Below are 1,153,433 nucleotides of genomic sequence, written 5' to 3'. Positions count from 1 at the left end.
CAGGATCATGTTCCTGGCAGACTGAGTAGGCAGGTTTATATTCTTGAGTGATTGCTCATGTCCATTCCACTATACAGTACTGCTATTGTTCCTCCACCTTCTACCTGGAGCATGCTCGAAGGTCTTCTGATTGGGTAGAGCTCCATATTGTCTACTTGATGCATCACTTTATGCATAAAACTAAAGCTGGGTGTGCTAATCAAAATTATTGACAAAACAATGATGAAATGTACCCCTCTGAATTAGGAGAGTGAGTTGATACGTGGAGGTGTATATCCAAAAAAAGACAGCCAAAACGTTGTAGTGCAGATGGGGTCTGGCTGACTGGTTCTAGACACTTTAATGCCAAGCAAGTTATATTTCCTCTGACATTCCCCCAACCTGTAATATACCTTACGTCTTCAAAAAGATGAAAACCTCCCAAATGCATTACTTTCAATCTGAGCCTTATACGCAACTGCACTACTGCTTAGAATAAAATAGGCCAAATAGCAGCATCTTGAGAAAATGATAGTTTTGTCTACATAAGAAAATTAAATCATTAGGATGAGTGGCTGTTAACAGTGGTACCTGAACTGGTTCTGAATGCAGTTCAACTGAAAGTGTAGACAAGAGCTAACTAGCTGCAGCGCTGTTTAAAACCTGCTCTGATCAGGGTTTAGAAAGACTGGTGTCAGGAAAGTAACTTCCTAGCCATGCACCATGATGATCTCAAATGTATTCTGCTGGGCATTCAAAATCTTTGCAGTTCTTACCTAGTTTTTTAAGTTCCTGTTGTTTTTGTATGTTGCTCAGTGATTATCAAGAATTCACTTTATGCTCCTACTCATCAAAAACAGAAAATTTACCTTGAGTAGCAGGAGGAAAGGTTTGTCCTTTATTTCAAGTAAGTGCACAGAGATGAGCCCTGGCAGTTCATAATCAGCTGTAGCAATAGCTATGTGAAAGGTGCTTCCTTAGAGCTAGTCAGCTGTTGCCTGGCTACAGCACTTAACAATCTGTGCTGGAGAAGTTTTATATGGCTTCTTCCTAAAGATCTGATTGTGAGTCCCTTTCTCCCAATGCTGAGCAGTTACCTGAGTGGTCCCAGTGGCTTCAGTTGGAACACTTTGTGTACCAGACAAAATGACCAGGTCTGTGCTCCAAGGAAGTGAGGCTAGTGGTGTTTTTTAGGTTAGGTGCCATGTATAAATTCTGTCATCTGATTTTAATTCCTTGAAATTCTTCCTGATTCATGAAGCAAGTAACACTTCCCAACAAATCTCACATTGGACAGAACTAGGGTGGATTGTGATGTGTACTCTAAATCTCTTGAAATTTATTCTTATTTTGCAATAGTGTTGGAGAAAGCTCTTTTGGGCTTTCTTTAGTCACTCAGTATGAAGATCAGAGCCAGTTTTGGGTGAAGCACAGCCTGAGTGAAACCTCTTCGCATTGTGATCATATCACTATGCCCAGGATGGGTTTAGGGTTTTGAGATGAATCTTCAGGGCACTTAACTGATCAATTTTACACCAACGCATGTCAGGACCCATGGGGCATCACCAACCACCTTTAGGGGAAATGGAATCTGTAGCTGTTACTGCTGGGATCGCATAATGCTTTCAGCTCTTCAGGGAGCATTTGAAGGCGTGACTCTTGAAGCAAGCAATGAGGCTAGTCTTAAAGCCATTGGGGCATTGTATGTGCATGCAGGTGAATTTTAGCAGCTACACAGCAGTGCTTTACAAATATGAATTAATCCATCATAATTCCCCTGGGAAGGAGAAGGCAAGTGCAGTTGTCAGATGGGGAAACAGTAGCAGGCAGGAGAAGCAAATTGATTAAAGCACAGGGAATATCAAATTCAGGTTTAGAAAGCAGCAGTACGTTATTCTAAGGCCTCGTCTAGAGTGGGTTTTTAGACACTAGGGTAACTCCCAACCCCTAGGTTAGACATAATTTTTACCGGTGAGACTCTACAGTGTGCTTTACATGTGCACCAGTGTGAATTGTGGACGTGGAGGGTTGCACCACCCATGCAGCTATTCCATTTGCTATAAACTTACTGTAGGCTAGGCCATCTGTCATGCTTTTGTGCCAGGCCCTGTTAACTCACGGGCAGCCAGCTGTTGGGGAGCTTTCACCAGCCCTACTTCCATTAGAAGTAGTCTAGGCAGCACGGCCCCCTGCCACCATGAATTAATGCGCAGTTCCCTCTTTTTCCCTCCAGAAAGGTGCAGGATTCATGTGGCTAATGGATTCACATATTCCAAAAGCTAACAGCAGGTGGCTGTAGTGAAGGATGAGAGGAACATGAGCGCATGGTTTTTCTGGCTCTGATGTGGAACTGGGTGGTGCTTGGAAGTGATGGTCACTGGTAGAGACCAAAAGAAACAAGATCTGCTAGAATGCCTAGCTCACCACATCATCGATACTTGTGGTCTTATTCCCACAAAACCACTGTTTCCCAGCTATAGAGCATCAGGCTGAGAGCGTGATTGCACTGAATCAGCTCAGCTACTGGATAGTATTTAACGCCTACCTGCTGCTTTTCATCTTCAGAGCGTTCTACAAGCACATTAACAAATCCTCACGTTGCCCATTAAACCGGTAAAATGTTGGATGTTTCTGATATGCTGAAGTTATGCAAAACCGGTTCATATTTTCAGCACTTAAAAGGTTGTTGGTTTGGCTTTTTGCCCCAGGGAGAAGAGGAGGGAAATGATTATGAATTAATTCATGGTGTACTTTGCTTCATGCTGTTTTCAAAGACTGTGTTGAGACAACAGTGATTCTGTTTACATTCTGAAGGGAATTTTTACAAGCAGAAAGGATAAGAATGAGGCTGGAGAGCACAATAACATTCTGAGGAAATCCTCTGACTTACAGTTTTCCATCGTGTCTGACTGCACTGGGGCCGCGTCCCTACCAGCAAAACCAAAACCCAGCATTCTTCCTGAGAGCTACTTCGCTCTTGCAGATCATATACTGCAACTGATAGAATCTGCTAAGCCAGGGGGATGGTAGAATAGGTTGTATTTATTTCCCCTTATCCTTGCCCTGGGGGATGCTGGAGCAAAGGCCTAGTGCCAACAGCAAGAGCTCACAGCAAGACCATTGATGATCCTTATGCAAACCTAGTGGCCTGAGGTGGATGAGTTAGCTCAGGAAGTGGAATTGCAAGAATGTTGCATCCCTTACTTTAGGAGGCTGAAGTGGAGGTGATCTAGCTTGAGTAGAATAATTTAGGGTGGATAATTGTGGCTGGTAGACTCCAATAAAAATAATAGGTAATACTTTCCACTTCTTCTGTGCCTTTCATCTGAGAAGCACAAATTGTGTTGCAAGCGCTAATTAAAAGCTTCACCAGAAAAGTATTATGTGCATTTTACTGACTGGGAAATTGAGGTAGGGAGATTACATGTTATGCCCAAGGCCACATCCCGAGTCAGTGAGGGAGCTGGATTCCCTGCGCCATCTGGTAGAAAATGCCCAGGGCTTTCTTTAGGAAGGATGTGTGTCATTTCTGCTCATATTAACCTTACATTTGAAATGTTAATTTCCTGATCTCTTAATGGCAACTGTTTTCTTTTAAATGTTCCTCTCTCAATAAATTTATTTTACATTCCCCTCTCTTAGGAGGGAAAGGCCTGCTCTGTATTTTTAGCTATACAGTTGGGGTTGTGCAGAGTCTGTCACTCAATCACATTATACAAGGAGACTTGGTTAGATGGATTACAGAATACAGGCGCCTGATTCTCAATTACTTCATTCCTACACTTATGGGCAAGGAAGAGCAGGCCTGGGGGAAGGTGCCTTTTAAAATCCCCCTTATACTCTGTGTTCTGTGGCTGTCCTGCATCCCTCCCTGTGTAAATTCAAGCAACCTCAGAACTAGTCTAACCTACTGTGCTTCCCATACCTGCCTCTGTGTTCTGGGAAGCACAGCCTAGTTCTAGCATCATATAATCCAGCCATGCCCCTGACCACCCCTCATGCCAGAGGGACAGGCTAGGCGCAGGGCTGCTGTAAAAGACATTACGTGTGCTCCACACAAGCTGGGGAGGCCATCTTCACACAGGTGCTTAAGTCCTTAGCTGCTGTAAATTGACTTCAATGGAGTTACACCTATGTACATCAGCTGAGGTTCGGGCCCAGAGCATGCTCGGGGGGGGGGACTCACTTTAAAGCACCTTTGCAGGGGTAGAGCTGTGTAAACAGGCCTCAGCATAACTGACAACCGGCTCCACTGTGGCCAGATTCAACCACTCAGCTGCTAAAACCCTCAGCCACTCAGAGCCTGGCTGCCTTACACATGCAATGTAGAAATTTAAAAAACCCCAACACAGAAACTACCAGTGCTCTCAGGTTGGCAGAGGCCCAGGCCGGCTCTGGTCCCTAGGCCATCAAAGCCCTTTGGAAGCAGAGCTATAGTTCTTGCACACGTGCCTGGAGCCTTTCATCACTAGTCCGTGCCCCAACATCCGCAGCACTGGCAGTAGAAGTGGTGGCAATTTAGCCTTGGCTGGAGATGGAGTGGAGATGAGCAACTTAGCCCAAAGCTGACACTGGAAGGCGGGAGCAAGCTGCTCCCTGCCCCTTTTCCCACAGTGGTGAAGCAGCCACCCTGCTTGTCAAGCTGGAGAATGGTTGTCTCTCTCACTTAGCCATGGCCCTGCTCAACCAGTAGGTTGTGTTGCTTGAGAGCAAGAAGCCTGCAATCTCTATTTAACCGGGAGTTTAATTTCAAAGCCAACACTGATGGCAAAGCAGACACCTTAATTGTGATGAGCTTTCTCATAGTCTCTGGAAGTTGCACAATGTGCCGCCTTTTCCCCTGTCAGCATGCCTCCAGTTTGCTTTCATGAAGACAATTACATCATTTCAATGTCTAATTAAGGTGGGGGAGGAAGGCCCCACCTTTAAACTGTGTTCCTAGCCCAACAGAGAGAGTTATGTGCACAGTCCGAGTTGGAAGGGAGGAGGGGCCCTTGTGGGATGGGCTGAGGCTAGGCATTGCTCACCGTCAGGAAGAAGCATGTGATACAGGGGCTATGTCTACACTGATGGCGGCAAAGTCACTGCCGTCAGATCGACTTATCTGGAGCAACTGAGCAGTCAGTGCAGATCCGCTCAGTCGATCCAGAAATCGACGTTATTAATCCACCCCCGCAAGTGGCATAGCGCTGTGTCGATGGGAACGCGGTTCTTGTTGGCGCAGTGCAGTGATGACGGCGCGCAAAAGAGATGCATAGCAGTCGACGGGAGTTACCCAAGTTCTTTGCTACGTGGCATAACTCCTGTTGGCTGCTGCCGAATCGTGGAGGTAAGTGTAGAGCAAGCCATGATCTCCAGCCTCCCCCATCACAGAGACCCTGAGCACTCACCACTTATACTTGGCTGAGTTGGTATCAGCAGTATTGGCCAAGATTTTCAGAGGTGATTAGTGATTTTGGGTGTCCACCTTGAGTCATCTTAAAAGGGCCTAATTTCAGAGCATGAGTGCTCAGCACTTTCTGCAAGTCAGGCCTCTCTTTGATGTCTTAAATTGGACATGGATAATCGCTAGTCATGTTTGAAAAATCTTGGCCTCACTATCAACCAATGATGGTGCCAGTTAATCTTATACAAAACGGCACACCTCAGGAAGCTGTCACCATGCAGTGCTGTTCCACATAATCTACGATGTTCATTTTCGTAGGGCTGGTCTACACTATGTTGCTTGGGTGTGAAAACTTTACTCCCCTAAAAAACATAGTTAAGCCAACCTCTGCCCTGGTGTAGATGACTTTTTCCCTCAATCTCGCTACCGCCTCTTGGGGAGGTGGATTTATTACAGCAATAGAAGAACCCCTTCCATCACTGCACTAGAGTGCTACAGGGGTGCTAGTGCTGCACTCCACTGTAGACATATCCTGAGTGTGTGAGCAAGGTTTGACTCTTGGGAAGACGCTGTACTGTTGGCTTTGAGGTTTTGCAAGATTATATGCAGTGGCAGCTTGGGGAAACAGGGAGCTGTGTGAGCAGCAGGAGAGGTTGCTGTTTGCCTTGGGCTTAGATTAGTCAATTCTTGAGGCAGAGCTGCTCCCTGGGAACTGGGTGGGGGTGGCTGAGATTTGTGGAAGAAGGGATTGCCCTACATGCTGCTTGACCATCTCATTTTTTGGGACTGGTGTACCCCAACTACCTGCTAGCAGCAGCAGGTGACAGTACTGTCTGAATGCGCACTGATGCCAGAAGAAGAGGGAAGCAGTACACAGCAACCCCCTATAGTCGTTGTGGCCGCAGCCCTCCAAACACTTGATTTACATGTGGGAGTGTTCATGGGACCCCACACTGAAATAAAAAAAAACCCTGATGTTAACTGGGAGTAAAGTTACTGAAGTGCATCTAGGCTGGGGGTCTTATAGGGGCTACAGATGACGGATCCTATGACTGCCTGCTGAACTCTACACTGGGCATGAAGACTAAATAATAACAGAGCCCAGGACACTGGATTTATAAATAGTCAGGCCTCTGCATGCTAGTCCCATGGTGGTAGGGTTAGCCAGACGTGGTGATAGGGTTTTTTGGGGGCTGGTTGCTAGAAAGTAACCCACTCAGAGACATTTGAGCAGGTGTGATGTTTTCTCCAGTAAGTGATAGTGATACATAGACCTCTCTTTAGCTGAAGTGTTTCAGTTACAAAGTTTCCAGCAGGTTGAAATGATTATGAAAATGGGAGTGGGGGGAACTTGCTACAAACTTCTCCCCTATTTTCCCATCAGCCCAAATTTCAGTTTGTTTTTCAGACAGTTCATAGGAATAAAAGAGAAAGCAGCCTCATGCTAGCCAATCACCCCTAGCTTCCATTAAACCCAGGGGCATGCAAAAGCATTACAGTTGTTTAGTCACTGAACCTGTGCTGCGTTCTTGTTTTATCAATGCAACATAAGCCTGTGGGAAAGCTTTGTTCTCCTGTTGACAGTGATAATGTGGTCACTGAGGCAATTGCAAAATCACCATTAGAAATCAACCAGCGGAAAAGCTAGAGGTGACATTTGCAGAGATTCTTTTTTTCCCACACTACTGCAATGCCCTGCCCCACCTAGCTGCTTACAATTATCTACCTACACCGTCATCTGGCATTACTATGTCTTTAAAAATGGCATAAGGCGGCTCACCAAAGATCAGAGGCAGTTCGGCAAAAGTCAAGGTACAAGGCTTTGTACGCAACATCTGGCTACAGCAAGCATGCTGTTTGATAACAGTTGTTTATCCAATGTTGTATGCGACTACTTGTGGTTAAAGGAGTCCATCTAGACCAGTGTTTCTCAACCTTTTAAGTAGCAAGTACTCCCTAACTTCTGAAAATGTTAATTAGGACCCCAACATGCAATGTTCCACAGGATTTTATATTTACAGACTAATGTGAGCAATATGTTGGAAGAAGGGCTGAGTATATAAGGCTGTGATATGACAGTCGTCAGATCTAGTGTGGGTAGGGTTACCGCCTTTACACCAGGGGTGCACAACTCAAGTATGTACTTGGACTAGAGGTGATGTTGGCCAAAGCTAGGCGGCTGTGAGTGGCATGCCAATGCTGGGGAATATAAAGCGCTGCACCAAATTTTTTGCCATAAATTTGAGAGGAGGAAGGGATGAGAGAGAGAGAGACACACACACACAAAAGAGGGTAACTGGTAAAATCTGGGGCTGTCATAGTTGTCAAGTTCACTGTTCAGCTAGAGCAGTGAAATTGTCAAGTTTTCTGGGCACTGGACTATGAGCAGGGAGAGGGGCTGCCCCTTGGCTGCCAGCCTGGGAGGTGGGCGACTGCCACCCAATTGGAGCTGGTGCAGAGGAGGCTTCTGTGCCAGCTGGGACCCAGGGATGTGGGCAGGTGCTGCTGCCCATCTTCAAGCCGGGGCACTAGAGGCTGTCCCTCAGCTTGGAGCCGGGGCACAGGTGGCAGCCATCCAGCTGTGAGCCCAGCTCATGAGACACAGAAGGCTGTCACCAGGCTCCCACCTGGGAGCTGGCTAGAAGTGGGGGGAGGGGAGGGGCTACTGCCCGCCTCCCCCAAAAGCTAGTGGTTGCTGCCTGCCTCCCAGCTGGGAGTTGTGACCACATAAGAAGCGGAGGGGGGGGGGGGGGGGGGGGGGGGGGGGGGAGCATGGCTCCCCTTAACTCAGTTTTTCCCAAGGTACCCTGCCTGTGTCCACAGGTTGAGAAATTATGCTCTATAACACACAGCTCAAGTAGCTGAAAAATGTACTGCAAGTTACTCATAACTACACTTTCTAAGCATTGGAGTTTTGCCTAGCTAATGCACCTCCTTGCACTTAGGCTCTGTCCCCTAACGAGGGATGACGAGTGACAGCAAGATTTGACTCCGTAATTTTAATACAAAGCCTTTTTTGCATGTCTGGATTTTTTTTCTTTCACAGCATTTTCGCAGTTTACAGCTTTGAAAAGCCATTTTCTGGCCTGTCACTTCAAACCAGGAGAATTGGTAAGAACTCTTCCTTATGTGCCACGTGCCTGGTTGTTTCAGACCCTAGTACTGGTACACTTTGGCCTTAACAAGGTAACATACATGTTTGAGGGGGAAATGTACTCCCTCTTGTCAATTTGCTCCCTACTGGTACAGCTCTGAAGCATAGCAGCTTGTCTCCGTTGGACACAGAGTCTCCCTTGCAGTAGGGCTGTCCAGGCTGCACCATTAGCTCAAAGCCGCCCTGAAGGGGGGGGTCTCCTAATGTGTAGGGAGCCTCTGCTGACATAAAGTCCATGTAATGGCTCCTACAACACCCTCTTCACTGCCGGCATGGTGGGTGAGCGTCCCTGGACTTCCACACTCCCTGACTGGCAGCGTCAAACCAGTGCGCAGCTCTCCGTGTTTGAAGAAGACCGAAACAAGATGGGGAGTTCTCACGTGACTAATGCAGGAAGAAGGGGAGAGCTCCCCCGTCCAACTATGCAGCTGTGCCAGGGGCAGGAAAGCATAAAGGTGGCTTAAAAATGCCTTTTGCTTCCTCGCAATCCACCTCTTGGGTTGTGCTGTGTGCTCCTGGGCTGCAGCTGAGGTACCCTGCTGGCCTGAGTGTTCCCAAACCAAACAACGCTCTAGCACACAGCATAGCACAATTTGGGCCAGGACCCCAGCTGGGGTAAATCGGGGTTGATCCCTGGATGTTTATAGAGCTATGCTGAGTTACACCAGCTGACAATCTGGCTCCTGCTTCTTACCCTCAAAATATTCCTGAGGTCCTGTACGTGGTTTTCTTCTGGCAGACTAACTAAGTGACACTTTTGCTATTTTATCTAGTAAAGTACGGATAATCAACTGGTAGAAAAATGATCCCATCACTCAGTGATTGAAGCTACCTCCTAGTTGTATTTCATTACAATATGACATTCATCATCTCGGAACTGCAGTTAGTGACTGGGATTCCACCTCCCCCTTCTATTGCTATTAAAGGTATAATCACTTTACGACTTCCTACTGTTGGAAATAAAATGACTTTGTTGGAGTGCCTCGCCCTTACTGTGCCAATGGCAGTTCCTTCACAGAAGCGACAATACAGGGCTTGAATCTTCTCCCTTTGACGTTATTGGTGGTTTTGCCCTTGACTTCAGGGGGATCGGGGACAACGCCCACCCCCTTTGGACAGTCCAGGATTTATTAGCCCATGAAGCAAAGCACTGGCAGCAGTCCTGAATATAAAATATGCTGCAGAAATATGTCGTCTTGTTACATACCAAAATACCTCTTCCTATAGAGCCACATTCTGCTACCTTAGTACCACAGGTTCATTGGCTTAAAACCTACATGATCATGAAGCTATTCTGATAGCACAGCCCCCATCTGAGAAGTGTCTTCATCCAGTGAATGGGGCACTGGACTGAGAATCAGGTTCTATTCCCAGGTCTGCCATTCAGCTGTTCCGTGACCTTGGGCGAGTCACTCAGCCTCTTGCGTGCTTCTGTTGCCCCTTCTAGCCTTAGGCTGTAGTAAGTTCTGGGGGATCAAGACTGTCTTTCACCGTGTGTTGGCACGGTGCCTCAGCCAGTGGAGCTCTGATGCAAGTCAGCAACGGCAGGCACGACTGTAATATAAGTGATAAGGGAGGTTTGCGTGCAAGAAGACTGGGGGGGGGGGGTCGGGCTAGGAGATGACTTTGATTCCCACTCTTCAGCTAGCTGTATAGCACTGTGTCCCAGTAAATCATTCTTGACACAGGCTGCACATAAATCAACAAGCAAGTATATTCCATTGCCAGTATGAGCCCTAGATTAACATTAGAGCAGAGCCAGAAAAATCAGGTACCACGTCCTTTGCGTGAAATAACTGAGTCACATGCTATACAAACAGGTCGTCAGTAGTAGCAGAGGCTGCTCTGTGGGTGGGCTGAGTCATACAGAGCCTGCCGCTTGGACTTTGAGTTTTGGGCCAGATGGGGGAGGAGCAGGGTTTCTTTTAAAAGATCATCAAAAAATCAAATCCTGCTTTTCATATCCGATTGGAAGCAAATTCAGAGCTGAGCCAGTTCTAACAGCTGAACTCCTGGTGCCTCCCAACACTGAAGTTCACTTCTGGGGTCTTGTTCCTGTTTCAAGCTTTACAGCCAGTCCTTGGCTGAAATCCTGGTCCCATTAAAGTCAATGGCAAAACTCTCATTGACTTCACTGGGGCCAGGACTTCAACTCTATCTATTAATGGGCCAAAATAAAGCACCTGTTACAGTTGTACAAATAATGATGACTACAGATCTGAGCACCAGTAAACTTTGATGGAGTTCAGATCTGAATCCTAGCTTTATAGCTAAGGCCCATCTCAAATTTTAAAATGTCTGACACAAGATGGGTTCCTATCAGGCTTTTTAAAATGGGACTAACGGAAGTGGCACCAGAGACGAGAAAGGCCTGAATCTGGGATGAAAGTTTCAGTGAGTGGGATTATTTTATTGGAACTAATTTGCCCATATGTTGGACAAATTCCACTTGGTTGCCTGCCAGGCAGAGGATGAATGAGTGGGAAGACATTGATGGAACAATGACCTCACTTCAAGGAGACTTTATTTGCATGGCATGCCATTCACGTGTTTCCTTAAAAATGCACCCTGCGGGTGTCTGTGAGCAGTAGGTGCTATCTGCTCAGTATGAGTCTACCTGCTGCTTGGAGTTTGAGCCATTTATCAGCACCCTCCATTCCTGAATCAGCTGCAGATTGCTACATAGCAAGATGTCATATAGTTTTCTTTCCTTTCTTCCAGGGTTAGGCTAATTTATTTCTTCATTGCTCTGTGATGAGAAGTCTTTTATGATTCAACATAATCTGAGGAAATAGTCCTTTGCATATCAGTATAAAGTTCTTCTTAGTCACATTAGTTACTCCATTGCCTTTCTCTGGGTTTGGCCTGTGCTTTGTTCTGCCCAGCCTCCACTTCTTATTCATGGTCACTAATTCCATATTTGGTGAGCACATGCCTTAGTTTTGCACATTGTGTTGCGGTGAGGGGGCAATTCTGGGCAGGATCTGAAGCCATCTAGCTTGTTGTTACTTTGGCATATATGTTGATGTTTTAATTGCTGCTCTAGCATCTTGAGAACGCAGCATCACAGTTTATCTTTCAGACTCTACTGCGTTGGTGAACTGCTGAATTTTGAATATATGGACTATTATCATTTTATTTTACAGAGTCCAGAAGTGAACTGGGCACCTTCCAATACAAATAAATAGCATGGAGTCTCTGCCCTGAAAAAGTTACAATCCAAATGAAGCATGGACAACAAAACATCAGTGTGGGGAAGAAGAGACAGTGGACACAGTAACATGATTGTGTGGTCGCTCTGCAAAGGAATGTGCACAGTATTGATGGAGCTGGATGAAGGGTAAACTGGTGTAGCTGTGTGTGTGTGTGTGTGTGTCAAAAATATATAAAATAAATAAATGACTTAGAAAAGAGGAGAGCATTCCCTGTGACTACTCTCCAGCTGGTGAGATGCCTGGTGAGTTGGGAAGGAAAGGTGGTTTGGCTCCTACTAGGCCCCTAGAATTACTTGATAGTCTGTGCACTGGAAACCAACGGGACTGTTGCCATTTGGCAAAACTGCCCTCTGCCATTAATGGTAAAATTCTGACACCTTCTCCTGGAGTTCTGGTGGCTTCCCATGACTAACCCCTAGCCCCAGGGCAAGTACTGCAGTGAGCTGCTGTGCAAATGATGTGAATCATTAAGCATTCTTTGGTGTGGGTGTGTATTACTTCTCCTTGGCAACACAAGTATGTGCATTACTTTCTGACTTGTCCTGTTCTCCACCCAGGGCTCCAGACTTGACCTTTGATGGTTTTTCATTCTGCCTAGTTTTACAATGGGATATGTGTGAGGGTGAGAAGAGCGGAAAGTCAGCAGTGCAGTCCAAGATGTATGAGGAAAATTGTCTGTACAGAACTCACCTAACCATCACGTCAGGAACAGTTCATCAAATGAACAGAGCTCCTTTCAGCAATGGAGTGACACTGATTTGAAGATGTCTGGCCCATTGAGTCTAAAGAATGCTACCGATAAACTGTTTTCCTGTTAAGGAAAAATACCTCTTGCCGTTGAAGAGAAACCATTTTAGGTCATGGGTTCTCTTGTAAGGGATGTTTTGGCACTGTTGCACATCTAAGGTTCAAACAGCTGATGCATTAAAGTGAGCCTGGCAATTCCAAGGTGCAGTGGTGCTTGTAATAAACGAATGGGGTCAGATTGTCAGTGTGTAAATTCTGGATGAACATGCCGCCATTATGGCTGGTGTTCAGAGCTTCCAGGAAAGCAACAGTTTCATCAGTCATAGATTTCCAATGATCTTTCTTCCCAGACTGTACAGTAGCACCCAGCACAAGGCCTTGCTAGACATGGAAATACCTGAAAGTGCCCTGCTGCTGCCTTTTCCCATGTTGAGTATTGTTGGTATTATGGTAATGCCTAAAGACCCCAACCAAGATCAGACTCCCATTGTGCTAGGCACTGTACGAACACAAAGAGACAGCCCATGCCCCATAGAACTTGCAATGAATTCATTTTTTTATCTATAAAGCTATGATACCTGTCCTTAACGTACTTCATTGTGCCTTTGTGTCCCAGCTTACCTTCTTCAAAAGGCTACACTGGAGCTGCCAGACTGGTTTAATTGGGGTGTTGCAGGACAGGACTGAAGCACATTGGAAGAGCTGTGTGGGGAAAACTTGAATGCTGCCTGCCTACACCAAGTCTAGCTCCAGCCATTGCCGTGATTATCCATGAGCTTTACACTCCTAAATAACCTAGCCCATCTTAAATGTCATTAGACCAGATTGTTTCACATATCGGCTGTTCAACAGTCTAAGTCCATTTTGTACTGGACAGGTGTCTACATCTCTCACACACACATCCCATCACCAGAACCATGGCTGTCTCAGCAGAGATGGCAAAGGCTGTATTAGCCTGGAGACAGAATAATTACCATTTCCACAGCAGAGGCGGTCCCTCCAGCACAGGGTATGTGGGGCAATATGAGAAGCTTGCACCGCATCTTTCCAGGTAGACATCATTGTCTAAAAGGATGTCCAACTGGCATCTCCCGTCAGCACTAAAAATAACATTTAAATAATGCCAAAGATAGCGCAAAGGAACGGTTTAACACAAGGGCTCCCTTTGAGTAGAGTGCCAGCTGAGCAGCATCTTATTCCAGAAAAGGGAACACAGAAGAGTCAGAGATCTTGCTGAAAGCCAAGTCCAAGTGATTAGGAATAGCAGTGTTGACTAAATCACTTAGGACCAGATTCTGCCACCCCGTACTCACACTGAACGGCACCTTGCTCTGCAGCTAGTCCCATTGATTTCTATTCTGTCCTGTGCTATTCATGTTCTTGCACTGTGCCCATTATCATGGTATCTGGGTGCCTTCCATTAGCATGCTAAGCCACATCACTTTGTTCCCTGTGGTTCCTTTCTTTGTTGCTAATAGGACCACCTGTGGCATTAAGTGGTACTTACTATAAGGAGATCAGCAGCTGGGTGCTAGAAACTAGAGTAGATGCCATGTGGAAACAGGCTAGTAGGGCCCTATTTGTACTGCAGGGGTTCCTGGAGTCAGGAGTTTGGCATTTCTTCCTTCCTAGCCCCAATGACAGGAAATGCAATCTGGGTCCATTCTTTCAGTCACCTTCCCCTCTCTACTACCCCCCTGTTGAGAACAACCATAAGTGCCTGGGGAAACCTGCCCACTAATACCAGCACCTGGCTGTGTTTCCTAGTGCTAGGGGCAGAGGGGGAAATGGGCAAGCCCTGATGAAGTGCCCTGATATCTGGATGCCTGATGGTGGTGCAAGAGGCTGACCCTCAGGGAAGAGGCCAGCCCACTGGGGTTTCATCACTGGAATTGCTGCCTTAGGCCTGGTTTACATGGAAATATTTTTTTCTGTGTAACCTAAGATGTAAATTTAAACCAATATAGTTACAGTGGCATGGACACACTTATCCTGGTATAAGGGGGACTCTTGCCAGGTCAGCTGATATTGCTCGGGAAGGGGTTTGAGCCAAACCAAACAAAGCAGATCTAATACCTGAATCAGAGTGTCCACACAGGGTGTTATACCGATCTATTGAGACCTGTATATACCTTTATAACTATATCAATAACTATAACTGGTAAAAGGCCTTCCTTGCTCATGGGGACACATGAAGCGGTCCAGAATAAATAAGCAACTCACTGAACAAGTCTGATTTTTGTCCGCTGAAGAGAGACCTGCTTTAGCTCTGAGGGGGAGGGATCCGTGGAAGCCAGAGGAGTTTTGAGCCCTCTCGACTCAAACCTTTCTGCTCGCAATTAATAGTTAGAGCATTCAAGAAAATGTACGTGGATTCTGCAAAGGACAACCTGAGTTTAAAGCATAAGAGAATCAGAGGAATGAATGAGTCACCAGAGATAAGCTTGCATAGCATTAAGATATGTACGAAGGTGAAGGCCACAGTGCGGTGTGTCTTTAAAATTCCAGAGGCATGTGATCAGTGGGCAATTGAGCCAAACCTCATTGAAATCAATAAAAAGATTCCCATTAACTTCAATGGGTTTCGGATCAGGCTGTGGGAGAGCTGTATTCAGTCACCTCTAGGTGACCTCTTGAACAGCTATATGAAACGTCTAGCTCTTGCTAATCCAAAGACAATTTTTCGCCAGTATCTGACCAAGCCAACGCTCATTGAGAACTTCCAGTTATGCTGCAAGTCAGTTCAGAAGGATATTGTAGTTAAATAAACTGCAGGTGATAAAGTATCTGTGCGGCCACATGAGAAGCATTTGGGTGTTGCCACATGTTCTGCATTGCTGATATGGCTGTAAAGAAATCACCTCCAGGAAGTTATCTTGACTCTCCCAAGGACTTAACAGTGCAAATAAGTGGTATAATAATGTGTGTCTATACATGCAGCCCAGTGCATGTTCTCCTACTACTACGGCTACCTCTAATCCATTCAACAAAATGCAACTCTCCTGTGGTACATTTACGAACTGCTCACAGATCAAAAGGATTCAGCATTTTCCGAGCACTGGAGCACTTGAGTCACGTGCACCCAGCCTTCTCATCAGGCTCTGCATCTTCTTCCACCCCGCCTTCATACCCACCCCACCCACAAAACACAGCTTCCTTAATTTCTTCTTGTGGAACAGCAGGGTTCTGTACAGATCATTAGCTTCCCATAGGCATTTCCCAATGTGGCCAGTCCCTTCAGTTTTATGACTCTGATCATTTTTACAACAAGCATTACTGAATGAGAATACTACTTAGTCATTCTAGCCACATGCCACAGGTGCTGAACTCATTCTGCTCTTTTTGGAGGTTCTTTATTTCCCCCTCTAGTAATGATAACTAAGCAGCTAAGTAGGGGAACATTTATTCATGCTCTCTGATCCTCAGAGATCTACAAAGGGGTCAAGTATCCCAAATAAACAGTTTAAAGTTGGAGTTTAAAGTCCTTACTCTGGTAAGGACTTCAATACAGTATCACATTTCCCTTCAAATTAACCTCCCCGGTTACTGTCTTTCCAACATAAACCTGACTGCTTTCCTGGATAATCCTATCAGAGTCAATCACGTACATGCTGCTTAGAGTTTTATATTAGGTTTCCACCAGTGACAGAAATGATGATGATGATTCCTATTGGTATTAGGGTTATTATTGGGATCTAGGATCCTTAGTCCTGTTGTGCTAGGTGCTGTACAAACAGAACAAAAAGACAGCCCTGCCCCCAAAGAGTTTGTAGACTAAGTACATTATACCTCTTTTTTAAAAAGCCATTGCTTTTGGGTTATTAGCCTGCACTTTTGTGACATGAAGGGAAACTTGTTGGAGTATTCACAGACTAAAGAGCATTTTTGTACTGATACTTACAATAAGCTCAATTAGAAGAAAACATTCATTGTGCATACGTTTTACATGTTTATTGATTTGAGACCCAATCCTGCATTTCTGACTTCCAAATCTCACTGAAGTCAATGGAGTGCACAATAATAAATAAATAAATAAATAGCTAGCTCTTATATAGCACTTTTTAACCGTAGATGTCAAAGCAAAGGATCAGGCCCTTGGTTTGTATTACTTCAGTGCCACAAGATCAATTTTTCCCCTCTTTCTTAAGAACAAAAGAGTCACCGCTGAGAAATAATTTTCTCCTATGTCCATGGTCTAATCCAAGGAACTATATGGTTTTAGGTCATATACGCATTTCCTGATTAGCTACAGTGTGAGTCAAATTTAAATGAGTAACCTTCGAAGGGTGCAAGGTTAAAACTAAATACTGTTTTCTGTAGGAGAAAACCGTTACCACATCAGCCCCAGTGAGACAGGCAGAGATGGGAGGTTCTTACTATGGAGTAGGAGAATTGGTGAGAAAATCACCCACAAATAAAGCTGCAGCTCATGTTAAATTGACATACTAAGGTAGAAAAGGGTAATGTTGAGACTTGGTACTTTAGAGCAGTGGGTCCCAACCAGAGTAAACGTACCTTTGGGGGTATGCAGAGGGCTTCCAGGGGATACATCAACACATCTAGATTTTTGCCTACTTTTACAACAGGCTACATAAAAAGCACTACCGAAGTCCGTACCTACTAAAATTTCAGACAGACAATGACTTGTTTATACTGCTCTATATACTGTACACTGAAATGTAAGTACAATACTTATATTCCAATTGATTTATTTTATAATTAGACGGTAAACATTGAGAAAGTAAGCAATTTCCCAGTAATAGTGTGCCGTGACACTTTTGTATTTTTATGGCTGATTTTGTAAGCCAGTAGTTTTTAAATGAGGTGAAACTTGGGGGGTACTGCAAGACAAGTCAGACTTCTGAAAGGGGCACAGTAGCCTGGAAAGTTTGAGAGCCACTGCTTTAGTGCATGCAGCTGATGTTTTCACCACCCACTCACAGCCTTAAATGATGGCCATTGCGAAATACCTTTAGTTTAGATATCCTCCTGAATATACGGGACCAGATTCTGCTGTCAGTTACAGCAGTGTAAACCTGGAGTAATTGCACTGGCGTCAATGGGATTATTCTTGATTTATACGAGGGCATCTGAACAGAACCTGACCTAAGGTTATTTTTTCCTAACATGCCCTTTTTCTCTATGTTTATTGCCTTCCTGCTTTATCTCTGATTGTGGCCTTTAATCTTTTTCCATTCATAAAAATGCCTTTCAGTCTCTACACACTCTTTTATATACTCAGAGTAGATCTCCTAGACACCCTAACCCCAAGGTGATTTTTCCGTGGAACATTTCTCACTTTCTCAGCTGTCTGGCTGGTGGGTCTTGCCCACATGTTCAGGGTCTAACCAATCACCATGTTTGGGGTTGGAAAGGAATTTTCCCCCAGGTCAGATTGGCAGAGATCGGAGGGGGGGCGGTGTTACCTTCCTCTGCAGCATGGAGCACGGGTCACTTGCAGGTTTCAGCTAGTGTAAATGGTGGATTGTCTGTAACCTGAAGTCTTTAAATCATGATTTGTGGACTTCAATAACTCAACCAGAGGTTAGGGGCTTATTACAGGAGTGGGTGGGTGAGCTTCTGTAGCCTGCAATATGCAGGAAGTCAGACTAGATGATCATAATGGTCCCTTTCAACCTTAAAAGTTTATAAGTTTATGAGACTTCCCTAGAGTGAGAAATTGTTATTTTGTTGGGATGAGGTTGTGTTCCATGTTGTTTCCCAGGCAGCCTCAGCTCCCAAAGGGGCCGGGAAAGGATCTTGAGCCATATAGTTCAGATCCGGATCAGAACTTTTCAAAGCTTAGAAGTGTTTGGTGCTATGGTCCACAATAGGAATGAGGTCAGCCAGCCTGGCAGCCGCCAAATCTGAATCCAGACCTGAAGTTCCATAATATTTGTTTTGAGAATGTGGAATAGGGAGGTATCTGTTCTGGGGTTTGGAGACAGACCTGTCTTCTCTAAAGGCAGCAGGATAGTGCTGCTTGAGTGTTACACAGGCAGAAACTGATTTGTTTTTTAATAGAAATCTTTTCATTCAAGAGTCAGCCATGCCTTTTTGGATCTCAAACAATTCACATTAAATCACCAAGTTGTGGTCTGTGGTCTTTCTTGAAAAAGAGTGACCTCTGCCATTCATGATTTGTTTCCACTGTCCCTTCCTCACCTTAGGTGATTCCAGCCCATATATAGTAAAGTCCTCCTGAGTTACTCAGAGTTACATCAGAACAATTAGGATCATTTAGCAGAACGGAAGCCAATGATATGCTCTGAGATGCTTATTGCATTATCGACCGAGGTGGCGCCAGGCGTTGAAAAAGAATCCAAATAACTGACTGAGAAAATTGAAAGTGCAACTCAAATAAGTTAGCCCCATCAGTAAATATTAACACAGTATATGCAAGGCAGCCAAACCTGCATTACCCAGTACTGACTGAAACAAAAGACAAAGGATACGAGCAATCATAGGGCACCTGGACCTTGTAAACACCAGATGCCAGAGCTACTGCTCAAATGTATTAAATTCACCTAACTCTGATTTGTTGAGTGAAAAAAAAAATTCCACTCCTGAGTTTTACATGATCTTAGAATTTGGTTTGTCCACAGGCTGGACAGCTACGGAAGCCAATACAATGGATGCAACCGCTGTTATAGACCTATTTGCTGCTATGTAAATTACCCCAGCATGACTTGAGAAACAAACAGCTTCACTCCATCATTTTCTTTGTGTTGCCAGTTTGATTGGCATCTATAGCTGTCCCTCCTTCTAATAGAGACTTCAGTTGCTTTGTTTGTTAGCTAAATGACTGGTTTGGGGATAATAACTATTATAATTAAAATGTTACTTAAAGCTGCTTGGAAACTGTAGCCAGACAGCTAATGAGTATGAAGACTGTACATTAAAAAGAGGAAAGAATCAAACTTTGGAGAAGAGAGGGAGAGAGGAATTTGAAATCTGTTGTTCTTTACACATGGCACAACACCATATCCTGTGCATAAGAGACTATACATGCTACACTGGCAGCAGCATAATGAAAATTAAATATGGTGCCAGCCCCGTGGGCTGTCATCTTGCAACATTTGATCTATGCAGACAAAGGAAACAGAAAAAGACTGTACCTCTGCAACTTCCTGGTTCTGGCCACAACTGGAAGTGGATATTCTGAGAGGTTTTTCTTGTGCTATCTCCAGCTAGAAGCAGGAAATCCTGGAAATCTCAGAGGATCACCAGATAACATGAGATTTCCACCTCAGTGTTGCAGAATCCAAGAAGCTGGAAGTTTTCCCAGGGGTTGGATAAGTACTCACGCTTTGAAACATTTATTTGAGAGCTTACCTTGAAGTTGACTCAGAGCTAATAAAAACTGATAGCTAACTTTGTGACTTTAAATGAGTTCAATTCAAGACTGTGACAGAGAGCTTGAAGCTAGAACCTATTGAGTTCTGGGATGTGGGTGGGTGCAAGCCCACCCACAGCTGAAGGCCCCTCCCACAGCCTAAGGGGAGGAGCCACTGAACCCAGGGCTCAAATAAATAGGTTCAAAATCAGGGATCCCGAAGGGGACACCAAGCAGAGAACCCAGACAGCACCCATTGCTCCTTGGAGGTATCTAGGGAGCCAGTGGATGCGGCCCAGGGGCACTCTGCCCGGATACGTGAACCAAAGGAGGAACAGAAATAGGCCCCCCAGTCACAGAGCACCTTCTCATCCAACATCCTACTCCTGGTTGTATAGATGGCCACCGTGGCCAGCGCCAGGAGGAAGTTGACGAGGAGATCTTGCAACTTTGTGGGGTCACGGATAGGGTGTGCATATATCAGGAGCTGGGGGGGAAAAGTGCAGCCAGAACCAAAGAAGGTGGTTCTGGAGGAGCTGGAAAAGGGGCTGCAACCTGGCACACTCCAGGTAGACATGTGCCAGGGTCTCCCTCCCGCCACAGAAGGGGCAGGTATCAGGGAGGAGGGTGAACTGCACCAGGTACATGCCTGTGCTTATGGCTCCATAAAGGAGCCACCAGCTGATATCCCCGGGAGGCCGTGGGACTAAGGTGGAATACAGGCTGGCCCATCAGGGTTGTGCTGGGAGCTATCAGGTGAGCCAACATGTTGATCACTCTGGCACTAATTAATTTCCCCAGAGAGATCTGATTGGGGAATGGAATGCAATTAGCTAATCAGGCTGGGAGAGCTAAAGGATTAATTATACCATCAGCTGAGGACTGATGAAAGGACACAAGAAGGCAATACCATGGAAAGGAGTAGGACTGGTTAAATTCAGAGTTAGTGAGACCTCAAAGATGGGAGACTCCTTCTTCTCCTCTTTAGCCCTGGAGAAAGGGCTGGTGATTCAAGGAACGCTGTAAATGACATTGCTGCATGAAACTGTAAAGGTGTTGGTGAAGGGATAGGAAATAATGTGCACAGCATGGATACCTAACCAATGAAGTCTGAGGCAGTTTCTTTAGGTCTGAAAGGTAAGAAAAAAGCAGGCCCTGTTACAAAGACCTTTTAAAAAAATAGACAATACCGACTTTCTTTTCTCTGATCCTAGTATTTAGATCTAAGTATCTTTCTGCTGTGGGTCTGTTATAAATTATTATTAGTGTCCTGTCGAAAGCCACAGGAAGAGACAGTCCATGTCTCAAAGAGCATACAGTTTAAGAGGATGATTCAGCAATGGCATTCACTAACGCAAGTGCATGTGCCTATGAAGAACCCACTAAAATCAACGGGGCTTTGGCCCAGGTGTAAAGGTTTGTGCTGGCAGATCTCATTGCAGGAATAGGGTCTAAAGAGACAAACATTAACAGAAGGGTGAAGAAAAGGGCTACAATAAAATATATATCCACTTTCTGTGTACAGCTGAGACTTTAGATCATAATTCTGTGGCCATGGAATAGATGGAGCTTTGTGCATGGGTCATCAAACAGCCTGCCGTTGGTAAAGAGTACAGATTAGTAACCGATCTGTGCTGAATATGAACTGGCAAGCTGAACGTGACAGCCTTTGTATCTCATTGTTAGTCCCCTGAGTCCTAGAGCAACCTGAAATACTCACTTTATGAAACATTGGTGAATGCCAGCACTGCCATATAAACTTGCCTTACTACAGGGGCCAGAGTCAACTCTCACTCAAATCAGTAGTAGTCTTTCCACTGACTTTGATGGGAGTTGGACTGGGTTGTACGGGAGGACGATCACTAGAGTTCTCTTTCTCCAGGCATCTCACTTTCTTCTGCTCAGGAAGGAGGTGTGATGGATTGGGAGCGGTTTATAATAATTTATTAATACTGTATCTTGAGCTGGTTATGGTAGTGTTTGCTGTATGCATGTATTGAGTTAACTCAAGAGCAGGAGTGTCAGGAAACACACTCAGGAAGCAGAGGAGGGGTGGCTCTTGATTCTTGAAACAAGGCAAAAGCCCTTCACTTTGATGCTTGACCACCTGCTGAGCTCACCAAACTGATTTTGGGCAGCCGCTCTAAGATGGTGAGATGAGAGAACGAAGATCTTGGACTAGATTTAAGATGGGCTTTTGTGAGCAGAGAAGGCAGGAGCTCAGGTGCTCCCAGACTTCACTGGTTGAGGGGTCTGAGGACATTAAACTACTGGGGTCCCCATGAGAAGGATGGTAAGGCTCTAGGTAAGATAGACATGTGTAGGCCTGTTGTTGTGGTTTTAAATCTGTTCTCTTACTATGTTATGCTTTGTTCCTTCTGTAAATCTTAAATAATAATCTGGTTTTCGAAGACTGTTTGGGGTCACTGTATTCACTGCTGGTCACAAGCTGTGGAAGAAAAGAACTGCAGGTACCATATCTAATACCCAACTTGCTGGGCAAGCACACTTGATCCAGATGGTAACACAGCCTGAGACCTGGTCAAAGTGCAGGAGAATCATGTGATTCCACCCCACAAAAGGTAAGGGCACAAGACCGGATATTTGAGTGGGTGCCCTCTGAGAGACCAGGGAAGGGGCCAGAGATACAGCTAGCACTGGAGTCACGACAGGAGAGATTTCCGAGAAGAAACACCCTTCCACATGGAGAAGATGGGAAAAGATGATTAAACACTACTTTGTCCATAAATGGACATTTTGAAAGGGCAGACTGTTTAGAGTGGTTAACCTTGCATTCAGCACGTGCGGTCAACTTATTACTACATTGCCCAGCTTTTACAGTTATCTCCAGCAAATGTTATGGCTGTAACCCTGAGTAGCACAGCACTATCATGGAAGGTTAGCAGTCTGTAGAAAAGCAATTGGTGTGATTTTAATCAATGCAACCTACTTATGCCGTCACTGAAGCCACAGATGTTTATTACTGTTCCTGTAAAATAAGTGTACCCAAATATTTACACTAAATAAACATGGCCTGGGAGACTAAACATATTGGGATGGGGACACACTGTCCCTTTAAAATAGTGAGCTACAGTTAAACCATTTTCTGATCTCATTAAACATTACATTTTTCAATGTATTCTAAGTGGTTGCAAAAATGATACCTTGTTCATCTTAGGAAAGCATTAGTAAGGCTATGGGATTTGCATGACATGTTCCAAACAGAAGGAAAGTTGTTTTTTTTGAGGATAAATAGTGAGTCACGGGCCCATTCTATGGGGAAGCATTATAATCCAGCTTTGTCATCTCTGAAGGCTGTTGTCAGGTTGCAAAGTTTAATCAAAAAGCTATAGCCGGATATCAGACTTGTTAAGCAACATCATGACGAAGATCTAGACTTTAAGCATAGGAAAAGGATAGCTTACTGGAAATGGCTCATTTCTTCTCTTTCCTACATCACTGTTGAATTACAGTGTAGCAGTTTACCATATATACTACCATAAAACTGTTTAGGAACAAAGAATCTACAACAGCAGATAAATACTAATAAATTAAGCAATAAGATCTACTTTATATTGCTATTAACACAGTGATGTGCATGGAATGAGAACTTCTTGTAGATTGGGCAAATAAGTTGCTGTCATTTCCCTTGTTTACATGATGCCCCAAAAATCAAACTTTTGCTGTTTATAAATCCAAAAAAATTCAGTCTACAGGTATTTAAATTATTGTAGTCACTATATAAATATTAAGTAACTCCTACCTCATCTGTTAGCATGTTTTGTGACTCATTTGGATAAAAATAATTTGAATTAGTCCTTCAAATCAGTTGTGAAGGGGAAGATTATGAAAAAATATAACTATTCAGATGTTTTCTGGAATTAGTTTTTCCTTAATTAACTTGGAATAAAAAGATTTCTCTTTACTAGCAAACATTCAGAGATACAACTCTAACATAAATCACCTTGTCTGTATTACAGCTACTTATATTCTTTTTAACATAAAAGCCATAGGAGGTCAGCTATCATACTCTATGATATGCATTTCTATCTCTTTGTGTGTGTATATACAGAGAGGCAGCGTGGGTGAGATAATATATTTTATTGGACCAACTTCCATTGGTGAAATAGACAAGTTTTCTAGCTATACAGAGCTCTTCTTCAGTTCTGGGAAAGGTACTTGGTGTCACAGCTAAATACAAGGTGGAACAGATTGTTTAGCATAAATAGTTCAAACATATTGTGAGAGGCCGTGCAAGGTGAAGTGGCCAGTTAATAGCTCATATCCAGAGGTGCTGTAGCCATGTTGGTCTCAAGATTTTAGAGAGACAAGATGGGTGAGGTAAAATCTTTTATTGGACCAGCTTCTGTTTGTGAGAGAGAGAAGCTTTCGATCTTACACAGTTCTTCAGAAGAAATTGGTCCAATAAAAGATATTACCTCACTCATCTTGTCTTGATAGTTAACAGCTTGGAAGTCAGAGGACCAAAAAGGGGGATTAATGGGTTACAGATTGTTGTAATAAGCCATAAATCCAGTGTCTATATTAAGACCATGATTTTTAGTGTCTAGCAAAGTTATTAATTTAACCTCCCAGGCTGGTCTTTTGAAGATATTGAGCAGTTTTCCTTTGAGGACAAGGACTGAGAGGTCAAATGTGGAGTGATCATTTTGTGAAAAAAGTTCACCCACCAGTGATAGGGTGTCTTTGTCTTTCATTTTTCTGTGTGAGTTCACTCGAGCATACTGATTATCTGGCTTCACCTACGTGGTTGTTATTAGGGCATCTAGTGCACTCGATGAGGGGTGTACACACACGCTACACTGGCCATGTGAACCTTTGTTTCTGCAAAAATGGAATAAACTTCAAACCATGGAATAAGTTGCATTCACTTTGCACCTTCTCACTTGCACTGTGCCCACTCATCTAACTCAAATGAGACTTTTGTAATTCCTATCCCTTAAGCAATTACTGCCCACTCCCAAAACTGTCCTTTTTAAAATAAATAAATAAATAAAAAGAAATAATGCGCGTGAGGAAAAAGTTGGACCTATTACAAAACTAATGTGAGAGGAAATTCAGGTCCTCTGTCTTAAATAGCCAAGAGATGAGGTGAAAGCAAGGATTAAAAGTTACGTTGATAGAAATTCCAGAGCCCTGAGGAATATAAGTAACTTCTAGTGTAGTCCGTAAGGGTTATTTGTATCGCCTGGGATGGGGAGGAGAGTCAGGGTCATTGAGGTCCAGACCCCCCGAGTCATTTATGTGCCTACTCCCAGTATCTGAGTAGAGAGTTGGGAATCATAGCTGAATGGTTTGTAGCCTGTGGGAAGATCCCCAGCTGCTGTAAATTGTTATAGCTCCCTAGATAACTTATACCAGCTGAGGATCTGCCTCTTAGTTCTCAGCCCTATCAGGTTACAAAACAGCAATCTTGAATTCATATTACAGTCAACAGAAAATCCTTTTTTGTGTTATTTTTCTCCTTCACAACACCACCTATATAACTGGTTTGCTTTACTTACTATGACTCACAGTAACTAAGGCAACCATGTCATGCAGGCTGATGGATACAAAAAGGAGTATCAACAGAAGTGTTTAAAATGCTAGAACAGTTACAAAATACCTTTCCTTTAATATCCATTAAATAAATAAAATGTGATGCAGTGGAAAGTTAAAGCTTTAATGGGCAGTTGTATGGGATGACCTATGTAACACACTTGTGCATTCATCGCTCATGAATAGTGCATCCACATCAAATTCACCCCAATAAAAGCCTGATACCACACTGCGCTCCCATGCATTTCAATGGGATTTTCCCCATTGACTTCAATATGAGAGGGCTTGGCTCCCCAGTATCTAACCAGCTGGTTTTTTAGTCCTGCTGCTCTACAGAACAAAAACTGCTTTAGAAGATACTTTCAGGAAATTCTTGAAGTGTCTGAGGGTCAAAGACAATGGTGACATTTACTTTTTTTTTTTTTTTTAAATAACTTCTCTGTTTTCTCATAAATTAAATAGTATATGTTAAACTAGGGGAAAGCACACATGGAAACAACAATATCCCTTATTGAGTGGATGTCTGTATGTTTCGCAATGTCTCCTGCTGAAAAGTGCCACTTTCGCCAATAGTTACCATGCTCCTTACGTGTTACCACAGTTATTTCCTAATCTAAGCAAAGGGACAAACTGCTATAGTTCAGATCACATTTGCCAAGAGTTCCCACCCAGTGTATCTAAAATACAGCAGTTTTCCACTATACTTAGAATATAGAATAACGCTGAATGTGGCAAATGCTGTCTATCTAATGGCAACCACTTTCCTTACATTATAGGAATCTATAGAGTGTAGACACACAGGCTTGGTAGTATGGACGGTTGACGATAAACCCAGCTCAGTCTTGTAAAGAAACAAATTCCCATATCAAGCTTATAGGCCCTGAATGATGAGTAGAAAAGTGGGAAACAATGGGTTTCTTTCTCAGCCTTGCATTTCCCGTATCCAGTACAACAGTGATGATCTGAACTGCAATTATTCCAAACTTACTGTTATATGAAATAGGGTCATGTCCTCTGACATGAAAATTCCCTCAATTATCCAAATCTATTCAAATCCCCCATGACATTTGGAAAATCCAGATTGTACTGTACTTCTGTACTAGTTAATGATGATTAGCTGCATTGTATTTGCTACCCCAAGCACTGAAAATGAAATTAACATTATGTTGTTGTAAACAAAAGCCTTTTGATTTAAAAAGGCTAACACGGCCTGATATTTTAACCTCTTATTAAAATATGATAGTAATATGCATAATAGTTTCTCATTTTCCAAAAATCTAAATCTACACAAAACTGGCACTACACCTATTAATAATATTACATGAATGCAAAGTCATATAGCATGGTTAAGGCTGTTATTTATTTTGAAATGATTGTTTCCCATTTCCTTTCAAATTGTTGAGTTCTCTGCTGCTCTTGCTGAGACTTGTATCAGTGAGATTTACCCAGATTGGGTTAAACTATACAATCTATTGTGGTTCTAAAAGAGTCGTCCATGCCATCAGGATTGCCTTTTTTTAAACTAGTGTTAAAAATAGTAATCAAGTTTTTTTATACCCATTTTATGAAATGTTAACATATTTTTCAATGCCAAAGACACTGATATTTTAGTAACAGCAACTTCCAGTATGTCTTCTCATTTGTGCTTGCCTGTTAATTCTGCCTAAAAGCTTTGTGTTTGTTGACATGACAATATTACATACAGATAAGAGAGTTTTTGTAATTTACATTGATTGCAAACTAGGACCCCAGTCCGGCAAAGATTTGTGCTTAACTTTATGCACCATGAGTAACCCCACTGGAGTCTCATTTCAAGATCAGGTCCTAGCAAGTTTTCTATTGAGCAGATCTGTCAGTTCTGAGCCCAAACCTGCTATGGTTATTGCTGCAAAAGACCACAGTTTCTACTGAACAAGCACACATAGGCCTGGTCTACACTAAAAAATTAGGTTGGCATAACTACGTTGCTCAGGGGCGTGAAAAATCCACACCTCTGAGTGGTGAAGTTAAATGGATCTAAGTCTGTGTGTAGGCAGTGTGAGGTCGATGGAAGAATCCTTCTGTTGACCTAGCTACTGCCTCTCAGGGAGGTGGAGTATTGATGCCAATGGAAGAATCCCTCCCATCAGCATAGGTAGTGTCTACACTGAAGTGCTACAGAGGTATAGCAGAGTTTTAAGTATAGACAAGACAGAAACACTTGTAGGTATGTAGTAGCTCTTACACAGACACAAAACTCATATTAAAAATGCGTAATGTTCCTGTTACTAAATCACTTCTAGAACACTTCTAATCCAAGGATTTTAAAGCACTTCACACATAATTAATTATACATCACGATGCCCTGGTGAGTTAACAAAGTAGTATTTTACTATTGACTACTTCACACGCTGAGGCACAGAGAAATTACGTCATTTATCCAAATTCACAAAGAGATTAAATAGACTCTGACGACTTCCTATGCTTGGACTTCTGAATGTTAAGCAAGAATCAAATAACCTTGGACAAACTGAGTGTAGCTTCTTTTTAGCTAAGGCCTTGTCTACACTACAGAATGTTGTCGACGCAAATTACAGTGATGATCAAGAAGCGCTATAATTACAATGCTTGTGCCTGTTCTCACTCCACTCGTTCTGTCGCCCAAGTGCATCCACAGTGGGTGCTCTAGCATCAACAGGGAGAGCAGTGCACTTTGGGCAGCTATCCCCCCTGTGCAACTTGCCACCTTGTGCGGCTGGGAGTTGTGGGAAGGCGGAAAGGATTGCACTGCATCACGGGTGCAGGCTCAACGTCTCATGATGCAGTGTTTTCCATCCCGTCATTCCGTGGGCTTCCGATTGCGTTTTGTGGCATTTTTCAACAGACCCTGTTTACTGTGCACCCACTATCTCTGTCTGAAAGGATGGATCCTGTATCGCTCTCCAATGTTGTGGTCAGTGTTCTCAACACATCACGTCTGCTCATGCACTATATTATGAGCTCCCAATCTGAACAGGAATCCGAGGCGCCTGACCTGCTGTGTGCTATGGAAAGAAACAACACCGGATTACTTTTGGTATTCATGGAGCAGCTGCACATGGTGCAGCATCACTTTTGGGCACGTGAAACAAGCATTGAGTGGTCCGATCGCATCGTTATGCAGGTCTGGGATGATGAGCAGTGGCTGCAGAACTTTCGAATGCGCAAAGCCACCTTCATGGAATTGTGTGCAGAGCTCGCCCTTACCCTGTGCTGCAAGGATACCAGAATGAGCACTGCCCTCTGGGTGGAGACGCACGTGGCGATTGCAATGTAAAAGCTGGTAACTCCAGACCACTAGCAGTTGGTCATGAATTAGTTCAGAGTCAGGAAGTCCACTGTTGGGTCATAGAAGCTGATATCGCACTCCTGGGAGTAAGCAGGGATGCTAGGGTGCATCTCCTCCATGAGGGCAATTTCAACCAGGTCTAATATGCCGCTCTCCTGTGTGCCGCTTTGGTCCCTGCACAAGTGATGGCTGATTGACACGGGAACATTTCCTACAACGGGGGAAGGAAAAAGCAGCTCCGTCAAGAAACCTCTGGCAGAGGATTGGCGAATGCCTCCAGGAGAGTTTCTTAGAGATCTCACTGGAGGATTCCCATGAAATCTCGCTGTGCATTAACACACATTTCCACCACACTGCTTAGCTCTAAAGGGGAATGGGAAGCACAGGCAAACACAGCTACTTTTGTACATTTCTATCCCTTCAACTAGCTATAGAATGAAACAAAATAAAGAACAGCTGTACCTCATATAACTGAGAAACATCAACTCAAAAAGAGGAGTTACTAGAGCTCTCTTCTCCTCCATGCCAGAGCTGGATTGCTGGGACTGGTTTGAACCCTTCAGGGTTGAGAAGAATTCTGGCTTCCCACAGCATCGAATGACCCTGTACCCAGCTCTGCATTGTCCTCCAACTCTACCTCCTCATCCATGACCTCTCAGTCAGTGTTGAGTCCAGGGTCCACTGTCTCCAGCCCTGCAGAAGTATCCACAAGTCTCTTGGCAGTGGAGGTGTGGTCACCTCCAAGGATTGCTTCCAGCTCCTTATAAGAAGCATCAGGTCTGTGGTGTGGCTCTGCACCAGAATGACAGTTTGACTCCTTAGCCTTCTGGCATGCCTGCCACAGCTCCTTGATTTTTGCACGGCACTGCAGGGTGTCCCGTTCATAGCCCTCCACCATGCCATGAGAAATCTGACCATAAGTATCCAAGTTCCTATGGCTGGAGCAGAACTTGGACTGCACAGCCTTCTCTTCCCATATTCTCAGCAGATCTGACAGCTCCAGTGTGCCCTAGGTGAGATAGCATTTGCTGCATGGAACTACCATGGTCAGCTGGGAAGATATGATGTGAGCTCTCCACGCCGACTAAGCAGGAAGTGGAATTTCAAAAATTCCCAGGCCTTTAAAGGAGGAGGGCTTTAGGGATGGCTGCAGGACAGCAGAGTTCAAACTGCTGACCAGAGCGATCAGGATGAGCATTGCAAAACACAATGCAACCTAACCAAATGCCATGTCGACACTGACGCTTTGGCTCTAAAGGTTTGCTGCAAAAAACTCTGTCTCTTGTCGAGGTGGGTTTATTTTGTTGCCAAATCAGGAGAGTTTGGGGGGTGGGGAGGGAAGCTTGTAGTATGTGCACCACCAAGGTTTTATGCAAAAAGCTGACTTTGGTTGACAAAACTCTAGTGTAGATCAGGTCTAAGGTATCGGTCACATTAGTCCTATCAGCTCTTGTTTTTCACTTTTCATTTTAGCAGTGCCAACGAGGTGAAAACATGCTGCTTATATGCGTGTGTATCATTATATATATATATTTCCAGTTGGGCGAGGCCCTGCCTTTTTAAAATGACAGATAAGTCCATGGGAAACAACTCAATGAAGCAAATACAAATGCAACACTGAGTATGTTCTGCAGAAGTGAGTTTCATTGAAAACCAAGTAAATTTTTAAAAATAGAACATCTGAACTAGGGTGTGGCATACATGTTCATGCCTGCAGGCCTGACGTTCACTGAACCTTCCTCCCAGGTACTTTTCCCACTGCTGACTTGATATCTTTTTCAAGCTGCTCTTCTCTTCCTGGAGCGGTGTCCCATTTCCTGTGTGCAGTGCTAATTCTCCCTCCTACTTCACAGCCATTCTTAAAACTGACTTGCGCTTAACCATCCAGCTTTGATCTCCTCCCATTTGGAGTCAGCACCCCCCTCCTTCATCCTCCTTAACAGTCTGCACTGTACCTTTACAAAGTAGATTGTGAACTCCTACTGGGCAGGAGCCCAGCCATTTTATGGGCTTGGATAGAGCCTTGTACAACTCGTATTGCTACAGAAGTTAAGTTATGTTTACAGAGTACATAATTATACATCTTGGCCCAGAGGTTAGTTAGTATTACTGTGTTGTTCTCAGCACTGAAACAAAGGAACAATAACAAACTCGCATACTTTGTTTCTTTCTGAATAGACTAGAAGAGTATTCTGGGTATTTCATACATGAAAGAAGTTTGACCTATGAAGCCAGACGCACTGTAACATTTGATTTCAGGGACAGAATGTATTCCTGCGAAGACGTGTATTGACGTACAGCAGACATGTATTCCCTACTGTGGGCCTGACTGTGTTGCCCCTACTCATGTTTGAAATCAGTGGAATTATTTGCGTAGTAAGGGACTACTCACTATGAGTAAAGGTAGAAGAATCAGCACCTCCGGAGTGAAATTCACCTCTGTGCAGAGGGACAGCACAAGCACCACTTAATTCACACTATTCTATTGTGAGGCCTTAGAAGGAGATTTAAATTGTGCTGGTCCCCAGCCCAAAGCTGTCTTTTACTACAGCCATCAAAAAGAACTGATAGTTGCTTTGGAGAGTTCAGTTACATAGGATGTTTAAGGTGAAATCCTGGCCCCACGCAGTCAATGAGAGTTTTGCCATTGATTTCAGTGGAACCAGGATTCACACAGGACACATTCATTTCTTTAACTAAGCATGAGGACATTTACTTTAAAAATGTAAAGAAATATAGCTCATTCAAAAAGCTGCAGGGGGTGTGGGGGTGGAAAGAAAAGCTGTGCAGGCTGCATAATTGATTAAAACACTATTTTTTAAAACAGTCTATCTAAAGCAATTGTAAAATGACTGTTAGAACTTTTCACCTTGTTCCTGGCCCCACTCCAGTGAGGGCAGTCCTATTCTGTACACCCCATTGTCTTCGATGGAATTTAAGCATGTGTTACAGTTAAGCGTGTGCTTAAGTGCTTTCCTGAATTGGGGCCTCTTTGAAGTGCTGAGCAACCCAAACCGGAATTCCCTCACTTTCAAATGAAACACTAAGGAAAAGCCTAGGTTTGGCTGTGATTTAGAGTCCATGGCATTGTTTAAAATGTAAAGGTGATGCAAGCAACAAAACAAAGGCTTGTTTGAAAAGCCTTTTGGTAAGCAATCACATCTTGAAATGAAGCCAGTGCCAGATTTCTTGCAGCAGAACCCAATTATGTGTAGAATCCATTTGATTTCAGCAGGGTTTGAGGAATGCAGCAGGTCCACTGACATGGTCTGATATTGGCTCAGTATGACAGCTATAGCATTATTTAATACAGTACATGCTTTTATTTTAACAAGCAAAAAATCTTTTACATTTAATTTAAAAACACTGATCAAGTGACAGACTGATCCATACAGGTCATGGTACAAAGACCACGGAAGCTTAGTGTGTAATGGATGACTATTGACACTACATTTGATGTCCTATTAATGCTAAGAGAAGGGAGTTGTTAGCATTGTTTATCCAAAAAACAACAATGAAGGAATTAAAAAAAAAATATTACATCAAGGAAAAACACTAAAGTAATGCTAGGTGTCTAAACAATAAACCAACCAAGCTGAGGCAAGTCAGGGCTGCAATTGCTAACGCATCACTTGCCATCACTCACACATTGCCATTTGTGTCTTAGGTTTTTGTGTAAATGTTTGTTAAATAACTGGTTAGAATGGATGAGAGGAGGATAAGGATCATGGATCAGTTTAAACTTGTGCTTTCCACTAGTAGCACTTCCTCACTGCTGGGCCTGCCTGCTCTACTTGTGTGTGCTAGAAACAAAGTATCACAAACCCTGGGAGAAGAGGAGCTATGTATATTTTCATAAACTGCCATTCTAAAGTGATGAAGATGGCCAACATAATGGGAAAGAAAAATACAGGTCTGCTCATGAAGTCAGAGAAAAATTATGTTGATTCTCTATCCCAATGACTGAGCCAGCAGCTAGGTTTTTGTTTTTGAGCAGAAAAAGTCTGCTGTGTAAAACCCTCCAATCCTTCTCCCCATTGCTTTTTTTTATAAAAAAAGAAATCTTACAATCAAATAACAATTACAGATTTTACTGCCATGTCAAATTTTAGCCAGGGCTTGGAAACAGCTGAGACAGGCCCAGGCACCATGTTTCTTCACTGTATCTATTATATTTTTTCTCCAGATTCCTAGCTTTCATTTAAAAAACAAACAAACAAAAAAAGCCAAAACCCAACCCCTAAATCTCTAGATTTTAGGGTTGCAAAGAAACCTCAAGAAAACCGGTACAGTGTATTAGCAGAAAGCCTGGAACACTAGCTGAGAGGTGTGAACTGCCCCATTCATCAACCAGGAATTAATTCAGACAGGCCCAGGTCTCTGTTATACAGGAGGTCCGACCAGATCACCACAATGGTCCTTTCTAATTTTATAATCTAGCACTCTCATACCCAGTGATGATAATTCACTCTCCATGTTGTGAACAGTTTCATTCCTCATGTAAGGGTTTATTGGCAAAACAAAAAAGATACCCTGGTTTAATTATACTAAAGTGGTACAACTCACCCTCCTCCCAGCAGGGACAAAATTATATCACTAGAGAGGTGCTTTATACTACTAGTACTATCACTATAACTGTAGAGCCACAGGATGGAGAATAAGCTGTACTGTGTAAAACCCCTTTATCTCAATATAACTATATCCACACTAAGGGTGGTAATGGTATAACTCTATTGATTAAAAATCACACTCCTAACCAACATAGTTGTACTGGCTATACCTGCACCAGGCCTAAGAAAAAGAGGGAGGATCATTGACCTGCACAATTTACTGCTACTGACTTTGCATTTGGTGTCACAAGAGGGAGGTTTTGGGGATATGCCACCACTTACTTTATTTCCCCAACTGAGAAAGCTCCAAGCTCAAAGAGCCTAACATTGCTCCTGGTTACATTCCAGTCCCACTTAGGAAAAGACCAGCTCAAGGCACCCCGTGAAGTCAAGCAGCAGCACAATGAACATCTGCACAGTCTCTATGCTGTGAGCAGCATCTTATTCATGTGGGTTCATCTTACTTTGTGGATGGAGCATGGGAGAGTACTGCTCCCTTTCCCCCAGCCCCCATCTGACCCCCTGATTTTAGCCTTGACAATACCCCTTTTAATCAGGCCCCTACGAACACCCTAATAAAATAAGTAATGCTAATAATTAATACTTGGCTTTTATACAAAACTGTTCATGTTCAAGGTATTTCACCAACTTCTGCCTGTCTGTTAGAGAACGGAAAATGTCCAAAATGTGGAAATGTCAATAAGAAATGGACATTTATTTATTTAGGAAAAAAATATTTCCCTTTTTTTGGACACCCCTCCCCCCACATTTCTGATATAGCCATCACCATATTATCTAGGTATTACATCTTAACTAACCTTCTTCATTTAAACCATTTCTCTAGTTTTTATATTTTAAAACATGATTTGTTCTGAAAACTACTGAATCCGCACTCAGAAACGCCTGCCAACAGCAAATTTCACATAAAACAAAAATCTCTCCCCAAACTACAGTGAAAATGGAGCTATCCTGCAATTCATTGTACATGGGTGGACTGGAAGGGTTTCATGCAGAGTGCAGCAGTCTTTTCCAGTATGATGAATTGTAGGATCTGGGCCTTAGATGACCAAAGTGCTGTAGGAGGTAAGAGCTTCCAATGTGAAAGAGTATCAGCGTAATGCATTCTTGAATGTAGTTTAATAGAAAAAAGCCTACATATTAGTATGGTGACAGGCACTTCAGAAATGCAGAGAGATTAAATAAGCTTGGTAGGTGGGTGGAGGGCCAGGAAAGGCAAAACTAGCCTAGGGCCGTTCTCCTTCTGGCTTTCCTGGTGTACCAGTCGGGGAAGGGTCCCAGAGAGGTGGCTGCCAGAAGAACAAAAAATCAGGATCCTCAGCCCCAAGGTTTCCTACAGGACAGAGAGCCGGTCTGATGGCTACTACTGGCTTCTAGGGTAAAGGGGCCTCCCCACCCCCCAGCATCCGGCCTGAGCGTCAGCCCAGCCTGGAAGCAGCTTGCAGCCTTGAGAGAGTTCCAAAGGCCGCCGCAGGCTGAGTCACCGCTGGGCTAGGCAGGGCAGGGCAGGGGCTGCATTCCTGATCCAGTCAGGGCTTTAGATAAGGCAGGGCAGGCAAGGCAGGCAAGGCAAAGGGTGGGGCAGAGGGAATAATGGAAGAGAACGGAGACAGGTGGGGGAGGGGGGGCTAGTAGGCAGAAGTAGAGAAGGGAGGAGGCAAGAGGAGCAGGGGGACAGCTAGAGGAGGAGAGAAGAGGTGGGGGCGGGGTGGGGTTGCCAATTTTGGCTGGATGTGTTCCTGGCGGTTTCATCCCATGATAATCTTTCATTAAAGATTGATCTTTAATTCCTGGAGACTGGGAAAACCCTGGAGGTTTGGCAACTCTAGGAGGGGGAAGAGGGCGTGGGGGAGGCCTGGGGGCAAGGGAGTGGCGCTGAAGGGGCGCTGTAGAGAGGCCGGGTGGGGGCTGATAGAGGCCAGGCAGGGAACAGGGATGGAAAGGGAGGCAGAGGGACATGAGAGAGGCTAGCGAGGCCGGGGGAGCGTGAGAGGATCCGGCTTGGAGCTGGACTGGAGGGAGGGGCGCAGGCGGAGCTGGGCCCAGCGGGGGAGGAGGAGCAGGAGGTGCCGGATGCTCCAGGCCCAGCGTGGGGAGGAAGGAAAGGCAAGGAAGCGGGAGGAGGGTGAGGTGACAGGGCGGGCGGGGGAGTGGCGCGGGGGCGAGGCGCTGACTCACGGCAATAAATGGCTCCCAGCCAGGCTCCCTTCGCCCATTGCCGGTTTGCCGCTGGAGGAGGCGCAGCGTTCGCCGGCTCCCGCGCAGCGCCGTGTCCCCGAAGCAGCAGCAGCCGCGGCGCAGGCGAGGCGCCCGCGGGCCCGCGGGGATCCAGCCAGCCAGCCAGCCAGCGCTGCCTCGGCGTTCCGGGGCGCGCCCTCCGCAGCGGGCGGAGGATGAAGATGCCGGCCGAGGTGATCCGGGAAGGCGAGCTGGAGAAACGCAGCGACAGCCTCTTCCAGTTCTGGAGGAAGAAGCTGGTGGTGCTGACCAAGGACAGCCTGAGCCTCTTCCCGGACGGGCACAAGCGCGCCAAGGGCAAGGAGCTGGGCTTCCACTCCATCCTCAAGGTGGACTGCGTGGAGCGCACGGGCAAGTACATCTACTTCACCATCGTCACCCGGGACCGCAAGGAGATCGACTTTCGGTGCCCGGACCAGAGCTGCTGGAACGCCTCCATCACCATGGCGCTGATCGACTTCCAGAACAAGCGGGCCATCCAGGACTTCAAGAGCCGCCAGGAGCTGGAGCAGGCGGCGGCGGGCAGCCAGGAGCAGCGGCTGGCCAGGGCGCCCTGAGCTGCGCGGCGAAAGGTGAGCCGCAAGGGTCTGCATAGTGCGCCTCGCCCTGCCCGCTCCGCCCGCAGGGGAGCGGAGATCGCCCGCGTTACGGCGCCTTGATGGCTCGGCTGGGTTTTGCAAAAAGACCCCCTGCATCTCCAGAAACCCCTGCTCACACCAGCAGCCCCCCGCTTAGTCCGGGTTAGCAAGTAGCGCTCGGACTCCGCTCCCTGTTAGGGGGCTTCGGAGCCAGCCACCCTCTTCGCTACGGGAGGCCATAGATCGGATGATGCCGAACAGAGGCAGCCAGGCCAAGTAGTTAGCGTCTGTTTCCTTTCACGGGAGGCTTCCCTTCCCTCCGGTTCTAGCCTAAGGCTGCTCCGGCACTGCCACGCCCGCTGGTACAAGTTGGGCTCTGGGTTTGTGTCCTTTGCTGCCTTTTTCATGAAACCAGGGCTCGATCCGTCCCCCCTCCCTCCGCGCAGCTGAGGACTCTCCCGGCGCCCACACAGCTGCGTGGGATCTGCCGTAGACCCCGGGCGGAACAGGCAGCAGCCGGCCCGAGGCTTACCCACCTGGTTTAGATGGGCTAACAGTCCTAGCCCCTTGGCCCACGCAGGGAGGGCGAGCCCCCGCTTCGGAGGGCGAGCCGCAGAGCCGGTCGGTATTCTGCGGGGGCTGGATGGACTCTGCTCCCCAGCGCAGCCTGCTGGGCAGCGCCTTTCAATCGTTCTCAGAAAGCACCAGCGTGTCTCTGGCGTCTTAGGAAAATCAAGAGGCTTTAAAATGATCCCTAGTGAGCATCCGGCAGCCTGGGATAGAAAGTGGCTTTTTAGTTAATGTGGGGTATAAAAACGCGGAGCTGTGTGTTCCACCAGTCCATAGCTAGCGTGGCGATAGCTCCCTTCTCTTAAGAGAACTGCTGGTGGGTTGCTGCCAGCCTGCCTCTCTTCTCTTACTTGGGCTGGGGACATCCTTCCGAGGGTCTGACATGAGCTGGTTCTCCCTGGGAACACTCTTTCATCATGTGATGGCTTGCTTGAGGCACTAGGTGAGGGTTTTAAGTGCTTGGTGCTTGAAGGGGGGGGGGAGTTTGGAGGGGCCTTTATTCCTTTGGGGGTGGGGGCTACTTCACTTCTGCCTTAAGGAAAGCACGGGGTGGGCTGCATTTCCTTTTCTTTAGGTACCCCCTTACTCCTCTCTCTCACAATCCGAGCAGTGGGTGTGAATTTTTCATGCAGGCACCTGATGCTGCTCCTTAAGCCACTTTGGCCAGTAGAAGGCTAAGGGGTTGCAGACTTGTGCTCCATTTTGGAGGCTGAGTTTATTGCCTTTTTATGGGAGTTGCTTACCAGGGATTCTGAGTGATACTGTGCATGGTTACTAACTAGCAAGAGCAATTTATTAATTATGCAGTTTAGCTGAGAAAATGTGGATAGACATTTAATGGGGGCTTTTTAAAGGAACTCTCTACATAAGCTGATATCTTTTAATATGGGTGCCAAACTCCCTTATGCTCTTACCTCTCCAGAATACTGTGTTGTTGCTGCACCTCTGACTTATTTTCTATTGCTCTTTTTAGAACATACCGCTGGATGATAAACCAGATCAAGACTTGGACTGAAAAGGGACAGGGTACCAATGAAGGAAAGCACAGAAGGTGGCTGGGAACAGTTTGGTTTCTTCCAAGTTGAGGCTGCTAGGAGAGCCCAGAGCTTTGCTTGAGATGCATTTTAAAAAACCAAAGACTCTTTCAAAAAGACTTCTGGTGAAGCTTCCACATGTTTTTAAGTAGCATGGCTTTGCAAACTACTCTATCTATTTATGAGATGCAAAGAATATTCAGCACCCATTGGTGCAAAACAAACCCAATTTAAATTATTTGTGGTATCTATATTTGTATTTATTTTGATGAATGTCTTTAAGCAGTTATCTGTCTTAATATTGCTTTTGCATTAATGTGTCCATTCCAAATAAATTACTTGAAATGTTCACATTTTATTACGATACACTGTAGTGCAGTATGTTTGTTGGTGCCACTTGCAGAATAATAGTTTATATATATAAAAATAGGGATATACAAATATATCCAAACATTTTTGTTAACAATAAAAATGTGCTTTGATAACAGAAAGCTGATGTCTGTAGGAAAGGGTGTGCTTCAATTGCCCTCCAAGCAGAAAATCAGTTGTATCCAAACTAGGAATTGCTATAGTTTATCAGACAACAGGTCCCTCTAATCTAGAATTGAATAGCCAAGAATGGTTGCTTCTGAGGCAGATGCAATAGCTGAACTTAATCTCTGGTTTCAAAAGATTTACAGAAGTTCCTTGTGTCACATCTCCCTGCATCTTTGCAGTTTCTAGATCCAGCTAGAATCAGACATGCTGAATGGGAGAGGCTATTTTCAAGGGATTTCCAGCCTAGTCAGAGGCAGGAAATGCTGCAAGTCTTATGAGCTTGTTCTTATGACACCCCTGCAGAGCTAAGGGATTTGGAGAAATAGCTGAACTTCTTGGTACAGTACACATGGAAACTAGTGATAAGTACAAATCTGATAATACCCGATTAGTCTAAATTTCCTTGGGAGTAATTCTGCAACATACAGGTAGGATATCTATAGCTAGAAAAGGGGACGTAGAAGGAAAAATGCATTTGGCACTGAAACGGAGTTGAACGCAAGACTCTTCAGCAAGTAGTGTTTCCTACTGATGGTCTGAATCTGAAATCCTTAATCAGGTAAAGTTCCCACTGCTTGCCACATTCTTGCTTGAGGGAGACCAGAGGGTAATGGTGATAACTACAAGTAGATGATCTTGGAAACAGCATGTAGGAGGGTTAATTAGGGGCTGATTAAAGTGTAGTTCTAATAAGGAGCTGGTGAAGGGTGTGGCTTAGAATAGAAGTGTTTGCTCATCCAAAAGCATGGGAAATGCTATGGCATAGTAACTTATAGTTCTAGTAAAGTAGTAACTTTAACAGAGGCTTTGTAAGTTATGGACGAGTTGCTTTTTTTCTTCTCTCCACTGGATGGAGCAGGCTTCAACTTTTTGTTGCTTAGACCATCTTGAAGAAAGCCTTGGCTCTGACACCCTAGGTATGGCTGGTGGGAAGAAATGCTGTGCATTGAGGGGTTTTTGCCTTAAAGCAGAAGGATGCAGTACTTGGTTTCCATGGTTTCCTGAACCCACATGTTTTTCAGTTACCTGTACTGCAGCCTGGAACACTCTCCTAAAGAGGTTTTTTCATGGAAGTTAAAGTATGATTTAAATGAATTTAGGTAGCTAACTTTAGGACACCCTGTCAGAAAAATCTGGAGAATATGCCTTTACATACAACCTACAGTGCAAGAGAGAGACCCACACTTGTAAGCAGGGTTGGTTGAAATGCAGTCACTGGACTTCCTGTAACTATTTGCACTTGATATTGTAGCATTGCTCAGAGGTCTAAAGAGGGATCTGGGCCTCTTTGTGCTAGGCACTGTAAAAACAACCTGTGATAATCAGTGCCTCCATATTACTACTGCAGAGAGAGGGCTTCAGCCTCATTGGGTTCATTGACTTCAATGGAACTAGGCTGATTTACATCAGCTGGGGATCTGTTCCTATCTCTTAAGGTCAATTGGAAATGTGTAGCAGACTGCAAATTATCAACGGTGGGAAATATCGCTCTAGATGCAAGCTTTGTAAACAGGTCCAATATCAAAAGTTACTGAAATATATACAGTGCAAAATGTCAAGTGCTGGCTTAAGGTTACCTTTATTTTTAGTCAGGGGTGAGGGAGTCTAAGTCCTGTAATATATATATATATATATATATATATATAACATTGCGCACATCAGTTTTTATGGATAAAGCAGCTTTCCATGGAGCCTAGATTACTGAACTTTTTCCTCTGTGTGGGGTATTTTATTCTTTAAAATATACAAAAACAGAGCTATATTGACAACCAGTTGCAAGTAACCAAAGGATGGGACTCCAAACGTCTTGTACAAAACTCCACCTATTGTTGGGCCCACTGTCCGGGTGAGGGGAGGAACAGATGCACATATCCCAAGCATGGCACCTACAGAAGAGGGGAGGGGGAAAAAGCACATAAACTACAGATTAATTCTAATTACACACTTTAGTAACTGTTTGTTGACTAGCCAGCTCTTATAGATGCACTACTGGAGACACAGGGTCTAACTACCATTATGAGACATCTCAACTCTCCACTGCAGTGTTCAGAAAACAGACTATTGTAATAAAGGGCAATCAGATGCTACCCTCTTCTTCAAGGCAGAATTCAGTGCTCAGTCCTGGGAGCTTGACTCTGGAAGTAGTCCTCTTAGTTAAGCTTGCAACATTTATTTCATTAGAGGGTGAGGTAATTTACAGTTTAGGACTGTCTGTTGTAAACCTTGAAAGATGGGACTTTTCTAATATAATTAGATGAGGCAACTATCAGTGAGGCACCACCTTACTAAAACAGCCTATCACAATTTGTCATCTTGGTCAGGATCTAGGATATTAAGAACTTGCAGTAAGTCAGCTGGGCTCTGAAAGGCTATGCTCTACCTAGTCTGGTGAAAAGATGATGCCTTAGAAAAGCTGCCTCACAAAGGATGGCTTCCATATGAATGGAAACATACATTTTTATCCAGCTCCCTCAGGTTTGGGTATGGTGCAGACAAGACCTTCTTCATGCTCTATTCAGATAGGAACACTAGCATATCCCCAAAATGAAAAGCCTTAGAGCAGAACAGCAAGGAAGATAGCAGGAAGCATATAAGATAATCTTAGATTTCTGGTCACAGTGGGGGGTTTTTTGTGACCATTTTAAAGACTGGTATGATAGTTTTGCTGCTTACCCAAGGTGAGAGAATGCAGGGTGTAGACCTTTTGACTTTACATAAAGCTCCTGTGGTCAGATTTGGCATTGTGCATGGATATCCTGCTTAGCTAAATCACATGCAAGCACAAATACATTACTTGGTTCTGCTCATTAAAAGTGATGGAGGCCCACATACCTGGAACAGAAGTGAGTCCAAAACTCTTTATTTGTCTAGGAGAGTGTGAATTAGAGGAAATCTGGCCAGTCCTCAGTCGACTGCAGATCCAAGCCTGCTGTATTTCTATTCAGAATGCTAGAAATAGTTTGAGAAGTGAGCCAAGAGGAGGAAGAGGCATGTGTGTGTGTCTTGGAAAATCTGAGTACCGCTCCCAGTCAGCGAGATGGGTGGATCCCATGGCCACCAAGCTTTCTGGGCAGATGCTACCATTTTTCCCCCACTCCAGTTATTTGAACTAAACTAATTACTATGTACAGTTGCCAAACTGGCTCCCCACAGTTGAGTTGGCACTTTGTGGTGTGTGAGTGGGTTGTATGTGTGTTTAATCAGATATCCAGCCTTTAAACAAGTTGAGTCTTCTCCAGGTCTGCACCTCGGAAAGGCTTATTTTGCTGAAAGATAAATGTCTGTTTCCTAAAGATAGATCCCCTCTACTAACCACCTCTAATCTATGGGGTGTTTGAAATCTGAATTTTGCAGTATGGGACTATGTAATGACTCAGTGTCGTGGGGCTCCCTGCAAAGTATTTTACAGGTTCTGCTCTCTGAATGTTAACTGCTTAACAAGTGTCTGAGGATTAGTACATTAGCAAAAACATCTGCAACGCTCAATCCACTGTAGAAACAGCCTAAGCGCTCCACAAATTCAAACTCACAAACCTTTTCACATCCTTCTAGTCTGGCCTCTCCACCCAGTCCCTCCTTCCCCCAAAGCTCTTGCCTCTTCCTTACCTTTTCCTCCTTTCCCTTCACCACAAGTGGCCCACCTGCATTTTCCCTTCATTTATTCACCCTCCCTGCCACTCACCATTCCTTGTCCCTCTCAATTACCTGCCTTGCCTACCATGGTTGATTCAGCCAGCTGCCTTCCCAACCTCTTTCTGTAAATGTCAGGGTTTTGGCCTAGATGCCTCTGTAAGTAAAGGGTGTTGGGGCCAGTGGCCTCTCACTCCCTCTTTCACTTGAGCTAATGTGCCTCTGTGTTGCGTTGGACTGCTCCAACCTCCATGATTCATGTCATGCTACTACACTACAGTTGGGGGTTGTCCTAGATCTGGCCTCAGATCACAGTGCAGCCTAATTCAAAGCTCAGGAAACAGCCAGCAGCCATGGGGGTGGCATGTTTTGGACCAGCAATGTGATAACTGAGTCTGAGGAAAGGAGGGAGAAGGTGGGCCATTAAAGGAGAGGAGGCAGCCTCTGTAGCAGAAGGGGAACCAGACAGGGCGAGGAAAGATTAAGCAGGGCTGTCCCAGGCGTGTACAGGAGCACAGCAACAATGCAGCAGTAGAGAGAGGCTGCCCAAACGTTTGGGGATGCTTCAGAGCTGGTCCACTGTGAGCCCAGGATGTAAAGATCAATTGGTTTAGTCTCCACTATGAGTTTCACTACATGTGGGTCCATAAACCAGTAAGCCTCCTCAACTGGCCCTGTGCACAGAAACATCTCCATTCTAGGAGAAAGATTGAGTTCTGCCAGGCATTTTAATGCTGACACAAGTCACAGTTGGGGCTAGCCTGTACTCCCATCAGCTCTCACATGCAGAAGATGGCACTAAAGCATGCTGCAAAACCCCTTCCTGCCTTTGAAACAAACAAACAAGTGGGGGGGGGGAGAGGGGGGGGGGGAAAATGAATTAAATCTTTTCCAGTCTGATCCTTTCAAAAGAAAGCCCCAGTAACTGGTTTTAAAAAAAAGAGATCAGCTCCCTCTCCACTGCTCCCCCGTCGGAAATGGCTTTGGGAAAGTAAGAGTTGATGCACAGCCCTGAATGATCACTGCAAGTGGTAATCTGTACTCATATATACCATAACAGATTAAGATATACCTAACTGGGAAAGGCAGGGCTGCTTTAATGTTTTGTGACAAAGAATATCCTTATTAGACCTCTGGCTTCCATTAACCTCTATCCAGTCTTCCAGCTCTTTGATAAGAGGAGCACTCTAATCTGGGGCTATTCCCCTCTTTGTCATAAGGCATGACCCAGTGCTTATTAACATCAATGGAAAGATTAGTGGACATTGGTTAAGTACCCTATTGAAAAGACCTTCAGAAGATTCCTTCAGCAAGACTCAAAGCAGACACAATTTCAAAGGAAGTTCCTCAAGGTGAATTGGTGACTAGAACAATCTTGTGAATGTAAGCGTTCTTTAAATTAACTGCAAATCTTCATGGCTAACTCCTGGGCTTTTGATGCAAAAAGCTTGAATGTCACAATATCACATCAAGCTTAAGAGCTATTAAAAGGCAGAGATTTATTAAAAATGCAACTAGAAATGACTAATTTGCAGCATAAATTTTACATTTGTACAGTTGGGACATATGTTTAATCTGGACTGAGGATGAAATGGCTACTGTATGGTGCCACTCATGAGCAGAAATGGGTGGCAGGTGTTTTAGTAGCATCGTTTCTCTGACAGACACCCATAATACAGGTGCTCTGAAGTGCATCTTACACACTGAAATTGCTCTGCTAGGTCTGGCACACTTGACTTCCCTGTTGCCTCTGCCTTGATGTCAAATTTTAAAAACAAAATCCTGCTCTAGAAAGTAAATGACTCATAGCACTTGGCTTTAGTATCAGGATGTGCAAATTTTACCCTGACCCCCTCATGCTTTTGCGAAAGCACTACAGTCTTGACCTGCAGCAGCACCCCTTGCTAATCTAGTTTCAGACCAACCAGAACTTTGCCAATGCACCTCAATCCTGACCTACTACAATCCCCTGCCATTGTAGTCCTGGGCCCATGTGCACACAATCTTTTCTTGCAACACTCCCCAATGTTCTAGTTCTTCGCCCTGTGCAACGTTTGCAGTGCACCTTTTGTCCTAATCTGCAGTACCACCCCCTCCACTGCCCTTCAACAGAGACTGCCAATCTTGCTGAATTGGGGGGTGACCTACTAATGTACGCAAATGAGTACTAGGAAGAGGCCACTAAACTCATGCTTGCTTGTGACCGAAGTTAGTCTCTGGGCTTTGAAAGAAGATCTTGCTCCACTTTTCTCACAAAGGCCTTTTGAGAGCAGTCTGGATGATTTCCAGATTTGCTCTATGTTTAAATGCCATTTACTGCCCCTCCTCCACTGCCCTCCCCCAAATATTTATTGAAGACTTGAAACTCCAGATTTGCATTTTCACAGAACTGAGTCCTGGACAGTTCTGTCCTTAGCTCACTGTGAACTACATGGTTTTTACCAAACAAATTAAATTCTAACTGAGCTTCAATTGCACTTAGTGCTCACAATGAATGTGGTGTAGATGTCAGCCTTAAATAAATCAGGCTAACAATGTGACATTGTTTCATCCAAAGAAATCCCAAAGTGCTTAACGACCTGTGACAGACTGTACAAACTATGAGTAGAATTTCAACTGGACTCCCTATAGACACATGCCCATAAAGCCACAGCTGGAATGGGGAGTACAGGGTAGAATTTAACTGGTCTACTTGGAGATCCCCCAAAAGAGGGCAGCTCCACAGACACTTGTGGAGTGGAGCCATGGGGGCAGGGCTTAAGAGAGCAGAAGCATCACGTGCAGTTACGGACTAACTCATCTTAATATACCCCAAGCCACACTTCTAACAAGAACAATTTGAATGGAAATGGCGGGGGCCAGGGAAGGCTCAAAATAACATTAGCACTGATGTGTGCATACATTTTCTGGCCATACCTGAAGGGAATGAATATCCATTTATATGGCCACCATTGAACCGCAGTCCCTTCTATGGTGACATGCAATAACCATGTTTTAACCATGCAAGGAAACATCACAAAAGAGTTTAAGTGCATTATTATAACCAATTGAAACCAAAGTCGTAGCTGCTCATCTCAAGGATGTATGGATTATGGTGGCAGGCTCTGTCGGTGTGTCTTCACATAGAAGAGTAGGGCTGGCAGGCAGGAGTCTGTTTTGTCCACGGTAGATAGGATAATAAGGTCGCTTGGCAAAACCCAGGAGTCGGCTCAAAGGCCAAATCCATTAGTCTCAATCTTATGATCCTAAGCAAAGATGGGAAGGGAGTGCAATGCACCCTAGTGCAAAGGGCTGGCACAAGACCCTGTGATTCACCCAAGCCTTAGGCATAAGTAAACCTTTGCATAGATCCTCTGCAGCAATGTGGATTTCAGTCTAATTAAGGGCTGTGGGATTCTGCCTCTTGTTATGCTGCTGGCCCTGACAATTGATGGTCGCTGGCTCACTGCAGGCCTCCTTGTAACTCTAGTCCTGTTTGTTCTGCCCAGCGTTCACTGGCTGGCAGAGATGCAGGACTCATATAGGTTACGCTTTGTTCTTAGTCAAACTATGCCCAATGCGATGTGCTGGGAACTTGGCATTCTTCCCACAAAAAGCTCTAAGTCTTGGTTGGCAGCACAACACCAGCACAGCAGCATTCATGCACACGCCAGCTCACAGCTTGAAACCTCCGGCTTTAAAAATCACAAGCCTAGTGTCTGAGCTGGAAGATCATCTCATTTTAAAAAAAAGTTAAAAAAAATCTAGTCTTAACAAGTCTTACCAGTGTCAGAAGGAGGGACGGACTTGGTGAGAATGCTGTCAGTAATGATGCCCAAAGTGCAGAGTGCAAATACCATGGGGAGAGCAATGACGCAGTAATGGAACACGCTGGTCATCAGCGCCTAAGTGACAGAACAAAACAAACCACATCTCTTAGAATGCCAGCTCCTAGGTAGCATGAGGGATAACTGATGAGATACAATCCTACCTGGATTTTCATAAACACATCATGCGCCAGACCCCTGGTTGGTCTGGCTGAAGCTCTGATGCAGCAGAACAGATTTGCACCAATAGAGGATCCGGCCCATTCCAGTTGCTTGTGTTTAATTTGTGTTAAATGCATTATTATAAACATTCAGCATATGTAAGAAACTATATCCTATACAATCAGGTAGAACCTCATCTAGTCTTTGCTAATTCATAAAGCATGATAATTCCCACAGTCCTACCCCATTCCCCCAGGCCGTCTGCTTCACTGCTCAGGAAAAAATTTAACAGCAGAGGCCTGTAGTGCAGTCTCATTAAGTCTTCATTACTTATACAAAAGAGAGGCTACAGCACACGTTATAATGCATTATCATTAATAATTAAAACTAAACTTTGCTTGTCAAAATAAATGAACACAGTACATTATGCAATGCTGTACCCTTGGGATCGCTAATCCTGTTAGTCAGTATACTTGCTAATGAATTCACTGAATTTAGTAATCTGGAACAGGTCTCCCAGTCATAAGTACACGTTAATGAGCATAATTACCGAGTGTAACAATTTTCTTATTGCACAGATTCTGAGCAGAGAGATCATTTCAGCAGTTTGTGACTTAAACAAAAGTACTGAAGAAACTTATTATGCAGAAGGGCAAAACCAACTCTGAATTCATTCACAAGCCCTATTCGTCAAATAAATGAATTTATTTGGCGCACAGAAAGGAAATTAATCCCTCCACTTCCTTTCTCTGTACTGGAAGTCTCCTACCCTATATTTACTCTCAAGGTGTGTTTCTATTGTTGTCATCTGGAAATCATTTATAGCCTTTGTTAAGCTGGAAGTTTTACTCGTTGGAACACACTGCATGGGTTTTCCTTTCATAAAATCCAGTCAGCGTCTCTTGGTTACAGAGGAAAAACAAGCCCAGAGACATACCTAACTCATGACATGCAAATGCTGAGCTTTAAAACATTTTCCTGACTGGATTAAAAAGTATGTATATGTTAAACCCCTGTCTGGAGGCCATGGTGGATAGGTGCTTTGACTTCCATGGGACCTTTGCCTGAGTTTTGGGTAAGGACTACAGGAGCTAGCTTTGGTGCACAAAACATTAAGACCCAATGGATGGATGATAAGAGCTCCTTTGCGAGAGCAAATGCTTCCCGAAATCATGCAGGGAGCTCAGGAGAACGCGGCTTTAAGATTCCGCTGCCCTGTCTGCCTCCCTGGCCGTGTGGAGGCAGCAGGGAGTGGATGGAGCAGAACCATGGCTCCCTGAATTAGATGATAAATGCTGGATTCAATCACAAACAATACAAGTGGGAAGTGAAAGGTAAAAGAGGCAGACTGGGGAGAGTGCTTCCCCTGCTAGGCCCGGCTGAGGCCTATAGGAATCCGGGTTGGAAGGCCCCAGTGTGAACATGACTGCCAGACCTGGAATTTATTTTTCAGATAGGGAGGATTGTGTTGGGAGTCCCAGGAGGGAGAGCTCAAAGGCAAATGGAAGGGAAACAGGAGAGAAGGGGCAGGACAGGTAAAAAACATGCACCCTCTAGTCTAGAGGAAAACATCCCTAATGTGACTGCCTAAATCTTTCCGCATCCCCACCCAGGTCCCCTTTGTAGCACATAAGCCTTCCCACACCTGCAAATGAGAAGCATCAGCTCCTCTGAGCACTGATTGCCCATTCCAGCTGTTCAAACCCCCCAGCTGATTCACCCAGGTAATAGGCACCCACCAGCTAGACTCCTTTCCAGGTACAAAATTATCCTGTGATGCCATGACAAGTCCCACAGATCACCTCCTGTGCCAGATGCCAAAACCCTTCCAGGGAAGTGTTTAGGTTTCTTTTTCAAACAGCTTCTCTCTCTATTTGCTTCCACTCTGGAGGAAAAGGCTTTGTTTTGCAGATTTGGCATCCATTGGCAGTCCAACAATAGCAAATACAGAGTAGGAGGAAAAAATTAGGTTGATCTATCTCTACTGCTCATTCTTGGAGGGGAGAGAGGGAAAATTAAAGTCAAACATTTTATGACCCCAGATTTGTAATCTGAGTGTGGGGGTCAGCCAGGGCGCTCCTGGCACTGTGACAAGCTGCCTCAACAAGGCTCATCCCTGCAGGGATCTCCGTTTTGAAAAACCACCCCCCACACAGATGTTTTCTTGGCAACCCCTGGAACAGAGCACTTTTTAATTAGCTCTCCTGGGTGAAAAGGATTGCAGCTGTATTTTCCTATGGATAGTTGTCATAGGAAGTCATTCCTGACCCTTGTCTCTCAGGCCCATGCTGTCAGGATGTCCCAAGCCCTCTGGGCATATCCTAACTGTCAGCTCTGAAGTGATTTCACAGCAGATTTCCACCACGCAGTAAGAACCTCTTTGGGCTGAATTTCTTCCAACTGTGGCTCATTAATCCACTGTAAGTGGGGCAGTTATATGCGCTTCCCTGCAACAGCCCTGTGATCTGTGCAGAGGAAACGTTTAAATTATGCTCTTTAAATTACTCCCTTTTTATTCGTTTTCGCATTATTATTACTAAAAACATGCCCAGTATTCTATTCCTACTGCTTTGGATTGGTTTCAAGTCTCCTCAATGACACCTCGTCCAACAAATTCACTGAACAAAGAGCCTGAATGAGAGATGCCATCTTGCTTGGCTCATGATGGTCTCATTACTGCCTTCACTCATTTCTCAAACTTTTGGGTTAATTGAACTCTTGTGCGTTGACAGGAATGTTAAAACATCAACCTGCTACTTCACTCCTGAGACAGCAAGACTAAGGTAATTGGGCTCCGCTCAGATTCTGCAGCTCAGGCTGTGCCAGTGCCGTTCTTCCATTACACTTGTTTAAGGCCAGCTGTGGGTGTGAGTGATGATGACGAATGGTATGCTGGAGTCATGGCAGCACAGTATGCAACCCCATGTAAGTCACAAGTTGTGCTCCTGATTTTGATTCCTCTGTTCTCTAGCTGGTAAGGTTTAGGAAGGGTTGCAAAGACAGGCCATTCTAGCTGGGTTGAGCAGGGGAAAGGTGATTTGCACCCCTTTCAAATGACCCAGCCTGGTAATCCATGCAGCTTGTGTGTGGAAGTACCGGTCAGCACAAAACAATCAGCTGACTCGCCACAAGATCACACAGTGGTTTACTTTCCCAGATTAAAACTCCAGACCTTCCTGGCTCCTAGCTCTGCGTTCTAGTTTGTATAGGGGGACATAGTGCTGCTTGCTGGCTAGAGTAGGGACCTGGGAGTCAGGAGACCTGGATTCCATTCCTTACTCTGGCATTGATTTAATATGTCCTCTTGGAAAAGTCACTTAACCTCTGTGTGCCCACATACAAGGTTACAGTGTAAGAGGTATATGAATAAGACCTCTCATATTTGCCAATTTAACACAGCCATTTCATTGCAACATACACAATAGTCAAACGCTAGTTAGAGGGTTCAAGGCCAAACCATTCAGTTAATTTCTAAAGGGTAATAGCTGAATCTATTGTCATTTCTTCTGTCATCCTTATCCAAGCCTTCATGTACCCTGGAGTCTTGGCAGAGCTTTGGACACAATTTGCTTGGCATATTTGAGGCTTTAATATGTCTACACAGTGTTCCTTATACAGTCTGTGTGTGACAACGTGACTGTCAACTCTTGACCTGCCTACCATAGCTACAACCCACACTCAGACAGTTACCGCTTTTCACTCAAGACTGAAAATTATTCTCTGCTTCATTCCAAAAAGGGACTAAACTTGATTGTTAAAAACAACCAACCTAAACTACCAACCCCTGATACCACCAGCAAGGTTTGATCAAATGTGGGTTTTTTTCCCCTGTAACTTTCACTTACCTTCAGAAAAGTTCAAGAAACAGAGCCAAGCAAAAACTTGAGGGCAAGATTTTCAAAAGCATCAAGTTACTCAGGCCTGTTCTAAACAAGGTTTTATACCATTATGAGTATTTGGGTTAGGTGTGTGAGGAGCATATTGTGGAGTTTTTGTTGTTGTTTTTGTTTACCAAAAGAGTTATCCCAGTACAACCCCTAGTGTAGGCACAGTTTTGGCTTATCTACACTACAGTGTTTTAGCTGGTTTAGCTATGCTGGCATAGTCCCCGACTGTAGACACAGAATAAGCCAACAGGACTCATTCTGCTAGCACAGTAATGTCCCTGAATGACATTAGCTAAACTGACAGGCGCACTCTTCTGTCAGCACTGTTGTTTTTACATTGGGGGTTTTGCTGGCATAATTATATGGCATAGCAAGGGTGTGTGCATGCGTGTGTGTGAGGCCAGCAAACCTCTGTTGTGTAGATGAGGCCTTCCAGTAATATAAAGGTTTCTTATACTGATACAGCTTATTCCTTTCCCAAGCAGGAATCACCTTCATACCTCTATAACTGCATCCACACTAGGGAGTTGTACTGTTTTAATAGCACCAGTATAGGTTATGCTTTTTGTCAGTACAGTCTTGCCTGGATGGGGAGGGGGATACCTATGCTGATAAGTCACCTTTATACAGAGTTATTACCGGGATAGCTATAACAGTAAAGAGTAAAAATAAATCACACCCCTCACCAATATAGTTATACCAGCATAACTTTTAAATGCAGGCCAGGCCTAAGGTTCTTTTGAAAACCTCACTCAATGTCTTACCATAGCAAGGCCCACTCCACAGAAGACGAAGACACTCAACATGAGTAGGGTCCTCTCTGTAAAGCGACTAGTTAGTCTTCCGATTACCAGGCCCTGGACAATCTAGAAAGAGCACACACACATGTATGTTAAGTACTATATGAAATATCTTTTAGGGCAAACTATAGGGGTAGAGCTGTTGCTACTGTTTCAAGTATGGGAGTCAGGACTTCTGTATTGTATTCCCAGCTGTCACTGACATTCCGAGTGACCTCAGGTGAGCTACTGACCACATATGCCTCAATTTCCCCACTTGTAAAATGGGAATAAGTGTACTTCACTGTCTCAGTGGGTGGTTGCAAGACATAATTCATTTGTGTATGTAAAGGACTTTGACATGAAAGGAAGTTTAGGATTTAAAGTGCTGAATATGAAATTCATTCTAGATGAAATTCACCCTGTGCAGAGGGCCAGCACAAAACCTGTGTGTCACCTAAGACCACTGTGTAGGATTTAAATATTTTGTATTCCAATAATAAAGCTACAGAAAGCTACTGGAAAGATTTATGATATAATCCTCTAGGGTGTGGATTTTCCGTTAAACTGTATTATTACTAGAACTGGTCAAAACTTTCAAATACATCTTTTTAGCTGTAAAAAGCCTTTTAGGCCAACATGAAAATTTTAATGAACTATAATTCGTTTTGGTTGAAATTTTTCATTTGGATAAATTTTGCAATTTTGTTGTTGTTGCAGTTTTCACTTCAACGGGGGGCAGAGGAAAACACTTTCCTTCCCATGTTTTTTTGTAAGAATAAAATAGTATTGTTGTGGGTTTTTAAACTGGGGAAAAAAAAAAAAAAAGAGAGAGTAAGTTAACCTCCACCCCAAGTGGGAGGGAAAAATTGTTTCAATTGTTTTCATAAAAAATTAAAACCTTCATGAAAAATTTCAAACCTAATGAAATAGCATATACTTCATATGATACACTTATCTTTTTCCATCTAGCTCTAACAACTATGATTTTGTTTTGCATTCGCCTCTCTTACCTGAAAACAAATATTGTAAATATAAATTAGAAATACCAAATAGATCATCTTCCTGATGCAGTGATTCTGGGTGATCAGTACATTCCTCAGACAGTGTAATAAACATTTTTGTTTAGGGACAGGCACGATAGAAACATCTGGGGAACACTGGAAAAACTAATGAATTTTAGATAGTCTATTTTAACAAAAAACTGAAGGGACACTAGTAACAATTACTCCTTTTGTCTTGTCTATTTTGATTGTAAACTCATTGGGGCAGGGACTGTCTCATACAAACGCTCAAGCTTGTTCTACACTAGAAAATAAGGTTGGCATAACTACGTTGTTCAGGGGTGTGAAAAATCCACACCCCCTGAGCATTGTAGTTAAGCCAACCTAAGTCTCCGAGTAGACAGTGCTAGATCAACAGCAGAATTCTTCCATTGACCTAGCTGCTGTCTTTCCAGGGGGTGGATCACCTATGCTAATGGGAGAATCCCTCCCGTTGGTGCAGGTAATGTCTACACCGAAGCACTGCAGTGGCGCTGCTGTAGGCTTTTAGACGAGCCCATGGTAAAGTGCCTAGGACTATGCAGTCTGGCTCTTGGCTAGACCCCAAAGCACTACTGGAAAGTAAAGACTGCTACATTCAATAACTACATTCAAATTAGAATACACCAGAACTAAGATTGCCTGTGTAATCTTAATTCAGACCCCCATGGTGGGTGTTCATTATGATACAAGCTTTAATTACATGCTCACATACTATTTTTTTCCATAGGGCACCTGTCTCACTAAGTGCACACGATGGCCCTGTTCTGGGGATTAATCAGGGTTGGGTAGTGAAGGAGACTGTTGGACCCCTCATTCATTTGTTCAAAAGTGAAGAAGGCAGAGGATTGCAGGAAGGGAAAGGATGATCTCATAGAAGAGTTCCAGAGGGGTAGCCCTGTTAGTCTGTATACAGCAAAAACAACTCATTTCTACCAACTGCATCTGAGGAAGTGAGCTGAGGCTCACGAAAGCTTATGCCTACTGAAATTAAAATTGTTAGTCTTTAAAGTGCTACAGAACTCAAGTTGTTTTTGATGATCTCATAGATAGGGTAGTTAAATGCTTCCTTGGAGAATTTGGTGCTCTCTCTGCTTCTCTCTCTGTGATGCTGGGCAAGTCACTTAAACCAAACTTTTCACAAATAGTCACTAACTAATTGCATGTTCCTCAGTTTCTGGCTGCCTGACATGAGACACCTGGGGTAGGATTTGCAAAAATGCTGAGCACTCACAACTACAAGCGAAGCTGAGCACTGAACACGAACTGCTATAAAAATGCTAAGTACTCTGAAAATTCAGGCATTTGGGCCCAGACCCACAAAGGTATTTATGAACATTAGGAGCCTAAATACCTTTCTGGATTGGGGTCTTGGTACCTCACTTTGGGCACTCAAAACTAGTGGACATTTTTGACAAATATGGCCTTAATCTCTCTCTACTTCAGTTCCCTTCCTGTAAAGTGGTGATAACAGCATCTATTTTCACAAGGGTGTTGAGAAGATACATTCATCGATGTCTGTGAAGCATTCAGATTCTGTGGTCAGAGCACCACAGATATAACCATGAGGAAATTAATTATTGTGTATTCAGTGCTGGGTTTGATGGTGTGCAGTAAATGAAGCGTGGGGCTACCCACTGAAGGTGAACAATAGGAAAAAATATTGAATAACTGGCCTTCACTGAATGAGGCAGGGATCCTATGGACAAATAATTTGTGATCATGTAATTAATGACCTAGAACATTTTGGATGCGACTAGGCCACTAAAGAGTGTCATGTGCGCTCTCAAATAAAAGCCAGTGTCACATTGGTTATCAATATCATTGCACAATGCATGTTCCGATGTTGTGTAAGGAGTTATGTTATAAACACAGAAAATTATGTTCTTAAAGTCCGTGTCTAGGGACTGGTCACCAGCAAAGGTGAAAAACAGGTTTTCTGTCAGACAAGAAATGTGAATCTATCCATCCGTTTACATGTAAATTAAGTACTGTATGGTTCACGGTGGGTCTCCTCTCACAAGACTAAATTGGATGCTAATAAAGATTGTGAAATCTTCAAAGAGAGAATAGTAACAGGAAGATGCAACCAGTGGGGGTGGGAGGGAGGGAGGGAAGGGAGACCCCTATCTTGAGATGCACATCAAAGGTTTGCTCTAGTATATTTGGGGGACAAATAAAACACCCTGGCGTCCTTCACTGAAGTAGTAAACTGAGTCTACTTCATGGAAGAGGGGTCTCAGGCAGGCCTGGTTAACAACGCTGCAGAGAACTTTGGATGAGATAAGCTTCTTTGGACAGGAAGGTAACTTGTAAGTAAAGTTTAGTCTCTAGGAAGCATGGTATGATTTGGTTTTGTTGTAGCCATGTATTTCCAATAGTCTTACTCACTCTTCTATGAATCTCTGGTAATTCTCAGAGCGCTCAATGGGTAAGGAGCTGGACACGTCACAGAATAATCTGAGGACTCAGGGGTTGGTGTGTGCTTTTTGCTAACGTGTACAGAGCGAGGGAGGCCTGGAAGGCAGTGCTTGTGTTGCCTGAGGTTGGTGGTTTCAGGGGGGCTGATCCACAGCAGGCACAGACAAGACTTCCTCACGCTACAGGAAAGTGATGGTGAAGTGCCTTACAAGTTGGGGTACCCCTGAGGAGTGTTACAGCATTAACCGCTGCCTTCAAGCCCAGGTCAGACCACCAGAAAACTGAAAAGCAGAGAAAACAAAAGAGGAGGGAGCCGGCTGTCAGAACTACCAGGCAGCTGGGAATTCTCCCAAAAAGGCAGCAACATTGAGCAGACTGAAGTTGCAGCTTCCATTAGGAGCCTATATACCTACTTCGGAGACATCTGGTTAGGCCCTTGCTTGGCAGCCCTGGTTGATTGGCATGGGCCTATCATAGGACTTGCAGATAATGACCTCAGTGCTCACCAGCTCAGGCATAGGGATGACTCATTACAATGAGACTGAGCAATACCAACTGAAAAGCATGCTGTGAATGCTGTGCAATGGCAGGTGGTGGTTAGTAGGGTGATCATAGTGCTACAAGCAATTTGTGGCTCTATTCACTGGAGGAAGGAGAAGTGGCTGAGCAATCCTTGTCTAGTCATTCCTTTTTAAAAGTATGTAGTCATTAGCTTTGTGCAACTTTCCAGTCTAACTACTCAGACCTCAAGGAGATGCATGCCACCAAGGCCTGTTACTGCTGGAATGGACCTGCCCGCTGTGCTGAGTCATAGCTGCTCACCCAACAGGTATTGTAATGAGATCTGGAGTGGAGATGAGCCCCTCCCAACACTCAGTTTGATCTCTGTGTCACTGACACAGCCACAGCCACATTAGGGCTGATTTACACTAGAGAGTTTTGTGGACAAAACAGTGGAGGTGTACAGACTAAAGTGCTCCTCCCACTGATATAACTCCCCTGCTATGCCTTAGAGTGGTGAAATAGACAAGAAAGCCCCCCCCTGAGAGCTGAGCAGCTGGTCTCTGCTTCCAGCTCCCAGCTGGGTAAGAAGCCTGGGTGGCTGGTCTCCTCTCCCAGCAGGAAGCAGGGCAGGGGCGGCGGGTGAGAAGCCAGGGCAGCCGGACACCACTCCTCATGGGTGAGAAGCCCCAGGCGGCTTCCCCCTGGGAATGGGGGAAGCCCTGGGTGGCTTCCCCCGGCTCCCAGCAAGGAATGGGCAGGGAAGAAGTCCGGGGCTGGCTCCTGGTGGGGAATGGGGCATGGTGGGGACAGCCCACCAGGAGCCTGTGGGGCTCCCACCACTTCCTCTCTTAGGTCGGTGGAAGTGCAGACATCAGCCACCACTGTAATTACTAGGTTAGGTGGACTTATTTTTCTAGTGTAGACAAGGTGTTAAAAATTCAAGCTACTCATTTTTTCACATTTATCAATGCAAGTCTGAATTTTTTCAGACTTGAACTGAGCGTGCCTTTATTTAGCTGGGTTACACCAATTAAATTCAGTGGCTTCCCTGCCTCATTATGTCTCTTCCTTGTCTCTCTGATGATGTGGTGACAGGAGCTAAATGCTTAGCAAGGGCTAAAAGGCTGCCTTATCCCAAAGCCTACCACTAAGAAATGGTTTAAACAGACCCTCATCCCTCAGAATGACAATATGCTATTTACCTTCCTGCGTACAGTGGGTCTGTATTGCAGTCTTTGTGAAAGAAAATGTTTCAGTGACTGCAAGAGGGAGTTTAGGACTGAACCTAGATTCCCAGGGTTGCATAGATCCTGATAATACCATTTAGCACTGACAGAGCAGATTTTAAAATGCTACAGCTTAGAAGTGCTACACAAAGTTAACCAAAACAATCATACATTTGAGTGGTCAGCTGCTTGCTGCAGGAGTTAGCCCAAGGTTTCCCACTACCACACAGAGAATGACTTCACTGAAGGTACGATTTACACGGAGGATCTACAGACTCAGGCTCGCACTTGGTACTAGAAACTGCTGTATAGAGTGTGACCCGTCCGTGCCTAGGGTAGCCACCTGAAAATGCCAAGGGCAGAGCAGGCTGTAAAAGGAGAGCAGATTCTCCCAGCACTGGTGGGTCACACTGAAGTCAGACTTCCCAACCAGCCACAAATAGTGCTTCTGAATCCCCACACTGGTTATCAAGAAGCCAAAATAAAATATACACAGCATTTCAGTCTCTGGCTCCCAATCAGCCACTAGGTCCAGTAAAGAGATCAGTTATTTAAAACTCTATGCTCTTTACCAAAAAGGTTTTTCCTGACCCCAAAGGGTCAGCCACAGTACCAGATCACTATAAGTTTGGATCTTACCCAAAATACTACGCTGCCAGCCAATCCTTTAGTAATTAAAACTAAAGGTTTACTATAAAAGGAAAGAAACTATAAGAGAAATGTTAAATGATCAAAGCAATCACAAATATACAAATGATTGAAAAGTCCATTTAAATCAGGTTTTCAGTAGAATTGTGGAGTTTGAAGGTTTGTACAGTTCCTCTGGTGTACATCCAGTACCTGGATGGGTCTCAGTCCTTTGTTTCACAGCTTAAGTTTAGTTCAGTTGTAGATGAGTTGATCCAGAGGTAGGTGAAGACTGACTGAAGACAAAATGGATGTGGTGCAGCTGCCTTTTATGTCCTCTGGCCTTTGCCATGCTGCTTGTGGAAATTTACAGGAATAAAATGGAGTCCAGGGTCACATGAGTGACTGGTGACTCATCAGGTATATCTCTGGCTTCTCCCCCTGGGCCCATTGTACCTGTGAATTTCTTTAATGGGCCATTACACAGGCTAGTGCTGCAGCCGTCCTGTCTGGGGTGTTGCCCAGAAACACAGTACAATATGAAATACAGATAAAAACATATCCATAACTTCCATTACACACATAACACATGAACATAAACATTATCATCTTACTTAGCACATTATAGCCTTTTGAACGGTACCTGACATGGCATATCTCACATGAATTATTATGATTCTGATGTATTGATGTTAAAAAATATAATAAATGCCCCCCCATCCAGAGGTTTGGGCTGGAGCTCTGAAGCCCGGAGAGCAGGAGGGGACTATGGAGCCCAAGTGCTAGCCTGAGCCCAAACATCCATACACCTGTTCTTAGTACCATAGTGCAAGTCTGAGTCTGTAGACCCGTGCTCTGAGGTGCGCTGCTGGGGGTTTTTAAAAGGCAGCGTAGACTTACCTTAACTAGTCAGAGGATTATCAATAGAAATGCATTTGACAGTAAAATGCCAAACAATAGACTAGAGGGGCAGGGTGGCCTACTGGAATGAGCCCTGGCCTGGGGCCCAAGAAGCCTTGGTTCTATTCCCAGTTCTGCCACTGGAAGACGACAAATGTAAACTTGACACCATTCCACTTCAGTACAAAACAGTATAATCCTCAGATCACTCACACTTCACCCATTTAACATCCCTCTGATCTTGTTTACATGCCTCACCAGCCTCCATTGTGCTCCTTTCCAATCCATCTTTCAGGTCAGGCATGAACAGCATGGAGATGTGTCATATGGGGTTACACAGCTCAGAGGCGGGCAGAGGGGGAGGTGTTTCCAGTCATTGGGAGGGTAGCATGGGTAGGGAATTGTTTGCACTGAATTTTGACTTGGTCTGCCTTACAGCTGGAGGAAATCTGGCCTGATTTGCAGACTAATAACCAGACTCCCAATCTCTAAAATGAGGGTGTTAGACCCTCAGCTGGTGGAAATGGGAGTAGTTCCCTTTTCTTCAATGGTAGCTACACTAATTTATATCAGCTGAGGATTTGGCTTAGTGATAGCCACATGTCAGCCATCTGGGAACTGGCCTGTGCTCTAAGTTCAGCATTATCATTACATATTGCCAATTTCCAGGTAAATTCTTGGCTGCAGTTTGCATGTGCACATAGCAGTTACCCGATACATGTGTGCAGCAGTCATTTGTGAACATGCAGATTTTTTGGGGGGTGAGGGACGGCTTGTGCCTACCCAGCCCCGTAGTTTTGCAAACACAGTCACTCTGCAAAAATAGTGGGTGCAGCTTTAGAGGCAGAGTTGACGTGCCTTTGAAAACTTGGCCCTTACTGCACCCATAGGTCTCCATGAAAAGCCTTAATGGCACTGAAAAAGCAGCAGTGGGAACATGAGTATTATTTCTATCTTCATGTTCTGAGCTCCTTCCTTGCATGCAGCCTCTGTTTTAAAGAGCATGCCATGAGCTGTCTATCTTGGGCGTATTCTCACCCATGTGGGGCTGTCCTTTGTAAAGTGACCTCCTTTGAAGTACTGTGAAAAGAGCCTTTGTAGAAATCTGGTCTGTCATCAATAAACAAAAGAGGAAGGAATAGTTTGCAAGTGAAATAACAAAAGCTGCCCATGGCTGTGTACACATGCCACAGGTGAAACAGCTTGATCTTTTCTTCTTTAAAGACAGATAAGCCGACTGAACCTCTAGTAGAAATACTGAACTGGAGACTCCCAACAAACACATTTAAGCAGCGAAATCTCTAACCTCCACACTCCATTTGCAATTTAAGTATTTATCCACAGCAGAACAGTCACTGGGTGAGAGAAGGAATCACTCTCTAGTTCAGTGGTTAGGGCACCCACCTGGGAAGCAGGAGACCCAAGGTACGTCCACACAGCAAGTAGCTGCCCAAAGCAGTGAGTCTCAGCACAGGATTACAGATTCCTGCTAGAGGTCCATGCTAAAAACAGCTAAGTAGACATTTGGGCTGTAGCTCCAAAGTCCCCTCCCTTAACGTCAGAGCCTGAATATCTACCTAGTTTTTTTTTTTTTTTTTTTTTTTTGTGGCCACAGGACAAGTCCTGTGAGCCCCAGGCTGTAGCCCCGGGCTCTGGGACTCAGTGCCGCTCACTGTGGAGAGGCACCCCAGAGTCTAGTCCCTCTGCCATGATCTATCTGCAGTAGAACAACTTCAACAGGAGAGAGGCCGAGGGGACCCTACATCAGAATATCCCATAGCTCCGTGATTAGAACACTCTCCTGAGTGGGGGGAGACCCTTGGTCAGATCCTTGCTTTCCCCTCTGAAAGAGAGGCAACGAATTGAACCCGGCTCTCCCACATCCCAGGTAAGTGCTCTAAGTCCTGAGCAAAAAGTATAATGAGGGCACTACCACCACCACCTCCTCCTCCTGTGGCCGTTGGGCGTGGAGTGAGGCAGGCACCTAAATGCATTCTCACAAGAAATACCTTGGGTATGTAAGGTGCCTGATTCCAGGAGAGGGGCTCCCATTCAGGGATGGCTATGCAGAGACAGGCCCTTCCCTGCAGCCCAGACTTAGGCACCTATTTCCGGACAGGGCTTAAGACACAACCTTCTTGTTGGCATCTCCCATAGGCTAGCTTAGGCAGCTCCCCAACTAGTGTGCTGGCTTCTTGTGGATGATGTTCTTAGATGCCTGTCCTCTCCCCATTCATTGTACAGGGAGCCTAAGGACCTAACTCAGCTTTGGGGGTCGCAGGGTTGGTGCTATGATTTTCCAGGTATCTAATAGTTAGGTCCTGTGATCCTCAGCGTTGCAATGCTTAAGTCCCTTTGTGGACCTTTGTCCTCAAAAAGCATTTAGAGAAAAAGGATTTTAAAACAACACAATCTAAATGTATGTCTGTCTTTCCTAAAGGCTCACTATCCTGATGGCAACCTAGGTAGGCCTAGCTTCTTCAGACAGTTTGGTGGGTGCCTGCACCGTAGTCTGGTTCCTCTGAACAAATTCTCCTTATTAAACTAAATCAGTAAATTCACACAGTAGACACGCCAATAATCAGGTCAACATACAGAATACAGAAGTCATTACAGAACAGCTCCAGTTCTGTCAGAGGACTGAGGGGAGAACTGTACAATCACAGTTCTCATCCATCTGCACGCTGTAGAAGATCAGCAGGTACCATGTCACCTGTAAAGCACTGAACATCCACTGGATGTACATGCAACTCATTCGCAAGCCAGGTCAGCAGCCACACGACAACACAAAAAGAGGAAAGTGTGGCTATGGAAAGAGCCTTCTCCCTGAATTTCAGGGCCTGTACAAAACCCTTAGAGTGGGGGAGGGAGGGTAAAACCTACTTTTTAATTTTATTTTGTCATCTGGTCACAACTTTCTGTCACAAGCATGCCCGGATTTGAACCTGCTACCTAATATTTGTGTGACTGACAGAAGCATATACAAATGAGGGAGGGGAAAAAGGAAGGGGATGCATACTGAGCACCAAACTGCTAACCAGAGCATCTTGCCTGAAAGAATATAGAATATTTTATATTTTGCAAGCTCAAGGTTGTCATTCATTTTTCTCTTGGCTTAAATTCTTCAGACTGGGGAAACTGAAGAATTTTGTGTTTGTTGTTTTAAAGCCTCTTTCATCAGGTAGATTTTCCTCTGGCTTACCTGGCTGTAATTAAAAACCCAATCCTTTAATCATCTGTTTGTTGCCCAGAAGAGAAAGCTAGAGGGACAGATTGAAAGTATTCATAATGCAGATCTTTCCTCCCAGAGAGAGTCTCTTGAATAATCCAGTAACAACTTGTTGCTTCCCAAAACTGTGCAGCTGGAGGTACAGTTTGTTTAACAAGAAGAGAGAAATTTAGTCAGGGTACCGGACTGACTCATATCTTATTGAGCCTTGGGTTAAAAATATATTTACCTCTGTCCCACCCAAAGTTGTGGGCTTTTCCCCTTTGTTTTTTGTTTGTTTGTTTTTCCTTAAAAGAACTGTCTGGAATTTGTTTTTCTCCTTTAGTTTGAAAATCACATCTGGGACATATATTTCAGTTAGTTGCCAGCAACTCCAAGTGTTTCATTTGCCTAGTCCTCATGCAGCATTTTCAGAGCAGATACTATGCTACATGCTTTTCAGCATCATGCCCTAGACTTTCTTCAAAGACTGATGTTTACAACTCTATAGAAAACTGGAGCCTAATAGCTTTCTGATCAGGCTAACTTCAACCAATTGTGCAGTGTAAAATGGCCCTCTGGAGAGAGAGGGGATGAAATGTACACCTCCAAACAAAAATTCTCATAGAAGCCAGGTCCACACTACAAACTTGTGCTGGCATAGTTGTGGGGGTCAGGTGCACGACTCATGATAGACACAGCTGTGCCAGCATAATCCCCTGCTGTAGTTGTAGGTATATCAGCAAAACAGTGTGCTTTTACTAGTAAAGCCTAATTTGCTCGATAAGGGGGCAGGGGAGAAAGTAGGAAAAAGCAGTTTTGCTGGTACAAGCTGCATCCACACTAGAAGCACTTTGCTGGTATAGTATACCAGCAAAGCACTCCTAATACAGATGTGGGCTCAGTATATGTACTTTGAAAGAGGTTTTGTTTACATCTTTTCTGTGATGAGACCATTCTGAAATCAGAGCTATTACACATTCCTGGCTGAGAAGGGTTGGGTGTTCCTGAAGGGTCTCAGAGCCCTTGACTAAAATACCCTCTAGTGATCAACTTTCTATGCCTGCTGTAACATATTATAGGTTTTTGGGCGTCTCCCTGACACTAGTTGTGTAGCGTGGAGGTGGCGGCTTGCAAAGCTCTTGACCTCATTTCATTATCTTCAATCAAAAGTTTCCTTTTGGATTTATATTGACATAACCACAAGTAATTACACATCATCATGATATAACAACTTCCGTATTACTACAGGCCCCTGGCTTTCTTCCATTAAGCTACCTGCCCTACTTTCACTTAATTGCCAGACCTGAGCAATTCTAGCTTTGGTCATATCCACTTTCCGAGCGGCTGCTTCATCTCCCAGTCAACTAATTCCTTTGCTTTCGTTGCCTTTAAGGCACTGCATTCCAGAACCCTCTTTTCATTCTCTGATCTTATTTCACTCTTCCTTTTACCAGACCCTAACTTCTTCCCCTTCCTTAGCTTCTTTGTAAAGCTGCACAGCACTTTCCAATATCGTAACTGGGAACAGATGTATCTGAAAATAAGTTCTAAGCAGTAATTAAAGAAAGGTTAAAACAATCCAACTTCCCTTGCTGTTAGAAACCATGATCCAAAGCCAGCGGAAAGACTTCAAAGGGAGATTGAGCAGGCCCACGTAATGCTTTTTGTTTGTAGATGTCTAAGTGCTTCACAAAAGGAGGTAAATCTCATTACCTTCATTTCCCGGATGGGGTGACTGAAACACAGAACATTTAAGTGATTTGCCCTAGGTCAAAATGTGGGTCAGTGCCAGAACTTGGAACAGAACAGAGGTCTCCTCCTGTCCAGTACCCTACCCACTGCTCCATGTTACTGAAGTTTTCTGGAGAGGACATTTATGGGCCAGATCCTCAACTGGTGGAGTATCAAGTTACAACTGCTGAGGTTCTGGTTCCTGTAGCTGGACACCAAGCTAAAGTGGATTAGGTAATTTGATACTTGAACTTACTTGTTGAGCCAATTAATCATACACGAACTTCTCGTCCAAGAAGTCTCTCAGATGGGTGTTGCTCTTATCAGACATGGAACCTTTTGTTTTGATCAGATAGGAAGTACTGGATTGGGGCAGATTCCCTCATTGAGTTTTAGAGGACTCCTTTTTAAAATAAGTTCTATTTTGTTAACATTTTAAAAACTTGGCATGAAGATGCACCAGAGCCCATGGGTTATGGAATAAGAAAAGAGACCCAATAAATTAGAGACTGTTTAAAGTACCATTGTATAGCGAGATAGCTGAATTTGAAAATGTGGCCTGGAAGTGTGCCTTCTTCATAAGGAAAGTGAATCAGTGCTCCTCACAATAGCATATCACTAAAGACAATGCTGGAATGAGACTTGTAGACCCTAGCCACATGGCATGTGACCAGCTGTGCTTATGTAACACTCATATGACCCATTTACAGCAAACGGTTGAAGTTCACACGCTTGCCTTTCTACCTTGCAACCAGGGCTGAACTGTTCTTGCCTAACTAGTTTATATCAGTGCATTCTGGGAAAATCATGGCAGCAATCCCATAGTGCCTCCGCATGAGAGACAGTGCCCAGAGGACATGCACGTAGAGCAGCACCGGCCCAACAGGGGCCCATGCACGCCGGGATATTCTACAGCACAGGGAGAGAGGGCAGGAAGGAAATCTAGCCAAACTGGTTACACGGGCTCACGTGGTGTTGGGAGGGAATTCCCATCTATACTGCAAAAGAAAAAGCGTGCCAAAGCCATTACAAGATGACAGCCGTGTGCCAGACAGTGGTGACTATCCAAGTATTAACCATGTGGGACTGTGAGGACGCAGTCTATGGTCAGAGCCAATCATGCCACCCACTGGATACAAACTGCATTAAAACTCGAAGGCCTCAGCTGAAGATTTGTTCATTAGTAGAAAAAAATAGGAGCGACGGGGAGGGGCAAAGGAGTCAGACAACCAAAGATGAGGGAGGCTTCCTGGCCACAGTTATGCTAGAGCACAGTTATACCCCAGCACTAGAGGCTCCCTGTGCACCAAGGAGCATTGAGAGTATGGCCAGATTCTGAGCAAGGCTTTAAATCTGTTTACTTAGTGGCAGGGGTGGATCAATGCTAGGACAGTCCTCCCACTGGCCCAGGTGTGCCGTGGAGCTCGAGCAGACTCCAAGGAATGGCTATGCCTCTGTTTTACAACCTTCGAAGGAGGATTCTGCTCTCCCCTGGGCTGGGAACTGGGTCCCTGCATTTGGCCCGAAGGGTACGTCTACACAGCGGCTTAGTCTCAGAGCCTGGGTCTACACACTTGGGCTCAGGTTAAAAAGAGCTGTGTAGAGATATGGGCTCAGACTCTGAAGGCTGGGGTGCGGGGATGGTGTTCAGAGTCTGAGCTCCAGCCTGACCCATGATGCAGAGTGCTGTCTACCCGGTATTTTTAGAGCATTAGCCCAAGCCCTGCTAGCCCGCGCCTGTAGACCTGGGCTCTGAGATTTGCTGCGGCAGGTTTTAAAACCTTAGGTGGCCATGTTGCAATTCAGTGGCACTAAGTCCAGTGGGGGTCTTTGAAGCAGCATTGCAGGATTCAGGGAGGCTCTCATTCATACTGACTAGTCTGCTGTTCACTAACTGCTCGGTAACATTCACCTTCACTGCTTGAACCATCTACGTGCACAGAGGTGATACACGTATTACCTGCCAGTTGGTCAGCATTGTGCTTGTCTAGGCGAACTGGGAATCACACCTCCCCCAGCTCAAATGTAACATACCCTGAGAGACAGTATATCCCCCCCCAACCCCCCGAGATTGACACAAGACTATTTTAAATCTCCTTTCTTAATGCTTTAGGCCAGTGCTTGAACTGGATGAATGATGCCAAGGGTGGGTATTTATTTATGCCTCCACTTCTCACTTGCTGCAGGCTAAAAAAGGAGGAAATGGTTGGGGAGGGGGGGAAAACTAGCTTAAAGAGTTGGAGCATAATATCTTGGGGTAAGGGGAGGTGAAGGAAGAGGACACTATCAGTTTTTGAAGGGATTGGGGGCAATAACCATCACTCTGTGGAGGGTGAAAGGGGGCCTGGAACCATCACTTTTTATGTGGGAAAAAGACATCAGTATTGCCAACTGCAAGGATTCAAAAACCAGGGGTCAGACCTCCAACGTCATGAGATTTGCTTAAAAGCCATGCATGTGATATATATTTTGGATCCTTTTTGTTTACCTTCGAGTTTTTGAGCCATAAGGGATCATGCTTTTGAAGCTTTTCACTGCAGCCAGGAAAGCTAGAAACTACTTAAAAAACAAACAAACCATGAGAGTTTCATGTAATTACACGACTCCAGGAGCTGGGGCTATAAGAACGGCCTCAGATATCACGAGGCTCATGATGAAATTGCAAGAGCTGGTAATGCTGCATCTGATTGCATTTTTGGGGCTGGGTGGGTGGAAAAGGGACATACTGGCACTTGCTTCCCTCCCTGAAAATCTTCCCCCCTCTCCAGCCCCTGCGTGTGTGGAATGTGTGCTAAGAATACAGGCAAACAACAAATGCTGTTCTCTTCCCAGCAGACCAGCTGCTTTATTGTTTCTGAAACACAATGGGGGTGTGTGTGTTTGGCTTTCCTTATAACTAAGCCATTCTGCTTTAAATATACACAGAGAGATTTAAAGTAAACAGGATACTACTTGATTTCCCCCCCCATTCGTTTCTGTGATGTCAGCAGCTACCTTTCTACCCTATTCCTTAAAAGTGAATAAAGCACAGGTCAATAGATCCTACATCTGGATAAGAGGGAATCTTCCGCACCATCTTTAATCTGCAGAATTCCTCAAAGCACATTAGATAGGCATTTTATGGAGAGGGAAATAAGCAGCTCAGATTTGTAGTTGAGGATCAAACCAATGTGGTTCATTGAAAAGTAGATTAAACTCATTATGAATAAGACTTCAATTTACTCAATGAAGTGGGGAGTCCATTCAGCAGTTAATCAGCATTCATTCATTCATTCATTCAGAGAGGTGGAATTCACATGCACCTTAACCCCACGCACCTGCCTTCAGTATCAACCAATATTATACCACAGAAACAAAGATATCTCAACTGCCAATCTAAAGGAAGGTGTAGGTACACAAACAAAAGGGCTTTGCTGACCAGACTTAGCACACCTGCAATAAGCTCAGTAGAAAGTAATTTAAAAATTAGCTGATTATGGTCACTGTCTACATCAGATACCTTTGGTCTGTTTTATTTAAAGGCCTGATCTGAACACAAAACACAATTCTTGCTGAGTATCAGCATATTTTAGACCAGATACTCGGGTGATGGAGTTACACAGATTTACACCAGCTGAGGATTTGGTCCTGCTTGCCTAAAAGTAGTTGCTATGACAGAAGGAGATCCTAACTTGTAAAAGTGAGCTACAAAGTAAAAAATGAAACTTGAGTTGTTCCCAGATTTCTGAACAGGATTCTCTTACTAATCAGGCTGGTGAGGGAGGGTGGGGCGTGGGAAAGTACAGGAATACATTTTAATATTATTTTCCTCCTTCCCTAGGGAATTTTCCTGGTGCTTTTGCCTCACTGCCAATATCCCACAATGGGACATCACAAAAAACTGAAGTCTCACTGCAGCCCACAAAACGTATGTGGTGATGTGATGTGATGTCACAGAGTGATACATTCTAGGATACATTCAGTGAAACAGCACAGTTCTATTCCATGGATAGAAAAAGAATTACAAAAACCTAATTTTCCTGCTGCGTGCCCCCTTGTAAAGCCCCCACCAAGTAAACTTAAAAATTAATGTCTGCAAACACTTATTGGATATATAGTTTACTAATAGACGTGGGACTATTGTTGGGACTATGTCTGATTATTAAGCACTCTAGCCAGTGCTAATTATTTGCAGGACCAGGTCCTTGAAATAGGTCCATAGAAATCCAATTATTATTAGTATTAGAAATACAGTGGTACCTAAAGGCCACAACCAAGACTGAAGCCCCACTACCTTGAGCACCATATAGACACACAGTGATAGACTGTCCCCATGCCAAACGGCTGGCAATCTAAATAGACAAAAGAACTATCATTGCTATTTTACACTATCACCATTTTACAGATGGAGAAACTGAGGTACAGAACAATTAAGTGACTTGTCCAAAGTCACATATGAACCTCTGTGGCAGAGCCAGGAACTGAAGTCCCAGTTCAGTGCTTTATACACAAGATAATCCTTCGGGGGTAGAACTTAACTCTCATTTTTACCTATAAACCAACTATTGATATTTCTGTATTTGCTTAAGTCTCTTCCTCTTTACTGAGCCCTGTCTACACTTACCTGTGAGATTCGGCAGCAGTCAATGGGAGTTATGCAAAGTACGCAAAAAACTTGTGTAACTCCCCGTTGACTTCTGAGCTTCTCTTCTGCGCTCCGTCTGCATTGCACTTGTGTAGTTGGTCTTAGTACATCGATTTCTGGATCGACAGAGAGGGTCTGTACTGACCGCTCAGTCGATCCAGAGAGATCGATCTGCTGGCGGCGAATTTGCCACCGTCAGTGTAGCCGTAGCCTGAGAAAACTTTGGTACAGTACAGTACCTTTTGATTTTGTCCCCTTTATCAACTAGCATAGCTGAATCTTCCCTTTTCCTTACTCTCCTATCCTACTGGTTGTGTTCCATTGACAATTCCTCCCTCATTACAGTTTTTATAATACACTAGTCAGTCATGCTTATTTCCACATAGTGGATATATAATCCCTTTCTCCGTATTCAAGGCATCTGTAAAAATATTGGGCCAGATCATCCACTGGTGTAAGCTGGCAGAGCTCTGCTGAAGTAAATGGAGCTATGCCAATTTATACCAGCTAATTGATTTTAGTGCAAGAGCCATACTTTTGCTGTGGAAACTAGGATAACATGTTAGTCCAGCATTGTCCTGTGTTCATGGCCTAAAACTCAGTGGCAAAAGTAGTCAAGTGGAAGAACGTTTTCCAGAGATACTCCATTCTCAATTACTATCCTAAAGTATGGAAGAAATGCTTACTTATAATTATTTTCCAGGTGCCAGACAAATGATCTAGTCAGTGCACTCCACAGCCAAGAATTACATTTCATGGGTATTACCCAAAATGATTAGTCCTCTGTTTGAAGCAATCTGAGTTTACTTCAGCAGAAAAGGTGGTGAAGTGCATGATTAAGTACTAGGTAGGAAGCAGGTGGGCCTTCCTTCAGCTCATCTGATGCATCAGTTGCCTGGAGTTTTCGCAGGTCTTGGCACAAGTCTTGCCTGCTATGGGCTGCTTGTCTTAGGGCTAGTCCACACTAGAAGCACTACATCAGCGCATCTGGTGAAGACACTTTATGCCGACTGGAGAGAGCTCTCCCATCGACATTATTACTCCACCTCCGCAAGAGGCAGACGCTCTCCCACCGACATAGCACCGGTGTGAACAATGCTTAGGTTTCTGTAACTTGCATCGCTCCGGGGTGGCTTTTTCACACCCCTGAGCAATGTAAGTTATATCAACATAAGTAGTAGTGTAGACCTGCCCTTAGGCACTAATTAAATATAGCTACAAAGTGGAGGCTTTGCTGAGAGCACCTGGCCGCTACATGACAGATACAGCAGGTCTGATTATATTGTCACATCCACTTACCATTTGAAGGACACCAAAGTATGACATCAGATATCCTGACTGCACTGCCTCCAGCCCAAAGAAATTCATAGAGATGATGGAAAACATAATCAGGAACAAACCTACAGGGTGTATTCAAAAGAAAATATCTATAAGGGGTACTGGAATATATTTACAGTGCAAGTAAAGGGCCAGACCCTGCTTAGTCACCACTGATGTAAAGACAATGCAGTTGTTCTGCATTAACACTGAATGCAGACAAATATAGTTTGGGTTTTAAAAAAAATCTTTTACCATTTCAGCTATTACCTTTAAAAATGTAACATTGAGGAAGTTAGATACAACCATGCTGATTAGGGGAAGCTGTTTGTATGGTTTTATTAGGCCAGCCATGCTAACCTTTAGGATAGCACAGAAAAAAATATTTGTTAGGCAAGTTTGTAACCAGGGGATAATCCCTCATTCCTTTTGCCTAACTTCAGATTTTCACCATTGGGTTTGGTGTCTCAGAAACAGTCTAGGGACAGGAGATTAAATACAGTGGTTTCACTGTACACATAGTAAATGACTTCACTGGCACGTGAACTTTCTCTGTGTCTCTCATGCATCTCTAATGTTGTGAACACAAAAGAGGAAGTCAAAGAAGCATGGATGGCCACAGCACACAATGGGCCTGCTTTTCAATTACTGTATTTTACATACACAAACACACACACACACACTCTCTCTCTCTCTCTCTCTCTCTAAAAATGTTAAGGCAATATTTTTATCCAAAGAACTAGTATGGTATAAGATAATGAAGACTTCCAAGCCACCCCATAAATACATTGTAAACCTCAACTGTGCTAATGCAATGCATTATAAACAGGAAATACATAGGGCCAGGCCTGTTAATGGTAAGGTCTACAAACCAGTACATAATAAGTAGATATTTGCCAGAAAATAAAGTACAGCAAAGGATGTCTAAGGATGGGAAAACAGTTTGCTGGCAAACGACTCACTAACCCTGCTACAGCAGAAGGTTTTGCCCACATTTCCTGAGACGCTGAGAAGAAGGATTATAATTCTCTGTCTATAATGCTGTACACTCACTTAGAGGTTCACTCTGTCCACCTGCTACAAGCATACAACTAGATTATTTTCACTTGTAGCTTTAGAGGCATTTAGACAGGTAAATAATATATTTTTCAATAGAAGTCCACAAAAACGAAATGTTAACTAAAGGCTATTTTGCACAGCACGTACTGTAACACATAACAGATCAGTTCCTCGGTGGGTGTAAATCAGTGGAATGACACCAATTTGCACCAAATGAACATCTGGCCTATTGACCACATCAATTAATAACTTTGTCAGCACTCTGTCTTGGCTGACCGCCAGACCTAAGATGGCGGCTGACGTTCCACCCACTGTCCACCTTACATTGCTTGAGACGTGAAGCTAGACAATATCTCTCAGCTATCGACTAGCATAATGAATGGGGAGAGAGGCATGTTTATTATGTCCAGAATTTTCAGAGGAGCTGAGCACTCACAGTCTGAGCCAGACTTCTAGAAGAAATTTTTTAAAACTTAGAAATCGGACTTTTATTCAGGTGCCCGAATGGGAGCTGAACTCCTCTGAAAATCTTAACCAAATTGTAGATACTGAGCCCTTGAAAAGGGGCCTGCATTTATAAAAGCGCCGAGCACCCACTCTCTGAAAATCAGGGCTTTTTAAGGGGTCTCAAGTTGGGCACCCAAAAACTGAAGCACCGAAAAGCACTACTCACTTTTTTTAAAATCTTGGCCTAAGTGCATAAGTCCATTTTGAAAATGTTATTTAGACTCTTACATGATGATCTAGGGCAAAATTTTCAAAGGTATTTAGGTGCCTAAATAGGCAGATTGACAACCAGTGGGATTTTCAAAAGTGCTGTAGTTTCATTGATTTCAATGGGAGCTAGGTGCCCAGATGTTTTGCAAAATCCTATTGGGACCTATCTGCATCCCTTTGAAAATCTGGGCACTAAGATATTTTGAACATTTTGCCCATGATCTGTTTTGCTTTTTCTCTCTTTTATTCACTACATTTTAGTGGGACATTTTTTTCCTTGCTTAAATTGAGAATAAAGCACTTTCGTGTAGTAAAATACCTCATCTTGTTCTTAGATTGGCAGATACTCCCACTATTAGAGGTACTCAAACTACATCAGCCCATCTTTCCATCATCACCCTGCTTTAAATGTACCTCACTTAGGAAGGTGCTTATTATTCCAAACAAGTTAATTTTAGTGAGTAACCAGGTACCTGAGGGACTGCCAACTTGCCTCTATATATATCACAAACTCCTTTACACTGTAAATAGAAGCAGGTCTGTAATTCAGATGAATTAACTAATATAATAACATGGTTGCAGTAGTGAGATGAAGGTAAATGAAAGCATTCATTTGGAATTTAGCCTCAAGTAGTGCGGTGCAAATAAGTTGACAGTAGCCAAATCACCTCAGGCTATAATCACCTAGTCAGTAACCTGATGAGAGTCCTGAAAAGTGAAGGTGTTGCTAGAGATTTAATAGGTGGAGCTCTCTGTGTCAACCAGCCACTTTCCCAGTGTGGTACTGTGCTTCTGGAGGGACAGTCTTTCAGATGAAACATAAGATGAGACCCTGGCCACACAAGTTTGATGAAAAAAGAGTCATGGGAACTTTTAAGTGTTAGAATATGAGCCACTGTGTCCTGTCCCAATCCAATCTTAGTTAATTACATTTGCCTACCTAACATTTCCCTTGTAGTTTTTGACTGGAATTGTCATTCCTTATTTTCCCTTCTAAATATGGTGCACTGCTGCTTGTGCAGAATGGCTGTCAGGTTCCACCCCGGAGGATGAGGCATTTTGGTAGTGGGTGACTAATACCTAGATATAAAGTGCATCTTGGGATTCTTTTGGAAGAAAGTTGCTACACGTGGAATATATGAAGCATTATATTGCAGATTGCACAGAACTATGGCTTCAGGGTTATACAGTGACATTTTAAAAGTTAAAAATATTACCACGAGCCAACATCTTGAAATCAGGAATCCCCTTAAAACATCACTTTACAATCCTTCCTGTTTTATAAAACAGATTAATTCTATGAACTTCTCTTTTAGGTGAGCGTAGTTAAAGGCAGCTAACATTTTTGGAGTGGTTAGGGCGATTGCATTTTTCCTTTGGCCTTACTTGCATACTATTCTTTTCTCCAGTGGGTTTTCTTTGGACGGGGCTGTTAGGCTGCACAGAACTCAGCATCTCTAGTCAATGCCAAATGCACACAAAAAGAGAAATGCAGAAGTCCCTCACGTGGAAATCCTTCACAGATTCTTGTGGAAAATGGTCAGTCTTGTTTCTTATATTGTCAAGAAATTTTACAAGGACTAATAGAGGTGTTTTGTCAAGCCCAAACAGGCTGAAATGCCATCTCTCTCTTTCAGCCACTCCTAGTAAATCTACTTTCATATGCAAGTTACGTTTAATGTTACTTAGACACAGAATAATTTTTGAAAGGGCCTCCTCCGTTTTGAGAGAGTTTGCAAAAGTTGTGCACACATCCACCTACTCTAGTTTCTGTGTCCATAAACTGGCACTTTTACAACGTTTTTATGCACACAAAAGTGAGGCCTTGAAGTTGCGTGGTCCAGAGGGATGGTACTGACCATTTGAATACTGTTAGCAAAAAGAACCCTCAAGCTTCTCCAAGTGAAAAAGGCACACCAGATTACTGAATTCCTCCCTTCCTGAGTTCAGGGTCCTGTCCCCTACAAAAGATTGCAACCAATGCATCAGATTCAGCCCCTCTCCTTATGTCACAAGCAGTAGGATGAGCAGATTCTTTGTAGATGTACAGGAGGCCAGCAGCTTCCTGACACAACATATGGGAAGAGAAAGAGTTGTACCATTCAGTGAAGAGAGGGAATATTCATTAATAAACAGCACAGTCACATAGAAGAGGAACTGTATGTGTGTACAAATGAATGTAGCCAGTCAGACAGTAGCTGCTAGTCCAGCAAACTCTCTTCTTATTGTTGAAAATGTATTATTTTATTTGTATTAAAGCAATGTTTCAAGGCCTCAAGTAAATCGGAGTCCCATTGTCAGGGCTGGATTTAGGGGCAGGTGATCCAGGTGACTGCCTGGGGTGCCTGGCTTGGGGTTCTGTTTTTGTTGTTAGCCACAAAAGGGAAAATAGAATGTTTGAAGTAAAATGTTTCAGGTGTTCCGTATGTGGATTCGTTTTTCACTAACCTCCTAAAATGTTCTGGACTTTTGTAGAATCTTGAGGAACCTTCCAGACTTTCTGAGAACTACACTTTTCTTGAACCACTTAGAATGTTGTCAGACATGCCCTCCCGGGTAGATAAGGGGCGGGGTGTCGCCAGTCAGTCAGTGAGATGTAAGAACGAAGTGATGTGAAGTGATGGCCCAACTGTGATATTGTGAACCTTGTTTGATTGTGTCATTGTGAAAATGTATTTATAAGAAGGTGCTGGGGGTGGGGAACCGAAGCCGCTTGTTGCCTGGGGCGCCATTTGGTCTAGGGACTGCCATGCCCATTATGCTAGGCACTGCACAAACAGTCTAGTCAAGTGTCTGAGCTGAAGAGCTTACAGACTAAATAGACAGACAGGGTGGGAGAGATATAGTCACATTATCCCCATTTTACAGAAGGAGAACCGACAGAGAGAATATGTGATTTGCCCAAGGTCACACAGGAAGCCTGTGGCAGGAAATCTGTTATAAATTCAGCCTCAGTTTTTGACCCTATATAGCTGTGAGTGGCCTGTGTTGGAATATGTAACACTGAATATGGAATAGCTCCAGCACAAAAAATTGTCTTGCTTCCTTTTTCCTTCACCAATGACCAAATATAAAGGGTTTTCAGGTACACATGAAAAGCATATCTACCTGATTTATGATTATTATTTAAAATACTGCGATGATCACTGAGAATTACCTGTAGGGAGTCCAGAAAGGATCTTGATGAAGAACACTTCCTTTACTCCCGGAAGCTTCAGCAGGCGAAGGATTTCCACGAGACTAAACACACTACTGGACTGCGACATGCCTAGGAAAATGATGGACAGAATAATGTTCTATTTACAGGGACTAGATGCAAGAAACAAGGAACGATACATCATCATATTACATTCACAGCAACTCTCCACGGGAAAAATTTCTTCCCACTTCTTTGCAGCATAGCTCTCTGTGGCCTGTTTGTGTTTGATTCTATGTGCATGGAACCCCACTAGCATCAGGGGGACTTTGGTGTGCAGAGCAAAAGCAAAATATACAGTAGACACCTGAAGTGTGGGTTAGAGAAAGGCAGAGCTGATTGGAGAGGACAATATAGCTGGATAGGATTAAAAAACCTACAGCCCTTTCCCCTTTAGCATTCCCTCCAGCCCTGTATAAATCAGTCACATGGTGGGACAGTCTCATGACATTTCTACCTTCTCAGCATTCTCAAATCTTCCAATTTTATTTTAGCTTCACACAAGTTTTCCAAGTTGTATCACAAACACCAGTCTGAAAGATGATGCAGCACAAAATACCATGCAGAAATAAATTACAAGGTCTGACACCTTTAAAGAAAAGATATTCCAGGCCAGAGCTTCAGCTGGTTATAAATCAGTTTCTGTTGACTGTGCAAAGAACTCTCTTTCTAGTCCCAGGGAGATCTGAGTGTGGGATTTCCATGCACAGTAATCGCCTTGCTAGAGCCACCTACATGCAACAGAGAATTGGTGCTTAGGCTGAGCTGCAAATATCCTTGGTTTTGTAGCCCACTGTGTTTGCCTTCAAATCAGCTGAAGAGTTCACTGGACTGTAATTCATATGGTTGTAATTATTACTGTTTTTGTATTAGTGGGGTTTTAAAGAAATCCTCTGAATAGAGTTTCTGTGATTTGGCACTGCAGACTAGTGAATGCATAGGAGGCATATTATTTCCCATATGCCACTGTTTGGGCATTAAGTAGAGAAAAGTTTAAGTTTAAGGGGGACAGTGGAGGCTGGGTGAATGTCAGTGGAGAATTGAGCACTTCTGTAAACAAACTGGGTTGCAGCTGTTACAACTGTGGCAATTTCCTGCAATATCCTGGACAAACCTTACTGAATTAAATTAAACCTTACTGAATTACGTGTAAGTATCTTAGAAGTTCATTGCATTCACAAGTGCAAATGTTTATGTATTATTGTGGGATTGTATGTACTATCTCTAGGAGGGGAACATGACTAATGTAAACCCTAAGAAGTGTTATAAGCTTCAAAGGACTCTTCAAAACAATCTGCCAGATAAGAATGAACTTTCAGTTGAGTGGGTTTCCTAGGAAATACTTGGGAGGAGGGGAATGCAAATTCCCACCTCTGAACCTTACCTTTCTGAAGGTATGCCCTTGAGAGAAACCCATTGTCTGCTGATTACCTGTTCCCAGGGTCCCAACGACACAGACCCAAACCATATAAAGGAGTGATCCACAGATTCTTGAGGGTTCTTCTTCTGCACTTGTAACCACAGAAAACCCCTGTGTCGGGTTTGAAGGACTGACTTCTACCAGGGCCCATGTTGGGATTGGGGTGAACTCTGGTAAGCTTATTTACATGTGTGTAGAGTCTTTCATTGTTTTAAGAATAAATGTGCTTACTAAGAAAGGCTTGTGATACCTTAGCTGTGGGCAATTATGCACTTTATAGCTTCTGAGGAGAAAGTAAAGCAGGCTGCTTTGGGAGCCTGAATTGCTGAGGAATAGGCAGAGAACTGTGCAGCTTGGAAAAACCCTGGTCAGGAGGGAAAGAGATGCAGTCTCCACCCAAGAGGGGTGATGGCTGAGGAGCCAGGACTCTGAAAGTGGGTGCCCTGTCCTTGCTGGACTACGAGGGGGAAATCACAGATGCAGTTGCCCTGAACTGTTACAGCAGCCAAGTGGCACTGCAGATTACAATGGAACAAGCTTTGGCCTCTGGAAATCGGAGTTCAAATTATGAATGGGTCTCCGGTGAACATCAATTAGATGGTCTCATCTTCAACATCACCAAAAAAAACTCTCTCATTTGATACATGCTTGCACCATGGGCAATGTCTTATCAGATGAGGGTGAGGAATCAGCACAGAGCATTTAAAATCACCTAGCTAAAATTCCTATAGCTATGAAAAGTTGCCAGAAAGGGTAAATACTCACTCTGCTGTGTCGCTTGTTCTTCTGACTTTGGTTTGGTGTGAGCAGGGATACAAGTCATTACTATGATTGCGCTTATGAGACTTGCCACTAGCGCAACGTATGAAGGAAAGTAAATGCTGTGAACAGAAAGAGCAGTTAAGATAGCCATACAATGGACTGAATTACCCAGGACTAATGCTGGGATCCTACAAACACTTAAGCATGTGCCTAACTTTACTCCTATGAATAACAGTAATAGTCCCAATGAAGTTATGGTGAGAAAGACTATGCATGTGCTCAAGTGTTTTTGAGATTGAGGCCTTATATGAACGTTCATGAGCTGACAAAGCTATTTCGTTAAAAAATGGCTTTTACCGCAAACCACGTTGTTGTAGTGCGTTAATAACAGGCACTAATGCAGTGCTTTTTTAACCTGTAAATCTGCATTTCAATCAAGCCTTTGGCTTGGAAGGGAGACGGTCACAGCGTGTTATATTCTTGTGTACCCAGGGAAGTAAATATTGACACCCTTCTCAGATCCTCCAGCCACCTGGCACAGCTTTCATCCCAGTGATAGGTTCTATTCTCTCTTAGCAGTGCAAGGGTGATGATCGGTATTTCATTGTGCTTGAACTCTTTTTGATGATTGCTCTGTGGATTATGTAGGTCAAGGCTGGAGGCAGCAGAACAGATTATAGAAATACCAGGCTACTGGGACATACACAACAACTATTTACACGGCTAGGTGATAAGCTGTTTTCACACTCTGCTTATGTATATTGCATATGTGCACTTATTCCTGGAAGCAGACACACAACCCTGGGACTGAACTGACAAATACTCTTGAAAACATATTAGGACTGGAGTGCTGGGGTCACATTGTCTGCTGGCAGAAATGGGCAAAATTCCACTGAGCTGTACCCATTTACACCAGCAGAGAATTTGGCCCATGGAATTAAACAACACGTATTAGGTAAGTAACTAAGATGTACTATTATCTGTAGACTATGCTTTATAATTTTTCTGCTGTCTCTGACCAGACCCTTTGATCTCACCTTGTGGGGCTAAAAATGCTGTAGAAAAGAGCCCTATATTGGTAGAGGATGGACTAGATATTCTAGTAAGTCTTTTCCACTCGTTTCCTATGACTTTTGCTAGCTGCCTCTGGAGTCTTGATCCCTTCTGGCCATTTACAAATAACTCTGGGAAATTCTCAGCACCTGTCTCTGCACCCTTTTTCCTTTGTGGGTCACCTATAGGAAGCTTTGGGGACAGGCTGTTTTTAGCAAGCTCCTTGAGGAATTGTGACTGGGTCAGGGAAGCCTTTTCCCTCCACCATAGCTACATCATGTTGTGAATAACTCAGCTAGACATTATAAGCCCTATTGGCCTACCAGTCTGAAGTGTTCTGAACTTGCTGGAGACTGGAGTCAAGCCTGTGAGGAACAGAGGACACATTATTCTCTCCTTCATGACCTCCTCAGGAGAAGGTAGTAGGCCTGTGCCATCCGTGGAGTCTCCGTCCAGTGGCTAGGACTTATTGAACATTCATCCCTTATGTTACCACTGCCTACATTTGAGCCAGGAGGACTCTTGGGATTTGCGTGATGAGTTCTACTAGGTGACCTCAAAAGAAGCCTCACCCTGGTTGAGCCAATAGGAGCAGCACTGAGCTGTTCTCAACTGGAAGAATGCTTAGTGAGGGGACTTAAAGGCCAACAGACTACAGAACAATGGTTAAAGCACAGCAAAACTGGTCTTCTTCCTTGCCCAGGGCAGTTAGGCATTTTGATCTTGAATACACTATGTTACCTCCTCTGCTGTATCTGTGACAGTGAGAGAGGAGGAGAGCTGAAAGGATAACCTTCTGGAAGGAGGACCTGTCCCCACAATGTTTGAGTACATCCCTACCAGTTCCTCCTCCATCTGACTTGGCGCTCTGTGTTTAGAAACCAGATATCCGTCAAGTGCTATCCTGTCTTTGCAGTGTCCTACATGGACTTTGGGTGGGAATCCTACATCACAGCTTGTGTCTTTAAAAAAAAAACTCCAAAACCTGCAATGCCTGAGTCATAAGAATTTCAACATGGGGGTAAGAGATGAATGTGAGGTAAAAGACATGTGCTGAGCGACCATGTAGTAACTAACTGGAGTGGCAAGAGCCTTTCTTCTGTTTACATTTTGTGTAAACCACTGAAGCTAAGTCAGCCTGCTGTAAACATTTATATTACAGGACTAGCTTCGAAGACTGGGGCAGTTCATAATGTGTCACTGGTGGAAGGAAATGGTTTCCCATCTGGAAGGCCCGTCCTTATACAAACTCGAAAACAGAACTGATGACTGTATGTACAGTCAGGGAGTACTGTCATGGTAAAAAGATTAAACCCAAAGGAAAATATTATCAATCAATGCTGGATGAAAAGGGTTGAATTCCTTCCCATCTTTCAGCCTAAGCAGTATCTGTAAACATTTTAAGATAACAGTATATCCTAAAATATACCGTGTTTCTGGGATGATGCAATGAAGGGCATGTACTGTACACTATACCTCAAGGAATCAAGTGGATTGTAGACTTAGGTTTAGTCTTTCCTTTTTGATAGCCACAACATCAAAAATATGTTGATGAGGGAAGCATGAATGTTGCTCACTGAGGAACACAGGAAGCATAGAGTTTGTGATAGATGGTGGCTTAAGATCAGAAATTCCACACAAAAACTTGCAGTTCTCTTTAGGAAAAACAAGAACTGCATATTCTATTTCTATCAGAGACTGTTGTTGTTATTAGAAAATTAGGATGAGGATCCAGTTTCTGGATAAATCAATGACTTATAGGGTACTCGAACAACACACTGGGCCTGATTCTGTTATCACTTGCCCTTGCTTTACACTGGTGACTTCAGTGGAGTTGCTCCTGATTTATACTTGTGCAAGAGGAGAAGGATAATTAAGCTATGGTCTACAATGCACATATACTACTTCAGCATAAACTCCATACAGTACAGAGTTTTGCATGCAAAGGGTTTCAGAAACTGCTGAAGTTTGAGTGTTCAGTACTGGATCTTTCCAAAACACCACATAACAATCTCTTCTTGCTGATTAAACAGAACATCAAAATGCTAATCGAGGCTCTCTGAACAGTCTTCACAGTGAAATGCCTTGCAGAACAACAGGATTCCAGTCATATGAATCACAAAAGAATAATGCAATTTCAGATCATAAGAGAAATACAAAATGATGCAGCCATTAGGAAAATAATCAAAATCCTCCCAAAAGAAGGGGAAGTTTTGACAATAGCAACAAGTGTGACAGTGAAATTGAAGTTGTTCATGGCTAGGCATGCCTGGGTTTGTGTGAGGCATAGATCAAAGACAAGACACTGTCCTCCAGAATTTTGCTCTTCTTTATTTTTATGCAAATCTAGTGTTTATGACAGCTGCCATGTTGCACCAGAAAATTTTCAGATCAACAATTTATTTCTGTTGGAGAGATTAAATTAGATTCTTGGTTAGGTTAAGCATGGTAAGTACTATCAGCTGGTACAGGTACAGCTGCCACAGAACCACCTGCAGCAAGGTTGTATGTCTGTTTGTAAGTCAGTGAACATCCCACTCATTTATAGTTGTAAAGAACTGGCTCATTTTGTAGAAAACAATTTATCCCCAATGTACTAACATCTGATTCTAGTCTTACCTACACTGATGTACATCTGGAGTAGCTTCAGATCTACACAGTGCATCAGAGTAGAGAATTTGGCCCCTAAGTTGGCTTCCATTGTAGCACAGTTTAGCTAATGATAAGATTCTTCCATCCACCAACCCCCAAAAACGAAAAAGAAGCCAATGAAGCTGAACGGAAAAGGAGGAAGTGGCCTCTTGTGGAAGTGCAGACAAAGTTGTAAGACGCATAAAAAGGAGTGGTTTCATCTCCTGCCTTACTGCTGAACTGACATCATTCAGCCAAAATAAGTATATATATATAAAATACACACACACACAAACTCCAATGCAGCAGCATCAAAAGATGAGACCTACAAGGAGATGGGCAAAAAAAGAAAAATTAAAGCTATCAGCAATAAAAGAACTCAGTGTGAGAAGCCAAGTCTAGGACTCAGGAGAAGACTATGAGTTATGAACTTTTGAATTTTAATCCCCGTTGTGTGACCCAGGACAAGTGACTTAAACAGTCTGTGCCTCAGATTCTGAATTCCCTGTGAAATCATGATGATAATACTTATTCAGATAGTTGCAGATATAGTTTATTATGCATGTAGTTGAATGCATGTCCTCAACCCAGTAACAATATTGCCAACCCCAGGCATTCCAAAATGATGAGTTAGGCCTCCAAAAATTATGAGATTGCTTAAAAATCACATCTTGCAAAATAATAAAATTTGGAGGATTTTTTTTAACTTCTGGGTTTTGAACGTTTAGGAGGGGGGTCACATTCTTGATAAGAAATTCTCAATTTGCACAGTATGAACTAGGAACAAAGCAGAGATTCTTACATAACAACCTGACTGCAGGGGCCACGGCTTTAAGAAATACACCATATATTGTGTAATTCACATTAAAATAACAGGGGTTGGCAACTTTGCAACAATAACCCCACTGCACAGAATCATAGGAACGTAGGGCTAGAAGGGACCTTAAGAAATCATCAGTCCAGCCCCCCACACTGAGGCAGGGCCAAGTAAACCCAGACCATCCTTGTTCTTAAAAACTTATAATTATGGGGATTTCATAACCTCCCTTGGAAGCCTAGTCGAGAATTTAACTACCCTTATCATTAGAAAATTTTTCCTAATAGCTAACCTAATTCTCCCTTGCAGCAGATTAAGTCCATTACTCCAACCTTCAGTGGACATGGAGAAGAATCAATCACTGTCCTCTTTATAACAGCCCTTAACATATTTGAAGACTGTTCTTGGGTCCCCCTTAGTCTTCTCTAAAAATTAAACATGCCCAGTTTTTTTAATCTTCCCTTATAAATCAGCTTTTCTAAAACTTTTTCCCCCTCCCCCCATTTTTGTAGCTCTTCCCAGGACTCTCTCCAATTTGTCCACATCTTTCCCAAAGCGTGGCACCCAGAATTGGACAGGGCACTCCAGCTGAGGCCTCACCAGTGCCGAGCAGGGCAGGACAATTACCTCCTGTATCTTACAGATGACACTCCTGTCTATATACTCCAGAATATTAGCCTTTTTTTGATACAGCAGATGACTCATATTCAATTTGTGATCCACTATAACCCCAGATCCTTTTCAGCAGTACTACCACCTAGTCAGTTATTCCCTATTTTGTATTAATACATTTGATTTTTTTCCAGCTTAAGTGAAGTACTTTGCACTTATCTTTATTGAATTTCATCTTGTTGACTTCAGACACTCCTCCAATTCGTCAAGGTCATTTTGAATTCTATTCCTACCCAGCAAAGTGCAAATAAGCACATTTACTAACCATGTACAACATACAAGGCCTACCTACATACACACTGATGCTCTGTCAGGGTTCTGCTGAGTTCCGAAGCACAGAACATACTGAAGACCACTAGAGGACTTACAAACTATTTAAAGGGATACTGCTCTGGTCCAATTCTGCTCTAAATTACACCCAGGTGAAGTCAAAGAAGTGGCACAGATTAACTGATGGAAAAATTGGGCTGACTAAGTTTAGAGCAAATGCAGATATTGTAAGGATTATACAGTTCAGGCAAGTATATACAGGATTCAAGAAGCATTAGAATAATATAACTCAGGCTTTATCAAACTTCAATCATATGAATGCATGTGCAATATGCTGAATACAGCCAGTGAGCATACATGGTGTGAGAGCAGCTACTGATAGACCGGCAGCTTGCTGCAGGGTGTAATATTTACACAGATTTAAGTCAAAGATATTTTAACTATTTCAATGCTGCTTTACACACCAGAAGGAAGTGCTATCAGTCTGATGACACTTAAAAACACTGCCACATTCCATGGAAGTTTTGGGAAGATCTAGTAAGGCGGCTAATAATATGAGATTTTGTGGTCCCACCACAGTAACAAATGCTACAAAGGTAGAAGAGTAATCAGTAAAAGGGGTGGTTTATGAGACTAGCCTGTGTTCTAAGTCTGACTGAAACATTCCGTGATAATCTTTCAGCCTCAGGTTCCCCATCTGTAAAATGTGGGGAGGATTAATAACTGTTTGAAAAGTCCTGTAAAAAAACTAAGCATTGTTAATAAAACTGTGTTTATGGTTCATGTACACTAAAGGTAAATTCAGTCACTTTCTGCTTAGCATTCCAACAGCTGCTCCTTGCTCTGAATGCAAAGTGCTGCAGATAATTTGTGTATTACTGCAAAATTAAATTTTGCAGCCACAGTTCATTTCTTTTTAGAAGGTTGCAGTTCTCACTGATCATTTCAGGATTCAGTGATCAAGGCATCTCTCTCCAGAGAATGGAATTGTTTTTATTTTCTTTCCTTTTTTCTTAATAAAGTCAAAGCTGAGCATGGAAAAAGTACAAATTGTTTTTTAGTGACTCACTCCTACTTCAAAACAATGCTGTATAAAGCTCACATTCATGACAGATCCAAATTCCTTGAAGAGCTCTAAGAAGACTTAAATATTCCTTTGACTGTGTTCCAGCACTATTTGCTCAAACACTTAAGCCTTGAGCGAGGGGCAGCTGTAGGTGAAAGAGGTTCACTGAACACAAATCCAGTTTGCTAAAAGCCAAGCACTGATGAAATTGTGACATCGAGTCACATTCTCCAAATAATATGTTTGTGTTCTTTACAAAACGGGGATGGACCAGTTCTTCATTAATGGGAGGCCAACCACATGCCTAATTACTCCATGATCGGTGAAAACTAGAGTAACTAGCATGCATGGTGGATGAGAAACTAAGGTTTAGTTCAAGAGGATGTTATTTTAGCTACTTTGACAGTCTTTCTTTGACATAGCTCAACTTTGATCTGAAAGATAGGCCCAGCATTGCTAAGTTTTCTGTGACAGACCAATGAATTGACACAAAATGTTACCCAAAGCCTGAACCTAAAGCCTACTTTATTTTAAAGTAAAAACAAAAAGAGTCCAACTTCATTTTTTTTAAAAATGTCATGGCCTATCATGTACACATATAGTTACAATGGGGCTTCTGCACATAAGAGTGGTGGAGGCAGAGGGAGATCAATTTGGCTGCCAGAAAGCTTCATGCTAATGTGTCAGTAGAGGTCAGTCAGTAGCACTCACACCAGTTTTATCCATGCCTCTCTACAGCCAAATTTTTCCCTCCTGTGAGGAAAAGACCCCCTCCTCTTATGTGGGATTATGCAGTGGAAATTCTGAAACGCCAACTCAGCTGTCCCCATGGAGAGAATTTCACATAAAAGCAAGACTAAAAAAACAACATGCATTCTCCTCCTGGCCTCCCTGTCTGAGCAAATGTTTCTGTTAGAATGGCATGCATGCAGTGGGGCTTAATACTAGTGAAAGCAGTATTAAATCCCATGCACAGTCTTTGAGTGTGGGAGGAGCTTGCTACAGAAAGGGATCTCCCTTCCATTTCAGTTGTGGTGATGGACCTGTCACAAGGATAAGGGGTGTTAAACTGCCCCCTTCCAATGGCCTTCCCCCACTGCATCATTGCAGCCCACTTTCCAGATGCTGCCCAAGGGTAGGGTTCCTTTGATTTTTTCATCATTACTCCTCTATAGACATATCCCTGTTAAATCTCTCAGCCACATGAGTTATATTTGAACTCCAATCCAGTGCTACAATGCATAGCTCCGCCCAGTCATCAGAAACAGGCAGGAGTGATGGGATTTGTTAATTCCCCACCTGAGGTGACTGGAAAAAGTTACAGGATGTTGATCTGGCACATTTGTTCTCCTGCTGAAGAGGGCTGTTGGCTTGGGGCAGGAGTGGCTTTCACCTTGAGTAAAAGCCTGGAGGCTGGTGAAATCTAGCTACCACTCACTTAGCACAAGCTACCTCTAATTCTCAGGTGAGTATCTACACAATTGATTATTTGCAGTGGCGGCCATGTTCTGGCTCACTTGGTATTTTTTGATTGAAAGGTGGCCTGTGTCATTTCACAGTTGCCATTTGTTCATAACCCTAAGCACTATTATCATTCAATATTTATTTAACAGAAGCGTCCAAAGGTCCAGAGCAAGATCAAGGCTCCATTAAGCTAGGCACTGTACAAACATAGGGGTAGATATGAGCCTTGCCCAAGAGTCTTAAAATCTTAAGATGGGTGTCTCTGTTCATAAGAAGCCTAGACCCGGAAAGGAAGGGTGTCACAGATCAGCACTGTCGTGCATTGGTGGGGCACATATAGGGGAAAAGACAGGGTCGGAACAGCAGTGGATGCTGCAAGTTCGAACTGAAGTGGAGTGGCAGAACTAGGGTTGGGGCAGGAATGGAACAGCAGATCACAACTAAGGTGTATTAACAGGGCTGTATCCTTAGCTGGCTTTAAGTGCCCTTTGTGCCATCAGCACAGTGAAAAGAGTTCTTAGTAAGGGCCAAGATTGGGTCCATTGTGTCCGAGTGACTATACAGAACATTATACTTCAGTACAGGATATTAAATTAAATACAGGGGCACTGCCATGGGACCTTTTATCAGAGGCTCTCTCTACATAGAGGATAGTCTGTATGAATTGCTATGAATGGCTGGCTATTTTAGGGGTGGCCTAGTACAAGGCTGTATGCCTTCCACAAGCATTTGCCAGAGAGGAAATCAAAACAATAAAAAGAGGTTGAGATAAGTGGTTTCTTCTGTAACAAGAAGCCTGACTATAACGCAGCCCCTGCTTCTCTGCGAATGAATGAAATATTTATGGCATGCTTGGGAGAATGCTATTCCTCAAGGCAGCTGAGAGTAGCATGTCTTTGCCAACCCATTTACTGCTTGAATCCAAAGCAGGGCTCTTCTGAGGAACTCTGTTAAATTACAGGAAGAGGCATATCAGTTACACTTGAATAAGATGTGGGTGGATTGCACATTTTGTCCATAATCCAGTGTCATTAATCTTGAGTGTCAATTATTTTCATTCACACTGCACTGCTGAAAGACCATATTTCAGAATGATATTTTGCTAATTCAAAGCTGGCACTTGTCTGTGTTATTACTGCTTTTCCTGATAGTGTGTCTTAGGCAGTTCCGCTTGTTTCTTTATCTGTGCACAGACGAACACCTGAACATTTAAATTCATTTACAACAAACGGGAGAATAAGCTTCCCTCTCTAAGAGCTTTTACCTAGGTGGCTGACTGAAGGCCTCCCTCTGCTCTCAGTTATATCAGTAGAGCCCTGTGCAGATACAAAATTTGGGTCCGCATCCATCCGTGATCTGCAAACATTGTCCACGGATAAAAAGTGGATATCCACAGATTTGCAGGGCTTCATCAGCTTGCTTCATCCTCCACGTCCGGAAAAGGAAGAAACCAAGCAAGGACCAAGGCAGGCTGATTTTAAGATTAAGGTTAAGATATTTAAGGTTAAGATACTGAACTGGGACTCAACATCTGGGTTCAATTCCTAGGTCTGCCACAGGCTTCCTGTGTCGCTTTTGGAAAGTCACTCAGTCTCTCTGGGTACGTCTACATGGGAATAAAAGACCTGCTGCACAACTGCAACTGGTCCAGCTCAGCTGACTTGGACTCGCGGGGGCTCAGGCTGTAGAGCTAAAAGTTTTGGTGTAGACATTCCCAGGATCCCACCACTCAAGCTCCAGTCCAAACCCTTATATCTACACAGCGATTTTTCAGCCGCAGAGCCCGAGCTCCAGGAGTCTGAGTCAGCTGACTTGGGCCAGCTGTGGGTTTATCATCGCTGTGTAGATGTACCCGATGTCCCAGTTCCCCATCTGGGAAAGAGATAATAGTGTTTCCTTATTTCCACCCTTTGTTTGATTTGCTTATTCACATTGTAGGTTTTTGGGGCATAGAGCATCTCTTATTAGGTGTTTTACAGTGCCTAGAACAAGGAGTCCCTCCGCTTGGTTGTTCTATAGGTGCTACAATTAACAATTTTAATGTCTAAACACCACCTGATGCATTCCAAGGTAAAAGGCTCTGGGGGGTTTTCGCCTTCCTCTGTAGCATGGGGCACGGCTCACTTACTGGTGGATTTGCTGTACCTTAATGTCTTTAAGCCATGATTTGAAGACTTTAATAACTAAGTCATAGGTTAGGGGTCTATTACAGGAGTGGATGGATGAGGTTCTGTGTCCTGCATTGTGCAGGAGATCAGACTAGATGACCATATTGTCCCTTCTGACCTTAGAGTCTATATTGACCTGGAATTCTAACTGATTATTTTTCTTTTCCAAACTCTTACAATTATTATAATTCAAATTCCTGGTGCATCTTTCCCTGCAATTATTTTACTTTTTATTAATAAAGGATACCTGGGGGCAACCAAAAAAGCTAACAGTTGTTGTGTCACCTCAGACTATAGTTTTGGCTTAATTCACAGGAGATTGTAAGGCTTAACTCATCAGTATTTGTAACGTGCTTCGAGATCACTGGATGCTATAGAAATGCAAATCATTATTACTATTTAGCTATAAATACTTTATATGCAGGAACATTTCTGAACGGAATGGCTTGTCATGTTATCTGTGTGAGGTCAGTTCCATAGTGGTTGGAACAGCTTGCAACTATGGAAAGATTTTTTTTTTTTTTATTAAGCAACAATCTTCCAAACTATTCTCACAAATTAGCCATCTGGCACATTATTTAAATAGTCTGGGTGTGCCATTGTGTAATCACTCCCACGTACAGCCTCGTTAGAAGGTAAGTTACAACTTACCCAGTGACTCATAACTGAACACAACAATTAATTATGTTACAGCATGTCCGACTTCATAAAATGCTGTAAGTCATGAAAGATCAAATAAGGTCAAACTTTGGTTTACTTTTACAAGATCTGTGATAGTTATGTGCTTCAGAGAAAGGGTACTTACTGACTCCATTAGAATCAGTGGGGTAGGAAACTGACTGAGTGTTTGCTACAATAATTTGGATTATGTCCACTACAAAGCAAGATCCAGCTCACAACATGGGTATGGATGAAATGCAAATTTTATACCAGCTAAATCAATCTGAGACATTTCTTGATCTTTACTCGCAGCATCTGATACTGGTCCCTTTTGTTAACAAGATACCAGACTAGATGGACCATAAGTCTGATCCAGTAAGGCAATTCCTATGTAAAGTTAGATGCTCTGCCCCATCATAGGCTCCCAGGCTAATAATGGTACATAGTGAAGCCACAGAATGTTGCTGTTTGAAATATGAATTTGCTCTCTCAACAGGACTCCATTCAAGTGAGTCAAATGCTCAAACTTATGTCTTCTCTTAAAAAACCTCAACCAACCAACTGTACTTTACATTCAGATAGCTATCTTAGTGTAAAGTCTTAGTGGAGACAAAACATGGGTAGTTTTACCTTGATGTAGCTAGTTGTGGTCATCCTCAAGTAGGGGGGGGTGGGGGGGGAGGAGGGGAGGGGTATAAGAATGACCAAAACTACCTGTGCTTGGTCTCCACTAGGATTTTAAAGTGAGGTTGCTAACTTGCTATAAAAAACCCTTTTGTGCAGCAAAAGCATAGCCTTAGAAGTGTTTTCAGCAGATGACTCCATTTCAATTTTACCTCAGAAGCAGGCATTTGCATAAGAAGAGTGAGTCATTTAATTTAAATAAGCAGAAAAGTGCAACCATTAATTAAAGTATAAGGCTTGCCTGCTTGGACAGGTTCTTTATGTACTAGCCATGAGGGGTCCTTCTGTTACTATATTTACAGAGCTTTTCCAATTAGGTATTTTGTTTGTCTGATTCCATAGTGATGATGGCTACTGCATGTTAAATACATTCAAAAAGCAGATTGCTCTGGATTTGATATTTGTGAGTTTACCCAACTGGCAATTCAGCATTAATTTTCCCCCTGTTGGTAGCACGAACACTCTCTATTCAATGGAAGGCTAAAAACCTCAAACAGAATCTTTTCCTTTTGGCCATCTTATTACCATAATAAAATAATAAAATTGGGCCTAAGGCACACTAATTTTATCCATATAAACACACACACACACACACACACACACACACACACACACACACACACACTGAAGTTACCTGGTACATCTTGTAGGGGTGAGTTGAGAAGAGATTTAGCAAAGTTCACAGCAAGCAAAGGTGTAATTGCAAGGTTGCTGCATGTTGTTGCTGTTTTTTTAAGTGGATTTCAGTGCTGCCATGGAAACTAAAATCCTCTACTCACAGAACAGACACAGAGTGGGCAATGGCATTGCAATCTTTCCTTCAACCATACCGCCAATGAACCTTACCTCTCAGTTGGAGGTACAACGTCTAGGGGAAAAGAGGCTCACTCATTCTCTAGAGCCTATTCAGTCCTTGGCCCCTCTCCTGAGACCACCCTGTCAAGGATACCAATTAGTATGATTGGTGTTATGCTGTACTATTATATACACCAGAACTTGACAGTCTTTCATCTTAATAGAGAGACTGCCTCATGGACAACCTCCCCTCCTATTCCCATTCTGAGAGGCTACCTCCTATCCCATTCATGATCAAATGACATTCCTGCAGCAACTACAGTTGCTTACATGAAAAAATGTTAGGAAAGTATCATTTTTTTTGCTGTTTTTAACTGTAATTTAGCAGTTGGAAACAAGGAGGGTTGAGCATTATGTGACCAACCTGTTCTCCACCCAGCACAGTTTGGATGCCTCTGATGCACACATCTATAGGGTCCATGACCAAAGAAATTAGCCACATGTATAGTCAGTTTTCACCCTATTTATCAGACTTGCATTTCAATCAGTCTGTTATTTCAAGAGTCAGAGACCCCCAACATGTTCACTTTGGAATCATATTTCTTTGCCACACATCTATCACCTTAGGGTGGTTGTACTTTACAAGGATAGAAGCTAGAACTAACCATATATGGCAATGACTGGTCATTATTCTTGAACATAGGGCCACAATGATGATGACAGATGGCTGCTTGTGAATGGTGATATCTTGTGAACGCTCAGATTTCAGCCATTTTTGGGGATAATTTTTTTAAAAAAAGGCTGGTGCACCAGCTGTGCCTGACAAATGCAAATGAGCTGATCAGGTGATTACAAGCCTGTTTGCCCACACGTTCACTACAGTTATACACACAGATTTTTTGTTGGGCGCAGTGAGTGAAATTGCTCTTTTTGCCAGCATGCAGGTATTTGAAAGTTTGACCCTAGAGGACCCAAGAGCCTGGAGCAAGTACAGATGTACAGAATGGGAGAGAGAAGTGGTAGTGAAGTAATACAAGGATGTCAGGGCTTTCCAGACCTGCTTTCCCCCACCAATTTCATGTGATAAGATCCAGGAAGAGTATGTGATGGAGCCTACACTATCTGATCCCAGATTGATATTTTCAGGGAAACTGTTCCTCCCAGCAATAAACACAAAAGTCCTTTTCTTTCTTAGATATATTAGGTACTTATACAGCTCGCATTATTGTGGTAGAATAATCACATCATCAAAATGAAGGGAGCTTGAGAGGTCATCTAGTCCAGCCCCCTGTGCTGAGGCAGGACCAAGTAAACCTTAGACTATACTTAACGGGTTCATCCAACCTGTCTTAAAACCTCCAATGATCGATTCCACGATCTCCCTTAGAAGCCTATTCCAGACCTCAACTACCCTTCTAGTTAGAAATTTCTTCTAATATCCAACCTAAATCTCCTTTGCTGCAGACTATGTCTATAGCTTCTATAGCTTCTTTGGCAGGCAGAGAACAATTGATCACGTATTTGATCACATATTTGAAGTAACTGAGCATCACAATCTTTAATGTCTTTATCCTCACAACATTCCTGTGAGGTAGAGAAGTGCTATTATTCCCCGTTTTATAGATAGGGAACTGAGGCACAAAGAGTTAGTGATTTGCTCAGGGTCTAACAGTAAGTCTTTGATGGAGCAAGGAGTTGAACCTAGATTTACAAAGTCCTAGGCTAGTGCCCTTCCCTGCCTTCCTCTTCCCATCATTAAAATCCATTTTATATTCTGACCCAGCCACAAAGCTAGTGAGATGTATGGACAGTGCACACATTTAACGGTTAAATCTTTGTAACACAGTTGTAATGTAAAGTCTTCAGGAGGCAGTTAAGGGGAGTCATTCTTTTGGGGTGGGGTTGAAGAATGAGCATTTAGGTCTGCTCCCAAATCTAAAATGATCCCAAGGGAGCCACATACACCGATTAAATCGGTGGGAGGCTCTGCGCCCTTGAATCCCACAATTCTCTGCTTCTTGCCTGAGCCAGTCCTACAAATATTAAGAGGATGTGCCAAAAAATGCCTTAGGACATCAGCTATATATAACCCTCTCCAGTCCCGATGAACACTGCTCCTCCCATGCATTTCTGGGAGACAAGGAGTCATTAAGCTTAGAAGATGCTATGTGACAGAGGCTCAGCAGCTATGAGAACTGGGCTTGTTGGAGTCAGTTGGAGTTGAGGGTGCTCAAGCACTTTACAAGATCTGGCACCATTTCAGCAGACTAGACTTCCTGTTTGCAGCCACAACATGAGAGCTCCCCATGGCAGACACCCAAGTCACACACCGTGGGTGTGATATTAATCAGTGTCGTGAGGATACTAGAATTTATCACAGCAGTTCCTCTTTAATAAATCAGTTAGCAGCAGCAGATGAGGTGTCTAGGAGAAAGGTACAGTGGTGTAAGTTTAACATCAACAAGATTATCTCTAGATTTAATTATAGCTAGTATTTAAACTGGCTTCAGACAGACAAAGGCAGTTTCAGACAAACCAAAAATCAATTAAATGAAACAAACAGCATTTCCAGATATGGTGAACAAGCCCTATATTTTAGATTGCTTCTTAAAGCAAAATGCTATAGCATTTGGGAGCAAGAAGCTACACAATAGGCTATTTTCCCATTGCTTTAAATTAGCGTGATGTTTGCACTGATTTCATTTCATAGATCTATTATTTACTTGTTAAGTGGAAACACTATAAAAATGAACCTTACAGAAAGATCGCCCGCCACCTGGCAATAAAATTAATCCAGAAGGAAACTGAAAAACAGCTGCCTAGAGGTTCAGCCTGCAGTGGTCTGGATGACATCCACAGAAATAAAGCAAAGTTACAAAGGTATGCTGATGGGGGAGGCAAGCTCAGTATTGAACCCTGTTAGGTGCACAAGAGAACAATTTTGTAACGAGATCAAAAGAAATAGCACCTCCTGTAGGTCAGAGCTAATGTGACTAAGACTTGCACAATTCAAAGGAGTAATGTGGCTGTTGTGTAGTGGGGGGAATATGGAGAAAGCTAATCCTCACTCCGTGTCCTATTCTTCATTGTCCTGACCAGCTACATTGGCACAAAGGGGCTGTAAAGTGGATGAAAGGCCCCCCATCTCCAGGGCAGCTCTGGGCACAAGATGCCGCTTGGGTAGCCTGGAGGAAGAAGCAGCATGTCAGTGGCAGGAGGAGAAGTGGCCAGGGCAGACGTGTACCCTGCCAATTCTGTACCTCAGGAAGGGGCTACTAAAGCAGCGTCACCACTTAGCTACCACCCTAGCTGTGCCAGGAGCTTCACTGGCCTCCACAGTTGCTGAATAGGAGAGGTGAAAGCTGTGCTCCCCTCTGTTCCTGCACGGCACATAAATCTGTCGTTATGTCATTGAGAAGCTTCGCCTCCTAATTCAAAGGCTGCATCCACTAGAAATCCCACTCATTCCTGCTGGTTGAAAGAAAAAGAACAAACTGAGATTGATTGGGCAGGATAAGCCTTGACATGTCTAGCTCCCCTTCTCTGATGGGTCCAGACTCCGCAGCAACATTATCATGGTTTGAGGAATGAGGATATAATTGTAAAGTTCAAAGCAATGAGAAAACTCTTTTTAGTCTTTCACTGCAAAGCCACGGCCTTGAAACGGAACTGAAACCACTCCAAGAGATAAGGTGACAGAGGAAATTAAACCATCCACGCCAGCTATTCTTTAGTCATATATTGCCACAGAAATAAAAGCTCTGCTTCAGACATTTCATACCGCGTTCAAGATAAGTGTTATCCCTCTCAACGACTTTGAACTGGGAGGCATATTTAATTTATGGCTCCCCATCAAAGTTTATAGCTACTTTCTCCCACTATAGTACAGCAGACGTTACCACAGTAACATCGTCCCTGACGGCTACAGAACATTGGCCTTATTGTATGGCTAGGTGGTATTCTTGCAAGATCCAATTCAGTTTTGGTATATAATTGAACAATGAAGTTTAGGTATCAATAACCTTGGGCTGAGATACTGTGGAGATGAGCACCATGGAAATATCCATAAATAAAATGTGAATCATCAATAAAATATATACCAAAAAGTGGGTTAAGATTTTTTTTTTTTGGTCTTTTAGTCAGTTCACTCCTCGCCTATTTGACTTCTGTGGAAGGGGTAGGCCCAGCCCACAAACAACAGTACCTGAAGAGGAGGTCAGAGGGGGAGAAGGGACAAAGACACACATCAACTAATAGAGAAATAAAATGAAGGCTGGGTGTAATAAAAGCTAGCCAGTGGTGGGCACCAAGCAGAGAACCCTTTGAAAGGTACTAGGCACCTTTGTAAGGGTGGATGGAGCCGCACCAAAAGGGAGGGGGCAACAAAACAAAACAAAAAAATCCCCCACCAAGGACCAACTAAATGGCAGGTGACTAATAATGAATAAAACAAACGAACAGGAATAGGAGCGAGGTCACATGTTCCAAACAAAGCGATCCAAGGGAGACACTAAGCAGAGAGTATCTGGAAAGTTATTTGCCTATTTCAGGGGTCAGTATCCTTTGGGAAGGGGCGTGCCAAGTCTCCCCGCCCCTCTCCCATGTACCGTGGGCCCAGCGCCCTGGCCAGTGGCATACGGCTGTTTGGTGCCTGCCCCCAGTGCTGGCAGGGGCATGGGAGCAGAGGTAGGGGATCTGTAGGCCCGTTTCCTGCTCTCTCCCTTTCCCCGCTGTGGGGGTGGCGGGTGCAGTGGCAGTGGCATACTGAGGGGGCCATGTCCCTGGGTGCCAGCCTGGGGTGGGGTGCCGGCCAGGCCCTCCTCTGAGGAGCCGCCCCCCACTGGCCCCTCCGGTGGGGAGTGAGAGGGGCAGATGCCCCCAGGCCACCTGGTGGCAGGGAGGGGGAAGGCTGCCTGGCCCGTGTACCCGGGGTCCCCGGCTCCCTCGATGTGCCCAGCACAGGGGCAGAGGAGGAGCCGGGAGGATGAGAGGCTGGGTTGGCGCGACTGCTGGGGATGTCAGTGGGGGCTGGCTCCTCCTCCAAGGGCTTGGCCAGAGGCCCCCCGCCACAGGCCAGCACCTGAGGGCATGGCTCCCCTCCGTATGCCACTGGCCCAGGCCAGGAGCCGCTCCTGGCCCCGTGCCAGAGGGAGGAGCCAGAGAACCCGGGAGTTAACCGATTACAGGGAACAAAGAATGAAAGCCTGCAGGGACAGGGTGCAAGTCAGAGGATCAAAATGAGTGATCTAGAGGGAGACACCAAGCAGAAAAGCCATTGAAAAGTACTAGCTTCGCAGCCTTGCAGCACGAGGCCCTCTGTTTATCCGCACAAGTACAGAGAAGAGCTGGTGACAGTATACATCTCTCCACACCGTCTCGTGAATACCTGGCCTCTCTCTGCTGGGACTGCCAACAAGGATGCCAATTGGGCCAACTGTGGCCATGGCTTTATGCTATAGTCACTTGGCCAGTAGGACATGGACTGAAACCTTCATGGCACAGGTCACTGAACAACCCATGGACAGTGAAATCTTTTCACAACTATTCACCTGGCAGGCTCATTAATAAAGATGTTGAACAAACCGGCCCCAGGACCGACCCCTGGGGAACTCCGCTTGTGACCGGTTGCCAGCTAGACATGGATTTGAAGTGGGATCCTAGACATGAGGTCAGAACAACCCATGGACAGTGAACAAACAGTTTTGAAGTGGGATCTTTTCCTAGCCTTAATGAAATTATATCAAACAGGCTTATCTCAGTATTTTGGATTGGTCTTTGCTGATCTAATGGGTTGTTTTAATTATTGTCTCAGATTGCAGAACCGTACAAACTTAAACAATTAGCGAGGCAAGAAACCAATTCCCGCTCTAGTAACGTAAAACTGATAATGTTTCTAATTCTAGCATGGTTGCATGAGGTTTGAATTATCCAACTGGAAGACAGTAAATACTTAAACTGACTCGTGTTATTTTTTTCCCTTCACAGTCTCAGTGAATTTCTCTCACTCTCTCTCCATTATATGGCAGTTAGGAAGTGGACATATGGATGAAGGAGTCCCTGGTCATGAATAATCAGAGGGAGAATTTTCTAGAACAAGGCCGTAATGTGAAAGGTCTTTCTTCTGTGCCTTCTTATGGGGTGACATTTGCATCACTAAGTGATGACATAATAAGACTGCAAACAAAAAAAAGCTTTATATCCTTCTGCTGCTTTTGAAGCCTGTCAGAGCTGACTCAGTTCCTTGCTTGTAATTTGGTGAAAGGAGTTCAAATCCTATTTGCATAAGGCTGAGTGACTTCTTGTTGTTGTTTTCTTATCATCTAACGCAAATAGAAAGACACAGCCTACATTAATATTAATAATGCTATTTTACAGTGCCTTCTGTTTTGAAGTATCCCTAAGCGCTTTATAGACCAACAGAATCACTCCACCCGCCACTGAAATACAGCCACCACTACAGGCCCTGATTCAACTAAGTGTTTAAAACAGATCTAACTCTTTGGGCCTACTACAGTGCTTAAAGTTAGATTGATGCCTATATGCTCATGATGAATTGGGACCAGAGTGAAAAGTAGCAGTTCAAGAGCATCCACTAACAGACCACCACAGTATAGAACAGGGATCGAAGGACGTCGAACACATGGGGAACTATGTATTAGTACATAGGTCCCTAAAATTATATTATGCTGAGCTAAGGTTATATTAGGCTCTTAGGGCTTGATCCAGTGCCCACTGAAGTCAATGGAAAGACTCCCATGGGCTAAGTGGATTTTGGATCAGCTCCTTATTCTGCATGAGCTAAACCCAGTTGTATTTTATTCCACTGGCTGTTATTTCCTTTAATTTTTCTGTTTTCTAACTTTGCTTTATTTAGGCCACTGTGGGTTTTATCGGCTGTTCGCTCTGGCATGCAGAACCAGTTCCATCTTGCTAAAAAAGGAAAACCAAACTGAGGGTTCAAACAAGTCTGTGCAGGGACAGGGGGGGTACTCATTTGTCACAGAAGATGCTAAGACACTGCCTGTGCTTGACTGGGGCCTAAGGAAAGCTTAAAGATCCAGAGGTACTGCAGAGAGCACCCAAACACAAACTGCATGGCAAGAAAAGAAAATAACCTCCTCTCACATCCAGTGGCAGGAACAAACTGATGTGGGAAAACTAAGTCTTTCCCAGGAATTGTAAGCATTGCCCCATAATTCACTCAGTTCCTTCAGGCCTGGAAGCGAAGCAGATACCAAACTCAGATACAACCACATCCACACAAAGCAAGTTGTGCTACAGCTGGAGGGCCAGGCAACCCGATGCAACCAACACACTGGCTATTCCTTTGACACTTATTATAGCTATTAAAGTGGTTGGTGTAAAATTACAATGATTCACCATTACACTGAGACATTTCAACCGTGTAAGAATATAAGATACCAGTTTAGTTTTTAATATGCATATGTCTGCAAGGAGAGACCCGCTTACAAAATAAAGCCTCTTTTCAGCTGGATCTTCTCAAAATAGGATTTGAAACCCTGGACAGTGTACTTGTACCGCTGGCCATCATTTAAAACAACAACAAAACCAGAGGGTTGAGCACTGACTTCAAGTGTCACAGTCAGGTAGTTTGACCTCCGTGTTAAAAAAAAAAAAAAAAAAAAAGTGGTTAGGGAGTTATGCAGCTCTGAAGCAGACATCATAAACGCGATGGCCTCTGAATCAAAACCAGCCTCAGGGTATTTGCTCATTCCTGTGGGAAATGGGAAGCCATTTCTCACTGGTGTAGGAAGTTAAGAGCTTGACAACAGTTGAGACTGAGGTCTCCCGAAACCATGGTTACGTAAGCAACTGCTGGGTTTCAACATGTGTTGCTGATCCAGAAATAATTTCCGGTTTGATTTGATAGCATTAGCAGGAATAAAGAGCATACCAGGAACAACTGCACCACTTCATGCTGCATCCAGCTAGTCATCGGCTTTCAAAGGAAAAAAGTTAGTCATTTATTTTTGGCATGTAGGCACGATTGCCTGGTAGGAAAAGGGAACTGGAATGCTGCTGTAAATCCTCTTCTTCTCCCTCAGAGAAAAATCTTTGTAATAAGTCTGGCCTGGAGCACCTACCACCTGTAGTCTTTGTCCTTTGAGGCCTCTTTCATTGAATGGCTTTCACAGACCCACACGCTTGTACTATTGCCTATGGCAAATAAGCAAGACCAGATGGCTAAATAAGATGCTAAGCCAGCATAAAGTCTGAGATCAAATCAGTTCCTCACCTCTGGCAGCATTCAGGGGCTTTAAGGAGCTAGGGGGAGAATTCCCCTCATGCACAAGCAGTGGAGGGCCGCCATAAGTGCTTTTTTGCTGCCTCTCTCTCATCTCCCAGCATAAGGGGCATGCTGGGATAGGCAGGAGAGCCTTTTAGTGCTCGCTGCTACAGAGATTTGGGGTGGTCCGGGCTGTGAGGCAGCCCAAGTAAGGCTATTGTAAATTTGACCATCCCCTGGGGCTCTTGATTTATGCCATGGGGCACTTTCAGTCCACAGCTAGCCCAGAATGTAAGCAGTGCAAGCCTGGTTACAGACACTTTTGTTCCACCTCCCCTAGGGCTGTGCCTTTTGTGCTGCCCCTTCCAGGAGGCACAGGACAGATTCGGTCTCAGAGAGCTTTTACTGTATAGCCTTTATGACGGTCACTTGCAAACTGGAGACTCTCTGCAGTTCACTCTGGAAACCTCACCTGAAGTAGGATGGGGATTTAATTTCCACCCATCCTATGGCCTGGCACCTTAATGTCCTTCTGAGAAAGAAAGCGGGACAGGAATCTCCTTCATAAAACAAAAACAATGAGTGCTAAGCACTCCTCATCTGTGGCTCTCAGAAGAGTTTGCAGAGATGGGTCAACATTTTCCAGATAAAACTGAAGTGCAGAGACATGGCCTCCTGCTCACACAGTGAGACAATGGCAGAGAACCCAGGCCTCTGACTTTAAGGATCGTGCCCTATCCACTACACCATGATGCCTGAAGACATTCCAGTAACCTACAGATTGGCCCAGAAGAGGGTGCGCTTCCTTGAGGTGACTTGCTGCTTAGGTCTACCCCAGGAACAGAGAAGGTCACTTCTGTGATGCTCCCTGCATCAACTGGTTCAGAAGCAGAGACCCATCCTAACACCACGCAAGAAAAATGTTGCTACTCTTCCATCTGTCTGTCCCTCTTTTCTTTTTAAACCTACGACTACCCTCTAAAATTAAAGATGTACAGATCTTACATTCATACATTTTTAAGGCCAGAAGGGACCATTATGATCATCTTGTCTGACCGCCTGCATAGCTCAGGCCAAAGAATTTCACCCAATAATTTCTGTTCCAAGCCTATAACTTCTGTTTGGGCTACAGCATCTCTTTTAGCAAGACATCCAGTCTCGATTTAAAGAGAGCAAGTGATGGAGAATCCACCATGTCCTGTAGGGAACTCAGACAGAATGAAATGCTACCAATAGGGAAGTGAAGTAAGTCCCAAATGGCTACAATGCACATCAAAGGATGTTCGTTCTGAGTGAAGTTTCATTCCACTCCAAATGGGCTCCACAGTTAATGGATTTATAATGCAGCACACAGCACCTACTTGGCAGATGTGGAGTCATGCATCCCAACCAGGTTACTGCACCTTCCTTCCTACAAACAGGATAGAGGGTGAGAGGATCCCCTGCAGCTCTGGGACAGCAAAGAGGAGCCATATCATAGATGGAGGGGGAAAGAGAAGCTCCCATCTGAGTGCCACTTCTCTTCCATAGCTTCAGGGGGAGAAGAGAAGTCCCACCTGTGTCCCTACATGCTATCAAAGCTGCAGCATAACTACCACAACATGTATGTTTCATAAGCTAGGCAAAATGGACAGTGTAAAAATGCTGGTTTTAAGAAGAGATGTGCTATTCTTGTCATTTTAATAGTATATAGGGTTATAGCACCTCTTGACTCCCCGCAGCTGCAGAAAGCAGCAGGACTGGTTTTCATCCCTTCCAGCTTCATGGGGAGCTAAGGTGGGGGGTATTAAGAGGAGGTGATGGTTGCTGTTGCTCTGCTGACCCAATTCGGTAGCTGATGCTGCTACCACTGCCTAGGGGAGAGAAGACAGGCAGCGGGGAGACTACTCCAGATACCCCTGAAGCTGTAAGCAGAGTTGCACTGTATATATTCAAAAGCATAAATGGGAGTTAAGTGCCCAAATCCTATGGCGTTTCAGTGGGAATTTGACTCCTCACTACCATTTGTCCTTTTCAAATCAACCCCCATCTATTCTTGCAGGAAACCAGTTGTTTGAACACTGTTCAAATAAGGTGCCTAGTAAACCATGTTCTGAAACAGCACAGAGGGCTACTGTGGACAGGCCAAAAGCATAGGACCGTAGGGAAGAAAATAGCTTCTAAGAGTATTTATGACCAAGGATGGTCCAAGCCAATAGCCTGTATCTTTACAGCTACGAATGCTTTGGGGAGCAGGTCATAAATGGAACCCTGATCCAAATTTCACATCTGGCTCTTATCTCAAACAAGCTGAACCAGGAACATTGATTCAAACATGATGAACTTTTGGGGTGTTCAAAAGCTGGATCCCAGGTTTCAAATTTGTTGAGAGTTTCAACAGAATTTTTGCCCAACCACATTGATTCTTTAAACAGCGTGTTTAAACACAGTTCCCCCCACAAAGGCAGAGGGGGCCAAAATGAAATGGACCATTTCATTGTAAGCAGATTCCATTGCCTAACATACATTTTGTGCCAGGAGTTAGCGAAAAACTACAGGAAAATAAGTGATCTATACTGCAAAATTCTGCTGGATCAATGTGCTTAGGGATCCAGTCCCACCGTACCTCAAAGTATCAGATGTGTCAAATGGCATAGCTCCATTGACTTCAGTGATGAGCTACATCAGCTGAGGAGCTGGTGCTATGACTATTTCAGAGTATCTTCCTGTGAAATGAGATATTTACTATGCACCTACTTTTCTATCACGTAAGTTGGGTTTTTAATACATATTTTAAGTAACCTTTAATGAAAGAAACATGTCAGATAATATACTACCCATGAAGAGGCTACTGAACGTCTTATAGGAAGGGCAGTGCCCTTCAGTAACAAAAGAATGGGCTGGCACCTATAGCAAGTGCCATAACACTGAAGTGTCTGAGCTCCAGATACAGATGGTTCTAACATCCTATAAAAGTTGTCACATGACATTCAGTCTGACTGTGTCCTTGTCTGAAAGGCCCCTAAGATGCTCAAATACAGCTACCTCAAAGATGTGGATGAACTGAGGGATAAGGCCTGCTTTACACACTGGTTTTTAGGATTTAAATGGGACACTTAGGGATAAATAGCTCTGGGATATGCTAATGTGGCAAATTAGAACTTTAGCTTCAATTCTACATCAAAGAATATCCTGCCTCAAGCAAAGGGCAAAACTCTGCTCTCAAGTCATGTTGGATCTTGACTCCAATACTCAGCTCTGTATCAGAGCCACAAAGGCAGAATTTATGCCAAAATACATGCCCACCAGATGTGAAAAGCTCACTACGTTCGGTACAAACTAATGGCAGGGATAGGATATCAGTACATTGATCTCTTCTTTTGTACCATTTTGTATGTCTAATATGGACAACAATGTGATTGTTGCTGCTGCTGCTAAACTTCACCCACAGCTCATTCGTTTCCCTTTCTTCTGCATTTTAGATTTTTCTCAAAGTCACATTTAGCAAATATAGGTTAGGAGCAGTTTTATGGCAGTTAAGCTATCAGAGGTGAGTCTTGCATTCCACAGAGCTTGCAGTGCCCGACTAAATATTTACACTTGAACGGCTCCTTTTCCAAGTCCAAAAATAGATCATGACACACAGCTAAAAAATGTCCAGGTCTGTCATCTATTTGTTTCACCACCCATTTAGCATTACATTTGAAATCCTTAGCAATGTACTATTCACACAGCACTGCTCCTGGCTGGCAGGCAAAATGCTATTGTGTATCTATGTAAAGGCAGACTTGTAGGTATTTAGTGTAATGGCCTTCCATCTCCAGATGATGATCAGACTTTATTGCTCTTGGTGGATTTATTGGCAATCTGTTTTTATGCTATCTGTCCCTGGGTCCTATTACATGGACTAAGTTAGGGCTTTCTAGCGACTGGACTGCTGAATGCAGTTCTTTATTGTTCTTTTAGTGTCATGTTTCTCCATGCACTCAGCTAAGCATCAAGACTCCCCTCTGATCTAGAATTAGTACAAACTGGCACAAGTTAGCCAATGCAAACTCTGGATTGGGCATTTGCAAATGCATGTATTTGCCTGAGCCTGAACATCTACAACGCTATCTTTAGCTCCACAGTGCAAACCTAAGTCAGTTGACCCAGGCTCTGAGACGCCTTGCTGTGCGTCTTTTTTGCTGTGTAGACATACCCTCTGTGTCATCAGCCAACAAGGTCTGGACATATTACACAATACTACAAACTTCTTCAAATGTCTTGAAGGTTTTCCCCAAATGGTTTCAATTTTTCTTCTCAACCAACAACTGCTTTTAGAAGTAGGTATTCTTCTATCATGAAAAATGAGCCCTGGTAGATTGGGAGTGGGGGGGGGGAATATTTCCAGCATCTTATTAGGAAGGATTTGCCATAAAGGATCAACCCATCCATTATCTTGCATCATATGATGGTGGTCAGCACATGATAATTCAGAGGTATCACAAAAAGGGAAAAAAACAAAAACAACTCATGACATACTTAATCTGTCGCATAATTCTGCATGTTGGGAAGATTCCTTCCTGACCTTTGCAGAGAATAAGGTTCAGCCCTGAAGCATGAGACTTACTTTCTAAGCTTTTAAAGCCACAAATGTTTTTAGTGGCGCAATGCCTTTTAAAATCCAGACACAATATTTGACTCTCTGGCCTCCCCGAATATGGAATTCCACAATATTTTTGTTATTGTTTCTTTAAAAATATACCGCCAGTTTTTCTAAGGCTTATGGATTGTTTCATCCCCGACACCACACATTTTTTTACCTTAAATCTAAAGTCCAATGAAGTCAAAGGAAACACTCTCATTGACTTCAATGAGCTTTGGATCAGGCCCTTACGTAAAAAGAAAAACAAGTAAAATCTAGTAAAAATGAAACTGAGCATATTCAAAAGGCCTGAAAGCCACTTCTCTATTGACACAGTCTCAATCCAAATGTTTTAGTCTAGGACATCAGAAGACAGAGGAATACGTACTGGGAATGAGAAAGCTAATACCATGTACAGATCACAAAGGATTATATATGTGAAAAAACCACTTGAATCAGAAACTAACTACTACTATAGGTAAGAGAGACAAAAACTGTGCGTTGGGCAACATTTTCCAAAATTAGTTTTCAGATTTTGGATGCTTAATTTGAGACAATGTAAAGGGGTCGGATTGCCAGAAAGTGCTGAGCACCCACATTTTAAAAATCAGGTCCCTGTAAGGGGTCTGAATTGAGGCACCCAGAAATGGAGGGGCACCCATAAACACTAGTCACTTTTGAAAACTTGGGGCACTGAGGTAGGTGCATTTAAATTCCTAATTGTGTCCAAAAGCCTGGATACTGATTTAAAGGAGGGAGAGAGAGAGAACCACTTCACTGCTATTCAGGCAATGCCCTCAGATACATGGCTTCCTAGGTAGCCACCCCCTTAGACTCAGGGCCAAAGCATAATTTTTTCAGGCCCAGTACAAACTTGTAACAGGGGCCCCCCTCCCACACATACAATCTCCTGAGCCATGAAAATTTTTTTCCTCACGGTAATTGGGGTTGCAGCACAGGTCAGGCCCCAGTAAAGTGTACCCTCCCCCCCACCCCCCATGTGGGGGCCCTGCTTAGACTACGCTAAACTCAAATCTACACAAGCCAGGAAACAAAATTAAACCTGAAACTGCACCCCGCCCCATTGTGTCTTTTCCCACATCCATGAGCTATCAGGTCACTTGTGGTTTGAAGACCCGCTGCTCAGTGGGGTAACGCTCAGTGCTAAAACACCTGCGATTCCCAATACACCGGAGGATGGAGGTTAGGAGTGAAATCCTGTCCTTACTCTCAGCAGTGGAAGGAGTGGTGAGGCTTAATGTATAGTTCAAGAGCCTCCTTGCTAACGCAGGGCAGCTTGGCTTGGGGCAAGTCAGGGAGCGCTGGACACGGAACACTGTGTGCTCCTGTTGGGCAGTATTGCACAGTACAGCACGTCTGGTCACCAGCAGAGAGCATGATCACACACCCCAGCTAATAGATCCCACCTCCTTGGGCCAGGGTGTGCCTGAGACCACAGTAGCGGAGTTAAGTGGGAATCCTTTCTTGCTGCTATGTGAATGAACTGTGTGGGGGGGGGGGGGCCGGAAGAGAGGAGACCTCCTATACCTTCTTTCACCCCCCCCCCCCCCAACAGTGCACCAGCTCAGAATAGGGCAGGATTTGGCAGAAGGAGTGGGAGGTTTTGCAACACAAATGCTGCACTAAGTGAGTCTCTCCTTACAACTCAAAGCACGTTTTTTTCCCCCCTCCTGTTGGCATGACATGTCATTAGTCAGGTAAAAGACAAGTTTCAACAGGCACTACAAGCTCAGGTGATCATGGAGACAAACCATTCAGAAATCTCTTTGACCCCCCAATGGCAATGAAAGTATTCACAGTCAGGATGTTTCACATACCTTTGGTATGCACAGTTCTTAAAGGCTGTATTAGTGTATTGGCCAATAGCAATTTTTCATAAGGGAATTGTGATGAAACAAAAACCTGCACTGAACCTTTCAAGCCTGACGCAGTTCATACTAAGGGTCACGCAGTTTTAATTTTCCTATCCAAATTCTACTGTGGCTTTAACCTGGGAACAGAAGTGTATTAGAAGGGAAAGAAGAATTGGATGGCAGAAGGGAGGCGTTGAGAGCGGTTTGACACCCAAGGCTCCAATGTTAAATGTTTAACAAGGAGGACTCTCATTCAGCATGTCTCCTTTCCCCTCAGGTACTCATTATTTGTATTACAGTAGCATGTAGAAGCCGCAACTGAGATCTAGGCCCCATTTTTCTAGGCACTGCGTACATGCATAGTAAAAGGCTGTCCTTGCACCAAAAAGTTTATAATTAAATACACAAATGAAGTATCTCCATTTTACAGATGGGGAACTGCAGCAGAGATTAAGTGACTTGCCCAAGGTCACACAGGAAACCTTGGATCAGTGTCCAGCTCTGCCACAGATCTCCCAAGACCGAGTTCAGTGCCTTAGTCACAAGGCCATCCTTCCTCTGTTGTGTCTTAACAAAGGAAACAGTATTTTCCCCACAAATTGATCCCTAGTGACACTGCTGGAGTTGCAGTCCAGTTGTGAAATTTTCCATTAGTGGGAAGGCCAGATGTAGCTCTAGTGAGTAATGAGTAGACACTGGAATATTGCACAGCCTGCACACTGAGAGTTAAATACTACTCTGATATTTGCACGCCATTCCCATCAACATCAGACCAGAATCCAGCCATGAGTATTTTGGTCTTTCCATATAATCTTGCTATTTACCTTTTTATTATTTCCAGGTTCTAGCTTTTTCCATCGTAACAAGGCTTCACAACTGCTGCCCTATCAACATAGTTTTCGAGAAAACTATCTCCAGATAAATAACCAAGCGTGACCCATAAACTCCAAGAGATGCCATATTTTCAAAGCCTAGATGTAGGACTGCTTGAATATCATAATTACACAGCAAAGGCAACCTAAGAAACACGCTCTTTGTTGACTGGAGTCTAGGCACTGAAGTGACGTTGCTACACTCATCTTCCACCCCCTCACTTTTGCACACAAGCATGACACCTCCCATTCTCCAAAGCAGGACTTTCCTGTCCCATAGCATAAGCTGGAAAAAGTTAGGGGTTTTCCTTTCCCTGTAATCCCTGGCACATTTCTCTCCATTTCCGAGCCTTCCTTCCCCTGATATAATTACTGTCAACACCTTAACCCCAAACAGTTGGCCTGCTCTCTTCTCCTTGACCTCTGAGTTTGGCTCCCACCAGATAGACTCTTCTTAGCTAATATCAGAACACCATGCTGTGCACAAAAGAACCCATGCAATGTCTGAGTTAGCTTGGCAGACCTGGTTAAGGCAGGTTTGTACTTCCACTTCAACCTGTTACCCAGACCAAGAGGGGCAGTGTGAACATAAGACAGGGCACCAGGGACTCCTGAGCCCTAATCCCAGTGCTGACACTAGCTCTCTTTGTGGCCCTGGTAAAAATCTCAGTTGATGATCTCTTTCCTCCCACCCAAGATGGGCCTAAACCAAACTTCACAACTGAACATCCCCAAACTTTGAACAGAGTGTGGGGGTTTGAAATCCAGAACTACATTCAAGTGTTGCAACTCCATTTCTGCTTACTTCCTTTGCCTACAGCCTCATAATTTCTCCCTGCTCACCAGCTGTTATTGCAAACTGGATTACCGGATAGTATTTTGTGCATCTTTGGGGTGCAGTCTGAAAAACATGGTATGAAAAAAGATTGTATTGCACAGTATCAAAGATATAGATGGGACTGAAAAAACAGCTTGGTGGGATTGTTAAAGAAATAAGCATAGTGTTGTCATGATTGTGAGCTCTCTTGCAAGGAAAGATGTGGTATTACTGCAGCCACTGCCCTTGGGTTTTCCATTGCATGGATTGAAACAGCCACACAAGGGAGCTAAGTTTTTAATGAATGAATGAAGCAGTCTCTTATCTTGCATTTAGCCTCATTCATGCTAGGTAGCTCCCTGGAAAGAGGAAACGTTTATGTGAAACACTCATAGTTATCAAACAGGGAGGGGTGGGTGTCGGCAGGTGTTGTGGATTATAGAAGAGAAGGCAGGAAATCCCCTCAAAGTCAGCACAGCTAGGCTGACAGCTCTCATGTGTAGCCTGCTCTATACTAGGGAATTAAGGCAGTACAACTGTGTTGCCTCAGGGGTGTGAAAAATCCACACCCTAGAGCAACACACTTATACCAACCTAGCCTTCAGTTTAAGATAGTGCTCGGTCAACAGGAAAATTCTCCCAACGACCTAGCTACCGCCTCTCAGGGAGATGGATTTCCTACACCGATGGGAGAACCCCTCCTGTCGCCATAGATAGCATAGCGCCTTCACTGAAGGGCTACAGTGGCACTGGTGCAGCATTTTAAGTGTAGACAAGCCCTAAGTCAGTGTGAGGAACTGAAAAACATGGAGGATTTGAAAGTCAAACAGGCAGTTCCTGACAAGCCCCACAGTGGTTCCATCGGCCCAGCCACAGGCTTTCAGGGGCTCCGCAGCTCTCTGGCCCTCCTGCAGAGGATTTGCTTTCACCAGTCCCATGGGCTCTGTCATGGGGAGAGGGCTGGGAGGAGGAAAGCCCTTGAGAGGTCCCTCTCTGCCCATGACTACATTCTAAGCTGGTTTAACCAGGCGCAAGCCTTGCATCGCCTCATGGTTACAGATGTTGATATTTTAAACTATCCTGGTGTGCTATTATTCCCACTCATTGGCAAAGACTTCAAAAGCAAGGACACTGACTGACCCCTAAAGAAGCCAGCCCTCATGTCTCCCTCTCCCATCCCAAGAGACCAGGGCAGATGCTACTCATGGTTTTCTCTCCTCAAGAGGCTAGGACTGAGGCCGCGTCTCTGGTCATATGGAGATCACGGCCTCTCTGATTCAAATCATCACCATGCAAGAGGAACAGGAGATGAGACACATGCACTTTCCGTGCAATTTGCTTTAACCCTTAGGATCCTGGTTTGCCCTGACTGCCAGCCAAATGAATGCTATGGAGGAAAGACCGCATGTGCTTGCAGTCTCTGAAGAGTTAACTCAGCTCCTAAGGAGTCTCCATGTCAACTCCCATCTGATAGTCACACTTGACAAACAGCCCATTATTCACTCCCCCTTTCCTGTGCAGTGGCAGGGAGCAGGAACTACCATACAAGTCTGTGCTGATATTCCAGTACAATTTATTGGCAGACTGGACATCAGCCACAAGGAACTTACCCCCCCCAAAATCGCTCGACAAAGAACAAAGGATTGTTTGTGCCAGCTGTCACCAACGCAAGCTTCTTGGCTAATCAGCATCGTCATCCCAGGCTGAGAAATACCAGGATTCCTACTGGAAGCGACAAAGAGATTCCAGCTGCCAGAATGGTCACTATTGTCTAGAAATAGAGTGCAGACCCATGACCCTTTGCCATGTTCCAATCATTGCTACCAATCTTCACCCCTTTCAACACCCACAGATTTTTCCATGCCCCCACTGCAAATGAGAAATTCTACAAAATTCCCCACAGGAACATTGTTCAGCTGGATTACGGGGAAAAATATGATTCTCTACCGCAGGCAACCCACCTCCTTCTTTTCCCCTTAAGGAAGAAGAAGAATAGCGTGGCAAAAAAAAAAACAAAAAAAAACCCCACACACCCGAGGCCACAACCCACTGCAGTAACAACATTTAATAAAGAGACCAAAGGCATTTGGCCAGGAACATCCTGACTTCAACAGAATAATTGTTTCAAGACATTTAGGTCTAAAAACAAATCATTAAGATTAAGAAACCTCTTCCTCCCCATAAAAAGCAGATGAATCCAGGGTCATGAAGCAAAGGTTCCATTATGATCTTGTTAAAAAGAGGCTGGTTGCCATGAATTACAGTCTCAGAAGAAGGGATGAAGTCCGTGTAACTGCACTATCCAGGCTCATCATTTCTACTTTCAGAAACCATTCCAGCCTCATTCCTTCTGTGGCGAGGGGCGGCCTGTTCTGCCCTTTCATGGGTCCTGTGCCCTCTTCGGCTATGCCGGTGATATGCCTAGGTGGGAGCAGGGAGAGGGTCCGATCCCACCCTCTGCCCCAGGCCCCGACCCAGGGACCCTGTGTGTGGAGTAGTCTCAAAACTGCTCAGTCTATGACTTACTCCCTTCCCTGGGTCACCTGTCCGTGGCCCCACTGCTCACAGTCCTCTTCCTGGAACCAGGTGGGGAGGGGTTCTCCCTCAGGCCTATATGCCTTAGATCCCTAGGCATGCCCAGGCACCCCCCCTTGTCTCTAGTACTTTTTGGGCTGTGGTAGCAACAGTGTCTACTCCAAGCCCCATAGCAGCTCTGCTCCTCCTCTTAACTCCCTTCCAGCTACCCCCAGCTGCCTGACAGGGAGGTTTTTAACTGCTGGGGCAAGCTCTTTGATTGGCCTCAGCTGGCCTAATTGGCCTAATTGCCCTGGAGTAGCCCCAGCTGGATCACCCAGGGAACAGGGATTTGTTGATCCTGGGGCTAAAATAGATACCCTCCACTTCTCTCCTGTAGCCATCAGGTCTGGCCCTGTCACACTTCATACTAACTTAATAGCACTGAAACAGTTCTGTCTAGGCCTTTATATCCTAGCTTTATTCACTTTTAATCCAGTTGGTGCATGAACAGAAAAAGAGAGTAGTAAAAAAAAGCCAAACCAAAAAACACCACAAAAATAAAAACAAGTCTGAAGAAAGCTCAGCTGCTCATAGTAATTAAAGACCCAGGCTCAGACCCTCAGCTGGTGTAAATCATCCTCGCTCCAGTGAAGCTATGCTGATTTATACCAACTGAGGGCCTGGCCTTCCTACAGCACCGTTTTAAAAACCACTGTCTCTTAGCTAAAGTTTAGTTTGGGTAACTACCTTTGAAAAGCAACCCCAGTCCCATGTTTTCAATGGATAGAGCGCTCTTCATTTCCTATTGCAAACTGTCATACAGCGTTGCTGGCTGTTGGTCACGCTTCACCTTTTTGTATATTGTTTGTATATGGGTGGGTGGAAAGGGCTAGGCTGTGGGTGAGAATCTCCAGCAAAGTGACACAGTACACAACAGATACATTTCCCTAAAGTCACAACAGATACATCCAGATGACACTGGAAAGCCACCACCAGTTCTAACAATCACAGCTCCTTGGCTATGGCTTCCTGCAGTTTGGACGATGAGCAAACAAGTTGAGCATTTTGCAGAGAAGCAGAGAAAGGGTTTCTGACTCCAGATTAGAACTGGGGGTCAGGAAGCCGGGCCTTCCCTCAAGCTTCCTGTGTGACTTGGAACAAATCACTCAACTTCTCTGTGCTTCCATTTTTCCATTTGCAAAATGGGAATAATAAACATTTCCCTATCTCAGAGGGGTGTTGCGAGGATAAATTGATTAATGTTTGTAAAGTGCTTTGAGCAGCTCAGACAAAATTGCTATAGGAGTATAAAGCATAATGGATTAGATCCTCAGCATTGATTACACTGGAGCTACCCCAAATTATACCAGCTGAGGAACAGGGCCAATGATTTCCATCTCCCTCCCTAGCACACAAATATTTAACCATCAAAAATATGAATAATATTGTAAACAGCAAAAAGAGAACATTGGCCAAATGTGTGGGGAGGAGGGGGAGAATAGGCGGGGGGATGCAGAGTGGGTAGAAAACTCCAGCTACATTCTTCTTCTGTGACATCACAACAAAGCACTTTCCTTAATGGCAAGGGGACTGGGTTCATTTTTCTCTAAAAAAATGAAATCTTGTGAAAGGTTATGTGATGAAGCCAATAAAAATACAACTGGAGCCTTCTCTTACAAACGTGGAATGTGTTAGCAGGACACAGTGTACTGTAACTGCTTAGCATATGCCACAGCCTCACTGCCAGAGCAAGGGAGTGAAGAGGTTTGGCGATGGTTACTAACCCATTTGTGGGATGTAATTGTACTGATGTATTTCCATGGTAGTGGATGGCTGTGATGATTTTTAATGAGACATGGAGTCTTGCACCTCAAAGCTGATGGTTGAAATACAACAGAGGTCTGTAGTGACTTTTAGAAGGCTGTTTGGTGACTTATGGAGGTCTTAGTCCATTTGCTACTAGATAAATGTTCACACTGCAAAATTTACCACCACAGTTAGCAATTATTGTTTACCTCAGTCGAAGGGACAATGTTTGAATTAGCATTAACAAGACTACTCCCTCATCCTTAGAGCACAAATCTGGATCAGGATTGAGGCACATTGGCAGGGCAAGGGTGAGAAAGTTTATGCTTATAGCCTGTGATATAGCTAGCCTGTGAATACATAAGGGGACAGTATCTCAGCACATTTCTCCAGCACTAAACCTGTCATTTAAAAATCAGACTATCATTCCTAGTGTCATGGCCTTGGATAAGGTTCTTGCCAGTATGTTCCCACACAGATGCTGAGGAGCAGCCAGCTACCAAATAAGACTTACTAGCTAAAGCTGCCCTCCATAGGACAGAGGTGAAACAACAATTTTGAGAGATTGCCTTAAGAGCTGAAATTCGAAGTGGAGTGATTTTACCAAAACAAGCTCCAGTTCACCTTTACAAGTGTAAGGGCTTGTCCACACATGATTAATTACCTCCCTCTAAATTCATAGATTCTAAAGCCAGAAGGGACCACGGTGATCATCCAGTCTGACCTCCTCTAGAACACAGAATTTAGGTCTTCCCCAAAATAATTCCTGTTAGAACTACAGCATATCTTTTAGAAAAATCCAATCGTGACTTAAAAATTTCCAGGGATGGAGAATCCATCACAACCCTTATTAAATTGTTCTAATGGTTAATTACCCTCACTGATCAAAATGTATACCTTATTTCCAGACTGGATTTGTTTCGCTTCAACTTCCAGCCACTGGATCTTGTTAAACCTTGAACTCCTAGGCTGAAGGGGCCATTATTGAATATTTGTTCCCCACCTAGGTACTAAAGACTGTAACCAAGTCAATCTTTAACCTTCTCTTTGTTAAACTGTATAGAGATTGAGCACCTTGCATCTATCACCATTAAGCATGTTTTCTAATCCTTTAAATCATTCTTGTGGCTCTTCTCAGAACCTTCTCTAATTTTTGAACATCTTTCTTAAACTTTGGACACCAGAACTGGATACAGGATTCAGCAGCAGTCGCACCAATACCAAATATAGAGGTAAAATAACCCCTCCCCTCCTACTCAAGATTCCCCTGTTTATACATCCCCTGTTTATTCCTGAATAAGAGTGTCCACCCTTGGAGTTAATCAAGGGATGTTAATCAGATATAAATATGTGTAAACAAGTCCTAAGTTTTCAAAAAATAAGGGCCAAGGATTTTCCAAAGTGACTAGTGATTCTGGGTGACCAACATGAGACACATTAGAATCCTGTTATTCAGAAAGTGCTCAGCACCTGCCCTCTGAACATCAGGCCCCTTTGAAGTGTCTCAAGTTGGGCACCCAAAACCTAAAAAATGTTGGTTTTTAAAGTCTTGACCTTGAAGATTCAAATCTTCCAATTGTGAGCAAAATATGAAATGAGAAGACAGTCTAACTGAGGCAACACACTACGGCAAATAGTAGGCATAGGCGGGACAGGCATCACAGAATTTTCCTCTGAGAATCCAAAAGGGAAAAGCAGTCTGACGTCAGAGCAGAAAAGCCTGTAAGTCACCTCTTTTCTGGAACATCCCATATTGGCAAGATAGCAACACTGCAGAAATATTTTCAAAACATTGGCACCCTCTAGTGTGCATTACCAGCAAAACATCATATGACAAAAATGTATTACTGTCCCTTTTAAATACTACTCTTCTGTACTGTAGTATGTGGACTAGTAACTCGTATATTGTTAGGGGACATTTTCAAACCAGTGGCTGAAATTGCAAAATGAAAAGCATTGTTGATCTGAAAACTTCTTTGACAAACAGACAAAATGTGGCATCGAAGCACAAGATGGAAAGGTGCTTGTATAGTACAGCGGTGGGAGCCACTGAGGTATCTAGTTAAAGAAGTCCCGCAATGACCTTCACCCCCACCCTTGCAATGACATGAAAATGATGGGCTGAAAGATGCTCAAAGGACAATGAAAAACCCTACAATCCTGCCAATTTCCCCTAAAGGAAAATTCCATCCTAATTTCACAATCTGTTAATATACGCATATGACCTACAATCATGATTAAAGCAGAGAATCTATGACAATTTTTGCTTTTTGGCAATTAATGCTCATGAAGGGACAAAATGACCACATTGGGTGAGAAAATCCACTTATGAGCAAGCAAAAGTATCGCATATCCAGTGACAGCTATTTGCCTGTTCAGATCCAGACAACCCCTGAATTAGGGGTTTCCCCAATTTTCATTTAACTGTATAACTGCTGACCAATGGGATCAGACTAAACCATAGCTTCAAATAAGTAGCACTAAATATAGGAAAAGACCACAAAGAGTTCAAATAAATCCTTTCAGGTTTGAAGTTGTGAGGATTCAAAAGCTACAACTGAGGTTCTTTTCAAAGCCATTTAACGTAAGAAGGGCCATACTGGGTCAGACCCTCCCTTTAGTCCCATATCCTGTCTTCTCACAGTGGCCAATGTCAGATGCTTCGGAAGAAACAAACAGAACAGGGCTATTACTGAGTGAGCCATTCCGTGTTGTCCAGTCCAAGTATCTGGCAATCAGCACCTTAGGGACATTGAGAGCATGGGATTGTATCCCTGACCATCGTGGCTAATACCTACTGTTGGACCTATCCCCTCCATGAACTTGTCCAATTCTTTTTTCAACAAAGTTACAATTTTGGCCTTCACAATATCCCCTGGCAATGAGTTCCACAGGTTGACTGCTCATTGTGTCATTTAAATGAAATGAATGTTACCAATATATAGATACAGAACAGAGATTTTAGCAGCGGTTTCATTGCACTGTAGAATATCAAACATGATATTTTCTACTGCTTTATCATCCTGTACATATTATCAAGGCCCAAAGTAATTCATAGTACAGTGCCAATTGCAGACAAATGGAAGCATAGCACAAACCAAAGGAAAGTAGAGAAAAATAGGATTTTCAATACCAGAACTGATCATGACCCATGTAGAGTATCCAGTCTTTGACACTGGGAACCATACTATAGTGCACATTGTTTTGCAATGCTATACTACTGGGAAAAGTTTTTCCTGACTTGCTGACGTCATATGTTGATTATTGAGGGCCTGATCCGATGCCCATTAAAATCAGTGGCAATCTTTCCACTGGCTTCAGTGAGAGTTCAGTCAGACCCTCAGTGCCCTGAAAAACAGGGATTTGTAGCCCTTGTAGTGGATTTAGTGTAACAGTAGATACAGCTCTTAGTCACACCAGTGTCAAACCTTTTTTGCATCTTTCTAAGCTATTTGCCTCAGTAATGTCTTGAAGAATCACATAAAGTTCATGAGAATGGAATATTTAATTACACTGCTTAATGTTTAATTAAATTAAATAGTGCTCAAACTCATCAATATAAAAGCCAACAATCTAAATGGATATAATAACCATCAAGTATGGAACCCAACTACTAAATCATGAGAAGAATGACTGCAGGCATTCAACAGTGACATCAACTGGACAAAGACTTATTAGCAATTTTGATTTCTTCTAGTTGTGAGAGTTCTCAACTATTGTTATCTCTTTCACCACATAAAATATTTAAAAATATACGTGGCAGAATCAAGGGAACTTGTATCATTCTGCCTCCTGAGAGAAAGATGAGTTAGGGTTTGCTTCTCACCTCCCTAGTGTTATCAGACTAGAATAGTCAGTTTTGTGGAAACAATCAAGAAGTTGGCTCTTATCTGGGGAATGAACTCACACCACTGGAGCAGAGCAAATTTGCACCAATGAAAGAGTGGGAGAAGGCAGGCCTGCCTCTCAATCTCTTTTAACAAAGCGTGCTGAGAAGAGGAGGAGTCTGAAGCCTTGTAAAATGCAGGCCTTTTTTGGGGGTGTGACGATGGAAGAGAACAATGCTGAGGAAAAAGGTGCTGGCCGCTATACTGAGAGGAAAACGCAGGTATGGTCCAGAAGGGTTTTACCCTTGGATAACTATCTATCTATCTTAGGTACTTATCTGGCTCTCATTACCATAGTATTTGAGTACCCCTCACAGTCATAGCTGTATTTATCCTCACAACACCTCTGTGAAGTAGGGAGGGACTATGAACCCCATTTTACAAATGGGGGAACTGAGGCACAGACCGACTAAGGCCCAGATCTTCAAGCATATTTAGGTGCTTAATTCCCAAGGATATATGGGAAGTTTGTGGCAGATCCAGGAATTAAACCCAGGTCTCCCAAGTTCCAGGACAGGGCCCTAACCACAGGCCCATCCTTCCTTTCAATATGTAAAAGAACTTTGAGAACTGTACCCACCATGAGTACTCTTGGGAGACCTGATTTACATGGACTTTACTGTCTAATGGCATAAAAAAGTCTTCCTATATCGCACCACTTCTGTGGTGGACAGGACATCCTGCTTCAGCACTATGGTTGGTGGCACACCTCCCACAGCACAGAAAGGTTTATTCAACTAATATAATATATTTATTACATGCACGTATAATCGGGTGACCAGATGGCAAGAGTGAAAAATTGGGACGGGAGTGGTGGGTAATAGGTGCCTGTATAAGACAAAGCTCCAAATATTGGGACTGTCCCTATAAAATCGGGACGTCTGGTCGCCCTAACGGATAAGGTCATTGTCATCAGCACCTCGGTGCCAATCTTTGCAAAGAACCTGACTCTCCTAAATTTAACAGAAGTGATGCTTTTTTGAGCATCATTAGTTTGAAGACAAAAAATTTTGCATACTAAATTCTGATACAAGGAAAACAAGGACTGTTCTAACTCCTAATGGATCACCTCACTTAGCAAACTTTAATCCCCAAAAGATAGCAGGGACTCATGACAGGAAACTGACACACCTTGCCTCCAAGCATCACCAGTCGCCGAACTACATTTCCATCATTCTATGTTTCTGTTTTCCTTTAGCAAGATATTGGTCATTTTCCCTGCCTGTCTCTTTGAAATTGTATCTAAATCCAATGTATTTCAATTTAACTTTAAAATTGTCCCTATTTTTCCTTCCCAGATAGCCTCTTGGCACATATCTACATGACAGTGTGATATGATAAATGCTTTATCAGCATGAAGTTTAGAACCATCATATTACTTGCAAGTGGTGAAGACTTGAGTGCTGCAGGTCATTGTAAACTAATCTAAGATTTGGGGGCAGAATCCCAATGAAAGGATGAACAGGACAAAATGAATGCTGATTAAGATGAAGTACAGTACAATGGTACATAGCCCACCTTTGACTGCTATTAGCAAATATTCCCAACAGCCAGAGATGGGACTCTCTCAATGGGGAGAGCTCTAAGTTACTACAGAGAATTCTTTCCCAGATGTCTGGCTGGTGGGTCTCACTCACATGCTCAGGGTTTAACTGATCACCAGATTTGGGGGTCGGGAAAGAATTTTCCCTCAGATTGTCAGAGACCCTGGGGGTTTTTCACCTTCCTCTGCAACATGGGGCATGGTTCATTTGTTGATTTGAACTACAGCAAATGATGGATTCTCTGTAACTTAAAGTCTTTAAATCAAAATTTGAGGATTTCAGTAACTCAGCCAGAGGTTATGAGCCTGTTACAGGAGTGGGTGAGTGAGGTTCTGTGGCCTGCAAGGTTTAAGAGATCAGACCAGATGATCATGACGGTCCCTTCTTGCCTTAAATCTATGAGTTTATCCACTAATCCAGTTTTAATGATTACTGAATCGAGACGATCAAACTTGTTAAAAAAAAAAAAATCAAGGTTTTCTATTGCAGCAAAGTGCAGCCAAAAAGAAAAGATTAGAGATGCCTCGTAGGTTTCCCCAAAGCTCTAGAAGGAGACCTGGGAATGATCACATTTGACAAGTTTGGGTTTTACTTACTAATCCCTGTTTTGGAGCGGTGACACTGCCTCATTTGTCACATTCCCCCTTCTCTTCCCCCCCCGGGACCCCCTGAAGCTCTCCTCTTTTCCCTAAGATCCCACAAAACATTAAGCCTCCCTCTAAGAATGTTGTCATTTTTGAGCCTCACCCTGCTGGAGATTTCGAACTGTCTCAGCACGGTTTTTAAATAGCAGGCAATACACTGGGGAAGTTCCTCCACAGTGCACACAGCCCTCCATGCTTAGGGAGCTAAGGGGACAAGTCTAGAGCCTGGACTTGTAGCTTTTAACTAGCTTTTTAAAAGTTATTACTGCTTTTAAAGCAACTCTGACATGCATATTAGCCCAGCTTGCAGAAACGGGGATTTACAGCTAGGCTTATTCAAAACAAAAAATAGTGACACGTAGTGGCACAGAAGACAAAGCCCTCAATAAGCTACCTTTGTGCCATCAGGATTGCACAACGGGGCCGAGTGTTTCCCCAGCATGGGATTATCCTGGAGTGATGTAAAGCTGCCAACCTTTCCTGACCCTTGGCACAGGGACCATCAGGGGCCGCTGGGAGTGAAAGACATTCTAGGGTGAGGAGAGGGCAGATTTGGAGTGCACTCAGTCCTCTGCTGATCCCTGACCAGTAAAATGGTCCCATTCTAGCCAGTGCAAGTTACAGTAACCATGTGGCTGCTCTAACTTGTGCCAGGGGCTGGTTTGGCACCACGATCGGGAAGCAGCAGCTGAAAATTGCACCCAAAAGAATAAGAAAGGAGTCAGATGTTTTTACTTTATCAAATAAGGGGAGAACAAAATACCCCTTAGCAGCTCAATCAATTGTTATAATAACTGCAGGAGAGAAGTAAAAAGCCACTTGATCACTCACCCATATTTTGTGCTGAGGATCCCACCCAGGGAAGATCCAATGATTACTCCCATTCCAAAGCAAAGTCCAAGCTTCCCTAACGCATCCACACGCTCAGCAGGCGTAGTCAGGTCTGTAATGACCATCTGAGCACCTAGACGGGCATTCGAAGAAACAACCAGGTAAGAATCATTCAACTAACAGAAACACATTCTGGGGTCTGAATGATAAACATGCTCCTTGAGGTGGCCATGCACCCATGCAAATGACAGAGCTCTCCCAGAGGTCAGTCCTTGTAGCACTCATGCAATGACCCACAGAATGGGAACTCACCCCAGGACCTCTTCACCTCAAGCCTCTATGCTTATGTGAAAGGATTGAGGTGCAGATCAACAAAGAGACTAAGGATATGTCCACAGTGCAGTTAAAAACCCGCGGCTGGCCCATCCCGGCTGACTTGGCCTCATGGGGCTCTTTAACTGCAGTGTACACGTTCTGGCTCGGGCTGGATCCTGAGTTCTGGGACCCTCCCACGTTGCAGGGCCCTAGAGCCCAGACTCCAGGCCAAGCCCGGATGTCTACCCTACAATTAAATAGCCCCGCAGCCTGAGTCACCTGGTACAGGCCAGCAGTGGGTTTTTAATTGCAGTGTAGACATACCCTTACACGCTAAAGACCTTTTGTGGATCCAGTATTCAGGAGAAGGAGAAGACACAGAACCTCTTATGTGGACCAACTGCTAAAGGAGGTGAAAAGCTCTGCTGCTTTAAACCAGCTGAGTAACCCATATTAACATGGTGAGGGTCTTTGTTCCCACCCAGCGATACTCCACGAGCAATTCACATTTACACCAGCTGAGCATCTGGCCTGATGGTTTTTACTGGACACAGATGGCTGGAGCAAAATGGAATGGAATGGGGGGAATGAAAGTCATTGCACTGCAGCTTGCCATATCTGACGTATTCACTAATGCTGACATGCAATTTGCTAGGACATGTGTGACTGCAGGTTGTTCAAGATTACTCCAGGAAAGCTCTTGCGTGAGTGAATGCAGCTGAGAAATTTGAAATAGCTGCACTACAGTGAAGGACATGTGCAGTTTATTTTATTGATAGTCGATTCCATTAGAATGAATTCTGATCTGCTAAAGAGACACAGCTCTTAACGCTGTAATAAAAGAAGGGCGTGGAAAAACCCTCTCACCCACTGCAAATTGCAATGAGTGGGGCCAGGGAGCTTTTGACCTCCTCTCTGGGAGTAGAGGGGGAGGAAAGGAAGAGAGCTGCTCAACTGCTGCTGTTCCTTTAACAGGAAGGCTGGGAGGGAACAGAGACGCTCAGGCATCATTAGTTCTTTGTCTGAGAGGGTGTGGGCTGGAGCAATTATGCTTTTAACAGAAATAGGGGCAGGCAGGAACAAAATAACCTGTGAGATGTTGCTCCTCAAAAAGGATTGGGGTGGGATTTAAAAGAATAGGCCCCAATGGACAGAAAGCCGAGAGCCTCATGCACATCCAGGAAAGCAGTGGAAATGGGGGCTGCAGAAGGAGAGGTGCCCCTAAAGGCATTCATTGATTGGGACGAATTGGTTTATTGGGGGAGGAGGGAATGAAGCTACATGGCTTTGTGGGGGACAGTAACAAAGTCAGCTTACAGCTCAAGCAAGTGGGTGTCAGTGAAACTTTTCAAGTCTAAGTAAAAATGATAACTATGATTTGCACTTCTATAGCACCTTTCATAGGAGGACCTCCAAGCACTTCACCGACATGAACAAAATAAGCTTCGCAACACCATGGTGTCAGGAGGTCAGCATTATCATCTTCCATTTTACAAATGGGGAAACTGAGGCATGGAGCGGCTAAGTGACTTGCTCTACCTCACAAGCACATCAGTGGCGAAGCTGGGAATAGAATGTAGGAGTCCTGCTTCTTAGCCACCTCCTCTAACCGTTACACATGCGGCTTCCTGTTCTTAAAAACAAACTACTCAGAGATGGATTCTGCAACCCTTCGTCATATTAGTAGTCCTACTGACTTTAATGGGACTACTCATGTGAGTGAGAATTGCAGGGTCAGGCCCTACAAATGGCTTGGAAGATACTGAACCCGATATTTGGGTCATCTTATCACGACATTACCTGGTAGCCCATGCATGAACACGGATGGAATTCTGGACAAGAAGAGAAGTGGGACGCTGGTGGAAACTGACAGTAGCAGAAAGAAGGCAGATCCAGACAGAGATGAAAATGTTAATGCAGCTCGGGTGCCAAACTGGTCAGCGAACCTAGCATATAAATTATGTAGCGCTTTAGAAATGGAACGGTTTTAGCAATAGTAAATGCTGTACACACTCAGGCTGGCAATGCTGTCCTGGCATCCCATGCTCCCACACACCTTGATCAGATTTTTCACTTTTGAAAACCTGACTCCAATTGTGGGTGCCGAGAACTTCAAAATGTGGCCCAATGAGAAGTCTGAAGCTTTGTCTGGACTAGGTTTTAGAGGGATGATGTAACACGGTTTCAGCTAACATAGTGCCCAATGCGTTCTAAAATTCTGTGCTAGAGTTTTTGAATATGATGGTTAAAATGTTTTAATTCTAACAACACACCTTTAAATCCTGGTCTAGACAAAGCCTGAGAGTGCAGTAGAAACAGCTATTGGTGACTAGACATAAATTACCACAAACTAGGTCCTGCTATGCTGTCTGTTTAAAGGGTTCTATTAATCTTCATTTGGATTTTTGGATGTTTGGATTTTCTACTATGGTTATCAAATAATTGCAATCCGGCATAAAAATTAGTTCTGTTAAACTAAAGAGGCAGAGAGTACAGTCAGGCTTGGCCTAAAGAAAAGTCATGTCAATTTAACTAAGGGATTATTTTAAACTAATTTACATTAAACTGGTGCAACTTTGGTTTTGCTGCTGTTTGTAATCCCTGGAGACCAGTTCACAAGATGATCTGGAGTTCCTTTTTTATTTTTTAAAGAAAAATAATGAGCAGGTTCAATGCTTGCAACTTCACACTAATTTTAAGCAAAGTCATCCAGATACAAGGAAAACTGACAATCTCATACTCAACTCAAATGTTTCTGAGGTCTGAAAAAAATGCGGTTATGGGATTTGTTGGTTTGGGTGTATGTTCTTGTGCACCTCTCTATTGTTTCCTCATTTTTGCATTTTAACTAAGATATCGCATTCCCCTTTATATAGCTACTTCCACAGCGGAACAAACTGTTCTCACAGTACCACCCAGGGGGAAGTTTCAATCTCAGATTTGCACAGCAAATTTTGTATTCCATACAGCTACTTTGATTTACAGCAGTTAAGAATCTGACCCTAATTAGACTCCTGTTCCCCTCATCACTGCAGGCATCTCCCACTGCCATCAGTTGGGATTCCACTCAGAGAGAAAGAACAGAACTTCAGAAGTAAGACCCACTTCTCACGGATTTAGACTAGAATTATTTTCCTCCAGCTTTGAATATTTATAGAAAAAAATCACTTGAATTGTGCTACTAATACCACCTCAACCAGCACCTTGTAGATGAGAAGAAATTCATTACTGGACTGTATTGCTAGGGAATTTGATTATTATTATTATTAATTATTTGTATCCTGTTAGCACCACTGTGCTAAGCAACCTACCCAAGGTCACTGAGCAGGCCAGTGGCAGGGACAGGAACAGCACCCAAGTCTCCTGCATCTAAGTCCAGGGGGCAAGGCACTCTGCCTCTCCTTTTGTGCATCTCTGAATAGGAATAATCTACTATCTGCTGTATATTCTCCATCTCCCTATTAGGTCCTTCAAGGCCATCTCATCTTCCATTTGGAGCAGGAGTATATACCCCACATCAGTATTTTCCTGCAGTTGTTCAGAGGCAGAAACTCAGGAGGACCTTAAGTCTTCCCCTGCCTTCCTTTCTCTAAGGCTGTTTGAGCTCTAAATGTAGAATCCTGATTCTAATCTCACTGACACCAGGGTAGAACAGGAGCAACTGCACTAAAGTCATTTGCTGTGATGTAGTGCAATGCCAGTGTAAATAAGATCAGAATCAGGCACAGAAATTCTATAATTCCCACTAGCACTACTAATTAATAGCACTGATTAATAATATAAAAAATGCCAAGTTACACTCCTCTTCTGGGTTTCCCAGTCCTGCTCACGTGCATAAAGCTACTCATATGAGTAAGCGTTTGCGGGATTTAAAGCATTAGATCGCAAGCTCTGCAGGGTACAAACTGTATAAATGTTTTTGTTTTGGCTAAGCACATTGTCTGGGCCTGAATAATCAAATTTAGAGAGATAACTAATACAAAAGCCATTTATTTGTGACAATATTCTTAATTAATATTTATTTCTCTGTAGCCTGTTCAGTAAATCCAGATGGCTTCTTAAAATATTTCCCCAAGATTCAGAACTAGGAATAAAGTAGATTTATTAAAAAAATAAATAGCTCTGATCTTCCCCAGGAATGGAAGGTTCATAAGAATGTTTTTTATTTACCTTCCAAAAATAGGACCTCCCAGAAGTTGCAGAACACCAAAGGTTGTCTGGAGGTAGCCAAATCCAATTGAATCCAATCCCAGGCTCTTCGCCAAGTACTAAATAAAGCAGAGAAAAATTAAGCGAAGAAAAAGAAAAAGAAAGCGGAGAAAAAGGTTGTCTGGAGGTAGCCAAATCCAACTGAATCCAATCCCAGGCTCTTTGCCAAGTACTAAATAAAGTGGAGAAAGAGTATGTTACATTTCTGAATGTTAAAGACCTTAATGTTAGTAAGTACAGGACTACAATAATAAGTGTTCATGTGCTACAATGCCAAATAAAGCAACAGTGCTTGAAATGCAGCATACGGAGCATGAGGAATATAGAGGTTATTTGATAAAAACCAAAAGTCCCTGGCCCAGATCATCAGCCAGGGTACATCCAGAGGGCTCCACTGAAGTCACCAATTTACATCAGCTGTGGGCCTGACTCTATCTTTACACTCTTGTATGCAGTGCTGTAGCCGTGTCGGTCCCCAGGATATTAGAGAGACAAGGTGGGTGAGGTCATATCTTTATTGGGCCAACTTCAGAACTTCTGTTGGTGAGAGAGACAAGCTTTCAGGCTACACACAGAGCTAAAGAAGAGCTCTGTGTAGCTCAAAAACTTGATTGTTTTTCTCACCAACCGAAGTTGGGCCAATAAAAGATATTTCCCCACCCACCCTGTCTCTCTGTTTTTACGCTGGCATTTTGAGGCAGACAAGGCAGTTTTTAACCAATCAGCTAACGCTGAAGGGGATGATTTTACTTTTAGATAGCCCTCCTGTGCCTTGGGATATGACGTGCACGTCACTCTGAGCACCACACACAGAAGAATCTTGGGGTCAGATCATCACGCCACACTGTTTAAGCAAGCAAGCTGGATTAAAGGCAAACGCTACATAAATAAAATGGCATCTGTACTCCCAACCCATTACGGTACCAACACCCCTCCACATCCCCAACTTGATCTTTTCTACCAGCCCAAGAGATAGAGTAAAGCTGGAAGCACCCTACCTTGTGCCCAAGGGACAGATGCTTCGGACTCAGGCTTTTGCTTTTTAATGTTTAATGTGAACTTAACATAACATTTTGAAGCCTCCGAAGCACTTAATACTTCAATCTGACACTTTCACCAGCACTAAATGCACTAAACACATTTTGTAAATGAGAATCACCTTGCATGGCCAAATGGAGTATCTTGGAACACTTGTTACAGTGCACTGGATAAAATGAATCTGCCTAAAAATGTACATATGTAGAAAGTCACTCGAAAACTACAGCAAACAAATTCCTTCTTAGAGCCAGGCCAATATATTTAGCCAGCAGTTAATATTCCAATGTTAGTTCACCATCTTTGGATATTTAGAGGGACATTGTTAACTCAAAACATTTTACTGTCTGGACAAATTTACTCACTACAAGCAGTATTCTCTACAATTCTCAGATACAAGCAGTATCTGAGAATACTGCCACTGAAAGAGAGTAAAGCAAACAGTATATCTAGCTCAAGTATTTCTGTAGGTTCACTCTTTATATTGGAGAGAGCTTGGTGAATAGTCAGCATTCTTTCTCTGTGGATAGTTAGTTTTACTTCTTAGTTTCATGGCCCAGCATGATTACATCAGCTGCCCACAGACAAGCACTAAGAGACCATGCAACAGTGCAGTCACTGTTGGATTGGTTTATGAAAGGAAGGAACAGGTGGATTGTCTATGGAGACACAGAGAGGGCAGAGAACATTCTCAGCAGGTGAGAGAAGAAAAAGAAAGAAAAGAAAAAAGAAAAGAAAGAGGAATAGGAAGAAGAAGAGCACAGGTAGCTGTGAGTGGAGTGAGAGCTACATTTTTACTTGACAATATCCCTTTAAAGTGACCTGCAATTTGACTACTGCAGCATCCTCCAGTCTGGCTTTGGCAACTTTAACCTTGTGCCCCCTCTTGGCCATTGAAAACACTGCCACAGAGATTGTCTTCTTGACTCATTGTTCTGATCACACCAACACCACTTTTGAGACCCTCCCTTGCCTCCCCCTCTTCCACCGCATCAAACACAAATTTCTTGGCCTTCCATCCAGACATTCAGCCCTGCCATAATTAATCCGTCCGATTATCTTAATGCAACCTCAATCCCCACCTCCACTGGGACAACAGTGCCAGCTGCAACCTTCCATAAACTCTACCATATAGCCCCTGATATGTGTGAGAAGTACCCTGCCAAAATCTGTAAAGCCACTATTGTATCACCCTTCAAATCCCTCCTTAAAACTCACCTCTTACATGGCACCTACAGAAAGCTGCCGCTTGAGAGCCACTAGACAAGTGGCATGTTGTGATTACAGCTCCTGATTGGCTTATTACACCTATAAACTATACACAAAGCAGTCTATGCTAAGCTATCCTGTTATGGTTACCTTATGTTCCCTCCCCATGCCGGTTTGTTAGTTTACCTACCTATTGCAGCTTGTGTTGTATATTATCTCTTTGGGGCAGGGCCCGGCATAATGCACCACAGATACGGTGGAGGCCTCTAGGCACTACTGCGATATAAATAATCATCTGTGATATAAATAATCAGATGCCTTATGTGCATCTATCCACTTATGCCATGTGAAAGGCCACTGCATTCAGTGACATAAACTTTCTCCTGGTCGAAGTCTCCTCTAATACTGTTGAAAAATTGAATAGTCTGGGTTGAAGGAAAGAAGCGGTCTGCTCTTCTACAGCAGGCTCAAATGGTACTCACTGGAATGATCCCAATCTGCATGAACAAGCAGGTTACGTCCACGGCTGTGATCAGATAGGTGAGCTGGATCACCCGTTGCCTTTGGATCATATTTTCTGGCTTGTTCTGGTCCTGCAAAATCACTCTCTTGAATTTCAGTTCCTGTTTCTCTCCTCCAGAGCTGGCCCCTTCATTCATGCTGCCTAGGCTGGAATGTAACCTGAAAGGGAACTTTCACCTAGGAACATGAGCTCATTTACATAAGTCCAAAAGTCATATTTGCAGTTTGAGGCTTAAGAGGCTGAAAGCTGCTGAGTCATTGTATTTTGCTGAGGTTTTGTGGGTTTTTTAAAAATTACTTTTAGTAACGGAGACTTTCTATGTTAATCTTTGATTCAGGCATTAGAGTGGATCAAGGATGACCCCTTTGATTACAAGAAATCATGTTTCTTGTTCTAGATCTAAGATTTAACATTGGAATAAGAGAACTGTCATAGAGTTGGATGATAAGGCTATTTTGAAAATCCCAGCAGAGCTGCAATTGAACTCAGTACTAACCAGCTAAGATCACAGAGCACAACAATCTCTCACTTCTTAACTTTTACTGAGTCAGCACATCAAGAGTATGTTAAGTCACCACTTTCTATTCAGCTATTTTGGCTTCTCTAAGTGTTGGCTCTTAAAAAAATAAATAAATAAAATAAAAGGCAAGCCAAAATAAATATGATTAGTATTTATTTTTAAAAGTTGAAAATGAACATGATGTTGAATCACATTCAAGCACTGAGTCTTTGTGCTACTTTTAATGGATCTGTACAGACACTGGACCAACCCCTGCTATCATTCAGATATAACTGAGGTATTCTGCAGGACCAGACCCAATGGATCTAAAAGGGAATATAAGGGGCAGAAAGCCAACAACTCAGAGCTTTGACTCCAATGAATGAGTGCATTTACTTCATGCTTTGAAGGTTTCAAATGGCTGATCAGCTGCAGATGCTCTTGTGCTGACTTAGTCCCAGCTGTACCCATATACTGTAGTTAGTCACATATGCCATATGTGCTTGTTATTATTTAACATTTATATTATCATGGGGTCCAGAGGACCAGATTTGGGATCAGTGACCATTATAAATGTTAAGGCCAGAAGGGATCACTGTGATCTGCTTACTGTGGGGTGCAGCCCCCAGGAGGCATAACGGGCAGGCCAATTGGGCGAGGTGGATGTCATATAGATTAAGATGAAGACTTTAACAACACATGAGGAGATTGAAAGACAGGTGACTGTTTCATTTTCCTGATGGAAGTTCAAGTTTTCAGAAGGTCTAGTCTGACCTTCTACATAACACAGACCATAGAACTTCAGCCACTGATCCTGCAGGAAGCCCAGGTCCCCACTGTGGTAGGAGCGGGATAAACACAGAGTCTACAAACACTCTCATCTGACTTCACTGAAATCAATGAAACTATCAGGATTGCCAATCCCAAGTGTTTGAAATTCAGGAGTCAGGTCCCAAAAAGTCAACAAGATTGTCTTAAAAAAATCATGAGATTTTAAAAACAATAAGCTTTTGGCCTCTTTTTATTTGCCTTCTGGTTTCTGAACCTGTAGGGGTCACACTCTGAAGCTTTTTTCTGCAAGGAAGGCTGGAAATTGACCTCAAGTTACCTGACTCCAGGACTTCTGGAGGCTCTAAGAAAAATACCAAATATTGCAAGGCTCATGATAAACAGTGACACTGGCACATCAGTAAAGTGACACATGTGGCTGCAGGACTGGCTCCACAGCGGATGTCAGGGTCCTTCTATCACAGTGCTTAAGTTCTGTGGGGGAAGCAGATTGTAAACTCTTTGGAGCAGGGCCCATCTTTTTGTTCTGCGTTTGTACAGAGCTAGCACAATGGGGTCCTGGCCCATGACAGGGGTCCTAAGCATTACAGCAATACAAATAAATAAATAAAGGGGGGGAAACCTGTGGAGGTTTCATGTTACACAGGGAGGAGTTTCCATAGTCAGAGAGCTCACAGTAACACCATATTTTGCAAAATGAGCTGCAGCATGAATCAGCTGAAAGCAGCACAGAGAAGAGACATGTTTATTGACTCTGAGATTGTAAACTCTGTGCTCAAGTAGATCCAAACCCCTATAAAACCTGGATCACATTTGTCACTAAAGATTAAGAAGGATTTACTTACAGGCTGACTTGGTTTCGGGGAAGATTGGTGCTAAACATTCAACTCATCTAAGCATGAAACAATGGGTTCTTCAACAGCTGAATTTCCTGCAAGAAACTGAGCAGCAAATAGTGTAAAACAAAACTTCCTGGTTTATGTGAAGAGACAGGGGACTGTGAACAAATTATCAAGCACTCAATAGAAGAGTAAAGTTAACAACAAAACTCTATCTTAGAGGTTTCGAGACCATCAGAAATCCAGTCCAGACAAATAAAATGGAACTGCGTACAGGAAAAGTTGCTGATCTGCAATTAAAAATCTTCAGTGAGCTGATTGAGCAGCATGTTTTTAAATTGGCACTGAAAAAAGCCTCTGTAAAGGCTACCAAAGGAAGTGAGGAGTTGGCCACACACACTCCTACTTCTTCCGCCCCTGTGCTCCATACTGCAAAAGGAGAATGTATGCCTTCTCCCTAAGGGCCTGCATGCACTTTGGATTGACCTGCTCTTTACTGGCGCTAAGAAAGGAACTGAGTGAGATGCCAGTTGCCATGTTTAGCCCGTGGATCCGTATCTAAGGAACTGAACTCTAAAAAGGGAATGCCTGAAGTTAAGCTCTGAGGCCCAGATTTTTAATATTCAGAACTGATGATTTTGGCTGAGGCAATGAATTGAGGAGCAGAGCAGCCCATAGGGGTAGTTTGACTTCTATATTTGGGGGAGGCAAGGGGCTTAATATGATTAATAACACGTGTAAGTCTAACGTCTGGATTTACCAATTGTTAGTGGTACTTAAATTACAGTGTACTTGAAATCACAAATACAGTTTATGTTTAATTACCCTTGATTTTTTGTTTTAACATAATTATTTGCCATGTTTACCAGCCACCACGTAAAAGTCAACATTAGCATGTAAACAAATACTTGACTAAGTATTTCATGTAACTGTGAATCACGTCTCCCTGGTTTTAGAGATACATAACCATGCAATGCACACACCAAAAAAATCCATCGCAAAAGCCTGTCCCCTTTGCCCATCTGCCTCAGCACATTCCACTCACGTTTAATATTCCCTGTTCACTCTGTCACTCCCCTGGGCTTGACACCATCCATGCTGTACACTGCACAGACGCGTGGGAAGCAGCTCAGATCTTACGTTCCCTTGCTACAATGTTATGGGGGCTGATTAGAATGTGGCCCCTATGGCTAGATGCCTGTGTTTTTGGGGCGGCTAGTAAAATTGAAACGGCTCTAAATTGGAGCTCTCCTGTGAGGGTCAGGAGCTGCTCTCCTGAACTCCTCTTAAACAGCCCAGGTGGGGAAAATGGTCTGGACGCACAGAACGCCTGGCCTTGCTGCTCACACCCCCCACCCCCGCCCAATGTTCTTCCATGGGATTGGGGAGGAAGCAGGACCAAAAGGAAGAAGAAATCTGGGTGCCTCCCCCTCCCCTGTGTCACCTCTGCAACTTAACCAGTTTGAGGCAGCAATGCCCCCCTATGCCCTCCCCCATCTCTACCCATGGAGCAGCTGCTCTGTGTGGCACGTTCCTATTTGAAGTCAGAATAAGTTACAATGCACAATGCATCAGAAGCTACGGCTTATCAGTATGATTATCTATGAATCTGCTTTACTGACGCAAAGCCTCCAGCCCCACAGGGATGATGTGGTGGACCCATAGCTCTCAAAAGGATGTGTGATTTGATGGTCTATGTTCTTTTTCCACACAGCTTTACAAGGGAAAGGAAGGGAGCATCCTGCCCTGATCTTCAATATCTAACACCATTCCAGACAGCGTTACTAGACCACTTCGTCAGTAGATGGAGCACTTCACCCAGTAGTAAATTACAAGTAGGGGAGATGGCAGAGATAACAATCATACACCGCCTCAGTGGAGAAGGCTCTGCAAGTCAGTTAAACAAGCATACCTAGCTCCTACTGAAGTGCAACAGGCAGGGCCCACGCATAATATTTTCGGGCCCAGTACAAACTTGTAACATGGGCCCCCTCCCACACACATAATGGGGGTCACAGCCTGGGCTGGGCACCCCCAGGGCCTCCGGGCCCCGGACAGTGTACCCTTCCCCCCCCCATGTGGGGACCCTGGCCACAGGGGTGCACTCACACAACTGATGAGATGACACAGCTCCCAGTATTGTTACATTCAGGGTTCTACCTAGCCTTCCTCAGGTCTGCTCTCCCCTAGCCTCCCATTCACAGTCTAGATAGTTTTACTGAGGGTTCAGCAAAATCAGAGTTTGCTGAAAACAGAAAACAGCACTGTGAGGAGGAAGTGGGGTGGGGAAAGGAGGGAGCAGACATTGGGATAGGGATGTGGGGTTGAGAGAGAGGGGCTTAAAGAACTGGCAGAGAGTCTGGTGCATGACATTAAATCTTTGCTGAATCAATTTGAGGGCTGAAGCTCCTTGTTTTATTTATACCCACTCTACATTTTTCACAGTGGCTACACATATAGTGGCAGATTCATTTTCTGATTTCAAACCAACTCTGTTGCTCTTTAAAGGTCTGATCTAGAATCCAATGACATCAATGGAGAGAGTTCCATGGGCCTAAAGTCTCTTGCTATGTCTCAGACCTTATTCTTGGGCCTTGCCTTTGTGGGTACGTGTCTTCTGACACACACCCTGTAGTGGTGCCATGATGGTACAATTAATACATTAGCCCTTATGATGTGGGACTCAATCTACCTTGGCCTCTGTCTCAGCCAACTTAAAATATATAAAACTTATTCTTCAAATAATTTATTTTTATTAGAGCTGTTAAATAAAGGGGAAAAGCTAATTTTGGTAGAGATGTCAAAATTGTTTTCAATTTAAAGTGGTTCAAATTAAACCCCTTTTTATTTTTAATGGATTCTCTCCCTCCCCCAAGATTATTTTTAAATGAAAAACACAATAGATTTTTTTTTGCATACCAAAAACCTGATTTTTTGGGGGGAAACTAAAACTTTCAATAACCATTTCCTTAAAAATTTCAAAACAACATATTTGGGCCTGAATTTTTTCATTGCAATTTTTATTTTTTATAACTAGGTCATTTTTCAACAGCAAACAATAACAAAAACAAAACAAAACAAAAACCCATAAAAACCCCTCCCCCCACAACTCATTCAAAAATTTTCAAGCAGCTCTGGGTTTTATTATGAGCATGTGCGCGCACATACATGGTACTGCAAGCCATTGCCCTCCCATCCCTTTTCTTTTCAGTAGAACCTCATCCCACTTTTGTCTCATGTGGGTGACTTTTGTTATATTACCTGACAGTAATTCCATAATCTGGTTATCCTGAATTACCAGACAGTGCTCTTAGCACCAAAGTGGCAGAAAAGTGGCTTGGGGAAGGCTGCTTTATTATTACCATTGTTATATGAAGAGCATGCAGAACTAAAAAAGCCATAGTAGGTGCTGACTGTGGAGGGAAGTTTCTTCTTTCTGCAACATGGTCAGAGATGGCCCATTCTCAAAAATCTAAAGGCCAGAAGAGAGCATTATGATTATCTACGCCGATCTCCTGTTATAACACAGGCCATATTGGGGAGGGGGGGAGTGGGGAAGGCTGGAGAATCCACCTCTTCCCCTGGTAGTTTGGTCCAATGGTTAATCATTCTAGTTAACACAAATTGCACAAGGAGGATTCATGGATTACAGTTTACTAAGTACAAGGGAACTTGTTGTTCCACCTGAATTTTTGGTGGTGAAGCTTTTGGCCCCGATCTTGCAAACACACACATGCTTACCTGTGAATACTCCTACTGAAGTCAGTAAGTGTTTGCAAGGTTGCCTTACATTTCATTAAGCCATTTACTTTCACATTTCCAACTTCCTACATGTTCCGTTCCATACAGGAATTTTTAAAATGCTACACCCCTGAAATCAGATGCCCTGCTCATGGGCCACACTGCATAATTACTAACTCATTTCCAGGCCAAAATTCTTCTTACCAAGCTTGGAATGATGGGTATGCATCATCCAAAACCAGTGATCGTCTTTTGTGCATGCAAACTATATCCAGTAGCTCAAATCAACAGAATCTCTGTTATATTTAACCCAGACTTCCTTAAACATGAAAATATTCAATCACCAAAGAATTAGTTGTATTAATTTAAAAAAGATGAACTGAGAGATTAGATTAAATAGATTAAACAGAAAGAGAAAAAAAAAGCCTCAGCATCTCTGTTCCCATTCTCTATATTGCTGTAATCCTGATGCTGGAACTGCTCCTTTTTGGTGGAATTGATGAGCAAAACTCACCATTGGCATCAGACAGCTGGCACCTTCTTATGCCAGTGGTGAATTTAGTTCCTCATTGATGTAGCTGTGAGTCAACAGCAGCTTGAGAAAAATATGTATGGCTGAAGCTTGTAGAGTCAGTTGTACCACTGGGACAAATCCTGCTTTTGGTTACTTGGGTGTAAAACTCCACTGAAGCCAATGACACTTTAAAATGGAAATCTTGTTCATTAACTCCTTGATCCTCTTTGTAGTAGTAACATTAGTAAAGAATTTGCATTAGAATAGCATTGCAGTTTTATCTGAAAGCACCTTGCTAGCAAGCTTGTAAACTAGATAACTGTTGATAGCATGTGATAACTGATTGGTCACACTTTAAAAAAATAAAGACTCATTCATTTAAAACGCAAGCATAATGGATTGCTAGAGCAATTGGGAAAGGGTTATTTGCATGGAATAGATGCACTACAGAGGGATGGGATGGGTTGAGAAGGTGAAGGTGGAGGGAAGGAAAAGCCAGGAGACAAATCTGTTGTGAATATGATGCTGATTGTGCTGACTTCCATCCCTCATTGTATTAATTGATTAAAGCTATTTGAGATGTGTTTATAGTGTTGATGAATGACTTGTCTGTCTGCCTCCTCTCTGATGTCTGTACCTGGCAATCCCTGGAAGAATACAAAGACAGTGGGAAAGCAGAGCACAACTTCAAAACAAGGGTTTTCACAGCTAAATGCTTCTTTTTATTATTCAGACAGAATTCCTGCTGAAGTCACTGGCTGTGGGAATCAAGGCTCTCTAAAAGAGTGTATTGGGGGTATGGGAATCTGTCCACAGCCAAGCTACTACTTGGAAATAAAATGTTAGCTCAAAAAGGATGAGTTTTCTTTAGATTTTTAAATAAATTAATTGTGAGGAATCTGTAAAGAGTCTCCGCTGTTCAGCAATAGACAGCAATTTTTATTGAGAATTTTAAGTTTCCTTTCTCAATTAAACATTTATAGGAACTATTCAAGTTATTTCTAGCATTGCTGAGCAGGTTGGGTGAAATCCATCCCCTCTGCAGTGGGCCAAAACAAGGCTTATGGACCACTAAATACAGGGAATACATGGAATGTGATGCCTTAAAGCTGCTTTCCTTTCTATCTCTCCTGTCCCTGCACTATTTAGGACCTCAAACTAGGGTTTAAGAGTGTTTAAAGTGATGCATAGGCCATGTGCAGGCCCACTGCACAAGGGTGAATTTCACCCCTTATGAAAGTACCATAGAGTACATACAAAAAATAGAGCCTCAAATCTCTGTACCAACTGACATACATACTTACCATTGCTTGATTATTCTCTTCATCTACGCAGAAACAACAGCACTGTTCAGGTGTTAGCTGGTGGAGGTCAGGTGAGCCTGCCAACAAAGCATGCCCGTGCAAAGAAATAGGGCAAACGCACACCAGACTGGTGGTTATTCTTCCATAAGATATATCATGCCGGCAATAAAAATAAATTTCTGTCTCACCACACTGGTTAACAAGAAGTCAGAAAAGCAGTCTCCTTAGATAATCCAGCCCTGGTTTCACCACCCAGACAGACTTTATGATGAATGCTTATTTAAAACCAATTTAATCAAAAAAAAGAGTCCTTCCAATCCCAAGAGATCAGCCACAGAGCCAGGCCACTATATAACCCAGATCTTACCCAAAAATCACACTGCTGCCAATCCTTTGGTATCTACTATGTAAAAGTTTATTCATAGGGAAAAAGAAAGAAGAGAGAGTTACAATGGTCAAAGAATCGCCTACATACAATCATTTGCAAAGTTCTTGAATCAGGTTTGTGGCAGTGGTGAAATAAATTGCCAATTTGCAGTCTCTGGAAATTACCCTAACAGCTTTGGGGGGAGGGGGGAGCCAACAGTTCTTATGTAAAGCTTCCTTGTTAGAAATCCAAAGAAATGAAGCAGGACAGAAGATGATGAACACAAGATGGAGAATGGATCATGGTGCCTTATATACCTTCTCCCATGAGGGTGGAATCGGATGCTTTTAGTCTCCGTTTGTGGAAAATTACAAGCCCAGAATGTAGTCCAGGGTCACATGAGCAGGTCACATGACCTTGCATGCTTTTTTTTGAGCTATAGGAAGAGCCATTGTCCATGTTCTGGCTGAAACATTCACAGGGAGGCCCATCGAATGGGGGCACGCTTCTTCTGTGGTCTATTGTGCGAGCTAAGTGTCCTTAAATGGGTCATTAACTTGCATAGTCCATTCACCATGTAAATTTTATCTGGTGGGTATAACTCAGGAATGCAGCATATATGCAGGATGCTACTACATAGTCAATATCTATAACTTTAGATACAAAATCTATATTTCAGATGCAAAATGATATATGCATATAAACAGGATAATTGTACTTAGCAAATCATAACTTTTCCATTGACACCTTACATGACATACTTTGAATAAGTTTAGTTGCAATTGTATAACAGTGGTAGCAACAATGTTATACATGGTTATATTTCAATCGTACAACATCACAGGGTGTATCGAGGCAAGGCTGGGGATGAGAGGGTGAGGCCCTAGTATGCAACATGCTAGCCCTTCTGGCTTATGCTGTTAGCCTTAGGCAGACCTGGGGAGGCTGCCATACCTTACAACAGTAGCCAGGGCCGCCTAGGTTATGCTGGGTGTCAATTGGACCTCTGGATCAGCCCAGAATTGGGAGAATGCAAAAGTTCAGAAGCTTCAATGCCAATGAGCTTAGCTGTTCTAATAGAACATACGGCAGCCAGCCTTATATTATATGAGCTCTGATCCTTCCAAGGGATCCTCAAGCATGGACCCTTATTCCCAGCGACTTCAAAACAGTAAGGGTTTTGCCTGTGCCTGGGGGTCCCTTTACAGAGTTGGGGCACAAGGCCTTTACACACTACATTTCCAGCATGGTTTTCTTTGGCCTGTATGCAGTGAGAGGAAGGGATGGTCCAGTGGTAAGATGGTACCCTGGCTTATTCAGGTTCAATTTCATGCTCTGCCACAGGTTTCCTCAGTGACATTGGGTCAGTTGCTTAGTGTCTCTGCCTCGGTTCTTCATCTGTAGAATGGGGATAATAGCACTTTTCTATCTGTGAGGATGTTGTGAGGAAAATATACTAAATATTGTGAGGCACTCAGGTACTATTGTAATGACAGCCACATACGTACCTAAGTCAGGGAACTAGTATATTAGTATGTTGCTTAAACACTGTCAAATCTACAGTTTAGATGTAAAAAGATTCAATGAAGACAATTATATTCTTAGTTAGCCTCTAGGTTCTACCACCCTAAGTCCCTTATGATAGCACTCAGGAAGGGAGAAATATCCCAAAACAAACTCAAAGCATATTGGTAATGCTAAACTGTTTTACTGATGTTAACTGCTAAAAGGAAGTATTTGGCCCTGGGATCCTTCAAAGCCATGGGCTCTTGCCTGGTCTGATATGCATCCTAAGAATAGCCGCAGAAAAGAAATGGTCCTCTGCATTTCTCTCTGGGGACAGATTACAGACAGCTTCCTCATCAAGAAACATTCTCCTAATAAGCATTCAAGAATGCTATGAGAGTCAGCTCTTGTTACTCAACACTTTAAATTATCCCCCCATCTTTGACTGAAATGGTCTCGTTTGTAGTCTGGTGAAAGATTTATATAGTTAAGCAAACGAGAGGGTCTATGGGCTGATATTGCCAGAATTATGTCCTATATTTGTTGACTGATTTATTCCTTTGTCTAATTGTGTTCACAAAAAAAAAAAAAAAAAAAAAAAAAAAAAAAAGCTCACTAATGAATGGAAAAAGAGCCTATATGGCCAGCAGAAAAGCCATGTTTAGTTTACAAAATAGCACAGACTTCAGGGATTTTCATAAAAGCTACAGAGACTGTCAGCAATGAAATCAGATTCCCAGTGGCTGCAGATTTCTTTTGGCTCTTTCTATGTGGCTATTATATTGCAAAGAGCAATTATTTATAATTTGTTGCTATACAGTGCTGGTGTTTATTCTACCTTGCAAATCTTTTGTAAAATGGAAACTACTATTGTTCATTCTTTTGGTAAGTCCTTTGTTACTTCACATATTAAACTGCAAATCACATTTTGCCTCAGATATGATTGGTTATTATTAACTCTTTAAAGGGAGAGCCCAAAAGCCCAATCTGAGACTGGGTGCTGAACAAAACGCAGAGATAGTCCCTGGCCCAAAGAGTTTACAATCTAGACAAGACAAAACGTTGGAAGAAAGGAATTATTGTCATCCTTATTTTACAGATGGGGGACTGAGAATTTTATGACTTGCCCAAGATCATACAGGAAGTCTGTAGGTGACCTGGGAAGTGAACTCAGATCTTCTTCCAAGTTCCAGTCCAGAGCTTAATGAAAAGACCATCCCTCCTTTCTAGTAATCTTCTGAATAAATACAATTGAAATATACCATTTTTGCATGCTTAAAATTAACATTGTGATATGCTTAAGGATAAAGAAATCATGTCAATTGTCCCAGAGTGTGCATAAATTATTTGGAACAGTATAATGGTCTGAATTCATTTTTTAATTCAATGGCGTTATGCCAGCCATGAATTGGATCAAATAGACTAAATATTGCTTTGCTTTACAATAGTGTGACCTCATTGGCTTCAACAAGATTTCACTAGGGCCAGAATCTGACACCCTTACTCATAATTTACTCTGTGCATAGTTCAATTGTAATCAATGGGACAACTTGCTAGGTAAGGAACAACTCAGCAGGAGGAAATGTGACAGGTTCTCTAGCCCTAGGGTTGCATTGGCGTATATAAGATATATGAGAACAATGTAGGGCCTCATTTATCTTTGTAACAACAAAATCCCTTGGAACCCACTTTCAGTAATGACATTTGGTACAATTGCTCAACAAAATCAACTGCAGTGAGAAACAAAAATCACCCAAACAAGTATGGCTCTCTGTCATATTTGACGGTGATATTATAGCATCACGTGTGTTCTCATGTGGCCGTATAATCCAATCTGGAGGAGCAAGATTGCAAATAGATGTCACATAGAAATGTACAAGCTCCCAATGAAGACTTAACATGAGGGTTGGCCCTTTTTTTAATCAGTTCCTTGTGTCTGTCTTCCTCAAAGTGTTTACAGCCTTCATTAATAGTTGCTCTCCATTCAGGTCTGTCTTTGGCTGTGTCTTCAAATTTACAAATATTTATGCTGTAATAGATGAAATTTGGCTTGTGGTGTCTTTGAATTATTTTCGTTGACTACCCCCCTGTGCTTTCCAAGTTTCAACTCGCCATAGAAAACCTTTTTCGGGAATCTATCTTCACCCATTCTGACAACCTGTCCATCTAAGCTGAGCTTTGAAGATCATTGCCTCAATGCTGGTTGTTTTCACTTTTTCAGGGATGTGAGATTTTGTCTTGCCAGTGGACCTTCAGAACAGAACAGTGACAATGCATATGAAAATTTTCAAGTTGCTTAATACGTCTATGGTAAACTGACTATGTTTCACATTGTGTAAAAGGGATGCTTTCACAGCTGCATAGTATATAACCGGTTGTTATCTATTGTGACCCATCCATGCCTAAGGTAGCCCACCTGAAAATACCAAGGTCAGGGCAGGCTGCAAAAAGGAAAGCAGATTTTCCCAAACTGGTGGCTAATACTGCACTTAGATTCCATGACCAATTACAAACAGTTCTCCTGATTTCCCACACTGGTTATCAAGAAGCTAAACAAGAAATACACAGCCCCCCTTTATTGCATTTCAGTCTCTGGGTCCCAATTAGAAACAGGGTCCAGTAAAGAGGTAAGTTATTTAAACTCTATTCCCTTTACCAAAATGTTCTCCTGATCCTCAAAGGGTCAGTCATATTGCCAGATCAATATAAGTTTGGATCTTACTCAAAATACCACTCTGCCAGCCAATCTAACAGTTTATTAGAAAAGGAAAGAAATGAGAAGCGAAATGTCATATGGTCATAGGAATCAGATACATACAAATGACTTTAAAGTTCATATAGATCAGATTCTCAGCAGAACTGTGGAGTTTGCAGGTTTGAACAGTTCCTGTGGTGTACATCCAGTACCTGGCTGGGTCTCAGTCCTTTGTTTCACAGCTTCAGTGGCAAATGAGTTGATCCAGAGGTAGGAAGCAGGAATGAAGATGATGGGGATGGTGTAACTGCCTTTTATGTCTCTTTATCATGTGGCTGGTCCCAAACATGGAAAAGCCTCAGAATCCCCTGTTCCTAAGCATGTTCTTATGTATCCCGGTGACTCATACGGTGTGATCCCTGGGTTCTTTCACTGGATTCATTGTACCTTTGAGTTCCCTTGATGGGCCATTAAGCAGGCTTAGTGCTGCTCCCATCCTGTCTGGGGTTTCACCCAGAAACACAGCACAAGTTGAAATACAAATATACCATACGTATTTAGAATTTATAATACAAAATTGATACATACATATAAATGTGCTTATCAATCTTCGCACATTATAACCTTTCCAATGGTACCTAATATGGCACATCTCATATGAATTATTGTAATTTTTCAATATTGATATCAATAAAATTATAAACGGTGACCCCTAATCCAGAGAGCATCACATCTATTTGATGGCGTGCTGGTTGAGTATCCTATGGTGAAGACTTCCAAAGGCCTGGCTTGCCTTTCGTATTCAATTGGATATTTCTTGATCCAGGGTCAGGGAACTATCATTTTAGATGATACTGCCAAGATACGTAAAGTTCCAGAGGGGTAGCCAGGTTAGTTTTTATACAGCAAAAACAACGAGACTCCTGTAGCACTTTAAAGACTAACAAATAGATACGTAAAGTGATTGATGCTCTTTAGTTCTATACAATCAGTGGTGATGTTTGGCTCACCAGTAATGATTGATGGAGCTGGTTGGAAAAGGGCTTCAGTTTTTTTTTCCATGCTGATGGTGTGAGTGCAAACTATTTAGTTGCCTCTGAGAATCTGTCAAAGATAATCTATAGGTCATTTTCACTATGAACGCAGTCATCTGCAAAAAGGGTTTTGCATATGAGTTCCTCAAGAACTTTTGTCTTTGCAATAAACCTTTGGAGACTGAAGAGCTTTCTATCAGTTCTGTACTTTATGTAGGTGCCCTTTAGACGATTGTGCATTGCAAAATTCAGAATCGCTACAAAGAAGAGACCTAAAAGGGCCAGTGCCAGTCCACAACTTTGTTTCACCCCATTTGGTATGGGAAATGGTTTAGAAAGGACACCACCTGATAGTACTTGACCAGTCATGTCTTCGTGGAATTAAAATATGATGTTAACACATTTGGCGGGGCAGCCAAACTTTTCAAGAATTTTCCAGAGGCCATTTCTGCTCACAATGCAAAGCTTTTGGTTTTTTAAGATTAACAAACAAGACAGAATACAATTCCTTGTTTTGTTCACTACATTTTTCCTGGATCTGTCTCACATTGAAAATCAGATCTGTGTTGATCTGACTTGATTAAATCCACATTGGATTTCTGGTAGAAATTTCTCTGATACTGTTTTGGCAAGCCAACTGAGCAAAATATGGGCAAAGATTTTCCCATCTACGGATAGCAGGGAGATACCCTGGTAGGTACCATGATCAGATTTGTTGCCTTTATTTTTGTATAGTGTAACTATAATTTCATCTTTGAAGGCCTGTAGAATTTTCCTGGATTGCCAGATATCCTTAATGATTTCATGTAAATAGCTGACAGTTTTGGAACTTGCAAATTTAAAGATTTCAGCTGGTATGCTGTGTTTGCCAGGTAACAATTTGTTTGATAGCTTTTTGCACTTCCTCAATAGTAGGTGGCTAGGTGATTTCTTCATATATGGGGTGCTGGAACAATTCCTCTAGCACTCTGGGTTGATTGTAGAGGAATGGTTGACTAGCTCAGTAAAGTATTCTGCTCATCTTTTAGAGATGCATCTTTTGTTGTTAATTAAGATAGAGGCAACTGAGCGTTTCAGTGGAACTGGTCCGATTTTGATGAGTCATGAAAAGCCTACAGGGGATCATAAAACATCTTTGTGTTGTCAGTATCCATCTAATGCTGTATTTCTTCTGCTTTCATTTCCCACCAATTATCCCATCTCTGAGCCTTTGCTTACAGGTAGTTGAATTTATCTTTCTTTGAAGTTGATTCTTTGTCATTTTGCTAAGACATAAACGCTTCATTCTTTTCCTTGAGGGTCTTTTTAATTTTGTCATTTTCATCACATCACTCCTGGTGCTGTCTTTGATTTTTGCCTGGAGTTTCTTCTGAGGCTTGAAGGATGGCTGATTTGAATATATTCCACTTTTTGAGTATGTTATTGGGTGATGATGTAATGTTGTTCAATTTTCTCTCTAAGTTTTTCCTCCATTTTTATTGAAGAAATGGATGTCTCATCTCTACTATATTCAGTTTTGATTTAATCCATTCAGCATTGTTTCACTAAGGGACAACAGCATGTAAATTAAAAATGGCTCTGATCATCCTGTGATTAGTCCAACAGTTTGTCCCTTGCATTGCTTTTGTGATCTTAATGTTCCTGATATCGTTTTGCTGTATAGTGACATAATCAGTCAGGTGATAGTTCTTTGATGTTGGATACATCCAAGAGGGATTATATTTGTTGACTTGCCCAAAGATTGGGTTGGTCAAGTGAGGTCATGCTCAGCACACTTGCTGACTAAGAGAAAACCATTGCTGTCATTTTTCTGACTCCATTCATTGGGCTTTACTACACCACTCCAAGCTTCACAATCTTTTCCAATTCTGCCATTAACGTCTCCCAGAAGTATGAGCTTGCCTTCACTGGGTATAGATTTAATTATATCATCCAATCAGAACAGAACTGTTCCTTTGTTTGTTCTATACTCTTCATGGTTGGAGCATAAGCGCTGATATAGTCACAAATCGCAACTTTCCAATGAAAAGCCAAAGAGACATTGGGCATTCATTTTGCCCACAGATAAGTCTTTTGGTGATTTCAGGGGGCTGTTTCTAATGGCAAAAACCAATGCCATAAATTTTGTCTTTCTATGCTTGTTTCTCTTTCCAAAAGATGATATAGCCACCTTCTAGTTCCTTTATGGATCCTTCATGTGCAAGTCTGTTTTTTCTGGGGGCAGCTATATCGATGCTGTACCTGGCACGTTCCGTTGCCATTAATGCTGTACGTCTTTCAGGTCTTGATGTGTTTGCTGTGTCCCTATGTTCCATGTCACCACAGTGAGACTCTTCTTGTTCTTATAGAAAAACTTGTGTGAATGATCCAACAGTGAGATAAACTGGCCAGATTGTAGTTGGGCAGGCAATATTTAGGCCATCCTTTCTTTATTAGGTGAGTGGCGCTGTTCTGGAAAAGGGCTGATCAGTCACCGAGGGTGTTGCCAAATATTCTTGCTACCCAGGAGTCCAGGCTGAATGACCAGAGTCCCAGGTCAGCTACATGTAGGTCTGCGACTTTGTGTTCATCTACACCAGACGTCACCACATGCTCATTGCCTCAGGACTTTCTTTCTATGAGGCATGAATGCCTGTGCACAAAGGTTTTTAAGTGAGAAGACCATTTCATGGAGGCAATCTCACTCTCCCAGCTGCTGAAGTCAAAGACCAGTGACATGAAGGGTCGTGACAACTGGAAACTTCATTAGCTGCAGTGGATAGCCATTGACATGTCTGTGCCCAGTCAAGCCTTACGTAGTCCATGAAACATTGTTTCACAGAGAGAAACAAAAAAAATCACATAAACAAGTCGTATAATATGAAATTGCTTAATTAACTTTGAAAGGTATTTGAATCTAAGATGTATGTATCTTTTAACAGGAGAAATAGTCAGCTTTAATAAGATGCCAATAAAATAATTAGCTCAGTGTTTCTGTTTTGCATACCATACCACATATTGCTCTCATCTGCTCTGGTGCGTAATGGAGTTACTTCATTTTTCTCACTCTAGATTTAAATGAGCAGAACTCAGCCCTACTTTATTTAACTTTTCTCTCTTCTATTTATAGTCCTGATCCTGTAAATGCTTATGTATGTATGTCAATTTACATGGGTCTATGTGTGTGTAGCCTCATGCAGAAGCATTTGCATGTTCAGTCTCAAGTAGGCTTATCCCAGGCCATTTTGGGCTTTATATGTCATAAACATCACCAAACAACTCTACCAGGAGTCTCTGATGGACAGTCAGTGCAGATCCTGGAGCACTGGCATCCCATGGTCTCAGTGAAATGCCTCACTCAGTAAGCAAGCCACTATGGTCTGCCCCACTTTTTGTGGTTGAATGGTTTTGAGGCATAGCTCCTTGTAGACCACATTGTCATAGTCTAATTGAGAGTTAACACACGCATGGATAACAGTGGCAAGATCCTCATTTGAAAGGAAAGATTGCAGCCCTTCTAGCTAGTCATAGATGGTAAAAAGCTGATTGAGTTACTGCTGTAATATGGTCAAATAGCAGCTGAGGGGGGTCTCAAATCCCCACTAAATTGCAAACACTAGTAACTAATGGCAGATGTACTCTTTCAATCAGCGGGACTGACATTATTTCTGCTATCTCCTCTGGCTGCTTTCCCCAACCCACTAGCATCATCTCAGTCTTGCTGGGTTGAGCTTCAGGGCAGTTCATTCTCATCCATACCCCGATCTCAACTAGACACTGACTGAAGCCATGGGAGGGTCCAGAATAAACACCCAATGTACTGAAAGCCCGGTTTTTATGTTAGAAGTCTAGAGAAGTGTAAGGTGTATGCATTTTGTGACTAAAGCGGATATAGAATAAAAATAAAACCTAAAAGTTTTCCTTCAATATATGAATAATTCATAGGCCTAGTATTATACAGCCCCGCTCTGGAATCACAGCAATGTCTGGAATGCAAAAGCTGTTTATCATTTAAATAATATTTAAGCCGTTATGATCATTTATAAGAGAATTGTAAATGATCTGGGCTGTATGAAGCCCCTTGTTGTGGTTTGCTGCACGAATGCCATAGATTTTCTCTGCACACACTTCATTTTGGAAACAATGGGAGTCTGAGACATTTTCCGCCAGTCTTGAGCTTCCTGTGTTTACCAAAATATTTTCCTGTGTCAGAATCAAACAATCGCTTGATTCCATAACACTTAAGCACTCAAGAGACCACCAGCAAAACAATATAAACAAGAAGTTCTCTGTCAGTTACTGCTCCAAATACTCGATGCACAGCACAAACTTTGGAAGCATTTTCAATGTTTTTGCTAATATATGGTTCTGCAAAAAGTCATTACAGAACTGCAAAATATGCTGCTGTAAAACCTTGTGCATCCAAGATCACTTTTGGGTGCAATTAACTCCCCTGCATGAAGCCTTAATAAATGGCCCCTTTGTAAGGGAGCTACTCAGGGGCTGGGGCAATGGAACCCAGTCCTTCAACCCACAGCCAGAGGTCATCGATGCAACCCTGCTGTAGTCACCACTTATTGCAGCTTAGGAGCTATTGGAACGTTCCATGGACCCTTTTAGGATGGGTGAATTTTGCCTCTTTCTCCACTCTTTATTCATGCTAAGTAGTAGGTACATGACACACATGGGCAAAGTCTGCTCAACACAGAAGGGTTGCAGAATTGACCCCTTGCTGATTTTCAACAGCAGTAGGGTATATGTACTGCCAAGGTCCAAATGTGGTGAGGGAAAACCCAAATTGAGGAACACAAGAAAATGACTAGAGTGGTAAACTTTAAATGTGGTAGGAGTCATTCTTTTGGGGAAAAAAACAGCTTTCCTCCTGCAGTTGTGCTGTGATCATTCAGAACAAGAAGACTGAGAGTAAGTCCAAAGTATAGAGGGGCAGGCAGGATACAGAGCTTGTAAATTTGGATCTAGAATACAGGACATTTTTTCTATTCAGGGAAAGATGATTATTATTGTTGTTTCTATTGCGGTAGTGCCTAGGAGCATGGGTCATAGACCAGGACCCCATTGAGCTAGACATTGTACAAATACAACACAAAAAGACTGTCTCTGCCCCAAAGTGCTTACAAGCTACGTATTTAATCTTAAAGCTTATTTGTCATCTCCCATTGAACAGGACAGTTTTCATTACAAGGTGTAAGGATACTGCAGAATAAGTGCTTTCGTCTTTTATCTATGGACACTGTCAGATCTTGCATTCAGTGCAAGCTGTATGTGCATATTTGAAGGAAAAAGTTAGGCCTGTTGTTCCTAAGTATTATTGTTTTGAATCAACGTGGATTCTTTGGATTGTTCTGTGGACTCAATTTGTATTCATTTATATTGTGGCTGCACCTAGAAGCTTCAGCCAGGTTGGAGCTTCCGCTGTGCTAGGAACTCTACCTGCCCATACAAGCCCCAGAGCGTGGGCAGCGGACAAGAAGAGAGGGGTGACAAAAATCAGAGGATGGCTCCACTTATAACTGACTGCGTACACAATACATAGCTAGTCAGTAGCAGAAGTCACAACTCACTGCCTGTCTAAGCATTTTCAGATAGCAGCCGTCTCGGCTCTGGACTCTGGCAAACTCCTGTTCGCTTCACACTTTCACCAGATTACTAAGACTTCAAAATGGGAACTTGCCTGAGTAAAAACTGAGGGCCTGACAGTCACATTCCCCAAGCCATGGGGAAATCCAACAGAAAGGGAGAAGGGGGAAGGAACTGCCACAAGTTTCTCCTCATGGCGTTGACCCCCAAGTTGTTCTAGGACAGGAATGGGCACATCAGTGCAGCTTTGTTGTGCCATGTCATGGTCAACCTGGATTAGAAGCTGATGGAGGAGGAGGTGGATGAGATGATCCAGGAAGCCGATATTGATGTTGATGGACAGGTCAACCATGAAGCATTCGTACAGATGATGACAGCTAAGTAGGTTCTGTAGGGCATCCCTTCCCTGTACAGTCTGGATGGATCTTCCTATTGCTGCCAAATGTCACCCCCACTCTGTCCCTGGTGCCATCCTGCCATCAGCAGCTGGTCTCCTTCGAGGATAGTGCATGCTTTCTCCTCCTCTGCAATGTATGCTTGTGTGTTGGGACAGGAACCCAGGGGCAGCCAGGGCCTATGACCTGCTCCCCAAGTCCTCTGAGAGGTTTGGGGGCCCAAAGCCTTGCTCCTGTGAGCTGGCTCTGCAAACTGTTCCCCAACGCGCTGAGTTTAGGCTGCAAACAAGTCACATGGATCCCCAACAGAGACCCTGTATCCATTGGCGAACTCTGATGTCCCCGTGCCCCCTTCTCAGTGCCTGGAGCCACAGCTCCATGAAAATGTGCCATCAGGGCTTCTCCAGCTGATGGCTGCCTAGAGTACAAGGGGGTTGTATTACATTCTCAGGCAAATCCCTAGCAGGTCAGGGCAGGGATGAGGCACATCCCTCCCAGCCTTGCTAGCTTCCCCCCAGCCTGCCCACTTCTCCACGTGGACCCAAGTCCTGTGGACAGCTCTCTGTGGGGTACGTAGAGAAGGAAGGATGGATGCTATCACAGAGGCAACTGACTCCACTTGCTGCATGGGAAGGGGAGAGACAAACACACAGGGTCATTCCTTTGCACATGGATCAAGGGGTAGGCAGGAGGAGGGATGATCATTGACTACCTGGCACCTTGTGATAAAGGGCAAAGATCTTTAGGTGCCTAAAGATGCAGATCGGTGCCTAGTGGGATTTTCCAAAGCACATTGGCACATTTCAAACTCTCACTAGGCACCTCTCTGCATCTTTAGATGTTTAAGTATCTTTAACATTCTGGCCCAAGATCCTCATTTGACTCACTATAGGCTAAATTCAACTTTGTTTCAGCATAACTCTGGAGTTGGACCATAAATCTGCAGCCAGAGGGCAGTTTCTCTGAGTTTTCACTGTTGTATCTGAGAGCAGAATATCTCAAATCTCTTAGTCCTCTTCCCTGTGTAAGGGGCGAGGGATTTTACTGTTGTTTCCTTCTTTAAACGGCAAAGGGAGAGAAAGCCCCTCCCCTTGCACACAAACGTTCCAGTCCCACATTTCACATCAGACAGTATGGATTCAACCCTAGTTAGCCTGACTGTGTGTTTTCTTGTAGGGTCCCATTCATATTGACAGCACAGACGGACCCCTTCCTGTCAACTGTTTTCAACTTGGTTCCAGTAGCGTATCAGGAATGCTTTCTGTAATGGTACTCACAAGGCTTCTGCCCCATCCACACTTGGGAATGTTTTTAACCAGTTTTAAATCAGGCTCAGCTGAACAAATTTGGACAACCAGTTAGAGCTGTAGCACAGACCAGTTTGTGGTGACCTACCTCATTTTTAATGAACCAATTTTAAAAATGCTTAATTGAAAACAGAACAGGGCACCTTAAACTTCATCAAATTGGGTCTGCATTAAGACTCTAAACTGGTTTGTAACATCTGTTTGGCTCAATTGTTTTGAAAAGTGGTTAGATTGTTTGCCCTAAAGTAGACAGGCCCTCTGGGATACATGGCGCAGCAGTTTGGTGGGAGTTTTCCTATTGCAAATGGAGCTCTTTTTGACTTAACATACTTCAGACAAATTTGGGATTGTTTGCAGGGTTGCATTTGCCCCATACTCCTTCCTTTTGGGCTTTCCAGTTCACTCCTGAACTCTTTAGAGCAATGGTATCACTTAAACCAGAGACAATTCAAAGGATGGATCTAGCTAGATTACACAGATTCCTAACTTTTCCTGTGCTGCCCAGAATTAGACACACAGTTGAGATATTTTAAAAGTATTTGTAATCACTATTGCTTAGCATAATCCTTTGGAAGCTTGAAACGAAAATCTGCCCCCTAAGGATGAAATTTGTCCCTGTGCATAGAGTCTCTGTGCTATATAAGTCCCAAACAAGAACTCAAAAAACAGCTGAAGTGGGACATGAATGATGCAAAAGCATGGTGCTCACCCCTCTGCATAGTGGGCGAATTTCACTGTGCTTGAATTACATTTTTCCCTGTATCGCTAACACATACTATTTTGTTATAGCAGAGTTGCTAGGGAGAATTGATGCTGGAGTGATTTTCTTGGGGGGGAGGGCAGGGAGTAGGGGAAGTGTTATCAGTGATGTTTCGGTTATCAGCAGGGTTGGCATCTGAGATTCTTCAAAATGCCTTCTGAACTAAAGGATTAATTCCTTTAGCTAGCAGCTATAGTAGATTCATTAACTGCTTATGTGGACCAGCCTCTCAGTGAAAAAGATCCACACCCACCTAGTGTGGGTTATAAAAGCATTGAAACATTTGTGTTATAGAAGAACACACAAAAAATTAGGACTTTCAAATAGATCTGAACAAAAGTTTGTTAGCCCCAAACAAAGTTGGCTACATCTACTAGAAGGGCCTTTAACTCAGAATATTGGTTATATCTGAGATGTGCCAATTGCTTTTTGTTACGCTATTTGTTTATGGAAGGTTTTTACTTTGTTAGTAATGCCTCATACAAGGAAACTCCGAGGGCCAAATTCAAGACTGATATAATGCAGTGGTGTGTACATATTTTAGGGCTCAATGTGCCAGTTTCAGTACATCTTGGCATTCATTTATTTTCTTATACCACGGAGAAGGTGGAAATAACACATATACACCTAACGTTGTAGTTTAAATCTCCACTCAGTCATTCCTCTCCTGGAACTAACACAAATTCTTATATCAAAGGCATACAAAACAAATGTAGTATAATATAGAAATCCCAGAAATTAAACAATTCATGCAAACTCCCGTCCAAATTGTGCTTTCTTTTTACAAATAACCCCACAAAAGCAAGGTCTGGACCTATATCTTCTGCAAATACCTTAGCTACAAAAAGAGTGCTGCATGCAAAGAGCACTGTGCAAGAGGTATTAACGTAGCTCTCTTTCCTGGCAGCCTTCAGGATAGTAAAAGAATTGACTTCATCAAGCTGCCTAAATGAGGGAGCTCAAATGCAAACAGTACCAATCTTTTAAAGTATGACTCTATTCTGAACAGTTACACTGTAAAAATGACACCACCTTACTCAACAGATCAGCTCCTTGCTTCTGTTCAGCTTCTCAGCTGCTGATTTTAAAGACAAAAATAAGGTCTCAGAAATTCTCACTCCTGTTAGCCCAACAGAACCAGCACAGCCATGACAGTGAGCTGGATATTCCTTCTTGTGCATCATCAATAGAATTCTTTGCTAAATTCCAGTTAGTAACACAAGTGCCAATCCACTGGCAGCTTAGGTGACATTGAGGATAAAGTATGAAGAAAGTAGGGTTGCACAGATAGCTCAGCAGCCCTAATTTGGGCTGCAGAACTTTTACTTACCGTCAATGACGCATGAAAAGGAAAGAATCCAGTTTAAGTTTGCAGGGCTGGCAGTTAGAAAAATACTTGTATTTTCAAATTGAGTGCATCTGATCCAGAAATCAGCAAGGCACAATCAACATGGAACCTCAGGATGTTATTTTTTACACAATCATTTTCAAAGTAGAACTCACTTGGAGTAGGCAACTATCAGTTTAAATTACCTCAACTATTTTATATCATGGGTTGAGTGTATCAAGAATGACAAGTTGTCTCACTTTTATGTAGAGAAGAACCCTAGCTGAAAGATCTGGATCCAGATCCAAAGTTTTCCAAATAGCAAGGTTATATAGACCTAGGTTGGAGTCCTTGCCCCATTGAAGTTATGGGTGCTTTGCAGGATTGTTTTAATTCAGTCCCATCTCTGCTTTTATTTTTATTTTAAAAAAGCATTCAGTCTAGTAATGCTGAATGATGAAATAAGGGATCCAGGAAAGTGACAGTTTGTGCTAAAGTTATTTCTATTACCTCATCTTAAAACGCCTTCATCTGCTATTGTGTGAGTGTGTGTGCAAGAGTGAGTTTCAGTATGAGTGTGTCTCTTTATAAATGACTATTGTGTGGCCACTCTGGGCCAGATTCTGTCAGCCTTTCTCACATTGAGCAGTGACCTTCTCCTCGAACTGCCTTAAGTGAATCAGTGGGACTACTTGGAGAAGAGGTACGATGAATAAAGGTCCTGTGGATTTGCGTGGGGAAAGCTGTTCTCTGTGGAACAGAAGGATACCTGCTGTCCTGTATAGGAGTGGTGAGAGTGTATGCCTTTAATCTCATGTTTGCATCAAAGGAAGATTACATCTTTGTGCCTGATCCTGTAGCTCTTATTTGGGTAAAAACTCCATTTGAAGTCCAGGGGCTAGAAGCCTGGAGCTAGCATTTCATGAAATTTACATTGACAATAGGTTGTGCAGAAAGAGGCACTACAGCTGGGGAGATATGTAATATGGGCCACAGTGGAAGAAAATGTACATTTCTCTAACATTTTTCCCAGTGCAGACAAAGCCTTAGGTTTCTCCTGGATTCCACTGCCTACTTGAGAGCCGGAGGCATTACATATGCATGTCTCATCAGGATTACACTTACCAGCACTTCTGAATAGGGCCCAGGGACTTCAGACCTGAGCCTTTTAAATCTCTGTGTCACAGCTGGGATTTGGCTGACAGACAGAAATTATATTTGTGGGTTTAAAATAGACCAGTGACTCCTCACGTTAGTTTAATGTAGTATTATTTGTGGCATCATGGTATCCTCTCTTTCCTTCTTCCTGTTTTTACTAGGAATATGGCAATTCCACTTTTATTAGAACCAGTTGGAAACCAATACTAGGTGGCTTTTTTTTTTTAATGTTGTTTAAGATGGCAGGTATAATTGCTTATACTTACAAGATGTCTCACATACACAGAATGGCTTATGTTCCCAGAATAGACAGATATTCAGAGTTTATAGTGTGTAATAGACCAATGCATTACAGTATATATTGCAGATTGTATTGTGAAGCAGTGATAGCCTTATCATAGCTAAGATTTAAACCAGATTTCATTATAAAACCTTATTTTACCACCCCACACCTCAAACTTTAGCTTGGTGAATTGGTTTGGCCTGAAAATTGCCAGACTTGCTCTGCAGGCAAAATGGAATGTGCTTGCAGAGTCTGAAGAAAATTCAAACAGATATTGCATCACAGGTTAATAAAATATTATCCTGATTTGAAACTTTGACTTTTGTCTAATATTTCTTTGTCTCCCCCTACCTTAGAAATGGTCCTTGTTACATGCTTAAGAAGTGACCCTTCTAACTCTGAGAGGAGCATGAAAATATAATTTTACTTTTTCAATATGTACAGTGTATCCACGAACTCCTCTGACGAGATCTAAGGACGTCCTCTAGTTACATGCTGACTCCAGTGGGAATAGTACAAGAGATTGGGAAAGGACGCTCTCCAGAATTCTACTATGCAGGAGGGACACTGACTGTGAATGAATATGAATGGGAAATGCACTGGAATCCTGCCAAGTCTCTGAGACTAACTTTTGGCATGTGTTAGATATTTTGCAAAGCAAATGTATCCCTTTGCTGTTCTTGACAACCAGCTGATACGGTGCCACTGTCACACTGGTAAATACTTATTGCAACACAGCTAATATAACTTACACCCAGAATTCCACCTCATTGCTGAGTCACCTATTGCTTTCTAGATGTGCTCATCAAATAAAAATGGCTGTAATTAAATGGGTTCAAAGACAAACCTGGTGTCTTCTGATAGGAAGAGGAGAGTTAAACTGATTGTCTCCAGGTGGGGTCTGAAGAGAAAGTCAGGATTGTAATAAAGACTCAGAGGTGGGTTGCTACAATGTTCTCTCTCTACTCTGTACTGCTACTCAGAACAGCAAATCAGGAGAAACCCCTTTAAGGTTCTTTGGACATCAGAGGGCGCCATCGTCCCACAGATACATGACATCATCCACTGGCTCTAGAAAATCTGTGGCCTGGAGCAGCCCCCTTCTCTTTTCTGCTTCAAAAACTGACTGGAAACAGTCCAGGCACTCAAAGTGGCTTTGTGATCAGAGACGCCTCAGCCTCAATGTCGGGATTCAAGGAGAAGCTCTCCTACCCCTCCAGTCAACATGCAGCTTCTGTAAACTCTAGAAGCTAGAACTAGAACCAACAGAGCAGGTTGCAACAAGGTGCCCCTATTCTTTCCTTCAAGCTATCACACTGGTAGAAATCACAACTGGAACATAATCCTTGGAGGCTCCTTGTACCAATTCTTAGCACAAATTCTTTTATAGGAATGATAAACAATAGTAATTAACAATAAATATTAATACCTTAACACAGGAAGGCTGCAGAATTTGTATTAGAACTACCTAAAAACAAAGGCTATGAAGCACATCTTGGCACTTACCACCACAGCCCAGTTAATCATAATTCTTCTCAGAGAATGTTCCCCCTCCTATCCTGGCACCAAATTATGTCACCACCTGTGTAATAATTCATCTAAACCACCTGACCAGGATAGAAGGGGACCCTGATAGATGCTGTTTGACAAGGGAAATAAACAGCTCATGGCTATAATTCTATCTTTGCATGCAAACTGCAAACAGCTGACACTTTTTATTGGTTTTGTGGCTAAACAAAGGACTTCAGACTCCAAGCCCTAAAATAAAATGCATCTTTTTGTCATATCTGATTTAAGTTCTTGTATATCTCTGCCCTCCAGAATATTTATCAGGATTCCTCTTCTCACACACTCCCTCAGGAAGCCTCATATACATATATTCCCCCACAACCCTCTCCCCCAAATTTGTTTTCCTTGAATGTGGCAGTTAGAGTGCTGGAATCCAGCCCGAGATTTTACTCCTGCATTTGACGGTTTTTCTGAGCAGCAAATCCCTCTTAAACAGGTCAAGTGCAGAATATCTTTAAAAGCTGACAGTATGTCAGAACCCATTTTAAGCCTGAGGTGGAACAGAGCCAAAGCACATCATGCCTGCTCAGTTTACAAGCTCTGATTTGAGCTCACACTTCTGGTAAAAAAAAAAATAATGTAAAACCAGAAGCAGCAGCCATTTTTGTTCTAGTCTAACTTCCCAGAACAAGATCCCCCGTCTCCCAGTAAATACTGGCCCTGGGAGTTGTCCAAAGCCAGGATATTTGAAAAGGTAGGCAGGAAAAGCTGTCAAATATTAGTCTATGCTAATCAACTGTCTGAACACTAAAATGAATTGTCTGGAGTATAATTTAAAGGCAGGCTGCATAGTCCAATGAGTAGGGCACCGATTTAGCATTCACTAGCCCTGGGTTCTAGTCTTAGCTCTGCCACTGACTTGCTGTGTGAGCTTTGGCATGTCACTTCACCTTTGTTTCTACTCCTGTCCATTGCTTGTCTTGTCTATGTGCTCTGTAAGCAGGCACTGTTCCTCATTTTATGAATTTACAGTGACTAGAGTCCTGATCTCAGTTAGAGTCTCTAAATACACCTGAAATATAATAAATAATAATAAGCTTAATTGACACAATAGATTACATGAAGAATCTCCACCAGAACTGGCACAAAACTTCAAGCTATTAGTACATCAGGCATAAACAAAGTGTTTTACTTAAACTTTAGCATATGCTTCCAAACAAGAACTACAATTCTTCCAAAAAAGAACACCTTCTTGGCGCAAGAAAAGTAGAGGGCCAAAGTGAACATCAAAAATTAGAATGTGAAAATACATATTAGTGCAAGGAACGACAAAGGTCAGTAACTATTATAGTCAATTACTTTCACCCCAGAAGATAGCAGGAAAAAGGAACACAACCACTTTGAACAGAATTCAAAAAATTATATATGTATATTTTAAAGTGACATCTTGGCATGTTGGTGAGGAAGGAAACAAATGGGGGACCGATCCAAAATAAGTAAATGGAGTATTTCATCTCCAGTCAAAAATAGGAAGTCAGCAAAAAGTGCCACCTTTCACAGTAAATTTACCACAAGTCTGAGGCACTGCTTATACATCATTATTTTCTATCATGCTTTTTAATTTACTACAATATGTACCAGTAAGGTTTGCTGACTGTACAGAAAAACCAAGAAAAACATGGAGAATCCTGGAACCTATTAAAGATTCCAAAAGAGTGACTGCAGGCCAGGTTGCAAGAGCATTATCAGACTTAACAATCATTCTTATCTATTAAAAGTCATGTATCTAACAGAAAAGATATTATTAAGAAGAGGGAACCTATGGCCAAAGTTGCATTAGCGGACCATGCAATAGACCACTAGTCTAGATTCACTAGCTGCTTTGCACTACTCAAATGCACCAGCTTAACTAACTTTCACAATAAAGAGCAAAACCATTTCTTAGTGGGTTCGAATAGAATTAAATATCAGGGCTGGTCTTAAAAAGGAAATTATTTGCCATACATTTTTTAATGAAATGGAAAACTTTCATTAGGCTTGAATTTTTTCCATGGATTTTTCCAGTTTTTTCAACAAAGCAGTCTGAAACAAAATGCATTAGTTCAGCTCAAATGGCATCTAAAAGGAAAGTTGGGTTTTCCTCCTAGAATCATAGAATAGAATCATAGAATATTAGAGTTGGAAGGGACCTCAGGAGGTCATCTAGTCCAACCCCTGCTCAAAGCAGGACTAACCTCAGCTATATCATCCCAACCAGGGCTTTGTCAAGCCTCACCTTAAAAACCTCTAAGGATGGAGATTCCACCACCTCCCTAGGTAACCCATTCCAGTGCTTCACCACCCTCCTAGTAAAAAACTTTTTCCTAATGTCCAACTTAGACCTCCCGCCCTGCAACTTGAGACCGTTGCTCCTTGTTCGGTCATCTGCCACCACCGAGAACAGCCTAGCCCCATCCTCCCTGGAACCCCCTTTCAGGTAGTTAAAGGCCGCTATCAAATCCCCCCTCACTCTTCTCTTTTGCAGACTAAACAAGCCCAGTTCCCTCAGCCTCTCCTCATAAGTCCTGTGCTCCAGCCCCCTAATCATTTTGGTTGCCCTCCGCTGCACTCTCTCCAACTTGTCCACATCCTTTTTGTAGTGGGGGGCCCAAAACTGGACACAATATTCTAAATGCGGCCTCACCAATGCCGAATAGAGGGGAATAATCACTTCCCGTGACCTGCTGGCAATGCCCCTCCTAATGCAGCCCATTATGCCGTTAGCCTTCTTGGCAACCAGGGCACACTGCTGACTCATATCCAGCTTTTTATCCACTGTTACCCCCAGGTCCTTTTCTGCAGAGCTGCTGCCCAGCTCGTCGGTCCCCAGTCTATAGCTGTGCATGGGATTCTTCCTTCCTAAGTGGAGGACTCTGCACTTGTCCTTGTTGAACCTCATTAGATTTCTTTTGGCCCAATCCTCCAGTTTGTTTAGGTCACTCTGTATCCTATCCCTACCCTCCAGGGTATCTACCACTCCCCCAGCTTAGTGTCGTCCGCAAACTTGCTGAGGGTGCAATCTACCCCACACTTTAAAACCAAAAATATAAAATATTTTTGTTTAGATTCCATATAATTCAAATAAAAGTAATTTAATTTGTAATTGTTTCATTAATAAATCAGAAAGTTTTGAGTATGAAAGGTTTTGTATAATTCCAAAAGCCAATTTTTGTTGAAAAGCCTTTGATGAAAAGTTGTTGACTACCTCTTCTAAGTATTTTAGTGGTATTTGAACTTTGGTTGTATCTGGTTTCTTTAAGCAGGACAAGAATGAGAGGGGTTCAATGTAATGTTATTGGTGCAAATGTATAACTGCAAATTATTTCTGCACACATGCATAATGCTAAACGAGCGTATGATAGTTGTTTGTCTAATATTTATTGTTCTAATAGCTGCTCTAATTATTTCAAACTAAAATATTGTGCGTAGGTTATTTTATATTTGGAGTTTTCATATACAATAGTTTTTGGATAAATAAAACAACTTTACACTTAATAGAGACACTTGAAAAGTAGTCTGAAGCACAGGCCTTTTTGGCTTGGTCTACACTTACCTGGTGATTTGGTGGCAGTCAACAGGAGTTACGCAAGCTACGCAGAATAACTCCCGTTGACTGCTGTACTTCTGTTCTGCGCGGTGTCTTCACTGCACTGCGCTGACGGGAACTGCGTTCCCGTCGATGCAGTGCTACGCCACTTGAGAAGGTGTTTTTAGTATGTCGACTTCCTGATCGATTGAGCGGGTCTACATTGACAACTCAGTCGATCCAGATAAGTCGATCTGATGGCGGTGACTTTGCCACCGTCAGTGTAGACATACCCTTAGACTTGGCAATCTAAAGACTTGCTTGTTTATTTGACTGTGCCTGCAGGACTAGACAATTCATGCCTAAAATGACTACTTTTGGAATCTCCACAGGGAGGACTTTTTGGTTGTTTTGTGACTATATCTCATAGGGATTTGTTTATCTTCCACATACAAATGTTACTGTACTGTCAAAATGGCCACTGAGGAGGTTCTGAAATGTGACTTGTTAAAATGACAGGGCCTGGATTCTATATTTGTTGTCTCAATGTTTTCTCATCAAATCTGTTTGGTTTACAATGTAAAGCCTTCTTTTCTCTAATTGCCAGACCAGAAAACTCAACATGTGCTCTGACAAACTGGGTTCTTTCTGACTCTGAAATAGTCAGAAGTTACAAAGGTTATGTAATCACAACTGTTTTGCAATTCTCTTAATGATGCACGAGCTAGAAAAGAGTCTAGCTCTCTCTCCCTTAGTCCTGCAGAGCCAATACAGCTAACAAGAGAAAAAGCTAGTTTTAAAAAGTATTTTTGTCCCCAGAGTTTGAGACTCTGAATGCATCCCAGGTACAGGTCTCTGGCATTCCTACATAGTCATTGTTCAGACCATAATGGTGTTCTATTTATTCTAAATACTTTCTTCTCCTGAGAGAATAGAAATGTCTACAAGATATGCTGTGGTTCAACCAAAATTTATGGGCTTGATGGCAGGAAATTTCCAGATAAAGTTCTATGGCCTATGTTATGCAGAGAGTTGGACTAGATCAGTGTTTCCCAACTGGTGTGCCAAGGAATTTTTTGAAAAACTACTTGAAGAGTTCTGGACTGGCTCATGAATATTCATGAGTTCATTTGGGGATTATATGGTGGTGTGCCTCAAAATAATTAAAAGTATCAAGGTGTGCCACGGCAGAGAAAACGTTGGGAACCACTGGACTAGATTATCATAATAATGCCTTCCATCCTTACAGTCTATGAATTCAGTAAACTAAATTTACATTCATGAGAACAACATGGGCATGTCAGGTCAGCCAGGATGTTCTCCATCTCCAGAAGAAAGTTAAGGACAGGTAGTGTTAGTGCCAGCAGAGCTGGGTACCATGACTGAGAGTATCACAGTGAAGTCACTGACACTATCATTACCCACATGTCTTAATCCACATATGAGTCACAATGCAAGACAACATAACAAAGGGATGTGAGGAGTGGGGTTAGGGAAGGTAATTACCTCATAGCAGACATGCATCCATCACCAGACCCTCCGAATCTGGACTCTGGCCATACAATTGTTCCAGCCAATAGGTAAGATGGGAGATGAAGAGACTGCCCACAAAGGCCCAAACATTGGACAATCCATACACATTCCCTTCCTGGGTCTAAATACCAGCATCCCTGAAGTAACATGTACATCATTATTGTGTCGCATAACCCTGGAAAGTTTCTATGTCAGCTGAAATTTGGGTTTTGAGAGAAAATTCCCAGATCTTCTAAATGCCAGGAATGGTTGCCTGCACAGTTTGTGTTAATTCCTTCAGATGTATTAAACCTTGGGCACAGAAAACAACAATGGAGTTACAACCCCCTCCCATAGGACTCTTGAATGAATCTGCTAAGAGTTCTAGCAAATTCACATGGATTCCCTCCAACAATTCCCTGGCTTGGAATGACTTGAATATCACCTTCTTTTTCCAAGCCCGAATATGTAGCTGTCATTACTACTGAGTTCTTCTCTGGTCTGCAGAATTAGATGGATTTTTCTCTCTGTAATTTAGCCATTCACACCAAACACCTCTTTCCAACTTCCAGATGGTGCAGGCAGCCTGGAAAGATTGGACAGAAGCAGAGCGAAGGCCTAAGAGACTGGTAATCTCTCTATATGACACCAAATCCAAAAGCAACACCCTTCTCATTGTTTCCTTTTCACACCTTGGAAGACAGAAGTCTTAGCAGTCCCTGGGAGGAATCAACAGTGAAGCCCAGAAATGTTAACTCCTGTGTTGTTTTTTGCTTTTCACACACCAAAAATAATATGTAGAAACCATACAAGGACAGAGGGGTTCTAAATACCATCTTTACTAAATATAAAGAGGGTCTAGTTACATATGCATCCTGCTGCTGTGGCTGGTTTTTAAAATATAGAACACAGTGAGTACCTCTAGAGGGCTCACCAACTCTTTAAAGGGCCGCTATGCTACACCATTCCTAGACACTATGTTCTGGGACTGCATCAGGAGAGACTGCTTGTAAATTATAACTAAGGATAAGATTTAGTCATGGCTATTTTTAGTAAAAGTCAGGGACAGGTCATGGGCAATACACAAAAATTCATGGAAGCCCGTGATCTGTCCCCGACTTTTACTAAAAATAACATTAAACTGGGTCTAAGGGGATGAGAGTCGGAGCCCTGCTGCGAGAGAGGACTAGAGCGGGGGTAGGGTCCAGTACCCCTGCCACGGGGGCTTCAAGCTCCAGGATCCCATGCCACCCGTGGCAGCTTGGAGCTGTGGGAGCCCACTGCCTGGGATCTGTGAGGACCTGGCTTGAAGCGCCGGGCTGCCCTCATCGACCATGGCAGCAGGGAGCTTCAGTGGATCAGAGTTCTTGGGCTGGTGGCTCAGAGTTCTGGGTCCCCCCTGCCACCTGGGGCTGCTCAGAGGTGTGGGGGGGAGGGGCACCTGCTGCCTGCAGTGTCTTGGAGCTGCAAGGGCCCCTGTTGCCTGGAATCTGTGGGGACTCATCTTGGAGCTGTGGGGTCCCCCTGCCACGTGCAGTAGCTAGAAGCCCCAGGGCCACGGGAGGTCCCTGCTGCGGCTCAGAGCTCTGGGCTCCCTCCACCACCGATGGCGGTAGGCAGCTATGGAGTCCCCCTGCCACCCACAGAGACTGAGAGCTGCAGGGGACCCCTGCTGCCCATGGCAGCTTGGAGCACTGGGTTCTGAGCTGTGGGATCCTCCCACCAGCCATGGTGGCTGAGAGCTGCAGAGGCCCCCGTGGTAGCTGGGAGCTGCAGCGGCTCGGACCTTTGGGCTCCCTGCCACCCAGCGCCGCTCTGAGCTGGGGGGGCACAGCTTGGACCTCTGGGTCTCTGCTGGTCACAGTGCTTGGGAGCTCCAGGGCCCCTGTCAGCTGAAGGGCAAAATGTCACAGAGGTCTCTGGAAGTCACGAAATCTGAGACTTCCACGACCTCTGTGAGAAACTTGCAGCCTTAATTATAACTAAACCTCTAGCACTGAGATACATTACAAGAAGAGGTGTTGTAGGTTTCCTTGTCTGTACAAATAAGCTGTGTTATTCTGTGCAACCCCAGGGCTACCACTACCACTTTTATGATTTTTTTGCAAGGCACCACAAGGCTAATACTAGAAAGAAAAGAAAGCAAGTGAACTGCTTGGGTTTGTTGTCTCTGTTGAACAGTAAAAACTTGAGAGCCTACTTCAACCCGAAATACCAAGTATATGTCTTTTAGACAGAAGCAAACTATCTAATTTCCTTGGAAAAGAATCTCTTCAAGAGATGCTCTTACTCTTGACATAGGTCACCACATACGTAATTCTGTCAGGATGATCCTGTTTTTTTTCCTAGCAGAAACAGGTTGCTGAGAAAGGCAGCGTCTGCTGAATGACATGCTCTCTCTGTAGAGCAAACTAGCATCTGCCTTAGTGGAACTAATTGGAAGGAAAAATTCTGGTGAGAGGTTTGAGAGAAACAGATCTCCAATCTGGCTACTGTCTGCAGGGCTCATAAGTCACTGATTAGTCTTTTCCCAAGTCTTGAGGGGAAAAACTGGATCCTGCCCCCTTTTGCTAGTGGATTAGTTACGAAAAGGATACCAATATAATGCTTATCTGTAGGCTAATGCAGGATTGGCTTCAATCCCATCAACTTCCTCATGAAGCATCCCTGAAAGGTTGATAAGTAAAGGGAAATAATATTGGGTTCATCTGTTGCCATAGAAGGTCTGGTTGGTGAATAACCTCTGCTTCTTCCTTCCCTGTCAAAAACCTTTCTAACTGATGCTTGGATGTTGTCTAATGAGGTATAATGTTAGAGCCAATGAACAATGATAGTCTTTGTATGAACTATTCACTGAACAGCTTCTCTTTGGCCTGCAGACCATTTTCCAGATGGCCTATGGCTTTCTTGGGGTCAATTTCAATGAGAATAGCTCATGAAGTAGCATTTCCCCAAAATACTACTGCTAGATGGTTCCACTACAGTTTACTTAAGACCATAGCATCTTCAGACATCTTTTTAAAAATTACCTTTGCACACCCTGTGGCAACTATCCTACCCCTTCCAGTGAACCTTACAAGACTGATCCATATGTACCATGAGTTGGTCATGTTCTTGTGTGATTCCTATATTGTCAAGGAAAGGCCATCTTTGTCATCATCTGACGACATTACCTACTAGAACGACCAAATCGTAAGGAAAATTGCTACATGGAAATCCGTGTGGGATCTTCAGTCTGAAGCCTTTACTTGTTTTAACGTCTCTATGTTAAACAACAGCTGACCTTTATCACTGAGCAGGATATCAGTCTCTTGGATATCAGAAAATACTGAAATCAAGGGGGCCAAATTGCCTTTTGAGCCTTCCCTTACTCTTCAGCCTGAGGAGAAAGCATTGCATATTTCCTTAGCAGACTCTATACTACTCAAACCACATCTGTGGCCATTACAGAACCTGGATGTTTCCCCATATCATAGGTCAGAGAAAGAAGTACAGGAGTCTCAGTCAAGCTAATTCCGTGTGTGGCCCTTTGCTAACCTTATGTACTGGTTGAATATTTCCCTTTACATAAGAGTCAAGGGATTTGAGTGAGGCCATCAGACATTTCCAGTCTCTTCTTATGGAAGTAGATATCATATGCAACACTCGAGACATGACAAGAAGCGACCTCTGTGCCTTACCTTGCCACCTCACAGTCTGAGAAGAGCTGTCTCCATATTCAAGTGATTCTGGTGACCTTACCCACCAATGGCCTCACTGTCCGCTCACCCTCCAGGTGGCCAACGTATTCATTGCTAAGGCTTTGGAACCAGGGGCCTCAATGGCTGGTCTGAGGCCTGCTGCTTCACAGCAGTGGGGATTAAAGGAAAGAAAAATGTTGAAAAGAGAAGGTTTTCCTTCTGGTCCAGGACACTGCATGGCTCTTGGAACTTGTAATGGGATACAGAGACTTTCACCTCTAGTTTTCCAATCTGGTCCAACTCAGTACTGACCATCAGCTTTCCAACGACCTAGGGCACAAAGAAATTGAATCATCTTCTGACACATTAAGAAGAATGCTCCCCATCATAGGATTGAGGCAACAGTTTACTGCTTCTTGCTCTGTGCCTGTTCATGGGATAGAGACTGGACTTCAGTCTCCATTGCTCAGTCAAATTGACGGTTTTCACAAACACATGTAATTAAACAAACATTCATCCTCCTCACTGAAAGCAAAAAAAAACCCCCCAAAACATGAGCCACTGTCAAAGGGCTCAGGCTTCATAGAGACAGTAGCATTGTGCACATGTATGGGGAGACTGCTCCCTAACCGGCAAACCACTGTAAAGTTGATCTTTTCCCTTGTTTGCTTCTGTGGAAAGGAGCATAAAAGAAAGCCCCTTATGGCATGAGCACCTTGTAAGATTTTCCCTTCCCCCCATCACAACAAAAAGCAATGATCGGCAGAAAATGTAAAGCACAAGTCAGCTGAGCCCTGGCAACACAATAGTAAGATTAGTTCATCTACAGCAGACAAACATGTATGTATTATATGGTATATGTTTAAAGTTAAGACCAGCAAAAGAGCTGGGGTTTTCTTCATTTGCAGTGTTTCTACTCTGTAATGCAAAAAAACATATCTAGTAACTTATTACTTTCAAGTGACTATAAACAAGACTCTTTAAAAGATCCTTTCGCTTGTTCTGAAATCTGTATGCATCTAGCCTTGTTTTGTATTAGTTTTTCCTGATAATGTTTTTGTCCATTTTACTACCAGATGGATTTTTCTTCCAGACCTTTTTCTGTCCATGGCACTTGCGTCTTAAAGAGCCCAAATTAAACAAATCTAAGCGTCCACCCCCAGGAAACCCAGCGATTCCATTATTTGACTGGCTCCTAAATGTTAAAAAGGCAAAAAAAAAAAAAAAGCAATCACACTGCAGTAGCAGCAGCCCCAGTCGCCACCGCCTGCAAACAAAGGGGGCAGGGAACTGTTTGCAGGCCGAGGTGTCACGTTACTCAACCTCCTTCTCTTTAAATCTCAACCTACCCGGTCCCCCCTCGCCACTATATAACTCAGACTGACAGGCCCTGCTTACCAATGGCAGGGATCTTGCCACTTTTGGCGCCTGGCCACACTTTTCCCTGCAGCCAATGGGGAGCGGAGGCCGAGTATTACACCCTAGGGTACAACGGAGCCTCCACCAATGGCAGGAGTGTTATTAAAGAGAAATAGTATTATGCTAATAGATGTTTTGCTCTAACTTGGTGAGGGCTTTAAAAGCGAAGCAGCCCGAAGTTCAGCAGCAGAGCGCAGAGGAGGTTTTGAGAGTGGTTGTGTTGCGCGCACGTAGAGGGGAGAGGCGCGGGGAGGAGTGGAAATCACAGCCCTTTTCTCTCGGGGCGCCCCGCGTTTGGAGCCCTGCCATCCCTGGGCAAAGCCAGCAGCAGGACCATCATCATCATGTCCAACGTGCACCTCTCCAGCGCCTCGGCAATGGAGCGCCTGGCCGCCCGCAGGACTTTCCCCTTGCACGCTCGCACCGGGGTCTGCAGGAACCTCTTTGGCCCGGTGGATCACGAAGAGCTGAGCCGGGAGCTGAAGAGCAAACTCCGGGAGATCAGCGAGGATGACCAGAGGCGGTGGGACTACAACTTCCAGACCGACACCCCGCTGGACGGCCCGAACAGGCTCCAGTGGGAAGAGGTCGAGGGCAGCTCGGTACCCGCTTTCTACCGGGAGACGCTGCAGGTCGGGAGGTGCCGCTTCCCGGTGCTGCTGGTCCGGTCCAAGCCACCTCTTGGGGGCATGGACGCTCCTGCGGGGGGTAACCCCAGGGACTCTCACCAGGAGCTGGTGGTGTCTGCGGCCTCCTCCCTCAGCCCCCAGGGAAAGGCAGCCGCCTTGGAAAGCACTGTCTCGGGGGGCAAAGAGCGGCTCAACCAGGAGAACCGATCCGATCAGATCAACAACTGCTCAGGGATTACAATCAAACCTGCTCCGTGCGCCTCAGCCGCGCTCAGAAGGGTCTCGTCCTCCAGCGCAGCCCACATAACAGGTAAGGCTGGGGGCTGGCGACCTGCCCCCGCTAGGCTCAGGCGTTCCCCCCCTGGGGAAGTTGGTGGGGAGGAGTGTGGGGGGTGAGAAGGGGGTTGTCTGCGCGCCCTGGTGTTTAAAGGGCTCTGGGCATCTCGCCCTGTGAACAGGCTCCCCTGGCAAGGGGGCTGGGGCCAGGGCCCCGCTTCCACCGCCCATTGCGCGCTGGCGAAAGCCCTCTCTGCGGGGCTGGCGACGTAAACAAACCCGTCCAGCTGCAAACCTCTCCCCAGGCAGAGAGGGGGAGTCGAGAGCCACAGCACGCAGGCAGCAGGCCGAGCGAGGGCTGCCTGACGTCCCGCGGCGGTGGTGGTGTTGTGCGGGCCCCCGGGCAGGGCGGGTCCCTGCGGCGGCTGCTGCTGCAGCTTGTTTCTAACCCGCGGAGGGAGCCCCGGCCTAGGTGGCGCTCGCTGCTGCTGCTGTGTGTGACGCCTCCCTCCCCCGGGGTTGTGTTTTTTTTTTGTTTTTTTTTGATGCCTAGATTTCTTTGTCAAGCGGAAAAGGCCGGGGGACTCCAAAGCGGCCTGCGATCATCCCGGCGGCTGTCCCGCGGCTGTGCCCGCCGTCCCCACTGAGCAGACTCCCAGGAAGCGGCTGCGGTGAACCAGAACCAGGTGAGCAGCGGCCCCCCCGCCCCGGGATGATTAGGCTGCGAGGGCGCCGGGAGCGAGCCTGAGGAGCGGAGGAGGGCGGCCCGGCTGCAAGCAGGGCGGGCGAAGGAGGGGATCTGGGCCGGGTCGGAGGCGAGGCGTGCTTGGGGAGGGCAGCGTCCAGCCTGGCCCCGGGCAGCTGGGGGACACAGACGCTTGCACCTTTCCCCCGCGGGCGGACCGTGCGCGCTGCAAACGGAACAGCTGGGCCTGATTCTCTCCTGCTAACGGGGAGTAAGAAATCCCGCCTGAGGAGGCAGGCCGGGCTTCCTCCCCCAGCGCTGCTGCTGCGCAGGCTTCTGCACCGGTGCTCTGGCACTGCCAGCGGGTGCCCAACAAGGCAAGCTGGGGGACGCCACTTGCATGGCCTGGCCTCCGAGAGGCGCGGCTGGGTGAGCCGGAGCCGCCTACTGCCCCCTCCCCGCGGGTGGTGAGTGATACCAGGCCCCGACGAGCTGGTTTCGCTGACTCATTCGCCAAGGGGGAGATGGGGCGGGGTCTGCCGCGTTACTTTGTGGCCGCCGGGGGCGTCGCGATTTCCTTCCTTGCGTGTTCCCGAAACTCATGTGGCTGCTTTCCCCCTCGTCAGATTTTGCACTATGACCCCCCCCAAGGGGAGATTTGGCTTCGTCTCTGGAGGCGCGGAGCCCAGCGGCTGTTCCTGTCCACACACACACACACTTTGGAAAGGGACCTCTCTCAAGAGATCTGGAGCAAGGAAGGAGAGGATTATGATCTGGGCTCCCCCAAAAAGGAACTGCATGTAGTAAGAGCGGCTCTGACTACAGTCACAGACGGAGCAGTGTTAATTTACAACTGTGCAATGTATTGCGTTTTATATATAAATGTATTATGCCTAATGTGAGTACACTGGCCAGAAGTGTAAAGCTTTAAAGTCATTTATATGAAATGTTTAATCTTTGCTGATCTCTCAGTGCAAAAAAAAAATGTATATTTGTACAAATCTTTTTTTTTAAGAGTTATACTAACTTATATTTTCTATTTATGTCAAATGTGGATAAGGTTGGTTGACACCCAGTAGTCTCGGATTTTTTTTTTTTTTTTTTTTTTTTGGTTAAGCCAAAGGGCACTATATTTGCTTTTGTTATTTACAAAATGTAAATTTATTTTTATAGTGGTTTTTTTTTTTTTTTGCATTCACAAAATGTAGCTATAAATCAAATTTTAGTTTTTACTTGAAGACAAATCTGTTTCAATGGTTCCTGAGCCGGTCTGTACCACTGCCATTGCAAATAATGCCACAAAGTTCAAATAAAAGAGTCCAAAAATCCATTTAATGTTGTTGTTAATTAGTATTAAGGAAGCATCTAGTGGAACAATAGTGACAGGAAATGCCATAGACTGCAAACATTAGAAAATACTTCTAAAAATTTACTTTCTTTCCAAAGGAGAAAAATGTTACTTCTTAACACTGTGAAACTCTCACTTCCACTAACTCATTCATTCTCACACTCCATAGTTGCTGGAGTAGACGAACACTGCAAAACAAGGACAACTACTTACCTCTTTGAAGTAAGGTGCTCAACAATTGTGGTATAAAGAATCACAGGATAGAAATGTGCAGCACATAACACAAGCCACTATAAAGATTTAAACATTTGCTTTTCAACTTCTCCTTCACATATTACATAGCATAATAGACATTTCTAGTGGTAAAGGTTGTTAGAGGGATAATTTCCCCCCTATACTGTAAGCAGTACACGATTGTCTATGGTATAGAGGAGTTTAATAGGGTTGTGGCCACTGCTGGAGTTAAAATGTTAAAAGGCGTATTAAACACATTCGGTCTTCTCCTGGAGATCTTTGTCCAGACTTGTAAGTGGTATATCTACATGAATTATGAAAGCAAGGTTTGAGGGACTAACTTTTTGTTAATGTAATGTATTTTAGATTAGGAGAATCAGATAATTGGTTCATGCTAACTCCAGCAGTGGCCACAATCCTACTGTTAAAACTCCTCCACACCACAGACAGCTAATTAATTGCATTATTGGTTACAAAATGTAGCTATAAATCAAAATGATTTTTTAGTTTTCACTTGAAGACAAATCTTGTTTCAATGGCGCCTGAGCTGCTCTGATTTAAAAAATAAATATCTCTTGCCTGAAAGTATCTTGCCATCCATGTAAAATTAGCTCTAATGGCTACTGTTTTATAAAGCCACTTACTCTTCAGTTAAATCTTTCCCCAGTGAAGCTGGAGGATGACACTGTGTCAGGCGCTTCATGTTCCACTGACGTGTGCCAAGCTTTGACACACCCACACACTATTTGCAAGGATTTGAATGGTCTGATTCAAAAATCTTCCAGTGACCCGTTATTTACGGATCATTGGCACGATAAACCATAGTGGCTACTCTGCTGTGTTGGTGCATTTAGGGAGCCCTTAATCCTTGACACAATAGATGGAGCCATTCTGCTCTTGTCCAGAAGAGTTTATATAATTTATAAATATTACACTACATTGTCTGGTGTGCACAGAATTATGTACATCAAAAGACCACATACAAAATAGCCTCATGCCTAGTAATATATTTGTAAACTACAAAAACAAAAAATCCTTTTGTATCTGATTCATTGTTTTATTGGAGCACAAGTTGCAAGAAAGTCCTGATATGCCAGTTTAATTCCAGAATGTGTGTTTTGAGTCAGCTATAAATCCTTAAAAGTATGATTTGTAATAGAAATGCTAACATACAATAAATAGTGCTGTTAACTATAACAAAGTCTAGTTACAAAAAACATCACATTTTCATATTAACATTTCAGTGCCGAGTTTGTCACAATAATGGACAAATATCAGGACCGATTGTCAGTTAAGTACACTACCTCTGCAGCCTGATAAGGTTAACATTAACGTGGGGAACCTCTTACAGAAATAATCCCACCTAAAAATCCAAATATGGACATAATAATCACTGTCTAGGCAGGCAAAGGGCATTTCCATTCTCTGTCTCTTTATAGTTGGGGTGGGGTGGGGAAAAAGGTGGTAAAGCAAGTCTAAAAGAAAATGTTCCAAATTATGTAGAAGTAAAACTATATTTTTCTTTAAATCTGATTTAGCACTTTTGAATGGATGGATTTTTGAATGCAGGATTTTCTGCGCATGCAGAACTTGAAAACATATATACACTGTTGTAGCTTCTAGTGTAATTAGGTAAACAAAACAAAAAGGTTTGAAAGTGGATGGTGTACTGTACGTTTTCCTAGTAAATATTTGTTTTGGGGTGGGGGGTTAACCGTCAGTATCGGTGAAGGCAAACAGTCGCACATGAGGCTTTAAAGGTAGCGTTCAAACACTGCAAACGACCCTACAACTGGTGGAGTTGACTGCCCAAATGCCGGCCAGGGTTGGAGCAGCTTTAACTCACAGGTAGGGACGAGGAGTCAGCCCACAGGTCTCATCTGAAATCTCTTGCCCGTGTGCGTTTAAATCAGGCTCTTAAAAGTTAAATTGACATGGAGTTTTAGCAGCTGAATTTCCTTTGCTTTTTACGGTAATTTCTGAGGTTGGATTATATTGGCCTTTATGTACCTATAAAATACTCGTAAGTGGTTTAGTGACCTGATTCACTCCTCCCCTCTAAACAGCGCTGTAGCTTAATTTGGCGAATTGAAATCGCTTTCCTCCTCCCCCTCTCCCCAAGTTAAATCCAGGGGCTGATTTATACCGCTGAGCTGAATCCTGCGGGTCCCAAATTCACGGCTCGGCTCTAGCTGAGCGAGGAGCAGGCTTAAATCTTGCGCTACCCGTAGGCGGGGAGAAAAGCGACTGGAGAAGGAAACTTCAGTTGAGTTGATCCACGGTGTGGGGGAAAGACAGGAGGCAGGGAAAGGACCCGGGAGCGGGGAAAGGAGCAAGAGAGCCGGGGCCGAGGAGAGAATCCGAGACTGGGGCAGAAGGATCCGGGTTGCCCAGTCAGGCTAAGGAGACGTGCGGAATTTGCGGTGGACTCAGCCATCCTTTTCCCCCACCCGATCAATGTCAGCCACTGTTTCCTCCCCCAACTCCAGTGTAGTCTTGGCTTCCGTTCAACCCCCCCCCCCCCCCCCCGGCCCCTTTTGCTCCTACAAAATCAATTCACAACTATCACAAGCGCCGCGGCGAGGCTGGCTTAGGACTGCTGGGGCCGGGAATTTCACACATGCTTCGGCAGCCAGGGACATTTCGCCTCCTGCAATGCACTCCTGCAGCACTTGTGCAGACAACTCCCTGATTCCTATTAGCTGGATAAACATTACTTCATGCAAGCGAGCGGGGAGGAGGAGGAGGAGGAGGACTAAAGCTTCCAGCGGCCAGCACGCTTTGATTGAAAGGAAATCACCTTTATTTAAAAGGAAATCAGCAGAGCCCCATGCGCGCTCTCTGCTCTGTCATGGTTTAAATTTATGAAACGCTTCTCACTATAAAAGTAACATTGATTACCTCCAAACGATATGATCGCTTAATCAGAACTAGATTATTTTATGTGCTTGCTACAAGGGGCCCTGATTCAAAACGATTTTCCCTCTTGAAAAGAAAAAAAAATAGCTTTTCCCTTTCTTATTAAAAGCCAACAATACACGCAGGGAGGCAGCTGGATCCTCCAGGATTTATGGGCTTTTCTCTTGCTTTCATGGAAGCAGGTGCCTTTGGGACTTCCATTGTCTCAGCGTCTGACTAATAATAGGACCTTCTGAAATGAAAGATCCATGCTCTTAGCCTTCAAATACCTCTGATGGAGGAGCCGGAGTTTGCACAAAGGTGCAAAAACTCACCCCAAACGTTCAAGGGTTCAAGAGAGTTTCTTTAATTTTATATTGGGACTAAAAAAGATCATTTTCTTTATCCCGAAGCAATCGTTTCAGGGGAAAGTTTGGAGCACTAGAAGGCGAGTCACAATTCGTGTGGCAGCTCATTTTTACACAAGCCACAACAGCTCGTTTCTCTTTGCAGCCAGAGTTGATTCTATTCAATCTCTTTGTTTTTATGAATCTTCTCGACTTCTCCCCATCCCCACCATGCAATTTTAATTTCCCGGCAGGGCCTGCAACCAACCAACGCCTTGATTTATTTATTTATTTATTTATTTATTTTGGGACAGTGCCCCTCTATTTGAATGACTTGGTCTTCCACGTGTAGTAAAAGGGAAAATATTTTTATTGTATTTATTTTTGCTCTCCCCCCTCCCCCCTTATCTTTTGGAAGGTGTGCAGCCCTGCTTCTCCTTTAGAATTCCCTGATTCCCTGCTCCACCCAGCTTGGCACTGCCTTCTTCTTATTCCCATCACAAAGCACACTGCCCCTATTCTTCTGCCTTTGTAGCCATATGGCAAATCCATGTAGACACAGCCAACATCCATTTATTCAGGCACATAATGTCCCGCAACAGGGAACAATTGGAACTTTGTTTGCTTCTATTATTGATGCGAATGGGCAGCGAGAGAGAAAAAAAATCATTTAACTATAAGAGATATCCAGCTAATTATGAGCCATATGTGCCTATAGTTTCAAAGCAATCCAATGAAGTTCATTTTAAATCTAGACTACTTTATTAGGTACAGAAGACAGATGTCCCAACAGTACATGCATCAGAGGAAACCATGTAAAGAAGTTCTTGAAATATTTAACTGGAGCTCATTCACTGAGAGAAGGACTTTAAAGTGCCCTTTATCACCAGGATACATAGGCAAAATTGAAGGGAGATTTCTGATCGTTAATGACGAACAGTTATCATTTGAAACCATTCCCGCTTGGATTCTAGGAGAGGGATTTTTTAAAAACAAATATCAGGCACTTCATAAAATTGCTTCTGCAATGCACACCGTGATTATTCGAGCTGCATTGAACCTCGAATGAAGACAGCAATGCAAGAGGAATTCTCTAACGCAAATAAATTGCTCAGTTTCCAATGCACTGGGCTATGTGCTTGCTAGACTGGGGGCACTTTTACTGGTAGGTAAACTGGGAGCAGGGTTTATTATTTTCAGACCTCAGCGATTCGTTCACTGTGGGAATCCTGCAGTGCATTTAGAAAGGGGAATGGCTCTGTAGGAAAATTAAAGAGAAGCTGTTAGAGGAAATTTCTTTTTTCATTTCCCCCTATGAAATGCAGTTATTGGCAGCCTCTCCACCCCCATACACCGCTCCTTCCCCCATAAAGCCAAGTATCTAGGTTAAAGGATTAGCGTTATCTTTAGCAGTGATTGCAACATCTATTAGTAATTAAACTATTTCAGTTAGATGAACTCACAATATGGTTGGCTCTAGAGATCCTCCTTTTACATCACAACTATGGGAGAGGTTTAATGTTTTTTTCCCCTGAACCTTGTTGTATTTGTCATTTAAAAAAAAAAGCCATTTCCCCACCTTTAAGCAAATAATCATCTCTCTTCAACGAGCAGGAAACATTCAGTATAAATAGCATGAAAAGAACATTTCAACTTTTTAAAGAATAACTTCCTACATTCAAGAGTCAAGATAGATAATTTCTTTGTAAGCATCCAGTTCATATCAAACATATCAAGCCCCTTGGTGACAGTTTTCTTGGTATGTTGGTTGCATTCTAAAACCTAGGCAAGAGGGAAATTCAATTGATTGTGTGAAGAAAAAGAAACAGATATAGAAAACTGTTCTGCTGCCTACATGTAAAGAAACTAATCAGATGACCCCAGATGGACTTTCTTGAATGAAGTAGCCAGCTTTTGCTGCACTCCCACAGAATATAAGGTAAACACCAGATGTTTCTTTACTGGCTCCCTTCCTACAAAATCGAGTTTGTCTTTCTTTCTCAACACTTGAATATAAAAACAAAATGACAATAAAGAGGATTCCCAAGGATAGGGTAATATCTGTGTTACTTCCTACTCCTCCACTGTGTGAGCATATCAAGGTGGCTGCTCCACTCACAGATACAAATAGGAACACGGAAAGGCCAGATCCACCCCTCTTGAGATCACTGGAGAGATTCCCAATGAAGATTCTCCCACACAGAAAACAGTAGATAGGTAGGTAACTAACTGGTGCTTAAACTTAGGAGAGCTCTGTTCTATTCCATTCCTGCCTCTGCCACTGACCAGCTGTGTGATCTCACTTCACCAGTTTCCCTTCCTATTGTCCATTTAGTTTGTAAACTTTTTGGGGCAGGGTCTGTCTCTTACAGTTCCTAGCAAAATGGAGTCCCAATGTCATTTTGGGGCCCATAGTCACTACTGTAATTCAAATAAGTAATACTAATTACTTCACTCTTGGGTATTGAATCAGGCCTTAAAAGAAAAGGAGCTAATACAAAGCAACGTGTTTAGTGTGTGCAGGGCAGATACCATCACCTATTTTTAAGGTTGCCTGACACTTCCCATAAGACGATTCTGTTTTCTGATGCTTTTAACTTCATCAAAATAACTGAGCTGAAATTTTCTATGTGGTGTGTCTTGCATGATTCTGAATATTTTTGGGAAAGTTCAACCAAAACAGATTGGCCATTTCCAGGAATGAGGCTAGGAAAAAATATGTTGTTTTGCCCATCTCAAAAAATTCAGAGTAACTTTTCAAATAAAAGTTCTACTGGCCTCATGCTTTGAAAAAGGAACTTGCAGTTTGGCAGCGGGATGGCCTTTGTGTCAGGGAGGTGCCTTTTGCTGGTGAAAATCCACCCAAATTTGGCCAAGTTACAAGCCATTGAAGAAATCTCAGTTTTCATATATGTTCAATAGACACAGATTTTAGTAGTTAAATTTCCTATAGTTTCCAACTACACTAAGCATGCTCTAGCCAAGGGATGAGCAGGACTTTTCCTGCAATTGTAGCTCTGGGCTGCTATAAACTGGGTCAGGTCTGAGCACCAGAACTGAGAGCAGGGAGATTGTCTCTCCTGTGCTTTCAATGCCCCCCCAGCTCCCTCTGCCCAGTTGGGCCTAGGCAGCATATCTACCTGATTCAAATGCATAGGGGACAAAAGCTGAAGGCAGGCACGGGGGCAGGCAGGAGGAGCCTGGTGGTGGTGGTTGGGGGTTGGGGGGGGTGGAGCTGGAAACTGGCACTAGAGAGTGGGGGGTGTAGATAGAAATTGAGACTGAGAGTTGGGGTCTGGGAGGAGACAGACTGGCTGAATTAGTAGAGTGGGAGCTGGAAGGGAGGTGGGGGCTGTGAATGGCTGGGCAAGAAGACTGGGACAGTAAAGCTGGGAGGGAAATGAGGTAGGGGGACTGGGAGCCCATAGATTGAGGAGAAACAGATTGGATGAGGAGCCAGGTGGGAGAGTGGGACATAGATGGGCCATTTGATCTATCTGTGCCTCTCTTTCTCCTCTTACTCTCTTATGTACGTCAGCTGTAAGCTCTCTGGGACACGGAAGTGTCTCTCAAACACATGTGAAAACAGGCTCTAGCACAATGGGGCCCTGATTTTGTTTGGATCTCTGAGTGCTAGCATGATACAAATAATAAACAACCTCCATCAAGTGGAGGTCATGAGAAGAGACAGAGGAAAATGGTTGGGCCCAGGGCCAACCAGGAAGAAGATGAGCACATCTGAAACATTATAGAGTATTGCTCGCCCATTTGGTATGTGTGCAGGTAGCTTCATTCTCTGCACGGTGACTGGATGATGTATCCACAAGCCATTCATTTTATCATATATACCCACCCACCCCCAAATATACAGCCACATGCCAGTATTTGGTTTGACTGACTGGGTCTGGGAAGAACCCCTTTTGAATCATGCTAGGAATCCTGTTACATATTAATATAAACTGGATGCTTTACATGGTTCCTTCAACAAAGCAGCCGCCTTTTCCAGAACACAATGCACAGGACCGAGTTGGTTTAATGCAGCATAGGGAGTACAGGCTCTGTTTTAATTGGCACACTAAACAGAAACAAGCTCAAGCACTGTATTCAAATATGACTTATGCTAGCATATTTTTAGCATTGCTTAGGCCCTACATCATAGTCATGGAGATTTTCCCCCTTAAATAACTGTGGCAGTCAAAACAGTGCTATAGATTGTCCCTCCCCCATCAGGGTTATAATATGTACTCTGATTCTGAAAACACTTCTCACACAAGTAATCCCAGTGCTCTGTTTTCCTAAATTGACTAGATTTCGAGTCGTCAGAGTCCCTTTAAATGGTTTTAACATTGTGGCCAGCCATTGTGGAATGGGACAAATTATGTCTGAGACTACTACAGGTTCACAAACCTAGTCTTGAATACAGTTTAAGCATGGTTTAAATGTAAAGTAATTGAAAAAAAGTTTGAATATCTTTTGACACGCCCCCATCCCCCATCTATACAAGAGTCCTTTCTGCACAAGCAAATTGATCCAGATTTCAACTACAGGCCTTTCAAGTGTGGTTGAAAATGGTTTGGCCACTAAGTCAGAGAAAGCCAAACTAGAGCTTGTCAGAAACACTCTGATGAAAGATTTTTTTTTATTGAACTTTACTGATTTGTTGAAATCCAAACATTTGCCAGAGACCGATTTAGATGAATTTCCTATGAAACCTGCCTAGTTTCTTGTCAGCTCACCCACCCGGCTTCTTGGCAGGCCACCTGATGGGCTTCTGGGGAACCCGGTGTTCTAAGGCCCACATCTCCAAGGCTTTCAGGGTCCCTGCCAGGAGGATTGCCCCTAAGTTAGGGACCTTGGAGCTGCCCCTTTGCTGAGAATTTCAAAAATGTTAGTCTTCATTCCTAATCAGAAGTAAACCAAATGTCAAAATACCAAAATCTTCCATGAAACAGAATTACTATTATCCACAAACTCTAAGGTAAACTGTTTGCCACACCCCCTACAGAACCCTGTTGGATCCTACATTCCACAAAAGATCTAGCCTTCTTATTATAAAAACAGGACCAAACTACTTGCAGCACTATTTAAACATCATTGGCCAGACTTTTCAACCCCGTCAGCTGGTGCAGAGGCTGCAATAGAACTTGTGTTGCCAAACATGAGTCATTTTCCTTATCTGGCCATTTTAGCTGCATTGCAACCATTTTAACTCACACCAGGAAACAGGTTTCAGGGCATAGTAGGGCCCTAAGAATATATATATATATATTTTAAAATATCTCCCTTATTATTTGTATTACAGTAACACAGAGACCTCAACTGAGATTACAGCCCCATAGGGCCAGGCATCGTAGATATATATAGTAAGAGACAATCCTTTCTTGGAAGATCTTACAGTCTAAATAGACAAGGCAAGCAAAGCATGGGAAAAAGGAAGTACCATTATCACCATTTTACAGATGGGGAACTGAGGCACAAAAGTGGAGTAACTTGCCTCAGGTCACAGGGAGACTTTGGCAGAGGCAGGAATTGGACCTAGATCTTCTGAACCTCAGTCAAGTTTCTTAAACACAACATAATCCTTCCTCTCTGTTGAGGCCTTTGTATAGTCCAGGAAGTGAGGGATGTGAACAAACATGCTGTTCCCAGGCAGTAAAGAAGAATGATGTTCCTCATCCAAATAAGTGAGGATCCCAAGTACACTGCAAAAGGTTACTGAACCTTACAGTGGTTCTATAACACTGGAATCCTGAACTGTGGAACACGTTCCTGCAAAAAGGATGCTGCTAAAGAAATCAAACATTATTAAAAGTTGGGTTTTCACAACATATATCCAAGGAAACTAAGTTGGATGGATGGATGGATGGACTAATTAATGCCTGATGCTGATGGAAACCCTGCTTTGACTGAATTAATTGGGAAGATTGTTAAAGAATGACTCATTTTTAAATAAAAATGATGCTACAAAATGCTACATGATGCCTTATCTTGTCTCTTAAATGAGATGCATCTGCTTCTGAAAGGCCAGAGTTAATTATATAAGCTGAAGATCTGATCCCATATGTCTACTTATTGGTTCCATGATGAGTAATTGCTCTTAGCTCAGCTGGGTATGTGTGTGGGGGAATATTTCCTTTTATCTAGACTTTTTGGATTTGAACAAGTCCTCTCAGTTGTGCAAGATCATCATAAGAGAAAGTCTCTGACTTGCTAACTGAACATTTACTGTGTGTTATAGCAAAACTAATGTAGGAGAGATACTTCACAATCTCACCTTGTTTGTTATTAGGGCAGCTTTCAAATGATATGATTCTATAGCATTTGGGCAACAGTCTTTGTGATTCTGTCATGCTTCAGCTACTACGATTCTGCTGGGACAATTCAACAGCATTCAAACAGATTGGGTGTGATTCTCTTCTGCAAATCTGATCCTGTAGCACGTAGCATCCTTTCCATGGATCTGATCCTTTAGCTGCTTTCTGTGAGATTCAGCAGCTCTTTAAACTGGTATGCCCCACTGTCCCAGGGTTCAGAGAAAAGGAAGGTAACTAAAATGAGGGTGAAAACATTTGTAAGTACAAGCCGGCAACCAACATTTTCTGGCTCAGTGGAACTCAAATTACACTATCTGATGTCACACTCACCTTGGGAAGGGATGTAAATAGATTTAAAGGAGTCTATCTGGTATGATGGGCCTAATTCTGATCTCTTGGTATAAATCAGGAATAATTCCACTGAAATCTCATTACAGTGGTGTAATGGGATCAAAATTAAGTCAGCTGATTAGAGCATGACTTGGAGTCAAGAGACCAGGGACCAAACCCTCATCTCCATACACTGTAAATTTGGAATAAATCTGAAGTCAATCATTTACACTTGTGTGATCAAGAGTGGAATTTAGTTAATAGGATTCTAACTAGAGCTATAACTGACTTTTTTGGGTCAACCCGAAATGGAAATTTTTCATAATTTTCAGCAAATCAAAAAAGTAAAAAAAAATAAATTGTTCAAGCAGTTTAACTTTAAAACACAAATGAACAGAACAGAAGGAAATTTTGAAACAAAAAGTCACTTTGAATAAAAAAATTGAAACGTTTCATTTTGAAAATGTCAATATCAAATATTTTGACTTTTATTTAAAAAAGTTTCTTTTCTTTTCAGGATGAACAATTCAGCAAAAACAAGGTATATTTGTGAAACATTTCAGTGTTGCCGCATCTGCATTTTTCACCAGAAAAAAAAAAAGGTTTTGGTAAAAGAATTTAACTCAGCTCTAGTTCTAACTCCAGTTCTGACTTTCTGTATGACTTTGGATAGATTACTTCTCAGTTCCAGGGGTTACATTCAGAAACTTTGTTGAAATAAATAGATATATCCCAGGTTTATACTGCTGGAAGTAACATGATCAGAATCTGACCCTTTTGCCTCAGTTTCCCAGTCTGTAAAACAGAGTGAATAATACTTATTGACTTCATATGGGTATTGTGAGACTTAATTCATTAATATTTATAAAGTATTCTGAGATCCTCAGATGGAAGGTACTGCAGTATGTAAGTGCAAAATATTTTTCTGCAGTTCCCTGTGGGTGTGATTCTGCAGCATTTGAGTTGAAAACCTGGGTCAGAGATAATATCACCACTTCACACTTGTTCCAACCCAAGTGAACAGGCAAAGAGAATGTTTATATGTAGGCTTAGAAGGATTAGATATTTATCAATCTATGTCAATTTCACTGTACACACACCAACCAAAAAATATCTCCATCAATAATAATCAAAATGTACAGCTAGACAAAGTAAGAAAAATGCTGCTTGAATGCTTTCAGAGTTCGATTTAATGCTATTTACTTTGTATATTTGACATACGATGTTGACAATTTGTGTTTTAATGTTTATAATACTTTAACTTTTTGAATCTCAACATCTACAGTCATTAAATTGACACCCTGCATAAGTTCCCTCAACTGTGAACATTTAAAATCAATATAAATAAATGTAAAAATGCTTAACTGATAATTTTGTGCATTTAAAAAGATAAAAATAGAATTAACACTGATTATTAACACTGATTATATTAACACTGATTATTAACACTGATATTTTCCATTGAAGTTATACAAAATAAAACTTGAATTCTTCCAATCCTATTTATACAATATAGTGCACACGCACATACTACAATAAAAGATTATTAAGGTTGCACAGTCAAGCACGTAAAAGTTAGGAAATGCCAGAATTAGGGTTGTCCATGCAACCTTAATTTCCCCTCTTGTGCATATGCATTGTAGTACAGTCTTTAAATGTTCATGGGGACAGCAAAAGGCACATCCCTGACACAAAGGCAACCCCCCAACCTCCAAATTTCAGGTTCCTGTTTCAAAACATGGGGAGCACTAGAGCTTTTCAAAGAAAAGGTCAGAATTTTTTACCACGGGCACACAGAACATATTTTTCACGAGCCTCATTCTTGGAAACACCTAAGCTCTTTTGCTGAAATAAAGAAAAGAAACAAAAATCAGTCTGAGGCAGACACTCAGCATATAAACTTTCAGCCCAAAGAGCTGAAGTTTGGCAAATTAATAAGCAACTGAAAACTGGGTCTTATGATGGGAAATTTTGGGCAGCCTTAATGGTAGGCAATGTTAGCAGCCCTACCTATAGCAGAAAGAAAGACAGTGCTATCTATGGCAAAGATGTCTTGTCAAATAAAATTTGTTGCAACTTAAAGTGCAAACAACAGGCTCGGGGCTGTTCTTGTTTGTTTTCTTTTTTGGAATTTATCTGTGGCAGCTCTGAAAATGTACTATGAAATTCCCTTTAACATCTCAAACACACAAATATTTTCATGGATTTGATAGAAGTTGGTGAGGGGGAAATGAAGACAGGAAAAAATTATTAAAAATAAAAGCCCATTCCATAATCAGTGAAATATCCTGCCAGGGATGGAAGAAGCCCCACAGGAAAAATAATAAACATTTTTAGTTATTTCTCTATGACAAATAAATTATACCAAGCTGGAGGATAATTATTGGTTGAAGAGAAATATTGTGAAATGGCAGAGAATGGAAGGAGTTTTCCCCAACTCTAGGAAATATAATGGCAGATAAAGAGATTGACCATTTTGGGAGGAGGATGCCTTCATTTCTCTACGTGACTGTGGATTATTTCGGCTTCAGAAGACAAGAATGTCCCTTTAACATCTGACCTGGCCTTTATTTTAGAGAAGCACTTCACGGTTCAGGAAAGACAGACAATTTTCTAATTCCCAGCTCTGCTGGAGGCTGAGGCAGTAACTTCCAGACAGGACACCTGCTAACACTAGAGAAATGGCATTATTATGTCTACAAGTTTACAAATCTGAGGATCAAAAAGCCTTTGCTGCTGCCGCTACTACACAGGCCAAGGACGATGACTTCTTCACAACAGAGTTTCAGAGGTTTTCCCCCCTTCCCCCCTTCAAGAAATGGTCTCTTTTCACTTCCAGTCGCAGCAGATCGGTTTCCACGTGAAAAAGTCAATCGTCAAAGAGTTTTCTAAGTTTCATTGGTGTGTAGCAGAAAGGGGATTAGACCTGAGGCCTTTTTACTAGCCAGCCTTTAAGCAAATAAATGTTCTTGAATTCTCAGAGAAAGAATTGTAACTGAAAATATGGAATACACAGGATTCTCTGCCCCCCCGCCCCAATTAAATAGTAAAAAAATGGATGCCATTATTTCAGTAAAGATCTGGGGAAACACAGGGTTATATCTGTGTCTGCTTTACTTCTGCTTTTAATTATTTCTGTTAATTCTTCCTGAGCGTACAGGTGTTTAGACATTAAAACAAACACACACACACACACACAAGTACTGAATGACATTTGAATGCTCATTTTTAACATGTCTATTCAATGAAGAGTTAATTCTCAACCACTGGCAGCAATGAGGATTATGATGGTGTGTGTGGGGGGGGGGGGGGGGGGGGGGGGATCACACTCAAGGGTAACATATTTTAGTATTATAATTCAAAATCTTATTACATAGCAATAACTTCACTAAACAACAGTCCCTTTGGGCCCAATCCTGATCCTACTGAAGTCAAAGTATTTTTTCCTCTCTTTGTGGAACCTCACTGGCATTTTTCTTAAATGCAAACCGTTTGCCATAAATCACTGTAGCAGAAGTTTATCAGTACCCAAAGGATGATGATAGCATAACCAAATAACATTTTGCACTTTTGTTACACCTTGAATCCAAAGTGTTTTACAAACTAACCACCCCTCATGCTGCAAACATGTACACAGGTGTTTGCCATTAAGTGTGTGAGAAGTCATTGGTGCTACTCATATTCTTAAAATTAAAACACCCGAGTACATGTTTGGAGGATGGGGATCTAATTAAGTTTCAGCTTCCATGAGAAACAGATAAGCACTACCCCAGTTCAGCTTGGAGACCAGACTGGAGAACTTGGAGAAGTCAAGGCTTGTATCCACTAAACAACTTAAGCACTGGAAAGTTGAGTGTCACAGTGCCTAACTTTTAAGATCCTAAAAATTCACAGGAACAAAACTGTGGTCCACAAAACCTAGTTAGCCATCTAAGCTCCCTATACAATGAATGGAGAGAGAAAGAGGTCCCTAAGAATGCAATTCATTGGAAATATAGCTCAATGCTTAGGGAATCCACATGGGAGACCTGGGGTCCAGTCCCTCTGCTCCGCTTTTTTATCCACAGTGGAATAGCCTCAAAAGGAGAGATTCAGGGAGCGCTACAGGAGAATAAATATCTCACAGCTCCGTAGTTAGAGCACCCTCCTGAGAGGTGAGAGATCCCTGCTCAAATCCTTTCTCCCTCTTTGCCTGAGGGAGTAACTGAACTTGGGTTTCCCAAATCCCAGATGAGTGCTGTCATGCTGGCTGGATGGGGGGAGGGGCATTTATTATATTATTTAACAAGAGTATGTCAAAATCATAATAATTCATGTGAGATATGCCATGTCAGGTACCCTTAGAAAGGCTATAATGTGCTAAGTAATATGATATAATGTTAAGTTCATGTGTTATGTGTGTAATGAAAGTTATGGATATGTTTGTATCTATATTTCAATATGTAATGTGTTTCTGGGTGACACCCCAGACAGAATGGCTGCAGCACTAGCCTGCTTAATGACCCATTAAGGGGAAGAAGGGGGAGAAGCCCGGGATATACCTGATGAGTCACCAGGATTTACTCATGTGACTCTGGACTCCATCTTATTCCTGTAAATTTCCATAAGCAGCATGGCAAAGGCCAGAGGACATAAAAGGCAGCTGCACCACATCCATTTTGTCTTCAGTCTCCAGCCTACCGCTGGATCAACTCATCTACAACTGAACTGAAGTTGTGAAACAAAGGACTGAGACTTGTCCAGGTACTGGATGTACACCAGAGGGACTATACAAGCCTGCAAACTCCACAATTCTATTAGAAGCCTGATATATATGGACTTTCAAATCAATTGCATGTGTCTGATTGCTTTAATCATTTAACATTTCTCTTATAGTTTGTTTCTTTCTTTTTATAATAAACCTTTAGTTACTAAAGGATTGGCTTGTAGCGTGGTATTTTGGTAAGATCCAAACTTATATTGATCTGGTACTGTGGCTGACCCTTTGGGTTGAGGAGAAACCTTTTTGGTAAAGAGCATAGACTTTTAAATAGTTCCAGAGGGGTAGCCGTGTTAGTCTGTATACAGCAAAAACAATGAGAGTTCTGTGGCACTTTAAAGACTAACAAATTTAATTTTTGTAAGCATAAGCTTTCGTGAGACTCAGCTCACTTCGTCAGATGCAGAGGTAGAATGATATAGTAAATAGGAAATATAGATATATCTATGTTTCCTATTTACTGTATCATTCTACCTCTGCATCTGAGTTTTAAATAACTGATCTCTTTTCTGGACCTAGGGGCTATTGGGAGCCAGAGACTGAAATGTAGTAAAGGGGGCTGTGTATATTTTTATTTTGGCTTCTTGATAACCAGTGTGGGGAATCAGAAGCACTGTTTGTGGCTGGTTGGGAAGTCTGATTTCAGTGTGACCCACCAGTGTTAGGAGAATCTGCTTTCCTTTTGCAACCTGCCCTGCCCTTGGCATTTTCAGGTGGCTGCCCTAGGCACAGACGGGTCACAAGTGCTCTAACCATTGAGCTGAAAGTGGTAAGATGAGCACCATCATCACATCACCATCTCCTCCTCCTCCTCCCCGCCCTGGATTTTGAAGGGGATGCAGTTCGGTAGGTGGTCTCCAAGCATGCTACCGGATTGGGCACCACAAGCAACTTAAGTAGGTGAATGCCTATCTTCCCCTGGTTTGTGAATTGCTTTGGGGCTTAGACAGGAGATAGCCATCTGTCTGACAAGGAGGCAGCAGTTCCGCATGCCCAGAGGCAGGAACATAGGCTCCTAGAGAAATTTTACTCTGAATACTTAGGCTCTGAGAGAGTTTAGGCATCTACCGGTTTGACAGGCATTTTGTGGCTCATGGTGGAGCCCAAACTGAGATTTAGGTGCCTAAACTGGAGACTTAGGACTAATCTACGCTTAAAACTTACAATGGCACAGCTGTATCAGTACAGCTGTGCTGCTGTTAGCGCACTTGGGTAGCTGTGTTATGTTGATGGGCAAGAGCTCTCCTGCCGATATAATAAAACCACCTAAACGAGTGGCGGTAGCTATGTTGGTGGGAAAGCATCTCCCACTGACATAGCACTGTCCCCACAAGTGCTTATGCAACCCGCTGAGCGACCTAAGTGCTAGTGTAGACAGAGCTTTACAGCACTGCAGCTGCGCTGCGGTAGTGCTCAGGGAAGACGCTACCAATGCTGACAGGAAAGCTTTTCCCATTAATGTAGGTACTCCACCTCCCCAAGAGGCAGTAGCTATGTTGACAGGAGAAGCCCTCTTGTCAATATAGCTCAGCCCATACTGGGTGCTAGGTCAGTATAATTATGTCAATCATTGACACTGAATGACATAGTTATACCAATGTAAATTGGTAGTGTAGCCCAAGCCTTATTCCCTGTTGTAATTCAGCCTTTTTCTCTATTAGCATCTATGGACCCAGTTCTCTTCTCATTTAGGGCCTGATTTAAAAGCTGAAAGACTTATAGGTTTTGGATCAGGCCCTTATACGAACATAAATCAAATGCAACTCTATTGAAGCCAGTGCATTTACATGGACATGAGAGAAGGACCTGACCGTTCTGGTTCTAAACTAGTTGACAATGGCTGAGATTTTCCAAGACAGCCAAAGGCTCAGATACTCCAAGATATTTTGGTGCCCAATTCCCTTTGATTTCACTATAAATTAGGTGCCTAAATACGAGGATCTGGGCCTAAGTGATTTTGGCGGCCCAAACTGAGATTCTGAAAAGGTACACCCTTTTTTAAAGTAAGTGTTGAACACTCACTCTCTGAGAATCAGGCTCTTTTAAGATGTTTCAGGTTGAGCACTCAAAAATGGAAGCACCCCAAATCTCAGCTATGTGAGCAGTGGTTGTCAAATTAGCTGGTTATCCTTCCCTTTGCTTATCAAGAGCAAAGGAGCAATCCTATTTCTTGGAATTTTTTTTTTTTTTTTTTTAGGAGCCAGGTCATTTATTTTCATTCAGAGCCTAATTTTTTAGACTAATAATAAAATAAAGCAAAAAACGTTTAGCTTTCCCCATTCCAGGAAGCTGAATTCTTCATGGACGTTTGCCTTGTTTTCAAGAGGGTGGGTTGAGCTGTGGTCTCTTTGGTTCCCAACCACAACCATCAGCACCAATTCAGGGAGAAGAATTTTTTTTTTGGGGGGGGTGAGGAGCTGAAAAGGGAATGGGGTGGGGGGAAATAAGAAGATCTCATGTGCAGATTTTAATCTGGTCACTTCCCTGTCAAACTAATCCCTGCCTGACTCGGATCGGACTTTAAGAAATGTGCCTGGAAACCAAAAAGCAAACTTCATTTGAATGAAGCACACACTCCGGAGCCCCCATCTGCAAAGGGCCGCAATTAAATGCAAAGAGACGGGGAGAAAAAAAATTAGCATTTTCCGCGGCCATCTGGCATGAGGAGCAGGCGATAGGGAACAAAAGGAGATTTAGGCAAAGGGGAGAGGCGAGTGTGCCATGGCATTGACCTGCAAATGAGCCTTTGTGAGCGAATTAAAGCTTCCCGGACCCCCCGGGACACCCCAAAACAGGCACCATTACAAACCATCCGGACAAAAACCCACTCATCAAAATTGTCTGCGATTGGGGGGAGGGAGGAAACTCCAATCATTTAAATATGCACTTAAAAAAAACACCCCACACTAAAACTCTCTGTAATAGGCAGTTAATAGCGACTTGGTTTAAATAAGCTCCAAGGTTCTGATGAACCTGCTACAATTTCTAGCCTCAAGTCTTTGCTACAGAACCCCAGCCTCCCAAGGGAAATGCTCTGGGATCCTGCAATTTAGGCTGGGTTTTAGAAATTAGATTTCATTTTTAAAAGAGAACAAATATAACCCATCTGAGGCCTAATTTATAGTACCACTACCGAACAATACAACAGGAGGAGAAGGAGAACAAGGGGGGAGGGTAGTTGGTGATATATTAGCCTCCAGATGCTGTTTATTAAAGTTTTGATCTGTTGGGCAGGTGGGGTTGTTTGAAAGTGTATTTCTAAAGCAAACAATAATCATTTTCCAAGGACAACGCCTGGATGTTTGTTAAAGCAAACAGAGCTAGGGAAAAAAAGGGGGGGGGATTTTCGTATTCCAAAGAGAAGTCTAAAACCTTCAGGAAAACAAATGCCCCACCGCAATGCCTTCAAACTAAACAAATCTTGGAGGATTTAAAAGTTAGAAGTTAAATCACAGCTCCTGACACTGACAACTTGGTAGGGGCAAGGGAGAAAAATCATTTATAAAAAGAACCTCTCCTCAGAGATGAAGGAATACATTGGGGGGCCAGAAGAGGAGAACTTGTAAATACAGCATGTTTCTTTATTATCCTTTGCTCCCTGGGGAATAGCTACTATTATAACCCATCAGCTATATATACTCAGCTGCTGCTACTCTGGGGCTGCAGCAGGTAGATTAAAGAAAAGGGGGGAGGGGGAAAGAAGTGCTGTCTGTCTTCAGATAGGACAGAAACAAAAGCAAATGGGAATAGCAGGCAATTTACTCCTGCAAGCAATTCAAGAGGAGCCTTCCATAGAAATCATCAATCACTCAGAGGGGCCTTGGGATTCAGCTACCAGTACTGATTTGAGCACACAGAGGAAATCAGTGACAGCCCTAGGTTTCCCCCATTCATAAATACAATAAAGATCTACAGAAAGTCAGAAATTTGCAGGGCAAATCCACGCAGGACAAGCATGCCCCGTAAAACAGGGTGTAGACAGCAACCAAGAACCCTCCACTTGTGAAGCAGGTGGTTTGCAGTTAGGTGATCAAAACCCCCTGCTTTATTGCAACCCAGCCTCACAAAAATGCTCCATGCTGATTATTAGTCCGATCCCCTCTTGGCTTGGGAAGAGGCACTGAGCTTTATTACACCCAAGACGACCCAGCCAGCTTGCCATAGCCCAAGGGAGCCCCCCGATTCCCCTGGGATGAGTCTGGGCTCTGGCTCTCTCCTGCAGGTGACAGCACTCAGTCGCTCTGCCTCTCTCCGCCCCCCTGGGGCTGTGTTTGGAGCTCCCAGGTGCCGCTCTCCCTGGGTTTGTTTGCAGTCAATATTCATGTGTTTCTGTCACCAGGGTGGCTCTTTTCACAGTGATCAGCCGAGCAGAAGGCTGAATGACAGGAGACTCGTGGCACAGCAGCTTTGGGAGGGGGAAAGGAAAGGGATGGAGTTGAGTCCCCAAACTCCTCTGCCTTGGTTTGTGTGTGTGTACACTCGACAGAGGTGGGTGAGGAACTGCTCCGGGCAACAGTTCAGACAAATTGCAGGCTGATCAGAGCTGGGTTTGCCCTTCCTTACATTCCAGGGCCATCCTCCTCTCCCCCACATTTTCTAATATGAGGGACCAAGAAACGTAAAAGAATCTCACCTTTCATTTAAAAACAGATTTCTAGCTGCCTTTCCGCCCCCACCCATGAAAAGCCTTCAAAATGTAACCAGTGGAAACCCATCAGCAAGGCTGAAAACTTGGCACTGAGTTTTCCTAAGAGGTCATGGGTTATTCACATGTTCTCCCACATATTCTCCCCACTGGACTTTGGGGTACAGAAAAACCATTATTAGAGGTTCCTTGATTTCTGGGAAGACCCCAGATCCAAGTTCACAGTTGACAGCTTCCTGCTGCCCCTTAAATATTATTTGTCCCCCAACTTGGCTAATTTCTTGTAGACGTGTTAGAAGTGGGTCTGGAAGAAGCACTGGAGGACAGTGATCTTATGGAATCAACACAAAGGGGGTAATTCAGGTGTCCACGGTGGAGTGGAAGGGAGCAGAGAGACAGTTGAGAGAGAAAGGGACAAGCAGGAGATAGAGGCTGGTGGCCCTGATGGAGTGGAGTGGGTGAGTGCCAAAATATTTCAAAGGCTTGTCTGGCAAAAACACTAAGGCCAGCCATGAGAATAATACATAAATAATAACTTAATGAATCTAGCCCCTATCATAACTATTAGTTAAACTGCCTGGCATTCCTATGTCACAGGTAAACATCATCCCCATTTCACAGATAGGGAGACTGAACCAGGAATAAGGTTAAGGCGCACAGTTGCAATGTGGGAAACTATTTCATTTTTATGCTTCAGGTTATTCCAATTCATTCTGGCAGCAAGTTGCAAGTTAAAAAGTAAGCCTTTCAGTTACAGATGCTAGTGGGAGGATGCTGAAAAACCTGGTTGAATGTGCAAGTGCAGCTATTTATTATTTACCATCTTTCTTTCTTTAGAAGCGTCCAATCTAAAACCAAATGCCCATCCCTGTGCTTCAGATACCTACCTCTTGTGCTGCAACTTTGTTTTTTTAAATGAAAAAAGAAATCTACATACTTGTGATTTTGTAGTCTAAATAGAATAATCACTAGCACTCCTTCCGCAGAGGTGAATAAATTATAAACATGGACAAACAGGATAAAATTGAACAATGTCTTCAAGCCAATGTTTGCTAGGGAATTACTATTCCAGTCTTTGAAATCAATTAATACATAATTAGATTCCACAAGAAAGGACAAACAAGAGCTGCCATTCACCCCCTCCTTCTCCCACATGCATCCCAAAGAGAGACTGGGTCTTTAGCACAAACCAGACAGCCAGCATTCTCCAGCAGTAAAAACATATTCTGGCTTTGGGTGTTCATTTAACAAACAGATCCTTGAACCTTGCTTCTGTTTTCAGTTTATTTCAACCATGTTTCTTTGTCTTCAGTTCATTAAAACCTGTCTCTTTTGAGATCTATTTTTACATTTCAAGAATCCAGTATTGTATTTGGTGGTGGCAGATGGCTCTAGACATCCAGGCATAAGCTCTTTCCTGCTTTTCCTTTCTTAGGCCCTTTCTATACTACACTTGAAACCATGTTAGTAGCACCCTTGTTTGCAACGTCCAAGGCTCGAACACAATTCAGGATCATGGTAAAAGCATGGCTTGGTCCTTTCTATACACCAAAGTCAAACTGTATGTTAACTACAGTGACCACTGTTACTTGTTGTAAAACTGAGTCCCGCAACTTGATAGCTTTTCACAATCAGGATGGGACCTGATTTGTCTTTACACCACATCCTTGTGTTTACTTCATGTTAATGTAATATAGTTCTAAGATCATTTGATTAGCTGGTAGGCTGACAATCTCTCAAGAGAGAAGCTAGGTAACCTTCTTGGGCTATAGCAAGGGGAAAGAAGTAGACACTTTGTAACAGGATGCAGCAAGGTCTATAGAATGCCTGATGGGATTTTGACTATGTTGGACATAGAATAATTTTCTTCTGTAAAAAAACCCGCAATTCTAAGGGCATGGGAAAAGATACAATCAGCACAAGAGAAATGTTAAGGGTTGTTAAATAAATCAGCAGCTACCCACTTATTGGTTTGCCTTAGTAAAGGCATTATCTTAGATGCACTGTCCGTGCTAGTGGTTGATGAACTAGCAAGAGCCACTTCAAATATCAGTTATTTAAGCTCGGATCTGAGAGGACTATTTTCCAGCATGGTTGTTATAGCATCATTTATGTGTCAAATACGTGCTAGGCTTTTTTAAACAGTTGTGTGAAATGCTATAGACTAATCCACCGGGTACCCTGGTTTGTAACAAAGCCTGTAACCAGTCCGTTTGAAAACAGTTTCAGATAGAATGACAATGTTGCCTACCTCTTATTAAATAGCAGGTACTCTACAAGAGGGCAAGAATTATAGCAAATCTGACAAAAGAGTGATTTAGGGACTTTACACGGTTGTGAATCTGGATCCTTTATAATGGTAGTTAAAAAAAGGAAATGTGCAGACAAAGATGTGAACTTAATATGGATGAATAATAATTGAAGCAGAAGGGGTAGAATAGATACAGCAATCTATTTGGACTCCAGTGTTCCAATAGTCTATATAGTTATATCGAGTTTAATGTGGTTCAATGTGTTATTTGTAGTATTAAGCAGGGGATTAACAGCAAACTCTAAAGATAAACAGAAAAGGTAGAAATTCTCCTCAAGGCTTTTCTTTTAACTTCTATATCCAATGCAGTTTGGAAATCTGAACCCAACCTGTTTGCACTCCTCCCCAAAGTAAATACAGGTGACAGGATGGTTTCATCATTGTATAAATGCCATCAACAACAACATGATAGTGTTTATATGTGGTTAAACACAGTTCAGTCTTGCAGGGTAGTTGGGCCCAAACCCTGTTTGAACCATGTGTCCAGCTCTACATTTCTAGGATTCTATGCTCCCAAATTGTGGACTAGCATAAACTATGTTTTAGCTACATCAGAAGAACAGTGTTATAAACAAGACCACCATTATAGTAGGAATTGCAGTGTTGCTGGGACATGTGGTAGGAGACCACCTCCAAGGGAAGTCAATTTCTAGCTCACTGTGTCAAACACTGGGGCGTCCTGGAGCCTGAAAATTTCTGTTTAGCCACAGGACAGGACTAAGAGGACAGCAACAGTACAAGATAATGAAATCTCCATGTTCGTTCACTTCTTGCCCTACTGCGTCAGAAATCATTCCCATCTTAGAAAGTGTAATGGAATCATGATGTCTCTGCTTTTCTTTCAAATTTGAGAGTGAGCAGCATAGACAGAGGAGACAGAGGGATGGATTATAGTCAGATCCATGGTCTGAAGTCTGGTTGGAAAGGGCCTTGAATTCACAAAGGAAGATTGGAGGGATGGGTAAGGAAATTACAAGAGAGAACTAGAGAGTAGGGAATTAGCATTGGCAAGGCAGGCAGAATCTTTGGTTTGTTTGGTGAGGGGAAAAAGACAGAGGATTCTGTGGCTGGATCTAAGACTCATTAGTCTTAACTCAGATTTCAGAATGCCTACTCCTTTCCCTAGCTCTCTTGCCCTATTCCCTCTCTCATATCTTTCCTTGTGCCTTTTAAAAACATTTATTTAGACTTACCTGCTTCTAGCTCTTTCACTGTTGCAAGCTGTATTTGTGTGGAGAAAAGAGTGTCAAAATGGAGGACAGGCAATTTATACATTAAGACACTCCTACATTCATCATTAATTAGGGGCCAGAGCTGGAGCCTTCTACAGAGAGTGGCCAGAAAATCTGAGTTGTCTTCTGAAAAAGGAGCTAAAGAGATCACCCAGATTGACATTTTTTCATTGCATATAGAAAATAAAGAATAGATGTGGGCTGAATAGAGCATAATAAAGGGAAACAGACAAGTGCAATAAAAATGATGTCACCTGTACTGCTTTTTTTAGGCTTTAATCCTGCATTAATGTCAATGGGGCTTTGTGCAGATTGACGGGTTTGCCCACATAGATCAGCTTGCAGAACTGAGATCCCAGATCATAAACTGTTTGGGGCAGGTCTTATTATGTGTCTGCAAAGCACCTACCCCACTTTGACTGCTAGCTGTATAGATAATAGCAGGTGTATATAGTACTAACTTTTAATTGTATTATCCTGTCTGGTTTTATTTTGATCACTCTCACTTGCGTGCAATAACCACAATTTATAATAAAAGCACAAGAACTGGACACAGGCTTGTTATTTAGCACTCTCCATCCCTCATCACCCAAGGCAGTTTGATAGACTCTAGAGTGTTACTATACATGCCACGTAGGGACAGTACTGTTATTTATTGCATTCTAAGTATAAACATATATACAAGAAACATGATTCAGACCTCTATAATGGTATTCCTAGAAAGTAGAGCCTAGTTAAAGGAACAGGTTTATTCACAAATATTTTCAATGCAGTTAAAGAAAACAAAAATCCCTTTTTCAATTCTTAGCTAAAATATAAAGGACGAGCCCTGTCCTATGAGCAATCATCATAATTATGTCAGAAGGTAAGACACCACAGAAAATTAAACAATGATAAAAAATACCGGTTAAGGTTTATGAGGACAAATGTGACCCGCACAAAAACTGTTACAGACTAATGTTCTTCAGATTAAAAATATTTCATTTCTATTTTAAATTTAAATGTACCAGAGGCATCACTGAGAAATGAAAACATCAGACAATTGCCAGTGCTGTTCTGGGGTCCACAAAAACACAATGTTGTATGTGCTCCCTCTACTGGCGCTGCAACAGCAGTTAACCAAAAATATCCACGGAGTCACACTGACATCTGATGATGTAGAAGCCCGATGTTTTGAGATAAGCCAATGATGCCATCTGAAGTTGAAAGCAAACAACCCCTCCTTCCCCCAGACATGTTAACGTGAGCTCTCTTGAGAAGGTAGGGGGAAATGGAACATTTGCAGCATGGACGAGCACAAACTCAGTAAGGAAAACATTGCAAGTTTCTGCTGCTTTTACAAACAAAGAAGGGGAAAATGAAATGCTTTAGACCCACCCCCAATCCTGTGTGCAGACAGATGCACAGAGCTCCAGACAATAATTTATTTATATTATTTGTTTTGTAGTAGCAACTGGGGGCCACAATCAAGACCAGAGCCTCATGGTGGTAGGCACTGTATAAACAGAGTGCGAGATAGTCCCTGCCCCCAAGAGCTTGCAATCTAAACAGAGGAGACTGGCAAAGCATATGAGGGGAAACAGAAGAATAGAGAAGCAGATCAGTGCCAGGAACAATAATAGAACCCAGGTCTCCTGCTTCTCAGTGTAGTGCCATATCCCCTGACTAGACCATGCTGCTTCTCAGTGAGGATTTCTATGCACAGCTGTGTACTCTCAATTGCAGAACTAGGGACCTTCATGTCTGAGAAAAGTTTAAGTCCTTTGTTACCAATGGCCATTTTAGATTTGACTGTCAGGTCAGCTAACACCACCTTTGTTTATGAGCCAAGCAAAAAAGTAACTGATCTGCAAATAGAACAGTTATTTTACTAAAGATCTTCCAATTATCATCCAGTATAGGTTGTGCATCAGGCAGAAATAGAGAAAAAGAAATAATTAGTCAGCCTCTCAACTGAGACACAATGCCTAGAAGCACCTATATAATGTTGCATGTTAAGTGATCCTTTTGGTGCTGGAGAGTTACAGCTTTTATTTCAATGCTGAGCTGAACACAGCTGATATTAATAACAGTTACAAAATGCTGAAGGAAATAGCTGGTGGCATTAGAATGGGAAAAATAAAAGTACTTGTACTGCCTATGTTCTCCCAATAGCTGGACTTTTCTGCTGAAATGATCAGCAGTGAAATTATTAATGTTAGTACTACATTTTCACCACTGCTCTTCAGAGTTAACACACCATGGAGATAAAGGGGGCAAGTCTGCATGAATCTTAAAACTACAGTTTGGGATTTTCAGAGCAGTCCAGGGGATTGAGCCACACTTTATAGTTAATGAATGATGTGTGGCTCAGGCCCCTGGACTACTTTGAAAATTCAACCATTTATTTCTGTCTCCCTTCAGCGGACTCAAGACAGCATTGCATTGGCTCACACTCATTTCACATTTGGAATGTTATGTTCAAATTATTGGGCTAGAAACACACCCATCCTCTTTTTTTTAAATGAATTATTGGAAGCTTAACTTTTGCAGAAACTCCTGGTGCCACCAGAGAGGTTCAGGAGTAAGCAAAAATAAACTTGACTCCTCGCATTGGGATAGAAACCACAGAGGTATCTTAGGATTTTAATTAGATCAAGTGGAATATTTAAGCATCCACTGATTAAAAGAGAAAGGAATTAGTAACCTTTGTGGAGGATCCATTTTTAATCAATATGTGTTGAGGGCAACTCATAGACTTTAAGGCCGGAAGGGACCATGATAATCACCTAGTTTGACCTCCTGCACAGCGCAGGCCACAGAAGCTCACCCACCCACTCCTGTAATAGAACCCTAACCTCTGTTTGAGTTACTGAAGTCCTCAAATTATGATTTAAAGATTTCAAGTTACAGAGAATCCACCATTTACACTAGTTTAAAGCTGAAAGTGACTCCTGCCCCATGCTGCAGAGGGAGGTGAAAAACCCCAGGGTCTCTGCCAGACTGACCTGGTGGAAAAAGTCCTTCCCAACCCCAAAGATGGCAATCAGTTAGACCCTGAGCATGTGGGCAGGACTCACCAGCTAAACACCTGCGGAAGAATTTGTTGTAGTAACCCAGAGTCCTCCCCATCCAGTGTCCCATCACCAGCCGTTGAAGATATTTGCTACTAGCGATCGTATATGGGCTACTTGCCATTGTAGGCAGTCTCGTCATTCCTAAACTACAGAATTTAGATTTAATTTAGTCATTTACAGAAGATAAGTGACGTGACTTAGAAATGAATGTAATGCTAATACTACTAAGGATATATGGGAAATAACTATCACAATTTAATAAGACTCCAAACTTTGATCTTTGGATGGATTTTGGCTACAAATACAGGAAAACAAACTTTTAAGACCCATTTTGTTGAAATGAATAATATTTTAGACAATATTTGTTAGTAAGAGGTGTTATAAATGAAATTTGGCTAAAGGTTAAGATGGGTGGCAGAGTTGGCCCACGAGGAGTATAGACCATTTTGTAAAATGAAACACAAAACTTTAAATCTAGCATGGATCTGTGATCACTTATGTGAATTATGAGTGAAAAGAAAACAATAACAAAATAGAGAGTAAAAACCAGTGACATTGATAATATAAGAAGATGAAAAGAGGGGATGTAAAAAGGATACTCAAAGAGCAAAGAGGGAAAAATAAAGCAGAAATAATGGCAAAATCTAGTAAGATAAACAAGAAGATAGTCTTTAAATGTATTAGAGGACAGAGAATTAGTGAGGTGAATAACAGGATTGCTGAAAACTAATTGGTTTTTGACAAAGACATGGTGGACGAATGAAGGCCTAGATTTTCAGAAGTGAGCGTTGATTTTGGGTGCCTCATTTGGGACTGATTTTCCAGAAGGTATATGCTCAGCACTTTCTAAAAATCAGATCCTTTACAGTTGTCTCATGCTGGACTCCCAAAAATCAAAGGCCCCCCCCAACTCACTAGTCACTTCTGAAAATCTTGACCTGAACTGTATCTGTGCATCTGGATATGAAAAGGAGAAATACGCAGTTATTGAAACAGTGGGAGGCAAGTACCTGGAGATGGTAAAGCATAAGACAGCGATGGGTTATATACTTAGGGATCAAATAGTTGCACCATTAAGTACAATATTGTTCTAATATTTAGAAAGAGGGAAGTTCTAGGAAAAAGACCAAACTCTGACCCTACCCTGCTCCTATCCCGCAGACTGGCCTAGCTTTGCTCTGCAGCTGTTGAGACATATTCTAAGAGTGACGGGATCCCACCCTTAGCAACAGCTCATAGCACTTATATGACTGCCAAACCCTTGCCGAAGGGCAGAGTCCGTGATTCTGCCATATACTACACTGGGTTGCTGGGAGATGACATCAGGGATCACAGTGCTTCTCCGACATCCCAGGGTGTGGCTTTCTCCTGACTAAGAAAGCAGAATGGGCTGTACCGCCTGGGGCAAGCAGCCCTGGCTGACTGCTCCCAAGCACCACTGAGATGAGGAAATTGCCATCTCCACCCCCTCCTCCAATGCCATGGTTCTCAGGGAAAGGAGCTGACAGACCCTCTCAGACTCCCCAAGGGTAAATATAAGATATATTTAAAAATAAACAGAGACCTCAATCCAAGTCTCCTTTCTCCCCCCCCTTCCCCCTTGTGCAGCAGCTCAGTGAGGATTATTGCTGCCTCAAAAGGGGACAACAACTCCTTAGGCCCTGATCAGGGCCAGAGGCTGAGCAGCATCTTCAAAGGGCCAACTGAAAGACTAGGAACCTCATTTGGATGGGCTCCCAGCACCTCACTTGTGAGTCTGCTGCTAGCGGCATAACAAAATCCAGGGGCTGGCAGCTAAAGTCAACTAAACTCAAAGTGGGAAAAAGATGCATATTTTTAGCAGTGAGAGTCAGTGAACAGTTTAACAAAGGATCTGGTGGATTCTCCAGCAAGCAAAGTCTTTAAATCAAGACTGGGTACCTCTCTGAAAGATATAGCTCAACCACAAGCTGTTGACCTCAGTGTAGGAATTACTGGCTGAAATTCTATGCCCCGTGTTATGCAGGAGGTCAGGCTAGATGAGCATAATGGTGTCTGCTGGCCTTAAAATCTAGGTAGCTGTGAAACCCTTCTGCCCCACATACATATGCTACCATTATTTCCAAAGGAAATAGTTTAAAAAAAAAAAAAAAAAAAGCAAAAACCCCACAACGAAAAGCAAATAAACAAAAATAAAAAATAAATAAAAAAAAACCCCAGGAAAAAATAGGCTTTCCTCTGCCACCTAAACATTATAGAATTGTATAGTGCCGGAGAATCTAAAAGTGGCAGGAAACTGATGGTAATCAAAGATGAAATTGCCTACCTTGTTTTCATTGTTTGAGCAGGAAGAAATGCAAAACGAAACAAAACAATGAAAAGTACATCAGAATTAAATAATTGTTTCAGGCTTAATAACCTACAGGGCTCTTGCAAAACAAAGGAGGATGTTTTTTTAGCCTTTTAAACATAAAATGTATGAGGATAACTAGAGAGCATATTTGCTTTTCGCCACATTTTCAGCATTGTCAACCCCAAGCGCTAAAAAACCCACCAGTCAGGCCCTCCCCAGAGTCACAACATGCAATATAAACCAACAGACAAAACACTAGATTTTGTGTATTTTTTATTCACCTCTGGTTTCTGAGCCTTTAGTATGCATTCTAGTCACACTTTCCAGCTTCTCGCCACAATTATGAGGGATAGAAATTTATTTTTCAATGAAAATGAGATTCTCCTGTTTGTCACATGACTGCAAGAGCTGGACTAGCAATCAGATTGAGAGTTGACAATTCTGTCATTTTAAAACAATATAACTGTACTGTTGACTGCCTAAAGTCTGTCCGTTCTAATCAGTGGCATGCTATCTAGCATCAGTGAATTGGTGTGGCAAATTCATTTCCTAGGAGATGCTGACCGTAATCCCTCTAGTTATATAAAGAGAGGTGCACTGGGCCTGATTCAGCTTCCACTGAAATCAGTGCAAACCTGAAGAACAGTATGCTACAATGACCTGACGTCTTCTGCATACAGGGAACCCTTGGAAAATGAGGCTCCAAATTCATCCCTGGAGTTATATTAAAGACTGACCCTGTGTGTTCAGCTCATGATGGTATCCCAACCAGCATGATACACATAAATACATGATCTACATAAATGCATGTCATACAGTCCCTATGCATGCTTTTTTTGGGAGCGCAATCTACCCAAGTGCTTCCATGGAATACTTTGTACAGTACTTTGGATGACCACTACATTTAGATAATGCAATTTTGTACTTTCTTTACTCAGTCTGGAAGATTTAGTTGACAATCTCCTCTCCCCCACAATCATTTATTTAATTTTGGTTCGTACGCTAAGTTTGTCTCTGCAAAACAACTAACCCCAAACCTTTTTTTTCAGTTGGCTTTCTTATTTAGCTATGTGGGCCACTCATATTTAACCCATTGATGATGGTAACTAAGGTTAAAATTTTTGTCATGGTTATTTTTAGTACAAGTCAGGCAGGTCACAGGTGATAAACAAAAATTCACAGAAGTCCATGACCAGGCTGTGACTTTTACTAAAAATAATTGGGGGGTGGGAGGGATTGACGGGGGGAGACTGAGGGGGGTGGGGAAGGAGAACGAGAGCCCAAGCCTCTCTGCGACAGGGTGTTTGGGGGAGGGTCCAGCATCTGCCATGGTGGTTGCTGACAGCTCTGGGGTCCCTGCTGCAGTCTTGGCAGCTCTGGGGCCCCACCACACCCAGGAGCTGCAGAGCCCCTGACACTTGTGACTCAGACCTGTGGGGTTCCCAATGGCTAACAGCTCTGGCCCTGCCACCCAAAGTGGAAAAGGTCACGGAGGTCTTTGAAAGTCATGGAATCCATGACTTCTGTGCCCTCAGTGACATAATCTTATACTTAATGATAACTAGTGTGGCTGATGGCCGGCTTTTCTCAGTGGGTCTCGCACCTTCCTGCTTGTAGTGGGCCAGGAAGTTGCCCGTCACCCCGTCTTCCCACAGGGAGGGGGTAGGGACCCGGGCCCACCCGCTCCTCCGGGTCCCAGCCCAGGGGCCCTATAAGAAGCAGCTATGTGCTGCTGGTACTGCTTTCCAGACGGCACACTCTTCCCCTGGGCTAATTTTCCCCCTCCTTCAGTCTTTCTGGCTTCTGGAGCTGGTACCTTCCTCCTCACTGCTCCACCACAGCGCTCTGCTCACCAGCTCGTTCCTCGGCACAGCTCCGTACTCCTATCACCACCGCTCAGCACTCCTCTCACCTCACCACAGCACAGCACTCCTCTCACCACAGCACAGCACTCCTACTTCCTCCAGCTCGTGCACTGTGTGTTTGGGGCGGAGCCCTTTTATGGAGCACCTGGCTGATCACTAATCAGCCTCAGCTGCTCCTAATTGCCCCCAGTGGTTCTGAGTGAGTCAGCAGGGAACAAAGCCCGGAGCATTCTGGGGCTCACATATCTCCCATCCAGCACTCTTCTACTGCCTTCTGCCTTCACCATATCACACATCCCCCCCCTGCGCAACACCATGGGGTTGGGCTACTTGGGACGTAAGGCAGTGCTGGCGTGACAGGGCGTCAGCGTTGCCATGTTGGCTTCCGGCCCTATGCTGCACCCGGAAGTGGAAAGGCTGCAGGGAGAGGAACCATCGGGTGACACGCGCATTCTTCTCCTTGTTGGTGTGCATCCACCGGAGTGGGGCGTGGTCCGTCACCAAGGTGAAACGTCTCCCCAGGAGGTAGTACCTGAGGGTTTCCATGGCCCACTTAATCGCCAGACATTCTTTCTCGACCACTGCGTACCTCTGCTCCCTGGGGAGGAGTTTCCTGCTAAGATACAGGATCGGGTGTTCTTCGCTGCCAACTAGCTGTGTGAGTACAGCCCCTAGTCCTGTCTCGGAGGCATCCGTCTGGAGGATGAAGTCCTTGTCAAAGTCTGGGGTAATCAGTACCGGGTGGCCACAAAGGGCTGACCGTAGGTCTTGGAACGCTCTTTCAGCCGCGTCAGTCCATTTCACTATATCTGGGCCCCGAGCTTTTATGAGGTCAGTTAAGGGCCCTGCTCTAGCAGCAAAGTGGGAAATAAACCTCCTATAATAGCCCACGATCCCTAAGAACGCCCTGACCTGTTTCTTGCGGACCGGTCGGGGCCAGGCCCGGATGGCCTCCACCTTGTCCCACTGGGGCTTGACCAGGCCTCTCCCTACCACGTAGCCCAGGTATTTGGCCTCAGCCAGTCCTATCGCACACTTAGCCGGGTTTGCCGTGAGGCCAGCTTTCCGGAGGGAGTCGAGCACCGCCTCCACTTTCCCCAGGTGCGTTTCCCAGTCGGGGCTATGGATGACCACATCATCCAGGTAGGCGGCTGCATACTTGGTGTGGGGTCGCAGTAGGTGGTCCATCAACCTCTGGAAGGTTGCGGGGGCCCCATGGAGTCCGAAGGGGAGGACGGTATATTGAAATAGGCCGTCAGGTGTGGAGAAGGCGGTCTTCTCTTTGGCATCTTTGGCTAGGGGGATCTGCCAGTAGCCCTTTGTCAGGTCCAGGGTGGTCAGGTAGCGGGCCTTGCCCAACTGATCTACTAGCTCATCGATACGGGGGATTGGGTAGGCATCGAATTTGGATACCTCGTTCAGCTTTCGGAAGTCATTGCAGAAGCGCAGGGTACCGTCAGGCTTGGGGACTAGGACTATTGGGCTGGACCACTGGCTGTGGGACTCTTCAATTACCCCGAGCTCCAACATCCTTCTTACCTCCGTCCTAATCTCTTCCCTCTTGGCCTCTGGGATCCGGTATGGTCTTATCGTCACCCGCGCCCCAGGGTCAGTGATGATGTGATGGTGGACTGTCGTTGTCCGACCAGGCTGTTTGGAGAACACGTCCTGGTTCCGCTGGACCATGTCGATAGCCTCGGTCCGTTGCTCGGGGGTTAATTCAGGGGATATTCTAACCTCCCCCTGTGGAGCATCTGTCTGGGGGGTCGCTTCTCGGGCGACCAGGCATGCCTCCCGGTCCCGCCAGGGCTTCAGTAGGTTAATGTGGTACAGCTGCACCGGCTTCCGGCGGTCTGGCTGTCTCACCTTATAGTTTAGGTCTCCGACTGCTTCCACAATCTCATACGGACCTTGCCAGCTAGCCAGGAGCTTGCTCTCTGCCGTTGGCACCAGCACCATCACCCGGTCTCCTGGCTGAAACCTCCGTGCCTTGGCCCGTCGGTTATAGTAGGTCCGCTGGGTCTCCTGGGCCTTCTCCAGGTGATCCCGCACGATGGGAGTTACCCGGGCTATTCGCTCTCGCATCTTTGCCACGTGCTCGATGACGTTTCGTCCTGAGTTGAGCTGCTCCTCCCAGTCTTCTTTGGCTATATCCAATATACCCCGTGGATGGCGACCATACAATAGCTCGAAGGGAGAGAACCCAGTGGATGCCTGGGGGACCTCCCGTACTGCAAACATCAGGTAGGGTAGTAGGGCATCCCAATCCTTTCCGTCCTGGGCCACTACCTTTCTTACCATGCTCTTGAGGGTACGATTAAACCTCTCGACCAGGCCATCTGTTTGCGGATGATAGACTGAGGTCCTCAGAGCCTGGATGCGGAGCAGGGTGCAAAGGTCTTTCATTAATCTGGACATAAAGGGGGTCCCTTGGTCTGTCAAAATCTCCTTAGGGATGCCCACCCTAGCGAAGACCTGGAGTAGTTCCTTTGCGATCGCTTTGGAGGTGGGGTTCCTTAATGGGATGGCTTCAGGGTAACGGGTGGCATAGTCCAAAATGACGAGCACGTGCCGATGGCCCCTCGCCGATCGCTCTAGGGGTCCCACCAGGTCCATAGCTATCCTCTCGAAAGGAACTTCAATGATGGGTAGGGGCACTAATGGGGCTCGCAGGTGAGGCCGGGGGCTGTGTAATTGGCACTCCGGGCAGGAGAGGCAGTATCTTTGGACCTCCGCCCGTATTCCTGGCCAGTAAAACCGTCTCAGAATTCGGTCAAGGGTCTTATCTACCCCTAAGTGCCCTCCGAATAAGTGGCTGTGGGCCAGCTCCAGTACTGCCCTGGTATGCTTTCGTGGCACCAAGAGTTGTTCTACCTCCTCCTCCCGCATCTGTGTCACCCGGTACAGCAGGTTGCGCCTCAGGATATAGTATGGCCCCGGGCCCTTGGTCCGGCCCTCCACAGGCACGCCGTCTATTTCCACTACCTCCCCCTCACATTCACATATAGTGGGTCGTTGGCCTGGTCTTGCCCAAAAGTTTCCCGCAGGGGCCCCAACTGGCCGTCCCTTAGGGGCTCAGCCCCACCTTCGTCCTCGGGGCCGCCCCTGCTGGCACTGGGGCCTGCCTCTGGCTCCTTGCTAGTTTGGGCAGTCTCCTGGCCTGCTGAACGGGTTCGCCTATTAGCCAGAGCAGCTTTCTGGGCCCCAGCCAATATTTGTGTCCCTAGGTGTTTAGCCGCCCTTCTTTCCCGCCGGGATTTTCGGGGCCTCCCAGGGGGTGCAAATACTTCGGGAGCAAATTCGGCAAACGCGGGGGCAGGGCTGGCTGCCTGCGCCTCGGTCTCCGGCAGGGGCCTGCCCTCCACTCCGGGCTCTACTGGGGGAAGTAGGTCCTTGAACCCAGGGAAATCTCTCCCAATCAAGACTGGGTAGGGGAGTTTAGGGACCACCCCTGCTGTCACCCGGGTAACACTCCCCTGGATCTCAATCTTCACTGGGATCGAAGGATAGAAATTTACAGTCCCATGTACGCAGGTTATCCCAGTGTGTCTGGCCCGGGTCAGCTGATCGTACCCCACCAGCTTCCCAGAGACCAGGGTGACCGCACTCCCCGAATCTACCAGGGCAATGGTTTTTATGCCATTCATTTTGACCGGCCTGGTGTACCCATGGGGGGCCTCTACCACCCCTACCAGGCCAATGAGACCGCAGCACCCTTCATGGCCACCCAGATTGCATTGCATGGGCTCGTCCCCATTGGGGCACTGGGCTGCTATGTGGCCCAGTTCCCCGCATCCATAGCATCGGTAGGACCGATTAGTGGCCCCCCTCTGTCCTGGGCTACTTGGCTGGCCACCCCTGTCCTCGCCCCCTGAGTCCCCCAGTCCCCTTCGATCCTTGGGCCGGTCCTCAATGACTCGGCGTTCGGGTCCCATCCTCTTGGATCTCCCGATCGTCCCAGAACTGGGGTTGGTGCCCGGCCTCTGGGCCCGCCAGGTCTTCTCCTGGGGAGTCAGGGACAGTTCACGGGCTGCCAACTGTCTCTCCACGAGGGCGACCAGTTCGTCGTATGTAGAGGGATCGTTCTGTCCCACCCAGGCTCGGAGGCCTGATGGCAACCCCCGCATGTACCGGTCTACCACTAGAAGTTCCACCATCTTCTCGGTGCTGAGGGCCTCAGGGCGTAGCCACTTCCGAGTTAGGTGGATTAAATCGAACAGCTGGGACCGGGGTGCTTTGTCCTCCTGGTACCGCCATTCATGGAACCTCTTGGCCCGCATTGCCACGGTCACCCCAGATCGGGCCAGGATCTCAGCCTTTAGCTGGGAGTAGTCTGCAGCAGCATCTACCGCCATGTCATAGTAGGCCTTCTGGGCCTCTCCCCCTAGGAAAGGGGCGAGGAGGCTGGCCCACTGGTCTTGGGGCCAGGCCTCCCGCAGGGCTGTCCTCTCAAAGGCCAGGAGATATGCCTCCACATCATCCTCCCGCGTCATTTTCTGGAGGTAGTTACTGGCCCGTATGGCCCGCGCCCCATCTGGGCTGCCCCCTCGCTCCACCAGGACTTTCAACTGGCCTACCACCTCTTGGAGTAGGGCCCGGTCCTGGGCAGCCTGGCTCATCAGAAGGCGGTTGGTCTCCTGCTGTAGTTGTACGGCCTCCCGCTGGGCTACTGCCTGGACCCGGGTAGCTTCCTGCTGGGCGGCTGTGGCTTGCACCAGGGCTTTCACCACATCCTCCATCTTAGTAGCGGGGTGGGTTGGGGTCTCCCTGGTTCAAACCCACTGTGCGAATATCCCACTCCTGACACCACGTGTGGCTGATGGCCGGCTTTTCTCAGTGGGTCTCGCACCTTCCTGCTTGTAGTGGGCCAGGAAGTTGCCCGTCACCCCGTCTTCCCACAGGGAGGGGGTAGGGACCCGGGCCCACCCGCTCCTCCGGGTCCCAGCCCAGGGGCCCTATAAGAAGCAGCTATGTGCTGCTGGTACTGCTTTCCAGACGGCACACTCTTCCCCTGGGCTAATTTTCCCCCTCCTTCAGTCTTTCTGGCTTCTGGAGCTGGTACCTTCCTCCTCACTGCTCCACCACAGCGCTCTGCACAGCTCCGTACTCCTATCACCTCACCACAGCACAGCACTCCTACTTCCTCCAGCTCGTGCACTGTGTGTTTGGGGCGGAGCCCTTTTATGGAGCACCTGGCTGATCACTAATCAGCCTCAGCTGCTCCTAATTGCCCCCAGTGGTTCTGAGTGAGTCAGCAGGGAACAAAGCCCGGAGCATTCTGGGGCTCACATATCTCCCATCCAGCACTCTTCTACTGCCTTCTGCCTTCACCATATCACACTAGCCACAGCAGAAGATGTAAGGGTAACGTCCTACCCTTTATTCTGAATTTCCTGACATTTATAAATTTAAGCCAGGCCCTTGAGAATATTTTAATGCAGAATGAACAGTTTTAACTGTCTTGTTTTCATGTGTGTGTGTGAATTGTATTTCGGTATATATTTGGTTTGCAGGGTAGGAGATTCCTTGCTGGCCAATAATGGGAGAGCCCAGAGTGGGAGAGTGGGGGAAGACGCCAGTAATTTCATTAGGGGCCTGGGCTTCATCTAAAAATAAAATCTGTTTGAAAGTGCATCTGAAATAGCATTAATAACTAGCTATGCGTTGAACACAAAATACTAGGTTAGACTAACATGAAAGTTCATGCAATTCATAACTGATTTTATCTTTTATATGTGGTATAATTTACCGCTTTGGCTGCATACTTTCTAAAACAATTAAAAGACACTCGCTCTGCCGCTCTAGCTTTCTGTTCAGATGTCTTTTCCTGGGACCTTTCACGTAGAATTGATGGACCCGTATTTCCATCCCTACTTTTACAGGGAGTAATTTTTAAGGGAATGCCCTGATTTGATTCAGTTTCCATACAGTCAAGTTGTGGCTTCTGAGTGTTGTAATCAAGGCTCTGTGCACGTTACAGCAAGCTGGTCTTTCATTCTGCAGTGAGGTTCCTGTATTTTCTGGTGTGACTGAAAGAAAATTCTGCAGCAGGTTTACAATGAGTTAGAGATGAAAATAAAGAATAAAATAATTTACAGTAGTGCTTGTATTATTAGTTTTGATATTAAATTCAGCATCTTTTCCTGTCTCCCCCATTTCTAGTTTTCGTCATACCATATATTTTTTATTTTGTACCTAAATGGATTTGTAGGAGTTGTCAGGGAGAAATTGGAGGCATTTGGCAACTGGGAAGGCATGGCAGGCATTTTGAGTTTGTGGCATTAACACATTAATTGGATAGGCCTACTATCTGATCAGCAGTGAAATAGTTAATGTTGATACTGACATTGATTAATTAATATTGCTGAGATAGAAGAGTAAATAAATACCATAGGCCTTTCACGTATAGCAAAACAGAGTACTAATAAGGTATTTGAGGTGGGGGCTGCTGAACATGTAGAGGGAAGGATGCATAACAGTATTTACAAATGAAATTGTTTTATTTTCTGGATTTTTTTTTTCTGTTTTAGAAAACAACATTGTATGACATTGACATTACAGTAAAGTCTTAGTCTTACAGCAGAAATGTTGGTAATAAATACATTGGCAATCATTATATGCAGTGTTGTAGCTGTGTCGGTCCCAGGATATTAGAGAAACGAGGTAAGATTGTTTATTGGACCAACTTCTGTTGGAGAGAAAGACAAGCTTTTGAGTTTACACAGAAGTCTTCTTCAGACCTGTATTTGCTTCATCTCAAAGTGTCTTTTTTCCTTTCTTTCCAGTTCAGCCTGCACTTGAAAATGATTCCTTTTGTTTGGAATACCAGTTCAGAGTGCATCCAGACAGTTCACCTAGAGTTATGCAGGTCTCAAACTTTACACAGGTATATATACTGGTGAAAGAAGATGATTAGTGGCTGCTGGTTGCTGTGGGCGTTGGATCGAGTCCAACAGCACTATTAATGCCAACAAGCTGGTGAGACATTAACTAATTAACAAGTAAGAGGATGTGGACTGCAGTTGTGGAAGTGACTAGTTTGTACATAATTGAGGCAGACATAGTTTCTTTCCACAAAATCAGAAATAAGATTATAGAAAAATCACCAAATCGTGGAACACTTTCTAATGATTCCATAGTAGCAGCACCACCATCACTAGATGAATACCACAGAAATTGCATTGAAGTTTACTCTATTAAAAAAGGTATTTCACAAAGACTTCTGATAGCATGTGTATGGACTCTGCAGAATATGCTAGTGTGCTTCGGAACTTTGCTAGTATTGGCTAAAGTGCAATGCAATGCAACAGTAACTGGTGATAGGATTCAAAATTATTTATAGGTTAAGCACAATGCACAGTGTGCCAATGGCATTTCTAATGCAATTTCTCAGACTACAGATTTTTTTTTTTTTGCAGATGTTAATTGTACTAGTACACATATACACACATGCAATTATGTATGGTTCAAACTTTGCTGGATTTGGAAGTTTTCTTAAGAAGCAATGCAAAGTTTTGCAAATCCAGAATATTGTTGAGACTTGTTGAGTTTCTCAACATAAACTGTAGCACGTAAGCCATTCAAAAAAAGATACTGTTTGGCACATACAGTCCCCATCTGGACCTTTCAAAACCATTTTCCTGGCTTAGGAGCTCCTATCAAACATGAAATGTGGTCAAATTCAGTTTGTTTTATATGTTTCTGGAAGAGCCTTTTGTGAGGTTTGCTTTTTGTTTTTGTTTTTTGTTTTAACTTGAATTTGTTGCCTGTGAATTGGAAAAGAAATTTGATCAAAGACCTGCACTTTGCTTAATAAAATTAAGAATCTTCTAAAGACTACTCCAGCGGCAATTACCTTTAAAAATCCCAAGCGCTATCTGTGCTTTGTGTGCTGAGGGCTTTTGGTTTGGCCACTTATAGATGTATAGATCTCAAAGAGACCTTTAGAAGCACCAGCCAGCCAGGATATGCACAAACAAAATGACAAAGCTGTCCACCACTGTGGACATATTCTGTGCCAATAAGCAACTCCTTCTATGAGTGGCCGAACTGATCCATCTCTCTCTGACAGTCCCATTGTCTAACGTGACTGTTGACTGAAGCTTTAAAGCTATGCAGTGGATAAAAACTTACAATCGACCATGTCCAATGACTGACTCAATCATGTGACATTTCCCCCATGTACATAAAGGCATAATTGACACTTTGGACCTTGCAGATGTTTTGCAATTCATTTGGTTCCCACAATGATATCAGAAAATAAGTCTTGTGAACTGGCAATAACTGTTTTTTCTCTGAACACGTTCTTATCTCTAAAATGTATTTAGATGCAAATTGCATCATTGCTTGTCTCCGCATTCCCCATTAAACAGACTACGCTATTGACTTTTTGGTGTAAATATAAAAACAAGAATATGCAGGCATTGTAAAAATAAAATTGTGTATCTGGCTTTTAAGAAGGGAGTCTGCTCCATATGTATATATCTCAGTGCCTTCGCCTGCCTTCTGCGCCTGGCGGTCTGTTTTGTTTTCCCTAATTTAATTTGCCTTTCCCATCCTTCAACAATCCACGTCCCTCAGACAAGCTAAAGAGAAAACTCTTCTATTTAGAAGCCATTCACTGTGCTCTCAGTTAAAGCTGATGCTGTATTTCATCTGCATGTGAGAAGTGGTCTGGTCCTGTGAACAGAAGCATGACCTAGTGTGGACTGACTACTGCCCTGGGAACTTCTGAGATCCAATCCCAGTTCAGCCCTGGATTACTCGTGTGACCTTGGGAAAGTCATTTAATTTCCTTGCGTCCCAGTTTTCCTGTCTGTAAGATGGGGATAATCACTCTTTCCTACCTACCTCACAGAAAAGTTGCGAATAATGTCTGTGCAGGGCTTTGAAGGTGGAGAGTGCTAAGAAATGTGTTATCTTCACAGGTAGCTTCTGAGACTTCTTATCGCCTCGACTGAGAGAGGAAGAGAGAGTGCACACAGAAACACCCTTTGGATTTACCTCAGAAATGGTTGGAACTTGGGCTTGATTTTTGCAAGGGCAGCCTTGAATCTAGAATACACCATTATTCCTTCTATCAAGCTTCCAGCTTGGGGAAGCCTACACCTCTGGCCAGAAGAGCTAGAGGTCAGGAATACCACTCCTGGACTAGCCAGAGGGGCCACTTGAGCAAAGCGAAACACTCCTCCTCACTAGAGATGAGCATCCTGCCTGACATTCCAGCCCTGGCAGCTTGGGAGTGTAAGGGATGGAGGCTATCCTCAAACTCAGATGCCCTACAATGCACTACTGACAGACTGAAAACTCAGCCCATTGGATTAAGAGTTTTGCAATAAATAGCGCTTGCTTCCTTGAATTGTGATTTCTTGCTTTTTGCCCTATGCACCTGACTCTCATCTGTCACTTTCTCAACAGCTGATCTGAAGCTGCTAAGGTAATAAATGTAGAGATAAGAACAACGGACACTTAACATACTGTTGAAGCCCTCACAGTTTACCTGTGATACTCAGGATCTGTCTGACTCAGAAAAATAGCTGATCTTTCCTTTCCCACAGAAGAAATAAAAATGTTTCCATTGACAATAGATATTTTTGGACTCTAAATCTAATTGAGAATTTGTAGTAAAGAAGAAGTAAATTTTAAATTATTTCTTTAGAGAGATTTCCTTCTACACTGATGCTTGAATCATCTTTTTTTTGGCTCTCAAATTCCTCTAGTTAAAAATCACAAAAACCATACTCAGCCTTCTTTGGCAGTAGCTGATATACATGCACCCTCCGCACTATCGTAGGTGCCAAAGTTTAAGTCAACTTGATTGACACTCCGCTTAAGAATACGTGGCTTAAAACTGGGCCAGGGACTCTTGATAACATTACACAGGACAAAAGAGCAGGGCAAGTGTTGTGCTCTTAGCAGCATCCTCCTCTGGTCAGCGAACAGGGTCAACAGCCATTCCAGTCTTGTTTTTCTTTAACCAGAGCAAAGAGACTCATTCTAATTCAGAAATCCCATGGTGTGTCTTCTTGTTAGATAGATGATTGTTCTGCACTCTTTTTTTTTTTTTTTTAAAGTAAATTTAAGGCTAGCAAAAGGTACTCGATTGACAGCGCTGGCCACTGAAGTCCTTTGTGCACTGCATGTATATAACATAGGCAGCTGCAGTGTAAGCTCCCCTTTTGTCCTTCCCAGCCTGCCCTCAATACATATAGTGAAAGTTTAAGGACCACAAAACGTTATCGGGAATTCTTGAAAACCCCCAAAATTACCAATTCAAGTTTCTTGTGAGATAAGAAACACCTACCCAATTCTGCAACAACATGGCCTTGGGGGTAATTTTACAAGGGTTTCAAATCAGTTTCTAGAATTTGCAGGTACAATATCAATCAGAAGAAAGAATTATACTTGTATCTTCCTGTATCATCACATTATGTGTCTACTTTAGCCTTTTTCTCACCATGAGGAATTATTTGCAGACAGAACCATGCCCTTATTAGGTTATATGCTCCATATTCCTGCTAGTACAGGATTGTTCCCTACCCTAAGGGCTCTTTATCCTAGTGAGGAAAGGCATAACCAGCACCAATGGCTGGAAGTTAAAGACAGACAAACTCAAATTAGAAATAAGGCACAAATTTTTAACAGCAAGAGTGTAATTGATGGATCCTCAATCTCTTGTAGTTGTCAAATCAAAACTGAATGCCTTTCTGGAGGATATGTTTTAGATTAATACAAGTTATCTGTTAATCAACCGCAAATTATTGGACTCAATACAGAGTTAGCTGGAAGAAGTTCTATGGCCTATGTTTACAGGAGGTCAGACTAGAGGATCTAATGTGCCCTTCTCGTCTTGGAATCTATTAAACTGTGAAACAAGTTCAACTAGAATGGGACCAGATAGATACCCATCTTCACCATGGCAACTCTTTATATGGAGTGGACAAATGAAACATCCACTCTACTTCACCTTTAGTCACTTTCATCACTGGAGTTCTAGGTATGCTGAGGGAGCTTTGATTGGTGGCTCGCAAGTCAGACTCCTGCTCCTCATGGCTAGTAAAATCAAATGGGGAGGTGTTTGGTCTGGTGCTGGAGATCACTAATATCTCCCTTCAAGATGAAGGGAGAAGGTGCCAGCTCCTTACGAAGAAGCATATTTTAGGTTAATGGTAAAAAATGTAGTGATCTTGCCAGACCTTTTCTCTAATCTTATAGATAATTATGGGCAAAGCATCTTGGGTGATATATGAAGTCCTCTGATATTCTTTATTCCCCTCAGTCTGGCATTCATCCTGGGACTACCATGATCTTGCTGGGTGACAGTCTCTTCCTCGTGATGTCCATCTTACTTTGATACCGGATGGTTTTGTTGTGGCACACCTTTATATTCACTGGAAGAGGAAGAATGCAGCAGTTTTCCAATCTAAAGAGCTTCTTTCTTTGTTGCACTGAGACCAAAACTGACCTTTTTTTATAATCAGACCCAAACCACATTGTGTGCAGTGCAGAGCCGCACTGCCGCAGCGGCACTATGGGGAGGGATTATGCCTCAGGAAGATTGTCCAGGGTGCACGCGTCTGTCTGCCCTGTTAATTCTATGGGAAAGTGCTACAGAAAGAGGGGCAGGATCATATCCCTGTCCCTGACTGGGCAAGTTGCTCCCTGCAGGACACTGAAATAGCTTTCCCTGTGTACTCCTGAGTACATGGACTATGATTATCCTGGCCCTTGAACAAGGTGTGTAGGAGACAGGAATGGCTGCTTGCTCCTTTCTCGCCATTGCTTACCTGCCAAAGCTTGCGTGGGAAGAGTGAGGAAGGCTGGCCTTGCAGTTAAGGTATTAGACTATCATTTAGGAGAGCTGACTTTTATCCCTGGCTCAGTCACAAGGTTTACTGTGTGATTTTGGGTAAACCAGGTAATCCCTTTGTGACTTAGTTCCCCACCTGTAAAATGGAGATAAGGGTACTTCCTGTGTCTGCCTGACTTGTTTAGATTGTAAAGGTGTGGGCAAGGACTGTCTCTTATTTTCTGTGCCTATCACAGATAGGCATTCTTAGTTGGGACCTCTAGGTGCTACTGCAATATGAATAATTAAGAATAATGATAATATCTCCTCTCAGTTTTGTTAAGGTTGCAGAAATTGGGAGTATGAAAGAATGAAAGATGAGTTTGTCAGATACAGAAAACCTTTAAAATTTAGAGAACAGCAGCAATTTAAGATACATTTATTAAAAATAAACTCTTGGGCTGGCTTTTGTTCTCTCTCACACTGGTTTAACTCCAGCAGAGCTGCTCCTGACTTATGCTGGTTTAAGTGAGATCAGAATCAGTCTCACAGAGAAAGGTATAGTTCAGAGAGATCAGGACAGTAAAGAGTGGTAAAAGCATTGCAATCCTTTACACATGTGATGTACTGCAATTAAGAATTACAGTGCTTAACTAATATTAGAGCTGGAAAAAACACAAAAATCCTGACATTTTCTTCCTGATATGTTTCTTCCTGTAATATTTAGACTGGGAATTGGATTTTGAACCTTCCAGTGTCTGAGCATGATTGGAACCAGGGTTTGGTTCAGCCCATCGTATCTCACTTGACACAGGTTCCATCAAAGCCCAGGCTGACGCTGCTCCTATCAATCTGATCAAGTGAGGCTCTGTTTTGTCTCACCTTTCATTGCTTATGCACAGCTCAAATCTGAACTGTGATAATGTGTGGAACTCGCACGTGCGCACACACACACACACACCAGAAGTCAAGGCAGTGGTCAGGGGAAGACTCTGCTAATTAATTAAACCCTTTCTAGTATCTGGCAGCAGACACAACTGTACTTATGTAGCCCAGTGGGGAGTTTGTTTTCCAGGTTTCCTGCTGTGCCCAATCCACAGAGAATATGCATTTGTTACAGTTCTAGCCAGGGAGTCATGGCTTGTTAGCTCAAGATGTATCAGTAGATCCCCAGTTGAATCGCTGATGTGTTGGCCAACATGGAAGCTATCACCCCCACATGGCCATTTCCAAATCTTCCTTGATCAGACACATTCATGCAACACAGATACTAAAACCATTCTGCAATTAGCAAAAAAAATTCTGTCCAACTCTATAGAACCCTGAGTATATTTCCAGCACTTTCTCCTTTCCACTGGGTATCATTTGATCAACTCATAATCAAAGGTCTTGTCCATACTTATCTCTACCCCCTCCTGTGTATACATTCTGATACAATCGTTACTTTCACGATCGCATGCTATTTCTCAATCACCATAATATTTCCCTATCAATATACTTTGTGAGCCTAACAAAAAAAAAGTGCAATAAGTACTGTATGTGTGCAACATGCAATGTCCAAAAGAGTCCTAACTCGATCAAATTAATACCAGATTTCACTGGAATACTCAAAGGCACTTCACCTCAAAGAAGGCTACTCCCCACCCCACCCCCCACCACAGTCTAGCTTTCTGTCTCCCAACTCTTTTGGCTGTAAAGTTGTTCTAAACAAAGTTGTAAAGATTTTTTCTTAGCAGGAAAAGTGTTATTTTTTTGCCTGCCTCATATTAAAACTTTGATTGAAACATTTTGGCCCAAACTGTAAAGAATAAAATAAAATAAAGCCTTTACACAAGTAAACAAATTTGAAAATTTCACTTTGAAAGGCAAAAGCTTTCGAAAGTTATTAACAACTGAAAATAGGGAATTAAAATGGAAACTGTATGCCCACTTAGCTGCCACTTTTGCAGTAATATCTAAATAGATGATGGAGATACCTTTATCCTTTAACACCAATGTAGAGAACCTATGTCTTCCATTGTTAGGTTTCTAATATTATTTCCCTTACTTTCTCACTCTGTTTCTTTACTCTTCACGGTCTTAAACAGGGACAGATATTATAGAATATTTTTTTAAAGTCACTTAGACCCTGATTCAGGAAAGCATTTAACTTCATATGCTTAACTTTAAGGTGGGCTTAGGTTCCACTGACATCAAGTTAAACATGAGTTTAAGTGCTTCCCTGAATCAAGGCCTCATCCCCCATGTGTTAATTTTTTAAAAAAATGAATACATTCAATTGCCATATGAAAAAAACAGTGCAGTCCATCTGGATTTAAGATGCTATTTCTTGGATTCTATTTAATTGGGGCAATTTAGGGACAGGTGATGAAGGTAATGTAATTAATGCAACTGATCTGCAGCAATATAGAGGATAATGTGGGACGCAGGGCTCGTATTGACAGCAAAAGATTTTATTTGCTCCTGCTAATGTTGTTGGCAAATCTTTCTGAAGTACTTTTCTAAAACTGGAATTTCATGTGACATAGTCATGTATTATTTATGGTGTTTGCATTTGATGATAGCCTAGATGTTGGTTGGTTAAGTAACCAAAGAATAACAGCATTAAAAATAAAGTTTATTGTGAAGAAGCTAACAAACAGAAAGAAAGGGGGCAAAAATTCCACGCCAAACACAGTTTCTAATAATTAGAAATCTGGTGAGCTCATAGTCAATTATCTGACCTGTTTCCACAGAAAAATATGAAAACTCATCATATGCTTTTTTTTTTTTTTTTTTTTTTTGGTTCTGGATCAAAAAAAATGCAAGTCCCTAATAAAGCAAACAAATTAAAAAACAAAACCAAAAACCACCTCAGTTTTCATGGAAATGCTGGCTTTCGCAAAGGCTTGTCCAACCACAACCTAAATAATTGAAAGCATTGTCATTAGGCAGCAGCAAAGCCCGCCTTCTAAAAAGGCACTTGCCTTATCACTCTACAGCAGATGCTTCAGTCGACCATTGGATACTGAAAACATAAATAATGAAACAAAATTTGGAGACAATAGTTTCTGGACTGGGGACAAAATACTCCCGGATATTGTCAGTCTCTGAGTAACCAAGCAGCAAAAGCCCAAGTGACAACAATAGCAAGGAAAAGAATAGAGACAAGTGAGGAGACCTGAATCTGAATAAGGCCTAGAGCTGCACATGCTGCTGTTACCGTAGAAACTAACCTCTCCCCTGAAGAGGTTTGCTGGGGCATTGTTTGTGGGACACAAGATGTGTCATACACCAGATGGTCGTGTGCTGTATAACTCAGTTATCTGAGAGGACAGAGTAAAGGAATGTGTGCTACAGATCTCTTCAGAAGGCAGAGCAGGGCACCATCTGTTCTTTCAGAGTGAAGGCACTTTTTTTTTTTTTTTTCCAAGAAAGGGGGAGACCAAATTTAAAATGACTCACCATTCAGAAAAAAAAAATTATTGATACAGTCGCCATATTTGGGTTTTATTTAGCTAATTTTATCCTTGGGTTTGATGTCAGGTGAATTGCATTTTTCCGTATGGGAGAGTGGCAATTATTTCTCTCTCAGGCATCTATCATTTACAAATAAAACCCTCTGGCAACCTCGTCACTCCTTTACTATCTGAAACCCGCAAAACAATTTTAGCCATATGTTCTTTAAAGTTTTTCTCCTCCTCCCTTTAGTTATGTACCAATGTTTATACACAATGGGGGGAAAATAATTATTCATTTCCAGGAATTTTCTACATTTCAGCCAGGAGTGGGCAGAGCAGTGGAGGGAAGAGGCACAGAAAAAAATCGGAATTGTAATTTGAATGACTGATGTAGGAAGGAAATTTTAATTAGGATATGTGTAATGCCAAGCAGCGATGACTAACATGTTGGGTAGGTGAGGTGCAAATAGGTGTGGGCAGAAGGATAACCCCACATGGGCCTGCTCCAAAGCCCATTGAAGTCAGTAGAAAGAATCACTGTGGATTGGGCCCCTATGAACTCATGGGAGTGGGGGGAACCAGAAGGAAATTAAGATTCAGTACTTAAAATGTGCCTTTCTGTGACAGTAAGGCCAAGAGCTTCTGTGCAAAGAAGTCAGGGAAGTAGAATGTTTGTGGGAAATCTGAATTTGGCTCCTTATTCACATCAGATGGGGCATTTTTGACCTCTGACACACACAGTGGGAGTTACTCACACACAGGTCGTCTGAGAACAAAATTTAGCTTTTGTTGTTTTGTAACACTCTATTAAAATACTATGCAACCAATCCTGCTCTCTTCTGTGTGGGCTAGATTCTGTGTTCTTCTGGTTCTGTGTTGAGTGCTGGACTGGAGAGGGCAGGGAAAAGTGACTTAAAATTTCCTTTCCACCGCCCAGTTCTGACGTCAGCTCTTGGGCTGCTCCAAATTACACCAGTTTACAAAGCCCTTGATTGGTTGTGCCAGCACAGAATAGTTGTAGTGCAATGTGCTCTGGCCATGTCCCTGTGTTCTAGTCATAGAGCAATTATGTTGGCTCTGTGCTGGGCGAGGAACCCCTCTACAAGTGGAGGTTACTGCAGGGGCAATTGCTGCCCTTTTTACAACCCCTCTATATCACTTGAGCAATGTAATGGGACTACAGTACGGGCAGAATATGGTCCTGTGAGTGAGAAAGTTCTGATGCCCACAGAAGGGCATGGCTTGTGGGCTCTGCACAAGTTTCCTGGGTGCTGCCTGCTGTGGGAATTTGTGGGCCGAGCAGCCAAGGAGAAGGAGCTCTGTAGAACCACCAGCCATTTAACTCCTTCAGAAGGGTGGTGGAAGGATGCATTTAGAGTAGAAACTATTCTGGGTCTGAGGGTGAGGTAGCAGCCACAGAGTGGATCTAGTGGAATCCTAGAAGGAGAGGATCCCTTTCACTCAGTCCCCAAAGAGATCCTCAGCACATAGCTTCACCAAGCTACGGTTGTGCTGGTGAGACCTTTAACTTACAAAAAGTGAATTATTTTTTTCCCCTTGAAATTCTCTGCCTTAAGGCTGCATTAAGTTACATTTTAGGTGTTTCAGGTGTGCATATATATAAACTACAACCCATCCATAAACCGATCTCTCTCCCCCCCAACATGGAAAAAATGGGACAATAAAATACATGCTTGATTGCACATTGAAATAACAGAGTCACCTTTGAAACCACTGACGTAAACGTGTTTAAAATCTTTGATATGATGGCTGCAGGTGCACGCATAATGGGGCGATTATGAGTCTGGAGCTGCAAACAGGCATTTATGGAAAGGCTTCTGGGTTCGGGTGAATGCACATTTAGGTGATTTGGGATTTTAGAAGACAGCAACTGTGATTAATAACCCAGCAAAATATAACCAAGGCAAAGGAGAGAAAAACATAGTTTCCTATATCTGGATAACTGCTGCAAATCCTCTTCCTAGACACTACCACCAAGCCAGCCTGAGAAGCTGTGTTGTCTACACTGAAGATCTCCAGGGTGTGAGAGGGATGAATCCAGAGCCAGTATCCCAGCCTCAAGACTACAGTAGTCTCTGTAAAACTTCCTACTCCTCCCCTCACTCTGAACAGGGAAAGAACCACCAGATCCACCTGGAACTTGATCTGCGGGTCATACCTACATGCTTCTCCTGGGCTGCCCCTATATTCCTGCTACATGGTGGTGAGTAGGTAGCCTTTGCAGAGGTAGGCCCCATGGTGGACAAGGGATGTACACCCCCTATATTCTATCTCCTCCTGAACAGCTTGATCATACTGGCTCCATTGCAGGCAAAGCTTTTGGGGACAGTGTTTGCTCCTCAGTGCATGCTTGTTTAATCACCAACAAAGAATGTACCATGCATGACAAAATGGATCTGAACATTGAGATTCACTGAAATCAATTGGAGTCCTTACCCATTGACTACAATGGGCTTTCGATCAGGCCCCACGTGATACCAGGCCCAATGTGTGCTAGTGGACCAAAACTTCTTTATTTCTCAGCCACTTGTTTCTTTGAACAAATGTTCCTCATTGAGGACTATGCACATGTCAAGTGTGAAGATTTAAAACACAAACATTCTTGTGTTATTCAAGCACCATAAACAAGAACAAAAATAGCATGAACAATTTTTAAAGCTCTGAAGTCTCCTATTTCATGTCCAAAATGCAGTAAATAAAAAAAAGCTGGATGTATTTTTACCAAGCATTAAAACACCAAAGCACCTTTGGTCTGCGAACACGAGCATGAAAAACTGCAGCCCCAAAGGAAATGTACTGAGAACGTTCCAAGCGCTTGAAAGTCAGACTTACTATGGGAAGACCATCTCAGCCCTAACTCCAACATTCCCTACAGAAGTGAAACATCTCAGTTTAGGAAAGCAGTAAAGCTCATGCTTAAATCCATCGCTGTTCAGCAAAGCATTTAAGTATGTGCATAACTTCAATCTGACTTTAAAGGACTGGTTCACTTCAAGTTTCATGTGCTGCTAAAGCTTGAAAGTTGTGGAATTGACCTGGGTACTGCATCTCATTGTTACTACTGACTTCTTTTTCACTAACCACTAACTTCCAATAATTAATATCCTCAACCTCTGCTCTGCTTATGGCTGGGAAATGTGGGTATTTCAGTATCTGAGATTTCTATATACTCACTATGGGCCAAATCCTAGACCCTGTTTCATACACTGGCTGGCTGCATGGCATTCTGGGGATCTCCACAGGGGCTAAATGGGAAAGAACCCTTTTTCTAGGCTGTAGAGATAGAGGAGATGCTGCATGGTTGCAACTGCCGCTGTGGCCATTTTGGTGCTCCTTGCCCTGGGAGTGATTGACCCCTGGAGCTGTGTAGTGAATTATAGTGAAAAATGCCTGAGTTTTATCTACCCAATAACTTCTACCAGGCTGCCACCACATGATCTAGCTACATTACAGTGTCCATCAACTACTGCTACACTACAGCCACCCTACATGATCTACGTCCACTACAGCGTACACCTGTTACCATTATGCCACAGTCACATTGCACTGCTTATCTACACTATAGCTTCCATTAACTACCACATCTGACGAAGAGGGTTACAGCCCATGAAAGCTTATGCCTGCAGAAATTACATTAGTTAGTCTTTAAAGTGCTACAGAACTCTCGTTTTTATTTAGATTTTGAGGTTCAAAAAGTTAAAGCTTTATAACTGTTAAAACACAAATTGTCAACATCACGTCAAAATATAAAAAGTAAATGTCCTTAAATCAAACTCTAATAAGTTCTCAAGCAGCATTTTTCTTACTTTGCCTAACTGTAAATTTAATTATCACTGATGGAAATATTTTGTCTATTTGCATGTGTATGGTGAAATGGACATTTTCTGATATATACCAATAAAAATATACTCCTTTCAAGCCTAAATGTAAAGCAGGACTAAAAACCAAATGACTTTTTTTCTCAGCAACTTCTTTGTAACACAGGGGTGGGCAAACTATGGCCCCCAGGCCGCATACTAAGCTGAGTTAGTCTGAGCTTTTCATCAGGTCCTCCACCTCAACCAGTGGTCCACGAGCGCTATTCAGGTGGTCCGCACAAAGGTTGCAGAACAAGCTGTGCGGTGCAGCTGTGGCTGCTCCCCCTCCCAGCCCCACACCTTTTCCCACCATGTGGGCCCAGCAGCGCCCTGGCCGGAGCGTGGTGGCCACTCCCCTCTCCCAGCCCCTCCTCTTCCTCCACCCCTCTCCCACTATGTAGGTCCAGCGGCATCCTGGCTGGAGCCTGGCGGCCACTTCCCCCTCCCAGCCTCACCCCTTCCCCCACCACCCTTCTCCCACCACGTGGTCCCAGTGGCACCCTGATTGGAGCCACTCCCAGAGCATTAATGGCCCGCCATACAATTTCTACACCCGAATGCGGCCCTCAGGCCAAAAAGTTAAAAACAATGTGCAGAGGAGTTGATTGATATCCCCTTAAATTATTAAGTAGATCTGAATAGAATGGTTAATAATAATAAAACTTGTTCCATTATAATTAATACAACTGACAAATAATGTCCAGTGGACTGGGGGTGAGAGAAAGAGTGTTTTTGTTTTCAGGACAAAACCCGAAAGATAGCTGTTAACATTTCTGTTTCTGGAAGCTAGACCAAGGAAATGAATGTACGAAAACCTGCTGAATAGCAGAAGCTTTTAGAGCTACAGAATATTGACACAATAAACTATTAGGAACAGAAAACAGCTACAAAGCACAAGTGGCTTCCAAAAACTAGGCAAAAATCTTGTGACACTAGACCCTTAGTTATATTTATGTATATGATAAATTATGGCAAGGAAATTACTAAAGACTCTTATTATTCACCCCTAAAAGATTTGCCACTCTCTGTTCCAAGCAAAGCCTGTGGAAGATTGCAGATCCTACTTCTGCACCTGGCCGAGTGATTTACCAGAAACTTGACAGGGTCGTGGAAGCTTTATTTTCTTTGTTCCATGGTGCCTGCCATGGAGAGCCAAGGCTGGATTAACTGATTCTAAATCCCTGGGCAGTTTGCCAGAGGAATGCTAACGCTGAAGAAAATGGAACTCCCCAAGATGATTTCAGGACCAGCTCTATGTATTTGTTCTTCCTATGCTCAAAAACCATGGGAAGAGAGTATAATGCCTCATGTCAAGCTGGTAAGCTTTTCCCCGTAGGGTTTGCCACTGTGGGAGTTATGCGAGCATTCTGCCAGGCTTGGACAATGCTTTTTCTTTGGGCCAGTTCTTCTTCTTTGGCAGCACTCCATCACTAGTAACATAGGTGTCTTCACACTGACAGACATACTGTATTAGGATAATGTGCATGGACAAGTCTAACAACATGCCTATCCAGTGCCTCCATTTTCTTTCTCGCTAGCACAGCCATTTTGCTTCAGGAACTCCTATCACTGCCATGTCAACTTTTAGCATACTTTACGGTCATTTATAGTGCTCCTAGCTGAGTGAAACCTTGTTTTTGGTTGAGTTAAAACCTCGTAGAAAGCGATGTGTGAACACACCCTTCACTTAAGATAGTTGTAAGAGACAGTTGAGGGGTCACACCTAAAACAAGGCATAATGGAATCTGCCCCAAAACTAGCACCATGTAGGCAGGGAGTTCCACTGGGTACTGTTCTGCTCAGGTGCGTGGGTGTGTCTGTGGATGTGGGAAAAAGTCTAGTGGGGGGAGAAACAGAGAGACGGAGGGACAGTAAGAAAGCCAAGCAGAAACCTGTAATCATGGGGTGAGCTTGGGAGAAGCCTAAAGAGAGCTTTTGGGTCTGGTGCTGGCGAAAGAGGCTTCAGACTGTAAGCAAAGAAGCTATCCTGTTTTTGGACCATCTTGCATTTGGAGAAGCAGGACTATGTACATTCTTTGTAAATAAACAAGATTGCATCAAAGAAAATGCCAGACAACATCATCAACTTTTACTCCAAACTGGAACATCCCTGGGGGCCTGAACTTTGCCTAGTCACTTGGGTCAAAAAGGGGTAACAATAGCAACAGAAGAATCACCATATTGGATCAGACCAATCCTCCATCTAGATGAATATCTGCTACCAGACGCTTCAGAGGCAGATGTAAGAAATTCTGTGATTCTTCTGCCAAAGGGAAGGGAAAAGTTGTCATCTTGGCAGTAGTACTTCTAACTCTGCAACTACCAAATCTCAAAACAACAGGGATTTTGCATGCAGTAAGGCCCTGAAATGCCTTTTACCTTATTATTATTATTTGTCTTACAGTAGCGCCTAAAAGCCTTAAAATCAGGACCTCATTTTGCTAAGCACTGAATAATCGTGGAATAAATATAGGGATTTAGACTCAGTTAATCCAGCCTTGGATCTCCATGGCAGGCACCCATGGAACAAAGAAAATAAAGCTGTCAAGTTTCTGGTAAATCATTATTTAACAAATTGACTGCTGAGGAATACGGCTTGCCCTGACAGCCAGAAGTACAAGAGGAAAGCGTGACATAGTCCTGAAGATCTAAAATTGCTTCTGCTTGTAACCAATGTCCCTTAGACATATAGGTAGCACAGATTAAACTGAAGTTTACAGAGCTGGTTAAATTGCAGATTTGCTTTCAGGCCCCTGAATTAAGTTCAGAACCAGAGATAAAGGTAGATTCAATATTGGGAGATATGTGTTTTCTCAACTAATATCCATGCCTTTCAAAATCTGTCACTATTTGCTCAGAAACAAACACATCATATTCAATAACAGTCATGTCAGATAGGGAAGATCATGCTGGAAACCCGCCCAATTAGAATCAGTCTTGAACTTTGGCCAGCACAACACAAAGTGGCAAAGAGGCAGTCTCAAAATAGACAGGTTTGGGCAGATCCTTGGCTGTGATGGAGAACTCTTACACAACCTAAAAGCCTCCTCCTCACTCCTATGCACCCCAAACACCTATGCATGAAATAATGGTGGAACCCTCTGCCATAATGCGCTTGCATTCTGGTCAAGTAGTACTATTTTCCCTAAATAGGTAGAACTCATGTGGGTAGGGCAGGAATATTTCATTCTCTTCCGGGCTTGCCACTTGCCAATCTGTTTCAGATGTGGCTCTGAGGCAGAGGTCTCAGCAACAGAGAGAGCACACCACAAGATTGTGGCCAAGTACTGAAGATCATTCCTCTCCTCCACTTGGTTTGTCCAACATCTCCTACCATACCATGAATGACACTAGTGAAAGTACTCATCTTGTGACTTCATTTCTGCCATCACGCTGCTTAGTTCACTTCCTTATTCCAGACCGCAGCTAGCATAAGTTATACATGGCAAGTGAAAAGAGGTTCCATCCAGAATGTGTACAGTTGGCTGGTGGGCATAAAAATCACATTTACTGTGCCTCTGAATGAAAGATAATGGGTGGATCTGGGCAACTGTATTATATTCCAGTAAGATGTAGAGTGCCTATCTTTGGGATCACAGTCCTGTAAATATGCCCTTTTCAGGAACAACTTGTCAGTTTTTGATCATCTTAACAAAAGGGGACTCTGACTGGTCAGAATTTGGCCCATTCCTGGGGAGGAAACTTGTCCTGGACTTTGAAAAAGCATAAGGTGAAATAAACATTCTAAGTAATGTTAGTGTAATTTTTTGTTATCCAGAAGAGTTTATCATATTGATCTTGGGAGATCAGAAAATGTATGAACTATGCCAAATAAAGAAGAAATAAGAACAGTTCAGATGTCTCAATGATTATATATAGTTATGTGATTATAGTACTGCCTGTACTTCTCTTTATTATTAGTAAGGATATTAATCAGTACATTATTTCATAGGAATTCATCTGCTTCTGCTACTCACTTCCAACATGAAGACAATTCTCTGAAATATTTCATCTATAACAAAGTTCAGTGATGAGTTTGGGTCTTTATATATATATATATATATTTTTGGCCCAAGAACCAAGACAGATGGTTTAAATCATAAAAAGGTCCAAATTATCAGGCTACACTTTCCTGTCACTCACAGCAGTGTAAATCCAGAGTAACTCCATTGAAAAGGAGTTGCTCTAGATTTACACTGGTGTAACTGATAGCAAAATCTGATCCCTTCTTTCTTGGGTGGTTCTTCTGAAGGAATAAAAAAAAATCAAATGTGGGGAAGATGGAGGAGAAATTTGGCATGATTCTCTTTATACTGAGCCCCTTTACATGAGTCTGGCAATGTAAAGGATATTCGATATCCCAAGGGCGGTCAAGAAGGGGCACAGAACTCTTCTGACTGCAGGGCTGTGGTGGGGAGAGCGAGCTCCTCCAGCCATGGCGGAATCACGGAGCAAGGCCCATTTACAACTGACAGAGCAGAGTAAATGAGAATCAGGCCCATTAGCTTTATTTGGTACTATCTTTCAAGAATGACTAGGACCTTAAATATCAGTGGTTATTTGAGCCCATGCTTCTTTGGGAAAGATATCAGTCTTCCTTCTGGAAGGACAATCTGCTGCAGAATGAAGAGTTAAGTCAGAAAGGACTTAGGAGCTGGTATCATGTTTCTGAAAGGAATGATTGGATCCAGATCTGGAATTGCTAGTTGTAGACCTGAGAAATAAACACCACAAGGGTTTGAAATCTTGTAGGAACAGAGTTTAGAATTGGTTTCTGAAATGTCTAAATTCACACATCAGTGTGTAAAGTGCTTTTGGATCCATTGGCATGAAATGTGTTGTGTTCAGTGTTATTAGTACTGAGGGTTACCTGCCTGAAAGAAAATGAAGATATGATCTTGGAAGGACTGGTGCTGGTGGCAGAGCTTTCTTGGCAGTAGTCCTGTGCCTCTGGAAATATGTGTAAGCATGAATCTGGTTGCTTTTAGAAAGAGCTACAGGACACATCTCTTTGCCTGGATCTTCTCAACTAATTAAATCCTGTTTTTCTAGCTCTCTAGTTAAGATGAAGGAGAACGGGAGGATGGAGGTTGGTCACCCTTACTGAGATCTTGTGCTTCAAATAAGTCATCCACACTCAATGGTGATGGATCCAGAAAAAATATTAGTCTTTCTGGAATGTACCAAGTCTGTGGATTTTAGAACAAATCAAAGGCATAGCACCCCTGTCCTGTATTTTATTAGGAAATTAACAGTCAGATTAATAACCTGAAATTACATAGTGAACCTCATTAAAAAACAAATTCAAAATCATCACAATTATTTTTGATTTCTATAAAACATAATGCCCAGAAATAGTCCCTGTTTACACCTGTAAATTTCTACAACCTTAAAATGATGTACTGTACAGCAGCAAGACTGAATAATTTTAACAATCTGTATAATGAGATATGTTTTGAGATATGCTTTGCTCTATGATCCAACAGAGATAAAGAACATGAAATGTTTTAAACAAAACTCAGAAATATTAGCTATACTAGGAAAAGATCAATTCAATTGATATGCACAAATATTTCAGATTACTCATATGTTAAAGTGCGGTGAGGTTAACTGCTATGTAATATTAAGTGGCTATCAGGCATCAGTTTTGCAATACAGTCCAATTCCTTTCAAATGTACAGAACTAAATATTCAGATCATAGATTTTTATATCTATTGTTACAACAGTGGAAGAGTTTGTGACCTATCCCATCTATTCACCACCTCATTTACCAGCAATAAACCGAGTCATTAATTTGCCCTCAATGTTTGTTTTGTAATCACCAGTTTTTGGTCACTCTCTCTTAATTTCAACGAGGGTGAACTTCATGCATGTGCAGAGACCCAACACAAGACTTACGTACCATTTAAGTCCCACTGAAGCCCTCAAAGTGGATAGGCTTTGTGCTGGCTTACTGTGAAATTCATCCCATACAGAAAGTCACCTAAGTCCAAACCCTGCTCACCTCACTCATATGAGTAATCACGCTGGGCCAAATTCTGCTCTCATTAATACAAAAAATCAATGCGGAGGAACTCCATTAACTTCAGTGGAGGCACTCCAGGATGTAGACTGGTGTAAATGAGGGCAGAATTTGGCCCACTGACTTCAACAGGGACTAGTCGCATGAATGTGGCAAGCAGGATTTGGAGCCTGATCCAATGATCAAGTCAATGTGAGTCTTTGACATTAATGGGCTTTAGATCAGGTCCTTGGTCCCCTATATTAGGACCTAAGCCTTTGGGGTATGGAGTATCTGCTGTTGGAAGCTGAGTTTTCTGAGGCCCAGATTCAGGAAGGCACTTAAGCACATGCTTAAGTCTATTTTATTCAGGAAAAATATGCTTAATTTTAAGGAATTAATGTATGTGCTTACATGCTGTACCGACTAGAGATGCATTTCTGAATTGGGGCCTCGGTTCTTATGGGAGTCGTGGGTGTTCAATAACTGGCGTATTCAGGCACTTGACCAGCAAGATCCAGTTGCTTTAGACTTTTGCATGTATTTACTTGTAACATTTTTGGAAATAATGCTAGAAAAGATTAAATATAGAAAAAATATAAAAGTAGTGAACGTTAGTTTTTAAAAGATCTTTATGGACAAGCACATTCAGATAGTTGTGCTAACACATATATAAACTCTTTGGCAGCAGTTTTCTAGAAAGCAGAATTATTTTTTTCTTTGCAATATTTTATCCTTCTCCCATGAAAACTTCAATTCTTAAAAAAAGGTATAGCACTTTCCTGTATAAACAGTATTGTTTTAGATTAAGCACTAGTTCTTTCCTGAAGAAAAACAGATTAAAAAGAAAATCTAGACATTACCTGGTAAATATTTATGTAACAGAAAAAAGAAAATTATTCACTGTGCGGTTTGTCATTCTCTAGAATGTTAGTGATATGTATACACAATAAAATCAACATAAGTTACCCTATTTTGCTTTAAAATCTAACTAGTAAAACTATATTGCTATCAGCGGATTCATAACCAAAATGCACACATTACTATCTAAGTTCAAGTATTATTATTTTTTCCTTTAAAAGGAGCCATAAATTCCTTGCAATTTTGCCTGTCATCTATATTGTTTTGGTCTTTCAGTGTAATGATGAATCGCACTCGACTGTTCTTGAACAAAATAAAAATGGAACTTAAGAATGTACCATGTTAAAACAACACAGCACAGAGGCATTGAGGTGTGTTAGCTTGATAACCTTCATCTGATATGAGTGACTGTCTTTGGAAGGAGTGTATCTGAGGCTAGAAACATTGGTACAATAGTCATGTGTGTTCTCATATGGCTGATAAGGTTAACTCTTTCCAGATTCATAACCTTCAGTTCCATTTAAAAAGGGAAAAAACCCAACCACCTGTATTTCTACCATATCAGGATATGTCATCTTGGATTCTTCCTGGTACTGTCAGTTGTTCATAGGTAGGGAGTGTGTTGTTAGGGAGGAAGTGATCTGAGTTAACAGCGTTGCTTCTCTGAGATGATTCGTTACTTCTTTGCCCACCCTGCTGATTGGAAACCAGATGATGCAGCATATCTGTAATGATGTTCAATTTCTGGTCCATTTGCATTACCTACAAAGACAAAGAGAAACATCATTCAGTGTCAGAATTCGAGAAAGTATCAAGACAACATGGCATAAGCATGATTCAATTAAAGATAGCTTTTTCATAATTAGCACCGCCACCACTCTCTCCTATACACAACACACTCTCAGACTTCTGTTACTGTAAAAAAAACCCAAGATACTGAATCCATTCATTATGGTAGTAGCATATCCAAGTGTTGGTTTAAGAGAAACTTGTTAATATTCTAGCTAGGAATACGCAAGTGCTAGAGTAATCAGGCTCTTAAAGAGCAAGATGTGCACATCAAAAGGTAACTGGGAAGTAGAACTTAGTGTTGAAGAACGTCATTAAAAATATTTTTTTTAAAAGAGTATAAAGACAAACTTCTAAAATGTCTCTCTCTGCTAATTGCTTCAACATGCAAATTCCTGCTCTCCTTGGAATGATCTTTTTGTCAGACACAACTTGAGACTGACACTTCTATTGTGTTCTTTGGCCAGATTCCCAATGGCATTATGACCTCTTTATGCTGCTCAGGCCACAAAATGCCAAACAGACTCAAGTCTCAGGGGAAATCCCTGGGCTGGTGCAAGTGCAGGGCAGCTGGGTCCTATGTCTGTGCCCACTCCAAGCCCAACCTAGGGGGTTTATTGGAGGTGGGCATGGGTATTGTGAAACTCTGCTCTGCCAAACCGATCCTCCATTGGCATAGAGTCCGTTAAAGTTCCTTTGTCAGTGGTGCATTTTAGAGCAGCCCCGCAGCTGCTCTAGGTTGCACTGGAGCCAGGGTTAGCCTCAGAATCAGGGAGACGTAACTAGCTCTCTACCGCACACCTCTCTCTCTCCTGCCCCATAGCTCCACTGTACCTGGTTTTGCAACAGTAATTCTCTAAATCTCTTCTACTCAAACTATTTGAAAAAGAGAATCTGCTGTTACAAGAAATATGATGAGAAGTTAGGATTATCCACAAGCCTGGGATATATTTAGAGCATGTCTCTTACTGCCCCAAGAGAGACCAGGAACTGAACTGCATCTCAGGGTATGTCTACACTGCAATTAAAACCCCCTGGCTGGCCTGTGCCAGCTGACTCGGGCTAAGGGGCTGTTTAATTGTGGTGTAGACATTTGGGCCCAGGATGGAGCCAGGGCTCTAGGACCCTGTGAGGTGGGAGGATCCCAGTGCGAACGCTGCAGCCTGAGCCCGAATGTCTATACCACAATTAAACAGCCCATTCGCCCGAGTCAGCCCCATGAGTGCGAGTCAGCTGGCATGGGCTGGCTGTGGGTGTTTAATTGCAGGGTAGACACCCCCTCAGAGTGCTACAATTTGAGAGTCTGGTTTCCCCTTGCTGCGGTGAGGAAGTAACGTGCACCAGCCCTTTACCTGGCATAAAATACTTCCCCCCCTCTTTCAAATCAGCTGTACTGGCTGTGCATTGAGAGGGCAGATTCAAAGCTATGCCCATTCCCTGCCCACCTGCATAGGCAGCAGAATAATGGTCCTATAGCGGCTTCTGTCCTGCATCACAAGTAGCCTGCTCAGGACAGCAAAAAACAATCCACAATATTGCCCTGTCTTGGGTCTAGTGATCAGAGGGATTCTAAGATACTAAGAAGAGATACAATTATACACAAAAATATGTAGCAGATTTTACAAAGAAAAGAAAAAAAAATAACCTGATGAATGATGACAGAAATAAATTATTGCTCAGAAGATCTACTGGAAAGTAGTAAAAGATACTTAAACCAGTGCGAGGGGGAGCAATCTATATGTGTCTGGCTATCATCCACTTAGCAAACTGGATGGTAAAAAGACAACAAGATGTAGAACACCAACATACCTGGAGAATTTCAAAGGAGGTTGCAACATTTTTCCACTGTGGAGAAAGTGCCGTTTTTATCAAATGCATTGTACAATTAGTAGGGAAACATAGAAAATTAAAAAATATGAGGCGCCAGGGTTTTATGCTTTATAGCAGTTTTTGAAAACATTGGACAAAGCATCCTAGTTGGTATAGGAAAGACTGGATGGAAATGGCTGTTGAAAGATGAAATTCTTAAAATTAAGACGTTCACGCACACATTGTGAAAGATTTCTAGAAGGAAGCAGGGATGGAAAATGGAGGAGTTTTACTAAGCTTTGGTTTCACTCTATTAAATACTGGTACATTCTCTTAGAGAAAGGTGTATCTTCTCCGAAATGTAGGCACTGTGGACGGTCCATTGGTGATGCTTCTGGACATGATAGAAAGCACAGAGTTGGCCTGCAAAATATCTCAATCCTGCATCCCACACTGCCTGAATATCACTTGTAGGAAATAGTCACACTTTTTCCAGGCCATTTGATTGAACTTTGAAGAAGTCATAATTAAAAACTACAGTTTAATAGCAATCTTGAGATGCTAAGGGATAACTCTTTCTATAAAAAGAAACTTTGTTTACTTAGTTATCCTAATAGTGAACTGTGCACAGACTTCCTCTCTCTCTCTCTCTGTTTTCCCCTCCCCACCCCCAAACAGGGATCTCAATAGAGAAAACTCTGGCCAAAAATGTACAGAAAAATATACATTGATGGTGCTCTTGCAATGGTGAGCTGAACATGACAGTGGATTGGACTGAAGTTCTTCAACAGCTGAAGATACTGACGAGTAAGTGAGTCATGAATACCCTTGCAGGGAAATCAATTCCTGGAGATAATTTTCTCTAAGGAACCAAGGTTAGCTCCTGCAGCTGTGCAGTGCAACAGGCACACAGAAGCAGATGCATAGGCTAATTATTGTTGAGCTCAGCCATATGAGATTAAAAGTAAAGGCCTTACTTCATGTCCCTACTTATCTATGTAAGCCTTTAGAACCACAAGATAGAGTTTGTACAATGAGGTGGGGCTAGTTGGTTCTATTTATTGGCCTTTAATCTGTTTTATTTGTAAATAAAGAAAAACATTTCCTAAGTGAATTTAGAGGTCATGAAGGGCTGGATCCAAAGCCCACTGAAGTCAACGGCAGTCATAAATTTCCACCGACTTCAGTCGGCTTTGGATCAGACCCATAAACAGCTGGGTTGACAGCTCCAGTGGCTAAACCCTTCCTTCAGATATTGCAGGGGATGGGGAGATTAAAGTTTCCCTATGCTGCTCCACTCATGTGGCTCATTCCTGTCAATCCTTAGCCTCTGTTGAGTCTGCCAAATGGGTGTCTTCCATTAGAAACTTGGCTGAGACCAACAATATATTTCACAAAAGCTAACGAACAGCCATCAGAAGGCAACAGTTTTTTGTTGCCACTAGCTTTTGATGTATTGGAACCAGTGGTCCTGTGGTGAAAGGCTCCCATGCTAGCGTTCCTCACTTTTCCTGTTTTCATCCAAATATTAATACATACTGTATCTCAGCAAACTACTATTCATTTGCTTACATCAAAGGTAATTGCACTAGTTACAAAACTATTACAGTGAAGCAGTAATAACAGTACCATACTTATGAAACGGGATTTAAATACATTTAACATATCTTGTATAGAAATGTAAAATTTCCCTTTGAATCATGCTTTCAAACACATTTACTTGATTAGAAATAACTGTGGTGCCAAAAAGTGTAATAAAAGCAAAGCAAACAGAAAAACTGCTGATGTTAGTGTAATCTCAACTCCTCTGGACAACTCTGATCCTTTTACTTAAAACAGCAAACTGTGCTAATAAAATAGAAAAATAACTCACACTGATTTTGTTGCTTTTATGAAAACACCAAAGAAAGTGCTTTTGGCAGACTTGAGTTTTATAGAAAAAGAATATGCCAAGTGTATGTGATCAGATGCTCTAGATGCAACTGATTTTCACTGTGTGTATATTTGCATTCTGGAGAGCTGTTGGGAGTAGGCAAGCAGTGACTTGAAATCTTTTTTTTGGAAATTACACCCCGTTATTCTAGTCACACACAAGAGTTTCTGTGGATGAAAGAAACATTCACCCACACCCAACCCCAAGAATACATGCCCTCTCCTTAAAAACCTGCATGTGCCCAATATTCATAGATTGATTTTAATCAAACTAAGTGGATTTATACCATTTTAGAATCTAGCTCATAGAAACTAATCTAAATCTTCATGAAGATACATGAAACTGAAACCATACCAAAATAGCTTTGCTCAAAGACTGAAGGTTCAGAGAGCAAATTTGGGATCACTCATCATGAGCAGACAGAGCTATGTTACAGACGGGATTTATTCTCTCACTCTGAAGAAGTTATAGAGGTGAGTGATTCCTCCTACACACCATGCAATTCACTGATGGCGAGGTCTTCATCATGAACCATGCGGTACTCTTATGGCATGTTTTCAGAAAATGCTGTTTAGTTCTACATAGCCGGAAATAAAATGACTTGCCAACTTTAAAAAAGGTACCAAAGCATTCCAGGAGGTGTTAGTGAAGACAGAAATTATTCTTGGTGAGAAGGGGGAAGAACAAAGTAAAGAGCCATTTGTCTTTTAAAATTCAATAGATCTTTATCTTCTCTGCCTTTTAATTGCATTTGCATGACAAACTTATAGTCGAATTCAGAAAATGAATGATAACTATTAAACAGATGATATTCTAGTGTGAAAGCCTCCTTCCCATTCCGGCTCCCTGACGCCCGGTAAAAAGGCCACAATTGACATAAAGGGCTGTAACAGCTCCAGTTGCAGCTGGACAAGGATACTCATGATGCAGCCAACATGGCAGGCTGCCTTCTGAGGACCCAGCTGCAAGCGCTGATGTAGGGAGTGAGCTGAGGGAGGGCTGGGGGGCAGGAGAGAGAGCTGTCATCTGCGGTGTTTTAGGTCAGTGCTGTGGCTCATAGGGCAGCCCTAGGAGGCTGCCATAATTTAGACAGGCCCCCAGGTTTCCTATATTATGCTGAGAGCCATTTCAGTCGGTCAGGATTCGGAGGGTGTAAAATGGATTAAAGCAACTTTAGCTCCCACCTCCCCTGTGCTCTGAATTCTGTGTCTCTTAGAGGCACAGCACAGCAGAATCATCCCTAAACCTTTTATTTAAAGCAATAACTTCAGCAAAAAATTAAAAAGATCTTCCGAAGGACTGAGGACAAGAATGGTGGGGCATAATCACCTGTGTCCTTAACATAGTTGAATGATGCAACAGGTACCTTGGATTGACACAACACAAACACTCAACATGCATAGCATCTGCATAATGCTATTTAGTTAAATCAAGTGACCACATTTGTGCTTAGCAGGAACACAGGAAAGTTGTGAACAGACATACAGAAATAGCAGAATGTAGGCTACACAATGCTAAATGAACACGTGGATCTTAACACCAAACATCTGATGGTTTCTAGAGGCCTGATTCTGCAACCCTTACTTATCTTGAGTAGTAATTATTTTGTCAAAGTAGTCACTGAGTTCAATGGGACAACTCACATAAGTCCTAGTCAGTGTGTTTAGAGGTTGCGGGAGAGGTCCCTAGGTGCTTATACTCCATTATGACTTCTTATTGAAAAGGACCTTACTGTTCTTTATTGTGCTGTATCTCACAGCCATGATTTACTCCTAATTTCCTGGTCCTCTGAAGAGAAAGTCCACTTTCAGCTACTCTGGTGCCTTTCTGTGTCACTGCAGAATCCTCTCTCTATTCTTCACCCAATACCACATTCTGGAATAATCCAGCATTTTCTCTGGCAAAAAACCCAAACTTTGCTATACACTTTGGGAATCACACAAACACTTTCAGATGGGCTAAGTTCTCAATAAAAGGGAAGATCACAACAGCAAAACTTGGAGGATTCCTTAAATTAGTTTATACTATCACGTGGAAAGGATCCAGCATCAAACTGTGAAGCTTTCTACATTATCCTTTGGAAAACAGGATCGGTATGTGTGGAGCTAAATTTCCTTTTGCAAGCCATTGTTCTAACTGGATAAATTATTTTGTAGCATCAGATGTCTAGTCTATTACATATTTTACATAGGTTTTTTGATAATACATCGAGATGTTCCAGAGAGCCAGTTCTCTAGTTCCTTTCTATGTTGTCGTCTCTGTAGTATCTGAGCACCTACAGCTTGTGTTTAATTCTGCATTTGCTCTCATCCAAATGATCATTGAAACATGGGTTTCCAGAACAGTTTTTTTGGTTATGTCAGGGGTAGGAAATGGAAAAGGAACAGAAATCTTGGTAACACACTAATTTCATTGCATCTACTCTACCTGTGGCAGCACTTCATAGTAGAAATGTTCATCTGTTTAAATTGTATTTAATTTGTTCAATGGTTTCAGTATTATTATAGAGGTTCTTTCTGTTCCGTGTGGTTCCAGGATATCAGAAACCTACTTTATTTCATTTACTGGACTCAAGATCCTAGATACCTGAGAATTGATGCCCTCTTATCAGAGCTCCTGACTTTGATTTGTTTTCTCTGTCGCCAGAGATTAGGCTGAATGCTTGCAGTAGGCTAAGGCCAGTCACTGAGGTGTTTATAGGAGAATATCATCTGCATGAAGAGAGATTTTCTTTTCCAGACGTCTGTACTTTCTCCTGAGAGTTGTCCAAAGAAGGGTGTGTCTGTGTGTGGTGGATGGGTGGCGGGGCAAGGGAAGTCAGATCAAAGCGGAAATCCTCTCTCTTGATACACAAATCCCTGGCCTTAGAAAAAGAAAAACCTGAACATCTGAGCAAAAATTAGAAAGTTTTATGGGCTTTACGTAACATGTTACTTTGCTAGTCAATAAAAATAATAGTCACCCTAGCAACTGCCACATAAAAATGCTACCTTGGAGAAAGAAAGCCCCTTCAGAAAAAGACGCTTGCTCCATACCATGCTGGTTTTTGTAAAACTCACAAGGCCTAAAGGTAACTCTCCTGCACAAAGCTGTCAGTGTCAATCTATCCCTCACTTTGAGGATACTAAAATCATTGTTTTGTCAGTAAAGTGAGACTGGTGTTGCTCCAGTCTCGCTACACAGTTTTATAGTAAAACTTTCCCTCAACAATTTTCAAAGCTCTAAAATAGGAACATCTGAATGCAGATTTTTTTTTGCACTAGTAACTGTTAAATCACTGCTACCAAGTTGCCAATAATCAGTGCGTGACAATGTGTGCTTTCAAGTGTGCACCGATGACCTTAGAGTGGAGAGAAACTTCCAAGTCACCTGGTGTGGATCAGAACTCAAACAACTCTGGACTGCACCATGAGCTATTTTCTGTACATATAAGCCAAGCATTGGCTCTGGTTCATTGGGATTTATCTGGATAACAGGCTGAACTGCTGTTGGACTTGACGCTATAAATTCCTCACACACTGTAAGGAAATGAAGTTTTGTCACATATTTTTCTTAACTCTGGCAAAAAGTTAAATTGATAAACCAGTTTCTGAGAACCAGCACCTGATTTTCTTGGATGGTACCACACCCTATATCCAACACCAACATCTGTCCATTTGATCAATAGCTGTAGAGCTCTTAGCATTTTAAAATAATTTTTACTTGACTCAGATGTACTGCTCAGCTTATACAGTAAAATCTTCAAGGCTCCAGATATTCAAGCTACAGAGAAAGAACAAATAGACAGGGCAATTTTTTTAAACGAGATGTTTATTTTTGTTGTAATTGGGGAGGGGAAGGGAAGGAAAAAGGAAACCATAGTAAGATGGGTTTTAGTCATGTGACATACTATTGAAAAATAAGAGACCCTGATTCTGATCTCATTTACTAAGTTCTTTACATGGCACCCATCTCCCCAATATCTGAGTGCTTCACAATCTTTAATGTGTTTATCCTCAACTCTCCTGTGACGTAGGAAAGCACTATCACTTCCATTTTACACATGGGGAACTGAGGCACAGAGAGACTAAGTGAAAACTTGCCCAAGGTCACTCAGGAAGTGTGTGGCAAAGCAGGGACTCTTGAACCAAGGTCTCCTGATGGTTTCCAACCTAGGCTAATGCCCTAACCACCAGACAACCCTTACTCTCCAAATGCAGAACTGAATGAAACCAATGGAGTTAGACCTGTGTCTAACACTGATAGGATCTCTTACACTTATGTTTCTTTACTGAATAAAAGTGTCTCATAGCTTTGATATTGCAGGTTTTATTTGAACAAAAGTCACAACTGCTTGAGGCCCTTATTCAAAAACCCCAATGGAAAAACAAACTCTATGAGTTTATGCTAAATAATCCAATACCCTATTGTTACATAACAGAAGCTTAGCATAGTTTATTTAATATGGACATATTTGTGCAATATTTTGGGAGAGGATAGAGAGCTATTTTAATGCTATTTTTCAGAGAGCCATATGAGCTTCCCCTTTAATTTTGTTCAGCTAAGTGACAAACAGTAAAAGGCCTGCTCTGACAAATTAAACACACAAAACCACTTCGATAAAAATATTAAACGCTGTGCCCGGAGAAGCTGTAACTTGCATGGAAACCAGCACTGAACATGGGTAGCATGTTTGAATCACTTCACCTTTTAAACGCTAATCTCTGCAATTTCCAGGAGGTAAACAACTCACGAGGAAAGCTCGAGGAATGACATGATCTCTTCTCCATGATGAACAATCAGGTAAAGCACTTTGTCTAGTATGAAGATAAGGAATAGTATAAAATGGAATAGAAATCCTTCATGGACTATCTTTGATCATTTCTGGCCACTCACACAAATGTCATCTACTCACCCTTATGCATGCACATTTCTGACTCACAATGGGCAGAATGGCAAGCACAACGTGGAACTGTTAAAGGTGGCCTGCAAAGAAATCAGTCTTTCATTTTTTGGGCTGGCTTCTTCATGATGTAAGAAAAAAAGGCCCCAAAGACTCTGGAAGACTGTATGGATGCCTAAAACTGAGGGCTATGGGATGATACATACAGAAGAGGTGAAATGTGATTAACTAAGATGGGATGTGATTTTTTTAATACAGCTTAGTTTTATGTTTGGCTTTGTTAAGGGTGTTATGTTTATTAAGCACCTAACAATCTGCTGCTTCTGTTAAGGACTGAGCAAAACTCCCAGTTCACATGTCTAGGTCATTTAAGAAGGGTTCCAACAAAACCAGGGAACACCAGACGGTTAATAGAAACTTTTCCCCCCACGATAGAGGAGTGTGAATGAGTCAGGGCGTGTGAGTGTGTGCACGCGTGTGCAAGCGTATGAGAGATTCCTTTAAGGCTTTTTATACATTGTTTTTTTTTTAAATAAAAAGGGTACAAACACACAATCTGTTTTTCCTTTGCAGGCTGCTTTTATAAGAGTCTCTGAAAATATGACATAAGAATACAGAAACTATATTTGAAAATGATTTAATGTATTGCAGTCTCAGCACCTTAATCAGCTCTAAATTGAACTGATTCTAAGAAGAACCTGATGTGCGTTAGGAGTTATTGCTCCCAGCGATGGCTATTGAAAATGTGCAGAACCATTTTCAGACTAAAGTGATTTTACAACCTAAAATGGCCCATAATTTTAAATCTATACCATATCAGTGGGCTGATTTTTAGAGCTGTGCCACTGATGCATTTATTTCTCAAGCATAGCCTTGCAGACAGAGCCACTTTAGTAGCCCAAGAAGATGGCAGCTTGCTTTTCCTCCCCATTTCCTGCCAAGCGGGTAGGGGATGGATTCACTCATGCAAATGAGGCCAGCACTACAAATTCCTTCTTGGCTGTTGGTGGGTCACATGCAGCCTCTTCACTGCAGGCAAAGCTCTGTGAAAGCTTCCTGCCCTAATAATAGCAGAGGATCCTAAGGCGAACGCACAGAGCTCAGCATGAGGAATATGGCTCTTTCACCAGACCAGAGAAGTAGAAGAAGAAGAAGGGACTATCCTGTGCCTGAGATCTATTCTTACAGTCACAGGGGAGGTAACAAATAGTGGTGTCCTGGTTCACAAGAACCCCCTAACCAAAACGCAGCAGCAGCAACAGAAGCCATGTTGGCCCCAAAAGTACCTTGTACCTGATAGCAAGCAAGATAAGAAGGCCTCCTCATGTAAAGATCCCCCTTCCAATGAGCAGCTCAGTGGGGCATTACCAGGGAAAGGGGGATAGTCATAAAATATATTCCGGGCTTGGATTGCCATAGGGTGAAAGAAATCTTGTGGCAGAGGGTGTTTTTAGCAGGGATAGGAAGGGACAAAAAGTGGATGAATGTAGGGAGACCCAAAGGACCAAAAGGCCGATATAGAAGTGAAGACTGGGAGGGAAATGGAAGGAGAAGATCGGTGTGAAGGGGGCTCGGGGTACCAAGTGATATCAGTAGGCAGGAGGGAGATGGGAAAATCCCAGGAAAGAGAGAAGTGGTGGGGAAAAGAGAGCTGGAGGATGTGAAGGACGTGATGGCGGCTTTAAGGTTCTACTTGGAGACCTGGGGATGAATAAGGGATAGTGACAGGATGGCTAGGGTGGGAGAAAAAGAACAGAAATAATAAAAATGGGGAAAGAAAGCAGGGAGAAAAGAAAGAAACTGGAATGGAGAAAAGGGAAAATAATAAAAACAAGAAACAGAGGGAGACAGAGAAGGGAATTAAGGAATAGGAAATGGAAAGAAAAAGCAAGACAAAAATCAGTAGTATGGCTAATAGGTTACTATGTATTTCATGTATCCCTTCTGCAGAGATGGGGATGGAAACGGGTGAGCATGCTGTGGCAATAAAGGGGGCACAGCTCTGCACTGGGGCGGAGACAAGTGAACTGGTACAGGTTGGGGATCCTGATGAAAAATGGGTGAGGGAACCAGGAGACCTCAGGGACTATGAAGACAATGCATCACATGCATCAATGTAGGGCCCTGACATAAGGATGCAAATATTGCAATCTTGCCTCATAGCACAATTTGGTAAAGCTGTGTGAAAAAATGGGCATGTCCTCACCTGTCCTCCCAAAATTTCAAGGAAATCTAAGAATGTGTTTTTCCTGACATTTAAATTTCAACTTTATCAAAAAGCTGAAAGTTGTCTGGAAGTTGTTTGAAAAAGGGTTGAAATTCCAATTTTTTGTGAAAAGTTTGAGTTACTGAAAACCCAATTTTCTGTTGAAAAATAATTTAGATAGAAAATTTCTGACTATCCTTATATTTGAGTTTGGTGGAGGGAATCCCTTTGACACCAGCTGATACTGGCCCTGATGGTCTCGCAACCCTGAACACATGCCCAAATGTGTGTTATGCTCACAAAGTGAATTGGCAACCAGAGAACTACCACCATGCAATTAAAGTTTGTGATTGAATCTTGCGGTTGATAAATCAGACATGACTTAAAACACATGGAAATTCTCAAGCTAGGACACTGTCCAAAATCTACAGTCTGTGGACTGAGCACAACCCTCAAGATGCAGCCTACTCCACTGAGAAATTAAAAAAAAAAAAAACGTCTCTGACCTTTGTAAACCCTTTCCTTTGAAACATGTCGTACCCAGAAGATTGAACGTAGGAAGACAGTGGGTAGAAAGCAGAGCTAGGACTTAGAGTGCTGCTTTTCCTGCACATGAAGTCAGGGGATGTTAAAGGCTCAGAGTGGGAGAAATCCTTGGGTTCATTTTAGATGGGATTTTCAGTGAAACTTGTGTTCCTAAATTACTTGGATACTTTCCAAAACTCCACTTTTGACTACAGAGACATAGCAATTGTCACACTGAAGTAGAACAAAGGTCCACTCAATGTAGTGTCCTGTTTCCAACAGTAGCCTTTATCAGATCCTGTCAAGGAAGACAAAATCCCTCTCCACTGCCAACAGAATATCTAGGATTTTTCTGTAATTTACTGTGACAGAAGATATCCTTCTATTCACATTCTACCCACTATTTTAATAATCTTTGTACAAAGTATACTGTGAAATGTATCATTTGAAAACTCATAATTTGCTGATCAGTATCATCCTGATAAAACATGGGTGGCAACACTGAATGTGAAGTTATAAGATGGTGGTATGGTGGTGTAAACACACGATCATTGTCTTTATGATAAGGGAATGACAACAAAACCACTACCTATTTATATACAGACAATATCATCTCACATCTATCAAGCACCTTTCATTTCAAAGTGCTTTACAAACTGTACATCACTGAAAGGCAGCTGTGCATAGGGTGACAGCCAGGTCTTGGCATAACAGGAGGGGGGAAAGGAAATATTGGAGAGGGAAATTGGAAGACTCTTCTCTGGAAAAATGCACAATGGGACCCTCAGTGTCCACAGACAGCGAGCAAGTTCTCAGTTTTTAAAGATCTGATTTGAGTGACTGACCCACAGGTAATTGCATGGAACTTAGTGTATGTATCTGTCATTAAGGGCAGAGTCAACCCTAGAGTGATTTAATTTTCATAAACACATAAAGGCATGTATATCTCTGAGACGGAAGGAACATGCAATGGGTTGAGTCTAGCTGACATTTATTTCCACTGGCCATGAATTGGCCCCTAATTCATGAGCGGTGGAAATAATAATAATAGATAGCGTTTTTCACCTTCAAAGCAATGGACTAACATTTACTAATTGATCCTCACACTGCCACTGTGAGGTAGGCAGGTAGGTATTATTACTCCTGTCTCAAAGATAGGAACATTTAGCAAAGCAGTGAGTGGCCTGATTTTCACAACTCCCCGTGAAATACTCAATGGGACCTTAAAAAAATAGGTCTTCTCTGCTCTGAGTTGACCTCGCAGTTCCCAACGGCACTTTCCATAGGAGCGGGTGGGGAGGTTTGCTCTGGTTTCCTTGGGCAGTATTTCTGCTCTGCTGCCTGTTGTGTAAAGCGTTGTGCCCTGGTTGTCACATTTCAATAGGAGTTGTGTGTGCTCAGCACATGTGAGAAGTCACATTATAAATAACTAGCCCAAGGCCACAGAATCAGTCAGTGACAGAGCAAAGATTAGAATTTAGCAATTCTTGGTTCCCAGTCATGTGCTCAGACCACTGGACCACATCTCTCTGTCACATGTCTTGCTGGCTTTGGATATTAGATAGCAGCATTCTCCTAGCTGCTGTTTCCTATTGTGACTGTGGAACAGAGGAATATGTAGACATTTTAGGGTTAAACAAGCAAAAGACTTGAACTGAAACAAAGAAACCTCCAAAAACTCCCCCACCTTAAAAAAAAATTGACTTCCTTCCAAAGTGGACTGTTACGCTTCTTGAATCCTTGGCTCTTATTTCAGTGTGATACTAGGACTATGACTAATAACCCCCTGCCTGAATACTGCTGATAATTTCACCGTTGAGTAGCTGTCCTGGTTCTCGTTCACCATAGCATGCACTCAAGTTGCCAAGATTTTATTTAAAAAAACAAAGAACGAGATACACACTCACAGGTCCCTAGCATTATAAATACATTTTTCAGTCAATGAATTTAGCTTCTATGCTGTTACAAGACATTTCCCACCCCACCCCTCAGGAGTTATTTTTCACATGCCCACTAGGATTGTGGTTCTCTTTTTGTCTCTGACACACACTTTTCTTAATTCAAAACAGGTTTGAGGCTGCTGCTATTTATTTTAAGCAAACATGCCATGTATCAGCGTTGCTTATGTTATGTTTCACACGTCATGCGGATGAGGCAGCCATATTCTTTTTCAAAGGGGAGAAAACCAGACTAAGTGCCCTTGGTTTTCCAGCTGGAGGGGAAGGTGAGAGAAACTAACATTTTGTGTATTGTATAGGAGGCCCCAAATCTGGTTTACAATGCAAACTCAGTTGCAACCTTAACTATGGTACCACTGGCGCCACTCCATAAACCAAAACAAAACAGAGGAAAAAAAGAACAGACCCAGTTAATTAATAAGCAGTTAATTTGTTTCAAGAGCACTCTCCATGGCTTTAGACACTTTTAGCTTTCATCAATTCCACATCCTGAAGGGACCACTGTGATCATTTTGTCTGACCTCCTGAATTACACAGGACACAGAACGTCCCCAGAGTAATTCCTAGACCTAGAGCATCCCTTTTAGAAAAATATCTAATCTCGATTTAAAAATTGCCAATGATGGCGAATCTACCCCAACTCTCGATAAATTGTTCCAATGGTTAATTACTCTCATTGTTAAAAATTTACGCCTTCTTTCCACTCTGAATTTATCTAACTTCAGCTTCCAGCCATTTGTTCTGCTAAATCAAAGGAAGGTAGAACTTAAAAGCTCAATTTATGCAAATCTGAAAGAGCTCTGCTGCAAAGATGTGTCCATTGTCACTGTGCAGTGTTGTTCCAGGCCTCCCCAATGTTATCACCTTGGAAATTGCCAGGAGAGTGTGGTATACTACCCATTCAAGGGACCATGAGGACCTTGCAGCCAAAATGGTCTGAGGCAATCAAGGGGCACTCTGCCCCATCCAGTGCTTGGGGCCATATACATAAACAAGAAAAGGAAGCTGAGCAAGGGAATGTTCTTTAAGGGCTCCCTTAGGCTCCAGGACACTAGCCTGACCTGACCCTTAAATACTTTGTTTTCTGAGTTTGGCTGCCCTGACTCAAGGCTCTGAGGAAGGGCATTATGAACTTGATTAAGTTGCTCCTTTCCTCACCTGAAGCCTAAGGGGGAGCATGCCTACCTCTGAGAAGAATAGGAGAACTAGAAACTCTGCAGATCAGGGTCTGTTTGAAGACCTCCTTAAAGGGAACATTTTTTAACTTCTTTGCTTGCTTTTGGCCTCCCCCTTGTCAGATCCAGTTCAGGGAGACATTCCTGTTCTTCTCACTCCCTTCTCACCTCCAGGAAATGTCATTGGCTGGAAGAAATGCACAATGGACAAGATTTTCAAAGTGACTAGAGATTCTGAGCGTTTGGATGCTCAGTTTGAGACACCTTGAAGGGGGCCTGGTTTTCAGAAAGCATTGAGCACCTGCTCTCAGGAAATCAGGCCCCTTTATTAGGCCTCAAGTTGGACACTCAAAAATCACTAGTCACTTTTGACAGCTTTGGCTGCTGCCACTGTGATGGTAACAAGGGGGATCACACTCCCAGGTCTTTTCCATATGTTTTGTCTGGCTGAATGCATGTCTTGAAGGTGAGGGTGGGTGCCCCCAAAACACCAGGCAGAGGAAGAGGATGAATATTATGCAGCATAGGAACTGGAGGAAAAAGGAAATAGGCGTTGCTGGTACAGGATGAGAGGGAGGAGACTGGATCCCTGTAGTCTCCCAGTTTGGAATCCTGACCCTATAGTTGGGGGAAACAGGCTGTGAAGATAAATTCATTAAATGTTTGTAAGATGCGCTGAGAACCTGTGTGGAAGGTGCTCTAAGAGTGCAGAGTATAATCATTAGATTACTGAAGAAAAAAAAGACCATTGACTTTTAGCACAAAACATCAAGGATGACTTCAGATAGTTTTTCATAAAGATTTTCTGCCAGTTCATTTTTTAGCATCTGTGATCTACTCATTATTTGCAATTTGATAGTTATTGAATGGGTGAAAAAGACAAAAGCTCTTTTATACCCAAAATCAGCACACAAAATTAATAACCATAAGATGACTTATGAGCAATCAAAAGAGAGAGCGAGAGAGAGAAAAAAAAGCAATTAGAATAACAGCTAGTGTTGAGATTCCCTGAGGGCCACTAGTGATTAAACTAACAGCAACATGGAATCTGCGTTTGATGTGGTCATGAATTTGTTTTCAAAAGAAAATTTTTTAAAGAGGTTCTTTCAAGAGAAATTTTTGCAGCGCAAGCTCAGCAACATAATCGGACCAGAAATACTTTGATAAATATTATGAGGAAAAAGATGTCATTTATGAGCTGGCGGCATAGAAAGGTTAGCAATTCCAGTGACAAAGTAACAAGCACACACTCCTTTTTAAACACAGCAAATTGCATTTTATGTACAAGTTAATTCCTTGGTAAAGAGGCTGCCTATATTTTTTGCCATTGCATTCACCTTTACAAACAAACAGAAGCAGGACAAAAAACTGTAGTGGGAAATCTCAGTGCATATAAAGGAAACCACATAGAATTCCAAAGACACATTTTTTCTTACCAGGGGCCTGCACAAAGTTCAGAGGTGAGATGTATCTATGATAAAATGTCTGCAAGCAAGGTCTACTCCCTCATCCCTCTAACTGCTGTCCACCCCTACTGAAATGTTATTGCTGGAAGTACTTCCATCAGAAGGCTCCAGATCTGAAAAATAATAGTCTCATTTTTCAGATGTTCTGAGCACCACAAAACCCACTGAAGTCAATGGAAGATCCAGTGCTCAACACCTTTGAAATTCTGGCTGTCACAGTTACTTGTTGGATATTTCAGGTGACTGAGGCAGGTAAGACTAAGGCCAGGAAGCAGTGAAGCAGTGGGATGGACTGAACACATCAGTCAATGAGCACCCCCCATGTCTGGAAGAACCAGATTCATTCTGCTGGCCTCATAGGAATGACAAAGTAGGTTCCACTGGTTGGAGAGTGGCACTATATGTGAAAGAAAGAGTCAAATATAGTAAAAAAATATAAATGAATCAAACTGTACCATAGAATCTCTATGGATAGAAATTCCATGCTTGAATAATAAGAGTATAGCAGTATGAATATATTACCAACCCCCTGACCAGGATGGTGGTGATGACTGTGAAATGCTCAGGGAGATTAGAGAGGCTACAAAAAACAGAAAACCCAATAATAACGGGAGATTTCAACTACCCCCATATTTGACTGGGAAATGTTACCTCAGGGTGGGATGCAGAGATAAAATTTCTAGACACCATTAATGACTGCTTCTTGGAACTGCTAGTCCTGGAACGCACAAGAGGAGAGGAAATTCTCGATTTAGTCCTAAATGGCACACAGGATCTGGTCCCAGAGGTGAACAGAGTTGAATTGCTCAGTAATAGCAACCATAATGTAATTAAATTAACATCGTTGTAGGGGAAATACAAAAGACACCACAGTAACATTCAACTTCAAAAAGGGGAACTACACAAAAATGAAGAAGCTAGTTAAATGGAAATTAAAAGGAACACTCACGAGAGTCTGCATGGAAACTTTTAAAAAACACCATAATAGAGGCTCAAACTAAATGTGTACCCCAAGTAAAAAAAGAGGACCAAAAAAAAAAAAAAAAAAAAAAGCCATCATGGCTGAACAACAGAGTAAAAGAGGCTGTTAGAGACAAAAAGGCACCCTTTAAAAATTGGAAGTCAACTCTTATTGAAGAAAATAGAAAGGAGCATAAACTCTAGCAAGTCAAGTGTAAAGGTATTTTGAGGCAGAACATTCTGCTCTATTTTACATCTCATTCAAAAGATGGCACCTTCACCAGCACAGTGTCCCTTAGCTCCACGCTGGGCACTGGTTCATTACCGACTCGGAGAGTATCACTTATTCAATCAACATCACCACTTTCCACAGCAAGCAGCATCCTGTGCTTCCTGGAAGTGTTTCATTCATGTTCCCAGACAGCCAAACTGATGCTTAGCTTGTAAGATCTGAGAAGATCACAGCACAAAACTAGCTGAGCTGCAGGCAGTTCTTATTTTTCCTTCACATGTTTTCCTTGAAAGAGTGAAAGAGGGGTTACTTTAAACTTAATAATTTCTTTTCCCTTCTAATCTTTGCTTCTGCACATTTATGCATGCATTAAAAAAGTAAAGTCAAGTAAGCTTAAAGCTGAAGAAGAGGCTGAAGCAAATGGAAGTTATTTTAATCATAGTAGTCCCTTTCTCCATTTGAAAAATTGACATGGCCTGTGAATAAGTGTCATTTGTCAGGGCAGCATTTTTATATGAATGTTTCATGTAGCTAAAACTTTGACTTCTACACATTTGAGGATCCAGTACTGCAATATGCAGAACACTTCCTCTAAGGTGTCCTCTGCTTTCACTGAACCTTTGACTTATTAAGATATATGTATTCAGGAAAAACTAACTATATGTGAAAACACACGGTGGGTCTTGAACCCAATTTGACCTCTCAACTGTGTCACCACTTGGGATGCATTATTTCCCTACACAGCCCTCCCCTTTCAGTGTAGGTTTCTTTTTTTGAACAACAGTCCTTGATTTTCAGCTTGTTATAGAATGTGCTAATATCTCTTGCCTATTTTTTCAGGCTGTTTTAGATCATCTGCAGGCTAAATTACCAGTAACAGTCCATGAACTGCCAATCAAAGTTGAGTCTATACCTCCTGTGCACAGCGGTGATTGCACAATACAAGAGGTCAAAACAAGGTTTCTCTCCCTGTGTATTGTAACCACAGTCTATTTACAATTCTATGGATAATTTCATTATTGCAAGAGGCTTGTATATCAGAGCTGGACAAAGAAGCTTTCCATGTGTAGAAAATGACTTGAACTTGACCTTTGCCAACAGTCCCACAGCCTGCAAGTACTTTTGTTTGTACAGTGAGCACCTGTACTAATTACGCACTTCACTAACTTGAGGTCACTGCTCATGGCAAAGGTTTAAATCAGACTCCGCAGGGGACAGACATCATTGTGTTACTACAGCAGTCATTCCAGAACCGCAAAAAATAAAAAATAAACCATCCCAACCAAACCTCAAACCAAGAAAACTCAACAATGGACCAAATATCCAAGTATCTATAGCTAAAGTTTGCATGTGAAAAGGCCGCAATATCCCACTGCAAGGCAGGTTGAGACCCTGTCTGGAGAATCTAAATGACGGGTGAAGATTAAAGGAGTAATTAGATGTTATTGTCAAAATCTAAACTTTAGTATAATTTTCAGATTAAAACTCAAATAATCCTTTTAACTTTCATGTTGCCTACCTTTTTCATAGGGTCTCATTGCACAATAAAGCCCTGACCCAGCAAAGTTCCGAAACGTGTGAGAAATGCCAGATGACATCATTTCACTTGGTGTGTGTGACTCAGGGGGACTCCTTATGCACTTATTGTTACACATGTGCTTAATGCCTTAGTCAGCACGGACCCCATGACTGAGGCTCCCAGGCACTATGAGAAATAATAAATATTAACACATTGATGACTCTTGCCTATATGGAGTTCCACATTTGAAGTCTTCTCCAGCCATTGCAACATTCTTCAGTTTTCTCCATACGCCTCCCCCCTTTTCAGGTGATACTAGGCAACACCACTACTCTCCTTAGCTAAACAGGCCATTGTTACTTCTGGGCCTCTCCCTTGTCTATTGCTTGCCTCTATCCTCAGCCATTACTCTGCAACTGCTTCCTAGGCCATATATGACTTTCTTCACTTCTTCCTCTTGCTATTTCTAGTGCAGAGGGGTTGAGCTACCCACACGCAATATGTGGGTGTCAGTTTGTATGCCTCTAGTACCCTACATACTCCCAGACTTTTCAGCTCATGAATACTTATAAGAAAGATTCCATAACTTTGACAAATAAGTCAAAGTCCCATGCCGTATTTCTAGTCATTGATGCTCTGTTATCAAAGGTAATACATTCTGGAAATAATGGCATTCAAAATAATCTGAATAGAGGAGATAGATAGCATGGTCCATGATATTGAATTCAGGAACCAGCCTCTAAGGGTATGTCTACACAGCCTGTGGCAGGGAGACTTCGAGCCTGGGTTGACAGACTCAGACTCATGGTATTTGCGCTAGTGCACTCAAAATAGCTCTGTAGATGTTGCAGCTTGGACTAGAGCTTCAGTTCTGAAGCCTAGGGAAGAGTTCAGAGTTCAAGTTGCAACATCTACACAGCTATTTTTAGCACTGTAGCACAAGCCCAAGTCTATCAACCTGGGCTCAGAGATTCGCTGCCACTTACTGTGTAGATGTACCATAAAAGGTTTTAGTGGAGTTCAGAGATACCAGTATTCTACCAACTTCTCTCACCACCACTCTGTCAGTCAGTGATCAAAGTTTATCAGCAGATCTCTGAACTGGAAATTCATACACATAGTTGAAAAGTTACTTCAGGTTCATGCGTGCTCCAGTTTAATACAGCTCAAAAGATTTGTTTTCCTTAATGTAGTAATTACAGTATTTCTGTCATCTAGAAAGAACCCAAAATGACTGACAAGTGGTGTGAACAGTGATCTCTATTGAAATGCAGGAGCCATCTTGCACCAGCAGCACTATACATCAGGGGCCTTAGAATAGAAAGTGGAGAATAACTTCTCCAAGTGAACTGAAAGCAGGGACAAGGCAGGCAGATTGACTGACAGATGGAGCCCTTCTCAGCCACCCCACCTAAAATGTGAATGCTAAAAATCTGACAGGACTCAAATTCCCAGAATCACAAAATTCTACACAGTAGGCCTAGAAATGTTACTAACACGTTTCGGGCAAGACCTAGTAAAATGACATGCTTTATTGCAAATTACCTCTAAATCCATTAATCTATACTTAATTCTACAAAATATTGCAATGTATTGAAAAGCACAACTACTTTATATGACATTGTTATTTCATTTTTTTGTTATTTAAAATTGCAGATTTCATTTCTTATAACAGCACATGGTGCATAAATATACCGTAAAAGAGCAAAACAAACTTGGCTGAATAAATTCTAAGCTGCTAGCTTCAGACAGAAGATTACAAGGTCTTTAGAATGTACTGTAAAATTAATAAGTGTAAGGTTATTTGAAGTATAATTTTCAAAATTTGTTTGCAATGTGTTTAAACAAACACTCCTGAGACTACGTGTAAAAGCCCCAAACTGCAGAACAATAATAGGCTTGTGAATTAGGACTGTAAATCGCCTATTTTCAGAATGTGACAGACATCAGGAGTATACATGATTGAGTCAGCAGTTACTAAGATACATACATACAGTACAGGCCACTCAAGTCTCAAAACCACCATTTATCATTTCCCGAGAGAACAGTTTCTTGGCAAAGCTCCTTTGAAAACAAAAAATTTTCCAAAACAACCGACCATTCCAGCAGGCTATGAATACCACTATAATTTGGACTATTTTTCATATCAAGTAGACTGTGTGTGCTGATTTTCAGTTAATTAAAGAAGCCTTCTTTTTCAGATTTCTAAAGTCTGTTTACAGCAGGGTGTATACTACAATGAACCAGTTTTAAAATAGTGCCAATCATGGATTGAACTGTACGAAGACAGAAAAAATAACTCAGATGTGTAAAATAAAAACAAAGTTTGGTGTAAAGTTGCAAGCCTACTTTACATAACATCATGCTCAGCTACTCTGCCAAACTACTAGATTTTATCTGTAATAAAAATAGCTATCTTGGGTTCAATTTTCTCTCATAGTCAAGAATCTGCAATAGCTCAGAGCTATCTATTAGAATTCCAACTTGATGTATTACTGTAAAAAATTATAGGTATGACAGCAGGAGATAAAGGGTGAAACTGTGATCAGGACCCAATTGTGCTAGGTACTGTACATACACAAGAGACCATCTCTGCCTTGATAAAACTTACAATAGATCAGACAGACAAGGGATATAAGAAAGGTAGTATTTTAATCCCCATTTTACAGATGGGGAACTGAGGCACACGGAACTTGCCCACAGTCACATAGGAAATCTGTAGCAGAGCTGAAAGTTGAACTCAACTCTCTTGAATCCAAGTCCAGTGCCCTTACCACTCAAGACAATCTTTCCTCCATAACCTTACAGTCACTTACTGCAAAAGATGCACTTGGCAAATACTGTCAGTTATAAGTGAAATACTTAGGGGCCAAATTTTGCCCTAGGACATATACACAAAGAGCCTAAACGTGGCAAGGGAAGAATCTGGCCATAGCTCTTTCCAAACATCCAAGTTAATATACTACTAGATGCTTGTGGGTCACTGTTCAAGGTTTTAGAAAAATCAAACTTGAAAAAACTTTGCTCTGTTCATTTTTTTTCTTCCTTCTTTGGTGAATGAAATCTAGATTTTACTATTTCTCAGGAAAATTCATGCTGTAAACAGCCACAGCAACTTTGGACTATGTCATAATTAGGAAAAAAAAAATCAACACTGAAGTAATCTTATAATGGATTTCTCCAAACAACTGACATGTCCATCATTACCCTTTAGCTGTCCCTTGTTATTTGGGAAACTTCAGTGTAAAATGTCTCTAGCTTTGGGCAGAAATAGTCTGGATCCCAAACTAAATAGTCATACTTTTCCAAACAAACTGAAATGTGGTTAGAATTAAAAAAAAAAAAAAAAAAAAAGGTTAAACTATACAGCAGAAGTTGGAAGGAGAGTGGAAGAGAGAAAAACAACAAGAAATTCATACTCAGAAGTTAAGCCAATTCTCATTCCATCACTTCGGCCCTCTCAGCCATATCATTCAGTGCTGTGTGTGTACAAATGCATAAAGTGTAAGTGCATGTGTGTGTTTGTATATGAGCATGTACATATTATAAGGAGCACTGGTAGCACTGCCTACACTTGAGGTTGCCCAATGTTTCCCATTATAGGACCCTGTTTCAGTCGCTTTTAACTTTGCCACGCTTTACCTATTCAAGCTTAACTTTTCCATTCTGGCTGCCTGCCTCAGGCTCTTGGTGGTGACTTTTTGTTTAAGTTTAATCTAAAATGGTTCAGCCATTCCCGAGAATGAAGTTATGGAAAAAAATACGTCATTTTGCCTATGTTAAAAGAGTTCTTACAACCCTAATGATTTTCTTATTGAGCATGTGAGAACTGCAATTTGTCAGAGGCTTACAATTTGATCAGATATGGATGTTTTTTCAGGGGAACAGGAAAAGGCACATCTCTGATGAGGGTGATTCCCTGTCAGATTTCAAGTCTCTATTCTAAAGCATGAAGCCAATAGAGCTTCTCTATGAAACACTGGTAAGATTTTTTTTTAAACTTAGGCAAAACATTTTCTTCTAACCACATTCTCAGAAATGGCTGAACCATTTTAGCTGAAACTTTCTAAAAAATTTCAGTATGAGGCAGATAGCCAGCATGGAAAATTTCAGGCCAAACAATTAAAGTTATAAGCAATTGAAAATAGAGTCTTACAATGGGACATGCCGGGCAACATCACTATAGGTTTCACCATATGGGCTACCTATAATGCACGCACACACACACATACTCCATGTACATGCATGCATACACTCTCCATGCATTTACACACAGACACATATACTATATGATAAGAAAGGGTGAGGGGAATCCAATTTAGTGTAAATTGGATTACCTTCCAGTTACATACACTCACACTTCATGCACTGATCATACATTATGTCGCTGCAGCAGAGGCAGAGGAGTGTTACTTGGGGGCAGGGAGTGAAAAACAGTGGCCTCAAAGGTTTGCTATGGCAGCCAGGTATCACTGCGGTTCTGGGAAATCTTCTATGCAGGCTTTAGGGAGAGTGGCACAGGGGTTGTTACATTGTCTCTGTTTCACCTGGAGATACCCCTACACTGGAGTGATACTTTCATGGCTGCGTCTACTAGCTTCAGGGCTGCTTTGCGCTGGTGGTGTGAAAAAATGACACAAACATGGTAGAGAATCTGGGCTACTCTGTGTATGCCCTATACATTTTACATAATTTGGATTAAGAGAACACACATTTCCTCTAAACACACAACATAATTCTCTCTCTCTGTGTGTGAACACATTATATACACATGTACACACAAACACATCCCGTCACTGCAGTGGTAGTGATAGGCCTGTAATAAATTGCAAAACTGCATTTGTAATATGCCTTTGGACACATCATTTGCATGAACCCATGTTTCCAAGTTCAACTCCTAATGTTTTAAACCACTGACCTGCTTTAAATATCTGCCCGTTTGCTTTTTAAGTCACCTTGTCTCAGAAATGTCATCGTTCTCCCACAGTGTTGCTGATCTGATGGGCAACATTCAATTTTGGAGTAGTGACTAGTTTAAGGTACAATATTTTGTGAACCTGAAGAACTAGAAATGGGAGCTTTTCATGTCACTGGAAAGAGAAGCAATCCCAGCTTTACAATGGGGGAGGAGGGGACACACTACTTGCTTCTAGCCCTAGAAGGAATCAAGATATTTGACTTTAAAAGTGGTGACATTTTTATGCACAGGAAAGGTATTTTAAATAGTGTTTATGGAGTTTTAAAAATTAGTCAGTTTTTCAATTAATTATGGGGCCATGCAGAATACCTCATGCCTTGATAGAAAGGTTATATTGGCACTCATTTGGGATAGTCTGCAAAACTCATTTGTGGTTTAGTCATCTGTCAGTCAAATAGACATCCTAAGATCATGCTGATAAAATGCTTTCATCGTTCATAAGGCTGCAACAAAGATCATTGACCAGGCTTGTCACTTTGACCAAGTCACTTCTCTCTTTGCATCCTTCCACTTATCTTTCTCCATTGCATCAAACACAAACTACTCCTCTTCACTTCCAAGGCCCTTCCCGGACTATCTCCACCCTACCTGTCATCTCTCGTATGCTAATAAGATGTTGACTCTGGCCTACAATTGGCCCACGATGCCAGGCTTTGTTGCCCACTTGTAACATTTTCAAACAAGCACCTCAGTTGTTCTTCCCATGCTAACCCTCCCTCATACACGGGAGAAGCTCCCAAAAAACATCCACAAAGCTACCTCCTCGTCGTCCTTCAAACTCTCTTTGCTGTGATGCCTACAACAAACTTGACAATGCATAAGTTGGTGTGTTGAGACCACTGACCATCTTGCTGACCATTACTGTCTCATTGTTTCCTTATGCTACCCAGACTGTCTGTCTCCATCTGTGGTCACTAGTCTTATATTTAGACTGTATGCTCTTTGGGGCAGGGACTGTCTTTTTGTTCAGTGCACATACATTGCCTAGTATAATGGGGTCCTGTTCCATGACTGCGGCTCCTAGATGCTACTTCAAAACAAGTAAAAAATAATAAGCAATGATAATTGATACAAAATTTTATTTTCAATAATGACATTCTTCTATATTCAGTTGCCTTTTTAAAATTTTTCTGCTGAAAGCATGAAAATAGTTAAACTTCTGTCAGATCAGCATCCAGAATTGATAGATTTGGGGCATAGAAAATGATCAATAATTAAAAAAAAATGCTCTGGTAATGCTCTGAATCATTCTCAACGCTCAATAACAAGTGAGTGAACATAACAAATCCCAAACATGTTTCCATAGAAGACAACATGTTTCAACCAGGAGATCTTCAATAATCTGAAACTCAAAAAAGAGTCCTACAAAAAGGGAAACTAGGTCAAATTACAAAAGATGAATATAAACAAATAACAGAAGTATGTAAGAATAAAATTAGAAAGGCCAAGCTACAAAACGAGATTAAACTAGCTAGAGACAAAAGCGTAACAAAAAAAACAGTCTACAAATACATTAGAAGCAAGAGGGAGACCAAGAACAGGGTAGGCTTGTTACTCAATGAGGGGGAAAAACAATAACAGAAAATGTGGAAATGGCAGAAGTGCTAAATTATGTTTTTGTTTCAATTTTCACTGAAAAGGTTAATAGCGATTGGACGTCTAACATAGGGAATACCAGTGAAAATGAGGTAGGAGATGAGGCTAAAATAGGGAAAGAACAAGTTAAAAATTATTTAGACAAGTTAGATGTCTTCAAGTCACCAGGGTCTGATGAAATACATCCTAGAATACTCAAGGAGCTGACTGAGGAGAGACCTGAGCCATTAGTGATTATCTTTGAAAAGTAATGGAAGACGGGAGAGATTCCACAGAACTGGAAAAGGACAAATATAGTGCCAATCTATAAAATGGGAAATAAGACAACCCAGGGAATTATGGACAAGTCAGCTTAACTTCAGTACCTGGAAAGATAATGGAGGAAATAATGAAACAATCAATTTGCAAACACCTAGAAGATAATAAGGGGATAAATAATAATCAGAATAGAATTGTCAAGAACAAATCATGTCAAACCAACCCAATAGCTTTCTTTCACAGGGTAACAAGCCTTGTGGAAGGGGGGAAGCAGTAGATGTGGTATATCTTGACTTTAGTAAGGCTTTTAATATTGTCTCGTATGACCTTTTCATAAACAAACTAGGGAAATACAACCTAGATGGAGCTACTATAAAGTGGCTGCATAACTGGTTGGAAAACTATTCCCGGAGAGTAGTTATCAGTGGCTCACAGTCAAGTTGGAAGGGCATATTGAGTGGGGTCCTGCAGGGATCAGTTCTGGGTCTGGTTCTGTTCAATATCTTCATCAGAGATTCTGATAATGGCATAGAGAATACATTAATAAAGTTTATGAATGATACCAAGCTGGGAGGGGTTGCAAGTGCTTCATAGGATAGGATTAAAATTCAAAATAATCTGGACAAACTGGAGAAATGGTCTGAAGTAAACAGGATGAAATTCAATGAGGACAAATGCAAAGTACTCCACGTAGGAAGGGACAATCAATGCACACATACAAAATGGGAAATGACTGTCTAGGAAGGAGTACTGCGGAAAGGGATCTGGGAGTCATAGTGGACCACAAGCTAAATATGAGTCAACAATGTAACACTGTTTCAAATAAAGCAAACATCATGCTGGGATGTATTAGCAGGAGTGTTGTAAGTAAGACACGAGTAGTAATTCTTCCACTCTACTGCACGCTGATTAGGCCTCAACTGGAGTATTGTGTCCAGTTCTGGGTGCCACATTTCAGAAAAGTTGTGGACAAAATTGAAAGTCCAGAGAAGATCAACAAAAATTATTAAAGGTCTAGAAAACATGACCCAGGAGGAAAGATTGAAAAAATTGGGTGTGTTTAGTCTGGAGAAGAGAAGACTGAGAAGGGACATGAGAAGAGGGAGAAAAATTGTTGTCCTTAACCTCTGAGGATAGGACAAGAAGAAGTGGGCTAAAATTGCAAGCAAGGGCGGTTTAGGTTGGACATTAGGAAGAGCTTCCTAACTGTCAGGGTAGTTAACCACCGGAATAAATTGCTGAGGGAGCTTGGTTCTGCCATAAGGGCAGGGACTGGACTAGATGACCTCTCGATGTCTCTTCCAGTCCTACGATTCTATGATTTTTTATGATTATTTGCCTTCAATTACACACCATTGGTTAGCTCCACAGAGGATACTATGGTTATTACCAGAGCTGGCTGGAAAATGGAATTTCTATGCACAGGAAATTCCCACATTTTGAAATTTCTTTTGATCCTGTCAAAATCTCAAAAGATTCTATGGAGTGGAACTTCCCAACTATTTTGATTCAGAAGCATCTAAATGATGTTATCAAAACATTTCATTTTGATAATGCTGAAATGTTTTGTTTCACTAATGTCAGAATATTGTTCTAGAATATTAAAGTCCAAATAAAATGAAACAAAACAACAAAGTCTAAATGAAGAGTTTTGACATTATTGAAATGAAACAAGAAACTGAACACAAACTGTTTTGAAAATTTGTCAAAAATGTTGTGCCAATCAACACATTCCCACAAAACGTTTTGATTTTCAGAAAATAGCATTTTCCAACGGAAAATAGTTGTGTAGAAAGTTTCTCAGCAAGCTGTAGTTATTATGTGTAATTAAACACCTAGGGCTGTTTTCATTTTTTAAATAAAGTCATCCCATAAAATCTAAAATGACCACTTCATAGTCCTCTCTTGCCATCAGTGTGCCTTGTATGTGATTTTGACATTACAAGAGTCTGCTCATTTGGGAATCACTATCTGAGGGAGTTGGCCTGTGAAGAAATGCCTGCCATCAAGGCTATATCAGCTTTAAAATCTTTTACAAAGCTTGAGAATTTCCTGTTTCTGTCATTTTGTCTAGCTAGATCTTTCCAGCAGGAATCCCTGGAGAGGAGATTGTTTCACCCTGCACAGAACTGTAACTACGAATGCTGTGAATAATGTGACTGGAAATAAAATAGGAATAGTCCCTGGGCAGCGAAATGTACCTCTCCACCCTGAATTTTACCATGGGTAATGGAGTAATATGACCTGCCTGGGACTCCCTCAAAGCATACTGTGTGTTGAATCAGCTGTCTGAGGGTATGTCTGCACTGAAAATGTAGAGATACTACCTACACTGATTGGAGGGGTTAGCCCATCAGCATAGGAAATCCACCTCCCCGAGAGATGGTACCTATGTGGACAGAAGAATTTTTCCATTGACCTAGTACTGTTTACACCAGGGGTTAGGTCAGCGTAGCTACATTTCTCAGGGCCATGGATTTTTCACACACCTGAGAGACAGTTAGGCTGATGTAAGTTCCCTGTATAGACTAGCCCTGAGGATGTTATAAACTAGAATGGATGACACTTTCTATTTCTAGCTACAAAGAGGTCTGATTCTGCGTCACTAAAGTCACTGGGAGTTTTGCCATAGATTTGAAAGGGAGCAGGAGCTGGGTGGGTCCAAAAGTGCTATCTTTTATCAAGTGTGTTTATGTCAAATCAGTTTTCTTTCTTTCTTTCTTTCTTTTTAAATGGGTATGTCTCTAGGCCTTTTAGTAGGAAAATGCTTGGAAAATGTAAATCAGTGTGAACCAATTATTAGGGCTGAAAGTTTTCCATGTTTGATTTGCGGGATGAAAAGATAGACTTGAAAACCCACCTCAAAATCTTAAAGCCAATATGCATATATTGGTCTGAGATTAGGGGAATACAGTGGCAGAGAAAAGCCCTGCAGGCTCACCTCCAAATTGTAAGGCAAGCTTTGTAGGGAGTTCAGGAAGTATGATTGAACACTTATTCCTAATTGTCTTTGGGGGGGGATGTGGCAAATTCTGGCTTTGCTAGGGTATCCTTTAAGGCAAGGCCATGCTTGCTTAATCTCCATCACCTCGTGCTATGGAAATCCCAAAGGTAACGGTGAACCTTTTACAGTATATGTTCCTCAGGACACCATATTTCAGAAAGCACTGATCTTCAATGCTTAACAAACATATTCAGCAAGGGTCTCATCCATAACTGCATCCTTGTGAGACCAACGCATGACCAGCAAGACCATGCAAAGGGCATTTAAAAAAACATTATTTCCTGATGTTAATTACATAAAAAATATGGTTGCCTGGGGAGATTTTCAGAAGTACAAGGAGAATCAACTTTCAAGGGGAGTTAGGGATCTACTTCACACTGGTGCCTTTGAAAGGCTCCCCCATGGATTCCAATGTGTTTTATATGTCTGATTATAATGTAATGCTTCTTTAGGGTGTTGATACAGCGAAGACGACCAGTGTCATGTGAGTGACAGATATAACTTCAAGCCACAGAGTTAAGATCAACATGCAGACCTAAATCACATCTTCCCCAACGTTCACAAGCCTTTGTGTTCAGGGTTCCCATTTGATTCCATTGTAGCGAAAGGCACGATCTGTGAAGTGAAATTGTTGATCTGAACCCAGATCTGAAATATATTGAAGTCTAGGGAGATTCCAGTTGGTTTTCCTGTTTAGTTTGGCTCCATCTCTAGTTTGTTCTATATTGTTGCTAGAGGCTCTCAATACTTCCAAACTCACAAGCCATCATCATGCTTCTCCGGTAGCTTTGGAAAGGCCAAGGATGGATATACAATGGTAAACATCGGAGCTGTAATTCTCTACTAGTGAGGCACCACCAGTGGTTAGCAACATTGGTAGAAGCTATGGTGTTTCAGGCATTTTTACCACCCTGTCGTCAAACCATACTTGGCCCTGTGATAAAGATGGCTAAAAGGCCCTTGCTATCCCTACGCTAGTGGAGTTGAACTGGTGGTGAGTTATATGTCTTAATTTCCCAAAATGTGTAAATGTTTTGCCTCCTCCCTAGGTATTCAGAAAAGGCTTACTGATCACTTCTTTACTCTGTGGCTCCCTATTACCTTTCTCCATGAGGTGGCCATTACCACTCTTTCCCTTCCATTAGCACGGCAAGGTTTGCAGCAACCTTCTACAAGAAGCTACTGTTAGTAGTGGTCTGTGGATTGGCTGGCAGATGGAGTAGGGCAATTAATCAGGATAAGCTGGTGGGCCAAAATATTGGTCAGTGCATTGAACAAAACTCCCAAGAGTGGCCACATTTTAGCTCCTTTCTTCACCGTTTTCATAATTTAACAAAACAGTTCATATGAGTTTAACTCAACACAAATCTTTCACAGACTCTGCACTGTGAAAAAAACCCAGGAGCACCAAATTTCAGAGATTGGCCGACTGATTTGGGTGCACAGGGCTTGGGCTATGGGACTGAAAATAGCAGGATGGAGACCAGGCTCTGAGATCCATCTCATTTGCAGGGTCTCAGAGCTCAGGCTCCAGTTCAGGCATCGACATTGCAATTTTGTAGCCTCTCAGCTGCGGCCATGGCACAGGTCTCTTACTGCACTGTAGAATACCCTTCCTGACACCCAGAATTTGCTGCCTAATCTTTCGTAAAGCCTCCCTGCATTAAGGCTTCTATCCCTAATTCCTGCAAGGTATCTCCTTAATAGACCTTCAACCTGGCTGACGCAGTGAGCTCCTCCTGCGTCTCCCTTCCTAGTCTTAGATATCTATATATAATTGGTTAAATCCCAGATTCTAGACTAGCTAATTCTTTACCCATGAAAATTATGCAATTGTTTCTGACATTAATGTCTGATTTTTTCCACAAAAGTTTCTGGTTGAAAACAAAACAAATAGTAGATTTTCATCATATACAATTTGCTGCTAATATTTTCCTTGCAATAGTTCCCATGGCTGTTTTTGTACTAAAATAAAGGCCCAAACATTTACGGCCAGCAGTCAAAGCCAACTAATAATTTATTTGAACCATATTGCAAAGCTCAGGAGGATTTCTGAATGAAACATTTAGTGAATAGACTGATAGCCAAATACTGCCTTGGAACCCTGCCACTGTAATATTGAGGATGCAGGGAGCTCTCTCACTGACCAAGACATAAACCGAAAAACAGTCAATCAGATGACAGTAAAGTCTTTTTAATCTAAGCTAGGAAGGATACTGTAGGTTAGAAAACTGCTACCCTTAATATTCCCTGACCTTGTCGGTAGTACCTTGCTATGATTGACTATTTAACATTTACCGCTTTAAAAGAGGAAAAATCCAGATTTTATTTTTTTATCCATATGACCATAATAGAGATAAGGCAAATTTTTCATTTTCTGTGCAGCATGGGAATCTCCATTTGCTGCCTGTAGTCCTTAGCATATACAAACTCCTATGGATTCATTCAGAGTTACAGTCTGTGCATGTGTAGACTGTAGGATCAAGCTCTTAATGGTAAATCAAAAGAAGAAAGCATGTAACAAATATATCAGAATTTTATTTGAGAAAATTATATTTGGGAAGCTAAATGAACAAGACACATTTCAGGGCTGATCACGATGTATTGCCAAACGTAAGCTAGAATATATATCAAACTTGAACCCTTTTTGAAGCGGCAAACAGACCTAAAATGTAGAGAGAAAATCTTAGAACCTGGCTTTTATTTGGTTTATGAAAAAAATCCAGAATGTTGCAAAAAAGTGAACTAAAGGTACCATGAAAAAAGTGCATTCTGTGATTGAAAATAAAAACCTTTTTTGTTCCTCACACCATTTTGTAGCTCAAAGAAAATGAATTCAAAGAGGAGTATAATGTGAAAATAGAGATCTTCTCATTTACTCATCCTCTTGTGATGCAGAGCAATTTGCTTCCAATATTGCAATAGACTAGTGTTTCTAGCACCCTGTGGCTTTGGCTGGACTGAGAGCACTGGGTTAGCCTTGATTTGAACTTGCTGTTTACAACACATTGTAAACTCCTCCCTTACAGCAGACTTACAATGATGACTGTGTGAAAAAATTCTCACATCCAGCCAAAATCAGCAAAAAGCAACACACTTTCATTTTTCCGTTTTTGTGCAATGTCTTTTTCCAGTGCAAAAGCAGAGAATTTAATTTTCAACTAATATGTAGAAGTTTGCCATTTTTAACCAAACAATAGAATTTTGCCACTTTTGCCATAAAATAATGATTGGCAAAAATGATTAAATTTAGCCTTGGATAAAATTTCCAAAAATTGTGAGAACTTTGAATTTTCATCTGTGAACAGATGGGATGCCAAAACTATTAGTTTCCCATGCAGCCCTAATTACCATGTTCAGCTGAATCCTCTCATCTCTTCAGAACCTTGAAAAATTCTATGTGATCAGCCAAGCTGGGAATGTGTGGTTTTGTTTTGTTTTTTAAGCATTTAGTTTTGTAATTGACCGCTTCAGCTTGTGAACTTCAAAAGGTTTGGAAGTTAGGTTCAATAAGCAACCAAACAGTTGGAATCTTATCTGGAGCGCATCTGAACCTCTTGAGCTTGCAAAATTAGTCTGAATATATCAGGAAGTCTGGATTTCCTATTGCATTTCAGCACTTCTAGATTCTAGTTAGAAACAAAAACACACGTAGAAGTTAAAAGAAAAAAAATTTAAAAACAGACCGATTTTTTTTTCAAACCTCTAAAAGGTTTCTAGCTCAAGATTGACTAATATTTCAACCGACTGATCCATCTCTATATTATTTTGCACATTTAGGACCCCTGTCTGGCAAAGACTTACCCATGTGCTTAATTTCACACACTGTGAGTAGTCCCCCATTTACTTCAGTGGGACTTCTCATAGTCCCTAAAGTTAGGTACAAGCAGAAGTTATTGCAGGATCTGGCTTTTAGTGCACATTCCGTCCAAAAGTCAGAAAACTGCTTTAAAAATATGAAGCTCTTGTGGATAAAATTGTAGATTGGGGCTCAGAGGATTTGAGTTCAGTTCCTGACTGTGACATAGACTTTAGTGGGACCTTGGGCTAATCACTTAGGAGGAGATTTTCAAAAGCATGTAAGGGATTTAGGAGTACAGGGACAACTATCTATCTAGACAGTCATAAACATTAAAGAGTTAAGCCCCCCAAAATAGAGATGAACTTGAAACAAACTTGGAGAAATTCAGTTCTCTATCCAAACGGTATGTTTCTACCCCATCTCTACTTTTACCATTTATTATTTGTACTGCGACGGCATAAGGAGCCCCAGTCACAAACCTGAACCCCTTGGTGCTAAGTGCTGTACAAACACAGAACAAAAAGGCGGCCTCTGCTCCAAAAAATGTGCAATCTACTCACAAGAGTGTGAGCTAGGAATATTATTCCCATCTACAGATGGGCTAACTGAAGCACTACAAAGTTTAATGATTTAGCCAGAGTCACACAGCATGAGCGAGTGGAAATACAACACTAGCTGGATAGACTCCCATTCCTGTGCAGGCTGACACTAGACAAAGTAGTACTAGACAATTTTAGCATCTGATTATTTACAGCCATTGGAATTTCTTAGATCTGTCACATCAAATCCCTTTACTATCATACAATTATAGATTAATTAGTTGTCCAGGAATGTGTGGAAGGAAATTTAGTTTCCTTTGTTTAAGCACACCAGCAGAGAGATTCTGTGAGAAGATCCAGACACATAGGGTATGTCTATACTGCAATTAAACACCTCAGGCTGGCCTGTATCAGGTGACTCAGGCTCATGGGGGTTCAGGCTGCAGGGCTGTAAAACTGCAGTGTGGACATTTGGGCTTGGGCTGGAGTTTGGGTTCTGAGACCCTCCCCCTTTGCAGGGTGCCAGAACTTGGACTCCAGCCTGAACCTGTCTATCCCACAATTTTACAGCCCTGCAGCCTGAGCTCAAATCTGCTGACACAGGCCAGCTGTGGGTGTTTAACTGCCGTGTAGAGATGCCCTTACGGTATGTCATCATGGCAAAAAAACCAAAAAAAGAAGTGTCTTCTTAATTCAGGTTAGCTAACCTGCATTAGCTAACTTGGGTTAAAATGGCAATGAAGACATGGCAACTCGGCTTTCAACTCAGGTTGGCAGCTCGAGTTAAAGCCAGTAGAAGAACCTGGGATTGAACTAAAGCTTCTAACCTGAGTTAACAGCTGAGTTGCCATGTCTTGGCTGTTATTTTAACGGGAAGTTAGCCAATGAAAGTAAAGAATGCACTTTTTCCCCCCTGCAGCGAAGACATACCCTTGGAGACAAATTCTGCCCTCATTTTCATGGTTGCAACCCAAATGAAATCAGCTGAATGCAGAATTTAGCTATTAACGTCTTCACGTTGTTTAGTACAAGCCTAATAAAATATCACATGCTAAATGCTTGTTACTGCATATTTCTGTTAGCATATCATCTCTTCAAGTATCAGTGACTAAACAACTAATGTAGCACAGTAATATTTTTACTGTATGACTCTGTTGTCTAAACAACTATGAAATATGAAATAGTTGGATCTCAGCTCAGCTTTTTATATAACAGGAACATTGGCGAAGCATCCTCCAATACTGAGTTATTTAGCAGACCAGGGAAGTCTTTTTTTTTTTCCCCCTTCCGTGCACACTTACAAACCTGACCCAACTTGTTTCCAGAGAAGAATCTGGGACTGTTGTTGCCAAACAATGACTGCAGTCATTTTTTACAGCCATACATTGAAATGGGGGAGAGGGAGAAGCTCTTTGTTTGAAAGTGTGAACAACTGTGTCCAAACATGTCTCTTCAGAGTATTTCTAAGTTACCAAAGTGATACGAAAGAAAACTGTATGGTGATTTCCTTTGCTTGTACTGACCACTCCTCTAGGAACTTTCTTTGCTCCTGTTCCCATTCTGGATGAGTTAACTCTGCAGAAGAGAGCTGTTCCAAACCCCAGTCCAGATCAACAAACTGAATACATACCTTTTCGTCAGTTGTATAACATTTGGTGAATTCCCCCCACCCTTGGCTTCCAAAAGGCCTTCTGTCTTCGCATTAAATTATGGGGTGACTCAGTGTATGTGACAATCTTTGCTGGCTTGGCTGCTGTCTTCAAATTTTATGGATTTCAGGGCTTCCCAGGGAAAGGGGAGGGACAATACTTTTTGGGGGCCTCTCCTATCCAGAGAGACTCTGAAACTCATGAGCTGTGAGAACTGCAGCTGGCTAAAAGCCAGCACAGAAACTGCTAGACCTAAAAATCTCTTAATGGACTATCACCAAAGCTCTGGGATCTGTTGGAGAATCAGAGAGCGAGCGAGCTAGGAAGCTAGAAAGATTTGGCTGACTTGGCAGGGGAGAGGGAAAAATGGGATGCATTCAAAAAAAAAGGGGGGGGGGAAGGGGGATCTCAAAGGCAATAGATAAGCATCAGAGGGTATGTATCATTCAATATGCAAAGGCTTTTCCAACCCAGGAAAAGAGATAAAACAAACTTCATTGTTCTTTTACACACAAACTAAAAAAAAAGAATTAAAAACTTCTTGCCAAAACGTTGCTGCTAATTTTAAGCCTGGGTGTAAGATGTTCATAATGGATCAACCCAGGAATGTGGTTCTTGTCCATTCTTGTTTACCTTTAAGAAAAACCCAAAGGACAGCTTGTGAGTGAATTTTCAAGCTTGTGACTAGTGTAATGCACGATACAAATGCAGACATCTGATCAATCTTTTTATGACCACAGAGAGAAAGAGAGAGGGAGAGTGATTGGTCTTGTCCTTGCATGTTCAGCAAATGCTCTTGATTTAACCCTCCTGTGACAGATACTGGATCAGATCATACACTATGTTGGCCACTTCTTAGAGAAAAAAAAATGCATAAGCTGTATAGGTCCCTTGCTGCTAAGCCCAGCAATGAAGCTGATTATGTGTCTTGCTATGTTATTCTAATTTTTAAGCCAAAACCCCAGATTTTATTCTTCCTTAGGAACATACCAGAAGGTCAATATTTCAAGAAGAAATTGGAACATATGCTGCAGTGAGCTCTGGGTACAAAGCTGTGGAGCCACAGATTTTTGCAGCATTTTGGTACTTCTAATGGCACATGTCAAACAAATGTGCAGGATTTATTTATGCAATTAGAGCACTAGGGTTTTTTCCAGGGTTCTGTGAGGCTGTATTATCAGACCTGTTAGGCTGGGAATTAATTTGATTCACAAGCTACATAATACCTCTATTTTAGAGCAACAGTGTTTTCCAGAGGGGCAGGATGGCTCAGGGGACTGGTAATGGGATGGGAAAACTTTTCACTTCTAGAGTGCTTGTTTCAATCTAGCCCAGGTAAGTATATCTAAAAGTTATCCTCACCTGATGGCTGTTCAGTGGCTTAGATATGTAATGAGTTTGGTGGTCTCAGTTCGGTAATCAGTGGACAGATGACAACATCACAATTTGCACTAACTAGAATCTTAGACATGGAGGGTGAAATGCCTTAGAGTTGGTCCCTCCAACTTTGGGTTGAGGAATGTCGGTTGGACAGGGAGGGGAAGCTTGAATTAACAGAACAACATAAGATCTTTGTCTATAGTGCAGTCAAATCCACCACCCCTAAATGCACGTGGGGGAAAAAAAAGAGAAAGGTTTTAGAAAGCTGTTTGTGCAAAGAATAGAAGCATTGCTTCTTCACTTGGTTAGAAGTGGGTATCATGTGTTTCAGGGGATTCTCAAACTTTATCATAGGGCCAGGCACTTCTTACTAGAGAAATTGTCTCAGCGATATCTCACCAGCCATTCATGACCACTTTGACCAGTTGCTTCCATGGACCACTAATATAAGGAAAGTAGACAAGCCAAGACCTTTAAAAAAATGACTAGTTATTTTGGATGCCTCTAGTTTTGAATACCCAACTTGAGACACTTTAAGAGGGCCTGATTTTCAGAGATGCTGAGCACCCACCTTGCAAAAATCAAGCCCCTTTAAAGTATCTCAAGTTGAAAACCACAAAATGGAGGCACTCAAAATCTCTAGCCATTTTTCAAAATATTGGCCATAATGTTCTTACTTTCTTTAAATTAAATTTAGCATTTGCAAACTAACAAGACAGCTCACTCAAGGGACCAACCATCTGCCTGCAGGTCGCTAGGGAGTGCTTCACAAACTATAGTTTGGGCATCACGGCTATTGTCCATCAGTAGAAGATTGCGGATATTAAGAAATCCCTTTTCTGGATGCATAGCTCTCCTTCCCTCTTCTCACAAGGACACTTCATCTTAGATTCAACAAAAGAGAAAAAAAAAGTAGAAAAATATATGCTGTATATTTTTAGGAGTAATCGTAACTGCACATTTTTTTAAAAGAAAAATAAAGTATTCGGAGGCCCACAGAAGGGAGACAGTTATTTTTATATGTAAAAAAAAAAGCCCTAAAAAAGATTTTAACATTTTGCTGGCAGACCTAATGTGAGCTAAGTTAGAGTTCAAAACTATGTATGAATAAGTCCAGACTTAATCTTAGGTGGGCATATGAAAGCTTGCACAACACTAGATATCCTTTCAATATGCCTCAGATAGTTGCCAACATTTTTATATAAACATTAGATATTAAATAGTGTAAAAGAACAGTCAAGCATTTCAAAATGTACCAAATGTTTCCTGAAGTAGCATTCCTCATACAGAGAAAAATAGCTACCTCATCATCAAGGAACCTGATACACTATTCCTTTGACAATGTATGTCTCAGTACTTGGAGGTTTCAGAAGGCCCAAATTTGCTTTATGAAAGTAACTGCACACTCTCAACAGACAGCAAAACAAAACCTTACCCCCTACTTCCATTTTCCTCAGCGTTTATAACTCAAGTTTAATACCATTTTTATTTGCATTTATTTTCTTTACAAGCAAGCAAGCAAACAAACAAACAAATATGGAACATTTTTTCCTGGGATGCATGAAATAGATATTCCTTTGAGGCCTTTCATCTTTAGGGCAAGACTGCACCTGGCCTCTGAAAGCCTTTGCCACAAGCCACAGGACGTGAGGTTAATGGTAGTCCTCATATTTAGGGAGAACAAGAAATACTGAAGACTAGTGTTGTCCAAAACCCTAGTCTGTCCAAAGGAGTTGGGAGGAGAGTAATGGTCAGCGCCCTCTACATTGATCAACAGAACTTAGCTGGACAGTAAGAGGATAGTAAACCCACCCCAAATGCTGTCCTTCAAACATGCAGGCCAGAGCTTTGGGGGACACTGCACTAACGTAAGACACAATGCTGATGGAGCGCCTTTTGGGATAGAGTGTCTTCATATTGCCCAAATACGTTCATTGACTAAAAGGCTCAAAAGAGCCCATAACCGTCTCTATTTTGAGTTTGCTGGAACAAGTCCTACAATAGCTCCAAATTAACAGATGTGGCCAACACGGTGCTAGTTTTACAGATGATAAATTGCTGATCCCAAAACTAACTTCTATCTTTTGTTGTGATTTCCAGTTCTGAAAGCTTGTCTCTGGTCTCTTAGTAAGTTCTTCAAATGCAGGAGTAGGGTGAAAGTTTTAAAACCTTTTCAGATTTTTTACACTGATTTTATTCATGATGTATTGTACATTTCCCTGCATGTGCTTTGTGTATAATTTCATAACTATGGAAATTCTTCAGTAAACAGATTATTATACCGTCATAGCTTGGTACAAGAGGATCCAGAACTTGTTATGATTCAAAGACTAGAAAACATTTTAAGGTAGGTAATTCCTAACACCTGAAACCTTCTTGAAATGGTATTTGCTTGTTGAGGTCTATTTATCACATGTGAGTCAGAGAAATGTTCACATATTTCACCAAGGAAGATGTCCTACTTATTTATACTTAGTGAACATGCTGCTTTGTAGATTGGGACTTGGTGAGTATTTTTGCATTAAATAATATAAGTACTTGGAAATAGCCCTCTAAGTTCTCTTTTCACATACTTAAGAGTTGGAATTTATGAAGGGAATTATTCAGATAAGTAGTAGCCTCTAGCTAATCTTTTCCTAAAGCCTAAAGAAGGCGATAGCCACATACAAGCATGGGCCAGCTGTCACTTCCACTTACAACTTCAATTTGTCTAGCAGTAAATTCATTCTCCTTTTTATAAGGACTTTTAACTGAGCAGTGTTGGGCCTGATCAAGCTTCCATTGACTTTGATGGGATTTGGATTGGGCCCTTAGTTCTTAAAGGAAAATAAAATGCCCCGAAAGAAAAACAAAGCCACTTGGCAGAAAGGTGGAAAAATGTGCTGTTACTGAGTACACATGATTTTAAGCAGTGTAACGGGTACGAACATGCACATTACATCAGCATATGTAATTTCTGAAGGAAGACGTCTATAGCTCAGAAATCACTCAAGTTCCACATGATAGTCAAATGCCAGGACACTTTAATTTCTTGTTAATTAATAGGTACAACCCCCCTCCTCCCTCATAAATCATGATGCATAAGTGGAATTACAAAATGCCTTTGGCCGACAGAAATACACACTTTCCCTTTTCAACCCTTTCTTAATGTTTGGTTTCATAAGTGCACATCAGATGCGTTAATATCTGGTCTGGCCCGGCCCTCTTCTGGATCAGTTCATTTCCTATGGAGGCACTGAGCCAAACTCTTAAGGAGATAGGAATTCTATTCCCAACAGAAGTGAAACTAAAGAGGTCCAACAAGCCTATGAAGGAAAAAATTGCAGTAGGATGCTGGATGAGTGTAAGTTACAAGAAATTACTAGACAGTGATTTAATTTGCATGAACTAGAACCATTAATGTGCAAACAAAATCAGGGTCATTCTGGGTTGGATTCTCAGATGATGTAAATCACTGTGACTCCACTGAGTAAATGGAGTTATGCCAATTCACACTAGTTGAGTGAGGATCATTACCTTTCAAAAGAGTCATCTAGTTTTCAAAGACATTACACTGTCTTGTTAGAGAACGGGTAAGGTGAATGAAGGTACCATAACTGTTAACATAATTCAGGTTCAAATAATGAAAGTCACAGTGGTTTGCCTTGCGTCACTCAAAGTATTACTGTACTGATTTTTTTCATACAAAAATGTTACACTATTCAAGAAACAAAAAAAATCCTTTGTAAACGCTGGCATCACATATCCAGACTTCATGTAACAATGGTTTACAGTTACTTCTATTTACTTTACAATTCTTACAATGAATGGATTTATACCAACTATGCCAGTAAAAAGCAGCAAGATAAATAGTGTTTTCATCATCTTTAACTTATCCAATATCTGACAGTTATTTCAAATGAGAGTTAGTTACTTGAAAACTAGCAAGACAACATGGAAATGTAAAGATTTATTACTTCCACAAAGTGCTTCTCAAGTCATAGAGACTTGGTTTTCAGTGGGAAAAATTCAGATGTAATCCCTGACAACTTGGAAGTTTAATTGCTGACTTTACCATACTCTTCAAATGTTTTTTGGTTTGTGCCAAGCAATGAAAATTATTTATGAATTATCAAGTTTGAAGAATATGGTATCTTCATGTCTCAGTACAGTATGTGCAATGTGAAATCCTGGTATTATAACTACATGACAATGAATCAAGTTTTAACTTTTGTAGATATATATTGATGGGGGAGAGATATATATTATAAATTAAACTTAAAACTTACTGAATGACAAATGTCTGTTTTAAAGCAAAAAACTGCTTAAAATCTTTAAGTGGTATAAAACTTTGAAAAAAATGTAAACCAATTAGATAAGATGGCTGGTCAGTACTTTGAGAACCTAATTTAAAATTTTATTACCAAACAAAAATTATGTTTAGTGACTGTTAAATATGCATCAGGACACACCCCATCCATCCAAAACCTTAAATCAGAGAAATAAGACATTATGGGGAAAGACTTACGCATTTCTTTCCACATCCTGTACCACATGCCTACAACACTATTGATAACACATTCCAACACTCCACAATGCTTTCACTTTCATCTCTAACAGATACCCAAAAACAATATGTATCCCAACTTAGTCAAACTTTTGCTCTAGTGCAAAACCTTAACAGATACCTTTATATCATATAGATCTCCAGATCCGCACTGACTGTCACACACCCCAGGTGTTAGGAAAGTTATTTTGCCTTATGTTACCGAGGACACTGTTAAGATTTTGTTGTCAAATAAAAATTTGACTGCTTGAGTTTGGTGCACATATTTGCCATTGAAGTGAAATAATTCCAATACATTTTATAGGCAAACACTACAAATGTATGATTGATATTTGAAGACTCAAGTACATGAGGAGCAACAATATGGCCAATGGACAGGTCTAAGAGTGTTTTAGCTTTCTTGCAAAAAGGTTACAAAGAACCCTTTGTAAGACACTCCTCAGCAAAATTTGGAAAAATTTCTATTTTTTCAAAATTTACTATGAACTTTTCAGAATTTAAAACTGTACAAACAATAGAGTCATAAAAACACAGAGTTAAAAGGGATCACAAGGATCATCTAGTCTAACCCCCTGCCAAGATGCAGGATTTGCTAGGTCTAAACCATCCAAGACACATGGCTATCCAGCCTCTTTTTGAAAACTTCCAGTGAAGGTGATTCTACGACTTCCCTAGGCAGTCTGTTCCATTATCCTCCTGTTCTTATAGTTATGAAGTTTTTCCTGAGATTTAATCTAAATCTGCTATGCTGTAGTTTGAACCCATTGTCTCTTCTCCTGCCCTCTGTGGCAAGAGAGAACAACTTTTTTCCATCTTTTTTATGGCAACCTTTCAAGTATTTGAAGACCACTATCATGCCCCCCTTTAACCTCCTTTTTTCCAAACTAAACATACCCAGTTCCTTCAGCCTTTGCTCATATGGCTTGCATTCCATCCCTCTGATCACCTTTGTCATTCGCCTCTGGAGCCTCTCTAGTTTCTCTACATTGGCGACCAAAACTGCACACAGTACTCCAGCTGAGGACTAACCAGTGCTGAACAGAATGATACTATCACCTCCTGTGACTTACACGCTATGCTTCTGTTAATGCATCTTAAATCTGCATTTGCAATAAACCAAAAGTTCCATAATTAGCCAAGGATTACAATCCATTTTCATTTTACTAAAACTCAAAGACACCAGATAGTCAGCATTCTTTCCATCGTCAAATATAAATTCTCTAATGCAAACTTACCTATCGTATAGTTACTGCTGTACATAATATTTAAAAAAGCCCAACGTAGTAAGTGGAAAAAATACTCATTACCAAAAGACCCTAAATTCATTTTCAAGGTACACCACCAACTTGAAATTTTGCAGTTTAGATATACAGAAATAGTTTCCACCTCTATCACTGTCCCTACATCTTGCTGAAAATTGTGTGATTTTACAATCACATTGTCCTATTTTAAAAATATTTGTCTCTCCTTGTTGCTGTGTGAGACCCACACAACAAACAAGGGACACTAATTGACTATATTCTGTGGAAACAATGAAACAGACTATAGATGATGTTCTGACAAATAATGCACAAGTTAAAAGGATAGACAAAATAACGTTTTACTCTGATCTTTTAGTTATAACAGGAATTCTCAAACATTTCATTGTGTGGACCATGTTCTAATAGAGGGATTGTCTCGAGAACAACCTTGGCTCCAGTTGCATGATTACATTTCAATCCTGTGTCAGCAACAATTGCTCACATGGAAAATTAACATTAGTAAAGTAATGTGCTCTTCTACTGAAATTTAACAGCTGCAATCAAGGAAGCCCGCCAGCACTATGTGACTCATAAGCTCTCCAGACCACCAGTGGGTTATACAGGACTATTGCTTTACAGACCAGCAATGGTATGCTCCAGCCTGATCTCAGATTCTACACTGCAATTTTATAAGTCTGCAGCCCGAGTCAGCTGACATAGGCCAGCTGTGGGTGTTCTGTTGCAGTGTAGACACACCGTTAGATGTTACTTGTAACAATAGTTGGTAATAGACAAAAGTGTGAATTTTAAATTGATGGTGTCCCTTTAAGTATACATAAATCTGCATACAAAACAAATTTAGCAATGCATGTATTTTCACATTGCTTTTCATCAAGTGTTATGTTCCACACTTACTCTGAAATATAACCTACATACAGTATGCATTTGAGCCCATATTACTTCTCTCTGAAGGGGAAAGTCACCCCTCTTTAAATCCCACTAAAATCCTTAAAACGCATATTAATAAAACACTGCATTCTGTGTAGGTGGCTATAAGAGAGAGTTCTTTCTCTTCCTGCTCGTCCTGCATGAAACAAAATAAAAGACAGATTTTCCAAAAAATAAAGTGCTTTTAAGAGGGACGACTTCAGAATGTCTCAGGGACATATTGGGCCTAATTTTCCACTGCACTGCACCTTGTGTAGTCATTACATCAATGCAAAGTGAGTGCAAAGTGGACTGAAATGTTATTGAATCAGAATAGCATTTTACACCCATGTTTTACTGGTGTAAATGACTGTGCAAGGTGGAGGGCAATGGAGAATCTGTCCTACTGAATCTGGTTTTACTCTCTCACCAGTATGAGTAACCACAAAGCTGAAATCAATGGTGTTACCCTTGGGTAAAGATGATTTAATTGAGATCAAAATCAGGCCCTATGTCCTTAAGTAGGAAAACTATTTTTGAGGCTGAATGGTTTTCATTTATTTTCTAAAACATTGTGTTCATAATGACTTAGCATTGTACATTCCTACTGTTTTAATACAAGAAATGGCCCTGAACCAAATCCTGGAGCTCAACAGCTCTGAAAGTGGGTAAAGTTCAGATAAAGAATCAAACTTTATGGCTAGCTCTTGCCTATAATGGGCCAGGTCAAACAGCCAGACCTGAACATCCCCCAAATTCTGGGAAAGTTCAGATCTAAATTCTGTGGCTTAGGGTCACATTTAATTTCTGAAGTCTGTTTTAAAATTATATTTAACATGCTACAGCGTCTTAGACAGGGCCCGATCCAAAGCCTGACTGAAATCAATGGGAGTCTTTCTCCTGACTTCAGTAGGTTTTGGATCTGATTCATAGACAGGTTAGATAGATTAATATTCCTGGGCGCCAATCCTTGACTTTTCTGCTGGGTCAGACAATAATGGTGGTATTGGGTTTTGTGGGACTGGACTGAAACCACCATTGTTTCATATAGGCCAGTGATTCTCAATCTTTTCCATACTATCACCCTATATTACAAGAGAAAACATTTCAGGATCCTCATGCCATATAGCCATGAGGATGGGGGACAGTCATGACCCTCATTTAAAAAACCCACGACATAGGCAATCTAACAGTATATTGCCTAACAGTATATGACAATCTAACAGTATATGACATAACAAACACCTTGAATATTAGACTGTGTGAGATAGGGAACAAAAAAAGCCCAAATAACCTGAAACAAATGGGAGAGTGCAGTCAAACGGGTAAAAAAATTAATTATGACTTGCTACTTAAATGTATTGGGATATTCTTGAGTCAAGAACTCAGCAGTATTGAAGAAAGGCTTCCTGTGTTTCATTTGGTTCTTTTTTTTTTTAATCTACAGCAAGCTGGATTTGGCAATAATCAATACAATTGAACTACAATTTTGATGCAATGATGAATGACCCAGGTCTGTAATGAATCACCTCTCTGTATAACAAACCATTATGAAAAATATCACATTAGATGTCACAGACCAAAAACTTAACCAAAACCCCATGCAAACATTGCATAACACTGTTTTCTCTTAGGTTCCAGAAGCTGTGATGTTTAGGAAGGTTTACTCCCTCCCATTTAGGAATCCAGTTAAGCCTTATAAACATAATAGAATTAAACAATTGCATTAATTACTAGAAAAAGAGGAGGATCTAAATCTTTATTTAATTAGTGAATAGATTCTAAATGTCATCTGACATTTCATATGAATATGTAGCAAGTGTCTTGGAAATAAAAAGGCAAGTTTATGTATTCTGAAAGATTTATTTCTTTCCTTCCGAGAGTCCCCAAGAATCCTGCACTGGGGTTGGAGACACACAGTTCTGCTGCCTTCATGTAACTTGATAAAAATTTCTTTACTTCTCCTATTTGTTCCTGGAATTACTGCTTCATTCTGACAAAACTATCCTTGATCTGCATATGTAAAACTTCTATGATGTCAATTTGTTCACTTCCATGATATTTTAGTTTGATAACAATGCAGATCCAGATGAGTAAATCTCCTTCTATCAAAAACGACAAGAGTCCTGTAGCACTTTAAAGACTAACAAATTTAATTTTTGCAGGCATAAGCTTTCGTGGGCTGCAACCCACTTCGTCAGATGCAAGAAATAGAAGTCTTCCCCATTGTTGTTCCTTAAACTTGGATATATATATATACCTGCCATTTGATTTCTATTTCTTGCATCTGACAAAGTGGGTTGCAGCCCACGAAAGCTTATGCCTACAAAAATTAAATTTGTTAGTCTTTAAAGTGCTACAGGACTCTCGTTGTTTTTGCTGTATACAGACTAACATGGCTACCCCTCTGGAACTTTTCTCCTTCTATCCTTTCTCTCTAACTTTTCCCTGACAATTTGCAATATCAGCAGGTTTCACTAATCTGCATCTTGCAAACTGGAGTGGCTGAACTTTGCTGGCCATTATTGCAGCTCAAGATAGCTGGGCTTTTATTATGTAGTTAATTATACACCTTCACCTTCCCAAAGGGATAGATGCAAAATCCTCTTTCTTCTTCTATAGGAGAAGAAATGACAGATATGACTTTAGGAAATGATCTCACCTCTGCACCAGCATGCTTCACTTCATTTCAGACACTAGCCTTCTTTGTGATTGCAACACCTGAAGTTGCAAAGCTTCTATTCAAACACAATAGTCATTCCAGTTACCATAAGGCAAAGTGCAGTGATTCACACAAGCAAACAAGCAATCATTAGCAGTTCCATGTGGCAACATATGGCTCTTATTTTTGGAAAGCAAGCTCTAGCATTATAACCCTCATGAGAGAAATCAGTGTGGCAGTTCAGAGTACCATTTCATATTATTACAGGGTTAAGGACATACTAAGTGGGTCTCATGATCTATAGAAATCTGACTAAGTGAACGTAGACATAAACATAATGGTAACAAAATACTTTTGGTGGAAATGTGACAGCTTCAAGCTACCCATGTTTCTGCATAATTATGATCTTAGAAGGAAACATCTGCTTGTCAAGTGAGCCTTTTCCAGGAAAAGCACAGTTTTTTCCAGGTATATGGAAGTAATATGGTAATTCAGGGATGTAATTAATACAAGTATAATCTCCATTCATTGCCTCACACACTAATTCAGGCTTCTGGTTACATTCATAAATGCAGGAGTGTCCCTTCTAAATATGGACTTCCTCTATAAATTTTAATGAATGCATTTGTTTCAGCTCATTAAACAAAGTTGTTCCTAGCGAATAAGAGAGAATTAGCTAAAAGAAGTGAAGGATGATGACTTAGAGCAGAGCATATTTTAAAAGCCCCGTGGAAAGACTTAATCTAAATTCATAATATTTAATAACACTTTACACTTACAAGGCCAGATTCCCAGCCTCCCAGGCAGCAGCACGTGCTGGCTCACACTGGCATTAAGCAACCAGTTGTGGATTCCTTGGGTGAAGGGGAATCGTCAGAGGATGTAGAGTCAGCAGAGCTGATTGTATGTAGAGCTGGCCTGACAAAAACACCATTTTTGGGGGGAATTTGTTGATTCAGGTGACACTGAAATGTTTCATGGAGCTGGTTCTATTTCACCAGAGTTGTGATGAACACCTGCCTGGTTTCCTGCCAGCTCACCTGTTCAACTTTGACAGCCTACCTGACAGGCTGCTGGGGAGCCTGTGCCACCCGGGTCCACATCTCAGGGGCAGCCCACCACCCCTGTCTCAGGTAGTAACAGGGATCCCAGGTCTTAGACTCATAGACTTTATGGTCAGAAGGGACCAATATGATCATCTACTCTGACCTCCTGCGCAACGCAGGCCACAGAACCTCACCCACCCACTCCAGCATCCATGGCTCTGGGGTAGCCCACTGGTTCTGAGGATCCATTCCCTTTCACTGAGAATTTCAAAATGTTTGGTTTTCACTCCTAAGTGGAATGAAACTAAATTTCAAACTATCAAAATCCTCCACAAAATAAAATTATCTTTCTCCCCCCAACTCTATTTGTATTCCACCACCCATCGGTACCAGTGGTGCATCAGTGGGGAGACAGTGTGGCCAGATCATAGTGAGTCCCTGTTGTGCAAAAGATCCTTGGATGTCTCTGCAGTCAGATATAATTCCAGAGCCGACCTAGCCCTACGGAAAGTGTGAGAGTAAAGGTGACAAACCCATTTTTCCCTCATGTCCAGCTGTGCCAAGTGAAGTTCTAGTGCTGGTGAAGAACTGGTTCACATGGTATAACCTTTTTTGTGTATTCATAGAAAAACAGTGTGACGCTGGTGAGCTGGGTCTGATTCTTCCACATTATTATTAATGAATTAATAGTAGTAGTAGTAGTATTACAGTAGCATCTACAGAATCGAAGCAAGACTGGGTCCCCAGTCTAGGCACTGTGCAAACATATTTTAAGAGATAGTCCCTGCTCTTAAACCTACATAGATAAGACAGACTAAGGAGGACAGGGAAACAGAACAGAGAGGTGAAGTGACTTGCCCAAGGTCACACATAAGGTCCCTGGCAGACCTAGGAATAGAACCTAGGTCCCAGTCCAGTGCTTTTCCACTAGACCATGCACACTCTCCAAAAAAACTGCTGCACCTGTTAATTCACTTACTGGGACATTAAGAAATGTAACATCAAGTCACCATTCTGTAATCAGAGTGCACTTTTTCCTACAACCATAGTTACTGAGCCAAATTCACTAACAGCACAAATGCCAGCAGAATGATTTACAATGGTTTATGCCAGTGTAATTAGTGATTAAAGTCCCTTGCAAGACAAACTGAGCCCCAGGTGAGTTAGTGGAAAGCAGCAACATTTGCATTTGTGAGAGATGGAGAGCTGTCATGGTCAAAGCAGCAGCAAAAGTGGGCAGAGCTAGTACAAAAGGGGGTTTGGCCAGAGAGACCATGTGGCTTTGTGAGGAAGCTCCTACTGACACACTGGAAGGTTCCAGAAGCCATTGGAGTGGGGCAGTGGTGGGGGGAGATGGCTCAGCTGGTACTCAGTCACCGAAAAGAAAGATTTCTTTTCTTTTCTTTTCTTCCCATATTGTATAGTTCTTTTTTCCTCCCCTACCAGGTTTGTTTGGGGTGAGGGAGGAAGGGAAACAAAATGGGAGATCTGTGCCTTAGGTGCAAAATTTCACTATATTTTGCTGACAAAAATCTGAATCATCTCCCTAAGCCTAACGCAACTTTCACAGATACCAGTGTCAGATTAAAAATAAACAAAACCCAGTGAAGTGTAAAAGGGGAAATTCATGAGTGCTGTGCCACATTCAGCACTTCAAGACCCAAGGGGTTGTGTGAATCCTCTCTTTGGGTTGGCTTTATGGGGGCTACTTTGGACCCATATGTCATCTGGGAGCTGAGCTTCATCTTGTTACCATGCAAAACCAGAAATCAGCCCAAGTTTGAGTGAAACTGGGCCCAGGTTTGCTCGGTAAACTGGAGAACTGCAGCGAAACTTTCCATGCATCTGGACTGGGCTTTGAGTTTGTAATGAAGCTGAAAATAAAGTTTCTCCTGGCTTTGTTGCTAGTTTTGCCCAGATCTACAATTCAGTGCATTTTAAGACACCACCATTTTTTCCTTTGAAAATGAACAGTTAGAAAAAAATGTTTGTTTGATTTGTGGGGTGAGGGGTAAATGTAAAAAAAGCAACAATGCTGGTTTCCATCCAAGAGTAAGATGCAAAATTGCAGCACATGAATAAATATCACTGCAATGGGCCCAGTAGTTATAAGCACAGACTGATAGCTTCAAATGTAGGACATTCTTAAAAAAAAAAAAAAAAAGATAGAAGACAGAATGATTGTTGTTTGTCTTGGCTGAATAGCACAAACTCCCCACCTGCATTTGATTCTACTCAGTCTCGGACTCCGCCCTCACTTTGGAGCCATGGAAATACAGGAAGTCAGGAGGAGAACAGAGACAGAACACTTTGTACTAGCAGCCAGACCACTGTTTAACTTTTTCAGCCAAAAAACAAATATGAATATGGAAAGACTTTATGGCTAGATACATCAACATTCTCAGCCATTCTGAGAACTCTTTTACTGTTGCTCATTTGAGGTTTTCAACCTGTGGACTTCTGCAATTATTAATCCTGTGTTTGTTTCCTAGTGCTATTATTAAGCAGTTAGCAAATTATATAAAAACTCCATCCTTAAAGAGATCTATCCGCTGTGCATCCTGCAGGACTTCGTAGTATTCGCTTGGATACTGTCCTACTTAACTCTTCATTTTCACTACTCACTGATTATCAAACACATAAGAATCACATGGTCTTCATAGCAATAGTCTGGATCCAATCCAGTAGATATACACTGACTCTGAGCTTCCAAACACACAGGAAAGGACGGACATGCAATAGCCAGCAAAGCTCCTATGGAAAAGGTAGCTAGGGTTGTGCTAAATATTTCATATGCAAAGTGAAACCACTGAATTTTGTCCAACTGGCAAAACACAGAAGGGAAAAAGAAACCTTTCATGCCAGTCTGCTTTTGCGCATTCCCTTCACCCTAAGCACCAAGCAGCTTTCAGCATCACAACCATTTTGCACAGAGGTTAGGTCCGCAACAGGGGAACAGGTCAAAGGGTAAATTCCACTTGTTGCAAAAAGTCTTTGCGAGCTTAGGCTTCTCCACATGACCAGGGTGATTTAGCTTTGCCGGGGGAAGAAGGGATCACACAGTCAATGCAGGAGAAAAAGGCAAAGAAAGCAAGTGCAGGGATGAGCGATCTACTATAAAGCTTTAATGTTGTCAGCTGCAGTTCTGTGCCCCGTGAGCCTCTCAGCTTGGTGTGTACTTCACACTTAATGTCCAGATAGGCCTCCAACAGAATCCTAAAGATGAACATTGCCGGGCTTTGGGGACAGGGAAAAGTCTTGATTTGAATTTCACAGCCCGTTCCTCCATCTATATTGGACTGCACTGCTGATCCTGAACACTCCTTCTCTGGCTGGTCACAATCTGGACTGGAATATTGCAGTTTGAGCCCAAATGGACACAGAGATTTCCTATGAGGGGAATCGCCCAAGGCAACAAGGGTTGTTACACAGGCGTAGCAAGGAAACAGGAAAGATTTATTCTCAGTGAGTTACGTAGTAATGAGTTTGGGGAGGGAAAGGGGGAGGAACAGGAAATAGAAGTTCTTACCCTTGTGTGTGTGTGTGAATGAGAGAGACAGAGTGATTGGGGACTGTCTACTGCTTTTTCAAAAACTATTTTTATTCTTGTTTTGGAAAAAAATCCAAAAATGAGAAGAGAAAAATGCTAATAAAAGTAAGTCATGCAAGTAAAGACTCAACAGCAGAAACTAAGCCTAAGTGTATGGGGTCTGGCAATACCCCAAAAACAATGCTGTGAAGAACAGACAGGGCAGCAGCAACTACTCCTTCAGGACTTACAAAACCTCAAATACAAAAATACATCCTCTTATTAAGATTTATCACATAATGAGACATCAGAAGCTTTAGAGGCAAAACACACAGTGCAGCTAATGATGCAAAAGCTGTTGGGGAAAGCAGGGGTGGTGAAACAGAAGACATTAAGGAGTCAGGCATCATGGATTACTTTGACAATAGGAAAACACCTCTCTGCCTTCATAAGCAGGCCATCACCAGAGATTGACTCTAGCATTCTGCTCTTGCTTAAGATTTGGGGTTGGCAGGGGAAGGAGACTATATAGACAGCAAAATCTGTCTTCCAGGTTTGGCAAAGACACTGGAAAAATCATGTACCTAACAAAAGTTGAATAAAACAGAATTTGAATATGGAAGTACTCTCTATCTTGGTTATGAGGTTATTAGTGTCCATAACCAAAATATCGGGGCACGTAAAAGTGACCTTTAGAGTAGGTTTCATGATATATTTTCTCCCTCTTTCGCACTCAAAACTGGACACAGTACTCCAAATGTGGCACACATCAGTGCCGAATGGAGGAGAATTATCACTTCCCTTGATCTGGTGGCAATGCTCTTACTAATGCAGCCCAATCTGCCATTAGCCTTCTTGGTAACAAGGGCACACTGTTGACTCATATCCAGCTTCATGTCCACTGTAACCCCCTGGTCCTTTTCTACAGAACTGCTGCTTAACCAGTTGGTCCCCAGTCCGTAGCAATGCATGGGATTCTTCCATCCTAAGTGCAGGACTCTGCACTCCTCCTTGTTGAACCTCAACAGATTCTTTTGGCCCAATCCTCCAATTGGTCTAGGTCACTCTGTATCCTATCCCTACCTTCCAGGCTATCTACCACTCCCCCTAGCTTAGTGTCATCTGCAAACTTGGTGAGGGTGCAATCCACCCCATCATCCAGATCATTCACGAAGGTGTTGAACAAAACCAGCCCCAGAACCGATTCCTTGGACACTCCGCTTGATACCCACTACCAACTAGATATCGAGCTGTTGATCACTATCCACTGAGCCTGATGATCTAGCCAGCTTTCTATCCATCTTATAGTCCATTCATCCAACCCATATTTCTTTAACTTGCTGGTAAGAATACTGTGGGAGACCGTATCAAAAGCTTTGCTAAAGTCAAGGTGTATCATGTCCACTGCTTTCCCCACATCCACAGAGCCAGTTATCTCATCATAGAAGGCAGTCACATAGGTCAGACATGACTTGTCTTTGGTGAATCCATGTTGACTGTTCCTTATCACCTTCCTCTCCTCCAAGTGCTTCAAAATGGATTCCTTGAGGACCTGCTCCATGATTTTTCCAGAGACTGAGGTGATGCTGACTGGTCTATAGTTCCCCAGATCCTCCTTCTACTCTTTTTAAAAGATGGGCACTATATTTGCCTTTTTCGAATCACCCGGAACCTCCCCTGATTGACATGACAAGTTTTCAAAGATAACAATCACATCAGCCAACTCCCTTAGCACTCTCGGATGCATTGTATCTGGCCCCATGGATTTGTGCATGTCCAGCTTTTCTAAACAGTCCTGAACCTGTTCTTTCACAACTGAGAGCTGCTCACCTCCTCCCCATATTATGCTGTCCAGTGCAGTAGTCTGGGAGGTGACCTTGTCTGTGAAGACAGAGGCAAAGAAAGCATTGAGTACTTCAGCTTTTTCCACATCATCTGTCACTAAGTTGCTTCCCCCATTCAGTAAGAGGCCCACACTGTCCCTGACCTTCTTGTTGCTAACATACCTGTAGAAAGCTTTCTTCTTACTCTTCACATCCTTTGCTAGCTGCAACTCCAATTGTGCTTTGGCCTTCCTGATTTCACTCCTGCATGTTTGAGCAATATTTTTATACTCCTCCCTGGCCATCTATCCAAGCTTCCACTTCTTGTAAGCTTCTTTTTTGTGATTAAGCTCACCAAAGATTTATCTGTTAAGCCAAGCTGGTCACCTGCCCTATTTGCTATTCTTTCTGCACATCAGGATGGGTTGTTCCTGCACTCTCAATAAGGTTTCTTTAAAATACAGCCAGATCTCCTGGACTCCTTTCTCCCTCATCTTATCCTCCCAGGGGATCCTGTCCATCAGTTCCCTGAGGGAGTTAAAGTCTGCTTTACTGAAGGCCATGATCTGTATTCTGCTACTCTCCTTCCTTCCTTTAAGTTTTTCCAGATAAGTTGTTTAAACAATAAATAAAAAAATAAAATAAAAAATGAAGGGGGGGGCGGAGGGAGGAGAAAGGGAAAGACTTCTCTAGTTTTCTGACTCCCTAAAACCTCTTATCTGATTCACAGCAAGTTTGAAAAAAAAAATCTTATGGCAAGGGACAGCATATGCAAAATGTCATGTAAATTGATTTCTGAGGGAGAAATTTAAAGGGAGTTGGGGTAGGGTGGGATGGGAAAAATTGGGTTTATAATGGAAAACTTTGTCATAGCCTTCACTGTGGAGAGACTATGGCATCCCCATAATAGGGCATTTCCAATTTAAATTCCTTTGCCTCTCAACCTGCTAATTGTGTTTCAAATTGCCCTGTATGGTGCCAAAGGCCGTAACAAAAGTAAACAAAATTATGATAATAATACAAGTTTGGGTTTGTGGGGTCTCCATAACTGGGTGGCACCTAAATAAAACCATCTTAAGTGCCAGCAGCCAATCTGAGGTTTGGTTTTGGATCCATTTTTTGTTTGGGTTGGCTTTCAAACAGGTCTAAAAATGGGTGGGGTGGAGTGTAAGAACACAGAGCCCTCTTATTCCTGTGGGATGGCCATGCTTTATGGTGCTCTCCTTTTCCATTTGTGGTTAGTTTCTCCTTTGGGCTATTAACTATGATCAAGAGAGCAGACACTCACCTCACCCACTTTGAAACTCTTCAGTGTGCGTGTGGCAGGCAGGGGTCTTGGCTTTGGAGTTAGAGGAGGAGTGAAAAAATCAGGGTTTTCTTCCCAGTTGGTGGATTTGCTAATGAATTGCTGTGTCTGTGTGACCTTGGACAAGTTACCTCCCTGTCTTAGTTCCCCTATCTGTGAATCAGAAACTTCTCTATCTTACAGGAGGCATAAAGTTCTTTGAGATCCCTTATAAAAAGTATGATATTAAGTTAGAGTATAAAAGCATCTCTTTCATGCCCTATTTATGCCAAAGATCATTCTGACAAATAAACTTACTGCCTCTGAAGAGCCCAATATTTTGCTTTACACAGCAAGTAATAGCCACTGCAAATAACCAAAGATATTCATTTGAATCACCAATATGCTGTGGGTTGCAGTATTCTTGCTCAAATAGATGTTAGTGTCACCCAGGGAGGTCAGGAATATTGTAGCATTCTTACTACAGGCAAACTTGCAAAGCTTGCTCTGTTTTGTGCTTTTCCCTCACGGTAAATAAACTCTGTGCACAGTCATGCCTAACCTCTCAGTTGGCTGTGGACAGAGTTCTTGGGTAACATTTATTTTACGGTGCCTAAGTGACTTAAGTGCCCAAGTCCCACAGACTTTCACTGGGACTCAGGTGCTTTTGAAAATGTTATCCTCTTGTGTATTCCACACACAAGGATTGTGCAAGGGTTTCTCCCACTCCTTGAATTTCTCTACAGTTGGAAATTTTCCCTGAAAGTTTCCACTGTTGCTACTACCAATGGCAATGATTGGCATGCTAGTCAGGGTAGACAAGGTACCTACAGCTGCCAGCATTTTAAGCTCAGGCCACATAGACTTGTTCTGAGCAGGGTTGGATGACATGGTGTTTCAAATGCCAGTCGGCTTTCCTGGAGCACTGTCTATATTAATAGTCTCAATCAACAGTGGAGCTGCTCTGGTGTGAACCATAGTGGGAATTTTTTTTAGTGAAAACAGGCTAGTACAGGCAGATCTTCAACTGATGTCAATTGGTGTAGCTCCAGGAGGATCTTCTTTGGGGATGCTTATTTGTTTAACTCATTTCTCCTCCCTCCACTCCTGTGGATTTGACTGTGCATCAGTTTGTTGTTAGCCTCCATCCCAGAGCTGGCTGAACGTCACTAGTGTTATACATATATAGGTCCCAGTCCTACAATCTGATCCATGAGGGCAGACCCCTGTGCCTGTACACAGCCCCACTGAAGTCGTTAGGATTCTGCATGGTTATAAGGCTATGCTCATGCACAATTAGGGCTATCATTTGCAAAGCATACGGGACATCTCAGGATGAAAGATGCTGTACCCATTTAAGTTACTACTATTGTATTTTAATAACTATGTTTGATTGCCTTAACAAGGCAACCAGTGAAATGAAATCCAAAATATCATTTCTGAACTCTTCCATAATGGATTAGTCTCAGCTCAATCTAATTAAAATAACAACAAGCATGTAACAAGTTTGCATATACTTAGAAGTGTTAAAGGGAAAAAAAAGATCTACAGCCATCTTAGCATCTAAAATGGCACACGTTAAATAAATGCTTGGAAAAGTAAAATGAAAAATGTAAAGGATTAACCCATACAGGGTTTATAGGTTTTAACAGTGGTAAAAATAATAACAATGACTAAGTTATGATTTACATAGTGTTTTAAGATGGCTTGAGTCTGAAAGGTGATAGGCTAACACCAGACTTGATTCTATGGTTTCATTATGTTATTATTGATATCTGCCTTTAAATCAGATAAGTCATATCTGCCTGGGTACATATTAACTTGTACAAAATTTAAATATAACAGTCAGTTTTTATGATTTTTAGATCTCAGAAGAAGGTGGCTACTGTACATGAATTATCCCAGCTAGAACCACTGCCCATGTGGTTCCATGCCCGATGTATCTGATGTTGTTGTCGTCTGTTTCAAGGCTATGTGGTCTCTGAACTGCCTGCATGGCCCAGATGCACAGGTAAGAAATCTGTGGGGTTCCTCACTTGACACCTTTTCTACTTTTTTCCTCCATCATACTATTTATATATTTATGCACACACACACTCACAGACTTTATACACAGACCTACATATTATATATACACACATACCTATTACACAGACACACAAAGAATTAGTTTAATATTCACAGCCTCAAATTTCCCTATCCCCCTTTTCCCCAAATGTCTTCAGGGATACCATTTTATTTTAAAAGTAATGCTGTTTGAAATATCACTATAAAAGGATTATAAGACCTAGATATCCATGAACATAAGTTGACTAGACACAAATTAAAAAAAAAAAAAAAAAGGAAGGATTTTCATTGCACTGGCTGCATTTAGGAAAGCAGTAGCTGAAAAGAGGCCCTATGCAAATTAAGAGGTGCATCCACCTTCCTCCTCACCTATGCCCAGCCTTCTATTAAGTCTACAGGTTCCCCTGACAACTCTACCTTCCCCTCAGCTTCCAAATGAGTGAAAAGGCAGTTGAGGCACATACAAGCCAGCTGGCATGCACAGAGTGCAACAGTAATGGGAGTCAGTACAAAAGAGAAGATCTGTCTGCGACAGATCCTTTCAAGTGCTCCTTCCTGGCCACCAACTAGGATTGCTGTGAGGGGAATCCAAGCCTGGGTTGCTCTGGATTCCCAAGGGTGTATTACACGCATGGAGCCTGAACAGTGTCTACCCACTGCCCCAATCTCAGGGTTCTTCAGCAAACTCTCAGAGTGCAGACCTTTTATCTCTACCCCCCTATGAGTATTGGAACCTGCTATCCAGCCACCTAGGACCTCTGGGTGCAGTGATGACCCTTCAGACTCCTCGGTACTCAAACACAACCCTCTGCCAGAACTTCCTCTCTTAAGGTGTGGAACTTGCGTGTTACAGTGTAACTCCCTCAGGGCACGCGGTAGTTGTGAAGCAGTCAGCAGCACACACACACTTTGTTCAGTCTATCAATTTTATGCTCTTTACTTAATAGATAAAGCAGAGAAGAAAATAGATGATAAAAACATCCTACCTGCAATGTCCCTCACTAGCTCCCCCTTTCCTTGGGAGGGATCATTTGTGTTCTGTCTGTCAGTCAGGCAGGCAGGGTCCTCTGTCCCCTTACCTACCCTGTCCCTGCAGCAGCCTCCCTCATCTTAATCAGGTGCAAAGTGGCTCTCTCCCCCAGCTTCCCTATGAGTCCCTTTAAAGACCCCGCTGGGGTCATCTGCTAGTTTTGTTTTGTCTTCTGGTAATTTTTCATTACTCCTGACCCCCTGCTCCCTTCAGACAAGAGGAGAAAGTATCTTCTCCCAGGTAGAGCAAACCTGCTTTCCCACGGTGTATTACCTTGAACAGACGATCAATCATTGAGTGCTGATCATTCGCCATTGTCCCAGGCCCTGTTAACTCATGGTGGATCCACATACACAAAGGCTTTCCACGACAAAGTAATGTCATACAATTTCATACAATCATCCAGAAATCAGAAGTGGCACAGACAGAACCCCCAGTTTATCTCACTGTGGCATGATGTATGTGGCACTAGACTGTGGATAGATGATGAAGTGACAGAGGGAGGAAAAGCTGATGGGGCACTGAGAAAGAAGGAAGTCCATGAGCAGCTCTGAGAATGAAGTTGTTGGATGTTTTGCAGTGAGGCCCTATAAAGATAATAATATTTAGTATTTTGCATGTTCAAAGCACTACAAGGACAGTGCTTAATTAATCTTCACCATACCCCTCTGAGGTAGGTCAATTCCATTTTATATAGATAGGGAAACTGAGGCAGAAAGCTGAAGAGACTTGCACAAGGCCACAGGATGTGTCAGTAGCAGAGTAAGGATTAGAAACCAGGCCCTTCCTTCTCTCAGTCCTGTGTTTATTCCTCCAGACTTCACTGCTGTATATGACCACATACACAATACAAGGTGTATGAACACCAGTGGTTTAATAGACATGACCCATGCAAGATTGATATTCCTAAAAAGTATACATATATCTAGTGTACTGGAGAAATCATTACAGAGCAATATATTTGCATATAAATACCTGTAAATGATACTGGTCAGTGACACCTTGCTTTACTTCTCTACTGCGTATGTGACTGTTACCACCCATATGCAGAAATGGGAACACCGAGTTTCTTTCAAAATAGTATCCCCTGGCCATGATCTGAGGCACTCCACAGGGGGCAGGGAATGGCCGGTGTAGATCTGATTGAAGGATCAGCGTCCACATTTTGTATTACCTCTTGAAGTTACACAAAGTGCAATGACCACATAATCACACCACTGGAAGACAGGTTTTTCATATTCCATTAAAAAAAAACCTGTCATGGCTTCCAGATATTTTAGGGTGGGAATGGGGAGAGGTGAATCCAGACGGGCTCAGACCCTTAATGGACTGCGTAAACAGTAGTAATGAAGCAGTTGCAAGGTTTATAGATGACTTTATTCATTTGCCCTAAATGCCATATTTTGTGATTTGTGCTGATTCTTCAGTTTGTGGGATTAGTTACAGTTCACTGTAAGTTCTAACTGTATTTCGATGCACTGTGCGAAGGCCTGATTCAAAAGCAGTTTTATTTGATACAAAACAGATGTTCTTAAAAGAGACTCTCTCCTTTGCAGTGCAAAACATTATTCTTATTAATTTTGTACGGTACGTACAATTTCTAAGCACAGCATCTCCCTGCATGACATATGACATTATTATATTTTTCCCTGTTGAGGGACTTTTAAGTCCTGGGGTCATGACCTCTCTGCCTTATGAGAAATGGAGAAGCACATGGTTCTAATTTTATCTTCAACCCTGCCCTCATGCTGACATGTATGTTTACAATATGGTTCATCTGTTGACCCTTCACTCACATTTAAAATATTAGCTAACATTTTTCAATCCCAATCAGGGCTGTACATGGTGATTAGCTTTTAGACTGGTTGTTTTTCTTACTATATTTTGACATGTGCAATTTAGCCAAAAGCCCTTTACTGGTTTTCTAATTTGAAAACAGCAACAAACACAACCACGCTTTGCACTGATATTTCTGCTCTCTTTATGACACTGTGCACTTCACTAATTTCTATACAAAATATGACCAGACTTTTAGGGAGATGGGAAGTGTTACTCGGTGATTATAAATGCACACTGGGAGTCAGTAGATCTAGATTCTATTCCTGACTGCTTCTAAATCATTAAGAGACGTCAGGCAAGTCAATGGGGGAGGGGGAAGAGGGCGGGAGATTACACTTTGGGGGTGGTGCAGAGCTGCACAGCCCACTGGAAGCGTTCCAAGAAGAGCTGTGGTTGAGGGAGACACACTATCCCTCCAAGAGCAGAAGGATCCCAGAGAGAAATGTGCATGCTCCTCCATCAGGATGGTGGTAGAGTGCTCCCCTTTCTGTGTCTAGACAGCTCTACTGTCCAGTGGGAGGGGACATATCCACCCACCTCTCCCAAATGCCTTTTGGCCAATGCTCCAGCATGTGCTCAGAGGGAGCAGTCTTTGCACTTTGGGGATCCCAGGGTTTGCAATTGTCCTGGCCTTCATGCGCTTTTGGGAAGAGGGAAACGCCTGGGCACCTTCCCCTCCTCCCCACAACCTTTGCACAACTATACAAAAACCAATCATAACCTAGCCCTCAATCTGCATCTCATCTTCAAACTGGAACTATTTACATTCACCTATCTCACTACCGGAATGTTGTGAGGCTTAATTAATGAAAGCTTTGAGCTCCTTAGATGAAAGTTGCTTAGAAATGCCAAATGTCACTCTATTGTTTTGCATGGTCTTACTTGTGGAGGGAGACTTATAATGGATATAAGTAGAGCTGTTCAAAAAAATTTCAACACAAAAACTTTTTGTCAAAAACTGCTATTTTGTTGCAAATGAAATTTTTCACAAAAAATCATTTTAGCTCTTTTAAAAAATGTTGAGAATATTTTGAAATTAAGGATTTTTTTTTAAGAAAAAGGGTAACATTAAAAATATGTATCTTTGGGGGAAAAAAATTCAAAATTGTGGAGGAAATGCCCTCCTTCCCTCAATGGCTTACTCCCCTCCCTTTTTCCACTAGAAAAGTGGGGGAAACGTTTTTCTAAAAAACGTTAAAAGTGAGAGAAAGAAAAATACTTTCAGAGAACAGCACTTTCACTTTTAAGTGGTAAACGTTAAAAGAACACTTTATCTCACTTCTTAGCCCTCTCTCTCTTTAAACAGGAGAAAGTAACACAAAGTAACACTGACATTTTTCCAGTTGAAAAACATTTAAAAAGCGAGTGAAAGAGGCTTATTTAAACCCCACTTTCTCTTATGTTTTAATCTTCCTGCCTCCTATTATGTTTAATCCTCACTGAATAAAATGGACAGGAGGGGAAGTAAAAGGAGGGAGAAAGTGTCTTTTCCATCACACTTTTGCCTTACTTTTTATTTTATTTCCCTTCATGTTTTTCTACTGGCAAAAAAGGAAAAACATTTTGAAGGAAGGGAAAGTGGAATTTTTCCCACCAAAATTAAACGAAAAATACAAAAACTGAAAAACACAATCTTTTAGATTTAAAAAACATTTCATGATAAAAAACAAAACCCAACAACAAATAAAAGATTTAACCAGATCTGTCTGCAAGATTTCAAGAGGTGATAGTGAACACTTTTCATGTTAATAAAATGAACTAATTTCTTTAATTATTTTCATACTTCAGTGATGAAGAATAAATAGATATGGTACCTCAAATTGCATGATGGGGTATCACATTTGCAGCTCATCTGCAAATCACAAAGTATTTGCGACACTTCATAGTTCTGTTGCTCAGCACTGAGAATTAGACACTATACAATCTACTGTCTAACTAGGTATTTCTAATGTATCTGTCATTGTCATTTTTGGTTTCCATCAAAATTATATAAGTCAACAAACAATTTGCAGGCTTATATTTTCCAACCCTATCATATTGCTAGAGTGAGCCTATATAAAGATACTAGGGGTCAGTTTTGTATAGGTATTTAGGTGAGGTCTCACATGCTCAAACAAAGTTCTGAAAGTGGTGAAGTCCCGAGTCATCCTGATCTGTGGTGGACAGGAATACCAGAGTCAAGAGAAAGCTGACACTTGCAGGCCTCACCTTGGCACAGTCAGTTTCAGATCCCTAATAAAGACAGATCACAAAGTCAGAGGTAGTTCCTGCAATGAGCAGGGCCCAGCCCACAGAGGGCTTTGCATATCCAGACTAGGCACTTGAATTTTCTCCCTATTGGATGGGGAACCAGCATGGAGTAAAGTGCTGTAGTAATGTGCTCTCTTCATCCTGATATAATATACACACATGTACAGGAGAAATCATAGAAAAGTCACTATTTACCAACCATTGTCACACACTAACTGGAAATCCTTCTGTTCTAAATACTGTGGGCATCACAGATACAACCATGTTGTAACTTGGCAAATAATATTGTGTTAACAACATCCCTTGTACTCTCAGGCCAATTTATAAGGGTCTGATCCTGCAAGCTTTATTGATCTGAGGAGTTCTAGTGAAGTTAATGGGATTACTCTCATGAGTTGGTGATGGAAGATCAGACCCTAACATTTAAATTTTTTCTATATTCACAGAATTCATTTAATTTAATTGTCTTCCTTTCTTCTGTGGCTGCCAAAAACATTCACAACTGCCAAAACGCTTGGCAATCTTGTGTCTGAAGAGTTGATGCCAATGACGCTGCTTCAAGAGCTGTTGAAGTAGCACTGATGTCCAGCATAGCTGGCTCCTTTCCTTTAAGCAATTAAGACATCATGCCACCTCTGCCTTCCACCGTCTCTGACTTTATGATCCAGAACATGGAGTCTCTCAGTGCAGTGTTAAATCAGTCAAAGCCAATGTCAACGGGGAGGCTAAAAGTTGCCATCTTTGCCATTTACTAATCACTTGGCTTTACAGCTACTTCATGTGAAGAGTACATGTATCATCCCTGAGATAGCTACAGACTGGAACACATTACTAACCTCCAAAAAGTCTCTAATGCAACACTTTACGTTGTTTATTTTGTGATTTATGCAACATTTTTAAGATGCATGATCAGCTCATTTGAGTTGACTCATTTAGTCATACACGATAAAGCTGCATTTTTTTCTTTAATAACAGGTTAAAAAGGCAGCCATTGACGTGAAAGAAGATGTGCAGATTTACTTGTACAAGAATCAAATTATGATACATTAGTCTGATGCTAGAAGATGTGGGATTTCCTGCCTCTCATTTTCACCGGTACATGGTAATACAAGCTTATTACTTATTACTTTTGTTTAGTACCTCCATGCTTTTTATTCCCATACTTCTTGTGACAGTGAAGGGCAGATACATTTGTTGCATGGTATTCTCTCTGTAGACTGTACAGAATAAGATAAATTGTACTAGTGGAATGTGGATTTAGACAAATGGAGGAGTCAAATATGGGCATAAAAATTCCTTTTCTTTAACCATTGACAGAAACAGTATAACAACAAGGCATTGAATTTACACAGCACCTTGCATCTAAGTCTCACAAAATGCTTTACAAATATAAATGTACCCTCACAACACTTGGGGGGAGGAAAGGAGCAAGGTATTACTGCCCATATTCTAATGGGGAAACTGAGGCAGAAACTGGCCCAAGATCACATTCAGTCAGTTACAATGCAAGGAGAAGAGCCCAGGTCTCCCGACTCCCAATTTTGTGTTTTATCCTCACCAACATCCTTTCTTTCATGGATGATAAATTAAAGCACAGTTTATACGTCACACAATATTTTTCAGTTGAGGATAGTGTACAGGAATGGCTCTGAGCTATGGAAAGTGGTTGGGAAAACTACACCAAATTCTGCTCATATCAAGGCCCCCCCCCTTTTTTTTTTAATGCCTGAAGAGCTCCTTCTGCCTTCTGCTGCTGGTGCCAATCTACCCTTGCCAGCTGGAAGAATGGCAAGCTTTTGAGCATCTCGTGCCAACCTAAGAGATAACATTCCTTGTGTAGGAGTATACAAGGCAATACATTGCTTTTGTGAGTGATTAGATGCTAGAGCAAAGATGAATACCCTGTGTATATACTTCCACAGCCACAGTAAACTGCAGAAGGCTCAGTGTTTTGACCTCATAAGGATAACGGGTTAAATCAATCCCATGGTTTCAGGAAGTCTATGGACCAAGTTCACTGGTGACACACAAAGGAGTCAACAGGATGGTGCTTTGTTATCCCTGTGATTGGCGCACAACAGATAAAAAGTGTAAGATCTAGTACTGGGGTTGAGGTTGCTTTATTTTATAGGCTCCTGTTGGTTGCTTTTCCTACCTTTCTGTCCCTTCGTTGTGTAAATTACTCCATCTTACAGTCATGCAGATTTACTCACATGTAACAACAACATTTACATCTGCTCTAAATTTGATACTAGGTGTTTCAAACCTGATGCCGATTGTAAGCCCAAATCAGACCTGTAGGGATTTCTTGGGATAATCCCTGGAAAAAGAGTGTTTCCTAAGGGATGGGAGATCAGGAGCAGGTGTACGTTTGTTGGTATGACTAAGATCCAGGAGGAAAACAGGACCCAGAGGCATTTCAAATAGGATACAGAGAGAGGCTCTTACAAGGCGGAGGGGAAGCTGTGCTTGTTTTGAGGCTCTCTGAGAAAGGAAGAAAGTGCAATATCACCCGTGTGGGTCAGATCAGGCTCTTGTTGGGAAGGCAGGGCAAGTATCACTGTAGAGATGAGTATGCCAGTGCAGATTATTTGAATTTAAGTACACTATGATCAAGGACTTTGGGCCACAACCTGAGCTGGTGTAAATTCATCTAGCTACGTTAAGTCAAGAGAGCTACACCAGCTGAGGCTTTGTCCCTTTGTTTATATCCTCCTGGTTTCAACTATTCTAGTCTACCTCTTTGCTCTAGAACACCTCCGCCCTCTGTTCCTAAAGCCTGGCGAGCAGGGGAAGTGTATGAGTCTAGAGAACTTTAGGACTTCTTCCTGGTTTCTTGGTGGTGTCAGGAAAGCATGGGTAGGGAGATGAGTTTGATATAACTACAATAATAGCTCCTGCACGGATCCATCCACTTTGCCACAATGTGCAGCTGGACATATTCAGATGTCTTTGTATTTTCAAATGAATTGTGTTTTAGAGAGGCAATATGGATAGGGCCCTGGACTGGGACTCAGGGACGAGGTTCTGTGACTAGTTCTTTCACTGACATGCCATGTAACTGAGCAAATTTCACCTCTGTGCCTGCTTCACCTCCTGCCCTTTGTCTGTCTTGTCTATTTCATTCATAAGCTCTCCTGCACAGGAATTGTCTCTTACTCTGTTTTTCTAAAGAGCTTAGTATGTGGAGGACTGGGCCTCTGGGTACTATCATAACACAAATCATTACTATTATCAAATAAAAGGCATCAATATGTATTTCATTTTAAAGCGCTTTGTTGACAACCTCATTTATGCAAAAAATATATAGTTTTTATGTATTTAAAATTGATGAGAACATCATGCCTAAAGTAACTTAGAAGGAGTTGGACTGAACCTTCAGACCACTGTAGTAGACACAACAAGAAATGCTTAAGTGTACCACATACACATTTTATCAGTATATTATGAATCTTCACATGAATCAATGATTGAACTTCAGAAAACAAGATAGCTAGCCATTCACTCAGTTAAAATGGTTTGACAACATTAACTCTATTGAGGGTGATTTATTTGTATCTGATTTGGGGAGGGAAAGGAACTTGACAAAGTGAGAATGTACTTTCAAACTCTAAATGTAACAGATGTTGTTTTGGTCACTTCCAGCTGGCTGTGAAGTTAGAGCCCCAGAACTGTGGTTTAGTATGTGGTACAAGTGTTGGCTGAATTTATGCTGGAAAAAAAGAAGAAGCTTGCATGCAGAACCTGGCATGCATTGTTAAAAAAAAAAAAAAAAAAAAAAAGTCTGTCTTCAATTATTTTCCATTACAGCATTGTCTGTATATAATTGCTCCATGTTTTCCATTATAGAGTGCCAAATGAACTAGTATGTTAGGGTATAGGATGTACAAATTCCACTGGTAATGCTGCCCCCTCTCAGTAAACAACATGTGACACAAATCTCACTTGACCAGTATGACAGTCACATAGAATTAATCTGGATTTTCAAACATTATTTACCATAACTTCCATCAACAACTGAGGTGAAAGGCTAAGGAACATAGCCAGGCAATGGATTTGCCTGATTTTCATAGGAGCAGGACCGGGCCATAACTTGTCACTCAGGCAGCTGTGGTACATTTGGAATCTGAACTTGTGCATGCAACAGACATTTGCTGACGTAAAACAGATAACAGCATACCTAACTGCTCCTTTTTGGGCATGAAAATAGGCATTCTGCATAAACAGTCAGTGCATGTGCAGTTTCTGCTGGTGCCACATTTGAAGACTTGGCCCTAAACATAATTTCAAACTCAGCTGAAATCACAGAGAGGATCTCCAAAATACACAGAAATTGGAGCATAAACATCCCCCCTTCGCTCCAGCCATAAGATACCTCTTTACTCCCTTGTGCTGGCTAGCTGAATCACAGACAGCAGTGTGGGGAGGACAGCAGCCTATGCAGGGCTATTACATCACCTTGCACAAGCGGGCAAGATAGGGCAGGGAATAGATAGAGCCTTGGGTATGTGGCTAGGCCAGTGGAACAAGAGAAGTACACTGCGCCAGGGGTGGACTTAAATTTGACACAGGATATTTTTCTCCATGGAGCAAGGGGGAATCTGGAAGGCATATTTTGATTCTGTCTGCTATGTGCTGCTGCTTGCTTGGGGCTCATGGCAGACCAGTGTAGTTGCCGAAAAATTTTGCTTTTTTGATACCTGTAACTACCGACGAATTCATTTAATCAGAAAGCTAAATGCATGACCAAGAACAATTACAGTGTCCATACAAAGACTACACCTGGATTCTAATAATATATGTATTAACATCACTGCTTAAGGGGTAATAGTACATCAGCCATGTAGTTAACTATTTGGGTTTGTGAACTAATGGTGTCCACACTGATTACAGTATATCTGCAGTGTTACTATACTTCCTTTATTATTCCCTTATTATATGACTAAACTACCAAGATGTGCACATCTGACAAAGCAAACCTATGATTTTATTGTTATAAATCTTGTCCTACCTCATCCTCTCTCTTTTTTTGACTATACATTACTCTCACTAGTCATGCCAGGTTTAAATTCTAGATTGCAAGCTCATTGGTACCACCAGTTCATTTCAAGGTGTTGGCGTTTGAATGTATTCACACGCTGAAACGTGATGTGAACTAATAATAGAAACTAACCCAAAGTTATCACCACAAGCGTATGGTCAGGGCACTTACCCTTAATGGGGGGGGGATGACCAACACGGACTGACACCAGTCAGATAAGCATTTTTAGGCAGGAGTTTTGAAAAGGTGGGGGAGTTGTGATTTGCCCTGGAAAATACTCGGCTCATATCAGGGCCATTTGTTAATTGAACTTGGCAGAAGTTCCATGTTTCTTTACATTATCAGCAATTCAGAAACTAAAGCTGGATCAGCTAATGGTAATGGAGTAAACTGGTCATACATAATTATTTCAGTGGGATTTGTTTTTAAAGCTGCTGTTTTAGGAACAAGAGCAATCACAGCACATTTCTCTGGTAAACACACATTTTCAATACAGCTGTCGCTACTTGTTTATTTTGAAAAAATGCAGTGAATAATGGAACACAGGAACTGTAACATACCGTACATTTGTAGCTGAACATTCTATATAAAGTTGGTTACTTCATCAGTGCAGTTCCAAAAACATGTGCTCGTTAGGGATAGGACAGCAGGTTTTATATTCACACACCAAACCTCAGCTTTTCAAATGTTATATGCAAGTGAAGAGGCTACTCAGGAAGAGATCAGCCAATACTGTAAGCTCTCTGGGATAGGGACTGTGTATGTGTTTGTACAGCGCCTAGCACAACGGAGCCCCAGTCTAGATTAATAAATAATCTATTTATTTATTACTGCAATAATAAAACTGGAATCATCTATCCAAATATATTTGATCTTAGGAGTCTGATTCCTTCTCATACCCACTACTGCTGCCGTATTGCAAAGTCAAATCAAAATGCACCAATGGGCTTTGCCCATTTCCACTGATCATTAAAGGGCCAAATTTTGCCATCCCTACTTGTGTTGATCAGCACTGTAAACTGGTAGGTTCTCCCACCAACCCACAAAAGAAGCAGTGCCACACCCAAGTCCATTTCAGGATCTTGCCTCAGGATGCAATTTATTGTTCAAACACAAACAGAAAACAAAGCAATTCCCCTGGCCAACAGGGGCTTCACTCTGCAAGGCCCTTGCCTCTCTTAGTCCCCAGAAAGAGGACACACCCTTACCTTAAATTCCTTGCTGCATCAGATGACAGACCACAACCCTTTCCTGGCTGTTTTTCTCTATCACAAGCACCTTATTTTGTGAGGTCCACTGACTTCAAGCGAAGCTGCCAGTGGGTGCTCAGCACTTCTAAAGATCAGGACATTTTATTTGGATTTAGGTGCCTAATCTGAGACACCCAAGTTTGAACAATTTGGCTATGCTGTATATTTTTCCATATAAAACTTTTTCAAAGCATTGGTTATTCAGAAAAAATAAGCACTCAAGAGAAATGCACTAAATTATCTCCTTGCCTGTCTGTAAAGACATAGTTTGGCCCACAACAGAATTTTACTGTTAGGCATCAGGGCTGCAAAAGGAACTATATGGACAGACTCCTATGCCTGGGCAGAGACCTATTGTCTTTACTAGGGCTCCACTCAGAGATGGGTATCTGTCTGCAAAGTTCTCTACAGAATCAAAGCGTAGGTGGCAGCATTCAGGACTTCCAGAATCTTGAATTGAATCTTTAATTGACACATAGGGAAGGCCTTATATATCCAAATAAAGCCACTGTCATGGCTTACTGCACTGAAAAAAGCTCAAGGGTGAATTGCTGGCCACATTGAAGACAATAGGGGTTTTGCCATTGACTTGGGTGGGTGGTCAGGATTTTACCTCAGATGTTTATACATGCTCCACAATCATCACCACACAGTTTGTGCCCTTTAGTGATGTACAAAATGGGAAGAAGAAAAATTAATAGCTTATGAAATGCTCCATTGAACTATGCCTTTTCACAAGGAGCATGATTTACACATTTTACAAAACCAGCAAGCGCACAAAATGACTTTTGCTGATATGTAGAAGCTACATCTGTACTATTCCCATGTCACATCTTACCCCAAGTCTTGGGTTCAAAAGTAATATCAGATCAGAAAACTGGAAATAAGGAGCAGTGGCTTCCCTTGGCTATGTGGTCTGGAGAGGAGGAAGAATTTGGGCACAAAGCGACCTTGCTCCCTTACTTGTAAACCTGCTGATGTTCTTCCATGCCTCCTCTGCACATAGGGGCTCTATTGGGTAACTGGGGAATAGCGACTCTCTGCCGCATGCTTCCTTAACAGCCCTTGCATAAATGAATAGAAATACCTCTGGGACTTACAGCTAAAGGTACTATTAACTGCCAGGGAGAGTTTCCTCTGTGGCTTCTTCTGCAGAGTTGCATGCACATCAGATGGGAGCATGGATCTGAAACAAGTCATGATTCCAGAGTGGAAATGTAAAGCAGTGCCAAGAGCAGGCTCTAAGCCTGGAGATTTTGATATTGTAGGGGAAAGCCTCGAGCAGAAGCCCTTCACTTCTTCCACAAGGCTGGTAACCTAGCGACTGCCTCGGGGGGTGGGGGGGGTGTGTGTGTGTGTGTGTGTGTGTGTGTGTGGAGTACCGACCCGTCAGCATAGATTGTGTCTACACTGAAGTGCTACCGCGCTGCAGCTGTGCCGCTGTAGCATTTCAAGTGTAGACAAACCCTCACACAACCCATGTGAGTCAGCATTACTCAAATTTATCGTGAAGAGTTGCAGAATTGGGCCCAGATTCTCACTTTTCTTTTCCTGTGGCCAGGAAAGTGATTCTGAAGAAATACACAATTGGAAAAACTTCTAGAAAGCCTGTGATTTCTAACCATAAACTCAAGGCTTTGGATGACTGGTCTATTTGTTTCTAAATGCTAGGACACCTGCCTTAAATATAGCTACAGAGAAAAAGGAAACTTTAAGGACAGTTCTGGTAGCAGAGAGGAAAGGATAGCAGGTGGTTGGACAAAGGTCAGGCTATAGGTATTTGTTACTGGAGGTGTGGAGTTCTGGAGCATTTGCCATTGGGGAGAGGAACCCTGATAAGATAGCTGAGCAGTGGAGTACAGTTTGGCAGGTGGGTGAGGGATCAAGTTGGGATTTTCTCAGGGGCATGCAGAGTGGTTTGTTAGCTGAGATTGGGGCTGTAGGGACTTTGTGATGTTTTGGCAGCTGGAGTCACTGAACAGAGACCTGTGAGTTTTGATAGCTGGCGTTTAGACTGGGGCTCCTGTCATGAGTACATTTTGATGTCATTGCTGATGCTGACAGTGGGGGGAATGTAAAGTTAGGCTTTGTAAGCCAATTTCCATGTTTAAGTGTCTTGAAGAAGAACTATTCATATGTAAATACAATAATTTGATACAGCTTTTCAAACCTAAGGTGACATGGTGCATATGCAATGCCTCCCTCACTCCCCCACCCCACTCTAGGATTTGAACGGCATATCACAGAAGTCAGGTATGCGGTTTTAAAGAACTGGGACTTAATGTTTAAATATTAACCATAAACATTTTCCTCTCTACTTTTAAACCAGTACTAAAGCAGACTTTCATCAAGAGGCCAGGAGATCAGAAATACTAGCTGTAACTGAAGATGGCACGGGCCCAATCCACAAAACTCAAATCTGTAACTGAATGTCAAAGATCGGGAGGGTTCATAACTACAATTTTGGTTTGCTTAATTAAACAGCTAGACAAGAAGTTTGGGGATGTTCAGATTTGGGGTTGTGATTTAAGTTCCTTGGGGGGGGGGGGGGGGGGGGGGGGTGGTGTTGTACTACCCATTCAGCTGTGAAGTTCGGATCTGAATATCAAAGTGTAGAGAGGAAGGGTTCAGCTCTGGGGTAATGCTTTAGGCCTGTGTCTATCAAAAACAAAACACAACTAATATTTCTTACCAGGATAGCCTTTTGGGCTGAGCAAAATAGTGCAGTTTTCTTTTCAGAAGGAGAGAACGGAGTAACATAAGTCCTGGCTATAATTCTGCCCTGCTGAAGCTCTTGTTTAATCCATTTTTAGCATTACATGGTTTTTCAGGAAGTATCTTAACCCATGGAAGAACTTGCTAAATTTACAAGGCAAACAGAACAGATTGCATTAAAATGTGGTGTTCTTGGGAAAAATAGCTATAAAATATTTACACTGTTCAGACCCATATTCTAGTTTGTCACTATGGATTTACACCAGTGTAAATAAGAGAAGAATGTGGCCCCCTGACCTTATTGAATCAGGTAATTATAGTTGAAATATTAACTGATCTTAGAATAATATTTTTGCTGCTCGGGATTTATTTCTGTATAAAGGTTTATGGAACCTCATATTCTTTGCCCTTTAAGACTGATACTGACATATGTAAACACCATTGGGGCTGGTGTGCCATAGCTTCATCCAATCTCTCTAAAACTGGCTAAAACAATGGAAATATCTTTCTGAAACCATTGTGGGTTATATCCAATATAGTTAAAAACATCTGACTGCAACCACAAATATGCTGGTATTTAGCTGTGCTATAAAAACATTTTTATGTCAAATATAACTGGGACTAATACAATAAACTACTAGTACAGTTAACCCTTGGAATGAATTACATATAGGAGCCTGAAGTTAAAAGTACTCTAATTGTTTTTATTTTCTTATGAATAGCACAAAATGTACCTAAGGTATAAAATATTAATTACTACTACTAATAGAGTATTTCTATGACATCTTTCAGCCAGAGTACCATAAACACTCAGACTTTATAAAGTACAGTATCTACCAGCTATGGACTTCACCATTCACTCCTTATGCAAGCAGTCTTCCAAGTAGCTTCAAAGGGAATTTTGTCTGATCTGAATGTGTACAATTGCACCCTATATGAACAGAGATCTTTTGGCTTATCACTGAAATGCAGCTGTATCTGGGGTGGATGGAGGAAGCCTTTAAACAGCACAGAGTAACATTACACACCAAAGAGGAGAGAAGGAGAAAGCTGTCTTACCTAGTTGAGATAACAGGGTCAAGTTTGCAGAATATAAATATCCTGAAATGTAGCCAGAATACTACTGGGCCTTTACTATAGCTAGGCAAGTAATTAAAATGAAAAATTCAAGTAGCTTATTGAGAAAATTCATCTAGTAAAGTATTCAACCAGCTTTAGCTTTAATAGTCCTCCTCTAGCTGAAAAGGGCTCTGGTATTTTTAATCACAAATGGTCAAAAACCTGGCATGGCATCCTGAAAGTAAGGGCCTCCACCAACACAGTACTCCTGAGTACTGTCCCGGGACATTGGTTCAGTACTGAAACTGGTTCAGAAGAAAGAGCACCACTTGCAGTAATTCAGTCCAGTACAAGTTCAATAAACAAAGTGCATACAATTGCTATGCACTGTGCATAATTTTTAATATATACTTTCATATAAAGGTGGTGTCGGAAAGTGGAATTTTATATAATGTATAAAATTAACCTAAGGCAAACATTTCAGATGTGCTTAAGGGATTTAGGAGCCAAAATTCCATTATCAAAAGTGACTTCGAGATCTGGATGCCAAGTCTCCTTGAAAGTCAAAACTGCTTTGGAAAACGGGACTTAGACTTCTAAGTACTTAGATGCTTTGAAAGTGTTACCCCTAGTTTTTATTCTGTTCAGAGTAAAAGAAAATCTAAGAGGCAGATTGTGGAACTCCTAGTCTGAGCCCTATGTATTTTATTTTTCAAATAAATGAACACTCGGTGTTTAGCAGTGCTTGCGTCCATCTTTGAATGCTGCTCAACTACAGAGGGATTTGAAAAGGTCAGTTATATAACCTGGAAAACCAGCCGTTTATCGTAAGTAGTAGCATGGTTAGTTAGTGGGTTGAGCACGGGTGTAGAAGTCATGCTCCTGCTGCACATCAGTCCCAGCTTTGCTACTGCCTAGCTGTGTGGCCTTGGGGAAATCACTTAACTTCATTTCTCTGTGTCTCAGTTCATCATGTGTAAAACAGGACTAGTCATATTAGCTCACAAAGATGTTGTGATGATTAATTAGTTCATGTCTACAGTGCCTTGAAGATGTAACACGCTATGTAGGTGTATGCCAAATATTATCACCCCTGTAAATAAGCAGAGATACTTGTCATGCTCTCAGTATCAAAGTTTGCTGGGCTTCTGGGTTCCTCCTCAGACAGAAGAGAAGTCCTGTTGAACGTATCAATGGACACTGAAATGGAATAGATTTGTCTAAATAAGAATTCCTGGTTTTGGCCTTTCAGTTATAGTCTTTATGTTTGTAAATTGATTTAAAATCAGCTGCAACAGTGTGCATATTTGCAGAAGTATGTACTACTATAATACTCCTTGGTAGGAAAAACATTAAAATACTGTCCACTACCATAAAATAAATGTCAATTTCACATTTCTAAAGTAAATAAAGGGGAGCGCTACAGACTGAAGCAGTAGTCAATTTAACAGTTGTGTGTGTGCAGAAACAGTGCAAATCAGATAACCTCCTCCAGCTGCTTGAAAATCCAAGCTTTCCAAGATTTTCTGGACCTTCACTATTAATACATCAATAACTTAATCCACTGAATGCTTACATTAATTTATAAATAGCAGTGGCATCTGTTTCTGTACTATTAGAAAGTAGCTGGTGGTTTTTAAAAAAACGTGTTTATTTGCACATATGCTCCACTTGTCTTCATGTCCATAGTTTAAATGCTGTTTTAATTTTTTTTATATGATCATATATAGGACTCAGTCATGCAAGGTCTTGAGCACTCTGGCATTCATCCAGCAAAGACCTTACATAAGCATGGCTCCGATTCAATAAACCACCATCCAGGCAAGCACTTAAGCATATTTTAAAGTCCCACTGATTTTAATGAGAGTTAATCTCATGTGTAAGTACTTTGCTGAATCAGGGACTACGGGCTTGATCCTGCACCATACAAATCAATGGGATCTTTCCCATTGATTTGAATGGGAGCAGGATCAAGCCCCATGTGCTTAAATTTAAACATCTGAGTGGTGTAATTGAAGATCATTGTTGACTAGGCCAGAGTGAGAAAGGAATGAACCTATTGGGCCCTGGTCCATGACTGGGTTTCCCAGGTGCTATGATAAAACAAATAATAAATTAATAATAATTAGGCCATTAACAAGGCAGTATCATTGACATAACCTAGAATAATGTCAAGTTGAAAAATATATTAAATAAAAAAATACAAGGAATAGTTAGTGAGTTTTCATTGTTGTATTAAAAATACTTTCGACCACCTCTTTGTCTGATGAGTTTGTAATTGGGAGATTAGTCTTGGGGACGGTGTTTTAGTTTTGTGGACAATATTCTGCATGTATTTGTAAAACAAAAACAAATTGAGGTCTTTCAGTTTACTAATCCCTTTGTGTCCTTTCTGCATGTATTTTGGGATTTCTGGCAGCTAATACTTCAGAATGCTGTTGTTTGTATTTGTAGGTTTTTGCATAACTAAACTATTCCAGATCTTTACCCTCTCCACTTATATGAGGCTCGCAGGTCCTCTTATTTCCCAGCTGAATTTATAAAACAGAACACGCCCAGAGCATGTGGTTTTGTTACAAACTCAGCCTCAGCTTTATCAAGTTTCACTAAATGTCATTGGCTTTTCAGGCTAGCTTGGACCGTGTGTGTGTGTGTGTGGTGTGTGTGTAAACCCCATGAACTGAAAACAGAACTGGTTTGCATGACATCCTTGGAAATTAAATCTGCTGAATTTCACATAGGTACAGACATGAGTAGCTGTTGATCACTTTCCGATATAAAAGCAGTAACAATTCATGGTGGTCTGAATTTACAATCAAGGTATAAGAAGATAAAATAAGAAGAGTTGATTATTAACAAGGGAGTGACGTGTGCCACATAACCTCAAAAATCAATAAAGAAAGATATCTGAGGAAGAAAATAGGTGTGCATCTTTTAACTCCCTTTAAATGTAGGAGAAGCAGAACTTTTTGGAGTAGACTAGAAAGAAAAATATGTATTTTACTTAAAAAAAAAATAGGAACTGAAATTGAAAAATAGCACCTAAACTAGTGTGAGATCAGAATCAGGCCCATATAGAACTTTGTGTACAGACTACCTTTCTCTTGATGAAAGTAAATGTAAGGGAGGTGAATGAGTGATATTATGAGTTTATCTGATTTCCAAAGTTATATCAGTAGCCAATCAGCAATCTCTGGCCCCAGCCTGCCTTGTAAGAAGCACTTAGCACCTGTGAGGGTACAAGACATTTTATTTCCAGGCATTTGGGGAGCAGTGCAAGAGGACACTCAAAAAGGTTCACAGCTGGATGGCAGGACTGATTGGCGATCGGCCCATAGGGATTTATAATTTTAATCAGACCACGAAAGAACATCAAGTGGGAAATGCTAATACTTTCTTTACGCAGTATATATTTAACCTATTTATTTCATTTTAAACCAAGAAAGAAAGTTAAATTATATCAAAATGAAAATCTTGCCAAGATTTTCTGAGAACTCGATCCCCTTTTCCTGCTTCTCTTCTCTCCCTAAAATGAATGTGGCCAGCTTGCCAGTGTGAAATTACTAGGATAAGGCTGAAAAAAAAATTAATCAGTCTTGTAAATACGACGGGTACAAGTGCTGTCCTCAGTTACGTGCATACATCTCTCCCTTACTTAAAGTCCTGATTTTGCAAAGCACTTCAGCATACTTCCTCCCCTATTCAGTAAAGAACTTAAGCTCATGCTCAACCTTAAGCATGTTCAAGTGCTCTGAACAAGCTTGTGCTTGAATTGAGCACACACTTAATTACTTTGCTGAATTGGGGCTGCAAGTGGGAGCTGTATGCAACTATCATCTGAGAGTAGCATTTGGTCATTACATTTTAGCATGAGGAAAGAAAGGAAATATGGGTTCCAATCCTGCAATCCCTTATCTGCAGGGGTGGTCCTTAGCTCAATGGAGTACTACTATTGAAGTCAACAGGAGTTAGTAGGAATGGATTTACAGAACTGGGCTCATGAGTATGATTGACTATGTAAAATATCTCTGTAATAAAGGAAACAAAACAGCAAATAGCTGTTCTCCACATTTTACTTTTAATGCAAGGGGTTTTTTTTCTTTGTTTTTCCCAATGCCTTGCTTCCATAAAATCCACAGCCCTCTGCTGGCTCAGCAGAGAATTTTATAAGCAGAGTGGAATTTTAAAAGTTGAAGACAACTTGCCCAGTATTATATCTAATCTCCCTTCTTGGACAGCAAGTACGTAAAGTAAGCTGCAGGCCAGAAAAACATTGTTCATGCTTTTCTTACTGAAGCACACAAAGATTCCAAGATTTCATTAATTCAGTTACATCTGCACTCTCAAACCTTTAGGCAGTAGGGAGTGAGCTATTTATCTTTTAGTTTCTGGTAAGGAATTCACACTAGACTCACTGCTAAATCATTTTCCCTGTACTACTAGTACAGGAAATTAACTATAAATGAGCTATGAAAACAAATCATTCTGTTGCAATTTTCCATTGATATTACTTTACAATTTTAGTATATTTAGGCAAAGCAATATAGATCAAAAACAAGCTTACGGCATATTAACATACTGATCCTTCAATTATGTGCTTTCCAGTTTTAACAGACACCAAGCATAAGACATTTCTTGTTTATTTTGCATAGCATGCATTTTAGCTGAAAACATCCTTACAATTACAGCACTGTGGTAGTGATATTATCGTTAAGACTGTAAAGACAATTTCATTTGGAGAATGCTGTTTACCGGAGCTTACTGCTTCAAGGAAGAAAAGTCAAAATAAATAAAATTCTTTTTCTCATGACATTTATCATTTTTATTTTTTATCCAAAAGGTGAATTGCTTTTGAAAGTTTGGTAAAATTCTAGTTGGCCATTTTCAAGATATCCAGGGTGTTTTTCACCAGTTAGGGATTTTTTCATAATTTCTTCCCTGCACAAAAAAACTTTTTAATTAAAAAAAAACAACCCTTGAAACTTGCCAAAGACTTAAGTCCTCAGTGAGGACTAGCCCTTTTGATGTGTTTGAAGTAATTGATTGAAACATACACTCTAAGTGTGGAATAGATGTTTGCCTCAAAAAGTATTTTTAAACAACACAGAGAGGTAATTGTCCATATCTACTAAGCTACTTCAATAAAGTCCCATAGCAGTGAAAACCGACGGTCAGTTTACATGATGTGGTTACTGAATGAACGTTCATGTTGGATATTTGTGACTGAGTCAGAGTGTGTCCCAATCTTTTGTTTATATATAAAAATTCCAGATATAGTGCTAGGATCTGAATGCCATAAAGAGAACGAACGAACGTGCGCGTGCACACACACACACACACACACAAAGTATGTGTTATGGATTAGACTTTCCCCTGGCGTAATGAAGACATGAAGAAGAGTAGGAGGGAGTTAGGCTAATACACCACTTGTGCATTCACACAAGAGCTTCCTAGATTGAGGCTTTAGGCTCAGGGGGTCAGAGTAGAGATTGTGCCTCAGGGTCTCCCACACTGAGCATGTACGTAACGTTGAAGCCATAGGTTCAGTGCCTAGTGCTGAGCAGAGCAGCTGGTGCCATGGGATGGGGTCGAGGAACTTCAGGGTGGGAAGAGAATATGCTACACCACAAAAAGAGATGATGCAAAGTACTTCCCACCCATTCAGTGCAACTGTGGAACCCTACAAGGCATAGTGCCTGTTTGAAGTACAATGCCTCCCTCGGCTTCACCTCAGGGAGGTGCTAGTCTGTAGCACACCTTGCTACAACTAAGGCTTAGCACTCAAATCTAGCCTTTACATATGTATTTCTCTCTTCTTGTATCACAATACGGCTTGTTAGTTATACACTTTGGGTCTAATTCTGTGCTGAGATTACATGGGTGGAAGTGTGAGCAGAATTTGGTCTTCTGAATTTTTCTGGCAATGTGATTGTTAATGAATAGAACTGTTTGGGAAACCAACATTATTCCCCTGAAAAATTTTTGCAGGGAAAAATGCTCACTCAAAAACTTGAAATTCAATTTTTTTTTCGGTTCTTCATAGGAAATTTTGAACTAAAATTTTCTAGGTGAAATCCTGACCCCATTAAAGTTTGTGGCAAAGCTCCCATTGATTTTTGTGGGGCTAGGATTTCATCCTGTGTTTCATTCTAAAATGTTTCATTCAGGTGTTTTCCAGTCTCAGTTCCTCTTTCCCCACACCTACACATCTTTTGGTCCCTTTTTAATCCCCTCACCTCTTTTTTCATCAGGGGAAAAAAGGAGAGGGGGCTAAAAGCTATAAGAAAGTGGAAAAAAACTAATTTTTCAAATTTTCTTACTGTTTTCCAACTTTTTGCAGTGGAGATATATAGAATTAAAAAAAAAAAAAAAAAAAAAAATAGAAAGGGGGAAGAAACATAAAAACCTAAAACTCAAAAATCAATTTTTTTTGTTTCCAAAAATTGAAATGAAATTACTTTTTAAGTCAAAACAAAACAAAATATTTTATTTCATTCTGAAATGAACGATTTTTGTTTGGAATTTTCCTGTTGGAAAATCTCAATATTTTGTTGAAGCCATCCTTTTCTCCACAGAAAATTTCAGTTAAATCACATGTTTCAATAGGAAAATATTTTGATTGAAAAATTTTGACCATCTCTACTAATAAAGGACTTTTCGTGGTTAGCAGACAGAGTTATCTGCCAGTAGATCATATTCTTGTTTTAGATATGATTGTACTTCATGAGGAGCTGCAAAATCACAATCAAACAGAATTTGTCCTACTGGCAGGATAATTCTCCTGGTAGTCAAAGCTACTAAAAAGTAAGAAGTACACATCCTGTAGTACAAGATCAAATATCAAGGTGGTAGTAGAATATGCTGTGTTACCACTCACAACAAGTAAAAGCTCCCATGGATTACTTTTGTCATCAGAATCCTTTGATTACATTGGAGCTTTTTGTTTGTTTTTTGACTTTGTAATCTTCTCAACACATAATATAGGGATGAAATCAATGTAATTTAACAACCAAACCAAACTGAACGGAACCAAAAACCTAATAAGAATATGAAGTTTCTTGGTTAGAATTCTAGTATCATCAGTAGTATTTCTTACATTTTGTTTTTAAAGACAACAAATCGTTATTCAATAAATAGCTTTGTAACAAACTCTAGCTTAAACTATTTTCATTCAAACAGGCTTAAAATGAAAATCTTGCCTATTTATTTTGTCAAATATAGGGAAAACTCAGAAACTGTATGTACTGTTCCAAAAAGAGCTTATTAGTGAAACAAAAACCTATTTTTTTCCAGTCAGTACTGTTTGTTCAGTTACCTCATGACATCTACTTGGATTCATTCCAAGGGGAAAAAGGCCAAATACAGCTTTAGCATTTGCCTACTACAGCATAAACATAGTTATTAGTTAACAGATCTTTCTTGGTAGTCATTATCTAATCCATAACATCAAAGTGTGTGATATTCTTTAAATAATTAAAACAAACACTATACACATTTAGTATTCTGTGTACATTTTTTTCAGCAGCCTAGGAGTCTTCAAGAATTAGAATATGCTCTTTTAGGCCCTGATCCAAAGCCCTTGGAAATGAATGGAATTCTTTCCATTGCCTTTAATGGACTTTGGATCTGGCCCTTAGATAGTCATCGCCACACACTGGGGAACTTCTTTCAATTTTTGTGTTAACTTAGTCCTTCTGAAAGGTATTGGACTGACAGCACTGGAAACTGAGCTCATCTACCGTATTTATTCATAGAATAAGTATAAGTACGGCACAGATAGTAGCAGTGCAAGTCTCCCCACACTGCTTTGCTGATAAACCTCAATCATATGATGTAGGGATAGGACGGCAGTTCCTTTGTCATGGTCATTCTATTGCTGGCCTCTCTACTGGGGACTACCAACAATTGTGCTAATAACTGCAACTGTGGTGAGTTGTGTAATGTGTTACATTAGAATTCAGACTGAGGCCAAATGCATTTTCCATAGGCTACCAAACCAGTTGGTGACAACTCTTGGTCACTACTAAGCTGATCTGGATTTGACCTGGCAACATAGAGGTAGTATCCCTAATCTAGAGATATATCCCTTTACTAAATTTCTAAGCTATCCAGCACCTCTCCTCTCATCCCACGCTGTGACAAAACTTTAAAATATATAGAGTTGACCAATCCCCCACTAAGATATTTTGCAACAAGGACTAAAAGAAGTTGTACATGATACAGTATGGTCTGTAAAGCAATTAGCCCTTGGACAGTAGGTTGACCAAGAAGTGCGGGGCACCGTGGTATTAGTATACTCTACAGAAACAAAGTTGAATATGTTGATTTACAATCAGGAGGCTGAAAATGGTCTGGTTTTTAGTTTCCCAAAACATGAGGAAATCAACTGGAGTCTTTTCACTGACTTCAATGGACTTAGGATCAAGGCCTACATGAGCTTGATGGTTGGATTACTGGATGGGGCTGGGAGGAACCAACAGTATCAGAGAAGAACCTGGAAAGTTTAGGGCAAAGATTCTCAAAAATAAATGAGAGGAAATCAGAGTGAAATTGAAGAGGACAACATGATGATATTAGGTGTTTTTTTTTTCCAGAACTATTATTTGTGCCAAGCAAACATACTAAAATGAAGAATAAATTAAGGACATTAATCCGTGTCATAGAGGGTGATATGAAGGTCAAGGATTAGAGGAGGAATTTTCAAAGGAGCCTAAGGGAGTTAGTTGCCCAAATTGCACTGAAATTCAATGGGAGCTATGTGTCTAACTCCCTTAAGCTTGTTTGAAAATCCTTGCCTAGATTTACAGGGACTGGAATAGTATCTGGGGGTAATCATGATCTACACGTCCCACAAATAATTCTTTTGGGGGGGAGGGTGTGCCAGACAGGAGGCACTGGGGAAATGGGGTAGAAGGAGAACAGCTATTATATGTATCTACATGATTTAGTGTTGGGAAGGAATTTTCCCCCAAGTCAGATTGGCTGGTACCATGTTTTTTTCCACCACCTTCCTTTGCAACTTGGGGCATAGATCACCTGCTAGGATCATCTGGGCATATCCCACTTAATCAATTCCCTGCAATTGCTGGGGCCTTAGGCATTGGGGGGCACTTTGGTCTCTCTTGTTCTCTAAACCGTGGCACATAGTTTAGTCTCCTGAGGACTGAAAAGCTTGAATCTAAGTAAAGTTTTTGGGCTTAATATAGAGGTAGCTGGGTAAAATGTAATAGCCTGTGATACACAAACTGGCCAGGAGATCAGACTAATGACTCCTTTTAGTCTTAAATTCTAAGAAAATATGAAATCTTTTTTTGAGAAATTCTGCAAAAGTAAATGGCACTTTTAGCTGTTACTTTAAGAAATACTTTTATTGTACATTTCTAGCTTGTAGTACTTCATACTTCATAAGGCAAGCTAGGGCAGGTTTTGTAATGAGATAGGAAGGAGCTGGAGTGAAGGTTTTCATTTTCTTGTTTTGGTGTCTCTCTCTCTCGCTTTAACTAGTTATATAAATAATAGTCAAACTGAAACATTTCTGAATACGAAATATTGTGTATGGGTTTAGTCCAGGTCAGATTCTGGGTTTAGACACTTCATAATCTTAGCAAGTCTAGGCATATCTGAACAAAACTGTCTGAATCTTTAAATGTGAGCTTATTCTTTGGTTCTACAATAATTATTCTTCAATACATTGGCAATCTACCCTTCCTTGCCTCAGGCAATACATCTTTAGGAATTATAAAGTCTATTCTTGCAGTGTCATTTCATAGACTACCATTTTACAACCACTATGCCATTCCTTCTTTCCATCAGGATATTGTCATAAACCAGTTTACATTTTGGACTGGTGAGTACTTGTGTATAGTACAGAAGGGAATCGGGGTTGATTTTTTGTGACTAATTCCCCTTCAACTTCTAGCCAAGTGTGCCTCTCCCATTTGAAGGGTTTGTGGAGGAGGGCTGGCTGCCATCAAAATGTTTATATTTTGTATAGCAAAGTGAATAGCATTCTCCATGATGGATGCTAATGCTGCTCTTTGGAACACCAGCTGGATGTTCTTTGGTTTTCCTCAAGTTATCAATTGACCATTCATACACCACAAACAACCCAAAAGATATTTTAATCCATGATTCCACGTTGATAACTATTGTTAAATGTCTTCTGTCAGAGAATGCTAAAAACTCATGACTCAGACACAGGACATTGCCATCAAAAATAAATCCGCCTGGGCACTGGACTTCAGATACCATTTAATAGCTGCTAGACACAAGCATAAGGACAGTGCCAGCACGTCAAGGTGCTACTAAAAATATAAATAATTATATTCCTTCCTCTTGGCTAGGGAGCACACATCTCTCAATTATTCCCAATGCAGATCTATTAGAGGAAAATGTGGTGATCTAAAGCCACGGAGACCCAGTTTACTCCTTAAATCTACAATAATTATCTTCCTATACATTTCCAATTACAGAATCATAGAAGTTGGAGTCTGACAAAAGACATATTTGGTCATCTAATCCACCCACTGGCAAGTGCATGATTGTTCCCTACTCTATGTTCTCTAGTGCTTTGTTCAGTGTCATTTTAAATATCCAAAGAGACTGAGCTTCTGGGTTTCCACCATTTCCTCTGGAAGACTAGTTTTGATGTTTCACAACTTTTTTCCTATACCGCAAAATGTAGCCCCTACCAAATAAACAGCAATAAATGGCTGGATGAGCATTATGCTCAAATAAAAATAACTCTTGTGTGGATTGAGAAGCTTTCAGAAGCTTAGAAGAATTGTCACACCATTCACTGGAATGGATTATTGCTATTATAAATGGAACTATTGAGATTGATTATCCCTCCTTCCTTAAAATATTTTGTCTCACTTTAAATGTTCTATTCTCTCTTTTGGTGACATTCTGTATAAATCCAGTCAACATACCATAAGTTATTATAAAAGAATATCACAGAATTGGGAAACAAAGTTACAGTGACAGTCAATTTAAAAGAAATCACACTTCCCTATGAATTTTTTTTTACCTGCTACTGTTATAAATAACACCTAAGATTACTCGAAAACATCTTTCCATTTATCAATTTACTTCTTTTGTGCATTTGGCATCACTTTGTCCCTAATTCAGCAAAAACACTCAAGCACATACACTTAAATGTGACTAGTACTAATATGCTTAAATATTTTGCTGAAGCAGGGCCTTTGTGTGCAATCAGTTTCTGTGTTCTCCTGTATAGCCAGTTAGGCTTGGACACGTGATTGCAGGATTGGGGACTTTGTCATTTTCCCCTGAAATCTGAGAGTCTTTCACACAGTAACAAATAGGAACATGTGACTGAAAAATTCTAAAATTGGTAGGCGGATTTGGGGGCAAGTGTAGTCCCTGAAAATATATTTATTCTCTCATGATGCAAAACATTATAAAATCACACCACAATGAACTGTAAACAAAACACACAGCAGTCACTGGCCAGTAAGCTTCCTCCATGTTTCACAGTCTTTGCACAGCTTTGAGAAGTGCACTTATTGCATCCCGTACAGTCAGCCACATCATCAAACCCCAGTTGTCCCTGGCACCAATTCCTGCAAAACTTTCTTTGGCAATCTTCCTCCACTTATCCAACCTACATGTCCTGCAAACTCAAGTTTTCTTTGTCTGATCATCTTGCTATCCTGCATTACTCCAGTTATGCTGTAAATTTGGACAATTACCTCCTTGTTAGTCATGTGCGAGGCATAGCTAATGTAAAGCGTCGCCTGTAGCATTTCAATTCAATGGCAGAAAGACTCAATGTCCTGGTCTCAAATATAGCAAGATGCTGAAGACAAGAAACTGCAACAATTTCATTTTACACTTCCTGGGAATACTGTGCTTCTCCAAACGTGGCAGAATGTTGCTAGAGCAGCTGTCACAACTCCAATTCTATGTCGAATCTCTAAGTGATGGTTAGCATACCTTGTAGTATACCAGCCAGGTATTTGAAGTTCTCACTCACTCCAATGCCTCGTCAAATTTAGGAAGACTTAGGAAATATCTTTCGTCTTTTCAACTTACTTAGAGATGTTACCATTTTCTTTGGTTTTTGTGTGTGATTTTTGTGATTTTGTGTGATTTTTGGTCTAACTTCTCTGGTTCCACCACTACTCTTCTTTCTAGCAACCTTTGCACCTCTTCTTGCAATAAGTCATTCAGGTCAATTAGGTTTTTCAGACCCTGAAAATACCTCTGACTTTAAAAAAAAAAAAAAAAAAACCCAAAACCTGATTAATTTCAAGCTGATAGTGTCTCTTCAATATCTCTTTATGGTGAGGGATAAAGAAGAAGGCATTTGGCAAGCTGGGAGTCAGAAGCAAGAATAAAAATATACTGGGTTTTCTTCAGACTGTCATTCTTTGATTTGTAATTATTTTTTTACTGAAATTAACCAGTTCCAATAAAAACGTGGTACCTGATACTCGAGGACTCTTTAATTTACCAGACAAAGGCTTGAACTCAAGAAAGTTCAAATGGGAAGTAAATGCACAGACAGGATAATTAACCACTGGAACAGATTATCAAGATGTGATGGATTTGGAGCTGCTTGGAATAATTGATGAATATAGCCTGTTGTCCTGATGATTGGGATGTGTACTGTATGATTATAATAGTTTAATTTAATACAGAGCTGTCAGAAAAATAAGTAGAAAAAGAAAGACTGGCTCAAGATGAGTCATTTCTCAACAAACACTTGAGGAGTTGTTAAGAGACAATGTTAGGACAGAAAAAGGCCTGTGAACACTGGAGATCAAAAGAACCACGGCAGATTTAAAAAATAACTCTCTCAAGAGAGGAGTGGACTTGTTCTGGGGAATCAGGCTGAGACACAGGCACTCACTGGGGGTGACGGAAGAAGTGAGACATGCTTAGGGTTCCATCAGAGGATGGTAAGCCTTTAGGTAAGACAGACATGCATCTGGACTGTCTTTGTTGTTTTAAAGCCCTTTTTCTCTAAATACACTATTCCTACTGTTAAAATAAACAGTGTTTTGGTTTTAAGAAAGCTGTTTTTTTCATTGTACATCACTGGTCAGAGATTCCTGAAAGAAAGAACCCATGTGTCTGAACGCAGATGGACTTGCAGGGTGAGAATAGTCAATACACAGGGTACTGTAGTCCAGGATCAGGTCTAAGATTGGGAGAATTGTGGAATTTTACCCCAGCAGACAAAGGCATGAAGCCTGACACTCAGAGAGACCAAAGAGGGGACAGAAGTGCAGCTAGCTCTGCAACCGTGACATGAGGGATATGATAAATTCTCCAGCTCTTGCAGCTTTTAAATCAAAGTGGGATGTCTTTCCAAAAGATATGGTTGAACGATAGAGTAAGTTGCTGGGCTCAGTGCAGCAGTCATTGCATGAAGTATGGCTGGTGTTATTCAGGAAGTCAGCTTAGGTGTTCATAATGGACCTTTCTGGCCTTAAAGTCTATGAAACACCTTAGTTTTAAATTCTTATAAATGATTTAATATTTATTTAAAAACAATCTAAAACATTTGTCACCTTTGCTTCCCCCTTCACCCAGACTCTTTGTGCTTATCCCTTCAAAAAGACATTTAACCTTCCCTAGTCCAAAGCCATCAAAAATCAAGAAATAGCATTTAAAAATCCTTTTATATTTTGCCATTCGCATTTTACTGGTTTTGAAATGGGACAATGATATAGTATGTGATTAAGCTAGCAAGACCCAGTGCATGCTGTTACAATCCCGTATGGCACAGCCAATCACCCACCAAAATGCTGTCAGCTCAATCAATTTTATAAAATGCTACTGTATTTCTACAAGGAAAAACAAACAACAATGCCACCAGGCTGCACACCAACCCCCACAGTTAAGCTGGTAAAACTAATAACACTGAAACCCAAGCCACGAGAATGTGAGACCGAGTTTTTGTCATAACTTCTGTAGTCGAATGGGGTCTGGAGAACTGCTGATTTCTTAGGAACAGAGTGTATAAAATAGACCTTTTATAGCTTTACAGGCAGGGAGGGGGTCTCTGCAGTGAGATTTTAATGAACAGACATTAAGGCTTGAACTATAAATAAGTCACTCGGAGGACTGGTATGTATGCACAGTAGTGTAACATTCCTGTTGATTTTATTTCCTGTGATTACAGTCCCTCGGTGGAACGACAGTTAATATTTCCTAGGGCTGAGGCTACCTTGGTAACATACCCCAGGCAAGGTAAAGGCTCTCCATGGTCATTTCACTCACAAGCTTAATGCAGAGAAACAAGGCAGAGCTGAACTAGACTGGAAGGAGGTTAAAATTCAAGCCCTTCAATATTAGTTTTTAAAAGACACCTAACAAAAGTCTAATAAGTCAAAATAGGAAATGCTCTCTCATGTGCAGTTCACTTAGGTACAACTTGATTTGTTTGTAAATAATAATTCCTTCCCTCCCTCCATGTGTTAGGATGCTCCTTGTTTTTTCTTTCAACACAAAGGTGCTGAGTTGGTGTTCAGCACAATTCTTTCTCTCAGTGGCAGATGCTCTCTCTGGAAGCAGGACTAACTCTTGAGCTTTGCACATGAGAGTTGAAAGAATTTGCCTACAGAGGCTGAGAACTTCCTCCCACAGGAATTTTTTAAAAAATTAACATTTTTAGAAGAGTTGCAAACGTTATTACATAGGAATGCAATTCTTAGGCCCACACCAGTGGGATCAATGTGGTTGAATGACCCCGAGGTCTGGGCCCCACAGGATTCCCCCAGGTCACCCTCCTCCACTCCTCTTGTTGGGTGTCATGTGGTGTTTCTGGAGGGATGGGAGCATGGCCAATATATCTTTACGTCTTGGTCATCCCTGATTGCTTCAATTGCCTCTTGGGCTTGCTGGAATTCAGGGGTAAACTACAGCAGCATAAAGCTGTTCTAATTTACTTTGGCAGGTGGCCACACAATCAGGGGAACCCAATGGTGACGTAAAAACCACTTTGCTGTCTTTCCCTCTAGCCTGTGCCAGATGCAGTTCTGCAAGACCAGAGTAAGTACGTGGGCCATGCTGTGTACAGGAACACCCAAATCAAACAGCAAACTGTAGTTGTAGAGATCTATGTATGATCTGGCCAGGAGACAGTGGCACAACCTCAGCGCATTTAGCAGTCACTTTTCCAATTGCTTGCTATCCTATATTCTTGGGGAAATTAAAGTGGGGAGTTGAGGGGGCAGGGAGGGGGAAGAAGGGCAGAGGTTGGGAAGACAAACAAGGGTAAAACGGATAGAGAAGTGGTTGCACGTTTACTACAGTAGATTACAGGTCACTTGGCAAAACATGGCCTCCAATTGTGTGTGTTCAATCCTGGGTCCACTGTTCTTCATGCTGACAATGGGCTAAGTCTTGGATCTTGTCATAGGGTGGTCACGTGCACAGCAGCAACTTGTGGCCTCTGGGCAGCCTACAAGCAGCACCCACCTCAATTCCCCTCTTCCCAAGGACCAGTCACTGGCCTGTATTCTCCACCATAATATCATATGGCAGCCCCTTCTTAGGACATCCTCCTGTGAAGACAGCAGCATAACCGGTACACCCATCTAAGTTTCCCTTTTTCCCCCAGAGTCTTCAGTAACTCCATGCAAGCGTTCAGAGTCTGAATAGCTCTTTGCAGAGTCTAGTTATTACAAAAGTCCCACAACTAGAATCCCCCAACACACTCCAAACAGTACGTTCGCTCTTTCAAGTCTTGCAGTCCATCAACACACCAAATTCAGCTCCAAGGCATCTCTTTAGACTCCCAGGTATGGCTTTGATCTCCCTCACCATGCTTCATCTCAGACCCACTAGCTAGGGTGCTTTTGCACCAGTTCCTTCCTAGGTAGGGTTCCAGCTCTTGCCTAGAGACATCAGTGCCATAGGCTTACCCCCCCTCCATTGCTCCCCAGCCTTCAGCATGCTCTGGTCCTCCAGCTTCAGCTCTCCAGCTAAGAAAGCCAGCAGGCATCTCCCTTTGCTGCTTTCAGCCTTCAGCCTTCTCTCTGACGGTGTTTGTAAGTGACCCCCTGACTGCCACTTTTACATTCACCAGCCTGATCTGACTGCACTGCTCCAACAGGGAACCCTCACTGCTCCCTCCTGCAGAGGCTTCCCTCCCCTCCCTGAAGCTCTCAGCCCAGTTCTGCTCTTTTCCTGAGCTCTCTCTACTTCTTGAGACACCCTTAGCTCTTCTCTCTTGCCTTTGGGCTGTCCCTCATTTCTAACTCCCACGAGCAACCCCGCCATCCTCATTACACCAAACTAGGGCACACCTGGACTGGAACAGGAGAGCTAGACCCAGTTTCATTTAAGGGGCCAGCTACCCTGTTACAGACCCATTGAAGTCAATGAGAATTTTGCCACTGGTATCAGTCGGGCCAGGATCTCTAAAATACATCTCCAATCACATGGCTTAAAAAGGGAAACCTCCTTTACCTACTAGAGTTCTTGCACTTTGCTCTTTTTTGGCAGCGGTTGCTAGTGCTTGATGATTGCTCTCTGAAATTTTTTGGAGTGTGCTGATTTCACTTCCAACCTTCCTTCATTAGGTCTGAGCATGAAGTTCACTTTTAGGGCCACATTGTAGAGGGCTCTGAACATAGCCTGTAACGCTGCAAAAACAATTTGGAATGTTCAGTTTTACACACCTATTTTTGCATAGGCAGTTTGAAAATGCAAATTATATTTGTGTGTACTAATGCAGTTGTTAGTACAGCAACAATTAAGTTGATGCATATAAATCAGCATTTTTCACAAACAAAAATTTGGGCATGAAAAATTGCGCATACAAAATCTTAGGTACACAAAATTACACTTGCAATTTTATAGAGGATAACGTGGAGATGTTGGTCCTTAGATACCAACACCCTGAAAAGTATACAAATAATTTGCTTTTGGTATTAATGTAGCATAGGAGAGAGAGCACATCTCAGATAATGTTTTATTTGTTGTTTGTCATATACCTGGAAATGATTCTCTCATAGAAAGAGACATCTGAGAAAACCAATAACTACCCAAATACAGAAGGCAGTGCAGACCAGAGAAGAAAAATGGTCCTGTGATTAAGAAGCTAGCCTAGGACTTTGGAGACTTGGGTCCAATTCCTAGCTCTGCTACGAATTTCCTGTGAGACCTTGGGCACATCCTATTTTTGACTCCATTCCCATGGGGATAACAGCACTAGGGGTGTTTTGAGGATAATACGGTAATGATTATGAGGTGTTCAGATACTACTCCCTAAGATAGAGAGATTAGGTTTAGTGTAAATTATTTAAGTTGTTGTTCTTTGGTATCTTTTTAGAGCTGCACTTTATCACCTGATGAATTACTTCTGTGCATTAATTACGATGATACCTAACCACAGTGCAAAGAAGTGCAGCATGTTCTGCTTTGCATGCCTGCTACTGGTATGGTAAGTTACACCACGGTTCATAAATGGCCTATAGGGCACACAACATATTGTATGGGCCCAATCCCCCAAGGTGCTCAGTACCCTTAACTCCCATGTCCTCAATAGGAATAGAGGGTGATTAGCACTTTGCAGAAAGTGCTCACAAGATAGGACCCTCTACACAACCCAAAACCAAATTTTATTCCAAGTGACATCGGGATACTTTTCACCATTGCCTTGGCATATAATAGCCTTGACTTCAAAAGTGTGAACTGCTTGCCCGTCTGAGTTTTTAAATCTTTTAAAGAAAGAACTAACAACAACAACATTTACCTTATGCATAGCTCTTTTCATCCATAAATCTCAAAGCACTATATCAAGGACACTAAGTCTCATTATCCTGATTTTACAGATAGGGAAGTTGGGGCACAGAGAAGGGAAGTGACTTTCCCAATGCCAAAGAGCAGGTCAGAGCAAGGTCAGAAATGGATTAAAGGCATCCTGGCTCCCAGTCTAATGTCTTATCCATCAGTCTCCACCACATCCAAACAAGCTTTTTAGGCAGCAAGGTTGCAAGCTCTGAGGGTCTCATGCATTAATGTTGCACACAGTTGGCTAGAATTTTGTTTGCATCTTCTGCTGTAAAATCTATTTATATTTATTTATTGCTTATGAGCCTGAGCCAGTAGGATGGTGGATGCCCCTACCTCCTGTTGACATCAGTGGGACTTGAGGGCACTGATCAAACTCACAGGAGATGCTGATCATCTTGCAAACGGTTTTCCCATCCCAAAACAGAAACCTTTCTAAGTTTTTAAAAACCTCAGAATTCAGAAGACAAATAAAAAGAATGCCCAAAATGTATTATCTTCTTAAATGTCAGGATTTTTAAACTCATCTCATGATTTGCGGGGGGCCTGACTTGAAGGTTTTGACTACCTAGGATGGGCAATATTGACATTTATATATATATACTTCCATTTCCCCACAGACCCTAAGCCTAGCCTCTAGGCATTTTACAGTAGATAGGACTAGACTTGTGATGAGCCATGCCCAGCCTCCTGAAGGAGGCTGGGGTAGGAACTGCATAAGAAGCCACCACCCAAGGCCTCCCACAGTAGCAGTCCCTGAACTCGGAGTACATAGAGGCTGCTCATTCCTTTTCCCCCTTATCCTGGGAGAAATTTACCTGAAGGGGGAAGGAGGGAGCAGAGAGGAGGCAGGACCATCACTGTCACCACCCCCCTTATTGGCTCAAGGAGCTGGGTTGGAACAGCGAGGAAGGAAGAATCCACACGAATGGCTAGTGCAGAAGGCAAAAAGCCTCTTATGCCTGCAGGAGTTACAATCTCCACAACTGTTCCTCTTGGGGTGGTGCAGGCCCACATGGCACCTTATGAAGGGCTGTGGAATAAGGACCCCCCAGCGTAGCCATATTATATAACTAGATACCCCCCCATTTACAAATTGATCTGTCATACAATATAAAAATAACCCTGGCTACAGAAACATGTGAGATAAAGGATCACAACAGGAGAAAACTGAAAGTAATTTCATAAAACCAGATTTAATTCACAATAAAACGATCTCTTCATCTGACTAAAAGTGCCTGCCCTGGTTTCTTTATTGCTCTCTTTGATGTCAGTAAATGTGCACTATATTAAAACAATTCAGAATGAAATAGAAATTTTCTCTTTGATGGAGCCATGACTCATCATCAAAGGGGGGGGGAGGGGGTGGAATGGGGACATGATGGTGTTCAGATTGCACCTATTGGTTATTGTACTGAAAATTAGCTGGATGTTCGGACAGAGTTTAAGAAGAAATCGTAAGGCTGGCAATGAATATGTTTTAGAAGTATGGCTTTCTCCTGACCTCTTCCCAGAAATGTTACATCACAGTAGCACTTGATGGGACATGTGTGTGGGTGAGTATGAGAGAGAGAGAGAGACTCTCTGTCCTCTCTCTTTCATGCAAATGCTCCTTTTAAAATTAATTAATTGTAGATAAAAATGTTTCTGTTTGACTTGTTGCCTTACCCCATGAACGAAAGCCAGGAATCGAAGGGGCAGATTCCTGCCTGCAAATGCATTCTGGCAAACCTATAACATACCCACAGTACAGCCGACTTCGTGTCACTCTGATGGTGCTAAGAGGCTTTATAGCTACCTTAAATACCTTTAGCATGGCTGGCTCCACATCATCCTTTGCCAGCCCCACCCAGAGCATGCTAAGGGGTAGAGAGACAGGGAATGGCCAGACATGGCGATTTCCAGCTGCAGCAACAGCTCCTCAGGGGCCGTTACACACTCATGTAATGTCAGGGTATGTCTATACATACAGTGCTATAGCTGAGCTGCTGCAGCATGGCTGGTGAAGACGCTCTATGTGGACGAGAGGGAGCTCTCCCGTCAGCATAGCGCCCGTACACACAAACAGTTTTGTCAGAGCTACTTATGTCCCTCAGGAATGGAATATTCATACCCCTGAGCAACATAAGTTGTGCCAACATAGGCGGTAGTGTAGACACAGCCTTAGAGCAGACTCCAAGTGTCTCCAACTTACGAAGGGGCTGAACCAACCTATGACTGACCGGGGGCCAGGGAGAACAGCAGTGGCATATAGCCACCTTTGCCCCCTCATTGGGTCTTGCCACGTCACCTAGCAGAGCTTGGCTGACCCCAGGATCAAAACCACTGCCCCCACTCTTTCACCGCTGTACTGCTGGTAAAAGCAAAGTCAGGTCTTATGAAAGGTTTTGTTGTTACATCATGAAGTAGTGTCCTTCTGGGTTGACCTCTCATCTGTCAGGAAATGTTTGCATGTCATAGTTTATTGCACATCTTGCTATACTTGCTGTTGATTGTACCTGAATGACTGAAGAAACAAAGTTTGGACTTCACACCCTTCCTAGAATAAACATTACTTGTCTACTTCTAAAGTAAACATTCTTAACACTATAATAACGGTATCTTGGCCCTCATCTCTTAGGTCAGGAGTTTTAAAAGAACTCCAAGAGGAGGAAGGATTTTTCTAGCCAGAAGTCCTCACAGAATGTAGGCACATGCTGTTTCCAGCCTCCTGCTTAAATGTTCTGTTCCATTCCTTTCCCAGAGCTGTTTCTGGGCTTTGCGAAAAGACTTTTTCTCCCACAAACATCCAAAGCATTCAATATCCATCAAGCTCTTTGAAAACAGCTTATCTACATAGGCTAACAGTTTATCAAACACTTCAAGCTAGGCTGGACCCGGGTTAGTGGAGGCAAAAATATTCACCTTCTTTACAGTGATCACAGTTGTTTTTTTCCCCAAAAGCACATTAGAAGGTTAACATTACACCAAAGAGAAAACAAAAAGTCTACTTCTTTTCACATATCTCCACTGAATAAAATCAAATGTTACACACTGTTACATTCCTGCACTGCTCCCATGCAATACTTTTAAATGCGACTTTTGACTGAGATGTGTTGATTTTATTCTTGATATGATGTTTTTGTTATATGTTAAACCTTGGGAAGCCCATATGGTTTTAGGCACAGGGCTTGCTTCCAAGCTCAATATATAAGCATTTAACACCATGAATTAGCTACTGTGTCTTTTGGAACATTATTAAGCCAGGTTCCCTAAAAATGAAGGTCCTGGGTTCAAATGACAGATGAACCTCTGACTCCCTGTGCTATTTGAGCAAGTCATTTCATCTCATTATAGCTGAGAAGGGATGAAAAACACGTAAAAGGCAGGATACGTTACTGAAATCCTGGTGCTGAATCGGAGCTGACATTTCCTGAGCAAATATGTTTCAAAAGAAGGAGGTAGCTGAGGTTTTGCTAAAATGACAAGACCATCCATACAGTTGGTTTATTTGTTTATTTTTACTAAGCATGAGAGTTGAGCCATTTTCTCTTGTGAAATTGGTCTGGTAACATTCTAGGCTGAAATTTTCAATGGAGTCTAAGGGTATGTCTACACTGGGGAAAACAAACAAACAAAAAAAAAAACAACCTCAAACAACCCTGCAGCACTGTCTCAGAGCCCAGGTAAATTAACTGTGGCTTGCAGGGCTCGAGCTGCAGGGCTAAAAATAGCAGGGTAGATATTTGGGTTCAGGCAGGAACCTGGGCCCTGAGACTCTCCTCCTGCACCAGGTTTCCAAGCCCAGGCTCTAGACTACATTGCTATTTTTAACCCAGCAGCCTGAGCCCCATGAGCCGCAGTCAATTGACCCAGGCTCTGAGACACCGCACTGCAAATTTTTCTTTGCAGTGTAGACATACCCTAGGTGGTGAGAGTGCTAGCCTGGAAGTCAGGATATGTGGATTCAACTCCCTGCACCAGTACAGTCCTCTCCAGTACAGATTTCTTGTGGGATGTTGGGCAAGTGACTCTGTCTCTCTGTGTCTCCGTTCCCAGTGTTGTGATGATAATTCTATTAAAGGTTGTGAGGTGCTCAGCTACTATGGTAATGGGGGCCATAGATGTACCTAAGATAGATAGGAGCGAGGTGCCCAGATCCCAGTGGAATTTATGCATCTAAGTCTGTTACAGTCTTTTGTAAATCCCAGCCTTAATGCATAGGAATGATATTTATGGCCTTCCTACTTCTTATCTGATCTATTTTCTACTATTGTGTGACTTGTTTCTAGTCTAGTAACACTTCCTCTCCAGAATTCAGAAACTGTATGAGAAAGGTCATTGTCCAAAAATCTTTGCATATAAAAAAATATGCTTCGCAAAACTCTGGTAAAACTGGTTACCTTTTTCTCCATCTGACCCGTTGTTGGCAGCCTGCTGGTGAGACTATATTTGATTTTCCTGGCATGAAGAAATATGAATGCTCTAGGCACAGAATCAGTGTTCTGCTAATTTTCTTATGCCCTGCTTCCCCAAAGACAAAATAACACAAACCTTTCCATTTATATGCAGCTATTCTGGATTCTGTTGTATAGATTATAGCAGGTATTGAAAAAAGTGATTAAAAGAAGGTAACCTTCCATCATAAGAGGGGAATTTTTACATATCAACATTAATGTATGTCTCTCTTTTATGCAAAATTATTTTAATCCCATATCAAGACTACGTACACGTTGGTGTAACTGGAAATATAGTCAATACATTATAATTTACTGAACATCAGAAAAAAAATTCACTTAAATTACACTGCAAAATAATGCATTGCTTTCCTTCCCTTATTGTGAAACACCAAGTTACCTGGGAGTGCAGAATTTGACCTTTAAAGTCTCAAGAAATGTCAGCAACTTTTAACAGCCCTCCTATAAAGCATCCTTAAAATCTAGTTCCAGGACTCTGGAAACATAAAAAGCTTCTGTCTTTAAATAGTTTATCAGCCTCTGATAGATGCTAAGTTAGAGAGAAAAATACAGCAGCCTTTGGTCACAGAGACAGTTCTTGTATGTTTACTGTGTTTTTATTTGCTGTGGCAAAGAACTCAGTGCTATATAACCATTTACCACAAGTGAGATGCACCTGTAGCAACTCAGAATCTGGAAACCAATCCTTTAAAAATCAACTTCAATTAACATGCCTGTGTGTCACCTGGGGCACCTCTGAGGCGAAAGAAGTGGATATGAAAGTGTGTTTGTTTTACTTTGACATGCCATGCAATAAGAAATTTCATTCAATATTTATTTAAGGATTTCAGTAGTAAGTTCAGAGTTTGTGGCAGATGAATGAATGTTTTCACACTGCTGTTGTTACTAAAGTTGTAAAGTTTCACTTATGATTGAATGTTCGAGCTGGTAAAACCCCGTGTCTCTTTTACTGCTCACAGATGTGTCAGAAATAAATTTACTAAATGTCTGGTTTTTATTACTGTTCTGCTGATCTCTTCTGTTGACATTCCAAAATGTAAGTTAGAGCTATCAGGGAATGCATCTTCCAGATATTCACATTAAAGCACATAATTCATGTAACATAAAACACACTAAAACAGAACTGTAATAAAACAGTCTAAAAATGTAAAAAGAAAAGGGAAAAGTATTTTTGAAAGCAAAGCTTGATTTCCTCTCTCTCAAATTTTATTGATCCAATTTTGGAAAGAAATGTGTGTAAGCATACAAAGCATACAGAGAAATACCATCCCAGGTGTTCAGAATCAGTTATTTCAGACATGAACGATTTCTACTAAGGGATTTTATCCACAGAATTTAAAAACAAAAACTATCAAGTCTACAGAGAATTGGATGTTTATTTGCCTATATTTTATCTACACGGAGATCCCCAATATCTCATGGCATCAAGGTCAGATCCGAGAACTAATTGTACATCTAGGACAAATAACCTTTTTACTGCACAACTGTCAACTCCTAATAATTTTCTAGGAGAAGTTCAAGGTCAACCATTCAAACAGAATGTCCAAGGTTATGTTTTTATAAATCTCTGTGATTAATGGCTACTGTATTCCCACTGTCCCCCCATATATTCTAGGCTGTTTATATGTCTCTCTCTTTAATATAATGTTTAGGCCATGTTTATATACTTTACATAAGGATTAAAAGAAGAAGCATCATGCACACTTATGACATGATATAGATAATGTACTTGTTTTTTTTAAGTTCCCCATGTCCTTCATCAATAAACTACAGACTAATCCTAGAGGGCCCAGTCCTGCAAACACTTACACACACAAGCAATCACACTGAAAGGTAGTGTGCTTTGGAAGAATGAGTGCTGGACTGGGAATCAGGGTGCCCTGAATTGTAATTTGGGACTCAGCCAATGACTTGCTGTGTGGTCTCGGGGAAGTAAAATGGGGATAAATAATGCTTACTCACGAATGTTGTGAGGATTAAATAGTTCAAAACACTGTACAGATATTAACATGTAAAGCACTATATAAATGCTAAGGCTTATTATTCCCATTGACCTCAATAGAACAGTTAGTGTGAATAAGGATTAAAGGGCCAGAGCTTTAATTTTTGGCTCTGGTAACATTTAAAAAAAAAAACAAACATCTCTTTTTACCAGTTCTTTCTTATAATTCCTCCACTCATTTGTCAATACTAGAGCGTCATCTTAATTTCTGAGGTAATCACGAGCTCGGATAGTAAATTGTTCAGGCCAGGGACTGCATCGTTACATGTATTTGTACAGCACCTAGCACAATGGGACTCCTGTTCCTGATCAGAACGAGTGTGTAGACAATACCATAATGTATTTATTATTACACATAATTATTATTTTGTATTCATTTGTTTAGATACACAGGCACTGATTTCAGTGGGGCCAGGATTTCACCCATTAATTTTAACATGTGAATCTCCTCTGGAATGGGAAAGACAAAAACATTTCTGTGTTACAGGTGCCAAGCTACATGTTGGCTTCATTTTCTCCATTGGCAGAAAGCTGTTTGTTTTGCCTTTTTTGGGGGGTGTTTTTATTTTTTTGGTAAATTCTTTAGCTGTTGTAATGACTATATTTAAATTTGTGATTTTATCTGCTGACATATTAAGTACTGAAAAAGCCCTTTTTCTGATAAACACTAGGTAACAAAGATTCATATTTAATGTGATTAAAGAGCTGAGAGATCAAACAGATGGCATCTTTCAAGACCAATTATTTTAATCAAAGTCATTAGATTCTATCCTCTCAATGAAACTGGCAAAGTGCTTTATATAAAGCAACCCCATACAATATACAATTTACTCTTGTATATAGTTGAGAATATACCACTTTGTAGAGGAATTTATAATGTGTTTGGATTGATAAATTATATACAAGACTGAGTAAAAAAATTATGTGGGTTTGTTCAGCATGGAAGGTATTAGATTCACCACATAGTACTTACATAATCAATGCCTTGTTTTCATAATACATCTTGTTCAGATTCTGGTGAACCAAATCAATTATTGATGTAACCAAAATGGGTTTTCTGTGACACGTCTAACACATGCTGATGTTTAAACACCTGCAAAAGAAACTTTGCTGCTTTGTATTCTCTAACGCCATGAACATTTCTCTTTATCATCTGAAAGGAGCTTAATTTCTTCTTATCAAAGCAACTTTGTGTTATAACATTCTGAATATTTACTTTTTTCTTTGGCATGAATGAAACTTCTTGGATCAAAGGGTTGATAGCATGTAATGTATATTGCCCCCCTTATGACACTTCTGCCACAGATGCAGAATTGTAGGACTGGAAGGGACCTTGAGAGATCTTCTAGTCCAGTCCCCTGGATTCAAGGCAGGACTAAGCATTATCTAGACCATTCCTTAGAGGTGTCTGTCCAACCTACTCTTAAAAACCTCCAACGATGGAGATTCTTCAACCTCCCTAGGCAATTTATTCCAGTGCTTAAGTACTCTGACAGTTAGGAAGTTTTTCCCTAATGTCTAACCTAAACCATCCTTGCTGCAATTTATGCTCTTTGCCACTTGTCCTGTCCTCAAGTGGCTAAGGAGAACAATATGTTTTTGCCTTTGTTATGGTTCACTTTCCACTAAAATTACCTCTTCAACTGGATTACTTCTCATATTATCAAATTAAATAGCTGACTAATATACTTAGTTTTCACTAAGTTTATTTCATAACTTGTGTTCTTCAACTGAAACAAAACCCTTTTATGCACATGCTCTTGTTTACCAGATAACACTGCAGATGCTATAAATCTGTTTGTTTTTTAAATTGCTTCCCAGTTCTCAGTAAAGTTATTCATATTGGTCCTGCAGAAAGAATTCAAAGTTAACTGTATCTAGGTAAAAGAGTATTTGTATACAGATTGTATAAGATTATAGCTGATTTATCTAATTGTGTCTCGGTGATTGAGTATCTGCTCTCTTGCTCCAAGTGCTTACTGTCCTTTAAATAAAACAGCTGTGAAATGCATCAACTGTTATGAGATGAAATCCACTATATCATAAAAAAAATTCCTGAAGCACTTCAGTATTAACTGGTTTTGACATAAATTGCATGTGGCATGTACCATCTGGCTTCCTCAAGAAATCAAGCAGAGCCAGGACTGTGCTGGGAAACTCCACCTCCTTCCGAGACTGAATATAATCAGAGGGAAGCAAGATCGAGCAGCAGAGATTTGCTTCGGGTAATGGTATCAGCACATAAAAAATGGCAGCTGTCAGAAGGATTCAAAACCTGTTTCAAAGGCACAGTAACATGACAATGGCTAATTAAACATTTTGTAAAGCAAAGGAAGGTATAGGACAAACAGTAAATCATTTGTCTTCTTAGAGGTAACTGCCCTTTGAAAAAAATGGAATTTTGAAGAGGGGAAAAGATCTTCCATAAGTCTTCCATATAAATCGATATCTAAAGAGCACACTGTTACTGGTGGAAACTCTTTTCTTTATTGTTCTGTGCTTAGGACCCAATCCTGCACCACTGAACTCCAGGGGAGTTTTGCCATTGACTTTAATGAGAACCAGATCATTAGTTGACGTAGTAAGTTGATTTCTGATCCTAGCATTGTACAGCCTCAGAGCAGTCTATACTTTCGAGTGCTCTTGTACTTTCTCATATAAAACATATCATTGCTTTGATAAAAGTAGCTTGCTAAACACAGTTCATGAAGGTTTCAAAATGGAAAAAGATACTAATTCTAGTGATTCTTACACCTTCCAAACAAACGTCCAAGAATCCACTGAAAAGAATCCACATTAACAAGACAATTACTACATCTATCTAAATGTTAAAAATACCTCCATGTAAAAATATAATATATGAACACAAACGTCCCTCCACCCCCAGTTTTGGTGGGCCACGTGGCCAGTTATGATTCTTCATTAGTGACTGTGGTAGAAAGTTCATAGAGTTTTCCTAGATGCATATATTTTTAGGGCTAAAAAAGACTTCTTGCACAATACAGTCTATAAAATTTCACTTAGTGATTTCCTGCCCTTCTGACTCTTTCCACAGCATTTCTCCACCATAGTGGGTAATCTGGGCTCAGATTATTTCTGAATCTTTTGACTCCAGACTTTTTCCAGTAATAAAATATTGAACAATTTGTATGTTTGCTTTTTTAAAATTTCCTCCTAGTGCAAAACTAAGCCAAGAAATAGACCAATAAAAAATATACTTGGAAATAGAGCTGACTGAAAATCAGAATTTCCACAATATTTCAACATGGGTTTTCATCTCAAATTGAGATGAAATTTGAAATACTGAAACTTTTGTGGAATGAAAAATTCCAAAAAATTTCAGTTGAAAAATGTCAAAATATTACATTTTCTGTTGGTATGATATTAAATGGTGTCCATCTGAACAACCACAGTGCCTCATGGGAGTAGAAGTTCAAGTGCCTACGGCCCCCATTCTCTCATATGGGACAGGCTCCCCAGCTGGACTACATGTCCCATGCTGCAATGAGGTCTCCTTTCTTGCTGAGCCACCACTGTGCATCACAAGAGTCCCTGATCAGAGTGCCTCATGGGAGATGTAGTCCAGCCAGAGAGCCTGACCAATAGGTGAGAACAGATGCTTGATGCTCCTAAACTACAACAAGGCACCACAACAGTTCAGGCAGACGAATTAATGTCAAAACAACCCAATAATTTCTGCCAAAAAACCCTCCAAAAACATTGTGACAGAAAATTCCTAACCAGCAATAATCAACACCAACTGTTCAAATGTGTGAAAAATAAAAATTGAACCATTACAGGCCTAAAAACCCCATTTCTCAATCATCATTCAATGGTGGATTTAGACTGCTAAAAGTTATCATTATGTAGATGATTTAGGTGCTACAATGTGTAATCATAATACTGTCTGGTGTATTTCTTTTGGTCCTAGTGTAGCAAGGTTTTGGAGTTTTGCCATTGATTTTAATGGGAACTTAAGTATGGCACAAAGTGCTTAAGCATGTGTTTACGTCCCACTGAAGTAAAAAAGACTCAGGCACATGCTTTTGCTGAACAGAGAAGAACTGCTGAATCGGGGCCTAGGTGAGCTGTTGTGCAAGAAACAGCTGTGCCATTCCCTGTAGCATCTTCATTGCATACCTGGAGAGTCTCTCAATTATGATTAATTTCATTATAAAGTCAGGATTCCAAACCAGAAACCATCTTTAAAAGAGTAGCAAATAGACAATTAAAATGTGTCAGAAATAACATTTCAGAAGAAAAATTAAACATTATATAGCTCCTCAATATTTGTGTTTCAGCTTATTCTTCATGTAAAAAGAGTTATTTAAGAAAAATAAATGTGTGGTCATAGAAAGACTGGGAAAGATGTCAGAACATATGAAAATCCAGAGATTTGCGCTTTCAAAGGAAACCAATGAGAAGGCCTGTAACATTTTGCTGAGGAAAAGATGACAGCTATTAATATCATATTAAATGCTAAAACCTCCATGGTCCTATTAACAAAATGACAGAGCTGTGCTAATGAATTATTTAAGTATATACCGTTTCATTAGCTTCTTGAAGAATATTTTTTTTTCTCATGCTGTCTTTTTGTGCTGTTTTAACTTGAAGCCTTAATGTTTTTTATAAAAACAAAAGAAAACTGCAATTTCCTGATAAAAGATGGGTTCCATTGCAAAATGGTGAGCGTTTTTGTGTCTGAATTTGCAATACAAAAAGATTTGTCTAAGGCAAAATTTTGCCACTTTCACTACAGAGAATTGTATTAGTCAGCTGGAATTCAAATGAATCAGTTGTGAAATTCAACATATTTAGTATAGCCGTTGACTTTAATGGGTGTTCCATAAACAAAGTGTCGGTGAAAATAGTCCTGAACATTTTTTTTTAAACTCTCAATACCTTTTGTGAATTTACTGCCAAATTCCCAAAGTGTTTGTGTGTGTGCATGTGTGGGTGTGTGTGTTTGTGGGGGTGTGTGTGACAGAGAGAGAGAATATCTGCAAAGGTAAAATTGGTAGCTTTGCACTGCATGAGATAAAGCTAAATAAGGGGAAATATTCTTGTGTGATAAGTATTTCAAAAATATTCAAATCCTGCTGACATTAAGATGCTATTCTGATGGTCGGTAATTAAATTGCTGATAGGAAGTTGTCTGCCTGAAAAAATGTGGCTTTTTTTTTTTTGAAGTAGGAAAGCTACAGTGAACTAACCCAAATATTTTTAAATACAAAATTAGGATGAGGCAATGCTCCACTGAAGTCAATGGGCGTTTTGGCCTGGACTTTAGAGGGGACAGGAATTCTTCCCATACATTGTACTCAAGGGGCTAGCATTTATCAAAATGAATTGATCCAATCACCTCATGACTGTGATGTCAAAGATCTGGATTAAGGACATTTTAAAGATTTTCTTTCTGGCCACATTAGATTAGGAATGTCAATCTTTCAACCAATAGAGCAGAGAAGCAATTTTTTTCTGTAAACATATACAGTACTTACTTCTCACTTGTTAGCAAGAGATAAAGAACTAATGCATTTCCGGACCATATATAAATAATTTTTTTGATATCTGCATAGGCTACTATTTACCTGATTTTTACAGAAATTTCTTTTCTGTTTGCAATGCCATTAATGGCACTTAATTTTCAGAAACCATAGAACTGATTTTCTCCTGATTTTGCCAATTAATTGGGTGGAAAAAATTGAAGCAGATATAAAGCTTCTTGCAATATATTTATAAGATTAATCTTATATGGTAGTAGCATCTGAGGAGGTGTTGATAATTTTTGTAGCGGTCATTTATCAAAAAGTCACTAACCAATACATTCCTTTGAATTCCAGTTAGATAATCCTCTTTGATATTAACAGATTCCAGAATTGACATGCAACTAAGAGAAGGGAAGAACACAATGGTTCCAGTTCAATGCAAACATATAACAAATGATCAATGAAACAGACCTCTATAAACTGGCATGAAAATGCTGCAGTTTTCAGTCTCTCCATCTATTCAATTGCCCCACACCATGGAAAATGCCTCAGAGAAGACAAAGCATGTCTAGTTTTGTGTCAGTTAATAGCCTTTTTTAATAGAGCTATGAAACAAAAACCTCACTTTGATTCCATCTCACCAAACTTGCAAAGCTAATGTATCTCCTTGTTGTCAACACCTTTTTCCTTCTCCATTCTCAACTCCCCTGCAGCATCGTAGCTTGCCTGTGGTCTCTCACTTTCCCTTGGGCACATCCAGTTTAAGCTTGCCTTCTGAGAAAAAGTCTGTCAAGTAACTTGTTTCTGTTCTCTTATCTCCGAATAGGTCCACCTCTATATTCAGAGTAAATATATGCGATGTGTGCAGCAACAAAAGCTTAGTAACATCCCAGATCTCATCAAATGGTGCCTCACTCTGCCCTATTTCACATTCATTTCCAATTGCTATTAATCATTTGGATTACAGGAGCACATAGAAGAGTCAGCTGAAATCAGGGCATCATTGTTCCTGACCTGAAGAGTTTACAGTCCAATAGACAAGGTAGGCAAAAAGTGGGTTAAAGGAAATATCATCATCCCCATTTTACAGATGGGAAATTGAGGCACAGAGGCCTTAACTGACTTACTCAAAATCACACAGGGGATTCTGGTTGAGATGGGCATAGAATCCAAATTTCTTAGTGCCTAAACCATACCACCCCTTCATCCTTTCGTGTGCAAGTGGCAGCAGCTTTCCTACTTTTGTTATTGCTTTACATCTAAGGTTTGTCTATACCAGCAGTTTTCAACCTTTTTCATTTGCAGACTCCTAAAAAATTTCAAATGGAGGTGCTGGCCCCTTTGGAAACCTTAGTCTGTGGACCCGCAGGGGTCCGCGGAGCACAGGTTGAAAATCACTGATCTATACCACAATTTAAGGTGTAATTGTAGTCAAACTCATGTCAGCTTTAATCTAGCTAACGCAGGTAACAATAGCAGTAAGACATGGTGGCATGGACCCTGCGGTGGGCTAACAAGGCAAATACCTATCCAAGGGCCTGAGAGGTTTGTACTGGAGCAGTTAGCCCACGCTGAAGTCCGATGTACTCCCATGTCTTCATGGCTATTGTTATCCACGCTAGCTAGATTTGAGCTTGGAAAGTAAGCATTCCCATGCTACACCTTACTTTGTGGTATAGACATACCCGAAGGCTGTCAGTGGCCTTCAGAGTAGCTTTCTATATCAGGGATCCAGTCTCCTGCCTAGGCTCCGCTAGTAAGGATTTGAGATGTTTTTCATAGCAGCAAATGAGAAAATAAAACTTGCCTACTTTGCAGGCTTTTCCAAATCATTTACAGCTCTAATCATGCCCTGTTTCCCCTAATCTGTACTGCCATATGAGATTGATCAGTGACTTCCTAAACACTATATAACAGTGCCGACTGCTGAAAAGGAGTAAAGGACTGGAAGGAAACCCCGTGAGTCCTGTGTAAATGAATGGGACACATGGGACTCCACTGCTTTTCAGCAGTCAGCACCATAATATGTAACTTATTGGCACATAAAGAAAACTTCTGAAGTTCTTAGCCCCGATTTCTCAGTGGTGCTCTGAATCTCTGGAAAGCTGAAGTTTTTATACTGGCAGATTGTCTAGTCCTCATCCCTGGAGATAGGGGATCTGAAATTTTCTAGTGTTACATAGATTTCAAGACACGTGGTTGGAGTTCCTTGCTTTCACACACACAATAGCATTTATACACTTACTCACAAAATGGGATGTTAATTGTGATCCAACTTTCCCCATAAAAATGGAAGCATCTTCAAAGTTCTTTAGTCATGCTTGTCTTTAGGACAACAAAGAGATATAAAAATACAGATCAGCAGATCTTGATTCAGCAAGATACTTTAGCACATAGCTAACTTTAAGCAAGAGAGCAGTCCCAATGCAGGAGTCAGCATTTACTTTTGCTTAAAGTTAGGCACGTGCTTAAGTAACATGCCAATAAAGGGCCAAGTGTGTAATATTCAACTTATAAACAGCCATTTTCTAACAATGCATTGTGCAATAAGCAAGGGACCCCAAAATGTGCTATGGTTCCAGCCAGTGCTGGCAGAGGAACACAAAGTGGGGATGTAGTCTGCTGTGTTGAAGGTTGGAGCAGAACTCAGCATACTAAAGTAGCATAATTAAGAAGGTGTGAAATGTTGCAGAGTATTTCCATGCAGATTCACAAATAAATATCCAACAATTCTACTGTATGCTAATTTCTTGTCCTCCTACATTGTCAGTTTTCGCCTTTGTGTGTGTTCTATTTTTCCTTATTTCAGGGAAGTCCTTAAAGAGAAAATGGTGTTTTTCTGTTTTAAATTAGGAGTTAAAAACAACTCCTGATGCTCAGTTCCTGCTGCCTTACAGAGCAGATTCAAAGAACTTAATGCCCGTTCCCTCATGTGCACGTAAGTCCTATTGCCATTAATGAGAGTTATACACATGAAGGCAAAGAGAAATCAATCTCCTAAATGGATGACTGTTTTTTAAGGGCTAGTGTACTGGGCCTTAATCATTAATAAAGAGGAAAAAACCTAGCAATTTTACTTAACTGGATTGTTTTAAAGGTGCCTAAAACCACAGAACATGGTAAGTTTCTCTTTATCTCTTTGCTTCCCCTTTGCTTTCTCATTCCATTTCAGCTCACCATTCTTTGAAGATACTATCTGGCTGGTTATAATGAGGCACAAGGACTCTGAATCATGATGTGTATAGTCTACAGCACTTATGAAGGAAATGTGCTGCCTGACACAGTCCAAGAGGACCATGACAGGTTCAAGGCATTTCCAACTATAGCATTCTTTGTCCTACTGCTTTATAAAATCTCCTGAAGAAAAAAATTAATAAAAGACACCACCCCTCACTTGCCCCCTCACATTTCGGGTGCTGGAACATTTCTTTCTTTATCTCACTCAGCCTTCACAAGCTATGTTGCAAAAACATAGGAATTGCCATATCGGATCAGGCCAATGGTCCATCTAGCCCAATATCCTTTCTTTGACAGTATCCAGAATTACATGCTCAGATCACAGTATGAGAAACCTCATATAGTACAATTACAGAATAACCTGCCCATACGGTCTAGGGAGAAACTTCCCCTATCAGTTAGTGATTGGCATATGCCCTAATGTAAAAGGGTATAAAATCGTCATTAAAATATATATACATAGAATTCTAAAGAGGGCTAAACATTTATTTGGGCAATGAGATTACCCACTGTAACTTTAGATGGAATATATTATAGGCAGGGTTGGTAATGTTGCCTATTATTAAGGTTGCTGAATGCTTCCGATTATAAGATCCTGTTTTCAGATGTGTATAAAACTTGGCCAAACTTTTACCATTGGGGCTGAACTTTTCCATGCCTGGTATCTGTCTCACGTTGACTTGATTTGGAAAACTTCAGCTGTTTCTGAGAACAAGGCAAGGGAAAAATATTTTGTTTTGCCACGTTAAAAAATTCTGGTGACCTTTTTTGAAACCCTGTAGTGGCATGCTTTGGAACAGGGACTGGAAATTGGCAGGGAAGTGGCTTTGTGTCAGGGATTAGACTTTTGCCATCCCCATGAAAATGAACTCAAATTTGACCAAATTATAAGCCTTCAAACATTGCAGTACACACATGCTCAGTAGAGCCTTCTTAGATTTTAGCAGCTAAATTCCTAGAAGAGTCTGTCTGCAGTAAGCATGCATCAGCCTGGAGCTGAGCAGAACTTTCCCTGCAACTGCACCTATGGGCTGCCACAGACCAGACTGACTCAAGGCACCTAACCTGAGAGTAGGGAGCCTGTCTCTCATGCGTTCTGAATGACTCCCATGCTGGACCCAGACAGCCTGGAGGAGGAAGTTGCCTTATTTGAATGCAGAGGGGACAAGATGTGTAAAGAGGCTGGAAGGTATAGACTGGGACAAGGAACCTGGGACTGAAGGCTGGAGGGAATAGGGAGAGAGGGAAGATGAGTCAGGGAGTTAGGGTAGGTGGAAGATTGGCACTGGTTGGGCAAGAACACTTGTACTGGGATGAGAAGCCTGAGGAGTGGAAACCTGGACTAGCTAGGTGAGGAGAATGGGACTGGAAAGAGACAGGTCTTAGACAGAGTCAGGTTGGAAGGGATGGGGGGGAAGGGATCAAGTTTGGGGACGAACAGGCATAAGACTCTGCATACACCCCTCCAATGCATGGAATGAAACCCAAGATTTCTGAGTCTCACCATTGCTCTATTTTCACCAAAAACCTGGGACAAGGTGCCCCATTTCCTCTAGTGCTGGACCACATAGAGAATGACAATCTACTGCAGCTATCAGTTACACCATCAGCACAAGTGACAGATCTGTGCAGGGGCTCTAAAGATTCCAATCTTGATGATGACACATGTGGGTGTTAATCTAATGCCACTTGGTGACATTTTTTGTTTATTCAGTTTGACTTATTAAAAAACCTAGGAAATAAAACACTAAAGAACTAGGTTAAAATAACATTATCAAGATTACAAAATTAAGTACTCAAAAGTTAGGAAATGCCAGAATGAATGTTACCTTTGCAACCTTAATTTGGTTCCCTTGTGTGAATGCAATTACATATCACATACTATTTTTTCCCCCACCGGATCCCTCCCTCTCAGTGCACAGAATGGACCTGCTTTGGCAGTGAATCAGGTCTGTGTCGTGAAGCAGATTGGTGTCTTTCAAGCCCCAGTTCATTTCTACTGAAGTCAGAAGGTGTGCAGTAAGTAAGGCAGGGGACTGCAGTAAGATAAAGGAATTATAATGGTTAAGGTAGTAGAATGCTACTCTGGAGAACTGAATTCTAGTTCTACCTCTGTAACAGATCTCTTATGTGACACTTCTTAAGTCCCTTAAATCAAACTTTCCACAGGTGATCATTAATTACGTGTTCCTCATTTTCTGTGTCTGAATTGAGACCCTGGGGTCTGATTTGCAGAAGTGATGAGCATCCACAAGCTGCAACTGAAGTCAATGCGACCTGTGCTTTGAATATATTAAATGCTATATAATGCGTAGTACTCTGAAAAATCAGTTCCTAGATGTTTCAAACTGGGAACCCAAAAATAATGAATACTTTGACCCAAATCTCTCTGTGCCTCAGTTCCCCATAACTAAAATGGGGATAATAATACTCTCTCTTCTCACAGGGATATTATGAAGATAAATGCAATAGTATTTGTGAATCACTCACATACTACAGTGATGAGTGCCATAGAAAAGCCCATAAGGAAATTAACAATTCTATCTTCAGAGCAGGGTTTGAATAGTGTGCAGTAAATAAAGAATGGAAGCCACACACTGAACAATGAAGAGGGGAAAAAAATGTAACAGTTGCTCATTAAGTGAGAACCATCCATTCTGTGCACCGAATTAGGCAAGTGTTCTGTGGGAAAAAATAATATGTAGTTATTTAACTTGAGACTGTATGATAATGCATATTCACAAGAGGGCTGAATGCAGATTACATGGACAACCTTAAATCTGGCATTTCCTAACTTTTGCATCCTTGATTTTACAACCTTCATAATATTCTTTTAAGGTAGGTGATGTGTGTAATATGCAAATATGTATGTATATATATTTATATCTATATACATATGTCTAAATAAAAGGGTGTAATGTAATATATCTAATATTATCTAAATAAATGTCTAGCCCTTTTAAAATTCTAGTAACTTCTTGGTTGCGATAATATACTTGGCAATAAGTTCCACAGGTTATAAGATCTGAAAGAAGTTTTTCCTTTTATCATTTTTATATTATTCCCTGTGATTTTCATTGACTGTTATTGTCTTCTTGTATTATGAGACAGGATAAATAAGAGCATCCAATTCATTTTCTCTATGCCAGTGGTTCTCAACCTGTTTACCATTGTGGGCTGCATATGTGCCACAATGTGTTATGTGGACCGCATCCAATACCACCTGTATGGCCCTGAGGATGTCACATGGGCCGCAGCTGTGTGCTGACTGGGCCACAAACAGCCCGCAAGCTGCAGGTTGAGAACCACTGCTCTATGCCATTCATTATTTTGTATACCTTTATCATGTCCCATCTTTATCACTTCTGTAAACTAAGTAGTCCTAATCTTTACAGTCCCTCCTCAAACGGAAGCTTTTCCTTGCATCTAAGTCATATGTGTAGCCCATTTCTGTACCCCCTCTATTTCTGCTATTTCTGTCATGAGATAGGATGAGAGTATTCCAAATAAGGGACATCTTAGATTTGTATGATAGTGTCGTCATATTTTCATTATTATTCTTTATCCCTTCATTAAGCACCTCAACGTTTTGTTAGCATTTTTGATTTCTGCAGTGCATGGAGCAGAGGTTCTCATTGGGCTCTACACAAGTATGATCTAGTTTAGTTCATTCAGAAGCCAGTGAAGTATATGAGTAGTTCAAATGAAATCCGTCTAACATGCCGACTTGCTACTTTGTATTTATATTTGTTGGATCAAGAATATTTGACTTTATTCTACAAACAACATGAAAAGAGTAGCTTTTTAAGTTTTACCAAAACGCAAAGTTTCTTTTTTTATTTTTTAAGGAAGTGAAGATGCAAAATTCTATAGTGTAAAATTATTTTTTCCCTTTCAAAATAACCCCTAAAACTGTAACAAACAAAAAGGGAGGTGGAGTGATATACTGCAATTATTCATATGTTTTTCTCCTCTAAAGTAATAGATTTTTTATTAATAACTCACAAGCTTTAAAATCATCTTAATAAACACACACACAGAGGTACCACAACAATTTAGCTTCTGGGTATTAACTGTAATCCATTATGCAAAATTAAGAAGGAAATGTTCTTTCAACAGGTAATACCAAGTTCTTTTACCTAATATTGTTTAAACAAGTCTATTGAGCCTGCAGGCAGCACTAAAGCACCTGGGAGTAGCATTGTAAGAGCCAAATTTTTCTCTTTGGTGCCTACATTATCCCCTTTGGCACGTGCATCCAAAGGCAGAATTTGGCCCTAACTGCAATAGAGTCCAGTCATTTTCAAATGTTAACAGGACAGTCTTGAAGACACTCTCCTTCTCATTTATAATCATGTGGACTATCTTCCCACTGGTGAATGCTAACCATTCCTGCTGTAACTCCTCCAATTGCCTGCCAAGACCAATATAATTTTAGGAAAGTATTTAATGTACTTTTAGCTTCTTTTAATGCAGTTTACTGGCTGGAAATAAAAAGTAAGGGCTCAGCACATGATCAGATAGCTTTCTGGAGACCACAGGCCATAGTCTAGAAACTATTGTGTTCAATCAAGCAGAACAAGGCTGCACAACAGATTCAGACCAATGGCTGAAATGACTCTACCTGAGAAAATTATCAGAATCACTGTCTAATTACATTACATTGGAGAGCCAAGAACCTACCAAATATTCAAGGATCCAAAGAGAGGGGGTGGGTAGCATGTTAAGAGAAAGCAGGGCAAAGATTTCTAATAAATTAGTTTCTAGAGGGTCTTGTTTGGACCTAGATGACCAGGCCTTGTGTAATTTTTGTTTGGTTTGTTTTTTGCACAGCAAGAGAAGAGGACCAAGAAGCATCATTAGACAGAATTAGTAACATACAGCATGCAAAGCTGCATTGAGCAGTTTTTCTTTGAGGACAACATGTTTTCATGTAGCTCTGTTAAATGTAGGCACGAGGCAGTTTTAACCCGAAAAAACCTGCTGTTTTCAGAGCGGAAAAATGCACACAATAGTGGTGAAAAGTCCACTTCCTTCTTATTGCTATTGTTTGTGAATTCAGATAATCTTTTCTACCTACGTGGTAAGAGCTTTATGTAAGGCAAATGTAACTTGCCCCAGAAACTAAATAACTGCTTTTTCCTCTCACAGGAAGTCCAAGAAATAAAGTTTGCAATATTAGGTCAAAATAATTCATTCCTTCATCCTATTCCGACCAGCATATTTTTACATGCTAGAATTGTAAACAAAATATTAAGTTGAGATACAATATAGTTGCAAAACAGCCCTCAAGATGCAGAGCATAGAAGAACATGATGAATATCAGAATCCGAACAGACTTCTTTGCTGGAAAAATGTTTTAAACTGCTGACAATGCACTCTGCAAAATACTGCTAGAAAGCTTTCACTGTTGCTAGCAGTGTCGTCATAAATCAAAGAAAGATTCTTAGAAACAACTCTGTGGCTACCCTAGGTAAGGATACTGAACAATGGCCTATTGTTTCTAGAGGAGGATTATTGACACTTCTTGACATCACCTCCTACATTTACCAACCTAGACTCTATAGCTGATTTCATATTTCTTGCTTAGTTTCAGAGGACAAAACTAGTTCTCGCTCTCCCTTTCTCTCTCTCCCACACACACGGCACCAAAATGAATGCAACAGTCACTTACATTGATGGTTAGCATGACAAGTAAAGACAAGTAACATCTTATCATATTACTGGGAAAGCAAGAAACAGGGAGAGAAAGAGAGCCTTATTTCATCATCTCTTGAGAAAGTGTCATTATGACCCCTAACCTCTGGCCATTGCTGTGCAAAACATAGATCAAAACTGACCAACCAGCTCTCAGCACAGCTGTAACATGAACAAAAGCAAACACTTTCAGGCCCCTGCAAAACCTGGCAGAGCAACTAAACACCCAGTTCCACTCTGAGATAGCTAGACTCTCGATGTTTTCACGAAAAACAACATCATTAAATTGCTCAGTCATTACTGGTTTTAGTTTTCTAAATGAGCCATCATCGTTAATGATGTTTTTCAATGTGGCAACTGAACACAATGAGGATTGTGGGTGCTCAGCACCTCTGAAAAATCAGGCCATTTGTTTATTGTACATGCATTGTTATGGATTTAGGGGCCTAACTTTAAGCATACAGGTTTAACAGTCTTGGCCCAATTTACATAGGGTTTGTCTACACATAAAAATTGATCTGGAATAAGGTAGGTTATGAATTTTAAACAGATTAACTATTCCTGATTAACTCCATGTGTGGACACTCTAAGTAAGAGTGCCTGCTTTATTCTGAATTAGCTTAATCTCAGGAATAGTTCATCAGGCATAGTTATTCCAGAATAACTGCCTGGGTTGACAAGTCTTTAGTGAAATAAAATAAATCGATGGGAAATTTGGAAACAGGTCCCAAGACTCATGACTGCCAGTTCCTTACTCAAACCACTACCAAGCACAGCCTCTCTGCCGCGGATTTGTGCAGCGCTAGGAATAACAAAACAGAGTAGCAATCATTTATCACAGTTTTTCCCACAAAGATTCTAATTGCATAGACTAAGGTTTTCAGAACAGGACCTATGCCTTCCCTTGAACATTTTTATTACTCTATGATATATCACCATGCAACCTGAGATTTATTTTCCAGCAACATCTTCAGTTTCAGGCAGAAGAAAGCAAGGCTGATCTTATATTTACAGGGATAACCATTCAAAATCCCTTAGCTATCAGAATTATCCCAAATGCCTATGTCACAGAGCTATATTGTACCAAGGTATTTTTCATGGATAGACTTCCATTCTGTATCTGTGGAAGTTCAAAGCGCAAATGTAATCAACTTGACTAAGTAAAGACATGAGAGGTCCAGTAGGAAGGCATTGATGGCCCTGGCCTCTTGCAGATTTTCTGAGATCCATTTGGATACAAGGGGATCTTCAGGGTTTGTGGGATATTTCCTTCCCTTTAGCCCTTTTCCAAGATATTCACCATATGAGGGAAGGTATTTTGGCTCCAGAGTCTCTATCCCCATTGATTTCTATGGAGATTTTTCTTGCATCAGGATTCTCTCTGAGGCTGGAAATGGGTGGGATCTTAGAGACACAAAACTGATTTCATTGTTGAAAGAGCTATTCATCCCCTCTCTACAGACTTCATGTACCTAGCCTGGTCACCTTCTGCCTGAATACAGATCACTCATTATATATGAAACTTGAAACATCTTGGCACTGTTCCAGATGCTAAACAAAAAGGGGTTGTAAACTTTAACCAATCTGCCTTCCTAAATCTGGCTATAGAGTCTGATTTTCTGAAATTAAATCTTCTTGTCCCTCCCACCTCACAAGAAAACAGTACATTCCTGGAAAGTCTCTAGGCTTAAAGACTTGCACGAGCCAAAAACGGTTCTCCTCTTCCTTTCCCCTGGTCCCTTGACACAAAAGGGTAACATCAGAGGGCATCTGACAAAAGGTTAAACCATTCAGCAAGCAATCTACTTGTCTTAGGCAAGAAGGAAAGAATAAATGAGAAGGAGAAGAGGAAGAGAAAAAAAACCATGGAGGGATATATGTTATATTTTTGAAAATACCACTAAGCTCCCCCCTCCTCAAAGAGTGAAGGAAAAAAATCACTGAGAAAGTGGGTAGACCATCTGATAATAGCCCATTGTGGGCATGCTCAGTACTTAATGATTGTGCACACTAGTGTTAGATACTAGGGTGACAGGTGCTTTACTAGTACTTGAGACACGCAGATTGATATGTATATAGAAAGTTCTCCACTTATGATGCTCAGATATTATGGTGATGGACACCTTATAAATACTTGTAATAAGCAAATAAAAACTTGTTAGCCACAGTATTCTTTTACGCAGGCCTAAACCATGTCCTCTGCTTGCATATGAAAGGCAAGGAATGATACTGCAGTACTAGGAGCGACATCAGTTTCCTCCTCTGCCTCAGCCCTTAAAACGTGGCTAGTATCATTGACCTCACATGTTAAAGGAGGGAGGGTCAAAATGAAAGAAAAATCTAGGTCCTTTTTTTTTTAGTTTAAAAATAGAAGAAGCTGTCTCTTTTCTCTATTTGTACAGCACCCAGAAGGGCCCCCACATGAGGGGGGGGGGTAAAGGGTACACTTTACTGGGGCCTGGAGGCCCTGGGGGGCCCGGCCCAGGATGCAACCCCCATTATCATGAGGAAAAAAATTTTCATGGCTCATGAGATTGTATGTATGGGATGAGAGATTGTGGTATGCGTGTGGGAGGGGGCCCATGTTACAAGTTTGTCCTGGGCCCGAAAAAATTATGCTTGGGCCCTGGCGCCCAGCACAATGGAGCCTAAGTCTGATCCTATGGCATTCCCATAATATATTGATCATTGGGCTCAATGGGTAGTGATCAATGGCTCCATGTCTAGCTGGCAGCTGGTCACAAGTGGAGTGCCCCAGGGATCGGTCCTGGGGTTGGTTTTGTTCAACGTCTTCATTAATGATCTGGAGGATGGGGTAGATTGCACCCTCAGCAAGTTTGCAGATGACACTAAGCTGGGGGGAGTGGTAGATACCCTGGAGGATAGGAATAGGATACAGAGTGACCTAGACAAATTGGAAGATTGGGCCAAAAGAACTCTGATGAGGTTCAACAAGGACAAGTGCAGAGTCCTGCACTTAGGACCGAAGAATCCCATGCACAGCTACAGACTGGGGACCGACGAGCTAGGCAGCAGTTCTACAGAAAAGGACTTGGGGAGTTACAGTGGATAAGAAGCTGGATATGAGTCAGCAGTGTGCCCTGGTTGCCAAGAAGGTTAATAGCATATTGGGCTGCATTAGTAGGAGCACTGCCAGCAGACCGAAGGAAGTGATTATTTCCCTCTATTTGGCATTGGTGAGGCTGCATTTGGAGTATTGTGTCCAGTGTTGGGCCCCCCACTACAAAAAGGATGTGGACAAGTTGGGGAGAGTCCAGGGGAGGGCAATTAAAATGATTAGGGGACTGGAGCACAAGACTTATGAGAAGAGACTGAGGGAACTAGGCTTGTTTAGTCTGCAAAAGAGAAGAATGAGGGGGGATTTGATAGCAGCCTTTAACTACCTGAAAGGGGGTTCCAGGGAGGAGGGGGCTAGGCTGTTCTCAGAGGTGGCAGATGACAGAACAAGGAGCAATGGTCTCAAGTTGCAGAGGGGGAGGTCTAGGTTGGACATTAGGAAAAAGTTTTTCATGAGGAGGGTGGTGAAGCACTGGAATGGGTTACCTAGGGAAGTGGTGGAATCTCCCATCTTTAGAGGTTTTTAAGGCTCGGCTTGGCAAAGCCCTGGCTGGGATGATCTAGCTGAGGTTAATCCTGCTTTGAGCAGGGGGTTGGACTAGATGACCTCTTGAGGTCCCTTCCAACTCTGATATTCCATGATTCTATGATTTATTAATACTACTAATAATTTTAGATCATTTTGGGCACTTGTCTAAGTCTGCTATTCTTCCTGTTTCTACAGAGATAAAGCTGGGGTGATTTTGACATAGTTTTTCAGAAGATTTGGCTGTTCTTAGATCACACAGTAGCCATAGCAAGGTCTACTTTTGTGTATATGTGTGTGTGAGAGAGAGAGAGAGAGACAGAGAGCACCTGTGTGTGTGTAGATGTGACGTCCTATTCTTTCTCACAATACACACACAGCCTGATTTTTCAGAGGTGCTGAGCACCCAGAGATCCCTTGGACGTAAATGGGAGTTTCAGGGACTCAGCAACTCTGAAAATCAGGTCAACCGTGGAAGGGAAATGAAAGGGGAGTGGTGGAGCCACAGAGTCCCATCTCTCCTCCCCTTCCTTTGGCAACACCGCGGCTGACATGGAGTAGAGGAAGTTGAGATAGGAGAGCAAGCTGGAGTAAGGCATCTCAGCAGAACAATGTGACTGCGTATAAATGGCTTTCTGCTCTCCCCACAAACAGCAGCCTCCTGCTCCCAACTAGAGCTGCAACCCAGAAGCTGACGCAGGTACTAGCCTGAGACCTGAAAGCAAAACTGGCCAATCTCTTTTCAAACACCAAAGATAATTGCAAAAACAGTGAAAAGTGAATGAAGATTTTAAAACTCCTATTGGTTTTAATTATCTACTATATTAGTTGCAATATAAGTAAGCACATTTGTTTTTATACATGTATATTACTTTTAACTTGACAGTATCCATTGAACAATTTTTTTTTAAAAGTTTGCTTATATTTTGCTTAACTTTTGGGTGCAGCTTTTTGATCCTGTGCCCAGTTACATACAGTAAAAAATGTTAGACTAAATTATAGATGCATAGTATGCCAAGAAAATCAACACAGTATAGTTTGCCTAAGCTCCCTCAAAGACAACATGCACATTGTGGCATTATTAAGGTTTAGAATAGCTGGCCATCCAAATCATAACACTACTGTACTCTGGCACAAGGTGCCTGCAAGTACCCTTAGTAGCAAATAGACCAGCTAGCTCATGGACATGAATATAAGTGCCATTATGGTCTCTGTATAACTTACATCATCATTTTGGTACAAAGTAATAGAAGAGGTAGGAAAGGAAAGAAGCATAGAAAGGAAGGTGAAAACAAGCTGGATGTCTCGAAACAACCCTCCTTATTATTCAACACAGAATGCTCACAGAGTCCTGATGTTAAGTTGCAAAGTGGGTGGAAGAGGAAACCCCTTGTCAGTAGCAGAGACAGTGTCTTGAGCATTGGCAGAAGCTGCTTATCAGCACTAGTAGCTACTCAGTAGTGCTGGGCTCCTGTGTTTATCTCTGCTATTCTATTTGGTTAGCCTTTTCTGGACAGTTAGCATCCCTTTATCACACGGAGTGGAACATCTAGCACAGTTCTGTTACCAAGACACCAACTCCACCGTAAGGACAGGTGGATACTTCAGGGCAGGAAAAGACCACTTGGCCCAACCAACTAGTCGTCTTTATGTTTATCTCCACACCACCTTCATTTATGTCAGTTTTCTTCAATCATTTCAAGGAAATATCTAGCTGTTTCAAACTATCGAGTACTAAATCCTTTCAATAGATTTCTATGTCAATATACAGTATCCCCTCTCTTCAGAGTAAAATATTCATGTTGTTCCTATAATTTTCTAATTGTTAGACTGTATTCCCTGGGTTTCAAATCTTTCATGAGTGTGAACAGTATAGATCTTGCACCATAGAACTTGGCTTACTTTTCTTACACACTTTTGAAGAGATCCTATGAATTTCTCTGAAGTCTGAATGCTGTCAAGAGAGTAAGACTGATCTCTAAGACTTTTCTACCCAAAACAATTTAAATTTAAAATTATCCTGGCTGCCAAAAGATCCACTTCTTCCATAGCAGTAATTTCCTTCAGAAGAAACAGTGTATATATAGTACTGTTTGGAAATAGTGCCATATGTGCAATATTGTACTACTTTGGATTTACATTTCCTCTCATTTACCTCTGTTATTACATTTTGGTAAGCTTGTTTACCTCTTGACAAATATTGCAATCATACTACATGTTGATGACACCATTGGCTTTTCTAGAACAACTCCTGAATCACTTTTCTTGTTGATAACCTTCCTGTTTATTTTAACCATTTGGAGATTGTGAATTAATTATATCTCCTACCAGGTATTTATCGGGCATAGCAACCTGGAAAAGACCCATGTTTCAAGTGCTAGCGTGTCTGTTTTGATTCGTTGCTGCTGGTCACACATTGCTTTATTTTATGTTTAATAGTCTACAGAATCCAAATCCTTCTGGGCTGGATTCACAGCTTTTTATTATTTGGTATACAGAATGTCCACATTTTGGCATCACCAGAAAATTTGCTAGGCACTATCCAAAGACATAACAAAAGACAGTCCCTGCTAACAGGGAAAAGTGTGAAGAGTTCACAGTCTAAATGGATAAGACAAAGGGTGGAAGTGGAAAAAGAAGCACAGAGAGATGAAGTGACTTGCACATAGCAGATCAGTGGTAGAGCTAGGAAAGAACCCAGGCTCTGTTAGAGAATATTCCCTCTTTCCATACCCTTATAAATAGGTTGGAACTTTCCACTGTTGTGGATTGATTCTCTGTTATATTACAACCCCGTTACACTGTTACAGTGGCAGAAAGGAGCCATAGCGCTAGAAGATCTGGCCAACAGGAGTACTGCTGGGATAGAGGGATACCCTGGGAGGTGAAGAACTGCCAAAATGGTTTTATGCCATACCTCTCTCGGCCCTTGGCAGAGAAGGCATGGCCATGGGAAGGGAGCATGGCCACATACGGTTTGTGTGCTGGCTCTTCATGGTTTCTGGCATAGCCCCTTACGGCTACAGGCAAACAAGTGCAAGTTCGGGCAGCTGTGTGTGGGGGGGGGAGGGGATATCATAACAAATGGAAGTACCTATAGTTCAGGGTAGCGAATAGTGTATAAAGGGGGAGAAGATGACTATTAGACAGATATTCTCATAGTTGCTTAGGAGATTTGGACCCCAATTAGTGTGAGGGTTCCCAATGATTTCAATGAGACTCTTCACAGAACATAAAGTTAAGCATGTCTTTTGCAGGATCAGAGCCATCAGCCACGCAGGATCAGACAGCTAATTCCCATTAATTTTAATTAATTCCCATTAATTAGGTTGTCTAAATCTCTTACCTGAAGAAGAGCTCTATGTATCTCAAAAGCTGTCTCTTTCACAACTGAAGATGGTCCAGTAAAAGATTTTACATCATCCACCTTGTCTCTCTAAATCCCTTAGGCAGCTTTGAAAAATCTCAACCTTAATTTTTAAAAAGTGCTTGGAAAACAGAGAGCTAAATGTATCATTCTCTTTCTCCTCTTCCTCTCTCCCTTTCCAGTTCAGTGCTCCGGTAATTACCTTAAGTCAGGTGACTCAATAGCTTAGCAGAGGGGTGCAAGGACAGACAAACCGCCTTTGATGTATGATAGGCAGTTCTGGTAGCACCTCTTATTATTAAGGTTGCCTGACACATCCCATTTAGTTGTTTTAAATTGCTTGTAGTTTTGTCAAATCTTGACCGTTTACACTGAAAATCTGGACGACAGTTATCTGTCTCAGGCCAATTTTTCCCCTGGAAAATTTCAGACCAAATAGTTCAGCTCTATTGGAGAACGAAGCTAGGGAAAAATATATTGTTTTGCCACATTACATAATTCTTGGTAACCTTTTCTTTGAAAAGATCTAATGAACCCATGCTTTGGATACTTGAAATTTGGCAGAGGAGCAACTTTTGTGTCAGGGATATGTCTTTTGAGGTCTCTAAAATCCACTCAGATTTGGCCAAGTTAAAAACTTTTGGTGAAAAAAGCACAGTATGCACATGCTCAGTAGAGATTTACTAAATATCTTTAAAGATTCCACCTGCACTGGGCATGCTCCAGCTCAGCGCTGAGCAGGACTTGCCCTGCAATTGCAGCTCTAGGTTTCTGCGGGCTGTGCCAGCTCCAGGCCCAGCATCTGAACTGAGAACAGAGACTGTGCTCACAATACTCCTGGCCCTGCTGGACCCAGGCACCATGGAGGAGGAAGCTATATGAGTAGAATGCAAAGGGGACAAGAGCTGGAGTTGGGGAGATGAGTACATTGAGACTAGGGGATCAGGAGGGAATATACTCAGACTGGAGGCTGGTGGGGAGGGGGTGGAAAGAGGGAAACTGGAACTGAAGTTGGAGCTGGGAATGGGACTGGTTGGGCAAGGACACTGAGAAATGTGTGTGTGGACTGGGAACCGTGTGTGTGTACTGGGAACCAGTGAATGGGAGGGGGCAGACTGAGATTGGATGAGGGCTGGGGAGCAGTCTGGGACTCAGAACTAGTGAGGTGGTGGGAAGAAGGTGTGGGGGAGGGCAGACTGATCTGATAAGGAGCCCAGATGCAGGGGAAAAACTGGGACTGGCTGGGCAAAGGAAATGGGACAAGGAGCCACAGAGGGAGGAGTTTAGGACAAGGAACCAGGGACAGGATGGAGAGGAGAGACTGAGACTGACAGAGGAGACTGGAGAGGGAGGCTGGGACTAGAAGCCACTGCACAGAATGGATGGTGCTTGCTTAAAGTGCAACTATTCAATATTTTGTTTTCTCCTCAATGTTCAATATGTGAACCCCATGCCTTATCTACTGCTCACTATTCAAACCCAGCTCTGAAGATGGAATTATTAATCTCATCATAGACTTTTCTGTGGCACTCATCACTATGGTCTCTGCGTGCTTCACAAATATTAATACATTTATTTTCATAACACTGTTCTGAGATGAGGGGCTATTATTATCCCTATTTTATAGATGAGGAATGGAAGCACAGAAAGATTAAGGTCAAAGATATCTACTGATTTTGGGTTCCCAATTTGATGAATTGGGATTCCACCAACTTAGTGAAAGAGTTTCTGTTAACTTCAGTTGCAGCTATTAAGTGCTCTGCACATCAGCAAATTCTACCCCCGAGTCTCAAGTCAGGCATCTAACTCAGGAACATAAAACTAGTAACCATCTGTGAAAATTTCGGTTTAAGCGAATTAACAAGCATCACATAGCAATTCTGTGGCAGAAGAATCCAGTTCTCCTGGACATATTCAAGTGCCTTAACCATGGAGATCATCCTTTCATGCCTGCAATCCTCTACTGCAGTCATTCACTACACACATTCTGATTTCTGTTACAAATGAATTGGGGTTCTACAGACAGCAGTCTACTTCACTATGCAACCCTGATTCACTCCCAGAGCAGGTCCATTCTGTGCACTATAAGAGGCAGGGATCCTGTGGGAAAAAATAGTACATGATCATGTAACTAAAGACTATCATTATGCACACGCAAATGTGTGCTGAATTAAGGTTGCATTGGTAACCTTAATTCTGGCATTTCCTAACTTTTGGGTGCTTGATTTGCAACCTCAATAATATTTTTAACATAGTTTCTGTGTGTGTAATAATATATATATAGGCAGTCAGTAGGCTATATACACAGAATTTGCTTGAAACCTAATTTATTTACAGTTATCATGGCACTATGCAGTAATATTAGGGTTGTCAGAGCTTCTCCTCCCCACAGAGGTGTAGGGGAGGGAAAAACAAGCCAATCCTTTAGTCATCAAAATCAGTGAAGCATTTGTAAACAACAGTTATGCATGTGTACTAAATGGGTGGGTTTTTATTACTGCAGCAGTCTCATGACTAACTTACAGATGGCCTGGGTTCCTCATTGATAATACATATGAAAAGGATTGAAAAAAAGATGTTATTTGTTTTGCGTTTTTGCAAAATAACATACACCACGCTGAACCCCATATATTTTCCTGGATTTATCCCAAGTTCTTTTCTTTTTAAAAAAAGCCACGACAAAGGTCTCTCCTTATTTCAAAGCCTGATTTGTTGATCCTTGCCTTAGTTGTACCTCCAACTTTAAACCTAATTGTACAGCCAGTGCATGCACACAGAAGTGAGGGTGACCAGTTGTAGAGGAGTCACTGCTTTTTTTGTTCTTTAATGTAGCTCCTTTAATTTAACTAGGCATTTTCCCCTTCATCTAGGCGAAATGAAACTAATTTACTCTATTTTGCCTCTAGCACATGATCACAAACCCCTAATCTTCAAGAGTTCCACCCATCAGTCAGATTCAGAATATTTGAGATAGCAGGGTTTGTAAGTCAGTATCTTGGATCAGTCCACTAATAATGTCAAGGCTGAGTATCTCTGCCTCTTCCCTACTGTTCTAAGCTACCTATATTTAGTTTAGTGTTTTAGCAGGGCTGGTTACCATTTGATCTTAGAACCTGACAAAAACAGTGCAATCGGAGGTGAATGTGAGAGAGGACAGCCACTGGCAAAGGGACAACATCTTCGTGAAGTCTCTGCTCTTGACAAATGGAGATTATTGCTGACCATCTATCCCCAGGGTGTTTTTCTGTAAATTTCCTCTGGTTGGAGCTTTGCAGAAATTATAACGGAGGAAAAGAAACACCTCTACACCTTCCTCACATGCCTAACCTAGGATTACAAGAATCCCTGTGCCACAATTGATTGACAGAAAAATTTCAAACATGGTAAAGCAAGAAACTCAACTCATTGCAAACTGACTTCTCTATATTCCAGTATACCTCATTTGGGGGTTTTGTCACCCATGACTGTTGCCGCCCGTTTGACTTTGGGACCTTTTCTACACTAGGATTTTTCAGTCTCATAATTCCCAATAAGTGCAGCTCCACTGTTGGGCTCAGACATTTTTACATTGGTACCAGCAGTAAAACTGCACCCATTACAGCTTCAAATATCCCAGTATAGACAAGGCCTGCAAGAACTGAAATCTACGGTGACTGGAGAGAAAATGACACTCAAGAACTTTACATGCAGGAAGCTGGACTGAAGAGTGGGGATAGTGGGGGGGGAGGGGTGCGCTGGCATGAATGATGGCTCCAGAATGAAAGGATAAATGAAAACCAAAGAAACTTTCCAAGAATAGTCTTTATTCCCATCCATGCAGGGCAAAAGGCCCCATCTTCAGATGTTTGGAGAAAGGGGCTATACACATATTCACGTGCACACACACATAAATATCATTTCTATTATTGCTTAATAACTTTTTTTGTAGGTTAGCATTTTAAAATATTTATCTTGCTGGGAGAATTTTCACGTTGGAAACACAATGTATTTATTTCACAATTTTTGCAGTGCAGGACAAGGGGAAATATTTATTAGGTGTAGCGTCTGACAAAGCCTTCAGTATTGTTAATCACACCAGCTTCCTTGATATATTAAAGCTATTAAGATTTAATTGGGTTAAGATGCAGATGTTACTAAGTGAATTACCTCCTATCTGTTTAATGGAAATCAAGTGTTGCGTTAAGTGGAGTCATTTGTTTAAAAAAAAAAAAAGAGAGAGAGAGAGAGAGAGAAACCAAAGCAAACCCAAGAGTAACAGATGTCGTAGAAGGGTCAGTCCAAGACTTTTTAATAGTAACTCCCTTACTGTCTGCCTAAATATATAAATAGCATTTTTCAAAACGTATATATAACACCTCTCTTGCAAGCCTATCCGCCCCCTCTACATGAGAGTGGGGGAACTATGTTTGGAAGCCAGTTCCCAGATGGTTTAAAAGCTTCTGTATAACATAGTTTCAGTATGTTTATATTGGCTGGAGTGGATTGTTATGTGTTTTTATAAACTCTTCTCAGGTATTGAATGTTTTTTAAAATTAATGGAACACTGTAATGCCCGCATCCACACTGATCAATATCATCATGTGAGGCTGAAGTGGCTTTAAGAGGAAGGATGGATTAAGTGAGAGGATGGATGGTTTGTAGTTAAGGCACTGGATTGGGAGTCAAGTGATCCAAGTTAAATTCCTGGCTCTACCAGGCTTCCTGTGTGACTCTGGGCAATCCACTTGATCTTTCCGTGCGTCAGTTTCCTCTCTGTAAAATGGGGATGATAAGACTTCCTTTCTCCCAATCCTTTCAGTCTTATATATTTAGATTGTAAGAATTGCAGGGCAGGGACTTTCTCCTGCTACGTATTTATACAGCACGGAGCACAGTGGGCCCTGATTTTGGGTGAGCCCCTTAGCCACTATTGTATCACAAATAATAAACAACAACAAATCACTTCATCTATCACAGTCCCACCCAGCCCAGTAATAAAATCTGTTCACATAATAGAAACTGATATCTAGGTTTGTGAAATAAAGGAGTTTGCAAAGGATTACAAATTCAAGTCTGTCATTTTTGTAAATAAATGAATATAGATCTCTGATTTGCACACACAATGATAAACTCGTTGTGGCACAAGATCTGTGAATGGGCAGTGTGTTGTTATGCTGACTCAGGAGCAGCAATGGAAGCAGATTATGACTCTTTCCTGCCTTGCCCTTCTCTAGGTGGGATAAACCCTGCAACAGCCCTATTCCTGGCATTAGGGCTCTACTCATTCCCCACCTCTGCCTGAGTGGGGGAGCAGTTGCACTGTAGGGGCTGCATCCCCCCTTTTTTCTACCCTCAGTGCAGTTAGCTGACACAGGAGAGTAAAGTGGGGAGGGAAGGGGATATATTTTCCTTTCATCTGTACTTTTCATGTGTCCAAAAGGACTCCAAACCAAAATGATTCCTCTTGACTTTAATGTACTTTTCCTCCCGGATACCAATTTCAAATTAAAATACGGATCAAAGATTTTAATTCTAATGAGATTGTTCTGTCAACAAACAGCTGACAAGGACAATGGGCCAAACTCAGTCCAGATGCATCTGATTTCAGTGCAGTTGCACCCTCTTACACCAGAGTCAAATTTAGCCCATTGTGCTAAAATAGTTATTGATTTTTTTATCTACAAAAAATTAGTACTATAAAAAAATTAAAGAATAAAGCTAAAAGCGGGTCTTACGGTCCATTTTATCTAGCTTTGCAGGAAGAAGCATTTCTACTAATTTTTTTAAGAATACATTTTTCTATTTTCTTTTCTATAGGGTGTATACTCCAGACAACGGCACTACATTCTCTGTCTGCATATTCACTGTACATTTCCACTCCACATCAGATGTAAACAGCCTACACACAAGAATGGTGTGGGCTGAGTTTCAAATCTTGCTTTCATCATAAGTTTATCTTTGAAATGCTAGACAAAACAGGATTTGTGTGGTTTAACGGAAGATCAGTCACCTCAATTTGCAGACCTTATGTCCACTCACATACCTACTCAAATATAAACACAAAAACAGATTCCCAGAATAGTAGCTAATTTGAAGACTGTTTATTAGATTATTTGTTTGATCAACTGATAAATTCCTGATGGTTCCTCCTTCAAACCTTGCTGTCAAGAGTTAAATAACAGGTTGGTGTTGGTTTTTTTTAAAATACAAACACACACACACACAGTTTGTTATATGCAATTTTTCTTGAATTTCTACTTACTTTAAGTAGGTATACAGGTATTTGAATCACAAGTGATAGAATTTGAAGCTTGTATATAACAACTCATTTATTATTGCCAGTCCCAAGCATTCAAAAATCATGAGTCAGCCCCCCCAAAATCACAAAGTTGGCTTAAAACCATGAGCTTTTTAAAAATGCATTTCGGATATTTTATTTACCTTCTGGTTTTTTATTTACCTTCAGTTATGGGAGCCCCATTGTGCAAGGCAGTGAATACAGATACATTTTTTAAAAATGGTCCTTGCCCCAAAGATTTTACAGTCTAAGGCCTCAGTCCCGCAACTAAGTGCATTCACAGGGAACTCTGCTGAAGTCATGGAAGCTCAGTGCAAGTATCTGCCTGTGTACACTTCACTGAAAGACAAGTGCCTAAATTGTGGGCACTGGATGGACAATTCACACTTCTAGGTTCACCAGCTGAAATCTGCTCCAAATTCATTGCAGCCTAAATTGTTAGAATCTGAGTTCTGGTTAGTGACTTATTATAGAATCATAGAAATGGAGGGCTGAAAGGGATCTTGAGAAGTCACCAAGTCCAGCCTACTGTGCTGTGGGAGGACCAAGTAAACCTAGACTACCCCTGACAGGTGTTTGTGCAACCTGTTCTTAAAAACCTCCAATGATGGGAATTCCACAACCTTCCTTGGAAGCCTATTCCAGAGCCTAGCTACCCTGATAGTTAGAAAGATTTTTCCTAAGATCTAACCTAAATCTCCCTTGCTGCAGATTAAGCCCATTACTTCTTGTCCTACCTTCATTGGACATGGAAAAAAACTGATCACCTCAAAACTAAGCATGCCTGATTTTTTTAACCTTTCCTCAAAAAGTTCAAGTTTTCTAAGCCTTTTATCATTTTTGTTGCTCTCCTCCGCACTTCCAAATTTATCCATGTATTTCTTAAAGTGTGGCACCCAGAATTGGACACAGCACTCCAGTTGAGGCCTCACCAGTGCTGAGTAGAGCGGGGCAATTATCTCCCGTGTCTTACATTACACATTCCTATTAATACATCCCAGAATGATATTAGCCTTTTTCACCACTGCATCATATTGTTGACTCACATTCAATTTGTGATCCACTATAATCCCCAGATCCTTTTCAGCAGCACTACCTACCACCTAGCCAGTTATGTCCCATTTTGTAGTTGTGCGTTTGATTTTTCCTTCTTAAGTGTTGTACTTGTCCTTATGGAATTTCATTTTGTTGATTTCAGACCGTTTCCCCAATTCATCAAGGTAATTTTTTATTCTAATTCTGTCCTCAAAAGTGCTTGCAACTCCTCTGAGCTTGGTGTCATCTGCAAATTTCATGTGAAAGGGAGATGTGGTTTCAATCCTGTTTATAGAAAACAGATATCTCACATCACATAATACAGCACCAAAACTGTGACCCTTCTCTTGTACCCCAGTTTCTGGACAGAGGCCATGGATTGAATGGTTAGTGATTAATCTTTTATACAGCTTTCTATTTTTTTTAACTCCTCATTATTCCTCCTTTATGCAATAGCAAAAAAATTATATAGGGGATCAGTCATTACTTGCTAATAGTTGTATCTGTATTATTGATTTGATAGGTCTTTCTAAATTATGGTTCCATATGGATTATTTTTAATTATATTTCTGAGCAGCTAGCAGACAGATTGTCAAATCTGTATCTCCACAGTGCATAGTGCCAATATTTAATACCTGCCTGAACTGGCTAGTGTAAACATAGATTCAACCTACAAAATGCTGAACATTTCCTTCTCTGACTCTCTCTGCTGACCAGGAAAATAGAAGACATGGCATTTTCAAAAAATTTCAGTTATTATATTATTAAGATAAACTTTTCATCATTAATATTCAATTAATAATAACTTCAACATTTGCTCTGCTGCTGCTGCATACCAGTGTGAAAGACAGCCATCATCAGCCGGGCAGGTTCAAAGGCTTGCCTTTTAAAGGTGTGCTGGTTTTTATGACATAGCAGGAAGAAGAGTAAATGTTCCTCAAAAGAGTATAGAGCGCTCGTTGCTGAACATTTCAAAGGCACTGAGAATGGTCGCGTGTTAAGGAAGGCAGACATTTCAAGGAAAACGGAAAGGTGAGCAACATGTAAAGGATTCTTCTCAGGTGTACCGTTGTCAACATTCAAATCAGCATTTGCCAATAGCTCGAGGGGTATCTGAGATAACACAGTTTTCTCCTACATTTAAAATGGGAAATGACGGTAGTAGGTGCAGGGTACAGTACCTTTGGGGAAGTGTTGTCTTTTTATGGATGATCCTTGTCAGAACATATTGGCTTAGAAAAATGACAGCCCAATGAATATTTCAGCTTCTCTCGCAGACAATCACCCAACATGAAAAAAATTACTGCACATCATTCCCTCACATGCTAGCCCTTCTAGCCTTATTACTCCCTAAGCCTCTGCACTGCAGACTTCATAGGCATGAATCTTACCCACCCACGAGCATATTGGAATCAATATCAAACGCTGCCAACTTTTGTCTGAGAACTGGCATCACAAAGACTGAAGAGTAAGGTAGTAATGGCAATAATCGTGTTCCGATGGATACAGGAATATCTATGGCTTCTTGGTATAAATGCGTCCGATAAAAACAAAGAAGAAAGAGACTATTTGTATACCCATGGCATTAGTGGTATTAGCTTACTTAGTAACACTAACAATAAAATAAACAGTACAAATTCTGCTCGGGGTGATCTCATCATATACATTAAAGGAAGCCGTTTTCCTCTTCTGGATTTCTTTTTTCTTTTGCTATTTAGTCACTGACTCATTGTCTGTGGCCACTTTCATTGGCCAACATCAACGTGCATAGTCAGAGACTCTAATATTGAAAGGAAGACATATAGGCTCAGTAAAGTACTTTAATGTAGGTGTGTTGTGATAAATATAAATGATTGAGCTAGCTGGGATCACACAATCCAATGGAAAAAATGAATTTCATCATTATATGGCTATAATAGGGTCCAATAATTCAGCCCTCCTTGATCAAGGAAAATTAAAATCATGGCTCATCATGCCCATATTATGTTGTGATTAAAGGCCCGCTTTAAAGACCACCAAGTCAAAGGAAAGACTCCTATTGACTTTAATGGACTTTGGAGCAGGTTCTAAATCTTTTTGCATCAGATGTACACTTGGATCTTTTATTACAAGTGGCATGATTTACCATTTACCTTGTGATACTGTAAAACATCAGCTTTAATAAATGCCCACTGGATGGGCTGCATAGGGGAACGTAGTGCAAACGCAGCTGGAATTGAATAAAACTATATGGAAATTTGAGCATAAGTCTATTAAGCAAGGTATCAAAACAGAACCTATTAAGTAATAAGAGAGTTTGGAAAAGAAACTATGTTATGTTCTGATTAGTTTGTTATTTATAAGGCAGGATGTGTATAGGGGGAAGCTTTCACCTTTAGAAAAAAGGAGGGGACAGATGGGGATGTTGACTCTGCTGATTACAGTTCAGTGTCTAATTTCTGTCTATTGATCTAGAGAGGAATTAAACACTCTAAACTGAAAAGAAGTAAACAAAAAATGTCCCCCACATTTTGAAGTAAGTACGATGATCTGAACCCAAAGCAAGCTTTAGATGGAAAAACTAGAGTTTAGCAGAGGGATTTCCTCAGCACCAGACTGTTTCACATGATGCTAAATTTTTGCAGTGATGAAGCACAGAAAACAATAGTTGTTAGCTTTGAATTTATTTTAAGAGCAAGGAATGATTGAAAATGTTCTTGGTATTATATTTATTTAACATTTAAAATTGTAGAGCTGCTCTGTGTTTGGAAGTAAGAAAATGTTGTCAGTATTTGGGCCTGATCCTTTGATGTGCTGCGTGTTCACAACCTCAGACTGACTACAATGAAATTAACAATGTGCTCAGCACCTCATAGGATTAGCCTCTTGATGTGCAGGAGATGGTTTATGCAGAAAACATTTTTTGTAAGTGCCACTACTGTAGGTGCATAGTAGCAGCTTGGGGGTAATAATTAAGTTGCTAATACTATATACTTCTGTAATGTGTTTTTTTCAAGGGTCCAAAAGTATATTCCAAACAATCAATAATTAAATCTTGCAGCACCCCGTGAGGTAGATAAAGGATATCACGTTATCTACTACTGAAACGCTGCGACCTCTGGGGTAAAACACAGTAGCTATTTATCAGTGCACAGCAATATTACAAAACAGTTTAGGGCAGGAAGTGAGGGGAAAATTGCATCAAAGTTGAGACACAGTGAAATTTGGTACAAAGACTCTAATTTACCAGAGTTCAAATTTACCCAGGACAGGAGGGTTATCCCACTGCTACTATTATGAAAGGGCACATACATTCTATAATGATAAGTGGCCAGGACTTCAATTTTACATCTTGTACAATGAGGCATTAAGAGGATTTTTTTGGTAAAAGCATGTTCTGTCTTAAATATATAACCAAATCCTTAAGATTACTGATTTATCAGTTAGATCCCTCTCACAGATCCCTCTAGAAAAATTCATGTTCCTTATTCATTCTAGCATGCTTTTAAACAGTAACAGATGTAAAAATCCCAAATTAGGTATGAAATCTGCATAGCAGGGGACTATTTGATGAGGGGCCAAACAGCAAAATCAGGGCAAAGGAAAATAATAGCAGTCAACAATTGGATCTTAGGTTCCGTCCACATTAAGGATCAAACTGAGGGAAGGAACCATGCTTGAACATGATTCCAGCTAAACCAGTTTCTAATATATCCAATATGGATAGTTTCTATACTGGTGGTCAAACCACAATAGAAACTAATTTAGCCAGAACAGTGTTTAAACAAAGTTTAAATATGATTTTCAGACTCAGTTTAAAGCCCAGTACATAAAAGGCCTTTGAAGAAACACTGCTTTTGTTGAATGCAAGTAAATTCCATACTTAGCTATCGTATTGAGAGACAGGTCATGTATTCAGAATAGATTCTTTATATGGAATCTATACATTTAACATTACATAACAACAAAACAACCTTTTTAGAGAACTAGGTACTATAAAATGAAGGAGCGTGGGAGACATGGTTCCAATTTGTACAGAAGTGCAAATCACCACCACCAGAGGGTCAAAATACTGCTGCACATTTGTCTGTTGGGGAGTAACATGTAGGAACAACTTCTCAAAGAGCTTTACCTTTAAGGAACGGTTTTGTCTTCCATCATACCAATAGGCAACTGAATAAATCACTGTATGATTATTTTTATTAAGAGAAATTGTAACTATTTCAAGGATTATAAACTATTTCCCATGACAAATTTATTTTCAACTTGACTTGTGCATCTAAATTTTCTGCAAACAGTGTGCATGCTTAGGATGCATACGCACTTGCATGACTAGCCCATTTAAGTGTGTCATGTGCTTCCTGACAATAGGCCTTCCACTTATTTGTAGCAGTTCCCATTTAAGTCTTTATAACTTTATTTTTAGAAGTAGCTAACAGTACCATGTGATTCACAGTATTCCTTATTCTTATAAAAGGTTGTCGCAAAGATTTTAACGGGGAACATGCTAACTACTCACTGCTATTAATGATTCCAGTGAAATCAATTATACATGTTTGCTCAGAGAAGCGCACAGCCAGAAAATTCTTTTGGATTATAATAGTGATTCTTAAGAAGGAAGAATCTAATTTTACTATAGCAATGATTACATTAAAGATCTTATGGAGGAGAAATCTATTTTAATTTCCTGTGAACATGGATTGTGATATTCTGCTTTTCACACACACAATGAATTTTTATTGATCTCAGCGGGAGTTGTGGCGCATAGGTAGAGCAGAATATCAGAGTCCAGGATGGCTGCCGAATTTTGCCCAAGCTGTTTGATACAGCTGATCTTCCAGGATACCCATGTTTAACATCAAAATATCTATGGGAAGTTAAGTAATGTGTCCACCTGCTAACCAGAAAAATGAAGATTGGGCGTACCATACTTAAAATAATGATTAGAAAGGGGTTGGATGGCGTTATATTAATTTTAGTCTTAACAATTATCATGACAGTCACAAGACAAAAAAGTGAAAGAGTGGCGAGAAGAAAGGATCCATGACAAATAAAGGCTCTTGAGTGTGCTGTAGACTTTCTCCTGGATCGAACTCAACACACTCCGAGTTAAACCACTGGCATGTGATGTGTTCTGCAGTTCTGCACATGGATCAACAGTGGCACATATACAGCTGTGCATATCCGGAAAACTGCTTTTGATTTTGCATTTGGTAGCCAGCCAGCAGCAGCCAGATTTCGTTGGTTGGGTGGGATGCCTGGGGGGCTGGTCATTCACAGATGTTTCAGGATGAAAAGAAAGGTCTGACCACTGCAAATAAATTGATTTGTTCTTGCTACATTCCTCCTCAGCCACATCCTCTGAGGTGCAAGTTAGAGGAACAGATGGGCGGAGGGTGGAGGTGGTTCTTGACTTAGCTACATCTTTCAAAGACCAAGGCATTTGACACAGACTTTTATGCAGCAGAAAACAATGGCAGAACTAAAACATGTTCTGAGTACATACTGGATAGTGAGTGTTGTAACTCTTATTATTATAGGCCACTCAGATAGTGGCGCCTAAAGATAAGGTTGTCCAACACTATTATAAAACTGTGTTTTCAGGTGCCTGTAACTCAAACAAATTTAAACTGTTTGGGGTGAATTTTTTACCTTTTCTCCTTTAATGTAGCCCCCTCGTGCATGTACATTATGATGCATATGATCACATACTACATTTTCCACAGGACCCTGCTTCATTCAATACACAGGATATATGGGTGATATTTTATACAGGAAGATTAAGGGGTGTTTGTTTTCCCCTTAGAGACTTAATGGGAGGTGCGTAAGAAAAGAACAAATTCCACCACAGGAAGAAAAAAATGTTCCTGTTTCAGTGGAAACAAAAGTGTGTTTCATGTGAAAATTAAAAAATAGATTTTGCTGGCAGAAACCGCCCTCCCCACCCCCACTCCCTCCCATCCCAACTAGGGATGGGCAACTTATACGACCAGATGGAGGGCAGCCTATAGGCCCATTGAACCAGCCTGAGAATCAGAGAGCCATAACAAGCTTCATGACAGTCCCATACCAGCCATTGCCTCCACTGTGCTTGGGTGCTGCAGATAATCTGGGTCTGAATTGCTTTATAAAAGCATTTTAGTTACCTATGAAAAAGATGTACTAGATGGAGTGTTTATTCACCCTATGTAGGAAGTATCAGATATTGATCTCATGTTACATTTGGAATACAATTTTCAAAGGTGCCTAAATGACTTAGGAGACTAAGTGCCATTTTCAAAAGTGACTTAAGCACAAATGGCAGTTAGCTGCCTAACCCTTCTTGAAAGTTAAAGATACCACTTGTGCCTTTGAAAATCTCAGAGTTCTAAGTTTCATTGAAAGTCAGTGGGATTTAGGAATCTGGATCTTTATTGTTTATAGATAGTATTCTGTAAGGATTCCATTTTGTTTTGAAATCTGTCTTCAGCATGTTATTTAGGCAGGAGACAATCTCCAAGACTAGAGTAACAAAAATAACTTTAGACCATCTGCAGCTTCAATAAAAATTTGATTTCACCATAGTCAATGTGTTGCCTTAGATACTACTGTGTTCAACAGAATATTTGCATTGTCCAACTGGATTTTCTTTTTTTTTCTTTTTCTCACAGCTACTTTAAGATAAAGTTTTTGTACATAGGACTAGCTGTATTGATTAGATAACATGCATCTCTGAAACCTTGGATGACCTAATAGAACTACAAAGAAATTAGCATCTGATACTTAAAAACAAGGCTAAAATGTAACCCAGATATACCAAAATTAAATAGACAGTATTTTTATACTTCTATTATTTGATATAACAGTCATAAATTCAAGGTGTACTGATTTGTAAGGATTTACAAATAGTAATTAATCATTTAGAACAATGGTACTCAGACCTCAATGGTTCAGGAGTCAAATTAGCAATCAACATTACCCAAAAGAGCCACCGAAGTGTGAATTCATTGTTTAATTTACTATAGTACTATATATTCCTATTTAAACAGTATGATGGGAAATATTTATTTTTTCTTTGTTAATAATTTAGTGCAAGTTAATAACTTAACTGGTTAATAACATAGTAAAAGCATCCTGATTGGTTAGATTAGTTTGGTTAATTAGATTGGTTAATCATTAAATCACAGTGTTTTAATATCCTGTGCTGCAAAGAGCTGCAGGAGATGCATTAAAGAGCCACTTGCAGCTCACGAGCCTCAATCTGAGTATCACTGATTTAGACAGTGGATTTCTGTTCTTTGAACCAGCTATAACTAAAAATCTTTTTATTGTACATTTCCAATCATAACCACACAGAATCTACTTTATCATTTGGTCCAAAGCTAATTGCCCAGGTACGAAACGTTAAACATTTCTGATGTTCCACATTTTTAATCCACGTCAAGGATACAAAATAAATAGAAGGCCAGCTTTTTGAGAAATGAGCTCCACTTGTGTATACAATTTCCAAGCACAGACCACTGCATGAGCAATGCACTGCACCTACATGTGCATAACCTGTTTGGGTGCCTATGCAACCTTACACTCCTTTACAATTGCATAGTGCATACCTCTTCACGCATCATCTCTGAATCTGACACCTACCTCTTAAATCCATATATTTTCTTTAAAACATCATATACTAACACTATGTAGAAGTAAACCTCTGAGCATGATCATTTACATTTATGTGGTATGTGAAGGAGAACGACATGAGAAACAAGCAAGTCATTGGTGAATCTCCACAGATTAAGTGTTTTGATTTGCCTAAGCAACGCAGAAGTTTGGATGCCTTGACCAAGCCTCTTTGGTCTGCAAAAATGGATTGGAAATTAAAATAAATCCAAGTTCTCTCATGCAATAATTAGTTTATCTTGTTTCCAGTTGTGCTAGTAGTACCGTGAGAGCTACTTTTCTCAAGATATTTCGTAAGTTGTACTTCTAGTCTTAACCAAACCAGCAAACCGAACAAGTGAGTGAAAATGATCATAAAATTAAAAGAACCCTTTCAAACCTTAAAAAAGTTTTAGTCTGAGGGATGGGGGAAGGCTCCAATCAGTGTTTAACTTACCTCTGTGTCTATCCTTAAACCATAGGCAATTCTATATTTCTGAATTTGACATGTCTCTAGCTTTCTGTCTAGCTCAGCAAGTGTAGCTAGCATTGAAATAAAGGGCTGCAGCAAAGCGCTTAATTGTTAATTTGTGATCATAGAACAGCTTTTTTTTTTTTTTTTTTTCTGGCTGGATGTCACTTGAAAGGAAAAACTCCATTTGTCATAAAGAAAGAAAACCAGGACAGAACAACATTTGCTCCCTCTCTCTCTAAGGAATAGTAGGTGGAGTTATATAAACAACAGATCAATGATCAAAGAGAAATCTTGGGACTGTAATATACCAGAGTATTAAAGGAACAGAACCTTTTATCTATCATGGAGGAAGGAAGTAGAGCATTGAGACGTGTAATATATACCATTAAAAATCAAAAACCCAGTGAGGAACAAAAGAGACTGAGATCAATTAAAGTCTGCTTTTTCATCTTTGCTGTTAAAATGACAATGAAGAAAATACAACTTTCAGTGTCAAAATTATTTTCCATCACTTGGAAAAGCCAGCCACATTACTCCATTTCAACCCATATGTTTTTCCTGAATACTATGAAACACAGCACTGTTCAGTGACGCACCATCTCCATCCACTACCAGCCTAACCCAGGCCTACCTTGTCTTCCACTCTGTTCAGTCTGGCACCAATCGTGTTCGTCCCTCTGTCTTTGCTTTTTTCTGTGGAGCAAGGCATATTTTCAAATGAATACACAGTGTTATAACAATATAGCATTAAGCCACATTATGGTGTGTTTAACTAGCCCACCAGTGTAGAGTAATTGAACACTTGTGCTAGGCTGCTAGCTTTATTTCATAAAAGTAGCTTTTGTTTCTTTTATAGCATTAGCCCAAGTCATGGTTTTTAATAGATTTTTAGTCCAGGGCACTTTCAATCTTAATTTTATGGTTTAAACCAAGAGAATTAAACAGTTCCCGATTTAGTTTATGTTTCTAATTACAATTGAAAAAATAATCTGGCACAATGTAAAGCTCTATAGCCATCTTGATGATGTGCATGGAGGATGCTTTAGCTGTATTTTTTCCAGAAATTTAGAACTGGAAATGACATTAACAAATAGCTCTCAGCAGCCAATCAGATGATATCTATGTACGTACATCCACATCTCAAAACAAATAAATATTATTAATACTTTGCACTTCTATTATGATTTCCATGCAAAGCTCTATATGACTATAGTTGATTTCAGCTTCAGACCACACCTCTGTGTATAATCCCCATTTTACAGATGAAGCATTTGAGGCAGAGCACGAGATTAAAACCAACATTTTCAAAAACTGGATGCCTAATATTAGTTGCCTAAATAAAAGTTGCCCAGTTTTCAGAGGTGCTACTGGCTAAACATGAATTCAGGTGCCTAACTTCAGACCGGAGCTGGCTGACAACTTTTTGAAATTTTGACAAGGAAAGAACAGTATTTTTCATGAATATTTTCACAAAAAATATTTTCTAATCAACTTTATTTCAGGCATCTCTCTCACATTTTTATTTTGAGGTTTAATTCTAGCCTGTTATTTAGTGTAGTCTAATGATTAAAGCAGGGGGCTAGGAGTCAGGGCCCATGAGTTCTCTTCCTTGGCCTATTACTGATTTATGGTGCTGCCTTGGGCAAGTCCACTAAAGCTTTCTATGATTCAGCTCCCACGTGTGTAAAACAAAGAAAGGTATTTCACACATCCCCATTGTATCTGAGCGCCTTACAAATTCTTATGGTTCTTAGTCACATACTTATGCAGTAGCCATTTTTTAATCCAATTATGTAACTGATAATAATTACAGGAATTAAAATTTATTATTTTACCTGAGACAGAAATAAAGAGAGATGGCTTCCCTATAGATTGGTCCAACCTGTAAACAGAAAGAAATTACACTGTTTGTAACAGAAGTTAAGTCTTCCTCGGATTTAAACAACAGAATATTCACTGTCTTTGGTTGAAAAACCTCTTCGCCAAATAATAGGTTGCAAGGTTCAAGTAATTCTGCTTTACAGTACAAATGAATGACTGCATTTGATCCAAAGTTGGACTTGGAAGTTAAGAAAATATCAGCCCTATATGGGTACTTTAGTGCGATAGCCATTTTATAGGGTCTAGCAATGACCACTGATTTTCAAGGTGACCAGTATTTTCTCATGGTTTCCTGATGCTTCCTCTGTTGTATCCATCTGTAGTCTCTTTTCTTAGATTATAATATCCTTGTGGCAGACACTGGTTTTTTATTCTGTGTTTGTATAGTGCCTCACACAATGGGGTACTGGTCTATAATTGGGGTCTGTAGGCACTAAAACAATACAAATAATAAATAGGTTCTGATCAATGGTTCTTAATTATTTAAGATTTTTTTTTTAATTTCGCAAAATGGAAACTTTTAGTGTGAATTATATCAAACAATATTTCTGTAACTTTGCAGCCCTACTTGCCATTTGCAATCCCTTAAATCTTCTCATGCCCACCTTACTGCACTACTTATTATAGAATACTCTTCACAGCCATTTATAATTTAGGATATGGAACTTTATACCATACCTTCTTTGCAACTCTTTGATTCGCACCATCAAGTTGAGGTGACCCTGAGAATACTGTTCAATAACATCTCGTACATCATAAGGTTTTCTAGCTTGCTGTAAAACAAAACCAAAAAATGAAGAGCCTGGCAAATACCACAGCAAACACAAAGATGTGCTGGTGATTTATCTCAGCAACAGATTTTTCAGACACTTCACACCGAGGATTTTCTCCCCTATTACGTGCATGAGAGAATAAATATTAGGACTTTCCAGGTTCTTTTAAACATGCCCAGGACCTTACAAACTTATTGTGGTTCATGAGGTCTCTGTATCTTTCCCTCTCCTTCCCTCTCCATACTGTAGGGATATGGACTTTTGAATAGGTTACTGAGGAACTGAGAGGTCAAAGAAGTGTGTTTGCATTTTGCTCTGAGGTTTGTGGTCATCTTGGGCTTTTCTGGAAGTAAGCTTCATCCAATTACCAAAAACTCTGTCTCTTGCACACACACACGTTTCCCTCTTTTGAACTAGTAACCGGAAGGCCAGCACTTTCACACCACCCCATGCTCAAAATACCGAGCCATTGATGTCACCGTGCCTGGACCTGCCCCTTGATATGAACCAAGTAACCTTAACATCAGCCCTTAACCTTAACCAAGTAACCTTAACATCAGTGTGTTAATGTTGCTGTGCTAGTGACCTCATGGAAGACAGTGCCTTGACATCAGCCCAGCAATATGTCGAACTAAAGATCTCCCTGAAATTTGGACCTTCACCTCAACCCAGTACTCTAGATTAGCTGTTGCATAAAAGCTTATGTAGGCCTGTATGCAGAGAGAAACAGAAAACAAGATGTGCTGAGCAAATAATCTTGACATAAGTCCAGCAATATATATTCATAGATTCGAAGGCCAGACGGGACCATTGTGATCATCGTGCTTCTTCGATGACATACGGCGTGGAACTACCCCCAAAATAATGCCTAGAGGATATCTTTTAGAAATTATGGTCCAATTATCATCTACCTATTGTCAGTGATGGAAAATCCACCATAACCCTTGGGTAAATTGTTCCAATGGTTAATTACCCTTGCTGTTCAAAATGTATGACTTATTTCCAGTCTCAGATCATCTAGCTTCAACTTCCAGCCACTGGGTCATGTTACACCTTTCTCTGCGAGACCGATTAACCCATTTTTAAATATTTGTTCCCCATGTAGGTACTTTTAGACTATCATTAAGTTACCTGCTAACTTTCCGTTTGTTAAGTGAAATAGATTGAGCTCCTGGAGCTGATCACTGTAAGGCATGTTTTCTATTCCTTTAATCATTCTTGTACTTCTCTCAACCCTGTCCAATTTATCAACATACTTCTTGAATTGTTTGACACCAGAATGGACACAGTATGCTAGCAGCCATCACACCCGTGCCAAATACAGAGGTAAAATAACCTCTTGACCCTAAACAAGATTCCCCTGATCATGCATCTAAGGATTGCAAGAGCCCTTTTGGCCACAGTGTCACACTGGAAGCTCATGTTCAGCTGATCATCCACCAGGATCCCCAAATCTTTTTCAGAGTCACTGCTTCCCAGGATAGAGTCCCCCAATGTGTAAGTAGGGCTGACATTCTTTGTGCCTAGATGTACACAATTACATTTAGCTGTATCAGAACACATATTGTTTGCTTGCACCCAGCTTACAAAGAGATCCAGATTGCTCTGTATCAATCTCTGGTCCTGTTAATTATTTACCACTCCTCCAATTTCTATATCATCTGCAAAATGGATTGGTGATGATTTTATGTTTTCTTCCAGGATATTGATAAAAATGTTAAATACGGTAGGCCCATGGACCAATTTCTGCAGGACCCTAATAGAAAGACACCCACTCGATGATGATTGCGCATTTACCATTACTTTTTGAAACCTATCAGTTAGCCAGCTTTAAATTCATTTAATGAGGACCATGTTAATTTTTTATCTTTTTAGTTTTTTAATCAAAATGTCATGTGGTACCAGAAGTCTAAGTATATTATATCAACACTATTATCTTTATCATCCAAACTTGTAATCCACCAAAAAAAGATATCAAGTTAGTCTGACAAGATTTATTTTCCATAAAACCATTTTGATTGGGATTAATTATATTACCCTCCTTTAATTCTTTATTAATCAAATCCCATATCAGCCACTCCATTATCTTGCCCAGGATCAATGTCAGACTGACAGACCTATAATTACCTGAGTCATCCCGTCTACCCTTTTTAAATATTGGCACAACATCAGCTTTTTTCCAGTCTTTTGGCACTTCCCTAGTGTTCCAAAACATAATGAAAATAAAATGGATGTTATCTACACTAGGGAGACCAAATGTCCTGATTTTTAGGGACTGTCCCCATAATAGGAGCTTTCTCTTACATAGGACCCTATTACCTCCCCCCCGTTCTGATTTTTCAGACTTGCTATCGGGTCACCCTAATCTACATTCATGTGGAGGTGACACCCATGGAATACATTAATTCATTCTGCTCCTTTTGGGCACTTCATTTGCCTTCTAACCACTAATTCTTCTCCCATGGGATTTAGTTTAATGTTTCAAACCCCTATTCACCTTTGCACAGCTACCATTAGACTGTAACAATATCAAAAGCCTACTAATTTAAATTTCTATCACTCTACACAGTTATAATGCTTTCAGTACGAAGAGATAGGCTCTCATGATTCAGCAATATTATCCCAATTGTCCTTAATTGTATTGGTAATTTGTCCTGGACTTGTATGAAATGTTTATACTCCATAAACACATTAGGCAGTTCCTGTTTTCAAGCTTGTTTACCATGTATACATTTTCCATTAGGCTACATAACACAACCCCTTACTGTTTATATAAAGCGAGAATCCAACATGCTCCCCCTTGGGAATCAGACCCAAGGCATATGCCTGGAATAGGGAAACAATTGTAGAGTTTATTCTTTTAAAAGTTGCAGATTTAAACTTCATCCATTTTCAAAGCTTCTAGTGAAGCTTAGTAATGGTGACGTGCAAAGACTCCTAAAAGTTCTCAAAAGTTCCAGTTTGCTGAGCCGCAAAAAACAAATCCCAGGTAAAAGAAACATGGTTGCACTAATCTATACAGAGTTACTACAGTGATGAATGCTGGAGGCCTGCCTATAAAGAAATATACTTAAAAATACTTCTCCAAAAATTCATGACATTTGGGAAGTATGCTATTTTACAATAAAACCCTCACTGATATTTCATACTCCAATTCAGTGTTTCCCAACCTTTTGAAAGCCGATCCTCTTTCAAAAAAATGAAACCAGTTGTGCTCTCCCTGCCAACACAAACACACTTTCCATGTGCTATTAAAGCCTACACCTCTTAATGTACAAAACTGCCACATCCCTCCAGCTAATCCTCCACACATTCTCTTCTGAGGAAATACTGGTGTAGATCTTCCTCCCCTTTCTTACGTGCTTTGATGAACAAGGAAATATTTAGCAATGTTGACTTTTAAAGTATCATTGCTAGCACCTGAGTTAGCACCCATTCAAATGAATGGGGCAATACACACTTCAGAGCTACTGTTTCAGGCTCTCTGCAAACTCAGGCTGACATCTCTGCTTTGATTATGTTCACATTTTGAAAGTTTTCCTCAGATCCATAACATCAAAGACTTCCTTTTAAACCAAAGGAAAGCTTTAAAGAATTTGCAGCCCCCCAGCTAGTACTTTGGGCCCTCTTAGAGGAGTACAACAGACATCTGGGGACACACTGGCCTAATTATTACCCACCTGTTTTGGAGAAGATTGACTCAGCTTGTTTTCAGCAACCAAATAAGAACACAGTATTCTAATACAATGGCACACTCAGTATGTACAGCCTTCTTGAGGACAATCACAACTGCCTTCTTAAAGAAGGAATACACTTAAACAGCTGAAGTTTTTAAAGGTTGATGTCGGAAACAGAGTGATCTTCTCTGGAGTGACATCACCCTAGTTTGAGGGTTTAAGTGAGACTGAAGCGCTGTATAGGGCTTGTGCGGGACTGCTGGTCGGGGCAGAAATTCACCCTTAAGTGCTTTTAGCTGTCTTCAAAGGCTGGACACCTTCAGAAGACTTATGTTCTGCTTCTAACAGGTTTAACAGTTTTCCTTACTGTCTTGAATTTTTCCTCTCTTAGTCCATAAACTTATCAAATCACTACAGTTCGTCACCTCATTTTTAAATCTCTCTCTTAATATTTTTACTTTTTTCAGTTCAATCACATCGTTAAGGAAATTGTGGTTCAGTCTGTCCGATTTCCCAAAGCAAACCACGAACTCAGGTAGTTTTGGGTCACTTCAGAATTGTGACAGTAGGCAGGGATGAGTATATCAACATCTACATCTGAGCAAGGACAGAGGGATGGAAGAATTCACAACAAACCTGACTCCAGGTCACTCAGGCTACAGTGTAGATGTTTGGGCTCAGGCTGGAGGGGCAAGAGTCTCAGATCCTGTGCTTCAGTCTGTGCTTCATTGTCTACACTGCAATTTTTAGCCCAGTGGGCCAAGCCCTGTGAGCCCGAGTCAATTGACGCCAACTCTGAGACTCAATGCTAAGAGCTTTTTATTGCAGTGTAGATGTACCCCTTAGATTCCACAGAGAAAGGGACAAGTTCCACAGATGGTATAAATGCGCGTACCCCACAAATTAGCACTAGATGATTATCTTGCCCATGGACTGATATTGTGAACACAATACTATCAAAAATGTGAGTACACCACTATAATCTTACACAATAGAGTCTGGTAAAATAAGGCTGAAAACTATATGCTCAGAACTGCATATCTACAGGACAAGCTTAATTCAACAGAAATGAAAACAATACGCCGAATCTTGCATTTCTTGCACTCACAGGACTGGGATGTGAAGGCCTGATAACAAAATGAGTAGGTATGTTACAGCCTGCTTTTTTAAGTTACCCTGCTGCTTCACTCACCTAAGGAATAGCAAAGTTGGAGGCGTGAAGAATTTAGGCCATGTCTACACTACAGCTTATGTCAGCAGAACTTATGTCATTCAGGGGTATGAATAAACCACCCCCGTGAGCGACCTAAGTTACAGCAACATAATCGCTGGTATAGACTGTGCTATGTTAGTAGGAGAGCTTTTCCCGCTGACATAGCTTCTACCATTCACGGAGGTGGTTTTATTATGCCGATGGGAAAGCTCTCTCCTGCTGGCATACAGCATCTTCACCAGACGTGCTGCAGCAGCGCTGTACATGTGGACACGCCCTTAGATTGTATGTGTAAAGTTAAGTTGCATTTCTAGGTAGGAATGCATATTTAACAGTCAGTGCAGAGTATCTTGTGCTTACTTTATCTAATAGGGTGGGTATGTGAAAAATTGACACAGTAAATGATCTTTCAGGAGGAAATACTTACCATAATTATAACTTCGTACTCTGAAGGTTTGTTAGCTTGGTTGACAAAACAGAATTTGCAAGTTGGAATAGAACAATTAGGCCTACAGTACTGGAAAAGCACATGTATAAGCCAGTTCCAAAAGCTTTCAATTTTCATCCGGTTTTATTTTCATCCCTTTGCTAATTAGGAACGTTACTGATGGTAGTGTGACAGAATACACCACTGTATTAACACCCAAAACACTACTGAAATAATCTTTGTGCAAAGTATGCCTTGTATCATTTGAAAACTCATAATTTGCTGGTCAGTATTGTCCTGGTAAAATGTGTGTGGCAACATTATAAGTGAAGTTATAAAATTTCCCTGTATGATGTTATTAATGTATGTTCCAAACCCCACAGCCCTGCCCAAACAGAAGGTGGCAAACAGGTCTGTCCTAAACAAAGGAATGTGTGCTCTGCTTAATTTGCATGTCATCAAAAAGGAAAGGAAGACAAAGGAAGTTCAAACAGGTGAAAAAACCAGCAGGGAATATCCTTCCACATAAAAACTTCGTGCCCTGGGGCTACACTGGAAATGTTTTGCAAAATGGGGACTGAAGCTAAAAAAGGGAGGGACAAAACACCCCGAGGTACCCCCTTCTTTCTCCCTGCCTATCATATTCACTGCACCTGAAAAGACAAAGGAAGCAGGCATTGAACTCTGGGGGAGGGGTTCTGACCTGAGAGTTTGGTCAGTAATCTGCTGGAGCATGTGGTGAGAAATTTTGCTTCAATCTAATAAATCTGTTCAATTGGGCATTAGTAAACATTTTTATTTGTCATTACCATTTCTGACTTTTATGCCTCGTTACTTGTACTCACTTAAAATCTCTCTCTTTGTAGTTAATAAATTTGTGTTACTGTTTTATATAATCCAGTGTGTTCAAATTGAAGTGTCTGGGTAAATGCATTTGGGATAACAAGTTGAGTGCATATTATTCCCTTAAAGGAGTAACAGACTGAATATATTCATACTGTCCAGGAGAGGGCTGGGCAGTACAGGACATACAATTTGCGGGGAGGGAATCTGGCACTAGGAGTGTGTTGGGGTCACCCTGTGGTAATTTTCAAGGCTGTTAAATTGTGGCTGGTTGACTGGCTGTTGCACACACACTGACGTATCTCGGAACGACTTACATGCTGGAGGCTGTTTGTGAGCAGCAAAGCATTGTAAAGGGCCTGTAACCACAGGCTACAGGACAGGGATGACACAGCTACTCATTAGTCTGGATCATAACCTGGTATGTCACAGTTAGGAAGGATTTTTGCATCAAATTCAAGAAGAGAGTTTTCAGAAGACACAAGAGTGAATGACAAACATTAAAAGTGGGCACAGCTGCAAACTGTTGTTCCTTATTATCTGTGTGTGCAGCAGCTGCATGCACAGAGCAGTTCTCCAGGAGATAAACTGGGGAAAGGAAGAGGGGAAGCTAATACTAACGGAGTTTCTGGGAAGCACAACCAAACAATCAAATACAAGAGTGTGCAACATCCTTTGAAGTACAAGTTGCTTTGAACTATTTTGTTTTCCAGAGCCCTGTGCAGTGATTATAGAAGATTACATACACAATTCCTGATTGATAGCAAGGTAACTGAATTATATTTAAAATACAGTCCAGTAAATGGTAAGACTTTGAATTATAAGGCTATAAATACATCAAGGGCTTCTGGTGACATCATTATAAACCACAACAGAGATACTAGTTCCTCATGTCATCACTGGAACCCCGAGCTGTATTTTTAGCTTTGTACACCATGTACAGCAGATTTTTCATTTTAGATACTACAGTGCATGAATGAAAGATATTTTTGCAGAAGACTGATTTACTCAACAGAAAATTTACTTGAAATAAAATAGATTAAAAAAAAATTAGATTTAGAACTCCGGGATCATGTCCTGCTCTCTCGTACTCTTTGTGTGCATCAGATTTGTGTCAGTGCACATAAATTTCAGTCCAGGAGTTTGAAAGCTTTCACAGTTGTAATAGGATGTAAAAAATTGTTTTAAGCTCATGAATTAATTAAACAGAGCTTTGAAAGTAAATTATATGCTGGATAAACCAGGCTGGACTAGAAGTGACTAATTTATTCCTGCTGCATGAAATTCACTCTTGTGCAGAGGGGTAGAGTAAGATTTAAGGCACCACCATGTTCCTTTTCATCCCTCAAAATACCATTCTCTACTAAATTCTGTAGAACTTTTCCTCAACAGTGACATCTTGACCCCTGTGGAGACAGTACAGCACCTAAATGGTGCACAGGACTTGTGCTGGTCCTCTACTAAGGGGTGAAAGAATTTTCTACACAATTTTAAACAATCCTACAGACTTTTTCAGAGAATAATCTCCTATAGAATGGCTTAAAAACCACTATGGAAAGAATATTAATCTCTGTGATGGTGCCTACAAATGCCATTATATTTAGAGGGTTGTGATCTAAAATGGCTTTGAAATGGAGCATACATTTCTGCTCTACTCAAAAAGGAGGTGGTTTTTGGTGTGATATTTCACATAGTTACTTTTCAAACCATTTGAAATATCTATGTGGTCTCCATTTGGTTTCTTCTTATAACTTTTTAACAAAAAGTCTTTGAAACTGTTCCAAAGGGGTAGCCGTGTTAGTCTGTATACAGAAAAAACAACGAGAGTCCTGTAGCACCTTAAAGGCTAACAAATTTCTGTGACCATAAGTTTTCATGGGCTGCAACCCACTTCGTCAGATGAAACTGGGCTCTGGTTGACATTTTTCCTTGGCAATCCAACCATCCATTGCTGACTGATATCTTTTTCAAAAACAGTATGTATCTACACAAAATTTGATAGACAGATGTATCCTGAATACGTACGGTGCAGCATAAGAACCTTGCTGCATAGGGATATTTTGGATACATTTGGAGCATTTTCTTTATTCTTCCTATATCACACTTATGGATGTAGCCTTACAAAAATAAGTGTTTGCAAGATCAGTACCTAAATAGTTAACTTTAAGCACAAGTAGTCCCAGTGAACTCAAATGAAAATTTTGATTTTATAACATACTGATTTTCAACAACAAAAGCCTACATTTTCGACAGAAAGCAGACACTTTTTGCAGAAAAATTTCATAAAAACAGTTTTTATGAAAAATGTTTTATCAGCCCTAATTCTAAACATTCTTACCATGTTAGCCTTCAAGAGTGCCATCATTCAATATTGGATTAATCTGAATATTGGGTTGGCCTGGCTAAGAGAAACTGCAGAGTTAATAGCTGGTGCATATTTAACTCTAAACTTTTTACACCCTTAGGGCTCCAGTTTGTGGGCGTACAATAGAACAATGTAGATTTACAATATACAGTCAAAGAAAGAATGTCTGATTTCTCCCTATTCAGTCGGAGGTTTTCAAAAGCACCTAATAGTTTTAGGAGCATAAATCCCATTGAAATTCAATGGGATTTGTACTCTTTAAAAAAATTACCTTAAATACCTTAGGACTTCTTTGAAAACCAACTCCTAATTTTGTAATCAGAGATTATTGGGAAGTTTAGGACAACTCCAAATAAAACCTTATTGGAAGATCCTGCTTCAGACACAAAAAGCAGCATATTATTAGCATATAGGACGGATTTAAGAGATATTTCATTTAGATGTAAACTTACAATGTTTGGTTCGTTTTGAATGGCTAAGACTAATTGTTCAAGAATAACTACAAATGCTGGGAAGGATACAGGACATCCTTATGGGATTGGATCAATAGCTTGGAACATGTTTTCTTACAGAGGGGAAAACATACAGAAGAATGGAAGAGTCAGGTTAGCAAAGGGAGCACTAAGCACAACCAAGTTTCAAGTATGAAGTCCAGTGTCTGATAATGTCTATTCAGTCCAATTTTTTTCCAGCTTCCATCAAGTGATCTGGTGCAGGGGACTTTAGTTTACTTGCCAGGTGGATGATGTGGCACAAGATATTCAGGCATTTTCAAAATCTGTTTTTGAAAAATCCCAGGTGGGAGGTAGATACATGGTGTGGAACTATTGTTTCTAAGGCTACGTCTACACTATAGCCTATGTTGACGTAACTTGTGCTGCTCAGGTGTGTGTGAAAAAAACACTCCAAGTGACATAAATTACAGTGACATAACTAAGTGATCCTGTGCACCGTGCTATGTCAGCCGGAGATAGCCTTCGGCTGCTTTTTATGCCAACAGGAGAGCTCAATCCCATTGGCATAGACTGTCTTCACCAGATGTGCTGCAACGTCACAGCTTTAATCGGTACAGCTGCGCTGCTGCAGCGCTGTATGTACAGTCATGGCCTAAGCCACTTAGTTAACCCCATGACAAATACTTTTAGGGTCTAAAACTATGAGAGGAATGGTTCAGTAATTAGGGTCACAATCAGATTTTGGAATGTGGGTAATCAAAGCTTTATATAATTGGCCAAATTCAGGCAATTCCTCACTGGAACAGCAAAAAAAGCATATCCTTGACACCAGGACGAACCCCCTTCAAATTTCAAGTCCCTGTCCCAGAATATGGAGGAACTAGAGCATCTCAAATAAATGTTTGTAAGAATTATTTTTAATATGGCAAAACACTGGATATTTCCCTAATCTTGTTCTTAGAAACAGCTGAACCATTTTTGCTGGAACTTTTCACAAACTTTTGACCTGAGGCTAAATCGCATCAGGAGAGATTTGCAAAAGGACCAAAGGAATATAAAAGCACAAAACCCAGTGACTTCCATTAGTGAACTACTGATACAAGCTATTTTAAATCAGAGTGTTGACACGGGGGTTTCTATTGGGTTAAGTAAATTGGTTTAAAAAACACACCTTTGACAGACAGGTGCAACTTTTTATGTTGATCAGGCCAAAGTTAATTAGCTACTGTTAAATGCTTAAGTATTCAAAATACCAGCAGCTGAAATGAGACAGAAGAAATGTCAAAGTAGGCTGTAGGAGTAGAGCTAACTGATTATCTTATGAACTTTGAAGGGGTTTCTTACCTCTATAGGAGGGGCAAGAGAAACAAAGCAGAAACCTTGCAGTGTGCTAACAAATTTCCATCCCTACCCCTTATCAGCACTTCATTAACATTAAGAATGAGATAGAAAACAAGGTTAAGGTAGTATTTTAATCTCTAAACCTACTGAGTCAGCATGACAGTAACATACAACTCAGAATTAATGAAGACATATGAGAATGTTTGCATTGCAAGAAGGAGACAGAGATAACAGCAGGTGAAAGGTCAAGTCCATTAGCAGAAAACAACATTTTAATTCAGGCTGCATTTCAGCAGCTTAGCCTATTCCCAGTGTGTCCACAGTTGACTAACCTGCTGCTAAACAACCACCCTATTCAAGCAGGAAGAGAATAGTGGGTGTGACTCACCATTACTGAAATGAATTGTGCTAGTCTCTTTTCCTTAAATTTATAAAAGAAACAATAAGCCAGAAGCATAAAAGGGTTTCTTTAGAAATCTTGCTCTCTGTTCAAAACTCACCTGAAATTTTTTCTTCGCCACAAAGTACTGCATCCGACGTATCACCTTGATGGCAGCACGGTGGTGTTCTCGCAGCCTGTAGGAAAAATGAGACGAGTAAATTGGGTGAAAGAGAGCATCTCCAGCCATATAATAATGATAATAACCTTCAGTAAGTGCTTCACTAACAAGTGAATGTTTATGCAAGAAGCGACAATTCCTTCTGTGGACACAACACACCATTATGGAGACCACACACACACAAAAAAGCTTTTAAAATCTGGAATTTTATCTCTACAACGTATGCTAGGACTTAATGTATTGCACAATGTTAAGTGGTGACCATATGAATCTCTCCCTGTGTCAAGTGAACCCCTTCCCATCTTTCCTGCTTTCTCTCTTTCTCAGAAGACCCAGACGTGGGCATTTAGAGCTTTAGCTCTCAGGTTTCTTTTTTATATACTAGCACCCTAGTATTGTAGCCTATAGTATAGCTTTTTCTGTCCAACTCCTTTGCAAGTTTTCCTCCACTTGCACTGTGTTTTTTTAGGAAAACCATCACTGTAAAATATGTTTGAATGGTCAACTGCATGAATGGTACTATAGCAGCGTATGAAACATTAACAATAAGTAACATATGGAAGATCAGAAAACAAAAGAACAATTCCCCCACCCTACAAACTACAAATAGAATCTAGAAATCCTGAGTACATTACAATAACTGATCACTATAAGGAGGTTTTTTTTCACCACACATAGTATTAAACATTATACTTGATTTAAAATAGTTTATAAAATATGATAGATTTTTCTTTATACTTTTCATTATATTTTAAAATATCTTATAAACTATGATAAATATATTTTTCATCTTAAAATTATAATTAAACAGATAAGCTGTTTATGATTTATTCAAATTATTTATTCTTAATTGTTATTCTTCAGCTATAGCAAAGAAAAGCACTTAGTGTTATAGACATAGATTTGAGTGAATCTAACATACAAAGGTTCTTACCCATTATAAAGACGTCATTTAAAACTGGGCTACTTTGACTTTTATCCCAGTAGTATTCAATGCTTCCACCAACTACTAAAGAGCACAAGCAGTAGAGCAGAGTCAACCTTAGATTTTCCAAATGTATTTCTTTGTAATATTATCAGTAATGGTTATGTTTATAAAGCCATATTTACACATATGCAGACTCTTGTTGCTACTAAATAGTGCATTCTGTTTGTATTCAGCTGACAGCCTTCATACCCTCCATGGGATGGGAACATCTCACATCAAGGTCCTTTACATGTTTGGGTCTCTTGCAGAGCACAGCTCAGCAGTATTAGTCAACCCTACACGTAACCTGATTTTTTCACGAGTAGCCACACATTTCCTCCAGCAAACACAGTTTTTTCACAGTGTAATTGGTGAAATTCCATCTTCTAGGCAATATTGCAAATGTTCACTAATTTGCTCCTCTCTCTATCTGGAAAACCCACCATTTTCATGCAGCACATAAGACTGACCATACTGGGTTAGATCAATGGTCCATCTAGCCTAGTATCCTGTCTCTGAAAGTGGCCAGTGCCAGATGCTTCTGGCAGTTGGAGGTTTACAGACACCCAGAGCATGGGATTGCGTCCTGACCATCTTGGCTAACAGCCATTGATGGACCTATCCTTAAGGAACTTATCTAATTCTTTTTTGAACCCAGTTATATTTCTGGCCTTCACAACATCCCATGGCAATGAGTTTCACAGGTTGATTGTGCATTTTGTGAAGTACTTCTTTATGTTTATTTTAAACCTGCTACCTATTAATATCATTGGGCGACCTCTAGATCTTGCGTGAAAGGGTGAATAATACTTCCCTATTCACTTTCTCCACACCATTCATAGTTTTACAGACCTCTATCATAGCCCCCCTTGTCATCTCTTTTATAAATGGAACAGTCCCAGTCTTTTTTCTCTCTCCTCTCATGAAAGCTGTTCTATACCTAATCATTTCTGTCATCTTAGTTCGCATCTTTTCCAGTTCTAATACATCTTTTTTGAGATGGGGCAACCAGAACTCAAGGTGTGGGGTATACTATGGTTATATAGTGGCATTATGATATTTTTGTTTTATTATTTATCCATTTCCTAATGGTTCCTAACATTCTGTTAGTTTTTTTGACTGCCACTGCATATTGAACAGATGTTTTCAGGGAACTATCCACAATGACTCCAAGATCTCTTTCTTGAGTTGTAATAGCTAATTTTGACCCCATCATTTTGTATGTATAGTTGGGATTATGTTTTCCAATGCGCTTTATTTTGCACTTATCAACATTGAATTTCATTTGCCATTTTGTTACCCAGTCACCCACTTCAGTAAGATCCCTCTTCATATCTCTTCGCAGTCTGCTTTGGATTTAACTATCTTGAGTATTTTTGTATCATTTCCGAATTTTGCCACCTCACTGCTCACCCCCTTTCCTAAATCATTTATGAATATGTTGAACAGCACTGGTGCCAGTACAGATCCCTAAGGGACCCTGCTATTTAGCTCTCTCCACTGTGAAAACTGTCCATTTATTCCTACCTTTTGTTTCCTGTCTTTTGACCAGTTACTGATCCATGAGAGGACCTTCCCTCTTATCCCATGACTGCTTCCTTTGCTTACGAGCCTTTGATGAGGGACCTTGTCAAAGGCTTCCTGAAAGTCCAAGTACACTATATCAACTTGATCATCGTTGTCCACATGTTTGTTGACCCCCTCAAAGAATTCTAATAGATTGGTGAGGCCTTATTTCCCTTTACAAAGATGATGTTGAATCTTCCCAAATTTCTCATGTTTATTTATGTGTCTGATAACTGTGTTCTTTACTATAGTTTTAACCAATTTGCGTAAGACTGAAGTTAGGCTTACTAGCCTGTAATTGCCAGGATCGCCTCTAGAGCCTTTTCTTAGAATAGACGTTACGTTAGCTAGCCTCTGGTCATTCTGGTACAAAGGCAGATTTAAGCAACAGGTTACACACCACAGTTAATAGCTCTGCAATTTCATATTTGAGTTCCTTCAGAACTCTTGGGTGAATTCCATCTGGTCCTGGTGCTGTATTAACAGTTCAATTTATCGATGAAAATAGCTTTTCCCAGAAAAATGCTGGTTTTTCACCTGGTAAAAATTGCCTCTCATTTTTATAACCCCTTTTCTGCCCCACCACATAAGGTAAACACTGAAAATAAATAACTTTTTCTGAAACCCAAATGTGATTTATTTTTAAACCAATAATGTAAATTCCCTGCCCCACCCCCCAGTTCTACTAGTAACTATGGTCTTGCTAATGTATTTAAACCAACATTTAGCTACAATCCCTTTAAAACTGTACTAGGACCTCTATCCATATTGGCACTCCTATCTGTGAAGGCCTGTTCCCTTCTGGTACCCCACTGAAGTCTTTCAATGAGGCTCTGCACAGGTACAGAGGTCTGTGCTGCTCATGCAAACTGATTTTTTGTTCTGAACTTGTGCAGTGCCTAGCATAATGGAGTCCTAGGTCCATGACAAGGGCTTCGAGATGCTACAGTCCAAATCATGAATAATAAAAACGGTTCAAGATAGCAGGAATAGAGGTATGCTCCCTTTAAGTGGGACAGCAGCTTTACTGGGATGATTCCCAGTGAACCAATTTAGCCTAATGATAGTGAACAGTAGTCTTATGTTATCTAAATTTATCAATCCGTCCTTTGGATAATTATCTGGGTGTCAGTGTGTATTACAATTTCCATGTAATCAGAAGCCCATTATAAATCATTTTGTTTAAAAAACACCCAAAAAACAAAAAAAACCTTGCTAAACAGGAATGATTTGGACGGTACCAAAGAGTTAATTGATGTTTAAACTGGCCTGAAATACTGTAGGTAGGAAAGTCTAAGCTGTGTTCTCTAAATATAGAAGTAACCATATAAATATTATATGAAGACAGACGAAATGCAGTAAAATATTTTATTATATTTTTGTTCCTTATTTTATTTAATTTGGGGTATTTTAAAAGGCCTCTTATCTTTGAACTAAATTCTGTTCTCAGACCGATGCACATGGTTGCATCTGAAGTCAATGGAATTCCCAAGCCTGTCTCTAAGAGAAGAATTTGGCCCTTAATCAGGAGAGGTGGTTAACTGGAATGATAAGGTATCCATTCATCAAGGTCTCTCTTGGTTACAGGATGTACAACATAAATGGTTCTCCAACGCAGCCATTTTTAATCAATCTTTGGTCAGTGCTAATGTTTACTTTTATGAAAGGAAAACAAAACATTGAAACATGTTTATTTTAGTCTTCTACACCACAAACACTTTAGAAACACCCACATAACACTTGTTGTTTTGCTAACACTGAAAAAAGCCAATTCCCTGCATACAAGGCTCTCTTATTTCCCGAGATTAAATGTTTTGGCAATGAAAGAAAGGAATAAGGATTTTAATTAGTAGCCAAGGTTATGATTCTCAGTTGTTTGACGTCTTTTGCAAACTGGTAACAAACGCTTTAGCAAATTTAGAGTTTAAACATTAACTCATACTATTTGATTGTATGACCATTTGTAACACATCTGTAATCTCTAGGCAGACAGTAGATATATTAGCATGTCTATAATTTTGGGCACTTCTTCCTACTTGCATATTTGCCAACAAACTGTCCAGTACATTATAATTCTGTAAGTAATATTTTCATGACTAGCTGCACACTCCTGAAAATCTGACCACTTTTAATTGGGAGCTGGGCATTCTTGAAAATCTAGCCCCTACATTGCACATGTTTGAACTTGCCTTGCTTTGGCAAAAAGTTTGATAAATATATCATGGGTAGGGTCAGTGGAGGAAGAGCCGAGTTTAAAAAAAAAGACATTTTCCTTTCATAAGTATATTTACATAAAACTCTGTATTAGTATTACGTATTAGACTCTATGTCTAACTGTCATGAACTTAATGGATATCTCTGGGGTGACCTGCAAGTAAATATTTGAGTGCCCCTAATAATGGAGAAGCATTCAACACATCATCATCTTAAAATTAAGTTTAAACATTTCTATGCCCATAAAATCCAGACCCTCGGAGAATCACGGACTCTGGCTTCAGGTAACATCCGAGCATGCATTTTGCTGGACAGAAACCAGGCAACACTTTTTTCTTTCCCAACAATGTTTCACAGTAATATTACTCTCTTTCTGTGAACTCCTCCCTTTCTTTATTTAAGTGAATGTAATGTTGGTGAAAGACAATTCTGATGGCTAAAGTGTTCTTTCCACTGCAGAGGTACAGCATGACAGTTGCAGTGGCATATGGAAAGCTTACAATGCACTGTAGGATTGTTGTCAGGATCATCTCAAGAGGTGGGAAGGATATTGTAATCATATTCCATCATAAAGCCATAATATTGGGGCTGTCACTTGGTGTCAATTGTGACAATGGTCTTGTATCCTGACCAAAAATGTATTTCACAAAGCTGACTGAGCAACCATCAGCAAGCTAATGATTTTCAGTCACTGTCAATCTAATTGGAAATGAATTGGTGTCATACTGTAGAGATGAAAGACTCTGTATCCCTTTAACAATCATTTGAACCACCTTTGTAAACAAGTTTAATGTTCCTAATTTAAAAGGCTACAATAAAAAAATTTAGAAAACAGCACAATTGTCTCAGTATTGCCAACTCAAATGTTCAAAAATTGAGTCCATCCCCTGAAAAGAATTAGACTAGCTTAAAAATCATGAGATCTAAATAAATAAAATAAACATTGGCACCTTCTGGCTTTCTGAGTCTTTAAGGGTGCACTTACTTCATGTTTTCAAGCCTCTCTCCACAACTATAAGGGCCAGAAACCCTTTTTTTGTTGTTTTAAATGAAAGCTGAGATTCTCATGAAATATCATGATTTCAGCAACTGAGGCTTTAAGGAAATTGCGAGAGTTGGCAACAAAAAGGAATGTCATTGACAATTGCAAACAGATCTGTTTAACACAGGCCCTGATATTGCAAACTTTTATTCACATGCTTAACTTTACAGATGTGAATAATCCCATTGATTATAGCTGTCTAACTTGAAGTTCAGTGGGACTGTTCACATCTGTAAAGTTAAGCATGTGCTTAAATGTTTGCAGGATTTGGGCTTTAGATTGTATGCCTCTTACATAGAGATTCTCTTTCTTTATGCTTTGTATGTCTAGGAGCATATTATCAGCTCTCAGTTAAAATAAAAGAAAAAATGAAGGTTATTTGTCCGATGCCAGGCACTAATGTTTATTTTTTCATTATAAAAGGCACATGAAAACTAGTACTTTTCAAAATGGAAACAAATGAAAACATCACCCATGTCTGAACAGAACTGACAATTGTGTATAACGTCCACATGCACAGGCTATGATAGTGGAAAGCAAGTGCATCACAATTACAGGTACACTTGTTATTCTTTAAAGGATTTATGCTTATCAGTGAAAACCACATGTGCATTTTGCTAAGATAGATCAGAATCAGTTTACCCACTAAATGCCTTCACAAATAGTTGATGAACAACGTATTACACCACATTCAGTCATGTCAATTTGACTGTAATCCTTTAAATGTAATGGAAGCACAGCTGCATTCAATAATATATATTCTTACACTCACAAAGATCACATGAGATTTCCACTGCACTTTCATACATGGAATGGAGCTCTGGAACAACTAATATAACATTGAAATTGTTAATGCCAGGAGAATTATGCTTCTGAATTGACTGGGTATACATCCTTAGAGGGGCAGTTTTAATAATCCCTTGAGAGCTAACAGCAATATTAGGTCAGCAGGGCCAATGGATTAACACAAACCAAGAGCTTTTATACTCTGACACTTACAAACATGGCTTTTTATTTGCATTCGAACATCAAGTAATAATGCATGGCTGTTGGAGGCATGCCTCACAATATCGGAGTCAGGGATAAGAAAAACCTGCAACAAAACTTAGTGGCTCAAGCATCCATATCACACACAAGTTGAAATTCATACCACAGAATCTATGCTGTTGGGCTTTCTTCATTATTTCTTTCCTTTCCTCTTTTGCAATTAGCTTACTCAGCTATACTGGAAAGTTCCACTTGGAGGAATGCTAAACTCTTCATTAGCCAATCAGAATTCTGAAGCTGAAATGATATCCTTACCCCTTTAGTAAAATATCAGGGCTGCAGATTCTTAGATAATTGTACAGCATATGCTGATTGGCTAGTAAGAAATGTATCATGCCTAGCAAATATTGTGGTGGAGCCATCTGCTTTAATAGAGATCAAACATGTCTTTGACCAAATGATCTTTTTATAACACAGTTTCACAGAATTTCAGTGCATTTATGAAGGATTGTCCCCATCCTGCAATCCTAAATGTACACAGATCAACAGTGAAGTTAATGGGATTCTGCACAGATGCAAGAGTCCACCAGCAGTTTAGACTGCATATCTGGGGACTGAGGCCCCAATACTGCAAAAGAATCAGTGGGACTCCCCATGGGAAGATGCTTTGTAGGATCAAGGTCTAAAAAAGAATCTTCATGAAGATGTCTTTTTTAATGCAATCTCTAAATGGGTTTATTAAATGGAGGAAGGAAGCAAACTAAATGGTTTGCCTTTTTCTTTGTACTTAAAAAAAAAAAAAACCCGAAAACCCCCCCACATTTTTCAGGGAGAAAGAGGAAAATTTTTAAAAGGTTGTCAGTCTATAACATAGACATATAACAATACTGGGCAATAAAAATAAACAATTAAAGGATTATTCAATGCTATAGAATTGGCCACTGCATGTGTGCAGTTTTCTACTAATTTAATAATATGCATCTTAATTAAGATACAGAAAATTATCTACATTATCTACATGATGAATTTAAACAGCCACAATTTAATAGGTACCTGCTGCTAAATATGTAGTAAACTGGTAGAATGTATGTAATTTTCAATGTTACATAAGAGATTTCTTTCCCTTGTTTGTTCTTATTTAAAATAGGTTGTTATACCCTACTCAGAAAAAAAGCCAGGAAATTCCAAATTTAAAGCTGTCACTCCATCCTGAGCTCACGTCAGTGTGGTTTCCTTGTTTGTTTGTTTTTCATAACAACATGGGCTCGGGGATGGATTGGCAGCCTTGAATTTCCTGCCTTTTGTTGATTTGTTTCACTGTCTTCATGACATACATGTTTGGAACACATTCTCTGATTTTGCATTTTGTTTGTCTGTTTATTTTTTAAAAGTTGCATAATTTACTATGGGGCAGTATTTATTATATTTAAAAAATCTTCCCCAGTTTCATATAAATTCTTTAATAATTGCATTAAATACTGGCTCACATGCTTGTTTCAGGAACTAGTACTAATGTAAATATTACAGCAATGAGGCAAAGGAAAAGGTGGTGCTAATTTCCTATTGATACTGTTCGTATTTTTTGTTCACTTGCAAAATATATCATCATCAGGACCATAATGTTTCTCCAGTCCTTCCAAGGTATATGGACACTGATACTATCTGAGATTAAAGCTCAACATTGTCCATTCAGAATGAGCTCTCCAAGAACTCAAATTTAGCAGGAGAGAGTCACAGATTTATATCTTTTATAAATTGCCCATTTTTCGATAAGTCTATCACTGAGTTGACGTCTAGTTCAGTTTTCAAGCATATTTAAATTCTCTGCAGTCTTCTTGGATTTCTGACCTTAGACAGAAATAAAGCACTAAGAACAAAGTCTGAAGTTGGTTGGCTTGAAGTTTTTGGCACTAATCTTTATTTAGACTTGAACTTTATCTTTAACACATCAGATTTTAATAATACACTTTGCAAGTGAACTGGAATATATTTTCCACACAGGCACAGAAAATTGTTCCTTGTAACAAAATCCAGTGGAAGAGTTTCAGAATACCTACATTAAAGCCATTTCATTAGTGCATTTAAGTCTAATGAAATCTTTCATCATTTGTTCTCTAGAGGCTTTCAGTATAGAATTTGCTATGGGCCAAGGTTATTCTTGTCTTTTCACACATTCTGTCATTCCTTGCACATTATGTTTGAGGGAGCTGCTCATTATTGAGCAATGTTTTAAATGTGATGGGTTGAAATGGATTAAGTTGCATCTTCATACATTATATAACAGGAAAAGCTCGACGACAGTACTAGAGACTGAAATCAGAGTAACTGGCTATTGAAAACAATGCATGCTACCCTGCTTCCTTTTATTCTTATTATTCATGGTTGAAACTTGGCAACCATTATTTACTTCAGATATTTAAGAAAGTAGACTTTTGTAAGAATCTTTATGATTTGTTTATTAAGAGAGCTCAGCAAAGAACTTCACCCATAAATGATTCATTAAAACATCTTGAAGATGTATTACTGAAAGCTGCCCCTAAGTGTTGGAAAAGTACGACACTGTCAGGACATATGGGTCCAAAATTTAGATTTAGTGAAAACAGGCTTTGACCAAGCCTAACATTAAGTGAAATGTTTCTATAGTCTTTTTAAACTTATGGAAACTGTTTATTTTTAAAGGAGCAACTTTCCCTTCTAGTGTTTGCAACCCAAACATTCCTGTCTGCTGTTAATATGTGATTAGCAACTGACTACAAACACAAATGAAATTGATTAGTTTATTTTTTCTATGATCACACTGAGTTAAATGCAAAAAATAAATAGCGCATAAGTGATGAAAAGTAACTTAGATTTTAGTTCTTTCTGCTTTAATAATTAACTGTGTTATTAATAATTAGATCTGGGCAAGCAATTTTGTTATGAAATTAGCCTTTTTCTGTTTGCAAATTGTCCATGAACAGCTTATTTTTATCTCAAATGCATTTGTTATTCCAAACACTGAATCATTCAGTATCACCAATAAATAAATTCTGTGATGAATTCTTGGTGTATAGTTTGCACGAGTAGTTTGTTGCACATACCTAATGTTAGAAATACGACCAGTTTTGAGTAGACATATAGATCACATTATATTATTTCTGTTCCCTGATTAGGGGAAGGCAATGGTTTCTCTACCCATGAGAACACTACAGATTACTAATTCATAATTCAAGTTCTCCAAGAAAATTCTGCCATATTCACTTCAAACTCAATCTTCTGGTTAACATTTCCACCAATAAACAATAGTCACTGAATATTGATAATTTTATGGAGGGGATGGTGTGATGGGACTGTCTACAATGTCATGTGGCCCATTGGTGACTGCCCGTATCAAAAATCCCCAATGGCTGGAAATGGGACACAAGAGGGGAAGGGCTCTGAGTTACTACAGAGAAGTCTTTACCAGGTATTTGCCTGGTGGGTCTTGCCCACATGTTCAGGGTCTAACTGATGGCCATATTTGGGGTTGGGAAGGAATTTTCCCCCAGGTCAGATTGGCAGAGACCCTGAGGATTTTTCATCTTCTTCTGCAGCATGGGGCATGAGTCAGGTTTAAACTAGTGTAAATGGTGAATTCTCTGTAACTTGAAGTCTTTAAACCAGGATTTGAGGATTTCAGTAACTCAGCCAGAGTTGAGGGGTCTTTTTCAGGAGTGGGTGGGTGAGGTTCTGTGGCCTGCAATGTGCAGGAGATAATGGTCCCTTCTGACCTTAAAGGAAATTAGTAAAAAATGTGAATTAATATTTGTGGGATTTTCCCCAGTATTCTCCCAGTTCCATTCGTAACAGGTAAGGAAATCTGTTTCTGAAAATATATTAATTTTAACCCAACAGTATCCCTTCAATCAGAGCCGGATTTATACCTTATGCGCTCCTGGGCACAGCATCTTCAGCACCTGTCCTGACTACAGCTGACCTTTGTGTTTTCTGCGTTGGGGGGGGCAACAGCGATGGGGGAGATAGGGGCTGGAGCAACTGACTTGGCCAGCTCTGTGCAGGAGGAATATGCTCACCCGTGGGCTCTGGCTTCCAGCCTGGTCAGGGGACAGGGCCCCAGGGAGAAAAGGAGGAGCAGGGTGGTGGGGTCCCAGGAGAGAGGAGCAGGAGCAGTGGGTGGGGCCAGAATTCTGGTGCTTGTGCAGGGCCCCCAAATTGGCTGGGGCCCCTGGGCACAGGACCCATTGGCCCATGTGGTAATCCGCTACTGTTTAGGCGCCCCTAGAATGCTGGTACCCCTTAGGCACATGTCTACTGTGCCAAACTGGAAATTTGGCCCTGTCTTCAATGCACTCCTCTTTCTATGTGACATCAATCTCCACTTCTGCTCCCTTAAAAACAACCCAAACTTAATATGGATTTAAGTCAGAAATCACTTATGTATTTTATCAATCTCAATTGCCTTTTACTTAAGAGATGAATTGTATAGCTTTGTTTGTGGTTGCTTAGCACATGTGAGGACAAAGCAGCACCATATGCATGAAATGTACAGTATAATGTTGTCTTTGGAAATCATAGAAAGACATGTTTTAATATCTTTGGTTAAAAAATAGTAAAAACCGAGTACTTGCTAATAAACAGCATTTTCAGAAGAGAACAAATTTGTAGATCATCTTTCACACTGAAGATTATAAAATGTTTTATAAGATATTAATGATAGTTGGTGATATGACAGTGATTCAGGAAAGCATATCTATTTAGAACAGCACTTAAGATTTGCTTAACTTAACTCAATGCCACTTAATCTTATGCCTGAATGCAGTTTAAAGCAGGGATGGGCGTTAGCATGGGATGGGTTCTGAATTACTACAGAGAATTCTTTCCAGGTGTCTGGCCGGTGAGTCTTGCCCACATGCTCAGGGTTTAGCTGATCACCATATTTGGGGTCAGGAAGGAATTTGCCCCCAGGGCAGATTGGCAGAGGCCCTAGGATTTTTTTTTGGCCTTCTTCTGCAGCATGAGGCACAGGTCACTTGCTGGTGGATTCTCTGTACCTTGAAGTCTTTAAACCATGATTTGAGGACTTCAATAACTCAGTCATAGGTTAGGGGTCTATTACAGGAGTGCGTGGATGAGGTTCTATGGCCTGCGTTGTGCAGGAGGTCAGACTAGATGATCATAATGGTCCCTTCTGACCTTAAAGTCTATGAGTCTATGTACTTAAGTGTTTTTGTGAATCTAGGCCTACGCAAGCAAATGTGGCAGCCAGCATGAGCTCAGCAATAGGTAACACAAAGCACAAAAGGTATTTGTAAGGGAATGTTGGCCAGGACACTGGGGATCTCGGTTTAATGTCTTATCTGAAGCACAATCTCTCTTTAACAATGCAGCTTCTCATTTATACTGCAGCACAGTGACAGAATTGGGTAAGGAACTCCAGTCCTGGTCATTTTACAGTTGAATCTTCCAAGAATAAGGTTCTGAGAAATATTTTCATGGTACTGAGAGGTTGGGAAAGAGCTTGCACAAGATAAACCCATCTGATGACTGTTCTCAATTATAGTGCTGTGTGTCTTCTGTCTTTTCCTGTGTCCTTATTGTTCCCCCTCAGTTTTCCCTCTATATTACAGCACACTCTCAAAGTCCTTTATTACAATCACCATCTCCTAGCTAAAGAGAACAGAACAGGAATCCTATCAGAGCACACTGTTCAGTTCTTGAACTGGTCTGCAGGGGACACATTTATACAGAATACAAAATATTTTAAAACCAACTAGAAAGCACAAGCTCTGTTGTATTTTACCGAATATTCTTCATATCATCTGGAGCTTTAAAACAGACTAAAAATAGGTTGCATTTTAAAATGAGACTTAATTTATCTGCTCTGCTTATATTAGTTCTTGTATATTTAGTGAAGGACATCTGACTATTTTAAGTGCCGATGAGGTGCAAACACTATAGGTAAGGTCATATACAGTTTTGCAGGGCCAAACTTTCTGTTGAACTAAATGGAGTGATTTCATTGGAGTTCCACCCAATTACACCAGTAGAGAACGTGGCCCTCTCTGTGAAAGCTTGGGCTGGAAATCTGGTGAGAGCAGACTCTCTCATGAGATTTCTTGTACTTCCTGAACAGTCTCTGGTATATATTTTGACACTGCTGCTTCCACTCCTGGCACCAGGACTGCACAAAACAAACCAAAAGTTGAAAAGAAAATAATCATTTTTTTTTCACTCCACAGAGTTAGGGTTTGGGGTAAAGATATGAACCAGATCTTATTTTATCAGAGATATAGTCACTCATTTCTATTCAGGCAAGTTTCCTGATATCAAATCACATGGTGCCCACATATCTTCTCTGTCTACAACATGTTAAGTCAGAAGAAATACATTTTTTAAAGTTATTTTAAGGCCAAACATTTCTAAACTAAATGGATATGAGTGCCATTATAGTTAGTAAATAGTTCATGGCGCTCCTAACCTTGGCCTGGCAAAATTAAGCTCTTCTTCTATGGAGACTTAGGATAGAGTGTAACAGGGCTGTAACTTTATTTCATGAAAACCCTCTGTATATCCACATTATTTTGCATCTACTGATTAAGAATATATTTTTCTTTTAAAAATGCTTTCACTTCCTCCTCCAGCAGAAATGGTAACTCCTAAATTTTACTTATATGGGAGCACAATAGGCCAAATTCAGCGATGATAAAAATGTTTCATAAATGGTCAGAAAAGGGTATAAGTGGTAAAGTAGTGTAGTTTGCATCTATTTGGCTCCAGTGGATGTGCAGAATGGGAGTAACTTACATACGAAGGGAGTAAAAGGTATGTAGCAGGAAAACTAATGGATGATACCAGTATAAGAGAAAGCAGCCCTCGCTTTCATACCTGTTTTATACCCTCCGGTTTGGTGCTCCATCTATGGCCTTGGCCCAATTGTACTGAATATCCTTTGAATGCCAAATTGGTGCAAGTTACATGACTTTACTACAGAATATGTAGCTTATATCACAACCTACCTCTCTGTTGAATTTGTCCCTGCGATTTCCATGAGCGTTCCACCCATTCACCCCAAGTCGGAATTTGGCCCATTGTGTTTAATCTTAAATTGCATGGTCTAGGACACCTACTATACACTCACTGAACACATTACATAAACTATTCAACTGAAACCTGCAATACAGGGTCAATGCTGACCTTATCACACCAAGGCCTTGAACCAGACTCATCAAGAGGGCTTTGGATGTTTGCTTTTGCTGCATAGTGTAGTTTGTTTTTACCATGTTTTTTTCAAAAATATCCTGCCTCCCACATCTTAATTTAGACTTGCTATGTAATGCTACTTCCAGTTAAAATCTTATTGAACCTTTCTTGCTTTGCGACAAAAGGAGGAATTCTTTATTGTATCAACAGCTAAAGTAGTTCACCGGGGAGTTGTGCTAAGTCAAAACAATACTGCATTGCTTCTTATTAAATTACACATAATGGCTCCAGCCAGAGCCTCCTTCAATTTTCTTCCTCCTGCCCCAATAATTTTTTTCTTTTAATTGTGGCAAATAGAGAGGCAAAGAGATTTCCTACTTCATACAAACAAATGACAGTGAAGGGGCCAGATTCACTGTTACACTCTAGCTTCTCTGTGTTGCTCCAGCAAGGCACCGCAATTGAAGGCTTGACGATACCCAGCGGTTCTAGGCAAATGAAACTACTCATATAATGATGATTGGCCATGGTCTCCCCAACCCTCCACATATTACCCAGCTGCCCCGCAGCCAGCCTTGCTATTACAATGAGAGGAGTCATGAGAGAAAAATATCAGAAAGGAAACAACCACCACCTTGAATGGTCACATTTACCTTTACAAAAAATTGAAGGGGGAGGGACATGGATAATGCTGTTTCAGTGGTACTAAACCTTTTCCATACACATAATGAAGTATTGGGATCTCTTCTCCCATTTAGCCACAAAAAAGGGAAGGTGGTGGCAACATCATTGAAGCCTCTCTGTGACCCCTAAGTCCATGTGCTATTTCATGGCTGTGTGAAATATATCCTGTGTTTTTTTTTTTAAAAAAAAGGCCAAATTCTGCACTGATTTACATCTCATAAAATGTCAGAATTCAGTGAGATTGCATGGGTTGTTAGAGTAGCACAGATTTTGGCCCACTGTCTCTACTGGGGTTTTGGATATAGCTTGCACCGAAGGATAAATGTGTCGCCTTGCAGCTACACTTTTTGGTGAGTGTATCCTCTGAGGAAAAAAGTGAGAGAGGACAATAAAATAAATCTCTTGCAAACAAGTGTTTTAGTTCGTGAAAGCTGAAACAAGTATCTCAAAAGCCAGGTTGGATGGGACGGTGACATGGGGGTTTTCTTTCTCATTCTAATAGCATCACAAGAGCAAAAGAAAGTTAGAAATGTAGCTCAAAACGGCAACTTTAAAAACTGGAAGCGTTTTCAAAGATTTGTTGCTTTACAATTGTGGAGAAACACATGGGATTTTAACTTGCGGAGAACAGCCTTTCCCTATAAATCACAGAGTAATTTGAAACCTAGAAACAGCACAGGGACTCACATTTATGGATTTAAAACAGATGAAGAAAAAACTTGCTCTTAACCCTTTCCCTAGAATTTCTTCCTTGTACCATATGAACACTAATACATAAGGTCTGAATGAAAATTAAAATAGTAAAAAAACTGAGGTCAACACAATCCTGAAAATGTCTAAAACCTCAGCTGTTTGACCAGCTTCCCTTAGGATACAAGTAAAGAATTGTCCTAATGCAGAGTATTGTAAAATAGTTAGAGCATAATCCACTATTCGGACTGTTCTTTCATCAACTTTTATTTAAGCAGTTTATCTTGTTGAGATTAGGATCTCTTTTATAAAGAATGAACAGCAAATGCAGGCCTCTGGTTTTGAATGTCAGGCTATATTTCACTGGGAAAGCTCTAACTAGAAGCCTTCGTCCCACCATAAGGTTATAAGCTACTTAATCAGGCAACAGGAGAACTAATACCAACACATTAGCAATAATTTTTCCAAAGAAATTTGTAATAGCACTAGCATGCTATAAGGAGGGTTTATTTATTGTCTTTTAAAGCCTCCACCTATTACCCTGATATTTATTTTGGCTTTTCATTGGGTCCTTCCTCATGGTGTATTTGATGAAAGAATACAACACAGCTTATTGGAAGTAAGTACTTAAATGGATGCCATTCACATAAGGAAAAACATAATGAAATAAACTGAACTGAAATATCAACACTGCAAAGAAACTTCAGTTTAAATGGTGTCAGGGGAGGAGTTTCAACACCACACTCACTTACATTCAGTGCTTGAATCCTAAAAAAAAAGAAGTGCTGGAATGCAGGGGCATGAGACAGGATTTTTGAAAACGGGCTGTAATGAAAATTCCAATATTTTTAGCATGAATAATAATTGATTTACTTTACAATTATCAGGAGTACTGCAATGCCATTCTGGCTCCCACCAAAAAGTGCTGGAATGGCGTTCTAGAGTGTTCCGACATGACTTGAACCCTGCTTACATTCATTTTTAGGTACAATCTCATGACGAAATGTAGAAATGGGCCAGGACTAAAATAAAGCATGATGCTATGTCAAGATAAGCCTCTGCACCAACAAAACATCCTCTGAGTCCAGGGAATGAGGAAATCCTAACCAAGCAACCTAGTGTCTGGGAAAAGGCAGCTGAAGAGAAGGATAAGAAAGATAAAGAAAAAAATTTAGCTAGCTGTAACATAACTCACTCCATGTATACATGTTGACAGTGCTCATCAGTTGTAATCAAACCTTTGTTCCTCTATTGGCCCTGATTCAGGAAAGTTTAATGTGCTCTTTAATTCATCTCTGTTGAGAAAAGCAGATGAACACGTTTGTGTGCTTTCCTGAATAGGGACGTTTTCCTGAACTGAAGCCTTGACCACAGAATGATGTTCACATGTCTAAATGTCTCTGATGTTACATATAAAATACCTGATCATATCAAAAGTGTAAAGTGGAATAAATTAATTACATTAGTGTTAGTTATTGTGTGTGTTATAGTAGCGCCAAATTGTGATTGAGACCCCCATGCTGTGTTGGTCACAGTGTAGACATATAACATGTCTAGTCCTTGCTCCCAAGACTATGCAGTTTGAAGTGTTTTGAGACAGTTCTGTAAAATTTGTACTTCCTTTGTAAGTGTTAAATTAATAAATTGGAGGGCGGGAGTTAGGGGGGGGGGGGCAGAGAAGAGGTTTAAATAAATTAGTACAAAAATATAACTTTTCCCAAACCAAATAATGCTTCAGCAGGTTTTTAAACTGGTATAAAAATCACCATGTACTTTATCAGAGAAGAACTCAAACCTAAACTCTGGATTTGAACACATGCAGACTGTAGGGAAGTTTGGATCCAGATCCAAAAAGTCAAGTGGACTACTCTTGTGTGCAACTTTATACCATGCTGAAGTCATTGCATGATCAGGGACTAAATCTGTATTCACAAAGCTACTATAGTAGCAAAGCTGAGTATTTGCCTGAGCAAAATTTCAGGCATAAACTTACAGACTGGTTTCAAACTATTTTTGGAAAATTTGACCCAAAATGTCTTTTTTTGTCTGTTATCTAATGGTTGAAGACTATGCTCTGTTAATGCTATTGCAAAAAGAGAGGGGAAGCTTCACGAGCTGATATACTGGAGACAGAAGCTGGCTAGGGTTAACTATTCTGGTATGCGAACTCTATTTCATTCTCTGGCTTTAAAGCACAAAAGTTTAGTTCAAACAATGTTTTTTTAGGTCTATAAATTGTTCTCTAGTAAGTTCAAGATGGAAAACAGTATGCATTTTAATTACTCTTTTTTCTGCAACCACTCTTCTCAAATCAGATCTCCTCAGAACTGAATTTATAAAAACCTATATATCTTAGACTAAGTTCCTCTGACAGGAAAAGTGTTGTACTAGATGTTTGCAAGGTGCTGTGTCACTATGCGATCTGTATACAATAAATCATCATTAATAATAATGATAATCAACTTGTAACAGGGGTACATAGTGAAATATTTGTTTAAAAAATTGGTACACAATGACTTTACAGTTGCACAATCAACATTTCTACAAAACCTAATTCAGTACTCATTAAGGCCCAATCCAATACCCATTGTAGTCAATGGGAGTCTTACTACTACTGACTCTGGTAAATGTTGGATGGGACTTTTCATCTTGCAGCAATGTATTTTTTGTAATACTATTATTTTCCAGCAGAATATATACATCTGAGAAAAGCTGATGTTCAAAAAAATAATACAACTAATAATTTTCTTGGCAGTCTGTTTCTGGATATGAAGATTAAACCTCCTCTTATGCCTAAAGAAAGTTACTGTAGCTCAGGATGGAGGCACATCAGCTGAGAAACATGGGGAGACTATCCATGCAATACTTGTTCTATGAATCAATAGAAAACCCCTGACTCAGGATTATCAACATGCACTTCTCATTAGCACAAAATGTACGGCAAAATATTAGATGGATCCAGAGAGACAACTTAGATGGCATTCTGTTTTTTGATTTACTCTTTTCAGGTGCCAGGTAGACGTATCCATGACTACCAACGAGGTTTGGCCAGATTGCCTGATTTAAAAAAGAAAGAAAGAAAGAAAAAGAAAAAAAAGCAAGACCTTGACACAAATAACTATACTTTTATGAGCTACAATTATAGGTCCAAATATCCAGCTGGTATAAATTAGCATAGCTCGTTTGACTTCAATAGGCAGGCCAAGATGGAAGATGACATCTCCTCTCTTTTGAGCAACACTGCATCTGATTCTCTGCCACTCCTTGTTGCTGTTATTTATCACCCAACTCCTCCCCATCAGCTTTCCTCTCTGATTTTTACTCTAGGCTCTTTCTCCTTCTTCCTTCAGTCTCCAACACTCATCGTTGGTGACCTCAACTTCAGTGCTGATGATCCATCCAACCCCTTAGCTGCACGTTTTGTTTCCATCACCTCTACAATCAACTTGCAGCTCTGATGCAACTTTCACACTCACCAAAATGACCACTCACTTGACTTGGTCTTCACCAAGCATTGTTCTCTCTGATTTCTCTCTTGCTGAGTTCCCTCTTTCTGACCCTCAACTAGTCTCTTTCAGCATTGCCCCTCATCCCCGTCACTTGGCTTTTCTGTCACTTCCAGTCCCTCAAAGCTGATGACTCCTTGTCGGCTCATAGCCCTCTCCTCCCTGCCTCTTCCCTTTTTCCATTGATACTGTTGTTGATTCTCTCTCTGCTTCACTTTCATCCATCTGAGACAGTTTTTTTGCCCCCTCCCCCACTGCAAGGTCTGCCCTGCTAATCCCTAGCCTTAGCTCACTCCCAACATCCACTTCCTCCACGCCTGCTCTCACACTGTGGAGCATCTTTGGCAGAAATGCCATAACCAAGCTGACTCCCTCCACTACAAATCCCTTACTCTTCTCCTTAACCTCTCCCACTGGTTCTTTCCCCTCATAATACAAGCATGCTTTAGTCTGCCTCATCTTAAAAAACAAACTAAAAAAACCTCACACCATCCTTAGCCCCACTTGCCTCTCCAACTACTGCCCCATAGCCCTTTACCCCAATTCTACCCCATACACTATTTACAACTGCCTTCTGAAGTTTTCCTCCTCTAACTCTATCCTAGACACACTCCAATCCAAGTTCCACTTCTTGTATTCCCACTCTGAGGAGGGGAAAAGCTCTTGCCAGAGTCTCTAATGACCACTTCCTAGCCAAAGTTCAAAACCAGTACTCCATCCACATCCTCCTTGATCTGTTAAAGCCACTTTGTCTTCTCTATTGCATGAAACAAGATGCTTGTCTTCACTTTCAAGGCCCTTCACAGCCTCTCTCTTCCCCTACCCATCTCATTCACTATCTACAACCACCTCTGATTGGCCAGTAGTGCCAGACTCCACTGCCCACTTGGCAAATTTTCAAAAAAACACCTTTGTGCTTTCTCCCATGCTGACCCTCATGCTTGGGAGGAACTCCCAATTGTCATCTACAAAACTATCTCATTCTTCTTCTTAAAACTCTCATTTACTTTGATGTCTGCAACTCCCACCCCCACAAACTCTTGACAATGGTTAAGCTGCTGGTGTGATACCACTGCTTATCATACTGAACAAATGTTGTTTCAGTCTGTAACCACCTGTTTTTTCTTGTCTTAAATTGTAAGCTCTTTGGGGTATGAACTGTCCTTTTGCTCTGTGTTTGTACAGTGCCTAGCACAAAGGGATCTTGGTCCAGGACTAGTGATATAATATTTACTAGCAAGCTGCTTTCAGTTCCTGTAACTTTATTAATTTAATTTAATTTTATTTTATTCAGCTGGAAGCTTTTAGTTACTGCTTTTCATGATCAGTTAAATCAGATATCCTACAATAATAAAAAATACCTCTTCATTCTCAAATTTCCACCAGATCAGAGCACAGAAAACTGATTTACTAGACCACATTAGACTTGCTTAGTAAGCACTTGGCAGATATAGTGCTAGCAACAGGATAGACAATTTCCAGCTATGGCTTAAAAACATGAAAAAGTTCAGTTTAAGACTTTAGTTGACACAGAGGAAAATTAAATACAGAGTTAGGGAGAGAACTGACAAGATGCTGTTCTGAGAATACTGGGGAATGCACAATAAGGTGCTGAGAAATCAATCTGATGAGAAGTAGAAAGATTTTCAAAGGCACAAAGGGTATTCACAGCAGCACATCTTCCACTGAAAGTCAATCATAGATTGCCACTTACCTCCCATTTGTGCCTTTGAAAGTCTCCCCAAGGAGCTCAAAAGAACAATGGTGCTAGTCTTAATTGTCTATATTATATCTTTTCTGATAGATATATGATAAGACATACACACACACACACACACACACAGAAGACTGCAATAAAAATAGACATACTAGACAGAAGGATAGGCAAGACAGACAGATGTTGCTACTGGTGGTAGAAGTATTTTGACAGGAGCAGCCATGTTAGGTTTAGAATGAAGGTCCCAACATTTGATACATGTGAAATTCCTCTCAAATGTGGCATGGCCCATCATATATCTCGGTGGCTAAGCCACATCCCATCTTATTCCAATAAGTTGTTAGTTAAATATAGGATGCTTGAATGAGGTACAGAGTCTTGATGTTGGTACATGGGTCTGAGTTTAGTTTTTATGATGCAGTGGGAGAGGTTAAAAAAAATGGGCAACCAGTTATGATAAAAGAAGAGCCAATCTGAAACATCACCTAGAGGTTGATAAAATGGCTCAGGAAACTGCATAATGGCCTTTCACTTTTAGGGTGCTGCAAGAGTTTGGATGCCCCCAGACTCACAGAAACCGTAAGTTGCTAGTTGCTACAAACCAATGTTTGCAAGATGGTTTATGCAAAAAGAACGGTCAGAGTCTCTCAGTGCCTAATGGACAGGAAAACACATTACCATAAAGGATTCTAACTGGCAACCTGGTTGGCTTTTCTCAGAAATCAAGGACTGAATGATAATGTCCTTTGGTCAGAGTTTATATAAACCTTATAGGAAAGCTTACTCTACTGCTGCTGCTCATTCTAGATGCAATTCATCCCTCTACCAGGAACCAACACAAGGTCCATGCATTACTTACATCCTGTTCAAAACAGGTCTTAATGAAAAAGTGAATCGCCCCTTCTGTGGATAAATGGAGAACTTCAGCCTCTAGCAACTCTCAGGAGCCAGATTTTTAAAGGTATTTAAGCACCTGAAGATGCAGATAGATACCTAGTGGGATTCTGAAAAGCTCTTTTGTAAATCCCATTTGATGCCTAAGCACTGTTAAAAATCTGGCCCTACATTCATATAGAAATAATTTGAAATAACCTCAAACGATACTAGGAACAAACACATTTTTAGTTTTGAAAAGTTTCAGAGAACTTTCTTCAAGCTAATTTTTTTCTGTTTGCAAGTCAAGACTTGAAGCACAAGTGCTGAAATGCCACAAGAAAGACTGTTCTCATGGAATTTCCAGCCCTAGTCAGAAGCAGGAAGAACCAGAAAATTCATGTGAAACCCTGTTGCCACAAGACTTTCAACCCAAGTTTGCAAACTCAAGAGGTTTGGATGATTCTGAAAGACCCATATGTTAGGATATTTACCTGAAGCTTTTAATGTTTGCCTATCACTAGTCGTATTGCAGGGTTTAAAGATCAGTAACTGGCATGCAATTGGCCTGCCTACACTATATCTGATTTTTCATTTATTTATTTATTTTATTTATTGAGTGCAAGTTTGAGCATACCTCAGCTTATTCCCCCTCCTCCCTTTCCTTTTTCCCTAGTTTCACCATGCTCGTCTCTTGGAATGTATGTGTGTGTATAAAAAGAAAGTAACAGTAAAGGTGGGCAAAAGATTATTTGTATAATTATGCACTTAAGCTATATTTGTGTTTCTGTGTGAATTTAGTTTACTTATCTAACAGGAGTAAAGTTCTTGATGTGCTCTGTCCCTCACTGAAGACTGGATTGAAAAACTTCTAAACTGTTGTCTTACCAAACAAAGATTAACTCAGAGCCCTGAGGAGGATGGCTTGTGTGCAGCCAGGCCTGGAATCAGGAAAGCACTTAAGCACATGCTTAAATAATTTCCTGAATCTGGGACCAACTGGATGCCATGGCGTCGCATGTATTGGACAAAGGCTGCTGTGGAACAGAGAAAGTCAGTTGTGTAAGGTTCAGCATAAGATATTGTACATTGATAAATGACAGCATTGAAGTGCCATACATTCAGAATAAGTATTCCAAGCAACTAATGCCACAACTGAGGCCAGCTATTTAGAGTACAAAGAGCTGTTTGAGAACTGCATTTTTATTCTCCTCAATATACAGGATAGTTTAAATAAAGCCATACAAAACTTCAGTTCTGATCACAACAGTTGGCATTTCCATATGGTACACACAGTTAGCAGCATATGAAGATTGCCTACAGACCAGATTTTTCCCTCTCCATTCTTACTAGCCTGATAGCCACTAATTTCCTACACAATTATGACCTGCTCCATAAAAGTTAATCAAAATGTATACATATGCTTTTACCATATTAATTTTCTACAGTGTAAATAAAGTCATCAAGACAGGACTATCTGTTTGGTTTTCGATATAAAATATATTTTGATTATTTTCCACCAGAAATGAGGCATGTAGACATTTCAATAAAAGTGGAATTTTGTTTTCTTTCATATAAAAAGTTACCATTGATATTTCGCTGTTCACTAACTCCTGGAAGTTTTAACGGGACATCAAATTGATTTCCCGCCATCGTGCACACACCCTTGCTTGAGTTGTGTAGGGTTGATTGCACTGAGCTGCTGATTATTTTGTTTGTTTCTAACAATACAAGTATATTGAGGCTATTTGTTTTGAGGAGAAAAAGTGGACAATACATGAAATTTTGCATATTGTAAATGAGGAGACAAAATTAGGCCACATTCTGGGTTAACTTCATGATCTTTTTAAAGTCTGATATGTTTGTAAAATTTGTGTGTCTGTGTGTGTGTGTATAACCACTGCATAAATATTTTGTAGCTTTTCAGTTTTAAAAAATTCTATAATGTCCATGATATTACATCCCTAGCTACTAAGAAAGCCTTAAATTAAGGCACTGAGATTCCAAACTGAGGTATAAACATTATTCATCATGTCTTTGGAACACAGTCCCCCATTCCTCAAATGGATGACCAGCAGCGAGGATGCAAAATCTGGGACTTCTGGATCTAAAAGTACGAGCCTGTACCACCTGAGCTAAAGGATACAGCGGGTCTGTTAGCCCAAGCTAGTAACTGACGCATAAATCTCCAAGTGCTCCAGTGATTAGAGAGGGACAAAGAGTTACAATAAGTTTATTTACCCAGAACAAATGAAACTTCCAAAGTCCTGACCCAGTATGTGCTGGACTAAAAAGAAATCATGAGATGGATTATCTTAGGGTAGTCTCTATCATGGTTCTATAGAATTTTTTATGGCATTCCTCATGACAACTTGCACAAATTTTACTTCCAGACACCTCTGTGGGGTAGGACAGTATCGTCATACCCATTTTATAGATGACGATCTGAGAAATTAATTGATTCATCCACGGTCTCAGAGGAAGTCTGTGAGAGAGCCAAGATAAGAACTCAGAGTCCCCTAAAATTATCTAAACAGATTTGGTTATTTACAAGTCCTAGTCAAGAATCTGGAGATATATCCTCAGGATACTATGTCCAATACTCTAAATCATGTGCCACTTATCACTGTATGCAACAGAGAGTGAGTAGTAATGAAAATCTGGCCAAAATAAAAGAAAAAAGGGGGAGATTTGCTGCTATCAAATTCGATAAGAACAACTCCTCCCTTTTTTTAAGACTTTTCTGTGAACAATTTACAGTGGTAATGGATTTTTGACAAAACAATTTTTCTGATCTATGTGATAAAGACATGTTAAGGAAGATTAAGCAGTTCTTGGAAATATATCTGTCTTTAGAAGCAATATGAATTTTCTGAGATGTTATTAGCTGAATATCAAAATGCTGGTGGGGCCAAAGAGGAAAACAAATCCTTTGAAATATAGCAATAATACAACTACCTTCCAGTCAAAAAATGAACTTACGGGATACTTGGATTATGTTTGCATTTTGTTTTTCCACATATCCTGAAGCAAGTGCCTGACGACTTGTGTTAGCCAGCTCTTAAACAGAGCAGAAAGACAGGGAAATCTTGGCAAAAAGATGACATTCTAAAATGATTTCTTACCTTTATCCATTCAGTGAAAAACAACTACTCTTCTACATAGGTTAGTGTTGTCTCTCCCAGTCTTGATTTTACTGAAGTCAACAGGAGTTTTGTCATTAACTTCAATGGGATAGAACATCACCTATTATCTTCCGGTACCTGATTGATTGTCTCAACTTCTGCAGAGATTGTCTAACAACAAAATTTCTAAAAACGATTTTTTGGAAATATTCAGAACTGCTGATGAAGATACATCCAGTGCATTCCACCTCAAAAATTAAGCATCATTATATGTGGTGGTCCCTGACTTTGTTTGGTACATTGTCAAATATGTTGTACAAAGTTTGTATTTAAATCTTTATTTGTAAAAGTTAAAATATCCTCAAATACTTTGCTCACATAACAGGCACATTTTCCTGGGTGTCTCTCTCTCATAATAGGAATCCCATTAGTCTGGAACACACAGTGGAGTTGGGCATGGGGAATTCTGTTCCAGACTAATGCATGTTTTTCCATTTATACTCCTTAAGTTTCCCCCTGAAGAAACACATGGCCAGAAGGATGACACTTGAAGACTAACCAGTAGGAAAAAGAACATATATGGCTGCATGAGTATTTCCTGACCATGTCTCATATGGGCACATTGCTGCTAAGGTCAAAGAAAGTATATTATGAAACAAAGACAAAAAAGATACAAAAAAGTATACAATCAGCTGTTAACTCAAATGCAGCCACCACATATTTATGCATTTTCTGCTAATAGTGAGATTTCAGGATATGAGCAATTTTCTTCCTTAAAGACCAGAGAAAGTATGCTACAAGGGAAGAAAGTGCTGTGTAATGTAGTCGTTACAGCCAGTAACTGGGAGTTAGGAGGCACAGGATCTATTCCCAATTCTGCCAACAAAATTTCCAGAGCACTTTTAGAATTACAGAACTTCTATTCCTCACCGAAATGATCTCCTTAGATGTGAATTGTTAACCTTTTAATGATAATTCCTAGCATAAATTCCAAAATGATGAGGCAAAGAATGCAAAATCTATTTGAAAATGAGTTTCTATACAATTGCTAATTTGTTTTTTCATCATTTCACAGATTCATCTTTTATTATAGTCATTCAATATTTTACTTTAGTGTCTTTCTCTTCGTATATAATGTAGTTACTTTAGTCTCATATGAGCTCATGAAATATATGGATTTTCCCTTTACATATAGTGTTCCCATGCATACAATTAACAACTTTTCCTAACAAGATTCTGCTTTTATAAAAATGAGACTGTAATTGGCAAGAGAACAGCGCTATCAGGCTCACCAAGATATAAAATAAATAAATAAATAATGGGTGTAGTCTACGTTCATTAGCCCAAAGCTGTATTAATATATAGCTGACACTGAATGAAGTAACCGTTCAGCCACGTATTTTTCTTCGGTAGACATTCATGCAGAATTTACCATATGTACTTTTCTCAAATATTAATGGCGTGAAGATTCTGTTTAATAATTTACTTCACTTATGATCATTTAGTACGACTTGTATTGAATTAAGATTATCTGAACAAGTGGTTTGACAGAACTTTACATTTTCACAAATGCACAAGTGATAAAATATAACCTTGCTACAAGACCCTTGTCCTATTCTTTAACAGGCTGCAAACATGCCGTTGGAATGTATAACTATTCTGCTACCAAGGGTATTCTGCTACCAAGGGATAACAATGGTAACAAAAGACACTGTCGACTCCTAACCTTCGGCGTTACCTTGCACTGAGTGAGCCATGGGCCTTTTATAAAAGCTCTTCTTTTAAGACTTTATTGCCAAGAGTAAAAATGTGATGCTGTGCACACAGAAAAAGTTTATAGTTTGAGAAACCTTTTTAGGCAACTAAACAGGACTAAACTTTTGAAAGTTCACCAACCTCAAGTGTTCAAAAATCATGAATCAGGCCCTCTCTCCTCCCTTGCCCCCGCCATGAGATTGGCTTAAAAACCAGGAGATTTTATTTTATTGGGAAAACGGGAGAGGAACGGTGGTGGTATTCGCTTTTTGGCTTTTAAGACATTAGGGTGCACTCTGGTTACATTTGCAAGCTTTCCTCCACAGCCTTTTTTTTTTTTTTTTTTTAATGAAAGCTGAAATTTTCACATAATCACGTGTCTGTAGGAAATGGGGCTTTAACGGAACTATCAAATATCACAAGATTTATGATAAAATCACAAGAGCTGGCAACACATGAGTGTAGTTGGTTAGGAGAAAGGGTACAGGGTACCTCTTACTTCTCTCCCTACCAGCTAATGGATCTAAGTAGCAGCAGGGCAAGATACACGCCCATTGTTCCACTAGGCCCTTCTATTGCACCATCACTACAAGGGGGCACAGTCCACCATTTAGTAAGTATAGCCTATTGTGGTTTGCTGTGTGTCCATCATTACAGGCTCTCCTTCACAAAGTAGCTATTGGGTACACCACAGGGCACCTTAAGCTATCTGGTCCAGAGTCGGCAGGATGACTTTAGGACCCAGCAGATAGCTGGCACCACTGTAAATCTCCCCTTTAAAGCATGGCTCTCAATATAGGGCATGATTCTGCCCACATTCGACTGGCTCATGCTGTAACACACTTGTCATTAACCAGGGCTTTTTGTCCTGTGACATATTTCATGCAGGGTTGCACAGGCAGGCTAGAGTTTATACCTGTGTTCTCTGGGACTAACTTGTTATCTCACATGTCACATGAACATACCAACATCTGTTGACTTTGAGCTAATTAAAGTTTGCTGTATTTGAATTAGGAGAGTTCATATCAGATTCAGAAGCATAGTCTGAATCATAATTTAACCAATAAGGCCCTGATCCTGCAAATACATAAAATCTTTAAGCATCTGACTAGTCCCAATTGACAATGCTTCATGTGAGAATTAAGAGTATTCTGCATACTCCTAATGTGTGTGTGGAGGGGAAAGGGCAGGAGAGGTGTCCTTTCAGGAAGTTTATAGAGTTGAACTGATATAATACTGGTTCTCTGTAGCTCATTTTCAGTATTAGATATAGCTAATACTCCAGGACAGAGCCATGCTTTTGTACTGGGGAAGAGGAGAGGCAAAAGAAACAATTCTAATTTTGACTGGCCTTGGGGCCCTACCTCTGTCTACCAAACCTAAACTATTCTGCTGTTTGTAGGACTTAGTGTTGCTAAGCGCCTTGAGAAAGCGTCATTTATGGTGGTGGTTTCATGTGAACTAAGTGTCATAACAAAGACAGTAATAGCCAGTAGTTATTGAATATATTAGAAAACAGAGGCTAAGGATTAACCTTTCATTAAAACTACTGGTGACTTTATGAGAGCAATTATTAGTCAGTGAAAAACCTGTCCAAGCCTCACCATTCATATAAATATTTTTGTTTATAAGCAAACAAAAATATCATCAAGGGCTTATGTTATTAAAATCATTCAATACTTTAAAACTGATGCTTTACAAGGTGACACAAATACGCTAGTCAAGAGGCTGTTCAGATTAAAAAGTATATTACATTTTTGATTGATCTAATTATTACTGATCATTGACCAAAGACTCAACAAGCCATCTCTGTTCTGTTAGAGGAGTTGGAAATTTTGTTTAGAACGTGTAGAGTTAAAAACTATCCACTAGGGCTTATTTGGATGATTGTGGAGCACCAAATTTAAATCCAAGAGAGATTATGAGAAAATTTGCTACAGGCTGTCAGACTTCATTAAGTTAATGGAACTGGTAAATTGGCTCATTTCCAGCACATTGTAGAAAGAAAAGTGTTTTCAGCTAAAGAGCGAAGGTGATCCAGTTTCATCTGGCAGCTCAGGGAGATTATCAGCTATAAATAATGGCTGCACTGAAATGACATAGGATTGCTTGATTAAACTGAAGAGGGGAGAGGGGGGAGATACAAAACCAAAAAGAGTTAAAATAAATTATGCAGGCTCCTTTTTGATTTTAGCTGAGAAAAGTTATTTGTTTACATTTTTCTTTAAAAGTGCTACTAATTAAAAAAATTAGTATCTTCATAAAAAGCTTTACCACTATTTAATTTACCAATAGGCATGAGAAAACCCTCATTTGATATGGATTTAGAATATCACAGAGAAAATGAGTCAGAATATTGATTATTAAGCCTAGATGTCAAGACATCTAGTTGTGCAACCTAGAGGTGATACTCTCTCTCTCTAGAATTGGTGATACTGCATCTGGAATATTGCACAGTTCTAAATGTCTCAATAGCAGAAAGATGTCAATAAACTGGAAGGATTGCAGAGACGAACAACAATTATTGTGTTGGAAGGATTATGAGGAAACATTTAATCTTTTAAATCTTACATGCTGCTTAAACAACTGGTATGTGCTTGAGAATGAGGTGAAATGAATGATTTCGTTGATCCAATGGGATATAATGAATACAAAAAGCAAGGAAATTTTGGGCTGAATAGGCCTATGAAAAATTGCTAACAGTGAGATCTAATAGACTGTGGAATAGTCTCCCAGAGGAAACAGTGGAAGCTCAATTGCTTGAGTGATTAATACTAGACAAAACACTCAAGACTATACTGCAGAGAACTTCCTGCTTTGGCAGAGAGATGGACGTGATAGCTTAATAGGGCCTTTACATTTCCAATTTCTGAGTCTAAAAAATTTCTTCAGGCAGACAGTACACTGGGTATTTTTACTTCACAATTAACAGGAATAGATTTGGTAAACCTTACTTGTGCGAGTATTTGCTAGTAATGTGACTGCACAAATAAAAGTTTCAGAAGTGTGCTCTCAACTGTCATTAAAAGGGAGTAAAAGCAAAACACTTGTGATCTGACAATGCAGGAGCACATTCCACATTTTCAAGTTTCTTGTATCAGAAGCACAACCCACCAATAATAACGGCCTGATTCTATGAGCCTTGCCCGCATGCGTAGTCCCATCAGAAATGGGTGTTTTCACACACTCCCAACAAAGCTTTTAAATTCAGTTTAGCCAATTTAGCAGCAGACCATGTATCATGATTTCAACACACTAAAGTTCTGGGGTATTCAGATCCAGGGTTGCAGACTACCATCTACAAAATTCAGATCCAGATCTGGGTTTGCATTTCAAACATCCCCTGGGTTTTAAATTTGGATAGGAGGTTTTTTTGTTCAAGCTTTACTTGACTTTCAAGATGGGCAAGTATTCTTTTACCTGCTTGTGAAAGGTGCTAACTCTCAGCACTGCAAAATGAAGTCCTATATATCATGTATAACACTGGCAACAGCAGTTCAATATTTTGCCTCAATCTTAGTCCAGGAGGCATCCCTATCATTTTGGCAGAAGGTGTCTGTCAGCCCTTGGCTTGTCTGCTGATGCTACCAGCAATGGTGATGCTTTACTATGTTAGTGACAGATAGAGAGAGATGCAGACATCTGTAATCTTATAACAAGAATAAAATCACCAACTCATTTCCCATAGGCCACTTGTCAGCTGTCTGATAATAGTGGCTTTTGCTTCAGACTGGCCTGGGCCACATTCAAACCAGTTACCTAGATATGACCAATTTCCCCAGGCATCCAGTCCCACTGGGTATGTAGGTATTTCAATATCTGTGCATGTCTGGTTTTACTTTAGGTTTACTGGTGACTGATTGTGAATTCTGCCCAAAAGAGTAAATGTCAGGTCCCATGGTTATGAATAAAAGCTTTATTCTGCTATAGCAGTGTTTCTCAGCCCGTGGGATGCTTGTGGCCCAATCAGCACACAGCTGCATCCCATGTGACATCCTCAAGGCCATACAGGTAATATATATAGTGTGTAGATGTGGCCCACATAACACATGGAAAGCTGCATATGTGGTCCACAATGGTAAATAGGCTGAAAACCACTGTGCTATAGGATTTCTGCAAAGGAGAGGCTGTCTCCAGAAACCAGCTGAGCTAAATGTGAAAAAAAGATACAGAAGGGCACTAACATGCAACACTTTCAATGGAGTGCTGGAAGAGGAATTTACCTAAGACTGTATGAATGCCAATCATGTTTTGATCCTGAGATGCCACTTTGAAGAGTTAAATCATGTATTTAATCAAGCCTAACACAGTGTTCTTTATTGCAAAGAAGCTGGAAAAGCTACAACTGACATGATTGTCAAGAAAGACTGAAAGAGAAAGTTAAAGGGAAAAAAAAATCCTTCAATAATATTTTTATCTCCTACAGGCAGCAAAATGCAATGTGGAATTGTCACCACAGGAATAATCACTAGGAAAGATTTGAATTTAGCTACTCTGAAACATGATCCATGAAAATAACACCAACTTATGCTGTTTACAGTATGTGCAACACACTCAGAAAAATAAGTCCTTTGTGCCCGCAGGGAAAACATACATCAACACAATACTAAAATAAGGTTTTCCTAAACAGCTGGTTAGAAGGGAAAAATAATGTTTCTTGCTTAATCCCCATTGAGGAGAGAAGCAACAAAACAAAACAAAAACACACTCCAATCAGCCCAGACTGTAAAATCTGTAATTAATTTGTCTCAGATTGAAAAGTATACTAAAAAATGTTGTATTGACTGTCAAATAATTTGAATCTTTCTTTTCTTAATCTTTCAGGCCCTTTCACTTGTTATCCAATACAGAGAAGACAGACTGGTAATATTTTCACTTTACTAGTTATAGTGTGGAACAGTTAAACATGCAAAAACAATAGGTGTCATGCAAAGAAATTTAATTTCTTGGTTTCTATCTCTAGTGCCTACAGAACAATGCAAAAATAATTTTCTCTATTACCTCCCACTTGTCCTTTTTCAAGTACAATGATTCATTAATTCTCTTCCTATGCAAGCTTATATCTTTAACAATAGAGTTGGGGTTCACACATATACATCATTGAGATCTCCCTAAGTATTTAAGAGAGGGTCCTAGTCAAGAGACAATACACATGCATCCTAAGATGAGAAAGTCCCAGGAGAGCACAAATGGCGCTGAGTTATCTCTGAGACTTGACATCATTCCCTGAATGAATACCTGAAAAAGAGCTCTGTGTGAGCTGGAAAGCTTCTCTCTCACCAACAAGAAAGAAAGAAAGAAAGAAAGAATCTGAGCTATTTACACTCTAAGTCAAATCCATCTTTCAAAAGAGTAATTTTAATTATCAGGGGAGTTTGGTTTTTGTTGATCCAATAAAAGATACTGCCTCACCCTCTCCTTGACTCTCTAATCATTCCCTAAAACATATATAATAGCTGGGTGAAGCAGAATCTGCCAACCCTGGCAAGAGGAAGAAAGGGTATTCTTTAGGCATTTAAGGCCAACATCAGCTTTTCATGGCACTTTCAAAAGGAGAAGCAAACCACTCAGATTAAGGCGCAGCCTTTGTGGCTGCAGAGGTAATCGGATCACGTGGCCTCTGAAGGTTAGCAGCCACAGCAGCAGTTTGAGGCTGAAGAGAGCCCAAAGGAATGAGTTAAATATCAACACTGCAGGATTTATGTAAACAGGGCAGCCATAAACTACATTGACACACAGCTCGGTGGGATGGAAGATGAACATACTAAGATGACAATTTTGAACTTCTTGCACCAAGGCCCTTAAGCACCGGCCTAACTTCAAGTACATGAGTAGTCCCATCTAAGTTAATTAACAGGAATGAATTTAAGCATGTGCTTAACTACTTTGCTGAATCAGCACAAGACAGCATGCATGAAAAGGCTTTTACAGGTAGACAATCAGTTCAAGGTCCACACCAAACTTCCAGGTGTGGAGGCAAGGTGTTCTACAGGAAATAAAATCCTGTTGAAGGGATTGTTATTTTTTATATCCAAGTTATAATTCTTTCACTTGAAAAAGTTTAAGTAAACATAATTTTACTGAATTAATTTATATATCAATCTATAACCATTATGTAGCAGTACTGCTCACCAGTCCTTTTCCTATGGGGATATATTAAACAGACTATCTTCAACTATTTTTCTATTTTCAGTCACTTCTGTTTGCAGTTGTGGAAGCCTTAAAATAACATTTATCTCCATACTGATTTCACCCATTTCCAACTGGCAAACATAAACTTTTTCCTTCCCCATGCATTTCTAAGTAAAACAGGAGCCAACAAGGCTTGTTTTTTTGTTTATTCACTTTCTTTTGTATTAGTATCAAGAACAACACCCAGAATGCTCTATAAAAAGTTGCTTACTACTACAGGGACAGTGGAGGGAACACAAAAAACCTAACAAAATGCATATTTTCTTTCCTCAGTGACATACTGGTAATTTATACATAAAGAAAGAAAGAAAGAAAGAAAGAGAAAGAAAGAAAGAAAGAAAGAAAGAAAGAAAGAAAGAAAGAAAGAATCTGAGCTATTTACACTCTAAGTCAAATCCATCTTTCAAAAGAGTAATTTTAATTATCAGGGGAGTTTGGTTTTTGTGTTTTAAACAAATATAATTTTAATTAGAAAATATGACTGTATAAAAGTGTGCCACTTACAAGCTACGCTTAAATCCTGGCCAGTGGCAAAACTCGTTGACTTCAGTAGGACTAGGATTTCACTTAATGACTTTCAATAACTGTCCTTGTATGTGAAAACCTCTCCCTATAATTGTATTATTATTAAAGCTAATACCCCTTCCCCCCAGAATTTCCACTGCATGGGAAATATTGATATTTTTGGCATTTGTTTTCATCCAGAATTGGGATGAAAAGCCAAAATGTTGAAACTTTTAATGGAATGAAGAGTTCCCAGAAATTTCAATTCAGAAACAATTTATTTGCTGGTCAGTTACTGTGGTGCCTCATGCTCCCATTCTCCCCTTTGGGCTGGGCTCCCTGGCCAATCTACATCTTCAATAAAGTACTATGACAGCTCAGCCAGAGGGGAGACAGCAATATATCATCAGAGACGTAGTTCAGCCAGGCACTCAAGCCTGGTTTACACCTACAATTTAAATTGACCTAACTTTGTCACTCAGGGGTGTGAAAAATGCACAACTCTGAGAGACATAGGTAAACCCACCTAAGGCCCAGTGTAGACACCACTAAATCAACAGAAGAATTCATCCCAGCTACCACCTTGAGGGGATAGACTTACTACAGAGATGGAAAAAACCCCTTCTACGTAGGATTCTATGAACCCCTTCGATACAGGAAACGTCTACACTACAGAAACATAGCTGCTGCTCTAGAGCTTGGTAGTGTAAGCGCAGTCTGTCCCAGAAAGGAGAATAAGGGCATGCGTAGGCTGACCAGATGTCCTGATTTCATAGGGACAGTCCCAATATTAGGGTCTTTCTCTTACATAGGACCCTATTACCGCCCCATATACACCTCCCATCCCAATTTTTCATACTTGCTATCTGGTCATCCTAGGCATGAAGCATCTGAAATACAATTCCCACAGTAGCTCAGATGGAGGCAGTTTGTTGTCAAACCAACACAAATGTTTTGTTTAGATTTCCCCAATGGAAAATTGAAAAAATTTAAAGATGTTTTTCTATGGAAAGTTTTGATTTTGTGGATACCATTTTTTCATTACAAACTGCAGCTCTCAGTTCCCATGTGTCCTTTATTTCCATGAGCTTTAATATCATCCACAATTTTTTTAAGACACAACGTTGCACAATAACATGAAACTTTAATAATATACGCCTGGTGGCATCGTTACAGCATTAAAAAACTTTGTTTGCTTTCCTAATTGCATTTTAAATAAAACAACACAGATTAAGAGTCCACTAAAGGCTAGGGGATGAATTTTAAGAGTGGTGCATACACGTTTCCATACAAGACTGGAGATTTGGAGGAGACTTTCCATGAGACTTAAGGTATCATAAATAACCTTTCACTTTATCACAGAATTGAGTTCTTTGTTATGCCTTTGTAGCTAAAGATACTTAAAATTAAAGAGGAAATACAAGACTGTAACAAATATATATTTTATGGTGGACTATTTTCCTAAAACATTTGCTATTATTAAACAGAACTCCCCCCCCACATACAAATGTATAGAAACATGTCAAAACCACAGCAAGAAAATTGTTTTCATACTGCCAGGGAATTTTGCAGCAAGTTAACACCTATCTTCAAGAAAATATAATATAGTGCACACATGGGGCTTAAATATTTTTACCAACATTCCACCACAGAATTTAATATTCAACATTTTTTAAAAAAGAATCATACAGGACTAAAGAGAAGTCAATAAACCAATTACTTTGGGCAACGGTGCAAAATAAGTACTAGTAAAGTAATTAATGCCCTTTTCATTGTTTCCGCATCATAGAGTGTTAATAAATTGGGCCTTTGTCACTATCCAGTAATTTCTTTACAGCCAGTTTCCTCATCCAAATCCAACATCTTATTTCGGGCTCCCTGCTAATACTTTTTTTTAAAAAAGGCTCAATTCCAGACTAATTAGATTTGCATTTCAACTGTTAAGTCACAAACTCTATTTTCATCTCAGTTCAGAAGCCCTGTTTTCTGATATTTTTAATGAGCAATACTTTTATTTAAAGGGCGTGATCCTTTCAGAAATTTATGGTCGCTTACTAGTTATGAGAAGAGGGTGTTTCATGAGTTCCCACATGTAGCATTTAAAGTTTGGACAGTCAGTCGTACGCACGCACGCACACACACACACGACAAACAATAGCATTCGGTTAAATCCAGTTAAATTGCTATAACCTAGAATTCATCTCCCTTCTGTACTTTCCTGTTCTTGATTGCAGCCCACTAGATATTCCACTACCCCCTCATTTAATATTTTCATTAATTTAGTGTTTGTGAAATGTGCTGGTTTGACTGCTCCATATTTCCTCTGAATTCCTGGCCTTCCTGCAGGGCTGGTAAATAAGGGTGTCAATCAATGACAACTCTTTTGGACACTTGTGCAAAGGGCACTAGTATTTAAATGGAACTTAACCAGTCAAGTCCTTTTATGCCATCCAACCAGGAAAAAAATGAAAGTCTATTTCCCAGTATTTAATAAGTTTAAGAATGAAAAGATTATGGCATCTTTTTTTCCTCCAAGGCAAGTGAAACTATTCAGCTAGTGATACAGTAGATGAGTGGGCAGAGAAAGAAGACACCCCTCCCCCACTGACAATGATGGATAAACACACATCTTCACTCTGAAGGTGAATCAGGTTAGCAATGTGAACCTTTTCCCGTGAGGAGGGAAATCACAGCAACAGGAGGAGCTTTTTAACTAAGAACAGTTCAAGCCAAGTTAAAATCTTTTAACAGGAGAACGTATTCCATGATCATAACCAGGCTCCCTCCACCTCCGTTGCTACTGAGACACTGCAGCTTTAACCAAGGTCACTGTTGATAAGGCACCACAGCGATCGATCAGCAGTTAGGAGGCACAGACCCAGTAGTGTAACTAGAGTAATAAGAAACTTCCCCATCGCAGATTAATCAAGCAAACAAAGCCACAACATCATGCCTGGTTTCCATCAACCCAAATAAGGGAAACTCAAGGTTTCTCTGCAATCCGTGTCTCCCGCACAGCAAAATAATCCATGTAGAAATATAACCTGAACCAAATCAACAGTGCACACCAATAAATCCCCAGCCGCTCCTCACTGACTCAGATGTACATTCTGAATTCTCTATCATTTCATCACCCACATACCCATATACTGAAACTAAGCGTGCCCCAAGATGGATTAGTATAAGGCAGTGCTGAGTTGTGTGTTCACATCTTCAGTGCTCTCAAACCAACAGGAGTTGTTCCTGTATCTCAGGGCAGATTATGACCCATTGAATGCTCTGGTTCTTCTCCCCTATCGCCATTAGAACCTCTTCTTCCCCCCATATACGTCAACTGCTTCAGAGCAGCTCCAGGTGAAGAGGATCACGGGTCACGTACCAAACATACTCTACCTGTGCCACAATTTCACCCCTACTCAGCTAAGTGGCCAATAAAGCCATTAGCTGGGGAATCTGGATGAGGAAGAGGCTCTGAAACGCACACAGTCTCAAGTTCCACCTGGAGATGATTCACCAAGGTCCTAAGTGCAGACAGGTCCAAAGTTCTTTGTTCAGCAAACCCAGCTGCAGGGCAGGAACCTTTTACCAAGAACGTGGAGGTAGAGAATCGCAAAGTCAGATCTAAGGCTGCACCATTCCCACAATCATGTATCCAATTCAAAGCCCTGAGTTACTGTTTATGAAAAGCCTTGAAGATGAAAAGTGCTATATGCACAAAGTTCTTAGAAAAATTATTAAAACCAACACTGTACGAAAAGAGATTAATTATGCTATTACTCTTCACACGTGAGTTTTCCATAAAAACAGAAGTTTGGGCCCCAAATCAGCCAAATGGGTAAACACCTGCCAAACTTTTAAGTACATGAGTACATGAGTACCACTGCAGTTAAAGAGACCATTCACTTGATTCAATTTAGGAACAACAGGCCCAGATCCATGAAGATACTTAGGCGCTTAAACCCCAGACTCAGATGCCTAAATCCCAGTTTCACGTGCCACAGCAGTCCATAAAACCCCTGCTCAGCTGCCACAGAACCTGATAGGTGCCTAGGCTCACTTGGTGTCTAAGGCCATGTCTACACTGCCGAGTGAAGTCGACTTACTTTAAGTTGACTTTCAGCAGCCGATTTTTAGAAGTCGCAGCAGCGTGTATACATTACGTTGTTTGGGCAGGTCTCCTGCGTTTACACTGAGCACTCTTAATTCGAATTGCAAAGCAGTGCAATATGGGTAGCTATCCCACAGTGCAACTAGCCACGGTGGCTGTTGGGACGAGTGTCATCGTCCCATAATGCAACGCTGCTTCCCCCTCCCTCCTTTCCCCCGCCCAAACAAACAGGAAAAGTTTTCTCGTGCCGTTTTTTTTCACTCCCTGTACTCGCCATTGCTGCGGAGACATGGAGCCAGCTCAACTCTGCATTATTATTGTGAGCGTTACAAATACATCGCGGCTTATCATTGAGTATTTTCGAAGTAGAGCAAGAAGCTGAAGCACAGACAACAGCGATGCCACCGAGGCTGCCCTGCTACAAGCCATTGAGCAGAACAATTCCCGATTGCTGCAGGCTGTAATGAATCATTTGCATTCCATGGAGCGTCGGTTCCGGTGCAGAGAAACAAGCACAGACTGGTGGGACCACTTCATTATGCAGCTGTGGGATGATGATCAGTGGCTGCAAAACTTTTGTATGCGAAAGGCAACTTTCCTGGAACTGTGCTTGGAGCTGGCCCCGCCCCTGAAGTGCGTGAATACTTGCTTGAGACACGCTCTGATGATGGAGAAGAGAGTCGCCATCGCTCTCTGGAAGCTGGCAACCCCCGACTGTTACCGCTCGGTTGGGAATCAATTCAGAGTCGGTAAATCTACAGTGGGCACCGCCATGATTCAAGTATGCAGGGCCATCAATAGACTTCTTCTATGAAGGATAGTGACTTTGGGAAACGTGCAGGACATAGTGGAGAGGTTTGCCACGATGGGCTTCCCAAACTGCAGGGGGGCCATTGATGGGATGCACATCCCTATCTTAGCGCCTTCCCACCTAGCAACCGAGTACATAAACCGCAAGGGGTACTTTTCCATGGTCCTGCAGGGGCTTGTGGATCACAGTGGTCATTTCACTGACATCTATGTGGGGTGGTCTGGGAAGGTGCATGACACACGCGTATTTTGTAATTCGGGGCTGTTCTCTAATATGCAGGCGGGCACTTTTTTCCCAGACCAAAACATTCAAATTGGGGGTATGGAAATGCCCATAGTGATCCTGGAGGATCCTGCTTACCCCTTGCTCCCTTGGCTAATGAAGCTGTACACCAGTCATCTTGACAGCAACAAGGAATGTTTTAATAAGAGGTTAAGCAGTTGCAGAATGGTTGTAGAATGTGCCTTTGGGTGTTTAAAGGGCAGATGGAGGAGTCTCCTCACTAGGCTAGACATGACTGAGAAGAACATCCATTCTGTGATATCTCCTTGCTGTGTTCTTCATAATGTGTGTGAAGGGAAGGGTGAGAGGTTCCCCCAGGGTTGGGAGGTGGAGGCAGAAAGACTGGCCGCCAATTATGAGCAGCCAGATGCCAGCACTACGCTGAGAGCAAACCACGGAGCGCTTTGCATTAGGGAACCTTTGAAAACCAGGTTCTGCAATGAGATGCAAGACTGATTTCTGTTCCTGTCTGTTGTTTGCCTTTGGTGAAACCACCCTCCCCCCCACGATATCTGAACCTGCCAAATCCCTCCAGAACAAGATGTGATTTAATAAAGAAACGTGTTGAAATGATGCTTAACTCTATTTACGAACATCCAAGTCATGGGTGAAGGGGAGGAGTGTTCATTCGCTGACTCAAGGGGGAGGGTGGTAGCTTGCTGGCCAGCTGTCAGCGGGGCCACTGCTGCTTTCTGCTCACCTCCACCGGGGTGGAGGCGAGCACGTACTGCAGCCTGGCCGTTCTCCTCCGAGACCGGCTGGGGGCGAGGGAGGGGGTGAGCATCAAAGCCCTCAGTCAAGGAGCATCATGGAGGGGCTGCAGCGTGACTTTGTCCTTCCTCCGCTCCTCCTGAAGCTCCACAAGCCTCCGCAGCATGTCTGCCTAGTCCCGCATAATTCACAGCATCTCCTGAGTGGTACTGAGATCATGCTCCTGCATTTCTCTGCGTCTCCCTGTCCATGTCCATATTCTGGGAGAAGGTCAGCCTCCACGCTTTGTGCTTTGTCTCTGCGGCTGCTGAGGCGTTCACAATCTCGCAAAACATGTCATCTCTGGGGTTTTTTTCCCTCTTTCTAATCTGCGATAGTCTGCAGCATTTCTTGAGGGTGGGGCCAAGGCCGAGATGTTTACAGAATGAAAAAAAAAAAAAACCCAACAAGGTAGCCACTGTTAGCAGAGTGAAGAAAATGATACAACTGCAACAACGTAGACAATAATCGCCATGCAGTGCACAGGGCAAACACAGAGCCTCATTCCATTCCTGACGTCCCAGAAGGGTCAGCTAGCTGTGTCCTTACAGAGAGGATCTGAGGACAGCGTGGTGGTGGTGGTGGGGAGTCTCTGCTGGTATTTTAAACCCCCACAGAGAGGAACTGCGGAGAGCGAGGGCGGGGGAGTCTCTGCTTAAAACAAAGATTTGCTGCACGCAGCGGGGTACCAGCAGTGTTCTGCCATGATGCAGGCTCCCTTGATTGCAGCAAAGTATCCTACCATAGAGGGAGGAACAAGGCAGCCCTCCCCTGAAAACTTTTGCAAAGGATAACAGATTATATACATGAAAGTTTCCGTGAGCTATCAACTGATGATAAACGCAGTATTTCTCATCACATAAACTAACCGTTCCCTGGGTAACCCCCCAGTACAGTCACTGAAATGCCTGAAATCCCCTTCGTGCCCCCCGCCCCCCAGCCAATGTAAAAGGACAGAACTGCTAAGAAGAAAAAAACTCACCAGATGTGCCTTCCACGGGATCATTAGTGCTGTCCTGTGTGCTGCTGGACTGCTCTGGGGTCAGGAATATGTCCTGACTTTCAGGGAGAACAGACAGCACTAGCTCATGCACCCTGCTCTCCTCAGCCTCCTCTTCGTCCACAGAGTCCTCATCATTTTCCATGGACTGTGACCTAGCGGAGGTATTGATGCTGAGGGGCGGCACCGTGGTGGGATTGCCACCGAGAATTGCATGCACCTCATCATAGAAGCAGCATGTTTTGGGCGAGGAGCCAGAAAAGCTGTTAGCTTCCCTGGCTTTCTGATATGACTGATGCAGCTCCTTGATCTTCACGCAGCACTGCTGAGCATCCCTCGTGTCCCTTCTCCATCATGCCCTAGGATATCTTCCCATAAATGTCCAGATTCTGTTTGCTGGCTCAGAGCTGAGCCAGAATGGACTCCTTGCCCCACAGTTCGATGAGATCTAAGACCTCTGGTCGACTCCATACTGGAGCACATTTGGGCTTTTCAGTAGCCATGCGGAGAACAGTGACAAAGCTCTCTCCACACTGGAAGCACAGGAAACGAAAATTCAAATCTTCCCGGGGCTTGAGGGGAGGGAACTTTTCCTGGTAGCGTGACCACAGAGCAGCACAGCACGACTGTCCAAAGCGGTCAAAACAGGGCATTGTGAGATACCTCCCGGAGACCAATAAATTCGATTTAAGTGAAGTTGTGTCTACACTGACGCTAAATCGAATTAACAAATTTGGTTTAGGCGCTACACCACTTGCAGAGGTGGTCTTATTAAGTCGATTTTTTGAGGCGATTTAATTCGAATTAACAGTGGTGCCAGTGTAGACGCACGTGTATGTAGGTCGACGTAAGTGACTTTACATCGACCTATGTCGCCCATGTAGACCAGGCTTAAGATTTCAGGGTAAAAAAGTTCCCTAGGTGACTATGCCTCTGCTTCTGGGCATATGCATTGTCGTCTCACTTCTCCCTCCCCATTTTGCATGCAGAGAATCCGTTGCTTAACTCCTTCTCACAAAAAACAGTTTAGTTTAAGGGAGAGGGGTTCCAGATGTGGATCACTAGCAGAGAGAGGCACCTCTTTCCAGCCCAGACTTGAATTAGGCACCTGTTTCTGTGACAGGGACTGGGTTCTGGCTTGCATAGGTGGCTCCCAGCCTAGCGTGCTGGCTTCATGGATCCCATTGTTCTTGTGATTTCCTAGGCACTTATGCCCATTGTTCTTGTGATTTCCTAGGCACTTAAGATCCAGGCCAGACATAAGTGCTTTACTGAATCAGGGCCTTGGTCTTAATCACTGAAAGTCCTGTATATGCTAAAATTCATAAACTGGTGAGTAACAATGATGAGGAATAATTTTTTTTAATTACAATTCCTTAAATAAAAATGCCACCTCATTATGAGGTTAGATGAATTCACACCAGTGACTCAGAATCTAAAGAAATACCAAGTTCTCCAGACCAAAACCTGCAGTAATTCAGATCGTGAGTACAATTTCTGATGTGAAGTAATTGTGCATATTTTATCACTGTTTTGAAACCACAGATAAGTCAATCAACACTTATGCTGGTTGCTTTGATTAAACATGAAACATAAAACCTATCAGCACTTGATAATATGTTCTATATTTCATATTTTTTCCAGTAGATATTTCCTATTGCTCATTTTTATTTATTAGTTTTGAACTCTTCATTGTTATAGAAAGACTTGGACTCATCTTAGGCTGCACAGTTTATATTCAAGGCAGAAAACAAATCAGAAACCAGAAAGAACTCAAGATAAGATCTTTTACTAAACAATGCAAAGAAACTGTCTTTCTCAGATAGCAAGGCCGATAACACAGGAAAAAGGAGCAGGTTCTTTTTAAATAATTTATATTTAATTTCTGTCTCAAGAAACAGACTCTAACTGAATTTTCTTTTCTGGAATGGGTAACAATGTAACGTACTGCCAAATAGATTCATTACAATAGGGGGAAGGGAAAACTTCTCAAAACACTTCCCTCCTTGTTATGAGCCTGCATACATTATATCAAGATGCACAGTTATCTCTCTCTCACAGAGGCACTAATTAGTGCTAGTAGTTAATTACACTTTCTACACCTAGGAGCTTGAACATTTCTATATTTTCACATAAGTAAAGTTAGAATTTTTCAATGCCCATATAGCCTGCAAACTACTTGGTGACTTTTTTGGCAACTGAAGGATCCTTATCGTTTGTGTAAAATTGGTTCTGCTTTACAGGATTCTGCTGATTAGCCCAGCAATAAGTCTTTTAAAAATAATTATGGGAAAAGGCACCTATTTTAGTGGCAATAGAGTGTCATTTTAGATAAAATAAACTCTGACATGGTTCTTTGCTTCATATCTCACCAAAAAGAAAAGAAAAGAAAAGAAATTATCTGGAAATGTGACGCTTTGAAAGAAAAAATCTGGATAAAAGGAACATTTCAAAGCAAGTAAACCCACAAGTTTTGTTGGAATAAAAGCTATGACAGATATTTATTAATATTGTTTTAACTGACAGCCCATATAATTAACTCAGTTTAATTAAAACAACGGAGGATATTACTGAGTTTAGTAGGTGACTTGTGCACGCTACATTTAACAGATATGTAAAACACCTTTACAACTTCATACTCATTTGTGTAAAAACCACTGGTACGTTTTCCTTACATTTAATAATATTCACTTGCCACTTTCTTATTCCAATTTTGACATTCTCTTGCACACATATATGTATATGTATGTTCCTTATAGTCAGCGCTGTGAGAACTCCCCATCTGGCCTGCAAACTGTAGAATTTCCTTTCCCATCTATCTCAGAAATATAGTCCCATGACCCAAGGGTCACCATCTGCTCAGTTACACTGGCACAATGCCTAGTATGCTCGAGGTAATGCCACCGTCCTTTCCTCCAATTGTAAACTCCCAACAAGGCAGACATCTACCAGAGTGTTTGCACACAATGAGGCAGCTCCCAGTGAGATTATAGTTAAGACACCACAGAAATTCCCTTCATCTACAGTAGCCTAGGATGTGGGAATGACCAAAGACACATGCCGTCTCTCTTGATCAAAGGTCATTCTTAGGAACAAAGCAGTCAGTGCTGATGTGTCCAAGATAGCATAATATAACACACACACACACACACACACACACACAATTGTGTCCAGCATGTGTGGTTCCCCGATTCCTCTCTTAATGATCTTTGCTTCACTCAGTATTCATTTGCGTACAATCTCCTATTCTCAGGATGCCCTAGAGCAGAACAAATTATACTAAACATAAGTGAAATCAAACAAAGTTTTCATTGAGAACTATTCATAACATTTACAAACAAGCCTCTTGTATTAAGTTACTCAGCTATAATTGGCAGGTCCAATTTTACACAATGAGAAATGATTTTTTTAAAGCATACCTATGTAATATAATAATGAAAAACATCTCATCCCATGCAAGAGTTTACTAAGACTAAAAGAACTATAGAGATCAAGTAAACTTTTTGTGTTGTAAAAGGAAAAATATACTTCACAGAAATAAATGCAAAATCCCACCAAATTAAACATGATTTAAATGCTATCAAATCTACATATTATAATTTCTTCAGCTCTGTGTTCCTAGTCATTAAAAAAATTCTCTTTGTCAATGAGTGTTACTGAGTTTCTACAATATATATTACTAATTATGTTATATTCCAAATTCTTCTCTAGTATTATAAGTCTGGAGTTACTTCACTGGTTTAAATGGAATTACTCCCTACCTATACTACTGTATTAGGGATAAAATTTGTTCTGAAGCGTACTGCAGCAAAAACAAACAGTGTCTTCCCCTGATTTCAGTTAATGCTTTTGAGTTGACTTTCAATTTTTCAAAATATATCTGGATTATTCTTTAATTTAAATTCAGATACCTAATACACGTATGTTACCCAGGACTGAGGGAAGGGGACATGGACACTGTAAATAGCTGGCAGTAGGGAAGGAAGACTTAGTAAAAGATATATAATATGGTTCATAGTAGCAACGCTAAGCTTACCAACAGATCCGATGAACAACATCTAAAGGGATACATGAATTATCTGACATGTCTGTTAATGAGATAAGAAGTATGCCTGTACACAATTTCATCCTCCTGTCATTTTATGCCATTCTTCCCCATCATTCAGAAATATCAGACATGGTTCTTGTTTCTCCATTGCTCATTGGTTAGTTAAGGAAGTGTTATGAAATAGCAGTGAGTTGAAGACTACTGGTAGAATCGCATTGAAATGAGCCTTCTTGTATAATCTTATGTATTTCATAGAAATTTTAAATGAGAACAAAACATACATATCCTTCTCCTGAGGTCTTCGACTCAGAATCGTCATACAACCACACACCACTTTGTTCAGGTGAAGTTAAAGTTGCAGGCACATTTCAGTGGCTTGAATACAATACTATCTTTCAATAATACCAGCCCCAAATGGCATTAGAATCCAGAAATGCAGAATTAAGGCTGCATTTCTCAAACAGGGCATCAAAATTTCATTAACCCCACTCTTTTCAGGGAATTTCCTTAAGTTTTTTTGGTTTTTCTTAATGACCCTAAAGCCTGCTTCAGATAAGCCTTGTCCTCAGACACCCAAAAGATCTACAAGAGAGAAAGTCAGAGCCAGCAGACTTTTGTGATGCTTATGGGCTTAGGGGGAGGGAGTGAATGTCCACTTCATCTAACATTTTCCGCAGATGCAGCCAGTGCAGTCACAATGCCTAGAAAAAATTAGCTCCTGGATGAAGAACAGCTGGTTTAACCTCAACCCAGGCAAGACTACAATGATGCTAGTTGGAAGGGGAAAATGCTTTGAGGAGATAGCCAGGATACCATCCTCCCTTCTCATGGAGGTTGTCTCTCTCCTGTTAGTCAAAGTGGAGCCTTGGAGCCTTGTCTGACTCTAACGTTACATGGTGGCACCAATGGCTAAAAACCCAACATTCTTCCATCTTCAACTTTGTAGGAAACTTCACTCCTTCCTCCTTGATGAAGATTTGGCCACAGTGATCCACGTGTTTGAAACCTCCAGACTAGATTACTGTAGCTCACCACACATGGAACTGAATGTGGAAGGAACATGGAGACTCCAGCTTGTGTTAAATACTGTTGCCCACATTTCATTGATGTCAATGGAAATTAAGCCTCCAACTGCCAGAAGCTAGGACTGGATGAGAGAGAATAGATCACTTGAAATTGCCCTGTTCCATTCATTCCCTCTGAATCATCTGGCACCGGCCACTGAATACTGGGCTAGATGGACCATTGGGTCACAATATGGCCATTCTTATGTAAGCACCTAACCTGCTAAATTGGAAAAATTTTGAAAATCCCACTGGGTGCTTATCTGCAATATTAGGTGCCTAACTACTCTTGAAAATCTAGTCAAAAGGATCTATATTCAGGGCACTGAAGACTTGGTATGTTGGTTGGATGTGGACTACCAACCAGAGACTCAGAAATGGAATACAGGCGACTGTTGGAGAGTATGTATTTGCACAAGCAATTTTCTAAACAGCAGGGAAGCATATGGATTAAAATATGATTCTCACTTAGAAAGCTATGGTGAAAATGGCACCTTTTTACTCATCAGATCTCTTCCTTTTATGTGTTTGGAGTCACACCTGCTGAGTTTGCTGACTAAAGTACTTTTTTACTATTTTTTTTACTCCTGTTCCCACAGCTAGAGGAGCGTAAACTACACTGTATTTTTAATTGTGCAGCATCTCTGGTGAAAGGCGAGGGGTTAAGAACATAAGAACTGCCATACTGAGTCAGACCAATGGTCCATCTAACCCACTATCCTGTTTCTGACAGTGGCCTAAAGCAGAGCATCAGGATGAGTGTACAGATCATAAAAATTTTGGAGAGCTCCACCCATTTCCCCCTCCCAGCTTCTGGCAGGCAGAGGTTTAGGGTCACTCTGAATATGGGGTTCCATCCCTGACCATCTGAGCTAACAGCCATGGATGGAACTATCCTCCATAAACTTATCTCGTTCTTTTTTGAACTCAGTTATACTTTTGGCCATCACAACATCCCATGGCAGAGCATTCCACTGGTTAATTGTGCATTGTGTGAAAAAAATATTTCCTCTTGTTTGTATTAAACCTGCTGCCTATTAATTTCCTCAGGTGACCTCTGGCTTTTGCATTGTAGGAAAGAGTAAATAACTCTCCTCTATTCACTTTTTACACACAAGCCATGATTTTATAGACCTCTATCATATCCCCCCCTTAATCTTTTTTTAAGATGAACAGCCCTAATCTTTTTAGTCTCTCAAATGGAAGCCATTCCATCCTCTTGATCATCTTTGTTGCCCTTCTCTGAATGTTTTCCAGTTCCACTACATCATTTTTCAGATAGGGCAACCAGAACTGGACACAGTATTCAAGGTTCGAGCACAACGTGGATTTATATAATGGCATTATGATATTTTCTGACTTATTTACTATCCTTTTCTTAATAATTTCTAATATTCTGTTAGCCTTTTTGACCACTGCTGCTCACTGTGCTGAAGTTTTCAGAGAATTACCCACGATGACTCCTGGATCTCTTTCTTGAGTGGTAACAGCTAACATGCATAGTTACTATTTTTTCCAATGTGCATTGCTTTGCATTTATCAATGTGGAATTTCATCTACCGTTTAATTGCCCAGTCACCCAGGTTTATGAGATACTCCTGTAACACTTGCAACTTTCTTAATTAATTTTTGCACTATTACTTAATTTCCAGGTGTCACTTTTGGCATAAATGGAAAACAATGGGGTTGCATGACTCTAAATGAAAGCCAAATCTTGCTTTCTGAATGTTTTTATGCTTAATTGTCATAGGAGGAAAACATCTGAGGTTTTCTTACAAAGCTGGATTGGACGAATATTAACATTGTGCAGTTATTTGAAGAAAATGAAAAAGGAAGCTTCAAATTTACTCTGAAAGATTTAAATTCCATGGAATACTTAGGACAACCACAGTGAGTAGAATTTTTTTAAGGGAGGCCATGGGCCTTACTTCAGAAAATGCCATTAACTAACATTCTGTAAATGTGTGCTGGTTCCACTCCACCTTCCATTGCACAGGTGTGGGATAATGATACAGCTACCCCTCTGGAACTCTTTACTGTATGTTTCTCTTGAAAAATTGTTACGGGATTAACACATTAAAAGATGACCCTACAGACTAGAAAGTTGGCTATCAAGTTTATTTTTCTTTGGCCTACTATGACTATAGATTTGCCCAGCAGTACATCTAATCTAGGAGTATGAGAATAGACTGATTGTTGATGAATGCAAATGCCCTGTATCTGAAGCTTCACATATGAGCTAAACAAGGGTCAGAAATGCCATATTAAATAATGGTGCAATTCTTAAGAAACAACTAGTGATTTAAAACATCTCTAAGGAATCAGTGGAACGATGAAAAACAGCCAGCAGCAGTGTATCCAGCAAATGAGTCGCTCCTCCTAAATCAAACCTGATGGTAAAATTAATGTTACCAATTAATTTGAACTTCAGGAAATTAATTTTGTATTTACGAAAGGCACTAAATTACATTCTAAAATATCTAAAAATAGACACTGGAAAACAAAACAGACAAAAGGCAGCCTTCCAAACTGCTTTACTAACATCTCTCTCAGTCTTACATAAATGGGCAAAACTATTATGTATACGTTTGGTATTTTGTTCTTCAAAAATGTGAGAAGAATCACTTTGCTTTTTCCTTTGCAATGCTTATATAATACAACTTTCCCAAGGAGACCTCTGGAAGAATTTCTCAAGGATTTGGGGGAAGATTACAAAGTAAACCAGAAGAGGGTTGCCTCTGATAAAGTACTTAAATCCAGGTCATGGCTGGAGAGGAGGCAGGAAGAGACCCTGATTAGCTATTGTGTTGGCTCAGAGTCTGACTTTTTAGGAACCAAAGCTGAACATTTTGAAATTTTACCAGAAATTCCAGGAGTTGCAGGTAAGTATAAAACTACTGCCCAGTTTTTGAGCTCAGTTAAATGATATTATTCCATCTATCCAATCAAAATTCCATTTAGCTAATTTTAAATGTGTGTGTGTGTGTATTTAAAGTGTGAGTAGAGAAATAAAAGGTGATGTCTGAAAGAAAAAAAAACGAGAGTCCTGTAGCACTTTAAAGACTAATACATTTAATTTCTGCAGGCATAAGCTGCAACCCACTTCCTCAGATGCAAGAAATAGAAATCAGATAGGGGGTATATATATACATCCAAGGGTAAGGAACAACAATGGGGAGGGTAGGTGTTAGCAAAGTCCATTTAGTTAGAGTAGATGAGGCCTATTCACAACCATTGATTAGAAGGTGAGAATGTGTGAACAGTGACAATTACTTCTTGTAATGAGATAACCATTCCAAGTCCCTATTGAGACCCAGCTTGATTGTGTCAAGTTTGCATATGAGTTCCAGCACTGCAGTTTCTCGCTGAAGTCTGTTTTTGAAGTTTTTCTGTAGAAGTATGGCAACTTTCAAGTCAGCTATTTCCCTGCCGCAGATGGGGTTCATTAAGCTATGCCCTACTGGGGATGAATTTTATCCTTGGTTAATAGAAACTTTTGAGGGATATAATTAGAAACACTCAAAATAAGTAAATAAACATACTTCTCAAGATCCTGTGCATATACCAAGTGGCAAATATTAAAGACAACTCAGTGTAGCATATCTGAAGCCCTACATAATGCCTTATCTCCACATGTGCTTCTGTCATTTTAGTAACCCTATATACCATCAAAATTATATTGATATATTTTAATGATTATAGCACTGACACAAAACCCACTGAAGTCACTGGGGATCCTTCAATGGTCTTGGATTCTGCCCTAACTCCTGTTCAGATTCCATTAGGATACTGGATGGAGAAAAAAGTGTATTTATTCTAAACCGAATGAAAAGATTGGTTAATATAAAATTGTGAAAGAGAATATGTTTCTTTTTCTTTATCTGTTTAAATCTTTCCCCATACTTATTTGCTTTAATCACATGCAGGAGGAAAAAAACCAAAAAACCTGAGTCGCAATCTCACTTGGCAGAAACTGGTTTAACTCCATCATATTTTTTAAATTTTTTAAATGATTAGCTAAATTCTTCCCCTTTTTCTCTAAGATTGAACTCTTTTTCTAACATGAGAGGGAAAAAAAGCTAATTATGTTTGCTTGAAAAGTTATACAGTTATTAGGAAATAAGAGGCTTTCCAGTGCTGCATTTTTCCAATACTGCACTGAAAAGGAGACAGTCTACAAATAATTTTTTCCTCCAATTATCCTGTGTTATAAGAGTAGAAGAAATATTGTAAATTATAGCCATTGGCTTTACAGCTTAATTTATTACTGAGCAGCGGGGAGCACTGCTTTGGAAATGGCAGCCTGTGAAACTGTAAAACTAGGCAACTATGAATTAATCCAGTTTCTTCTCCCTGAAGGCAATTAGCGATGACACTGGCAGACTTCTTTGTGACCTAGTGAGATTTATAGTTTACCATGATAGGACTCTGGTTGAGCCCGCAAGATTAAGATCAACAAAGCACCTGGTAGATTGTCATCAGATAAGACAGACTTGGTAAGTGGCTCCAGGCTAAAATGTGCATAGAAGAAAGACTCTTATGACACGTAAGTCTTCATTTTTATCACAGATGACATTTGCAGTGTACCCATTTGTAACCAAACAACACTAGTGTTTATAGATCTAATCTAAGGACAATACTGTAACCAGAATGGAGGCTGTTTCCAAACTGCCGGGATAGCATTCTCATTAACATATAATGGGGTGGTCTCCAATGTATTCTCCAGCTGATGAGGCCTCATGCTATTTGTAAGTCTTTGTTTTGTGCTATCTTTTACAAGAGCAACCATTAGCAACAGAATGGGGTCACTGAAATATATCATGAACCCTCACAATTCAGGGTAAAGTCTCTGCCAATTTACTACACTCTGAGGACCTTGTGGCAAAACAAAAAGCCTATGTCTCTTAGCCACTCATAAATATTTTACAGTTTTTAAGGACAACAGCCTACAAGGTTAAAGTTCAGGTACTTAACAGGCAATCAGACATTTTTCAGGCAACAAAAGGGTAAGCTATCCTTTGTTTTACAACAACACTGAGGATAACTAAACTAGATAGTTGGAAGCATGGGGATTTGCAATTATTTATGCAAGTTACCATTAGTGAAGGCTTGACAAATAAAACATACCTGATAGTGTACAAGCACAGACTGTAGGGCACAATATTATTGTTTGGAAAGTGAAACTTATTTTCCAAAATAACCTGTCAGGCTTTAAGAAATATTTATTTCATCCTCTCCTGCAGGAAAGGCCTAGAGATCAGAGCAAAAGATGGGGAAACCAAACTCTTCCCTTCTGTAGCTAACTCTGTCACTGAGACCTGATTTCTGTGCCTCTGATTCACCATTTGGTAAAATAAGGATAACAACAATTGATTACTACAAAAGAGTATTGTGAGGTTTTATTAATGTGTGTAATGCACTTCTGAATCTTTCGCTAAGCAGAGACATAGATTAACAAAGTACTACAGCCCACTCGTACTATCCCACTGTGCTCAGTGTAACTTATGGATAAGTAAATGATTTGCCACAATTTTGTACCTACCAACCACTATTTTTCATTTTGCAAAGTAAGAAATTAAACCCACTCATACATTTAAAAATATTGAATTATAGATTAAGCTTTTATTTTTTAATTATCAAAAGTCATATTTCTCATTTCTTTAATCACTGTTTTTTTCATAACTCGTAGACCACAATTCAGTCTGTGATTCTTAAGGAGACATTCCATTATTCACCTCTAACATTAAAAAATATTATATACATGTGTATTACCATATTTATGGCAGAGATGAAAGTCAAGTTTCTCTTTGCAAATCAGGCTCTTAAGATGTTTGGATAGTTAGATTTATACTCACAATTACACGAGGCACAAATATGAAGACAAAAAACTTGGGTCCACAAAAGAGAGGCCAAATCAAGCCCCCTATAAAAATAGTGTTATATATTATTTGTTTTGTGATTGCATAAAGTCCCAAGTCAGGACTGGGGCCTACTGAGCAAGGCAATGTGCAAAAAGCTAGGAAGAGACAATATGGTCCTTAATATTGGGTTTTAATTTAAAAAATTAACTGGAGTTTAATGAAATTTGTTTTGCCCCACTGAAATATTTTTTCTCGGTTAAATATTGGTTATAGTTAATGTTCCATAAATACAAGTGTCATGTATTTTGCCCTGCAATATGAAGGGCAAAGTTTATGTCTCTTTTGCATGAAAGTTCAGAATCAATGTGTGCTTCTGTCCCTTAAATCCATTGATATTTGCACCAAACTGCTAAGGGCAAGATTTTTTAAAACGGGTGCTTAAAGTCAGGCTCCTGGGTTCAAATTTTCAGACACTCAGGTAAATGGATTGATTTTCAAAAGTGCTGAGCATGACCCAGTCGCTCCTACTGACATGGCAGAGATTAAAAAAAAATTGCATTCAAATTATAGTCATTATCCTGGCAAAGACAGGACTGAGATAAGTGTCAAAATGTCAGCCATCTGCAACATCAGTGTATGGGTATTTTCCTCCACAGCACCTGATTGAATACAAGCATCTGACAGTATTCCATGAGCAACAGATATTAGGGCAGAGTGAAACACTTTTGTTGCTGCTTATTTGCTTCAATTTTGAATCTTCATTAATCCTCAATTTCCTATCCTTATGGTGATCTTGTCAATATGGAGTAAATTCTAGTTACGTTTTTCCTGGAAATCTGATCTTACTCCAATCATATCAAATCACTGCAGTGTAGCTACAACTCATGATGAAATTTAAAAAGGTCTCTAAACATTTCAAGCTGTCACATCTACATCTTCCACAGAGCCCAGCTGAGGAAAGAAACAGACAGATTTTCTGCTTAAGCAACTTTTCCCAAACACTATGCTCCAGAATCTAGCCTGCTGGCATTCGCTAATTTTACTAGTACTTTACAGTTGCTGAAAAAACAGGTATAATTCTTAGCCCATTTTTAAGCAGTGCAGGTACGTTTTCCAGTCCTCCAACAGGAAACAAGTGCATACTTTGTTACACATGTTCAAGAACATGGTGGAAATGCTCAAACCTTATTCCCTTCTTACAAACTCTAACTCCATCCACCTGAATGCCCTCTGAACTGTTTCTTGAATGACCCCAGTGTTTCAGTCTTAATAACCTTCATGGCAATCCATTCCAAACATTTACTAATCCCGGCTTAAAAAGTACTGCTATGTTCTCTCTGCACTTTGACTGCTCACCTTTGTTGGTGAAAAGCATAACTAGAGCTCTTTTTGGTGGCAACATTGCTTAGGTTTATGTACGTGTGAGGGTGTGGTAGGCCAGCACAGAGCTTGTCTCCCAGCCAGAAAGCCTAATGGAAAGTTAGCTGATATGGGATTTCCTGGAGAAGAAATGTGTGTATTTTCTGTGTGTATATTTTCTTCATTAGGAAATTGGACTATATACATCAAAAGTAAATGCACGCTGATAAACCTACGATTTCTCTTGTCTACCAGAGGTGGACCTAGAATCAGACATCCTGGACCAATTCTAGTGCTTTGTCCTGCCCCGCTACACATGCTATAGGTGGTGTGCAAGGGGCAGGGCTGGGAAGGAAAGGAAAGGAGGCACAGCAGGGGAAGAGAAGGTGTGCCTGTAGCTCTGCGCACTAGGGACTCTGGGCAGTTTGGCAGTCCATAGGCAGCCCTGGAGAGGCTGCTGTAAATTAGAATTTCTGAGGCTGCTGTAAAATTTATATTGTTCTGCCCCCGGCAGCAGGCCAGAACTTACTCCCTGTCCCCCAGGCTGTCTCTTTTGTGCTACGCCTCTCATTGGGACATGCCTCTATATTCTAACTATCCCCAGCTGATACAACCAGCCCTTTCGGGGATTCCTTGCTCTAACCTATGCTGGATACTAGTCCAATCTTTGACCCCCTCCAGGAACCAGGAGGCTGCAAAGGTGGCATTAAGCTGCCTTTGCACCCCCCTTCTCTCACTCTCCTCTGCTCATGTGCCAAGCCCACCTTCATGACATTTTCAACAGAACAGACTAGGCATGTCCAAAAGGTGATATAGGTGCAGTGCCACAGAACACATGCTCTATGTTGAATTTCCATTCTCCATCAGTGGATTACCTTGTCCAAGCTTAAATACAACAAACACTGCAGCTAAGTCACTAGGCAAAGCCAACATGACAGTCACCCATTTATTTCCTTTTCTGTTTGTTCCATATATAATGTTTAGAAATGGTCTCTCTCTTCCTGTGAGTCACTCTTTGAATATATGAACACGCACTTCTCATCGGGGCAAAAGGGACTCCTGGCCCAATGGGCAGGAAATTTATGAAAGTTCTATCAATCAATCAACAACAGAAAAGGAAACCGTGTTCAATCTTCCTTCAGTGACTTCTTGGCACTGCTATGATTGCAGCACCGACAGTAAACAGCAGTGCGTTTGTGTGCAAATAGCATTCTACTGAATGATGTCTGCACCTGTGTAAACTGACATCAATATCTTTTTATTCGGTTTATTTAAGGAGTTCACAAGAAACACCTGCACCAGAGCGGGCACAGATGACACTTCTTATTGATTTGAAAGAAAGCTGGGGGAAGTAGTGGAGGGGTGTGAGTTCTTTGGATGCTTTATTCAGATTCATGTTTTTCTCATAGGTCTAAAAGAAGCTGAGGTGTTGCTTTAATTCTGACCCTCATTTTGTAAGCTAGTAACCACAACTAAAATACAATTAAATAGAATTCAAAATACTGTAATGTTAAAAACATTAAATGATACATTTCTGGGGGGTAGCCTTGAGAAAACAGGAATTAACCTTGCCCCCTGCCATAATCTCTGAGAGGGTGCCCATTACAGCTCTCTCATGGCAGCCGCCAGGGTGGAGACAACATTAGGTTGCTGGGATGGGGAACAGTTGACAGGAAGACCTAGAAGAGGGCTCCCTATTCCTTCCTGACATCCACTCTGATCTTTCATCCTCCTCCTCACTGCAGTCAGAATTATTCTGACTTTCAGCAGTCAGCTGTAGGGAGCCCTGGACAGGCAGCCTCAACCAAAGCAGCAACTGGGTTGCCTTCTTTTGCTCATCTCCTGCTGCTACCCTTAAAGGGTGCTGTCTTGGACATCACAGCATGGGCAAGATGTATTCTAGCTTGGGGAATGAGAATATCTATATGCTTCTAACTGCCTCATTAAACTTAAAAAAATATAGATATTAGGCAATTATTAGGTTTGTTTTTTGCTTTTGTTTAAAAATCAAAGTGAGGGTGTATGAAGAAAAATGAGGCAAGGCTCCTTTTAGAGGGTTTTGGGGGTATCTGAATGTCAGGAGTTTGCTCTTTCAACTGCAGTAGAAGTGGAAATGTGGGATTTGGTTATTAACATTGGGAAGAGCTAAAATAATTTCTGTACTCATTAACAAGTGACATGCAGACTAACAGCTGGCTATTCTATTATGGTGACTAGGTCATGCATGCTACCTCCTAGCGTAGCCAGTTAAGAAGGTGAAGACATTATAACTTAATTCCCAATGAAACACAATACTTTTTATTTTTATATAGTGTCGATAAGATACAGAACCACAAGATGATTTACAGAGAGTCAACTAGAAGCCAAAGTAGGGAGAAAAAAAAGAGAAGATTTTCAAGGCAAGATTTAATACAGGAAAGCGGTTTTGAGGGAAGTCAGGGTGGAAGGAGAGTGTTCCAGATGGATGAGGCAAGCAGAAGTGAATGATTTACCACCTATCGAGAGTTACTGGGCAGGAGATGGGGAAGAGACCAGAACTGGAGGAGCAAAATGAGCTGGCAGTGGAGAAAGTGAACGAAGCTAAACATTGCTCAGTATGCTACACTGATGAGCATATGAGAATTAGATACAACAGAAAAGAAGCAGGATGCAACAAGATCATGGAGACTTCTGAAAACCAGGAGGGAAATTTTGAAATTGAAAATGAATAGGAAAAAAAATAAGTGACAGAATTTGGGCACAGTGAAGCCTGCTGTGGGAAACAATGGCTTGGGGTCTATTAAAAAAAAATCCACCTGGGAAATGAATGACCTTGCTTCACTGCAATGAAACAATTGTTAGGTTGTGTAAGTAACAGAGCAAGGGTACAAACTTTTCAGGTGCTCATCACAAACTGTTCTAAACGTGATGTCTTGTTAAAATTTTACAATTTCTGAGAATTTATAGTGAGAGTCCAGTAGCCATGGCAAAATACAAGAAAAGGAAACCTTACCCTCTTTTTTTCAAACTCAATAATGGGCCCATTTTCTTGAAATACATGCCACATTTAACATTTGGTTGGCTCTACATAATGTCTCGTTTCTTTTCCAGTGATAACAAGCCTTTTCTTGAGTAAAAGGTGGCTGACATTCAAATACCAAATTTTATTTCTGTGAAAGTTGAAATTTTTACAATGCAAAAATAACCACTTTAACACATTTTGCTTAACTTTAAGCAGATACTTAAGTTCTACTGAAGTTAATGGAACATAAGCATGGGCTTGTATGCTTTGTTGAACTGGGGCCTCCATTACAACTACTGTTATTGCCTGTTTACAATTTATAATTCATAGATTTTTAAAACCAGGAGCAGGCATGGTGAGCATCTAGTCAGACCTCCTGTATAGCACAAATCATAGAATTTCACTTAGTGATTCCAGCATAAAGCCCAGTAACTTATAGGTGAACTGGAATGTCTTTTAGAAAGATATCTAATCTTGATTTAAAGACTTCCAGTGATTGAAAATCCACCCCAAGCATTGATAAAATGTTTTATTGGTTAATTTCTCTTAGTTTAAAAAAAAAAAAAAAAAGATACGTTTTTTCCAGTTTGATTGTGCCTAGATTTGTCTTCTAGACACTGGATCTTGTTATGCTTTTGCATGCTAAATTAAAGAGCGTTCTACTCTCAGCTATCTTCTCCCTGCACACGTACTTCTAGACTGCAACCAAGTCATCTAAAAAATTTAGCTCCTTAAGTCTCTCTCTTAGGCATATTTTCCAGCCCTTGAATCATTCTTGTGGCTCTTCTCTGAATACCCTCCAATTTTTCCTTTTTGACATGTGGACACCAGAACCAGGCATAATATTCCAACAGTAGCCTCACCGGTGCTGTATACAAAGATAATATGATCTCCCTACTTATACTTGATATTCCCGATTATACATCCAAGGATCACATTAACACTTTTGGCCACAACATTGCACTGGGACTTCATACTTGGTTAGCACAACATGGCCTCTCTATCTCTTACATTCATGGCTTTCCAAAATACAGTCCTTTTACTTGTAAGTATGGCGTACATTTTTTCTACACTCATAACTTAGTTCAATATAGTCTCTAAAAGTCTAGTCCTTTGTCTCCATTACACAATCAGAAAAAATGGTAGCAGATGGACAAGCAACCGCCTACTAAATCACTGAGAAAAACCATGTGACATTCTAATGCTATATTTTTGGAGAAGAAAATGACATAAGGAAGTCAAATGGAGAAGGTTCTTAACTAACCTCATGCTATTTTTGAAATGTTACCAAAAAACAACAAAAAATACATATAAACACGGTAGCTTTGCAAATTAGAACCTCTCTCTAACTTTTTTGTTTCTAAGGCCTATTTGATGTTTCTGACAGGAAAGCACAAAGCTGTCAAACATTTCTTATGAGATGTTTGAAGATTCCAAACCTTCTGGGACATACATGGTTCAGCACCAATTCTTTTATGAGTGAATAATTATTTGATGGGACCTCCAGTGGTTGCATCCGTGGGATGTTTGGACAGTCATTTGCTGGGACAGCAAAGTACCGTATGTGTTTCAAGGTCAGCTCATATAAGAATCATTTTTACTTGTGAATTAAAATTGCCTATGGGTTTGTCTCAAGACAATGTGTAAGGACTGGACCAAGTAGCCTAGTGTCATATACAGTGGGAATCCAGAACCAACGATCGAGCTATAAACTGTTTGATTTAAAGGATGTTAATCACAAACTGATAAGCATTTTAGCCCTGTATCCTTATTTGCAGTATTAATTTGCTACCAAGTTCACGCTGCTACTCTTTGCATGGACAAAACATTTGGGATACCATGGATCCTTGTATAATTCAGAGCCAACGTCCTTTCCCATGGGCTGACACATTTGGAGTGGTTTGATGTTCTTTAAAACATACATTTTTATGTATGCTGCTGACCATTCAGAATGAGCCCACTTCCACATGATTAGACTGTCTTCCTGTTGAGGAAACTTTAATTAGCTGAGATGACAATCTGAAGCACGTCACAATTAAAAGCTCTCCTCTCAAGTTTTCACATACAAATCCTTTTGCGCCTTTGTCAGTTTTAACACATTTTATTGGAAAGTTCAATCTAACCCAGATGCTTGCTGACAGAAATTTTTACAGGTGATGACAGGATTCCACTAACTCAATACATCTGATTTTAATTAATGTGAATTTCTGAGAATTTTTATTCTATGCTCCCAGACCTATATTCTAAAGTGCTGCCATGAAAATCCTCTCCACTGAAGCATAGGAATGAAATAACAGTATGTGCATGAACTGTATAGATCTATTTATCTGCATTCAAGAGCATGCGAGATAGGGTATTCCCTCAGAAAGTGTTAAACATTAGTTTCACTGAAAGCTACTGAAGCATTATCTGGTAGTCCTAGGGCCAGACTCATAAAGGTATTTGGGTGCATACTGGGTGTCTACTAGGTAGACCTACTGGATAAGGTGTCTATTAGGATTTTCAAAAGCACTGTAACAGGTTTGGCGCTTAATTCCCATTGAACATCAATGGCCCTTAGGTGCCTAACTAACTTAGTACAGTTTTGTAACTCCTTTAGTCCTAACAAACATGAGTTTAGATCACCTAGAGCGCTAAGGCTGGCACACTTACTTGGGCTGAATGGGTGCAGAAACAGAACTATCTTCTCATCCCTAGAGATGGTTCCGCTACACAAGGGCTGAGGTATGATCAGTTTGGCAGAGCTGGGAGTGCTGTATCTGTTCTGTGGATCATCAGAGGGCTACATCCTCTACGGTAGTTACTTTAATGAGCATTAAATTCTCCAAGAATTTCCTTTTAAAGGTCACACCGTGGACATCCAGACCTGCTCTATAAGGAGATGAAGAAACGCTATTCAAGAGCTAGACAATATTATAAGTAGGGTTCCAAGTGACCTTGGGCTGCTAGTCTCAAGCGTGTCATATTGGTGAGGGGTTTAGTTCAACCCTGAATTGTGGTTTGATGCTCCATTATATGCTCTATTTCTAGCCTGCAGGCTGACTGGGGAGCAAAACTCCAATGTGCGCAGTTCTGTCACATGGGGCTGCGCCTACCTAGATAGCAAACCTCTGTGCAAAGAGAAGGTGAGAGGAGCAGGAAGAGCTTCTGAAAACAAAAGGGTTCTTATGCCCTTCTCCTAGCCATTTCTAATCAAACTTTATAAACAAATCATTTGGTTGTTTTTTTTAATTGCCCTTTTAAAATGTTTATCATTAAATCTTTTAAACTATTGAGTCTTACTTTTGCCAAATTTAAAATGTCTTCATTTTACAAGTATTTTCTTGCACACTGCATGTTTCCCCGCTTTAGAAATCAATGTTTTATCATCACAATAAGACAGGATGAGTTGTGTATTATGATCTAGCAATGACCCACTTTGATTGTGAATGGCACTAAGCCAGAATACCCAGGCATGCCATTATTAGACCATAATACACTCCCTGTCAAGTCTCGTTGCTTAAATGCATGATGGAAACACATGAGTAAAAAGCCAATTTAAGCATGTCGCTTAAACAAGCAAGGAAAGTTAAATATTCAAGGGAACATGCTGCACACTGTATCAGATAACCCTTCACTTCATGTGTGATAGACCAGAAGAAATCCTGGAAGATTCTTCTTACGTTTAGTGATTTCTTGTTGCCTGCTTTTAAAAAATACTGTATATTAACCACAAAAAATCACCCTACGGAAATTTTGTACAAAAATATCTACATTGAAATAGCATTAACTGTCTGCCTTCATTCAAAAAAAGAAACAGGAAATTCAGAGATGAGTTTGAAACTCTATCCTTAACCAGTGTGGCCGATGGCCAGCTTCCCTCTCGTGGATCTCGTGCTCTGCTCCTGTTGAGGGCCAGGAAAGTGCCCGTCACCCCATCTTCCCTGGGGGGAGGGAGGGACCTGGGCCCACCCACTCCTCCGGGTCCCAGCCCAGGGGCCCTGTGAAGAGCAGCTGCAGACTGCTGGCTCTGTATTTTTGGAGCAACAGCCTCTTCCCCTGGGCTACTTTCCCCCCCTCAGTCCTACTGGTCTCTCAGGCCCTGGGTCTGTGTTGCCCCTTGCTGGGCTCTGTACCTCCTTTGGGGTTCCTCCACTCTTCCCCACCTTGCAACTCTGGTCCGCTACTTTGCTTTGCTCCTCACAGTACAGCACAACACCTCTGCTTCCTCCAGCTTGTACTCCCTGTGTGTGTGGGGGGGGGGGGGAGGAGGGGGAGGGAGCCCTTTTATGGAGCACCTGGCTGATCCTTGATTGGCCCCAGCTGCCCCTGGTTAGGCTGCAGGGAATAAAGCCCTGATCATTCTGGCACTGATGTACCTCCCTTCACGTACTCTCCTGCCACCCTCGATATAGCAATCACACCAGCTTTATTGTGTCTTTGGACTGCTGTAAATATGATATCCAAAATGACACACCTGGTAGGGTGGGCTAATGATTCAGTTCTACTTTTCGGTCAGAATTTCCTAGCTTTTGTCAGTTTAACATTGTTTTTCTGTCATTTACTTTCTATTTCATTTTTCTCCAGTTCTGCCTTCCTTCGGGGTCATACAGTCTCTCATAGCCATAAACATTTAGCAGTATCACTCCTCTACAAAAATCCTTTTGTTTACAGAGGAAAGCTCTCAATACAAAACAATCTCAGAGAAATGGATTTGAAAAATAACAACTTCATAACCCTTGAAGTGTTTGATATTTGCTTATTTCAACACTCTGTTAAACCTGTTTTATGAGGAATCTCTTCAAATGCATGGAAACTATGGGCTTGTCCACACATTGGGGCAATGAGCATTATGAGGGTGTGATTTCTAAAGCGCACTAATGTGTTGAGCCTTAATTAGTCCATGTAGACCCTGCTGGTGTCCTTTAATATAGTATCGTTTCAAACAGCATTATGTTAAAGTGAACATTTAGTGTGCACCAGCAAGGTCTACGTGGACCAATTAATGAGAACTCTTCAGAGCACTTTAGAAATCACACCCCCATCATACTTATTACTCTACTGTGCAGACAAACCCTACAGGCAACTATCCAACAAACAATATGCTCAGAGTTATCTCTCTTTCACTCCTAATCAACTGCAATTCAGTTAAATGTGGGGGTAAAAGCTCTCAGGGGAAGAAAACGTATCCTTCCCCTTTATGTATATAGTCTTGCCAAGTCTTGGTATTTTATTGCTACATTTGCAATATTTGGTATTTTTTAGTAATTCCTCAGCTTTTGGGGTCATGTGATGTTCTGAGAACCTCAGTGATTCACAAAGTAAGTTTCTAACTGGCTTAGCTTTTCTCCAAAATGACACAGGCTAAAAAACTTGCCTTTTTTTAAATGTTAAAGCTGAGAGGTCATGTAATCACCTGAGTTCAGGAGCTGGGGCTCTAAAAAACACAACTAACATTGCAAAATTTGCAATAAAAACTTGCAATAAAAACTAGTTTGCAAGTTGTGATCTAGAGTCTCAGTATTTTGATACGCTGCTCCAGACATTATATAGAAATTAGGAGAACTGAAGTGGTCTGTAGATTATACTGAGACATCTGTTCAATAACAACAGAAAATTGTATTATTATTTGCACAAAAGGTTGATGATTCTAGGGATACATTCTAGGGATACAACCTAAATAGACAACTTACTGTACAAACAAAAGGAAGGGAGGAAGGAGGGAACTGGAAGCAATAAATTCAATGTGATCAAGCAGTGAAGTTGTAGTACGAGCCCTAGTTGTACTATGGTTTTTGGTTGTTTTGTTTAAGAATTATTTTTTTCACTCTTTTAGCTTAAAATTGCTCTGAATAGAGAACTACGGAGGAAAGAAAGTGAGATTTAAGGAGGGACTTGGAGGATGTTCAGAAGTGATTGTTTAGTCACTTAGAACTCATTTGTTTTTAAATAATTTTACCTCAAACTAACTGAACATTAGACCTCAATGAGGAATATATGCGTATGTCTTCACTGCATAATTATCCTGAGTTCAGTTAGCCTAACTCAGGTGTGAGAGTTCCCATAGCAAAACCCTACCTGTGGAACTGTGTCATCACTGATTCCGCACTTGTGCATGTGTATTGGGGGTCATATCCCATGGTTCTTTGTGCTGAGATGCTCTATGATTCCTTCTCAGTTAACTGTGACAATTGCAGGAAAACTTGTCTGTCCTTTAAGATTAATTGTGGGGAGGGCACTGCTTGCAACCCCACTGCAAAGTTGATGGATTCCAGCCCAAGTTAAAGTGCAGCCTGGGCTCTAACCCATAACCAACTAGCCCAGACTTAAAGCACCTCCAAATCTGAGTCAGAGAGTTTCCTGCAGGGGAAATAGGGGTGGTTGGGCTAAAACGCAGGTAGGATCCTGGTTTACTGTGCAGTGAAGACATATCCTATATGTGCTAAGTTTTAAACTCAGCTGTTTTTGTGATAGCCCTATACAAAAGACTGTATGGTGGTTGTTTTACAGTAAGAAGTATATTTCTCTCACCCCATGCTTTCCCATAGTCAAAGAGACTTTGCTCAAATTTTCAAAAAAACAGTAGCTTCTGGGCAGACACACAAAACTTCAGCCCAAAAGAGTCTATCTCAAAATATGTAGAGAGTGATTTGTAATTCTAACTATAGTGGACATCATCATGCATCACTATAAAAACATTTTCAGCCAGGGATACTTCACAAATCAAGTAACAATTTCACACTTTAACACTAAACATATTGCTCTTCTCACAATGCATTAGACAGCCTAATTTAGATTAAAAATATCCCCATTCCTGCCGCAGGAAATAAATTGCTTGTTCAGTTAGTTTCTGCACAGTTTAAATGTATCATTAGTATGAAAATGATCCCTTTTTATGAGGTGCTGTTATTTTATGGGTTATACTTAATGTTTAGGAATGTGTATATCATATACTGAAATTATATATAACATATAATGAAACACATATGAAATTACAGTGCCACTGCAATTGAGGTTCTGACAGACCCTCCTTTATAAACTTACATTTTCAAGGGGTTATAACTCTAGGATGAATCCTGGAAAATGCATTTGGATTCTGAGGATTTGGACTGGAACGAATGCTTTTTTTTTTCATACAGAAAACAAACAAAAAATTCTAAACTACTTTAGGAAGCGTTGTGCTCCTGGATTTGAAAAGACAGCTTTGATTTTAAAATAGCTTTTTCTTGGCCTTGTTTTCATTGGCAGTTAAGGCTGGATGGCTAATTTTCAATCTGCAATAAGAAAGAGGTGGCATGTAACTGCACTGCTCCAGGAGAAGACCAGGGAGGGAGCTGTGACTGTGTCTCAAGCTCCCGGCTTACTCCAGAGGAAAAGTAATCTTTGTAAGTAGCAGTTCATATCTGTCTCTGCTCCAGCTCAGCTGGGATGGTCAGCTGATTGAGGGAGGGGAGAGGGTGAAGTCAAGGCTCTGCACATTCCCAACCATTGCCTGTCTTCACCTCCCCAACATGTGGGGGGGGGAGAGTAGTGGGCTCCACAGATTCTGGTCTCCCTCACCCCAACCTTACTGCTTTCCTTGATGCCAGTAATCCATGCGAGTTAGGAGGTGTCTTACGCCCTCTTTATCCCCCTACTCAGGCATGTAGGGAAGATCAGCATCTTGTACCTTAATTTATAAAGAGGCTGGGTATGAATACATCTAACTCTCCCAAATTGTTTTGAGTTTTAAAAAAATATGATTGGATAACTTGAATAACAACTTCAGTACTATTTATATACACATACTTCTAAATATATGTTTTACTGTGAAAAACTGAGATACAAAGTATAGAGAAGAAAAACATGCAGATGAAGTGTTTAAAGATCATCAGTGTAAGTGGTGTAGTTTTTTGGGCATAGGTTTTTTCCCCCGTCTCATGTGATTATCCAGAATGTGCAGACTGCTTCATTGCTGGAAAGGATACAGTTCTACCAACTGTACATAGATCTTGTAGAAGCTATAACTTTGTATGTATCTTTCAGTGTTCAGGTAAAAATGAATCCTCAAAAAAACAAAAACAAAAAAACAAGCTATTCTGGATTACTGCAAGTGAGTCCTTAGTGGAAAGATATAGTAAATTGTGAGACAGATTTCTGTGCATTGTCTACAACAAACATATTTGTTCAAGAAATATATAATTGGAACAAAACCCTGCATGCCTGATGCCAAAGAAAAGTCTATTTATGCCTTAGTACACTGGAGAACTTGTTCATGCTTACGTAAAGATTGCCCCCGTAATGCTGCCAAGGTCAGTGTCTGCATGGATTTATTTGCATCAGAAGTAAGTGATGCCCTGGGGCTATTTAGACTTGTGCAAAAGCCATTTAATTTTTTCCTTCTTATTTTATGGTCAAGTTCAGCATCAATATGTTGTTTCCAAGTTCGTTTGTATCGCAGTATAGCATACTACTAGAGACAAAGACATCCTATAGCATTTCCTTTCAGATAGGAGTAAGTTGTCTCAAGTGTATAAAAAAAAGTGCTCAGATAATACTGTGATGGGTACATGACTAATGGACAGGTAACTAACTACACATGACCCTTTGCAAAGTGGTTAAGATGACAGCAGAATCTTGTGTTCCAGGCATGCTAAACTATTTTAAGGGGCCAATCCTGCGTTTCTTACTCAAGCTGAAATCAAGGGGTGTTTTAAGGACCTACATCAGCAAAGTTCTTATGTACGTACTTAAGTAGTCACTACCCACCAAAGCATTCAATATACATACTTAAATGCTTTAGTGATTCAGGGCCTAAGTGAGTAAAAAGTGGAGAGATTCAGGTTCGCTGTGAAATCTGATTTTACACAAGGAGTAAATTCCTTCACAGAAGCCACACACCCTTTCCTCCCCCCCTCCACAAATTACCAAAAAGATAGTACTGAGACAGTAAAATCCCACCCATATGAGCCAGTGTAGAAATCAAATGTGTTTTCTGCTGATTAAACATAAGTTATAATTGTGACCATATGAGCAACAACTCATTTTTAGAAGTGGCAAAGAATTAATATCCATTCAGTACATTGTGGCCTGCTGGGTCTTTTAAAAAAGGAATATTTTTCAAAATCATACATGTACAGATTACATCCTCCATTACAAGTCTAACTGCTACATTTTATGAAGTCACTGCTTCAGATGGTAACTCCAAATCTTCTACATGAAGTTTTCTTCACATTTTCCAAAAATAAATTCCTACTTGGACTCACCATTTATAAGCAAATTTCAAGGATTTATAAATGGAAATTGCTAATCAAATTACTGTTTTCTGCATAGCATCTTGTTTAAAACTTTATATTAAATCATGAAAGGTTGTTTGCAAGATTCAAAGATACTAAGTTCAGTTTTACATCCGGAAACTAATATTGGGAATTAACGTTTTCATTCCATTTTTTCCCTTCTGATTATAATATTTAGAGCATTTGTCTCTAGAGAGAAAATGAGCTTTCTAACTAAGTACTCTCACAAACAGCTCACCTCAGAGTGTGGCAGTGGGAGGGGAAAAATCAGTTTTCTGTTTTGCCAATATTTGTCAAGACTAAATAAAAAAAATTAGAAACATTTTTGCTGCAATCTGCTGAGACCTGATCAATTAAGGGCTGATCCTGGAAACACACTCCTAGATGGGTAACCAGGGAACTGTAGGAAAGTACAGCTATGCTTGTAAACATTGTAGGGAGTAGCAAGAATGCTCCTGTAGGGCCCTGAGTCACAGATGTGTTACAGTGGTGAATCAGTGCAGCTGCCCCACTGTAGCACTTCTGGTGTAGACTAGCCCTCGGATGAAGGAGTCCGTGTTTTATTTGAAAACTTTATTATAATTTTCTTTATGTAATTAGTTCCACTGAGTTCAATGGACTATTCTCAAAAGTGAAGATACTCTCGTGCTTCAGTGTTTGCGGGATGGGGCTTTAAATGGTGAGGTACAAGGTAACAGTAATTTAGGTGTCCTTGACTCTCGTATGTTTCTAGTGGAGAAATGGTAGAGCATTAATTCACTGTAAGTCTATCTCCCTGTTCCCTTCTGACCCAATCTAAAATTCCCTTTGAACTGATATCTTCCATATAGAAGCATTTACAATTTTTCAGATTAAAGCTGAAAGATTTCAAAGAAAAAAAATTGTTGTTCTGTCACACACACACACACACACACACACACACACACACACACACACACACACACACACACACACACACACACACACACACACACACACACACACACTTCCATTGAAAACATATTTCAACAGGAAATTTTCTACCAGTTCTACTGAACATCTATGGCCTTCCAGAGCTTGGGGAGGCCATATGATTGCAGATATTTACTGCTGGATATGACCCCTATAGCTTAATTGGGAACTGGTGTATTTTTCCAACTAAGCAGATATAATTAAATGAAAATTAGAAACACAGGGACACTCCCTCAGGTTTCCCTTGCCTGTATCATTTCTAAAATGATGCATGAAAGAAAATCCACTTGGGAATTGAAAATTACAAATGAAAATTTGCAAATCATTTGGATTTTAAAAAAAGTAATAAACCTGGTCGGCAGACAACACTTAAATACCTCTGATAGAATAATGTTAGATTGTTAAATTTTCAGCCAACTTTTTTATTTTCAAACAAGTTTGTATTATATAGAATTTAGATGATATAATGATTATGTTTTATTAAATCTCATTTTTACACAGAAGATAGAAGTTGTGTGTAGAAAACATAGGGCCAGATTTCCAAATAAGCATGGGCAAAAGCACACACACTATTGCACATGCTCAACCTAGCCACAGAAAAAACTTGGTGAACAGTCACAAGTTGAGATTTGTGAGAACATATAGCTATGCATGCTTGCAAGAACCTCTGATTCTGCTCGATTGGATAGGGGTACTTTTATGCTCTCTTGAAAATCTGGCCTATGAATAACCAACCCATAAAGCTAGGTAATTTTGTTCATAGTGTGGACTGTAATAAAGGCAGAAAATACTTGGGGGGCAGTTCTTCAACTGGTATGAAATGCAGAGCTGGGAGAAAAAGTTCCATTCCATAAAAGTTTTTGAGATTTTGAATTTTTTTTTCCATCATGATAGTTGATGAAAAGGCAAAATCTCAAAGATTTTGTGAACCAATAATCTAAATTTTTTTTGCATCATGTCAAACAAACATTTCATTTCAATCATTTCAAAATGTTTCATTTAGACTTTCATCTTTTAATTTTTTTTTATACCCCTTTTCAAAGTATAAATTAACTAAAATTTTGAAACCACAGGTCATTTCAAATAAAAAAAAAAATGAATCTTTTTGTTTAGAAAATGCCAAAATGGGGCATTTTAACAAATTTTAAATGTTTTTCAATTTTTTTGACTCAGAAGATTAATCAAAACCGACACTTTCACATGAAGAGCTTCAGTTTCAAAGAACTGATATTTTCCAAAGAAAAAATGTTTTGTCAAAAGTTCTTGACTGGCTATAGTAAATTAGCACTGCTTGATTTACACCAGGCTCAGGATCTGACCTTAGGTTTTTTATGTCCCAGAATATTCCTGCATATTAGATTCTGCGAAGTCTTCTATTTCATAGTTTTATAAAAATCATTAGAGTTTGACAGGTAATTCCCTTTTTAAAATTCTTCATCTATCACAGGTATTCCTGCAGCTAATGTCATTTGTGCTTCCCGGCTAGTAAATACACATTCATACTGTATTTCATAAGAATAATATCTTCTGCCAGAATATGAAGCAAAGAAAAAAATGTGATTTGAGACAAGTTGAAAACACAGCCAAAAAGATGTCAGGACAAAACAAAGCACAAATCAAAACATGTTTTAGGTAAGAAAACTTCAGCTAAACCTAAAAAGTTAATCTAAACAAATAAACGAACTAATTAACTACAATCTAAGAACAGATCTAACTATTTCAGAATGAAAATTAACAAAATAACCGATTCAAAGCGATTATAAGTGGTACAATTTCATGGTGGTTGTTTATTTGTTTTTCATTCTCTGGCTACTGAACGAAAACATCATTTCAACATTCAAATGCAAAATCCAATCTTTTTTATCGTAATTTTTTTCTAATCTCTTGGTTGTCTGCAGAGCATCCTGGAAAAGGACCAACAGCTATGTTTGCCCATATTGCTGTACTTTGATATCTTGTGCACTCTGCAATTATTTAGATGGTAAAAAAAGAGGACTGTGAAATGCATTGTGCAACCACAGATGACATCATGTTAACCCCTGTTACTGGATTCTACCCTCAGGTCAAATGCCTATGAGTCAGTGTCTAGCACAGATGAATGATGTCATCCTCACACCACCTCTTAGGAAGAATAAGAAAATGTGGTGGTGCCTTTCATTGTCTAGTCTTAACAGACCTTGTGTCACTAACTGAAGTTCCTAAGATAAAAAAGAATGAGCCTGAACTTAAAAAGACAGGAAATGAGCAAACACACACACTAACATACTGAAATATGTTCTAAGAAAAAGATGAAGGTGGATTATATACAGGAAGCATGTGTTAGCAGGTTGCAGTCAAGAAAGATTTACATTTAAAAACAAAACACAAACTGTACCAGAGCAACCAATCAAGAATCAACCAACAATCTAATAGAACAGTTCTTTAGCCAACAAATCAATAGAAATACAATATACCAGGGCAGAGAGTATAATGTCTCTCATAGGTTTATGACAGATTAGATAGATAAATTAGATTGATTTGTATAAGTGAAAATTTTTGCATAGAGAAACCTGACTATATTGAAAAACTGTGCGTAGCTAAGGAGAAGGAAAGTCCCATATTGCCTCAATACATTGCAATGTGCAAATAATCATTTTGATTACCATGAATATTTTCTGTGGGGAAAAAAAATTCTCCCTATGCAGAGTTCAATGTAATTTAATTAATCAACTAATTAATCATTTTCTCTAAGTATAGCTGAAGCCAAAAGAGAGATATTCACTCCTGGATCCAGAATATGCCGGGTGGCCCTGATTCAGCAAAACACTTAAGCATGTGCTTAAACCCTAACTCAGTGGGATTTTAGTATGTATTTATCGCTGCCCTGATTAGGATTACTCCTGTGCAGGTGTGAAGGGCTGACAGTCCTTCCACCTCTTTTCAACTCCGCTGGAGGAGGGTTCACATGGGGAGGTTGTGCATGTTAGGAGGAGGTACAATGCAAATCCTGAATGGGCCAGCATATAAGCAAGGTTTTGGACAGGCTGGGATCACAGGATCCCCATTACCCAGATCCAGAGATGACCCCACTGGAGATACAAAGTGGCAACATCTGCTATTCCAGCCGGTAAAGTTTTGTGTGATGGGGACAGATTTTATTCTAAATGCTGAATCTTCTTTGTACTTATGGCAAGGGTTTCATCCATTTTATTTCCCATTATAAAGATATAATTTTGGATCTTCTGCCTCCATTATGTTTTTAATATTTACACAGGATTTCTGAGGTTGCATTTTTTTAAAAAACCTTTAAATTACTTTAAACCATAATCTGACACCTTCAAATTCACCAACAGATGGATAATCAAACGTTACTGTGAGGAAATTCTAAGCTGCTCTCTCTCTGTCTCGCTCATCACCAAAAAGTATTTCCCTCCTTGTTCTTACTCTATATTCTGATTACAAAAAATACCATTAAAACAAACCCTCTCTCAAAGGAGTTTCAGTAGGAGTGAAATATTTACAACCAGGAATATAAAGTATCGAATTCCATTTTTGTCTGATAACGTGGGCAGCTAATAAATTCAAATAAATACATAAATGTCTGGTTTCATTTACATTTTTCTTTTCTTTTCGGTCCAGCTGGCATTTTTTGGCATACAGAAAAGAAGCCTCCTCTTTTCTGAGTTATATTCACATTACAATAATCCTCTTTCTTGGTATTTCCCCTCCCCCCTCCAACTAATGTACAAAGCAATATGGAAGTCAAATTAAACTTGAATAAACAGAAATCTATTGTCTTTATTTTTCCACTGTTACCTTTCTCCTCACACCATCAAATTATTTTCTTTCTGCCTAGGTCCTCCCCAATTACCTCAAAGAAGAAAACAAGGCAATCTGTCTCAAGCACCATCCTCATCATGCTCCTCCTCCCATGTGGCCCTCTCCATCTTCACAATAGTCTCTGGCTATCTCTCCATCTCTTTGTAAACTCTGACCCTACCTCTTCTGAACCCAAGTTTCAATCTCTCAAACTGATGGCCTTTTCCTCAGCCTTCAAATGTGCTGCCTGTTACCCTGACTTCTCAAGATCACAACTTATCTCCAAATTTGTTGAGAAGGCTTCCACACCATCTGCCTTGACTGCTTCCACATTCTGTCCTGGAGCCCCTCCAATGTGTGTGTGAGAGAGAGAGAGCGCTCTAGGGCCTTACTATTGTCAACCAGAGAAGAGCTCCTTTAAATCTTGCAGTAGAAATCTGTGTTTTTATTATAGCTAAAGAACCAGGCTTCTATTTCCGTCAAAGGCATGTGCATGATGTTTAGTTAGCAATTTTTTCTGCTGTTTATAGTACATGGATTCATTACAGATTATTCATGTTTATAATACACATTTAATAAAGCACCTATCTTAGGTGCCTAGACCTTTGTCATAAATTACAAAGTCACATATAAAAAATGGGACCAGTGGCTGCACCTCATCCCCAAACCCAAAAAATAATTAACTAGAGATCAAACAAAAACCCAAACAATACTCTCCTTATCACAAGTACTAGGCCTTAAAGTGCCGTCCCCTGCTCCAAAGCCTGAGTAAACAGATGGGTCCTGCAGCTCAACCAGGGCTACTGAAGACTAAGGAGAGGAATACATTCCAGTAACTTGCTGGCAGCTCCCTCTCTTTAATACCAAGTCAGCTCCAACTCAAGTGTTTGTCATGACCACAGCTGTGGCAATATAGTATGAGGAGAAATTATTGCCCGACTGCTGGATTTGAACTCCTGTGAACCAGGGATGCTCATGAAAAGCATGTATGGGAGGGAAGAGACTAATCATGCTGGCTTTCTGCATGTGTGTACGCGCGAGCGCTAGATAGAAAAAGAGAGAGAGAGATGGTGCCCTGTAGGAGCTGGCCCAAGAAGAGGATAAATAGCTTACTAAGTTCTACCAAAACAAATTTTCCTTTAGTGCAAGTGGTAGAGATTGATGCTTTTGGAACTGAAGAATGAGAGTTCTAAGTCCCAGTTCCCCAAGTGTGTGCTGTGCATGATTTATCTAGTAATTTCTGTCTTTTGTCTGCACCCATAGTACATGACACCCGTGACTCACTGGAATGCACTCTTGCTAAGGTTATCAATGACTTCCTCCTGGCCTAGGTGCAAGGCTGTTTCTTTATTCTAAAAAGTCCTACACCTTCTATGATAAATGTGCCCTCTGTACCTCACACATTTGGTGTCTGGGTGTTGCAATCAACTACACACTCCTTGGGGCAGGGCCCATGTCTTTATGCTCTATATGGCACCAAACACACTGTCAGCACTTAACAAATAGAGTGACAATAATGTAAAAGTACTTTTCCAAGTGTGTGACTTCTGTGCTCGCAGACCCCAGTACTCCCCTGTGGGAGTTCATGAGTTGGGCTACTTATTACAAGGCTCTTCTCACTAGTAAATTTGATCTTCTCAAACCCTACTGACCAGTGTTGAGAAACACTGGCTGCAGCTCTTGTCTACATTAGAGTTCCCACCACTAGCAACAAACTTCAAGGGAAGAAAGGCTAATATAGGGAAGTTAAAAAATAAATACATAAAAAGGATTTAGCACACTTAATATCTCAAATCTTTATAATATTTTAAAATTTATACTATAATGATGTATTTCAAATGATGGCTAGCTCTTCTATAGTTCTGGTTTTTTAACTGTAAGCTCCATTGTGACATTCAGGCCTAAAAATGCCGCCTGTGTTTTTCTGCAAATGAGTGCAGACCTGAACTATACAAGCACTGCAAATTCTAATGTGCACTTTGAACCTTATTGCAAGCCAGGAACTTTAATGCTGGTTTAGAAGCAGACAGGGATGTATAAATAAGACTATTGTTTCTAAAGAGTAAAGCTTAAATATTGCTATATGGTAGTTAAGTGGAGTATAATAGACTATTGTTTCTATGAATAGGTTCTCCCAAGCACCAATCAACACCTTATCGTTAACATTAATCATTAGGATATCTTCCTCAAGATCAAACAAACACTTCTGGAGAGTTCAAACTTTGACTTCAGAAAAGTTTCAGTGTAATAACAGATTAGATTTAAACATGTGCAACCGTATCCACGTACAATGGAATTTATTTTAATGATTAAATGTTACATAAAGCTATTTAAAAGATTTAGCGAGACTTCCTTGCAACAAATGTGGTAAAAGGACAATGAAAAACCATATCAGGCAATGTCTCAATGGCCCTATTCTTATCGTATGTTACAGAGAATCATAATGCCATTTCCATAACAGTTAATTCTTAGAATTATCCTTTACCAGTAAGAAGCTGCCAATATTATTGTAGAAATATAGTTAACTCTTTCCTTAAGAAGTATTTGTAATAAACACCTTAAACTACCATTTGCAGTGTTGTAGCTGTGTTGGTCCCAGGATATTAGAGAGACAAGGTGGAGGTCAGTTAATAGCTTTTACTGGACCAACTTCTGTTGGTGAGAGAGAGACTTTTTCTGTGACATTGTGAGTATCCCTCCCAGACCTGCAGAGCTCTGTGTAAGCTCAAAAGCTTGTCTCTTTCACCATCAGAAGTTGGACCAATAAAAGATATTACCTCACCCACCTTGTCTCAAACTACTAAAATTAGAAGGTTGTGATTTGTTTTACTGTTTTAGAAAGATAGGAATTTCCATATTGGACCAGACCAGTAACCTGTCTCTGACAGCAGACCTTACCAGATGCTTCAGAGGAAGAAACCCTGCCGTAGGCAGTTATAGGATAGCTTACCCCAAGGAAAAATCTTCTCCTAACCCCCAAGAATTAAAATTTGGCTTATACCCTGAAGCTTGAAGTTTTATATCCCCTTTCAAAGTTCTCCGTTTGTTTGTTCTTTAAAACTTTTCCTATTATACCTGTATAATCTTGTTCGCCATACAAATGTTGAACCTGCCTAAATGCTTTTCTCAAATATCTTGTAACAATCAGTTCCTGGGTCTAATTCTGCAGCGTGTGACCAACTTTGCATTTTGTAATATACTCGTGTGCAACTGTTGTTCTCTGCAGGCTCCAACAGGGAATTCTCTGCGCTAATTTTTATGACTTGTGAATGTTGTAAATTACGTCACATTTTGATTTTTTGCCTTAAGGGTGATATTTTCAAAAATGCACAGGGTCAGCCTAATGCTGCTCCCACCTGAAGACAGTGGCTGTTTTAGGGCAATGCTGAGCGCTTTTAGAAATACCACTCTAAATGTAACGGCTTTCTCTCTCTTTGTGTTTTCTCCCTTTTCCCTCCCCCTCATATTAAAACTTTTGGACTAGATTGTTCTGTGCATTCATATGGTGGAAAACTACATAGCCAATGGGCAGAATCAACCCAATGCACAGGAAATCCTCCAGTATTGAAGACCCCCTAGGCCAAGCCCCACTCACTATGGCCAGGTAAAGGGGTTATGGCCAGTGCTTCCCTATGCCCTGCTAATTCCCAGCTGCTGTACCGGCCCCTCAGAACAATTGTCTGCTGGCGCGTATGAGATCAGCCCAACCCTGTCCCCCCCACTGAGTTAAAAAGTGTCTCGTCTCATATAAAAGATACTAACTGCCTTGACTGGTCATCAGCACGCTTTGAAGAGAAATAGTCACAGCAGGAGAGGACATAAAAATCTGCCTGCCAAGCAGACACGTTTAGCCGCCAGGCACAAGCAAGGGGCCTAAGACCGGCACCAGCAGAGTTTCCTCATCACAAGGCGAATCTCTGCAAATGTCTGAAGAGTGCAAACTTAAATCACATCCCACAGGCCTTCAGGCAAATACATCTGTCTGCAAGTGATCACAAACCGGGTGTGAATATATCCCAAGTGAATTCATTATTAAATTAAACATAATACAGAATCCCTCCTCCCCCCCCCCCCCCATTGACACAGCACTATCAGTTGGCCATATTTGTATGAGCATACCTTCTGGCTGGCTGCATTGGCTCCCTCAGCCTCTCTATCTTAATTGCATCCTCACTGCTGCTGCAATCATTTGAAAAAGGACACAACCGCAATTCCCTAGCAGGCATTAGCCATAAAGGGATATTATCTCCCTGCAAGTTCAGGCATCTGAGGACTTGGAGCAGCACCTCAATATCTCCAATTGTTAACAAAAGAGGAAAGATGGTTAGTGGTTCAGGCATAGGACTAGGAGTCAAGCTGGGATTCTATTCCTGTCTGATAGTAACTGGGCAAGTGATTTTACCTCTCCATGCTGCATTACACCACCATGAAATGCTTATCTAGCTCAGTCACTGTAAAATCTGAGATGTGCAGATGTGCTATATTGGTGCAAAATGTGATTATAAATGGAAAATGCTTCCCAGTGGGAAGGTATTTTAGAAGGACATAGAGTTAGTAGTAGCTCTAACCAGTGCTCTACATTTTGCAGATCATCAAGTCCCCAGTATTTTGTTCAACTAACTTCAAAACACCTTTGGTACAATGTCTCTTTCTCCACCAGCCAGCGCCAGCAGCAAGAAAAGCAAGTTAAACCCAGTGTCAAAACAAGAATGTCTTGAAGTAATATATTTCAGTACTGCAACAGAACTCACTGAGATTTGCTCATCATATTGAAAAGGGAAAGGTAGACACAGAAAATAGTGAAATGAGTTTAAGTTGCCTCTCCTCTATACAGTTTCTGAATGAAACTCAGCAGAACGGTGAGAATTTGGCCCTGGTGGTTTACGGTCAGATTCTCTGCTGATACAAATTGGCCAGATGCGCCCATTTACACCAGCTGAAAAATTGGCTGCATGTGTCTGGTTTGTTAAAGTTTAGTCTGAAGAAGGAAGGAAAACTAGGCTGAACTGGGAATCCACTAACAAAAATGAAATAACCATGCCCTAATTGCACCTTGCAGGGAAACAACCTAGGTACAAAAGGCATGAAGTTGATAGCTGACAACATTGATTTTGCTTTGTCAGTAACAGTTTTTATTGGTGAAAGCATTATAAAGTGATGTTCTGTAACCAACAGGAGGTAAGCTCTGGTAGGCAAAGTGAGAGGACAAGCTGTTGCTATGGTGTAAGGAAAATTAAGTTGTGTAAATGAACAGTCTGTAAAGGAAAGGCCCCTTTTGAGAATATGCTTGGCATGGTTCTGGTTTAGGCAGATTCCGTGTTTGAGTCAGACTAATGCACAATAGAGGGAATGGCTCAACAGACACACACAACTCGCTTTAAAAGCTTACTATGTGTAAAGCTCTGTAAACTTTAAAAAAGAAAAATCTTTCTTTCCCTGACTCCCATTTCACAGGAGGTTTTCCAAATCCAACTCCATATATTCCCCACTATTCTTTCCTTTGTCCCCCAAAAGGCAGGAGATGGCAATAAACAGTCTCCTGGCTAAGTGCCGGCCACGACTCTGTTTGGAACCCGTCAAGCAGTTGGCAAGAGGTGTTGAACAAACATGACATGGACAGCTCCTTCTTTCAAAGGAAAACGTGATGCTGATGCAGCTTTTTCATCTTTGCCTATGCCCAAGCACATCTTTGTTATAGATTTCTTCTTTGCAGGGGGTCTTAGCCAGAAAGAATCGCAAATTCTACAGTCAAAACAATAAACAGTTTGGGTCCTGATGCAGCACTGCTATTATACATATTGTTAAAGAAAACTGTACAGAATAAGTACAAGTACTGCATATACAACCACTAGAGCTGATTGAAAAACATAATTTCTATCCTGTGGAAAACTCCAGAAAATAAGACATTGGTTTTCATCCATAATGTAGCTGAAAAGTAGATATAGCAAATATTTTTGTGGAATGAAAAGGTCTGAAAAATTTAGATTCAGAAACATCAGAACATTTTGTTTGGACATTTGTCAATCGAAATGAAATATTTCAGCATTCTCAAGTTGGAATGTTTTGTTGGTGTTGGTCAACCCAAAACAAAATGTGTCATTTTTGGATCAACATTAATCTCTATGTCCACCTAACTTCTAGCTGAACTGCTGTAGTGCATCATGGGAGACATAGCCCGGCTGGAAGCCCCAGCCCATAGGGAAGAATGGTGGCATGAGGTACCCACTCCCTGAGGCATCATTGCAGCTCAGGTGGCTGCAGAGATTAATATTGACCTGACCCAACATCAAATATTTAGTTTCAGTTTTCTCAACAGAAAACGAAAATTTTCAACAAAATTAACATTTTCGCCAAAGAAAATTTTGATTTTGCAGAAACCACATTTTCCATTGAAAAAGCATTTTCAATGCTAAATGATCTGGTGGCCTCTTCTGGCCTTCTACTCTGATTATGCCTCATTTTGACAGAAAATTCTTAACGAACTCGAATATTGACACTTATAGATGCGTGCCAGTCTAATTTGATATCTACAGTACTGCAGTATTATCTGAGCCATATGGCTCATCAAAATATGTGAAACTTTCTTATAGAAGCTCTGACAGTCAACTTAGCACTTGTTTTCTGTAGCTAACCCAAATTGATGCTTATGACAAAAATGAGGATCCTCTGCTCACCACCTCATGCTGTCTGAGGCAGCAGAAATTAATAAATTATGAGGGTTTTTTTGAAGCTTCCATTTGACTGAATTATATAATTACACATACACTGTGTAATTATACACAGTATAGAACTTGGTGCATCCTAACACGATGAATGCTTGAAAAGAAACATCAAAGTTTTTTCTTCATCTGCTACCTGCTGACATTTGGAATGGTGAATACCTAGTCTTGGCTTGTTATCCAGGTAAAACTAGAAAAAATGAACCATTTAAAAATCCCACTGTCCCTCAGGGAGCTGGCTAGTAGCCTTCATTTGTTGCCAATACGTTTGTGCAGGACTATACTCTTTCATTCCTCCCCGCACCTCACTTAAGGAATTGTTTTACTCCAAGAGTGCATAGGAAGTACTAAAAAGTGGTACTAGACAAGTCCAGTGAACTAGTTGGTCACTAGCTTCCAAGCAAGAATGAGAGTTTGGCTTTTTGCCCCATTTCATTTTACATAAACATGATTTGAGGTGATTAACTGGGTTTTTTTCAATTCTCACATGACACCTTTTAAAGTGTGGTCATAAATATGAAAAATTATGACTATGTTAGGCAATATGCTCATAACCACACTATGGAAAATGGCATTGTGGAGTTTGTTGTGGATTCCCACTAAATCCTTTCCATATCCAATTTGTATACTTGTCAGTCAAAAGATGATTTGTCATAGTCCAAAACGGCAAACTCAATCTGTGATCTGTAAATGTAATCCTCTCCTCCTCTGACAACATAACAAGGCATAAAGATTCTGAAACCTTTGTGTTGTTGTTTACTTACATATTGAAAAACTGAGACACAGACAGATGAAGTAGCTGAAACAGGGCCACAGATCAAGTCTGTGACAGAACTCATTAGGATTTCAGAGTTCCTGAGTTCCAGCCTTGTGATCATTCCAAAAGAACTAGCTATTTTTATGATGATATACAAGACAGCTGTATTGATTAGATTGGAAGCTCTTTGGGGCAAGGACTCTCTCTTTACTAAGAGCTCTTCTTCAGGTCTGGAAAACTAACTCAGACTTGAAGAAGAGCTCTGTGTGAGATCAAAAACTTGTGTCTCTCACCAACAGAAGTTGGTCCAATTAAAGATATTACTTCACCCACCCTGTGTGTCTACTATCCTGAGACCAACACAACTACAACAACACTACATACAACTCTTTAACTATGAGTCAGATTGTGAGCCCTTTATTCACATTGGTGAGCAGCTGCTCACGTGAGTAGTACCCTGACTTCAGTGGGATTACTTGTGAGAGTAACTCCTCGCAAGTATGAGTAAGGGGTTCACAATCTAGCCCTGTGTGTTTGTACAGGGCCTAGCACTACCAGCCCCACTACAATACAAATTAAATAACTATATACTAGTAATTTAATTGGCTCTGTGGCTAGCAGCGGTACAAACTCTTATTTTTAGTTAGAAAACACACAGTGAGCGGAGAGGTAATGTAAGTTACAAAGTCACTATTCTGGACACTGCGTTTACATCTGCATCTCTTGAAAAAAGCCTTGAGAGACTTTTAAGGGCCAGAAGTGGTCAGAACTTTACTTTCAAGTCTCATCCACAAGATGACACCTTCAGCAGTGCAATGCCTTTTAATACCATGTTGGAGCACTGCTTTAATAGTGACACACAGGGAAAAGTGCCACCTACTGAATCATAGAGGTTTTTCATCTAGGTCTCCACGCAGCATGACACAGCTTAGCTTGTGAAATCTGTCACAGATCATGTCTTAAGAAAGTTTGGTTGTAGTCCATGAAAGTGTTCTATCATATATCCGTAAACCAAAATAAGCTGGCTATTTTTCAAAGCACTTTTCCACTGCCTGCAAGGTGTACCCAAAACAGAACAAGAGTGTGTTATAATTCTATATTGCTTTAACAATGACACTCTCCAGTGACATTGTCACAATTAACTAGGTCTGTTAATAGAGGTTTTTATTGTGTATTTTGTCTCCTGCCTAGCTTGCCATAGCTAACAGAGCTAGATTATTGTGGGATAGCTCAGCCAGTTCTATCTGGTCTTTGAGTAGAAGAATAAACTCAGTCAGTCTCTGTGTGTTTACATCTCCCTCACTGTGTTCCTGTCTGCTGGTTTGTCTCTGAGTGCAAGTAACTATCCAAGTATCCAAATATAACAGTTTTCTTTTAAAAATAAGGTTACCGTGCATGTAAAGGGAGAGTATGAAATGAGGTTTGCTTGCTGCCAGAACTTGGAGCCATTTATGTTGTGTGAAAATGGAGCTGCCACGTTATCTTCTCTGTCCTTGGCAGCACAAAGACACAAAAAAAGGGAATGGGGGCAGGCAACAGAGAGGAGTGTTGAAAGGAGCCTGATACCAGGAGGGGGGTGAAAGGTCCTGGCAACTGAGTGTGATGGAAGCAGACTGACTATCCACATTTCAAAAAATAGAGGAGCAGTGTATGCAAAATATGGGACCATGCTTATTCTTAAGGGACCCCAGTCCACAAGATTTTATTCATGATGCAAAGTCACACACTGGTATCAGTGAAGTATGTTTTCAGACAGCACTTTTTAATCTTTTCCCCACTGGGCAAGGATTGCAGGATATTAGGCACCAAATAGGAAAAGTCCCTTAATATACAGGACAGGTGGCCACCCTCAGTGGGAAAAGGTTGTGAGATAATGGTGGGTTCTGGCATGAGACAGAAGGGAAGATTTGGTGAAAGGGGGCCTAGAGGCATAGCAAGATACACAAAGGGAGCCCACTGACAGCATGTATTGTATGTAGGTCTACCCTTTCCTTACAGTTACTATTGGCAGACTATCTGCTTACCTTTAATCTTGCCAAGTTCTGGCTGAGCTTTTTATTTCCCTCCCCTAATTATGCACCATTGCCCTGTTAGGAATTGAGCAGTTTTTATTAAGTTGCTCTTTATCTGTTCTGGTGAGTTAGTGCTTGTTTCATTTAAAAAATAAACTCCTCTTACTGTTTTAATTGATTTTGTTGCATTATTACTAGCATTTATCCCATACCTGTAATCAAGAGGAAGGATTACTTTAAAAATGTTAATCATTTAGCTTTATTGAGACTGGGCCTTGTTTGTCTACAACTGGTTTGACCTGCAGCACTGAAGAATTACTCAGCACAGGCACTACATTTCCTCTGAAAGTTTTTAAAAACCATTGTCCATTTTCTTTCTCTCTCCCTCTCTCTCTCACATATACACCACATACACTTTCCCGTCCTACTTAATCTTTCTGTTCCTTGCTGTACTTAAGATCCTGATTTTCAGCCCAGAATGAGCTCAACATCTCTTCTTGTGCCTGCTGCTTTGCAGGCACCAATGATAAATATGAGCAATTCTGCACTCAAAATTATTCACAGGTGCAACTAATGTCATTTAGACATCTGACTACTGGAATACGCTCACATAACAGCATAAAGTGCATCCACATAAATGGCATCAATTGCATCGACAGCTATCTGTGCCTGCAGTTTGTGAGAAAAAAAAGTGGGCTTTTTTAAAAAAAAAAAATTGGCTGCAAATCCTTTTAAATCTGTTGGCATTTCTCCATTCTGCTTGAGCAGCCAGCACACGTGGAAACTGGCTTTCCTGAGATTTCACAATATCCTTTATTAAATTTAATTTAAATATGAACATTTTAGTCCAAGGGATTACTGTTCTAATGGCAACCATGTCTGAATTCATTTGTCTAGTGATCTCCTCTCAGAAAGCTTCAGGATTTGGATGTATCTACTTAAAAGGGGTTTTGAGAAGAAGCAAAGTACATTTATTCATCCTCAGTACTATGGGTACTCATGCATAGCCTTGCATTATTTTTCATGTGGCTGTAGCAACTTGTATCACATGAACTGACTTGGTAAAGTACACACACATCTTGTTCCTCTGTATTTGTTGCAAGCAAGACTGCACTTTGCTAGAATGCCTTGAACAAGCACATATCCTTTCATATCCTTTTAGTTACACAAGTGGGAGCTTCTATTTCACTATTTATTCTCAATGAAAGGGTAAGCAGTCAAGTCAAGCAGTAGGCAAGGCAGCAGATGTGCACAAAGCACCCATCTGACAATGGCCAGGGTTCCCACTGAGACTTCTGAGTAGAGAATAATTGTACTTTCTTTTGCCATGAACCAAGGGTACCAAATCACATTTACGTGTGCAAGCCTTTGCCCCCTCAACATGTGCACTAAGCTGATGAAGGTCAGTTTGACAATTAGTTCCAAAAATAAAGGGTGATAGTTGAAATTTGGAATGCAATAAAATTAAAAAGTAATATTCTTTAAATTAATCTTCTTAGATTAATTACATTTGGGATTTAGAAAAATAAAAAAACAGATTTCAGAACCTCATTTAAGAATACAGGAATCATACACTGAATATTTCTAAATGTTGGTTTATAAAATGTTCTGTGTGTTGAAAAAGCACTCGAATATAAAATATAAATACTTAGTTTCACACTGTATGCTGTTTTCATATACTTCTGAGTTCTTTCTAATGTTGCCCCTTCTGCCTCTCTCAATTCTTTTTCTCCTTGAAGAATTTTCAACCAGATCTTCCATCACTTGTGTTGTCTGCCTTTCTTTCCTATTTCCAGGGCTTTTTTTCTGATCTATGTTCTATCTTCTCTGCTTTTATCTCAGCATGCCCCCCATCATTACAAACCTCTATAATTCACTGATTCTTCTGTTACTCCACTTTGTTCCATCCATTAGCAACCCAGTGAAATTTAACAGGATCCTACTTCGTCAGCTAGAATTTTAGTAAATTTTGGTGTTCAATTCACACACAAAATGGAGAAAATCAACAAAGGCCCAAAGGAGGATAGAGACTTGCATTCCAACAAATACACACACTGCAATCTACTGAGTTCACAGCTATACCCGAGTAGCACATTTATGTAATTCAAATACTGTTGAATAGGAGCATAGATGACACTTTTTTATACCTGTTTATCAGTAACAAAAGGACAAACTGAATCTAGACTTTAAAGGTAAGATATATCTGCTTGCTCCACTCATGTTGATTATGGAAGATCAGTAAGCAAGTACTAAATTTCAAGGAAAACTGAATGTTTATGGTGGCTATCTTCTGCTTCCATGATATCTGATATGAAACAGTTCAAGGTACTTACTATCAATAAACAAAGAATATTCTACACTTCATTCGCACCTTTTCAAAGCACTTAAGACACATTAATGAAGCATCAGCTCCTCTCTGAGGTATGTAAGTATTATTATCCTCGTTTTACAGATGGGGAAAAAAACCCAGGTCAGATTGATGAAAAGTTACTTGCCCAAAGCTATGCAGCAAGTCAGTGGCAAGATCAGGAACAGATCCCAGAACTCCTGACTCCCAGTCTTATGACCCAACAATCAGACCATGCTTCCTCTTTAAAAAAAAAAAAAAAAAAGACATACCAAGGTAACTTGCAGGGTAGGAAAAAGAAAGGTTGCATGTTTCCTGTTTTAAAAATCCACTCTAACTCAGATTCACAATTTTGCAAGATGGCACGACCCAATCACATGACCTGTGCTGTTGTGACTTTGACCCTACCAAAACCAGCTTGGACCGTTACTGTGTTGTGATGGAGAGGCTTGTGTGTCCCAATGACCCTGAGAACTATGTCATCCAGAGTTCTGTACTCCTGGTAGGGTCACCCTTGGTGAACAGTTCTGAGGTGAGGTTCCAGACGAAGCTCGGTCCAAACTTTTAAAGACCCCAACGGCGGAACAGGTATATTTGAGGACATGTCAGTTCTCTGTGGCTGTGAGGCGGATGAGGGTTGCAGCAGGACGGAGACCTCCGGTTGTCTCGGACTTCTCAGCCACCGGGTCCAGGGCCCTTTCCTGTCAAGTTTCATGAGATTGCTGCCTGTGCACTGCTCCCCCACATTAAAGATTTCATGTGTAGGTCTCTTTCAAAGGCATTAAGATCTCCCACTAAAAAAAGTCCTATGGCGATGGATGAGTGGTGGTGGGGACAGGAGCAGTGATCTCTGGGAGTCACTAGTCAAAAAAGTGCATGCAAGCGGCGGGTGTGTGTTAGTCGTCTTGCGCTTGGACTTGTGAGACAGAAGCGCAATACGGCAGCTGTGGCTGCGACTGGAGGATCCCCTCTGCTCACCCTGAATGGGGAAGGGGCTAGAAAAGATCCCCTAAACATAGGCTGTCTGACCTCTCCCCTCCTCATCCCCAGGTGGATGGCCTTGTCCAGTGGGATCATGTGGAAAAATCTGTAGAGCACGAATTGGACTTCTCAGCTATCCTAAGACTCATCAATGACTTCCTGCCTGGCAGACATCATCCTTGTATCAAGCGATAGCTGGCGACCAAAATCTAACTCCTCGGAATACTGCAGATGGGTACGTTCCATAATTAGTCACGTGCACTGACATATGGAGCATGGGGGTATCTCTTGGATGGCAGGAGTGAAAAGCAGCAATGAACTTCCCTCACCCTAACTAGCTGCCAAAACCTTCCCAAAGTCTTCCTGAAAGTCAGACACATGCCAGATCCAGCTGCTGATTCCCTCACACAGTTCTCTTGACATATATTGTCACATGCCATGCCTGTTGCTTTCCTGATATATGGTCGCCTCGAACCCAAAGCACCGCTAAGCTGCTGATTCCCTCCTGCTCCACCCAGCCTGACGAACAGTCTCCCATATACTGGCTCCTTTCCTTGCCCCTTCCCAAACACAAACTTTCTCTCATGCTGCCATCAGCTAGTTCCTTTCTGCTCCCTGTTACCCTGGAGATGTGCCTGCACCACATTTACCCAACACTCAGCTGAAATTGCCAAATGGATGGATTTCCCATGGTTTCCAGCAGAAACCATAAATCTGCTCAGCCTCTTGAAAGGTGAATACGGCCCAAATTTCAGCTTGGTAACAAAACCCTAAACTAAGTAAGTTTCATTTGGATTCACTACAATGTTTTGCACAGCTCTAGATCCTGCCCCACCGTATTTTTCTTGCAGCTGCCAGGAATGGGACATGCTCTTTCACTCCACCAACTCATGGGTCTCCGAATATTTGCCATCCTGCTGAGAAGTACAGAGTGTTCTAAGGGGTAAGCAATGTAGAACGTGTAACAATGTCATATAAAGCAATTTTAAACCGATAAGTCATATCTTTCCGAGATGTACTGTACACCAAATGTAAATAGTTTGGCCCTAAAAGTCCATGCACTACACTGTAATCTTTTAAGGAAAAGTGACAGCAAACTTTGGATAGTAAAACAAGAAAACATGTAATTAAGTAACTGGCTGAATATGTGGCATTAGTTTTGTTTTGTTTTTTTGCTAGATCTCATGTTGCATAGAATAAAATGCATCCTCATAAAATCCTCAAAGGAATCAAAGCAGTGGCTGATCTGATGGAAGATTCACAGGGATGTCTGGATTTGTGCCCTTAAATATGTTTGAAGAGCCCCTCCTCTCCCAATGAATAAATAAATATAACCCCACCGGGACCTCAGACATTGAAATGCTATAAATAGCTCCCTGTGCTTTGATAAAAAATTGCTAAATCAGTGTGTCATGAAGTTGGCACATTTATAAACTTGGGCAATGAATGAAAAAGCTCAAATCCGAGTTTGATATACAGTATATCCCTCCACCCCACAAACACAGTGAAACCAAAGCTTGAATGAAGCTGAATTAAGAGTGAACTCAAAGCTTCACAGCATGGGATGGTTTATTAGCAGCCTCAAGACAAAGGCCACAAAGCAGTTTTACTCCCTAAGAGTGAGGAGCCCTATCATAGAGCCTTTCAACTCCCCAAGAATTGCCTTTTAAGTCTCCCTCCACAGTAGGATAAACAGGGGAAAGAAATTAGTCTTGGACAATATTAGATGTTTGGTAACTTGTAGTGTTAGTCCCACTGGACCTGTTCTGACTCCTGTTTGATTTATCCTCCTGGCATTCAAAATGGATTAACCTGAAAAATCTTTTATAAAAAACATAGCATTTAACCCCTCCCAAATATATATCTGATTAATGAGATGACCAAATGATAGCTCCTGGATTTAGTGGTAATCTCTCCCTAGATGCTAACACTGGACCCACCCAATCAACTATTATCTCCCTACAATCTGGGAGCACAACAATAATTAAAAGCTCCTTCAGGTTACAAAGATTTGCAGCTCACTAAGTTAGTGAGCCAGAAAAGCAGTCTCCCCTGCTAGATCATTCAGTGAATTAATATTCACTGCTCAAATTCAATTACCATCTTTCTAGTAGAGAGAAAGAAAGGGTTAATTTAAAAAAAAATTATCAAAGGTAATTGGAGAACTTTCCCCAAACTGCAAGTTACCAAACATTCCTCAGGCTGCCTGGTGCCCTTATTGGACAAGATGGTATTTAGCTATGTCCAAGTCCCACAATCCTTACACATTAACGGGAGCTCTGAAGTGTGGGGGCAGCAGAATTTCATCTCCAACCGTGTACAAGGGCTTTCATTCCTGGCCTTGAGACAAACCACTCCCCACTTACTGCGCCACCATCTTTCTGTGGTGCTATAATAAGGCTATCAGTGGCACAATGGGATAACAAATACGTAACTCATTTTGGTTATAAAATGCTTTAGTTGTAATCAGTGGCTCTCCACAGTTGAAGTAGTCTGAAAACTCAGATGGAGCTACAGATTCTCTCGATCTCCTTGCAAAGTCATTCTGAATGAGCCATTAACCTTTGGGTTATATTTACTCTTGGATTCCATATTGTAGCTTCTGAGATTGTTATATTTAAACAAAAAAATCATAACAAAATTATCCAATGGACTCTCTCCTCATTTTTTTATACCTGAAAACTTCCCATGCGTCTATAGTATCAAAAATTCTTTATAGGGCACTGAGGTCTCTCGCTTCAGTGATGGACAACGTACAGCAAAATTCCCTTATAATATCCTGACATATTTAAATATTGTTATCACAGGAGTGTTGGACATCAAAAAAATTAGCACAGTACTTCATGCGGTAAGTAAGATACATATGCATCCTCACAATGCTTACTGCTATACGAAATAGGTGCAGATACAAAACATGGACACACCAATGGAATATAATGGGAAGCAGAATTTGGCACACCCTTATGTTTTACACCTTTATTTTCAGCCATTAAAGAAAGAAAACAAAAGGAACACTATATTGTTTGGTTTTATGCTGCTCACATTGTATTGCCAGAGAATGACTCCTACACTGAGCTAATCAAGGTCAGGAAACTTCAACCTGCATTCACATGAGGGCTTCAGGAACTTGGGCTACTTAGTAGAAGTAGCTGTATAATGCTACAATGTCAAGTGTCACACAGTCATAGGAATATTTTTGCACTTAGTCCACTAACTGCCTTTCCACCTAATTTTTCACCTGAAAAGCACCAGATAAATATGTCAAGACTAGCGCTTTGCTTTGTTCCAATAGATTTCCAGTGGTCCAATGTGATGAAAAAATAACCTAAAATGGTGTAAATCCTGTGAACATCTGATGATCCATTTCCTCCTCTGTCCTGCTTAAGTTGTCACACCATTTCCCTGACCACGGTATCAGAGTTATCTCAAGCAAGTAATAATTGTGGTAAACAGGGATTTGTGAAACCAACATCAACAGGCATTATGTGATTAAATCCATGTACAGTGCACTGAATGTCAAAATGTTTCTTCAATACAGGACCATAAAAGGAAGATAAGTGAAGATGTATACTTTTAGAATCACTGGGAAAGTTATCAAACAAATATAAATGCAAACAAAAACAAATAAGCACCCAAAGTTAATGTGCTGGAGTAAGGCGATCTCTCACCCCATTGTACTTTCTGCTAGTGTAGATGGGAGCTAATTGGCAGCTTTGTTGGCAGTTTCAGAAAGAGAGGCTAAAGACTGAATAGGATCGGAGACTGAAACACCAGAGGTAGTTCCTCCAACTCAGGAATGAGACACAAGGAGTGGACAATGGGTGCAGAGAAAAACGTCACTGCCAGTGCCTCTGAAGGAATGGTGGCAAAGAGAGGACTATCCAGCACCTTTTACATGGGCCTAATTATTCCCATGAAAATTGTATCAACAAACAAAAGGGGAGGGAAAAATATATTTTTAAAGCGCGGAGTAGGAAGGCTTCTGCTCCACACACACATATAATAATGCGCATGCACACACACACTCTTTGTAGACAGGCAGATCACTTGAGAGAAATGTCCATAGAAACAGGGGTGCTTCTTCCTGACCCTCCAAAGAACCAGTGAAAACTCTATTGGAACCCATGAACATTTAGGTCAAGAACATCATAATGGCACAGACTCCTCATTAGGACAGGATTAAGACATGATAGAATGAACAGGCTGAGCTAGCCCCATACTGTGGTCAATGGCGGCCTTTAATGCTCCAAAGCTGTCACCCCTCTTTTTATTATTATTCCTAGCAAGACATGGAATTTATTTTCCAGCAGCACCACCTCACTACCTTATTTGGTACTCCCAGCACTTCATTTGTTTGTGCACTTATTTTCTAACAGTCACCCTGCCCAGCCCTCTCTCACACACACATCCCCCTTCAATTTTGAAGAATTGAGGCCCTATTAAGAGTTACTCCAAGACTCACATTAAAGTGACTGTGCAAGTCTGCTGCCTATAGTCCACATGGCCACCAAACTCTAATTACCACTGGGGGCTTTTGATTCAATTAGCTTTTAATTATTGCATGAACCTTTTCCATTTAGCCCATGTTGTTACTTCAGGGCATTTAGAAGAGCAATTTTAAACAGTCTCTGCTGAAAAGTTAGCACACATTTCCAAGTTTTGGGTAACATAGATTACCTAGGGTATGACAAAGCAATACTAAGTGTACTACTCACATGGTCAAATGCAATCTCCCCTTCACCTCCCCCAAAAGGACAAAAAAGCAGAGAGTTCATAAACTGAATTTCATTTCTTGAGATGTGTGGTCTTCCATTTTTATGACTCACTGTAATTGCTTCTCCCTCCAAACTGTGATTTTGTCTGGTAATGTAGCAGTGGAACTGATCAGTTAAATGAAGCATGAACTGCAGCCTGTGGAGAGCTGGATTAAAAACTGCTGAGTTTTCAACATGATCCTTAATCAGAAAAGTTTTTTTGTGGGGATAGGGGGAGTGAAAAATGTAAAACGAAGGTGGAAGGAAGATAATATTTTTTTCTTTTTTATATTTATATTCTATAAATCATAGCACCATGATGCAGCAAAATTTATGGCCATTAAAAGATAAGTGCCTACAATAATGGACTAATATTAATTTTCCATGTGTTCATATTGGAACATGTCACAAAGGCTGCCTAGAAGACTTCTGGAAGGAAACCACTCAAGAACAGCAGCAGCAAACTGTCTGTGTCTCACTTTCTCTTGCAGCAGTCATCGCAAATACATTGTCAGACAAGCCTAGAAGCTAAACTCCTAATTATTTGATGTTTGCTTTTTATAGTCCTGGAATGAATATTTAAAAAGAACAAGGAGATATCCTTAAACTAAGAAAAGAAGAAAAAAATATAGGAAACATGTTGCTGTCCTTACATGCTGTCAAATTGACCTCCTTTGGATAGCAACACATTTCTCCTGTTTATGTAGAGAAGCCATTTTTACTACTCCTTGCAGTCCTTTTTAAAATTAATCCTGTGCTCTGCAAGGTTCATTAACCCTGTTTACACAGAAAAGTTGGGTCAGTCTGACATGCCAGTACATGTGCTTCATTTTCTTGTGGAGTCATTATGCTGCATGCAAGTGTTTTTCAGATAACTTCCTGTTCTCCTGTCCATCTGGGAGCACTCATTAATGTAATAAGGGGCTGGACCCTAAGGATGATTATATTTTACACACAACTGACTTTGGTTAGTTTTACTATTACACAAAAATCCAAATCCTATTGAAATGCTGTGAATTCCTTTCCCTGCATCTAGATTAGTTTTACAAACCACAACTTTCATTCAACAGGAGAGCTTCTCAAAACATTTTTGTTAAAAACATTTTTCACTGAAAAATGCTTTGTCAAGCAAAAGTCTTCATAGAAAATTTTCCTTTTTTTCAATGAACACAGAGGACTTAACCAAAAAAAACCCAAAAAACCAACAACAACAACAACAAAAGTTTTCAGTTTCCAGTAAATATTTTTTGGATTTGATTTTTAATAATAGAAAATTTCAACTGAAAGCCAAAACACTTCAATAAAAACAATTTTTAGTGAATTTTTATGGGAAACTAAAAAGCCCCATGTTTCCCCTCAAAATTTAGGAAAAAAATAAAGAAAAGTTTGTTACCAGTAACTTTTGTTGTTCTTCAGAAATTACTTCTGTGCATTCCCCTCTGTGGGATATGGTGCCTCTGGTGTTGAGATCCAGAACTGATTTGAAAAGCCCTGTTTATTGAGGGATTCATGAGAAATCTTGTGTGATGGTGACAGCATTACTCTACGCTATATAAGAGAGTACACTTCCACAACCGCCTCAATTCTTGCTCCCTAACTACGGAGTCCTGATGTTATATAGCACTCCAAAGTAGAGGAAAAGGTGAGTGGGTAATGTAAATATGTAGAGGTGACTCTCAAAGAACAAGAGGTGCTGGTAGAGGTTACTTACCTCTCTCTTTTCTTTGAAGGTCTCTGTGTGTTCCCATTTGTGGAAGATCAGTAAGCAGTGTTTCACCAGGTGGATGGTGGGTGGGGAGTTCTTAGCTAATTGTGGACTGTAGCACTGCTCTCCACTGCTCTGGCACTGGAGCATGATGCTAACTACAAGGAGTAGTGCCTGGTGAAAGTATTCACTAAATGACTGAACTCCAAGTTGTTGGTTTGCCTAAGGCAGGGCACTGATGCTGTGGAGGCTCTCAAGGATGAGTCTTTAAACTGGGGAGTACTGGTTTCCTAGCTAAGATGTAGCAATGTTTTATACACCTAATCCATTTTCTCTCTCTCTCTCTCTCTCTCTCTTTGGAAATAGGCTTCTGGTAGGATCTTTCCACACATGCTATAAATAATCTGCTGGATTTTCTAAAGGGCTTGGTCTTCTATAGGTAAAAACAAAATGCACACACTCTCTTTACATCTAGGGTTTGTACACATGTTTCCCCTGAGTGGGAACAGGGTCTGAAGAAAACAACAGGTAGGGAAATTCATTGACGTAGGTGGAAATCTGAGACCACCATAAGCATGAAGCTAGGAGAGGGCCTCACTGGGACTTTCTCCTTGTGAACCACAGTATAAGGTAGAATGATCATCAAAACACTAAGCTCACTCACCCTTCAGCAGATGAAACTGCTGTCAGGAAGGCTGTTTAGATTGAAAAATGCTTGTGAGAGGCTTGAGCAAGAGGCTTGCAAGGAGGGCCCTCCAGCTTTGTTAAGACGAGAATTAGGGCCCATGAGTGGGGAAGCTCCCTAATGTGTGTGTGCATGGTGGGGGATGGGAGGGTGAAAATATATTTACCATACCCTTAAGAAGCCTGAAGACTGGAGGGTGAGAAAAGATGGTTTTTGTCCTTAAAATAATTGTGATGAACAAATACTGAAGCCACACAGACTTGACAGAGGCTAAAGCTAAGCCTTGAGACTTTAGATGTAGAAGGTTCTTTAGGAATGCAGGGACCCCAGCTTGAGACAGAATGAGTTATTTACTAGTGACCCAGATAGAAAACCATTTCCAGTTCTGTTTATAGCATTTGAGGGTGGAGCCCTTCCTGGATTGCAAGAAGATGGTTTGGATTCTGTGAGAGCCAAAACAATCAATACTAGTCAACAGATAATCCTGCACACTATAAAATGGAGCATTTCTGGGTTACGGTGTGATTGCGCTGGAGGAGCCCCTCCAAAGTCATCGCTGAAGGAGTTGAAAATGCTCTGAGGTGGTGCTGAATTGGACTGGAAGAGTTGGTACCGGTGCAGAGTCAAGCAGGGGGACAGCATATGGTGGGGTGGTTAGCAGACTTGACAGTGGTTCCCATTCAGATATGGAGAGATAGAACAGATTATGGGGATTCATACTGGTCAGAAGTCTAAATTGGTTAGAGAAGGATGATGACATCAGCCTTGTGTGAGATTTCTTGTGCTCCCCACAACTGACATGGCTTTTCAAGGTACCGGTAGTTCTGTAGCTGGCTGTCTGGAGAGCCATATTCCACATATGGGAATGTACAGAGGCCACAAAGAATGACACACATTTTTTGGCCCACTCTTCTCAATAGATTGTGGCTACACAAGTATAAAAAAATCAAGATACAAAAAATAATTCTGCTTAAATGTTAGCATAGCAGCAATCTTACTGTTCATTCATCAAGTCCCTATGCTAAAGTTCCTTAGCAGAGTAAAGAGCCCAATTGTAATCTGAAGAAGGGCATTTAAAGAATCTAGAAAAATCCCATGTGACATTGCATTATTTCTCAATGTCTTGATCTTGCCAAAGTTCACTGAAGTTTATGGGTGGGAAATTGGACAGTCAAACTCTCTTTAGAGCCAACTTCATTATGATAATCAGAGAAAAGAGTAAGATATGGGTAGGCAAATCAGGTACAATTCTGCTCCACATTAGACTTGTTTTAATTAAGTCAGTTATGATCTCATAGCAGTATAATTTTGAGGTTGGTGTTGAGGAGAAAGACTTATATTGAAGGCTAGTTTGGCCGCCCTCAGCTAAGAATGTGACTCATGTGAGTGGGAGAAACCAATGTAGCGAGTTCTACATTTTTCTGTGCGCACACAAAATAGAAGATTTATATATGAGAGAGAGAGAGAGACAAAAAGAGCACATACTTTTTGTTTACTTAGAATTGTAAGGAAATGCTGAACAGGAAATGACCAACAACTCTGTCCCTTTTAATACAATCCCAGATGCCACCCACCTGCATCAAACAGGTGGGGGAAATTGACGGGGCCAGTGGTGAAAGGGGGACAGTCCCATTAGTATGGAAGGGAGACACTTGCTGAGGAACAATAGGTAGTCCTCCACTGGGAGTCTCTGGCATCCATTGGCCAGCATTCCTGAGCTCCCAGGATTTAGCCCGGTGCAGGGGCCATGTGGAGCCTTTTTCAATTCTGTTCCAGCAGCCCCACCCCACCCTACCCACCTGAACTAGGAATGGGAACTCAGCCTGACAGATGCTGAGATCTAGCCTATTGCCTGTTTAGGAGTCAGAAAGAAATTTTTTCTCCCATGAGCCAACTGGCAGGGGACCAGGGAGTTTTTTGCCTTCCCTGGAGCACTGTTAAGCCACAGTGTGTTAAGCAGGAATGCGCATGGTACCTAACTAGAGAACTGGGGGGGAGGGGAGGGGGTTTATTCATCGCGACTTGCGGCCAGTTTCCAGTGCAGTTGAGACAATAAAACGAACAGTTCCGAGAGGTAAAAGACCTGGGATTCTGGTGATGGGTCTTGCACTCATGTGATAGAGTGAGACCTTGTGGCCTTCACAGGCCATGGTCAGACCTTGTGGCCCTAGGTCCCAGCCCTACTGCACCCTCTGTCCCATCCTGGAGAGGAGGGTGCTAGGACTCAGAGAGGGCAGAGAGATGGGGGCCGGATGAGGAGAGCCTTCAGGCGTCCTGGGTGACATGGTAAGGAGCCCTGTAACCCTGGTGCTAGTTACAGGTTATATGGTAAACCTTAGTCCTGGCACCAGTTAATGGGTTATATGGTAGGAGCCCTGTAAACCCTGCCCTGGAACCAAGTAAATGCCTGGCATAGGAGTATGGGTGGGTAGCATCCTTCCCCTGTGTTAAAGTTTAATAAAACATGCCGCGGGCCACTTAATTCCATGCATGTGTCTACCCTCATTTTGTCTCTGTGTCCACAGCACTTTCATGCTTTACCTCTGTATGCCTCGCTCCTCCTCGGTTCATAAATATCTAGCTGTCCCTTTAATCGAGTGGAAGTGCTGTATTTGCTTCATTGGCCTAACTTGATAATGTATGTACATCGTGCAGTATATTTACCGTGGTGTATACAAAATCATTCTGACTCAGTTCATTATTTTCATATTCTGACCCCCTCAGCAGTGCAAATAATTCCATTGCACTGCAGATCTCTTTACACAGAAATTCTGAATAGTACTCTGTGGTTATTCCAGATCATTCAGCTCTGAACATTCAGCTACTGAGCCTTCCTCAAAACACATTGACTCTTCCTATATAGTCCATTTTCAAGGCAATACATCTTTTAAAATACCCAAACTGAACACAGTGTTCTAAGTAGTTAGGCAGACTTGAATTGGCTTACGGTGAATTTAGATACATTAGAATATAATTTATAGTAAAGCAGAATGCAACTCCTGAATTGTTTAATTGGATTGCAAAATGTGGACTCCAACTCTGGCTATAATGAATTTCCATGTACCTGTTTAATGTGAAAAAAATTCCACTGCTATAAAAAGTTTCTACGTAGAGTGAAACTGTATCATTTAGAATTTTATTCTGTTATTGACAGACCTCAATATTTCTTGCACTCACCATCTGCCTCTATTTTTAAAGTAAATATTCACTGGTCTCATAGCTTCAATGTTTATCGCTTACAATAACCCCTTGTGTTCCCTTTCTTAACAAATGTGCTACGTAACTATTTCATTGGGAATATATTCTTCATTTTGCACCAAGAGTAGTTATTTTGCAGCATGTTTATTCACTGCAGATCAGATTGCTTTTGTAAAAAATAAAATCCTACTCACATAGGGTTAAAGTTTTCAATAATTCTCTGAAGTTCCTGAGTCACTTTTGGAAATAGGATGTAGGCTCCTAAGTCATACCAGGTAAAAATTTCACAAACTGCCTAAGTGACTTAGGAGCCTACATCTCATTTTCACCAGTGACTTAGGAGTACAACTGGTCAAAAATGGGAATTTCCCATTCCAAAGGAAATTCCAAAATTCTGAAACACAAACTGTTTGGAACAAAAAGAAATGTTGAAATTTCCTGCAGAAGGAAAATTTAGGGGAAAAAGTCAACATAATCAAAATGTTTTGTTCTGAAACTTTCAAAATGAAATTGAGCCTGGGAGTCGAGGGTCCCCGCCCAGCTGTGGCTCCTGGGGCTTCAAGGCGCCTGACTCCCCCATCAGCCCTAGTAGACTGATGCGGAGCTGGAAACCTAAAAGCTGTGAGGAGCCCCAGCCAGGACCCAGAGAACTTGGAGCACCTCAGTGCGATGGTGTTCTAGAGCTGCAAACCCTGGAAGTTTTAGGGTCTGATTCCAAGGTAGCCCTCACATAATGGGGCTCCCCCAAAGCTGCAGTCTCTGGAAGCCTACACTGCCCAACAGGTAAGCTGGCAGGAAACCAGGCAGGATTCATCTAAACGGATACATTTCCTTCAAAAACTCATTTTGCTGGAAAATTCCCAAACAGCTCAGCTTAGGAGCCTGAAAGCTTGTCTACCCATGGGGGCTATTCAGAGATAGCTATTCCTGATTAACTTAATGTGTAGACACACTTATTTTGGAATAAGTGTATCCACAAACAGAGTTGGCCAGAAACAATTAATCAGGAATGTGTACACAAGCTCAAAGTGTGCTAAGCTAATCAAGAACAAGGCGTTCTTATTCCAGAATACCTGGAATTCTTCAGGAATAGCTGTTTCTGAATAGTTGTCCTGGAATAATTCTATGTGTAAACAAACCCTAATAGAAACTATACATTAACGTGTTACCTCAACCTAGTTATCTCCTGATAATGCAATGAACAACATGAAGCACATACTAGTGAGTCTGGTTGAGTTACACTATATTTATTCTTCTGCAATTTTTGTTTCAATTTAAGGAAGATAACAGACAAATTGCTTTCTTTTTTGAAACGTAGGAATCATTATTATAAGTGAAAACCTGTAAACTGTTCAAAATCACATTTATATGGTCACTGAAATACAACTCTCAGAAACTAGGTAAACAATTACTACTTTGGTATCTTTGGTCTTATGAAGAAATATATATTTTCGACAGTATTTATTCTTGTAAACCCATAGTGCATTGAAAAAGCCAAGTTTTAATGAGGGTCTAGGGACGACTTAACCTATCTGAAATTTGGTTTTCCTGAGGTAGAATTAATACTGGCAGCTGCTGCATTAACACTGAGGTAGAAGCCCTGTTTTGTTTCAGGTAATAAAATAAGGAATTTGTTCATCTTGTTAGTGAGACTCACCACTGGGTAATCAATCACAGAACATGCTGAAAATTGTGTTTTCAGCAAGGTGCAAATCTGTCAGAGGCCATAACTATTATTTAATGATTTTCACTAATATCTATAAGTATTGAATTTAAATGTAATTTGTCAGGGCTGGTTGGTGTAGTGGGTTTAGTGACCTCTTTGGCTTCTACTTCTGGAGACTTAGGTTCAGATCCTGACAGGTCAGAAATTACTATGAGTTTTTGAGAGCATTACATTACCTTGTGGACTTTTGTCCAAATCACAAAACCACAGCACAATTTAGCATGACTGGAAGTGTATGCTCAGCAAAGATCTAAAGCTGGAATACCAGAGGTAAAGTAGATGTGCATTGATATGTGAGGGAAATTTGTCCAACCATGCATGAGTTTTTAGCTTTTCATGAGCACATTAAAATGTGATCTCGTAAACTAGCTTCAGCTGGTGTCCTTGAATTCAAAGGACAGTACCTACCTGAATGATAAAAGGACAATTTAACTCTTACTGATAGGAAAAGGTTCTTATCACATAGACCCTGGATCCATGTTGGGGCATTAAGTTGTTTTATGGAAGTTGCAAAATTTATTTAAGGATGTAAATTTATTTTTAAGCATTTTTGTTGTTTTATTTTTAAATTATGGGACTACTCACATGCTCATGCATGTGCATAAGTGTTCGCAGGGTTGGGCCTTTGTATACGTTAATGAGGAGTAATGGTAATAGAAAGGAGGATTTCATAATGTAAACACTTAGAAAATACCAAATTGTTTTTGTTAAAATAAAAGCTTAGCAATTTTAGCTGAAATTAAGTGTAACTGAATTATTTTTGTTGAAGACTTTGATTTAGGGTAAGGGATACTATATTATATGCAACCTCATACATTATCACACACAAAAATCTGCATTAAAATAAAGTTAAGGTTGCAAAGTAAACATTCAAAAGTTAGGAAATGACTGTGCAACCTTCATTCATCCTCCTTTTGCATATACAATAATTAATTACATAATCACATACTATTTTTTTTCCACAGGATCCCTGCCTCATTCGGTGCTCAGGATGGATGATACTAATTGGACAGATATTCAATATTTTGTTTTACCCTCATCATTCAGTGTAGGTCCTCTTCCCTTACTTACTGCGCACTATTCAGACCCTGCTCTGAAGACAGAATTATTCATTTCCTCATGGGCTTTTCTATGGCTCTCACCATTATAGTACCAGAGTGCTTAAAAACATAAATATTAATATTAACATTAACTTTAATAACATTAATGAGGTGAGCTGGTATCATTATCCCTTTTATTCAGATGGAGAATGGAGTGACAGAGATTAAGGTCAAATGCATCCATTAATTTTGGATGCGCAAGTCAAAATGCATAGGGCATAATTTTTCATAGCACTTAGTATTCTATAGCCATTTATATGTTTAAAGCACAGCTCCCACTGGCTTCAAATACAGCTGCAAGTGCTCAGCACTTCTGCAAATCAGACATCAGTATCTCCCGATGGGCACACAGAAAATAAGTAACATGCAATTAGCAGCCACCTGTGGAAAGGTTAAGTGACTTGCCCAGCGTCACATAAGAACTCTGTGGCACAGGTAAGGATAGAATACAGTTCTCCAGGGCAGCATTCAACCAGAGGTGCAGCAGCACCTCGTGCCTTGAAGTGGTTTCCATATACAGGGTTTACATTTTTGTTCAAGGGCTTTCAGCACCCTCCCTATACAAACTGTTCCAATGCCACCGCATTCAACTGGTTTTGCGTGCTTGACTTTGCAATCTTAACATACTTCCAACTTTGTTGATTGTGTATACTATCCTAAAGCATATGCTTGTTCAAATGGAAACAATAGATAGGAATTTTATATCGTTACATTATATGAATAAATGTACCCTTAACAACTAAGAATTTAGATTTGGATAGTTTTATCAGCAACAAAATAAACCCAAGTTCTATTCAATGCACTACAGCACTCCAAACATTCTCTCTCTTTTTAAAAGCATAAAATAAATGAGTATGTTTTCAGGTCAACAATATTTCAAATAATATGACAAGAGATCAAAGGACTTTTGATAAATGTATAAGATATACTATATCAAAAATACAGACTGTTCTTTATTGGGCTTTGACTCCTCTAATATGAAAGTCTGGTTTGAAAAAAATCTAGTAAAAGCCACAGCTGCCATATTTTGTTCAGGAATTTGAAAGCAGTATCTCTGTTTCTATATTGGTTAATATAGCTGAAGTAATAAAATATGGGCAAAGATATGATTGCATTATAGGCAATATTTTAAGAGGAATTACACAAAATGACAAATAATTATTACTGGCAATAATTTGGCTGGCTAACAATAAGATTTATTGAATGTTTTCTAAAAAGGGTTAGGAATGTAGTGCTGACCAAACAAAATATGAGGAACTAAATAATGAGTGGAGGATTTCCACAACCTTTATTTATTCATTTAATCTAAAATGGGTTTATGCTGTGCAAAATCCTGGCAATTAATTCACTGCTAATTTCAAAATCTCATTAATCCTGGTTTATTATGAAAATCCTCTAAATACTAAATTCTTTATTCAGTCATTAATTTCTTTGTATTCAATTAGCATGCAACCTCCTGGGCACTCTGTACATGTGCAGTTTAAAAAAAAAAAAAAAAAAAACACCAAACATTCAAGCGGATTAATGGAACCTATTCACTAGTAGTGACAATGCCTAACTTTTTTATACATTCAATGTAATTGCTATTTCTGTGTTTTTAAAAAGCGTACTTTTGGCTCTACATTTCTCTTAGCTAGGTCTGGATTTCACATTTATGATTTGATTTTTTTTCCAGTTCATACTACTTACTCTAAATGAATGCCTACAAAAACAGAGATGTATTTAGATTATCCTCCTCATTATTGTAAACCAGAACTACCTCCTCAACTTAGTCCTTGAATAATTTCCAATAGATAATATCTGCAGAAGCTGCCAAGATTCTTTTAAGGCAACATGCAGAAAAATTTCAGTGTTAAGCAAGTTTGACTTCAAAACTTCCACAGGCTACTGTGGTTCAACTGTGACAAAGCCAAGAGTCTCTCTTCACTGCACCTGAAAAAGTTAAGACACATTGTTTTTGCAACTCCTCAAATAAGGCTGCGCTCCGAAGCCTTCCTACACTCATTATCATGTCCATTCTACAAAAGTTCGCTTACTTGACATTAAAATAAACCTTGCTAACAATACACAAAGGGAAGATTTTCCAGTGTTAATACCACCATCCTCAAACTAATTGATCTCAAAGGCAAATAATCTTATGGTACATCTACACTGCCACCAGAGGTGTGATTGCGGCTTGTGTAGGCTTACTCGTGCTAGCTTTAATCTAGCTAAAGAGAGCAGTGAAGACGCAGTGACACAGTTCCGAGCATAGGTTGTACAAGCCCATCTGGAACCCTGCATGTGTACTCATGTTGCTAGACTGCACCAGGATCTGTGCTACCACATTTTCACTGATATTTTTAGCTAGGCTAGCTAGATTAAAGCTAGCACAGGCATGCCAACATGAGCTGCAATCACACCACTGACTGCAGTGCAGGCATTCCCTGAGCAGTAGCACCAATTCAGATCCTTCTTGAGGTGGCAATGGGCTAAATTCCAGTCCTCCCCTGCCCTTCCACCAGCAGGGACACTGTTCTGATACCCACTTATGCCCTCTCCTCCTCCCAGAAGGACCCCAGGTCTCCCTCAGACTGGCTGAGTTTTCCCCTCTTTTATCCACATAGAACATGAGCAAATGCCACCTGGAGCTGCTATACTCCTCTGTACAAGAACAGACTCCTGGTGCACCAGGTCACAACACTATTGGTCCACCCACCCTTCCACCAGATCACAACAGCACTCACTGAAATTTCATCTGGAAGCCCCTCCATCTGAACAAAGGGGTGGCTGAGTCAAATTTCAGTGGTTTTGTGATCATGCAGCCAGAGTGATGCTCTGAACTGCTCCATCACCAGTCATACTAATTTAGTATGGGACTACTTCTTTAAAGCAGTCAAGCTCCACAACCAATGGAATTCCCAGCAACTACAAAAACACGGAGGTGAGATGCTCACTCTTAGTAGCCCATCCCCAATTGTTGCCACTAACCCTGAATCAACATTTTCAAACCTGGGTGTTTAAAAATAAGCTCTTAAATTCATGTATAGGCACCTGAAAGAAGTGGCCTGATTTTCAGAAGTGCTGGGCATATACGAATCCCAATGAGGTCAATAGGAAATGTACCTTTGAAAATCAGGTTATTTGTATTAAGTATCTAAATGTGATTTACTAACCTAATTTTAGGCATACAGGTTTGAAAATGGTGATTCTATTTCTTATATTATGAGCTGCTATAATAGCCATTTCCAAGTACTATTATCTCAGAGAAGTGCCCAGCTGTATCATTCTACTTCAGTCAATGGACCAACTGCAGCAGCTTGGACCAACACAATTAATTCATATTCTCTGCTCTTTCCTGTGCCTTCTTCATTACTATGAGAAGCACTATCACTCTGTGAGGTCCACTCAAAACCTCACTTTGCACTTTGTTGTAGATGAAGAAGAAACTCTGCATAGCCAGTTTGCAAAAACCAAAAACACAACCCACTTTGTTTTACAAGCATTCGAGGAGGTGGGGGCAACTGTAGTGCTTATGTTTTGGATTGTGTCTACTGCAGTGATGTTTGCGGTGTCTGAACTTCCCTATCGGCCCCAAGCAAATAATGACATTAAGACAAAGTGAAGCTTGAGAACGTTTAACAATTTAAGAGTAAAAAATACTTACCAAAAATATTGCAGTGAAGATAAAACAATATAGTTTAAAAGCCAGGAAATTCAGAGGTAAGGTTAATTGCACAGGAAACCCCAAACTCTGGAAATTGCTAAAAAGCTATTTACATTTTAAATAGGAGCTTCAGAAAGGGAAGTCAGGCACTAAAGAGCTAATCTGATGCTCCTCCTACTCCCCACAATCCTTCACATCTTCCAAAACCCTAAGGGAAAGGGGCTCCATTCATGTGGGCTTTAGTATGTCCACAGGAAAGGAAGGGGTAACATTTCCCGATTGATGTACTGAATCAAAATTAGCTAGGAAGCTTTCTGACATACCATCCTACTTCAGATGTTCATAGCTTTTGAACATACACAATCAACTAAATTCTGGGCCTGGGCACTAGATCTTAACTAGATGAGTCTCGTAAATGAATGTAAACTTTCCTTCTCTTTTTAAATTTTGCTTCATAGTGGCTAAAAACAAATAATAAATAAATAATAATATAAATAATAAAAAAGAGTGATAGGTGAACACCTGGACTATCATAAATTAGGAACTCCTTAATTTGATTTTATTTAAATTGGGCAGTGTTCCTGCAGCAACAGACTTCACATCCCAGTTTTGAAGTAGACCTTTCTTTCAGCATTTTGAAAGAGGGTGAAAGATGAAATCAGACTTACTGTATAATGGAAACATTCTCCTACACTTCCCAATAAATTAATCTCTTTATTTCATGTCTCTTCTTGGACACCCAGATTCTTAACTACTTGTTTTAATGGCTTCCAGTCACGCTTTCAGGCTTTTTTCCCCCCTTTCTGGATTGTCTCCCAATATGCCAGGCAAATGATGGTCCCCATTAGGGTCTGTTTGCTTTCTTTCTCTCCTCACCATCCAATGAAATACAGAAGCAAAACGCACACCCCTCCTAGCCCTCTGAGCAACTGCTTATTGTTTATCTATTAAATAGGACTTCAGTCATGAATTTATAGAGTCCAAGGCCAGAAAGGATCATTGTGATCATCTAGTCTCACTCTTGTACAACAGAGGCCATAGAATTTCCCCAAAATAATTCCTAGAGCATCACTTTTAAAAAAACATACAATCTTGATTTAAAAATTGCCAATGATGGAGAATCCACCACAATCCGTGGTAAACTGTTTGAATGGTTAATTACCCTCGCCGCTAAAAATTTATGCCTTATTTCCAGTCCGAACTTCTTTAGCTTCAACTTCCAGCCATTAGATTATATTATACCTTTCTCTGCTAGACTGAAGAGCCCTTCATTCATCTATCACAGCGCCACTCTCATTCTTTGTGCGTAGATCATGCTATATTCATTTTCAAGAGTAAATGTCTTATTTTAATCTACTACAGTATATGTAAAACATACCAGTAAACCAAACCGAAGCTGAAATATGGATGACTTTATTTAAAGCACAACTATTTTCTGGCTATTTTTTTCTTTAAGTACAACGAAAGCTGGATTTAGAGGCATTACTTGAAGTATCACTTAAGTTCTGTGGCCAAAATCAAACGCATTATCTTTGAAGTCAATGAAGTCTGCAGCTGCTGGAATCTGGAATGGAATGTGTCTTTTCATTAGACTGGTGCCAAATTAGAAATGCCTGCTCATCCAAACGAACCCTGATTGCAGTACTTTAGAAACATCTACTCATGTGTTCACAGCATGCCAGGGGTGTGACAAGCCTAGTCACCCTCCATCTTCAGCAGTTTTGCGAGAGCAAAATCACAACAGTCCAAGGTCTCGGACCTGATGCTCAAACCATTACCCCACTTCAGAGGCCAGACTTGAGGCTATCTTCTCCAAAAGGCCCAACAGACTCAAACTGAATCTCCATATCCATTTCCCAGTTACCATTTAAAAGAGATTTTATTGGTAAATTATTGAGGTAGAGAGAAGAACACAAAGCCAAAGATAACTGGAAATAAATAGATGGAGATAGATACTACACTAAAGACCAAAAGGCTGATACAATATTTACATTAAAAAGCATGGAAATATTACCTATAGTATGTCATATTGTAATCAAATCTCTATCAGCTAAAATGCTGCCTTGTTACCAAAGTTTGTTAACCCAGAATCTCATGTTCAGGAGGGTTTCAGGGCCCCAATTTACCCTCTTTATTCAATCTTAGCCTTATATATTTATTGGGTGAAATCCTGGCCCTACTGAAGACAGTGGGAATTCTGCTATTGACTTCAATGGTATTAGGGTTTCACATACTATATTAAATCGTAAAAAGAGTGTGTGAGTGCTGTATCATCCTAGATCAAACACAGGATAGCTGAAACTGAATTTTAGTCTTGCTGGCATGGTACCTGCTTTTTTCTAGTTCCCAAATATGCATGGAAGCTAGGCAATGTTCTCTACAAGTACCGCCGTCCAATATTGCATGCACTGCCATGATAATCTTAAACATTCTGCAATAATTTAGAGATAGGCCTTCATTTGCTTGTTATTGGGCCATCTCTTAAAGACAAAAAGCAAACAGAAGTGTCTATTTCCTTACCAGCAAGCATCTTGTGCATACAGAAATTCCATAGAACCAGATTACGGGAACCTTTATGCCCACTGAGAAGTAGTTTGCTCCTTTCGATTAATTTCAATGAGCTTGCTTGAGGTATAAGGATTTACTTCCTTGGGGTATCCAAATCTGGCCTTTTGGGTCTGAGATCAAATTAGTGTACAAGTTTAGATCAATGTTAAAATCATGCATATAAGAGCAATTCATATTAGACAGACTATGTACAAGTGTGTAACATGGGAAGTAACTGAATCAGAAATTAGAAATGGAAAATATTTATTAGGCCATTATGTTCATTTCCCTGCCAGTGCAGAAGTACTCTAGATAGAATATTTGACAGCATCCTCTTCAGTGTTAAATCACTCAAGTTATAGGAGTTCCACAGCTTGTTTGGAGGGGGACTATTCTCTAGTCTAAGAGACCTCCATGTTACAAAATACTTCTTTTCAAACTTGAATTCCAACATTCCTGAATTTTGTCAGTTTCATCCCAGTATATTTCTAGCTGCAGTTATAGTTCTTCAGGACATTCTTGTAGGAACAGGTCCTTATAGTTCACATGAATAAATGCTGTTTATCATGAAAAATAATTACAGAACTAGCCCCTCAATACTTACACCCTTCTAATGCATGTAGACAATTGTACTGTATGTTTGATTATGTAACTTGTGGTACAATAAAGTAATAGTGAATCTGTTCTCCTTATCAAAGGTCACAGAGTGCTATTAAATTTATATAACATTGTATAAATGTATTAAGTGCTATTTTCTGGCCCAAAGAGCTTAGAGTGTAAGGGCCTGATCATGCAAACATTTACTACTGGGCAGACAGCTCATTATCATGAGTGGTGCCATTGAAGTCATTATGCCTGACAAAACTTGGAAGGTGTCTAAGGTAATTATCACTGCAGTTAGTTTCACAGCTCTGATTTCCAACAAGCAGTCAGTTATGGAATGCCTCTCCCAGTGCATCTCATGCACAACGCAGACTCAGTCTTCATTTTCCATCTTTTTTTTTTTGGTAGATTTGCCATTATAACTTATTTACTAAAATAACTGACAGGGTAGTTGGCCCCTTAAATGAAATTGGGCTCAGCTTTCCTGTTCCACTCTAGGTGCACCCTAGTTTGATGTAATGAGGAGGATGAGGTTGCCTCTGGGAGTCAAGAATCCTGAGAAGGGAGGTCAGAACCTTGAGAGAGAGATTAAGGGGAGAGTGTTCAGAATCCAGAGTGTAGAACATGAGAGAGTCCAGAGTTCTGAGAGCAAAGAGAGCTGAGAGGAAGAGCAGAACTGGGAGGAGAGCTTCAGGGAGGGAATGCCCTGAAGGAAGGAGCACAGTGAAAGTTCCCTGATTGAGCACTGGAGTCAGATCAGGCTGGTGAATGCAAAAGGCAGTCGGGGGATCTCCTACAAACTAACCCAGGCCAGAGCGGGCTGAAGACACCTGCTGGCTCTCTAACCTGGACGGCTGAAGTCAGAAGGTCAGAGAGGGGTGAAGGCTGGGAAATGATGGAGGCGTGAGCCTGTTGTTGTCTCCAAGCAAGAGCTGGAATCCTACCTCGAAGGAAACAGGGCAGAGAAACAGCCCAGCTAGAGGGGCTGGGGTGTGGCACAGTGAAAGACACTGGAGCCAGGCCTGAGAGCTGGGGCATGGTGAGAGATGCCAGAGACATACTTGGTGTTAAACTGTTAGGTTTGTGCTGGGGGATTCTGGTTTAGGGTAGTGGGACTTTTTGTAACAAATGAAACCCACAAAAGGACTAGTTATATACTCTGAAAGCTGTACTGAATTTATATGAGGAATCAAGAGGTAAACTAAGGCAAGAGGTCACTTCCAGGGCTGCCCTGAAGCCACAAGGGGGCTCCCAGGAGATGGCCATGCCATTACTAACTCCAAGAACATTCCTAGGATGGCTGAACATGTGTACAGTGTGGTTTACAACTTGGGTGACCAGACATCCCGATATTATCGGGACCATCCCAATATTAGGGGCTTTGTCTTATATACACAACTATACCTGGCCCTGCCCCTCCACCGCCCTGAAAAAAATGTTCTGATTTTTCACACTTGTTATCTGTCTTGAAATATAACCTTCTCCCCCATTCAGAGATTTTCCATGTGTTTTAGCATATGATCGTAGTCAATGCCTGTGCTGTTTATGTAACTTTTCCAAATGCTTAAAATTGACGGTAGTTTAATAAGTGACTGCAGGAGACTATAGGTGTTGGAGCTTGTCTCTCTCATAATATTGAGAGATAAAACAATTAAGCAGATATAGACTTCTGTTGAATTCAATTTCAAATGCTATTGCCCTGGAGCGTAAACACTGAACAAAATAAATATTGAATGTTAATTGTATTTCTCAATCTTTTAATCTCTCTTCGCTTCCATGTTCCAGCAAATACCGTAGAATGAAAAAATACCATGAGAGAGGCTGCTCTTGGGAATACCTCCAGCCTGGACTCTGCTGCTGCTGCTGCTAATAATAATACTTCAGTCAATTTCATCAGCAGATCTCAAAGCACTTTAACAACAGAGGTCAAGATCATTATTCCCATTTTACAGTTGAGGATAAGGAGTGAAACTTCTGGTTTTAAACTCACACTAACCCTCCAAACCTTTAGAAACCCAGCCCATCACTAACTCTAAACAACTGTTTCCAAATCGATGTTACAGCTGATGAATTATTGCTCCACCTAAAAGTTAAAGTGTTTTTCCAATATCTTAATAATCGCTGGGTGTCATTGGTCTACAGTAAGCACAGGAGTCGAACAGACATATGTGATTGTTAAATGTGGAGAGGGAAGTTCTGGAGAAATCTGAGCAGTCAAGCATTAAGAGCCAAATCCTTGGTTTGCTGTACAGTTGGAGTAAACAGGCAATGCACTGAGAGTTCTGCAGTGGCTGGGAAGAAGGAATCCTCTGACTCAGGCTCTGCGGCCACTACTGTAGCTGCAGGCTTACAGTAGCTCCAGAAGCTCCTGTAACCCATTCCTTAAGGAGGGAACAACCTGTGGATCCACATACTCACAGAAGTACTGCCCTTATCAAATTCCAGTCTCCTGCTGCATGCTGGAGTTCCGGGGGTGGCAGTGGGGCCAGTAGCATTCTAAATGAGTAGGGCCCTGGCATCTTTCTGTCCCCATATGCAGTGGAACCATTCCAGTTCTGATCAAGGCCCTCTGTGGCCACAGAGTGGGGAACAGTAGTTGCACATGTATATATTCTAATACTGCCTAGAAAAAAGCCAGGCACTTTTGAAGCTACAGAAAACATATGGTATAAGAGTAACATGAAAGAGAGAAAACAGACAAAAAATGACCAATTCACTTTATATTTTGGTGTTTAGGGCCATTCTAATCCAGCTATTTATCTATGTAACTAATAAAAAAGGAACATAGTTTACCATTTATAGAAAGAAAGAACATGAACCACATGAGTTATGTATGCTATTTAACTAGCAAGTAGAGAATATGCCTATTCCTCAATTTTTCTATTGTAGCAAGATCAAAAAGGATTCAAGAAATACTAGTTTTATAAATGTTTGGTCAATTTTGCACTTATGCCCAAAATTATTATAATAAACCCCACTCCAATTAACCATGCACCAAAAAGACATTAAGGAAAAAAAGCTACAGTCTGTACAAATACATAACAGCTCTATTAGATATGAAGATTAGATCCACATGTGACTTTACTAAATGTTTCAAAGGTTACATCACTAATTATGTGATAGTGTCACTTTTGGTAAACAACAGATGTAACATGAAAAATATTCAGCTTGGTCCTATGTAGATCTTATCTCAGTGTGCAAGTTTCCAAAAAAAACCTGAACCAACCCATTTGATCTTTGCACTGTATTAGCTGTTAGCTTAGGAGTGGGCCTGCTGAGCAGAGGAATTTTTGCAAGACTTACTTTAAATCTCCACATGATTCAGCCAAGAGGCTGAGCCTAAAATATGAAATGCTTACTTTCATTTATAAGACATGTTGTAGCATTTATGTACATCATCAAAGTTAGCTTATGTTTTTGATATTAGATACAATGCCCTTTAGAAAAGGCCTTGCCTCGCTCTTTTCTTCTCACTTTGTGTAAATAAATCTAAAATTCAGTTCAAGATTATGCTGCCACGTAACCGACCGAACATTAAGATTTGTCAAAATGCCTAAAAATTCACTTGACATTTAAAAGTTCTATGTTAAAAAAATGTTCATTGGAAAATAGCAGGTAAGTCAACAACAAATTAGTTCCATCACCTTTAAATAACAGAGGCAAGAATTTCATCTAGGTAAGTGGGTTATAGCCATTGACCCCTGAGGCTGCATAGGCAGCACACATGAATGGGCTTTCAAAGTGACCTGCCAACACAGCTGTTTGCAGCACTATCAAATGCTTTCATATAAACAAGGCCTGAAGCAGACAGCAATCTATCATGTGGAACGTGGCTGCTGGAGAGAGAAAGGGATGGAGCAAGTCTAAAAAGTGGTAGAACAGGACTGTGAGTAAAGGAATCAAGAAGGCTAAGGGGGGGAGAGAACAAAGTTAATTAAGGGCAGGGGAGAGAGAGGAGGGGTAGGGGAAATGAGATGAGAAATAGAAACAAACTGAAATGGAAGGGAAGAGAAGCCAAAATTCCTATTTTGTGGAGGTGAGAACAGAGGAGATTAAGGCAGTTTCTGACAGCTCTGAGGGTACAATTCTTTTGAACAGTGCCTTGTTTTATGATGATGGCCAGTGCTGTAGATGGATCTGGTACCAAGCTTTCATTATTCTTTGAGTTATGACAAGTTTTCTATGCAGATCCCCTGGCAGTGCATATGCTACTAAAAGGTAAGTGGTTGTTGCTTGCTCTATTTTTTTTCATCTGAATGAATGCTGACAAATTGGTGATGAGTTCCTTCCTATCCCTTTAAGGGAAAAAGAGGCCAGCCACACCTTTGACATAATTAATTAACTCCTTCCCAGTCTGAGAGGGCAGGTCTAAGGAGGGTCATGTGATAGATTATGGACACCTAGGCCTTATAAAAGGATTAAGAGTGAGATCAGTTTAGCAGACTGGCCCTGTAGAAGGCCCATAAACCAGGGTCTGTAGGGGAAAGGGTACTTACTTCAAGGGAAACATTTGGGGCAGACCAGCACTCTAGGAGGAACAGCCTCTCAAAGGTAGCCAGAAAGGGGTTGAGAACAGGACCAAGAGAGTGTGCTGAGGAGAAAGGCAGAAGAACCCTTCTGTTTGTTTCGGACTTTTGCTACCCCAGAAGGATTATGTTGATTGTTACTTGGTCAGAAGGCTAAGCCACCCACATCTCCAGCACAGACCACTGTCTGGAAGACCAAGGAGACCAACCTCGGGGAGGGAAACTCAGGCAGGGAGTGTCCGTTGTGCCATGTTTGACTAGCAAGGGGCACTATGGGACAGCCATGTCAGCCTTCACTTCCTTTGTGGAAATGTGCGAGTTCGAACTCTATTTCTACAGTTTTGCTTAGAACCTGATCATGACAAAGGTACTAACAAAGCTGGCGTAGTGGGAGAAATCTTTCATCCAGTGGATATCTGAAATTGATATCCCCCTAATAAAGGACAAAACCTAGGAAGGCTTTTTATTAACAAAATCTTGTGCTGGTCAAGCTCTGGCTTTGCAGTCTTCCCCTATGATACTGGAGTCATGTTATTCCAGAATTGTTCATTACAGGGATTTTACACTTCCCCTTGAAGCAGGTGATGGTGGCCACTGCTGGTGACAAAATACTGGAATTTAGGACCAGTAATCTGACGCAACGTGGTAATTCCCATATTCCTAAAACCAGGGGTGGTTTGGATCTGGGTTCTATTTTATGTGAACAATCAACCAGTTTATCAATCTACTTTAAGTTTTGGGGAATGAAAAAATGGGGGCTGGTTTTATCCCATCACTAATGCCCACAGGGTGAAATCTAGGCCCCACTGAAGTCAATGGAAGTTTTATCATTGATTTAAATAGAGCCACAGACTTCATCCCCCCCACCTCTGCACTTTTATGCCCATATTGATGAAGAATATCAGAAGCCGCACATAATGAAAAGCAGACTGTTAATGTTTCCTTCTTCCAGCTGTGAGAATGAAGTCAACCACATTTAATATTTTATTCTAGATGTTTTTTCCTTCCCCCAAACAACCAAAGTGAGTAAGAATAAAACCAGAGAGCTTAGCTGGCAGTGTAGAAATTTTGCTCAGAGCAGAAATCCCAAGGGGAAATCACCATGAATGACTATGCATTATTGAGTTGATGTTTGCCATGTACATAAAAGTTGTGCTGTGCCCTCTTCTAACAACAAGATGGGTAATCAAGAGGAAGGGATAATATCAGGAGAAAAGGAGACAAGAAGGGGAGGAGGAGAAGAAATCAAGAAAAATTATTTATGAAGTTTCCCTCTTCCTTTTTCCTGAAGCTCACATCAATCAAGGATTCTGACTCTTATTTTGGGATCTGGATGAGGATGAGGTGAAACCAAATATGTTTAATGATGTCTGAAATGAGGCGTGAAATTGAACCATTGTTTGATTCAGTGTTGCTATTTCTCTAATAAGTAGAGTCTTTCCTTAAACCTGGGTGGTATGTGGGCAGTTTCTGGGAGGAGTCTATGGCTGCTGAGAGATATATTTTGCTTCCACACATCTGTTTTCCTTTCTTTTTCTGAAGCTTCAGTCCATTTGTTTATTTACTTTTACGTCATCTGAACCTCTTGCATGGAGCCTACAGTAACTTACCATACACTACACATGCTTACTCAAACAGAATATACACCTATGACAAATGCAATACAACAACTCAGTCTTTCATAACTGCCAGCAAAGGCATTACAGAAGATAAATTTATCTTCATTTATATCCTTTAAGTATGACGATACCAATTTTACAGTGCTTAAGACAAAAACTGAAGAGCCTTAAGTGCTTTTGAAAATGTTACTTTAAGTGACTTAGGTACCTAAGTCCTGTTTTTAAAAAGGACTTAGGTGCCCAAGAGTCATTGAAAGTCACATGGGACTTAGGCTCCTAAATGCCTAAGTCACTTTTAAAAATAGGACTGAGGTGCTGTGGCCTAAGGATAAAATTTTTAAAAATGCTTAAACTTCAGTGTCTGAACTTAATATCGAAATTTGGTTATAGGGATATTTACTATTTGAGTGTTTGTAGTTAGTTTAATAGGGGGGAAACCAAGCTACAATGGTTCAAGATAAGCCATTTCTCTGCAAATATTTGAGGGTTTTTACGAGACACCACCGGGACAGGAACAGGCCCAGGCACACTGGAGAATGAAATGCCTATTTCAGTTGTAAAGGGAAACTCTTTTGATACAATGAGGGTGGGGTTGTGGAAGTTGTTCAGAAGAGCCTGGATGAGGCACAGATACCTTCAGTGACATTTAAATTGGGTTACCATCAGGGCCTTTAGGTAAGATAGACGTGCGTCTAGATTGTTCTTTTAAAATCCTTTTTCTCGAAATGATTTGTTCCTACTGTTAAAATAAACATTAGTTTTGTTTTATGAAGGCTGTCTGTCACTGTATGCACCACTGATCATATACTCCCAAAAGAAAGAACTGCCGGGGTCTGAACTCATTTGGAGCTGCTGGATAAGCACAATTGATAGAGGATTCTGTAACCCAGAGCCCATCTGAAAGTGGGATAATCATGTGATTTCCACCTCACAAGAAGTAAAGGTACAAACAAGCCCAGACACCTAAGAGGCACATTCAGTGAAGGGAGAGAGGTATAGGTAGCCTTATAAAAATGTCACCAGAATCCACCTGGAAGTGAGTTGCAGTACAATTTGTTTTGTAAAATAATGTATTCAGCCCGTAGACTTGGAGGAATGTAAACCATACCGGACTTGTCCAAACATAGCTATGCACAAATGAAAAATTTTCCAGGTAAAAAAAGCCACAAATCTAGTAGCTGGAGAGTTTTTTATGCGTATTTGTGTATTTTCAGTTTTTACTTGGATATCGTAATGACCAGGGCCTCAAAACTGATACAATTTTCAAGTAGTTCTTAAAGATCTTGTCTCCTACCATAGGGAAAAAAAACCACATCAGATCTCACATATATCCCTATATACGCAGAAGTTGTGATATGCCATCACATAGGTGATGTTTTTACATCACACAACTTTGCAAAAAGTGCAAGAGCACACACAACCCTACACCTCATGATGTTGTCCCATAGGAAGAATGGGCCCGATTCTAATGTACACCACCACTCTGGCAGTGTAAAGCAGCCTATATTGTAATTGCATTTGGACTTATTTTAAAGTCTCTTTTTACACTATAAGAATGGTGTGAAGGGGTTTTAATGTAAATGAAAATCAGGCCCAGTGCAGGGAAAGCCCAAAAGGTTTGGAGTTCAGGACTAGTTCAAAAAATAATCTAAAACACTGGGTATTTATTTGACCCTATGATAAGCAGGCCCCATGATCTACGTCTGTTTTTCAGTCCAACAGACCTTGGCTAGTTTTCATCATCTTCAGGGAGTCCTGGAGGCTTCTGTCCTCTTGTCTGATGTTTTTGATGATGACCAGTGAGTCTATTGCTCTCAGAATGTCAAGAGTCAGATAACAGCAGTATTGGTGACCCCAGGCATTCAAATATCATGCGTCAGACCCCGAAAGATCAAGATTGGCTTAAGACCCATAAGATTTAAAATAAATAAATAAATAAATAAATAAATGTTGCGGTCTTATTTGGCTTTTGAGCCTACTTAGAGTTCCCATTTTCCAGCTTTTCTCTGCACCCAGGAGGACTACAAACTTTTTTTTTTTTTAAATGAAAGCTGAGATCCTGACATCCTGACTTAATGTCCATGATTGCTACAGCTGAGGCCTTAAGAAAAATACCGAATATTAAAAAACCTGCAATAAAATTGTGAGAATCAGCAATAACATATAGACTGCATCCCCTTAGCATCCTCATGGAGCATATCTCCTTCCCAAGCTTCCCTGCACATGAAATATTTCAGGTTAGTAAAATGCCAGTTTGGCTGGGCAGGTAACAGTGCTGAGCCTGAGTTAACATCTTTTCTCAGCAGTGCCACGCATTAGAAGTTTCTAAGCAGATTCTCAATTTGGATCACAGTCTGATCTTCAGTTCAGCACTTTCACTGACCTATTTGGATTGTGGCATTGCAACATGTGGTGGAGTCCACAATCTAGTGTCAGGACATAGCATCACTGTGTCTCTCTGAACCTCCATTGACTTTTGGTCACTTTTTATAGCTGCTAATAGAGGCCTTAGTGACTGTTCTGTTTCCTCAGTATTTTCACCCAGCCAATATAGTCTTGAGTATGCTGAGCAGTGATGAATGCAGATCTCTGACCAGCATTCCATTCACTTTGCCTGAGAGCAGGCAGAGTGGAAGATGCTCCAGCCAACCACATGGATTGCAGGAGAGAACCCAAAGTGCCACATGCGGTTGGTTATTATTATATTAGACAAAAATAGCCCAAAGCAGTATTTTTATAGCTTTGAAATAAAACATTAACTTACTAAAAGAAATATTCATAGACTTCTCTGTATGTTAAATACAATATCTACCCACACCATAATGTATCTGAGGCACTGCTGGGTGATTCTGGTAGTAGCTCAGCACATAAAATAATTAGCACTGCTTTTTAACTATACCTGCAACCATATAAGTATTATAGACGCTAAGTAATAATGGTAGAAATGTTCAACTTACAGACTATATATATATTTAGTTTAGTTATAACTCTGTGTGCGCATATACACATTTAAAATTTTAACATAAGCCTACCTAATTAATGTCACTTGATATTTAAGTGTGAAAATGCAGCAAATTTGTGCAGGAATCACAGCAGTTAAATTTGTAGAACTCAAGTTCTGCATGTTTACATGCAAATGAAAGAAAAATAGAAATTATGTATTGTGCATATTTACAAATGAACAGCACGCTGCCTGGGGAATGAAGCACAGGGATCGGAAGTTCACTTCCCTGCCAACTGTTTTCCGGACAATTTCAAATATTTCATTAGTTCTTGTTTTTGCAGAAGGAGCAGAAATGTGCTTAGAAACAAATGTATCTTTTTAAAATTATTATTGCTGAAGAAGTTGTAGTCTATTTTTAGAAAAAGTATACACTAGGGAAATAAAGGGGGCATTAAAAATTAATTATTCCATGGTCTGTGGCAACATAGCATACATGTGCCTTTGATTAGCTGATGTAAGTAAAGTTAAATGTATCAAAAGGCTATATCATGGTTGTAATTAATTCATAACAATGAATCTGTATAGTTACCCAAAGCAATGGCAGCCACAACTGTATGCAATAAACCAATTCCAAAGGTAATTTGCACGCATAGTTTATAAAGGCCCTTTAGCTCTTTAAACATGTTTCTTTGATTGTAAACAGCTGATGTACTAAAGTTGATTCAATTTTTCCAGCTATGTTTCCAAAAAAAGATTACATTGGAGGCATAATAAGGTGAACTAAGTCATACTATAAACTGAAGCTTTGTGCATGGTTTTATATATCAAATGACTGAAAAAACTTGACATTCAAAAATCATCATAAAATTCCCTAAAATGAGTTCTATGATACAAACTTTTCAAAACAAGCGAGTCTACTGGATTTTAGCAGATTTTTACAAGTTGGGGTGACAAGCAAAATATATACACAGCATGCCAGGGAGAAGTTTCTGCACTGAGGATCATGGCCTTCTCTCCAAGGAGATTGCACAAGTGCACCAATCTCTTAGTAGAGATAGCACTGAAACAGGCTCCCAGTCACCCAGCATTCACATATCATGAGTCAGACCCCAAAAGGTCAAGATTGGCTTAAGACCCATAAGATTTTTTTTTTTTTAAATTCAGAAGTTTCTTGAAAGAGAGTCTACTAAGATCCAGAATAGATAGCACTATCAGTGATGCTAAAAGATGCTGACCTATTTGCAAGCAATTAAAATCAATTTGACCTTAATCCACGTGTAAATTAAACATTTCAAATCTACCTTTTCACGTGTCAGACTGGCCTCCTTTTAAAGGCACTAATCATAAAACAAAGAAAGTGGGGGTAGGGCTCTAACTTGTCTTGCAACTTTTGATGGTTAAAATAAAAACAAACCCTCACATCATTAATGTCCTCCTAGACTTTTTTGTTTGAATGTGAAATATGTACTAAATCACACAAGGATTTATATCGCCAAGAACTAGATTCTAATACTCTTTTCCATGCTGACTAAAATCTTCTGCCACAAAGAGTCCCAATGAAATCAACGGTACACCTTTGCAGAGTAAGGTTCTACTCCCTGTGAGGATGGGTATCAGACTGTAGCCCTACAGCTCCTTGTTTCCTTGGAAACCAATAAGGCTAAATCATTCTTCAATACAGTGCCACAGTGAGGCTTATAGGGACTAAGAACTCTTCATGATGCTATGACAATGTATTCCAGCTGAGGATCTGCCCTCTCAATCATACTAGAGAATTAATTGGCCAGTTCAGTTGTCATTTACAAATAAACTGAACGAGTCAAATTATTTTTGCCCGGGAATAAAAACTGATAAGATACAGTTGGCTATCAGCTTTCATTTTGCTAATTATAATAGTGGATTTGATTATTTGGTGTTTTATTTGCAGCCTAATACCTAATATGATTTATGGTATGAAGAAGAAAAATTCTCTCTTTCTCTCTTTTTTTAAAACAACGGCTGGTGGAAAAACAGTATTATTACAGAGTTAATTTTCTGGTTTATTTTAGAACAAAATCACTAAATCTAAAATAATAAATCATCAATTGAGTCTCCTACACCTCACTGCAAACCAATCAATTTTGTAACTGAGAAAAATCTCCAACAATATACTCAGTGGAAAGACCAATGGCCAACAAGACATTTCCATGATTACATAACATGAGTAGAAGGAGATTATTTTCTTTCCTGTACAAAAGGAGAGATGTCATATCCTGGAAATGCCTGACCAAGGATAAAATTTGCAAAAGCACCTAAAGATTTAAGAGCTGAAGTCCCATTTTCAAAAATCAATGGGAGGGCCTGTTAAAAGAGGTACCTAAACGTCTACATCATTTAAGTATTTTTGCAAATTTTATCAAGTTATTAAAAATAACCAAAGAAGAAAATGCCCCCCAAACCGACTGCAGATTTCACACAGATTGCACAGTGAATACTCGGACATGGTTTGGGAATTTACTTTTGATTATGCAGGTGTCCATGTGGTTCAAGTATGGTCAACAGAGCTGGTCGAAAATATTTTGGCTGAAGAGTTTTCTGTTTTTGCAACTGTGTGTTGATTTGACAAAATTTGATGGGAAGAACTCAAAACAAAATCATTTTGACTTTTTCATTTTGTTTCAATAATGTCAAAACATTTCATTTTCATATGATAAATTGTTTTGTTTCTACTTTATTTTTTGATTAATTTTGTTTCTACTTTTATACTATTTAAAATACTATTTTATATTATACTTACATATTATGTTTACTATTTCATATTCTATTACAATATTTTGATATTATGGAAGCAAAATAATTCAGTGGTTCAAATTGAATTTTTTCAGAATTTTCATTCTGTAGGAAATTTCAAAATTTCAAATTTTTGGTCTGATTTGGAATTAAAACAAATTTCAAAATGTTGGAATTTCACATGGAACAGAAATTCCATTTTCCAACAACCTCTATTGTTCAATAAAACTGATTGTTAACTACTTGAGTAACAAGGGCCTAATTCTCATTTACACTAAGGCTGCTTTACTCTGCTGTGGCAGTGTTGGCAAAAATCTTCTTGTTAACATAAAACACTACATTGGGAGAACTGTCTGGTAGTTCACGCAAAGAACAAGAGAGTTCCCCAAAAACCCCATACAGATAAAATAGACCAGAAAGATATCAGAACATAAGGCAGGGAGTCAGAAGACCACAGTTCTAGTCCTGAACTCTGCCACTGACTTGCCATCTGACCTAAAATAGACATTAATCAAGTAACATCCTCCCTTGCTTTAGTTTCCCCATCTGTAAAATGGGGACAATAATGCATGGCTAAATAATTGATTATTTAATAGCTGTACAGCATTTTCACAGACTTTTGGAGAAAAGATAATAATAATACTTTACTTTTAATGTATGTGTAATTTATGAACTTATTTAGGCCCTTATTTAGGAAAGTATCCCTATTTAGGAAGGGACATAGGTGCTTGTTTCAGTGCTTTCCTGAACTTAGGCCTTAATCACTAAAAATGAAAGCAAGTGTTCTCATGATATTTATTTCTTCTTGTTCTTGCAAATTTTGTAACTCAATTTATAATACAGATGCTAAAAAAATGCTCCATCATAATTATTAAACAAACATCTTATGGCCCAGTACTCTAGCATGACATACCAAAAAAACCTTACATGAAAACAAACAAACAAACTATGGGTTGCAAATCAAGCACTCAGAAGTTAGGAAATGCCAGAATTAAGATTATTTGTGCAACCTTATTCCAGTCCCCTTGTGTGTGCACTATGATACTGAATTTAAATACATGATCACATACTGGACAGTATTCAGGGAATGCATCAGGACTGTGCAGTGAATGAGGCTGTTTGCAGGATCCCTGCTTCATTTGCTGTAGGGTTTGTAGTGAATAAGGCCGAGGACTGCAGGAAGAGAAAGGATGGCCTTGTGGTTGAGGGAGGTGAATATCATTCCGGAAAACTCCATTGTACACCCAACCTCTGCCACAGTCTCTCTGTATGGTACTGATTAAGTAACAAAAAATTCAGCTTGTGCTCACCCATTATGTGTTCTTCATTTTATGGGTACCCAACTTGAGATATCTAAGGTCTGATATGCAGAATTGCCAAGCACTCAACTCCAACTGAAGTTAATAGGATCTCTGGATGCTCAGCACTTCTGGCAGAAAACCAGTATCATCTGTAGGAATGAGCACTGGGTTGGGAGTCTGGTTGTCTTGAGTTCTAATCCTGGCTCTGCTACTGATTCACTGTGTAGCCTAAGGAAAGTCTCTCTCTGTACAATGGGGATAATAATGCTCATCTTCTGATGGAGATCAATTTATTAATGTCTGTGTGGCACTAAGATACTAAAATGATGAGCATCACATAAAAGACTATGGGGGAAATTAATAATTGTGTATTCACTACAGGCTGCAGATGGTATGCATTAAATAAGAGAAGGGCCACCTCATGAATGATGAGGATAAAAATATTGAACAAGTTGCCTCATCCCTTGATTGCCTTCCACCTAGGTCACTCTGAGCCCAGTGTGTAAATCAGAATGGTAGCATACAAAGGTGTAAGTGTCTAAGCAAGGTGCAAGCCAGTGGAGAATTGGGTCCCATCTATTTAACTGCACATGAGAAGCTACTATTAGAACCTTAGTAATTTCCCTTACACTGGTTAAGCCAGAATAGTGTATTCCTCGATCTCAACATGTAGAACAAAGGCCTGTATTCAGAGATGCTCCCTGTGGGTCTGACAAAGCTCAGAATGAAACAACAACAGTCGCCATTCACTGTAGAGATGAGCCACACAGATGAGTTCATGGCTGGCATTGGCAAGCCACTTCTATAAACATCCTTGACATGCTGTTGAATGTCAAGCTAATATCCAAGGGTGACAGAATGGGAGTGTGGCCTGGAATTCTTGATTAGTATGTGCTGAAGCAGAAGGGGAGATATTTCTTGACCTGACCAAATTGTTGTAAAAACTACGTACATAATGACCTCTTGTAATGAATGATGCTGTATTTTACAGGCTTCTTTTTGCAACTATTTGGCAGAGCCAACGTTTGCTCCATCACAAAAACAAAGTGGCGTTTAAAAAAGACAATGCCAATGTTGGCAAGTCAAAAAAAAAAAAAAACAGACCCACTTTCCCCCTGAGCTCCCATATATTTAATTGAAATATCAAAGTAATGATTCCATATTTGTGAGAAAGGGGAGTTTGCGGTGTGCTGAATTTCTCTTTTTTTTTAAATCACAGAAACTTATGAACAATCCTGTGGTAAGAAAACCACTTGAAATAGGGGAAAGGAAGTCAAGATGGATTACTGGACTGAAGAGGAGATAGATTGACTCACCTCTGGGCCACCAAGTCAAATACTGAACAGTTCAGTAGTGATCAAAAATCATTACTCTCAATGGATGATCCAGGATGCACTATCCTAGTGATGTCACTACAATCATTGAGCCCTGCTGAAATAAGTCCTATAAAGATTATGTGATTTTTTCATAACATTGCATAGAAGAATTTTGCACAGCTGCACTATTTTACAATTCGAAAGTTATAAAATAACAGGTAGTTTGTTAACTTTGCAAAATAGTGAACATATAGTGAAAAACCCCTTCTGTCTCCTATAAGGTTGGGATTACGTTTCAGTGGGATACCATGATTGATGTGCCACCTGCATCAGCATAGTGCACAGTGCAGAAGCCAACAATCCAGGCTGGTCTGGATGCTGTGGAAGTTACGAAGAAAGACAGTGAGTTTCAGACAGCATGCTGACTGCTCCTCTGAGCTGGATGAGTTCATGACTTCTGAGACCCTCCCACCTCCCCGGCCTTCAAATTAATTTCTGCCAGAAACTGTTCTTACTTTGTACTTTTCCTAAATAAATCTTTCCACACTCTCTTTCACATAAATGATTGTCCCATACTTTGTCTTGCTTTTGTCTGTCTTGCTTTTGTTCATCTTATCTTATTTCTTTTAGGGGTAGTGAGTAAATAACTCATTGTAGACTTATTTCTGCACAGAGTCCCACAGAGTAATTTCACAGCATTGTGACTGCAAAACTGAGTCGTCACTTTGTAAGATACCCTACACAAGGAAGTTATCTTACTCTCTGTGTGTACAGCAACTCTATATACATAAAGAATAATGCTATACTATATACTGTATTATAATACTATACTATTTGATTCGTTATTCACTATTATTAACTTTATTATTGCAAATTACCTTCAAACTTTAAAAAAAAAAATCTTTATATTGGATATTTTGTTTCATATCTCAACACAAATGTAACAATTTGAAACCATTTACATTCTGGGCTATATGTGAACAGAAAGAACTGGGCCTTGATGGAGAAGATCTTTGGTTAGCAGAAAGGCCAGGACTTGCATGCAAACATTTCCAACCACATAGGGCAGCACAGCCTCTGGAGCTAAGAGTTGGAAAATTCACACATCCTATGCCTGTCTTCCAGGCTTTTAGATCCTGAAGTCTGTAACAGTACATCAGGAGACTGTGAGTGGAGAGGGAACATATCGGGCAAATTCCTGTTGCACAACTATGATACTGAGCTCCCAACTCCCTTGCAGCAATATTCTCCTTTGGAGCAAGTCTGCCTGTTGATTTGGTTTGCCATAGACATATATAGTCCACCTCATAAGGTGGATCTTTTGAGTGCTAGAGAAAATACAAATTGTTTTGCCCATATGGAGGGAGCTGTTAGTTCCACACTTGTGATCTGTGTACCTTATTGCAGTCCAGATAATCAATCTTGCCAGAACTGGTGGGATTTGAAGATGAAGAAAGACTGCCCGATTTCCCAGTTCCAATGGAAAGTTGATGCACTTTCAAGTTTCAGACTTGGGTCTCAGGTGCTCTGAAATCTTATGGTCCATGTAGGGGTTTCCTAACTTTTGAGACTGGCATTAGCATTTAAGCAGGAGGAAGAAGGATGTGCCAGAGGTTTCAGGGTTTTTTTGTGACTAGCCACCAGTGTTGGGATCTGAGGACCCAGTCGAGAGCGAGAGAGAGAGAGAGAGAGAGAGAGAGTGAGTGTGTGTGGCGCCCCATCTGCCCAGTTACCTCCTTTAATACCAATCTCTTTACTGGTTTGATGGACAGGGATCATCTGGATCCCGCTCAGCAGGGTGTAACTTCCTTATTCTCTTTCCATATGGATTTACTTGGGGGTGCCTCCACCCCCCTCGCTCCTTCCTGGCAGAATCACCAAGACAGCTTGGAAGGAAAATTTTAACCACAGGGTGTCCCCCAATTACCTGCTACATAGGTGGAGACTCCCAAGGTACAACACAAACACACAATATATTCAAAAGAGTAACTGTATTTTACAAGTAGTAAGTATAGCATAACAGGGTAAAACAATACTCTCAGGTGCCCCAGTGCCCTTCCCTATGCTGATAACACCATGAATTTCCCAAGTCAAGTGACTTTATATAGCAGGAGTAAAACGTAGTGTCCCGTTGGTATGCATACTTTGTAGGGGCCCTTGATGACCTGCGACAATATCCTCTGTCTAGCAATTAGTAACTTTGCTTACTTGGTTAAGTACAACACAAAAGACTCTCACACGTGGGATAAGAGGGTTAGTCCTTCCACCGGTTTAATAGACAATAGATAATAAAATCCCCAAACCCTTCGCCCCTGGCTTGAGGTTACAGATCAGGGAACAGGGGGTCTCCTAAACAATTTCTTTGACTAGCTAACTAAAAGATGGTGCACTCAACTCCACGAATGATCCTCACGTTCAGAGATGAATCTGCACTCCTTAGCAACTACAGAGGGGCTGACAATCTCTGTTGGCAGGCAACCTCTTCATTAAAAAATCAGGCTGCTTCTGTTCCCAAGATTTCCTCTCACCATCAGGGGATGCAGGGACCAAGTGCAAATTACAATAACTATACTAAAAATCCTAATTCCTAATCTCCTACCCTAGGGCTCAGACATAATTAGAGCAGGCAGGCAACCCTGCAGCAGTACTTGCCACTTGGTAACTGACTTTATCTAGAGAGCTGAAGGACTAACAGGTTAGGGAGTTTACCCAACAAAATTCTATAAACTGGGAATTACCTTGAGCAGGGAAAGGAACAAGTTTAGGAATATTGTTTCCAGAGACCTAGAGGCCAGTTCTCAGGGAGAACCCTGCATGCAGACCTGGGACTCTCAAGCTTACCAAACAGCGCATCCCACTCCTTCAGAGGCTAGCTCCAGACTCCACCCGTGCAGGAGAGTTGGTGGCCATCCAGGCATACCGGCTCTCACTCCCCTGCGCCAAGAGGACCCCATCACTCTAAATAGCGCCTCTGCTCTCAGTTGCCTAGCAGACTCTGAGTCTGCTGCTGGCCCTCCTTTCTCCCAGGGTCAATGTGCCTCTCCTGAGTTACCAGCACAGACACATCCAAGAACCAAGGCGAGCTCCTTGCAGGTTACATGTGTTTGAGGACAGAGTGATAATTCTTTCCCATACCACTAAGCACTTATATAGCATTTCACAATTATATACTATAAAAATGTTGATCTAATTCAGACAATAAGGTTGCAAGGCTTCCTTTCTCTACACCGATTGATATATATACATACATATATATATATATATATATATATATATATACACACACATACATACATACATACATACACATATCTAATTTTCAGTCAATATATAAAGTACTGATGTGTCTTTGCAGTGACAGAACTTCAGTACAAAGCAATTCAAATTTCAATGAGGAAGTGGGTTGAAGTGCTGTATCTCCCACTTCTGATATATCATCTATGGGAAGACAGGTCAGAAGCTCAACTGAATCTTTAGGCTCAGCTTGTTGATTCGAAACATTCCTTTGTTTGACAATTTCCAAGTTGCAAGAATTATACAATAAACAAACAAACAAACTTGAATGATCCCCCCCCCACACACACACAAAAAAGGGGGGGGGGGGGAGGCAAAAAACCTAATTTAAACAATGCAGCCCTTGTGCATTGTTGCCTATTACTGCCACAGGAAAGACAACTTGGTTTCTGTTGCAGATGATCTGTGATGTTCCTTCGATGCTTTATTATATAGCTGATAAATGGCTTGCCAGAACATAGTGAAAGCTTTCTGAATTCACTGTGCTATGGAAAACAAATTAGAAACTTAACTTGTTGCATGAGGGATCATCCTTCACAGCATGGCCTTTTCAATGTGAAGCTAATTACTGCAAAGAAGATTTATGGTGTTTACAGTCAAGAATTCAGGGTCAGTTTGACCAAATTCATGCAACTTTAGACCTCAGGCTTGTCTAACACTAAATAGAAGGATAACGGCAACAAATGTAAAGATAAAAATGATATATTTTTTTCTAGTGTATTGTTTGGCTATGGGATGGGAATTAAGGGTTAAACAGATCTAGATTCAAGCGTTTGCTTTCAGGAATTTTTTTGTTTTGTTATTCTTTAATAGACAAGGCAGACAATCCTGAATCCTAGAAAAATGTGTTTTAATTTTTGCAGTCAAATTCATATTTATCCACTAGATAGCCAAACCCTTGAATGTCCAATTATTTGTATGCTATCATGCAAATTATCATCAAAATATTAAGTACTGACCTAAAAACTTTGCCAATAATATAACCAAGAAGTTGGGTATTTTATCCATCAGTGACCTGAACATATATCAGTACAATTAAAATAATGTTAAGATTTTACCCCCAAAATTTGACAATTACAATAGATTTTTCTCAAATATATGCAGAAAGCAAATTATTTCATTAACATTGCATGGAATAGATCTTTTAAAATCAAGTATTTGCTTTCTAGTAATGAAGAAAATATTCTAGAGCTGGTCTTCCAACAATTGGTAAGACAAGTTTCATGATATTTTTCAAATAAGTTGGAAAGTTTTCTTTAGTCACCTAGTTCAAAACTATACCTGAAATGGGTGTTTCTACTATTTGTCTCTTGGACCTGATTCAGCAAAGCGTTTAAGCATGTGCTTAACTCTAAGTATGTGAGTAGTTCCATGGGACCCCATAGAAACACATTTAAGTGGTTTGCTGAATTGGGGCTGATATGCCTGAAGGTGAAAGATGTTGAGTATCTTCAGCTTTCATCAACACAAAGTGAGCGTTAAGCACTTTGCACAAAATATAATAATTATCACAGTTAATTGTGGTTGCGAGTCTGCATTCAACAGTTCTATAGAGACAACAGTATTTAGTATTTGCTGGTGAAAGCAGATACCCTCAAAATTCAAGCATATACAAGACTGCCAAATCAATGCTGTCATTTTCAGATATAATGCCTCAGCCTACTATTCTTGGTACAAAGATAGAGCAATGAGTCTGGGAAAGTGTGAATTTTGTCAAACCAGTGTGGTTTATCTCTACCCAATAAATGCAAACACAGTGAATCTGTTGAAGAGTGAAGAGCTGATGCATAACTAATCCAGTTTAATTAACTATGTGTCTAATAACATTTCCTCTTTAAAATACAATTTACAATGTTTTTCTTGGGAAACACTAGCTCATAGGTTCAGCAATGGCCTGGCCATGACCTGAGCTTTTCCTGTAGCCATGCCAGGAAATGACACCCAATAAGTAAAGAGAATATTTTGGGAACTGTTTCCTCAAGGTTGGCTTTTTAAAACAACCAACACCTCCCCCCCCACCTTTATGCATGGGGAGTTTCAGTGGGGCTTGTCCCCTATATTCCTTAGATGCTCTTGACAATCTTCCCATTGGTCTATAAACTAACATATATCAAAGGCTCATAGAGGTCAGGTAGTACAATACATTTTATTTTCCAAGGCCAGCTCTAGTCTGTGGGATTTGGTTTTCAGATCGTTTTCCTCTCAGAATGTAACGTTTTTCACAATGTTCCTGAGCACTTCTGACAAGTCAGTGAGGAGGTGGGTGTAGAAAGATGAGAAAGTTGGTGTTAAAATACTGGGGCTGTGTGGTGCCAGCCTAATACCCAATGCAAGTTAGAGCAGCCAAAAGGTTGCTCTGCCTTGAGCCAGCTGACAAGGAACAGCTGAACATAGGGACACCCAGGCCAAGTTTCCTTTTCTGGTCTCAGCCTGTGAGCTTTCAGGAGGGATAGGGTGGTGTAAAAGCCACTCTATACCTCCCTTACATAAGGGGAATTCTGCTGAGGCCAGGTAAACAACTGAAACATACTGGTGAATTGAATTCAAGGGACCAGATTTTCATTAGAACTCATCTCTCCTTCAGGCTTTTAATTAAATGGGCTGGATTTTCAGTGACCCTCACATGTTAGTGGATTTGGCTGGGCATGAAGGCAGTCCATCCTGCACCCCTTGAAGGTATGCACTCTAGACACTAGAGTGCTCCACAAGGGGTCTCACTGAGGCAGGATGCTCCTTAATGTTCCCCTAGGAGGTGCTGCTCCTTAGTACAAACTAAGTTTGCACAGTCTAGCCCTTTGTGTATTCAGTGTCCTAGCTCCCCGCTTTAATGATGAAAAGAAGGGTTTACAACCTTTTACTCTGGCGAGTGCTGCGGAGCCAAAAGAGCTGTGGGAGAGTGGACTGGATTCTATTCTATTCTATTCTATCCTCATCAGAATTTTAACTAAGATCCAACTCTTATGTATTACTCGCGATGATGTGCGAATCAGACATAATGCAGCTTGACTTTCAGATTCCAAGCTGAGTTGACAGAGTGAACATTAATTGATTGTAAACCAAGCAAATTTTGACAAACACGGGGCTTTATAGTGCTGTTTTTACAGTTACTTTTCAGTGTACAGTGCATTTTAATTAATTCAATCTCAACAAAATGCCTGAGTGGGAGGTATGTATCATCCCCCTTTTAGCAAATGAGACAGAGAAGTTAAAGGGGAGATTTTTCAAAAGCACAAACACAAGTTAGGCACCCAAATTCTATTGTTTTCAATGGAATTTCAGCATCTAGCTGCCATTTCTGCCTTGAAAATCTCTCCTCTCCCAAGCAACTTCCTCAAGGCCTACCAGGAACAGCCCAGTTCACTTGAGTCCCAGTATTGTACCTTAACCACAATCTCCACCCCTACCACCAGCACCCTTCACAAAGCTGGAAGAATTCTTGTTACTGTATGTATGCGTTGCTAGAGCTGTGCTTTGTGTTTGCGTGTCTCAGACACTTAGTTAACGTCACTGGCATCCTAATTCAACTAATCATAACCCTGCATTTGTAATGAATGGAAAAAATTAGTATTATGTGGTAGAAACAATAAGATCATAATCAATTCTTGGATAGGTTATCAGATCAGTTGCTGGCAGATTTTGGCACATATTAAAAACACCCCCACCACATGGCATAACTTGAAGAGTTGTCAGATTGTGATCCATGAAGCAGCTCATAGATGATTTATTCAAGTTCGAAATATACTTCTACTAAATAGCAGTCCCCAAGTACTGACATGGAAAAGCTTATTATATTTAAAATATTTCCATAAGGGAGCAGTGTTATCCAGTCCTGTTTGTTTCTCCAATATTGTCAGAACTAAGTAGCTTAATAGCTTCAGTAAAAAGGATTCCAGTTTAAATTAAACTGTGGCCACAAAAGGAATATGTTCAATCCATGTTATATAAGTGAATCTCTAATTAAAAATGCAACACATCTGGAAAAAGCAAACTGCAGACTCAAACTTTTCTGCTCTCTTTTGAAATGATTTCTTAAAGGAATACACTATATTTAACTATAGCATTCTAAAATGCCTTTCGCTATAAATGAGCTCCTCTGTATTTAACGCTCTCTTCCATGGAATAAAATGACCCAACATAAATTTTAAAACCACTGTGAATGCAAAAGTGGTGAATTTCACCTCCCAGTATATACAAATATTTCCTAGGCTATTCAGTCTGGGAAAGGCTGACACTTGGGAACTAACCAAAACAACGTTTCAGATAGCTGCCATAATGCTTTCAAGTTGAAAACACTGTAAAACCTATCTTCCATTTAATGAAGGCATGGAGTCAGTTATGTAGCTTGTTATTAATTGAACTCTGGTAAGCAACACAAAGTCTAACATTTCAAAGCTTGCTGAGCACCATGTAAAGTTGCCTTTCCCAGAATGAAGTTGTATTTGATAATACACAGTGTCAATGAACACAGAGGGCAAAATCGTGAGGTGCAGCTAACAGGTTAGGGGTGGGTGTAGAAAGGAGACTTAAAACTCACCTTTGCACTCCTTTCACTCTGGCGCTGCTTTATACAGGCTGGTTTCCCCATGCTGAGTTGGAGCAACCTGAGGGCTGCTTTAACTTATGCTGGACGGCAATGCCCTCAGGGCTCAAAAACACAGCCCAGAATTGATTGAGCCAGGGGTAGTGTTCCTGCCACAACCCCCTAACTCTGGGTATGCCAGCAGCAAGGAGATGGAGTGGTGTAAGAACCTATATAATATTAGTTCTGTGCCAGAGGTTAACCCTTGCACTGGAGTCAGCTTCCTAGGGCTGATTAAGTAGACTTCATGGCCAGATCAAACCAGCAGCAGAGCAGAAAGCAGCTGGCTTCTCTGAATCAGAGAATCTGGTTATGAGTCACCAACAACAAACTCAGGTAGAAGATAATTTCCAGTACCATCCGACAGGGAACCAGACCCCTCTCTGAGAGCTTCCTTCTTGGCTGAAAAGGAACAATACTAGCAAGAGTCCTGGAACTGCCTATACCATGGAAGGGACAATCTGATGATGATTTAGCAGCTTTATAATAAATACATTTTTATAATATATACAAAATATGTCTTTCAACAACAAAAGATTAATCTAGGCCTCTGGGTATAAAAATGTTCCTGTTAATAGCTGGTTGGCATATCTGCCATACTAAGAAAAATATTACATAAGGTAGTTTCTATGTTTAGTTGATTCAACCTCACTTCCATTAAAAAACAAGAATAAAGTACAATTAATTTTACGATCCTTCCCTGGGAAAATTTGAGGTAAGGAAATCATGACATTTAAATTATTTTTCTAAAGGGCACACTATTTCCAAAAACTCATCTGAGTGTTCATTTCCAGAACTTTTAATGAGCAATTAGTGTCACTGAGCTGTAGTGGGAAACACCCTGATAGAGTATGAGTTGAATTATTAACCATCATTCTTCCCATGACTTTATTTCAGAATGTGACTTCAGAGTTCGCACTTTACAAGGAAAGGATTTTATATCCAAAACACTAACAAACAGAGGAACCTTGCAGCAAACCTAAATGGAACTCCATTCAAGTTTGTTTTGCTAGTCACCATCATGAACTCCTGTCCCTAAATTACTCAATAAAACAACAAATAAAAGAATATTTACGACTTTCAGGTACAGTAGTAAGTTACGACCCAAACAGTTAATGCTTCTGTTTGTGCAAAGGCAACTGTGCTAAATGCAAGTCCCATTTCTGTCCAACTGTTAAGCATATGAGCGTGTACTATTTGGCTGTACATCAAGAACAGCTGTCTGAAAAGTAAAAACAACACAAAATAGATCTAGTTACAATCTGGAGGAGGACACAATACAGATTTTTTCCTTATACCGAATGGAAGCGTTATACTGCCAACTTCAGGCTCACGGTGGCTTTAAAATGCACCTACATCTTTGCTAGCATCTTTAATGAATTATCTGAGACATCCCAGCCTAATAAAAGGTGTCCTTCACAATTAAGTTATACTTGAAACAAAGACACATTTTCCTGTGTTGTCTTCTTGCCCTGTTTTCCTGCAGTGTTTGCAAAACACATTCATTCTAGGTTAGCTATAAGAAAACATTCTGGGGAGAGTATTCCTAAGTGGTTGGGGAGGGGAGGACAAATTCTAATAAAAATATCAGTAACTTGATAATCAATATATTTAGGCTATAGACTCGTAAGAACAATATGTTTATTAATAATTTAACTACTGAAAGGTGTACTTTAATTTACATTTTTAATCATAGGATTTTAAATAAATGTTCTTGGCAAAGCACTTATGTGTCTTAAATGCTACATGTGGAGTTAACTTTCCCAGTGACAAAGTCTTTTAGAGAAAGAAAAGGCAAATATTGCATATTATGGTACTTCCATGTAGGCCTTTGTTATCTGGGAGGGTTCAATCACAGGTAGCTGACATGACATTGAATATTATCCTGGTCTACACTGACCGCTCCGTCATATTCAAACATGACAGAGTTCTATAATGTAGACCATATGCTTTGGCCTATTTCACCTCTTAAACTCGGAGGTTTCCTCTTCTCTGGTTTTTCTGGCTGTGACATCTACAGCCCTTTAAGAGCATATTAAAAACTGGCCCTTTGTGCACAGAGAGATGGAATTTAACTCCATGAAAAATAGGCCAAGTTTAGAAGCATGAGTGCATTCCAAACTTATTTTGAAGTTAAACAGAAAAAATACTAGACACTACGCATTTGTGGTGACATTGACAACTCCCTGGATGTTTTTGTGAGTGATAGGATTTTAGCCAAAGCTGGAGCACATCTTGTGTCATCCTGAGACGCTCCAGTCCCCTCATTAAGTCCAGCTCTACCAGAAGCTAGCAGAGTCTCTCCCTCTCTGTTCTCATAGGAGGGAAGGGAGGAGAAGGAGGAAGCAAAGAGCTGTGGGGGCCCTGGGTCTCTAAAACTCCCTTGTCATCACCAAGGGAGATAAATGAAGTAGCGCCTCACTAATCCTGGAAGATCAGGTGCCACGGGAAATCCTACTGGAAAGCCCAAGGCATGTGGTTGCCTGACTGGCTCACACCCCTACCTAAACCAGAAAGTGACTCGGGTGGGCTGTCTGAGCAACTGCACAGACTCTCTGTGGTATCAGACCCCACACTCTCGCCTGTCTCTTGCAACCTGCATTCAATCCCTGTTCCCGATTCCTGCTCTTCTCCCATCCTTTTCTTGGTTCTTGCCTTGTCCTCAGTTCCTGCCTTGCTCCTGCTCTGTGTCTGATTCATGCCTTGCCACTGGCTCCTACCTCTCGACTCCTGACCAACGGCAACTAATCCCAGCTCCGATCCCGGCTACTGATTCTGACTTGACTCCCAGTCACTTATCCCAGCCCCATCCATTAGGCAAAACTACCTATGTTCTGGTTCCTAACAGACAGCACTCACTCATGTCTCAATCTCAACTAGTCTCTGGATAGGGTACTCAGCCACATCTGCTGAATCACTCAAGATGGATGCATGAATCACTATTAATGAATGAAAGCACTACGACTTCTCGCTCCGTTCTGCTACTGATAACAAAAAAAGTAAAGAAAACAACCTGACTGATGGCCCAGGGAAGAAAAAGTTGCTTGTAATGCTCATGAAATTACATATTAGCAATAACACCCACAGAGTGGAGCGCTGCACACACAAAACCTCATTAACCCTAATGACCACATGTTATTGAAGCAAGCGCTGAAACAATAAATGTAAGTAATTAACTGCTTCAATCTATCTAATGTTCCAAAAATAACACATTTTGCAACCAACCATTGTAAATAACAAATGCCTGTAACAAATAAAGTGTTATCACTTAATTCATGCACTAGCTGATAACCTCCAACAAAAACAGGGACAAAGTTTGATCTTTATGTTAGTGTAAACCTGGAGCAACTCTGCTGGCTTTAAATGAGTTACTCTGGATATATCTCAGCATAATTAAGAAGGGAATTTAGATCTTACTTTGTTGTAAAGAACATTAGTACTCTCTTACTCATCATCTGGATATGTCATGCAACACTGATATAGATTAAATATTCATGAAGTGAGGGAATAAGAATTTCTTCCAAGCAAACAAGAGTGATGTTTAGATAATGCCTGCAGTTTGATCCATTGATAATTGGAGTGCCTATGATATGACTTGAGGATATGGGTAATCTTGGCAGTTTGCTAAATGGTGCTAAAGCGTATCTAACTGTTACGATATTAGATGTGAATGTACCAAGTACAATTTTTTTTGCTGGTTAGAAGTTAGTGGAATAAAAAAAGCCCAAATTCAACTATATGTTGCTTGACTTTATTAATTAGAATATATAACCTATGCCCAGCACACAGATCATATATGGGTAACTGGATTTTGGGTGTTACTGCTGGGTATTTGCTTAATTAGGTGACGTCATCATCTCTGAAATTTTGTTTTGGGAAATATCTCTGAAACTTCTCAAGCGTAAAAGGGAAGCTGAGACCTCAGAAAAACAAACACAAAAATTCATTTAGAAACAACTTGGCTCAGATCCGGTTTAATGTATCTTTTTCTTTTCTTCATTAATATTAATGACAGCTGCCTCCACCCTACAGCTTTCCCCCTCACTTAAAAACATAATCCTTTGAGATCATAATCACATCACTATACCAACGAACTGTGATGACTTAAAAAGCAGGATTGAGAACTGAGGAAGGAATAAGCAGCAATGCCAAAACAGTTCTGAGCAATCATGTTTTTATGTAAATATCCTTAGTACAGTAATTAAGGATGTAAGAAGAGAAATACATAAAATACACGATATTGTCAGAATGTGTTTGATTTATTTTTAAATTCTTTAACAAAGCCCTAGCAGCCCTTTAAATGTAGTATTTGCACTGATATGAAGCAAAGCTAGGGAAGAAAAGATCAAACAAAGTCCTTATCATTATCTAAGACACAGGATCATTGTGTGTCCCCCCCATCTCTTTAAACTACTCATCTATACTTCCAAGGTAAACTGGGTTAAAGACAACAGGACTTCATTGAATAAAGAACCTATAGAATAAAGATATATTTGAGCAGGTAGTAGCGAAGGCATATATATTTTGGGCTAGAACTCAGTAGTGAAATCAAGAGAGCTATACTGGTTTACCCCAGCTGACGATCTGGCCTATTTGTGATTATCCATCTCTCTTTAACAATACTACTGCCCATACTCTGTATATTCAGCCTGCCAGGCTTCTTGAATAAAGAACATAAAAGACTCCCTCTGATTTTAACCACAACTGTTAACATTTTTATATTAATATAGCTAGGTTAAAGTAGGGAAGTATTGTGTGGTCTATGAAGGGGACAATGATTTCCTCAAGAAGATGTGCGTACTGAAGTGATAAACAAACATTGATAATAAGACCCAGCACCTTGTTCCCTGTGCAAGCACCAGAAGGAGTCCTGCAAAGGTGAGGCACCATCTCAAGGAAGGAAGGTGAACTGTGTACTGTTTGAAGATGTGCTATCAGGTGTACTGGTAAGTAACAGTCCTGAGATTAAACGAATACATTTTCAAAAAAATTTTAGAAAAGGGGGGAAAGAGAGGGGCATCCCTCCCTTACTCAAGGATGAGACTATCAAGTCATTTATTGGAGTCTCTCTAGGAGCACCATGCCATGCCCCAGTCATCTCAAAATAAGATGTCATCAAAATGCTAGAATTTTATAGCTTCGAGCTATCTAGTCAGGCCAGAGTGCTACAAGGCACAAAGCTGATCCAGGGTAACTAGATGCTTGCTGTATCTTTCATCTCATCCCACTCAGCATGCTTCCTGCACGTTGGCTACAAACCAACCAAATTAACCCTAACATAAATGGAAAGGATCATCACCCCCAAAGTGCAACAAATCAACTTCTGTGGGTCTTACTGTCTGCAAGGATTGGCAGTCGTACCCACAGATGAAAAAGGAGCAAATTTAAAGAACAAGAGCGGTTTGTTGGCCAGAAGGTATAGAGGAGAAGTCTGCCCACCCACAGCAAGTAAGTTTCTTCTTCCTTATTAACACAAGTTCTGAACACAATAATGAATATGGGTGAAGTTCTAGGGGAGAGAATAGCCCCAATGAGTGGGCGAAAATGGAAGGAAGAAAACAATTCTGGGATTCAATTCTTATAAATCCTTAGACACCCACATAATTCAGTCTCCCACCAAGAGAAGAAACAAATAAAAATGGTCCCTTTCATATTTTCGGAGCTACTTCCCCTTCTTTTTCAAAAAAGACAAACACATTACAGGATGGTTGATCAATTGACCTGGATACAGCCAGTCCATAACATACTGTCACCAAGCATCCCTGCCACCTGAGTGAAGAGAAACATTTGAAGTGTTCCCTAGGCAATTCAGCCCAAACTTCCAAAGTGGAGGAGTTTTGGAGCACAGCATAATCCTAACTACTGAGACTGAAGTTTTTAAAATAGAGGCTGGAGGATGTGGGAAGGGAGGAAAAATTCTTATGAAAGAATATGATAAATCCTCAAGCACCCGCTTAACATTCTGAATGTCATGCATCCATTTGGGTTGGTTACCTGGAAAGCCCTGCTGCATAGGATAAAGTAAGAAGTTGGCCAAACCTTTGCCAAAACTTGAATGTGAACTGAATCTTTACAAAGGTTAAAAAAAATTCAACTAAAAAAAAAAAAAAAGACAATTATGTTTGCAATATGGTTTCAGTCATGATAGGAAGGGCTGAAATATTCCATCTTCTATATTTTAATCTGTCTATTCGGTGGAGACACAAATTTGTACCTACATTTTGCAAGTGCCAATGCCATTTAATAGTCTAATACTTGCAGACATTTGCATTCACTGGATCCATGACTTGCGTGCTCTGATAGTCTGATGATGGACACTATGTAAATAAGTAAATTAGATGGATTAGATTTGTTAGATATAGCTACACAGAATGATTGCAGTTGATACCTGCAAAGTTCCAGGCATGAGTTTGTGCTTACACAGTTTTGCACATCCACAAGTAGAAGATGAAGGCTGAAAAAATGGACCAATGACAAAGGCTTTTTTCTAGATATTTCCTGCCTTACTGGGTATCTGGCAAGAAAGCAGTTCTTTAATGCCTTCTGGATAATTCAGAAAGAGGGCCAAATTCTGGCTGCCCATAGCTCCAAAAACGAGTGTATGCATGTGGTGCAAAAACAGCATTACTGTGTATCTGTATTCTGGTTAGCCATGGCCCTCTGTGCAGATTATTCTTGCCAAAAGCAGGAATAATTTACATGGGAGTGGATGAGCGAGCATCAGTCAGAATTGAAATATTTATTGAACTCTTCTGCCTTTTCAGCATTATTATTGATAATTTTACCATTTCCATCTAGTAATGGACCAATATCATTATTAGGATTGTTTTTGTTCCTAATGTACATAAAAAAACCTCCTTATTGTTCTTAACTCTCCTTCCCATAGATTTTTTCTTATGTCCCTTAGCTATCCATATCAATTTTCTGATTTATATTCATTATTATCAACCTCGCTTTTCTTCCATTTGTCTTCTGCCCAAGAGCAGAGTTAGACATGGTATCAGCACCAGGAAGTGTGCCTAAGAAAGTCAGAATTAGGAACAGTGACAAGTCAACTATCCAGATTCAGGGGACTTAGAAGCACATGGGATCCAGCATTTGGATCCAGTTACTGGAGGAGTCCATCCAGAGAGCAGACCCAGGCCTGATTGTGACACAAGCATCCCAGTTTTTGATTCTCATCCAGACAGAATTAAACCTCTGAGCCATCTGAAGTTCACCCAAAAGAAGTCACTTAAAAATAATTAAAAGTTTCCTGAAGACATCATTCCATACTGCTCTATGGACAAACTGTCTACAAAGTGTTAGTTTATTTGAAGGAAAATAGGAAATCTTTGAGTTTTAGAAACATAGAAATGATCAGCTGCTCCTATATGCTCATTCTTGCATTGCTTAACTAACTGTTGCCAACTAAATTTGAATTAGAAGTTGATCTAAACCAAATCCCATATCTATGCACCCACAAAGCTTAGGAGTTTTCAAGGTCTGGCTCTGAATTTTGCACCTTGAGCATGTCTCTAATCAAATTACTCAAATTTAAGAATTAAAAAAAAATACATAACTTAAAAACATATTTCTCTGTTGCAAGCAGACTTTGCATGCCCAGATTTTGCCTAAGGCTAATTTCTATGGTTAAATTATAAAGTTATGAAAATAAGGGGTTTTAATGAAAATACTAACAGATGCTTAACTAAAGCAGTGCTAGCAGGCACCACTATAATAAATGCCATCTTGATAAGACAGAGGTTCATGCACCATCTCTGTAGCTATTGTATTTTTACTGCAATGTTCTTGGGTTTTTTTCAAACCAATGGCCATTTGTAGCACTAATAAAATCCTATCACTATAACCCACAGTGACTTCCATTTCATGTTTTTCAGTATACACTCAGTCAGTCGGTCTTGCATGCCTATTGGTAGAAATATTTCCTCTGCAGTCTACTTTCAATAGCTCTCTGAACCACCTTTTTTCCTTCCAGAAACAGTGCTATTAAATGTGGGCACTAAGGCACGCTCGCAGAAGTCAAACAGCTAAACCAAGAACAGTAATTCAAGTGACGGCATCTGACAAACACACACACACAAAAATCAGATCATAAGGTTCAGCCAGAGACACAGTTCAGGATGTAGAGTGTAGAATTTTATAAGACTAATTCTGGAAGACAAAGCGTTTCATTTTATAATGAGACACATTGTTTACAATGCAGGGGAGAGCCAACAGTAATAAAAATGAGGCGCTGCAACCTTGAAGGTTTATCCACAGCTGCAGAGAAGCTTCTAATTAAGATAAGTCATTTTAGCCAATGCTTGGATAGGAGACGAGGCGGAAATGCTAATGCAACATCATTAAGGTTTTTTTGTTTTTGTTTTTGTTTTAATTACAATGGAAGGCCAGTTCTTACAGTCTGGCTGAACAGTGCACTGCTCAGTATGGAACCAGAAAAAGAGGGTGCAGCAAAGATGGCCTGTGTCATCTTTGCTGCAGCTTGATTCTGAAAGTGGTTGGGGACTGGTTTGGTACCTGATACAACTCAGGGCAGCTTTAAGGCTGCTCTAAATTGTGTCTGGCTACCTTGAGCTCCAAGAAGGGCATTCTGGTTGTATCCCCTTTTTTCCCTTCAGCAAGTGGTCAGAGGGATGCTATTGGACCAGTATAAATCCTTTGTATAAAGTGGAAATATGCAGATAGCCAGTTAGCCTCACAGCCTTTTTGTGTCACTGATGTGATGTCAAGGGGCTGGAGTGAGGTTGAAGATTTAGCCCAAAGTCGGGAAATTCAAATGCATGGTTCCAAGAACAAACATAATTGGATCCCCTTGCGCATACTCAGTATTTTTTGTTCCTATTTATGTTTTTTATTTTATTGCTTTCATACAAATAGCATGAGCTATGACTGCCATGGGAAGCATTATGTTGAATTTCATCATAATTCTGTTACTTTTGCGCTGATTCAATGCAAAAAGACCAGGTCAATAAACCTTAGGTTGAGATTTTGATTTTCTTTTTAAAAACTGAAAGATTTGCAAGCATTGATGGTGCATATTTAATTGTACAATCATTAGACCGCCAGGTAACTCAATGGTGTAAACAGCAAGGAGAGAGAGAGGAATTATTTAGCATGGTTCATGGAGCTGTGCCTAGGAGTAATGAACTGAAATTAAGCAAAACAAAATTTAGACTAAATAGCAACAGCAAATTTCCTAACAGTGAAATCTGTTAGGCTGTGGAACAGTCTCTCAAGAGATGCGTTATTGCTTGAGTCAGATAAAACTGGACAGTACAAAGCAGTGGAGAAAATACTGTAGGGTACAATACTTCATTGGCAAGAGTTTAGAGAAGATGATCTAAGAGGTCTTTTCTTTCTACACTTTCTATGAAGTGTGGAATTGTTTTTTTCATGTGATTGCAGGATAGCACATTAAAATAAAATGGTCTGGACCTCCCACACACAGTGGCTAGCAATTCCTCCTTTTTAAGATTCCCCCAATTTTCTCCCTCCCAAACTTAATAGTGCAGTTGAAGGGATCCCAGCAGGCATGGAGGCTTTTTTGCGGGGCGCTAGTACCACCCCTTTCAAAGTCTGTGCACCCTGGCGTATACTGCACCCTACAGAGTGTGAAAACTTTGAAATTTTCAACAAATCATGACTCCAACTCTGCTTCTGTTTGGTCCCTTGTACTAGGATTAACACAAGTATGTGTGACAGGAAAAGCAGCTTTGGTTTGCCTGTCTCCTATCCAGCATTCAGTAAACCATTTCTGAACTGTGAAGACTGCAAATCAGCACCACAATAGTTCAGAACAAACATTTAAAAAGATAATGATTTGACAAGGTGTAGACAGAGATTTTTTTTGTAGGATTTTCAAGAAACTATTTAATTTAACCTTGAATCTCGATTTTGTTTAAACAACGAAAAAAACACACAACAAAAAAACAAAACTGGTTTCTCTACTGAATTAAGAAACATTCTTAATCTTTGCTAAAACAGGTAGTACTATTTATCATTCTCCCATATACACTAAGAAACATTTCACTTAAAGCTGCTTGCAGAATTTACTGAAAGAATGAATGCCAAAAAATAAGGCCCCAGTTCAGCAAGGCACTTAAGTTTGTTCTTAAAATTAAGCACATGAACAATCGCATTGACTTCAGTGAGATTTAAGAACGTGTGTTAGTTTGCTGACTAGAGATGGATTATGCTTAAGTGCTTTGCAGAATGAGGACCTGAGTCACACAAATCTCTACTGATGACACAGAGGCGACGCGTGGGGTCACATTCTCCCCCAGAGTTGCTGCTTGGCTTGTACTGAGCATGCTCAATAACATCTGCTGAAGCTGCTATCTTCACTCTGTCCCCCACCCCTATTATCGGCAAGTACAGGTCGACTCTGACTGAAGTTGTTAGTGAGAGTCAAAAAGGGTGAAATCCATGTATACCACTTCAGAAATTTACCACCAAGGGTACACAGGTTCTGAATCTTAGCAGAATCTGTTAAAGGATCCCCGTGAAATTAGTCTTCCTAAAAATACAGTAATGAACAATGACAAGCACATATTCAAAGAAGATTGATGTTTGACTACACACAGGGAAGTCTTTCCAGAATAGATTAGAAGATTATTTTTATTTATATGAGGCAACTTAATTTGCTCACAAGAACAGCTTTATAAAAAGTGATAATGCCATAGTTGGCCACAGGTGACTTATCAGCTATTTCTTACCAGGAAAAAAAAAAGTAGTCCAGGTACAGTTCTCTGCCTGAAGGTATAAAACCTGATTCTATTACATAACAAATGGTAAACATCAAACAGTTTTCGTCAAAGCACACAGTAAAATAACCCTGGACAATTTTTGCCTTTGCCGTCAGCTCTTTCTAAGGGTTTACGACCCTTTGATGGTTTTGCAATATTTTTCATTATCAAGACATAAAAGGATAATAAAAAAAAGGACATTCTCCTTAAACTTAGATCGCCATGGGCTACAGACTTAATTCCACACCCGAACTCTTTCATCCAATAATCTTTAAGAATATATTTTGAATCAAATTTCTATTAAAGGGTCACTCAGTTTTTTTAAAAAATCATGTTTTTAACTTGATTTATACCTTAAATTATTAAAATGTTAAATATTTTTTTAAAAAGCTGATTAAATTTCACCATTTATGCTGCTTACATTTTGCACTGTGTTCAGTGTGGTTGATGAAACTAAACTGGTCTGATCAGAGTCAATTTTGTGTGTTGGTTTTCATAGAGTAGCAAACGGTTTGTATTTCTGGTGTGCAGAAAGAAAACTGTGTGTATAGGGAATATTCAGATACAGAAATGCAAGATTTAAAATGAAATTTTAAAATGTATATGTCTCTACTAACAATTATTTTATACAATACTATTTAATAAAACCAAACAAATGTCAGGTGTAAGGTAAAGTTTGAACTCTTCTATTCTGCTGCTTACACATACTTCAGCATATGCTTTATCCTGTAGCACATAACAATGTGCCAAGTACTGAGTCAGCAACATGAATCTATTGGAGTTTTAAAAATATCTCTAAGGTGTGTTTGTGAAGATTTTTCTTTTGGATTGGTATCTTTATATCCAGCTTTCTCCAGCCTGGCTTGCTCCATCCATCATAGTTACCCGCACTCCTTCCCAGCTAATCACAACTGTCTTCTTCTAGCAGCACCATTCGTTATTTCACAACAGCTGCTGGACAGGCTTCTGGTGTGTTCAGTTTCTTAACAAAGGTTTGTAAATTAGGGTCCTGGTAATAAGATTTGAGTTCAAGTTACAGTTCTAAAATGCGTAATGCTGCTCTTGGCTCTGTTCACAATGCCATACCGATACAAGTACAGTTTTTGTTTAGATCATTGTCATAATCATTACGTATGCAGCAAAGCCTGAAAACCCCGAACAGGGATTAGGTCCTATTTGTACTAAGCGTTGTACAAACAAACAAGATAAAAACAATCCCTGCCCCAGAGAGTTCGTAGTCTAGGACAAAGTCCAGTAATGAAACAATGTAGTGGGATCAAACCCTGTTCCCCATGAAGTCAATGACAAAACTCCCATTGACTTTGGGAGGGAAGGATTTCACTCACCTCCCCAATAGCCCCCATTTAAGGAAATGCTGTAAATGATTTTGTTAAGTACTGAAAGTGTGGGAAATTAAACCACGACCGAAACATGGCAACTGCCACTTTCATGTGGCACTTTAAAGCAAAGCTCTGCTGCAGCAGCAAGATCTTCTTGCTGAAATTGGTGATGTTTTTCACAAAAGTCATGGGAAACAAAATGAGAGAGAAAAGGTGGGTGAGGCAATATCTTTTACTGGAGCTCCTGAAGAAAAGTTCTGTGCAAGCTCGAAAGCTTGTCTCTTTCACCAACTGAAGCTGGTCCAATAAAAGGTATTACCTCACCCATCTTGTCTCTAATATCCCTGAGACCAACAGACTACAACAACACTGCAAAAAACAGTGGTAAACAAACAGCAGCCATGCTTCATCCCTTCTACCCCCTTCCCATCCCCCCGCCCTCCATTAGGAAAGAAACATGGATTATGTTACAAGTGAAAATAAATTTGGTTGGTCTTGTCTAGTCTCCAGCTGTCATTTGTCATCTTCACAAAACCAGAGCACAGTTTGTCACTGTTTGGCACAATTGACTCTGTCTGTTCGGAAGAGGTCAAGGACTGGAATACACAGGTTACTACTGAGGCACATTAGTGGAGCTATGTGTGGGAGGCTTATGCAGCCTGTGCCTACAACATGTGCTGTGAGTCTCATGCTTTCCTGAGCATCTGTTTAATTAAATTAGTTTAATGGAACAGAAACAAATGGGGGGGGAGGGGGCGAGAGGAGAGAAGAAAAAAAAGGGAGAAAAAATATTTGCCAAATGGGAAAGGACAAAATTGGATCCACAAAAATATTTTATTTTCAAGCTTCTTTTCAGAATGAATCAATGGGCTGCTTAATAAGCTTTTTTAAGTTACATGAAAAAATAGTTTGTAGTAAATGTAACACTCGTATATTTACTCTGACAGATTCTGCACTGTCATGTAGTCACGATTATCCTACTCCTTGGATGAGACACTGATTTACCATCAATGCTTAACATTGGAGATTACTGTCCCTAGGAGCTTCAGAAATAATTGTATAATAAATAATGTCAGTGAATCAGACGTGATCCCATCACTGAATTATACAGTGTTTTTTGGATAGTTGTATACACTCTCAGAACACTCAAGATTAGAAGGTTTAGCAGCCACGTTTAGAATGGTCATTTGTAATTAGGCACTCAGGGATTTTTTAAAAAAAATCTCAATTATTGCTTTAGTTTACTTTGAATCAAACTATGGAAGGAAGTGTAGGTCAACTTTTCTCTCTGAAATTTAAAAGACTCTTATTTTGTTACTACACTACAAAACTGAAGGTTTACTATTTACAGTAAGTCTGTTTTCAAGGCCAACCAAAGAAAAGCACTACAGTCTGACAGCAGGGCAGACTTCCACTTTGCAATGTGGGCTAGAAAGTTACAACTTCTTTACAGACTTAAGTTATCTGGCGCAAATGCTGGTACATAAATCCTTCAAGGTCTGATTTCACAGTTAATACAATTGTTGGGTTAGCATTAAGGCAAAAGCTCATGGCACAAGGAAGAGCTAAGTGCAAACACAAACACAAAGTATCACCAAATCATCAACCAACCATCAGTCAATGTTAGTGATGAAAATATATAAGCATCATGCCTGAAATGACGTTCTCTATTTATGGCACCGAGGCGCTTTGCTCTCATCACTGAACTGTATTAAAGAGTAAATGTAGATGAATACCTGGAATTCTTTTTGTTGTTGTTTAAAAAATTGGGTGATTTTTAATTAATCAAATAACATGCACTACTGTTTTCTGTTTGCTTGGCTTGATTTGCAGCGGTGGGGAGTAGGGTGAAGGAGGAGAGAGAAGTCAGCCGAATATACACTGTTTGATTTGAAGGTTCGCATCTGTAAACTTATGAGACAGCCTGAGGGGGGTGGTGATAATTCAGTATCTTATAATGGCAGACAGCATATAGATCAAAGAGAAAGAAGAATTGGCTGGAACTAGCGAGCACTGCCTGACTGTGTGAGGTACTTGTAAATAAATAAATAAATAAATAAATCAGAGCTCCCTTTGCTGCCTTAGGAAAAAGGCTGGGATTGTCTGAACTGCAGACTCATCCTTCCACTTCTCATGCTGCTTTGGACTTCCTTGCAGCTGTAAACGCCTCTTGCTGGCACATGTGTCTGATAAAATTTCCTAGTGGCGGTGTAGGAAGGGCATTACCTTATATTTTCAATTGAGAAAACTGCTAAATGGAAGCAGTTTTTTAGCATGCAATCAAAAGAGAGAGGGAAAGATGGAAGCTTGAGATTGTGAGTACTTTGTGGTATGGACCACCTCTTTATGTGTTTGTACAGAACCTAGCACAACAGGGTCTTGGTCTCTGACTAGGCTCCTTGGCACTACTGCAATACAAATAATAAAGAACCTCCACCACCCTGATTTTCTAATTGGGTAAAACAGTCTTTTTCACACATTACATAGCCTGTCCTAGTTTTCTTTAGTTAAAGCCTTTAATCATTGCACCAGTCTGTAACCTTCAACCCATAATCTTAAAAAATATCTATTGGCTATTAAGAGAATTTCCAGACTTACATGCACAAATGCTGTTGGTTTGTCGAAATCTCAAGTTTTGGAGGACACAAAAACTTGCACATCCAAGACTGTGGGTACATGTTCAGACACAAATTTGTTCCACTGTATTCACAGTGCATACAATTATCCTGGGATGCCTAGATTCCTGCACGTGCATTCCATCTATGCCTACCCATGAAGGCTGTGCTAAATGATCAGCTGGCCCAACATGAAAAAAAGTCATCTGTTCAGTGGGAGAAATCAATGAGAGCATATCATATTGGTGATTCCTATCCAATTTTGCATCCACTCTCTCCCAGAGCGCTCAATGAGTTAAGGTCTGGTTGCCTCAAAGGACCACCTCTCTTTTTGCATGTCCGAGAATACTATGATCAACAGGAACATTTTGATTGGTAGAACCCAGGCTTAAACTCTGGAGGAACCACGCAACTGCGGAACACTCTGTTGGATGAACTCATGTATTAAGTGTAAGAATATGCTTAAATTGATCCATATATAGCAAAATACTTAAACACATGTTTAAGTGCTATTGAAACCAATGGGACTCAAACACATGCTATGAGTTTAATATGTGCTTAAATGCCTTGCCGAATAGGGATGAGATTATGTTCATCATTAAAGTTAATCATGTACTTAATTGCTTTGTTGAATCATGGCCTTAGAGAACAATGGAAGACATACCTATTTATGTAGGCCTTCCTTCAGTAAAGAGAAATATAAAATGGCTAGTGATTCTTTCTCCATGATATCTTTCCCCCTACAATAATTAATAGAAATATAACCTGACAGAGGTTCATAACCATACAGCTTTAGGCTACGTCTACACTATAGTCCTTACAATGGCACAGCCGTACCACTGCAGCTGCGGCATTGTAAGGTCTCCCACGAAGCTGCTCCATGCCAACGGGAGAGAGCTCTCCCACCGGCATAATTAAACCACCTCCAACAAGCGGTGGTAGCTATGTCAGTGGAAGAGCATCTCCTGCTGACATAGCGTTGTCCACACCAGTGCTTTTGTCAGTGAAATTTATTGGGGGGGGGGGGGGGGGGGGGGTGTTTTTCACACCCCAACCGACAAAAGTTTTACCAACAAAAGTGCTAGTGTAGACAAAGCCATAGACCAGGTACTAACATGATGATGGGGAGAGCTGTAAACACGTGCTATCATATTGCATCAAAGCATGTTATATCAGAACAGAGAAAAACAAAAAGAAGGGTTTTCATTTTGTATCAAAACATCATTATTAATAATTGTTAATCACTTGTAATTTATATAGAAGTAGCACCCAGAGGCCTCAACTAGGAGTTCTGGGCTCTGTATAAATACAGTCACTGTTCTGGAGAGCTTATTGGCTGCCAAGTTTATATTTAGTAAAACTAAGAATGATAAAAGCTTGAACAAAACAGCACCTCTCTCTGTCTCTCTCTACACACACACACACACACACACACACACACACACACACACACACACACACACACACACACACACACACACACACACACACACACACACACACACACACACACCTACCTACCTACCTACCTACCTACCTACCTACCTACCTACCTACCTATAACTGATTTTTCAAAATGTATGGAGTTATCTGAGACTATGAAGGCTCATTTACTGAAGTTCAAATACTGCATTCTCTTATTTACTAAGAATCTAACATAACTGAACCAGCACCCTTATGCTAAAATTACATATGAACTAAAAGTGATATAACTCTCTTTGTATTTTATATATTGCTATATACAATATTTTATAAAAATAGATCAGACACATTCAGAAGAATATTCTATATTATACATATACACCCAAAATGCCATGGAAAAATACACTCTGTAAACATCAGTGTTTTCCCGTTGAGGACAGCTGCTGTAATACAATCCATGGTGCCTGCTGCCAAGATTTTCCACATGAGTGCATCTTCTTTTAACCGCTGCTCAAACACTGGCTGAAAGAGGAGCTGCTAGACTGAACATGTGTCTGCACTCCGATGACAAATATATGGAACAGCAATGGAATGCTGAGCAAACCTCAGTGTTTTGGCGGGAAGTGAGCTGTACACTGTATACCTTCAGCTCAAATTCACAAACACTTTTGTTTCAGCCTTTAGTGATGATTCTTTTACCTGAAACTACAAAAGCGTGTGTGGATTTTGAGCAGTAAGCATAAACTGTCAGTGGACAATTTAAGAACTGAAAAGAGTTCAATGACAATATAACTCTTTTCTATTTAATCTACACTTTATATAACGGGATCTGGGTGTAGAGGCAAGAGGTAGTTAGGCAAGATGCGGTTAAACCATTTGCTGTGGCTTAGATAAAAAGAAATGAAGGGCGTGGGCAGAAATCTGTCAGAGATGTAAAATCTTGTAAAGGAAGGAATGGATTGCTGGTAAGAAGCTGTTCATAATATCAACTAACTCTAAAACAAGAAGCCACAGATTAGAGAGAGAAGTGAATCAGATTTCCTTACACAAAGGGTGTCTGAACTGCCAAAAGTACAACAGCAATTAAGGAGCACAAATCAGCTTAAAAGAAGAGCTGAGTAACGATGGGAAAAGTACAGCACTCCCTTTGACAATGTAGATGTGTGTATGGATAGAAACATATGTAGGCACCCACACACAGTTTTCTGACTTTACCCATGCCATTTTCATTTTCAAGATGTGTGTATATAGTTTTCTTATACGTGTATCTTGAATGCCCTAATAACGCTATAATATTTTCTTGTTGCTGTTTGCCAGGTTTTTATATCTGAAACTCCTTGTGAATGTGTAGCTGCTAATTGGGAAATACATACAGGTCTTATATGAGACCACAACCAGCTGTTTAAGGAGTGTACAAATGGAGTGGGAGTTGAAGTGAATATAGTGACATCAGTTAAAGAGAAAATTCTATAATAATAAGAACATACACATTTTCTATTAATAAGACTGTTCAAAGACTTCCCTCCTTCCCACTGTCTGAATATTTTAAAAAAATGAAAAAAAAACCATTATAAAGTGTGAGTAAAATGAGGGTATGGAGCAGTAGCAGCTTTATTTAAGAACAGAAACAGATTAAGAGCCTCAGATATTGTTTGCAGGGTAGAAAGGACTGAAAAATGCATTAATAATTAAGAATTTGCCTTATGGGAGGACTGATGTTCATTTGATAAGGAAGAAATTAGGACTCAGGTTTGTGAGCACTTTATAAAATCCATAATGTACAAAGACGACTCACTGGGATTTGAGTGGGAACAGGGACATAGGTCTAGAGAAACAAAGAGAGTAGGGAAAAGAATGAAGTTCAGGAAACAGAAATTCAAAAAGGTATATTAAGAAATGTGGGGAGTGTGGTATTCTGCCATCTTAACAGAACCTCTATGTGCAGCAGTACTTAACTAGCCCCAATGTGTCCCAATCCCCAGGTGATACTGGCAGCATATATATATTGTATACACATAACAATATACAGTTACCACTTCCTCATCTGCTGGGTGGTTATGTAGACTTTACCTCACCAGTGTGTCAGCTTCCTCTATGTATCTTTTCTTGAGTGAAAGTACTCTCAGTATATGATTACTTTCCCAATTCTATATAATGTCTCCAGGCAGTATAAAGTATCCCTGTGTGCACCTGTGTACTGCAATTATTTTGTGTCTAGACAGACCAGTGTAGAGTAAGTGAACTGGTCAAACCAGTCAGGGAGAAACTGTGAGAGACCAATGGCTATTTCCTCCTGCAGAGGAGAAAGAACAAGAGAGATGGCTGTAGCTACAGAGTCTGGATGGCAGAGGGATTCCTTTCTCATCTCCAGTCCCCTGATGATACCAAAGCACACTCAGCCTTTGCCCGTTCTCACCATTTTATCGCCTCATGTTATTTGTTCTTTTTCTAAAAGCCCCTGCTCCTGGAGTCGTGTGATTACATGACAATCTCAGATTTCATTTTAAAATGTTTCTAGATGTCACTGTTGTGAAGAAATGCTTGAAAACGTGACTCAAGTACACCATGAAAAGTTCATCAACCAAAAGGTTAAAAAAAAAAGAACCCAACATTTATTTATTTAAATATCATGATTTTGGGGGTACTGACTCATGATTTTTCAACACATGGGATTGGCAATATTGTGATTATTCAATCTGATCCATAGTAAACATGCATAGTTCAAATAACTGAATGAAAGGAACTGGGCTCTACTCCCTGCTCTTCTACATACCCATTGAAGTGCTATGCTGATTCATGGCCTAAACACATGCCTAACTTTACATACAAATTTAAGCCCCGTGGAAGTCAACTATTGGGACTTAGTAAGAATTTAAAGTTAAGCACATGCTTAAGTACTTTGTTGAATCAGGACCTATGTGGATTGAGAAAGTTACTTCTAAAACTCAAGTGTTCATTATTTGACCTCTCCCCATTACCGAGTCAGCTAATTTTTAAGGTGTGGCATTTTGTAGGGATGCATTTTTTTGTTCAGTTGGTCAGTGCCAAGGATTATTGTATCTTGTGTTGTATTATATTATTATATTTGTCTTTAATAACTAACAATCCTATTATCAATTATGCATTTACAGTATATGTAAGAAGCTATAGTGTGTGGTAGCTCCATGTTGACAGTAGAACCCATGCGGGATATGATGACTGAAAAGTATAGTCATAATGATACTAATGAGCATCAATTTAATTCAGCCATATGATTAACTGTCAATGACAAGGGGCCTCCTAAGGCCTTCAGTTATAGTACATATTCTGGCCATTTTATCCACCCTCGTAACCTTTGGCATTGTTGCTTGTGGCTATAGCACTGGTAAGGTTCATCACTTTTAAGATTCAATATGAAAGACAGAAAAAAACCACAAGTGAACTCTGGGGCTCCTCGTAGAATGTAACATTCCTGTTTAGGTTTGACAGTAAACCATGTAAGCTAAAATATGTATGGCCTGTGATGCCCCTTTTATAAATTCTAAGATAATTCAGTTAAGAAAGTAAAAATGTGGAGTTAAATATAACGATGGCTTTGTACAAGGGTAGGGTTTGAAAACTTACCATTGTCCAGCAAAGTGGCAGGGAAAGAAGGTTGAAATAGAACAAGTGGAAAATAGGCAGTTGAGATCTCTACAAGAAAATGAGGTTACAAGTTCCAATCCTGCAAGCTGCTGAGACCCCCAGAGATACAAAGCACCCTCCATTTCCACTGGCTTTGACTTTAGTGACTTGTTTCTTCCAGGAGTCACTGAGCACTTTCAGGACTGGACTCCTAGTGTAGAGCTATACTGTTCTTTTTCAAAAATAAAATCTGTAGGGATTTAAGTCAACTTTAAAACAAAACATTTTGAGGACATTACATTATAAGAGATAAATCTGAGAAAGCTGAAAGATTCAGGGGCACTTTGAAGGTCCTCCTCTGTGATGAGAAAATGGAAAGCAGCAGAGCAAGTGCCACATTGGCTTTTCCTAAAATGCTGGGCCAGGCGGAACCCGGCTCAGTATTTTTATCTTTCCACACAAAACTGTAAACCTTTGTATACAAAGTTCCAAGTGCTTTACTGGGATGTGGTTCAGTAAAGTCTGCACCTCTGTAATGAACATCTATTATGTCAGCTAGAGACAAGAAGGTAGCCTGCAGGGGGAAAGCGCAGCATGAACACCAAGGGTCAGACGTGGCGACGCACAATCAGACATTTAATGAATTTCTGCAGACAGCTGCTTACATAACTAACAGCCAAGCTGTACTATGAGGACTTCAAAAAGTCCTGTCTAAAACATTGAGGGCTTTGCTTGGTGGGTTAGAGGGGGATGTTTGAAAGATAAGAAAAGCAAAATGCTAAAATCCATAAGCTTCAATAGTTGTAATTACTTATAATAGCTTACGACAACATGGATTAAGCTTTAATTATTATACTGTAGCAATACATCTGCTATTGAAAGTAGTGGGAAACCAGTTTTAACTTGTCAAATATGATGGACTCATGTTTTTCTAGTATTTAAGGAGTTAGAGTTGCCCTTCTCTTTTGCCAGCAATATATTTATACAATTAAAGGAAATTGTTTTATACTACTTTAAACAAAGGCAGAAGAAATTTGCCATAGGAACAAACTACTTGAATTTCAATATCCAAAGCCTTAAAATGACTGGCAAGCTTCACTTTTGAGTCATATCGGCTAATTGATGACACAGTGATCACAAAGGGTAATACTAGTAAATGCTAGTCTAGTCAGGTATTCTTTCTTCCTGAAACTACAACCCAGGATATCCTGAAGGATACTTTTCGGCACAGATGCAGTGAAAGATGCACAGAGAGAGGACAGGAACACATTTTTCAAAATGTCTTTCCCCCTTATTCATCTGTCGAACAGAACAAATGCATTGTCCAATGAGGGTTATTAATGAGCACATGCCCAACATTAAAACCAAACTTCCAAAAACATACATTCTAGCACTTTGAGTTACATCCCTGACAACTTTTATCCAGGAAAAAAGACCTACAAGATAAAAAGACATTTCCATAATCCTATGTAACCATAAAATGGACTATGAAATTACACACTTTTCCGTCTAATGAAACAGAAGAGACACTTCCCAGAGTCGTCCTCTTGTCCTCTAGAATTAGAAACTAATTTGCCAGCTCCAGCCCAAAGCTGACACACAAACCAAGGATAAGATTCTGTTCTTTTTAATTTTCTTAATCCCTTTGCTAAAAGTCTGTTAGTACATATAGAACAGTGCTAAAGCCCTGATTCAGCAAGATGCTTGAGTATGTGCCTAATTGTCAGCATGCGAGTAGCCCCACTGAAGTTAATGGGACTACTCTTAATGGTACTTAAACACCTTTAAAGTTAGGCACGTGCTTCAGTATTTTGTTGATCTGGCACCTAACTAGACATTGAAATGAGATCAAACTGCCCAGTACAACTTAATGTAATCAATTTGACCAAAATAAACAATTAACACTGGTTTTCAGTTTAGGTTGGTTTAAAATAAAACTCCAGATAGGCCTTTCCTCTTCCTAATGTTTCTTATATTCATGTAATCTATTTCTCCCCAATTCATTTATATATGCACGCACAAACTTTTCATATAGACAGTTTAGAAAGACTCTTTTCTCCTTCACTTTTCAACAATGTGCGTGACTCTGTATACATGTCCTCGCCTCACCCAGACTGTAGCAGGAACCAGCTAACATGCACATTGCCCTTAAATTATGTCCTTGTATCTACTGAAGTGTTAGCTTGAGGTAGATTTCAATTGTTGCCCCTACCCTGACTCCCATGCACACACACAAATCTCTAGCTTGAGTTAAATGGTGCTTTAAACTCAGAGCAACTTGGCCAGATGGGTGGGGGAAGTTGGGGAAAAGGGGTTTGAAGCTTGAATACTGCTGACATTGATAGCACATCTATACTGCAAATATACATCAGCACAGTGGCACCACTGTAGCGCATCTGGTGAAGACATTCTAAGCCGATGGGAGAGAGCTCCCCAGACAGCTTAATAACTCCACTTCCATGACAGGCAGTAGCTATGTTGGTGGGAGAAGCTTTCCCACCAACAGAATGCTGTCTACAGTGGGGGGTTAAGATTGGTATAATTACGTCACTCAGGGGCGTGAAAAATCCACACCCTTGGGTGACATAGTTATAGCGAAATAAATATGCAGTGTAGAGCAAACCTGAATGACATGCCGTGGGGACTTGGCTACAGCTGGAGTAAGCACAACTCAGTGACTGCTAATCCAATCAAACTGTGCTGCTAAACTAATCACTTTGTGTAGGGGTAGTACTGTTTCATAGTGTGGCTGCTCTCACTCAAGAGAAGCTTGTGCTGAAAACAAGACCCTGTATAAACTGCAATAACTATAACATGCATAACATGCATCCACCCACACAACGACATTCATCGACTATTAAGGAAGGACAACTAACCTTCTAACCCCAGTGCTCACCCCACGATCTGCACTGGGGGCTGAAAACATTAGCTTTTGAGCCCTCCCCTACAGATACTCCTTATCTGATAGCATACAAAGCAACGCTAATTCAGCATAGTCAGAAATCTTATCTGCTATTGGTCCTTTCTCAGAAGCACTGTCTGCCCAAGAACCAATGCAGCAGAAACAGGTTGCTCAGGAGACACCTCACCTAAAGTATACAAATTATTTTATTATTTGAAATAATAAAAAGAGGAAAAGGAACCTGGAAAGATGGGGAAAGGAAAACAGAAGGGTATGGTTGGAAGTTATGAACAGGATAGGAAAGAGCTAATAGCAGAGCAAATTTGAAGAGTGGGAAAGACAAAGGAAAAAAGTGAGAAAAGACTCTAGCAAGAAGATGAAAAAGGCTCCGTCTATTCTGAATGATTCTGCAGTCAGAACCAGAATTTCACTTACCGCCCCTTTCCACTAGAACTGACAGCATGGAGTGAGCAACTGCAACAAAGCAACTAATTAAGATTATAAGCCTAACTTGCAGAGCTCAATGCAACGGGTTCAGCTATAAACTGTCGGAGCACCCGTTACACATATAACACCTCTGCATTTGTTTATGCTGACCTGTGATTGCATGTGCAGATGAGGCTGTTGTGTGCACAATGGTTGCTCATGAATTTTCAGAGGTGCACTTGTTACTTGGAGTACTTCATGGCCCTTCATGGCTCACAGTCTTGTTTCCTTCATGAGTTTACAAATCCTTTCCAACAGGGCTGCTACACATCCCTGGGAAAAGCTATACCAAAACTTGGAAGGTCAATAAATTTCATAATGCTTTCCACCTAGAAGATCTCAAAGCACTTTTCAAACATTAATGAAGCTTCACCATACAGCTGGGTGGTAGATATTATCATCCCTCTTTTACAGATAGAGAAATTAAATAAACTGAACAAGACAACCAGCATTCTTCAGAGACTGGGACCACTATGATTATAGACTCTGGACTCCTTCATGATATTAGCCATAAAATTCCACCAACATGAAATATTTTTCATGCTTCAGGGCATTTATCTGTCAAAAATATTGGAGATGCAATGGTTCAATAGTAATGCTACTTAATATCACTGAGAAGGCCTGATCAGGGTCAGAGCTTTGATTTGTGCTAGGTGCTGTGAAAACAGAGGTGGATGCAGTCCACCATTAGTCCCTGATTTAAAAAAAAATGGTCTATGTTAGGGTGCTAGCCTGGGATTCAGGAGACCTCAATTAAATTCCCTGCTCTATCACAGACTTGGTATTTGATTTTTAGCAAGTAATTTAATGTCTCTGTGCCTCAGTTCCCCATATGTAAAATGGGGATAATAGTCCTTCCCTATTTCACAGGGAGGATACATACACTAAAGAGTGTGACTTGCTCAGATACTACAGTTATGAGGGCCTTATAAGTTTGGAAGTCCAAACAATGAGACTAATGTATTCAGTACTTGTAGTTGGTGTCTATGTAAATACTAATCAAATACTATTTGAAAATCAACGTAAGACACATTGACAGAGACCAAGGAAGAAAACAAACAAACAAACACACGTTGGCAAGTATCAGAAAAAGCTGCCAACTGCTCTTCAAATACGATTTTGAACAGTGTCAGGTTTGTCTCATCATCCATGTCCAATTTGCTCCTACCACCTTATATTTTCATAAAATTCAGAGGCCAAAGGGAGCGTTATGACCACCCCGTCTGACTTCATTTTCTTTTCGTGTGGTTCATTAGATGCCAACTGTTTCTTAGCTGTAAGGAGAATTGTTTACTACAGAAAGTGGAGCACTGCTCTAGAACGAATGTACTTGAGAGAAAAATCTATCGTCGCACACTTCCCTCACATAGTCACTGCTTGTCTACTACACACATGTAGATTCTAGGATCTGAACTTTATTACATTACAGGAGGGTCCCGGCTTCCAAGTTCAGATACTGTCCCCTCCCATCTTCTCTTTATTAAAAAAACATTGGGTAATGCACCAGTGTAAATCATATATGAAGCTGTTTTATATTTTTTCCTGCTAATTTTATTGGGACTAAAAGGTTAAAATGGGGAAACTATAAAAGAGAAATCTCCTTTAGAAAGAGAATTATACGTTTTTATTGATTGCTTTAATGTGCTACAAAGCATTATGGGAGCCAGAGGATTATACACAGGGGGAGTTTTAGCAGTTAGAGCAGTGCAGAGAAGGACCTCTGAAAATGTGACAACGACTAAATAGAATACTTTGCCATTTACTTTTAAATAAACCATAAAAGACACACCTCAGGCATCCTGTTTTTTCAAGGGAAAGCCTAAACTCTATCAAAATAACCTACAGAATGGAATGTGTGCATTGCTGTATTTCTTTATCCTGCATGGCCAACTGCAGGGTTTTAACTCCTACGTAAGGCAATCAGATACATTCTAGTTTGCTTACCCGGTGGGTGAGATTGTTCTAGCACTCTGCAACACATTTTACCAGCTCTTCTCTGTAGGTACCAACAGCTTCTGCAGAATTTAATCTTCTGATTACATTTCCAAATAGCTGGTTTCTAGCTCTTTCCGCTGCAAACAAAGCCTTTCAAAACCTAATGGATTAAGAGCTGTCTTCCTGAGAGTGAAGGAGAGACAATAGGTCAAAATATTTGGAGCACTGCTGCTTTTACAGTTGCTTTTACACTACACTGGCACCATAAAGGGGGACAGAAATGGCACCTGGGGAATATTCCTTGCATAAGATGGGTCCCTAGCTGGAGTAAAGTTGATAAAATGGCTCTGTGTTAGCTCTCTTCCCTGTCTCAGGTCTGGAGAGGTGTTGCGAGACCAGCCTGGAGCATGCTACACACTGACCATTCTTGACAACCCAGAGTCCCTAGGGGGCTTCAAGCTATTTGACTATATTGCAGCCCAGAGGCTTCTTTAGCTCACACCATGTGCCAGTCAGGTCCCTGGACAGTCCCAGTCTACTAGAGGTGCCTATTTTCCATTCACGCTCTTGGCAGCAGTGTAGCAAAGCAACTGAGAACGGGGGCTACTAGCTCTCAGATGTATGTTCTGCCCAATTTGTTGGGATATTAACTCTGAAATTAATGATGGTAAAAATGCCAAAAAATGCTAAGTTTATTCACTACTGATTATCTCTGAAGGAACTTCCTACCATATTGGGACTGTTAGCGGCACATGGAATTGTGAGCAGATATTGAGTACGCTACTTTTCCCCTTATCTGCCTCTTGGCCTATTCTCACCATACAGCTATATTATATATATAAACCCCATTAAATTATGGTTCAACCACTCCTATTGTACCATCATATAAGTGGTTTGGTTGGCACCAAACCCCCCCCCCCAGACCATACTTTTGGAACACTGTTCTCAAGCCCTTTGGCTCCAGCCTCTCTCGACAGCCAAACCAAATGAAAAAAAAATTGTTCTGTGGGAGTTGGGTATGAGCTGTGTTTTAATACAGTTTTTAAACACAGTGCTGTGCTGGGTGTAGATGGTCCTTTGAAATAAGAACATGAGAGGAGTGTAAATCTAGGTAAAATATTATTATTACACCTTTGACATAGTGCTGAGATTCACATAGCAACATTAGAGAATTCTGCTCTTTCCCACCTAGCATTATGCCCCTCTCATAAGTATCGTACTGCGCATTACCCAATTGGCCTTCCCAAGTATATAATGTGCTATGCTGCCAAACACTGAGGAAGGAAACTGAAATGAGCCTTCCCTAGTATCATACATCCCATCCAAAATAAATACAGAGATCTCCTGCTCAACCCTTTCAGAAGCCTTTCACAAAAATCAACAATCATTAAACCGAGTTTGCTTTCCAACTAAAATCTTTTGTCTTCAGCATTAAAAGTGCACCAAAGATGATTTATGTGCAAATTTCCTGTCATCTCCCTGCCATGAGGAGCTACTGACATTTCAATGAGATTTTTGAGGGTGACAAGAATGGAGCGTACTGTAGTCTGAACTACCTGACATATCTGTGATAGGTTCAATAATTTTTTCCTTAAAGAATCTATTTTACCCTCAGGTATACAAATCTCCCTTAGCATGGAAGCAACCAAGTTTTTCCCACCTTATTTGACTCCTCTCTACATCCAGCATCAATGAACTTATAAAATACAATCCTAGGTTCATTTTGCATTCCAGTTGCCTATTAACCCATGGTCAATACAATGAAAACGTAGCTTACAGTCTCATATATAACACGACTGCCCTCTTGTGTTAAACTACATCTTTGCATAAACTGAATACTTGAAGAGATTTTTATAGAAAAATTTGGTACGTAGACCAATCGGTATACTATACAGAATACCGAAAAACCCTCATTTACTTTTTTCCTACATGAAAAAAAATCCTGTATGAAATGCGAGAAATGTATAGAGTCTATTATTACCATTACAAAAAAAGTTGGATTGGATGTTTAAAAGAAACTTTTCAGTTCAGCAAATGTCAACATTATTCAAAATGATATGATCACAAAACTAAAGCACAGGTAGTTCCACTTAGAGTAAAAACAAAAGATATCCAGCCTCTCCTATAGTAACTTATCACTGTGCACTGCATTTTCTTTGTTGCTTTGCTTAAGATAACCTCTGGTAAATCAATGATATAACTGATTATACACTCCTTAAGTAGATTAGAAGTGTAATTTAATGCACATATACTTACCATGTTTAAGTGTGGAAATGTGTGTCTAGATTCTAAATACGTAAAAAAGTACTAGTTTGCATAGGACATCAACACTGTTTTCAAATTTATACCTGCATTATGAATGTGACATTTACGCAAGCAAAACAACTAATTTGCTAAGTATCTGAGATTTGAAAGTCCTGAATTTTTGAGATATGTATATTTATAGGCTTCTTCTTCTTCTTTTTTTTTTTTTGATTATAGGAAAATTTGTCCCTATGTAAAATTTACATGTTTTTAAAAATGCATAAATTAGTTCAAATGGGTTGTGGAATGCTGAGATCTGGCCTCAGGTACTATGGGTCCTGTCTCAAGTTAGACACATAGGATCCAGGCAGGCTTTGCTAACCCTTGTAGCTCATTTGAAGGGTGAAAGAAGGGTCTAGGATCTGGCCAGACAGGAGGCAAGGGTCATTAGGGGGATAAAGGAGGATTTCTTCTGCTGGCAGGGTTAAAATGGAAGGCTGCTGCAGGTGGATGGGCTTGAACCAGGTGGTTTGTCACTGATAATCTAGGGAGGCATCAGCCCCCATGTTTGTGTTTCATGATGGGGGAAATGGGGTTGGGAAGGGGCACTGCAGACAAGGGAGATAATACAGTAGGAGAGTGTTGGAAGTGCTGACACATCAGAGCCTCCCAAAATGCAAGGACCCTGTGTGAACACATGCTTGTGATAAAAATGCCTCTGATTTTCACAGAAGTGTTTGTCTAGTCCACATACAGGGCTGCTGGAAGGCTGGCATAGAAAGCAGAGCTGGTCTGGGATTTTCTGACGGAAAGTGCACTTTCCATGCAAAATCGAAGTTTGCCAAAATGTAATATTCTGTTTTGGGTCAGTTTCACCTGTATCAGAATATTTTGTTTTGTGGAACTGACCTAAAGTGTTTCATTTCAAATCACTTCCACAAAACATTAAACTGCATTTCAGTATCAGTGCATTGCCCTGTGGGAATTGTAGTTTGGGCCCCCATTCCTTCCAATGGGCCAGGCTTCTTGGAAGACATTTCCCATGATACTATATGAATTTCCCTCTGACCAAGTTGCATCCTGGGTGTTACATAAGTCTAGGTGCACAGTGGGAGATGTAGTACAGCCAGGGAGCCTGGCCCATATGTAAGAACAGGAGCATCAGCCTCCCAAACGACAACTCCCAGGAGGCAATGTGCCACAATTAGAAAATGCAATTCAATGTTGAACTGACTCAAAAGAAAGAGTTTCTGATCAAAGTGTTTAAATGTTTTGTTTAGATCAGAATTTTTTAAATAAAATGTTTCAACATTTTTTAAGATAATTTTTTTGAAATTTCCATTCCGTGAAAAATTTCAACTTCTCAGCCTGATTTAGGATGAGAACAAATCTTTGAAATGTCAGAATTTCCTGCAGGATGGAAATCCTGAATTTTGCTCAGCTCTAATAGAAAACATATTTTCTTTGCACTGTTCCGCAGAGTGCGGACAGGCCTACTTTCTGCTTTTCAGCAAAGACTCCCAGTTTCTGGTCTGATCTCCAGTTTCCCTTCTGGGTTCTTTGCCAAGAACTCCCTCCCCCTTCTCCTTGTGCCAGCCAATCACCACATTCCTTGCCCTCAGCTCCTCCCCTCTGCAACGACACACAGGCGACAGATACACTACAAGCTAGGGGTGTGATTCCCAGCTCATGTGCACATCCTTGCACTAGCTCGACTAGTGCGAGTATAAATAGTAGTATAGCTGCAGTAACGCGAATAGCGGCAGCGGGTGCACAGCTTAGCCATGATGATTATAAACCTGTCTGAATCCCATGTGTATGTACTCATCATGGCTAAGCCATGCCAACACTGTCACTGTTACCGCGGCTATGCTACTATTTACATTCGTGCTAGTTCTCATGGAGCTAGCGCAACTACATGCATGCAAGCTGGCAATCATACCCCTAGCTCATAGTGTAAACATAGCCACAAAGAGGAGCTGGAAGTGGGGTAGGAGAGCAGACCATTGAATAGGGAAGAGAGGGAGGGAGTCTTGACTATCAGCCCAAAGGGAGCAGAGCAGCAGCATCTTCCATGAGGAGGAGCCCCATGCTAGAACCCTGGGAGAGGAGGAGCCTGTGAGTGAAGTAATGGTGCAGGGAAGAGAATTGTTGGGGAAAGAGAATTAACAGGGGTGGGAAAGAGAGGAGAGAAAGGATGTACTGTGAGGGGGAGGAAGAATAGATGAGAGGAAGTGTATGAAGAGGATGAAAATTTAGGAAGACAAAGTAGGGATAATGTTTTAGAGTTTCCCTCTTCAAGGAAAAGATTGGTGTGTTACGGAAGGCCAGTTATGTCCCCTGCCATATCTCATAATTCCACTATGGGAAGCTACAGAGCTTTTTGGGAGAGGAACAGGATGGGGAAAAAGGTTGTATAAATTATTTCCAAACTTCCTGGTGGCTTTCAGTTCCCAGGAACTGCCCTACCACTCCTCCTGTGATGCATAGCCTGTGCAGTTGCAACAGCCCTGAGGATGGACTAACTTCTTTGCACAGTTCCTCATTTAAGGAGAGGCTGGCTCCAGACTCTGCTTCCAGTCATCTTAACTACAACAATATATCACCAGGGAGAAGAGGGAATAGATCAGTCACTTAATGGGAAACTTCTCGACACCCATCTTTAGGGAGCAACAGTAATCTCTCAGACCACTACATCTCAACACTGATTCTCCCTGACCCACCCCCAGAAACGGTCAGCCAAGGGAGAACCAACCTCTGCATTAGGAAACTGGGGAGCACACTGGCAATTAGACTGGGAGGAATCACTGCTCCAACACCTACAAAGGAGGCATCCATAGATCCATTACTCCCATAACTTCTTGTCTTAGCTAGTCAGAGGGCCAGAGGTCACGGAGAATAACATTTTCTGGACTGGGTTTTATGTGATCAGACCTCTTCTACATTTTGAAAATTTAGAGTTCCAAAATATGGGATTATTATAACTAATTTTTGAAAGTGTGAACCCATCCACTACCTTTAACATACCCACTCAATGGGTTAAATCATCTTTGCTGTAAGGCCAGCGAAGTCAAAGGCATTACACCAGGGATGAATTTGTCTCATTGTGTTAAACTAAGCTCAGTACCTTTCCTCCCAGATCCTCTCATTTCTCCATCTTCTGTTGCTGTTGATATCATCATCCTTCCTGTTAACTAAAGTTTACATCATTGAAACATCCTTCAACTCATAAACTCATATAGCGTAAGGCCAGCAGGGACCACCAGATAATCTTCCTGACCTCTACCAGCATCACCCAGCACCCACGCACTAAACCCAATAACCAAAATTTGACAAAAGCATTACAGCCAACAGGAGATTACATTATTATGTGCCATAGGCAAAGAATAGGAGGGATTGAAGTGCACCAGTGCCCAAGGCTCGGCAATGGCTGGGAAATGACTGAGATATAACCAGATAATCCTGGTAAGTGACCCATCCCCATACACTGCAGATGAAGGTGAATCACATACCCTTTCCCCCCAAGATCACTGGCAATCTTACCTGGAAAAAATTCCTTCCTCACCTCACATATGGCGATCAGTTAGACCCTCAGCATGTAAGAAAGAGCAAGTCAGCTGGCACCTGCTCAGTGCCACCTCAGAGCACTGCCCCTCTCTGCCCAAAGTCCCATTTTAGCCATGGTATTTACCCCCTTATCTCTGATGTTTCGGAGAGGAAAGAGACAACCCCACCACTCCCACCAGAATACACTGGGGTTGAGAAGTCTCTCCCTGATCCCTAAAGGTAGCCAGCTGAAGCCCAGAAGCTTGAGCTTTTAGGAACATAAGACATAAAGCTGGAGCAAGCCCCAGAGCTGTTGAGCCCTGCCCCCATCCTCACAAACAATCACGTCGTATAATCGCACTCATACGTTTGTCAAGGTCTCTTAAAGCTAATTAAGTTGTTGTCCCCACAACTCCTATTGGAAGGCTGTTCCAGAACCTCACTCCTGTGATGGTTAGAAATCTTCTAATTGCCTTTGTTCATGGCCAGTTTATACCGATTTGTTCTTGCGACAACATTGCCTTTTAATAGCCTTCACCCTCACCCTGCTATTTACCTCCTTAATGTACTTATAGAGATCAGCCTTCTTTTTCTAAACTAAACAAGTCAAGCTCTTCCAGTCTCCTCTTGTAAGATAGGCCCTCCATTCCTCTGATCATCTCAGCAGCTGTTCTCTGCACCTATTACAGTATGAATTCATCTTTCTTGAACATGAGTGAGCAGAACTGTACACAGTATCCCAAATGAGGTCTTACCAGTGCCTTGTACAATGACGTTGATGCTTTCCTATCTCCTGGAAATGCCTCCCTGATCCACCCTAGGATCACATTTGCCTTTTTCATCACATTGGCAACATGCAATCATCCTGCGAACAACCCACACATCCAGATCTCTCTCCTCCTCTGTTGCTTCCCACTCACGAGCCCCCAGCATGAAATTCTTATTGTTATATCCTCAGTGCATGATCTTGCATTTTGTATTATTGAATTTCATCCCATTTCTGCCACTCCAGTCTTCCAGACCTTCCTGTATAATATTCTGATCCTCCTCTATATTGATAACGCCTCCCAACTTTGTATCATCAAATGTCATTAGCACACTCCTAATTTTTGTCCCAAGATCATTAATAAAAATACTGAGAGGAGATTGGTCCCAAGCCCGATCCCTGAGGAACTCTACTAGTATCCTCTCTCCAGTCAGATAGTTCACCTTTCAGCACAACATGTTCAGCATGAGCTCTAATAAATCAAACTTGCTCTCTATTTGATGATTTTAAAATTATTTTTGTGTTTCAAAACGTAAGTGATTTAATATAATTTAGCAAATTTGAGACCTGAAGCCAGATACAATATTGAAGAATGGCTGTGCAGAACCTTGCACATCTCAACAATTCATCTCTCTTTCTACTTGATGATGTAAGCTGATTTTTTGCAGGGATCATACAATATTTTCAGCTCACATTCACACATGCCTTCATTATGAATCATTGTAATGCAGCTCAGTTGGAAGTCTCAGCTCTAAGGAAAAAACTGCATCTGGTACAGAATGCACTATCATACCTCCTCAGCAACCCAAATTACTAAAAGCACGTGTCGGCTCACTTCATTGGCTCCCTGCAAAATACTGCATCAAATGAAATGCCTCAGGCCTGGTCTACACTGCCGGCGGCTATGTTGTGTAGCCTGCATACCTCCTGTAGACTTACTAACTTTCACTTACCATGGTGTCTCCACTGCGCTGCGCCAACGAGAAATGCCCTCCAGTCGATGCAGCCTTACGCTTTTCGCGGGAGTGCATTTATGGCGTCAACTGGAGAGCACTTCCGGAATCGACTGAGCACGTCTCCACTGCCCGCTCAATTGATCCCGCAGAATCAATCGTTCAGTGCCGGCACAGCCCTGGCAGTGTAGACATACCCTCAGTCTTTATTTTCAAGGCTCTAACTGTCCTGGGCTTAAGATTCCTAAAAAATGATCTTCCCTTCTGGGGCCCCAACCACTCCCCAACAGCACCTTTCCTAAGGAACAATGAAATGTCGACATTAATGATTAAACTTGGAGATGGAACTTTCTTGGTGATAGGCCTGAGACTGCAGAAGTCACTCACACACAAGCCAGGAACGACAACAAACCTCGCCACTTTCTGGTCCAAATGCACTGTCCTTCTGAGAAACACGGAGTATATTCAGTTTAATGCATTAAGCAGTGCACATCCACATAAAACTTCTCCTTCTGCAGAGAGCAGCAGTGAGAAAGTCTAGCAAAAGAGAGGTTAGTCTCCTGGTTTATTCTTACTCTGGAAGATGCTTAGATACCACAGTGATAGGCGTGGTACAAGAACCTAAGAAGAATAGAAACTAACCTACAATATTACACAACTGGCCAAATGCACAATATTTTTGCTCTGTTTTAATTTTTGCTCCTCTTGCAAACATCACCTAACAACCACTGGCAAAGGTAGGACACCTGAGCAGCTAGATCTCTTGTTGGTGATTTTTAGCTCCAGTTCTTGCCTGACACAGTAATTGATGGCAAATACAAAAGAGCACGTTTGGAAAGCAGAGGAAAAGTAACTCATTATAAATCATCTTATTCAAACATAGGCCTTGAACTTTTTTTTTTTTTCAAGAAATGTGTAAAACAACTAAAAGCACTGGGGGGGGACCCCTTAGGAAGACTGAAGGCTTCAACTTGCGTGCATCTGCAAATCTCTCTATATTTAGCTCCCCATTTTTATGAGGCATGAAGCTATGCCATTTAAGAAAAAGCACTAGTAGTAAACTAGATGTGATCCAGGATACAATGGCATCTGCAGAAAAGAGAAATTTTAATGTATTGGCACAATAGAGGAAGTATGAAGCCAAAGAAATCATCATTTATTTATTTGATAATGTATAAAATGCACCCATAACTAAGTCTCTGGACAAATAAAAAAACAATAAAGAAAATAATGTGGTCAACTAAAGTGAACTTGTTTAATGCCATCATTGTATTTTTCTGTTAACCTCCTCAGATTAAAGCTGTGCTCTATGTTGTGCCTGAAGGCCAGCGTTGCTGGCCTATTAGATGGAGAGGAAGCAGTAGCTGTGATACATCTTGATTTTAGTAAGGCTTTTGACACAGTCTCACATGACATTCCCATAAGCAAACTAGGTAAATGTGCTCTAGATGAGATGCTTATAAGGTGGGTGCATAACTGTTTGAAAGACTCAAAGAATGTTATCCATGGTTTTCCATCAAACCGGGAGGGTATATCTAGTGGGATCTGGCAGGTGTCAATCCTGGGTCCAGTACTATTCTACATTTTCATCAATGACTTGGATAATGGAGTGGAGAGTATGCTTATAAAATTTGTGGATGACAACAAGCTGGGAGGGGTTGCTAGCACTTTGGAGTTTAGAATTCAAAACAACCTTGACAAATTGGCGAATTGGTCTGAAATCAACCAGATTAAATTCAATGAAAACAAGTACAAACTACCTCACTTAGCAAGGAAAAATTAAATACACAACTATGAAATGAAGAATAATTGGCAAGGTGATAGTGCTGCTGAAAAGGATCTGGGGGTTACAGTAGATCACCCATTAATTACAAGTCAACAATATGATGCAGTTGTGAAAAAGGCGAATATTATTTTGGGGTGTATTAACAGGAGCATCATATGTAAGACACAGGAGGTAATTGTCCTGCACTGGTGAGACCTCAGCTGGATAATTTTGTCCAATTTTGGGCACCACGGTTTAGGAAAGATGTGGAAAAATGGGAAAGAGACCAGAGGAGAGCAACAAAAATGAATAAAGGTTTAGAAAATATTACCCGAGGAAAGTTTAAAAAAACTGTGTAATGTTCAGTCTTGAGAAAAGATGACTAAGGAGGGACCTGATAACGGCCTTCAAACATGTTAAAGATTGTTATACGGAGGACAATGATCAATTTTCTCCACATCCACTGAAGGTAGGACAAGAAATAATGGGCTTAATCTGCAACAAGTGCAATTTAGGTTAGATATTAGGAAAAGCTTTCTTACTATATGGGTAGTTAAACTCTGGAATAGGCTTCCAAGGCAAGTTGTGGAATCCCCATTATTGGAGGTTTTTAAGAATGTGTTGGACAAACACCTGTCAGGGATGCTCTAGGTTTATTTGATCCCATCTCAGCAGAGGGGACTGGATTTGATGACTTTGAAGACCCCTTCCAGTGATACATTTGTATGATCCTATTAAGTTTAGGTTTTGTTGGATCAGCAGGGGAAAAGAAATACAAAATCAAGGGCCCTCCATTGAAAATATCTTTCCTCCTTCTCCCGTAGTTCAAAGCTAGAAACTAATAGTGAAAATGCTCAAAAAGATTATTTTAGTTGCCCTTATAGTACATTGAGATAAAGCTGTTGTCTCAGGTAGTCAGAAATCAAACTACAGAGGGCTTTGGAGATCAAATATCAACAACGTGAATTGCACCTGGAAGCAATTTGAAAGCAAGCACACAGTTCAGGCAACAGGTGTAATATGTTATATATCTTTAACACTACTAAGTGAGCAGGAAACTACTCTGCACAAGCTGATCTGCCAAGTTTTCTCCAAGAATATCTCCATTACAGTATCCTAACTGGGAGATCATAAACTATGGCAAACTCAACGTTGGAGAGGGAATGTCACAACCTTCTGGCCAGATGATAGGACAACATTTCAGGAAACTGCCAGCACTACCTTTGAATCCAGAAGTAAGTAGGGGTTCAGAAGTTCTCCCAATTTTCAGAACTCATTGACAAGGAAGGGGCATATCACCTCAATAGGAGGTGGAACACCATTTCTACCTCACCTTCTATGAAATTTCCATATATATCAGCATCAGTTTGGTCATGTCTGGACTGAACTTCAGCCCAGTCACTCTTGCCCAAGATCTCATTTTAGCCAAGCATTAGGAAAGCAGAGAAAAACGTACCATACTAGCTGGGTGTGAAGTCAAAGAGGCTTCAACATGAAGTGTCATCAGCATACTGATACCATTGCAATCCAAATAGTTTCTATAACTGGTTGATTAGAACTAGTGACAACAGAAATGTGTAGAACCGGACATCAGAGAGCCTTCTGGACAGATGAGCAATTGCTTAAAGGCAGCCTCTGGGACCTCTCAGAGAGCAGGGTGGAATGGATCAGTAACCATTATGCTGTTTTAATTCAGAATATTGACGATTTCAACACTACAGAGACTCAAATCGACAACAGCTGAAAAAGGTCACGGAAAAACGTCAGTATTATGAGGGGTGTGATGCTGGTAAACCAAATGCCAGTTCTGGCCACGGCTGTAGGCATTAGCAAAGAACTGACAAACTCATAGCTGGAAACCAAACCAGTTCACCTCTATGTTAGTTTTGTTTAAAAGAGGTATTAGTCTTATGAGAATGTATTTAGTGTTTAGACTCTATGAAAGGCTTGTAAATTGCTGCATGCATTCATCTCATTTCCAATGTCTGTATTCCATGATACAAGGTAAAATATAGGTTTGTTTTATAATTGTGAAAATGCCTGCTTTGAACTTGTGAACTCAGACAGGAAGAGCGGCTCTCCCTGCCCATCTAGGAGGACTATCAAAAATTAAGTGGGCCATCACAGGACAAAAATTTTGTTGACCGCCCCATCCACCTATGGAGAAATATGTGCAGAAGACCTCATCCCATCTGCTGGAATGCTGGAAGAGGCTAATAATAATTGACATGAAGATTTTTCATCTTTGTTGTTTGGTCTCTTGCAATGACTGGAGCTAAGAAACAAAAAAGCAGAGATCCCTAGGGTTGACTTGGGTTAAGCCCTGTAAAGACATTTAATGCTGACAGATTACCACATCTCTGTCACCTTTTAGAACCATAGTCTGAACTCATTTGTGCATATATGTTGCCTGCTTTAACTTGTAAATAACTTTCTTATTTCTTTTTCCTAGTTAATAAACCTTTGGTTAGTTTACTATAGGATTGGCTATAGGCATTCTCTTTGTTGAGAGATCTAAGGTATAATCTGATCTGGAGTAAGTGACTGGAAGCAACCTGAATATTTTTGTGATTTTTGGTGTAAGTGACCATTTATCACTAAGTCCAGCTTGCCTGGGTGGCAAGATAGACTGGAGAGCCCAAGTGGACTGTTTGTAAGTCTCCATGGTAAGACTGTTACAATGATCTAGGTGTTTGCATTTATTACTGGGTTGGTAGAATCTAAATATAGAATATACCCCCAGTTTGGGATGTCTGCCCTGCTTTTGACAGTCTGCTCTGAAGTTGGCATTCTTCATCATGAACTATTCCAGATGGTGTGGCAAGGGGATTTCTGGAGGAGTAGACCAAAAGGAGGTGTTCATGTATTCCTTTATTTATTTATAGATTCAGCATTACGGCCCCATCCTACTGGGAGCAGTATATGGAAAAGACGGCATTCTGTGGCTGCCCAGTGCAGCAATCAGATAATGCCTGGATGATATTTGGGTAATATATAATGCTTGATGCAATAAAGGAAACAAAAGTTTGAAGCTATTACAAAGAAAATTGAAACATTGTTTTCAGGTTTGACGAATATTATTTACCTCTGCTTCCCAGAGGCCTATGGTATTTGGCTGTGTTTTGGTGTAATGTTCATGTGCTAGGAAGTGGGCTGTGAGGAGACTGTGTTTATCCAAGAAGTAGATTTTTTTTTAAAGGGATTTTTTCTAGATGAAGTTGTAAGTATCAACTTGTGTTTATATTTTTTCTCTCTTGCCGATACCTCTTAAAAATACATTTTAGGAGAATGAAAATAACTGTAAGGATGGTATTTATCTCTGTAAAACACTGTGGGGTATGCTGTTTGTAGAAAAGTCACAACAACTTACATGTAAGATATTTTAGCCAGTTTTAAACCTGTTCCATTCGCAGATTCCACAGCTGGCAATTTCTTGAAAGATTATGCTGTTGTTTACATTAACTTTACCTACAGTAGTATCATAATAAGTAAATTACACCATTTACACCTTTCCAAATTGTTTTCTTGTGGATCAATAATGTGTTATTTTTCTTTAACATTTCTGCTCTATTCATTATACTATTCAGTAATATTTAAACCAGCTGTTCATTTCCATCTTTCCAATATATTGCACTTTGCTACAAACGATGCTCTCTGGTAGAATACTTTGGAAATGAAATGTCGTCCAAGTATTATACTATAAAGATCTCTTGGACCACTCATGCTATCGCTGTTTAATATCACAAAGTTTCAAGCCAGGATTTGGTCACTGAATTAGATGGTTAGAGCAATATGGTGATATGTTATGCTTTGGTTTCCAGCTGTGTCACAAATGTATATTTACATTGGCACCTATATCCCTCATCCTTGTTCTCTGAAAAGAAACATTTTAAAATATTTTTTTTATTTAGTATTAGGAGCAAAACTCTCCTCTCCAATCCACATCATGTGTTTTTTATTCAACCAGATTAGACAGATGAGAATTTTGCTCAACAACTAACTAATTCTGTATCTGATAGTAGACTAAAGTGTTGATGGTCAAGTATATCTTTCGATTTATATTCTGATTTTGATATTGATTTGGATTCCTACATCTTATATCGATATCCAAGAGCTACTCCTATTACAGAGCCTTGATAGCCAGTCCACAGGTCTTTGTTACATTATTTTAATTTGGTATATATAGCATAGGGTATACACCAATTCACACAACTCAGCATGAGTATTAGCACAATTTAATTGCTTGTTGTATTTTGCAACTTCATAATGTATATTTTATGGTCACAAGCTTGATAAGCTGCTATTTGTTATATAATTAATAAAACATTTAAAAAAAAATCCTGCTCATTTTATTTGATGTCACTTTTTATGAACACAGCAAGCATGTTTTTTTTTTTTTTTTTGCCAAAGTGTTTAGCACCCAACAGATCTTAGAGCTATAAACCACACAGTATTTTTAAATTGTCTGTTGTATCCATCACATCTAAAGGACAAATAAAGTTTTCCTTATAACTAAAATGAAAAGTTTCTTTGTTTATGCTTTTAATTTTAATTCTGGATCTAGATCAAGATAGTCATAAATTTAACAGAGTAAAATACGAAATAAAAATGGAACACTTTTATTGACTCCCCATAAAAAGTTTTTGCACTTAGTACTCTGCATGGTGCGCAAAACAAACAATGATAAAAGTTAGTAAGTGGGGAGCTGCTCATTGTTATTACATCACAGGAGCCCTGTGCTTCTGAATCACTAAGCAGCTGGAGTCTGGTTTAATTACTGAACATCAATCAAGATGTATACCAGCACTGGGAGACCACGGAATGTAACATTCAACTGCAACACAAAAGAAATAGCTAAGCTATCTTTTACTTCTGCCTAGATGTTTTGTACACTAGATGAGCAACACAGGGGAACTAATATTTTCTTGTGCTGTTCTTTAATTTACATGCAGCAAATTTCTAGCATTTTTCCCCAAAGTTTTGATTTCACAATAGCTTGCATTGTAAAAGAAAGGAATATATGCAACCATTGTTTTACCGAACTTCAGTAAATAATGGCAAGGCACCCAAACAAAATGACTTCCATTGCACATAATAGAAAACATTATGTTAAGTGTTAGAGCAAGTGACTGGAAGTCGTGAATGCTGGATTCTTGTCCTGGCTCTTTCCCCTGTAAAATGTTCTAACCTGCGTAGTCCAAGCACAAGGCATATTTCTTTCATCATGCCTTACCTAATATAAATGCACTGGGCTCAATACAGGAGTAACTCGATAAAATTCTATGGCCTGCTTTGTACACGAGGTCAGACCAAGTTATCTAATGGTCCCTTCTGGCCTTTAAACATTTTTTTTTTTAAATCTATGAATCTATAGCACAGTGTACCTATAAACAAACCAACCACCACATTAAACACACAAGATCCTTAGTAGAGGATGAGAGAAAGTACAACCTTCTTGTAACACATTATTTATGCTTCTGATTGCTCTAATGGAAGGGCCTCACATACCACAATGCTGATGGTGGTATAAAAATCTGTGAAAAATAGCATATAAACACTAACATCTCTGTGATTCAGTTTACCCATCTGTAAATTGGGGATACTCATAATTATGTACCTTCTAAAAGGCTTAATTAAACAAAGTTTAATCAAATCTGCAAAGGACTTTAGATGACAGATCTCAAATAAGTGAAAGTAGTAGTAGTAAACTCAGGGTAAGCCAGAATTAAAACTCTTATACAGCTGGACAGCTGTGCAAGAGGTAGCAGGCTCCAAATATACCTTTGCAGTTCAAGCTGCAAGAGTTGGTAGATCTCTTCAACCAACCCAACCAACCCCAGACCCCACCCGAACCAATCAACCAACCCCATTTTCCTGAAAAAGGTTTTCAAACCATGGGGTGACATCCTGGCCCCATTGAAATCCATGACAAAACTCCCACTTACCTCAATGGGGCCAGGATTTTTACCTTGATCTTTAACTACATTTCCAGATGGGGATTTCTGATACTGAGAAGCAAACAATTTGCTGTGAATAATATTAGTTGCAAATATTGACATGTTTTCACTGCACAATTATTTACAAATAAATATTTCATTATTTCAAGCTTTAGGCTGAGTTCCTGACCTGCAGACAAGCTGCGCTCAGCGCAGCTCTGGAGGTGGACTGCAAAGTGGCTTTAAGTCACTATGGCCAGAAAGCCTCCAGATCAGGGGGAGACAACCAACAGTCTTCAAGTTAAATTAGAGACGCCTCAGGGGCACTGCTCTGATTGGGCAGCCAGGGATCACTAAGGTATTGGGGTACTTTCCCCATCCTTTTTTCTCCATCACACCCCCTGCACTGAGGGCCAGGAAGGAATGGTGGTATAGGAACTACTATGGTGGTGCTACTCCACTCAGGGATTTTCATATTCAAGAAAAATCCTCAAATGGCTTGTGAAGCCAGTTTTAGGGCTTCATCATAGCCTGGAGTGGCACAAAGCAGTTGGAACAGACCAAAGGATCATGTCCCTAGTGTGGCTGAAGTCTTACATAAGTGAAATATTTCTGATAATTTTTAACCAAAGCACAGGCTGTCCAGATTCCTTCCTATGCAGGCAGAATAACTTAAATGAAACATGTCTCCCCCTTTGTGGCTGATTGCTAAAGAAACAGAAGTTGTTAGCAATATTTTGTGCAGCGTTTGAGATTGTTATAAAAAGTGATTCTTTGTATCAAACAGCTGAAAAAAAGAAAACTGGCCAGCACATACGTAAGATCACAAGACACGTCTTTAGAAAGGAAATAAAATAGGGGGAGGCATAAACGCAAAGGATAATTACCAGCCATGCTTATAAGAAAAAAATGAAGCCCTGCTCTTATTACTACAATGTCTCTTCCGTGTAATTGCTGTGGTTGCTGTTCTTCAGAATGCACTGCAATTAATGATTTCAAACAGAATTCCTATGACAGCAGAAGTCTGCCATTAGCTCTGACCACTTGAAAGTGAAAAAGCAATATTTGCTCAGACTTCACAAGGACGTTTGGAAATAAAAGAGGATGATAAAAGCAGGAATCTTTTACAATATGAGCTATCAAATCAATGCAAATAGGGTTTCCACTCACTGATAAACCTATAGAAAAGAGACAGATCTAAGACTAAGTTCAGCACTGCTTATTCTGGACGTTGTGCAGACTTACCTCTCAAACTAAGGAGCTGACACAAAATACTGGCAGTGAAAACAGAGCTCACTAATAAAAAACAATGGCAAAGACATGAGTACCAAAACATACATACATATATATGTATGTAATGACAAAACAATGGTAACTGCCACCATCGGACACCACAAGCACAACTTTTTATTTTGGTTTTAATTATATTTTGAAATGTCCAACCCCAGATTTTTTACAAATGTATTTCACATAATGAAAATGCTTTTGGATTATTCACAATTCAATTTTTATTCTCCTTTCACTTTTATTTGATGATGTTTGGCATTAAAATTGATAAAACTAGTTTATTAAAATATGTAATTATTGTACCTACTACTCTAGAATTCCCACTGAAGCCAATAGGAGCTTTGAAAATCAGACCATTTATTTCAGGTGTCTTAATGAGGCATCAGCCTAGGTTTAGACTTCAACTTTTGAAAATCCTGGTCCATATAGAGCTGGTATGGAATTTTTTTTATGAAATGTTTTTGCGTTAGGAAATGCCACTTATCCAAAACTGAAAGTTTTCATAAGAAAGGGTTGGTTTTTCGGTTAAAAAAAAAGTTTTGCAATTGCTGATGTTTCTCACTTTGAAATTTTCAAAACAAAAAATTCTGGTTTTCCAGTACAAAATTTTGCTTTGAAATTTAAGCTATAATAAAAAAACATTTTTTTAAAAATGATAGAAATAAAAACAAAAATCATCAAAACAAAACATATTGATTGACCTGAACCATTTATTTATTTATTTTCAATTTGTGAAATTTTTTGAGACTTTGACTTCTCATCCCAGTTTGGGATGGGAACCCATTTTTCTATATCTCAATAATTTTCATGAGATGGGAAGACTGTTTCCTGTTCACCTCTTGCCATTATATACTTATACATATAATAGTAACACTAGATTTTACTTCACATTTAGACGCAAGATGTTTTCATTAACAAAAATTACTCTTCGCTATCGCATGACAACGAGCTCAGAAACTGACATTCAAGGATGTTTGAATGTGTCTAGCCATGAGAACTCCACTTGTATTGAATCCTTGTGCTGCAGGCACATATATAGTGGTTATCTGCTCACATACATTAATGCGGACAGAACCCTGGACTTTCAGCTCCAACTCACAGGCCTCAACCACTTGAGGCCTAATGGAGATCTCCATGATCCTGTATAATTTGTGGAGCAGCCCCTAGAAGTAATATGATCGCAGAGAGAAAGAGAGAGAGAGAGTTATACATAGCCTATCCCAAGCATCTGAAGTTTCAGGATTTCAAATCCAGCAATATGTTCTATACACATACAGACACTTTGGTCATCAGCTAAACCAGGCACATGCAGCATCGGGGAAAGAAACCAGGATATTTGACTTAAAAAATATAAGTCTCCCATACCTGATGTAAAAGAGAAGGTCACAGTAGTATCTCAGCCATGTACAGACCACTCACAAAAGAGAGATACAATCAAGTAATCCAGTAGCCTTCTAAATTTCAACAAAAACAGATGAAATTTTCTACACATTTTTTCTACTTTTCAACACACCAAGCTTTATTAGCCAATACATTACATGCTGAGTACAGAACCAGCATTTTACACAAACTAGTATCCAAGTAACATTTACATTACCTCTTAAACTCAGACAATGTTCTTATCTTCACAACTCTCTCCTAGTTCTGAGAAGTCATTCAACCTCACCTGCAGTTGCCTGTATACTTAAGAGCATTTAAATCATCCCCTTTCCCCATTAATACAGATTCCTCAGTGGAAAGACTGATGACTTATTGTCAGCGAGCTAAGATTATAATTAACAACTGGAAAATGACTGACTATTTACACACACAGAACTGGTTAAATGTGGCCCATTAGCTGTTGAATGGAGGGTGCAGCGGAGGGAGGCTAGAACATATAGACAAATGAAGAAATATGTGAGGGAAATTACCATATTTTTTAGATCATTTGGAGTTGAAAAACACTTCAGAGCTCACTCAGAGCACCATTTTTGTTGGTTTTAACCCTATATAAGGTCACAAATGATAACTCTGTCAGGGTGTAGATGGAGTTTAGAAGGGTGGAAAAATACGCGAAACAGCCAATCTCCTCGTGTCCCATCTATTTTACTCCTTTTCGTTATTTTCCTATGCATACTTAGTTTTATACATTTATTTTTACAGTTTCAATTAATGTCATATGTGAAATTAAAAAAGCACTGAAATGACATTTACATCTGAAACTGACATGACAAGAACCCGTCCCTTTGTGGGAGAGATTCAACTGTAAGTAACACTGTTTTTGTCCTTGTTTCCCCCCTTTTTAAAGTACAATTAGAACAAAACAAATAACAGGGTACAAAAAGGAGCAGAAGAGGGTAAGGAAACATGCCAATTAGAGAGAAGAAAAGGACAGGTCCAAAGAAGAGCTATGGTATTATTATTATTATTATTATTGCTGATATTTACATTTGTTTCTTTTTAGTAGAACAGCCACTGCCCACAAAGTTATGTAAACAGTCAAAATATCCAAGAGAGACACGATTAGTCTAATTTTGTCCAATATTCTATTTACCATGTTGCTATGCTGTTTACTGGGGTTCATTTTACAGCTAAAAGGGGACATCTCAGACTGGATGTTCCTGCTTATGAAGCCTTTCATGATCTCGAAGTAAGAAAAGCAGGAGACAAGTAATGGTATCACTGGCCCTTGCAATCCTATTTTTACATATCTGCGCCTGATTATAGGTCTGTATTTGCAGCTTGTTAATCATGTTCTTGGTTCAAGACTGAGGTTCAAGCCTAACCTTGTATATCTCTTTCCTCAAGTATTTATGAAATTTTCATTTAGAGTTTTCGAAATAATTAGCCTGACACAACAGTCCTCTCGCATGCAATACTCCCATGGAAAGATCATAGGATTGGGCATCAGTAATTAGTTTATTCATCTCAAGAGACCTGCTTTTATAATATATATTTAGGCCTCAATCTCACAAAGATTTACACATGACTAACTTTATGCACATTAATCGTCCTATTAAGTTCAATGGGATTGCTCACTTGCTTAAAGTTAACTAAGTGCATAAATCTCTGCAGGGTGAGGACCTTCAATATTTATGAATTGCAAAGAGATTTTTAAGGATATGTGTAGCATCCTAAAAAACGCAATATTAGAGATTCTGAGGTATAAAAGGTTACAGAATCTTTCTATCCATCCAAAGTAAGTGAGACAAATAGAAATGTAGCCACAGTCTTTTTAATAGGAATGTTGCCAAGTACTTCTGCTAATGGTACAGTAGGTAACCTACATTTTTTGCCAGAGGATTTACATTGCCTGTCAAAAGGAAGTATTTTTATACTCTGAGGTAAAATCAATTTCCAGGTATGTTGCCAATCATATGTCTCCAATTAACAGGGCAAGTCTTATTCATGCTTTTGTGGCTTATAGAATCAGAATCTATCCTGGGGCTCATTTCCAGAGTCTTCTGGAGAGACTAACTCATGTGTTGTGAGGGGTCTATAATTCAACAGCACATATTCTTACTAATTCCAAATCCATGCATCCGTGGATCAAGAGCTGCTCTTTGTTATGCACCTGGGCTCTGAAATGGTCTTCACACTGCTGTTTCTACTACAGAATATAGACTGCTTTTAAAGTCTAAGCTGCAGTTTCGTTTGATCTGACTTTCCCACACTAATTAGTTTTCATAGCTAGTTAAGTATTTTTGTTATGCACTCTGGAAAACTGGCATGATGGCTGCTATATCAATACAAACTGATAAATACAAAACACTACTTTTATACATATATATATATTTTTTTTGACAAAATGGACTTCAAGGAAATAAGAGACATGTTCACAACCACAGTCACATATACATAAAAAAGCACATTTATGGATTCCCTCAGGAAATAAATAATAATTTTCAAGTCTGGCAATTTAAGACATACATATGACAAAGATCTGTAACCACAAACCACTTTTGTTTTTATTATATTGCAAATTGTATAATAGGTGTGGCGTGGGCACTTGTTAGACAGTATGTATGTTGCTCAGTCCTAAATTTCATGTCTAACATTATATCCACATGCCTCCATGTGGAATGGATGACATGTAACAATTTTATATACATTTGTTCCTTAAAGTCATTGAAGAGAAGAGTGAGAAAGAAGTATGTGCCCAAATAATGCATGGAAAAGTCCAATCAAAAGTTTAGTAGTACCTTAACTTGCCTTAGGGTCATAGTATCATGTGCATACTGAAATGCAACACAGCAGCTTGTTTTTCAATAATCCACATAAGCACACCACTTGTTTCACTAGCAAAGCCAAGAATAAATCTTTTGGGTCTCTCCCCAAAATGTTTGATAAAATCCATTACTTGACACACACAACACAGTACAAAACACTGAAAGCTTTCAATGTACAAATCATCCTGCTTGTCCAATGCCCTCTCATTTTTAGGACTACTTTATGTTTTTATCTCAGGACATATATGCATCGGATCATAAATGACAGGCACAGTGTCTAAGTGAAAAAGAACTTCACAAATCATTCTCTAAGGCTATTACGTGCTTGGTACTTTGAAACAAGATTTTTTTAAAGAAAAAATTAGACCTACCCATATGTTTCTTTCTGTAGCAAAATGTCTTTCATTGTTAACATTAGAGAAGCTCAATATCATAATCTATATAAAGGGGTATCTTTTGCAGCACTTCAACACTCAGAACTAGAGCAGCTGCAGGATTAGGCCACAGATTCTAATTGAGGAATTAAGAAGTAAAAATAAGAAACAAGCATGCTACTAAAAAACCCGGTTACCGATGTAATAAGAGGATGTTCAGCTCATGAATGTATGACTGTGCAAAGGAATTTTGCTTCAAGTTTTCATAAAATAAAAAAAAAAATTCTGAAAGATAACACCAGTTATATGATCTAACAATAGTGTAGCATTTTATTGCTGTGTGACTCCCATGTCTAAGGAAGATACTCAAAAGATCTTGGCACCAAAGCTTATTTTAAAAGAAACAAGTCCATGACTTGTGTGGTGAATTAAAGCAAAATATGCAAAGGAAAATGTCAGATCTGGGTTTGCTCCTTGGTTATTCCTGTCTGAAGGCCTATGAAAATTTATTACTTCCTCCTTCTGATTCAGCCAATAAGAAATCTTTCAGCATGATATTCTCCCATTTCTCCTCCCACAAGTACCTGAGTGTTTAAACAATTCAGCTGACAATGTACACTTTTGTTTCCAGTAAAATTCTATCCTTTTTGCAAAAGGAGCCTACTTAGTGGGGATGGCTGGACTGTGTTTGCACCCTGTCCTGTTTGTTTATATTTATATCAATTTTTTTTAAAAGGCCTGAAAGATGGTGATGAGTGGGGACAGTTTAAGGGTTTTTTCTTCCGCATCTGTTTTACCATAGAAATATAATGTATGAGTAAGTTACTTATTGTACAGTAAATGGAGGTTATTCAAGATGTGGGGTCCATATCTGTATTCCTCTGTGGGTGTACGCGCGCACTCCATATGCCTAGAGTCAGAGAATTTTTGAAAGCAGTGTCTGTTGGTCTGCGCATGCACCCTTGCTCTTCTCATGCCATCGACCAAGGAGATAAAGGGTGGAGCAGAGTGTCTGCCCTTCCAGTTTCTTCTCTACCATCAATCCAAGCACAGGGGAATGATGGCAGGTAGTGGAATACAGAGAGGGACCACACATCTCAAAAAACATTCCAGCGACTATAAGGTAAATAATTTACTCTTCTTCGAGTGCTGGCCCTTTGTGCATTCCACTATGGGTGAGAGACAAGCAGTACTGAAGTAGGAGGAGGGTGAGAGGATGCAGACAGCAGAGCCGTTGGAGGATCGCTGTCCCAAAGGATGCATCAGTGGAGGAGTCCTTACTAGAGCATAATGCCTATGGATGGAATGTCGTGTAGCTGCTTTGCAAATGTCCAGCAAAGGTATTTCTTGAAGAGATGCCACTGACATTGCTTGTGCTTTTGCAGAATGAGCTCTCACTCCATAAGGCAGAGGAGGATGTGACAGTTGATAGCAGAGTATGATAGAGCCCAAGATCCATTTAGAGATCCTCAAAGATACAGCTTGACCTTGGACTCATTCTGCTATTGCGACAAACAGCTTGGGTGATTTTCTGATTGGCCTTTTCCAGGTAAAAGGCTAAGTCTTGTCACACGTCGAGGGAATGAAGTCTCCTCTTTTCTTCAGGTGTATGTGGTTTTGGGGGAAAAGATAAATACAGGTAAGTGGACTGGTTGGCCCAGGTGAAACTACTTTGAAGGGGTGAATTTAGGATGTAAACTAAATAAGGCTTTGTCTTTATGGAATACGGTGTAAGGCAGAATCAAGCTCAGCTACCCTTTCTGCTGAGATGATGGTCACAAAGAATGCAACTTTCATAGATAGGAGAGACATGGAACATTTAGTTAGTGGTTCAAAGAGAGACCTAGTGAGTGCCAAAAGAACAAGGTTTAAGTTCCTGTGAGGAGTAGGATGTCTTACTGGTGGAAAGGTTTTGATTAGGCCTTTCCAGAATCTGCTAGTCAGCAGGTGAGCAAAAACTGAGTATCCATGTGCAGGTGTATGGAATGTATTGACTGCCACCAGGTGGACCCATAAAGAGATGATGGAGAGACCAGCTGTTCTGAGGAGAGAAGATAATCCAAAATAAGGGGAATATCCACTGACTCTTTGGACACAAATTTTTGTTGCATCCAGGTGGAGAAATGCTTCCACTTAGCTAATTTGCATTTCCTGGTAGAATCTTTGCTGGTATTGGTAAAGATGTTTTGTACAGCTTCAGAGCATGAATATTCTAGGTTTGACACCCATCCAAAACCCAAGCCTTGATATAGAGTGCTTGGGGTTAAGATGCTTGATTCCGCTCTTCTCCTGGGTGAGGAGATTGGAAAAAGCCTAGATATTGATCAGTGACTGAGATGACATGTGTAGCAGCCTCGTAAACCAAATTTTTTGGGGCCAGCTGGAGGCGATGAGGATGATTTAGGTCTTACCCTGACAAATTTTCCATAAGGCCCAAGGTAGGAGAGGCAAGGGAGGAAAGACAGTTCAGACAGTCTGGCCACAGAAGGAAGACAGCTCCTCTACAACACTGTATGTTGCACTTTCTGTTCATTTGAGAGGGGAGCAGATCCTTCATGGGGGTTCCCCAAACAGCAAAAATACTGTTCACTATTGAGTCACGTAATTCCCACTTGTGGTCAATAGCGAAGTGTCTGCTGAGGCTGTCTGCCAACACATTTTTATTACCTGGAAGATAAACTGCTGACAGGCTGAATCAATTCCTGATGCATCAGTTCCACAGGGCGATGACTTCTGCACAGAGGAATAGCTCTTGCTCGTCCCTGTTTGTTGATGTAGAAGACGATTATCATGTTGTCTGACATTACGAGGACATGGTGACATTGGAAGAACCGAAGAAAGGCTTTGCAAGCCTCTCAGACTGCCTGTAATTTCAGAATGTTGATGTTCATCCTGACCTCTCCAAGTGCTCTGCACAATGTGGTTGTCCATGTAGGTTCCCCAGCCTAAGAAAGGTAGGGGTGCAAGTGGCTGGAGTATGCCAGACTGCTCTACCTGGTTCCAGTACGCCTTCATTAACAGGAAGCGCTGTTCAGATGGATTAGGAGGTTTGTAAATGACCAGGAGTTTATGTGCGCATCCTGGACTTCCTCTAGGGAGATCTATAGCTCCTCTGCAACCCTACATAATAGTTCCTGGAACTGCTTATGGTCATCAGGGGTGCATGGGGATATTGGAGCAACTGATTCATCCAGAGATGATGAAGACAGTCTCATCAGTGCCAGCAGAACTGCCAGATCCAGCTCATAATCCTCCTCTTCCATGGGTTCAAAGGAAGCTCTGGTTGTCCTCTGACAGGGGAGGGGTATACTTACTCCCTAGCAGAAAGTGTCGACCATGCAAGGTGGAGTACAGGTCCCATGATTTCCAGTATGGCCAGTAAGGAGGATCAAATGGGGATTGGTTCCAGACAGGTCCAGGTCCCCTGTCTAGCAAGGTATCTCTTAGAGGGTGGGATATCAGTTCCTCAGGTGGTTCAGACTCTCCTGAGACAGAAAAAGCTGATTCTGGATCTATCAGCTGTACTGACAGCTCCATTGGAGGAAAATCATGACCTGAAGATGGAATGAGGACAGACTCCTCCTATAACTTGCATCTTCTGGTGGAACCATGACCTCCCTGGCGAGGAAAGGACCTGATAGCGAAGGAGACAGGGGATCCGGGTGAGCAAAGGAGTCTTCAGGTGTAGAGTAAGTTTCTGTTCTCCCCAGAGTGCAAGAAGTCCTGTCCATCTGTAACGTTGGACCCAGAGCAGTTAGATTTTCCCACCACATTGAGGAGAAGCAGTTCCCAATAGTCACCTTTTGTTGATGCCATTGGTTCCAGTGTTTAGGTTTAACTGGAAGCATCGTTGCTGCCCAAGTGCAGCCTGATTCCAACGGAGCTCTGGATTTGTGGACTTTTGTGTCAGGACTCTCAGAAGACATTCTAAATCTTCATGGGCTGAGCAGGAAGGCTTGCTCAACTTAGGCTGGGCTGTATCTGACTTCTCTGAAGTTGATTTAGAGAAGGATCTGCCGTCATGCTTTATCAGAGCATTCCCTGCCTTCCCGATAGACCCCCAATGGGGGATCTGTCAGAGTAGATTCCCTCACTCCTAAGTCAAATCTCATGGCACAGGATGCACATTCCTTGCTGAGTCAGGCCAATGTACAGGGTGGGTCCCCTTATCTGGATGTGGCTGCAGCCTCATGGCTTTCTCCACGAGGTACTTTCTGAGACGACATTCTCACCCCTTATGGGTACAACTGGGGAAAGCGTGGCAGATACTGCATCTTGCTGTGTTGTGAGGTTTCTTGAAGTGCATAGGCAGGGTCGATGGTTGTTGCTGACCAAGAAGCATAGATTTTGAAGCCCAGAATTCTGGGCATAGTCAAAATACCCATAGCGGGATATGCAGGGGAGGGAGGTCCCAGGATGGGGACTCTATCTACCTATAAACTTAGCTAAAAACTATAGCGTAAAAGTTCTAAACACACTCTCTATCTCTCTATGTTTACAGATTGAAGAATAAAGAGAGGAAGACAAAGCCACAGACACTTGGGGTTCCAACCCAGACCATGCAGTGGTTAAGGAGGAACTGGAGAGGAGGTCAGTCTACTCTGCCCTTTACCACCTTGGTTGGAGGAACAAGAGAACGAGGGCACATGTGCAGGCCAACGGACACTGCTTTCAAGAATTCTCTGACTCCCGGCACATGGAGCACATGCATACACCCACAGTGGAATACACAGAGACCAGAAGTCAAAGTACTAGTCAATTTTCTTTCCAGGTTTTGCTGGAAGAATCCTCAGGTCTCTGTGAACTGGAGTAGGAGAAACTCTCTCAGACCTCTACTGCAGGGAAAAAGGCTTCTTCCAAGCATCTGTCAGGAGTTTAAGTTAAATAGGTGCTAACAAAACCAAACAAAAACACCAAAACAAAACCGTGAAGAATTTTAAACAGTCTGACTAAAAATCCCTTCCCTTCTCAAACTGCTCAGGTTTCAATCCATTTCTCTTGTGATGCCATAATCCTACTGGATCTTCACTCTTCTGAGGAATCCTCCAGCACAAAGTAGGAAGTCAGGGTCTAACATTCCTAACAGTTTTAACATAGCGGACAAACAGAACCTTTAAAAAGAAAAAAAAACCAACAAGAAGTGCAACCCAATTTCAGGCCACCTTCATGCACGACAAAGCAGCAATCAAGGGCACAGACGTTAGTTTTTTCTATGGTAGGTCTCCTTGAAAGATTCACTTTTACAGGGACTAGAGCTGCAAATGAAAGGCTTATATTTCAGGAAAGAAATATTTCAAGACACACATTTTAAAGTCATTTCATTGGAGAATGGTGGTGAGAGTTAACATAATTCTCAATAAAGTGCTCCACAAAGTACCTTTCTATGAAAATCTTGAGGCTATCAACCGCCAGCTGTCCATAGACATTAGCTAAAAAACTGAACCTTGTGTCACAGAAGAATGAACTTCCCTTTAGGTCAACATTAAGATTTATTGGCATTCGGGACAGCATATACCAACTTCAAGGTAAAACCGTTTGGCACAAATATCTGAGATAGCCCTATCGGTGCCATATTTCAGCTCCTCCAACTCCACTGGCGGCACTTGTCTAAAGTCAACGACTGCATGATTCAATATTTAGTGACTTACTGTGAGATGTGAGTTATTGGGGTCAGCAATGTCTCACCCTCCAGGTCAAGCTCATCTGCAAAGCTGTTGGTCCTGAGGAAGGGTACTGTGTTCACATCTAAAAACCCAGGACTCTTTTTCACTGTGAGGAAATAAGTAGATAAGGGTTAGAACAGTAGCATGTGGCTGTTTTTAGAAAGTCTGAACAACAGGTTTACTGCTTGTGAGGATACATTATAATATTTCAAAAACTAGTTAAAAGGTACAAACAAGATAGACTTAAAAACAAAATAAAGATACTAGAATAAGTCTGTAAACAGGACTAGGGTGCATTGAGACTTAGAAATTTTCTACTTGCACAAGAATTTCAGCTTCTGGTCATGTAATAGCCCAATGCCAAATCCTACAGCAAAGGAGAAGCTGCTGTGTAAGAGCCTCCAGTCCAGGTAGCTAATTAAATTTTTCATTTCGTGGCACTCAGGCCCATTTGGGTTCAAATGATCATTGTTCTGGGAAGGAGGGGAATAGAGAGCTACTTCCCATTTGTGGGTATTCTTCAGACTTGAGCATTTAAATAAAGAACACGCAGATGCTACAGTGATAGACACCTTAGATGTGATACTAAGAAGTATTCTATGATAAGAATCTGACACACCATGACCATTTTCTGATCTTATTTATGCTCAGGCAACAATACATGAGTGTAAACAATGGCAGAATTTAATTATCTCTTTTAAAGTAATTTCTACCTCACATTTCTACCTTAAAACAACTTTCTAGAGTACAATTACAATGACAGACATTAAAAATATTTACCCATGGTTAACACACAATGATATGAGATAAACCATAGAATTTCCTTATGCTTCATATTCATTATTATATTTACACAGCACTATAAATATGCATGATGTTATATAAACAAATAATAGGAAATAATACCAAACAACATTTTTTAATAACTGAATAAATGTTGGTGTTTGTGGTGGCCACTTTATAGTGACCCTATCCTGGGTAACTAGCTGTATTATTCTATGAACCATTTATTTATTCATTTACAGACCTTCTCTCATACTTATCAAGGCACTTTACAGTCTGACAGTAAATAGCAACATTCAGAAATAAAATAAAACACAAAGTAAAATGAATGGAACAAACACACACAACTAAACATAAATGTAGTTTTGCAGAACATTAACTAAGGGCACAGGTCCATTATGCCTTGTATCCAGGAATTCATGAACATTTCACAGTACATTCAGGCCTGGGAAGATTTATAACCCTGAAATTAATGTATGTTGTCAATTTAAATCTACTTCAATGACTGTACAACATTGACTATTGTGCTTTTAGGACAAATCAAGAGGTATAGAAATGGATCAAGTCACAATTCTTGGCCATTTTATTTGTAAGGAGCAGACCAAGTGCATGATCCTGCTCTCAATAAACTCAATGGGGGTTTGCTTTCACTGACTTCCATAGGAGCAAGATTGGAAACATCTGGAAAAATTCAAAAATACAGCAAGATTTTACTCCAGTACTAGATGTCTAAAAGCACAGTACTGCTCTAGAGCCAATTTTAGCACTAAAGCAATGAGAAATTCTATAGCAAATAACAGCAAACTCCAGCATCAACTTTTTTTTCTGAGTAATATCCGTTGGATTAACATGGCCACAGTCAGGACTGGGGTTATGAAACAAACAGCAGAAGAATTTGAGCTGAAAATGTACAACTTTACAGGAGCTTACATAATTTTGTTAAACAGACTCCTTTGGCTGTTACTAAATAAATACTGAATATTCAGCGTTCTGCCAGGTACGGAGGAAACTCACCAGTTTCCTAAGGAGAATTCTAAAAAAATCTTTTCACACATTCTGGTTACTAATGACAATGCTATTGAACTTAAAGCCACATGAAGTGCTCCCCAAACACTCCTTATACTGTATCCACATGATGTATCGCATGCAAGAGGATTTGCAGTTGTTGAATTGTTACAATTATTGCTTTTCTGTTTAAGATGGAAAGGGACAGAAACGATAGATGCAAGAGGAAAGAAGAAATTAAGGTTGTACCCCCACCTGTTTTGAAAAATATAAGGATATGCTCTCTCCTGAGAGTAACAAGAGGATAATAAGAGTGACATTATATTTGCCTACAAGTGAAGCTACTGCCTACTTTTTTCCCTTGAAATTTTTTGGAAACTACTTATCATGACCAGTCCTGTACTGCTGTGAAGCACCCGCTTCTGCTCCCTAGCGTTTGTGCACCGTAACACTGCTTCCTCTGAGCAGGGAGAAGCAAACTAGTGAAAAATTCGCCCTGAATTCCAGACCACAGAATTCTGGAGGAAGGTCAGATAAATCCAAAAACTTTTTTAAAAATCTGGAGCAAAACAATGGATTACTGTCTCCCCTGATCAAACTCCGCCATGGTATGACTACTTACAAGCCTAATGGAAGAGATGCATAAAAATGAACTCTGTAAATGGTTGGCTCTTGGTGGTTGTCTGTATGTCTTCTTATATAAAGTAATTATGTGGCAGTTTCTGACCACCTCACAATCTTTAATGTACTTATTCTTACACCTCCCCTGTGAAATAGGTGTTATCCCATTTTGCAAATGAATAACAGAAATTCAGAAAGGCTAAGTGACTTGCTGAAGGTCACCTAGGAAATCAATAAAGGAGCAGGGACTTGAAACCAGGTCTCTCAAATCTTAGACTGGTTCCTAGACTGGCTCCCTAACCACTGGACTATGCTTCCTCTCAGGTATGAGCTATAACTGTCTACAGATACTTTAAAAAAAGGGGAAAAAATGATTTTTTTCTAAAGAAAGGAATCAATGTTCATGAATTAACAAGAGCATGAATTAATAGACAATAGATACAGCAAGGAATATTTAGTCTAAGTTGTAGAAAAACATTATAACCATTAGATATGGAGAACTTACAAATTTCTGCCACCCTAAATGTCCCAATGATTGGAGGAGTAAGCGCTAGATTTATACAGTAATTTTTCCAGCAGTCTGGCATTTGCATAGGGATACCTAAGTAGTGTAGTAAAAATGTTTTAAAATATATTATTGATAAAATATACTCTAAGAAATCAACTTGGGTTTCACAATTTTACTATCAGCTTACATACGACAAATAGGTTTACTCTTTTATAGGGCTGTTTGAAATTTTTCAATTTTAACTGTTTTTCAACTAAATTAAAAGTGTCTGTTTTCTGTGGAACATTTTGATTTTTTGTCAAAAAAATTCTGAAAAACAAAATGTTTCAGTATTAAAATTTCCACTGGAAAAAAAAAACACCTAAATTTTTGAGGGAGGAGAGGGGAAAGGGGCAGAGAAGAAAAAATTAATTTTCCCTGAGAATGGGCAAGTCTTTGGACTTCACAATGCAAAGATGCAATTACTGGCACTTGCAAAGGAGATGGAACATTGAAATGGGAGCTTTACCTGGAGAAGGAGGAGTACTGGAGGACGGCTGCTTTGCAGAAAAGGATGCCCAGGATTGCTGACGGTCTGAGTCACAGGAAAGATGCACACAAGAGACAGAAAGAAAGGGAGAGAAAAAAAAGAGACAGCTGGAGAGATGGCAACATGTCTTTCTTTAATGCAAAGTCTGTGTTGCATCTGTCATCTTTATAATTAAAAAGGAAAAACACTGAGGAAAGGAGCTTTAATGGAACTCTTCTCATTTACTATTGATTAAATATAGGTAAAATACTTTGGTGTGTATTTTCTACCTTTTTTAGTATCATTTGAAACTAAGTCCCCACCCTGTACCTCCCATGCACAGTGGAAGTAGGTCTACTGTTAAACCTTTATTGGCTGTGGCTTAATACCCCCTCATGCACCTAAGCTGTTCTGCAGCATCATGTGGCCATAGCTCTGCCTTCTCCATCCCCTTTGTGGAGCCATGTGCTCCCAGGGAATAGGGATGGAGATGCCCCTATATTCCCCCGAGCACAGGGAAGGTAATTCAACCTGACGTTTCCATGGTCCATACAAGTGCCAGCAAGATAAGTCTCCTTGTGCGCTACCTCTCAACTATATAATCAATAAGGACCAGACTCAATCTGGCCCTTGGAGGTCATAGTGTAACTTTGTCTTTTTTTGTTTTTTCTGTGCCTCTTTAGTACAATATATTGTAGGTGGACAATTCCCATTATAACACACTGTTCTCAATTGCTTGTAGCCTTGCCCAAACTTTAACCATTTGGGCTGAAATTTCCAATATTAGGTGTCTGCCTCAGGCTGGATTTCTTGGGGAAGTTTCAGCCAAAATGTTTCAGTTGTTTCCAAGAACGAGATTAGGTAAAAAGATGTTGTTTTGCCATATTTCAAACCAGTCTTACAGCCGTTTTGTTGAGAAGCTGTGGCACCACCCTGCTTTGACAGAGGTGTCCTCCTGGTGTCAGGGATGTGTCTTTTGCTGTCCCCTATAAAAACTGCTCAGTTTATGAGACTCCACCAAAATCTCAGTCATGCTCACACGGCTCAGTAGAGATGGACCAGAGCTTGGCAGCTAAATTCTCCAAAGAGTCCATCTTGGTGGAGCATGCACCATTCCCTTACCACTCCTAGTGCTGACTGGACTGCATATGCACCACCCCACAGAACAACTCAGAATGCTGCAGCCTGGAGCTGCAGGGGCTCAGCTAGACTATCCTTGCTGTTGCTCCTTGTAACTGCCAGGGGCTGCTGTGAATGCTGGACATGGGAACTAAAAGCACTGTCGCTCCCATGTTCTCAAAGCTCCCCCTGCTGGCACTTGGCAATGTGGAGGAGGAAGCAGCACAACTCAAACGCAGTGGAGAAAAAAGCCAGGCGCGGGGGGTCAGAGAAGAGGAGGCAGACTGGGTGTGGTTGTGCAAACAGACTGGGAGCCAAGGAGGGAGGGGAAAGAAATACATCCGATGAGGAGCCCAGGGAGTGCGAGAGGGGGTAGAAGACTCCGGTTGGGCAAAGAGATCTGGCAGGGAGATTAGGATTGCGAGTCAGGGTGAGGTGAAGATTAGGACTCGGGGAAGAAGCCCAGAAGTGGGAACTGGCACTGATTGGGCTGTGGAAAAATGGTACGTGATCATGTAATGAAAGACTGCATCATAATGCATATGCACAAGGGAGATGACTTGCATCCTTAATTCTGGCATTTCCTACCTTTGGAGTGCTTCACTTTGCAACCTCAGTGTGTTATTGTAATATAATTTTTGAGTATGTGTGTGTATGATTGTATCCATGCTAGACTCAGGTACAAAATATATACTTCTCTCTTCCTTCTTTTCTCCCCTACAACCATTTGGAGGACACTGGGGGCCAGATTCTCAGGTCTACCAAGTTCACTTTGTGCCTGCGTAGGAAATACAAAATGATTTTATAGTAGTTGGGGAGCCCTCTCTGAAGAGTCCCCCTGAGTTGGGGGAATCTCTTGCAGACTTAAAGCAAGCAGAGATGGCTATGCTGTACTCCTCTCCTCCTGTGCCTATTCAACCAAGCGCCAGAGCCGCACTGCTTGGGGTAAGGAGGGAAAAGCGTATTAGGGAAGGTATGGGGGAGAGGCTCCCTTATGCTGATTCTTGGTGCAAATTAAAGCTGTGCCTCCGTTCCCCCTGCAACTTTAAGTTGCATCAGGGCTGGGCAGAGCAGAATCAGGTAGCTACAATTAGCTCCCTGCCATCCCCCCAAATCCATTGTGCCCGAGTTCTGTGAAGGCCCAGTGGAGAGTTCTGTCCTGTACATTTTTGGACAGCATAATCCAACTTCTGGAGTACTTGGACTCAATTCTCTACTACTTAAGTCAATGGGAATTTGCCATTGTCTTCAATGGTTGCAGAGACAGCACCCACTGTAAGTGGGGCTTTATGGTACTCTTACTAAAACCTTTTTGGTTTTGCATGGCCCTTGCTCTAATCCTAAAAATATGTAGGAACACTCATAGTTAAGAAAGCTGCACCATGAGCATACTTAGAAAAAGGCACATGGTCATAATGGCTTAAAGGGACAAAGAATTCAGACTGCAGCTATTTTCTGTAAAAAGAGAAAGTGGATTATTTAATTTTCAGGTGCCCATCCATCTTCACAAATGCCTAAATCCATTTTTACAGGTGCAAACACTTATGCATGCATTTTTGTATGTACAACACAGGACGCTGTGCCTGGAAATTTTGCTGGTGCCCCATTATTTGTTTAGGAAACAGCGTGTGTTCAGTTGCTGGTTGTTCAGTCACCTTTACAAAGGAATATAACTTGCATTGGTTATAAATGACGCAAGGGAATGGACAAATAAACAAATATTTTATTAAACAGTGTCCTGATATTCTGCTTTTTAATTAAATTGTGATTATGACTAGATGTGTGAGAATGCACATTTCTGTCTGGCATACAGTTTTTAGTAGTGAAGGGATTATAGCAAGCTACTTGTCACTAAACACATATAAGAGCACTGCAAACTATGTTACATTGTCAGTCTGGCATGCTGTAGATAAAATTATTTTCTTCAACTTACCAAGCAACATTAACATTCCTGTTTGTCCTGTATACTTGTAAGAGTTTTGAGAGGACAGAACATGAACAAAAAGAAGAGAAAATAAGTGTCAGAAGAAATGAGAGGAAAACTTCTGATTAACAGCTAAAGAGTTTATTCTGAAGAGGCACTAGTATTCGCCTGCAAATCATATGGTCAGTCCCTTAGTATATTTAGGGACTCAAAATCTCAAAGATGGGACTTGGCAAATGTAGGCATTCATAAAGCTCAGACATTGTGTTGTTTTGCAGGAAGATTTTTCTCAGTAGTTGATCCAAAGAATCAACTTCATCCTTGTTCACCTGCTAACTATGATAGCGTTTGGCACAACAGTGTTTATGTGGTAACCGTTACTCAGGAGAAGCCCAGGAGGACTGAAAAAGCTGGGAAATTGCAGAAGGACTATAGTGCACCAGAATGACATGGGGAGATTAGACTTCCTGCCTGAACTAAAATATGCCTGATTTCAATAAACACTGCAATCATCTCCTCATTTTAATGGCCATTATATTTAAACAAAGTCAGCCAACTTTCTGAAGAAAAATTAAAGAGCTTAAAAACCTATATGATCTGTAAAATGCACCTTTAAAATTATACCTCATTTGCTTCAGTTAACATTCTTTTTGCCAGAATTAAAACATAGAAGTTAACAGCTTTTAATACAACATGCTAGTAACTTTAAAAAGAAATACACTGCAAATCATCAGTTATTTTACATATGAACGTCAAAAGCAACAAGATTCTTAATTACAACAGGAGTATAAAACAGGTTCTTTTCTCTTTCTGTATAGCGCCCCCTCGCAAAAGAAACCTACACTGATGAATTAGGCAGAGAACCTGCGTTTATGAAAAGCACTATATATAACATCTAGATGATATTATTATAATACTACATTATATGTACTTGAATTAATAGCTTTCTACCTCCAAAACCAACCCCAGGAGGGGAAAGGGGCACACATGGTTTGCAGAAACAAACTAGATTTAAAAAACTGTAATGGCATCAGTTGCAGAGAAAGTAGCTCTCGTAGAAGGTAGGAGTAACCTTCAACATGGGCCTATGCAGTAGAGCATTTTCACTAGGAGAGGGATTGGGCCTCATCAAGACCAGCCAGTGGCCAAAGCCAAATAGAAAATAATCCTTGTTTGGAATCCCTAACAAAGGGGGAGGGAGCAGGTAGTACCACGATCCTCTCTCCTCCATATACATGCTTTTTTATCTATCATAACTAGGGTCCTAGTATTGTAATGTGTATATGTTATAAAGGACTTTCTTACCAGAATTTTCATATGCATCAATATTAAAGTCAGACTTCCTATCATCCATCACGTGGTCATAAGTGATATGTGGAACAGTTAACATTTTATCTGGAGAAGAAGGTCCATTGTCCTTCTCGGTCTTAAACTTCTTCTTCTTCACCTATAAATGTGAACACAAATTAGATCTCTTGTAAGAATACACATTAGAGTGCCTCCTCAATAAATGGATTTATTTGATTAGATTAACCACATCAAGGGGAGTCTGGCCATTTGTTTTCATTAAATACTCCCATGACAATTTTCACAAGAGTAGGATATTAATCCTGATGTCCTGGGCAAATTCTAAAATGAATAAATGCAGTCTGCCCACCAGAATTCTCCTTCCAGTTTCAGTTGGATTATAGTATTATCTTTCATTTCCTGACTATAACAAGACGGTCTGTCACCTTTAAGGGCAGTGGGGCCTGGATCAGCAAAACCCTGTTCTTAGCATGGCACTTTAAGGAAAAGTGTACTATGGGAGTCAAGCTGGGAACGGAGGCCAGGTGTTTTAGTCGGGTGACTGTAAGACTCAACTCATAGAACAATTGCATGGAGCTCAGTCACGGGGCGTTTGAAGGAGGGTGAGGAATAGTGCTCATGAATCAGGACCGGAACCCAACCCTTCTGAAATCTGCAAGGGTTCTGATTTCAGGTTGAGTTTTCAGCTTCTCTCTAGTATGTAGTTTGCAAAACTCCCTCAGTAAACTGATGCAGAGTGGTTTAGGATTTTTCAAGAAAAGGCACTATAAATATTAGATGGATATTCTCATTATCATTGTTAGCCCATTTCTCAATGTGATTTTTTTTTAAACAGGATAATTTCTAGTATCACACATAATGTAATTATTACTGAAATGCTTACCAGTAGTAAAAACCTGCTAATTCAGCAATGAGTTATGTATGTTACAAACTTTATTTGATAATACATTTAAAATAAACAGGTACTGGCTCCTGTGCTCAAGAATCATAGGACCCTCTCCTAATTCAGCTGTTATAAACAAGACAAAAGTAGTTTATGAGAAGATAAAGGCAAATTAGCAAGAAAAATTTAAAAAAAAAAATTTGGAAGGGAAAACAAGATAACCATACTGCCTACCTAAATCACTTGTGGTTTCATGGCTACAATAGGCCAGATCCTCAACTGGTGCAAACAGACATAGCTCTATTGACATGAGTTGAACTATGCCTATTTAGTCAAGTTCAGGATCTGGCCCAATATTCTTTTTCACTTCCCAGGCTAGCCTGTTGTGTGCTTCTGTGGTGCACTGGTAAACAGCTGCAATGGATGAATGGGTGAAGAAATATATAATATAAATTTATATTTGCAAAGTACTTCTCATGGCAAAATATTCTAAAGTGCTTTAAAAACCATTTACATAGGCTGTCACTGAGGTGCAACCAATTGTGGGGTGGAGGGAGAGAAACAAGCAGCTAACTAGCCCCTTGCACACTGCCAAAGCTGGGGGAAAGAGACATTTTACCCAAGGACCCAAAGACAAAATTCTTACAAAGATGTGTCATGGGACTATTAAGGCCAATTCCTTAAGAAGTGGAAGCCCCCTTGTGCCTGTAAGAACAAACATGCAAACTGGGCAGTTGGGTACACAAATGGGTATATGCAGACACACTTATTTGACCTGTGTTTTTGAATGTGGATGTGTGCATGTTTGCATAGTGCAAGTTTAGGAGGACTCTGCTTTTTAGAAATTTGGTCCTCATGCTTGAGGCAAGCAAGTAGGACCTCATTTTTTCAGGTTCCATCCAAAACACCCAAATCATATAAATCAAGTGGAACTCAATTTTATCTGCCTAGTAAAGTTCAGTCTACTTTTATTTATTATAATTACAGAAATACATACACAGTTGCGTTTGTATAAGAACATATATTCTTTGGGATCATTTGGCAGGAAGTGCTACTATATATAAACACAATGTGTTATTATCAGAAGGATAGACTGAGCCATAAGAATAATATTTGAGAGCAGCACAGTATTTTACCATTACAAGGGCAAGTGCTCACTTTACCTTCTCATTGCTCATTATTTCACAATGTCTTGCATTCAGTTACTGGCTGACAGAAGTGAGTTTTGTCACAGTTGCGTCCCTAAAAATTCTCACGTCCATCAAAATCAAACGAGTGAGTTGCAGCAAAGTAAACTAGAGATATAAATCTAGGTCTTAAGTACCGGACTCCACCTCCCCCATTGTTCTCAATGGGGGAGGTTATCTATAAGATGCCTCTGTGTTACCTATTTTCTGTATTACTGCATTTGAAGAAGAGAGCTGAAGTCTCTCGAAAGCTTATGTCTGCAAATATTAAATTTGTTAGTCTTTAAAGTGCCACAGAACTCTCGTTGTTTTTGCTGTATACAGACTAACACGGCTACCCCTCTGGAACTAGAGATATAAATGTTTCTGTTCAGAAAATCCCAATGTTCATTTAAAAAGCAAAACTTTAAGATCAAGTAATATCCTGTCATACGAATATAATTGATAGCCTCTGGAGAATGAGCAAATTCCATCTAATCTACAAAACAAATGTATTCACTGAACTACCAAAATGGGAAAGGAAACCAGGATTACTCACCGATACTATTGCTGATTTCTTTGGTTTTGGACTAGGTGACATCAAATGATAATTTCTGGCAGGTTTTCTTATGTATATTTTCCACGTAGAAGAGTCTGGGTTTTCTGCAGCATAGCATCTCCATGCAGTCTAAAATAATTGTTAGCAGTACAATTATTACAATAGATTCATTGTTAGAGCTACTAAAATGTGATTTGCCTGAAATGTAAAGAGGATATTAGGAATTATTGATGTGTGCAGGTTCTTGAATCTCTCTTTTCACAAATGTAGAATAATTTATCATTTGGCATTGTGCAAAATCCTCATTTAGTAAATTCAGTCCATCTAATCTTAAATTGTTTGATAAATATAAAAAGGGGAGAAATGTTCCTTATTTAATCACATCTTTTATTTGCAATAAGTAGGGTCAGGACAACATGAACAGGAAGGATGGTCTGGTCAGAAGCTCTCTGGGCTGGGACTCAAGAAACCTGAATTGAATTCCCTGCTCTGCATCAACTCCCTGCATAACCTGTGTTGGGCACATCACTTAACCTATCCTGTGCTTCAGGTCACTATCTGTAAAATGGAACTTCCTTGGGTACCCAGCCTCCCAGGAAATTAACTCCAAGGAACTTGGAAGGTAGAGCTCCCAATCTCCATGGCAGCCTACCTGATAGACTGCCCTGGCTCCCCAGGCAAGGTGGGATCCTGGGAGCTCAGACCAGAATTTTTTGAAAGATTCCATTTTGGTTCCTCCAAAATGGAATGTTTTGAAAGTGTTCATCCCAGGGAAAATTTTGCACATCTATCCTTTTGTTTGGATTTGTAATGTTGTTTTTTTTAAATTGAAAATGCATCATTTTCTCTTGGACGGACATTCTGGTTTCTGCACAGCTCTAAACTGTAGTTGTTCCAAGATGAAATGAGAGTACTGGTTCTCAGTTCTAACAACTCTTGTATCAAACAACCAATGATCACTGGATATTCTTCTGCAAGAAATTTAAAACAGCTGATATGAACCCTTTGCACTGTCTTTTGTGGAGAATATTTCCAATTGCTCTGGTCATGTTTTGCCCTTTAACAGTGGGATTTTTAGAATTACCTAGAACATCTGGATTCCCAATTAATTTTTAATGAGAATTTGGTGTCCAAATCCTTCAGGCAGCTTTGAAAAAAACACTCAGCCTGAAATAAACAGGGGAAAATAAAACCATTTAAAATATAGCTGTCTGGGTACCTGAATGAGAGAAGCAGCGGCTGGGATTTGACGGTTAAAGTGTTTCTGTCTTTGTTTCTGTTGTACCTTCAGGGCAAAGCCTGAACCAAGAATTCCCTGAAGGAAGAAAGAAAATAAAGATCTAATTTTTAGAAAAAATATTTCAACAATCTGGCCAAATTACATCATTATTAATAAAGTGTTATTCAGCATCATAAACAACTTAACTAATTATTCAGGGGAAATGAATTAATATGCAGTAGTTTTCAGTCAGGTTAGTATTACTTCTTGGAACTTAAAATGTTAGTGCTTTTGTGTCTGATCCAAACCGCATAAAAGACAATAGGAATCTTTTGGCTTTGGATCAACCCCCTAGAGAATAAACGTAGATAGTATTTCACAGTTTGAAAACCACATAAATGCTTGTGCAGGTGAAGAGCTGGATCTGAAAGAGTGTTTTTACCCTGGTTTGCCTAACCCTTCAGTAAGATGAGAAATCAAGTATTAGTATTCCATGTATTATTAAGTCATAAGCAAGCCTCTTTGGATGTATCTATAGTAGGAAAATTGGAACAGAAAAAACAATAGAAGTTTATATCTGTAAAGACACTTCTATGCATATTCTAAAAAAAAGGTTTAAGTGTCTTGATTCAGCAGCACATGCTTAAATTCATCCCTGTTCAGCAGAGTATTTAAACCCATTGACATCAATGATACTTAAGCACATGTTGGAGTGCTTTTGATGTATCAGGGCTTTAAAAAACTAAAACATCAGCATTAGTTCACTCACAAAAATTATTAACATATGAATTTAATTTACTGTACACTTCTAAAACCTGAAGAGAAAGGTATTCTCATTAAAACTTTCATTTTCAGGCTTAAACACCCATGTTTCAAAGAGAACTGTAGCAAATGTAGGCTGCACCAAATAGAACACTATATAAAATTAATAAGGAAGCACAAGAGTGATTTTCAGCTACTTCTGATATTTTTAAAAATCTTTTGGCAATTTAAAATTATTATTCAGAAAAGATGCAATAGTCCATTACTTCATTTAAGAACAAACTGCAAGAAAAAAAAAACAAAAACCATGAGAGAACCTACCGCAGGAAGGGCAAAAAATGAGATAGCAAACACGGAAAAACAAGATGCAATAGTCTTTCCTATCCATGTCTGAGGTACCTTATCCCCATAACCAATAGTTGTAACAGTCACCTGTAAAGAGAAGTACATATTGCATTATAAGAAAATATAAACAACATAAACATTCATTTTTTGATATGCATATTCAGTTTGTTACAATCAGAGATGCAAAATTATGCTCAAGTCTATTTTTCACCCAAAGCTTTTATTTATATTAAGAACTATAACTATGTTGCCATTAAATTCTGGTGCTGGTCAAAAGGTTTTCCACACAAAAAAATGTAAGAAAGTACACTTTTTTAAAAATGAAAATTTCTGCAAAACCATTTTTGGTTTCATTTGAAATTTTTCATTTTAAAAACATTGGATAGAAACTTTTGATGAGAATGTAGCCTTCTCAATTTTTCTCTCTTTCTCTCTTCATGCTATTTCTTGGTGTGTGCTTGTTGTATTCAGGGTTTTTTTGTTTTTTTTTCAGTTTTCATTTTCAAAGTTTTTTTGTTTTGTTTTTTGGGGGGAGGGAGGGAAGAGAAATTGCATTACCATGTTTAATTGGTTAGCTTAGCCACATGGTAGGATTTTTCAAAATTGAAACTTTTAGTTTTTGAAAATTCTTGGGTTTTGGCGGGAAAAAAAGTCTATAAAGATAATGCCAAATAAAATTTTGAATGAAAAAACCCAGTCAGCTTTGACAGCCAATGGAACAGAAACTTCCAACACTGTCTAACGTACAATGGCATTTTTTCCCTCCAGTTCTCCAAGCAGGTATACTAAATGTTGTCTATCTAGGTGTTTACACCAAACCTGTCTAGGGGATTTTTCAGTGTTATAAATAATGCACTGAAAACAAATATTTAAGACTATTTTCAAATTAAGGTCATGATCCTGCAACTTGTTACACACGATAGGCAAAGCTCATTGAAAGCAATAGGACTTCATGTGGACGCAACTGTCCACCCCCATGCAACAAGTTGCAGGATGGGGTTCTAAGGTGCTTCTCATATTTTCATTGGGCTTTGAAAGGATCTCTCAATAAACTTGTCCTCCAGCCATTCCAACCTCATGTGTTCTTATTTTAATATATACTAACAGAGTTGTGTGTAGAAATGTTGGAGTGCCCTGAAAGATTCAGATGGCCACTCCAACCTATGTTTATTGGTGGTTGTGATATCAACCTGGCTGAGAAACTGGGATGTCTGATGCTCAGATTTCTTAATCTCTAAGGAAGATTGTTTCAGCTTTTATTAAATGACAGTGCTATTTACTATATATTTTTAGACAGGAACATCCCTTATTTTGGGCAGAGCACGCAACTGGAAGTCATTAGACATTGGTCCTACTCCCATCTTTCCCACTATCTGTGTAGCCTTAGGGAAGTCAATTCACCTTTCTGTGTGTTTCCTCATTCATAGAAGAATGAAAAGAGAACAGGAAATTGAATTACAACAAAGTGCATGTTAACATGTTGCAAAGTACAAGCATTAATGTAAGTCTTCATGATTTGAAAATACTTTACAGTACATGAAATTGCTGGGCCATAGGGTTCGTTGCCCAAGTCTCACTCTTACTTCAGGAAATACTGCCAGCCCAATTCTGCTCAAGACTGAATTGCTGATTTTATTTACATGCAGGGGATGTTTGCTAAGACTACTTCATGACTCTGACCTCTAAAAGACACATTCAGTGAATTTGTACAATACCACATAGGGTAATTATGAGATATATCAGCACATAGTATTGATGTAAACAGCAAGGGCAGAACTGGAATAATATCTGCACAGCAACAACTCCTTCTAACGGAGCCTAATTCACACAGTACATCAGTACTAACTACAAACAAGTTAACACGCAACACAGAGGAAACACCTGGAAGTTTGGTTTTCACGGCATTGATGTGAAGATTTCACCACAATACTGAAGTAACAGAGCAAGGCTTATTAAGGCTGCAATCAGTCATTATTTACAGGAAGTCAAGGCTTCTCCTGTGTGCTGCAGAAATAATGGAATGTAATACAAAAGCAACTACAGCAACACAGTAGGTATAAATTCAGACTCTAAGAGCAATTAAAATTCTTACAGGTCAAAAGCCACTTCCAGGTTTCGAAATTTGGCATTCTGTTGGCTAATTTTATCAGGAAGCAATGTGTTCTAGTGATATGTCACTGGACTGGAAAACTGGGGATGTAGGTACTAATCCAAGCTCTGCCACGAACTAGGGCAATGACCTTGAGAAAGTCACTTTCCCTCTGTGCCTTGCTTCCCCTCCTACCCTTCATCTGTCTTGTCTTCTTTAATACAAATAAGGATAATAATTAATAAACTCCAAATGGAAATGTGCTATATTTTTGTGTCAGCTATTAATTTTACTCTGTGCCAATGATCATATCTGCACACTCCCCAAGAGAATTTAATTATTAACTGAATTAGGAAATGTCTGAGAATGCAGCATATGAATGTTTTTAATCTATGTAAAAGATGCATTACGTAAATGAGCATTTAGCAGCTCACTTATTCTTGCTGCAAATTCACTGCAGGTCACAGCTACACAATCTCTAAAGTATACTTAATTAAACAGTTACAGAACCCCATAAAACATCCAATTTTTAAATAAATAAAAATGTGGCATATTTCCAAACCTTCTCCCAACTCTGCAAAAATACATTGAGAGCTTGCCCCTGCACGATGCAAGTTGTATGATTAAATGGAAGGTAAAAGGCAGTGTGCTGGACAGAACTCTAAGAAACCTGATCTTGCATTAATGAGATTGCTGTTATGCAACCATGAAGTTACTCCTGCCTTGTAACGGGAGTAACATCAAAGATGAGCAAGGGCCCTGGGCCAGATTTGCAAAGATATTTAGTTCATTAATGATGCAGACAGGGTCTCAGAGGCATTTTTAAAAGGCCCTAAGCAGGTTAGGTGCTGTTGTATTAATTTCAATGGAATATATGGGTACAGAGAGTTAAAGGTATTAAGCAAGACCGTGTAACTGTCCAACATTACACAGTTAAATGAGGCTCAAGGTTGTATCTGCCTAGTTATTACATTGTACTGTATTAATATATAAAAATGCTAGAATGAAAATTATACTAAGCATAAGTTGCTTGATTGTTAAAAGTTCTGAGCACTCTAACTCCTCTGGCTGAACCACTCACAAATTCTGCTGAAATCAGCAATGAAAATCAAGCTTCGGTTGCATGTAATGCAAAGTATACTCTTCTAAATAGCTCAAGTGCTTAGCTTTTTGCTTTGAAAAACTCATGGTAAAAATACAAATTAGCACAATTTTCAACTGCAGAAAATATTTATATCTACCTCCTGATAGCGTCTGAATTATACTTTGTAAGCTCAAATTGGTTTTGTAACATGACACTAAAAGAGAAGGCAATATTTGAATAACTTTGGTCCGCTTGCGAGTTTTGGTAGAACAACAAGACCTGCTCTGCTGCTAACTTAGAGCCTGAGGGTCTGGCATTATCTCAGGCATAATTACATCACTTCACAGGAAAGGCTGACTTAGGTTAAGTATCTGAAGACAGATAACAGAAATAATAAGTTCCTAATATCCAATTGGTTAAAACCAGTATTGAGGACATATGCTAACCAGAGGAACTGATCATTTTTAAAAATTTGACTAAAGCGTCTCTCTCTGAGCAAGGATATATAAACTGATAACATAATTCTTCTCTTTAATAAAAGGCACATTTGCCATCTCAGAGAGAAAAATCCTCAGTTAAGAAATAAATCAAAGTAAATGTAATAGGATAAAACAAATTAACATTAGATATTTTTCTAGAGTCTCTCTCGGGAACACAAATCAGTCTGCCATCATCACCCTTTGGACTCAGAGCCAAAATGAAGCTAACGTTCATGGAGAAGAGTAATCTTACAATGGAGACAAAGCTGCTAGAGCTGCGGTGGTACAGGCAAGGACACGGAGTCACTGCCTGCTGCCACTTTTCATGACCATGCCTCCAGAGTTGTAGACCTTTCATCTAATTGGGCTTGAGTAGACAATCTCTTATGAATATCAGGGGTTCTATCCCAACTCAGCAGATGTCATGAAGAAAAATATCCAACAGACTCAGTAGATCTATAACTGAACATTGTCAGCTATCTGTGTAACTGTTCCAAAATATCAAATAGTCTAGATAAATTATGTCACTTTCATTAAGATGATCACAAGATCTTCTGATCATGAACTGGACAAAAGGTTGAACAATAAAATCATTGACCATTTTATAAAGTCCTAATTTAAAAATCCCTTAAAAATTCAAAAATAAATAAATAAACACAAATATTTTTAATGTAGATGCGGAACTGAGGAATTCTATGGCTTGATTATAAGCACAGAAATTCAAATATCCCATCATATATTTCACAGCAAATGGAGTCTAACTCTAATCTGCAGGCAATCAAATAAGCAAAGATCCCTTTTCAAGCAATGGCTTAACTTCCCTTTTCATTGATCTGAATAAAAAAATAAAAATAGCCATTAAAACAACATTTTTACAGAGTAAAAAGATTTTTCTTCATATTAATACTAATTTGCGGGATTTAATTCCTCACAGGATCCCACAAATTGAATAGTCGTTGCCGTAGACAAAAGGTATAGGTGCTGGAACTAGGGGTGCTGGGGATGCTAGAGCACCCCTCTCCTCCAGCTTGAAGTGGTTTCCATTATATACAGAGTTTGGTTCAATGACTCTCAGCATGCCCACTATAAACATTGTTCCAGCACCCCTAAAGTATGTCATTTATCAATGAGTACAAGCACATTTGAACTGAAAAATTAGATATCAAAAGCAAATTACAACAGATGTAGTCCCGTTTTCTAAAACTTCAACAAAGCAATTCAGTGTTTAAGTTTCAGTACACTGCTTTTCTCCCCAAACTCTCAGGATACTGTTTCCAATTCTTGAAGGAAGGATAAAAGCCAAGGGATTGCATTCAATTTCCACTGCTGCCATAGATTTCCTGTGACCTACGGCAAGTACTTTAATCACCTTGTGCCTCAGTTTCCCATTCTGCAAAATGATGATAATTATTCTTCATTACCTCCCAGAAACTTGATTCATTAATATTTGTATAGCACTTTGAAAATCCTACAGTAGAAGATCTGCTTTTTGTTTACTAAAACATTCTGTGTACAATATAAAGCTTTATTCAATACTGAGGATTATCTACCTTGAAATTGAAAAGTCAAAGCCATTTAGCTATATCAAAAGACAGTTCATTAATGTTAAAGTACTTAATACTGTAAGTAACATATTTTGTCAGTTCTCTTCAATATTTCTTCTACTCGCTTTACAAGTGCAAGGACAACTTGAACTGAGCTTTGCTAGAACAGAATAATGGCTCCTCCCAACTGGCTTGCCAGGGTTGTGGTTTTCCAAAATTCCAACTGCAAAGCACTAAAATATCCAAAAACCAAAACTAGATAAGCCCCAACTCAATCCAACATCATCATCTGAGTGCCTTCCAACTGCTTCTTTAAGATGTATCAGTGCTCCTCCAACTTTACAGACCACTTTTATTTTAAAAAAAAAATGTGCACAAGCCCCAGCCTCCCATGTACTAGAGACTTGAACTGGATAAAACTTTTCAAACACATTTTAAAAAAAAAGTGTAGATTTGACGACAAAATTGTTTCATGAATTTGTGTTGATATTACCAAATTGTTCACTTTGGGGGGAAAAAAACATAAAAATATTCCCAAAAATTGTTTCAATATTTTCAAAATTAAATGTTTCAATTTTTCAGTTTGCACTGAATTTTTGTTTCAAAATTTCTTTTAATTTTATCCATACAAATTCAAAAGGCAACTTTTAAAAGTTAATGTAGAAGATTCAGTCACCAGCTTGTGTGCCCCCTCAGGGTGGGCATAACGTAGTAGCTTTTCTGTCTCTGTCGCCCCCTGCAAGCACCTACTCAGTAATCTTTTGCTTCTTGCGGCTCAGCCTTCCACTTAGGATGCTTTGAACCTTACTCCTTCTGGGGTAACAAAAAGTCCAAATGAAAATCTGAACTTTCAGTGACCATGTATCAGGCCTTTAGCCCTGATCGAGGCTCATTAGTCTTTGCCCTTTTACTCCTTCCTGTGTTGATGTGGTAGGGGAACCCAGACCTGCCCCCTCCTCTGGGTTCCAGCCCATGGCCTGTCTGATAAGCAGCTAGGATCCCTGGGCTGCTTCCCATTGCAGGCATCTGTCATGGAGCTACACTCTCCAGTCCTCTCTCCCTGAAATTTCATCTCTTTGTGCAGCTTATCTCAGTCTGTTAATTTTATATCATTCTAGTTTTTAATCAAAATACGGAGTGGCACCAAGTCAAAAGCCTTAGAGAAGGGGAAGGGGAGCCATGTCTAGAATTCAGGGATCTGCTTGTGAAATATTTTAGAGCATCCCTGTTAGGAGAATTTTAGCTAGGTCATATTGAAAATTGCAATGTGTGTTAATTACAAGCTAGGACAAACATCTTGCTACTATATAGCCACCTTGTGAAAACAGTTCATTCAACAGGAAAAGCTAAACATATACAGCCAAATCAACTTGTATAAATTGTCTTGATTCAGTTGAAGTCAATGAAGTTATGACAATTTAGGATCTGGCCTAAAAGGTAATTTCTAGATAGAAAATTTGTTTTCACTTCTTTATTGTTTCACTGAAATGGAAGATCAGTTTCTAAAAACTATTTGAATGTTACTAGCCAGAATTCTGCTCTAGCTCTTTGGTATCTTTTAATGGAATTACAAAGAACTTCGAAGAAAGGTGATGATATGAGTATGCTTTATGTGCAAAAATGCTTGTATTAGTACTTTGCTAGCAAGAATTTTGAAAGGTTTTCTCCATTTCCATCTCACAGATCTTTACTAAGTGAGAACGGAAAAACCATTTGAACTGCCCACAGAGTCGAAGTTCAGAGACAATATGCATAGATCCCAAACAAACAGCATTTCAAAATCTGAATTCATACTCAAAAAATCTATAACACCCAGAGAAAATTAGGATGGGGTGGAGATGAGTTGAGTCTCCTCGGTTAGTATAGTCTACAAAGAACAGACAGAATGGTTTTTCTTTACATGTCCAAAACTGAACTCAAGTTGCAGTCTAGACTGGATTTTAAGATTGTATTTAAGAAGGCCCCCAAATGATGTAGGCTCCCTTTTGTGAGGCAGTGTGCAGCTGCTATTAAATGACTAAAGTGGATTAAACCAATTTGACCCATGAAGACCTTACGCTCCGATTCAGCAAACCTTTTATGCACATGCTTAAAGTTAAGTCTGCATAGAATTCCCATTCTAGTTCAGCAAACACACTTAAGCAAGTGCTTAAGTCCCATTGACTTTCAATGGAATTTAAGCAAATGCTTATGTGTGTGGCTAAATAGAGATGATATTACCTACATGGTTATGCTGAATTGGACCCTCAATGAGGAGGCACACAATAGGCAGAAAGATATCTAAGAATTAAAAAGAAGAGGACAAAGACCTCTTTCAACTATAAATGAGGCACTTGGCAGACAATTGTTAAGAATGCAGATCAAAGGAACCTGTGCACTGTGTTATCCATGCAGAAGTATGTTCAATAATAGATCATGGCAAATGGTGCTCATGATCAGAGACTGTAGCCAAGACAATCTACATCATGGTTTTCCTGAAGGATGTTTGCTCAGATGTAGGGAATGGAAATATTGAATCATGGAACAGATATCAAAAAGCCAAGTTCCCGAAAACTGTCCCAAGATGGGTTCAGTTTAATAGCCAAGGAAGAAAGGAACAGAAACAGTGAACAAACAATGTTTCCTGAACATGATGTTCTTTGACAGGATTGGTGAGAACACCTTTTTCTGCATTTTCTTGAAGCCATATATTAAATCTTTAAGATTACAAATCTGGGTAGGAAGAATAGTTTAGCCACAGTACTTTAGATTCCCCCCTCCCTCCACATTTTTCTCTTTGTTTTAGAGCACAGTATTTGTATTTTATCTGTAGATAATAAATAATTGGTAATACATAAGTAACATTACTTTTCTGGCAGAATGTATGTTAATTGGCAGAACATAACAAACTGCATCTGCTTGCCTCAAAAGCTGAACTGACAATGCTACAAGTTACCTTCAGCCTGCTTTAGAGAGGCCACAGACTTACATGTACAATGTGAAATCCTCAAGTACATTCAAATTAAGCAAATTAGGAAGAAGAAGGTTTGCAACAGAAGATCTAATGAAAAATATTCACCCTAAAGGATAACAGAATTGTGCATTCTTTCCTTATTTTTGTAAAAAAGGGGAAAAAAAATCCTCACTGTGAAAAAACCAGAGCATCTCTTATTCAGCACTCATCCTGAAGAGTCTTCTCAACTGCACCTGGTTCTGTTTGGGTGTGTTCAGAGAAGTGACAATCATGTGCGAGATGACCTAGATGGCTAGCCAAGGCAAAGACTATTGGTCCATTAGAAACACGGATCATGAATGCTTCTCTTGTGCAGGAGAAGGTGCTGCCCTGTTTTAAATAGGTGGAGGCCAGACTGTCAAAGAAGTTCAGCATGTTGGGTACTGAACTGCTTTGAAAAACTGACTGAGTGTCACATTTGGAGATGTTGGGTGCTGAGCGCTTGGAAACCTGGCCTCACGTGCTCAAACTATCTTCACTCTTCATCAGCCTCCCTGATTATCATCCTGACTCTACAGGCCTCTTTTTTTATTGAAGGCATCAAGAACATGGTGATGGACCATAGATTTCCTGGATCCCTGTCAGTCTTGTTTTTTCCAACCAGGTCATGGAACTATGGGCTTGCCTAGGTGAATGCTTAGTTCCTGGCAAGTTTTGCCTTCTGGGATCTACCCCACTTTGAAACAGGAGTAGATTAAAGCACACGAGGGAACTTTTAGTGTGTTCACATGGATAGCAAGCTAGCACGGGGTAGACTTACACTTCAGCTTGCTGTGAAATAAGTGTTTAAGTAGACAAGTCCAAAGACTGTACCAATATTGTGGCCAGTGATTATCTCCTACCAATGAACCTGAATCAGGTGTCCATATTATGTTTTTAACTTATATTTTTCTTTCATTGTCTTTATTGGTTTTAAAACAAGAATGCAAAGCTATTGAGATTACACAAAACTATGGCTACTAGGAGTTATTCTGAGAAATTCTATCTATCATAATTAAGACAGATAGCTATAAAAAGGGGAATAAGGACAACCCAAGGAATTAAAGACCAATCAGCTTAACTTAGTACCCAGAAAGATAACGGATCATATATTTAACAATCAATTTGCAAACACCTAGAAGATAATAAGATAAGTAACAGTCAACATAGATTTGTCAAGAACAAATTGTGTCAAACCAACCTAATAGCTTTCTTAGCAGGGTAACAGTGCTTGTGGATAGAGGGGAAGTGGTATATGTGGTATATGTTGACGTTAGTTGATACTGTCTCGCATGACCGTCTCATAAAGAAACTAGGGAAACACAACCTAGATAGAGCTACTATAAGGTGGCTGCATAACTAGTTGGAAAACCATTCCCAGAGAGTAATCATCAGTGGTTCATAGTCAAGCTGGAAGGGCATATCAAGTCGGGTCCTGCAAGAATCAGTGCTGTGACCGGTTCTGATCAATATCTTCATCAGAGATTTAGATAATGTCATAGAGAGTACACATATAAAGTTTGTGGATGATACCAAGCTGGGGGAGGGGGGTTACAAGTGCTCTGGAGGATAGGATTAAAATTCAAAATGATTTGGACAAACTGGAGAAATGATCTGAAGTAAATTGGATTAAATTAAGTAAGGACAAATACAAAGTACTCACTTAGGAAGGAACAATCAGTTGCATACCTACACAATGGGAAATGACTGCCTAGGAATGAGTATTGCAGAAAGGGATCTGGGGTCATAGTGGATCACAAGCTAAACATGAGTCAACAGTGTAACACTGTTGGAACAAAAAAAAAAGGAGGGGGGAACTTTCTGAGGTGTATTAGCTGGAGTGTTGTAAGCAAGACACAAAAAGTAATTCTTCCGCTCTACTCCATGCTGATTAGGCCTTAACTGGAGTACTGTGTCTAATTTTGGGCACCACATTTCAGGAAAGATATGGACAAATTGGAGAAGGGCAAAAAAAATGATGAAAACATGACCTATGAGGGAAGATTGAAAAAACTGGGTTTGCTTAGTCTGGAGAAGAAAAGACTGAGGGGAGACATGATAACAGTTTTCAAATACATAAAAGGCTGTTACAAGGAGGAGGGAGAAAAATAGTTCTCCTTAACCTCTGAAGATAGGACAAGAAGCAATGGGCTTAAATTGCAGCAAGGGTGGTTTAGATTGGACATTAGGAAAAACTTCCTAACTGTCAGGGTAGTTAAGCACTGGAATAAACTACCTAGGGAGGTTGTGGAATCTCTGTCATTGGAGATTTTTAAGAGCAGGTTAGACAAACACCTGTCAGGACTGGTCAAGATAGTACTTAGTCCTACCTTAATTGCAGGAGACTTCATTAGAAGACCTCTTGAGGTCCCTTCCAGTCCTATGATTCTATGGTAGCATCTGAATGGCTCCCAGTCTTTAATGTATTTATCCTCATAACAACCTTGTGAGGTAGGGAAGTAGTATTCCCATTTTACAGATAGGTAGGGCACAGAGAGGCAAAGTGACTTGCCCAAGATCACACAGGAAGCCTGTGACAAAGCAGGGACTTGAAACCAGGTCCCCCAACTCCTATGCTAATGTCTAGGACCACCTTTCCACTGCACCACCCTTCTTCTCCATTAGATCATCCTTCCACCGGGCTGTAGCCATCAGTGTGGTGATGTGACTCATCTCCTCTGCATGTCCTCATCAAACCCAGATTCTATAATTTTATTCTTTTTCCAGATCCTTGCCTCAATGGGACAGGGACCGGAATGAAAGACTGTGATTCACTGTTGCTTGCATGGAAGCAGAAGTATGCATCATACTAGTAGATAGAAGCATCGAGAAAAGTGGGGAAAAGGGAATTGTTCTTACCAATTATGCAAGGACTATGCCTGTGCTTTTCTTTGCCACAATGGCCAACAGCCTAGTGGCTCGATTTTAGGCAGAAGCTGTGGTCTGTGATGTATTTTTCATATATGGCTGGCCAGGCAGTTGCAACTGTTCCTCTTTGATTAAGACTTCTTGACTGTCATCCTTATTTCTATCCATAAGTAATCTAGATTACTGCAGCATTCTCCACCTAGAAATTAACTAGGGTACTAAAACTTCTATTTTAAATTAAAATACTTGGATTGGGGAATCCATCTAATCCAGAGCCACATCTCCAGCAATGCCCTGCACTATAATGGGGGCTTCAGCACAAGAATTTCCCAATTATTAAATGTACCAAATACCTAACTTTGTCATAATCAGGGTGGTGGGGAGACATATATATTATTCTCACAACTGATCATCTTATTCCCTGAAGTAAGGCCTGCCTACATTTTTATAGGCGAATTGGTCTCATATCAGCTAAGAAGAAGCTTTACTGTAATTGTAATGAACCAGTCATGCCTGGCAGAAGTACAACTTTCTTTGCTAAGATCAAGGTCAGTGTATGTTTTAGATGTGGCTGCATCTGCCACTGTTAATTTAAGTGTCATGTAAACCTTGCATTGAAGAAGTAGAGAAACATGCTTCATTGTCAAAGTCATGAAAAAACTACTTGCCAAATTGCCATTTCCTCATGCTGAATGGCAAGTTTTCTGAACCTTGGAAGTAGCTATATTAGTCTTCGTGAACAGGAAGAGAAAAAGCTATAAAGGTTTCAATAATAGCCTAAGTAGCATAATAAATGGGTGGACTCATGAGAGGGGTACTTATACACTTCAGTAGCAGGAGACCTGCAGTTTATGTGCTCATCAGTACATATTTTAGTGCCGGAAAAACAATGGTACCATATGTAGAAATTTAGGAGACAAAACACAAGGAATATTTTTGGAAAAAAAATCTCTCTCAAGAAAGAACACATGTCCTACTGTGTCCAAGATGCATGTCCAAAGATTGCAGGGCAAACAAATATAGTGCTACACACTTTCTTCCTGTGACCTTGATCTTAGTCTCACTATTGTTAAAAATCAAAGTCTGCCATGAGATTTAAAACCTCAAAAGGCAAGACTTCAAAAATAAAGTGTATTATGCAAATGAATATGCTGAATCACTGGTGATGTCCATCAATGTATTCCTTTTAAGGATTTGGAATGCTTAATGAGGATGATTCTGTTTAGTACAAAACAGTCATTCAGCAATAGCAAGGACACATCCTGGAAATAATGAGAGGAGGCATGGATGATCTAAAAGGTTATTTCCATCTCTCACTTGTATAGCCTTAGCATAAGTATCACCTTAAGAGGGGGTTTGACATGCAGTGCAACCATTATGACAGTCCACTAACTACACTCTTATAATTCAGAGAGGGAAGGGAAAGTTGAAGTACAGAATAGGATTCTCAGAACACTGCTGATAAACCATTTAATATATGCATGGGAAAAGATAATAAAAAAAGAGTGATTATCACTAGTAGATGCAAAAAAATTAGTGCATTTGTTGGAACATGCAAATGGGCAACTCTGGAGTCAATAGGCCTCAGTTCTGCCTCTTGCGCTTTAATTGAGAGGTGGCATGGAATCATTCCATGAATCATATCATTAAGGTAGCTGAAAAGAACAGAGTTTCCTATCATTCACAGCCTAATGAATGATGTTTTAGAATGCAAGAGAAGCAGAACATATATTTAGGGCTGTTCTAAAAGGTTCATACCGATTATTGCAGCACCTAAATTGTACTGTTATGTAGTGGTGTCTAGATACTATCACAAGGAGCACCTTGTAAATACCAAACATTAGACATGTAAGAGGACACTGGGTGGTCAAGGTCGGAGTATCATTGTGCTAGGCACTGTTTAAACACAAGGGAAGAAAGATGTTCCCTGCTCCAAAGTGCTTACAATGCATGGGCTTGATCCCACTAAGTGCTGAGCACTGTCCCCAATACACATGCTTAATTTTCAGCATGTGAGTAGCCTTACTGGCTTTAATAGGATTGCCCATATACTTAAAGCTACACAAGGGATTAAGTGTTTTACTGTGTCAGGGCTAGAACGCTCAACATCTACCAGGAACAAACCCTATGTTAAGAAAAGTCAGTACAAATTAAAGTAACAAACAATTGGAGGGTACCAGAAGGGAGGATAAGGGTAAAAGTAAGGAGAACACACATACAGCTTAGTTATGCACGTGGCTTGATTGTTCCAAATCACTTTAAAGGTATTCCCCCCGCTCCTCCCTTTACCAATAAAATATCCACAATCTACTGTTTCTGCACCATTATCTGTTGGGTTCATGTGATATCAAGAGAATGCTACAGTATATTCTCCCAACGAGGCAATTTGATTACAGTTCTACCACACATACTGGAACTCTTTTATATTATTGCACAATGCAGGATGTTAACTGTCATTTTATATTGCAAAATATACTATACTTACTACTCCCCACCACAGGGCATCTGCATAGCTGCCAAACTCGGTTTGTCCTGAATCATTCACAGCATCTTTTTCAGCCAGATACACAAAATAAGAGGAAAAAATCAAGCCCAGAAACCCAATGTACAAGGTAGTTATCAATTCCTGAAAGCAGAATAAAAACAAATAAAAATGCTGTTAAAGAACTTTGAACTATGTGACACTGAAATTTTTGTGCAAAATAATTAAAAAGGTAAAAAAAAAAGGGGGGGGGGGAATGTGTTAATTTCAGCAGTTTTTTTCAAATAGATCATCGAACACTTATCTGATGCAAATCAGTAGAGCTCCATTGTGCTCAGCAGAGCTCAGCAGAGGATCAGTGTTTTACAGAAATGTATGTGGGTTTCAATCACAGATATCAGATTTCAAAATAACTGACTGTTCATGATTTTTGCAAATAATCTGGTGGGTGGTGGGGTTGCAATTGAAAATTAGCTGTTAGGTAAAATTTTCAAGGGAGACCTGGGCACTTAGAAGCTTTAGGTCTCATTGAAAGTCAATGAAATTAAGTGAGACTTAGGTTTCTAAATGCCCGAGTCACTTCTGAAAATGGGATTTAGGTGAATGTTTTACGCTTGGGGAACTTACCTGCTGTCCTTTAAAGACAGTAAAGCAACAGTATTTGGATGAATTTAAACAATCACCACATGTCCCTAAATTCATATTATATATATATATAAAAACAACAAGATGACATCTGCCTACATTCCATGCTTCTATATCATATTGTTTACATGATCGGATACGATTTGAAATAAATAAGTTGTTTGAAAACATGGCTCAGTGATTACCTAGGAATTATAATCAATTTTCTCCTGCACAGCAATTGGGCACACATTTGATATGGTATTGGACACACAAAGGAATCTAAAGAAAAAAGGATCAGGACTGATTCCTGATGCATCAAATATCTGAGGTTTCTCTCTTTAGATTCACGCACAAGGGAACTTTAGTTCAGTAACAGTCAGCAGCTCAAACCCTCCATTAATTTAGCTTAAATGCTCCTGGCAAACCACAGAGCTCTGTTTTGCAAACCTGCAATGTGTGTTTTAAGAATAATATCTGTCTATGTTGTAGCCATATGACGACCAAATTCAGGCAGATTGGTGTGACACAGAAGACCTGAAAATGGTTATAACAGAGAAAAAATTTGTTGTCTTATTCTGTTCCGAGGCATAATTTCTAACTTACCTGTCTGTGTATGAAAACTACTGATCCCAACAGTCTCCATGTGCCTCCCTGACGGTCAACATGCAGCATTCGTAGAATCTGCAGAAAACGGATACCCCTGGAATACAAATTTTAAATAAGAGAAGATATAAAGGTCTGAGGATACAAGAGAAGGCATACAAGGGGAAGGGAAAGCTTTTTTCAAATGATAAATTAAAAGAGACATTGATTACATCATAGACAGGTTCTACATTAGCCTTACAGGTTCCTCCCTTCCTCCAATCTTTTATCCAGCTCAGCCTTAGACAGACCAATATGAGCAGCTGCGGGGTAAGGGGAATAGGCTTTCACTTCTATGCTTGGCAGGAATGCTGAATGAGTCAGGAATTCTAGAAACAGATTTAGAATGTTATAGAGATTGTTCTCTGGCTGATCTTTGCACCTCTCTTTTAAGAGTTCCAAGGAAAAAGCAGAGTGTGCAAGAACAGATAGCTTTTAACAGCTAGAAATTTGGCCTTCTTTTCTTCAGAAGTTTTTTCATCCACTGAACTAGGTAACAATTTGAGTTTCCAGAAACTTTCACATAGTTGATCAGTGGAATAACATTCTATCTAAGCAACTACCAGATATTCTTGGTATTAGAACAACAGAGCATCAACCTATCATTCAGAGAAACCAGCCAGGCTGACGTGAGCTATGTTCAATCATTGTGGGGCACATGGAAATATCATGGAAATTCCCTCAATATCTTTTCCAACAGTCAGGCTCTAACTCTAACTCCGTATATACTATGAAGAAGCAGACTAAAAAAGTCAGTGGATGTCCAAAAAGCAAAGTAGTTGGTAAAAGCCAACTAAGCTCATAAACGAGAACAAAATTTGAGTGTATCATTGCTATTTCGTGGATGAAGTTTTAAGAAGCTCTTAGCTTCATGATAAACAATTTCATTATTATAACCAGAAAGATATGAGGAGATTACTCTGATTTACACCGGTGCATGGTAACTGAGATCAGAATCTGGTCTGTTGTGTCAACACAGATGCCGGAGGGGTGACCACTTCTTGAATTCAAGAACTTTTACAGTGAGAGGAGAAAGAGGAATAATAAACCTTTATCAAAACAGACACCATTATCTTCCGCATTGATATATTATTACCTGATAGCTGAGGTTGCAAAGACTTGACCTTTGGAGCCCACACAAAGAACTATCATTGAAGCAACAACTACAATTAAATCTGGAAAATAAAAATAAATGAAGATAATGAGTTAGAGGCTTCATGCAATGCTTTGATAAGATTGTGATTTAAATCCAACTTTGATCTTATTTTAACTGTTAGAGGGGTGACATTTTTACACTATCATCCAAATAAAATCAGAGGATTATATATCTCAATATCTGTTTTAACATAGAGAGAGACTAAATAATGGTGTGGTATAAATAGTTTTATTGCCATGAGTCTGGCACAGCTTCATTTTTAATTAGTGACAAAACTAGATATGACACAGATCATTCCAATAGTGTGTCAAAAAAAACTACTATATGTTCTGTATACCCTACGTATTTTACAGTATTTTCTAATAGCTATTTTTAAAATGTACAGGCACAGTTTTTCCACTTCTCCCATCTCAGGCCAAGGTAATTTTGGGGGGAAAAATACACATTTTGAAAAAGGAAACAATTTTATGGCATATTTTTTTAAAAAAAGGCCACCATTTGAAGCTGCTCAGAGATCTGGAATGCTAGTAGTAGTTTTAGTAGAGATGGATTAATGGACAGAGCGCTGGGGAAGCAGTCAAAGGTACATGATGCTTACAATTACATATGAAATGTAGTTATATTACACTGACGTAGAAAGGCTAAGTCAGCATGAATGAATGAATAATTCTGTGCGCTAACAAATTACTAGAGTGTAACATTTTTGTCCTTTTTGTCGAGAAATGTTGCACTCATCCCCAGGAAGATATGGATCCCCACTGGTATAACTAAACCTCTTTACCTATCTTGTCTATTTAGATTGTAAACTCTTCAGGGCAAGCACTGTCCACTACTCTTTGTTCAGTGCCTAGCACAACAGGACCCCTGATTTTGGCTGGTCTCTGGGCATTAACATAAGAAATAAGATAAATAACAAAAACAACAACTGCAGGACAAATATTCTGAAACGCTTTGCAGCTACTACAAGATGGGTGAAGATGCTGAAGTTATAGAAGCCATTTAGGGAGACAGGATTGTATGCAAGTCTGTTATTTCTGGCAAAACTTCAGTTTAACTGCAAAAAGAAAATCTCTCTTTTCTGGGAAACAATTAAGATTTTTTTTTTTTAAAAAAGAAGGAACTTACAATGCCACAGATTCCTCAGAAAGTTCAGTTCTGTGCAGACACTAGAGACAAATGCTCTTGTTTTAACTCGGCTGGAATCCCTATGGAAACTCCATTTCTTTTTAAATGTTCAAAGTGTTTATAGAAATGTGGCTTTTTCTTAATATTTATGACAATTGTTTAAACCATGTATACTTACCAATGATAGAAATAGGCTTCCTAGCAAAACGAAGCCTTCCCCATAATCCAACGTATTTACTACGGCATCCTGCTGACCATAAGCGAACCACATACTCTGTTCCAAAAAACACCACTAATACAATTTCCTAGGGGAAACAGATAGGGAACTAGATTAATTTTCTAGTTTACATATTCTCTCTCTTTTTTCAGATGACATTAGGGAACACAGAAAATGAAGTGTAAAACTTGGAAAGAGGAAAAATATGCAATATGGCAAGAAAATCCAAACTACAAAACATCAGGAAACTCTGTAAACAATAGGAAATGTATGATAAAGAATAAGTTTAAATATCAGAATGGCATGCTGTTTGGATCTTCTATATGTGCTAAAACTGAAACCATTCTGCATAATTTACTTGGCTTCAGTAATTCAAACAGAAAGCTGCCTGTCTTAGCCAAAGAAAACAAGCAGACTCTGCATTCACAAGACAAATATTTTGCTAGTATATCTCATTTCCGGAAAAAATACACTGTACACACCATTTGCAATATCATCTTAGCCAGCCATTTACCTACCCTTTTATAGCCTAAGTGTAACCCACACTTTTAAAAGAAACATGTCCGGTACCCTGTTACAGCTTGATTGTTTCCAGGCAGGTTTAAAACATGGGGTGAAATCCTGCCTCCAGTCCCTAAAGTCAATGGGAGTCTTCAACAGGGTCAGGAGTTCACCTATGGTTCAGACTTAAAGTGAAGCAAGGGTTGATAACCATGGTCCCAAACTGGCTAAAGTTCTGAGCTTTTGTAAGACTGCACAAGAATATGGTTCGGGAATCTGGTTAAAACATAGTTCTGTTGCAGCAACACTGCCAGACTGAACAATCAAACTCTTTAGGGGATTACGCAGGAGTTTCCAAAGTGTACAGTGGATGGGATAGAAGGGTCTAACATCCCTGTGCCTCTGTTAAGGGAAAAAACTATACAAAATTGGAACATACTCAGTGTGGTTTTCAATGCACCCAGACAGTAGCTTTTTGTCAATTAGCAAATGAAGGGTTTTCACAATATTTTTTCAAAGTAACAGAGAGTTGCAATACCACATTTCTTTTATTTAGAAGCCATATTCAATTAGTATCTGGCCTCACTGAATAGCCAAGCTTAGCTCTAAGTAGAAACCATCCCCTATTTAGAGTGAAAAGGGAAAATAACTACCTTTAATAGAAGCTGTGGTTTCTAAATGAAAATACCCAGGACATGGCACGTAATCCATTAAAATGGTCACGAGGTATAACAGCTCTAAAGGATAATTAAAAGGCAATACAACAAACTGCTTGGTTTGTTGGGGAGACAAAATGGGTGAGATAACATCATTTATTGGACCAATTTCTGTTGGTGAGACAGAGAAGCTTTTGAGCTCTGTGTAACTCGAAAGATTATCTTTCTCACCAACAGAAGTTGGTCCAATACCCTCACCCGCCTTGCCTTTCTTATATCCGGCGACTGAGACGGCTACAACACTGCATACACCAATGGTTTGTTGGAGCAGTTTGATGCCCGAGTAAACAAGAATGCCAAAAGCCAAGCAGTTCTGCGGTAACCAAGGAACCCAGTTGTTGCTGAAGAGAACAGGGCATGCTACTAATCAACATTTGTCCTGTAGGGCTAAATAATATTACAAATCTGTGACATCTATGCCTGTATATCATGGTATTGCACCACTGGATGATGATGATGTGAGAAGAGAAGCGCTGAAGAAAGTGCTTATACTTTCAGCTTGCTCACATGAGTGTATATTTAATTCATTAAAACACTTGAGGCGAAATCCTGGTCCCACTGAAGTCAATAGGAGTATTGTCTTAGAGTTTAAAAGAGCAACAGGGCTGCTGCGACAGGAAAAAAGAGAGCAATAATTCTTATTTATCATGGGCCCAATCCATTGACTGCAATGGGAGTTGGACTGGGCTATAAAGTTCCAGCATTCTGATGGTGCATTAAACAACTCATCTCTGGTAGCTAAGTTGTGCAGGTGCAAGTTAAAGACACTACACATTTTTCAAAAGAAAGGAGGACATTGGCCAACATTACTTCTCTTAACAGGATAGGCTCTAGTACCCCGGGCTTTCTGTAAGTTGTTGCCAGATGCAGCAGGATAAGCTATCACAATTGTCTACAAAGTTACTGTGTTTCTAAGAGGTTTCCAGGTTCAAGCAAAATTAAATTATATTGGCCAGATCCTTGGTTGTTATAAAGATGGAAACTGGCCAATTTACATCAGCTGAGGATCTGGTCTATAGAATGTTGTCTACTTTGTTTATGACATTGTATCAATTTATAAGATGTAATCAACAAGCTCTAATATAATAGGACATTTCTGTATCGTAGAAGGCTAATATAGCTCTTTTCATCACTAATATGAAGAAAACTCTCCCAATGAAAGACAATGACAAATCATTAAGCAGATAGCTAGCCGTTTCTTTCATTCAAAAGAAATTATTTGAGCAGCAAACCTATGGCTTCAACTCACATGTGCTCTGCAGATGACAGGGTTCAGATTGCCCAAAATGGGAATAACAAAACAAAAAAAGAAAAGATTTTTTTTGGAAGGAAAAATGGGAAAGTTAAATTTTGCACACAATAACAAATGTTATTTCTTGATCAAAAACTGTCAGATTATCAAGTTTATAGTTTCATTATTGTAACAAGAAGGGGGAAACCAAAGCCTTGGCTGTGTGTGTGTGTTTTGGTTTTTTTTAAATGTGTGTGTTTTTTGTGTGCAAAATTTGCATTAGAGTTCTGTGGGGTTTTTTTTTTTTGTTTTTTTTTTTTTTGAAGACCCTCCATGGTTCATTGGATAACAGGAACACTGGCAAGTATGCAAATTTGGGTTGTCCCAAAGACAATGAAACAGACATGTAGTCAATGGTTACTGTCATCTAGTTCTTTGCGTGACATGCAGACAAGCTTAGAGAACATTGATTGTTCTATAGACTCCTGTGACTGGAGGGAACGACCAGTCGGCTTACACCAAGACACATTTTTCACTCCTGACGTTTTGATAAAGGCTTATTGACCTAAATGAGACCCAAGTTATTCAGGGAACATCAGGGGTGAAAGTGCACAAGCTGTTCTTCATGGTCATACACAAAAACTCCAGGTATCCATTAGCAACTGGCAAATTCCCCCTCCTCTACCCGTGGCTGTGTGACAGACAAAAGTGTTTTTAATATCTTGCCTCATATAAGCCTAATAAGAAAGCTAGTGGGGGAGGAGAACACCAATGAATTTTTGTCACTGCATTTATATGTTAGCTGCCAGATAAGTTGCAGACAGGGGTGAGAAAAGTTAGTGATATTTAAAATAACACAGGACAGTCATTGCAAAGACTAACTTAGCTGTCCTCATGAACTTCTGGAATATTCCTTCACAATCCCTCAGTAGCTGAGGTTTTGGTGATTTTTATGGTAATTTCCTAAAATAATATATGCCATTTTGTAAAAACCAGTTAAACAAATGTTGGGGTCTCAATTCTCATCTCACACTGGTGTCAATCAGGAGCAACTCTAATGAAATGAAATTACACTTGTAAGAAGCAAGCCCCTAGATCACATCTCACACCTAAGACTTTTAAGAAATCTGAGTAACACTAGGGATGAATTTAGCCCATTATTGATTGAAAATACTTTTTCTGGCTGCTTGCTTCACACATGTCCACTGAATGCATTGCCTAGAAAAGGCCAATGTGTTTCAGCATGGGGCCCATGGACTAGCAATAATGGAACAAGAATACAAGAAAATCTAAAACAAAATCTACAGAGTGAAAGAAAACAAAGGAGAAGGAAAAATGCAAGGGTAAGGGTTAGAGTGCACAGGGAGGAAGAGAAAAAGTGGTTGATTTGGAAGGAGACTTTCTGCTGAAAACACAAGGCACTGCATCATGAAATGGAGTTGGGAGGATCTGCTGAATCAGTGCAGTTGTAATTCTTGTGGCTTCCCTTCCACATGGAGGGGAAACCATTGTAGATTACACCATACCAGCCTGACCTGAGCTAGAGACGTCATTACAGATGTACTAATAAAATGACACAAGCAATGCTTGCAAAATGACTGAGACAGAACCTGCGTGCATGTTGATGCATAGAATTGTGGAGGCCAGGCAACCTCAAAACACTGCAGGCAACTGTTTCATGTAACTTTTTCACCTAGTGTAGGCAGTCCCCTCATTGTTTTCTTAAGGAATGCAAGATTTTCCCTTGAAGTTGCACTATGCTAGCTGAAATATATAGAATGCAGCAAGATCAGATAGCTTAGGCAAACAGGTAAGCACACAGACTTAGAGACAAAGTCAACAAGAAGGTAAAAGTCCTGATTTGAGGGGGAGGGGAGGAGAAATACAATTCTGTTTTCCTCATGCTCAGAATACACATTGAGCAAATGAAGATGCCAAAACTGCTATATAATATGTAGAGGTTTTCATTGTTTTTTCAAATACATTACACTCAATTTTTATATGTTAAAAATAATAATTTAAGAAAAAGACATTAAAAGCCAAAATGTTTTAGCTTCTCCTACAAAGCCTTTATCTTTACTTTAGAAAGCGTAGTGTTCTTTGCCAAAATTCCTTATCTAGCATATTTGGCACTGACTGATGTGGGTTAAACAAATAGGCAATGGAGCATTAAAAACAGGGTAATGGTATCACGCTTCTATCTTCAGAGTTCCATAAATTAGTCCTAAGAAGTTACTGGACATCAATAAAGCCTTTTCTGAATGTTTTTAATTAGAATGAAATAATATTTACCCAAACCTACTCATGTTTTGAATAAATGAAGCTTATGATGAAAGAGAGTTGGAAAAGCGGATTGTTTTGCCTCTCTCTTTTTCCCTTAATCAGAGCTGGAAGCACAGTATAACAACTCTGGGGCCCATGAAGATCCTGAAGGTATGTCTTTTTAGAGTGGGATTTTCAAAAGGAGAAGGAAAATCAAATCTCATTGAATTTCAATAGGAGTTGGGCACCTAGCTCCCTTAGGTACCTTTGAAAACCTGAGCTTTAGTTTTCTTCTCACTAGCTTGATCCAAATCTCAGTGAATGCAATGGGAGTTTCTCCATTGACTTCAAAAGACATTGGATCAGGCCCCAAGTGTCAGTTCTGAGGAGTAACTTTTCATGTCAAGGCATGCTCTCTGAGCATCTGTGTTTCTGACTGGAGTTTTCACACAGTCATCTCTGGCAGGCCTCTCCTCATAATACATTATATTCTTTAACTTTTGGATTTTGTTGCAGATGAGATTCAGCAGGAATTTGCACACATAAATGACACTGAGCCTTCACATTTAGTTTATGGTACTTATTTTACTTTGGAGTTACTTAGTTATTCATACAGTGACATCTTTCCCCCCAGCCCTCCACAGCATGTTCTATTAACTTGTCTTTAAAACTGGAGTATTTGGCAAGCAAGAGGAAGCATCAGCCTCCTGACATCTGCCAAAATGATAAAATAACTCCTTTCTGTATATTTCAGGAATATGTACTTCAGGGTTTCATAAAAGTTCCTAGAAGAAATTCATACAGGGCTCTATCCTGCAGAGGTGGCACATTATGGCTCCAATCTCGGAAAGTACCTAAGCACACGCTTAACTTTAAATCTCCTTGAATTCAGCAGTACTACTCACATACGTAACTTTAAGCACATGCTTAAGTGCTTTGACTGGATCGATGCCCATGTGCGCTCAGCACCTTGCAGGATCAAGTTCACAGTATTTAAAAAAAAAAAACCCGATGAAATCCTGACCTCATTGAAATGAATGGCAGAGCTCCCATTGACTTTGATAGGGCAGGATTTCAACCATAGAACATGTGTGTAATTTACCCTCCCTCCCACTCATATCCACCCACCCACTGCTTTCTTAGTATAGACAATATGTTGTTATAGAATCATATAAATGTAGCGCTGGAAGGGACCTCAAGAAGTCATTCCTGACAGGTGTTTGTCTAACCTGTTTTTAAAAACCACCAATGATGGCGATTCCATATCCTCCTTTGGAAGCCTATTCCAGAATTTAACTACTCTTATAGTTAGGAAGTTTTTCCTAATATCTAACCTAAATCTCTCTTGCTGCAGATCAAGAGTGGAAAGGAACAGTCAATGAGAACCCATTAATGATTGAGTGTAAGCCCTGCAGTCTCTATTTTTGTTCTATAGAAAACTTTGCATCGTTAACACAGTTTACACATAGGCTAACCGTTTTCCCAGAACTGATTATTTTTGCCCTGTCTGCTGTCTCATCTTATGGTATTTATTCAACAACCTTCCTCATTCATTTTCACAAAAAGCTGATTCACCTCCTCCTCATCCTGCATTGCACACTTCATAAATCTTCCCGCATTTTCACAACAGACATCAAATTTATTAAATGTGCCATTTCTTTCAGACAGGAAAAAAATAAACCATTATCTTCTTACCCAAACTGCAGCAGCACCATTTATAAGGAAGGATCTGTCCATTATCAGCCTAAGAATTATAACTTACCCTTCATGAGCTTCATTTTATGCACTTCAAGTGAAATATGAAGATAATTGGTATTTTTAAGATCTAAAGGCCAAATTCTGCCCTCTTCCTCCCCCTCCCCCCGTGCACATACAACTATAGGTATAGTCTGGCAAAAATCGCCCAAAGCTCATGGGAAATGGTAGTTTCAAATATACTAATTAATGTGCAGTTTTTGTGTTTAAAGCCAGGTTGTAGAGGTAAATAGAATTCAGTGCAGGCTTCATTTTAAACAGGGCTGGTTGAAAAATTGTAAAGAGCTTTCAGAAAAATTTAAAAACGTATTTCATTCCATGGGTTTCAAAAAGGAACAATTTTTTGTTTATGTGACTATTTTTTCAAAAACTGATAGTTTTCATTTTTGCCTTTTTTCCCCTTTTCCATTTTATGACTAAAAGAGGGGAAAGAAAATAGGAAATACAGAGGGAAATGGGGAGGGAGGAAAAACTGAAATCTTGAATATTTCCCATTTTCAGTTTTCATTAAAATAATGGAAAATTTCAAAAAAAAAAAAAATTTCCCAAAAAAAGGCTGTTTTTCAACAGAATAATTTTTCTTTTTACAAATTTTGAACAACTCTAATTTTTAATTATTGCTAGGGATTTTAGTACATTTTGTACATGTCTGCTGAATCATCTGCATATTTAAAGCATTAAGGGAGTTATTTTTAATGTGCCATGTAGAAAATTTAGGGCCAGACTGCTCCTTTTGTGGAAAACTTGCAAGATAAGGCCCTATAAGGGAAAAAATCTCCATGAATTTCCCCTCCCTCTTCTCCCTATCAAATAGCATGTGGGAGACCAGGGACTTTCACACAGAAGTTCTATGGCTCTGCAGCAGACCTGATCTCTGCAGCTCGGGTCCTGCATCCTATAAGGATGAGTTGACTGGAGTGTGCTGCCAGGAACTCCCCAGACCGCAGGTGTCCTTAGGACCCCTCTCCCACTTAAAAAGTGAACCCTGCATGGAAGGGGGAGCATGGAAAAATATTATAGCAACAGTATATCGTCCAGCTTCACCTTGAGCTCCAGAACAGGAAGTGGAATGCGTATTTCCCACACCCATTCCCTTAGCCTTACTCCAGGCCTGCTCACTCTGGCCTGTGCAGATCTCCAGACTTCAGTGCACTCTCCACAGAGACCAAGAAAAAGGTGCTAGCTGAACCCCACCCTTTAGCATTTTAGGGGATCCTCGACATGTAGATGAGTATGGTTAAAGTGCGAGCGAGGTACCTAGGAGGCCAATGTTCAATTCCCTGTTTCACTACAGATATTCTGCATGACTTTGGGCAAATCACTTCGTCTCTCTATGCCTTAGATCACCATCCGTAAAATGCGGGTGATAGCACTTCCCTATCTGAAGGAGGTATTGTGAGGTGCTCAGACACTATTATAATGAAGGCCATATAAATACCATACATGGATGGATGTAGGGCATACCAACAGGCCCATAAATACTTGCATCCCAGCAAATGGGTATGCTGAGCAACAGAACTACTACTGTCCATGCTACAATTAAAAAATTGTGCTAACGACTATGTTTAATAGTGGTTCTTCCTAGGAAAGTTCTAGCACAATTTCCCTACTTGGTGAGGACAAGGATGTTTTTCTCAGATAACCAAGGGATAAAACTGTGCTATCAATGGATTCAGGGAGTTGTCCTCTAGCTTGGTTATGAGAACAAAATCCCTGTCAAACAATTTCATCCATATCTTAGACAGAACTGATTATTACTCAAGTCAAGCAAAACCAAAGACACCAAAATATAAGGCAGGCACCATGCAGCAACTGTGCTTGGAATTATGGTTTTAATATCACCCCAAACAACAACAAAAATGAACATCTATCCTAGAATTCATTACAATTAATTGTCATTAAGTTCACTTTTTAGGCCTCACTCATTGCTTTGTTTTAAGCCTCAAGCAACACAGGTCATGCTCTGCCTCCCAGTTTCCCTCTACTCACAAGAAGTTTGCCTGTTTCAGGCCCATGCCTGACACAGTGTACTATCCCTGGCACACTGGTTTAGATATGCTAGCCAATGCATCAGGATAGTCCCCCTTGTCCACTTGCACAGGGGGAAGGAGGACACGTAGCAGATGCTATGCTCCTCCCTGCAATCGGGGGGAGGGGGCTGCCTTATGCCCTTGCATAGCCACTAAACTGGGCCAAAATCTGATCCTACATTTTTAAATGTAAAAAGAAAATGGTTCAGTCCACATTTCCCCCTCACATCAGATTACTGGTTTCTCACTTCAACATTTACCTTTAGTTTGATTAAATTTATGGTACTATAATATGATGAGCAGCAGGGGTAATTATGGAAGTACCTGTCATAGTGCCACCATTAAGGTGGCATTGAATATTGCACTTAAAGCATCTTACTTGTACAGGCGTAAATACCTGCCCTTTCCTGGTTACTATGCGGCCAGTCCGCCGTCCAATCTAGTATTCAGTAGCTAAGATAATCTAAAATCAAGATCTAACCTATAAGTAATATTTATTATTCAATTAATTTTAAAATTAAATTAAATTACATGAAAGGACAGTTAAACATAGTCAACAGGTCAATAGTATGAAAACTAAAGCCCATTGATAAAATTTAAAATATGGAGAATAAATATATCTATATCTAAAATATATCTAAAATCCACAGGATACACGAAATGAATGTTCGGGTTCACTGTTTATCGCTAAAAAGAGCCAACATATCCGTTGTAGCATACATAGCAAGTCTGCACACACTTTCTTTAAAACTTTTAAATTTATCAATACCTAAAATTTTTAAAATTTCATCATTTCTTTCACTCCATTTACCTCTCGCCCCAACCACAAATCCAAAGAAGTGGATGATCTTCCCACCAGTGAGCTGCAGCACCTCCTCCTCCAACTCAGAGTAGTATGCCTCCTTCTCAATGTGGACTGCCTCCACACTGTCAGCGTTGTCTTCCCATCTAACTGTGACATCCACAACGGCTACCACTCCTTCCTTTTCAATAATGAGGTCGGGTTTTCTCAACTTCCCTTCTTTATTATGAAGGTAAGGTTCAATCCAAATTTTACATCCTTTATTTCCTACTTTATCAATTAGTGCTTTAACTATCCTATTATGTCTTTTAATTCTTGCTTCTTTCATTTTTATGCACTGACCAGAGATATGAGGAATTGTCTCTTTGACCTTACTACACCATCTACATAACCCTTCCTCCATCTTCCGTCCTCTTGCTAGAGCTTCCCTGGTGGGAAAAACATTCGCTCTTGTTTGCAATGCCGCAATCAGAGAGGAGGACTTGGCCAAGCAAGGATATTTTAAAAGCAAATTACTAATACCATCATTTTTAAAATATTTAATACCAATTCCCTGACATCTTAAATTACTCCATTTTAAAAACTCTTCATCTCTCCACGTTTTAGGATTAGCCGTTTTAGCACTATATATTAAAATTTTCTCCACTAAATTTTCCCCAGCATATAAAAACGAGAAATCTATCCAATCATCTTTGGAGACAATATGTCTCCTCCATTTACGAATTAACATGTTTAGAATTTGGGTACTAAATTTTGTAACTGCTAAACCCCCATCTCTAGTTCTAGCATAGAATAGCCCGTCAGTTGTACACTGGGGAAGATGTAAAATCTTTTTAAGAGTGTTCCTAACTAAAACATCTAATTCATTTAACATATAAAGTGGCGGCTCGATTAAAAGTAATTCATAAAAAACTCTCGTTAAAATGTAAACTTTTAAAATTATCAATTTCTGCGCAGGTTTTAACGGAGCCTTACATAAACTGTCACACCAATCAATTAATTTTTCCTTAGGGGAATTATTAGCCACTCCCACCCATGGATCTATTCTTGCACCTAGATATCTTTCAGACTCACCAGGTTGAATATAATCAATTAATTCATCACCTAATCCCCATTTATCTTTTGGGTTGATAACATATGTTCCCATGCTTGGGAAAATATGAAAGCCCTTTGTCTTTTTAATATTTACTTTTAAACTTGAATTTTTACAAAACTGATTAAGAATTTTTAAATTCTTAACCATCCCCTTATAGGACCTACTTAATATAGCGATATCGTCGGCAAAGGCCAATGAAGTTATCTTTCTACCCTGCACTATAAAACCATCTCCTTCATCTTCCAATTTATATAAAAGAGGGTCCATGGCTATATTAAATAAAATAGGGGAGAGCGGGTCACCTTGCTTAACTCCACTCTTAATTAAAATAGGTTCTATCTTATCCTCACCAACACTAATTTCAGTGTAGCAATCTGTATACAAATCCTTTACAATATCAATAAAACTCTCTGATATCCCAAATCTCTTTAACCCCTTTAAAATGTGACCATGGCCAACCGAATCAAATGCCTTAGCAAGATCAATAAAAACAACAGCTATTTCGTCTTTATTTTTCTTGGCCCCTTTAATTAACTTTTCTAAAATTGATATATTTTCCTCACAGCCAGAGGCTGCGATAAAACCTTTTTGTCTGGGGCATAATTTAACAGCACTTGATAATCTTTTAGCTAAAATTTTTGTATACAACCTAATCCAAATCGAACCAATAGTCAATGGCCTCCAAGATGATATTTTCTTCAACTCTTGTGGATCCTTGACTTTAGGAATTAGGATTGTACGATTGCCTTTAAAACACTCTGGAATCTGTCTATTTAAAAACCAAATATTAAAAATCCTTACTAAAATCCTACTGTCTAAATTATAAATATCCCATAAATCCTTAACCTTAATTCCATCTGGTCCAGGAGCACTACTATTATCAATCTCTCTTAAAGCTTCTCTAATTTCATCAATTGATAAAGGCCAATTTAAAATTTCATTATCTACCACTTCTTTTACTTTTGGCCATCCTCTGGTATTCCCATGTCCTTCTCTACCCAAAATTTCTTTATAATAGGTTTCAATCTCCTTAACTGCTATCTTACATGTCGCTTTATCAGGTTCTCCCATAATGATCCTAGCCAACCTTTTCTTATCTTTTTCAAAGAGGGTTTGATAGAATCTAAATTTAGCTTTTCTCCCAGCATATTTTCTATTTCTATTATATTTATCAGGAGGCTTACCCACTTTTCTTCCTTGTTTCCCATTATCATTCTGTATATTATTTTCTTTATTATTTTCCAAATTCTCTACATCTTCATGAGGAGAGTTCATCAACAATTTACATAATTCCTCAAATAATCCCCAACCTTCTGCTACAGTGGCAGAAGCATTTAATTGCTGTTCAATAAAATCCAATTTCTCTAAAATACAAGCCCCATTACACCTAACTCCTGTTAAAAAACTATCAATTAAAATTTTATCTTTTAAAGGTTTAATTTTCTCACGTGGAGGAATATCTTCTAAAATATCTCCCATCCCGCCCTCTTCCCATAAAACCATAGAATCTTTATCCTTTTTAACCTTATTCTTGGCCAGGTCCCTCCTCTTATCTGATATTTGCTTATTTGTTTTTGTTTTTAATTCACTTTCTATACACTTATTAATATTTCTAATCCCTGCATATTTTATTTCAAGCTGAATCAATAATTCAATTTCCTCTTCTGTCCATACCCGAGAGCGACTTGTTTTCCCAACCACTCTAGCTTCCTTTCTTTCCTCATTCCTCACCGCAGGATGCCTATGTCTGATGTGTTGACTCCGCCCCGAGCGAGTGTAGAAGGCAGACCCACAGACCGTGCAGGCATACTTCTTCTCTGAGTTATCCACCTCCTTGGGCCTGCACTTGGGGTAGTGGCAAGCTATGTTATGGAACTGCGAATATTTACCACATTTTTTGCAAATAACTCTTATTGAAGTGCTTTTATGTACATTATTTATATGCTTTGCCAATTTACCGAAACTAGCTAAAATCTGTGAACATATAGGGCAATTAAAACAATCTACGGGATATTCTAAATAAAATATTCCCTCTTTAAATGAACTACTCTCTTTAAAACTAGCTGTATTCATAAAATTTGTATTAAAATTATCTCCTAAAATATTTCTTCTATTTTTCATAGAATCATGTTGTAAATTATTAAAATTGGTATTATTATTATTAAGATTATTAAATTATATCAAATATGGATCATCAAAAGAATCTAAATATTTGTCATAAAAGCTAGATTTAGAATCGATTATCTTAAGGTCACTATATAAAACATTCGTAAAAGCCATCGGTAAAAGATTAAAATCTAAAACTTGGCTCTCACTAAAATCCTCTTGTTCCTCCCGAACAACACTCTTCTCTCCAACTCGGAGATTAAAATCATCCATAAAACCAGCTATTCCATCTTTTACTCTATCTATAGCATAAGGAGATAGCATCGGTCCGGCTCTATGAATAATACACCTAATCAATTTAACACTACTAGCCGGGGCGTCGAAACTAGTAGCGGGGGCGTTTTTAACCCGGTCCAGCGCCAATCCGGTATGAAATAAAATTTCTGTTTTCTCCATAGATTTAAAAGATACTACCCTTCACAGGGGGAGGCTTACCCTTACCAGGGGGAGGCTACCCTTTCCAGGGGGAAACTAACCCGTTACCAGGGTTATGTGATTATAATGTACATTTTAGTTAATCAGTTGATAGTCTGTCATAAACTCCCCTCAAAATTAATTCAACAGAGTGTGAATCTGGAGAATACCAAATAATATGAAAGCTTGCTAAAGGCTTGAAAAAGGAGTAAAATATTGAGCTGGAGACATGCCCCTTAGCATCTCACTTAAAATCTGTAATGATGTAGAATCTTAACTAAATCTACAGATGTTGCTAAATTGAGAGGCGTTGCCAGCGTCGACGAGGACTGAAAAATAAGACAAATAGAATCAAGGGTGATTAAAAAAATGAGCAGAAAGTAGATTCAAACTAGATAAATGCAGGCTAATATGTCAAAGGAAAAATAATCGCAGACAGCTATTCAACAGGAGGAAGAAGCTTGGGAAGCAGCAACACTGGAAGAGACTGACGGGTGGATACAAAATTAGCTCTCAGTTTGCAGAGCTATAAAGCAGCAAAAAGGCTGATGCAATTTTGGCTTCTTGCATATAGGCATCTGGCTACAGGATATGGAGGTAATGTCTCTCTCTACTGTGTAGGGCAGGAGTGCAGACCATGGCCACAACCTCCACAGGGTTTGCTAAGATATGCCAGGAGGCACATGGTGCTCTTCGATGTCACATTTGCAGGCCCAGTGCAGCTCCTGAAGACTGTAAACTTCCCTCCTGGTTCCTTGTGCTGAGGGGAGCTAGGCTGGGTCCCAGCTCTGTTCCTGCACCTCTTTGCAAGTAGATGGCAGGGAGAACTGAGTCAAGATAGCTTCTAGTACCCATCATCTTCCCTTCTCCAAATAAGGGACATGAGGGAGCAGTAAGCTTGGACCTGCTGGAGAAGAATGATGTGAGTGTGAGGGAGGGTATAGGAGACTGATGACCGGAGGGGAGTAAATAGTTAATACTAGTGGATATGGGGATTAAGGGTGGAAAGAAACTAAGGGGGTTGTGAAATTAGGCAGAAGAAAGAAAGAGAAAAGGACAGATTGAAAGGGAGGGGAAGGTACTGCATATACTTCATCTAGCAGAATAGGCCCACAGTTTCAAACGGGGTCTCTAGGTGCTAACATATTATAAATAACTAAACAACAACTTCAGACTTGAGCTGCGAGGTAATGTGAGTCCTCAACTCCTACTGACTTCAATGGGAGCAGAGGGTGCTAAGCACCTTGCAAGACCGAGCCCCTAAAACGTTGAGCTGCAAAGGAAGACAACACGTCACTGGGTGAGAAGGGGAGAACTAGGTCAAAAGAGGGACAGACAAGGAAAGAGAAGCACTGCCACTAGTGCTTAATTTGTAATGAAAGAAGTGCCAGGGCTCAAGTAATTAGGTGCCAGGGCTCATGCAAAAAAAAATTTTTTTCCACTTTCATAACTGCTGTGGCAAGCCCAGAGGTTCTTGGGCTATGAATTGCCAACTAGAGGTGCCAGCCCTGGCAAAACCTAAGCACTGACTGCCACTGAAAAAAGCATGAAAGAGAGAGAAAAAAGATACAGCAGAAAGATAAGAAGTGCAGCAATGGGAAAGGGGAAATAAGAACAAAAGAAGCAATGGAGCTTCAGTAATTACCCAAGGACCTGGCAGCAGGCTCATCCAGCCTGTGCTGAAGTCCGTGCTGCCATGGCTTCACTGTTATCAGCACTCATGGTAGCAAGACTGAAGCTAGCACAGGTATGTGAGGCAATCACAGCTTCAGCTGCTGTGTAGACATACTCAGTGTGCGTGCACACACAGTTCCCTGCAAAAGTTTCTCCCCACCATTTGGAATGAAACAGATTGCATCACAAATGGCTGATATTTAAATAAATAAATAAAGATGATTAGATGGACAGATGGATAGATAGAATCCTCCATCTCCCGCCCCAAAATCCATGCAAATAATTGATCCCTTCCCCTGATAATTATTCAGTATCATTTAGGCTGCTCAGAAGCTCTCACCCAGAGCAATGTGCATCTGCCATTCTTGGCATAAAACAACACCAAGCAGCACCTCAGTTTCTGCGACAGACCCCAGAAAGTTGATGGGGAAGAGAGGGGAGAATCCATCTTTATTTCAATTACTGAAAAGGACTTGCCTGCATGAATTATATGTCAGATATAGGATGACGTCTCTAGTGTCAAGAAGTTTTAGAGCCACTGATATAAGAATCTGGTGCAACAAGCCAAGATAATGTGTGTACTCAGTTCTGAGCACCAAATTACCACAAAGGCATTGACAGACTGGGGGGAGTTCAGAGAAGTGGAATTAAAATAAACAGAGGGTCAGACATATGAAGAAAGATTAAATGATTAAACGTGTATAATTCACATAAAGGCTTGTCTGTATGGAGCAGTAATTCGTACTACGGGAGGGATTTCAAAAGCGCACTAACATGCTGCCCATTAATCGGTCAGTTGTAGACTCTGCTGGTACCAACTAAAAGTTCTCTAATGTACTATAATGTAGTACTATGTTAAAATGCAACAGGGAACTTTTAGTTGGCACCAGCAGGGTCTACATGGACCAATTAATGTGCAACATGTTAGTGAGCTTGAGAAATCGCTCTCCCCACCACTGTAGTGCACATTGCCGCTCGATGCAGGCAAGTCCTAAGAGATGGTTTAGGTGGACAGACATCATAATGGTCTATGTAGTACTGAAGGTGGTAAGCCCCATGGAGGGAGAGGATTTATTTAGCACGCTGTAAGGAAAAATAATATTATTAGCCTGTGGAATGGTCTCCCAAGGAAGTGGTGGGAGCTCCATCATTTGTGACATTAAAAACTAGACCAGATGTAACACTAGTAAACGTGTTGTTGGAAACAAGCCTATACTGACAGGTCCTTTCCATCTCTGAAGTGTATGATTTTCTATCTTCCACTTTTAATCTGACAGGAATTTGCACCATTACTGGCCAAAGGATTTTATTTTTTTAAAGTAGTATTTCATACCAGCAAACTTTAGTTGGCGATTCAAATTTTTAAACTTGAGCAGCATCTCCTCTCTTGACATCCTGTATTGTGTAAGGCTAGATATTTTGAGACAAGATACATTTTGAAAATGAGATGACTCAGACAGAGAGGTAGGTCACCAATAACAGAACATAGTTTATACAGATTATCAGCTAAACCAGACCTGGATTTCTACCTGAAGTAATGATAATATTCTTCAATAAAAGCTTAGCTGTTATTAAATTTCAAATGGGTTGATTATGATTTCAACCATCACTAGATTTGCATCCAAAGGAGAAAGTGAATTTTGAATAGGTTCTTTTTAGAATTAGCAGACGGTGAGCTGGGAGAAGGCTATCAAGTTTTTAAACAAAAATTCGATGTGATCAGAAGTCTGGCATTCTTTTTACACATGTGGGAAATCGCTGGTCAGTTATTGGTATCACACTCCCTGATGATAAGAGTTCATGCACCATATTTCTGTTTGACGTTTCCATAAACACAATTTGCTTGTGCCTCAACATACTTGAATTCTCTCCCAGGTCTTCTCCAGGGAATATGCATCATGCTCTTCCACACAGCTGCAACAACAGTCACACACTAAACCTGTAGTCCAGGCACTTAATGCACCTCACAGGAAAACACATGTGCTAGTTTAAGCTAATAAAAAAAAAAGCCCTCTCAGATGCCATATGTGCAGAGCCCATTCAGTGAACATTTTAATGTTGCCTCTAAAGTTTGTGAAGGAGGAGATGAGAATTATTTGACGTACAAATAAACCACACTGAAGGCAACAAGTCAGTGTTGCAACTAAGTGGCAAATAAGCTTCACATACTGAAGGCAAATAGTTTCCTTCTCCCTCTGATTTATTGGGTGAGTTCCAGTCAGTAAGTGTAAAATGATTGTGGCTATCATTCAGCGCATCAGGATTATAGGCATACCAAGACGGGAGGTTAATTTATACCAACCAAAGCACACGACTAACCCAGTACAAATTCTCCCAAGAGCTTTGATAATGTTCCAAACAGACCAAACTACACTTTTATTTCCAAAATGAAGATTTAAGCCAGATTTCTCTGAAGTTACATACCACATTAACCAAACTACCGTTACATGCAAAGACTTATATTTTTAGTCAGATTCATGTTTCTATCAGTCTCAGGTCCAACATAAATAAATGGTGCAACAGAGGCAGCTCTTTGCAGAATTCAGAGTTACGGAATGAATATGCTAGTTTTGTGGAACTCCCTTAATTCACAATAACATTTTCCCCCTTCCAAACAAAGGACAAATGCACCATTCATTTCTGAATAAAAAAGTTCCCTGAAAACCCTATGGCCTCTCTCAATGACAGTTGGACAGACTTCCAAGATAACAAATGCCTCAGGAAAATACTAGGTATTAAATGGAATGAATTTATAACAAATGCCAAGATTCGTCAGAGACTTCAACAACCCCTTATCAACAAAGTTATCCAGAAAATATGATGGAAATATCTGGGCCGTGTGTTAAGAATGAAGCCAGAGCATCTGTTATGGCAGGCGTGTCATCGGGCAGCTGGAGGAACACATGAAAGGGGCTGACCAAAATAATCCCTCTGCCAAAAATTATTCTGGAGATGGAAAACTTATGGGACTTAGCAGACGACATGCAAAGAAAGCGGCCCAGGATAGACATACCTTACGCGACGTTCGAAGACACTGGAATGATTCAGATTCAAGAAGTTTGCATTAGAGTCTCAAAATCACTGCTACTACTGGGACAGCAGAAATATCAGTCATGCCATCTAAATGTACTAATCTGTTGTGACAGTTAAATTGTATTAGTGCAGAAGCACCTCTATATTACTGCATTATAATGAAGCTTTGGTTCAGTTTTTCACTTAAAGCAGGGATTCCATCTCTTAGTTTTAATGTGTATCTTCCCCAAATTTATAGCATGTATTCGGTAAGAAATAGCTTGTGTTCTATTCCTGACTCTGGGAGAGGAGTATGTCTTGTGGTTACAGACAGCATTGCCAAGCACATCAATTTGGCAATTTCTTTCTCAGTGGATAACATTCGGTCTGCCATATTAAGGACCTAGGCTCTATTTTCAACTTTGCTAAAAATAACCTTCTTTAAGGGCTGTAACTACGTCTGCTTCCGCACAAACATGTAACACACTGCATAGTTACCTTGTACACAAATATCAATTGCTAATGTTGCTGAGATTGTAATTAAAAATTTGTATTTTACTAGGCAGGAGATTGATGGCCTGGTCCACACTTACCTTAAAATTCGGTGGCAGTCGATGGGAGTTAGGCAAGCTACGCAGAGTAGCTTGTGTAACTCCCATCGACTTCTTAACTTCCCTTTTGCGTGGCGTCTTTACTGCGCTGCGCCACACGAGGGGGTGGTTTTAACAAGTCGACTTCCGGATCGATTGAGCGGGTCTTCACTGACTGCTCAATCGATCTGGATAGATCAATCTGAAGGCGGCAAATTTACTGCCGTCAGTGAAGACATACCCGCAGCATACTAGGTGTTTCCATATCAGCTGGATGCAGAAATTCCATGGGTCAATGCAAAATCTAATCAGTGGAAACATGCTAGGCATGAGAGTATAGTAAAGCAGTATCCCATTAACCAATCTGAATTCCTACAGAGAACAGTTCAGAGCAGGCATCATATTATTTCCTTAAATGAAAAGGGAATAGAAACATTACCCTGTTCAACCTATAGGCTTTCATTAAGATTCCATACTGAAAGGGCTTCACGTATACAGTCAGAGGGCTAATTTACATTAAGGCTCATGTGCACTGCTCTGACAATGTACAGGGGTCTTAGAGTGGGCATAATTTACATTTACACCTATTTTAAGGAAAGCATAGATGAGAATCAGGACCACAGAGTCTTATCTCCATTCCAACCTATCAGCTTTATGCCATACAACTGGGTTAGAAGTGTTTTCCCTTCAAATAATCCAGACCTCTAGTGGATGAACATTGCTACAGTCTGCAGTAAATGTTGCCCTAAATATTTATCCAACAGAAATTGCTTACTACTCATCTTGATTTTATAGCACAGTCCAAGTTTTCATTTGTCTGAGTCATGTCCAAGTGCATCTGAGGTGGAGGAGGCAAATAATCTCACTTTACTTGTCCTGATGTTTAAGGTATATAATCAAAAAGCCCGGTACATGTTTCTGAAGCATTGTTGCATGTTCTTGCATAAGTACATGCTCTTATCCCCTATCCTTGGAGAGCATATGGGGGCAGATCCTCAGATGGTATAAACCTGGCATAGCTGCATTTATTAAATTTGCCATAACACTCCAGTGTCATGACACTATATTTTTGTCCCTATTGACAAATTCCTAAAGCTAGCACTAATGCATTTCTTTAAAGAATATGTTTTGTAGTACTCAGAAAGTATTTTATATAGGATAATACTGTCTTGGGGTTTGCAGTTTGTTAGTACTCATAACAAATACTTTAGGCTAGGAAGAAACAAAATTGTTTCCTATCTGGTGTTACATCATTTATCATGAAGAAAGCCACAAGAGCCCTGATTTTAAACACATTTTATGCCTGAGTTGCAAGCTGTTTGGAATGAGATCTTCAATAAATGTGTATGATACTCTTTAGTCTAGAAAAGAATGGCAGTTGTATGCTAAGTGTTCAGTTTTCAGTGCAATATGAAGGAGTTAGCACTATGGGACTCCTGTTATTAGTACCAGGAGTCACATGTTGCTGACTAAATCATAAGCACTGTGCTAAAAGATAACGCAGAAGGATGGATCTTATTTAATTCCATATTCAATAGAGGGAGGATATTACAAAACTGGAGATATTTGTACACTCTTGCTGGCTCACACACCCCTGTACTGATGTTTTCCATGGAAATTCTGGCTGCATTAGCTTTCGCAGCAATTAAAGACTATTTCTGGAATCTTCAAAAGCATCCAGGAGTGCCTTTCAACTTTTATTTATGCTCTGAGACTTTATTTTTATTAATTAAAGCAGTAAAAGCATGCTGGCGTCTCCTTACCTTCAACTCAGTTTACTGTTAGCAAAATCAAATAGATAAGCCAGTCAAAATCTGGGTAGATAGAAACCCTACACAAGTATGCTATTTCTCTCTATTTTGAGAAATGAGGTGCTTTTCTCGGTCTCTCTCTAAATATCTAGTAGTTTTATGTACTGGTCTGAGACGACATCATGACAAAGAGAAAGAAAAATAAGGAGAGGTTTGAAAGTTTACTCTGTTTCAAGGTGTCAGTTTGTACCTTTCAGGTTATTACATTTTATTGCTGTTCCGTACATTGTGTATTACTGAATCACACACAATATAATCGTAGGACTATGCAGCAGAATTTGCTTGCAATTCTGGCAGGAAGAATATTTCTGGCATTTTGTTTTATCTGGATCACAAGGCTAGAATTTGGCTTTAGAACTTTAACACCATATGTTCTATTCTGCAGTCACCACCACAAGGTAAATTCTGACCTCCTTATAAAAATGTCACCTTAATCCAGGAATAGTCCACTGAGGTCGATGGAAATACCCTTTAAGTCTGTACTATCAGTCATGAGTAAGTATATCACAGGTAAATCCCCACAAATGGATGGAAAACATACTACTTAATGTTTAAACGATGACTGAAATTTTTTATGAGTTTGTATCCACATATCTATTAACCCTCGCCCACAAAACTTAGATGCAATTCCAAATACTGACTAAAACGTTAAAAATTCTCACAGCACTTGTAATATATTTCATTCACGTTTTGTGGGCAAAAAGTATATGACGGATATACCACAGTACTCAACGCTAACTCTAATTTGTTGGCTAAACAGTGACCAAATACAAAATACAAAAACTGTCTACAAGTACTTGAGTACTGTAAACATCTGGGGTGGAGTGGGGGAAGTGATGACAGTTGGCCTAGAAGGTATTATTAGCTAGGAGTAGTGAGATAAAATGGAATAAAAGAATATATAGGTTATCAGAAAGTATGCCCTGAAAGTGAGGTTTATTGGATGGGGTAATTTCCCCCCCTATAAATGGTTAACATTTAAACTGCAACTAGCCAACATGCTGAAGAATACATTACAGGGAGCTATTTTGCACTGGCGGGAGGGTGAACTAGATGACCCAATAGGATTTTGCCCCTTAGGGCCTGTGATATATGCTCTTGTCTTGATAAAAGAAACAAATGAGCATCAACTAGCTGCTAACTCAAATCTACATGTTTGCAACTGTGGAACCAAGAGGCTTCTACTCAGTTTCAAGGCAACCTCACCTATAGGAGTTCTGCATGTGGAGGTCATGGTGCAGTTACAAGAACTGTAAAACAAGGCAGGCAGTTTGTTTTTTCGTGTTTATAAGCAATTTTATGCGGACTCTAAATTGGATGATCAGCCTGATTGGGCAGGTAAGGGGTGCAGTTCTCAGAAAAATGTGTAGCAGGTCCTACAGGCACACCACCACATATCCATCTCAGGAAGATACAATGATACAAACCTTCTGAACATTCCCATGGTGGGTTCATCCCTTCTCTTTTTTAATCATTTCAGATCAATTAAATTTCTTTTATTTCCAAATTTCAGCTCTGATTTGATTTATGGGGGTCTGTCTACAATACAATTTGATTTCCTCATTTTGGGTCCTGGAAATTCTGCAGAGTTTCTTCAGTTTATTGCAGAAAACTCACACAGTTGAAGCATGACTCAAGGGCAAGTTTCAAATACTTACGGTAATAGAGTTTCACTACTCCAGGTCTTGGTACTGTCCTCTCCTAAGTACCGTGAAGCAAGGGCTCCCTCCTCTCTACATACACATTTATCAAAGATATCCTGCCCTGATGATATCAGATGTCTGATTCAACTAAGTATGCTCATACAGAACTCATGGGGAGGGTTTCTCAAAGGCTAACAACTCAGCTGATCAACCTTAAAGGGAGAGACATACGGTTTGGACTTTTGCTTGACCACGCATTTTCATTTTCTGGTTCATGATGGTCACAACAACCCACTGAGTTGATCTCTTTACAATCAATGGCTGGCTGTGGCTGTAGCTGTGAGAAAAATGAACCGTGCATTTATCTACACCCCACTCATTCAGGATGTTGCTCTGGGGCCCTGGTAGGACACTTGCTTGCTTTCATATATTATAGTTTTGCACAATAGAATCCTATTATACACCACATCTATTGACACCCAAAAATTGTAATGATTTCCTCACGTGCAGACTCTAAAAAATGTGTATAAATAAATACCAGCTTTGCTAGCAAACTGAAAAGGAGCCAATTTACCCCCAACATTTCAAGTGGTATGCTACAATCAAATATCATATGCTGAGCTCACAGATCTTGTGGAAAAATTAAAGCAACAGAAATAGCAGCAAATCCATGAGCTAGCATGCATGCTGCATATTCTCCTCCTGCCCTGTTATCCATCTGCAGCAAGAAACTTTCAGATAGAAATCAGTCCACTGTGTTTCTGTGTTGCACGTACAATTTTAACTTCAATAGATTTAAACAATATTAAAGAATTCCACACCATATATTTTATATTTGAAATTAAAATGTACTCTTGTGAACTGTTTAGGGAAATTTCTTGCTGAAATAGAATTTAGAAAGGTCACTGACTTCAGATTTTTCGCTGATCCTTTCTACACAGAGAACAAACAGTAGCAGGTTAACACAGACACAGCCTCCCTCAGTACTTTTAACCTCCAAGGGATTTAAAGAAAAAAAATCCCAAATGAGTTAATTAGAAAACAATCACAAAAATAGATAATTATTTTAGAACAGAACAATCAGCTTTAAATTCCTAAAATCCATAATTTAGAGCAAAATGGATTAAAAACAATAGTCTATCTTAAAAAAAAAGGTTTTGTCTAAAAGTCATTAGATAATCTCTAACTTTTCAAACGGCTAAATGAGTCAGTTATTTCTCATGTTCACCATCATAGTATTAAACTCAGTCAAAAGTTTCTGTGGTTACTATCAGATGAAACAAGCTAATTTCCCTGGAGAATTAGCTACACTGACCAGATGTCTTTAGCCAGCAATTCCCCAGAATGAGCAAGGAGAGGGACATGCAATGCCTTCTCTGTTACCATGGAGATGGGTTTTCCCATCCACTATGCAGCCCTGCCTATAGTAGCTACCAGCTGTTGTCTAGTCTCACAGTCCATCCTGAGAGATTGAGGCAAAAGTGGGAGACCTAGGACTGAGCTTCTCCCAGCCTTAGACCCATAACTTTAACCACAGTTTCCAACCTTCAATCCACTTAACCGCCACTTTGGCTCATTGCTTTTGTTTAAAGTTGTTTTAGGGTGTTTTCCCTGCACTATTTTCACAGATCCATAATTGGCCAGCATCAGCGGACAACTGCTGGATATAACATGCTCCTCGCTCAGGTTTTCCTGACAAGGATTCTGCCCCAGCATTCCAATCTTTAAATGGTTTTATAAGTGTAATTCCAAGTCTCTGATACTAGTCGATTTCAGGTTGCTGACATTATTCTCATTCCACACTTTCAAACAAAAACTATATGGATTAATGACTCCTTATCCTTCCTGCCAGGCCAGTTAATGCCTTAGATTCCCATTGCTTTTTAACCTCTACAGAACATTAATCCGTCTCTGGGCATGATGATGGGCCACAGCAAACAACATTGGGTAGAATTTTCATTCTTGTGTTTTTCTTTTGAATGCAGCCAAGTTCAAATGTCTAATTATAACTTTGCAGAGTTAATGATCCATTTAACAAAGGCTTTAGAGTATCTCTGAAGTCAGAATAACAAGCCAAAGGGGGGTTTATAATATTAACTTTGCAGGGAGCCTACAGACAGCTTTCTTAAGATTGTCTCTTAGCTAACAACAAAGTCAAGTAATTTCAGAATACTACTTTCATAGACCCCATGACTCTGTCTGGTTATTGCATAGCACAAATCTCTAACAAATGTTTATTTTATAGCTCTGAACAGGGCTGATCATTACTCTATTAATTCAAGCATGTTTAATTCAATGCCCTTCACCTACTCAGCTAAGCCTATTTGTAATCTTTAGGTGACTGCAAATAAGTTTAAATGTGGTGACAAGCTGTATGGAACAGGCACTTTGCAAAGTCTGTAATTGCTGATGTTCGGAACACGTTCTAAATGGGATGTGTATCCTTATAGTTATGAATGATCACATTCACTTATGCCTAAGATATGCAGCTTTCGTGCCCTTTGCTGAAGCTGAACTTTTTTCCATCATCATCATGCGGGTTGAATTCTACCTTCTGCTGCATGCGTACAGCTCCTGCCGACATCTGCGAGAGCTGCAAATGCACACTGAAGGACGTTTTGACCAGTTTACTTTGTTGATCTGACATATATAGCCTCTCATAAATTTTGTATGTATTATAGGCCATTGGGATGCTGAATCAGTACTGAGGTTTATTAAATAGACGAACTGCCCTGTGTGCTGTGCCTTCTAAAGGCATTTGAGTCATTTCAAAGTTATGGTTCTCTCCATTTTTTATTTTATTTCACTAGTTGTGATTCTGTCTTTTCCTCACAAGCACAGATGCAAACCAACTTCCAAGATATAAACACCCCCAAAACTGTTCGGATTTGGAGCCAAATCTGAACTTTGCAGCTCCAGCACATCTCTAGTTTGCACATTTTAAACTTTCTATATTGACCAGGAATTATAACATTTAAGATCAAGTCCTGCCCTAGCCAGTTCATGGAGTGTGAAAAGTGTACTCCTCTTGTTACAAGAATCCTGCCAGTCAGACCAAAGGGACACATTCTGCAAAGGATTTTGCATCCCCAGATGGTATTTGCTGCTGATGACTAGACAGAAGATAGCCCACTGAATGGAAAATGGGTAGAAACAGGGCTGGAGATGGCCCTTGAACCAAAGACAGCATAAACATGGGGCTATGAATGGACTGACATCAGTTGGTGGCTTCTCCTATGTGACATTCTCTTGGGTTTTATGGAGAAATCTTGTTATTTGCAGGAAGTCCATCTACATTTTTATTCTTGCCTTGCACCTCATTGCCACATAGGGCTGGATTTATCCTCAGTTAAAGGAGCTGCTTCTTTCTCAGTAAGTAAGCCAACTGAATTAAACTTCAGGTTTCTTTCTATGCGAATCTCAGCTGTAAAGCAGAACAATCATATTTCTGAAACCTTTTACTAAGCATGTGAATGGTGCACAGCATTGAAAAAATTGAATTTTAGCACTGATTAATTATGTACAACAGAACCACCCATTTAGCCCAACGTGTTTATAAATAGCAAAGCTGTAACTACTGGGTCATCCTCTTCCTTTGGCTTAGCCAGCACAACTCCCATTGCTTTTCATTGGAATTCTGCATGCACATCTAAAGGCAGATAGTGGCCTGGTTTCATTTGTAAGCCTGGATTTTGATGTATTTGAGGATTTTCACAAGAGGTGACTTGTAGAGCTAAAGTAACAGACTACAGTAACTCCACCAACATGGTATGCCCATTGCTCCTTTAGCTCTGCTAAAGAAGGGCATTCAGCAGTAGAAACTATTAAATTAATGTTCACCATTCCATAAAAATCCATCTTCGACCTGGCCAGCTGGCCCAGAGCCCAACATCCTGACTTTAATGGGAGTTTTGCTCAAGTAAGAACCTCACAATCTGGCTCAAAATGCAGAATATATTGTGAAGTTTGTTATGCTGTATGTTCCTCATGCATGCTCTGCTAGCAAGAGAGTAACTAGTGATCAAGGCTTCCATCCAAATCAACAAGACCAAAGACAGTTTCGCTGTCCAATTTAAAATTTGTGCCATATGTGGAACAATTTGCAGACTGGACCATTCAACTGACATCCATTTTTAAGCTGGTAAAAAAACAGCTTATATCAAAGAACTTGTAAGCAAAGAGGATTTTTTATATGAAACATTTGTTAGAAAACAAAGCAAAACCAGACACAAAACACTGATTTTTGTCTTTGTTTTACTAGTACTGCAAAATGGCATATGTAGGATACAACAGCCCATTGTAACTGAGAGGGCACATCTAGAGAGGACACATCTAGTAGTCAGACAAATAATGCTAATTAATTACTAAGCCTCATTTGAAAAAATTGGTTCTCTTTCCTTGAATAACTTATGAAGTGCCTTTTGATTTCCTTTCAGATCATCTGGGAGGGTTACGCCTTATTGTTTTATGTTAAATCATAAATTCATGTAATCTTAATGCTAGGTAATTTTTAACTCGTGATGCCTTTATTTCTGACTAGAGGTGGGCAATTTTTTAGGCAAATAGTTTATTTGCAGAAAAATGCATTTTTCAGTCAAATGAGACTATTAGCAAATTCAGATTGAATTCAGTGAATAGTTTCGGACAAATAAAGTTATTTATTTACTTTAGGAAAAAGTCAAAATTGTTCATTGACATTTTCAAAACGAATGTTTTGACTTTTCATTTTGAAATGACATTTTGTTTAAAAAGTTTCCTAGATTTATTAAAAAATGTAAAGAGTAAAAACTATCCTAAAACATAGCAAAATGAAATAAGAAAAAAATTGCTTTGAGTTGGATCCAAAATGAAATGTTTTCAGTGTAACATTTTGGTTTGAAAAACTGAAAAATTTCAGTTCTGGTTCAACCCAGAACAATTATTCGGGGGGGGGGGGGGGGGAAGAATTACTTGGTTTGGCCACCAAAGTAAACAAAATCAGTTGTTAACTTAGTTCTGTTTATGAGTTTTAGTTCCTTACACAACTGCATCTTTTCCATGGCAAAGGCTTGTGGATGCTCAGATCCTATTTTGATAGGATACTGAGAAAACCAAAAAAAATCCCCCAAAATACAAATTATTGTAAATGTCAATCCAGCAGCATGCTGGAGAGGGTCCTCGGGATGGATGCGGTGATAAATTTTGCCACCAAACTGAAGGGAGGGTGGGGTGGTTTCCTATTTCTGATGGAGTTCACCTCTTCTCCAGAGAATGCTGAGCTCTCCCTTTCAGCAATGACAGCCGTGGGACTCATAAAATCACGCATGAAGAGTAAGATTTTTTTGCCTTTGGGAAGAACAGATTATTTCAAGGTATATTTTAAAAAAATCCTGGAAGAAGATCAACAAACCACACCTAAAGGTCTTTCACCTTGCCATCCTCCTAACTCACCATCATCACCACCACCTGTTTCAAATTACACAACCTGGACATTGTGCTATGCCAGCAACAGACTCACTATATTTTTCAAGCACAAAGTATAAACATTTCCAGCAAAATGTACTCAAATATTAAGTTTGATTGCCAAATGCCTCCCACGCCTTGGCTAGGATTATAAAAAAAGTGTTTTGTTTAAATGGGAAACAAACAAAAAGGTTCTTTGGTCCCTCTCTCTGAAAGCATGTACAATCCTGCAATACAGGGGGGTTACCACAGTTTCTGGAATACAATTTTTGTGGGAGCCCCTTGGCAAAAGATCACACTTAATGCCAGCCAACAGCTGAATACAAAACACTTTACGATAAAACTGTCATGAGTGTCCAAGTCTCATTGAAAGTCAATGTGACTACATCTCTTTTGAAAATGGGACTTCAGGCCTGTCTACACCTGAGTTAGCGTGCAACAAACCAGGGTGTGAATCTATAGTGTGCCAGCATGCTGCACACTAACTAGCAGTGTAGACCCTACTACAGTGCACTGAAACTTCCAGAGTGCGCTTTGATGTACTTCCAGGAGTAAGTCAAAGCATACTACAAAACGGTTAGTGCATGGTAGCAGGGGCCACATGGCCAGTAGCATGCAGAAAGTTAGTGCAGTATAGATTCACACCCTGGCTTGCCACACACTAACTGGTCACGTAAACAAGTCCTAAGACCAAATGGTTGTATCAGACAGTGACTGCCTCTCATTTGACATGTACTACAAACCAATAGATTTGAAGAACTGAACTCTGGAACAATCCTAACTCCATGGCAATCAGAATGTGCACAGGTAAGTGGGACATACACAGCAGCTACTGCATGTCAAGCTCCAAAAGAATGACTTATTAAGGATGGGACAGATGGGGGAGAGAGCATAGTGTCAGTGTTTAAGGCTGGAGGGGACCACTAGATCACCTGGTCTGACCTTCTGTGTATCACAGGCCACCAAGACCACTCAGCGCCTGCACATGAGTAGTGGGACCAGTACCGCTACAAGAGTAGCCCCTAAATGTGCCAATCAATACTTATAGCTCAACAATACACAGTTCATACTTCAGAAAGCTGAAGGGCCCAGGAGGTTTGGGGGTTATGTTTTGCAGGTATTGTATTTTACCATATAATGCACATTTAAATCTAGTAGTGTTGTTGGTTTATCATATGTTGTACCAAAATATGGAGCAGTTTTATCCAACAAATTATTATTATAACTCTTCAGTTTCTGAAAGCTGTTTAGAATATTTGTAGAATGATAAAGGCTTCCTCCTGCTCAGTATCAGCAGCTACTTCTCTTCTGCCAGAAATGAATGCAGATTGAAATTGCAATTACCATATACCCTGCATGTGAAAGAGAGATGATGTACAGCCTGAGAGTTACCTATATGCACTACGTGAAAAAACAAGCCACAGACATGATCATCCTTAAGTGCACATATTGTTACACACTTAACTTCACTCAATTAAAATGGGCAGGTGTCCAAAATAAGTTAGTTCTTAACACCTTGCAAAGAACTTAGAAGTCTAGATCCATATTGCAATACATGGCTTGGGCCCATCTTTAGAATGTGCATTAGGCAAAATGAGAAGTTTTATAACAACATTTTAGTACAGATGTTATTGCTGAAACTTATGAGTGATCACATGAAAACAGCAACACACCTCTTATCTCATCCCTTAAATTAATTGATTGGTTATACTGGCTTTTAGTCACAATATTTAAACTATCATGAATTTAAACATAATTAAAAGAAAAAGTTGTATTTTACAAGTGATATCATTAATTGATCCAAACTGCTAACAGCAACATCTTTTGCCGTCAATTTTGCAATCATTTTTAGATGTGCTTACTGCAAAGTGTTGTGGGTTTTGTTTTTTAATGTTTATCAAAATAAATGTGGCATTCTGCTACTTTTAATTCAAAACCAGCAAATAATACCATTATTAATACCACTTACTGGTGAGACATGCAGATGTAACATACATCAAAGTCTGCTTGGTTTTGTCCATTAAATGGTGAAGAGTATGAAGTTGGTTTTAGTTTATATACCATGGCACTATAGAAGTAAAATATAACAATTTATAAGCTTACCCCAAAACTATAATCTAACAAAACCTGTATAGAAGGGAAGAGATTGATGTCTTGATTCAACCACCAAAATTTTGAAAAGGTTTTGTTTGGGTTGTATTTGTTTAAAAGCTGCAAATTTTTAGCCAAGGTTAAAAAGCTTTGACAAGCCCAAACTGTTTAAGTCAGCCAGAAATCACTTTAAAAGAGGAAACTCCCTATTTTTCTAAAAGGCTAGGAAAGGTGTCCTGTTTATTCTTTCAGAAACTTAATCTTATTCTCTGGTTTAAAGAATTAAACTGCAGAATTGCAAATTGAAACAATATTTCCTATGAAGGGCCTAGAGGAAATTTTCATTGATTTTGCTATTTTAAGGGTTATGTGAATAACTTTAGAAAAGTTTAAATCTGACATTTATAGAGAAAAAAGTTTCACAAAAGTGGAAATTCTTTTCACTGAATTCTGCGGGACTGTTTTCTTGAGACTGAGTCTTCCTGATGATTTTCTGAAAGTTGCACTCAGGACAAATGGTTTGAGGCCAGCATAAAGTTCCTGTACTACTTTTAAGATATCTGGTTATAGGAGGTAACATGGTAAGTAGTCAACTATATCAAATAAACAAGCACCATGATTAATGACCACTCGTTATTAGTGAATTTTAACTGATGGTCAGTGTCAACACATCATTTCATTACAACCCATCTTTTAAATCGCTCCTGTCCCAGCTTTTTGGAAATAAGAGTAGGCTGGGTTATGAGAAAGAGCAGTGAAAAATCATATATGGTACAGTGAAGTGGGTACACATATAGGCAGAATGTTTTGTGCTTGTGTACTGAAAGGAAGGGTAAGGTTCAAAACTATTAATGATAAATTAAGAGGCAATAAGAAAAAATTGTTTACAGCTTTATTGGGTAGAAAGATGGGCTCAAATTCTTTTGAAGAGTTTTGCTACTTGTTTCTTTACGTTTGAATAATCAGGAATATTCATCTTTGGAGAAGGACTGTGGCAGATGTTTGAGGACAAACACTGAAGTCATACGAAACTGTAACTTGAGGTCAGCTTCCCAAAAATATACATGAGAAGTATCAAATTGAGATTTAAAACTTTCTAGAAAAAAGTATATTACATCTCTGACTCACATTTAAATGATTGTGTTTTACAACTTCAGACCCTGATCAGACAGACACTTACACATATTCTTAACTTGAAGAACTGTGAATATTTCCATGTAAACACATACATAAGCATCTGCAAGACTGGGGCCTTATTCGGGGGCAGGATATACACCCAATATTCATACTCTTCCTAAAGACAAGAGGTTTCACTGAGGATTTTATTACAGTAATTGGTCAAATTGACAGTCTTCTCATTCTCTCTCCACTTACTTTTCTTTTCAGCTTTGCTCTTTCATTCTACTCTGCGCTTTCCTCCTGTTTATCTCCCAAATCATATGGTCAGTCACTCTCTTCCTTGAATGCATGCAAAAAAAGGAATGGAATTAAAAAGCACCATGTTGCATGGGCTCTCCTCTAAGGAAAAGAAAGTTAAAGGAAGACCAATTGTTAAAGGAAGACCTACCCACTTGTGCATTAGCTATTTTCTTTTGATTTTCCTGTTTCAAACTGAATGGAAAATGTCTGATGCCAAGTCAACAGGTACCCTATAAGTAGATAACTAACTAATTACAACACAACTAAATGTAAAGGGCTTGGAAATATCCAAAATCGAGGCCCATACATGACATTGTCAGAAGATGGAATCAAGAAGAGAAGCTACCCACACCCACCATAAAATAGCTGAATAAGAGATGATTTTATTAATAAATTATTATTTCCAGTACAGGTGACGATGATTTTCTCATGGTGTACTCCTCACAGCAAATAAATCAGACAGGTGATTCTGCATCTATTTCTGCTGAAAACAGTAGATTCAGCATTAAAACTCAACACTTCAAGAAGGAAAAATGGTGCTGTAGCAATCACGATAAATATTCAGACCCCATGGACACAAAAAAAAAATCATTATGGATCACCCATAACCCATGAGACTATGAAAGTGGTGCGATAAGTAACACAACTTTCTGACTAGTGTTTTATGCATGCGTTCCATGGCCAATGCCAGTGATAGACCTTGGGGATTCTAAGCAGGAATATTTTCTGTCCCTCCCCCCCAAATTCTAAAACAGGCAAGATCTTATATTAAAAAGCAAATAGGGGCCCCATTGAGCTGTTTGGGGTCCTAAGCAATTGCTTACTCTGCTCATGCCTAGCATGGGCTCTGACCAGAGCCTTCCAATGAAATGCTTAACTATTTGTAGCCCAAACATCCAAGAAGATTGTCAATAAAACTTAATACTAGTATGATAAGAAACCTAGCTATATAGGTTTGCAAGGGGTTTATGCAAATATGTTCTTCAGTTATAGTTCATGTGGGTCTACTGTATTTTGGGTAAGACTAAAGGTAAAAAAAAGGCAAAGCAAAACCCATCTGAAAATACCAAGTTTTACCTAGCTACAAGATTAAAATTATGCAAAACTTGGCATATTTTACATGATTTCATCCAAGCTTGCAATCCCTTCCTTAGCACTTGAAACACAAAATGAATCCCAGGTTCACCAAAATTCAGTCTATAGCCTCAGAAACCTGGCCTAAATTTCAGGTTCATAACAGAACCCCAAAACAGGTGAGTTTAAGGGATAGTTGGAGACCTGCAGTAGGGGTTGTTCAATGTTGAGTGTCAGTCTCTCTGAACAGTGTCAACACCTTTACCCTTTCATCACTAGTGCCATTTTCAAGAGTGGCAATGGATGGAAGGAAACCACCACACCACAAATCTGAGCCATCATTCCTGGAAACAGGAACTGCAGGAAAATCATCACAGGGGGCTTTTTGAAACAACAGGATTTTGTTGTTGCTATTCTAGCAGATCCTTTTAATGGGGACCATCTCTGCTTAGCTGTCAAATTAACAGAATGCCTTGTAACACAGAACCCTTCTGTGTTTTCTCTGGAGCACAGAAAGGCTCCATTGGCAACTAAAGAGTTAAATTTAGGCTAGCAAATATTTTTATTTTTTCATCCAGACCAAAAAAAAAGCACCTCATATCATAGTGCAAAGACCAAAGGCCTTTGCAAACATAGTAAATTCCTTCAGCTACTTAAAATACAATGTTTATTTTTACATCAAAGATTTGTAGACTGAATTACCTTGAAGCAAAGAGTGTGTCCAAGTGGGTTTTTTATAAATATGCTGGTTGGTCTAGACCTACACATTGCAGACTAATATAAATCAGTGCATCTTTCATAAAATTTATTTTATAAACAGGGGCTAGACCACTAGTTTATATGCAATACCTATATTTTCATTTTTCAGCACTCTTTTTCACCGCAGGTTCCCCTTCACTCCCCCTTTCTTTTCATCTGACCCCACCCCAGGAATCAATCAACTTCCCCTGGAGTGAATACACTGGCACAGCCAGATGTTTCAAGGGAACTCTCGCCACCCCCCTACGTGCTCAAGAAGCTAAAGAGGAGCACAGATCTGAGCTTTACCCACACCAACTCCAAGATGAGGTCCCCCACGCAAGTACAAATATTGCTGATACAAAGCTCCAATTCACTGAAGAAAGAGAGGGACACAAGCACAAAGATATCTCATTAGTTTGGATATTTGAAGGCACGTGATATGGGCTGATCAGAATGTTATTACACATAAAAATACGCTATGGAAATATTTCCTTTTGCCCACTGAAGGACTGGTTATTCCATTTAATGCTTCTAGTCTGCAGTGCTTATATAACCCCCACTAGTGTTTGTACAGTGTCTAGCACAAAAGGGTCCTTGTCCAGGATTAAGGCTCCTAGGCACTGTAGTAATACAAGTAAAATAATACAGTAGTACCTGAGCACCTCATTGTCTTTGGTGTATTTATCCTCCCAACACCCCTGCAAGGTAGGGGAACCAAGGTACACAGAGGGAATCCTGCTCCCAAAGCCAGGTGGGTGCAGCATTGTCTTCTGTTCATGGCTTGGCACAAAGAGCAGCTAAATTTCATCAGAAACCTGACATACCACTAACAAACATACAGATGGAGTTGGAGCCTGACAGATTTTGAGATCTTGTGGCATTTTGAATAAATAAAGACCATTGCTAATATGCCAGTAGATAGGCCCACACACCCCGGGCCTCATTAATGTTGGTAACTGGCAAGACAGATAGGAAGAAAAAGTTCTACCCCCGATTCCCAGCCTTCAGCCTATTCCCTCATGAACCTGGCCACTTTCACAGACCGGTGTGAATGGTCTCACTTCTGCCTTTTGTATGCAGTGTTGTTGTAGCCATGTTGGTCCCAGGATATCAGAGACACAAGGTGGGTGAGGTAATATCTTTCATTGGACCAACTTCTGTTGGTGAAAGACAAGCTCTGTGTAACCTCAAAAGTTTGTCTCTCTTACCAATGGAAGTTGATCAGCTCCCATTTAGGCACCAGAATAAGATGCCAGATTTTCAAAAGTGCTCTGCACGTTTGTTGCTGAGCACTTTTGAAAGCCAGACTTCAATTGAGTGCTGAACCCTTGAAAATCTGGCCTGACGTTGAATATGCTCTGCAGTCAGACTCTTATGGAAGACTTGTATTTTTTTAAAAAGAAGAATTTGGGGGCAAATTTTTACAATATTATAAAACACAAGGCTACAACTTAATCCCAAAGATACATTAACCATATTGTCCCTTAATCTTTCTGCTTTACTGAGTATTCTTTTCATCTTTATTTTAGCATGGAAGGGAGTGGTAAATGCATCCATTGGTAGATTACAGTTTACAAGTGATACAGGAAGAGAAATTTTCTCTTGGGAAAAGGCCCATCTAATGACATAAGCAGCAGCGTTGGCGACCGACCCCTAGGGCAGTGGGACAGTCACTACACAGATGGGCAATAGCTGGGAAGGAACTACAAGGAAGCACTGACACATTAGAGTCTACCTAGTGCCTGAAAATTCAAGTCTAGGGTCCAGATGCTACAGTTTGAATGTGGTAGCATCATTGTTCAAGAACTGATACTAAGTGACAGATAGATTATATTATGTAGAGTTCAGCTTCTGGCTGTCCGCAGTGGATTTTAATTCAAACAAAAGCCTGGCAAGCTACTGACAATAAATAAATCAAATTAAAAGCCCTCCTTTGAAACTTTAGCCCTACAACCAGCAACATTACAATAGGTTCATTTGATAAAAGGCTCTCTCATTTAGACCTATTAATACTTTACCAAAGCAACAACAATTTATTGATTTCTTGTGGGTATGAGGGAAACCAAGAGGGAAAATATTAGAGATTACAGACTAAAAGCCCTCTTTGTTGTACATATCACTTCCGTTGTGCTAATCATTCTAATGCCATTGTTCTTTCTAGTCCTACTGCACATAAACATTACATTGCTGGGAAATAAAGCAAATGGAAGTAGAAACAAAAGAGTGTTTTCCTGAGTTTTATTATTTGTTTTCACCACCAAATTTAGGTACTCCCCCCCCCAAAAAAAAATCAAGAAAAATGAAATAGTAATTTTTCAAAGGTTCCTCCACACCAAGCTAAAATAAATCATTTGTATTTGCATTCTTCAAAATGTTCAAGTTGAAGGTTGCTTGTTTTTTGGGGTAGAGGGAGTGGGTTTTTTATATAAAAGCTGCTGATTTGTCCAAGGAGCTAAAATAATTAAAAATACATTTCTAACTCAAAAAAGGTGGCATGCACCATTAATCAATCAGCATCTTCTATGTTGTTTCATTCAGGGTGTGTTCTAATTTTAAACAATATTTACATGCAACCAGGGCTCTGCCGGAGGCATGAGGCCAGGTCTTCCCTGCATTGGCTCCAATGTTACCTAATTCCAAAGATGCCTGGCAGCAGAACTCCAGTGAAGCCATGCCACCATGGATCCCTGCCCAAGTAACTGCTCCTGGAACCTCACCCATTTCAGAGGTTTCCCTAGCACTACGCAAATGATAATATAGACCCGTCCCCAACAAACCACATCTCCACATGTAGATGCCAGGCAAGCGGAAAAGAGCCACTGAGGCAGATGAGCACAAACCTCACACCAGCAATGTGAGCCATGCACAGACTTCAAATGACTGTTCAGGGCCAGAGTCTCAAAACAGATGGTAACTTTAGTTACATGAATTTAAATAATTATTTATTGAAGGACTGAACTAACAGTGAACTGGAATTTTTTTTTTTTATTGTTTCATAGGAAAAATGCACTGGATGGCTCAGTTGGAAACAATTTTGCTTGTAAGCAGGATGGTTGTGCAAGTTCAGTTCCTTGTACTCCAGCACTGACAATTCAGTATAGCACTAAGGAGTTCAGTATTGTTAGATATGCCATCCCTCAGACCATTAATTGCTTCATAAATCCAAAATGCCTCCACTCCACCCAAGGCCATAGCACCTCCACCTGCATTATCTTGTTTCCCAGAGATGATCCACATCTGGATGGTCTAATAGGCCACCAAGGACAATCAGCTATAAGAAGTTAGTAGTACAAGGGCCCTACTACCACCAAACAAACATTGGCCCCGCCTCTAGCCCCACCCACGTCATTTATGGCCCCCGCCCCTTGACCCTCAGGGCCTGCCCACAGGCCCTTGTACTATTGAAGTTCTATCAAGAATTTTGGCCATTCATAGAACTACTACTCATGGAAGCACTTACAGTAATAAATTGGCACCTATGACTAACTCATGCCCTCCCTGAATGGAAAAAGTGAGTGGAGAACACCCAAGACAAATACTAACAGAGACGGCCCACACCTCTTTTGATGAGCGGAATCTATCACTCATTATGGAATGTGCAACAGTCTGACCAATGCTAAAAAAACCATTGATCCAAGAAACTACAGGAGTGAAAAGCAAATGCCCTGAAATGGCTCAGACCCTGCCTCTCCTAGGCCAGAGAGTGATTATAAACAACTATTTCTCCACTTCTAAAGCTTCCCCAAAGCAGTGGTTCTCAGATCAGGGGTATGCATATCCCTGGAGTATGCAGAGGTCTTCCAGCAGGTACATCGACTCAGCTAAATATTTGCCTAGTTTTACAACAGGCTACATAAAAAGCATTAGCGAAGTCAGTATAAGGTTTTGTTTATTCTGCTCTCTATATTATACCCTGAAATGTAAATACAATAGTTATATTACAATCGATTTATTTTATAATTATATGGTAAAGCAATTTTTCAGTAAGAGTGCTGTGACACTTTTTATTTTTGTGTCTGATTTTGTAAGCCAGTAGTTTTTAAGTGAGGTGAAATTTGGGGGTACACAAGACAAATCAGACTCCCAAAAGGGGTACAGTAGTCTGGAAAGATTGAGAGCCACTGCCCTAGAGGTTCCCACAGGCTCAGTCCTCTCCTCATATTATTCCACATATCTGTGAAGCCATTGGGAGAGCTGGTGAGACAACATAGACTGAAGGGCAAGCACTGAGAGAGAGACACTCCAGTCTATACCTCCTTTACAGCAAACAAACAGCAACTTTTTCAATTCCTAGCCAAAATCAGCACCTGGGTGAAGGGTTTTTATGCTGATATAACTGTACTTTGGCATAAACCAGAGTAACACAGCAGTGAGCCAGGGGCATAGAGTAATAGATCAGCACCATGCATTTACCAACAACTCTCTCTTGTTCTCAAATAGGCACTAACAACATATACCATATGTGGAATTATGAGGAGTCAGCTCAATGTATTGATATTGATCATAAAGTTTGGTAAATGTCAATAGAAATGCTGGTTTGTTTCCTATATATCTGGAAGTCTCTCTCCCTGTGAGCTGTCACAACAGATGAAATCAGCTGGGTTGCTCAACCTAATGGCTCCTTAAATTTAAACATGAGGGCCAGAGGTTGATTGCTTTCAGCAAAGGGTTATTAGCTCTGGAAATTGTTTTCCCCTATTGGTCTGAAAGCCATTTCAAGACTCAAGTGTGCTGACCTCCAGGACTGGTAAATGCTGGTTAACTGGTAAAGCCTACCTATTTGTTCAGGATTTTTTTCCTTTGAGAGTGTGACAACATGGTGCATTTTGGCAAATACCTGGCTGTATAGGAAAGGTTGCTCATCTTTAGCTGATATTAGCCACCTAACCTGATATATAACAATGGACACATTTTTAAAACTAAAAAAGAAATGTTTGTAAAATGTGTTACTGCCATATTACCTACAGTACCCAAGATATCACTTTCCTTTAGTATCACAATCATACTGATAATTTTGTACAACTTGCTAGCAAAGTGCAAACCAAAGACCCAACCCTGAAAACAGTTATTACTCAGCCTTGTGCTTATTACCAAGTACACTGGATGCACTTCATTTCATTCTGGTGTAAGGGATAGTAAAGGTTCCAGGATCTATTCCCTACATTTAAAAGGGAAATTCTGCTAGAACCAGCAATACCACTAAAATTGCAACAAACTTAAGTGCACCTACCCTAATCTCCTTTAGCTGTAGCACTCACTGGGTGTGTTCGGTCTTAACAGTGTATACTAATGGTATACATGTGACAGATACATATGCACATATTATATGTATAATATCCTTAACTGAGCTTGTATTAGTTTTCACATCCTGTTAGTGAATTTCCAAAAGCACGGGTGGCATCTGAAAGTGTGGATGTGTGTCTTCATTTCAAAAGGCAAGGGGTTTGAGAACACTTGCTATATCCATCATATGAGCACAGTGCTCTGCTAATTTTTGAGACTGCTTTCGATGGGATTTAGCTGTTTACAATGTCTCCCCCCAACCCCCCCCCCCTTTTTTTTTTTTTTTTTTTTTTTTTAAGTATTATCCATGGATGAAATCCTGGTCTCACTGAAGTTAAGGGGAATTTTGCCATTGACTTCAGTGGAGCCAGAATATCACCCCATGTTTCCCCCATGGAACAGACCACATGCAACACAGCAACTTACTTATCTCTGGTTTAAGTTATTGTTTTTATGATTCCTTTTCCTGCTCATTCCACCCCTTCTTTCCTGCAAAAGGGGAGCATGTGACCCACAATGTTTAAATGTTTTACTGACACCTTGAATCCTAAAATTCAGGAGCGCCTGCATGTGACACAACCTGAAATCATACTCATGTATAAGCAACCCCTTATTTTTGCATCTGCATTAAGTGATTTATAAGGAAAATTGGTATCTAACACTGGTCTACACACAGTTTTTATATTGGTATAACTATGTTGGCTTGGGATACCCCCCCCCCCCTTTTTTTTTTAACCAAAATAGTTATAGCACTACAACCCCTAGTATGGCTGCAATTAGTTATACTGGTTTAAAAGTGATTTATGCCAGTATAATTAATCCCCTTCTTGCACAGGAGTAACCTATACTGGTAAAAATTATATTGGTAGCACTTATACAAGTATAATTAAAACAATTCAACTTGTGTGTGTAGATAAACCCCAACTGCCTGTGCAAGCTTAATAACTTGCTACAGTAAAAGTGTGCAGGACTTGCAGTGTGAAGATAATTGCAATGAAAATTTAAGAGACCATGGGGATGACTCACTGTTGCCCCTTGCAAAATAGTGTAAAATGCTACCAAATCAGAATTAAGCTAAATCAATATGACACCGGTATAAACAGATTTAAATGTGCCTTAAAAATAAAATGAAAAAACCAGCATGGTCTTAAAAACCAATGTGTGCTTTAATTAAACCAATGTAACTTTTATGTATAGACAAGGCTTTGATTAAAAACACCCACTGGTAAAGCAGCAGGTTTAAGTGAAGTGGTGGTAAAATCACCAGAAGCTGAAGGAGCCTTGTCTAGACTAGGGTTCCCATTGGTTCAGAAGTTTATTTCCTGGAGTCCCCACTGCCAGAGAAGATGCCACGAAAAACATGCAGTTGGACTACGATTAACCACATTTGCAGAAGCTGCTCTTTTACCCTACTTATTTCATTTAAAATCTTCTAGTTGCCAAATAAGATACTGTGTGCCATATCCTTCAGCCAGTGTGAATCAGCATAATCAATTTACACGTCAGTGGAGATATTCTGATGTACATGCCCTGAAGGATCATGTCCTGTAGATTTTTCTGTTAAAGCAATACATTGTGGGCCCATGTGCTAGGTGGCGCAGATGGAAGCAAAAAAGGGAGTGAAAACTACTGAAATAGGCAAAAAGGGAGCAAGATGTGCCTTAGTGACATGCTTTTCTTCTCCCTCAAGAGACGACAGATACCCCTCCATACAGACTGCCCATGTCTCGTGCTCCAAAGTTGATGATCCACTCCAAAGAGGGGTGATCACTGTATGGATAGGAGGTAGCAGAGCTGAAGAGTAGTCACCCAGAGCCATGCGGAGAAGTCCACAGAAGTCTATGGAGGAATTGCTGTTGGACCAGCAGGAGCTTTTCCTCCATCACAGAAGGTGCACACAATCCCTGGCAGTTCAATTCCTTAAGGCGCAAGCATGGAAGGGTAGCCCTGATAACTATGCAGCATGAATGGCTCTCTATGTGGCGAGCACAGGGTGCAATGGACTTCCGCACAGGTTTTATTGGATGTGCTGCCTTCCCTCTTTGTGGTAGCAGGGTGTGAGAATTACTTCTCCAGTTTTAACATCTGGAATTTGAGGCACATATTTTAAAGAGGAAAAATGGTTGTGTGGTTAAGGCATTGGAGTAGGACTCAGCAGGTGTCGCTGCCAGAAGCTCGCACTTGGGTAGTGTTGCCAGCTCTCAGGATATGTAGTATTTAAAGCTCCAGCTCTTGGAGTCAAATGGTTCCGTGAGATTCTCAGTTTTCATTTAAAAAATAATCTTGCCTTCACGTCTGTGGAAAACAGCTTGAAAGCATGACCTGAATGAACCTTAAAGCTTCAAAAACTAGGAAGTAAATAAAAAGAATTCAACATTAATTATTTGGAGGGACCTGATTTATGGTCAGGTTAGGAAAAGGATAGATAAGAAGACAGAAAATATCATATTGCCTTTTTATAAATCCATTGTATGATCACATCTTGAATACTGCATGAAGATCTGGTCTCCCCGTCTCAAAAAAGATATATTGGAATTGGAAAAGGTACAGAAAAGGCAACAAAAATGACTAGGGGTATGGAATAGCTTCCAAATGTGGAGAGATTAATAAAACTTCCAAGCTTAAAAGTCCCAAAGAGATGACTAAGGGGGGATATGATAAAGCTCTATAAAATCATGACTGGTGTGGAGAAAGTAAATAAAGAAGTGTTATTTACTCCTTCTCATAACACAAGAACTTAGGGTCATGAAATGAAATTAATAGGCAGCAAGTTTAAAAGAAACAAAAGGAAGTATTTCTTCACACAACACACAGTCAACTAGTGGAATTCCTTGCCAGAGGATGTTGCGAAGGCCAAGATTATAACAGCGTTCAAAAAAGAATTAGATAAGTTCATGTAGGATAGCTTCATCAATGGCTATTAGCCAGGATAGGCAGGGACTGTTGTTTGCCAGAAGCTGGGAATGAGACACAGGATGGATCATTTGATTACCTGTTCTGTTCATTCCCTCTGAAGCTCCTGGCATTGGCTAATGTCGGAAGACAGGATCTTGGGCTGGATGGAAAATTGGTCTGACCCAGTATGGCCATTCTTATGTTCTTATGGTATTTCAGTGCTTTGTGTTGGCAATATTGGACCTTTGGTAAATCATTTACTCTCTCTCTGCCTCAGTTCCTGATCTGTACAATGGGGATGATAATACTTCCTTTCTTCCAGCCTTTGCCTTTCTTAACTATTTAGATTGTAAGCTCTTCAGGGCAGGGGTTATCTCTTACTACATGTATGTACAGTACCTTGCACAACAGGTCCCCAATCTCATGGTTGGGCCCTACTGTAATGTAAATAACAACATTAATACCCTTCCTCAGTAGGGTAGCATGCAGCTCTACTTGTAAATCACACTGAAGAGAAAATCTGCCAGTTGAAATTTCATGTGGTAAAAACGAAGAATCCTAAAATTTCCTTGAAGGCTGGAATTGTCCTGCCATCCTGTCGTGTGACATTGGGCAAATCAAGTGTGTTGGGAGGATAAATACATTCATGTTTGCAAAGCACTACAGAAGCAGGATTAATAAGAATTTTTACTTCCCCCCACACCACATACCCCATTCGGAGTTCTTTTTGCTAAAGCAAGGAGCTCAAACATCTCCTGGAATGTAGGCATCAAGCTCCCTGCCTGTAGGCCAGGTGCAGCACAATCAACACATACATCTGGCCCATTTTAAAACTTCACTGCAATTTTGCAGCCAAAACAGCACTCTGATACATTACATGGAGATTTTGCTGCGATGAGAAACCAACTAGGATTAGGCTAGTCAGTTTCCCTTTACAGTAGACTCCCTCCCTCCCCCCCTCACCTTTACACATGGATCGCCTGCAGAGGGATAAGTGACAAGTAAATGAATTTCCCCGTACCCTTTCGATGAGTAAAGCACTTCTACCAAGCTGTGACAAAACAAAAGCCAGGAAGGATTTGGGAAAAGGCTCATAAATAAGAACATTGAATATGAGCTGGAGAAAAACGGAAGATCAGTCATCTAAAATGGGGGCCAATGTAGGAGCAAGGAACAAAAGTAGAAGATAAACAAGCCTAAGGAAAGGGTTCTATCTACACTGCCAAGATTTCCCCAGCTCACAGCTGCATGAAAGGTCTTTTGCACCACTTATGTGCTGCTATATTTGTTACAGAAGATATTTTTCAAACCTGTTACTTCAACACGCAGAGCTAGGACTAGAACTGAAAAAACAGAGCCATTGGATCAACAGCTGCCTATGGCTTGGTTTTAAGCACCGATAACTTTTCTCAGTTTCAAATTAAGTCCACCTGAAAAGTCAAATGCTACATGGCTCTTCTGAGAGCTGCTAGACATTCTCTGTGGACTTTAGTGTTGTACATTAGACAGCCTCAAAGTCATTAACATAGGGGAAACCATCAAAGTGAAGAAACACAACTTTCTTTCACAGATCTGGTGTGATCAGGCTGTGTGTTTATTTTTACTAGTAGTTACTCTTTAAAGTCCTGCAGTTTCTGGGACTTAGTCAGAATTCTTAAATTTCCATGATCCTAAAAATATTCTGCTGTTTGATGGACTTTATGGAAATACCTGACATTTATTTGTATAATCAGTACACTGTGGTGCAGTTCATCTGCTGCAGCCAAAGAGCCTTCAGCTCAGCAGGGAGAGTGCAAAGGAGTCTTTAAGACAGTTGCCCAAGGGCACGAGGCCAGGAGCAATTTACAGGATCCTACATAGGTTGTTCTAACTTCTGGGCCTGTCACAGCAGCCCAGGGATCACGAAGACACAGGTACACACTGATCATACCTCTTTCTCTTTGCAATGCTCCCTTCCCTGGCTGCAAAGAGAAGATGTGATAGGCACTATTACAGCAGCTCAAACTATCTAAGGCTACGTCTACACCGACAGCGGCAAAGTCGCCGCCGTCAGATCGACTTATCTGGATCAACTGAATGGTCAGTGAAGACCCGCTCAGTCGATCCAGAAGTTGACGCTATTAATCCACTCCTGCAAGTGGCGTAGCACTGTGTTGACGGGAACGCAGTTCCCGTCGGCGCAGGGCAGTGAAGAAGGTGTGCAGAAGAGAAGCACAGCAGTCGATGGGAGTTACGTAAGTTTTCTGTGTAGTTTGCGTAACTCCCGTCGACTGCCCCCGAATCACCGGGATAAGTGTAGACCAAGCCACAGTTCCTCCAGTGGCTGGGTAAACCAGATTTGGGGCAGCTTGGTCTACTGGAACAGGAGAGTCCAGTTGTAAACATCTGAGTTCAGAGTATTACACATTTATACCAAATATATTATCATAGAATCTGATCCTGCTGGAGCTATCTTGCACAGAACTCTTATGGAATTCTGCACAAGAAGGGCTAGAAGGATTGTTGCTGTTGTAGCTGTTAAAACATGGCTTTGGCAAGTATATATTGTCTTTAACTTATCAGAATAAACATGAAGTGGTTGAAAAATAGATTTAAAATGTAAGGTATTTATGGCCAAATGTCTGATTTCTCTCTCTCTCTCTCTCTCTCTCTCTCTCTCTCTCTCACACACACACGGAATATACAAAGTCCTGCTGCTCTGAATGCAGGCGTTTCTTTGCTTATAGCCCCAAGCCTCACTAGCTAGCACTCGACACAGAAACCCCCTCTCTAGCTTCTTTCAGGGTCACACACTGTGCTTGGCCAGACTGTGCCTCTCTCCCTCACAGTCTGTCCTGCTCCAGCTTGTACACTCTCTCTATCTCTGGCCTGGTCTACACTTAAAACAGGTTGCATAGCCACAACACTCAGGGCTTGTCTTCACTACGCACTAAAGTGGTGCCGCAGCCATCGATGCAGCGGCATCGATTGAGCAGGTCTGGTGAAGGCATGCCCAGTCGATGGGAGAGTACCCTCCAGTCGACTCCGATACTCCACTGGAACGAAAAGCATAAGCTATGTTGACGGGAGAGCATCCGTAGTGAAGACAGTGCGACTGCTCGAGATAAGGTGGGTCAACCTCAATTACGGGACTTATGTAATCAATTATGTTACTTATGTAACGTAACTAGTGTACCTTACATCGACGGAGCCATGTAGTGAAGACAAGCCCTCAGGGTTGTGAAAGCCCACACCCTTGAGCAGCATAGCTATGCCGGCCTAATCCCCCATGTAGATGCAGCTAGGTCAATAGAAGAATGCTTCCATCAAGCTAGCTACCATCACTCAGGGATTTGGTGTTTCTACAGCAATGAAAAAAACCTGTTGCTGTGTCTACATTACAGGGTTATGCTGGCATAGCTACAGTACCATAGCTATGCCACTGTGTTCTCTCAGTTTTCGTCTGCGCTACAGTTTATCTCACCTTTACACACACACACACACACACACACACACACACACACACACACACACACACACACACAGAGCCAGTCAAATGCTCCACCCACATGGTGCCAGTTTCTGGGCAGACTCCATTATGCCTTGTTTTTGGAGGGGCTCCTAAACGGTCTCTTACCACTATTTTAAATGAAGGGTACATTCACACCCATCAGTTTCAATGAGAGTTTAACCCAACCCATAACACACTCTCCTCCACTCTGCCCCACTCCCTTTTTTGGGTAATTATAACCACACAATGTTGATGAAAATGTACCCTTTTTTGTTAATTACAAACTTGGGCCCTGATTGAGCTAATACTTATGCACCTGAGTAATCTCACTGAAGTAAATGGGACTACTCACATACGGAAAGTTAAACACATGTGTCTGCAGGTTTGGGGTTTTAAAAATGACAAAGTGTCGGGCCTGATCCTGTAGCCCTTATTCACATAGGTAAAGTCTGTATATTGGACCTTCAAAAATTGTTTCTGACTATGTTATCTGTTAGCCTGTGGGATAAACTCTCAGTGGAGAAGCAGGAGGCCCTATCTGACACATCTGAAACTATCTTGCACTAATGAGGCCTTTTTGATCTTTGCCTCAAGTATGTATAGATTGTGTGTGTGTTTGTTCCATTCTTACATATAAAATAGCAGTAAAATGAAATGTACAAAATCCTGCTTTGTAAAGTCCAGATCTCCTGGGTAGATGCAGGTGTCTCACAGTTGCAGGACTGAGACTACAGTCTGGCAGAATTCTCACAGTTTGAATTTTCTCTATGCATTTTCCCTCCAAGTTAATTAGGTACCCAATGTTAGATATGCTCTTCTAGCATGGAAATAGGAAACCAAGAGATGAAAATAAGGCACTATTTAGAAAACAGTCTGCAATCTATTTTGTCAGTTGCCAGAAAGAAAGCCACAAAGAAATCCAGTCACTTTTCTTTTTTTTAGCAAGTTAATTAAAACCACTTTACTTAATCCAGTATTAGCTGCAAAATAAAATTCTTAGTGTATTCTGTTCTCTCTCTAATAACTCATGGAGCTTCCTTTCTTATAAATCATTGGTACTCACTGCAGTTATGCAATTATACCACACCTGCAGAGACTATCCAGCTATCTGCACCAAGGGCCACTTAAAGTAATTCAACAGCCACCAGCTAGTGACAGCTGGCAAACCCAAACCTGTCTCCGGTAGTCTATCATATGTAATCAATTGCAAATAGAGCTTCAACAGACTCATCCTATTATTTCCTGGCTAATTCCCCCAGGGAAAACAAGCCAGCAACCTTCCACTTTGAATCATGATGCTAGTAATACCCACCCACCCTCTTCCCCTCCCTTTGCGTCAGTTCACTACACTGCTTTGGCTTTTCAGCTTGATATCCATTATGTTATGTCAGCTGTTACATTACGCTTAAAACAATAGACTCCAGCTGGCTGAGGTCAGATGTAAAAACAAGGACCTAACAAAGCCACAGGCCCTCCAGTTATACTGAAATTGAGATACATACTGAATGTAGCACTTAATGACAAACTACTTTCCAGACATTTGGGCAAGGCATAAAGGAAACACCTGTCACTGCAAACATTACACACTAATCCTGATAAATCCTAAATTTAAAAACCCTTCTTTTCACTGCTTGCCTCTACTGTATGCCAGCATTTCACAGGCTTAGAATTTTTTCAGGGACTTGTATATCTTTTTCTTCTTCTATTTATTAAAAATGTTGTATGTTTTAAGGAATTTGTATAATTATATGGAAAATGTGTTTACTATTCTAGGACTCTGGTTTTGAGTCATTGGTTATAGAGTCACACTGATTGACACCAACTGAGGATCTGGCGTAACATTAGCTCTCTGGTAGAGTACGTCCCAAAAAACAAGATCCAACAGAAAAGAAATTATACAATTCTTAGTGCAATTTTCTTAGACTGACCTTCATCACAAAAGTTGCTTAATCACTGAAGTTCAGCTGCACCAAACAAATGAAAAACAAATGAAAAACCAAAAACCTGGCATATATTTGCTTTTATAAAGCAATGTAAGTGCTTGAGAAAGGGGCTGGGTTGACAGCACTGGAAACTGAAGACCTCCATTTTTCTACAGAATAGGTACACTAGACAGTGCAATATAGACAGTCCAACCTTGCCCTTCCAGTATTGAAGGGGATTGCTCTAAGAGTGAGGATAATTCAGTCTCCATGCCCCTTCAGTCCTTGTCCTCTGTGCCGAGACTGTCAACAAGGGTGCTGGTGGTGGCAGTTTGTATGTAACAGGAATCTCCATCACAGTCCATACTGAGATCACCATATCATAGCATGTAGGCTACCAAACAGCCAGCAGATGGCAACAAGTCATCACTATTTGCCTATGCTGGATTTCAATCTGTCACCAACTCAACAGCATTACTAGGAAGCCCTTTCTTCCACGATTGAGATATTCAACCCCAGTCCAACTAAATCCCAGTCACTTTAGGATCATTCAATTCCATGTAACCAAAGATAAAAAGGCCAAATTCTGCCATCCTTACTCACGTTTGCAAGTACCTTGCTCCAGGAGTAGTCCCACTGAAATCAGTGGAATTGGTTGCAGAGTAAATGACTCCTCAGTGTGCATAAAGGGTAGTAGAATCTGGCCTATGAATTTATCAGAGGACATACAAGCCATGCAAAACAAAGAAGCAAATTTAGTTTTGAACCAGTATAGGCAAACTGCCTCAGAAATATTAAAAGCCATCTCCTCCCCCCCATTTCTAGAACTGAACTCGAACCAAATCTTTTTTAGGTAGATTTTTTAAGAGTTTGGGTACATAATTTTCTGTCAATGGCCACGACAAGAACCACAGATATAGGAATCCTAGAGAAAAGGCTCTTTTGTCTAATTTCTACTGTGAGAAGAAATGGAAGTGCAGAATTTTCACAGGGAACCTTCTTCTCTTTAGATTTCCAGTCTAATTTTCCAGACTAAAATTAGCATCCAAACCTACAACAATCTGCTCCTACAAGAAGAGGTAGACACACACTCCTCAACAAATGAGTGCACTGCTGGAAAGCTGGAGATGTACGCTTAATGAGAAAGTGAAATTGTCCTTGTGAGAAGCAAGATGGTAACTCAGTTAAATTTTATGGCAGGTCTTATGATAGTTGGTGTTTTCCTTAAAGCCCCAACTTCTGGAGTCAGGTGAGTGCATGAATCTCAGCTTTCATTTAAAAAAAAAATCTTATCCCTTATAGCTGACGGGAAACGTTTGAAAACACAAACCTTAAAAGCTCACAAACCAGAATGCAATTTATTATTTTTTCAGTCTCATGTCCGTTCATGATTGGGGTTGGTAATGCTAATAACTAGTATATTGTAACAAGGATCTGCCCACCCCAAGGTGCATAATATATTAGGTCTGACTATTTGGTGGTAGGAGGATGTGGTTGTTTTTTGGGGTTTTTTTTAAGCAAGAAATATAGTACTCTTTCTTACAACCTAGCTTTGTGCTCTGACATGTGGCCATTGAGGGTTAAGAGAGTGAGTGTCCATATTATTAGCCTTCAGATTATTATTAGCCTGCTGGTATCTATGAAGTTACTGCTTTGCTGCTACCTTGTATTCCTAGAATACATTTTTGGAAGTAACGGAGCAATTTAACCATGTGAGCTTGTTTTCCCATTAAAGGTTTTAAAGAGAGAGTAGTTATGAGGGAGTGCTGAGGTGACAGTGAGAGCTTTACAGGAAGGTATAAACACCCTGGAAGTCTTTTGATATGTAACAAGTCTGGTACCTTTCTCTCTCTCTCTCTCTTGCACCCAAACATGTGCCCAATTAATTTTAAATGTCAGGTTTCTTTTTCGAAGGGAGGAGGGATGGAGAAACTAAATACCAAAACACACAGAGTGAAGGAATCAAGCAGGATGAGTTAGAAGGATTTTGTGGTAATAACCACAGTGTGGCTACAGCAGACTCTGACAGCTGCAATTTACATCCCTCTTGGAAATAATTGGGTTGGGGGGTTTTGTTTACTGATAGTATTAAAAAAAACTGATCTATTTTGAAAGTTTTAGTCTTGTTTGAAGGACCATCTATTTATTAATAGCTAGATCATTCTGGATCATAATTTTATCTACTTGAGAACTCAGTAATTTCAGACTGACCTATGTGCTGGATTATTCACCTCCATTGAAAAGTCTCCTCACATCATGGTTCAATGCTGCCCCCTATAGATTGTAGATCAGAACTACTCCCCCCCATGCATGTTTATTTTAAACATAACTTTAATTAACCAAAAGGAACCATGAGCCTTTTTTTCTCTGCACTACAGTTTGACTCTGGCCACATAAGTAGTGTAAAAGACCTTTAATGCAGTTAACTTTTCTCGTGTATATACTGGTCTGAACATGTTTTCCCTTCATCACTCCCTCCTTCCTCTCCTCAGCCCACTCCCATCTCTCCAATTCCCTCATGTCCCTTCCCTCACCAGTTTCCCATGCACCACTTCCATGTGTCAAGCACTTTTACTAAGCTGAGTAAGAACAAAACAAACAAACAAACAAAAACAGGTGGAGTTTGGGAAAATGGTGCATAAAATGTGGGCCCTGATTATGAGTAAACCAGATTACATAATTTTCTGCCCAACTTAGTTATACCAGTGCAACCCCCTCTGAGGGCTCTCTTATTTCCATTTAAAGGTGGCTTATTTTGGTTTAGCTTAAATCTATTTGTAATTAGCTTAAGCTAAATTTGGTGTAAACTGAAATAAGAGAACCCACCCAGCCTTTTGCACTGGTTTAACCAAATCTATTTAAAATCACACCTGAAATTGAATGGTATATCTTTCTTAGGTAGACAAGCTCTTACTCTCCATTTTCCTTCCTTTCTTCCTCTCTTTTCTGGCCTTTTTACATCTCTTGCCATCACTGAGTGTATATCTATATTGCAATGATGCAGCACGATTGCACTTTGCAGAGATATACCTGAGCTAGCTTTAATCTAGCTAGCTGGGGTCCCAGAGCAGTGAAGCTGGGGAAGCACATGCTTCAGCATAAGCTAGGCCCAAAAGTAATTACCCATGGTTCCAGGGAGGTTTGTAGAGCCCGCCTTGATGCACACAGTGCCACAGCTTCACTGCTACAGGCCCCAAGCTAACTAGATTTCAGCTAACTTGTGTACATCCAGGGGTAATCAATTGTTTTTGTCAAGGTTCACATTTCTTGGTCAAGGTATAGACAACGTCCAGACCCCAGAGAAAATAATACAAAAATAGTATCAATAATGATAAGAAATAAAAAGATTTCATGGTCCATTCAAAAGCATCCAGCAGTCCGGATTCGGCCCCCAGTCCACCTATTGACCTACCCTGGGTACATCTAAACTGGCTGCAGTAGCACCTTGCAATTACAGTACAGACATACGCTGAGCCAGAAAATAAATTTCTCTGGGCCACAGATAACGCTGTGATGCAGAAGTGGGGTTGGCTGGGAGTGGCTGTGGAGGTTCCTTGTGCAGTGCTTCTCTCAGGGTCCTACACGGGAGAGGATCATTTTGCTCCCCAGGATAGCGCCGTTAAGACAAACAGGCAGTTGGCAGGGGAGCAGCTGGTGGCACAGCTATCACCATAAAAACTGCACAGAAAAGTGCTTGTTTGATTTACACACCCAAAGTGCTAGGTTGAATACAGACTCTGAGTAGCAGCAAGACATGGAGGAGTGGAGGCAGCCAGAACCTGCGGGCGATTGATAGCCTTCTCTGCAGTGTGATGTCCTGTGAGGATACATGCCAGATATATTCCTGAAATCACCGCCAGACGGCTCACTGGGATTTGAAACAGGAAACTAGACCTTTCATTTCTAGTACCAGTGGTAAATGCTTATTATGCTGGTTCAAATACAGGTTATGTGAATAATGGATGAAGGTCATTACATTTGCTGGTTGTTTGGTGGCCTACATGAAATTAAAAGCAATTATATCTTGAATTTAAATAGTGATTTGATCAACAGCTCTCCAAGGGCTTTATTCCCATTTTGTAGATGGGAGACTGAAGCATAAAAACGATAGAAATGATTTTGTCTAGGGACACACAGCAAGTCAGTAGATTTTGTTAATAGAACCCATGCCCCAAAACCTCCAGCCCAGCATTCAGTTCCTTGAACCACAGTTCTTTTCCCCTCCCCCAAATGAAAGCTGAGATTCTAAGCTCCAGGAATAGGGGCTGTAAGAGAAGCAGTTAGTATCATGAGAGTAAGGAATACTACTGACATCTTTGTTGGCAGCCCCATCAGAGGGAAAGGATTGAATGGGCACGGAGGCTGAACTACCCATCAACCTAGCCCTGGCCATTTTGCATCAGATAGAGACATACAGCTGGGACAATGCAGAGGAAGCCTGCCTGGCCTGTATTGTAGCTGTTGTTTGGAGTGAGTACATTGATCCTTAGGGCTTCTGGCCCCTTCACTCTGCCACCTTTCACATACAATAAACTCATTTAATTAAAAAAAAAAAAATCAAACATTAAAGTTCATCTCCCAGGTCCCACTCACCCTCACACGATAACTGAGATAAACGCTTTAGATCTATTGTTTTGTGCTCTCTGACAGCAGATGCAACAAAACAGATTGTGAAGACTGTTTTCACAATGAAAAGATTCAGATATTTCCCTCTTTTTAAAAAAGAACACGTAAATACATAAAAGCTGGAGAATAAACCCAAGATATCACTTAGGCCTTGATTCTGACCCAGTTTCTCTTAAAATTGAGAATAAATCCCCCTGTCAGCAATATTAATATTTTTTAAAAGTCTAACCTGTAGAACCCTGACTGAGGGTCTTCTAAATATATATAAATACAACTATTTAATCATCTTGAATGAGCAATATTTAAGAGGAGAAGGAACACAGAACACAAAGTTGAAAATAACATTAAATACTGGCCATAAAAAGGTGCCATTAAAAAAATATTATGAGGTGGAAGCAACACTGAAGTGAGATTCCTCCAAGAAAATAGCTTTTTCAGGCACACTGAATAACCTTCAGTTCAGCAGAATATTTAATTCTCTTGGATCAGGCACTTGGATTTTCTTAGATCATGCTGAGATAACAGCATTTTGCTGCATTCTGGCACCATAAAATCCTTGCTTATGAAAATAAAAGAAAAATATGGTCTCTCTGGGAACATACATCTCTGAATTACTTCTTTCCAGTTAAAATATTGTACTCTCAAAATCAATTTTTACACAAATACACCACATTCTCTTCATGAATCATGGAAAAAACCTCCCGCACCAGTACTTGAAATGAGCCAACTATACATGTACCCTTCAAAATGATGCTCCTTTCCCAGGCTTGGCTCTGACCTGAGCTCATGTGGGCAAATTGCAAATGTGCAACCAGGGACTGGGATTTCAACACTCTACAACAGCACCATCTAGTGAGACAAAGTGAAAATAGCAGGCTGAAAATTGTGACTTGAAATGGACAAAAGACAACTTCTTTCTTCATTGCTCATCACTACTATACTGAAGGCATGTCTACACAGCAAAAGCTGTGCTTGGGGTAGCTAAGACGCAGTTATTGCAGGTAACAGCACCAGTGAAAACAGTGCAGCATGGACTTCAGTGTGGGTAGTACATGCCTGGCCTGGATCCTGGTTATGAATTTGGCTTGCTAGCCTGCACTGAAGCCCACGCTGCATTGTCTTCACTACTACTGTTACCTGCATTAGCTGGATTCAAGTTAGCTCCGAGTCCGGTAGGCTAGTCCATGCACACCCACTACTGTGCAGACATATCCTTAAACATGGCTTTCCTCTGCCCTCTTCATGTCCACATGTAGTGATTAAATGCCCAGTTCTTTTCTGTACTTTATTACAGGTTTTTTGTTTAACATTGCAGGCTGGAAAACACTTCAGGGATATGTTTATATTTCATGTGGAATAATTCCTCATTTATTTTTGTAATTTAAAGGTAGGGTTTTTTAGGAAAATATGAAATTTTTTAAACACTGGTGGGCAAGTTATCATCTATAAGACAAGAATAGAACAAGAATCCTCTGTTCCCTTGAGTGGAGAGGTTCTACTATTCCAGAATAGCTATGCTGGAGATACTCTGATCTAGAATAAAATAGATTTCATTTCAGAATAATTACTTCATTTTGTGAGCAGAGTAAGGGCTTGTTTACACATGGAGCTACTCTGGAATAGGTATTAAGGAACAACACCTTGTGTAGAATAAGAGTTCACAGATAAAGTTATTCAAGAACAGTTTTTGTGCTTTAAATTCACATCCTGCCTTAAACTTCATTAACTTTCAAGTGTAGACAAGCCCTAATTATTCCAAAATTAAGTCACTTTTATTTTGGAATAGATTCGCTATTCTGCAATAGCTCCCAGTTTGGCCATTGTGGAACAGCCATGCCAGGCAATATCCTGAGTTATTAGTTTCAACTAATTATTAGAACAAGTCCTGAGATACTAAGATCCTCTGGGAAGAGCCCTCATCTTCTTATTTGCCTGTAAAAATGTCTTGCACAGCTGCAGTGTTATAGGAGCTGATTGAAAAATGCAATATGTTTTCTGCAAAATTTTTGGAATGAAATGAAAATTGTGTGTTTTAGTCAGGTTTCCCCCCGTAGAATTTTTCAGGTTTTTGTGGGTTTTTTTTTTTTAAATTCCTTCTCTCCACTCTCTCTCTTCTCATTTCCCCAACTTTTACACTGGAAAAGGAGGATGCAAAGGGGAAAAGGATGACGTTTCTCAAAAAAAAAAAAAAAAACAGGTATGGGTTTTTGAGTCAAGAAAACCTGAAAATTTTGACCAAAATATCAATTTTTGTTTCAATCAAAAAGCTAATCATTTCCTTGAAAAAAATGTGATGATAATATTTTCAATCATCTCTAAGCATTACACACACATAATGGGCCAGATCACTAGCTTTCCCTCAATAACTAACTCTAACACAACAGCATTTTCAGAATATATACACGTAAGAAAAAAAGCCAACAATAGCTTTAAGCATGTTCCTGCCAACGAAGCTAGAAAAGAGAGCTTCTCGTATTTACTTCTTGTAGAAAATGCTCAGACACATGGTGATTGGCAACCTTACCGAAACCTAGATAGATAGGTGGATCATCCCTGTTAAGAGTAGCCCAGAAGTAAGGGACAGTGCAGAGCTATCTGGGGGACCCATGGGAGGCATAAGGCAGGGATAATGGAACAAGATTACTGCATCATCCTTGCACTTATTCCCCTTGTGCGCTGTTTCCACTCTGCAGGCTTGGGAGCAGGGGCAGGGCATCAATTCCCCATTCCCTTTGAGTGGCTGTATGTCCCACTGGAGTAGAGTCCCAGTGCTCTCCTGAACATAGGGACTGCAGCTCTATCTGGCCCTAATATAGACCATGCAAGGTGGAAGGAAAGCTGCTTGTGCCTTTCACCCACACTTCACACGCAAGGGTCAGGCAGTATCTGGCTCAGTATCGGTTAGTTAACACTACTTCTACATAAAGCACTTTGGAAATATGAGACTTGCTGTATACAACTCCATTTTGGAAAAGGTTCTGTTGATCAGCCCTTCAGTTGAAAGTCTCATACTTACTGGGGTACAGGCTGAGAAACGGTCTCTGCCTCCCACCCCACCCCACCCCTTAGTACAGTGGATTTAGGGGGAATTGTACTCTAGCAGAAGGACCTGATGGGATGGATCACTTGATGATTACCTGTTCTATTCATTCCCTCTGAAGCACCTGGCATTGGCCACTGTCAGAGGACAGGATACTGAGCTAGATGGACCATTGGTCTGATACAGTCCGTCCGTCCTTATGGTCTGACCACATTGTTCAAGGTCATGGGAAAGCCTGCCTTGGGCAGGGCACTGGTACCTATCCCCTTGGGAAAAATAAATGGATATTGAGGCCCATATTTACAGAGTTCAAATGAAAATGAGAGGCTTTTCCTTTTTAATTTTGGCCTCACAAAACATGCTCATATTGTGAAACCTAACATTTTATACAATAATGAGAAGCCTCATGGCCCTCAGACTCCACAAGGTTCACTCAGGTCTAATTTTAACACTTCCTGTTATCCCAGCTATATCCAGACAGCAAAAGCTTCCTCCAGAATCTTATTCCACTTCTGATAGACTGTTTCTACACAGCTGACCTTTGAGGCGTCTCTTTTATTAGTACTAGTTTGTAAGTTAACTTGTCTGCCCTTCTTATTATGTGCCTAGTTTGTTTTTCTTCAGCCATGATAGGCACATGATGGCAGCAGCAACATCACCTGTATTCATTGTTTTTCCCCAAATCATTATTATTTATTTGTATTGCAGCACACCTACAAGTCCCAGACCTAGATCAGACCTCCATTATGCTGGGTGCTGTATAGACACAGAACAAAAAGACATCCCCTGACCCAAAGAAGTATGACAGCAGTTTACATTTAAAATATGGGTATAATAAGCAGTCCCACACCGGTTTGTTTGAGCTCTCCCCAGGCCTGCCTGGCCCTTATCAGTCTTCTTACATCTTTGTTTGGGCTAGGGCCTCACACTCCTATTTTTTCTTGACCTTTGAACTTAGTTACCCATTTCTATTTCTTTCATCCTTGAGATCACACTGCAGTTTCTCCTTCAGGAGCTCCCCCATGACTACCCATCTAAGAGCATCCCAAATCCATTTCCCATGATCAAAAATAGATTTTAATGACATATTACATTAAAATATCATTAAAAAGATCAGCGTACAAAGCTTCGCTAGGCAGATACTAATATGAGCCACATTCTGATGCCCTTACTTATGACGTTAACTGGCACCGTAACTCCATGAATAGTTCCACTGAAGTCAGAAAAACTTTCTAGGGCCAATGCAAGTCTGAGTGTGGAGGGGACTGTTCAATAACCAGCTCCTTAATCATAGCCCATGGTGACACACATTTGATCATTTAATATAGAATCATTCCATATTGACAATCAATTCAATCATTGATGAAGATGCTCTCAAGAATAGCCCATATAAAGCACACATGTAAGGAACAATTTCTCACGTATTTACTATAGAGATTTAATTAAACATCTTCCAGCTGAATCAGCCCCTTCCCCACATACTGAAATATAAACTCAGACTAATATTTGCTTTTGCATCACATGTCTGGGTGCACCTAAACCTCCATATAAAAGCTTCTGTGCAAACAACTTGGATGAATGCAAAATACATTTCTTTACTGAAATGCCAGTACACAGCCTTCTGTTTTCAAGAGGCACTTGTCCCTATTTTGTGAACTTCAAAAATTAACCCTTTGCAAAAAGGAAGTCAGGATTTGCCATTGCTAAATATTGATGCATATAGTAGTGGGAATTCCCAATGCAGGATTAACTGCTTATAAATTAATCAGAGTTTTTGTCACCAGATACAACAAAAATGCTGATTTGTTCTAGCAGGCAAATAAGTAAGGTAATCCAATACTAGTGCTGGTCAGTGACATTTTCCATGACAGCATGAAACAAAAGCATCAAATACAACAGGTTATAGTGACATGGAGCATTTCACTGAATTTGATACAGTGTATCCAATATGAAATATTAACTTACTGACTAGTTGTCAGACTAAGTGTACTATAATTTTGAAGGAGATGGTATAAAAAGTGAATGTTATTGTATAGGTAAGCAGAAATGTATATAACTAATACAAAATTCCATTTATTGAAAAGGAGGATTGTAGATGCACTTAAAGCTCTCTCTCTCTCTCTCTCTCTCTCTCTCTCACACACACACACACACACACACACACACACACAAGCTGATTACTAAGCATGAAATTGAACTTATAAATGGTGTTCCTATCACTAAGTGGTTAATTTAAAAAATATGTACCAGGTGTATACATCATGGTTGCAATTAAAATCTATTTTAGGAATATATATGACATGACAATCTTAGTATATGAAAAATTGATCTCTCAGATACTACTTGTAGTAACTAAGAGCCATTTTTTACTTTTTAAGTGATCGCTGTATATATAAGCAGTATGGTTTTAAAAAATCTGGTATATGACAGTATATTGTTGAAGAGTTTTTATTAATATTAATTTTAAAGTCACTACAGAGAATATTTTTACCCATTAAGAAGAGAAATTTTAAATTTCCCATTTAAAAAAATCATCATATTGAGATTGCACTTGACTGCTATACTGGTTGAAGCATAAGTCTACAGAGATACTGTAGTACGTATTAGCAGAAAAGTATATCTCCCCCAAATTTCCTGACAGCTGCTATCAATCTTCAATATACAGCTTCTGTGGTTGCAAACAATTAAAACATGGTGGGAAAACCAATGCTGAAAAATCTCCTGGTAATAGTTTTCTGTACAACAGACAGTTGAATAAGATGTACAGAAACATACAGCAAATTCACAAGCTTTAGTTGTTTTTGAGTCAAGTGGGCTATTTAAACTTTAATTTCTTTTCTGTGATTTAACAATTTGAATGATCCTTTGAAAAAGTTGTCTTGCTACAGTTAGAAGACAGAGGTTTCTGGCAAAGATCCAGAAAATGCTTCCTCAGGAATTAGGTTTGGTAATAGGTTTTGAGAGAGAGGTGTTAGCCAGCAATATTAAAAGAGGAAGAATCAAGTTCACTGTCTTACTAGTGGTTTAAAACAAGTTCCAGATTAGAAACATGATAGAAAGATACACTTTACGGGACATCCTATGTTGCTCCAGGCCACAAACATGTACGAGCAGAAGAGAGTGGCTCCTTTTGCAGTCTGTAGGAAGGTAAACTGTATGCAACATAATGGTGATAGACTGAAACCAATGGGAACACCCTTAAAGCAAGAGATTTTGGAAGCTTAATAGCAAAAGTGAGGCTTAAGTGATAATAGTATGCCCTAAAATATCCTGTCAAGGGAAACTCCACTTACCTAACAATAAAGAATATGAATTTGCAGAATAGTTTAATGCATTCACTTATATATCCTGATACATGCAAGGAGGCAGTATGGCTAGGAGGCAGTGCTGCAAGGAGGCAGTATGGTGAAAGGAGCTGTTTGGGTGTCAGGAGACCCACATTCATTCCCGACTCTGGCTCAGCATGTGACCTTGGGCAAGTGATATTTCTGTCTCTGATTTTCTCCATGCATGGGTGGGGATAATGCTAAGTGCCCACATTACCTTTATAAAATGCTTTGAAATCTTTGGCTGAAAGGCACTATATAAATATGAAGTACAGTATTCTCATGATATAGCAAATGATGACTGGTTCTGAGCCCAATATCAGTAAAATATTAGCTGAAGAATACAGAAGAATGAGAGATGATGACATAGGGCCCAATTACACCCATGCATAGTGAACTCAGAAATAACTCCCTTGAGATTTCTGAGTTTATACTAGTGTAATATTGATGGAAGTGAGAATGGACTGAAGTCCATAGTGTTGAAAACAGATCATCTACTTTTCTGTCCTGAATACAATGCTTTAAACTATTTACTGCTCAAAAGGGGGGCAAAAATAACAATTTGTCTTATTGCACTTCTATCACAGGGCCCACTCTGCCAGCGTTTCCTCAAGCAGCCAACCACGCAGCGACTGGCGAATCGTGCCTCAGTTTCCCTTTTTTTCAGTGGACCAATTGTCCATCCTTTCCACCACAGACCAGACCTGCAGCCATCTCATCTGCCCAGGAAAAGAATGATGCACCCCTCAGAGTTTAATAAAATCCCCATTTCCATGAATCGTTTATTAATATAAGTGCAGCCATTTGTAGGTCCCACCCAGTGAAACAGTTCACAAACCCCTAAGTAAAACAAAATAAAAAGGCAGCAGTTCACCAGTACTGCCATCCCTATCTTGAGACCCCTTGTCCCCTGGACAAGTACCTAAGAGGTCACAATCCCTGCTCCAGGATTCCTGTGTCCCTATTCCAGAGCCTCCACCCCACTGGCCTTCTTTAAATTTCTTGCAGCTCTTCTGCCGTAATCCTCACCTTTGGGCTTCTTCAAGTGGGCTCCCCTCAGCCTTCCATTCCCCGTGCTTACCATTACTGAGCTCCTGCAGAATCACCCTCTTCTCTTGGGTTCGGCCTGCCCTGGCTGAGCTGGATCTTTCCCTTTACCTAAGGATGGCCATGTGTGTCTTCCGCCTGGTAGGGTTCCCCAGCTCCAGCCAGTCCTATCCCACCAACCCTCTACAGTTCTTCCTCTGCACCAGCCCTTCCCCACAGCAGTTCCCCACTCCTGTTCTCTGAGGAGGCTCATGCAACTCACTTCAGGGAGCCTTTACCAGCTCCCTGTTCCTCCTCTTCCTTTCCCTCTTCTCGCTGCTGCTTGCCTCTTCTTTCTCCTTTTCTTAACTGCTGCCTGGCTTTTTATCAGTGCTCTTGTCCTGCTGGGACATTCTGGGACACAGTTCTGGCACTCTTTGGGGGAATTAGGCTAATTAGGCACAGGAAAACTGGACCTGTTCCTCTTAAAGCGACCAGTCACCCTGTACAGCACATCTACACTTATTTTTAAGAAGCTTGGTAGAAACTTGGCAGTATTGTGGCAAAAATGAATTACCTCCCTGAGAATTAGAATTTAGGCCTTGGCTCTAGATCCACATGTTCAAGCCAGCAGGGGCTTAGAGTGTGGCATAGATTTTGCCCTGAGCTTTCCATTTGTCTTTAGCCAGGCCCTTGGCAAACATACGTAGCAGCTTTGATGGGCTCTGGAGAAAGCAGTATCTACTGAAGAGAAAGCCCCATGGCAGATCCTCAGCTATGACAACTTAAACCAGCTGAAGGTCTTTCCCCGGTGAAGTGGGGCCTTGAAGCTGGATTCATTTCCCATCGAAGTCAATGGAAGTCCTTCCATTGTCTTAAGAGGGCTTTGGTTTAGGTCCTAAGAGATGCTAAAGAAAGGATGAATTCCAGAAAGAGAAAAGTGGAGAAGTCTTATTTGAAACAGCCTCAAATGGATCATACACGCTTCATCAGAAATTCTGGGTGTTCAGAATGCAGGGTCTGACTGCCCTCTCATTCTGCTTTGCACCAGTGTAACTACATTAATTCTATGGGCTTATTCTGGCTATACACTGGGGAGAGAAGAAATAAGGCAGAGAAGAAACATTTGCATAATGAGTGAGCATGCGCAGGAATATACTGTTTTAAATTCCAGTAACAGGACAGATTTTTGACAACGCATATAATACAGATTCAGCAAATGAGAATTAAGAAAAAATAGGAAAGCAGACATACACACAGACATATTAATCCAATGAACATCCATATACGTACCATCCAAAATAATGTTCCTGTGGCCAGAGTTGCATACTGTTCAATCGTGGAAAGCACACTGAATATAAGGCAGATCAGCACTATAAGGAAACTGAAAAAAAAATAGTAAATATTACTAAACATCTTATAATTTAGTAAAAAAAAATAAAGGGGAGGGGGGAGAAAGGATAAGTAAAATAAGATAAATGTTAATGCCATTATTTCTTTAATTTCTTTTATACATACAGAAATTATTTATTTTAAACACAACTGTGACAATTTGGAAGTCATTTTGCTTTTTGTGGAACAATTAATTTTCAAACATGGAGTTCATTTGGTTTGTCTAATTGAAACTTTTCTGTGGAAGTTTTCTTCTTGCAAGAATTACACTGGTTGAGAAAAAAGAATGTTTGAAAATATATTTATTTTTTATCAGAAAGACCAGAAAATTCCATGTCGTAGGTCAGTCTCTTCAAACCCTAATCGGTTTTGTACTTTGAACTTGTGTTATTGCCCTGTTGCTGGCATATTTTTTCCATTACTTAAAACTGATTGCCAGTGGGAGAGTTCCAGGAATATTTCAAGCTCTACTTTATATGAATTCTGTCTTTCAACAAATATTTTAAGAGACTCATTTTTTCACTTACATTTATATTTTTTTTAATTGTGACATTATTTAAATATAGTTATAGGATTATATACATTTCTACCAGATTATCATTTTATACATTTTGCAAGTCATTTGGCATATATCTTTTGACGCACAAGGAGTAAGGTGAGAATGACCCATCAGCCTTTTTTGGTCTACAGATCAAAACTTAGAAAATAATTCATTTATTTTTAGACAGGTTTATTGTGTCCCTCTTGACAATATTTGATTAAATAATTTTACTTTTAAAATTTTTGATTAATGAGTTAATTAGATTTCCCAATGACTGACACATATGTCTGATTCCGAGAGGAAAGAAGTCACTGAAGTCTCTGAATTCAAAATATTTCCTCTAGAATTTTATCCAGTTGTGGAGTAGGATTAATTTCTAATTCTAATAATGGTTTTAGATCTTGTTGAAAAAGTTCTTAAAGGCCCTAGTCCTTAAACAACACCTAGCTGGCATCTAATGGGAGCATTAACAGTGCAGTCAAATTTCCATTTAAGTAAATCAAGTGGGTGACACTAAACATCTTCAGCAGTATATTATAGAAGGGAGGCCGGAAGATGGAAAATAGGCATTCAGAAAATTGGGATTCTATTGCAAAATTGTACATCATTTTTAAATCTCAAAGAGCTGATCAAATTACAAAACATTTCAGGGCAGCTACAATTTCACATTACCCACCTGTATATTTTCTATTGCTCATCATTTTGGGCTTGTCTACATGGTGTGTTAGTCTCTAGCAGTGGAATGTCAATTCTGTTCTGCTCTAGCATGTCACACACTAAATGGCCTGTGCAGACCTTGCTGGCAGGTGCTACAAATTCCCTAGTCTGCATTAACGTAGTACTGTTATAGACATTATACATAATTTAAATCTGCTTTATTTATAAACTATTAGTAATAGTAATAGCACTACAGCATTCAATAGTTTGAGAATCAATGGACAAGATCAGTGGCTCTATATTATTTTAATGAGGTTACTTAGTATGTAATAATGGCTCATATGGTCTTCTACAAAATCAAAGCACAGAGAAGACCATCACACACAAAAGGGAGGCAGCACTACGTTCCTGACACCCTCATCCCCACCTTTAGACCATGTGGAAGTCTCTTTATGCATTCCAGATCCACTCTGGAGGAGAGAGAGTTGAGACTGCACAGGTTAGCAATAAAGTTGATAAACTGGAGCAGAGAGAGGTGATATGGGCACTAGCCGGATACAGGCTGTTATATGATCCCCACACAGAATCTCCAGAGAGGATAACACAGCTTGGGGCTACTGCTACTGGAAAAGAGGTGGGGGGTAGCTTGGTCCAGTGAAGCCAATCCACTGGGGGACAGAGCTGGTGTCCCCAGGATAGCCCAGGCTCTCACATAAACTGGGAGACCTATCAGGTTTGGAGGCAGGTCCTACAGCCCTTGCCATGGGTCTGAGCTGTGTATGTGTTCATTATACCCACCCAATGCGATAATATGGGAGCTTTCCTCAGAGACTTCCTCCCCCTTTCAGTAGAAAAGGACCATCTGGATCAATACATTTAGAGGAAGATACTGGCTAAATAACAATAAAAAATTCTCTCACTAGTCATCACAAATAGATGAGTTAATGTTTTATAAGTGTAAACAAATATGGACAGGCAACAGAAGACATATTTGAGATACTAGCAGTTATTGTACATAAGCATTTCTAATTTATCTAGATTACTATAAGACCCTCATTATCGTAACATCTGAGTACCACACACTCTTTAGTATATTTAGCCTCCTGACATCCCTGGGAGGTAAGGCAGTGCTGTTACCCCTTTTACAGATGAGAAACCAAGACAGAGAGGCTAAGGCTCGGGTCCTCAAAGGGACTAAGTTGTGGTGACCCTGACTGTTGCAACACCTAACCTTTAGGCGTCTAGAAAATCAGATACAACACTGATCCACAAAGCCTGAGTTAGGCACCTTGGCTCCATATACAGTCAGTGGAAAAGACAGGAGCCTTAGAATTCAATCCACAAAAGCCAACACACTAGGCAGGGAGCCACCTAAACTAGCCAATGGGAGATGCCAATAAGAGGGTTGTGTCCTATGTGCCTGTCTCCATAAGGGGGAGGGGTTTAAGTCAGGGCTGTAGGGAGGTGCCTATCTCTGCTAGTGACTCATGAATGGGAATCTGGAGTCAAGCTGCTTAGGCGCCTAAATCGTTTTTTGGGAGCCAGGAGTCTGCCTCACTCCACACAAAATGGCTGTGCTTGAAGGAGGAAGAAGAAGTGGTGGTGGTGGTGCCCATCTTTAAGTTTTAGTCCATGGTTAGCACACTCACCTGGGACGTGCGAGATCAGGGTTCAATTCCCCCTGGTGGGGTTCAATTCTGTCTGGTGCGGAAAAAGGATTTGAACAGGTGTCTCCCACCTCTCAGAAGAGTACTCTAGCCACTGAGCTATGGGATATTCTTATGTGGGGCTCCCTCAATCTCTTCTATGGAAGCTGTTCCACTTTGGCTACATAATAAAAGAGTCATTGGAGCAGGAGGACTGGACCTGGCGTCTCCCACATTCCAGGTACCCTAACCACCAGGCTACCACATTGCTCTCTCACACTCAATTACTAAGTATTTATCCCAGTGGAACAGCTTCAGCAGGAGTGTCTAGGGGAGACCCACATGAGAATTTCCCTTATCTCAGAGGTTAAAGCACTTTAATTTAGGATTTAGATTGCATTTTTGCCATTTTATTTCCTTCTGTAACCAACTCTGATCTTCTAATCTATGTCTATACCACTTAAGCACTCAAAATCTATCTTTCTGTACTTAATAAATCTGTTTTATATTTAATCTAAACCAGTATGTATTTGACTGAAGTTTGGAGAATCTACTGGTATAAAGACTGGTGCATATTTGTACCCTTTGACAGTATGGTGAACTAATTAATAAGCTTACACTGATCAAGGAGGTCTTGAGCAGTGTAAGATGAACATTTTGAGGGTGCAAGGCTAGGGCCTGGGGAGGGATTTGCTGATGTCTCCCTGTATACTGTGAGAGCCTTTATGTAACTTTGCTGGGTGTGCCTCTACCCGCTGATGAGTGAACAGACCCTGGAGGGGTTTGCTGTTCACTGGCATAGCAGTGTAGAAGTTAGCCTGGGTAGGAGAGTTAAAGGTGGCACAATGGTACCACAGTCTAGATTGCACCCACAGGGATGTCACACATACTGAACTGAACTGAACTGGGCCCTGCAGGCAAGGTAGGTGGGTGAACACCTGTCTTCCCCCACTCTGGGTCTTAGGCGAGAGATAGGCATCCAGATGCCTAGAGGGAGGCAGCAATATACATGCTCAGAAGCAGAAAAAGTTGCCCAGGGAACTTTTATCCTGAAAATTTAGGTGCTGAGTGAGTTTAGGAGCCTACAGGTTCAGCAGCAGTTCTGTGGATCACAGGGGAGTCTGAAACTGGGGCTTGGACACCTAAATACCTTTGTGAATCCCACCCTAAGTGATTTGCCCAAGATCATACAGGCAGTCGGTGGCAGAGTAGGAAAGGTTTCATGAGTCCCAGGTTAAAGTCCTAATCTTCACGCCATCCTGTCTTCCGAAAGTATCATCATCATCATACCTGGACATAAATTTAACAACATAAGATCCCTCATGAGACACACAAAGAAGTGTTGACTCATACCACCAGATCTCAGATTTCGCTCAGCCAAAACTAGGGTCAGTTGTCTGGATTGAATCCACCAATTCACTTTTTAGCCAACTCATTTCCTGAAAATGATGTTTGATTAAGTTGTTATAAACAATGGGCCTGATCCTGAAAACACATAAAGAGACTACCCAGGGAGTAAACACTATGCTTGGTAGCAATTGTTTGCAGGATTGAGCTCTGGGGTCTAAATTCTGTCTTCAGCCACTTAATTGGGAGTTGCACATGCACTCCTTGCCATTATTTGGTATTTAAACTAACCCCTTTATAATGTTATGTAGTGCATTTCTCTGGATACTGTTATGAAACTCTTCTAATAGCATGGGGAAGGATGTTTGTGTTTCGACTTTTCTTTCTTGTTTCACATGGCATAGGCAAATAAGCAGAGCACAAGTAATTTGAACTTCTGTTTGAAAATCACAATTCAGATGTATGCAGAAAGCACAACTTACATTTCATAACCATAATCACCATATATACCCAGCTTTGAGTTTACATTTTAAGATGCATACCACATTTATAGTAATGGGGGACATAAGGTAATGGATGAAATATAAATGCAAGTTCACCTAAGGATCTTTGAGAAAGGCTATTTATAAATTCCACACCACCTTGCTCAACCTGTCTCCTTTGAGTTTTTCTTTCACCTCACTGCTGTTATTTACCTTCCAGCTGGCACTACAATACCTTTGATACAACATTTATTCATTTCCTCCAAGCAACCCTAAACCTCTGGTTTTCTTTTTGGTTTATTTGGATTTGCAAATGAAATTCATGGTATTGAAAATGAAGGATTTACAGCTTGAGCTGTAAGGATTTGGCTCAAGCCAAATGGAATAAGGAATCATAAAAAGTTTTCCATGCAGTTGTGTCAATCTATATTGAAAAGGAGAGACATTTTCAGGGTGGGGGAAGTTATATAGGCAAAGAAGTTAATACAGTGACCTGCTACCATTATTTTAAACAAGGATCTCCCACAGATCTGATGAAAATTTACCAGTTCAGGCACAAAATCTGCGCACCCGTTGCTTGTCGTAACAATGAAGATAATGAAAGTCTAATGATATTTTACTTGCCTATCAAAAAAATGTTCTTTGCAATAGCTGTATGTTTTTTCCCTCCTAACTAGAAGGACAGAGAAGATAGGTTAAGTTCCAGGATGTAGCTAGCACTTTGAAATCTGTACACACATTACCTAAGCAGCTGCCGCCCCATATGAACTCCTCATAGTCTCCCAAGGAAGACATGCCATGAGAAATAGCACAATCACTAGCTAATACAAGAGAGTGCAGACAGATATAAAGATCTAATGATATCAAAAAGCCTGACAAATGTTAAAGCATTACCTTCAAGAAAACTAAGGCTGTATGCAGTATAGTACATTGCATATGTCTGCTGGAATCCATAACTGAGTAACAAGAATGACAACCACTGGCTGATGTGCACATTACAAAATTTACCCAGTCAATAAAATTTGACCACCAGATGGCAGCAAGTCAAACACTTTCCTCTTTCGGAAAAGGCTGTTTGATTTTTTCCAAATCAGCACTAGACATAAGCAAAATCTAGTTAGTGAGAAATGGTGCAAATCAGTGTCTATTGCATACAGTCACTAAAAAGAAACAACTGCTGTACAGGGAGAAATTATTCCATACACTATCTCTGCTAGTCAGCCAAGAGTTAATTTTGAATTATGACTGAGCACACCCTGGCAAGAAAGGCTAGAAATAGATGTTTTGCTTCATACTGCTGTGAGGCAGAACACACCAGGCTTTATGCAAATATGGATGAGAACTAATACTCCCTGTGGGTCATTGCCTCAATGATTTGCACAGCAGAGAAGCACTTTTTCTACATTTGCCCAATGCATCAGTTTCTCTGCCAGGTCAGCTCTAGGCATAGACTAAAGACTAGGCTGTTCCAGGGCCCTATCCAATGTCCACTGGAGTATTTTGACTGACTTTAATGAGTACTGTATCAGGGCCCAGGATTCTGCATCCAGGGGGTCATCCCAGGGGAATGCTGTCGTCAGTCCCCACCATAGCAGTCCTGAATCGCTCTTCGCTGCCGGAAGAATTTTTGCTGATGTCGTCTTCCTTTGTCATGGCACAGAACTGAGCACAAACCTTTTTTGGACCAGGAAAAGATACCAGTAGAAGACTGTGTGGGTTGCTGCTTGGGAGGAACCACGAGTAATGCGGAGGCATACCATTCTTACTGGTGCTTAGGACATCAGTACACAGAAGATTAATCCACTTTCTCTTCATTCATATCATATTAAATGCACTAATGCTGTATTAATCAATGACGTTAAAGTTTTCCAGTACCTAAAAGTCAAGGATTTCAGACTGTACCTCTACACGGCATCTGGGAGTATGCTTCCTAACTCAGGTAGAAAGTCATGCATTAGCTCTGCTCCAGCTAGTGTGCTAAAAATAGCAGTGTAGCTGGGGATAGCACAGGCCGTGGCTTGGGATAGCCACCTGAGTACAAACCCATCTGGATCCCCTGGGTACTCACTTAGGCAGCTAGCCTAAGCCGCCACCAATGCCACCTCTAGCTAGATGTCTATTTTTAGCACGCCATTTCAAGCAGAGCTAACATGTGTTTGTCTACCCAAACTGGGAAGCCCTCTCCCAGACGCAGTGCAGCCAGACCCAGAGTAATGCAGGAAATCGCTGTAACTCTTCCCCCCTCCACTATTTCCAAGAAAAGGAAAGACAAAAGAAAACTGATCATAACAAAAGAGGGGGTTCAGTTTGGCATTTAAAAAAATGCCTACATGCCAGTCTGTGTCTGAATACAACAGATAAACAGCCTATTTAGGAACCCATGTTTAAAAACGGGGCAGGCACTCTTGCTTGTGCATGAGATATCAGAATGCATATTGAATGGACATACAGAATGTACCAACTTCTTCGATGGGAATGCTTTCACATGTCTATGGTATTATAGATGCAAAACTGAAATGCAAATGCATTATTTGTATATGGAAAACTCTGGATGCATGACTGACAATGAGCACCGTGCTAACAGAAATTCACAAACTTGTACAGTATGAAAGTTTCAAATACTTATACACTAAACTCTTTGTGAAACCAAAAGCAAATTTCTTCAGACCTATCAGAATTTGAGCTGGCTGGGAATTTTCCATTGAAATGATTAAAGAAGCAGAAGGAGACCTATGGGTTATATTAGTAAATAAAAAAACATCCCCCCCCCCTCCCAAGGCTCTTCATTTCAGCTCTGGTGTAACACACAGCTTTTTTCACATTCAGACAGCTCAAACATGGCCAAATGGAATGTTACCCAACTTCTTCCGACACCCCCAAAGAAAATTCACCATGAGGCTGACAAGCAATATAAGAAATTGCAGATTAAAGGATAATTTGGTAGGAAAGACAAAGCACCTGAAAATACAGGCTTCTCATGGCAATGCTGCTCAACCATAAATTAAGTGTTAGTAGTGAGATACTATAATGTCATGATGGTTAACAATAACCCACAAGAGCAAGTTCTGAGCCTACATCATGAGTGGTGGCTTGGATTAATTTTATTTTTTAAATACGCTTTTCAGATGTTTAAAAATATATTTTAAAAGGAGGTTTAAAATGAAGGTGGGTTTAATTGCATAAAGAATGTTTACCTACTGATAATTAATTAAGAGTTCTTTGAGCATCAAGGAAGAGTATCCCAAACACCATTTAAAGGGCTTCTTCTATGTAAAAGTTCTTTGCAAGTTACAAGGGGGCTGGGGAAATCCCACTATACAACTGCATAGTGTTTTATATTATAATATATATTATTTTATATTGTATTATATCCTAGCTCTCATATCGTGCTTTTCATCAGCAGATTTCACTTTACACAGGAAATCAATATCATTATCCCCAATTTACAGACAGGGAAACGGAGGCATAAACAAACATGACTTGCCGTCATTAGTTAGCAGGCCAATGGCAGACCCACGACTAGAATCCATGTCTTCCAAGTCCCAGTCCAGTGCTCTATCCACCAGGCCACACAGCCTTGCTTTCTGCACTTTTCTTGTGTAAATTATACAACCATCGCATTCTTTAAAGCAGATTTCTTGATGCCTTCATGCGGGAGATTTATCTGGTATTCAGAGACTGGAGAGAGGTGCACAGAACTGGCACCAACAAGTACAAAATGCTGATTCAGAGTTCTAGGGCAGGCCTAGCTGAAGAAACATAAAGCCCAAGTTTTTACTAGTCTTGGCAGCATTACTAGGGAAGTGAAAGACAACCCGTTCTTAAAACAAGAGGTTCTCTCTCAACATCAGGAAGGTATGAGATTTAAAAATAAAAATTAAAAAAAAAAAAGATTTAGTCATCACCTTACATTCCATATCTTAGGGATGGAAACAAATTTCCCTTAGGTTGCCATGGGAAGATACATTTAAAGGTGTCAGCTGCTTTTGAAGAGGCAAGAGCAAATGCTGATGCACTGGTAGGAAAATCCCCACAGTGGCAATTCTGCTACCATTAGCTTTAAAACTTTTACCAATATGTCAGTCAAATCCTGCCCAAATAACAGTGCATTTTCAACTATTTGGGATTTTTATTGTTAAAATATAAAGTTAACGAGCACTTATTTTGCTTCCTGGAAGAGGAAGTTTTGTAAGCTATTGCTATACAAAGCCCAGATTGAAATAACTACAATAAAGGTTATTTATACCAGTGGCTCTCAACCTTTCCAGACTACTGTACCCCTTCAGGAGTCTGATTTGTCTTGCGTACCCTCAAGTTTCACCTTACTTAAAAACTACTTGCTTACAAAATCAGACATAAAAATACAAAAGTGTCACAGCACACTAGTACTGAGAAATTGCTTGCTTATTTTTACCATATAATTATAAAATAAATTGATTTGAATATAAATATTGTACTTACATTTCAGTGTGATATAAACCTGATTTTTACTTGTGAGCTGTCTCTGAAGCCTGCGCCCCTGGCAGTGGGGCTGAAGCATGTAACTTAGCTTTGTGGGGCCCCCTGTGGCATGGGGCCCCAGGCACTTGCCTTGCCTGCAATCCCCTAATGCTTGCTCTGCACTTGCGACCCCCCTAAATCCATCCTGTGACCCCACTGGGAGCTGCAACCCCCAGGTTGAGAAACACTGATCAAGATGAGTTGATGTATCAACTGAAAGACCTCTGAGTACCTGCAGAGGTACATGTACCCCTGGTAGATAACCTCTGATTTACACATGCATAAACATTTATTTTGTGCAGGATTACCCAGCATCAAGAGAGCTTGTGATGTACCTATTTTTTCAGTCTGGTACTGCTTCCCCAAAGATATACCCATGCAGCACCAAGTCTCTTGTGCTAGCAAAGTCCTCAACTTCAGGGAAAGATGGAATGTGCAACCTTAGAGAACGTCATCTATGCTATCCAGGAATTTATGAGGGGAACCTTATTCCCCAACTCTCCCTGTTAACAATAACACACAGCTCCATTAATAAGGAAAGGGACTTCTGTTGTCACAACCAGAATAGCAACTCAGCCCTGGCAGCAATATCTCGTATAATAACCATGCTATTAGTACAGAGCAAAAAAATAGAGGTTGAAGAAATCTCTTAGGTCATCTTGTCTATTGCCCTTCAAACTCAGGCAGGCTCATTGCAGAAGATATTATTTTGCCACCAAATCAAGAAACTACTATTATGCTACCAAATGGTCAACATCTGTATTTAAATGACAACTTTGGCTCTGTGCTCTCCATTGAGTGTCAGACAATTTTCTAAGTTTGCTAAAGATTTCCATAACATGTTTAAGAAAATATCGTCAGGTTGCTCTCCCTCTCTCTCTCACATGGAATATACAATGTCCTGCTGCTCTGAACACAGAAGTTTCTTTGCTTATAGCCCCAAGCCTCTTTAGCAAGCACTGGATCCAGAAGCCCCCTCTCTAGCTTCTTTCAGGGTCACACTTTAATGCACAGAGCTGCATTCAAACAAAAGGAAATAATGTGTACCATTTCAGTCATAAATGAAGGACCATATTTTCTGGCATGTTCTCTTTCTTGTGTGCCACTCAAAGAGCACACAGGAAAGGGAATTAAGTCTATTCAGCTGAGGATTTCCCTGGTGTGGAGGAATCCCCAGCAGGCATAAAGCCAGCGTAACCAGCTCCTCCACCACCACCCCACTACAGCAAGACAAGGAGGGGTGTGGCCAGAGGATGCTTTGCTCTGGCAATCCCCAAATGATGGAGAGCTCCTTGTAAACTATATTAGCTGCTGGAGGTTAGAGCAGCCTCCAAGCTGCTCTAAACTCCGATGAAGCTGTGGCCAGTATAAAAACAAACAAAGAACCTAGGCAATAAAATGATCAGGTAATAAACATAAGAAAAAAATAATAGGGACTAGAATTGTAGCCAGGGCTCTACACACAAGTCATTTGCAAGAGACTGTTCTTAATGGAAAGCTACAAACAATAAGAGACAAAAATACAATCAATCATGGTTTGGACACGAGCCTGAAGATTATTTACATCTCAACATATTCTGTACACATTCACATCAAAGGGTTTGTTCTAACTAATTTCTGTTCCCAAATACGCAGTATTATTAACCATTTTGTCCTATTGCAAGAGTTTGGGTAGGAGTGTAGGTCACTTGGCAGTATTAGATGCATTCAGAGCATAACTTGGTGGAAAAACATCAGTGCTAATGAAAATTAAAGTGTTCACATGGTTTTATTTTTTTTAAGTGCTTCATTCTCCATTTAAAATTTTCATTAAAAAGGGAGACTTTTTGCACACGTTTTTGTCATGCAAATCAGTTTTTGCGTTGAGAATATCGTACCTGAATTCCTTCTCTGGTAACGAAGAGCAAATTTGTCCCATGAAAAAATTTTTCATTATCAGAGAATCAAGTTTCCAAATTCATGGCAAAAGCCATGCTTGCTAATAGGTGAGACAAAATAAAGCCATGAATCTAATTCCATAATACTCCTGAAACACATTTATTTCCATATGCAAATCCCTGATACATTTTGCGCTGCTCTGATCTTGGAAGCAAAACTATTGAGTGATAGGTAGGAAAATTAAATATTCACGCAGCCATTTGATCCTGTAACGAAACACTGCAACTTTTTCACAAAATAAGGGAAAGTCTTAATTATGAATTTTTTCCTTTTTGCCTCTGAAGTCTCAACATGACATTAACATGGCTCTTTGCATGCCAATCCCAAGTAGTTTACATTCTCTCTTCACCCTATAACAGCTTCCAAGTGAATTGACCAATTGACCACTGCATCTACACAAAGCTCCATTGAAGTCACTGACTCTGCATGGCCACATCTGTCTGCTCACATGGTGCTCAGGGCTAATAAATACAAAGACTTACTCTTTGATCTAAAGAAGAACTCCAACAACAAAACATAACTACATTGTTCCATCCATTAGCTCTTTCCTATGTGAAGTGTGCTGCCTGGATTTGTAACTGAATCTAATGTACATTTCAACTAAGGTATCAAATGTTCTCCTGACCTCCAGATAAATGATGTCTAATGGTTACAACCCAGTTAAGCAATTCAGCAATGTTTTTAAGTAATTTGAATAAATGCCAAATTTTGGTTTTTTCATAAATCAGAACTGAATGTCAATTATTAATGAGCATCCCTGCAATTACATCCAAATGCTAATGGTTAGTGTTGTAATGTAACGCAAATTACCATCACCTTTCCAAGAAGTTCATGGGCCATTGCATCCTTGCTAATCACTTCTTTTGTGATACAAAATTATTACTTCCTTTAAAGGCAGAAGGGGAAAAAAAATAGAGCCAGATTCCGTTGAGGGCAAGGAAGATATTCTTTACAGTAACAAAGTATAAATTTAGAAAAGAAAATAGTCATCTGGACTACGCCTTTGTCCTCAAAGTCAACTCACTCCTAGTACTCAACTTCAAATAACTAATCATAGGAAAACCTCAACAAAGTTCTGAAGAGTAAACTAATTTTTTTCCCCTCATGCCCCACTTATAGGATCGATCTTCAGGTTTGGCCAAGCCATACTCAATATGGGACCTGAGGGCTGGGGACAAAGATATCATTTACGCCATAAACTGCTGGAGGTCTAATAGTCCCCTGGCACAAGTTGGAGCAGCTTCAGGGCTACGTATCAGCTAGGGATTCCCAGTCAAAGGGACTACCCACACACTGAAAGGAAAGCATGTCCTTAAGTGCATTGCTGGGTGGAGGCCAGAACACTCTTTGTAGGATCAAGCTCTTTGACTGCTGCTTTATAATAACAATACTTAGCTTTTATATAGCACTTTCCCTGTTCAAAGTGCTGTAAAAATATGAACAAATTAATTTCTACAAATCCTTTGCCTTAATCCTGTGTACACAATCAATATCAAAGGAAGCGTTACACGTAAAAACAAGGCCAAAGGGAAAATACCACCTACCTCTGACAAGCTTAGTACTACTGTTACATAAAGATTGAGATATTCTTCAACATTCAGTCAAGAATCAGGCTGCTTTAACGAGTCTGCACACCAAGGCCCTGATCCAAGGCCCTGTCAATGAAAGTCCTTAGATTTCATTGGGCTTTGGATGAGACCTGTAAAGAGTACTGCCATGCCAATAGCGAACCCCACATGTATCTATGATTAATTAAGGATGGGAGACATGGAAGCAAAGCATCTAATGACAAGTACTTAGAGCAATTTAGATTATAATTTGACAAAAGGTTCTTGGGACAAATTCTTAGAAATGGAAGAGCTCAAATATTTTTAAAAAATTAAGTTAGTGGTTCTGAATACAAAAAGGGAACATGTCAGATATCCATTCTTTTCTGCATTGCTTCTTTTTTCCTTTCTGGCTATTTTTCCACTAAGGCCTGGTCTACACTGCTGCGCTGGATCAACGCGAGATACACTAGTTACATAACTAGCATATCTCACGTCGATGTTCTTACGTCTGCACAGCATGGTGTCTTCACAATGCTATGTCGATGAAAGAGTGTCTTCCGTCGACACTGCCTTCCACCTTTCGGGAAGGTGATCTAATTGAGTTGACGGGAAAGTGTTCTTCCATCGACTGAGCGGGTCTACACAGACCTACTCAATCAGTGCCTCTGCATCAATGCTTGCCGCCACGGCAGTGTAGACATGCCCTGAGTCTTATCATAAGGATAAAAGATAGTGTGGAATAGATTAATCTCTCTCACACACATAGTCCACGTATCTGTATATATTACACACAAAAAACTGTTAAAAGATGATTAGGGTTGCTAAGTCAAGGACTCAAATGTAAAAAAATGCCAGAATTAAGGTTGCTTGTGCAACTGTAATTCAGCCTCCTTGGGCATATGCATTAAGATACAGTCTTTAATTACATGATCAGATGCTATTTTGCTCCACAGGACCATGCCTCGTTCAGTGCACAAGATGGATGGATTTCAGTTAATGAGCAGCTATTCAATATATTGTTTTCTCCTCATTGTAAATGTGTGTCCCCTTGCCTTATTTACTGAACACTATTCAAATCCTGCTCTGAAACCAGAATAATTAATTTCATCATAGGCTTTTCTATGAAGCTCATCACTGTAGTATCTATGTGTTTCACAAGCATTTATTTAATTTAATTTATTTTCTCATCACCTTTGTGAGATGAAGGTATATTATCCACATTTTACAGATGGGGATCTAAGGTAGAGAGAAATTAAGTACCCAATTTGAGATACCTAGGACCTGATTTTTCAGAGTACTTAGTGTTACACACCACTAAATATGTTCAAAGCACAGTTCACAATTATTTCAGTCGCAGCTCTGAGTGCTCAGCACTTCTGCAATTCAGGTCCCAGGATCTCAAATGGTACCCAGGAAATGAGACACACTATTAGTAACCATCTGTGAAACATTTAGTTCAAGTGCTTTGCTCAACATCACACAGGAACTCTTTGGCAGGGGCAGGTATGGAATCCAGTTCTCCAGGGCAGCATTCAATTGGCTTAAGCGTGAGGCTATTCTTTCTTTTCCTACAATCCCCCCCTCATTCACTATACATCTTAACAAATGAAGCAGAGGTCCTATAGATAAGTCTCCTTCATTTCCCAACTCTAATTTACTTCCAGAGCAGGTCCATTCTGCATTCTGAATGAGGCAGGGGTCCTGTGGAGAAATAGTATGTTAGCATGTAATTAAAGACTATCATAATATATACACAAAAGGAGGCAGACATAAGGTTGCACAGGCAACTTTAACTCTGGCATCTCCTAACTTATGAGTGTTCGACTTTGTAACCTTAATATTATTTTACTATAGTTTTTTTTTTGTGTGTATATATAGATATATTTCCTAGGTTTGTTTGTTTTTTTAAAAAGCAAACTGAAAAAAAAGAGACTTACCATCATACTGACACATGGATCAATAGCAAGATTAGAAGCTTTAGATCCACAGCACAGATTTCTGCCACTTGATGTAACAGGCTCTGTGGGTCTTGAGTCCAGGCCCATAGAGTGTAAATGACAGCCTTATACTCTGCACTGGAAGAACAGGCAAGAAAACTGCGGCTGATACCCCACAAACAGGGGTTACACCTACTGACTCGGTGGGATCAGCTGACTGGTCACCTCTTAGCATAAAGCTTCCTGTTCCTGCTACACCCCTTTTTCAGCAACTAATAACTAGGCCTGTTGCTGATCACACCCCTGAGACCAAGTTCCTGCCTCCTCTCCTGGTTTCCACTCCTTGCTCCTGCTCCCTCATCCTAACTCCAATTATTGACTCTGGCTTGACCCTTGATGCAGCTGACTTTGGTTTGATCTTGGCATGGCTTCTGACTCTGGTTTGACCTCTGATGCAACTCTGACTTAGAATCCAGTTTAACTCTTGGCATGGCTTCTGACTCTCTGTGTCTCTTGGGGTGACCCTGTCTATGAGTTTGACTTTACTCTGGTCTCAGACAGTACATGCAGGCCCTGACACCAGTAGTAGGTTGTCATTCTCTGTGCGGACCAGCATGAGAGGGGAATGGGACACTTTGTGAGTTGGTTTCAGATATTTGTTAACAACGAAGGAATGGTGAGTCTCAGGAATCTTGGGTTCCATTCCAGACTCTGGAGGTCAATGTACTTGAGTAGGTACAGACTCTTTTGCCCATTCCACCCAAACTTGACCTCCTCTGCCCCATCCCCTCCAACTGGTCTCTTCCCCACCACTGATTCCTTTCAGTCCCATTCTCCACTATTCTGGCTTCTCATTCCAATTCCATCCTCCCTGCCCATCAAGTCCTAGTCTCCCCCATTCCCGAAATCCCTGTCACAGTTTCTCCCCGCCATTCTCAGTCCCAGTCTCATTGTCCAACTCTTTCCAGTTCCTGCATCCCGCCAGCTTGAACAGATGTAACTACTAGCAGAATTTGGTCTAGTCTGTCTCCACAGCCACACAATCTGTACATCTTATTGTCTAAAACTGTTTAAAGTCATAATATTCCAGGAAAAAAATATATTACCTGTGAAGTACCAGCAGGCAATATATTCACCATACCATGCATCATATAGCCTTCAGATAGCGAATGCTTGATATGTCCAATACATATGAAGAATATAGTGCATTAGGATAGGAATAAAAGGCAGGTTCTGTTGGTCTGTTAATCCTGCAAGGTGCTGACCACTTCCCATAAGATACTGGATGCCCTCAATTCTGACGGGCTTCATTGATGGTTGAGGAAACGCGACGCATTGCAGCTGGCTCTCAGTAGCTTGCAGCATCAGGCCCTAGTGGGGTTTCTTTGCTTTTGTGAGTTTAACAGAGCCTTAGCACATAAGTGTATGTTTTTTGTGGCTTGACACAATATCCAGAACAATCAATGGAATAATAGTTTGCAGGGAGATAATGTGTATTTAGCACATGTCAACATTAGCAGAACTGGTAAAGTCTTAGTAAACACATTTGATAGTAACGACACCGTGTTTAAAAACAACTTTCACTAAACACAAGCTGCTTACCATATTAATGTAATGTTACATCATGAAAATGTAGCTAATCCACAGGACAACCAATCTTTGGAGAAGGGGCTGTTGGTGGGTGCACATGGACACTGAACATTTGATTCGGTCGTGTGGGAGTCTTTCCATTAACTCAAATGAGCTTTGGATCAGGCCTTATTTTCATTGTGATTTTGGTCAAAGTTTACAGACCCCAGTGGGCAGAGGAAATCCAAAATTCATAATATGAAACATCAACGGGCTTCAGCTCTCAAAGAAGATAACTAGTTTTTCCTGTGTGTGTGACTGGAGCATAAGTGATAACGCACTGATGTTACTTTCAGGTCTGCTCTGTGTTTTCACAACAGCTTCTGACTAACCTGTTACAAAGTTGGAGGTGTCAGGCTTTCAAGAAGTGTCCTGTCACATGCCAGCAGCTCTCTTTGCTTTAACGAAGCACAACATTTGACTAGCAAGTGAATAGCCTGATCTGTTAACGCTTTCTGCCTGCTGGAGAAAAAGCCTCTCCAAGTCTTCTAAATGCGTGTGTGAAATAAAAAAATCATCTCTGCTGGGCCTTATACCTTCTCCCCTAGGTGCTGTTCCCCCAAGCCCTCTCCCTGGGATTCTGTTTGTCTGGAGCTTAATGGTGGGCAAATGCATGTATAGCTTTCCGAGGCACCAGTCCATCCAACATGCACTTGTATAATGCAACCACTAGCGCTGTAGCCTCAAACTTTTGATGAATAAATCATCTTTTGCTAAGCAGATTTTTACCAGGCAACAATTTTGTTAAAGCAAAGTTTAACCTCCACTAAGGATACAGCATTGGTAGCTCTGAAAGGGTGACAACAAACTGGAAATACATTGTACTGTTCAGATTAAATGCTGGCAGATTCATATCACAATCATCCGTGATTCATAAGGTGTTTACATATACAGAGTATGTTAGTTTATTAAAATTGCATGACATAGCATCATTATTTAATCTCTTATAGCTCTATGATTTAATTGTCTTACCGTTTCCATACACTAACATTTAGTTTTCAGATTTTACTGCAGACAACAGTGGCATATAAAAAAGATATTCTCACTTTACAGATAGTGAAAAGGATTATACTAAATATGACAAGCTATAATTATAAAAAAGTAGATCTCTAATTAAAATACATTGCATCACAAAGTGCACAGGAGAAATGGGATATTGTTTGCCTAACAAGTTATTTCATACTCTACCCCACACTTTGCTGGGTTTCCACACTGGTTTCATTACTATGTTAGTGCACAGTGAAGTCTGTGATATAATTTAGCTTGGATATTTAATTAACATGAACATGTGTCCCTAGACTGTCAAAATCTCTTTTTGGCTACTTCATCCCTAAATATTTTTTGATTGTTCCAGGGATGAAAATTCAGATGCATAACAACATCTGGGAGAGAGAGAAAAGGGTAGAATTTCTGTTGAGGGAAATAGTAGCAGCTGGGAGAAAGGGAGTCAAAAGCACAGACAGAAAGATTAGTAGCAAGCCAGAGCAGGGGCTAAAGAGGCTGACATGCTAGGAGAAGCTGATGATGGAGTAAGAGAGCCTGAAAGACTGACAGGTTTGTGTAAGCTAAATGTCAAAGGATGACATGAGCGCTGCAACCCTTTGTTTATAGAGCTATTCTCGATGTATCATTGAAGTGGGGTGTCAGGAATAGAGGATTAAGTGCCAATAATCTGAAATACCAATCAGTGGTTTGAAAAGTGGGTGTGTCGCTGTGTGAGGAATTCTGCCTTGCTAAAACCAGCACGGATAAAAATTAATTATTTTTAAAAAGTCACTTTTTTTTTTTTTTTAATTTAAATTGGATTTTTTTTATTTTGTTATCTAAATTATAATAAGTTTTTCTTTTTAAAAATAAACCTGTTTAAAATGAAATCTGAATTTAATACAAACTATATTAAGGCCTAAATTTATATTCTAATCTCAAAACATTTAAATATGAAATGAATATGCTGAATCCGTGAGCCTCTATCAAACGTGAGTTAAAGGCTACTTTTCTACATAAAGAAAAATCAGGGGAAAAAACATTTAACTTTTGAGGTCAAGCTTTATAAATATGGCACAATAAGTCAGGTACGGGATTAAACGTTTGATCCCTTGGGGGTACCCAACAGCTGTGCTACTGAATGCAAGAGACTGGCAGGCATCGGGACCCAGTCTCTGACTCCAGGGAGACACCATCACATATCTCACCAGGACCATCCACTGTGCCCACCTGGGTGGTCTCATGCTCCTATTTTATATCTTCTCCTACCTGCGCTCTGATTGGCATAGTTCTCAAATTATGAATATTTATGACTCCACCCATCATGGAAATTTAACCTCCAGCTCACGGAAAAAGATGGAACTGCCCAGTTACTACCAGCCCTTACTGCTAAATGGTTCTGGGCACTTGAAGTAAATGGCCTTACTCTGTCTCCTTGTGTGTGTACAGATAGACAGATACCAATAAGCAGAGATCCACTAATTTCTCAACTGCCTCCCGCTCTAAACAAATACTGCAGTTCAAAAGGTCTGTGGGTTACAGGAGCAGAAGTCTAGGATTGCTGTTCGTCTTATGATTTTCTGTGTATGGGGTGGGTACCAAGTCTAGTGTAAAGGCTCTATTTTAGTTGTAAATCAACATGTTTTAATGGTTATATCAGCCAATGAGAATGCACCTTTCTTTAGAAGAAAAAAAAAACAGAAGTACAATTAGGAAAGTTGATTAAAATCAAGGCTTTCCACTTGGTGATTTCAAATAATGATTTAAAAACAATTCACTCTGTTAAAAAGAAACATTTTTTGTGTTCTAAGCAAATCTTGACTAATTCAGACAGCAACATGCACTTAAAAAGACCTTGTGGTGCTACATTCCTTATCTGGTCTGGGGCAGTTTAGTTATGTCTATTAATCTCAACAAAGCCATCAGCTTTGAAATCCTTGAATGAAAAGTGCTAGCTAATTGCAGATGCCATAGTATGCTGCTTAGCCAACTCAGCTAACAATTCAGCAGAGAACCATTTAATTGGAGGGCTATGGAAGTTCTACAAATCAGCAGAAGTTACATAGTAATAGACTGAGAAATGTAACCTTTTAATTTGTGTCTAGATGCTGGGGAAGTGGCAAAGCATGAAGAATTACTCTATCAAGGGCTTAGAGGAAACCAAACACTTGCAAAGACCTGTAGCCAAAGGCAGCTTCAGCAGGACGTCTCCAAGGATCACCCCGAAGGTTTAGTAAATAGGTCTTTACAGAAAAGGAGACAAGTTAAGCATCAGACTTCCACTGATTTTACCTGTGGATCTGCCATGTGTTTTATTGGGGAACATGTATGTGGAATCAGGAATGGGAAAACATGCTGTTTAATGCCACTCCTCCCCTTTCATCAACATAGTTGGGGCCACAAATGATATTTAACAGAGGAAAAGTAGCCTTGTAGATGAGTGGAGCAGCATCTTACATAGCCAGTTCTCCCATCTGTAGGACATACCAGAGTTCTCCTCCCAGATTTGCTCTCCCTCTTCACTGTGCAGTATGGAGGAGCATAGTGTCCAAAATGCCCAACATAGGTCAAGCTAATAGAGATTACTCTACCAGCTTCGTCACTTTCATCAAGAAGCCTTAAGCAGATAAACAAAGAGAGAATATCCTCTGCTTGTGTTATCTTAGGACTGGCAGATGGAGCTTCCTGTTAATTCGTATTTGTTCCAACTGTAAAGCAAACTACAGTTTCTGCTTCCTGAAGAAAACAATGGCACATTTTTAAACTATCTGCTGCATTTTTAGGCAGCGGCAGGGAAACTCTCTTCTAGCTTCTGTGCATGAAAGCAGTGAGATCTGATCATGTGCAGAAAGGTTTGAATGAGAATATCCAGCGGAAGAGATCATCTGCTTCCAATACTGAAATAAGACATGCAAAAATAGGATGAGCAATACCACCACCAATTTAGGATAATTTGGATCTCCTGGAAGATTAGAACAATGACTAAGAGATACACACCAAAACACAGAGCACACAATGAATCTAAGTCATCCTCTATACAGAGTTGCAGTCATTACAGGAAAAGCTTTAGCTGAGTGTATGACTTGAGTAGAAATGCAAAATAGGTATCGAGATGCTTCAAGAAGGAATGGTAACTGACCATTAAAAATAAAAAGTTATTGCACACTGTAAGGACAATATCAATGCTCTGGGAAGAAGGCAATATAGGACAGTAAGATGATTACAAAGTAATGTTGTGCAGTAACATCAGAATACGTGCATGGAATATTAAAGATGACCCAGGAAAGGTAAAATATCAGATTCCAGAAACTTCATCAGTATGTGCCTTCAGTATCTGAAGGTCAACTGGGAAATTCTGAATATGATTAACCAAAAGTTCTGCTTATTTCCTCCTCTTTTCCCACTCTGATGAGACATCCCAATATGTACTATGCTGTAATAGCATGGCCAGCATGGAACCACAGTGGAGCAGGGAGACAGTCACAGGAAGTAAGGGAGGAGGGGGAAAATACATATTTTTCAGCATTTCTTTTATTAAAAAAATGTTTCAGGCTCACCCAGATGGAAACGTACTAAATGCATCCTAATTTAATGGCTAAGGAAGCACAGCAGATGCAGTGAAAGGTTTCACACACTAATTCTCTCATTAGCCTCTGGGTTCATAAAGTAGCACAGGACATGCAGAAAACTTCTTTTTATTAGTATTTATTTTACCTAATACAGAACTTCCCTGGATTGTTTGAAGCTCCAAACACACAACAATGTGAGTGCTATCTATGATCACTTATTTTCTCCTCTCCCTCTGAATTTCAAAGTTATATATGATTAGGTTCTCCTTGAAGAATACAAAGCAGAACTTAGCATTCATACTACTATAGTAGTTTGTGTATCATGATCAACAGAACTGGAGTCAGACGGCCCATGTTCCCTGGAGGAGCTGTTATTGAGGGGACACCAGGGAACATGGAATGGGTGGAGGAGTCAGGCTGACACAGACAGAGCAGTGCACAGGGTTTAACAGTTACAGTTGTTCAGCACTTAACCTGCATTCCACCTCATTCTTTGCTAGTAAAACAGGCTGTGCCAATGCTAGAAATAACTCAGTGGTGTATCTCCCATCTTCCAAAGCTCTAATATAGACCCTCAAGTTCAGTAAAGCCTTTAAGCACATGCTTAAATCCCAGTGACTTCAAATGAGTCTTAAGCATGTGCTTAGAAATCGGGAATGTGCTTAAGTACATTGCTGAAGTGGGGACACAAGGAAAGAATGCACATGATTATTATGCACACTCTCTCCCTTAACATCAGGCACAACTACCAATGGTGATATTTACAGGGGAAGTGTGGCAGAAAGACAATGCCCATTTGAGGAAGCCACACTTCAAACACGACCAAGGCCCTAGTAGTCCTTTGGCAAAACCACTGGTCTAAAAAGTCTGAGTCAGCAGCAAGTTTACAATGTTACAGAGTATATGGGGATATCTGCCTGTCCTGTTTATCACAGCAAGCAGAACTAGGTTTGAACAAACATGATCGATGGAAACAGGGGCTTAAACAATGTATGTTAAGTTGCACAACACAGCTGAAAGCCTACACTTTGTTCTTACTGCAAGACAAAAAACAGAACTTATACAGTAATAAACTAAGGGAAGGTTAGTTTTCAGAACAAAAAAAAAAAAAAAAAAAAAAGAGGGAAAGGCGTGTCCTAGAAATCCAGAGCTGTAGTACCAGTAAAACTGGTTTTCCAGTAGTGACATAGTACTGTTTATTTCAGGGCTCTTTGGTCACCCCATCTCACCCTCTTTTTAAAGTAAGTTCAAGGCAACTGAATTAAAAAATGTTTTAGCATATAAATATATAACAAACATTCAATCTTCTTTATGTCCGTTTGGAACCAGCTTCTGAAAAATTGCCAAGCTTAGTCTACTGTTCTGTTTTGTTTTTAAATGAAATAAATTAAGTAAAGTATCTTAACATATAAAACCTAATAGGACATGATTTTTTTTAAAGTGAAAATTAGGGGTCTCCGTTATAAATATCTTTTTGGCACATTAGGCATGATTTAGGTAACCTCATTTTGGGGAGTAGTTTTAACAACAGAATATCACTGTTCTCTGATTTGTTTTGTTTTGTTTTAGTTGGTGCAAGAGGAGGCTATTACAAATTGTTTTCTCTCTTCAATTAGAAAGTCAAGGACACTGTATCTTGCCTAAATAAATATTCCACAGAGGGGCTGTGGAAATGTGCAGTGCATTTTGTTGTGTGTTTGTTCAATCACCTAGCACAATGGGGTCCTTATCCATGACTTGGTTTCTCGGGTGCCACGCTAATACAAATAACAAAAATGATACAACATACTCATAGGAACACCAAAAAGTAACTGTTAAATAAAGGGATATAATTCCAGGTGCCGTACGTACACATGCCAAGAATAAGTCCCTGTTTAAAACACCTTTGACAAGGCAGAAAAAAGGTGAGAAGAAAGGAAATATTATTCCCATATAACAGGTGTAAAACTGAAGCATAGAGAGCCAGATTTTCAGAGGTACTTAGGCACTTCAAGGTGCAAATCAGTACTTTGGTGCTTTTGAAAATCCCACTAAGCAGGTTAGGTGCCTAACTCCCATTGAAATCAATTGGAATTAGGTGCCTAACCCTGTTTAGACGCTTTTCAAAATCTCACGAGGCAACTATCTGTATCATTAGATACCTAAATACCTTTGAAAATCTGACTCAGAGATAGGAAATGACATCACATCACATCACACAGAAAGTCTGCATCAAACCCAGAACTGAGCCCAGATCTCTTTCAGTACAGTGCTTTAATCATAAAATCATCCTTCTCCTGTAAAAATCATTCGAGTTTGAATGGATTATGTAGTCCCAAAACAAAGACAGCCCCACATTAAGATTTTTTTTTAAACTGCACCCCAGGTAACACAGATACCAATCTGCAGTATTGCCCCATCCACATATTACTGCCCTCTCTCACTACAGCTGGAGAATTTTTCACCTCTCACACTAACGGGTCACCATTCAACACTCCCGTTGCAATGCCTGTTGCAGATACAATGACTGGTTAAATCTCTCTCATTACATCTCCCAGTTACAAGGAATTTTTTGTAGCATGCTACAATGTGTTTATCACTGAAATCCAAGTATTAAAATGCTGTGGCAGGATTAAAGGACCAAATGATGCTGAGAGGCACCAGCTGGTATCCACTGCAATCCTCCTCTTGCAGCACTAGAAGAAATCAAGGAAAATATGGGCTGAAACTAGGACAGGAAGATAACATTCTGTCCTTTTCTTCAAATTACAGCAATATCCTCTAATAGACTTATCTCCAAATGTTTGTTTTTCTTTATTAATATAAACTTTGAGATAATAACTGTAACTATTAGGAAAATCTGCATTGTAATAACTTTAAAAAAATTCTCTCTGCACCAAAATGTTACCTACCTTTAAGAAAGAAACATGACTAATAATCATACAATTCTTCCATCTTGCAGAGTCTTTCCCCTGCAGTTGCTCTGAGGTATACACTCTTTGGATTATCTACGCCAGAAGGCCTGGCCACTGAAGGAATAGCATGATGTAGGGTTAGAGCAAGGGACTGGAAGTCAAAACTTCAAAGCTTTATAGCTCTCTTATTCAGCTGAGCTGCACTTAATGCACAACTAGAGAGGGTGGCTCTGGAGAGTCAATGTTACAAGAGTGATCTCTATTCTGAATATATGTAAATAATTAATAGATAAAGGGCCAGTAGATGACACTCAAGATATCTAGCATAATTCCTGGATTCCGTAAAACCAATAATCAGCCACTGCCTTTACATTCCCCTGATCCTGGGACCTAGCTAGGGGCTCAGTCAGTCTTTGGTGATAGGGCAACCTGAATGCCGTTCTAATACTCAGATGCCCACAGCCCTAAGAGGTTTCAGAAGCCAAGAATTAACATAATGGGGTGTAGAGATGACTTAGGGTTCCCTGTGCCACACATTTTGCATCAAAGGCTGAGTGGGGGAAGGGGTGGCATAGGAACTGCTGTAGTTGCTCTACCCCACCAAAGCATTCTCCTATCTTCTGAGTGCCTGTTTTATGGTTGCTTTGTATTGGCAGAGAAGTTCAAAGCAGCTAGAATGGGGAGGGGAGGTGATGATCTAGACCTTTGTTTCAAGTTCTACCATTTGCAAGCTGTATAACCTAGGCCAGGGGCAAGTCTTCAGTACACTCTCAGTTCGTCCACTGCTGTAAAATAGATATGCCAGGGCAGTTAGAAGCCTGATAAATACCTGAGAAGCGCTTTGAGAGCCATCGCTCTTAAGTATCGTCCTTCATCTAAGCATTACTGGTTTTGCTAAGTCATCTAGAAACTGAGGTGAAGTCAGATTTCACCACTCGGAGAAGGCAGTATGATCCATTCTTGTGATTATTCATTTGCACTATATATTACAATGTTGTACAAGTGGTTTGTTTCTGCACAAGAACAGGTTGATTTGTGAACTTATTTTTTATTGAAATAAAAAAACCTCTTCAAGGCAGAGATCACATCTGCCTGTGTTTTATAAAGCATCACGTACATATACAGCTCTATAAAATTCTTAATAATAGGAAGGCAGCTAGACTTCTCTGAAGGTATTTGCTCTCTACAGAACAAAGTGTGCCAATTGCCAGTCCATCTGCTGACCTTTAATAACAGCATATTTCTAATAAAAAGACAAATAGCAGGGAAGCACCAGTATCCCCAGACAGAACTATGTTTACAGACTTCTGGCCAGGGGAGGATGGAATATACAAATCGGATCACCGCTTTAAAAATAAAGCCCAGGTCTATAATGAAAAGGATTGTGAAAGAGACCATACATCGCTAAACACCACGTCAAGGGAATATAAATACATCAAATGGGCTAGAAAGTGAGTTAGAGAAGTCTGGCATTGAGTATGACATGGGTAGACTCTGTTCCTCTTCTAGGCTGTGGAAATAACAATATCCCCCAACTTCACTTGTCCACCTACAGAAAATGTGTATCTCTGTGTTCACAAATCTGATAGAAAGCTCTGCATTCCCAGAGCAAGCGGGTAAGCACATCATAATCAAGTTCAGATGCCTCAACAACATCTCTACCATTTTTGCATAAATTACGTTGAGCTCGATACAACTCCCTGATTCTCTGCCCCAGCCTCAGTCCAGCACAGGCCAGAGTTGCTGGGGGCTGCCCTACCTTGCACCATGAACCATACCCCCGTGGGGAAATGGCTGGAACACACTGGATTCCAATCACTCTTCCTTCCCAACAGGTTTACTGCACTGGGGCCTACAGGGAGGGAGGCATAAGAGCCAACTATGACAGCTCTACACTTGTTGGGAATTCCCCAGTGCTGGAGGATATTTATGCTCCCTATGCATCCCCTGAACAGCACAAAGAGAGCGGGATCAGGGCAAATAATCTGCCTCTATGCTTCAGTAAAGAGGTAAAGTCATTTAAAAGGGACATGAGCTGATAAAGGCAAATTCTAAAGTAATTCACATTTAACCATTTTCTTCCCACATGCCCAATCCTGGAGTGAATTATATATATTTTAGTATAATCTTGGATTTTTCTTAAATGCCACAATATTTAATAATTTGGCATGATGCCATATCACTGTGAGGTGTAACACTGGGCAGAGGTGAAGGTATGGGGGTTATATTTTAATTGTTTTTTTTAAAATGTTTCTTAGAAAAAAAACTTTAACAAATTTCATTCCACTTCAAACAGCTTCAGTGTGACATTAGATCTTGTGTGCAAAGCCCATCTACCAAGCTGGAAATTGTCACGTTAAAACATAGTCCCAGTAGGCCACACATTTTTTCTTCTGGAGCAACTATATGTTGAAATAAAAGACCTGTACCAGTGCTGGCTGGCAAGGAAGATGGAGACCCTGAATAGGATGCAGGAATAGGACCTTGCACAAACTCCTGGACCCTGCCTAGCTGCTAGAGGGAGGTGGTGGGCTGGAATTTCCACCAGGGCACCACTTCCCAGATGAGGCTTTCATCCTGCACCTGTTGGATCTGCTTCTGGCTAGCAGGGCTAGTAGGTGACTGGTACATTTTTCAAGCCTTATATATTTCTAAGGTGCACATCCATGTAGTTGTGGTGTAATAGCATCTAAAAAAAAAAAAACGTTTTCTGAATAATTTTTCAATTTCTGCACATTTTTACGAAGGCACAAAAACACAGGGCCCTTAAAGCAATCCCTGTTTAGTAACAAGGAAGAGTTGTTATGCTATAGGTTAAAATTAATGATGCAAAATGCAAAAGGCAGCTAGCACAGATTGCTAAAGGAAAAGGAAATGTATCTAACACTTTTTCTCCTCTCTGGAGAGACACAGGAATAGGAAGCTATGACAATTTGACCATGGGAGAGGTTTTTGCTTGTTAGTTTCCCAAAGTGAAGGAGATTTTAAGTATCTCAGGGAAGAAAGTGGTAGGGTGTGTGTGTGTGTATGTGGAAAGAATCCTTCGTCTTTAGAGGGAGCTAGGCAGTTTTTAAATCTAAAGTAACAGCCTCCTTCCAGATAAGAGAAACTTGTCAGATTTGAGGACAGAAATCTGGAAAATTAAAGATTTCTTTTTCTTCTATGTAACGAAAAACCTAAATAGCAGAAGTCTCCCAATATCCCATATCTGCCTATACCTGCAAGTAGTAGTTTTTAATCTTTGTAAAACCATACAATAAATGGTTTTCTTGGATAGTTCCTCAGCCTGAAAGTGTTTGAGAGTCTATTCATTTTATTATTCTGATGCTACCTTTTGTCACTCTCACAGAAATTCCATTTGTAAAACATTGTTTTAGCAGTTATCACATTTTAAACATATTTCCAAATCATTCAAATCTGTGATCTAAAATTGATTCTATCCGTTCACAAAAACCTACCACATCCGCACAATATCCTGTGCACTATTAATAGCTTAGGTCACCTTGTTCATTTGTTTACTTCTTGCTATGGTAATAAAAAAAACGCAGATGAAATTAAACCAAAGTGAGTTTGATTGCATCAAGAGAAGGAAAAGGACTTCCTGTGCAGGTGTGAATTGTGTAACCTGGATAAGATGTTCTTTATTAATAGACATCACTAGCTCAAGATGAAAGATCTGATTAACAATGACAGTATATGGGAAAATCTCTATGGATTCCCCTAAGAGCCTATTGTCCTCTGCTTTAGTGGCTTATTAAAATTATTGTCTGATAAAATCTTAACAAAATAGGAAAAATAAAATAAAAACATAAGAAATTCTATCAGCAGTAATGTTAAACCAAGGCCCAAAAGAGTAGTTAGAGTACTCAGCTGTTTTTTTCTTATGAGCCAGACATTGTGCCTGCACAAGTTTGATGTGGACACAGTTGAGGAAGTGCCAAATATAGAAGGAGCAAAACAGCCAGAATAAAATTATATGAATTTTAATCCAAATATATAGCATTTCAATAGTTCTTTTTCATCCTCCATGTCATGCACAAACATTAATATAAGTTTACAATAAGGAACCTTCTGTGTCAATAGAAAATTGATTTAACTGCTTGTCAGCCTGTTTATATTAGTCACAAAAATAAAATTAAATAAAATCAGTGGAAGTAATATGAGGTAGGAAAATTTTAAGAAAGGAAAATTTTAACTAGACTCTCCTTTAAGTGATAACAGACTAGTGGTAAAATATTCAAGAGAGTCTCAGGTGACCTTTAAGAAGGATAAAAGCTACAGTGAATTTAGGCCACTTTATTTGTGATTGAGAGCATCCACACAGGGGTTTAATGCACTTTAACTTCACCTCTTTAGTTAAGTCACCTTAACTTTCCTGAATGTCCCCATGCAGACAAGATCTTAGGCACTTTTGAAAATTTTACCTTACATGGCAAAATGAGTTTCAAAACAGAAACTTTGTTTGAAATCTGGTCTATTTAAAAAATGAATTAAAATTACTAGCCTTCATGCCAATTTGTGTTGTTTTACATCCACATTTTCCTATTTCGTTAAAACGTTTCTTTTTTCCTTGTTGCTGTATGAAAAACCCACCCAGCACAATAGAGGAACTGACAAGCTAGTTATTCAGCAAAAGCAATGAAACTGTACAATGTGGTCTCAAAGCCACAAATAGAACCACTGGAAAAAGATTTCTTTAGCTAAGCAGTTATAGTAATAGGTGTTACAGCAGGTCAAATATTTTCAGTCAATGTGATTTTTAGGACCTTAAAAACCAAAAAGCCACTGGCAACTTCTCAGACCAAAAGTTAACAAATATTTCTTCCAGAAAGAATGGTTACTTACCTTTCGTAACTGTTATTCTTCAGGATGTGTTGCTCATGTCCATTCTCAATTAGGTGTGTGTGCACCACATGCACCAGTGCCAGAAATTTTTCCCCTAGTGGTATCCACAGAGCACCCACTCTAGCACCCTCTGCAGTGGCATACGTATGTGCCAGTATATAGAGTGCTGCTGGCCCATCTCCCTCTCAGTTCCTTCTTGCCAGAAACACCAATTGAGGGGAAGGAGGGTGTGTTGTGGAATGGACATGAGCAAAACATCTCAAAGAACAACAGTTATGAAAGGTAAGTAACCGTTCTTTCCTCTGAGTGCTTGCTCATGTCCATTCTCAATTAGGTGACTTAGCAGCAGTATCTCAGGAGTTTATGGACGTGAGGATTGCAACACCACTCCGCCAAAGCGAGCGTCATCCCGGGCCTGCTGCGTAATGGCATAGTAGGACGTGAAGGCATGCACTGAAGACCAGGCAGCGGCTCTACAAATGTCCTGTTTTGGGACCTGAGCCAGGAAGGCGACCGAGGTTGCCTGCACTTTAGTTGAGTGAGTCGAGAGTGAAGCCGGAGGCGTGACGCTCACTGCTCAGAGCAGGCCCCAATGCAGGCTGTGATCCAGGATGAAATTCTTTGGGATGACGCTGGCAGCCCTTTCCTTTCCTCTGCTCGGCGACAGCAACGAAGAGCTGCGTTGATCTGCGAAAAGATTTAGTCCTACCGATGTAGAAAGTTAGGGTTCTGCTGACATCGAGCGTGTGGAGTTGCCTCTCCTCATTGGAGTTGTGGGCTTCGGAAAGAATGTTGGTAGGAAAATAGCCTGGTTGATATGAAATTGAGATATCCCTTTCCGCAGAAAAGCCACATGTGGCCACAGTTGGACCTTATCCTTGCAAAAGAATGTGTAAGGGGGCTCAGAGGTCAGAGCCCTGATCTCCAGAATTCATCTCACTGACATGATCACCACCAAGAACACCACCTTCCAGGACAGGTGTAGAAGAGAACAGGATGCCAGGGTTTCAAAGGGTGGTCCAGTAAGCCTCAAGAGGACCAAGTTAAGGGGAATTGGATCCCTCACGGGCGGAAAGAGCCGTTCCAGCCCTTTGAGGAATCTGGCTGTCATCACATGGGACAAGACTGTGTTGCCCTAGGGGATGAAAGGCCAATATGGCCATCAGGTGTACCTTGATAAATGACCAGGCCAAATCCTCTTGATTCAGATGGAGCAGGTAATCCATGATAGCTTGGATAGATGCTTTAGATAGGGAGACATTGCGAAGAGCTGACCAGCAAGTGAAGCACCTCCATTTGGCTAGGTATGGTGCTCTGGTGGAAGGTTTCCTGCCTCCCAACAGGACCTATTGGATCTGTGCAGAGCAGGATTGCTCCTCCGGGCTTAGCCACAGAGCATCAACACCATCAGGTGAGGGAGGCCAGGTCTGGGTGAAGCAGCTGGCCCAGGTCCTGAAAGAGAAAGTCCGGCCATGATTGAAGTGTCCAAGGGCTACAGCTAGATCAAGCAGCATCCCGAACCAGTGCTGGCACAGCCATGCCATCCTGGGGATGACCCATGCCCTGTCTCTCTTGATTTTTATGAGGACCTTGTGGATCAGCAGTATCGGCGGGAAGGCATACATGAGGTCGTCCAACCAAGACAGAAGGAAGGCATCAGTCAGTGAGCCAGTATCTAGCCCCTGCAAGGAGCAGAATTGCTTGCATTTCTTGTTCTTCCTGTTGGTGAATAGGTCCATTTGGGGAGTACCCACATCTGGAAGATTAAATTGGCCACTTCTGGGTGCAAGGATCATTCATGGTAAGAGACAAAGGTCCTGCTGAAGTGATCCGCTAAAGGTATTCATGACCCCTGGCAGGTGCATGGCTTCCAAATTAATGTCGTGAGCCATGCAGAAGCGCCATAGATGAAGGGCCTCTTGACAAAAGGCCAAGGCAGCGGCCCTCCCTTGCCTGTTGACATAGTACATTAAGGATGTATTGTCTATCAGTACTTGAACCACCATGCTGGAGAGTTGAGGCAGGAACTCTTTGCATGCTAATCGGATTGCCCTGAGCTCCCAGACATTGATGAACTGGGTTTTGAGGGTACCAAGGTGAGTGCCCCGCCATAGATCTGAAGTGCCTGATACCACCGACAATGTTGGCTGCGAGGCCACGAAAGGTACCCGCTCATCACATAATGCGGCCACCACAATAGGGAGGTGAGTATCAGTGGAAGCACCATAAGGACTATGTCCGGATGGTGCCTGGAAAGGGAATACGCTGTTGCCAGCCACATTTCCAAAGGTCTGAGGTGCAGCCTGGAGGCTATGAGTTCCGACATGGCCAGGAACCTGGCTTCTGGTCAGAGTGAGGACTGCACTGATAAACTATCTTCTGGACCAATATGAGTATTGACTTTGTTTGTTTATTAACAGGCCCAGTGCTCGGCAGGTAGCCTAGACAACCTAGATGCTGCGTTGAACTTGTATCCTTGAGTGATCCTTTGTGAGCCAATCATCCAGGTAAGGGAAGACTTGTATGTCCTGATGCAGGCTGCCACCACTGCCATGCATTTGGTGAATACACGCAGTGACATTGATAGGCGAAAGGGGAGCACCACGAACTGATAGTGCTGCTTGCCAACTATGAAGTGTAGGAACCTCCTGCACCCCTCAAAGATGGAGATATGGAAATAGGTACCCTTTAAATTGAAGGTGGCATACCAGTCACCAGAATTCATGAGAAGGGTCCCAGAAGAGGGACAGGAAGGTGACTGGGAAGATGGGAGTGAGATAAACTGAAAGGTATACCCAATTGTTACTGTGTTGAGCACTCAACAATCGGATGTTATGGTAGTCCAGGCCACGATTTTTTCTGCAATGTATGCTATAAGGTTACTAAAAAAAAGAGGAGAGTCTTAAAATACTAACTTCCCTTTATTCTTTCACTTAATTCAAAATCAGCCTACTATGTGGATTTTAGTCCTTCATCTAACATTCACCAACATGAAATTGCTGGCCTGAAAGACTAAATTACCGAAGATATATTTATTGGATGAAACCTTGATAAATCTGCTTCCTACAAAAGGTCAGTAGATGTGCTGTCAGCTGGACTTCCACCATTTCTAAAAGAAAACATTAATATATTTCTGCAGCCTCCACAGGTGCATGATGGTCATATAGAGTTGGACACAGTCCCATAGATTCTTCCCCTCCTAGAAACACCTAGTGTAGTGAGATGTTTTGGACTCAGCACGATCGTCCTTCTACTTGCTCTATGGCAGTTCGTGACCAGTGGGATGTACATAGCAAAAATTGTGATGCCTGTGTTTTTCTGTATACTCCACCTTTAAATTTCTAAGAATTTTGCCATTGTGCAGAGACAGCAGCCCTTTTGCTCTCCAGGCTCCTGCAGTATGTACAGAGGGGTGGTGTGCAAATATATGCACTGCTCTGTAATGTTACTTTTGTTCTCTCATTGTGTTTTTCCCTAATCTAATATAAAACTCATTCAGACAGAACATCATATGGTTGCTCTTTGTGCATTGAAACATAGGAGTCATAATCAGGACCCATCTAGTTGCTGATCAAATCGTATATTTCACACTGGAAGGGCAGGGAACAAATGTATAAACATTATCTCCCATGGCACTGAACTTGGGCCACATTCACTTCTGGGATATACAGGTAAAACTTTTGAAGTCAGCGGAGTTGTACCTGCTTACCTGACTGGCAACTCTAGGCCTCCTCAGAAGAAAAAAAGACAATGATAATATTAGCTGTGTTATTGTAACTTTGTTTCAAACTAGAGAGAGATCTAAACAAACAGCATTGATGTGACCAACAAGATAAATTGTACGTATGTGAGAAAGAGATATCTTTAGACACAGAACATTTAAAACTTTGCGGATGTCTTCACTGCAAAAAAGATCTGCGACAGCAAGTCTCAGAACCTTGGTCAATTGACTCGGATTCGTGAGACCCATGCTAAGGAGCTAAAAATAGCAGTGAGGACATTCAGGCTCAGGCTCTGAAACTCTGCGAAGGAGGTGGATCCCAGAGCCTGGCTCCAGCCCGAGCCCACATGTCTACATTGCTATTTTTAGCCTTATGGCACAAGCCTGAGCCAGCTGACCTAGGCTCTGAGACACACTGCTGGGCACTTTTTCCCCCCAGGAAACCTTTAGAAATTGCCAAAGGAGAAGCTACATCTAGTAATAAATCCATTTTTAGGGCACAATACCACAAAAATTTACTACAAGACATTGTCTTTTCTTCCCTGACTAATTCCACTGAAATCAGGACCACCAGTTTGCCCAATCTTAAGAATTTGTCCTATAATTCCAATGCAGTCAGTACCTAGTATAGTCAAGTTATCTTATTGCTATCTTTGATGTGCAGGGAAAAAAAAATCCATTTTACCTCTTATAACTACAGTAGTCTAGAAATCTCCAGTCTTATTAAAGTTTTCAGACTAAAATTAGTAAGTATTCGTTGAAAGAACAAAGTGAATTTCTGATAACAGGATGACACAAGACAAGTAAAAAGACATAAAATAATTCAATTATTGTGTCACAGTAATCAACTTGAAAAATAAATGAAATATTGATCTATTGTCAAAGATCTCATGTCTGACCCTGCCAAAGAATCCCTGTCATATTCCATGTGATAACTTTCACGTATCTCTATGCAAGGACCATCTTTAATTTTTCATATAAGACAGCATAGAGCACATTCTCAGCGTTAAACTAGTAAATAATGATGAACTTCAATAAATCATTTAAGAACTGAGTAAAAAAAAAATCCACCTGATGATTAAGATATTTGAAATAAAATAATCTCAATGTCTTCCAGTCATTATGATTTCAAATACACTTTTATTCTTTTAAACCTCAATCTTGGCAAGATTTGTGTGTACGCTTAATTTTATATATTGCAAATAATTCCATTTACTTCAGTGGGACTACTACCCATCCACAAAGTTAAGCCGATGCCTGAGTCTTTGCAGGATCAAGGCCTCTTAGGTCTGTCCCTGGGAAGTTGCGTTGTCATGGCTATATTATCATGAAATATAAAATGTCGAATTTCTGTCCCAGTTCAAAGCCCCTGAGGTTAAGCAGCTACTTGAGAGCGTATATTTAGAAAGTGTTGGTAGAATGTATTGAAATGATCTGCCAACATATCAGGAACATCTGTTTGAGCAACACATGTCCTCAATTTGAACTAATTATGCTTTGAGACAGTGCCTCTCAAACTTTCCAGACTACTGTACACCTTTTAGGAGTTTGTCTTGCGTACCTCCCAGTTTCACCTCGCTTAAAAACTACTTGCTTACAAAATCAGACATAAAAATATAAAAATGTCACAGCACGCTATTACTGAAAAATTACTTGCTTTCTCATTTTTATCATATCATTATAAAATAAATCAGTTGGAATATAAATATTACATTTCCGTGTATAGGATATGGAGTAGTATAAACATTTCATTGTCTGTATGAAATTTTAGTTTGTACTGACTTCACTAGTGCTTTTTTACGTAGCAAATACATAAACTAGGCAAAGACCTAGATGAGTTGATGTACACCCTGAAGACCTCTGCCTACCCCAGGGGTATGTGTACCCCTGGTTCAGAACCACTGGTTTAAGATACATACTTTCTAAGCTATTCTTGGAGGGTTCTGAAATACTAGACCAGTGTTTCTCAATTAAATTTGGCTACGGAACCCTTTTGAACTCCATAAATAATTGCAGAACCCCCCCAAACTCTTAGCAGTCTTCAAATGTCGAAATAAGCAAAGGTCAGCATTTCTCACTTAAATTGCACTTACACTGGATACTCTCCGCCGGAAAATCCGAGACATTTTCCCTTTTTCAGTGGCGCAGAGAACAGCTGCTCTCGGCGGTGCGGAGAACAGCTGCTCGCGGAAACCTAACAGGGTTCCGCGGAACACCAATTGAGAAACACTGTACTAGACATACTAATCCGTACAAAGTCCTCCAAATGATACAGCATACGGGCAATGTAGTGAACTACTGTCACAAAGAGCAGAATAATTTATTCATATTGTGACACTGGCTGGATTAGGGGGACCATTTATGGTACTATTTAACATCAATATTTCAAAATTACAATAATTCACATGAGATAGGCCATGTCAGGTACTGCTAGAAAGGTTATAGCTTGCTAAGGATGATGATATTGTTTATGTGTATGAGTCGTATTTGTATTGGAAGTTATGGATATGTTTGATGTATCTGTATTTCAACTTGTGCTGTGTTTCTTAGTGACGCCCCAGACAGGATGGCAGCAGCAATAAGCTGCTTAATGGCCCATTAAGGAAACTCACAGGTACAATGGGCCTGGGGAGAGAAGCTGGGGCTACACCTGATGAGTCACCAAGACTTACTTATGTGACCCTGGACTCCATCTTATTTGCAGAAATTTCCACAAGCAACATGGCAAAGGCCAAAAGGACATAAAAGGTACAGAAAAGGGCAACAAAAATGATTAGAGGTATGGAACAACTTCCATTTGAGGAGAGATTAATAAAATGGGACTTTTCAGTTTGGAAAGGAGATGATGAAGGGGGGATATGATAGAGGTCTATAGAATCATGACTGGTGTGGAGAAAGTAAATAAAGAAGTGTTATTTATTCCTTCTTAAACACAAAAACTAGGGATCACCAAATGAAATTAATAGGCAGGAGGTTTAAAACAAATAAAAGGAAGTATTTTTTCACATAACGCACAGCCAACCTGTGGAACTCCTTGCCAGGGGATGTTGTGAAGGCCAAGACTATAATAGGATTAAAAAAAGAACTAGATAAGTTCATGGAGGATAGGTCCATCAATGGCTATTAGCCAGGATAGGCAGAGATTGCTGTTTGCCAGAGGCTGGGAATGGCCAATGGGATGGATCATCTGTTCTATTCATTCCCTCTAAAGCATCTGGCACTGGCCACTGTCGGAAGACAGGATGCTGGATTAGATGGACCATTGGTCTAACCCAGTCTGGCTGTTCTTATGTTGTTAAGTGAATGACAAAGTGGGAAGACAAGATGGAAATGGCATTCCAAAATTCGGAGGAAAAGTATTTTATCATTGTTGGCATGGATCCTAGGATAAGCATAATAAGTACTCGTGCTTTTGATTTCCCTTAGCACCTGCAATGCCATGGCCTGCGCAAGGAGGAGAGTTATCACCTGCAGAAAGGCTGACTGAGGATGGGGGAGAAAGACAAGATGATACACTCCAGGAACTAGCAAATGCATCTCAACAGAGGACCGAAAAGGCAGAAGCATGGAGGGATGGTTTCCTGGAGTGCATGGCCTTGGAAACGAACATGATACAGAGGCAAACAGCTGTGATGGAGAACCTTTCATTACAAAAGTCATGCACTGCATCCCAGTGTCCTGCAAACTACAAAGAACGCACCATAGTAGGGCCATTTCAACCAACCTAATTACAGGCCCTTCCCCCAACAATCAAACCCACAGGAGACAGAGAGAGAATCCTTTCTACTGCATTACCTACAGGAGTTTGTGAGCACGCCTTATTTTGGCCATGCATTAATTGGGTCTTAAGTTCACATTATATTCTTGGTGAATTATTATTTTTTTTATTCACCCAATAATATTGCTCCCTATGTTTTATGTTAACTTAATGCTTTTATTTTGAACATCTCAGATGAAAAAATCACACCGAGGTACAACTCAACCACACACTGAATAACATCCCCACCACTAGAATGTCAATTCCTAACAAAATCAACACATTTCATTCAGTTCCTTGGGTACAGTATAGTAATTTCCCACAACAATCCCCTGACCTCAAAGTCAGAGCACAATGCACATCTGACCCTGTTTTCCTGACCAGTAGGGGGAATTTTGCAGAGACACCTGCTCCATCTGTCCACAACATTCAGAAAGTCTTTCCACCCCCACCCCGACCCACCTATCATCCAGGGTCACTCCCTTGCACTCATAGATGTCATGCAAAAGACAGCAGGCATTTATTGCATGAGGTACATAATGACGAGAAGCATCCTTCCTTGTCATGGGCCCCCACCACCTTCAGTCATCCAAAACTTCTGCACATTCCATGGACATTTTACAAATACTTGCGGTAAAGTTACATAGGTTCTTTCTCTTGTCCAAGTGTCCAGAGTAAGATTTTATAAGCCAGGGAAGCTGACAGTAAACTGGGTCTCCCAGAATGAGAGGAGGAATCATAAATACATTAATGTCCATAGTGCGCTGGAGAGCAAAAATTCCTTTACTCATTTCAGCAAACAGGTCTGAGTTTCTAGAGATTCTGACATCACGGACCTTTGCAGACCACCCCACATTAATATTGGTGAATCCACTGTGTTCAACCAGGCCTTGCAGCACTGTGGAGAAATATCCCTTTCTGTCTTTGGCCTGGATGGGGAACAAAGAACAGACACTTGGTTCTTTCAATAGCCCCTATACAGTTCAAAAACCCCATCTGTGCAAAACTATCAATAAGTTCCTGTGCATTGCAAAGCTTTATGACTCAGTGTATGACCCTTTTCTTTTCTGGTATTCAACCAAAAGCCATATTGCTGTAATTACAGCTTCTGTTTCTACTTGATCAGGGAATATTTCCATATCAACTCATACAGGGTGGCAATATAGAGGCTTGAGTGATTGCAAACAATTGCTATTCAGCAAACTGGAAGGAATGCAGAAAGTTGTTAACCATGTTCAGTAGGTGTTTTGAAGCTGGTGTGGAAGACATTCCTGCACGGACAAACATCCAGCTTCTAACTAAGGGTGTAAGTTCTTGATCAATAAGTCAGGAGTTTTATGCATAACTGACAGCCATTTTAAGCACCAGTTAGATCCAGCCCAGGCCCGCAGGAAGAAGACAGACCTGCTTTGGTAGCGCAGTCTGAACCTGTGGGTTGGATCTCAAGATAGTTTCATTTAATTTTACAGAAGTCAGTAGGACTGAGATTGGGAAAACACCATAAAGGAGGAATCATAGCCTCGGGAGGCCAAATGTCTTTGTTTCAGTGATATGATACACCTCACAAAGACACTGTGTGAGCCTAGCAGCTACAGCAATGGTCAGTTTTTCTTATCTGAAGCTGTGAGCACGCGCTTAACATCATGGATGCGGAAACAATTGGTTATGTGTTACAGCTAAACGTTTTATCTAGTTGTCACTATCGTACCCAGGGTGAGCCTACATGAAAGCAGAAGCTCTCCCATTGACAGAAGTCCCAATCCCTGTACTTATTTTGATAGGTTTAAATTGTATATATTATATAATATGTTCTTCATTTAAAGGAAAACGAGTCTCTGACTGGCAACGTTGGTCTAGCTAGGTTGCTTTGTAACTGCTGTACTGTAAAAATTTATCTTTCGAGTGTTATTCACTAAAAAGAAATTTGAAAATGCTATTTGTCTGTGGGTTACCATCCTGTGGTAGAGACTAGTACTGGATTCCCAAGAGGAAAAGGAAAGAAGAGTGAATCCTATTTTAAAATTTCCACTTTTAGTATTTAGAGGGTTCCTCTAGAAAATCTAGCTGCAGTGCCTCACAAGGATATGAATACATGGTCTGTGCAAATACTTTAAGTCAGACAGAGGAGTTGTGTGGCACAGAATTGGTAAGTACATTGTATTATCTCCCCTCTACTTGGTTACAACTGCATGGTAGCACCATCTTAATAGCATCCATAACATCCCCGACAGCTGATCTACCAGCACCAAACTGGTTAGCTACTGGCTAGGCCAAGAGCAACTAGGGTGGCAAGCTTCCAGACAGTGATGGCAACACACTTCTCTATGCTGATGGGAACTCTCATGTCAGTCTTCTGCCCGTGCAACTCCAGGGTGAAGTCTGTGCAGATTTCTAGAAATATGGCCTTTTGTCTTCCTGAAGTCATTTTCCAAGACTGCTGCCAAAAGGTTTCCAGATGAGAACAAAGCCTTCACTTGTAATGAAAAAGGTGAAATCACATAGGAAGATATTATTACCCACTGATATAGGTGCCATTTCAACAGTGCTGATCATCTCAGTTCTGCTTCACTATCCTGTCTCACCAGTCACTGCCACTTGACCAAGCCCAGAAATGGGACTCCATCGAGTTAAGCTGCTACAGATAAGTGCAAAACTATTTGATTTCATCCTCCTTCCTCCGTAGGCTATTGCTGAAGCAGGAATGGTCTACTATTCTGTTTGTACAGTGCCTAGCACAATAGGGCCTCATTCTTGGTTGGCACTTAGGTATTAATGTAATAAACATGATTTATAATAAATCCATCTGTCTGCATGCCTACCCATGGATGTGCACCAGTGTTCATATTAAACATTGTCATGATCAAAGCACTCAGCAGTGTGTCCTCCATGCTGCCTGACATCGGTTCGAAAATGGCATGGGCAAAATTAATAGATGCCAGGAAAGAAATCATGGGAGTTTGTTAGTTTGCCCCCCATCACACCCAGAATTCCTGTAGGCTCTGAGAGGCATCTCACAATATACCACAAGAATAAAATCACAGAGCAAAGAGCTGAGTGGCAGAGCATTGCACCACAGGATATCTGCCCAGAATGCCGAGCAGTTAATTCAAACAAACACAGAGCTGTGTGGATACAATGATTAACCAAGAAATTACCTTAAGCCAACATTACAAAAAACAGTGTGGCTGCATTTCTGTTTGAGAAAGTTAAATCGCACTACTTATAGTGAACAAACTAATCTGATGCAAGATACCTGTGTAGACAAACCCTGAATGAGGACCGGATTCTCAGAAGTGTGACACTTATAACCAGATTTTCCACATAAAGTGCTGAGTTCTTTGGAAAATCTGGCCTGTAGTGACTTACACCAAATCACATAGTCAGTGGCAGAACCAGAATCCTTACATTTGTTCTAATCAACTAACACCTTCTATGTTAACTAAAAGGGATAACACTTGCCATGATATTAGGATGTCAGCCACCTTAGAAGCGTCATGATAGAAAAAAATGGTTCAGACAACAACATTGGAGGAATAATTTGTGAGTAACGATTTTAAAGAAAGATTTAATTTCCAAGTTTTTGAAACAACAAACTTTTAAAATGATGATGAATTTGTGTCGTTTACATGTTTCTACAACGTATCTTAAAGAGGCCTTGGGCGTTCAAAATATAGGGTCCGCTCCTTGCCTTATACCATACCCTTAAAGTCAGTGGGACTACTTGTAGAGGAAGGTGCTACTCATTGTGAGTAAGGGCATCACAGTCTAGTTTTTAACTGGTAGCTTCCTCAGGTTATCAAGTCTTTCATAAAGATGTATTTTAATGTGCTGAAAGCTGAAGAACACCCATGATACCAAGCATACAATAAATAGTAGAAGAGTCAGGGACATATCGCTTAGGAAATCTGCTTTGGGTGACATTACTTAATCCATAGGCACTGTTGAAATGGCACCTATATCAGTAGGTAATAATATCTTCCTATGTGATTTCACCTTTTTCATTACAAGTGAAGGCTTTGTTCTCTTCTGGAAACCTTTGGCAGCAGTCTTGGAAAATGACAAAATGAGAAACTCTCAGATGCACAGCATACAAATAACAAAACTGTTGATCACCTGATGAAGCAAAATTAAGCTCTTGCCTGGCCACCACCATATGCACTGTAACAAACAAGCATGTTCTGCTCTGCAAGAAATTCTTCTTCAACCTATTGCTTGGAGGGATTCCTACTCTAGGTAATGTGTGTGCCTTGGACATACGGACACAGAACCTTTGAATAGCACTAAGTAACTTAGTGGGAGGTGGGGATATCTCTCATATATATCCCTGGATGGATGCAGGGCATGGTGACATGCACAGGGAGTGTGTGCAGCTCAAAGGCCATAGCTATTCAAAAACGACAAACTCATGCACCCCTGGTGCATGCATCTAGTACAGTATGGACCGATGCAGGCAGTCACCTGGAAGGAATAGTTACTATAATTAATGTTTTCCTTAAGGAGATGCACCCCAGAAATTTGTCCCACCAAACACAAGCCTGTAGCCACAGTTATTCAATATCTCTTTGAAACTACGTTTACACAGTGCTTCTTTGTATTTTTGTGCACTTCTATCAGCCAAATAGAGAATAGCTTTTACATGTACAAGTTACCTAACCTACCAACAAAAAATTAAGCTTTGTTACTAGAAAAATTTCAAAATGGATGGTGGATAGGATTCATTAAAAGCTCAGCTAGGGAAACAAAAATGCAATGGTTATAATGACCTGGTATACAGGCGATGAGCACAATGATCATCTCGCAAGGTGTGCAATGTCTTGCTCTCTCAGTCTGTAACTGTTTCATATCGTGGCACAAAATTAGATTAATATGAGATTTCCTAAAAAAACAAAACTTGTTACTCTGGATATTTATCACACTATAACTACTGAGTAGTTATCACTACTTGCTGACACATGGTGATGCAAATCTTGAGATAATATCCTTTTTTTTTTCCCCCACTGTGTCACATAAGATGAACATGTGAGAGAACAGCATTTAACAGTAAAAATGAGAGCATAATCATGTATAGTTTAGTTCTTGCCTCTCTACAAAGCTAATGGAGTCTGAGGGAACCCCAGCCCTGGAGTCAATAGCAATCACAAGAGTGTACAACTTCAGTAAGGTAAAAACTGGAGTATGAGTTGTGGTGAATTCAGAAGTTTTATCCAGAATGCCCTGTCCCTAAAACAGATTTGTTAAATATTTAAGTATTTCCTTTTGCCAGTGACAAGCAAATGAGCCTCTTTGCCTTAAATAGGAGTCCCTAAAGTTACAAAACACTGAATGGAGTTTCTGGCCTTGATTCAGGAAAGTTCTTAAACATGAGTTTAAGTCTCATCGATTTCAATGGTACTTAAACACACGCTTAAAAGTGATTTCCTGAACAGGGATGGCTTCCTGAAACAGGGCTTTAATTATGTGATCCCTATTTCAGCCAATGGGAAGCTCACATCTAAAATCCTTCAATGTCTTTTTGATCCTGACTCCCAGGCTTGTGTAAGAATTTATGTTTATGTTACGGAAGCAGCAGATGGTAGTATATATAGCACATTTAGAACTTTTACATCTTTCAATGCTGCTAAGAGGATGAAAATGATTGGAACCTTTGAACAGTAACAGATCTATCACTGGGGACAGCCCCCACCAATCATAAAAGCAGAAAAAAGATAAATCAGTAAATGTACTTTCACCCTAAGCGCACATGACATTTACAGCTGTTAAACACACACAATAGGTAACTCTTCCAGGTGAAGGTGGATGAGAACTGCTCTACCGGGAGCATTCCAGTAGACAGGGTTACAAAGCAACAGCATATCTTCTTTGAACAGTAAAGTGAATGAAAGCTTTTGGTTTTGTAAGAATATTTAAAACTAGAGCAGGTCAAAATACAGTCATGGTTTTACATGTAAAATTCTAAAATATATTCTTTTTTTTAATTGGGAAATTTCCTGTAAAAATTAAAATTTCAACCATATCTACTCAAAAATGGTATATAAATGTTGGCTACAATGCTGCACAATTTTTTGAATTCTTATCCCTTCATAACTGACAACAAATACTAAGTCTGTAAAGATGGGCTTCTGGGCTATATGAGAAAAGCAGATATTATCCAGGAGCTGGAGATTGGACTGCATGTATTGCACTAGACATCAGTCACTCAATGCTGTCGTAAGATTATTCATGTCAAAGTTTGTAACAGGGCACTAACAAAGATGACTTGTAACCCTATAAACAAACCAATTTTAAATCCCCCATCACTTATTCTGCATATTTTCTGCTGCAGTCTGTCCCAAATTGGATTTGTAAGTCTGTTATGAAAAGGCTTTCCCTGTATTTATTTCTTTAGAGAAACCATCCCATTAATTAGCATAGCTGACAACTGCACCAAACTGGCCATCCTCAGCTTTCAGGAAGGCCTGTTTAGCCAAACATCAGCTATGCTGATTAATGAAATGGTTGCCTGAGGAAATAAATAGAAGAAAGTCTTTTCATAACAATGCTCTGAATTTCTCAAATTTTCAGCAGATACTAAACAGAACTGTGTATTTCCCATATATCCCTATTGTAGACATGTCTGTCACACAGGTTAATAAGAACACTGTACAGTGGCCAATGTTGCACTGAAACAGGTAAAAACAAACAATGTTTATATAAAGCTGTTAAAGTCTTGGAAAGCTTTTTTACAAGTTTACTCAACACACAGTAGTCAGTCTGTGTATATTAGAGATAGCAGGACTATGATTAGTTGTTAGCAGCCTGAGGGTTACATTAGACAATTTTGTTCCCACAATTCCCAATCAAATTGATGGTCAACAGAACTGGAATCTTATTAATAAAGAATCATTTACAGCTCTGAGCTATACAACAGATGAGATTTTAGATGTATATGTTTACTGACTGGCTCGAAGGCTTTCCACAAGCCTCCAAAAACCTTATATGGGAGTTAATGTAAATTGAGGAATAGTCACCTTTCTCATGCTTCATAAAACAACCTCATTATTCTACTTCCTTAAATGCTAGCATCTCATTGCCTACCAGCTGGCATCTAGTAACATCTAAGAGGCCACTGGCAGAATAAGAAGTTAATTGTGGAAGATACACCAAGGCTGCCAATCAAAATATCAAGAGAAAATAAAACTAACATCCAATAAGCTAGATCTAAGTAGTACCTTTCTATCTAGTGCCTAGGGTTCAGCTAATGTCCTTGTTTTTAATAGCCTGCAAGATTATTGAAAGGTTATTGTTATATCCTTGATATTACAAGTCTATAGGCACAGATCTTAATGTCATAGCTCATGATAAACTAAAACCGAAAAATGTTGTGGGGCTAAAAGCCAAATATCAAATGCACAAGATCTTTCCAACTGATCAAGGTAATTTTTACCCTAGCTTTTCAGTCATCAGATAGGGACATTAACCAATTCAAAAAGTTAATTAGTTCCATATATGGAAGCTAATAACGGAACAATAAAGACACATTGCAGTTCTACAGCACCTTCCACACTAGTATTATTTTAATAAACGCAGTCTGAGGACATCCCAATGAGGCTGGTAAAAATGTTCATCCCCATTTTACAAGTGGGGAAAATTGAGATGTAGCAAGGTTAAGTGATTTGCCCAAAGTCATACAGGAAATCTGTCATAGAGCTGGGTAGAACCCAGGCATCCTGACTAAATCTGCGTGAAATTTTGGACATGAATGCAGATTGGGATCAATCAAAATATTTCATGAATTTATGTCTGGTTTGCCAAAATGTTTCAATAGAAAAAGAACAAAAAAGTTACAAAAAATCCTGAAACATTTCATTTTGATCTTTTCAAAGTGAATGATTTTGATTCAAATTGATGTTTTGTTTTGAATTTTACTTCATTTTAATTTCTAAAAAGGTCAAAATCCCTCAAAATGAAATGTTTTGGGTTGGGTTAAACTAAACATTTCATTGGATCCAAAATATTTTTCCCTTGACTTTTTCATGTCTGCCACCAAACTGAAAATAAATCAGTAATTTGCACAACAATAGTCCTGATGTTCACAGTACTAAGCTTCACACAAGACAACCCTTCCTCATATAATTCCCAGCAATGTAGCAACTCTAGCTGGCATGAAGTTATCTTAATCTCAGGTTTGCTTTAAGGAACCAGAACAGAATGTACATCATCATCCCAGGTACGACATGCATTGGGAGTGGTTGTCTAGCATTCTTGCTTCTTCCTTGAGCCATGGTATTTAGGACAGAGTCTGCAGTCCTATGCCCTTCAACATGCCTCTAATCACAGCCACAAATGCTGGGGAAATAGGCAACACTGCTGTGTCTCTTCCTCTGCAGGCCACAGGTTCCATTTTCCCTAAGTGGAGAGGCCGAGTTTGGATGCATTAATAAACAGTGGGTATTTTCAGGTCTGCATCTGCATGATAGCTTATTTGAACAGAATTTTGATAAGGAATGTGAAGAGTCTCATTCCACCTTTCCCTATAACGACCCCTGGAAATCTATATCAGAAGGAGAGCTGTATGAATAAAGAATTATTTGGTTCATTGGCAATTTTGAAAAAAAAAATTTGTTTTAATTGTTTCGGGTGAAGCTAAATGTTTTATTTCAATTTCATCCATTTCTTACCTTTCTGAAATTTTTTAGAAAAATTTTTTGAAACAAAGTAATTTCAAAATTAGAAATAAAAAGGTTTTATTTAGAAAATGTTGAAAAGAAACTATTTTAATTGTTTTCAGAATTTTGGTCCCCTTCCCCTCCACAAATGGACAATTCAATGAATTCCCTTAACATTTCAGAGTGGGGGAAAAACCAAACTTCAGGGAAAAAAGATCTTACTGACAGTCCCTTGATTTAACTAGATAAGAGTTGGAGGCACGGTTTTCTCAAGAGGCTTCGCAAATCTGGAATCCACTCATGCTACAGATATAAAACAGAGCCAAAGTGAAAGCCATCTCCACATACAGGGTATGCACAGAACCCTATGCACCACTTATGTTTTTGAGTAAAATAGGGTCTTGCATGAACATTCTGCATTAGGGCAAATTTTACCCCTCTTATGGGTGTTTCATTGAACCAAGATCTATTATATTAATTTTATATTGTTTTTATCTATGAGCTCTGAGACCTTGAGATGGATAAAGCACTTATTTCAATCCTTGTGAAAGGGTGGCAGATCCTAGGACATTGCACAGGGATAAATGGGCTCTTCTGCTAAGTCTTTCTGATATCTAGTGCTTGAACCCTTCAGAGAGATGCACAGTGCTGAGTCACTCTAATGGTATGTCAGGTACATCCAATTACCTCTAATCTTAGAGTATATGTCAAGCAGGAAATGAGTATAAGAAATGTGGTTAGAACTAGAAGCAGAGCCTGACAGGGCATGAAAGGTCAGTTATTAGTATTTGAGTCACCAATAAAGCCAAACTACAGAAACAGGTAAGTTTGGATTTTAACACAGCACGAATACACTCTGTACCGAGCAGGGCGGGGGCACTTCCAGCTTAGCCCATGGAAAGGATTATATAACATTCTGCTTCTTTAAAGTACCATGCAGTACAAACATTGAATAATTGGCCATGATCTTATCTTACCTCTGGATTGGAGAGTAGTGGCTAGTCTAACTGGGGGCAGGTTTACAATACAAAATTAAGTCAAGCTAACTTAGTTTGATGTACAGCCACTGCAGTAATTACTGCGGTTTTTCATGTCCACAGGACTCCCCCTTTGTCGGTGGTGCATGTCCTAACCAGGAGCGCTTCCAGCGATTTAACTGACTGTGTGGGGCACTGACAGCTGGTAGCCTTGCCACCGGACCTGACAGCCCAAAGCCCCACCTCCCATAAAATAAGCGTTAGAGGGTGAAAGCAATGGAGACTGTAAAGACTTTGACAAGACTTACCTCCACTATCAAAGGTTAAGCCTCCTACAAATAACTATGCCCCCCTAGAACCATAGGTTCAAATCCCGTCATCGTCAACTTGGCTTAGTTCCATGCAATTAGTGTTTGTCGGGGGTGAGGGGAAGTGTCTCACAGTTTGAAGATGTTGTCTGCCCTCCTCCACAGACATTAAAGATCTCAAGTCATTTTTGTAAGATTAGTAGTATGCCTTAGCCAAAATTTTTATTTTCTCATCTGCTGGGCATTATACTCTGAGCTAGTCGGTTGCTGCCCTCCATCCTCAAGGGACATTTAATTGGTGAGACCAGTATATCATTTGTAGAGCACTCTAAAAAGTAACCAAAGGTACCAGGTAAATATATATTATAAAGAGTTGCTTTCTGAAGCTGCTTAGGACAAGGTATTATCCTACCCTCTGAAGTTGCAGGCTTTAAATTATTTTTGTTTGGAGTTATAATATAGTATATCCCTTTCTTACCACTTTATAAATATTCACTCTGGGCCAGATTTGGATACCCTTACACGTGTGGAATAGTACCTGATGCCACCAGTTGTCTTGATGAAGCTAGTGAGTGCATTTGAGGAATATGGTGCTATTCAGTCTGAGTATCCAAATTTAACCCTGCATGACTCATATTTGTATAGGCTTTGTCAAATCTATTTTTAAAGAAAAATCTGCATATTGCTTTGGTATTTTGGGGGAAAAAAAACTTCTAAAGTATAATAAAGAGCTTTTCACCAAGTGTGTGATTGCAAACTTAGTTAAACTACAACTTTGAATGTGGGATGGGACTGACCTTTAAAAAGTTGAATAGGCTTCTTTCGAAATAGAAATTTGCTGCTAGTGATATTGACTTTCAGCACTTCAGTTCTTGTGCTTTTTCAGCACTAGGACTGCATCACTGTTTGCTAAAAGATCATAACAACTTGCAGCACCACTATTATACCTACCAAATGTCATCAACCTGCATTTACCCATCCACCTGTGGTTTTATAAAAATAGTCTCCGCTAGTAAATGTTTTCCTAAATACCGTTAACAATGTGCTTATTATGACAGAATAACAAAGTGTGTTCTGTGCAGTCTTTCAATATACTGCTTTACTTTAAAGGCGTGGATGCTTCTTAACTCCAAGCCAAAGTTATATATACTGATGAATGGACTGGTAATTCTTTTCCTACATATAAATTCTAAAGTGAAGTTTGTCATCAATGTCGGTATCCCCAAGTTAATGTTCCACAGGGCACTTATCTTTTACTATCCAAAATGACAAACCACTTGGCTAAATATGGAGTTACAGATTGGCCTAAGGTACAAAGTCAAGGTTGTCTTTTGAGACATTCAGTGTCTCCTGGTTCCATCTGGATCAAAAATACTGTAAGAAAGGTTTCTTCTCATGATAGTGTTGTACATTCACTTTTGATCAAAACTGACAAATCAAGGCACCATACAAAATTTGGCTTGGTTCATGCTTTGTCTAAATAGATTTCCCAACCAAAGTTTTTACTCCTTCAGCCAGATATGCGCTTCGGCTCATAGACTTTAAGGCCAGAAGGGACCAGCACAATCATCTAGTCTGATCTCATGCACATCACAGAACCTCACCCACCCACTCCTATAACAGGCCCATAACCTCTGGCTGAGTTAGTGAAGTCCTCAAATCTTGATTTCAAGATTTCAAGTTACAGAGAATGCACCGTTTAGTCTAGTTCAAACCAGCAAGTAACCTGTGCCCCATGCTGCAAAGGAAGGCGAAAAACCTCCAGGGACTTTGCCAATCTGACCTGGGGGAAAATTCCTTCCTGATCCCAAAGGTGATCATCAGTTAGACCCTGAGCAAGACCCAACATACACAAACCCAGGAAAGAATTCTCTGTAATAACTAAGAACCCTCCCCATCTAGTGTCCCATCTCCAGCAGTTGGAGATATTTGCAAATCTCTCACCTAACCCGCCACTGACACCACCTCTCACCTCAGAGCAACCTCCAAATGATACACATGTTGGACTCAATCCAGAATAAATGCTTCAACTTCTATCCTATTCATTGTCCTCTGGTTGAGATTCCTCCTGGTCCAGTACCATTTTCAAATATGAGACTGCCTGCAGGCCTCAGCATGGTTATGATTGCAAGCAGTTAAGAGGTCATGGATATGGATCAAATCAGGGTACTGGAGGTATGGCTCCCATCAGAGAATAATTAAAAAGAGACTGTTTGTCCTTAGTGTCTGTATTTATGGTGAAGAAAACGTGACATCATTAATCTAGTTCTGGGCTGGACCATCTTTCAGCAGTTAAAAAACAAAAAAATATCAACCAAGGTTTGAAAAGTGAATTCTCCACCCTCATACCAAAGACCTCATGGAAAAGGAACAAAAGAAACATCTAGTTGCCACAATATCATAGATTAACTGATTATTTTTTACTGATGATTTTTTAACAAAATTTAGGCTGCCTTGTTTAGATCTGACTATTGCAATACTTGGTTTATACCTGAAGCTCATTAAATCCTTTCACACAGAAGTACAAAAGTGGCTAGCCCACTTAGATTTTAAACTCCTCCAGGCAGGGACTTTTTTTTTTATATCTGTTTGCAAAGCACCCAGCAGACTGTGGTGCTATAAAAGGAACAATCAAAATATTTGAATTCTCAATGGCCTTTAAGAATCCTGCTTGCCCAGAGTTAGCAAAAACCAGTTGTACTGGGTGTGGCCATGAAAGGAGAAAGAACTTCATGAGTCCCGAACCATTGCACAAATACACCATTCAGAAAGAAAAGGCCATTGTAAAACAGAAACAAAATGAACACCACATGAAACAAAGGACATCAAATATATGGGCATTATCTTGATATAGAGATCTATGTGCCAGGTAGATGAAAATCATGTCTGTTGTACAAGGCCACAAAAGGGGAGCGCAAAAAGTGACAATCCAGGAATCACAACGAGAGTCCTGTAACACTTTAAAGACTAACAAATTTAATTTCTGCAGGCATAAGCTTTCGTGGGCTGTAACCAACTTTGTCAGATGTAAGGAACAGAAATCAGATAGGAGGTATATATATATACATCCAAGGGTAAGGAACAACAATGGGGAAGGTAGGTATAAGCAAAGTCCATTCAGGTACAGTAGTTGAGGCCTATTCACAACCATTGATGAGGAGGTGAGAATGTGTGAACAGTGACAATTACTTCTTGTAATGAGATAACCATTCCAAGTCCCTATTCAGACCCAGTTTGATTGTGTCACGTTTTCAGATGAGTTCCAGCTCTGCAGTTTCTCTTTGAAGTCTGTTTTTGAAGTTTTTTTTGTAGAAGTATGGCAACTTTCAAGTCAGCTACAGAGTGTCCTGGGAGATTGAAGTGCTCTTCGACTGGTTTATGGATGTTACCATTTTTTTTTTTTTAATTGTTAGCAGCAATTGTCCGTATATTTTCTGAAGCTGAAAGCTTGAGCTATTAGCTATTGTTCTAGTAAACAACTTTCACAGAAGACGTCGTCAAAGGGTCACTGACAGGTAGTTCAGCACCTTGCTCTGCAGAAAGAAAAGCCTCTTTACTAAGCCTTAATGATACAAAAGTGTCACGGTTAGTCCGATCCGTGCTTTTTACATTCCAGGCTGAGCTGGGGAGTCAACTGCTCCTGCCACCACTTCCAGTTTGAGGCTCAGCCTGTGGCCTGGGAGGGAGCACTCCCAATGCAACCAGAGATGTGTTTGGCCATCTCTATGCCAGGAGATAAGGATTCCCTCCCAGAGTGTTGCCAATCCATAGTATTAATCCATAGTTAAAAACCATGAATCAGACCTTCCACTCGCTGCCCCAAAATTAGATTTTCAAGATAACAAATGTTGGGCCACTTACGTTTGCCTTCTGGCGTTTGAGCCTTTAAGGTGCAAACCAGTTACAATTTAAAGCTTTTCTTTGCGACCACAAGGGCTAGAAACTTACTTCTTAAAAAATGAAAGTGGAGATTCTCACCTATTCACAAGCCTTCAGGAGCTGGGACTTTAAGAAACACATTAAATATTGTGAGACTTATGATAAAATTGTGAGTTGGCAAAACTGAGAGAGACACAAATTAATGTTGGACTGTGAGAGGACTGGTGATCAAAATGTGCACTGAGGCATCCAGGGGAAGGGAACACAGTAGCACTGAGGTGGGGAGTGCGTAAGCTGCCGCAGCCGTGTGAATGTTTTTCACTTGTCAACTCATGGCCACACAGGTGCCACCTCCTCTCCCAACCAGCAGCATGGCTCTCAGCAGTTCTGCAGCATCTCCTACAAATCTCTCCCCTACCCGGCCAAGGTGGCAGGAGCTCTGTTTATATTAGACCTGAAGACTCTGAGCCAACAGTCATTTTTAGCAGAGTGCAATATTTTATCATATATATATTGCTTTCACTTGCCAGACGTTTATGCTGCATGGGAAACTACTGGGAGATTTGTCTGGCTGGAGACTTTGCTGCATGAATGAGAGGTAGAATTAGAGAAATAGTTTGCGAGGATCAATCTGAAGTGTGGGCCCAATGGAATGTTCAGACTGACTAAGAATTCTCTTACTTTGGTTTGTTATTTATAGCAACCCCTTCATCTATTTTACAGCAGTTTCTGCTCTCCCACCTCCCTTTATTAGGTCTATTGGGTTCTCCCATTTTATTTTTATTCCCTCCAGTTCTTCTCCTAAGTGACCTCTGACAGTGTAGAAAGGATTCAGACCCAGTAGCGAAATCTGTAACGTCTTGTTCTATGTCACTAAACATCATCTGGAGTATATTATTTATGAATATAACACAGCACTTCACAAAACATACATGCAGGAAAGGGCATCTGTCTTGCTGAATTTTACAATCTCATTGAAACGTAAAAAAAAGAGAGAAACTCTCCAGGGACAGGAGGATATGGAGACAGTAAGAACAATGACATAGGAAGGATTCATAGGAGAAGTGGGCTTTAAGGAAAGTGGGATGTGATGTACCAAGCCTTGGCACACGCTGCCCTAAGAAGGTGTCCTGCTGGAAGGGAAGAGCAGTGAGTTCAGACCTCCAGGGGATGCTCACCATGATCAGCTGCAAACAGAACCAGAACTGGCACCTAGAAAGAGCCAAGAAAGGCAGGTGCCAATCAGAGGCTAGCAGGCCAGATTAAAAAACGACTGCCAACTTCTACTAGAGGCCTGTGCTAGGCAAAGCCAAGACAGGGAAGGAAAGCTCTCCTTGTGATCTGGCTCAGTCACTAGCCTAATCTTGACAACATGGGCCTTGGATCTCTATGAAAGACGAGTGTTAATATTATGGATGTCAATGCCCAGGCCAGGTGAGTATTTTGAGTTGAGATTTTTATCTGTTTTCTGTTAACCCCAGAAAGACTGGTCTGAGGGAGAATCTGGCTGGAGGACTAGGCCACTGAAACAGTAGACCATTGCAGAGCTAGGACACAGGGAGAGAGTGCTAGAGTGAAAGACTCCTACAATACCATGTCTTTCCGGGTGGGGAGGGGGGGGGTTGCGGCTCTAATGGTGAGTGCGTGCTAAACAGAAAGGTTTGAACAAAGTGAAACAAAGCAGGTAAACATGAAGTGGAAGAGTCTTCCATGATGAAAATGGGAGGAAAGACTGGAGGGAATGGGGCCTGGGGAGGTATAGAAAGAAACAAAGAAACGCATACAGGTTAATTTGATTCAGAGAGATTATAGGCCTGTCTGCCTTCAGCACAACCATATCAGGGAATCTGGTTACAATACCCAGTTGCAACCAGGATCCAATTTGTGACATGAGCTCAATGCTACCCATATTTCACGGCTTTAGCTTGCAGTGCTATTGTACCCAGTCTACTACAAGGGACCATAGGAACAACTGAGCTCCAATCCAAGAAGACAGCAGCATATTTCACATGCTCCTGGCTTCACCTTGTCAGCCTAAGAGACTTTAGGTTGCCAAACAGCCAAATGAGAGATATTTTAAAGGAGAGTTTAGCTGGGGCAGCTGTGTGGTCCAGCCAGCATACACATCTCACATAATAATATGAAAGCACCTCCATTAACCTCTCTTGGATATTTATCCCCAACAACTATATCCATTTAGCCAAAATGCTCTAGGGCAAGAAGCCAACAATCAAGTAATCAGGAAAAAGGAAATCCCTCGCATCATAAAATTCATTTGCCTGCAAGTTTTGCTCTTCAGGATATAAAGTTCACAGCCTAGTTTGCTAAAACAAACAAACAAACACAAAGATCCACAAGTTTCCTGGGCTTTGACCTAGAATAGACTTGAATATTTTCCTTGTGTCTGGTACAAAACAGGGGAGTTAACGGACAGCCAAAAGTTTCCAGGCACGGACAGTAACTATGACTCTTGCATTCACTTAGGCCTTGTCTTCACTACAAATTTAAGTCAACATAAACTGCCTTGTGTTGACATAGTTGTTCATGCGCCTACATTTAATGTCTCCCACTGATGTCAATGCTCCATTACACCAGCATAGTAGCACCACGTCTGCAAGCAGCGTTGAGCCATGGTCAATGTACATAGGTCGATACAGAGTGAATGTAGACCCTGCATTACCTATGTCAGCCCTAACAGTTCTCCAGTTGCTGTCCCACAAAGCCTGACACAGACTGCTCTGGTCACAATTGTGAACTCCATTGCCCAGAGTCACGTAGATCAAAAGCACCCCACCTGCCTTTAAAACTGTAAATTTTTGAAATGCCTTTTCCTGATTGTCTGGCTGAGTAAGCACACCTAGTAGCTCTCCACTGTTGTGTGCCATTGCCCAGTCGACCATGCCAGCTACACGCTCCAGACACTCTCCCACCTGGAGTAGACTGGAGATATTGGAGCTCCTGAACCCATGGAGAGAAAAGGCTGTGGAGGCACAACTCCAAACCAGCCGTAGAAACGTCGACATCTATGAACAGATTGGGGAATGCAGAAGAAGGGCTATAACAGGGACCAGTAGCTGTGCTGCATGAAAGCCAAGGAACTGCGGCAAGCATACCAGAAGACTAATAATTGATCTGGTACCAACCTGCAGACCTGCTGCTTTTACAAAGAGCAGCCTGCCGCACCTGGCAGAGGCCCCACCATCATCCTGCACACCACTGTGGATACCTCTGAGGAACCAGAGTCACAGGCCCCTTTCACAAACAATGAGGAGGAGGAAGTGGATGAGGAAGAGGAGTATATGGGGGACAGTCGACCAGAGGACCCAGCTGTGCCACGAGTGAGAACCTGTTCTTGACTCAGTCGCAGTCCAGCCAGTCTCTGCAATCAACTGCAGGCAAACCTGAAGCTGCGGAAGGAACCTCAGGTAAGTGGGTAAATAAATTTCCCATTACAGTGATGGCACCCCCAACGTATCAGGACACAGCTATCGAATTGTCATTAGTTTACTCAGACTAGAAGAGGTAGGGGAACAACAAAGAGAGGTAGAACTGTTGTCTGTGTTGCATTCTCCATTGCAGGGCAGTTTATGTACACAGGGATGTCCTTTGAATCCTCTTGATGACACTTCCATGGGGGGTACACTGCAATCCTTTCCCAACGGTTTCTAGGGGTGGGGCAGCCTTATTTCTTCTGCCACGGTAGGACGTTTTCCATGCCATTTGGTGATAACTTCTGTTGTCATACAGGCCTGAGCAACTTTGGGATGCCAAGAGCAGTTGTGCTCTCTCTGCCTTTGTTACCCTCAGGAGCGAGGTATCAGCTAAAACCACCACCTCCACCCTTGCGGAACGACTCATCCAGCTAAAAGGAGAAAAAAAAAGAGGACACAGGAGGACATGTTCTGTGAGATCCTGCAAACCAGTGCTGCATCAGTCCTTGAACAGAGGCCCTGGAGGGTGAACATTGCGAACAACCTGGAGAAGGAAAGAGCGGAGAGGAGAAAGGCCCAGCAGCAAAAGGAGCGGGAGATGCACCAGGACATAATGGAGCTTTTCCACCAGCAAACAGCTGCTGCAGACTCTTGTGGACCTCCAGCTTCAACAGTCACAGGCTCAACGACTCCCCCATTGTGGTCGGTGGAGAACTGCAGCATAACGCCTCCCTACAGTTCCCACCTCTCCCAGTATTCCATATGGCTTCAGGGCCAGCACGCCTACCCCATACATCTCCACGCCAGGGGAAAGCATGGACAACCACAGCTTCACATACACTGGCTTGTAAGAGTCACAGTTGATGCATGAGTAGCTCCTCTGGACATCAATGTTCCTTTCCCTTGTTTATTTATTAAGGTTCCAAAAATTTTTTAAAGTTAAAATACATTTTCTATTATGTTCTTAAGGCTGCTAGGTGGCTGTTTTCATAACTGAATAAAATGTTTATTTTGAAAGTGATTCATCTTTGTTTGTTTAAAAACACATGGTTTATAAAGCCCTGCTGGAAGTGAAAGTAATGGTCTTGTACACACAAGACCGATAGGATCAGTGCCAAACAGTGCAGTCATCATAAATGTTCAGCTAGCATCCCAACATTAATAGGTGCACTGTCAGTGAAATACGCACAGATGTACACCAAGCACCACACAATTCCTAACAGGTTCCCAAGCTGCCGCACCAGGTTGATCACAGTGCACCACAGCACATTGGGGTGGCTCAATGTTAAAGCACTCTTTTGAAGCTTCCCTCAGCCATTTAGTTCCTCAATGAGCTCATCTGATAGCCCTTGTGCCTGGCTGTTGAAACTCAGCGGTCAGCTGCTCCACCTCCACCTCTGCAGCAAGTTTTTCCCCTTCACTTCACAAATGTTATGCAGGACACAACAGGCTGCTAGAACCATTGGGATATTTTTCACACTGAGTTCCAATCTGGTGAATAAGCAACATCAGCACCCTTTCAATCTACCAAAAGCACATTCAACTGTTATTCTGCACCTGCTCAGCCTGTGTTGAACCTCTCCTTCCTGCTGTCAAGTGGCCAGTGTATCACTTCATTAGCCAGGGGAGTTAGGGGTAGGCAGGATCCCCCAGGAACACTATTGGCATTTCAGCATCGCTGGTGGTTATCCACCTATCGGGAAAGAAAATCCCTGCCTGTACCTATCTGAACAGTCCTGTATTATTAAAGATGCAAGTGTAATGCACCTTCCCCAACCAGCTAACACTGATGTCATCAAAGTGTCCCCAATGATCCATCAGCACTTTCATAACCATTGAAAAGTAGCCTTTCCTGATGCCGTATTCTGTGGCAAGGTGCTGTGTGGCCAAAATAGGGATGCACATACCATCAGTTGCTCCACTGCAGCTTGGGAACCCCCTAGCTGCAAAGCCATCCACTACATCGTGCACATTGCAGAGAGTTACAGTCCTGCATAGCAGGAAACAATTAATGAACCTGCACACTTGCATGCCTATAGCCCCCCACAATGGATTTTCCAACTCAAAAAAGATTTCCTGCTGAGCAGTTGTAATCTGTCGTTGCAAGTTTCCAATTGTCAGTGTTCGTTCTGTTGTCCCTGTGTTGGAAGGCTCAGGTGAGCTCAGCACACAGATCCAGGAATGTGGCCTTGTACATCTGAAAGTCCCCACTCATCATCCCAAACCTGCATTGTGATGCAATCCCACCAGTCAGTGCTCGTTTCTCGGGCCCAGAAGTGGCATTCCACGGTACGTAGCTGCTTCACAAATGCCACCAACAACTGTGAAGTGGTTTGTGTTATGTTCCATAACAATCTGTCCTTCAAGAAATCATCATGTTCCCCATGGTAGTTCTTGCAGTTCTGCAAATACCAGAGGATCGCAAGACCGGTGCCTGCAATGCTTATGACAATCACGCAGAGCTGTGCAGGCTCCATGTTTCTGTCAGAGTTGGCGGACAGAAACAAGACCAGCGTGGTTTCATGGGAAACTGAAAATAGATGTGAAAATTATGGGATGGAGAACATTGCATTATGGGAAGTTGACCCCTTGCTCCCTGTCACCTGTGCATGACTTGTTTATGTCTCACCATGTATTGCCAAAACTACCCAAAAGACAATGTGCTGTATGGTAGTAGTTTGCTCACTGGGATACCTACCCATGGTGCACTGCCCTGTGCATTGACACACATTCCTGGTGAGTACATCCAGTGCTGACACAAGAAGCCAAGTATTCATGTGCACAAGTGATGTACTAAATGTGGCGGCTGTACGCTGACATAACTTGCATTGGCAAAACTTTGTAGTGTAGACATGGCCTTAGAAAGGGAAGATCCCAATCCCTATTCTCTCGCAGAGAATCCTTATTCACTCATTTAATTTCCCTCTCTCAAAAAGGAGGACAGCAGTCTTTTGTTTCATTTCTCTGTGCAATTGCAGTCAGTAGCAAATGTGGCCCAACGTTCGGGGGCCAATTAAACCAATAATCAAGAGAAAATATAACAGTAGGGGTTGCAAAGAAATACAATGAGCAACTGTTATCAGTTAGAATACACTTAAAAAGACCTTGTCTTGTCTGACTCCCCAGACTAGGTCTGCTGGCATTTTGTGTCCTGTGAACTTTGTTTGTATGAAAGATGAATTAGGATTTATGGGGTTGTCATACTCCCCCAAAATTCCAACAGTCTTTTTCCATACGTTTTTATTGATAGCACAAGTGATTTCTGTTCTGAATAGCAAAGAAATCTTAGTATAAACAGAGCTGGAACAGATAGTAAAAAGATGTTATATCAGTTAAAAATAAGCCATTAATACTCTTGTACTCGGGCATAAAAACACAGCAACTAATAGCAGAAAGTCATATTTGCTCCTCTGCTGCTCTTAGATGCTGAAGTAATATTTGGAAGCCCCCATAGGACCCAGAAAAATCCTGCCTGAGTTCCCAAGGCAATGCCTGGCTTTTCAAATGATGGCACCATTCAATAGTATGAGCCCATCACAATCTTCGGGTGCATTTATAATTTAAAAACAATAGAAATAAATAACAGTATGCATAAAACAAACCCCACTGTGACGCTGACTGGATTAGGGGGGCCCTTGAGGTGTATTCAGGAGCTCTGATTACTCCTTTCTACACCAATCTTGTGTTGGAGGTGGCACACTGGCTGAATTGGGGAGGGCGGGGGGCATTTATTATGTTGTTTAACATCAATATATCAAATTCATAGTAGTTCATGTGAGATATGCCACAGCAGGTACCGTTAGAAAGGCTGTAATGTGCTAAGTAAGATGATAATGTTTATGTTCATGTGTTATATGTGTAATGGAAGTTATGCATATGTTTGTATCTATATTTCATATTGTACTGTGTTTCTGGGTGACACCCCAGACAGGATGGCTGCAGAACAAGCGCCTGCGTAATGGCCCATTAAGGAAACTCACAGGTACAATGGGCCAGGGGGAGAAGCCAGGGATATACCCGATAAGTCATCAGTCACTCATGTGATCCTGAATTCCATCTTATTCATGTAAATTTCCACAAGTGGCATGGCAAAGGCCAAAGGACATAAAAAGCAGCTGCACCACATCCATTTGGTCTTCAGTCTTCAGCCTAACTCTGTATCAACTCATCTACAACTGAACTGACGCTGTGAAACAAAGGACTGAGACCCATCCAGGTACTGGATGTACACCAGAGGGACTATACAAGCCTGCAAACTCCACAATTCTATTAGAAGCCTGATATATATGGACTTTCAAATCAATTGCATGTGTCTGATTGCTTTAATCATTTAACATTTCTCTTATAGTTTGTTTCTTTCTTTTTATAATAAACCTTTAGTTTTAGTTACTAAAGGATTGGCTGGCAGCGTGGTATTTTGGGTAAGATCCAAACTTATATTGATCTGGTAATGTGGCGACCCTTTGGGGTCAGGAGAAACCTTTTTGGTAAAGAGCATAAAGAGCATAACTGGTCTTTATACTGGACCTAGTGGCTGATTGGGAGCCAGAGACTGAAATGCAGTAAAGGGGGCTGTGTATATTTTATTTTGGCTTCTTGATAACCAGTGTGGGGAATCAGAAGCACAGTTTGAGGCTGGTTGGGACTTCAGTGTCACCCACCAGTGCTGGGAGAATCTGCTCTCCTTTTACAGCCTGCCCTGCCCTTGGCATTTTCAGGTGGCTAACCTAGGCACAGATGGGTCACACCCACCCCACAGAAAACAGTCAGCCCACTCAAGTAATTGATCTCACAAACATCCTGTGTCAGCAGGCAGGCTTTGCGGTGTGCTCCGTAGGTCAACAATCTCAAGATCAGTCAAGTAAGTGGGAGAGAATCATGCCTAGCCCACAGCTCACACATCCTGAAAAGTTGCGGCCTTCAATACCACAGACCTCACATCTAGGGACTGTTAGCAAGAGGGTGTTCCATCTACAAAGCAAAGGTATAATATGCTCCACAAGTAAACCATTGATCACGCAGGCATCTGAAGCAGCAGAAGTTTCCAAGGGGTCTTGAAAAGATAGCCTGTGACATTAACAGTCATAGAATCACAGGGACGTAGGGCTGGAAGGGACCTTGAGAAGTCTGAGGCAGGACCAAGTAAATCTAGATAATCCCTGACAGGTGTTTGTCCAGCTTGTTCTTAGAAATCTCTAAAACAGGGATTCCATAATCTCCCTTGGAAGCCTATTCCAGTGCTTCACTACCTTTATAGTTAGAAAGATTTTACTAATATCTAACCTAAAATTCCCTAGCTGCAGATTAAGCCCATTACTTCTTGTCCTACTTCCAACTGTTTTCCACATTCACTGATCACAGCCCCTTTTATAAACATCCCTTAATGTATTTGATGACTTTTCAGGTTCCCCCCACTCCACCTCAATTTGTCCAGTTTTTTCAGTCTTTCCTGTCAGGTCAGGTTTTCTAAAGCATTTTTCATTTCTGTTGCTCTCCTCTGGACTCTCTCCAATTTATGCACATCTTGCCCAAAGTGTGGCACCCAGAACTCCCTCTGAGGCCTCACCAGTGCTGACTAAAGTGGAACAATTGCCTCCTGTGTTTCACATATGGCACTCCTGTTAATACACCCCAGAATATTAGCATTTTTCACAACTGCATCACATTGCAGCCTCATATTTAATCTGTGATCCACTATAACTCCCAGATCCTTTTCAGCAGTACTATGACCTACCAGTTATTCCCCATTTTACAGCTGTCTGTTTGATTTTTCCTTCCTTACAAAGCTTGTATCAGGTTGACTACACCACTATCCAATGTATCAAATTAGAATTGAGAATCACTATCATATTCTAATTATGGGAGTCTCTTCAGCAGATTGACACTGGTACCGAAGTAATTCCATTATGTGGACAAAAAAGTCATATTCTAGTGGCAGGAAACTTAAGGCCTTCAGAATATACTGCTAGTTAGAGCTGGCTGAAAAAGTAAATCACCTTTTGTCACAGAATTCAAAATATTTCTAAGTCATTTTGTTCTGCAGATTCTGAAAAAGAATTGATTTTTTGTTTATTTCTTTAAAAAATTCATTTTCCAATATTCTTCTTATTCCTATTTTCTTTCTCCCCGCCCTTCCGCCCCCCCCCCCCCCACCCCCATTTTGCAACTGCAAAAGGAATACATGAGTAAGGAAAGAGGATAAATGGAAAATACTTCCCCCCCATTTTCCAGTTTTGTCCACAAAAGTCGAAAAATTTCCAGAAAACGCAATTTTTTTATGAACATTTCCAATTTTGCAAAAAAGGCCTTTTTTTGACAGAAAAAATTGTTCAAAAAATTTGAAGACCTGCTAGCTTTAAAAAAATTATTTACATTATACATTTCAGAAATGTTCAGCACAAGAGCACGATAAATTTCAGAAAGGTCTTCAGGCCCTTTAGAATATTTAATCTTTGGCATCGGCTATAAATAGATCCCATTGATATGGATGTCTAATGAAGTCAATAAACATGTAAAGCTATTTTTTAAAATGGACATGATTTGGCCCTGCTTTAAGATATTGATGTTTGACCTTTATATGAAGGCAAGTCAGTTTCTGAGGCTTCATTGAACCCTTTATTCAGAATAAAAAGGTGCCAAAATGCCAAAAACAATTAAACTATTTTTAAAAACTGCTCAGTTCTAAATGAGAATTGTCCTTACATTTAAGGTATGATGAATCGATTTCACAGAAACTCCACACAGAGTGGTTCAAGTAAGATCAGGCTCAAAGCATCCCCTGAAATTTCACACTTTTGGAATATGAAAAGACAGCCACAATGGATTACCCCACTGAAACTAAGGTAAACTTTTAGGTTTGCAGATACAAATGAAAATAGTAAAGTACATACTCTCCTTAAAGACATAGAGTCTAAAATAAGATAAAGAACCATAACTCTCTAAGGTGTCCATTTGTCTCTCTCTCTCTCTCTCTCTCACACACACACACACACACACACACACACACACGTGTATGTTGTTGGCACTTAACTATCCAGCTCAGGTGAGCATACAGGAGATGAACACCTTTCCTGTCATCATGTGCTACAGTTCGCATGTAAGAGCTCTTCCCAGTGCTGTTTAAATACACAACAGTGAAAATTCTGACGCAAGCAACCTTTGTTTCTTGTGCAACAGATTTGTAACATTAACTCATTGAACTATAAATATTTAATGCGCAACTCATAACATTGTTTTTCCTAGACTAATGCGCTCCTCCTTTTATTGAGATGCAGCTTTAAAAATTGTGCTTTATCTGAGTGACTTTTCACTAGGAGTTCCCAAAAGGCAAGGAAACACACAGACCATATTCAGGTCCACTGCAAGCACGTGGGTTTGCATCGCTGTTTGTAACTGTGGGAGTTTTTCACCTTGAGGGGGGAAATTGAGCATCTTCCATGTGATTTATCCACAGTAGACTATTTAGTATGACCAATATTTTCAGAAATGGCCATGAATTTTTGGTTCCCAATCTCAAACACATTTTCCTTGATTTTCAGAGCTCCAGGGATGTGAGTTATCAACATCTCTGGAAATCTGGCACAAGATGCAGTAGACATCCCAAAAGTAGTGAACACTTCGGAAAATTTTGCAGTGTGACTACTAGGTGTGTTCATTTGGAGTGTGACTATTGAAGAACATAGCCTTCACATAGAATAGATTAGACAATGAATGCACCTCTCTGTTATTGCATGTGTCAAACCATATATACAAACCAAAAGCCAGGGTGGCAGCAAAAACATTTTAAATGACACAGAAACAGACTTGAGTATCAAAGTGGAAGAAGGAAGCTTGGAGATAAATTTATGGATTTATTACAGGCCTGCTTCTTAACTACACCATCTAGCTATTTGTCATGATTTCACAGATTGTTATATTATTATTTATTTGTATTACTATAGTGCCTAGGAGCCAGGACTTCCTTGTGTTAGGTGCTGTACAAAGACAAAACAAAAATATGGACCCCTGTCCCACAGAGATTATAATCTAAGCATAAAACAAGAGACGGAGAGATACAGACAAGACAGGGGAGCACAAGGAAATAAAATTACAGTACTGGTTAGCATGACAGGCAGTCTGCTCAATGCATCTTCAGCCTAACTATTATCAAGTTTTTTGTAGGCTTCACAGCAAAGGAGAGTTTTAAGGAGTAATTTGAACGAGAATAATCAGATAGTTTTGCGGATGATAAATTTTATTCCCCAGGAACCTAGGGAACCTTGAAAATGAAATTTGTTTTCTTACAAAAACTTCTTTCAGATTAATACCTTTATCTGAAACAATACAAGCCCCAGAGTCAAACTTAAAACCACTGACTTTCTGTGGCTGAATGGCTGAAAGATACAAAAGGTTAACTGTAAGGTATAAGGATACCCTACGACTGTCAACAAATATGAGACTTGCATATATGAACATTAAAGTATATTCTCCCTAATTAGGATGTTAATGATAATTGCTAATTAATTGTTCACTTGGACAGTTTGACTTTGCTGAATTTGACATATAATGAGGAGTCTCGGGTTACGTTCCTACTGATTTGTAATTTTTTTCATCATTAAGGAAAACTGTTGGAGGGAGGTTGTTGAAGTTTTTAAATCCTTCCTTTGCATGTGTACTCTGCTTTGTTACTATAAAATGGATTCAAGAGTGCTGGGGCTGAGATCAATGGTTTGTCCTTATAGGCTGCTGACATTTCTTTTTCTTTTCTTTTTTTTTTTTTTAATTGTTTCTTCCCCAAAACAGAGATGGACATCATAAACAAAACAAAACAAAAAGAGGTCAAAATTCTGCACAGTTCAACCATGCTAGTGTCATTTTAATATGTACAGTAATTACCTCTAAAACAAAAACACTTTTCCACCTTAAGAAAACACCATGACATTTTCCACCACTATACATTTTAGGAAGTCAACAGAAAGTTGTGCCTCTTTTTAAAAGCTAAGGATTCCTTAGCTAATTCAATAACCAGTTGTTTGGTTGGAATTTTTTTTTTTAAATTAGGAGTTATGTTAATACTAATTCTCTCCCTCTCTCCAACTTTGTCACCTGAACATTGTAGACCCTGTAACTGAAGACAAACTGACTTGCTTACCACCACCCACAAACAAATGAAAACAATAAGTTACTGCTGCAGGCTTACATGATGACAGGTAGCACCAACATCTTAATTGTGTAGCTTTAAATCAATAACTTTAACGATTTGTTTTAACCCTGCAGCAGCTTGACAAATAAAATCAACGCTTGGTAATATTAGAGCACACTGAATTATTTAGGATATACTAGAGAGGTTGTTAGTAATGCTAGCACTTAAAAGGGTGTTGCCGTATAAGCTGTAACGCGAAACAGTGTCTGAAGTGTCTTATTTTTAATGTTTTGGGATGGGATTTCCAAAACTGCCTGAGTGACTTAGGATGACAGGTCCCATTAACTTTCAATGAGATTTATGCTCATAAGTCACTCATGCACTTTTGAAAATTCCACCTTTGTTTTGCAGAACTCTCTTAGAAACTTGTTCCCTACAAACAAACAGTAACAGCAACGAACCACTTACAACCTGCATATTCAGAATTAGCTTCTTTAATGGTGTGTGAAGGAACAAACTTAGGGCTCAATGGTGGAATTGTCACAAGCTCTGAGTATGAGGCAGGATATAGCTGAGCTGCCCCGGAGCAGACCAGACCAGAATCAGTTCTGACACAATTTGGTCCTGTTCCTTCCTTGCTCCAGGGGCTGTGGGGTGTAATCTGTAGCAGTCCTTTACCTGGCACAGATTGCCTCCCCCTCCATGCTGGCCCAGTTGTGTTGGACAGGACTTTTGGGGAAAGGGGAATGTATGTTGGGGAGCATGCACTCATGCTTCAGAATTTGAATCAAGTCCCAATTTTAATCAAAGTTGCGCATATGCAAATATGTCAGTTGCTCAGTAAAAGAATTTCCAAGGAATAGAATTCAGAGGGAGTTCAAGGTACTCAGCACCAGCCAGGAGGGATTCAGTTATCTATCTTGTAGTACTAGGTATTAACTATGCAATAGGCCCATACAAGAAATACAAAATACAGAGTTGATACCGAGGATATAGATGTCTATAGGAGATTTTGGGTACTGGGCAGCTCCTTCGTATGGATGTTGTAAAAGTGCTTGGTCTTTAAGGAGGTTTGGGAGAATGTATATGCAAACACACAACAGGTACTATCCTGCTTAAAGTCTAGCTGGAGGTTTTTTCGGTAATTTGGAAACAATTTCCTTAGCTATTGAAACTTCCGACTCAGAGAGATGGCCCCTGCTAGCTGCTGGAAAATTGTACTGCAGTACTGGAATGTATCAAGAGCTATAGCCATACACTGGCAAAGTACTCAAACTCTAGAGAAGGTGGCTTATAAAAGACTTACCAAGCTGGAGAACTATGAAAGAATATGGATGCAGACCCTCTGGTGTGCCAGACTTCCATCAGTGCACATTAGGTCCTAGGTGCTCCTCCAAGGCTGTCCTGTTACACTAGCAGAATATGTAGTACCTTCAAACCACACCTCCTCTCACTCCTGACATGCCTTCTATACTGAATAGATGGGTTGGGTGGGTAAACTCAGATCTGTTGGGGAATCTTCAGCTAGCTTCTAAAGGCAGCTTTCTGGCCCCTTTGCCCAAAGTGGCCAGGGGTGGGCAAGGATTATTTGGACTGCTACGTAGACTCTCTGGACTTCATATCTATTACACATATTTGATAGTCCTAATAATGAAAACACACCGCATCAGCCTGCTGAACTTCTCCACCTTTACTAGTATCATATATACTCTTCCTCCCCCTTTCTTTACACTTCATCTTTTTTCTCCTTGCTTTTCTCTCTAAGCTCTCATTCTTCCTGTAGATTTTCCTGTAGTTGCTATGTAATTTATTGTTTCTAGCTTAAATTTCTAACTTAAAAAAAAGGCAAGAAGTGCCTTTGGCAGAGTGTCTTCAGCTCTATCTAAACAAAATTGATTACTATAAAACAGAGATGAGCTGGGTCAAGAATATTGAAGGCAGATGAAAATGGATCTCGCTGAGAAAGAACTAAAAGGCATGGTGTGTTTGAGTACTGTTCTAACTCATTGGCTTTATTAGAGAAAGAGCAACTAGGGTACTTCACCTTAAGGCTTGGGAGTCAGAATCACTGCCCTTCAGGATTTCAGAAATGCCTTGTCAAGTCTGAGACCTGTGGAAGTCCCTCCTATAGAAAAAGGACTGAAACTGGAAGATCAAACTATATGTAAAGGAAAGGTTTACCAGCTCCGACTGTTCCCACCAGATCCCCTGCAAGTAAAAAGGATTTTCCCCCTGAAGGAGCTGATCCTTAACTCCTTAGTCAAGCTCAGAAACAGATGTGAGTTAACACCAGCTGTAACACAACATGCCTCTAGGGAAAACTCTGCACCAGCCACCCTGACCTTCAGTCACTGCTTAAAAGTGCCAAGAGATGGAAATCTCTTCCTGCTGGGTAGGCTGGAGGGCTACCCCTCCTTTGTGCCACACCCATCTTCTCAATGGGGTGGTTTCAGCAGGAACCCCCTCCGCTACAGCAAAGAGCCTACCCTGTGGGCTTTCAGGTCACTCCTCAGTCTCCTGTGCCCTATTTTGGGCAGGCTATGGTCCAGGCCAAGAGGAAAGAACCCTCCTGCCACTCCAGCAAATGGGACCAGCATAAATTGGTTTATTGGGGGGATGCCTTCCATTAATTTATCATTGGGGAATCCCACCATTATTATTTATGATTTGTATTGTGACAGCATCCGGAGCCCCAGTCAAGGCTTAGGACCCTGCTGTGGTAGATGCTGTACACAAATAGAAAAGCCCCCAACAGTTCTTACTCCAAAGAGTTACAGCCTAAGGATAGCATAAACTGATTTGCTTTTGGTGGAGGCAGCCCAACACAAATCCATTACCCATGAGGCAGCATTGTTGTATTTGGGGAGGTGAGGAGGTAGCCCAGCATAAAATCATCCCTGGATGGCTCACCATCAAATAAGTGGAGAAGCAACATGAATAGACATTTGGTTTTTGTACCGTGGGCTCAGAATTCAACTAGAGGAAGACTGGGTTCTTCAAGATGAAGCAGTGGGAGCACAGGACCAGGAGGGGACCGTCATGGCTTTGGAGGGCTTTCTGGACATGGCTTGTATTTTGGCCTGGGGAGTAGGGTTAATCCTTAGGCCAATAGGTGTTGGTAAACTTTCCAAATGCTGTGTACTTCTGCACAATAGATGCACAGAAAAATATGGCCAATACATCAAGGAGTTTTCTTGCAATGGAGTGGGTACATGGTATGGGGAAGGAGGGTAGCCTTCATGTGGAGGCACGAGCCATGGAAAAGATAGGATCCCAGAGGAAGGATTGTCCAATGGCTAGGGTGCTAGCCTGGAACATGGGAGACACCAGCTCAATTCATTTTCAAAATCTGCCATAGGCTTGCTATAGAATCTTGGGCAAAGTCACTTCATCTCCTGCTGCTTTAGTTCCTATCTGTAAAATGAGGATAACAGCACTTCCATACCTCATAGGGATGTGATGCGGATAAGCAGGTTAAAGACTGTGTTCAAATACTACGGCAATGTGGTTCTAGAAGTTTTTAAGATGGATAAACAGATACACCTGAGTGCAACAGAACTACAAATCCTTTGGCTCTTGGGAGGCCGAGCATAGGCCTGAAATAGTTCTGTTTTCTCTAGTTCAGGGCTGAATTGCCTGAATAGGGACAGCACACAAACACATCTTTGCTCTATTACAGGGCCTCCCCATTGTATTCACAGGATGGACCACATCCTAATCCAAAGATTGTCATACAGACCATCTTACCTGTGCACTCATGGATGTGACTTAACCTCACGCTTTCAACTACGTAATATCCTTGTCACAGCTACAGCAAGTGCCTGCATCAGAAAGTTATATTAGGAAAGTATGTGTGCATTGTTACTGTTTACTGTCTTTTCCATGATAAAGAGTTTTGGCCTTTGGAGAATTTGGTTAATCACAGTGTCTACTACTTCTGCTCTTCATTTCATTGCCCCTTCTCTCATCAGTTCCATTTCTCTCAGCTAGATACACAGAGAGCCAAATCCTTGTGACCAACTTGATTTCTCCTTTTACCTGCAGGTGCTCCTTTGGCAACAAATTCTCTACACAACCACAGTGTGGGACCCTCTGCTTTATTGCATTTTTAAAAGTGTTCTTCAGAACTGAATTACACTTTAAGCCCCACTCAGTCAATTCAGACAAAACCTGAACAAAAAAGTCAGGAGAGAACAAAAAAACTCTAGTTGAAAATTATTACAAAAAACCCACAAAACTGGTATTCTCGAACTCCAAAAAAGATAGCAAATCTACCATAAAGCTGTCTCATGACTAGATCAGTCACCTCACATTCAGAACATAATGTTGATCTGCTAAGTGATTAGCACAACGCTGAAAAAGTTAACACCTTGTGCCTTTTAAAAGGGACAGCTTCTCTTTCAACAAGTTAATCCTCAGTATACCCAGCTAGACACTTGTAATTAAGTCCATCATTGCTTCTCTATAGCACAAATAACCAGGATTCTCAATTAGGCCCCGGGAGTAAAAATATTGGATATGTTGATACATTTGAATAGCATGTTCTGTTGTGGAAAAATTCTCTGACTTATCTATCAACAGATACAGACTCTCCCAAGGAGACTGTGTTTGTAAAGAACCGGTGAGTGTCACAGAGTTCAACTGATCATAAATTGTGTGTGCAATCCACAAATTATTTGGTTGTTAACTGTCTGACATTGCAGAAGGGCCGTGTTGGTTATCTTGTTGGTACTACCTGTAGCTTTATGTAATTGCACTATGGACTTAATGTAGATAGTGTGCTTTTATAAAGAAAAACTCCGTTCTAGGATTAAGCTAAACTGCTCATTTAAAAAACAAACCATAGTACAGGTAAATCCCTTCCACTAGAACTGTGAAAGCTTGGGGAGTGCGGGACAGTGCGAATGTATGCTAATGTAAAATCAGAGAAATTATAAGTTAGAAAAGTTAGGGACACAACAAAGAAAGAGATGAAAGGAGGCACAGTGAAAATACACCCCTATTCTTTTCCTCCTCCAAAATTAGTTTAAGCAGAGAAATTGGCATAGCAAGATTTCCTCTCAAAACAATCAGCCACAGCAATTCTGAATTGTTGGCCACTTGTATATTGCGTGATCAATCTTCAGCCATCTGCCTACATTCACCTTTAGTGGTGGAAGTGGCAACTGGACAACAGCAGCTGTCTACTTAGTGTTCCAATAGAGAAGTGTTTTTCACCACAGGCCAGCTGTAAAAGGGAAATGGTTTAGGATTGTGTAATCCCAGACAATTTCCCTCTGCAGTTAGCTCTATGCATAAAATCCTTGATTGCAGGAAAAAAAATGAATTAATCCCAGCCAGGGAAAGTCAGCTTCCTTCTGAATCAAGGACAGGCACACTTTAACACAAGGACAAGAGAGTGAAATCAAGTAGCTATTCCAGCTTCCCACGGCTGCTCTTCTATACATGCTATTACGCCTGCAGAGAGCAAAGACAGGAAGAGACACATAGAAACAAAAGAAGTTGAAAGAGATGCTAAAGGGGAAAAAAAGGGTAAGAGAAATGCAGAGAGACAGAGGAGATCTTCAGTCTCCAGGGGGATCACTATGGTACCTTTCCTAAGCACTGTAAGAGTCCATTTAATTTTTTTTTTTTTTTTTTTTTTTTTTTTTTATTATTAAACAGGAGACTAAATTTTATTTGACTTTTGTAGAGCATCCTCTAAGAGCAAATCTAGATTACGTTGGCTAAAGTATACAGTCTTCAATGCAATGATTACACTGAGAATCACTGGCTGTCATGAAAAAGCAACCAACAGCAGCTTAATCATCATCGTTAAGTTTCTTGATCTTGTACTTATGGGGTTCGATTTCTTTCTGCAGCCGCTCTATTTCTTTCTTGTGATGATCGATTTCTTCCTCATGATGTTTCCTCAAAGAGGCTAGCTGTTCCCTCTCCTTCTCCCTGAAATATCGCTCCTCCTCAGCCACCTGCCTCTTCCCTAAGGCCCCTCCGGCCGCACAGATCAAGCCACTGCCGCCACAGCCCTTCCCAGCCCCCTTCCCCGGCTCTCCCAGCTGGTCAGCTCCGGAGCCCGAGCTCCATCCCCGTTGCTGCTGCAGCGCCAATGCCTCACGCAGGCCAACGCGCAGCCCAACCCCTGCCATCACCCGCCACCTGCCCTTGGTCCATTTACTGTCAGGCACTCCCGCATGTCCAGGTGAGGCATAGCCTCTGTCTCACTGGACTAGCACCCCCTGCTGATGGCCGCTCCGGGACTGTGGTTGTTTCTCCATAGGTAACTCGGCCCTCTGGCTGGGTCACCATTTTCAGTCCACCCCTTCCGGGGGTCACAGACATCCAAATTAAAGTCCAAAAGTGTCTTTAACAGAAACAAAATCCTTTTGCCTTCTCTGAGCTCTTCCAAACCCTGTCTTGGCACAATCTTCAGTCTCCACAGCTGGATTTCACCACCCTTGGAATGGGTTTGTATGCCCCCTTCCCTGTGGGTACTAGGGGAACCAAGTCCCACCCTCTACCCTGGGTTCTGGCCCAGGGGCCTCTACTGACCAATTAGGCCTGCTCCTTTACCTGTGCTGCATTTTTCCTTGGGCCACTTCCTACCCAGTCTCTACTCTGGTTAGTCAGTCCCCCAAATCCTCCCTGCCTGGAGAGCTTTCCTTACTGCTCTGAGCTGCCTGCCTGGCTCTCCCTCCAGCGTTTTCCCCAGCTGGGCTTTATTGCCACTTAAGCCTGGCTCTCCCTCTTTACTGCTCCTTCTGCTCATTATGGGGAATTGACTGATTCACCTCAGGTACAGTTCATTCTGTAATCAGGTCGGCTTAGGACCAGGCTCTCCAGCCCCCAAGGCAAGCCCTGTTAAAAGAACTCCGTTTGCACACAAAAATAAAATGGGTAGGATAGGGGCAAAAATGAGAGCAGATGCAGGCACAATCAATGCAGCTAAACGTCAAACCAATGCAGGTATCCAAATATGCAGCACACAGGCCAGACGTAAAAAGCAACAAAAAGTGATATGTAGGCAACATCAAAAAAAAAAATTCTGTATATCTTTCCCCCCTCCCCTTCTCTTCCTCATGTTTATTTGCATATTGTCTAGGTCTGTGGTTCTCAACCTTTCCAAACTACTATACTCCTTTCAGGAGGCTGATTTGTGTTGCATACCCCAAGCATCACCTCACTTAAAAACTACTTGCTTATAAAATCAGACATAAAAATACAAAAGTGTCACAGCGCACCATTACTGAAAAATTGTTTACTTTCTTATTTTTACCATATAATTATAATCTAAATCGTGGCCCCCAGGTTGAGAAACACTGATGTAGTGTATAGAGCAGTATAAACAAATCATTGCCTGTATGAAATTTTAGTTTGTACTGACTTAACTAGACTTCATGTAGCCTGTTGTAAAACTAGGTAAATATCTAGATGAGTTGACATACCGCCCCCCCGGAAGACCTCTGCATCCCCCCAGGGTATGCGTACCCCTGGTTGTGGGTCATTGGTCTAGACCAGTGGTTCTCAACCAAGGGTGCTTGTACGCCTGGGGGTATGCAGAGGTCTTTCGGGGGGTATGTAGTGCATGGCAACAGAGATCATGGACAAATCTACAGGTAGGCCAAGAGATTATACAGCTGGAAAGGGATAGACTGCATCTGGAAAACCAGCTGCTTCAAGACCAGGAGTACCAGCACAAGCAAGAAGAAAAGGATCATCGCCATCAGCTCAAGATGGAGAGAGAGAGAGAGCCAGCAAAACTTTAATCGGGTAGGTTGAGCCATCCCCCCGTCTATTTATCCTGGGAAGTGGTATGGACTCCAAGTTATTTCCTTGCTTTAGGGAAGAGGATGACATGGATGTGTTTCTAAATGCTTTTGAAATGGGGTGTGAATTGAATAAGATGGGTCAGGAGGACAAGGTCCAGTGTCTGGCTCCACTACTTTCAGGACAATCACCTTAGACATTTTCACCCTTATGGACAAAGATTATGGGTGGTGTAAACAAACTTTTTTGCCCAAGTTTAACCTGACCCCTGATGCCTAAAGGAGAAGGTTTCAGGGAGCTCACAAAAAAGGGGACATGGCCTATGCTGAGGTTTCAACTCAAATTAGGGGTTATATAAGAAAATGGTGAACTGTTTGAGGCGTTACCATGGTCACTGAGGCCTACGAATTCATGGGTTTAGAACTGTTATATAAACTCTGCCCCCTCCCCTCCCGGACCTGAAATGAAGGTTAATAGCCTTAGGCTATGTCTACACTACCACTTTTGTCAGTATAACGAATGTCGCTCAGGGATGTGGAAAAAAACACGTTGCTCAGGGGTGTGTAAGTTACACCAAAAGATGCACTGGAGTGGACAGCACTATGTTGGCAGGGGAGCCTCTACTGCCGCTCATTTGTGGATGGTTTAATTAAGTTGACGGAAGAGGTGTCTCCGATCAGCATAGAGTGACTACACAAGAGATCTTAGAGCAGCAGAGCTGCATCAGTACAGCTGTGCTGCTGTAAACTCTCTAGTGTAGACATAGCCTAAGAGCCTAGAGATGTTGTTATAGCTGGGAAACTGGCAGACAAATATGCAAATAGTTGGCCCGGGTTTGAGAAGAAAATCAAGGGAGAATGGTACAAACTGATCCCAGACAGAACCTCCCCAGAATGGAGAAGGGGACTTCCTCAAGAATGGGCTAAACCCAGACATAAGTGGGAGGCAAACTAACTGGGACCCAAAAAAGGAACCTTGGGGAGCTATGTTTTTTTGCCACAAAACTGGTCATAAGGCGACACCCTGCTTGGTGCTAGAGTGACAAGGGGCTATTGTAGGTGGCAATGACCCCCCCCCCCATCAATGGAACCAGAACCATCTCTGATGGTCCAATCAGCAAACTTGATCTTGTCAGACCCACAAAGGGAAAATGAATTAAACATTGTTCCTGGTGGTGGTGGATGGGGAAAAGAGGCCCAAGGATGGAGAGATACTGAGGCCCAAGTAACTGTGAGGTGTCTGGAGGTGGTGGGTCCCATAGGAACATCCATGATAGACTCAACCATTCAGGGAATAATGGAACCACCTTTCCAAGTCCCAGTAGCTCAGATCCATCTGAAATGGGGTGACAGTCAGAGCATAAGGATGTTGGGTACACTCCCAACTATCAGTAAATATCTTGGCAGGAAATTACCTAGAGTCCTGGGCCCAGACCATCTGTGTGGTTACCCAGACAAAAGCAGAAAGCCACAGCCCTTGGCTCTGACCCTGAGCTGCAAACTGACAGGCAGCTCGGAGTGGCTGCCTGACAGTGTGAGTGCACGGCTTTGGGCAAAGTAGAGTCCTCCTGATACACTGACCTGGGAGGTATGTGGAAGGAGCAAGCCCCAATAATCAGACTGAGTCAAGCCTCCCAGCTCCCACCTTGGAATTCAAGCAGGAGTAATTCAATGACCCCTCTGTGGAAAAAGCCAGGGCTTCAGCAGACTCCCCTGGCAGCCCCCTCAACAGGAGGGTACCTGGAAAGGTTTCTCTGGGATCAAGTGCTGCTCTACAGAGAGTGGATACCCCCTAGGAAAGCTGAGCCATAGGGCATATGAAGGCAATAGGCGATACCACAAAAGTACTGTCTTAGGCTACTCAGCCTGGCCCATGATATCCCGTTCTGAGTGCACATGGGAATACAGTGCACAAACAGTGCTTACTCCATAATTTCTACTCATTTGGGGATTGTGAGGCAGTGCAAAAAATACCAAAAATCCTGTGACCCTTACCAGAGGGTGGGAAAGGGGTGGGATAAGGATAAGGCTGCCCTGATCTCCCTTATCATCATATAGCGATCCTCTGAAACAGTTCCTATGGAAATTGTGGGACCCCTGGCAATGTTTCCCAGATGGAAAAAAAGGATATCCTGGTATTATACACACTGGATCAAGGATGATCCAGTGGATATAGTGTACTTAGATTATCAGAGCACCTTTGACAAGGTCTCTCACAAAAAGCTCTTAAGCAAAGTAAGCTGTCACGAGATAAGAGGGAAGGTCCTCTCCTGGATCAGGAACTGGTTAAAAAGATAGGAAAGAAATAATAGGAATAAATGAAGGGAGAGCAATAAATAGTGGTGCCCCCTAGGGGTTTGTACTGGGACCAGTATGGTTCAACATATTCATAAATGATCTGGAAAAAGGGGTGAACAGTGAGGTGGCAAAATTTGCAGATGATACAAAACTACTCAAGATAGCGAAGTCCAAAGCAGATTGCAAAGAGTTACAAAGAGAGCTCACAAAACTGGGTGACTGGGCAACAAAATAGCAGATGAAATTCAGTGCTGATAAATGCAAAGTAATGCACACTGGAAAACACAATCCTCAACTATACATATAAAATGATGGGGTCTAAATTAGCTGTTACTACTCAAGAAAGAGATCTTTGAATCATTGTGGATAGTTCTCTGAAAATATCCACTCAGTGTGCAGTGGCAATCAAAAAAGCTAACAGAATGATGGGAATCATTAGGAAAGGGATAGATAATAAAACAGAATAAAATAGAAAATATATTGCCTCTTTATAAATCCATGGTACACCCACATCTTGAATCCTGCATGTAGATCTGGTCATCCCCTCTTGAAAAAAATGTATTGGAATTGGAAAAGGTACAGAAAAGGTCAACTAAAAAGATTAGGGGAATGGAACAGCTTCCACCTGAGGAGAGATTAATAAGACTGGGGCTTTCAGCTTGGAAAAGAGATGACTAAGGGGGGGATATGATAGAGGTCTATAAAATCATGACTGTTATGGAGAAAGTAAATAAGAAAGTGTTCTTTACTCCTTCTCATAACACAAGTACTAGGGATCATGAAATGAAATTAATAGGCAGCAGGTTTAAAACGAACAAAAGGAAGTATTTCCTCACACAATGCTCACTCAACCTGTGGAACTCCTTGCCAGAGGATGCTGTGAAGCCAAGACTATAACAGGGCTCAAAAAAGAACTAGGTAAGTTCCTAAAGGATAGGTCCATCAATGGCTATTAGCCAGGATGGGCAAGGTTGGAAAACCAAAACCATGCAAAACCTTATATTCTTGTGGTAGTAATAGAGTACGCTACCTGCTGTCCAGAAGCAGTAGCTCAGTCCTCTGAAAAGGTGGCCAACACCCTGCTAGCAATGTTCAGCCGAATGTTCTCATGACATTTTGGCTGATCAGGAGGCAACCTTTATGTCTGCCCTGCATGAAGGGCTATAGGCGAAATGTAGGGTTCAACGCTTCTGGTTATTTCCCTATCAGCTCCAGACTAATTGAGAGATTTAGTGTAACCCCTAAAAGATGTTGAAAACTTTTGTGGACCATCACCTCAGTGACTGGGATAAATGTTTACCTTACTTGCTGTTTGCCTATCGGAGTTTCCTCCAAGAATCCACAGTGTTCTCCCATTTTGAACTGCTCTATGGGAGGGAGGTCCAGGACCCTCTGGATCTAATGAAAGTGAGGTGGGAAGGTAGTCCACAACTCAGGAGAGGCGGTATGTGTTGACCTTCCGGGAAAAGCCTCAGAAGAACTTGTGGGTTTTGGCCAGGAAAATCTAGCTAGAGCTCGGGAGAAATAGAAATTCTGGTATGACCACACTGCATACTCTTGGACATATGGGGCCATGTTATGATGCACATTCCAATGCATAGGAATAAACCCCGGGCTGCCTAAGAAGGGCTGTTTAAAAACAAACAATGAGGTAAATTATGTGGTTGGTAGAGCTCTCTCATTGTTCACACCAGCGCCGAGTATATTGTATAAACATGAAGAAACCATGTTTCAACCAAAGAAATCTGGCTCTGGCCATGTGTGGGCACTAGGAGGAGGAGGAGGGAGAGAATCCCCCTCAGAGCTGGTAGCTGAAACAGAGCCCAGCCCCTCCCTGGACTCCATAGCCCTCTCTGGTCACTTAACCCCCACAGAGCAAACAGAGATGAGGGGGGTCCTGCAGGTAGAGATGGGAGACAAGGCTCCAATTAATAGTTGATTTTTTCAGGGTTACTGGGAAAACAGCCCAGAGCCTGGAGACAGAAATCACTAATATGCTGGAATTAGGGGTGATCCAATTCATGGGCATTCCCCCACCCCCATACTGACACCTCAGAAGGATGGGTAATTAGATTCTGCATGGATTACAGAAAACAATATTATCACCATGTCTGATACATACCCGTGCCTAGAAAAGTCAAGATACTGGCAGTGTTGGGAGGGGCTCAATTCCTGACCACACTAAAAATTATTGGTGTGCCTTTTTTCCCCCCTCATGCCAGGCTCAAATCAGCAATCACCCCAACAGGGCTCTTTGAGTTCCCCCATCCTACCTTTTGGCTTCAAGGGCAGCCCAGCTGGTAGATTGGTTAATGGATTGGAGAGGGGAGTTTGATCTAGAATATATAGAGCATATCTGTATTTACAGTCAGACTTGGTAAGATCATGACAGCCCTGTAAGGAGGGTGCATCCCAGCACTGAGACAGCAGGCCTGACTGTAAAGATGGAGAAATGCAAGATGAGGCTGGGTGAAGTGGAGTATCTGAGTCACAGAGTGAGGAGGGACTGCAAAAAAACATACCCGGCTAAAGTAGAGGCAATTAGGGACTGGCCCACTTCCCAGACAAGAAAACAGATACATACTGAAAAACATATTGGCATGGCAGGATATTACTGGAAGTTCAACCCTCACTTTAATACTCTAACTGCTCCTGTCACCAATTTATGCAAAAAGAGTAAGCCAGACAAGGTTTGCTGTGCAAAATGGTGTCAACGGGCCTTCTACAAACAGAAGGAAGTCCTAAGTAGACACCCAGTTCTGGTAAGCTCAGACTTTAGTAAGTCTTTTGTTGGTATACACAATGCCTCCGACACAGACTTGGGGCCATGCTGACACAAACTGAGAAAAGAGGGACTACCTATACTGTATATGAGCAAGAAAGTGCTTCCCCGAGGAAAAAAATTATGCAATAATTAAAAAAGGACTTTTGGCAGCAAACTACCACCCTACCTTTTTTTAAATGAGATTTCATTGTGTACGCTGACCACTCCGCACTGACCTGGCTGTAGCAAATGGAAGGCACAAACACCAAGTTGCTAAGATGGAGCTTGGTGCTCCAAGATTATGATATGGAAGTGATTCATGTTATGGAGAATGCTGATGCTCTGTCCTGGAAACAGGTCAATTGGTTCCCCTGGGACACCAGTCAAGCACCTTAGATTACACCCACTTTTTTAGGGGAGAGACATGACAGGTATGGCAACTTCCTAAAATATCCTTGGAAGGCCTTACTCTATCAAAACGTGTGCCTTATTGCAGGCTCGGACTGTATGTAACCTCTCTAGGGGAAAGATGCAACAGTTGTGAGACCTGGGAATTCAAACGACCATACCGAAAACGTGCCAGACAACTAAGGACTTTTGGGACCAGCGTTAAGTGGATTTCTTGGGAATTCCTAGGGGAAAATTACTGCAAATACCCCAATTCCGGTTATGCAAAAACCCCAGCCTTTGGAAGTTATGCCCTTAGAAAGGGTTATTGTTTGCTGATTACCTGCTACAAAAGGCCAAGATCAAAGGCCTGGGCAGCATAAAGGAATGGTTGATCTGCCCAGTCTTGGTTCTGGTTCTTAGATTAATTTGTAACCATAGGGAAAACCTAGTTGTGGGGTTTGAACAACTAAAACTTACCAGAGCCCATGACTGGCATTGGAGTGACCTCCGATAAGCTTTTTAGCATGCGTGTAAGTTCGCTTATTGTTTTAATATGTTTTCTCCTTAATACTTTCACCTTAAGAACAAATATGCTTGCTGAAAAGGAGATGTATTGTAACTTATAATTGCAGGCAATACATTGGTCATAGCTCTCAGAGAGAAAGCAAAGCACAGGTGCAACTGACCTTTTAGGCAGTCTGGCTGGCTGGGGATATCACAGTGTAGGGCAGGGAGCTGTGCAGCCTTATAATCCCCGGGGAGGAAGGAGTGAGACATGGGTCTCTGCCTAAGAAAGATGACAACTTTACAAGCCAAAAGCCCAAAGTGGGTACTGTTGGTGGACCATGGAGGGGGAATAGGTGCAGTTGCCCTGAAACTGTGATAGTTCCATTTTCAGTAATACATATTCCTCCTTTACTTGTTGAATATATAGTTTAATATTGACTCCCTGTCCAAAATCGTATGCCATAAAACTGTGCAATTCACCCCAGTTAACATTGTCCCAGAAACCACAATTTATATTTGTTTTACTGTGCAATCTCAATCTCAGCTATGTCTGAACACTTTTTTTTTTTTACATTGAATTCTATATCCCATGGAAACACTTCTTGCCAGAAACAGTATCTATAAAGCACAGCACAGAGCAAAGTTGCCGACACCAGATGACGTTAAACAAACAGCAACTCTCCAGTGCCTAGCAATTAGAATTGATAAGAGCTCTGTGTTCTTCTGGAATTCTTTTCAACTAACAGTAAGCTCTGGAATTGCCAACCACTGAAGGTTTTTATGACATTGCTTTTTATGAACGCACAGTCTGAACTACAGGAGCTGATAAGCGTTTATGTATGCTTTACTGGTGTTTGCGAATGGCCAAGACTGTTGACAGGGGGTTTATTATTGTGAAAGACACCAACAGCACCACAAGGACAGCCTGGGACATTCCAACACTTGTCACAGAGGTGGCAATTTCCCACTTAATCACACAACACCATGACTTCACAGACCCCAGCTGAGCTGATAATGACTTTAGACTTTGATGCTTGGAGGTTAGGAGAAACAGATTGTTTTCGTCATTCCAGAACTCTAACAACATACTGGAACTCTTGATCAACTGGGGAAAAAGGAGGCTGAAACTACACAGGCTATTGCTGGCTTGCCACTGGTATTACTGTGCCAGCAGAGGCTGCTTTAGAACAGGCAGCTGCCAAAAGCCAGAGATTTCTGAGAGTGGCAGATTGGCAGCAGGGGGATCAGCATCCCCAGGCCTGGTGGCTTTGTGCCTGGCAATGGATCCATGCAGCCTGTTAACCGGGGACCCCTGCCAGTCCCAGGTATTGGACTGTTCCCATCTTGCTGAGTCTGTCACCAGGGTCTAGCTGCCTCTGCAGCCCTTGGCTGGAATCTATCCAGTCAGCCTCCAACCTGGTTGCATGAGGTTCAGGGGCAGAGGGGTAGCAGCAATGGGGGAGGTGCTGGGGATCTGCCATTAATTTATAAGAGGCTACAAAGGGGCAGCAGACTGAAGTTTTGTCTAGGGCAGAGGATTGTCTTCAATGGCCTCTATGCAAACTATTTTGTACACAAGTAAACTGCTATCAGCTATGATTTACACTAGTGCAGCTTAATCAAAAGGGGCATATAGCACTGATGCAAATTATTATTATTATTATTATTAATTTGTACTGTGGTAGCATCTAAGAGCCCCAGTCATGGATCAGGACCTCATTGTGCTATGCAATGTACAAACACACAGTGAAGATGATACCTGTCCCAAAGAGTTACATTGCAGTTTATAGTACCTACAAATAGGAGTTGCACCACTGATCTTTGCTATATCCATGACAGGCACCCAATAGCTGAAATCACAACAAATCCCCAGTTTAACCAAAATATTTAAATAAATAAATATATAAATAAATACCTTCTATGTAATTTCTATTTCACCGTGCAGCCATACATTCCACATACTGTGCTCCAAACAAGCAAAAACGCTGTGACATCTCATAGCCACCATTGCTCAAAGATTCCTTCTGGTCCCATCTTGCTATGCGATTATCTCACAAAGAGAGCTGATTGGAGCTTTTTGTCAGAAATGCCAATTTGTTAAAAACAAAACTTTTTTTGGAAACATTTCAGTTTCAACAACCTTCCAATGAAATGCAGGCAGGTGTATCCATCAGAACTGTAAATACCCACATCCTACCATTGCATATGTGCTGATAGGTCCAACAGATTCATGCAGGTGACCTGGTGGGACACGTTTCTAAGAAAGTGCATTTGCCAAGAATGTTGAATATTAAAATTAGCACCATGAGGCTACTTCTATTCTGAAAGCATTTATGTTCTTGAAACAGATACTTTACTTACCAAATGGCCATTGCAGTCAATAGAAAGATAGGGATTGGATCAGGCTTTGTATTATTAGTCAAAAGCATCATTAAATGATTTTAAATTAAAAATACTTACAATATTTGTTCCGATAGATATAGGGATTCACAAAGTTAGTTTTGTTCACATTATTTTTTACTTTTTCTTTTTTAACAGCTCTAATGCCTCAGGAGTTTGGGAGTAAGAAGTTGAAAATTTGGTAGAGTATTGTTCCTGAGGTCAAAAAAAGTGACTTTTGCTGTCTCCAGAAAAATCTGTTCATCTGACAGGGCTAAAACCCAGAAAGTCACCATCAGTGCATTTGCAGTGGAGTTTCGGTGAGATAGAACAGCTACGCATTTTTACGAAGTTCACACACCTGTCACAGTGCATCATGCATTCTCCCACACCATGCTGAACCTATGGCATCAGTTTGAAATGAATGCACAGTTACAACTACATATGAGCCACAGACAAAATGGACCATCCTCTGAGTTGTTGTGAAAATAATTTCCATAACGTTTGTAAGGCACTCAGATACTAAGGTGATGAGTGCCACAGAAATCATCCATCCTGTGCACTGAATAAGTCATACATATACACAAGGAGGGAGTAGAATTAAGGTTGTGATACTACCTTCATTACGCCATTTGCTAAATCTGAGGACTGAGTTACACAACCTCAACATTCTTTTAACATGTTTTTGAGCATGAAATACTAAATAGAATTATGAATAAATAATAATGATCCAAGCTAAAAGATAACACAATTCATAACAGGCAGAGAAAATAAGAGCCATGAAAGGTTGTAATCCCTAATACACAAGAATCTGGCAAGAATTATGCAGGTATCATGTTTAATTTGAATATTTATGATCATATACATGTGCCTTACATATGTAAAACAAAGTCAAAACAGAAAGCTCAAAGAGATTGTTGAACAGTAGGTTGTTAGATGGCTTGATGCCTTAGAAATTGCTGAGCCAACACATTTATTCCATGGAAAATGTTGAGATATCATCATCTCAGTATTTTCTGGATCATTGATAAGATAACAGCACACAATCACATGGAGCTTATTCTCACTATTGTTATACAAATATACACTTATTTATATTCTTGCGAAGTTTACCTACATTTTTGTGTCTTCTAGGACACAGGTGAATGAGAAATAAATGAAATAACCCTGAAAGATCTACTTATGAAACAGTCAGAGAATTTGCTTAAATTTGTGAAGGCCAGAAAAAGCTTCTTTCAACAGGACACAAATCAAGCACTGGTTCTGCACATGGATCTCTCTGGGATGATCAGACGATCCTTTCCCCGGGGAAGTGGTGGAGAAAGCGTCAACTCCCCAACACTGTCTGTTACCTCCTTTGCGCTGCACAGTGAAGTGGTCCCTGGCGCTCCATAGACTTAAGGGGATGGGGTCTGGGGATTCTGCCACTTTTTACAGCATGTCCCTTATTCCAGTGGTTCTCAACAAGGGGTACACATACACGTGGGGTACAACTCATCTAGATCAGTGTTTCTCAGCCTGGGGGCTGCAGCCCCTGGAGGGATCACGGGATGGGCTGGGGGAGGGTAGCAAGTGCAGGGCTGGCATTTGGGGTGACAACTGCCTGGGGCCCCATGAAGCTAAGTTATATGCTTCAGCCTCCACTGCCCGGGGCTCAGGCTTCAGACCAGGCTCACAAGTGAAAAACAAGCTCAAGTATCACATCGACATGTAAGTACAATATTTATATTCCAATCGATTTATTTTATAATTATATGGTAAAAATGAGAAAATAAGCAATTCTTCAGTAAGTGTGCGCTGTGACGCTTTTGTATTTTTATGTCTGTTTTGTAAGCAAGTGTTTTTTAAATGAGGTGAAACTTGGGGTAAGCAAGACAACTCAGACTCTGAAAGGGGTCCAGTAGTCTGGAAAGGTAGAGAACCACTGCCTTATTCTACTCCTGGATTTCCTGACAGGAGGAGAAACAGCTTTCGTCCCAATTATAGTTATACTATGGTACCTCCTCTTTGGCCCCTCCATGGCTGCTACTGAACAGAAAGATCCAGCCAATAGCAACCTGGTTTGTACTGAAGCTATACTGTTAAAGAAGAGGGGCGAAGCTGGAGGAGCTGCAGCCATCCTTAGGAACCAGCTCCTATCTAAGCATAAAGGGATTCCCTTTCCCATAGGACCCTGATATTTGTTGGACTGGAAAGGAGCAGAGTGTTCATAATCTGTCTGACCCTCCCAACGTACTCCTACCAGAGATGACGTACCCAAGGAAAGTCTATAAGAGGAGCCTCCTGGAAATTTCCCTTCTTGGTACATGCAACTGAGGAAGGAGTACTTAATGCTTTTGAGAACAATTCAGTCTGGACAATAAGAACATATTGAGAGGGGTAAAAGATTCATCAAGGAAAGAAAAGTAACAGAAATGAAGTAGAAGTGGACAAGGGACAATGGCTAGGAGTGGGTGAAACAGATTTTTAAAAAACCTATCAGTATCACCCAAACTGTTCCTAAATTACATAATAATGGAAGCTGCAACACTTCCAGCTTCTGGAAAAACAAGTCAGCCACTCAAAGTTTCCTCCCATACTTCTTTATATCGCAACAGAAATTCTCCTGTGGAACTGCAGCCATATATAAAGTTTTGGGGTACAACATTCAGCCCCCCAAACCATTGCCTGATTACTATTATATTTTGTGCTTTCCACATGACATCATTTCCTCTAGTTTTGTTTTATAGCATTCCTGTTCTTCAGATCACTTTTTATGGAAATAAATCTGATTTAACAAGTATGAAAAACAGCCAGACACACAAGTGTTGTTTAGAATTTGTTATTCAGTTTGTTTACAATTGCAACATAGCATTAAGAATGCAATAAAAAAGTTATGTACAAACCAGCTATTGAAAAGTGAAGTGACAGCTATTTTTATACTCAACATTTAAAGGCCTAAATTTTCAAGAGATAAGTGGTTTTGGATACCTCAATTTTGAGGTGCCCAACTTGAGACACAGCTGTCTTAGAGGCTGGCCCAAGACTATGGAATGAACTCCCACAGGAAGTAAGGACCACATACAAAAACACACAAATAAGAATTCCAAAACAAAATACTCCACACATTTCTACTCCTGAGGAGAGGATGAAAGAACAGATATGACAAAGTTTGTCATGTTGCTTACTGCATGACTGGAAGGCACTCAGATACAATGGTGATGAGTGCAGTATAATGGGGGTACTCAAGAAGTAAAGTTAAGTATGTGCATAAGCATTTGCAGGATTAGAGCCTAAGATATTAATGAAAACTATTGTACAACTAGAAACCTAATCACATTCATTGTATGTGACAGTATATTAGAAACAGAATGAGAAAACAAACTAGAAAACAAGATCTTCAGCAACAGTTACCATGACTGGTTGCAAACAGCATGAGTATGTTGCATTTAAAAAAAAAAAAAAAAAGGTTAGTTAATTTCTGGTGGCATTAGTGATGCTGGGTATGAAAATTCACTTTTTAAAAAATAGAAAGAATCTCTCAGTATACAAGCCATTCACCATTCATTTAAGAACAGAATAACTGTATGACAATGTTTTGATTTTCCAGCAAGTTGTCTCAAAAAAAAGCCAAGCAGGGGAAACCCCAATGTCAGGTGCTTTCTCCTCTTTAATTGTTTTTGGAGAGAGAGTCAGTTTGGGGCAGTTTTATTACACAATCTGATGCTATTTGTAAGTATGAAGGACAAGACCCACATTGTCTAAAATGAACCTGAGAAGACTAAGGTCTCTTCTCCTCTCAGTGTACATATGTAATTCTCATGAGTGTTAGGAGTTATCCATATGCAAAAAGGAGAGAAAAAATTAGACACCCAGACATTCCATTTCAGTCACTGGATTCCACTAGCAGGGAGATAGCAGCTTTCAATTCCATATTATCAATGTTATGGAACTGAATTATCAAATGACACATCTATATGATAATTACTCAATAGATATTAGTGAGAAGAATGGATGAGACTCATACTGCCATTAAAACCATCAATATGAAATATGAAAAGCTCTGAATCAATATTTGCAGAAGCAAGAGAAAATACAATGGAAGAGATGCAGATATTCAGTATGATAAATCTATTTTGGTTTTGTTCAAAGTTTTCAAGTTTTAGAAAGAATATTCTGTATCACACTTTGAAAGGCAGGAATATATAAAACAGATACCTATTATTAAAGTTGCCTGACAATTTCCACTATAACTGCCTGTTTTCAGTTCCTTATAACTTTTGCAAACTTTAATTCTTTGGCCTGTGGTTTTCCATACTGTAACTACTATGTGCCTCAGGCTGAGGTTTTTCTGCAAGTTATAAGACTGAGGGGAGGGGAGGAAAAAGACAGTTACTTACCTTGTAATTGTTGTTCTTCGAGATGTGTTGCTCATGTCCATTCCATTGTAGGTGTGTGCGCGCCTTCATGCACAGTTACCAGAACTTTTCTCCCCTCTAGCAGTACCCGTACTTTGGCGCCCTCTGGAGCCCCACGCACATGCCATGGTATACGAGGTGCTGCTGGCCCTATACCCCCTCAGTTCCTTCTTGCCGCCAACTCCGGCAGCAGGGACGGGGGGGTGGGTCATGGAATAGACATGAGCAACACATCTCGAAGAACAACAGGTACAAGGCAAGTAACCGTCTTTTCTTCTTAGAGTGCTTGGTCATGTCCATTCCATTGTAGGTCTCTCTCAAGCAATATCTTGGAGGTGGGCCGGAGTTACAGATGAGCTGCCTGCAGCACTGCTCTGCCGAAGCCTACGTCACCCCGCACCTGCTGAACGATGGTGCAGTGGTACGTGAAGGTGCGTACAGATGACCAGGTGGCAGCCCTGCAGATGTCTTGCACATGCACTCTCGCTAGGAAGGCTGTAGATGAAGCTTGAGCTCTGGTTGAGTGGGCTGTAATTATCCCCGGAAGGGGCACCTTCGCTTGCTCATAGCAGAACTGGATGCAGGAAGTTATCCACGATGAGATGCGCTGGGCGGAAACAGGTAAGCCTTTCATCTGATCAGCCACCATGATGAAGAGTTGTGTAGATCTCTGGAATGGTCTTGTGTGCTCGATGTAGAATGCTAATGCCCATCTAACATCTAACATGTGCCACCTCCTCTCCTCCTCCAAACCATGTGGCTTGGGAAAAAACACGGGAAGAAAAAATGTCTTTGTTATAATGAAATTGGGAAACCACCTTAGGCAGGATGGCTGGGTGTGGCCACAACTGAACTTTGTCTTTATAGAACACAGTATAAAGAGGCTCCGAGGTCAGCGCCCTAATCTCGGAGATCCTCATTGTCGAGGTAATGGCCACCAGGAAGGCCAACTTCCATGAGAGCAGCAGTAAAGGGCATGTAGCCATTGGCTCAAAGGGAGGCCCTGTGAGCAGACCAGGTTGAGATCCCAGAGAGGCACTGTGTCACGGACCTGTGGATAGTCTCTCTCCACCCCTGTCAGGAACTTAATTGTCATAGGGTGGGAGAAAACTGATCTCCCCTCCAAAGGCTGATGGAATGCCGATATAGCCACTAGGTGGACCTTCAGGGAGGCTACGGCTAGCCCCTGGAGCTTTAGTTGCAACAAGTATTCCAGGATCACCTGTATCAGCGACAACCCAGGTGAAATCCCTTGGGATTTCTGCCCAACAGGTAAATCACTTCTATTTAGCCCGATACATGACCTGCATGGAAGATTTCCTGCTACCCAGCAGGATTTGCTGGACTTGTGTCGAACAGACTTGCTCATCTGTGCTTAGCCACGGAGCCTCCACGCCGTGAGATGTAGGGAATCCAGGTCCGGGTGTAGCAAGCAACCGTGATCCTGGGACAGGAGATCGTGCCATCTCAGAAGCTTCAGCAGGGGGGCGATGGTTAGGTCAAGCAGCATGCGGACCAAGCACGGCCAGGCCAGCGCAACTAAGATAATGTCTGCCTTGTCCCTCTTGATTTTCAGCAGGACTTTGTGAAAGAGAGGAATGGGCGGAAAAGTGTACATGAAGCTTCCCAACCACTGCAGAAGGAAGGCATCGGAGAGTGACCTGGCCTCCAGACCGCGGAGGGAACAGAATTGCAAGCAACTCTTGTTCCATGCTGATGTGAACAGGTCCACCTGGGGAGACCCCCACCGTCGGAAAATCATAGATACCACACTGGCATGCAGCAACCAGTCGTGGCGGGGTAAGAACGACCTGCTGACACAGTCCGCCACATCATTGCTCACTCTCAGGAGGTGAGAGGCTATTATGTGAAAATTATGCCTTACCGCCAGGTCCCACAGACAAATGGCTTCCTTGGAGACGGCTGAGGAATGGGCTCCCTCCCGCCTGTTGGTGTAATACATGGCCGCTGTATTGTCTGTCGGTACCTGCACCACCTTGCCCGCAATGAAGTGGAGCAACAATCCACATGCTAGTTGAATAGCCCATAACTCTCTCATGTTGATGTGCATGCACCTTCCCTCCCTCGACCAGACTTCATGTGCCGAGGTTGGTGCTGATATGGACCCCCATCCCTAGGCCTGAGGCATCCGATACCAGGCTGATTGACAGGACTAGCTTTTTGAATGGCACATCCATCAAAACTGCCCAGGTGCTCTGCCACCAGTCTAGTGTGGCCAAGATCTGGGGGGAACTGTGACCACTCCATCCAGTGAACGTCTGCTTGGGGCATAAACCAAGGCCAGCCACGACTGAAGTGGTCTGAGTCTTAGCCGAGCCAGCCTCACCACATAAGTGCAGGCTGCCATGTGGCCAAACAGCTGCAGACAGTGCCTGGCTGTTGTCATTCGGCAGAGGTGCAGGTGAGCGATGATGGTGGACATCACCTTGAAGCATGGCTAGAGTAGGAAAGCTCTCGCTTGGGAAGTGTCCAGGACCACCCTGATGAACTCTATCCACTGCACCGGGGTTAATGTGGACTTTTGTTCATTTATTAGCAGGCCCAGCGGCAACGCATGTCAGATCTACACTGTTCTAGACCTGGGCCCTGGGCCTGCGCCTGATTAGTCAGTCAGAGGAAAATTTGGACTCCTTTGCACCTCAGGTGAGCTGCCATCACCACCATACATTTTGTAAACACCCTCAAGGTTGAAGAAAGGCCAAAGGGCAACACTGCAAACTAGTAGTGGGAGCCAGCTACCACGAAACGGAGGAAATGCCTGTGGATGGGGAAGATAGAAATGTGGAAGTATACATCCTTTAGGTCGAGGGTGGCATACTAGTCTCCTGGATCCAGACAGGGGATGATGGAGGCAAGGGAGACCATGCAAAATTTCAGCTTCTTGAGATATTTGTTGAGATGACGCAGGTCTAGTATAGGTCTTAGACCCCCTTTTGCTTTGGGGATGAGGAAGTACCTCGAGTAAAACCCTTTTCCCCTCATGTCCGGTGGAACCCCTTCTAGGAGTTGCTCGTGAGAGGGGTCCTTGAAGAGGGACGGAGAGGGAGGGTTGTTGGGAGGGGTAGAAGCAAACTGGAGGGCATAGCCTGCTGAAACTATGCCAAGGACCCAGCAATCCAAAGTGACCTTGGCCCATTCAGAGAGGAAGGGAGCTAGGTGGTTCAGGAAGGGATGGTAGGGATCCAGGGAACAGGCTGGAACACCGCCCTCAAGCACACCTTCAAAATGGCCTCCTTTGATGACCGGATTGCCTAGATGACCTTTGCTGGGGGGCTGAGGAGGACCCTGGCATTGGTTGACGTTTCCTAGACACCCTATTTCTGTCCCTCTGTCTGTAGGGTGTGAACTGCTGTGGCTGGTATCTCTGCTGTTGCTGGCCCTGAGGACGGAACTGGCGTCTAGACGTCTGGGGCGTATAAAGACCCAAGGAGCGGAGCGTGGCCCTTGAGTCCTTCAGACCATGCAACTTTGCATCCGTCTAGTCTAAAAACAAGGTCAATCTGTCAAAGGGGAGGTCCTGGATGGACTGTTGGACCTTCTGGACCAGACCTGAGAATGGTAGCCATGAGCACCAGCGCAAGCAGATGGCAGAAGCCATGGCTCTTCCCGTCGAGTCTGCTGAGTCCGAAGATGCCTGCAGCGCTGCTCTGGCCACTGTAAAGTCCAGCACCTGGTCTTGGGGCAAAGCATCCGCAAAGTGCTTTAGAGAGTCATTAGATTGAAAATTGTACCTGCCCAGGAGCCTGCTGATTGGCTGACTGCAGGCTTGCCGTCAAATAAACCTCTCCCTCGAACAAGTCCAATTTCTTGTTGTCTTAATTTTTGGACATGGAACCGGGCTGACCCTGCCTATCCTGCTGGTTGGCAGCATCTACACCAGGCTGCCGGGAGGGGTGTGTGTGAAAAGGTACTCAAATCCTTTGGCCAGGACATAAGATTTCTTCTCAGCCCCCTTTGAGGTTGGGGCTAATGATGAAGGGGTCTGCCATAGGGCCTTCACTATCTTTAATACCCCCTCATGCACGGGGAGGGCAACCAGGCTGGAGTGGCCGCTGCCAGGACATTAAAGAGACTGTCTGACACCTCCTTCCGCTCTTCCGCCTCCAACTCCATGTTTGAAAGACAACCTCTTGAGAAGCTCTTGATGAGCCCTGAAATCATCCAGGGCCACCGATGGTCTCCGAGAGACCGGCTCATCTGGGGAAGACGAGGAGGACTGGAGGGGCGTGGTAGGTGGTGGCATTCCTTCCCACTGATGAGGGGCCCCAACAAAGGTCCTTTCCTGGGGATCTGAATCATCGTCAGAAGCCGAACAATGGCCCTTTGGTGCCGGTGGTGCGGACTGCACCCCAGATGACCTGAACGACTGTGGACCTGGCCCGACCAGAAACCCCAATACGGCCATTGAGGTGGCCACTGCCCCTGAGGTCATCCTGGGGCTGAGGGGTGCTCCGGCATCTTTTGCTGGTGGCAATGACTCGCCCGGTGGCCAGTCTCTTGAGAGGACATCAACTCTGTCAGACAACCAAGGTGGGGCTGCCTTGGAGGCTCCCACTGTATGGTGCCAAGTGGCGGGGGAGCGATGACCCGATCTGTGGGTGCTCCGGAGCTCTGGAGATCAGCCTGTCGGTATTGTCAATCGTGATAATGGTGAGACCCTGTGCTGCGATGGGGAACCATGCTCCAACTACGAACTGGAGCGCCCAGAGCGGCACCTAGGCACTGATGACTTACGGCACCGCTTCCCTCTTGATGCTGAGTCAGCCTTCGGCAACCAGTTTCTGTGCCGCACCGCTGCAGGCGAACTCCTCGGTGCCGGAGAGCAGGAGCGGTGCCGACTTCCCTCTGGGGAACAGCCTCCTGCAGGAAACCCAGACAGGTCCCACCTCCTGGATTGAATTTCGCCCGGTGCCAGGGATCGTGACCAGTGCTGGGAGGACAACCTCACTTCATGCCCCACTGATGAGGGGTTTTTCGGTGACCACGACCTGGGGCATCTTCTGGAGGAGTGGCACCATGTTGACCCCTCCACCCGGGGCAACCAGGTTGTTGGAGATCTTCCTCCCCACTCCGGGAATCATCTGAGCCAACCAAGGGATCCCAACGCGGGCTTCTCCTGCAACACCAGCCCCTTTTCTCTGGGTGGAGGCAGCATGGGCAAGGCCAACAAGGTCTGTGCCACCTGAAACCCTCTGGTGTTGAAGGCGCAGGCAGGTGCAGAGATACCCTCCCACTCTTAAGAGTAGGGGGTAGCTCTCCATTTGGAGATATAGGCTCCGGTGGTAGTAAGCGAGTCTCCACTGTCTGGGTTTGGGGCAGCCCCGTGCTCGACCCCCGCTTTCTTGGATAGTGCAGGGGAGCGACCCAGCTCTGTGCGCTGCTTTCGCTGCTTCTTGCTCGACAGAGAGGAAAAAGTCCAGTGCCAAGGCAGTTCCAGCAACTGTCACAGGTGGAAAGACGGAACTGTGGGGGCATAGGGCAGGCAGCGCCTCATACACTGCAGCATGTGCGTGGGGCTGAAGCCAGCCCTATGGGTACTCCTAAAGGGAAAAAAAGTTCTGGTAACTGTGCACGAAGGCGCGCGCGCACACACCTACAATGGAATGGACGTGAGCAAGCACTCAAAGAAGAATCACCATTTGTAGCATACACAAGTTAACTTGCTTTTCATTTGCTCGGTTTTTTTAAGATCAAACTGTGACTTTGCTGCACTGCATACACTCCCAGGCCCCAATGAGTCCTCTGCATAGTCTCTCAACAACCACACAGTTACAGCTCCTTTAAAAGCCAATACTGCAAAAACCACTGCCAGGGTACTAGTAGAACAAGTCTTCTCTTGATGGGGGATCCCTAAAAAGGTGGAATCAGATCAGGGATCATACTTTACTGGACAGTTCTTTATGAATTGATGGAAGTACCACAGGGACTACACAGAGACCCCAATCATCTGGGATGGTGGAACGAACTAATTGGACTATAAAGATTATGTTGAGGAAACTAGCTGATGCCAATGGGCGTAACTGGGACAACCTCATGCCTTTAATTCTAATGGCACTGAGGGCGACACCTGCTGTGTCTACTGATAAAACACCCTTTGAAGTGATGGCAGGCCAAAATATGCGATTACCAGAACATTTGATCTGGCACACCAATGGCACTCAACTGGAGGAAATAAAAATGGATACATACCTGCAAAATCTGCAACACCATTAAATCAGGTCCACATGCAGGTAGCTGTTAAATTGGGAAAATCCAGACGAAAGGCAAAGGCCTACTTTGACAAAACCCAGAGAGAGAATACTTGGGAGGTTGGTGATCAAGTAATGCTATTAACTTACAAGGCACCAGAGCATGGACCTTGTCACTGATGATCGGATCCTTCTGAATCATCGAAAAATTCAGTTCAGCAGTGTATAAAATTAGGATAACAGGAAGCAAGCGTAATAAAGACAAAATTTACCACGCTAATCAGTTAAAGCTGTATCGATCATCCAGGTCTCAGGAGCAGCTTCCTCCTCAGGAGCTAGGTGAGCAACAGTTGAAATCGTTGCCGCTGAAGCCCAGCAATCAACCACCATGAAATGGACACTGATATTCCTGATTTACTACATCCTTATCATCACTTTAAGGGTAAGCCTGAGTCAAAATCAAGAATTTGGGACTAAACTGTTGCAAAAGATACAACAAATTACCCAGACCATGAAACACGGCGACATGTACATGCTCAATTAATTGAACATTTGAAGCAAAATGCACCTAAGAAAGGAGTGGAAGAGACTCTTACGATCAATCCAGGCAGTAAGATTACCTTAGAAATACATACCAAACCAGTGGAAAATGCTTCTATGGACTCATTCCTTTACCTTGTATGAATGTACCTTGTACCTTTAATAAAACCCAACTTAAAATTAACCAACTGGTCACTATAAACAATAATCAGCAAAAGGACCAATATTTAGAAAAGGAAATTTTCTGCTTTGCATATGGAGAATATGTTATAAATACATTGCAAGCTCTAAAACTGGGGAAGGATCCAGGCCTAATCAAAGATGACAATTACTAAGCTGGTATTGCCTTAGGTGTTTTCAAAGGCTGGAAAGGGAGCGATCCACATGTTTGGATCTATGCCAGCATTTGTCATTGGGAACAATGAGACAGATGGGATCTTTGATACCTCACTCCAAATGAGACAGTTGTTCTTTTTCAAAAAATTGTACAGCGGCACGGTCCTTGTATGTCTCATTCACTATTTCTTTGCTAGTGTTTGACCCAGACAAGGATGTGTACAAGCAATTGGCAACTGTCCACTCCATAGGTCACCTGGAAGACGACATCTACAGAGAATGTGTCAATGTGCCTCCCTTGATGATCTATCACACTCCAATTCAGACTTGGAAAGTTCCACAGATGGCCTGTAGCTCTGAAAAAGGGCCTCAGTACATCTGTAGGGGTGATGTGTTTGAGACAAATACTGTCATGTGTGGATTACAGGGAGAATTACAAAATGAATTGTCTTCATCATGCCTAGTGAGGCTGACAAAGTGGCGAACTCCAATGGAGAGGGTGTTCTATGCTGGAAATGGCCAATTTTGCCTGATAACCAATCAAAGAAGGTACCACTATGGTCCCTTGGAGTGTCAGTTCACAGACCCAAATTTTTATTTTATTCCAAAGCAACCTATGTTAATTGGAAATCTAGCAATTTCCCCTATTCCCACTTTTGAGAACATCATTACCATTCTGTCTGACCCAGCTTATCAAGATTTAACTATCCAAAGTACACCAACCTATCTTGTCTATATTCCCACACTAGGGTTATCATTGAAATCATTATTGTCTCGTACAGAGACCCACCTCATACAAATTACCAATGATATGGACAAGGCCAAACAGGCTATTACCAAATTAATAGATGAAACCAAGGAACCTTCAGCAGGCCCCTGGGTAGAAGTCGGATTACAGGGATGCATTGTTGTACAGGGAATTGCAATAGGAATTATCCTTATCCTATTAGGATGCATGCAGTGTAAAATTAACAAGTATAAGCTGAAACCCAGACCCAACCAGGTACCAGATAATAACGTTGGAGAATATGTATCCATGGTACCCATGATTGTCAGGCACTAGGACATGGAAGACCATCGTTATGATACTCTTCCTCCACCATGAGCTATAGGAGGAGGTGGTGAAATTACCTCTTCAAGCAATTAACCATCCGTATCCACACTTGTGTGATGGGGTTCATTTTGCAACCACCTCATCAAAGGGGGGATTTGTAGCCTATAGGACTAACCTGTTTGCTTGCATATATATGTCTTTCCTTATAGATTTAAGTATTGTTTTTTATTATAATTGAGTCATAGATTCACATTAAAGTATTATAGCTGTAATGCAAGGTACCTTACAGGCCACATCCTGTAGAAAAGCTAAGGCAGTTAGCATACATATGTTCAGGACCTTTGGCCAGATGAGTAATGATGAGTTAAAGGATAAGACATGTATGGTTATAACCTTTACCCTAGATAAATCAGGAGTCATCAAAACAGGGGGGGGGGGGGCTGTCTCAGGTTATGCCCGGAGTAAACTTCACAGATGCACCACAGAACCCACAAAAAGAGCCAGAAATAACAAAGTTGAGATAAACGAACCATCTGGAAAGGATGTGGATGTGTCATTAATACGCATGAACCTGCCAGCCTATAGAATAAGTATACCCTAATAATTTGGGGGTGAAGAATCCAAGTTTGGACTTAGAAGGAGGACCCATATTGCTCAAGGTATAAGAAGGGGCAAATCATGTTACTTGGGGCGATCGTCAGCTACTCTTTCTTGAAGCTTCTTTTAGTTAGTGTATTAAGATTCCTTTGTTTATACTTAGTATTATTTGTACTGTTAGTCTTAGCCTTATAGCTCTTCGCTCTTGAGCATTGCCTAGCTCTCCACCCCTCTACTCAAGAGTTGAGGAACCGGACATCTCTCTCAACCAGGTCATCAGCGAAGGGTGTGAGTATATTAATCCAAAACATACCGGAGAAATACATATATCACATGAGTCTCTAAAATAAGACTATATTATCCATTATCCATTTGAGTATTCATTTTCTTTTAATCAGTCATTTTTCTATCATTTTATGTTATTTTAATAAAAGCTTATAAAATTATCCAAATTTGGCTATCAGTGTGAACATTCCTGTCATTCACCCCAGGGTCCCTATAAACTCTTCTGGAGCCTGATTCCAGGACAAGAACCTCATTATCTTCTGATCAGATCAACTGGCAAGCCTATAACCCCATTCAAATGACTAACACATCCACAATCAGGCTACACAACTACACACAGAAAGTGGATCTCCTCTTGCTGCTTCCTTCTCCCCTCGACCCCTATCAAAATCCCCTTTGTGCCAGGAGAAAAGGAAATCTGAGCTGGGACCCAGGAATCCATGGGCTCAATCCTCAATTGTGTGAAGATGAGGGTAGAAAGGAAGCTGTAAGCCAACTTTCACGCTCTCCCACTCCTGTTCTGGCTGGGGTCTGTAACAACCCCCTATTTAACTTAAAGAAACCTCAGGGCTGCTTGTAAAATGCCTTCAGATCCTTGGATGAAAGGAGCTGCAGAAGGATTATTATAACATGAGTGTAATGGAATGTACTCGCCTCTCATGAGCATCCCCGGTCAAGTGTGCACACCTGCACTCTCTTAAATTGTGGTGGGTCTTCGGTGACTCAGCCCTCTGGCCAAGTCACACAGTCTATATGTAAAATAAAAACCCCTTCCGGGGTAGAGTTCGATGGGGGACCTATACCAGTACCCCTCTGTTGGTCTTTTTTCCCTGTAGCCCTCCCGGAGGTCAGGCCCTTAATTAGTCTAGCAGTCTTTAATTGGTCTTGACCCTGGCATCAAGCCGTACTCCAGGGCTCCCTCCCTGAGACAATGTCCTTGTCCCCGTTGGGTTTTTTAGGCCCCAGTCTCCTGCTGGGCCACTAAAAGAGTTCAGTTCCCCTTTGGCGTGCATTAAAGTCCAAATCACTTTCCCACTTTCTCTACTCCAGGTACCAGCCCAAGGATAGCAGCCATCCACAATGTCCCTTTAACTATACAGTGTTGCTGCTATGATTCCCTGGGTCACTTCCTCACAGCCCCAACACCTTCTTCACCCTGACCTTACGACCTTGTACTGGTTGAATCCCAGCCGCCAGCCCAGAGTTCCTGTTTGCTCCAGCCAGTCTTTGCCAGCACTGCTCTGTTGGAGGTCCTGTAGCTCGCTCAGTTCCTCCCTCCCACCCTCAGCCAGCCACCCAGGCACACTCCAGCAAGGAACTGATCTCATTTTGACCATACAGCTCTTCTTATACTAGCCTGCTAGGCCCTAAATTGGTTGCTCCCTGCAACTTCTCTGATTGGCTGCTTTCCACACAGCCACTCTAGGCAGCTTGGAGGACCTCTCCACTGCCTTTTTTCTGGGTTGGGTGTGGCAAGGCCATGAGGCCTCCAGTAAGGGGCCTCTGGACCAAGTCTACCCAATCACAATAAGGAAAGCAGAGAATATGGTTTCCTTACCTTTCTTACTAAACCAACACCCATGGTTCCTGTTTGTGTTTTTAAAGCATGTAATAGAGAGACTTTATCAAGAAACTCACATCACCCTAATAACTTCTCAAGTAGCCACGTCAAACCATCAGAGGACAAAATATCACATTGGCAGTAAGATGGCAGTGAGTGAAGGCTTGTGAATACATTTGCTTTCCAATCATCATCATAATTTGAATTACAGTAAAGGCCCATTGTGCTAGGCACTGCACAAACATATAGGAAGATCCAGTCTCTCTGAATGAAGAGTACAGTCTAATCAACAGATTTCTATTGATCTTTCTGTGGTTCAACAAGCCCAATGAACCTATACTGCAACCATCAACGTTCCAACGTATCTGAATCTCCCATTTGACCTCTTGATAGGGGCAAGATGTTTTCTTCCTGCAGCTGAGACAGTATTTTTCTAGCTGGAACTGAATGGCCAACCACCCACAGGCTTTACATCAACCCACTAACATACTTTCAATTGTCCATTAATCACAAAAGTCCGTTACTACACAGTTTAAATTGTCTGCAAAGCATGATGCATGTGCATAGTCACTGTCTTCTATTGCATATGTTGATGTTGGCACTGTTTGCTGCAATAAATCCAGGGCTCAGATACCTGGAACTAAGCCAAATTATTTCATTACAACAACCGAATCACCACTTTTGCTGTGATTCGATTGCAATGAAGGTTTTCAAAGAGGCCTATCTATACAGAATTGCCTATTTTTTTTCCTAGAAGTTGTGGAGCTGCATAGAGTACAACTACCAGACTTGCCCAAGCAACCATTTGACATGACTGTGGCAATGTCAACATGATGTCCATTGGTTTTCCTAAGATCATTCATGTGTGACTCTTCAGAAGGCTGGCAGAATAGTTTTTCTGGCGAAGAATGCCTCACAAATAGAATACCACTAAGTGCATACAGAGCACTTTAATTGAATTATATGGATGGTAATGTTCATCAGCTGCTCCCAGGAATTAGAGGACTGGTATTCCAAAAACCATTCTCACATACAAAAGAGACAAGTGTAAACTATTGTTTTTTCATGCTCTTATGCCAAGCCCACACAACTGGTATATGGGCTGTGATAACAGGCAAACTTTGGGGCACTATAATCCTACATTTTTCCAGTCACTTTCCGTTTGAAGGACCTTATTACAGGTGGGGTTAGTAGAGCTGCCTGTTTATAAGGTGGCCTAACATTTTGTATCAGAAGACTTGGTTTTCAGTTGCATCAAAATACACCAAACTTGAAATTGTCCATGGTGGGTGTCTGCCTCGGGCCGATTTTTTTGGAAAATTTCAGCCAAACAGTTCAGCAGTTTCCAAGAATGAGGTTAGTGGGAAAAACATTGTTTTCCCTTTTTTAAAAAATTCAAGGGACTTTTTTTCTTTGAGAAGTTCTAGCTCTGCTTTTGAGTAGGGACTTGAAATGTGGCAGGAAGTGGCCTGTGTGACAGGTATGTGCCTATCCCAGTAAACATGTGCTCAAATTTGCTTGTTAGAAACCTTTGAAAATTTTCAGTTCACACACGGTCAGTAGAGGCTTTCTAGAGCTTTGCAGCTAAGATGCAGACAGAATTTGTCAGCACTGAGCATGCTCCAGCCTAGGGCTAAGCAGGACTTTCCCTGCAACTGGAGTTCCTGGCTGCTCAGTTCCGGGCACCGCAACTGAAGTCAAAAGCCAGGCTCTCCTGTGCTCTTAATGACACCACTGTTAGGCCTAAGTGCCCTGGAGGAGGAATCTGCCTGATTTGAATGCAGAGCGAACCAGAGCTGGATCTGGGGACGGAGGCTGGTGGGAGAAAACTGGGACTGCAGGCTGAGGGGGAGGGGGAATGGAAGAAGAGATGGACTGGGAGTTGGGGTAAAAGGGAGCTTGAGACTGGATGGACAAGACAACTGGGACTCTAAGCCAGGGAGAGAAACAGTGGTGTAACTGGGGGAGCCAGTGTTATGGAGACTAAGACTGGGGGGAGATTGGACAAGGCAGCTTGGACTAGGAATGAGTATGGGAAAGGGAGGTAGATCTGACAGGGAGCCAGGCTGCAGGGGTAGACCGGGGGAAGGAGGGAAAAACACTGAACAAGGAGCATGGGGAGAGAGAATGAGACAGTTAGGAGTGGGGTGCGAATGGAGGCTGGGAAAGGAAGAGAGATCAGATAAGGAGGAGGGAACTGGGAATGGCTGGGCATGGAGACTGAGACTGGGGACAAGCCAGGGAGGAGACTGGGAGTGACAAATCTAGGGCTGAGACTAGGACTTGCTGAGCCAGGAGGTTGGGACTGTGAGGAAATGCTTGAGGAGTGGAAACTAGGACTGGCAAGGTGAGGAAAATAGGATGAGGAGCCAGGGGTGGAGAAAAGACGGTACCAGAGGGAATGAGGCAGAAGGATCAAGCTCGGGAGAGAATGGACAGAAGAGTCTTTGTCTACAAACTGCCCTCCTAAGCCTGGAATGGAACCCAGGATTCTTGAGCTTCACCATTCCTCTGTTGTCAGAAAACATCTGTGAAACCCACCAAAAAAGTGTCCCATCCACCTCTTGTGCTGGTCCACACAGGGGATGACAAGCTACTACTGCTATCAGTTACTCACAAAACAATCACGTTAAAATATTATTAAGGTCGCAAAGTCAAGCATTGAACAATTAGGAAAGGCCAGAATTAATTTGACCTGCTTATGCATATTCATTATGATATAGTCTTTAATTAGGCTACTATTTTTTCCACAGCACAACCGCAACCATACACCCCATTTCTGATGCAGTATGGCCCTGCTGAGCTTGTCAGAGCCAAGATACCACAGCACACAATGTCATGGTGTGGGGCTTTTCCACGTGACTGCTTCAGGCAGATGTCTTAAAGCATGAGTTCAGTAGGTTCTGACATTGCTCCTTCAATCTTCACTACTACTACTAAAGCTGGAGTTTCCTCTCAAAAAGCATTTTAATTACAAAACCTCCAGGACTCCACCTTCCTTCCCTTGACTGACATTTGCGCAAAAGTCATTTCCACAGTTTCCTCATTTAATACAATAGAAACTGGTAGTATAACTGCCATTGCCACCATGGCACCAACCAATATTGAGCAAGACTAAAGTAATTTTTGCTGCTGCAGGGAATTATGTCAATGCTTCACTGTACGGTATCTAATTTTGTATTGTTCTCCCTGATAGTGTTCTTTTAGTAATTAGCTAGTAAAGAACAAGCTAGTAGTAAAATCAAACCTATTTACATGGCTTAGAAGTGTCTCCCATTCCTCTTACTGGTTCCTGCCAGTGTCCAATTCGGTACTATTCGGAAAGAAAAATTAGAACCCCCTTAATCTTGTAATAAATCTGTTATTTCTGAGCTTCCATGAGGCCAGAATTCAGTTTAATCTCTTAGTCACTGGAAGTCATTGGCTTATGCTGAATTAAGAGTCAGATTGTCTTAAAACAAAAGCAGATGTTATTAAAAATTAGAGAAAGAATGAAAGAACAAGGAAGTTCATGCAAAAAGCACACTCATGCCTTGTCATACCCTATGGAAATCTTTGTGAGGACCTAAACTTGAATTACACTATATTGTAGTTAAAAGTCTTTAGTCTATCTGACCCCATAACAACAAAACTCCCTCTCTGATGGAGCTTAACAGATTAGATGGTCCTTCAAAATGTCTCAAATTCGTGTGTTTTATAGCCCCCAGCTTAGTTGCCATGTGTCAACATATAGCATTATTCATTCCCCAATACCTGATCAGAAGGATTGAAAGCTGTTTGAATCCAGTTTGGATGCTTCTTGTTTCTTTCTACCTCCACACACGGTGGCCATGTGTGCCACAGGAAATCTCTCATTAACAAAATGATGCAGTTTAGGTCTGGGATATCAGTTTTGGATAAACAATACATTTTCCTTGTCCTAAACACACATTAACATCTAAACAAGGTAAGTACTCCCTTCCTTAGCCCACACAATCATTATAGCCTTTTGTTCAGATTCATACCTCCTAATATACATGTCTAAGGCCTCTCTGGATTGGTTCCTGCTCAGATTGGGTTTGAGTTTACAGCAGTAATAAGAATAAGTGAAAAACCAGGTATCCAACCAATTTTAAAATCATGTTATTGTTAACCACGTAAGTCACGTTCTCAGACACTGCTGTTACAAGAAGTATATCTGGTTGCTTCAGCTTTGCAAATGGCCCTGACCCAATAGTACTTTGTCTTCAAGTGGTGTTCTATTGCTGGACTGTTTCTTCTTTACCTCATCCACAATGCTGGATCCAGAACAAGTATCAGCAACTTCACATCGCTGTAACAGCAGTCTGGATGAGGATACAGTATTGCAGAGTTTGGTAGAGTGGAAATCAAACAGCAGTGACTGGGGCCCATTAACTTGGATTGAAGAGATATTCTTGTCATTATGTAAACCATGAGAGACTAAGCTGCATTCAAAACTAGTTGACTAGGCATTGGGCCAAGCAGGGAAGACTTATTTGAAAGCAGTGAGTAAGGTTTGCTTTTAACGCCCTCTATTCCAGAGAATATAGTCAGGGTAAGGTGCTACTGTACATTAGACAGGCACCCCCTGCTGAGCCCTCTTCACCATACAGCCAACAAATTAGACTGTAGACTAGGCAGAGAATGAAAAGGGGAGGGAGGGTAAGAGCCTACATGGAACCAAGAGACAATACTACTGTGTCTCCCTTTCATCCTCACCCTCCCACATACATATCCCTTCTCATCTGTGCTGTCCAAAATATAAATGCATTGCCACTGCACAAGAATAACCCCATGACGGGAAAGAAACGAAGTGAAAAACAAATACTTGTCATTTCTAGCACTACAGAGAATCAACGTGCTGCTAGAGGGTATTACAACAGCACCTAACACAGTGGGGTCCTGGTAGCTCCCAGGCACTACAGTAACACAAATACATAACAATCACAACTAGTGCTTAAAACCAACATCTACCCACCCGGACCTGTATGGAGGATAGAAACAGAGTAATCCACTCCATCCTCTGCTTGACAGCAAGGATAACCTACCTCTCAGTAGACACTGGGTATTCTCCAAAAGAATAAACAATTTACGTATAGTTCAAACACAAAACTTGACCGTGATACCAGCTGTGCATATTGGCAACATTTTTTTAAACGATAAGGTGATTTATAAGACTGTAAGTATGTAAAAACACTACTCAACTCCAAGATAAATGAGCTTACAAATTGCTATAATTAACAGAAGGCAACACTGTGCATTTATGGATTTATATTATGTTACAAAAGGGAAGGTTCTGCTTTGTTAATCTCTTTGACTTCGTTCATAGCTACTACAAAGTTCACAAGAGAAATTCATTTCATTTGGCTTCTGCAAAAGCTTTTGATAATGTCTCACCTGATAAGCTCCTTTTTAAAATACAACCTGTGCTAAGTGGTGGTTGAGACTGAAGAAAAGAAAGCTCTGTTGCAAAAACAGTTTAAAAAATGATTAACAAAAGCAACAATGGTTTCCCACAGGGATTAGCACACAGAACACTATTTTCAACTCTACATAATTGACCTAAGCAAAGAAACTAATAGTATTCTTTCAAATTACAGACAGCAGAATGCTGAATGGTAGCAACAGGTGCTATTTAATCTGGGAAAAACATAGTTCATCTTTAAGAACAAGACAATATGCAGTTTAGCAATTAAGATATATTATGAATATAAAGCATTATAATTGGGGCTCAGGATCATGAATGGAACAGAAAGTAAATATGGATTTCAGCTTTAAATATTAGGTCCAATAACGAAATTCAGTGGAGCCCAGTGATAGCATATTTTTTAAAATAAAGAACACTGGAGACAAATATAGCACAGTGCAAATTATTGTGAGATTATACAATTCTGTTAAAATTACAGCAATCTCCTCCTGCACCAACTAAGAATCTATCAGAATTTCCCTTACGACCGTCTGATAAAAAAAAGGTATAACATGTCAAGAGAAAAACATACTCAAGCCTGAACCAAGAGCTCAGTTCACTAGGTGATCTGGAGTTACTTTTAAAAACAAAATATCTACTAGTTTCAGTGCTTGCAACTTCACAATAATTTCATAATAATCATCAATGCTTTTTTTGTTTGTTTTTGTTTCTTGGGTTTGGCGGAGATTGTGTGTTTTGAGGGTGGGGGTTTAAACAATTGCTTGCATTTAAAAGATTTAAATGTATCGCTTTTTTATGATATGGCTTTCCTTTTTAATAGAGAAATATTAAGGAACTGACTTCAAACTACAAAATCCAAAGACACTTGTAGTGAAGTCCAGAATGCTATTCACATCCTTTGATTTACCAACCCACACAGTTATGAAAAATTAGCAAATTGTGACTCTACATTGCAGGGTTTTAAAAGTAGCCTCTTGGCTCATGGCTGCTGGCCAATCCGAGTCTATGTAAGCATCTTAGATTTCAAATAAACTAAGTCATAATCATGACTGATTAAACCTGAAGTATACAAAGGCAAAGTAAATTGAGCCAGGTACATATGCAAGAGATTGAAGATAAGATGGAAGCTGGTTATCGTACACAGGAACAGAAGAGTTGCCATACCACAGCAGGCCAATAGTCCATCTATTCTAGATTACTGTCTCTGGTAATGGCCAATACCTTGTGCCTCAGAGGAAAATGCAAACTAAAAATACGATGCACCTAGCCACAAAACAGTACTTATAATATATAATACTGAAAGCAACTGAAACTACCAAAATAAAAAATCCCACAACAAAAGTTCCTTTATTTCAGGGGTTTATCTGATTTTAAACTATTAAAGTAAAAAAGGGGCTCTTTCCTCATGTATTGTCAATAGATTTAATTATTTCATTCATTCTTTGCCTCAATGGTTCTGCAACTTTTCTTTGATTGTGAAAAGTCAGTTCCAACACAGGGGCAAAGATAGTCATAGGACTTCAGAGGCCCTCTCCAAAGAATGAATTTAATCCCTTCCTGCTCTGATATCCTTTTCCCCCATCAGGAGCACAAATAGCTACTGCCACACACACCCATGTTACGTCTCTATACTGATATTTAGAAGGTGGATGTCTTTGACAATTGACGCAGACACTGGGAGGCCCATGGGAACCACACCAATTCCACAAAACATTGGGAAATTTCTCTGTAGCACTGTCTTCCTTTTCTCAGTTGTGATTCCTGCTACAGCCATGGGATTGGCACTAATGGTAGGATCTTCCCTACCGTGTAACGAGGTTATGGGATATGTTCTCATGCTGATATGAGAGAACTGATTCCCCAAGTAACCTCTGCCTGTTTTCATAGATGCTATACAGCTAAATCTTTAATTACTGAGCTAAAGTTTTGTTTGCATTAGTCGTATTTAGTGTATGTACTCTAACTCTTACTTGCCAAGGCCAAGAACAAGAGATGCATTAAAATAATTAAACACAATACAACGTGGGAACAATTCATCTAGCAGAAATAAGATTTTCTATTACCTCTGGCTCATGATTCAGAATTTTTATGTAACTGTACAACTTATTTGGTTATAAATGAATAGAGGATTCCCAGTCCAACTCTCCTGACAAACTGTGCCAATCACCTATGATCGCTGAATACAAAATACAACATTGCTTGGGCACCAAGACTTATTGCTCATTCCGTCTCCTTTGAGATGGTTCCTCTGCTTGGTCTGGATGAGATAAGACATGGATCCTGCAAATGGCCTGGGCAGAGTCCAATTGTCTTAATCACTGGCTGCCACTTCTGCTTATCCTGGATGATTAAAAAAAACAAAACAAAAACGAACACCTGGAACCTCTAAAAACAGCAACTGTCAACACCTCTTTTGGTGAGGGGAATCTGCCACACTATAGAACATGCAGTAGCCTGACCAGTAACAAAGAAACAAATTACTCACTGCTGGAGACCTTGCAAACTATCGTCCAGTATCTAACACCCCTTTTCTAAGCAAGCTAATCGAGAAGTTAGTGACAAATAGTCTCTAATGCCAACTGTCAGCTGCCAGAATCCTGGATTCCTCTCAAACAGGCTTCAAGCCAATGCACCAACGCAACAAAGCTGTATCTGACCTCCTTCTGTTCCCAGGCAAGCAAAGCACATCCAGAGTCAACCTGCTGCAACTCTAGGCAGCAGTTAACGCTACTGACTCCTGTCCTACCTTCAAGAGGCTGTAGGTGTGACTAGAAACGCCCTGAAATGCCTCAGGTTTTTCCTTTCAAACTGAACCCCGAGGGTCATTATGGGAGCTCTTCCTTCCCCTCCAGAGCCCTTACTTGTACAGTCCCACATGGTTCAAACTTCTCCTGATGTTATTCAACATCTCTGTGGAACCCTTGGGAGCTGGTGACATGATACAGGCTGAAGTGCCAGCAGTACGCAGACAACATCCAGGTCTACATTTCCTTTATCATCAAATGTAAACAACACCATATAAGAGGCCACTCTAGCTATCGGCAAGCTACGAAGCTGCCCAGGGCGACAGATATGACCCGGTGACCCTTTCATTGTGACACATCCTTCTGTAACCACCTCACCTGCCCTCAGATGTTCAATTTAGTTCACAGTCATGGGGTCCTTTCCAACATTTTGGTGCTACTGCATAATCAAATAGCCATGACAGCAAAAAATACCCTCTTTCTAGCCATGACTGGCCAGAAGATTGATCCCATGCACTGAGGCACAGACCGATCAGAATGATCTATGCATTTGTTATCTCCACATTTGAGTATTGCAAATCATAGCTTAAAACAAGGCCATACTCTCTGAAAATGCACCATTCTGTACAAGATGCAGGAGCCTGCCTGCTTAATTACACAGGTGACAGGGAAAACATGGCCTTGGTTCACCTGTCCCTGAATACAAGGTCTGTATTCTGTATACAAGGTCCTGTTCAAGGTCTGTGTGTCCTGATATTCATAGTTTTCTATGAGATTGGCCTATGATCTCTGAGAGGGCACCTTTCCCTCCATGATAGTGATCTCCCAAGTCCCGGACAGCTACAGCCCAGAGCAATTCAACTGTTGTCTAGCAGAGGGAAGTTCGTGAGTACAGGAGACAGAACTTCCACAGACACTGAGCCAAGAGCAGTAGAACTCACACCCACAAGATGCAACAATAACCAAGGCATTCACCACATACATACTAAATGCAGAACCCTTTCTTTCAATTTTGTTTTCCCTCCGTAAGTTGTGCACATAACACACAAAAACAATAAACTAATCAAGCTATTTCTCCTACAAGCTGGGAAGGCAGAAAGAGAAAGAGGCAGTGTGTGTGATTGATATTTCTATTTTTAAATATTTGAAGGACATGCAGATACTATGATGAGTGGAGAACATATAAAAAGATAGATGTGAGGTGTGCTATGTAAACTAAGTCTGCTAAAGTCCCTGCAGCTCACCCACAGTACATCCAATTCGATTAAAGAACCTCAGCTTATCTATACCTCCAGTGCCCCACTTCCTCCAGTGTAGAAACTGGATCAGAGCAAAGGCCATACTAGATTAGACCAAAGGTTCAGCTAGTTTATTATCCAACAATCCCTTCTGCCTAACCTCTGGCTTTTGGTCAGAGGTGCCGGCCGCCTTCTTTTTTCTCCAGCTCCATGGCAACTCATTGCTGCTTCCAACTAGTCTAGCACCTGGCCAGGTTTTTTTCCCCTCTGTGGAGGCATGGAGGACTTTTTCCTCTCAGCCACCACTAAAAGCTGCAGTCGCCTCCGGCTGCTAGAGGTCGTCATCTTGGCCCAACCCCACAGTGGAGAACAAGTGTGCTAAGGGTTTGGTTTGGGAAGGATGAGAGCCCTGAGGAGTTCAAGGAATCACAGGGAGAGAGGCAAGAGTGCCAGAGGCGCATGGACTGCAGATCAAAAATTCTGGAGGAACCCCAGGATGAGGGCAGGATTGCTAGAGATGGTGCAAAGAAAATAGTCTCTCCTGTGGGCAGTTGCATACAGAAGAAAGTATAAGCTCCCTCTGCTGGTAGAAACCAGCAAGTGGAGGGTTTCTAAAAAAAAAACAACCCAAAAACCTTTTACTTCTGAATGCCAGTCTGGAGAGGAATGGGAATGCACTGGGGAGGTGGCACCTTCTGTTGTCTTCTTATAGCCACACACCAGACATCTATCCATGCACATTGAGGTGTCTGAGAACATTTAGTATCACTGTCACTCATCAATTCACCAGAACAGTTCTTCTGGAGCAGTGGATGCTCACTGGGGCCAATGTTAATGCCCTGCATTATATTCCTTTGAAAAAAAATAAAAAGCTTTCTGTGCACACCATAATCCCATCACTAAAACATCTTAATTTAGCTCCCCCCCCCCCCCAACCCAAAACAGCAAACAAGACCAGCCCGCCCTACCTACTAGCAACCCACAAAATCCTATTTAAAAACTTAGGGCCAGATCCTCAGATAGCATATATCAGCATAGCTCCATTAATCTGGCCATAATGTTTAAATTAAGGAAGCATGGAAACTATTTCACTTCTTTCTTCGGTTGTATAACTCCAAATGTGTCAAAATCCCCCACTTAAAAAAAAAAGACAACAGAATTGCTCCATTTCTTACTGAGGAGGGAACTGATGCATCCCAGATACTGTTTAAACCCTTGGATGTAGGTTTACAATATGAAAATGGGCATGCCTGTAAAACAGCAGCATGAATGTCACTGGCATCTTTCTATTAAGGGCTTGGCCATGGCTTCTGCTCTTCAGGTGACTTCTGCTCTTTCCTACACCCAACATTAAGATAAAACTCTTAATAATTTTAGAAGATATTAACGAATATTTTCAAAAGTGATTTGGGGTGTTAATTTTGGGGACATACAGCACTGAGATCTGTAGATGAAAGATTCTGTATGTAGTATATAATACTATTTATAATCTTATTCTTTATTTCCAATAATAATTTATTTGATAATCAGAATTCAAATTTAAAAAGTCACCCGTTATCACTAGAACTGACTTGGATCCTATTCCTAGGACTGGGCCCTTAAACCAAAGATGCCAGTTTAGACAGAACCTGCCTTATCAGACAGAGAAACCTCTGTATTATGCAGCTTTCAAACATGATTTTATGACATACAGACATCAATTTTTCCTTCATCCACTGGATCATTTTTTACCCAAATAAACCAACCCAAGACATCCCCAACATTTTTCGTGGATGTAATATTGCAAATTGCTCAAAGGCTCTGTAAACCCTTTATAATATCGAGATTAAAAAGCATTAATTTTTCATGCCTCCATTTGTAAGCTGCTGATGAGCAACAGAACTGATCCACTGATGTGTTGGTTCAGAACTGGCACATTGTGACAGGACATTATGGACATTCAGCATCTAAATAGAGCTACAGCCAGCAGCTCTAGAACACTCCAAATCTCTCTTGAGGACAATCAACAGAAGCATTGGCACCATTTATACAATGGAATTGAAGTCTGAAGGAACACAATGAAGGACTGTCTCTATAAAACAGAATCAGTCCAGGTGAAGCTACAGTTGCCACTACAACATAACCATCATCTGTCTTCCTCCAGTGGAGCTGCAGCAGCAGCAGAATGCAGTTGCCTAATGTGAAGGGGATGGTGAAAGAAATAATATACTGAATAATTAAGAATTAATCATTTAAAAATCCAGATTTGTCTCAAAGAATGAACCATTTAACATGTAGCTTCCCTTATTTCTTTCTGCACCAACAAGAAGAAACAAATAATGTGTCTAAATTCCCTTCATTTGTAAGGGAAACATCCTGTTATGAAATGCAGCTGATGCTATATTCTATTCTAGTAAATAGGTACTGCAACTTCAGGTGCTTGGATTCAAATACAGATCTGCTGGTTTTAAAAAGCCCCCTCTTACATATCTATAGGGCTGCTTTAGATTCCTTATACACAATCTGGAATGGAACGTGTATGGGCAAATGTTTGATGTTCAATGCTTATGTCTCACAGAAAACCGTAAGTCAAGTGTTGCAATATTTCATAATTAAAGAAATTTAGGTTCTGGAGAAAAAGGTAAAGGTCATGTAAAGTGAAGAGTTGGGATTACAAGATACAGGTGTTGTTACTGTTCGTTTCAATCATTAAAAATAAGTTTGATGCAATCTCTTTTAAAAGGTACTGAGGGCTCAATTCTACTACCCTTACCCCACTTTGAACCAGATTCTCATGCCCTTACCTACACTGACATTTTCCTCCCCCTCTCCCCTGTTGGCCAAGGGTCAGTGAATAGCCCCCCTGATTTCAGTGGGACTACTTGCAGAGTAAGGCATTATTCAATGGGAGCAAGGGTAACAGATTCAGGCCTAAAATAATTGTTCAAAGAAGCATTAACAGACAGTTAGATTAAACTGCCCTCTGAAGAGCAAAATGTATTTGCTCCGGTAACATGGCTGGGAATGAGGAGTTCTCAACACTTCATGCCTTGCTCAACAAGAACAGTAATGAATGAATGGAACACATGTAGGTCAAACACATTCATTAAAAATAGATACAGGCCAGACTAAAGAAGAAGATTTACATTTACTTGGCTAGGTGGATTTTATTTGAAAAACCCCACAGGAGAGCAGTTTAGGTACTGCAGAAGGCGCACACAGGCGCATATACACCTGACCCAGCAGAGTAGCTTTTTCCTCTGACAGAGGGAGAGCAACAACAAACTACTAACAAACAAGGTAGGGATGTGAAATTTACCACCGATTGCTTTGTAAATCAGTCTCTCCCTGGAGTCTGAATGCACTGAGCTAACCTGCCTGTTTGTCCGTTTCAAGGATAAGTCAGATCCTTCAACAACTGACTATATAATCACAGCCTCAAAGCCTAAGGAAGCAGGCAAGCCCTGCTCTCCCCCCTTGCCCGAGTGGTGCCTTATGGCAGCAGCATTTGACCCCAAGCGGCTGTCAGGACATCAGGGGAGAAGGACATTAGAGGGCAGCGAGGGGGCCGGGCGCACCGGTGGCTGATCGCCCCACAAGGACACGGCAGACCCCAGTGGCGCCCAAGGGGAGCGAAGCTGTCTACTCACACGGTGAAGTGGTACACGAAGCACTTCCAGCCGGTGGGTCTCTCTAGGAAGTTATAGACCCTGCCTTGGATGTTGGTCCTGCTCAGCAGCGGTCGGCGGATGCTGTAGATGGAGACCCGAGGGTCCAGGTTGATGGGGGGCCGGGGGCAGTCCGTGTTCACCACCACCATCTCGCTCTTGAAGCGCGGCTCGCCCCGATCCTGGTCCCGGGGCTGGCTGGAGCCCTGCTGCGTCGGCTCCTGCTCCTGGGCCGGGGCAATCGGGGCGTAGTGGGCATTGGGGGTATTTTCCGCCAGCTCCAGGGCGGAGGGCTTCTTGCTGGGAGTCATGCTGCCTTTCCTGGCCACGGGCAGCCGTCCCAAGCTCCAGCGTCTCTTCTCGGACTTGGGGGAGGAGGACATGGCCGGGAGGAGGAGGAGGAGGAGGAGGAGGAGGAGTGTGCGCGATGAAGGAGGGAAAGAGGCAGCGACTGCAGGGGAAGGGATGCAGCCCCGGCGCTGAGCGGCGCTGCTCGGGGGAAGGAAGGCGGGAGGCACAGGCAGCCACCGCTGGGGAGTCTGACACACGCTCCCTCCCCCGCTCCCGGAGCGCTCCTAGCCCGGCCCACCCCGGGGGACGGCCCCCGCCGGGAAAGGTACGAGGTCTCCGCCCCCCCGCCGGCTGCCACCCGAGGGAGGCTCCGAGCCCGGGTCACAGCGGGAGCTGCCCGGCTCCTGGGCATTCCCCGGCTACTTGGCACAGGCGCCTCGTTCCTGCGACTGGGGAAGAGAGAGAAGCCCGGGCCAGGTTCACTCGGGGCCCGGTTTAAAAGCCGGGATGTTTCCCCCTCTCCCTTAGTTCAAGACGAGAGCCGGCGATGGGCAAGTGCCCGCTGCTGGGGCTGGGACAGGCAATGCCCCGTCCCGCCTGGCTGCCCGGCGTGCTGCTGGCATCGCTCACCCCCAGGAGCAGGGCCAGGCTGCTGCCTTGGGGGTGGACCAGTTGATGGGGGTGCTGATTTGGACCTGCTAGCAGTACCCGCACCCTGGGAAAAGAAAGGGCCCCTGTTGTTGTTGGGGTTATTTTTTTCCACTAGATTGTAGGTGGACTCACATTTAGGGCCAATTTTCAGAGGGGTCTCTCGTGTGTCCTTGTTTCAGCCAAGCAGGGAAGAAAAGGCCCTCTCCAGCCCCTGTTCAGCTGACTAACATCTATGGGGATAGTGGCTCCAATGCTGTTGCTGATTGCAGCCTTTTCTCACTGGAGTAAAGGGGAGAAGAGGACAGCTCCCAGGCTCACTGGCCAGCCACCAGGACAGAAAACAGCTGTATTATTTCAAGGGCTGCAGTAACTTTTTCCAGGGTGAAAGTAAGATGAGCAGGTGAGGGGGCTTTACATCAGAGGGGTCTTCCTGAGGAACAATCCCTTTCCAGGGCTGAATTCATGGGGTGGTGACAGTGGGGCAGGGCTGCGACTACAGCCACAAGGTACTTTACTTGACTTCTAGGTGTAAATAATAATGTATGTCTTAGACTTTCATGCTAAACTGTTCTTTTTATTATCTCAACTCTCCCCACACATTGCATTTGTCCATTTCTTCCTCCACTTGCATCCACTCTGATATGTAGATTCTGACAAGTCCTGCTCATCAATTCTCCCCCCAGAAGGTTATTCCATCGGAAAATGCTGATTGGTCAAAATGAAAATGTCTTGTGGAGAGAAGGTTCCTGCCAGCTTGCCCACTTAGCTCCCAACTCTTCAGTAGCCCGACGTGGCAGGCTGATGGAGAGCTGAGAGCTTGGAAGCTCTGGGAACACCAGCCCTCAAGTTCCCATGCTGTCAGCTCTTCAGCAGGGCAGGCTCGCAAGGTTCACACCTCCAGGGCAACCTGCTAAGCAGACTGCCCCTAAACCAGAGACACCAGGGCATGCAGGGGCAGTGACTTCTGGGCAGCCCACCACTCCAACTGTACTAGAGAGAGGAGGCCATTCCCTTTCCCAGAGAAATTCAAAATTTCTGATTTTCATTCCAAAGCAGAATCAAACCAAATTTTGAAATATTGAAATCCTCTATGCAATGGAATTACTTTTCTCCACACAGCTCTAATTGTGAGGTTACTGGCACAGGGACGGTCTTCCTTGTTATTTCTCTGTAACAGCACCCATCACAATAGGATCCTGGTTTTTGATTGCCATTCCTAGGTGCTATCATGATTTAAATAAATGATGAATAGGTGGTTGAACAAGAAAGGAGAACTAGAGAGTAATATATTTTGCCTCTCACATCTAAGACCATAGTTGATTCTCATTACCACCTTTAAAAGAGGTTTGCTTTTGTGAAGGCTCCCTGCTATATGTGTTTGGCCAGTAATGTCAGGTTATATGAGGGCTTGGCCTAGTTTTTCTGTCTACTGTTTTAGCAATGACTTACTTTACTATGACAAATTGTTGCACACCACAGTTACAAGAGCCTACCTTTCAGCAATTAGCTAACGATTTCTATTCCCAGACCTAAAGGGGAGATTTCCCTTTGATCTGAAGCGCTCTTTTTTCCCTTCCAGCCCAGAATAGAATATAACTAGTTAACATGCATAGCTGTGCTGAGTTCGTGGGCGATACTTGTGCTTATACAAAAATGTTATGGTAAGATAAAGGGCTATATAATGTTAAACAAAAACAGTCTTACTAATTGCAGCTCCATTCAAGCCAGGGTGAGCAATAGTGGGTGATTGGGCCAGATACTCAGATGGTGTAAATGAGCATGATTCTATGATCTGGTCCATTGTCTATTAAATGAAGAAAAGCAAAACACCGATAAAGGGGAAATATGCAAAGCTTGTCTTACAAACAATGAAGACTAAATACGTCTGCTTGAAAAATAAGTTGACAGTGATTGTTTTCCATGAGAAAAAACAAACAAGATTAGCAGGTCACCTTAGCAAAACAGCATGCCAGAAGAGGGGAAGTCTGCCTTTTACCTAATCTACAAGCAGCCAGATTGTGCCTAATTGGCACTGATCCATGTTGGGGGTGGTATGAGGTCTCACTATCTGTCAAGGGCTTTCTCTAGGGAGCTCCGCAGCATGTGGATAGAATCCACATGCTGTACTGTGGTGTAGCATACCACCCTTCCTGCTCCACTGACCACTACATGGGTGGGGACCAGTATTGTCCCTTTTATGGTACCATGCACCCATATTCTCTCACTATGAGAGAATAGACCTTGTTCTCCCCCAAGTGCACAGACTGTGACTGTGCCCGGTCCTTGTGCCTGGGATGTAAGGGGGACGAGGGAAGCTATCCAACCCTGTGACCTGTACAAGGGCCATGAAAAATCTGCCCCTTATTATAGCCAATTTTATGATTCAGTAATAAGGTTTTGGTGTCTAATCTAGTAAAAATGATCATTTGGTTTTTGGAATAGCCAATGGAGGTGCTGATAATGCAAAGAGGAAAGTTTGGGATTTCAGTAGAAATGGAATGATGCCTTCTCTCTGACCACGAGTACCAACTTTCTGAGCTCAGAATTGGCAGGGATTTTAGTAACGTCTGATTGTGGTGTGGCCAGATTGTGAGGGCCCCCCCTTACTTACCTGAGATGAGCAGTTACCCATACGAGTAGGGTACTCACAAACTAACCTTTTATAAATTGCCAATCTCTTTCATTACGGGTTACTTGAGCCCAGTGTGAAAACTGAAAAACAATTCAATTACCACCCTTCATTAGTGGAGGCCTACCACAATGGGGTTCTGGTCCTTGACTAGGGCTTGTAGGCCCTATGATGGTAATATTAATAAAGTTTTGATATGGAAAAGTTAATCTCTGTTTTTAAATAAAATAGGACATTTCTATAAAAGCAAGACATATCTTTCTGTCCTATATAGGAACCTCTCTCTGGAGATTAAAGAAGATTAAAATGTCAAGAAAAATAAGGGGCAACGAAGATGCCTGAAATGTAAGTTTTAAATTTGATTAGGATGCTCTTTGAAACCTGAGTAATTGTTTTACGAATACTGTCACATGCTTTTATATTTTCTTAATTAAAACATGAAAGGATAACAAAAGAGATGATAGGTTTTAGACTTGGAGTGAGGGGAAACTTTTATATAACTCAAATAATTTCCTTTCAGCATACAAGAAAAGACAGAAGATGGAGTCATCCTGTTACAGAAATTAAAGAAAACTAAAAAGAAAGAAAAAAAGAGGAGCATAGTTATATTTAAGTATCTATAACAAATAAGAATTAAAAGTGATACTAAATGATGGAAAATATGACCTAGTGGGCTTAACTGAAACCTCATGGGATGATTCTCTCAAATGAAATGTCAAAATTGAGGTCTTAGCACCTGAATCCAGGGAATAATTACTTTAATTATAATGTAGAAGAGTCATTAAGTACCCGATATTTTATGAACAATATGAAACATTTTCAAATATAAACAATTACATAATATGTATGCACCGATACAGTTTCTCTCTTCATTACAAATTATCCTTCTCTCTATATTAATTTATATATAATTGCTGTATTTTGTTTCTATTTTACAAAAGAAAAAAATAATTTAAACAGAAGAAAACAAAATATCTGAGAAGCTCAGTATAGATAGAAGAGCTAGGAATAGAAAGAAGAGGTGGAAGAGTATCAAAAATGTTTACCAAGTCAGTCAGCAACGCTTTGATAATGAAGAGAGTAGTGAAATACTTTGGATAAGGAGGATACAGGGAATTAAAAGTTAAGGAGGAACTGTAATACATCAAGCATTGCCACTGCTGCTCAGCAGTAATTACAATTTACCATCTATGAAGAACATAATAAATATTGAAGAATCAGAAAGGAAAGGTTGATAGCCATAATATTGTTAACTTATTGCAACAGGGTACCATGTTATACATTTGCATCTGGAGAAAGCTTTGCATCTGGAGCAACATTCGGGGTTGGATTTTAAAAGGAGACCAGCACCGACCTAACTCTGCTTCCATTGAAGTTTATGGCAAAATTCCCAGCTCCATTGACATTGATGGGAGCAGAGTTAGTCCATCATTCAGCACTCCTGAAAATCACATCCTGAGTCTATGGTAGTCTGTGGTGGAGGTTTTGTCCCACCTTGGGGCTGTTTTTATATTCATCACCCATATGTATAGTTAGATGTGATACGTATTTTTAAGGTCTTTATGATCTGTTGAATTGTATATATTATAGTTATTATACAGCATAAAAAATGCAGCCACATTTTTTTTTTTATCATTGCTGAATATTTATAAGGCAGAGTTGCTGCAGCAAGTTTACAGAGGAGGGACACGCTGAACTCTCTTTGTGCAGTTAATTCCCTGTATCGGCATTCAGATTGAAAACGTACTGTTGCTCTGTCTTCCCTGAAAATCAAAACACTTACACTGGCAACTATAGACTTCCGTGTCAGACAAAGTTTTTCAACGTAACTAAGTTTGACTTTGATATCTGCATTCTAGCTGTGGCTGCTAAGGGTTTTTTCCGTTTTCTTCTTTTTTTTTTTTTTTTTGGTGCTATTTCCTGTTTCACGAAAACTTCTGTGCAGCTGGGGGGGTGGGGGGGGGGGCCAAAGAAGTTTTTTGATGTAAACAAAACTTTCCATGGAGAAACAGCAAATTATGTTTTTAACAACAATAACAACTCGCTTAAAAATCAGAGGTAGTGCCTAGCTGAACTCCACTCACTGTAGAGTCCCCTGGTTAATCATTCTGTAAGAAGTCAGTCTAAAAAGCCAACCAAAGAAATAGGTAAATGTGATTCAGTAAGGAACTGAGCAGTATTGCCCTTCAGTGAAATACCGAATGTTTCAGACACTTTCATACATTAACATATGCACAGTATTGCAAAATCTCACAATATTTGCTCTTTTTCCGAGAACCCCAACTCCTGGAGGCATGAGAATCTCAGCTTTCCTTAAAAAAGAAAAAAGTTTCTAGCCCCCCAGTTTCAGAGTAAAGCTTGAAAACAAGATTTTCAAGGATCAAAAACCAGAAAGCAAATAAAAAGAAACCTACATTTGTTTTATTTACGCTTTTTAAATCTCATTATTTTAAGTATCATGATTTTTGAAGGGTTGTCTCATTTTAAATGCATAGGGTGGACAAAAATGTATACATGCGACTGCTTGGAGTTTGTGTGTGTGAGTGAGTGAGAGAGAGAGTTTTAAATTGTTAAGTCAAGATCTGCCCTCATACCAGACTACTAGAATCAAACACTGAGATTTTCAAAGCTGCCTACAGGACTGGGTCATCTAGTTATCATTAAAAACTAATGAGGACTGAGTGTCAAGATCCCCTAGGTCAGAGGTCCTCAAACTTTTCCTCTTGTGCCCCCCCGCCCTCAGCTGTAATAGAATCATCCTCACCCTACCCCACACTAGCCAGGAGCCGAGAGGGGGATCTGGTGGCTGGTAGCTGAGTGCAGGGGCTGGGAGTGGAGCTGGGGCCACAACTTCAGCTGGGACTGGAGCAGAGCTAGGGGCACAGCAGGGCTGGGTAGCGCTTCCTCCCAGCGCCCTAGTGTGCACTGGCCCAGGCCCTGTTGCGCCTCCTGGCATGCCCTGCAGTTTGGGGACCACTGCCCTAGGTGATGTAGAATTTGTCCCAGTCTGTATTATATTTTAAACTGTGCAGCACCTGATGGTCTCAGAAGTGGGGTGCATCATAAATACAATTACTACAATTCATTTCTTTTAATTTTTCAGTATCCGGGTGAACTACTTTAACTAAGGCCTGGTCTACATTAGAAATTTTTACTAGCATAGCTATGGCAGTTTGGAACGGGTGTGGGGGGAGGGAAATCCCACCCCTAACCAACAGTGTAGACACAGTTACAGTGGCAAAAAATCCTTTCAGCAACATAGCGTATTCCATTCAGGGAGAAGTTTAATCTACACCAGCAAAAAAAATAAAAGATCTTTTGCTGGTATAAGCTGTGTTTCCCAAAAAGGGAGGGGGATGTTGCTGATATGGCTCTACCAGCAAACCTTTTAAGTGCAGAGAAGGCCTAAATTTGATACAGATGAGGAGTTGAGATATTAGCTTTCTTTTTTTGTCATAGATTAGCACAGGGACCTTGCTTTTACTTGGTATTCAGCTGGTGTAGCCACACCATCGCCACCCCAAAATTGACAAAACAAGACCTCAGTTTATACCAATTGAATTCATTCTGGTTTCAAGCAGGGATAATCTCTACCTATGCATACAGTGGCTTCTCTTGTCAAGCTGTGACATTTGTACCAGTGTAGCTACACTCATCGCTGGACACGGATTGCTGAATCGGAGTGAACACTAAATAGACAAGGCCTTACACATTTCTTCCCTTTAAATGCATCTGTAATTCCTGTTATTGCACCTATCAGTTTAAGAACAGACCTCATAGGTATGTATTCTATTTCATTCGAAAATCCAATAAGCTAGTTTACTGTTCTTGGAATATTATGTTGACATACTAAAATTTGGGCTCTCTGCTACTGTTTCAGAATTTTAGGCTATGTTCTTGCAGACACTTATGCATGTGCTTAACTTTAAGCATGCACCTCATTCCTTTGACTTCAGTGGGATGACTCGCATGCTTACACATGTGCTTAACTTTAAGTATTTGCTGACTGGGACCTTATTTTGTTACACATGGTGGAGGAAGCAGGTTAAAGGAAATTCCTGCTTCTTTCTACCTTGTCTGCACACTGGGTATTTGCCCTGATTTCAGCCATTGCTGGCCAGCTATTGCTGTAGCTGCACCAATGCAAACTTCTCCTTTAGACAGGGGAAACTAGTATTAAACTACACTGATACAAATTGCTGTTATCGTGGTATCAAGCATGTGGCTGTACTGGTGCAAAATAGGGGCTCCGCCCATCTACACTAAAGTTTTATTGTAGCATAGTTACACTGGTGGCTGGAATCTAAGGGCAAACCTCAGTTCACTTTTGATCTTTTAGTCTATTTATTGTAACTAGACTTTCCTGGCCTCTCAAGTGACGACAGCGTGACACTACTAATATCTTACTCAAGTTATTGTCAGGGAAAGAATGACTCATATTACAGCAGTCACTATAGCATGGATGTTATGACTATCAACCCCAGTTACAGACACAAGGTAGGTACTTGACCTGACACATATTTACGTGCACTCAATACATAACAACACAAGAGTGTGCTGCCAATTCCCTTTTAATAGCCCTCCTAGGCCTATTTACACTGTTATTGTTTTATTAAAATTTCTCAACACTCCTCCCACCAGTTCAGTTCCACTGCTAGGAGCAGTAGTGGAAACAAGGTACCACCATTCACCAGAATTTTAACCACCGAATCATTTAGAACCACTCAGTGTAGAATCAGTGATAGATAGCAATGCTGGGAAATATTAGGGTGAAAGGACAAGTGTAGACCATAGTTCTAAAGCATATTATCACAGCTGGCATTTAACTCTGGAAGTACAACAGTGGAATGCTGATAGGCAACTAACATATACCTGCCTATTCTGAAATATTGCCTTCTTGTGGCAGCTTAGATGTCTAACAGTATGAGAGAGAATAGTTCCTGACATGACTGAGCAAAGTGTGAGCAGACCCAAACATGTATCTGTGTTCGAAGTCCATATTAACTGGTCACCAGACTCATAAACAGACCGAGTGTGAAAAAGACACAGAACAGCTTTTAAATGTTTGTTAGTATGATCTTATGTTAACTTATTTAAAGAAAAATGGGAGACAAAATAGCTGACAATTTAGAGGGTTTAAATTGGTTTGAGCAAATACCATTTTTGCTTAGGTAGCCTATTTTGACTGCAGATATAGATGTAAGGTTGGGATGATGGTTGGTATCGATAAATAATCTTGTTACAGGAAATAAAGAGAAACATATTATTTAGCACATAGGAGAGATGGCTGATAAAACTTGAGTTTGGAGGCTGTTTGGATAAACAGCCAGAAGACTGAGCTATTACGATTATCAATTTTTAAGGGCTTCCCGCTGTTGGGCAGCTCTTATGCCCATAACATCTCCTACCTAAACACATGGAGCACGCATCTACCTCTATACACTTTTTCATCCCTGATACCAGCTCTTATTGTTTATGATTCTTCACTGGCTTACATGTATTGGGGGATGCACGCAAGTCTATTATTTTTGCAGGAATTTTAATGCTTACAAAGTGTCCAGGATTTAGGTCCTAAAGCACAGACCCAACAAAGCATTTTAGCATATGAATATTCCCACTGACTTCATGTGCTTCAAGTTAAGTATATGCCAAAAAGCTTTGTTCGATTGGGGCCTAAATTTGCATGATGAAAAGTATTTTAAATATTTGCTATTTGTTCTGTAGGCTTAGTCCCCTCTTTCACATATTAATTAGTGTTTTCGTATCCTGACTGGATGACGGAAACTGTTATCAACAGGAGAATGTTGCAAAAAAGTCACTTCCAGTTCAAAATTTTGATCAAGTGAGTCTTGCAAACTTTTCCTCAAATACACTTGCTTCGTAGGTCTGTTCTTGGAAATGAAAATTCACTTGTACAAATATTAATGGAAAGTTCACAAAAAAGACTGTGAATACCATCCTGGTGAGTTTCTGGGTTGTATTCAACAAAGATCACAAATGATTTCTGCACTCTTTGCCCAGTACTAGTTGCTGCTGCTATCACTGTAACTGAGAGCTTTTATCTAATTTAAAAAATGAACATAAGCCTTAGATATTTGTCTATTTAAGAGGAGCAGCTCATTTTATCCAAGAGTCCTACTCAGCGGGAGCTGGAAATGCCTTCAGCAGAAGAGCACCTTCTTCGCTGCTTCCGTTTTTGTTATTTTTTTTTCTTTGTGATTAAAGCAAGGGCTGGTGGGACAAAAAGTGAATAGTTAAGGAAAGTATTATAAAAGCCTGCCTAAGCCCAAAGAAAGAGAGACACTAGGCTTTGGCTAGGCAAGAGGAAACCATTCTCTGAGCTGGGCTCTTTATTTGTGTCTCAAGTCTGTTTCGACAAATGCCAACCTGTTTTTCGCCCTGCCCTTTAGTTTGGTTTGTTTATTTAATTATCCAGCAATTTTCACAATCAAGAATGGCTCCTCTGAAAATGTTTCCACAATAAAAATCAGACACCGCAACAGGCCCTGCAACACACTTGTGTTCTTCATTAGTGCACCTCAGCCAGATTCTAGTGTCAGATGCTTAGTATGACTGTATAGATATCTTGATGATGGATACAGTGCCATGTGTGACGCTCTGGGCATATATATGTAAATGCAGAGGCATCTGAGAGTAGAGTCTGACTCTAACTTCATTCTTTAAACAGAGGTCATATCATTACATCATCTTATTGCACCATACATTTCAAAACTCTCTTCCTTATTTAGGTCACATTCTCTCTCTCTCTACTCTCCACACTGAAATCAGCATGTCTGACTGAGCTTTGGCACAAAGGTGAACCAACAAAAGAGAGGTTGCTTAAGTCCCTTGCCTGATGACTTCTAATAGGTCTTCGTGAAACCCCAGGTCTAGGAATTCTTTCTTCCTCAAACCCTCCCATCTAACATACATACAAACAAATTATGATGTTATATAAGTAAGTTGAATCAGTGTCACTCAAAGCACTTTACAAATATTAATGAATTAAGCTTCACAACAGTTCTTTGAGGTAGGATAGTATTGCTATCCCCATTATGCAGATGAGAAAACTGAGGCAAAGAACGGGCCTGACTTTCTCAAGTTCTGAGTATCTACATTTCTCATAGAGATCAATGGGAACTTCAGGTGTTCTGTAGTACTGAAAATCAGACACTTTAGGATTTTTTATAGACAAACTGTTAGAACACAAAGTTTGAGGAGACTCATTCTAACTAATACAATGCCAAACACCCAGTGTAGATAGGGATTATCGTGTTCAACTGGCCTGGTTATCCTGAGGATCTACCCACAACCAGCTGACATGGAGTTGAACACGAGAGTCCCTGTCTATACTGAGTGCTAAATCATGCACCTAGTAGCTTAGCTGAAGTTGGTGCTTTGGATGGGTCACTGATGGTCCATATCGTGTGGACCATTTATGGGCACCAGGAGCAAGATTCTTTTCCTCACAGTTAAATTATATTGGAGTAGAAAAAGAAGCAAAATTTTTCTAGTTCTAACGGGTTTTTTTTAATGTATTTTTGGTCAGAGAGATAACGAAGAGCCTGTTTATTAGACCAGCATATTAAAAAGTGTCCAGTCATTTGGAAAACTATGAGCATCCATTACAGAGTAAAGTAACCTGATGCCATCTGATCACACACAGTATCATTCGTCCATCAGAAAACAAGTTATGAAAGTAGGCCTTCCCTTTCTCTACCCAGTGTCAGCCATAAAATCTCTAGTAACCAAAGTGGGGAGAAAAACAAAACAGCTGATAATGGTTTGGTGCCCAGTGTGCTGTGACTGCTGCTTATTACATTATCCGGTGCAGTTGTAGTCATGTTGGTTCCTGGATATCAGAGAGACAAGGTGGGTGAGGTAATATTGGAGTATCGTTCCCACACCTGAAGAAGAGCTCTGTATGGCTCAAAAGCTTGTCTCTTGCACCACCAGAAGCTGATCCAGTCAGGGCCCCCACATGGGGAGGGGAAGGGTATACTTTACTGGGGCCCAGAGGCCCTGGGGCACCTGGCTCAGGCTGCAACCCCCATGGGTATGTGTGTGGGAGGGGGCTCATGTTACAAATTTGTACTGGGCCCAAAAAAATTGTGCTTGGGCCCTGGGTCCAGTAAAAGATATTACCTCACTCACCTTGTTTCACTTATTACATTAATCATAACAGTCTCATGGTTACCCATGTGCTCCCCTGATCTGTGTGTTATACCCCCATCGTCTCATCTTATATTTAGATGATAAAATCTGTGGAATAGTGGTAGTCTGTGTGTGTGTACACAGAGTGGTTAGCATAATGGGGCCTTGATCCTGAACCATAAGATGCTACTGCAGTACAAATAAATAAGAAGTTGAACCAAGCTATCTGGGACCTTTGACTCTCATACTAAAAATTAGCAGTGGATGCTGTCACCCCTCATATATATTTATAGCACTGGCAATCTTACACTATTAGAGCACATTTCATCCTGAGAGATCCTATAGCGATTTTGTAGAAAGTGTACAGTATACAAGGATTATTTGCCCGCCCATCGCAGAAATGCAACCCCCAATCCGAGTGAAGTGCAGCAGCTACAGTGGCATTGTCTACATGACAAATTCTTTGCTAGCATAGCGATAGCAGTATACCTATACCAGCAGAGCCCCCTAGTGTAGATGCAGCATATACCAACAAGGAGTTTTTCTGTTGGCATAGTAACATCATTTCTAAAAACAACCTTATCCATGCTCAAAGAAGCACTGTCAGCATAGCTGCACCTACACTGTGCTTTTGTTGGCATAGCTGCGTTGCTAGGGTTTTTCATACCCCTACCAACATAGCTATGCCAACAAAACTTTGTAAGTGTAGACCCGGCCTAACAATGCATAGCAACACCACACCCCAATCCAGAACAGAAATTGTAGAAGAATAATAGCTCAAAGTGAATGTGCAGAGAAAATTTTAGGCAGGGAGAAAATAGTTACCTGAGCTGAGATTTGGCCAGTATATGGGGGATAATGCCTATTCGTATCAAAAGTGCCATGGGATCTTTAAAGACAAGTGATCAGGACCATAATTTTATCTCCCCCCTAAAGTTGGCACCTCCTACAACACTGTTCTTTCACACCAGGTTGGAGATCTGGCACAGTATGGACTCAGAGTGTTAGTTACTGAATCACTGACTGTTCTGACATATAAAAGAAGGTAAACCCTGTGGAAAGGCCTTTGAATTAACAAATACAATGTCTCTTTCATGGATTATGAAGCCCCTCATCCAATTCCTCCAAAGTAGAGACAGGAGGATTTCCCCTTCTTCACACCATTTAACAGCCCACTTTCAAATCCAGGGGTGATCAGACCGCACATCAATAGAGAATACTCAGTGGTCTATTCAGCCTTTGAAACGTATGTGGATCTCCAGTTACCTGTAAGGGGAATTATGCACAGGTACTGAGAGGAGGTGCATACCTCCAACTCTTTTTTGCCGTATACCAGCACTAAGAAGAGAGACTCTTATAAATCCAGCTTTAACAAGAGAACCTGTAAGAAAGCTATCCTAAAGAAACCCAAAACAGGTCAATCAGAACTGACCTATATAATGACCAGCACCACCAAGCTGGAATTTCTGGTTAGTTTAAATACAATAAAATTTCATTTTCTGTGGTGCCTTTCAGACAGGTATGCTAAAGAACTTGATCAAGAAATGAGATGCGACATGACAACAGAGGTAATACTGAGGCTTGTAGACCTTCTCTGCATTCATTGTGTACTTGTATTTTTACACAAATTCCTGGCCCTGCCTCCTCTGTGGGGCAAAGAGCTCCAAACACAAGGGAAATGCCTGTTCCGATTCTTCTCTTGTTATGCTGGAAGAAATCAAATCAGGAATGTCTCCGCTAAGTCAGTGGGGTTACACCACTGTAAAACACGTACAAGTGAGATCAGACTCAGACCTACCATGTTAGGGATCCACAGGGAATTGGGCCAGGTGAAGTTTTTTGCTGCAGAACTCCCCGACCTCTTGGGTGACTCTCTGCAGCAATCTGAAGGGGAATTTATGGGTACCCCTTCACTGCCCTGGCCCATTGCCAATGAATCTATACACAGTACCGATCCACAGGTCCAGAATGCCACAGGAGGGTTATTCTGTGGGTGGCCTGAACCACTAGCATGTGGTGAGGATTCCATGCACCTATTACCCATACATTTCTCTCTTGCAATGTCTTCTCTTCTGCAAAGCCATTTCACGCTAGCCTTTGCCTCACTTTGTGAAAGGACCACAATTTCACCTTCAGAAACATTCATTTGAAACTGTCCATGATTTTAAAAGGTGGGACCTTGAGCAGGCTAAAAGATACAATTTTGATCCTATGGAAGATTGCATTAACTATGTCGAAGAGTTTCTGACCCAAAAAGCGACAAGGAGCTTCAACTACAGTGCTCTCAGTTCCCCAAACCACCTCTACATTCCACAGCTCTATTACAAGTTAAAAGTGTATCCTAGATTGATGCTATTGTTACTTATTTATACTGTGGTAGACCTGCACAGCTCAGTATGGGAATCAAGCCCCACTGTATATACAGCTTCTAGCACATTTAACAAAGAGATGGTCCCTGCCCCAAAGAACTTACAATCATCTCAGTTTCTTTTTGACTGAAGACCACAGAGCCAGATTTTGCTGTCCACTACACTGGTGTAAATCAAGAATAACTCTGCTGAGGTTAGTGATGTTACACTAACTGGTGTGAGGTCAGAATCAGGTTCACAGTCTTTCTCCATCTATTCAGTGTGTTGACAGAGAACTGAAAAGTCAGAGAACTCAGAAGTCAAAGCTCTCAAGATGTGTACTGCTAACACTGAAACAACATTCACAGTAATTGACGAGGGCATGTAACAACAATATATATGAAATCAGTTTTGGTAATCATATGTATCTATGGTTGCTTTGGTCTCCTAGGCTTCTGAAGAGCTATTAAAATTCAAAAGAAATTGATGGCCACAAATGATTCTAGACAATGGGTGGTCACAGGGGGCGATCCACACTACCTTGTTATGGCCTACACAGAACTCAGCTTGAATTGGTAATATTGAGTGTTGCCCTCAACAAACATTAGGAGTGAAATCCTGGCCCCACTGGAGATAAAATGGGAGTCTTGCCATTGGCTTCAGTGGAGCTTGGATTTCACCCAGAATTTTATTATATTATATTTAACCATTCACTTCACATTAAAAAACAAAGAGCTTTTTAAATAGATTTTGTAGTTTACTAGGAAATCCAAGCAGCATGGAAATTTCATTTCCTGCCTGAAGCAGCACAGCATGGAGCCAGTTAATTCTGATTATTCTGCTATTTCAGAGCTCATTATAAATTAAAGAAAACATTTTTTTTTTAACTATGCAGTTCTTTTGTTGAATATTTAAAATTTAAAAATTGCCTTTGTCAATACAGTTGCATATTATGTTCCTTGGAGTCCCTCTAGTGGCTAAAGTAGCAGAATAAACTTAGCATGGCCGGGTAGACCATAGAATGGTCTGTGGGTGGGTTTACTACTTCTATCTCATTATGTTTTCATCCAGAGAAAAACTGTTGAGGTTTTTCCACAGAGTAGGACATGAATGAATACATTCTTAGCACTCAGTTCCCTGCCTCCCAAACAAACCAAAACAGCCAAAAGACTAGACAAAAATCTCAGAGTCATCTATTGTTACCAATTTTTTCTAACATAATTTGAACCTGATGATTTAAAAAATGGTTGGCACCAAGCTGAATTTTGATGTTTAACCCCCAAAATTGCAAACAAATATAGCCACCAAAATTCACCAGAAAGATTTGACATACCAACAGCATGTTCATGAACTTGTCAGCAACATCAAACTGTTTGGCATAATTCCTTTTCAGTCTATTAAGAACAGAACTTGAGAAGACATCATGGTTTTCCCACCTATTGCACCCTAATACTCAACTTCTTATGGCATTTAGTCATCCATGTATCATAATATTAGAAATCAGTTAATCGTAACACATCGTTTTCTCCTTTTCTTGCATGCATAGTATTTGTCTTATGGTACATAATGCTTTGTAATTAGAGTAGAATTAACATAGAAATGATGTAATGGAAATAGAGTGAGCAAAAATAGATATTTGAGACAGTGATTTATGACACTCAGATTGGTTAAAGTTGTAGCTAAATCATGGAACCAGCAGTAAGTCTCAAGAGAGCCACACCAGTTTCCTACAGTCTCTGCATTATTTGCCCAGAATGAAGTAAAGAAGATGTGAGTGAAGCCTGTGAACAAGGACTGCACAGAGTAAGGGAGGAAATGCCCACTAGAAAAAAACTGCAAGACGTCAAATATAGAGAGACCATTGACAGAATTGAGTCAATTTTTCAATCAGTTGTGTGGCACAAAAATTGCTATGCCCAATACACTAACAAAGACAAAATGCAGACGTAAGCATCTGCAACTGACGTCTCATGTATGGCAAACTGTAGTGATCCCAGTAAAGACACCGGTGTCCATAACGCAAGACACTCCAGTATTGTGAAAACTATGGACTGGAGATGCTACATGTTTTGTCAAGAAGTGCGCTCAAAACAGAACCTCTTCTTTGTAACTACATTCAAGGTGAGTTAACAGTTAATGAAGGCAATTGTATTTGACCATAAAATGAGTGTTTGTGTCACTGGAGTAAATCCACCTAGCTGCTGAAGGCAGGTACCACCTGACTTGTTACATCCCATTGATGAGGTCTGGCATGAAGAATGAGGACACCACAATTACTAACACAGCAATGCTTTAGCTTCAAAATGAGCTTCAACATGCAGCCAATCAAGGCCATGTTTTGGATCTACCTGATGTTTGGAAAGGTGGCCCTATTGCTTGTGTTCAACCATGTCCAGAGAGAAGGAAATTGAGAGCTGCATCTCTTCACCTTCAAATGCCTGCTGCCATTCTTCGTGAGAGATAACCACACAAACTATGCAAGGGGGAGTGCCATTTACAATCATAGAAATGTGTCCTTTTCCATCTGAAGTGATCAAGGAGTTCCAGCAAGAAAACTTTGTCGTCAAGAAATCACGTCAGAAGTTCAACCAAGTGCACCCTGATCAGAGGCACAAATGACAACGATATAGGAAAGAAAGGAGATGGAATTGTAGGCATCACCAAGACTCACTCAGCCTGCATCAGATGGGCCTTATCTTACAACATGAGAATCCACATTGCAGGAGACACCAGAGCCATGTTCCATGCTGGCTTAGACAACCAGCTTATTCACAATGAGTCAAGAAAGGCAAGGAAGCAAAGTGACAATGAAGATGAGGGTGCAGTCTTATAAACACTTCAAAGTTTCCAAGTTCTCTCTGAAGAGGACCCACTCACTTCATAGCAAAATATTGTAACAAAGAATCTGGCTACTGAAGCCATACAAGATGCACCACTGAACGCCAAGATCCTAGGACAAGTGCAACTGGACAGCTTCATGGAGAAACCATTTATGGTTCTAGAAGGGGGAGCCTGGACATGTACACATTCATGATTCACTGCCAAATAGAATATTCCAACTTTTTCCTTGCTATATGAGGTGCGGAAAGAAATCAAAGGAAAGGTCTCAAGCCTGAAGGCCGCCAGAAATATTCTTCAGCATCTATTCACAGCCTATGAAGCTGGCAGGACTGTGAATTTGCAACATGAGTTAATACCTGTTCCTCTGGGATTAAACAGACAAGAGCCAGTCTAAGAACAGGCACAAAAGCAATATTGGGTGATGTACTGACAGCTGATGTCCACTGCTGATCAACATTTACCCCTGTTGGAAGCGGCTGTCTTATGATAAATGCACAAGCTTTGGTACAAGCCATAGGAAAGCCGACGGGAGCCAAAAACATTTGGAGACATTGTAGACACATTAGTAAAAACAGTACTTAGGCATGTACTTAGGCATCTTCCACAGAACAGACGTTTGACAGATACAACAAGGAATCTAATGAAGATGGTACAAGGCAAAAAACCTCAAGCGGTACAAGACCCATCCAAAAAGAGTGGTGGAAAGCAGAGATGTGCTTCTTCCAAGTAACTGGATGAATCTCACTGCTCTTCCAGAAAATAAGGACCTTGCAATATTTTTAGCTGAGCAACTTATGACACAAACCCTATATGATAAAATCATCATTCTGGGTGGTGGCTTTCAGGATGAGGCTGAAGTATGGTGCTCAACGGCAACGGTTGACACCAGTCAGCTGAATGCTCATCAGGAAGAAGCAGTTACAAGAATGATTTTATACACAATGATGCCAACAATGCAGTTGTTCCAGCAAGGCACACTGATGTGCTTATTCTTTTGCTGGCTTTCTATTGCAAAATGACACGTAGGTCGCTTCGGATGAAAGCTGGTGCATCAAAGAGACCAAGTTCTTTCCCTATTCCTGCCATTTGTGAGAGAAACTACACTGTGGACCCAACTGTTCTGGAAACTCTGCTCCCATTTCATGCCCTGACTGGTTGTGATGCTACCTCTTCCGTTGCTGGACACTGCATGGAAGACGGCATGGAAAGTTTTTTAGCAACACCATCAGGTTCTAAAACACCTTGGACAGGGAGACCTGGACACAAAGAAGGTGACCAGTGCAGAAGAGTTTATTTGTAAAATGTCTTGCCAGAGGTCCACACCACTGACAAAGCACGTGCCATTTTGTTCACATGCTTGCAGTCATCAGAAGTTCTCCTCCAACAAGTGTTCTTCTTCCACATTTAAAGAGTTTATTACCAGGCACTAGTTTGGAGACAAGCCCGCTGGCCAAATGCAATAATTCCTCCGCCAAATACTATGGGTTGGAAACAGGAGGATGGAGGACTGGGGTCACTGCTCATGTCATTGTCTCCATGTAGTCTGCTGGTATTGGTGGCAATGTCCTGTGGCTGCATAATAGGGTGCAGAAGTCAGCGATGCAAGAGCAGGAAAGCACACATTTGTTTATACAGGAGCATGCAAATGCAGAGAACTGGAACAAGGTTGTGTCAATGTACCTGACATTTAGTGCTAAAGGACAGTATTATCAAATAAGCAGATGTGTCAGAAGTGACATATTAAGTTGTTGATTCTTCTGCCATTATATACCAAAGTTTCCTGAAATAGTACAGCTTTAACGTGTGCTTACCCTGTGTTCATTAAAATGTTTGCTTAATGTTTAGTCAAGAAAACTATTTATTTGTTTTGAAAACAGGTGTTTTCAGATTGTGTGTTCTATTTCTGATCAGCTTGTATACTTTTGTATCAGTGTGCTAATACTCAAGTTATAAGAGCCATAGAAACACACTCTTTCATCATTGTATAACATATTAAAATGTGTGTAGCACTTCTCACAAACAAGTATAATTCAATAGCTTTACAGAAAGTGGTGCATAGTACTTGATCACTTTTATTACGTCCTTCAGGCCACTAAGATTCAACTGAAGTATGCTAATCCTAAAATGAAAAGAAAATAAAGATTTACATTTCTGCTATTTCCATGTTACTTTGTTCTCTTTGTAGAGGCCTTTATGCATAACATACAGCTTGGTAACATTTATATTCAGCACACCCTAATTATCATTAAGAGACTTCTTGTCCATTTTTAACAAAAAAATTCTTTTTACAGTTAATTTTTCTGAAAACCTTACTTTTACAACTGCCAAGTTAGGGATAATGCCACTCTCTCCTGTGATTCAGTAAACCCTATAAGCTCTTGGACTTGGGAGAAGGGAAAACACAATGTAATCCTAATCGGGTCTTGCTTAAACTTTACAATTTAAATAGTTATGCCCTTCCTATCTTTCTAGGATAAACCAAGGAATTAGCTTAATAGCTGAAAGTCCTGTATCTGACACAATACTCTGGCAGGGGGGGTGGGGGTGGATTCAATGATAAAGCAAGTCTTTTGCAACTTTTAATGTCTTTATTTACTATATCAAATATGTACAACAATTGAGATACCTTTTTCCTAAGGATATGTCTATAATCATGTTTTAACACAATTGTAATTCTAGGTGAGACACTAGACAAGAGTTTGTTTCAGACACAAACTAGATTTATCGCTCGCTTTTTAAGCCTAGAGAAAAACACGATTAACAGCAAACATCTATGTCCTCTCCATACTAGAATTTATTAGTGTTAGTTAACGTGTTGAAACATGACTAAAAATTCATGTGTAAACATACCCTAAATTGAATATTTGTTAAAAGATTTTCATCAGATTATTATGTTAAATTAAGAATTATTAACAATAGCTTTGCGCATTTAACTAGAGAGGATGCAGTGAAGTAGCCAAAGGGTATGTGGATACCTCTGAACATAGGGAGCATGACAATCTAAAAGTCAGGGAAGGTGGTTCAATAACTTGCCTTGATGCAACACAAACAAGGCATGAGTCAGATTGTCAGCTGGTGTAAATTGACTACAATGGCACTACTCTGACTAAAAGTCAGCTGAGGATCTGGCCCCCTCTTTTCAATACTGTGGCAGAGTCTGTCCTACATAAATAGCAGCTGCTATATAAAAATGGCAATTTTAGTACTTCGTGCTCTATAAATGTGCTTCATAACACATGTTTTTCCATTAGTCTACCTGTAAAGGGACCGTCTTCATTGAAAGCATTCATCCGGTTTGAGACTATGTGCATGTTCTAACTAGAGCAGATCAAACTGCAGAATTTTCAGTTTGCAGGAAATTTCAATGTTTTGAAATTTGTTTTTGGTCCAAATGGAACAAAAGCAGATATTTCAAAATTTTCCCATAAATTGGAATTTCTGAAAAATTTTGATATTAGAAAATCTTCGTTTCAGAATTCTGAGATTTTGGTTTGAATTTAACTTCATGATGTTTTTTCATCTTTTTTATATTATTTTACATGATTTCATGTAACATCAGTGGCAGTAGTGCAAACTGTCTCATTACAGCACAAACAGGAAACACTGATGATTTAGAAAAGATAAAGTCAGTTTCACTCAAAGCAGCCACCCTTAATGATTTTAAAACTAATAAAACTAGAATATTTCAGCTATGTCATTATGATGTTCAATAGTAGTAGTTCATAACATGAACTATTACTGACATAGTATAGAATAAGATAAATATAATAAAAATGTAAAGTTGAAAAAATGTTTTTGCCAATAAATCTGTTTTTATTTAAGTTAACCTGAAATGTAGTAATGAATTCTGGCAGCTGGGGCAAACACAGACGAGCACCTTGGAAGGAAACTGAACTGAGGGAGGGTATCAACAGAATTCACAGGTGATATCTCAAGTACAAAGCTGTGCACTTTTAGTTATCCTAAAAAAAATGTTGGGAGGAAAAGATGTCCTTGGTAGGTACAAGGAAAACCAGCCAATTTTAATGGGTGGTAGGTCCTATTACAAATACCTTTGCATTAAATTTTAGAATGCTTCTTTTAAAGAGTCTAATGATTGCTATCCTAGGGGCTTGGATGTACGGTTCATACCCTATTACACTGGCATGCAAAACATAAGGCACAATCATAACTCTGACAGGTGTAATAGGCAAATCATGCTTTCTTCAAACATAGGACACCTGATCCTTGGTCCTGCTGCAAAATGTTCTCCTTTGTGCAGCAAAATGACCTGAATCTTTCCTTAAAGGTTCAGCTAAGGATTCTCCTATTGTATGGGGAAACTTCAGCTCCCATAAATCTGGTGCGTTCAGCTCTATGCTATCTCCTCCCAACTCTCCCTAGACAGGGAGTGTATTGGGGCTGAAGGGAACTCGCCTTCCAGAAGCAACTCCCTAGTTTAAGGGACTACTCTACATACAGTACCCAAGCTCTTCAGGTGACTAGTGATTTCATCTGTCTCCACTTTTGGGAGCTGAGGTTGACACCAGCATTTTCTAAAACCCAGGCTTTTTCGAGGTGCCTCAAATTGTCCTCCAAAATGGAGGAACACAAAATCTCTAGGCATTTTGGGGGGAAAAAAATCCCCAAAACTTCAAAGCTGCACAATACAATTTAGTTCAGTTCTTAGAGCTTGTCTAGATGGTGAGTTAGTGCGTGGCAAATGAGGGTGTGATTAGCCACATGGACCTTGGCACCTCTCACTACGAGTCCTCTAAGGCACTTTGATCTATTCCCATTTGAAAGGTAGGGTCAATTAGATCAAAGTGCAGTAGGGACCTTTTAGTGAGCGTAGCCAAGTCCACGTGGCTGGTGAGTGTTCAGCATTCTAGTGCGCTATAGATTTACAACCCAGCTTGCTGTGCACTAACTTGCCACCTAGACAGGCTGTTAGAGCATAGCTGTAGGGGACCATTTTTTCCACAAATCCCTTGGTTGGTTGTTTAAAGCAAGTTTTACTACAGTTCTACATGAAAAAATGAATAACTTTCTACTATGACTGTGACATAATGGAATTCAACATGATTCTTGGTATGGGAATTTAAATGTTAACAGAAACATGATTACAGTCAAAAGAGTCAAAGGAAGGAAAACACACACAATTTTAAAGCAATCCAGAAGAATTATACAGGCCACCATGAGAGAAACAAAACCTGCTGTTCTCAACAGACAGGGTGTGGATGTCTTCCTGCTTTCATATTAATTTGTGGCCTGGCGTGATTCAGGGGAATACATTCTCCAAAGCTATTCTCCCCTCCCCGACACCCAAATAAAGGAAAGGAATCTAGTCTGGCAGAGGCAAGACAGGTGAATTTAAAGCCTAAGGAAAATAGCAAGATCTGTATCAAGGACACTGGGTATTTAGGACATAAATTAGCTTAAGCCAGAAAGGTCTGAAGCCCAACAAATCAAAAAAGTACAAACCATGGCAGTTACTGCCATCTCAAAAGGCAGAAAACAATTGAGGGGATGTGTCATAGAAAGCAGCCACCTGAAAGAGGTCAAAGTTCACACCAAGCTTTACTGGGCCAGATCCTCCTCAGCTGATGTAAATTGGCATACATCCATGGAAATCAATGGAGCTATGCTGATTTGCACCAACTGAGGATCTGGCCCTATGTACCCAACACCCCCATTCAGAAATCTGTTTAAGGAAGCAGCAGCATTGTGACACTGAAAGGAAGGATGTTGGCGCAACTTATATCTGTGGGTGCAAAACATCCCCCCTACACAAATTCAATATTATGGCTGAAGTTCTATACACCACTTATTGACATCACTCATGTCAAGGGAGAATCAGGAGCTTGAAGAGGTTTTGATTGGGACTCTAATGAAGAGAGAGTTAAAAAAGGACTTGGGGCAAGACAGTTCAGAGGGTTAACTAGCTTCACTGAGACATTTATTCAGCATCCACTTTGGTGCATTTAGTTGAACACATCACCTAGAAAACATATAAATATTTATAATGGGACCCTTTTAATTGTCAGATTCTGATTGTCATTTACCCCATTACTGGTGCAGAGACATTCATGTCTACTATTTGCATACACATTTGCTTGACTAGGCTCCTATTCATTCCCTGAGTACAACGATTGGTTTCAGCAGGTGCTGGTGATGTTTTCTTTCGCTATTGTAGGTTCAATAGGAAGGGTGCATTGGATAAACTAGAAACCTCTCCTTTCACAATAGGAAAAGGAAGCAGCATTAAACACTTTTTAACCTGACACTCTGCATAGAGACTTCAATAGTGCAGATGGCCAGTCATGCCCATTGCAAAGGATAGCCAGCAGGTAAGATCATTAGCTATTTATAATATTATAAGTTACCACATACACAATATGTTTTGTGCAGACTCTGTAGAGGTTGTTCAGGTTGTTAAATGAATTCATCTCTGGCCTTTGAAACTTTTCCTTTTCCGGGAAAGGAATGAGAATTCCCTCTTATTACAGTTCTTGGCAAGCCTTTGAAAGGGAGGTTGGTGCTCAAGTTGAGGGAGAAATCAGTGGTATGCTCCATCTTTTCCTCTCCTTTCTTCACCTGGCAGTAGTGATTACAGAAGGTATAGAATATCCACTACTGCCCTTCCGTTGGTTTGTGCACTGGGTGGTGTGCAATACTTCCTGGGAATATTTCTGGGACATGAGCTTTTACGGCGATCATGTTCTTTGTCTATGCACTGAACTCTCTTCACCAGAATGCAGGGATATATTCATCACTGTTCGTTTTGTTCAGCTGTTGAAACAAACCCTGGGGCATTTCTGCTTCAGTGTTGTTATATGAATTAGGGATTGTTTATTATGATTGTTTGAGCTGCTTTAGACCTCACCAGAGGTCTACTAACGCACTCCTCACTGCATGGGTGAAATCTGTATTAGACTTAGGTCAAAAACAAAATCCTGTATCTGAACACCTCCAAACTTCTCTCTGTAATGGTACAAACCAAAACTTTGGATAGGGTCCACCTCTTCTCCAGGGCCCAGATTCTGTGCTATGATGCAGCTGTTTTGACCACACTGCCAGCACAATACACCTCTAAAGCCAGTCTACCCAACTATGGGAGAATCACCTTAGTGAAGGGAGAATCCAATGAATCCAAACATCAATTTTGTAGACTATATCCCGTGGCTGTTTACTGTACTTTTAAATGTTCCTGAAATCATGGACATTAAGTGTGAGATTTGTATGGCAATTTCTTATTCGATAATAGCATTTTAGGCTAGATAGATTTTTAATTTTATGTACACTGAAATAAAAAATTAAAGTGGATGGAACATATAATGTACCAATAACAATAAATATACCAGTAACAATACAATTTTTCATTTCTACAGATCTATTCTAACTTTGCATTTCCATTGCTAACATTCAAGAATGCTTTGCAAAAATTAATAAGTGATAAGCTTTGCAATACTTTTGTAATGAGTGAAACAGGACTTTTCACAATTTTCTAGATTTTGCACTACCTAATTTCATAAGTCACTTTTTCTTTATTTGAATATTTTTCAAAAAAAGGGGGCCAGATGATCAATTATGTAAACTGGCATAGCTACACCGAAGTTAAGGGAGAAATACCAATTTACATCCTTTATTCCCACCATGGTTACAGGGCAAACAGTGCATTGTTCAGGTGACAGGTTTTGCTACCTTCACCCCTCACTGGGTGGATCCCCATGGTTCTATCATTCCTAGAGAGGATCCTAGAATGGCAGTCCCTTGATTTCAACCACATTAACATGACAGACCCAATGGTATTGGGCACCTGCAAATAACTTCTCTCTGGGTGCACGTGACCAGTAGCTGATTAGCGACTCAGAACAGCTTCTTCCAAACAAAGGTATTGTCTATCCACTCAGAGGTACATGTCAAACATAGAAAAGGGTTAAAAGCACAAAAGGTTCCATGCCTGGGTCTTGCCTATACCTTATTTCTTCTCTCAAGCCTTAGGCAAACCTAACTACCTCAGACACATCCCACATGGCCTCTGCTTCAGTCTGACCGCCTTGCTGCATTCTCTTTCTGTCCTCCAGCAACTGCTGGCAACTCCCCTCTTCCTTTCTCCAGGGGGTGCTTTAAACTGTTGAGAGGGCTTTAGATCTCTAGCCTCTGGTCCTGGCAAAATGGCTGCGTAACTTTTGGCAAGTACTTGGAAAAAGCAACTTCCCAATTAATAGGGCAGCCATCGTTTCCTCAGCTCCCTTGAAGTTGTTTACACAGGGAGGTCGCATTGCTGATCATTGTTCATTTCCAGTTTGCATCCTCACAGTCCCTTTCAATTCACCTCCCTGCAGTCAGACAGCAAATGTCAAGCTTGTAAACTGAGGTACAGATACTATTAATAAAAAATGAGAGGTTGCCCCTCACATTCTCCACAAATAGCTTGACTGGCTGTTGTGAGAGTGAATATTTATCATGGTCTCTGCATTTTGAAGGCATAATCAAGAACATTTTTGTCTAACTGCAGCTCCAGTAGTATCACTTCTCTTGCCTCTCCCTGCCTACACAATGCCAGACCACTGTCACCGCCCCCGAGGACATGGCTTAGTTGTCGAGGCACCAGTGGTGAAATATTTTCACTCCCTGGAATCAAAGATTCAAATGGCAGCATAGTTGACTTACATTCTCCTCAAAGATGAAAGAAAGGTTGTGTATCATAGTAGCAGTTATTGCCATCTCAAAGGGCAGAAAACTGAGGGGATTTGTCATGGAATGCAGCCCCCTGAAATGTTTCGGGTTCACACCAAGCTTTGATGATGCAGATTCTCTTCAGCTGATGTAAACTGGCATATCTCCATGAAAGTCAATGGGACTATGGTGATTTACATCAACTGAGGATGGGTGGGTGTAGTCAGGATTAAATGAACAACAGAGGTTCCATGTTCTGCATGAATATTAATATTCCAGGGATTTAAAGCTGTATGCTTGTAGTTCCCTCCCATCATTTTTCTACAATGTGCTATGTATGACTTGCCTACCTAATGGAATATTTGTACTACTGTTGCACCAGTGCAACTCCCAAGTGTTGTTGAAATGCAGTATGGTGGTATGGGGCTTGTACTGGTGCAGCACATCTACTGCGAGGAATTGCAGCTGTGTAGATACAATCGTACAAATATCCCCAATGCAAATATCTCCCACACTCCACCCTAGAAATGGATGCATTTCTTTACTGAAGCTGGGTGTGTGGATTATAAAATATCTATTCTCTGCTAACTTCTATCCATGGAAATTAGACCTGTGCACCCCCATAATAAAAAGTTCTCCCCATAATTGGTCACTATGGCACAAGGTGCCCACCACATCATCTCTGTTGGCAGGCCAGGAGCCAGCTAACACAGCCCAGAAAGTGGGCAAGCTAGGCCGTAGAGGGACCATAACCAATCTACCCAGGAAACATGCTGCCTCAAGTGTATCACCGGGGCAGTCCCTGCCGGCAGCCTCTATGGCAGCCCAGACATAAATTTAAGCAACCCTCCCTCAGTGGAACCCCTGATGAACTGTAAGAGTAAAAAAAACAAAACAAAACCCAAATCCCTGTCTGCCTCTCATGGGTGAACCCTTCTGTTGCACACAGTGATTTTCACCCGTTGCAGATGGGCGTGATTCTAGCCCATAGTTTGTAAAACACTTCAATGGATTTTGGATCAGGCCTTTAGGAAAGACTGATCCCCCTCACCCCCACAATAGATTTTTCTTTCCTCCCACCATCAATAAACAAATGAAAGGTTCCTGGCATGATATACCCAGTGAGGTGACCCTTTAAAGCAAAGAAATGTCAAATTAGGGGAAGTGTCTGTAACATTCCTTCACTCTCACACATCACCTTAACCAATTCTTCTAAGTCACATTACCACAGAACCTGCATTCCAACCACAGATGTAGGAAGGCTCTGCGTGCACTGGTGAATTGGACAGTGTGTTATGTGGACCTGGGGACAGTATGAGGTCAACGTCAAGGCTTCACATTGCTTGCAGTATGGAGTTAGAGGAATCTGGGGAGTCCTTACATGCCTTCTTCTGCCAAAACAGGACTTCTGGTCTGCTTGTGGGGAAGTTCTGAGCTGACACACCAAAAAATGATCAGTAGACCAGCACTGCAAGTGTGGAGGAGAAAGATGTGCCCCAGTTCCAGGGGGCATTAATAATAGGAGTATTTCATGATGGGTTCTGTGACTAATGATGAAAGATGGCCCTTAGACCAGTTTTTTCCCTCCGTTCTCCAAATATCTAAGCATCCATCTGCACCCCCCTAAAACTGATCATTCACCTTTATGCTGGCTACAGACAGGCTTTTAGTCCCAGGCCCCACAGTCACCTAATATTCTTCCCTGGTTCACCTGATTCTGTGCCCAACCCATCTGGTGAGTCAAAGAGGCTCAGAGGCAGAGCCAGAGAATAGCAGTCACTGACTGAGTCTGGGGGTGCTAGCAGCTACTGTTAGCAAAATTACTTGTTGTGATCATGAATAAAGTTGGGAAAATATTACATGTAAAAAAGTGCAAACTTAATTGTAGTGCACCCATGATAAACAGGTGTGTATCTGAGTTTAAGGCTGTCAGGGATGGCTGTTTATTTGCGAAAGAGATCTGAAAAAGGGGACACTCACCAGCCCAAATTTTAGAAAAGAAGGACTTTGAGAGGTTTATATAAAATATTCCAGGAACACTTTTAAGTGCATTCAATGGCCCTGGCTTTTAAAGAGGTTGAGCACAGACAGTCAACTGAAGTCATTGGAAGCTGCAGATACTCAAGTCCAAAACCTTCAGAAAAACACAGACAGCCTCTTCCAACTTGTGCTAGTGATCTGAACTACAGTAAGGCTTTAAAGTCTCAAAGGCAACAGTTTAACATAAAACTAATTATGGAGTCATCACCATGCCTGCATAATAAAATATTACAATACCAAGGAGTGCATAAAACCAGATAAACGTTTCTGCAGTGTTTGCTTTATTTTAGAAACAAAACAGATTGTAATTTCCCTGAGGTTTGGAATTTTAAAGCCCACGGTGTCTCTGGTTTATGCAAAAAGGATGTTCACTTTTGCATATACTTCCTCTTAGAACTGCATGTGATATTTGCTTAGTTTATTAACAAGTTTATGCTACAAATAAGGGAAGCTGTGGGGAAAAAAAAAATCAGTCTACCAGTCAGGGAAAAGTGAATGGTTTTTGAGATAGTTGTCCAGACAAGAGACCTATATGATTTTATGAGAGAAAAGAGTTTAGGCAAAATTATGTCATCCATTTTATAAAAGATGGATTTAGCATAGCTATTAACGTGGGGTTTTCTAAATTACTTGGCCTAACTCTTTTTCCATTGAAGTCAATAGTTGGTTTCAGTGGGAGCAGAGTAAGGCCAGTGCTGGGAATTTTTGAAGTATAATCATCTAATAGATGAACAACAGAAGGCAGAGCAGAACATAGTTACAGTCAACTACCCCAGGCCTTTCCTAATTCTGAATTGTTGGTTTCATTTATCTGGTAGCCTTTCCACCAATTTTCTGGCTCTATGACAGTGCTCATATACAAGTTAAGTCCAACTAAATTTTTTAGGTTAAGATTTTGTATGACATTAACCCCACCCCCACCCCATCCTTGTGATCCTGAGTGGAGTTGAATCCACCACTGAAAGGGGTTAAATAAAAGTTCCCACAGTGTACCATAGCAAATGTAACATCCCCCACTCCATCCCAGCATAACAAATTGCTTCACTTTTCCAAGCAATGTTATGGTTTGGCTCTGCCGGTCTGTCATTCTCTTCCGCTTACGCTCCTTCCATTGTTTACTGCCCTACCATTTCTTCTTTCCATTTTCCCTTTCCCCACAATCTCTTTCCAGCTTTTCCCCCCAGCACTGATTTACATGTGAAACAAGCTGGTTAAAATCCATAAGCAAATTTTTGTCGACTCACTAAAATTACAATATTCAAATATCCACAGGTTTTGTTTACTGTGCTCAGCTGACGATGTTAGAAATGAAAAGGCAAAGTATAAATATTTGCATTAGCATTCTGCACACTATTTTGTTCAAAAGGAAGGGAACTGTTAAGGGGATGATATCAACCTGTTTAAGGGTCCAGTCCAAAGCTCACTGAAATCAACAGGAAGACTTCAGTGAGTGCTGGATCTGATCTTGAACCCCAAAATTTACCTACAAAAAGGTAGCAAAATGTCATGCAACAAGTTCTGTAGCAAAAATTTAAAAACCTGCTTTGGTTCAATAAAAACATCTCGGCTTCTATATCTTTAGATGTTCTTAGGTTATTCTGGTGATCTTCCTCCCCGTTTTTTTTCCCCCCCCCTTCTTTTTTTGATGCTCTATATATTAACTATTTTCACATGCACAAACACACACAGCTGTCTTTTACATAACTCCCATAACATCTGTCTTCCAATAATGAAGACTGAATAATTTCAGTTAAGAATATAGGTTAAAACTTTCAAAAGTACCTACAGTGACTCCAAATCACTTAGGCACTTTTGAAAATGTTACCCATGGTTTTTTAATTTGGTACTTTATTGCTCACCTACTTCATGTCATTTTGTTTTGAGTCCCTTGCTTCGGTTGATGTTTGCCATCAGAAGATTTCTGGGCTTGGTATATTTTTTGGCACCATCTTCGTCAATTCATGAGGTTCCTTAGCTAGAGAATGCCTTTCACAGTCTTTGCCAGGTTAAACCATAGCCTTTTTATCTAGGGTTTGAATGCAGATCTACAGGGCCCCAGTTATGTCAGCTAAGCTCAATTTCACAATTAAAACAGTGTCTAAATTGGATTTTCGTGACGCAGAGGAGCTGACTAGACTAGCTATACTTTTTCATATTTAAAATGTATTAATTTTGCCAAATATAACAAATGTACCAACATACCAGATTCATTATAATATACAAAGTAAGTAAAGAAGGTTAGGATAAAGTGAGGGGAAGGGAAGTGACATATCTATCTAAAGGGTCTACATTAATCAGACCTCTAAAAAGTCAGTCCATATTGCTTTGAATTTTTCAGGCATTCCCCTTCTGTGTAGTGCTAGTCGTAGCTACGCTTTCCACGTCTTAAAGTTTCATCAACCTTTACCTACTGGCACATGTTATCACCTCTCTGATTTAAGATTTAAGTGAAACACTATTTAAAAGAGCTGCAGCCATTGGAGCTTTGTTTACAGACACTGCACTAGTGTTAGCACTGATGAGAAAGGTTTAAAAATGTTTACAGTGCAGACAAGACCATAGGAGCTATCCATTTTTCTGCTTCATCAACCAAAATGAGTTTTAGGGGAGCCACCTCTGCTATATTTTGGGCAATATTCTACCACACAAAATACTTTCTGAAGAAAAATAAAGGGTCAGGGTTGGCTGGCCTTGCTGCCAAAACCTAAACCAATGGAGATACAGCTAGCTTGTCTATCACTCTTCCTTCTCATCATCTGGAAAGCTCTTAATTAAAAGCTATGACCCAAGTAAAATTGATGGGATAGCTACTGCTCCCATTGAAGTCATGGCAAAACTTCCATTAACTTCAGTGCAACAGAATTGGGTCTAAGGTATTTGTATTCCCTTACATACCCAATTAACCTCTACTTCTGAGAAGGGCAGGGAACCAATTAGTGACTGAGACAGGGTGGGGGCGTAGGTGAGAGCAGCATCCTACGCTCTCACTCAACACACTGGTATGTAGGAGGAGTTAATACCACAATTAGACCCTGTGAACTAATGACCAACACACTCCCATTCTTTCAACTAATAAATACAAGGTCAAAGACTACATAATAAAAAGGCAACAGCTCTCTAGGTGACATCTACAGGCCTTCTTGTGACTATTGCCCAACTGACTCCATCTTCATTAGAGTTTAGACTAAAGATTTGTTTCTCTTAATATTTAGTGTGAGGCAAGCTGGGGTGTAAATCTGCCACACACTAACTATCTTTGAGACCCCTGCTCAAGTGCACTAAAGAACTGTCTGACTGTTCTTTAATGCACTTTGATCTACTTCACTTTGAAACAGGACTAGATCAAAGTGCACTAAAGAACTGTTAGTGCATGTCAGCAGGGTCCACAGAGACTCAGTTGGTCTGATGCAGGCTGGTGTGGGGTAGATTCATATGCTAGCTTATCATGAACTAACTATATGTTCATGTAGACAAACCTAAAAGGTATCTAGGAACACATTTAAAAATATTTCAGGCTCAAATGATGCCAACACACACTCAAATCCGAGCATGGAGGAAGCCCAACCATGGGCCATGTCACCCACTCCTGTAGTAACATCCACAAAAATAATCTTTGTAGGCACCTCATCATAGATTCCCTCCCCCCATATTGTTCCTTCGAGGGGGCAAAGCTTTCTCCTTCCTCCCCCCTCCCCCCCCCGACAGATTGAACCTGGATGGATCCCCAAATCCCAGGGGGATTTGTAGGAGGTTGGAACCATCTACATTCAGGCCCAAGCCCCTGCATCAGCTCTGGAATCCCAGGACCCATACCCCTCCACTGCCAACTCCCTGTTGCTGTGACTCCAATAGAGCTGCTCTATCTAAGACCCCCCTACTCTTACAACCCTCTTCAGAGGATGATCCCCAGTAGGAAGGGGGCTCTCTGGAAAAGCTAATGCAGTCTGAGGTTTAGGGAATCTCACTGATGCCCTCAGGGGAAGGATGCTGACTACCCGTTCCCCATCTCCCATTAGCTAGTGTGGATCTCAACTGCATGAAGCGTGTTCTGCAGAAAGTGGACAAATACAAAATGGGGAATAACTGGCTAGGCAGTAGTACTGTTGAAAAGGATCTGGGGGTTATAGTGGATCAAAAATTGAATATGATGCTGTTGCAAAGAAGGCAAATGTCATCTTGGGATGTGTTAACATGAATGTCATACGTAAGACATGGAAGCTACTCTACTCAGAGTTAGTGAGGCCTCAGCTTGAGTACTCTGTCCAGTTTTGGACAGCACATTTGTAGAAAGATGTTAAATTAAGGAGAGTCCAGAGAAGAGCAACAAAAATAAGAGATTTAGAAAACATGACCTCTGAGGAAAGGTTGAAGGAACTGGACGTGTTCGTCTAGAGAGCAGAAGAATGAAGGGGGACATGGTAATAGGCTTCAAGTAGATAAAAAGTGATCAATTGTTATGTCCACTGAGGGTAAGGCAGGAAATAATCAGTTTAGTCTGAAGCAATGGAGATTTAGGTTGGATAGTAGGAAAAAATCTCTAACTATAAGGATTCTTAAGTACTGGAACATGTTACCTAGGAAGGTTATAGCATCTCTGTCCTTGGAAATTTTTAAGAGCAAGTTATACAATCACCTGTCAGGGATGGTCTAGGTATACTTAATACTGCCTCAGCACATGGCAATGCACTAGATGACCTCTTGATCCCTACATTTCTATGATCCTATAATAGGCGAGGAAGGTGCATTTGAATCCTCCCCACTTCCCATCCCCTTTCCATGTGGCAGAAGGAACCCTTTCCACCTGGATTCAGGCTTTAGTTCAACAAGCATATGCGTAGGTGCTTTGCTGAATCATGGCTTAAATGGGCACAGTCTTAACCCATTTTAGGAAATGTCTTACATAACCATGTTACAGCCTGGGTTCTACCAGTAAATCCAGCTGGCCTGGACTATTACATGATGGTATATATATACCATTACAAAACAATCTGGCCCTGCCTACACACAAATACATTATAATGACACCTAAAAATGTGCTATAGCCCAAGGATGCTGGGTGTGCTGTTAGTACCTATTGTTTCCCATGGTTTTGTAAATTATTCCCTAACATGGCTGGGCCAACTCTACACTGACCATTGGTGCCATTCTGAGACACGCTTCAGTTTGCTTGAACCAAGACAGATCTAGTTTGGGTCCTGTCTAAGCTTCAGTGTCAGCTGTGGCAGGGACCAGTCACAACGTGGAAGCCCCTGACACGGGTAAATCATGGTTTGGGACTGGCAGTCTGGATGGTACCAAACTGTGCTATAGCATTAGGCCATGCAAAACCAGGCATTACCGATCTTATTCTTATAATAGCCTAATCCTGACAGTGTGCCTTAAAAGACTACTTCATAGAGATAGTGACTCATGAGAGTGAATCATTCACATTTAGGTCATCATTGGGTATAAATGATGTTTATATGTAGGTAGCACTGACAATTGTCTTTTTTTAATTGTATTAACTTGATAGAAAGCTATTTCAAACTAGCCTAGGTTATTGCGTTTCAGTTACAGTATAATTAAGAGTCACATTCTTTCCATAGACATTGGCAATTAAAGACAATGGGAGCATTCAGGGCAGGATTTGACCCACTAATATTCATAACACCTATCTTTTGTATAGATAGTAAATCTATAAAAAGATTTATTAACCTAGATCTGAGCCACACCTAAAGTAGGGTTAATCAAATACATTTTGTATGGGCTTTGGGTTCTGTCTGTTTTTAAATATATATATTATGTGTACACACACACACACACACACACACACACACACACACACACACTCTGTTGGCAAAGTCTCATTTCACTTTTTTTTTTCTTCAAATGACAAATTCTCTCTTCTGCTCACCTTTTAAAATCAGTTATTTCTGTTTAGATTTGGACATCCGTTGGCCTCACAGAGAGAGCGGGAAAACTCAGAATTAGAGCTGCATGAAATTTTCTGAAAATTTGATTTTACGATGAAATTCTTAATTGAAATTTCAAGGGGTGGGGAAAAAAAGCAAAAATATTTTCTTGTGTGCTTTTCAATCAGCTCTGCTTATGACACATTCCTCTCTTTCTCCTTCTTGGGAGGACATATTTTTAATTTCCCCCCCTCAGTACATGAACTAATCTCCCATTGACCACTATCTGCCTTTTCGGTTTAATACTTTTTCTGGATCCTTACAATCAAACAATGGACCAGGTCCTCAATTCATGTAAATCAACAAAACTCAGCTGACGTCAATGGAATATGCTGACTCATACCATGTGACTATCTGGCCCGGTAACTGTAACTTGATGCACGCAGAGTCCAGTGCAGCTTTAGGGCCTGATCCAATGCCTATTGAAACCAATGTGAGTCTTTCCATTGATTTCAAAGGGCGCTAGACTGAGCATTTCAAGAAGATTCAATAACAAGAGGAGCCCTCTAAAATTACAATTAATTGTAATACATCGTTAGTCAATACATTGTCAATGAAAAGGCTTGTTTTGTAAAAAAACAAACACAGAATCCAGGATGAAATAATAGAAATTATTTTTGTTTATCCTCTCCAGTGCTGCCTCGCATATTACATACCTAGGGAAAAATGCATCTTGTGTGCTACTCCATGTTCAATACCTGCTACAGCCCCATTGAAGTGCAATGTTTCAAATGGAAAGCAGGCAATTTAAAAAAACAAGGTTGTGTTCGTGCAGCAGAGTGGTGGCTGATCACGACAGTGGAAGTGTTAAAATAAAGATGATCTGTAGTAGTTTCGAAAACTTTAGGGAAGGTGAAGAAAAACTTTAGCTTCTGGTAGGTATTTCAGTTTAAGCCCATCTCCATTTTGAAAATGAAAACAAGTGCAAGTGATCTGGATGCTAGGATGTTTGCATTGTACTGAGAAGAACATGGATTCCTTCCGATAGCTGCCTAGAGCAGCAAATGCAAAACAGCAATGGTACAAAAACAGTGTCTGGCATTTGCATTTGAGGGCAATATCTGCAAATCCTTTGGATCTGATGTCCCTAGCCTCTGTATGTCAGAAGCTGGGAATGGATGACGGGGAATGGATCACTTGACGATTACCTATTCTGTTCATTCCCTCTGAAGCACCTGGCATTGGCCACTGTTGGAAGACAAGATACTGGGCTAGATGGACCATTGGTCTGACCCATTATGGCCGTTCTTCTGTCCTATGATTTTTATGGCAAAGAAGTCACACTATTTTCACAGAGCTTGTTTTCATGTTTTTTCTGAATGCAGGGAATGCCCCTTCCAATTTTGAAGTTCTCTGGCCTGTGTTACATAAGAGATCTGACTAGAGGATCATAATGGGCCTTTCTGGCCTGAGAATCTATGAATGTTAAATACAAAAGCAACGTTTACTAGTTTCAACAGTACTGCTTGTCACAGCGCTCTGCCAGACATAAAACAGCATCAGCATTTAAGTGCAACCCTATTCAGAGTCCCACTGACTATTTATTCCTGGGTTATTAAACAATAGGTACAAGGGGAATAAGTAAACACTGGAACTAGAGTTAGTTCTTACTAAGAAATGCAGTGCCATCTGTTGGAATTATCTGCAATATCACCTGGACAAGATGCACAGGAAGCTAAGAAATTCCATACCAGAAGAGCTCAAAGTCTGATCTAATCTGATTGTAGGAAGTTCTTGCATGGATGCCATCTTGAATTATACTCAGTTTCAGGATTGATGTTTTGCCACTCTGCTGTCAAAATCGCCTTTCCTGCTTTATATGATGCAGGCATGCCTTCCTGGATCACAATCCTGTCTGCTGTACAGCTCCTACTAGTTATTACCAACATTGTCTCCCGTATTATCACAAACCAGGCCAGTGATTGACACCCCAACGGCTTGATCATTGCATGAAGGCCCTTTATTATTGTCCCACAGTTGCCTACCTAGTCTCCAGGAGAGTGAGTCAGATGTAGGGTTACATAATTAGTGTCAGTCTAGGGGGTGGTATCTGTAAGAATAACTATCCAAATGCCAGACAGAAATTTCTGCATAGAACCAGAGGTTGTTAATAGGGTTAATCAATGGATACCCAGAAAGTATAGCGCTCTCCATCTGAGCATTTTTGTCTGAAAAAAAATCTTGGATAGAACACACTAGTTCTAAGTTTGGAACTGGTTCCATATCTGAAATTTGTGACATAGGCCCATATCTAAGGCCCAAAACAACCCCCCAGATCAAAATATTGGTCAAGTTTGGGTTCAGATTCAAACTTCCGAGATGAGTTCAAGTAAGAGTATTACTGTATTGTCATAAAATATAGCAGATACTGTTGCTTAGCAGATTTCCATCTAGTCTTGGGGCTACACCCCGCCTCACTTCCTGATCTGCGTCTATGGATGCTAGAGAGATTTTATCCAGGGGTAAAGGATTGTGTGTAACCTTTTACAAAAACAATTTTTAATAATCAAGTTTCACTTCCTTGTTCATATAAAAAAATTTTGGGCCCAATCTGTCAATGCCCTGTGCAGTCATTTGTACCAGTGCAAAATGAACATCACACATTATTCTTTCTGGTTTGGTAGTACTTTGCACAGTTGTAAATAACTGCACCGGGCCATAGTGAAAGGGGCCTTAAATTCACAGTGTTAGTTGAAACCTGGATACCGGTATTCTCATCAGAGTCTTTTGTTCAGTATATAAATTCCATTATAAAAGGAGAAGTGCCAAAAAGCAATTACAGAGTGTTCTAAACCAAATGTACTTCTTTCCAGAATATTGTCCTCCAAGATACTAGAAGAGAGAGGAGCATCTCCAATGACAAAGTGGACTTAATGAATAAAGCGTAAGTTTGGTTATAATATGAGGATGATCTAAGAAAGGGACCGCTAAATGGAGCGAATCTGAATTCCCATTATTTAAGGTAAATTTAATTCATATAGAATGGGGCTTTTATAGCTTCACAGGTAGAGATGGACCTGAACCAAAACCTTCAGATCCAGACACCTCCCCACTTGCAGGAAATCCAGAGCCACATGGCCAGACATAATTCTTCTCATACGCCTCCCCCATCCACAACTTTCTCCTCTCTCTGCCTGGCCATCAGTTACTGTGTTTATTTATTATTTGTCTAGAGCCAATAGAGTGCTAGGAGCTTGACAGAGGGGCATGAAGACAAGGTCCATGCTCCAAAAAAATCTCAATCTAAATAGACAACATACAGATGAAGGAGAAAAGTTGGGAAGTGACCAGAAGCAGCAGGATCGAAGAGTGAAGGAGAGCATGTATCGTGTAGGCTTTTTAAAAATGAGTTAGGTAGAGCATTTGAATGATCAGCTAACACTTTACTGTGACTGAGGGGACTCCACAGAGAAGGTAAAGGCATGGCAACCTGTATGAAGGAAGGGTTGCAAAGCTGTGTAGAAATGAAGAGTGGGACAAGGCTGCAGAAGGGACAGTTACTGAAGGTGGAGAGAATAGAGAGAGGGGATGTAAAAGGAAAGAGCAGAGAAGTAGGTCTGATGTAGTCTGTGCGGGGGATTTGATGCGGTAAAGGCAAGTCAGCCTCTATCTTCCCCCAGTGAATCACTGCAATATAATTTTAAGAGACTCACTGTTTATGTTTTGATCCTTGAAACAGAATCTGTTCATTTACAGGAACTTTACTCCATAACCACTCGCCTATTATTCTAGGAGTGCTCATGAGTGCTGGCTTGCTGGCAGACTGGCCTTTTAAAAAAATACAAAGGATATGAAAACATTTGTTTACTTTATAAAAAGAAAAAAAAAATCCACATAAAAAAGGAGACCTGCATTTTTCAATCAATTCTGGGGACTTGTGAACTCTGGCAAAATCTTGTTAAGGCACTGGGAAGGCTTGTTTGTTTGGGTCATCAATACACGGACAAGATATGGGCACACGTGCTTTTAATAACTGATAGGGACGTCAAGAAACAAGCTGTCATGCTCACTGTGGGCTGGCAAGTGTTTCACTGGAGTAAGCAGTAGTTGTGAGAAAAATGCTCATTCCCAAAGAGAAACTTCCAAGGGGACGACATTACAACAATACAAAAAAGGGAGGATATGTTGAGGAGTGCCCAGTTATTTGAGGGATATACTTTGACTCTAGGTAACAACTTCCATACAGGTTTTGCTTTTTTAACCCTAGAATGATAATAGATTATTAGTTATCTTTAGCCAGTCAGTGGGAAAGTGGTAGAGGCAGGACAAACAGTTGCACTGATAGCATTGCTGGCTTTAAACAACACAAACAAACCTCAACACATTGCACATTTCCATTAGATTCACACAAGTTAATGCATTCAGGGACTTCCCATGGATTTTAGTTATAGGTGAGTTTTGGCAACATTGGGAGTATGCTGCCTTGGTGGGGTTTCACTCTACTGCAGATGCAGATTCATATCTACAGCCACGTATGGATAAGAGCATGGGGCTTTTATGTTGTACCTGTTAACTACAGACCATTCAAGTCTCACACATTGAAAATGAGACGCATGCAATCAGTGAGTCACTCCCTCAAACAACTATGACCGAACCTCCCTGCAAATAGCTTCAGGCCAGTACAACAGTATCACTTTGTTCTTTTTGGTTGCTACACGACAATGTAGCATCAGGCTTGCACAATGGGATGACAAGACCCAGAAGCTGCAACACAAACATCTCTAGTTACTGCCGCCACCACCACTGTTTCATGCCAACGCCCCTCTTTTCAATCATTGAGATCTGGGTTCAGTTCCTGGCTCTGCCACAGATTTTTCTTTGTGATCTTGAACAACTCACTTCAAATCTTCATGCTTTGGTTCCTTATCTGCAAGGGGAGAGGAACAGCACTTTCTTTGTCTTGTCTATTTAATCATAAACTCTGCTGTATATATGTAGAGTAGGAGACAGTTCTCACACCACTTAGCAAACGGGACTCCAGTCTTGGCTGTAATATAATGTTATGCTACTACTATAACATATTAATATTAAGACAAAATGCTAAAGGGTAAAATAGGGGAATATATATGAACACTTTGAATGAAGATTAATTGTTATTTATTAACACTGAGTAACTCACAAAATTCACCAATCTAAACCTGAATATTTTTCAACTCTTATTTTTAAGTGCTTCCTTTTTTTTCTTTTTAAAAAAGAGAATCCCTCTGCACTAGTTATCATACCACTACTCCAATGGACGATACAGAAGCCAGCCTTTGCAGTAATGACAAAGAAGCAGCATTCAGAAGGGAATTGCCATACTCTACAGGAGAAATTGACTTCATGGCTTCCGGAAAGAAGCGTGGGAAGGTATGATACTTCTCCCATTAAGGAATTTCAGGTTCTTGACTTCTATTCTTATTGTCAGCTTATTTTGTTTGCATTACAGTAGCACGCGAAGGTCAAAAACAGGAGTGGGACACCACAGAGCTAGGTGCTGTACAAGCCCATGTGAAGTCATGGTTTGTGTCCCAAAGAGCTATCAGTCTTACTTTCTAAGCTTGGGCCTTTTTAAATGCCACTCCCAGTTTAGTGCTGGGGACTTCAGTCTAAGGCTACGTCTTCACTGACGGCAGCAAATTCACTGTTGTCAGATCGATTTTTCTGGATCGACTGAGCAGTCAGTGAAGACCCACTCAGTCGATCCAGAAATCGACATACTAAGACCACCTTCACAAGTGGTGTAGCGCTGCGTCGACGGGAACTGTGTTCCCGTCGGCGCAGTGCAGTGAAGACGGCACGCAGAAGAGAAGTCGACGGGAGTTACGCAAGTTTTTTGCATAGCTTGCGTAACTCTGGTCGACTGCTGCCGAATCTCGGAGGTAAGAGTAGACAAGCCCTAAGTAACTAGGAGAGGCTTGTTGGGTGCTTGGTGCCACGTATTCTGGAAGTCTGGGGGCTCAGGGAAGACTGGCTGGCCTGTATGCTACCTGTGTCCCCTGCAAAACATACTATGAATGTTAACGTGTGCAGATAAGTAGTTTTGGTAAAGATTAGCTGGCTACTAAGGGCCTGATCCAAAACCCACTGGATTCCATGGACGTAAGTCAATCAGGCCCTAATAGAAAGGGGAGAAGTCAGTGATTCTCTCCCCTTCTCTCCCCTTTCCAAATACATTCTGAAAAATCAACTGGCAGCTTTTTTAAAACGTTGCAATTCCAAAATTTCTATTTTTTCCATTGAATTTTGAGAGAGAGGATTTTTTCCCCCCCTTAACATTGAAACATGAAAATACATTAAAAAGCTACTTTGGTCCAGAAATTCACCCTGGGAAATGTGTAGTCTAAAACTAAGAGAGCATAGATGGCATAATTTGGTGGACTGAACATAGGGCTGGAAACTAGGACCTGAGTTCTATTTTTACCTCTGCCATTGTCCGGCCGTACAACAAAGTAGGACTTTGCAGACATTTTATTAGGCCTGACCACATTCACATGAAGCAAGTAAACAGCCATGCAAATAAGGGAGTTAAGGTTAACTAAATGATTGGCCAGATCCTTAACTGAGATAAGACAGCAAAGCTATTTTGACTTCAGTGAAACAATACTGACTTACACTAGCCGAGGATCTGTGTAAAGTGCAAGGTAACATTAAGGAGAATCAGTGGCAAAGGTGGGCAGGATAAAGGATTCAGGCATCCCAGGCTCCCAGCCCTGCCTTCAAGCCGCTAGATGCCTCTGCCTCTAGGGGACACGCATATTCATTTGCATATATAATCATATTCAGCCAAATGACACGTTCAAGGCTATGATATAACTCATTACCCAAGACACCACATGGAGAAGGTGAAAACCTCACCTGTGGTAGTCACCTGTTTATTTTTAACTTTGGAAGGTGCTCAGATGCCACAGCAATGGGTATGGTTTACTCATGCATTCAAAATTGGCAGATGCAAAAGAAAAAGGGAGGGAGGATACAAAAAATACAGCAGAGTTTCCTCTCTAAACTGCAACCACAAATATACTTTTAAAGGGGTTATTAGCAGACAAGATTAAAAAAAGTTACTAGTGAATAAAAAATTGCTATGACTTTTAAGGGGCCCGATTTTCAGAAAGTGCTGGGCAGCCACCCTCTGAAAAAAACAGGCCCCTTTAAGATGTTTCAAGGTGGGCATAAATAAAAAAAGATTAAAAAATCACAAGGCGCTTTTAAAAATCTTGGCCGATGTCTATAGCACTATAAATGTACGTGCAATACAAAATAAATGAAAATGGATGATCAAATTCTGTGCTGCACCTTCATGGAAGGCACAGCCCCAGGAGAATTGTAGATGGGAAATTTTGCCTTTCAGATTGTTGGCTGCTGCAGGGACCAAAACAGTCCCTGGTGTTATTTAGGCAGCCGTAGAGGCTCTCTGAGGTAAAGCAACCTCCCAGAATTACCAGAACAGCTACAGTAGTTTGATTTGTGCCCCCATCCCTGGTTCTACCCCCAGCACACAACAGTATGCCAGAGGGCTACCACATGAGAAGGATGGGTGTTCCAATGCAAAGCTTATCCCCGGGGAATTCTCCCTGGCTCCATGTGGGCTTCTTTACTGTCCTTACGTCCCACCAGAATAGCATGCAGAGGCTGGAGTCCCTCTTGGAGGCCGTGCCTGAAAGATCTTACAACACAATTAAGATAAAAACAGGAGGAAGCATCAGACTCCTGGAGGCAATGATAAAGGGTGTGAATGATAAGAACATGCAGTGGCTTGGGTGAGTGGTGCACATGTTGAGAGTTATATAGATTCCTGTTCAGTAGATTTTTTTAAACAGTCAATGACTTTTTTGAAGAAGCATTATTTTCTTGAAGGGAATCTATACATGATGGGTTTTAGCACCGTTTCTTTTGTTTCTGTAGTACTGTAATCTACATCCATGCTTATTTAAAAAACAAATACCTTTTATAGTATGTAATGAAAGCAAGCATTATTGGAAGCAAAACAGCACATGATTTAAAGAGTCATATATAAACTAAATCAGCGTTACTTCCAAAGCACATTGTATAGAATGAAAACAACACACTCATGAGTAACCCTAGGAAATTAGATCATAATTATGTATCCAAGTATATCCACAGTTGAATGGTGGGCTGGGAAACCTTAGTATAATGGAGATACGTGGTTGCAGTCCTTAGTTCTAGTTTACAATGATGGCCTAATAGACTTGTTTGTACTATACTCTTCTGTTAAACATTTTTAGAGCTGAAGCACCTCGGTTCATTTCCTTTGGCTGATCCTATTGACATCACTGATCTGTTTTAAACTTTTAGTGCCAATCCAATCATGAGAACCTTCCAACATATTAACTTTGCCTTCGGGCTGCAAGTTATTGATAGTTCAGTGGTGCAGAATTCAACAGATTATTTGAGCTAAACAGGTACCCACAAAAGGTAGAAAACCAGCCCAAGAGAAGCTGGTGGAAAACAGCATAAACTAAGACAGGTAATACATGAAAATTAGGAAGGCTAAGAGAGTATTTGAAGAGAAAATAGCCAAAGACATAAAAATAGACAGCAAGAAATATTTTAGGTAGTGCCGAAAAAAGAAGTCTGTGAGAGAACTGTTAGGTGTGCTGGATTCTCCAGGAGTCAAGAGAGAAGTTGAAGAGGACAAGGACATTGAAGAAGAAAAACTAAATAATGCATCAGTTCTCACCACTGTGGATATTATGAATGAATAATTAACCAGTGGAACTCATTGCCGTAAGATGGTAGTGAAGTCAAGAACTTAACAGGATAAAAGATATAACTAGATATTTATATGGATAACATCCAAGGTTTGTTTGTTTATTTATTTTTAAAGAAGGAATATAAAACTGTCATCTTTCAGTATAGAAAAGTCAACTACTAGGTGATGGAGGTTAGGCAAACAAACACTTTCCCCTACTGGCAGGTTATTCCATAGTTGTCCCTTGCAGGGTTTTCTGCACCTTCTTCAGAAGTATTTGGTACTGACCAGGGTCAGAAACAGAATATTAGGCTAGAACTTGTGACTTTGGTATCACTTAGTGTCTCAGATTCAGTTCCCTATCTGTAAAATGGGAATAATAGCAATACCCTACCTCAAAGGAGCATAAATACACGGAAGATTTTGAGATGCTCAGGGACTATGGTGATGCATAAGTATTGTAGACTGCCCACACATTGATCCGATACAGCATTTCCTATGGCAGAACTGCATCTTCAAGGTCTGCAAATCAGTGCTAACATGTGGCTCTGTCAGACTCACCGTCCTGAAATACTTCCTTGTGGCAAGATTCAGCATTGCCGTCCCTTTGCGTCACCGTCCTCTTCAGACTTCAGTGACTTGGCCCTCTGGCCAGGTCACACAAAGAGTAAAACATCTTCTAGAGTGTGCTAGGGCCCCTGCCTGGGACACCCACAAGCATCAGGCTGAAGCACAACGGAGGTGCCTGCTTCAATTTCCCCTTTCTTCCATCCATAAGAGGAACATAGTCTTTCAGTGTCCAGTTCAAATCCTGCCCTCCATGGCATAATTTATTCACATATCCCAGTGCAGTAATACTCTAAAATCTTGTAATAAAAACATTCTCCAATTTCTGTAATAAACATACAAAGATATACTGGTATTTTTCCATTCCTTTCTCCAGGGAGATCACCTTCATGTCATCCACCCAAGAGTCAATAGCGGCGCTTTGTTCCCATTTCCTTTTGCCCCGATCAAGGGCCCCATTTTCCAGCCATCCCTACTGGAAAGTGACCCATTTTCTGCTGCCTTTCACTCACTTCTGCACCCAGAGGGCTCCCCACTCCTGCAGTGTTTTACTCCTCCAGGTCTCCCTGCTGGTGAGTCCTGCCCCTGCTCAGGGCACCCCACAACAGCCTTTTTGGGCCTCTACACTGGAATGAAAGACCTGTTGCATGGTCACAGCTGGCTCGGGTCAGCTGGGGGTTAGATTCACGGTGTTTGGGCTGCAGGGCTAAAACTTGCTGTGTAGACATTCAGGCTCAGGTTAGAGCCCCAACCGTCCCCCCCTCAGAGGGTCTTAGAACTTGAGCACCAGCCTGATCCCGAACATCTACACTGCAATTTTACAGCTCTGCAGCCCAAACCCCACGAGCTGGAACTAGGCAAACCGGGGCAGCCAAGGCTTTTTAATTGCTGTGTAGACATACCCCTAAAGAGCCAGAGTTATCCTGTGTCACAGGGTAACAATGTCTAAACTCAAAGGAACAAAATCTCATTCACATTCCCCAGGCGCAATTCTCTGTGGACTCTTTGCCCCTCTCCCAGGCTCTGCTCTGTTACAGAGCAGTGCCTCGCAGGGCTTTCTCCCTGGACACCTAGCTCTTCTCCTTAATGACCTGTCTCCCCTGCAAGTGCCACAGAATGAGCTAAATGGGTTGTCAGGTTCCCCTTAACCCTGCCACTGCCAGTGTGGGATTTGTACACCCCAACACAGGCTTCCTGCCCACAAAAGGTTGTACACCCTATGCCATCTTGAACTGACCTGCCAAGTTTTGCTCATTTTGGAGAGAAAATGTCTTCATTTTGAATATTAAGGTCTATTGGTAAAGATTTTCATTGTTATGGTGAAGGCTGTTTCCCATGTGTCCCAGTTATACACTGGACATCTTTGGCCCATCCTTCTACAGTAAAACCTCAGTTTGATGAGCACCAATCTTGTCAATGACCAGTTATATGAACCATTTCTCCATACATAGTGGGGGGGGGGGAGGAAGGGCGGGAAGGAAATCACATAAAAATTATGTAGATGAAGAGCAAGTCAACATCCCTTCACGTTCTGATGCCTCCAATGCACTGGAAATCACTTTACAGTGGTTTGAAGGACAAGAAGAAAGCAATGAAGTGTACCGCTCTGCAACTTATGGTCTGTATTTACTGTAGTTCTGAGAGGTACAATTTTACCAATTACATTGTTTTTAAAATAGCAGTACAGTAGCACCCCAATCTTGTTACTCGATGCCCTTTTGTTTATTACAGTTTGTTAAAGTTCCATGTGCCATCCATCCTGGAGTTATATTTGATGTTATGATCAACAAATGGAACCTACCTGCTCCCAACTTGGTTGTCTCTTTAGTTGGAGAAGAAGAAAACTTCCATATGAAACCTTGGTTACGGGACACCTTAAGAAAAGGACTCGTAAAGGCAGCACAAAGCACCGGTTGGTTTAGCTTATAAATCGGAAACATAATTTCTTCTACCTCTACCCTAAAGACTCCCCATCCAGAATCCACCTTTCATCATTAATTTCAGTGAGACTGCTCACATGCTTAAGATTTAAGTACCTGATTAAAGGGTTTGGTGGATGGTGGACTACACCTGCATTAAGATAGTTCTTAATGATACAAGTTACAGCAGTATGACTAGCACAAAGAATTATTTACTGCTCCATCCAAATTACTTCAGACAGTGGTTCTTGCAACTGATAAACATTTGAAGTTTAAAGTGCAGTCAGGCTCTCAAAGATGACTGCAAGAAAAAAAAAAAAAAAAAAAAAAAGGGTCACGGTGGGATGTATATCTATTACATCTCTTCAACTCCATAGTAATGGTGGGACTTTCAAAAGCACTCAGCATTGGCCTAATTACACTCCCACTGAAGTCAGCTTTGGCTGCAGTAGGAACAGAGTTGAGCCAAGAGAGCGCTTCTGAAAAATATCACCTGAATCTCTTTACCTTATGATTAAAAGTGTGAGGGTGGGAGGGCAGGGGATTGTTTGTTTTTAACTGGCAGCCCTCCAAATTCAACCAGGAATCTGAAAGTCAAACTGACCTACTGCAGGTATCACATCCTCATTACTAATAAAGAATTTTTTTATTGCAACTGAGTTGACAAATTTGTTAAGTGATGCAGAAACCAGAAAAGAATCCAGTTCACTTTATCATTCACTGCAGTGCTAACAGAAATGAAAAGTATTTGAAATATTGACACTAAAATCATCAAATGGGACTCCGAATACACATAGGATACACATCTGTCAGTTAAAAGGCTAGTTTTGCCTTTGCTCTTATAAGCATAACTGCATTTGGAAGTTTCTGAAGTGTTTAAAGCATAGACTAGTGCTCAATATAATACATGCTCTGTTCATATTGCTTTGCTGGTTCAGGAAAAAAGTCACAGTGCAGTTTTGCTTTTCATTATTAAAAAAGCCAAGTACTAAGGTAGGATCAGAAATTCCATAAACAAAAATAGTTATTTAAATCATTGCAGCTGCTATTTATGCTTCCTGTGCATTTCCTATGCTGCAAATCACCTCAATAACTGCAAGTGGACACTGTCAAGGACTCTGGCTTATTTTTATTTTACTTTCTTTTTTGTCTATTAACACAGTTTGGGGAATATGCTAAGTAATTTAGTGAGGGCTATCTCCAGTGGCTTGGTTGTCACTACAGCATACAGCAACTCGGTCAGGTAATCATCGTGGCCTGCCCTAGGCACTTGGAGAATGAACAGAGCACTGCTCTTGTGAGGAGAGTCCACTCTCCAGCACACCAGAGAGCAAGGAGAAGATAGGGTCACAGATGCTTCCCCATACAGCTAAATGGAAAAGCCCTAACCCAGCATCTCATCTACAAGCCATTTCCAACATCCCATGATCAGTTCTCTCAATTTAGTCCTCCATCCCACTGGCAAGCTTCCACTTCCCCAGTTCCCACCCTACACCTCTCTCCCCCAAGAGCTAGTACTTCCCCAGATAGGTCATATCCTTACTTCCAGTAATATCATTCAGCCACTAGATGATTCTGTGTACTGCAGAGAGCATCCCACATGAAGCATGGTACCCGCTAAACCAAGATGACAAAGCTGGAACTCAAGATGTCTGAAACATGTTTATTTGTGCCTATAGTTTGTCATTGTTTTCTTTAATAAAGGTGTCCTATTTTGTAGGGACTGTGATTCTATATAGAATGACACAATTTACTGATATCTACTTGAGGCCTCAAAGAGCTGACCTCTCAGAAGCCCCAAGTATATCTAGATCCAGTCCTGACAGACACATAATTAGAAGTACTTATACACCAAATGGTAAAACAACTAAGTGGATTTCTGCCCACGAAAGCTTATGCCCAAATAAATTTGCTAGTCTTTAAGGTGTCACAGAACCCTTTTTTCTTTTTTTTTTTTTTTTTGCTGAAAACAGACTAACACGGTTACCCCTCTGAAACTCCATAATGTTCTTATTTAATTAATTTAAGGTGCCTGGATCTTTACCAGCGCTCTACGTGTTGGAATAACGAGGCATATAGGGCAAGCAGTCCGAGATCATGCACTGGCTAGTACATCAGCCAGAGTAAACATGATTGCAATAGGAATAACTTCACTGGAAAAAATTCAGCACAGAGAGATTCTGGAGAACGCGAAGGTATTTTTCTCATACAACTTATAGAATGGGGTCGTTTAAATAAGAACTGCCTCTTCAAGAATAATTACTAATGTTAGGCAGCAAAACAATTGAGCTGCCCTAGATGGCAACTCCAAGAGGCAAAATGAGAATGAACAGGAAAGATCTGAAATTATATTAGGATCATAATGCTTTTGGACCAGATGCAAGCCATATAGACATCATACCTTGCTTAACTAGCAATGCTGCAAATGTCCACCAGATGTCAGTATTATATATTAATACAGAGTCCAGGAAAGAAGTGCTGACTTAAGAAGAGCTTGGCAGAATATCTATTAATAGGATACCATTAATACTTTTTGCTTATATCACCTCTTATTTGAGGATCTCAAATTGCTTCACAAATTTTTTTTTTTTTTTTTTTTTTTTTTTATAAAAGAAGACGACAATTCTACGTGACAGGGAACCTGAGCCAGACAGGTTTAAAGCCAAAGTTGTCATTAAGTGGCCATTGAATTTGAATGCCTATGTTTTTGAGTGCCCAGCTTGACATACTTTGGACCTGAATTTCAGAAGTAGTGAGCACCCCTGGTTTTATCTGCAGCCAATGGGAGCTCTGGGTGCAAAGCACTTCTGCAATTCAAATCCAAGAGGTCTCAATTTGAACGTATGAAGTCAGAGACCTCTTGTGAAAAACATTGGCCCAAAATCAGAGTCCAGAATTTAATCAGGATTCCAATTTTGCTGGTCTAACCACAATACTGCCTTACATACTATAGTCAGAACTTAACAATAACAACAACAAAGTAGATGCGTTTATAAAAATGAGCAAAGGTCTGTATCTGCACTGTTAGGTTTCGTAAAAACACAGAAGAAGATGGAACAAAAGAGCTAGTTGCAGATCCTTGATCCTGGGGCTAATTCTGCATGTGTTTTAATTTATTAGTTAGTGTCACAGATGTGCTCAATGCTACACTCAGTTCCTCCCCATCATCATCCTTGGCCCCAGAAAACGAGTAGGATCTGGGCCATGGCCTGAGATTGAGTTCCCCCTTCAGGATTATGCCTCAATAGCTCCTTGTGATCCCTGGCCAAAATGTGTCATTAGAGGTTTGATGTTGCAGAGGGCCCTGAGCCTCGGATTTGGCCTTGGGCTACTGAAATGTGCTCCTCACCCTGGGCCCCAGTCATTAATTATTTATATGGTACCATTGCTGTGCACGGAACCATACAGCTACACAAGATGAAACATCCTTACACAGAGGATCTTACAATATAAATATAGAAAACAAAAAGGACAGCAGGAGGAAGGGGGAGAAGGAATGCAATAGACAAGCAAAAAACTGAGCTGGTGAATTGGGTATACCTTGCTAGATCCAAGTGTTCAGTGTCAATGGAGAGCAAGGGGAAAGGGAAGAGGCATGTGTTTGTTTGTTTATTTAAAACCATCTCTACTACAACGTGAGCTAAATTAAAGGATTATGATGAGAGAAGACAGGAGAGGTGGGCAATCCTAGTTTGAGCTGCAGTTGACAATACACCCAAATAATAGCAGATGGATACCAGGAAGAAGGGATTTACTGCAGACCTGGGGAGAGTTGTGCATGTGTATATAAAGCCTTTGTGCCCAGATCAGTGGTTCTCAATCTTTTCTGTGCAATGTCTCCATGTTACTGTAGGAAAAAAAAGTTTCAGGACACTTCCTCCCATCTGGGTGGGGGTAGGAGTGTACATATACACATGTACACACACACTCTTTGTGACCCATTCCTCAGAGGATGCAACTCCCAGGTTGAGAACTGATGGATTAGACCGTACGTAATCTTGCCAACAGAGTGATTCTGGATAGTTTGAATTAGTATGAGCTATGTAGTACACTAAATTAACAGCTGGTATAAAGACGGTCTTAATGCTATGGAAATAGATCGAGATATTCCGATCTATATGATCCTCTGAAGCCTGCAGGCTCTATTTCCCAACCATCAGGGTTTGTGGTCCTTTTCATTTGTTTAAACTCAGAAAAACATATTTCCAGGAGTTCTGAACTGATGCCCAAGTCACAGACAAGATATCTGGTGTCAGTATATTTTGCAGAATCCAAAAGGGAGATTCAGAAGACTTCATTTTCTAGTGCAGCCCACTCTGGCATCTGTGTAAATTCTTGCACTCTCTTTCTCCCAACTTTAAAGACAGACATTACTGGAAGTGTCTGAATATTTATTTTCTTCTATGACATGGTGCAAAACCTCTAAAAGCAGAACTGAAACTGACAAAAATATAAAATCTATTTTATGAAATCAACCTCACTCTTTTCTAGAATGAAAGTCCTGTATGCTACAAGTCAGATGATAATAGCCAAGGGCCACTGTACTCCCTTGACAACAATCACTCCCATTTTATTTTGGTGGATCAGATAAATCCAGATGAGCCAGATGGAACTACTAAACTACGGCTCACCTTGGAGAAACACATATCAGAACAGCGCACTGGGTATGGAGGTAGGTAGATGCAAATGAAAGAAATTAAATCAAGTTGGTAGCCAATACTTATATGTTATACAAATTGCACACCATATCAATATGTATGACATATTATACATGATATATAATTGTTAGCAAAGTTTTATATTTGAATGATATTATATTTACTTTTGTTCACTCATGCCAAGTATCCCATAACTCTGTGTAAAGCTAAGTCAGCTTTGATATTAGCAAATACAAAAAATCGGTCAGAATCAAAATACATTCATTCTATATCCTACCGTAGGTATGTTCATGGGCAACTGGTTTGGAATGTAGTATCCAAAACAGGAGATGACAGAAGTACAGAACAAAAACAAGTTGAGGAACTGTTACAAACTGGTGGGTTGGATTTTAGTGATGTGCAAAGAGTTCTGTAACCCATAAAAATCAGAGAATAGATACTACTCGCTGAAATGCATATCTTTGATGCACACACCCCTGCGGTGTAAGGTGAACATGCTGGGAGGGAATAACTGGTTCCTGGAAGGAGGGTATATATGTCTCCTTTTCATATTGTACTGCCTTGACTTTAGACAATAAATTTGCCTAAATTTGATTCATTGATCTCAAACATTTTAAAGAATGAACCGCAAGTGTAGCCAAACAATTGGCTACACCTTTTAGTCAATAAAGTTATCACAATATTTATATTCTAGTAACACCTAGAACCTCCAGCTGAAATCAGGGCCCCTTTGGACAAGCACTTTTCATACATATAGTAAGAGACAGTCCCCGCCCCTAGGAGCTTACCATCTAAATAGGCAAGACATTACCTATTAAAGGAAGTATTACCCACTTTTCAGTGTTGGGAAATTGAAGCCAAAAAGGGATTAAGTGACTTACTCAAGGTGATACATGAGCTGGGAATTGAATCCCAAACTCCTACATCCTAGTCTATTCCCTTAAGCACAAGGCCAGTATTCTTCAATGCTCAAAGCTGACATGCAAACAGCTTTAAAGAACTGAAAATAAATGTAGATTTAGAGCTGTTATTTGGGGCACTTAGAGAGGGGCATTTGGCATGCTATACTATCATTTAGATCTCCCCTGAACTTAGATTGCTGACTCCCACTACAGGAACCATCACATTCATCATGGAACGAGGGACTTGCCCCAAAGCTCTCTGAGGTGCTCAGTCATGTCTATCTACTTGAGGGAGAAATTCAACCCTATACAGACAGTGCAAGGTCTGCACACCACCTAAAACCACTTAAGTCTTATTTAAAATTGGACTTAAGTGTTGCATAGGCCTCATGCCAACGATCTGCACAGGGAGAATTCCACCCATAGTAGTAAGTGTTTCCACTTCCTCTTGCTTCTGTGTTTGCAGAGCTAACACAGCTAGCAGAGAGTGATCTGGATAATCTCCCTTCTCACTCATCAGCAGAATGGTTAACTAAGCTCCACTTGCAGGCCAAATTCTGCCCTCAATGCAGCTGCACAGACACAATAGAGAACATGAATGAGCCTAAAGAATGTTTGATAACATTCAGTGAGAAGATTCATAAAGGAAAGAACCCAGTTTGACTCAAATCTCAGGCTGAGTTTGCAGACCTGGCATTTAGAAATAACCTCTTTTACTTGTAAACTAAGCAAGAGTCACTTTGCAGACGAGAACCTCATTTTAAAGACAAATAGTAAAGCACACAGTAAAAGAAAGTCACAACTGACCCCACTACATGTTGTCTCCGTGCTCCAGCTGAGTTCTGTGTTAGCTGTCACCTCCCGCACCGGTTGTTCTGGGATATTTCATGGAGCGGGAATTGGTAATCTAGGTATTACTTCAGTGAACCTACAATAAAAGAAAAGATGTTTAAAAATCACTTGATCCACTTTTCCCCTTGCTATTTGGTACATTCATCACTTTACTACAGGACTTTTTTTTGGGTGGGGCGTGTGTGCTATTTTTAGACATAGTTGCAGGTCCATTTGAAATACACTTTGTAGATTTTACAATACGAACTGCAGTTGTGCTGTCTAGAAATAAATGCAGCAGCTGTTTGGGAACAGTGAAGGATGATTGTACGTCAGCTTTTTTGCAAGCTGCTGTGAAAATGATTAAAAATTCACATCTGCAAACAATATTTCTTTTCAATTCTCAAAGTTGTTGCATCATGCCATGTACTATTACTGGTTATCACATTGGGCTAACTTGCATCACATTGTAGGCTGGTGTGAAATAACAGAATATTTTAAAAGGCATGTATGATTGATACTGGCTCAGATCTGGGTCATCTCTTCTTAACAGATTTTCATACTCATCTCTTTCACATCACTTTCCCACTTATCCTCCCTTTTCCTGAATTCTGTTTTCACATATTCCTGCATAATTTAGACGCAGATCCTGCAAAACACATGTATGTACATGTGTAACTTGCTGCATGTGAGCTGTCCCATGTGATGGCTCCACATTGGGAGAGCTGGTCAAAAATTTCAATTTTTAAATGGAAAAAAAGTCCGTCAGAAAGTCAATGTTTTGACCAACAATACTGCAGGTCAAAACTTTTCCACTATCTAAAGCTTTTGTTGAAAGTTTGAAGTAAATTTAAAAAAAAAAAAAAAGTTCCTGCAAAAATTAAACAAAACAAAACACCTCTACGCACCTGTAATGTTAAGCATTACTTGGAGGGTCAATATCAGCTTAGAGGGTCTGGATCAGAAAGTTAAAGAGGATCGCCCTAATTCCATATGAAGTATTCATGATTTTATTGGAAGCAGAGGAAGAGCCAGCACCTTCTTGTTTTTCTTGCCTCTAGGACATTGACAGCTTTTTAAGTCAGGAAACAAATGGACAAAAGTTCGAGTCTATTTGCTATATGTGTTCTAATTGTATTTGAACCTAGCATTCCAAGTACTGGCACTCCAATGGCCTATCCAGCCATCCTTGGCATATACCTGGCACCCAGGACTGTAGTGTCTAAGCACCTCACAATCATTGTTGCATTTATCCTCACAACACGCCTGTGAGGTGGGCACTGCTATTATCCCTATTTTACAAATAGGTACACAAAGAGGCCAAGTGACTTGCCCAAGGTCACGCAGGAAGTTTGGGGCAGAGCAAGGAATACACTCCTTAAACCAGGCACCGGGCTAACACCCCAACCACTGGATCACAGTGCTTTTCATAGACTCTACTATCAATCATCCTATTGCCTGTATTCTCAGACAAGGCCCATTGCTCTTGTTTCAGTCTAAGAACCATGCGATGGGACAGTGCTTTCCATAAGATGGCAGAAACACCACATCTCTATGAATGTTATGAATTTAAACTATTTTTCCTCTATTTCACAGGAACAGGTAGCATTGAAATCCCTGTGCTTTGTTTACTGGTAAATGGAGGACCAAAAACACTTGAGGTAAGAAGCTATTTGTGATATTTAAAAATTCATTTAAAAAAACCCTAAGGAGGTAACAACTTCATGTTTTGTAATTGTCAAATAAATACTTAACAGAAAGTTTTGCTGGGTGCCCAATACAATTTCAAGTAGTCTGATATTACACAATTTGTATAATAGTTAATTGTTTTTTTACTACAAAAATTCAATTTATATTCAATAACTTCATCAGTACATATCAAACTGCAATATTTCTTGCAGACAAGAACTAATTCAACAGAAATATTGCTTAGTTTTAAAAGCATCAGCAGATCATTTAAGTTTCCTATATGACTACATTTCTAGCTAACTCTGTAGAAAGTGAGCCGTGGAAATCTGAAAAAACCTGGTGAATTAAAAATACTAGCCATTTGTACTCACAAAACAAGTACAAACATATTAGCCATGCAGCATTTCCTGGCAGTGATCAGACATTGCATATTCACTACCGCCTCTCCAAACCCCAGGGAAACAAAAAACCGGATTTGCAATATGTGACAGTCTGATAGCATCATATTTGCACCAGACAACCACGTCTTCTCTTTATGGAACAGTGGGCTCAGGGAGATACACTGCCAACTCTGTCTTAGCAGCATTTGTAGATTGGACCCAAAGAGTCAGTTATCTTTTCCCCAGCAACTCAACACATTCTGTTTGGAAACAAGTTCTATAGCTGGAAAATACTCTTTTGCTTCAATTTTCATTTCTCCTTCTCTGATTTTTTTTTTAAAAATACGCTGAATATAGCCTATGTCTCTGTGGTGTTTTCTTGATGAGATGCTGATCTGGAGGGAAATGATTTATTTGCCCCAAGGAGTCATTATGATCATCTAGTCTGACCTCTTGCATAACAGGCCATAGAATTTCAACTAGTGATTCCTACATTGAGCCCACTAGCTCGTGTTTGAACGAGAGTATCTCACTTTTAGTAAGACACCCAACTTTGATTTAAAGATTCCAAGTGATAGAGGATCTACCACACACCTTGGTAATCTGTTGCAGTGGTGTGACTCGCTGTTTGCCTGGTTTCCTATCTTCAACTTCCAACCACTGGATGTTGTCATGACTTTATACAATAAAGTACCCTCAAGTATCCAAGATCTTCACTCCATGTAGACTATGATCAAGTCACCTTTTAACCTTCTCTTTTATAAGCTAACTATGGCAGCAATTCCTGCATGGTTGCTGCTGAAAGCCTTGCAATGCAAACCTATTGATCTTTTCTTTAAATCTTTAGAGAACGAGACTAGGAGACCAAGAAAAGACTGGATGGTTGCTCTGGGCTCACCTATGGCTATGAATGAATAGTCAATTGGTATTTTTAACATCACTATTACTTCTAGACTAATGTGGTCATCAAGAAGTCTAATATTTATTTTTTTTAAAGTGCAGGAGGAGAGCTGGCACTGAGGTCTGATAGTCTCATTAGATTTTCACATAACCCACAATAGAAATTGGCTGGTAACGAATTATCATTATTTCAATTAGGGCAATGTGTTTTTTATTAGCCTCTTCCTTCTGTGACCTCCCTTGCACCTCATTATAATCACGATAGCTCTTCCCATTGCTCTCTCTGAGCAGTTTCAGCAGCCTTCTTCTAAACTTCCAGTTGCCAGGTTTCAACATGCATTTTCACAGCTGAGATATAGTGTTCCCCCTCAAGAAGTTTCTGCTTTCCAGAACTTGTAGTCAACCTCACAGCAGGATTACTGCGCTTCACTAAGGAGTTCCAATGCAATCCTCCTCTTCTTTTTCGTGCTAATTTTGGTCCCAAGATTCAAAAATGGGGATTTTACACCAAGCTACCAGAGAGCGACTGGCTTTAAACCTTGGCTACCCAAATCAGGATGCTCAGTTAGCTGGGCAGATAATGGTGGAACAGGGTATAGGTAAGTGGCTATCTGCAAACTATCTGTTTGCGTACTAGGGGTCACCACTGTGAATGCCAGGCAGCGTGACACCACCCTTTACAGAAGTCAATACTGTGGTGATCCCAAATACTCTTACTGAGGCTGACTTGAGTGTGGAGTGAATCTGGTTCAGGTATTCAATCACATCCCTAGTTGCAAGGTATTAATTTATGAATGCATTTTATTTGATTTTGTCTTTCCATAACTGCATTCTAAAATTTATTTTTGAAACCACAGAGAATTTGCAGGGGCTTGGAAAACTCTGCTACCTGGCTTATCTTAGCAGGATCCGGGGGTATAGCTGACATCATATCTGCATTAGTGAATGAACCACAGCTTATCGTGCCACAAGTTGTTGAAAAGCAATTTAAAGAGAAGTTCCCAATGGAAAACTTTTTGTGGAAGGACATTCTCCAGTGGACAGTTACAGTAAGCTAATTTGGTTAATAAGTTAATGTATCACACGCCCAAACTCTAACATCATTTCTACCTTATGAGAGTCATCTGGTATCCACTGCCCTTCTTCAGGTTTGCTAGTAGGCTGCTCAAAAATATGCTAGCGATGCAAATGCTCGGAGATTAATGGCACACAAAAAGGTATCTAAGATCAGAATCAGGCATTCAGTTGGGAGGATATACTTATTTTGACTTAGTAATTCAATTGAACACTAAAGGCTCTATCCTCCACTAAATCATTTCCACAAGTAACAGCCGGTGCATGGGAACCCCACATTCCCTCTGGAGAATGTGACACACAACTCAAGCTCTGCAGCTGCAGACGTTCTGCAGCTGTGGAAGACGAGGCCCAATTCATGACCTGCAGCTGTGAAGTGGAAGCCTGATTCTGAGTGTGTGTGAATAGACCATTGCTTCTCACCACTCCTCTTTGCTCCCACTTTCACCATTCTTTCCCCATAGCAACAACAAAAGTTACTCTTAAAATAAATAAATGAGACTCAAACCCACAAGGAATATAAATTCATAGATCAGAGGGACAATTTCACTGTGTTCCGCTTGTAGGGACACTGAGCTTTGTAATCAAGATGTGGGGGCTAGCATGCAGTTCAGCGGGTTTTTTCCCCAAATAAACCAGTAGGTGTATAAATCAGCTGAATCAACTGACCTGTGACCTTCAGCTCACCCCCACTACTGTAATCCATAGTTTTAAAGTTCCACATGTCTGTCCCATCACGCAGAAGCTTGCCAGATAGTAGCATGATGTCTTAAAGTCCTGGTAACAGCACTGTGGGAAACTCAACAGGCAGAGAAGCTCAGGGGAAGAGGAAAGGGAAGCATTTTCTAGACCTGCTGACTGTATATCAACATTTGGTGGCTTTTCCACAAAGCCATTTTAGAGATCATGGCCTTAAAGAAAGGAAAGATGGCTGGAATGAAAGGGTGGAATGGTTAGAACCCATTGCACTGTGCACGCTATCTACAGTATGGTAATTGTCAATCAGGAATGGGAGAGACGAAAGGTCTTGTGCCTACAGCACTGCACTGATACTCAGAGATGGGAACAGAACCACATTTCCTATCCCAGACTTTCTGTGGGACCTTTTGGGCAAGACCCTTGTTCTCTCTGGGCCTCAGTTACCCCTCTGTAAAATGGGGCTAATATTTCTCCCTTCCTTCCACACACTCTGCCTTATCTATTTAAGATGTGAGCTCTGTGGGGCAAGGACTGTCCCATCCAATGTATGACATGTCCACGGGTGCCTCTAGGCCTAACTGTAATAGCAATAACAATGGGATGAAGAATAAAACAAATTTGTTTCCACCCCATAGATTCAGAACATTGTTTCCCAGCAGCATCTTTTAACAGTGCACAGTTTTGAGCAAGAAGGTTCAGATGAATTGGACACCATAATTCTGAAAGCTTTGGTCAAAGGTAAGAATCTCTTTTGGGTGGTCTTTATAGTTGCTAGATTTGTTAAGTCGACATTTGAGATTTGCCCACTTTTTCTCTACCCTGAGATTATTTGCATAATAATGTACAGTGCTCACCCCGAGAGTGAAGCGCGTCTGTGTTATTGCTCCATCACGTGAAATTTGGATGTGCTGAGAGTTCAGCGAGACGACAGTGTCAAGACTATAGTGAAGCAGAGCATTTTTAGAACACATTTTAAATTTTGCATTATAAAATTTGGCCAGAGAGTGAATTACTAAAATGTCAAGCCTCTATTGTGACATAGTAAAATCCCTTAGTGCCTAATCCAAAACCCCCTGAAAAAATGATAAAAAGACTCCCATTGACTTTGATAGGCTTTAGGTCAGGCCTTAAATGTTACTAGCAGCATGATAAAAAAAAATTGGTGAGTGGGAGACTTCCTTTATTAAAACTTATATTTTTCAGTTTTTTCAAAATACCCTCAGGGCAGAAACAGACAAGCCTGCTCCGTTTCTCATAAAACAATCAGTTCAGATGAATTTGTATCACATTATGAGGGTTATTTTTGTAGCTACATATATTCTAAATAGAAGTGTGTTTTATTTCATTTAAATGGATGAGCCATTACAGTTTGACGGCAGTTAAATTCTATAAGAAGTTTAGGGAAAGCTGGCAAAGTTACCACAAGCCTTAAATAAAGGACGGTTCATAGTGGCATTGCCCCAGAAACAGGCCAGACACCAATGTGGGCCTCAGGTTCACAATGGGGTCTCCTGTGGAAAAATAAAGTAATTTGCAACCCCCCTTTACATGGCACAGCTTACTAGTTCCTTCTCCTCACCTGCTTAGATATGCTAGCTGGCACATGGCAGGAAATTGAGTCAAGGCTCTGCCCACCTGGAGGGAAAGTGACAATTCATTGGAGGCTGCTTTCCCTCCCATAGGGGAAGCCACGATGTGGGTAGCCTACACAAAGGAGCAGGGCATCTTACATACCCAAACCCCTTTGCATGAGCACATAAGGCAAGCTACAATCTCACCCTACAATAGCTCTAAAGTTTAGTCTGAGTAAAACCTTTCTACAAAGCCTGTGTAATCAGGATGCTCTGTCTGATGGCTGAATTGCGTGCACACCCAAAAGCTGGGACGTGATTTTCATACAGACGTTCAATCTGATGAAAAACGCAAACCAAAAATTCACTTATAACAAACTATTATTGTCTCCATTTGGAACCAAAAACACCCTTCCAATGAAGAAACAGTTAAATAAAATTAACGTGATCATCCAGTGGCACAAGTAGCACCTTACATCGTGGTAAAGCCTAGTCATTTTCACATGCAGGACTTGGGTTCTGTATTTACAAAACAGCATTTCCACTAACTCAGACCAATAGTAAAATGGCAAGGGAAACAGAGAACTAGTACCCAGTGTATCTTGTTCTTGAAGATGGGAGCAAGCAAAGTGGGCTACTTGATCAGTGTTCCTATTTGATGTACAGTCTTCTGCTTGCTTGTAGAGGATGCAACTGGGACAAATGGATATATGTTTTAATCAGATCACACGAGATAGGATGGAGTATTTTTTTGAAGTAATGCTTACTATCATATTGTAATATATTAACTGATCCATGGTAGCTGTGTGCTTCTCTTAGAAATAATAGGCGATAGAGGAATTGAAACATGCTGGAGATTTTATATCCTGATTAAAGACGTTTTAAGAAGCCACAGATCAAACTGAGCTGCCGTAGTAAATCTGGAAGCTTTACTATAACAGGGGTTCTCAAACTGGGGGTTGTGACCCCTCAGGGGGTCCTGAGGTTATTATGGGGAGGAGTTGTGTTAGCCCTCGAGCATGCTGGTATGGTTGCATGTCCTGGAGGGGGGGATCATCACTTTTTTTTTTTTTGTGGGGGGAAGGTCATCACAGCCTGAAATAATTTCAAGGGGGTTCCTGCAAAAAAAAGTTTGAGAATCCCTGGACTACAAGAAGCCTGCCCATCTCTTCTGAAAAAGTAACATTTCTATAGTAGCATTGCCATCCATTTCAGTTTGGGTTGGATCATCCCTTTTTCAACACTGGTGGGGCAGGGGGAGGAGAAAGGAGGAGAGACGGGTATTCCATATCCTGTGAGTGAGGACATAAAGAAGAAGATATGATTGGGTTTTTTTAAGAACAGAATTCAGTTTAAAGGCCCAAGAGCATGCTAGTGAGAGATTTTGGCTAGCAAACAACATTCAAATTGTGAGGTGGACGGTGACTTTCAGACCACTGTTTGTCAAATAAGGGGGGGGGGGGGGGGGGGGGGGAGTGTGAGGGATTTCCATGTAGGTAACCTACAAATCTGAGATGTCTGAAATGAGACTTCTTGTTCAGTTAAGTCACATTTTGATTAAACTTATGTAACAGCCAATTGAATGTAGAGTCAAATTCTGAATGTTTTCATGTTTCCTGTTTTTTGGCAGCCTGTAAAAGTCACAGCCAGGAAGCCAAGGAATACCTGGATGAATTGAAGCTGGCAGTGGCCTGGAATAGAGTGGATATAGCTAAAAGTGAAATATTCAATGGAGATGTGGAATGGAAGGTATTTTTACTTGCTTAGATTATAGCTACATAAATCATGTTGCGGACTGACAAGATTTTCATGTAGCTTGTGAAACATACCAGATCAGTAGTACTACAGCCCTCTTTTATTCCCCGTAAACAGCATAAGACGTGGTAGTGTGCATTTTCCCCACACTGCCTCAGTCTTTCTTGACTACAAAGGATGATACCTAAATTGCCAGAGATAGTTCAGCTGCTTTACCCCTTCTGTCCTTGGCCTCCCCACTAAAACTGCCAACAGTCCTTGGGTCATCCTTTTGTTTTGTATTTGTATAGCAACTAGTACAATGGGATCCTGGCCCACGATTGGCTCTTTAGGCACTGCTGCAATACAGCTATACATACCATAGTAACAGGGTGCCAACAAATATTCATTGTGATGGCATTTTTCCACTATGTGCACACTTATGCTCAAGGACCAGAGAAGAGGCCACTCTTTCATTTCACATCAGCCCTCCCTTCCCTCCCAGTATCAGGCAGCTGGCAGCAAATTTCAATGATTGCCCATTTGATCTGGATTTAAAACAGTGACTTAGTGGGTGACACTCTAAATTCCCAACCCTGATCCCCTGTGCCTTCCTGCAGTGACCCTACACTATAAAGATTCCCTTTTGTGTTCCATGTACATCTAGTCCTGTGACTTGGAGGAAGTGATGATGGATGCTCTGGTGAATGATAAACCAGAATTTGTTAAGTTATTTATCGACAATGGGGCCAACATGCACGACTTCCTGACATACAGCCGGCTTCAGAGGCTCTACTGCTCCATCTCTCAGAAATGTCTCCTCTATGCCCTCCTATTGAAGAAACACGAGGAGAGCAGGCTGACCCTAGCAGGGATCACCAGTCAGCAACACAAGGAAGTGATGGACATCTGCCCACTCTTTACCCTTCACGAGGTTTCTAGAGTTCTCAAGGATTTTCTTCATGATGCCTGTAAAGGTTTCTATCAAGAGGTCAAGCCAGGCAGCAAGAAGAAAGCTGTGAGTTGCACTTAAGAGTCATATATTAATCCCTAATGTTTTAGGGTTTTATTTAGAGCTGGCCAATGTTTTGAAAATGGGAGCGGGGCAGAGAAGTGGAGACCCTTGACAGTTTTCTCCCATTTTTCAACCAGCTATAAAATTGGTTAAAATGTTCTGATTTTTTTAATTTTTTAATTAAAAGGGGGGGGGGGGGGGGGGGGGGGCATATTTCAGGAAACATTTTTTTGTTCCTCTTTGTTCACCACCCCATATCCCCAACCAGCTCTAGGTATTGTATCTTGAATTAAGTTAAAAGTTGGGAGGTGGATTCGTAGAAGGGAATGCAGGGGCTCAAAAAATCACCATCAGTGATTCAGGTTTATCAGCACTTCTTTAGGACTCAGATCTCTAAACTACAATTTGTAGCAGAATTTCAAGCAGATACGCCAACACCTTCCCAATTCTTTTATGGAGCAGAGACAAAAATAGCTAACAGACCTTTTCCACCCCAATTTCAGCATGATCTATTTATATAAACTAAGTCTTAAACACTAATGGCTGTGCTTGCAGAGAGCCAGAGAATACTCTCAAAGCAAGAAATCTGATATTCAGCAAGATGAAACATGTCAATTATCTTGGTCTTTCATATTTATTTTTATTGTGTTACATGTGTACACAGAGGAATAGAATAGATTTTTAAGTAGCTTTATTTATCATCATGGGAGTTGTAGTCTGACTGTGTAGCTCAGCTCATGAAGGAGAATAGGAGCAAGAAGAATTTGAACTACAACTCCCATGAAGGATTGCAGCAGCATTTCCAAAATGAACTATTTCAGTTTTGGGGCAAAATATTTTATTTTCAATTTTCACTGAAAAGTCTAAATTTTCAATGAAAAATGTTGGATAATTTTTTTCAAATCACATTTTTCCATGAGGAGAGGGCACCAACAAAAACACCCCACATTTTTTCTCACCAGCTCTAACTGAAATACAAGGACAAAAGTTCTCAGTTTTTTTGAGCTCAACTGAAACCCAGAAATATTGGAAATCATGCAAGAAAACCTAACTCAGGAGAGTCCAACCTGATTTCCAAACAGAAGAGGTACAGAGAAGTTGGGAGAAGCTCCCATCACAGTTTTGGATGATTACCTGAATTGAACCTCTAAGTCTTTTAGCTTTCTCCATTAATAGTTTCAGCTTAAGACTCTTAAAGCACTGAAATAAAATGACCACACAAGAACAACAACAAAATTGGCCTCCAGGGATATATCTACACTGCAGCTGGGAGCAAGGTACATACTAGCTCTGCTCAAAATAACATGCTAAAAATAGCAGCAAGGACATCACAGCACAGGTGGAGGCTCCGGCTAGCCAGCTGAGTACAGAGCAGGGGGTCAGGTAGGCTTGTACTAGGGCAGCTTGCACATGTCATCGCACATGCCACAATGTCTACTTTGCTATTTTCTGTGTGTTAAACTCAAGCAGCGTTAGCGCATGTCTGTCTGCGTGGGCTAGGAAGCACACTTCAAGCTGCACTGTAGATGTATCCAGAATGTCCTTCAGGCATTAATAAAGCTTGACTGTGCAAATTGAAATTATTAAAACAGAGCGAGGCCTGATTCTGGGCCAGATTCCAATCTTAGCAATGATGATCTAAATTTGGAGCGACAACTTTGAAGCCAATTGACTTAGGGTTATTTTAATGCTCAGAACCTGACCTGAATTCTGTCTGATTTTTTCTTAAAGGGTTTATTTAACTCTTGAAGAATAAACTGCATTTTATTTTAAGCTATTCGTCATGTGAGGTAAGAAACAGTGAGGGTGAGCAGCTGATGCTTGGACTAAAAAGAGAAGGAGCACTCCATTGCTCTTTCTTGGTTTACAGGGCCTTGTTGAGACTAGTTTTATGTTTAAATAAAATATTTTTTGGTGGTTTACCCTGAAACTGTCTTCTTTGCCTCAGTTATGCAGAATCTGATGTAATTCAAGTCCAACTTAGGTGAGCTCATCACAGGTTTTTCTTGGCTATTACACACAGAGGGTGAAATCTTGGCCTTACTGAAATTTATGCCATTGACTACAGTGGGGCCAGGATTTCACCCCAAATATTCTCTCACATATTAGGTTGTATGCTGGATACAAGGTCCCTTTGCTTTCGTGGATAGAGTGAATTAGTTATCACTTGGTCCTAAACAAAATAAAAAAGGATTTGAAAGTTGCTGGCACTGCTGATTTGCTGCTTGGATCATGTAGTGGTACAGATTCATCTGACAATGTATTAAAAATATAAAATGAAATCATCAAATCAGATTTTAAATTTTTTTTTTAAAATGTATTTTAGGATAAAACGAATGCAAAACGATTCCCTTGGCTCCTGGATATGAATCAGAAGAGTGAGAATCCTTGGAGGGATTTATTTTTATGGGCAGTACTTCAAAATCGGCACAAGATGGCAAACTATTTCTGGGCTATGGTAAGCTTCAAGATATAGCTACTTCCGGTCAAATCTGGACAATATTTTGTTTTAGTATCTGAAATATGAGTGTATTGGGTCTTGCAGTGAAGATATACATGTTTGTCCTTCAAGACATGAGATATGCCTTTTATGGAGTCTCTCACCTCTGAATGGCTTTAGTCTGAATGTAGCCCAAGCTCAGAAGTTACATAAACATGGGTGATTCTCACAGCTGGTATAAATCAAGGCAGCTTCACTGGCTTCCATTAAGCTCTGCTGATTGACACCAGCTGAGCATCTGGCTCATGATTTTAATCACTGTCCACCGGGCAGTCAGTGACCCTTACCTCTGATTTTGTTCCTTTTCCGATGGGATAATTGTGTGTTTGGTTTTTGCGCCATGGGGAAGGAAGAGGCACAACAGCACACCCGTTACTCATGCCCTGCATCTGTGAGGAAATGTGGGTCTCTGTTTCCACCAGTCACTCATCTCCTCTCGGCCTTTGCCTGCCTCCTGAAAGTCAAGCCTCTTTAAAGGGTCGCAAGCTGCGTTCCCAACTGTTGAAACGACCCCCCAAAAAAATCACCGGTCTCGAAAAGGGGCTAGAATTACAGCTTCCATGAGGCACTGCAGCAGCATTTCCAAATCAAGTATTTCAGCCCAAGTTTCTTGTTACTTGAATTTCTGCCCCCTACCCAAACAAATTTTAAAAAACCCAAAGGTTTCCACAGAACCCTCTGGCTCCAACCAGCTCTAACAGTGACATTCATGTCGTCACTAATGTTTATCAGATGCTTCCCCCACCCATTACCATTTTCCAGGGACAAGAAAGTGTAGCTGCAGCTCTGGCAGCTTGTAAGATCCTCAAGGACATGTCCCGACTGGAGACAGAGGCTGAAGTAGCCCGTAGGATGAACGAAGCGAAATACGATCAGCTCGCTCTGGGTAAGCAACCACAGCCTTTAAGATCATCATTAAATATTTAAGATGTGACTGGCACTAGAAGGTCAGCTAGCAAAAAAAAAAAAAAAATCTTAAAGTAACAACAACAGACATGATCCCAGGAGGAATCCAACCCTTTTGAAGCTTTGCCAGCCCCAAGCGTTCAAATATCATAAGTCAGACCCAGGCCCTCCAGCCCACCAAAGATCACAAAAGTAATGCATAAATTATAAGATTTTAAAATAAATCCCTATTTTTGATCTATCCTGGGATTTTTTTTTAAGGTTTTAGAGGAAACTGACCAGCTTCAATTTGCATGGGATCATTTCAGGTTCAAAATACAATCTGAAACACACACACACACGCAGGCTCCTTGCTGGGTGCTTGGAGGGGGTACACTCACTATCCCCTCCTAATCTCTGGGGTGGAGGAAGCTGCCACCCCAACCCCTAGCTTTATCATTGCTATGTCTCTGCCTCTTTCAGTCATGTTCCCAGCCCCTCTCACAAAATTAGACTCCAGATTTCCAGTGCTTGCTGGTATTGCCCAAGCTGGAAATACCATAAGAACATCCCCTCTCACTGCATTTTGGTAACTTAACCTCCTGATCCTAGACTAAAGCACAAAGTGCAGAGGTGCATGGAAGTGACCGATGAAATAAAGAGGTAGCCAAAACACTTTCAAACCTCAAAAAAGCTTTAAGGATTGGGTTTATTTGGAAGTCTGTTCAATAGCTTGGGTCAGTTCTTTATTCAGATCAGTTCAGGCAACCTGTAGATTTACTCTCCACTCTTGTGGCAGCTATGTAGATGCCAAGGCAAAGATTTTGAACACCTGAAACCAACCAGCTTGCTGGATTTTAATTTAACATTTCATTTCAAATGGGAGCCAGAATTAAAATAGTCACCATCGAGGATACACGACAGACCCCAGCAACAGCCAGGACCAGATTAAAGCAATCCGGGACCATAGGCACCCCCTGACACAATGCTTCCCATAGTTCTGACACCTACTTGGAGTATTGATGACAGGGATCCCTCCTGCCAGAGAGATCTCCCTTCCTTCAGCAGCATCCATGGTGGCAGCAAGAGAAAGACAAGGGTGGCATCACATGGGTCCCATGGAACTTCCCCCAGCAGCTGGGTTTGTCTGACTGGGAAGTGAGCCAGGCCTGCTGAAGTCTTTTGCTCCTGCCACAGAGTTTTCTGTCAGGGGGTATTGGCAGAGCCCCTAGAGCAATGAGGTTTTGGCTACATCTACATTTGGAGCTGGGGGTATGATTCCCAGCTCACATAGATGTACCGGCACTTGCCCCGTGTGAGCTAACATGCTAAAAATAGTAGCGTAGCCTTGGTAGCATGGGCTTGCTGTGACAAGCGCAAACCTGCCCAGACCCCTTGGGTACATACCGGGGGCTGCTAATCTGCAAGGCCACTGCCTGTGCTATTGCTGCTATACTACTGGTTTTAGCATGCTAAGGGGGTAAGCGCTAGCGTGAGTAAGTCTACATGAGTTGGGAATCACATCCCCAGCTCCAAGTGTAGATGTAGCCCTCAAGTAAATGCCTTATAGAGATGCAGGGGCCACGTCTCCCCTCTCAGAGCTCTACATGCCATACTGTCTGCAGGCTCAGGCAGACATCTGTGCATCGCTGTACACAAGGCTCACGTTTTCAAAGCTGCCTTTGCAACCATGAGGTCTAGACATTTTTTTGTTTGTAAAAATCAGAACCGAGAGTCTGATGTAATCACGTGCATGCTGAAGCCCTAGGGCAGAAGATATAGGGCCTGACCCATGGCCCATTGAAAAAAATCAATGGAAGTCTTTCCATTAACTTCATTGGCCCTGTATCTGACACAGTGTCTAGGTCTTAATCTGGTCCTGACAACAGTATGTACTTCAGTGAGCATATACTCCATTCAAAGGATGCTGCAAAATAAATCCATATAGCAACCTACAGAAAGGCCACTTCAAAAAAAATACTGAAACCGCAAAGCCAAAGTCATAGAGGTAGTGAAGGCAGGGATAGGAAATGCTCTGAAGTAAATATAAATCAATAGAGCGATAGACCCAAGTAACCGCCTCAGACATAATGAGCACAGTGACCTACTTCTGTTGGCACTCCCATTACCATAGCATCTGAGCACTAAGATCAAAGGCCAGCTCCCGTTGAAGAATTTTGCACTAAAAGGGCTCACATTGGCGTGCAACATGTCTGTGGCTTTAAGCCCATGGTAAGTGGATGAGCACTGGCGTGAGTACATCTACATGAGTTGGGTAAGGCCTGATGCTGAGCACCCTCATCTCCCTTGGATTACTCATGGGAGTGGAGAACGCTTGGCATCTTGAAGAATCAGGTCCTTCGACGTGTCAGAAAACTTACCAGAGTTTGGCTTGCGCCCGATACTGCATCAAGTTCTGCATATGAAGTGGCGTCAGGATTGGATCTTTCACGTGTATTTGTGTGTGTGTAAAAGAGGTTTTTATGTCCTTGGTGGAAGAATTGAGGGAGGAGAAATTTAGCAATAAAAAGTCAAATAGGAAAGAGAAAAATTAAACAGATTCAAGGCTGAGAAGGGATCATGTAGGCAAGAAGAGGGCAATGAATGGGCACCTAAGCGATCTGAAAGATTTCTGCAGTTGCTTTTTGTAAAAAGAAATTTAAGGAGGCATTTTACACCATAATTTGCTGAATTCTGACACTTTTCCCAAGATAAATATACAAGTTCTCCCTCCTGCCCCTGTGTATGCACAGACGCATTTTCTATGACACACCCACAGCTCTACCTTTCCTTCACTTGGCAGAGCTATTCAGTGAATGCTATCACAACAGTGAGGAGAGAGCTTTCGCTTTACTGGTGAGGAAAAACCGATACTGGAGCAAAACCACCTGTCTCCACTTGGCCACAGAAGCAGACGCTAAGTCTTTCTTTGCACACGATGGTGTCCAGGTGAGCAAAATGCAAAGCGATTCCCTTTTGTCTTTCAAGGGGCTAGATTGTACTTTTCAGCCCAGTCCTGAACAAAGGAAGGGCTCATGGATAAACTGCACCCCCTTGGTAAACTGCCTCAGACATCCTGCTGAGGCAGAATTCCTCAGGTGTTCCCCTCTGCCACCAGCAGGAGGGAGTATTCTACTGCAGTCCATTACAGAGCAGCAGGTCCTTGTGTCCAGCCAGGCCAGTGGTTCCCAACCCATGGGGTCTTTCAGAGTGTCTCACGGCTCTCCTCCCGCTGGATGCAGAAGGGAGCTGCTGTTTAAGTACCCAAGTGGAGCACATTGCTGGTGCAGGCTCCTTGCTGCAGCCGGCTGGACAGGAGATCAGCACTCCCCTCCCCCAGCTCCAGCAGAGAGCAAAGCGCTCTGCCTGGTTCCCTAGGCGCTGGATCCCTGCTGGAGCCAGAGTGGATGGGACATCAGTGCTCCCCACCCCTGGTTGCAGAAGGAAGCCACTGCCTAGGGACCCAGGTGGAGCGCCTGGTTTCCCTGATGCAGCCAGGGGGATGGGAGATCCTCCTCACTAACTCCTTCACTCTGGCTGCAGTGGGATGGGAAGGGAGCTGCTGGCGGAGACTGGTGGCCCTTCAGGGTTGTAAAAATTGTATTTGTAGCCCTCAGGCCATAAAGGTTGGGAACCACTAAACCCAGGCCATCAGTGAAGAAGCGATCAAAGCTCTAACTCCACCCATTTCCTGCCTTCTCCCATCCAATTGCTCACATGAGCACTGGCAATGCAGCTCCTATTCTCCATTTCATAACTGAAGCCAGGATATGGTCCGGTCTAATGAAGTTGTACAGGAATGTGGGGTTACTCCCCTACATGGTTGTGTTAGGCCCATCAAAGGGTTTTTTCTTCCCGACAAAATTAACTCCGATTATAACTTGAGTGTTGCTCCCAACTCCAGGTCCTGTCCACACACAAAATGCTTAAATTAAGTGTGGTGGTACTTTGATCTCGAGTTTGCTGCCCATCAGGGTATGACGGCGACACCTCAAGTTAGCACAACTATTACAATCACTTTGTAGCACTGGCACGGGCTAGCTCCACTCAAGTGCTGCTAAATCCTCCAATTTCTTCCCACAATTCCCTCCACTTGCCCATAGAGGAGATAAAGTCTCCTGCAATTCGCTGGGAAAGAATTCATAGATCAGCTCATCTTACTGCAGCACAAAGAACCATGGGATATGTCCCCTGAAGCCTGAGTGCGGGCCTGGATACAGCTGCTTTTCCTTGAGCTAGGTTATCTCGAGAGAAGTAAGAGTGTAGGTAACTGGAGTTAACTCTGCAGTGAAGATATACCCACAATCTAGTTTTTGGTAGTGTTTCTCACCCCACGATTCAAGGTTCCATAAAAGAAAAACATGATTTAGCTGCATGTTCATTTGCCTTGCGTCAAAGCCAGGTTTTGTTTTTTTGACTTTCAGGCTTTCTTGACAAAAATATGGTGGGGAGACATGTCAACAAGCACGCCAATCCTGAAGTTAATCTGTGGATTCTATTGTCCTCTTCTCATCTACACTAATCTAATAGTATTCAGGTATAAACAAAACGTTTGTGTGTGTGAAAGATATCCAAGGGGAAAAAAGAATCCATAAGAGACAGTTAAGTGGAAAAATCTCATAGCGCATACACAGAAATCATCACAGAAAGAAATGAGGGCGAAATTCACCTCTGGGCAGAGGGCCAAATCCAGGGTTAGTCAGCCATTAAGCCCTAAAGGTACGTCCGCACCTAAGGAGATGTGATTCCCGGTGTGGGTAAAGAGACTCATGCAAGTTCCACTCAAGCTAGTGTGCTAAAAATAGCATAGGCATTGCAGCACAGGCAGCCGCTCGGACCCAGGGGGGTAGGCAGGTTGAACTCGGGCAGCTAGCCCAAGCTACCACCTGTGCTGCTGCAATGCCCACACTATTTTTAGTGCACCATCTTGAGCAGAGCTAGCATGAGTCTGGGAATCACATCTCTCAGCTGCAGTTTAGACATAATCTAAGAGGTCATAAGTGGTACTTAACCATTGTGTAGGCCTGGTGCAGCCTCCTACTGTGCTTAAATGAGAATGTATTAGCATGTGTTACAGGTCCCCTTCTGTGCTGGATCTTCTGATTACCACCCCCCTAGGGTGCAGAATACACAGTGTCACAAGCTCCCTCTAGCCTCTTACCAAGGCGAGATCCCAGGTTAGACTCCTGTAACATAGCTGCATAGATCTCAGTTTAGCAGAGAAGAGCTGCCTTCCATTATCTTTCAATAAAAAGATTTTCTTACAGCGAGAAAGAACAATCAAAGAACGAGCCAGAGACATTCAGCGAGCTAGACAACCTAGACACCGAAAGGACTTTGCTTTTTACCAAGGAGGGGGACAGGTAAGTCTGAGTCAGTCAGTTAATATTGTTGGGAAGTTTAATTAAGACACAACAGTCAAAGCACAGGACATTTCTTGGGAATTAATGACTAGCAGATAACCCAAAGGGCACCTGAGGTACTCTTGTCAGTCATTAATCCTCAGGAAATGCCCTGCACCAAGGTCATTATTGTTATTACTGTGTAAATGGAAAAGGGACGATAAATAGAAGCATGGCGTTATTTTTAAATGAACAAAGCAACTTCAGTCTATATAGCACTGCTGGCCTGTGTATTAGCCAGATTCGCTCAAGTCTCCTCTGAGCATTCCATTCAGCTAACGACAGCTGCTAGGAGTTGGATTTAAGGCCTAAAACTGCACAGGACTGAGCAGCTGGCTGCTGAAAGACAAGCAGAAAGCGGACTCTGAACTCATCCAAATTTTGGATCTGAACTGTCTGATACTTTATCCCTCTCTACCCAGGTCTTCACAGCCAAATCCAAAATAATTATGTTTATTATAGTAGCGTCTAGACATTTCTATCCCAATCAGACTCCTAGCAGGCTAATTGATATAGATACACATCATAAGAAACAGGCTTTGCTCTGAGATGCTGAAGGTCTGACTGCACTGTGCTTGAAGGCTGTGATTGGTTGTCAGCCTGTGCTGATGCCCAGGCCACTACCTCTATACCGCTATTGTTATCCCTGCCAGCTAGATTAAAACTAGGGCAGGCATGCCTACCCCACGCTACAATCACACCTTCCCTTGTAGCATAGGAGTAGACAAGAGGCAGGATTGGAGAAAGGAGATACTTTATCATCATCCCCATCCTGTAAACAGGCTGAGGGAGGTTATTTGACTTGGCCGAGGATCCACATGAATTCCATGGCTGAGCCAATGATTGAACCCAGATCTCCTGAGTCCCTGTCTAGCGTCTTAACCAAAAAACCATCAATTCTAGATCTGAAGGTGGCCAAAAGGTTTTCATTGTAAGTCAGGGAGATATTCTCCCCTTGACAAGTATGCCTTTCCCACTGATGCTAAAAGGAGCTGAATACCTAATTAGCCTCATACTGTTAAAAAAAAAAAAACCATGATTAAATCATTGATATACTTGATTGTATCACTAGCATTCTTTGAAAGGTCTGAACAACTGAAGTTGAGAGAATGTCCTATAGTGAGAATAGTGGACAGAGTCAGAATTCTTGGTTTTTATTCATAGCTCTGGCATTGAATTGGTGACACTTTGGAAAGTCAGTAGTTTCTCTATTTCCTCATCCATAAAATGGGTATAAGAGCACCTCTCTCTCAAGAAGGCAGTTATTCGTTCATGGCTACTAAATGTTTTGATGTCCTCAGATTGAAGGGAGGCATATTGTTCTTGGCCACTGTGTTTTCTGGTCCATTTGTTATTGTCTCAGGAGTTTATTTTAACAAGGGGTTTCTCTGCTTCCCAGCTCCGTTTCTTCTTCTGAATCCTGCAGTGATGTCATAATTATTTGTTTACAACATCAGTCTACTGCCATGGGAATGGCTGCATTCATGCAGTGAATTTAGTATTGACAACTTCACTGCAGAATCAAACAGGGAGAACAAGCTGGCTACGAATTAAAATATTTTAAAATTAGCAATAGTACCATGAGATTTTACTGAATCAGATCACTGTCAGATATATGTCTTTTGCATTACATGCACAGAATAACTTACATTTACAGTAGATAGAACTTTATATCCTGAAGGACTGCAGCACATTTTGCAGATATATGGCCAGATTTTCTAATCAGTTACCATAACACTCAGACAACCCCAATGCAACCAGCATTTATATTAATGACTTACAAGCCTGACTTCTTTACTGAAAAGCAATGTTATACTTTTTAGTGATTCACTAGAACTTTAAGCTTAAGGGCCAGACTGAAATACCACTGCTCATATTGAATAGTACCTTATTCCTGGAGTAGTGTTGCTGAAATCAATGAAACTATTCAAGAAGTGAGATACTACTTAATACGAGTAAGGGTATTTCAGTCTGGTCCTAAAGGAACACATGTTTAAAATTATATATTTAAAAAGAAAGCCCTCACCTAAGTGAATAATAGTACCTTAGTTTATCAAAATCAAAATAATTTTAGAAGATAAGTTTTCTTTTCATATTTATGGTGGCTGTTCACTTTTCACATCTCTCACATTTTGGACAATGAATAGCAACTAATCTATTTTCCTTTCGGGCCTCATGCACTAGCATGATGTTGCAGTGTTTGTGTTGCAAATGCTCTAGGGGGTATGTTAAAATCCTAGCCCTCCACCAAAAACTAAAAAAAAATCAAACACATACCACCACAAAACCAACCAAACAATAAGAAAACCCAATCCACTGTATTGAAAAGCAAACATGAAGATAAAGGAATTAAAACTAGATTTAGTACAGTTTTTTTTAAGACATACAAAGCTTAAATGCTGTACCTGGTAAAGTTTCTGCTATAGCAAGGTGCCTCCAGTGACTTCCAGGAGAACTAAGACTATTGAGGGCCAGGTCCTCAACTAGCATAAATCAGTATATTGAAATCAATGGAGCTCCGCTAACATACACCAGCTGCAGATCTCACCGTCACTAGCAGAGAGAAGATACTCAGCACAGGATCAGTTTTACAAACAGTTTTTAGGAAGTTGTCACTATAATTTGCTCTCTTTGTTTTTCAGGGCAGTCGTCAAATTAGAAAAGCAGAGCCCTTCTGAAAACATAGCATGGGCAACATTCATGTTTACTCGCTGGAAAAAGTTTTGGAGTGCCCCTGTAACAGTATTTATGGGGAATGTTATCATGTATTTTGCTTTTCTGTTTCTATTTACCTATGTCCTATTACTGGACTTCAAACCAGCACCACCAGAGGGTCCTTCTGTTAAAGAGATTATACTTTACTTTTGGGTTTTTACATTGGTCTTGGAGGAAATCCGACAGGTCAGTAACCTCCCACATACCTTCACAATAGTGTACTAAATTCAGGTAGTAAGATTCTGTGTTGATTTACAGGCTGTGTAATCCCATTGTCTTCAAGAAGTGGAAAGTCAGGAACAGTTTCACACAGGAAAACACTTCAAAAAAACAAAAAAAAATTTCATTGCTCTTTACCTTTTTATTACATAGAGTGGGCTATGTATTTCCTCCTCACACACACCCAGCTGACATGCCAGTCCTCCATCACAGGTAGCTGCAGCTCTACCCTTGTTCTTCCAGGACAGCTCCAGCTGCTACCAATATTCCAGGTAGTTTGCTGATGCTCTGGGATTGCTGAGTCTTTCCTCTGTTCTACCAGCTGTTTACCTATTCATCTCCACTCACCATGACCAAGCTCCCTTCCCCAGAATTGCTAATCCACCCTACTTTCTCCTCTTGGAATGATCCCATCTGACACTGTTTTTGCCTCCCACTTACTCCAGAATTTTATATATATATTTATATTCAGGAGTGAAGAGGTTAATGAGTTTGGCTCTTAACTTTTGTTTTTCTAAAATGCTTTTCAGTTCATTACGGATGCTTAATGGAGAAATCTTTTAAAAAATCAAATCTTGCAATTATTGTTAGACTATCCTCAACTGCCTGATTTAGCAGCTGAAATACTGTAGGGAACTGCCTCGTTTGTGTATATACAAATGCCTATGGTGGGGGGGTAACTGGACTATTTACCTTGTTGTCACAGACCCTGATACTAAAGGAATTAGTGGGCCTTCTCCTTTAGCTCAAGCAGTTGGAACCCATCTTCCTGAAGCATGAGAATCAATATTATAGCCCCACTTCTACTAGGAAGCTTTGAATGGCCATGGCTTGCAACACTGTGAAAGCTCGGAAGGTGGCCACCAATTTGAGCACATTTTAAAGATGTTCCGACAGGCTGCTATATACTGTAGTGCTGAGGTGATCAGAGAGCACATTTGGGCTGAGGATTGTTTATAATACATCCTTAGAGCATCAAGAGCCCCATTTTGAAACATGAAACACCTAAGTAAGAGAGCCAGCTGCTACTTGGCTGCTCAGAGCTAATTAGTGGCAGTTGAAGCATCCAGGGTGTGAATGCGCTGTTTGAGTGCACCAATGCTTGGAAATAGAGATCAGTCTGATTGAAAAGATTTTTATAAAAGAAAAACAAATAGGGCCAACCCCAAATGTTGAAAATTATGAGTCAGCCTGTAAAAAACTCATGAGATTGACTTAAATATCATGAGATTTTTTTTTAAATAATATCTGTTGGGTTCTTTTTATTTGCATTCTGGTGTCTGAGCTTTTAGTGTGCAGTTGGATCATGGCTTCAAGCTTTTCTCTATTACCACAGGGGCCAGAAACATACCTTCTTTAAAAAAAAATGCTGAGATGCTCATGTAGTTACTTGACTTGAGGAGCTGGGTCTTGCAGAAAAAGAGGAAACATCACAGGACACACAATAAAATCACAAGAGCTGGCAACACTGATAATTGTTGTTCTCTTGTAGAGTTTCTTTACAGATGAAGACATGAATTTAATTAAGAAATTTAAACTGTACATGGAGGATAACTGGAATAAATGTGATATGGTGGCCATCTTTCTGTTCATAATTGGAGTGACCTGCAGGTTGGTATCTTTTGCCACTGTACCTGTTTCATGTGTCATGGTCAGATATCAGTAAAATGGAACCAGGTGTGCATGCAATATAACATGAGATAAGCATGGACTATTCCTGCCACAGTCCACAGGAATGCATCTGAGGGAAGATTCTGGCTTTTATTTTTCATCAGTTTTGAGACAGTAGAATCTATATTGGTGGTAAATTGGGCAGAAAGCACCCCTCTATGAGCCAAGACCACAACATACTCAATTTCTGCTGGGCTAAAAGAGGCTGTGACATAGACTTATTTGGCACATAGAAACACTTGCACGCAGAAACACCATTTCCTCTTTCAGACGATATCAAGTCAATGTACTCACTCACATCACATCTCTGTAGCCTAGGGGCTTATATAGCCTCACCATAGCTGACATAGGGAGGCTGGTGTTTCTGCAACTGCTGGGTGCTTCTCGTTGGCAGATGTTACATTTTTTTTTACAGTGATGCCCATGACTCATGTGAGATATAAAGCCTAAGCACACACCCTTTCCTCGCCTAGACTCTACATTGAATTGGCATGTATAACTCTATAAACAAGGTGTCTGGGCGGTGTCTCAGGCTATTTCATTCGGTCTGTTTTGCAGGATGCTGACCTCAACATTTCAAGCCGGCCGTACAATACTTGCCATTGATTTCATGGTGTTCACTCTTAGACTAATACATATTTTTGCCATTCACAAGCAACTAGGGCCAAAGATCATAATTGTGGAAAGAATGGTGAGTATGAGGTCTCCCAAAGAGAAATTATTGTGGGTGCCGAAGAGCAACAAACAAACAAAACAACAAATTCTTGAGCACTATAATTGTAAGGAAATCAGTTTATAAGGCTTTTTTTTTAAAGTGCTCTAGTTTGGCTTATATGATATCATCATTGTAGTCTTACAGCTGTTATCAGCCAGATGTGGCTCCTCTCAAAGAGCTCTGTAACATGTAGGTTTTGGATCCAGTTCAGCATTGCCTTGCACTTTGTGTAGTCATTTATCCCAGTGCATTTTACAGCCACTTTGCACAGGTGTAAGTGATTATACAACAGTGCAGGGCAACTCTTAAATGAGCCCTTTCTTTCTTTCTTCTTTGTTCTCCTCTGTTTTATTCAAATCTTCAACCTTCAAAAGTATTTAGGCTTCTCAGTCCTGTTAATGTCAATGTGAGTTAGGTGTTTAAATGCTTCTGAGGATCTGGGCCTATGTTCTTTAGGGGCAAAGAATCTGAAATGGGAGACAAACCAGTTACATTATGTCAGTGGCAGGGAGGAGCATAGCCCTGTAGAGATAATCTGGATTGGTGCCTGGAGGAGGCAGCAGCTGCTTTCTAACCGCAATTGCAATGAAAATGAGTTAGTGCTCTGTGTGTATGTTATAAGGCAGAAGTGTTGATGCAGAGTTTTCATTGACTACCATACTGCTGCAGGAAATGTACAAGAGTTCCAGTTACTGCACTTTTACAGACATGAACAGTTTGGTGATTTTTATTTGGGTATGTTAATCATATAGGTCAAACAGCACATGTTAACAATTAACGAGAGTTAATCTGACTGTAAAGGCTAATATAGCCATGTACAAACATTTGTTTCCAATCACAGCTCACCCTAGCGCTCAGCAGAAACTCTATTCTAGACAAGGCTTAGATGATTAATAAACTTAAAAGCTACCAGATGGTTCACATCTGTGCACCAGTGGAATAACTGGGACTCCTACATCCCATTGCTGGGAGTAACAAGAGGATAAATGAAAACCATGTATCAATGCTTGTGTAGTGCCACATACACAGTACTTATAGGTTTTTATTGTAAATTACACTTACCGATTGCAAGTGAGAGCAACTCCCACCTGCAGCTCCCAACTCGTCCAGGCTGAGCACTAGGCTAAATTGTGACTACAAACAAGTGTTTGTGAAGGGTCTACTGCATTTATAATTGTATTCAGTCACAGAATCAATTCATATTTTACAATGCAGGGGAAAAAAAGCTCTAGTGTAGACAAGGCCATAAAATATGAACTTGATCCTGTCCTATCCAAATCAATGGAAAAACTCTCATCTTCAGTGGTACAGGATTGAGCCCTATGTCAAAGAAAGGGAACTGTATTTCACTAAATGATATTGGCTCCAAAGGTATATCAAATGGGTTAACATCAGGCCTTTCTCCTTGAATAGAAAGACAAGCCAAAATTGCCTATTAACTTGTTTTTCATCTTGCTATAAAACTAGTAGCTTCAAAAAATAGGGCAAATCCAGTTATTTAAAAAAATTCAAGTAGCAAATAAAGATCACAAAGAAATATATCCAGACCATCTATCGTTCCTTTTTAGCAACCACAACATCACAGTCCCCTCTCTATAGACAAATTTGAAATGATCTCAGGCTACAAAGTAAATTGGCAAAAATCTGAGATACTCCCACTATCTCGTCTGTTTTAGCTTGTTTTACTAAATGGAATTTCAAATGATCTCCTGGAGGACTAAAAGGCCTAGGCTTTCAGCTTTGAAACATGTATTTGTTTTTTAACTTAGTTTTTTAGGACACAATTACTTTTGCTTTTCTGGAGAAACACAGTGTTTAAAAGTAGAGGATCCTAAAAACTAATCTTCAGTCATCATTTTACTCAGCAGAGAAACCCAAGCAAAATTTACATGATCCTTCCATACATCAATATTTAACAGCTGTTTAGAATTCTACAGTGAGTAAAGTCATTTGGGATTCACTGTTGGGATGGGGAGTTTAGCAGAACATCAGATTATCCTATTTTCAGCAAGGCAGTCAATCCTACTGCAAGATGTCATAGAAAGCCTATATTTGATATCTGGAATACAGCACATTTTTAATCACATAAAGGTAATAATCTGAATTAAAACATGCCCTTATCTGGAGTGGTCATCAAAGAGGTCACAAAAGGAATCCTGATCACAGAACAAGTATGGCATGATGGGAGAGGGTTAAAAAGGAAAGTGTACACAATAATTTCTCTCATTCCACCTAAAAAAATAAGCTCTTAAAGAAATGAGAGAAACCCTGTGCTGGCTCTTTATATTCATTTCAGTCAATATTTTTTTTCTCTCCTTTAGATGAAGGATGTTTTCTTCTTTCTCTTTTTCCTGAGTGTATGGCTCATTGCCTATGGTGTGACGACTCAAGCCTTGCTCCATCCTGATGACAGCCGAGTGGAATGGATATTCAGAAGAGTGCTTTATCGTCCCTACCTTCAGATATTTGGGCAGATTCCACTGAATGAAATAGACAGTGAGGAACTGGCTTTTAACTGATCAGGCTACCATAGAATAAGTAGCATTAATCAGAGCACAGGCATCCACACTGGGATTGTCACTTTCTTATCTTTATCCTGTAGGAAAAAATCTGCATGTTATGATGTAATGACGTGCACTGTAATATCTTGATGTTATAATGTACATTGTCGAGTTGTGCTGCAGCATCAGTGCAGGCCTGGTCTACACAGTTAAACCGGTGCAATCCCTTGAGTTGTTGCCTTACTTCAATGACTTTACTTCATTTAAACCTGTTCCTAAATGACTTAACCTAAATCCAAATAAGCCTGGTGTAATCTGAAATAAGAGAATTTGCATAGCCTTTTGCACCAGTTTAACTAAATAAGATTTTTTTTTTAAATCACAATTTTAGTTAAACCAGTGCAACTCTGCATGTAGACAAGCCCTTGTACACTTCAGAGTCACTATCAGGAGGCAGCACCAACTTATATTGGGAGTGAATTATCCAAAACTGAATGAGGCTGGTAGCTGAAGGTTCAGGCATTTCAAACAAAACAGTATACAAGTAAACCAGTTGACCCACCAGAAATAGAAGTACATGAACAGAAGAGTACTATGGTGGCATTACCCATGGAAGCAGCATAAATACAGAGTAAACCATATCCTAAGAAAATCTGATAAAATGCTACAGAATCCCGATTCTCAGCAGTGCCAAACATTAACAACAATACTTAAATCCAAATCAAGCATGAGGAAGTATACGGTGAGCCAAAGAGGTACAATGGCATAAATAAAGCAAGCCAACATTCCCTTACATTCACTCTGTTTATTAGCAGATGAAATGATGTCTGGGAGAAGCCATCAGGGACAGTATGAAAGTCAAGACAGCAGGTTTCCGTGGAGAGTTTTCTCCTGTTAAATATATAATCAAGAGGTGCCAGTTAGGAGGCGCGAGTGTGGGAGATCCTAGCTGCTAAAACAAAGAACTCCAAACTAATCACTAAGAAATTAGAAGATTTACAGGACAGGCTGGGGATGATAGAAAAGACTATTATTTATTTGCAGGATTCCTGAAAGAAAAATGAAGTTTGAAAATTGGCTTTGACGTTCAATTAATAACTATAGTTTTAAAAGAGCTTCAAGCACGTTTTCCTGAAAGGCAAAATTCCAAGGTGGTAAACATTGTAAGACACTCATAGAGGGGGTTTTGTTTAAGTTGAAGAGAATATTCAATAGGCCTCAATCGACTCTTCAAAATGAAAACCTGTCTGGGAACATCTCCAAATGGCCAGTTGTAAAGGCCATCTTGGCACTAGAGGAGCAGCAAAATTCAGTAGCTCTGACAATTAAATCCTGCTGGAGTGCGTATCTCACAATTCTAAAGCAAGGGTGTGTATATTGAACCCACATTAGAAACTTTGGCTCTCTAGTCCACCTAAAAAGTTGAATCGTCTGCTGCTTTCAGAGGAAGGAATTATTCCTGTGGCTCAAGCAGTAGAGAATCATTATTTTAAATGCAGAAGCTTCAAACCCGGCTCTTAGTCTAAGCAAAGTCTAAGCACTGCCATGGGGCTTGAAATATAGTAAATCTCAGACATTCAGAATGAGGTTTCCCAAGTGGTTGCATCTAGTAGAGATTATATCTCTTATTAAGTCATCAATACAGTCACTGCTTTTGATTTGTATCTTAACAGAAAATGCATTGTTTGTTGTCTGAGTTTCGTCTTCTTAAAAGAAGACAGGTCAAGGGATGCTAAGTCAGCTGTTGTTCACAGTTTATTTATCTATGGCACATAGTACCTCAGGCTTCAGGCACCATGTTAAATTCTTGAGCAAAATCCAACATCCTGATGTAGAACAAACTGAGAGGCAATCATGACCATTTTAATGATTAAAAGTAGCAGCAGAACATGCTGAGTAGGGCCACACTGCCATTTAAGGTGTAATTGTAGGGTAAGCATCCTCATGCTAGCTTTAATCTGGCTTGCGCAGGTGACAATAATAACAAAGATGGGCTGGCATGAGGTAAATCAGTGTGGACCATACAAGCCCACCAGGGACCATGGTTATGTAACCCAGCTTCTTAGCCTGCACCAGGCTTTGTGCCACCACATCTTCACTGCTATTCATTCTAGCTCTGTTAAAGTTGCTTGGGTATGCCTACCCAGACTACAATTACACCTTAAATTGCTATGCAGATAGGCCTTCTATAAATATAAAACTATTGCTTTATTTCCCTCTCCCCACATTACAGCATCTCGCATGTATTCTGGGAACTGTACCTCAACACCGACGAGTCCGCAGGAAAATTCATCATGTTTTAATACCTATGCCAATTGGCTTGTCATACTTCTATTGGTCATTTTCTTATTGGTCACCAATGTGCTACTTATGAATCTCCTGATTGCTATGTTCAGGCAAGTGTCAATTAAATTAATTAATTCTGAGATGGGGATTGGGGAGGGAAGAGAAGGGTTAATAAGAATGCATGTATGTATATATACATAAATGCTCTTGTCTAAGCATTTTGGATCTATGAGCAATTTTACTAATTGGTGGTAATCTTCAGTTTGAAGGGAAACTTTTATGATCCCACAGTTCTTAATTTCCCATCACCCTTTCACTATCTCCCTCAAAAGGAAAAAAAACATAACAAACCTTTTTCCCCCCTTTACAAAGAAAAAAAATCAGTTACAATCCACATATATACAAGGTTGCACAAAAGCCACTTTGTACAAATCTGCAGGTGAAAGCATCTGGTGGACTTGCCCATAAAGGATCCTCTCAGAGGGGCATCCTTTGAATGGTGTAGGGACTAACATAGCCCCTTTAAATCATTGGAGCTGTGCTGTTTTACACCAGCAGAGGATCTGTCCCAGTATGATTGCCTGAGATAGGTTTGGTCTGCACTTAGAAGTTAGGTTGGCATAGCTGTGTCAGTCAGAGGCATGAAAAATTCACATCCCGGACCAAGGTAGTTATGCTGACAAAACTCCCAGTGTAGATGCAACTATGTGAACAGAAGAATGCTTCAGTCAGCATAACTAGCATCATTCAGGGTGGGGGCCTTCCTACACTGGCAGAAAAACTCCTCTCAGTGTAGACTGAGTCTAACTAAGCGTAGCTAGGTCAGCGTAGGTTCTGTAGTGTAGACATATCCTGTGTATGCCAACCTAATTTTTAAGTGTAGACCAGACCACAGCCTTACTCTGGCAAACTACAGTTACCATCTTTAAAAAGGCTTGTGTCTTATTGTTTACGTCTGAAGGCAATTATTGCAAGTAATTTGATCTCTAATGATGTGTACATATTTTACCATTTATTTTAAGGAGGAACAATGAGAAACTTACAGCAGTGGGGTAGCATTAACTGACATTAACGTAAAAAAAGGATACTCTGGATTTTATAGTAATGAACTTTAGAATTATGCGGAAAAAAGTTTAATATACTTGTTTGGTTTCTTTTGTTAAAGTTACACTTTTCAAGTTGTTCAGGGCAACGCAGACATCTTTTGGAAATTTCAGCGTTACAACCTGATTGTGGAATACCATGGCCGGCCAGCCTTGGCACCGCCATTTATCATTATTAGCCATGTCAATCTGATTCTCAGAAGAATCTTTAAAAAGATGGAGCACAAAAAGGAACATCTGGGTGAGTTGTAAACAAGCAGCTAGCAGCCAGGTGATTCAGAATAGCCCGATGACAGGTGGTAAATAAGAAACAGAGGATAGCAAATAAACTTTAAAAAAAAAGTTTCTATTTTCGTGGACATGTCTTTATTCATAAACAATGCAAGAATATGTATGTAAAAATATGATTTATAATCTAGCTTCTAATATAAGAGGGGTTAGAGCTTTCCACAAGGCATCAGCTGTTCTTTATCCAGTGCAATTAAATGGACAAATTTGTTCTTTTAAAGCTGGGTAAATAGGCTGGATTACTGAAAAGATAATGATTTTTTTTTTAATTGGAGAATGTTGATGAATAAGCTGTTGTTTCTGTTATTAACCTGCTTCTGAATTTTAGCAAACAGTATATAAGGAGCACCCTTAAAACCACATCTGAGTCCGACTGTCTTGAGTAGAATTTCCCATTACAGAGCGGGGGCAGGGAATATTGCCATAAAATTGCCATTGTTTTTATTTTTAAAGGTAGATATTTGTATATGCACCCACTATATTTCAGCTTCTAATGATCATTTTGCAGTGTTCTCTCTTAATAAAGAGGGCATACAAGTGAATAATATCAGCATGGTTCTCCTGCAGTAGCCCCCCATCATTCCATTTGCGCAGACTGCCACTATGCTTTGGAGTAGATTTCCAGGTGTTGGGTTTCACCTCTGAAGCTCTAAATTGTTTTGGGACCTGGCTCCCTGAGAACCTACCTCTCCCCTCCTTTGGCGTACTGCGGTAGTCGAGGTCAGTAATGTCACTTTAGCTGGAGCTGTGTCAAACAGGAGAGGACCACTTGCAGGGCGTTCTCTGCAAGAATTCTTTTTTGAATTCACTCTTTCCCCTGATTGGCCAGAGCCCAGATAAGTAAGTTCTCCGGGCAGGCTGTAAGGCCCATTTTTTCCCCGGGCATTTGTGAAAGTGGTGTGAGCGGTCCACTGCATTTAAAATGTTGTTATGAAATTAAAGGATGGCCAATTGCCCAAAGGTTGCCATTTGTTTTTATAAATCAAATAAATAGAGGAAAGCATTTATATTTGAGTATTAAGAAGCTGAGTTTGTTTTACTTGCAGTCTTGAGTACAGTTTATTATTATTATAAATAAGCCTAGACAATAAAGTGCATTTGAACCCACACCTCCATCCCCCTTAGATCATGGAAGGGAATGCCCATTGTATGAAAAGACTAAATGTTTAACAACTGGCTGCATACAAAATGTCACTGTTAAAATAGCAATACTGTGTATTAAACAAGCCTGAAAAAACAGATTCCTCCTCCTTTTCTGTTGCTGTTAATGCAACTGAAACGTTGTTTCTTGACTTTAAAACAATGCTCAAACCATACAAAAGCGATAAGTATCCATTGTTTCACCGCCAGCTGGTTCTATGGTTAACATTGCAATTAGGGAGTTTATAATAGAAAGCCTGGCATAAATTTCAGCTAAACTGATCAGAGCTCACTCATTAAGAGTAGGGTGATAAGTTTGTAAAGGATGTTAGGAGGTAGGGGAAGCCAGGTTTGACAGTAGAGGATAATGGCAGTATAAGCAGAACAGGAAAGGCATGGACCAAATGGAGAGAAATGAGCAGCGTTGTCTGTGATAGGAGAATGCCTATCAAATTGAAGAGAAAGATCTACAAGATGGTAATTAGGTCTGTGCCTTTGTATAGCTCTGAATGCTGCACACTGAGGAAGAGACGAGCAGATCTCGAGTACAGTGGAAATGATAATGCTGAGACGGATGCCTGGAGTTACAGAGATGGACCATGTTCAGAGCAAATGAATTATGGGAAGTGTGAAAGTGGTACCAAATACAGAAAAACTGAGGGAATCCAGGCTTAGATAGTTTGGGCATGTGAAAACAAGATTATAAGACTGTATAGGAAACAGGATATTAAACTTAAAAGTGGAGGGTAACAGAAGGGTTGGAAGACCCGTAACAAGATGGATGGATGTTACACAAAAGGATTTGATGAGCTGCAAAGTTTCTGAGGAAGTGCTTCAAGACAGACTAGAATGTAGAAGGACTCAAAGAATCAACCCCATATAGATGGAATTAAAGATAGAAGAGAAGGAGTTAGGAACTAGGGGAAGGCATTTAGATTTTCTCTTTGTAGAAGCTCCATCCCAGCTCTTTTGATCCTTTCTGTTCTTTCTCCCTAACACGTTTGAGTTTCTGTGTGCTGCTGGGCTTCCTGCCTTTCAAGTAAATAAGGCCTCTGACTGTCCTGCCTCCAGCTATTTCTGTCAGTCAGCTCACTCCTCTCTTTGTTGGAGTCTCTCATTTTCCTTTACTAGTAGCTAGCTCGGGGGCATTGATAAGGCCTGACAGTCAACAAGTAACCAACTTGCAATATTTGTAAATAACTTAGAACTGTGTAATTCAGTAAGTCTGGGACATCCATAAAAGCAGTCTTGAAAGAGGTCATGTCTGGGCCAAGGCAAGACAGACTTTTAGGAAGGTCAACACCTTTACAATGAAAAAATAACTCAAAACTTTGCATTTAAAAGAAAACTCATAAGCCACAATACTTTATGCTATAATTTCGTAACCTGACACTTCTGCCATAATAAATCCAGTTTATCCCCCAAATTTTAACATGACAAATCTACAAGGCACTGACCATCCTTCCTGTACATACAGGCTCCCCTCCTCTGCATGCTCCCCCAACACACACACATGGGTTTTGATAAAAGCATACTTTTATGTCTTTTTCCACAGAAAGAGATCTGCCAGACAGCCTGGATCAAAAAATCATAACATGGGAGGTGGTTCAAAAGGAAAATTATCTCGCAAACCTGGAACAAAAGAAAAAAGAAAGCAACGAAGAGAGGCTAAAGAAAACATTTAACAAGTACATTTCTATTCATCTTTCAACATTTCTGATCCAGCTTTTTCGATGCTAGTGATGGGTGAACCTTGTTGTTCTGCAGGTTTGGATAAACATACTGAAGTTAAGGTGCTCCCAAAAGCTTATATGGGGAGCAAGACATTGAAAACGAAGTGCAGTTAGTTTAGAAGTACACATGTGGGAGTTGTGTGAATGTAGCTTTCTTCCAGTCAATGTTAGAGTCCTCACTGTCCTGAGATGGCAATTCCAACCAAACCTAAAGTAAAAGCTAGCTGAAAATCATGTTGGAAATCTCACCATTTCAGAATTTCTTGCAAGATTTCCAGCACTTCCTTGCTTTCATCTGGACATGCTAAAAGAACAGCCTTTCACATGGTACTTTAGCCCTGGTTCTTCCCATTCTGGTCATGTTAACAGCGTGTATGCCCGAAGACAAAATCTAGCCAAAATCCAATTAAATGACCTTGTTCAAATCTCTAAGAAACGTGGTTGTGGGTTTGCTTGTGAGTGAAGGTCTTTGCACCACCTCTGATGAATACCACTGTGGCCTAGTGGTCTGAGCACATGACTCGGAATCAGCAGCTCCTGATCCTGGCTCTCTCACTGGCTCCCCATTATTATTACAAGGGAATTATTAATCATGTTTATTGCAGTAGTGCATAAGAACCAATCAAGAATGGGGCCTCATTGTGCTAGATACTGTACAAACAAAGTAGCACAGACCCTCTACACCAAATAGCTTACAATCTAAAATTACAAAACAGGCACCGGCTGGGGGAAGTGGTATAACAAACAAGGATTGAACAATGTGTTGGCAGCAAATGTCATGTTTGTTCCACAATGTATTTTTAAACCTAGCTGAGTCTCCATTTACACCATGTGAAAGAGGAGAATGCTATCGGAGGCCCAGTCTACACTTACCTGGCAATTCAGCGGCAGTTGACAGGAGTTATGCAAGCTACTCTGCATAGCTTGCGTAACTCCCGTCGACTGCTGTGCTTTCCTTTTGTGCGGCGTCTTCACTGCACTGCACTGACGGAAACCGCATTCCCGTCAACATAGCGCTATGCCACTTGACGGGGTGGTTTTACTGCGTCGACTTCTGGATCGACTGAGCGGGTCTTCACTGACCTGTACACAAGAGAGGAAGGAGCTGCTTGGGAAAAGGGCCATGGAGTGAAGGGGTAGGAGCAGGGAGGCCTAAAATAGTTTGGATATATTCAGGTGAGCTCTGAATCATAGAATCATAGAATATTAGAGTTGGAAGGGACCTCAGGAGGTCATCTAGTCCAACCCCCTGCTCAAAGCAGGACTAACCTCAGCTAGATCATCCCAGCCAGGGCTTTGTCAAGCCTCAGCTTAAAAACCTCTAAAGATGGAGATTCCACCACCTCTCTAGGTAACCCATTCCAGTGCTTCACCACCCTCCTAGTGAAAAACTTTTTCCTAATGTCCAACCTAGACCTCCCCCTGCAACTTGAGACCGTTGCTCCTTGTTCTGTCATCTGCCACCACCGAGAACAGCCTAGCCCCATCCTCCCTGGAACCCCCTTTCAGGTAGTTAAAGGCTGCTATAAAATCCCCCCTCATTCTTCTCTTCTGCGGACTAAACAAGCCCAGTTCCCTCAGCTTCTCCTCATAAGTCCTGTGCTCCAGCCCCCTAATCATTTTTGTTGCCCTCCACTGGACTCTCTCCAACTTGTCCACATCCTTTTTGTAGTGGGGGGCCCAAAACTGGACACAATATTCTAAATGAGGCCTCACCAATGCCGAATAGAGGGGAATAATCACTTCCTGTGACCTGGTGGCAATGCCCCTCCTAATGCAGCCCAATATGCTATTAGCCTTCTTGACAACCAGGGCACACTACTGACTCATATCCAGCTTTTTATCCACTGAAGAAGCTTTTGGAGCTTGTGAGGGAGAAAGAGCTAGCATGAACATATTGAGGTTTGTTATTAATAATTAAAAGCATGAAACTAGTTTCTGGAAACAGAACACTTTGAAAAAGTTTCGTGAAACAGCTAGTACTTCTTAGCTGGTGGGGAAAAAATATAATAGGTGCAATCCTTACAAGTTCTGAGCTCACATTGTGTGTCGCTGGGGAAAGCGAGGTCGAGCAGCACAGCTGGCTCTACACTCTCTTTCCACCTTCCCTGATTCTTGGAGCTGTTGGGGACTGAATGGGCCATAGCACAAGTTATAGTAGTCTAAGGACTGCTTTAACTTATGCCAGTTTATAATGATTCCCCAGGGGCAATTAGCCCACTGAGGATTGGCCAGAATGCAGTGTACTCCAGTCCCTGCATTCTCCTTATACCTGCTCTCTATGCTGGAGGGAATCCCCAAATGAGCCTTTAAGGCAACCTTCTGGGTGCATCATCCTACCTCAGAAGTGCAGAGCAGCCAGAAGTGGGGCTGTGGATCTAGCCCTCTGTCTATTAAGAGTTATGTCGCTGTAATTTGCAAATGTCTAGCTCAGTACTTGTCTCTGCTTTGTTTGCATTAGGGTGGACAACTTGTCTAAATATTTTAGTGGAATGAAAGAGCAAGAGAAAAGGCTTAGAACTCTGGAATCACAAGTAAGTAACACTTTTAGTGTACTTTGTTTTTCTTCTTTTTTGTGTGTGTGCTTTCACTAATATTCTCTTCATTTACTGTTTGGACTGGGCCTTCTCTATGAGGACGGGATGGTGTTGACATGTAGGCCTTGGCTGGCCCAATAGTTCACTTTACATTATGAAGAAAGAAGAGAGGATTCTCTCATCCTTATGCCCTGGTGGCCTTATTGTTTATTTCTGTGAAGAGAGGGGAGGGGAGAATCTTTACTGACCTGCCAAATGTTAGACAGAAAAGGGAGGGTAGCAGCATTTCTCTCTCTCTCCTGGTTCTGCCACACCAACCTCTCCCTCCCTCTGGAGGCTTTTGCTCCAGTGGACTACTCTCTTGAGGTAAATGCTGGTTCAGTTCTCTTCAGGTAACTTTTTGCCTAAACCTAACCCTTGAAGCCCTCCCTTGAGCTGTTAAATCTCTTAACAGTGGTCAAGAGACACTCAAAAACCTATGAAACTATTGTCTAGTGTTTGAAAACAGGGAAACCGAAACCACTCCCATGAAATCAAAAACCCCATGGAGCAGTTTAAGCAAAGGGACAACATATGGGCACCAGCTTTTGGAAAATAAGATTTGATCCACAGCTCTCAATGATCTCACAAAGCGCATATTAATAAATCCAAGTTCTACTGTATATAAAACAAATAAAGCATAAATTCCATTGCCAGTTCATTAAAAAAAGTTGTCTTATGCCTGCAATGTTATTCTAAGGCTGTATTTCATGGTTCTGATGGGGAAAAAATTAACTATTTAGAAATTACACTGGCTGGCAGCTGGATTTTTTTATCTGTTAAAAATAATACTTAGTTTATTAAAATGCCCACATCCTCGGTCACAAGTTATATTTCCACTGATAAGATCTAGACTGACTTGTTATTATACTGAACACAAACAGACATTTCAAAGAGCTATTCTAACATACAAATATGGAACACTAATAATACAAGGAAATTCCATCTTAAGTTTCTGATGACAAGCTGCTAGTGTTTAAATAAACATTTGTAAAACAGTTTAAAAATGTTAAGCGCTATCCAAGTACTAATTAGTACATTTACTGTTTTCCATATCACTAGAGCTCCCCAGTGGACTTTTGACCTTGCCGGCTTATCTTATTACTTTCATTGCAGAACTTTTTTCCAATACATTTTTCACAGCTCCTTAAAAATACTTTTTATTCAATAAACAATGCTGAAACCAAATGTAAAGAATGATGGCCAAATTCAACAGCAACACAAGAAATATTTTTAGCTAGATAAATTCAGCCACCTATTTTTCTGAATTAAAGTTTATATGCCACGTATAGATAATTGTGTATAGAAACAGAATAGAATGTAGATATTTATGGCTCAGTCTGATCATTCAAGATTTAATAGAAATGCTATTTATGAAGTTTAATTATAGCTACTGCTTTAGATTTTCAATTTTTTAGACTTGCAAAGGATACTTAACCTGAAGGATTACACATATTGAATTAACATAGGAATCACTACTTATTTTGTAGGTCAACTACTGTTCAGCTGTTATTTCCTCAGTGGCAGATACTTTAAGCAAAAGTAACCTCCTGTGCAATAGACCAACTCCAAAATATACAAGTGAGTATTTGAAATGATAATTGCAAAGCAAAATAGTACAGTTGAACAATTGAGTAAAAGGGTATAAATGTCAAAAAGGAAGAGGAATTATGTAGGGAGGTACTGGGGTAATGGAGATAAAATTATAAAGACGAGCATTTTGACTGTAGATCTGCAAAAGCTTCCCAGCTGCAAGACGTATTAGAACATGGAATCTTTGGGGCTAGGATTGTCATTTATTATATGTTTATACAGCACCTAGCACAATGGGACCCCGACCTGGTTGAACCCTAAGCACTACTGTTACCCAAAAACACTAGGGCACCTCACTTTTACCATAATCCGTGGGGTTCAAGGCATAATCCGGTTAAGGCACCCCTACCTGTTCCCAATCTTTAGGGCTCTGGGGAAAAGCCACCTACCCTTACCCAATTCACACTCTAGGGCTCAGGGTCACCCAGTCCCAGTCCGTAGGGCTCTGGCATAATCTTCTGTAGGCTTGCGGAACCTTTTACCAGTGAAGGAGCCTTACATTGTAATATCCTTATTCTCTATTTATTGACAAAACAGAATACACATGCTAAGCATACAATGCTCACCACTCCTAATAAGGCAGACAAACTCCTCCTGGTGGCCAATCAGGATTAGATCATCTGGGGACTCCAGTTTCTGTAAATACAGTTGGCAGAGTGGTGAGGTCTGGCAGCTCTGATCTTGGGCTGTGTCCTGGAGTTAGGTTCCAAAGAACTTCCTTTTGGAATTCAGTTATATAGCTAAAACTTGGGTCCTGCTTAGCTTGACCTATCATTTTAAACTAAAGTGATACAAAACACCAATCCTAGCCCATTATGAAACAGGTCTTTAACCAATCATATCCCACCTTCTTAGTTGATTTTCTTGCACTGTTAGTTATGCAACAGACAGAAACAATCAAAGAACCAGACAGAAATCATTCAGATAAACAATAGAGAAATGGGTACCATAAGACAACCAGTACAGAAGTGTAGATTTTACAACCCCAGCTGTTGATAAGAGATTCTTTGCCAGACAGAATGCTACCAAACAAAGTTTTCCTGAAACGTCTTAAGTTCTGTTTCTTTATCTGGTGGTGGTAGGTACTATTAGGACAGTAGCACCTTCTTAACAGACCGATATTACATTATTTGATGTAAGTTCTGGATTGTAGGATGTGACTACCTGCTACTTAGCTCATGGCTGTCTCTGCTAATATGGCTGCAGCTACTTAGTCAAAGAACAAGGCTTCAGACCTTACACTACCACAATATGTTTAATAATGATAATATGGGAATAATAATGGTCCAGATTATCAGATGGTGTAAATCAGCATCGCTCCATTGACTTCAATGAAGCTACACCTGCTTACACCAATTTAGGATCTGGCCTCATATCACAGGAAGGGAAAGGCTTACTGTTTGAGACATTTAAATCTAGTTCAGACTAAGAAACAGGCAATACATATTAAGAATCTTGCACTGGTGTCTGAGGAATAGTCTGACCTAATAGATATTTTCCATATCTAATCTTTCTTGACTGTCAAAAAAAACCCCGATACTATAAGAAGAAATAACTAAGAACTCCACAAGATCTTGATGTGGCATTACAAATATACACACTGAGAGGCCCAGGTCACTATAAAACATGCATTTATCTCATCACATTTGCCATTATCTCTGACATGACTTTATTGCCATACCTCCTCCCTGACTTTTCCCAAAGTTTACCATGACAAACTACACAATCCCTAGCTAATATAAACATGACTGGTTGAACATTTTCCCAGCCACAGAAGGGGTAATGTTGAACACACAAGAGTATCTGGAAGGTTTACACTTAGCAACTAAAGGCTAAAAAGGTATTTTCTTTTACACTGACTCAATATGCATAGTGAACCATAAGATTCCTCAAACATCAAAAGAAGTTTACAATGTTCAACTTCTGGTGTAAAGCACAGATCACTAAACACAAAGTCACGAGGTGTTTGAGTCTAAGCCCGTATACTTCTATTTCTCTCACAGCAGAGTTTTCAATAATGGACTATTGTTAAAAGTGTCAGGAATAGCCAATTTGACACCCCTCCCCCCAGATTAGATTTTGTAAAAAGATTTACATTCTTTTTAAAAAATTCCACTGGAACAATTAAAAAAAACGCTTGCAGCATTTTCTAACCAAACATTGTAGTACTATCACTGCATGAGAATCAGAAATTGAAATTGACTAGAAACTAAAACAAAGATTTTTTTATTGTCTGGCGTGGAAAATGCAAAAATGGTGCAGTCTAATGCAGCTTTTCAACAATTGCATAAATTTTGTAGATCTCCCCAATAGTTATTTTAAATGCTTATTTTCATAATACTTCTAACTAATACATTAATTTTTTAAAATCCTGTTAGGTTTTATGAATACCAGCACAAATACAATCCTACCAGAAAGAAGTGAAGGCAAAGAGCGTACAGAAGATTCTGAAAGTGACATGATGTACATTGATAATTAAATGAAGTTTTCTTTTCCTCAGATTAAACGGTTTGCCATGCTGAAGTACTTTGGGGGTGAAATCCAAACCCCATTGAAGTCAGTGGCAAAACTGCCATTGACTTGTGGTGCCAGGATTTCACCATTGGTGTATTCGTATATCAGATGTCTTCTACTTCCTTCTCACTGTATTTGTATTGTAGTGAATAGGTCAGTGACATATTTCACCCCCACTTCATCCCCTGCCCTTACGCACACAGGCTTGGTCTACACTTACCCCAGCGATTTGTCGGCGGTTGACGGGAGTTACGCAAACTACGCAGAACACTTGCGTAACTCCCATCAACTGCTGTGCTTCTCTTCTGCGTGTATTGCGCCACTTGCAGGGGTGGATTAACAGCGTCAACTTCTGGATCGACTGAGCGGGTCTTCACTGACCGCTCAGTTGATCCAGATAAGTCGATCTGATGGCGGCGACTTTGCAGCCATCAGTGTAGACATAGCCTCAGTGCCTACTTGCCTGTCTACTGTATTTCTTTTAACCCATTTACCCACATTAAAGAAAAGCAGATCAATTGCTAGAGACAATCACTTTTGATATAACACTCTTTTCTGTCCATGTCAGACTTCCATCCTCCTTTCCCCTGCAACCATGTCTTGCATGAGTCTCTGACTCCTCAACAAAGCCTGACATGTTGCCAGACAGGACTCACACATGCTCCAGAACCACCTCATCTCCTGTAACACCTGCTCTGCACTTGTTTTTTTTTTTTCTTTTTTAGCATCCATCTCTATTATCTTCTCTACCACCTCCCATTTCCTGGTTCTTATCTTCCCACCTAATCCATACTGGCATCTCCTGTTTTAGCTGTATAAAGGATCTCTCCTCTACCTTACCTCTTGTAGCCGGGGTACTTCCTCCAAACCAGTGGTCCCCAAACTGTGGAGTGCACCCCCCTACAGGAGTGCTAAGGAATGTTTGGGGGGCACAGCAGGGCCCAGGCCAGCAGGGGTGGAGAGGGAGCACCACCAAGCCTGCTCTGCCCCCAGCTTCGCTCTGCTCCAGCCCCATCCTTGACCTTGGCCACCTGCTCCTGGCCCCAGCTCCGGTCCCTTGCAGGGTGCAGAGCAGGTAAGTGGGGGCACGGAACAAAAACTTTTGGGGACCACTACCATAAGTGGAGGCTTGCACATGCGGGAGAGAGATGTGTCCCAAGAGTAGTACCTAGACTATGAAACTCACTCCTGCCAGTAGGAAGAGTGACCATGGAGTCAATGGCTTTTCACACACACTCATCCAGCCCCCACTCTGCCCCTAGCTCTGCTCCTGGCCTGCCCTCAGCCTTGGCCAACAACTCCTGGCCCCAGCTGCAGCTCCAGCCCCTGGCTCCCAGGGGGTGTGGACCAAATCACTGCTCCAAGCTTTCACTTCATCAGTCACGGTAATAAACATCTTCTACTGCCCCCTGGTAACTTCTCTGATGCCCTCCACACTGATACCATCACCATACTTTCTAAAACACTTCTGTGCCCTCCATTCCCCTCCAGATACCATTCTCTTCTCAAATTTCCTTTTTTACTTATGACTTCATTTCTTGATTGTCAATCCCTGTATTCTTCCCAGAGGAATTACTCTGGCGAAAAGTGTGGTACTTACCGCAATAAAATGAGTCGTCTCATCTGTTTGCTGAAGCTCAATTTCATGGGCTCTTTACTTCCCTAGAGATTGTTAATCAAAATCAAATCAGGAAATAACCCAGAGCTTCAATAGCACTGGGGCCAAATTTTTGTACTGATATAGTTTTCCTCATTCCCAAACCTTCCAGCATCTCCTCACCTTGACTATAGTATAATTTCCTCCTTTATGGCCTTTTCTTAGACCTAGCTCTCCAGAATGTGGTGATTCCTTTACCCGTGTGCAGAAACTGAATCATCTTTTGTCCTCAAATCTTCATTGGCTTGCTGCCCATTTCAAAATCCAAAGCACATAATTGTTTCACTACCCACGCCCCCTCCACTATACTCCCTGAATGCCAGACTTCTGCTTGCTGTCTGTGTTCTTTTAACAGTGGGCAACAGAAATTCTCCCAATGCAGTCCCAGAAGCTGGAACAGATCTCCTGCTTCCAAGAAATCTTCTGACTTGCTTCCAGTCTTCTCTTTGTCTAATGCCTCGGAAAAATCAAATCCTATACCAGGAACAATCTTTTCCTAGAAACTAGACCTATGGAGGTTTCACCTTTTGTCTTTTTGTTACAGTAGCTACAAATGTTACACTTATTTGACATCATGATTTTATTTGCACCTCTAGGCTAACTGGCTGTGAAACATTGTTACACTTTTGTACGAGATAGCATACACAAATAAACCATTTTACTACTTAAAAGGTTGTCTTCCTGCAATTTTGTAGGAATAGTGCCCAACCTTTTGGATTAATGTAGATACACCACTTCTGGCAAAAAGTACTGGACTTTTGGCTTTTTTGGATGGACAGGCCTCAATTAAATTGGATTTCCTAGAAAATATACCTATAGGCTCCTATGTATCATAAATGCTAATCCTGATAAATTGCACACCATCCCAATCAGGTTTCTTGATGTCAGAAAAAAAACCCACAAAAAACAGACCAGGTCATAATGCTTATTATGCTCAGCAGCGTGGAAGCAAGATTCTTATTAATGAAAATAAAGCTGTTAAAGACTTTCTCCTACTAGAGGAGTTTGCTCATTTTATTTTCAAGTCAGCTGTGGTATACACACGAGAGGAATTTTGGTATCCATACTTCAAGTTTATTCACCTTTAGGGACAGAAGTGGAACCAATGGGTACTGGTTTAGGGGACATTTGGTGTTTAGGAAGTAGTCTTAGTTTGTCAAACAGAAACCTTTCCTGTCATTATCGATGTCATCAGTGATTTCTGATCCTTATTTGAAAGCAAAATATATGGTGGCAAGTTTGGAAGCTATACCTCTCATCTGAATTTTGTATGTCCCCTTCAAACCAGCAAGATTTATGCATGTCCTATTAATGTCCATACATTCTGATTGTTCCTCATTGTTGCACTCCACGCCAATTTGTCCTGGACAGTCAGTTTCACAAGACTGGCACTATTGTCCCCTGTCCTCTACCCATTGTACATTATTTGTTTCTGGAAGCAACCAGGTGCTATGGACTGCACAAAAGCAACCATGGTTCCTGTCCTGCAGCCAGTCACTTTCTCTCTACAGATTTCAAGCATGAGTAATGTTCCCAAGTTTGCAAGGGGGTTTGAGCAGTGGATCTCTAGATACAATGAATGACTTCAGAGAAGTTGCAGATTCCAAGGAAAGAAGAGATGGCCTTTTACTGCTCAGTTATAAATACTACAACTTGACTGATTTGTTAATCTAGTATATTGGCCAAGCTAAACTGCCTAAGCACTGTGCTGTCTCCCATAGCAGTGTTTCTTTTTGATACCAGGGACTGGCTTGCTGCCTTCCTAAATTGTGTCAGGGAGATCTCAGGGACTAGCGCTGGTCCACAGATCAGTTGTTAAGAAACACTGTTCTACAGTATGAATTTCCATTCTAAGAATGTCACCTTCCAACCTGAGTTTTCCCTCATCTATCCAAAGGATATGTTAGTGCTTACTAACCTGTCTCACAAGTTTGTAGAGTGCTATGTAAAAGTTTAACATTTATTGTAGTTGTGTTTGATACCATTTACACCGGGTAAAGCTATTCCAGTGTTACCAAAAAATAGTTGGACTAAGTAGAAAATAGCCTCTTTTGTAAAATATCTACATATTTAGAGTAAAATCCTCTCAGACTCTTACCTTGAAATCCCCCGTCAAATGAAACTGTGTCTATACTTCACTGCTAATGTTCATAGTTGTGTTTGATGCTAATACAAATGTGGGTGTAAGACAGACACAGAAACCAAATTACAACTAAATGTTTTTATTGACATCCAAAGTATAAAGAGAATCTTACTGACCCATTTCTGGTACAAGTCCTTCCCTTCCAGATAGTCCACTTAAGAGTCAAAATGGAAGCTCTGCATCTTATGGAGGTGAGACATCAGCACATCACATCACATGCACACAAGGTAAAAGATTGTGGCTGCTTGACCAATCACTAGGCTGTCACACAAATGCCAATTATTCACTCAGCCTGTTGAGAAGTGGCTGAGGCTGCCTCAAGCATGTCTTTGCTAAAACGTTTCTAATTTTCTCACAACAGGCCTCAAGTTTCTTTTAAACTTTTACCAAATAGAAAATAACAGAGGGAAAATACTCAGACTACCTTAAAAAACATTTAATTTGCCACCCCTACTTTGCCCTCTCAGCTCATGGCCAGTTACTTATTGCGTTTTTATTTTCAGTGGCAGCGGGGGAAGCATGGCTCAATCCTTGTCCCACTTGATCCCCATTAGGGACATACACATTAAGGGAATGTTTCCCTCTGAGAGGTAGGGAATCAGGATATCAACTTACTCCTACTGGGTTTGGTTTTTAATACTTTAAAATTCTACCCAGACTTCTACAGCACTGGCCAGGAAGTTCTAAATGTTTAAGAGGGTGGAAGGGTAGGGAAAGGCAGGAGGTCTTCCTAGATCCCTCATTCTTCCTGCTGGAGCCCTTGTGTTAGAATAGCCTATCTTTGTGGTCAAGGACTTGACATTGTGCCAGCATCAGTCAGAGGGGCTTACTCAAGAGAACTGCCGCATTCCCTACCCCTCCCCTCCAGGGGCTGTGCTGTGTCCACACTGTTCCCTGCCACAATCAGTCCAGAGATGGGGTTTTTGTACCTTAATTTCTGACAAACTTACTAAAAATAGTGTATTTGGAGACTATGAAACTGAGTGCTAGACAAAGCCTGTCACCTGCCCCACTAGTGAGATCTGGGCTGAGAGAGAGTGAACAAACAAAGGTAGCCTTCTGGAATAACACTGAAGCCCCTGGATGGGTCTAATTAGTTTCTCTCTTTCAAGACTCTTCAGCCTCTTCATGGTCTGGTTTGAGACGGAAATGCTTCCTATTCCTTTTCTTACTACCGTGAAACCCTACGGTTTCCACCAAAGCCTCTTCACCTGTGTGAACCGAACCTGTGCCAGGTTCTCTTTTTGTACCCAGGTCCTCCAACTTCAACCGCTCCTCTTCCTCCACTGTCTTCCCTTCGCAGTCTAAATGGCCCAGCTCAACTTTATCCTCCTCCCTCAGGTCACTCCCCTTCTTGGGAGATTTCTCATTCAGACCTTGCTTTGTGTTCATGAGCATCTCATCCTCCTCCTCGAATGGTCTTTTTCTTTCCGAACCATGCATGCCCGTCTTTCTGGGTTTGGTAAAGATTATCCTTCCAGCACCATCACTGGAGGGGTCCTGGTTGAAATATGGGGAGTAGCTGTCTTGGGTAGTTGAGCTTTGTTCTCCTCCTTTCTTCTTCAAGCCTTCTAGGAACTCCATCGCAGCCATCCTGTTGGTCTTATCACTGGACTCTGAAACTCCCTCCAGGCTGTACTTGGTCCAGCGTTCTGGGTGTGCCACATAGTCAGGAACTGCTGGAGAACTTTTGGAAGCTGGGGGTGGCTTGCTTTGCCTCCCAAGGCTTTCTGCAACCATCTTGCTTGAAGGAGTGGGTGGGGGGAGAGGACGCTTAAACCTCCCATCAGTGATGTTATCTTCAGCCATTGAGGGCACTGCTAATTTGGCTGCCCCTTCTAGGCAGTCAAATATGCTCTGGCTGCGCTGTGAGAAGGTAGAGCTCATGCCTCTCAGATGGAACGGTTGGACAGGAGACTTAAGATTGCTTTTTGAAGAATCAGGGATCTCATCTGATCCAAATCCTACATTATCCAAGGACGGTGGTTCCTCTGGAGAAATCGTATCAACTTCAGCCTCATCCGCTAAGCCAAAGTCTTCAGAGTCTGAATCACTGAGTGAAACTGTATCAGAAGGTAGGATGCCCTCATAATCTTTGGCCCCGCCAGCCACTGTACCCATAAAGGGTTCACCAGCATCTTCATCTCCCATCTTTGGGCTGTTACTCAACTGTGCTCTCTGGCTTAGGCCCAGCTGCAGCAAATAAGGTCTTCCAAATATCCAGTGACTTTAAGACCTGGAATGAGAAGGAACAAATATAAATTCATCTGTGAAATGAGAATCACATCAGAACAATATGTCCTGAAAGACTCTTTTGTTCACATCACAGCAACTCAAGACCATGGAAAATTGTGTAACTTGAGAAGATCTAGTGTGAGGAGATTACCCCCTGTTATATTCTGGGCTGAATATTCTTAAAGCTCACTCAGGAAGGGGTTGCTGCATCTACTGTGCTACTTTAAAAAAATACTGTGATTGTCATTATTTCAACTGATGCTGTACATCACTAACATTCTGTACGGTGCCAAGTCATATTACTACAAACATTAGGTAGATGTACCTCATTCTGTCACTTGCTAATTTTTTGTTTGAAATAAAACCATTCTTTTGTGTATGAATGTGAGCAATTAATGCACATATGCAGGCCTTATTTCAGAATATAGGACTTGTTAAAAATAGGTTTTTGCTATTACCAGTACACCAGTTTTAATGAACAATTCAGGATTCTTCCTAAAATATAAATACATAGATCACTATTAAAATTTTAAGATAGAAAAAATATGAGCCTAAGCTATATAAACAGATTCTCAATGAAGACATAAATAGGCATGGAAAGTGTGCTAGTCACTCACTGTCTCTTGAGACTGAAACAGTTGCCCTTCCTCTGGGTCAGTTAAAGCCACCAAGAATCTCAGCTCCTGCACCCTAGAAAACAAATATCTACATCACATGGCAGGAAATTTCTTTTCTTTTTAAAAAGGTGTTTTAAATGGAACAGTTGGCCCTGTAGCACTGATTCCTAATTTATGACTTTAGCCTGCACTAACAAAAATTCTGCAGACATTTCTGGGATTTAGGTTGGAAAAAGAACCCTGCACTTTCCACTGAGACAGACACCAATGAAGCCACTCAGGATACAATGCCAGTGCCAAAATTCATGGTCCCAACATCTGAGTTCAATGAAAAAAAAACAGATTTAAAAACAAAAAAAAATTATCTTTAATTTGCAGTGGTTACAAAATAACCCCTCAAGGATTATATTTGACTAAATGAAGAGAATTTTAATGGAGGATGGTGTCAAAATCAGTGTGGTCAGCAAGAATAACTGACAAATAATAATAAGTATCAGCATTGCACACTACACACCTTGGACAGGACAGAGAGAGGGGAGGATACTATGGGCTAGATTTCAAAAGAGCTGAGCACTCACAATTGGCACCAGCTTTTGAAACCTGTAACCAGTTAGGCACCAAAATAAGAGAACAAGATTTTTCACATTGGGTCCTACAACTCCTTTGAAAATCTGGCCATGTCTCACAATGGGCGCATTTGAAAATACAGCCTTTATTTGGGTGTTTCACTGGAAGATGAACACTTGAAAATCTGGCCTAGACACTTTACAGTTATAGCACGTGGTTCAGTAGCTTTTGCAGAAACAACAATAGTTCTGTCTCCAAACTACATGAAGGAATGCCTGCCTAAGGATTACTTTCAAACTGGCAATTCACCATAGCTAGTGAATTAAGGTGCCTCTGACTGGCAGGAGGACAGAAAGGAAAAGTTCGCAAGCTCTGAAGACCTCTTCCACCCCACCAACACTATGGCCAAGAGTACTGACCCTTACACCCCAGAGAGACTCACAGTTTCTTGGTGGTGATGTGAATATGGTATAACTCAGACAGGATGGCATCTCTCTGAATAGACAAGTCCCCATCAGAATCTTCCATGCTGGTCTCAGTCAATCAGCTTCTCCTCCTTCCTCCTCCTGCTGCCTGGGAGGGAGCCAGAGAGCACAGTCACCCCAGACTGTTTGGGTCAGTTATTACCTCACCCACAGCTCCAGGGCAAGGCTTGGGGAAGGGGGGGGGGGGCGACTCTTAGTGATCAACCTCAGATACCCTAGAGCTGGCTGGGGGACGGGAAGACACCGCGTCAGTATCTCAGGCAGCAGCGCCTGACAAGCTCACAGCGTGTCAAGCTCACAGCTCCCCAGGGCAGGGCCGGGGGGTGACCCCACTGCACAGACGGGGGGGGGCTGCGGCTACCAGGCAGGGCTGTGATGCAGGGGGAGGGGCTGATCCCGGCGCAGGGCTGTGACGCTACCGCGCGGAAGGGGAGGGGGGGGAGCAGGTGTCTGGGCTGTGACCCTGGGACAGGGGGCGGGACTCGGGACATATGACCGCGGGGGGGGGAAGGGGAGCGGGGGAAGGGGTGGAGCTGGGCCTGTGCGTGACCCCGGCCCAAAGGGGGCGGGGCTCAGGTCAGCTCAGGCGGGCTGCGAGGGACCCCTGGGCCGGAGTAGGGGGCGGGGCCTGTGACCCCGGGGCGGGGCCTGTGTCCTTTGACCCCCCCCCTTGCAGGGAGAAGCGCTCGGGGGGGAGGGGCCGTGGGACCCCAGGGCGGGGGGAGGGGCACAGCACGCGGCCGAGCAGTAGACCCGCCCGAGCCCCAGGCCCCGCGGCGCCCGCGCCGAGCGCGAGCCCGCCGCGGCCCAGGCGAGGACACACGCGCGGCCCGTACCTCGCGCGCGGCGCGGCCCAACCGCTCCTCTTCGCTCGCGGCGCGGCGCAGCCCCGCCCAGCTGCCCGATATCCGGCCGCGCGCTCCCTGCGCTGCGCGCGCGCCCCCGACAGGAACTGAGGGACCGCTACCGCGGGCAGCCCGCGCGGAGCACGCTGGGAGGCCGAGTCCCTCCCGCCCGCTGAGCCACTCGCCTGCGCCAGCCCCGGCAGCAGCCCGCCCCGCGCAGCGATTCCCATGAGGCAAAGCGCTGGGAGGGAGGGGGAGGAGAAACAGCCGCCCGCTTTGCCCCTTGGGAGTCGTAGGCCCCAGTGAGCCGGGGCTGGGCGGGCGGCTTGAGAGGCCTGGCCGAAGCCGCAGCAGGGGGAGGGGAGGGATTAGGCACTCGCTGGGGCAGATGGCCCAGACCCGCAGCGGGGCTGAGCGGGGCAGGAGGCAGGACCCCGCCGCTGCTCGAGGGGGGGTTGCACGAAGGGACTACAATCCCCACAATGCCCCACTCCCTCCTCCCCCAGTCCTGGGCGAGCCGGCGCCGGCTGAAATCGCGCCCTCTCCTGGCCGGCGCCGGTCCCGCACAGCCGGCGCCAGCGGGCCTGGGGCTACGAGCCGGGTGGGGGGGAGGGGAAAAAGCGCTAAGGCGTCGCGAGGGGGTTGTGCGGAGAACGGTGACGACAGAGTCTGAGAGTCGGGCTGTGCCGCGCATGCGCACAGGGAGGGAGCCGGCTCAGTGACGTTCGCTGCCCTCACCCTGCCCCGGCTGGGAGTCGGACGGCCCTGCCCGCGGGGCTGCACAGGGGCACGCTGGAGGGGGGGAGGGGCAGGATGGAATCAAGGGACAGGATGGAATGGCCCGGGGTGGGGGGGGGTGAAGCCGATGGAGGCGGGAGCAGGAGAGGGGCTGAGGAGCAAAAGCCCAGCCCAGGGAGGGGCCGAGGGGGTGACAGTGACCGCGCAGGGATGAGCCCCCTGGGACCTGCCCCGTGTGCAAACCTAGTGCGGGGTGTGGGGGGGCGCTGAGGGGCTGTTTTGTTTCTGCTCTCACAGGCCTCAGTGTCGCAGGGAGACTCCTAGCTCCGGCTTTCCAAGGCTGGGGGCTTAAAGGCACAGGCGTCCCCATGGCTCAGCCAGCAGCTCCTGCTGCACTGCGGGGGGTCGCAGCTTTTGACTGGTTTTGGCATCGGGCATCCTGGGTGACAGAACTACAGACAGGACAGAAACTGTGGTGGTACTGCAGTGGGTCGCCTGTTTTGTCTCGTTTTGGCATGGGACAGAAACTGGCGTTGTGGTGGGGGAAACAGGTTTAGTCATCGGGCATCCTGTGTGCCAGAAACAGAGCTGGGTAACAAAATCTGACGAACACAGTTTTTGGCACAACAAATGAAGATCACCCAGAAGATGGGAAGTAACACTGGGAACAGAATGTAGGTCATGCCAAACCCTGCCCAAAGCTTATTACCTAAATAAATATTCAGGTCTAGTGCTTCTTTCGGCCAAAGACCGGTTTAGAAACTAACTAATCTTTGCAACACCCCCCTTCAGAAGTGAGTGATAATTCATAGTAGAGATGCTGGGGAAGAGGGGAGGGGGAATCACAGTTCTAACAGACACACCCCTCATTTCTGCCAGAGAGCAGTTTGGAGCAAGCCCCCTAGGAACATTAGAATTTAGCTCTAGTGTTACCGAGCGCTTTGCATTTGCTTGGCAGGACTTTCAGAACCCCTTTTAACATAGTTTTATGAACTTGATCCAAAGCCAATTGTCACTGGAAGTCTCAGTTAACACCCATGAGCTTTGGCCCACACTCTAAGGGAACGGGCCTTTATTTTCCACTTGGGGTATGTCTCCACTGCACTTGTTAATGGTGGTGTGTAGACTACCTGCCACCCTAGCAGAGGTATAAATAGCTGTGTAGAGGGCAAGGCAGAAGTTGGGTGAGTAAATATGCTTGAACCGTGGGGCGGTAAGGGAATGTTAAACTATATTATAGTGTTCAGGCACTAGGTGGCACGTGTGTAAAATACCATATTTAAGCCAAGTTGAGCATTAAAAGATTTTATGGTGAACACATCTGGTGTGTTTAAGTAAGCTCTGTGACAAGTCTGTGTCTGGGTATTGTATCAGGAGTAAACTAAGAAGAGAGACAAAAGCAAAAACAGCTACAAAGGTTGCAGACAGAAAGAACAAAGCAACAGTGGTTGCAGCATCTCAGCACCATGCTACTCTTCAATACCCAACAGAACTTCTGCTTTGACAAACCTTCAACATGGAAACCGTATTTAGCAAGATTTCACATTGCAAATAAACTCTACAATGAAACTGGAGATATACAGGCATCTTCTTTAATTCATGCTCTGGGGAAACAAGCAGAGCATATCTTTAAATCCTTTGCCTTCACTGAATATAGTCACAAAGATGACTATGAAAGGGTTTTGGCTCTGTTTGATGCATATTTTATACACCAGAGAAGTGTGATTTATGAAAGAGCATGTTTTCATCCGAGAATTCAAGAAATGGGGGAAAATATTGAATATTTTAAAAGAACTCTGCGTACACTGGCTGAAAATTGTGATTTTGGGGAAAGCAAAAAGTGAAAATATCAGAAACAGTCTGATTAGGTTAAACAGATAAAAACCTTTCATAGCAGCTACAACAGAAAAGATATGAACCCTAATCACCACTATACAGATCGCATAGTGATCAGAATTTAGTCAACAACAGAACAAAAAGACAGGAGCCACTTGAAAAACCTGAAACTAACTTAGAAACTGTATACAGCCACTTAAGCGTTAAAAGTCATTGTCATAAAACTCCTGAGGCAAGGAGAGAGAACTCCAAAGCTAAGGAATAAACTCCAGCCAACGTGCATGAGGTGTGAAAAAAGATCATTTCCCAAGAGATGATGCATGTCCAGCCAGACACACGTGGTGTAATAAATGCATGAAACATGGACATTTTGCACTTATGTGCCACACCAAAGCACTCAGAGAGTAGACTCATATTACAGACAGTTAAGGCCATTGTTTCTGGGATCTATCACTTGTGATGGCAGAGCCTGCCTGGAGAGGGAAATTGAATATTTATGGCAAGACTATTGACTTTAAAATTGCCTCAGTAGCAGACATCACAGTCATCGCAGAAAGGACTTACAATCTCCTTCAGCCTTTCCCAGAACGGAAGTCACCTGACGTAGCTCTAGCTAGCTCTGGAGGTATTCAGAACTGCACAGGCCAGTTCACCACAGAAACAACTTACAAAACCAAAAAGCTGTGCATTCAGAGTGCATGGGATCAAAGGATCAAAGACCAACAACCTTTTCACCTGCAGTGTGGGAGTCATGATGGGCCTAATGAGAAAGATGGAAGAACTCGATGGAGGATTTGCTTATTTTGGACTTTTGAAAGGCAACTCAGTATAAATCAGTTTAAAAAGGCAATGCTGAATCATGCAGTGTGCAAACCCCTCTACCAGAGGGACCTTGGAAGAGACTAGCTGCAGATTTATGTAAATTCAGAGGACATCATTACCTGGTCATTGTGGATTATTTTTCCAGAAATCATGTACTTGAAAGACATAACGTTGCAGTGTTACTGAGCAACTGAAAGGCATTCTTGCTCATTTTGGTATTCCAGAACAACTAGTGATGGACTACAGACCACAACTCACTGCAGCAGAATTTAAGTCATTCTGAATAAAATATTATTTTAATCATATTACTAGCAACCCACATTACCCACAAGCAAATGGAGAGGCTAAGAGAGCTGTACAGACAGCCAAGAAAACCTTACAGATGGAAAATCCATTCCTTGCTCTTTTGAGTTACAGATCAACACCAGTGTTACTGAATATAGTCTAGCACAACTCCTGATGGGAAGACAACGCAGGATGGTTCCAAACTTTGGAAAACACCCTATTTCTAATGTGGCTAGACATGAAGAGAGTATCCAAATCAGATAAAAAGGCTAATAGAGCTTATGAACATTTACAATAGGCATCGCTCAGAGAACTGCTGAGTCGAGAACCTGGTGACAGCGTTCATGTCAATTTGAATGGAGAAAAAGGATGGACAACTCCAGCTGTTTAAAAAAAAAAACAACAAAAAAAACCCCCAAAAACAAACAATGGGATTCAGTGCCCAGATCATATATGATCGAGACCAACAGTGGAGAGTTCAACAGAAACCATAGACATTTATAGTTTGTTCCCCAGAAAGAATAATCTAGAGCAGTGTTTCTCAATGACTGGTCTGTGGACCAGCGCTGGTCTCTGAGATTTGCCTGACACAGTTTAGGAAGGTAGCAAGCCAGTCCCTGGTATCATAAACGTTGAGCAACACTGATCCACAGAGCAAATTCTACATCTATAGCAGATACAGAAGATGCCGACAAGACTCAAGGATTCCAAAGTGACCACAGCCTGTCGTTGCAACCTAGGGACATCCAGATGACCAAGTTGTTACGTGTTCAGGTCATGTAAATAGAAAACCAGTAAAATTCAGAGACACTTAGACTGATTCGTACTGAATTTCAAAGACAGGATGATAGTGCAAATATTGTAAATGGTAGGAATGTAGAACTGAAACAGGGAGATGTAATGGAATGTTGAACTGTATTATACTGTTCAGCAACTAAAGCACTGTGTGCAAAATACCTAATTTAAGCTAACCTGAGCAATACCTGGCAGAGCATTAAAGAGTCTTATGATGAACACATCTGATGTCTATAAACAAGCTCTGTGACTAGTCCATATCTGGTATAGAAGAGCAGGACAGCAGGTACATATCCCGCCGGGCTCTCTACTTGCCCAAGCAGTGCCTTCCCCGCCTACACTGCTATTTCTAGCCATGTAGTGTCCGGCTCTCTCCCTGCTCCTGGAGCCTTCCTCCCCACTCTCCAGCAGCAGGGAAAGGCTTTGGTGTGGGGGGGGGGGAGGCAGCCACCGCCTCCCCTCTGTCAGAGCCCTTCACTGACACGTGTAGCTACACATCTCAGTGGGGATGTGGCCTGCTTTTCACTTTGGTGTGTAGCTACACATACCCTACATGCCACTGAAAGTGATGTCCAGTGTGGATGTAGCTTTAGAGGAATGTATTTAATCAATCCTCCCAGTACAGAATAATTAAGAAACAAACACGGCACTTATTCTAGATCCCATATATAAACAAAGCTGCTATCTCATTTTCAAGGGATGTGCGCACCGTCTGCTATCATATCCAAATGGAATAAGAATTGTGCTGCAATCCTTGTTTCTCTTTCTCCAGGATCTCAGAGATGTCTTTCTTCAGGGCATCCAACTTTGTGGCATCTATAGCTCCCATGAGAACGTGCAACATTAAAAGCTCAGTTATGTGACCTAAACTACTTGATTGAATCCCTTTAAGGAGGAGCCTCATGGTGAGTCATCTGTAATATAAACTGCAGCCATCTCATTTGCACTGTCAGTTTTTAAATGTCTCTCTGCCTTCTGGAGTGCTGCTAACTACAGTAATTTATGACAAGGGAGCTGTGCTTGGAATACATTTGGCAGCAATAATAGGCAAGGTTAGAACAAAATGTCTTTCATGGGGCTGGAGTTTTAAAACCCAAAAGGCTTTCCTGTTTGGAGATCTTTATAACACTCTCTTGGAAACATGCCCAGGTCAGTGTTCCCTGCCCAGTGGGCTTGTGTGTGCAGCCTCCACTAGAGGGCGCTAAAGGGAGTGGTGGTGAATAAGGAGGCATTGGAAAGGCGAGAGAAAAATGGAGTAATAAGGCCTAGAGGAAAAGGGCTAAAATATTACACTAAAAGCTCTGTGTGGGAGGAGGGTGTGTGTGTGTGTGCCGGGGGGGGGGGGGTGTGACAATGGGGCAAAGCAGGTGATCTACTAAAGAGTGGGTGGGAGATGGCCAAAAAAAAAAACCCCACAAAAAAAAAAAAAACGAGGATGGGAAGAAAGCAGCAGCTCATCCCATTTTGCAAGGCTGGGCACAACTGGGTGGATGTTGAGATGTAGTGGAAATGGACTGAAGGATGCTCATTTTTTTTTAAATGAGACTCTGTTGCTGGCTTAGGGTGCTAGCACAACAGGAAAAGCTAGCCCCTCTCTATCCAGCACCTCCACCTATGGCACAGGGTGGTTTCTAGGCCTATGTCTACACTTGCCGACGGGAGATACACAAGCTACTGTATGTAGCTTGTGTATCGCCCAACTCCTGTTTACCGCAGTGTCTTCAGTTTGCTGTGCCGACTGGAAATGCGCTCCCATCGATGCAGTGTTACTCCACCTGGCGGAGGTGGAGTAATAGCGTCGATTTCCGGGTCGATTGAGTGGGTCTCCACTTCCGCTCACTTGATCCGGATAAATCGATCTGACAGCGGCGAATTTGCCACTGTCAGTCTACACATAGCCTAGGTCAAGGACTACTGACAAATGGCTTCTTGCCTAGTGCATTTGCTGCTGTAGGTCCCTTTTTTGCAGCCTGATTCATGCCTGTCTTATGGCAGAGTTCACTATCCCCATTCCCCTTCCTTCCCTCCCCTTGCAGATACTTTAGTCCACAGGCGGTGGAGAATTAGGGCTGGACATGCTTTTCTAGTGACTGCTGGTGGAAGAGTTTGTATTGGCTGCTCTGGCAATGTATTGGGACTCTATTTATGGCATGGCGACAAATAAAAATAGCGAGTCAGGACCCAAGCACGAACAGATGGTAAAGCAGTTTCCTCCACCCAATACAGGCTGAGACAGTTGGGGAGTGAAAAACACAGAGCTAGGCATGCAGGAAACCATCAAACTGAGAAAGCAGCGTTGTTATATCACAGCCCAGGGGACTCTGGAGAGAGAACCTTACACAGCTGCAGAGGAAGCACATGTGTGCGCCAGTCCTACATTGTGAGTATTGGGGTCCCGCACACACACCCACCCAAGCGCATACACACACACCCATTCAGGAAACCCAGCTCAAATAAATCAGTCGCTGGGCCCTTTCCTGCTCTCAACTGAAGCTCTTCACAATCAGGCTCCTACTCTGTCTACAGCTGCCAAAGGCTCCTTGTCTCGTTCCTCCCAGAAAGGACCCAGCCCCAGAAGCCAGGACAACAGGCTGCTAGTTAATTTCTGCAGCTCCTCCTATGGATCTTCACTGGGGGAGGCGGCATCATATACCAGCATCAGAGGGTCACAGCCACCTTGCCTTTTCCATCCTACTAAATGGAAGGGAGAGTCCCATATAGATGCTGGGAGGTGAAGGGGGATCTTGAGGTGCCCCCTATTGGGGAAAGAGAATGGTATGGAAAAGGTTGAGAACCACTGCACTCTAACCTGATCCTGCAAACAACCCCATGTGGGTGGATCCGGTGGTAATATTAGAGAAGGAATTCTGCCTGCACGTAGATGCTTTCAGGATCAGGGCCTAAGTTCTTGGCTGGCACTTGTCACTATAGTAACTAAGCACCCCTCAGAAAAGGAGAGCAAGAAGCAGTCTAACTAGTTGCATCCCTCTTCCCCAGCAGGTTGGGGAACAACTGCCATTGTCTGACACCAGGGAAGAAACCATGGGCCTCTGGAACTGAAAGCATGAATCTCTACAGGCAGAGCTAGAGAGCAAGGCTCTGTAGGTGGGGGCTATAAGAGACCCATAGTAGGGTTGCCACCTTTCTAATTGCTGGTAACTGGACCCCTGAGACCTTGCTACTGCCCCACCTCTTCCCCCAAGGCCTGGCCCCTGTTGCTCGCTCCTCTCCCCCCTCTCATCTGCACACTGAATCATTTCAAGGAGCCTCCCTACAGATAGGAGGCAGCCCCAGCTGAGCAGGGGCTGGTGCAGGTTAATGACCTGGCACCTCCCCCTGGCCTGCAGTAACCAGACTTTTGATTCAGGTGCCATTTAGGGCAAAACTGGGCACCTGGCAACCCAAAATGGCATGCAGATGGGTCGGCAGATGCGGCTTTGAACAGTTCTGGCGCATGGCACGCCTGCGCACTCACATCTGGAATCCACATGGGGACTGGCACTTGAAGAACTGGACTGTCCAGGTAAAAACCAGATGGGTGGCAACCCTAATCCCATCTTCAGTACTCTAAATATGGGGGAAAAGTAGGGGGGCCTTAATGAAAGTATTTAAGAAAGCAGGGGGAAAAAAAACCCTTACACTTCCCTCCCAGCCCTTCGAAGAAGAAAGAAGTGCAGACACATTTGGAAGATTTTATTCATAGCCAAAAGGGCCAGAAATATTTACAATAAATAAATAAATAAAAGTTCAAGATTAAATTCTCTATATTCTGACAAACCTGATTGAGTGTGTGTGTGTGGGGGGGGGGGGGGTGTCAGGGGGACTCCTTAACCCCCACACACCTTCAACTAATCACTGAAAGATTCTCATCTCAGTGACACTGGTGTAAATACAGAGCAACTTCATGGGACTCAATGGCATTATTTTAGATTCTTTCCAGCATAATAGAAAGTTCAGAATCTGGCCCACAGTGCTAGTCTCTCTCACAGGCTTCTGGCCTTCATTTTATCTGGTGGATGGATTTAGTAGCCAGGAATGAAGAACCAGATAGTGCTGCCTGTAGTCACAGCACTACCAGCCAGTATTCCTCTTAAGGAGAGGTGCTGGTCCTCTTTTTGCATGGTCTGTTCATCTCTGGGAATGTTCAGAAGCCACTTATGAAGGCAGTGAGTGCACAAGTTAACAACTGAATGCCCCTACACATAGAGCTCAGCTGTGGGTAACTGTGGTGCACAGGAGAGCTGGCTCAGATATTTTCATTTTCCCGCTGCGCTGGTATTGTTCACTGTCCAAGTTAGCTTAAATTGCCTCTTAGTAAGGAATGGACTGGTGCACTATAGAACTTCCCACTTGCCCCAAAAACTGTCTTTGCAGAGAAGAGGCAAGCGCATGGCAAGTTGTTCTGCCAATAGCACTGATGTGGGTCCAAAGTAGAGCTTGATTTAAAAAAAAAGTTGTTAAAAAAAACAAAACAAAACAAAAAAAACACACAACAAAAACACCCTGATTTTTGCAGGGTTTCAGTGAAAAAAATTTTGGTTTACAGTATGACTTTTTTTCCAGTTTTTCCACAAAACCCCCAGAACTCGACAAAAAGAGAAGTTCTCTTGTAAAAATTTCCATTAAACAAAAAACCATTTTAGAGACACCAATGACTCGGCCTTTCCTTTGTAAGTGCCTTGGGCTCCTTTGGTGGGAAAGAAACTCCCTTTTGTCAGAAAATTTCCAACCAGCTCTATTTGTTAGTACCCTGATTTATATTTTGGGCCCTACAGAATCGCAGTGACTAAACATGAAACCTCAAATCATAATGGGGTGCCCCCACTGGAAGCCCTGTGCAGCCACACTGGTACAGAATTTCAAGCCCAGACTTACTTTGAGGAAGAAAAAGCCCTGCAATATAAATCAAAATGCATGCACTTCTTTACATTTGTAGCAATATCTCAGAGCAATCTGCAAAACAATTATTTTCTCCATTTTCATTTGTCATCATACTGAAGTGGCTCCAAAGAATTAATTTTCCTGCATTTACATGAAGTTTTTCATTGCATAATGCCTTTAAGATGGCAACCTCTAGCAGATCTCCCTCCATACCCTCCCCCCATTTTGGTTTTGTCTTAACCAAAGAGGAAGAGGTCTAGCGAAATAAAAATGACAAGGCTTTAAAGATATACTATCCCAACCTTTAAAAAGCCAGCATGCAAAAACCAAAAACTTCTTTAAATGCAAATGACTTAAAAAAAAAAATAGAACAGTTTGGTATCCATTTTTTGTTGATTGTAATGCTTTTGCATTATTAAGTGCTTGTCACACAGAAGCTCTTCCTAGTGTTTTATTTTATTTGTTTTTTAGCTTTTAACATTTTAATTGAAAAATATTTACAGCAGATGTTAGAAATGTTATGTTACAATACAGATGGATGTATGCAAAAACTGTGCTGGTTCTTTATTTTGCATTTTGAGATTTTCCAACCTCTTCTGTTAATTTGGAGTTTGGAACTGCTCAGTCCTGGATTTGCAGAATGCCGCTTTTCTCCAGACCATTCATTTCCTTCAGTATCAGGGCAACGTTGTACCTTGATTCTTGAAACTTTGCAATTGGCACTTCAAAGCAATGAGCTGTCCCATCCAAAAGCTTCAGCAGCATTGAAATGGATGGTTGCAATGCACGGGCCAATGAACTTGTGGATATAGCCACATCCACTCTCCACTTGATGTCATTAACACTTGGCAGCCTATTTCCTTGTTTCAGAGTTGTGGCTTCAACAACAGGACGTCTGTTACCAAAGACTACACTGGCAAAGTCCATGATGAACACTTCTGGTATCCTAAGATCCCATAGATCCCAGTGTTATGAGGCATGATTTCCTCTCATTGTTTTGGCAAACTTTCAAGGTACAGCAGAAATAGTAAGTAACTAAAAGCAGCCCTGGTAGGATTATGTACTTAGTGGTATTTAGTAGCAGGACCTGCAAAGCAACAATTACAGGGTTCTGTCTTTGAAGCAGACTTGCCTGGCTTGCCATGGTTGGCTACAGGAGAGTGCCCTGGCAGGGATGAGCTCTGTTACAGCTGATAAATGAAAGTTTCCCTTTTATCTGCTCAGGAAGGATTGTGTTACTCTTCTTCTCCACCACAGATCAGATGAACAGCCATCTCACTTGTCTGGGAAAGGAAGATTTTCCTCCCACAGTCCAAATCAAACCCTGCTGCTGGGTGTAATTTATTAATACAATTTCAACCTTCAGCAAATCCGTCAGACTCTGAAAACTCAAAACCCCCAAGTACAACAGGTTAAAAAGCAGCTGTCCTCCAACTCCATGCTCCAGGGGCCATTCTCCAGGCCACAAGAGTCAACCACCACTCTGTTCTCTAGTTCCTCTGCTCCTGTTCCAGGGCCTCCACCTCTGGCAATACTCCGTGATGTTTACATATCTTCTCTTGCAGCCCTTGACTCAGTCCTTCTGTGAGAGGGCTCCCTGCAGCTTTCCACTCCCCAAGCCCCTTTGTCTGCACATCCTACCCTGGTTCATGGGAGTTTCCCTCCAGAATCAACCCTCTTGTTTCTGGGCTTCGGTGGCACTGGCCGAGCTACTCCTTTTCCTTACGTAGGAGCCTTTGCACAGCCTTCCGTTCAGCTGGGTTCCCCAGCTCTCGCCAGCTCTCTCCAACAGTTCTTATCCACAGCACTCCCCAAAACAGCTCACCAATTCTCTTTCTTCACCAGCAGCTTTCAGCTACTGTTCTCTTTTGTCCGGAGAGAGCCACGTGAGACCACCCTCAGCAGCTCCTTCCTGCTCCCCTTTTTCAACTGCTGCCTAGATTTTTATGTATGGAGTAGGTCTACACTGCAGACGGGAGAGAATCTCCCAGCTTGGGTAGACAGACTCAAGCTAGTGTGCTACAAAACATGAAAATAAAAAAATCTCACTCTATGGTCTCACTCCAGCTGGAGCTCAGGCTCCCAAGCCTAGGTGGTGTCAGGTGGGTGTGAGAGCCTAAGCTTCTCCCTGAGCCGGAACTATTTTAACATGCTAACTTGAACTCTGCTAGTGCAAGTCTGTCTAACCAGACTCGCTCTCAGATCCAGTGTAGATGTACCCATGGAGGCCAGGCACCCTCAATTAGGCCCCATCAGGAGGCAACTAACTAGTCACAGGTGAACTGGGGCCATTCCCTTTTAAATGGGCCATGCAGCCTGTGACATCATCACATTGAAGAGGCCCTAAAGAATTTTCTGTTCTTATAGAACACTTTGCATTTTACTCCTCCACAAGCTGTAACTCTAGATACTTTACAACCTTAAATAAAACAAGACAGTAGTGAGAAACTACTGAAAACAGAGCCGTTATGGCGACTAAAGGCTTAATGCAGATGGTCTGGATGAGGAAATTAAAAAAGACACAGTTGAGTAGAAGAGGGTATGATTTAAGAGGAGATTTGAAGAAGAGGAGAGCTGTGTAGCTCAGAGGTACTCTGTGCTGGCTTAGATCCTCACCATTTGTATACCTACCACACATGAACAGGCCATACATCTTTGTTTTAGTTAAATCTAACAACATGTATAGATATAAAAACGTACACAAACGATTTCACCCTATCGCCTTCCCCTTTCCACATCTATTTCTATCCAGCTATGAATCAACCAGAATTGTCCTTCTTACCAAGGGAGATAGGCCAATGGACTTTTGCAGCATTGTACCCTAAATTGTTGGCCAAGAAAGTGTTGAGCAACCAGTGTGTAAAAAGAGGATGTGACATTCCAAAAGGCCTGTTGATTTATGATGGAATCGCCTCAAAGTTCCTTAAATCAGGCCTCACCACCACCTATAATCAAGCAGCTCATGGAGAGACGTTATATAGACAAAGCAGTGGGAACCAAAGAAACAAGTATACCATTGGCACAACACCAGAACCATTCCAGGAGGGACAATGGGGATAGCTACTGATGAATGTGATCAGAACCACAGTTCAAAAAAAGAAAAAAAAAAAAAAAAAGCACTAAGCCAGACCACGGAGTTTGAAACTCTAAACCCGACCAGGAGTCCTCAAATGATTAAAAACAGAGGAAGGTATGTTGTATGGCCGAATGTTTAAAAGGCTAGAGTAAAACTGGTGACAGCAATAAGAACTGGCCATGGTAGCTCAGCTGTCAAGTGTGTATTGGCTTTCAGCTAAAAGATCAATGGATTGAAACCACCCCAATGCAACTTTTTTTTCCTTTAAATGAATGAGCTGAAGAGGCTTCTTGATGCACAAAAAAAAAAAAGAAAAAAGAAAAAAAGGTTTTAAAGGCATACCTTACGTGTATTTCCTATTTTAAATTTGTCAGCAACTGACAGCAACTGACAGAAGCCTTGGAGAACCTGGACAGCAGTAGCCCAAGAGGAACAAATGCATTAGGCCTGGTCTGCTTTTGCCCAGACCTGAAACCAGATGCTCAACAGAGCCTCTCTCTCAGCAGATTCTGTAGACATTCACTTGCTTTGAGAAAAGAATTTAGTAGCACCTATGCCAGCCCACAACTATAAAACAATTATGTGCATGAGTGTGTGATCTGCCATGCATGGAATTAAGCACCATCTGAGACAGGAGCTGATTGAGGACTTAAGGTTGTGTCACAGATTATCTACAGTTCACACATCTACTCCTCTGGTGAGCTATAAAAAAAACAAAGAAATGTGTGTCAATTTGTATATGAAGAATGTTTTAAATATCACCCTATTGGGATATGCACTGCAATGCTTCTGATTAACCCAGGACAAAGGCATGAAATTTATATTTATTCATAATGCTTAAAATAAAATTTAAAAAAAATGAACACCCTAGTTTGTTTCCCCCCTCCCCAAAACAGCCACATGGCACTAAAATGCACATGTTGCAAAGGATAGCTAGGGGCCTCAGAAAGAGTGGAAGGGGGAGTGGAAACTTGTAAGAAATAGGGCTAAAATATAGAGTTATTAATACTCAGGGAAGATAAGGAGACATTGTTCACCCAAACTTGGATTCAGCACCCCCTGTTTCTCTTTGAAGAGGTGGCTGGGATCGCTTGTCCTCGGAAAGAGATAAAACGACAACTTTTATTTTTTTTTAAAGTTTTATTGTTTTTAAAGATCTTTTTTTTTTTCTTTTTTTTTTTTTTTAAAGTAATTATGTTGGACTCCATTAACATTCAGGTAAACAAGTGAAAAGACAATAGATGGGCACGATCTCTTTTAGCACAGGCACAGCCAAAGGGAGCAGGGAATGGAGGCGGACGTGCGAGGGTCTCCAAAAGACAAGAACCCTCCGTCCCTGTTTCAGCAGAAGCAATGGTGGGAGCCAGGAGCCATCCTGGGATGCCTGTACTGCCAGTCATGAGAGATACAGGGGATGGGTGGGGAAGGGCAATTGTGGGATCACAACACTGTACTGGCCTCTCTCGCTCACAGTGGAAGCTTCATCTGAGGGGGTGGACGGTAGCACTAGCCCATCACTGGACCATCTGACAGACCAATGAGCTCTTTGGGATAGTCTCAATTACTTTTTAGTACCAGTTTGGTTTCCCCACTCGTTAGCCACCACAGGGCCTTTCTGAATTTCAACCCTCTCATCATTTTGGAATTCATACTTGCTCCCCCACTGCTGCCCCTCCCAAAGGAGGGCACCTGCAACAGCCACCACTATTGGCCAGATACATTTGCCTTTACTTTGCTTGATTCTGGATGTCCCCCTCCAGCCTGCCCATTTCTCCTCCTCCATCATCCCAGAGGCCTGGCTCTGCCCATGCTGTCAAAGCCTGGTTCATGAAGCATCCTGGTGTTAAGGTGAACTGGTTGTAAATCATAGAGCATTGTCACAATATAATTAACATTAGAGTTTTTTCCTTAAAAAAAAAATAACCCCAAAAACAACAAGTACAAAGGCAGCTGGAGGAAGAAGTTAAACACACAGCTTTGTGGCATGCTCCACAATATAAAAGAATCCCAAGCATTCAGGATCAGCTGGCCTCAGCTCTGTTTGACCTTCCATCATGGTATTCAAACCCACTCCTGGTTAATTCCCTACTCCTGGCCTCCCCCAGTGAAATGGGGCTCTCCTCTTTTTCCTTTGCCTTGTGATTGGTTTCTCAATGACTGGGTTATTCCCTTTGTGAAGAGGCTTCTCTGCAGAGGGAGTGCTTGTGTGTATTTATAGTTCAAGGCCCCAACCCTGCAAAGCCTTATGCAATGGAGACCAATCCTGGCTGCAAGTGGTCTGCCTGTGTGTGTACGTCTGTAAGCAGGATAGTCTCTTGGAAGGAACAGGAGTCCTGCATTCTGCTTCTCTTCCTCCTCATCTAGCTTTAGGGCTGATTATTTAGATACAAGACAATGCCCCCTTTGGATATTGAGCAGTTCTCAGGGTTAACTGTGGGGGGAGTCTCCACCTCTCCAATCTTCACACACCCCTGCCTCCATTCTCCTTAGGTCCCTCACAATCAGGAGTTTAGGACCGAGAAGACCAAAAGGGGGTTGTTTTACTTAGCTGTTCCTCAACTCCTCAGTCCATTCTTAAGCATGGCAGCTCCCTCTCTCCCTCCCCTGGCCTGGGTTCCCCTCAGGCAGACAATCAAGCAATGGGACATGGGAATACTCCTATAAATAACCCTGAAGAGAAATGGATAGGGCATTAATGCCACCCCATGAAACCCATCTTTCAGCTTCCTTCTGTGACCCTGCACCCCCCTATACCACTCTGTGCCCTTAAGACTCTATTCCCTCTAGCCTAGTCACAAATCACAGCCACCACATTGAAAAGCCATTCCCCAGCCTTCAGAGCTCCGAGCTCCATCAGCATCTCTTCCATACAGGCTTCTTCTCTACGGTGGGAGGTTGCATAGGTGGCTGACAACCACAAAGACACCACAAAGAGGTCAAATTGAATAGTTACCTTCTGCTACATAGTTCTGGGGAGGACGGCAAATTCCAGCAAGCCCAGGGCACTGTGTGACCAAAGACTCTGCTTCCTTGTTTTTTCCTCTGACACCGATCAGGAGTCAGCCCAGCTTGCTCCTCAATAGTCACCTTCTCCCACCTGCTACCACAAAGGCCAAGTCTAGTACCTTAAAAGCTTCAACACATAAGAATATGCCTAACCTGCACTTGTCTTTTTGAAGAGAGACCCAGTGCATCTTCAAACAGAGCTCCAGCAACTGACACGGCATCAACTGAATACTGAACAATATCAAATATACGGTATAGGAAAAAACAAAACTGAAATGCTTAATGGCATATCTATACACATGTATCAACAGTCGACAAAGAGGCGGTGAGTTACACATCCATTCTGTGTGCCAACATGCACATATATGTAAACATATGCTCAGTTGATGCATGACATTTTATATTTAGCCACATATCAGAGGCAGTGACCCTAAAAATGTATAGTGGAGGAGGCACCTGGTGCACAATCTGTTCTCATTTCCAATGCATGCAAAATGAACATTCAGGACAGTGTTACTTTAAGGCTGCTTCTAAGGTTAAATTACTTCTTGCCCAATCAATCAAGGCTGTGTTGATAACACCTCTTCCCTTGGTCACTATTTTTTTTAAAAAAAAGCCCTTATGTGCTAAAGAGGCAAGAAGGGGAAACAAGGAGAAAAAATAAGCCTCTGGTTTGATCAATTTGCTCCACATGTGGGAATCTCTCATTCAGTTTGCAGCAATGGCTGTGGTACCTAAACCACAGTGGTGAAGGGGGTGTGTACAACTAGAAAGAACACAGGATCCCCCTCACCCCAACCCTGATTTGGAACACACTTACTTTTGAAAGTTAAAAAACAACAACAAAAAAAACTTCAAGGAAATAGAAACATTCCTGGGGAGGGGGGGGGGGGGGGGGAGGAGCTCAAATCTTAATTGGGTTGAGAATAAAAACTTCCTGCTTCTGCTCAGCCAACAGCTGAGAGTTGCTTCAGTTCCCAGCTCAAGTGTTCATAAAGAGTAGGGAAGAGAAATAGCTTTGCTTAAAATATATATATCTATATATCTATACATATAGAGCATCTTTTAGACACACACACACACACACACACCCCTTTATTACATAGGATCTGGGGCACACACTATCATCTATGTGCAGGGCAATAACTGTTCTGTTAGCCCAATGGAGTGGCATACAGTTAAAGCCACACACACAACTAGTTGGTAACATCTAGCTTGGATTTTAACAAAAAAAGAATGTTTAAACGGGTGCCTTTTTAAATCCTGAATTTCCCAGCTTTAGTCAGTTGGTTTCCAACCCTTAATGCAGGTTTTAAATGGAGGGCTTCCCCCCCCCCCCCCCTCAATTTTCTTTAATAGGTTATGGGATTTTTTGGCATAGTTATAGCATATATGACAATATGCCATGAGCAAGCAAAACTGTATCAAACAATGCAAGAACAAAATTAGTTCTGAAACACATGAGAAAACTCAAAAATTATGCTGCATTTCTTTTGTGGAGGATTTTGTGCATTCAGGACCTCAGCTCTTACCTGCCCTCCCCTCCTTTTATAGATCATTTATACAGAAGGATTAGTTCAAATTAGAAACTAACAAAACCAGACTGGACATTAAGCCCCCCGCAACCCTCAAGCTACATGAATGGAAAGAAGAAGTGTTCAGGAATATAAAGCAGACTTATTTTTCAGTCTCTTGCATAATTTTGGGGGAGAGAGGAAGACAAAAAACAGGGTACAAATTCACTCCCAGGCTATGAACCTATAGGACAACTTTAGCCCAAAATTTGGGGGGGTTTTGTGTGTATTTTTAAATGAGTCACAATCCCCTGGAAAAAGGTAAAGTTAGAATTTTAAATTCTAACTATTAAACTCACGTATTTATTTAGCAACATAAATGGATCTGATTGGAACAGGCCATCTCCTCCAGATCCCCCTGGGCTGCATCTCATCTTGAGGGACTGCCCCCCCTGCCTTTCATATCTACCAGGCTTTGCATACCAAACCAAACTTTCCTATAAGCAGCTAGGGAATGCCATGGAGTCAGGGCCAAGGAAAAAAAGAGATGAGAACAAAAAATATCCTGCTTCAGTTTCCAGTTATAAACTTAAAAACCCCAAAAAACCAAGGCAAAGGTGTCCACTGTCCTCACAAGAGGCTGGAGCCTGCTGTTCTGTACCTCTGTGTTTCTGCATCAAAAGCATCATCACTGAAATAATGGGGAGGACAAAAAAAAAAGAGAGAAAGGGTCAGAATCGTGGGTACAGTAGATTTCCCTACCACACAAAACTGATGTGTAACTAACACAGCCACAAGGTCATGGGAAAGTTTTACTTGTTTAAAAAAAAGTAGTTCAAAGTAAAAATGATAAGTACTATATGGTAATATTGGAAGTATTTATATACAGAGTTTTCTTTGTCTTTTGTTGAAATGTCTCCTGGTCACTTGGTGGCACTTGGGGTCCCTTTTGCGCAGTCATCTCCAACCTTCCCCCCAACTCTGTGCTTCTCAATATATGGAGCTGTTCCTTATGCCACAGCACAATATCATGCTCAGGATCATTTCAAAGATCTGGAAGAAGAAACAAGACCACCAGTGAAGTTCTCAATCATAAGCCCCAATGACATAAGACAGCTTGATTCCCTGGTCTGCTGTGCTACTCCAGGACCCATCGTCCTTCGTACATTTTCTGGACCAGGAGAAAGCAGGAGTCAGTCATTGCTCTGCCCATGACATGACTGTATGCAAGTCAGGCTCTCTGCTGCTCTAATTTCCTCCAGCGTGGGGTACCACAGGATCGGGGCACGGCAGCTGGCTGCTTCCTGAGGGCACTCTGCCTCCACTGTGTCTTAGTGGAGCCTGGACGTGGTCGAGAATTCAGCCAACAATTTACAATGCAAGAACAGGACAATGGCCCATCTACTCCTGGCATCTTGCCTCTAAAATAGCCAATGGGTGCTTTGGAGGAAGGAGTAGAAATCTCCTATGAACTGACTGAAGAAATTCTGAAATGTAAGGGAAAATAACATTTCTTCCTTCCCCCAGCTGGGAGACCTGCTTGTACCTTGGAAATCAGGAGAGAGCGCTCTTGTAACTTAATCTCAACTAGAGTTAAAATCCGTAAGTGTCTAATCCCCTTGTGAAACTTAACTGACATACCTCAGTCATACCCTGCAACAGAGCGCACCACAGGTTAGTTATATTTTGAGTAAAAATATTGCTGCAGGTCTCTAAAAGAAGCACTTGACGAAATTCAGGGCAACCGCTTATTCTGCTATGGACCTCATGAGTTAGAGCTCAGAGTAGAGCAGCCAGACTGAAGACAGTTACTGTAGCATTCAGTGTCTTGGCTGCAGGACAGGATGCAATGGAAGACAGAGTACTGATGGGAACGAGAACTGAAATGGACAAGGAGAGGGGTACTGTGCTCCTGGTTAGCTCTCTAGCCCACCTACACTGAGCACAGTGCAGCATGGGAAGGAAAACAAATTCCTTCCAGCAGGTGGTCTTGAAAGTCAGGCTGGAATTAAACAGAATTAAAATGGTTTTCAAGGGAGATGAGGTGGGGCAGCAGATTAAGGCATTTTGCCTTTCTGTTCTGGAGGCTTGACACTCAATATGGCTGTGGTTACAATACACCTAGTCTGGCGGCTCCCACCCTAGTCTCTAGTAAGTCTCTGTCTGTGTCACAGAACCAACACTCGACTCGGCACAGTTGGGATCTGTTCGCCTTGAGGTACACTGGAGAGGCGGGGGAAGGGCTTTCTTAGCAAACAGGGCAGGGCAGGGCAGCGGAGTAGGAGTTTCAGGTCAGTATTAGCAGTAGAGCTATGTGGGGTGAAGTGGCACAGCCCATGCCTGCACTGTGTCAGCGTTATCAGCCATGTGCTTTCAAGAGCACTAGATTTATGGTTTCACTTTAAAAATCCAGAAGAAAGTCAGAGTTTAAACCATAAACCTTCGCAGGCTGCACCAACGTGGACACTTACCATGATCACAGCCACCACGATGGCTGCAATACCGATCAGGTACAACTTCTCAGAGAACAGCTCATCAATTTTCTTATGACAGTCTTGGGGAAAGCGACCCTAAGAGGAGGCAAATGCATGTCAGGCATACGGGTCTCTCTCTCTCTCCCTCCCTCTGTAGCTGTGTACCAACGCACATTTGTACAGGAAGAAGTGGAGTTCAATATTTCTACTATCCCTCCCATTGCCATGCACCTGCATGGCATAAATTCCTGGGCCCAATGGAATCAATGGCAAAATTCCCATTGATTTCATGGGAAGTGAAAATTTCATCCCATTGGTAGCTTCCGGCACCTTACAGTGGAACAGGGAGAGAGAGGATGGGGGAGCATCCTAGCATTCCACAATATGAACCCAACGCATTTTTAAGGAACAGCCAAGCTGGAGCCACCTGTCTCCTAAACTTAGCATGCAAGAGTAGCACCAGGCCCCAGACTCGGACTTTCTGGGGAGTATTCATTCGATGTTGAATAGTCCATCTATTTCCAGTGGGGATGTCCATGCTGAGGAGATGAATTTCTTATCCTCACTCCCTTTGCTATTCCCACTTACTCCCCCACCAACTTGGCCAGCTATTAGAGAAGACTAGAGCCTGAGGGCAAATTAAGGCAGAAGATAAGGTGTTTAATTCTGACCCATCGCTTTCTTCGCGCCTTCTTGGTGGGATTGTGATGGGGAAGACTGCTCCAATTCAAGAAGTGGGTCTGAGCAACCCTTGATGCCCTACCAGGGCGAGGGCGAGCTTCCAGTGTGTGTCAAGAGCGCAGCAGGGTTCTGTGGCCTTGCTCCCTCACCCAACACTGTACTGTGGAAAGAACAGCCATCCTTACCTGTATGACAGTTTCAAGCAAGTTTTTGTCCTTTGGGCAGAACTCACTCTGGAAGGCCGAGTTTGTTAGGGCGCTCATGGTACCAGCACCACAGCAATCCAGCTACATGTGACGAGAATGCAGAGTTAGCAGACTGCAGACATTTATCTAGGAACATTCAGGGAGTAGGAGTCACTTCTTATGGGCCTAAGCCACCCCTGCAGCATGCATTTCCAGGTCACAGGTATCAGCTTGGCTTGTATGGAGAGTAGCAAACCTCCAAATTCAAGTTCTGACTTCTGCATAATGCAATGGCTGCTGGTTAGGATAATCCCACCAGACGTGTATTCCTGGCGATCCCAGAACATCTAACCAGAGCCAGAGGAAATGTTGAATGAATTCATCTGAGCTGAGCTCCTCTTCCATTGGATTCTATTTAATGGAAGCATGGGACAGCTTCAGGGTAAACAAAAGGGCTTTTATTTAAACTAACCTGACTTAAGGGGCTCCACGTAAAACAGAATACTAAGCAGGTGCCTCTGTCATGCTATCTAGCTCATGTGGCAATACAACACTCAAGTATCCAAGGGCCAAATATTAAGATATGGATGTAATTTAATCTCCAGGGGACCCTGCTCTTGCTGACCCTTGGTTCAACTACTCAGACCTGGCATCTCTGTCACTTTTCCCTTCAGTTCCTCATTGCCTGTTATTTGAGAAGCCTGCTGAAAAGAGGGGGCGTTTGCACCGAGCTCTGAAAATAGCTAGGCTTGAGCTAACTCTGATCTTCACAGTGAAGACCATGTGCTGAGAAAGCCTGGATACCAGTCCCGAAAGGTTCATCCTGGACATCATCATGTCAGTGTCTTCTCAACGGAGTCCAAGGCACAAGCTGCTCAACCTCACTGCCTCTTCCTTTGCAGGAGCAGTAGTTTAGGCACAACAATACTTATTCCTGACCACTTCTATAAAGTCCCACAAATTTAAGGAGGGCTCATCACACATGGGTTGGTCCAATTACTCCAAGGTGCACATCCCCTGTGGACACCAGAGGACCTTTGATTTGGAGATAGTACTGTGACTGGGTCGATTATTTTTATGCTCTATGGAGAGCCCACAATAGCTATCCCAGGCACTTTACCGTTTCATGGAAAGTCTTCACGACCGCTTTCGCGTTATTCGCCTCACTCATCGACAGGTCTGACTGCAATGCTTGTTGCAATGCTTGGTCGTAGAACTGCTTCACGTCTTTGGCAACCTGCAGAGGGAGGGAAAGAAAATCCCTCTCACAGCCACAGAAAATAAACCTAAACCGATCTGTCCAACTTGCGTGCAAAGTGGTAGAGATGCCAGGCAGCCCAGCTAGTGGCAAGTCACCCTCAGTGTGATTCCCAGCTGAAGAAGAAGAGTTTGGCTGTATTTGTGACAATTATGGCAATATCCTGTAAATATCCTGGACAAACTTTAGTGACCCAAATGAAACTTCAATACAGTTTAACATCCTTGGAGTTCATTATATTAAAAATCTGGGGGATCATATGGAACTTCTTTAGCAGGAAGATCAGAATAATGCAATCTCTGCGAGATATTAGGAACTTCAAAGGACTTTTTAGGACAATACATGTGAAGTGGATTTCCTAGGAAATACTTGGAGGTGAGGAAAATGCAAATGACCAACTCTGAATCTATCCTTTTGAAGCTACACCTTGGGTAGGAAAAAAAACCCAACTGTTTTCTGGATTACCTGCTCCTGAGAACTCCAGTTCAAAGACCTCCACACCATAAAAAAGGATGGACTAAAGTTTTCATGAGTGCTCTCATTCTGAGTGAAGTGTGTGATGAACTTGAAGCCACAGGGAAACCCCTGGGAAGGGTTTTAAAAGATTACTCCTGCTGGGAACTATGTTGGAGGGGGTGATCTCTGGCAAGCTTATTAGCATGCATGTAGGTTTTGTTTTTGTTTTTTTTTTTAATTGTTTTTAACAGGTTTACGCTGTAACGCTTCTACCTTAAGAATAAAATTGGCTTGCTTTGAAGAACTGTGTGGCTTAACTATGGAAAGTTACACTTATTGGGTCTCTGAAGAGAAAGGAAGCAGGCAAGTTTAGCCAGACTATATTTATTTATAGAGGTAAGAGCCACTTCCCCTCAGCCTCACACAGAGGAAAGTACCTCAAGCTACTGAATGTTCTGAAGGGCAAAAATTATAAGCTTCATTCATTACATACTGCTTTTCAGCCAATGATATCTAAGTATTCTACAAATGTTCTCTATACATTGGCTGATGTTTTCAAAGCTGCCTAACGGGTATGGACATTATTGGAACCGGGTGTGCAAATCTGCTAGGGGGCTTTGAAAAATCTCCACTGTATTGTATAATTACCAATTTGCCCACTAAAATGCAGCCACCTCTGGGGCAGAACATGGCAGCAATCAACAGTGCAAAGGAACACTATGAAGTGCCAGGGTACATAGGGAAGCCTGAACATTAATAAAAAAAGCAGGATCCAGGGAGGTTGGCCTGCCATCTTTCACAAGTGCCAAAACTCACTTTAAACAAAATACCACCCTGCCCCTCCCCCCACAAGAAAAGCAGGAATTTAGGAAAAACAGAAAGAGGGAAGTGAGAGGAGCAGAGGGAAAAGATTAGATGGCAGAAATAAGAGGGGACGGAGCTCTTAAACTGAATCTGCAGCAACCCATCCCTCTCAGGGCTGAGAGGGGGTCACAGCAGACAGGGTAAAATATTCGAAACCCCAGTTTTTATTTTATTAGTTGCTCTTTTGCCCCCTTCCTTCTACCCAATGTTTTGGATTTGAGTGCGACATCATCAGGCCAAGTCACCCACTAGTAGAGTCATGGGGAAATTAACCTTTCCCACCCCCACTGCCAATCTAAGCCATCTCAGCCAAATCAGAAATCAAGGAGCACCTCTGATTTGATAACAAAGAAGGCGTGAGGTACTGTTTTTATTACCAAATGACCTTTCCCCACAGTGATGTCATGAACAGTTGTAAGAGGCGGCAAAATGCACCAATTCCATTTATTCAGCACCATCTGGACTTGACTGGTGGATAAATGTGCTCCAGTGCCACTGGCGCTAATGAATACAAGTGACCTTTAGTCAGAACCATTCAGCGGAGAGGTTTACAGAGAGCTGCTTCTCCTTTGATCAGAGCACCCCCATCAGCTCCAGCTTCTCCCTCTCCTCCCATGCATCAATAGGGTGGATTGGGGGGCAGTTGAAACAGACTGTCAGCATTATTAGCAGAGATCCCCAGCTGCCACACCCCTGAGCGCAGGGAGAACAGACACAAAAAGTGTGATCAAGCAAGCGCCTGAATTACCCTCCTTTGTATTAAAACGTTACATCAAATCACAATTAGCAGATGCCATTGCTCTCATCATGTTGGCAAATCCTAGTCCTATTTTAGGGTTTTATACTGCCGCCTATCTCCAGGGTATCAGAGCGCTTTCCATGTAAAAAAATCAATAGCAACTGCAAATTCCTATCTGGATTTTATTCCTTTTGTCAGCTCTTGGACTCTCACCAGCAATATCCAGACAAAAGTAACATTTACACAGCCCACAATCATCCTGAAAGGGTTAATATGCTTAGCCACAGAGTTTTTTTTATAATAGAATAATGCTTCTCTCCTATCAATCATGTTTCCACCTACTGCCGGGGGAGTGATGCATCTCAAAACGGATCTGAAATGGAACTGACAACCACCAGCTTGTGTAGTTTAATTAAACTTCTTAATAAAGCAAATGACTTTCCAACTCTCCTCCCCTCCCCATGCTAAAATTGTTGCTCCAAACACAGTAAATCCGCTTCTTTTCTTCAGCCCCATGATGGTGAAGTGACCAGAATATTAATGTCCAGTTCCCACCTCAATGTGGGATTGCCAAAGTTTTCATGCAGACACAACTGATCTTTGGAAGGCATAGCATGCGTTTCTAAGGAATGCTGTGCCAGAAGAAAGGTGGGGACAGTCAGGACTCGAAAGGCAGAGCCAGCCCTACCCTGCCACCCCCCTTTAGGGAACAATACTCTGGTTTCTGATGAGACATCTTTCCTCCAGTGTATCTCTGTCCAGAAGACAGGGCATAGTGCAGTGCAGGGCTGATGACAGGGAGGAATCAACATGGAGAACAGGGTGACATTACGTAGAGAAGTGAATTGGTACCTGGCAGCTGGTGTGTGTGTCGGGGGTGGGGGTGTGTGTGAGAGGGAAAGAGAGCAGACAGGGTGGTGGGTGTTTACTTAGATCCTGTCCTTCATTTCAGGCTCCTCAGAATACGTGTGCGTAGCCTGAGATTTCAGGCTGTGAAGTCCACATGGACCTATTCCCTGGGAAGTCTATCGTTCCCACCTCAAGTGTGAGTGACCAGTACACAGTGCCTGGCCTGAATACAATCTCTGCATCCTGTGCATGCATGGTATCAAAGGCAGCAGCCATCTGCTCCTGGCATGATGAAAATTCACAGCTTATACGCAACACTTCTGAAGAGCAGTAACCTGCAATAGATCTCTTCTTACAATATAACCTGGCTCCTGAGCCAGACCACCTGCTGGGGTTTGTTGCTGTGAGAATCCAGAGCTTCCCTTTGTGCTATGCAGCCAGGTTTGTTCTATGTTATATATTTTTCAACATATATCTATGTACACCCAGATTACACATCAGAAGTCTGTGAAAGGGTCCACCTCTGTTATTTATATTGCAGTAGCATCTAGAGAACCCAGCTGGGACACTCTCACTCAGGAAGAATCTCTGCCACAAAATACTTACTGAACTAAACAAAAAGTATTATCCCCATTTTATAGATGGGGAACTGAGGCACAGAGAAGTTAAGTGACTTGCCCAAGGTCACATTGTGAGTCTGTGGCAGAACCAGGAACTGAACCCACATCTCCGGAGTCTCAGTCGATGCTTAACCACAAGACCATCTTTCCACCACCTGGGACAGAACCATAGCAGACTATTGCACAGTCACATGGTCACACAGAAACAAGGGTTTCAGGAATATTTTTCTTACCTGGCCTTTATTGACAAATCCCCAGATTCCAGCAGCCACTTCACAAGCAAACAGGATCACCAGGCAAGTGAAGAACTGTGAAGACAGATTAAGAGAGGGTCATAAACAGTCTTGACTACAGGGCTGATAAAGGGGCTTTGGAGAGGGTGGCTCAAGTTCCACTGGATGAAGAATGGGATGGAATTGTCCCACAAGGGGAAAAAGCATGGTTCAACTGATGGGGATAGTAACATGGTTTCAATAGCTCAAGCATTTTGTAACAAAAACAATCATTCTTCTCTAGCTATAGTGATACATGCATGGTACCAGGAGGGAAGAGGCCCTTGATCCCATCCTGGGAACAGAGTTCAGGCTTCAGGCTGGGTTGGGGAGAGATTATCAGAGACCTGTCAGTCAATCAGAGCAAGAGAGAGAGTGGAGGGGAGGGGGAGTCTATCAGGGCATGTTGTGCGAGCTTCCTGCTTTGACAGAGCCACTCTAGACTTGCCAACGCGGTGCTAACAGCACGTACCAGCCGCTAAGGAGCGGCAGTGCGTCAGACTGTGATTTATGGAGGGCTCTCTTGGCAGGTGCAGCCCTGCAAAGCTACTGCAGTTTTTTGCATAAATGTGAACACACACAGCTCCCAAAGTCTCACCCTATTAGCACTTAACCAAAATGCTCCGCTCAGCCTCCTTCCTGCCAAGCCAGACCCTCCCTCTACAAGATGCATGGAGTCCAAAGCCATTGGGACCACTGTGATCATCCAGTCTGACTTGCACAACACCGGCCATAGAACTTCCCCAAAATAATATGATAATAAAATCCCTAAAGATATGCTGTAGATGGTACGCATCTACCTGCAGCTGGGGGACTGCCCATTTAGCCTCCAGTGGTGCTCTGCCATGCAGTGGCAGAGCACAGCAGCCCCAGCACCCAGGGTGGCCCGGCTGTTTTGTCCCCTTCTCTCCCAGCCACAGCAGCTGGCCAGAGCCACTCCAGAGCCAGCCCTGCCACCAAGCAGAGCAGCGGCCACTCCCCCTCCCAGCCCCACCCCTCTCCCACATGGGCCCAGCGCCCCAGCCAGGAGCCGCTTCTGCCCTAAGCAGTGCGGCAGCTGCCCCCACCTCCCAGCCCCACCCCTCTGGGTGGTGATACTACAGGTGGTGGTGTTTTACATCGGTGGTATGCAATGTGGTAGAGTTTGGGAAGCCCTGCTGTCGAAGGACATCCAGCCTTGATTTAAAAATGGCCAGAGACTCCACCATGACCCTCAGTAAATGGTTCCAATGGTTAATTACCCTCATTGTCAAAAACATATGCCTTATTTCCAGTCTGAATGTGTCTCGTTTCAAATTCCAGCCATGGATCATGTTATACCTTTCCCTGCCTGACTGAAGAGCCCATTATCAAATATTTGATCCCCATGCAGGTATTTACAGATGGCAGTCAAGTCACTCCTTAACCTTCTCTTTGTTAAGATAAATAGATAGGCTCCCAGAGCTCAATCACTCTAAGGCATGTTTTCTAATCCTTTCATCATTCTCATGGCTCTTCTCTGAACTAACATCCTTCTTGAATTGTTGACACCAGAACTGGACACGGGATTCCAGCAGCAGTCACACCAGTGCCAAACAGAGGTGAAAACTTCTCGACTTCTACTCAAGATTCCCCTGTTTATACATCCAAGGATCGCATTAGCACTTTCGGCCATAACGTCCCACTGGGAACTCCTGTTCCTCCACTGCGAGGGGCAAACCTTAGGGTTTCCAGGGGCACCTGGTGATGCAGTGGTTAATTTTCTATTCTGGCTTTGGGAGACAAAATGATCGTGAAAGAGAAGCTAAATCGCACTGGTCAAAGTCAAGTGCCATCTAACTAAGTGACCCTACGTCACTGCCATGTGGACAGCATGAGGTGCAGTCTCCTCTAAGCATTTCCTACAGCCAGTCCTGCTACACCATTCCCTGCCTAGACCAACTCGCTGGAAAAGGCTGATCTCCAAGTTGTCTTGCAACCAACTTAATCAAAGCTGAAAGGGAAGAGGTGGATGTGCAGATGAAAGAATACATCATAAAAGGGAGCACCAGATTATTGGCAACTGGGATTTCTTTCCTAGTTTCACTCATGTACAATGATCCTAGGCAGTCAAGAAAAGGGAGTTTTTAAACTGTACTTGTAACAGAACTATTCCATAGAGGTTTTTGTGGCCTCTGAGCTGGAATGTCAGAGCCTAGGGAATACAAGAAAGTAGAAGTGGTGCTCTTGACTTCTTACAAGAGAAAACTTTGGACATCTGTAGCCAGTGCCTGCAGTTTCATTTGTAATGGAATAAAACAGCTGGTGCAAGGCTGCTGTAATTCCCAAATTGCACACTAGGTTTCACTCTTGTTATCTTCTGCTGGGAAAAAGTTGTTTATTTAAGTGTCCTTGGAAAGCTGCACTTTTAATCATTTTTGCAAGTCAGTTATGAAACTCTTACTATATAAAAAGGTAATATTCCGAGACTTCCTCTCCAGATTCCTTACCAGGCCACTTGGGACTTCCAAAGGAGCTACCTCGCACAGAGAACCCAGGCCAGATTTCACACCGAGCCCTGTGCAAGCGGGGTAGGATTTAGGGAGTTCCGTCAATGCTGCATGACTCCTCATACTAAAAACCATGAGCAAAAAAGCTCCATTCAGGCACATGCTACCCAGGATCAGTGCTTTGACTTCAGGTGCTCCCCAGTAGCATGGAATATACAATTTATTCCTTACCCTTCTCCAGACCGGAGAACCTTACTACATTTTCCCTAATAGCAAAAGCCACATTCCCGGAGGCCAGCTAGAAAGCTAGCCCTTCCATTTCAGGGGCTCTTGTTGATCTTATGAAGATCACATTACTGCAAAACAAGGAGGAGTTTATTTCTTGCTTTCCAAAAAGCTACACAGTATCTCTAGAAGCAAAGCTTGCAATAGATACTGTGTGCGTGCAGCTAGTACCAACACCTTCTCTTAGTGTTATTCTCTTCCGGAGCCTTCATTCAAATAGTCCTTTCCTTCCGCATCTTTCCTACGCTCCCCAAAGTTCCACCAATGCAGATGACAGCGTTGGTGATGGTAGCATAAAATTTAGGCCTGTATAGTACTTAGGTCTAGTTATTTGTTGGCATAGAAGTTTGGGTTTGTTTGCCCACTTGAGAGAGAGGAGGTTTTCAGGATATAGTTGTCTGTGTATTAGAATCTTATTGACATGTGTGAACAAAGACCCTGTGTGTTGCTTCTGCCTAGAGCCAGATGGTTTATTTACTACTATGAGAAAAGATAAGGGATAGAGTCAAAGTGTTGCTGGAGATGGTGGGAGATTGATATACGGGTGTGTAAGTGAAGGACTGTTCTGCTCTGGCTCCGGCTCCTCATCCAAGAAACAGGCCAGAAGAAGGTCAAGCAACACTAAAAGCCAAAGAAAAGGTGACCATAAATATAACCTCACTCCTTACTCCTCCCATGGGGCACAAAAGAGGGGGCACTGAAGCCCCCAGACTCAAGACCTTCCAAAACAGAAAATGACCATAAATTGCAAGGGGTGGTATTAGGGGTGAGCGCTACAGGTATAATTAAGCCTACCAAGAAGGACTGGGAGGAAGGAAACTCTACTAGTGTGAAGAGCTGTGGTTATGCTTACCTGTTAACCCCAGTAAACATCAAATTACCCGCACTTTGAACTCTGGCCTTCTGCTGTCTGTCTGCGAAACGAGAACCAGGGAAAGGGTAGGGGAACCCTAACAAGCAGCGGCACAGAACTTTCAAGGCATGCTGAGGTGAGGAAAACCTTCCTCCTACCAGCCACATAGTGAGAATAAAGTCTGTGGCATTAGAACATGTTCTCAATAGATCACTTCTGTGGTTCCTAGTCTGTAGTGCCTTTATCTCCAGTCTGGCATTTGTGGACAATTTAAATGCCATTGACTGCCTTGTATTATTCCTCTGCAATGAACATTTTCCCCTGAACACCCATTACCCTAAGCCATGCACGGAGTGAGGTCACAGAGGGAAGTAAAATACCTGGCGGGTTAAAACACTTTGCCTTGAAAGCATCAATTTCCTAGTGTAACCGCAGCTTATCTGGTGTCATTCAAAGGTGCCTCCAGCCTTCCCTTGGCAAGCAAAAGTTGGAGGGAGGGATGCAGTCAACACTGCTAATCTCAGCCAAAGCAGTCAGTTTCACTATGAGGTCTCATATATTCTGTCATCTGCCCATTAAATCCCCTTCCAGGCTTCAAAGGGAGGCAGGGTATTCAATTACTGTAGTTCCTTGGTTTTACAAAACCTGCTGACAGAAAGCCTATAACCTGGTATTCCCAAGGTCCTCAGGATCTCATTCAGCCAACCCCTGCTAGAATTGCCACTTAGTTCCTCTCACCTTCAATTATTATTAGTAGTAACAATACCTGGCTCTTAGATAGAGCATTTTGAGATCCACTGACAAAAAGTGCTAACACGGAGGTCAGGATCCTTATTCCCCTTTTATAGATGGGAAACTGAGGCACAGGGAAAGAAATGACTTGCCCAAGATCACCCATCAGGCTGGTGGCAAGAAATCCGAGTTCTGTTCCTGGCTCGGAGTCCTAGTGCAGTGCTCAATCTCCTAGCTGGAAAGTGCTGTGGAACACTTTCCCTTGGAAAGTCAAATAGACTGGAGTCTACTCTAAGATTACAACCCAGTCTGGAACTAATTTTAAACAAATGAAACTCCCCTCCCTTTCCCCTTCCCATTTCTCCACAAGTAGAGGCTTTTGGGGCACTGTGTTTCTTTAAGGACATGCACAGACAGAGATGGCTCATAAGAAGGACCAATTTCTTTCCCAGAATACACGCAATGTATCATTGGCATGTGTCTATTCCAGGCAGTACATAAACACACTTGAGTACTGTAATGGTCTCTGGCTGGAGAAGTTCCAGTGCTGGGATTCAATGCAGACATGAATTTTTATCCAAAGCTCAGACCAAAACTTGCAAGCGTCAAAAAGTTCAGAAACCAAAAGGGCCCTCATTCAACTCTTATTTTTCAGTTTCTTATGGCTCTGTAGTTCTGGATTCTGACAGTACCAAAATGCCACAAGAATGAGCTGGAAATATCATGGAATTCTGCAGACTCAGGAAGCGGGACATGTGATTAATCCAAACTGACTTCCCATTCTGAACACTAAGGTTTGCAAAGAGTCCCTCTCTTTACTAGCGTCACAATAATGTCCACTCTCCAATGGCTCAGTTTACCAGGGCTCCACATTCCCTTGTTGGTAGGTATGTACTGGACAGTATAAGTGGAGGAACTAGCAATTGTTTACCACACATATCAACCACCTAGCCCAGGTTTAGGTGCTGAGTATTCCCTATTGGAATCCCCTGGTTAATAGATAGGTAGAGAGATGCTGGAGGTCAAGGTGAATGGGGACAACACCACCATATAGGCTTGGCGTTTGTGCAAACGTTAATAGAACAGAACTTGCCTGGAGTCCTGAGCTGTTGGTTCACACCAATAATGCATGCTCGCTTGCACGCACAACGGATTTCCCAGCATTTACAACGAAGGCCTCACTATGGTGCTGTTAGGAAGCTTTTGCCAAGCACCTGCTCTGGGCCATATCACAGCCTGTTAGCCCTTAAAGAATTGGGTAATCCACAGGCAGGAACTGATTTCCAGGGTTTGAGGAGCTTGTAGGGGACACTAGGTAAGAAAAAGGGGGGACTTTGTAGCTGTTTGGAGGCACTGTGTCCAGCGTGGGTCAAATAAATGCAGCGAGTCCCTACTGGCCTTGTTCCCCTGTGACTACTGGAATGAATCTCAGCATATCCTGCTCCCTACACCCTCCCATTCTGCCAGTGGCTCCTGCCCTCCTTCTTTAGGCCAGGAATTAGCAAGAGGATGACGATATGCACCAGCAGCACAAACTTTCTGACAGTTAGTCCAGAACTGCACAGTACAAGATCCAGAGACGGCTGGAGAGCAAGGGAGAACGCTATTTTTCTGACACTGACTTCCAAAAGAACAGGGGGCGGTGGAGAGAGAGGTACTCAGAGAGACTACTGTCATCCTCAGACAACACTGAAGTCATTTATACCTTTAGTCTCAGTGTCCAGAAGGTCAGTTCCTATTATCATCATAGAATAGGAGAGAGCTAGTCTTATCCAGTGGCCAATGCAACATACTTCTCCTACATGCAGTTCTCTAGGGCCGCATTCAGGCCAGTTTTAAATAACTCCAATAAAGAGACTCCCACCGCTTCCCTCACGTGACATTTGGCTAAGTGACCGTTAAGACATCTGCCTGATACCATGTAGTGTTCAAGGGGTTCTCTCTCTTACCGTTCCAAGAAGGCACTGTGACTCCTGGATAGCACCATAGCATCCCAGGAACCCCACAAACATCATCACGGCACCAACAGCAATCAGGATGTAGATCCCTGCAAATGGAGAGACACACAGACAATTAGTGAAGAGTCTTCACCAGAAACTTTGACCAGACATGTCAGCGCTCTGTGAAAAGCTAATTACAAAGTTTGGGTAACTATGACCCAAGGGAAGAATAGCAGGAAGTGCTGCAAGTCCCGATTGTGTTATATGAGCAGAGATGTGTAGAGAAAGTACGATAGCTGGCTCCATTCACTCTTATGAACACCTTACTTTAAAAAACAAACCCCCCCCAAAAAAACAACCTAACAAAACACACAGACAAAATAAAAATATAATGGAAGACAAGAGTAAGCAACTTCTAACTGAGTTCCAACATCTGCTTCAAGCCAATCCTAATACCCATCCTTTACAAAAATTAAGAAGTTCCATATCATTGCCTCAGACAGATTTCTTTTTCAGATGAAGACACCCATAACTGATCTCAGTTTGAGTCAATGTCTGCTTGATCATTTGAGTATGAAAATGAAGCACGCGCATGTGAACACACACGTCAGAATCTGAAAGTGCCTGAATCTAGTCATTTCAAACTGGTCTTATTTTTGTAGATTGTAATGGGGGGGGGGGGGGGGGAAGAGGGGGAAGGGAGGGGAGAAATCCAAAAGATTAAAGATGACCGTGATCTCTGTAAGCACTTCAAGCCAAGTCAGTCTTCATAAAAAAGAAAATTCAAAGTCAGTGAAATCAGAGGCAAACAAACAAACAAAAAAAGCAAGCAAGCAAAAAACCAACACACACACACACACACGCACACACACGGTTACCCCTTCGGATAACTCTAAGGCAATGATGCAATGCTGAGGTTGAGAAGTTAAGCACTCAAAAGTCAGGAGATTCTAGAAGTGAAGGTAGTTCCCACAATGTAGCGGTTTAGATTCCTTTTAAACCTTAAAATGCATTGTTTGGTTTTGAGTGGGATTTTCAAAAGTGAACAGCATTGGCTCAACTCTGTTCCTACTAAAGTCTACCATTGACTTCAATGGGAGCAACATCAGGTCAGCGTTGAGCACGTTGGAAAATCCAACCCTGTATATTGTATTTATTTGTTTCACTTTGGATTTTTGAGAACAGAAGAGGTGATAATCCCAAGCTCCAGGGACCCTGGGACATTACTTAAAGAAATCAGCAGCAACCAGGCCAGAGAGAGCAATAATTAACTCAACAGTGCTTCAGTAAGACACGTGGTTCAGTAAAACTGAGCCACCAGCATGGCTTTGTCAAGAACAAGCCATGCCACAGCAACCTAAATTTCCTTCCTTGACAGGCTTACTGGCCTAGTGGGAAGCAGTATCCATAATGTATCTTAATTTTAGTAAAGCTTTACAGATAGTCCTGTGGGACTCTCTCAAACTAGGAAAACATCCAAATGAAATTATTATAAAGGCGGATATGCACAAGTGGTTGAAAACCTACTTAAAGAGTAGGGTTTTCAAATGGTTCACTGGGAGGATGTACCTAGTGGGGACTCACAAAAGGTCTGCCCTGGTCTGGTACTATTCAATATTTTAATTAATGACTTGGATAATAGAGTGGGGAGTCTGCTTATAAAATTTGCTTAGGACACCAATCTGGGAGGGCTTGCAAGCACCTTGGAGGACAGGATTAGAATTAAAACAACCTTGATAAATATAGAAAAATTGGTCTGAAATCAACTACATGAAATTCAGTAAAGACAAGTGCAAAGTATTTCACTTAGGAAGGAGAAAAAAAAAAAATCAAATGCACAGCTATAAAATGGGGAATAACTGTCTAGGTGGTAGTACTGCCAAAAAGGATCGGGGGGTTATAATGGATCACAAATTGAATGAATCAACAATGTGATGGCAGTTGCAAATAAGGCTTATATTCTAGAGTATATTAACAGGAATGTCATATGTAAGACACAGGAGACTATTGTCCTGCTCTATTCAGCATTAGTGATGTCTCTTCTGGAGTACTTTGTCCAGTTCTAGGAATATCACTTTAAAAAAAGATGTGGATAAATTGGAGAGAGTTCAGAAGAGAGCAAAATAAGTAAATAAATAAAGGTTTAGAAAATCTGACCTATGAGAAAAAAGGTTAACAAAATGGGGCATGTTTAGTCTTGGGGGGAAAAAAAACAAAAATAAAATGACCAGTGAACCTGATAACAGTCTTCAAACATGTTAAGAGCTGTTATGACAAGGATGATGATCAATTGTTCTCAGTGTCCACTGAAGGTAGGACAAGTGATCTGCTTAGTCTGCAACAAGGGAGATTTAGATTAGATATTCGGAAAAGCTTTTTAACTACAAGAATAGTGAAGTACTGGAATACGTTACTGAGGAAACTTATGGAATTCCCATCAATGGAAGCTTTTAAAAGCAGATTAGACAAACTCCGTCAAGGATGGTCTAGATATACTTGGTCCCACTTCATCGGGGAAGGGGGGGGGTGGCGGGGGAGAGGGGGGAGGATGGACTAGATGAGAAGGTCCCTTGCAGCCCTACATTTCTATCATTCTATGGCAGAGATGATACTGTGGGAGCAGCCTGAATGTTTGGACTCTAACATTTGGAGTGTTTCATTTCTCATGGTTAATGTGGCATTTAGGCAACAGATGTTGCTAATATACAGCCATTAGCAATTGCAGGAAGCTGGCTGCAAGAGAAACAAAGGCACCTAGGGTCACACTGAGGCAGCCTGGTGCAGGAGGAAGTTCCACTCTATGAAACCCAAAGGGATTTGCTGTCAGTGACCCTGACTTCCTCGTGGCAAAGGACTTGTAACGGTTACTGAACAGCAAAGTGATTAACTGTGGAAGGAAGTGGACTTTGTATTCACACTCTCCCTGACCACAACCAGAAAGCATCAAGTATTCTGGTTGCCATTAGAATCTACAGGAACCCTCCTACACTGTCAACTATGTAGTTCATTGAAGATGGGGCTTTGACATTCTTTGATGTAGGAACTGCATCTGTACAGCACAATGGGATCCCAGTCATGACCGGGGCTCCTAAGTGCTACTGCAATAGAAACAACACTCTTTCAACATCCCCTTCATCCTCTTTCCTGCACACCTGAGTACCCCATGCAGCCATCCATTCAGTTCCTCGCACAAGGACTCAGGCTGGTTGGAGCGGTCAGGCAGAGCCCATTGCAAAACTACTCCATTCCCCCACAACCAGGAAGAGTTAAGCATGTTGCCCCTGCAGTGCTTTCAGGACCTGCCAATCTTGGTGACAGTCGGCTTACACTCTACCATAGGGACACGTGAAGAAAAATTAGATGGTCAAATAGAGACTTGCAGGAGTCAGAAAGGAGCAAGAGCAACCCCTGGTGGCAAGGAAGCTCATGGCAGCTGTAAACCATGGAGGATTTGGGACATGGGGAGTGCGAATAGTCAGAATTTTGTGAGCCTGCGAGTTGGTTCCAATTCAGACATGAGCTTAGCTGCCACAGGTCAAGTTGTGAAAGATTGTTGCTAAAGGAGTAACAGAGGCGATTACTAGTTCTAGGAAAGTGCTATGGCAGATTGATAGGAGACCAATAAGATGGAGGAAGTAGTGTTTTGATATGTGCATGGAGAGGAGGGCACAGCGGGGCAAAAGGTGATGGGAAGGTATTAAACACAATCTCATCAGATGAAGATTGGCAGGAGGCCAGCAGACAACGCCACACAGACACAGATGGATGACAAAGGCTCTCAAAAGTTGTGTAATTATTATTTTAAAGTGTGAAGGAAAAATTTATGCTTGGTGCCCTCCGTTTAGGAAAAGTCTGCTTAATAATTTCCATGTCATGCTGAAGGCGTGCTCCAGTCTCTCAGGTAACATGGCATGTGTAAGATATCCCTTCTGGTCGTTCAAGAAATAAGACACTTTCCAACCCCTCCCCCAAAGCAAAAAAGCAATAAGGAAAAAAACACATATAAAACTCTAGAGAGATGGCAGAGCTAACCCCAACACCGCACAGCAGCCTACCATCAAATCAGGAGGAGAGAGATATCATGACAAATGGACACAGTGGATAAAGTTACACACACATGGTGGACTGTAATTACCTGTGACAAAGTGGACTCCTCCCTCTGCATGCCCTTTGACAACTCAAGTATTATTGAGCTGGACTCATCCAAGGGACAGAGCAGAGGGAAGGTTTTTAAAGATAGCCAAGCTGACTGGAGAAGTTCCTTTCTGTAATGGATCAAATCTATCTCGCTGCCCTCAGCCTCAAAACCTCAACGAAAAGAAAAGCTTGTATCCCCTTTTGTGGAAGAGGTAACGAAGGTTGAGGCACAACATGTGCTACCAGAGAAGCTGTATGCGACATGAGATGTCAGAATACCAGACATTTGTGACGACAAACTCATTTATTAAGAAAATTGTAAATAAGGATGGATTAGAGGAGAAAGATGTGTGAATGAGGGGAAGAGGGTTAATTCCCTCGCTAAAAAAAAATTCCTAGCCAGTGTTGTGGGCATGTTGTGAGGGCGTGTAGGAATAACAGTAACTGGAGGGGCGGGGAAGGCTTGTCTTTAGTTTACACTGGATTGTGGTCAAGGCAGCATGTCATTCCGGATTAGAACTAGGTACTTTTGACAAAAAAATCTATTTATTAAAAAAAACAAAATAATGCATTTTTGGTACTCCACAACTATTTACAAGTTTGTGTTGAAGTCAAGTAATAGTTTTGGCTGAGAAAACCCCCCCACCTTTTATTAAAAGTCAAAATGCTGTTTTTTGACACCATTTACTTTAGAAAGTATTTCAAAATATGTCCAGTTTTTTTAAAAAAATGGGTAACACCCAAAAAAACCCCAAATCAAACGGGGGGGGGGGGGGGGGCACAAGGAACCCTAAAAAAATTTGGCTTTGAGTTGACAAATGTTTTGGTCAATCTGAAACTAGGAGTTTGTTTGACAAAATTTTTGAAAAAACAATTGTTCTGGTTCAAAGCAAACTGGAGTCCTCCCCACACCCCCACATTTAAGTTTAGTTCTCAAAACTAAAAACCATTAAACTCGCTCAGCATTGTTAGGGACAGAATGCAGATGCAAAGTCAGCATGAAAATCCTCCCATTTCTCAATAGGAACATAGGGAAGACTTATTTTGCATTCATGGAGTTTTAAGGACTGGCCAGGCCAAACTCTTGTGTCTCTTCTGGAGAAGCAGCCACATAGCAAGCTTCCCCTGCCACTCTCAGTCCTGCCCAGACATATGGGCATGCACAGACAACAGGGACAGAATCCTTGCTCTCTCTGCCACTCTCTCCAAAGAGCTGTCTGTAGGTAATGAAGTTGCCGCCAGCATCAGGCGAGTAGGTTGCCTTTAGCGTGATGATTATTTCCTTGGAATGAAAAGGAGAACCTGAACAGGATGTCACAGTCTGCTTGTAATGTACTCTAGGCCCAGACAGTTGGGGGGAAGGAATACCCACAATGGATTCTAGCCCACTGGAAAGGAAACTGGATGCAGCCCAACTACCATGTTCCATATCAATTCATGGCAGGGGAGAAAAGTCAGGCTCCGGAGAAGCTGGATTTTCAATACAACTGACCCCATGGCCTACTTGGAGTTTCCTGACTGAAATCCAGAGGCTGGAAGTTGCTCCTCAGGAGAAGTGAGGGCGGATAGCCTAGCAGGAAAAGGATTATGATGGCTGGACCGCATTCAGAAAGCAACAACAAAAACACAAAGGCTTTTGGGACTCAAGCCAGTTTCTTTTTAAGACACAAACAAATGACCTTTATGAGAGCCAGAGCAATGGAGGTTACTGGAAGCCAACAGAGTGGGACATGTCTAAGTTTATTTAAACGAAACAAAAAATATTTTATCAGACAATACGCTCTTGTACACTGAATACTCCAGTGACCAAGTAAGAGGCTCTCCCAAGAGAAAGGCAATGCCAAAGGTTCAAGAATCAACCACTGAATCACATTAGGGGTGAGAAAGGGGGTCTTGATTATTTTCTTTAAGCCCACTCTGAGGCTTTGAAGCCCCTCTCAAAAGGGGTGGCCCTCTCTCCAGCCCAGGGGCCATGCAGCCAAGAGAATTTCCTTTGCATTGTGCCGGACCTGGAATGAGCAGCCTTTCCCAAGGAAAGGGCTGACTCACATTAACTCTGTACCTGTCTTGGTAAAGAATAAGTGATAAAAGTGGACACACACAACCCTGGCCTCTCCGAGTTTGAAACACATGAACATTTTGAACACCACACTTTAGATCAAGCAGAACACTTCTGTTCTACCAGGGCAACTTTCAAGTCCCCTTCCCATATTTATTCTAGTCTCACCATACCTATTTCCCCATTCAAAACATGCGCACCACACACAAACACTAGAGAGTCTGGACTGACTCATCTGGGGTATCATATTTTGTCTTGTCAGTGCCAGGTTGTGAACTCTTCATAACAAGGATTGCATTCTACTGGAAGTTGTATAAAGCACCACGCACCTTTATAGCGCAATACAGAACTGCAATACCAATAGTTACAGTTCAGCATAAGCTACATTCAGATTCTGTCTGCCTTTCAGATTTAACTTCTCAGCATGGATTTCAACTTTCCCATGAACAACAAAAATTATAGTTCCTTAGGTTTTTTTTTTTTTTTTTTTTTAAAAAAGATTCTGATTAGAGATGTTTAGAACAACAGAACCACAGTACCCAGAGCATTTCTTCCAATTGAAGCATATATAACCCTGTGGGAAGCCAGAGCTGTATAAGTAACAATAGACCGCAAACAGTTCATTGTTGTTTTTAATTTTAACTGATTCTCCACCCTCCACTTTTAGGAATTATCCTGGCTATTGCTAGCAGTGATGCTGGATCCTAGGGCATAGGTCTCAGAAAATATAGCAATTAGGACAGTGCAAAAAACCTAGACTGATTAGGCTACCAGACCCCTAGTGTGATCCCATAAAGTAAGGCCTAGTCTATACTAGAGAGTTTTATCCACCAAAGTCAGCTTTGGTCAGCAAAACAGAGGTGATGTACACACTGCAATCAACCCCTCGCTGACAAAACTGCCCTGTTTTTCGACTAAATAAAACCACCTCGATGAGAGGTATAGCGCTTTTGTCGGCACAGTTAGGGTGACAGTGTCAATGTAGACACTGCGTCCCCTTACATCAGTGGTGGGGCTATCATTCTTGTCAATTTCACCACAACAAGAAAGCAGAAGTCAGGGGTGGATTCCAGGTCCCAGGCTGGAACCATAGCCATGTCAATTTCAGGCTCAGCTGTGTAATTGACAGGGCTGTCCCAGTGGGGAGCAGGTGGAGAAGCTCCCTGACTTCTTGCCCTGGCTGGCAGCGGAAAGCAGAGACCAGCAGCCTGGGCTTCTTGCCTTGCTTCTCGCCGGGACTGGGAACCAGCTGCCCCAGATTGCAGCAGCCCTGACTTCTCACCCTGCTCCCAGCAGGGTGAGAAGCCCGGGCTGCTGGTCTCTGCTCTCAGCTGGGACCAGAAGTCAGGGAGCTTCTCCACCTGCTCCCTGCCAGGGCAGCCTTGTCAATTAAATGCCTGAACCTGAAATTGACATGGCTGCCCATTCCCCAAAGCCTTTCTGTGTTTAGTTACGAAATTGAAGTTGGGCCCAGGTCTGCCCAGCATGTCACTGAGGTTTAAGAATGCTAAGCAAATCTGGGGAAAATTCTGAGTAAAAGCCAGGGAGTTTCTGGCTTCCGCAGCAGAACATATAAAGCCTTGGCCATGTTAGCAGAATTTCACCTTTGAAAATCAGGTTGAGGGGATTGCAGAACTGAACAGGAATCTCAAACCTACAGTAACCATGTGATGGTTTGCACAGCGTAAGGAATCAAAGCCACACACCTCTACTTCCTCTTCTCAGCTGCAAAAGTGATATTGAGAAATTCAGAATCCAGCCAGTGTATGAACAAAGTACAGAACCATAAAGTGGGTCTGATGTGGCTGCCCTGGACTGAGCTCCTGTAAGATTCCTAGAGCAGATGTGGCAAGAGAAACCCTGGTATCTGAGGAATGTCTGAGAGGAAGTCATTCCAGATATTGTTCTGGACAAATTATTTCACTTTCCTCCACCCCTAGTGATGGGTACTGTATGTCTATACACTATCTATGACCTCTTTCTAGCTCTCTTTCTGCTGGATTCAGCTTTGTGATACACTCATGTGAGAGGGAAGATACCTGCATCTCCCCAGGAGGGACAGGATGAAAGGCACAACTCTCTCTTCTCATGAGAGAACATAGGGCTCCTCCTAAGCCTACATGAGGAACCATACAAACACAGTATCTGCCCCTTTCTATGCCCCCGTCTTCTTACAAGGATTTTTAGATGCTGGCAAATGCCTCTTCAGGCAAACAGCTGCTCGACATAGGACATAGGACAAATACTGCTTGGTGTATACAGGAAACAAGTTAGTCACAGACCACCCAAGGCTGCAACCACGTGAAAGGGCAAAGAAGCAGGACAGACTGGGACAAAGCTCTGGAGATTGGTAATGGGATAGGATCCCTTCACTCTCACAGTGCTATAAGCAAGAAAGGTGGGGGGGGGGGTGTGAGGGGAGGTCAGTCTAGCTGCTACTAAGTCCTTTTTACAAAGCATAGCATGTTGACAGTGAAGCTGGAGGTGTAATTTCTAGCCCAGGTAGATATATCTGCCCTAGTTCTGATCAAGAAGTTAGTGCACTAAAAGCAGAAGCAGAGCTGTGACAGCACGAGTTGGTAGCTGCTTGCATAAATACCTAGAGTCTTGGACAGTATGGGCTGCTAACCTGCGCATGCTGCGGCAGCTACACGTCTACTTTTAGTGCACAAGCCTGAACGGTTCAGCTAGCATGGGTACATCTGCTCAAGCTGGAAGTTACACCTCCAGCGCAGCTGTATCTTTAAAGGCTGTCTCACCAGGTCAGATGCGAGGCGTGAGGGTGGTGGTTTGAAGACACAGTGACAATTCTTGGTCTATGGTTAAACAGACAATGCCGGTCTGCAGGGCTGTCAGCCCAATATCTTTTGTCTGCAGTAAGCTCACTTTAACAAAAAAAAAAAAAAAAAAAAAAAAAAAAAAACCCAAACAAGCATCGCTTTTTAAATTGGCCTTCGTGAAGCATAGAGGAACTCAGGCCAGCACTTTCCTGATACAGTGACTCATACATCTAGGGATCCTAGAACTAGAGGACCCTTCTTCCCCCCCTTAACACCCGCCCAAATAGCTCAGCCTGGCTCACTCACACAAGCACTACAATGTGCAACACACTATGCAGCTGCAGACATGGGGCTCTCTCAGTCAACGTCCTCTGCTCCCCTCCCCTTTTGATTCTCTCTCCCTCAGCAGCTTTAACTTGTTTAGCTAATGGAATACAGTCTCTTCCCCCCAGGTTGCCATGGCAATGTTTCCAAAAAACCCACCGCCAAGCCATTCTTCACAGGAAGCCTGGGACACATTCCAAGTCCTGTCCGCCCTCTGCCAGAGCGACTGCTCACCTCTCCGCTTGAGATGCCCTTTGAAAAGAGGGCGAGAACAGAGTAGAGGCACTCAGTCATGGGAATTCCTGGCCAGGGTACACGCAGCCCACACTTTACTCCCAAAGGGGGGGGGGGGGGGGGAGTTTTTTCTAGCCTGTCCTCACTCCTCCCTTTGTAAAAGCTCCCAAGGGACCCTTCGTGTCCAAGTCTTTCAGACATCTCCAATACCCCAGAGCGGTGGATGGCTGGGCACATCCTGCCTTGCCTGCTGCCACAGTGACCCATTCGGGAGAGAGCAGGGGGAGGAGCGTCCCCACTTCACAAGTACTGTGGAGGAGCTGTACAACCTGGGGCGGAGGCACTCACTCATGTACAGAGGGAGAGGAAGAGCGCCCCAGAGCACTGGGCTAGGAGAAGTCCATTTGCCAGGACAAGAGCTAGGGGGCTGCAGCAACAGGAGAAGTGTTTCCTTTAGAGCTAAGGGGAAGGCAGCACTAGCAGGGAGCAGGAACTCCCTTCACACACAGGGGAGGGGTGGCAAGACAGGAAAAAAGAGACAGGGAGGAAGAGTCTCCGTGTTATTTTTGTTAAGCTTCCCCATGGAATTCGCTAAGCCAGCCAGTCTCTCCATCTCTGGGTTAGTTTGGATTTGTCTTCTTCCAACAGCCCTCCCCCACCTCCCCTTTCTTTTTTTGTGCTAGCAGTGGTGGAATAGGATAGAAAAGCCCGCGTCTGGCCTCGCCTCCCTCTTTTCCCTTTCCTGAGAGCAGAGCTGCTGCTCTGTGGTCACTAATGACTTCCAGATGCAGCAGCGGGGCACAAGCAAGTGAGCAAAGCCCCAGAAACACTCCCTGGGATCCTGCGTCATAGGATGTGCAAGGAGAGATGAAAGCAGAGCATAGAGTGCGTTTGGGTGGAGGGATGAAGGCAGTGGGATGCAAATTACCCACCTTCCTCATGAAAGGAAGAACTAGGGACCCCACCCCAAACACTTCCCTAGCTCCCAACAGAGACAGACTCCACACTCAGATATTTTCCATCCTGCCTTTTGGTGAGTGCAGGAAGCGGAGGAGGGGTTAAGCTTATACCGTGGAGTGCCTGCATAATGAAGAGGAGCCAGGAACATGTGCTGGCTGCATATCTCTATAATCAGGACAGATCATGATCCAAGCTGCACAGATGGAAGATCTAGTCTGAAACACCCACTGCGCCATTTTCTGCTGGCCGGAACTACAAAGCATGCAGGTATTGGTACATATTTTGAGGCTGTCCCCATTGTGGGTGGAGCCCAGATCCAGTTTGGAGGCTTAGCTGGACTTCAGAAGCCTGAACACAAGACAGCTTTTGAAATAAACAAAACCAGCAGCTTAAGCCACTGGTAGCTTTACATTAAAACTGCTGGCAACCTCACAAAGCAGAAAGGGCACAAATGACCAGGAAAGCATCCCCCTGGCAGACACAGCTGGTGCAGGAAGTGGTTGGAGGGGAATTAATTCAGGGCTGCTCTTAAGCAAAAAAGTTAAAGGCGCTCGTTAGGTCTCCTCCATTTTGGGGAGACTCAGTTACCTGGGCCTCCAATTTGAGGGTGTGAACAACAGCAGCTGTGAAGGGGATTTCAAAAGCAGTTACTAGCCTGATTATACTTCCCCCACTTCCCTTCTGGCACCAGGACTGGAAGGGAGGAACTCGGCAGGATTCCATGCCCCTTCCTCCCTTAGCAGTTAGGGCACCAAATGCCTGGTTCATCTTCAGATTGCTTGTGTAGTTCTGCCACATCAGAGAACAAAGCCCTATCTTCCTTTCTACCCATCCCCTCTTCCCGAAATGACCAGCAACTGCACAAATAAAACATAAGAATGGTCGCACTGGGTCACACCAATAATCCATTATCCCGTCTTCTGACAGGGACTAGTGTCAGATGCTTTAGCAGTTTGAGGTTTAGGGACACCCAGATCATGGGATTGTGTCCCTGACCATCTTGGCTAGTAGCCACCGATGGACCTCTCCTCCAGGAACATATCTAATTCTTTCTTGAACTCAGTTATGCTTTTGGACTTCATAACACCATCAGCAACAAGCCCCACAGGTTGACTGTGTGTTGCAGAAAGGTACTTCCTTATATTTGTCTCAAACCTGTGGCCTATTAATTTCATTGAGTGATTGCTAGTTCTTGTATTACGTGAAGGGGTAAACACCACCACTTTCCTCATACCATTCACAGTTTAATAGGCCTCCATCATAGCCTCACTTAGTAACCTTTCCTAAACAGGACAGTCCCAATCTTTTTAATCTCTCCTCATATGGAAGCTGTTCCACACCATCATTTTTGTTGCCCTTCTCCATATTTTTTCTAATTTTAGTATATCTATCTCTTTTGAGATGGGGCAACCAGAACTGCATACAGTGCTCCAGGTGTGGTCATACCATAGATTTAGATTGTGGCATTATATTTTCTGTCTTATCTGTTTCCTAATATTTTAGCTTTTTCGACTGCCACTGCATATTGAGCATGACGACTCTCCATGATGACTCCAGGATCTCCGAGTGGTAACAGCTATTTTAGATCTTATCAGTCCGTATTGATAGTTGGGATTATGTTTTCCAACGTGCATTACTTTGCATTTACCAACATTGAATTTCATCTGCTATTATGTTGCCCAATCACCCAGTTTAGTGAGATAGTTTTGTGACTCGACAGTTGGCTTTGGACTGAACGCTCTCGAGTAATTTTGCCACCTCACTCTTTTCCAGATCTTTTATGAATATGGTGAATAGCATAGGCTCCCCTACAAAGCAGGGTCCCTCCAAGGATATTTATTCCTATACTTTGTTTTCTACCTTTTAACCAGTTACTGATCCATGAGAGGACCTTCCCTCTTATCTCATGACTGTTTAAGAGCCTTTAATGAGGGACCTTGTCAAAGGTTTTCTGAAAGTTCAAGTACACTATATCCACTGGAACACCTTTGTCCACATGCTTATTGACTCCCCCAAAGAATTGTAATAGATTAGTGAGGCATTATTTCTCTTTACAAGAGCTGTGAGACTCTTCCCCAACGTACCACGTTCATCTACTGTATATGTCTGGTAATTGTGTTCTTTACTATCATTTCAACCAATTTGCCTGGTACTGAAGTTAGGCTTACCAGCCTATGATTGCCAGGATCTCTTCTGTAGCCTTATTATTTAAAAGGCTGTCTGCCAACAGGTTCCCTTTTATATTTCAGCCAGATTAACAACTACCACAGAAATAGCTTGTCATGATTCCTTTTCCCTCTTCTACTAGAATGAGAAGTACAGAGACAAAAAACAAAACAAAACCACAAGACTTAAAACTCAGAAAAGTTGGAGCTGTTTGATTTGAATTGGTCTGGCTCTCCCTTGTACGCTACTGGAAGTGCCCATATAGTCCTTCAGGCTCTATAAATGTTTCGTTCTGACAATCAGGAGATATTATTTGGCCTGGGGGAGTATCAATGGAATATATACAATAGACCTCTTGATTCCCAGTCTGAATCCAGCCCAGGTCCCTGATGACAGAATTATTTAGTGTCCAATGTGAAATTACTTTTGTGGTGTCTGATCAGTAGGAACTGTTTGTTCCTTACGGTGAGACTGCACAGAAATGATTGAACCGGGATTGAACCCCCGAGAGAGGAAGCGTGCCCTGCTGCTAAATATGCCAAACTTTAGGCCAACATTTTCAAAAGTGACTTGATTTGTGTGTGCCAGACTTGACATGCTTTTGGAGCCTGATTGTCAGGCTCTTTTAAGGGTTCTCAGGTTGAGCACCCAAAAAATCAACGGTCACTTTTAAAAATGGTAGTCAATCCCCAGGGCTTTAATAAGCACTAAAGTTAACAAAAAGCCCTCTGGCACAAAAATCAATATCTTGAAAGTTGCCATGGTGTATGAGAAACGCATGGAAGGATTAATCTGGGAAAGCAGTTTTCATAGATGCTAAAACCTGAGTCAGGCCCCTGTGAAATAATCAGCTAATGAGACTCTGTTCTGATGATGTAGTGCTTTGAGCACGGTGTTTCATCAGATGTGCTGTCACTTTACAAACTTGGAAAATCTGGGGTGGAGTTCTATGGAAGGTGGTGGTCATTTCTCTCCACCTTTTCAAGTCCATGTAAGCTCTTCTGAAGTTCAGTTACTTTTATTGAACTCTTCCTGCAAACACCACTTTTTGTGGTCACATCACCCCAGAAGTTTGATCTCACAAGGACATTTCTGGGGTCTAGAATATAGTCTTTGAAATTTGCAGATAGGCAGGCAGTCCCAGCAAGATGATGAGGGGTTGTAAAATCCCTAGCAATGAAATTGGAGACACATTGGTGACTGTATCACCAGGTTTGTCCTTAAAGTGGTGTTGCCCTGGGGTGGTGTAGAAAGCCTTTATGTGATGTCGGTAACAGGGGTTCAGGTTGGGGCTGCTTTCTTTTTGACTTGGTGATTTTTGGTTGTCAGTCAGTCAAGAAAAAAGCACATACTCTGGCTGCCTAGCAGTAAGCATATGTTGTTCTTAGCTGTGCTTGGCAGGAAACAGCAATATATTCTGACAAGGATTTCTAAGCTGCATGACTAAAAGGGTGTGTGGAATTTGCCTAGATATACCTAGTACTTCTCATTCCAGACAGTCTTGCATGGCGTTTTACATGGAGAGCAACCTTAGACTCATACTGAGAAACACCAGCCTAATACAGCTAATACTGGCTGATGGGGAGTGGTGCGGAGAGGAAGAGAATAACTGTTAGAAATGAGAAGGTGAACAAATTTTCATGCCAGAAAGTTAGATCATTTACCCTTTCCCTTGCAGCTGGCCCAACTCCCTGTGAAGAAATCATCAGGATGCAGGGCAGGGTGTTGTTATTCTATCGCTTGCTATTAACAGGTGGATACAGATTTCCTATTTAGGATCTGCTGAGTTAGACTGTTCCAAGAGCCATATGGCTGCAGCATTCTACTTTTCATCAGATGTTCATTGAAAAAATAAACCCAGGAGGAAGGTGGTGGTGTAGAGTGCACCCTGTTTTTCACCTGAAGGAAAAATGGCAAATAGTGCATGTTGTAGACAAGCCACGTAAGAGCAACATTACCAACCACCCAAGGGGAAGTTTGAAAAGGAGAAAATAAAAACATGAGGGGTAGTGGGGACAGCAAGAAGGTGATATAGTATGCCAAAACCTTTGGAGTTTAGCTAGACTCCAATCTAAGTTTTCCTTCATGCTGCTAAAGCAGGGACAGTTGTTCGTCTGTGACCCTGACTCAGATGTTTACATCCAATCAGCAGGACCAAAACACCAAGTGTTGCTGGGACCCTGGGACTCCTTGCTACCAAAGCTCTTCCAGGAGAGCCAGCCCGTCACATCACATGAGGCTAGATCATTCTTATGCCATCTACTTCTCCCCTCCCCTCCCAGCATGTACCCTGGAACATCCTGCACCCAAACATGGTGACAGCATGCCTAGAGTTACTTTGCTCAGCTGCTAAATATCTCAGCTGCAACATAGGGCCAAGACCGCGCCTGTGAGACTCACATGACAAGCAGAATCTCAGCCCCCAGAGAACTGACACAATGGAGTCTTTCCTTTTACATCATGAACTGCTGCTCCCACAGACTAGGGAGAAGGCCAGGTAATCCTCTAGTCAAAGTTTTGGACTGTCTCACTGGCAGGAAGTAGCAGAACAGAAAGATGTAGGTGCTAAGTAGAAATATCCTAAGTAGAAATAAATGTATTTAAGGGGTTAATGAATAATATGGCACCCTCCCCAACCCTGTTTTCCAGGAGAAACAGCCAATCAAAGATGACGACAAAAGGCCAGATTCTACCCTCTGCTTCATTGGTACAACCTCCTTTGACTATCTATAATGGGGGCAGCTTGGATGGGATCTAGAGCAGAATTTGAACCCGAGGGTTGAGAAGGAAAATTAGCAGCTGAATTCTCCCTCCTCCCCCCAGTGCTTGGGATGATTGGAGGAAAGAGATGAGCAGGGGAAAAAGCACTGAAAGGGAGAGATATAGATAACACCTGGTGGAGCTGGCAGATGAAGGTAGAATGAAACAGCAGGACACTCAGTGAGACTACAGAGCTAGCCTTCCTAGAAATGCTTCCATTTTATAGGATGAAGGTGACATAACTTTATTTTAAAAATTAAAAAAAAGAGTGACTCATCTACCAAGGTCATGATACCCCAAGCTAGCTAACAATGTGGGAGAGCCAGCCCCTCACAGTGCGGCAGCCAGCCCCTTCCCACAAAGCATGGCAGGGGTCAGCAAGCAGCCTATGCTCTCGCAATTTGGCATCTCCAGAGCACTCACCCAGGGCCAAGCCCCTAAGGAAGTGGCCGTTACAGATGAGAGGAGCCACAGGAACACCTAGTTCCCTCCTCCCAGTCTCTGAAGATGTACATGACGTAGCGCTGTCTCACAGCAGCCACCACTTCTCTTCCTTCTGCTTTCTTGGGTTTTCACTATAGCATACATAAGCCATCCCTCCTTCCTCCAGAGATGTGACTCATCCTCTGTACTTGGAACCTCTTGCCTCTACTCTCCTTCCTTCCCCTCCCAAGCCTGCTACAAAATTACTAAAAGCTCACAGCCTCCGAGGAGAACTCGTCTCCAGGAGCCACCCTCTGACCTTCCTTTACCCTGCAAGCTCTCCAGGAGCTTCGTTTCACAAACTGCATCATTACGTCTCTTGAGGGGATTGAAGGAGGAGAAGACGTATGCGCCTTGCCGGCCAGGATCACAAGATTCCCAACAGGGGCCCAATCCGACAAACCCTTCCTCCTGCAAAATAGTCCTACTACCCTCGCCGGAACTACTCGTACAGCACACAATGAAGTATTTGCAGGATAGGGCTGTCAGCCTTACTCAGCTGGATTAAGTGAGCCACGGATGACCGAGCTCCCATTAATCTCGTTTGGGGACTAAACAAGGCATCCTTTGTCAAGCCGTCTGCCTCAACTCCCATCCGGCTGCCTCTCTACAGTTTGGGGAGGGAATGTTGAAGCAGCAGCAGCTGGAACACGCTGTCACTCTAGTACTTACAGCCTATGCAACTTGGGACACATGAATACCATTAACAGTCTCTAGGCCTGGAGAGATGAAAGAGGGTCTCCCAACCCATTTTTTTATCCAGGAGCATTGGTAGGTAGTTTGGTCACACTTTGAAGTAAATGTTAATATAGATACAGGGGTGTGCACAAGGGGGAGGAGGACAAGTGGGGGACACCCCCCGCCCCCGCTGTCCCCCCCCCCGCATAGTCAGCAGGGGCAGAGAGCTTGCCCCAATAGAGAAAATGAGAGAGCTCCTCCAGCCCCTGGAGCCCCAGTGAGGGCACGGTGTCCCTCCAAAAGCAGTGGAATTTACGTTCCTGCACAGGCCCCTGTATAGATATTTTAATGAATGGTTAATCGATTGTTAGAGTCTGACAGGTCAACAGGTTGTTTATCTTCTACCCATCTATGAACAAATACTACGTCTGCAGTGTAGAATGACGCAGTGGTGCTTCTGGTTCTGCAGCTACCAATAAGGGGGGGGGGGTGAATCTGGGAGCAAGCCAATTGCTCCTTCGAGATACAGAGGTGATTCTCAAAAGGCAGAGAAGGCAATCAGGCACACAGCTCCCACTGAAAGATAGCGGTTTGCCCTGGGGAGGGAATCACCTCACCGTTTGGAGATATTTGTGAAAGGGGGCAAACCTGTAAAAATCTCCCCACTGGGGTATATTTGTAAGTAGGTGCTCCTGCAAAACTTTCCCTACTAGAGTGAGAGAGAATGAGAGTGTGAGAGAGAGCGCACGAGCGTGCGCGCACCCTACCATCCTCCTCCGAAGAATAAAAATGGAGTGGGAGTTTGAAAGGAGGAGTCAACCCCTCTCCCCCTTTATAAACAGCCCCACATAAGGGAGAAGCAGGCCTGGCAAGCATGTTACGATGCATGAAGCAGACTGTGCACCCAGCTATAATGCAGAGAAAGCATGCTCATGAATATTGCCTTGCTACTCCACAACAGCGGCATCAAGCTGCCACCCAGGAAGTGCCTTGCCTTATTAAGCTGCTGAAAGACCACCTCGCCATCTTTTGGAGGAGCTGAACAGGTTAAATACTATTTTCTGGATGGTCATGTCCACACTCAGAGAAGCTCAAAATGAAGAAGGCTGCAGAGAGCAGCTGTGATTAGATTGAAGCATAACCAAAGAGTGAACAAATAGAAGCTTATGATGTCCTTGGAAGCCCATTCAAAACAAGCAGATAAGTGGAACTGGTTGGAGACAGTGGGAAGCTAAAGCACATCAAAAGGCTATTTCCTGTGGAAAACCCAGCCCCAAGTGCCCTTCAACAAGGAATGAAAACATGAATGGGGACAGCAGCTGCCCACTGGCACATGAATCTGCAGCAACAGGTGCATCCAACGGTCAAGGTCCAGGGACTGCATCATGTGAGACTCTCCCCCTCCCTCCACTATGCTTCACTACAGGCTCCTCCCCTCCCCAGGGCAGCACCCCAGAGAGCTCTTTCCCTGACTGACATTTAACAGGCACTCGGTTGTGAGGCCCAAGCTTAACTGAAAGGGAGGGGGGGGGAAGGAAGAGAAGAATCTTCTCCTAGCATTAAAATAACATCCAGCTGCTCCACTCCCTCTGCCAAGATGGAATGAAGAAAGCTGGAGAACATAAACACTGGGAACAAGCATGCACGCCAGCCTTCTCATGAGGAGAGTAGCTTCATTTTTGGGAAGGAAGATGGAACCTTCCAGCATACCACATCCAGCAAGCAAAGACGTCTAGCACTATAGCCCGTATCCCGTACGGCTTTCCATGCAGCTTCCTTGCTTGTTCCAGCTCTTGCCCCACTTCGGCAAAACCGATTGAGTTGGTTGTCACTTTACCTCCTTCACACAGCTTTCCCTGCAAAACGGCCTCTGCAGAACCGATCTACCTCCTCCCAATCCCTGCAGCCTAACTAGGTATACCAACAAAATCAGGGCTTCATCCCCAGATACGTCCATTGCTTCCTGCTCTCCTATAGCTATGCCAACATTTATTAAAAATATCTTAGCAGATTTTGGAAATAAACCCACACACTAGACACTAAAATATTCTGCAAGGGAAAGAACAGAGCAGGCCAGTCTAAGGCATATTAGAGAAGCTCCTGGCTGAAGTGGGAATGTTGTGGGGGTGGGGTGGGGGAGAAAAACAGGGTATTATAAGACGTCATTCCAGAGCAGCTGAGGGAAATGCTCCACTACTATTACTGAATGGGAATTACAGTCATCACAGGGAAGAGGCGGATCTGTTTAATATTTATTGAGTTATATTCAGAAAGCGATCACATCCTCTCTTGAGTGTTAGGAAGGCCAGTGCTAAGGTGCTCCTACTTTAAAATCTGATAGGTCCATATTGGATTGCTGATTCTGTCACTCTAAAACATTACTAGCATTGGCTATTGGACCCAATCCTGAGTGCATGCATCCTTGAAGAAAGGCTAAAACAGTGAGACAGAAAACCCTGTAGGAAACCATTTAGCTGCCTGACTGCTGGATTCTCCCAGATGTTGGAGGAAGAGGAACAGCTCCTCCCCATTTCCTTGTGCTCTGGCTACATCACCTCAGGCAGAGGTGCAGGGGAGAGATTCACTTTTCGCCTTCTGAAGGAAGTTGATCTTTAGGCCAATCCCTGGGTTAACTAGAGCACTGAACTCTGTCTCACCATGTTGGATTTTACACTGAAAAAGGGGATGCTCTGAATAAAGGCCCGTGGTGCCGATGTGCAGACCGCTACAGATGGCCCTAGTGAGAGACTAAGACCCTTTGTGGAGTCAGGAATTAAAGCCTCCCACCCTTATGTACAGCAATAGGCAACTGACTAGGTGTGTCATTTTGGTGAGGGAGCGGAAGTTGAACAGGAACACCTTCCTATGAAGGAAATAGTATCCTTCTCCCAGTGGTAGCCAATATCAGACTACGTGAACCACTGGGTCCAGCCTGGCAGGGCAAGTTCTGCCTTTCTAATATTCTCCCAACATACAACAGAAAGGAAAAGAATCCAGGTACATGCAATCTATTGTTACATGCATTTATAACAAATCTATTTCTGCAGTATCTGGGCACGCATGGCCAGATTTCAAAGAGAGTGCCGCACCCAATGTGAATGTCATGTCAGATGCAGAGCTCTATTAAAACATCTGGCTCACAGAAGGCACCTGTATAGTGTATATCCAGGTGCATGGATCCATTTATAAACTTAGTACAAGTCTGGGCAGCTGTTTTCACAATCCAGGGATCTCCCACTGTCCAATTGGGCAGTGCACTCCAGTTATCCAGATAGCTGTAGGGACACTGTATGGCCTATTGTTTTGACAGGGAAGAGTGGTGTGCTGGTGTTATGGGAATTCCATCAACACAAGAGACTGTCTTTAGATCACTGGTCACTCTGGTGGAGTCCATTGCCAGATGTAAGGAGGGGAGGGGATCCAAGGTTCTGGATCTTGCATTTCTTTTTATCCTACCTTTATACACAAGTGCTACGAGCGCCAGCAGTCTCCACTGAATCAATACAGATCAGCAGCCTGCCATAACACTGGCGTTGTCACATGAAGTCTGCTGGTGGGCTGGTGAGAGGAGTGGGTGGGTGGCGGTTATAGAAGAAACTCTCTCTCTAAAAAGGGACAGCTTTCTTATTGCCACGCCTCGTCTCAGTCTCAAAACAGGAAGGGACTATCTCCACACCTCAATGCCAGAGCTCTAGGAATATCCCATGCTGGGTGATAGCAACACCATCCTTCCCTTTCTCCGGCATTTGGAAGGGGGGTGCCTAGGATGACCAGATGTCCTGATTTTATAAGGACAATTCTGATATTCTGGGCTTTATCTTACATAGGTGCCTATTAGCAAGTGTGAAAAAATCGGGACAGGAGGTGGGAGGCTATCCGGTCTCCCTATGGGTGCGTCTTAAGAGATCTCCACCCAGAGAACTGTGTGTGCAGATATTGAAGATGCCTTGTCTGAGTGGACAGTGGTTATTTGAGGGTGGTGGGGAAGGAGTTATGGGCTGATTCTCCTCTCACACCAGTGGGGGGAGGGGGTGAGAATGAAAATCAGGTAAACGGCCATTAAAGCCAATAGAGTAAAACTGGAGTAGATCTGAGGAGAATTAGACCCACACACTGTTTTGGCTTGAGCAGGAATGAAGGATAAATTTTTCCAAATGTCCTCCTCCCCCAGGTCCCCATCAGTGACGGCATCTCTTTCCTGTGTGTCTGCTCCTGAGAATGCAGGAATGCTTAGTCCACACCCTGTACCCTGCAGCCTTCACCTCCCCCTCCCACTGCATCCTCAGCATTCCCCCTACAGAGAGACAGCTGGTTTCAGATACACAGCGCAGAGGCCAAACCCTATAGGAGAAGGGGACTTTGGAAAGCAGACATCCCACTCACGCCAATGCTCTCTAAGTCTTGGGCTGCTGCTCAAGTGCAGACAAGCACAGCCAAATAAGGGTTTCCCCTTTCCAACAAGTCAGCATGCTGACCAATTACTGAAATCACATTAAACCTAACACACACACACATACGCGCGCGCGCCTGGAAAACATGAGTCATGCTGGATCTCCACAATTTATTTTCCATGGCCAACTGTTCCTTAGTTGCTCCATATCCCTGCAGCAGAGAACCAACAATCCCGAAACACAGCTACAAGAAGCAATCCCTCCTCTCACCTCGGCCAGACCCATCTCACAACTCCCTGCTGAAGTTAAAGGTTTTTAAAGGATACCAGTGAAAATGGGACAGGGGAAATTAATTCTCTTTATTGCTCACCCAGAAAAGCTAGATTTCCCCCCCCCCCCAGGTGCTTTTCATTTTAACCTCTTTGACTCAAAGATCTGAGATGCATACAACACAGATTATATTTAAACAAACAGGATTTGCTCATGCATTAAATCTCATACTAGTAAGATATGGCAAGCTATGCTTTATCCCATAGATTGCCACACATTTCATATGGACATGCAATGTTTTTAGGATACTTGCATATGAACAATGCTTTCGGTTTGCATTTCTGAGTGTCATGCTTCACTGGAACAGGGCAAGCTGGGCAGGTACCAGTCCCATTCCCTCCACCTCTCTCCCAGCACTACTTACCAATATAGAATGTACTGGGGGCCTGCTTGTCACCTAGATGCAAGTACAGGATATTGGTGGTCTGCGAATCATGACGGAGCCAGAGTGCCACACCCAGAATGATTCCTCCGGCCAGCTGGGTAGAAACCAGAGAGAAAAGGGTACATAATTAACAACACTACTCATTCCATCAAACGTGTCCAATATACAGTCTATTTCCATACAATACAATTCCTTCCAGGGGCCTTAGCCAACATGCAGGGCACTGGCAAAGCATATAGAGAGACATCTCGCTCTACTAAGCCTGTCCAATATATGGCTCATCTACACAGAGGCACAGGATGCATAACAAACAGCTCACTGGGGGGCCCTTTTAGCCAATATATTGGACCGTAGACAGGGCCATTAAGCATAGAGTGTATTTCCAATTATGAATTCTCCCACCGATTTTATAGCCCCCTAGAGCCCCCGAGAGTTACCCATGAGGGGTTGCAGAATAAGACCCTTTGCCTCCAATAGGCTTCATTACTAGGCTACCCGAGCTGAGTTTGAAGAGCTGAGTGTCAGATTTCAAGGTTGAATGACAGGTCTGGTCCAGGCACAGGAGTGGCTCTGGAATGCCTATCCCAGTCCCTCTCTCAACTAGCAGCTGCTCAAAAATATGCATTTCTTTTTATGTTTGTCTAAATACTTTAAAAGAACAAAACAAAACGTATGGCCTAAGACCTGCTCTCTGTTCTGCCGGAGGCTGGAAGGAAAAGGAGGAGTGAGAGAATCTCCCACCCTCGTAGCATATGGGCAGCATTTCAAATGTAATGATTCCCTGAGAGGAGGCGAAAGAATGACTAACATGCCTAATGGCTCTCCAAAGCCACAAAGGCCAGCATCTGTCATAATGGCTGGGTGTGGCATCATGCCCCTTAGGGATCGTCTATGTCTGGTTCCTGTTAGGAACAGCAGCAAAGTGCACTGCACAGCATGTTTTCCCAGCAGCCTTGAGCCTCCCTGCTCTTGGTAGGGCGAAGTGGGTTGCAGCCCACGAAAGCTTATGCCCACAGAAATTTTAGTCTTTAAGGTGCTACAGGACTCTCGTTGTTTTTGCTGTATACAGACTAACACGGCTACCCCTTTGGAACTTTTATCCTGAAGATTTCCACAGTGCTTTACAATCTGTCTACAAGGATCAATTTCCTACTAGAGAAAGGTAGATGCTTCTAGGGTAAAATAGCAGCCATTCCCCATTAGCGATGCTACAGACTTACAGAAGTATTTTTAGGAGGTATTATTAGTATTAAAGACAGCCACATCTGCAACAGAAGCTTTAAGGATAGTTTTTAGACACAGGTACAATTTAAGTTTAGTCTCATTGGAAGTGGAGGTAGTAAGTCTGAAGACGTGGTATTCCTCATCTAGGATATAGGGACAGAACAGCTTCTTCTGGCTTGTTTTAGATAATTCTGGAATGTGTAGCTACAGGTAACAATTATTTTTAAACACTGTGCTTATAGTGAAGTTATCCTATACTGGGATGTGCTATGCTTTCACGCTTCACCTTTGACTGTGTACCTGTTGTGATGGGAAGGGATGAGAAAACAGTTTCCAAGGTTTGTCAATTTCTCCTTCAGATCCACATTATTTTCCTACAACCAGTGCATGGTTGCATTTATCAAGTTTCATGCATCTAGAATCTGACCAGACCCAGTGTAGCAAGTTTTCTAGTACTCCCAAAAACCACTAGCCACAGGAATAAGATTTGACAACAGCCAGTTTTATAGAAGCATGCTTAACGGGTACAAATTGATGAAAGGTAGCAAGAAAAACTCAGCAACATCTTGCACATTTGTAGCACTTGTTATCAGAAGATCTGTAAAGACTTGGAAAAAGTGTATTACCTTTACAATTCCCCTGTAAGAACCCCTCTAGGCATTTAGGATAGGATTTTGAAAAATGCCTAAGTAATTTAGGCACGTCTGAAAAATTTTTCTCCAGGCTTTCCCTGTGCATTGATCTGACCGTAGCCAGACTAAGGAGCAGAGATTGTCTTCTTCAAGAAATCTTTGGGAGTTCTCATCTCCAGCAGAGATAGCTAGAATCCTCTGTTTGCCCAGCTCTCCACTCCCTTGTCTTATGGCACTTTTTTGTTATGAACCATAGCCATTTCACTTGCAACTAGTTTTCTGAAGTAAACAAAAAACCAAAAACCCACACATAAAAGGTGAACAACTCAATTTCTCTCCAGAGATGGCAGTTGCCTCGATATATACATGAAGATCATCTTGTTCAGCAGGCAACCTGAGAACCCGTAACCCACTGATAGACATTATTCATACAGGAAGTATATTTAGAGTTGCACCTGTATCAGACACACAATTTTTTTTTATAGTTTGCATCTGTAGCACACATGATGCTTGGCTGATAATAAAACTTAGGCCACCTCCCTGCTGATTCAGAAACTGTGTGGATTGAATTTGTAGTGGCATCAAAACAACACAGCATCAATGTTTGAGAATTTCAGAGGGTGGAACAATCAACTATAGTTGCTGTCTAGCATTTGTTGGTCAGGTTCAAGTCCTATATAAAAGGCAACTATTTTTTTTTTTTTTTAAATAAAGAAAGAGGTATACTATAACAACTTTCATACAGGCCCTCCTAGTTTTAAATAATATAGGTTAAAATATTCAGGAGTACTTGGAGCTCAAGTCCCATTTTCAAGAGTGACTTAAATTTTCCAAAGCTTCCAAATGTTTAAGAAAGGAACTGATCAAAAGCGTGACTTCTAAAACAGATGAAAGAAAAAACCAAAATTGTCATCTTAAAAATGCAGGAATTTTTTTTTCTTTTGCAAAGTCTTTCGCCCCCTCCTTTACAACTAGCTCTGATAAGTGACAGTAAAAAGAATTAAAATCAGTGGTAACTGATGGGACAGGAAAAGACACGGGATGACAATCCAATACTGACCTTCATCAAAAAGAATCTTATGGTGAAGATGAAGACGTGTGGCATGGAAGGGCTGTGCACACATCTCCTGGTTAATTTATTATATCTGTTTATTCAGGAGATCACAATAAGAAGTTTGGACAAACAAAATCAACTCAAGTTCTCTCTCTGACTGACATTTCCTGTACTTAACCTGAGGGTTTGAACTCAATTGGGGTTGTTGGGTGCTCAGCACTTCTGAAAATAAGGTCATGTGTTTTAGTTTCCTAAATCTATATTTAGGAAATTAATCTGAGGAATCTTATTTTTTTAAGACATTGTGTAACTACAATACTTCTATGGACACCACCAAAAGTGCATACTATTAAGAGGAACAGCATGACTAGCTGATTAGGCAGAAAGGGCTGCCCTACCTAAAAAGGCCTACAATACAACAGCAGCATAGATGGACTACCGCACGTGCACCACACAAGCGTGTACACACGTGTTCCAGCTATGAAATCTTTACTAGCACTCAACAGGAAGCATCCCTTTCCTGTGCATGCAATAATGCACTCAGTCCTGTTACACATTTACCAATGGTTTGTTTGGTCTCTGGAGGTGAGCTATGTAGTTCTCCAGACTGAAGTTGAACTCAAGAGTATATTGCTAGGCTAGACTCACTATATTACACCTTTAAAGCCAATATAAACTCATGCCTCCATAAAATAGAGGCACGTGACTGGATTAGAATTGAGGCACAATTTGTAGTCACTTTGCACTAACAAGGAAGATGGTTCTGATGCCACTATAGTATCCACAGTTTTCTTAACAAAATATCCAGCCCTTCTTGGATATGAGTATTACTAGAGGATAACAGGAATTTAAAAAAACCAAAACACAGCTCCCTTGAAAAGGTGGTGGCTAAGACCAAAATATAATTGAAGTGTTCATACCCCAAAACTGGGGGATTACCTGACTGACTCTTTTAACCTCTTTTTGAGAGGAACTTATTCAAGTTAAAGCAGGATTTCTCTCTGATCCATTGGACACACAAATACTCACTCTACTTTAACAAAGGAATCAGAATCTCATTTAAATAAGATGTTACTTCAGAAACTAAGAAAGTCTACTATATTAAAAGGCAGATTTCCAAGGCACTTCTTGAACTCACTGGTGGGGCCTACTCAAACTCCATTTTATTTTAAAGCTCCTAGCCTTTGTACCAACTCCTTTAAAAGGACACATGTAAAAAAAGAGTGATTTTTTTTTTTTAAAATAAGACAATGATGATTAAAAAGAGGGCTGATTTTTTTTTTTTTTTTTTTAAACAGGGTCTCTAAATTGGTCATAAGCACACGAGAGATTCAATACAGGTTGTATGACAGTCCCATAAAGAGATTCTTCAGTAGTAGTCCAAAAGACATTAGTTATACAATTGTAGGAAGCGTCTAATGCTTAGGACCACTGCATAAGCCAATGTCAGTCGGGATTTTCCAAGTTATTCAGCATTGACCTAATCTGGTTCCTACTGAAATCAATAGCAGCTTTACCATTCACTTCAATGAGAAAATTAGGCCAACAAAGTCTTTTGGAAAGCTCAGCCGTAACCGTTCTTATGGCACTAGCCATTTATTCTTAGACTCAAACATATAGCAGGGTATGTAACACAAAAGGTACTGTAGAGAAGGCTCAACTTGTCCATTTACTGGTACAAGCATTCCCAGTAGTATCAACTGTCCTTGCTGCTTCTGTAGTACTCCTCTCTGCCTGTTCCCAGTCACTACTTCTCCTGAGCTCCTTTAACAACTGCAGAGTTTACGATTTTAGGTGGAACATTTTGACCAATTTTAGTGGAACATCTGCTTCTTATAAAGAAGGCAAGAGTTAAAAAACCCCACCCAAAGAAGAACAAAAAAATAGTTTTAGTTACAAGAAAGCAGACCAAGTTTTCAATGAGATAGAACATGCAATAGAGTGCACAAAGCCGCACGTGTGCACAAGGCAAACATAATTCTAAATGCAAAATGCATGACTGCATGCGCAAATGGCTAGTGAGAAGCCTACATTCATGCATGCAGTCACCCAATCTGTGCACACAATTTAAAGAACTATACAAGCAAGTGTAGGCATGGCAGTAGGTCCTCTGAAAATTTAGCCCAGTGTCTAGAGATTTTGCCCAATTCCTCTTCCAATTCAGCAGAGCCTTAAGTGGTCACTATGAACAGGGAAAAAAAACAAACAGTGTCTAAGCCCTCACACAATTTGCTTCAAGCTGGCCAAGACTCTCCCATTACTTGCTATAGAAAAAGTGAGGATTTAAAAAAAAAAAAAAAAATCAGTCAGGGTTCCAATTCAGCTCCAAGTCCTTTTTTTTTTTTTTTTTTAAACTGGAAACCAGAATCCAGTCTGGAGTGTCTCAGTTGTCTAGGATGATAATAAAATCCACATTTATTTATTCACTTGGAATGAAGAGATGGGCCCATAATTAATCAATGCCACTTCTAAAAGCAGGAGTCTGTGAACAGCCCTTAGGAGGAGAACCACCCAAAGAGGATTTCTGTGCTCACTGTGACTAGATTGTTGAATTTCTGTGCCTCTCTTGGTTGGCTCAGTCTCTGCCGCCACCCATCACGTGATAGTTATGAACCAGCAAGAGAGATCACACTTGGAAGGAATCCAATAGCAAGTTGTCTCAGAACTTTAAATGTTTACTTGTCCCAATTCTTCAAAGAGTTATTTTATGAGAGAGAATATTCTAACTTTAAAACATTTTTCCCATTATAAAGACAGAACGACGCATCATTGTTTCCAAAAGAGACATCCTTCAACCACCAAAAATATATTAAACATAGTTGAGGAATCTGACCACTTGTGGTTCCAAAGGGAGAGAAGCAGGAGGGAGAAAACTCATTAGATTACCATAGCAACCCTGGCTTCCACTGGAAGAATTCTTAAAACCTAAAAGAGAACAGCCCAGCGACAGCTCATAAAACCTGAAAGGAGAGCTAGACACTTCCACACAGACAGCAATTTCTCTTATTTGCTTTTTCCTTCAGAGTTAATGGAATTTTGGCAGGGGAAAAACAAAAAACAAAAAAAACAAAACCCAAAACACACAAAAACAAAAAAAACACTACACTGCTCCTGCTTTCTCACTTTCCCTGACAGCCATCCCTTGGTCTCTATTCCTCTGCGCTCTGATTTAACACAAGTAGCTCAGAGAGACAATCTGCCACCTTGGTAACACCTTCTCTCTCTCTCACTCACTCACTCACTCACTCACACACACACACACACACAGTGTAACCTGGCTGCAAGTGGTAACTGTCACTCTCTCCGATGACGTAGAAGGAGCAGCAGATTAACCTTTAAGGGTTTGGTACGGATTTTAGTAACATCTTGCAAGCTTTTCTCACAAATTTTCCACCATCTTGGAAGATATCACACGTAGGGAACACATGCCCTCTGATCATCAATCCCAATTTGGATCTAGGGATGAAAGTTAAACCTTCCCAAAACCTATGGGGTTCAAGAAGGTTTGGGTGCTACATTTCTGGAGGCTCAGTCCTCCTCTTCTGCAGAGCACCTGCTTCTCTTTACCTCTCCACTAGAACAGAGAGGGTCTACAAATATGAACTTCAGTCAACAGTGCCTACGATGACAGACTCCAACGTGAACCAGCTGCTATTATTTATATTACAATAATGCCTAGAGGCTCCAATCAAAGATCAGGGACTCATTGTGCTAGTCACTGTATAGGAGACATAGTAAAAATAGAGACACATTGTCAATTTTTTGGGAGGGGAGGGAGGGGGGGCAATTTAAACTGTGTCTAGCTCTCCCTAATTCACAGTTAAAATGGACAAACTAATGCAGACAAGAAAGTGCTTTCAAAACACCCCTCCTCAGACCTAATCCCAAAAGGTATTTTGTTGTCTGTAAAGCAGTAAACACCACACATCCTTCCCTGCGGAACCAAGGGAATGGCTTTTAGATTGGAGATGCAGAATGCAATTTGGCTAATCAGGTTTGGAGAGGAAGCTCCCCGCCCTCCCTTCCCCCCATACTTTGACTCGCTGCCAGTACCTGCATCTGGACCTTAAAAGGCCTTGTATCATGACTGTTTGAGATGGTGGGGCAGGGGGAAGGCATCTGATGTTCTAATACCATCCCAGGGGACAAGGGGAGGAGGTGGGGAGGCACTGGTGGAATTCCTTTACCTTGGTTAGCAGGGAAACAGCCTTTATTTCACTTCCTGTGCGGCAAGCAATGCATCACTGGTGCTAATCTAGTTCATAATGTAACTCCGAGCTATCCAAGGTGGAGGCCAGATTCTTCCATGTCCTCCATCCTATGTACATTGGATTTGCAACAAGTCACATGATCAGGAGAGTCTGCAACAAATACTGAAGTGCTCCAACGAGCCACCGTGTACATCCACAGCACATATTAGCTAAAAAGTTTCTGAATTCTGGTCCATGGACTCCTAGGACCTGTCAGACCACTGGGCGATTTGCACAGCGCTGGCTGGCCCTCATTTCCAGTTTCTGTACTGCATTAGAATACTTTCCCAGTGGTACTTAAAATGCAGGCACTTGCTGTAGTTGAGACAGCTGTTCTGTGAACCACACAAAACACTGCACTAAACACAACTCAATTCAGCTTAATAGCGGAGCTATTTTACGTTAGTAAATTTCATAGTTTACAGAGTTTAATATCTCTGTAATAAGACCTATTCTAATTGGACCTAAAAATATGCTTAATAATTAATTGGAATGCAACATATTACAGCACTTATGAAAGTGAAATTGAATCCTTATTTCAGATACTTAAAATGGAGACTAAGGCTGCAGTAAGCTGTTTGAGGGGGCAAGGACTGTACAAACAGTTCATTTCTCTTGTATCCCACACCAAAAGTTTTAGGGGTGGCCAATTTTGCTGATGTACCTGGATTGTGATAGCACCTGGAAATGAGTGGAACTACAGAACAAGTGTTTGAGATGAGTTAGCTATAGGGCACTAGACCATACCTGAAAGTTGCTACTCTGCCAGGACTGTTTATTTATATTAAGCTTTCTTGGTTGTTACATAGAAGTTATATGAATGTGACTCACCCGAGGACACAAACTTCACCACTCTCTGTGCATCTGTTTCCCCTCCCACCTTCTGTCTTTTCTGTTTGGATTATAACCTCTCGGCAGGGACGGTCTCTAACTATGTGTATGTACAGCACCTAGCATAATGGGGCCCTGATCCCAGCTGAAGCCTCTAGACACTACTGTAATACAGAAAAATGTTAGTGGAAATTATAAATTGTACAAAGCTGGTGCTCTGTTTCCTCCTAGACCTAACTGCCTAGATATTCAGTAGAACATAACTTGTAAAAGTTATTTGTAATAGCACCATGTGGCGACTCCAGTCACATGCACAAATGTTTGCAAACTGGTCATGGGCATGATTGAATTGAATGACTATTCAGAATTCGAACAAGAGTTCAGACAATGTTTTGTTGTTGTATTCAGATTATTTTTCTATTTTTTTAAAGTACAATTAATTTTATTGTTACTTAAATAATCTTGAGCTTTCCCCAATATAAGCCAAACAGTTTTCAAATTGTCCTTCCCTACACTCATCCTTTTACAAATTCAGAGGGAAATCCAGCCTATTTTACAACATTCCATTCTACACCACCACGCGCCCGCCACCCCCCAACTGTTTTCACATTATTAGTGCAGGACTAGTCAGGACAAAGAAGTGGTTGACTCTAGAAAATGAACTTCTTTGAGCCAGGCTCCCTCCCCCGATCTAACGCTGCTTCCTTTGTGCTTCAGGTGTCATGGGCAGACAGAAAGGGAGGAATGATCTGGGGCATCTGCTCTCCCTTCTTATAGTTTTCTCTTCTTTGAGAAGCACCTCCAGTTGAGGTTCAGGAGACAGCCCTGATCTACACTACAGAGCTAGGTTGATGCAAGGCAGCTTACATCGACCTAACTCTAAGCGTCTGCACTAAAATGGTCATTCCTGCCAATGTAACTCGTCCGCTATGCTGAGTTAACTCCACCTCCACGAGAGGCGTAGTGCTTAGGACGACACTGCGTCAGATTAGACACTGCGTTGCTTACATCGACTGCTGCAGGCTTTCAGAAGACGTCCCACAATGCCCCAGGCAGACAGTTAAATTGACACAAGTGCTCCTGGTGAGGACGCGCATCGTTGACAAAAAGCATCACGTGGATATGCAAAACAGATCTAATTACTGCAATGGCTGTACATGGACATAACTTAGGTTGACAATTTTGTAGTATAGACACCCAGAAAATCTGGGTGGACAGGAACCCCAAGCTGTTTCTTTGTCAAGATATACACTTTTTAAACCTACACCCTCTTTTCTGCCAAAGAGTGGCCACTTAACCAGGCGATGGTCCATTTGACTTTGGCGACACCTGGCTGAGATGTCAGCTTGCCTTTAGCCTCTGGGGAACTGGTTTGCGGCTGCTCCCCAGACTTGGAACAGGTGTTATACCATACAGAGGAATCTTATAACTTTACATACAAACGTTGTCACACATTTTACCAGCACAATAATGATCAGCAAAAAGACTGTTACTAACCTTCAGCAACTGTTGTTTTTTCAGATGGGTTGCTCATGTCCACTCCATGCTAAGCGTGTGTGCATGCCACATGCACTGGTGCCAGAGATCTTTTCCTCAGTGATATCCTTACGGCTAGCTCTAGCACCTTTTGCAGTGGTGCGTGTATGCACTGGTAAAAGGGTGTCCCCCCCCCCAGTTCCTTCTTACCAGAACTCTGACAGAGGGAAAGGAGAGTGGGTCATGGAATGGACATGAGAAAAATCTCTAAGAACAAGTTATGGAATGTTAGTAACAGTCTTCTCTTCTTCGAGTAATTGCTCATGTCCACTCCATGCTAAGTGACTCAGAAACAGTACCTCTGGAGGTGGGCCCAGGAGTTCACAGACATGCCGATTGCAATACCGCTCTGTCAAAGCCTGCATCATCCCGGGCCTGTTGCGTGATGGTGTAGTGTGACTTGAAGGTGTGACCAAAGACCAAATTGCAGCCCTGAAAATGTCCTGTATTGGGAGCTGGCTTGGAAAGCCACCACCAAAGTCTGCACTTGTCAAATGGGCTGTCAGAGTGGCAGGAGATGCGACCTTTGCCTGTTCATAGTAAGTACAGATGCAGGAGGTGATCCAGGAGGAAATCCTCTGTGGTAAGACTGGCGGACCTTTCACTTGCTCAGCCACTGCTATCAAGAGCTGCGTGGATTTCCAGAAGGGCTTAGTTCTCTTGATGTAGGAGGCCAGCGCTAGCTTGACGTCCAAGATGTGCAGATGTCTCTTCTCATTAGAGCTGTGTGGCTTCAGAAAGAGAATTGGCAGGAAGACGTTTTGGTTGACATGAAACCGACACCACCTTTGGTAGAAATGCAGGGTGAAGGCACAGCTGAACCTTACCCTTGTAAAATGCAGTATAGGGAGGTTCCAATGTTGGGATCCTGATTTCGGAGACACGTCTTGCTGACGTAATGGAAAGTAGATTTTCTGATAGCAATTACAATTAGAGAAGGAAACAGGTTGCCTTGGTCTCAAAGGGAGACCCAGTGAGTCTGGACAGAACTAAGTTGGAGGAATCCAGTCTCTGACCTGCAGAAAGAGCTTATCCAAGTCTTTCAGGAATCTGGCTGTCATCACATGCTTCCTCTGTAGCCTCCTCAAAAGGGAATCACCGAAGCCATCCCTGCTTGGTCTGGTTCCTCGTCCAAGGCCGGGGACAAGTGTGACACTGTTGCCAAGCGTCTCTTGGATGTTTCTGAGACCGATCGCTGTTGCTGTGACTCTGGGACAGTAGGGACTCTCCATTTGGTTCTAGAATGGCCACGGTCTGGGCCATTTCGTCAGTGGTGGGGGGGGAACCCCCTGCCGGGGGGGGGGGGGGAGTAGGGCAAGGTGACCTCCTCTCCCTCTGAATCTGAGGGTTCCTCCTCTGGAGACCACAGTGGTGCTAACCTTGTTTCCAGCTCCTTAGTGTCTCGCTGGGTGTGGTACTCCGGTGCCAGCGTTCGGCCATTCGGCAACGAGCATCCCTAGGTTGTCGATGAAGCTCTGGTGACCGGTAGTAACGCTCTGGAGACTGACGCTGTGGCTACAGGGATCGGTGCTGGGACCCTGGTGCCCTACACATTGAGACTACAAGGCTCAGTACTGAGGATCTGGGGTGTGGTACCGGGAGTCAGTCTGTCACCATCAGTGCTCTGAGGACCGGCGCCCGCTGTCAGGGTGTCAGCGATCTGCATCAAGGTTTCGGGGACCTCTGTGGAGCCCCCATCATGGGCCTGCCTCTGGACCCACTCTTGGCCAACTGCCCTGGCATGGGGTCTCAGCATGAGAATAGGTGGTACCGAGAGCAAGAACAGGTCCTTGATCACTTGAAAGGCCTCGGGTGCAGACAGTACCGTAATGGGCCAGGTACTCCTACTCCTGCCCGGGCTCAGAGGCAGATCCCGGGGTGGACTTCATAAAGGCTGGGGAGCGACCTCTCCTGGCATGCAGCTTCTTCACCACCGTGGATGGAGATTGGTAATGAACTTGGTGCCAGGGGCAGGGAGACGCTTCAGGTGAATGCTGATGTACTGGGCACTGAATCAGAGCAACCTGGCTCAGAGGCCAGTCTGAGGGCCAACTCTATCGTGAGCTCTCTTAGCCTGATGTCTCATCCTTTTTTGTGTGCGGGGTCTAAAAGTCCTGCAGATCCTGCACTTGTCCTGAACATGGGTCTCATCCAGACATTTCAAGCAGCTGTGGTGAGGGTTCATGAGCATGTGCTTTTTACAAAAAGTACATGGTTTGAAGCCTGGAGATTGGGGCATGCCCTGTCCTTGGGGCTAAGTCCCCACAAACTAAATACAATTAACCTAAGTTACTGAATTCTAAACTATTGAAGTTTAACCAACCGCTCTTTGCACTGAACTACAGATGAAAACCACTGGTAAAGGCTTGCCAAGGCAAGGACGTTCCAGCACCATCACTGGTGGTAAGAAGGAATTGGAGAGGCGTGGAAGGGCACATACGTGTTCCATTGGGGGTGGGGGGGAAAGAACCTCTAGCACTGGTGTATGTGATTCATACACACACCGAGCATGGAATGGACATGAGCAAGCACTTGAAGAACTATGAATTTTCAAAAGGTTGCCTCAAGGCATACTTTATACAAAATTTATCAATCCTGTGAGGGGGTGAACACAGGGGTATGGACAGTCACAACAACATTCGCACATTTGTTTAACGAGGATGCAATTCCTGTGGAGCACAGCGGAGAGGGAAGAAGGGAAGGAAAATGCAAAATGAATTCTCAAGAAGTTCCTGCCTGCCTGACACGACTGAAGAAGATTGGCCCTTGGACACGTTACAGTCTATAGGAGGGTTGGTGAGAGAATGGTTATTAACTACAAAGCAGGGTGGATAAGCATCAAGCAGGGTGCAGGTTGCAAGAATGAAACATCATAATGAAAACTGCTTATTGGGAGGAAAAACCACGTGGATATGTCTAAAGAACAATGTGGATCAATTGGTTAGTAACTTAAATAATTCACTTTACAGTGCATCATCTTCATACTTATAATAAAAGGCATAGAGAGAATCTTGATTTAACAAGTAAATTCCCAAGCTGTTTGCTATGTTGGATGTTGCTAGAAAAAAATAAATGTTTAGCTTAGCTAATCCTTATGGCTTGTTTAATTAGGTAACTAGGTTTAGAATCTATCACCCAAGTATACGATACAGAAAGCTGCAGTAAGAGAAATCTAGAGTTGCCAGTTGCCACTGGGTGTCATTTTCTTATTTTATATTACATAATACATGCCCCTTATTTTGGAACATCATGGCCAGACCATAATGGTGATGCCATTAGTCTATTCCCTATTTTATTTCAGCATAACTCAGCTTTCCCAAGGGAACCCCATCCTATAGTTGTTTTCTCGAAAAACAGAAGTGTCAGTGAGTTCTATGGGGCTTACTCCAAAATTAAGTGCACTCTAAGTGCAGTCAGTCAGTCTCAGCTTTTTCGGTAATTTGAAATTGGATCTGCATCCTTGCTGGAAAAATATGTAAAATGATTAACTGAATAATAGAGTGAAGAGAACAACGACTATTCAAAATCATTTTTGAATTTTGCTTCAGGATCCCATTTAAGCATAAGAGACTGACTGTGACTGTCTATCTGCAACAACTTCAGAGTCATCCGTTGGTACTTTTAGCAGCAGTGCTGCAACTAAACGTATTTTAGACAAAGTATCAGTAGCAAGCACAAAGGTTTCAATCATCCAGTAAGACCACCACCATGGATGGGTTTGTAGTAAGGACCAGAAAATACCAGTCTTCCTGCATAGCACAGGTTATAGCTTCTATCCAGTGATCCCTGCATTGCGCCCAACAGCTGATGGTTGAACTGCAGTACATCTTTTACAAAGATACCTGGTGTCATTGAATCAAGACATAGTAGTCTCCATCACTCAGTTGTTTGGTAAACAATGGTTAGTTACCTTCATGGTTAAGAAGTTTTCATCTCACTTCCAATTTGACTACTTCTAGCTTCAGCTTCCAGATGTTGGATCTTTTAATGCCGTGGTCTTCTTGATTAAAGAGCCCTCTAGCATCAGATCTCTTGCTCCTATGTAGATGCTGCTAGACTGATAATCATCTCTCACCCATCTCATCAATAATCTCTGCCCACTGACCTCCTTAAATCCCTCATTTTAAGGCCTTACAACAGCTCTTTTCTGAAGTCTCTCCAATTTTTCAACATACTCTGGCTTCAGAACTACAAGAGACTGAAGCCAACTGATCAAGATGGATTTCCACTTCACATTTGAGGGATACACACAGGTATATTTGGGGAGGAGGGGCATGAAGGGGAGATGAGGAAGGAGGAAGATACAATGGCCTGAGCTTGGGTCTTTGACCTGTTCCCCAAATTAAGAGTAACCATTGATTTTGGGTGCTCAACTAATGAAGTCTATGGGAGTAGTTGGGTTGACAAAGTCTGAAAGTTAGGCCCAGGGCGATGTCCAGGATAAGCACCTCAAAATCAGAGGCCCCTTTTGAAATCTTGTCCTAGATTTAGGTAAGAACTTCTTGTGTCTCCCTCCAACAAGAGCGGCCTAGCTCCCTCAGAAAGCTCTGGGGGTGCTTATTCCCAGCCTCCTTCAGCAGACTTCGTCTCTGTGGCTCTCTGCTCACTTACCATACCCCATAGGTCCTGTGTATGTTACAGTTACACAACTATTGCCAATATGGTTTTCCATGCTGGCCAGGGATTGCCACTCCCAAACAGAGTCAAACTATGCTATAGATTATCATCCTATATTGTATGCCGTTTAGGATTTTCATAGTTTCCCCCACCATTTCTCTAGCATCAGTGGAGCTGCCATGGTGCTCGCACTGATAGGATAGTGTTGAAGTTACAGGCTTTTCTTTTGGAACATTATGAACTAGGCTCAAGGTAGGTTTACAACCATGTTAGAAAACAGTGCCTCTGGAAACCAAAGTCACCATCCACACTGGTTAGGCAAGTCATGCTAGAAACCTGCAAGAAGCGGTCCTGTTTAAAAAACACCTTTGTGGCTAGCAGGTGTGATAAGCTATTACAATATCCCAGAGCTTGCCAGCAGGCAATATCTCATGCACTCCAAGGTGCAGAGTCCTGAAGGTCAGGAACTTAGAGTTCAGTGACATTGCTGCCCTTGCCAGGGAGAGTTTGTCAGGGTTGCCGGGCCCTGGGATGACAACTACAAAACCACGTGGGCATGAACATAACAGGAGAGAAGCAGACTCACAATGTTCTGGAACAGAAGCACTTGATGCTTACCTAAAGAGAGAGAGTCTTTTGGAAGTTAGCTACTGCCAGTGCTCAGCATATTCAGCTTTCAAAAAACCACCGCCACACAATAAGGATGGAATGCAGCCCCTTCAATGCTTCAGCCCGTGGCCTGGTCTACAACTTAAATTTAGGTTGATGTATCTACGTCACTCAAGGGTCACTCTACTTCAGTGTAGATTCAGCTGGATGGATTCAGCTTCCATCCACCTAGCTGACTATCACTCCGAATGGTGGTTTTCATACAGCAATGGAAGAAGTCCTTCCACCAATGTAGGTGGAGTTTACGCTATGGGGTTATGCTGGCGTCATTCCAATGCCAGTATAGTCCCTGTAGCGTAGATAAGGCTTTTGTGCAAGAAGAGCCAATCTGAGGCATCGCCAGAGAAAGAGAGGGGCACGGAGCAAGGGCTGATCTCATCCACAGGAAACTGAACAGTGCTTCTAAAAATAAAAAAAATAAAAAAAATACAGCTTTGCAAAATTCTGCTGGTACTTTTGCATCCTTCCCTCTCTTGATTTAGCAGCAGGATGTCTCATTTGGAAGTGACATACAAGCGGTCAGGACTAACTAGTGAGCTGCTGGTGCCTTTTGCTTTCTCCCTCTCTCATGGAAACCCATTTAAAAAAAAAAAAAAAGCAAAAAAAGGCAGACAAATACACAATGCATATCCTGACAAGTACACAGAGACTAAGAAGCAGGAGCCAAACCAAAAGCTATTCTGGATAAAAATCTGCTACCTAAATGCCAGCTGCTTCAGTGGGGATTGAAGAGATGGGAACTATCAGATGTGATCCAATTATTAAAGAAAAAAGGGTTTACAGTGTCCTTTGGCCTGTCTCATGAAACCCAAGTAGATTGTTGGAGTGGGGGATTTGGATATATCAGAGGCAGACGCCTTCAAACTCCCACCCTCAGGCAATGTCCCAGTTCTGCTTGTCAGACAGACTTGGTCCAAATGCTGTATAGATGAGAGGCGCTACTCATTCAATTACATCCTCACACATATCCCTAGGATGTAGGGAACTACAAATGTCCTATGGGGACATCTACCATTAAGGCTCAAACTAGCTGAAACTCAAGCTGCATGCGAATTATGGATGACCCAGCGCAGTTCAGTTAGGAGATTCCCTACATCATTCTGTAATAGCTAGTCAGACTGCAGATAGCAAAAGGCCACCAACCATTGGTGGGATCTGTGGGGTGGATAAGTACACCCCACTGAAGGGTTGCTATTAACTGACTGTTTCGGTGACCCACTCAAGATTCGCCCAATTTACATGGGCTGGTTAGGCCAAAAAAACACCCACGCAGAAGCAGCCCAGCGATATTTCTTCTGAGGGCAAGAAATTAAACAGGGCCCTTGAGATCACACATGGAATGAGGTAGTGAATTCCCCACCTGAGGCTCAAACTCAAATAGGGCAAATGTCTTTCAGAAAAAGCAACAAAACTTTTGGGTTGAAGTCCATTCACCTCATAAAAGAGAAAGAATTCAAGGAGAACGACAGGATATCCTCTCACTCCGAGAGGATGACAACCACCATCTCTTGTCCCCCCCCCCCCCCCACTCTCTCTCTCTCCAAAGGACCAGTGAGCAACTTAAGAATCACTGTGAAAAGTAAACATTGTGGGAGTGAAGGGGATCAACTAGCCGCTTACTAGGAACACTCACAACCTTATGTACTAGATTGGTAACTTAAGAAGAGTGTGGGCCAACAACCATCAATGAGACGCCACAACACCAGGGCAGATGCTGGTGCCAAGAATGAGTACAGACTTAAAAAACAAAAAAACAGACAACTTAAAAAAATAAACTGAGCTAGAGACCCTACAATACAGACTCTCTGGAGAAATCTGATGTATCTGGGTGCACCCTGAAGGTGCCGAGTGCACATCCTCTGTAAATCAGGCTTCACTCTATATTGTAAGGTCTGAGAAACCAGACAGAAAATAAAAAGCCTCCTTCCATAGCTAGTGCAGATACAGAAGGGAGTATGAATGTCACCTGGACCATTCTAGTTGGAGTATTAAGATAGGACTGAAATTGATGCGAGTTAGCCACCCAAACCCGCATTTGTGCCTCTGAAAAAAGTCTCCCCCCCAAAGTGATGATACTCCCATCATATCAAGCTTGTCTCTGGTCAGGCTACCATACAAGCACCAAAGACCACAACTGAACACTGAGCTACATTACTGAGCCTGCCAAGTGACAGTAATTTGCTTATCACAGTACAAAGTACTTCCCTCATATACACACTGAGCAAGAACTACTGCCAAAATACAGAGATAGCAATGGACAGAGTTAAGAAAGGCCTTGATTCTGCAATAATCTCCATGCAGGTGCACCCACATGGAGCCTATATGGGTAAACCAACATATACGATAATGATAAACTACAGAAGCCATTCAACAGCTAGGACACTGACACACAGCGGTGGGCTTTATAGTAGTTTGGGATAACAAATGCATGACAGATCTATTTTCAATACTGGATAAACTGTACAAGTGTAATCTATGCTTATCCAAGGAGAGAAGTGATTTATCTACATTGAACCATATTGAAAGACAAATGCAATTTGCAAGGAAATCAAATGCAGAGGATAACTACAATTTAAAAGCATAAAGATCTAAAAAATGACAGTACACCATTAATATATAAAATACAATGAAGAGATGGCAGCAGTAACAGGATCTCTAAAACAGATAAAACAGTAATTAAACCAAAAGCAGAATTGAGAAGCCTCCCAGTAAAGAATGAATGGGAATAGAACTTATGTCACAATATAGATATTGAGCATTGGCATAATGAATGTTTTAGCACGAAAACGGATCTGTATTTATGCACTTTTATAAAAGCAAAGCAATACAAGGCACTAATAATATTGACAAAAGAACCCAAAGGAAGAAACTAAGTAGTTCACTAAATACTACATTTAGGTTGGTAAGCTTTTCCACTTGTTATAGGAAAGAATGCACATCTGAGCCAGACATAATGTGTTCAGTCCATGGAGCTTTCCTGATTTATACCAGCTGAGGAACTAGCCCATTAATTATTATTAATCAGAGTATTGGCGTGTGACATGCCCAGGATATCGCTAGACTAATAAATAGCTGTGTCATCCCTGCCCTCTAACCTAGGGTGCCCTTTACAATGCTTGGTTGTTGTTGCCTCCATTTCTGGACTGCTCACAGCCAGCCTCCAGCATGTAAGTCACTCCCAGCTATATCTGTGTGCACTTGTAATCTGCCAATCACACTCAGGCTTTTACCAACCTGAATTACACTGCAGGGTGACTCCAACACACTCCCAGTCCCAGACTTTCCCAAGAAATGTACATCTTGTCCAGGAGATGGCTGTGCAGTACAATAAAGCTCATATAAAATCTGTCATTTTCTTACTAGAAATGATATACACAAAACGTTATCTCAAATGGAGTTTTCCCCAAACACTTCAATTCAAACACACTGGTTTAGATAAAAACAACAAAACAAGTTGATGAACCACAAAGAGATTTTAAGTGAATACAAGTAACAAAGCATAAAAAAAGTCAGAAATGGTTACAAGAAAAATAAAGTGCCTGACTGTGTTAAATTCAAAGCCAAGTTTCTCTCACCACATATTCTCAACAGTCTTACTGGCCAAACTTCTAGGCTCTTCTGTGTAATGGCTGCTTCCTTTGTGGAGTGCAGTGAATAGATGGAGAGAGAGGAGGAGAGAAAGAGCAGGGATACATTTGGGGTGTCTGCCCCTTGTTTTTATAGTCCTGTCCTCCTTTTGAGAAGTATTTCCAGGTGGGAGCATGGTGACAGGCAGACTGTGTGGACAGGAAGCCCATGGTGTTTCTTTGCCTATGCCCCTTTTCCTGCTAAGTGGCTATTTGTTCGCAGGAAACAGCCCATTGATCTTGTTTATGCCTGGCTGAGGCAACATCTTGCCCTTTCTTTCTCTCGGAGGAACTGGTTTGGCCACTCCCCAGACTTAGAATATTAGAGTTGGAAGGGACCTCAGGAGGTCATCTAGTCCAACCCCTGCTCAAAACAGGACTAACCTCAGCTAAATCAACCCAGCCAGGGCTTTGTCAAGATGCAGCTTAAAAACCTCTAAAGATGGAGATTCCACTACCTCCCTAGGTAACCCATTCCAGTGCTTCACCACTCTCCTACTGAAAAACTTTTTCCTAATATCCAACTTAGATCCCCCCCCTGCAACATGAGACCATTGCTCCTTGTTCTGTCATCTGCCACCACTGAGAATAGCCTAGCTCCATCCTCCCTGGAACCCCCTTTCAGGTAGTTAAAGGCTGCTATCAAATCCCCCCTCATTCTTCTCTTCTGCAGAGTAAACTAGCCTAATTCCCTCAGCCTCTCCTCATAAGTCCTGTGCTCCAGCCTCCTAATCATTTTTGTTGCCCCCCACTGGACTCTTTCCAATTTGTCCACATCCTTTCTGTAGTGGGGGAGGGGCCCAAAATTAGACACAATACTCCAAATGTGGTCTCACCAGTGCCAAATAGAGGGGAATAATTGCTTCCTTCTATCTGCTGCCAATGCTCCTACTAATGCAGCCCAATATGCTATTAGCCTTCTTGACAACCAGGGCACACTGCTGACTCATATCCAGCTTCTTATCCACTGTAATCCCCAGGTCCTTTTCTGCAGAACTGCTGCTTAGCCTGTCGGTCCCCAGTCTGTAGCTGTGCATGGGATTCTTCCATCCTAAGTGCAGGACTCTGTACTTGTCCTTGAACCTCATCAGATTTCTTCTGGCCCAATCCTCCAGTTTGTTTAGGTCCTTCTATCCCTACCTTCCAGGGTATCTACCACTCCCCCTAGTTTAGTGTCATCTGCAAACTTGCTGAGGGTGCAATCTACCCAATCCTCCAGATCATTAATGAAGATGTTGAACAAAACTGGCCTCAGGACCAACCCCTGGGGCACTCTGCTTGTTACCAGCTGCCAGCTAGACATCAAGCCATTGATCACTACCCATGAAGCCTGATGATCTAGCCAGCTCTCTAGCCATTTTATAGTCCATTCCTCCAACCCATACTTCTTTAACTTGCTGATAAGAATACTGTGGGAGACTATATCAAAAGCTTTGCTAAAGTCAAGGTTTAGCACGTCCACCGCTTTCCCCACATCCACAGAGCCAGTCACCTCTTCATAAAAGGCAATCAGATTGGTGAGGCATGACCTGCCCTTGGTGAATCCATGTTGACTGTTCCATGATGTACTAACACCATCCAGTGGCATCTTATAACTTTACATACAATGTTGCTACACATTTTATCAGGACAATAATGATCAAACTAAGTTTTCAAATGATACCTTACAAGGCATACTTTGTACAAAGATTACCACAATAGTGTGCAAGGAGTGAATACAGGGGTACAGTGTCACATGGGATAACAATTTGAAGTTCCAACCACCGCCAGTGCCTTATCTGTAGGTGTTGTACGTGCACATAGACTAAGTTCCTCAGACAGCAACTTACAATCAAAGCAGCCAAGACAGAGGAAATACTGATTTCCTCTTCCCACACACGGGGAATCGAGGCCCAGGGAAATGAAGTGACTTGCCCAAAGATCATACAGGAAACTTATAGAAGAGCAGGGCATTAAGAGCCAATCTCTTGACTCCTAGCTTAGTGCCATAACCACAAGACAGTCCTCTCTCCAAGAAACAAATATTGAAAAGCCAGCCACCAGAGCTGCATATAAACTCAGCATAATGGATGAATTACATGTTGATGCTGGACCTTGTATCTCTAAGGTTTGTTTATTTCCAGAGTGTGCAATTCCAACACACTGGCTCAGAGGAACTATACTGAGTTATAATTGTAGAACTATAGTTACTAAACTTCATGAAATCATCTGTGGAAGAGGGAACAAACAAGAACAGAACAGATACGGGAAAGGTACAAACTTTGCCCAAGTTTGATATCTTGAGACCAATAAGATTGAAGCATTTGTATTTATATTGTGGCAGCACTAAAGGCCCCAGTCAGGGATTGGAGTCCCATTCTGCTAGGAGCTGTGCGCGCACGCACACGCACACAAAAGACCATTCCTGTTGCAAAGGGCTTACAACCCAAATAATAACAGAGTGATTTACGCATGGAGAACAGAAATGAAGTTGTTCTATTATAAAATAAATTTTGGATAGCTAAATAACCACCTGGATACATTTGTTTGCAGCAATGCCTAGGGGCTTCAGTAACAGACCAGGACACCCTTCACTAAGCGTTGACCACACACAGAACAAAGAAACAGCTCCTGACCTGAGGAGTTTACACTGTTCTGGGAAACAAACAAACCAAAACAGAACTCATGTTGTTGCTAAGATTGTAACATAAGAACCGATCCAAAATTTGCCTAGGATGTTAATATTTCAACTCTTGCTACTTTTCTTTTTCTTTTTAAAAAACTTGTTAGAGGAAACAGAAGATTTCTAACTATCAAATGCAAAATAGTTAGTTTTTTTTTTTAAATGGAGATGGAAGATGGAGAGTTTTCCCTTCTCGGCTGTCCACAAAAAAGCCAGAAAGGGACAGGATATGAGCTGATCTTTGGACTATGAGGCATTTGCCAAGAGAGAATCCAGTCAGTGCTCGTGGATTAACACACCACTCTAGGCAACTGAGGCAGGCTGAACCACAGAAAGCCAATCTTCAGCAATTCACCCAAGGTTTCAGCTGAGTGGCTCCAGAGTGGAATGCAGAGGGAATGCATTGGGTTTTAAGATGGAAGGACAAAGCCAAGAATCCTAGCTGCTGTTGTTGGCTCTGGTGCACACAGACTTGCTTTGATGTCATGGGCAAGTGCTTTACACCTCGCTGTGCGGCAGTTTATCCACATGTAAATGGGAATCATTCTCACCTGCCTCACAAGGGAGCTTGGAAGCTTGTAGCATGTTTGTAAAGGGATCTGGAAGCTTCTGCAGAAATGTGCTAATATTTATTTAGCACCTATCACATGACTAAAGGAACTCCATAATTTGTTCTCAGATACCTATGGTATCTCTGAAGCATTTTTTTTTTTTTTTTTTGGTTCCCTGTGAGAATGCATTATCTGATACTTGCCTACTGTGTTCTTAGATTATTGTTGTCCTAGGCTGCAAGACTGATCTCCTTTATATGGTCTCCTTTTCCAAGCAGCTCCCTAATATTTCTCCCTGTTGGGTATTATGTGCACAAAAGGGCAAAAAAACAGTGACTGGATTCCTATTCTTTTTCTACAGAGCTACTGCATCAAGTTCGGCCCTCCCCCCCCCAAATGGATACTGTTCAAAGGGAAGTAAGTCACCCTCACATAAGCAGGTTGAAATTTCAAATCACAGTAAGACTTGCACAGGGCTGACCACACTCAGGTTAAAAAAAAAAGAGAGAGAGAGAGAGAGAGAGAGAGAGAGAGAGAAAGGAATGGGCCTATAAATATCTCCTGAGTAAAGGAATTTGGACATGACAGTGAAAGGGCAAGGCTCTCAGGGAGACGTACCAGACAGGAAAAGTCAGCAAACCATAACAGTGTCCGGATGGACATTAGTGAACATCTCCATGGAGGAAAGGTAATTTATGCCAACAAAGTTCACTTGTTATATCAAGATAAACTAGGTCCTATCTCAAATTTAAGTTCTCTCAGCTCTGTATCACTCTGATGGGTTTGAAATGACACTGTAAACAAATTCACAAGGTTATGTCCCAAACTCTCATGCCCTACAGCCCTCACTACTATGGCCTCAATGGTCTCCATTCCACAGTCGTCGCTGTTCTTCACCCAACCATGATTTAAGGGTCTTCTTTATTATAATAGGAAGTCTAACCTCCTCAGTAGCCCATCAGGCTTCGAGAACCATTTCGAAATTATACTTAAATAAAAGTCCTTTAGAAGGACAAAGAAATCTAGACATGGATTGACTGGTGAAGAGACTGTGCTATACAATAGTGGTTTTCAACATGTTATCTGCAGACTCCTGGGGGTACACAGACTATGTTTTAGGGGTCCACAAAAGGCAACTATGACAAAGTTTCAGACCCTAGAAAAGGCATTCCATTTTTCTGATCAATCAAAAGTACGTGAACCCCCACATATAGGTCAAAACCCGGAAATGTTGTCATTATCATAAAAGCTCACAGTTCAGCTCCCTTTCTCACACTACATCAAATGCAATGCTGAGCACATGCAACATTTATAGTTGACTTCTGTTGTCAGTTTTCAGTCTAATATTTCTGTGGTAGGGGTCTGCGGACCACAGGCTGAATTTTCAAAGGGGACCGCACCTCCATTCAAAATTTTTTTTTAGGGGTCCAAAGATGAAAAAATTATTCTATATATATATGCATGCTATATAATGATTCCTCTTCAGGAGTAGAGCTGAGTATTTGCAAACATTTGTCTCAATAGAAACAAGTTTTCTTAAAAGGATGTGTAGATACCTTCCATCTACTTTTTTTTTTTTTTTTTTTTTTTTTAATTCTGCTTTTGCTCAGATTTTAGAACAGTGGTTCTTAACCTTTCCAAACTACTGTACCCCAGAAGCCTGAGTCCCACCCCCATGGGGCTGAGGCATGTAACTTAGTTTCATGGCGCCCCTGTGGCTCTAGGCAATTGCTTTTCTTGCCACCCCCAATACTAGCTCTGCACTTGCGACCCCTCTAAACCCCCAGGTTGAGAAACACTGTTTTAGAATGTCAGGGGATAGGAAAAGCGTAAGTTATGCAAGTGAACATGTATTCAAATGCAAATCCTTGTGCAAAAGTGCATTCACGGCGTATTTGCACGGCCATCCTAAAAGCTCTTTGCAGATTTCACAGCCCTCCTTTCAGGAAGCAGAAACAATAAAGGAAGTTTAGGCGAGACCAAGGGCTGCATATGTAGCGCATTGCAAATACTCGGTGCAGTATCTGCAGTGAACAGCTTGCAAGGACCTATAGGATGAAATGTCTGCAGACACTATTAGTGTCAAGAAAAAAAAAAAAAAAAAAAGTGTGAATAGACTTGATTTTTCCCCCACCCACAAAACACAAAAATGGGATTGGGTGAGCTATTTTCATTATAACCATATGCCACGACTGACGGCTGCTATTTGAGCATCAGGAGGATCTGTCAGAATGACTATAAGAGGGACGGGTCAGGAGTTTTAGGTGGAACCTGTAATCACCAATCCCACAATATTTAACTAGCTTGGAAAACAGTTTAATATTCTTCCCTATTATACTGGCATTTTCCTTTAAACCTCATACTTCAGAGTTCAGCATAAATCCCAACTATTAAAGACCAGGATGAGACCAAATGTGAGGAGAGATTATCCCACCTTTGCCTACTGCAAAACTCTCACACCTTCCTCTGATGCATGTTCCGCTGGCCTCTGGCTTGAGATGGTCAGAACCAAGGACCATCTAATCCATGTTCTAAGTATGGCAATTCCTATGGAAGTCCCCTATTCTCCCATGCATTTAGATAGGAGTTGCATTCCTTAGGTCTCACACCTGCTTTATAGAGTCGCTCTGCTAGGAAGTATCAGTATAATTAAGACCTATCACTGAGTCATAAAAAGTCACACCGGACAGATAGTGGAACAATGATCAGCATTCCCAGAGTCTGCTTTAAAGTGTCATTGAACAGTATTTTAATAAGCATTTATTTAACTAGGGGAATATAATTGTGGTTACTTTTAAACAACAAAACAATACTTGGCACTTATATAGCATCTTTCATCCCAGGGTCAAGTCACTTTACAAAATATTACACAAATCTTAACACTGAGGTAGATAAGTGTTTCAGAAAAGTAACTTTACGCACATAGGTCACATGACTTCCCTAGACTCTCAGTGATTCAGTGGCAGAGGCAGGAGCAGAGATCCATTCTCCTGTTCTAGCCGCTAAACGGCATTCTCTATCCATAACCATGTTCACTAGAGACAGGCCCCAGAAACTGAATTCAGAACTGGATGCTAAGACCAAATTTCAGGGGTACCTGGAACTGGGTTTTGGTTTGAGTGGTTTACAAGGATCATCTGCTATGGGAAGTTCCTTCTTCCTGCCCTTCCTCTCAGAAATGAGCATTAAATGATTGCACATTCAAATACATAGGCCAGTATATCTGAGTGTGCAGTTGTTCAAATATACACACCTGCAGCTATTGACACATGATCACACCAAACCTTTTCATTAGGGTGACCAGAGAGCAAGTGTGAAAAATCAGGACAGGGACTGGGGGGGGGGGGAATAGGTGCCCATATAAGAAAAAGCCCTGAATATCAGGACTCTCCCTATAAAAATCAGGAAATCTGGTCACCCTACCTGAAGATGTCTGCAGTGCACTGTGGAATTTCTCAGGGAGACTGAACATAGGCATAGTTTAAACCATAGTTTCTCAACTTGTGGTACGCATACCCCTGGGGGTATGCCAGACACAGGCAGGGGGTACCCTGGGAAAAACAGAGTGAAGGGGAGGCGGGTGGCAGCTGCCGACTTCTGGGGAAGCTGGGCGGCAGCAGCCCACTTCCCACCTGGTCCCAGCTGGGAGGCAGGCGGCAGCCACTAGCTTTTGGGGGAGGCGAGCAGCAGACCTCCGCTTCCTGCCGGGTCCTAGCTCCCAGGCGGGAGCCCGGTGGCAGCCTCCTGTATCTCATGAGCTGGGCTTGCAGCTGGATGGCTGCCACCTGTGCCCCGGCTCCGAGCCGAGGGACAGCCTCCTGCGCCCCGGCTTGAAGACGGGCCGCAGCCGCCTGCCCACATCCCTGGGTCCCAGTTGGCGTGGAAGCCTCCTCTGCCCCAGCTCCGATTGGGTGGCAGTTACCCACCTCCCAGACTGGCAGCCAGGCGGCAGCTGCCTACAACTTGTCCAGGTGGCAGTCCCACTTCCTGGCTCAAAGCCCAGTGCCCAGAAAAATTGTCAATTTCACTGCTGTAGCTGAGCAGTGAACTTGACAATTATAACAGCCCCAGATTTTACCAGTTACCCTCTTTTTGTGTGTGTGTGTGTGTGTGTGTGTGTGTGTTTGTGTTTCTCTCTCCCACCCCTCCTTCCCTGTCTCTCTCTCACCCCTTCCTCTCACATTTATGGCAAAAACTGGCACGGCGCTTTATATTCCCCAGCATTGGCATGCCACTGAAAGCCTCCTAATTTTGGCCAAGATCACCTCTAGCCCAGGTACATAGGTTGTGCACCCCTGGTGTAAAGGCGGTAACCCTACCCACACTAGCTCTGACATATCACAGCCTTATATAGTCAGCCCTTCTTCCAACACGTGGCTCACATTAGTCTGTAAATATAAAATCCTGTGGAAAATTCAGTGTTGGGATACTTATTAAGATTTTCAGAAGCTAAGGGGTACTTGCTACTTAAAAGGTTGAGAAACACTGGTTTAAACATCCATATTTGGGGAGGGAGGGGCAGCTTCAGTCACCAAGGGGGCAGCATGGAGGGGCCAAATTCCACACCTGTCTGAGGCTTGCAGTTTTGGAGGGGCAACACCTCCCGCAACCTCCCAAGCTACGCTCATGACAGACAATCCTGTCAAGCTGCCTTCAGTACTGCAACTAAGCCAATTTCAACCAAGCTATTTCCAACAAGTGCATGCACAGCACTGCAACCTGAGCAGAGTTCAAGCTGTTTTGCGTGATCTATGGAGCCATTTCAAAATGGCACCACTGTCATACAGACACATTAAAATTGCTTAATAGTGGTTAACCTTGTGTCCATAAACATGAAGTTGAAACATAGGCCCCGATATACTTTCTACCTTCCTCCTTCTTCACATCAAACCACAAGGCCCTAAAGCTATCCTAACTGTGACTGATGCCACCATGACAAGAACAGGACCAGAGCTCGCTAATGAACCCAACATAGTATTAACATAGCTCCCTCTGCACTAAAACCTCAGAGCATTTTAGAGCCCATTTCAACTGTAAATTCCTTGCGGCAAAAGATTACAGCCAATATTTTCAAAAAACACCTAAAGGATTAAGACACACAACCCCCATTAATCTGTGGGGTAATCATTCATCTAAATCCCCTAGACTGCTTTACAAAAAAAAAAAAAAAAAAAAAAAAAAAAACAAAACAAAAAAAACCCAAATATTCAGCATGTGCCTTTCTGAATGAACCCAAGACTATTCCCATTGAAGCCTAGGGGAACAAAACCCACCATTATGTCTGTAGAGAGACAAGGAGGGTGAGGTAATATCTTTAATTGGACCAACTTCTGCCGGAGAGAAAGAGAAGCTCAGGAACTTACAAAGAGCTCTTCTTCTGGTCAAGATATTACCCTCCTTGCCTCTCTAATATTCTGAGACCAAAGTGGCTACAACAATAGTGTATACATTATGCCCGTACTCCATCAGCACACAAATAAAATAGTATTCCTCTGACTTTTAAACCAGTTCCTCTTCTGCTTTCCTCATCTGACATGGTTCATGTTTCTTGTTTGAAAGGAAGGGCATGAGGGTAGACAGGCAACTTGTTATGGGAAGTTCACTTCACTTTGTTGGGGAAGAGAGAGGGGTGTTTGTTTTAAACTAGATCCCTTCCATGCCAGGTTTCTCATTTTACCTTGAGTTCTCTAAAACAGGAATAAATAAGGAACCTAAGCCATGTCTCTGAAGGGGAACTGGCCAAAGGAAAGGGGAAAGTCCAGAAACATCCAAGGAAACAAAATAAAAAAATCCCTAAGGTATTAGAAACAAGAATCTGAAGTGCCACTAACCCAAGACAGAGAAGCGATCTTTCATACAATACATTCACTATGCCTGCCTCTACCCCTTCCCATCAGCCCCTAAAGATATCATGTATACCCATAACAAGCAAGAGAAAATATCTATCTGCTGTGTGGAAAATGGAATTAAAAGGGAACTCTGTTATGCCTTCTAATTAGGACACTTCCCTAGTAATGCAATCAGTGTGCGCTCTAGACCTGGAAGGCTGCCACAGGCTGCATTAGCTACGAAGTTGGGTGATCCTTTCCAGAACAAGTCAATTTCTTCTTGGCTATGTTTAATTATATTTATATTATTAATGTATAATATTATATTTAATTATATTTAAAGGAGCTATCTGGCTTTCTGCAGTCACTTCTTAGTGTGAGTTCTGGATGAAAGCAGCACAGCTCTGGACTCTGCTTTCAATTCAGCTCAAGTAGTACAGAAGCTGAAATCCAATTGACTGCTCAAGATTCTAGACAGAAGGTGATGAAGGGGCAGGAGAAGGAGTGGATCAATCTAAAGTGAAGGGCCTCGTCAAAACAATCCATGACTGAACTAATTTAAAAAACAAACAACCCCCCCCCCCCCCCCCCCCCCCCCCCCCCCCCCCCCCCCCCCCCCCCCCCCCCCCCCCCCCCCCCCCCCCCCCCCCCCCCCCCCCCCCCCCCCCCCAAGAACTAAAACTACCCTATCTACAAGTAAAACAAAGATCAGTTCAGTGAACCTGGTACCAGTAATCCCCATCCTGAGATACAAGGATGGATTCTTTCAAAAAGCCTATTTGAATGAGCATTACCAGCTGTGTAGTTTCACATTTTAGGGACAGGTTTTCAGAAGAGCTGAGCTGCTCTGCAAAACTTGCCATTCACAGTGGAAAAAGCACACACACAGAGTGCTTTAGAAACTCCTGCCCCCATTGCAAGTGCTGAGCCCTTGACAACCTGGCCCCTAGTGACCTAATGAGACACAATCTAACCACAGCCAATATCAGCCTCTCTTGATATCCAGACATTTCTTTGCACTTCTGGAATACCTGTTGTCACGCTGGTTAGATGGGGGGGGCATTTAGTATATAGTTTAACATCGTTATGTCAAAATCGTAATAATTCCTGTAAGACATGCCATGTCAGGTACTGTCAGAAAGGCTGTAATGTGCTAAGTAAAATGATAATACTTATGTTCATGTGTTATATATGTAATGGAAGTTATGGACATATTTGATGTATCTGTGTTTCAAAAACTGTGCTGTAGAAGATACACCCCAGACAGGATGGCGGCAGAACAATGGCCCGCTTGATGGCCCATCGAAACTTTCACAGATGCAAGGGGCCCGAGAAAGGAACTACTGACATACCTGAGGAGTCACCAGGACTTGCTCATGTGACTCTGAACTCCATTTTGGTGCCTGTAAAATTCCACAAGACAGCATGGCCAGGGCCAGGGGGTATATAAAGCGGTGGCCTGGGAAACCATTTTGTCTTTTGTTCCTGTTCAGCTACAGACACATACCTGCCTCTGGATCAATTCACTTGCAACTGAACCGAAGGACTAAGACCCATTCAGATACTGGATGTATACCAGAGGAACTTTACAAGTCTATAAACTCCACAATTCTCCCAGAAACTTGATGTTTAGGGACTTTCTATTATCTGTATGTATCTGATTTGCTTTGACCCTTTAACATTTCTCTTATGGTTTTCTCTCTTTCTACAATAAACTTTTAGTTTTAGTTACTAAAGGATTGCCTAGAAGCGTGGTATTTTGGGTAAGATCCAAACGTATATTGATCTGGTACTGTGGCTGATCCCTTGGGGTCAGAGGTGAAAGAGTTAAGAGTCTAAAAGAAATAAAATAGTTGTAGTAATAGAAAAGGAATTCATGGTTCCAATATTAGGAAATTAGTTTAGGACAACAATGGGTAAACCCTCTGCTAAAGAAAGGGAGTCTGTCTTTCTTTCGCCCTCTGATAAAGAAAGGGAGTTTTTCTCTCACCCTCTGCTGAAGGAAGAAGCACTTATCTAGTCATAAATTCTGGCTTCAGGAATTTCACCAGAGAGGGGTAAAAGGGAGGGAAAGTTTTCTTATCTGATAAGTGAAAGAATGTCAGCTTGAAGAAAACCATAAGAGAGCAAGAGGTAAAGTTAGTAGGCGCATGCTTAGAAAGGTAATAGAATATTATCGCACACCCTGCATAGAAAATTAGTTCATTAGCATGAACATGGATCTATATATGTTGTATGTGGAAGAAAATGTATGTAATAGGCGGTTGCAAAAGTTGTAAACTTTTTATTACCCAGCCAATGGGGAAATAAGGGAGTTATTTTCTCGGCCGGGATAGGGAATATAAACTGTTAAACAAAGAAAGGGGGTGCGCTCCTTACAGAATAGATTTTTGTTCTGGAGTTGTGCCCAGCTTTGCAAACCTGTTATAAAAATAAAACGTAGTTTTTTTGTTACTCTTTACCTGTATCCGATGTTCTTTATTAAACCCTTTTAGTCAAAGTTATTATTTACAGAGGGAACCTTTTTAAGTAAAGAGCATAGAGTTTAAACAACTGGTCTCTTTACTGGACCTAGTGGCTGATTGGGAGCCAGAGTCTGAAATGCAGTAGAGGGGGCTGTGTGTAATTGTGTACTGGCTTCTTGATAACTAGTGCGAGAAATCAGAAGTGCAGTTTGTGGCTGGTTGGGAAGCCTAACTTCAGTGTCACCCACCAGTGCTGGGAGAATCTGCTCTCTTTACAGCCTGCCCTGACCTTGGCATTTTCAGGTAACTGCCCTAGGCACGAAAGGGTAACATCTGTCTTCAGAGGATATCAAAAGCACCTCACTACTTTCCTATAGTGAAATGGAGGCAGAGGTTAGGCAACTTCCCAAGGTCACACAGCAAGTCCATAGCAGAGCCAAGAACAGAACATTGATCTCCCAATTCCCAGTCCTATGCTTCAACGTGTAGGCAATGCATTCAATTTGCTATCCTTGGCTTCATCTGCTGTGGCAACAACGGAAGTCAATCCAACTGAGGCGACCACCACTGAGAAAGGATTCCTGTCCAATTTCAGCCCTTATGAGTGCAGATGCAATTCTATCAATTTCAGTGGCACTATATTTGCTTTTGTCTGTGTTAAATCTGTCTGAAACTGCTGCAGATTTAAGACGCACCTGGGAAAGTCAGCCATGTTACCAGAAAAACCAGTACATGCAAGCATCAGCTGGTGAGAATGTCCCATCTCACACCAAGAGTTTGAAGGGTTTAAAGCTTTTTTTTTTTTTTTTTAAATATAAAAGGAGCTGCAGATTCTAAAATCCTTTCTGCAGCAGAGAGAGAAATGAACATGCTAAGACACTTATCCCTTCCAAAACATGTATCCCCATAAGAAATCACATGTATGATACATACAAACAATACATGTTTGCAGTGCTGTAGCCATGTTGGTCCCGGCATATGAGACACACAAGCTGGGTGAGAAAATATCTTTTATTGGATCATTTCTGTTGGTGAAAGAAAGAGACAAGCTTTCTGTGCTCCACAAAGCTCTTCTTCCGTCTCAGAGAGGTCTGAAAGCTAATGCCAAAGTGGAACTTATGTGTTAACGCCTTATCCTTAGCAATGTTGCAAGAAACCATTCAAAACGAAGTGCACAATTAACACCTCTGCAATTATAGGACAAAGGAGAGTTAGTTAGTGGATTGCTGTAAGGAGACATAAAACTAGTATCTCTAATGAGCTCATGATTTTTGGCGTGTAGCAAAGTTATGAGTTAGGCTCATCTTTTTGAAGGTGTTGGTCAGGTTTTCTTTGAGGACAAGGACTGAGAGATCAGATGTAAAGTGATCGTTTTGTGAAGTGTGCACCCACTGAGCTCAACCAACGTCTGTTGGTCCAGAAACAGATAATCTCACCCACCTTGGTACAACTATAAATGGTATATAGCCACTTGACTGTGCGCACATGGCATACACCATGCATGTACAAATTAAGACTATCGTTTATAGTACCTGTCCACCGTAATTAGGAAGACTTGCACTATGCCAAACCTGTTAGCCTATTCTACCAGACAGCTAGCTGGCCTGGTATCCTCTACATGAGGATTAAAGTTTAGGGACATAAAAATAAGAAAAAAGGAAGGAGAAGGAGACATTTTTGGTATCACACACTCTGGTAAATCAACAGAAAGGGAGGGGGCCTCCTTCCACTTTCTCAGCATAGTGGCCTTGAATGTACTTGCAACTGAAGAAACATTAAAGGGGGGGAAAAGGGGAAGATACCAGAGTTTTTTTCTTTTGTTTGGTGAATGCAGTTAGAGCTTAAACCACTTCCTTTCTTCTTAAGCCTCAGAACAAGCTTCTCTTTAACATGAAATGAAAGTGCAGAGTTTTGCCAAACTTTTTGTTCTCCCTCACACTTTTGTGCCAACACTCGACTCAGTGCAAATAAGCCAGTGAGTCTGGGGAGCTGGGAAAGGGCAAGAACATAGTGGCTCTGCATACTAACAAGCTAGTCTGGTGCCAGCCCTCAGTGAGAATCCTGGTGCCGCCCACAGCCTAACAGATTCTTAAAACCACAATACATGTCAGGCTAGATTTTTAAGGGCTCAACACTCACGGCTGGAGCTGGATTTTCAAGAGCGCGCAGCATGTTGGGTGCTGAGCACGTCTGACAATCTGGCCCCAATTATAGATACTAAAGTCTTTGAAAATCTAGCCCTTATGGTCATTGAGAGCAGAAACCCTCAAGGAGGCAGTACCTTCGGCTGAGTTGTGAAACGTCATATACAAAATTTAAAAGGACTCCTTACATTAAAACATGGCTAACTGTCTCCATCCTAGGCTCAGATTTCAACTGGTAATTAAAGATTTCCCACTAACCCCATAACATCATACCTGAGTGTTCTAATAAAGCACAGCTGTGAAAGCCACAAGATACCATTTGTCACTCACCCCTAATGGTATGCCTATATGGGGGTGAGGGGAGAGGAGAGGCGGCAAAAAACCACACACTACTGGCAGTAAGTCTCAGGGCCTGGGTTAACTGGAGTTAACCAAGTCCAAGCCTGAACATCTACGCAGCTATTTTTAGCCTCATAAGCCTTTATCAATTGACTGGGGCTCAGACTTGCTCCTATTGTTTTGTTGTGTGGCTGTGTAGAGATACCGGAAGAAGCCTTCCAGTTTCTGAGCCTCTAAGCAAGTGTCCTTTGGGATAAGATTGTTTCTAGCGGATAAAATCTTGATAACATGGTGGATCACTAGAGGAAACAGACATGGCTGATGCACAAATCCCCACCATTACAGGCTAGTCATGGAAAGATACCAGCCAAACCCTTCAGAATGATGGGCAGGAATAGTACCTTCAGCCTGACCTGGAACAGGGATGGCAGAGATGGATGGGTACGTAGCAGTGCCGAAGAAGTCTATCATCTGCACTGGATTAGAAACAGCTCATATGATGAAGCTTCTGCCACCCATGAGGCCCACATGCTGTTGCTGTCATCGTTCCACTAAGGAAGAATTACAATTTTACAAGGGACTTTTTGGAGCCCTTCATGCCAATCCTCAAGTCAGCCAGATGACTTGCCATTGCATGTTGCTGGCACTTGTGCAGATACATTTGCTCTGCCTCTTTAAACACAAGAGTGTTCTCTTCATGGCTGAGATTACAACACTGAGACTAGACATCCCATATGTCAGACAGAGATATCACTGCCCCTCATGACCACATTTGATAGTTTGAACATTGTATTATTCATGGGACAAATAAGATGGATTTCTATTTCTTCTCTTAAGAAGCCTTCCTCCCTTTTACTCACGGCCCATGTTTTCAGGAGTGACTAGGAGCTCTCAAGCTAGGCATCTAAAAATTACTAGCCACTTCTGAAAACATAGGCCATGACTTTCAATAGTAGGTACAAAATGACTCCATTAAATGGCCCTCCTAGTGAGCTTAGAGCAGAGGTTCTCAACCAGGGGTACATGTGCCTCTGGGGGTACTCAGAGGTCTTTCAGGGGGTACATCAACTCATCTAAATCAGTGTTCCTCAACCTGGGGGTTGCAGCCCCCAGTGGGGTCACAGGATGGATGGGGGGGGGGGGGGTCACAAGTGCAGAGCCAGCATTAGGGGATGGTAGGCAGGGCAACTGCCCCGGGGCCCCATGCCACAGGGGGCCCCACAAAGCTAAGTTACATGCTTCAGCCCCACTGCCGGGGACTCAGGCTTCAGAGACAGCTCACAAGTAAAAATCAGGTTTATATCACACTGAAATGTAAGTACAATATTTATATTCAAATCAATTTATTTTATATTTATATGGTAAAAATAAGCAAGCAGTTTCTCAGTACTAGTGTGCTGTGACACTTTTGTATTTTTATGTCTGATTTTGTAAGCAAGTAGTTTTTAAGTAAGGTGAAACTTGAGGGTACGCAAGACAAATCAGACTCCTGAACGGGGTACAATAGTCTGGAAAGGTTGAGAACCACTGGCTTGGAGCACAACTCCAGCTCTACCAGTCCTTGACATTCTCCTTCTCCTAGTGTCAAGTAGCAATGGGTCTCTTGGGGGGGGGAGGAGAGAAGCATAACGGGAGTTCTGTTCCTCTCCTGGTAGAAGCTAGAAAGGATTTCTTCATTAAGGACATTTTCTTTGAGTTACCATCATAAATACAAAAATGCTCCCAAGCAAGGAAGTAACAGCAGAACACAGAACGGGGAAAAGAGAGAAAGGACAGTGCACTTGCCTCAGAGACAAACAACATTGCAACAGCCAGGATAATAGTCACTTCCTACAAGAGAGAGACATAGGTGGACAGGAACAGGCAAACTTGCTCTGCACTGCCTGTATGGGAACTGCACATATACACTTCCTGCTAAATCCTATTGTGGCCACAAAGTACCACTCCCCACTCCTCAAAAAAAGACAGGAAACTAGGACAAAAAGGAAAGAGTGTCTCTGGATGAACTAGATAGCTGGGAAGGAACAAAGAGAAAGATTGTTCAGTGACCCTAAAATAAGGTGCTTAGATGGAGATGCTACAGTTTTCTACCATCTGCTTGTTATTTCGAGGGAGAAGATGGTGGTGGTAACGAGCATGTTAGAAATACCGTGCAGAGTTCATTCTTTAAACGTGAATGCACACCATGGATGAACCCAGCAGTTCTCAGTTCTGATCATGTTTTCACAGGGAGATATTATTGCACTGGAGAAGGTGCAGCGCAGAAGGATGGTTTTGGTTTAAATTTATGCTAAGCTGGATTCAAGGGTGACCAGACAGGAGTACTGAATACAAGGGGAAGGATAACAGAGGGCAGGCATGAGGTCCAAAAACTTCAGCAACCAAGAGTTCGGGGTTCCATTCCTAGTTTGACAGCTGACGCCCTGGAGTGTCACTTTGCCGGTTTGTTAAACAGCTCTAATACTAATGGCTAGATAGGTTGTGAGGTTTCAATCAATGCATGCTTGTAAATGCTCGAGATCTTCCGAGGAAAGATGCTCACAGAGAACTCACAGTACTGTAAATTGAGACCACATCTACACTATAGACTTCTGCTAGCACACTTGCCGTCAGCAGCATGGTAAGGTATGATCCCTGACAGACATAGCTATGCCAGTAGAAGCCCCTACTGCAGGTGCAGTTATATCAGCAAAACTGTGCTTTTACTGGTATAGTTTATTTTGTGCAGGAGGGTAGGGAATAAATTATAGATAGAAGTACAGCTGGGCCGGTGTAGCTGCATGCACACACTGGGAGTGCTTGACAGTGTAGCTATACCAGACAAGTACTCCTAGCGTAGACAAGGCCTGAGTTAAAAGTGCTGACTGCTCAGTGAGATGAGGAGAATGAGAGCCCAGGAAAGCAAATAAGTAGGAAATCCCCAGGAAACAGAATCAGGTATTGGGTGAGGAGGTATCTCCCATTTGTGTCACCAGCAAATCAGTAAAGAAGCACATTGTTAGATAATCATTTTTCACGAGCTTGGGCGGGATGGGGGTTCAGTCATGTAAATGGATTCTCTGTAGTCAATGCATTCAGGTCCAAGATATATGTTGCAAAATAGTCTCTTCATCAGACATCACCCTCACTAAACTCCCCATTTCACAGTTAAGAGCACTGCTCTTTCGAGCTTAGCAGCAGAACCAGGGATGACAACTTAGGGCTAGTTTACACTTAAAACTTCGTGGCACAGCTCTATCGGTATAGCTGTGCCGCTGTAAGAGCGCTTGTGTAGCTGCGTTATGTCAGCTAGGTAGAGCTCTCCTGCCGATTTAATAAAACCACCTAAATGAGTGGCGGTAGCTATGATGTTGGCAGGAGATCTTTCTCACGCCTACATAACGCTGTCCACACAGGTGCTTATGCTGACAAAATTTGTTTTTTCACACCCCCGAGTGACAAAATTTTGCCAGCATAAGTGCTAATGTAGACAAGGCCCTAGAATGCCATGAAAATGGAAAGGAGTTCAAGGCAGCATGGAGGGCAGCCTCTCTGCTACCCCATCTGAAATTCATCTCTGAGATGGTGCTACTCAGTGCAATGTATGCTGTCAACTCCCCTTAAAAGTAGGGTGAAGACTGACATGGCCTTCGGGTGTTCTCAACTGCCAACAAAACACAAACTCTAACAAAAGCAGGCCAGGGAGATGGTGTTCAACTACTACTCTGTTCTGTAAAAAGCTGCAAGAACCACACATCATCCGAGACAGGGCTGGCCAAACTAGCTCCATGGCAGGGAGGAAAAGGTGTGAGAAACAAGCAGCCAGATAGAACAAAGGGGCACAGCCCTGCACCCACAAACCCCCCAATCGCCCAGGGGGACTCATAAATGGGAGAAACACACTGACCTTATTACAGGCACGCTGGGGGGGGGGGGAAGCTAGCCTACTGCAACCTAATGCTAAAAATCAAAGCAGCTGTATATTTGTGCAACTCTTCATTGCAGGCAGCTGCTGGCAGACAGACTGTCTCGCTACAGGGGAAGATTTGCTTCTTAAACTGAACGGAAACACCAGTGTCGGAGCGGCGCAGACAGGAAGCCCAGTTTCCACAGAAAGCAACTGAAAACCAAATCTCGTCTCAACTTCCCAGCGGTGGAAACTCCAGCCCAGATTGCCCAGCTTCGGGGCGTGGTGCCTGCAAAATTCTCCGCGCAAGGAGGGAGGATGAGCCGAGGGGAGAAGAGGTGGGGGGAAAAAAAAAAAAAAACACAAAAACACAAAAACAAACGAGGCACTTCGCCCATCTTCTTTCAAGCGGCCCATTTGTCTAGTTGATCTCCGAGGCAAGGAGGTTTGATTGCTCCCAGCGGCTCGCCCCCATGCTTAACCCCACAGCAACAGATCGTGCCCGAGTCATTGCCGCAGGCTGGGAAAACCCAACACTGCACCGCCCGCTCCGCACGGACGCCCCGTTCAGAAGTCAGGGGGAAGCAGGACCAAATAATAAAAATCAAAGACATACTTTAACAAACAAACCAATCCCGTTTCACCCGTTTCCTCCCCCTGTACTATTTGTGTTTTTTTTCAGCGCCAACTTCGCTGGGCGTATTCGAAAATCTGGCATCAAAATTCATGGCAAAGATAAAAACCTGTTCATAGACGAGGGTTTGGGTTTTTTTTTTTATTTTATTTTCCACTTAAAGAAAATGAGAGCGGGGGCAATACGTCAGAGTCTAGTTTCCCCCCAGAACCACAGTTTCGGTCATTCTCCAGTTCCGATCTGGTTTAGAAACCCCGGAAAATCCAGCCCAGCCATTTCCCGCCGGCCAATAGCTCGACCTCGGATTATATAAGCACAGGCCGGACTAGGCAGCCCACAGGCATAACCCCTCCCCAGCCAGCAGATAAACAGGGATCCTCAGGGGCTCCCTAGCATTTTTCAAATCAGTGGACAGGTGGTTTAACAACTTTGGAAAGCGTCTGCACATTTTAACCCTGTATCAACGGAATCCTTCATCATTTAAAAGCCATTAAAAGCCACTCAAGATGTACGGGGCTTTAAAAAAAAAAAAAAGCCCAACTCTTAGAAATGGTCTGCCAGCAGGGGAAGAGCAGCTCCCCGCCTGGGTTTGCACAGCAGGTCGCTGCTCGGGCCGTTACCCTCTTTCAATGCAACAACCATTTCCCCCTGCTAAACCTCATAGTCCTTCCAAACCAAACGGTCTTCTGCTCCCGCCTCTCTCGCAGCTGTTACATGGAAAAGAGGAGGCGGTCTGCTCCGCTCCCTCTTGGCCTCAGGAAAAGGAAAGCAAAGTCTCAGCTCCATTTGCAGCCTGCTGCATTGTTTTGGTAGGAGGAATCTCTCTCCAGCGAGGAGGAGGAACGACCACACAACCATCATCACCATCCCCTATATTAAATTATACACAAATCCGCACTGTCACCCACGTGAGAGAAGAGAAAAGCAAAAAAAGCAGACTCACCCAAAAGATAAAATTAAAGACAAAAAGCAGGTATTTGATGCACTTGGTACAGCCTTCTACTCCCATTGCTGCAGATTGCTGTCGCCTATTAAATCAGAGTGTGCGAAGGAGCCGCAGAAATAGCACTCTCTAGTTTCCTTTGGGGCTTCAGCTGACTGGATAGAAGCTGCTGCTAGGCTGCTTCTTTTCTATATCTCCTCCCTCATTCATTACAGACACCCACCCACTCTGACTGGCGCCTAGCCAGGATCCGCCCACTCAGTCACAGGTCATTTTACAGAGGCTACCGCCTCCTGTGGGTAGCTAGCCCAAACTTCCCACTGCCTTTTAAACCATTTCTGATCAATTTCACATAAACAGGCAGAAATAATACTTGACAGGGCTACAGCCCTGAACGTGCTCAAGCGAGTCCGCAGATATTAAGGGATCAGATTGATGCATAAGTAGCTCTGACTTAAAAGGCTCCACGTCCAGGTTCACAAATGGCTGCTGAGAAAGGTAATTACTATTCTAAAGGCTCAAGTGAGCATCTCCATTGAATTCAACAGTGAAAGCAGCTATATGCCTGGGAATTCTTCTGGATGCCTTTGAGAAGTTTGAGAGCAGCACCCAATTTTAGATAATAGCTTTGGATTCAAGTTAAATCTGGCAGTTTTAAACTTGGAAAAAGGTTTTGTAAACTGATTTCCCCATTCTCATCTAAACTATATAATTTGTATTAGGCTCTGATGCTGCCAACACTTAATGCGCACGTTTAACTATACTGTTAGGTGTGATCCCATTGAAATCAAGGTGACTACTCACGGGAGTAAAGTTAAGCACTTGCACAGGCATTTGCAGGAGTCTGAGCCTGCCTGCAGCCAATGAAGAGAATCAGTTCAGCTGTGTTTGAAATTCAGCTCCAGTGTGTTTGCAATTTAGTTACAGCTGACTTTTCAGCACATGGAATTCAGAAAAAAGAGAGAAGACAAAAGAAAAAGCAGAAGCAAAAGAAGTATTTTAAAATTTCATAAAATTGCCTGAAACCAAATTCTGCCCTCCTTGCTCATCTCTAGTAAAATGCGTTTCTTGCTCTGATTCTGATCCCACCTGTCTTACTCATGCTGAGGAGTACCTTACTCTGTAAACAAGTTCATTAATTCCATTGGGGCTATGTAGGGAGGATTGAGATTCTCAAAGTAAAGGTGACAGAATAGTTATTTATTCAAGAAGCACCTACAGGCACCCACCAAGCTCCAGCTCCCATTGTTGTAGGCATTTTAAATACACATAGTAAGAGAGATCAAGATAGTCGGAGGTATTTAGACACCTGCCTCCCACTGATTCATAGATCAGAGAATCTTTACTCCAAAGAGCTTATGGTTTAATTAGACAAAGATGAAGAAAGGAAATATTATCCCTGTTTTACAGATGGGGAACTGAGGCACAGAGAGATCAATTAACCATCCTCTTTTCACACAGAGGCAGAGAGTCTGTAGCAAAGCCAGGAATTGAACCTACACATCCCTGAGCCCTAGTCCACTGCTTTAACTGCAACAACATTCCTCCTTTAGTCTTCTGATGGTGCCTCTATTGGAATTAAATATTGTCTCATGAACACAATTTTTGACATGGCACTTTTATTCACCTGTAATAAAATGAACACCTGTGATTGGCCCAACACCAGCAGTAACCACACTGAAAACTTCCCACTTTCTGTTCCCCTGTGGTACAGTCCCAGAATCTGGAATTGCTCTTCCCCATACTATGCATCTCTCTGATTCCCACATAAGCTTACAGGAAACCTGGATGCCATTGCACAACCAGCTGATTTAACCCAGAAAATATGATTCAGTTCATGGTGAACCCATTTCATCTGGTTGTAAATGGATAAAGCCTGTCGATGCTTTGGCAGGAAGCTAACCTATCCTCAGGATAAGTATACAGGAAACATCCATGTATTACCAACAGTAGTACAATTCCAGTGTAAGAGGATGGATGTCCTGGATGCATTCACAGTGAACTAACCCGATCTCAGGCTAACCCCGTGGGAGGCTCTGCATTGCAATTCCTGACTTTGCTATACAGGCTCTGTGTGAGAAGAGTGTAGTCAAGCTGCAGTTTCCTACACCATCACGGTGGAAGCTTGAGGCTTCTCCAGGCTTCCTAGTCTGTGGGCCAGACTTGCCTTTTGTTTCTCCCAGCATGCCTGGCCCACTCAATGACCAACATGGAAGGGATGGGCTACGCTCCCCCTCCTTACTTCCCTGTGGAGGAATAGGTGCCTCTGTAAGAGGGAACAGTCCCTGTTGTTACATCCTTCTAGGATATAAAGGGATTAAACTAGCCCAAGCAAAGACTGTACTTTGGGTGGTAAGAAACCCTAATTTGCTTCATACTTTAAATACAGCTGACTCTGCAGGCTTCCCTAGTAGCCAAGGCCAGATCAGAGGATCTAACTCATTTACTTCAGTGGGAATTAGGCACCTAAATACTTTTTGAGGCTCTGGGTCCAAGTGGATTGTAGTGATGACCTGAGATAACATTCCACACCATCTCTAGCCTTACAAATCTCTGGCCTAGAAGAGAAAGGAGGGTTGACTGGGTTAGCGTTAGCAGCAGCAGCAGCAGCTGGAGATGAATCCCTGACAACAAGTGACAGAGAAACTGCAATAAGCAGGCTGCCTCTGCCAACCCTGAGATGGGCTCAGGAACCCTAGAGGACTTGTTTGCATAAACACCTTAATTGGCAATTTATCTGGTTTTGTTAGGTAAAAGGAGGTGGCGCCGCCCTAGAGGAACTGCCATGGTTTACTAGGTTTCCTTTAACCTTTGAGAAACTCCTTAGAACAGACTAACTCTGTTACCCTTGGGAGGACACGGATACAGCCTTCTGCTTGAAGGGCTGACACTCAGGTAGTAATCTTCAAAAACAAAATATTCTTTATTTAAATATATTAATCCTTAATAAAATACACTCCAAAATCACATATTATGGTAACACAAATCAGCACAAATACACACATTAAAGTAATGGATACTATACAATAGGAATAACAGCCTTAAAGTGGTTACATTCTACATATGGTGATCAATCTCATGTGGGATGCTGATAGCAAGCAAGTTCACGTTTATACATTAATATACAAACATCCAGCTTTATTATTCCAGACATATACACTCATATTTTATTTGTTTATATGGGAATAATCATGCTTACTTGATCCACAATCATCTTTTCCCTCTATTAGTCCTTCTATATATAAAGAACAGCTGCAGTGATAGTGATGTCAGCTCATCTTCAATGATTTCAGCTTGTTTTTCAGCTTTCATTAACTCTTCTGTATCACACTCTGCTCTTTTGCTTCTTGCGTGATCACTTACTTGTTTTTTAATGAACTCATATTTCCCAGGCACGCTGAAGTAGACTGACTAATGTCTGTCAGCTCTCTGCCTTATATACAGATTTTGGTCTATTCTAATGGATTGCTTTTTCAATCCTAGTCACTAACATGCATATCCACCAAACAACTTTTAACGCTTCCAGCTTGGTTCATTTTTATGGACCAATCACAGTGGCTAAACTCATCAATCAATCAAGCCAAACCTATTTGAGAACCTGTGTTTGTACCTTACCTACCCCTCTCTACAGGTTTTGGAGTGACCTTTATTTCACCCAGCCTGCTTCCTTGCTATTGGCCAAATCGTTTTAAAGCCACATTTTGGTTTTTCCCACTGCATTTCCTTGTGACCTCTAGCCATAACCACTTAAAACTTGTTTTATTAATTATTAAACAATTTTTATTAAAAATAATTATACATCGATGTGTGTCCTAACATTATGATTCACTGTCACCACTTCAATTTTACTAATTTAAATGAGTTAATTTTCAATCTTTTCCCTGCTTCAGCTAGTGGTGGCAGGGTAAGTGCCCTCAGTGTTGTATTCCTCACACAGAATAGAGCAGCTGAAAAATCTCTTATATCAGAAGTAAGTGGGCTAAATAGAATTTAAAATGTTCAAGGAAAGATTAAGATTCAGGAAAATGGAAATGTGTATGGGCCTTTAATATTTTTATTCTTTGTCCTGGTGAATAAATAATGTTTTGTTTTGAAGAAGCTGTTGCTGTCACTTTAATTAGCCTATATCACATGTTCACAGAGGAAAGGGGCTTACAGGTAACTGTTGTGTCAATGTGATTGGGAAACAGGGACTGCAGCCTAGACATCCAGCCTAAGAGTGGTTGGACCACCTCATTCCACCCCAACAGGTGAAGACAGTGAAACCTGTCCTCAAAGAGGTGCACTCAAAAGGGACTAAAAGGGGCCTAACGCATAGCTTGCCCTGTAAGAGTGAAAGCTTGTATAAATCATGAAGTTGGGAGATCTCTGTAGAAATAGTACTAAATGCAAAGTATTTTTTATTGAAACAAGATGAGAGAGAGAGTAGAGGAAATATATATCCGTCAGCCAGGTGAGAAGAGATGTGCAGGAGGCTTCAGCAAGCTGTAGCACCTGGTAGACCAGCGAGCAAGACATGCCAAAGAAGATCTGCCTACAGACTGTGAAATAGTTCTTCACTGTGGAAGGGGAATACCCCCAGTGATGCTGTGTGGAAAGATAGATGAAAAATGATGAGGACCTGACTCAGCTTGTACCCACTAGGAAAGTGGCAACACCAACTGGGAATCTCAGGCACTTTTTCAGTGATTGTCTCAAGCCAAAAAAAAAAAAAAAAAGCTGTCGAGCTGCTTTAAGAAATAAACCAAACACAGATAGTCAGTCCAGGATTTTCAGAAGTTATTAATGATTTTTAGATGTACAGATTGAGACATTTTAAAAGGGCTTGGAATTTCAGAAATAGGTCCTGTTGTATTAATATCAATGGAATCAATGGCCCCAAAAGGACAAAGGTGTTGATGTGACTCTGTCACTCTCCAACATTAAACAGTGTTAAACAAGGTTCAGGATTTGGCATATAGAGACCTCATTTTGCTGAGTACCATAGCAAATACACCATTAAGAATCCTTTAAGAAAGAAAAGAAGGAAAAACAATTAAAACATTTGAAACGTAAATTATTAAGTAAGGCTTTCATTTTAACAACATCCCTTGTTCCCTTTAGCTGGAGAGGGGTTCTCTTCCTTCCCCCACCAATCCCTTGTCAGACAGTATCTTAGGTGATACTGTCCTTTTTTTTAGGAAAAGAGATGTTAACTGAGATGGGCTGGAGCTGTCGTTGTTGTAGTTGTTAAAGTCTGATCCTGTTTCCTAAAGGACAAGACAAAACAAACAGACAAGATGGGAAAGAAAAGAATAGCAAAGATAGAAAAATGCAGCTTCTGTTTCTGGTGTTGACTTTCACTTGCCGCCTCACTGCTGGAAAAACACAGGCATGGCACATGGTCTTGTTAGCCACTCCAGGACCTGGCAAATTTGTACTAGCACTGGCTTGTTTAGGGCATTGCTTTTAGTTGCCTCTCTTGTCACAGACTTATAACAGTATTGCAAAATACACAGTTTTGGCTGACTAAGCCAGGCTCTTATTAGACAGAATAAAAAAGGAGAGGGTTAGGAAGGAGAAGAAATAAAGTGGGGAAAGAAAAGAACACAGGAGGTCTGGGACAAGAAACAAAGTCTCACATTCCAGGTGGTACTTGGGATTCAGCTGGAGCCAGTAAAGTGGTGATGTCATCTGGGTCCCTCCCTTGGCCCGGTCTGGTCAGGACATCTCTCAGGTTCAGGAGGACAAAGGCCTAATAGCATTATAGTAGATCCCAGGATCCCATAGACTCAGACTCTAAGGTCAGAAGGGACCAATGTGATCATCTAGTCTGACCTCCTGCATGATGCAGAACCTCATCCATCCACTCCTGTAATAGATCCCTGACCTATGACTGAGTTATTAAAGTCCTCAAATCACGGTTTAAAGACTTCAAGGTACAGAGAATCCAACAACAAGTGAGCCGTGCCCCATGCTACAGAGGAAGGTGGAAAAAACCCAGATCCTTTGCCAATATGCCCTGGGGGAAAATTCTTTCCCGACCCCAACTATGGTGATAAGTTAAACCCTAAGTATGTGGGTAAGACTCACCCGCCAGACACCCAAGAAAGAATTCTCTGTAATAACTCTGAACCCACCCCATCAAACGTCCCATCACAGGCCATTGGCATATCTACTACCAGTAGTCAAAGATCAGTCAACTGCCAGATTAGGCTGTCCCATCATACCATCCCCTCCATAAATTTATCAAGCTCAGTTTTGAAGCCAGCTAGATTTTTTTTGCCCTCACTGCACCCCTTGGAAGGCTAATCCAGAACTTCACTCCTCTGATGGTTAGAAACCTGCATCTAATTTCAAGTCTAAACTTCCTGATGGCCAGTTTATATCCATCAGTTTTTGTGTCCACATCAGCACTGAACTTAAATAATTCCTCTCCCTCCTTGGTATTTATCCCTCTGCTGTAGTTATAGAGAGCAATCATATTTCCCCTCAACCTTTTTTGGTTAGGCTAAACAAGCCAAGCTCTTTGAGTCTCCTCTCAGGACAGGTCATCCTAGTAGCCCTTCTCTGCACCTGTTCCAGTTTGAGTTCATCTTTCTTAAACATGGGGGACCAGAACTGCACACAGAATTCCAGATGAGGTCTCACCAGCGCCTGGTATAACGGTACTAACACCTCCCTATCTCTACTGGAAATACCTCATCTGATGCATCCAAGGACCGCATTAGCTTTTTTCACGGCCACATCACATTGGCGGCTCATAGTCATCCTGTGATCAACCAATACACCCAAGTCCTTCTCCGCCTCTGTCACTTCCAACTGATACATCCCCAGCTTATAGCAGAAATTCTTATTAGTCCCTAAATGCATGACCTTGTACTTTCCACTATTAAATTTCATCCTATTTCTATTACTCCAGTTTACAAGGTCATCCAGATCTTCCTGTATGATGTCCCGATCCTTCTCTGTATTGGCAATACCTCCCAAATTTGTGTCATCCGCAAACTTTATTAGCTTTATAACAGGGGCCCAGCTCTGCCACCAGCCTCTTCCCTGCAGAAACCCCACATGGTGTGCTCTTAGTGATGCTTTATTTCTATTTCCCTTCACTATATCACTACACTCCCCCATGAGCCCACTTATTTACAATTTTTGCCAAGCTTTAGGCTCTCTCAGCAGGACTTGAGAAGGAACAGATCTCCTTACTCTAAGGCCTCTGTATGGCTATATTCAGCTAGCCCTGTTCCTTTCCCCGACCCTTTGCACATCCTTCCTGTGTCTCTTTTATCAGCTTTGGACTGATGGGGCCAATTATGTTTTTACCCCCACCCAGCCCACCAGCCTGATAGATCATTACCCCATATCAACTTCTCCTGGGGCACTCATTTGCTTCTAAGTGATCAGAGTGCATGGAAGCACAGTGTTGCAATGCCACTCAGATTTGACCCAGCCAGCCTCCATCAGGCCTACGCAGCCCCTGGATCTCTAGGTTTCTCCCATGTTTTTGAATTACAGTGTTGGCAACCCTAATAGATTGCTAGAAGAGACTAATGATTTTGGATGTAATTTGAGATGCTTTAAGGCAGTGGCCACAAATATAATTTTTACAACCCTGAAGAGCCACCAGTCTATCAACTCATAAAAAATGTACAGACATACACACCATTAAGGACTACAAATCACTATATATTTAAAGTAAATATTTTGATGCTACTGTGCTCCTTTTTACATTCACTATATAACACCTACAAATTATTCTCAGTATGTCACACACACTCAGACAAAGCACTAGTGTAGATGAGTGATTGTCACTATGCATTGAAGCACATGGCCTGGCAGCTAAGTCACGGTGGGTGGCCTGCTAAATGCAGGCCAAATCAGAAGGCCCTGATTTTTAGAGTTTTGCCCCTCCTCAAGCTTGGTGGGTCCTGGCTGCTCCATCAGGAGCCCTCCCCATGCCCCCACTGCAGCCAGACAGAAGGAGTTCAGTGAGGAGGCTGCCTCCTTGTTTATCTCCCATCCCCATGGCTGCAGCAGGGAAACCACATGTCCTGTAGACCTGTACGCTTCACCAGGGTCCTTAGGCAGTGGCTTCCTTCTGCAGCCAGAAGGACAGGAGATCAGTGCTCCACTCCCTCTGGCTCCAGCAGGGACCTTGGCACCTAGGCACCCAGGCAGAGCGCTTTGCTCTTTGCTACAGCCAGGGGGAGGGGAGCACTGATCTCCTGTCCCCTTGGGTGCAACAAGGAGCCTGCACCGGTCTTGTAGGCCTGCGGCAATGTGCTCCGCCTGGGTCTTTAGGCAGTGGCTCCCTTCTGCAGCCGCTGCCTTAAGGGGCCTGATTTTCAAGGGTGGGTGCTCAGCACTTTCTGAAAATCAGGCACCTTAAAGACGTCTCAAATTGGGTGCCTAAAATCACTAGTCACGCTGAAAATCTTGATTACTATTTTTTTTCACAAGGAGTTTGATGGTAACAGAATTTTGCCTGCTCACTAACGCCAAAACTATCAGTGGAAATCATTGGATATTACAAGTATGCAAAGACATAGATGGATGAGAGGGACAGGCCCTCCTCCCTTCCCCTCGCACGTATATATACACATGTATATACCTGAGGAATGGGCTACGAGGTCGTGAAACTGGATGTGACCATCTATTATCAAGTCCCTCAAAGATCAGGCTATAAACACAAAACATTGAAAACTTGCCTGTAGAAGAGGGGTGGCCAAACAGTGGCTCATGAGCCGCATGCAGCTCTTCTACAGTTAAAGCGCGGCTCACAGTGCCCCCTCTGCTTCCCCTCCATTCTCCGCCTACCAGACTGGGCTGGAGATCTCAGAGCTTCTGCCCTGTGTCAGGGTGGTGGGGCTAGAAGCTTCTGCCCCATGGGGAGGAGGGTCTCGGGGGCTCAGTAAGTTTGGCCATCCCTGCTATACAATGTGGTGGTCTGAGAGATCAGGTAGAAATTCTTTTCCGTGGCTGACCCGAATCACAGGATTCTAATTCAATGACATACATTAGGATTACTCATTGTTTGCTCTGATGGCAGACTCATTGTTTACTCTCTCTCCCCTTCCTTCCCTGATTAAGCTGCACAGAAAACATTTGGGAAAATAAACCACATTCTTGGCTGCAAAATTTCTGAATAAAATTTGTGATGACATTTTGGTTAAATTCCTAATAAATTAGCTTAATTGTCACATTTTCTTTCCTATGGGAAATTTGAATGAAATAACCTAGATTTCCAATTTACCTTCAGTCTCACAACAATACAAAGACAGAAAAGCTTTAAACAAGCCATCTTGGAATCACATCAGAAGAGAGTGTATTGGAATATTCAGAAATTCACATTGCAATAGACAGATTTAAATCCCATAGTAAGAGTAATGACCATAGGCAAAGAATACTAAGATGTTAGGGTCTGGCATGGAGAAAAGGCTTGAGATTAATATCTCAAGAGCGCCACTATAATGATGTTTATTTGCAATATATTATTCAAATTCTAGGTGTCCCTGTGTGCTGTATAGAGTTCCAGATAATCTTTGATCACCGGTAAACAAAGGAGACAAAGCTGGAGCTTGAGTTTTAGGGAACCTATTTGCTTGTCTGAAGTTGTAGCAGTTTTATTTAATAAATGCCTCCGGTTTAAAGTAGACTGTGATTTCATATATCATAACATCCAGGAAGCACAACAGACCCCACAATGGGCAGTCACACTGGGTGTTTCATTTGCAATAAATGATGCAGTAAACAGGCAGAGTTATAGGAAAGAGATCTTTATTGAGCATGCATGGAGGTCAGGGTTATATGCAGAGAGGCCTGTGGTTGTCTGGTAGCAGCGTGGCCCCAGCTTACATTCCTGAAACCCTCCTGAAATCTGATCCTCTTTCTCCAGTTCCACTCATCACACCATGCCTAAGGAGCAAGCATGCCTGCGGCACCACCACTGAGAAGGGTACAGCATGCTCTTTCATTAAGTCTGCGCAGTTCTCGTCTGTTCAGAGGATCAGGAGCCTGTGCTCTGCCTCACCTCCATCCCGTGTGGGGAGTTAGAGGCTCATGGGATGCTGACAGGGAGCAGCTCCTGTTTCTAATTATGTCTGGTCCCGATGCAGAAGAGTAGAAAGGCATGGGGGGAGGAAGCCTTGCACCTTGCCTCCTGCACACACATATAAGCACCAGGCAAATTTGCGAGTACTTGTTACACTGAAGACAAAGCCAAGAGAGCAAAACAAACACACACAAAAAACCAACCCAAAACCCTAACTGCCCTTTGCTTGGCAAATGACGACCTATGAAGCAACATTCCATCAAAATTACATCCAAACCTCACCCAGGCAACAAGGCAGGGGTGAATGAAGACACCACTTACAACAAGGGAACCAGAGACTTTGCATACATAATGTTTCACACACATGCATCAGCTGTCGTGATTCAGCTGACACTTTCCCTTCAAGTGGAAAATTTCCTCTCGTTTCTAATGGGAAAGAGTTTCCAGAATTTGTTTTTGATGAACCGTAAAGAGCAGCTGGTTCTTCCTTATCACAAGCTGAGCTTGGAAAACCACCTTCGTTCCTCATCTGCAAATTCAGCTCAATTCCTGTTTTATCTTCAGCACTGCTTTTTTGGAGAAAAAAAAAAAGGTAGCTTTGCCTAATTTTTTCTGTTTCTAATAAACACAACAACTAGCTGGCCTCTGTGCAATCTGTCTGCCCTGCCATATTTAAATATTTATATTCATGTATCTATGGTGACCAGTTGAGTTATGTAATGAGAAATGGGGGAGTGTTGGAGGAGAACAACCCCAGGAGGGTGGAGGAGGTTAGAGGCTCCTTTTGAAGGTATAATTGCTGTCACAAACTGCGTATGATAGTTTTGAAACAGATGGAGAACTACTTTCAGAAAGCAGTGGCTGTGGTTTGTCGTGTTCGGATAAGTGAACTCCCAGAGGGTCAGATGAGTCTCCATAACTACACGAATTGCTTGAATCTGCAAAAAAAATCCAGCTTGAAATCACAGGAGCACAAACTTTCTCATAAGATATCAGGAGCTCCTGGTTTCCTGCTGTAAGTGAAAGGAGAAGTGGGGAAAAAAAACCCACATCACTATTTCAGCAAAGGTTTGGACCCAATATGGGTTTATTAAATTATCCAAACTGGTTCACCCTTCTCTACTCAAAACACTAGTGCTTTCTAGATGGTCAGGAACCCAGTTGTATAATAAGTATATAATCAATCAGTAGGAATTAAGGGCTACAGGGGATGTCATAATTGTCATAATTACTGCTGCTGTCATAATTGTATAGAAGCTGTGGCTGAAGAGGGAATTAGCATGTCCACAAACAAGTAAGGGTAATTCAACAGTTAAACAATAACACTCCTGACATGCTCTGGAGGGAAGGAGAGGATTTATCCTTACTGTAATATAAATAATTTAAGTGAAGGTTAAAGTGAGAGTCAACATGGAGGCAGGGAAATGTGCCAAGAACACAGTTTGTTATTCCTACTAGCTGACTTGAGGAGTGTCATGATGTTATCCCAGATGAGGATTTCTGGGTGTCAGTGTGACCGAAAGCACCGCTGTATTCACACCCTGCACATTATTGTAATAATCTTTGTGCAAAATATGCATTGTGAAGTATTATTTAAAAACACACTCATCATCAATATTCTTGATATTCTTGGTTAATGTAAGTACTAAACATGTATTAAGGGTTATGAACGTAAAAGTTAGGACTACAATGTGTTTACCAGACAAGCCTGGGGAGGGAATAAACCAATTTCTCAAAGACAAAGGACAAGCTGACATCTCTAGCTAGGTGTCATCAAAGTTGACTGGCAATCACCTGTCAAGTGGCCATTCTTTGGCAACAGAGGGGGGCACGAACAGATTCATCTGCACTTTAACTAACAACAACATGGAGCCTATTTCACCCGGGGAGTCTACATCCCCATCCTCACAGCTGGAATGAACTTTATCTAGGGGTAACTCTTAGGAAAATGCATTGTAAAGGGTGGCTGGTCTACAGCAGTGAGTGGCAAAAACACCCCAGGTTCTCTCTCCCTACCCCCTTACTCCTTTCACCTATGAAGACAAATGAACCAGCCCTTTAACTTGGCAGGGAGATCCTGACCTGAAAATTTGGTCAGCCCTGTTGCTGGGAACATGTGGTGAAGATTTTATCTTCTAGCTTGCTAAGTTTTAGCTACTAAGAAGCTTTTTCTTGTAACCATTTCTGACTTTAATACCTTATACTTGTACTCACTTAAAACCTATCTCCTTGTAGTTAAATACATTTGTTTTATTTTTAATCCAAACTAATCCAGTGTTGTGTGTAAGCGGAATTGTTTGGGAACACCAGTCAAAGCATCAAACCGCTGAATATTGACCCTTTACAGGGGCAATAGATCTTTTATATCTCAACTGGCCAGGAAAAGGCTGGACAGTGCAGAACACACCTTTGGGGAAAAATTCATGACTGGGAGTGTGTTGGGGTCACCCTACAAGCAGTAACCCAGGCTGGGGGAAGCCAGAGTGTGCTTGGAGTGTTGCTGACAGGCTGCTAGCCTGAGTTGCTGGACCAGGGCTAAAGCTATATGGAGATACACAGGGTTTGATCTGCATCCCATTAAGTTGGTTGTGAGCAGCCTGAGTTGCAAGCTACACCAGGAAAGCATTGTGAGGCATCCTAAGGTTATGGGGCAGGTGGTGACACAACCACTTACTGCTCTGGAATGTGACATACAGCAGTCATCAAGAATAAACGTTTATTACTTGGAAAGCAAAAGCAGTGTGCTCAGCCTTGTCCAAGAAAAAGAAACAGTCCCTGCCCTAAAGAGTTTACAGTCAAAATAAAAGGCCAGTGTGAAGTGCACTGGTAGATCAAGAGGAAGATCGTATCTTAAAATCTCTTCCTTTTCTTTCTTTTTTAAATATCTAATATAATTTCTGGACCTAAGCTAAACAAACAGTAGGCTTTCCAAGCAAGCTGTGATTTTCATGAATATGTTCGCTATTGACAATTGTTCAGTGAGTGTTGTATAAATAAAACCATCAGCCTTTTCAAAGTGGCTGTGTAGACACACCTGCTCCAAACACTCAGACAAATATTTGAGTTTATATTGGTGATGTTTTTGCTTTCCATGAACTGAACCCCCCCACACCCAAAAAAAAAAAAATCCTCACTCGGATATCTGCAAATAAAGAGAATCACAAACAATGAAACAAGAATAATGATGAACAGTTTTCCCTCTATATTTGTGCAGAGCTCAGGGAGACAGCACCTTTTATACAAAAAAAGATATCTTGGAGGTGGACAGGTCTGGGATCAACTTAAAATATTCCTTCAGGAGCATGCTAACCCAGAACTCAGAGAGCCTGATCAATGGTCTTATATTTCTACCATATAAAGAAAAGTGCTCTTATGTTTAACCCTTTTGATGCTGGAGATATCTAGATCTCCCTAAGCACTCATTTGTTTGGCAGCCTGGAGAATATCAGAAGATTAAAGATAGCACAGAATTTTAATGTAATCCTGCCGAGTTTTCACATCCAAAATCCGATCTTGGTTGTGTAGGGCATTCATATCCCATATAGGGAAATGAGACTAAGCTATCCAAAGGTGTGTGTTCTCCTTGAGACATTCCCAGGAGCTCAGTTCATTTGGGGTTCCAAATTTTGTGGTTGGGGGAGGGAAGAAGACTCTCTAAAGAGCGTGCTGTCCTGGGATACAGTCAATCAATAATGTCTCCTCAATAAGCCTGTTACCTATAACTAATTGTGGGTTTGGATAACCAATTCTTAAAGCTTCATATAGTTTTCCAAAGTGGACACGGTCTTCAAACTTCCACATCAACCCTCACTATTTTTCCAGCACTTTTCTCTACTGGTCTACCTAATCTGATTAGCACTAGTAGTAAGTACCACATCTGCCAATCCTTCCAGAAGAGGTTTTGTCTTTTAAACCCGTTCTTGTCTCAGAAGGGAAATAAATATCATTTTATTATAGATGGGGCTGTTAGCATTGCCAGTTATTAAGGTTGCCCAATACTTCCCATCACAAGACCATTTTCAACTGCTTATAACTTTGCCAAACTTTAACTGTTAGGTTTGAAATTTCCCATGCCTGGTGTCTGCCTCAGGCTGACTTCCTCTGGAATAGTTCACCCAAAACAGTTCAGCTGTTTCCAAGATCAAGCCTAGGGGAAAATATGTTGTTTTGTAATGTTAAAAATACTCTGGCAACCTTTGCTTTGAGCTCTAGCTCCCTCGCTTTGAAGCAGGGACTTCAACTTTGGCAGGGGAGCTCCTTTGTGTCATCCCCATGAAAATTCGCCCAAATATGGTCAAGTTATAAACCTTTTAAAAATCACTGTTCACATATGTTCAGCGGATTTTTTTTTTTTTAAGAGACCCTGCTCTAGGAATTAATACAAGTCTATAGTGAAGGAGGCTATGAAGAGTAGAACCCTGCTTCATTCATTGCAGAGGCTGGAAGATGTATAGTGAAGGAGGCAGGAGATTGCAGGAAGAGAAAGGACAGTTTCATAGCTAAGGCAGCCTGCCCTTAGAAATCGGATTCTATCTCTGTCTTTGCTACAGAGTTCCTGTGTGATGCTGGGCAAGTCACTTAAGTCAAACCTTTCATGGGTGGCCATTGTTTGTATGTTTCTCATTTTCTGGGTGCCTGACTTGACAACACAGAATCAGATTTGCAGAATTACCAAGTGCTCACAGCTGCCACTGAAGTCAATGGAAGCTGTGCTTTGAACATATAAAATGCTATATAACACAAAATACTCTGACATATCAGATCCTAAAGCATCTCAATTAGGCACCCAAAATTAGTGGATAGTTTTTACCTTAATCTTGCTGTGCCCCAATTCCTTCTCTGTAAAACAGAGATAATGATATCCCAGGACCTCACGGGGTATGTGAAAATAAATACATTAATGTTTGCAAAGCGCTCAGATACTATGGTGATGAACACTGATGAATAATTCTGTATTCAGAGCAAGGTTTGAATAACATGCAGTAAATAAAGCCTAGAGTCACACATTGAAAAACAAAGAGAAAACAAAATATTGAATAGCTACACTTTCAATAAGCACTGTGCACTGAAAGAGGCAGGAGTCCTGTGGATAAAAATAGTATGGGATCATGTAATTAAAGGACTATATTATACAGAACACACACAAGAGGAACAAGTTAAGGTTGCACAGGCAATCTTCAGTCTGGCATTTTCTAACCTTTGAGTGCTTGGCTTTGCAACCTTGATAATGTTTTTCTTTTTAATCAGAGTTTGTTTTGACATGTGTGAAATATGGCATAAAAGCCAAACTCACAGAAAGGGAAATCCTTCCACGTAGCAGTTTGGAGATTGATCCAGTCCCAGTAGCTGACTACTTCCTCTTCCTAAGGCTCTAGGAAGCCTAACAGGCTGCAGCTGCTTCCTCGTCTTGCTGGTTAACCCTTGCCTTTCCATTGTTGAGCTTTCTGATCCAGTCACGTCCGGAAGGTACAATCTGCCACATGCCTCATTCATCTAACCTATCTGCTTTCCCTTGCTTGTTGTCCTCTTCAGCCACAGAAAGTTCCAATTCCCATCTCCACATAGGGGCATGCTCTTTCTGGTACTCCCAACAAAACTGAGTCTGTTTCGGCAGCACTTGTGAACAGGTCACAACTCCCCAGACCTTGCTGACACTGGCAAAAATGGGAGTTGTAACTTACAACTGGTGAATTAGTGAACAGTAGCAGCAAGGGTAGAGTCTCTAATGCAGGTAGAGCTGAGGCATTTTTATTGCCAGTCAAGGTCAAAAGGCCTAAACGCTGTCTACACTACAATTTGTACTTTTGTTACCACTGGAGCTGCACTGTTTGGCACCAATGGTGAACTCTGGGTCCCATTTTTACCAGTGTAGACATGGCCCTAGTGACAAGTGTGACAGATATTGCAACCCCATGCAGTAATTTTGGGGACCATTGTATTAAATTTATGAACGGCTCCTGTCGGATTGTGTTCTACTCTAGGGACGAGGGTTACCACAGCTCTTACAAGAATTAAAATAGTAGGGAGTGATTGCCCTTGAGATTGTAAACAGCTCCAGTGAAATTCCACCCCTGGGGTGATTTGCATATATTGGTTCAACTTGAGTTTTCCAGAGAGTAGGAAACAAAGTATAAAATGCTGAGCTTGACCTGACTAGTGGTCTTCATTTTGATTCAGCAGATGGACATGATTGTCTGTCCGAGGGGAAGCCCCAACCCCTGCTGAAGGGTTGGAAGGGATGTTTGTCTATCAGATTCCCCCTGTGGACCATGGCTGATTTTTGGTATATTTAGTATAAGTTTAAAGCTGTTTATTGTTTTTAGTATGTTTTCTCTGTGATGCTTTTGCCCTGTTAATAAAGGTGCTTGCTTAGAAAGACCCGTGGGATAACTCGTGCCTGCAGGCAATACGCTGTTCATGGCCCTTGGAGACAAAGTGACGCAGATGTGCTAGCCATTATGCAGACTGGCCTGCTGGGGATATCACAGTGTAAGGCCTTAAAACGCCCCCTGCTCAGATGGGAGTGGGATAAGAGTTCCTGCCCAGAGATAGGTGACCTTAGACCAAACTAGGCACTCCTGAAGTAGAAATCAGAGGGGGGGAAAAGGGAATACACATGGAGTACCCTTGAAACTGTTAAAACAGCTACTGGAGCACTGCCTTTGCTCCACTCCTTCTCAATTCACAACCTAGGACAGATATATTTAACGGCACATCCTTTTAGGCAGATAGAAGCAGATTCACAGCTCATAAGATCTGATTTCATTTCTCTGCTTTTGTGATGGGGCATTTACATCTACAATGCTATTTTAATAATTAATGATGATTAAATTAATTGGTGCTTTGTAGCTTGCTTTTTTATCACTCACTGCCTCTTCCTGAGTTCTCAAAGTGACTCTGTCCCCTGGGATGCTCAACAAAGTAATTATAAGCACAGTATCACTTTCCTTCATAATCTCGCCTGCCCTTTTTTCATCATCACCACTCAGAAAAACAAAACAAAACTGATTCTGTTCTGTGCACAGCCACTTTATAGTGCCCAGATGTTTAATAAATGATAATACTGTGCTTTTCTATAGCATCTTTCAGCCAATGATACAAAAGCTCTTTCCAGTCATTAATCAATCAGGCCTCCCGTTGACAGCGTTGAGAGGTCGGTGTTATTTCTCTCTATTGTACAAATGTGTAAACTGAGGCACAGAGTGGTTACATCACAAGCTCACCCAGCAAGCCAATGGCAATCATGAATAGTGACCAGGACCAGAAACAGTCTCCAGTAGGTCCAGCCGAGGAGGAAGGGCGAGATTTTGGACTACTCTGGGGACCAAAACAACCCCTGGCATAAATTAGAACAGTCACTGGCTGCTGTAATTTGCAGTAGCCCATCACAGGCTTCCAATGGGCTGCAGGGCAGGCATGTCCTGCTATGGTGCCATTCCAAGCCCCCCTTTGCCCCTGAAGGAGAAAACATAGGGCTGCTTAGGGACTGAGGACTAGGTCTCTGGTCCCTTGTAGTGCCTTTACATGTACATCTTTCTGTGTTGCCAGAACAGCAGACAGATTCTGTTTCCCCACCCTGGGGAAACCCTGTCTCCAGGAGTCCTGAATCCCAGTCACCTGCTTGAACCACTAGAGGATACTGCTTTTTAAAAAACTTTGCCCAGCATTAATTCCAACTGGCTGAATGAAGAGCAGCAGCAAAGGGAGGTACTATCAGTCTCCTGTGTATGGAGGATTATGACTGCAAAGTGTGTGTGTGTGGGGGGGGGTGGGGTATTTAAAGCTGGGTAACATGGGAATGGGGAAATCATTCAATTGGCACGGGCAGGGATGTGATGAATACCCCAACATGTATTTTTGGTGTATTCATTAGTTATAGTTGAGGGGCATTGGGATGCCATTTTTGGGGTTCCTGGCTGTTGGTGTGATTTGTGTCTACAACAGAGTTCTCGTTATAGTAGATTTTTGGGAAAAGCTCAGTGTGAACACATGGCTGAATGTCATAACCTCAGAAAAGAAGGGAGAAATGGCCACCTCATTGCAAGCAAGTCTGCACTCCAAGTCTACTTCTTGTCTGGAACAATAACTAGCTGCACTCCAGATGCACAAGCCTGCTGTAAAAAGGGTGCATTCCAGGTTCCCAATCTCACAAGGACCACAACAATGAAAAAGCTTAACATGCACTTTTCAGGAGAAAGAAAGCCAACCGGCCCTCTCCCCTGCTCGCAAATCCAAACAGACAGACAGACAACCTCTCCTCTCCCACTCCCAAGCATAGGTGTCACAGCAGTTGCAGATGTAACGCATATTGGATACTTGCCTGTTTCCCCTGATGTAGATCATGACCCGTAAAAGACTTTAAAAAAACATTGGGTTTGTGCCCTTTTTGTTTTTTCAAGGTAGATAAAGAAGGCCTGAAATGATTTCACCCTCAGTCCCTTACATTAGAAATATCAGACTGGGCTTTCCTGAGTGGATAGGAAGACCTTTTAGGGCTTTCACAGATGTTCATTATCTGTTCTCCTACTTTAATGGATGGGGTTTGGGATGTTGCTGAACCTTTAATAATGGCATCCTTACACCCAAGTGTTCATTCAACATGGGAGTTAAATGGATGTGACTAAACAAGTAATGAACTCCAGCTTGTTAAATAAATAGGCTAATCAAATAGCTCTTCCCCTCACATTTGCTCAAATCTTTGGTTTCTTGTGATGTCAGAATTTCACTAGCTCTCCAGTCACCACCGACTCTTCCAGCTTAGACAAGATTTGAATATCTAATGTTAAACAAAAACAAAACCCACAGAAACCTTCCTTCCAGGCTTTCTGTGAAATGTTAGGTATTTCTCTTATATGAACATCATGTTCTTTATATATAGATTAGATGCTTCCTTGTTTTTTCTTCCTTCCTTTGCTTGTTTTATTCCTCATAAACTACACGTTACTGATCTAACCCTAGATGGTCATTGGTGATGGAAAGCTGACGACTGCAGCAACAAGAAACAGGAGCTGAGCAGGTTGCCAGGTTCCCCTTCCTCAAAGCTTGATACAGACATCTCTGTCCTTCATTGGTAGGATATGCTTGTATGTCAGAGCAACTGCCATCCATATGGATAATACATCTTCCTAGCACTGAAAGAATTACTGCCGAACTTCATTATACAAACACCACAGCCAACCAAATAGCCTTGTGCGCATACAGAAAGAGTGAGGGAAGACAGCCTTGTGCCATGAAATTAATTTCTATTGAAGTAGCCAAGAGTCATACGAATTTGCAGCTGGCCTTTGGGATAACCATAGCATTAGCTTTGACAGTGACACACACAGTAGATCAGTTTATGTTTAATTCAATAATATAGTATTGTAATTGCCTATCAGAGATCACAGGATGATTGAAACAAGCTAAGGGGCAAATCCTCAGCTAAGGATCTTGCCCCATCTGCAGAATTAAATTAATCTAAAGCATTCTGAAACTGACCCTTGCAGTTTCAGCAAGTTCCTTGCCAAAAGGACCTGTGATCACAAGACATTTCAAATAGTTAGGACAATGCTTCCTTTTAAAATTAGAAATGTAATCAATAAGAAATGTCTAACCAATCATTAACAAAGTTACAAATACCTTGTTATTTTATGCTAAAGAAGGTGATACAATCAAGTAGCATATTCAACAGCCAATGTGAAGTGAAATTCCTTATGGTGACCCTGTCCAAACAGTTATAGGGACTAAATGACCACAAAATGTGCTAAACAGTTTATGTGGTAGAAAACCTGAAACAATTGAACATATAAAGTGATCTTACCAACTTTATCACTGATGTGTGCAGTATAACCAAAAATTGATACAGATATGTAGATGGCTGTTTTGTCTCATTGTTTCATTATTACCAAAATTATAGATGTTGAACCAAAGAAATAGGTCAAGTAGGTTTATATTGCTGCATAATGAACAACTAAACAACTACAGAATTGTCAAGGAATGTGATGAGACTCTACATAAAGACAGGAATTTGGAAGAGGGTATCTGTGCAGACTGCTAAATATGCTGATGGAGAAACTGCAACATGGGAAAGCATGTGGGGCTATGCAAAACTGCTCAGGATACATTGCAAGAGGAGCCTACCAGCAGCTTGCGGAGGTAGATTGTTGACTGGATCCTGGACTAACAGTTGTCTTAAAAGATTATCACACTAAAAACAGAACTTTTGGCAAAGGATGTTGCAAGCCAATATATAACCTAAAATGTACAGTGCAAACTGGTATGTCACAAGCTATTTAATGGGCTTTCAGTTCTGGAAACAAGATGCATAAAAAATGGTGAGCAACTATGAAAGTAAATATGACAGAGGGCCAACAACTCAGTCTGGTTGGATGTCTCAGAATGTCATCAGAAATGAGGTTTGCTTGCTCATTGGCTCACATCAGCTGTACCTAGAAGAGGAGCCAGGCCACATAGCTCATCAGAAACTATACAAAACAGCTGTTCAGCAATCTGCTCGCTGAAACTGAAACATCTGGATGAGATTGAAAGAGTGGGATTATCATCAGGTGGCTCCTGAGAGCATCCTTTCTCTGCTAACATTTGACGTCTTAGGAAAACAAAAGATGGGGAATCAATGGAAATTCAGCACCAAGGCGCTTCTGAAAATCCCACTAGGTGCTTAGCTGCATTTTTAGACTCCTAACTACCTTTAAAAATCTGGCCCTAAATCAACAAGTAATTTAGAATGTTGAGGCTAGAAGAACTCATTACACTGGGCATAGTATTATTTGTAACAGGAAACCGTGCCTGGGTATAGCAAAGATGCCTCTCAGCACAGAAAGATGACGAGTGTCTTAAAGCAATCAGCCTAGGTGCTTATCCACACAGAGACTGTGGGTACATAAGCACTACGCAGACTATGTCACCATAGCCTCGTAATGTTGATGCAGCCCACACTTGCAGAAGGGGTTTTTCTCCAGTTGTAGGAACACTTCCACCCCCAGCGATATCAATAGAAGCCCTCTTCCATCAACTAGCTGCATCCACACAGGGGGTTATGTTGGCACAGCTATGTGCATCAGGAGTGTGTTTTTCTCACTGAAGTAGCTGTGCCGATGTAACGTTTCAGTGCAGACCAGGTCTTTGTGCACAGCAAGCTGGGGTGTAAATCTACAGGGAATTAGCCTGCCATGCACTTATTGGCTGTGTGGACCCTGCTACCATGCACAAAAAGTTCTGCAGTGTGCTTTGAGCTACAGCTGTTTGAAACACACTACAGAAACTGTTAATGCACCGCTGCAATGTTCACACATCCAGTTAGGGCACAGCAGGTGACTGCCCTGTAGATTTACACCCAAGCTTCACGTGGAGGAGCCCTAGACCACTTTTTGTGGTCACAAGAAACTGACAACTTCTCAGCTAAGAGAGGGGGGAAAAAATGCTTGAATTGTCCAGTGAAGCTCAAGACTTTTGCCACTTCTGAATATTTGGTTAAAGAGCCTACAGTACTAGTGAATTTCCAGAGAAATTACAAATAGCTTTAAAATTATTCCTTGCGACATGTATGTGGGGTTTGATGCATTATAATACTGAGTACGTACATAGTGGAAAAAGCTTAGCCATGAGTATCACTGAGGAGAAGCAATTTTGAATCAAATTGACTTTGATAAGTAACTTGTTCAAATTTCTATATTCTGTAGAGAGATTTGGTTGAACTGCCATGGGCAGTCCCATAAGCCTATTGACACACAAGCATATTGGCTGATTGATAAGGATCTTTATTTAAAGATCATTAGTTCCACAGTGAAAGTCATGTGAGAATAGTATTGATTTAAGTTAAAGTTTGTCAGTGTAAGAAGACGGATAGGACCTTGAGTTAACTGAGGCACAGAGATTAAAACCAAAATTGTTAGAAGTGTAAACTAATTTTGGGTGTCCTCTTTGTAAAGACTAGTGCCTGGTTTTTCAGAGTACTCAGCATACGTTTATTTATTTGATTAGTTATCTTGTGATACATTGTAACATCCCATGTTGAAATAATTCTTTTAAATATTATAAATCTACCATCTTTATTTTACTTTCTGTAATTTCTTATTTGCTTTTTAAATTCTACTTTGGCAAATACATTTATAAATTTACAATAGTTCTCCAGTTTGTACTTTTGTTCAGGAAGAGAATTAAAATGGACTGTGGGAAACTTCGTAGATATTAGTTAAATTAAGTTACTTATGCAGCGTGTGCTCTAATGCATTTCTTTCTTCTTTCTCACAGGGGCAACTGGTTATTTGGTGGTGGTGTGGAGTGGGGTGGGGAAAGGTGGTTGAATGTAAGTGGTTGCTTTGCCAGGGTTTGTGGAGTGATGGATTGGCATGGTGCATGTGTTTTGGCGATGGCTGAGTGGGGACATTTTCCTGGCTGAGGGGTATTAACTGGACTTTTTTTTCTTTTTTGCTGGTATTTTAGTTTCTTTGTTGCTGGGGCATGTTTTGGCAGATTGACGGGGGTTTTAGTTGTCTCTTTTCAGGGACTGGCAGGAGTGACTGGAGCAGGCTTTGTTTTTTGGCTAGCTGGAATGGGTGGTTTTCTGGGTGAGGGTCGGGCTGGTTCCTTGCTACCACCCACACCTCACACCAACGCTATACATGCCTTGCTGTGCTTCTTCATGGCCCTGATTCCTCAGCTGGCTGCCTATCACACTCCCTCTCTATTTTACAGGAAGTATCACATCTTTCTCTCCTGTGCTGCCCAAAGATTGTTCTCCCTGGTCAGCTGGCGATGCAGAGGAAATAGGTAATGCAGTAAAGTGAAAAATGAAGGTGCCAAGCCCAGCTCCAGTCACCTAGCCACAGCTTCTCCTGGAACTCTGTGGATGACTTTCAGATGGTTTCCCATTTCAAGGGCTGAAAATCCTTGCTCTGTTGGGGATTCTGGGCAACTCTTTTCTATCTCTCTCTCAGAATATATTTGCCTTTCCGGTCCAGATTGTTGCTGAAGTGGATGGAGAACCAGAGGAATGAAGTTAAAATCATCCCATAAACCTAAGGGAAGGAATAAGAGGCAAAGAATTAAATATCAGGACTGATTGTTGGATGTTACTTCACACCCACACACACCAGTACTGAAAATAATACATAGTTTCATGGGGGGAGCTTTTCTATGTTGAGAATCAGCATAACCATTGTAGTAATAGGAGGTAGAATTTTCTGTACCTATGTAATTCTATGCATCAGGAAATATCCTTGATGGAATTATTATAAGCCAGATGGCTTAGTGGCTGCTCCTAATATAATGATAAAAAGCTAAAAATATAAATGTTGCACACTAACCTTTATGATTTACAATTTTATGGTTATGTTTGTATTCACATTGGCTGAAGTAGAAGGGTTTTCTAAGCTTGTCAGAATTCAGCATGTCAGCCATCATCTGCTCCTATGACATCTCCCCAATGACATGTGCCATCTTTTTCCAATAGCATCAGAGTTCCACCCACTGCTGATCTTCCATCCTCTGACACAGCAATTCAGAGGAGAATAACTGACTTAACATTTTGGGCAAATCATTAAACTTTTAAAAGGGCAAATATTTAGTCCATCATTATTAAAAGACAGATATTCAATGCAGGAGTCCGCATGCAGGTGTAATTGACTCTGCGGACCCTGGCTGCTCTCATGTAGCATTCTCGTGGGCCAGGCAATCCCATGAGTGTATTACAAACAGGTGTTTAGGCCAGGGCTATCTACTCATGTATACAAGGTAGATATGGTAACTCCGCGTTGCACAGTGAGCCAAAGTAGATTTAAGGGTGCACGTGACAAGTAGAAACCCAACTACGCGTACACACCTGGTCAGAAAAATCTTGTTTCAGAAAAATCTTGCTTCAATAACTGAAGTTCAACTGGAGAGTTATTACAGCAGGTGAAGCTTAATATTCTGTGCATGGAACAGGACTCAAGGCCTGTGCTCTCTTCTGGCATGTCTTGTTACAAGTGCAGGACCCTTGTGTAGAGGAAATTAATATATATTTTGTCTGCCAAATGGTGACCAGCCACTAGGGCAAGTTTGGTCTATTAGTGGCATTCTCCAGCCATTGGCTAGATTCGCCATGCCTGTATATCTGTAAGGCAGTTGGGTTATCATCTCACTGGCCCATGCACCAATAACACTTTCCAGCCACAGGATTCCTGCCCTTTTTTCTTCAGGACTTCAGAGTTATTTCAAAGCAAAACTCTTCAGCACACCGATTATGTCTTTTCTCCTGACCTGGGGTCTTCAGGGGTCCATCTACTCCCTTCAGGATTACACTTCACAGACTGCGTGGAGGTCAAGACACGTCTCTCTGCTTCCTTCTCCTTCCTAGCCTGTTCCCCACAGGATTACACAGGCCATTTGCCAGAGAGTCACATGAATGGAATTCTGTCCTCAGCTGCCCCTTTTTTACTCTCTGCAGCTCTCCACCTCAACAGAGCTACTTGCTGGCTCACCTAATACCAGGCTAGATCATCGGGCTCAACTGTAGTGATTCACAGCTTGATGTCTAGTTGGCAGCCGGTCACAAGTGGAGTGCCCCAGGGGTCAGTCCTAGGGTCCGTTTTGTTAAACATATTCATTAATGATCTGGAGGATGGGGTGGATTGCACCCTCAGTAAATTTGCAGATGACACTAAGCTGGAGGGAGTGGTAGATACCCTGGAGGGTAGGAATAGGATACAGAGTGACCTAGACAAATTGGAGGATTGGGCCAAAAGAAATCTGATGAGGTTCAACAAGGAGAAGTGCAGAGTCCTGCACTTAGGACGGAAGAATCCCATACACTGCTACAGACTGGGGACCGACTAGCTAGGCAGCAGTTCTGCAGAAAAGGACCTGGGGGTTACAGTGGATAAGAAGCTGGATATGAGTCAACAGTGTGTCCTTATTGCCAAGAAGGCAAATAGAATATTGGGCTGCATTAGTAGGAGCATTGGCAGCAGATAGAAGGAAGCAATTATTCCCCTCTATTTGGCACTGGTGAGACCACATTTGGAGTATTGTGTCCAGTTTTGGGCCCCTCCTCCACTACAGAAAGGATGTGGACAAATTGGAAAGAATCCAGCGGGGGGCAACAAAAATGATTAGGAGGCTGGAGCACATGACTTATGAGGAGAGGCTGAGGGAATTAGGCTAGTTTACTCTGCAGAAGAGAAGAATGAGGGGGGATTTGATAGCAGCCTTTAACTACCTGAAAGGGGGTTCCAGGGAGGATGTAGCTAAGCTGTTCTCAGTGGTAGTAGATGACAGAACTAGAAGCAACGGTCTCAAGTTGCAGTTGGGGAGGTCTAGGTTGGATATTAAAAAAAAGTTTTTCACTAGGAGGGTGGTGAAGCACTGGAATAGGTTACCTAGGGAGTTGGTGGAATCTCCAACCTTAGAGGTTTTTAAGGTGCGGCTTCACAAAGCCCTATCTGGGATGATATAGTTGGGGTTGGTCCTGCTTTGAGCAGGGGGTTGGACTAGATGACCTCCTGAGGTCCCTTCCAAATCTAATCTTATGATTCTATGATTTTAGGTGGTCTTCAAGTTATTACTTGGTACCTGGCCTCACAGCCTCAGCTGAGAGCCAGCTGACCTCCTGTGTATCACAGGCCTAGCTTCCAAAACTTCTCCCTGCAGGAAGTTGCTGTCTTGCATATCTAACAGTAACATTACAGCTGGTTCCAACTGCCAGTTTTTGTTTTTTTTTTTGGTAGGAAATTTAATTTTGGGAGGTTTTTAATTTGTAAAGACATTTCCCATGATGATTTTTCAATTTAGTTTTTAAAAACAACCAAAATCTGTCAGTTTAAAAAATAAAAAAAATGTTGGGTAAAAGTATCAGGGTTTTAATAAAAGTTTTCAAAGAAATCAAATTTTTACCAAAACAAATTTTAGTTTTTCTCCAAAACACTGGAAATTTTTGACCAAGATGAACATTTTCTGGGAAAATGTTTCCTTTGACTGAAAATATATTTTTGGTCAAAAAAGTGTTTGATGACAACACTGTGACCAGCCCTAAACAACACAAAGTAATGTTAGATCACATGGTGGTTAGAACATCGCACACCCTCAGCCACAGGACAAAATACTTACACTACACACCCTTGACAATGGGATTCAAATTCTGACAATGCCAATTTCCCTGCCTATTCTCCAAGCTCAGCACAGAACCTATGGCTGGCAGGGATTTAGCCTGCCTGTTCCAGCAGAGAACTGGCTGTGATCCCTCAGGCTCCCTAGAAGCCCTGTTGGCATCTACCCCATGAGACATGATAGCTCCTCCCCTAGTCTCTGTGGAGAATCACGTCATCAAGGTTATTTCCTTTGCTACTGAACTCCATGCTGTCGGCTCATCAAAGCCAGATCCAAAAACCCGTCTCCTGAACACAAGCTTTTGGATGTGACCTGCCCTCCTGAGCCACCAAACTGTCCATGCCTCAGCTTGTTCAGAAAATGAGTGGACTAAAGGAACAAACGTAGCTACCATGAAGCAGACTGTGATGATCAGTAGTGTGGAGATGAAGCCCATGTGTTTTTTTAGGAACCTTTGGATCTCTTGGAGGCAATCCTGAAATGAGAGAGAAATTCTATGAAAGCACAGTGACAGCTTGGGGGGATTCACCTCTTTTATCCCTGCAGAGGCTTCCCCATCTCTCTCTGCCTGACACCATCCCCCACAGCAGCTTCCAAGCCCTGTCTTTCACAGGCCCTGTATCATAGACATAGCCTCTGTCTGAACAGGAATCAGAATTACATTTTCTCTATCCTGCTTTCCTCCTCCTCAGCCAGCAGAGAGAGCTGCAGCAATAGTGCAAATCCTCCTCCTTGACTTTACCTGTCTCTGTATGCAGCGTGAATTCTGGCACTAGTGCATTGTTGCAGATTGTGTTATACTTTGAGACATGGAATCTTGGCACTTTGCTAATTGATTTGGTGGTGAATGGGGTCTCTGGCTCCTTTGTTCTGTTGCTCTTTCTGTGCTCCCCACAGTGACTTACCTATAGTATATCTGTCATTTTAGTAATATTTTTGGAATCTCACTCACACTCACACACACATACACATTAATTTTTGAAAAGGGGGAAAGGAAAAGGAAGTGGGAATGAAGGCATGTGAAATGCACCATAATGTTGTATCAGGTCTTCTGACATGCTGTGGTTTACATCTGCTATGCTATGCTAGTAAAGGGCTCGATCCTGCAAGATGCTGAGCGCTCTGGCTGGAACTAGCAAAAGCACTTACGCTGGTGCTTAATTTTAAGCATATTAACAGTCCCACTGAAGTCTGAGAGTGTGTGAGAGACTATTCATATGCTTAAGGTTAAGCACTTACTTAAATGCTTTGCCGGATCAGGCCAGCATACTCAGAACCTTGCAGAATGGAACCCAAAGATAAGATGAGCAGCAGATGCTAGGACAAAAGATCAATTCCTTCATTCCCATACAGTCTACAGAATGCATCACTCCCTTTACTATCAGCAGGAGGGAATTCAAAGCATAAATAGGTATGTAAGCATCCTGCTCCTCCACCACCATATAACAGCCAAATTCCTTCCTCTCACTTCCTTTCCTATAGCTGTTTTAGTCTCAGTTGCAGCCTGTTCTGTAAATTACAAATCAGAATTCAGTTTTCAAAAGGCAGATATACCAGAAAGGGTGCTATCGCAGGATACTCTGAATCCCCAGAATTTGTCCCCTGTCCTGCAAACTGACATGCAGGATAATTAAAAAGTACTGAATTTATACACTAAGTGTTGTGATGTGATATTGCGTCAGTGTTGTTATGATATTACATTAATACATGATGTCTTTGCATAACCATAGCAACACAATCATTTTGTCTCCGAGGACAAATATACATATGAAGATGGCAACTTTAATTAGTACTGCTGGTCAAACAGAAACAAAAATTACACAGCTCAGGCAAATCTACTGAGAAAAATCCAAGTTACAGTTTCATGGTAGAGATCACCTGGTATGGTTCTGCTTATTTGTATTCTCAAAAAACTGAAGAGTTAACTGAAATGTGGTTTATGCCCTTCAAAGCAACCAAAAAAAAAAAAACTCATAAAAAAAAAACCCAGGTTTCTGGGTTCCTAGAAGCTAGGGTATTTCCCAGTGAATTCTTAGTACTTCTCTAATGGGAAATATGTGTAATTTACATATGAAATCTTCATGTTCAGCTTGCTGCTATCAGCAAGCAAAGTGTCTCTCACTCTTCATAATTTAACTTCAAATAGAAATGTCTGATTGGACTGATGGGCATCTGACCACACAGAAGGGTGACATCACATATCCACTGCACAGTCAGAGACAGAAAAAGAAGCTTCCGAGAAATGACAAATTAAAGAAATCAAGTGTCTTCAAGGCTCACTAGGGCTGCAAATGTAAAAGTGGGCTAGGGAACAGCTACAGAATTGTATCTCTGGCTCAGGGAACCACTGATCCACTGCAGTTTCTCCTAGCTGCTGTTTTTCAGGCAGCAAGACACCAGTTTCTATTTCTGATTTAAAAAAAAAAATCAAAATCAAAACCCTTCTTCTACTGGATACAACGGGGGAGGTGGCTCTCGGCAGCCAGTAAGTAGGAATAGGCATGATAGTAAGGGCAATGGTTGGTAATCCTCCCTCATTTTATCCCCCAAAAGGTCACCATTTCTCTCATCCCACCTGGAGTCTCCCTTCAACAGTAGGGAAAAAAATGCAAGGGAAACATATGGCTCAGAAAGTTCCATAGACATGGTCAGTGGTGCAATAAAAACAGAGGCAGCTGGTGAGAGTGAGGGGGAAACTAGCTTTGAGCTGGGAGTCCAGAGACCAGACAAGATGAAAGAAGCTCTTGTCAGTAGCTCCCTGGAAAGGGTTTGGGAATAATGGTCAGCCCTGCTGCTGCACTGACCCAAAGGGCTATGGGTTTCGGTTTAGACGAAAGTCTCAAGTTAATGATCTAGGCCAGTCAATCCAGTTATCCTGAGGGAAGGAAACAACATGGTTTCCTCAGTAGTTGTGGTGCTGGATTGGGGTTGAAAATGCTGACCAAGGTAAAGAGTGAGGCCTTAATTCACTGCTGCTCTGCACCACATGTAGTCATTTAGGTCTTGTCTAGAGTGGGACAAAAGATGCTTTTTATTAGGTCAGTTCAGCTAGTTTAACTAACTGCGAAAAAGCTAATGGGTCATTCTTGACATCTGACAGTACAAATGGTTCCTGAATTATTTCCTTACGTCTCTGGCTGTGCCCATAGGTTCTGATGGACATGTCTCATTTTCAATTCCTCCTGTTTCTCCAAAGGGTGACTGTTTTCCACAGCACAGGAACTGAAACAGAAGAAACAAAAACTTCATCACTGTCTGGGTTCCTCTTCTCTTACCAACCTTCTCTCTGGCAGACTGCTGTAGGATGAGTTGCATCAAGGGGAGATAACCATTTTTCTTGATCTTCCTTCTTCTGGGCCAGGATTTCATGACTCTATGGCTGCAAGGGAGAGTTATGAATAAATGTATCCTTGTAGCAGTTAAGATGAGACATTAAATGTCTTAGGGCCTGATCCAAACCCCATTGAAATCTGTGGGAGTCGTTCTATTGATTACAGTCAGATTTGCATTAGGCCCTAAATTCTCCATTCACAGAGCTATAGGGTAACCTGCAATTCCCTCTGCTCCTCATCTGTCTCTCTGGACTCAAATTTTCAAAACTTGTTACTGCTTTTGAGTGCCCAACAACAGATACTTTGGGGCTGATTTTCAGTAATGCCAAGCACCCACAACTCTATACAAAGCCACAAACGGGAGCTGCAGGTCTTCAGCCCTTCTGGAAACTGGGCCCAGGATGTTTGTTGATGGGTACCTAAAATCAGTGGCCACTTTTGAAAGCATTAGTCTTCGTTACCAGTACATCAGGATCCTCAGGAGCTGGCAATCACTAGGGAGGATAAAACAATGAGGGAGTTTGTTTTAAGAAGGTTCAGAAATCCCATACTGGAGTTGTCTGTGACTATGCCAGGTGAACAGTGCTAGTTAACAGACTATTCTCTAGGATGCGCTTTAATGGAAGTTCATGACCTGCCTGGTATTGGCACAGACATGGCTAGCTGTGCCCCTTCACCGGGGAAAGTCAAAGAGAAATAAAAGACAGTGCATTTTCACACTTTACCAGACGGCTCAAAACAGAACAATCCTGCTTAATGATCCAGATGACCAGCTGTTGGCCCTGCGGCGTGGGGTTCTGGAATCGCTGATGTGTTCCCTCTTCTTTCAATTGGTGTGAGGTAGACGAGGTGGGAAGGTAGATGTACCCTAAGCTTCCACCCCCAATTCCAATGTCTAAAACCCTATCAATGCCCCAACTCAAACTCTCCCACCTTCATCTGATCCAAACCAGCTCTCGGTACCCAGCCGACTCCAGCACAAGCTCCTCCATCCTAACTCCTCCCTACTGCCAAAGTCCTCTTGCAGCCTACCCCTAATTTGGCTAATATCAAACCACTTATTTGGCCCCAGGGCTTCTCCCAGACGGTCGCCCCTGATCTTTAATATGCTCGGGCCAAATGCTGACTGCACCCAATCAACACTGCAGGGAGAGTCACCCACGCACAGCCTGTGCATGTAGCTCAGTCATCCCCTAGGTGTCGCAGTGATGATTTGCTAGTAAGAAAAGAGGAAGCCTTCTCTAGTGGTTAGAACCTAAGACTAGAAATCTGAAGCGATGGGGTCTGTGACTGGCTCTCATTTCCAAGATGACTTTGGGCAAATTACTGAACCTCTCTGTATCTCCGGTTCCTCCATCTGTAAAATGGGGATGTTAATACTTCCCCTTGCCTCACAGGGATGTTGTGAGGGTTATAATTATTGTCCGTATTTATTGTCTATATAATTATTGTATTGCTTTGAGGAGCCCAGATGGAAGTAACTGCAGACGAGCACTTATTAGTGCTGAGAAATCAGGATAGAAATCAGGGAGGAGACCAGAAACAAATGAGCAATGTTGACCTTCCCCTCTAGTCCCACAGCATGACATTAGCACACTATCCAATCAGATCTTGCTGTGCAAGGGAATGGCATTTCCTTTACTCAGCTGTCTATAGACGACTCCTATGTTTCTCTCCACAGGAAACATTCTCTCTACCACTGTGTCATCTCATCTCACACGCACTAAGTGACGCAACCCCCAGGCTCAGTACAGTCACATTAATCTAGCCTACTGCACCACCGAACTGGGGTGATAGCTCTCCTTAATACCTACGGGCTGCACGGCAAGGTGGGGATTCCTCACAACTGCGCAGCTGGCTTTGCCACGTTAGTGGCTTACAACTTTGCAACAAAAAACAAACCCAGACATTTGGCCCTGATGCTTCCACATGGGAAATTTACCTTCAGCTGGCCATATCGCTGAAGTTGTGCCTCTTGGTATTTGAGCAAGAATGATGCTCAGAAATCTGAGTCTCTCCTCTGAGAGCTGGGGGGTGAGGGTCATCACTACATGATGGTTGGAAACATAATATTTGTAATACATCATTATCTATAGCCCTATGAAAGTCCTACTAATCCTTTCATCCTGCTACTAATTCAGCCAGACAAACCTGGCAATGCCAAGTGCAAAGACCATAGCAGAAGTGGCAGCAGAAACACTGATCAAGAGTGCTCTGATCTAAAAAAACCCAACAAAAAACAGTGATGTTTGTGAAGTCCTGACAATAAAATAATATAGGCTTGATCCAAAGCTAACTGAAGCCAATGTAAAGACAGCCTGGAGCAAGATCTCCTGAGTCTGGATAGGCCAAGACTGGAAGCAACTTACTGTTTCATGGATGGTAGCTAGTTCCTGCCTCCTGAAGCTGGACAAGTTCCTCCTCACTTCCTCATAGACAGAATCATACACATCCATCATGGCAGTTTCCACCTACAAAGAAGACAGGGGTTTGACCACACAAGTCACTCTCCATTGTGCTAGCACTCTACAAACACAGGAAATCTCCCAGGCAAAGTGGGTTAGCTAATAAAGCCAGCTAGGAAGAGGGCTACCTCAGATCTATTAATGACGTTCAAATATAGACAAGAATAATTTGAACTGCATTTTTTGTTTTACCAGGAGTGGATTATTGCTACAATTCTAGGGAGGACATTTTTGAACACCTTCCATGGAAACCATTGCAGTTGTGTCTGGGATTAGTACTAAGAGGTAACTTTTCAACATAATATATGGGACATTACCTGCTCAGTTTACATTACAATTCATTTTAGTTACATGACTAAAATGGAACACAGATATTGTGCTGAATATTTAGTCTTACATTCCCTTTTCCATGACCCCACTAAACTATATGAACAAAGGCCTTTTTGTTTTCGTACACCAACGTTCTTATACTTGAAGTATTTGACTAGCTCTAGCAGTACCCCAAATCTTTTGACAAAATTATTTCCCAAAACATTTTGAAAAATGTTCACAATTTTTGACCAACTCTAAGCTGTTTTGTTTGGGCAAAACTGCCTAACTTACCACCATGTAATCCAGAGAAGAAGGATGACCCAGTGGTTCAGGCACAAGCCAGAAACCTGGATTCACTTCTTTCCTCTGACACAAACTTCTTGTGTGACCTTGGACAAGTCACTTAGGGCTAAATCTACATTCACTGCTCCCTAAATTTAGTGGCCTTTCAACAAAACAGATAGTCTCAACAAAAACAGTAAATTTTTCATAAGACAGATGTTTTAAAACAAAAATCTTGTCATAAACCCAAGCCTCCCATTCATTTCCTGACCCACTCTATTAAGGTCTTACGCTTCTGGAAGAGCTAAAGAAGTGAATGAGAGGAGAATGAAGAGCTTTATAAAACAATCTGCTTCTCATGCCAAAAGTGTGTTAACTTTTTCTGAACTTTCCCAATCCAAGTGTTACACATAGATATAGAGCTGGTCTGGGATGGAGATGACCTCTTATTTTTGTAAACCTGTACATTGACCACCCTGCTGAAGCACATCCCTATGGACTATATTTTTGGCACAGGGAATGTGTTTGACTATATTTGCATAGTCCTGTGCAGGTTTATGGTGCTGTATATGTAATTTGTATTATACACAATAATCATGCTATTTAATACTTGTTAATAGTTTAGTAAATTAAGTATTTAATACCTTAGGCCAAGATTTTCCAAAAAGGAATCACAATGAGACTTTTAAAAGTGGGATTTTCAAAAGGACTAAATGATGTGGATACCTAACACTTACTGAAAGTCTACTTTAGGTTCCTATTTTTTGAAAATCTTGGCCTAAGGGTCCTGGAAAGATCCTCTTCATGTTACTGACTAGGATTTTGGAACAAACAAGCCAGGGAACTTCTGAAAAACCCAGAAGGTTAATATTAAGGTCTAGTAAATATTTGGACAAGATATTTTGGGAAGTTTAGTTAGTGCTGAGGTTTCTAGCTTAGGTGGATGTAGTCAGTCATTGCTTCATCCAAAACCCATTAAAGTCAGTGGAAAGACTCTTATTAACTTAAATGAACTTTGGATCACATTCTAAAGTTGCTAGTGGTTTACCTTAATGATGAGTCAGTGTATCCTACACCATCAGTGAGATGAGACAGCATCAACCGATGCTTAAATTGCACAGGTCATTAAAGAACTCCCCAGCCCTCACTACACCTCAGATGACAATAGAACAATGTGTGACCATACCATAGTTATTTTAGAAAAGAGTGGCATTACGCAGGCAGTTCAACAGTCTCATTGGCTGAACATTTATACACATTCTGTATTGGCTATGAACTTTACCCCGAGACTCCCTTTCAGAATGTCACGCACTCACGCCGCATGCAAACAATCCTAACATAGAATAAGTGCAGCAGTACAGATGTTCATAGCTGTTTGCTACTGAACACATTGTACAGCTGCTGCCATGTTGGCTGGTACATGATGGTCACAGCTGCATAGAGAGCGGATTCATTCTTCCTCTAAAGCACCGTGTCATAGTGTGCATCGGAGGCAGTATATAAAACACCAACAAAAAGAAGCTGTGTTAGGACAGGAGCCCGTTTAGCTGCAGACTACACCATTACTGGATAAGGGGGTATGAATCACTGTGAATCACTTCCTCCTTTAGTTGGAAAATTTGTTTGTAATTGGTTGTGCAGTTGAGCATTGAAAAATATTAGTCCTGTATTGCCGTTCCTATCCAGCTCAAAATGGGATGCAAACTTCTAGATAGGAAACGTCCCCTCTTCACGTCTTCTAAGGAAGGCGTAGTGTAAGAACAAAAAAATAAAATGCAACTCAAAGAAAATGTGAGATTGAGACACCACACTGAAATTCCATACCCATGACCGTCAATGAGAGCTTTACTGATGTAAATGGGGCCAGAGCTTCACCGCTGGATTTTTCTCAAGTAAGGGGCAATGGATGTTAGAGAACTAGTCTGCTTCATCTCCATTGCACTGTTTTCTCTTGACCCCTGGATTCATGGTAGTTGCACAGTTGCAATGAAGGGCAATAATTCGTCCATTATCTCAAACTTACTGATTAGCCTCCTTGAGTTTCTGACTCCAGGTGTTGAGAAGTCAGGATAGTCGCTCACAGTTCAGCAAACAGGATGCCTTTTAAGGTCCTGTTTCAGTGGTGATGTTAATATTGTTAGTAATGTGCTTAAAGAAAAATCACAGATGTGCTAAGCACCTTAACACAGACAGGGCTATGACAAAATGGATTGATCAATTTGGACAAGAGGTCCCTGGGATGAATTTATATCAGCTTTTATTCTAAAGGCTTCAAAAAGCGCACACATCAACGTAAGTGGGGTCAGATCACTTTCTAGATTGCTAACTGCAAAGAGGTTCATGTTATTGAGACTTTCTGCACAGTCTGAGACTGTTCTGTAAAGAGTGAGAACCATGGTGTGTGCTATTGTTGGAGCAGTGTTTCTGAAAGAAGCTCTGATTCAGATTGAGACTGTCCCTCCCAATCACTGCTGATTAAATGGGTTTAAATTTTAAAGAAAATCTCCAGTTTGAATGCTTTGAGATGTAACTTTTTTTTTTAAATTAAGTTTTCTCCAAGCACCCTGAAGTACACAATTTTATTTCTAAGCCGGAGCCAGAGAAACTACTCTTCTTCTTGTTTCCAGTTGTATTGCTGGATGAAACACTTCTAATTAGATCCTGCTTAGACATGTCAGCAGACTGGAAGACTACTACTGAGTGAGGTGCAGTCAACTACATCAAAGTTATTTGTGCAGTGTTTCTCACATAGAACAAACCAAATTCCAGTTTAAGTGAGCTCAAGATTGGATGTTTGCTACCCTCCAGATTCCCTCCCATCCCTTTGTCCCACATGTCTGATCAGGCTGTCTCAGTGAGCAATATGTTTAAATACAACTGGGCTTTTACTCTGACTAGAAATTTTAAAGTTCAAGTTCTTGGTCTCATCTAGAGAGTAAATCACACCCCTACCTATTATTTACCTTCTCTAAATCAGAAATTGCACCTTCACAGTGTTAAATTAGTTATAAAGGAGGATTTTATCTTTAGGTACATTTGGAATATATGCTTTAGACTACACGGTCTACCTTCTTGGTTTACCTTCCCCTGTTCATGCCAAAGATTGCCAAGGGAAACTGCCTCTGAACATCAACAGTGCTTAGGCAAACTAAGCAAGTCAACTGAAGGTTTATTGGAAAGTTAATGCGTTTAGAAAAGCACCAAGCAAGGCCCGAGCCTAACTTTAGCTAAAGCATTCAGCAAAGATTGTTTACTAAGTAAACTATTAGCAAAACTGAAATTTGAGGACAGGTACAGGAAGTTTTATTATCAATTGAATGACCATTTTCTTGAAAAAAGTGATCTTACACTTATTTCTATTTCTTCAGAAAAGTCCTGGCAAGGCAGTGTTATGGAAGCAATTACTTTTTGGGGGGTCTTTGATATGCCACAACTGAGATTATTCATTCAGAGTGACCTCAAAAGAAATGCTCACTCCAAGCCCCTGGTTGTCTTTAGCATCGGTTTTTAACCTGCATGTTTATCTGTTTTACTGCATTTTCAAGTCATAATTGGATAACAACTCTAATCCTTCATAATCTGAGTAAGTGAATGGTTTTTACAATTTAATTCGACTCAATCTTTTATCTTTTTTTGGTTTTTAAGCTATAGAGCCATTTGTGTTCATGACACTTTAGAATCTTGAAAACATTAAAAAAGTAAAGTCCCTGCTCTGTGGAGTTTATGATCTAATTAGGTTGAAAACATAACAGAACTCAGTGGGAAGGATGGTAGGGAATTTAAATAGGAGTTAGTGAAGACAGAAGTAAACAATGGGAGCACTGTAGCAGTGCACTTATTGTCTTTCACGCTAATAAACCCGGAGAGTCAGAAATGACAGAAATTACTATTGTCATGCATGATAGGTCATGATGAGAATCTTGCATAATGGATCTTGATCATTCAAGCAAAGCCCTAATTAATAGTGAGGCCATCTGACTGAAAGACCACCAATGTTTCTGACAGTGCTTTAAAAAAACAAAGAAGAAGAATCTCAGTAAAGACCCTTCTGCTATTTCCAGGACTCTGCTGCCTCCTGAGACCCACATAAGAATTATAGCTTCAAGCTCATTGGAAAGTCCCTGCTCCACCTCCGAGAGCAGACTTGTTTATAAACTACAGCAGTAGTACAGCTAAACAGAAGTTTCCTTGTTTATGGACAGCAGATAACAGGCCAGAATCTCAGTTAACTGGCCAGCAAAGAATTCCCCAGGGGACTCCTCTCTGACATGAAGGTAGTAGAGCTGACTCCTTCGCCAATGAGCACTACCCCTTCCCCACTCCAGGGGACATGTCAAAACACAGCTGCAGGGCCAGGGGTGTGGTAGTGTTTGTCCTCATCTGCAGTAAGTCAGAGCAGCCTGGGGACGGTCTTAACTCACGATGAGGCTGAGTGTAGACTGGCCCAGAGGATCAGGGAGCCTTATCTGATTGACCCCAGCCATAATCTCTCTTCTCTTTGGAAGGCTTTATGTGTATTCAGTCCTAGGTTTTTATATACAGCATCACTAGTGCACTTAATTGTCCACTGCATGGAATCACAAAGGGAATTTTTTATACGTGTAGTCTTGAAAATTACCACATTCTTCATCTATGCATATATCTAGGCATCTAGATTAGGCAAATCAGTACTGAAAATGTTGATTGAAGGGCTTGATCCTGCTCCCATTTAAGTCAATGGAAAAAAACTCCTAATGTCCTGAGTGGACAGGGTATTAGGAGTCTGTTGGTGGAGTGTAAGCAACTAGTTTACACCAATAACGCTGAAGGAAAAGAAATAAGGGTACTCTATTTAAGGAATCTTTCTTCCAGGCTTTTGTGCACACATGTAGAGCAGGCAAACAAAGATCCTCCAAAAGCAGGGCCTGGGAGGGTGAGAAGAAGGCAGGGATGGGAATCAGGAGCAGAGAGTGATGAGAGACAAGAAGCAGGGAACGAGAAGGCAGAATGATGCGGGAGAGAAAGGAAGTAATAAGAGACAGTGAGCTGGGGCCAAGAAACGAGAGAGGAGATGGACAAGAAGAAGAAGCGTTGCTGGGGTAGAAGCAAGGAACTGGAAAGCCCAGCTGAAGAAAGAGGAAAAGGAGGACTGCTCTAAGAGCCTCATTCAAAGCCCATTGAAGTCACCAGAATGACTCCTACTGACTTCAGTGGGCCACGGAGAAGGCTCTTGGTTGCTTCTGAAGAGCTCACCTCCTCTCCCATTGATGAGAACAGGTTTTTGCTTTAGAGTTTTGAATATCTTGGTGCAGTTTTCTATTCTATTAATAGCCTGTCAATTGCTGCCCATCCCTTTAGCTCTCCTCAACAGCAGTTAGCAGCAGCAGCAATCTGGTCAGCAACACAATCCAAAATGGGCTTTAAGGTCCGATGTGAAAGGCTACAGAATCAATAAGGTGTCATTTTACCCAGGCTGCCCTGCAGTCACTGGAGCCAGCTGATAGGAAGACGAGGCGATCCACTGGTTCCGTTATCAAAAACAAAGGGTGAGAAACATTACATAATTTTTTTAAAAAACCCTTTTGGCGTATGCCACCACTAATAGGACCACAAAGGGGATGGCATTCAATCTCCAACAATTGTTTTTGGACTGTCACAGACGCATCCCTTTAAAGAAGGCCTCCAACTCACCTTCTTTTATTCCTACCTTTCTCTCCTATAACTATAAATTATTTTTTCCACCAGGTTCCTGCACACAACTATTCAACCTTCTGCAGGAAAATAAGCAGCAGCCAATTTAACTGTTTACCTTTTGCCCTCTGCGCCACCTCCGTTGTAGTCTCCCCACGCCCCCTCCTCCCAAAATAAATAAATGCACACTGCTCCTCCAGGGGGTGAGATACAACGTAACTATCCTAAGTGCTTAAGCAGATGCCAACTTCGGTATTATATTTACCTACATGCTTTTCAGCTGAGAGATACAGCTCCATTTTCTGAATGGTGCTGCTGAAGAACATTACTTGGAATTAAACATGCAGCAAATCACACCTGGCTCGTACTCTCACATACTTTCCTTGCCTTCCACTAAGTGCAAACAGACTTTGCATAGCACAAGATTTTTAACTGTTACTTAACATATCCCCTCCCCACCTTCTATGCCCATTAGATGGCAGTGACATAACAAAGGGTGTGGCTAAAATATACAGCACTAGGTAGCAGATAGATGAAAGGTGCATTATGTTTCAGGCCCAATCACCACGCTGGAAGGTTCCTGAGCCCTGCCCAAAGTCCCAGTGGCTTCTGTGAAGCTCTGTGTCCCCGCCCATGTGGAATAGTTTGCAGATCTTTCGAATGAATGTGAGATTCCATCCAAGGAATAGCTGTGATGCTGGTCAAGATTAGCCAAATGGATTCCAAACCACAGAAATTGAGGTTGCCAGATCGGACCAGTGGTCCATCTAGTCAAGTATCATGTCTCTGACAGTGCTCAATACCAGATGCTTTGAAGAAAGAGATAAGAAACTGTAGTGGCAGTTATGGAATAACTTGCCCATAGGGAAAATTTCTTCCTAATCCCCTCAGGATTTAGAATGTGCCCTGAAGAATGAGGGATGTGATCTCTGCCAAACATTACCAAAAAATCCTAACAAATGTAACTGCAAAGTCACCTTAAAGCTGACCTAAAAGGAATTCTATTTGGCTTTATAATGGCCCCTTCTGACACCCCTCTGGCTGGGAATGAGAAGTTGCTGTGATAAAGCATGAAGTGCTCTATCAATGACTGGCCAGCAAAACACTCTAGCTGGCATAAATTAGAGCAGCACTGTGCCTTCTCTACTTTGAATTAGGGGCTGATTTGGCCATCTAGTTGTGCTAGACATAATGGTGGAACAGCTGAGGATTGAGACCAAATTATTTAGCGTGGTGATTGAGGGTATAACTAGGAGTAATGGGTGAAATTAAACAAAAGGTAATTTAGGCTAAATATCAAGAAAAACAACCTAGCAAAGAAGACAGTTGAATATTTTCCACTGGCAAGTGAATGGAAGCTTTATCACTTACAGCATTTCAAATCTGACTAGGGAAATCACTATTTCATTTATATAAAGAGAATAATCCAGAATTTGTAGGAAAATTGCATAACCCATTAAGTCTCTTTATTTCCCGTATCTATGATTTTATGAACCCTGAACTCAAACTCAAACTGACCCTGATGTTGGGTCCTGACTCCCAAGTCCCAGAATCAACCCTAATATCAGAACTCCAAGACTTCAGGCTCAAGTCAACACCCTCTGACCGACCCACCCAATCCTACAATTTTGTACTTTGACCACCAGATCCATCCTGACCCAGGAGTCCTGTAAGCTTGGACTGTGATCCCTCAACCTTGAATCATGAACATTCTATAATCTTGTCCCTGAATTCTTTCCAATCCTTAAGGGTACCCCACTAAACACTCCATCCCCACCACTTATCTCCAACAAAAGCCAGACAAAGACCTTTGCTCCACAGAGCCAAGAATCATGGACCATGACCCATGGACCCTGAACTGCTAATCTCTGAAGTCCCACACCTTAAAGTCTTTCAAATACTTGCTGCTTTTTCCATCAAAAATCTTTAGACCCTCCCCTCCTGTTAAGTGGCAATGTAGCAGTAAAAGGAACAACTTAGGCCTCTTTCCTTCACTTAAAACAAGTCTTTCCTGGAGCCAAACTGGTTGAAAGAAGAGGGAAATCCTCTTTTCAGACATGAGTAAGTCTCTTTAGAGTTCCAGAGGGGTAGCCGTGTTAGTTTGTTTTTAGCAAAACAGCGAGAATCCTGTGGCACCTTAAAGACTAACAAATTTATTTGGGCATAAGCTTTCGTGGGCAGAAACCCACTTCATCAGATGCAATGGCTATTATTGATAAAATGGCATCCGACAAAGTGGGTTTCTGCCCATAAAAGCTTATGCCCAAATAAATTTGTTAGTCTTTAAGGTGCCACAGGACTCTTGCTGTTTCTCTTTAAGTTTAGAGTGATGATCCCTGTAAGAAGTGGATGGGTTATTGGATGCCAAAAGTCCCAAGGAAACCAAAAATGAAGTTGAAGGAGAAGGAAAAAACATTTGAAGATTGAGTAGTGGAAGAGTGTGAAGCAGCCACAAACTTTGGAAGCAGCCTATGTTGTTCAAAAAATGACTAAATAAAAAATAAATTGATCACTCTTTTTGAACATTTATCAACGTGCTTAAAAAAAGGAAAACTTTCAAGATTTCAATGAATATTTTCAAAAGCAAAAAAATTACAAAAATCTGACCCGTTATATATAGAGCAAGTTGAAACAAAATCTAGCAAATCTGAAAAAAATAAAACAATTCTGAAGTTTAAAAAAAATTTCAATGACATTATCTAAAAATGTTCTTCCCGCTCTTGAAACAATTGAGAAAGGGGAAATACCCCCAAAATACTACAGCAAATGTTATTGAAAAGGAGAACCTTGTGGGCCATTTCTATAGACTACAGTACTGGAACTTTTCCCACCCATGGGAGAGGGCAGAAAAGGAACTGAATTCAGAACAAGTACAGTGATCAATTATTTAATATAATGAATGCAAATGCCTGTCTAGTGGGTCTAGAACAAAACGGAATAGCGTTCACTTGGGAAAATGGGATATTGTATGATGGAAAAATGAATATAAGGGAACGTTTAAATTTGAGAATATGCTTAAGTGCTGTCCTGAATGGGACGGTTTTCCTGATCTGAGCCTTTAATGGGAATTATAGGAGAGTTCATAGATAATTCACAGCTACTTTACAGTCCCAGCATGCGTCCCTGCAAGGAGCAGTATTTTATGCATGCAAGCCTGGGTTTAACATTTTTGATACACCTGTTGCATCTTCCTTTGAAAATTTGATCTTCACACTTGCAGTTGTGGCTAAAACCAGATTAATTTCAATCCAATATGAATTGAGGGAACCAGTGGTTTTGCTCTTTTCCATCTGGAGCATTTTTGCTAGAAAGCCACAAATTTAGGAAATTCCATCATTTGCAAAGCCTTTGCTCTGACATTCTAGACTCCAGGATTTTGCTGCCATAAAGCTGCAGTCTTAAATATGCCACCCTCTCAATAACAAAGTAATCAGCTGCAGCTCTATTGTGAGATGCCTTTAATTGAATTCTGCCCTTTAGAAAAGCTGAGTGGTCCCTCAGGCTAGGAAGGAGGATGCAGGAGGCCGGGGGAGTTGAGGAGTGGATGGCAGACTAACAGATTAAAAGAGAGCTGTTAGCTGATTGCAATATTCCTGAGGACAGACATCAGGGTGGCTTATGCCCTTATAAATAGAGGGGAGGACAATCTTTCATTATCTGCTATAAGTAATGGAGTGTAAAAGGCTCAGCTTCTCTTGTTGTCATGCTGTGAAAAGGAAGATCACAGGCGTATGCAGATTCCTGTGAAAAATCCTGTGTGTGTACTTGTGCGTGTACTGCATCCACCGCTCTATAAAAGCTAACCTATTAATTTATCCCCTAGATACGCATAGAACAGTACAGACTGAAGTAGTCTCATCTTTACACCAACCTGAAGGCACTTGGGAAAACTGTTAATTATGAAAACACTTAGCAACTTATTAAAACACAGGTTTTGATTTAAACAATGAAAAGAGTTTGCCACATAAAGAGAGGGGGTTCAAATTCAGACCAAACACTGATTCAAGGATAACCAGGAGACATGGGCAAAATTGGCCTTTGGGACTCATGAAGATTGTAACCACAGGCCCCTGGAATTTTGGGATGATGTAAGCGTTAATGTTAACCTCAGCTTCCATTTAATGAAAATCTAGTCCAGCCCTTTTCCTTCAGAGTGCCTTCAAATTATACACTGATGAATCGTGGCAGGAACTGGTCATGGAAGAATCTCTAGAAAAGTATTAGCTATTCATGGCACACTGCAGTCACTCAGGGCCAATCTGCAAGAGTTGCTAAATCCCTTGCAAGAGTTCCTCAATTATTCCATGAATGATTTAATACCTGGGCTTCTGCAGATTATACTGCATGGCCAATACAAATTCCCTCCTAGCTACCAGCTAGCTCCTGGCTGTCAGCATAACTTCTGACCACAAGAAACTGCAGCTCAGCGAGGAGCTAGTTCAGCTGCAGGCAAGGGGTGGAGTGGCAGAGAAAGAAAGGATGCTGCCTCCCCTACCATCATTGGCAGCAGCTCTCCCTGGTGAGAGAGGATATAAGGTAGGCAGAAAGGCGAAGGAAGGAAGGACTTGGACCCCCTCTCCCAGCAAGTGGGTTCTCTCAGGGAGGTGCGAGTTAGAAGAAAGGTTAGCCTTAGTAGAGGGAGAGGTATGAACACAGACGACAGCAATGGCTGGCCTTTGGTAGGGAAGAGAAGGAGGTGAGTGAGGGGAAAAACAGGAACCTAGAGTGGAGAGAAAGACAAGAGAGAGAATGGAAAACAGGAGGAGTAAAGGGCACAGAGAAAAGAAGATAAGGAGCAAGAGGTGGGTGAATAGGAGCAAATGGGGAAGAGACAAAGAATGAGAGTACAGATGCTGCTTTTCTAGAAAAAAAGAGAAAAAGGTGACAGGAGGAGGAAAGTGGGAAGAGAGAAAATAATCTGGAAAGGGAGAAGAGGAAAATAAAAAGAAGGAGAAAGAAATGGATGAAGGGAAAAACAAATGACAAAAACAGCTTTGGAGTTGGCAAACTCTCTTTCTTCCCCTAAATGACATTGTATTTCCCTGACACATCCCCAGCTTCCTCCCTAGCCTGGAGAGAAAAGAATGGGACGGTTATTCTGAGTGCTTGCTATGTTAATATCACTAACTAGTCTAGAGTCTGTGATGGAATAACAGGAGAGAAAGGCAAAGTCCTAAGGTTCACCAGAATGCCCACCAGACCTCGAAAGCTTGTCTCTCTCACCAACAGAAGTTAGTCCAATAAAAGACATTGCTTCACTCACCTTGTCTCACCAGACCCTATAGCAGATGGGGGCCCTAGGGTAAACTGGAGAATTGTGCACTGGAAAAGAACATCAGATGGTGGTCACTGTGCACAAAACAGGGACCTGGGTACAAAACAGCTGGACTTCCCTCTATGGCCACTTTTTATGGTGGTTTGAAGTTCCTTCCATGCCACCACAACTTTAATCTAAAAACAATCAGGTAAATTTAGGTGCGAGGGCCAAAAATCTCATGCTGCTGGATCTCCCCAAAAACTTTAAGTCCTGTTCTGGAGCTGTGTAAGTGGCTAGAAAAATGTAACAAGCAAACATGCTGTGATGTGGGGCCTTTACAGCACAGACATGGCAAGTCTCTCAACTGCCAGGCTTTCAAGTGAAAATACTTGTAAGAGTAGTGAGTTTTGAAACAGCTGGACACTATCAAGCCGACTTCCCAAGAACACAGTATCAGCACTAAATAGCCAGCTTTGCAGTTGAGCAGACATCAATGAAAGTGTAATATGCATGTATGCAGATACAGCCCCCCTTCCACAGACAGCACCACAGAAACATTCTCCATAACCACAGACAGCACTTATTGCTATTTAGCCCAGGCCTCCATTTTCAGTTGTGACTAGTGACTTTGGATGTCTCAGTTGTGGGGAGTTTTAACCTGAAATACCTTAGAAGAGCCTCATTTTCAAAAAGCGCTGGACACCTGCCCTCTGAAAACCAGGCCCCTTTAAAGGTGTCTCATGCTGGGCACTCAATAATTTTGAGGCGCCCAAAATCACTAGTCATGTTTGAAAATGTTTAGGCTTTAATTTCTGCAGGCATTTCTGTGGTGCTCAGCACCATGGTACAATATCTGACCAGCTCACTCACATTAACAAATTAAGCCTCAACGCTCTAGTGTGATAGGAAAAATATTGCCACAGCACTCACAAATATCCACACACACACTTCCCTCCAGACTCACCCCTATACATGGACCCACTTCACATGCAACTGCTCCTGCATGCACACAGAATACATACCTATATAGTTACAGCAACGTAGGCATAGTTCAGCACTGTCTAATAAAAGTCAAAAATAAGTTATAACAGACTTAGTGTTATACTATAGTGTCTACTATATACATGGTTTTCATACTCTAACTCAAAGTACTTACAGCTAATTAATTACACCCTAGCAGTGCAGTACTCGCGTAAGCCAAAACAGCAACCATTATGCACTCAGTAATAGCTCATACCCAGCCCTTTACATCAGAGCCTGTCACTGAAAGTCAGAACATTGGCCAGGACAGCAGGATTGTCTCTCACTTTTTTGGAACAGTGCCATGCCATTTTCAACTTCCATCTGGACAGACAGAACAAGCAGAGGAGATTTTTAATGTAATGCCTTGTTATTGATTTATGTCATGGTAAAACACCTCGAGGCCCAGTCAGGGATCAGAGCCTCCATTGTGCTAGATGTTACACATACACCCCATTCTCCCGCTTAAAGAAGAATTATCTGAAGAATAGATAGAGGCTGAAATACCCAGACAAAATATTATTGACTTGACAGTGAAGGGACCAAAGAAAGTTCTCTGCCAAATTCTAGGATAATGCCCATCCTGCAAGTGAATACTCGAGTGTCTGATTCGGCTGAAATAAGGTCCTGGAAAATCCAATTGAACAGTATGTTAGACCCAAAGGCATTGCATGATAAAAGACAATTTTCCCAGCTTCTGGTATCAAGCTTTCCTAAGAGCCAGTATGTACTGCATCAAATAGCTGGTGAACGTACAACAAAGGACTGTGAATGATGCAGGGGCACCACCTGATGCCCTAGCAAACAAGGGGTTACTCCAGTTTCACTTTTCCCTTCCCTTGCAACAGGTCCTCAGGGGAACAGCTGTAAAATGAACTACTAGAGGAAGAGAATGGGGAGAATGCCTAGGAGAATTATTTGCAATAGGTGCTCAGTGAACCCTGGCTTGGGAAGTCTTTGTTTAGTTTGTTTTATGCCCAGGCTCATTTTTTGATCTATGCTCACAAAAATTTGCTCTTGCTGCAAAAATCCTTCCTCACCACAGCTGCTTTATTTCTGCTGACTCACCTCACCAACAGACAGGGCCACAACTTCCCACGCTCATGTGAAGGGTTTCAAAGTGACTTGCAACAGTGGTAGGATGATCAAGACATGACACTGACATTTCTCTTGCCTGTTTCTGTATCAGAGGTCCCAAGACAAACCCAGCTTTTGGTGGTTAATGAGGACCTGTAACTAGACCACTTCTGTTTATAAACACCATCCTTGTAAGTCATGCTTTCTCCTACTTCTATAAAGGGGAAGTTTTACAAATGGGGTTCAATGATAAATAAAGGGTTAATGTTAGTAGTTAGCACACAGGGGACACTAGAGCCCACTTAAATATAGAGCAATTACTGGGAATACACCCGGCATAACAGAGACTTGTTTTCTGAAAAGCAGGCTCAATCCCTTGACTTCTAGAACCAGGCTTTCCTAATGTAGCTGAAAACTACAAAATGACTTATGGTGGGAGCAAAGCCGTCCAATGAAAGGAACACGCACACAAAGGTAATTGGTACTAGACTCCTTTACTGTATTGTATTGTCAGTTATATTCATAAGGCAACTTCTCCTCATTTCTACAACTAAATGCTCAGCAAAATTCAAGGAGATACATTTGTTGCTTGTGGGTGTTTAGGCAGGTGGGCCATAGAGATGTAGGGATAATACACTAGTCTTCCACCTGCATGGTAAGTCACAGATGGGAATGTACGTGATTGTCTAAGTTCTGAACCAAGTCTTCAGAGAGGGTTCAGAGCTAGAATTTTAGAGGGGCTGTGGGTCAGGACTGAGGTGCACTAGCAGAACTAGAATTGGACTAACAGGTGATACTGCAGGTTGAAACAGAGATGGATTGGGAGAGTTGCACATGGAGGATAAGCCCTGGAGCAGCTGGGGATGAGGTGCAACAAGTTCATGCTGTGTTTGGAAAGGCACAGGGTCTAAGGATAGGTTGTGTGCTGAGAGCTCAGCACTAGAGCTAGGTTTAAAAAAAAAAAAAAAAAAAAAAAAAAAAAAATCAAAACTATTTTCACTCCAAAGATTTCTTTGAGCTGACTTGCCCTGAGGAACTTCAGCACCTCACCCACTGTTTGCCTTGCACCTATGCAGCTCCTTCCATGGTGGCAGTGGTAGAAGTGAAAGAGGAGACAGGATAGAGAAGCCTTTTCTTTTTCTTTTTTTTTAAACCAGAGCTAGACAACATGTTGGTGAAAACACCTGTGCCCTGTCTACACCAGCGTTTCCACTGATGGTGCCAACAATGGAGTTGCCGAAGTTGAGATCTCCCTGCTTCTCCATGATTATCAAGCCTAATTAGTGTCCTCTGGCTGACCACCGCAAGCATGCTGCTGCACCTAGAAGGCTCCAAGTCTGGTTCGCACTGAGATAGACAGACTCTCAGAGCCTCCCAGGGCGCATTAGCAGAGAAGCATGTGAACAAGAAGTAGCACCACAGGACAACAGTAGAGAAAAGGTTGCTCCCATATAAAGAAAACCTCAGCTCTGCAACAGCAATTTCTTATTTTTTTACCCCTTGCAATTTGTGGGGATGGGCTGTCAGGTCAGCTAAGGACTTGGGATGCTGTAGAGTGGAACCTCTGGCAGTTAAATCTCTGTGTAAAACAGAATCCTTGGCTACACAACATCATTGGTTAATGACAGAGCAGTCCTCTGGCTGGTGGAAGAACTCAGAAGTCGCAAGGATGAAAAGCTGCAGCTTCAATATATGCTATCATAGTCCATTGTGCAGAATACTGCCACTCATCCACTCTCTTGTTAACCAAAACCTGGTCATGTCCCTCAAAAGTAGTACGGCGTGTGCCTGGCATCCCTACTCACTAAAAGCCTTATTCCACTCAGAGATTTCAGAGCTCTCAAACTGTCTGGAAAAAAAATGGGTCTGTATTGCATTAGCATGTATGAGTTAGTCTACATAGGGGGCTTATCTAGTGTACTCTAATTCACAGAGATCTCAGAAAGATAGGTGTTTACTTATGAGGGTCAGATTGGGAGTTTATCCCCATTCCCAGCCTTCCTTCCCTCTCCTTGTATAGTACAGATAGAAAAACAGACACATACCATCTACGGTAGCATGACTGACACATACATCTTTACCTCTTCTACAGATCTCCTCCTAGTGGGATCAACTTCTGCTGCTTTTCTATCTCAGTCATAATGAAATCATCCTAATCTACAACCCTGAAGAGCTGAGATTTATTAGGCTCCCATTTTCCAACAATCTTCAGCACTCAGGATTGCTTGTCAATAGTTTAATTACTATTGATTATGCAATCACAGAACAGGAAAACTACAATAAGTGGCGCAAGAGGCAGGATGAAGATTTTAGGATTTGATGATCTATCACCAGGATTTTTATGGGGACCTGTTGCAGCTGATTAGTTACTTTGGTTTTCTTCTCTTACACTTCTCTTCTCCCAACCCATTTTATCTATCATTTTCTATAAAGACAGAACAGGACAGAATATACAGTATAATCATAGTGTGCCAAGATATACATTACTTTTTTTTCTTATTACAAGTACCCTAATGTAAACAGGTTAGAGACCTCATCCTGGAAAGGCTCGAAGGCAACCCAAATGTGGGACACAGTAGTGGCAAACATCCAAACAAAATTGTTCATGAAAGAAATTTAAAATGCTGAGGGAGTCATTCCTTTAGTATAAATCACTATTACCTCATGATTCTACGTTACTCATGTAAATGATTTAACAATAAAAGCAAAGGGAACATCAAATCTGTATGAAATGTATGCAATTTTGGGACAAAATATTTCAGGAGGCATGGGTAACCTTTTTGTGGAAAAAATGCAGATATGGAAGAAACAGGTTCATCAAACTGACTTACTATGGTGTCTGGATCATACAATACAACCTGATCACATATGAATCATTTCCATTTTCTGTATATAGATCATTAAGATGCGCAGGGAGAAAAAGCATCCTATTTTCACAGTCTTTGAAAGATGCTTCTGTCTAGGACTGCTTCAAAATTTTCTGATGAAACTATGTTCAGTGGAAATGGGGTTTTCTATTAAAATAAATTTTTAATCGAAAGTGTCTGCTTTCTGCAGAGAATTTCAATTTTTGGTCAAAAACCAAAATACCTGAAAACTGAAAAGATTTTGGTCCCAAACCCCAAATATTTAGATTTGGCTATGCAGTCACCATGCCTCATGTGAATTGTAATTTAGTTCTCCTCTATGCACAGGACACCCCTCTTGAACTATATCTCTCATGATGCATGGCCTCCCCTCACTAAGAGGTGAGAGCAAAATACGTCATGGGAGTGGTAGTCTGATCATTGAAATTCAACTCATAAAGAAGAATAGGGAGAATGAGGTACCTGAATTACAACTTCTGTAAGACAGTACAGTGGCATTTCCAAATGGAACTATTTTGGTTTTTCACTGAAAAATTGACTTTTCTGTGGATAATCCCCACTTTTTAGCCAGCTTCACTTTTATCCACTACAGTAGTCTGCAATCTGTTTGTTGATGTTGACTGGAAACACCAATTTATCTGACATCCCAAGCACATACAAACTGGGCAAATATAAAATGTTAGCACCCAACCTTGAGGAAAGTGCTTTTAATATAGCTCTAAATAGTTCGGCAACTTTTTACAAATGGACATAGGATAAGTTTGGCATTTTTTCGTCTGCACCTCCAAAATATGCTCTGTTTGACATGACCAGCCTAGACTAGGCTCTTAGGAGACAAATAGTACCCGTTTAAAATTTTGATTTGAGAATATCTGAAAGAGAATGAGCTTGATGTGTCTTCTGTATTCAGTCTGTTGTTGAAATGGGAAGACTCGGCTTTTCTCCATTTACTGCAAGGAGTTCCACCCATTTAGGAGATTTTCTACAAAGTGGACTGTGTGTTACCATACTTTTTAATAAGTCCTCTTATGGAGAGTATGTTGTTAAGACAAAGTCTTTACTTCTCTGTAACTGTATATTTGAGGATAACCTGAGAGAGCGAGAGCATTGCTTGACCTTATATTTGTTACAAATGCATTCACAGGACACTCTTGGACCATGTATCATGTCCTTTGTCCTGAATATCCCTTTTACCAACTCCACATTTTTAATAGCTGCATTATCTTTAAGGCACAGGTTATCCTGTAGTGATGCATAAAATGAGCTAGTGAGATTGGATCATGGAAATGTTGAAATTTACTGTAGGTTACTCCATGTTGCTGAGAAAATTGGATTCTCCCTTCATGATGTAGGAAGCAATGTATGATGAGAAAAGCAAGGAGCAAGTAAATGCTACTGCCACCTACTCTTCAATATTAAACCAAAACCAGCACAGCGGAACCATTTTACAATGCGTCTTATGTGAAAGACCACATTATAAAGATAAAGAGACTGGTAAATCCAGGTTTCAGCTCTCCAAACTTTCTAAAGAGTGTTGTGTGATAAGCAGAGTTGTTTCCTTTTCTCACAGACATGGTATGATTAGCAGATAAAGTAGAGAACTTCACTTGTAGCAGACTCAATAAATTATCCTAGGACACATGTTCATTTTGACAAATTCAGTTCTGCCCACTGAGGAAAAGAGAAGAAGCTGCCACCTCTCAATGTGGTTATAACAGACTGAAGGAGGGGGCACACTTACTACATCAAGCAAGGAAGACAGGGAGCTATGGGGGAGCGTGCTTACTCAAGATGGGAAGAGGAGAGGTAGATTCTCGGTGCTTTTAGCAAAGGAGAAAGGACTGTGCTTTCTTTCTGCTCTCTCTTACTTGCTTTACTCTCTAAACTTATCTGGTAATAACTATGCCCAGCTGTCTCAGTGATGGAGAAGATATTAGGTAGATAAAAGGGACTGACCCTTTCACACCACTGAAAAGACAACTTACAGCTGGTCAAACTATGAGGAGGAGAGGGAAGAATTTCAGAAATTTTTAAATAGTTTTCAGTCTGCATGTTTCAAAAGAACATTTTTCTCCATTTGAGATTTTTTGTTTCACTTTCAGTTTTTCCCCCTTTTTATTCCTTTTCCCTATTTCTCAAAGTCTGGGATGGGAAGAAATGAAATTCTTCATTTTCCAATTGGATCAAAACTACTGTACATTTCTAAAAACATGTATTACCTATTTTGAAAAAAAAAATATAAAAGGCCATTTTATCCAATGAAAACAGTATTGGTTTAAAAAAAAAAAAAAAAAAAATTCAACAAAAGCTAAGAAAGCTGTATAGCTCATTGCGCAGACATCAGAGCAGAAGCCTGGTCATTTCTATTGAAAGAGTGGCTTGGGGCAAAAGAAAGATAAGGAATGTGTCATAGAGGTGCCTCGCCTGGCACGCCCCCTTTGCCACACTGTGGCATGACATGCACATCTGCCTCAATCTCCCCTTTCAGAATCCCCAGTAAATCCACTTCAGGCAGTCTTGCCTCAGTAATGCCCCTCTTTGGGGTCGGTTTATTACCGAAACACAGTTCATTGAATTCCCAACAGAAGTCCCACACACAGTCCATTCCCCACATCCAGTGCATATAGTCCTTAAACCCCTTCCCAGAAGGCACCTCCACCACCTTCTGTGCTGGGAGTTCTTCTATACCACACTCCAGTATCTTCCGCAACGCATAGGCTCCTCGTCTGTCCTTTTCTTCTGTCGCTCTGCCAGGACAGCCACTTCAGCCTATTCAGCTGGAGTGCAATCGTGCTCTTCTCAGAGGGTACCCTCACACCGCCTCTCTTCTGGCAGATCATCTTTACCAGGGGAGCATCCCTCATTTCCTCTGGCCCTCTCACTGTTCCTTTGGGTCCAGCTCTCTGGTTTGGAGATGTCAATGGGTAAGCACCTCCCCTACTTCCCTACCTTCAGCCCTCTCCAGTCCTTGGCTCCAGCTTAGAGAGGTCTGAAGGTAGGGAAGTAGTGGAGGGGCTTTCACAGCAGGCACCTCCCTCTGCTGCTCCTTCTGTCATCAGCCCTCATGTCCTTCAGGCCCTGGCTCTTTGGCTTGGGGAAGTCAGCAAGCAAACCCTTCTTGCTGCTCTCCTTGACTTCAGCTTTCCCCAGGAAACACCTTCTGCTTCCTTCTGGGACCTTCTACAGTCCGCTGGCTCCTAGCAGCTCTCACCTGTCCCTGAGTCAGGCAGCTCTGATTCAGCATGGGTCTCTCTCTCCCTGGGTCTCGCCCCCTCAGATTCTCTCCTGTCCTTTATAGGCCCCATGTGCTGCCCCACTCTCTTAATTGGCCAAATGGGAGCTGCTGTTCTAGCACAGGAGGAGAGCTAGACCTACTTCATTTATTTCATGTCATCCTGTGACAGAGTGACATGAAAATATGCAGAAAAACTGCCGCCTTCCGCCCCCCTCCCCCCCCCCCTTCCAACTCTGCTTACCAAAATGATTGGATTTTTTTGGTGGTAAATATCTATATTAATTTGATATACTATTTTTCTTGTAAGCCTACGTTTCCCCGTTCCCTGAGGTCTGAAATAAACAATGTCATTTATGTATGTATTTATGCATAAATGCCTGTTTATGTAGTAGAATTTCTCAAGGCCAACCATATATACCTCTGAACTATTTCTTTTCTCATAACACTGGGTTTTTAAAAATCTCTTATCACAAGTACATTTTGCAAAGGAATCCAAGCTGGGATGTCAAGGTCTTGGCCTCCTTTCTGTGTTGATTAATTCTAAACACTTTCTTATGAAAAAGTCTGTGTAGCCATGTCAATAGCTTTAGCTAGAACCATGGAAAATACACAAAGACTGTGCAAAAATCCTTTCTAATGCCTTCTCAGCACACTCAGTACTGATGGGCAACATGTTCACTATTTCAGCCTATGGCCCTCTCCTAAATACAGGCTAACAAATAGGTGGTGATTTTGTGATATTAATAGATTGTCTTTTAATGACCCATCCAGATGGCCCATATAGGGATTTGAACTGTTGCAGACTTGGGATGCTCAGAACACATTTCCCAGGCCAGGAAGAATGTGTAACCTGCATTAACCTAATGTGGGTCTTTGTTCCCCCCTACTCTAATCCTTCCAAAAAGGGTAATTTTTCAGTCCTGCTTTAAGGTTTGAAGAGAACAACCGTGCAGACATATGACAGGATTTATAAAAATTGTTCTGTGTGTCTCATCAGAAAGGTAACAATTCCTTCCAACACACTAACAGTTCCCTAAAAGATTCCTCAGAAGATTACTCTAATCATTCATCTCTAACAGGGATGTAACTTAAAGGCTTTTATGATTACTCTGTGTACCCAGGTTCTGGGAAATTATTAGCTGGAGTCTTATTTCATTTTTGGCTTCTTCAGATCCCATGTTCCTGGTAACAATAACTCTTAATGAAGTTTCTGCGTTTTGTTGTAAAGAGGCTATTGGTTGGCTTTAATTACTAAGGAAATAAAGGTTGGTTCCAAATAGTTGGAGTTTCTGACATTTAAAAAACGTAGTAATTAAACGATCTGAACTGTTTGGCAAGCTAGGCTCAAGCAAATGATGTGTACTTTAATATGGCCAAATGTAAATCATGCATCTAGGAACAAAGCATGTAGGCCATACATAGACAATGGGAAGGCTTTGAAAAGGACTCAGGAGTCACGGTGAATGATTAGTTGACCATGAGCTCCTATTACAACATTATGGCCAAAAGGACTAATGAAATCCTTGAATGCATGAACAAGGGAACGTCAAGGAAGAGTAGGGTGGTTACATTACCTCTGTAATTGGCACTGAAGTGACCACTGCTGGAATACTGTGTCCAGTTCTGGTGTCAACAATTCAAGAAGGATGTGGAAAAATTGGATAAAGTTCAGAGAAGAGCCATGAGAATCATTAAAGGATTAGAAAGCATGCCTTAGAGTCATATGCTTGAGGAGTTCAATCTGTTTAGCTTAACAAAGAGAAGGTGAAGGGGTGACTTGGTCAGAGTCTACAAATACCTACTTGGGGAAAGAAGTTTGACAGAGGACTCTTTAGTCTAGCAAACTAAGATATAATAAGATTCAATAGCTGGAAATTGAAGTTAGACAAATAAGGAATGGAAATAAGATGCAAATTCTGAACATTGAGGGTAATTAATCATTGGAACACTTTACCAAGGGTCATGGCGAATCCTCCATCCCTAGACATTTTAAAATCAAGATTGATATGTTTTCTAAAAGATATGCTATAGTGAAGTCCCATAGCCTGTTATACAGGAGGACAGGCTAGATGATCACAATGGTTCCTCATGGCTTTATAATTTAGGAAAACAAAAATAAAAAGCATTCTGTTGCTTTAAGAATGAATTTTGCTTTCTCATTACAGGAAAAAGTCTCATGGTCATTCATCCTGTGCAGTTTTCCTGGCAAACTATTTTTAAAGTCACCCACCATGATTCTCACCCTCCAGGAAGGAACTAGTAGAATCAATCAGAACTTAATCCACAAAATGGAATGTTTAATATCACCCACATTCAACTCATTGACCAAGCCCTGCTGCAGTCTATGGCAGTTCAGGATCACAAGGACTAAGCAGATGCAGAGCAAGATGAAACTGACCTTGAACAGCTGAGTGAAGTTTACATAGATTTACAGAGTGCCTATTTGAATAGCTAAATACTGAACATTTAAAACTTCATGTCATGTACTACATTCAAATCTAATGCTAATAAAGACAGCCTAAAAATTCAGGGTACACTTCCTGTTTTGTAAGAGAAGTGAGATTTCTTTGTTTACACCTCTACCACCCTTAATGTTTAAGAGGGGGAAAAAAAGGAATTCAAACCAAGAAATTAAAAATAATTTCCCCCTCAAAGAGGATGGGGTGGGGGGTGCATTAACCGTCAAATGGATGCTGTCAGATTAGAAAATACAAAAATCCTTAATTTCTTTAAAATGCTAAATTACTAAATTATTCAACACTCTCATCCCTTGTTACCCTTTGGTTATCATAGCTTCCAGGGACAGCCTGTGATAGGCAGCTGCTCCTAAAGCCCTTGTGAGGGGGTATTCCACAATGTGGAAAGGGAAACTATCTGCAGTAACTTCCACCGCTGTGTGCCTCAAGTTTAGAAGCAGGAATGAGTATGTTGGAGAGACTAGCCACCTCACTTCACCTCTGGCACTCCACCGAGATGCTTCCATAGAGACAGAGCAAACATGCCATGGAGACAACACTCCCCCCAAAAGTGAAAGGTATCATGGGGAACTAAGCATCAAACTCTGACTCTTCAGCAGACCACTTTGCAAGGGAAAGATTATCTCATTTCCCCCCCTCTGACCACCCACTACCTGATTCTCCAGAGGATACATTCTGCATACCACTGTGAAGGCCTGCACAAGCCACTGTTGGTACATGGTGCACAATCGGAGAACAACTGTTCTTGCAAGGACAGTCTTCCAAAAGAGACCCAGTGTAATATCTTCCTGAGTTTACAGACAACCTGAAATGATGACTCCAAGAGCTGTGAAATGGGTCATTAATTTCAATGTGGTGGCGACCCAAAAATTATATTAGTTAAACCATTAACTTTATTTCATCGCTGATGGTTTTAACAAACACATTTGCTGGATGTTTCTAGTTCCTGAATATCATTAAAGATAAAGGGGATCAGAGTGGCCAGAATCCATCCTCAATCTTTGTGCAAAGCTCCCAGTTAACATTAGTGGGAAGTGGAACTGCCTGAAATTGAAAAGTTTCAGACAAAAGATGGCTTCTGAAAGGAACAAACATTTTTGCAAAATGTTTGTTTCCTTTTACGTTTTTTAAAGAAATTATTTGAAACAAAACCTTTTCCCCAGGTGTTTCTTTTTTGCAAGCAGTCATTGCTATAGAATCACTATCTGATTGCTGGTTCTTGGTATTTCTTAGTAAAAAACACTTACCTCACTGTTGTTGGTATATCTCCAGAATGCAGCCTGTATTAGTGCACAGAATACAATGGCAAAACAGAAGAATCCCTGAGGATAAGGAGAAAGCACTGTTAGATACAGCATTTCTTCTTAGGAGCTGAAAATATTTATGTGAAAACATAGTAGGAGAATAGTTAATTGTATTGGTTTTGGCAGGTTTAATGCAAATCAAAGTTGAAAATGAACTTCTTTTCAACAACCCTCAAAATGTCAGTCACTTAAAAGAAACCAGCTACACAGTTTTAAGATTCCTTGGCAGGAACCATAACAACACAATGGCCTTTTAAGGGTGTTCAGCAGAAGAGTATGTTGTATACTATAGAGTTGCTAACCTGTTGCTTCAGGTTCTACCAAAAACTATGAAATTAAGAAGTCAGATTTAAAATGTGGTTCTATTCTGAAGTGAGACTATGTGAAAAACTGCACCTTCTTTCTCAAGAGACTCAAACACCCCATGTGTGTTTGGAGCCTGTCTGTCCAGTTTAGAGAGAAAAACCATTACCAGCTTTTTAAGGCTTGTCTACACTACCACTGTTGTCAGAAAAACACACCCCTAAGCGACATAAGTTACACTGACAGAAGCGTCAGTGTGGACAGTACTATGGTGCCGGGACAGCTTCTCTTGCAAACACAGCTATCACTGCTTGTGGGGGTTGTTTTATTATGGCAACAGGAGAGCTCTCTCCCATCAACACAGAGCAGCTACATGAACGATCAGAGTGGTGCAGCTGCATCGGTACAGCTGTGCCGGTGTAAAGCTCTGTACTATAGACATTGCCTTAGTCTTGAGAGCATCGCAAAGCCAACAGCTATGAAAGAGTGAGCTGGATTCTATTCTGGCTTGTGCTAGAGTTGTTAACTCAGTTCCATCTGCACAGTTACAATGCCTCTTCCATCTGCACAAGGTTACTGGAGGCAGGAGGACTGCACAGGTGTAATCAAGGGCAGAAACTAACCCTGAATAGTATGGCGAGTGATGATGATGCACAAGGCAGGAAGAATGCAATCTTTCATGTTCTTGGCAAAGCTGGCTGTCAGAAAAACCATCTCTTTAGTTACAAAATAAACTTTATCTGGGATTGAGTGAAACGTGGAATGTCTGTCATGAAGATATGACCAATGAATCCTGCTAACCTAAAAGAAACACAACAGTAAAATGTTTAAAGGCAAATGGACTAATGACATTTGAATCCTGAAGTTGAATTCAGAATTTCATTGAAAAATGACTTCTTGTGAAAAATTATCAGCATTTTAAATGTTTCTACTCTTTTTTTGAAAAATGTTCTATGGCTTCATTAAATGGATGTTTTAATTTAAATTTTATAAAAGATATATAAAAACTCTTGAAATTTTTAGTTTACCTAAACTCAACTTTCAGGAAGAAAATGTAGTTTTGGTAAACAAAAAGTTGGTGCTATCAATACAATGTGATAAAAATATTGCTAAAAAATGTCTCAAACTTTAGCAAAAAATGGAATATGTGTCCATTTTGAATCCTGAAATATGGAAACACTGAAATTCTCTGTGACATAATTTTCCTGTTTTGAACTCTTTCTAGCCTGAACTACTTCACCACAATAACATTGAGAGAGCACCACATACATGAGGGTTTTGTTCTGAGAACATGACTTTTGTGAATGTGTTTCTGGACTCTCTCAAGATTTCCCTATTTAGAAGCTAGGTGTGCGAGTATGAGGGACTCCAGGAAAACATTGGCATAGACACTTATGAAATAGCCCACATAGTCACTTTTGTATAACTTTGTTTCTACATAGAAAAATACAGGCTATCTGTACACTCTCCATGGGTTTAGTTCATGTCCAGTTTCTTCTTTCTGTACTCAGAACCGGTCAAAATGTTTTCTTTGATGACAAGTGCTCATTATATAAAATACTTGGAAATATTCTGGTTTTTGACAAAAGCCAAAAAAAGAATCCCATTTTCTTTTTATATATAAATCTGAAAAATTCTGCAAAAAAATATGAATGAAAATGAAAAATTCAAAGTTTTTCAGTGTGTATACAAAGTATACATTATGTGTTTCCTCACCAGTTCTACTCTTTCCATTCTCTATTCTAAGTTATAGGTTCAACGAGGTGGATACAACCTTGCTGATTTCAGGCTGTGGTATTCATTGGCACTAACAATTTGATATTACTGGCCTTCATTTTAGAGCTTGCCAGTTTCTCAAAAAATGCCTTTACTATGGGAGAACTCCATCCAGCAATTGGATCTTGTCCTCCCATTCCAGCTTTTTAGTCCAACCTTGTTCTGGACCATGAGTATCTACTCTTCCATGCCACTATTCCTGTCTAAATTCATAAAAGCCCAAACTAACACAGACATAAAAGAACAGGTTTCTCCTTTTCTTTCCAGCTCACACCAAGGTCCCCATGCCTCACTTGAATACTGATAAATACATAACTAAAATCAGAATGGCTCACCTGTGTGTTGGTATTGTTAAGAATGTGTTTAGACTTTATGGAATGCCTGTAAATTCCAGCATGCATTAATCTCACTTAATATGAGTGCACTGTATGTCTACACTAGAAAGCTTACAGTGACACACCTGTACTGATGCAGCCGTGCTGCTATAAGAGCTCTCATATAGTTGCTCTATGCCAAAGGGAGAGAACTCACCTGTGGACCTAATTAAACCACCCTGAATAAGTAGCAATAGCTATGTCAGTGAGAGAAGCTCTCCTGCCAACATAGCACTGTCCACACCAACACTTCTGTCGATGTAACTTATGTCACTCAGGGGTGTGTGTTATTCACACCTCCAAGTGACATAAATTACACTGACAAAAGCGGTAGTGTAGACATAGTTTAAGCCTCTGTAACAGTGTAAAATCACCAGACAGGAGACAGATATTAACCAGTGTAAAGTGCTGGTCTCCAACAGAAGATGTTACATCCTGGCCAACAAGAAAGGCCTATCAACACCAGATGAACTAGAGTGGAACATTAAAGAAGACAAAAGATTTTGTTGTTTACTCTCCCCACAAAGAGGAGTCTTGCAAGTGAATCCCTCCCATCAGCTGAGTTTGTAGCTCAAAGCAGGAGGTGGGGGAGGAGGGAATAAAACCCCCTAACAAACAAGAAGGTACTGTGGGCTTGTCTGCACATAAACTGCTACTGTGGCACTGCTGAGGACTGTGTCACTGTAGTGTTTCAGTAAAGATGCTACCTACGCTGATGGGAGGGGTTCTGCCATCAGCATAGGTAATCCACCTCCCCGAGAGGTGGTAGCTATATCAATAGGAGAATTCTCCTGTTGACCTAGTGCTGTTTACACCGGGGATTAGGTCAGCCTCACTTTGTCGGTCAGGAGTGTGGATTTTTTACACCATCGAGTGATGTATTTATACTGACCTAATTTCCTAGTGCAGACCAGGCCTGTATTTTTATGCTGCTTGGACTCTAGGGGGCCGGATTACTAGGATTATGCAAAACACCCCCAGTGATTTGCGTGGATTAGCCCTAACGGACATATAGAGTTTATTTGTTAAAGAAGCTTCTATTGGTTTTTTAAATTTAGGATTGGAGCTCGTTTGTGTGTATACTGTTTGCCTGCTTTAACCCTCTAAATAACTCTCTCGTTTCCTTTTCCTTTTCCAGTTTGGGATCTGTACCCTGGTTTTTAATCGTCTGTCCTGAAGTTGGTGCTCATGCTCTTGAATCACTGCAGGACAGCTTGACAGTTATAACCCAAGGAATGTTTTTCACCAGGTCATGAGGGTTATATTTGTTTCCTGACTTGCAACTTTTCTCTGCCTGTTCAAATTCAGAGATATCAGGCTGGATTCTTGGGCTCACTCCATTAGCTTTCTGCTACAAGAGAGGAATCCCCTCACAACACAGTAAATTCCCTTTGACTATAGGGGAGCTTTCAGCATGCACAGAGCTGGTGTAACTGGTCCCTATGCCAGTGACAGTACTGGGAGCAGAAAAGGCTGTAGCCAAAGCATGCTTGGGGACCTTATCAGCTCATGGTAGACAGAGCAGCCTTCAAGCTCTTTAAACTCTGCCAGGGCAATGGCCCTGGAAAACTGGCTAACGCTATAACTAGCTCCATTGTGGCTCCCTCTCCTCTTCTGCACGGAGCAGAAATTCAGTACAGCAGAGAATCTGGGCCACTGAGTTTTTCAGGAATGAAACCATAATCATGAAAAAAAAAAAAAGATACCCAGCCTTTCTAAACCTCGGCCACTGAATGCATTAGCAATAACTAGTTAGTCAACTACAACAACCCTCAATGCAGTTTTTAGAGCAGTTCTCGACTGGCAAAAAAGGGAGAGCCAGAACCCACCGTTTCAACAAGAATACCTCATAGCACTTACATGCTTTTTTGGTGCACACCTGAAAGGGGCTTTTATGAAAATTCCAATATTTTTAGCATGAATAATCATCAGTTTACTTTACAATTATCAGAAGTACTAGAATTCTGCTTCGGCTCCCCCAAAAAAGCATCAGAATGGCTCGTACATAGTTTTATAATCATTCTCCATGGAACAAGCACACTTTGAACTGGTCATATGAGGCTTGATTGCCTTATTAATAAGCCTTTGAAGAAACAGGTTCACACCTTTGTGTGTGCACGTTCGTCCACATAGGACTATACACGTTTGTAAATCAATCAAGTGCTCTAATGACCTGGCTGAGTAAGGCAGAAGATGGTGAAGGGGATGGACACTGAAAGAATTTGATACAGGAAATTTTACAGCTTATTTGATAAAGTTAAAGTCAATTTGGACAGTGGACATTGCACAAACTTCTTGCATTTCTCCTTCAGTTCTAGAGATGGCAGATTCTCTATAACTTGCAGTCTTTAAATCACAATTTGAGGACTTCAGTTACTCAGCCAGATGTTAAGGGTCTATTACAGGAGTGGGTGAATGAGGTTCTGTGGCCTGCGTTGTGCAGAAGGTCAGACTAGATGATCATGATGGTCCCTTCTGACCTTAAAGTCTATGAGAAAAAGATTGAAAACGCTCAGTATTATTGACAATGTATTTCACGCTCTCTAAGGCAACCATCTGACATCATGGATTGTGAGGTCACACAGTGTCCAATAAGCTGCTGAAATATTATAACACACCACACTCTCAAAGCCTAAAACAATAAAGCGAGTAGACAGAAATCCCATCATGTGTCAATACAAAGAGCTATCCAATATGATGGCTTGGAGAAAGAGGCTCAGCTATGGTAGTTAAATTTCCCCATGGACTAGCCACCACTAACTCTTAATTTCTTTGTAGGCGTTAACAGAGGAGCAGAAAGAACCTGCCCTGGGATGGTGGCCCAAACGTGGATCCTTTTGCTAGTGGAAACAAAGCTGGGAATCACAGCAGAGACTGAGTTATCGGTTTTGCTGTTTGACAGCTGCTGCAAGGAACTGCAACAATGTACAGAATCTCTGAGCAGAGCCCAGGAAGAGTGATGTCATGGCTCTGAGACAGAGCCAAAGACAACACTGCCCCCTCTATACTCTCCTTTCTGAAGGAACAATTCTCTACCACTTCCCACAACTGGATCAAGAAACTGACTGTCCAGTGGTGAAATTTTAACCCTTGAAAGCACAAGAGAACTGGAGTCAGGAATGAAATCTAGAGGAGAGGTGAAGCGTACCATGATGTTCCAGAACTTGTTCTAATTACTACTCACTAGCGCTGGTTGAATTTTTCTAAATTTTTTCTCCCAATGAAAAAAGGACTTAAAAAAAACCAAAACACTTTTCATGAAAGATTATCAGCATTATTGAATGCTGTTTTTGATGACATTTTCCAAGGTATTTTTAACTCAAATTTTTACTCAATATCAATATGAAAATATGGTTTTAGGCAAATGATAAATGTGATAATTATGAAAATAGTTTCATGAAAAACTGTAGTAAAGATTCTGGAAATAAAGAAAAAAAAAAATCAACCTCCTCCCAGAACACTGGTCCATTGCGAACACTACCAAATGAAAACAATGTCAAAATCTTTTTCTGCTCCCCCCCAACCAGTTCTACTACTCATTGCTTCTCTCAAATTTGTCAGATCATCATGTAGTTTTAGACCCTTCTCTACATTTCACATCATGTATACCTAGGGTGATGTCCCAATATTATAGGGACAGTCCCAATATTCAGGGCTTTGTCTTACATAGGAACCTATTACCCCTCACCCCATCTCAATTTTCCACACTTGCTGTCTGGTCACCCTATGTCTATCCATTCTTTTGCCTTTCAGTGTCTTCTCTACCAGTATTTATTTTATGTAACTTGTTGCCAATACTGAAATTCACATCCTGTTAGGATAGCTCCCTCCATCCAATCTATGATATATAATTATATGGCTTCTAGATGTATTTACAAATGAGTTACAGGCTGCTTGTTCATTTCCCAGTCACAGGGCTTGAGGACTGAGCAACTTTATAATTATATTAAAGGGCATTCTTAAAAACAACATGAAATTGTATTTAAATACAAACAGCCAAGGTTGCATCTTCTTAACACCCCTCATATTCTAAGAGCTAATATGAGCTTGTTGCAAGATGATGCAGTAGATTCTCTTTTATGAGATGCAGCACATTCAGCCGCATCAAGTGCTGTCACTGCGCAAATATCAATTACTCCCTTATCAATTACCTTGTTTTCATTCATGCTGCAAGGAACCATTTGTCTTCTGTAGACTTGGCAGAATCCATAGAAATGTCTTCCAGTCCCTTGATTGACCTCTCTTTTTATCTACCTTTCTCACAGTCGCCCTTCAAATAAAAACCTTGCTTGACTTCATCTTCCCTTCCTATTCCGTGCAGTGAATCTCAGATCTTATGCTGCATACAATTAATGGCCCCTATCCTCAGCTGTGATGGTGGGGCTGCTTTGCATCACTCAGCTAATGCAAAAGACCACCCAACGTGGCAGAACCAGCCATGAGAGGGTCACTCCGGATTAAGGGGAATCCTCTAGTGCCACAGACTGAGTTTAACAGCTCCTACAACCCACTCCTGTAGCCAGAATAGGGGCTTCCCTATGCCCTAGCAATCCCCAAGTGCTGGAACAGCCTCTTGTGGATATGGGAAACTAGAGTAAGTTAGACACGAAGGCTGCTCTTATGGCAGGTGACTGGGCCCAACTCAGAGGCTCAGGATTAGGGGAGTGGGCAGGCTGGCTTCAAACTCTCCTTGCACTCTCCCTCTTAAGCTGTGGTGGAACACTCCTTGACCACAGCCAGTATATTTACATTATAGTTACATTAACTGGACTTTTATTTAATCACTTGTTTAATCTGTGCAAAAGAAAAAAAAAATGACCCCCCTCCCCTCCCTTTTTTCCATGATAGAAAACAGTATTCTGGTTTTCTCTTTCTCCGTGTCTACTAAAAAGCCAACGAGCTCCGTCTGCATCAGAAATTTATTTAGTGCTCTCTGAGTGAATGCAGCACGAATTCTGTGTAGTGCTGGCTCCACCTGTGTCAGTTTTCTTGGGAGGCAGTGCATCTTTAAAGCAGTCCAGGTAGATTGATTTCTTATTGATGGCTGGTGCATAATTGATGTGAGGACAGGCTCAGCCTAGGAAATGGATAGCTGCTTAAGCAAGGGATCGAAGTGCACTGGTGTACTATTATGAATCCCTGACACACTTGCCTACAATTATACATCTGGGAGCAATAAAGCAAATAGCTTATGCTAAATGCCTGCCATAATGGCATGTCACTCTCAACTACACCAAAAAGCTGAGCTGGATCAGACAGGGACTGAGGATTTTTGTTCCTAATCACTGGTCTGGAACCAGTCTTTGGAATAGTTTACTGGTCCTGAAAACATTCTGTTCTGGTCTGGTCTAGCAGTGTTTCTTGCCCTAGAAGGTTCAGCTATTGGCTTTTCAAGTTGCACCATTCTGATTACCATGTTACTTTCTTCTCTATTTTTCTCTCCCTTCCTCTGCACTTCTGGAAAGACTTCAATACCTGGCACCGCAAGCACTGCTAGAGTCAGAGATTTTTACTTTATGCTAGCAGTTCTAGAGAGACGGCAATTTCCTTTCCTCCTCCACTTCAGTTCTGACGTGGTTTCAGAGGCTACCAGGACGACAGGATGTTTAGATTCAGTACTGCAGTGTGCCAATGCGGTGTGCTGATTTGAGCTTTGCCATGGATACAGTGTCAGTTCTTATCCCTCCCAGTTGATGAGACAGACCAGAAAACTCTCACTGGCTCCACAGTCCAGGAAGATTTTTTGGGAACTAGTGCGGGACCTTTGACCATCATTTCCAGTTCCCTGGGATTGTAGCCTGAGCTCTGGTTATTATCCTAAATTGTATAAGGAGCTCTTAGTCGAAAGTCTGACCATCACTCTGTGCTGTAGGGTTCATTCACACTATTTGTAAACGTCAGTGGATATAGTACATAGGTCCTTTCTACACTGGAGATATTTGTAGTGTAAATACAACAGGGCAAACCCCTGGTGTACATTTGTTGCACTAGTGTAAAATGAGGCTTCTATCAATGGGACTTACCCTGGTTTGAAACTAGGAAAAACCACACTACCGCAAGCCCTGTATCATTGCTTGTATTACACCCCCTAGGGTGTGTCTAGACTGCAATAAAAAACCTGTGACTGGCCCATGTCTGGCCTCCTCCCTCATGAAGTCCCAGAGCCCAAACATCCGCACTGCAAGTTTATAGCTCCATAGCTCACACCCTGCCAACCTAAGTCAGCTGACACAGGCCAGCCGTGAGTGTTTTATGGCAGTATAGGCATACCCCTAGAGGGGCCCTCCAATCAAGACTGGGGGCCTCATCGTGCTAAGTCCGGGGCGCTGGAGCCATTTGTATACAGAGGGTGCTAAAAGATATTGAACCAAACTGTAAATCCTGTATATGATGGAAACCCTTTCAAGCCAGGGGGTATTGCCACACCTCAGCACCCCTAGTTCCAGCACCTATATGCTAAGCACTGTACCCATTCATGCTAACAGACAGCCCATGGTATATAGAGTTTACAATCTAAATTAAAATGACAGCCAAAGTGTGAGAGAGGAAACTGAGGCACAGTGACTTGAGCAAGGTCACACAGTGTCAGAGATAGGAATAGAACTCTGCTCTCTTTGCTCCAAGTTCAGCATCCTATTCAACAGACCACATAGCTTCCAGGCTGGTATTGTATCAATGCAGCTCATCTACAATGGAGGTTTGCACCAGATTAGCTATATCGATATGGATATTACCAGTATAGACAAGGCCCTATCCCTTTTCTTTGACATTCACCAATATAAGAATACCAATATTATAGCTTCCTCCTCTGTTTGATTACCCAAGGAAATCCTCTTAACAAGATACATTTTATACTGAGAGGCCTCTTTATGTCAATAATTAACAAAGAAGAAAAGTCCAGTACATCAACAATCGAAAAAGCTACAGAAAAGGGACTTTGGACTTTTTTTGTGAAAAATATCAGAACATAGAAACAAGGGGAGCATGCTGCAGCAATCTCAGACCATGCCTAGAAGGCAGGGTCTCCTGAGTTCTAATCCCAGTCCTTACAACTCCTCCTCCCTCTACTGTTACAGATAAATCACTAAATCTATGTGCCTTCATTGCCTACCTATAAATTGGGGATCAACAGAGGTGTTGTGAAGATTAGTTATCAAAAAGCACTTGTATAGATAAACAATAAACGAACGAACAAACAAAAGGGCACAGAATTAACCTGTGGAACTCACTGCCACAAGGTATAAAGGCCAAAAGTTTAGCAACATTCAAACCAGGATAGGTCATTTATATGAATAATAAGACCATCCACTGCTACATTATACATATAGAAAAAAATGTATAAGGGACAAAAATGCAGGAGGGTGTTAGCTAGCTATTAATTTATGAGGATTAGCAAGGAATTTCCCCTTTAGACAGATAATTCCATTGCACCTTTTTCTGAAAAATCTTCTACTAGCCACTGTCAGAGACTTTCTTCAGTGAGAGGCCCTCCAGGCTTAGCTGTTAGTAATGAGCTCCCGAGCTCTTGCAGATTTAGCAAGACACACAGCTCATCTTCTGAGAGTTTGGCATTGGGTAGGCTGGCAATACTCTGTGTCTACAACAATTATTGTGATCTCTAATTCATACACTCACACCTGTCTCTACTGCTCCCTCATTGTCCCTACTGTGCTTGCCTGTTTATTAGTTGCTGCTTTTGGTCTAAGTCCTAGATTGTGTGATTTCTGGGGGAGAGACTGTGTGTTATTAGATTGTATATTACAGTCCTAACCCTTGTCTGGGTTCTGTAGGTGCTACCCTAATAATGTACCTTGTGTATGAAATCTGAAGAAGTTGATTTAATACGACATTCCGCTCTCTTTTGTCATTCAGCAGACATGCTTGCCAGTGCAGCTGAGTCTGGATTCAGACTTTCATAATTAAAACACAAGAAGAGTTTAAGTTTATCACAGAATGAATGGCATTAAGCTGGTTTGCAGAGCAGTGGCTGCATACGAGGTGAGAAGGGTGACAGTACAATCTGACCTGACCTGTCTGATACTGTTTTTCCTATTAACACTATGGGAGACATCTAGAGAGAAAGACAGACAAAATGGTGGTGAGAATTTGTATGGAAATAGTGCGGCTCATAACAAGATTGCAGGCAGCTTCTCTCTTATTTTAAGAACTTGACACCCTCTAGTGGTACAGCAAGGAAGAGAGGATTAGTACATATTGTTTGTCCAATTCAAAGGAAAACTCTGGCAGACATACAGGTTTTCCTCCTTAGAACGACGCATTGCAAGTTCCTTGTTTGGGGTCAACAAGAAGCTTACATCTTACCCCATGCACCCAGACAGACAGAGTCTCAGTGGATCTAGGTAAAAGAGGCACCTTGGGCTGTTCTGTATTCCAGGGAGGGAAAGGGTAGTGCAAAGGTCTCCACCCACACTGCAGGTCTTGCATCAGCCGCTCCCCTGTAACACTCAGGATTGTCTCATGCCAAGGCAACTTCATGAGTGAGGCTTAAAAGAAACAATAAGGTAGGTGCTAAGAATCTGCTGCTGAAACACACACAGCAAGAGTCTCCATCACTGCAAAAACTGCCTTCCCTGCTCCCTCCTTTCTTTCTCCCTGCGCAGAAGTGTTATTTGTTAACTTGGTTGGTGCTGTACATGACACAAGAAGAATGCCTTGAAGAGTTTACAGTCTGAAAGATGAAATGCAGACAGTGGATGCACTGGGAAATCCCAACAGAAGCAGATGGTTCCAATGTGTCTCCAGATGGGGGCTGTTTTGCTAGAGGAGGTTGGCAGGAATTTCCCAAATGTTACGGGCGTTATCGAAATAGCATATTGCCTTAGGAATAGTATTTGTTAAATAAGAAAGCAGACCATATTTTCAGCAGCCCTGAACCCAGTCTCTGATGGTGCATACACACTCAGCTGCAGTTACAAGCATGGTAACTGCAAGGACACAGATATAGGCCACGATAAACTAGGGTTACCGATTTTCAAAGCTGGTTGGTGGAATTTAGAAACACAGCTCCTATTAATATTCACAGGAGCAGTTTTCCTAAATCCCCTATTCAACTTTGACAACCTCAGCCTAATTCTATGCTAACCCTTAGGGCAATGATTAATCCTCTGGTGTTTAACACATTGGGCACTGGACAGCTATGGTTTCTGTGCAAGGAAGAGAGACGAGTCAGTTCTCTTAAGAGGTGACACTCCTGCTTACCCTTTGCCAAAACTCTCCCCTGGTCTATCTTTCGATGTTCCCGCCCCCTCCCACCACTTCATTTCCCTAACTTCAGGCTGAGAAACAGCAGAGGGAAGGAGGTCAAGTCTGGAAGCTAGGAAGAACAAGCTCAAAGGAAGGTAAAGAAGAGAGGTGGGCAGGCAATGGAGATTGTCAGATGGCTGGTAGGGAGGTGGAAAGGTGGAAAAAGAGAGGAAGAGGAAGATTTTCAGCTGGTCTCTAAACAATACTAGCAGACAATTAGACAATATTGCCAGCTCTGGGCATGCAAAACTCATGAGTCAGGTCACCCAAAAAACATGAGTTTTAAATAAAACCCACTGAGTTATTTTTGTCTTCCCATTTCTGAGTCTTTTGGATGCACTCAGGTCTTGTTTTCTAGCTTTATTCCACCTCTATTAAGGTTGGAAACTCTCTCTCTCTCAAACAGCCCCACAACAAGACGAGATTTTTCCATATTCACCTGAGGTGCGGCTTTAAGAAAAATCACCAAATATCATAGGAGTTGGCAACCAGTAAGTGTGCCCTGAGGAAAGGTGTGCTTCTGACCCCAAGGAGCTCAGAGGGAGTATAATAGTCTGTAATAAACTACGCGTAAAAAAAACAATGCAGAGGAGACTTTCATAATCATGGTCACCAATTCAATATCCACAAATAGGGCGGAGCAATTACATTCTCAGTAGGTGCCCTGCTTGATGATATAAAATAGGACTGATAAAAGATTGCCTTAGCCATTAGAAAGCATTACAGAGTTGTGATTTTCAAACTTGTGGTCAATTAATTACTTTATATTTAAGCAAATGTTGGCAAATTGTTATTTGTACTACAGTAGCATACAGAGGCTCCTACCTAGATGAAGGACCCACTGTGCTAGGCATTGTACATACAGAGAGAGAGAGAGACCCGGCCCCAAAGAGCTTACAGTCTAAACAGACAAGACAAAAACAGGAGAAGAAAGGAAGCATCATCCCCATTTTACAGAGAGGAGAACCGAGGCAGAGACTTACCCAAGGTCACACAGGATATCTGTGGCAGAGCCGGGAGCTGAACCCAGACTTCCTAAGCCTCACTTCAGTGCCTTAGCCACTAGCTGTCCTTTAACAATTACCATGTCTGCTCATGTATAAAATAACTTGTATGTAAAATGCCACTTTCCCCTATTGTCTATATGCTGCAACCATTAATCAATCATTTAGCCAAATAAAAGGCTGATTAGGCCTACAGAAAAGAGTGAATACAGTAGAAGTGTGCCACTGAACACAAAAAGTTAAGTGGCATGACTAATACACACCTTATGCCTCTAATTATGAAAGATATATTGTTCCCATCTATTTCAATTTAAAAAGTCATTGACATGACTCCTTATTCGTGAATGAGTCCTTACTATTATTTTTGGAAGCAAACCTCATTTCAACTGTGAAAGTGAGAAGCATTGAATGGATCTAATGATTAATACTTCATTGGGAGGCATTTTAATGATAGAGGGGTTTTTTCCTCCGGGGGGCGGGGAGGGGATTGTTTTGGGTTTGGTTTTGTTTTTTTAATACCAGCAGTTTTTGTTTCTAAACAGAGAAGAGAAGGCTTGCAGACCTGCTTTGCATCATCATTCTATTAAGATGATAGCTTCCTGTTTGACTGGTCAATATCCTTCATCATATTTAATACACTATAAAATCCTCTTCAAAAAGCACATTGTCCCTGTGTATTGTAGCAATGAAGTTCTCTTATATTAAGCCTGCATTTTCTGCTTTCTCCCAGGTACACGATATAGGAGTCATGAGGGTGTTTGGAGGATTTGGGACAGTCTTTTATTGGCATTTTAAAAGAATAGAAAATACAGGAGAAGAAAGCAACTGGTGTGTATGAGTGTCAGACAGGAGCTGGAGGAGGAGACTCTCTTTCCCTTGTATGGAAGTATCTTTAACAGCTTCTCTTGAACAACTGCATTACAAAATTTACAAGCATTTCTTCCAAAGATTGGACATAAGCTCACACATTAAGAAAAAACTTGAAAGTCTATGTGTAAAAGCACCATCTAGTGATTGCTGCCATAGCAATCAGATATGGACAAACATACACTAAGGAGTAGATTGAAAATACACGTGAATGACTCACTCATGATTTAGATCCTGATCTTACAAGCTGCTCTTTACAGGCTGACCCCCCGTTTCTGTGCAGAGCCCTTTTGATTTGAAAGGAGCTGTTGAAGGTGCAAGGGTCCTGGCTACCTATGTGAAAAAGTTTGCAGGATCAAGGCTTTAAAGATTTCACTCCAGTTGTTATCTGGAGGTGAAAGGCTAGGTCAATTATAATAATGATGCATCTATTTTTAGTTTATAAAAACAACTGGATGTAATTTTTTTGAATTTTGAAATTTAAGAAAAATGGGAAAATTTTGATAAATGTTTTGCAAATTCCCCCTACCCTTCCCTTTTCCACTTCCACCCAGCCCTAAATTACACATTTCACTCTTTTCAATAGGCTATTTGGTGGACACACTTTTGAGGAGAAAATATCCATCTCATGAATATGCCAGCTGATGAACTCCAATTAGTTTCCCTTAAAAGTTTGAGTTAGGTAGAAAGCTAGCCTCAACAGCATGCTAAAACTGGTAATGTAGTCAAAACTCGGCTGGTGTCACCACATGATGTAAGCTCATAGTCATCATCAATATAAACGTTTACAAAATACTTCATTCTGGAGTTAAAATTGCTATCGCACAGCAGGGCGGAACACAGGACTTCAAAATCTCTGACTCACATACCAGAAAAACAAAGAAATGCTTCATTAAGGACACCCAACAAAACCCCGAGAAGAATTTTGGCATTACAAAAGTAAACCAGAAATAATCGTCATCATGATCATCATCTTGGCAGACAAGCACCTCTCATTGACCCCAATCAGAGGCATATATACACAGCAGCTCTGAAAAATTAGGTCGCATATGGATAAAATCATCATCTGGAGTCACTTTGAGAGGTAAGGCACGGCTGTGCCTTGAAAGCAGCAGGCAACCTCTACCCCACTGTGGCATAATGTGCATGCATTTTTGGCTATCTTCTCCCCCATGTGTTCTGGGGCACAAAGCAAACCACCAATCCACATTACAAACACCACATTTCACTGTTGAGAAGCCAAGTGTGAGGAGCAAGCTGGATACAGACAAAGCCTCTTCCCTTTCTCTCCACATTATGGTGTTATCACAGAATTTGGAAAAATGTTGCCTGCCCACTCATACCCATCTAACCAAATACTTACCATTGTCATCAGACACACCGATTCTCTCACTGTGGCAATGGTACTCAGCAGGGCTGCAAGGACCAGAATCACGCTCAGACATATCCCACTGTAGAACACTGGAGGAAAGGCACACGGAGTCTTAACAAGACATGAAACCTTAGCTGCCTTCAGTTCTCTGATCACAGGATCGTAGAATCATAGAAGATTAGGGTTGGGAGGGACCTCAGAAGGTCATCTGTCCAACCCCCTACTCAAAGCAGGACCAACCCCAACTAAATCATCCCAGCCAGGGCTTTGTCAAGCCAGGCCTTAAAAACCTCTAAGGATGGAGATTCCACCACCTTACTAGGTAACTCATCTCACCTTAGGCAGGGTTGAGCTCTCTTTGACAAGCAAGTTCTATAAACAAAAGCTCTCGGAAGAACTTGCCTTTCATGAGGAACTTCTGGATTTTTGCTCCTCAAGCCATTAGGCTGGGGGGTCTGAGAACATCATGGAGTTAAAAATCTTGACAGTTAGTGCCAGTCCCATCTTACACCACAAGCATGATAACCTTCCCCACCCTGCTTCCAAACCTGTGGAAATCTTAAGGAGGGTGACAAATTTGTGACAGGACAGTGATTTTAGATATAGAAACCTGAAGACATTATGCTATGCTGAACCTGAAAAGAAAGGGCTGTGTTAAAGGGTGCACAGAAGAACAGCCATACTGGCTCAGACTAATGGTCCATCTAGTCCAGTATCCTGTCTTCTGACAGTGGCCAGTTCCAGGTGCTTCAGAGGGAATGAACAGAACAGTGATACATCCCATCGCCCACTCCCAGCTTCTGGCAGCCAGAGGCTGGGGACACCCAGAGCATGGGGTTGCATCCCTGCTCATCTTGGGTAATGCAGGTAATCTTGGTCAATGGAGTTAATCTCTTTATTCAAAGTTTCAAACAGTAAGATGACAAAAGCAGGAAAATGCTCTCTCTGGGCTTGTCTCTCTGGACACTTAGTTTGTGGCAAGCTGGCGTGTAAATCTAGCCATCAGTAGCGTGCGGTACACTAAAAAGTTCTGTAGTGCGCTTTGTTCTACTCTGTTTTGGAATGGGATAGATCAAAGCACACTAGAAAACGTTTGGTGCACAGTAGCAGGGCCCACATGGACACTTGGTGCACAGCAGGCTACCAGGGGATAGATTTACACCCCGGTTTGTCATGAACTAAGTGTTCGTATGGAGAGGTTCTGTGTGTGCAGTGAAGGATAATCAGAGTTAAAATACTGCTGTACGAAGCAGTCTGCATGGCCATATTGGATGTTGTTGTAATATATGCTTAATTTTATGCACATGGAGTAATTCCACTGACTTTGGTGAGTCTATTTTTGTGTGTGACACTAAGCACATGCTTAAGAGCATTGCTGGATCAGGGTCTAAAAAGGGACCAGATAGAAAGGGATTGGGGTTGCAGGAGAATGCTAGTGACTTTCAACTTATCCAGTGTTCTTCATCTTTCTGTGGCTTACTTGTCTTACCACACTAAGTTGATAAACCTTTGTGCAGTCTCCCCCCACCCATCTCCCCTTGCTCCCACAGTTCCAGCAGAACCACATGCCCTGGAAACATACCAAGCCACCTTGTTATTTTCACCAGAAGATCACAAGTTCCCTTTACAATTATCTCTGCACTCAGATAAAGATCATACTGAATCATAGAGTGCAGAACAGGAGCATGTGTTCCAGGATCCAATATCAGGAGTTTATGCATTGCTTATCTGGGGTAACAGTCGCCTCCTATTTCCTGGCCAACGCAGAGTTCTAAGAGATACCCCGTGGGAGAGTTCAGGGAATGCACTGATGCTGAAAGCGCTTCAACCCAGAGCTCACGTCTAATAATGCAAGTCTGGAAGTGAAGGGGCTTTTGACCCATCAACTGTAATATTCAACTGGAGTCTGGAAGCAGGAATCCACAAGATGGTTTGAAGCTTGCCTAGGCCCAAAGGGTAATACCCTGGGAGAGCGATACAGATAGACACCAGTCCAGCAGCCATAATAAAATGGAGAGAGCAGGAAAAAAGAAAGATAGACCTCAACTATAGTTGAATTAGAAAATCCTGATATTTATCCTCAGAACAAAATACAGCAGCAATCTGAAGCATTTTAATGCCCAGGGTGTTCTCATCTCCCCAACTCCAATCTTCTGACTGTCTTATTCCCATTTAGTTTGTTTAGGTTTTTCTTTTTGCTAGCTTAGGTGAATCGATCCTTCCTTATGACCCTTTCACCTATTAATGTCTGAAATGAACCAGGTCACAGGCAGCAGCTGCTGCCTGTGACAGACAAGTAGTTGCTATTCCAGAAGAGAGGATTTTCTTTGCATTTCTTCTCTCTCTCACATGTCATTTATGTGTTCTCCCTCTTCTCCTCCACTTTTCTCTTGTAGTCTCTTCTCTCCTTCTTTCCTCCTGGTCTCCCTCTCCTTTGCCCAGTCACCTGAGACCTAATATAACTTTAAGAAGTCACCACCTGCTGTAAACTGAATGAAGGCCTGGTTCCAGGCTGGGGCTACATGGCTGGTACCTTTTTACATGATAATCACACTGTTCCAATCATGCCATTGTAAATTGCAGGTAAGGAGACGCTGAGCTCTTCCATTTTTTTTGTTGGCCTGCTTTCTGTGTGACCGTCAGTAGTAGTTTATGCTTACTCTCTTCATGAGATGTAAACAGAGAGAGCGGGGGCCACAGCTGGCAGCCACCTGAAATTGAATTGTGGTTGGTTTATGAACCAAATTCTGCTCTCATTAATACAGATGTAAAACTGGAGTAGCTCCACTGACATGAGTACAGATACCATTCTTTGGATGCACCCTGTGGTAAATGAGATCAGAATGCAGCCCTCGATATTTTTTCAGTTTTTCCACAGGTAGGCCAGTTCCCCAGTGTGAACAGTTCCAACATTCATGCATCACTACACATTTTTTTCTTAAACTCTGCCCAGTCTGTCCTCTTAATCATCTCTGCTCCCCCAGTTCTTGGTCTGTATTTCTTTGCCCTGTTGGTTCCCCCAAGGTCCTGATACAGCAAGGTGCTTAAGCACATATGTAACTTTCAGCATGTTACATGGCCCATTCACTTCAATGAGTCTACCCATGTGCTGAAAGTTAGGTACATACCTTGCTGAATTCCAGGCCTAACCCCCTCCATCTTTTCCTCTCGCCTTGCTTACTTTTTGTTCACCCATCTGTGTCCCCCTTCTATCCCACACAAACATAAATCTCCAAACTTTTTAAGGGCTCCAGGGCTTGAGTCTTGTAATGTGCTCCTTCCTGTGGTCCGACCAGCCTCTCTCTTCCATTGCGAGCTCCTCTTAAGATCCTCCCATACCTCTGGGGCTACTCATAGAATGTTTATCACCCTCCAGGCTTTGGCTGTAGTAGATGAAGGATGGGGAACAATAGTGGACTCAGCAGTGCTGAATCATGATGAACAGCGTTCCCCCACCACGAGGCCAAGCAAGTGTTTCTCATACAGAAAAAAGAAGTACCAAGCTTCTGCAGTGACCATACCACATGCCTCACTGGAGTCCCACTTGATGTGGAGTCTCTGAATTTCCTTTCGCTGCACCCTAATTTTACACAGCTCCAAAGATTCTGGCCCTCACACAGGAAATCTCACTTGGAATACAATGACACACTTACCTACATTGTGGATGATTCTATAGGGGTTAGCCTCCAAAGAGACACCACTGATTACGCTGAAGTGTGTCCCGTAGTGGGTGACCATGGTCAGTATGGTGACTGAAAGCGCCAGCAGCTGAAATACAGAGATTTTACTGAGAAAGGACAGTAGTAACTTCTGCAGCTATCAGGCTTACCCAGATACTTCAATCCATGCCCAAAGACAAACAATCTGTTCCCAGAGAGAATTAGTTTACAGTATATATCTGAAACTCCCATGTGAAGGGAACACCTGAGCACTTTAATAGAGTAAACTCTTTTGACAGTACTGTATAATTACTGTATGTGAAACCATGCATTCTGTCCCTTGGACTCTGCTAGGAGAGGAAATTCTAATCATTTCGAAGAACCAGAATTGTGCCTTCACAGACATACCTTTCAATACATTTCCAGTGCACCAATCCCTGAAGTATTTAGATACCAAATACTGACATGTGTGCATGAGGGAGACGCTATTAACTTCAAGAATGGTCCTGGTTCTGATTGCATTATCTGCTCCACTCTTGAGTAATTGTAGATTTGTCAGTTTTTTGGGGAGTGCGGGGGGAGTGAAAGGTACCTTATGTGTATTGTCATCTCCACTAAGGAAAAGCTAGTGTAAACAGAAGAGTCTTGCACTGTGCTTCAGGGCTTTGTCAGCACTAGCCTTTTTCTTCTAAAATTTCCCAGTGTTGCTATCATTTCAGCTCCATCAATGATAGTGCTAGTGGAGATAAGACACTGAGTGACCACCAACATTTTAACTACTGTGGCATCTAAACTGCTCAGAGCCCGTTGGATAGTGGCTGCCTGATCTATGCTATGGTTCCCACCATTGTTACCAAGTGCAGAGCTAAAACAGTCATAGCAACAGTGGGGAAATTTAAAATAAAACAAAAACCTAGTGTAGCAATTCTGAAAGAGGCAACACATGAGTTCATCCTGATCTCCTGAACCAGGGTCCTCTAGATCCAAGCATGAACCTGGAGAAGTTGCAATGAGCTTTGTTCTGGGAGGCATCAACAGCTGCATTCCACACATACAAAACCTTTAGAATCCGCAATATTTTCCAAATTCACAAGGAGAAGAATCTTCCATTCACAAAGGGGCATCCTGGAAACCCAAACTCTACAGTGAAAAATCTGAAGTAACCACGTATGTGTTAGACATTACACTTAACTATTCTTCTAAGGGTAACCCTATTATCTGTTGGTCATCACCTGAAAAGGTAGTTTTGTAGATGAAATATACTATGAACATAGCGAAAGTCCTGTGGCACCTTAAAGGCTAACAAATTTATTTGCTATGAACATAAGAACCCCTCAGTGCCAACCGGCAAAGGTTCACTCTTCTAGAAAGAGCAACTTTTAGCAGGCCTGACATATTCACTACACTCAGCACATTGCTTTCTAGTATTTACCCATAAAGAATATCATGTAAAGTCTTGAATAAAACTGATGGAAGCCTGCAAGGCCTGGGAGCAGTGCTCAGCCAGAGGCAAGAGGGGGCTGAACGTGTGATCGCATATGCGAGTCGAGGGCTGAGAAGATCAGAAAGAAACGACAAAAACTACAGTGCATTTAAACTAGAATTGCTGGCCTTGAAATGGGCTGTCACTGAAAAATTTAAGGATTATTTGGTGTACTCTAAATTCACGGTGATCTCGGACCACAATTCATTTCGATACCTTGCAACGGCTAACTTAGGTGCAGTTGAACACCGGTGGGTAGCCCAAACTTGCTGAATTCACTTTTGAAGTACAGTATAAACCGGGAAAGCAGAATGTCAATGCAGACACCTTGTCTAGATTGTCCATAGAGGAGGAACCGAAGAAGGCAAAGATCTGGAGAAAGATTTCCTTGTCATTCCTGCAGATGTTGTGCAGACCTGTCTGTGGCTAGAGCATCCAAGGCCTGAGGATGAAGTGCTGGTACAGGATGCAGTACAAAACCTGGTAAAAGGGGATAGCGCAATAATCTCAGGGTACTCATGGGAGGAGATTCAAACTCTGCAATGAGAAGGTGAGGTCGAACCTGTTTTAGCGGCAGTCATGAACCGAACGAAACCAGACCGAGCATTTAGGGTCAGATACCCCCAGTCTAAGAAGCTGGCTAGAGAGTGGGTACGACTTAGATTACACCACGGAGTGCTGTTCTGGCTGACATACCATCCCCGAGATGGTGAAGAAGTGTGGCAGTTAGTGGTGCCTGTGTCATTACGTCAGCAAGTTTAAGAAGTCAGGCATGATCATGGGGGGCATTTTGGAGACAGGAGCACTCTTGAGGTGATAAGGAGAAACTACTACTGGCCCACAATGAGTAGTGATGTGCAATCGTGGAGCCGTCAATGCAAACAATGTGCCCTAGCCAAGGATGTGTTTCCTGCCACCCCAGCCCCGTTGACCTGTACTAATGTGACTGCCCCAATGGAGATCTTAGCCATGGACTACACACGACTAGAGAGATCTTCAGAGGGGTATGAGAACGTATTGATTCTCACAGACATGTTTACCCGATTCACTGTCGCAGTTCCAACTAAAAACCAGACAGCGCGGGCAACGGCTGAAGCCCTCATAAAACACTGGTTTGTGTACTATGGTTGTCCAGCATGGTTACATTCGGACCAGGGGAGGAATTTTGAATCCGAGGTGATATCTGAATTGTGCAAACTGTATGGTATAGCCAAAAGCCGAACAACACCCTATCACCCACAAGGAAATGCTCAGTGTGAAAGGTTTAACCATATGATGTATGACATGCTAAGAACACTCCCGCCTGAAAAGAAGCGAGCCTGGCAGGAACATCTCCCTGAGCTGGTGTTGGCTTATAACAGCCATGTTCATTCGTCGATGGGTTATGCTCCTTTTTATCTCATGTTCGGGAGAGATCCCAGGTTGCCGTTCGATATTCTGGGCAAAGAGGGCCCTGAGGAGGATGAGGTGACTAATTTGGATGTCTGGGTCAAAGGTCACCATGACAGACTGAAGACTGCCTGTGAAGTTGCTCTCGGTACAGCTAAAGACGTGGCTCAAAGTAGGAAAAGGACTTATGATCGCAAGTCCAGTGGGGCTCTCATCAGGCCTGGCGACCGTATACTGGTTCGTAACCATAGACACCGGGGGTGCAATAAAATACAGGACAATTGGGAGTCGAATCCCTACATTGTAGTTGCTCACAACAACCCTGAGTTGACAGTTTACACTATCCGGCCTGAACGAGGAGGCCCTGAGAGAATAGTACATAGGGACCAGCTAAAACATTGCACCCTTAGTCCAATTAGGGACCACAGGAGACGTAGGTTGGCATGCCCTGAGGAGACTGAAAACAATGGGGGGATGGTGCTAGTCCCACAAACCGAATACTGAGGCGAACAGAGTGGGGCAACCCCAAACCACAACGAAAATGGCCAGACCCCTCAAACTGACCAAGTGTTACCCGAGGACAGGAGCATAGGGAATATGGGTGATGAACCACCAGTCTTAAGAAGATCACAGAGAACTAATAAGGATGTACCACCCCTTAAACTTAGGAGATGATTATGTTATGAACTCTATGTAGTGTTGATGAATATTATCATGATTAACATAGAGAAGTGGACATGGAGTGCTAAATATGTTAAATGTTCTTTTTGTCAGTTGAGTTTTTTTTTGGTGTATAACATGATGCTGGTAAATGTTGTTAATATGGGACTTGGATGCGCTGGTGTGAACATCCTGGGTGTGGCAGAATTTTAGCAGGGGGGAATGTAAGGGGTCTATTAGCCCCTTACTGAAACTTAGTGGGTCTTTTTGGTTGGCCTTCTCTCGAGGAAACAGGATCCTGAAACAGACACAGCCCCCAGGGCTAATGGAGAGAGGCCAACTCAGGTCAGCCTGATTGACAGGGCGGGCAGGCCAATGAGGGAGCCAGGAAGGTGGGGGGAGCCCCGCCCTCCATGTGAGCTGGAGCTGCCTGCTTGGGCATGCCTGGGCAGTGCGGACCAGAGCTAAGGACAAAGAAGCCAGCAGCTGGAAGGCTAGAAGAGGAGCACAGAAAGCTGAGCTGACCCACAGCAGCAGAACCAGAGGGGCATCCCAGAGAGCAGAACTGAGCTGAGCAGAGCGCAGCTATACTGAAGCAGAGCAAAGCAGGAGCTGGAGCCGTCTGGAGCCGGGTGCCATGAGCAGCTGGGGAGAGCGAAGGGGACCCTGGGAATGCGTGGCTACTGCCAGAGCAAGTGTCTGACTCTCTGCATCCCTGCAGCGTAGCCAGGGCCTGGACAGTGGGCCTGTGACGTGTGACACAGACTGTGAACATTCCTTACACCCCAGAAACACTGTTTGTGGTGTCCCCATGCCAGGGAGCAGTGTTGGGTGTTTTCCTTTAACCTTTCTCCTTTTTTCTTATTTTTTATTTGATTTTTGATTGCTGTCTGTTTAACAAATAGTATCGCTTTGCATTGTATGCAATGATTAGTGGGTCAGGGAAGCGCCTAGTGCAGAGTTAGTGCCCCAGAGTGGGGACACCCTAGCCCCTGCCCTAAGGAACCACGACAAGAGTGGGGGTTGAGCCCCAGGAATCCTGGGCCCAGCTTTGTCGGGGTTACAGGGACCCCACCACACAGGAGAGTGGGAGGGGAGTCCTCAAGGTCAGGTGGGCCTCTGGGTAAAGAGAGTGGGAGCAGGGACTCAGATCTTTTGCTAGCCAACTCTACCGGAGTAGTGTACAAGCAAGGAATGTTCCCTACAATAGCGGGCCCATTCCCACGCTTACACATTGTAAACCCATTAGGGGGATGGGAAATCAACAAGGAGGCAAGACACCGGAGACTAAATTGAACCATGGAGAGGGGGTGCGGGAGTGTCATCCTGATTCTGGCAATGAAACAATGAACTTTGCGGGATATAAGAAGGCAAAAGGACCGTGCACTTTGCATTCAGAAAGAGGAAGTGCAACCATGTTGCTTAGAGATGCTGGGAGATTGCTTTATGTGAGATAAACTACTTTAGACAAGGGTTTAGCCTGTTAATTTAGACTCTAAGAAGCGTGTTATACTTGTTTTATATGTAACCATTTGTTTCCATTATTACCCTTACTCAGTATTTTTTAAATCTGAATCTTTGAGAACCGAACAGTACCGATCCCAGAGATCGGTACTGGAACCAGTACTATTCAGCATATTCATAAATGATCTGGAAAAAGGAGTAAATAGTGAGGTGGCAAAATTTGCAGATGCTATAAAACTACTCAGGATAGTTAAGTCCAAAGCAGACTGTGAAGAGTTATAAAGGGATCTCACAAAACTGGGTGACTGGGTAACAAAATGGCAGATGAAATTCAGTGTTGATAAATGCAAAATAATGCACATTGGAAAACAATCTCAACTACACATATAAAATGATGGGGTCTAAATTAGCTGTTACCACTCAAGAAAGAGATCTTAGAGTCATTGTGGATAGTTCTCTGAAAACATCCACTCAACATGCAGTGGCAGTCAAAAAAGCTAACAATGTTGGGAACATTAGGAAAGGGATAGATTATAAGAAAGAAAATATTGTATTGCCTCTTTATAAATCCATGGTATGCCCACATCTCAAATACGGCATGCAGATCTGGTCGCCTCATCTCAAAAAATATATATTTCAGTTGTAAAAGGTACAGAAAAGGGAAATTAAAATGTATTGGGGTATCGAAAATCTTCCATATGAGGAGAGATTAATAAGACTGGAACTTTTCAGCTTGGAAGAGAGATACCCAAGGCAGATATGATAAAGGTCTAGAAAGTAAATAAGGAAGTGTTATTTACTCTCTCATAACACAAAAAGTAGGAGTCATCCAATTAAATTAATAGGCAGCAAGTTAAAAAAAAACAAAAAACAAACCAACAAAAGGAAGCATTTCTTCACACAATGCAGAGTCAACCTGTGGAACTCCTTGCCAGAGCATGTTGTGAAGGCCAAGACTATAACGGGATTCAAAAAAGAACTAGATAAGTTCATGGAGGATAGTTCCATCAGTGACTATTAACCAGCTGGGCAGGGATTGCTGTTTGCCAGAGGCTGGGAATGCCGACAGGATGGATCACTTGATAATTACCTATTCATTCCCTCTGAAGCACCTGGAATTGGTCACTGTCAGAAGACAGGATACTGGGCTAGATGGACCATTGATCTGACCCAGTACAGCCGTTCTTATGCTCTTATAATAAATGTATGACTGTTTTCACAATAAATATATCTCAGTGCTGTGATGTTATATAAGTGTTGGATCCTCAGCTGAATCAAACAAGCTAGAGTGTACTTTGTTCCCTTGGATAGCAAACTTGGTATTTCTGTGAATGTTCAGTGGTTCAGGGATGGACACTGTGGGGCGTTACTCCAAGGACTCAGGGGTCGGAATGTACTTATCACTAACCTGCACAGAGATACGAGGTCTGCAGAGGCCTGAAAGGCAGTGCTTGGGTTAACAGAAGCTGGTGATTTCAGGAAGATAATCTACAGCAGGCACAGACAGACAGACTGCTTCACACTACGGGCAGGTAGCAGTGAGGTGCCTCACACTAGGCTCACTAGGCCACTAGGGAGTACCACAGATACTGTAACAGTTTCCCCCTGATTTCAATACAATAGAATTTAAAGCACTTATAATCTTTTAGGCTGTTTACAACTGAATACCTGTTACATACACACAATAAAATGTTTGGTCCAGCATCAGTCAGCTCGGATTTCCAGCAGAAATACCAATCTAAACAAATCCTCATGACATCACTATTGATGTGTGTTATTGTTTGTATCCATACGTACAGTATATGAATAAGCTAAATCTGAGTTATGCACCCCCCCCCTTCAACAGGTTTGAATGCAATTTTACCTTCAATGTTCTCAGTCACATATTTCATAAGCTCAATGACAGTCCCCCTCTGAAGGGAGAACAATGTTTTGCAATTAGAGATGGTCAGCTTTAAGTTTTGAATTTATTTTTTTTCAATGACATTTTCCCCACGTTTTTCCCTCCACTCTTTTCAACCAGCTATAGAACTTGTTTCAATTAAATATTCACTCTTTTTCCTCTTTTTTTTTTTTTTTGATGGGGATCTAACTGTAGTGTAGTTTTCCCAGAACTCCTTGAAAGAGTTCACCAAATTTCATCACATTTGCTGCTTCCACAGCTACTCAGCCAGAACTACAAAATTACTTCTGGTTTGCAATACAGATTCAGAAGAATTCCAAAAGTTACATTCCATCCAATGTCTGTAACAGCAGACAGGCTTCTGTCAGACTATGAAGATGCTTTAGCTTGTCTAAGACATTTAAAACTGCCCACACCTCAAGAAATTGTTCATACAAATGCAATACAATTTTTTTTTAAAAAAAGAGAGAAGCATGAGAAGATATCCCTGTCCTCATCTTAAAACTATCATGTCTGACAGCAGCAACCAATTTCTCACTTGAAGGCTACCCCAACATTGTGAAATAGTTGCATTACAGTGACAGCTTGAGAAACTAAAAGCTTATCGGTAACAGAAGGCAATGCTGGGGAGCAGCGATAACAGTTCAGGATGCAGTAATTCATACAGTTTGCTTCTTTCACCCTAGACTTTCTCGGTGCTAAAAGTGAAATGAGAGAAAACTTTTACAATTCCATTTTAAGAAAGAACTTTAAGGTGGTCAGTTTACTTATCCCAAGTTCCGTACAGGTTCCCCTTCTGGTTGTTACCATGACAAAGAGGCTGGTCACTAACAGCTGGCATTTGGTGGCCCTGACCCAGTGTCTCCGTCCCATGTTTTCCTCTTCTCACTCAATACTGGCAGTTAGTCCCTGGAGAATGCTGCTTCAACTAAGCTGGGGCAGCTCACAGGAGAAGTTGGCAGTAGTGCATCTTGGGAAGTGTAGTCCTACTACAAGCTGATACACCTCCACCAAAATGGATTATTATTAATAGTACTTTTCGTCCAAGGTTCTCAGTGTTTATAATGGTTTTATTATTAGCTATGAATATGAGACCTCTAAATGAATCTATTTTTTTTAAATTTCATGAGCTTTTAAAATCAAATTTGTTGACATACTTCTCAAAATGGTTATTGAAATTTGTCATTTTACTGAAATCCAGTGTTTCAGTAAATTAAAATTTTCAATAACTATTTTATAATGTTTTTTATTAAAAAAAGTCACTGGGAAAAGAAAAATTTTGAAAAAAACATTAAAAAAAAATCCATTTATTGACAAAAAACATTTTGCATGAAAACCTTCAACTGGCTCTAGATAACAAGATATTACTTCCCTCTCCCCAAAAATACAATCCTTTCTGACTCAAGAACCTATTAACACACATATTTTGCGGTGAGGGAGAAAAACATTTAAGTCCAATTCTACTCTGAGAAGCGATCGTGTGAAAGTGGTATTGTCTCACACAAAAGATCTGCTGTGTGTGTAGACAGAGTAATATCTGGTGATCTTAGTGACTAATACAAGTTGACTTACTTTCTTTTACTCACATTAGTGCTGCAGAGCCATACACAGCTATGAGAGGGTGAGCTCCCTTTTTGTGCATTGTCTACAGGATTCTTTCCCAAATTCCAAATCAGTTGCACCTGTGCACATCCTTAGAAGGCAATGAATGCTGCAGAGGTGTCACTGGAAACAGAATATGAAAAAAAACAGAATTACCAAGTATATCCCAGAGCAGAATTTCAACTACAGAATCTTTATTACCGCTGATGGTATGGGAGAACAAAAGAATCGAGATTTATTCTCTGGCCTCTGGTTGTGTTTGAAGGACTCGCAGAAAAAAAACCCATCTTTTTAATTGAAAACAGAGCACACGTAATACGGAAACTGGAAACAAACATGGACTCCCTTCCACACTTCCATCTTCACAGTTACTTTTCAGAGTACTGCTGCACTTCAAACAACCCATCCACATTTATATTTTCCCTAAGCAAATCACGATAGCCATAAGGACAATCTAGATGAAATGTGACATCAAAGGAGGATGGAATCAAGGCATTCGGAATGAAATTCACTCACGTGCAGAGGGTCTGAAGAGAAATCCTCTTTACTGCTTAACATAGACATTCACTATAATCCTTAGCTTCAGGGTCAGACTGATGGAAGAGAAGGGAATGTAACAAATATAAAAATCAATGTCTTCCTTTTCTTATTTGTTTTAGAGGTAACAATATTTATATTGGTTGGTAAGGATGAAAAGGACAGAAGGAGGAAAGAAAAAAGGGAAAGAATAGAAACCACAGGGTACAAAGAGAAAGAAAATCAAAGAAAAAAAAACAGATTGCACAATGATTGCACAGGAATACAACATGACGTTACACCATCTCAAGTGCATCAGCATTTGGTAAAGTGAAAGCTTTCATGTGGGTTTGCAACCAGGAAATCTTGCAAGATTTGAATGAAATTTACCACAACTGTTTGTGAGAAGGTGATCTTTGTCAAAGGAAAATAAATTGGAGGAAACATGGGCACTCCCCATATCAGAAGACATTCCTATCACAAATGTAGCAAGAGAAAGGATAGCCTAGTGGTTAGGCCACTGCACTGAGACTTGGGAGACTGGGTTCAATTCTCTGATTTGGGAAAGTCACTTAGTTTCTCTGTGCCTCAGTTTGGCATCTATAAAATATGGATGATACTCCTCCATTAGCAGCAAAGTGAGGATAAATACATTAAGGATTGCCTGGTGCTCCAATACTATGCTAATGGAGGCCAAGTAAATAGAAATGCAAAAGTTTTTGGTCTGCTGGCAATTCTAAAAACAAAACAAAAAAATTGTTTCGGGTTGAATGAAATATTTTGTTTTGACAAAAATCAAAATGTTTCCTTTGTATTATGACCATTTTAAAAACATTTTAAAAGTAAAATTAATTTGGAAACAAAGTTGTTTTGGACTGAAAAACCAAAACAGTTCACTTAGAAATAAAATGTATTGATTCCTTTTCCCCCCTTTCCCTCTCCCCTCGCCAAAACAGTTTGCTGAAGCTGACACCAATTTGTGAAACCTTTTGAGATCACGAGATCTGCATGTTTTGCTAAAGAGAGTTTTGGCTGAAAAAATTTGCCCAGCTCTACATATAATCATTTACAAGATTAAGACTAGCTGTAGGTGGTACCCAAATATAAAAGTTTTTACTGCTATTGATTCTTTTTAGTATTGTAGGGCCAAAAGAGAGACAGTTGGGTTTGTTTTAATTCCTTCTTGTACATTCTCAAAAGAAATGGCTACTAAGATACAACCAGTGCAAAGCCACTGAAGGCAGTTAAACAGATGTCAGTGAGGGCATCACTGGAAGACTGGATTGCACACAAATTGCACAATGTAATCTAGCCAGAAGAAACTTGATTGCAGGTGACAATGAATAAGAAAAGCACCCAGACTTACTGCCACATCCCAAATTGAATTTAGAGAACAACACATCATGAAATATTTAATACCGAATAATATGCAGAGACAATAAGGAACCACACAACCCCATCTTAACAGTGACTTTTCAAACAACTGCACTTTAAATGGTAAGGAAAGTTAGTGGGTTTCTATTTTTTTTTAAAAAACCCTCTGCTTTTCCTATCTATCCTTTAGTTTCCTTCTTTAACCAAAAATCCATAATGCTTACTAAGAATAGAAAGAAAATTCACATTGCCCACTAGAGGTCCTCACAGACTAGGAAAAGCGGTTGACATTTAAAGTAACAAAGGCTTCAAGTTCACTTCTTGATGCAGAACTTGCTTGCTTTCTTCAGTATCTGCAGATGCTGCTTTTACTTACATGATGTTTCTGAGGCCTCGTCCATTCCAGGGAAATTTCTTTTCCCACCATTGCTAACACTGGTTCAGCTCTGCTGGTGTTACAAACCCTGGGAGCCCTAGCATAGAGAAAAGTTTGCTGGCTGCCGCCACAGTTCTATGCAGCGTGTCCCTTACAAAATGACAGGGTGGTAATAATGCTGGAAACCAATGGAGCTTTGTCTATATTTGGGCTCCCTAGGGGCCATTGCAGCTGAATAACTGCTAGCGCTGGTAGACATTTTTCCTCAAATACCCTAGAGTAGACCAAGCTTTTGTGTTGCAGATGGGCAGGTTAAAAGAGGCATTAGATTGCTATTCGGTTATACTAGACCACTATGAAACCATATTTTACTTGAGAGGCATAGGGCTCAGTATCCTGCAACAGCTCTTTGTTCTGTAAGGCAATTCCCCGATAGCTTGTTTTTGGGAAAGCCCACCCACAAATAGCTTTTGGGAGCTGTCCTGTCATAAGAAAGCTCTTCTTTTGGGGAAAGGAGTAGAGTGACCTGCAATAGCTCCTTTACTCCATCCACCACACAAGATCTTTTGTTCAAACCCTTACTGTAAGTTTCCACTTCTTCTCCCCCGCCCCCTCCCACAGCAGTGAGGCGAGTGCTGACCCATCTTATGCTTTCCTCTAATTTCACAGGTATGAAATGTACAGAAATATAAGGCAGGAGCGGACCTCAAGAGGTTATCTAGTCCACCCCACAGTAAGGCAGCACCAAATACACCTACACCAGGTCTGACAAGAGTTTGTCTAATCTGACAAGAGTTTGTCTTAAAAACCTCCAATGACAGGGATTCCACAACCTCCACTGGAAGCCTATTCTAGTACTTAACTATCTTTACAGATAGAAAGTTTCTCCTAATAACTAACCTAAATATACCTTGCTGCAGATTAAGCCCATTACTTCTTGCCCCTTCGGTGGACATGGAGAACAATTGATCACCATCCTCTTTATAACAGCAGCTGATTTATTTGAAATCTCCTTATCTGTGGCTTACCCAGCAGCAGCTCCGGTCATCTCTCTGTGGAAGTCCTGCAGGTGGCAGCATCCCAGGTTTGGAAGCTACAGTGCACCTGCACGCTCTCAGGGTCCTTAGCAAATGAGCTTGAGATGCTCACCTGTCAAAAGACACATGTCAAAGTTAAAAAATACAGACAGTTAGGCAGGCTGCTTGAAGAGTAGGCATTCTAAATATATTACATAAAAATAATCCATTTAAACTGGTGGTGTCCTTTTAGGGGAGAGGAGGGGAAAAATGTCAAATTCCTGTAAGAAAATCTTACCTTCTGTTGTTATGAGCTCCTAACAAATACTGTAACTGGAAGGGATTGTTATCCACTATTTTCCATGTCTACTTTCTGCATCTGAGAGCATTTTGTAGATAGAGGAAATGGTGAAACTGACTATGTAGACCATTTGCTCCAGATCCTGTATGCATTCTGCATGGACAGATCCCAGATCTTGATTTTAGTGGGGCTCCTCTACAACACAGTTTGTGGGATTGTGCCCTTATTCAAATCTCCTGTCCTCTAGATTTTCCCACAAGACAGCAAGGGAGAGAGAGACTTTCTCACAGAATAGAAAAATGTGGTTATTTTCCCTGGATTCTGGCTTGGGGAAGGGACGCCAGAGGCAGAATCTTCCTTTTCCACCGGAGGGAAAGGAAAATAGGAGGGGAAAGGCTCTGCTTCTTTGGAGATCAACAGGAAATCAGCAGGGGAACAGTTCTTCCTGTAGAAGAAAGGAGGTAGATAGGGGAATCCCAGTATGGACTTTTTTTTAAAATCCCATCAGCTGCCCAAGCTACTCCACCTATTGGTGGGAAAGGCTGAGATCTATGAACTCTGCTGTCCAGTACTCCTGATATCAAGTACTCCTGCTTCATATTCTCTCACCAGATAAATTCACATTGCACCAGTCAATAAAGTAGAAGCTGAGCTAATCTAAGTCTAGGAAAGGGAGAAGGAAGTTTCCCTCTAGATTTAACAAAAGAGGAGCAGCAGCAATCCTTCTCCCCTACCCTCCTTCATTAACCTCTGTTCAATATCTCTACCTAGCGAGGTGATGACAAGTCACAAGCCACTGTGAGATCGCTGGCTCAGCATTTCTAGCCTGCAGGACTCATGTCACTCATGTCAAGGGAGAGGGCACTTGTGTGCTCAACTTTGGCTTGCTGGACTGATACCAAAGCACAAGCTGTTGTGATGTTAATGGCTCATCGCCTCTAATTTGCTAAACTGAAGTCATGGGACAGCCACTTGAGGTCACTGCCTCATCAGCAAGTTAGAGATGATGTCAAGGCACAGGCCTTTGTGATGCTACTGACTCAACACTTCTAGCTTGCAGATCCCATGTGAAGGGCCAAACTTCTGTGAGCTCCCTGACTCAGCCTTCCAGCTTAGTGGGCCTCATGGGGTTTATTATCTCTCTGGGAATCCAGAAACCCTGGGGTTCCAGGCTCATGTTCAATGCTGGGAGGCAAAGGATAATGAGTTAAGACCAGAAACAGCTGGAGCACACTAACCCTCCAAAAAGCCAGCCTGGAGCACACAAGATAACAAGGAAGAGGAGATCAACTGGTAAGCCCAGGAGAGTTTGACTAATTATGAAATGAGGGGATTTATGAACTATTTCCTCTCTGATTCTGGACAAGGGAGCTTTGAGTTGCTATTTATTTAAAATGTATAAATTCTAAAGAGAAAATCCTTTGTTTAATTTACTCTCTTTGGTTTACTGGGATTCTTGTTTCAGCTGAAATATTTTCAGAATGAGATGGTTTGGTTTTCCATGTTGAAATTACTTTCTTCTGATTGAAAGAATGCAATAACATTTTGCATTCTATGTTATAATATCATATAAAATAAAAAAGATGAGATGGTTCAATTGACAACAAACTAATTTTTTTTTTTAAACATTTTCCTTGGGAGAATTTCAAAATCTTCATTTCTTCAGTTTTCATTCCAAATTTGGACTGAAGCCAAATTTTGAATTTTTTTGTGAAATGCAACTTCTGTCCTCCATGCAGCATTAGAAAGAGAGAGAGAGAGAGAGAGAGACTAATCCTGCTAGGTTTAGAAACTAATAAAAACTGTTACCATCAACTGGCTGATTGGTGGCCTATATGAATTTAGTTGGCGGTTTCAATTCAGCTCGTGTAAAAAGGATTTAGGGGATTGAGATGAGATATGAAGCCTTTCACTGGTAAATGATCAGATCAATTCCAGCAAAACAGAAGGCATGAATACTTGAACATATGTCTTCCTAGCTTGATTACAGTAAATTGTACTTAAACTTCTACACAAAATGCTGTGTTCAGTTATAACTGTGCACAGTTATAATCTGTCCTTAGAGCTTTGATTAAAAAGTTTGGAGCTGCTCATTTTAGAAAACAGGTGCCTGAAGAAACTTCAGCTGAATATTTAGCTAAAGAGACACCACACGTACATATGCACACACCTATTATACATTACACTGAATTAATCCCTGTTCATGTTATCCATTTTGCATAAATGACCTGGTGTACCTAGGGTAGCACACAAAGAAAATGCCAAGATTAGGGCAAGATTCAAAAGTACAGCAGATTCTCCCAAAACTGGTGGTTAACACTACAGCTAGATTTACCAACCAGTCACAAATCTCTGCTCCTGATCCCCCTACTGGTTATCAAGAAGCTTTAAAAAAAAAAAAAAAAAAAGAAAAATCACACAGCCCCCTTTATTGCGTTCTAGTCTCTGGCTCCCGATCAGTGAATAGGTCCGGTATAGTGAGACGTTACTTAATACTCGGTTCACTATACAAAATATTCTTCTGATCCCAAAAGGACCACTGATACCTTATATGGCACATCCTGTAATAAGATTCATTGCAATTTTTGTAATATTGGTATAGATAATATTATAAATGGTCACCCGTATTCCATACAGCATCGCATACACATCCTATCACCAAATAAACTGATACAGTCCAATAGTGTGATGAAATCATAATGAAAATCCCTGAGTCAGAAAGAGAAGGCTGGAAATAATGTGAGACTATTTTGTTCACCATATAGGTAGTTTTCTGTAACTTTAGCTAATGTTTGGTACATTTGTGTCTGAAATAAGTGATGTCCTTTATAATTAGAGGTAGTTAAGAATTCAAGCATTCAATTGATTAAGATATGATGGTTTCCCATGACACACTGCACAGCAGGTGTGAAGAAGGAGTGTATTACTGGATGTGTGCACAGTGATTTAACACATTTCTAACCTAGGCCACGTGCTCTATCTTATGTCTCTGATCACCTGACTTGGCTCACACGGAAAATAGCATCCTGAAAATGCTATAGCATGTCTCCTCAGGCACATAGACTACCACAGACACCTCAGACCTGTCCTCCACTCCCATCAGTGGCTTCCAGGTGTCAATCCTTATCTTTAAGATGCTCCATAACCTTGCACCAAGATATCTAAAAGATCAACTAAAGCTCTGGGATAAAGACCATGATCATCAACACCTTTGCTCATGTGGCACAATGGAATTTTCTACTATAAGGTAAAACTCGTGTGCAGGAGACAGAGCTTTCTCAGGGGCTGGCCCAAGACTGTGGAATGAACTCAACCAGGAACTAAGGCCCATCACTTACCTCACCATCTTCCACTCCAAACGCAAGGTATGTTTTCTTTGACCTGCCTTCTCTAACAAACATAGAGCAACGTGTGTGTGCGTACTATAAAAAAAAAAATCCAAAACCAAAAACACCTCACACGCTTCTCCCCCCCAGGGAGAAGATAAGGGAATACACACAAGACAGATGTTAGTCACATTGCTTAATGCACAACTGGAAGATACTTAGATACAACAATGATAAACGTGGTATAAGAACCTACATAGAATAGAATAAGAATTCTCTACCACTGCTCCACCTAGGTTTGTGTTCATCTGGGAGGGTATAACTTGCTGAAAGATCTCCTGAGAGGTCACTAAATCACTTCTATGCTCCTGTTTTTGACACATTCCTTGTCTCTTCAGAGAAGATGCTCCATCTCCTTTCATCTCCACTTATTAAAACAGTCACATGAACACACCTCACAGGGTTCTTCAGAGTACTCAGCAGTCATGGAGTTTCAAACACCTGGATTTTTTACATCTATAATTTGTTTTGGTTGCAAATGATGATTCTAGTGTAGATTGCCTCTTGTCCCTCTCTTTCGCTTCAGATGTGCTTTTTCCCCCCACTGCAAATAGAACATGTGATGATTAAATTATTGAACAGAAATATGTCCATATTTTGCCTACAACTTTTTGTATTGTTCTTTCACATGCTATTCCTTGATCCTACAAGAGGCACCAGAACTTAGCAAAAACATCTGTACTGCACGCACATGTAGTTTTTTTTAAATGAAGGTTATTAAAAGAGTGGCTACTACAAATCAAATATTTTGAATCAACTTTCATATATGGACACCTTAAGAGGATTGCCAGATCTATATAAGGAGATGTAAAAACTGGTATTTACGTGCTTATCAGTTCAAGCATCTAATAAGGAATCTAGATCTCCTAGTAGGTGCCAATAATTGAACTCTTACACCAGTGATTCTGCTACATAAGAACCATAGGTAGCTGGTTTTCAAAGCTAGGCATGAACACCAAGGTCATGTTTGCTACTTTGATCAATTGTTCCACTAAGTTTAAAGGTGATCTCTATAGAGTGTATATATATTTATATATAAATAAAATAAAAATAATTAGGCTACTTCCTTTTTTCCCTCCCATCTTCTTTACAATGTGTGAGAGTGGCTTGTAAGTCTTTTGTTCAAGAAGCTTTTTCTACTGGCTGCTTTTAAATTACAAATTCATGTCTATTCAGGATGAGATTCTGATGACTGGAGAACTAGTGAAATTGTAATAATGCAAAAGACTGGGTCCTGATTCAAGAAAGCACTTGCCAAAATCCACTGACATCAATAGGATTTAAGCATACGTGCTGGACTTAACTGGCACAATTGATAAGGGAAGGGTTTTTTACTCAGAGTGTTACAACACTTATTTAACTCCAATGCTTCACTTTTTCCAGGGAAAAAGATGTCTGTTAAATACTTTTAAGGCTTAGGGGTTCTGGGTAAGTGTTAGAGTCCACAACATACATTTTAGACCTCCACAATACCACCCAAGAAGTTCTTCTGCAAAACCAGCAAAGAAATCAGACGACTTTTGAGTTTTTTCTACTTTAAACCTAAACTAACAGTAAAATAAATTTTCCAGGAATTCTTTATATTCACAAAAAAGCAAAACAGGGACACCACCCAATTTTAAATAAATCTTTTGTGTATCATCTTTAAGAAGAGCAGAATGAATTGTAATTATCAGAGATGTATTTTTGGTCAGGACACTGGGCATGAACAGCACAACCCTTGTAATAAATGTCATGGATTTTTTTTAATGGCCACAGTGGAAAGGATCTTGACTTTACGTCTGAAACGAAAGATGGCACCTTCCTGAGCACAATATACTTTAGCAACCTGGAACCAGATGACAAGGAAAGGGTCCTCCCTTGTTTCAACTCTACTTCCTGTGTTATCTAGAATGAAGATCTCCAAAGAAAACCAAGCATGAACTTGCTCAATGAATAGCGGCTGAGATCACAGCAAGAAGGTGACATGGCTTCAGCGGCATGGTGATACTTCATCAGGTGCCTATAACCCAATTCTGTAGTCTGTGCATGGAAAACTCTTAGCTCAAATGCAAAAGCAGTCCAACAGTCAGAGTTGACACTAGGTTATTAGGCTCCCTGGTATGTCTATACAGCAAAAGCTGTGCATGGGCTAGTCTCCCCAGGTTAGCTTGAACAGCATGGATAACAGCAGCAGCAGTGGAGACAGAGCAGCGTGGCTGTCAGAGGAGGCTAGCAAGCCAAATACATACCCAGGATTTTTGCTGGGTTTGTACTACCTGCTTTGAAGCCCATACCATGCTATCTACTGTTACCTGCACTAAATGGATTCAAGCTAGCTCGGGTACTCTAGCCCACGCACACCTTTTGCTGCAGATATATACCCTCAAAGTGTGCATGGGAAAAGTTAGAATTATTTTCTCAAATGCATCTGAAACACCTACTGCTACTTAAACAGGTTTCCAGTTTTGGGGCCTCCTGGTGCTTCATTTGCATAAGGTGCTTTGTTTGCCATCGTGTTGGAAAAAAATGCTGCACCACACCTCCTTCAATGCAAGCAGAGACACGGGTGAGGATGGGGCTGTGGAAAGACGTGGCATGCAGATTAACTGCAAGAGAGAGATGCCCCTTACGGCTTAGAGCTATGCTTTACTTACAGGGTGCAATTTGTAAGAAATACAAGGAGCTCCAGTTTGTAAAGCAACCGGAGCTGTTCCCCCAACACATTATCAAATTTCAACTTCAGTCATTCAAGCTAAAGAGGAAACACAGAAAGTAACACCGTCTCCAATTATCACACGTAGCCTAGGTGAATAGATTTTAAGTCCAGAAGGGACCATGAGATCATCTAGTCTGACCAGCTGCATAGCACAGGCTGTAGAATTTCACCTGTTACTCCTGTATTGAGCCCAATAATTTGTTTGACTCAGTCATATATTCCAGAAAGCACCCCGTCCTTTTGAAGACATCAGGGGATGAGAATCCACCACTCCCTGGGTAGTTGGTTAAAATGGTTAATCACCCCTGAGATTAAAATTGGTCTAGCTCAAGCTTCCAGCCATTGGTTCTTGTTATGCCTTTCTCTGCTAGGTTAAAGTTCCTTTTAGTACTCAGTGTTTTCACTCTCTGAAGGTACTAACACAGCGGTTTTCAACCTCTTTTCATTTGTGGACCTCTAAAAAATTTTGAATGGAAGCATGGACCCCTTTGGAAATCTTAAGCAGTCTGAGAACCCCCAGGGATCTGCAAACCACAGACTGAAAACCACTGTACTAGCACACCATGATCAAGTCACCTATTGATCTTTTTGATAAACTATCAGAGGATGATCTGAGAAACATAGCATTTAAATGAGACTGGACCCTAGCGAGGCATTGTTGATGGTGTCTTGGACTAGCAAAGAAGGACTGTCAGTGATACATATTGCAGTAGATCACAGGAGCAGGCTTAATCCTGTCCATCCCACTGCCAAGCTAGGGTTCTTCTTTACATTATATTCTCCAGTGCTTGGTGCAATTTAGGTTTAAATGGATGGTACTTCTGCCACTTCTATTGCATCACTGTTTACTGTACAGGCAAAGGTATAATTGGAAAGATACAGATGTTAAAGAATAGGCAGTATATGCAACCAACTTCATTTAAAAGGCCTGTATGTCACTAAGGCACACTTCACTCAACACAGTATTAGTATCTCAAATACCAAACCTCCTTTTGCACTGATATTTCATAGCACCTCATCAGCCTGGGCAGTGTCCATTCTTCACACACTTAACAGGAGACTCAAAGGTTACCAGCACACCAAAAAGACAATTCTGCCCTTTTAAAAAAAAAAAAAAAAAAAAAAAAAAAAAATCCTTCTGTGCTGGAAGATGTAGCAAATACTTCCATCTTCAGTGCCGCTGGTCTTACTTGGAATCAGGAATGCACTTCTATATGAATTGTGGGCAACAGGAAAATGGCTGCTGCACCCTGTCCAAAGTAGCAGTGAAATGATTAAAGGCCAGCTGACAGTTCCCCATAGCAATTTCACCCTATGTCACAAGAATATGTTTGGACAGGTAACGCTGAAAGACACGTGATAAAATTGTGGTTACTTGCAGCGTCCTGTACGGCAATGCCAAAGTCAGGATACGACAACTCATGCTCTGCAGGGAGGCCAACAGAGAAAGAGGGAGTCAAAGATAAGAACTGTGTGTGCATGTGTGAGGAAAGGTTTGAGGCACAGGCAATGAAGAACATGGGCATGTAACACATCCAACAGGCTAACCATGAATGGTGCAACCATCGCCTTCTGGAAATGAAGCTCAGAGGTGTTGCTGACAGGGCAAGAAGGGAAGCAGCCATTGAGATCACACCCAGAGCAATTTCACATAACGTTATGAGATAAATCCTGCCTCATGGGCACTGCTCTGAGCAGGGAACGCAAGTGAGGAGCCATGCCAGCCCCAGGAAAGCTCAGGAAAGGACTGGACTTCAGAGAGGCACAATCCCTCACCAAACTGTCTGGGATGTAGGAGAGTGGGACAAAGCTCCCCAGGGCTTCTTGCCCACTCTGTGGCCTGGTGATAGAGAGTGCCCTGGAAAGAGATGTGCAGCTGCAGCACCAGTGGAGAAGAGCATTCCTCGTGCGAGAGCGGAAGATGGCTTGTTGAATCCTTCTCTGCATAATCAAGGCCAATGTTAAGCTGCACCTACTATGGGCAGCAAACAGGGTGATTAAAAGATTACAGGCTCCTGTCTCCTTAAACACACAACTCCTAGTCCTTTAATGATTTGCTTTTGTGGGGGTAGAGGCATCATCCCCAAATGAAGTGTTTTGCTGCCAGTGGGAACCACCCCTACTTATGGAGCCAACATGAGCTTGAAACTCTTAGGCTTCCTTTCAGGACTGAGAACAAGGAGAAAAATAATTTTGTGGTCATTATGAGATGCTCTGTATGCAGAACTGTAGGCAGCCAAATAACCAGTGCATTGTTTCCTCAAAATACTTTCCCCTTGCTGTAGAAACTAGCCCCCAAATGTGAGAGAATTACAGGGGGTGCTGGCTCTGGCTCAACCCATTCAGTCTTTCACCTACTGCCTGTAATATGGTTATATTCCCCTTAGAGGTTGCTTGCAAATAAAGAGTACCACACTATAAATCACCTAACTCTGCCCTCACCAAAACACACAACAAGCTAAATTAATTAGAGCAAGCTCCCCTTCACCCATCACAATTACCTGAGAACAAAAACACAAAGAAACCCCACAGCCAAAGTCTGCATTCTTTGGCTCATCAGAAGGATGCATTGTGAAGACTGATTAACATGCATACGGCACACACAATCAAAGCTAAAATAAACTTTTAAACCCAGGACTGTCTCTTTTCAGGAAGGGAAAGAGGAGAGCAATGGGGGAGGGTGCTGCGTTTGCCAAGCTTAAAATTCATGATGCGACTCTGTAGTGAATGGGAACAAAGTTTGCCTGTAGCTGTCTTAAAAGAAACAAAACCAAAGAGAAACCACAAAACCTCCAAAAGGGATTTTTTTTTTTAAACTTCCAAAACGTGTCTTAGAAACCCTAAACTGAGTCTCAGGCATTTTCAAATGAATTTAAAATGAGTAAGCAGTGTGCTAGGGAAATCACTAAAAGCCTCACCAACTTCAGAGACCATACGTAACCTGGGGAAAGAACAACAACAAACCATGTTTCCCTTCTCTGTTTTGTTTGGGTAATTAGAAAAAATGAACAACTTTTTTTTTGCTGAAAATGTAAAGGACAAACATATAATCAGAAAAAAAGACCCCCAAAACCCGTAAGCACACAAGCACCTATTAAAATATATAAACATTCAAGTAATATTAAGGTTACAAATATAATTGCTCAAAAGTCAAGAAATGCAAGTGATAGACTTAACTCAGCTTCCTTGAGAGAATGCTTCAATACTACAAACATTTATGCATGTGCTTAACTTTGAGCATGCCGACCGTTCCAACGGACAGCATGCAGTATATTTCTTTTTATTCTTGGACACTTAAACTAATGTCTCATCACAATGGTCCAGCACATTGTTTCTGATGTCATGTCAGGTCCTACAGCTCTTACTAACTCCAATAATTCTCATGCAAGTGATCCCCACTGAAGTGAACTGGATTACTCTGGGAAGCTTGTATTACATGATTACTAGGGCTCCTATGTGCTACCATAATACAAATAATAATGATCAGGTCATTGTAGGCCTGATTCCCCATGATCTTTATCACAACATAATGTCATTTACACTTGTGCAAAATGACATGGTAGCATTGTGCATTCACTTTGGCCAGGTGCAAATGATGACACAAAATGCAAGCTCATGGAGAATCAATCCCTCTACTAGATACGTTTCCCTCTGTGTAAGGTACGCAATTGTTTTCCTCTGATTGTACAGTGCCTAGCACATCATCATTCTGATCTATTTGTGTACAGTAATACAAATATTAATTTTATCTCATGTGCTGTTTATTTAAGGAAGATATTTTTCCCCATTGGAGACAGAATACATCTCTGAACAGTCTTTCCATCTAATTATTCAAGGGAGTTGTATTAAAAACATACCATATTTTATGATTTCTTGTTTAACGGTGTCTTATATTGCAGCTTAGCTCATTTATTTTTCATATAACAACTTTATAAAGAGATTTAAAATTGAAATATTTCAGAGCACTGGAAGTACTTTCTTAAAGGCATTGTGAACCTAACGTCACCACTATAAGAATGTGGACTTGTGTAAGTCTTTGCAGGATTTGGACCTGTCTGTTTAACTTTATGTACTATGAGCAATAGAATTGAAATCAATGGATCTACTCGTGTGTAGAGCTAAGCATGGATATAAGTGTTTGCATGATTTGGGCCTAAAGTTGCATGTTCTACCTTAACACTCTATTTACTGACTTTTGAATATATACATTCTTACTGTTAATTTATTTTAATTTCCCTGTGGAAGCAAAACAAAAAACCCCCCGGTTATTACTCTTCATTTACAAGGCTCTCTTTTGCAGAGTCCAGGAGAAAGGTCCTTTCTCTTTCCTAAAGAGCTAAAGCTTTCAATACAATCTCTGTTTTTGCGTTGAAATCCATCTTAAAATATAGCTTTGCTGTATTGCAAACTTGCCTATGTAGATATTAGCTATAATACTACTTAGTATTGTAGCTCCCTACATTAGCAAAAGTTATTTACAGAGTACCCTAAAGCACGCTAGGAGCTTTGCAAACATGTGAGAGAAACAGGCCCCTGCTCCAAACAGCTTGGTCAAAGGGACTGATCCTGCAAACACTTATGCACATGAGCAACTTTACACATGCAAGTAGATCCACTGGTTGGATGACTGATAAGTAAAATTACTCATATGCATTAGTGTTTGCAAGATTGGGCTGTACATGAGGGGCTGCTCACTTAGCCCACAGTACCCAACTTTTTAAACCAATGAGAAATTTTCTTTCATTGGTTCTTCAAGATGCACAGAGTGGCCACTAAGTTTGGGCGCTGAATCTCACACACATTGCCTTTGACTGTCAGAAATGCCAAGCAATGGCAGCTACCATTGACAGGAGCTGCTCATGCTCAGCAATTCCAAAACTCAAACCCAAGGTGTGTCAGATTCAGCATCCAAATTCAGTGACCGCCTTTGAAGCTTTTGGCCTAGATGTCCATAATGCCACATGAATATCCCTGTGTAGGATGTATTGGTGAATATTTAACAAAGGCTGTGAAAGAAAATGTATTTTTGTACATCTTGCTAGGTTCTGGAGTCCTGATGTATGACAGGAGTTTTCAAGGGGTACTGCAATATAGATCATAAATAAGAATAAAACCATATATAGAACAATATAAAAATTTTTTTTTTTTACTATGGTAGCACCTAGGAGCCCCAGAGATGGACCAGGACTTCATACTACTAATAGCTGCACAAACACAGAACAAAGACAGTCCCTAACCCATAGATCCTATAATGTAAATTGCAAAAAATAAATGTAAGACACACAGGTGGGAAACAGAGCACCAGAATGACAGCATGTGAAGTCTGATTCGCCACTGCCTTGCACCTTGTGTTTTTGTTTACCCCTCTGCCAAATGGGTGTAAAACACTGCTGCTGTGATCTGATAGCATTGTGCACCCACTTTACACAGGTGTAAATGAAGACTTCAGTTATAAGCTAGTGGCAAATCAGGACCTTAAGTCAACTTTAGAATGTGCCTCCCTAAGATGTTCAGGCTAGTGTGTAAGGGTAAAGAAAGAAACTCATTTCAACAGTTCTCCTTAACCTCCGTCCCCTCCCCAAAAAATCTCCACAGCAAATATTTGTAGAAGTATATCCCACCAACATCACGTCCCAGGGAGCATATACAAAGTCTGATAACACAATTCTGAGCACCTTTCCATAGCAAATAAAAGGCCTACCCAAAGCCAGAGAACCCAGTATTGAGTTCCATCACTCCAACTCTGGTAGACAACAGAGAAACAAGATAAGCACTGCACCGTGCTAGGAAGATCAACAACAAGAGTGAGTATGGATCAGTGAGGAAAGCAATATTCAGAGGTTGACATGGCAGGTGCTCAGATACTACAGTGATGGAGAGCAGAACAAATCCCTAAACCAGATGAGCACCCTGCCAGTGAAACCACCTCCCATGTGCCTAAATCTAGGGACCATTAATTTAAGCATCCCAATTCAGTTGCTGTGGTGGCATAGAGCTTTTTCCATATCAAGCAGCTAGGAACCAAGATAGACAGTATCTGAACAAATCCCATAGAGGTCAATGGAACAGCTCCCATCAACTTCAATGGGCTTCTATCGGGTCCATAAGGCCTTATGACTTAAAGTCATAAGAACAGACATACTGGGTCAGATCTATGGTCCATCTAGCCAAGTATCCTGTCTTCTGACAGTGGCCAATGCCAGGTGCTTCAGAGAGAATGAATAGAAGAGGTAATCATCAAGTGATCCATCCTGTCGTCCATTCCCAGCAATCCCTGCCTATCCTGGCTAATTGATGGACCTATCCTCCATGAATTTATCTAGTTCTTTTTTGAACCCTGTTATAGTCTTGGCCTTCACAACATCCTCTGGAAAGTTCCACAGGTTGACTGTGCATTGTATGAAGAAATACTTCCTTTTGTTCATTTTAAACTTGCTGCCTATTAATTACATTTGGCAACCCCTAGTTTTTGTGTTATAAGAAGGAGTAAATAACACTTCCTTATTTACTTTCTCCACATCAGTCATGATTTTATAGACCTCTATCATATCCCCTTAGTCATCTCTTTTCCAAGCTGAAAAGTCCCAGTCTTATTAATCTCTCCTCATATGAAGCTTTTCCATACCCCTAATCATTTTAGTTGCCTTTTTATGTACTTTTTCCAATTCCAATATATCTTTTTTGAGATGGGGCGATCAGATCTGCACACGGTATTCAAGATGTGGGTATATGTGGATTTATAAAGAGGCAATTTTCTGTCTCATTATCTATCCCTTTCCTAATGATTCCCAACATTGTTAGCTTTTTTTGACTGCCACTGCACACTGAGTGGATGTTTTCAGAGAAGTATCCACAATGACTTCATGATCTTTTCTTGAGTGGTAACAGCTAATTTAGATCCCATCATTTTATATGTATAGTGGGGATTATGTTTTCCCATGTGCATTACTTTGCATTTATCAGCACTGAATTTCATCAGCCATTTTGTTGCCATCACCCAGTTTTGTGAGATCTCTTTGTAACTCTTCACAGTCTGCTTTGGACTTAACTATCTTGAGTAGTTTTGTATCATCTACAAATTTTGCCACCTCACTGTTCAGCATATTCATAAATGATCTGGAAAAAGGGGTGAACAGTACTGGTCCCAGTACAGACCACTGGGGGACACCACTATTAACCTCTCTCCATTCTGAAAACTGATTATTTATTCCAGCCCTTTGTTTCCTTTCTTTTAACCAGTTACTGATCTTATCCCATGACCTTTTTGTGTACGAGCATTTGGTGAGGAACTTTGTCAAAGGCTTTCTGAAAATCTAAGTACACTATATCTATTGGATCACCCATGTCCACATGCTTGTTGACCCCCTCACAGAATTCTAGTAGATTGGGGAGTAATGATTTCCCTTTACAAAAACCCCATGCTGATTCTTCCCCAACAATGTGTTCATCTATGTGTCCGATAATTCTGGTCTTTACTATAGTTTCAACCAATTTGTCTAGTACTGAAATTAGGCTTACCAGCCTGTAATTACCAGGATCGCCTCTAGAGCCTTTTTTAAAAATTGGCATCACATTAGCTATCCTCCAGTCATCTGGTACAGAAGCTGATTTAAATGATAGGTTACATTCCACAGTTAGTGGTTCCACAATTTCACATTTGAGTTCCTTCAGAACTCTTGGATGGATACCAAGAGTATGGTATCCTAACATCTGGTCCTGGTGACTTATTACTGTTTAAATGTATCAGTTTGTTCTAAAACCCTCTCTAACAACACCTCTTTCTGGGACAGTTACTCAGATCTGTCACCTAAAAAGAATGGCTGAGGTTTGGGAAATCTCCCTCACATCCTCAGCTGTGAAGATGCAAATAATTCATTTAGTTTCTCTGCAATAGTCTTATCTTCCTTGAGTGCTCCTTTAGCACCTCAATTGTCCAGTTGCCCCACTTGTTTTTTAGCAGGCTTCCTGCTTCTGATGTACTTAAACATTTTTTTGCTGTTACTTTTTGAGTCTTTGGCTAGCTGTTCGTCAAATTTTTTTTTTACCTTTCTAATTATATTACTTCACTTGCCAGAGCTTTATGCTTCTTTCTATTTTCCTCAATAGGATTTAACTTCCACTTTTTAAAGGATGCCTTTTTGCCTCTAACTGCTTTTTTTACTTTGTTGTTTAGCCACAGTGGTACTTTTTTGGTCCTGTTACTATGTTTTAATTTGGGGTATATATTTAAATTGAGCCTCTATTATGGTATCTCCATGCAGCTTTCAGGGATTTCACTTTTGGCACTGTACCTTTTAATTTCTGTTTAACTAACTTCTTCATTTTTCTGTAGTTCCTCTTTCTGAAATTAAATGCTACTGTGGTGGGCTGCTTGGTGTCCCCCCAAACACCCCACAGGGATGTTAAGTTTTATTATGTTATGGTCACCACTACCAAGCCGTTCAGCTACATTCACTTCTTGGACTAGATCCTGTACTCCGCTTAGGACTAAATCAAGAATTTCCTCTCCTCTTGTGGGTTCTAGGACTAGCTGCTCCAAAAAGCACTCATCTAAGGCGTCAAGAAACTTTATCTCTGCATCCCGTCCTGAGGAGACATATACCCAGTCAATATAGGGAAAGTTGAAATCACCTATTATTATTATTAGGAGGTTTGGTTTTTTTTAAATAGCCTCTTTAATCTCCCTAAGCCTTTCACAGTCACTATCACCATCCTGGTCAGGTGGGTCAGTAGTATATCCATACTGCTATATTCTTATTATTCAAGCATGGAATTACTATCTATAGAGATTCTATGGCACAGTTTGGCTCACTTAAGATTTTTATTTCATTTGACTCTATGCTTTCTTTCACATATAGTGCCACACCCTCCACAGTACGACCTATTCTGTCTTTCCAATATATTTTGTATCCTGGTATTACTGAGTCCCTCTGATTATCCTCATTCTACCAAGTTTCTGTGTTGCTGGTTATATCAATATTCTCATTTAATACAAGACACTCAAGTTCACCCATCTTAGTATTTAGACTTCTAGCATTTGTATATAAGCACTTTACAAATGTTTAAAAAGCATTTCAAAAAATTGTCACTTTTTAGCTGTCTGCCATTATGTGATGTAATTGAATGGGACTCTTTCATTTGACTGCTTCTCATCAAATCCTACTCATATTTTATCCTCTTCCATCCTCTCTTCCTTATACTGGGATATACAGAATCTTCATTAATAGATCCTCCCCTAAAGGATGTCTCTGTCTGAACCATGTACTCCTCTGCACCTGTTGACTTTTCCCCAGCCCTTAGTTTAAAAACTTCTCTACAACCTTTTTAATTTTACATGCCAACCATCCAGTTCCATTTTGGTTTAGGTGGCGCCCATCCTTCCTTTACAGGCTCCCCCTTTCCCAAAAGGTTCCCTAGTTCCTAATAAATCTAAATGCCTCTTCCCTACACACCATTGTCTCATCCACACATTGAGACTCCGCAGTTCTGCCTGTCTAAGTATCCCTGCACATGGAACTGGAAGCATTTCAGAGAATGCTACCATGGAGGTCCTGGACTTCAATCTCTTACCTAGCAGCCTAAATTTGGCCTCCAGGACCTCTCTCCTATCCTTCCCTATGTCATTGGTACCTACATGTACCATGACCATCTTCTCCCTAGCACTACACATAAGTATGTCAAGATGTCTCGAGAGATTTGCAACCTTCACACCCAGCAGGCAAGTCACCATGCGGTTCTCCCAGTCATCACAAACCCAGCTGTCTATGTTTCTAATGATCGAGTCCCCCACTACTATTACCTGTCTTTTCCTAATAACGGAGTTCCCTCCCCTGGAGAGGTATCCTCAGTGCAAGAGGATACCATGATATTATCTGGAAGGAGGGTCCCAACTATGGGATCATTTCCCTTTGCTCCAGTTTAATATTCTCCTTCCCTTAGACTTTCATCCTCCTCAACAGAACAGAGGCTGTCAGACCCGGCGTGGGACTGTTTTACTGTGTCCCAGGAAGTCTCATCTATTTGCCTCTCTGTCCCCCTTAGCTCCTCCAGTTCAGCCATCCTGGTCTCCAAAGCCTGTATGCAGTCTCCGAGGGCCAGGAGCTCCTTGCACCAAATGCACACATATGCCACCCGCCCACATGTTGCATTCAGTGCAATAAACTGGATAGCCCCCACGCTGTTGCTGGACTTCTGCCTGCATTCTTTGTTTACTCCTGCAGCTTTAATTGTTTTTGTTTTTTTATCGGGGGTGGGGGTGCAGGCTGTCATCTTTGGGCTACAGAATGTTAATGAAGTGTAGCTACCTCTCCCCCCCCCCACTCCTCCTCCGAACTCCCTCGCAAAACTTCCCTGTTCGCAAGCTCCTCTGGTTGCTTAGGAGTGGGCTTTTTAAACCCTGGGTTTCCTTGAGTAGCTCTATCCCCTGATTAAGGGTTGATGGGTGCTAAAGGGCTTGGGGATCAAAACCTCGTTAAGAAGCTCTCAGACTTGCCTAGCAGGCCACTAGAATCAGCACATGGACCCCTAAACAAACAGACCATACGATATACTTCAGTCAAGCAGCACGTACCTGAATTACCACTGGAAACCATTACAGTTGTCAAACAGGCGCAACATATTCCCTGCATCTAACACTGAAAAGCAGGTGGCAGAATTTTGCAACAGCTTTCACTAGTTCTGAGTGGCTTTTAAGTGTAGCCATACCTAGAACACATTGCAGTAATCCAGTCTGGAAGGTAAAGACAAGGATTAACATGGCAAGGTCCAGTTCTGGGGGGTGGGAGGGAGCCTGAAGTACTTAGCATCATATATATGTTAAAAATACTTTGCCCCCTGTAGTTCTTTAAGTAAATGGGGTATGAGTATCCCCAAATTCTGAATCTCTTGGACAAAGGGGCACATTCCTTCAATAAATGAGAACAGAACCATCCCTGCTGTCTCTTCTCTTCTGGAACTTCCTCCCAAAGAACTAGCATCCTCTGTATTTTCTGAGCTAAATAAGGATAATAGTTTACAAAATGCTGCTGCTATGTTTTTAATAATTCACAGGCAAATGATGGAAGACCTAGTCTCAAATATAGATTTTAAACATTGACCGGAATTTGTGCCCTGAGGTTTGTTTACGTAACTTCAGTATAACAAATTCAAATAATAAGATTGTTGAGAGAAAGTGTGAGCATATGGGGGGAGAAGGAAGAGAGAGATGGGGAGGGAAATCATTACCTCCTGCTCTGAAGACTTTCTCCTTTATCCTCAGCTATCCTAATTCCAGTATGTGCAGAACAGGACTAATATCAAACCCATCCTCAGCCACTGCCATTTGCTTTCCCCTTCATTCAGGGCCCAATTCAAAATCATATAACCCTTTTTTGGTCTTGCTCCAACATAGCTCATGAAGCTTCTTTCATGTGTAGGCTTTCCTTTGATGCATGACTCAAGCACCTTAATTTATCCTTATCCCTGTGAGGTAGGGAAATTATTATTTTTTAAAAGGGGGAACAGTGGCACAAAGAGATTAAGTAATCTGCCCAAGGTCTGTCTGTGGAAGACCTGGGAACAGAGCTATGATCTCCTCTTTCAATCCAGTTCCCTAAACATAAGACTATTGTATCTGTTAGAGACTACTTGTCTAGTCTTCTATCCCTGTACATAATCTTGACACTGATAGTGCAAGGACCATTTTGTCAGAAGCTCCAATGAACCTGGAAATGCTTTTCTTTAGCTCTATTTTATCAGCTCCACCTCTTAATTTTAGCTCTCTGAAATCATCTTTCCTTTCCTACCCTTATCTTCCAAACACTTACACACATGCTTAACTTGAAGTCAGAAGGGACTGACAGGTTTAATGTTAACCAGAAGCAAAGATCTTTACACTGTCAGGGACTTAATTTTTCTCTCCCTGCACTGTTTTTCTCAAACTATCATGCAACTCTGCAAAATGTGTCTGGTCAGAGGCAGGTTATTATATAACATAGGGGTTCAATATGCAATTTCTTAAGTTACGTATAGAAAATAAATTCTATTGCATCATTTTAACACTGAAAAGCATTTAGAGGAATACATTTGGTTATAACTACTGTATATTGTATCTATACCATTACACAGGTTTATTATGAATACAAAAGGTTGTATTGTATCATTTAAATCTGTCTGCCAAGTGTTGGGAAAATATAGTTGATTCTATGTGAACACTTACTAAACAGACATAGCTAGCACATGCTGTGATCAAGGCTGAATTCCAAACTTTATTGCCAGTTCTCACAATTTTATTCCAAGTCTAGCAACATTTTAAATTTTTCTTTAAGATCTAGTCTTAGAGAATGAGAATCTCAGCAGTCATTAAAAAAATAGGTTTGTAGTCTTCATAGTTGCGGAGAAAAGCTTGAAAACGTAAAGCGCATACACCCAAAGGGCTCAGAAACCAGATGTAGAAGAAAAATAAAGAGAAAACAAAAAGTATTTAAAATAATTTCTCATGATTTTCACTATAACCTTATGATTATCTGGGAACTGACTCATGATTTCTTAGTGCTTGGAGGTGGCAATACAGTCCAACTTTCATGACTACCTCTTCTTTGTCTTGTACCTTTTTAAAATTTCTTCTGAGCTGACATTTTCCATGCTTGGTCTCAGGCCAAAGGTGATGTTTGGATGCAAAGTTTGTATAGGACTGTTAATCAAGTAACAGTGTTGGTTATTCTACAAACATGATTATACAAAATAATCTTCTATTGTAGCATTTACGTTTACAGAGCTCGCGAGGGGAGTGAAGGGGATTTATCATGCAACTGCTGCAAACAGAGTGTATTGTAAAAACAACATTACTGTATATATAAAATAAAGCTGTGGTTCCTTGTGTGCATATTTGTGGCTCAGCAATGTCTGGCGGGAAGGGTGAGAGATTAAGTGTTTAGCAGTCCTGAAGCTCTCAGTGCAGGTGGAGTGGGCAGTAAGGAAATGGGGCTCTTCATACCCGTGGTGGAGTTGCTGGTGAGGGAAGGTCTGCTTGCTGTGTGTGTGTCTCGCTGCAAGAGTGTGGGAGAGAGGTACTCTCAGTGCAAGCGTGCAAGGGCCGAAGGAAAGGCGAGGAAGGTCTCCCAATGTGCCTGCTGCTCACAGGTGCAAAAGCTGGAGCTTCCCCAGGCCCCAAGCTGGCTGCATTGGGATGCAAATAAGGCGGAGCGCGTGCTCCTGGGGGGGGGGGGGGGGTGGATGCGGGGGAGGGATTGTTTATGGAACCTCCGCCGGGAGCCACGCGCCGGGCGTACGAAGCTGCCAAGCGAATTCCCCATTGGGTGGGAGGAGGCTGCGGAGCAAGGGGGGGGGGCGGCTGTTGTGTGTGTGGCGCGCGGCGCGTCGCGTGCTGCTCCCGGGGGCTCGCGAGCGGCGGCAGCAGCAGCAGCGTGTGTTGATAAGGGGCAGCGCGGGGAGGAACCTGCTGCAGAGGCGCTTTGACAGCACGCAAGGGAGCAGGGCTGGAGAGAAGGGGCGGGGGTGGGTTACTGGAGACGCAGCGGCCGGGGTTGGGACTGAGCGAGGCAGCGCCCGGCTCCACGCGCTGGGCACGCTCCCACCGTTGGCAGTTAAGGGGGGGAAGGGGGAATATTTTGCAGCGTTTTTTCCTCCCCCAAAACCTGTTTTTTGCAAGTTTCTTTTTTTCCTTGCAAACTTTCCCCCACTTGCAGCCCCGCCTCGGTCACCTGCCCCCCGGAGGCTGAGGCAGGGTAGATGCCCCAAGATGAACGGCGGGCCAATAGCAGCTGCCATGCAACAGCCACCCCCTCTTTGCACAAGTTTTCCCGTGCACGGATGCGGCGCCGGCTCCTTGGGGATGAAATTCCAGCCTATGCCAGGCGCAGCCTCCTCCTCGATGCAGCAGCAGCAGCTGCTGGTGGCCGCTAAGGGCGGCGCTGGCCCGGCTCAGAACCCCAGCTCCTCCTCCGCGGCGCGCTGCAAAGGCTCCAAGCGGCGCTCCGGTTCGCCCGAGCTGCTGCGCTGCAAGAGGCGCTTGGCTTTCCCGGGGCTGGCCGGGCAGCCGCAGCCGGCGGGGGGAGCAGCGGCCGTGGCCCGGCGCAACGAGCGCGAGAGGAACCGGGTGAAGCTGGTGAACCTGGGCTTCCAGACCTTGCGCCAGCACGTGCCCAACGGCGCCGCCAGCAAGAAGATGAGCAAAGTGGAGACGCTGCGCTCGGCCGTGGAGTACATCCGAGCCCTGCAGCAGCTGCTGGACGAGCACGACGCCGTCAGCGCCGCCTTCCACGACGGCCTCCTGCAGCCCTCGCGGGCCGCCCCCGGCGGCTGCTCTTACTCGTCCGCCTCGCCCTCCTTCGCCTCTTCCTCCTCCGGCGGCCGGGAGGGCAGCTCCGTGCCGGGATCGCCGCACTCGGCTTATTCCTCGGATGAGAGCGGCTACGAGGGGGCGCTGAGCCCCGAGGAGCGCGAGCTGCTGGACTTCACTAGCTGGATCGGGAGCTACTGACCTCCGCGTCCCGTCCCCTCCCCGCAGGTAAAGTGGCCGGTGTGTGTCCTGCCGTGCAACTCCCCCCGCTATCGATGCTTTGCATTGCAATAGGTGCCGTGGAGCTGCAAAGAGCAAATGCTTGTTGCGATGCCCACATGCCCTACGCGGTTGCACGAGTCGGTTGCACTGCACTAGTCAGTTGCACCCTGGCAGAATTGATGCAAGGATTAATGGTTGCATGCCCCCCCCCAAGTCATCGCCTTTGAGCCATCTCGTTACAACTACGACAGGGGAAATGTTTGAGTCAAGTTTAAGCAAATGCTGTCCTATTGAGTTCGACTGCATAAAACTCTTCCCAAACTTTTAGGGCCCAGGTTAGTCTCAACCGGAAATAGTTGCAACCTCCTCTCACCCCGCACCCCCTTTCGGCAGGGTTCATCAGGGAGAGGAATGATGGTTCCGTTTGACTTTGTTCTGATCCAATTTTGAAATAAATAAAATGGGAATAAAAATGAAGATGCTGGCAAGTGGGGAGGAGGGTTCCCAGACCAAATCAAATGGGTTCAAAAAAAATCCTATAAGGAGAATGCCTGAATAAGACATCTGGTTTTGAAGAGAATTAAAAGCTTTCAGATTTGGGTGGCAAAAATCCAAAATAAACGAGGAAACTAAATTTATAGCAGTGATTTTTCTAAGGGAAGGGTGGCGTGGACAGGTTACATGAGCATGTTCTTGCATTTTATAAAGACAATAAATCACTGGCACATAGCTTTGTGGAAGAGATTTAAACTGCACTGACATTGATTAGTGTAGAAATGTGGCCAGGGAGGAAGCTGTGCCCCTCTCCTAGGAGTTGGGCAGAGTCTGTTAGTCACATGCTGCAGTGCTAATGGCCCTTTTCTCTTTTTCTTTGTAGCAGCCTTCAAAGCAGAGATGTGCAGGACCTCAGTACCTCATTGTCCTTGATGCCTGTTATGATGCAGCAGAAGAGGAAAACAGACTCTTCTTACTACAACATGTTTTCTACCTTCAAGGAGCCCTATTGTTAAGGTCTTTAAGGGACTGGGCTTTGGAACCTACCTACCAGGGTTCCTGCTTGGAACAAAAGACTCTGGCTCTTGATTTCTTTTGAAAGTGCAATTATGTAAATAGGTTATAGGGACCAATCTCTAACTGCTGTTGTACAGGAGTTTATGGTGCCCTCCCAGGCTTTAATTGCCAATGAAATGGTTTGGTATACTCATGATAAACTGAAATCTACCAGGCTTCCAACTTTTAATACATATGTACTTTTTTATTTGGGAGGGGTGAAAAATTAACCCTTGATGCTTCCTTTTTCTGAAGGGGGAGGGAATTTTTGTAATGTCAAAGATTCTATTTTTTATGTAACTTGAACTGCCTATGGGAACACTATCAATATGAAGACTTATTTTTGTACAAGAAACTTTAGAAGCGGGAAAAGGGAGGAGGAGTTGTCTTAGTAAATCCAATCCCCTGGTTCCTTAACACTGCCAGCTAGAATGTTTTAAGAACTTATAAAATTTAGATAATTTTTCCAACACTTTACTAAAGGACTATAAAAAAAATTGTTAAATGTGTTGTCTAAGTCGTATCTGGTGTGAAGGTTCTCTTATCTGAAAACTGAAGTTTATTGTTTTGAAGGCATTTTGTATGCACTTGTAAGGGTTTCTTAGTTGTACATATGCAGTTTTTAAAGAGTATTTTATGTAAATTGACTTTATAAATAAAATCTATTTATAAATGGCTTCTGTAGTTACAGGATGCACATTCCAACCCTGTCTACTTATATTTCCCATTTTGCATGAGGAGAAGAACAATCGTGTAAGAACACTTGTATAGCAGCAAATCATATAGGGCCAGATTGTGTATGGAGAAGGGGAATGGGGGTAAAGCAAGCAAGCAGCTTGTCCACTATTTTGCCCACAGTGTGGGCAAGACACATTCAGAGTCCTTGTGTTCAGCTGAGTGTAAGAATGTTGCATGTTACTAGCACTGTTAGGAGAACTTGCTACCCAAAAACACATGGAAAGGATGTGAGATTATGAAGGGGAGGCATGCACCACCCTCTTAAGAAGTGAGGCAATGGGTGTTTTCCCTGGGAGGCCACCTCTCTGCCCAAGAAGAATTGGTGCAGCTCTACCCAGCCTTTGGTGTGAGGTTGGCCTAACATAATACAGCTCTAGGTTATTACTAGAGATTGGTTGGCTGAGCTCTTGATTTGTCTGGGCCTTGCAACTCTGTGGTTAGATGCTGATATCCTTATTCAAGTTGATTAGTACCTTTGAAGTCCGTGTGACTGCTCAAGGTGTGTAAGGATATCAGAATATAGCCTAGTGTTAACTGAAGTTGTGTAAAAGGATGAGTATACCATTTAACTAATCCTCTTATGAAGAGGTAATAAAAACACCATAATTTAAGCATTTCAAATGAGTAAGTATCACGGGTTCTTAAAGCTCATTTAAGAAGTTTATTACTTCTGGGTGTAAGCTGAAGGCATGTTTCAGTGAAAGCATGCTACAGCTCTTTCAGCTATTGGGAAAGATTACGATGAAGCAGAGTAATGACAAAATAAGAAGCAAAGGAGAATATGAATGAGAAAATGAAGGCCCTTATTTTCCAACAATAGGGGTAGCTAGTTTAATTCAGTGAACTGTAGCAAAATAGAACAGGATATGCTGAGTGAACACAGAACAAACTACAGAAATTCAAACTAACCTACTTTCCAAGGGCCCTGGGTATAGATTCTTCTTGCTCCATAGGAGTAAGTAGTGCATACATCTTGCGATTCAAGGGAAAAAAAACCCCCACAAGGATACAATTCCACCTCTCCCCTATTTTATTCCAAAGTAGTAACTATACTTTGTATTGTACAGCGCATCATCCAAGAGTTTGTGTGCTTTGAGCCTCAGTCCTAATAGGTGAAAGCACAGTGAGGTTAAGGGTTAGACTTCCAGAAGTCTCAAGCACCCACAACTCCCTTTGAAGTCAACAGCTAAGGGTACTTTAGCATCTTTTATAAACAAAAAAACAATGTAAAATTTTTAAAAGTGTTTTAGTCTCTTAGGAGCCTAAATCCCATGGAAAGACAGACAATGGGACATATCCTTAAAGCACTCTTGAAAACTTTACCCTGTGACTTGTCAGCAGCACACCAGTAGTAGAACTGAGACTAGAGAGCTCTGCCTGCCACTCCAATACTCTACCTAGACCTGGGGGATTGTGAAAAGGGATTTGGGGCAATGGATTTACAACTTCCATCCCTTTTCCTCCCTTTCATTTAAAAATAATTGTGTTTCTAACTCTTACAGTTACATCAGAAATGTGAGCCAAGCATATCTGATGCAGGGATGCCTGCAAATGGCATGAAATAATAAGATGACAGGTTTTGGGGGAATCACAGACACCCTGCCCTCTTCATATTATTTAAATGGAAAGTGAGTCCTAACTAGATCCTGGCAGGGATCCCAGCATGGAAAAGGCTGAGAACAACTAGTCTAGACAACTTTAATACTGTTTAAAGAAGGAAAATAATCCTGCAGCCATAAGTGATAATATCAAAAAGCTATATTTGAGTTAATTTAGTATTAAGTCACTTATTTGCTTCTGGAACACTAGATCACCTAGATATCGCTGCAGCTGTATCAACTAACAACACTAACATTTATTAAATGTAAATGATGAGATGCTAAAATGACGACATATTTAAGCAGTCTATAGGTGTTCAATTGCATGGATTATGAATGGACCCTATGATCAGTCTTCCATGCAACTTTAGGCCAATCTGTCAATATTTCAATAACTACTAAGTTGAAAAAGCAATTTTCTGGGTAAGCGATGATTGAACCTACTCAAGAACCATCCTATGTTATTTTCCAGATGATCCAACAGAATCACCTTGAAGATAATATTGAACATACATGAAAAGCAGAAGGAAGAGCCAGAATTTGAAGTGAGAAGGGTTCCTCTATGTTTGGCTACTATAAAGAAGTTTCAGAGAAAGATACTTGGACAAATTAAGTAGTTTTAAGTCTTTCTATTGATGAGGAAAAAGATATATTGAAGCTGGTTTACGGAAAGATTTAGGGAGTTGAGAAAAGAGTCCTCTTCCAAGCCTCAGAATCTGTGAATTATTAGAAGAGAATCTAGTTTACTTCCCAACACAGCAAGCTGAGAAAACAGATTCAGAAGAAAGAGCTGATACTGATTTTGAAAGAATTACGGATAGTACAAAGATTTTAAATAATTTTTATTTATAAGCTTTTTTGGGGGAAAAAAGATGGAAAGAATGTACCAAATTAAAAAAAAACCAAAAAAACAAACCAATAAAAAATTAAGCCACTTCCAAGTCTTCTTCCTGCCAGCTCTTTTAATCTCACATACGACCGAAAAGCACTTTTTTGTTTAAATGCATGACCAATACAGGAAATATTATAAAAGCACCAAAGTACTAAGATGACATCACTCAATCTATCTTTATACTGACTCAGGGCATGTAAAAGTCCCATACATTGTACCTGCCCTCTTTTTAGGTAGGCATGGGTGAAAAGACAGGGGTCATAAGTTAATGATGCATAGGAGAAGGAACAAAATATCTTCACTGTTCTCTGATGGTTCCAGAAGGGGCAAGAGGACAGTGCACGGGATTTATATGTAAACTGGGCAGTGGGAGCTACATACAGCTGCACTTGAGTCAATATTTCAGTCTCTGCTTGCAGCAACTGCTGACAACTAAAAAATTTTTGGAACTCTGCCTGTCCAGTGTGTTCTAGACCTTAAAGATCACCACAAGCTCTGAAAGTTCTGTGTGTTAAGTGAAAGGAGCCAGAGTGGGAAAACGGGAGACCCAAATCCTTTATCTACAGAAGTAGCATGGCAAAGACAGCAGCAGAATAAAAAATCTCCCACCCTCATCAGTCTGGAGGTGCCCTCTCTAGTGGTAATCCGGTCTCCTTGTTAGTTCAATATTTGGCTTTTCTCTTGAGACTGCCATCAAGTGTACTGGTTAGTGTCAACTGTGGGATGCTTTTGTGCTTACTTGTTTCAAATGTTTTAGTGATCACAATTCTATTTACAATGGACAAGAATGACCCAGACAGCACTCAGATGGAAAGAACTTTTGGTCACTACGGATCTGGGTTAGCTTAGAACTGGAGATGTAGAGATGAGACTAGATATCCCCATCAGCAAACCCATGAGCCTTCCAACCTCTTCTGTTCTGCAAGACTGTAAGCTTTTTGGGGTGGGACAATCTTTTTGTTATGCATTTGTACAACATCTAGCACGGCGGGGTCCTGGTCCATGACTAGGCTCCTATACAAATAACTGATAATTCTTTGCAATCCAATTGCTCAGAATCTCAATCTTCTGTCCCAGTACTTGATTCTTTTGATTGGAGCTTCTGTGAATTTTGAAATGCAAGGTCCTAAAACTAGATACCTAAATAACCACCATGAGCATCCTCAATTCTCATGGATTATAATGGGAATTATAGGTGTTGTGTCTTTCTGATAAGGAGGTGACTTTTATTTCAGTTTCTAAATAGGAATGGAGATGCCAGACATCAGGTAACCCAGTGCTCACAGCTCTAACCAAGGGAATACAGTACCAGTGAATTTCTAGACAATCAGATTCAAGCACGAGAATTGAACAGAGGAATCCAGATAAATTTAGGCCTAGTCTACACATACAAATAAAGTATTGCTTCAACTATACTGGTACAATTAAAAGTCGTACAACAGTAGTAGTCTAGACTCAGTTTTACCAGTATAGCTTATTCCTGTACAGGAAGGGGAATAAACTATACTAGTATAAGGCACCTTTGTACCAATACATCTGTGTCCACATTAAGGGTTGTCCTGGTATAACTACATTTGTAAAAACTATTCACATCCTTAACCAACAAAGTTACACCAGTTCAAAAACTGTGTTTAGACCAGGCCTTAGCAATTGGGAATGGGATATCAAAACATTCAGTTTTATGTTCTGCTGGTCTGTCCTCAGTGTCAGTTATACAGTAGTAGCTTTTACAGAAATGTCTTCTACTCCCTCCCCACCCCTCACATTACATCAAAGTTGTTCAAAGTTCCCATTCCCTCCCACAGCATTTCACGTCAGACATTTTTAATGAAGCAGAAACATATTGCAAGACCGTGTCAGACCCAGCTCATGCTTCCTGGACTGAAAACATCTATTTTTCACCCATATTCTTTTCCTTTGGCATTTTTGAGTTGCTCAGCATGAGGCTTTGTTCTTGTTCCCCAAAGCAAATTAATCCTAGTAAATGTTACAAATACCTTCACAACACACTGTACTTCATTGTAATTCTGGAGCTCTGCTACAACACATCACAGACAACTTGCTGTCAGGCTCCATTGCCTCCCTCCTTCCAAAAAGCCTTTTAGAGGAGAAAAAAAAATCTATAAATACTACATCTATGTTCAGTCAAAAGTAATAACTTTGTAAGCAAAGGATATATAGGCTAGTCCAAAGATCTAACATCTAAAGAACATTTCAAACAATCAGTTGGTTTCACCCCACAACAGGTAGACACAAAGTGCAATCCTCTGCAGAGCAGCAGATTTTTAGAGTAGAACAGGAGCCCAAGATTCTGGCAACAGCTTTTAGTAGAGAGCTTTCCTAGAAAAACATTGGGAAAATAGTCCAGAAAGGTTCCAAAATAGAAGGGATTCATAATACTCCTCATGTCCTGATCAGACTGCAAAGTAGTAAATATTTGACTTACAAATGAGTCTGTTGCAGAGTGACTAATTGCTGGTTTCAATTTACTGATGACTTCCATTTATATAACAACTCATAAAGACCTCCTTACAGACCAGGCACAGCTCAGGAAGTAGCAACACAAGATCCAACACACCATCTTGCCTGGACCTCTCTACTCCAGCCTATAAAAAATGGCCACCAGGAGATTAATGGTCTGTCTGCTGAGGACTTTCAGTTAAGGTGGTGGCTTCTGGGACATGGACACCAGTATGCTATGAACAGACCTGAGGTTATTATTTCTTTTTACATACTCTGTTGAATAGTTGGATAACAATTTTCATTCACTACTTATCTGGGCTGGATTTAAGTCAGGAGCCTAGAACTATATTTGGTTACCAGTCCTCTGAGCCATCCACTCCCTTGAATTGTCAAAATGAAATAAAATTGGATTTGATTTTGAGCACTCTGCCAGGGGTTTTGTTGGTATCAGCAGAGACTGGGGATTTTTTTTCTTCCTAGCAACATTCTAGCTCTGGTACTAAAGGAAATTTTAGTAGTGGGTATGTTAATCATACATAGAGACATTGAACCAAACTACTTACATCAGAAATGAGTCTGACCACAAACCATGACCTCTATGGGAAAAATGATTCCTAACAGGATAGTTCACAACAACATAGAGACAAAGAAATTAACTAGCTGAAAAATCCACCAAGGAAGTTCCTGGAGACACTGTATGCCTATGGCTCATTTTAGGCTGCCTATATTATCTACAGCACAGCTGTGGATAAAGACTTTCCTGCAGGATATGCTGAGACTGCATTCAGCAGAGCCTTAGCTCACTTAAGTTTGAATATTTCACTGGGAATTTTTATTGCTTTTTAGGAAACTGCTACTACCTCTTTAATTGGGTTTAAGGATCTGGGCTATTTATGCTCCCCTAGCCCCAAATGACCAGCAGTCCTTTTTATATATATAAACTGGTTTAAAGAATTTCTTCCAACTTACTTGTAATAGGGGGTCCATCTAGGAAAAGGTTCAAATCCTACTTGAGAGAAAATGCTGAGAGCTTCGTCATAGCAACAATACAAGCAGCAGTACTTCTTCCCTTAGGCAGAGGGAGGTGGTCTGCTTTACCCCTCTATTATGCCTGACCAGAGGCAGCACTACAAGGAAAGCATCTGTGTCCCACCCTTAGCTAACATAAGGGCTATAGGAAAGGATCACCAAAGGTTAGTATATCTGTCTCAGTCTATAAGGATGTTGGGTGTAGATTTTTCTCTGGTCTTGGGAAGTTAGAGCAACTCACCAGACAATGTTGTACCTGCTGTGCTTTGTTAATCCTGTAGATATGTATCTTCATGAATAAAATGTACTCCACCTTTACTCAAGAGCTGTTTGATCATCTCCTGTCTCTATTCCCACTTTTCTTCCACCTGGGGCCTCCATATTGTCTCAGAATAAATAAACATAGCTGTTCCTGAAGTGAAGCAATTGGTGGGACCTAGTACAGCTGCAGCAGGAAAAAGGGATATTCAAGGAAATCACAACCAGCTGATGGGTAACAGCAGAATCATGGAAGTGAGGCGGACATTTTAAATCCTATTTTATGAAAGAAAAAAGCACAAAAGGAAGATGACTTTTAATTTGTAACTGGGATGAAGAAGATTGGGAATTTGAGTTAGAGGGGAGGAATCACATTAACTGACTTGCCTAAAATCACCTAGCCAGCGTCCAATAGAGCTGAGATTGAAGCCAGGTCTCTCAGTCCTCGTGTAGTGCTGGATGCACAAGGCCATAGCTACTGCTACAACACCTCATCAGGTCCTGTCCTGCAGCCTGATCCATGCTGCTGACCCCTTAATGCTTCAGTGGGCCCATAAAGGCCCATTCATACGGATCTGATTGCAAGATCGGGGTTTATAAATGTATATTTAAAAGCATATCCCTACCTGTGTGACCAATAACTTGCAGTGTTAAAGAGAACAAATTAAGTGTTCTAATGTATTTCTCTGTATGGATATGTTTTGTTTACCTTTTGCATTTCACTCAGCTTGGATAGTCAAATGAAATGGGTCATTTTCACTTTGATTTGTAACCAATTTCTCTTTCTAGTTTTCATGATGTCACCTATTGTTATTGCATTTGTGTTACAAATACTCCCTTGCAGTGTTGAGGTATCAAAAAAAAAAGTTTTAAATTGAAATTAAAAAAATCATGAAAAGTTTTCTAATTGGAGATGATCAAAAATTTTAAATGTTGAAAGTTTGATGAAATTTTAATTTAGGAATCTCAAATTTGGAAAAAAGTGACTTAAGTTTTCTTATTAGCGTGCAGGATGAAATATTTGGAATTTTGACAAAATTTGAAAAAAGCCTGTTAAGATCATTTCAAAAAGAAATCTGTTTTATTCCTCCTCCCCCACCTACACACACCACGTGCCCTTTTCTCCTGAATGATTCTATTTTAAATGGTTTTTGTAAAATAGTGTTAAACACACCTACATTTTGGGATTAAGTTACACGAGAGTCTGTTGCTGTAGGAAGTGTCAGCTCCAGCAGGCACCAAAAGAGAAGTTTAGGAGCCACCAAAGTAGACACTGAAGGAGCATTCAGCAAGGAAGAAGGAGGAGAAGCAGGAGTGCAGAAAGTCACTGGAGCAAGAACAGGGATGGAAGTGGAGGAATAAATGGTCAACAGTGTCAAAGGCTGTGAACCAGAAGGATAGGAATAGAGATGTGCTTCTTTGATTTAGCTAGGAGGATGTCCCAAGTGACCTCAATCAGTGCTGTTTCAGTAGTTTGGAACAGGGAAGGCAGAAACCAGGGGAACAGGTAGAAAGTCCTAAGCCCTAATCCTCCAATCACTTACACACTTGCTTAAGTAGGTATGTATTTGAAGGATTGGATCACAGGCAGCAGGAGTAGACAGCACATATGTGTCCAAAGTTCTGAAAGAAGAGAGACTCTGGTTCTCATGATGCAAGAACAACTTTCCAAAACACTGTCTGTGATTTAAGTATAGAAAAGCAGTGACCTTCTGTGCATTTACCTCAACATTCGTGCATCCTCATTTCTTTCTCTTCCTGGTTCTCTTTTCCCTCAGAGACTAAGCTACAGCTATTTAAAAGCTATAAATATAATACTTCTCCAATCATAGGACACAGTCAATTGTACTTTCTTTTTAACATTGGCCTTCTGTAGATACAAACCTGCAGTATGTAGGGTTATTATAGCTCCCAGGTGAGCTTTTCCTTTAAAGTCACTGCCACTTCATAGGTAAAATGTTAGCATTCCTATAATACAAAACAATATTGGCTTTTTTTTTAAAGAAATTAATTTGGCTAAAGAATGTTGTATAATCACTTTTTAAAAGAGATGACATCTTCTGAAAGGGGTTTCACTTTGGTGCGCCCACAGACACACACACACACTCACAGAAAAACTTCCCTAAAGATTTTTTTGAAGGACTTAAATTCCCTTTGGCAAAATGATTTATGACAGAAGCAGGCGTTGTCTATAGATTAACAACATACACCAAAGAAGTATTTGTAGATACAGCCTCTCCTGCTCAGTCCCACACAACGCATTAAATGTAAAAATTCCATTTAGTCCATTAGCTGCTCTCTCCTGTCATGGTCCTATTGATTTCAATGGAATTGTTTACATGCTTAATGTGAAGTTGTTGGTCTCAGAATGTGTTGGTCTCAGGATATTAGTGAGACAAGGTGATCTTTTATTGGACCAACTTCTGTTGGTGAGAACTTGTCTCTTGCACCAACAGAAAAAGCTGGTCCAATAAAATATATTACTTCATCCACTTTGTCTCTCTATGCTTAAAGTGAGGCATGTGATTCAGTATCTAGCTGAATCAGGCCATGGATCCTCCCTGGGAAGTTGGGTTGGATGCTGCAGAGGGTTTCAATGCATCTTTTTCCGGGGAAGATGCTGTTTTGTGCCATTGGAAAGCATACACCATTATATGGTGATGTGCCTTATCAATACCTGAAATCAAAAATAATTTAAATTATGTGAAGGATCCTCTCCCCTTTAATTTTTCATCTGAATACAGTGCTCAGTTCTGCACCATTCAAGTTAGGGGGAGCTTTTCTACTAACTTGAATGGGAGCAGGATTGAGTCTTCAGAGCTCAAGAAGAATGCCTGACTGTCAGTCTTAGAGTCTGAAGACTTGTATTTATCCAATAGGCTGTGGCAGTACATGCTTCCCCATATTGTCTTGGAAGAACCTCTTCTAGGGCAGGTCACTTCCCATCTTTCTAAAGAAAACACTCCAGATTAATGGTCCCAAACATTTTACACTGATTTACTGCAGTGTGTTGGACCATTACAGTAGAATGCTGGAATATTTTATGCCCACTCAATCCTTGGTCTCATTACAGAGCCAGCTAGCAAGGATGCTAATTGGTGCCTACGGTGGTGGTGGTTTTTGAGATGTGGATGCCCATTTGCTGGGAATTGGACTGAGACCACAAAATTCATTTCACATATATACACTGCCGTAAAGCCATTGAGGGTACACAGCTTGAAGTCACTACTGATTGGGGTTGAACATAGTGATCTGTTGGTGAAAAAAATGTCTGGGCCAAGTTCAGATCTGGTGTAAGCTGAATTTGGCTCCATCTGTTGTAATGAAAAAATGCTAGTGAACATTGCTAGTGAGGTGTGTCTTGGATCTAAAGACAATTACAGACCTTGATAAAGCCAATGGATATGCAAAGCACTCTTTCAGGTTCAACAGAAGAGGCAATTAAATCCCAGTATGCCATAAGACCAGCCTGGCAGCTTATCACCTGAGGCACTTGACCACAGGGCAGGTCAGACGCTGTGTAGAGACTGAGGGGTTTCCTTGATCGTGAAGGCCAGAGGCCGGATATCAGTTGCAGGCTGTGTGTGCTGGCTGAGAAAGCCAAGAGAAGGCATTGTGAGAGTGACCCTGAGAGGAAGCCGAAGAACAGGACTTCTTAGGGTAGGTCTACATGGCAATGAGACACTTGCAGCTGGCCCCTGCCAACTGACTTGGGCTTGTGGGGTTTGGGCTGCAGGGCTGTTTAATTGCAGTGTAGATGTTCTGGCTCAGGTGGAAGCCTGAACTCTGGGACTCTCCTACCACACAGGGTGCTAAATCCGGGCTCCAGCCTGAGCCTGGATGCCTACACTACAATTAAACAGCCTTGCAACCTGAGTCAACTGGTACGGGCCAGCTGCAGGTTTTTTACTGCAGTGGAGACGTATCCTGAGGTTCAGAGGTCTCTGGAATGGCGGAGTTGGGGATTTCTCAGCAAAGACGCTGGCTGCTGTTTGCTTCTACTGCGCTTAGGGAAAAGCAGGTCACTAGGTATATTCTTTGTAAGTAAACAGGATTCCACCAAAGAATATACCTGACTCGTATAGCTGATTTCCCATTCTAGGGAAACTACTTTGCAAGACCCTGAATTTTGGCTAACTGTTCAGGCCAAAGAGGCAACGTGATCTATAATTACCTGTTTCCTGAGCCACTCCCTTTCTAGGCAACATGAAGGTTGTATCACTGCAAACAGTTACAAGCCAGGCGTTTTGAAATTACAGCCTGACACAAGCCTTTCATTCTCTCATTTTTGCCTATTTCATGTGAGTGGTTCTAGTTTAATAAGAACACTACAAACTGAGACTGATGTTTCAGCTTTAACACTAATATTTCCCTGAACGTCTCCATCTTAGATTTGCATCACAACCATCATGTCAGTTTTAAATTAATGCATTATGAATTGGGCTAGTGGAACTTTATGGAGGTTATTTCTGTACTAGAGCCAGTTGACTTATTCACTGAGAATGAGCTACCCAGTGAATTTGTCCTTATTTTTTCTATTTGTAAATCAGTCAAAGTCAGAACCTGATTTTCTTCAAATGGATTTGTTATTTGTAAGGATTCGCTGAGTATCCAGCCTGTGAGTTGCCCACACAAACTGTTCACTTATCACTATTCATGATGTGATTGCTCTTCTAAGATACAAGGGCACAGGAACTGCAGCGTATGGGAAGAGTGCTCAGTGAAGCTTGTGGAGGAAGGGACAGGGTTACACAAATGGCCTTAAGGCATCTTTATGCTTCTCTGATCTTTGGCCAGTCTGTGCTGAGACTAGTCCCCTCGGACAATTTATAGCAGCTGAAACTCCTGAAAGGCAATTCCAGCAGTCAGGGATTTCTGGGGTATAGAAATATGCTGACCATACCCACTTTTCCCCAGCCTCTGTTGACAGCCAGGTGGAGGGGGTAGCGTAATAGCCACTACAACAACTCCATGCCACTTGAGAATCTCTTTATGCTAGGGTGATGCTCCAAGAGACAGACAGACACAAAGCTGCCCCAGTGCTACCGAGAATCTAGCCCATAATATTGTTTCTGCTCTCTGGGTGAAAGATCGAAACTTTTCAAACAAGTGAATAACAAATAATGAATACTCAATTTTCCCCACCAAACCTCTTCTTGGCATGTGATCAAGATGTTTATATGAGGACTAGCTCTTCTCCAAAAGTGTGCAAAAGAAAATCTGTTCATAATCAGTTCAGAATGGGCATGAGCCTGTTTGAAATGAACAGCAGGTTAGAATGAAATGTGCTTGTGGTTTAGTGGATAGGGCAATGAACAAAATGAACAAAGAGTCAAGGAACCTGCATTCTCTCCCTGGCTTTGCCATCGACCTACTATAGCATCGCCAATCCTGAGTGTTGAAAAATAATGACTCAGGCCTTGAAAATTATAGAATTGGTTTAAAATGATCAGATTTTCCATAAGTAATAAGTTGGGGGTTTCTTTCCTTTAACTTCTGGATTTTGATTCACCAGGGTTCACGTTCAGTCTTAGTCCTTAACAAAGAGGGCTGGAAATGTATCTTTTTAAAAAAAAATGAAAGTTGACAATGTTCCATAGTTTCTCATATCCAAGAGCTGGCAACACTGTGACATGGGGTGAGTCACTTCATCTGCATTTTCCTTCCCATCCTTTTGTCTGATGTATTTAGACTGTGGGCTCACGGGGGCACGGACTATCTCTTCCTATGAGTTTGTGGAAGACCTAGAGCACTGGTGTCAGCTCTCAGTTGGATTCTTTAGGTACACTCTAATATGCATGATATTTGGAAGCATTCTTCTGCAGTATTTGGCCAGTGCAGTGGTTATACAGCATGTGGGCTATACCAAGGTCTAAAATAAACTGGAAGACGCTATGGAAACAAGAAGCATAAAATCTAAAGTCTCACCTGCAAGGTGTTGAGACACTTGGCTCCCTCTGACTTTGATCAGTGTGGGATGGGGGCTCTAACAGCTTGCTACTCCTCCAGATTGCACATGCGCTCAGTACCAAGACGGATGAAAAGTGATAATTTAGCCACATGAAGGCTCGCACGATGCAGGCTAAGAGCTTTTTCTTTCCAATTCGTATTTTCATACGGTTTGATGTACAACAGAATACAAATAAAATCTTGCAAACTAGCCATTACACAGCCCCACCACAGATGATAGACAAATGCACTGATGGGCTAGAATAACTAAGTTTCATTCAAATTCTCCATGAATATCTCATTGTATCAAATAAAATACTTTGCAAGGTCCCTGGAATGGCAGTTCACATAACAGCAATACACATATCATTTCTCTGTTGTTAGTAAACACTTGTGTTTTTAACCTGCCAATTGCATTTTTACATGACACACACATTCCTTTTTTTCCAACAGACACTTGTGGCCTGATCCAGAGCTTTGACGATTCTTATTGTCATTGACTTAAGTGGCCTTTGGATCAGACCCATTGCCTGGAAAACAGTTTGTCCTATTGCTTTTGTCCCCTACGTGTATCTTTCCCTCTTGACTGGCAGCAGGTCAGATGCTCATGCTTCCATGAGGACCCCGTTTTCCTTTCTGTCTCTCTACCCTCTTTCTGCCCCCATTTGCATGCACAACACCTGCCTCCATTCCTGGCTTCCCTTATAAATAGCCTGACAGGTCTCATATAATATTATACATATATATTATATATCTATTTTTACAACCGTGGATCCTTTATAGGGATATATTTAAAAATACTAACAACCAGACAAGAGCTGTTGGTTTTCTGCGCCCAAAAGAAAAGCCCTTGTGATCACAGTGAAGTCCCAGGCCTTTTCTGAAGGGTTCTACAATAGCAGCCATGGCTCATAGGAACAGAGGGGGTCTCTTTTATTAGCTCCCTGCCTGTGAGATCTCATTTTTTGTCACTGATGCCTTCCATCTCCTCCTCCCCCACACCTTTAAATTTATTTCACGTCGTATATCACCCTTCGCCCCCAAATCATCCCCCGTTCTTTCTTTCTTTCACAAATCAAGAGAGAGAGGGGAAGGGAAGGGAAAAAAAGAGGGTTGGGGGAGAAAAGAAAGTGAGAGAGAAAAAGCAGGGGCAGAGAGGAGAGACTCTTTAGAGGGGGAGGAGAATTTAAAAGGGTTCAGAGCAAGCTGAGGAACAATAGAAGCGGGTCAGCATACTCATTGTGCCTGGCTCTTATCCATCTAAATAAAGGGAAAATCCTGACTTGTGTCCCAGCTGGGAGAGGTTTTGTTGTGTTTTGTTTTTTGTTGTCATTCCCTCCCCCCCCCCCCCCGTTCCCTCTTCCTTCTCTTCCCCCCCCCCTTCTCTTTTTCAAAATGGATCAAAGTGCCCCCCCCCCTTCACTCCCCTACCCTTTCTTTCAGCTCCCCTTCCCCCTTCAGGGTAGCACAATGCAGCCTTTTGTGGAAGCTATTGTTGTGGCCTTTTGCACCTCATTATCCTCATTGTGGGTTCCCCATTATTCCGCCCCGCCTCTGGTAAATAAACTCTATAGAAGAAGGCAGGGAGAATGGGAAGGGGAGGGGAGAGGCGGGGGTGCTGGGAGGAGAAGGGTGGGGGATTTGCCTTTTTTTGCCCCCACCTGTCATTTAGGCAAACAGCAATAGAAAGAGACGAACAAATACACATGGGAAGGGAGGAGAGGGAGGGAAGTACAGGGAGAACCAGTCGAGGACATAATAACAAAGCTCTGTGTGTGTGTGTTTGCAAACATGCCCTGCGCTGTTGCTACCTGCAGTCTCAGTGACAGGCAATGGAGCACTTTCCAATGGCCCTAGGGCAGCCATTTCCCAACCTTTTCCTGGCAGGGGGTCAGGACCAATTTGGGAACCATAATAAATTCAAAGCACTCACCACAGAACATAACTGTTCTACATCTCAATTTAGGCACATTAGCCTGGATTTGCAACAGATCCCATTCAGGCACCTCAATAAGTAGCCGTCTAGCCAGATTTTCAGATGTACTCAGAACTTGCAGGTCCCAGTGGGAACAGTGGGAGATGTGGGCTGCTGACGTATTTTGCAAATCTGGCCCCAAAACATAGCCCATGTTTGCTTATTGTATATGTTGGCAGAAGCTTTCTCCTTGGGGTGACAATCAGGTAGGTGCAAAACCAATCCTTGGGAACTAGGTTGTCACGAACACTTATGGACCACGACTAGAGTCTCCTACAGCCTAGAGTAGCAAAGCATTCAGCAGCTGTTTGAGCAGGTGATTGCAGCCTGGGTAGACATTTACAGGGCTGCCTACAGCAGCAAGACACCTGGAATTGTCCCTATCTTGTTTCCTTTAATGTCTATTTGTCTCTTTCCATTTTCTCTCTCTCCATTCACTGATTCCCTCTAATTCCTCTCTCTCTCTCTCTCTCTCTCTCTTTTCTTGGTCTCTATTTACTTCTTTTGCAGATCCCTGTCATCTGCTGTAGAGCCATGGGACATATTCCTGCCTCACAGTGCTTTGCCCCTGGCAGCTGCTGCTCCTGCTATAAGAAAAATGACAATGGATCCTCGTTCATTTCTTATACAGTAGATGCTGTGGGAGAGGTGTTCCGTGGAGACACAGCACTTCTTTACTACAAACAGCCCCTGCAGAAGAGTTTTCGTTGCCTCAGGTGAACTGAGAAACATGCTGCCTTCCAGCACTCTGCAGTTACTCAGGCAATAAACAGTCACTAAATGCTCTGCTGCCCTAGGCAACTACCTATCCATAGGCGACTGCTGCCAGATGCCTGCAGATATCCATTTGGACGGTGGGTAGGCCAGCTGAAATACCAAGATCAATTACACAGCTTTAAATACAGTAACAGCACTGATCTACTTTGGAATTGCCCTCACTAGCTGTGTTATTTTCACTCCAAAAAGGGTCTGAACTTCAGTCATGAATGACACAATCCCTATGTATAGTTTTAAAAAAGCATTTTTGGGATCCTTAGAGATGAAAGGTATTATTTAAATATAATATTATGTATATTGGGGTACAGAGACACATGACTGTCTTCTTATTTCAGTGACATCATTAACCTGACAATTTATAAAACTGAATTCATATCTAAAAGCTAGGGCTATACATAAAATGAATGTTACAATGTCAAGACCTCTCCGAGACCTCACTGGCTCTTCTTCAGGGTACTTAAAAAAATCTCCAAAATCGCCAACAGAAGAATAGTTTCTTATATGCATTTTGTGCTGTTTTTTTCTTAATGACACATAAACAAGCACATCGGTCCAGTTCTTTAACTAGTGTACGTTGGCATACCTCCAATACAACTCTTCTGCTTTACGTTAACTGAAGAGCTGGACCAGTTTTTTTCTTCAGGAGATACATCTGTCCATTATTATTTGTATAGCAAATGTTCCTTGCCTCATGGCATTTATAATCCCATTTTGGGTGCCCAAGGGACACAGAATCAGAACCAAATTTAGGCCACTTATAATCAAAATTAAATTTAGATTCACAAAATTCCCTCCTTTCAGACAATACTGGTTACACAATAACCCTGGCTCTCTTTTGAAGAGGCGTGAAAGAGCAGGAGTTTGAAATACCTTGTTGGTTCACGTTTCCATATAAATGCTGATTTTATCTTTCCTGTACACAAAGTAAACACAAAACTCTTTTAAAATAATGTTACAGGTGAAACATGCATCCCTAATGGCAAAACAATCCTTAGTTAAAGCTGATTCCATGGCCAAGAACTGTGCCTTACTCCTTTATACACAGTGGCTGCCCTGCTCATGTAACCCTGATTCCTCTCAACCCTATTGATTCAGTTTGACATACAGGTATCAAAAGGCAGGAATCATATCCAGAAGGTACAAAGAAAGGAGTGCTAAAAAGATTACTTCTTTATAATGCAGTCTGATCTGGTCAAGTCAGGTTACAGTCTCAGAGGGATTTACTTGATTCTTGTACCAAGCATGTGTAAAAACTAGTTTCAAAGCATGTAAAAGACCCTGTGTTGGATCCTGATCTAGAAAAGTGCTGGTGCTCCCTCCCCTTCCATTGGCTTCCATGGGAATAGAGGGCACTCAGTATTTTTCAGGAAGCACTCAGTACCTTACAAGATCAGGTTGTTTGATTACACCAATGAGGGTTGGATCCAAAGCCCACTGAAGTCAATGGGAGTCTCCTTTCAGGATCAGGACTCAACACAGGGTCTTTTACATGCTTTGAGACTAATTTATACACCTGCTTGGTGTAAGAATCAGGTAAATCCTTCTTTGACTGGAACCTGTTTTGACCAGATCAGACTGCCTTATAAAGATGTCATTTTTTCCTAATAATGGATGTCACAGCAGCTTCCTCTTAAAAGGATAAAGTGCTTGGCAAAAGAATGGCTTGTTGCCATAGTCCGTTTACTTCAGGAATTGCCATGAAATAATCGCCATCACAAACGGCCCTCACAGATTGAATGGGCATGGAGCGTGAACGACCCTTCTGCCCTATAGCTGGTCTCTACAAACTGTACGGACCTGAACCAAAGCCCATTGAAGTCCACATTCCCAAAGATTTCAAAGAGCTTTGGATGAAGCCCATAATGAGGCATACCAGAATAGTAGTTCAAAAGCACCTTGCTTTATTGCTGCCTGTTGGATAAATGGAGGATTTCATGGGTGTCAATCCCGCACCTTTCACAAGCACTAAATTCACTTAGTAAAAGAGGGAAAATATGTTCCATAACTGCATTGCCATTTCCTTCCCTCTGGCAGTCATATTATACTCAAATCTCATTACGCTGACAGTATAGCTGTAAGACCTGGAAATGTAACACAATCATCTGATGTGTAACAATTTGAAAAACGCAGCTTCAGGATATTAGCTTTTTAAAATTAAACCTCTCTTCTCATTGTACTGTACAAAACATTTAGTAAAAGGACCAGGATCTGCTCAGAGGACTATTATTTCACAGGACTCTGAGACTCTAGTGCCCTGAGTTCAGGGAAAGAAGGGTCGTGGGATAGGATTGCCAAGTGAGGTGGCATTAAAAGCCATAGGCAAGACCCATGGATCCCAGTTTAGCTGATTGCCCAAGCCGCATTAAACAGCTGGAATGTTCCCTTAAGCAGTCAGCTGAGGATTCTCCTTGACTAGAGAAATCCCTGAATGATGTAAAGCTGGTGTGGCTAACTTTATGCTATCCATTCCTGCTCCTTGGCCAAGGGTACACTGACGTCAATGGGACTTACAGGCATACTTAAGTGCTTTGCTGGATAGTGAGGAACTGCTGCACTGGGCCTGGAAAGGGAATATAAAGGAGTGGGGAAGGTTGTGGGAGAGGGCAGGAGTGCCGTAACTTTGTTAGAAATGTATGGGAAGGGGGCAAGAGGCCCCACCTTTCTCAATGGCCCTGCCCCCTGCTCCTCCTCTTCCCCCTGAAGCCCTGCCCCTGACCAGGGCAGAAGCCAGAGCTGGGCACAGTGGTAAGAGCTGCCCAGGGAGCCCGGGTCACTGTGGGGGGTGCCAGACCCTCCACCTGCTCTGGACATGGGGCCATTTGCATCAACTGGGGTTCTGGCCTTTACACTGGTGTAACACCAGTGTAACTACTGACTACAGTGGAGTCACTTCTGATTTACAGAGGTGTAAGTGAAAGGAACATCAGAATTCAAATGTAATTCAGTGAGTCCGGGTCCTATCTTCATTAAAGAAATTTTCACTGGTGTAACTATATCAGTGTCACTACGCTGGAGCAAAATGCAATGCTAACCTCTAATATAGATGAGTCCCCCCAGCATAAAGCAGGGCTTGCTTCTGTAACATACCAAATTACATTACACTGGGGTAAACTCTGTTTTATATTGGTTTGCCCATTTTGCATCCAGGGGTTTGCAGGCATGTAACAACACTATGGTAGCTATGCCAGTGCAGATTTCTCAAGGGCAGACAAGGTCTTAATGTCCCCAGGAATCTCAGGACTGGGCTGGGTCAGAAAATGGAAAAAGTGGGTTAAATCCTAAGGAAAGAGATAAAATACACATGCTTATATTCCAATTTCCACATTGAACCACTGCCCACCCAGACATATCACCTGACCTCACTTTGGTGGCTTTTGTTGCCCGCATTGTTCCTATAAAAACTCAAGTGGATTTAATTCAATAAATAAATGTCTTTTAATTGCCTTAATGCTCAAAGACAAAAAAACAAACAAACAAACAAACAAAAAAACAATCACCACCACAGCTCAATCCCACACGGCCATCGTCCTAGATTTAAAATCTACATGATCTCCATAGGTATATAGTAAATTTCAAATTGCAAGATAAGGCTGCTTCTATTTGTCTATCCATCTATCGTTTGCATTGCAGGCAATCATGTATATGGCATCAGAAGTGATGGAATATATGAATTAATAATACCCCCCTCCAAAAAAAAAAAAAAAAAAAAAGAAAGAAAGAAAGAAAGAAAAAGCCCTATGAAAAATAGACTACTCAGAGTCTCAGTGCTTCCTGCAGAGAGCAGATGTGGTAGCCACGCGTCTCTCTGTCAGCTAAGGTTCAGAATTGCTTCTGATTGGGTCCTGGCTTGTGTCCTGGCACCCTCACTCTGTTCCCTCAGGCCCCCTGGGGCTTCTGAGTTACCTCCAGCCCCTTTGGTCAGTGATTAATGGTAACCATCAATCAACTATTCCTGCAACAAATGAAATAGGCAGTTTGCGATAAACCTTTACAAGCCCTGCTCCCTCTGCCTTTCCCCTTTTAAAACCTCATGCTGAGATTATCACATGAAATAAACCAGGATTCATTCATGGTGTCTGGAGAACAGGTCTCCTGTTCTTTTCATATTGAAATAGGGAGGTATCAATAGCTCCTTTGAAGTTGATTCCACAGGGCAAAAAATATTGTCTTTGGATAATGTGGCAGAGAACCAGTAACAGCACAGTTTGAGCTACAGGGAATTGTGTTCTCTTGATGAACTATATTAAGATGCTTAAAGGTCTCTGCATAGAATACGCTATTTATTATAACTGAGAATAGCATGTGTAAATCCTTCATAGCATTTTTACAGTGTTCAGTGTCTCATTGGATTGATTATAATTATTATTTGTGTTAGCAGAGCCTGGGGACCCCAACTGTGCTAGGCCCTGTACAAACCTAGAACAATAGATGGTCTTTCCATTGAAGAGCTTATGAGGATGATGATTTATTAACTGTATTACATTCCCGCCTAGAGGTCTCAACCAAGATCGGACCCCATTGTACTAATAGCCATAAAATAGCAGGGAGATAGAAAGAAGAGGTATCTCAGAATGTCTTTCACTGGTTTTGAATCTAATTGAGCATAAGGGTAGTGGAGCAAAGAGGGCTGAGTAGAAATCATCTGGTCATTATTCACTTAGGGTGTGCAGAGATTCTAGATTAGAATTTGCACTGATGTAGTTATTTGGGGTATGTTGCACTAGCCCAAGCTCCAGTTTGCACTAGCCCAGCATGTCTATGTGCAGGGTTTGATTTGCTATGCTCACGCTGATGTAGTTACACAGGTGCAAATTTCCCTAATCTAGCCAAAACTCAGTGCAGTCTCTAGCTGGGAAGAAAACTGGGCTACCAGTTTAAAGATAAGTGAATAAAAATCTCATGGGATTTTGTAAGGTAATCCTCTCCCTGGTTAGGATAGGGGCTCTGGTTGGACCAATGGTGGGGATTACCTATGAGTTAGTGCATAGCATGATTTGTCAAGAATGTTTTTTTATTAATAACTTCCTGTCCTCACTCATCAGGGAATCACAAGTGTAAAACAGTTGTTGCTATCCCTGGTTTCAACCACTGGTCCATTTACATTGCAAGAACACCAGTGTTGGGAGACCTGTTTACTATACAGTTGTCTCGGCACACAGTAAAAATATGGTTCCATAATAGGACCTATCCATCTTTGGTATGTCCAAGGCTTTGGCATAGTTTGGGGACACAGGTATAACCCTGTTAGGCCTTGTCTGTATTACAAGATGTGGCTGTTTTTCAAATGTGCCAGGAATTATGCCAGACTATAACTTGGTAGCCCCATCATGGTGGTTCTTGTAGTATAGACAGGCTTATAGTATGGACAAGGTTCACAACGGAAGAGGAGTATAGTGGGGACCATCTTTTTGTTCTGCTTTGGTACAGTGCCTAACACAATGAGGTCCTGGTGCACTAATGACACTCCTAGGCACTACTGCAATACGAATGATAGTTATAATAATATAGGTTTACCCAGTGGTCTTTCCCCTAGTGCCTATACTCTAAAGAGGGAAAGAACTGCTAAAATAAATATCACAAGTTTTATACCCATCCAACTTTTCCCTATTAGGGCAATCCTAACCAGAGAATACAGAGCATGGGCCAGTGGGTAGAGCATGGGAGTTGGCTGTAATAGATGTGGGTTCTAGACCTAGTTCTCCTGTGTAACTGTGGGCAAATTCCTTCACCTCTTTGTGCTTCCGTTTCCCCTCCCACACTTTGTCTTGTCTATTTGGATTGTAAATAGAGCTGGATAGGAATTTTTTGCTGACATTTTTTTGGTTGGAAAATGATAATTCATCAGAACCAAACCATTTTGTGGGAAAGGGTCAGTTTAGACAATGTTTTTCCACTTAAATTTTTTCTGAAAAAAGTTTTGAAATTGTTTAAAATATTTCATTTCAACATTTTTCAAAATGAAAAGTTCTGGTTTTCTGATCTGAAACGACTTTTGGTTTTGAAATTCAAGCTTATGATAGTACAAAAATGTTTTATTTAAGAAAATGGTCAAAATTGAAATAAAACGTTTTAGTTGACCTTAACCAAATGGTTGTTTGTTTGTTTTTTAATTTTTGGTTCATGGAAATTTTCAAGATTTTGACAATTTGGGAAGGGAATTTGTTTTTTTTATATTTTGAAAATTTTCATGGGATGGGAAACCATTTCCTGCCCAGCCCTAACTGTTTGGGGCAGGGACTGCCTCTCACTATTGGTGTGTACAGCACCTGGCAGAATGGGGCCCCAGTCGTGGTTGGCACCTCTAGGCACTAATATAATGCAAATAATAAACACTGATAAGGATAAACACTGGAAGATTCTTACTCTTCTCTTCCCCATTATCCTTAAGTTCACTGAATACAAAGCCACTAGCCTATAGACAAGGCCCTTCATTTTCAGTTTTTATTTTGTTTAAAATTTCCCAGGAATTTATCGATTTATTACAAAAATTTAAAGAAGGGTGAAAATTGGTGGAAAAGATACAAATATCAGGGTTAATACTCAGGGATGGGAGGACAGAGAAATGCTACAAATAGATAAAAGTAAGAGCATTGAAAGGAAAAACGGTTTAATGCTGTGGTTCATTTCATGAACTGTACATTAGCGCTATGTACGCATATGCGCATGTGTGTGTGTTTTCCACTAAATTGCCTTTCTTTAACAGACAGTCTTGCATTTACACTTAGACTAATTTAATATTAACCTAAACATATCTACTTATGTAATGTAATGTTTTTTGTTTTTTTTTAACATAATCAGTATTTTCATGTAGTTGAGTGGTCCAAAATTCAGGTGAAAATCAGTTAAAAAACCCACAAATAACAGCTTTGTAAAACCTGGGCATTTTTTGGTAAAAGTTGGTAAAAAAAAGAAAGATCCTTACCTAAAGAGCAGTTTTATATCATGAGGTTTTAAAAAAAAATGTATTCTCTGTCTACACTGGTCAGGGAAAGCATGCTAGAATGTGTGAGCAACAAGGCTTGTTGCTGTAAAACTTAGCTTTTGTCTAACACACTTTCAGCTGTAGAGTGAACAGGACCAGAGTTTACATCTCTGTGCTAAACAAACTTCCTTTCTTTCTTGTGTTTGGCTTCAGCCTATTGTCATTTTTTGAAATTCTCCTTTAAACATGCAGGCAACCTGATTGGTTTTGCCTGATTATCAGCGTGGCTCAGATATCCAATCACAGCACCAGAGGAGCTCGTGAAACTTTACAAACATTTTCAATACAGATCGAGCCATAGGATTGTTTTAACTGGAGTGACGCCTTTGTTGCTACTGGCTGGAGAGATTTTGCTACACAGGTAGAAGAGCAATTTTACACTCTGCCCTCGATAAATGTCTTCCCCACCCCACCCCCTCTCATTTGCTTATAATCACTGAAATGCTTTGTCTCATAAGAAATGAAGTTTTATGTGCTGGCATTGTGTGCCAATGGAGTTCTTTTCAGTCTTGTACCCCATTCATAAGCATGCAAATTATCAAACGAAATCCAATTAATAGCCAAATCAATTAAAAGCACCGCCCTAATGTGTGAACACACCATCATTTCTGAACTGGGTCTTTATCATCCTCAAATATTTGTCTCTTATTTGAATGCCTTATGTTTACCCTTGGCGTTAAGAGCATTTTGAACTGTGCCATAAATGTGTTCACAGTCACTATTCCATACATTGAGGTGTGGAATTGCTGTGTGTGTGTGTTTGTGTTTTAAAATTAACACAGGGCCAGATCCTCAGTTGCTGTGAATTGTAATTAGCTCCACTGCCTTTGATGGAGCTATGCTGGTTCACACGAGCTGAGGATCTGCCCACAGTTTTAGTCTCACTCATTTCCCACCCTGCCCCCCAATATTTCATTTAAATCAACCTCATAGCTTTGCTATCTTAGTCCACTCAGATCTCCAACATACCTTGATCCTGACTTGAAATATTCTCTTCTATTCTAATCTTAGAGCTATGCCAATGCATTTTAGGTCTGACCTGCAACACTCATGCTATTTCAGTTCTGAGATCCAGTGTATCTCAGTTCAGGCAAAGGATCTTCATTCTGGTCTGCAACAACTCCTCCTGTTCCCTGGGTCATATACTAGAATGTCTGTATCCATCTGAACTGGATTCTGTGTATACTCCTAAGAGGAGAAAACAGAAACCAGAGATTATGAATTGCTCCTCTTTGATCAGTGCTCTGAAAAGCTCTGCAAAATTCACTGGAATTTTAGGGTTGATTATTTCTCCCCTTTCACTATAGTAAATTCAGCAGCTCATCTCTTTCAGTGGAAGAATTGAAAAGGACACACAGGACCCTAAGGAAGGGACACGTGAGGAGGTCACCAGTAGGCAGCGTCTCCAAGGTGATACACAGACTGAGACGCTCTGCTGGAGCCAGAACAGCTGTAAAGAAAGAAGCTGCTGTCTCCAAACATACAGAAGAGGAGAGGGTGAGCTCTCCTAGCTGATAGCACACACCATTCAGCTATTGGCAAATCCAGGCGATGTGAAATAAATCAAAATAAAACACCCCTTCAGAATGCAAATTCCCTTTCTGCCTAGAGACCTTGATTTTTAGAGGAAAGGGAAGGGGATTTATGCCCCAGTGGGTGCATGGTGGGAATTCGAGTGTGAAAATTCCAAAAGCATTTAGAGGAGTAACATTTTATTATGATGACAGAAGCATCTGGAAGCCCCAACCAAGATCAGGGCCCCATAGTACTAAACACCATTCACCCCATAGTGAGTTACAGTCTCTGCCCCAAACTACTTGCAGTCTAAATATACAAGACAAAGGGTGGGAGGAGAAACAAAGACACGAGGGGTATGTCTTCTCTGCAGATTTAACACAGTCTCTTACACAGTTGTTGCCCCTAATGCCCTCCTGCCCACACACAAAGCCCTCTCACCTGAGTTTAGAGGTACTTTCAGCCTGGGCTAGCTTGCCCAGATGGGAGTGTGGGTTGGAGCCTGGGTACTGCTTCCACTCTGGTTAGTAACTTACATAAGAATGGCCATACTGGGTCAGACCAATGGTCTGTCTAGCCCAGTATCCTGTCCTCCGACAGTGGCCAATGCCAGGTGCTTCAGAGGCAATGAACAGAACAGGGCAATTTATCATGTGATCCATCCATCCATGGTCGTCTAGTCCCAGCTTCTGTCAGTTAGAGGTTTAGGGACATCCAGAGTATGGGGTTGCATCCCTGACAATTTTGCCTAATAGCCAGTGACGGACCTATCCTCCATTAAATTATCTAATTCTTTTTTTAAAATCCAGTTATAGTTTTGACCTTCACAACATCCACTGGCAATGAGTTCTACATTTCCATACCCCTAAACATTTTTCTTGCCTTTCACTGTACTTTTTCCAATTCTAATATATCTGTCTTGAGATGGGGCAACAAGAACTGCATACAGTATTCAAGGTGTGGGTACACTATGGATTTATACAGTGGCATTATGATATTTTTGTCTTATTATTTATTCCTTTCCTAATGATTCCTACCATTCTTTTTTGAGCAGATGTGTTCAGTGAACTATCCATGATGACTCCAAGATCTCTTGAGTGGTAACAGCTGACTAAGACCCCCCATCATTTTTTGTTTATAGTTGGGGCTATGTTTTCCCATGTGCATTACTTTGCGTTGATTAACACTGAATTTCACTGGCCATTTTATTGCCCAGTCACCCAGTGTAGTGAGATCCTTTTGTAATTCTTCACCATTAGTTTCACAAACTTTGCACAGTGAAGAAACAGGCTAAATCACATGAGTGCCATTAGTCCTCCAACACCTTCCCACAATTCCCATGTGCCCAGAAGTACAGACAAGTTGTCCCACAATTTACTGGGTAAGAACCATGGGACATGCCCTGAGAAGTACTAGCAACACACAGAAGGCAGTGGAGCACCAGTGAAGCTATGCTACCTCAGCTAGGGCTTTGCAGTACGGCTGCTCGCACCTGGGTGTCAATCGCCCAGGTTAACTCTGCAGTGAAGATGTACCTGAAATGACTTGCCCAAAGTCACACAGCAGGTCTGTGGCAGAGCTAGGAGTAGAGTCCAGGTCTCCAGAGTCCCAGTTCAGTGCCCTAGCTGCTAGGCCATACTGCAGAAATCACCCCTTGACCCTTCACCCCTGGTGGTAGTCTGTTTTACTGCTGTGAGTGAAAGCAGGCTTGGCAGCTGCACATTGTATTGTACACACACATGCAGAGCCTTTGTATGACACAGAACCCCATTCATGGAACGGGTGTATACAGAGCTGAGCTTTTCAATGTCTAGGGTTAAACAGAACTCTTTTTAATTTCTTTCTCAAACAACCCAACAGTCTTTCAAGGGCTCTAGGGCCTGATCCCACTCCCATTAAAGTAAATGGATTTCCAATCAGGCCCTTTGTGAGGTAAAAATGACTCCTTGAGGTGGCTAATGGCCTTCTCTAGGGGAGGGATAATTATAGGGGGCCTTGCAGAGCCCTTCAGTACCAATGGATGCATTCCACAGAGTGCTTCCTGTAAAGAGACACTTGCTCTGCATAGACACTGCATGTCCTGTTTCCAGGATGCACACTGAAAGCCATAGTCTATTCGATAGTCCAACCATGATGTAAGAAAGACACAACAAACAGAACCAGAAGCGGAAAATCGTAAAAGGTGCAAAAAGGAGAAGGGGTGGATAGGAAGTGCCAGGAGAAGCTGGCAGAAAACAAAATTCACATTTAAAGTGAAATGTGACATACCTTTCTCCTTGAACATTAAGCAGTGATTGACAGTCTGTCCATACACTGTCACAATGTGCATTACACATGGAGGGCCAAGTCCTGCTTGACTTCCTTTCAAGCTAGTCCCATTGATTTTGATTGGCCCATTCACCTGTTCATGCAGGCTAAAGAAGCCGAACTGAGTCCAAAATAAGTGGTGAGGGTTGTAAAGGAGAGAAGTAGGAAGCTGTGTATGTGACAAAGACAAAGGGCAAGTTTCCTCTCATATTTTTGCAGAATTCCCTTCAAATGTCCATCCCCACCTTGCCAAATCTACCACCATGTTGAAAAAGAGTGGCTGTTCTAATGCATCCTTGAACACGGTGCTTTAAACCTGCTGCTAACCATGCCAATTAACCTACAGGGACAAAGAGATGAGGGACAGGAAAATCAACCCACATAGCTACCTGTGGGTACTGTATCCCGCTAAGCATCTCTAGCCTGTGTAGAAGTCAGCAAGATACCTACGTTGACATCTCAAATGATGGCTTCCTGACAGAAGGTACCAGCTGGTTTTGTAAATAACACCCACAAAAAGCATTAGATTGTGGCAGGGTAGCCACAGACTTGAGGACAGAAACAGAGTAGAGCCTCCTGGGGAGCTCCGGGCAGGAGAGGGCAGGATCTATCAGCCTTTGATATGGTGCAGCCTAATTCCCTACCAGTAGCCAGAGAGTCCTGTGGGATGGCACAAGGCTGATTCAATGGTCCCAACCTCTTCTGTGTTTGTAAGTGGGGGAAGTTCCTGATTCTCCTCACTCCAGCTCATGCTCGTACAAGACCAGGGACAATACAGAAGTCTTTGTGGGTGGCTATTTCTCTCCCAGACAACTAGCAGCAGTGTCATGGCCTCCAGCTAGTGTTTTGGTGTGAGTTCTTACTGATGACAGAATCCTGGCACCCTAAATCCTGGTTTGTGTGGTTTCAGGGGTGGAGTCAGGCAACACAGGAGAGAGCTCTTGCCTGCTCATGCAATTTCAATTAAGTTCAGATTCTTTCATCTTTTAATAAACTCAGTTGTTATTTTTCTCCCCAGCTTGCCTCCGGACTCTTTAATTACCTTGACTCCATGCACAGCACCCCTGTGACGGAGATACTTCCATAAGCGAGGTCGCTGTGTTAGCCAATCAATGTCTGTCACAGTGATGACAACGTTCCTGGCATCAGCCTTCTTACAGGGTTGTGTTGAGATTTTCAAAGCCTTGTAGGGGATTTGGACATGCAGTTAATGGGACCTGGGTGTCTAAATATCTTAGGTGGCTATGAAAATAGCCTACATTTCTATAGTGGCAACGTTCAAACGCTACATGCACCAGTTTTATGCCATGTGGCAGTTGCCATACACCAGGCAGTCAGAGACTTGTCCTCCAGCTGAGTGGGTGGATACCTCCAAAGTTATCAAAACTTCTTTGATGAAGCCTGCTGAGTCATCTCAAAGTCACACTCAAAGAAACCGAAAAATAAACTCATGCTTTGACATAGTATAGTGGAAGGGAGTGGGGGTGGGGGTAGGGATAGGGGAGAGCCTATCTATTAAAATCTCCCTTCAAATGTTATTAAATAATATTTTGCTGCTGGAGCACGACAGGTGTGGGGACTCTGTCAGGTAGACACAGCCTTTGATAGGGCAGCCTGCCAAGTCTGTTTCCTTACATAAATCTTTCCACTTCAAGGTATGCAATTAATCCCGGCTCCGGCCTCCATTCACCACAGAGCTTCTTTGTACACAAGGTGTATTAATCATCAGAAGGGACTTTTGCACCTCTGCTATCATTCCTGCATTACTGGCTGGGCACAGGTACTAAGTTCTTAAAGGGCCAGCATAAAACCAGGCACCTTACTGCAGAGGGGGCTGGCTGTGGGATTTGAGCAGGCAGTCAGAGGTGTGTTTGTGCATGGGGGAGATTCTCTTACAGCATTTGCCTGTTCTATTTCAGGTCACAGACAATTTCCTGCTTTTGTGAGAAAACCAAATACATCGGCTTCCATAGAAATAAATCCTCTAACAAAACAATAATAATCCCCCATTCCAAGTATCCTGGGAAGATTTCAGAATAACCATTAGAAAGAATGATGCCAAGGCAAAACCAAGATGGCTGGCTCTGCAAGTGTGTGCATGTGTGCTTGTATATTTAGTGTATATACACGTGTATAACAATACCAAAACCCTCCTGCCAGCACCTAGCCTGAGAAGCTGGGCTGGGAGCTAAAATGAGCAGGGGAGTCAGCAAGAATAGGATCCTTCCCCCAGTCCTGCTGAGCTGCTCTGTGCCTCTTGTGTGCCCCTCCCCCAGCGATTCGATGCAGTGACACCATCTTCATAATCCTACAATAACCATTCCTTTGTCCCACATCAATTCCACAGTCAGGAGGCCTTCTGCTGCCACCTTTGTCCCTAGGACTAGAAATGCCTGTAGATGTGTGCACAGTACCTATATGTCGACGTGTTTTAGGTGTGCATGAATATTATACATGAGATAAGACTCTGAATTCCTTACATTTAATAGGTGTTCGGCCCATTGGAGTGATAGGAATGACCTTTGGGTCTGCAGCCCTCTGCTCTGGGCTTGGGGTTCACGCCCCGTCATGAATGTGAGTGGGCACATGGTGTTGTGTAGAGGACCCTAGTTTTGTGTTAAATTCTCACCTCCCCACTCGGCCTTCTGTCACTCATGCTATGGATTAGCACCTGAGATGCCTTCATATCATCGTTCCGCTGTGTAATAAAGAGACACTCCAGTGACTAGTTGTGGAAGAGGCCACCGGAGTCAGCTTTGATAACATATGAGGGCCGTGACTGCCTCTTACTATGTGGCCCTGATCTCTGTTGAGGCCTTCAGGTGCTAGTGGAATGATAATAAATAATCATCACCACCTGGGGAGTCTCCCCTCTCTCTGCTCCCAGGACCAGTTTCCTGCCCTCACTTCTTCATTTAGCAATTCCTGTTGCATTTTGAAAGTGGACTTTACAAGGCACCAGAACAATAGCTCCTCTCTCTCTCTCTCTTTTGTTAGCTCCCTTCCGATTGCTTTTGGAAGGAACCCAGGACCTTGAGTTTACCTGGCTTTCTGGCTGTAGGTAAGCTCTGTAAATCTTTACTGCGAAGTAAATTACTTTAACGTGAACCGAGGCTATAGGAGGGGGTGGGGATTTGGCGGGAAAGGACATTAAAAAATCACAACAGCTGGCTAGCATTGCTGTGTGTGTACCCAGAGCTCTCATATCTCCAAGGCCTTGTAAAGATTACCGATGTACTTCTTCAAAGCAGCAGAGATTGGAGTGTGGGGAAATCGCGCATCCACCCTCCCTCACTAGGGCTGTGCGGAAGCACAGAGGGGCCTTTCAGATCCATCTGCTCATGAAGGGTCAAGGGCTGGGCCTTCATACACGCGATAAATAGGGTGGGAGGGAGTCATTAGCGAGACTGGTGCTTATTAAATGCTTCAAATAAAACTGAACTTTGCTCATCTACTAAGACACACATCACAGAGCGTAATGAACACTCCATTCCAGGCTAAGAGTAAATCTGTACCATGGCAGCTGCATGCTCCTAAGGAGAAGATGTGGAGACAATGCACACAGGTAGCAAGTGCATAAGGGCAGATGGTCTGCTCACTCTTCACTTGTGAAGGAAAACCAAGGGTGCCATCATGGCATGGCTTGGGTCCAGCATTGACAGAGAGGGCCAAAGAGACACCAGACATACAGAGAATTGTGATTATGTGGGAGTGTAACTCCCAAGTGCTCAGTTTTGGAGGACACACTGCTGGCACCCAGATCACGTGGACATTGTGCCTGATATGCTGGAGGCCATGAAGTTATCACTGGTGCCAAGTGCCCGGTTATAGGGGGGATACACCGGTGCCATAGCTGCCAAACACAGATACTGGTCCCTTGTCCAGATTCTGATCTCAGCTATACCATTGTAAATACAGTGTCCTTCCACTGACTTCAGATTTTTGTGTAATGGGGATCACAAGCTGATCAGGAGAATGCTGTTATGTGGAAATCTCACGGAGCCCCTATAGACACACACAGCATGCAGTGCACCATTTAAGGGGAATACAGAGCTGTCATGGATGAGTTTACTCTTCTGGTTCAATCACACACTCTCAGCCCTTAATGAAAACCTGGAGCCTTCACCTATGCTGAGTGTACAGAGGGACATCCATCAATATTCACACACTAACACCTCAACCTGGAGAGATCCCCTTAGCAAATCCAGTTCTAAAATGCGGCGTATAAATTGGCCCTGAATGTGGCAGGGAATTTTTAAACAAATAGGATTAAATAAAAGGCATCAGGCCCTTATGGCCTCAGCATAAACATTCAGAGTCTTCTTTTAAACTCGCAGATTAGTAAGGGGGGAAAGAGGAGGAACCATTCAAAGAGCAGCATCCGCTGGAGAATTGAAGCAAGAGAAGTTCCAGAGTTCCAGGTGAGTGTTTCAGATCGAACAGCTGAAATCTCTGGACACCAGCTCTTGTCTTGGGGTGGGAATATAGTGATCTGTAAATTGAGAGGGGCCTCTCATGCTGGAAGCTTAAGGAGAAGAGCCCAAGTGCAGGCATTCCCTTCATGAGAGAGTGGTGAGGGGTGAGAAGGGGGTCTCTTCATGCTTTTCAGTAATGCTCTCCTGCTTGTCCTTTGGAATGCTGGTGGCATCCAGATGCTTTCAGAGGAGTCCCCAGATCTCTGCACCAGATGTTTAAATGGACACCTGGGAATGTGAAGCTACTCAAGGCAGTGGTCTGATACCGCCAGTGGCATCTTTTGAGAAGACACAACCTGATAGTAGGACCAGAAGCAGGATGGCAATCTGCAATTTTGCAATGAGTAGAGACAAAGAGAAATAACAATTCGAAGACATTGCAATAAAGCTGCAGACCAAAACTGAGCCACAATGGGGATTTAATTCTATGGGTGTCACTACTTAACTCAATAGCATACACTCAACACCAGTCTGCTACCCTGCCCCTTGCCAAGAAACAGGAATATAGGTGAAGATCACAGGAAAAGAACCATCTTACCCACTAACATTCATTCTGGGAGTGCAGAGAAGGAGCATTTCATCCAAAGCAAAGGGAATTGCAGCTGCAAAAGAGGCTAGCATCATGAATAAGGCTAGCACCACGTATTAAATGGTGAAGAAGTAATCCTAATTTCATGCTCCAAGACAAATACAAATGTGTTCTCCCAAAAGGACCAGAATTCTTCACTCTAGTCCTAACCCTAGCTCTCCAAATCAAAAAGGGCAGGAAAATGTTGTGGTCTCTTTTCCTAGTCACTAGATTCAGAAAAGAGCAAACGAATCTTCTGCTTGCCAGATATGCTCGGAGATGAAGCGAGTCCTAAATCTACAGGGGTTATGAAAAGCAGAGGACTGTGTATGAAGTCTCATTGAAAAAACAGGAAAGTGGCAAAGACTTTTCTATTTTCCCCATTGATTATCTAAAGCTTTCTGGGAGAAAAATTACCCAAGGAGTCTCCCTAGAGTGACTCTCTTTGAGTCCTGGTTTTTGACTAATCTTTATTGCAATGGTGCGTTATTGTGCATCCTGAAAGTAAAGTTATGGGATCCTATTCATCACCACATCTGAAATCATCTTAGCAGAGGACACAAGGGTGGGATCTGGGGGTGGAGTGGGGAGGAAGCTTACACTTAGATTGTAAGCTTTTTGTGGCAGGAACCATCTTTTTGTTATGTTTGTAGATATCCAAGCACAGTAGAGTTCTGGCCCATGTTTGGGCCTCCTAGGTCCTACTACAATACAAATAAATACTACTAATAATAGGCAACTTTTGCCACTTTTGTGATTCCTCTATTCTGGGGCTGGCCCCTGGCAGGTTTCATTAACCTCTTTGTCTTATTAAGATGGAATTTGTCCCTTCATTTAAAGTGCTCTCCCCCCCGTTTCCCTTTTATCAATTCCTTATTAATTTAAGGCTGGCTTCTCAAGCTTGGTTTCCTGAGCCTCTTCTCTGCAAGCTCCTGCATACCAGCACAACACAGCAGTCTAGATATCAGGAGATCACTCTGACTTCTCCCAGTGCCTCTCCTGTCCCAGTATCAGGTTGAACCTGTTCATGGAGGGGCCTGAGGCAGTGCGGATTCCAGCTTTCTCTTTCTGCTCCATTTAATTTGAGCATACTAACCTCTCCCTCTCTCCTCCTCCCCACTCACCCCTAAACCTCAGGTTTTGAGCTATGAAAGGCATAAGGCAGGGCATCACTTACACACCTGGAACAGGTTGCAACAAGCCTGGCAACCTTTTACACGGAAGGCTTAGAACTCTGCGAGTTAAAGTCCTTTGCAAAGCCGCCTTCATCTGGTAAAGAGTGTTCAGCTAACAACTGTCCAACAACCTCAATTGTCTGTTGGAGGGTTGTTTTTCTGTTTTGCTTTGTTGTTTTTTGTCCAACATTCCCCCTAACACATGGAGAGGGAGAGATTAGTTAAACAGCCCTTTCTTTGATTTCAAAAGAAAATCGTTTATGGATATGCCTCAATTATTTCCCTATTTTTGGGCCCTATATAACATCATGGGCACTTCCCCCTGCCCCCTTCAGTGGAACAAGGAGATGGGGGGAGGAGAGTGGATATAGGCACCAATTAATATAAGCATGATGTTTGCAGTCATTACATATTGCTGTCTGCACTCTGTGTTTAAAGCACTATAGCCACGGGAATGCAGCCCAGAAGAGTGTTGTGGGCTGCCCACCATGGTTAGGCTGCGGTGAGAGCTGCTCAGAAACTTTCACAGCTTTGGCAAAATATCTTTTTCACAAAAATGTGAAATTGTGATTAATACTATTTTACCAGCTCGATCAGTGTCCATAATTCCCACCCCCACCCCCAGCTCCATATTGTTACCAGTTACCATTTCACACAGCTCCAACTTAGCAATGGCCTCCCATCAGACATGACCACCAGCCCCCCCTAGCAGCTAGCTCTTCCACAGCCTCAGCAAACCCCACCATCTCATACTAGCAACTCGACCCACTGCCAATATACAGCTGCCAGTATTCCAAGGGCTGAGAACTTCCGATACAGAGAATCAGACCAGAAGGATAAGCAAGGCAGCTGAGACCATTCATGGTGCAGATTTGCACTGCTTCTCAGTCAGCAGAATGTGCAGTTTATACAATCTGGCCTGGTCTGATCCTGTGTCCAGTGAAGTCAGTGGAAGCTCTTCTGCTAACTTCAGTGGCCCTTGAATCAGGCCCATAATAAAGATAAAAAGAAACAGCCTGGCCCTCTGTGCAAGGTGTATTTATTTTGGGGGATATTTTTTTTATTAACTTCTTTCTAATCTCTAGAGAAACCTCTGCCACCCCAAAGGACTGCTAAAATAGCCTTGCCCTCTACAAAGGCCCCAGTGCAGAGCATAGCAAATAATAGCCAAGGAGAAACCTGGACAACATGCTGCCTCCATTTCCCTAATAAAACCTGTCCACCCCTTGCTCTCTGCTTCCAGATAGGGCATTTCTCACACAGTCAGAAAACATCAGATTAGCAGAACATGAGCCTAAAAACAAGAGGAATAATCAGGAGGTGATGGGGTGCAGAGAAGCCTCCCTCAGCAGTTCTGGCTCTGAGGAAGGGAGAACTGGCATGAACATCTCAAGGCGGGGATGGTGTTGGCCTGCTGCCATCTGCCATCCAGCAGCTTCAACTCCCAGGACCCAGGGGATTCAGTAGGGGAGAAACACTTGAGAAATAAGAAAGAGAAAGCAAAGGAGCAAAATTTCCCTCAGCAGGTTTGGTGCGTTTTGAGAGCACGTGAGGGAGCCTGGATGGTAACAGTTACTGGGTACTTTGCCTGCAGTTCTGTACTGTGTCTTTAGGACACACGGCACAGAAAAGTACAGCCCAGGGATGGGAAGGGACTGTTAGGGGAGCTACAGCAGCTTTATGCCATCCTGGGGACCCCAGGGTTCTGGCAGCTCCAGGGACTGATGCAGTTTATTCTCAGCACAAGTTAGAGCAGTCAGTGGCTGTAATTCATGGCAGCCTACTGAGGGCTGCCTATGGGCTACTCCACAGCTCGGCTCAACATAAAATCCCCATAGTGGCATCCATTATAGGGACTTCTGCACGGCCCCTGGTCCCACTTCTGGATTTCCCCCTGTGCTGCAAAGTGCAAGGAGGCCTGTGCAACCATAGACTGCTCCATGCATTGCCTGTGCTGTGAGAATTCTTCCCCAGCCGGCTGCAGGGAGTTAATGGTCCTTGTATGTAAGGAACTGGGGCATAAGTGGTCTGGCCAAGCAGTCACAGCTGGGTTGGAGTCCACCAGTCAAGGACAGCCATGAAGTGGTAGTCAGTGAGCAGGGATCAGAGTAGTCACTAGAGCTGGGATTGATAAACAAGAATGAAGGTTAGAGTCAGGCCAGGTCAGAGATCAGAGATAGCACCAGGCTGCAATCAGGAGGCCAAAATCAGGGTGGGAGTCAGGCTGGTGTCAGAGACCGGAGCTCAAATGGAGTCACAGCAAGCCAAAAATCTATGTGGGTGCCCAAACAACTTCCTGGGCCACCCACCAGGATTATACAGTATGCATGGCCAATCAGAGGGCTGCAGGGTGGTGTCACTCTGAACCCTTTGGGTTGTACTTCCTGCAGTGCCTAATCTCCACAGGGCTCCTTGGATGGGGCTCTTCGTAGCCTCCTGGTGGTGATGTGGGAATGTTAGCTAGTGCAGGCTCTGGAACCCGGGATTCTAATCCCACAGAAGTATAATGAGCACAAGGGCTGTAGTGGAGGGGAAAATCTCTCCCCTCTTCTTCGTCTGTAGGCAGACATCAGACTATTTCAAGACAGATTCAAGGCAGGATGGGGAGGGAGTTCAGGAGAGATTAAAGCTCTCTCACTTGTCATTCCAAGCCCTAATTTCTTTTCCTTGCCTTTGGGCAATTTCACCTTGGCCCCATATTCCTTGCTACTCAAAATTCGCATTGAATTCAATGGGGCTTTTGAGCTCTCAGTTACTACAGGATGGCTTCCTCTGCTGGCAGTCTCTGTGGTGGGGTTACATCCACCTTCCTTAGGGTGCTGTGAGAAGGATGGAAATACTTTGATGGTGACTAGAAGATGTTTCCTATTTACAAGATAATAACTGTATCCTGGGCTATTAAAGCTTCAGTACTGAAAGCTGAGATATTTATACCTTGGATGCACTATCACAGAGTAAGGGGTGTTACAGCTAATATTATCATGCGTAACTATTTATCTTATGACAATATGGTATTTAGACACATTTGAGTTTAAACAATAGGCCCTATCCTGACGTCAGTGTCAGTGGAGGGTCTTCGGCATGGTCTGTCTTCCACACACAAAGAGCTACATGAAATTTCACTCTGAACAGCTTTTGTGTTAAGGAAAAACAACCAGGCAAGAAAGAACAAATGCGATTTCTCCAGCAGAGAGCATGGTGTGAGTATCTCTGTATGAAAGAGCAGCCACTTGAAATACCTCACAGCACTGCCCACCCACAGTGCAAAAGCAGAAAGACTTGCCTTTCCTCAAAAGGCGTGTTCACAGAAAAGGAGTCAAACAGCTACTTGCATCAGAAGTACCTTACAGGACCAGGCTCAACATTTGTGTGCATGTTTATGGTCAACTCTGCCAGTTAGCTGATCATTGCTGTGATTGTACACATTGTTTGGACTGAAACCAAAACACACATAGCCAGTCAGTGTGCCCGCACTGGCGCACTGAGGGTCAAATTAGGTCCCACCCAGATGTGCAATGTGTGGGAAGAAGAAGCTTGAAAGGATCCTCTCTTCCTTTGGGTCCTTGCACAATGGGCAGGCACAGCTGCAGGCCTTGGAGTCCCTCATCCTCCCTTTTCACTCAACCAAATGGGTAGAGAAAAGAACAGACCCACAGCGGCCACACTTTTTCTGTGCTCCCTGGAGCTCTGGGAGGCATTCTGCTAGTTTCAGAGATAATGCCTTCCATACATCCTCCTGGGGGTTGTGTCTCCATATCTCCCCCAGTACTTTAAAGACACACTAGAACCCTGCATGATTAACTGAACGCTATCAAAGAGTTGAGAGTCCCCACATGTGACTTCTGATTGGCCAAGACTAGTCTATGTTGCTACAGTCCTGTTGAAACTCACTCCATGAAATGAGATTTGATCTTATTTAAAAAAATATATTGAAAGGAGTTTTGGATCTGACTTCCAGACAAACCCAATGTGAGAAAAGATTTTGCTTCTGAGTGCAGTGTGTTAGAGCTCCGTTGATCTCGCTAAAGGAAATGTGCTCATGATGGGTAAAGCACAGCATGTGTTGTGTAAGCAATATGATTTGACAAGCAATGCATTGCTGGATGATTATACCATGCCTCAGGTGGTGTTAAAAGGTATAAGACCAATGGGGGTGACTTTTACCATCTGAGACATCCAGTAATCCTGTTCAAATGTACAGCCTGGAGTGTTTTGTTGTGATTAGGAAATGAAACATATCTAAAAATAAGGAAAATAGTCAGACCCTTGAAATTATACATTTAGAAGCTGCACAACAGCAGTAAGAGCCGATCCGAATTCTCCAACTGTGTCTGGATTGTTCTATAGCCATTTCTTCACCAGTCACGTCCCTTCATATCGCTATGTGCTCTGAAAATTATTATGCCTACACAAAAAGAAAGCTCAGTGTGAAGGCTTTATTGTAGTCACTTCTCTCGGGTGTAATAAGTGGAGCCAGAGTCTTACACCCGGGTAGGCAGCACATAAGAGCTGGAAACTGGCTGTAGCTAGCTAGCTGAGAATTCCCCATAAAGTCAGTATAGATAGTTCTTGTGCCAACTGCTTCCATCCCCAATACAGTGCTGGGGTGGGAATGACTATTTCAAGGCAGAGCACAGCTATATTTCTCTCCATTCTCAGCTTTTATACGGCTCCTTAGGTGCCCACGCCCCAAAAAACCAACAACAACCAAACCAATAGTTGCTGGTCAGGGAGCCCTTACAAAGCAGAGATCGCAGCATGTTAGGGGTGACCTCAAATGCTCTCTCCCCTTTCCACAGCAGAACCACATGCAGGCCATGGGGACTGTAGAGGAAAGGCAGACCATGGCCGGTAATCAAGAGGAACAAGTAGGATTGATGCTTTGACCAAATTGGCTTTATTAATAATACCTAGCCCTTTTATAAGTAAATCTCACAGTGCAAAGGGAGGTCAGTATCCATATCCCCATGTTATAGACTGAGAAACTGAGGCACAGAGAGTTGAAGTGATTTGATCAAAGTCAGCCAGCAGGCCAGTGGCAGAACCATGAATAGCCCTGAGTTTACTCAGATTTACCAAGTCCCAGTTTAGGGCTCTATCCTTTAGGCCACCTTATAGTGAGACCCAGACTTCACATACCAGTCAGCCAGACTGGTTACAATTAGAGCAGGCTGAATTATTCCACTGGGAATCAATTAGCTTTGATGAATGTAACCTTTTTTCCTGAGGGTGAATTATTTACAAACCAATCATGACCTCTGAAAATGTATTTGCTATGTATAAGCATTCACTGAATCATTTGGATATGCAATTAGCCACTCAAAATCTTCACTTCATCTTCTCTAGTCACCACTTGTTATTTCATGATGTGTGACTGGTCTTCTACATCACATGATATGTTTGTGTTCTCTGATGGGATGGCTGAAAACGATTTTGCAGTATTCAACCTGCTCTAGTTGTTGGGCCAAACTCTCTGCTGGTATAAATGGGAGAAAACTCTACTCAAGTCAATAGCACTGCATCCATTTTCCCCAATAGAGATTTTGGCTTCTGGATCAAAGACATGACCTCAGCAATGATGGCTACATTAGCACTAATATTATCAACAAAAGACAAACAACAATCTTTAAGGTACCTGTCACACTCAGGCAAAGTTTTAAAAGTATGGTGTTTTATTAAAAATCCAACTAAATTGTATGTATTTTTTCCACAGCTTCTTCCCCACTATTACTGTGTCTTGTGATATGTGTATAAATGGCACAAAGCTAATATGACCACCTAGCCCTTTTTGGCCAGGACGGTTCCAGTTTTCTATATAATGCCTTGATGCCCCAGCAGCTTATCGTGGAACTCCTGAAATGTCCCAGTTTTTCATTTAATCGATCAATATATTTTTGGGGCGGGGTTAAACTACAAAATATTTGGCCAAGACATATTGTCTTACTGCATAGAATTTCTTCTTTGTTTACCAGAAACAAACTGTCCAGTGAAATGAGACTGCAGTGTGATAAGCAGTATTGGGGTCAAAAGAAAAGGTGAATGAGTGTAGACACTATTTATAGCTGTTTTTTCTTTAAGTGAATATTAATGATGTGCAGTCAGCATTTCATGATAGATTCATTCAGACTTTCTTGAAACAAAAACACTGCTCTACTCTAAAAAATATACATGTATTGTTGCTGTGTCAGAAGTTGGCAGTAGCAATCCCAGCAGAAATTCTGGCACTGAAGTCAGTGATATCAACAGCAAAATATCCTATGGGACCAGGATTTTGCCAGGTATATTTTTTTTAAGTGAACTGTTGCCTAAATATTTCGCAACCCTAAAAAATGCTGCCTCAAATCAGTTTTTTGATTTTGAAATTATGGTTACCTTCTATAATAGTCTCTACAGTCAGCTGGCTCCACCTCCCTGACTCATTCAGCGATGTCATCATCTAGCATTTGTGATTTCACAATCACTTCCATGAAATGGGATTGTGGCTTGAATTCAAGAATCAGGCAGGAGAATTACAATCACACATAAACAAGGAAGGTGAGATGAAGCTGTGTGAATGGAAATACAGGAAACTACATGACAGTTAAATAAGGTTTTGGTAAAATATTTACAAATATTAATGTTAGAGGGTCTCTCTTTAAATATCATTGAACTCATTTGGGGAGCCAAATCTCTGTATAATATAAAAAGTATTTCACTCATCAGGAGAGATCTTAAGAACCATGTTTATGTCATAATGAACGTGTATGATGGAATATGTGGCTGAAGGAATCGGCAATGGGGTATAGCAATTTTCACGTTTAGGTTCTGCTTCAAATCCAGTCCAGGAAAATGGTGACCGAAACTTATTAATTTGCAAAAGCTATTTGATGGCCTTTGTGAAATGAGCTGGTTTCAATCTAGTTCTTCATGGATAAGTATGCAGAGAACAGAAAACAGCCCCATAAATGGTAATAATTGGTACTTATGTTAGCAGACTCTAGGGAGAGGCCAAGGAATGAATGGGCATAGAGAATGAATGACCTTTTAGAGGTAGCTCATCCTTGTTAGAGTTGGAGTGGATTGCTGGGGCAACAGGAGAAAGTTTGCACTTCAGTGAAAATGGCTTTTGAGTAATTATAATGGTAAAATATATTTGTGACTATTCTTCTGATAATTCCCTAGTCTTCATATATGTAACCCTTGAGAAATTGAAGGGGAAAGGAACAAAGACTAATGTCCAACTTCTAATGCATTTTAACATTAACTCTTCACTGCTTGAAATTCTATCTTTTTTCCCACTAGGAATGTTGCACAAATGTTTCTGAGACTTAAATAGGTTGTGAAGAAGAACTGCAGGATTAAATGGAGTCAAATAGAGGGTTTTTCATGCTTCAGAGGACAACACAAGATTCCTGTGGGAAGGTGGTTCCACTTCTCTCAAGTAGTTTGGTTGGGACCATGCTGTGTGTTCTTGCAATGTTCCTTTCTCTTCCCCTGTTTGCCTACCCAGATACTACCAGGACTTCTGCAGGCTGAGGGATTTTTCTTCTTACAATGGCACATAAAACATTAAACTGAACACAATATACTAGTGTTGATGGGAGAGCAGGAGAACAGAGAAAAGGAGGTGAAGGGAGAGGCAGAAAAAGGAAAGGAGAAGAAGAGGTTCTGAAATGGAAAGAAAGATTGGGATGAAAAGGTGGAGAGAAAAAAAGAGAGAGAGAAAGAAAGCAAGCAAGCAAGAAGACAGAAAAAGGTGTGGACAGAAAATAGGAAACAGGAAAAAGAATGAACAGTAACTTGAAGGAGAAGCAGAAGAGTCTGGAGGGAAAGAAAGGGGGAGTCACAGAGGGGTAGAGGGCCACGAGATGTGGAAATGAAGAGTTAAATATGACTCCTAATAGAGTTCCTTTTCACATTAATGCTGCCTTTCAAATGGAAATAGTGGGGTCAGCAGCACAGGGCTGATGCAGCCCTTGGACAATGGCGCAGTTAGATCTGCTCAGAGCAAGTGACAAAGAGAGAGAGAGAGAGAGAAGAGAAGATGTTTGCTGGAAGAGCCCCCATTCTTTACTGGGAGGTTGACTGCATGCTACTGTTGTTTCCTGCGGCTCCTGTGGGGAGGGGATGGAGTGATATGGGGGGGATGAAGTCTTGCCTGAGCTCCAGTTCACTTTGCAGGCTGTAGTCAGGCTTGTCACAGAGGGCCCTTGGGGCACTAAAACTGGCTCAAAGAATGTTAACAAGATTGGGGTGGGGGGAGCCAAAAGATTTCAACACAAATAATCTTCAAGGAGTGTTCTGTAAACAAAAAGGACGGCTTCATGCCAGGAGCACCTGCCTCACTGCCTTGACATTAATTGTTTGGGGAAGAAGAAAAAAATTCCTTTTGTTCTGGGAGTGTGTGTGTGTGTGTATTTGTGTGTGAGGGAGACAGAGTCAAAGGGGGATTGGCTGCAGTGATGGAACAGCATAGTGCAGGCAGTTCCAATTTTTGCTTGGTCCTTATTTCAATAGCCAGAGCACAGTCCTCACTGCCTAATTAAAGGTGCCATGCAAGTATAGCCTTGGTACAGATAAAGTCCTGCCACTATTAGGTGAATGTTCTGCTGTGGTTATACTGGATTCTTATGTATTATGGTAGTATCTAGAGGTCCCAACTAAGATCACCATCCTATTATGCTAGGTGCTGTGCCTACAGGTAGTAAGAGACTGTCCCAGCCCAAAGATCTACCATCTAAATAGGCAAGACAGACAAGGGAAGCATTATTATCCCCATTTTACAGAGATGAATTAAGGCACAGAGATTAAGTGACTTGCTGAAATAATTCTGTGGCAGAATCAAAAATTGAACCCAGATGTCCCGAGTGGCAGTCCCGAGCCTTTAAAAGGTATGGAATAACCTGCCCTTAGGCAAAGTTTCTTCTTTATCCCCATTACTTAAATAATGGCTTATGCACGAAAGCATAAGGATTTATTACCCTTCCCAAACTCTTGTGTTTTTTAATCCCTAGTAGTATCACTTTAGATATTCTTGTAATCTCTATAAATGTCTAATCCTTTGATGAACCCTGCTAAGCTCTTGGCCTCATTGATGTCATGTGGCAATGAGTTCCACAGGCTACTTGTCAGACTTTTCCTATAATTGGGCTGGAAATAAGGGTTCCTGCATCTCAAAAATAAGTGAAGAGGAGTTAGCCCAAGGGAGAACAAGTCCAGAATCATTCCAGTTTGACAACCACAAGGGTAGTCACCTCATTCTCTAGGGCTTTCTTTGACTGGGAAATGCACTCTTCAGGGATCCCTGTAGAATGCAGATGGGATTTTCTGATATAAATCATTCCGCCCCATGTTTCATCTGTCCACCTTTTTGGAGGATAGCAAGCTTCCTCCAGCTCCCTGGAGCTCTATGCTGAGCAACATTAGCCGTCAAGAATTTCAATAGCACTTATTGGCCAGCTAGCATTTGAATATTCATCAAAACCTGGCACAATTTCTCTCTCTGTCTCAAAACATGAAGAAGATCCTGCCCACTGTGGGGTCAGAAACATGATAGCTACATCTGCATCTGACATAGTTGTTTGGTAGCTAGCGTGGTTCTAACGTGGTTCTCTCAGACTAAAAACAATTCTCCTGGCCGTGCTGGTCATGGAATCAGTGTTAACCTAGTTGGCAGCATGCGTGTTTATAGAGATACTTGCAGGTAAGTTCTTCTTCCAATGTGGGCAGGGCATAAATAACCTTTTGTAGATAACTCTTTGGCAGTCTTTGTGAGAGTCAGCTTTGCACAGCAAGGCTGAGTTACTGTATCTGCTCAGGGAAGGAGGCCTAAGGGCTTTGATATAATGAAAGAGGCTGCTGTAAATCAAGGGATAAGCCTGGGGAAGGGCAGAAGGATTCCCCATCCCTGTGATTAACACCTCAGACTCTGATCTGCACTGCTCTGGGAGGGATGAGAGTGTCCACATTTTTTCACTCAAAGATTGAGACCCTGAGGGCCCCAGCAATGCCTGGCCTTCCCAAGCCATAATAATTGGGGAACTGCTTTTCCTGCTGGCTATATCTTGAATCACTCTGAAGGCTAGCCATGAAAGCTCACCCACCAGTGAAGTTCTACAGAGAATGGTTATTTCTGAGACTTCAGGATGGTGCAAATGATGATGATGTCATAGGTACGGCAGCTGCCCTTTCCACAGAAGTAGATCCCTGATATGAAAGCAGATTTGGCTTTTTTTGTGGGGTGGAGGGGGGCAATTCTTGAAATCAATCATGTTTCCCTATGCTATCTCAATCAACACCCAACTATTCCAACCTTCTCAGCAGGTGCTCAGGAGATCACAGCAAAGTGGAATCGAGCAGCAACCACCTCTGAATGACGGAGGCTTTAGAAAAGGCTCTCTCAGTGATAACAGGGTGTAGTCAAACAAGATATGTCATATTAGAGATAATGGTCCATTTTTAAAGTGTCCAATGGCGCACAGGTTCTGGAGAGCAGATTCTGATGGACAATAAAATACTTGGAATTCTTGTAGCTCTTTGCATCTAGCCATCTCACAATGTCCCACAAAGACGGTTAAGTATTGTATTCATTTTGCAGGAGGGGAAATTAAGCCACAGAGGAGGTTATGTGACTTGCCCAAGGTTGAAATATCAACGTTTATGGAGATCTGACAATGCAACCCAGAAGACAGAGCTTCCTCATAATGCACCCCAATGCTTCCTACAAAATGTGAATAACATTGGTGGGCAGGTACATACAATGGGTATCACAGAGGACAGACCCATCAATGGCTACTAACCAAGATAGTCAGGGATGCAACCCCACGTTCTGGGTGTTCCCCTTCCTACTTCTCCACGTGGGCACCAATGACACTGCCAAGAATGATCTTGAGCGGATCCCACTAAGTGCCTAAACACATTTATAAATCTGTCCCTAAGTCTTTTTGCAGTGCACTGAATGCTTCTCAGACTCTTGATTTTTCCTTTCTACATGTTTGCTGTGCAACAAATACTGTACGATCCCTCTCAAATTTATATAATTAACAATTACACTTTAAACAATATTCTCCAGACATTTAACCACACTAAAGCATGGAAGGGGTAGCGGTCTGAGGACTTATTGAATCTTGGCAGTCTCTCTGTCACATCCTGAATCCTAGCTCCAGGCAAGCAGCACACTTCTCTAGTTTCCCGGTCTGGACAGCAGATGGATGACTCCGTCCCCCTTAGGAGGGAGTCCCCAAACACCATCACCCTTCTCTTCCTCTTGGGAGTGGTGGCCGTGGAACCCCCATCCCTAGGACAATGTATCCCTTGCCTTCTGACCAACAGGGTCTCCTTCTGATCCATTCCCTCAGATGAGTCTTCCAAATCGTTCTCCGCTGTAGTACCTGTGCAGAAAGCCTGAAAACAATTCCTTACCTCTATCTGCATGGTGGGCATGTAGGTTCTCTTTCTTCGGGAGGTCACATCCTGCCAATTTTCTTCCCCATTCTTCAGTTTTCCCTGCACTGTCTTCTCTGAATTTTCCTCACACTGTGCCTGCAGTAGCAAATCATGTCTTTGATCGAGAAAGACTTTGTTTTCTTTAATGCAATGCAGGGTTGATTCTTGGGTCTCTAGTCCTTTAACCTTCTCTTCCAATATGGAAACCAGCCTGCACTTTGTACAGATGAAGTCTGCTCTATCCTGGGTTTCCAGGAGGAAGGAATATGTGGCCATATTAGGGTCACTCCATCTCTCCTCCCAAAGGAAAAGACTGTTCTAATGATATTTCCAACTCAGGGTATGTCTACATTGCAAAATAGGGGTGTGCCTTTAACTCAGGTTAGCTAATCCATGTTAGCTAACTCAGCTGAAAATATTAGCTCTGTTCAACTGCAGATCCCTCTATAGGCTTTATCTCAAACTGCTAACACAAGTTAAAGCTGAGTTGCCATGACTTCACTGCTATCTTAACCCAAGTTAGCTAGCTAATCTTAAAGTATAAAGTTAAGAATACATCCTTTTTGGCAGTGTGGGCATAGCCTAAGACAAACTAAGAAAGTGAAGGGAATCTCACAAGAATAGATTCTCACTTGATTTCTAGAGTAAAGAATGTGCTTATAGGATAAAGCTCAGAAATGAAACAACAGACCTTTAGGAGTCCACCTGTCATTAGCATCCACCAGCCCTGAATTCAGTGGAGAAATTCTAAACATCCCTCTAAAGGTTCCAAGACCCAGATGTGGGACACAAAGTGGGCAAAGACCCAAGAATGAAGGTAGTGGGAAAATGATAAGGGAACTGGAAGATTAACATGATGAGGGATTCATTTTTGTAGCATAAAATCATTGTCTTTATAGATTCATTTTTCACAATTCAGCATTGCTGTTTACAAAAATTTGCAACAAAGTGAGATATCACTAGATCTAGGTGAGGGGGAGATAATCTGATACAAAATGAATGATGTCTGGGTTGAGGGAAAGATATTTGAGAGATATGGTCTATAATCCCAATTTTCTTGGGTCTGGTATGCACCCTGTAAAGCTAGTCTAATCTGCAGAATGTAAAATAAATCCCAAATTCACGCCTTATAATGAAACCTCCTGGCATGCACTGAGTCATGATGGCAAACTGGGAGGCAGTGAACAGGACTCAGTGGACAGGTCACCAGAATGGTCCTAAGGAGAACCGGGCTGTGTTCCTGGCTCTGCCATTAACTTCCTGTGTTACTTGAGTAACTTGCAAAACCTCTCCATGCCTCAGTTTCTCCATCTGTAAAAATGGAGAAATCCCCATTTGTAAAGTGCCTTTTGATCTAGGGATTAGAAGTGCTGCCTAAGTGCTAAAGATGATGATAAAACATGATCTCTGACTAGCTGGGTCATGGTCACACATCGTCACTTTACCCCAATGCCCTTATATTTTTCCTCCTCAGATTCTTACATCTAAAAGTTCTCAGCATATTTCATGAAAAGTTCCCTGATGACATCTTAGATCCTCTACTTAAAGTATGCAGAAATAAAGACAGGACCCATAGAAATCTGCAGGTTCATTGCCATGGAAGTTTCTAATGGAAACCGTGGCAGAAAATTGTGGATTCAACAGCTAATATGGGTAACAAGCCCTTATTATCCCCCCAGAACCACTGCTTCTGCCTCTGAAGGATTCTACAGCTGGGCCTGATTCCACAGCTTTTACTGTGGCTAGAGAATTACAAACCACTATGGGCTTTTTGGTCAGTCTATAGTTTACACTGGAGACACTTGAGAAATCCTAGTGAATTCATATGGGTCACTCCCTGATTGTTCAGAGTCAGGAAATGCATTTCCCAATAAGCCTTTCCTTCCCATGGTCCCCCTTTTCCCTTCCTCCAGGCGCCGACCCCTCCGCCACAAGGTGAGCAGTGTGGAATGAGTTCATAGGAGTACATCAGTGCCCTAATGTGACATAATAAAACTGCAGACATCATACGAACGTAACTTGAACAAGCCAACTCCTTTGCAGCCCAACTGCAGTTTGATGCCATGTCCTACGACCCCCAGTTTAACCATTAACAAGCTGGCTAGCCCCATGGAGACAATGGTCTGTTTGTTTAGCGCCAAGAGCTAGAAAGGCGCTCCTATCGGGGGCCCTGGCAGATTTATCAAAGCGAAGTGATTAGCTCTATTAGAGAAGGGATTTGTGTAAACAAAAAGACAGGTGCAAAGAGGCTATCCAGCTGGCAAAGGCTTCATAGAGCTTTCAGCATTTTCAGTGGCAATAAAACTTCTTCCAGGAAACAGAATCAAACTGGAGAGAGAGCATGTATATTTTTAACTCATTAGCTCTGACCTTCCTATTGTTCATCCATTCTCTGTGGGATCAGCTCCCCCCACCAGCTGTCTCTAGTTTGGAGGAATGTGGCTTTTTATTAACCCCCACATTCCTCATTGTTCCCCACAAGGAGGCAGGTGTCCCTAAATCCACCACGCACCCCTCTGTTCCACACTGGGGAGGCGGGTCCCCTTCCATAGCACTCTCTCCCAGCACTTCCCTCTGTTCCACAGTGGGAGTGGGGAGTTGTCTTCATACTCCTTCCCCTCAGAACTCCCTTCTGTAGCACTTCGGAAGGGGGCTTCTGTCACTACTTTAGCTTCATAACTGCCTCTCCTCCACAATAGGAAGATTTTTTTTTTCTGTACCTCTAACCCACTGCTCCCATCCATCCGACCAAATCTTTCCTATTTTATGTCGGGAGGGGCTCTTTCTCTCTCTCCTTACTTTCTGTTTGTGTCCCCCTTCTTGCGGCCATAACATCATAACATGGACAAAGACACATAAAAGAGGGCTATTTGGCATTTGCTTCACCTGTTGTATATTTATGCAGCTAAGTGGCTTGCTACAGTTCAGTGGGAATCATCTGTGCCTCCCTCATGGAAATATAGGTCTGTATATGTTTCAGGAAGGTGGACTAGGACTTCCATGGAAAGCCCCAGCACTTTGTTCCAGATTCAGAGAGGGCTCCCAGGATAGGTCAATTACATGAAACCTGTAAGGTCAGAAATAGGGCCCTTTCCTACTCAATGGATTTACTCCCTGTGTGCCGTTGTGTCATATCTGCCAACTGAAATAAGATCTCTCTCCTGTTAACAGCTCCGTGGAGCAAACTGCATCTGTGGAATTGAAGGCCGAATTCTATTCTACTTCATGCATTATGATAAAAATTGTCAGCTGAAATTCTGGTTGTAAAACGCTTTGTTACCTCAGGAGATAATCAAAGAAGCAGGCGGAACCTAAATCCTCAGTTGTGTTTGCAGTGAAAAAGATAGCCCTTCGCCTTGGAAACTGAGCAAACTTGACATGCAAATGATTGAGAGTGAAGAAAGGTGGAAATCCACCATGTTATTATGCTTTTCAGACTATGATCTAGACAGCTAAACTACACAACACTGTGTTTTTCTGTTTTTGCAATAATCTGAACATTTTTCTGATTCTTGTAGTACCTAGACCACTTTCTTTAGTGGATGGCTTTGTTACAGTAGCCATGTGATGCTTTTCATCTGAGTGTAACAGAATTTAAAAGGTATCTGCAAATCAAGTTATACAGTTTTGGCTATTTAGGCACCTAAAGATGCCAAATAGGGTCCAGGCACCTAGTTGCTTTTGAAACTCCCACTAAGTACCTAAACACATTTATAAATTTGTCCCTAAGTCTTTTTGCAATGCACTGAATGCTTCTCAGACTGTTGATTTTTCCTTTCTACATGTTTGCTGTGCAACAAATACTGTATGATCCCTCTGAAATGTATACAATTAACAATTACACTTTAAACAATATTCTCCAGACATTTAACCACACTAAAGCATGGAATTTCCCTTTGTGCATGTGTACAGCTGGGATAAGCAAGACATGTGCACATTCACATATCTGAGGTAGGCACGGCATGGTGAGTCAAAGGGAGGGGAGCTGCAGTTCTAAACTGGATTGATTTGTGTGGCTTTGAACCGACCTTGGTCTACACACAAAGTTGCACCATTTAACTAAAGGTTTGGATCCTGCAGCAACTTTGTGTGCGTACATTCTGTGTGGGTTTAAACCTGGCTTACAGTGGTTTAGCTTGTCCTTGTTAATTTGCAGGACCTCCACATGTGACACTTATGGACAGATCTGCCCATTTATTTTGGTGCCTAAATGGGACCTGAGTTCCTTTTGAAAATCTATCCCTGATTGTGGCTGCTATGCTCTCTGGAGAATCTGGTCACCTATGTGCCAGAAGCCAGATGTGAGACCAGCTGCTAACAAGGTAGCCATGCAAACTCTTTCCTCACTGACCCCAATGCTCTCCAACCCATTCTGCATAGTGATCCCCACTCCCACCAGCTCACTCTCATTTCTCCAGTCACACTTCTCCTCGGAAGAATTTTGAAAAGTAGTTAAAACCGAAAAAGACAATAAGCTTATCCCCTGCGGGATTTGAATGCAAAATGTACCTAACATCCATGGAGCTCTGATAGGAGGCACCTTTACTTATAAAGGGGAAAACTGGTGGCGAGTTGTCGGTATCACTAATATTCTACCTTTCTTAGATGGTGAGCATGGCGGAAGTGATTAGAGCAGGTCAAGAGACCATAGTGACCATAGTAGCTTCAATGCTAATTGCACGTCTAGTCTCATGGCTGGCTGGCTGCGTGTATGTATATGGAATACAAGTGAGGCAGAGTGGCAAACTGGATTAAGATTTAGGAGATTTAGATGCTGTTCCTAACTCTATTACTGGGTGACCTTGGGCAAATCATTCTACTTCCGTGTACTTCAGTTTCCCCATCTGGCCTTCTTTGTAAAGTGCTTCGAGATCTATGGATAAAAAGTGCTACATGAAGAGAATTTATGAGTTATTATGATCCTGCTAGCTGCAATGTGTGTTAACAGTTATGTTCTAATGCTGTTTGAAGTTAACGTTTGTCTTTTAATGCCACTGTAAAATAAATGCCTAGAGCTACATTTTCAAGACAGAGGTGCTTATGTTATGTCCACAGAATAGGCACATCAAAAAAAAAAAAAAAGTTGTCCATGAAGAACTGGGACTTGTACACAGAAGTACTCTTTTCACATGACACATACAAATGCATGTTTCCATGTGCAGTTAACTGTTTGCATATGAACACACGTATTTTGTGGATGCAATTTAGGCTGCTGTGCTTACAGAAAAGTTGTCCGTAATGTCTGTTTGTGAATCTGCTTGAGGCTGCTTCTCTGCCAGGTTATTCTGGAGATGTCTCATTTTCAAAATGTGCTGTTTTGTTCAGTATTACTCTATGGAAGGCTCCTTTGCTTCCTTCTTGACACCGCCTCATCTCCCCTCTCCCTCCCAGGACCACGTTTCCATTAGGGGAGGCCCATATGTTTTCTAAGCATAGGTGAAGTTAGCTGTGACCAGGTCTGTGACAGAGTAATGCAAGAGCTATTAGTGCCACAGCAAGACGTATTCTCTACCTGCAAAATAAAAGGGCTAATATTCATGCAGTCCAGTGCCTGGTGTTCTGACTGGGTGACGACTTTAGAGTGCTTTATGTTGTGCACCTATAGCTTGCTGGAATTGTTCTTATCTGCACTGATTCGAAGATCACCCTTTAGTTGATGATCCCTCTTGCATTAGCTTCCTTAATTATATTTTCATGTCCCTTTTTCCACAGCTGCTAGGAGAGTTCTAAACCTGCTGTTTCATGTCCCTCAGTCCCATTTCTTTGTCGGTTAATAGGCTACATGTGGGTAATAAAGGTGCTAACTTTAGAACTGAGGAACCAGAGAATCCATTTTGCAAACCCTCTCCAAGTCTAACCTGATAGGGGATGATGAACTGTTTCCCTTTGTCAGAATTGTGACTGAGGCCCCCACTCCTTCGAATTCCAACAGAAGTACCCCCTGCCGTGATGTCCACACTTATCAAGTTCTGTAGTTTCACATTTGGAGCAGACTTCCCTGGTATGAGCTGCACTCACCAATCCCTTGTTACAACAGCTGTTTCATTGGGCGACAGAGCCAGAGGGGCTCAGCAATCTGATTGGCTGAACCACTCGCCTTCAGTGCTGTAAAAAGTACCTGCATTTTAAGACTAGTCAAACACGTGTGTGACTCCCTACGCTCCCCCCTCCCCTCAACACACACACCTTGTTGGTTTATGACCGTTTGCCATTATTTATCTTAACTGAAAATTGGGCAGTAACAAAAGGCGTGTGTGTAAGAAACTAAATGCTCATTTGGCAGGGCTGAAGTTGGAACCACAGCCCATTGGCTCACCAGCTGCTTCTGTTTCCCCAGTCCTACTCCTTTTCTTTCATCTACATGCATGTATATGCACTCACCCTACCCAAAAAAGGCTTGCACACATAGTCTCATACTTGCATCCCTCTACAGTCACACAGCAGCCCTCTCTCCCTATGACACACTTATAATCACCTACAGCAACATGCTCCAACATACATACTAATTCATATGACCACAGTCCCCTAAATACACTCATCTACATGCTCTCTCTCTCTCATGCACACATAACAACCATCTACACAAATATCCTCTCTCTCATACACACACTCCTTTGCAACCACACACTCATATCCTACCGTACAAACTTCCTTTCAATACAAAAACAATCACACACAAAATCTATGCAAGCAGCATATGCTTAATCACATACCCTGCTATGGCAAGGCTACAATCATTTCTGTTTTACCATTATCACATAATTTGCATAGACAATGTGGGGGACTAGCTCCACTTTATCTCACCTGATACTATGCAGCTGTTCAAAACAAAAGGCTCAAAAAGGCTCTGTTCCTTCATTAAGGTGCAAGGGAAATAATGCATTTCACTCCCCTTAATGTAAAAGCATGTGTTCTCTGCAGCGATGGCAGAATAGATTAATCAGAGTGACATGTGTGCCATAAGGAACTTCATTTATTCCTTTTCCTGAGGATTAATATTGGAACTGGGCAATAGCGAAGGGAAAAAATATACTCATGAAAATTCATGCAATTATTTTTTGCCAATTAATTTTTCAGCATTCTGCAGCTGAATAAGGAGGAAGTGGAGATGCTGTTGCCCAGAAGGCATGTGGTCTAGTGGATTAAACATGGGGCTAGGATCCAAGAGTCAGGAGACTTGGATTCCAATCCTGCTGTGCTGTTTTGTGACCATCACAAAGGAAATTCAATAAAACTCACTATGTTAAAGCAATGTCCTGAAATACAGAATTGTGATTCCCATAACAATCTTAACTCCCTCCTGCCTATATCTTACAATAAGATCTTTCATTGTATGATCGCACAAAATATAGGTCCTTAACCCATGGAGTCAGTGTGTGAAAAGACAGGCAGGGCACAAAGATGCTCCCCATATTCCTTCTAAACAGGAATGTGCAAACTGCTCTCTGTCACCTAATCAAATCCATGCAAATATTCAGCATCAGCAGCAAACTGTGCGTAATGGGTTCAGTAAGGGCAGATGTTCCATATAAAAACAAGGCAATGTTTACCTAAATGTGTACAAGTGCCTGCATTGATGGCTCATGGAGAACCAGCCTGCAACCATAGCAATTGGAATAGGTGTGTGAGAGTTCTATTTTGCATTGCCCGGATGTGGGGGAATCTGATGGTATCAGCAGAAGCAGGTAGGCACACAATGTGTGCATTTCCGTTCTATAGATAATGGGAATGTGGTCCGTAATGCTCAAAAAGATTCATTACTCTGAATGGTTGCGGTGATCGAGGGCTATCTGAGGAGAAACATTTTCCAAACTTGGATGTCAATGTAGAAATGTAGCCACAATGATGGCTATCCAGTAGTGCAGCACACAGAGAATCAGGCTTACTGCACCCATGCGTGTGTCTCAGTTCTGGAATGGAGTTCTCACTGATGCATGCGTTGTAGGCAGCACAGTGGATTCACTACAGAATTAAAAATAAAATAGCCTGCAGCACCACAGTAAAGTGAACAATTTGTCGGGTCACCAGGATTAACCGACACTTACCACACCGGTATCCCAGGAACTACATTGCCCCTTATGCTTAGGATAGGAAACAAGGCCTGCATTCAGCGAAATACCTATGCACATGCTATCTTCCACTGAAGTCAATGGGATTTAAACATGTGCTTTAAGTGTTTTGCTGTTGACAATTTTGATTTTTTTTAATGGTGACAGTTGTATCATATACACTATGGACATCTGACCCATTGGGAGACAGATCTGTCCCAGACACTGTGCCCCCATATGCAGGTCCATACACCTGAACCTCAGACAGCACATATTCCAGTGTGGCTCCACTGTAGGATTATTATCAGCATGACATCAGACAATTACTATTAATTTTATGGTAGCTCCTGAGGATCCCATCCAACATCAGGGCCCTATTATGCTAGGCAATGCACAGTTCATAGAAAGAGGCAGTGCCTGCACTGAAGATATTACAGTCTAACTAGACAAGACAGAGAAAGGGCAGGCGAAAGGGATATGACTTACAAAGAGAAGATTGGGAACTGATGCGCACAGGAATGAAGTGACTTGCTCAAAGTCACAAAAAAAGACAGAGCTGTGGCAGAGCTGGGAACTGACCCCAGATCACCTTAGCCCTAGGCCAGTGCAGTAACAATGAGACCATCCTTCCACCCGTGACAACTGTATTACGACTGTTTCATATATTAAACTTGTCATTATGCTGTCATAGGTGCCCAGCACCCCCAAAGAGCAGCAATATCATACTGGCACTATGTATAGCACAGGAACAGGGTAAGGTTAAACTGCCTCCATTTTTTGCTCACAATCTTTTTTATCCTGCTTTTGGAGGGGAACATACCATATATGAGATTCAGCCTTGACCATCTCTCTCTCTCTCTCTCTCTCTCTCTTCAAAGGCCATGCCTAGCTTTTCCTACAGGGCAGTAAAGAAGTCAGTAAGACCTGCATAGTGCCTTACATTCCCCCAAGCTCACATAGGAGCATGGGAATATATTTTCTTCTTTGGCACTCTTTTTGAGAGTGACGAGTGCATCTTGTTTGCTAAATGCACCTAGTTGCCAATGAGAGCCAGGAGACACCAGATGAAAATGCCAAGGGGGAATTTCCACCAGGGTTGCTGCAACATCAGACTACTTTCGAGAATGCCGTCCCACATAGATCATGGCATCTGATAGTCAGTGCTCCCCAGTTTTTGAATGAAAAATTGAGTCCAACTCCATAGACTCTTTCCAGGGCTTTCACTATTGCTAAACCACCAGCTGGCCCCAACAACACTTATTATGTAGATTGGCTTGCTGCTTGACAGAATGACCTGCCCCAGATTGCATGATTGCCTGGAGTGGTGTATTTCTATCATAAAGGATCAATTATTATGGGCAGACTGCAGGCAAATAACACAGTAGATGAATACTTCTCTCTCCCTTCCTCTTTTTGCCTCAAGGGCTGAGTGTTTCATAGCATCTCAGGTCCAAAGTGGTGTCATCAGTATTTGTGTTTCAAAAAAACCCCAAAAAACTAAACAAGGAAGCCCTCCTGGGTATGTGTCCGAACACTTGCTTGAATAAAAACACCCAGCTGCACGTTTGTAGCATCTTCCCTTACTAGCCATCTCCCTGCAGGGCAGAGTTCTCTGTGGTGGAATGTAGGTGTGTATATGTGTGTGGGGATCAATAACCCTTGGATTGCATCCAGTCAAGTGAATAGGGGAAGCCCAAAGATTCCAAGAGACAGGCTGCCGGGATAGCTCTGCTCCGATACCTCCCTGTTGCTTCTAAAACCCCTGCTTTAACAGCACAATGAAAGCCAGTGAGGGCTGGCTGGGAGCGAGGGACAGTAAAAGAGGGACCGATTTGCCAACAGTCTTATCTGATTCCCCCACCTGTTTCCCATGGTAAGGAATTGTATTTATTTATATTTTTAAACCAGTGTGTTGCCTCAGTCCATGCAAGGGTCTCATTTCCCAGCAAAGACATTTAAGTCCATGCATGGAACATGTGTCTGCACATGTATTATGCGAGGAGCATGAAATGTATATAGAAGCCTGAGACATAGGTCTTTTCTTCCCCCACCCCCTTGCCTATTTTCCTGTTCTTTGTGCCCACTTAGGTTTCCTGCTATTTCCTTCTCCTGGATGCCAATTTCCAGCCAAGAACATGACTGAGCTATCTCAGCTATTTGTTCACCATTAGCTCTTTGGTGCCGGGACCGTCTCTGTTAATATGTGCTACATGTTGACACAGTTTGAGATCAGTCGCCCTATGGATCTTGAGGCACAGAGGCTGAGTCGTAAACGGCGGCATATTCAGTGGGCACAGACTGTAATTCCTTCCTTGCTATTGAGCTACATATGCACTCAATGTGGAAAGGACTGCCACTCGCGCATTGGCCTTTTCAGCCACAGTCATACCCGCAAGACGTACTACTGTCATCAGGGTCATCTTTGGACGATAACAAACAATATGTTCACATAGTGCTTAGTACATTGGAGCCCTGTACTCATTGCCACTACTATAGTATAAACAGCAATGCTACACAGCTGCAGATGTTCCACTCTCTTTTATGGGGCAGGTGCCCAGGTGCAATGGAGCCACTATGTGCGGTGTTGCTAAGCTGAAGTGAGGATCATCCCCGTACAAGGGTTGTATTGACAGAGAGCTGACATATGGGCTGGCATGTCACACATCCTCCTTATTGCCCTCTGAATGGTGGAGAGATGTGGTCAGTATGTCTCTACACCTTGCCAATCTCAAGCCTGGTTTTTGGCCCACTATGGCCATTACAGGCCTGAGGGCTGCTCTAAGATAGCACAGGAAGTGCTCAGAGGAGCACTAGTACCATAGCAATGCAACTGAGAGCCATAAGCCAGCTTTGCATACCACCCCAATTTGCACGCTGCTTTTTGGGTGTAACTCAATGACGTGGCCTTGTGTCTAGAGGAATTCACTGGGGGAAATTCTGAGTAACAGTGTGGCCAACCCATGATTTTTTCATGCATCTTGCAGTATTCGCTATTTTTCCTTAAAGCCCCAGCTCCTGGAATCTTGTGATCACATGAGACTCTCAGCTTTCATTTCAAAATATTGTTCTAGCCCTCATGAATTGTGGATAAAAGCTTGGAAAAGTGACCTGAGTGCACCTTAATGTCTGAAAAAACAAAAGGCAAATGAATAAGAGCCCTCTTAAATCTCATGATTTTGCAGCCAATCTTAAGCTATTTTTGTGGACCGATTCATGATTTTTGAATGCTTGGGGTTGGCAGTACTGGTTTTGTACAGGAAGTCAAGTAGATGGTCCTAACGGTCCCTGCTGGCCCGAAAATCTGTGAATCTTCATTGCTAGATCAATTTCTGAAGCTTCGGCAGGCAACTTTATTTGTCATGCTCTGCAGTCTGCCCATTATTTTATCTCTATTATATAGACTTTCCTTTCCATGTTCTCATCAGCTCTTGCAGGCCAATCAGGGTGTGGGTCAATAGTACTTGGATAGCCAACCTCCCAGGAAAACTCAGAAAACAGTGCTGGTGATTCAGTTAAACCACCCTTCCTTCTGAGTCAGTATGAATCAGTGTCACAGCCTGGTGCTTGGGAGTGTTGTGTGTCTGGAGGTGTTGTTTTTGAAATTGCACAAGAATAGACTAACCCCAAAATCCCATAAAAACTGAAATGTAGATCATTCACCCTGCAGTTTCAACTGGAGACGTTATCCTTTCCTTTTGGTTCCTGGACTGAACTGGTTTGTGAAGTTGCTGTGCTTTGTTAAGCGGCTGCACCGGCAGTTGCATCACAACTTAGATTCATAGATTCTGCACTGGATGAATTGGCACAAACACTATGTCTCCTACTTCTATGTAAAATCAGAACTGGGCAAAAACCACTAAAAATGTCCTTTAAGTATTCATTTAAATCAAGATAAAAATAAAATTAACTTTGGCCCAATGCTTGCTTTTTCAGAGTTGCCATAGATTCAAGTAGTTGCATTTTTCATGCAAACAAATGTTGGTGGAAAGCACATTTTAAACTTGCACACTAATGTATTCCAAAATAAAATACAGATAAAGGCATAAACTCTAAGAGAGGCAGTGGGGCCTAGAGGACAGAGCTCCGGTGTGGGACTCTACAAATCTGGGCTCTGTTCTTGACTCTATTGCTAGGTGACCTTGGGCAAATCACTTCACTAGTCTGTGCCCCAGTTTTCCCCATATGTACACTGTAGATAATGATAATTCTGTTGCAGGTATTTGCTTTTAGATCCGTGGATCAAAGTGCTATATAAGGGCTAAGTACTTTGATAGTAATGCAAGACATTTTTATGAGAATTATATCATTATGTACACAAATAATTCAGTGAACGCAATATTTAAAACCTGTAGGGATGACATGCATTATGTCAACAGACAGTATCTAATCAACCTTCTGCAGCAGAGTGAGGATTTAGCCATGATTTAGTTCAGAGAGGGAATGGTCTTCACTTTGTCTTCCAGTATGCAGTATCAAAATAACGTTCTTTCCATCCTGACAATGAGCTGATAAATGAAACCTAATACACTCAGTCCAGAACTTGGAGTCCAAAGGCTGGGTGGGAATGTGGCATAGGGAATGGGAGGGGAAAAGCAGGTGAGGCATCTGGTGGAAAGGGTTACAATGGGTGTGTGTGTGTGTGTGTGTTGGGGTGTGGGTGGAGCTGTGGGGGGATCATGGTTACAATATTCTGGCCCTAATGAAGCCAGTGGAGTTGGGATTTCACTCTGTGTGTGCATGAGGTAATAAGATCACTTTTGAGAAGCTTTCTGCATCCTCCCTGATCTTCAGTAAACTCCTTGTGACCCAGTCCCCTTCAGTATCTTTTGAGGTTGACCTTAAACTCTTCTCATTCAGAACACCAGCGTGACTCTCTGTTTTCTGGTCTTTTCAGCCAGATATACTATTGTTTTTGGAGCCCTTTGAAATGAACTCTGGAATATTCCAGTGCAGTCAGGCTTATGTCTGGTGAAGACTTGGGTTGCAGATAGTTCCACACTGCTAATGGTGCATTCCTAATCTCTCTCTCTCCCCTGCTTCTCCTCCTCCTCCCCCCCCCCAACAGTCTGGCCTTTTGTTACCTTCAAGAAAGCAGTGAAACAAGATTGCTCAATTAACATATATGTACCTTGGCAGGGCACCAAGCAGAATCATTGGCTCCACCCTGCCTTTCCTTCCCTATAGCCATATAGCTACCCCCTCCCTCTTTTACATACCATTCCTCCTCCCTATCTAGACTAATCTTCATCAGTCACTGCTTCGACACACTCCTGCTCTGACATGCTTGGAGTTTCAATACAATTCCTACGGCAGGTTGTGTCATGTCCTCTCATGCTGGCTGCCTTAAATGGATCCAGGCCCATGTAAAGTGCTGCCTTGAGCAAGACTCCTCTCTCTCTCTCTTTCTCTCAGTAATTTAGGGCGTTTTTCCTTATTGCTTGGCATGTTAGCCTCCTTACTAGCAGAAGCTGGCGCTTTCCGTTTGCTTTGAAGGATTGGCTAAAATGAAGCAGAGAGTAAAAAAACCAGCCAGCATGTTGCAGCTCGTGCCGCTTCAGCTCGCAGCCTTGTGATTTAGACATTCGGGGATGCAGTTGGGTTATTTCTGGAATGTCAAATGAGTTTCACTTGTTACAAAACAAAAAGGCACAATGGATACCAAGTTTATGGCCAGGACTGCTTGCTCTTGTATGGAAAATGTCTCTATTTCTCTTGCCTATCTGCCCCGCAGCTCCTTCGCTGCAGGAAGTACAGTATCTTTCTCCTGCCTCTGCACAAGCCCTTATCTGTAGAGGACCCGGTAGAATCTCTTAAAAGAGATGTGTGTTTTGATCTTTCCTCCACGCTGTTCTTCCTATCCTGCTCTATCTTGTGTTCTTTCTCTTGGTCTCTCCCATCCATCTCTCTATGTCTTTGTAACTCTTTCCTTGTCATTCTCAATCATATCAGTCTGTACTGTCTCTCTGTCCCCAACCCCTATGTCTATATGGCCCTCCTTCCTGCCTGGCCATTTCAGGTGGTTGTGGTATTGCAGCTTATTATGCCTGCCTCCTGCCATGTGAATCAGTGATATTCTTTATCATACTCTGCAGGGCATTTTAAGAAATGCCTCTCTTTTTTGGCAAAGGGTTTTTCAGAATAGCCTTCTCCTATCACGTAAGTCTAGTCAGGTTATGTATTGCCAATGGACATGAACAATGTAAGTTCATTGAACAAGGTGACAGGATGGTGGTGCTGACAGGATTTGTGGTATTGATCCTGTGCTAGAGACAGCAAGTAGATGAAATGCCTGTAAATAATCTCAGACATCAGCTGGCTTTCAGTAACCCTCCCACTTTGAAGAATTAGGAGGCATATTCCCCCACTGGAACTCAGTCAGAGCATAAAGGAGGGAATCCCCTCCACTGGAAATTAATCAGAACACTCCGTAGGGCCAGCTGTTAGACTACACAGAAGAATCACATGATGTAGAGCTAGCCTGATCTATTCTATGATTCTTCTGGATGATCAGTTAATATGCAAATTAAGTATATCTCCTCTGTATTTGTATTCCATGTTCACATGAGGCTTCGCTTCAGAGGGCAACTCGCAGGTCTAGCTCATGGTCAGTGTGACAATCTACAGCTTGCGTTCCTTGTGCATGGTGTATTGCAGTTGTGTGATCTGATATTTCAGTTATTTTGAATAACAACAACATATATTTGCATAGTACCTTTCACACTAAGGAACTTGAATGGACTTGAAAGACAATATAGGGAGAGCAATCACTTCTTCAGGGACACACAGTCCTCTGTGCCTAGAAGGGAGTGGTAGTTTCTGTTCAATATATTACCCTACAGTGGTGGGAGGGGACATCTGGTCCAGGGATAACAGGGCCATTTCTTTCTTTAATGAAATTTGCCAATGGATGTTTAGAGCTAAATTAAAAAAACAAAACAAACCAGCCTCTAGATTTGCATGTGCATTTTTTTCCTGCATGCAGTTACCATCTTTGAGTGCTCATGCTGGGAAGTGAGTAGAGTTGTGAGGATGATGGAAGTTTTCCAAATTGGGCCTTGTTCCAAACTGGAGCAAAAACCTGACACATTTCAAAACTCTCCCCAAAGGAAAATTTTAAAAAACAAACCACCACTACCACCACCAACAACAACAAATTGGGTATTATTCAAAATGTTTCATTTCTCTTTTGACTTTTTTTTATAATTTTGTATTACATCGTTAACATATACTATAATATAAAATGAAAACACTGAAAAGTCACTCCAAAACAAAAAATCAAAATGTTTTGTGTCAAAAATGTCGAAATGAGATATTCTGACAGAATATGGTTCCATCAAAGTTTCTCCAACCTGCTTTACTAGTGAGGTGCCCATGCCCTGAAATGCAGGGAAAATGCCATCTGCATGAACACATGCTGACTAACAATGTCAGGGCAAACTTGTGAGGGCAAAATGTAGAGGCTAGATTAAGGCCCCTTTGAAAACTTGGACTTCAACAGACAGGAAGATTTTGGTTCTGGAGATTTCATCTCAAAGTGAGAGGAACTGTTGCGTGGGGTTGCAGGGAGGAAAAAGGAGACCAGTTCCTCCTGGTGAGCTCTGGCAGTAATTTCCCCCTTCCTCTTCCATCACTTATTATTTTATTTAACAATAAATAAGGAACAAGGAAGTTCCTAATCCACTCATCTGAAAATGCTGGGATAAAAAGCAGGAACCTCAGTGAAATCAGTTGTCCTTGTGAAATAATCTTCCTCTATAGCAAGGACTCCCCACCCCCCCCAAACACAAAACATGCCTCAGCCAACCACAAAAAAAGACCAACAAAAGTCAGTTGCTTCACACAGTTGATCTAATAAAGGCGGAGCAGAATTGTACTTGTGGTAGGTCCAGTTCTACCATCCTTAATCACACTGACTAGCAGCTTACTCGTCAAGCAATCCCAGAGTGTGTTATTGCTCAGTGTGAGCAAGTATGACCCTAAATTTGGGGATCTTTTGTGGTGACCTCACACTCTGAGTTGTCCAGTAAGAGGGTTAGATTCTCTCAGAGGTCACACTGTATTGGAAATAGCCAGGCTAATGAACGGAACAATTTATTCCTACTTTTATGTTGAACAACGAAAGGAATACAGCTATATTATACACAGACGACGGCAGTAAATCCACCATACAGAGAGCTCAGGCAGAGAGGGAGACCAGCCTTAGGTGAAATCCAGGCCCCACTGAAGTCAATGGCAAAACTCCCACTGGTTTCAATGCAGCCAGGATTTCACCCAAACTCTTACACTTGCACCTATCTCCTCTAATGGGTATGTACAGCTGAAGTAGTGGCCACTCAGAAAGGGGAGGGGTGAAGGAGAAACACAGGCCAATATCCCCTACATTTTAAGATTCTTGTTTCATGAGCACATTTGCTCAGCGCGGCAATTTGTGCCATATCAGTAATCTTATCAGGCTTGGCCTGCCTTTGCCACCTGTAATCAGAGATATCAGGCGGGTCATAAACCAGTTTGTTTTAAGTTCCTCTGCACTAAAGAGGAGAACAAATTTCAAAGTGAACTTATTGTTTTATTTTTGTCATAAAAAAAGAATAAAACATGACCGGCTCTCTTTATGATTCAGTGATTGTGCACGATTCCTGTTGGTAAGGAAGGGTGCCCTGCTCTCTGCTGCAAAGGCTGAAGCAGTAGGCACTAGCACAGATTTGGACATGTGTCAAGTGATTTCTGAGCCACTTATGCTTCCATGCAGCCTCTTGGGAAGAATTCCCCTTACTTTCATTCCCTCCTGAGAAAGTGAAATGGATTTTCATATCTGCACATGTGCTGCAGGGGCTAAGAAGTGTTTCCAGCAGCTGCTAGAAAAAGCAAGCACTAGTTCTATGTAGTAGCAACTGCTTTTTCAAGTGTGTTTTATATTCTATATATTGGTTAACGGTCCTCTGTTCTGATTCATACAAAATTAGGACCAGATTCTGATACTCATAGTGACTAGTACCTATGCCACGAATGGTTTCAAAGAGTATCAGACGCTGCCTGCAGTGCACATCTAAAAATCCCAATGCATACCCGTGCCTAATTACACACCGCTAATTACTAAATTGGCATAGTTTTCACTATTTAAAAAAAAAATATGTGAGTCATGTTTTTTAAAAAATTTACTAAGATATTCTGGCATACTCTGTATTCTAAAGTAACCTCAGCCAGTTTTGTAATACTTTGCATAGATACAGAGTTTGTTTCTTAAAGGGGCTTTGTACTAACCTCTTTTTTGGTGGGTACATTTTTATTAATGCTGGATGCCTGAAGTGGCTCAGAAGTCTGGAATATTATAAGTCCCTAGGGAGATGGATTAGTGGGCAGAGCACAGGTGACATGATCAGAGTTGTATGATATGTGCAGTTTATCAGATGGTTCTACTATTTAACTCATGCATATCAGCCCCACCTATCTGTGTGTATGAGTGTATATTTGTACACACACACGCACACACATAAACAGTATATATTTTCCAATAGATTTTAAATATGTGCAAAATATGCTTCATACAACAATGCAGCAATTAACAGAATAATATAGATAGTTTTATTAGAACTCCCTAGAACCAAATTTTGCCCCAGGTGGCATGAAATCTGTAATCTTATCTTTCAAATTCTACCGTTCCCTGCCACACCAAATGCCAAAATATGCCTTGTAGGCCTAGGCTGGATATACTCCCATTTCATTCCTCTTGGGGAAACTATCATTATCAGGGATCAATCTCTTTAAAGGACTCTCCTTTGCCAATGGAATGGATAAGACCATCTTCCCTTTTAAAGGGGATGGAAGCAGGAGACTGTCCCATCTGTGACTAAGATCACCCTTTCAGGGAACAGGAACCTAGAGGAATTATTTCTCTCTGAGGAGGTGCTACAAGACCTATCAGGGGCCAAACCAAAATCCAGGATCTGGATTGGAACATTGTGATTTGTTACCTCTTTCTTTAACAGACTGAACCTAACACCTGCGGGAATATAGGGGGCAAATGGTCACTGAGACACTCCGCAGAGGGTTCAGCATTCCCAAACAAGGTCTGGTCTGTCCAGAATAACCTGGTTGAGTTCAGAGCTTCCTCCTGCTCTTAACCATCCACTCTAGGGGTCTAGCAAGGGCAGCAGCACTAACTTATGTAGGTCTAATTGTAGGTAGTCACTCTACAGAACCACAAGGGGTAGGGGTAGCTCCTTGCATTATTTCCCCCACCATCCACACCAGTAGAAGACAGAACCCAACGTGGCTCCTCACCTTCTATTATATTGACAGCTCTGTTTTGCTCATGCTCATGGCGTTCTTTATCCCTGCAGCATGTAAGTGAATTCTTTGTTTGCTTTGCAATCAACTTTTATGGCTGTATGTGTGCTCATTTCAGAGCTAAGGCTCACTGCACTTGGCTTCAGCTGTCATGCCATGCTAGGCTGGGAAAGAGATGCGGACCGAAATGTCCCTGCACAAGGAAAGAGCACACCTCAGCAAGTCTTTTACCACTTGGGACAATACTGCATGAGGGGCTGTAGGGCTTGAATTCTTTCTAAAAGAGGAACGGGCTTCCCTGTGATGGGATCAATATTGTTCATAGTGGGGAAGAGGCACTATGGGGAGTTTCATGTACCACTCCTGTGTGTGCAAAAGAGGGGTGGTTGTTGAATGCACACTCAAATGGTTATTTTAGTTTTACACTCTGGCAAGTAGCCTGGACACACATGACCCTCTGCAGCTGCTCACACAGATATACCGAGAAAAAAAGTGCAGAATACAGTATGCACACATATGTTCACATGCACAATCTATCTATCTATAGTACTTATATGCTCTCCATTACCATACTATTGTGGCACTTCACAATCTTCAAAGTATTTATCCTCACAACACCCTGGGCAGTAGAGCGGTGCTGTTATCCCCATTTTACAGATGGGGAACAGAGGCTCAGAGAAGCAAAGATTGCGATGGAGCAAGAACTTGAACCCAAGTCTTCCAAGTTCCAGGCTCGTACCCTAACTACTGGCTCACATGTCCTCTTCGTACATGCTTATGTGCTCAGAGTAGTGAATATGCATACCTGCTCACAGATATTTATACACACACAGCCATTGTTTTTTGACATATACTCACACCTGTGTAACTAACACACATGTGCCAAATGATGTGTAAATACTAGTTATGGGCCTCAACCATAACTTCAGATCCAAGTTCCTCACATTTTGGAGCCATGGATAAAAGCTTGGCCGCTCAGGACCATCTGTAATAAGCACTCATGCATGAGCACAAAAACCCAGACAAAAATATGCTCATGAATGTGGAACATACACACATACTCACCAGCTCATATACCCACAGCTAACACAAGCCCTCACACACAGACAAATGCACACCAACAGCAAAAGCTTCAGAGCACCGTTTTTGAAGCAAATGAGACACAAAAATGTGAAGCTTTAAGGGTTGTTTTTTCCCCTCTCTCTCTCTTGTTGAGCTATAAAGGAGCTGGTTTGCTTCAGGCTTAGCTTATTCACAATCTGTCACCTCCTCAGCCCTACCCTGCACTTTTAAACAGGACAAACAGGTTATGACATTAAAGTTTAAAAACCTGGGGGGTTCCATATAGAGGAGAGGTTAATGCAGGGGCAATTTAGGCCTCCAGAGAAGGGGAGTGGATGTTTTCACATTTGACACAGACAGAATTTCTCCAGATCAGGGAAAGCAGCTGGCTCAGAGGGAAGCCTTTCCCCCACCTACCTCCTCTCCCAGGCTTGAAGAAATTTTGTATTTTGGCAGCCACAGGGCTCATTATTCATGGCAACCTGTAGCCAGATCTGAAGTCTCATTGCCTCAGGCCATGTTTCCCTCCTACCACAACCTGAATGATTTGGGCTGGGTTTTAATCCAGGTTCAGAATGGATGGCTTTGAGTGAACAAAAATCCTCACATCGGTGCCAGTTTTCATGCGGAGTGCAACAGAATCCACACAGGCTAGCTTGTCAGTGCCAGGAGCCACACCCTCTGCCTCCGAGCACAGTGAAAACCATACATATAAAATCCCAAAGGTAGTGATTTGTACTCCAAGCCTGAGTATGCAGTAAGATGAAGGCACAGATACACTATGGCCAGGGCTATGTACCAAATTTCCAGCACCATACCATATTAGGATTCACACATTACACTCGTGCCAGGACATTCCCTCCAACCTGATGGACACACACAGACTACACAAGTGGAATGAAGTGTTGTGTGTGTTTATGATGGCGGGAAAGGAAGTAAATGGGGGACGTATGTTGCCCAGGACCTGGAGAAATCACTGGTGCTGAGGGAGAGGTTCAGTGGGTGTGGAGGAAGCTGGTCTGCCCTGTGGGGTAGATAGAATCGTGTTCTCTACCATTTTATTTTCTACGTGCTGCACTTTTACATTTCTAGGAGTGCAGAAGAGTAGCCCTTTTGTTCTTCAAGTAGCTACATCCTGATACAAGGAGACATGCATACACACTCAGAGTGGCCTGACTTGGAGACTTTACTTGCGTTCTTTCTTGTCGCTTTCACTTAATCTAAAATAAAAGTCCTTTTAGACTGGAGGTTTTTGCTTGACCATTTGTGCATGGAAAGAGAACACACTTCGGTAGCTATCTAGTGCTCTGAACCCCTCACTGTCATGAACACCAAAACCCACACAGTATTTTAAAAGAAAGAAAGTTTTAAGAGGAAGACCAACCACGGTAGTATTCAAGAAGGAATATCCTAGTCCCCACAAACCATTGCATGGAGTCTGTTGTTCCTGTCCACCCAATGCTGGATAGTGAGCATTTCAATGGGTATGTCTGGAGCACACACTGCACTCTGACAGTCCCAGGGAAGGAGAACAGCTTGGGATTTGTCTCCTAGATGTAGAGTAGGTGTGAATACAATTCAACATTCTCTGCTTCTTGACACAGATGTGCACTCCTGCATGTCTCTCACTTAATCTCTTTAGCCATTTCCCCATGAGAATAGCTCTATCTTTGTAAATCAAATTTTATCTCAACATAGTCCAAGTAGTTCAGGAGTTCTGAACCCAATTGGTTCCGTTATTTGCAGCCAACAATCTTGGGCCTGGCTCTGGCTGGATGAGAGAAATGCATGGCGGTCCCCAGTGTCTGAGAAAAGGCTGAAGCTGTGAGAGACTGAAAAGTATGAGGAACTTGGAAACTTTACAGCTCTTTTTTCTGGCTCTGCCCAAGCAAAAGATGCAAGATGCAACTTTACACTATGGAAGAAGAGAGCTTTAATAGTTACCAGCCAAAACAATCAAGTTGAGTGGGCAAGTGGGGCAAGCCACTTTAGGAATGTATTTATCTTTAGCACTTTACGCAGCAATACAGTAGAATCCAGTTCAGGCAGGCAAAATGAAGTAAAAAACATTCGGTGAGTTCTCTGAAATCACTGCTGTACAGTAGGTGAAGATCATTACTTAAGCATGTCTACATTAGTCTTAACTAGTGCATAGCAAAACTCAAACTGTTTTCAGTTTGGGTTTGCGTAGGACAAATGTAACTTACTGTTGTGCATTGCACATCCCTCCATTCTCACCCCACAGCCCCGTGGCTGAGCTGTAGAGGGGTAGCTGTCTAGCAAGAGGCCCTGTTAATTAACTAAGTCCTTTAGCTCAAATGGTAGAGGTTTGTGCTGATGTCACCAAGTTCAAAGCCAGCGGTGGGCCTACAGTAAGAGATGCACCTGGAGCTGGTCAGAAATGATTTTTTCCCCTCATGGAAAATTTTGACGAAAACGGAAAGAAGATTTCATGGAAAACTTCAACTTTTTGTACAAAAAAATTATCAAAATCCAAAAATGAAGTATTTCACCTGGAAACAGCAATAATTCCATTCGGAAATGCCCCTGCAGTGCCTCATGTGAGTTGTATTTTGTTTAGCTGAAAATCTAACTTTCTATCAAAAAACACTTTCAATGGAAAATTTTTTGACTACCCCTTGCTGCTGTGTGAGCACTCCACACACATTTCTGATGGTTATCTGAACATGAGCTGTATCTTTCAAGAGGGCTGTCTGAAGCTCCTCAGGCCCCACTCTGCTGTCCCTACCCCAACAAACCTCAGGAAGCTTTCCCCAGCCAAATCCCTCAGAACCCCTGGATATAGGGAGAAAGATTTTCAGTGGAAAAGCCAACAGGCCAGTTGCAGGGGAAGGAAGGATACAAGACAGGGAAGGGACATTAGGAGTGTGGGGGTACATGATGTACACAGTGGGAGGGTTTGGCAGCTGGGGGAATTACAGAGTAAAGGCTGTCACTCTTCTTTTCCCTCCTACTCTTTAGTCACTTCCTCCTTTGCTCTATACCCTTCACAGAATGAAAGAGTCAGGACACTTTAAAGACTAATATGGAAGAAAACAGCATTTTCCCCTCGGCATCCCCTGCACTGTTCTCTTCAATCCCAGACCTTAGGGACCCTGTCAAAACCATCTGCCACTTTTTCATTTTTAGAAACCCATCTCCCCCATGGGAGCCCTACCTTAATTTTTGGTCCTCTGTCTCTATGCTTTGTCATCATCCTCCTCTTTCAGGGCGCTCCATTCTTCCCAGCTTTCTATGTTTCTGGCTTCAGTGTTAGGAGACCAGAACCCAGCCATGATCCAAACAGCCAGGACCTCACTGAATATAAAACTAACTAGGAAAGGCCAAAGGTTTCTATCTAGAAACTCTATCTGGGCTACCACAAGTATTAGCTCACTCCTAGCTGGTGGAAAGTTGTTCCAGAAGCTCTAAGACCTGCTATATTCCCTTATCATCCCATCCTTTCTTCAAGGAGTGACCAGTCCCCCTTCCTGGTGCCTTGAAATGGCTTCTGGTAGGCCCTATCCCATCTTCTGGGTTGGTGTACTCTCCATGTAAGGGGAAGAAAGATTGGGATTTGGGAAATCTGGGGTGAAATCCTGGTACAATTGTAGTCAAAGGAACTTTTGCTATTGACTTCAATGGGGCCCTGGAGTCAAGCCCTGGTTCTATTCCTGGGTCAATGTGCAACTCTGGGCAAATCATTTTACTTCTCTAAGCGTTGGTTTTGCCGTGTGGCCAGTGGCTCATTTTTTGGACAAATATTTCTTATTTTATTCAGAATCTGTTCAGCCATTCTCATGTCAAAGTCTATCAGCTCTCACTTCTCCCAGGCAAATCTCATAGAGAGGTTAAGCCATCTAGCATAGAATGGGCTTTCCTATGTACTTTAACCAAAACTCTGATCATATACACATGACACTGGGAATAAAACTCATAACCCTGGGCTGCAAAAACAAGAGGCCTCTGTGTGGTAACCAGTAACTTCACCTGCTCAGTTAGCAGGTCACAATTAAACATACACTCAGGTCTGTATGGCTTTGGGTGTGGCACTTAACCTTTGTGTCACTCAGTCTTCCTAGCCATATGACACTTCTCTGCCTTACAGCACCAGACAACAAGGACTGTTCCCCTTGGGCAGTGAGCAGTTTTCAAAGAAGTCAGGACAAAAATGTCAGGCAGGCCTAGAGAATGGAGGCTAGTGCTATAATAAGCATATCTCTGTAGAGGTTGTATTTGTTTTAGGGGACAAGGTGTGGACTCATTCTCATGCCAGCTCAGATGCCCGTAAAGGGGCATAAGTCCAAACTTGTACCCAAATGCTAGAATTAAAATAAAAAGTTTCAGGATAGTAAACAGTTGTGCTGCCAAATGGGAAAACAACCCGCCAGCATTTGGAACACTTCATACAAAGAGACTATAAGCTTTATAGGGACCAAAGGAATACAGTGATCAGAAAACACAGGATTTATACACACGTATACATACACAAAACAAGACTGTGCTCTGAAGGACAGGACTTCCACTGGTCCATTTTAAAATAAGAGAATAGTTAGCCAATAAACAGTTTATCTTGCATTTTTATTGCTCTTCATGTTTAAATGCAATCTCTCCAGCTGCTCAGTTTGTGAAATCATCAATTGTACATCAGTACTGGGATCACTGTTATCACAGACTTTGCATCACTTCACTATTGGATGAAGCAAACAGGGCACCATGGCATCATGGCATCGTGACTTCTCTGAAAACTACTTACTGCTCACTGTCCAAGACGAATAGTCCTTGTTGTCATTTGCAGAAGATGTGGGCAAGAAATCTGTGCACTGCAAACTGAGTAATATTTTAGAGTTGCCTGTGACAGGGAAGGCCTTCTCTTTGAGCTCTGATACAGATTTGTAATGACACCAGGGCCCAGTCCTCCGTGGTGTAAATCAGAATAGCTCTACGACACTGAGCCGGGGAGGGTTGAATGACCAGTAGGCTACGTGATTCTTCACTCTTGAAGCTTGCTTGCCTTTTTCCAGTTTCATTGCTTCTCTTTTATATTCTTAAATTCAATGTTTTTCAAAGCATTTTGATAACTTACATGAGTAATCACAGGAATTTCAGAAAAGAATACAAGAGGGAGAGACCCATGTGCTTTACTTAGTTAAAAGGCGCTAGCCACCTAGATTTGTTGTTTAGTTTCAGTGTTCCACCCTTCGAACAAAGGGGTATTAGGGTTGTTGTGATTAAATTGAGCAATACCTGGGGTGGCATCCATCCATGGGCTTTGTTCATAAGGTATTTTGAGAGATCTGGATCCATGGAGGTCTAGCACACCCTGCATTTAACACATTTTTGTTTACTGCATAGATGAGTTACTCCCAGAGGATAAGTTAATTATGGAAGATGGTCCAGACAAGAGAGGCAATTAATAAACAGTTATCTTAATGAAATACCAGACATACTTTGAGAATGGAAAGACAGCATGGGTGTCTTGCAATGAGAAACAATCACCCCTTTTCAAAAGGGACTCCAGCCACCATTTCACATACTCTGCAGTATGCAACTTATTAATTTTTGGTAGCTTAATTTTATAAGTAGACCCAGCCGAGCTGAAATTTCATGGTCTACAATGATCTTAACCACAGTAACTCTTTTTCTTTTCTTTTAAAAATAAATCTTAGATTATTTAATAAAAAATGGCTGTAAGTGTGTATTTGGGCAAGATCTGAAATATTCATTGACCTGGTGGGTAATGTGTTTTATATCTTGGAATTGGTGGAACTTTATACATGGTGAATAAGGTTTTAAATAATCCTCACTATATAGACTTGGCTGTCTGGGAGGCAGCCAAAGGCTGGATTGCTTAAAGGGACCTGTATGTTAGCTTCCTGATAACCAGTAAGGTATTACAGAAGCTGTTTGGTTTGGCTTGGTGTAATCTAATTATAGAGTAAAGCATCAGTTTTGGGGATTGTCTGCCCTATTCTTTGCAGTTTGTCCTGATCGACCACAGTTACAAACTCCAGTGATGTCAATGTAGCTTTTACATCAGCTGAGAATCTGTACCAAAAGAGACAGATCTGTAAACTGTTGGGGACAAGAATAATTTTAACTGAATGTCTGCACAGCACTTAAAACATTTAGACTCTGACCTGATTGAGACCTGTTGCTGCTACTGTAACGTAACTACGAACAGGCATTTTATTTTCATAAAACTGACCCTGTTTCCTAGAAGTTCCAACGAGAACTAAATTTACAATTTTTGAAGGACACATGAGAATTGCCTACAGGGCCAACATGTTACCAATAAAGCATCAGGAGAGTAATTGGTTTAGGAAAAGTCAGAGGTGTGTGTGTCAGTCAGATCAGCTACACTGCTTCAAGTGTTACAAGAGCCTCAACTCAACTAGAGGGGTGTTGACTAATATTTAGAGCAGGGACTTGTAATCACACCTCTTGGGTCCCAAATCCTAGTTCTACCACTGATATGCTGTGTGTCCAAGATTTTCTAAAGTGAGCAGTGATTTTAGGTGCCCAGCTTGAAATGCCTTAGAAGTGCCTGATCTTCAGAGGGTGCATACTCTGAAAATCAGGCCCTGTAAAATAGCTCAAACTGAGCACGCAGAATCACGTCACTTTTGAAAATTTTAGCCTTACCCAATCTGTGCCTAAATTTACCCATCTGTAAAATGGGGATAAATGATATCCCCCATATCCCATGTTGTGACGCTTAACTAGTTAACGCGTGCAAGGCACGTTGAGATCCAGAGATGGAAGTCAGGATAAAACCATATTACTCTATTGAGATGGTCATTTCTCATCCCTCCACATGGAGAAAGCAGGAGAGAGTGACCAAAGGGTGGTGGCCAGTGGCTGTAGTGCACTCTTTGATTTCCCTTTAACAGATTATGCTGCAACAAAAACACACTTAACAAAATGGCTCAAGAACAGATGCTGTATGAGTCTGCTTCTTTCTCACTTTCATTGTCGGAAATTTAAAATGGAAATTGTATGTGATCTATGGAGTGGGACAGGAGGACAAACCTCCTCCCCAACATCTCCCTCTAAACCCCTTGGTTCATTACCCTGGAGTTGCTCAAGTGCTGGTCTGATGGCATTGGGGGGTGGGGGAGGGTTAGAAGTGATAGCTAAATGAGCAGATAGTAGAGACAAAGACAGAGCTAGGGAAGTGATTTGCGTGCAATCCAAACCCTCCCATAACGGCCCTGTGTTCAGGCTTATGAGGCAGAAATTTGTGGTGTTGCATTTGTGTCTAGAGCCTAAATTCAATCTCTCATTACAACTCACCAAGGAACTATCTGAAGCAGAACCACAATTCCACCTGTGTAGAGAGGTTTCAGTTCGTAGTTTAGAAAATCTCTCCATAAAATAACAGAGAGTGGAAGCGCCCAGGACCTTGAAGCTGATTACGCAAATAAACCAAAGAATAAGTGAAATTAATCAATAGCATATTATGGCAGTGCCTAATGACCTCAGCTACAAACCAGGGTCCCATTGTATTAGGTTCTGTACAAACACAAACTAAGAGACAGTCCCTGCCCTATTGTGCTTACAATCGAAACAGACAAGATAAAGGAAGGATTATTTTTATTTCCATTTTGCAGGTGAAGAACAGAGTCACTTAATAATCTCTCTGTTGTGAATGGCCCAACATCACACAATCAAGATGCAGCAGAACTTGCAACTGATATGCAATCTCATGACTCCCAGTCTACTTCTTTAACCACAAGTCCCTCCTTCTTCAAGAGTAAGCACTTGATTGCTAGGGACTGCCTCCTACAAACTAGAGAAGGGAAATGGAGGGAAATTCACCTGGTAGTACCCTTCAGCTACGGGCTTCCCCCTTTTTATAGGTCCCTTCAGGAATACTGACATGGAGATGTCATTAATGAAGCAGGCTCCAGCAGGACTGAACTGTTCTCTCTTAATTCCTCTGAGACTCTCCTGGATCCTAGCTTCCCCTGAAGCTTCGTTGCCCACTGTCTGTCTCACTATCACTTCCCTTCGTTACAGACAGCAGGGTGGAGGTGTAACATGACTGGAATGGCTCCTTAGAGCATGTCTACATAGCCCATTGAAGCAAACCTCCCAGCCTGTGTGGACAGATTCAGGGTAGCACTCTAAAAACAGCTGTGTAGATAGTGCTTGGAAGTTATGACTTGTGCTGGAGCTCAGGTTCTGAAGCCCATCCCACTCCCCAGGCTTCAGCCTGAGCCACAACTTCAGACCACCGTCTATGCCGCTATTTTTAGCATACTAGCACAAGCCCCACTAGCGCAAGTTTTTTGACCCAGGCTGGGAGGCTCGCTCCCGCTGGCTGGATAGACCTGCCCTCACAGTCTGTGCCACCCATCAAAGTGGCGACCTTTCTGTTGTGACCTGTCATGACGCCAGCACAGAGGAGCCCTGAGCAAGAAGGATAGGAATGGCCTAAAAACAGTGAATTCCAAAGCAAGAGGCCCCTTCTGCAAAACGGCAAGAGTAGGAATGTCCAGCCAATCCCCCCATCCAAACGTCTCTAAGTGCCTTCTAAAATGACTGAATAAAGCAGTGCAGCGAAAGCGTCTGTGTGACTGAAGCACTTGGAGGAGGATGGAGGCCCTGGAGGCACTTGGCCCTTGATCTTGTGCCCTACGCTCCTCTGGCGCAGAAGTGACTCACTCTTCATAGTGACAACCTATTCCCACACTGATGTGTGCCCCCACAATAGTCTGAGAGCCTTGTCATCCTGATTCAGCCTCAGTGATGTCCTCCAGCAGGGCTCACACTGAAGGCCATCCAGGAAGAGAGACATAGTTCCTATGGATTGAACTATTTAGAGGAATGAGTTAGATAACTGTAAGAACGAAGGAGGATGTCCCTCACTAAATGCTTATCAGTCCAGTCTTGGCTGCTGAAGATGGCTTTTTAGCTAGTGGATGGTGTGGCGGGGAGTTGGGGTATGGTAGGGGACTCTCCTTTGATGGGCGCCTTGGTTCACTTTCAATAACTCTGGGCTTTGAAATGTCAAGTGTGCTCTATGGTGGGCTTCCCTAGAATAGAAAGCTCTCTTAGAGAGAGGGAGGGAGGGGGGGTGTCTCCCTGCTCCAGGAAAAATCAGTGAGCCCCCAGGATTGTCTTAGACTACTGCCATAAAAAGAGCAAGCAGAGCGAAAACTGCACCTCTACTTAGGCTCCTTCCCTCTGAAGGAGAGAGCTGTGCCTTCAGATTAGGCATGAGCTGGCTGAGCTCATCAAGGGTGACATGGTGACATTTTTCCCTTTCCCCAAGTGTCACTTCTTAGCATCGCCAAGGAGCTGCCAAGCTCCAACAGGTCCCCCTGTGGTATTTAAATGGGCACCAGTCAGTGTAGCTACCTTTGAGCCTGCAGGAGACAATTTCTCAAATGCAGACATTAGGAATGACGGGGAGGGGGAATGCAAAACACACACAAAATAATAACCTGCAAGCAAATCAGGTTTTCATTCTGAGTCATTCTGGGAACTTTCTCTTGGATCTACATTTTTTTTCTTTCAGTTCTTCTACATTATGAAGCCCTCGAGTGCCAAGCTGTCATTTTGATCATTTAATCTTATTTTGTGTGTATGCTACACTAAAGGCAAGTATGTGGGCTCTTTCTGAGAACTCTGAGAATTTAACCATTTAGTGGCTCCATAGACACTTTAGTGCAAGATTCAGGGATGGACCTCATCACTGAAATCTCCTCTCTGCTTTCTAGGGGGGAGGAAATAAAAGAAACCCCTGTCCTCCCAATCACAAGGTATCAGTGCACATATTTTCTCTGCACCTCAATTAGTCCCCTTCCTCCTGGTTTCTTTCGGTCTTAAATGACAAGGCCAGAGAGAATTGGATTGGTGGGATGTGTGAAATAACCCTCCACCAAAAACACAACTTTATGATGAAGCCTCATTGACAATTTTCTACAGCCTCATTGACAATTCTTTAGGAAAGAATGCTTAATAATAATACTATTATAACATAATCCTCATTCCTCAGAATATCTGCTTCTGAAGTCAGTGGGAGATGGGAGTCAGTATTGCAGATTCATCTAGAAATCCCTGAAGGAGTGCTGAGAGACTGTGAATGTTATCTAGGGAAAGAATCAAGCCAGTCCCCAGGGACATCCTATGGATGCTAACGAGACAGGAGTGGGGTGACTGGAGAACATACTGCAGACTAAAAAGAGAGTGACTCCTCTTGCGGGTCAGATCTATGGAGAAGGAGAGCCAAAAATAAGTCCTTTTGGATTAAACCATTTCAGCTGAAAGTCTTGAAGTCCAAAGGTAAATGGTCTAACAAGTGAACTGTGAGCATCAAGCAGATAATGTGCAGCTGGGGCACAGTTCTGCTGCAGTGGAGCATTTGCAAGTCCTGAAAGAATCCTCCAGAGCAGTGATCCAAAGGGAGCACGTGGAATTTCTGCATGGAGCAGGAGAGGTCAGTGGGTTTCCCAAGATCTGCATATGTGAATTGGAGTACAGGGGATTACATGGAAAGCAAACATATAGACTCAGGAAAAGTGCCTGTAGAGAGATGACAGATAGGTAAGGACTACTGATAAACGGATGGCAGGAGAGTCACTGAGGGGATAGTTGCTCTCTTTGCCAAATGGCAGTGTGTGTCCATTTTCTGGTGAGACACTTCCAAACATGTAATAAGCCAGATCCTCAAAAGTGTAACCAATTAACAGAGTCCCATCTAAAACCTATGGGAAGTGGTGGGAAAAATCCTTTCACCCCTAGTCTCTCTGAGAACTGGGGAAATTAGCTAAGCACAAAGATGGGTCAAAGTCATCTTGCCCCAGGAACTCTGACATACCTGTTGAGCTGGACTATTATAATGTAGTGACTAGTGAGCAGGAAAACCAATCTAAAACCTATGAAAAATCCTTTCACCGTCTCTCTGAGAAAAACTAAGGTTTATCCAGCAGAAAGCAGGCTATGTATCTATTAAAGGTGCCTGAGTGACCTCACAAACCATAGGCTTCCCACAGAAAGATTCTCATTGACTTCAGTGGGCTTTGGATCCAAGCCTAACATAGGTCTATAGTGGCTGAAAGTAGTTCCCCTCTACAGCTTAAATGGTGGTTCATGCGAAATGAGCTTGGGCCTTAGCCCAGTCTTTAATGGTCATGTGTCTATGTCACAAAGACTGTCATCAGAAACTGCATTATTTGGCAACCTTGAAGGCCTCATTGGCCATTTACATTGTCTTAATCATTTGTAATGGGCCCATCACTGTGGTATTTTACCATAGAATGGAAAGTGAACTACCCTCTTGGTCCTGTCCAAGTCAGGGCTGAATCACATTGTGTGGTGGGAAAATTTCCAGCTTATGTGCTGTAGCTGCCTTGCAGTTTAAGAAAGGAGTTTGTCTGCAGCTGACAATCTGGCACTTTTCCTCAACACACAATTCTTCTGAAATGTCTGCTTCTTGTTCCTCATCCAGCCAAACCCGTCGCAAATTCTGAAATCTGTACACGGATCCTTACTTGGGCTTCTGCCTTCAGACAAGCTGCCTCCACTTTGGCTAGTGATAGAGATGTGAGGCACTCACTCACTGGTCCCATGGAGAGCATTGAAATATTTGTTAAGAGTGGAGGGGTTGTCTTTTCTGATGACGCTGTGCTGCTGCTAACAGCCAGACCGGCCCTTCTGTTCTCTATTTGTTGGTTGCTAAGCAAACCTTGGGCTCATTGGGAGCCTGGAAGCTGGACAATAGATCAAGGCCCAGTGCTTTGTGTGGCCTGCTAGGGCCTGTCATTTAAGGCAAGCCTGCCATTGATCCCTAAAGGTCACTGAGTTTACCTTTGACTCCTCCCTCTTACAAGAGGCTGAGGGGAGGGGGCTGCAAAAGGGTTTTCTCCTATTGCATCCTAGAGTAACGTCTCCTTCTTCCTTAGTCAGTCCAGCTGCCCATACGGGCCTCATGGAGCAGAGTTCAATGAGGACAGCTTTCTATCAATAGGGCAATGAGGTCTAATTCCTTGTAGCTTGAAGCAAGGATTCTGAGAATTTCTGTATCAGTCCATTAAGAATGCATCCCTCCTCTTCTTCCTTTCTTCCGCATCAGATGTGCTTAGAGAGGATAGAGTCACTGTGACTTGAGACAAAATGATAATAATAATAAACAGTATGAGGGAGGCAAGGAAAATCTGTTTTTGCCATGAACAGAGCTTCTTCGTGCATCTACAATCTTAATTAACTTCCTATCTCTCTTCTTTGGTGATGAGATTTGTATATTAATCATGTCCCCCCCTTCCCACACCCCTGCATTCTATTGAGACTCCAGGGAATTTACAGGATTCCTTCTTTCAGCTGCATTTCCACTCTGAAAAGTGCCTGTGAGAAAATGGAACCTTCTTACTCAACAGATCTTGCTCCATGTGTTTGTCAAAATCATAGCTGTTCGCTTTAGTGACAAATCATTCTTCATGACATTTTACTCTTCTTAGCCCTGCAGGGGCAACACAGTTGGGTTCTATTCCTTCTTGCACACCAAAAAGAACAAAGACAATAAGTTCACATGACTGTAACTGGGTGTAAAATTAGAGAACAATTGCATTACCCTGGGCATAAGTGAGGGCAGCATTTGAAGACAGTGGGGTTGCATCCAAAAATGCAACTGAGGACTTAATATGGCCAATTGTTATTGCTGGAGCTGTAAATAACCCAGTTTAATCTTCCGATCCTAGGCTGAGTTTGCAGGGCTGATGGTTAGATAAAAAATCTTGTTACTAATAAAGTGGATATGTTTGATCTGAAATTCATTGCGACTCAGTAAACATGGGTCCCCATATTATAGTCACTTTTCAGAGCAGATCCACACTTTAAGTTAGAACATCCTTAGTGTACTTCACTGATAGCCTGCTCTCAGTTTAAGGATTCCTGATGTACCTCTGTCCTGACCAAGAGGGGGCAATCTGCTGTTGAGCATGGATTTCCATCTCTCTAGTTATTCATTCCGAAATTTCATTTTCCCAAACTGCTCCAGCACTTGACTAGTTTTGAAATTCTACCTTTGCACCTATCATATAGATCATCGATCCACATGCATCACCCTTCCTCTCGCCTTTCATTTTTCTTTTCTTAGCACTTTTAGGTCAATATGTTGCTTGTGTAAGTAAAAGCCTAACAGCAAGATCCAGGCAGAGGGGGGATAGCTGTTAGGCAAGCTTTCTTCAGTTCTGCCAAGGTACCTCCATCCTGACAGTCCTGGACTATTCCAGGCTTGCTTTTCTCTTGAGCAAAAAACCTGCCATTTTTGTAGCATGAATTTGTGAAGTGGGTAAACGGGGACTGGGAGGAGACAACCAAACTCATTTTATTTGTGATCTAAACAGAATTTGGATCCAGATATCCAGAGATGAAAAGCTAGGGCCTGATTCAAAACTCACCCAAAGTGTGAGTCTTTCCTTTGACTTAAATAGACTTTGGATCAGGCTCTTGGTGCCTTGTACTGTTTCCCAGGTGATATGCATTCTGCCTTTGTGGGACTGAAAACTGCATCTTCCTTCAGACTCCAATACAAATGTATCCCATTTATTCCTTTGGTTAGTTATCATTATCAACACGAATATTTATTTCTACTAAAATAGCACCTAGGCGCCTCCTTCAGGAAGCAGGGATCCACTGTGTCACGTCGTATTAAGTCATAGGATGATATAGTCTCTGCCCCAGAGTTTTGAGTCTAGAAAAAGAAAGGGTGATGATTTGTACCTCTCTTCATTTGCAAATGCTGCTTTTGCACCGACAGTCACATGCAATTGCCCTTCTGAGGGTATGTGTTTTGGAGGCCACCTTTGCAATGTGATCCACACATATGACTTCTTTCCCTCTGGCCCCAAAATCATCACCATGAGTCATGAGTATACTTGGGAAGAAAGAAATTATCCCAAGGAACCAAGTATTTCCAAATCTATGTTATTTTAATCTGGCTCTTCTCCCGATGTCCCTCAGGAAGGTGCTGCTGGTATTTACACGTATTGCTGCAGCAGAGGGACTAAGGCAACAGCCATCTTTGGAAACTGCCCCTCCTCTATTCTGTTCCAAGCAAACCAAAGCTCCACAGCCAATAGCATAATTCACTGACTTCTGCCGTGGCTCGCCAAGCTCCAGTCAATAGAGCTTGTCAGCAGTACTTGAGTTCTTTGTTCTCTGATGAGTTTTGGTCTAATGTCTGAGAGAAAGAAAAGTGTGTTTGAGGGCAGTGTGTGAGGAAGGCACTGGGTGTGCATCATCCTCAGAACAGGAGCAGCTGGATGTGGCAGGCATGAAATCCCAGCAAGAACTTCATCATCTGAGCAGATAGGGGAAAGACTGCATTGAAGTGGGAGGGAGGAGGAAGAGGAGAAAAAGGCTACGAAGCCCCTACCCCACCCTTCCCTACACACACACTCGAAGCAGATGCATTGTAATGTCCTCCTATTGTCAGTGACCCGAATGGTTATGGTGCAGAGGGGACCCCTGGCTTCGCCTCCCCATGGAACGGAACATTTATCAGTCAGAGTCAATGCCGAGCTGTGACCATCTATCACCCCTCCTCGGCATGTGATAATGGAGCCGCATGCTTCCCAGCAGGCCCTTTGGTCTGCATAAAAGACCGTGACACTGTTGCATTCATGGCAAACTTTAAGTAGTTTTCTCTTCCTTGCTTCCCCTCCCACCCCCAGCTCCTTTTACTTTCTTTCCCCTTTGTTCCTTTCTTCTGGGTTTTTGTTGTTGTTGTTGTTGTTGTCTGCTGCTGCTACAGTCAACTCCCTGCTTCTTTTCATCCCCCTCTGAGTATTTCCCCTCTTTCTCCTTCTCTAGCATGCAGAAGAAAGGAGGAGCTGCAGAGGACTCGTTTTAAAGGAACTCAAAATTTGGCCTACGGTTTTTGTAAAAACAATCTGTCACCAACCCAAAGATTAATAGAGGTGTGACCATGCCTGAAAATAATGGCAGTCTGGAAAATTCCAGTGGGAATGGTTGTTTTTAAGCAAATAAATATTCTCCCTGGAATATTTGAAACCCAGATTTTACAGCACTGAAATTATAAATGAAACTGAAACTGACTTTGCTGAACTTCATAAAGTGAGAGAAATGCAAAGTAAAGAAACATCCTAACAGTGAAAAGCCAATGGGATTTCTAAAATTCATTCCATTTGAATAATCTATGGTGTTAGTAGTAGTGTAGGCTGAAATTTACCATGACAGTCAATTCCCAAGTGATAATCTTGGGATATATAGCACTACCCTATTTTGCAGAGATGTGGTGAAGATAAATATACCAATGAGTGTGAGGTGCGCAGATGTTATAATAATGAAAGCCAGCTAGTTAGATAGTATTTCATAGCTGCCTACTGAATTTGAACACCCAGTTCCCATCCAATCCTTCTAGACAACTTTGAACATCTCAGCCACAGACAAAGAAACAGGTTGATTATGATACCATTGAAATGGATATGTTTGGGCAGACAGTTCTCCTCATGCATCAACAAAACCATACTCGTTGGGTTTGGATTGATGTATTTCCACAACACAGACAGTTTTATGTATCTCTGTTTTAGTGGAAGGAGATCTTCCAAAAGATTAGACACTGGCTTCTTACCACTCCACTTAGCCAAAAAAGGGAGCAATAAAATAATATCTGTATACCACATAGACCTCACAATTGGCCGCACCCTCCCCATAACAAAGCAGTTTGGAATAATGACATCGGTTTGAATATCGGTGAAGGACTGGAAATCTTGGATTGGACAGTGGAATAAGCAGCTGCAGCTTTATCTTCCCATTAAAGGGGAGGCAGGGGTAGAAGAGAGGCAAGAAAGGAGCTCACCCCTAAACTACATGCTTAACAAACCATAGGCCATTATTTGTTGTTCTGGGGCCCAATGACTTGGAGATTACCTGGCAGCATCTACTCTTTGAAGGCTGGAGGTGGACTGCCTGACATTAACAAGGGGGATCACTAGGCTGGCATGTTTAGTGGAGACCTGGGAGAGGTCCTGATTCTCTCTATCTGCTAGTGGATCTGGTCAATTGATGCAGCAGTGCTTGGCTCCCCTGAGAGCAGAGCCCAGCCTACTAGGCAAGAGGAAGCTTGGTTATGATGCAGGACCTGTGTCAGTGCGGGAGTAAAGCGGGGAAATGTGATTTCAAGAGGAGCTGGGAGGACCACCAATGGGTAGGAGAAGGTGACTGTTATGAGGTGACAGGTGCTGGTGGAAATCATCCCTCTTTCCATGTGTCTCTCTCAGGTATGTGACCATATCCCTAATGCACAAGATGGGGCAGGCTCAAGATGGACAGTGAGTAGCTGACTTAAGTGAACGTGCCTTCAGTGTGCAGCCGACAGCATTAAACTTTACAGTTGGGGTATGTCTACACTGGAATAAAAGACCAGGGCATGGCCATCTCTGGCCTGGGTCACTTGACTTGGCCTTGCAGGGCTTGGGGCTAAAAATTGTTGTGTAAATATTCAGGTTCGGGCTGGATCCTGGGCTCTGGGACCCTCCCCCATCGCAGGGTCCTGGAACTCGGGATCCAGCCCAAACCCAAATGTGTACACAGCAATTTTACAGCCCCACAGCCTGAATCTAAGTCACATGTTTAATTGCTGTGTAGATGTACCCTAGAAGTCCCTGAGTCAAGAGAACTTTAGCGTGGGAAAGAGAAGATGTGTCTGTGGGACCCAGCGGGAAGAGTCCCTTTGGGGTGGAAACCTGAGAACGGCAAATGAAAGCATCCAGAAGATAGCTCACTGGTTTTGCCCCCACTCTGCCCCTGAGCTTTTCAATTCATTTCAATTTAGTCTTCACCCCTGGGAAGAAGGGCAGATAACACAGAAACACCTGCATGATTCTGACTGGTTGGGCCAGCAACCTTTCAGGAGGCGGCTGCCAGGCCTGGGTCTCAGAATGACCGTGCAGATTCCAAGCCCAGACGACATGGGGGCGGGGGAGCTCAGGCATCCCCCTCTGTTTAACACTTGCCCCCTGCTGGGAGACCATCTGCTGACTGTCAGGCTGTCACTGTCTCTGACTGGCTCCTCAAAGACAAGTGGGGAGAGCGGGAGGGAAGGGAGGCAGCCGCTTTGGGAGACTGAGTGATGAACAGAACATCTTCCCTTTCAGAGCTAATTCAGGGGTCACAGAGTGTGCAGGGGAGGGGAAGTTAAAGACCCTGACAATGTACATCTCTGATAAATCTCCACCACAAACATGGCTCAGAGAAACCTGTACACATCAACTCTCTCTCTCTAGGGCTTTCTGAGTGACCCCACAGCCAGTTCAATGGGGGAGTAGTCGCTTAACTTTGTAGCATGTTTGGTTAAATTGAATTCAAATCCAGTCTGTTCTGTTGCTCTGGTGTTGATACAATGGAGAGTGGTTCTGGGCTACCAGAGGAGCTAGGTAGAATGCTTTCATTTCCTTGTGCTGTCTATATGGGTGTCTAGCTCTTCAGGTGAGAAACTGATTCCTGGGGACAGAGAAATCAGCCCTCAGGGTACACAATACTCTACGTGATGGTGTTACCATTGTGGTTAAGGACCAAAGATGCTGGTCCCGTATCTCAATTTAAGAATTATCTGCATACCACAATAGGCCCCTTCTCACGTTCGGAGCCCTTCAGCCCTACTGTAAAACAAACAACAACAGCAGTAATAATAATCATTCCAATACCCGGGCCATAATGCTCTCCAAATTTTGAAGTAATTTGGGTCCACACTTCACAGCTCAAGCTCATCTTTAATTCTGGGGAGTACCAACCTTTTGGGGAGGGATGTTCCTTCCTTGTTTATCATTACTAAGCCTTTGTGCATGTAAACAGGATCTTTGTTGAGTAGGAATTTATGTGCCCCTGCTGTTTATTCCTCACCAGTAGTTCTAACCCTTCCAGTGCTTGTGGTGTCAGAGTTTTTGCGGTAGAGCTTAGGTACAGGTGATTGTGACTTGAAAACACTGATAATGTGCAAGCAGAATAAAGATCATACCAGTAATATATACAGCTGGTACTTTAACAGGGCCAATTTCACAAAGCTGAAAATAATTATGAGCCAAATCAGCCTGGAGAAAGTATTTCATTAGAAAAATGTGAATGATAATTGGGAATAATTTAAGAACAACTTAGTAGATGCCCAAAAGCCCCTATTTCACAATTGAGGATGAATGCCATGCTGGCTAAAAACAACCAAACCTGTTTTAGAGAAGTGAAGGCAGATATAAAAAATAAAATATACAACAAATGTAAAAAAGGAGAAGTTGATAGTAACGGATATAAATCAGAAGTTAGGAATTGTTGAAAATTTGACAGGGAAAGCAAAGTGGACACAAGGCCAGCTGAGTTAAGGACACTAAGAAGGATTTTTTAAAAATATATGAGGAACAAAAATAATCCTAACATGTCATTGGTCCATTACTAGATGGAAATAACAGAATTTTCAATAATAATGAGGACAAAGCACAAGTATTCAATATAAGTACCACAACACATGTCCAATGATCATGATGCTAAAAAATTGTAACTCCTTAGCAGGTGTGACAATGTGACGTACCTTTCTAGAATCTAAAAGCATTTCTACCTCAGTTTCCTTGCTGAAAATAGCATTCCACAAGTTAGTAGATAGTTGACCACAGCAAAAACTCATAAACCAATTAAATAAGCCCTTACAACCCTGGATTCTGGGATTATGATCAGTCTCTTCCTTGATGGCAGTGTTGTCTACTTCACTTGGCACAGCTGAAGAGTAATGAGTCTATGATAAGATACCCAATATACAAGTATAAGATTGGCTATGTTGGTTAGATGGGTGTAGTCCTGGTTTGGAGATTGTCTCTTATCCTACATTCCATCCTAGGAGTTAAGATCCACTAAGACACTTGTACTCACAGTCTCTGAATTTGAGGTATGGGGGACTGGTGTCAATGGGGACTGAAATAACATAGTGGTCAGTTAGCCTCAGAGGTGGTGGGGCTTTACCTCTTTCTTGGGTTGATAAGAAAAAGCCTCTGTTTGTTGACCTTAAGGATGCTGTATAAGTCACATTTGTTTTATCAGGGTGTGATCCAAAGACATGGTGAGCATTCACAACCACCATTGTATTCACTTACAACAATCTCTAAACCACAGCTATCGTGAGAACTGTGGTTTCTTGAGATCGGATCACCACACTTTTGCCTGAGGAGGAATGGACTAAGATTTGTGTCTTGGTGGAGTTCCTTGGAATTGACATTGGCCAACAAGAAGTTGCGGCTATTTTGTTTGTTGTGATTTAGCACATGTGCCCTGAGATCTTATCATGTGCTCATTTTTATAACCTGTAACATAAGTAGAAGTAAATAATGGATATTTGAAGCCTCCTTGAGCCTCATCCATATGGATAACCATGTTCAGACCCCACTGTTTTTCAAAGAGGTCACAATTAAGGGTCAGATTCTGACACTGTTATTTAGATTCAATAGTACCTTACTTGACAAGTCCTATTGAAGATACTATGGCACAAAGTCATGCCTTTGGCGTTTTAGGACTCATTTCCACTGGGTAGCCACCTCAGTTCATATCTCTCCATGTTTAACACATTAAACTGTGCTCCTCCGTGCTTTTTAGCAAGACTGCTCTTAGCTCCATATTTATTACCCCTTTCTCCCTATTTGATTTTGCTCTATCAGACTTCTTCTCCCCTGAAATGTTCTATATTGCTGACATTTTAAGATAGTCGGGGGGAGGGGAGTATTTTACTTTTGTAGACAATTAGTTCATTTTATCATTCATTTATTGTGTGATGTTATGATTAACATGTCATGTCGTATATAATCATTGTATGCTAAACAGATTTAAATTGTAGGATTATAGAAATATAAGATTGATAAGTAATCAGAAGGGATAAGTACGTATTAGGTATCTGAGTAAGTAGAGATGAAATACAAGGCCTATAGGTTGAGGCCTGTAAGAAGTCAGCTTAGCTTTACTAGGCTATAGGCTTAAGAAATGCTTGTCACAAGTAAGTGCCCAAAGAATGACCTGATGACACAAGATAACAGGAAAAGATGTGTCAATGGGTGGTATTGCAAAAAATTAACAGTAAGAATAATATTTTGCTTACAAGATAGCCGGTAGTCACATTTTTCTAACACACGCCCTAACTACAGAGTGAATTATGTGCGTAAATGCTACTGAGGTATAGTCAGAACCACATTATAAAAAGATGGTGTCCAGCTTGGGAAAACTGAGTTCCCTATGGGAAAACTCCAGCAGGAACCATCCCTCTACTGATGATCAATTGGCAAGGCAGCCATCAGCCCTTAAGAATATCATTAAGGATGTGAGTATAACTATATTTGTAACTTGTGCATAGGTCTTTGTAGAATTTTGATATGCTTGGGTAATCATAACTTTAATTGTAACTAAAATAAAATGTCAAAGTCAGACTAGACCTTGTACCCTGTATGTGTGATCACTATCCTTGGTCTTTATGTATCCCTAGAGACTCTAAACTTGATGTAAGTAGCAGAGGAGACTTTCATTCTTTTAAGCTTGAAACTGTAGACATTAGAGCTGAACCCACATGTAATACCACTTTACTAAATTAACTTTAAATACAATAAAAGGCTCCACTTTTCATGGGATGTTTTAGGGGCTTTATTGGCATTACTGAATAGTGCCACAGAAGGGGGCAAGTAATCCATTAAATAACTAAAAACCATCATTACTTTGGAAATCATTGTCATTTACCAGAGGCTGTAAATTCTTTGGAGCAGGCACTCCTCCATGGCCAATGGGAGATTATCCAGTAATACCTCCACCACCATGTCTGTCCCAGATCCCAGTTTGAAGCGTGATTGGGAAGAGATCAGGTTATTGGCAGCTTCTAAGTAGAATGGAAGGTAATGCTTGGTGAACTTTTTAATTTGTTCACTCAGGAATAGAGTGTCTGAATGTCCCAATTTTATAGGGACAGTCCTGATATTTGGGGCTTTGTCTTATGTAGGCACCTATTACCCCTGTTCCAGTTTTTCACACTTGCTATCTGGTCACCCTACACAGAAATGGGAGGTGAGAAGCTGGAAGGTAGATGGAGAAGTCAGTTGCACAGAGTGATGGTTTCTTAAGTATTGGCTGGAATATGGCATGCTTTAATAACAACAACACACAGCTCTTCTAAAGCGCATTCCATCCATAGGTCTCAGAGTGCTCTACAGAGGACAGGAAGGTGCAAGGGCATGTCAAGGGCAACCTTCCCTTACCTACCCTTGATGATCTTCAGGGTGCCATAGAGCTGGAATTCCCCTTGCCTTTTACTGTGCATTTCCAGACTCTTACTGTGTTTCAGCTTCTGGACAGCAACCTCCTATCTCCTCTTTTGAGGACATTTTTTTTTCCCCAAAGAAAACTGGGAGAGAATTGTAGCAGAAAAAGGATATTGGCAAAGAGACAGATGTAATAAAGGAAGAGCAGGCTGGGCTTAGTTCTTCTATCCCTTAATATTTGTGGGATGCATCTCCTCGCTCCCTGTGCCCCTCCTATTATCCCTGACTTGGCTTCCCTCTCACTGATTTATACTTGTTTCATAATGTACATTTCTTTGTCCTGCTGTGGTCTCTGCAGTGTCTGGCAACAATTCTGGGCATCTTTATCCAGATGCATTTCTCTATAATGCTCATTATTCAGTGGTGAGATCAGGGGACTGGTAGTCAGGACTTCTTGGTTTCTATTCCTAGCTTAGCCACTGACTTACAATGTGACTTTGAAAAAATCACTTACCTTGTCTGTGTCTCTGTTTCCCCATCTGTAAATAGGGATATTAACATTTATCTATCTCACAGGGATGTGGTGAGTCTTAATTCATGTTGTGAGGTGCTTGCAGCTCCTCAGATGAAAAGAACTGCAAAGGGCTTTGGATCAGGCCCTTAACTTTTATTATTAAAGAATTATTATTTAATTATTATAAATTATTAAAGAGTGCTTCAGACTCACAGAACCTTTTTAAGGACTCTGTTCAGCTTCTCTTCGCTGGCACAACAAGGGAGAAAGTGTAGGGTCAAATAAAGTTGAAAGGTACCAAATTTTGTGGTAGACATCCTTTATTCCGGGCTTCAAAACAAGCACCTTCAAAGCAATATTGGCTTGGGCAGCCCTGATCTTTTGTTGAGTAAAAACTTTCATAACAGCTCCATCTTGTGGCATTTTGTCTGCATTGCCCCTGCTGTTTTGGAAATTTGCTGTCCTAGCTTGTGCTACCAGCCAAATTTAGACACCCAGGGTGAAATTCTGGCCCTATTGAAGTCAATAAGAATTTTGCTGTTGGCTTTGTTGGGATCAAGATTACACCCAAGCAGTCAGTTTAAAAATATTTAGGATTTCAGGGACAAGGCAACATTTTCCAGATTTCTGATGCACAACCTAGGCTTTTAAAACCTTGCTCTTTCTCAGTATATCTTGTAACACCTACTACATTTTCATTTCTAACTTTTCCAGCTTAGCTTTCCTGAGCTGCTGGACTCTTTGGCCCATATCCGCCAAGGTATTTTAGAAACCTAACTCCCATGGCATCTAAATACCTTTGATTCTCTTTGTTTCTCACAGAATTGGCCCCAGGCTGCAAAATTCAGATCTGGGTCCAGATCCAAAGTATCCTGAAGTGTTTGAATGTTTGATCCAGTCTGGATTGGATCTAAGTGATGGTTAAACAAAAAAGGGGGACTCTTATTACACTAGCAGAAAGGAGATCTCTGTGTACTTATAGAAGCACCAGACAAAGAGTGGTAGTGTTTCTCTTGATCTAAAGTCCCTTGCACACAGTTCTGCCAATTTCAAAGCAGCTACTCCAGTGACTTTTTTGTGGGTTGTGAGCACATCGTTTTTTTCTGTTTCGGCCTGACTCCCCCCTATCCAGTAACAATAAATAAATGCTAATACTTTAATCAGAGGATCTTAAGGTTCTTTCACATCACTGCAAGGTAGGTCAGCATTGCAGAGAAGGAAACTGAGGCATAGAGCAATGACGTGATTGCCAGAAGGTCCCACAGTGAGTCAGTGGCAAAGCTGGGAAGGGAACTCCCAGTCCTGTGCAGCAGCCAGAAGAGCATCCTTCCCCTATTTGTCCCTGTGGCATTTCTTTCCCTCATATTGCCTCTCTCAGAATTGCCAGGAATAGCCTCTAGTAGCTGGAGGGGATACCTTGCTCACTCCCTGCATCCCTGCTCCTGAGTGACACTTCAGCTGGCATGAGCTAGAGAGGAACCGCAGGGGCAAGCATGCGACTCACTTTACCCAGAGCACTGCAAAGCTTGAAAGGGCTGAGTACAAACCTCGCAGAAACCTGTGGCTTCATATCAGCCCAGCAAGTGCAGGCTGCTAAGGGGTAAAGTAATGGGGAGCGGGTCACCCTCCTGTCCCTGGCTTATATCATCAGTGCTCCCCCATAGCCGCTCTCCTCCTTGGTTGGTTTCATAGATGTTCATAGATTCCAAGGCCAGAAGGGACTATTGTGTTCGTCTAGTCTGACCTCCTGTATAACATGGGCCATAGAACGTCCCCAAAATAATTCCTAGAGAATCTCTTTTAGAAAAACATCCCACCTTGACTTACAAATAATCAGAAATGGAAAATTCACTGGTTAATTACTCTCCCTGGTGGGGTGAGAGCTCCCCCTGCTGCTTAAATACCACAGCTGCTGAGCCAAGAACATCACAAATACCTGTGTTTTGGCTCCCTCCCAGCAGGACGGATGTGCTGAACCAGATATTCACAGTAGGCCTCCCCCCCCCTGCTACTAGGTATTTCCCTGTTTATCCATCCAAGGATTGCCTTTGTTCTCTTAGGGTACATCTACACTGCACTGTAAGCCCAGGGTTAGTGGGACTCGAGTCAGCTGACCCATGTTAGGGAACCCTGGGCTTGAGCATCTATATTGAATTTTAACCACATGTGAATAATTTTCTGACCCATGCTCGAAGCTAGGACTCTGGCATCCACACTGAACTGTACAGATCTAAGTCAAAATAATCATATCCCAGAGTCCCCAGCGTCCCCTTCCTCCAAATGTGGCCGCTTTAGCCTTAGGAATATGGTGCACTGTGGGAAAACTTTAGTGCCGGCCCTGCATGTTACCAGGAAGCAGGTCTCTTTGCAAAAGGCTTGATCAGTACACTTTCCATTACAAACCCAGGAGGCTCTCTGATAGTGTGCCTGCAGATCGGTGATCAGGAGATAATAGGTTAACGCTGACCTGAGCTGCTGCCGTTTGCAAAAGGAGAGTGGTTTCCATTTTCAATAGAATGGATTGCAGATTGCTGGGATAGAGAGGACTAAGGAAGTTGTCCCATGGAATTGTGGGATACTTCTGGATGACTCCTAGGATCTGAATCAAGTGGGACGGCGACTATGCCGCAGAGCAATAGGGCTTGGATCCTGGGTCCCAGCTTGACTTGAGCTCAGCCCCGCATGGTCCTGGGACTCCAGGTTAGCACAACTGTAATATAGACGCAAGGGTGGTTAGTCTTGAGCCTGGGCTCAAGAATGGGCTTTACATTGCAATGTAGACATATCCTTATCTATCACATTGCACTAACAGCTTGTATTCAGTTGGTTATCCATCATGACTGCTAAGAACCTTTTGGTGTCATCGCCTTCCTGTATACTGCCTCCAATCCTGTAAGTGTCACCTACATTCTTTGTTTCTAGATGTATTAAAACACATGTTCTAGTGAGCACATCTTAACATGCAATCCAGATCACTTTGTAGAACTGACCTGTGCTTATGATTATTTAGCACTGCCCCAATTTTTGTGTCATCTGCAAGCTTTCCCAGCAATGATTTTAGAATTTCTTCCAGACCATTGATAAAGGTATTGAATAGTATTGTTCAAGCACCTGTGCAACCTCACTAGAAAGGATGATTCTCCATTTACAATGATTTTTTAAGATCTACCTGTTAGCCAGTTTTTCATCCATTTAATATGTGCTACACTAATTTTACATAGTGCTAATTTTTAATCATGGCTGTGTGCTACTAAGTCAAAGTGCTTACAAAAGTCTAAGTATATGCTATCAACACAGTCATTATCTATCTATCGCACTTATATGGCTCCCATCATGGTAGTATTTGAGAATCTGACAGTCTTTATCCTGACAACACCTTTGTGAGGGAGGGAAGTGCTGTTACCCCCATTTCACAGATAGGGAACTGAGGCACAGAAAAGATAAGCAACTTGCCCAAGGTACCTTAGTCAGCCAAACTTGTAATCTCATCAGAAAAACATCAAATGTGTTTGACAAGACCTATTCTACATAGATCCATCTTGACTGGCATTAATCATGTTACCATTCTTTAATTCTTTACTGATCCTGTATCAGCCTTTCCATGATTTTGCCTGGCATCAATGTCAGGCTAAGCAGCCTATATTTACCCAAGTCATCTTGTTTACCCTTTTTAAATATTGGCACTACATCAGCTTTTTTCCAGACTTCTGGACTTTCTCAGCCAAGATTTGTTAAATATCAGCTTCAAGTTATGAAGTGGGGGGCGGCAAGAAAAGCTGTCATCTGACTAGGTAGCAGCATGAACACCTGATGGGAAAGAAGAATTGTCCATGGTGGGATTCTCCTATTTACCGTCTTTCTTCTAATGAAAGATCTGTCCCCTTGCTGTTTCCCATTCCCCTCCATGCGGGTAAAAAGGAAAAGCCTTTCACCTTCATTTCTCCCTTCACTTCTTAGTACTGGATTCCCCTCTCCTAGCCAGAATCCAGGGGAAACAGAATTGGTCTGCCAGTTTCCATTATGTTCTTGGCATTCTGTAGTGGAATTTATGGGTGTGGATTGGGGCAAAATAGATATTCACCTTCACAGCACCAGTTTCTGTGCATATACATATGTGTGCATGCGTATGCACACATACACAGTGGTTTAGCTGCCTATAGGGCCACTTAAAGACATGGGCTCCTTTCAGATCCATGTATTCCCTTGTCCCTGTTCTTGGCTATGCTTTGCCACGCCTTCTCCCCTCACACAAAATGGTGAGATGTCATTTCACCATATGATATCCATATGTTCTTCCATCCTGTCACTAGTCCACTACTCCTGAAACAACTGGACATTTTCTGTTTCTTTGAAAGGTGAAGGTCATATTGTTCCTGGGCAGGTTTCAGAGTCCCTCATGAATGGCAAGGACTTTAAACCTTGGGGAGCCAAAATGGGGTGATAGCTCCTTTCCATCTGGCACACGTAGCTCTGCACTTGTTCTCTGTGACAACAGCAGCTATACTGTATCTTTCCTTTAGAGAAATCTCATCCTCCTGTTATTCTAGGCTGGACAGATTCTAGAAGCCTCCTATGTTATTACAAAGTATGACCAAAAATCCATACTCTTTCAATGCCATGTGTGCATCACCCACCAAATAGCTAATATGAAATACAGACCACTTGAGAAACAAATCAATAGACCAGCCTGATTTTGATGGCAGCTGCATTGCACAGTGAAGCACTGTCTAAAAGCTCAATTACACTTCCTTCTCCCCTCCTCGCGCTCTGACAGTTTCACCAGTAAAGCTCTCTTCAGCTTTTCTATGTGGATTGATCCCTAATAAAAGACTATAAAGTACTATAGCATCCCTTTGGAAGGTCACTGAACTAGGTTTCTACTCAGGGTAGTTAAAGGGACACTGCCCTAAAATAATAGGTTTTGTAAAAGGAAAAATAGTGATGGTTTTATTGTATACATTAATAGGAACAAGAAGAATTTCATGGCGTTTTATAAAGCATTTCTGATTAAAACTGCTGACCTGATTGAGCAGTTTGGTGTTTAGCTTTTCTGAAAAATCAGCCGCAAGATTTTCAAAACTTGGGTGCCTAAAATTAAGCACCTACTTAAGTGGCCTGATTTTCAAAAATGCTGAGTGCTTTTGAAAATCAGGTCAATTATTTAGATTCCTAAATATGGACTCTGGAAGCTAATTTGGGGCATCCTGTTTTAAATATATTGTCCTAAGGTTTTGGGGGAGAATTAATTGTTTCCAAACATTGTGAGGCAGAAAGTGAAACTAACTATAAACCCAAAGGGAAACTGTCCAGTCTAGTTTCACTGTCCAAGAGGACCGTAAAAAAAAAAAAAAACAACAAAAAAAACCCATCCAGCATAAATAGTAAAAAAACTGGATGAGTTGTTTTCAGTTTTATTCCTCTAAGGACCAGATTTTTAAAAGTGCTCAGCACCCACAATTGAGAGGCTATTCATAATGCATGTAAAGAATTCTTTCATTATTGGAATTTTACCTACTGTCTATTTTAAGTAACAGAGTCGGGCTACGGCTACACTGACGGTGGCAAATTCGCCGCCATCAGATCGATTTCTCTAGATCAACTGAGTGGTCAGTGAAGACCCGCTCAGTCGATCCAGAAATCAACGTATTAAGATCACCTTCACAAGTGGTATAGCGCTGCATCAACGGGAACACGGTTCCCGTCGGCGCAGTGCAGTGAAGACAGGGCGCAGAAGAGAAGCAGAGAAGTCAACGGGAGTTACGCAAGTTTTTTGCATAGCTTGTGTAACTCCCGTCGACTGCCGCCGAATCTCGGAGGTAAGTGTAAACAGGGTCTCAGATTACAGTTCAGGATTTCCATAATTTGTTTTAAAGTAACCTATTAGTTTTTTTTTACTAGTAATTGACTTAGAGACCATTGGTGCTTTCCGTTCCATTGGCAATCCCATTCTAATCACGAGTGAAGACATCACAGCACATACTATAGTGACTCTCATGCTATACAGTGGCCTCTAGGCTGCTCTAATTTATGCTGCGGCTGGCACAGACCAGTGCCTGGGATCAGGTAGCTGTAATCTGTCCCTTGATGCCCCTCCACCTCCTAAACCAAGCAGAGTATGGATGCAGGTGAGACTGTAGCCCCTTATGTCTACTCTATGCCACAGAGGTTAGCATTACTCCCATCTGTCTGTTGTCCAATTTGCTGTCACTGGCTCCTTTTAGCCCTTAGTACTTACTTTCCAATATTTTGGTTCAGACAAACAGACGGAGAGTTTATTTTCTACCCACTCTTCATCTCCCCAGCCACTGGCCCCTTCTCTTCCCCACACCCTTCCACCATCCTGCAAACAATCCCTGTTTTTTTTAAAGGGCATGAGTGCAGAAGGCAGCAGGTATTTGAGCTGGTGTGCTGCTTCAGACAGACACGCACACATACACAATAGGAAAGGTCAGAAGTGCAGAAAATACCATGCCCCAGAGGGACAGATTATAGAGAAAAGGAGAGCGAGAAAGAGGACTAGAAGGACAGGCACATTGATGAAACAGCCTCTGTCACTGCACTAGAGGCTGCGTCAGCTTCACTGAACAATACTGATAAGAGGTGATCTGATGGGAAGGGGGCATTGCACGCACTGCAACAGCCCTGCTATGCCTTAGGGAGGAGGGGGAGGCAAATGGGCACATTTAGACTGTGAGTTGTTGCCCACCACCCTCAGTGACATATTCCAGGGCTGCAGGTGGATGAGATGGAAATGGATAGGGAGAGGCAGGTACTCACTGGCAGCTTACAGAGAGCAGCCCTGGGGCGAGACAGCATCCAAATGAAATGGAAAAAGAGAACGTGTTGTCATTAGCAGACAAGGGACAGCATGCCTTGCCTGGCTCAGAGTCGGCATCCAACCTAGGTCAATGTGCTGCGTTTCCTGTAAATTTGACAAGGGAACAAGATGGTCTTAAAACGTCTACAGCCTCCCCTGGCCCACACCTCCCTCCATTAAGCAAATTACCATTTACTGAAAAGAAAGGGACTGAAGCCAAGTCTATGTTGCTTCAGGAAGCCATTTTTTCCCTCTAGAAATTATCCCCATGTCACTGACTAAGGAAGTGAAAGCAAACTGAGCTCCTGGTGTGTCTGAACTTCACTATGGAGGAGCCACACCAAAGGAACTCACTACAGCCAGCAGAAACTGGTATGATCACATGCTGAATATTTTTACATTAGACTGTGGACACAACCTCATTCTACTTGGTGACTCAAGAGGGCGGAGCTCGGCTTGTGGGGTGGAGCTTATGAAAGCACCGCTATTGTTTTTCTGCCCCAGTTCAAGTCCTGTTTGAGCGTTAGTTTCAGGTGATTGGGCAGAGTCAAGATTTCTGAGGGAATGGGAGAGTTGTGAGGATGGTTACCTTTGGGATGAGAGGTCTGAAATGACAACGTTCTCAAAAGGCCTCACCTTCTGAGCCATGAAATGCTGGAGAGTGGAGTTGGATAGCATTGTATGGGTTTCCCCTTGCTTGCTGATGGATGCCTGATTGGATTCTTGTAAATCTGGCAGCAATCTTTGATATCATTGACCACAAGGTTTTGTGGACTTGATCGTGGACCCTGGCACTTTAAAGCTAATTTATGCCTGGTGGAAGACATGGCAATTTTCTAGATCAGTGTTTCTCAACGACCGGTCCATGGACCAACACTGGTACCTGAGCTCTCCCTGACATGGTATAGGAAGCTGGTCCCTGGTATCAAAAAGGTTGAGAAACACTGTTCTAGATTAGCTACAGGAGCCTGTTAGAGGGCATGCTGATCTTTAAGGGAAGTTCCAGATCCAGCACTGCCTGTTCCTGTTTTTCACCCAGAACAGAGGCCTCTTGGGGCTAGTAGTTCCCAGAGCACTTGAGAACTGTAGGCCTTGTAATGATGTATGCAGGAAAAGAGGTCAGACGTATAAAGTATCCTCTTTGGTTAGTGTGGGTATAGATTCTGAGGGAAAAAGAGCTGCTTGCACTTCTCTCTAGTGAGGATAAGAGATTGGGGAAGGAGGCAGGTCCATGACAGTCTCTACCGCGTGTTTAGAACTGAGTGGTGAGGTTGCCTAAGAGGACAGCTTGGACGGCAGTGGTTTCTTGTTCAAAAACTATTCTTTGTGAGACCCGACTAAACAAAACCCGACGAGGGGCTAGTGGGAGACTCTACCAGTTTTGTTTGCACTGAACCAGACTCCTAAAGGGACAACAGTTGTTTGGAAAAGGGTAGGACAGTAGCAGTTGTACATGGGGCCATGAGATTCTTTTTAAAATTGCTATTGTCTGGGACCCCAGGTATTATAATACCACTAAGAGTAACACTGAGCACTCATATAGCTTTCCATCTTTAGATTTCAAGGCACTTTACAAAGATGGATAAATATAATTACAGACACTTGAATGAGTGGCCTGCCCAATGTCGTACAGCAAGTCATCAAGAGAACCCAAGTCCCCTGACTCCCAGCCTTACTTCATACTCATTCCTCTATACCATAGCTTCATCCAAGCAGCTTTCTCCCTCACTAGCATTGGAGACTTTAGCATCCAGCTAAAAATGCTTAGTTTTTCTTCTATTCTCCACCAGGTTGTTTCTGGCCTTCTCTAGATATGGACATTTCCTGCAGATGCTCATCAAGTTTTTCATGTCACTGAAATAAATACCTGTGTGGCAGATGCAAGAAGGGGAAATTACAGAGCTCAGCGAAAGTCAATTTGTGGAGAGCCATAATTGTTGATGTTGCTGATCCATTAACAGCACTAGTGACTAACGGTAATTAAAAAAGAAGAGAGAAGTCATATTATAGGCAACAGCAACAACATGATCATTGTTTAAAGATTCAGTACACAGAAAAGTGCATTGACAGGCTACTGATTGTGGCCAGGTTTTTTGTGTGTGACATTTTCAAGATGATCCTTTAAAAACCAGAACTGTTGTTAAACGTATTACTGTAATTCACCTTTTAGAATTCATACTGCTTTGCACTTAGAATGAACATTGGAAGGAGATTAAAAACTAAAGACTGGTTTCTGAAAATAAGTTAAGGATTCTTTTTATAGAAAGATGGGCAAAGCTGTGACCTGGCTCACAAATATGACTGGATGGGCAGGGTTGGCTGATGGGGAGCTCAGACAAATTCTGTACTGGTGACCTGGCAATGACCCATTCTAGACTCTGAATGTGGTCTAAGGATTGATAACGAACCAGCCTGGACTCTGACTTTGAGATCACATAGACAGTTCACAGTGAAGGGGCTGGATTTTGACTCTGGGCTTTGGGGGTAGGTGATGTGGACTGGATTCTACCGCACTTATGAGAGAGCTGGAGGCAACCTGATCTGGATTCTACTTTAGACTGGTAAATTTGCTCTGGATTCCAGTCCTAGGGATCAATCTTCATTCTCAGCCATACCAAACTCAAACCGAGTAGAGCCCTGAGAATCATAGAATCATAGAGTTGGAAGGGACCTCAGGAGGTCATCTAGTCCAACCCCCTGCTCAAAGCAGGAGGCGCTCTCCACCTCCCGCATCCTAAGCCTGGTCATGGGCTGACCTGTTCCTTGTCACAAGTTATAACAGCCATAGGACTATTTAACTTATGCCAGCTGTAATAGTCCCTTTGGGACTGCTCGGCTGTCCCAGGATTTCTGGAGTGGAGTGTGTTCCTGTCACACACCTTGCTGTTCCTTGTCTGTCTCTTTCTCTGCAGTGATGGGGAGTGGATGGCATAAAGCCATGCACAGCGCCATCTTATGGACACAGAAGAGATCTAACAGGAAACAAACCAGAGAGAGACAGGAAGACAGACTGAGTTTAGGGACTCTCTCAGCAAGAGGCTGGCAAGTTTCCTTTGTTATGGAATTGATGTAGTAGTGAAATAATAGACTCCTTGCTTTTTTGAGAATGCAAAGGGAGTCCCCAGCTGCTCTTTCAGGGCAGCTTTAAGAACAGTGCAAAGAGGACTTAGTTTGGGCTCAGGATCTGGCCCTAGCGTTTTCCACAAAAGCTCTATTTTTTTTCTAATGGGGGGTTAGAATTGCCTATGTTAATGGAGGATGGTGACTAGATTTTATTTTTCCATTGCTCACTTTATGATAGTGTTTTGTGTGTGCAACGGTGATGGGAATGTGTGCTTACGAGAGCAAGGTAACTCAACACTATTGCCTCATGTAAGCACAATCTATAGGTCATATGGAAGATATTGCAAATAGAATATGCTTATTCTCTACACAGTATATTTTATTCCCTCCCTATTTTACTTAGATCTCTTATATCCACTGCTTGAATCACTAATGATATATGGTATGTAACGTGCTCACCTTACAGGAGCTGTGATTTTGGCCACAGGATCATAGAGAAAGGAGAAAGTCAAGCTCTGAAGGCAAAGCCCACTTTTAATTTTATGCTTGTGCCACTCTTGTTTGACGGTATTTTTGGTGCCTACATACTACAATGATTGGGTCTCTATACAGCAATGGTAGACAATATGGCACTTATACCAGGATAGTTTATGCTCCCAGCCTTTTCCTCTGGTAAGATGTGTTATGAATGAATAAGACTCTTTCTTTTTTCTTTTTTTTTTAAATGGATCAAAATCTGAATAGCATTTCATGTTTTGTTCTCATTTGCTTACGTTTCTGGGTTTCTGGACATTGCAGAAGGAAAGCACAGATGTTTGACTTGGAAAAAGCAAACTCTGCAGGAAGGCTCCCCTGTTTGCAGAACACAGGAGGAGTCAGAGGCCCGGGTGGGAGCAGGAGAGTCACTATTTCGTTGCACAGACTGGAGAAATCCAATCCTAGATTGCATATGTAACTGCAGCCCAAGTAGCCTGGTAAATTTCTTGGGCCTGCCCCTTTGGCTCTTCATGCTCCCCAGACTGGTACATTTATGACCGTAATAGGAAGGGGAGGGTGGCAAGAGAATGAAGAGAGGAGGCAGAGCTACACCTACTGCATAGTACTTGTTAATCTGAGGCAACCTTCGCTGCTGGCCTCATCGGCCCTTTCCTTTTGTGCCTCGGTTATAATGCAGTCCAAATAACACAGATTCTGATCAAACGGGGCTTGATGGAGACCTTCTCCACTCATTGCCCTGGCTGAAAGGAGGGACTGCGTCACGGGCGGCAGGGAACAACAGGCAGCTGTCTCTGCCTCGGCCCTGAGCTGCTTATCGGCAGAGCAGCAAGAGCTTCTCCATTTAGGGCAGTGTTTGCTTTGCCCGACTGTGGAAGTGTGATAGGGGCTGCGACGAGACACATGTTCCCCTCCAGCCCCTGACGTCAGAGCTGTGTACGTTGGCACTCGGCACAGACAGAACCTGGCCTGTGTGCCAGGTAAGATGCGGGCTCTGTGAATCGTCTCATTCTTGCTACTTGACCATGAGTTTCCTTAAAGTCAGCAAAGCACCACGTACTAGAAAAAACAAATGCCTACGGGTCTTGCATGTGGGCCCCCTCCTTAGCCTGGCCCCTTGCTGTCTAGCGGTTCTTGTATGTGCCCTAGCGCGGAATGTCATCAGCCTGACAGGAGAAGCAAACTGAAAGCTGGACCTTGAATTCTACCTCCAAAATATCAGGCCAGCACAGAAACCCATCTAGTGAATGCTTCCCTGAACCAGATCTAATCCGGTTTTTTTTTTTTTGCTTATATAGGGTTTGGCTTCTGTGGAGTTGCACCAATGTAACCGAGAGGAGAATCTGGCCCCAGGAGGTTCTGTTGTGCCTCGGCTCTTGCCTGAGTGCCACAATACACGGTGCCCTTTTTCAGAGGCAGTACACAGCTGGCACGCATCAACAAACCCCTGAATTCCTTCCTCCCCCACCATTCTCTCTGCACATACAAAAACATACTTAGTCTGTCCCTTCTCGTGTCTCCATCACAGATATTGGAAAACCCCCTTCTCGCATCCTAATCCTTTCATTTCCTTTGAAAAACCAAAAGGGATGATTGGATTTCACTTGATAATTTGCAAAAAAACAAGTGCCAGGCACAGATGCTGATATTGTTGATGGCCCTGCAATTACACCACGTTCCTGTCAGGACCGCCCAGCTCATCACCCTGCGAGGTTATTGCTCAGCCGATTTCAGGAATAAATGGCTCCCATTCTCTCCCTAATGGAAGACCACTTGAAGGGATGATTTGGTACACAGAGAAGGGGGCAACTCAGCGTGTGTCATAATGACAGGTTATCAGGCACAACAATCCCTCTCACATTACTAAGCACCGGCCAAAAAACTCCTCAAAGAAGTGCTAATCCTGCAGTATCTCAAAGGACCAGCATGCTCTGGGGTAATGACCACTTCGGAGCACACACTGGAGAGGTCGAAGATAATTCGGGACGAGGTGAGTCTAGAATTTGTGCTGATTTTTATTATTCTTTGTATTGCAGTAGCACTTGGGAGACATAGTCCTGAACTTGGACCCCACTGTGCTAGGTGCTGTATAAACAGAACAAAAAGGCAGTCTCTTTCCCAACAAGCTTCCGATCTAAGCTCTCCTGCTTCAAAAACATTGTTATTAATAGGTATATTTCAGTGGGGCCCACCAGCCGTAACCAGGTCGACCCACACTGGGCAAAGCAACATACAAACACATAATAAATGACAATCTGTGCCCCCAGGAGCTGACATCTGCTGGAAATTATTTTAATTAAGTCAAACTATGAAGTTATAAAGAAGGGGGAAAATGAAAAACAAACCCATGTATTCCTAAATATGACAGAGCTTGAAACCTTAATAGGTAAAGCAGCTGGCTAATGTAAGAACCAAACCTTAGTGCCAAACTTGACACTGAACTCAGCTTTAGACTTTTATGATTCATAAAAGTTGGACTAACTTTGGGGTGCTTATTTGAACCAAAGCTGCAAGGTCTGAGATTTCCCAAGAGTGACTGGTGATTTAAATGTCCAACTTCAGGCCCTCTGTTGGGCCTGATTTTCAGAAAGAACTGAGCACTCACCTTTCTGAGACGCTGGCTCCTATGGTGGGTCTGACATTGAGTACCCAAAAATTAAGGCACCCAAAATTCACTAGTAGGTCTGTCTAGAAAACAAGATTAATGTTTTGAGAAAATGTTCAAGGTTTAGACATTTCTTTCTTTCTGCTTTGGAAACAAAACTAGACCTTTCGAAAATTTTCCTGAAGAAACGAGAGAGAGAGACCCCAGAACAGTCAATTTCCCTGTGGTAAGGGAATTCATCTGAGATGTGGAAGACAGGCTCAAATCTCTGCTCTGCCTGATTCAAAGCACAAACTTGCACCAATTTCTCCCACATCCCAGGCAAGTGCCCTAATCCCTTGGCTACTGGCTATTCTGGGGTGGGCCTCTTTCTACCTCACCAGAAATTCCATCCTGGGCCTGAGGAAATGTTTCCAATGAATCAGCATTTTTTTACGAAAAACCACTTAGTTGAATATTTTCTGACCAGCTTTAATCACTTAGCCACTTTAAAAAAAATCTCAGCCCAAACCTTTTCACTTGAACCCATTGTTGCTTTGAATCCTTTTTCTCTTTTCTTTCAAGAAAAGAAAATGGGAGAGGAGGGGTCCTCACTTTTATTGTTATATTTACTTACCCTAGTGCCCACAATGTGCTGGATTGCTTTCTGGACAGACGAGATGACTTGGACCCTCCCTCAAGGAGCTCACAGTCCAAGAACAGAGAGAGACTCAGAAAACAGAGGTTAGGGGGAACATGTCACTGAGGCTGTTACAGTAATACTTGATCAGGACATGGGAAATACAGAGTTTTCATATGCTTGCAATACATTAGCCTAAGTCAGCTAGATTCTCAGTAGGCAGCCTAGTAAAAGTAGATCTGCAGGAGGGATTTGAATGTGGATATCATAGGGGATTCTGGATGAACCCTGGAAGGGTTCTCTATGTGTAGGAGGAAGCATGGACAGATGGAGGCGGTTATGTGAGAAGCTGACAATGTCAGACTTTTCTCCTGTTTCTCTCTCTCCAGTCCTGGGAGAACTGGAGTTGGCTGGTCTCGCAGGTAGGGCAGACACTAGCCAAACAGACCTGCCTTGCTTAGAGTAGGGGAGGAAGTGAGGGCTTATGCTGCCCCTCACTCACGGTGTTTTAGCCTAGTTGTTCTTGCTTGCATGTTTCAAGTAGTTTCTTTTGGACTCAACCTATCCCTTTACTGTGAGGATCACAGGGAGATTGGCAGTGCCATTTCCAACTCTGAGTCCAGGAGTCTTGTTGCATCTAGCAAACCCATGGTTGAATGATCATCACCTCCTTTAAGTTTATTGTAAAGATGGTGGGTTGAGATGATGAAAACAAAGTCACTGACAACATTTAACCTCTAGAAGAGTTTCACAGGTAAAAAAAGAGCAGGAGTGGTTTGATAGAGGAGGGTTCCCCACCACAAGAATCACAGTGGTCATTAGAAGCTGCTCCTGCCTCCAGGAGGGAAACTGCTCCCTCCTCTGCCCTAATCTCACTCAGTTATAATTTTGAGGTGTTTGGTGTCAGGGCGACAGTGACATTTGCCAGGTTTTCAGAGCAACGTAAAAGAACATATTAAAGCTTTGGTTAAGCTATGTATCTCCCTAATCCTGATCCACTTCTGTCTCTCTCAAGGATTAAAAACGATCCTAAGTTTTCTCTTTTGTTTCTCTTCAGGGAGGTCCTATTTTCCATCCCTGTGAAACAAAATCAGTTGTATTATCGAGCAGACTGCCACAAATTGCATGAGCCAGGTCTTCAGCTACTGGGAATGGGCTCAGCTCCAGTGAAGTCAATGGAGCTCTGTCAGTTTACACCAGGGGAAATGGATGTGGCATCACAACTTCACCGAGCATCAGGTGAGGATTCTGCAAAGAAAATATACAGTGTCCCAGGGGAAGGATCCCTAGTTTTTACTTTGGGAGCCCAGCCCATCCCCCTCATACCAGAGCAGTGACTTGGGATGTCAGAGTTTTGGCAGGGGGCCTGAAATCAGCAGCATCTGCAACAGCAAAAGACATCATAGGAAAGTGTTAAACTAAGCTTCTGCCCTTCCATTATCAAAAAGGAAAGAATAAAAAAGGAGATAATCCTTGTTTAAATATCACAAGCGGCAGCTGAGTCAGTGGGAGCCTTAGGCTGGAAATGTCAGGGAGGAATTTAGATTTTCAAAGCAGTTGCTAGCCTGCAATTATCATAAGTCAGTTATGACGACCCCTTGAACTTCATTGCCCCCAACTGCACATCCATAACAGTGGGAAGAGGAAGCGGAGATAAAACACATGGCCCTAGCAGTCGCAGATAAGGCAAATTAAACATGATCCCATTTTAGGTACAAGACAATTCCCTTCAGGCTACAGCAAAGTTTGTGTGTGCGTGTGAGACAGACAGACAGAGAAAAAGTGGAGGGAGGGGGAGCACAAATAAGGCAGGAGAACAGGGGAAGAAAAGAGAGAGAAATGGAGGCAGGGAAGGAGCCAAAGGAAGAAAGTGGGACAGAGATGGCAGATGAGGGAGAATGCGTGTTAACCCCAGGTAAGGGAGGGATGGATTAGCAGAGGATGCTTTTGGCATCTGTTTGCTTTTAGAGCTATTTTGAAGGTGGGGGTTGGAGGGAAGGAAGAAAGTTCCAGCAAAGCCCATTTTTCTTCAGCATCGTATCCTTCTCTGGATACTCTTAAAGTCCTTCTCTGACAACACAGCCTCTCTCGGATTGCAATTTAGCACGGTCCTTTATTAAGTAGGTGGGACCATCTGTACTAACTCCTCTTGCTGGAGGTTAGGATGTCATAAATCTGTAGCCTGCCTATCCCTATTGAATATTCCCTTAGATAGCTGGGGTTGATTGTCACCAGAGTCCCAAGGCCAGCTCTCAACGAGATGTGAGATGAAAAGACATTGCTCGGCACCGTGGGGAAGGTGTTAAGTTACTACTGGGGCTCCTTCCTCTCCTGTGCATAGGCAGCTTGTACACAGCTGAGTGAATCATTTAGGGTAGCGGCTGGCAAATTCCTTCTTGTGTTAAGGGCTGCTGAGATGGCTTCTCCTTGGTGGTTTTGTAGGAAAGGGCACGCATACTGGATCATCCAACTGGATTCCTTAGTCACTTTGAAATAGCCCCAAAATGCTGTCACCCCAAAAACTTCCTCTACGGCACCATGCAATGGGAATCACCATGGAGAATTCAGGGAGCTAATAACTGAAAACCAAGTCCCACCTCAATGGCCACCAAAATCCTCCTTTGCTTTACTTTTATTTGGCTGCATTTTTGGTAGTGTTGCTTGGGGACGATCTCTCTTTTTATAGAGCTATCTTTCCCTGTGGGATTGAATGATAAATGGGCTCAATCTTGATTTTGCTTACACTGGTTTTACACAGAGGTATCTCCATCAACTTCAGTGGAGTTACTCCTACTCTGCATCAGTGTGTGTGACACCAGAGTTAGGACCCATTTTTTGCACCAGGCTCCCAGGTAGGTGATAAGATTTTGACGGGACAGCTGAGATTGAAAGGGGAGGCAGGAGCATGAAATCACAGTGAGTTCTGGAGAATGCCTTGTACAAATGCCATTGTACTTCTAAAAAGCCATGATGGCTGAGCCATCACATTTGCTACAAGGGAGGAAGTATTTCTTAATAGATGTTGTAAGTGTATCTCTGAATTCTGTAACTACAGTACATGCAGTGATCTCTAGTTCCACAGCTTCCTTGGACCTGCTGGTATATCCATTCTGTTTCTACATTGACTCATTACTAGATTGGACAAAGTATTGAAAGATTCATAGATTTTGAGGCCAGAAGGAACCATTAGATCATCTAGTCTGACTTCCTGCATGACACAGAGCACAAAATTTCTCCAGTAACTCCCGTACTGAGCTGAATAACTTATGTTATATCTTCCAGAAAGGCATTTAATCCTGATTTGAAGAAATGGGGAACCCAGCACTTGCCGTGGTAACTCGTTCCAATGGTTGATCAACCTCACTGTTAAAAAACTGCCTTATTTCTTATTTGAATTTGTCTGGCTTTAGCTATCAGACTTTGGTTCTTGATAATACCTTTCTCCACACTTTTCTGTTAGTGTAGGGGACACTCCTGTAACAGCAAAGGGTATCAAACATACAGAGTCAGATTCACCATTGTGTTACTCCCATTTTAAATTGGTATAAATCCACTGAAATCAACCATGATACACCAGTGTAAAACTGCCGTAATGCAGTGATGAACCATGCCCAAGTCTTTTTGCTCCTTAATGTCCATGAACTTGGATCAGAAAAATGTATTTGGTATACCCTGAAGGTGCAAAAAAATGGGCACAAAATTTGGATTAAAAATGAACTATCCCGAATCCTGCGTGGGTTGATTGAGGCTTGTCACTAGTAAGTATATTGTTTTCTTCTTTATCTGTAAAAAGAGGGACATAATGCTTTCTCATGCTCTTTCCCTTTTATTTAACTCATGAAAATAACTCATGAATACTCATGATTCAACTGGTGTGAATCGATGTAGCTTGCATGGACTTCATTGTGAAATACTGTTGGCAAATTCTCATTCAGAATTAGTTGAGTCTACATAATAAATCTCATCCATTCAGTGCTGTATGTAAAATATCTGCCTATAACTGTGTAAACAAACATCTGTATAAAGTCAATATGGTAATATTTCCATATGATCCGGGACTCCTAGCATACCCCTTGAGCCTAAAATTATATCAAACCTTTTGCTTGACAGATGGATCATTTTCATTCTCTGACGCTGGAGGAGAAACCTAGCAAAGCGGATAAGAAGTGGGTTATTTTCTGTGCACTCAGAAGTAGTACTGAGCTGCACTTTACTGTCATCTGTTTCTATTGTGTTGCTGGCTGACATGGAGCTGTCATTCAAAAAAAATGAGAAACAGGGATGGAAGGGTTGGAGGGAGGGAACATACATATTTAACAGAAATTACATGTTACTGACAAGGAAGAGCATTCAGCAAACACTGACAAAAACACTGCCTGTGACGGAAACCCATGGCTTTTTCTGCGGTTGCCATTTTCCATTTGCATCTGCAGCCAGCTCCCAAAATGAGTTGCTGGGAAGCTCTGAGGGGAAAGGACATTTATAAATGAAGGGTGAAATCCCGGCCCTCTTGATATGCATGGGATTTTGTCATCGACTTTGATGGGGCCAGGATTTCGCCCAAAATGGTTTGCTGTGAATAGTAAACAGTGAAATTCTTCTGATCATTTCAAAAGGAGATGGAAACTGGTTTGTGAGCTTTGACACTGGCTCGCCACTCCCCATTCTGCTGCTGTCACAAATTATATAAATTATTTCCTGCTAGAGGAGACTCAGAAACAGTGGCCAAGGGTAAAATTTTCAAATGTGCCTAAATGATTTAGGCTTTTCAAAAGTGACTTATGAACTAAGTGTTAGAGCCTAAGTCTCATTGCGAGACAGTGATTTTCAAAGGGTGGATGCTCAGTACTTTCTGAAAATCAGGCACCGCTAAGGTGTTGCAAGCTGGGTGCCCAAACTCACTAGTCACTTTTGGAAATCTTGGACACTGCTTTGTATCACAGACACAAATGCATAGTTCATATAGTATGCGGAGTGAAGTTTGCCACACCTGGTGGACTCTGAGGGGGCTGTGCAGAGAGAAAATCCCTCCTTACTTTAAATGTACTGTTTAGAGCACCATCCATTCCTGAGCTTTTGCCTACCCTGGGGAAAAGTATTGGAAACTCAGCTTTTCTAGGTTCAGCCCAGAGCTGCATTGCACATTTACAGCTTAAAGAATTACTTTAACCATTTATGAAACTTCATTGCAGCACATTCAGATTTTGCTTGGTGGCAGGTAAGAACTCCTCAACGTTTCCTTTGTATCTATAGGGGGAACCAGAGAGCTTAATATGCTAATGAATCTGGCTGCAAGTAGGACCATACGCTCAAATTTCACCTATAGATGGGGCCAGAGAGCTTCTGTTCCCTGCAAACCAGCCAGTTCTGAGGCTTACAGCTGGGATAAGTGAAAAATAAAGGGAAATGTGATTTTTTGTTGTTTGTTTGCACACAATATTAGGGGACAGTCTGCTGGGAGTGCCTAGGGGTGCTGGAACAACTTTTATAGTGTGGCTGCTGAGACCCAAACTGTAAACCCTGTATATAATGGAAACCACTTCAAGCCACAGGGTGCGGCAGCACCCCCCCTCCTCCGTACCCCTTGTTCTAGCACTTAGGGGAGTGCCACAGGGAGAAAGAGTCATTTCCCAGATTCGTGCAAATTACAAGAAAGCAGAAGCCATTACTGCTCTGGTCCCTCTGTCATCCAGGTGGAGTTCTCCAGTCTCCCTGCCTGATGCAGGGAATATTTGATAGGTTATACCCTTCATTTGAATTTGCTCTGAGGGAATTGGGGATTTCTTAAAATAGGTACCAGGATGGGGTTAAGGGTGGGAGGGGTAGGAAAGAGAGCACCAACAATGTAATTGTCCATGATGCCTGTCAAAACACCAGCTGCTGATGGTCCTGTCTGGTGAATGACTAACTAATGAGATCTGAGTGTCTCTCTCTTATTGCTTTTCACATGTGTAATTTGTCAGAGACTGTCAAATGCTGCAAAGGATGGGTTGGAGGCTTGGTAGATGTATTGTAAACATAGTGTGAGTGACAGGGCATTAGCCTACACCTGCAGTAGGACAGGACTCAAGAAGGATAAGTCAGTCAAGAAAACAAGTTGAGCAAGTGTGTGAGAGAGACTTGTGGTGCCCATGAAAATGAGACACTAAACTCAAACTACCACAGAACCAGCTGCATGAGGAGGAGATATTTAGGCATGTCAGAAATAGATCCGCAAATGCACTTTAATCCTGACTTGCGAAGTACCCTACTGATTCTTGTCTTAGGCCCTTATGCAGTTCTGCCATTGCACCTCCATCCTAACTTGCTACATATACCTTTGTTCCAGTCCGGCATTATAGGTGCCCTCCCAATGCATGAAAATCCCGGCTCAGAATACTCCTGTCCAAGACTTACTTTGCAGCTCAGGTCTGAAGTACATGAGAAGTACTGGGTTGGAGCCCAAGATTAGAACAGCTGGGCATGTTGCATGGTAGAGTGGAGATATGTTTGCAAAGCACTGTGAGGATACACTGCTTTTGAGCTTGTCTCCCTTTCATGACCAATAGGATTCATCCCTAAATAGAAGCTTCATGGAAGGAAAATTCAGCCTCATACTAAAGTGCTTATATTGTCCTCTGCATTTACAAAGCTCTGTAGAGCCATTGACCAATTATTCCTTACAACAGCACTAAGAAATAGGAAGTCTTGAAAACTACTAACCTAGTGTACAGAGGGAGATCTTAAGGCACAGAGTTATATGATTTGCCCAAGGTCCTGCAGTGAGTCAGCAGAAAGACAGCCCCATATTTGCTCCACTTGTTCACGTAGCTGTTCTGTAGATGTCAACAGCACTGGACAATTGATTTTTTTTTTAAATTTCAGATGTCTTCTGATGTTTGGCTACTCAGCTTTTAGTATAAGAATAACTGTGTAACTGTTTTTACTGAGGAGGGATAGCACTGCCAACTCCAAATGTTTAAAAATCCTGAGTCAAGTGCCCCAAATTCAAAAGTAATGAGATTTTAAAATAAAAAAATAATGATTTGGGCTCGTCTTATTTGCCTTCTAGTTTCCTTTAGGATACACTTGGATCACATTTTGAGGCTTTGCTCCACAGCCATTAGGGCTAGAAACTTTTTTTTTTTAAATGAATGCTGAGGTTCTCATGTAATCACCTGACTCCAGAAACTAGGGCGTGGAGTAAAAGATTAACTATCATGAGACTCATCTTAAAATCACAGAGGAGCTGATCTCTGCAAGGGGAAGTAAATGGTACACAGGCCTTGTACTGACTCTGCACAGGGGTGAATTTTACCCTCTCTGAAATACCTGTTGTCCTTAGTTGATTCTGCTTTTTAAAAGTCTTCTGATTTGTCACCTGTGTAGAATTTGGTGCTTATGGATGTGAGTTTTTGCTAATGGCTCCTAGGAGGTGGACTCTCACAGGACAGTGGAAGGCAGCAGAGAAGATGGAAATATGGGCAAATGTATTAACTCTAAAGAGATCTCACAGCATTCTGCTTCTGATAACATCAGGGAGCAGAACTATCTCCTCTACAATTTTTTTAAAAATTTTGTTGCATTAATGTCTTTACAAGTGACATTATGGGGAAATATCTACATTTGCTTTGTGGGTCTGAGAAGGTGATCAATTATCTTTACAAGGCTGAAAGTTTCCAAGGGAAGGTACCCTTTATTTTGCCACCTGCCTCTCGCCTGTCTGTTTGCTGGCTATATTTCCAAAGACCAAATGACACTTAAGTGCTTTCCTATTGATCCAAGAGGAGATCGTTGTTTTGGATTCTGCAGTGGCGGTCGAATCATCAATATAATGTTTCTGAATTCTCGCTCCGGTGTTCCTTGTCCATTTTATGGCTCTTGTTAGTGTTAATTGTTGCAGCATTTCTCTCCCTGAGGCAGAAGGAGATGGATTGTTTATTTCTGAGAACTCAAGACTGAATTCTAAGCTACAGGGTCATGTGAAAACACTGATTTTGTGTGTGTTCTTGGAAAAAATGTTCACCCTTTTGCTCAGAGCCATGTTATTATCCTCCCAGAAATTTCTGTGCAATTTTCACAGAATGGCAATTGCCCATTGAACCATGTTTGGTTTCAATATTTGGCTTGTTTCAGTGCAAAAATTGAACTTTATGAGAATCAAATTTTGAATTTTAATACCATCAAGAGTCGTTTAAAAAAAAGGATCATATATGATAAAATCCGGCCCGTTTGCACTCCAAAATGTCCTATCTATGAGAAGGGGGGAAATTGCAAATATTTAGCATAAAATTGAACCAGTTTCACAAATTATAAAACCTCAAATGTTGAGGTTTTCAGATATTAAGATACTGAACCAGTTACTCAGCTCGTGTAAATCCACTTGACTTTAGTGGCACTACCCTGATCTAGACCAGCAGATTGTTTGATCCATTTTGCACAGCCCTCCTTATCTCTAGGATAGCAGTTTCTCCACCTCAAACCATTGAGCTTGTGTTTCTTTTTAAGCAGTCAGCATAGCGATTTTTGTTTTGGCCTGGTTCACCTTCCCCACCTATTGTCCATGAGAACAAAGCTGTGAAGAAAAAATGTTTTGGCTTCAGATGAATCTCAGTCTATTGGAAACAAAATTCAGAAGCTTGAATCTGAGACTTAATGTGTCTCTGGAGATGTGGGACAGGAGAGACAAATGAGCAGTGGTGAGCAGTGGATAGAACCTCAAAATTCTAGGGATCCTTGGTGGAATTGGGACGAATGGAGGAGGCCCAAAGGAGCATTTGAAAGGTAGTGAAAGAGGATCAGGTAGCCGGTAGCATGGAAGGAGGATAAGGAATATTGAAGGATATTGGGAGCATTACAAAGCCAAGGTGTATGCAAAAAGATCTTTTTTCCTCCTTTCTGTACAACACATCTACCATGTGGCCAGCATCCTTGGCATCCGGGCAGTATATGAATTATGAATCTGTTTCCCTGCCAAAGCCTTGTACACTTAATGAGTTCCCAGCCTCTGAATGCAATATGGTGTATTGATAGCAATGCGGTAGGGCTAGATTCTACCTCCCCACCTCTGAGCATGGTAAGATCCACACACCAGCATCCTAGTGACCTAGTGCACAGGAGACCTGTAGGATGCACACACCATGCCAACTGCCTATCAAAACCAAATTGTCCAGAGTGCCGTGGTTGGGTCTCAGAGGAGCCTCAGAAGCTAACAAAGCTTTGCTTCTAACAAAGCCACCATGTCTCATTCAGAGTGCCAGGGCACAAGTGCTACAAGTCAGGGTTTTCTAAATAATAGGTTACTGTAAAGTCAATGCAGAGATGTGGATTTTAATTATATTTTTTCCTGTTCTCCCAGTCTCATGGAGGTTGCCAATGATGTTGAGGCATGAGGTATCATTATGGGCTATTAAACTCTTTTGTGGTGTTCAGTGAAGTTGAATGAAGCTGTGAAGACAGAAGAGCAGGATTTGATAGAGCTGGCTAAACTCTGTTGTAATTGCTTATGTGGCAGACTATAATTATTCAAGACTATGGAAGGAGAGGAGGAGAGAGAGAACCACGCGGGGAACTGAACTTCAAACATGGTCATCAGTAGAATGCACGGTTGTGCACTGTTGATTCTATGACATTTCCGCCCATTGTGTGCTCAGTATGTACTGGTCACTTTCACTGTAATATATATCAGCCCTTTCAAGCATGTGTGTCCAGTTGTTTGGGTCTGGTTGGGCTGCACTCAGTGCAGGAGCTGAGGTGGAGGAAAGGTGGCTTCAAGAACTGAAACGAGTGATGTGCTCCTGGTGCTCTGCCCCTCCCATGACAAGGACAATCAAGGTGCAAGGAGAACAATTTATTTTTGACTTCCAAGAATGACAGACATCATGCCTGAATCCTTTGGGGGGAAAGGGACAGTGATATTTCAGCAAGAAGCAGAGCTGTGGTTGACACATGGATCCCTAACTCACTGCCAACTGGTTGATTAGAGGACAGACAACAACCTTTTCTTAAGAGGGGCAGCTTTCCCAACTCCCCAGCCCTCCCGGTTTTTCTACACATACACCAGGTTCCCACTGTCCAGCATATTAACACTAATAGACTCAACAACATGTCATTCTAATGATGCATCAATGAAGGCCAAATCCAGCCCCCTTCAGGTGGATACACATATTCCATTGTGTGAAAGGCAAAACCAGAATGATCTCTGGCTTGCTCTGATGCCTCAGCAAATCCAAATGAGGAGGAGGGGTTGGGGTGCAACTCTAGAGTAGAAGCTATGCCACAGAACTAGAGGGAAAGTGTGGTGTAAGGGATATGGCACTAGATCAAAAATCAGGAAACCTGGTTCTATTGCCAGCTCTGTCATTGATCTACTGAGTGACCTTGGGCAAATCACTTCACCTCTATTTCCCATGTCTATCTTGTGTTAGACTGTGAGTTCTTTTGGGCAAGGACTGTTTCTCCTTGGTGTGTGTGTAGAGCACCTAGCAAAATTTGGCTCTGATCTCAAATGGGGCCTGTGGGCGCTACTGTAATACAAATAATTAATAACAACAACAACTGCAAAGGAACAGTCAGAGTCAGAGGGAAAGGGCACATGTTCCCTAAAGTGCTGGTCTCAAGCAGAGGAAACTATGCCAGCCAGTTCAATGGATGGTTTAAATGGCTTTTGTTGGAATGCTTTGGTACCAGCATTTCTTTTCTTCCTTTGGTGTCTTGAGCACATTTGTTTTTCAGTGAAGGGGCTGTGTAACCCCACATTCAGTCTGGGGTACAATGAGGAGGAATGTACTGGCTACTAACAGTCTGGGTATTCGAGACTCATATTTAGACCGGTTGGTGAATGGCAACACCCACAAAAGTGTGTGTCCCACCCTCTCACCTCTTCCCTGCTTCTGAAATGTCTAATCAGTTCTGCTTTTGATGTCAACATCTTGCCTACATCTTTATGTTACACCTCTGGCCCCACTGAGCCAGCATGCCCTTTCAGGTACTGACAGGAGGTGTTCCTTCACAGGGCACTGATCCATTGTAGCTAGAAGCCCACGTGGTTAGTGATGAACAACCTAATGGTGCCACCAGTAGCTAGTGCTATCAGAGAACGTGATGCATTTGAGACCTGATCCAAAGCCCACTGAGGTCTCTGTGAATCTCTCCATCCACTTCAATCAACAGCGGTTTAGGGCATTCGTGCCTCAATGTTGAGAGCCCTGCAAATCTGTGGATATCCGCGGACCACGTTTGCGGATCGTGGATCAGATGCGGATACAAATTTTGCACCTGCGCAGGGCTCTATCAGTGGTGCTTTGGACCTTTCCACATGCTGCCTGAGGCCACAGGCATAAAAGCTCTTCTGCTTGTGGGTGGGGTTTCTAAGAAGGCTTGTTGGGCTATAGAAGAAGTAACACATGAGAGGGTATATAGCTATGCTGTTATATACACTCTTTGGGGGGCATTAAGAGGTACCAAGTAAAAGACTAATTGCTTGCACGACTCTCATGGCACTGCCCAGATGGTAAGCTCATTGATGCTGGAGACTTAGGCCAACTCTAGGCCTATATATCAACTGAGAGTCTGTCAGGCTTAATGCAGGTGGAATGTTATTAAAATTAAGTTGCTAAAATTGCAGTAAAATACGTAGTGTTTCAACTTTCCTAAATGCTGGTGATCTGATGATTGTAATACACTTATGCTAATGGCTGTATTTCTCATGTTAAGAGTAAAATCTGTGCATGTGTGTTCCATCACACTCCACGGCCGGGACAGACCCCATGATAACAAGAGCTATTAAACCCTGCTGAATGTTACCCATAGAAACGGCGACACAATTTAGGGGGAGAGTGGTCAATTGATACCCATGAAAAAGCAACATGTCCAAAGAAAACTCCTGGGTTCTCAATACAGGAGGTAGAAACCAGTGTACAGGAAAACGGAGAAGGGGAAACGCCCACCCAGGGATGAGCCCACGCAGGATGACTTCACTGAAGAATTACCTCATGGATGCCTCCTCATCACCTTGTGCACCTGTGAGCTCTGGGGTGAGAAAAGGCACGTGGCAAGGTTTTCAGATAAAAGCTGCCTAAGGGAAGGAAACCAGATCCTTTTGGTCAGACTGGATCCTAAGAGGGAAGGACTTTGTCTGCCAGATAAAGGACTCCTCACTTCTTCCACAGCTGGGATAAGCCTGAGACGCTGAACCTATAAGACTTTGTTATTGTGAACAGAAGTTTTATAAGATAATGACCTAAGTTTGGTTTGGTCTGTCTGTGTCTTTAGTATTCTTAGCATTGTGCAAATATCTCTTGCTTCATTTTCATTTAATTAATAAAGCCTAAATAAGTTCATTATAGGATCAGACTGAGCATTGTCTTATCGGATAAAGGAGGGAAATCTAAGGCGGAACAGACCTGTGGCATGTTTCTGGTCCTTTGGGAACAAAGGAACTTGGATTGTCTGTTATATTATTGTGAAAGCAGCTTAACATCACAGGGGTCCACGTAATTAGAATCAGTTGGGACTGGGCTTTCCTGCGGGACTGTTTAAATTCTATATTAAAGCTGGCAAAAGCCTACGGAAGTAATCAGCAGTGTGGTTAGTTGGTGTGTTTGAGGAGTCAAAGTCAGAGCTGGCACTGGGCTATCTTCTCTATTATTGAAGAGTCTGCCCTGAAGTAGAAACCACGGTCTTCAGATACCGAAGGGCGTGTCAGTAGGGACTGTCTTTTTGTTCTATGTTTTTACAGCACCTAGCACAATGGGATCCTACTCCGTGATTGGGGCTCCCAGGTGCTATGGTAATATACATAAATAAATAAATAATATTCTTGCGCAGCTCGGGCCTGATCCAAAGCCAATGGAAGTCAATGGACATCTTTCCATTGACTACCATGTGCTTTAGATTAGGTCCATAAAGTATTAGGAGTGTAGTGTTTTCAGATGAGTGCCCCCCAGGCAGTTTAGAGCCAAGAAATTACACAGCTCAGGATCTACACCAGACAAACTGATTTCTCCCGCATCCAAGGCACTTCATAAGGGCGTTTATTACAAAGGTTTAAGATGTATGAACAACCAAATTTATCCATCCTCCGAAAGGTCTAAAATAACAGACATTACTCTGCTATTCCTTCTTCTATATCAACAACAGTAGGATCCAACAGCAGGTGGAATGAACATCCAAAGCACCAACAGTGCTGTGTATGATAATGCCATTTCTTTAATCTCTCTCGGCTCTGGCTTACCCTTTAGCGAAGCACAGTCACAGTTGCTGAGTTTATGTGCTTTCCCTCCTTTCGACCAGTTCAGCTAAGCTGCCTCCAAGGGCTTTGCCGTTTCCACTTCTGCTTCAGGAATAACACCAGATGAATCCCTTCATGCACATGCACAGTCCTCTATGAACACTATGACCATACACATGCAGAGAGAATCCTGTAGCCTGAACATTGGAAACAAAGTGCTAGAGAACAAGTGCTCTTACTTCCTCCTCAATCCCTTTCAAATGCTTCCTAAGTGCTCCTCTTTCTTCACGAACAGGTTCATTACTTAGTCAAAACAGCAGTGAAGCCACAGGCAGGCATGGCTCTGGGGAGGCCAGTGTTTAGCTGGGCACAGACACACAAAAATTACATTTGACATTAGAATTAATTGCACACACAACTGAATAGATGATTAACTGAGACGCAGAGACACCAAAGGATGGAAATGTCAGAGGCGTAGGCTGTCTCCTAGCAGGTGGGGGTTGTTTTTCTTTAGTGTACTTCTTGTTTGGGTGGGCTGCCCTGCTTCTCTCTGAACTGCAGAGGGGTCTGACCCACCCTGAGAGAATGTCAGATCCCAAGGTGGGAGAAGCATGAGGAAAAGCTGAGCTTGTGATTAAGAAACTGGCTTGAGGCTCAGAAGATCTAGCTTCAGTTCCCAGCTCTGCCACACACTTCCTGTATGAGCTTGGTAAGTTGCTGAATTGTCTCCGGGCCTCAGTTTCCCATCTATGATAATGTGGGTAGTGAGTCCTCCTTTTGTCTATCTTATCTCTTTAGCTTGTAAACTGCTTGGTTCAAGGACTGACTCTTACCATGTATTTGTACAGCACCTAGCACAGGCAGGCCCTGATCTCAGCTGCTGCTTCTAAGCACTGCTGTAGTGCAAATAATAAATGCTATTAATGATAAATGGAGCCGTACTGTGGCTCTTGCTCATCTCTAGTCCAAACTTCAACTAAGATTGAAGCGTTAGTGACAGCTATTTAAAGCAGCACAATTTGGGAAGCAGGGGAGCTGCTCTGACGGTCCATAGCGACTGTGCAACCTACCACTATGGTGGGAAGCAAAACTGGGACACTGAGCCCTATGAAGTAGGGACTTCTTATCAGGAAGCTATAACTTGTGCTGCTGTTCAGCCATTATCCACTCCTCCTGGCAGCTGCACTGAAAGCACCGACTGGCTCCAAAAGGAGCTGCACCTCCTTGTCCAGAAGGAGAATCACTCATGGTGAAATCTTCATCAGCTTGCCCCTCCTATGAGATGCATCTCCAACTCTTCCCATAGCATTACCAGGAAGATGAGGGAGTACCAAAAGGCAGCACCAGCCCAAAACATTTTTCTTGACTGGGGGCACAGATATAAGAGGGTTTCAGCTGAATGTCAGCCTAATGCCAGAGAAAAGGTGGGTGTTAAAGAAATTACTGTTGTGTGTCTGTCCCCAAGTAGCACGTCCCTGACACTTCTCCCCCCCAGGCAACTGCTTGTCTGCATTGCCTTTAGAAACACCCATTCACCACTAGAAGGAAGAGACAGAATGGAAGACCTCTGGGCAGTGGGGACAGAGACTTTCAGAATGGATACAGTAAAAAATGAGGCCAAATTGTGGTCAACTGAAAAGGGGAGAGAAGAAACCATAGGAGAAAGGAAGAGGTGAGTCACTTTAATTTGAGGGACAGGCCTCTTCTGGACAGAAATGCTAAGTTCCAGTTCCATAAGCCTTCAGATCTGGAAATCTTTTTATTGACTATGGATGCAATCCTGATCTCTATTGAAGTCAATAGGAATTTTGCCACTGATTTCAATGGGTCCAGGATTTTACCCTAGTTTCACTCTATTCCACCCAGCTGATGCCTTTAAAGAAATCCAAGATAAGTTTTTCACACAATCCATAGTTAGTTTGTGGAACTCATTGCCACAAGATATCACTGAGGCCAAGAGCTAAGTGGAGTTAAAAAAAAAAGGATTGAATTTGTATATGGCTAAGAGTATCATCCTGTGATAGGGTGTGTATTCCTCACCAGCATGAAGAAGTTAACTACAGCTAGAGAGCTCAAGGAACCTGGCCCAAGCTGGTAGGTGGACCAGACCCACTTACTGATGAATCCTAGCTGTGAGTTAATCCAAAGAAAGGAAGTTGATAGTAGAAAAAAGTCTGCGGGGAAAGAGAGACAGGAACTCTGCAGTCAGCCCCTGGGATAGGAAAAATCTGAGGAGGGTGGTAGGGTGTTTAAGTTTATACTTTTTGTTTGGGATTTTGTTGGGGATTCCAGGGGAAAGCCTTGTGAATCCTGGCCCTGATAGAAGGGTGATCCTAGAGAGGACTGTGAGGGATAAGGCCTGAGAAAGGCCAAGGTAGGAAGAAGTCCAGGGAAGCAGAAGCAAGAAGTTTGAAGGAGCAGACTTTGGCTGCTGGTTATAGGGTCTCTAGGCTGGAAGCCAATATAGTAGGATGGTCTGGATTCTGCTACCAGTCAATTGGAAAGGTGGTTTGAAGCCCCTAAGACGGGAACAAGGCTGACGGAGAACCCTGAGTAAAAGGAGTGAGGTCCACAAAGCCCAGAGTTGGGGCCGAAGATCTGATATAAGGTCTTGGACTTTGTTTATTGGACTTTTCTGGAAGGGGTGGATTTAAATTGTGATCTGGCCAGAGAGCCAAGTTTATGAGAAAATAGATCACTGCAGTGCCAGAGCATGGTCAGCAGGTGGTGGCAGGTGGGGAGAAAGCTACTATGACACACCTGGTCACAAGGAAGCATTCTAAAAGGGAGCAACTTCTTTTATGCATCCACTAACAGGAAGGATTAAAACAATTCAGGAACTTTGGAAGGGATAGTGGAACCAGTAGGAAGAATGGATGGGCTTAAACATAGTCATTTTCATGTGGAGGAATGGGCTCAAGAATCAGGCAAAAGGAATACAGAAAATATGACTAAACAGACTCATTTTGTTCGTACAATATTATTGAAAGCTTTTCTGGTGGTGTCATCTGGTTTTAAAGCCAATACTTTTCAGAGCATTTGTTATTTATAATCTTTGATTGCTTTATATTTGTCTCCTAGAGAGACATTTAAATGACACATTGTGTTCCCAGTGAATTTATTAAAATACTTTCCAATATTTCTTCTATCCACTTGAACTGGTAGTTCAAAAATATCTCCTCAATAACTTGCTCATAAGTTTGAATAAATGAAATTGGTTTTGGTGGCTGGTTTATGTCCACCATCCCCTACTAAAAGTTACTCCAAGAAAAGCTCTGTTTTTCTAAGTGTGTGATAGTGCTAAATTACCAAAATAAAAGAGTAATATAATGGACTAAGTCTTCCTTATTTAAATGCAGATATTAAAGACAGATTTGCATGGAGGATGGCAGTTTCCTTTCACAAAGGATTTGGGTTTTCAAAATTTGGCTTCCTTCTGAATCTGAGTGAAAACCAAAAATTACAAAATTCTCCATATGCAGGAGAGTTTTAAAAAACATGTTTGGTTCCTTCAGAATATTATACTTGTATAATATAATGCAAAATAAAAAATATCTAAATGAAAAGTTGTTTCAAAACAACCATCAAAGGAAATTGAAACATTACATTCCAAAAATGATTAAACTGGATGTTTTGACATTGTCAAAACTTTTTCCCCATTTCTTCCTAAATAAAATTCCAGCAAAGTCAACCTAATTTCATGAAGCATCTCAGTTTTGACAGAACTGCTATGCTGACAGAATATGGTTCCAAGTTTCTCCAACCAGCTCTAATTACAGATACTTCTACAGTTCTCAGTCTAACTATGGCTTCCTCAGCTAAACTTCCCTAGAAATTATAGTCATGCCACTGCCTCACGCAGCAGCAAGAAATTGCATGGTACCATTATAAGAACGCATAGGATAAATTGGTCAGAAAAAGGATCTTAGGATTGTTACAGCTGAAAGAGACATCTAGTTCATTCTCTTGTTGTGCTTTAGTTTAGCAGCGTCCTAATGCATCTAGACCATCTCTAGTATCTGTTCACCAAAGCGGAATGTGAAGGATTCAAGTGATTTTGATTCCATCATCTCTTTTGAAGTTGGGTCCATTCAGTGGCTGCTCTTACCACAAGTCCTCATGGGTTACATTGAGGTAATAACTGATCTTAATTCTCCAACTTGCTTTTAAACTTACAAACATCACAAAATTCTGCTGAAGCAAGCTGATAGGTTTGGGGAGCATTTATATAAGGGGTAGATAACTCTTCCTAAGAGAGGACGAGGGGCTGATTTCACTCAAATATTCAGTTCTCTGTCCCATATTGATGGAACCATTTCTTGATACTGACAATGTATTTCAATATTACCTTGTCTTTTATCTTGCCTTTAGGGGAAAAGCTATTGAAAATAAATAAAAATTTATCTGAACTTTCTCTCTTCCCTTTAAACAGAGCCAAATCTCTTTTTAAAAAAACCAGATGTTTGAATCAATTTGGTTAACTCTGGTTTTCTTTTCGTGCATCTCTACACTTCCTGCACCCAGAGGTGTTGCAATACCATGAGAAAAACTGTTGTCAATGCATTTCTGGCCAAAGAGAGGATAAGAAATACAAGAAGTCTTGCAAGTAACACTGTTTGCATGTGATTTCCTCTCCTGTTTTGGTCTGAAGACAATTTAAGTAGGATTCAGAGAAGTCTCCAAACTTTTGGGTGCTTCTCCAAACTAAACTTCTGGACCTTTTGAGTGGAGATGGACCTGAACCAAAACCTCAGATCCCAAACCTCAGGACTTTAGGAAAGTTCAGACTTGGATCTGACCTCACTGGCTGGTCCTTATTTCCATAATGGGCTAAAATAAAACCAAAGGACCACACCCAAACTTTACTGTGCAGATTCATCTCTACTTTGGAGGTTTACCTGTCAGTAACTAATATCATACAGCTCTGATAGTGACACTCCCTTTAAATCAAAAAAGGTTACCACCAAGACTAGCATCTTTGTGACGACATAGCCAGAAAATATCTGGCATTAGAAAACACTGTGTGTGGTGGAGACAGGATAACTAAGTCTGCACAGACAATTCACAGGCATCATTCCTATCCTAGAGATTCTTTTTAGACTGTAATCAATAAGGATTGATTTCAGTGGGAGTTGCATTGGGCCTTAAACCAGTGATTTCAACAAAATGTTTCTTCCCTTTAGCTTCTGATAAATCCATGCTGTGGGAGGGTGTGTGGGTATGTGCACATTCCTGCAGAAAGGAAGGGGTGAAAGACTGGAGGAATCTTCATTCATTTTTCAAGGTAAACGTTTTCTTGGTCAGAACTTTAACCATTATGGTGAACAAGCAAATTTATATTCGGTGCAATTGCTGGGAAAGTTTATATTTAGACACTAATCCAAACATTGAGCTCAACCCACAGGACTGGCCATGCTGTGGTGCAGTGCTTGACCCAGTGGGGGAAGAAACAAAGGTCTCTCTAAGCAACCTGTCACACACCACTCCTCCCGCTCCCAGTCCTGCAGCTGGCCAAGGGCCACCTCAGCCATTGGCATAAACCAAAGCAGCCTCCGGGATGCTCTAATTTGTGTCTCACTACCAGTAGCTCCGAAGTGCTATTCCAGCAGTCAGAGGTCACCGGAGCTCTTTGGCCACACACCACTCCCTGCAGCTTTTTCTAAAATATTTTAAGGAGTCTGTAGTGTATACCTCCATCTGCTGTCCCCTTAATACACTGCCTAGAACTATCATCCAAGTTAACGGGAGTAGCACTAACGTGACCAGATAGCAAGTGTGAAAAATCAGGACACCTTTTTTTCAGAGGGTGGGGAAGAGGAAAGTACAGTTGCCTGTTTAAGACAAAGATAATATCGAGATGTCTGGTCACCCTAAGTAGCACATATGCACTGAGCGGGACAGTGGACTGCTTTGGTTCTCAGTGAGACAGGATCAGACTCCAGGAAGGTGATATAGGAAGGTTCCAAGTGTTCTGAAGTGCTTTCCTGCATTTCAGTTTGGTAAGACTATTTTTTTTATCGCACATTTTAAGTAGCCAGTGTTTAGCAGAGGGAGAACAGTAGGTTTAAGAGGCACAGAGGGGATTAGGGATGAAATTAAAGGCATGGAAAGAACTCTGTGTTCAAAACGTGAGAGAAGGGGTACTGCACGTGAAGATCACAGAGGCAAAGGTGGCTGGGAGCTGATGAGAGCAGAGATAAAAGACTCCCTGGCTGGTACTTTTCTCATTGCGTCAGTTTTTTCCACTAACCAATGGCTGTTTTGAGGCAGCCCCACTGAGGGCCACCCTCCTGCAGCAGGCCATGGCACGTCTTCTTCAGTTTCCCTTATCACCATACAGGCAAAAGAATATTTCCTCTCTTAATGGCAAATTCAAACCCTTTTGTTCATATAAAGTGACTCGGTCCACAGATCCCTCATATTAAAACCAGTTCCTCTCAAAACCATCAAAGTAATACAAGGGCTACAATGTAGCAGCTTTCTGATTCTGGACAAAGGTCACCATTCCCAGGTTACCAACCCAAGAGTTATTAGCAGTTCTACCCCCATTCCTTTGCCCCGATCCAGGACCCCACTCTCCAGGCCTCTGAGCTGAGAGTTCCAAGACCCGCTTCTCTCCCACAAGTCTCCTCCCATAGCCCTGAGTCAGGTCTCCTGCAAGAGGGCTCCCCAGAGTGTTTCATTGCCCCAAGTCTCCTCACCTGCGAGTTCTACCCCTGCTCAGGGGAACCTCCCTCCAGGACCAACCCTTTGTTCTCGGGTTCTTCCCGCGGCCCTCCGCTCAGATCTCTCCGCAGTGGTAGGCTCCCCACACTTCCTTACTGGGAGTCCTACCCTGCTTCTTGGGACCTCCCTCTAGAGTCAACCACTTGCTTCTGGGCCCAGGTTATACTGACCATGCTGGTTCTTTCACTCCTCCTTGGGATCACTGCACAAGCCTCTCTGCAGGGTCCCTCCGCTCTAGCCAGTCCTCCCAACAGTTTTCCTTATTGCTCCACATCAGCAGGAGCTTATGGTTACTGCTCTCCTTCTGGTTTTCTGCTGCTCTTTCCCCTCAGACAACTATCTGCTGCTGCTTCTGTCTCTCCTCTGCTCCCAGGCAGCTGTCATCTATCCCTTCCTGACTTCCCTACTTCTCCGGCCCAGGGGTGTTCACTTAAACCCAATTGAGAGGCAGCTATTGAGTCACAGGTGCACTGGACTCTGCTCCCCCATAAAGGGGCCCATCACTCTCTGACAGTGGTATTTGGATGTGTTAGTGCGGGCAACAGGAATCCAAAATGACCAGTTTCAGTTGAAATGCATTTGTATTCAGCAGTGGGACAGTTCCTCAGCTGGTGTGAGTTGCTATAACTCTAACATCAATGGAGCTAAGTTGCCGTACACCCGCTGATGTGCAGCTCAGAAATATCTTAGGGCCCTGGTATGGCTTTGTCATGCTGTTTGTGCTTTCCCATTTAACTGTAATAGATGACAAACAACAAAGCTGCAACAGTCAAAAGACTTCAAGTACTTTACAAATGGGGTTTACTAAGTGTAGATCTCAGTGGGAGAGTACCCACGACACAGCAACAACCGGTGCCTTTGGCACCAACTTGTCCGGCTCAGTGGAGAGGCTACAGACCAAATAGGCCATCGAGACTAGCCTATCAGCTCTCCACTGAAGATGGTCCCTCCCAGCCAGAGTTTGGGAACACATTAGGGAGGTGACATGGGGAGTCTTACGATGCTGCTGCCCATGTAATTAATGAGAGAGGGTTTCTGGGACAGATCCTCAGCTAATGTAAATTGATATAACTCTACAGGCTACAATGATTTACAATAGCTGGCCCTCCGTCTTAAGGCTCGCAATCCAGCACACTGCATTTACACAAAATTTTTAAATGATAAAAAGTTGTTTCCAGTGAGGCTCCAGTAGATCTTGCCCAAGAGAAAGAGGCAGTTATTGCACTGCATGCTCAGTAAAACCAAATCCCTGGGGCAACCCCTCAGTTGGTGTGAATTGTCATAGCTCCCTGGATCTTTGAGTTATTTGGTTTGGAGTAATTACAGTGAACAGAGCAAAACCCTGGATCCACCTAAATTGTTCCAATTAGATTTCTTATTAAGAAGCACACAGCCCCACCTCCAGCCCCTCCAAAGGATTCTAGTCTCATTTATTCTGGTTTTACACCCGTCTGACCCCAGCTCTTCAGCTGCTGTTAATCAGCATGGAGATCTGACCCTTTTGACTTCAGCAGAGTTTCTCTTGATTTACACCAGCAGTGGTGTATGTGAAATCTGAATCTGGTCTAAAATCTGCATGCCAAGGTCCTATTTCATTTCTATTATTATTTTATTTTATCTACATTATTGTAGGGCTGCAGAACAAAAGGTTAGAAAAGTCTGGACCTTTTTCTACCTTGTTTTTGTCCTTTTATAGCATTAAAGCACTTCAGTTCAGTGTTACCCAAACTGGAGAAGAAAGTGGGGGAGAATAAAATATACAGGGCCAAGGAGTAAACTACATTGCAAAGAGGGAAAGAAAGAGAAACAGGAGAGCAAAAGCTTTTGGGTGCAGGAGGAGAAGGGCTGATGTGGTTTGCAGAGGC

The 1,153,433-nt window shown here is 41.6% G+C and overlaps 9 protein-coding genes and 4 long non-coding RNA genes across 20 annotated transcripts; 6 read left to right on the top strand and 7 right to left on the bottom strand.

The window, feature by feature from the left end:
• The first annotated feature begins 35,620 nt into the window (after positions 1-35,620).
• PHLDA2 (pleckstrin homology like domain family A member 2) lies at positions 35,621-38,097 on the top strand. Its single transcript, XM_067540618.1, has 2 exons — positions 35,621-36,121; positions 37,671-38,097. Exon 1 carries the CDS (start codon positions 35,705-35,707, stop codon positions 36,104-36,106), a length of 402 nt encoding a protein of 133 aa, XP_067396719.1. The 5' UTR covers positions 35,621-35,704; the 3' UTR covers positions 36,107-36,121; positions 37,671-38,097.
• Positions 38,098-39,919: 1,822 nt separating this feature from the next.
• SLC22A18 (solute carrier family 22 member 18) lies at positions 39,920-124,721 on the bottom strand. Of its 2 annotated transcripts, none has more exons than XM_067540616.1 (11): positions 124,641-124,721; positions 122,467-122,665; positions 119,702-119,799; positions 117,332-117,477; positions 115,217-115,349; positions 75,294-75,409; positions 73,070-73,180; positions 68,119-68,219; positions 50,518-50,619; positions 45,662-45,782; positions 39,920-40,154 (listed from the first exon to the last, which is right to left on the bottom strand). In XM_067540616.1, the coding sequence occupies exons 1-11, from the start codon at positions 124,676-124,678 to the stop codon at positions 39,967-39,969; spliced, it is 1,353 nt and encodes a 450-aa protein (XP_067396717.1). In that variant the 5' UTR covers positions 124,679-124,721; the 3' UTR covers positions 39,920-39,966. The 2 variants fall into 2 exon arrangements, with proteins under 2 accessions (XP_067396717.1, XP_067396718.1); XM_067540617.1 differs by having other exon boundaries at positions 122,467-122,683; positions 124,641-124,708.
• Positions 84,564-86,037, bottom strand: LOC137148095 (uncharacterized). Its single transcript, XR_010918437.1, has 2 exons — positions 85,679-86,037; positions 84,564-84,734 (listed from the first exon to the last, which is right to left on the bottom strand). It is a non-coding gene; the product is annotated as an uncharacterized lncRNA (long non-coding RNA).
• A 33,571-nt stretch (positions 124,722-158,292) lies between the features above and the next one.
• CDKN1C (cyclin dependent kinase inhibitor 1C) lies at positions 158,293-161,205 on the top strand. The gene is made up of 3 exons (XM_067540614.1): positions 158,293-159,226; positions 159,746-159,878; positions 160,504-161,205. Exons 1-2 carry the CDS (start codon positions 158,632-158,634, stop codon positions 159,865-159,867), a joined length of 717 nt encoding a protein of 238 aa, XP_067396715.1. The 5' UTR covers positions 158,293-158,631; the 3' UTR covers positions 159,868-159,878; positions 160,504-161,205.
• A 54,677-nt stretch (positions 161,206-215,882) lies between these two features.
• Positions 215,883-735,596, bottom strand: KCNQ1 (potassium voltage-gated channel subfamily Q member 1). Of its 4 annotated transcripts, none has more exons than XM_067540610.1 (18): positions 735,196-735,596; positions 628,620-628,710; positions 569,210-569,336; positions 567,847-567,925; positions 566,712-566,808; positions 565,485-565,625; positions 551,941-552,051; positions 550,858-550,953; positions 549,639-549,767; positions 547,028-547,169; positions 545,732-545,758; positions 542,680-542,745; positions 539,240-539,360; positions 362,986-363,061; positions 352,070-352,164; positions 351,346-351,392; positions 350,142-350,203; positions 215,883-218,279 (listed from the first exon to the last, which is right to left on the bottom strand). In XM_067540610.1, exons 1-18 carry the CDS (start codon positions 735,594-735,596, stop codon positions 218,079-218,081), a joined length of 2,109 nt encoding a protein of 702 aa, XP_067396711.1. In that variant the 3' UTR covers positions 215,883-218,078. The 4 variants fall into 4 exon arrangements, with proteins under 4 accessions (XP_067396711.1, XP_067396713.1, XP_067396712.1 ...); XM_067540613.1 differs by lacking the exon at positions 215,883-218,279 and adding an exon at positions 249,335-249,472 and having other exon boundaries at positions 735,196-735,538; XM_067540612.1 differs by lacking the exon at positions 545,732-545,758 and having other exon boundaries at positions 735,196-735,538.
• On the top strand, positions 735,090-739,593 carry LOC137148092 (uncharacterized). The gene is made up of 4 exons (XR_010918436.1): positions 735,090-735,228; positions 736,335-736,555; positions 739,059-739,129; positions 739,305-739,593. It is a non-coding gene; the product is annotated as an uncharacterized lncRNA (long non-coding RNA).
• Positions 739,594-758,341: 18,748 nt separating this feature from the next.
• On the top strand, positions 758,342-826,267 carry TRPM5 (transient receptor potential cation channel subfamily M member 5). The gene is made up of 26 exons (XM_067540609.1): positions 758,342-758,456; positions 771,593-771,663; positions 773,975-774,128; positions 779,770-779,950; positions 781,986-782,152; positions 784,449-784,629; positions 787,945-788,009; positions 790,175-790,366; positions 791,726-791,828; positions 794,292-794,410; positions 795,063-795,413; positions 797,737-797,868; positions 798,673-798,796; positions 801,599-801,744; positions 803,220-803,332; positions 804,063-804,158; positions 806,840-807,098; positions 808,624-808,742; positions 809,361-809,493; positions 811,839-812,013; positions 814,252-814,414; positions 815,470-815,648; positions 818,391-818,523; positions 821,030-821,102; positions 822,635-822,725; positions 825,116-826,267. The coding sequence occupies exons 1-26, from the start codon at positions 758,430-758,432 to the stop codon at positions 825,214-825,216; spliced, it is 3,648 nt and encodes a 1,215-aa protein (XP_067396710.1). The 5' UTR covers positions 758,342-758,429; the 3' UTR covers positions 825,217-826,267.
• LOC137148090 (uncharacterized) lies at positions 772,571-807,259 on the bottom strand. The gene is made up of 3 exons (XR_010918435.1): positions 807,119-807,259; positions 786,325-786,445; positions 772,571-773,646 (listed from the first exon to the last, which is right to left on the bottom strand). It is a non-coding gene; the product is annotated as an uncharacterized lncRNA (long non-coding RNA).
• Positions 826,268-829,114: 2,847 nt separating the features above from the next.
• On the bottom strand, positions 829,115-833,956 carry TSSC4 (tumor suppressing subtransferable candidate 4). 3 transcript variants are annotated; one of them, XM_067540605.1, is made up of 4 exons: positions 833,792-833,956; positions 832,913-833,043; positions 831,904-831,976; positions 829,115-831,287 (listed from the first exon to the last, which is right to left on the bottom strand). In XM_067540605.1, exon 4 carries the CDS (start codon positions 831,200-831,202, stop codon positions 830,159-830,161), a length of 1,044 nt encoding a protein of 347 aa, XP_067396706.1. In that variant the 5' UTR covers positions 831,203-831,287; positions 831,904-831,976; positions 832,913-833,043; positions 833,792-833,956; the 3' UTR covers positions 829,115-830,158. The 3 variants fall into 3 exon arrangements, with proteins under 3 accessions (XP_067396706.1, XP_067396708.1, XP_067396707.1); XM_067540607.1 differs by lacking the exon at positions 833,792-833,956 and adding an exon at positions 833,170-833,298; XM_067540606.1 differs by lacking the exon at positions 831,904-831,976.
• A 17,591-nt stretch (positions 833,957-851,547) lies between these two features.
• On the bottom strand, positions 851,548-925,231 carry CD81 (CD81 molecule). The gene is made up of 8 exons (XM_067540604.1): positions 925,008-925,231; positions 887,096-887,210; positions 865,439-865,536; positions 859,113-859,187; positions 855,214-855,330; positions 854,094-854,195; positions 853,225-853,323; positions 851,548-851,806 (listed from the first exon to the last, which is right to left on the bottom strand). The coding sequence occupies exons 1-8, from the start codon at positions 925,071-925,073 to the stop codon at positions 851,744-851,746; spliced, it is 735 nt and encodes a 244-aa protein (XP_067396705.1). The 5' UTR covers positions 925,074-925,231; the 3' UTR covers positions 851,548-851,743.
• A 19,144-nt stretch (positions 925,232-944,375) lies between these two features.
• On the bottom strand, positions 944,376-1,011,277 carry TSPAN32 (tetraspanin 32). The gene is made up of 12 exons (XM_067540603.1): positions 1,011,122-1,011,277; positions 1,010,836-1,010,956; positions 1,008,058-1,008,134; positions 1,007,512-1,007,664; positions 1,006,747-1,006,944; positions 999,035-999,149; positions 995,373-995,470; positions 980,365-980,439; positions 956,825-956,926; positions 954,253-954,345; positions 951,515-951,598; positions 944,376-948,056 (listed from the first exon to the last, which is right to left on the bottom strand). The coding sequence occupies exons 5-12, from the start codon at positions 1,006,810-1,006,812 to the stop codon at positions 947,961-947,963; spliced, it is 729 nt and encodes a 242-aa protein (XP_067396704.1). The 5' UTR covers positions 1,006,813-1,006,944; positions 1,007,512-1,007,664; positions 1,008,058-1,008,134; positions 1,010,836-1,010,956; positions 1,011,122-1,011,277; the 3' UTR covers positions 944,376-947,960.
• Positions 1,011,278-1,030,701: 19,424 nt separating this feature from the next.
• ASCL2 (achaete-scute family bHLH transcription factor 2) lies at positions 1,030,702-1,033,434 on the top strand. 2 transcript variants are annotated; one of them, XM_067540602.1, is made up of 2 exons: positions 1,030,702-1,031,714; positions 1,032,589-1,033,434. In XM_067540602.1, the coding sequence occupies exon 1, from the start codon at positions 1,030,947-1,030,949 to the stop codon at positions 1,031,685-1,031,687; it is 741 nt and encodes a 246-aa protein (XP_067396703.1). In that variant the 5' UTR covers positions 1,030,702-1,030,946; the 3' UTR covers positions 1,031,688-1,031,714; positions 1,032,589-1,033,434. The 2 variants fall into 2 exon arrangements, with proteins under 2 accessions (XP_067396703.1, XP_067396702.1); XM_067540601.1 differs by having other exon boundaries at positions 1,032,586-1,033,434.
• Positions 1,033,435-1,131,672: 98,238 nt separating this feature from the next.
• On the top strand, positions 1,131,673-1,135,385 carry LOC137147983 (uncharacterized). Its single transcript, XR_010918407.1, has 3 exons — positions 1,131,673-1,131,736; positions 1,132,690-1,132,871; positions 1,134,915-1,135,385. It is a non-coding gene; the product is annotated as an uncharacterized lncRNA (long non-coding RNA).
• Positions 1,135,386-1,153,433: the final 18,048 nt, after the last annotated feature.

Source organism: Emydura macquarii, unplaced genomic scaffold (assembly GCF_026122565.2).
Source record: "Emydura macquarii macquarii isolate MOO-44397 ecotype Brisbane River unplaced genomic scaffold, CSIRO-AGI_Emac_v2 contig_587, whole genome shotgun sequence".
Taxonomy (NCBI): Eukaryota; Metazoa; Chordata; order Testudines; family Chelidae; genus Emydura; species Emydura macquarii.
The sequence above is the reverse complement of the archived record's forward strand: the minus strand, read 5'-3'. Positions and strand labels throughout refer to the sequence as shown.

Bases quoted from the DNA above. Each gene is read 5' to 3' on its own strand.
- PHLDA2 (XM_067540618.1), top strand. From the start codon at position 35,705: ATGAAGATGCCGGCCGAGGTGATCCGGGAAGGCGAGCTGGAGAAACGC.
- SLC22A18 (XM_067540616.1), bottom strand. From the start codon at position 124,678: ATGTTTAGCACCAATCTTCCCCGAAACCAAGTCAGCCT. The intron at 50,620-68,118 runs GTAAGTGGATGT...TGCTCTTTCTAG, and splicing joins ACTTTGGTGTCCTTCAAATG to ATTGTCCAGGGCCTGGTAAT. The intron at 40,155-45,661 runs GTAAGACTTGTT...CCTCTTCTGTAG, and splicing joins CGTCCCTCCTTCTGACACTG to GTGCCATGCTTGGGATATGT.
- CDKN1C (XM_067540614.1), top strand. From the start codon at position 158,632: ATGTCCAACGTGCACCTCTCCAGCGCCTCGGCAATGGAGCGCCTGGCC. The intron at 159,227-159,745 runs GTAAGGCTGGGG...TTTGATGCCTAG, and splicing joins CAGCGCAGCCCACATAACAG to ATTTCTTTGTCAAGCGGAAA.
- KCNQ1 (XM_067540610.1), bottom strand. From the start codon at position 735,596: ATGTCCTCCTCCCCCAAGTCCGAGAAGAGACGCTGGAGCTTGGGACGG. The intron at 569,337-628,619 runs GTACGTATATGG...TGTTTCCCCTAG, and splicing joins CAGGAACATTATTTTGGATG to GAAATTGTATTAGTGGTGTT. The intron at 542,746-545,731 runs GTAAGTTGAAGA...CCTGTGACTCAG, and splicing joins AGGAATGTTAATGTTGCTTG to ACCGTCAGCAATCCTGGGCA.
- TRPM5 (XM_067540609.1), top strand. From the start codon at position 758,430: ATGCCCATTGCAAAGGATAGCCAGCAG. The intron at 790,367-791,725 runs GTAAGCTAATTT...TCCACCCCATAG, and splicing joins TTCTCCAGTGGACAGTTACA to ATTCAGAACATTGTTTCCCA. The intron at 821,103-822,634 runs GTAAGTAACACT...CTTATTTTGTAG, and splicing joins TTAGAACTCTGGAATCACAA to GTCAACTACTGTTCAGCTGT.
- TSSC4 (XM_067540605.1), bottom strand. From the start codon at position 831,202: ATGGGAGATGAAGATGCTGGTGAACCCTTTATGGGTACAGTGGCTGGC.
- CD81 (XM_067540604.1), bottom strand. From the start codon at position 925,073: ATGGGAGTAGAAGGCTGTACCAAGTGCATCAAATACCTGCTTTTTGTC. The intron at 865,537-887,095 runs GTAAGTAGTGCT...CTCCATTTGCAG, and splicing joins CCCCAGTACATTCTATATTG to GGATCTACATCCTGATTGCT. The intron at 854,196-855,213 runs GTAAAGTGCCTG...CGTCACATGTAG, and splicing joins TGAAGACTTTCCATGAAACG to CTGGATTGCTGTGGTGCTGG.
- TSPAN32 (XM_067540603.1), bottom strand. From the start codon at position 1,006,812: ATGGGACGGAGACACTGGGTCAGGGCCACCAAATGCCAGCTGTTAGTG. The intron at 999,150-1,006,746 runs GTAACAACCAGA...TCTGTATTTCAG, and splicing joins TGACCAGCCTCTTTGTCATG to CTGCTGGCGCTTTCAGTCAC. The intron at 948,057-951,514 runs GTAGCTACGTTT...TCCTTCCCTTAG, and splicing joins TCATCACAGTCTGCTTCATG to GTTTATGGGATGATTTTAAC.
- ASCL2 (XM_067540602.1), top strand. From the start codon at position 1,030,947: ATGAACGGCGGGCCAATAGCAGCTGCCATGCAACAGCCACCCCCTCTT.